The sequence below is a fragment of the Homo sapiens genome, chromosome 3 (assembly GCF_000001405.40).
Source record: "Homo sapiens chromosome 3, GRCh38.p14 Primary Assembly".
NCBI classification, from domain to species: Eukaryota; Metazoa; Chordata; class Mammalia; order Primates; family Hominidae; genus Homo; species Homo sapiens.
In genome coordinates this window covers 191,813,154-192,966,586 of record NC_000003.12, presented here as the reverse complement: position 1 = coordinate 192,966,586, position 1,153,433 = coordinate 191,813,154, and the positions used below count along the sequence as shown (strand labels likewise).

The window sequence follows — 1,153,433 nt, the reverse complement described above, 5'->3', positions numbered from 1 at the left end:
GCCATCAGAGAAATGCAAATGAAAACCACAGTGAGATACCATCTCACACCAATTAGAATGGCAATCATTAAAAAGTCAGGAAACAACAGATGCTGGAGAGGACGTGGAGAAATTGGAACGCTTTTACACTGTTGGTGGGAGTGTAAACTAGTTCAACCATTGTGGGAGACAGTGTGGCAATTCCTCAAGGATCTAGAACTAGAAATACCATTTGACTCAGTGATCCCATTACTGGGTATATATCCAAAGGATTATAAATCATGCTACTATTAAGACACATGCACACGTATGTTTATTGTGGCAGTATTCACAATAGCAAAGACTTGGAACCCACCCAAAGGTCCATCAATGATAGACTGGATTAAGAAAATGTGGCACATATACACCATGGAATACTATGCAGCCATAAAAAAGAATGAGTTCATGTCCTTTGTAGCAACATGGATGAAGCTAGAAACCATCATTCTGAGCAAACTATTGCAAGGCCAGAAAACCAAACACTGCATGTTCTCACTCATAGGTGGGAACTGAACAATGAGAACACTTGGACACAGAGCAGGCAACATCACACACCAGGGCCTGTTGTGGGGTGGGTGGATGGGGGAGGGATAGCGTTAGGAGAAATACCTAATGTAAATGATGAGTTAATGGGTGCAGCAAACCAACACGGCACATGTATACATATGTAACAAACCTACATGTTGTGCACATGTACCCTAGACCTTAAAGTATAATAATAATAAAAAAGAGTCCCTAATTAATCTTGATTTTTAAAAGAAACAACAAGACAAAACTGAAAACCCACATCATTTTAGCTGGTTTTATGATCTTGGGTGTTCTAAATATAGATTTTGGCACTAAAGAGATATTAACAAATATTTTCAAACCAAAATAAACTACATTACTAAATTTGGATTTTAAATCACAGGTTAAAAATCTCCTTTCATGATGGCTGAATAGGAACAGCTCTGGTCTACAGCTCCCAGCGTGAGTGACGCAGAAGACGGATGATTTCTGCATTTCCATCTGAGGTATTGGGTTCATCTCACTAGGGAGTGCCAGACAGTGGGCGCAGGTGAGTGGGTGCATGCACCGTGCGCGAGCTGAAGCAGGGCAAGGCATTGCCTCACTCAGGAAGCGCAAGGGGTCAGGGAGTTCCCTTTCCTAGTCAAAGAAAGGGGTGACAGACGGCACCTGGAAAGTTGGGTCACTCCCACCCGAATACTGCGCTTTTCCCACGGGCTTAAAAAACGGCACACCATGAGATTATATCCCGCACCTGGCTTGGAGGGTCCTATGCCCACGGAGTCTCGCTGATTGCTAGCACAGCAGTCTGAGATCAAACTGCAAGGCGGCAGCGAGGCTGGGGGAGGGGCACCCGCCATTGCCCAGGCTTGCTTAGGTAAACAAAGCAGCCTGGAAGCTCAAACTGGGTGGAGCCCACCACAGCTCAAAGAGGACTGCCTGCCTCTGTAGGCTCCACCTCTGGGGGCAGGGCACAGACAAACAAAAAGACAGCAGTAACCTCTGCAGACTTAAATGTCCCTGTCTGACAGCTTTGAAGAGAGCAGTGGTTCTCCCAGCACGCAGCTGGAGATCTGAGAATGGGCAGACTGCGTCCTCAAGTGGGTCCCTGACCCCTGACCCCCGAGCAGCCTAACTGGGAGGCACCCCCCAGCAGGGGCAGACTGACACCTCACAGGGCGGGGTACTCCAACAGACCTGCAGCTGAGGGTCCTGTCTGTTAGAAGGAAAACTAACAAACAGAAAGGACATCCACACCAAAAACCCATCTGTACATCACCATCATCAAAGACCAAAAGTAGATAAAACCACAAAGATGGGGAAAAAGCAGAGCAGAAAAACTGGAAACTCTAAAAAGCAGAGCGACTCTCCTCCTCCAAAGGAACGCAGTTCCTCACCAGCAACGGAACAATGCTGGACGGAGCATGACTGACGAACTGAGAGAAGAAGGCTTCAGACAATCAAATTACTCCGAGCTACGGGAGGACATTCAAACTAAAGGCAAAGAAGTTGAAAACTTTGAAAAAATTTAGAAGAATGTATAACTAGAATAACCAATACAGAGAAGTGCTTAAAGGAGCTGATGGAGCTGAAAACCAAGGCTCAAGAACTACGTGAAGAATGCAGAAGCCTCAGGAGCCAATGCGATCAACTGGAAGAAAGGGTATCAGCGATGGAAGATGAAATGAATGAAATGAAGCGAGAAGGGAAGTTTAGAGAAAAAAGAATAAAAAGAAATGAGCAAAGCCTCCAAGAAATATGGGACTATGTGAAAAGACCAAGTCTACGTCTGATTGGTGTACCTGAAAGTGACGGGGAGAATGGAACCAAGTTGGAAAACACTCTGCAGGATATTATCCAGGAGAACTCCCCCAATCTAGCAAGGCAGGCCAACATTCAGATTCAGGAAATACAGAGAACGCCACAAAGATACTCCTCGAGAAGAGCAACTCCAAGACACATAATTGTCAGATTCATCAAAGTTGAAATGAAGGAAAAAATGTTAAGGGCAGCCAGAGAGAAAGGTCGGGTTACCCTCAAAGGGAAGCCCATCAGACTAACAGCAGATCTCTCGGCAGAAACTCTACAAACCAGAAGAGAGTGGGGGCCAATATTCAACATTCTTAAAGAAAAGAATTTTCAACCCAGAATTTCATATCCAGCCAAACTGAGCTTCATAAGTGAAGGAGAAATAAAATCCTTTACAGACAAGCAAATGCTGAGAGATTTTGTCACCACCAGGCCTGCCCTAAAAGAGCTCCTGAAGGAAGTGCTAAACATGGAAAGGAACAACTGGTACCAGCCGATGCAAAATCATGCCAAAATGTAAAGACCATCGAGACTAGGAAGAAACTGCATCAACTAACGAGCAAAATAACCAGCTAACATCATCATGACAGGATCAAATTCACACATAACAATATTAACTTTAAATGTAAATGGACTAAATGCTCCAATTAAAAGACACAGACTGGCAAATTGGATAAAGAGTCAAGACCCATCAGTGTGCTGTATTCAGGAAACCCATCTCACCTGCAGAGACACACATAGGCTCAAAATAAAAGGATGGAGGAAGATCTACCAAGCAAATGGACAACAAAAAAAGGCAGGGGTTGCAATCCTAGTCTCTGATAAAACAGACTTTAAACCAACAAAGATCAAAAGAGACAAAGAAGGCCATTACATAATGGTAAAGGGATCAATTCAACAAGAGGAGCTAACTATCCTAAATATATATGCACCCAATACAGGAGCACCCAGATTCATAAAGCAAGTCCTGAGTGACCTACAAAGAGACTTAGACTCCCACACATTAATAATGGGAGACTTTAACACCCCACTGTCAACATTAGACAGATCAACGAGACAGAAAGTCAACAAGGATACCCAGGAATTGAACTCAGCTCTGCACCAAGTGGACCTAATAGACATCTACAGAACTCTCCACCCCAAATCAACAGAATATACATTTTTTTCAGCACCACACCACACCTATTCCAAAATTGACCACATACTTGGAAGTAAAGCTCTCCTCAGCAAATGTAAAAGAACAGAAATTATAACAAACTATCTCTCAGACCACAGTGCAATCAAACTAGAACTCAGGATTAAGAATCTCACTCAAAACCGCTCAACTACATGGAAACTGAACAACCTGCTCCTGAATGACTACTGGGTACACAACGAAATGAAGGCAGAAATAAAGATGTTCTTTGAAACCAACGAGAACAAAGACACAACATACCAGAATCTCTGGGACGCATTCAAAGCAGTGTGTAGAGGGAAATTTATAGCACTAAATGCCCACAAGAGAAAGCAAGAAAGATCCAAAATTGACACCCTAACATCACAATTAAAGGAACTAGAAAAGCAAGAGCAAACACATTCAAAAGCTAGCAGAAGGCAAGAAATAACTAAAATCAGAGCAGAACTGAAGGAAATAGAGACACAAAAAACCCTTCAAAAAATTAATGAATCCAGGAGCTGGTTCTTTGAAAGGATCAACAAAATTGATAGACCGCTAGCAAGACTAATAAAGAAAAAAAGAGAGAAGAATCAAATAGACGCCATAAAAAATGATAAAGGGGATATCACCACCAATCCCACAGAAATACAAACTACCATCAGAGAATACTACAAACACTTCTACACAAATAAACTAGAAAATCTAGAAGAAATGGATAAATTTCTGGACACATACACTCTCCCAAGACTAAACCAGGAAGAAGTTGTATCTCTGAATAGACCAATAACATGATCTGAAATTGTGGCAATAATCAATAGCTTACCAACCAAAAAGAGTCCAGGACCAGATGGATTCACAGCCAAATTCTACCAGAGGTACAAGGAGGAACTGGTACCATTCCTTCTGAAACTATTCCAATCAATAGAAAAAGAGGGAATCCTCCCTAACTCATTTTATGAGGCCAGCATCATCCTGATACCAAAGCCGGGCAGAGACACAACCAAAAAAGAGAATTTTAGACCAATATCCTTGATGAACATTGATGCAAAAATCCTCAATAAAATACTGGCAAACCGAATCCAGCAGCATATCAAAAAGCTTATCCACCATGATCAAGTGGGCTTCATCCCTGGGATGCAAGGCTGGTTCAATATACGCAAATCAATAAATGTAATCCAGCACATAAACAGAACCAAAGACAAAAACCACATGATTATCTCAACAGATGCAGAAAAGGCCTCTGACAAAATTCAACAACCCTTCATGCTAAAAACTCTCAATAAATTAGGTATTGATGGGACGTATTTCAAAATAATAAGAGCTATCTATGACAAACCCACAGCCAATATCATACTGAATGGGCAAAAACTGGAAGCATTCCCTTTGAAAACTGGCACAAGACAGGGATGCCCTCTCTCACCACTCCTATTCAACATAGTGTTGGAAGTCCTGGCCAGGGCAATTAGGCAGGAGAAGGAAATAAAGGGTATTCAATTAGGAAAAGAGGAAGTCAAATTGTCCCTGTTTGCAGACGACATGATTTTATATCTAGAAAACCCCATCATCTCAGCCCAAAATCTCCTTAAGCTGATAAGCAACTTCAGCAAAGTCTCAGGATACAAAATCAATGTACAAAAATAAAGACTTAAACATTAGACCTAAAACCATAAAAACCCTAGAAGAAAACCTAGGCATTACCATTCAGGACATAGGCATGGGCAAGGACTTCATGTCTAAAACACCAAAAGCAATGGCAACAAAAGACAAAATTGAAAAATGGGATCTAATTAAACTAAAGAGCTTCTGCACAGCAAAAGAAACTACCATCAGAGTGAACAGGCAGCCTACAAAATGGGAGAAAATTTTCGCAACCTACTCGTCTGACAAAGGGCTAATATCCAGAATCTACAATGAACTCAAACAAATTTACAAGAAAAAAACAAACAACCCCATCAAAAAGTGGGCGAAGGACATGAACAGACACTTCTCAAAAGAAGACATTTATGCAGCCAAAAAACACATGAAAAAAATGCTCATCATCACTGGCCATCAGAGAAATGCAAATCAAAACCACAATGAGATACAATCTCACACCAGTTAGAATGGCAATCATGAAAATGTCAGGAAACAACAGGTGCTGGAGAGGATGTGGAGAAATAGGAACACTTTTACACTGTTGGTGGGACTGTAAACTAGTTCAACCATTGTGGAAGTCAGTGTGGCGATTCCTCAGGGATCTAGAACTAGAAATACCATTTGACCCAGCCATCCCATTACTGGGTATATACCCAAAGGACTATAAATCATGCTGCTATAAAGACACATGCACACGTATGTTTATTGCGGCATTATTCACAATAGCAAAGACTTGGAACCAACCCAAATGTCCAACAATGATGGACTGGATTAAGAAAATGTGGCACATATACACCATGGAATACTATGCAGCCATAAAAAATGATGAGTTCATGTCCTTTGTAGGGACATGGATGAAATTGGAAATCATCATTCTCAGTAAACTATCGCCAAGAACAAAAAACCAAACACTGCATATTCTCACTCATACGTGGGAATTGAACAATGAGAACACATGGACACAGGAAGGGGAACATCACACTCTGGGGACTGTTGTGGGGTGAGGGGAGGGGGGAGGGATAGCACTGGGAGATATACCTAATGCTAGATGACGAGTTAGTGGGTGCAGTGCACCAGCATGGTGCATGTATACATATGTAACTAACCTGCACATTGTGCACATGTACCCTAAAACTTAAAGTATAATAATAATAAATAAATAAATAAAAGAAAAAAATCTCCTTTCATCTTAGTAAATTCTATATAAAGTATTTAAGAATAAACTTGCATCCTCATGAGATACTGAGATATGCTGAGATCCTATCTTATCATTTTGACATTAATTACTAGAAAACTATGAATAAGAAAAATCTGTAACAACAGATGGTTATATGGTTAGACTCTGTGTCCCCACTCAAATCTCACCTTGAACTGTAATAATCCCCACATGTCAAGGGTGGGGCCAGGTGGAGATAATTGATTCATGGGGGCAGTTTCCCCCATACTGTTCTCGTGATGGTGAGTAAGTCTCATGAGATCTGATGGTTTATAAATGGGAGTTCCCCTGCACAAACTCTCTTTCCTGCCACCATGTAAGACATGTTTTTCTTCTCCTTTGCCTTCTAATCACGACTGTGAAGCCTCCCCAGCCATGTGGAACTGTGCGTCCATTAAATCTCTTTCCTTTATAAATTACCCAGTCTCAGGTATGTTTTTATTAGTAGCATAGGAATAGACTAATACAGATGGAGTAGGGCCAGGTTAGGGTAGCAGAAGTCTATGTAAACACAATGAGAGACTTGATGTAACAGAGGAATTTTAGGTGTCCTGGAAGTGTGTTTAAAAGATATCAAAGTCAAAGACTGTACTTTCAGGAGCAGTTCTGCAATGATTGGGCACCTGAGCAGGGTAACTGACAAATCAGCTATTACTGTAGGTACCAGCTAGTTCTCAGCTACAACTGGACTGGTGCTTGATCAGACAAAATGATGCCCACTGATTTGAGCTCAAAAGGATGACACTTACTGAAGATTGATATTCTACCTCAAATCCTTACTTAATGTCAGCAGGGACACAATTCATTTAACCTCGTAAGCGTTGGTAATTTATTATAACATTATTCAAAGCATTTTGCAGGACATTCTTGCCTCCTCCATTTATTTTTGACCCTAGACTGACAGAATCATTTTCTCTATCTTTCTTCCCACGCTCATTCTCCCCTTTCTCTTTCTCTTCCCTCTCGTTCTGAACAGACGGTTTTGATGTCAAGAGCTGGAGAAAGATGTGTACTGGTTGTTACCCGCTACTCAAAAATCAGACCTGAACAGGTAGTCAGGACATATCTTGAGCAATATGGAACCAAATTTTTTTCCCACTAAGTTTAAGCTAATTTTTCCTATGAGTGACAAAGAGGGACATTGATAAAGAAAACCCAAAAGTTACCACCAGAATCCATCTTGAGATCGCATTTTGATGCATTCTTTCCCAAATGTTGAAATGGGTGAATTTTAGAGTTTGACTCCTAGTAACATCTGTGAGAAATATAAATGAGATGTGAAATGAAAATAGTGAAAGGTGAGAGAGAAAAAATTAGGCCTTGAACTAAACAAAAACAGATTAATCAACTTCTAAAAGACGCAGAATGAACACATTTGAGCTACTACCTTGAGCCAGGCAGTGAGATAGGCACCTAATATAGATGAGACAGAGGATACCAAAAAGAATAAAGACTAATAAGTTGTGGCCACTCCCTTCCAAGATAGAACTTGAGCTGGGACTTGAAATATATGGTTTTGACAGTTAGCAAAGTGCAGTGTGGTCAGTCACACCAAAGCAGTAATATGCATATTACACCTGATGTCATAGACTCAAAAATGTAACTTTGACTCTTGATCATTTAGAGGCTGATTACCTAGACAGGTTTATAGTTTTTAGTCATCTTTGAATGTAAGCTTTTCTTTCTCTGTGACAGATTTTCATCATTCCAGGTTTGTACATATTTTGGAAATTTTGTGTAATCTTGAGTACTTTGCTTATTACAGCTAAAACTGGTTCTCCCAGCCAAAGTAATTTCCTCCCTCCTCTGTGCTTCCACAGAACTCTGTTCACACCTTTATAGAGCATAGATTACACTGTATATTAATTATCTGTTCTTTTCTGGCTCCTTCACTAGAATAAGCACTCCTTGCAGAAAGTGATTATATTTTCTTAAGACAGGAAAACATAGTGGTCAGGCTTTGGACTCTCCACTCATTCTTCCCAAGTTCAAATCCCTGCTCCACTATTTCCTATCTTGCTGTAGAACCTTGGCAAGTTATTTGTTAACCTCTCTCTGTTTCAGTTTCTTCCTTTGAATGATAATGAACCTACTTCATGAGGATGTATTGTGAATATTAGATAAATGCGGTACTTTCTACAGTGCTTAGCACATGTGAGGGATCAATAAATGCAGGCTGTTACCCTATAGCCCACAGTTCCTAGCATATGGTAAGTATTTAATACAAGTTCATAGAAATATTAAGTTAACAAATCATTTTACAAGAGCTGCCTACGTTGGGGAATAGTTTTAGTCTACTTTTCCTGCCAAAATTTCCTTTAGATAAAGAAAGAAATCCCCTTTCAGACATTCCGTGATGCTGGAGTGAGTCACTCATTTCCCTTTGGTTTGAGGGGGAAATGACGGTAACTGTTTCTTCCTCATCTTGCCCAGGAACTGCTGGACTCAGCTGAGAACTGAAGACAGGGAGTGACAGTTGAGGTGCAGCTGAAAGGGTCCCTGCCCTTGCAGTTCTCTGCGGGCTGTGAGCACATTGTACATGCTGGTGCTTTACTAAACACTTCACATGTATTAACTCATTTAACTCATACAACAAATCCTTGAGGTTGGTGTTACGAGTTTCATTTCACAATTGAGGAGATTGCAACACAGAGAGTTGACGTAACTGGCTCCAGATCACACAGCTACTAAATGGCAGGGCTGGGATAAGAACAGAGCTGTTACCAGAGTCTGTGCTTGTGGACAGCACCCAAGACTGCCTCCCTGATTACCTTCCTGTCACTGTCTCCCTGTTGTGTGGAAATCCTGTCATGGCAGGTTTTCTTATCTTCCTCTCCAACCAAACTGTGGGACTCTTGATGGTATGGCCCATAACCCCCCTGATTCCCCAGCTCCTGTCTTGGTGCCTCGCACACAGTTAATATACATTGAGGAAATGGATGAATAATTGCACACATTGAAAGCAGAGCTCTAGGCAGAAGATATTTTGTTGGATTTATGTGAAGAGATGGAAAGCAGAGAAATCACGTCTGCATCGGTTTCCTCTAACTGGTTGAGCTCCCAGTAGAAGATGCCTCACCTCTTTTAGATCCAATGGCTCTCAGATGATGAAACTGGAGTCTTCCTCTCCATAACCTTCATCAAAACATTTCAAACAAATCACCAAATAGGAATCATTTAGCTTGCCTTTTCCCACATTAGTTTCAGACTTCCATAAGGGCGTTCACTTCAGGCTCTAAACAGCCCCTTCGCCCATTTATTCCCTCCTGGCATGGTTTAATTTCCCCAAACTTTACCTGCCGTGCTAACTGAGGCTGCATACATCTGCAGAACTCTCCCCAAAGAAACAGTCCTCCACGGATGGAGATATATCACATCTAAGTATTGAGCTTGTGAACGTCTACCAAAAGAAGCTTTCCATACACAGGCCTTCATTTACCCCAGGGATTGAGGTGCTTTTCCTGCCTTGGGTGGCTTCTCTCCACACATCTGAGGGCAGAATTGGACTCTTTACTGAGCTACACTGTTGCCTAAAGATATCATTAAGAATTGAATAAGGGACCAGGCACAGCAGCACATGCCTGTAACCCCAGCAATTTGGGAGGCCGATGCAGGTGGATCACTTGAGCCCAGGAGTTTGAGACCAGCCTGGAAAATATGGCAAAATCCTGTAACTACAAAAAATACAAAAAAATTAGCCAGGTGTGGTGGTGCACCCCTGTTGTCCAAGCTATTCCGGAGGCTGCGATGGGAGAATCACTTAAGCCCAGGAGGCGGAGGTTATAGTGAGCCAAGATTGCATCACTGCACACCAGCCTGGGTGACAGAGTGAGACCCTATCTCAAAAAAAAAAAAAAGAAAAAAGAAAAAAAATTTGTAAAAGGATTAAAGATTGAGTCCAGGATATTTTCCTGAAGAATAAAGTGCAGTTTGTAGCCAGGAATTGGAGTGCTTACAATGGGTTTTCTGTGGGCTCAAATTACATTTTCTCAACAATCTCTGTCACTTCATCTGAGAAATCATCTGAACCATCCCTGCTCAGGTTAAGGTTTTCTTTCTTTCCGAATTCCTATGACCACACAACTGTGACACAGAATTCCCTCCAAACAACATACACATACACACTTACACAAACAGATACACATACATGCACACACACATAGACATGCACACTTACACACAGACACACACACACAGACTGTAATCTGTTCCAAAAGCAGCTAGATCTTAGGGCTCACTCAAGTAATTTTCATACACTTGAACATAAAGCAAAGAAATCGCACAATTTAGTAGTGTGTGCATTCTTTGGGTCACTATATAAGCCATTTCTATCATCTGCTCATCACTCTTCACTAGAGTGAGAACCCCTTCATAAAGTTGAGTTGTTTTAATGCAACATTAAGAAAGTATGTCAGTGTTACTTAATTTATGAAAAAAAGAAAATAGCAATTCACTTCTCTGTTTAAAAAAATTGCCCTGCTCCTCTATGGCTTACTGACAGTAAAAAAATGAAAACGACCTGACCCATTCCTTTCTCCTGGTATCATCAACCTTCTTTTGTTCATCAAATATTTATTGACCCTCAATGTGCAGAGCGCAGATACTGTAATACTTCTTACCTATTATTCTGAATAGCCAACTTGGAGATAGAAGTAAAAGTGAATTCATATTAATAATGAATTAAAACTAATATTCAAGGGAGAGGTTGTACCCTAACAGGAAAATTTAGAAAAACTCATGGGATTATCTATACCAGTAGTTTTCTAAAAATTTCTTTAGCTTCAAAAACTCTTCGCATAAAATTTTAATTGGGAGCTCACTACATCAAATGAAGGTCATATTCTAATTGAGGTGGCTGAACTTGCCAGAGGAGTCAAGATCGGTCAGCATCTTCAGACCACATCATGGAGTGCAGTCGGGTCTAATCCTCTTATCCGTACCCATGAGAAGTTGTGCTCACCTGCTGAATTGCAGGTTCCCTTATTGTAATAGGCTGTCTTTAATGCCATGAATAGTCTATAGACTTTAAACCCTGGAATCCTGACTCCTTGTCCTTGGCCCCATTTGCCAACAAAATGTCTAATTAGGACAACCACTATTCTTCTCAGAATTTAGAGTTTGTGGGTCTGGGCATGGTGGCTCATGCCTATAATCCCAACACTTTGGGGGGCCAAGGCCAGCAGATCACTTGAGCTCAAGAGTTTGAGACCAGCCTAGGCAACATGGTGAAACCCCATCTCTACAAAAGATACAAGAATTAGCTGGGCATGGTGGCATGTGCCTATAGTCCCAGCTACTTGGGAGGCCCAGGCAGGAGGATCACTTGAGCCCAGGAGGCAGAGGTTGCAGTGAGCTGTGATTGCACCACTGCACTCCAGCCTGGATGACAGAGTGAGAGCCTGCCTAAAAAAAAAAAAACAAACAAAACAAACAAACAAAAATTAGAGCATGTGTCTGTGAATCAAGATATCTTCTTGAACCCAGTAGAAAATGTCTATCGTGAAGCATTTTAATGGGACTGGATGACAAAAATAAACAGTTCAATATATGCAACTGAGATAGCTGGCTAGCCATATGCAGAAAAATGAAAATGGACCCCTACCTTTCACTATACATGAAAAATAACTCAAGATGGATTAAAGACTTAAATGTAAGACCTCAAACTATAAGGATACTAGAAGGAAACCCAGGAAACACCATTTTGGACATTGATCTTGGGAAATAATTTGTGACTAAGTCCTCAAAAGCAATGGCAACAAAAGCAAAAATTGACAAATGGAAACTTATGAAACTAAGGAGCTTCTGCACAGCAAAAGAAACTATCACTGGAGTAAACAGACAACTTACAGAGTGGGAGAAAATATTTGCAAACTATGCATCTGACAAAGGTCTAATGTCCAGAATCTATAAGAATATTAAACAATTCAACAAGCAAAAACCAGTAACCCCGTTAAAAAATGGGCAAAGACATGAAAAGACACTTATCAAAAGAAGACATACAAGTGGCCCACAAAACATATGGGAAAATGTTCAATGTCACTAATCATCAGAAAAACGCAAATCAAAACCGCAATGAAATACCATCTCACACCAGTCAAAGTGGCTATTACTAAAAAATAAAAAAGCAACAGACGCTGGCAAGCCTGCAGGGAAAAGGGAATGCTTACACATTGTTGGCGGGAATGTAAATTAGTTCAACCACTATGGAAAACAGATGGGAGATTCTCAAAAAACTTAAAAGCAGAACTACCATTTGACCCAGCAATCTTTTTACTGGTTATATATCCATCAGAAATCATTCTACCCAAAAGACACATGGACTCATATGGGCATCACAGCACTCTTCACAACAGCAAAGATGTGGAATCAACCTACATGCCAATCAACAGTGGACTGGATAAATAAAATGTGGTACATATACACCATGGAATACTATGCAATCATAAAAAAAGAATGAAATCATGTTCTTTGCATCAATGTGGATGCAGCTGGCCACCAATATCCTAACAGAATTAGTGCAGGAACCAAAACCCAAATACCTCGTGTTCCTACCTAGAAGTGGGAGCTAAACATTGAATACTCATGGACACAAAGAAGGCAATAATAGACGCTGGAGACCACTATAGAAGGGAGGGAGAGGAGGGAGCAACGGTTGAATAACTATTGAGTACTATGCTCATTAACTGGGTGATGGGATCAGTCATACCCCAAACCTCAGCATCACGCAATATATCCATGTAACAAACCTGCACATGTACCCCCTGAATCTAAAATAAAGGTTTAAATTATAAAATAAAAATAAAGAAATGTAACTGGAGTGGAGTAGAGGTGCATGAATGAAGTGCCTACTCAGAAAGTATTGAGAAAACTGAAATATTAATATTACATGAAGAAATGCAAAAGTGTTGTCCTGCCTTGTACCATATCTAAACATAGACTTTAGGTGGATTAAGGACCTAAATCTTAAACTACAAAGTTGTCAGAAGAAAATGTAGGATAGTTTTGTGAAAGAGAGGAAGAAAAGAAAGGAAGATAAGACTGATTATTGACAAGGGTATGAGAAAATGGGAACAATTGGGTGCTGCTGGTTTTTGTTTTGTTTTGTTTTGTTTTGTTTGAGATGGAGTCTTGCTCTGTCGTCCAGGCTGGAGTGCAGTGGCTCGATCTCGGCTCACTGCAAGCTCCGCCTCCCGGGTTCACACCATTCTCCTGCCTCAGCCTTCCGAGTAGCTGGGATTACAGGCGCCTGCCACCACGCCCGGCTAACTTTTTGTATTTTTAGTAGAGACAAGGTTTCACCGTGTTGTTAGCCAGGATGGTCTCGATCTCCTGACCTCATGATTCGCCTGCCTCGGCCTCCCAAAGTGCTGGGATTACAGGCGTGAGCCACCGCGCCCGGCCTGCTGCTGGTTTTGAGTGTAAAACATACAGCCTTTGTAGAAAGAAATCTGGCAATATTTAGCAACATTAAGAACAGTTGGCTGGGCCAGGCATGGTGGCTCACGCCTGTAATCCCAGCACTTTGGGAGGCTGAGGCAGGCAGATCATGAGGTCAGGAGTTCAAGACCATCCTGGCTAATACAGCGAAACCCAGTCTCTACTAAAAACACACAAAATTAGCCAGGAGTGGTGGCAGGTGCCTGTAATCCCAGCTATTCAGGAGGCTGAGGCAGGAGAATCACTTGAACCAGGTACGCAGAGGTTGCAGTGAGATGAGATCACACCAATGCACTCCAGCCTGGGCGACAGAGCAAGACTCTATCTCAAAAAAAAAAAAAAAAGAAAAGAAAAGAAAGGAATGGTTGTACCTTATGACCCAACAATCCCAACAATGGATATACCCAGAACATTTCTCCCATGAGTTCACTAAGAGACAAATACAAGATAAAGCTAGGCACAGTGGCACACACCTGCAGTCCCAGCTACTCAGGAGGCTGAGGAAGGAGGATCACTTGTGCCCAGGAGTTTGAGTCCAACCTAGGCCACATAAGGAGACTCCATATTTAAACAAAAGAACTTAATTGTGGCAGCATTGTTTGTGGTATTAAATATAGAAGTTACCTAGTATTCACCAGAGAGGAATAGATGAGTAAAATGTGATAAGTTAATAGTCTGGAATTCTAAGCCATGGTCAGAGCAAATTAACATGTAGTCACATGGACAGACCTAAAAGCACAGTATTGAATGAAAATGTCTAGCACAGTACATTTAAGTAAATAAAAATCCATAGATAAAGCAGCATTTTCATACTTAAGGACATAGCAAATACAGTAGAATAAGTGTCTAAGGGGGAGAAAGGGCTGGGAATGACAATTATGAGTGGAGAAAAAATGTACAATAATAAAACATGAAAGAGTCTCAGTATGCATTAATGATGATAGTATTCTATGAACCAAAGTAATTAAATAAACTTTGCGAACGTGGGGTTAAAAAGTAGAACAGAAAAAACAGAGAGATGTTGTTGAAGAGATGATGTGATATAGAGAAAATTAACCTGTCCTGCAGGCAGGAGACCTGGGTTTTCATCTTGACTCTGCCTCTTGCCTGTTGGATAACACGTGCCTGGTACTTTCTTCTCTAGATTTCCATTTTCGTCTTTGATATGATAACAATATTAGGCTAAATTTCTAAGATCCTTTCCAGCTTTGTGCTTCAAGTATTCTGTTCTTCCATTCCCATCAATAACCTCTAGAATGCCATTCATAAGCAGCAGTAAAACCGTATCAGCCATTTCAGAACATTTTTAATTCACAGTGAAAGATAATCTAACTTATGAGAAATGTCTTTTGCTGAAGGTGTGTTTTTACACATCTGGCTGACAGAGTGGTATCCTTTGTTAAAATGTGCATCCTTTATTATCTTAAAGCAACAGTTTCCCTTTTCATGGATCTATGAATGAAAAGAAACAGCAAAAAACAGCTTAAATAATGTTCAATATGATCGGAGGTGCTATAGAACCAAAAAGCCTTTCTTGGATAATCAGAGCCTGGTTGATGATAATGATGATGATGATGATGATGATGATGACAATGATGATAAGCAAACTGAAAAAAAACATAAACCCAGGAGAAATTCAGCTTGTCTCTACACATCTAGCCCATAGAGGCCACCAGGCCTTTCTAGCCGGCCCTGGGCTGCTTTGGCTCTAACTTTAATTTACTTTAAAACACATCCTTGAGATGAGAGATGGAAAGCATTATGAAATGAGGAAGGTCATTTATACACCTGTGGACTCCATTTGCAAATTAAAATAACAAAATAGAAAAATACACACTGTCATGGAAAATCCATTCTGTATTATACTAGAAGAATTTTTTTGCCCTTTTAAGGGCTCATTAAAATGCAACAGTGCTCATTTCAACCAATTACTATTTTGGCTATGAATAGGAAAATATGTGTGAATGGCCAGCCCAGTACAAATGAAAACATTTGCATAACGTCAGCTCTTTCTTTTGTTGCATAATTAATCATTTAGAATTACATATTTGTAAATGTAATTTTTAAATGTCAGAAGAAATCATATTTTACTTATTGAACCACTCGAAATCATAATTACAGCTATCGTTTATTGAACACTCACTGAGTACCAGACATTATATGTATATTAATGGTTATGCTCATCACAATATAATAAAGTGAATATTACTATCACTGTTCTTGGATTAGGAAACTAAAGTTCAGAGAGAGTGATTAACGTGTCCAAGATGATAAGCAATTCAAAGCTAAGTATGACTGTTTATTAAAGCTTTTGTTCCTTATCACCATAACATTCAGCCTCCTCTAAAGATTTTTCTTCTGAAAATAATGACCCCATATTAACAGGTAAATTTATTGTGTATTCACTAATATGCCACTGTGCATACAACTATATACACATGGCCTCCTATAATTCACCAAACATCCCTATGAGATGTGGATACTCTTATTTATTTATTTATTTATTTATTTATTTATTTATTTATTTATTTGAAACAGAGTCTTGCTCTGTCTCCAGGCTGGAGTGCAGTGGCACGATCTCGGCTCACTGCAATCTCCACCTCCTGGGTTGAAGTGATTCCCCTGCCTCAGCCTCCTGAGTAGCAGGGACTACAGGCACGCGCCACCACACCCTGCTAATTTTTTGTATTTTAGTAGAGACAGGGTTTCACCATGTTGGCCAGGATGTTCTCGATCTCCTGACCTCATGATCCGCCCTCCTCGGCCTCCCAAAGTGCTGGGATTACAAGCGTGAGCCACTGCGCCCGGCCACGATGTAGATACTCTTATACACATTTTAGGTGATGAGAAAACTGAGGCTTAAGGAAAATAGTACCTGGTTCAATATAGCGCAGCTATAAAGTAATGGAATCTGGATTCAAGGTCTTGATAATTATTAGTTCTTTCATTAAATTTTTTTTTAAATTTTATATAATAAAATTGGCTTTCCTGATGTACAGTTCTAAGAATTTTAATACGTGTGTAGATTCATGCAAGCATCACTACAATCAGTATACAAATCAGTACCATCGCTTTACCCATTTGTAATCACACCTTCCTCCCATGCTAACCCCTGGAACTCAGTGATCTGGTCTCTGTCACATAGTCTTTTTCTTTGTGAGAATGTGACATAAATGGAATTTTGTAGTATATAACCTTTTCGAACTGACTTCTTCCACTCAGTATAATGTCTTTGAACTCCATTCTTGCTGCTGCATGGAACGATAGTCTCTTCCTTTACATTGCTGAGTAATTTTCTGTAATACAGATGTATCACATTTATTTATCCATTCATCTGTTGAAAGAAATTTGAGCTGTCTCAGGTTTTGGAGATCATGAATAGAGTCGCTATACGCATTACATGTAAGATTTTGTGTAAAGGTAAGTGTTTGTTTTGTGGGGATAAATACCTAGGAGTCAGGTTGTTGGGTCACATGGTAAGCATTTGTTTAACCTTACAACTGCCAACCTTTTCTAGAATGGTTGTATCTTGACTTCTCACCAGCAAAATATTACAGCTCCAGTGCCTCCACATCCTTATCAGCACTTGGTATTGTCAGTTACTGTTTTCTTTTTTTCTTTTCAGCCTTTCTTTTCCTTTTTTCTTTCTTCCTTTTTTTTTTTTTTTTTTTTTTTTTGAGATGGAGTTTCACTCTTGTTGCCCAAGCTGGAGTGCAATGGTATGATCTCGGCTCATCGCAACCTCCACCTCCCGGGTTCAAGTGATTATCCTGCCTCAGCCTCTCAAGTAGCTGGGATTACAGGCATGTGCCACCATGCCAGGCTAATTTTGTATTTTTAGTAGAGAGAGGGCTTCACCATATTAGTCAGGCCGGTCTTGAACTCCTGACCTCAGGTGATCCGCCCACCTCCGCCTCCTAAAGTGCTGGGATTACAGGCATGAGCCACCGTGCCTGGCCTAATTTCAGCCTTTCTAAAAAGTGTTTAATAGTATCTCATGGTGGTTTAATTTGCATTTTTTCTATTTGAACTTCTTCATGTGCTCATTAAAGAGATGCTAAACATCCCTTTCTGTGCTTATTTGCCATCTATATCCTCTTTAGCAAAGTGTCTATTCAAGATATTTGCCCATTTAAAAAAGTGTGTTTTTCTTACCATTGAGTTTTAAGAATTCTTTATATATTCGGAGTCCTTCATCAGAAATATGATTCACAACTATTTTCATCATCCAGTTCATAGCTTGTATTTTCATTATCTTAATAATGTATTTTACAAAGCAAACTTCTTAAATTGTTATGAAGTCCAGTTTATCAACTTTTCGTTTTAACGGATCATGTTCTTGGTGTCCTGTTTGAGAACTCTCTGACAGGAGGGTCTGGGTCAGAGAGAAGGAGAAAGTGATGGGAAGACACTACGGTACTGGCTTTGGTGATGGAGAAAGGAGCCACGAGCCAAGGAATGCAGGCCTCCCCAGAAGCTGGAAAAGACAGAGAAACAGTTTCTCCCCTAGAATTTCCAGAAGGATCGCAGCCCTGCTGACATCTTGATTTTAGCTTAATGAAACCCATTTAAGACTTACCTTCAGAAGTGTAAGATAATAAATTTGTAATAAGTAAATATTTTTAAGTCACTTAAAAAAATAAATAAAACAAAAAGCCTGTCTGCCTAACTTCAGGTCAAAAACATTTTGGTCCTATCAATTCTTTGAAAGGTTTTATAGGGCTGAGCCTCGTGGCTCATGCCTGTAATCCCAACACTTGGGAGGCCGAGGCAGCAGATTACTTGAGCCCAGCAATTTGAGAGCAACCTGGGCAACATGGTGAAACCCTGGCTCTACAAAACATAAAAATAAAAAATTAGCCGGGCGTGATGAAACCCACCTGTAGTCCCAGCTACTCAGGAGGTTGAGGCAGAAGGATCCCTTGAGCCCAGGAGCCCCAGGCTGTAGTGAGCCGTGTACTTGCCACTGCACTCCAGCCTGGGCGACCCTGTCTCAAAAACAAAAAGAAAAATAAAATAATAATAATAAAAAAAAAAACTACCAAAAACGGCTTTATAGTTTCATGTTTTACATTTAGCTCTATGATTCATTTTGAATTATTTTTATATAAAGTTTGAAGTTTTGGTCAAAGTTCTTGGCTTTGCATATGGATGACCAATTGTTTCATCATCCTTTGTTGAATAGACAAATCCTCTCTTCCATTAATTGTCTTTGGAAGCTTGCCAGAAATCAATTGACCATATTTCTACAGATGTCTCTGTGCTCTTGATTCTGTTCCACTGGTCAATACTGTCCTGAGATTACTGTAGCTTTATAGTAAGTCTTTAAATCTGATAGTGTGTGTGTAATTCTCCAAGTAGTTAATATTCTGAACCAAAAAACTATATGGCACAGATAGATCAGCTAGTGTCCTCTTTTCTTTTACCACCTGGAGGATGTTAATAATATGGTTTTTGATGTACAAAGGGGTGGAAAAGCAATGGGTCTGCCCTACTTTTCAGCTCAAGAGAGAAAAGTCCGGCTGTCGTTTGCAGCTTTTGCTCTTCCTGAACCACCTGGAAGCCCCCGTTAACCTAACATTCACTGTGCATTCATATATATTTATGCAACATACTTATTGAGTGTGTCTCTGTATTGGGCACTATTACAGAATTTGGGGAAGAACAGAAGAACAGGGCACACAAGGTTCTCCCTTCTTCAAAGATTATGTCAAACAGCAAACAAATAATATCTAAACAAAGAACACAAAACCAGATGGCCATTCTTCAGAGAACCAGAATTGGGTAAGGTAAAAGAATGACTCAGGTATCTTAGATTGCATGGCCAGAGAATGCTTCTCTGAAGAGGTGACATTTACACTGAGGTTTGAAAGACAAGAAGAAACCAAATGGGTGAACATGGAGAGGAAGAGTATTCTAGACTGTTAGTCTAAAAAGCTGTAGATGAAAACAAGTTTAGCATGTTTGAGAAACAAACAAAAATGACTGAGTTAGCTAGAAAGTGGTGAGCCAAGGAAAAGGTGTGAGGCAAGTTCTGAGAGGTGAGCAGGGGCAGGTTGCAGGAGGGCTCTGCCACCAGGACAAGAAGTTAGGCTTGACTCTAAGTGCTAGAGGAGGCCGTTAGAGAGTTTAAACCAAGACCAGTCACATGACCAAACACAGAACTGGGCTCCCAGATAAACAAATGAGAATAGGGCGTATCACGAGTCTTCCCAATCCCCATCCCCATAGAAAAATGTTCTCTGCTCACATTAAGCTTTTCTCCACACACACCACACACACACACACAATGATGTACATGAAATTCTAATGAAGTCAAGTTCAGGACTCCGTCTCTCATAACTTGCATATCATTTCTTCCTACTCTGGCCTCCAAGAGCGTGAGGAGAGGAAAGGGAAGAGGAGAGAGAGGAAGAAAAGTCACTTTCAGACTCTTGCTGCGTGTCAGGTGCTGCTGAGGGCCCACTACAGAGGAGGTTGAGCCCTGAGTGTGGGACAAAGCAGCCCCCAAAAGAGGAGCCCATCATCTCACCACCCCATGAGAAGTAGAAGCAGAGACCTCTGTTTGCAGAGACAGTGAGTTGTTTCATCACAGCTGCTGCTCCACGGTTCCCAATCTTCATAAACAATGAATTAAAGGAAAATTGGATTAAAATTATAGTATAAAGAAAAGTCTTGCATGGAAAGACTTTCCAGCTCTGAGGAGTTATAAGCACTGGACTGTATCTCTGAGCAGAGGGAAAAGAGAGTGTATTTATTCTATTTATTTAAACTCCACTTTGGATAAATAACGACCTCTGTGGAAACGTAAACACAGCACCTCGTCCCCATTACAGAATCGTGATTTCCAACTCTATGTCATCTCTTCTATCTTCACTGTGTATATATAATTTTTATGGGGATATTATCCCTGGATGCTTGCTTTCTAGAGTTCTGTTTTTGCTTAACATTTTACATATATTTTTCTACGTAGCAGCACAGTCTAAATATTTGCTATTTTACAGAGCTACACAGTGATACAATATAATAAGAATAGCCCACACTTACATAGTAATTACTATGCGTCAGGCACTGTTCTAACCACTTTACCAATTTTTACTTATTAAATGTTTTCTCACTAAAGCCCTCTCTCTAGCCTGGCTTCAAAATAAAGCAAAACCTGAAGCAAAGGATTCCATACACTACTTTATTTAAGGTGCAATTCCAGGGAGACAAGAGTGAAGGAAAAGTAATGTGAGGCAGGGAATGGGGAAGAATCCGTTTGAGGCTATGTGATTAATCTAGTTACCAGCAAGTGTGATAGATAGATCCATCTATCTAAGACTTCTAAGACTGTCTTCCCAGGAGACAATTCTCCAAAAGGCTACATAAGCTGCATTTTAGACAGTCGTATAGGGGGAGGGAGGAGGAAGTTTGTCCACCTGTTCCCATCTGCCCCATGAAATATTTTATCCACCCACCACTACCCTGAGACATACACACAGCACACACACACACACACACACACACACACACACACACTTCTGAGCTGGTGCATGTCACACCTCAGTTATCAACAGGGAAGCCTCAGGCTAGGCAACAAAGGCAGGCAAGAGGGCTGGAAGCTAGGTATCTATAGTTTGCCTGCACAACTTCACGAAGCCAATCTGAGCCTACATAAAACCTGGTTGTGGCAGCAATGGCTGGGACATACAAGAGATTCTATATTGCACTGGTTTGGGGGTGAAACACAAACAGAGTAAGTGCCTCCCTTAAACCACTCAGCTAGTGACTGATGGAGTCACAATTTGAGTCCAGGAAGCCAGGCTCTTCACAATTTTGTTAAACTATCCTTTTCATTGGGGGAGATGTGAATTGTTTTCCATTTTTCACCAAAATGCTCCAGAGCATAATAAAATATCACTGGACAAGAATATGGGATTCTGACCTGGCTCAGACTCTTAGAAAATCATTTCTTCATGTGTCTCAATCTGTTTATCTGTTTTTGGAAGAGTTCAGACTACGCCATCTTAGAGTTCTCAAATATTGAATAAGGCTGTTCTAAAAATCTGAGCAAATAATTTTTCTTAATGTATAAAACTTTAGGATGTAAATCCAGAAACCAGATCACTCAGTCATAGGGTAGGACCCTTTGTATAAGTCATGGTTTAAATGAGCAGATTGCCTTTGAAAACAATCATACCAATTTAATGCATTTACAATACCTTCCACAAATGTGAGTGCCTCTTTCTTTGCAGTCTGATCATCACTGGGATTAAATAAAATTTGATATAAAATATTAATATTTGATGATTTGATAGGCATCTCAGCATGGTCTTTTTTTCTATTTCCTTAGTAGCTGAGCAAGCCAAACATCTCTCTAAGTGTTTTTCATATCATTTCCTCTTGTGTAAATTTACTTTTAGCAAGTTACTTCTCCTCTCTAGGGTATCAGCTTTGTTATCCCTAAAATGAAAAGGTAGACTGAGATCTCTACAGCTGTTTTGAGGGTTAAGTGAGACAACCTAGAAGCAGGCCCAACAGCAGTACTACCTCAATTCAGTAACTAGTTAAGTAAGGGCTGTTCCATTTTTAGCATTTCTATGAATTTAAGAACCAGCCAGCATGTCCCCTGACCAGAAACTTTCAAGAAATGTCTGGGCCAGGCAGGGTGGCTCACACCTGTAATCACAGCACTTTGGGAGGCCAAGGCAGGTAGATCACCTGAGGTCAGGAGTTCAAGACCAGCCTGGTCAACATGGTAAAACCGCGTCTCTACTAAAAATACAAAAAAATTAGCTGGATGTGGTGGTGAATGCCTGTGGTCCCAGCTACTTGGGAGGGTGAGGCAGGAGAATTGCTTGAACCTGGGAGGCAGAGGTTGCAGTGAGCCGAGATTGTGTAACTGTACTCCAGCCTGGGCAACAGAGCAAGACTCTGTCTCAAAAAAAATTTTAAAAAAAGAAAGGTCTAGTCAACCAGATTTTGTCCTTCTTAGATGGTTCATATTTTAGTCATTCCTAAAAGACGGAGAGATGAACTTAAATGACCTGCATGTTTTTCCCCTGATCCTGCCAGTTTGTAATATTATTACATGATGAGAAACACATTATCAAATGCCTCTCCCAAGGTGGTGCTTATCTTGGTTGACTAACAGTTCTAGTTTTGCTCTAAGGCTGGAGCTTCTGAAACATTTGACGCATTTGTTCCAACTTATGGTGACCTACTTATTCCAAGTTTCAATCTTTTAGCAGATAAAATTAAAAATGGCCAAAGCAATGATGTCATTATTGTCAGTCTCTGGAGATTTAAGAGAAATAGGACAGCGCTCTCAAACACTAGGGTGGAGTTAGGGGGCTGGGAAACTGGGAATTTGCAAACAGATTACCATGTTTCCATTCTGGGACAGAGATTTTTTTAAAGCAGGGACTAATCCTTGGAGAGCGCCAGCCTCCTTTTTCTAAGTCTCTTTCTTTATTCCGCGGTGTTCCTCTTTATTTTTACTCTCCTGTGAAAATCTGTGTTCAGAACTGGACTAGGAGGCGGGAGAGATAAGTGCAAGCCCAGTTCTGCCACTTTGTAGCTCCGCAAATTTTCATAAGTAACTTCACGTCGTTGAGTCTGTTTCCTCATCTGTTTCCATGAGTACAGCCCCTTCCACTGATTGTTCGTAGTCTTCACTAATGAGCCTGTAAGGTTCTGGAATTAGTAGGAATACCTTATCTCTGTGCCCTGCACAAAGGTCCACCATATAATTTGTCATATAAACATGCTCTTTCCTCTTTATCATAATAAATTTTAATAAATCTCCCCTTGTTCCTGAACGTAACCACTATCATTTGATCTTTCTAAGGTTGTTCAGGTGTACTAGTTTTCCAGAGCTGCTCAAACAGATCACTACGAAGTTGGTGGCTTAAAACAACAGAAATGTATTCCCTCACAGTTCTGGAGGGTGTAAGTCCAAAACCAAGGTTTCCAAGAAGCCATGCTCTCTCTGAAAGTTCTAGGAAATAATCATTCCTTGCCTCTTTCCAGCTACTTAGGGTTTCTGGCAATCTTTTGTGTTCCTTGGTTTGTAACTGCATCACTGCACTCCCTTCCTTTATCCTAACATGGCAATTCCTCCCTTTGTGCATGTATCTTTCTGTGTCTCCAAACCTCTCTCTCCTTATAAGAGCACCAATTATTAAATTGGGTCCCAACCTAATCCAGTATGACCTCGTTTTAATTAAATTTGCAAAGACCCTATTTCCAAAAAAGGTCACATTCACAGGTTCCAGGAGGACAGGAATTTAGGGGGACACTATTCAACCCAGTACACCAGGATATCTCTATATCCCTACTCCTCGTATCACATCGCCTTGGAGCTGTCTCTTGCCTTCATCGTGAATAATCCTTCCCCTTGGATGGCTTCCCTTTACTGGAGTCAAAATTATTATCCTCATTGTTCTTGACAATAGGCTCTCCCTCCTGTAATCCATGTTTCACAGGAGACTGCTGTCAGGCTAATCTCATGAAAAAAGGACAGCTTGGATATCTTTACTCCTCTACTGAAAAACTTTTTGATGGTCCCCATTATCTGTTGGACTAAGGGCTACACTTCCTCAGAGAGAACTTCACAGACTTTTTCATGTGATCCCAACACACCTTTCCAGTCTTACTCTCAAGACTCCCCTCCACGCACACCCCACCTTGTCCTTAACTCCGTGGCCTGTCCTTTTCCCTCTCCAGCATGGTTTTTCCCTCCATCTGAAAAGCCATTATTTCTAATACAGCATGTATTATTCCCAACTCTCTAGAAAAGCCACCTCCTTTCCAAAGTCTACCAAGATCCCTACCCCGCACCCAGCCAGAATAGTCCCTCCAACTCCAAACTCCCATAATATTTTGTGCTTCACCTGATATTTTTCTTCTGGAAATTGTGATCATGCTATGTCTCTTTTGATTAGAACATGAGCTCTTAAGAGCAGGGACCGTTTCTTACTCCCTAGTTTCTGGTTCTTAGGAGATGTTTGGTACATATTTCAAAGGGAGTGAGGGACTGAGGGAGGGAGAAAAGAGGGAAGAGAGGGAGGGAGGGGAAGGAGAAAGAAATAATTCTAAAGTAAAGATTTTCAGAAGGTACTTCAAGGGATGTGCAAATATTTTGTATTTTAATAATAGTCAAGCTGATTAAAAAATTAAAATGTTATCTTTACCCCTAATTTTAAATTTTGATATTTGCAAAAATAGCTCATTTTTTTATAATAAGCATCTATTATAATTAGATTTTCCAAGTAAAGGTATATTAATAAAGTGTATTTCTATCTTATAAGTAGAAAGATAAGATTTTGTCCAGGCACAGTGGCTCACACCTGTAACCCTAGGACTTTGGAAGGCTGAGACGGCTGGATAACTTGAGGTCAGGAGTTCGAGACCATCCTGGGTAACATGGTGAAACCCTGTCTCTACAAAAAATATAAAAATTAGCTGGGCGTGGTGCCCACAACTGTAGTCCCAGCTACTCAGGAGGCTGAGGTGGGAGGATTAACTGAGCCCAGCAGGTTGAGGCTGTAGTGAGCCATGATTGTGCCACTGCACTCCAGCCTAGGTGACAGAGTAAGACCCTGTCTCAAGAAAAATAAATGAATAAATTTTTAAAAAAGGAAGAAGAAAAGAAAGATAAGATTTCTACTATGGTAAGATTTCTACCTAGAGAAATCTGGGTAAGATTTGATTGCATTTTAAAGAGTATTAAGCCACCAAAGTAGTGAGGTCACATATTGCCCCTGGCAGATGAAGTATTTGCATATCCTTTTAGACTCTCCTAATCCCAGGAGACATACGATGCTTGGGATTTTTTTTTTTTTTTTTTTTTTTTTTTTTTTTTTTTGAAATGGAGTCTTGCTCTGTCGCCCAGGCTGGAGTGCGGTGGCGCGATCTCGGCTCACTGCAAGATCCGCCTCCCGGGTTCACGCCATTCTCCTGCCTCAGCCTCCCAAGCAGCTGGGACTACAGGCGCCCGCCAGCGCACTCTGCTAATTTTTTGTATTTTTAGTAGAGACAGGGTTTCACCATGTTAGCCAAGATGGTCTCAATCTCCTGACCTTGTGATCTGCCCGCCTCGGCCTCCCAAAGTGCTGGGATTACAGGCTTGAGCCACCGCACCCGGACGATGCTTGGGATTTTTTAACCTATGGGTGAGATTAAAGGAGAGAGATGCTGTAAAGCCAAGAAGCACAGCAAAAAGGTAATGGACTTCAGAGTTACAAAGACTGTGACAACCCTGCCATTTATTAAGTGTGTGATTTGGGAGAAATCACTGAACTTCTCAAAACCAGTTTCTTTCTTGAGATTAGCTTTAATTTATAAGGTTGTTGAGAGGATTACATAATATCCTTTAAATGACTAACATATGAGACACTTACTAAATGAATCTACCTCAATTACAAGGGTTAGTTCTGGTGAGAGGTGCCGTTTCTTTGACTCCCCTTGGTGAATTAGAGCAGTAATTCTAACAGAAGCTGAGAAAGTGGATGAGTAGGGCCTTAACCTCTCAATTGCCCCGAGGGAAAGTTAGCTAATGAAAAGCCACAAGAGTGAATTATCTGCTGAATGCACTCTTTTGCGCAAGTACAAAATTACTTTCGTATAGATATCCAGTTTGTTAATTATCTTTTAGAAATCCAAGGAGAGTTCTTTCTAAAGTCTTGATAGGGACCAAGATTGAAGGAGAAGTAACTGATTTTACCCAAGAATCAAGGGAAACACATTTGGAACTAAAATAAGTGCCTGAACACATATTGCTTGATATGAGTCTGGAATAAATAAAATATTTTCCTGTCTGTGGTCCTTTTTCTCCAAGATTTGGCTTAAAAAAATTTTTTTTGAGAGATGACTAAGAAATAGAAAAATCCACTTCCTGAACTAAATTGGATTTTTTATTATTATTATTTATATTACATATTATTATTATTATTATTATTATTATTATTATTATTATTATTATTTTGAGATGGAGTCTCGCTCTGTCGCCCAGGCTGGAGTGCAGCAGCACGATCTCGGCTCACTGCAAGCTCTGCCTCCCAGGTTCACGCCATTCTCCAGCCTCAGCCTCCCAAGTAGCTGGGACTACAGGCGCCCGCCACCACGCCCAGCTAATTTTTTGTATTTTTTAGTAGAGACGGGGTTTCACTGTGTTAGCCAGGATGTTCTCAATCTCCTGATCTCGTGATCCACCCGCCTCAACCTCCCAAAGTGCTGGGATTACAGGCGTGACCACCGTGCCTGGCCCCAAATTGGATTTTTAAAAGAAAGCCAGTGACAGAATTTTTCTCCTACCAGTTGGGTTTCAAGTCATCTTTTCTTTCATGAAACTGTTCTCTCCTGGGCACTGGTGGGCACTGGTTTTAAGAGTCAAGAGTGCTGTAGGAGGACACGCCACACTTACCTGCAAGGGGCTCATTCTAGGTTTAACTCATTCCATCTAAAGGATTTTACCCACACAGCTGGCAATATCCACATGCCTATGGATGTACTTTCACTTTTCTGACCCAGAGTTTCGAGGACAGGTATTCATGGTCATATAGGGCTCATCAGGAACTCCCCTCCCCTATATGTATCTTTCTAAAACCTCATTACAGGGCCATTTCTCAGACCTAGCGAGAGGTGCAGCCAGCTGGACTTCCTGGGTCGAGTGGGGAGTTGGAGAACTTTTCTGTCTAGCTAGTGGATTGTAAATGCACCAAGCAGCATTCTGTAAAAACGCACCATTCAGCACTCTGTGTCTAGCTAAAGGATTGTAAATGCACCAACCAACACTCTGTAAAAACACACCAATAAGCGCTCTGTGTGTAGCTAAAGGATTGTAAACACACCAATCAGCACTCTGTAAAAATGCACCAATCAGCGCTCTGTGTCTAGCTAAAAGATTGCAAATGCACCAATCAGTACTCTTTAAAATGGACTAATCAGCACTCTGTAAAATAGACTAATCAGCAAGATGTGGGCGAGGCCAAATAAGGCAATAAAAGCTGGCCACCTGAGCCAGCAGCGGCAACCCACTTGGGTCCCTTTCCATGCTGTGTTAACTTTGTTCTTTCGCTCTTCACGATAAAACTTGCTGCTGCTCACTCTTTGGGTCCGCACTACCTTTATGAGCTGTAACACTCAACGTGAGGGTCTGCGGCTTCATTCCTGAAGTCAGCAAGGCCACAAACCCACTGAAAGGAAGAAACTCCGGACGCATCTGAACATCTGAAGGAACAAACACCAGACACACCAACCTTAAGAGCTATAACACTCACCACGAGGGTCCACGGCTTCATTCTTGAAGTCAGTGAGACCAAGAACCCACTGGAAGGAATAAATTCTGGACACACTAGAATCTTCGAATCTTCATTACTTAGATCTCAAAGAACTTAACTGACTGTCTTTTCCCTTCTAAATATTAGCTCCACTTCTTACTCCATCCCTTGAACAAGTATCAGGGCTCGAATTTTAAGAGTTTTACCACCAATCAGAATAAAGAAGAGACATTATTACCAAAAATAAATTTTATGGAAAGATGGAAAGTCTCTAGCATCTTACAAAGTAACTACAGCCGGTGCCCAGAGCTAATGTTTCCATTGACATTAGGGATGTCTCAAAAGTTTGAAAAGCAGCACTTTCCACAATGTAATTTATTCAGTGATACTCGGAATATTCAGTGATATTGGGAATAATTGGCTGTAACTCAGAAATGGGTATGTTTCAAATTGATTCGTATTGGATTCTGAGAGCAAGGGGAAGAGTGATTGGTTTCACTTTTTTAATTCTCTCAAAAGTATCAGTTCCTTCAGAGTTCTTCAATTTTTCATGCCACATCAAACTTTATGTTTTCTCTTTCACAGTTCTTGATCGTATAGATCTATTCAGCTTCTTTGCTCATTTTCCAATTACCCAGACCCTAAGAGTTGAAAAAACGTACAAGAATCTACACCATTTCCTATATGTCTGCAGGTGAATTTCTCCACTCTTTCCTATGAATAAGGCAAAGACGGTATTTTCTTAGAAGACTGAGGGGAGAAGCTGAGCTGGTGAAAACAAAATGTCTGTTGAAACTTGACAGGGCAGACTAAAAGTAATCTGAAAAGCTGTCACATATTATTAAATTCTGTTTCATTTACATTTGGATTAAATTTTTAGCCACGTGATCAGGAACTTGTTATGTGCTTCTCTCAGTCTCATTTCTCTCATGTGTAAACTATAGATATCTGGAGGCCGAGGCGGGTGGATCACGAGGTCAGGAAATCGAGACCATCCTGGCTAACATGGTGAAACCCCGTCTCTACTAAAAATACAAAAAATCAGCCGGGCATGGTGGCACGCGCCTGTAGTCCCAGCTACTCAGGAGGCTGAGGCAGGAGAATTGTTTGAATCCGGGAGGCGGAAGTTGCAGTGAGACGAGATTGCGCCACTGCACTCCAGCCTGCGTGACAGAGTGAGACTCCATCTCAAAAAAAAAATTAACTGGATGAGACAAACTTCTAGCTCTGGCCTTCTAAGGTTCTACAACTTAAAAGCATTCATACATGTTAACAAAGCTAAGAACAATGTAAAAATACACCAACTGAGCTCATCACCAACAGGGACCCTCAGCTGTTATTTTTGGTTGTGAGGATAACATTATTTTTAAATATTCTTCTGGATATTTGCTTTATTCGTGCTAGGTTTTAGGTTCTTTTGCAACGATGATTAATCCATAATATCCAATAAATGCAAAAGCAAGGAGAGTATTGCAAGTGCTAATCAGAAGAGGCCTGTAATAATTATGTAAACAGGGTAGGGCATATTTAAAATTTTAAAGTGGCATAATTCACTAGCCTTCAAGGAAATTTCTGAAGACAAAGGGCTATTCATGAAGCAGGTGCAAGGATCTGTCTACATCTTTGCAATCAGCAATAATCATCAAGAGAAAAAAAAAAGATTGATAAGCCAGAATACAATTAAAGTGTGTGATTCTAGCATTAGAATCAATATATTCATTCAGGAGAAGGCTATGAGTTTGGTCAAAAATTAAAAGTGAAGGCATGGAGCTTTGTTGATGAAACCTGTCATAAGCCATGGATAGTTTGTGTGGTTTAAGACTCTCAGTGAAGAGGGAGTGAGTGCAGGTACAGTAACTACTAAAGTGTTCCCCAAGACTGGGCACAGTGGCTCACGCCTGTAATCCCAGCACTTTGGGAGGCCAGGGTGGGAGGATCACTTGAGGTCAGGAGTTCAAGACCAGTCTGGCCAACATGGTGAAACCCTGTCTCTACTAAACATACAAGAATTAGCCAGGCGTAGTGGTGCATGCCTGTAATTCCAGCTACTCGGAAGCTGAGGCAGGAGAATCGCTTGAACCCAGGGGGTGGAGGTTGCAGTGAGCTGAGATGGCACCACAGCACTCCAGCCTGGGCGACAGAGTCAGACTGTCTCCAGAAAAATAAAAAATAAAAATAAAGTGTTCCCATACTACTTAGGAGAATTATCAAAGAGGGAGGTGACTTGCCTCAGTGGAATTTCCACCATATAAAATAAATTGGTTATTTTTGGAAAAGATGTTGGAGGAAAGGCATAGCTGTAAGGATGTGTGAATCCTTGGTTCTACAGCTTTGATGGTCATTGATAACAATTCTATGTGACGGAAATGAGTGTGTGGATGTTAAGATTAAATCCTTCTCTATTTGCTAAGGTAAGAATCTAGTTCCTCTCCGGGCATGGTGGCTCACGCCTGTAATCCCAGCACTTTGGGAGGCCAAGGCAGGCAGACCACCTGAGATCAGGAGTTCAAGACAAGCCTGGCCAACATGGGAAAACCACGTCTCTACTAAAAAATACAAAAATTAGCCGAGTGTAGTGGTAGGCGGCTGTAATCCCAGCTACTCAGGAGGTTGAGGCAGGGAGAATTGCTTGAACCCGGGAGGTGGAGGTTGCAGTGAGCCGAGATCGTACTACTGCACTTCAGCCTGGGCGATAAAGCAAGACTCCATCTCAAAAAAAAAAAAAAAAAAAAGACTCTAGTTCCCATAGGCTTAACACAAGAAAAGTTTACATCTGACTCATCTGGGAATGCAGTTAGGATGATACTTGGGTGATATTTCATGTAGTTATTCAGAGCACCAAGAACTCTATCTTGTGGCCCACCCCTCCTGCAGGATCCAAGGAGTCCTCCCTATTCACTTAAAGACATACAGAGGGGCTGTGGTGAAGACACAGCCACTCCACTACTTCACCCAAAGTGACTGACTCACATCATTTCCTCTCTCTTTCCATTGGCAAGAATTAGCCATGTGACTTCCACCCCAGATGCAGGGGAACAGGAGCATTAAATATGCCCTAGTTGGGCATCACTTTCTAGCCACAACCTACACTACGAAGGAGTCTTTGGTGGTCAGCTATCCATCTCTGCTACTGTGTTAAGCTGTTCTACCACTGCGTCGCGTTGCTAGAAAGGAATACCTGAGACAGGGTAATTTCTAAAGGAAAGAGGTTTAATTGGCTCATCATTTTGCAGGCTGCATAAGAAGCATGGTGCCTGGCATCTGCTCAGCTTCTGATGAGGCCTCAGGAAGCCTCAGGCACATCACAGGCCAAAGCAAGAGCAAGAGAGAGAGGGGAGGAGAGGTGCTACACTTTACAACAACCAGATCTCACGAGAACTCTCTCACTATTGTGAGGATAGCACCAAGCCACGAGGGATCCACCCCCATGGCCCAAACACCTCTCACCAGAGCTCACCTCCAACAATGGGAATTATAATTCAACGTAAGATTTGGGCAGGGACAAATATCCAAACTATATCAGCTACACCTTCTTTTTTAGAAAATGCTTTATTTTTAATTATTAGGAGTACACAATAGCTATATACATTTATGGGGTACATGTGATATTTTGATACAGGTAAAATCAGAGTAACTGGGTATCCATCACCTCAAGCATTTATCATTTCTCTGTGTTAGAAACATTCCAATTCCACTCTTTCAGTTATTTTAAAATATACAGCGCATTATAATCCCAGCTACTGTGAGGCTGAAGCAGGAAAATTGCTTGAGGTCAGGGGTTCAAAACCAGCCTGGGCAACATAGAGATACTTTGTCTCTACATAAAATAAAAAAATTAGCCAGGAGTGGTGACATGTGCCTGTACCCCTAGTTAGTCGGGAGGCTGAGGTGGCAGGATTGCTTGAACCCAGGAGTTCGAGACCAGCCTGGGCAATGTAGCTAGACCCTGGCTCAAATATATGTGTATACCCACACACACACACACACACACACACACACACACACACACGCACACACACAGAATTATTGTTAATTTAAAATTAAAGGGTCCTAACTGTAGTCACCCAATTGTGCTACTGAATACTAGGTCTTTTTATTTATTTATTCATTTTTTCTAAATGCATTTTTGTACTCATTAACCATTCTCACTTTATCATCCCCCCCCCCAATTTCTCATTTCAGTTATGAAGAGAAGGATTTATAACTAACTTCTCAGAACCTTTTCTGTTTGCTTGTAGAGAAATAGAGAAACTTCTGTGGTAGACACTCAAAAATAGGAGCCATGACTCACAGCATTGCGTGTCTATACAATGAGTGCATAAATGCAATTTTTAAAGAAATATACTGCTGTTTTTTTAAAGGAGGTTTTCTATCCTAGATTGTAAATGTGTTAATGTCAAATTTAGGTAATGCACTTATGTGTGTGTGTGTGTGTGTGTGTGTGTGTGTGTTTGTTGGCCCAGTATCTCTTCTTTTGAGAAACTACTCCATACTCCTTCTGTAAATATCTTGATTTACGTGGTTAAAGAAGGTGGAGGAAGGACTGACAAGGGTCACCTCATTACCTCAGCAGTTGCATATGACCTGGTCCTGGCCAATCAAATGGCTTCAGCTTACTGGCCACAGTGGGTTTTCAGGGATGGAAACCTAAGCTGGGCCAATCAGAACTCCTTATGGTGCCTTTTCCAAAGACTCTTTCTCTGAGCCCATAACGTCTAAACCCCATGTAAATGGAGCTGTCTGTAGGCGTCTTACTGTTGCATGGAGGTAGCCTAATAATGGAGCCAGAGAGCTGATGGGCATTATTTGAATGCCTGAACAGTCGTGGGTGAAGCCCAGTACAGGAGCTTTCTAGTTACATGAGTCTGTTCGTTTCTCCACTTACATTTTGTTTTTTTGCTAAATTTGATTTGAATTATTTCTGATAATAAAAGCTTTGAATTAAAGGGCCCTAACTATAACACCGGGTTTGGATTTTCCATCTTTTCATCATGGTTACTGTTCTGCTCTAAAACCTTTCATGAGGCCGGCTGCGGTGGCTCACACCTGCAATCCCAGCATGTTGGGCGGCCAAGGCCGGCAGATGGCTTGTGCCCAAAAGTTCAAGAACAGCTTGAGCAACATGGCAAAACCCCATCTCTACAAAAAATAAAAAAGTGGGCTGGGCGCAGTGACTCATGCCCGTAATCCCAGGACTTTGGGAGCCCTCAGCAGGTGGATCACTTGAGGCCGGGAGTTCGAGACCACTCTGGCCAAGATGGTAAAACCCTGTCTCTACTAAAAATACAAAAATTGGCCAGGCATAGTGACTTGTGCCTGTAGTCCCAGCTACAGGGAGGCTGAAGCATGAGAAGCACTTGAACCTAGGACACTGAGGTGGAGGTTGCAGTGAGCCAAGATCATGGCATTGCGCTCCAGCCTGGGCAATAAAGTGAGACTCTGTCTCAAAAAAAAAAAAAAAGGCCAGGCATCGTGGTGTGCGCCAATAGTCCCAGCTACTCATGTGGCTAAGGCAGGAGAATCACCTGAGCCCAGGGAGGTGGAGGCTGCAGTGAGCTGTGAGTGTGCCACTGCACTCCAGCCTGGGCAACGGAGTGAGACTGTTTCTTAAGATTAAATAAATAAATAATAAATAAAACCTTTAATTAGCTTATTAATTGCCTACACAGCCAAATTAAAGCTCCTTTGCTTCACTTTCAGAGCCTTCCACAATAAGGGTTCACTTTTCTTAATCCAAGAACATAAACCTTAGAATGTGCAAACACTTATTTCTTACATTGACATCTGGTTTTAGTTCATTTATGTCTTAACCTGTTTCAACTTATAAAATTCCACATATGTTAGGACAGTTCCCATGGAAATTATTACTGCTTTGAGGGTAGGGACTACGTCTTTCAAACCATGTGCCTATAGCCCTAGCCAATCAGGACAGGAGGCTGAGGTGGGAGGACTGCTTGAGCCCAGGAGTTGGAGACCAGCCTGTGCAATATAGCTAGATCCTGTATCCCTGTATCCAAACAAACAAAAAAAAGGTATATATATATATATATATATATATATATATATACACACACACACATATATATACATATATACACACACATATATATAATATATATATACACACAGAATAAATTATTTTTAATTTATTGTTAATTGTAATGGTGTTCAGCTACCATCCACTTCTCTACCCCTTGTAGCAGTTCAATCTTAGCATGGTATAGAAACCGTAAAACACTCTGGAAATACTTGTTGAATTACATTCCCACTGTGATATTTCTTTGAGAAGTAGACTTTAATTTTGAACAGGCTACTTTTTCTTTTTCCTGAGAGAGAAAAACTATCTAAGTAGACAATTTGGGGAGTAAATTTACAGCTTTTTTGCAAAAGGTGCTGAGCTGACCAAAGCCTTCTTGGAGGCCAGCATGAAGGTCACCTTTTCCTTTATTTCACTTTCAACACAGTTATAGCTCAGGTACCAATTCAGAGAGGGTTTTTCAATAATTGACCAAAGTGGTAATCTCTTCGAGATGTGAAAAAGAAACCAAGTGCTTCACAGATCAGCTACCCAGAAGTCGAATATCTGTTCTTCCTTATTCCCGGCACACTATGGTGTATGGCATTTGTTGAAAGAATAAATGATTTCCCCCTTCCCTTGGGCCTTTTTCCTCCACCTCCAGGCCTCACCAATATTAGGAAGACATAAAATTGAGATGTAACAATTCCTCATACCTTTACAGCATTTTTTTTTTTTTTGACAGAGTTTCGTTCTGTCGCCCAGGCTGGAGTGCATTGGCATGATCTTGGCTCACTGCAACCCCCACCTCCCAGGTTCAAGTGATTCTACTGCCTCAGCCTCCTGAGTAATTGGGGTTACAGGCTCCCACCACTTCGCCTGGCTAATATTTATATTTTTAGTAGACACAGGGTTTCACCATGTTGGCCAGGCTGGTCTCAAACTCCTGGCCTCAAGTGATTTGCCTGCCTCAGCCTCCCAAAGTGCTTGGATTACAGGCCAGACCACCACGCCAAGCCATCTTTACAGCATTTTTTTTTTTTTTTTTGAGACCAAGTCTTGCTCTGTTGCCCAGGCTGGAGTGCAGTTGGCATTATCTCCACTCACTGCAAGTTCCGCCTCCTGGATTCACGCCATTCTTCTGCCTCAGCCTCCTGAGTAGCTGGGACTACAGGTGCCCACCACCATGCCCGGCTAATTTTTTGTATTTTTTTTTTTTTTTTTTTGAGACGGAGTCTCGCTCTGTCGCCCAGGCCGGACTGCGGACTGCAGTGGCGCAATCTCGGCTCACTGCAAGCTCTGCTTCCCGGGTTCACGCCATTCTCCTGCCTCAGCCTCCCGAGTAGCTGGGACTACAGGCGCCCGCCACCGCGCCCGGCTAATTTTTTGTATTTTTAGTAGAGATGGGGTTTCATCATGTTGGCCAGGCTGGTCTGGAACTCCTGACCTCAGGTGATCTGCCCTCCCCGGCCTCCCAAAGTGCTGAGATTAGAGGCATGAGCCACTGTGCCCGGCCGGATGCTACTTTTTTAGGGGGAGACTCTGATCTCTATCCAAAGGGAGGTGACCTTGTCCTCAGACTGGAGTGAAACATGATACACTAAATCTTGTTATAACAGATTGACGCCTACCCTGGGAGGGGAAGTTTTTCTTAATGAAGGCCATTAGCTAGTTTGCATGATTACATTTATCCATGCTCCTTATCTATCTCTCCACACCTGCCCTTCTGAGGCACACAAAGACATCCTCCTTGACACACTCCTCCTACCCAGGTGTTATTGATGTGTTGTAGAGGGTAACCTCTGCCCTCAAGAATGTGATTCAACAGTCTGTGAATCTGTGGTTTGCCTGTCCCACAGGATTATTGTGGGGATGAACATTAAAATGAGATCATATACATTAAATCTAATGCATTATGTAAATGTAAGGTAATGTTATGTTTCTAAGCCTCTAGACATTTTCCATCTTTGGAAAATAATAGAACAATGTCACCACAAGACAAATGTTCAGCTGTTCACAGAGGAAGTTGAACTCTGACCCCCCTTGAGCGTTCCACACATTTGTTAACATCCATTTCTCGATGATGTCCATTTATTTAACACCTCTGATCAATAACCTCGTTTCTCCCCAGTCTCTCTTTTACTAGCCTCTTCGGTAGATTTAATTAAAGTAATGCACTTTATGGGGATATGAAACCAGGCACTTGATTATGTCACTTCCTGGTGCAGTTCCTCAGCTTCCCTCTTATAAAGCAGAAATTAGGAGGGGGAGAGGGGAAGAAAGGGTACAACTTGCTTCTGCTCCATTCACAGCGGCATGAAGCCGAATGAAGACTGGTCCAGAAAGTGTCTAGAATCCTATAATTCCTATAATTATCTTATTTTTAAAAAATGTTACATTAGCCTCAAAACCAGTCACATTCTTTTGAATGCCATAAAACCATTAATCTTCAGAACAAACCCATGGCTAGTTAGCTCATCAGTAGAAAACATGAATTCCTATGTAGGCAAAAGGATGACTGAGTTTAACGCAGGGATGGGAGAGGCTGGTGGTGGAATAAGTACGGCACACATCGTGTTTTCTTAACAGTAATGTGCTAACCCAACAACAATTCTTTGAAATGTGGGAGGGGCTTGGGGCATGGAAAGAAGATGCCTGAGAGGAATTAGAATAAAAGGAATTCATAAGGCACAAAACTGAAATAATAAGAGTCATAGATTAATTTTACTTTCCTGAGAACCTTCTGACTCCTATAAATATTTTCTCTGTGCACCTCTGACCACAGCAATTTAAGTATTGTGCCCCCCCACCCCAAAAAAAAACAAACAATAACAACAAAAATCAAGAAATACCTTTGACCGAGTGGTAAAAGCAGTAAGGTTTGAATTGTGTGATATATAAATCCCTGAACATATTATTTGGTGCATTGATACCTACATGTATGTTCATTAAAAATTAGGGCCTAATACATTTCTTCCATTTATTGAAGAAATAGTGGCTTTTTCAAAGACAGTTAAACTGAAAAACAGAGATAAAAGCATTCTTATTTCTCAAGGATGGCAAAACTTGTTTTGAAGAGTCAGCAGCATCTAGCTTCCAAAAGAAAATGGGATTGACTTGTATGTGTCATGCCCTGGAGGTTTTCTGTGTGATTTTGGAGGAATCTCTCGATCTCTCTGTTTCATCTGCAAATGTGCTAACAGCTTTGGAATGAGTACTTGAACAAGCATGGAGTAATCACTGGCTAAATAAAAGAGGTTTTGATGAATGCTCTATATTTCCAGCCAAACTGAACCACTCAATGTTTCTATAAACATCACACATTTTCCTGACTCCACACTTTTTCTTATGCCATTTCTCTCACTAGGAATGCCACGGTCCTGTCTTGTTCTTATTTTACCTGTTCTCCAAGGACAAGGTCAATTGTCTTTTGTGTTTTCAGCTTTTCCGCCTTCTTTACGTGGAAGTACTATTCCTTCTTCCAAACCTGCAAAGATAGCTCTTGTTCTCTATCTCTTATAGATTTGTCGAATAACATTTTTAATGTCTTTAATTAAATGACTTATGCCCTTCCTTTAGAGGGCAGGGATTGCGTGTGATTTATCTCAGAACTTGGCATGTGATAAGCACTTAGTAAATATTTATCAGGTAGATGGCGTGCCAGTTAGTTTTATGTGTCAGCTTGGCTAGGCTCTAGTACACAGTCATTTAATCAAACACTTATCTAGGTGTTCCTGTGAATGTATTTTATAGACGTTGTTAATATCTACAACCAGTTGACTTTAAGTAAAGGAGATTACCCTAGATATTGTGGATGAGACTTATCCAATCAGTTGAAATTCCTTAAAAACAAAAACTGAAGTTTGTAGAAGAAATTCTGCAACATCAACTCCTGCAAACCTGCCCTATAGTTTTCAGACTTGCCTGCCCTACAGATTTTGAACTCGTCAGTCCTCACAACTGCATAAATTAGTTTAAAAAATAAATCTTTCGGGCTCCAGTAGGATGAAAATGTTTGCTTTGTTCACCGCCATATCCTCACTGTCAAGAACAATGCCCGACACATAAAAGAGATTCAATAAATATGTTTTCAGTGAATGAAGACATAAAAAGACAACTTTATGAAAAATGCCATATTAACTAGGTTATGAAAATTTACTAGACTATTTACTAGGTTTTTGCTAAATTTGGCTATTTATAGTTTTGTAGTATATAGCTATGGACTGCAAACATATAGCTATGGACTGCAACATGCAGCCATTTATTGGCAATTGATGCACAGGCCCTCACATTCTTTGGCTTTTGTGCTGACATGTGGAAAAAAAATTCCAGTCCTGCCATTCTGTGTGTTCCCATAAGCAAGTCACTTCTGTTCTCTTCACCTTATCTTGTTCAACTGTATTATTAAGATTTTGATGTTATGATAGAATTGGAAACTCCTTTCCACTCTTCTTTAAGATCTGTGATTTTTATGCATGGCTATATCCTTAATTTTGCATATAATTTTGTCATCAGACATACTTGAATGTTATTTATTGCCTAAAGATTGTTATGTCTTTTTATTACTATCACTAATTATTATCTGAAATTTATAAAGTTGCTTTTCTCCAAAATACATAAAGAAAACTGCAGCCCAGATTCCTAGGAGCAGATTTCTTCCATATCTTGGTTGTGAAGAAATACAGACTCCTTAATGCTTTTTTGCCAAAACCACAGTTTCTTGTGTCAACTGCTTTATAAGTCTGGTTATAAAGTTCTATACCTATGTTCATCTCACACCTGGGCTTCAGAACATCATCCTTGGCTTCTAACTTTAGGGCCAGAAAATCATTTTATAACTGTTTTGCAGCCTCTTGTAAATACTTCCTGGGGTACTTTCTTCGGGTGCCTTTTGTTTCTGCTTACCCTGTGAGGAGAGGGATTTCTGGAGTCTGACAAACCTGCTGGGCCCTGGCTGGACCCTAAGAACCCAGAGACCATGTAGCCATACCCTAGGGCCAAGCTGCTGAGTGAATTTCATCAGCAGGCTTTGCTTCATCCCCCACCAACAGAGAATAAGAGGCCATTAGCCAAGATGTGTCAAGGAGGGGGTCTTAATGCACTTATAGATTCTCTTCTCTTTTGATTTTAGGCTAATTCTTTTAGAGTAAAGATCCTTAGAAAAAAATTAGAACATTCAACTATGGAATGTCAAGCTGTGCAAGGATAGACTGGGGGAAAATAAACAAACACATTGTGTTAAGAATTTGTAGGGAGCACTGCTTTATTTGTCTTCTCATGTTAGAGCTGTAGCCTCAGAATGTCACGCCTGGATGACACCTTATTTATTCATTTACACAAGAGGAAGAGGAGATTCGGAGAAAAGGAGAGGATTTTTCTCTGATCATGAAACTAATGGCCAAAGCTGAACCAGAACAGAAATCTCCTGACTTTCAGCTTTTGTCTGAATTTATTTATTTACAATGTATATCCGATATATTCCTATCTATCCCCCTTTAAAAAATTTAAGGCAGGCTGGGCGCGGTGCCTCACGCCTGTAATTCCAGCACTTTGGGAGGCCAAGGCAGATGGATCACTTGAGGTCAGGAGTTCGAGACCAACCTGGCCAACATGGTGAAACCCCGTCTCTACTAAAAATACAAAAATTAGCTGAGCATGGTGGTATGTGCCTGTAGTCCCAGCTACTCGGGAGGCTGAGGCACAAGAATTGCTTGAACCTGGGAGGCAGAGGTTGCAGTGAACAGAGTTCACAGCACTGCACTCTGGCCTGGGTGACAGAGTGAGATTGTCTCAAAAAAAAAAAAAAAATTAAGGCAAATCTCAATAAAATGCATGTACTCATATCCCCAAGATAGTTTAAATAGACAAGAATAATCACAAATTAGATAGAATAAGGGAGCTATGTTTTCTTTTAGTCTATCTTTCTTCCTTTTTTTTCTCTTATTTTTTTCTATTAGACTATAAAGAAACATTAGAGAATGTAAAGGGTGTGAGGGTATTTTTTTCTGCTGCTTAGAAAGTACTAACAGAGTAAGCAGAATTAGAAGTCATGGTCCAGAAAGTATATTTATGGCTGTGTGTGTGATAATATTGTCAGGGCTGAAGGAACATCACAATTTTCTTCATATCCTCTCTCTCTCTCTTTCTCTCTGTCTCTCTCCAGGTTATACATTTGGAATTTAAAATTAGCTTTGGACCACAACTCAACACACCAGGTCTCAGATCAGGGGAAACAACTCCTGCTATTCTTGTGCTGTACTGAGTATGGTTGGAGGTGAAAACAAAAAAGAAAGCCAAGTTTTTCAATAAACTTCTTACAGTGTAGGGTTTAGAGAGGTTTTGTTTTTGTTTTTGTTTTTGTTTTTCTGTGAAGGAATCTCCCTCTGTCCCCAGGCTGGAGTGCAGTGGTGCGATCTCAGCTCACTGCAACCTCTGCCTCCCAGGTTCACACCATTCTCCTGCCTCAGCCTCCTGAGTAGCTGGGACTACAGGCGCCCGCCACCACACCCGGCTAGTTTTTGTATTTTTAGTAGAGACAGGGTTTCACCATGTTAGCCAGGATGGTCTCGATCTCTTGACTTTGTGATCCGCCCGCCGCAGCTTCCCAAAATGCTGGGATTGCAGGCATGAGCCATAGTGCCCGGCTTTTTTTTTTTTTTTTTTTTTTTTTTTTGGACAAGATCTAGAAAACAAAACAGGCATTATAACAATTCCTTTGCCAATGGTATAGACGTGCTCAGAGAACTGGCTTCTATCATTAAACAATGAGCATGTAAATTAATATGTTAAAGGAAGACCCTTTCTTTTTACTGAGAACTTCTCCAAATATAAATTTGGGTTGCACGGTATGTATATGATGTCTGTGGCATGTTTCTGTACCACAGAACTTCTTTGTATCGGGTGGAATGAAATAACCTGCTAGAATCGGACAGTAAGAAAGCCAGAAACGGCTGGGCACCCTGCCTCACGCCTGTAATCCCAGCACTTTGGGAGGCTGAATCACAAGGTCAGGAGATCGAGACCATCCTGGCTAACATGGTGAAACCCCGTCTCTACTGAAAATACAAAAAATTAGCCGGACGTGGTGGCGGGCGCCTCTAATCCCAGCTACTTGGGAGGCTGAGGCAGGAGAATGGCCTAAACCCAGGAGCGGAGGTTGCAGTGAGCCGAGATCGCGCCACTGCCCTCCAGCCTGGGCAACAGAGGGAGACTCCGTCTCAAAAAAAAAAAAAAAAGAAAGAAAGAAAGAAAAAGAAAACAAAAGCCAGAAACAAGGAAATATGTATTTTTAAGCCTAGAAAAATAAAAGACATAATCCTTGATCTTCGTTGGGCCTTACATGAAAATAGATCTCAAACACCTTGTGTTTAGTGCAGAACATAGCTCTGTCATGGAGTGACTCCTTGTAGGAAGCTAGTTTTCAGTTTTCCTGTTAACTGAAAATGGATCATAGAGTCAGAGCTTCTCAGAGTTGAAAGACATTTCAGAGGCCATAGTCTCAGCTCTTTACTAACTTAGGAACCTAGCATAACCCTGATGGGTGGATAACACAGCCCTGAACACCTTCTGTGATGGGGAGTTTACTAATTCATAAAGCAGCCTATTCAGTGCACAGTGGCTCTCATTGTGAGAAAATGCTTCCACATCCTCAGTCAAAGTTTTATGTCTGTAGCTGCCATCAATCCCTCCTGGTTCCACCCTCTGAAGCCACATAGGAGAAAAAAAAACTAAATTAATTTATATTTAATTAACTAATTGACCACAGCAAAGCAAGCCAAACAGCTCCACTTTTCCCATGACAAAGGATTATGGTCTATCCTTGGCACTCGATCCAGTACCCAGAGTATATGTAAAGTAGGATACGGATTGGTGTGGAGAACCCAGAACAGGGCCTTTTGGCAAGTTCAAGGGCCAGAACAAAATGTAACAGTATCAACGGATTGATTGGTTATGAGGGCCCCACCGTTTCACCAGAACAGCTGATGGGGTTAAGGCAGTCGTAATATGCGAAGAGGATTTTTCGAGTTATTTTAAATTACCTGCAATTATTACTATGCCCTTTCTTACCTGATGTGTAGAGTTTAAGTCAAATGGGTTTTCCCAAAAGTGAGAAGAATTGAAAATATGAACTTAATTTTTAAAGTTATTTTGTCGTAAACTTTATTGAGCAAAGGGCCTGAGCTTAGATTTTAAGGTAGAGAGAAGAGGAACAAAAGGCTTTGTTTACAGTAAGGTAACTTGAATCAAAATTTGGAATCAGATTGTGTATGTGAAATGCTGATAAAGCGTACCCATTCTCTAAAATGTGAGAGATTATTGGTGTTTTTCTGTATACTCAATGGGTGCTAACAACAGATTCAGTGAGGTTTCATGGAAAGAACTTGGATTGTAAATCAAAAGACTCAAATTTGGGGTCTGAGCCTGCATTTACTTTTTAATCAAACATTTATTGAATATCTACTATGTTCTACACATCCAGTAAGAGGTACTGGTGATACATCTGTGATCAAGACAGACAGTGTTGCATACATTTTTGTGAGGGAAACAGGAAAGTTATCAGGCAGATACAAGGAAGTGTGAGAACGAACAGTGACGTAAGTCCAGAGGGAAGGAGAGTCTACAAAGGAATTTACCTGACCTAGACCTGGGTGTGTGGGGGTGGAGGAGATCCAGAAAAAGCTCTTTGCAAGGAAATGACATCTAAATAGAGAGCTGAAGGATGACAATTAGCCACAAACTTCACTATCTCTCTGAGCTTTAGTTTCTTATTTCCAAAATGCAAAAAATAATAATAGTCCTCACTAACCTGCTTCAGTAAGAGGCTGTGAGGAACCGATAAATGAATTTTGTGATGAGCGCTTTGTTGAACTGTAAAGTGCTCTATTATCAGGAGGAATTGTTAATAATTGCTATCAGATATTGTTATTTCCATCCCTAGAGTTCATTTCCTTCTTTTCACACGCACAGATTTTGCTTCCCTGAGTATAGCAGGAGTAGAGAATAAAACAAGAGACTGGATGAAGAGATTGATATTGCTGCACTTTTCTCCATAGCTAGATCATTCACGCCCTCAAGGTCATTAGAGTACAGGGTTGGGGGAGAGAGAGAGAGCAGAGAATAAAATGAGAGACTGAGTGGAGAGATTTACATTGCTGCACTTTTCTCCATAGCTAGATCACTCACGCCCTCAAGGTTATGAGGATACAGGGTTGAGGGAGAAGCTGGGACTAGGCCCTCTGAACCATGTGAACACATCAGAGCAGGTGGGCTTCACATGGGCCTCACTTTATTAGGACTGAATAGTCTGAATAGAGAGGGTTATTTATATTGTTCTGGGGACCTCGCTAATATTTCAATGGCCTAAGGCCGGGCGCGGTGGCTCACGTCTGTAATCCCAGCACTTTGGGAGGCTGAGGTGGGCAGATCATGAGGTCAGGAGTTCAAGGCCAGTCTGGCCAACATGGTGATTCCCTGTCTCTACTAAAAATACCAAAATTAGCCGGGTGTGGTGGTGTGTGCCTGTAATCCCAGCTACTCCAGAGGCTGAGGGAGGAGAATTGCTTGAATCAGGACCCAGAAGGTGGAGGTGGCAGTGAGCTGAGATGGTGTCACTGCACTCCAGCCTGGGCAACAAAGCGAAACTCCGTCTCAAAAAAAAAAAAAAAAAAAAAAATTAAACGGCCTAATCTCATTAGAAGTAACAGTGCCCGATTTGCCCCAAGCAGGGACGTGCGCACCTCTGTTTATGACTACCAAAGAGATTTAGCTGTAGTCTTGATTGTCTACCTATTGCCAGGAAAAATCAGTAGCCAAGTAATTCCAAATGTCAGCAGTTTCTGGTTTACTGAGATTTAACTTCAAGTGAAATGAGTGCATTTTGCCCAAGGGCCACTCTCCTGTTTTTATTTTTATTTTTTAAATTATAATTTTGATCAAATTTCGTGGCATTTTTCATGTTCCTTCTGGCAGTCTGGAAACACAATAACAAATATTTAGTAAATTTAAAGTTAGTATGAAAAATAGAAACAGAATTGTCTCTACTATCTAGTCAAGTTTCCCTTCTCTTTCTGTGCCCTCATTCTCCCATCTGGTAAATAAGGGGGGTAGATGGAATTTATCATCTAAGTTCCTTCTACTGTCAACATTCCACACGTCTGTGATGTTTGCCTCTCTTTTTCCTGCCTGCATTTCAAATCATAAAAAACCCAGGCCACTTCCATTTGTTAGACTTTTATTGAAAATCCAGCTGCCCAAGAAGGCCAGATCTTGTAGCCTAGGCTGCTATTTAAATCTCCCTCAGACCAGAGAATCTTTGTTTAAAATTATATTTTGTTAATCCATCATGTGGATGTGGAGCTTGCTATTTTTAATGCAGGCTCTGCACAGCCCAGTTATTCATGGCTGAGAGTTTGCCACAGAACTTCAGAGCTGTATTTAACAACAAACAGCTCCAGAGAAGCAAGATGAAGACTTCTTTCACATGCTAATAAAATTTGGGAGTTGGGAGTAGAAGGGCAAGTTCTACCTCTAAGTGTGACAGCAGTTTGGAAATGCAGGCTGTTACTCTGTTCTGTTTGATGCTGCAAGAGCCAGCAAAGGAAAAGCCTACCTTAGTGCTTGTTTAGATGGTAGACTCCACTGACCTTTGTCCATCTGTCAAAATTCTAGAGATATGCATTTTTATTCAAGCCTCAGACACTCTTTAACATCTTCTAATAATGATTTTCTCTCTCTCTCCACCTTCCTCTCTATCTCTCTTCCTTCTCTTAGGTCATATAACATACACAGGGAGAAAAAGGCATAAAAATTGGGGCATTTAATTAAATGCATGCAGAAATACTTACATTTATAACAACACTTAACTAAATACTGGGAAACCATAGATAGCTTACATTGAGATATTTAAATTGTAGCAAAAATCACCTAAATTCTGACTTCTTGGACTTTGAGGGATGGTATTAGTTCATTCTTTTTTATTATTATTTTTTCTGAGAAGGAGTCTCCCTCTGTTGCCCAGGCTGGAGTGCAGTGGTGCAACCTCGGCTCACCATAACTTCCACCTCCCGGGTTCAAGCGATTCTCCTGCCTCAGCCTCTCAACTAGCTGGGACTACAGGTGCATGCCACCATGCCTAGCTAATTTTTGAATTTTTAGTAGAGATGGGGTTTCACTATGTTGGCCAGGCTGGTCTTGAACTCCTGACCTTGTGATCTGCCCGCCTTGGCCTCCTAAAGTGCTGGGATTACAGGTGTGAGTCATCGTGCCCGGCTTCATTCATTCTTTTATATATTCATTTGAACATATAAACTAAGGTCATAAGATGGGTCAAGAACTAAATTAAATGCAGTGTTTACACAGGTGAAGAAACACAGTACTTGCCCTTGAGAAGCTCAGAGGTTAAAAAGTCTCCCAATAGATCAATTCAGGAAATTATGGTTTTTGATCGTTTTTCTCTATTCTTCTAATTCAACAAGGGATATTGACACAATCTTATCAGCGTTCTATTAGAGCCTAGGAAGGTGTTAGTTTACCATCCAATTACATTATCTGGATATGCGGGCTCACTGAGGGTCCATGATTCATAGAAATCTGATCTGGCTGACGGGAAGGAGAACAGACAATGAGGAACATCAGAGAGACCACTCACTCATTCAAACCCCCAGGGTCCAGCACTACGGCACAACAGGAATACTTTCTGCTAACAACCTGTTGTTTCTTTATGGATATAAATATCATAAGAAAAGGTAAAATTAAGGGAAGATTAGTGATGCCTCATTCATATGTTTGGAAATTAACAAATAAAAAGTGTTTCGATTTTGTTGTCTGAAGTATTTCTTAACTGTACATGGTTTGGAGGTAACTAGAACCATTCTGCTCTATGGAATGACTGCCTCAGCCAGCTGTCGCACAGGTGCCTGCCATTGATCACTAGTGAAGCACTGACAGATGGGAGTGGATCACTTTGTGCTGGAGTTCCAAACACTTATGTGGCTTCTAGTACTGCCCAGGTAATGTTAATATCCTCTCAGGATGAGAAGTCAGGGCAGCATAGCAGAGCTGCGAAAGCCAGAGCTTGCTTTGTTTGTTTGTTTGTTTGTTTGTTTGGAGATGGAGTCTCACTCTGTCACCCAGGGTGGAGTACAGTGGCGCGATCTCGGCTCACTGCAACTTCCGCCTCCTGGGTTCAAGCAATTCTCCTGCCTCAGCCTCCCAAGTAGCTGGGACTACAGGTGCACGCCGCCACAACTGGCTAATTTTTTGTATGTTTAGTAGAGATGGGATTTCATCGTGTTACCCAGGCTGGTCTCGAACTCCTGAGCTCAGGCAATCTGCCCGCCTCGGCCTCCAAAGTACTGGGATTAGAGGCGTGAACCACCACGCCCTGCCTAAAAACCAGAGTTTTTAAGTCACTTCCTCATCAGTCCACCAGCATTTATCTAGGCATGGATCCTCTCTCTTTCATACTGAGTGGGTGAGGAAGTGTGTTTCAAAGAGAAGGAAACGAAAAGTAAGAGAAATTAACTGGTTATGCCACAATTCTTCACTCATTACTTGATTCAATAAACATAGAGGACCCTTCGGTAGGACCATATGCTGCAGGAAATACAAAGATGAATAAGATGTAGCCCTCATCCCCAAGAATCTTTTAGTCTAAAACTTGCATTAACAATGATGAAGTGGTCAGGTGTGGTGGCTCACGCCTGTAATCCCTTTGAGAGATCTAGATGCAAGGACTGTTTAATCCCAGGAGGTTGAGGTTGCTGTGAGCCACGATTGTGCCACTGCACTCTGGCCTGGGCTACAGAGGAAGACCCTGTTTCAGAAACAAACAAACACACACACACACAACCCAAAACAAAAAGCAATGATGAAGCAAGGTCAAAATTCATTAGCATCATATGAAAGCTTCTGAGAGTAGGTTCTGAGGAAGGAAAAGTTGCCACCAGCTTGAGGGGAGGGTCTCCGGAAAGCTGTAAGAAAAAGGCAGACGCGGATTGGTTTTGGTGTAAACGGAGTAAAGAAGAGAGGAATTCCAGGGGGAGGTCAGTGGTCAGGTCTGTGTTTTCTAAAGATCACTCTGGCAACAAGTTGTTACTAGATTGAGGAACAGTGAAAGAATTAATAACAATAATAGTAGAAGCTGATAATAGCTAAGTACTTATTATGTCAGTCCTTGAACTAAGTGCTTGACCTGTTTTATCTCACGTAATCCTTAAAACAACCTGTGAGACAGGAATTATTATTCCCATTTTATAGGGGAAGGCATGGAAGAGTCCGTACTTCCTTCCATGTCTAACAAAACAATTTGTATTCTTGGCCATGAGAACTCGGGTAAGAAAGTGAAACAGACCTGATCTAAATCAGGGACTGTGGGATAGAGAAGAGAGATTTTGGAGAATTAGGGAGGAAGATAACCTATGTTTCTCACAGCCAATGGGCCTCCTAAGTGTTTGAATGATACACCCCATAAACACTAAAACCACCTCTGAGACTCTATTCTGCCTAAAGGACTATGACTTAGATTGAACCTGCCTTGTCATGTAAGCCTAACTCCATGGTAGGAGCCATGTCTTTTGGTTATCACTGTCACATTCTGTCACTCCATCTGGCAAATGGTGCGTACTCAAATTTTATCTGTTGAATGAGAAAATTTTCATCTTGTCATCCAACATTTCTTGGAACCTGGGGCAATACATTGTTTCCCCTCTCCCACACCCACACTTCAGTTTCCCTATCTTTATATTAGAGTAGGTTGAATCTCATTAACTCATTATATGTTAAGATAAATAAGCTGTTATTCAGGTCATTAATTACCTTGGGCAAAGGTAGGGATATCTAGGGGTTAGTGGGAGTGCCAATACTGGGTTAGATGTGGACCCTCTTTTTTTATACGCTCAATCCTATCATCTTGGCAATCCAAGAGGAAAAGGGTAGAAGACAGGTTTCATATTCCTTAAGGCAGTTTCCTTTACTATTTAAAGGTATTGGAGTTCTTGGGATAGAGAGGTAAACGCGCACAGAGATGTCCTCCCCCAGGACACCGCCCTTAAAATCAAACGGAGGAAGACTTTCTTCTCCTTGAATGCGCTTGGCAAACCCTGCCCAGAAAGGGGATGGGGGGACGGCCGTGGAGGTGGAGAAAGAATGCATCCACACCTCGCGCGTCTTCCCAAGTACGGATTGGCAAGTGGTATATGCGTGCAGACCTCTGTCATTTATTTATTTTCCTTTCCACTGGGTGCGCTGTCCCTTTAAATGGAGACGCTGGTGCTGGCTCCGTAACACCGGAGCCGGCAGCTTGTTGATTTCAGAGCTGGTGAATTTCACATTGTTTCCACTTCACTTTCCTCGCCCGGGGGAGGCTCCAGTTGGCTCTACGACCGCCGTTGCCGCTGCCAGAGAGGGCCAGGGCAGGGCAGGGACGCGCAGCATCGGGGCGGGCGTGGGGCCGGAGAAAAGGGTGTCGGGGCCACACACGCACCCTCGCTGCAGTCCAGCTCCTCCCGAAGCTCGCACGCCCAGAGCGCACGGAGCGGGGGACTGCCCGCCCAGACGCCCGCCCGCCAACCCGCCCACGAGCCGGGGCCAAAGCCTGGGAGCCTGCGAGGGGAGGAGGCCCAGGGGGGCGGGGTGGGGGGCGGGGGTGGGTGCCGCGCTGCCGCGGAGCTGCTACTCGGCGCGTTTTGCATGAAGATGGCGGCTCCCACCGCCAACAAGGCAGCCTCCCTGGGCTGTAACAACAAGCCTGCGTTCCCGGAGCTGGATTTCAGGTCGGGAGCTCGGGTGGAGGAATTGAACAAACTCATCCAAGAATTTACGAAGCACGACCAGCGGGAATACGACGACCAGAGAGCGCTGGAGATTCACACAGCCAAGGATTTCATCTTTTCCATGCTGGGTAAGGAGGAAAAAGGGGGAGGTGTGTGTGCGTGTGTGTGTGTGATGGGAAGCGGAGTAGAAAACCCATTGCCGCTTCTCGACCTCTTCCCTTCTGGGTTGCCTTCCCGAGCCGGTGCCTTGGGTATAAGCCATCTCTGTTCCGCCTCTCTCTTCTTTCTCCGCCGAAAGCCGAGCTGCCTGCCCTCCCCTCCTTACTATACTTTACGCCGGGTCTCCCTTTCCCCCTGTTCGCTTGCTCTTTTGTTAATTTCTCCGCCACCTGGGGCTGGCAGGCAGGTGAGGCGTTCGCGGTGAAGCGTTGCACTGTTGGGGGAAGCCCCTGGAAGCGAGTGCAGTCCAGGTGAGCCCCTGAGGTGCCTTCAGTTGAGGGATTTGGCTGCCGGAGGCAGGGACCTCCGCTTTCCCGACGCCGGCTCTTGGGTGCTCTCCCGAGCTTGGGAGCGGAGACGGCTCAGGGCTCTGGCTTGGCGCCCGAGCGACAAGTTGCTTCTGTCGTCTCGCGGCGCGGCGCTGTCATGCCGAGCCCCCGGTGGCCAAACTTGTTGGGTGTTCCCGAGTAACCCGCTGAAGTAGTCTAGGCGTCCGGAGTTCCTGCAACTTTGATTTGCAAATTGACTTCTCTTATGAAGCGATCGGAAGCATTTCCGGTGCTTCTTCAGGGCTCTCGCTGAGCTCGGAATTCTTAATTCCCAGCTCTTCCGTGACTAGGCGCGGAGCTCTGGCCGCAGAGGAGCGCCGGTTCCCTGCTCTTTGTGTATTGTCTTAGCGCTGGCCGAAAGAGGTGCCCAGAGTTTCCAACCGCGGAGACGTCGGGGGCTAGAAAATGTGTCCCCCACTCCCACCTCCAGCCCCTCACCTACGGCTCCTGAAACATGATTGAATGCTGTGTAAAGGAACATAATTGAGCCAGGCCCGGGAGACCGAGCCCACCCTCCCCAGGTGTCCTGCCGTTGGGATTATTGCTACTGAGGTGTAGTGTGAGTTTGCCAGGCGCCTGGGTTGTAACTTGCGGCTCCGCCAGCGGATCCGTGGCTGTCAAGCGGTGCGTGGCCGGCGGTCAACATTCCGAAGAACTGGTACTCCAGGGTAGCGCTGCTCTAACGCTCGTCTCTGGGTGCTCTCTACAAATAGATAAGCCAATTTTCCAGGTGTTGAAAAATTTGATTGGGAAAGGTCTTTTGGCCACAGACTAAGACAGGGCTTTTCTCTTTCTCCTGCAATCTAATTGGGTTTCAGCCGGCTGTTGCTGCTTCTATCCTGGGATACCTTCTTCCTTCTAGGTTTTCTTCTTCCTCACTGCCCAAGGACGGGGTAATACAGACTGAACGTGTCTGTGTCCGCTGGTAGTTGTTCACGCGTTGGGAAGTTAGATGAAACATGTTAAAACTCTAGGCTGGTTTTTACCTTTTGCGCCGCACTCTTCAAGTGTGTCTTACGTTGCGTATGAGGTTGAAAAACTATTGAGAGATTCAGCCGTTCAACTATGTAGATGAATAGATGAATTAAATATATATATATATATATATATAAAACCTGGTAGGAGTGAGCTTCCACAGGGAAGCCTAAAATGCTTACAAAGCCAAAAGCCAACACAGTGATTGTCAGGAAGGTGGGGCCACACACAGAAGGCTGAGCGCAGTTACTTAAGTTGTTTAGTTAATCATAGCCTTTCTCTGTGGCATAAATAATGGAAGTCTGCCATTGTGTTAATACAGCCCCCAGATCAGTTCTGATGTCACTTGCGTAGGTCATTTACTAGAAGAAGGTACTGGGTCACCACCAGTTAGGGTAGTCATGGGTCAGGAAATGGGATAATGTAGGGAGGGTAAATTTAAGTGCCTGGCTCATGAGGAACTTCTGTGCTTAACTCCAAAGCTGATACACTGAATCAGCAAAGCTTTTATCCAAATATAAAAAAGTAAATTATTCTAGGGTGCTTAATTTTTGCATGTGTTTAATGCCATGGGTGGCATTGTGTTGACAGGTAAACTAGATTTGCTTCTATTCCTTTTTACCCAGTTGACCTTGCAAGCAGTCTTTCTTGCCCCCTGGGAATTTAGCATTTCCACCTGCAGGAGAGAAGATTCAAGAGAGTGTCATTTAAGCCTTTTGCCCCTCTGGACACTAGAAGGCAGATGGCGAAATGAGCTTGCTTGCCTGTGTGTGGTGCTGCATTCATTTGCGAGTTCCTTGCTTTCCTTTAATGAGATGCTGGCTGCTCTACACAAGTGGAGGTTTGGCGACAGCAAGGGTTCCTATGTGGATTTACTTTTTCTAAAGCAGATTTTGGCTTGGCTTAAAGAACAAAATCATTTTTTTTATACACTTTGTTTCACTTGCCATAGCTTTGGTTCTTTGATGACTATGCAAATGAAGTCTCTTAATGACCCCTAGCTTGTTAAGGTGTTACTTGGGTGGTACCAGGCCCTCATTTCAGGGCGGGGGGGTGGAGGGTGGCCAGTCCTCTTGGCTTTGTTCTGTATCTGAGCTGCACCTGGGGATTGTTAGCAGCTTACAGATATTATCCCCTCACACAGAATGAAGTGGCCAACCACGAATTGGGTGCAAGCCTCTTTAGTGGAGCTGAGAAAAATACTGCCTCATGTTTCAGGCAGTTGGCAGGGGTGAGGCATGTTACTCTCTTTTTGTGTAAGATTGTTAGCCAAGTCTGAAGCCCCTCCAGCTTCACAGATCCTTTTCATTTTGTCTAGTTTGGAGGAATTTTACACTGAAGAGCAAGGAGGTGGTAGACAGCTGTCATAATCAATGACCTGTCAACACCAAGACACTCCACTGTCTTATCAAAGTAGGGTTCTGCACAGGCTGTGGGGTTGATCTGAGCTTGCTGGTGGTCACTGTGGTCTCTGGGGTCTGTCCTGATGCTCTCTGTTTGTACAGAGATTCTGATTTTTTTTTGGAGGCAGGTGTTAGCTGCAATTGTCTAGATTCACTTCTTATTCCTCTGTACCTTGGTCTTTTAGGAGAATGATTGGTGTTATTATCTAGTTAATATTTGAGAGCCCAGACTGTGCGAAAGGCTGGCAGTGCATAATAAACACCATTTATCAAAATTCAGGGAAATTGCCAGAGTTCATTAATGTTTTAATAATATTTGGTATTAGCATAATGTCTCTGCCAGCTCTTTTGTTATCTTCATTCCCTGGTGAGGTTCGATAGAGACTGGTTTGTGTCCCCATTGAACAGATGCAGAAAAGGGGGTATGCAGATGCTGGAGAAGGCAGGAAAGAAACAAGCCGTCACCTAACCTACAGACCAAGTGGTCGGTACCATGGCATGATTTTTACGGTAGTTAATCATTTACTAATCATCTTCTCAGGGCCAGGAACTTCACATAGACTTTTGAGGAGGTATTGCTTTCCCATTACATAGATGAAGATATTGAAATTTAGTGGGGTGAAGAAAGTGGATATCCAGGGTCACAAAGCTAATAGATGGTAGAGATGCTACTGAAACTCAGGTCAGCCTTACTCTAAAACATGTTCCTCTTCTCCTACTTGAGACTATTAAGAATAGATGCATAAAATCCAGAGGAAAGGCTTTGTTTTAAAAAATCACTTCTTTCAGGATTTTGTTTCGATTTTAGCTATAAGTTTTAGCGTAATATAAGTAGATTTCTGGAACAGTCTGAGTTCAAGTATTCTATAATAAGATCTCCTATTTGAATTTTTGATTGAGAAAATCATAGTAATTATAATAAAATGTTAAAATCTATAGTTTCATTCCCAGTCTGCCTCTTGTTGGCTTTGTGGTCTTAGTATTTTCTCTCTCTTTTTTTGAGACAGGATCTTGCTCCGTTGCCCAGCCTGGAGTGCAATAGTATGATCATGGCTCACCGCAGCCTCAAAGTCCTAGGCGTAAGCTATCTTCCTGTCTCAGCCTCCCTAGTGGCTAGGACTAGAGATGTGTACCACCGTGCCCAGCTAATTTTTTATTTTTTAAAATTTTTGTGTAGATGGAGTCTCACTATGTTGCCCAGGCTGGTCTCAAAATCCTGGCCTCAAGTGATCCTTCTGGCTTGGCCTCCCAAAGTGCTGGTATTACAGGCATGAGCCACCATGCCTGGCCAGTTTTTTCATTTATTAAACATGGATAACAGTAAGCATTGTTTTTCAGAACTGTTATGTCAGAATGTGAAATTACTTTGCTAACTAAAAAAGAATATATACGTGAGTTTATTATTTAAATAAATGTTTGTTTATTTATTTATTTGAGACAGGGTCTCGCTCTGTCACCTAGGCTAGAGTGCAGTGGTACAGTCTCAGCTCACTGCAACCTCTACTTCCTGGGCTCCAAGTGATCCTCCCACCCCAGCCTCCCAAGTAGCTAGGAGTGCAGGCGTGTAACACCACGCCTGGCTAGTTTTTTGTATTTTTGGTAGAGACAGGGTTTCGCCATGTTGCCCAGGCTGGTCTCACACCCCTGAGTTCAAGCAATCCTCCTGCTTTGACCTCCCAGAGTGCTGGGATAAAAATATACTTTCTTAGAAGATCCAGTGAACTTAAATTGGAATTATTTCTGCAGCTTGACATCTGAAAGAACTATGCAGTACAATTAGGGTAGCCCAGGAGGATTTTGGCTCATACCATGTGCTGACCATTGTGCTAGCTACTTTGCCTAAGTCCATTAGCTCATGTAATCTTTTTTCCACAACTTTGTAAGCATAAGTATCATGCCTATTTTGGAAGTGAAATAGGTGTTGTTACCCTTTTTAAAGATGAAATGGTGAGGCTCAAAGAAAGAAGTCAAGAACTTAGGCCAAGATCATTCAGAGTTGGAGACTGAATCCAGTTATTCCTGACTCAGAAGCTCATGTTCCTTTTACTGTAGTAGCAATCAGTTTCCATCACTTTTGGGTGAGACATACTATACTCAGTAGCCTGCCTAGTCTGTAGGAGCAAAGATAATTTCTTTTTTTCTTTTTTCTTTTTTTTTTGAGATACAGTTTTGCCCTTGTTGCCCAGGCTGGAGTGCAGTGGCATGATCTTGGCTCACTGCAACCTCTGCCTCCTGGGTTCAAGTGATTCTCCTGCCTCAGCCTCCCGAGTAGCTGGGATTACAGGCGCCCGCTACCACACCTGGCCAATTTTTGTATTTTTAGTAGAGATGGGGTTTCACCATGTTGTTGGCCAAGGCTGGTCTAGAACTCCTGACCTCAGGTGATCCACCCACCTCGGCCTCCCAAAGTGCTGGGATTACAGGCGTAAGCCACCATGCCCCGCCTGAGATAATTTCTTTTTGTCTTCCTGTCTCTGTCCCTCTTTCTCTCCCTCTGTTTTTTTCACGCATTTGACAAATACTTAATGAATGTAATAGTGTTTGCCAATCAGCGTGCAGGGTTCTGAAGATAAAATGGTGAACAAAAACTTTGAGAAATTCATAAGGGCCTTCAGGGACCCCTCCCCTGTTTCCTTTGCCCACCAACTCTAGCAGGATATTTTGCTGGCTGTTTCTCCTTTCAGGCCAATAAGTGCCATGTGGCCATTTCAAAGATGTAAATGCTTGGTGTGGTGCTCCTGGACCTACCATATTTTTAGGCACTTTCTACATCTCCAGAGTGGGTAATTTTGAAGCCCTACCTTTCCAGTGTTTGATTGCTACTTTTCTGTTAATGAATTCCCCCAGCAGGATTTACCATGGAAATTTATGGTGCGTTGGTGTTTTATGGGCCTCCATGTGCTTGGAAAGTTCCCGAGAGTTGTATTCACTATGTGCTGCATCTGTAGAGTGCACAGGATCATCTCGGAAGTTTGTTCTATCTCTGAGAACATTATGTATCCAGGGCAGGGGATCTCTCCAAACATTCATTTTTGTGCTAGTTTGGATTGGTTTCAATTCCCCCTCCATGGTTCTGGGCAGTGGCTGCCCTTCGTCCTTGAGAGAAGAGGCCTAGAACTGTCGACAGTCCTGGGTCTTCCTGTCATTCCTTGTCATGCCACTCATTGGATAATACATTGCTCACAGTTAGGCTGAGCCCCTTTTTAATTCACAGAAATATTAGATTCTAACAATTCAAAATCTCTGGTCCCATTCAGACCTATTGAATCCGAATTCCCTAGAGATCCCCCAACAAGCTGCTCAGCATGTCAACATCCTGTCCTGTGTTAGGCTTGATGTTCTGCATTCTCTGTTCTAGGCACAGTGAGCATGATCCCAGTTGACTTTTGAGACTAGAACCAAGCTGCTGAGCCTAATGAGCAGATAATGTCTGTCTGCTCCTGGAAAGTAATAGTGGAGTTCTTCCACCTGGGACAGAGACAAAAAGGCATAGTGAGTGAGACAAGGGTGTTTACTATGTCACAGGTTTTAATAGGACTTTACTGTATCATTTAATCATCACCATTACACTTTGAGGTTAAAAAAAAAAAACTGTGGTGAACCCTAGAATTAGAAAAATATAGGAATTCATCCAAGTTTACCAGCAAGTGAGTGGCATAGGTGGGACTTAACCTGGGTCAGGATGAATACAAAACCCTGGCTTTTAACAAGGACAATATTCTGCACTCAGGACCAAGAGACCCAGATTTTACCTCTGAATCTCCAGTTATTAACATTTGCTGTGTGACGTTGGGCAAGTCACTCAGACTTTAAGCCTCAGTTTCTAAATATATAAGTTGGGCTTAATCATTATATGTACTTCATGTGTTCAGGTGCATTCAATTCTGAATCTGAAAGTTTTTATATAGTAAGAGAAAAGGGAATTTCTGAGTTCTTGTACCAGCTCTGTTTTGTACTATGTGGTATGTGTTTTACCCTAAGTCTCCTAACCTATGTTGGGCCTAATTCTGCCCGTTTTCCAATGATAGAAAATGCAAAGGAAAAAGTAAAATCACTCCTAAACTTGAATCACCATTAATATTTTGATGCACATTTCTTCTAAACATCTGTGTTATACATATGCTTATACCCAGACATATGTGTACATTTACATAACAGGGATGGTATGGGATCCATGCTCTTTTATTAGGAGTAAATTTATCAATATGCTGTCCTCTACATTTTAAAGAGGAGCTATAAGTTGAAACTTGTAGAATGATGTTTTCCTAGCTTCTTTCATTCATCTCTTTTTATTCCAAAGAAGATGCATTTCTAGAACTTAGAGCACATTCTGTTATTTATGTATATATGTATGAATGACAGGTCTCACTCTGTTGCCCAGGCTGGAGTGCAATGATGCCATCACGGCTCACTGTAGCCTTGACCTCTTGGGCTCAAGCGATCCTCCTACCTCAGCATCCCAAGTACCTGGGACCACAGGAGAGCACAGCCATGCCTAGTTAATTTTTAAATTTTTTTTTTTTTTTTTTTTTTGTAGAGATGGTGGTCTTGTTGCCCAGGCTGGTCTTGAACTCTTGGGCTCAAGTGATTCTCCCACCTTGGCCTCCCAAAGTGTTGGGATTACAGGCATGAGCTACCACGCCCCACCTCTATTCTATTATTTAATAATTGGGAGTAATGAATTCTCACATTGGTGACCTCCGAGGATTTTACCTACCTTATTTGCCATCTTCTGAGGATTTTACCTACCTTTCCATGCCGCCTCCTGTCTCTGCATGTTCTACATTGTCATGTAACATACACCCCAATTTCTCACTTTCTTTCTTTGCTTAGGCTCTTAGGCTCTTTTCTCTCTCTCTCTCTCTTTCTTTTTTTTTTTTTTTTTTTTTTTTTTTGAGACAGAGTCTTGCTCTGTCACTCAGGCTGGAGAGCAGTGGCCGATCTCAATCTTGGCTCACTGCAACCTCCGCTTCCCGGGTTCCAGTGATTCTCCTGCCTCAGCCTCTGGAGTAGCTGGGATTACAGGTGCGTGCCACCATGCCTAGCTAATTTTTTGTATTTTTAGTAGAGATGGGGTTTCGCCATGTTGGCCAGGCTGGTCTTGAACTCCTGACCTCGAGTGATGCACCCACCTCGGCCTTCCAAAGTGCTGGGATTACAGGCGTGAGCCACCGTGTCTGGCCGAGGCTCTTCATCAGAGTTCCCTAACCTGGGTCCATGGAAACAGCATGGAACCTGTGAACTTGAGTGGGGAAAAAAGGACATCTTTATTTGTATTAACCTCTAACTTAAATATAGCATTTTCTTTCATTATAAATATAGATGGGAAACCATAGTGTTATTAGTGGTTCGTATGTTTTTGTTGCCAATAGAAATCCCAGGCATTTTTATTTCACATTACAGTTGTTGCAGATATCTCAAAAAATGTTTACTGCTGCTTTGAAATTATGGTGGATATTAGACTTGCTGCTAGATTTTATTATTTAAGGCACTAATAATCACATAGGGTACTCTATCACAAATTTACTTTAAAAAGGCATTTATTATTATTTTTTTATTTTTTATTTTTTTTTTTTGAGACAGAGTCTCGCTCTGTCACCCAGGCTGGAGTGCAGTGGTGCGATCTCGGCTCACTGCAAGCTCCGCCTCCCGGGTTCACACCATTCTCCTGCCTCAGCCTCCCGAGTAGCTGGGACTACAGGCGCCCGCCACCATGCTTGGCTAATTTTTTTGTATTTTTAGTAGAGACTGGGTTTCACTGTGTTGGCCAGGATGGTCTCGATCTCCCGACCTCGTGATCTGCCTGCCTTGGCCTCCCAAAGTGCTGGGATTACAGGCGTGAGCCACCGTGCCCGGCCGCATTTTGTATTTTAATACTGATTTTCTTGGAAATCCTGTGTGATGTTATCATATTCACTTAAATATGCTATTCTCTGCAGGGATCTATAGGCTTCTACAGTCTGTCGAGAGGATCCATGTCACAGAAACAATTAAATGTCCCAGGTTCTACAGATGACCTTCTGACACCTTATGTCCGCTTTATTTTTTTCTCCCAGCTCAAATGCCACTTGACTCATGAAGCCTTCCTATATGTCTTTGAGAAGAAGAAAATTTGGCCCGGCGTGGTGGCTCATGCCTGTAATCCCAGCACTTTGGGAGGCCGAGGAGGGCGGATCACGAGGTCAGGAGATCGAGACCATCCTGGCCAACACGGTGAAACCTCGTCTCTACTAAAAAAAAAATACGAAACATTAGCTGGGCGTGGTGGTGGGCGTCTGTCATCCCAGCTGCTGTAGTCTCAGCTACTTGGGAGGCTGAGGCAGGAGAATGGCGTGAACCCAGGAGGCGGAGCTTGCAGTGAGCCTAGATCGCGTCACTGTACTCCAGCCTGGGCGACAGAGGGAGACTCTGTCTCAAAAAAAAAAAAAAAAAGAAGAAAATTTACCTTTCCTGTGTTTCCTCCTAATACCTGGTCCCTTTTGTGGCCCTTAGCCTGTTCTTTCCCATGCTTTAAAGAATACCTGGCTTATTTATCTTTGCAGCACCCAGGGGGTCATGCACATAGTAGGTGCTCACTAAGTGTGATGTGACTTGAGTCACTCTTTAAAAGAGCTCTTCCCAGTGAAGCTTTTTATTGCAGTCTCTGAGAAATTAGCACTTTCTAACCTTGTCTCTTTATGATTTTTAAAAATCCATTGAGTTATACTTTATCATTTTCTGGAGTCCAGAAAATTTTGATCTTATCTCCTTATGTGGCAGAGGGATGTAGGGCAAGTTTTTCTACATTCCTTAAGACCTATCCTAGGGCAATATAAGAAATGTCCATAGTGATTGCTGTAGCTTGTTGACTGGGAACAGCAAACTGCAACTCATGACTCATAGGGATGTTCCCTTCCTTGTGGACCCCGGTGTTTCTTCACAGGCATGTGAGGGTACTTCCGGACCTCTGGCATGCCCATACTCAGGGCTTTTCAGAATGCACAGTGGGCACACGTTATCTTTCTCATTATGGCGTTTAGTGTGCTTATCAGTCATCCTCCAAGTGCCTCCACTTGGATGGTTAATCTGGAACGCAAGTCGTAGGAATTCTTTATTATTAGAAACTACTGTTATTTGCGATCAATACTAATTTATCTTTGCACAATGCTTTATAGATGACAATAAATATTCACATTTGGTATGGTATTATCCTTAGGTCAGGCCTTTGAGAAAGGTTGTATAGGAAGTATTAATCCCCATTTCTAGATGGGAGTACTGAGACTCTGGGAGGTGATGTGACTGATTCGTAGGTCACAGAATCGGTTGGAGATCAAGACTCCACCCAGCTATTGGGTGTCTTCTGCCGCAGTCAGTATATCACCTGCAAAGAGCTTGTAGACTTTTCTACTCTTAGCCATCTTTCTTGGGTTGAGGGGGTTGATTCTATAGTCGCAGACAAGGGAGGGATGCGAGGTTTCATTCCCCTTTGGACTTCTCTGCTCTTCACCTGAGCCAAGGGTATATAGGGGGTGAATCTGACTGAGAGTGGAATGAGTAAATACAAGCCCTATAGACATTCATTCCCTAGGTCTGATTTTTAGGCCTTGCCCAACTCATCCTTAGGGCTTGTGACAGTGTTTACAATAGACCTGGGTAAGTACTTGCCAGCTGAGTGATCTCTTTTAAGAACTGTTCATAATTATGCCCTTCTGTGAGGCCCTGTTTCCAGGAAACAGCTATCTGTTTTTCATCCACTTAAGTGCCTTTTCATGAATTCACTCTACAGAAGATAAAGAGATAACTAGGGATAGTGCTGCTATGAATAAAGCTGACATGGGGAACTGTTCAATTTGTTTATATTTTATATTTTTTCCTTAACGCAAGAAGACTTGTGAGTTAAGTCAGTAGTGGGAGTTGGTATAAGTCTTGTTTAGGCTTTCGTCTCTTCCAACTAGTATTTGAATATCTACAGTGTGTGTAGAATGGTGTTAAGCATTCATTCATTCATAACTTCATTCAACATATGTTGGCATGCCTGCCATGTGCTAGTGTAATTACTGGTGCAATTACTATGTAAGTGCACAGAGTAGTGAATAAGAACCAAGACCACTACCTCCATAGATCTTCTGTTCTCTGGAGGATTTAACAAAATTAAGCATGCAAGTAAACAGGGGTGTGTGCTCTAAAAGAACAAGAAGCAAAGAATATGATGATGGTGGGCAGCTGGGTAGGATAGAGTGAAGAATGATTGAGAAGCCTTCTCTGAAGCAGAGACGTTTGAAATGGAAGCAGCAGCAGCAGCAGCCATCTGAAGACTGGGTGGAAGTGTATTCCAGGTAGACAGACAGCAGGTGTAAAGGCCCTGAGGTGAGGGGTAAACTTGAAAGGAGCTTTCAAGGTGGCTGAAATTTTAGCAAGTTTAATTTGGTCTCCATAAGGAGGTATGGTCTATGTTCAGATAAGGCTTATGATGGGGTGGGGCTGCCTGCCTTGGCATTTAGTGAGCTGCTTTTTGTGGGTAAAGGTTTTCCAGGTGGGACCACACTTTTGCTAGACTCCTGTTAATAGCATGCAGGGATGGCGGGGGTGGAGTAGGAGGAATGTAGAAGAGTTGGATTACAAGTCCTCAAAAGGCCCTCTGTCGCCATGTGATTCTCAGATTTTACCCCTGATAGTCCTAGGCCAGAAACAGTGACTTCTACATTTTATGATTTATGGTTCAAACTGCAGCTTTCATGGGATGATGCTGATAAGCCTCTATTTTTATCTAGTCCTCCACAATTTACAAAATGCTTTCATATGTATAATCTGATTTGATTTATTCCTCAGCAACCCTAGGAAGTAAGTATTATTATTGTATCTGTTTTAACACAGGAAGAAACCATAATCAAGAGAAGTTAAGTAACTCATTCAAGGTCACTAAATGGTTGAGGTGGGATCAAACTCAAATCCTTTGAAACTCACCTCATTCTTCATATTACAATACTTTTCTTTTCCTTTCCTTTTCTTTTTCTTCTTTTTGAGACAGGGCGTGCTCTGTCACCCAGGCTGGGGTGCAGTGGTGCGATCTCGGCTCACTGCAGCCTCAACCTCCCGGGCTGAAGCAATTTTCCCACCTCAGACTCCTGAGTAGTGGGCACTACAGGCACACACACCTCCATGCCTGGCTAATTTTTCTTTTCTTTTCTTTTCTTTTTCTTTTTTTTTTTTTTTTTTTGAGACAGGGCGTGCTCTGTCACTCAGGCTGGAGTGCAATGTCTTGATCTCGGCTCACTTGAACCTCTGCCTCCCGGGTTCAAGCGATTCTCCTGCCTCAGCCTCCCGAGTAGCTGTGATTACAGGCGCCTGACACCACCCCTGGCTAATTATTGTATTTTTAGTATAGATGGGGTTTCACCATGTTGGTCAGGCTGGTCTCGAACTCCTGACCTCGTGATCCGCCCACCTCGGCCTCCTAAATTGCTGGGATTACAGGCGTGAGCCACCATGCCCAGCCACGCCTGGCTAATTTTTGAATATTTTGCAGAGACAGGATCTCGCCATGTTGCCCAAGCTGGCAATAATTTAAAAACAAAACAACAGCTTTTCTACCCCATCCCACCCTGTCACAAGGAATGGAAAGGGGATGATTTCTGGCCTGGAGAAAGGCACTGAGTGAGGCAGACTGTAAGTCTGCCTGTGCCTGATGGGCATTCAGCTGTAAGCACTGTTTTAGGCTGCTTCAAGATCACCCTTTTAGCAGCTGCAGCTGTTCTTCATAGCAGCTGCTTGCGCGGATTGTGTTGTGATTAATAAAGGCAACTCAACAGTTTGTTCTTTCAACTGTGCCCTTGGTGTGCACAGCCTGCTTTTCACACAGTTTTGATTTGGAACAACACAATCCTACGGGCATATGGTGCCTGCGGGCTCATTACCCCGTTGTGAGAAAGATGGTCCACCTAGGTCAGAGCTGCGGAGCCCAAGGCCTCCCAGGGACTGGACGGTAAGGAAGATGAGTGTGGTGGGTGGCTCAGTAAATGCCGACTCCTCAGTATGAGTCAGGGATGCCAGGAAGGCAGGGTACATTGGTAAATGGAGATCACCTCTCATCCCTGTTTTCTGATGGGGCCACTGCCCTTCAACACCTGCCCGTTGTTCTTCCACTGCCGTGGTTCTGGAACTTCAGTGTGTATCAGTGTCCTGCTTGTTGAAACACAGATGGCCAGGCCCCACTTCCACAGTTTCTGACTCTGTAACTCTGGAATGGAGCCTGAGAATTTGCATTTCTGATGAGTTTCCAGGTGATGCAGCTGCTGCTGGTTGAGGGACCGCACTTTAAGAACCGCAGCCAAGGGCCCGGGGCCGAGGGTCTGGGCTGATAGAACTTTAGATGTTGTGGATTTTTATGAAAAATCTCCAGATTTTAAGTATTGAGAATAAATCAAATTTTAAAGAAACACCATGGGGTTTAAAACTGTAGGTCAAACAGAACACTGCCTATCAACTTATCGCCTCTGATCTGAATACTTTCAGGAAAGTTCTTTTGCAGCCTGCTCTGAAAACTGAGACCCAGAGAAGGGTGGCAGTTCATCCACAGCATACAGCTAGTTTGGGGCAGAATCGTGACTAGAACCCGGTGTCCTGCTGTGTGTTTGTCCTTGCATACTGTCTTCTGAATACATTTTCTCTTTGAATGGGAAAACGTTTGAAAATAATAATAACCACACTAAAATATTGCGAACCGTGTTCCAGGTGTGGTTTTAATTACTTTATGTATGTTAGCTAAATCAGTCCTAACACCAACACTATGAGGAAGGTACTTGTAATAGGCTGTTTTTGCATTGCTGTAAAGACATCCCTGAGACTGGTAATTTAAACCGAGGTTTAATTGGCTCACAGTTCTGCAGGTGGTATAGGAAGCATAGTGCTGGCATCTGCTCAGCCTCTGGTGAAGCCTCAGAGAGTTTCCAGTCATGATGGAAGTAAAATGGCAGCAGGCACTTCACATGGCGAATGCAGGAGCAAGCAAAAGTGGGGGAAAAGGTGCCCCCATACTTTTAAATGACCAGATCTCTCAACAGCTCAGAGTGAGAGCTTGCTTGTCACCAGGGGGATGGCCCAAGCCATTCATGGGGGATCTGCCCCATGATCCAGACACCTCCCACCAGGCCCGCCTCTAACTCTGGGGATTACATTTCAACATGAGATACCGGTTGTTGGGAGAGCAAATATCCAAACTCTATTAGTACTATTATCCTTATTTTACTGATGAGAAATCTGAAACACAGAGAGGTTAAGTAATTTGCCCAAAGTCACAGAGCTACTAATAAAGTGAGGATTTAACCCAAGAAGTCTAGCTTTAGGCAGAAATTGGCAAATAACTATGAACTTTTTTCAAGCCTTCATTTAAAAAAGCAAAATAAAACCTCTTACCATGCAAAGTACAAATCATGGACAGATTCTTATAATTTTAATGCTGCCAGGAAACTCGAAAATTAGGTGGCTTGACTTCCTCCCTCCTCCGTTTTATAGACATGGAAACTGAGGGCCAAAAAGAAAAGGGGACTTGATCATCCTGAATGCTGCCTTTACTTTTGGGCGGAATGGAGGTTATGTAAATGTTGGGTAATTAATGCTTTAAGAAAGATACTTGTACCTGAGACAGTTGGCTTCATAGCATTTGTGCTCCAGGGAGGATTCTGCTGACTTTGAAGACAGGGGAAGTCACTCCAAGAGGGCTGTGCTTCAAGGTAGGGAAAATTTCCCCTGTTACAAAGCCACCTTGTAGTTTGAAGTTCTCTTAATTGCTATTAGAGGAAGGATGCTAAATAAATAGCCTCATAGGCAAGGTGTATTTTTGGTCTGTCGTGTTTGCTTTGGTCTTTTGATTTGTTCTTCATCTCTTTCTCTCTGGTTTCTTTCCTCTAAAAAGTGTGACCTTTTCTTATGCCTGTGCTGTTTCCACAGCTTTGAATAGCATGATGAATATTTTGATCTCTGAACAACTAATATCTGTAATCAAGGCTGGCGGGCTGGACTCTGGACTATAGGACCGGCCTGTGGCTGGGAGGAGTTGCCGCTGCATGGGCTGAAACACCTCCTCAGGATCTGAAAGAACCAGCATAACGTTCACTCCCTGTGGCTGGTCTTAGAGCTTAGGAGGATTTAGGGTGTTGTAATAGGATTCAAAGAATTAGAGAGGAGTTAAGCTAGTGGGAATCTTTCTGAGATCAGCTCATCCACCCCATCATTTTACTGATGGAGAAACTTAACCCCTAGTGAACAGTGACTTGCTCAAGGTCAAACAGTGATGGTAGTGATGAGAATGATGAAATTGAGAAACTCTTCCTCACTGTTGGCTAGGCGATGTTCCAAGTACTTAGAATTATTAATCCATTTAATCCTCACAACAGTCCTGTAAGGAGAGTACTGTTACCTGTCCGCACTTTATAGATAAGAAACCTAAAGCCAGGAAATCACCTTGCTCAAGCTAGTGATAGAGGCTGGATTCAGACATCGGCAGTCTGGCTCCTTCCCTCTTTGCACCTTCACAAAACTGACTACGCCGGGCTCTATGTGGTTGCTGGTATACAAACGTGGGGTGGTGCCACACACTGAGCAAAAGAACAGAAGTGAGGGGGTAGTGGGCAGAGTGGAAAAGATAATGGTTTTGATCTCCTGAAAGCCGGTTGCTAATTTACGGTTCTGATTCCTGGTCCAGAGCCCTTTTCACTCTATCAGTTGGCCTTCCTTGGCAGCTCCCAGGACAAACATTCTTTTGATGCTTGTGATTTTGTTTATTGAAAAGTCCTGGATGAAATCTCATCCTATCTACAGCCTCCTTTTGAAAGTAAGAAGGTGCGTCCCAGCTAATTGATTGATTTAAAGAGGTATAAAGGCCAATTGGGCCCTTGACACTAAGTAAATTAGGGCAGCCTTACGAAGATGCAGGCTTTCCCCCCACACTCCCCCAATGGGTTTAATTTCAGATTTAGAACATTTAATTAGGACATAGTTAATGTAGTCTATCATTGTGGGGATAATGGGGGAGCAGATCTATTTTTCAGGGAAAGGCAGATGCCAAATGTATTTTTAGGAAGTTGACTTTGAGGTCACAATTTATAAATTGAGTTGGGTTTTATGTGAACTAAGGGATTGGCCTCTTTAGTGCTGTGAGTGACCCTTATAGTGACTAAAAAGTGACTAATGATTTGTTAATATGAATAACCCTTCCAGCTTTCCTGCTTTCCGAGGGCATATGTTTGTACCTTGACTTGTTTTAAAGCATTGAAGCATATTCATTGGATGAGATACAATTGTTGTTGGGGTGAAATAACTGCTTGAGATCCTGGTGCTCATGATGCAGAGGAATGGAATTGAAATTCTCAGAGAAGCCCCATTCCCAACCTACTTACTCAAGGCTTTCTGGCAATAAAGTCTTTTTTTTTTTTTTTTTTTTTGAATTTTTAGTAGAGACGGGGTTTCACCTTGTTAGCCAGGATGGTCTTGATCTCCTGACCTCGTGATCTGCCCGCCTCGGCCTCCCAAAGTGCTGGGATTGAAGGCATGAGCCACCGCTCCCGGCCGCAATAAAGTCTCAACAGGAATGGAAACATTCATTTCTCTATGGAATAGTGAACTATCTGGACAATGTAGAACCTCATAGGAAACAATTTAAAAATCTCTGTTTCTTGGGGAAGAGGATTGATGGGAAATGATCCACCTAATGTCTCTGTGTCATCCAAGACCAACCAACCCTGGCTCCATCCTCTCTGCCATCTCGGGCCGTTCACCTGGGTATTATCTCTGCCTTCTCCATCTGTAGTTATTTTTCAGTACTGTTTCCTTCCTGAAGCATTCATACATCCATCCTTCATCAGTTTCTTCAACAGAGGCCTTGGAGACCTTTGTGCAACAAGTCTTTTTTTTTTTTGAGACAGAGTCTCGCTCTGTCACCCAGGCTGGAGTGCAGTGGCGCGATCTCAGCTCACCATAGCCTCTGCCTCCGGGGTTCAAGTGATTCTCCTGCCTCAGCCTCCCGAGTAGGTGGGACTACAGGCGGGCGCCGCCATACCTGGCTAATTTTTGTATTTTTAGTAGAGACAGGGTTTCACCATGTTGGCCAGGCTTGTCTCGAACTCCTGACCTCGTGCTCTGCTCGCCTCGGCCTCCTAAAGTGCTGGGATTACAGGCGTGAGCCACCGCGCCCGGCCTGTGCAACAAGTCTTCTATGGGGCCATAGGAATACAATAGGGAGCAAATCTTCATGTTACTTATACAGTCTTAGGAGATGGGCAAAGAAAAAAAAAAGAAGCTTTACAGATTATGATCAATACCCTAAACGAAAAAACCAGCCAAACCAGAACATGGTGCTGTGACTTGGCATTCTTCTCCAACTTGACCCTGTTGACCATTCTTGTCCCTTTTAAATGCTTTCCTCCCTTGGCTTTCATGACAACGTATTCTTTTTGATTTTCTCCTTTTTCTCCATCCCTGTGTAAAGGATGGATTTGTCCAACCCTTGGTGACTGCTTTTCTCTTTTCTCCCCTCAACACTTTCTGTGATTTTTTTTTTTTTTTTTTTTTTTTGAGACAGAGTCTTGCTCTGTCACCCAGGCTGGAGTGCAGTGACAGTGATCTTGGCTCACTGCAAGCTCCGCCTCCCGGGTTCACACCATTCTCCTGCTTCAGCCTCCTGAGTAGCTGGGACTACAGGCGCCCGCCACGACGCCTGGCTAATTTTTTGTATTTTTAGTAGAGACGGGGTTTCACTGTGTTAGCCAGGATGGTCTCGATCTCCTGACCTCGTGATCCGCCCGCCTCAGCCTCCCAAAGTGCTGGGATTACAGGCGTGAGCCACTGTGCCTGGCCTCTGTAATCTATCTTAAAGTGCCAGTCTCTGTCTCCCAAGCCTGTGTTCCAGCTCAGACCTCTTGACTGCCTCTTTGACAATTCTACTTGGATGACTCAAAGGTGACATAAGGTCAGTGTTTAAAGTGAATTTATCTGTGCCCCAAACCTGCTTCTTCTCAGTCAGCCACACTACCACACACGAGGTGCCCAAGACACTAACTTGGCAGCCATCCTGGGCTTCTCCCTACCCCAGAGCTGAAGAGGAAATGAGGCCTGTCAATTCTGCTACCTTTTTTGGACTATGTTTTCTTCTCTCCATTCCGTCACCATAGGCCAGGCCACTACCATCTGTCTCATGGATTGTTGTAATAATCTCACTGGGATTTTGCTTCCAGTCTTGCATCCTTTCAAGCCCTTCTCCATGCTGAGTCATCCTTTAAGTACGCCTGAACCCATTATGGGCATCCCATTCTCTTTTATTTATTTATTTATTTTTGAGAGTCTTGCTCTGTCACCCAGGCTGGAGTGCAGTGGCGTGATCTCGGTTCCCTGCAACCTCCACTTCCTGGGTTCAAGTGATTCTCCTGCCTCAGCCTCCCAAGTAGCTGGGATTACAGGCGTCCGCCACCATGCCTGGCTAATTATTGTATTTTTAGTAGAGACGGGGTTTCACCATGTTAGTCAGGCTGGTCTCGAACTCCTGACCTCAAGTGATCCGCCCACCTCAGCTTCCCAAAGTGCTGGGATTATAGGCATGAGCCACCGCGCCTGGCTGTTCAAACTCCTTAGCCTGTTCTACAAGGTTCTTGGAAACCCAGCTCCAGCCCACATCTCTAGCTTCCTCTCCTATAACCACTTCCGTTTTACCATGTATTTCTTGTATGCCTGCTATGAGATAGGCACCATGTGAGGTACTGGCCTTGCATTATATGTTAAGGTAAAGACACAAACATTCTGAACATGTTTAGAGGGCCTCAGTGCTCTTTTTCCTGTTGCCTCTTCATCCACACACTGAACTCTCAGAAGCTCTTACTCTCATTTCAACCACGTTGGCCTTTCAGTTCTTTGAAAATAGCACATCCTCCTGCCCACAGAGGCCTTTGATGGAAAGCCCCATCTCTCTCATCCCACTTAACTCTTACTGATCCGTGAGATCTCAGCTCTGTCAAATCTCCACTTCTTGGGGAGGCCTTTTGGGCCAGCCTAGAACAGGTCAAATTTTTCCCTGGCCTTCTAGCGTCACAGGTTTCTTAGTTGCACCAGTCGGTTATGAATTTGCAATTGTTTGTGCTTAATGTCTGGTATTTTACACTGCCATAGAAACTCAATGATGGCCTTTTGTGTATCTGTTTCTGTCTTTTTTTTAATTGCCTGAAAAGCAGATCAACAAATATTGCTGGTATCGTTGGCTATTTTACCTTCGTTCTTGAACTTGGGCAATTGGGTGGTTCACCATTCATGATGAGGCACTAAGATGGCTGTGTGTGTTCTGAGCTTTAAGTATATACCTTGATGTGTTTTGGGAACTTATCTTTCCTTCCTAGTCTCCCACCTCTTTGTAGCATATAATCATGAAATTATAAGACTGACATCTTTTGAAATTGTCTAGTCCAGTTATTCCCAACCTTTTCTAAATATGAGAATTTCTTTTTTCTCAATTAAGAAAAGTATGAGATAGTGATGCACACCTGTAGTCCCAGCTGCTTGGGAGGTTGAGGCAGGAGGATGCTTAAGTTTAGGAGTTTAAGACCAGCCTGGGCAATATAGTGAGATCCCATCTCCAAAAAAAAAAAAAATACGTGAGATTCATGTGTTTTTGGTTGTATTTTTGCTGTCAGTTTTTTTTTTTGAAAAATAAATAGTTATAAAATGCTACTGTGAATTTAATTATGCAAATTACTTTAAATTTTATCTTAATAGCATCTACATATACTTAAAAAGTAGTAGTATATTTGCATGAGAGATAATACTATAGCACCAATACCTCCATGCCCATGTGGTCTCTCAGTCAGGAACCAGCTATTAGTATTGGTCCTTTATTTTTAAAATTTTTTTTTTTATTGAGACAGGGTCTTGCTCTGTCACCCAGGCTGGAGTGCATGATCACAGCTCCTGGGCTCAAGTGCTTCTCCCACCTCCACCTCCCCAGTAGCTGGGACTACATGCCCTCTCAGCTAATTTTTGTATTTTTAGTAGAGATGGAGTTTCACCATGTTAGCCAGGCTGGTCTTGAACTCCTGGGCTCAAGTGATCCTCCTGCCTTGGCCTCTCAAAGTGCTGGGTTTACAGGTGTGAGCCACCATGCCCGGCCTTTGGTTTTTTATTTTACATACGTCAGATTTGGAACTGGTTGCCTGTGGGCTCATTCCACCCCTCCCCCATATGTGTTTGATCTGACCAACATGCTGTTTTTAAAATTTTGGAGCAAATATTTAAAAGCTGGGAGATTTTCTTGAAAAATGAGAAGAACTAGACGTGATTTCCTATATGGCCATAATCACCCGGACTGAATAGCAGCTGCCTCCTCTAGATGTGCCACATTTTCTTCAGTTTGTCACAGTCCTCACTAATCTCTATCTTATGGCAAGTTACTGGTAAAATGGGAACTCAAAACCTAATGACCTAACCCTTGGTTAGTGGGGCCTCCTGTCAGTCTCCACAGAGGCTTGTGAGCAGGAGCCCTGGGGTCAGGAGTCAGGAAACCTGGGTCTTTGTCTTCCACTGTTGCTCATTGGTTTGATGACCTTGAACAAGCTATGCAACCGTTCTGTTTGTTGCATAGTTTGTTGCATCAAACTAGCCTCTCTGACTAGTTTGACGACTTTGAACAAGCTATGCAACCTTTGTCACCTGTTACCACATTCTAATAAATACCTCATGGATCCCACGAGGTTGTTTGATCTACCGAGGGAAAATTGTTTGCTACAAGTTGCAGAACTTGTTTGCTATTAATTTCCCCGTTTTCTCTTTCCTTGTCTCTCTTCTCCTCCTTCCATAGAGGAATTTATGTCTTGTTTCACCTTGATGGTTCATTTTAGAAATCTGAGAAGGGAACCATAGGTTTTCCCTCACTTTCTCGCCTGCCGTTTCTTCCGCAGGTTGTGTCTGGAGGCAGCTCTGCTCCTTTCATCCCATGCTCTTTGCTCCTCCTAGGGGGTCCCACAGCCATAAGCAAGCTCCTGCAGTGACACCCAAGACACACCAACGCTGGAACTTTTTTCTCTGAATATCAGAGTTCTAGCTGGATTATTGCCTGTTGAGATACTCAGTAACTAGCCAATGATGGTAATTATTTTGGTGTTGCTAATATCCATGAACTGCTAACAAGATACTGGGCCAGTAGGGGAAGACTTAGTTTCCAGTGGCAATGTCTTTGTAGGCAAAATTTGTGGTTCTGTGTTAAGTTTTCATTGTCTGAGATGAACAATACCAGTGCTTTTGTCCTTGTGGATCTGGAAGGGAGGGTAGGCATCAGTGCCACAGAAGAAGTAAATATGAAGGAAAGTTGGGTGTGGTGGCATGCACCTGTTGTTCCAGCTTCTTTGAGGCTGAGGTGGGTGGATCACTTGTGGCCCAGAGGTCGAAGTTGCAGTGTACTATGACTGCACAACAGGGGACAACATAGAAAGACCTCATCTCTGAAACAAAAAAAGGCGAAGGACGCTGGGTTGTGTGGTGTAGTGGGAAGAAAGAACGTGGACTTTGGAGTCAGGCAGACCTACCTGTTACAGCTTGTGTGGGACAGCTTGTGTGGGACAGCTTGTGTGACCTTGGGCAAACTATCCTTTCTGAACGTTAGTTTCCTTGTCATTGTAACAGGGATAAAAGAATGTTTCATCTTTTAATTTTATAGCCATGTTTTTTTAAAAAGGTTTTGTAGAGGATGAATGCCAACTTCATAGGGTTGTTGTAAGGATTAACTTAATGCATGTGTTGTATGTTAAACGAGCAGCGGAGTACATAAAACTGCTCTTCTCTTCCACGTTTTTGTGGAAAATCCTTTTTTTCCGTCTCCTTAAGTAGAATTAGTATGTTGCCTGTAAAAAGAGAAGTAGCATAAAGTTGTCTGAATAAAGGTCTAGTGTGATTCTTTGTGCAAAGAATTTGACTCAACAGTTTCTTAGGCCAGGCATGGTGGCACACATCTGTAGTCCCAGCTACTTGAGAGGCTGAGGTGGGAGGATTGCTTGAGGCTGGGAGGCAGAGGTTGCAATGAGCCAGGATCGTGCCACTGCACTCCAGCCGGGACAACACAGTGAGAGCTGGTCTCAAAAAAACAAACAAAAAAAAACCCCAAAAACCCAACAACTTGAGTAGGTAGAATGAAGTTTCTAGTGATTTTCTAAATGTCTTATAAATAAACAAAAGCTAGATTTTCCAGGAAACTGAATGAAATTTTCTTTTTCTTTAATAGTTTTCTGGATGTTTTAAAAGGTATATAATTGGCCAAACAGTGTGCTTATTCCAGCCACTCTGTAAACCAAGCCCAAGTGGGCCTTCAGAAGCAGAAGAGAGTCTTTGCCTCTCTGCAGTGAGTCGTTGGCTTCATTGATTGAGGACCTCTTGCCTGGCTGGATTAAAGTGATTGAAACAGATTGAAATAAAGCTGAGGTTTCAAACGGATGCTTATATTAGTAATTTTTACTTAGAACAGAAGAGATATAATTGAGAGAGACCTGATTTGGAGATGATGGGGGACTATGTCTGGGTGTGGGAGTATGGAACTCCCTCTTGAAAGTCTGCATGTGAGATTTAAGATTCCACCAATCTTCTTGAGGGTGAAGGTGGTGACATGGGTTGGGCACCTGCTGGTGAAATGAAGGAGGTGAGCACTGGACCAGAAGGAATGGTATTAAGAAAACACTCCTGTTCCTTCAGGCCCCTTGAGAAGCGGGAGCCATGGAGTGATTCCCTAGCAGGCCCCCTTGGCCCCCTCCCCCCCAACCCAGGCCACCGGATTCGTGCTTCTGTGTAGGACTGGCTGGTTATGTGGAGAGGGTTAGTGAAAAAAGAGTTGGTGATGAGTTTGATGCCCAAAGAACCCTCTTAGATGAGACGAGCTCGGGAATGTGCTCTGAGATGTCAGACAAAGAGGAGATTTCTTTATCAATGTTTGTCTTTCTTATCAGTCTTATCTTTTTGTGTTGTGATGAGGTGAGAAAAAGCCTAAAGGGAGGTTTCCCTTGAGGGAGAGCTGCCTGGTGAAATTGGCACACCCTAGTTAGAATGCATGCACCTGCTACTCAGGTGAGAGATGGAAGAATGGGGTGGGAAGCAGCAAAAGGATTCTTAAAGAATGGTGGAAGGTGGAGGGACGGAGATTCATCTCTAGTTTGAGCAATAAAGTGGAAACTCCAATCGCTTTCTCAGAAAAAAAAATGACACTGTGTTATGGACATGGGCAAAATGTTTGTAAGACTGGCAGCTTTTACATGTTCTCAGGTTTGTTTCTCCAGTTACCTGTTGCCTCCCTATTAAAATGAGAGGTGAAGACCTCTCAGGTGAAAATAGTCCCTGTGCTTATCTTCAAGGGAAGCCAGGTACAGGATTGGGCAAAAAGCTGCGGAAACCACGTTCTACTCAAAAATCCATTGGAGGCCAGGTGGGGTGGCTCATACTCCTACCACTTTGGGAGGCCGAGGCGAGTGGATCACTTGAGGTTAGGAGTTTGAAACCAGCCTGTCCAACATGGTGAAGCCTCGTCTCTATTAAAAATACAAAAAAATCAGCCAGGCATGGTGGTGGGCGCCTATAATCCCAGCTACTCCTGAGGCTGAGGCAGGAGAATCGCTTGTATCTAGGAGGCAGAGGTCGTTTTGAGTCCAGATTGCGCCACTGCACTACAGCCTGGGTGACAGAGCGAGACTCTGTCTCAAAAACAAAACAACACAAAACAAAAACAACAAAAATTTGCTGGGGAGAGAAGAGCTTGAACAGGGAACAGAATGGGAAAACAAGAGTGGCTCTTTAAATTATTTCTTTTTTAGAGACAGAGTCTGTCTCTGTTCCCTAGGCTGGAGTGCAGTGGCACAATCATAGCTCAGGCAGCCTCTAACTCCTGGGCTCAAACAATCCTTTTGCCTCAGCCTCCACAGTAGCTGGGACTATAGGCACAGACCACTATACCCAGCTAATTTTTAAATATGTAGTAGAGATAGGGTCTCTCTATGTTGCCCAGACTGTTTTCAAACTCCTGGCCTCAAGCGATCCTCCCACCGTGGGCCTCCCAAAGTGCTGAGATTACAGACATGAGCCACCCCCCAGCCAGAGGTGGCTCTTTAAAGATGTGGGGGACGGGAATCATGCACTGGTTTCGAAAGGGAGAAAAGTGCTTGGACACGGGGGAATGCCTGGACTGGACCCTGAGAAATGGGCAGTGAAGCCCACCTGAGGCTAAGTGCTAAGTGCTGAGAATTGTTAAGGATGTTTCCCAGATGTTTGAGGAAATGCGATGTTTTCCCATACAGTCAAGGGGTGTTGGCAGCCTTCTTCTGTCACTTACTGTGTCATCTTCAGCTAATCACCTCCTCTTTCTGGCCCTCACTTTCCCCAACTATAAATTGAGGAAATTAGGCTTCCCTTCCTGGTCTGTGATTTTAGGACTCCGTAAGTAGAGTTGCCTCTTACTGATATCAAAACCTGTGTTAGGTAGCTATACTTTTGAAATGATGGGTTAGATGTAGAGATTTGCAGTGGTGGTCGGTTTGAGGGCAGTGATTTATATTTCAAGGAAATGTTTGGAACGCAGTTTCGGTTCTCATTCGAAGAAGTAAAGACGTCATGTCACTTGACACATGGGGAAACCCACATCGCTGGCTGTGGCTCTCAGAAGAGTGACTCATTAAACTCCAGGGGTGCTTTGACCTGCGTTGGGAGGTTGGTAACTTGGCCCCTGCTGCTTTTGGTGGTGCAAAAGCTCTGGGCAGCTGGCTGGGCTGAATGTAACTGCGTCTTGGAAGGCACCAAGGCGGCCCTGAGCAGTTTACATTGACTGTGGAAGCCAAATATTGTCGTGCAAATTAAGTAGGACACCAAAAGGAAAATTCATCTTAATCTTCTTTAAATACTTACTGCTCATTTGCCAAGGTTCTAAGTAATACAATTTCAAAGGTTCAGAGGTGTCTAATACAATTTTCCCCCTTTTGTACATAATTCTATGCCCTTTGTGTAATTCTGTTAGAAACATTAGGGTAATTATAGAGCTACGTTCTGCTTTTCAGTTGCTATAATATTAGCCTGGGTCTGCTCGTACCAGCTGTATTAATAAGCAATGACTATGGCCGGGCGCGGTGGCTCACGTCTGTAATCCCAGCACTTTGGGAGGCCGAGGCAGGCAGATCACCTGAGGTCAGGAGTTCGAGACCGGCCTGGCCAACATGGTGAAACCCCGTCTCTACTAAAAAAATACAAAAAGTAGCCAGGTGTGGTGGCAGGTGCCTGTAATCCCAGCTACTCAGGAGGCTGAGGCAGGAGAATCTCTTGAACCTGGGAGGCAGAGGTTGCAGTGAGCTGAGATCATGCCAGCCTAGGCATCAACAGCGAAACTCTATCCCAAATAAAAATAAAAAAAGCAATGACTGAAGTTTAGCAAACTCCTAAATTAAGACTTTTTCTGAGCCTTTCTCTGTAGCATGTATTTGCTACTAGAGGCAGGCAAGGTCATAACCTAGGGTGAGCTTTGGGTTATTAATTCAAAGACCCAGTGTCTAAATCCTCATCTGTAAAATGGGGACAAAATTATCTGAACTCCCAGTCACTGGATGTGGGGACCAGTGAGCCTGCTGGGTGTGAAAGCACGTTGGGAGCTGAAGATGGACCCTGCCTCACGGGCAGTGGGGGTTGTTATGTAGCACGATTCCTGAAGTGTGGGCCAAAGGAGCTGCCAGTGCCACATGAATTTGTGAGTGGTCGTCATGGGTGTGTGTCATGGAATAGAAGTGTTAATATTTAATATCTGGGCTAATAATTGTAATCATTGTTTGACACAAGAGAATGTACAAGATGATTTTACCCTATGAAGTAAATGAGTTTGTTTTTCTCCATTCTACAAACCAAGCAGTAAAAGTGCAGGTGGGTTAAATAATAGGCCTAAAGTCGAATCAACCATCGGAATGTAATTTGTTAAAACTTTGCCTTTTGTTCACAGCTTTTAGAGTTTTTCTTTTCTCATGGATCACATTTTTGGGAAGGGCTTCCCATCACCTCTATACCAGTAATAACAGCTGACATTTATTGAAGCTTGGTCTGTGCCGACACATTTTACAGATGAGAAAACTGAGCTAGAAATGTTAAGTAGTTTACCAGAGGTCATGTAGCTGGTGTGGAAGACCCATTTAAGTTTTGCTATCTTAATAACAGTAATAAAAGCATTAACATGTATTGGCTGTTTGCTAGGTGCCAGGCATCATGTTAAACAGTGTCATCTAGAACCTCATTTGGTATCACACTAAGCCTGCAAGGGAAGCCCTTGAAAATGTTATGCAGAGGGAGGACTCCTACCATCTCTCTTCTCTTGCAATGGATTTGCAAATACCTTTCTTTTGCCTTTCTTTTACCAGCTTGGAAACAGCAAATTTCCAGTGCCTCTTATGATACCAGCTTTTCCTGCTCTTGTTCTGTTACATTAATTATTTTGTTCTATTTATTAATTATTTTCCTGCTCTTGTTCTATTACATTAATTATTCTAATCCAGATGTTATGAATCGGCTGCCTGCAGTCTGAATTTGGCTTGCAGCCTTGTCCTGTTTCGGCCTTCAATGTATTACAAATGCATGGTTGAATTAGATGGCAATGTCTAAAAATTCAGGTGACCATATGTAAATCTGTATTTATGTTTTCTCATGAAAAATTGCATAATACACCTACCTGTTTGAGATAAAATGACTCACCCAATTAATGTGACCAGAAAACTTCTATAAGAACTTTGTACAAGTCAGAAGATGATGTGTGTTTTGTAGTTTAAATAAGTCTCCCCCTGCGTGGTATTCCTTTTCTTTGAGATAAGCCGCTAAGAAATAGTGAACATGACCTCTAAAAATACAACTCTAGACTGGGGTAGGAGATGTTGCTATCATTTCTTCCCCCACGCAGGATAAACTGAGTTTTTATGAGTAATATTTAAAATCACCATTCTTTCTTCCTCTCCCCATGTCTCTGCGTGGACCTAGTATTTAGGGACTCCTGAGAAGCACGTACATCTTATATCAATAACCGCCTGCCATGGAGGATGTGAGGAGGATCGTTATGACGTAATGCCATATCCTCAGAGCATGTATCATTTTTGCCGAAATTTGTTTGTTTCAAAGGTTTTTAACCAGATAGCACAATCACTTGGCTTCATGGCTTTCAAAATTGATGAGTTTGTACCTGCACAGTCGGGAATGGCAGGGTATGCCAACTGTGAACTTTATAGGTAGGATTTTTTTTTTTTTTTCTGTAATCATTGCTTACAGAACAGATTGCATCAGACTTTTTCTATACCTAGAAAATTATCATGTGGGAAGTTCAGGTTTCGCTTTTGTCCTGATGCCCCATCAGACCTTACAAGCTAAGCCTGCCCCATTCTAAAACCCAGGCTTTCTTTAAAGGACAAGTACAAGCTCTTTGTTTATTTGGTGTCTTGAGTTTCCAAGATATGCTCAAATTATGATTTCCCTAAGTATATTGCCTTGAAAATACCAGGAAAAAAACCTTCTTAGTCTTTTTATTTATGTTGGGAATTTCTCCTGGCATCTGTGATCAGTGCAAATAGATCATCTACACAATGATGAGAATTTCTGTTTGCATATTACCATTAGCTAGTTTTATATACTAAAAATGGACCTACATACCTGTTCTGTGAGGGAAGCAGGGACATGCTCCACTATTTATTGCAAGGAGATATTTTTCCAGAAACACCAGAAGGATGTCAAGAAAAGGTTGCTCTTGGTTCTTGTTTCTGTTATTCTGGGAATAAATAAAGGTAAAAAGAATTGTTTTTTCTGCCTAGCTGTAGTTTCAGAAATGGCATTAGACATGTGTTATTTCTGGAAATCTGTCCTTCACAGTGAAGTCATTTCTGGTGTCTACCGTTGGATTTTTTTTTTCCTAACTGACTAAGCAACACTTTTATTATTTTATTTTGTTAAACGAAGTGTTGACTCTGGATGTGGGTGTTCAGGACCTTAATTCTTTTCTGTTGGAGGTCATTGGACTGAGTTCAGTCCCAGCAGTGATAAGAGTTATAATGTTTTCTTGTTATGTTGCACGCTTTAGAAATAGTTCACAAAACACTTTTCACATCTTTATACTCTGCATACATGGATTTTTCTTGTTTGTTAGGTATTTTGGCTTGGGCTTGAGAGTCACCCTGGAACAAGCCTCTGGAAACTGTATTTACACATTTAAAAACAAAAAAAATCTTCCTGTGATAAACTCTAGGGCCAGCAGAGGTAGGTAGGACCTGGCCTGGGCAAGTGTCTTGTAATTTCCCTAGAGGCTGCAGCCTCAGGGAAATGCTGCTGGAGCTAGGTACAATAAGACTTTTTAAAAAGAATAACACTATCAAGTAAAAATTAAGTATTAATTGCAAAGTTAGAGCTTCAGAGCAAATCAACTTCCTGTAATAAGCAGCCCATTGAATTCTTTTCTGCCAAGAGCTCCTGCTCTCTGGGTCTGTGCATTCCAGCCATTCCAAGCTACTCACCAGTCTGTTCTCACATGCTTCAGTGTCTTAGTTCATTTTTTCCCTTTTTTATGTGTTATAAGTACTCTTTGAAGGTCCAGCCCCAAAACCATCTTAATAGAGAAACCATCTTAATAGAGAACTCCTTAACCCTTTTGTCAGAAGGGTTTCTCTGCCTGCCTGAACTAACTGTATATTTGTGTGTGTATCTGTTTGTTGAATACATCATAAATAGATTTTAATTCTTCTGCCTGGTGACATTTCCACTGGATTGCGTGCTTGCTGAAGGCAGGGACTTGGGTGGGTTCTTTCCATGCTCCTCCCAGTGGCTGGCTCCCTGTCATGCATATGTGAACCATAAGGGGCATGATTTGAGCTGGTAGAGATGATAGAGTCCCTTAGACTCTACCAGAGTCCAGATCGCACCACTGCACTCCAGCCTGGGTGACAGAGCTGGACTCTAGATAGCTTGGTCTGGAGTTCACAGGTCAAAGAGGGTAGCACCTTCTCCTTTACATCATTCTGCTGAAAGAAGCTAAGAATTAACATTTTAGGAAAAATACTTGCAAAGAGGGGAGGGATTTAGTGAGTAAAGACTCAATAAATAAAATACCTTAGTGACAGAATGTTTTAGGTGAAATAAGTCATATAAACTGCTTCGTGCTCACCTCGAAAGCACAATAAATGGGAGCTGTATGATCATATGGTAAGAGCTTAAGAATTGTCAGTGATAATCCCTGTCCTGTAGGCATTCATAGTCTACCAGATAATAGAGCATTTCTCTGAGGACGGAAGACTTTGGTTAAGTCAACCTGACAACCATAAAACATTAGAGGAAATAACTGTATTTTGTGGATAAGATTTTCTATGGGTAGAAATTCTTCTTTTGATTCTTCAGAGATGTTGATGGTTGCTTAGGAGCGCGCGTGCTTTAATGAATGTTATTTCTTTAATGGAATTTACTAGAGCTTCCAAGATATACTGCGTTTAACCTTCTTATAGTTTGTTAATGATTCCCAGCTCTTGCCTGGGCCTCTGCACTTTGGCTTCTGGATGTGTTTCTTTGGCTTAGTCATTACTTAATAGATTGAGGAGGAGAATCTTTCAGGGCATTAGATTTTCATGGCTATTTAAGGAGTTCAGATTTAAGTGTAAGGCTGGAATAAAGCTGATTGCTAGGAGGTTTTTGTATGATGCTCTCCATTTTAGAGGTTCTCACTAAGTGGATAGTGATGCCTGGTGCTGGGGTGCAAAGGAGCCGGGAGACTTTTTCCCAGAACGGAGGAGCAGTGTTGGTGCCCTTCTAGTCCCCAGATATGCAATTTAAATAAAGCCTTGCTAGATTCTCCCCTTGCAAATGCTTGCAGCCTACGCGTCCCCTGTTGCCTTGTTCCTCAGTATGGGACCCGTGAACCAGCACCAGCACCTGGGAGCTTGTTTGAAGTGCAGCATTTCAGGCCCCACCCAAGCCTTACTGAAGAGAAACTGCATCTCCACAAGGTCCCAGGGTGACTCAGATGCACATTCAAGTTTGAGAAGCAGTGTCCCTTCTAGAACTGCAAAAGGTAAAGCAGATCTTAGGGCTGCTAGCGTTCAAAAAATAGGATGCTTTTTATTTTTACGTAAGAGCAAAGCAACCTGTTAGTAAAGGGAAAAAATATTTTTTGTTGGGCTAAGCCATTATTTAAAACTTTATTTTGGAACTTCAAACATATAAAAATAGAGACTGGTATAATGAACCCCCATATACCTTTGTTTTTTCTGTAACCTCTACCCCACCGTGGATTATTTTAGATCAAACCTAGACGTATAATTTATCCCTAAATATATCTTTTTCCTTTTTTTGAATATTGTGGTAAAATACACATAGCATAAAATTACGATCTTCACAGTTTCTAAGTGTACAGTTTAGTAGTGTTAAGTACGTTCACATTTTTGTGCAATCAATTTCAAGAACTCTTTTCATCTTGTAAAACTGAAACTGTATAAATATTAAGCAACGTCTTTTTTCCTTTTGAACATACCATTTTCACTCTTCAAGAAAAGTTAACAATAGTTGGGTGTGGTGGCGTGTTCCTGCAGTCCTGGAGGCTGAGGTAAGAGGGTTGCTTGAATCCAGCAGTTTGAGGCTGCAGTGAGCTACGATGACATCACTGCACTTCACCCTGGGAAACAGAACGAGACTTTGTCTCTTAAAAAGTAAAGTTCATTGATATCGTCAAATGTCTGGTTAGTGTTCACATTTCCCAGAGTGGACAAAGAAACCGAAGAATTTGGTTCAGCGTCTTCTCGAAATGAATTGGTAGCCCTGTTTGTATAGTGAAGAATCTAGGGACAGTGGCGAAAGTGGGGATTTTTTTTTTTTCCTTTCCTTAACTTACAGCTTGACAGGATTTTAAATGAAGACTTTGTAATTTCCAGTCTTCTAATTTCAGAAAACAGAGTTTTACAGTAGAAGAACATGGACTTATGGATGAGAATGGAATCTGAATTAGTCATTGCTTCTTAGAATCAGGCAAGATATTTACTCTTTCGTTATTTTAGGTAAAAAGGTACTGTGAAAATTGAATTAAATTGGAATTAATGAACTAGAGTTATATTTCCAGCAAAGGTAAAATTCAAAAACGTAAGGGTTAGAAAAGCAAGTTGTAGAATGACTAGTACATGACACCATTTATTGAATGTTAAACAATAGTATAAATTGCTTATGAATCACACATATGGTAGAAGTATGAAATGTGCTTTAGAGTGACACACTCGTATTTCAGGATAGTAGTCATCTCTCTAAATGACAGCAGAGTGGAATGGAATAACTGTATCTGTAGCTTTCTTTTTTAAATTATTATTCAAAAGCCCGAAGGAAATGTAGCAAAGTGTCAAGATTTGCTAAAGGTGGCTGATGGATAAATGAGTACTCGTGGTATTAATTCTGTTGTGTGTTTGGAAATACTACAAGGGAAATACCTTAAGAAAACTAGTCAACGTACGTGAAAATATTTTGTAAACTCAAGTACTCAAGAATGTTAGCAAGTATGATTTTTATTTATACTCCCATCTCATCACAAAACAATGGAGACTTTGTCAAAAATTATAAAAATAGACCAGGTGCGGTGACTCACGCCTGTAATCCCAGCACTTTGGGAGGCCAAGGCGAGTGGATCACGAGGTCAGGAGTTCAAGACCAGCCTGACCGAGATGGTGAAACCCTGTCTCTACTAAAAATACAAAAATTAGCCGGGCATGGAGGTGGGCGCCTGTAATCCCAGCTACTTGGGAGGCTGAGGCAGAGAATTGCTTGAACCCGGGAGGCGGAGGTTGCAGTCAGCCGAGATCGCGCCACTGTACTGCAGCCTGGGCGACAGAGTGAGACTTCATCTCCAAAGAAAAAAAAATTATAAAAATAATTGAACTAGTGGGGTTTAAAGACGTAAGGAAAATAATTAAAAAGAGCCATTTGTGATGTGTGTGGGATTGTCCAAAATTTGAATACGCTTTCTGTTCATCACTTTAGACTCAGGTGAAGTTCCAAAGAGTTAATAATGGTGGGCCATGGTCATTTTTGTTTTTATTGGAATTTATAGTTCTCCTGCTTCCAAGGAAGATTTGAGGTGGCAGAGTCCCAGCTTGCTGTGGCCTTGTGGCCCTGAAAGTATCTTCTACTCAGAGAGCCTGCACATTGCCCTGTCATTTGTGCCTGTCCCTCTCTAGGCAGCACTACTTCAGAGCCATCTGAGACGAATGGTGGTTTTAAAGATGATTGAGAAGGAGCTTCTTGGAGCTTCTTAGAGGACTGTTGTGTGTTTAATTACCTTTTCCCGTAGGCTGTAGGAAAACTCCCCACTTCGGAGTTTTCCTGCTGTGCATGTGGAGGCAACTGATCAGTTCTCATTATAATAATCCTTGCCTAGAGGGTGTGATAAAGGTCACAAATTTGATATTTATTCATGAGTAGAGGACTGAAACCCATCACTGTAGATGTACTTTCTGGCAATGGAGAAGATTTGGGATTTTAAATCAAAGAGCATGTCGTGGGAGTGGAGAGCAGAAATATTGTTAATTAAGCCACGTTGACAGAAATGATAGAATTTATCTTGCCAAGAGTTTAAATAATGTGCAATTTATGCAGGTTGTCTATATCAAGATCTCTTAGTTGTGGATGTTTTATTGTTAGTAATTAAATTGGGCTTACAATGTAGTCACATCCGGTATCTGAAGATAGCTTGAAGTCTGTCTTTAGTCTAACCCTTGCTATTATGATTTCATTTCCCTCACAGAACCAATTTTTGTCCTCTTAGTCATATTTATTGCTCTTACCTCAATTCTCAAATATCTCTAATCTTCCAGAAACATATATAATTATCTTTTAAGGGTCTGAATTGTGCCAGATGTAGCAGAAGAATTGCTTCCTGGCTCTTGCATGACACTAAATCTTTTTGTATCAGATTTTACCTCTGTAGAATAGGAATGACACTCTGTCCTTTCCTGAGTGATTCATGGATTTGTCCACGTATTCAGATATTTATTGGGCTCCTCTTATGTGTAGGGTGCTGTGGTGGGTGTCATGAGGAAGGCAGGCGTGGAAAGGGGACAGTTGTACACATGTGTGCATGTGAATAGAGAAAAAGAGGCTCCATTCAGCCTCAGATTTTCTGTTTGACTTTGATCAGGATGGAACAAGACATGCACCTCTGGCCGGGTGCGATGGCTCACGCCTGTAATGCCAGCACTTTGGGAGGCCAAGGCGGGCAGATCACGAGGTCAGGAGATCAAGACCATCCTGGCTAACACGGTGAAACCCCGTCTCTACTAAAAAATACAAAAAATTAGCCGGGCGTGGTGGCGGGCGCCTGTAGTCCCAGCTACTCGGGAGGCTGAGGCAGGAGAATGGAGTGAACCCGGGAGGCGGAGCTTGCAGTGAGCCTAGATCGCGCCACTGCACTCCAGCCTGGGTGACAGAGCAAGACTCCGTCTCAACAACAACAACAAAAAAGACATGCACCTCCACCTACCTGAGTCTCCAACACTATTGAAGTTCACTTCAATTTCAGTTGCCATATAGTTAAAAGGGAGAGAGGATTAGTGCAGAATTAAAGAATGATTTACAATGTTTGAATGGTGGAGAAGTTAAGGAATGATAGGTTTAGAATGTAAACAATAGTAATGAAGGAAATGCAGGAAAATGCAGTTTTACATCACCACGTCAACACTGGACCCTAACTTTGAAAGGTAGGGGAATGTCCCATCTGATATACGCCCATGCCAAGGGCTTCGGACATGGCTTTTCATGTGTGTGAATCTAACTGGTTTTGACTCATGTTCACCTACTTTGCTGTGACAAGGAGCCTCAGATGCTGAGAGTCAACCATAGAAACAGATCAAGCTTGAGAGGGTTGTGAGATTTGATCTAGATTTGATGGTTGCCTTCAGGCAGCAACACCACTATTAATAGAACTTATTTTTTTATTTTAAATTGACTAAAAGACTCCCCTGTTTCTGGCAGTGAGATGTCTCTAAAGGGGAATCAAGGAAGCCAGAATGAAGGTGATTTAAGCCTCAGATCAGGGAACTATTTAATAGTTATGTATCTTTGGAGCTAGAAACTAGCTTTCAGAGGGAGGTGACTCTCCTAGTATTACAGAGGCATTCCTGGGACTGGAATGCTGATCTTTTGGTCTACTGATCCCACCGAACTCTGTTGTCACAGAGATACAACTACAACTACTGGATCATGTTTCCAGATACCTTCTAATGGATCGTTTCCTTTTCCCCATTCTTTCAGATAATTGTCAAGGATTTATATTCCTGGCAATAAACAGAAAACCTAGTTATAAACTAAGCTAAAAGCCATGTTTAAAATTCCCTACGCTTCAGCCACTGTCAATAGCTGTCTTCCACACTACCATTTTTAACCTAAAATATAAATGTTTATGTATATGTTTTACTCTCATGCTATGCTACAAACTAGATCTTCTTTTCTTATGTTTTTCTTGTCAATAGATAATTTTTAAAAAGTTTTAAACATGACTCATACAAATATAAAATGAGTACATGGCAAAGATGTATTTAACTCGTTAATGAGGGAACCAGTAGGAAGCTAAAGTGGTTCAAAGAGCATTTGAGGAGCTGTGTAGTTAATAGGCCCTGAAGAATACCGGCACAAGATTGCTAGGTTAGATATGAAACTGGTCAGGCTGGGCACGGTGGCTTACACCTGTCGTCCCAGCACTTTGGGAGGCCGAGACGGGTGGATTACCTGAGATCAGGAGTTTGAGACCAGCCTGGCCTACATGGTGAAACCCCATCTCTACTAAAAATACAAAAATTAGCCGGGCGTGGTGGCTCATGCCTGTAATCCCAGCACTTTGGGAGGCTGAGGTGGGTGGATTACCTGAGGTCAGGAGTTCGAGACCAGCCTGGCCAACATGGCAAAGCCCCATCTCTACTAAAAATGCAAATTAGCTGGGTGTGGTGGTGGGCACCTGTAGTCCCAGCTACTCGGGAGGCTGAGGCAGGAGAGTCACTTGAACCTAGGAGGTGAAGGTTGCAGTGAGCCAAGATCGTGCCATTGCACTCCATCCTGGGTGACAAAAGTGAAACTCCGTCTCAAAGAAAAAAAAAGGAAACTGGTTGATGTCCTGTAGGGCAGTAAACCAATCACATCTGGGGATCTTAGTTCTACCAGGCAGAGAAATTATATACATCTAAAATGGATAAAAATCTCAGTTAACATGTAACTTCATAAAGTCTGAACCATAACCAATGGTAAACAGTCAGTGAAACACAGGTACATCATCTCCTAGAGAATCAGATGACCCTTGGGTGCACCTATGAGACAGTACACCAGTATGGCATTGAAAGGACATGCTGCCTTCCTTTTGCCTTATTTCCAAGTGTTGCATAGTGTTTTGTCTTATCCTTAGTGTCACTGCCTTTAGCAAAGGAGCATATACGTTCATTCATTTGGCCATTTTGTTTAATAATGTGCGGGGCGCAGTGGCTCATGCCTGTAATCCCAGCACTTTGGGAGGCCAAGTCAGGCAGATCACCTGAGGTCGGGAGTTCGAGACCAGCCTAACCAACATGGAGAAACCCCATCTCTACGAAAAATACAAAATTAGCAGGAGAATCGCTTGAACCCAGGAGGTGGAGGTTGCAGTGAGCCAAGATTGTGCCATTGCACTCTAGCCTGGGCATCAAGAGTGAAACTCCGTCTAAAAAAAAAAATTACTAAATGTCAGTTTTGTGCCAAGTCTTAGGTTAGGCATTAGACATACATAACTGAATGAGACAGACGACCCTTGCCCTCAAGGAGTTCAGAGGCTATTCCGTCCTATAAAGGAAGTAGCCAGGCAAGAGTTCCCTTTAGGAAATGTTCTTTTGTGGGATAAGCAAGAGGAATCATCCTTTTTGGTTCACAGTTCCTTTGGATCCCAATGTTTATAAGACTGGGATAAAATGCAAATATCACAGAGAATGACAACCAGAGTTCAATACTTTTGGGGACAAGAACAGATAAACATTGATGCCGCTTCGTTTTGCTCATGTGGCATTTATAGCTCCCTAGTGATACAATTTCACAGGAATTTTGTGTTAGCCATCTGACCTGATGGGCCCTCTTTGGCCAGTGCCGCCAGGTTTCTCCAGAAGCCTTCCTTTCTTGGCCTCCACAGGTACCGAATAGCTTATTTCTCTTGGTTTGGCCAGTTTGTGACATAAGCTTCTGCAGCTTCTGAGACAAACACCTGCCAGCGAGGGTGCTCTTTCCCCAGAAGGGTTGTGGTAACTGGTAGACAGCTCAAACTTCGTAGCGGTCAGTACAGTTTTCTTACAGCAAAGCTATACGTTTAGGGTATTTTGTGTGTGTGTCAGTTAAATTTAGCTTCTCATTACCAAAAATAATGGGGAGGGAAGGTGGCTGACATTTGTTTTAGAACCATAAAACATCGAGCTGGAAGGAGCCACAGAGATCTTCTAGTTTCCCCTGCCCCAGAAACAGAGCTACAGAGCAACCAGTCAGTCATTAGCCTATGTCCTCCTGGTGATTCACTGTTGGGTCCAAGACTTTTGTCTAGTTTTGGGGTCCTTCCTCCATAATGGTGGTTCTCAGCTGGATTCATGGGTGGGATATAGAAGTCCTCCAGAGGGGATAAAGGATGCTTTTGTTTTAAGTTTATATCTTTGTTTCTGTTTACAAAGATAACTTGCTACCAAAAAATGCAATTAATACTGAAGGATATTAAGATGAAAGCAAAATCTTTCTGAAATCATAGCACCTAGAGATAATTACTGTGAACAATTTTTGGAACATCCAGATCATCTTCTATATAAATACATACATCTATATGTATTTATATATAGATGTGTATATAAATATATATGTTTGTGTGTACATTCTTTATAATTTTCAGTAAGTGGGAAGAGCAAAATTTTCTTGCAATTGATTTTTCTATAATCTGAAAAATGATTGTCATCTTAAGCACTAATGAAAATATTTCCTATTGGTTTATATTTTATTCATATTAGTAAATTCCCAGTAACATAACTTAAACTTTTAATCTTCTTAAACTTCACTGTAAATCTAAAGACAGGTTATGTCTTTGGAACAGGTGGATGTGCTAACTGCAGAGATGTGCCACCCTGGCTCCCTCTGGGGGAGGGCTTGCTGACAGTTACAGGTGGTGCACTCTGCAGACAGCCTCTTGCTAGCTGTCAGCTCCTTGAGAGTCCGTCCCCTCCGACAGCTGCTCGCCCTAGGCCGTGCTTTTCCTGGGGGACTCACATCTGGAGACATCTGGTGACAGGCAAGGTTGGAGTATGAAGGCTCACTGGACGCCAGACACCCCGTTGAGGCTTTGGTGGGTTGCTTTCTCTGCCTCATCCTGCTTCCTCCTCCTTCCTTTAAAAGGATAGTTCTTCTAATAAATATCTTGAACCCCAGACTTTGTCTCAGCATCTGCTTCTGAAGAATCCAACCTGAAACAGTGGATTTTATTTTATTTTATTTTTTTCTGAGATGGATTCTCACACTGTCACCCAGGCTGGAGTGCGGTGGTGCAATCTCGGCTCACTGCAACCTCCGTCTCCTGGGTTCAAGCGATTCTCCTGCCTCAGCCTCCGGAGTAGCTGGGATTACAGGTGCCCACCACCACGCCTGGCTAATTTTTTTTTGTATTTTTAGTAGAGACAGGGTTTCACTATGTTGGTCAGGGTGGTCTCAAACTCCTGATCTTGTGATCTGCCTGCATCGGTCTCCCAAAGTGCTGGGATTACAGACGTGAGCCACTGCGCCCGTCCTTATTGTTTGTTTCTGAAGTGGTTTAGTAGCCACTGGTGAGGCAAGAAATCCTGCCATTTCTCTTGCTGGAGTAGTCCTGGGAGCTGGTAGAATCCTGGGGAGCTGAGGATCTGCCAGTCCATTCCTCTTCTCAGAGTGAGCTCATCCTCTCCTTGTCTACTCCTTGTCAGAGGTTTGGCATTTGAGGAATTTGGCCTTGGGCAAGGTGCTGAAGCTGACTGCTTTGTGGTTTTAAGGGAAAGCTTAAAAGATTTTCTCGCTATGGGTATTCTCTGCAATAAAAATCCATTTTAATTGTTTATGACATTAATCAATGAAAGATTTATCTGCTTTGGGAGAAATTTCTCTAGAACAGTTGAAAGCTTCTGCCTAAAAGTTGATTAAGAGAGATTTTTCTTCTTTGGCCTCCAACGGATACCCCCTTCTCTGCCCCTCCCTGCTTCCAACCTGCCACTTAATGGTGTCTTCTGTGAAGCCCTCTGTGTACAGCCTCTCCAATCACTTTTTAATTTCCAGGGGAAATCGTAATCTCACTAATCACCTAGAAAGGAATGTGGAGATGGGAGTATGAAGGACGCAGTTCAGGCCTTGAGGCCCAGCGGGCGTTTGTTTTAGTCACCGCATTTGCTCAAATGCTTTGTGCCCGTGGTTAATGCTGGGGAGTATTGGTGGACCCTGCCTCTCTGTCTCTCAGAGTCCCCTTGGAGACCTTCACTCTTCACTTCAAGGCTGTGTGTGCTGCCCAGCTCTGGTGCTGGTGACATCAGTGGAAAGAGAGCCACAGGTGCTGTCTGGTCCCTCGGAATCTCTTCTCTTTATTATAAAGTACCGCTGGAGGCAGAGAAAGAGATTTTTGAGCTTTCCTTCTAGCCCACAAAGCTCAGTTTTATTTGGAGCTTTTAACCTTGAGCCTTAGCCAGCCCCTGATGTGTGGATTTTAGAATCAGTGTGAATTTTAGGGAGATAGGGAAGGCCTGCAGAAGTTTGACCACTGCTTCTTGAGCACCTCTTGCTGTCTTTTTCTTTTTGAGGAGGGTGGGGGCTCCTTTAGAATTATGCTGGCATGGTGATTCTTTTTTCTTCTTCTTCTTTTTTTGAGAGACAGAGTGTCCCTCCATAGCCCAGGCTGGAGTGCAGTGGCACAGTCTTGACTCACTGCAAACCCCACATCCCGGGTTCAAGCAATTCTCCTGCCTCAGCCTCCCCAGTAGCTGGGATTACAGGCATGCACCACCACGTCCAGCTAATTTTTGTATTTTTAGTAGACACCAGGTTTCACGACGTTGGCCAGGCTGATCTCGAAATCCTGACCTCAAGCGATCCGCTCGCCTTGGCCTCCCAAAGTGCTGGGATTATAGCCATGAGCCACTGCAGCCTGCTCTTCAGCACAAAACACCCATCCCATGGCTAGCATGTTGCCGAGGACCGAAAAGTAGAATTGTGATCTTCACAGTCAGGTCCGCAAGACTTAGCTTATAGAAATGCTGACACATTCAAAGTCCTCACTTGCTTAATGGATGTTTTTTAGGGCTATAAAAAAGTTAATTTTTCATGAAAGGGCAAACTAGACCAGAAGATGCTGCTGAATAAGTCTTTATTCTATTGAAAGTAATAGGCAAAAACCTAATACCATAGAAATTGCTAAGCTTTTTATTTCTTCTCCAATTTTCTCTCTAAGGGGAGAGAGGTCTATAAAGGCGTTCATCTGTGTCCACTTTTTAAATGACTTAGTCCTGCCACTGAATTTGCCTGGGGGAAGAGAACTCATAAGTAGATAATACACCATGGAGTCAAGCCTTTTGAAGTCATTTTGTCGCTCTCTCCTTTTTTTTGGGTGTTGAGGTGAGGATAAGAGGAGGGCGTGAACCCGCGAGGCGGAGCTTGCAGTGAGCCGAGATTGCGCCACTGCACTCCAGCCTGGGCGACAGAGCGAGACTCCGTCTCAAAAACAAAAAAAACCAAAAAAAAAAAAAAAAAAAAGAGGAGGAATTGTTTGAAGATGTTTCGTACGGGCCGTTCCTGCCTAGTATATGGCTTCTCCCACCGTTGCTGCCTCTCAGTGTTTCTTTTTCTTTTTTTTTTTTCTTTTTCAATAACAGGTTCATGTGAAAGGAGGGTAATGATTTATTTGGGAACCCCAAATCTTTAACTACTTGTATCTTTGGCCCTTTCAAGTTCTGACAACAGAAATGCCCATCAGAATTTAGACGTGGCAACTTCTGGAGACAGAGATGCGCAGAGCACATATATCAGTCTGCAGTACTTGCATGTGAGTTTGCTAGATCCTCAGCCCCAATCTGAGTAATTTGGTGTCACTAAGCTATTACTTATTCATAAAGACACGTTGGATAGGAGTTTGAGCTAGATTCCTTGAGCTGAGTAACTACAGATACATGTTGTACAGTATATATGTCAAATATATAATTATGATTATACAGTACACCATGGGAAAACCTCTAGATGAGGTCTTGTGGGAGGACAGTGAGATGACTGTAGAGTCACTGACACTGGTGGCCAAGGAGGCCATTGTGGATGAGTTGATATACGCGATGGGCAGAGCTCAGGGTAGAGGACTGGCATGAACAAAAATTCAGATATTGTTAAAGGATACGCATGACCTGTGTGGTGAAGGGTAACTAGTTTGAAATGGTTCTGAACACTCAAAATGATTGTCAGATTTTATTATTTGGAAGTTCAACTTCATATTTTCCTCAAATTATGACCTAGATGTGAACTTTTTTGTTTTTGGTTTGTTTTAATGAGCTCAGAATCATCTTGAATGATTTGAGAGGGTAATACAGTTTAAATACAACATAGGAGATGGTAATCTCCAGGAATTTCTTCTATCTTTTAAGTTACATAAACTAAGAAAGTATGTGTTCAGCCAAGGTTTCTGTGGAATCCTTCAGGCCCTGGCTAACACAAATCCTGTTGTAGTACGGGGTCTTGGGATTGCTTAGAAATCCATTGTTTTTCTTCCGTTCCTTTCTTCCTGTTTCTCTCCTTCTCTTTCATACATTCCACCCATAAGCCTGTATTAATTACTCACTGTGGACTCAGGCGCTGTTCTAGAATCTGGAAATAAACTCGAGGGCAGAGGGTGGCTCATCATTTCACTCAACCAGCGGACTATTAGAATTCTGGGTATTAAATAGCGGGTGCCACAGGAGCACATAGGAAGAGCATCCAACCTACTTTGGAGCCCTGAGGAGTTTTTAGAGAAAGCTGGAGCCCGAAGGACCAGTAGTAGGAGGTAGCCAGACCAAAAGGGAGGAAGGAGTGGGAAAGAAAGAGCACTGTAGCCAGAGAACATATTATGTTCAAAGGCCATGAACCCAGGGAAAACATGGCTCCTGGGGGAGCCACAGGAAGCTTAGTATAACTAGGGAAGTGGCAAGAATTGAGAGGGAACAGGGGCTAGATCATAAAGCATCAGCCTCAGGATGTAGGGCGCTATCCTAAGGGCAACATCTATTGCAGCGTTTTAAGTGGGGAAGTGAAATGCCCTTTTGGAAGACCAACCACTGTGGCTACAAGGTTGAGAAGCGGTGGAATGGACTAACAAAGAAGACCAGTTAGGAAAGTGTTGCAATAGTCCAGGAGAAAGGATTGTTGCAGTAATCCAGGAAGCCTGAACTGGAGTAAGAGCAGCAATTATGGAGAAAACTAGACAGATTCTAGAGATAATTAGAAGGCAAAGTGAGCAGAGTTGTTTTGATGTGGGTTGTAAGGACAAAGGCAGAAATAAATTCAAGATGACAGCCATGTTTCTGTCTTGGGTGCAAGAACGGGTGGTGGAGTCATTCTCAGAAAAGGACTACAGAGAGCCAAAGGAAGCAAGTTTCAGGATGAGATAGAGTTTTGGCACTGGGGCTGCTGAGTTGGCAGTGCCTGGGGGAGCATCCGAGGAATTTTACTGACTTTCTACCATTGCCATTGGATGTCTTAACACTAGAGGTAGTGAGCATAAAAGTGTCAGAACTGTGGGGATTTGTGGTTTGGCAAGGGACCTTTAATTTACACATGAGGAAAGGACTCTAGAGAGGTGGAGTAACTGGCTTAGGGGCACATAGGTACATCCTGGTTAATCTGGGACAAGTACCTACGTCTTCAGCATCTGTCTAGGAGTACTTCCACTTCTATTGTTGGTTTAGTAACCTCTAAAAAAACATGTAGAAATGAGTGTATGTAGCCATGTCGTCCCTTGCTTGGGAAGAACTGCTGATAATAAAAATGTGGGGCCATAAATCTCATTTGATTCCACCTGCCCTGTCTTAACATGATTATGGCAACTTTGTTAGGCAAATGGTTGCTTAACACTGTGGAAAGTCTTAATTACTCTTTAATAGCTATGTACAGAGGGAAAGTGTTAATATTTAATCATGTTATTGTCTCTAAAAAAATTTAGTACTCCATTTGTACATCCATTAAATATATAAATGCATATTTGCTACATTTCCATTTCATTCCAGATTTCAGGGACACAAAATATTTTCTTTTTAAATTATTATTGCTGTATAAACATAGCGAATTTAATGAAAAATTAAAATTAAAAAATCCACCTACAGTCTTTCTAAAACAACAACAACAACAAGAAAAATTCAAGCTTTATGTTCTTTTCATCCTTTTCTCTACGCATCCATGTGGCAATCCTGGTTTACATTCTCTTTTCTGTTTTCTTTCACCATATATTTTACCATGCCGTTTATTCATCCATTCATCCATTCGTGCAGCAAACAGCAGAGTATCTTCTAGATGCCAGGTAATCTGAAGGATGTTAGGGTTTACAGCAGTGTCAGTCCTCAGGAAGCTGACATTTGGAGAGTAGGGGAATGGCTGCATGCACAACACATTACATAAGTAATAAATGATGTCTAATAAAAATGGTAATGGAGGCAGCAAACATGGTGTAGCATGGTCTTTCCATGTTGTGGATGTAACATAACTGCTTTCCGTTTGTTAAACACTGTATCAGTCGGGGTCTCAGTAGAAGATAGGTGGCACACCCAAATTAGGATAAATAGAAGAGTTTTTTGTTTTTTTTTTAATAGGGACAGTTTACAAAGGTGTAGTTAGGGTGAAAGGAAACCACCTAGATGGTGCGTCTTCAGTGCAGTGACTGTAAAGCACCCCTAGACCTAACAGCCAGGGGAGGGGGAGATTTCTGAAACCCTGAGGATCATTTGGTAGAACGGATGCTTTGAGAGACTGGTTGAGGAAAGCAGCCATCCCAACTGACCTTGCAGAGGAGTTAGGAGAATAAATGCTCCAAGCTTATGTTCCTGTCTTCCTCAAATCTTTCTCTGTTTTTCTGCTGTGCTCCCCACTGGCTGGACGCTACTAGAAACCAGCAAGCAATAGAGTCTCCATGCAGTCCATAGAGGTCAGCTTTCCAGGGCAAGGAGCTGGGAGGAAGCGAATATGAAGGGGCACACAGGATATCCAGCACAGACAGTCCATATAAAGTTATTTTTAAGGGCGTTTTGACAGGAAGCACTGGATAAGCAACTATACATACAGGATAATAAAGTAAGTGGTGGGGATAGGGCTGGAATTGGGAAACTGGGAATTAGTGACATCGTTTAGGTAAATTTTGATGTTTGTGGATGCATTTGTTTTTAAACATAAGACAGTGTGAGGTTTCATTAGTGTATCAGCTTAGGTTTTGTAATGTATCCTAGTCATTGTTAGTGATAGAGCTTTGGAGAATGGACCTTGATTCTAGCTATGGTTCTGACTCATTTATTCATTTGTTCAGCCATTCATTCAACAAATGCTTTTTCTTCTTTTTTACTGAGGTACAACTTTTGCATGGTAAATGGCAAAATTTTTATGTACAGCCCAGTAAGTTTTTACACAGTATAAACTGGTGTAACTACTGCTACCCAGGTCTATGGAGAGAAATTGCTAGACCCCCTGGATGCTTCTTTATGCCTTTCCCATTCACTTCCTCTTGTACCCGTCTTTGGTCTTTGAGTAGACACTACCACTCATTTCCATTGGGAATCAACAGACATTTTTAAAAGTACTTTCAGTGTGCTAGGAAAACACTGTGCTCAATGCCAAAGTGAAGAGAATAAATGCACTAAGGCCCAGCACTTTGGTCGGCCAAGGCGGGCAGATCACCTGAGGTCAGGAGTTCGAGACTCGCCTGGTGAATGGTGAAACCCTGTCTCTACTAAAACTACAACAATTACCAGGCGTGGTGGTGTGCGCCTATAGTCCCAGCTACTCAGGAGGCTGAGGCAGGAGAATTGCTTGAACCCGAGAGGCAGAGGTTACAGTGAGCTGAGACTTCCCCACTGTACTCCAGCCTGTTGACAGAGCGAGATTCTGACTCAAAACAAAAACAAAAACAAAAAAAGAAATGCACTAAGAGAGTCTCCTGTTTCCAGGGAGTGCAGCTCCCAGACGAGGACAGCGGTCAAAGAGTGGTAGAGGAGGGATAACAAGAGAGGGGCCCAACAGAGGCTGCTTGGTTTCTCCAGTGGTGAAATGGGCTGAATGGTAGGAGTGGGATGAAGGGAAGGTTGCGGTGAACTCACTTGTTCCTTAGGCAGAGCTTTTCAGTTTGGCGTAGGGATGGGATGTAGGTAGAGAGGTGGAATGGGTGTGGAGACCTCCTGCAACTGGTTACTTGCGGTCCTGAGAAGCCTCATCCCCTTTACCCTAGTATCATAAATATTATAAATTACAATTTCACTCTCTTTGTGTGCTATGATGAAGCTGGGAAGTTTCCAGGGGACCACAGTCGAGTACTGTCATTCTAGAAATGCTCCTTGGAATATAGGAAGTGACACACTTGGGTATTGTTAACCGTCACTTAACTCTAATGTAATCATACTAATAGTAATTGTGCATACAGCAACCATTCTATTGTAGCCCTTGTCAAATTGGAGGGAGGCAGATAGAGCCAGGGGTAGGTAATGGATTCATTTTGGAGACAGTGGGGAGGGCAGCACATGAGCAGACTCCACGCCCATTGGTGTAGAGGACAAGGGTGTATAGGCAGGGGACACAGCATTTTGAGTTGCTTGCTTGGTGGGGGGGGGTGTCTTCTAAACTTGTGAATTTTATGTTTAGTGTTTTGCTGAGTATCACTAAATTTGGGATCTGTTGGGTTAAGCTACTGGGGAGCTAATGAATCACTTATGCTGAGCTTCCTAAGGGAACAGAGGTCAAGATCTAATGGCACCCCTAATGTGTGTGTGAATGAAACCTTGTCTGGGGCCCCTGTTTTTAAAGACATAGGGTGGGGACCTCACTGCTTTTGAGTTATTAATTTTCTATTGTTTTGTTATGTTTTGCTGTCCTGACTGGGAGAGGGGCTTGTCCAAAGATGAGCCCAGAGAAAACCTAGAACCTGATTCTGTTTCATAATTTTAGCCATCCCCGTAGGGAACATTACCGTCATCCATGATTCTTTTCTCTGTATTGAAATATTTAGCCATAAAGTCAGAGCTTTGCAACTTTTTTTTTTTTTTTTGAGACGGAGTCTCGCTCTGTGGCCCAGGCTGGAGTGCAGTGGCGCGATCTCGGCTCACTGCAAGCTCCGCCTCCCGGGTTCACGCCACTCTCCTGCCTCAGCCTCCCGAGTAGCTGGGACTACAGGCGCTCGCCACCACGTGCGGCTAATTTTTTGTATTTTTAGTAGAGACGGGTTTTCACCGTGTTCGCCATGATGGTCTCGATCTCCTGACCTCGTGATCTGCCCGCCTCGGCCTCCCAAAGTGCTGGGATTACAGTTGTGAGCCCCCGCGCCCGGCCAGCTTTGCAACTTTTGATCCTTAGACCCTAGGGAGCTAGTGCAGAAGGCAAACAGTGAGCTCCCTTACCTTGTGATACATTTGGTTGGTCTCTGTTTACCTTTTTTATTGTAAACGACCTCAAATCCTTTTTAGAAACAGGTGGGGTTTTGAGTAATAAACGAGTAAACTTTTCTTTATCCAAATCCAAACAGCCAGAAAGCTAGGTAAGGATTATTTCCACACCTCAGTTTTATGAGAGACAAACTTGGATTGTGATTATATAAAAGAAAATGAGTGAAATGTTTAGGATATGTCATAAGATTAGTTCAGCTCTACCTCCATCTACTGCACCGGTGGTTTTTCTGTTTCAGCACCACGTGATGTCTCTATCCAGTACCCAAGGGCATTTCTAGTTACTGCAGGGCCTTTTGAACCACCCGGGAGAGTCCAAGTAATTTCCCCTCACCCCCCTTGCTGCAAACAGTGTTGTCCCCATCATGTCACTCCCCTCTGTCATCCCCATCATGTCACTTCCCTCTATAGTTAAAAAGCATCCCTGTTAACCTGTTTTAAGGGCCGTTTGGCTTCTCCCCACCTCCACAGCCCATCTTTGGCCTCCACCCTCTTCATTCTCTTGGCTCTGAGTTTTTTTGAGGCCCTTTATCCTGACCACTCTTGGCTTCAGACCTTGGAACATGCTTTGCCTTCCTTATTCTTTGACCTTCTTCCCTGACTCTGCAAACGAGGCTAGGTTTTTGTTTTATTCCCATACCTGCACCTCTAATGTCTATTCGTTGTTATACAATATCAGCTCTTCTTTATAGAACATAATCTCCATGAGGACAGACTCTGTGTTATTCTGTGTTCTACTGTATCCCTGTATCCCTCTCAGTGTCGGGTAAACAGTAAATGCTCAAGAGAGATTTGCTGAAAAATTGAAGTATATACAAGGGCCACATTTTTGGCATAAGTAATCTATATTTAGTAGGTCCATCAACCCCTAAATAACCGTCATTTTTCATAAGGTAGTATCCTTCCTTTTCTAGTAAGCCTGGGTGCACTCAGTTTGCAAGTATGTGTAACTTTTCATCATGCCAGGTGATTGTCAACAAGGGCGGGGTGGGTGGAAAGTGGATTCTATGAGAATAGATGGACTCAGTCCGTGCCTTCGTGAATATGCCCATGTTCCGTGTGAGTTGAAGCTTCACAGGTGGAAACTTTCATGTTCATGATCCCCATTGATGGCCTTTTAATAACCTCTGAACTTGGCAGAGCAGACGTCCTTATCCCCATGTTACAATTCAGATAACATTTGTGATGACAACAACAATGTGTGGTTGAGAAGTTGCATCCAACATTTGCTCTGAGGGTGGTAATAACCAACTGTCCTCACATTGGTTGGAAGGAGAGAGGTATAGAATTAAAATAGCCACAGGAAACCATTCCCAGTTGGGTCATAATATATTTTGGCCTTAAGAGATATGATGAGAAACTATCTCCCTGTTTCTACATCGGTTTTGCATTTTTTTTTTAAACTCCTCGAACTTGTTAGCCTTTGCAATCTTCCTTCCTTCCTTCCTTCTTCTCTCCTTCCTTTTTTTTTTTTTTTTTTTTCAACGGAGTCGCCCAGGCTGGAGTGCAGTGGTGCAATCTCAGCTCACTACAGCCTCCACCTCCCAGGTTCCAGTGATTCTCCTGCCTCAGCCTGGGATTACAGGCTTGCACCACCATGTCCAGCTGAGATTACAGGCGTGCGCCACCATGCCTGGCTAATTTTTGTAGTTTTAGTAAAGGTGGGGTTTCACCATGTTTCCAGGCTGGTCTCAAACTCCTGACCTCAAGCGATCCACCCACCTCGGCCTCCCAAAGTGCTGGGATTACAGACATGAGCCAGTGTGCCCGGCCAGCCTTTGCATTTCTAAGAACAAGGGTAAGCATGACAGAAATGCCCATCAGATCCAATGTGCTCACTCGTCGTGCTCACTAGTCTTGGGCTTTAAATGTTTCTGGCTTATTTAATCCTTTTACAGATGAGAAGCTGAGGGTCAGAGGATGCCATTTGCTAGAGAGACACAGTCAGGAATCCTGACTAGGTTTCCTGACCCGTGTTAGGGATTCGTGTTACAGAAGTCCTCCCTGTGGATTAGGAAAGACAGAGGGGCAGTCCTGATTGTGTGCTTTTGAGGTTATTGTGTGTCTAAGCAGTCGTGGGCCAAGAGCATCCGTATTTGGTTGTGTAATTTATTTCATGATGATAATTATTAGCCTTATTCATTCAGCTAGGCTTTCTGATAAGTCTCAGGATCTTGCTCCACACTTAAGCATCATCCATCCAAGTACTATTGATATGCAGTTTATTTTTTTTCTTGGAATTGCTCTGCATGGCTGTAATATAATTTAAAGGCTGAAGCTCCCTTATTTCCTGCTGTTTGAGTACCTTTCCTAGCTCAGCTCAGCAGGTTATAGACTGCTGATGGCTGCTCAAGGAGCAGTGATGTTTTTCATTATTGATAATGTCAGTGGCAGGCTTGTTGCTGTGTCCTGTGCAGGCTGGAATAGGCTCATTGATGGCAGATATGCTTCCTTCCTGCAGAACTGGCCATGGCCCCAAGTGCAAGGTGAGGTCAAGTGGCTTTTTATGGGGAGGAGAAAGGGGGGTTTTCAGAACCAAGAGGCCAGTAAGAATCTGGGTAATTGGAAGCTTTTACTTTCCTTTGGGAAAGCCAGGAAACCCAACTGTGACTAGAGCCTGGGTTGAGTCAGACACATATTACATGACTCTGGATAGTTGTGCTTGGAGTTTGTTCCAGTGATTTGGGGACAGGATGGTTACATCATCAGGCCTCGGCTGGAGCCAGCTTTCAGGTTTTGGATTGTTTTATTCACTGTGTCAGTCTCCTCCACTACTCAAGCCTATCACATTATTCCACTTCTCCTTCCCTTCTTCCTTTCCTCCCTTCCTCCCTTCCTCCCTTCCCTCCTTCCCTTTTTCCCTCCTTCCCTCCTTCCCTCCTCCCCTCCTCCCCTCCTTCCTTCCTTCCTTCCTTTCTTTTTTTTTGACATGGAGTCTCACTCTGTCGCCGAGGCTGGAGTGCAGTGGCTCCATCTTGGCTCACTGCAGTCTCTGCCTCCCGGGCTCAAGCAATTCTTCTGACTCAGCCTCCTGAGTAAGTGGGATTACAGGGGCACACCACCATGCCCAGCTAATTTTTGTATTTTTAGTAAAGATGGGGTTTTACCATGTTGGCCAGGCTGGTCTCGAACTCCTGACCTCAAGTGATCCACCCTCTTCCTCTTATTTCATTACTAAATGCTGTATATTTCTTTTAACAACTAGTCTGTGGCCTACCTAATTACTTAATGTATTATTTCATGGACATAGTTCCGGTTAGTAGCATAGTCCCCAAACTTAGCATTTCATTGGCTACGTCATTTCCCACTGTGCTTTGTATGATAGTTTGCTTAGCTAGCCATTAATGTCAGTCTGTTGGGTTATCTTACTTTTCATGATTATATGTGGCAGTGAATTGTATGAAAGAGTTGCACTTACAGAATCCTAGGGATATTAGAGACCATCCTTCCTTGGGCATAGCACAGACCAACCTTTTCATTTTATGGACCACAAAATGGAGCCTCGGTATATTGAAAAATTTGCCTATATGTCTTTTCCCCCTTTAAGATGATTCCTTATTTTGCCACTGATGACTGATTATTTAGGAACGGAAAAAATCAAGGGCAAGTGAAAATCCTCTTTCCATTAAGTAGCAGGGGTGTCAGCAGCAGCAAAATTAAAAAAAAAAACTTAATACAAACTTGCTTAAGCAAAATATTAATTTATTAACTGTCAGTGAAAAGTTCATGGTTAGAGGTGACTTGATCAAAGGAGTCAAATGATGTCACTAGTCCTTGTTTCTTTCCGTTACTTGGCTCTGTCTCCCACTGCGTTTTCAAAGAGATTCTCTCCCCTCTGCTCCACTTGCTTCTTGTGTTTCAAGTTCACTGGGAAGATGGATTCTGTAGAGTCAGACAATGAGAGTCCAATATAAGCATGCACCTAGCCCTTCTATCTTTTGGATATGACTGCCATAGTGAGGATGGGCTAAGAGCTGGAGGACCACTGGCACACATGAAGATCACAGAATCAGAGTTGTTAGGGCTAAAAGGGCATTTATAGATCCCTGTATCCGTTACTGATTGCTGCATAAAACTACCCCCAAACTTAGTGGCTTAAAATAATACCTTATTATATCTGGTGATTCTTTGAGTCAGAAATTCAGACAGGGTACAAAGCGGATGGCCTACAATTGCTGTATGATTTCTGGACCTCACTGACCAAGCATTTTTCCCCTTCCCTCATTCCAATCTTCCTTCCTCCCCCATCCCCAGCCTTTTTGTGTGATTAGCTTGGCCTTTCTCATAGCATGACAGCCTTAGTCTAAGTTAGCTTCCTTATGCGGAAGATCCGGGCTCCCAGAGAGAACATTCCAAGAGATATGAAGTGGAAGCTGCCAGTTTCTTAAGGCCTGACGCTGAAAACTAGCAAACCATCACTTCCCTCTTACTCTGTCAAGCAGTCACAGAGCCCTCTTAGATTCAAGGGCACAGGACCTAGCCCCAGCCTCTTGATGGGAGAGTGTCAAAGAATATGCATGCAGCCATCTTTCACCTGCCGTGACCATCTAGTCACATAACCTTTTCTCAGATGAAAAACTTGAGGCCTGAGAGGAGCAGCAGTTAGTCCAATTTCTCTGAGCCCTCTCTTTAGAAATAAAAAACAGCAACCAGGACAGAAACCTGTACCCTAACCAGCCAGAGTACCTGTACTCACCACTTTCTGCTACCTTCTCCTTTTGCTCTGTGTCACTGAGCCATGGAGGTACATAGTGGGGTGACAGCCAGGGTATATTGTTTTTTCTTTGCAAATAAGATACTGACAGAATGGTGCTTGTCAGTTTTGAGGGAGCTGCTTTGTATCAGCCTCAGGCTCCATGACTCTGCTGGGACCCTTTCTCAGCCAGAGAGAGAGAGAGCCTGTTTTGATTGTGTTGTAGAGGGCATCTTTGCTTGTTGCATTTTTGCTTCCTGGGAGGTGTGTGGAGGTCGGGGTACAAGGGGCTGAAGATTACAGCTCCTTATTTGAGCAGCCTTTTCCTCCCTCTACCCAATACTCCTCCCATTCATCAGTGAGCCACTGATGCATGCCTGTTGGAAAGTCAGTCATTTTATAACCTAATATTGCAATAGTTTCTGGGTTTATTGTCTCCCTCCAACCTGCGGCTTCACACCATCTGGTGTGCATGCAGGCGCACAAGGGAGAAAGCTGAGAGGGAGGGAAAACAGCTTTCCCCATTCCTTCTCCCTTCTGGGAGGAAGGAAAATTTACATTCTTTTCCTCATGTAGGACTTGATGTCAGTTTCTAGGTGTGTGAAGCGGGAGGGGAGAGATGGTCAGAGCACATGGTAATGGAGGGTATTTCAGCAATTGGTCAGAAATCCAATTAAGTCTCCTCTTCTAAAGATGGGAACTTTCTTCTCTCCTAAGTTATCTTTTACCTGGTGTGAGGACAATTTTTATTTTTTTAATATTCTTACATTTCATGTATCATGCCTCAAGAACAGGCAGTCTTCATGGATAAGCCAGACAGTTATGTTAATTTAGAATTCATTTATGACCTAAGGGACCTGAGAAAGAATAAATTAATTCAGAATTAAATGTGGATGTGTACGTGCATGTCTACATACACGTGCACGTATGCATGCTGAGATGCATTCTATCTTTAACATTCTAAATCAGGTAAAAAGAAATCTCAACAGCATACATATTGGGCTGGGAGTAGGTCAAGGTGAATAAATTAATTAAATGTAACATTCTTTGATTTCCTTGCGTCAGTTCCCCTCTCAGAGAAAGAGAGATCTAACCAGAAGACGCAATCTAATTGATGTTCTTTTGTTTTTTTAATCCCAGCAAATTAAAGAGACTTTGCCAGTGATGTTTTTAGTTCTTTCAGGAAGAATGTGATTCCTGCTTACACTTGTACATTGTAATTTTAGTATATATTTAAAGTTTGCTGTTGTTTTCCTAACCTGAGCATTTTGGGGAAATTCTGAGCCTTAGAGATGAACAATTAGCTTGAAATAATGATATTTAAGAAGAAAAATCTGTTGGTACACAAGGGTCAGTGGCTCTAGTCTCAGTTTCTGATGAGTTCATTTCATCATTACCCTTGGAATCAGAAACTTCTTTTTTTTTTATTTATTTATTTTTTTAGACAGGATCTTCCTCTGCTGCCCAGGCCAGAGTACAGTGGTACAATCATGGCTCACTGCAGCCTCAACAACCTCCCCGGCCCCAGCAATCCTCCCGCCTCAGCTTCCAGAGTGGCTGGTACTACAGGCATAAGCCACCACACCCAGCTAATTTTTTATTTTTTGTAGAGACAGAGTCTTACTATGTTGCCTAGGCTGTTCTCAAACTCCTGGGCTCCAGCAATCCTCCTGCCTTCACCTCCCAAAGTGCTGAGATTACAGGCAGGGATCAGCAACTTCTTAAAGGTGGCTGATAAAGACAATCATATGTTGAACACAGAAGAATGGTGAGGATGGGGTGGGGGTTGGGGAAGATTGGGAGGGGGCCTGGTAGACCAAATCTGCTTCTCTAAGCTTCATCACAGCCACAGGCATCTTACAGCTTCAATTCTCACTTTATCCTTAACTCTTTTCTTAGGACTCCCAAATTCAGAATGCAGAGGTGTGGTTAATTTGATCATGTTTCTGAAATGTCTCTTACTTGTAAGATGAAGCAAATCAGTACTTGCTCTTCTTGCCCTTCCAGTGGAATGTTAATGCATGTACTTTGAATTTCTACATACTCCTGCTGAACCATTTCTCCAATATACAATCCCACAAGCCCTTCTACATGCTTCCTATGAAAATCAAGCAAAACTATGAAAGGTGACAGCATCCTGGGAGCAGGAGACTGAGGGCTAATCTTGGGTCATCTTCTACCTTGCAGTTCACCTACCTCTGAGCCTCCTTCCAGCCTCATTCATGCTGATCAGCTCCCTGGGTTGCTGTAAGAATAAAGCTCAGGGACACATGAGAGTGTTCTGGAAGGGTGGAAAGCTCCACATGCAGGAGGTTACATAATTATGTTCTAAGATTGTTCACAGCTGTCAAGCGCGACACACTGACATCCTCATGCTCCTCCACCGTTGAGAAGCAGCTGTTACTTTCATTTCAGCCTCTCCCTTCTCTGTAGGCCAGATTGAGGAGAAATGAATGAATTAAAAATCTGTTGGGGGTGAGGGAAAACCATCTGAGATGTCTTCTGTCTGGTTTTTCATCTGTGAGTATTTTAATATTCCCATTGAAACTGCAAGGTGGGTATATAAGCAGTGTAGGAGGAGGAATGTGGAACTGGAGTCACTCTAAAAATGAAATAGTAGAAATAACAGTGCTCTGGGTGAGAGGGCAGTCACTGAATATGACTCTTAAAAATTGGAGTTGGGATCAGGCATGGTGGCTCACACCTGTAACCCCAGCACTTTGGGAGGCTGAGGCGGGCAGATCACCTGAGCTTAGGAGTCCGAGACCAGCCTGGCCAACATGGCGAAACACCATCTCTACTAAAAGTACAAAAATTAACCAGGCGTGGTGGCGGGTGTCTGTAATCCCAGCTACTTGGGAGGCCAAGGCAGGAGAATCGCTTGAACCCAGGAGGCCGAGGTTGCAGTGAGCCAAGATTGTGCCATTGCACTTCAGCCAGGATGACAAGAGCAAAACTCTGTCAAAAAACAACAACAACAAAAAGCACGGTGGTTCACACTTGTAATTCCAGTTCTTTAGGAGGGCAAGGGAGAAGGATTGCATGAGGCCAGGAGCTCAAGAGCAGCCTGGACAGCACAGCAAGACCCCATTTCTGCAATAACAGTAATGATGATAACATTAAAAAGAGGACTGTCTGAGCACCTGCGGGGTTTCCTGGACCAGTTCACACACAAACTGGGGTACTTCAGCACAGCTCTTGAGGTTTATTTCTTGTCCTTCCCTCCTTATTCCCCACATTTATCTGTATCTGGAAGAGTTAGGCCAAGGCCTTTTGACATGCCTAGAAAGTACTTCCCTACCTTGCTCACCTGGAGCACACCTACTTTTTAAAGATCTAGCACAAATGTAAACTTTACAGAAAGCTTTCCCTGATACCCACTGCCACAGAGGATTATTCTTCACTTTTTCATACCTCTGTGTTTGTAAATGCCTCTGTCACAGCATCCACTACTGATGTAAAGACATCTGTCACATTATGTTTTTACATTTTCTTGGTGGGGAGTGTCTTAGTCCATTCAGGTTGCTGTAACAAAATATCATAGACTGGGTGGGTTATAAACCACAGAAATTAATTTCTCACAGTTCTGGCTTCTGGAAAGGTTAAGATCAAGGCTCTGGCAGGTTTGGTGTCTGGCGAAGCTCCCTTTCCTGGTTCACAGACAGCTGTTGTTTCACTGTGTCCTCACCTGATGGAAGGAGAAAGGGAGCTCTGAAGTCTCAAGTGCAGAAATCCCATTCATGAGGGCTCTGCTCTTACGACCTGGCCTCTTCCTGGAGGCTCCATCTCCCAATAATCATCACCTTGGGGATTAGGATTTCAATGTGAATTTTGGGGGGACACAAACAGACTGTAGTAGACAGTGAGCTCTTTGAGGACAGGAATCATGTCTTCTTCGTCCTTGTCTTCATAGGGCACTGCAGAAGTTTTGTCACATATTAAGTACTCAGTAAATATTTAATAAGTGTATGAATGAGTTAAAAAGAAAAAAAACTAAACTTACACCATGTGCTAACGTTCCTTTTGATTCAAGAATTAATGTTAGTGCCCCATCACAATTCCCACTTGGAAAACAACCGTTAGTCCCGTAGATATAGACAGAATGTCACCGAGTTGGGTGTTTGTGTATGCGTTAGTTTCCTAGGGCTGCTGTAACAAATCACCACAAATTGGGTGGCCCAAAACAGATGTGTTCCCTCACAGTTCTGGAGTCTGGAAGTCTGAACTCAAGGACCTGGCAGGCCAGTGCTCCCTCTGAAGGCTTTAGGGGAGAATTTTTCCTTGCCTCTTCCTAGCCTCTGGTGGCTGCTTGGCAACCCTTGGTGTTCCTTATCTTGTAGCTGCAACACTTCAGTTTCTGCCTCTATAATGATTGCTATGGTTTGGAATGTTTGTGTCCCCTCAAAATTCATACATTGAAACCTAATCCCCAGTGCTGTAGTATTAAGAGATGGAACCTTCAGCAGGTGATTAGGTCATGAGGTCTCTGCCCTTGTCAGTGGGATTAGTGCCCTTACAAAAGAGGCCTCAAGGAGCCACTTCTCCTTTCTGCCATGGGAGTGTGCAGCAACAGGGCACCATTTTTTGAGGCAGAGCGCAAGCCTCCCCCAGGCACGGAATCTGCCAGTGCCTTGACTTTGGACTTCCCAGCCTCAAGAACTATGAACAATACATTTACATTGTTTATAAATTACCAGTTTAAGATATTTTGTTATAGCAGCCCAAATGGACCGCAGCAGCCATCTCCCATCTGTGTATGTCCGCGTCCGACTTTCCCTTTTCTCTTAAGTGTATGAGTCATTGGATTCAGGGCCCACCTTAATTCAGTGTGAGCACCCTACAAAGACTCTGTTACTCACAGTTAAAGGAGCAGGAGGAGTAGGACCTGAACATACCTGTTTTGCAGGACACAATTCAACTGACAACTGTACATTGTTCTTATCATGGAATCTTGACTCCTGTCTCTCCTCTAAATGGTCGCCCAGCCTCTGTTTCAGCACCCTGAGGAAGTTACTTCTTCTAGAGGCAAATTTGTATATTTGGGCAGCAGCTTTCTGAGAATTATTATTATTGAACCCAAATTTATCTCCCTGCTGTCTCTATTATTCTACAATTCGAATGAACATGGAATACAATCCTACTTATGTTTCAGAGGAGAGAGGGAGCTTTAAGGTTTTAAGATGGTGCTCCTGGCCTCCTTTCTGAATGTTCCCAGTTCCTTCAAATCATCATCCAGTCTATAGTTTCCTTACCTCACTTCCTCCACGTTGGCAGAACTTTCAGGGTGTTGGTTGAAACAGGTGTGGTAAGAGCAGCACAGATGAAAGCAGATACATTTCCTTCCAGGGAGTCTGCTTCTGTTCATGCAGCTTCAGTCACACAATCTTGGCCGCCAAAGCACACTCTTGAAACATTTGAATTTACTGTTGGTTTCATGTAATGTTGCTAAACTGTGTTCCTTGAGCATTGTACTGTTGAGCATTTTGGCCACAAGACCAAGGCTTGGCTCTTGTGTGGTTGTATTTTACTCTGCTGTACCTGGCCTGTTGCCCCAGTTTGTTGAAACACTTTTATTGTAATGTTGTCATTGCACCTTGCATGATAATGGATTTTGGTGGGGGGAGAGTAGAGACATGGTTCATGATAGAAATGGGTCTATGTTTTTGTTTTTTTGTTGTTTTTTGGGATGGAGTTTTGCTCTTGTTGCCCAGGCTGGAGTGCAATGGCGTGATCTTGGCTCACCGCAAACCTCCACCTCCCGGGTTCAAGTGATTCTCCTGCCTTAGCCTCCCGAGTAGCTGGGATTACAGGCATGCGCCACCACGCCCGGCTAATTTCGTATTTAGTAGAGACAGGGTTTCTCCATGTTGGTCAGGCTGGTCTCGAACTCCCGACCTCAGGTGATTCACCCGCCTTGGCCTCCCAAAGTGCTGGGATTACAGGCGTGAGCCACCGCACCTGGCCCGAAATGGGTCTATGTTAAAGGTCACTGTGCTGCTGCTTTATTCCCAAACACCTTATCAGAACAGGACCCAGACGTAATTTGGGGATAGCTATGGAAAAGGCTTTAGGATTTTGTACTGTTACTCTAGGCAACTGAGGAGGATGCAGCTCTCTCATACCATTTAGCAGGGTCTCCTGTGACACTTGGGTACTAATTAGATGCCCGCAGATGCTGGCAGTCCCAGCCCCTTCCTATTTGAATGAATGCAGAGATGGTCACAACCAGAACCACAGGGGACTTGGAGATGGTAACTCGAAGGATTGAGAACCGAGCCCAGAGGTCAGATCTGCATACCTGGCTCCACTTCTTGTTTGTGACTTTGGAGAAAGTACTTTGTAAAATTGGGTTAATAATAGCATCAACTTGAAGGGTTGTTAGAATAATTCCCATTTAGTTTTAGCCAAGATGCAGTCAGCAAGGTAAGCTAAGGCCCGAAGAAGTCCAGTGATTTGCCTGAGGCCACTTGTGTGTCCACCTAAACCAGGAATGGTGTTCAGCCTTTTCGTTTCTAGTTTAATGCTCTTTCTTTTAAACTACTCTAGCACTTCAGAAATCATCAGCTTATGTTATTTATTTTCTCATTCTGCTTTTGTTTATGGAATAAAGGAAGGTAAATACACAGAATTGGTATTTAAAACCTTTCTCACTAAAATACTGATTGGGTTCCTCTGTGGTGTCTATGGATTTATTTCAGATGTGTCTGGATTAGCTGGGAGACATTGTTGCCCTCTGAGACAGGGACATAAGGAGGGGAAGTTGCCCCAGTCCTTGCGTTTTCTCAAGACTTGATAAAGTCTTCCACTTCTGCTGGCAGAGCTGGCTCCCAGGGCGGGCTGGCACCATGTGCAGACTGTCTCTGCATATTCAGCAACTGCTTGCATCCTGAAGCCACACTATCTCCATTTAATTTGCAATGTGGACTATATTTTCTCTCAATTTCTGTGGATTGGAGAAGTGCATTGTGCCAGCTTTCTTAAATTGCCACTATCAATATTCTACTGCCTTTATTTTTTATGCATGCTAATGACATTTCTCCTTTTGAAATATACTTGTTTCCCAGATCAGTCTTTGCAACATTAAAATTAATAGATAAATAAATAAATAGATAAAGAAATAAACAAAATAAAATAATGCCCACATTTTAAAAACAGCCTTCTACATCAGGGTCAGTTTCTGCCTAGCAGTTTGTGGCATGAATCTGAACTGGATGTAGAAAATCACTGCTCTGCTGTGCTGGGGAGACCCTGGTTGGCTTTTCTGGGTCGGTCAGCACGTAGCCAAGAGTGAAGAGGGAGGTAGGCTTTTGGCTCAGAAAACTACTCGGCCATGTGGGGCACAGTTTGGAGGCCTGTCCTACATTCATTGGCTTTCAGGAATCATCCTTTACACCACCCCAGGTGAATTGCTTTCTAACAAGGCCTGTAATTTTGGGGACACCAGGGTGGTCTCCTGAGAGTGAGTGGTGGCCCTCCACCCTTGTTTATACACTTTCCACATTTTGGGCTTCATTCTGCATCCTTTCTGCTTTAGTTTCATTTATGCATCTTACATTTCAGACAGAGGAACCTGTCGTTGGTGCTATTCCAGCCCCACACTTCCCCCACACTTTCTCCATGTTGGTCAGGCTCGAAAAGTCTAAATACTTTTCCATATTGTTTCCTCCACATGGGATGTTTAACTGTGGTCTCAGTTCTTGTCAATGTCTACTTTTTCTGAACACCGTCCATTTAAAGGTGATTTCAAATGGTGTCTTCTTCACAAAGCCTCCTCTGATTTCTGCTTTTATTCATTTGTTTATTCATTCTTTTCAAAAGACATTTTATTGAGTACCTAATATGTCTGAGGCTCTGGGCTTGGTACTGTGGATAAAGTGCTGAAGAAAACACACAGATCATTGCTCAGAGCCCTTAGTTTACTCAGGGGAGAGAGAAAAAGTGTGCATGTAGGATGTTAGATGGTAGGGCAGGGATGGGGTTATAACTTTAAATAGGATGTTCCAAGAGGGAGGTCTTACTGGAAAGGTGAAATCTGAGTTAGGATCTGACAGCAAAAGTGCTGTCTTCTTCCCCCGCTCCTCATCTGGCACTGTCTGAGATCTATTTTGGGCAGCAACCATGTCGGGGGTGGGGGTGGTTTGACAGGAGGGAGAGATTGAGAGACAGTGGAAGATGAGAGAGTATGCATGTATCTGTGTGTGTACTCTCTTCTAGTGCCGTCTAGCATTTTTCCTCATGGTACTTAATACATTATTTTGGAGTGAATATTTTTATCAGGCTTGTTTTGCTGCTCTTCTCATTGAGGTGAAACACGATTTGCTCTGTGTTGTGCAGTACTGCTCAGGGATGGATCAGGATCCCTCTGGGTCCGTGGGCTTTGTGTGACGCTGTTGGAGCCGGCCAGCATGGCTTTGCTGTGGAAGTTGCTCTGTGAGCCCAGCACACATGAACCCCTTCCAAAGGCTTAGTTTTCTCAACCTTAAAATCAGGAAGTTGACTAACTGATTCCTAAGAGCTTTCCTGGAGCCAAGGTTTTTCCATTTTGTATGATAAAATTCTCACCGTGTGCAGGAATCCTTTGTGGATGGTTCCAGCTCACAGATTGTTTCATGGTTTATGCTGATGGTTTGTACGCTGTAAATAGAGCCTATATTGCAATACCTGTATACCTGTAAATAGAAGTATATTGTCTTTGACACTGTCTTCTTCCTGGGAGGATATCCTCTCCAAGTAGATTGTGAGCAGTTAACTGACAGGCCTGGGGACATACCTTGTGTCCTTTATAACCTGCAATAGACTGCACATTCAGGGCTGGTTGATTCATAGCTCCATCTGTCTATCTGTCCATTTTTTAATTGAGTTCCTAGAAAGTATGATAAGCATTCAGTATTAAATACTAGAAATGCTGAGGGGGAAATGTGAATCCTGATCTGCAGAAGTTCACAACTTGTCAAAGGAATAACATTATTTGTAAAATACTTTGTCGTTTGCATGGTCCGTTCACATTTGTTTTGATGTATTGGTCTTCAGACATCTTTAGGATTCAGATATGAATTATAATATGATGTTATATTTTATGTCCTTTAAATTCCAGGAGTGTGACTTGGAAAAAATTGAGAGAATGAGAACAGTGGAAATGGTGCTGGTGACATGGGGTTGGGAGCCCCATCCATGAGACAGTGTCCTGAGGGGCAGGAGATAGCTGGTGGGAGACATAAGTCTGTTCTCTCTTTTCTCTTTTTTGGCCTCAGGTCCCATGTGTCTCTTATGATATATGCATTAAAACATGTTGGCCTTAACTTTTCAGTGAATTTACAGGTTTCCAAGGCCACTTTTTTGTTTGTTTGTTTTGTTTTGTTTTTTGAGACAGAGTTTTGCTCTTGTTGCCCAGGCTGGAGTGCAGTGGTGTGATCTTGGCTCACCGCAACCTCCATCTCCTGGGTTCAAGCGATTTTCCTGCCTCAGCCTCCCCGGTAGCTGGGATTACAGGCATGCACCACCATGCCCGGCTAATTTTTGTAATTTTAGTAGAGATAGGGTTTCTCCATGTTGGCCAGGCTGGTCTCGAACTCCCAACCTCAGGTGATTCACCCTCCTCAGCCTCTCAAAGTGCTGGGATTACAGGTGTGAGCCACTGCGCCCGACCTAAGGCCGCTTTTATCATATGTGATTTTGCCAGATCCATTGACTTATGAACTGAATTCCTCGTGCAGCATGTTTCCACCTTTGTCCCATGTCACAGATGAGATGGTCTCAGAAGGAGGAGTCTTCTTCCCTATCTGCATGGAAGGCAGAGTCAGGATTGATCATATGCCTTCCTAACCCACAACCAGGTTTTTTTTTTTCTCTTTAGCCTAATTTTTGTAATTCCACAGGGATTATGTACACGTGGAGTAGTCACGCTTATGGCAGGAACTGGGTCCAGAAGTTCGGCAAGATGCGCACGCTGAAAGGGATAGAAGAATGGTTTCTCTTTGAGTCTCCAGCAGCTCTAGGCTGTGCTCGGCTCCTTCTGGCCTGGGTTGGAGATGCCTGTTTAGAAATCTGTAGCTGTTTCTCCTCTGGCATCTAATGAATTCTGGCTGACTTTGAATGTTCCCTTGACACGACTGCAGTTCTTTAAAGCCCATCTTCCACATGGAATTGGCAGGTTCATTTAATTGTTTGGGAGCCAGATAAAAATGCTTTGTTCTTTGTTCTTACATTATGCCATTTCAGAATATCTCTTCTCCCACAAATTGCCGAGACTGTTCAATTTGAGCCTTCAATTGCTTCTCTCTGAGCAGATCTTTCAATTATTTTGCAGGGCCTGTTGTTTTTGATTAGGCAGTTAGAATATCAGCTGGGTTTCTTAATCTATTTATTCATATTTCTGCTTGCCTTTCTTTTTTCTACCTTTAAGTCTCTTTTATTGTGAAAAGCATGCAGTCATAGCAGCTGTAATGAAGTGCAAGTACTTTTTTCTTGTTTGCTGGCTGTAGTATGTGATCATTTTTTCCTTTGCTTATGTTTTAGGGTGATAATAATGTCCTCATCATTGTTATTATTTTTCTTTTTAAATCAGTTACTATGCTTAGATCTCAAACAGACAGAAGATAATTAGTAGATAAGAGAAAAACCAAAAATGCTGTGATTTGGCCAGGCACAGTGGCTCACACCTGTAATCCCAACACTTTCGGAGGCCCAAATGTGCAGATTGCTTGAGTCTACAAGTTCAAGAACAGCCTTGGCAACATGGTGAAACCCCACCTCTACAAAAAATAAAAAAATTAGCTGGGCTTGGTGGAGTGCACCTGTAGTCCAGCTACTTCGGAGGCTGAGGTAGGGGGATCGCTTGAGCCTGGGAGGCAGAGGTTGCAGTGAGCTGAGATTGCACCACTGCACTCCAGCCTGGGTGACAGAGCAAGACTGTCTTAAGAGAAAAAAAACAAAAAACAAAAACAAAACCCTGTGATTCAGATTTCAGAAAACACGCAAGGGCAATGCCAGGTGCTGAGGTAGAGCCATGAGAAAGATTAACTGGGTCTTTTCTTCCTGGTGCTTATTGCCTAATTTCCCGTTTCCTTATTTCTCCTTATAGCAATCAGGTAGGATAGGCATTGTGATTCTCATTTAACTCATGGGAAAACTGAGATTTAGAGTAGTGAAGTGATCTGCTCAAGGTTGCAAAGTTAAAAGAATTGCAGCTGGATTTTAAACCTAAGTGTGGAGTCTCCAGGTTTAGTGTTAGAGTCTGTGTGCAAGCGACTGTAAGTTACTGCCTCAAACCAGACCTCTAATAAGACCAGAGTGTCCCCTCTGAATGCAATCAGAGTCTCCTCCTGAGTGATTTTATTCTGAACATTGGAAACATGACAACATGTAGGTCTCTGATTCTGCCTTTGTCTTGCTTTATTATTATTATTTTCTTATTAAGTTTTTATTTACTTTTTGAGACAGAATCTTGCTTCGTTACCTAGGCTGGAGTGCAGTGGTACGATCTCGGCTCACTGCAACCTTTGCCTCATAGGTTCAAGTGATTCTCCTGCCTCAGCCCCCGAATAGCTGGAATTACCTCTCGGCTAATTTTTATATTTTTAATAGAGATGGGCTTTCGCCATGTTGGCCAGGCTGGTCTTGAACTCCTGACCTCAGGTGATCCTCCTGCCTTGGCCTCCCAAAGTGCTGGGATTACAGGCATGAGCCACCATGCCCAGACTGTCTTGCTTTATAACTTCTTTGAAGCTTCATTTTCTATCCTGTAAATGGAGGAGGTAGAAAAGGAGGAGAGAGAAAGTGGAGAGGAGGTTAGTCATCAAGAGAATGGGTTCTAGAGTATACAGACCTAGTACTGAATCCTGGCACTTCTGTGTTTTGACTCTGTGTTTTAGAAACTGGAACTTCAGTTTCCTTATTTGTAAAATGGAGATGATACTGCATAGAGGTATACCTCAAAGATATTGTGGGTTCAGTTCTACACCACCACTAGAAAGTGAATATTGCAATAAAGTGAATCGCACAAATTTTTTGTTTCCCATTACCCTATACTGTATTAAGTGTACAATAACATTTTGTCTAAAAATATACATATCTTAATTTAAAAATACCTTATTGGCTGGGCACAGTGGCTCACACCTGTAATCACAGCACTTTGGGAGCCCGAGGCAGGCAGATCACGAGGCCAGGAGTTAGAGACCAGCCTTGCCAACGTGGTGAAACCCCGTCTCTACTAAAAATACAAAAATTAGCCAGGCGCGGTGGTAGGTGCCTGTAATCCCAGCTGCTCGGGAGGCTGAGGCAGGAGAATTGCTTGAACCTGGGAGACAGAGCTTGCAGTGAGTCAAGACTGCACCATTGCACTCCAGCTCTGGGCAACAGAGCAAGACTCCATCTTGGAAAAAAAAAGAATTATTGCTAAAAAATGCTGATAATCATCTGAGCCTTCAATTTTACTTCACAATTACTCATTGGTACATGAGTTGCAGAATAGATATTGTATCAGCAGACTGAAAACAACATTAGTTTTATTGTACATCTCCATCAGAGTGCTTGAGTGACCAAGTGCATTGTCAGTGAGCAGAAATATTTTGAAAAGAATCTTTTTTTCTGAGCAGTGGGTCTCAACTGTGGGCTTAAAATATTCAGTAATTCACCACGCTGTAAACAGATGTGTTGTTATCTAGCCTTTGCTATTCCATTTATAGAGCACAGGCAGAGTAGATTTAGTGTAATTCTTAAAGACCTTAGGATTTTCGGAATGGTAGATGGACATTGGCTTCCATTTAAAGTCACCAGCTGCATTAGCTTCTAACAAGAGAGTCAGCCTGCCCTTTAAAGTTTTGAAGCCAGGCATTAATTTCTCTCAAACTATGGAAGTTGCATTGACATCTTCTCTGAATGCAAGACTGTTTCATCTCCATTGAAACGCTGTTTACTGTAGCTACCTTCATCGGTTATTTTAGCTGGAGCCTCTGGATAACTTGCTGCAGCTTCCACGGCAGCACTGGTGACTTCACTTTGCACTTCTATGTTATAGAGATGACTTATTTCCTTAAATCTCATGAGCCAGTTTCTGCTAGCTTCAAACTTTTCTTCTGCAGCTTCATCACCTCTCTCAGCTCTCAGAGAATTGAAGAGAGTTAGGGCCATGCTCTGGATTGGACATTGGCTTTTGGTATTCTATCTAGACCACCAAATCTTTCCCCATATTAACAACAATGCTGTTTAACTTTCCTATCATTCATGTGTTCACTGGGGTAGCACTTTTAATTTCCTTCAAGAACTTTTCCTTTGCATCCACAGCTAGGCGAACTGTTAGGCACAAGGGGCCTGCCTTTCAGCCCATCTCAGCTTTTGACATGCTCTCCTCACTAAGCTTAACCATTTCTGTCTTTCGACTTAGGGTGAAGGACATGTGTCTCTTCCATTCACTTGAACACTTAGAGGCCACTGTAGGATTATGCACTGGCCTAACTTCAAAGTTGTTATGTCCCAAGGAATAGGGAAGCCCATGGGGAGGGAGAGAGCTGGGGTAACAGCTGGTTGTGGAGCAGTCAGAACACACTATGAGTGTGATTCATGGTGCCCCAAGACAATTACAATAGTAACATCAAAGATCACAGATCACCATAACATATAATAACAATGAAAACGTTTGAAAGATTAAGAGAATTACCATAATGTGACACAGAGACGCATGTGAACCCTGCAGTTGGAAAAGTGGTGCTCACTTGCTCGATGCAGGATTGCCACAGACCTTCAATTTGTAAAAAACACAACTATCTGAGAAGCACAGTAAAGCAATGCACCATCAAACAAGGTGCGCCTGTACTTGTAAGTCTTTTGAGAATAAAAAAAAAAACAAAACACCAAAAACACCAGAAATGTATGTGGAACATTTAGCGTAGTGCAAAATAAATATTTTCAGCTATTTTTCTGTTTGGGTCATTGATTCATTTGCATATTCAGCGTGCATGCATTGAGTGACACTCAGGTGGGAACACCACTGCTGCTGTTGCAACCCCTATTTTGTTACTTAGGTACTTAGGGGCACAGTAAGGCATTATAGATAAGACATGGTTAAATCTGTGGTGAGCTGAAACTGCATAGGTGTCCAGTGATAAAAGTTACCTTCTATTAAATGCTACCTTAGTGTGAAAAACCATTTGTCACGGAAGTGCCTCCTAAAGAAAGGAGTGTTAAATTCTGACAGGGTCAACACGGGATGGAATGGCGGTTGGTTGGTGTGGAGATGTGGAGTGAGTGTCCAGAAGTGGGAGAAGACCTTCGAGGGGTGATGTGGTTGGTGGGTGTGGTTGGTCTCAAAGACCAGGTTAAGGAGTCTAGGCCTCATTCATTCATTTGTCCATTTATAATGCTGGGACTATATGGAAGATGGATCAGAAAGTCAATATACTGAATATAAACCAGGTAAAAAGCAATGAAAATGGTCTCAGAGAGAGAGAGAGAGAGAGAGAGAGACAGAGAGAGATAACTGAAAACTGGATTTAGGGCAGTGATAAGGAGAAAGAAAAGTAGCTAACAGAAATGAAAGATGATGGGATATTTTAAAAAGCACTTTTAAGAATCTGGATTTCAGATGGTCATAAAAGTAGGAACAGGAAAACCTGGAGTAATTTGGAAATGCAGTGAGAATGCTACAGACAGAGGATGATGGGCATCTTGGTTAAAGTGACTGGAAGTGGGGGTCAGTGGTGGGGAGCTCATTCTGAAAGTTCTAGGGCAAAATTGGAGGATTTGCCAGTCAACTGACCTTCACCTGCTTCTGGCAGTCATCCACCTCTCAATTATGTTAGCCATACTAACAAATGGACATTGGTTTTTATTTTGCTCTCATTATTTAACATTTCCTGTATTTATTGCTTTTGGATTCAAAAGGATGCAAGAAACTTAGTCTGTTTTTTCTTTTCACTATGAAGTAAAGAGACTGTTTTCCTTGTTTGAGGCAATTGCTTATTTCTCCTTCTGTTTTTCCCCCGTTTAAAATGTCCTGCTACAAAATGACCTCTAGAACCTGTATATGAAGCAGGTTGCAAGGTGGTTCAGCTGAGTGCTAGAATATATTTAAGAATACTTTACTGACTGTCAGTTCAAGCAAAAAACAAAGCAAACAAAAACCTGCTGCTTTGAAATAAGGGCTATTTGCTTCCTATGGCTTTCTTTCGCCTCACAACCTGTCTTTCCAGTTTATTAGCTTTTGTAGCAATTACATCGATTGAAGAGTGACCATACAAATAGGTCTGCATTTTGGAAATGGGTGCTGTGCATGCTGAGTGGTGTCTCTGAGTGTGAATCCTGGTGAAAGGATGAAGGAGGCATCTCGCCCCATATTTTCTCTCCCTGAACTGGTCTGTCTCAGTTCTGCTTTCTGATCATTTCCCCTGTTGGCAGAACCTGCCCTTGACCCTCAGCCACAGTGAGTCAGTGTACACTGGCACGACTCCAGATGCCTGGGGGATAAAACTTTGCCCAAGTTTGCCAATCATTCCTCGAAGCTGCCCAGTTGTTCTAGTCTTTGTTGATGTTTCCTAGAAAATTTTGGCTCCACATTTGTCATGGTTACTTAGTTTATTTGACAGCATGTCTTGCTTTGTGTTGGATACTTTAGAGGATACAGCAGTAAGACTTGGGCACTGTCTTGGAGTAGCTCAAAGAAGAGGAAGATAAATAATAATAACCTTTTAAAAATCGGCCAGGCATGCTGGCTTACGCCTGTGATCCCAGCACTTTGGGAGGCCGAGTCAGGGGGATCACTTGAGGTCAGGAGTTCAAGACCAGCCTGGCAAACATGGCAAAACCCTGTCTTTACTAAAAAAAAAATACAAAAATTAGCGGGATATGGCGGTGCATGCCCTTAATCCCATCTACTCTGGAGGCTGAGGCAGGAGAATCGCTTGAATCCGGGAGACGGAGGTTTCAGTGAGCCAAGATCGTGGCACTGCACTCCAGCCTGGGCAACAGAGTGAGACTCCATCTCCAAAAAAAAAAAAAAAAAAAACAGACAAAAAAAAAGTGTACAATTTAGTGGTTTTACTATATGTACAAAATTCACATTGATCACTCTCTAATTTTGGAATATTTTTATTGCCCCCAGAAGAAACCCCATACTCATTAGCAGTCACCTTCTACTCCCCACTCCCCAACAGCCCTTGGCAGACACAAATCTCCTTTCTGAATCTATGGATTTGCCTATTCTGGACATTTCATATAAATGGAATTGCATAATAGGTGGCCTTTTGTGTCTGGCTTTTTTGACTTAGCATAATGTTTTTAAGGTTATCCGTGTAACAATACTTCATTTCTTTTTATAGCTTAATTCTATTCTATGGTGTGGCTATACCTCATTTTGTTTATAGGAGCCATATCTTGAGTGTGTTCTATGTTCATTGTTCCATGAGCTTTACCTTTTAAATTCATTCGTCTTCATAATTACTTCATAGGTGCAATTACTATTGCCATATTGCCAGTAAAGAAGAAGGCATAGATAGGTAACACAGCTAACAATAAGTAGCAGAGCAAGCTTGGTTTAACTGCAGAGTCTGTGCTCTTAACCTTACTCTTCCCGCCACACACTGTGAGTCACAGGATAGAAGACATATTTAAAAATGAGTGTAAACGTGGGAGGAAGTTACAAAGGTCTTAAATGACTGTGGAGTTCAGTAGCTCAGAGTTGGGGGTGGCCTGTGGCGTGGGTGTCTGTTACAGTGTGCTGTACTTTGTCATTTGTACTGCCCTTCGGATTATGGTGCGCAGTGGATTTGAGGCATCACAGGGGATCTAGGCCGCAGGGAGACGGGACGGGGCTCCCAGTCCACTGACAGGTTTGCTCAGGGCTGATTCGGCAGCGTGCAGGGCTGAGCCTGAGGCCAAAGGTTTTCAGACGTGTATGTGTATCTGGGTGGGGCCTGGCCTGTGCAGGCAGGGACTTGATAGCAGGCACCTCTTTTCTGTGGAATGTGGAGAAGTACAAGCAAGTCTAACCATGCTGCCCGGCTCACCACACATGCGATGAATGACGGAATGAAGGAGAGATATGGTGGGTGGGTACTAGAGTTGAGAGCCTCGAACCTCAAGTTGCAGAGACCGTGCAGTGGCCTGCCTTGAGAGGTATACAGTCTGTCCACATCTCTGTTACTCTGCTGGAGCTTGCTGTCTAGATTCTACTAGGAGCTATCACCCAGGTTCTTTCCTTCAGTGTAGAGTCTGTCTCCTGGGAGATCAGAAGTCCCAGCTTAGTCTTTTCTTAGTGGAACCCCAGAAAATTGTTCTATGGGCCGGGCGCGGTGGCTCATGCCTGTAATCCTGGCACTTTGGGAGGCCGAGGCGGGTGGATCATAAGGTCAGGAGTTCAAGACCAGCCTGGCCAACATGGTGAAACCCCCTCTCTACTGAAAATGCAAAAAATTAGCCTGGTGTGGTGGCACGCGCCAGTAGTCCCAGCTACTCAGGAAGCTGAGGCAGGAGAATTGCTTGAATCCAGCAGGCAAAGGTTGCCGTGAGCCAAGATCGCACCACTGCACTCCGGCCTGGGTGACAGAGTGAGACTGTCTCGAAAAAAAAAAAAAAAGAAAATTTTTATATGACATGTTTCTGTCTCTGACAGTTTATTCACTCAGCAAACATTTATGAGGCTCTTCTGTGCCAGGAGTTGTTCTAGGTCCTTGGGACATATGAGTGAGCAATATATAATATAGAAAAGGACTTTTGCTGTCTTTATACTATTCTGCCAGGGCAAACAGAATAATAAGCAATAGACATAAATAAATATAGTTTTTTTTATTTAATAGAATAAGTGTCATGAAAAAAGGTTGAAGTAGAGCAAAGTAAAAAGGGATATAAAGTGGTTGAAATATTAAATAAAGTAAGACGGTGACAGCCGAGTGTGGTGTCTCACGCCAGTAATTCCAGCACTCTGGGAGGCCGAGGCAGGTAGATCACGAAGTCAGGAGTTCAAGACCAGCCTGACCAACATGGTGAAACCCTGTCTCTACTAAAAATACAAAAATTAGCTGGGCGTGGTGGCACATGCCTGTAATCCCAGCTACTCAGGAAGCTGAGGCAGGAGAATCGCTTGAACCCGGGAGGCGGAGGTTGCAGTGAGCCGAGATCGCGCCACTGCACGCCAGCCTGGGCAACAGAGCGAGACTCCACCCCCACCCCCCGCCCCCCCCCCAAAAAAAGAGACGTGAAAAACTTGCACTTGAAGATGGTTAACGAATTAGCCATGAGAGCTTTGGAGGAAGAGTCTCACAGTACAGAATTCGGAAGGTTCGAGTAACAGGCTGGGAGGCAAGTGTGAGCATGGGAGCACGGAGTGGTGGGAAGCCAGCTTGTCACTCCAGTGGCCAGAGGATCGTGGTTTGTCCTCATAGTGGAATGCCAGCCATTTCAGGACTGAGCAGGGGGCTGCCCCATTGAGAATCTCATAACAAAACTGAATCTGTGATATGTTAAGCACAATTAGAATAGACAGATGAGCCCAAGAAATAAAAAGTTCCTGTGGTGGGTCCAGAACTTGGGGAATTCCAGGGTTACGCTGTCAAGTTCCCAGGGGCCCTCTGAATTCATTTGTTTTCTTTTCTTCTCTTCGGTCCATCAGAACCCCAAGGGGAAGCGAGCACTTTCCATAGTGGAAGCTTAGCCATGCCTGGTTTTGCTGGATGGGTTTTTCTGCTGCTGGCTGTACATGACCAGGTCTGGGGTCTTATTTGTTCTAGGAAGATTTAGAAATTAGTACTTAATCATTTGCCTACCTTGTGTATATACTTTGAAAAGTAGAGATACATGTGTATAACACGTAGATTCTGGATGCTGGTGTATAAAACTCTGACGGGTTGGTTTACTTCATTTCACAAGGTTTTATTCACGTTAGAAATATGACCAGTAGTATACTGTTAGTCTGCGAAATAGTGGGTCTATTATACAATCCCAATTTATCTTTGTTGGGAATAGGAAATGGGTCATGCAATAGTCAGATTATCTCCCATATGAATGGGTGGCTTCTTGTGGCATGCATCTATAGTAGTACAGTTTAAAAGTACTGATGTCTTTTATTTTATCTGGCTTGATTTGGAGCCTTACCTGGGCCAGAGTTTTTTGAAGATGTCCCCAGAGTTTAAAATTTATGTTATATTTGTTGTACTCCTTTCTTCCCTCCCCATTAGAGATTTGTGGGATAGCTTTTTGGCAAAATGTCAGTGCAAATGTTTGTAGAAGTGGGTGAATGAATTAAAAAGCAGAGTAGGCATTTAACTGGCAGGCTGAAAGAAAAATGTCAGTTTCCGTGGGTTAAGCAGGATCTTTGCAGCATATTTAGCACTTGACTTCTTCCAGATTTGCCTACATGAAGTAACCTCTCTGTTTTCACACATGAAATATTTAAATAACTTTAAAATATGTGTGTAATGCCGGGTATGTGACCAGATGGAAGAACACTTCTTGGCCGAAAATGTAAACAAGCTGCCACCAATGTTAATGTTACAGCTGTAGACATAAATGTATTTTGGTTGGTTTCATTTTATTTTTGAGCATGTACAGTTCATCAAAGTTAAGCCCAAATTGAATTCTGTTTGAATGTTTTTTTGATGGTCCTTCATATTTATATTGATTTTTAACCTGTCCTTCTCATCTAGGATATTTTTACCCCATGTAAAATGGATGCAACTGTTTGTTTTTCAGATCATGTCCAAATAATCATTTTTGTCTCTAGTTCCCCAGGGAAGAGTGTTATGCAGACAGTTTTAGGATGTTTTAGCCAGTTAATAAAGTAAGTTGTCAGGTAGGCCGAGGAGTTACTGAGTTTGTAGTGTCTGGACAACTGATCTGCTGCTGTGTTGAATTGGGAATTGTTGTTTGTCCTGCAAGAACTTTGATTTTGGAGCATTATGGTGAAGGGTGTTTCATTGTTGTGACTGTAGAACAAAGGAAGTTAAAGCATCTACTGTGTGTCACCGGCCATCTCATTTAATCCTCATGTTTCATGTGAGTTGATCATATTTTACAATGAGGAAAATTCGCCTTTTGAGAGACACCATTTCCAAGACCCCTAACTGCTAGTTCGTGGCACAGCTCAAGTAAGGACCCCGTTTCAACCTGCTGAAGAGCCCATTCTCTTTCCACTGTCTCTGGTTGTTTTTAGGGAGGGAATAAGGTGATATTTGTCAAGCATGTCCCAAATGATTGGGTGTGACAGATTTAGTGTTTCTTAATCTCTAGATAATTAAATGGAGAAACTATGCCTTTACATGTTTATGAATTCATTTTCAACATTTAATCAGCAAAGTAATGTTGGGTCTCTGAGACCCAATCATCTGAATCTTGTTTGACAAATAATCGTGTGAGTGTCTGGGGGATTAATGAAGGCTTAGATTCCTTACAGCTCCCTTGACCTGGAGACCATGAAGTCTCAGGGATGACTCTTTCCAAGGTATTCCAGAGCCTCTGCTTCCCTATGGTGATGAGTCTTCCCCCAACTGGGCTCTAATTGCTGCCTGTAGATAAAGGAGTCCAGGGAACCCTCAAATCAGACCACTTGGGAGATTTTAAATTAATTGGCATTTAATCAAGATGTTTGCAGGGATGAAGGTGCCCATGCGTGCAGCTGCCATTGTTTGTGCTTACACCTCACATCTTGAAACAGGTATAAGAGAAAAGTGAAAATGAGAAGCCCCAAGAAAACCACAGACTCCAGGTTTATGGTATGAGGAGCAAGAATGATAAAGGTGGTCCTTGGCTTTGTTTATTCTAGGGAGTGTGCTTCTCAGTAGTGCACGTTTGGAATATGGCTTGGTCAAATGATGGCTGTTTCTCTGATTCTAAATGAAACAGCATGGATTTCTTGTTCAGGGAATTTTTGGTATGTTTCAGAAAGAGATTTTTCTGAGATCCCAAATCTCCAAGTTCCATAAGAGGTGATGCTATGAGTGGGTTAGGAGTTGGAACTGTGTTGTTAGTGACCCTGTGGGGTGGATTTGTTTATGTACATGTGAACACATTGAGCCAAGGGTGTGGTTTGTGGCATTGGGGCAGGGGAGCAAGGAAGAATGGTAGAGCAGGTAATTATATATAAAAACAAAATAAAACAAAATACCAAAACTTTGTTATGAAGATTCATTGAAATAATATATATGAACTGCTCCAAGCCTGGCCTATAGTAAGCACTCTCTAAATACTGTTTTTAATGTTATTACTCTTGTTTTTATTACTGTTATTTTATGTATCTCAGATGTGCATGGAAGAAAGGCTTATATGGATTAATAAGATACACTATGTAAGTTTTATAACATTTAACTAAAAGATCAGATAATGACTGTGATTAGAGTCTAAACCAGACAGAAGATTGGACATTTAATCAGAATGTTTCAGTGACTTGGCTAAAGGCATTAATTTTATTTTATTTTATTTCATATATATAGTTTTGAGACAGGGTCTCAGGCTGGAGTACAGTGGCATGATCATGGTTCACTGCATCCTTAACCTCCAGGGGCTCAAGTGATTCTCCCACCTCAGCCTCCCAAGCAGCTGGGACTACAGGTGTGTGCCACTAATGCCCAGTTAAGTTATTTTTTATTTTTTGTAGAGACAGGGTCTCACTGTATTGCCCAGGCTGATCTCGAACTCCTGGCCTCAAGCAATCCCCCTACCTCAGTCTCCCAAAGTGCAGGGACTATAGGCATGAGCCACCGCGCCTGGCCCCCAGCCACTGGCCCCTGGCCTCTGGCATTATTTTAGAGCATAAAATAATGTGGACTCCTGTGTACCACTCTTTCTGAGCCTCTGGTGGAGGGAAATGAAGTAGATCAGAGTGATATTTGACATTTCAGTCTCTGTTGCCCTTTCCTTAAGGCCCTTCTGAGCACTGTGGTGAAGGCAGAGATTATCAACCCGTTAGGGTGTGGAACATTCAGAGCTGAGGCGAGAATTATGGGCTAAGGAGCAGAGCTGGAGGATTTGCTCACCTTTGTGACTCTTCGGTCTTGTGATGGGAATTTAAAATTGGAGCATAGGAGCATAGATGAGGATGCTCAGCAAGTCAGGGAGTGGAGAGGAAACACTTCTTCATGGGAATTGTGATTCATAGCTGCAAAACGTTCTCTACCACAAAGCTCACCCTTGGCTCTACAGTGAAATGAGAACCTTTGGGGATGCGAAAGGCAGTTGCCTGACTTAGGAATGGTACATTGTCCTTCCTGTGACATGTAACTGATGAAAGCGGTCGGAGTTTACTTTTACCCTGGCTCTTAATTATAAAGGGAAAGAAAACCTTACTCAGTAATTTATGTCATTTGAGGAACATGTGCCAGTCACCCTATAATCCTTCTGTTACTTTTCTGTAGGTTTCTTCATCATTTAGTCTGCAACTTCCGAGTTTCCCAAGGAAGTGAGACAATGAATACATGTTTCTTTTACTTTTGAATCAAATGTACTTAGCAGCCAAATCTATAGTGAGTAGAGAATCACTCTTGTTTAAGTGGCTGTTAATCACCAGTTGTAAAAGTTCCAAGTGGGAACGAAAGGGGCAGAGCTTTAATCATGTTGGCCTTCCTTGGGAGGAAAAAAGAGAAAGAGGCTGCCAACCGCCTGGCCGAGAGATGGGAGGCTTGGAAACAGACTTTCTCCTACACATCAAAGGGGGGCTCTTGGCTTATTCAGGTTTCTCTTTTTCAGGCAAAATACGGTTGTATGTGAATGGTGTCCTTGTGAAGGAACAGGCTGGAATCAGGCCCTAAGAGTTAATGTGAAGAAGGGGTCAGGTTGATGGGAAAGGGTGTTGAAGCATTTCCTCTCGCCCTGGAGCCTCCAGCCCATCAGAATTGGGGAGCTCTGTTTGAGAGGTGTCCCAGGGCTCCATCTAATCTCCTTCAAGAGCTTGTGCTGGCCCCATCTGCCAGAGGGGAGAGATATCAGGAGACATGTGCTTGTACACAGAAGTGGATGGGTGGTCTTTGGATTACGTTTTAAGCTTTTGCATCTGCTCATTTACTTATAAGTTGGTGAAAGGAAGGGACAGGGGAAGCTAAAGAGCACAGCAGTGGGGAGAGGCAACTAGAGATTGGCAGAGGTTTTGGGAAGAGATACTTCTGCCTCTGAAACAACCACATGAGTGGGAGCATCCATCTCATGACAGGGTGATGAAGATAGGGACATTTAATTCACATGAGCACCAACTAACATTCAGGGCAGCCAAAGCTGTCTACACTCCTTGCCTCCAAAAAGTATGGAAGTAAAATAAAAATAAGCTTGAATGTTAATGGGACATTATGTGTCCAGGCTTCATCATCACAGAGGGAAGGACAACGTAAGTGAGAGTGCCTGGCTGCATTAGATGCCCCGTGGGCTGGCGAGGCTGCGGCACCCGGGGATTCAGGTGGATCAGGATAGGTTTCTAGCTAAGAGAGGCAGAACTAGAAAGAAAAAAGTTGAGCAGAAATCAAAACCTGGACAGAAATAGCACATTTCATAATCGGCAGATGAAGTAAGCATGGTAGGAGAGGAGGAGTGGGAGTTCCGGGGCTGGGAGGACAGGTGCTCTGGCCCAAGTCTGGTAGTGTGGGACTCATATACAAACGGAGCATACGTTTCAAGAGGCTCCTTGTCTGATCGTGCATGGAGGGTTGCCATGGCTGCTTATGAGGCTGGGCTGGGGGCTGTGTAGGTACTTCTCTCTTGCAGTCTTTTTGACAGGTTGGCAAAGAAGAGGATATTTATTTCTATTTTATAATTTGGGTAAACAGGCCTCCAGGAAGTGAAATAACCTGCAGGTTACATGGCTAAGTGGTAAAGCCAGAAAGTGAATATAGGTTTTCTGTTACAATTTTTAGGGCGGAGAGGGACTCTCTCTTCCCTGACCCAGCTGTCTTGCTATTTATATGTACATACTGTATACAGACGTCACTGTTTCCCAAGTAGAGATATGTTTATATTTCTGTGAATTTATCATGTCCAACTTTCATGAGCAAATGTCCCTACCTCTATTGCTTTTTAATCTAAAAGGACGCTTGCTGAGCATCTCTGTGGTCCCAGCACAGTATGATGTTAGCAGGACTGGCCTCTACGCTGTGATGACAGTCTCCTTGTCTGATCATAGCAAGCAGAGAAGCATAGCTTACTCAAGCTGGGTTCTTAGCACTTGTTCCTCATAAGAAAGCTGATGAGCATTCCACTCTGACATGTCAAAGACAGAAAGGAGCTTTCTTTCAGCACTTGTCTTTTGTAGTTCCACTGACAGGACTAACTTAGTGACAGAGGATCCTTTAGCAAGCTCCCAATGTGGGTGATTGAGCCTCTCCCTGTCCAGGGTTGAATCATGTTATTCCCTTAGTAAATCTGGATGCTAGCCCTCATGTAATCTTCAGGCTCTGTGACCTGAGCTAGTAGCTTTAACTTTCTCAGCCTCAATTTTCCTAACTACAAAATGAGTGTAGGCTAAAAGACCTCCCATGCATTCTAAGCTAGCTGGGCACTAACCTTGTGTATCTGGGAAGGAAAGGCCACATGTGCTCTTTTCACCCCAAGGGCATGATAACTTCTTTACCTCCAGTCTCTTAAGACTTCTGTTAGTCAAAGACACAGTCTGCCAAAGGCTAGGGTCCTTTTGTCAGTTTTCCTGCCATAATTTCCACAAGAATGGCCCTAACTGCACTTAACATGCACAGTGGATGTGACAACCTTGGAGTAATTGGACCGTGTCCACTTCCCAAAGAACCAAAAAATCCCTGGATCTGAATGTTCCTTGAATCTCCATTGATGATTTTTCTTTTGTTACATAGGATGACTTGATGAGATTGATAATACTAATATTGTTCTTCAGGCCTTTCCTCCTCAGACCTGTCAGTGTTATAAAGGATTATTTTTTGAATTTTCTCTGTATTACTTCCATGTGTTCTCTTTTATTATCATTATTATTAGTTGGCTTCATTTTATTAAAGATAGTGTAATTTGGAGTCAGTTCTTGTGGCCGAGTTGATTTAAGAGGAAACGAAGCTTACATAGTTACTATAATTTTGTGTCTATAACGTCTACAATATTTATGGCATTAATTTTGTGGTGCAATGCATTGTATACCAGAACAGCATGTTATATGCATGAATGGTGGTGCTTTGACTGAAAAATGTGTCCTGTGGTAGCTTTGTCCTCAGGCACAGAACTAAATATGCACACATATTCAATGACCAAGTGAGTGGTTAGAAACCTCTGGCTCTGACGGGCAGCCGTGGGAGGCCAGTGTTCAACGTGGTAGACCATGTTCCTGCCGTACTTCCCATTCATCTCTTCAATCCATTCCTACTTCAGCTGTGCCCCAGTTCAGCTCTTTATTTCCCCCACAGGGTCGTTACAGAAGGCTCCTGGTTGACCTCTCTGCCTCTGGTTTTACAACAGCTATTTCATCTTTTATATGCCCCCCGAGTGGCGCCCTCCTAGCTACTTCCCAGTCATCTCCTTGCTCAAGCACCCTGCTTGTGCTCCATTGCCTGTATAAAGCGTAGACACTCTGGCCTGCCATCCCTGGCTCTTGACCCACTGCCCACGGAGCTTTTCTGAAACCCTCTCACCCCTCTGCCTGGTTCACTTCTACTCATGTCTACAGCATATTACACTCTACCACTTCTTACAAACTCATCCTTCCTTCAAAACATGTTCCTTTGACAAAGAACCCCTAACCTTTAGGGATTTCTTGCTCTTCCAAACCCTAGCAACTCCTAGCGAAGCCTAATGTATTATTAGTTACCTATTGCTGTGTAACAGATTACTCCACACTGTAAAACAACAAATACATATTATCTCCCATAGTTTCCGAGGGTCAGGAATCTGGGAGTGGCTTAGCAGGTGGCTCTGGCTCAGAGTTGCTCATAAGGTTGTGTTCAAGCTATCGGCCAGAGCCGCAGCCTTTGGAACACTTGACTGGGCTGGAGTATCCACTTCCAAGCTCGCCTGTGAGGCTCTTGGCAGGAGATCTCACTTCTTCTTCACTTTGTCCTCCCCATAGCGCTACTCAACATCATGTCAGATGGCTTTTCTAAAGTGAGTGATGAGAGAAAGACAGACAGACAAAAGACTAAGATTGAAGCTGCAATGCCTTTTATAACCCAATCTTGGATGTAAAAACCATCACGCTTATTTGTTACACTGACTGCTACCTTTGATACAAGGTGAGAGGTGACTACTTAAGGGTGTGAATACCCGAAGGTGGGGTTGTTAGGGGCCACCTGGCAGGCTGGCTGCTACACCTGCCTTATATTGTTTTAGCATGCATGTGTTCTGTTTTGCCAGCTAGCCTGGCACTGTTTAAGTTTGCAGGCTGGTCTCATTGACTGTGTGGTTCCCTTACTTCATCCAAAGTGCTTTTCATGTAGATAATTATTTTGTTTTCAAAATAATGTGTTGCCCTCTCCTCCTTTTTTAAGAGATAGAGGTAACTGGTGCCTGGAAGGATTGGTTATCTAAGTCAGTCAACTACTATGTGACAGAACATGTGAATTCACTCCTAGGTCTTTAAATCTAAAACCCATGTTCTGTCCACTATACAAATGGTATGCTGATTTTGCTTTCTATAAAATATTTTCCACAACCTGCCTCTTGTCTATAAGCTTTGGTGTTAATTAAAAGGAACAACTTGGAAGCTCCCAATGATTGCAGGGAAGTATTTGTGTGTAACAATCTTCAGGCGGGAAAAGTTTCCAAGAAGTTGTCTTAACCAACTAAAACCTCATCTTCCTGGTCTTCATCTGTTCAGCAGTTGCCTATCCAAAGCCTCTGATTTATCTGACTGTTCTACTGATCAAGGGAGCTTAAGAGGCCCATATGAATACCATGTTTTAGCAGTTTTTTTCTCATTAAGTCATCTGGGGAGATTCAGCTGGTCACCTCCCACCACGAGAAACTTTCTACCATAGCGCCTCACTCATCTGTTTCTAACAAGTGATGCTCTTGCGAACAGTCTCTGAGTTTTCTAGGCTTAGAGGGATTGCGCTGGAAACTAAATTGGGAACTCTCCCAATAACGCTCTCTGGATACCACGACTTAGCTTCAGAGGGAGGTTCTAGGAAAAGCAAAAAAAAAAAAAAAAAAAAAAAAAGAAAAAAGAGAAAAAAGTCTTTGTCATACTCCCAAGCACAAAGTTACGGTGGTTGAATTCAATAAAGGAGCTTTGATTTTCTTTTTCATTTTGAACAAAATACTGGTCCTTTTGGTTGACTTTGAAAATGTGTAATATGTATGTTTCTAATTTCAGTTATTTGCCCTTTTCTGCAGAAAGGGGAACACTGCAGGTGGCTTTCTGAAACTTGAACGCCTCGAATTTTTGTGTTCCCTCTCATGATCATCTTTTATATCTGCAGGGGACATTAGACTTATAATGATCTTTAGATTTTTGGCTTATTGGCTAAAGATATCTCTTTTTGAAACATTTTTATTGAAGTATGTCTTCTACCCACCAATGGTTGGAGGAATTTTAAATATTGTTTTCCAATCTCTTTTCTTATCTCTGCATAGGGATGCTTTTTATTTTTTACCTGCAGTGGCTGTGGGGTGGTTTCATGTTACATGCTTCTCCACAGTGAGTTTCCCTAAAACGGAATTTTTTGAATCTCTTTAAAAAGTCTGAACATACTGGGAAAAGATGAGAAAGGGATTTGAAAAAGAATTGAGAATGAACTTTCTCAAATACTTTTATGCTCCTAGGTGGTTAGAAGGTTGTTTTCTGTATAGATTGACATATAGATTGACATTTTCTTTAGCGGCTATACTCTGAATCAAATTCCTTCCTCTGGAGCTCTGGGAAAGCTCCCATTCTGATGACAGTAGAATTCTGTCTTGCTAGTTTGTTTTTACATATATCTAGATCTAGACTTAGGTAAATAATATACACACACACAGACACATATATGTATATGTAGACATACCTGCAAATACAAAATATTTCCAGAAACTTCTATATTTATGTGCTATTTCTTCTTACTGTCACCTTCAATGTAAATGGACATTTAAACATTTAGGGAGCAATTAAGTCTTCAAGATGAGTTGCTTGATGAAGTAACATTTGGGCACTTGTTTAAGTACATTTTACAGGGCCCATCCAGTTCTAATTGCCAGGAACACCACAGGTAGGACAGGTTTAGCAGAAAGAAAACATAGTTTGGAGCAGGAAGAAGAGTGCCCCAGAGAGAAACAGAAGGCTGTTTTGCTCCTAGAAGGAAGGTACGTAAATCCAGAGTGGGTACATGCAAAAGGAATTAAGGTGACCTGTTTGTATTGACCTCTTCACCTTCTGATATGTATATATTTTTGCTTATAAGCATGCTAGTAATTGTAATTGTTAATATTTATAGCACTCAGCTATTTTTTCCAGCAGTCATGTACTTTATCTTCTTTAGCCCTCACAAAATCCTTGCCTCCCAATCCACCCCCTCACCATCATGAAGTCATAAGTAATTTTCATTTTGTAAAAGAAAAAGGTCGTAACTTAGTGGCTAAGTGGTGTACATAGCTAAAAGTGGGAAAGTAGGGTCTCAAACCCAGGCTTTTTTGACTTGTAACTCAGTACACTATGTGCCTCTGCTCCTAACCTAAATGGGCATTCACTAGTTTGACTTCAAAAAAGGCATATAATACAGTGGATACTTGGGTTCTCTCTTCTATCCCTGCTCCAAGATTCCATGAGGGCAGAGTCAAAATCATGTATGTATTTTTGTATCTCTAATTTCTACTTCATTCTTGGCATGACAGAAACATTGGAAAGTATGCTGGTTTAAAATATGTCCACAAGGCCAGGCGTGGTGGCTCACACCTGTAATCCCAGCACTTTGGGAGGCCGAGGTGGGCAGATCACGAGGTCAGGAAATTGAGACCATCCTGGCTGGCACGGTGAAACCCCATCTCTATTAAAAATACAAAAAAGTAGCTGGGTGTGGCGGTGGGCGCCTGTAGTCCCAGCCACTCGGGAGGCCGAGGCAGGAGAATGGTGTGAACCCGGGAGGCGGAGTTTGCAGTGAGCCGAGATCGCGCCACTGCACTCCAGCCTGGGTGACAGAGCGAGACTCCATCTCAAAAAAAAAAAAAAAAAAGTCCACAGATTATTTAATACTCACTTCAAAGAGCCCATTTTTCTCTTGAAGGTGGGTTGGGCCTAGTGACTTGCTTCTAATGCATGGACAAAAGTGGAAGTGATAGTGTGCAACTTTATAGACTAGTCATTAAAGGCACTGTGGTTTCCTCCTTGCTCTCTCTTGGATCACTTCCTGTAGGGGAAATTAGCTGCTATCATGAGCACACTTAAGATGTCTTATATAGATGCCCATGTGTTAAAGAACCAAGGCCTTCTTCCAGCAGTCAGTGAAGAACTGAGGCCTCTGGTCAATGACTTGGAAACAGATTTTCAGCCCCAATCAAGCCTTCAAATGGCTGCAGCTCCAGCCACGAGTGATGTTGCCGCAGCTTCATGAGAGAGCCTGTGCAGGAGATATGCAGCTCTGCTGCTCCTCGTTTCTCAACTTACAGAAACTAAAAGATAGGAAGTGTTTATTTTTATAAATCCCTAAGTTTGGGGGTGTTCTGTCATGTAATAATAGAAAACTAATGTAGAAATAGATGGGCGGTACCTCCAGGTTTCTGATGTTTCTGATACTGACTTGATATGAACTGTGATTTGTTGGCACTGGCTACTTCTCAGTTGTTTTCTTTCAACTATAATATGTGTGTGTGTTTCTCAAATTAGACAATCACCTGGGGATCATTTAAAAATACAGAATCTAAAGCCGGAGACTCATGATATGGAATGTCCTAGGATGGCGTTTTGGAATCTATATTTTTTGCAAAACCTTTTGAGATGATTCAGATGCAGACGGCCCAGACTCATTCAGGGATTGTCATTTGGAAACCAGTGAGCGAGAGCCCTTTCCTTGATTCAGGTCTGACAATCAAGGTTTGCTACAGGATTCCTCCATTCGGTTCTCTCCCAGGAGCTCATCTTAATGCCTCTGTGCCGAGGGGCCTCGGAATGATGAACTATTGCAGATCCGCAGCTCGTTCTCCCCTTGAGCTGCGTCTTGTGCTTGGTGGGAAGCCCAGGTGGGACAGGGGTGGAGGATGGCCTGTTCAGGCCTTGAGTGTGACCAGGAGCCGAGACGGAGACATGTTCCAGTGCTGTGGCTGAGACTGATGTGTGCTTTTACTCTTAACAATAGGCATGTTTATGTGGGAATGTCTCTCCATGTTTACAAACTTCAGAAGGCCCCTTTGGGAAAGAAAACCTCTCAGAGAAGAGTAAGTAGCAATGGAGAGCTCTCTCGGGAGGAAACGTGTGGGCTTTCTAGGGTGAAACAAGAACTGCTAATACTTACTCTGGTCAACAGATGCTGACATAGTTCTGGACTCAAACAGGGCATATTTTAAACATGTATTTTTTAGTTCTTCAATGTCATAATCCTGATGTAAAATGGGTTCTTCAAGCATTATGGCCATACCCTGGGTATGGTCTTTGATGTATGCCGTTTGGATGTCTATGCCAAGTGTTTTGGTGTTTTGTATCATCTGCATTTTTTAAGAAGAAAAAAGTACAGATGTCTGAGGTACGTGTTTCTTCCCATGAGCCCTGTTGGAGTACCTCTTCTGACACTAAGTAACTGTGTGACCTTGGGAAAATTAGCTACCAGCATTAAGATGAAAGTCTTTTCTTTAGAGCAAGGAGAAACCTAGGCAGGATGATTGATCCATGTAAACAGTTAAATCTGTTCAGTGTTGTATTAGCTTGCTAAGTCTGCCGTAGCAAAATACCACAGACAGGGTAGCTTAAACAGCAGAAATTTGTTTTCTCACAGTTCTGGAGGCTGGAAGTCTAAGTTCAAGGTGTCAGTAGGTGTGGTTTCTCCTGAGGCCCCTCTCCGTGGCTTGCAGACGGCCGCCTGCTTGCTGTGTCCTCACATGGCCGCCTTCTGTGTTTGTGCACCCTTGTGCATCCAGATATCTCTTCTTATAAGACTACCAGTCAGATTGAATTAGGACTCCCTCTAACAGCCTCATTTTAATTTAATCACTTCTTTAAAGGCTGTATTTCCAAATACAATAATATTCTGAGGTTACTGGGAGTTAGGGCTTCAACATAAGAATTTGTGAGTCCACAACTTAGCCCATAACAAGCACCCAGGCTGCTTTTGTGTGTTAGAGGTCTGGGTGACGCAATGGCTTGGGGTGGGTGCCAGACACCCTTGGGTTTCCGTAGCAAAAGTAAAATAGAGTGAACTCCCTAAAGACATTTGGTCCATTTTCTGCTTTTTCAGAAACATGCTCTGAGATTATCTCTGTTAGGGAGTCACAGAATGCTACCTTCAAGGAATGCCCTCTATTTAATATTAAAGGAAGCTGAGGTCCAGGGAGGGATACAGCTATGTCTATAATTAGATCTCTTGATTTATAACCCAGTTCCATCCACTCAGAAACAAACCAGAGCATATAACCATACTCTCTGACCTCACTATTGCCTCACTCCAACACCTCAGAGACACCCAGCTTAGAAGTGGTGGGACTTTTTTTCATCTCCAGAGAGGGAGGATATGATGGTGCTTCACTGGGAATGTGCTAAGAACATTCTGAAAATAGTGACATCCTGTAATCAAAAGCTTTTTGTCTGAGGGAAGGCCTTTTTTTTTTTTTTCCCCCAATCTTTCTTCTTCTTGATCTTCCAAAGGAGGTCAGGTTTTTCACCATGAATTCTAGGATCAAGGCTAGTAAATCTGTAAGTTGGCAGAGTTTTGTTATATTTAAGCAAAGGTAGAACAGAGACAATAGTAGAAGTGATTCATCTAAATTTTTTAGTTTAATTCCAGAGTTAAGACTGAAAATGATTCTTGATGTCTTAATAAATAGTTTTAGACCAACAGACGGTTAAAATGTTTTAAGAAATTAGATCAAATTGTCATCATTTTTTTCTGGAATCTATAAGTGATTTGGGAATCAGGGCCTAGCATTTTTCTGGATTAAGTGGAATAAAATTTGCAAATGTGCTTGTATGTTTTTAAGACTTTTTTTTTTTTTTTTTTTTTGAGACAGAGTCTCGCTGTGTCGCCCAGGCTGGAGTGCAGTGGTGCGATTTCAGCTCACTGCAAGCTCCACCTCCCAGGTTCACGCCATTCTCTTGCCTCAACCTCCCGAGTAGCTGGGACTACAGGTGCCCGCCACCACACCCAGCTAATTTTTTTGTATTTTTTTGTAGAGACGGTGTTTCACCGTGCTAGCCAGGATGGTCTTGATCTCCTGACCTCGTGAGCTGCCCGCCTCAGCCTCCCAAAGTGCTGGGATTACAGGCTTAAGCCACCGCACCCAGCTTTTTTTTTTTTTTTTTTTTAAAGACACTTTCTAAAGATCCCTGGCCAAATAAAATGTGAACAATCGGCCAGGCGTGGTGGCTCACGCCTGTCATCCCAGCACTTTGGGAGGCTGATGTGAGCTGATCACGAGGTCAAGAGATTGAGACCATCCTGGCCAACATGGTGAAACCCTGTCTCTACTAAAAATACAAAAATTAGCTGGGCATGGTGGCATGCGCCTGTAGTCCCAGCTACTCGGGAGGCTGAGGCAGGAGAATCGCTTGAACCAGGGAGGCAGAGGTTGCAGTGAGCTGAGATCGTGCCACTGCACTCCAGCCTGCGTCAGAGCAAGACTCTGTCTCAAAAAAAAAAAAAAAAAAAAGAACAATCCTCTCAAACATCTGTACCTGTGGTAGAAAGTAATTGTCTGCGCAATTCAAGGAACATTTCAGTCTATCCCAGAAAGAAATTCTGCCAGCATTGCATTTGTGTTCCCAGTTTGTCTTGCTCTCACGGTAGAACAGCTGGCACTTCTTTGTGGTGTTTGGTTTCCTTGTTTTTGTTCCTTGGCTGAGATGTGAAGGACTTGGGAGGGGCTAAGAAACCTCAGGAAGGTCGGAAAAGTAGTGGCAGAAGACACAAAAAGGAGTGGCCCCACAGGAGAAACAGCATGTGCAAAGAGGAGGCATGATAGAAAAGCAGTGGAATGGGGATGAGAAAATCTGGATTTTTGTCTTTTTTCTTTCTTCTTCTTTTTTTTTTTTTTTTTTGATATAACTGGGGAAAATTACTTCCTCAGTCCTCATGTCCTTATTTGCATCATAACTGGATTTGGGTTTTTTTGTTTGTTTTGTTTTGTTTGGTTTTTTTTTTTTGAGATGCAGTCTCGCTTTGTCGTCTGGGCTGGAGTGCAATGGCATGATCTTGGCTCACTGCAACTTCCACTTCCTGGGTTCAAGCGATTCTCCTACATCAGCCTCCTGAGTAGCTGGGACTATAGGTGTGAGCCACCATGCCCGGCCTCATAACTGGATTTGAGTCAGAGAATCTGAGGGACCTCAGTGTTGCTGAACTCGATTCATTCATTCACACAAATTGGCAGAGTACCTGCCATGTACCATGTACCTGCAGTGTGATTGGTCCTGCAATTCAAAGATGAATGAACTGAGATCGTTGACCTCAAGCTGCTTGGTTCAGTAGCAGAGACAGACATATGAGACAACCATTTGTGATGCCATATTGTGAGTGTCATGGGAATACAGGGGAGGATGGGATTAGCCTTGATGGAAAGAGAGGGAAGTCTGCAGGACTCAACAGAGGAAAAGACCTTTCCCTAGAAGGAGAAGAGGGTGAAGTTAGCCTGGGCAGCCAGGCTGGTAGGAGAAGAATCATAGAGATTGAAAAACTTCATTGCAACAACAGCGAGTAACACTATCCCACGCTCTAAAGTATTGACAACTTAGTCATGTCCTTTTGAGACACTACGTGCACCCAGAGTTCTAGGGTTGTTCTGAAGGTTGATTATGGAAACCCTTGCCCCACGTCTCCTTGCTCTGTAAGGCTGGAAAAGCATAGAATCTATTTTTGTGCTCTGACTTCGTAGCCCATCTGTCAGAAAATGCCCTTTTCACAGCAGGGTCCTAGTGACTTAATTATTGTTTGTGGAATATTTAGAAGTTTAGGTCAAGGATGAATTTCTGTTGCGAAACTGAAGGCACACAAATGAGATGTTTAAAAATGAAGTGGAAGTTTTTTGTTTTTGTTTTGTTTTTGCAGAAAAAAGATTTTTAATGGCTTGAATGTGCTGCCATAGTTGCGTCAGATTGTCAGAAAATTATGTTGTACATCTGAGAGAGAAAAGAAGAGCCTTTTGAGGAGCTGCGCTAAAATTATTTTTTGTTTAGTCTCTTAACTCTTTGGCTTGAATGAGTCATTGACTTTCCTTGCCAAGATAGGGTTAGCATTTGTTTTGTGTTTTAAAAGCAGGCCAAGGGATTGCCACGAGGGGAGACAACCTGAGCAACTGAAGGAAGAATTGCTAGAAATTGTGTTACAGTTGTTTAGTCTGAATGTGATTAGAAACAACAACAAAAATGACCTAACATTATTGACTTCAAAATTTGTTTTCTGCTTTCTTCCAAAAAAAAAAAGGTCTAAAGGAAAAAGATTTTACTATAATGTGTCCATTAAAATACAGGGCAAAGCTAACATCTCACAGGAAATGTTTTATTTGACATAGGTAGATAGCTATTGTTTGAGGGCATAAATTTTAGATAAAAGATTCCTGGCAGTCTATGCAAAAAAGGAAAATATGGTTGCCTAGCAACTTTTATTGATTGATTTAAAAGAGACAGGTCTGTCAGTAGATGTACTCTTCCCCCCGGTCCCCTTTTTCTTTTCCAGGCAGAGTTTCATTCTGTTGCCCAGGCTGGAGTGCAGTGGCTCGATCTCTCGGCTCACTGCAACCTCCGCCTCCCGGGTCCAAGTGATTCTCCTGCCCCAGCCTCCCGAGTAGCTGGGACTACAGGCACACGCCACCACGTCCAGCTAATTTTTGTATTTTTAGTAGCGATGGGGTTTCACCATGTTGGCCAGGCTGGTCTCAATCTCTTGACCTCGTGATCCGCCCGCCTCAGCCTCTCAAGGTGCTGGGATTACAGGCGTGACCCACCGCACCTGGCGAGACATACTCTTTCATATCCTTATTATGCAGATTTTTAAATATTATAAACATTGAATAGTGTAATTTGCCATCACTTAAGTAAGTTTTCCAGCTGATGATAAACTTTACTTGGTAAGACAAGTTTTTTGCATTGGCCTTCAGTAAAATCTTTCACTTAGTTGAAAGCATTTTTATATGGGGAGGAGATGTAACTAAGGCAATCTAGGTTTGTGATTTTCTATTACAGTTTGATCCAAGAAAAAATATCAGTAAGTGTGTCAATATTATCTTGTTTAGATCAGTGTTTTGAAACTTGTGTGTTCGTAAGAACTGCCTGGGGCCCTTGTTAAAATACAGATTCCAATGCCAGCTGCAGATTTACTGAATCAGAGTCTCTAGGCAAGGGGCCTGGGTGTGTATTTATCAAAGGCACCAAGTGATTTCTTATGCTCAAACAGGTTTAAGGAACACTGCTGTGGATGGTTCTCCTTGACTGTTTTTTTTCCTCTCAGCTGGGCTTTGTAGCAGTCATTTTGAGTATAAATTGTGATAGGAGCCTGAGGCAATAGCATTAAAAGTGAGTTGGCAAAGCCCAGCAGAGCCAGTTTAATTAGCTAGTTTGGATAACTGTAATGTCATTTCCCCTTCTCAAGCTGTGGTGCTTCAGGATGCTGCCCATCAAGTTCCTTCATCCTTCCAGTCTTTTCATCTGTTATTCCATTGATCCTTACACCATCTCTGTGTAGTGGACAGAACAAGTATAATAATTGTATTTCATTGATTTTTTTAAGATGCTCCCCTTTCTCACAATTGTACATCCCTAATAATAGTAGGCACCTTAGAATCGATTGTCTGAATTTGAATATTTTTCACTATTCTAGTGATTTGTAAAGCAACGGTGCATCTTATATCCAAAAGTGTTGAAGATTTGATGAACTGCCATGGCTCCTTTCACAGATGAGTCATCTGAGATACTAAGAAGGTGACGTGACTATGGAAAATTGCTACTAGTTGAGAAAACCCAGTCTCAGATCCATCTTTCTGTTCTTGTACTAGTTTGCTGCTGCTGAGTAAACAATTATTCCAAAACTTAGTGGCTTAAAACAACATTAAGCATTTATGATCTCACAGTTTCTTGGAGTCAGGCATCTAGGAGTGGTGTAGTTGAGTAGTTCTGGTTTGTGGTCTCTCATGAGGTTGCAGGGCTGAAATCATCTAAAATTTGACTGGGGCTAGAGTTTCCACCGGACTCACATGGCTGGGAAGTTGGTGCTGCAGTTGGGAGGCCTCGGCTCATCCCCATGTGGGCGTCTCCACAAGGTTCCTTTGAAGTGCTGCGACATAGTGACTGGCTTCCACCCAAGCATGTGATCCAAGGAACCAAGGCAAGAAAAGGTTGCAGTGTCTTTATGACCTAGCTTCAGAAGTCTCATACTATCACGTTTACCTATTTGATTTGCCACACAGACCAACCCTCATTCAGTGTTTGAGGGGACTACGCAAGGGTATGGGTATCAGGAGGATCACTGGGTGTGGGCTGTTTCCTTGAGACCACACAGCCTTTTTGACATAGTTTTGTCCTTATTAGCTTGACCATCTCATACCCATAGGTCGGTTCTTAAATTGAATACATGGAAACTCCCTGTGATTTCTGTTCCTTTCTAGCACATGTAGAACTTTAACATGCCTACAGATCCACTGGATCTTCTGTTAAAGCACAGATTCTGATTCATTAGGTCCCAAATGCAGGCTGAGATTCTTCATGCTAGCGAGCAGATGATGCCTTTGCTCCTGGGCCATGAACAACACGTTGAGTGGCAAAATGAACAGACAGGCAGGCTTCCAATAGCACTATCTCTAGGGTTGCACTGCAACCAAAACTCCTTTCTCCTTCTCAAGATGTACTTGCCTCCTCCTTTTCTTTTGCAGAGAGATAACTGGTTTGGGGAGAAGTAACCAGAGAAACAGAGGAGGCTGCCTCATGAAGTTGGTTTGCAGAAAGGGGTGTATGAAGCAGATAAGAGCCATGCATTATTAGGTAGGCAGATTACTGCAGCTGTGAGTGTGTTCATAGTGAAGGTCAGGTTTCAGACAGCAACAGCTGGGTGCTCAAAATGGTGAGGTAATTAGCTTGCAGGGGGTGGGGGTGCGGAATGGAACCTAAACAGTGCTTAAAATGAAACGTGTCAATGCATTATTCAGAGCTCAGATGTCCATCAGTGGATCCTCATCTTTTTTCTCCTCTCTCCCTTTGACACCCACACACACACACACACACACACACACACTCACACACACTCATCTTTGAAGCATTAACATACTAACAGTCAGGAAAACTCTATGTTCATAATATATTTTTTGAATAAAATGAAGAACGTAGCCTGGTGTGGTGGCTTACAACTGTAATCCTTGCTCTCTGGGAGGCCGAGGTGGGAGGATGGCTTGAGGCCTGGGCAACATAGCAAGACGCCGTCTCTAAGAAAATAAAAAGCACAAAAAATTATCTGGGTATTGTGGCATGCACCTGTAGTCCTACCTACTTGGGAGGCCAAAGCAGGAAGACCCCTTGAACCCAAGAGTTCAAGACTAGCCTGAGCAACATAGCAAGACCCTTGTCTCTACAATAAACAAATAAATTAGCTGGGCATGGTGGTGCATGCCTGTGGTCCCGGCTACACAGGAGGCTGAGGTGGGAGTATCACTTGAGCCTGGGAGGTTGAAGCTGCAGTGAGCTGTGATCGTGCCACTGCACTCCAGCTTGGGAAACAGAGCGAGATCCTGTCTCAATATTTATAGATACACCATACATACATACAAACATAAACATAAACAGAAGAATGCTCTAGACTGCACTCCAGCCTGGGAAACAGAGCGAGATCCTGTCTCAATATTTATAGATACACCATACATACATACAAACATAAACATAAACAGAAGAATGCTCTGGAAGAATGCACACATGAGGCATTGATTTGTCAAAGGAACAACAGTCATTATCTGAGGTTGCCCATTAAATGTCATCCGGTCCATACATGGCTGGTAGGAATGCAGAATGGTACAAGCATTTTTTAAAATAATGTGACACTTTACAAGAAAGTCAAACACACATCCACCCTTAAAAAATGGAACGGCGATCGCACTTCCAGGTATTCGTCTGAGAGAAATGGAATTTATTTCTACACAAAGGCCTGTACACAAATGTTTACAAAAGTTTTATTCATATTAGCAAAAACCCAGAAAACGGTGAATGGATAAATAAATTGTGTCACATCTGTACAAAAAGAAGCAAGCTATTGATGAATCAACAAAATGGGTGAACTTTAAAAGCATCATGCTAAGTGAAAGAAACTAGTTATAAAAGGCTACGTACTGTGTCATTTATATGTCATGCAGGAAACAGTAAAACTACAGGCATAAATCAGAACAGAGATTGCCTGGGGGCTGGGAAGGGGATTAACTGCAAAGGGGTGTGAGAAAACTTTTTGGGGTGATGGAAATATTCTGTCTTAATTGTGGTGGTTATACAACTTTATACCTTTGCCAAACTTACCGAACTGCATCTTTAAAAGGGGGTGAGTTTTGGCCGGGCACGTTGGCTTATGCCTGTAATCCCAGCACTTTGGAAGGCCGAGGCGGGTGGATCACGAGGTCAGGAGATTGAGATCATCCTGGCTAACACGGTGAAACCCCGTCTCTACAAAAAATACAAAAAAATTAGCCGGGTGTGATGGCGGGCGCCTGTAGTCCTAGCTACTCGGGAGGCTGAGGCAGGAGAATGGCATGAACCTGGGAGGCGCAGCCTGCAGTGAGCCGAGATTGCACCACTGCGCTCTAGCCTGGGCGACAGAGCGAGACTCCGTCTCAAAATATATATATATATATATATATATATATATATATATATATATATATATATATATATATATATATATATATATGGGGGGGGTGAGTTTTATTGTATATAAAGTATACCTTAATAAGTATGACTTAAAAAAATATATCAACCTGTCCAAATCTACCATTTTCCAAATGAGAAAACAGGCCCCAGATGAGGAAATGACTTGCTAGGTCTTGTGAGTCAGGGACACAGGCATCTTGGGCCCCACTCCTGCTGCACAGGTGTGCTGGATCCTTGGCCTCCTGTCCCATTCTAGAGCACACTCCAGGTAGGACTCAAGTGCTGATCTTCATTTCTCCATGCGTCACTGTATGTGGCTTTTTAAAACCCACACTTCACTGTGCTGCCCTTTGGGCTGTTGACCTATAATTTGGCTGGAGGGCTCCTAATTAGAAAATAAAACAAATTTGCATTCAGCCAGAATCCAAAGAACGTCGTATTAGTCCATTTTCACACTGCTGATAAAGACATACCCAAAACTGGGTAATTTATAAAGAAAAAAGAGGTTTAATGGACTCACAGTTCCACATGGCTGGGGAGGCCTCACAAACATGGCGGAAGGCAAAAGATATGTCTTATATGGCGGCAGACAAGAGAATGAGAGCCAAGCGAAAGGGGTTTCCCCAGATAAAGCCATCAGATCTCATGAGACTTATTCACTACCACGAGAACATTATGGGGGAAACCAATCCCATGATTCAATGATCTCCCACCTGATCCCTCTCACAACAGGTGGTAATGATGGGAGCTAAAATTCAAGATGAGATTTGGGTGGGGACACAGCCAAACCATATCAAACAAAAAGCTACCAGTGAACTTCTATGCACATATGTCATTCAACTTTTATGGTGGGGAGCGGGAAGCAAAACTTTCAGTTTATTCAGAAGAGTGCCTTAAAGGACACTAAGTGTAGACAGAACAGAATGTTCTAGAGATAAACACCAACATCTTGTTGCAGAAAGCATGTAAGATTTGGAATGAGCGAGACCTGGTTTTAGTTTCTGACTCTACTTTCCACCTTCATGCCCCTGAGTAGCCACTTAACTTCTCTGTCTGGGAAATAGTGACCATAATTCCTACATCACAGGGCTTCTGTGAGGTTTAAATAAGAAGCTGGGACGTAGAGTACCTCTCCAGCTTCAATAGACTTCTCTAAGTGTCAGCACTGGGCTATGTGTTCCACACACATCATCTTAAACCCTCACAATCATTGTTCCCGTCGTGGAGGTGAGCCAGCCCAGGGAACACAATCTGCCAGTGATTATACCAGCTGGGCAGACCAGTGGTCATGAGTCAATTTCAATAAACGACTGTGGATCTGAATCAAGTTCTATTTATAAGTTAATAGGTTGGGGAGCTTGGAAAGTGTGAAATTTTGCTTCTTAATTTGAGAGGAAGCTTTCTTTTATACTTTTTGCCCTTTAAGAAAGACAGGGTGCCGGGCGCAGTGGCTCACGCCTGTAATCCCAGCACTTTGGGAGGCCGAGGCGGGTGGATCACGAGGTCAGGAGATCGAGACCATCCTGGCTAACATGGTGAAACCCCGTCTCTACTAAAAAAATACAAAAAATTAGCCGGACGTGGTGGTGGGCACCTACTGTAGTCTCAGCTACTTGGGAGGCTGAGGCAGGAGAATGGTGTGAACCTGGGAGGTGGAGCTTGCAGTGAGCTGAGATTCCACCACTGCACTCCAGTCTGGGCGACAGAGCAAGACTCCATCTCAAAAAAAAAAAAAAGAAGGAAAGGGAAAACAATTGAAGCCAAAATTGGGATGCTGAGTGAGTGCCAAACTTCAGCTGAAAGGAAGCTGTCCTCCCCAATCTCATCTGCACTCAGCCTCCTCTGTGTCTAGAAAAAAGTGCTCCAACCACCCGGAGACCTTGTGCTATTTAGGGTCCAGCTAATACCAGAGATGCAGGGAGATTCTCTCTGAGGGCATTCTCTGTAATCTCAAACTTGTCTGCCTTCTGAGATTAAGAGGCCAGTTTAACACTAACTGACATGGGGTCAACTAGGTTTAGGGTTGACTTTTATTAAAACTTAATTTATTTTTCCCTTTTATAATCACAATGATATACAAGTAGGTTTTCCATCTTCACTTGAAAATAATTTCTCATTCTGTCACACAGCCAGGCTAAATTTACAAAACACCAACTAGTTTTAATAGCCCAAGACAACTGGCAAAATACCAACTGGCAAACATACTGAAGACAATAGAATTGATTCCCGTTCTCTGTGTTTAAATCCCTCCACCATTTGCTACACGTGCCTTGACTCAATTTTCCTTTCCTGACTATAGTCATCCAGTATTAAGTGGCCAGTTAAACTTACCTTCCTACAAGCCCTGTGTACCATTTTGTGTTATGGATGTTGTACTCAAAGGGCATAGTTTGGTCTGAAAGTAAGTATGCAAGGTTCTAGTATATGGAGAATATGATAAATGTTAAACCTCTGTATGGGGAGAAAAAAGCACATAGTGTTTTAAGTCCTAGAGATTCCTCTACTGCCTAGGGCAGAATTACTATCCTCGTGAATAGTGTAGGAGCCTGAGGACCAGAAAAACTGGAGTCAAGACTAGTGGTGAAAATGGGAAACTGTAGACAGTTTCCCAGCACCAGCCTGGAGCTGTTGCTGCTAGACCACACCACATTCCCCTTGTGTAGGTTATTTAATAAATTCATTTCACAACCCATAAAGCACAGTAGGAAACAATGCAATTACTGAACCATTGGAACACAGCTGCCAACATCTTGTTTATTCAGAATTGTCCAAACACTTCCATGTGGGGGCGGGACTGATGCAATTTGCTGGTTCAACAGTTGACATTGATAAATTGGAGTTTCATTTCCTCTACCTTCTGTTGGAGGTGCTAATGAGCATTGAAAGGCTGGAGAAACACAGAAGGGAGAGAAGGGAGAATCTTGCCTCATCTACATACTAAGTAATTGAGCCTGGAAGATGTAGACTTGACACCATTAGGTAATAGGTGGACACATTTGAAGTCACTAATAAGGGCCAAATGCAATTAGTGTTGTGAAAATTTTAATTATTTAAATTCCACTTGCAGATTGTGTGGGCTGGAAGCTTCATTTAATAGGAGAGAATGTTTGCTTTTCCTAATATTCTTTTATGTTTTCTGATTTTTTTCTTTTTATTTCATGGGCACTATGCCAACATTCCTTGGCTTCTGGAAAATGAGGGAATTGGACTAGATGATCTCTGAGGCCTCTTCCATACTCCATTGTTTGACTTGCTCTGGCATGAGAATTTGCCTGAAATGAACTGCATTCCCCTACGCACACATTTATCCAGGCCTCTGTTTTCCAAACCACTAATTTACTCATTCATTCAGCAAGCTTACCATGTGCCAATTACTGTGTTAGGAACTAGAAGTAAAGTAGCATGCAGGCTGCAGTGAGCCATGATAGCACCACCGCACCCCAGCCTGGGCGACAGTGAGTCCCTGTCTCCAAACAATAAAGTAGGTAAGTGGCCTGAATATCACCAGACCTCGATTCTCGAGAGCTGGCTTTCTAAATGGGGGACAGGAAAGTAGAATATATTGGGGCTATTCTTGGGTAGAGTACACGGCAGAACATGAGCACGTAGGAGGACCGCTAAGCTAGACATAATCAAGGACAGCTACTCGGGGTATGTAATGTTTTAGGCAGATCTTTTACATAAGAAGGTAAAGATTGAGAGGAAGAAGAGTTTGGATAGACTTTGTTTGGTGTACCTCTTAGGACTTTCTGCGCACCTTTTCTATATGTGGCATAGAAGAGGAAAAAAAATTTCATAAAAAACACGGTTTGCTTGACGTAGGAACATGAAGTGGAAATAAATTGGAGTGATTTTTGAAGAATGAATGGCAAAGAGTTAACACTCAAACAGGTGACGTTATAAAAAGGCTAATAATTTTAAATGAAAACCTTAAATGCATATATTTTATAATTGCCTGCTTAAATACAGGCTGTGGGCTGCATAGCTGAACTCAAGCGCCTCTTTATAAACAGCTATTTTAACGAAATTTTTAGAGTTGAAAATACTTTAAAGGTTTTTGATACTAATCATTTCACACAAGGCAATTGATGTCCAGAAACTTTATTTATTTATTTATTTATTTATTTATTTATTTATTTTCAGAAATCAGACCATGTAATGGCTAAGCCATCTTCCCATCTCTCTGAATCCCTTTCTTCTTCAAAGGGTCAACTCAAGATATTACCTCTTCTAGAAGCTTCCTCTCATAATCCATCATCTCCCCTTATTTTCTATAAACTCCAACTTTAAACTTTCCATCATTAAAAAAAATTTAAAATACATGAATGTTTTGCCACATTATTTGAGGTCTTATTACATCTCCCAACCTACTTGAGCAATTTATTTTTTCTTTGATCCAACAAATTGAATTTTTACTATGAGGGCCTTAGACACTGGGGTGTGACATTGTTCTTGTCCTCAGAAAAAGCTTTCGGTCCAAGTGGGAAGATGGATAACATGGTTTTAAGGGGTGAGGTCCTAAATTCTTCCTTCGGAATTTACATCCCTCAGTGATCTAACCCTATTCCTACTGTTCCGTGTTCTCTTGGTGAAGCTGGATGTATTACAAAACTAGACATTGTCTTTTGTACTCACTGAGGTCTCTCAAAAACAAGTTCCTGAAATGCAGTGATTTTCACTGTCTTTTCCTCAAAGGTTGTTAGGCCATCTAGATGTCCTCAGATAGAAGTATTTCTGCTATGTTTTGGCATGGGAAACAATTATTATTTCCACAGTTTAAATTTTTTTTTTACTCTGTTAATCTGTCAGTTTTATTAAAAAACTTTATTTGAATAAAACAGGTTAACATGAGTACTGGAGTTCTAAATTAACCTTTTACACACATGAATATATGTCTTACAGTCCAAGCTAGCCATAAGTATTCTTTTTCCTGTCAAGCTCTGAGTAGACTTATTTTGGAGAAGGGTGTTTTTTTTTAAATGGAGTTCCACTCTTGTTTCCCAGACTGGAGTACAATGGCGTGATCTTGTCTCACTGCAACCTCTGCCTCCCAGGTTCAAGCGATTCTCTTGCCTCAGCCTCCCGAGTAGCTGGGATTACAGGCATGCGCCACCACACCCGGCTAATTTTTTGTAGTTTTGGTAGAAATGGGGTTTCTCCGTGTTGGTCAGGCTGGTCTTGAACTCCCAACCTCAGGTGATCCACCTGCCTCGGCCTCCCAAAGTGCTGAGATTACAGGCATGAGCCACCGTGCCCAGCCAGAGAAATGTGTTTTGTGAAGCAGCGAGTAGACGCAGTTAGGAATTCTCTAGTTGCAAGTCATTATAGAGATTGTCAGACATTTACTCAATGTTTTTAAAGCAAATTGGATTCATTTTTGTATGACATGAATTAAAATTAAACCTAAACAATTTCTTTGCAGGTGATTTTGATTTTATTTTAAATGTGTTTGGTTAACACCACCTGTAAATAAACTAGAACATAGGATCTTTGGTGTGAAAATAATTTAGATGTGTATTTAAAAGGTAGATTTAACTTTAAATGAATATTATACTGGCTTATAAATGTATCAGATATGGCGTATTTTATTATATTTTATCATATCCGTTTAGTAGAAACTATGGAGATTGAATGTCAACTGAATGTTGCCATTAGGGTGATGGCCAGACTGTCCTGTAAGGATATAGGTTTACACGTTTTCAGGTGATCTCATCACCTCTGCGTGGTAATACTTGACTGATACCAGGGTGTCGGAGTGCTCGTTTAAGAATCAGGAGACCTTGCCCTAATTATCTTAGTTCTAACACTGACTAGCTGCGTGGCCTCTAACTACCAGCAGTACCTCTTTGACATTCAGTGTTCTCATCCATACAAGGAAGCAGTTACATTAGATGTTCTAAGGGTCTGTGCAGTTACAAAGTGAATGAATGTGATCAGTGGAATATTTCTGTTTTGCACGCAGAAAAGCAAAAGCCGTAAAGGATACAGTGACCTGACCATGGCCACGGGGAAAAATCACTGGCTCATCGGGAATAGGTCAGACTCTTTCTAAGTTTTGGCCTTCATGCTTCCTCGTGGTCCCCAGTAGCACTTCCCCGTGGTGGACCTTATTCTTTACAATGCCAGTGATTTGCATTTGCTCTTACATCTATTAGAACTTCTATGTGGATATCCAAAAGGGGTGGGAGGAATAAAGTTACTTGGTGAGTTCCTATACTATTAATGAAGTCTCTGCCTCCATGCCTGTTGAGACTGGTATCTGAGGTGAACTCCTGTCACCTTTTCTGTTGAATCTTATTTTGGGGAGAAACCAGTAATTGAAGTGAAACAGTGTAAGTGACTCTCCAATGTATCACAAGCTCTCTTCAACTCAATTTAGAAACATCTCTTATTAGGAATGAAAACTTTAAGCAGATGCCCCATTCCAACCTCCCACCCCCACCCCGCCTTTTTTCTGTTGGACTGTTATGCTTGTTTGTGGCACATTTAATTAGCTTCTCAGGGACTTGCTGTGAATAATAGCTCCCTCACATTTAGAAATGCGATAGGTATACACTTGTTTGTTTAGAATCAGATCACGTATTTCCATGTAAAGATATTTCAAATAATGCCTGGGTTCACAGGTGCCATTTTAACTCAGTTTGCAACCGGAATGCAGTACTCATCCTATTATCTTGGGTTTGGGGAGTAGGAGGCTGTATAGGAGGGGAGGGAAAGGAAGAGGAAGAGAAAAAAATTGAGCACAGTTTTGAAATTGACAAAGGGTTTCCTGGGTGCTGCCTCTTGCTGCCTCCCTGTCTCCTACTTCTGTCCTCAGGACCTTCCAGGACCCTGACGGCCCATCATGGCACTTTGTAGACCTCCAAATCACTCAGTCAACTCTGAATCCAACTCCCACTGTGGCAGGGCTGGTGTTCTTTGCTGCGTTAAGAATGTTGTTCTCCAATTCCAGACATTTAAACCAAAGAGTAAATGTTAATTAGCGCCTTAACTTCCAGAAAGCAATTTCCAGTTTCCCTTTTAATCGTGACAATGAACCTAATTGGTAGAATTAGGCAAGAAGAGAGGGAAGGGGCAGAAAATTCTGGACTGAGAACTTGCCTCTAGGTTTGGTGCTCCCTGCTTGTGCCTGGATCTCCCAGCTTCCTTCATTTCTGGATCCCATAGTGTTTGAAAGCTGCAGGTGCTCTGCGGTCTCCCAGGGCAATAGCGAAGTTGTGAGATGAGGTTGAGGAATGAGGTGGGAGCAGGTGTGGATAGTTCACACTACTGACCTGGATGAAATGTTTGTGAGTCAACCCTACCTTTGGAGTCAGAGAGCTTGGTTCAGCTATCAGATCCACTGACTATGTAACTTTGAGCATTTATTTAACCTCAAGGTCTTCATCATAAGAGGGCATTATAAAGATTAATAACAATTCACAAGAAACCTTTTGGCCCAAAGTAGGTGCCCAGTAAATGAGTGATGTTATTAAGAGCCCAGGTGGTGGTGGATAGTGACATTAGCAATATCAGGAAGGCAGCAGCATTAGTCAAATAAACGATGTGTTCATTGTTATTTGAAGGGTACGTAATGTTCTGTTTGTTTGTTTAAAATGGATTTGTGAGGGATGGGTGTGAAGGATGGCTTGAGGCCAGGAGTTCGGGACTAGCCTCAGCAACATAGCGAGACCTCATCTCTACAAAAAATATATATAAAAAAAAGCTGGGTGTGGTGGCACCGCCTGTAGTCCTGATTACTCAAAAGGCTGAGGTGAGAGGATTGCTTGAGCCCAAGAGTTTGAGGCTGGAGTGAGCCGTGATCACACCGTTGCATTTCAGCCTGGGTGACAGAGCGAGCCCCTGTGTCAGAAAATAAGATTTGGGGGGATGGAAAACAGGGTGGAGCGCGAGTTAGGTAGTCAGAAGTTGTACCTCCAGATGCTGGCTGAACGAGGCAGCGGAGCATCTGTGAGGAGGTTGGGCCTTTGCAGAGAGAGCCCGGGGCGGGACGCCGGAGGAATATTTGACACAGTCTGAGTGGCCGCTACGCAGACGCTTTCATCAGCAGTCATTCCTCGTCTGTCTATAGGCGAGAATCAATAACAGAAGAAAAAGGTGACAAATCATTCATTGCCCAGAGACTGGCTGTAAATCCAGTGCCTGTTATTTTCTTTCTAATCATTTTAACAAAACTTCTGTACGAGTCCTTTCCCTGCAACACAGAACCTCATCCCTGGACTTTGAAAGGCCTTTGGAAAGATCTGAAATTACATTTTGTATTATCCGAAGTTGTTATCTCGGGGGAGTTAAAGGTCTACTTTGCTCTTTGTGCTTAAGTTAGATCAGCGTTCATAATGTCATAGTTTTCTTTTTTACAATCTGTTTCATGATACTCATAAATTTTAGAGAAATCTGTCTGAAGGTTCTGCATACACCTCTGTGTGTTTCTGGGGGGTGTGTACTTTTATACATCTTAGCTCTGACTTGCTGTTATACAAACTCACTCTTAATATCGCATCTCCCTCCCCTTTCTCTCCCCACAGAAACACAAACACACTTATTTATGTATAGAGTCCTGAAAGTCAGAAAGGACATTAAAAACCATGTATTCCACCCAACTTACTTGGTAGCCAAGGAAACAGAAACCTAGGGAGAGGAGCTGATTCCCCTACCCCCTTGTAGGGAGCACCAGGACTAGGCCCTGGGTGTCCTGCTTCAGGTTCAGAGCTTGGGATGCAGAGCTTGTCCCCAGAGCAGGAGCTGCAGGGCCTGCTCTCCAAGCTGCCTGCACTTTCACAGATGGATGTCAGGTGCCTCCCAAGCTGGAGTACCTGGAAATGGGTAAAAATAGTTGAACAAGTGAGTACAGTTGGCGAAAAGTAAAGTCTTTTTAGACAGCTTTGGAATGATTAGAGAGGGGACTTGGGGACCACTCCAGCAGTGGTCTGCATAGAAGATCTTTTGTAAGCACTGATTTATTTTTCTGCTGAGGGGCCAGCCTCAGGCAGAATTGGGAAATAGGCAGCTTGATATGATGCAGTGATTTTCTAACCCTTTCTCCATCTCCCTTTTAAAACTATAGGACTCTTCCCTCAAATAGAAGCATAAGAGGAAGCCCAATAAGTAAAACCGATCCAAGTGGTCGAAGCGGGGGTGGGAGGCCCAGGTTCTGCTCACTTGACTGTCACATTCTTTCCTTGCACTTCATCTTCCACCTTCACCCTCCACTAATTACAGGGCTTCTCCGGAGGCCCAGCCCTTGTGCTAGGTTTGGAAACCACCCTTGCCGTGAAAAGCCAGTGTTTTGGATTCAGGCAACCCTGTGTTAGTCACCGTGGGCAAACCCCTTCACCACTGAGCCTGACTTTCTTTTCTTGTCAATTGAGGATTAAGTCTCAAAGATTTTTGCATGTAAATCTTAATATATAACTGGGCCTTAGCAGATACTCTGTAAACATTGATTCCTATCTCTCTTTTCTTCTCCCTTCACTTTTGCCCCCGGATGGCCTCTCCCTCTTCAGGAGCCCTGGGATCTAGCATTCTTCAGACATGCTCAGCTCTCCAGGAAAACTATGAGTCACTTATATTCCAGGTCAGGTCAGCCTGTCTTGCCCAAGAGCATTTCCATTGGCAGTTCAGATTCTAGCAAAAAAAAAACTCAATTCCTGCCTCTCGGATATTCAGTTAATTGAGAACTGGCTCAAACAATTGACATTCAAGGGAACTGTATTGAGGGACCTTGTCATCATTCATTTATTAAGACCAGCAGTTGGCCTTCTATCTCCAGTTAAGTTGAGCACTGGTCTAGGCACTTATATAACAATATAGTATATATATTCCTTAAAATCCTCATATTCTGCATAATTGCATTAAAAAAACCAGCATGACTTATAGGAAAAGCAGAGTTATGACCATATCCCCCAAAACCTATTTGACTTTGTAACCAGGACATTAACAAAAGCAAAAGAAACACGAAAAGATAAAGAAATACCACTCTAAAAAGGACTTTACCTTTAAAAATGGTTGAAGATGGCTTGATGGATTGTAAGGAAAAGTTGTTGAATTTTGGAGACAAGGATACAATGAAGTAAGATCATAGGCAACAATACAAAAAGAAAAGCCACATACTTTCTGAACCAAGAACCACATGTCTGTCTGAGCTGAGAACTCTGTGACTTGCTGTATTCTGTGTTTGAGTACATTTTTTTTAGCTGCTAGTTCTTGATTGTACAAAATATTAGCATTCTAGGAAAATTGCATGTGAAAGCAATCCAACTTTTAATTGTGCTGACATCATTTTCCTATCTGCCAGTCCTGTACAAGCAGTTCATGTTACAGTGACATATTCTGTAGTAGGTCAGACTGTTTCTAGATATCAGTGGCCTAAACCCCAGACACAGAACACAGGGGGATGCAGGTGAATAAGGCTCCGTTCCTGTCTTCAAAAAACTCATGGTCTCATGTGAGACATGAGAATGAGCTCAAATAGCTGTAGTACAAATGCTGTATGAAGGGGGACAGGAAATAATTTGTATGATTGTGGAGTAAGGTTAGGAGGCAAAAGCTTTTAGGTGGGTAGAATTGGCAGGATTTCAGCAGGCAAGGAGGGAGGGCACACTGAAGAGAACAAGTAGAGGCTTGGGGACTGGAAAACACTGGACATATTTGGGGGACTAGCATATTGTGGGGGATCCGTTTGGGGGCTGGGGCCAATTAAGAACATAAGGGAGCAGTTAAGACAGGGACGAAAATGGAGATTGGCCTCAGAGTGGGGGAGGCCTTGGCTATGGAGATGGGGGCACCGTGGAAGGATTTTGAGCAGGTGAGTGATGTGATTAGAGCCCATCCTTCAAGAAGCTCCTTCTGGCAGCCTATGCTGGGTGCGGTGGTGGGAACAGAGTGTAGTTCGGAGGTATTGCAGTTGTCCCTGTGAGAGATGTGAGGACCCTGGCTGGACTGTTACAGTGACACACAGTGGCATGGGGTGTGCAGGAAGGACACTACACCACAAACATTTTAAGGACAGAATCTGAAGTATTTGTCAACTGAGTGATGGTGCAGGGCTCTGGTGGTACCTGTTTAATGATGACAGATTTACTGTTTGCAGTGATGCTAGCTGTCATGATTGAGTCCTGTAAAAGATTATATTAAGCTAAAACTAACTGTAAAAATCAGTATATCTGTTTCTTTCCCTTCCTTTCTCTCACTTCTTTCCCTTCTTCCTTCCCTCCTTCCCTCCTTCCCTCTCTCCTATCTACCAGGTGCTTTGTGTTAACTTTTCATTCAGAGTGTTTTCTGTCCCTTACAAAGCTGACAGAGTTGTCAAGAGGTTTCACCCACTCAACCCACATTACTTGACACACAGTTACTTGCATTACAAAGCACTGCATGAGGAGCTCTTGGTAATAAAGGGGTGACTCAAACACAGATCCTCCCCTCCAGGGTCACGTCTGTGCTGTTGAATGTTGAACCACATGACTACATTACTAAATAAAAACTAAAATTAAAAGAAAAACAGGGAGGGAAGTGATAGAATAGATAGAAAAAGTATTGGAATATTTATTTTTAAAAGTCACATGCCCAAATAACAGGATAAAGACGAGTGTTATTCATTAACCTACAGAAGTGTGAACAGAATGTGATTTTAAAAATACAATTACATTTTCTCAGGATTGCAAAGTTCCAGAAACTCTGCTTGGAGCTTTATGTAACTGTTTCAATTAAGTGTCCCAAGAACCTTATGAGAAAGATGATATTACCCCCATTTTTTTTTTAATGGGGAAACTGAAGTTTCAGAAAGTCAAGTAACTTATCCAGATGCCACACAGCTAATAAATCATGAAGCTAAGGTCCACATTCAAGCGTGCCTGTATCCTAAATTAATAATCTTTCTATCACGGCATCCACATCATCCTTTCTGGCATCCTTCTTTTCTGTCTTCCTTGTTCACCTCAAAGCTGTGAATCTTACCAACGACGATGTGACATCCCATCGTGACAGTAGAATTGCTGCAAACAGCATGTGGGCATTTGAAATTCACCGGCAAGAAGCACTGTGTTCTCACTCACTTTGAAAGCATACCAGTAAAATCAGGTATTAATTTTAAAAATTTATGTTCAACCTCAGGCCTTACTTTTTGGGTTGCAGCCAGTCCAGCAACTAAAGAAAAATTAGGAAGGCATGACCTCTAGTGGAAAGACTGAAAACTTCATGTGATTTTACTGGAGAGTTTCTCCTCAAACCACCTCTTGTTAGACTGGAATTATGGAATTTTTCATCTGAAAGTTACTGTCATAACAAGACTTGGGTCTGTGTACAAAATGTCATTTTTGTCACTATCTTAAAAATGGGATTTTTGCATCTCACAATCGTAGCACACCTGAGTCCTTTAATAACCTTTCTCAAGTCGGAACCATCTTTTTTTTTAAAAAAAAAAATTGTCCTCTCGTCTTTTTGCCACTTCACTATAAAACCCAAACTGGACTTTTGGAAGGGACACAATATAAATACAGCTGTCTGCATTTAATCTGTCGTCGTCTCTCAATTCAACCCTGGGACAATTGATAGCTTTGGAAATTGTACACCTCTATTCAAACTGTGTGATCTTTGGTTTTGAGAACTGAGCTGTAATTGTGCCCATCACTGCAGGTTTATTGCTTGGCTGCCAAGTCAGCTCCACACTTGATACTCACTGACCCATATATGTGCTCCCAAGCCAAGTGTGGTATGGGCGCCAATTGTCCTTAAGGATTCGGCTGGTGATGCAATCACTTTATCTATGCTTGAGATTGAATAGAGGACAAAAATCCATCCCTATCTGATGGGTAGAGGAAGATACGGGCCCTGAAAAAATAGCAGAAATCTAGCACAAATACATCATTTTCTTTCAAACTAAATGAATACCTGGGTGGTTAGAGATGAATGAATTCCCCAATTGTACAGAATGAGACCTGTCACATCCCTCCTGAATCTCAATTACTATCATGTTTCCAAAAGCCCGCCAAAGTTGTCTTCCCTGATTTGAAAAGTAGCCAATCTCAGCTCTTCAAGATCTTAGAGAATTACTGAGACAGTAAATTCCTTCCTCTAACTTGACAGCTTTGCCTTTCCTGATTTCATGCAGTTAAACTTTCTGCTTTGAAATTGAGAGAGAGGCAGACTCAATTTTTAAAAGCATTTCAACATTGCTAAACACATGTCTCCTTGGAGATTATGCTTCCATCCTTGTGGGGTGAGACATGGGAACCTGCATTTTTAACAAGCCTCTCGGTTTGAGACCCACATATGAAGCAGGGAGTTCTGGATTGAGAGTCAAGTACTTTGGGTTCTATTTCTGGCACCTGTGCCAGGTTCAGTGCTGTGTCACCTTTGCTTTCTGGGCCTTAGCAACCTCATACATACCATGGCAGTTGGAATAAATAACCTTGAAAGTCAGTTCTGGCTCCAGTAAGCTCCAATTTATTCATTCTTTGTGTGGGGAACACATATATAACTTAAACTTCATTCTCTGGAGACCAAGACTTAGCGAATTTTAACTTATTCAAACAACATCCTTTAATACTATGAAATTAAAGAAACTCTTATTTCTCCCTTAGTAGCCATCATTTGGTTAATAATTTCTGGCTAGAATGTTTGAATGCCACACTGTTCATCCACTGACTTGCTCCATTTTTAGATGGTTGGGGGAAAGTAGATGAAAGAAGCCATCTCTCAAAGTATGACTTTCCCATGTCAGCATTATGAGACTCATCTTTGACTTTGTCTAAGAATTTTTTTTTTTTTTTTGGGATGGAGTCTCGCTCTGTCGCCCAGGCTGGAATGCAGTGGCACAATCTCAGCTCACTGCAAGCTCCACCTCCTGGGTTCACGCCATTCTCCTGCCTCAGCCTCCCCAGTAGCTGGGACTAAAGGCGTCCACCACCACGCCTGGGTAATTTTTTGTATTTTTTTTAGTAGAGACAGGGTTTCACCGTGTTAGCCAGGATGGTCTCGATCTCCTGACCTCGTGATCTGCCCACCTTGGCCTCCCAAAGTGCTGGGATTACAGGTGTGAGCCACCGCGCCCGCCCAAGACTTTTTTTAATTGAGCAGGCATGGATTTAAAAACACTGCAGCTTTGTCCTCTTTTAAATGATCTACCCGTGCTTTTAAACTGCAAATTTCTACTTCTGCAGAGGGCTTTGGCTGGTTATTTCAAGTCTGATTTCTTTTGATCCGAACATTTTCAAGCTCAAACAATAGAGTATGTTTTTACCCAGATACTGAAAACAGTTATCAGGTAGGCAATTCTGTCTCAGCAGATTCAGCTCTTTATTAGTCTGTTAGCCTGTCAGTATTTTTTTTTTCATGTCTGTTGTCCTTGGAAAAACTCATTTGATCCCTTAGTCCTTTCTTAAATTACAGGGATGGGTGTAGCTGTACTAATCTGAACTTCTGGATGTATCAAACATTCCAACTTTATACGATGGAAATACTTCTAAGACTTATTAACATATCATTATTTTTCAAACTAGCATGTTTTTAGGATATTACTGATTTGTTATTTGAAAACTAGATTGAGGAAATTAGTATTTGAAATAACATTTACTTATTTAAACGAAGGCAAAAACAATAGAAGCAGGAGGTCATTGTTAATAAGCCATGTGGAAAATTGATTAATAGCTATTAAGCACTTGGTTATTGACACTTAAAGACAAGTTATTTTTCATCAAAGATGTGTGTTTATTTTGCTGGCATAGGTAAGGAAAGAAGGGAATCTTATCAGTAACCCAGGCAGTCTGGCTATAACCATCATAGATTCCTCCCAATAGAGCACACCTTACATTTTGAGCCCTTTCTCCCACCTTACAACAAATTGACAACTTGATGGGAAAAAAAATGATCCCTCTATCTTTCCTTCAAAATAATTGTGTGTGGTCAGATTAGTTTTAGTCTGGTTTAGGCCGGAGAACTAGGTGGATACTTTGTATACTCATCTTGACTAGTTACTTAGGGCTAGGAGCCTCAGCCTCCACATCCCTACAATGAGAATTCTAGAGCTGTTCATCAAGTAATTATAGGGAACAAATGGGAAAATGATTGTGGCCATTCTCTGGAAACTGCAAAGCGTCATACAATATATATATTGTTTATTTAGACTTGATGGAAGATAGGTTAAAACATTTTCTTTTTATTAATCTTCTGAGCTCCTGAAGTCTTCAATGTATTTATTCACTTATAGTCAGAATGAAATAGTCCTGAAGGAAGAGTAGTGTCTCAGCCTCATAACATCAAAGACTGTTTCCTCTGACTTCTTTTTCTTTTATTCCTGGAAACTGAAGCTTTGTTCATTAAAAAAAAAAAAAAAAAATTAACTGCAGTAAGTGCAAGCGGACAACTCTGCCTTGCAAAGAGCTCCTGAATATGCATTGGGAACCCATTGTCAGCCATGTTGCTTGCCAAGACAAAGCATCTTTCAGTCTTGGCTCAACCTAGATGATCCCTTCAGCTTCTAAATTATCAGGAGGATTTTCTCAGGGAAACTAAACAGAAAAGTTACAAGTCACTGGGTGGAACCTCAAAGTAAATAGGCCTGGGACTGATGCTTTTAATGTAGTCTTATCACATTTTAGCCCGTTGATCAGCTTGTTTCCCCAAAGATTTTATTCTAAGATTGTAAGACGTCCAAGCCCAGCTAGAAACTCTTAGTAAATGAGTAGAGTGTGGATGCCATCTCCTGGCAGTTTTTGGGAATGGCTTAGTAAGGAATCCATTTATTTATAGGTTCTCCACGTATGCATCAAGGGAAAAAATACATGGTTTTAATCTTTTTAGAAATTAGGTATTAGACTTTGATCTTAGATCACACTATAGTTATATAGTAACTTTTCTCCTGCTTCCCTGATGAGGTTGTTGACTAAAAATTGGTGCTTTGGAGAATGTCCTAGAGCTAAATTATCCTCAAAGAACAAGAGGAGACGTGTCTGTGTAGTTACAGTATAGTTCATGAACAAGCCCCTAGCTTCTCCTTCATCTCTTCTGAGAATGTGATATGAGTCCCTTGCTTGCAGATATAGAGGATCTGGAGTCTTTCATCATGTCTCACAATGACAGTGTTGTCAGTCGAAGTATATCACCTGACAGTTTCATCCACCATAAAGATAGAGTTTATTTCAGAAAACTTTGTCATTAGGCTCCACCATCTATTTACTGATTCAGCTTACTCTGCTGAACTTCTCTTGTGTTAGGGTGGGAGATACACAAGTCATCAGAGGGACACTGACAGGTAAACACATAATTGATAATTAGTGTAAACACTACACTAAAAAAAGTACAGGCCGGGCATGGTGGCTCACGCCTGTAATCCCAGCAGCTTGGGAGGCCAGTTGGGAGGTCAGGAGTTTGAGACCAGCCTGACCAACATGGTGAAACCCTGTCTCTACTGAAAATACAAAAATTAGCCGGGCGTGGTGGCGCACATCTGTAGTCCCAGCTACTCGGGAGGCTGAGGCAGGAGAATTGCTTGAACCTGGGAGGCAGAGGTTGCAGTGAGCCAAGATTGTGCCACTACCCTCCAGCCTGAGCAACAGAGTGAGACTCCATCTCCAAAAAAATAAAAAAGCAAAAAAAACAAAACACGCACACACACAAAAGAAAGTACGGACAAAGGTGATTGAATGAAGAAACTAAATATATCATTTAGAAGTATTTCTGTACAATTTAGAGGAATAGAGACAGAATAATCCTCAACAGAGGCTGAAAGAGAAACTTTGTTTTGGTCTTTAAATTTGGCTTGAGGCTTTCATGTATAAGTAAGGTCTGTTTGAACAAAGCTCCACTCTGATGGTTGGTTCCTGGAGTGAGTTCTTTTTTTTAATCCACCCTCCCCAACCTTAATCCCCATTGTTCTCTTTGGAATTTAAGAAAGAAATGCCTGTATCTGAAAAATATATGGATTTTCACCTCTCCAAAGCTTTCCAGAGGTCTTAAAATGTCCCTTGGGAAGTGAGGAGAATTGAGATAACAACAAAGCAAGAAATAATCAGGAAGATGCTAGCTGTAAATGCACAGAAAAGCAAGCTTGCTGATCTGTGAAGGCTAATGAACTCTTTTTGAGAATTGTTCTCAGATCTAGTTTTATAAGACTTGTAATGGATCTATAACTGATTGTGGGAAAGAGCAAGTAATCCCTTACCAGTAGCTTAGGCTTCCAGGCTCCTCATGGCCAGTTGTCCATATGAAATGTAATGTCATCAAGAATTATTAACAGACCTGAGCCTGTCTGTCCCTGCTTTACACCCCCCACCCACTACAGTTCCAGAAACAAGAATTACTCTGCTGTGGTAGTTCACTTGGGAGGTGACACAAAGAAACAGGAGTGAGGGAATACAGCAATTGAGACAGATGAGAGAAAAGCCAATAAAGATTCTGTCTATTAATAAGCTATTGAATGGGTTCATCTGAGAGGTTGTATAGAACCCAATGTAGAATCGCCCACAGAGTCTGGGGAAGCTAGGGCATTTATCTACTGATTCTGCCCCAGTGGTTGACAGTCGCCCCAATGGTGTCAGTTCTCTTGCATTAACTCCCCTGCACTTCCTGGCAGTGGCTGGAGAGAGAATGCCCTTAGGCAGAGGGGCAGAGTCACTGGCACTTGAGGAGAGGGGCTGGGAACATCTCGGGGACTGCCTGTCACAGCTGCAAGTGAACCCAGGGATGGGCTGGGGACACAGGGCAGGATATCAACAAAGTCATACGCACATGTGCGTGCGCACACACACACACACACAAGCATACTCATATATTAGGAAAAATGTAAATTCAAGTGAGGTCTGTAATAATAGGAACTATTAATTTTGTTTAGATATGAGAATGGTGGTTATACTTAAAAAGTCTTTAGACAAATGTCTGTGTCTAATTGAGAAAGTGATGTTTATGGGTAAAATGATAGGTTGTCTGGGATTTACCTTAACATATTATGCCAAAAAAATGGGATAAATGAAATAAGAATGGCAAACATAATTGTTGAAGTTAGGTGATGGATACATGGGAATTTATTTTACTATTATATCTACTATTGTATATGTTTGAAAATTTCTAAAGTAAACAGTAAAACAAGTTAGTAAACTCGTCTAAAGTAAGACAGGGTCTTCTTTGACTAGCCAGTGATAGTTTGTAAGTCCTTTAGAGGAGGCTTCTTTATATAAATTGGGATCATTTTAAAGCTAGTTTAGCAAATTCGATAGTTTGTAAGTCCTTTAGAGGAGGCTTCTTTATATAAATTGGGATCATTTTAAAGCTAGTTTAGCAAATTCAAATGTGTAATGTAGATCACCGATTCAAGGTCTCTTTTACATGGATAGTGACACCTTTTTTTAGGGTGCTTGTTACAAGGAGCATTATCTCTTATCACAGTTTGATGGATACCAGTTTTTGTTTTTAGAGAAGACACAGAATTCTTTCTTCATGTCCCAGTGTACCCGATAAGGGTTTTGTACAGAGACAAAATGTGACTGTAATAGGTACTGCTGTGTCTGTAAAGGGAAAAGACTTTCTTCCATTAGAGTTCAATAAAAGTTTCTGGCCTTGTGGTTAGTATGTTTTTGGCAGTCATGTTCCTGGCTACCTCCACCTGTCTCCTCAACCTAGTAGTATAAACTTAGGGGATATGACCTTCAAATTAAGGCTCTGATGTTGGGTTAAAATAACAAATTAGACTACGCATCTGAATATGTGGGAATATTTTCAGAGTTTGTTCTGGGAGCCTGAAAGAATTTCAGGGATGCTGTTGTGATTAAAACACTTGTGGAATGTTCTCTGAAAGTTGTCCAAGAGCTAAGTGTGCAACACAGATGCACACGCACACGTGTGCACCCACATAGCTGTGTGTCTCAGCACTAAGTATCTTTTTATAATGTCATCTATAATCGTCTCTTTCCTATGATCCTTGACCCATTTGCTCATATACTTTATTCCCCAGAGATGACTAAAGTCAGTTTTTAATCTGCTCTAGAAATCTGTTTACTCCAAAATAGAATTTGTTCCATTTTTGGATGGAGAAATAAATTTCTACTTACTGTTTCCTATACAGTTTATGTGGCAGTTCCAAAGGCCCAAGGTATTACATTGTTTATTCTCTCCTAGGAAAGCCCATTTAATGCAGGAAAGCAGCATAGGATCAACTTGAATTTGGATCCCAGGTCAGCTATCATGGCCATAAACAATTTATTTGGCTGCTATTTTTCTTAATTTCCTTATCTGTAAAATGGGGACACTAGGCTGGGCATGGTGGCTCACGCCTGTAATCCCAGCACTTTGGGAGGCCTAGGCAAGGCGGATCACGAGGTCAAAAGATCCAGACCATCCTGGCCAATACGGTGAAACCCCATCTCTACTAAAAATACAAAAATTAGCCAGATGTGGTGATGCGTGCCTGTAGTTCCAGCTACTCGGGAGGCTGAGACAGGAGAATTGCTTGAGCCAGGGAGATGGAGGTTGCAGTGAGCCAAGATTGTGCCACTGCACTCCAGCCTGGGGACAGAGCGAGACTCCATGTCAAAAAAAAAGGGAAGGGGGACACTATTGCCCACTTGAAAGGGCCAAGAAGATTGAACGAGATGACACAGGTAAGCATTTGGCCTGTGCCGTAGTGCATGGTAGTGGCATGAATGTTTGTGCCCTTCTCAGAGAGTCCTTGTCATGAGATGTATGTACTTCAAATGTGTACTATAAACTCAGCTCTTCTTTTGCTGTTATGTGTGTCATTGCTGGTGCTAGTTATCTCTTTGTAAAACTGGTGAAGTCGGCTGGAGGATGTGACAGCAGCAGGGCTGCAGTTTACAAATGACATAGAGTAGGCCAGATGAGAAGGAAGGGCAGCATCCAGCCTTTGGGCGTAATGCTCAGATTATGGTCTTCTTACAGCCACTGTGACTGGGCCCACACTGGATGGTCATAGGTGGCTATAGAAGTCTACGTTATAGTTGTCTGTCTTAAGTAGTAGGTTCTTGGGATGGGCAGCCACCTCGGAAGACATCTATACTGAGACTCCATCCCTGCTGAAGATTCTGATTGATCCTCTCTTGGGATAGGAAAGGTACTGCCTCCACAGGCAGCATTGCTAGAAAATTCTGCCGGATGGATGACTTTACAACATTACACTGAAAACTTCTCTCTATATGTTCTGCTTAGTGAAACCATGTAGGCAAATTCCATTTCTTCTGTACTAGCACAGCTTATCAGATATTTGAAGATGGCTCTCATAGCCTTTTTGAATTTTCCATTTTTCAGGCTAAATAATTTTCACTCCTCTTCTTCCTCTTGTGCATTTTGGCTAGGACCTTATTCATTTCATTCAGTGCTATTATCTCAATTTCTAATCATATGTTGATTCGTGTGTGATTATCTGATTAGTGTGGGAGCTGTTCATGCAGCATATCACAGATTCCCAGTTCTCCCAGCATGTGGTAGAATCGTGCTTTCTTTCATGGGTGAGGGTGGGACCATGTGACTAGTTTTGACCAATGATTTGTGTATGAAAATGATGTATGTCATTTGCATGCCAGAGCATTTAACTGCCAAAAAGAGAATGCCCAGAGCCTTCTTTTCCTCCAGCAGAGTGACTGTGAAGTTCCTTCTAGACATGGCTTGCTCTACCCATCTGGGTCCTAAGTTAAGGAAAGAAAAGCGCCCCCAATCCCTCCCGCCCCACTCACCCTTGATGGTCATCTAGTGTGAATGAAAAATAAAACTTGGTTGTTTTGAGTCACTGAGATATTAGCTTTGTTACTCAGCATAACTTCACCTGTCCTGATTGATAGAATTAACATTTGGCTTTCTCACTAAATCATCAGCATTATGCAGTGGGGGTGGTGTATGTTTCTCTTCACCTTTGTCTCTTCAGTGTCTAGCACAGCACTGGCTCATAGGAGACGCTCATACTTACTGTGTGAATAAGTAAAATCTGAGTTTTGAATCCTGTCTTTATCCTTGTTGCAATTTCTTAGACTTGGCCTACTTCATTATTTTTCTTCCAAAATGTAGACTTCCCCCCTTCTCCTCCCCAATTAAACACAGCTTTCCAGTTTCGGAGTAATTAAGTAGTTGACATATACATCTCAACGTGAGAAAGGAATGGAAACCGGACCCAGCTGGGTCCTGGGCAAAGGGTCAGTGATGGGGTACAGTTGACTTCATTCAGAGCATCTCCATCACAAGCTTATGGGTTCTTGGGAAGATCAGGAGAGCATTAATGTGGTCATCCCTGATATATTTCTGTATCCTTATGTAGCTGTTTAACACCATTACTCTTGCTCTTCACTTTTTTTTTTTTTTTTTGGCCTTTCAAGAATGAGCCTTCAGAAGTGAACACTGTCCTTGTAAATTGTCAGTCTGTAACTTTTGTACCCTATTGTGACTTTGGGAAGCTGCTAGGTAGGGCTAATAAGACTCTCTATTGGGTCTTGCCAGTAAGTTCTGAATGGCAAAAACCATGAGTTCTTAAACTATCCTAAGTACTGAAAAGAAAGGTCGGGATTTATTTGATGGGAAAAAATATATTGATAATATATCGATATGTGTATGCATGTGCCAACAAACCCTGTTCACTGATTACCAACTAAGCACAAAACTACACACTAAGAAATTTGTTGTGCATTTTCTCATTTTATTCCTGTGGCCACCCAACAAACTTGTACCAGTTGTTATTCTACAATTTTGTTTAAGGAAACCAAGGCCCACAGTGGTTGATGTTGGTCATAAATGAATTGGACTCGAATCCAGGTCTAACTCATGTTCATTCTGTTTAAAATAGCTTAGTAGACTTTGACAAAGCCCACCAATTTTTAAGACCTTCAGTTTTAATTTTTAAGAAGGAAAATAATGGAAGATTAGAGAGGCATTTTTCTCTTCCCATCTTTTAGATGATTAGTAAACATATGCTGACAGGCTTTCATATTATATTGTAGGGCAAATTCCATAATCCTAGGTTACGGTTAATGAGGTATTCAGGTTGATTGAAAGAAATGGTATACATAAAAAGCGGGTGCCTTCTAATCTAAAGTCTGTACTAGCAATGCAGCAAAAGAATGTTGACCACAAGGAGGTTATAGATGTCACCTAAGATAGGATCTTTCATTTGTGACGCCTTTTCGTGAGTTACTGTGCCAGATGCTTCACGGTTGACCCTTGAACAACACAGGTTTGAGCTGCACAGGTCCACTTATAGGTGGCTATTTTTCAATCAAATACAGATTGAAAATATACTATTTGCAGGATATGAAACCCACTTATACAGAGGACCAACTTGTTGTGTAAGTGGATTCCACAAGGTCAGCTATGGGACTTGAGTATGGACACATTTCAGCATATGTAGGAGCTCCTGGGACCAAGGGACGATTGTGTATTGTTGTCTTGTTTAGGAAGAAAGATACACCATGAACACAGCCCACAATGACAGTAGATGTCGAAAGTGCTAATTTAGTTCAGGTCAAGACCCTCCACTAGGATGTACAGGTTGTTCATTCCATGGGGTACCTGGGTGAGAGGACAAGAAAGAGCTAGAATCCAGCCTGCCCTCTGCCTGCCACCCTGTGTGTCGTGCCACACGATGGCATTCACTCAGAGGAAGCAGCCTTGACTAGCAGCAGTCTTGGTACAGCCAGGGGAGAGAATACTTCATTCATTTCCCTTCATCTAACATGTTTTGTGTGCCTTGCATGTGCTAGAGGCTTTAAATAGATTATCTTGTTTAATTAAATCTTTAAAATAACTCCGTGGAATCTGTGTTTATTTGCTCTTCCAGTTTATGTGTGGTAGGAAAAGGGAAGAACATATGGGGAACATGAGCTAAATATCTACGATGCGCTTAGACACTTCATAGCAATCCTGTAAGGGTGGGTTTTTATATGCGTTTACTTACTTTTCATCAATTTGTTTGTTTTTTAATAGATAAGGAATTGGAAACTCAGAGAGGTTAAGTAATTTGTTAGCCTCACTTGAATAGTAAATGACAAGCCCAGGATCCAAGCCCAAGCCTATGTTGAGTCCAGTGTTCTTGCGTACATATCAGTGTCAAAATGGGGAAATACTAAGAAAGACTCCTTTGGAGTGACATCTTTTAAATCAGCCCTGTTACTATATATATATTCTGGTCAATAGGGCATTACCATTACCATACGTGAATTAATCAGTCTTCTAAAAAAATAAAATTATATGCAGTTGTCTCAAATTATGCAAAATAAAGCAGACTCTTTGACATATAAAACATATTATCCTAATTGTGAGTACTAATAACTCAGAATATTATTGAAAAACTGGAAAGCTCCGTTTTTGTCTTCTGTATTTCCAGGGTCTTACAGTCTATTTGGGAATACTAATGGCTCTATCAAGGCAGACCAGGCCCATTCTTCTTTATGATAAATGTGGATGGTCAGACATGTTCTGCCAGTTGTCCCAGGTCCCACTAAAGATTTGACCAATAAAAATGAAAAACTGGCACATTGCCCTGAGACCTCTGCTACTTCCCTCTTAAGCCATTGTGCATTGTCATGGGGAGATCAGGACATATGTGTTATTCTGGTCTTTGCGCAAATGTTGGAATGCAACAATGCTGGTAATCTGTCACTAAGGCCGTATGACCCCACATGAGTGATTTCTCCTCTTGGAACCAGTTTTTTCTTCAGATAGATGATTTCTGGGCATGAACGAGGAAAGGCCTAAAATCTTTTCCAACTGGGGTCATTAAGAATTTCATGGATTAGTGACTTTCTTAGAAAAAGGTGGCTATGCCCACATCTCAGACGTTCCTCAGAATGTCAGGTAAGCTTGACAAAAATACTTCCACCCTGGAAACATAAACCATAATATTTTTATAGGAAGGTTTTATATTGTTTATTGTCAACCAAGGAGACTTACCCTAGGGGATGCATCAGAATGAAAGAAGGACTTTGTCAACATCATCACACCGTGTACCCTTCCTGCCATTAAAACCCACTGCTGGAATAAGGCACTGTTTGTTACTGGTATGTGCTACATGAGTTGGAGCTAAAAAAGGAAACTCTTTTATATGAAACAATGACTATTACTGAGATATTCAGGCATATAGTCAAAGGTATATAAAAAGATAAAATTTATCTAATTTTGTAACTTTAATTATAAGACATAAAAATTTTACTTCTTTTATAAACCTTTCTCCCTTCAACATATGTAAGTGTGTGTGTGTGTGTGTGTGTGTGTGTGTGTGTGTATCTGTTTTAAAGAAGTCTATACAGGTACTATTTTGACTTACCTACTTAGTATTTCTTGAACTCTCTGAGTTTTCACAGACTTACTGGGGTGGGGTTGTAAAGACAACAAGAAATCATACTTAGTTTTTGTGCTCTAGTATTAGCAATCTGGCATTATATGTTTGCATGATGAAGGTTTGCAGTTTCAATTTAGTGGAATATGATATAGTTTTATTCACTAGAACATAAGTCAGGGACAGAGTTCCATTTTTCACTTGATATTCTAAAGATAATCAGTAAATAACTGAAAGCATGACGTGAAACACATTCCTTAAACTTAGGACCTGAGTATCTATATAAAAGGGTACTATTAAGATATTCTTAAGTAAAAACTCTGAAATATATCAAAACCAAGAAACAGTGAATTACAGGAAAAGAGGTTGAGTGGCAGTTTTACTTAAGAACAAGCATATGCCAGTGCCTCCATGAAAAGAAGAGACCCACCCAAGGGAATAGCTATCCTCTATCCTTCCTTTTTTGTTTTGCTGCTAACAAGCTCAGTGGTGTATGTGCATCTTCCTTCTGTTCCCACTCATAGCTTTGGATAATCTAACAGCTAAACAGCCAGAGTCACTAGATCTTATCCTCCAGTAATTACACAGAAAACCTCGGATCATTGCAGAGATGGCACTTGTTGGAACTGATCCCTACAGCCAAAGCGTACAGTTGAAAATTTTCCCTCCTCTGTCTTTTTCCCTTCCAGCCCTGTGTTTTGGTTGCATGGCAACCCATCTGCCATGATAGCTGATGTCAGCTCATTTTCACTTAAACTTAGCCCAGGAAAGTTTTCAAGGAAGACATTTGGGCTTGTATAACGCTGGGGAAGGCTCGAGTTCTGTTACCATATCGTTTGTAAAATTGCAGACTAATGGGCTCAGGGAGGCTAAATGGAAATGTGGATGTAGGAAGGGATTAGCTTCTGGAACAGTGTGGCCTTAGGGACTTTGTTTCTTATAGGGGCTTAGTAAATGTGTGTCTGCAATACTCTTTCTGCTACTAAAGGGCTTTCTTCACTTTAAAAGGAATAAGAAGTGTTCAAAATTACCCTATCTCCTGAATATTAGAATTTAGCCAAATACTTGATGTTGACTCCTTTGAATAAAGGGTCAACATTTTAACGAGATGCATAAGCATCATTGAGAGGAAAGAGAACCTTTTATCATTGGCAGGAATTTTCTAGTGTGTATATTGACAAGTGAAAACAGGTTAAAACTTCTTAAATCCAGCAGAGGGCAGAAGGGAGTTTTAGCTATGGCTTACCCAAGACTCTCCAAACAAGATTGTAACAATCCAAGGCAAAATTCAGTGGCACTTTTGTAGACAAATTATCTCCAGGTTGTTAATGCACAAGTTACCCTGATTATATAGACGAGTCTTAGTTGGTGGGCTCAAAGCCAGTTTGCTTCTGTCCAGGACAAAAGCATATATAGGATTTTGAGTTAGTTACGCCTAAGAGGAGACAACAGTGTGTACTCAAATAACAATATCACTTTAATAGATTCAGATCTTATTTACTAACCACAACACAGCATTTCACAGTACTTCTCACGTATATTTATGGTATTCTGAATGGTAGAATGAAAGGATGTTTGAAATAATGAAGAGTAAACGATTTCATTATCAAATATATCTCACTGAAACTGACTGTTCCAACATGTGAGTTCATAAAATAATGAAAATGATTTTCACAACCTAATCTGGAATCTGAGAAATCAATTTTATCCTTTAAAGCAATAACCAAAACGTGGGATGGTAGTATTTCTTTACATGGCAAAGATGAGGTTAATATTAAAACATAATGACATTTGAGAAATGGATCTTTGTCTTGGCATTTATAAGAACTTTCAATCCGGATTAAGTTTGGCTTTAAAAAAGAAAACACTTTAAAAAGGAAAAACATATTTTCCATGCTGAAGACGGTTTTTGTTTGGGTAGTAGGTAGTATCTTCTGTTTTGCTTGGATAGTATTTAGTGTAGTATGTTGGGTTTCTCAGGACGCAGCCTCTGAAATGGAGTTAGGATGTTTATGAAGCAGCACCCTTGGGATCTACACCTGTCGAAGTGGGGAAGGAAGCAGGTTCAAGTAGGAGAAGCTGAGCTTCCCTGCAGGCGCATCATTCGCCACAGCCAACCCCACTGGGAACTCAGAGTTTGAGTGGCCCTTCAGAGTATCCTGAGCTGGGACACTCCCACACCGATCAGTTATTGGATGTGCACCTGCAACCCCCATCCCAGCCACAGGACCTGACCTGGCTAAGACAGCCCTTTGCAGCTGAGACAATCCTTAAGGGCTAGCATTTAAGCAGCTGGAAGTCCTTTATTGAAGAGGGACCTGGATGCCGTATCACAGTGCAGATAGTGTGAGAAACAGCCAAGAAGTCAGGTTTGTTGGATGTTCTTTCTGATGAATTGTTGACACTATAATGTTGGCTAACTTACGGTTTTAAAAAGAAAATGATAACTTGCCATATTTCTGTGTGTAAAGAATTGTACTAAATAAAAGACTTTTTCATGGTTAATGTGGTTTGGAAAATAGGATTTTAAAGAGCATATTTTAATAAATGAGCGTTAAATTTTAAAGTATAATTGTCTTAGTTCATTCAGGCTGTTATGTCAAAGTACCTAAACTGAGTAGCTTATAAACAGCAGGGATTTATTTCTCACCATTCTGGATGTCAAGAAAGCCAAGATCAAGGTGCCTGCAGATTCATTGTCTGGTGAGGGACAGCTTCCTGGTTCATAGATGGCTGTCTTCTCACTGTGTCCTCACATGGCAGAAGGGGTAAAGAAGCGCTCTGAGGTTTCTTTTATAAGGGTACCAATCCCACTCATGAGGGTTCCACTCTCACGCCTGATCACCTACCACAGGCCCCAGCTCCTAATACTATCACATTGAAAGTTGGGATTTCAACATGTGAGTGGGAGTCACGAACGTTCAGAGTATAACAATAATAGTAAGAAAACACAGGCATATGGTTTATTTGATTTGGGATTGTCCTATGAAGAGCAAACTATGAATTATAATGAATAATGGAATATTATAATACTTTGTGGTAGGTCTTGATCTTTGGGGAAACACTGTTAAATAAATCACAGGATGACGCTGGTAGTTTGTCAGAGAATCAAGCGTAAGCAAGTATATAATGAAGGAGGGAAAATGTATATGTTGTTTATGGAACAGTCATTTAAGTCTAGCCTTTAAGAATTTATGTTAATTCCATCTATTAATGCTATCTACCTATTAATTTCATGCATTTTTTCCCTTATCATTTAGTCATAGCTTGAATTATGTTCCTACTGCATGCACGGAGTCTTCTATACCTGCTTAATACATGAGACATGGTTCTCAAAAGGACCCACAATCTCTTAAAAAATCACATTTGTTAATATCATCGCCAATTTAATCAGAAACGTATACAATTCGAGAAGATGTCACGCTCATGGTGCGGAGTTTTCTAAATTTAATTTTCCCTTAGAAATTTCAGCTTTATCATTGGCAATAAATATTGTCAGTAGTTTCCTTGAAGCCAGGCTCATTTTGTTCATTTCTGAAGAAAATGTCTACCAAATACCCAAATCTAAATAGCCATAGTTTTCTGTTGTTCTTTAAAGTAAAAATGGCGTTCCATGAACAAAGAGGCTAGTTCAGCTCACAACTCAGTTACGTGAGTGCTTTTCCTGAAGACAGATTTCCTATTTCAGTATGAGGAAGACGGGTTTTATGGTTATTTCCATTTCATCACACAGACTATTAGGAAGATAGTCTTTCTAATGGCTCAGAGGTTGAGATTCAATAAAATAACTTATTTTTCTTCTCCATCAAGGATTTTCTTAAGTAAAACTGGGTTTTTTAAAAAAAAATTGCTAATGCATGTCAGTGGTAAAGAACCTACTGACTGCTAGTACAGTTTGGCATCAGTGTCTTTGCTGCTAAGGCACTGGCAATATTATCCTCCCTTGTTTCTGTGCCATTAGTACAATGGCAACACAGTAAAAAAGTCAGACAAGACTGGGCGTGGTAGCTCATGCCTGTAATCCCAGCACTTGGGGGAAGCCGAGGTAGGAGAATTGCTTGAGGCCAGGAATTTTAGACCAGCCTGGGCAACATAGCAAGACCCTGTCTCTTAAAAAAAAAGTCAAACAGTGTGTTAGTATTATTATAAAGAGAGTTATGAACTCATTACCCCTGAAAGTGTCTCCAGCCCACACTGAGAACCGCTGGTACAAAGAAGAGTGTAAGCGCAAAGAGCCTGGGGAAAGAAAACCGCTTAGGCAATAGATAAAAAAGGCCGAACTTCATATGATGGCAGGAGAGATGGAGAACAGGGAAGGAAGTGAGAAACCCTGGCAGAGGTTCCATGGAAAAGATTTGGCAGTAGAAGGGCAGCAAAGAGTTGAAATGTACTGAGGTTTTCAGTCTGCATAACTGAGTGGATGGCAATTCCATTAACTGAGATGATGACTGGGGGAAGAGGGGCCCTGTTTTATTATTGAAAACGATACTGCTTTTCACACTGAGAGAGAAAAATCTATCATAATTCTTGCATTTGGAAAAGGGTGGATTCTAGCACTAGTGAGAAAGTACTGTTGGCCAGGTCTCTGCAGCAGCCTGAGATTTGATTTAGTACTGATAATGAGTTTTGGTTCTTGGAACATCAGAGCATTCTGTTTCATGCATAAGACTCTTATGTCTGTGTTTCCTGTAATAGTGTTGTTTTTTTCTTCTTTATTTCCAGGAATGGTGCAAAAGCTGGACCAAAAGCTTCCAGTGGCTAATGAATACCTGTTGCTCTCTGGAGGTGTCCGGGAAGGCGTGGTGGACCTGGACTTAGATGAGCTTAATGTCTATGCCCGGGGTACTGACTATGATATGGACTTTACCCTCTTGGTGCCAGCCCTCAAGCTGCATGACCGTAATCAGCCTGTGACACTCGACATGCGCCACTCAGCCTTGTGCCACTCTTGGCTGAGCCTTCGGCTCTTTGATGAGGGGACAATCAGTAAATGGAAAGACTGCTGCACCATTGTAGATCACATCAATGGTGCCACCAACTACTTCTTCTCACCTACCAAAGTGGCTGACTGGTTCTATGACTCTATCAGCATTGTCCTATCAGAAATACAGAAGAAACCCCAGCGAGGGATGCCAAAGGTAGAAAAGGTGGAAAAAAATGGGACCATCATCTCCATCATTCTGGGTGTAGGGAGTAGTCGCATGTTGTATGATATTGTCCCTGTGGTATCTTTCAAAGGTTGGCCTGCAGTGGCCCAGAGCTGGCTCATGGAGAACCACTTTTGGGATGGGAAGATTACTGAGGAAGAGGTCATCAGTGGGTTTTACTTGGTGCCTGCTTGCTCCTACAAGGGTAAGAAGGACAATGAATGGCGGCTGTCCTTTGCCAGGAGCGAGGTGCAGTTGAAGAAGTGCATCTCCAGCAGCCTCATGCAGGCCTATCAGGCCTGCAAAGCCATCATCATTAAACTGCTGTCCCGGCCCAAGGCTATTAGCCCCTATCACCTGCGGAGCATGATGCTCTGGGCCTGCGACAGACTTCCTGCCAACTACTTGGCTCAAGAAGACTATGCAGCCCACTTTTTGCTGGGCCTCATCGATGACCTGCAACACTGTCTGGTCAACAAGATGTGCCCCAATTATTTCATCCCTCAGTGCAACATGCTGGAACATCTGTCTGAGGAGACAGTCATGCTTCACGCCCGGAAGCTGTCCTCTGTGCGCTCAGACCCGGCAGAGCACTTGCGCACCGCCATTGAGCATGTCAAGGCAGCCAACCGGCTGACACTGGAGCTCCAGAGGCGAGGTAGCACCACCAGCATCCCCTCTCCACAGTCTGACGGAGGGGACCCCAACCAGCCTGATGACCGTTTGGCAAAAAAACTGCAGCAGCTAGTGACTGAGAACCCGGGAAAGTCAATCTCTGTCTTTATCAATCCTGACGATGTCACAAGGCCCCATTTCAGAATTGATGACAAATTTTTCTGAGTGTTAGCTGACTTTTTTTTTTCCTGATTCTTAAACTCTGATAATGTGTCGTGTGGTTTGTGATGCTATCTTTCTGTTTTTTACATATCCAGCCTAGATTGGATTTGTTAAGAACAAATTTTAAGTTTCCTGGTTCTGCAGGATGGTGCAGGCTCTGAAACAGTATATTACTATTTCATATTCTGCCTCTGATTTCGTTGTTTACTTTTTGTAGTTATTGTCATGCTCTTTAGTTTGTTGGAGTTTTTTTTCTTTTTAAGGAGATCTTAAGCCATAGATGAAAATGCCCATGAATCCTCTTGCTTTTTTCTGTTTCATACTTGGTGCAAATTTGTTCATGGGTATGGGGAAACAAATCTCTTTCTGATGCTTAACGATTCTATCCTATTATTTTTATTATTTTGTTTTTGTCTTTTTTCTTATGAGCTTTCACCACTACTGATATTTGAGAATCATATGAACCTGGGAACTACTTGGCATGTTAGCTGGATTTATTTATTTTGGCCAGTGACCAGAGTAGTTTCCCCCCTTTTCCACCAAACAATGTAAACTTTGAAAGTGATAATACTACAAATTGTGTTTTGGAGCAACTTCATTGAATGTAATTGTCCTCAAATCAGAGAACACTGGGTGGTTTGAAGGGTGTCTTTGACAGTTTTCCAAGCAGAATTAAGGTTTCCAAATGTTAATTTTAGCATATGTAATTATTTGAAGCCTTATTTAAATCCTATTAAAGAACATACCATTATAATTATTATTTGCACTAATCTTTGCCATTGTCAGAATTGCAAAGTGTGTTTCAATATAAATTAACAACCACTCTCGAAATTCTATCATTTTTTCATTTTGCCCATTTCTATCAGTGAAATGATTCTTTGCATTTGCTTAGTTCTCCTTCAGTTGTGGGGTCCTGCTTTGCCCTCTTTGATATTCCTGGTTCCTGTCTTACTGAGAGAAGTTGTTAAAGCTTTATACATGTTGACCCCATCTAAAGCTGGGGAAAATATACACTTGATGAAGTAGGTGTCTTTGTATTTATTTCTTTTGGGGTCATAGAGGTAAGCTTTTTTGTAAAATCTCTACTCTTCCTGAGAGTTTTGAGAAAAACTGGCAGGAAGAACTTATAATCCCCAAATAGAAGATACCACGTCTGTTCAAAAGCAGGTATTGCTATAGAGCAGCACCCAGGAAATATCTGTGGGTGGCAGCCTTGGTATAGAGGTGTCCTGTCTTCATGAGTGAAGTTACTTGCCTGATTAGGTGCTGGAAGGTATTGGCTCCCTGTTTTGGTGTGGACTCATGGCAAGCTGGTGTTTAAGAGGTCAGGAGGCCTGCTGATCTTTCAAAGGACACCCATGATGTCTACTCATAGAAAGGGCAAGTAACGTGTTCATTTTGGTCTTGAATGTCCAAACTCAAGGGTTGGATTTTGGCCAATTGAAATCAGACATATGCGATCTTGGGTTTTTGCATGGAAATTAATGTAATGCTTATAAATGAAAAATGAAAACATTTCAACCATCTAAGTCAAACACAAAAATAATAAAAAAAGAAACATACTGGCCTTGAAATTTTGTTGTTGTTTGTAATCTGGGAATTATTTTCTTATTAGTATTATATTAGTATATTTATATATTAGTATATTTTCTTATTAGTATTATACTAACAGCAATTTTCAATAAATACAGCCATGGGCTTGCTAGTGTCTTTCGGACCAGTTGTCCATATAGTGAACAACCAACATTCAGTCTTCCTCTTTCCCCAGTTTTACTACTAATGTCTATCCGCCACATCATCCTTGTCCTTCTCAGGAAATGATTTCATCCCTAGTGCTGAAAACGCGTCATAATTGGAAAAGCTGATCTGCACAAACCATCTCCCTGGCCACAACATTAACAAGCGACACAGAATGTAAGCCGCTCCAGTCAGGGACACGCTCAGCGTTCCAAACTGGAATGCTGGGACAGAAACATACACTCTCCCTGGATATGGAGGAGAAAGCATTTGGATTCTTTTGCTACTGACAACTATCACACGATCTTTATTTATTTGTGTATTTATTTTTAATACACTTTAAGTTCTGGGTTACATGTGCAGAACGTGCAGTTTTGTTACATAGGTATATACGTGCCCTGGGTGATGTGCTGCACTCATCAACCCGTCACTAATGCTATCCCTCCCCCAGCCCCCTACCCCCCGACAGGCCCCGATGCGTGATGCTCCCCTCCCTGTGTCCGTGTGTTCTCATTGTTCAACTCCCACTTAAGAGTGAGAACATGTGGCGTTTGGTTTTCTGATCTTGTATCACGCAATCTTGACTAGAGCTAGCTTTAGGATGAAGCTGACGTTGGATGGCGTTATGGGAGCTGGGAATTAAAACATGACCTACCACACCCGCCACATCTGAGATCTCCACTAGACTTTCTAGTTAAATGAGTCAACACTTGGGTTATTTTAGCCAGTTTGAATTTGGCTCATCAAAATATTTAAACTGGTATACCAAACTACTTCAGTATATTTAAACTATTGCCGTTGTTGTGTGCCTCTTTTCTTTCTCGGGACAGATATCAGGGTTACCGTGTATTTTATCTAAGAGCTGGTTTATGCTATCTGATTTGATTCAAAAAAAATAGCCTCTATAATAATTATGCTTCTACTAAAGCCTGTTAAAAATGTATGATACTTTGACCATTACATTACACTTTGTAGATTAAAATAGTTGTAAACCATCAAAGTAGCAAGCATATTACAACAGCTGTTTCTTTAAGCTATAAACGACCATAACTATTCTCTGAACTAGTGTCTCAAATACACTTAGCAATATTTGCAATATTTTACGTGCCATGTTTTCAGACAAAACTCCATTACAGGCATAAAAAGAAACTAGTTTCAAAGATCCTCTTGGCCCTGTTTTTGTTTTGTTTTTTGTTTTGTTTTGTTTTTGCCACTTCTAGTCCTAGTGAAGATCACTCTACAAATTCTTGGTTAAACGTCTCGAAAAAGGTCCAGAGGCCTCTGGGCTCTAGTAATTTTAAAATCCTTTAAAAAATTCCTGGAATTTCCTATTGGTACTATAACCTCGGACTTTTGGCTCAGATGCTGAGAGGGCTAGAAATGGGATGTAGTCCAATACCTTTTCTTATCTGAAATTTAAGCAAATCATTGAGTTACTAACCAGTCTGTCCTCCTGAAGTTCAGAAGATCGGTTAAAATCACTTCTGTTTCAAGCACAGAATACAATGCCTTAAGGCTGGAGTCATAATTTTAACATTATTCATGGCTGACTTTTTGATCGGGGGGTATTTACAAGCTATTACTCAACGGGCCTTCAGTTCTCTAATGAGGCTGGTTTCACCTATTTTGAGAGTAGGTTATTCTCTGTCCCCTGGCTTTCTCTTCTGAAATGGAAGATCCAAAGATGCCAGTAAAGGTTGGTTTAGAAGTGGGTGGAGCCAGGACCAGACATTTAAAAAATATTTCTGAAAGTACTATACAGAATTATTTCAGAGAAAATGAGAGGCAGGCATATGTAGCTAATCTTACTTCTGGGTGGAGAGGTGGGAAAAGTGGAAAGGACGTTAGGAGCTCCTAGTCACTTGTGTACCACAGGCACACGCACATACATGAGTGTGAGCACACACACATATTTTTATATCACCAACTGGAGGTTTCTTTGGGGTGACTTTTATAATGCACTTCCTTGGAGAATTAAGCCCCCTGGTCATAACTAATCGTTGGTGGTTTGGAATCAGATCACTGCCTCACCAAGAGGAATTTTCTGAGTTGGAGTTCAGCCTTTGCTGGTAATGCTGGGAAGGAACAGGAGGCGTGTTGAGCAGCGGTGTTGGTCTCCCAGGGTCTGGGGGCTTCCTGTGGCTTCAAAGCTCAGCAGTGGTCTTTAGAGAAGGTGCCTCAAGTTCCATCCCGGTAAGCTCTCTCCAGAACCTTTCTCTGAGTCACTGAAGGGGCTGTTGGTATGACTGTTTCAGGTAGGAATCTGGGAAAGACTTCTTTCACTCTCCCACAGTCTTGCCTAGAGGATAAGCCTTTCTGTCATTAAATGGAGCACTAGCTACTACTAATATTAAAGGAAGAATAGGGATCAATCTCTGTTGCTGTTTCTTTATTAATGTCAGGTAAATACAAATGTATTTTTTAGATTATTACAGGGATGTAATCAATGCCCCTCTTTGAGGAAAACAGTTAATTTTAAAAATGCAACTCTTGGCCAGGCACAGTGGCTCACGCCTGTAATCCCAGCACTTTGGGAGGCCAAGGCGGGTGGATCACCTGAGGTCAGGAGTTGGAGACCAGCCTGAACAACATGGCAAAACCCCGTCTCTACTAAAAAGTACAAAAATTAGCCAGGCGTGGTGGCGGGCGCCTCTAATCCCATCTACTCAGGAGGCTGAGGCAGGAGAATAGCTTGAACCCAGGAGCCGGAGGTTGCAGTGAGCCGAGATCACGCCACTGCACTCTAGCCTGGGCAACAAGAGTGAGACTCCATCTCAAAAAAAAAAAAAAAAAAAACAACTCTTATGCTATAATTTCTTCAACAGTTAAACAAAGAATGTATAATCTAAACACTTTAGAATAAATATTCACCAATGGAGAATTACATATCTAAAATTCTACCTTATGTTAATTACCTGGAAAAATATATTTTTATTTTTTAGGACTGAAGCTGTAATAATTTACAATAGTTTATGCCCATTTCCAGTGCTATTAGCAATAAGTTCAAAAGCAGCATGTTTCGTAAACCATTTCCTATATCACACTGAAATTTTATATTGATTTAATGTAACTATTTTTCTGAGTTTGAATTGACAGTTTTTCTCCGCGGTTGGGTCTCGACATTCAGCGATCATCAGAGAGACCGTATGACTGGGTTTGTGTGGTTAAGAATAAGCAAGAAATCTCAGAAAAGTCTAATATTAACCATCATGTAAATACACTGTTGTTCAAAGATGTATAAAGACATATATAGCCTTAATTTGGTATGGCAGCTAAGATGAGAATGTTTGCACTCTGGACCACTCTCCCTCTCTTTTCAAGATGAATGGACTCCTAATGTGACCTTGGTGAGGGCGCATTGATATATTTTTCTCTTGCCATTTTCTGCCTCACCAATTAATCACAGAAGATAAAAGGGGCTAACTTTGAATATAGTTGAAATTTTGTTTCTTTGATTTTATATCCTTATCCGTAAAATATGGATTGGGGTAGCTGTTCTAGCTTTCACTAAAATTGCCTCAGTTTCCAAATTAGTCTCAAGTTTAGATTTATATATCTACACATTTGGAGTATCCATTTTGACAATATTATTTTTAAAAATCTTACTAAGTTGCACCAACACCTACAGTGGAGCACAGGAAACATTTATTGAACACCTGCATGTACAGTTCTTGCTAGATGCTTTATATTCATGAGCCTATTGAAGTATCACAACAACTCTAAACACGGTAAGTCTAAACTTCAATACTCAGGAATTAGGTAACTTGTTCAAAATTACATAGATAATTAAGTGGTAGGGCAGAGTCAGTGTTTGAACCCATTTGTTTGTTTCAAAAATTAAGAACTTTCTTCTGTGTTATACTGCCTCTGGTATTAGAATCTGTTTTTATTGTTTAAGATAAATTCTATTATGTGCCTGCATAGGGGGGCCTGCATTCAGATAACAGGTAAACCTTGGACTGTGTTCTGATACCAGAACCCTGAGTATTTCCAGAGCTTTTCATCAGCAGAATAGATGGATCATTTAGAGAATGCTAAGAGAAGATAAATGACCATTTATGGAAAATTTTCTGTTTAGGGCAAGGAAATGGACCAAATGTCTCTATCATTTTAACTTCTGAGCTCAGAGGAGTAGGCAGAAGAACTGTTAGTTACTATTAGCAAAATACTACTCTTTTTAAAGATGTAGGGAGAGAGGTATTTACGAATTAGCTACAAATGAAAGGTATGACAACTTTAATGGCTCAGCTGGCCTTGATGTAAAAATGAAATACATGTAAATAGACCACTTGTATTTTTAAAACAGTATTTCTGTAATTTAGAGGGAGTTTTTGAATATTTTTTGAATATGATATCTTTTAAAAATTCTGAGCATTTGTAGACTTTGGTAGACTAAACCCCCTACAAAATCTTACTGCTTACATTTTATAAATCTATAATTTACCATTTACATTAATACTTTTTTAATAGAAATAGGAATCTCAAACGACTTTTTATAGACTATCACCAAACTGAAGACTGTGAGGTGTGGTTTGAATGATGCCCTAGGTGATTGACCCAAGAGGCAAGACAGCATTCCTTGGTTGTGATAATTGAAGCTACCCTGAGATAAACAGCAGCTTGTTTCTGATCCTTGTTCCTTCCAGCCTCAACACAGCCTATGCTTGGAGGACCAAAGCAAATAATCTGCTATCATGAGCCAAACTCTTCATTTATGGGAATTAATAAATCTAAAGAAGCGTCCCATCTCACAAGATAATAAGAATGATTAAAAGTAAAGTCAGACTCATCTGATCTTTTGTGGTGATGGGCAGGTACTTTCTATAATGATTGTGGAAATTTACCAAATGACTGTCCTCCGAAAAGGAACCTGTTGAAGGAAGAATGTTCTGTAGTGGGTAGGAAAGGCGGGTTGAGGCAACCTGTGGACCAATAGTGAGTGTGTAGACAAGGGGCTGGACAACCTGGATGCAGACGGTTCTGACATTAGCTATGACACTTTAGGCAAACCTTTCCCTTTTCTGGGTCTTGTTTGCTCTCATCGTTTGTAAATTGAAGATGAGATGTGTGGCCTGTCTTCAGAGCCTTCATGAAGAGCTGTAAAAGAACAAACACCAAGACAACAGCTACACACAAATATTAAGCAATGATAACCTATGACGGTTAAATGGGATTTGCAGATCCTGGCTGGGGCTGTAGATAAACTGAGATGGACAGAAGTGGCAGGGAGTGCTCAGATAGGTTGGAATAAATGAGAGGACGTTGCTTCTGCTTGTCTCGTTCCTTACAACAGAGTGGTATCATTATTCTGAGACCTCTCCAAGGCCAATCTCGTGGTCATAGGCACAGATCTCTCTGTACCCTCTGCACAGCTGTGATTGTAACATTTTATAAGCTGTTGCTTACAAAAGGATTTTACTGGAAAACAAACTATTTTTGGCTCTCAGGTCCTTAAATATAGCTCAAGCATTGACCTTCACTAATTCACACATCAGTGTTGTTCAGCTTTTTTATACGAGAATCCTAAAAGTAAGCCATTTGGGGGTTTGCGTGACAAGAAGGTAAGTCCAGGTTGGGTATATAACCTGCTTAAATTTGCTACCTACCATGTGTTCTCCGTGTGGTAGAAACCTTTGGGGACAGTGTCTCCTATCAGAATCCTGTGACTGACAAGATCACAGCACGACTCCAGCCAGCGGAATCATTCCTTGTTGTCATATTGACGTTGCAGTCATCTTGTGTTTTTCTATGCTAATGGTGTGGAGAAGAAACTAACAAAATGTAAAAAGAGTAAATAACAAAGTAACAGTCTATGAATGGCTTCCTTAGCAGTGAAGGTCCTGGCCTAGAAAGTTTCTGAATTTTGGCATCACCTGCCTGTTTGTTTCACATAGTTCTATGCCCAGACCCAGTCTCCTTATATTGTTGTTAGTAACAATTATATCGAATATTAAGTGGGTGAAGAGACCCCATCCAAGTTTCTACATTAATTTCTGTTTTCAAATTTCTGTTTTTAGATATCCTGAAATCTTTTGATCAACACAAAAACCTCGTGCTTCAACCTATCCTTAATTCTTTTGGACACTCCTTTTTCACTTTCCTGTTACTTGTTAGAGAATCACTATCTTCTAAGTATTCCCACTAGACAGCCAAAAATATTTTGACAAGCTTTCTGAGGTTTGTACTATAAAAATTATAGATATTAGGGGATTTTAAAATAAATTTAGAGACTGTGGTTTTTCAAGCTACACATACTCCTAATTCTAAAACACCATGATGCAATAACCCTCCCCCTACCTCCATTAAGAATAATTTATCTACATGGAAGGCCAAGTGGATGTTGAAGGGCTTTTCTAAATTTCTTCTGCCTAATTTGACCTCATAGAATAACCTGCCTCACTAGAAAGAATTATTTATAAAGAAATGTCTCTATAGCTTGTTGGTCTACACAGACTTTGCTCAAATCTTGAATCTCCTATTGTGTCTGGAATTGGTGGGTTCTTGGTCTCACTGACTTCAAGAATGAAGCCGCGGACCCTCGTGGTGAGTGTTACAGCTCTTAAGGTGGCGCGTCTGGAGTTTGTTCCTTCTGATGTTCGGATGTGTTCAGAGTTTCTTCCTTCTGGTGGGTTCGTGGTCTTGCTGGCTCAGGAGTGAAGCTGCAGACCTTCGCGGTGAGTGTTACAGCACATAAAGGCAGTGTGGACCCAAAGAGTGAGCAGCAGCAGGATTTATTGCAAAGAGCGAAAAAACAAACCTTCCACAGTGTGGAAGGGGACCCCAGCGGGTTGCCACTGCTGGCTCCGGCAGCCTGCTTTTATTCTCTTATCCGGCCCCACGCACATCCTGCTGATTGGTAGAGCCGAGTGGTCTGTTTTGACAGGGCGCTGATTGGTGCGTTTACAATCTCCGAGCTAGACACAAAGGTTCTCCTCCCCACTAGATTAGCTAGACAGAGTTTCCACACAAACGTTCTCCAAGGCCCCACCAGAGTAGCTAGATACAGAGTGTCGATTGGTGCATTCACAAACCCTGAGCTAGACACAGGGTGCTGATTGGTGTGTTTACAGACCTTGAGCTAGATACAGAGTGCCGATTGGTGTATTTACAATCCCCGAGCTAGACATAAAACTTCTCCACCTCCCCACCAGACTCAGGAGCCCAGCTGGCTTCACCCAGTGGATACCGCACCAGGCCTGCAGGTGGAGCTGCCTGCCAGTCCCGTGCGGTGGGCCCGCACTCCTCAGCCCTTGGGTGGTCGATGGGACTGGGCGCCGTGGAGCAGGGCGCGGCGCTCGTCAGGGAGGCTCGGGCGGCACAGGAGCCCAGGAGGGTTGGGGGAGGCTCGGGCATGGCGGGCTGCAGGTCCCGAGCCCTGCCCCGCGGGAAGGCAGCTAAGGCCGGGCGAGAAATTGAGCGCAGCGCCGGTGGGCCGGCACTGCTGGGGGACCCGGCACACCCTCCGCAGCCGCTGGCCCGGGTGCTAAGCCCCTCATGGCCCGGGGTCGGCAGGGCCGGCTGGCCACTCCGAGTGCGGGGCCCGCCGAGCCCACACCCACCCGGAACTCGCGCTGGCCCGCAAGCACCGCGCGCAGCCCCGGTTCCCGCCCGCGCCTCTCCCTCCACACCTGCCCGCAAGCTGAGGGAGCCGGCTCCGACCTTGGCCAGCCCAGAAGGGGGCTCCTACAGTGCGGCGGTGGGCTGAAGGGACCTTCAAATGCCGCCAAAGTGGGAGCCCAGGCAGAGGAGGCGCCGAGAGCGAGCGAGGGCTGTGAGGACTGCCAGCACGCTGTCACCTCTCACTATGGTGGGTAGGCACTTGTGGAGCTTCATTCTAGTGAAATGGGGGTGAACATGAAGGGAGAAATCAGCTCTAGAAAATAGGGGTTCTAAATACACATACACACACATCTTTATATAAAAGCATAGTGTGGTATTAGGTTAGTTTAAAAAAAATAAGAACTTCTGTTCTGCACCTGTGTTTCAGGGTATGATTAGAGCAGCTTCGATTGGTGACCTATCTACCACTACTGGCCATGTGACTTTATTCTGGTTTCTTTTTCTCTCTACTTCAGTTTCCCAAGGGCTATGTGAGTGTGTTGGATTTTGAATACCCACCTTAGGGGATACCACGATGTGCTGGTGGTTGGGCTCCAGATCCCTCATCTTTCACTCAATGGGGCAGCTCTAGGATTATTTGCCTTATGAACTAGAATTTCCTCTAGGAAGTTATTTGAAAAAAAAAAGTGTCACTGTTTTAAGTATTAAAAAGCATGAGATAAGATTATCTCTAAAGGCCTTTCTAGCTTTCTAAGGGTCAGTAATTCTAGAAAGCAAATGCTAATGTGTTGGGGAGTGAAGGATGAGTGGAAAACACTTCAATTCTTAATTGTTCACTCAACAATATTTATTGAGCACTGAGGCTCAACAAACCATGAAAAACTAAAAAAAAAAAAAAAAAAAAAAAACAAAAAACCACTTTCCAGCTTCCTGGAGTTTTTAGTCTAGTGAAATGCGGATGAACATGGGGGAGAACATCTACCCTAGATGCTCAGATATAAAAACTAGCAGTTATATAAAAATTCCATAATTTAAAAGTCGAAAACAAATATTGAAATCTATTTTCACATAGATCAGCCCACATTGGCACAGTAAATTAAGGTTTCTCAAGCTTGGTACTGTTGACATTTTGGGGCCAGATAATTCCTTGTTATGGGAGGCTCCCCTGAGTATTATAGGACCCCTTTGCAGCATCTCTTGCCTCGCTCACTACATGCCAGTAGAATCCTGCACCTCCAGTTTTGACAAACAAAAATATCTCCAGACATTGCCATATGTCCTCTGGGGAGCAAAACTGCCTCTGGTTAAGAACCACTGTAGTAAATAATTATACCTTACCTATTATTTTTTAGGGGTATGGATAAATTTTATCTTACCTGTTATTTCCTTGGGGATACAGACAATTATGTCTAGCTAAAAGTAACAATGACCATTTAATGTTGGTTGTATTACATTTTTAAGAGACGAAGTGCCGATGAGGCTTTCCATAGTTCTTCATTCATCACTTTTATGTTTGTAACTATTGAAGTTCTTGCTCAACCAGCTAATCAACCAGCATTTCCAATGATTCTGGTTACACTCTTCAAGATGTAGCTTTTTTCTTAAGGAACTGACAGTGTATCCAGGAAGATATTGATTGTGTAGGTAGAAGTATAGTGAGTAGCAAAGGGAATATACTGAAAGGGTTAAATGAATGACCAGATAATAGTTGTCATAGACATTGAGTGTAGGGTGAAATCTTGGGCTGGAATATTTAGGGAAGGCTTTGAAGGATAGTAGCTTAAAACCATGGAGACAATTGGAAAAGTGTTATAGAATGAAGGAAAAAAAGAGAGAATAAGACATGGAAAGACTACGCATGGGAAAGAGGGACAAGAAATAGAAGTAATCATATTATTTCATTCATTGAGGTCTGAAAATGGTTCTTGAACTGTAGTTTGAACTCAGGAAACATAGCTACAGCAGATTGGAGTGGAGATGGAACTTCACTTCCGATTTTAACTTTTGTCAGCCTGGGAAATATATAAAGCAGCTTGACAGTATTTGAGATTCAAATGTTAGTTGTCATTGAAATGACTTCACTACTAAATAAGTTTCATGTATGAACGCTGTTCTACCTTGTTATTTTTGGTTGAATTCATTAAGAAACATTATCAAGTCGTTAGCAACCACTAATTTTCAAAGCCAATCAAGGTTTATTAATAGCCACTAAGGGAAATTCTTTTCATTCTGATAAATTTCAATCTCAGCCAGTGTCCCAAAATGTCACACACACAAAAAAATGTTTGCCATTGTTATGTTATTGGCCTTCCGTGTGGCTGGGCAATTAAGAATATTCCACTTCTTTTCTCAACAAAAATATTCAGAACTGCCAATAGTTAAGTATACAAGAGCATATGAAGTTGACTGTTGATGTGACTGGTTCATAACACATAATCAAATACGTTGCTCAGAGTACTTGTTGATGAATAGCACAATGAATAACAATAGGATTAAGCAGCACATCTTCATACATTTTGGTAAATTTATCCAACTAAAATGTCGTTCTGCTGCACCCATATTTTTATCATTATTAGTTGTCACACAGTTTTGCAGATTCCACTTCAGATTGTACAGAATTAGTGTTTTTCTCAGTTTCTTTGAAAATGTTCTCACCCATAATTGTTCCACATACACTACTAGAGGCCAGTTCTTTAGTCACATCAAACTCCGCATTGATTCCTCAAATAAACATAACTGAGCAATATTAATAATACCTGTGAACTCATCAAGAGCCAAGGAAAAACACTTAAAATTATTTGTCTTGTTTTTAAAGTGACTATTGATTTTGCTTCTGGCTTCATTTTGTCTTCTGTTAATATCCCTCTTTCTTAGCCTTAAAATTTCATATTAAAATTTGTTTACAGGTTGACCATTCTGGGAACTATTTACTAGTTACCTAGAGTTTCATTTCAGGTTAAATAAGACTTTTTTTAAACTTGAGAAATCTTTCTTGAGTTATAGTTTTAAATATTTGTTTTACAGCAATGTTTGACTTTTTCCTTCTGGAAATCTGTTAATACTCATATCCTATTTCCTTTGCCTGTCTTTTATTTCTGTCATTGTCTTAAAATCGTTCTTTTTCCTATTCTGTGTTTTATTTTATTTTTATTTATTACCATTTACAATCATTTTCTTATTGAGATTTCTTTGTTTATTTTTATCTTGCTTCCAATTTGCTCTTTTCTTTTTTAGAAAAAGAGATGTCAAACTCATAGTACATTTGCAAGTACAATGCAAAGACTTTTATTTTTCTGAATATTTTAAGAGTATTGTATTAGTCTGTTCTCATGCTGTTATAAAAAACCACCCAAGACGGATAATTTGTAAAGGAAAGGGGTTTAATTGACTCACGGTTCTGCATGGTTGGGGAGGCCTCAGAAAACTTACAATCATGGCAGATGGGGAAGCAAACACATCCTTCTTCACATGGTGGCAGGAGAGACAAGTGCCATCAGGGGACATGCCTGATGCTTATAAAATCATCAGATCTCTTGAGACTCACTTGTTATCAGAAGAACAGCATAGGGGGAGAGCAGGAACCACCCCCCATGATCTATGATCTAATCACCTCCCATGAAACCCCTCTCCCAACATGTGGGGATCACAATTTGGATTATAATTCAAGATGAGATTTGGATGGGGACGCAGAGCCAGCCCATATCAAGTACATATCAAATACATTGTACATACAATGTCCCATCACCACCGAATACTTATTTCCCATTAACAGGAAAATTTCCTGCATAACCACGGTAGAACTGTCGAAATTAGAGAATTGACATGGGTATGTTGTTATTATCTAATCCTCAGACTCCATTCAAATTTGGTCAGTTTTTCTAATGCTGTCTTTTATAGCAAAAAGATCCAGTTCAGATTCTCACATTGCGTTTAGTTGTCACATTTTTTCAGTCTGCTGTCTAGCACCTTTTCTCAGTCTTTCCTTAACTTTAGGACCTTGACCCTTCTGAAGATTACCAGCTAGTTATTTTTTAGAATGTCTCTCAATTTAGACTTGTTGGTTTTTCCTACATGTTTAGGATTAGTTTTACATCATTGGCAGTAAAAACATTATCTAGATGCTGAGTTTTTAATGCATTCCATCCAGTGGTACATTATTTAGATTTTTTTTTCTACTCAGTTAAGAAGTTGTCTGCCTGTTTCTCCATTGTGAAGCTTATTTTTTATTTTTATTTTTGCAAAGTGTTTTGTAAGGAGGTACTTTCAAACTGTAAATATCCTGCTCTTCATCGTATTATTACTTAATCCGCTTATTTAAATTAGGATAGACTTATGCATTTTTTAATTTAAAAGTTTATAATCCATTATTATTATAGTTTATTTTGATGATCAAATTGTCCCAGATTTGTCCAGTGGGAATTTCCTAAAGATGGCTTCTATGTCCTCTTGAATTGATCCCCATCACTCTTTGAACACTTCCTTATTTTCATGCACAACAAGATGTTCTAGACTTATCTTCTTTGGTATTTTCCTTGCCTTGGCCCAGGTCTGCAATCATTCATTCCTCCAATCATTCATTTATTTTTATTTTATTTGTGGTAGAGAATGGTCTATAGAAACTAAAAACCGGTGCTAGGTATGCTAATTGCCATTAGTGTGTCACTTCTCTCAGGTCCTCTCAGTTGAGAGAACTACAGTGCGCGCGCACACACACACACACACACACACACACACACACACACCAGTATTTATTTCTATATCCATTTACAATTTGAAAATAATGAGGTCACCCCAATACCCCAACTGTAATCTACCTTTGAAGGGTTCATTTTAGTTTCCTTCATTTTCATTTTATTTTTCATGGTGTATGTTTATTTTCTGAGAAAACTGGCCTTGATATATTTATGTATTTGATCAATCTCTCTGTGTGTAACTAATCTCCTATTCTTTCTGCCACCTCTTTGCCACCCAACCCGCAGTGCGGATCCCCTCTCATCCTACTTGATCTCTAACATGGCCCCTGGGCTGCTGCCCTCCCCCTTGACACTCTCCTTACCTGGTAATTGACCTTCTCTGGGGTAAATGCCCACTCCCCCAACCCCCCAACAAACATGCATCATTCACATAAATGCCTACTACACTTGGCCTTGTCTAATAATTTTTGGACTGAATTGTTTGAGGAGAGGGACATTTTTTCTTTCTTAATTATTTTCAGAGATCTCTGAGTTCTTGTTTCATTTCTTCCTAGAAATATAATTTCTAACTTTTCACTTCTGAGATTTTCTATCTTTGATCTGTGCTATTTCTTCAAAGGTTCAATCATTTTCTTCATGTGTTATAGTTCATTTTCATCTGCTTTATGACCACATTTTTCTGTGTTACAGTCAGATATGATAGGGCTTATTTTAATATTTTTCTTGTAACTTGTGTTTAAAGGGTTCAATTGAATTCACTTTTTGTTTCTCATGTTTAAATAAGGTGAATTTTTCTGGGCTATAAAAAGGAGTTTCCTATTGGGTGGAAGAAAGGAAGTAGGGTTTCTTTCCCAGCTTCAGAGCTCAGTAACTCTTCTCTGTTATCACCATGAAAAACTTAAAACATGGCCTCTCTGTGTGGCCAAGTTAGACCCAGTAACATTTCCTGCCTCTAGCTTTGTGTGCTCCAGGCTCAACCTGTTTGGGCCTTGGTTAGTGCTCTCTGCTTTAGACTTTGTTTTGCTGAGAGTACTTCCTTCCTTGAATCTGCCTCCTCAAAGACTTTCCTCCCCTAACTATGGAGCCTTCTCTCTCTTCTTTACCATCAGTGGCCCTCTCCTCTGCTCAATGTGATTTTTGTTTCCAGTATTTTTTTTTTCCCGCAAAATGGGACTTTATCCTTCTGGAAGAGAATACGTGTTGATTATATAATTTTCAAAGGCCCCGACTTACTGCAGCACTTTTTAATCTATTCGTATTTACAATTCTCACTCTGTGAGGGTCTTTGTTTAACGAATATTTTCCAGAACAACCCATACTGGTTTTCAATTTGAATGGTGTTTTCTCTTCTTGTGGACAAGCATTCATTGATATTTTTTAGTTTCAATAGCTTTTAGGGTACAGTAGTGAACTTCCACTATTCAACAGTTATTTCATACAGGTTCTGCTGCTGTTGATGGCTTGATGACAACTGGTTTTCAGGAGAATATTGTTGAAGATGTTCATGTCTTTTCCCCCCTGTATTGATGGATGTCTTCTTTTCAGAAAGTTTTGGTAAAATTTAAAACTACATCATTCTGTGCCGACCCACAGCAAGTGCTCCTGGTTTTTCAATGAAGTGAATTCTTCCTGGGCTAGTTATTAGCAACAGGAGAGTGTGGAAGGGCCAGGAATTCTCTCTGCCTCAGAATGAAGTCCCACATGAAGCAGGGTTTGTGATTGTAAGCGTTAAGTCCTATTCATGTTGGCTAAGAAAAATTAGCAATCGCAGAGCTTTTTGGCCATCACAGATTTTCTCCATCCTTCCACTTGGTAGCAGATGTGGCATCTCAGAAGCTTGCTTTCTCTTGCTCCTTTCTTCATTTGTCCTCAATTCTTTGGCTTCTTTCTGGTGTTAAAAGCAGCTCATTGAAGATCCCAGGTGCTGCTTCCTCATCTCCAAACAAAAGGTCATTGCTTTTGCCCTTCTTAATGTGCCTAATATTTTGGAGGCAACTGAAGCCAGCTGCTGCTACTCGAGATCTGTAGTGGGTGTGGTCCCTCCCCACCCACCTTCCCCGGGTCCAATTTTCACCACCCTTGACAGCTCTTCTTCAAATATATATGACTTAGGGGCAGGGGTGTTTCCTAGTTTTGTCTTGAAGAAATAAGTTTTGTTTATTTTCACTTCAATTGTTGCTTTCAATTAATCACTAAAAGAAGTGAGCAAAGATCATTTTACTTCCCCATCTTTACTCACATCTTGTCTTTTCATGTAGAAATGTATTGAGTTTTTTTAAAATATAAAAATTACCAATTTTTTTCATTTGTGATTACTGATTTTAAAACTATTCTTAGAAATGCCTTTGATGTTATAAATATTCATATATTTTTGTTTCATTTTGTACATTTTAATAATACTTAATTCCTTAATCCTGCTGGAGTTTGTTTTTGTGTAAGGTTTAACTTAGATGTCTAATTTACCTATTTTTAGAAATGATTAGCCAGTTTTCCCCCCAACCATTTGTTTATATCTGTCCTCTCTCCACTGGTATGCAATGTTACAGAATGTACTGAATTCTAATATAGACTTTCTGTAGCATCTGTAATCATCTGTCATTCTGTTTCTGCTTCAAATCCATAGTGGTTTAATTATTGTGTCTTGAATATATGTTTTATTGTATGAAATAATAAGTTTATCTCATCTCTTTTATATTTTTCCTAAATTTATTTTAGCTATTCCAGATATTTTTGAGTTATTTTGTTAAATTGATTAATTGATATTTTTATACCATTGAGGTCCCTTTCAGAAACATGAATTCATTTCATGTCAATATATCAGTAGATGTTCTAGTTTTCTTCATGATTCCCATTACTGCAAATGTGATTTCCACTCTTATTCCATTGTATATTTTCTGAATAGTTAAACGGCTATAGAAAAAATTTAGTATAGGCTGGGAATGGTGGCTCATGCCTGTAATCCCGGCACTTTGGGAGGCTGAGTGTGGCTCTCTTGAGCCCAGAAGTCTGAGATCAGCCTGGGCATCATGGTGAAACCCCGACTCTACAAAAAAATACAAAAATTAGCTGGGCATGGTGGTGTGCGCCTGTAGTCGCAGCTACTGGGGAGCCTGAGGTGGCAGGATCACTTGAACCCAGGAGGTCGAGGCTGCAGCAATCTGTGATTGTGCTACTGCACTCCAGCCTGAGTGACACAGCGAGACCCTGTCTCAAAGAAAAAAATTAGTATCAAGGTAAGGCTGGCTTTGTGAATTTAACTGAAAAGATGGCCATCAAAAATTAATTTTAAGGATTTAAATGTTAAGAATTATCTGTGTCTTAATTATTTAAACGAATTTCTATTAAAACCAACTAGGACTGATGCCATGTTGTGGGAGGCTTGCATTTGCATTTTTAAAAAGAGTTTTTAATAGTATTTTTTAGGTCATAAGAGAGACAAAACCATCTACTTAATTCAGTTGTTTAATAAACATCATGTGTCAACACTGCGCAGTGTTGGGGACACTGAGGTAAGACATATTCTTTGCTCCTCAGCTTCTCAGGAATTTATTTTAATGGATTAAACTAGCAAATATTCCAATGTTAAATAATGATTAAACTGGCAGAATAACCTGAGTTTAAGTTCTTTCGACAAATCTTTCATTTGATATTATCACTACTTAAACTAATTCTGGTAGGATGAGTGCTATAATCTTCAGATGAATTATTGATTAGCTTTCTATTTGAGTCCCCGTCATAACTTCTAAAGCAGCATTTTTCAATCGTATCTCTATCCTAACCCAGCCTTCCCAAGGGATATTATGCAATACTATTAATGCCAGTGATTTCACTGGGTTAGTGTTAGAATAGTTTAAAGAAACTGCATGTTGGTTACCCACTACCCACCTTACACATGTGAATTATCTTTCTAGAGTTTATAATACTCAACAAATCCCTCACATATGCTTACTCTTTTGTTATGTGTAAGATGAAGTCACAAATAACAATTTTTCACTTGCTTATCATAATCTTTTCCCTAACTGTCCCATAATTAGGGCAAAGATTATATTTTCCATTTTACAATTGACTGACAAGGCTGAGGCTTAAATAAAATGACATGGATTCCAGCCTCCTCACTTTAAATGCTAGGTCTTTCCTCTGGACTAAGCTAAGGGCAGTGTCGCTTTGAATCTCTTTAAAGAGCTATGAAGAAGGTAGCTTTTAATTTACATAGCTGCTACTACAGGTAGTGCTGATCTGGGTGCTTGGTGTCTAAATTTCCTTTTCAGTTATCTTATAGCTAGATAATTCTTTTCTTCTTCTATGCCCTATAGTGGTTCCTAGCGTTTCTTTATAAAGATGAGCTTGAAAGAGCTATGTGACAGCCTTCCAACTCAGTATTTGGGAACTGACAGAAATTATAGAAGTTGCTTCTTTATGAAGACATCTCATCTTATCTTGCTAACTTTCCACCTTTGCTCAGTTTTATACCAATTTGTTATTCAGAACCAACTGTAATTTTTTTATATTGTATAAGAGAGAGAAGGTATAGACTGTGAAATGAGAATAGTAAGGAAAAATTACTGAGATATAATTTTCTCTTCTATTTTATATTTCATAATGAAAGGAGAACTATAAAATTATTTTAGACCTTTGAGATTATAGTCTTTAAGTGAGTGAGATAATACTTCCAAGAGTAAGCATATAGTTATGGGCAGATAATGAAAATACAGTTCCTATATAGTGTTTTCAGACAGTCTTTATTGTGAAATATGCCATTAAGTGAAATACATACAAATGTAAATATGCAGCTTCACGTTAACAAATTTTTGTAAATGTGAACACCCATTTAACCACCACTGAGGTCAAGAAACAGAACTTATCCAGCACCCTCAGCCCATCTATGCTTCTTCCCAATTCCAACCTTCTTTTCCCCTAATAAATATAACTGTGTCCAATTTTATGATAATCTCTTCTTTTTCTTTTCTTTATGTTTTTTCTGTAGCCCTCTGCATTTTTAGGTGATTAGTTTGACTGTGTTTTAACATTTTGTATAAATGGAATCATTTTTTCATGTTTGGTTTCTCTCACTCAATTTTATGTTTGTGAGATTCACCTATGGTGTTTCAGGAAGCAGTAGTTTGTTAACTTCCAATGCTGTCTGATATTCCACTATATAAACATGCCACTATTTATTTAACTATTTGCTGTTGATGGATATTTAACTCGTCCCCAGTATTTACTTATTAATAATACTATTGTGGATATTTTCATCCATGTCTCCTAGTACTCATACCTTCAAACCTTTTGGACATAAAACCAAAGTAGATTGTTACTTAAAAATGTTTCAAATATTTTCTCCCACTCTGTGACTTGCCTTTTCATTCTCTTTCATATTAAAATGAAATTAAGACCTCTGCTTATGTTTTGAAAAGCAGAGGTCTTAATTTTGTTTTAATATAAAGTATATCAATCTTTTCACACTGTTTATGTATCCCAGAACTTAAAGTAAAATAAAATAAATAAATAACAAATTAAAGAAATTTCTTCCTAACTTGATAGTTGAAGTCATTCTTCTATATTATCTTTTAAAAGCTTTATGATTTTTCTAATTCGAATTTATGTCTACAATCCATCTGGGGACATTAGGGTTGTTTCCAGCTTTGGGCTATTTTTGGCAGTATTTTATGGTTAGGAAGAATGCTGACATGCACATTTCGCACACTTTTTTGTTAGACATATGCAGTTGTTCCTTTTAGGTATATACCTAGAAATAGAATTTTTGACTCGGAGGATAGTAGATCATTCCAGGTATCTAAAGTGTTGTATCACTTTATACTTCCACCATGAATGTATGAGATTTCCAGTTGTCTCACATTCTTACCAACACATTGTGTTGATAGTTTTTTTTTTTTTTTTCTAATTTGTAGTCACTTTGGTGGGTACATACAGGTGTTTCATTATAGTTTTAAATTGCATTTTCTTTTTTTTTTGAAATGGAGTCTCACTCTGTCACCAGGCTGGTGTGCAGTGGTGCCATCTCAGCTCACTGCAATCTCCACCTACTGGGTTCAAGCGATTCTCCTGCCTCAGCCTCCTGAGTAGCTGGGACTACTCAGTCCTGAGACTGCTACTACATGGTGCACACCACCACGCCCAGCTCATTTTTGTATTTTTAGTAGAGATGGGATTTCAGCATGTTGGCCAGAATGGTCTCTATGTCTTGACCTCATGATCCACCTGCCTTGGCCTCCCAAAATGCTTGGATTACAGGCGTGAGCCACCACACCCGGTCTTAATTTGCATTTTCTAATAACCAATGGTGTTTAATAGATTGTCTTACACTTACTGGATATTTTTATATCTTTGTTGGTAAATTGCCTGTTCAAGTTATTGCCCATTTTTGAAATTGTGTTATTTTGTCTTTCTTTATTAATATGTAATTGTTCTCTATATATTTCGGAAACAAGTCCTTTATCTAAAATGTATTTTAAACATCTTTCTCTGCCTATTCTTTCTATCCTCTTAATGATGTATTTGATGAACAGAAGCTTTTAAAGTCCATAAGTTCTCGGCCAGACACAGTGGCTCATGCCTGTAATCTCAGCACTTTGGGAGGCCAAGGCGGCGGATCATGAGGTCAGGAGATCAAGACCATCCTGGCTAACACAGTGAAACCCCATCTCTTCTAAAAACACAAAAAGTTAGCCAGGTGTGGTGGCAGGTGCCTGTAGTCCCAGCTACTCAGGAGGCAAGCTAGTTACTTCCTAGATCAAAAGCAAGCTAGTTACTTCCTAGATACAATGGGGGTAGGAGAATGGCGTGCATTCGGGAGGTGGAGCTTGCAGTAAGCCGAGATCGTGCCACTGCACTCCAGCCTGGGCGACAGAGCGAGACTCCATCTCAAAAAAAAAAAAAAAAGGCCACAAGTTCTCTCGTCTTTTATGATAATTGTTACTTGTGTTCTGTTAAAATTTCTTTACCTGACAAATATGTCTTGAAATTATTCTCGTTTGTTTTTTCTAAAAGCTTTATTGTTTTACCTTTTACTATTTAGATTTATAATCTATCTTAAGTTAAATTTTTATTATAATCTACCTTAAATTAAATTTTTGTATGATGTGAGGTTTGGGATTAAGGTTGTTTTTCTTTTCTATATGGATGTCCAATTGACCTAGTACAATTTATTAAAAGATCATCTTATCCTCTCTGAATTGCTGAGGTACCTTTGTTAAAAACTAAATGACCACACACAAACATACACACAAACACACACACTCATGAACACTTTATTGTGTTTTATGTTTAATGTCTCTCTGCTTATGTCAATGCCACACTTTTAATTACTGTGTCTTTAAAGTCCTGAACTCTAGGGGTGTAAGTCCTTTCTCAAGACAGTCTTGGCTATTGTAGGTTTTGTGTGTGTGTTCATATAAATTTCAGAATCAGTTTTTATCAATATTCACAGATACACAAAGCATGCCAGCACTGATTGTGATGGTGTTAAATCTATAGATTAACTTGGGGAGTGGAACATTTAATAATTTGTAGAAAAGATGCAATCAAAAGATGCAATCTTCCAATTACAATTGGGAAATTTTATCTTCCAATCTATGAACATAGTCTAGTTCTTCATTTATAAGGTCGTCTTTAATTTCTTTCAGATATATTTTATAGTTTTAAGTTAGAAATGTTGCACAAATTTTATTAGACTTAAAAGATATTAGACTTTTTAATGATACTGTTCATATATATATACATATATATACATATATACATATATATACATATATACATACATATATAAATACATATATATGTGTGTATATATATATGTATATATATATATATAAAATTTTCTTTTTGAGATGGAGTCTCACTCTGTCACCCAGGCTAGAGTGCATGGTGTGATCTCAGCTCATTGCAACCTGGGTTCAAGTGATTCTCCTGCCTCAGCCTCCCAAGTAGCTGGGATTACAGGCATGAGCCAATATGCCCAGCTAATTTTTTCATGTTTTTAAAAAAATCTAATTGTGTTAGTCCATTTTGATGCTGCTGATGAAGACATACTTGAGACAGGGAAGAAAAAGATATTTAATTGGACTTACAGTTCCACATGGCTGGAGAGGTCTCAGAATCATGGTGGGAGATGAAAGGCACTTCTTACATGGTAGTGGCAAGAGAAAATAAGGATGAAGCAAAAGTGGAAACCCATGATAAACCCATCAGATCTCATGAGACTTATTCACTATCATGAGAATAGTACAGGAAAAACTGGCCCCCATGATTCAATTACCTCCCCCTGGGTCCCTCCCCCAACATGTGAGAATTCTGGGAGACATAATTCAAGTTGAGATTTGGGTAGGGACACAGCCAAACCATATCATTCTGTTCCTGGCCCCTCCAAATATCATATCCTCACATTTCAAAACCAATCACGCCTTCCCAACAGTCCCCCAAAGTCTTAACTCATTTCAGCATTAACCCAAAAGTCCACAGTCCAAAGTGTCATCTGAGACAAGGCAAGTCCCTCCTGCCTATGAGCCTATAAAACCAAAAGCAAGCTAATTACTTCCTAGATGCAATGGGGGTACAGGTATTGGGTAAACACAACCATTCCAAATGGGAGAAATTTGCCAAAACAAAGGGGTTACAGGGCCCATGGAAGTCCAAAATCCAGCAGGGCAGTCAAATGTTAAAGCTCCAAAATGATCTCCTCTGACTCCAGGTCTCACATCCAGGTTACGCTGATGCAAAAGGTGCATTCCCATGGTCTTTGGCAGCTCCACCCCTGTGGCTCCTGGCTATTTTCATGAGCTAGTGTTGAGTGTCTGCAGCTTTTCCAGGTGCATGGTGCAAGCTGTCAGTGGGTCTACCGTTCTGGGAGTTGGAGGGTAAAGGCTTTCTTCTCACACCTCCACTAGGCAGTGCCCAAGTAGGGACTCTGTGTGGGGGCTCCAACCCCACATTTCCCTTCCACATTGCCCTAGCAGAAGTTCTCCATGAGGGCCCTGCTCCTGCAGTAAACTTTTGCCTGGGCATCCAGGCATTTCCATGCATCTTCTGAAGTCTAGGTGGACGTTCCCAAACCTCAATTTTTGACTTCTGTGCACCTGCAGGCTCAATGCAACATGGAAGTTGCCAAGGCTTGGGGCTTCCACCAACTGAAGCCACAGCCCAAGCTCCACATTGACCCCTTTCAGCCATGGCTAAAGCAGCTGGGACACAGGGCACCAAGTCCCTAGATTGCACACAAGACGGGGACCCTGGGCCCAGCCCACAAAACCACTTTTTCCTACTGGGCCTCCAGGCGTGTGATGGAAGGGGCTGCCATGAAGGTCTCTGACATGGCCTGGAGACATTTTCCCCATGGTCTTGGGGATTAACATTAGGCTCTTTGCTACTTATGAAATTTCTGCAGCCATCTTGAATTTCTCCTCAAGAAATAGGTTTTTCTTTTTTGCTCTGTTTTCCTTTTAAAACTGAATGCTTTACAGCACCTAAGTCACCTTTTGAATGATTTGCTGCTTAGAAATTTCTTCCACCAGATATCCTAAATAATCTCTCTCAAGTTCAAAGTTCCACAAATCTCTAGGGCAGGGGCAAAATGCTCCCAGTCTCTTTGCTAAAAGATAACAAGAGTCACCTCTGCTCCAGTTCCCAACAAGTTCCTCATCTCCATCTGAGACCACCTCAGCCTGGACCTTATTGTTCATATCACTATCAGCATTTTTGTTAAAGCCATTCAATAAGTCTCTAGGAGGTTCCAAACGTTCCCACATTTTCCTGTCTTCTTCTGAGCCCTCCAAACTGTTCCAATGTTGGCCCGTTACCCAGTTCCAAAGTTGCTTTCACATTTTCGGGTATATTTTCAGCAACACCCCACTTCTGGTACCAATTTACTGTATTTGGTCCATTTTCACACTCCTGATAAAGACATACCCAAGACTGGAAAGAAAAAGAGGTTTAATTGGACTTACAGTTCCACATGGCTGTGGAGGCCTCAGAATCATGGTGGCAGGTGAAAGGCACTTCTTACATGACAGCAGCAAGAGAAAATGAGCAGGAAGCAAAAGCGGAAACCCATAATAAACCATCTGATCTCATGAGACTTATTCACTGTCACGAAAATAGCACAGGAAAAACCAGCCCCCAAGATTCAATTACCTTCCCCTTGGTCCTTCCAACAACATGTGGGAATTCTGGGAGATACAATTCAAGTTGAGATTTGGGTGGAGACGCAGCCAAACCGTATCACTAATTGTCCAGTTGCCATATTCTTATCATGTTTTTAGCTAAATCTTTTCCTTTGGGCTCTTTCTAATATACTGTTTATTATGAAATGATTTTGTCTTTTCCAGTATTTTCTAGGCTCATTTCATTTTTGTTTCACAATTATCCTGTTTCTTTGCATATTTCTCTTCTGTGTTTTAAAATTCCTAATTTGAAATACTTTCTCATACCTCCAAATTCTTGTTTGATTATTTTGAATTCACACTGGAGTGTTTTGTTACAGTTTCTTTGACTTTGTGATTGCTATTTTGGTAGATCCTTTTCATTGGCTAAATATTTTGATTCTTACTTCCTATTTTATTCCTACAGTAGCTTGTATTAATGTGGCCAGACAAACTCTTTTCATTTTAAAATTTCGTGGATTTTCCTCTCCAAGATATGACAATGTTTCAATGAAGGAGATGTGTGAAGTGTTCAGATGTTCAGAATAATATTATTATTATTTCTTATTTCAAGCATGATCTCTGATGTCAGTTCAGTAAAATGTAGTTTTATTAAAAATGGTATCCTTTGGGGACAAGAGGTAATATGAGTTCTGATTTTCTAATATTCTTATTGTAGTAGAACATAACATAATCTTGGATTTTACCTATGATTTCAGAATATGTTCTTCTTCTACATATGTTTTCTTCAGTGACTGCCACTTGTTCAAAATTTAGATATCAAATTTAGGAGTAAACCTTTTCCCAGGTATGGAATTTCAAATATTATAAAAACTTATGCTATGTATTTCTCTGTAGTTTTTATTGTGAATTTCTGGTGACATATAAATGTTTCTACTCTCTATTCTATTCCTTGGTTTTTGTTCCTTCTGTAACAGTTATTAAAAGATATTTATTTAAAGCACCTAGTCCCTATAATAGTAATATAGAAAATCTTTTGCATTGTACAGTAGTTCCTTTCATTAGAGACTTTGAGAGCACTTTATAGGCATTGTCTGGTGGAGAACATTTTTAGAAAGGATAAACAATTAAAATTCTTCTATATAAATTCATTGTGCTTTCCTAGGCTAACAGGAAAAGAAAAAGAAATAAATGTCTTAGGAAGACTGAAAGACTAATCTAGTGTTTTCTCATTTATGCTTCTTGATCAAGCATTTGGAGAAATTATTTGAAAATGTTGAAGACTAACCAGAAGGGAAATGTCCAGATAGTAAGGAAGCCCAAATGGATGTTAATTTATTTCAATACCTTCTACAGAGTCTGAGAGGCTTAGAGATTAAATCCATGAGCAGAGACGGTTTCAACCCTTAACCGTCTATTATATCCTTAACCTACTATTATATCCATCGCCTACAACTGTTCCCAGAGACAAACATCATTCTGTTCTCCTAGGTTCATGTATTACTGCCTGAATGCTTCTCTGGTGAGGTTTATGATATCACCAACCGCACAATGTCTGTGTTGGCCACGGTCCTCTTGGGGGCAGCAGAGCAGCAGTTGCTGTCTACTTGGCAGTTACTGAGGAGTCAGAGAAGTCCTGGAATTGAGGGAAGCTCCAGACTGAGAGGAAGACCAGAAGACAAGAGTGGAAGTGTTAGGATCAAGAAAAGATAAAAATGTATACAGCTATGTTCTGGAGGCAGATGTGAGCTGAAAGTTAAATACAAAGAGAAAGTAATATTTGCTTTCTCATCAAATGTTTCCTCAGTCCTTAATTTGGGACAGATCCTTGAGTGTTGTAATGAGGTCTCTGCCCAGTGTAATATTGAGACATATAAACAAGTGCCATGAACTAAGTGCAATGAAGATAAGCAACAGGTGCTGTGGGAATTCCAAAACAGGGACTGTAGGAGTGGGGAGGTGACAGATGGTGGAGGTGGCAATGGGGAGGACTTCATATGTGGATGACATTCATGGCAGGTCTTAGAGAATGACTTGCCAGAGAAAGAACAGGGAGACATTAGGGTATATACTGCACGCCTTGGGAATGGTGAGCTGTTCAGCTGAGCTGTAACATAACGTCCCTGTGTGGAAGTGGGGAAGACAAGGCAGTCAACTTTGCCAACTGTGCCTCTCCCCTCTAAGAAAATATCTCTTTTAATATACTCTGAGGACAAAGTCCATAAGCCCTCTTCATCAATACTCCTTATTTCCACGGCTCTTTGGGGTTCTTCCTTAAGAGAATGAAGAATATTTTGTTTTGCAGAAAATTGAGAAGTTTTATTGTTTGGTTAAAACCAGAAATCCCCAAGGGAGATATGAAATATGAGCCCTTACTCCGCTACAACATCGCAAGATAAGGACATGGGATAGGGAGAAGGGACTTTACCGGAAAGATAAAAAATGTCAACGTATCATTTAACCTTTGCTCATCGTTCTCCTTGGGTCCTCTTCGTGAGCTCTAGGCATCTCCAGACCCTCTGGACTTAAATTCTAAAGGATCCAGAATTTTTAGGCATCTTGGCACCTTGATCCTTTCCCTTCACTCAGCCTCAATGAATCAAAAAATACCCAGAAAAGCATAAACCTTACAAATCAATTAGGGGAGCGGTAGCACATATGCTATGAAAAAATTAGTGCAGTTTATCACTGATTAGCTTGTCTAATATTTGATGTGATGTGGGGCAGGGGTAGTAACATTGTTTTATTCTTGAGTTAGGACCCCAGACTTCCAGTGCCTAAGGAAAGGACCCCAGAACCTCTTCCCAATTCAACTTGAAACATTTTTAGACTAACATTAGTGTCTGGCACAGAATAGATAGTCAATAATAATTAGATGAACCCGTTAACCAATTGATTGGACTATATGAAACCAAAGGCGTTTATGAGGATTATTATCCCTGAGTTTGCTGCTCTGGCTCTTGCCTAAACAAATTTGAGACCAATGATACTTGTGAAAGAAAGTTATAGAGATGTGCTGACAAGTCACTGTATTCCCTAAAGCAAAGTTTTCCAACCAATGTGCTATTGTACAGTCTAATGCTTGTACTTTGAGAAACTGAACAATTCTGTGCTTGGAGTGGCAAGCAGGCTCTCCTTCAAATAGGGCTCCTAAGCCACTTACCTCAGGTCATAAATAGTCTCGTCTGAGACTCCTTAGAAGGCAGCATGATTAGAGAAGAATCTGAGGGTATGTTCCATGGTACCCACAAATTTTGAAGAATGAAAACTCCCATTCTCTGCTTTGGCAGCTCTGAGGTCTTGTTCAAGGAGATGTTCCTCCACCTGGATTTCTCCCTCAGCTGCCAATTGCTGAGTGCTTCTGCCAATTTTAGACAAGAGGTATGCAATGGTGAAGACATTCATATTCCAATTGATCAAAAGGCATGGCAGAATATCCAAAGTGCAGCCAGTTAGGGTTTGTAGGAGGCTGACTGTGGGGCTCTTGTGGTAGAGTTCTCAAACCCATCAGCCCTAATATCTGATACTTTTTTGTGACTGATTTACCCTTTTACTGGAGTCTGAGCTACCTCCAGTGTGACTGCTATAACAATGCAAGTACCATTTGCAGAATATGTTCAGACAATGCAAGTTAAGGTATTATCACCGTTTTGAAATACTTAATATAAAAAATGTTTTGCATTCAAACCCACTTACAAATCTTAGGAAAATGTACTATTTCATTTGTTAATGAAAGTTAGGAAAAGTTGTTAGATTCTTTAAATGTAATTTGAACTACAAATAGTCCCTGACTTACAATGTTTCAACATGATTCTTCAACTTCATGATAGCTGTATAGGGGTACTAAGTGCATTTTTGTTATTTTTGACCTATGATGCGTTTATCAGGATGTAGCCCCATTATAAGTCGAGGGGCATCTGTATTTTAAATATTTAGATGATTATAAAAATGTGGCTTTATCACCTACTTTTGGGAATGGTTTCTCATCAGTGATGACTATCAGGAATTTCGAGAGCTCATCATTAGAAAGTCTTGTCAGGAATTTTATGTGAATCATAAAATCTGAATTAAAAATTTTATGCTCATTGACAAAACTTTAACTTTCTTATCAATTTTTTTATAATTTTTTTTATTTTGCAGAAATGGGATCTCACGATGTTGCCCAGGCTAGTGTCAAACCCCTGGCCTCAAGTGATCCTCCCAGCTGTGCCTCCCAAAGTGCTGGGATTACAGGCATGAGCCACCATGCCCAGCCACAAATTTTTGAAAATATTTTATTTAGAAATTCTATCATGTCTAATATTTAATATTTTTCCTAATGTTTTATTTTACTTATAATTATATATTAAAAAGAAAAGCAAACTTTTTTCACCAGAGGATTTATGGAGTGTCCAAAATAACCTTCTATTTTCTGTCATGCAAATATTATTGCTTACTGTAAAGTACCATGATGTGCACATTCACCACTGCACCCCAGCCTAAAAAAAAGAACATGTTCTAAGTTTTTGAGACAAGTTAGGACACTTGCCTTAAAAAAAAGAACATGTTCTAAGTTTTTGAGACAAGTTAGGACACTTGCCTTGACTTTTTTTTTTTTGGCTTCCTATAGAGCTGCCTTCAGGTCTTATGATTTACTTCTTTAACATTTGGCTTATGAAAAGATTATAAATCTGCTGCATTTTTAGTGTTATAGATATTGTTTATTTAAATATCCAAATTGCATGTGATAGGAACCGTTTTGAATGTCTCACTGTCTTGGTGGACTTAGTGTGATCTGACATGAATTTCTTTTATCACCCACTGTGAACTCAGCAACCTGTTGAATTTCCTTTTTGCACTGGCTTCCAGAACAGTAGTTTAATTATCGATTGTGGTAACAATTATTGCTAAGACATATTAGAAATATTAAAGTTTGATATTAAAGTGGGATAAATTATGCAGACAAACAATCAAGAGTTATAATCCCCCATTCATTACAAAGAACTTGATGTTAAATGAAGATGAAAATCTTTATTGCCTAGATGCATCTACATATATGGAATTTTCCTCTTTTTTTTTCTTTTTGCTTTTCTTCCTAGTTTTAAGAATAATGTCTTTGCTGATATCCAGACATCACTCAGGCCTGATATAACTCTTGATGGGAATGTATACCACTCTCCTAAGCCCCATGCATATGAAAGTCAGGCAATTGAAGATCTGTACAAACCATGGTGCTAATTATGACACAGGAAAGCAACAAGGGTTGAAAATATCAGAATCTGACTTAGTATTGTTACTTACCATAGGAAAAAAAAGACCAAGCCCTGAAAAGTAAGAACATTAAAAATTTTACCTCCTGCTACAGTTAAAATGAAATAATTTTTAAGTGATTTTTATAAATGCAGTTCAAATTACACATCAAAGACATGCTAAACATGTCACACTGTCACGTTGTTTCTTCCACACAGTCCCTCACTATAGGACCATAAAAACATTTCCCAAATGATGGTGAGTGCTTTCTCTAGCTTGTCCTCAGAACCACTAACATCTCACATCTGTTTCCTTCTATATTGCATCAGATATATCTATCCTTTTCTGTGTGTTGTATTTATTAAAACACTCTTTCAGCCGGGCGCGGTGGCTCACGCCTGTGATCCCAGCACTTTGGGAGGCCAAGGCAGGTGGATCACCTGAGGTCAGAGTTCGAGACCAGCCTGGCCAACATGGTGAAACCCCCGTCTCTACTAAAAATACAAAAAATTACCTGGGTGTGGTGGCCAGCGCCTGTAATCCCAGCTACTCGGGAGGCTGAGGCAGGAGAATCGCTTGAACCCCGGGGGCAGAGGTTGCAGTGAGCCGAGATCGCGCCATTGCACTCCAGCCTGGGCAACAAGAGTGAAACTCCATCTCAAAAAAAAAAAAAAAAAAGAAAGAAAAAGAAAAAACAGTCTTTCATTTTTGAGAAGGGTTACAAATTGGTGAAGCTTATATAAATATAATTCTTAGGATTATATTTATTTTAGATAAGTGCACCACTGTTTTCTTCTGCTACTTTACTGCATTTTATCTTTTATATGCATTTACCTGGATTCCACTGTTAGGTTACATTCTCTTTGAGAACAGCACTTATATGTTGTTTAAAAAAAATCTAGCAACCAATGAGTTCCACATATTCTGATGAAAATAATAGGTGCCTATTCCCCTCAGCTCTATTTTGCCTAGTTGGAAACATGACTTTAAAAGAAGCTTGGGCAAATCAGTAGTCAGAGGTCTGGAAATCAGGAAAGTCCTGAGTTTTCAAGTCTAACTCTGGTGCTAATTTGCTCAGTTATTTTTGGTGGATTTTTTTCAGCATTGCTTTTCTTGTCTATAAAATTAAGGGATGTGGGCTAGCTAGATTTTCTCTAAAATTTCTGTCATTGTATAGTTCTGTAGAAATAAATTATTATAAACCTTAAACTATCTTTGATTTAGCCCTGATTAAAATGAAAATTGAAGTCTGAGGCTATAAGGTATTTTGTATTGTTTTGTTTTGTTTTTTAAAGCAGGAGCCTTGAGAGCCTGATAAGCTGTTGACACAAGTGCTTTTGAGAATAGCAGGTAGAGTAATTACTAGCTTATTTTTAAATTGACAAAGGAAAAGGTTAATAAATGTTTGCATATCTTCATTTACCACAAAATGTAAGTAAATCTGTACTTACTTGCATCTAATTATTAAGGAAATGGAGTTTGTATCTCAATTAGTTAACCAAAAGGGGAGATATACTTTCCTATCATGTTACAATTTTTATTTCAATAGCAGTTCCAATAGTTGTTGGCTTATATCCTTGAAATTATATTTATTATAATTACATGCATTTGAGAAAAATATTTTTTATAGAAAACTATCTAAAGTTATAAACTGTTCACCATGGGACGTTGTACATGCTTAGAAACTGTGATAATTAACCTGCTATGACCTCACCAATTTTGCTTTAATTAACTCAACCAGTATCAACACTGTAGTTTCTATTAAAATGAGAACACATATAAAATGCTCTTCTCAGTAAACAGTCATTTTACAAGTAAAAGAAATGTCTCTAAGTAAAACACAAGATCAAATATTAATTTTTTACAGCTGATACTAAGAAATCTAAGTTATCTCAATGTATTATTGAAAATTCAGCAACATAATGCTCTCTCTTTTTATGATAAAAAGTCACATAAAATATCTTTTTTATTATTATTTAAGTTTTAGGGTACATGTGCACAATGTGCAGGTTTGTTACATATGTATACATGTGCCATGTTGGTGTGCTGCACCCATCAACTCGTCATTTAGCATTAGGTATATCTCCCAATGCTATCCTTCCCCCCTCCCCCCACCCCACAACCGTCCCTGGTGTGTGATGTTCCCCTTCCTGTGTCCATGTGTTCTCATTGTTCAATTCCCACCTCTGAGTGAGAACATGTGGTGTTTGGTTTTTTGTCCTTGCGATAGTTTGCTGAGAATGATGGTTTCCAGCTTCATCCATGTCCCTACAAAGGACATGAACTCATCCTTTTTTATGGCTGCATAGTATTCCATGGTGTATATGTGCCACATTTTCTTAATCCAGTCCATCATTGTTGGACATTTGGGTTGGTTCCAAGTCTTTGCTATTGTGAATAGTGCCGCAATAAACATACGTGTGCAAGGTCACATAAAGTATCTTTAATAAATTTATTGCATTTCCAGGAAAGTAAAACCAATTTCATGTTTTGTTTATGTTAATTCAAAACAACTGATCAATACTCATGACATCAACCACCTGTCTCAACACTCAACCTCCAGGGAAAAAATATTGTTGTGACTCTTGGTGCCAGTGTTAGTCTTCTCATCTCCTCTGCACGCTATTCCAGCTGTTAGTTGGTGGCTACTCTAACCCACACAACTCAGGAAAAGGGTTAGGTATTATTGGAGAGTGTGGCTGTTTAGGTAACAGTAACAAGCACATACCCTCCTGTTGTCATGGGTTGCTAGTTTATCTCCAGTTGGGTAGAGGAAATGAGTTGAAAAAAGTAGGAGAAAGCTTAGGTAAACTGTGAAGGAGTATATGAAATATGTAGTTAAGAATTTTTCCACCATTGTCAATCATTGCAAATTAAAAATGTATTGCTCCAATGTAGTGATTACAATACACTGAATATATCTTAGAAAAGGTTAAATTGATAATAGTCTCCATAGCATACGGGCATATAAAATATGAGTAGAAATGTGTTTGGAGTCGAAATTCCAACCAGGCTGTCAATTTGACCACTTTAGCATTATCCCAAGCTCACTATAATCTTTCAATGATTCTAACACTCTGGAAAATAACTTTCCCCTTGATTGCAAATACCAGTTTTATATGCACAGAACCCAGAATTTACCGATGGAGTGAAAACTTACAGATGGTCTGCTGAGAGCTCCTTTCCTCATCAATTTACTTATCAAGAGAATTATTACATTAGTGACACATGATCCTAACCATTGACCCTAGTTGTTTGGTTCAGGAGTGGACACACTTAACTCAAGCTAGGTTAGAGTCACTTCTGTCTCAGATTTCTGATCTTCGAGCTAAGAACTGTGTTGGCATCTCTTGGTAGGCTGCAAGGTTAGCATGTAAAACATCATTGGTGTTGGCAGCTATGTCTCCCAAAGTGTAGAGAGGACTGTTATAGTAAGAGTAGAATGAAGCCATTCCTGGAGAGAAGCAGAGAAGAGAGGTTGGGGGGGGGGCGGGAATCCTGAAGACTCTCAAGTCCCTGATTCCAGCTGTTCCTGAAGCTTTCTATGGCTTTGTTATTCAAATATTTTATAAGATATTTCCGTATTCTCCCAATGTATTCCCATTTTGATTAAGCTAGCTGGAATTTTTGTATTTATATAAAACAAAATCTAACTAATATAGCTTTCTTTTATTAACAGTGTCTAATGGAGCTAGACTGAAATTCTGTGTTACCAGAAAGTGATACCACATAATATCCATGGTCTCTACAGAATGCGCTTCAGTCTGAAGTTGAGGGTTATGAAAGCTAGTCTACCAATAATTCCCTATGTATCAATAAATGTGTAATTTTGACTGTTCAGTTAACTCAGAATGGCAGATATGAACATTCAAACGTAAGAAGACATAAAGATATGAATGTGAATCTATGTGTGAAATCGTTGCATATCTCTTTAGGGGTGAAAAAATTAAGAAAAGTTTATATTTGAGGTAAAAGTTATCTTTGAAATCATCTAATTCATTCTCATGTCTTTTCCAGATGGATGAACTTAGGCAAGAATGAAGATTGGTTTATAGTAATTAATAATATTACTATGTTTTCTTGACTTGGGGATCAGTGTTCTCTGTGGAATACTTTGTGGATGGAAGAACATTAACTTGCTCTGTGAACTTTTCTCTCTAGGTCACAGTTTGTCCCTATAACCTGATTGAATCATACCAGACGGTAAATAAGATTCATTCTGGCTCTAATATTCTATGATTCAATAATTTTTGCTGCATAAAATTATTATACGATGTTTATACATCTATACTGAAATTCTTAACAAAGAGAAAGAAAAAATGAGAGGAGAAAAAGCTAGGCCAGAAGGACAAAAAACCCAGAAGTGACACAAATTCAGATGAAAATATAATCGATTTATTTGTTGGCAGTTGACAAATTGAATTATTAAAGTCTTTTTAGGAGCCATCTTGCCATTTACATCTGGCTTACAAATAAATTTTACTATTTAATTTTTTTAAAATTTTACTTTAAGTTCTGGGATACATGTGCAGAATGTGCAGGTTTGTTACATAGGTATACACTTGCCATGGTGGTTTGCTGCACCCATCAACCCATCATCTACGTTTTAATCCCTGATTGCATTAGGTCTTTGTCCTAATGCTCTCCCTCTCCTTACCCCCAACCCACCGACAGGCCCTGGTGTGTGATGTTCCCCTTCCTGTGTCCATGTGTTCTCATTGTTCAACTCCCACTTATGAGTGAGGACATGTGGTGTTTGGTTTTCTGTTCCTGTGTTAGTTTGCTGAGAATGATGGCTTCCAGCTTCATCCATGTTCCTGCAGAGGACATGAACTCATTCTTTTTTTATGGCTGCATAGTATTCCATGGTGCATATGTACCACGTTTTCTTTATCCAGTCTATCATTGATGGGCATTTGGGTTGGTTCCAAGTCTTTGCTATTGTAAATAGTGCTTCAGTAAACATACATGTGCATATGTCTTTATAGTAGAATGATTTATAATCCTTTGGGTATATACCCGGTAATTGGATTGCTGGGTCAAATGATATTTCTGGTTCTAGATCCTTGAGGAATCACCACACTATCTTCCACAATGGTTGAACTAATTTACACTCCCACAAACAGTGCAAAAGCGTTCCTATTTCTCCACAGCCTTGCCAGCATCTGTTGTTGCCTGACATTTTAATAATCGCCTTCTAAATGGCATAAGATGGTATCTCATTGTGGTTTTGATTTGCATTTCTCTAATGACCAGTGATGATGAGCCTTTTTTCATATGTTTGTTGGCTACATAAATGTCTTCTTTTGAGAAGTGTCTGTTCATATCCTTCACCCACTTTTTGATGGGGTTGTTTTTTTCTTATAAATTTGTTTAAGTTCCTTGTAGATTCTGGATATTAGACTTTTGTCAGATGAGTAGCTTGCGCTTGCAGAAATTTTCTCCCATTCTGTAGGTTGCCTTTTCACTCTGATTGTTTCTTTTGCTTTGCTGAAGTTCTTTAGTTTGATTAGATCCCATTTGTCAATTTTGACTTTTGTTTTAGTTGCTTTTGGTGTTTTAGTCATGAAGTCTTTGCCCATGCCTATATCCTAAATGATATTGCCTAGGTTTTCTTCTGGGGTTTTTATGGTTTTGGGTTTTACACTTAAGTTTTTAATCCATCTTGAGTTAGTTTTTGTATAAGGTGTTAGGAAGGGGTCCAGTTTCTGTTTTCTAAATATGGCTAGCCAGTTTTCCCAACACCATTTATTAAATGGAGAATCCTTTCCCCCTTGCATGTTTCTGTCAGGTTTGTTGAAGATCAGGTGGTTGTAGATGTGTGGTGTTATTTCTGAGGTCTCTATTCTGTTCCCTTGGTCTATATATCTGTTTTGGTACCAGTAGCATGCCGTTTTGGTTACTGTACCCTTGTAGTATAGTTTGAAGTCAGGTAGCGTGATGCCTCCAGCTTTGTTCTTTTTGCTTAGGATTGTCTTGGCTATATGGGCTCTTTTTTGGTTTCATATGAAATTTAAAGTAGGTTTTTTTCTAATTCTGCAAAGAAAGTCACTGGTAGCTTGATGGGAATAGCATTGAGTCTATACTTTGGGCAGAATGGCCGTTTTCACAATATTGATTCTTCCTGTCTGAACATGGAATTTTTTCCCATTTGTTTGTGTCCACTCTTATTTCCTTGAGCAGTGATCTGTAGTTCTCCTTGAAGAGGTCCTTCATGTCTTGTAAGTTCTATTCCTATGTATTTTATTCCCTTTGTAGCAATTGTGAATGGGAGTTCACTCATGATTTGGCTCTCTGTTTGTCTATTATTGATGTTTAGGAATGCTTGTGATTTTTGCATATTGATTTTTGTATCCTGAGACTTTGCTGAAGTTGCTTATCAGCTTAAGGAGTTTTTTGGCTGAGATGATGGGATTTTCTAAATATACAATCATGTCATCTGCAAACAGACAATTTGACTTCCTCTCTTTCTATTTGAATACCTTTATTTCTTTCTCTTGCCTGAATGCCCGGGCCAGAACTTCCAATACTATGTTGAATAGGAGTGGTGAGAGAGGGCATCCTTGTCTTGTGCCGGTGTTTAAAGGGAATGCTTCCAACTTTTGTCCATTCAGTATGACATTGACTATGGGTTTGTCACAAATAGCTCTTATTATTTTGAGATATGTTCCATCAATACCTAGTTTATTGAGAGGTTTTTTTTTTTTTTTTTTTTTTTTTTTTTTTTTTTTTTGACGGAGTCTCTTTCTGTCACCAGGCTGGAGTGCAGTGGAGCGATCTTGGCTCACTGCAACTTCTGCCTCCCCAGTTCAAGTGATTCTCCTGCCTCAGCCTCCCGAGTAGCTAGGACTACAAGCATGTGCGACCACACCCAGCTAATTTTTGTATTTTTTAGTAGAGACGGGGTTTCACCATGTTGGCCAGGATGGTCTCGATCTCCTGACCTCATGATCTGCCTGCCTGGCCTCCCAATGTGTTGGGATTACAGATGTGAGCCACCGTGCCGGCCCAAGAGTTTTTAGCATGAAGGGATGTTGAATTTTATTAAAGGCCTTTTCTGCATCTTTTGAATCTTTTGAGATAATCATGTGTTTTTTGTCATTGCTTCTGTTTATGTGATGGATTACATTTATTGATTTGGGTATGTTGAACCAGCCTTGCATCCTGGAGATGAAGATTTCTTGATCGTGGTGGATAAGCTTTTTGATATGCTGCTGGATTTGGTTTGCCAGTATTTTATTGAGGATTTTCACATTGATGATCATGAGGGATATTGGCCTGAAATTTTCTTTTTTTATTGTGTCTCTGCCAGGTTTTGGTATCAGGATGATGCTGGCCTCATAAAATGAGTTAGGGAGGAGTCTTTCTTTTTCTGTTATTTGGAGTAGTTTCAGAAGGAATGGTGTCAGCTCCTCTTTGTACCTCTGATAGAATTCGGCTGTGAATCCATCTGGTCTTGGGCTTTTTTTGCTTGGTAGGCTATTAATTACTGCCTCAATTTCAGAACTTGTTATTGATCTATTCAGGGATTCGACTTCTTCCTGGTTTAGTCTTGCAAAGGTGTATGTGTCCAGGAATTTATCCATTTCTTCTAAGTTTTCTAGTTTATTTGCGTAGAGGTGTTTATAGTATTCTCTGATGGTAGTTTGTATTTCTGTGGGATCAGTGGTGATATATCCCCTTTATCATTTTTATTGTGTCTATTTGATTCTTCTTTTTTTCTTCTTTATTAGTCTAGCTAGTGGTCCTTCTATGTAGTGAATCTTTTCAGAAAACCACCTCCTGGATTCATTGATTTTTTGAAGGGTTTTATGTGTCTCTATCTGCTTCAGTTCTGCTCTGATCTTCGTTACTTCTTGTCTTCTGCTATCTTTTGAATTTGTTTGCTCTTGCTTCTCTAGTTCTTTTAATTGTGATGTTAGGATGTTGATTTTAGATCTTTTCTACTTTCTATTGTGGACAGTTAGTGCTATAAATTTCACTCTTAACACTGCTTTAGCTGTGTCCCAGAGATTCTGGTACGTTGTCTCTTTGTTCTCATTGGTGTCAAAGAACTTCTTTGTTTCTGCCTTAATTTCCTTATTTACCCAGTAGCCATTCAGGAGCAGGCTGTTCAATTTTCATGTAGTTGTACAGTTTTGAGTGAGTTTCTTAATCCTGAGCTCTAATTTGATTGCACTGTGGCATGAGAGACTGTTATGATTTTTCTTTTGCATTTGTCGAGAAGTGTTTTACTTCCAATTAGGTGGACGATTTTAGAATACATGCTATGTGGTGCTAAGAAGAATGTATATGCTGTTGATTTGGGGTGGAGAGTTCTGTAGATGTCGATTAGGTCCGCTTGGTCCAGAGCTGAGTTCACGTCTTGAACACCCATGTTAATTTTCTGTCTCATTGAACTGTCTAATATTGACAGTGGGGTATTAAATTCTCCCACTATTATTGTGTGGGAGTCTAAGTATCTTTGTAGGTCTCTAAGAACTTGTTTCATGAATCTGGGTGCTCCTGTATTGGGTGCATATGTATTTAGGATAGTTAGTTTTTCTTGTTGCATTGATCCCTTTACCATTATGTAATGCCCTTTTTGTCTTTTTTGATCTTTGTTGGTTTAAAGTCTGTTTTATCAGAGACTAGGATTGCAACCCCTGCTTTTTTTGTTTTCCATTTTCTTGGTAAATATTCCTGCATCCCTTTATTTTGAGCCTATATATGTCCTTGCACATGAGATGGGTCTTCTGAATACAGCACACTGATGGGTCTTGACTCTTTATCCAATTTGCCAGTTTGTGTTTTTTAATTGAGGCATTTAGCCCGTTTACATTTAAGGTTAGTATTTTTGTGGGTGAATGTGATTCTGTCATCATGATGCTAGCTGGTTATTTTGCACATTAGTTGATGCAAGTTTCTTCATAGTGTCATTGGTCTTTATATTTTGGTGTGTTTTTGCAGTGGCTGGCACCAGTTTTTCCTTTCCATATTTAGTGCTTCCTTCAGGAGCTCTTGTAAGGCAGGCCTGGTGGTGAAAAAAATTCCTCAGCATTTGCTTGTCTGGAAAGGATTTTATTTTTCCTTTGCGTATGAAGCTTAGTTTGGCTGGATATGAAATTCTGGGTTGAAAATTCTTTTCTTTGAAAATGTTGAATATTGGCCCCTGCTCTCATCTGACTTGTAGGGTTTCTGCTGAGAGATCTGCTGTTAGTCTGATGGGCTTCCCTTTGTGGGTAACCTGACCTTTCTCACTGGCTGCCCTTAACATTTTTTCCTTCATTTCAACCTTGGTGAATCTGATAATTATATGTCTTGGGGTTGCTCTTCTTGAGGAGTATCTTTGTGGTGTTCTCTGTATTTCCTGAATTTGAATGTTGGCCTGTCTTGCTAGTTTGGGGAAGTTCTCCTTGGATAATATCCTGAAGTGTGTTTTCCAACTTGGTTCCATTCTCCCATCACTTTCAGGTATACCAATCTATCATAGGTTTGGTCTTTTCACATAGACCCATGTTTCTTGGAGGCTTTGTTCATTCCTTTTCGTTCCTTTTTTTTCTCTAATCTTGGCTTCATGCCTTATTTCAGTAAGTTGATCTTCAGTATCTGATATCCTTTCTTCTGCTTGATCGGTTTGGCTCTTGATACTTGTATATGCTTCCCGAAGTTCTTGTGCTGTGTTTTTAGCTCCATCAGGTCATTTATGTTCCTCTCTAAACTGGTTATTCTAGTTAGCAGTTCTTGTAACCTTTTATTAAGGTTCTTAGCTTCCTTGTATTGGGTTAGAACATGCTCCTTTAGCTCAGAGGAGTTTGTTTTTAATCCACCTTCTGAAGCCTACTTCTGTCAATTTATCAATCTCATTCTCTGTTCAATTTTGTGCCCTTGCTGGAGAGGAGATGTGGTCATTTGGAGAAGAGGCATTCTGGTTTTTGGAATTTTCAGCATTTTTGCACTGGTTTTTCCTTATCTTCGTGGATTTATCTACCTTTGATCTTTGAGGCTGTTGACCTTTGGGTGGGGTTTTTGTTGGGGGGTTGGAGGGGGCGTCCGTTATGTTGATGTTGTTGCTTTCTGTTTGTTAGTTTTTCTTCTAACAGTCAGGCCTCCTCTTCAGGTCTGCTGCAGTTTACTGGACGTCCACTCCAGACCCTGTTCGCCTGGGTATCACCAGTGGAGCCTGCAGAACAGCAAAGGTTGCTGCCTGCTCTTTCCTCTGGAGGCTTCGTCCCAGAGGGGCACTGGCCTGCAGCCAGCCGGAGTTCTCCTATATGAGGTGTCTGTTGACCCCTGTTGGGAGGTTTCTCCCAGTCAGGAGGCACAGGGGTCAGGGACCCACTTGAGGTGGCACTCTATCCCTTAGCAGAGCTGGTGAGCTGTGCTGGGAGAATTCCTCTTGTCAGAATCCGCTGCTCTCTTCAGAGCCAGCAGGCAGGAAAGATTAAATCCACTGAAGCTGTGCCCACAGCTGCCCCTTCCTCCAGGTGCTCTGTCCCAGGGAGATGGGGGTTTTGTCTGTAAGCCCCTACCTGGGGCTGTTACCTTTCCTTCAGAGATGGCCTGCCCAGTGACAAGGAATCTAGAGAAGCAGTCTGGCCACAGCCGCTTTTCCGTGCCCATACCTCCCAGCCTCCTTAGCCTCCTTAGCCTCCTTAGCACTATCAGGGGAAAACCGCCTACTAAAGCCTCGGTAATGGCGGACGCCCCTCCCCCGACCAAGCTCTATTGTCCCAGGTTGACTTCAGACTGCTGTACTGGCAGCAAGAATTTCAAACTAGTGGTTTCTTAGCTTGCTGGGCTCTGTGGGAGTGGGACCTGCTGAGCCCGATCACTTGGCTTCCTGGTTTCAGCCCCCTTTCCAGGGGAGTGAACCGTTCTGTCTTGCTGCAGTTCCATGTGCCACTGGGGTATGAAAAAATACTCCTGCAGCTAGCTTGGTGTCTGCCAAAACAGCCGCCCAGTTTTGTGATTGAAACCCAGGGCCCTGGTGGTGTAGGCACACGAGGGAATCTCTTGATCTATCTGCAGATGGCAAAAACCATTGGAAAAGCACAGTAACCTGGCCAGGTAGCACAGTCCCTCATGGCTTCCCTTGGCTGGGGGAGGGAGGTCCCCAGCTTCTTGTACTTCCTGGGTGAAGCGACACCCCACCCTGCTTCTGCTCTCCCTCCGTGGGTTGGACTCACAGCCTAACCAGTTCCAGTGAGATGAACTGGGAACCTCAGGTGGAAATGCAGAAATAACCCACCCTCTGCGTTGGTCTTGCTGGGAGCTGCAGGTGGAGCTGTTCCTATTCAGCCATCTTGGCCCCTTCTTACTATTTACTTTTTTACTTTTAGTCTAAGCACAATGTTTTTCAATTAAGAATACACCAGAATCAGATTCAGGACATAATTCCGTGAGGAACACTTACAACTTTGGCCTGGAGGTTAAAATGTGTTATATTTTAAAAGGCTTAGCTGTAATGATACTATCGAATTTATCGTATCTTAAAGCTAGTTACAGGGAGAATATTAACAATAACTTGTTTCTGGGTAATGTGGAAATTTCCATGACATGTTAAGATAGACAGATTCCAACACAGTTGTTTTATGGGAAGATATGGGCTTGAATCTAGGTGCCACTGCTTATTGTCTGTGCATTCTTGGCAAGTTAACCAAACCTTTCTAAGCTTCAACTTTTTTTGTTTTTTCTTTTTTTTGTAAAATGAAGATACTATTTACACCTAATTCAAAGAATTATTGTTTGTATTAAATGAGATAATGTGTGTAAAGGACTTACCATGGTGCTTTGCATGTAGTAAGTGTTCAGTAGCTGCTCCTTTTAGTAGGTCCTAATGAAGTACGGCACTTACACTGGAGATAACTCTGATAAAGCACTTTCAAGCAAGGCAGACTCCAGATTTCTGTTGGCATTCCCATAAATAAGTAATCTTATTAAATCACGGACATGAAACTTTAATGATGAATTGGAAAATTTCAATCCAAACATATTTTACATGATTCAAAGTGGTATTTAAGGCAGGGTGAGGTGACTACACCTGTAATCCCAGCATTTTGGGAGGCTGAGGCGGGTGGATCACTTGAGCTCAGGAGTTTGAGACCAGCCTGGGCAACATGGTGAAGCCCTGTCTCTACCAAAAATACAAAAAATTAGCCGGGTGTGGTGGCACATGCTTATGGTCCCAGCTACTTGGGAGGCTGAGGTGGGAAGATGGCTTGAGCCTGGAAAACAGAGATTGCAGTGAGCCTGAGCAATAGAACCAGAACTTGTCTCCAAAAAAAAAAAAAAAAAAAGTGGTATTTAATATTTATAGAGTTGTTTGTGGTTTACAATACTTTTACATATAAATAAAAGTGTGTGTATATATGTGCGTATATGTATAATTTTGAATTTTTTCCATCCACCAAATAACCATATTACTAACTCCATTCTTTTTAAATATTTTTTTATTTTAAATTTTTGTGGGTACAGAATTTTACTGGGTACATGAGATGTTTTGACACAGGCATGCAATACGTAATAATCACATCATGGAGAATTGAGTATCCATCCCCCAAGCATTTATCCTTTGTGTTATAAACAGCCCAATTATACTCTTTTAGTTCTTTTAAAATGTATAATAATTAAGTTACTATCGATTATAGTCACCCTGTTGTGCTATCAAATAATAGGTCCTATTCATTCTTCTAACTTTTTTGTGTGTGCTTATTAACCATCTTCCCCTCCCCCCACCACACTCCTTCTTCCCAGTTTCTGGTAACCATCCTTCTACCCTCTATGTTCATGAATCCAATTATTTTGATCTTTTAGATCCCACAAATAAGTGAGAACATGTGATGCTTGTCTTTCTGTGCCTGGCTTATTTCACTTAACAAAACAATCTCCAGCTCCATCCAAGTGGTTGCAAATTACAAGAGCTCATTCTTTTTTTGTGACAGAATAGTACTCCATTGTGTATGTGTACCATATTTTCTTTCTTTATTCATCTGTTGATGGATATTTAGGTTGCTTCAGAATCTTGGCTGTGGTAAACAGTGCTGCAGCAAACATGGGAGTGCAGGTATCTCTTCGATATACAGATTTCCTTTCTTGGGTATATACCCACTAGTGGGATTGCTGGATCATATGGTAGCTCTATTTTTAGTTTTTGCAGGAACCTCCAAACAGTTCTCCATAGTGGTTGTACTAATTTACATTCCCACAAACAGTGTACAAGGGTTCCCTTTTCTCCACATCCTCTCCAGCATTTGTTACTGCCTCTCTTTTGAATATAACCCATGTTAATTTACTCAGGTGAGATGATGTCTCATAGTTTTTATTTGCAGTTCTCTGATGACCAATGATGTCGAGTAACTTTTCATATGCCTGTTAACTCCATTCTTTAGATAAAGAAACTCTTGAGAGGTTTGATGTTTACATGGCTAATCACTGTTGGTACTGTCATTTAAAATCAGGACTTCTGACTAGTTCTGGCCCATTCTCTATTTAATTAATATGTATTGAGCATTTATTAGGAGCAAAGCACTATGATGGGCACTAAGAGAAATATATTGTAGTACGTACCTTTTTTCTTCTTTTGCTCACCTAGCACTTTCTTCTAGAACTGCCCCTTTGTAGGAGCTTCCTACAATTGTCTGAGAATTGCTGCTACCCACCAAACTCACAGGATAGGGTGACTGAGAGAGCTTCCACATCAGTCTCACCCCAGCTATCATAAGCAGCCAAAGGAACCACTTGATGCAAATATGGGAGATTCAGAAATCCTTTAATAGAATCTGCACCATGGTTCATGAAAGAGAGAGAGAGAATATGAATGTGTGTGTGTGTGTGTGTGTGTACTTCGGGTAAAGTGGACACTTGATACCTTCAAATCCAATTTGAATCTTTCCCTGAGAATTTGGCCTTAGAAAAGAAAGTTATCTGTATAAATGGACTGAAATATGTAACACTTGGGAAATTGCAGCAGTTACATTCTGCTACTGAGGAGAGGAGAAAGCCAGTCTGAGGTGAGACGGAAAAGCCAAATCAATATTCAGAAGCCCCTCAAGATATGAAATAGAAAACATCTGGAAAGTGACTTTTTCATTGTTCTTGAGCCCAGCTGCAGTCTTTCTTAGAGTTTCATGATCCACTCCAATGTTCTTATGTTTTTCGGTTGTTAAAGTAGTAGAATTATATTTTTATTCTATGTAACAAAGATTTATAATTAATAAAAAATCAAGATTAAAGACATAAGATTTCTGCTTCTATGAGCAAGAAACAACATTATATTTCCCAAATGACTAATATTAGGCTAATTGCCTAAGGAGTATTATAGAGCTTGTTGAAATGCATATTCTAGGGCTTCTTCACCTGCAGGTTCTGGTATAGGATGGCTGCAATTTAGCCTAGACATCTGTGTTTTTAATAAGCTTTTCAAATGAGTCTGATGCACAGCAAGAATTGGAAATCTCTGGCAGAAATACTTCTGTAAATATTTTGAGAACATGGCAATGTGACTTCAAGATGGTGCAGGCCATGTCAATTATGATACATCAGCTGTATTTCAGTTTGGGTACTGATTAGATGGTAAAATTAAACATTTCCTCTTGTGGAGCTGTTATCCCTTTGATGTGTTAGGAGGAGGAGAAGAGAGAAAGCAATGTAGTCAGACTTGGGGATTGGGGGCGGGGGTGGAAGAACAAGGAAGAACTGAAGATCAGAACTGGGGATGGTATGTAGGAAACTGATAATACATTGTGGGTGGGCAGAGGGAATGGACTCATCCCTCAACTTGACCCAGAAACAATTACAGTGTTAGGCATCCCTGGCCAGAAGCAAGGGGAAAAGCAAAAGCAGTACAAAAGCTCTTTTGATGGAAGAAGCCACTGTCATGCCTCTGTGTCTCTTTTCTTGACCTGGCCACTGCTGCGAAGGTAGTTTATAGATGTAGTGGATGATATTTACCTAATCTTTGCCTCCTGACCTCATGGGATATTGCCAGATGGGTATCTTGGGAAGAATTATTTCCTATCCCAAAATTGGCCCTGCTGTAATTTGCATTTACCTCAGCACCTTTCAGAAGTGCAGGCCATCAGCAATGCATGAAGCAGCTCTAACCACAATCAAGTTACAAGGACACTCATGAGAAGCTTTTCCATCTGAGAAACACAAAGAGCTCCATTGATTTTGCTAACACCCCGGAGGTAAGTGTGAGAGCAACACAAATTGTCTTGGCGGTAGAGTGAGGAGAAGGGATAGCATAAATGATTCTTGAGTTGTTTCCTAGCCTTGCCAAAAAGCATTACTGGGAAATGGAAACTGGATGTGATTAAATTCCCAGCAGCTTAGAAAGTCATTGCAGGAGGGAAACTTAGAGATTATCCAGGGCATAACTCTTTTTACAATTGAGAAACTGAGCTCCTGAGAAAGGAAGTGATGTGTCCCAATTCACACTTCTAGTTGGTGGCAGAGAGTCAAGTTTAGAATTTAGGCCTCCCAACATCGAGCTTAGTGTTCAATAAATGTAACCATGAGTAAGACTTCTGACTGTGTATAGGGCATGCAAATATAGCCAGTCCGAGAAACAGAATTCTAACAACAATTGTATTAGTCAGTTCAGGCTGCTATAACAGAATACCACAGAGTGGATGGTTTAAACAACAGAAACTTATTTCCCACAGTTCTGGAGGCTACAAAGTCCAGGAGCAAAGTGCTTGCTGGTGCCTGCTGAAGGCTTTCTTCCTGACTTGCAGATGGTAAAATGTGACTTTACATGGTGTGTGCGAGGGAGAGGGAGAGGGAGAGCGCATGCACACATGCACACAAGTACACTCTGGTATCTCTTCTTATAAGGACACTAATATCATCAGATCAGGAACCCACCTTTGTGACCTCATTACCTAAACCTAAATTACCACCTTATAGGCCTTATGTCCAAATACAGTCAAATCAGTGGTTAGGGCCTTAACATATGACTTTGGGTGGGATACACAATTCAGTCCATAGCGATGACCATCTTCAGACTAGCCTGCATCCTCTGTCCTTGGTCACATTGATGATTTAAATGGAGGCAGGTACTTGCTCTCACTGCCAGCAACAAAGACACTGCTTTTGAAAGGAAGAGGATGCAAAAATACTTATCAATAGTGACTTTTTTTTTTTTAATTTCACTTTAAGTTCTGGGATACATGTGCAGAATGTGCAGGTTTGTTACATAGGTATACATGTGCCATGGTGGTTTGCTGAACCTATCAACCCGTCATCTAGGTTTTAAGCCCTGCATGCATTAGATATTTGTCCTAATGTTCTCCCTCCCCTTGCCTCCCACCCCCAGCAGGCTCTGGTGTGTGATGTTCCCCTCCCTGTGTCCATGTGTTCTCATTGTTCAACTCCCACTTATGAGTGAGAACAAGCGAGACTTTGTTTTTTTTTTTTTGAGATGGGGTCTCACTCTGTCACCCAAGTTGGAGTGCAGTGGCATGATCTTGGCTCACTGTAACCTCCACGTCCCAGGCACAAGTGATCCTCCCACCTCAGCCTCCTGAGTAGCTGGGACCACAGGCACGCACTATGATGACTGGCTAATTTTTTGTAATTAATGACACTTTTCGTCTATTTTATTTTCTGTGGTGTTTCATTATGAAGACATAAAGGGCCATAGGAAAAATCGGCTCAATACAAGTCAACTAATATTGATGACTCTCTTAGAGGGACAAATGGAGTCACCAATGGTAGTTGATTAGATTGAGTAGTTATACAAATTGAGTAGTTGTGTGGGTGTACAATCCCTTATCTATAATTCTGAAGTCCAAAATGCTCTGAAATATGATAGTTTTTCTGTAAATGTATAGCAAATGCTCTTGGTCACAAAACTTGTCCTGTCCTTATATGAAGTTGTTTATACTCTTTACTTAGCCCACTTATTAAGAATATTCATATGTTTTCTGAAGAAACACGAAAGCTTTCAATATTGGGTTCCTGCCCCAGATCCTGCTGGGGTGTTTTTAATATAGTAAGACAGACACTGAACTATCTTTCTGAAATACAAGTAAGTATAAATTCTTGAAACACATATGGCCTCAAAAGGTTTTAGACAAGAAAGTTTGAGTTTGTACTAAAGTGAATATTCTATTTCAAGGAGTAAAATTACATATGATATGGTAGCAGGAAAAAAGCAAGGTTAAACAGAAGTGATTGTTCTGTCAAAGTCGCTAGGAAATGAGCCAATGTCGAGGCCATCAGAACAGAGCAGGTGAGAAGGCAACTGAGCCGCGTGGAATTGCCGATCCTACTTCTGCCTGGCTTCAGCGACTGCAAGTGGAGTCACGGAATTCTTCAAATAAAATGTTTAAGTCAGAATCTTTGGATTTGTATTATATAGGGTTCTGAGGAGGAGAGCCATGGTGATTTGGAAAATAATATGCAGTCGTTTTTAGGAATTTGGCAATGCTGTCTCATTGAGCAGACTGACCTCCAGGGAGAAGCTGACTTTCTGCCGTTTCCTTCTTATGCATGTTTCCTTGTTAGAAATTAGCCAAATCATTTGACCTGCATGACTACTTTTTTTTTTTTTCATTTAAGTGGGAATGGTGCAAAGTGCTTACTTTACCATATTCTAATCAAGACATAAAATATCATTTTAAAAAGACTTATAGTCCCACATAGGCCTTGTTCACAAGGTCACATGACAGTACAGCCTCTGGTTCTGGTAGAGTGACTTCAGAGCTGGGTGTTAAGAGTCATGGCTCTAGTTTCAACCTCAATATTAATTTCTAGTGCAACCTTGAGCATGTCATTTTCGCCTCTCTAGACCTGTTTCCTCACCTAGAAATCAGAAGGCTTGGAAATAATGATCTGTGAGGTCTGTTTTGTGATTAATGCTGAACCTACGAGTAACAAGATGATAATGATTATACTAGGACCTTCTAGTTTGTTTAGCAATTTATAGTTTATAGACAACTTCACATCCATTAAGTCACAACAAATTTGTTAATATATGCTAAGCAAATATAACCCTGGAAGTATTATATAGTAAATGCTGAGCAAGAATAATACTGAGATGTATTATTCTCTTCCAAAAAAGTTAAGAGAAAAGGGACACTACCTGACCAACATTACAGAGCAAACTATTGTCCAATTACAAAAGGGACAGACCATGTCTCCTGACTTCTTAACTACCCGCCCCCCTACCCCCCGTGATATTTCTACTCCGGCTCACTACCTCACTAGTTTCAGAGATGGCTTGCTTAATGGCGTTCCCCGAGAAAACACACTTGTGACCCTAGTGTGGACCTAAGTGAATAGCTTTTTTTTTTTTTACATTTAACAGTATTGTACTTGGACAGAAAATAGCCAGATCATGTTTTAGCTTCTGTTAGTCAAGACACTAGTTTTCCTTAATGGCTGAGAAGATACTGGCAGATGCAATTTTTAAAATGTATATGAAAGAAAGACAAAAGAGGGAGTCACTTCCCTCCCTGGGCCCCACTTTCCCCATCTGTAAATGAACCTGGCATTCAAGGGCCTCTGCCTTCTGCCTCTGACCTTGCCCAACACCACTCCTCTCTATACTCTAAGAACCCAGTTCCTCTATTACCCACGAGGCAATCTCACGCTGCTTTTGCTTCCGTAACTCTCTCTTCTCTTATTTATCTTCACTATTCCAATTCTCCTTTTTTTCTTAGGCCAGCACAAACTCCCTGAAGCATTCTTTGAATTCCTCTGCTGGAAGCTAGTGTTTCTTCCTCACCTGCCAGTCACCTGTTTGACTTGTGGATGATGCTTAACAATTTCTGCCTCATATTATAGTCATTTGTTACCTGTTCCATGTCCTTATCTCACGAATTCTCGATGACAGACACATCTCTGTGTCCTGTTTCTTCTCCAGGAGTGTGGACCTCATGAAGTACAAATTTAATAAATATCTGAACAAACAAAGAATGGATGATATTTGAGGTCCTTTCTAACACAGACTCTGATTTTAGAGTAACATCATACTCATCCTGAAGCAAGTTTAATAAGAATTCATTTAGAAGTAAGATATTTTTTGTGAAGTTATTATAGAGACTTGTCTAATCAAAAACTAAATGATCTTGGCTGAATTCTCCTTCTTTAAAAATAAATCCATTCAAAGGTAGATGCCATGTAGTAGAAAAAAATGCTACCTGGGTTTTGTTGTTGTTGTTGTTGTTTTTTGGTGTGGGAAAAGTGAAATTTGAGATACTGTTCTATTTCTTACTAGCTGTGTGACTTTAGACAAGTCATGCCACTTTTCTGAGTCCATTTTTTTTTTAACCAGTAGGTAACGATGTCTTCACGGGGTTGGGAAGAGTTAAGGTGATAATGGATGTGAAAGTGTGTTGCAAACTAAAAAGAACCCCACACATAAAAAGGGTTATTATTATCATTACCATTATTATTATTTAAAAAGTCATTTCCACGGGATGTAAATGCAGTCTCTACAGCTCCTCTGGGCCTCTAAGTGTACAGACTGTATTTACAAGTTTATAAAACTCCCAATATGGAGTTGAATAACAGCCAATCAATGCTAATGGCGCTGGATCCTTATTTACAGAGTGCCTTTCCTCTGAGATCAAGAGCTGTTAATAGCTAAATCCATCAAATTTTAATTAATTTCCATTCCGTAGATTGTCTGACAAATATTTACTGCATGCCTACTATGTGTCAGGCAGCATTTTAGACAGTGGGTGGGTCATTAATATTGCTAATGATCTACTTACCTTATGGAAAACTGCAGATCCACAGTTACGTGCAGACAAAGTCAGGGGCAGGGCTACAGTCCAGAGCTTAAGGTGGGTATGGCCTACATTGTGCTAAGGATAATTGTTTCATGAGCTGAAGCTGGGCAACTTTAGTAAGAGGTGACTCTTTGGTAAGAGTCACATATCTTCATCCACAGAAAACTGGGCCTTTTCCTTATTTGCCCATAATGAGAAATGATGTCAGTGGCTGAAAGACACATTGTGTGACCCAAGTTGCAGGGGTTAGGTTTCTGGGCTGCTTTGGTCAGCTCAGTTTCAGACACTTTGGAATGGAAAGTTTAAATGTAGCTATTGATTGAGAGAGATTTGAGTCTGTCCCAGAGCTGACTCCTGCAGAGCCCTGCACCTGGCTGCAAACGCATTTCACAGAGGTGCAATTTCACTTTTATCATCTAGAGAGAACAGATTCTTTTCCAATTGGAGGATTTTTAAGATGCTGGGATCAAAGCTCCACTTTCATGTGCGGTTGACTCAGAGAACTAGGAGTCAGCAGGGATATGGTGAGCCAGCCCAAGATGCTACAGGGAGCATTAGGCATGTTTCCCATTTCCAGCCATGTAGCCTCTCAGACATTTTCTACCAAAGGGTTCCGAGTAGGCCTCCACAGCTTTGGAATATCCCTAGCAGTTTTATCTAGAACAGGAAAATCACATAGATAATTTGCATCATCTTGAATGGCAGGATTGTTGACAGTCATTTGACACATTTGCTGAAGGATTATCACTTTTTCTCACTTTTGAGAAAGACCCAGAGATGACAGGGCCACCTTCCTCCAAAAGCTCACTGTGGGGTGATTAAGAATATAAATAATTAGAAGGGACCACTCATTCAACAAATAGTCCTTGATAGAGTTTTTTTTTTTCCCCAAATCACACTCTTCAAAGAGTAAAAAGGATTTGATGAAACCAGAAAGTGTTTTTTTGTTTTTTTTTCTATAATGTGGTATTTGAGATACTTTTGTAGCTGACTATGAAAAATTTTGAAGAAAAACAAAAACAAAAACAAAAAACAAAGATGGTTTGAGAATGGGTGCATTCCAGAGGTGAGCAATGTCCTAGAGGCAGGGAAATGGAAACTGACCCTGGGCACCAAGCATCGTCCTGTGAGGGCAGATTGGAGAGTACAGCAGGCAAGAACTGGATAAAGAGTTTCTGTGGGTCACTTTGGCAGCCAGCTTAACTCTGTGAAGGCAATACTGTGAAACTTTGAGAGTGCTATTTGGAGGCATTTAAATGATTGACCATGTACAACCTCACTCGCTGGTCTACAGTTATCTCACAATTCACCCAGTCTCTTATATGTAATAGATTTCTCTGAGCAACTGGAAAGCCAGCCTCTCCTCAGATAACAAGTGCCATTGTAATTCGTGATGAATAAAGGCTCAGAATGACCTACCACCGTGATTTTTCCAAACACTTGGGATTTTGTGTGTATGTCATTGATAATTGTCTTGCTTTTGGCAAAGTGGCCCTAGAAAAGTAGTAACCATACTGAATCATTCATTTTATTTTGATAAATAATATATTGGCTTGGATGAGAAAAAAAAAACTCTCCTATCTTCATTTTGATTATATTCCTTTGGATCACAGGCTCACCTTTCTCCCTGATTTAAATATAAGAAGCCATCCTGTTTTTGGAAGTAGTTACTTCTTGTTCTTCACTTGATTGTTATAATATTCTTAGTGATTTGGGAATTAGTGTATTTACGTAGTTATCTAAGTAAGTGTTCATCAAAGTATAAACTCACTTCTAGGTTTAAGTGTGAATTCTATTTAAAATTCTTTAAGATATTCATCAAATATATACGTGTGTGTGTAGGTGTGTGTGTGTGTGTGTGTGTATGTGTGTATTTATGACATTACTCTTTTAAAAATACCCAGAGCCCCCAACTGACAACAGTGAGAGAAGTGTAGAATAGTGGATAGGACCTGGCCCTGGAATGCAAGAGGAATGGATTCTCCAGGGACTCTGCCATTTACCAGCTTTGTGATGCAGGGCAAGCCACATACCTGTTCTGAGCCTTGATTTTCCTTCAAGACAAATTCTCACCCTTTCCTGCCTCCAACTAATACAGTAATTCCCCTTTATCTGTGAAGGATATGATCCAAGACCCCTAGTGGGTGCCTGACACTGCAGATAGTCCTCAATGCTATATATGCCATGTCTTTTTGATTTGAAAACAGAGATGACTACCAAGTGACTAACAAGCAGGTAGTGTATACAGCATGGATATGCTGGCCAAAGGGAAGATTCATGTTCTGGGCAGGATGGAGTGGGACAGTAGGAGATTTCAACACACTACTCAGAGCTGGGTGCAATTTAAAACTTATGAATTGTTTATTTCTGGAATTTTGCATTTAATATTTTTGGACCCTGGTTGACTGTGGGTAACTAAAACCCTGGAAACTGAAACCATGGATAAGGGAGGAACTACTGTATTTATTGAATGCGAGGTGTGGCACACTTCTCATACAATTATGGATGCTTCTCTTACAAAGCTTGAAGCCTAAAAGGGTGGGGGGCAAAGGTTCTCCAGCAATTTAAGTCATCATGCTCAAGAAATGCTCAAGGTTCTATGAGAGCCCAGGTTGAGCGCATCAAATCATACTGGAGGATATGAAAAAGCTTCCTAGAGGAGCTGACATTTGCACTAAAGTTTGAGTGAAGTAGAAAGAGAAAGGGGCACACTGTTTTTCCAAATAGGGAGAGCAGCATGGACGAACGCAGAGGCGCAACACAACTTGCTATATCTGGGGGAACCATGGGAGGATCTTGGTAGGAGGTAGGAGAGAGGATAAGAATGGGAAAGGTGGGATCTGGGGCTGCAGTGGTGAAGTCTCTTTTAGGCTCAGCTGGCAATACCATTGCTGCTAATAATAACTACCTTTTGTTGACTGAATTGAAAATACAAGTTAAGCTCATTTTTAGATTTCAAAGATTGATAAAATTAGCATTGCTGAGTGCCTAGCTTTTTACCAAATAGTCATTTCTAATATGCACTATACAATTTCTCAAATGTAAACAAGTATTAACCAGATCTGCTGACTTAACTGAGATCAATTAACAATGTCAAGAGCTAAAGGATTATGGAAATGTTGATGTCCTTTTGTGATATAAAATTTTACAACTGTTCATTTAAATATTCACCCCAGTGCTTTGATAAACTGACCCAAATCTTAGCATATTATCGAGATAATAAGGGTTTACTAGGTAGTATTTATCCTACTTTAGTTCTCTTGAGCATAGACGTTCAGTAGATTTTTTATTTCTTGGCACAATTTTATGAGCATTCAAATTAAAACTATTTTTCATGTTTAGTGTAGTAGTAACGTATGAAAAGCTAAACAGGAAAATAAAATAAAACCTTAAATCCAAAATTGCAATGAGAGAGAAGTGTTGAAATTCAATCCACCAATGATTACTGAATCCATCCACATGTTAAATTCAACCATTTTTTTTAAAGCTCTGTTTACTTGATTTGTTTAACCTTGTGAACTTAGGAATAATCATTTGCAAACTTGACAATAATACTGTCAGCCCTCCGTATCTATCGGTTCTACATCCATAGATTCAACCAACTATGGATAAAAAATATTTAAAAAAAGATTGCATTTGCAATGTTCACATGCAGTGAACATTGAATTTTTGTCTTATTATTCTCTAAACAATGCAGTAAGACAACTATTTACATTGTGTTAGGTATTATAAGTAATCTAGAGATAATAAAATAAGTGTACATAGGTTAAATGCAAATACTATACCATTTTATATCAAGGAGTTGAGCATCTGTGGATTTTGGTATCCAAAGGAGGCCCTGCAGCCAATACCCTATAGACACCAAGGTTCAACTGTATAGACAAAGGGCACAGTATATGGAGTAAGTGGTTAATAAACTGTACATATCACTTACCAGGCTTTGTGCCAAGCTCTCTCTTGACCTTACCTCCAGGGCAGAGCAGTTGGAAGAGGTGAGCCAACAGGATTTCTGTGGGAGCAGAGGCGCCAGGAGAGGTAGAGCTGGAAGGGCTGTTATCCTGAAGGTTCTTTAAGAACTCGTGGAATTGGGAGGAGCCAAGATGGCCGAATAGGAACAGCTCTGGTCTACAGCTCCCAGCGTGAGCGACGCAGAAGACGGGTGATTTCTGCATTTCCATCTGAGGTACCGGGTTCATCTCACTAGGGAGTGCCAGACAGTGGGCGCAGGCCAGTGGGTGCGTGCACCGGGCGCGAGCCGAAGCAGGGCGAGGCATTGCCTCACCTGGGAAGCGCAAGGGGTCAGGGAGTTCCCTTTCCGAGTCAAAGAAAGGGGTGACGGACGCACCTGGAAAATCGGGTCACTCCCACCCGAATATTGCGCTTTTCAGACTGGCTTAAAAAACGGCGCAGCACGAGACTATATCCCACACCTGGCTCGGAGGGTCCTACGCCCACGGAGTCTCGCTGATTGCTAGCACAGCAGTCTGAGATCAAACTGCAAGGCGGCAGCGAGGCTGGGGGAGGGGCGCCCGCCATTGCCGGGGCTTGTTTAGGTAAACAAAGCAGCCGGGAAGCTCGAACTGGGTGGAGCCCACCACAGCTCAAGGAGGCCTGCCTGCCTCTGTAGGCTCCACCTCTGGGGGCAGGGCACAGACAAACAAAAAGACAGCAGTAACCTCTGCAGACTTAAATGTCCCTGTCTGACAGCTTTGAAGAGAGCAGTGGTTCTCCCAGCACACAGCTGGAGATCTGAGAACGGGCAGACTGCCTCCTCAAGTGGGTCCCTGACCCCTGACCCCCGAGCAGCCTAACTGGGAGGCACCCCCCAGCAGGGGCACACTGACACCTCACACGGCAGGGTATTCCAACAGACCTGCAGCTGAGGGTGCTGTCTGTTAGAAGGAAAACTAACAAACAGAAAGGACATCCACACCGAAAACCCATCTGTACATCACCATCATCAAAGACCAAAAGTAGATGAAACCACAAAGATGGGGAAAAAACAGAACAGAAAAACTGGAAACTCTTAAAACGCAGAGCGCCTCTCCTCCTCCAAAGGAACGCAGTTCCTCACCAGCAACGGAACAAAGCTGGATGGAGAATGACTTTGACGAGCTGAGAGAAGAAGGCTTCAGACGATCAAATTACTCTGAGCTACAGGAGGACATTCAAACCAAAGGCAAAGAAGTTGAAAACTTTGAAAAAAATTTAGAAGAATGTATAACTAGAATAACCAATACAGAGAAGTGCTTAAAGGAGCTGATGGAGCTGAAAACCAAGGCTCGAGAACTACATGAAGAATGCAGAAGCCTCAGGAGCTGATGTGATCAACTGGAAGAAAGGGTATCAGCAATGGAAGATGAAATGAATGAAATGAAGCGAGAAGGGAAGGTTAGAGAAAAAAGAATAAAAAGAAATGAGCAAAGCCTCCAAGAAATATGGGGCTATGTGAAAAGACCAAATCTACGTCTGATTGGTGTACCTGAAAGTGATGGGGAGAATGGAACCAAGTTGGAAAACACTCTGCAGGATATTATCCAGGAGAACTTCCCCAATCTAGCAAGGCAGGCCAACGTTCAGATTCAGGAAATACAGAGAACGCCACAAAGATACTCCTCGAGAAGAGCAACTCCAAGACACATAATTGTCAGATTCACCAAAGTTGAAATGAAGGAAAAAATGTTAAGGGCAGCCAGAGAGAAAGGTCGGGTTACCCTCAAAGGGAAGCCCATTAGACTAACAGCGGATCTCTCGGCAGAAACCCTACAAGCCAGAAGAGAGTGGGGGCCAATATTCAACATTCTTAAAGAAAAGAATTTTCAACCCAGAATTTCATATCCAGCCAAACTAAGCTTCATAAGTGAAGGAGAAATAAAATACTTTACAGACAAGCAAATGCTGAGAGATTTTGTCACCACCAGGCCTGCCCTAAAAGAGCTCCTGAAGGAAGCGCTAAACATGGAAAGGAACAACCGGTACCAGCCGCTGCAAAATCATGCCAAAATGTAAAGACCATCGAGACTAGGAAGAAACTGCATCAACTAACGAGCAAAATCACCAGCTAACATCATAATGACAGGATCAAATTCACACATAACAATATTAACTTTAAATGTAAATGGACTAAATGCTTCAATTAAAAGACACAGACTGGCAAGTTGGATAAAGAGTCAAGACCCATCAGTGTGCTGTATTCAGGAAACCTATCTCACGTCCAGAGACACACATAGGCTCAAAATAAAAGGATGGAGGAAGATCTACCAAGCAAATGGAAAACAAAAAAAGGCAGGGGTTGCAATCCTAGTCTCTGATAAAACAGACTTTAAACCAACAAAGATCAAAAGAGACAAAGAAGGCCATTACATAATGGTAAAGGGATCAATTCAACAAGAGGAGCTAACTATCCTAAATATATATGCACCCAATACAGGAGCACCCAGATTCATAAAGCAAGTCCTGAGTGACCTACAAAGAGACTTAGACTCCCACACATTAATAATGGGAGACTTTAACACCCCACTGTCAACATTAGACAGATCAACGAGACAGAAAGTCAACAAGGATACCCAGGAATTGAACTCAGCTCTGTACCAAGCAGAACTAATAGACATCTACAGAACTCTCCACCCCAAATCAAAAGAATATACATTTTTTTCAGCACCACACCACACCTATTCCAAAATTGACCACATAGTTGGAAGTAAAGCTCTCCTCAGCAAATGTAAAAGAACAGAAATTATAACAAACTATCTCTCAGACCACAGTGCAATCAAACTAGAACTCAGGATTAAGAATCTCACTCAAAGCCGCCCAACTACATGGAAACTGAACAACCTGCTCCTGAATGACTACTGGGTACATAATGAAATGAAGGCAGAAATAAAGATGTTCTTTGAAACCAACGAGAACAAAGACACAACATACCAGAATCTCTGGGACGCATTCAAAGCAGTGTGTAGAGGGAAATTTATAGCACTAAATGCCCACAAGAGAAAGCAGGAAAGATCCAAAATTGATACCCTAACATCACAATTAAAAGAACTAGAAAAGCAAGAGCAAACACATTCAAAAGCTAGCAGAAGGCAAGAAATAACTAAAATCAGAGCAGAACTGAAGGAAATAGAGACACAAAAAACCATTCAAAAAATCAATGAATCCAGGAGCTGGTTTTTTGAAAGGATCAACAAAATTGATAGACCGCTAGCAAGACTAATAAAGAAAAAAAGAGAGAAGAATCAAATAGACACAATAAAAAATGATAAAGGGGATATCACCACCGATCCCACAGAAATACAAACTACCATCAGAGAATACTACAAACACCTCTATGCAAATAAACTAGAAAATCTAGAAGAAATGGATACATTCCTCGACACATACACTCTCCCAAGACTAAACCAGGAAGAAGTTGTATCTCTGAATAGACCAATAACAGGATCTGAAATTGGGGCAATAATCAATAGTTTACCAACCAAAAAGAGTCCAGGACCAGATGGATTCACAGCCGAATTCTACCAGAGGTACAAGGAGGAACTGGTACCATTCCTTCTGAAACTATTCCAATCAATAGAAAAAGAGGGAATCCTCCCTAACTCATTTTATGAGGCCAGCATCATTCTGATACCAAAGCTGGGCAGAGACACAACCAAAAAAGAGAATTTTAGACCAATATCCTTGATGAACATTGATGCAAAAATCCTCAATAAAATACTGGCAAACCGAATCCAGCAGCACATCAAAAAGCTTATCCACCATGATTAAGTGGGCTTCATCCCTGGGATGCAAGGCTGGTTCAATATACGCAAATCAATAAATGTAATCCAGCATATAAACAGAGCCAAAGACAAAAACCACATGATTATCTCAATAGATGCAGAAAAAGCCTTTGACAAAATTCAACAACCTTCATGCTAAAAACTCTCAACAAATTAGGTATTGATGGGACGTATTTCAAAATAATAAGAGCTATCTATGACAAACCCACAGCCAATATCATACTGAATGGGCAAAAACTGGAAGCATTCCCTTTGAAAACTGGCACAAGACAGGGATGCCCTCTCTCACCACTCCTATTCAACATAGTGTTGGAAGTTCTGGCCAGGGCAATCAGGCAGGAGAAGGAAATAAAGGGTATTCAATTAGGAAAAGAGGAAGTCAAATTGTCCTTGTTTGCAGACGACATGATTGTTTATCTAGAAAACCCCATCGTCTCAGCCCAAAATCTCCTTAAGCTGATAAGCAACTTCAGCAAAGTCTCAGGATACAAAATCAATGTACAAAAATCACAAGCATTCTTATACACCAACAACAGACAAACAGAGAGCCAAATCATGAGTGAACTCCCATTCACAATTGCTTCAAAGAGAATAAAATACCTAGGAATCCAACTTACAAGGGATGTGAAGGACCTCTTCAAGGAGAACTACAAACCACTGCTCAAGGAAATAAAAGAGGATACAAACAAATGGAAGAACATTCCATGCTCATGGGTAGGAAGAATCAATATCGTGAAAATGGCCATACTGCCCAAGGTAATTTACAGATTCAATACCATCCCCATCAAGCTACCAATGACTTTCTTCACAGAATTGGAAAAAACTACTTTAAAGTTCATATGGAACCAAAAAAGAGCCTGCATTGCCAAGTCAATCCTAAGCCAAAAGAACAAAGCTGGAGGCATCACACTACCTGACTTCAAACTATACTACAAGGCTACAGTAACCAAAACAACATGGTACTGGTACCAAAACAGAGATATAGATCAATGGAACAGAACAGAGCCCTCAGAAATAACGCCGCATACCTACAACTATCTGATCTTTGACAAACCTGAGAAAAACAAGCAATGGGGAAAGGATTCCCTATTTAATAAATGGTGCTGGGAAAACTGGCTAGCCATATGTAGAAAGCTGAAACTGGATCCCTTCCTTACACCTTATACAAAAATCAATTCAAGATGGATTAAAGATTTAAACGTTAGACCTAAAACCATAAAAACCCTAGAAGAAAACCTAGGCATTACCATTCAGGACATAGGCATGGGCAAGGACTTCATGTCCAAAACACCAAAAGCAATGGCAACAAAAGCCAAAATTGACAAATGGGATCTAATTAAACTAAAGAGCTTCTGCACAGCAAAAGAAACTACCGTCAGAGTGAACAGGCAACCTACAAAATGGGAGAAAATTTTCGCAACCTACTCATCTGACAAAGGGCTAATATCCAGAATCTACAATGAACTCAAACAAATTTACAAGAAAAAAACAAACAACCCCATCAAAAAGTGGGCGAAGGACATGAACAGACACTTCTCAAAAGAAGACATTTATGCAGCCAAAAAACACATGAAAAAATGCTCATCATCACTGGCCATCAGAGAAATGCAAATCAAAACCACTATGAGATATCATCTCATACCAGTTAGAATGGCAATCATTAAAAAGTCAGGAAACAACAGGTGCTGGAGAGGATGTGGAGAAATAGGAACACTTTTACACTGTTGGTGGGACTGTAAACTGGTTCAACCATTGTGGAAGTCAGTGTGGCGATTCCTCAGGGATCTAGAACTAGAAATACCATTTGACCCAGCCATCCCATTACTGGGTATATACCCAAAGGACTATAAATCATGCTGCTATAAAGACACATGCACACGTATGTTTATTGCGGCATTATTCACAATAGCAAAGACTTGGAACCAACCCAAATGTCCAACAATGATAGACTGGATTAAGAAAATGTGGCACATATACACCATGGAATACTATGCAGCCATAAAAAATGATGAGTTCATGTCCTTTGTAGGGACATGGATGAAATTGGAAATCATCATTCTCAGTAAACTATCGCAAGAACAAAAAACCAAACACCGCATATTCTCACTCATAGGTGGGAATTGAACAATGAGATCACATGGACACATGAAGGGGAATATCACACTCTGGGGACTGTGGTGGGGTGGGGGGAGCGGGGAGGGATAGCATTGGGAGATATACCTAAGGCTAGATGACGAGTTAGTGGGTGCAGCGCACCAGCATGGCACATGTATACATATGTAACTAACCTGCACAATGTGCACATGTACCCTAAAACTTAAAGTATAATAAAAAAAAAAAAGAAAGAAAAAAAAAGAAATAAAGAACTCGTGGAATTAAGGAAGAGAGATAAAAAGCACAGCTGGAAGTTGAATCTGGTATCATGCTGACTAGGGAAGTGAGATCGTTAACACAAGTCAGACACAAACCTGGTGGCTAAGTAAAGAGAGACAATCTAGGAGCAAATTGCTTAGTGAGTGGAGTCAAAGGATGGAGATCTAAATTTGCATGTGGTCCATATTTATTTTGCAGTCTCAACAGCTTGGGAAGCCAAGGCTGAACCCTTAAAGGAGCTGCACTGGGAAGGGAAGATCTGGTGGAAAACTCATGCAAGATTCAGGCTTTGCAGGCAAGGAGCTAAATCTGACATGACAGGTAAGCATGAAAACAGTCAGAACTTCAGATATGGTAAACTCTGTGTTCAACTGAAATCCCAGGAGTGTTAAGGCTTCCTCGTCAATCCACATCTAGCCAACCTTTTCTTCTCATCTTCTTCCATTGCAGGAACACTAAACTATTTACTTTTCCCCAAATCACCCTACACTGTCTTCACTGAGCCTTTTAATGCTGAAACCTCTGTCAGGAATGGCTTTCTCTACTTCGTGGAAAAGGCTTTTCAATGTTCCCTGCCCCTTCCCTGGCTGGGAAAGTAATGCACTCTCTCTCCGTCTTTGGGTTCCTGTAGCACAAGTTTATATAAACACCAGTGGTGGAAGATGGCTCACCTACCAAGTATATGTCCTTGAGGCACGTACAAAGGTCAAGAATTTAAATTCTGTAAGTGTTCGGTTGCATTTTTGACTCTATTCCTCACTTGCTGCATATTTTGGGCAAATAATAGACCTTGGAGCCTCAGTTCCTTTTCAGTATTGTTATGGGGATTTAATAATACAGTAGATATAAAGTACCAGGCATAATGATAGGCAAAATTTAGGATGTTTGGTTTGTTAAATTCAATCTTTGGAATTCATAATATAAATGAACATAAATGTAAACTAGTTGTATACCTTATAATGGATTTTAGGAGCTACCTTCAGCTTAAGAAAGAAGTTTGATTTCCTAAATTATCATGCTGCCTTTTTGATAAATTCTTTGATGCCACACAAAGACAAGCCATTCTCTTCTCTTGGCAGTTTACTGTTTTATCATCATTATAACAATAAAATGGTGACATTTTAGTCTTATTCAATATATAATCCACAAAGTTATTTCAGTCAATTTCATAAGCTTATTTCATTTTCTCAGTGTTGATTTCTTGATTCTGATTTTCAGTTTATCATTGAGATGGATGAACTATCCTGTTTCTTTCTTTTTTTCTCTCTCTCATTCCTTCCAGCTTAGTTGCATTCAGATTCCAGTGGTTCTCTATTCAGGGCCTAAGTAATACTTGCTGCATGATCTCCATGCTTTAAAACAACTAAAAAACAACAACAAAAATAATCCAAGTAGAGAAAAGGCACCATTTCTGTTGGCAATTCTCCCACCTCCATCTGTGCTGCCCAAAAGTGTCTGCTTTCTGTACTTACAAGACATTAGTCTTTTGGCACTATCATCCAGAGCAAATAGTGCTGAATGTAATAATAGCAAGTGATTTGGCATGTGCATCAATGTGAAAATAGAGTTTACAAATGCACAGTAATGTATTCTGCAAGAATACATCATCTTTTTAAATGTGTTTCTTGAACATACTTATGTTCAGTGAGAAAAACCACATCCATTATTAGAAAGGTAGAGTGTCTCTTCATATTCTGGGAAAATTTTTGATAGATGATTGCTATATTTAGCCATGGAAGCTAACATCTCACTTAAGGGGGGAGTGCCCTCTGTTCAGGGAGAAAACCAAGAATTGGAGTATTTTAAGTTCCCTGCTTAAAAGAAGAAATAATTGGGAGGAAACCAAAGGAAGTGGGTAAAAGGATCAAACAGTAACATTCAGCTACATTCAGAGCTTGAAACTGGAAAATAAAAATCAATAGAATATTTATCATTCATGCATTTCTTTTTCTAAAGCACTCCTTCTTTCCTTGACCAAGTCAGGATACTAGCTCAGCTCATGGAGGTCTGTGGAGCCAAGCAAGGAGATTATTAATGAGGATTGTGTGTGCGCTGCTTGTGGTGGTGGTGGGAAGGTGTGTGCGCTGCTTGTGGTGGTGGTGGGTGTTTCAGGAGATGGGAAAGCCAAGACCAGAGGGAGAAGAAAGTAAGACTAAAAAAGGCCAAAGTCTAAGAAGCCAGAAGTGGAGAACTTTTTTTTCTCCAACTTGGAGATTTGGGGAGAAAAGAGCAAGAATGAAGCAGGTTGATGGGAAACACCGACAGTGTTGATAATACTACCCAATGCAGAACAAGCACGGCTATTCAAAGTTCATTTTTATTTGCTCCTGGGGTATAATGAAGAGTGAATCAACTAAATTGAAAAGTTCTGGAACATTTTCAAACTTCATTCATTTAATTACTCATTGACTGCTTCATTAATGAATTCAGAATATAATTACTCTATGCCTGCTATATGCTGGGCACAATGCTATGTGATGGGAATACTCCACCTGTCTTAGCCTATTCAGGATTCTGTAACAGAATACCACAAACTTGATGACTTATAAACAACAGAAATCTATTTATCATAGTTCTGAAGATTGGGAAGTCCAAAATCAAGGCTGCTGGTAGATTTGGTGTCTAGTCAGTGCCCACTTCTGCGTTCATAGAAAGCAGTCTGTGGCTGTAATTTCACATGGCAGAAGAGGCAAGAAGCTCTCTGGGATCTCTTTTATAATGGCTTTAATTCTACTCATAAGTGTTTTTCCCTCATGACCTAATAATTGCTCAGAGTCTCCACATCCAAACACTATTATGTTGGGAATCAGGTTTCAATGTATGAATTTTGGGGGAACACAAACATTCAGTCTATAGCACTGCCTTTATAGAGAGACAGATATATAAATAAATGGCAGACATAAATAAAAAATACTGAAAATGCTATGAAGATTAAGAGAAGGCTTCTTGTGAAACACTTTAACTGGGTTTTGAAGGATAAATAAGAGTTTCCTAAGCCAGAAAAAAAAGTGAGCCCCAAGGTTATAGCCAATCTTGTAGCTCTGTGAGATTGTATTTATCCCTTCCTCTGTATCACAGCCTGAATCATCTGCCAACTTGGCTTGTTGGCATGATGAAGGCAATAAAAATGAGATAAACAAGTAAAAAGATATAAGGGAGAGGGGGCAATGAGGCGGGTAGGTGGAGATCATTTTGATGGGGTTTGTATTTCTTCATTCAGTAGTTGAGTGGTATTAGTGGGGCCTAGTAGAATACTATTGTTTTACTTCAACCTATTTTCTATTTTTTACTTAAATACTTTGCACTTCATCAACATGTGGAAGTAAAGTGTAGTAAAGGTATTAAAGTGACAATATAAGATAATGGCTAAAAGTATTGACTTTGGATTCTAGCAGTTCCAAGTTCAGATTCAAAAGTCTTCCCCTCTCTAGGGCTCAGGTGTCTCATCTATAAACTAAAGGAGTTGGGCTAGAGGAACTCTAGTGTTCCTTTCAGGTCTGACTGACTTTGATTCCAAAAGGAATACAGCATTCCATGGGATAGCCTAGAAGCACTGCTGGCCCAACACAGATGCTTCCAGTATTAGGTCTGGAAAGGGCCTTATAGACTGTTTTGTCAAAGTCCCTTCTTTCACAGAATAAGAAACCAAGGATACATCTCAATCTTTCCAGCATCCTTTTTATAACAGCTACTACTTTTTAATTATTAATAGCTTGTGATTCTTCAGAAAGAAGGGGAAAATGTTTAATGAATAAATTTAGAAGCGATTGGATAGACTAAATAAGAAGTTTGTCAGTCATGGTAAATAAACCTAAATTTAAGATCAGATGAAAAACATTTTCATCTGATACTTTAAATTGAGACAGATTTTAAGTGACTGAAAGGGGCTGGCAGCATCAGCATCATATTATCACAACCCTAGGCCTAGAGCTCAGTATGCAAGAGAACCCTCTGGGCAGAACAGCAGTCTTGGTTCCACCTCTAACTATAACTCTTTGCTTCCTTTACAGTCCCATGGTCACCTTGCTAGGGCAAATGGTTAGAGAAAAAAAAATGTAAAAAGTTGTGGAAACACTTTTTTAAAAAAGCTATCAGATAGACAAATCCATTTGTCATTTTTTTTAAGCTGCAGAGTATCAGTACTATCTACTATCAGCAATTGGTTATGACCTCCAAGTCCCTGCTGATAATACCCTTGTGTCAATACACATGTGGGGTCCATTATGCTATTGCATTCTTTTGCTGTTATTTAATTTTAGTTGGCTTAAATTACTCATTACTCTTTTCCTCCCTTTTAAAAAGCAGGGTTTTTGGAACCAATAACATAGCTAATTGTTTCATTTCTGCATTTCACTTTCCCTGGGTAGCCATAGCCGCTATGTGAATTGAGATTTGAATATAAACATAAACCATGAAGATTTTTCATCAAGTAAGAGCACTACTAATAAAATAGAGCTTTGTTATTATTCATCACACGAACAATACACTTGTATCACATCTATCAGGTGTCGTGTAGAACACATTGTGGAGGTTTCTTATTGGCAGCAACACATTTAGTATAGTTATCGTTTTCCAGCCCTTCAACAAGAACTTCTGGATGTATTTACTAAGTGAAATAAATAAACTTCTGAAACAATGCTTTGCAGTACAACACACATAGGACTAGTCCTAGTCCTCCAACCTAAGAATGTATACAAATTTGCATAGAGGGTGCCATAATGAGATAGGCATCAGCAGACTACTTCTAGTCTTGTTTATAACTTGCTATTTGACTTGAGAAAAGTTGTCCTCCTCCCCGCTCCTAATGGGTCTTTTTTCTTACTTTTGTTTAATAAGTATTTGGGCTACAAGATTTATGAAGTTCATTCCAACGGTGAAACTATAATGTAAATATTATGAGTCCACAGATTTATGGTGTATCCCAGCACCTACACTAGTGTCTTGCACACAGTAGGTTCTCAGTAAATGAACAAATGATGGACTTTAGTTAATTTCTTTATGACTGAATACTCGTATGCTATTATTACAAAAATATCGAGCATCTGTGTATTTGGAATTTTGAGGGGAGGGTGGGAGATGTATAGGATGAGAAAATGTCAAATGTCCACATTCTTTAGATGCAGCATTTTTTATGATGCCTTTTTGGACCAAACCTTGATGTACATTTGGTCTATTCTTAGCACCAGGGCTCAAGGATTGGGTTGGTCTTCATAATGATCCTGAGCAGATTCAAGAAGTTACTTTTGCGTATTGGATTGCCAGGTTATTTCTTATTCCTAGAATGAAAAGGGACAATCAACTGAAAAGTTTTATTTTCTAGTATCCTATTTTGACTGATTAAGGTTTTGACTCACAACCTAAACATTAATGAAATTGGCATACCACATTTTAAGTGGGCATTATGCCAGTGTAACAGATGGGCCTTGAAATTGTCAGTTGATAGCTTGTGTATAAATTTCTAATATCGTCAAGTGGAGAAAGTCCTTAACAAGAAATGTAAAAAACGTTTGTGAGTTGGCTTCCAGATGCCTTACCCATGCATCATTACTCTGTTACACGACTCTGCAAGTCTCTTTAGATACTTAATAGCCCCTAGAGAGATCACTGTTAGACCATGTAAATGGGTAACTCCATGGAAAAATATACCCAGATGAGCTGCATCTTCTGCCCTTTCCTGTCTTCTCAGACTGTTCCTTACCTTCATTCCTTCCCTGCAACCTGAACCATTTTTATTGAAGCTTTATCATGTGTCACTGCCTTTTTAGGAAGATCATTCTTTCACCCTCACTCAAGGAAGAGAATGAGAACCTTGCACATAGTAAGCAATCAAGACATGTTTGCTTTCTGAGGGACGCTGTCTAACTTCTACAGCATGGTCACTTTCACGTAGTTTTGCCACGTCAACCCATCTTCTTCTTGTGCTTTGAAATTTTAATCTTCCTATTCTTTCATCTTCTATGACTAATTTCTTCCAGCCTCCTAGCTTGTTTGCAAAGGCATAGCCCACCTATTAGCTTGCTTAAGAGGAATACCTGAACTCAAGTGCAGAGAAAACTGAATGTAGGCCTGATTATTTATGGTCTTTGCCCAAGAGTAAGCACGGAGCACACTTGTTAACTGACTTCCTGCCTCATGGTGATCCTGTTGCTTCTTACAGGTCACTTATGACCTAGTTTATGCCGTCAAGGATTGCTGATTGATGCTTCTCAGTTGCCAAGTGAATTGGCTTTATGGCCACCAAAAAAAAGCTTTTTCTCATTAAACTCATTCATTTATTCATTGGATATTAAATAAGACTTTCTAAGGATGACATGCTCTTCTAGAAGCTGGAAAAACAACAGTGACAAAAATGGACAAGGTCCTTGTTCTTGTAGAGCTTACATTCTGGTGACAGTTTGAACTGACACTCTCAGTGGAAACTGAGCTGACCATTTGTTTCATCTTAGAGTGAGTACTCACTTCTAGAGGTGAGTTGACCTCAATGTCATCACCAAAAAGTCTAATAGACCAACTTCTCTTTTTTTGTAAATATAAAATATGTTATAAAAGATATTAGTTATAAAAAATGAACAGTAAGAAAATAATTGGGCACAAATAAATGGTCACACATTTCTCTCAATTTACATTCAGCACTTCTGGACAAACAGCATGAGTATATGGAAAAATTGTATGCAGGCTGGTAATTGGTTTGGCATTTTAACAAGGCTTTTAAAATAGTTATAATGTAATGTATTGCTGTTAATTAATTTCAATCATTTATATTATTTCTGTACATTCTAGTAGGAACTAAAGGTATATGGTCATATAATTTATTAAGCCAGAACTGTTTTTGATGGGCAAAGGGGGCATTCTTTAAAAGTATGTTGTGACAATGAGTATAAAACGGGAACATTTTGGGAAAACCAGAATGCACATTCACCCCAAATACAAGAAACCCGGTCTCACCTAATTCTTGGCACTTTGAAATAGCAAATTGCCAGGCTACTAGTCTATTTCCCCTATTCCAGGATTATCATTAAGTGAGTTCATCATAACTAGATCAAATTATGTTTCATCAACACTTTTATGAAGCAATTCTTCCTTTAAATCCTCTTCCATTTTGGGATGGGGGGATTAGACCCTTTTCTTATTAAAAAGGAGGGAACCTTCAGGGATTCCAGCTCTAATCCTTAGCCTGGATGGATCCAAGACCCTATATATAATAGTGAGTACAATTTATTGAGTGACCAGTATTTTAGACACTTTTATAAGTATTATGGTCAGTCCTTACAACAGCTCTGCCTACAAGAAGATATTACTTACTTTTCCAGATTAAAAAAATAGGACCCAAATGGATTAATTGCCCAAGATGGTACCATAAATAATAAGAAGCAAATTGTATTTGAGCCCACGTCTGTCTGGTTCCAGAATCTATTTTTTTCACTATGCTCTACTGTCTCTCTATTCAAATGTATGATAGAAAACTTAGGTGAGATAAAGAGATATGATCTCTCCCAGATACTCTGGAGTTTTGTAGCTCTGATCCCGGAACAGTACTAAGCATTTCTCTGCCTCCGTCCACTTTCCTCTTTGACATTGGAGATTCACATCTGGCAGAGAAACCTGGAAAATGATAATAACTTCTTATGTCCAAAAGTACTTTTGCACACTCACATGGTCCCTGCCCCACACTCATACCCCAACCCTGTGAAGCTCACACTTCAAGAACTAGCTCTATATATGTCTCCTCCAGGAAACTTTCTTAAAACCCTCAGGCTGGCTGACTGCCAACTCTTCTGCACCTCCTACTCCACCTGTGACAACCTATCTTATACCTTACGATAGCTTTTAAAATCATTTATGTTTCTATCATCTTCAATAGACTTTATGCTTCTGTACGGCAGAGATCATGTTTTATTCATACTTTAACCTCTCTGTGCTCCAGGTTGCTTATCTTTAAAACAGAGATCATAATAGTACTAACCTCATAATATTTTATTTTATTTCTTAAATTGACAAATAATAATTGTACACATTCATGGGGTAAACAGTGACATTTCAATACATATAATGTAAGTGATCAGATCAGGGTAATTATTATATTCATCATCTCAAATATTGATCATTTCTTTGTGTTGGGAAACTTCAATATCCTCCTTCTGCTGATTTTAAAGTATGTAAAATATTATTATTAACTATAACCATATTACAGTCGTATAGAACACTAGAACTTATTCCTCCCACCTAGCTGTAATATTGTATCCTTTTACAAATCTCTCCCTCCTTCCCCCTACCCTTCCCAGCTCCTCCTATCCTTTGTTCTACTTTTTACTTCTATGAAATCAACTTTTTCTTTTATCTTACACGTATGAGTGAGAACATGTGGTGTTTAACTTTCTGTTTCTTAGGCTTATTTCATCAAGCATAATGTCCTTCAGTTTCATCTATGTTGCTGCAAATGACAGGATTCCATTCTTTTTTATGGCTGAATAATATTTTATTGTGTATATGTACCCCACTTTCTTTATGCATTCATTTGTTGTTGGACACCTAAGTTGATTCCATATTTTGACTATTGTAATAGTGCTGCAATAAACATATGGGTGCAGATATCTCTTTGATATACTGATTCCCTTTCTTTTGGATAAATTCCCAGTAGTGGGATTGCTGGATCATATGGTAATTCTAGTTTTTTTTTTTTTTTTTTTTTAGAAAACTCAATACTGTTCTCCATAGTGACTGTACTAGTTTACATTCCCACCAACAGTGCATAAGAATTCCCTTCTGTCTGCTTCCTCACTAGCATGTGCTTTATTTTCTTTGTCTTTTGATAATAGCCATCCTAACTGGGATGAAATGATATCTCTTTGTGGTTTTAATATGCATTTCTCTGATGATTAGTGATGTTGAACTTTTTTTCATATATTTATTGGCCGTTTGCATGTTCATATAGCTTATTTAATGAATAAAGATAATATTCATTAAACATTTAGAATCCTTATAGTACCTGGCACATAGTAAGCTCTGAGCAATGTTAGGTCAATATTATCATCATTTTGTTATCATGGTGATTGTAGTTAATGTCACATAGTAAAGTACACAAAAACATGTATGCTAAATGTTATTAATTCATGAAACATTTTTATTGTTTCCTATGTTCAGGACACTCTAGACTACACTGAAGTAAAAGGAGGCCATTTAAAAATATGAGTGGGAAAAAGGAACAAGATATATACATAAATCATTCTGGTACAGAATAAAAAATAGTGATGGAAGAGAAGTAACTCATCAGTTTTGGAATCATTAGTGAGCGGATCATCAGTGTTCTTGGTAGAGAATATTTTCAGACTAAGAGTATCAGGGAAGACTGTAAGAAGGAGATGGATCTAGAGGAAAATATAAGATTTGAATTTGTAGATACTTGTGGTAGGTAGTGGTTTGATGAGGTCAAGATATTCCAGCAATGACTATGTAAGCAAAGGTAAGAAAAATCTTGACAGAGGAGCTATCATGAGCAAGAAGGTTGTTTTCCCAGTCAAGGCTTATCAATTGCATTCCAGATGTGCTGACCCCTGCAATTTCCCCATACGTGGGAAACTAGACTGCATAATTTGTGGTAGTGGGGGTCTGTGATCCCACTTTCCCCTGGTTTAAAAACAATCTTGAGGTTTGTTTAGGATAATAGCAATTGTTGTCTAGGAGTTAAGCTTGGAGAAGAATGGAAAGATCTTGAATGTCAGAACACAAATTTTGCATTAAATTTGATTTGCTTTCTATTTAATAAAGCAGCTGGGTTCTTAAAATTATGAATAAAAATAATGATAATTTATGAACTAGAAGGTTCTCCCTGTTCTTATTCACTGTAGATAATGGGAAGGCAGTTATATGAAAAATCATTCTGGACTATAGATGGCTTGCCTCTGCCTTTGAGGTATGACACTTAGGTTCTGAGCCCAGATCTGGTTCACCATGTGACTCTTTTCAAGTGCCACTCCTCCCCTGCCTTTAGTTTCTCCGTCTGTAAAAGAATAAATATGAAGAGTACATAGAGATGCATTCTAAAGATATCTCCTATTCTAAAACCTTTGAGAAGGAAAGAACATGTAACGGGGTGCAGTATTAAGAGCAGAAATTATTTATCTCAATGAAATAGACTATTGTTCTTAAGGAGCAACACTACTCCCACCCTAAGCTTACTTCCTAAGCCTATTCAACATTGAAAAGAAATCCTGAATTTTATGATTCTTCCAAACACGTACTTTGGCATACAGTTGGAGAACCTAAAAATTAGTAGGCCCTAGGTTGTGGCCTCTGCAATCCGATACTCCTAAATGCTGAATGGATCCAGGCGTTGCTGACCCACAGCAGTTCATTAGTGGGAGTCCTCCACTAATAATGTCCATGTCTGGCTGAACCATCCGTGGTTAATATTTGTAATCATGGCCCTCAGGCATTGGAAAAATCAAAGGATGCCCTCTGAATCACCAGAAAAAGATTAAATTAGATACAACTCCAGGTTTCTTGTTGGGAGTACATTTTATTATATTTCAATGTTTTGAAAATTGGGACTAGAAGCCTACTGTGGAAGGATCTTTCATGAAGTAGAGTATGTGACTAATCTGCACATCTCCTTCCTTAACCATTTCAGATAACAGAGTTTTCTGGACTTCTGGAGAATAAGATTATTATTCTCAAGGAGAGATGATCACCTCAGGAAAATCTGGACTATTGAAAAAAAAAGGTAGTAAATACAACACAATTTTTCCTGTTAAACATTTTGCATATAAACGAAATACAGTGTGGGCTTTAGAAATATTTTGATATGAAAGTAGCACTTCAAGAGATTTGTGGTTTTGCATCTTCCTCTAGAGCTCTGTACAAGAAAAATACTCTATCCCTGCAACTTCACAAAAATGATTAGGTATTGCTTTTGGAAGTACTTATTATCAATAAGACGCCTCCCCACCTTTGGGGACTTCTTGCAGGTTGTTGGAAAAAAGCTAAAAAGAGCACCTCAAAATATCCTCAGTGGCTTTTTTGAAGAACTTTAGAAGCCTTGGAGCCTGCTCATGGAACAGTTTTGAGGTGGAGGCAGGCAGGAAAACACTGAGTTTGAGTAACAAAGAAGCGAGAGAATATTAACCTTTGACAGCTCCATAACTACTCTCACCCCACTCTCGAAAAACAAAACAAAACACATACAGGAATATAACAAGCAATGTGAAGTCAGTGGGGAGAGGAGAGGGAAGCAGACAGCTGGAAAGTTACTGCAGCAAGTAGAAAGAGAAACCCAAATTGTGAACATTAAAAACGATTCGTAAATCTCTCCTCCCTGCCTTCTGAATAAAACCATACCCTGCCTGGAGACACTAGCCTCCTCTAAGACTTCAGTAATTCGTCCTGATGCACGCAGTACTAGTCCAATCCATTTTCTAGTTTGCAGAGGAAAATCCGGTCCGGCGTTTATTTTTAGCAGCGCTTCCCTGTGACCGAATGCTACAGCTCCTCAGCTGGGATAACTGAGGACCGTATTGGGGAGGGAGGCGAAGGGGGCGGGGGAGCGGGAGGCGGTGAAAAGGGGAGGGGGGACGCCCTGCGCATGCGTGCCAGCGCCCATGCAAATCTGCTGTGCATCCAGAGAGCAAAGTGGGATGATCTGTCACTACACCTGCAGCACCACGCTCGGAGGACAGCTCCTGCCTGCAGCTTCCAGACCCAGGTAAAAAAAAAAAAAAAAAAATCTGAGCGGGCACTGTGCATGCATTTCAGTATCAGATGCGCGTCGCAACGTATCCCCTGTAGAGGCAATCTGCTGCTGCTCCTAAGTGTCCTTTGGTGGCTGATTGCAGCTTCAAGGTTTAAGAAATCCCATCTTTCAGGAAGCCTGAGGGGAAGGAAGGAAGTACGGGCGAAATCATCAGATTGGCTTCCCAGATTTGGGAATCTGAAGCGGGCCCACATCTTCCGGCCAACTTCCATTGAACTTCCCAGCACTCGAAAGGGACCGAAATGGAGAGCAAAGGTATGTGGTTGTCCCTATCGGGGGACTTCCCGCTGCATGTGCGTGTGGCCAAGGCAATCCTCGGCGAGGGGACTGCAGTGCTTGGGGAGCGAGCATCATACTAGGTCGATAGAGGAGGAGATGCTATGTCCATTGCAGCACTGGGGAAGTGTGGCAGGAAGGCGACTTCTTTTTAACTCCCACAGCTTGGAAGACAGTGTTTAATACTCCATCAGTTGCGTAGTGAACTGTGATGAGTTTTTTGGGGGGAGGTGGGGAGAGTCCCCCCAAAATGGAGGAGGAGGAGGAGGTATGTGTTAGTAAAGCAATATCTTTTCTGTATAATGGATGGACTCAAATAAATCTATTTCATTTGCTTTAGAATTGCTGACAGGCACGTTTGTACCTGATATCCAATAATGCATTGCTAAAAAAAAAATGTTTGAATTTCACCACCCCCACCTCATGAAGATGGTATTTCTGGGTGTGTATGACCACATCCTACTGCATTTTGAATATATATCAGCAGAGAAATTGGGTCTATTTGGAACAGCATGCGTTAGAACTGACCTCTAAGAAGAACAGTGTATGGGAGTACTGCTTGGCTTCCAAGCATAATGCATTTACTAGTTCTGGACATGTACATATTAATGTTCTCCTCATAAGCAAATCTGCATAATGTATGCATGCCAACTGATAAATGAACTGTAAAAATCAACTTCTGAATGGCATATTGAACACACATAAACACAACGACTATTCTAACCACAAGATTAGATATCTTTTGGATTTAACCCCATCTATGCAGGTCTGTTTCTCCTTCTCCTTAAAACGCCCACCAGGTTGTGAGAGCCTTGAGTGATATGGTGGTCAGATATCCAGGAGGCATACTGGATGTATTTAATTCTGGCGAAATCAGAAGAAATGATGTCAACTTTTATGAAACTATATTCATTACCCAGAACTCGGGAAGCTATATTTGAAACAAGATTTTATTTTTAAACCAGGAATGTCAGTCACTGTGGTAATGTACTTAGGATCAGGGAATGGTGGTGAGTTACCTATTTCTGGGCTGATTAATGAAACTGGAGTGTTGAATGATAGCAGTTCTATGTTCAATAAAGTGTTTTAAGTATTTAATTGGTAGATTTAAAGTATTTGAACCTAGGCAAGCATTTATAGTATAAAAAGAGCTGAATCAACATGGATTAAGACTAGCAGGCAATTTTCAGTTCAGGCAGATTATTCTTATGATACATTGATGGGCATCTCCACGTCTGACAATGATGTACACATATGAGAGAATCCATGTCTATAAGTATATTTGAGGCATATATTATTAACTCTATTATACTCCATTTTAAAATAAAAAGGCAGTCCTTAACATATAAAGGTTTGTAATATTCTAGCTGACTAAGTATTTCTGGGACATAAGGTTAACAACAGAAAAAGAATATCATTTTACTATGAAACAGTTTTTCTTGCTTAGATGACACCTGGTATTTGGTCACTAAATTTAGTTATTTGACAAAGGTTCTTGGTAACAGTTTTGCCTCCAATGTGTATACTAATTCCTGTTCAATCATAAAAAGAGGCTATATCTCTCGGCAGTAATCTTTTATTTTCCTTCGTTGCCCATAAAACATGCTACGTGTCACTTAGCATTCCAGGTGGTTTAATGATCATATTGCTAACAGTAGAGTTCTAGCTGTTCTTTCAGTCTTTTGAATTCAGAAAGGAGAAAGAATCTCAGAAATACATCCGAAAAGAATCAGTTCAGAAGTTCTATGTCAATCCAGACAGCAATGATATAGTGAATCACAGCACTGATCCAAAGGCAACGAAGACTTTTGCTGTAGGCCAACATTGTGGTCATTTTGCAGAGGTCCCATAATTGCCTCTGAAAAAAAAAAAAAACATGATGAAAGTCTTTATGCATGTTAGTTCCTGGACTTTCTTAATGAAGCTGTGTTAGCTGCTTGGCAATCAGATTAAAAATGGCTAATTACTTATACATTGGCCTCACTTTCTAAGTTGGTGCAAATGGCACAGCTAACGATGGTAGCTAACTTGAAATTTTTATTCCAGCCAAAAAGAGTGTATTAAGAGAAATGTGTATTTGTGCAATACTGTAATTGGTGCATCTTTCACATTTTATGCTGCCGTGTACAAACTTCTTCCCCCAACAGATTCAAATCTAATTCTAGGAAGACATTCTCAAATGTATGTATATATAATACTTTTCTAGTAGAAACTCTTTAAAGATAGAGTCATATTGCGTGACTCAGTTGAGGGTTCAAGAGTTCTCTATCCCATACCCAGATCTAATGGCCTGTTTAATCTTGAATCCCATCGCCAACACTTGACAACTTTCACATTACCTCTAGCATTTGACAGCCTTTCTTAGAGCATTTGTCCAGCATCCAGAAAGTTGAACTTCAGCTATTTACAAATAAGATCAATTTATTTTTGCTTCCTTATTTACAACTTTGCATCACTCCCTGTCATACAGGGTAAAGAAGAGAGGAAAATACATCAGTTGACCTGAGGTTCAATTCATGATCTAATTTCAGCGATTTTTGTGCACCATGTACTTAACATTGTCTCAAAGATTTGGGTTGGTACGCAGTCCGAGCAGCTCTGACGGAATTTGTGCCTTGCGTATCTTAAGGGCTTGAGATTCTTAAATGAGTTAAAATGTTTAGTATTTAGAGGAGTGGTTCACAAAGTTTGCTGCACACTAGAATCACCTGACATACTTTCTGAACATACTCATCCTGAGATGGCACCGCATACCAATGAAATTAGAATATTGGGGTGGAAGAAAAAAGCATATATGTTTCCTTTAGAGGTCCCTATGTACAGCAGTGTTTGGAAACCACTGATTTAGACTCTTGATAGTCAAAATGTGGTTTGCAGACAAATTTTTTAGAACTGCAGAATCTCCATATTTACTCCAGGTCTATTGAGTCAGAATTAGAATTTTGACAAAGTACCTAGGCAATTTGTATGCACATTAATGTTTGAGAAGCATGATTTGGAGTGAGGAAACAGGCTTTTTCCTTCCTTTCCTCCTTCCTTCCTTCCTTCTTTCCTTCCTTCCTTTCTTCCTTCCTTCCTTTCTTCCTTCCTTCTTTCCCTCTTCCCTCCCTTTCCCTTCCTCCCTTTCTCCCTCCCTTTTCCCTTCCTCCCTTTCTTCCTTCCCCCTCCCTCCCTTCCTCTCCTCCCCTCCCCTCCTTCCTCTCCTCCCCTCCCCTCCTTTCCTCTTCCCTCCTTTCTCCCCTATTCTCCCCTCCCCTTTCCTCTCCTCTCCTCTCCTCTCCTCTCTCTCTCTCTCTCACACACACACACACACTCTCACCTCCCACTGACCCCCACCTATATCACATTTTTCTTTGTCTAGGTAGATTTCCAGCCTCAAGCTGGCATACTACCTATAGAAACACCTGTAGAGCTTTTCAAATGTAAAGATGCTTAGGCCATACCCCTAATAATGTGAGTTTAATTAGTTCTGGGGTGGGATCTGGGCATAAGTAGTTTTAAATGGCTCCCAAGTGATGCTAATGGATGGCCAGAGTTAACCACTGATGTAGGGCATTACTGCTGGTGGTCCACAGACCAGCAGCATTTGCATCACCTGGGAGCTTGTTAGAAATGCAGAATCTCAGTCCCTACACCACATCTACCAAATCAAATCTGGATTTCAACAAAATCTAATGGTCATTTCTATGCACTTTAACATTTAAGAAGCACTGGTGTAGATCTCAGGGAACTGATTGCACCTGAGAATGAATGACACCACTCCAGGCACCTCAGTAGAGAAGATTTGATATTATCTGTCTAATCATTATGAAGGCTCATGGATATGTGATCATGTTCTAGGTCTTCTGGTTGTTTTTGGATACAACAAAAATGAAATGAAAAAGAAACTGCGTGATCTAACTCATAGTTAGATCAGAAAACAAACTTACTTTTAAATACCCTTGCTGCTCATCCTCCAATCACTTACTTTCAACCCCCAATTACCCTAAATATTTATTCTCTACATTCATTTTAAGCTCCTGACAAAGTCTGCTGTTAACTCATGGTAATGTGATGATATTTGACTACTTAAATCAAGGCACTTCTAAACAGAGTGAATATAGTTTTATCCTTTTCTATTGTCATACCTCTCTGTTCAACCCTTTTGAGATTCCTATGACCTAAGTACTCGTTTGTCCCTCACATACTGCGTTTCTTACAGTCAACATTGTAATTTTTGTGCTTTTTATTTAAACAAATATTTATTGAGCATCTGATATGTACCCAATGTGCTTATTTCTGAGAATGTGAAAGAAAACTAAGATGCAATCTCTGAACTTGACAATTTCACTCTTCTATCTTCACTAATATATTAACCTTCTCGTGGGCAAAATCTGAGCCTTTAACATTCCAGCAACCACCTAAGTGTCTATCTCAGGTAGAATATTTAAGTTTGCATAGTAGGGATTCGAATTATATGCGTTGGATAGCCTTAATTAGTTTTTTTAGGCCAACTTCATGGATCCAGAAGATTGTAAGTTGGGAGAAGTGTGGGAAACTTAGCTACCAGGAGGGCTCCCAGAAACATCAGTGTGATTCCAGAACATGGAAGGGAGTAATTTGACCCACTCTCTCAAGAGAGACCTGCACATGTATTTCCAAGGAAGATTCAATTCTTTGTTCTAGATTTCATACCAGCCATCAGAGTTCAGTCAGGGCCATGAACCAACACACTTAAGGTATAGAACAGTCATTTCTCTGAAGCCAGGATGATTTACTCTGCAGCAGAGAAAGGAAATGTCTATGCAATCATTAGTATATCAGAACTGGAAAGCGATTTTAAGAAGAGCCATTTTGTGGTTAAACAATAACAACAACAATAATAAAAGACTGAGCCAGTATAGTGAGATAAGTAAAACATAATTCAGTAAAATCATGATGTATAGTCACTGAGTGTAGGAAATACAGTTTCTTACTCCACCTGTCATGGTGTAAATTTGGACAAATCTTTTCCTCTTTGGGTCTCAAGATTCTTAAATATCAAAGGGGGTCCAGTTCATTTAATTTAAAATACCGAGTTGCCACATTGTTCCAGGCACATTATTAAATGTGGGGGACAGAGGTATAAATAGTTTATTGACTTGCCCTCTAAAAGCTTACAATGTAGGGATATATGAACAGGATCAAGAGCTGTTGATTTCTAGCATTTTATGTGTCTTCTCCATTCATCTTTCAGAGTTCTAGTAGGTTATCCGGGAGGCTAGAATATAAAGTCTTACAGTGATTAATGAGCTCCAAAGAGGCACTTAACATTCCACAGCAATAATTCCTGCCTTTTGTTTCCCCTTTGGTTTATTTAAACAAAATTATTGTGTGGGAGAACATTTGAACTCAAGCTATGTATCTACTATAAAAGCTATTCCACCTGACTAGCTACCTGCCTAACCTGTTTCTTGCTTTAGGTTATTATGAGGCTTGTTACCCTCAGTAATAGGTCTGGGGGAGGCCAACCTACTTGCCATTCCCTTATCCTTTTTCTTTTGTGCTTTTAAGTTTTTGAAGTACCAACCTTATTAGGTTTGGTGTTTTGTGCTACTGATTGACCAATAATGGTTTATTGCATCTCTTAATATTGGGTTTCCTGATTTGTCACATATTTACACCCATAAATAACGTTCGTGAAACACTTTGTACTTTTTCAAAAGGCTTTTAATATATACAATCTCCCTTAAAACCCTGTGATTTGGCATTTTAACTTTATTTTATAGATAACAAAACAAAGGATCATAAAGACTAAATGACTTAGGCAACTCATCTTACCTCTGTTTCTCTGCAAAATAAAAATTCTTATACCCATCCCAAGTGCTGTACCATAATATCATGATTATGAAATAAAACTCATGCTAATAAAGTATTTAGAACTCTTTAGAATTATAATCTGACTTTCATCATTTTTAGCTGTATCTCTCTTTACACTAGACTGTGAGATCCTGGATGGTAGAAATTGGTCCTCTGCCATTTTTGTAGTTTTAGCAGCAAGTATACTGCACGACACTCAATAAATCACCCTTCATTAACTCCCACAAAAACTTCACTTTACCAAAAGGGATTTCTTGTGTGCTTATTCTACAGTTTTAATAGTAACGTCTCCAACACCTGAATTTGTCTCTACATCTTATGGGTTTGGGGATGGAGATATATTGAGTCAAGTATTACACCTTGGATGGGTTTAAAACATAAACTGTGTAAATTCTGGCCACTAACAATGGTCTTAATCGGGGTACATCTCAGAACCACCAGACATCCTGTAATACCTGCAAGTCAGATATTTAAGAAACACTCAGGTGATGATGTATGTCCTCAATTATGAATCCATCGATAAGCTCCAAGATGGTTACTAGGAAACTATAACACATACATGTGTTCTTTATCAGGAGCACTATAGGACTTCTACTGCCTGGGCCTTGTCTTTTATTACCACCCTCTTTAGTGTTAAGAGAGTGTGTGTAGAAGAGAGATTTCATTTCTGTACTACAGACTTGGGATTGAAAATAGATATGCAAAATAGATGGCAAGAGTTTGAGGCTAAGATGACATGCCATTTTCCCCAGCATCATCTTCCTCATCTCCTTATTAGCATCCTTGCATGCAGAGCACGGTAGGATTTTTTAAGGATCTATGTCAATAGTTCTAATTTTAGCTTTCTCATCTCTCCAGTTACTTTTTGAAATAGTCTCTGTCTCCTTGTCTTTGGGAATGTGAGACTCCCACCCAGGGAGGCCGTGGTATTTAACTGCTGCGATGCTGCTGATGGCACCTAGGCAGAAGTCCCAAAGGACACCTGTTGCCCCTTCACAGATCTTTTCTTTTTTCTTTAGCGCATACTCTGCCTGGCTTTTTACCTGAAACAAGCCCCATTACTAATGATTGAAAAAGCACACATAATTGAAAGTGGGACTTTAAACTACGTGATAGAAGTAAAGGCATGCTGCCATTCTGTGGTTAGGTTTTTGTTTCTTTCTTGTTTGTGGATTGGCCATTAGCCTGAGAAGCAACCCAAAGGGACTAGACTGCAGAAAAAGAATCCAGAAACTTTCAGAGGCTGTTCAGAAGATAACTAAATGCACCAAAGAGTCCTTTACCAAGCAGGCAGGAAGAGGCAGCAATGCCAATCTCTCCCTACCTCATTCACTTCTACAATTATCACCCACGTGAAACAGGTTTTCCTCGAATCCTCCAGTACTGATAGCACTCTAACAGATTGAACAAACCTCAACACAGGTAATTTGGGAAATTTCTTTTCAGATACTTGGGAACTGAAAAATCTAGATATGCTTCCTGCTTCAAAATGTGTTGGGTTGTTTTTCTTGTTTTTCTTTTTTTTTTTTTTTTTTGCCCTTAGTCTCTTTCACATATTATAATAAATTGGGGTTAGATACTCTACAAACAAGACTATTATATAAGATTTATTATATGATCATTCTAATTGTTTAAATCTGGAAAATTTAAAATTAGACTATTTACACATTTTATCTAAAGGCTTTTCCTTCATTTCAAAACATGTTCAACATTTCTAGCACTATTTAAAATTGAATTTGGTTTACTTCTTTCTTCTGGGATTTAAAAGAGAAATATTTGCTATGTATCAAGATAAAGGTTTTCATGTAAATCACTCTTTATTTTCAAGCCTACAAATAACTTAACATGAGATGAAATGAGTACTTTTTTACTATGGGCTTTGATTTGCATCAGCATAAAAAACAAACGATTATGCAAATATAGCAAGACCCTCAATAACAATAACGTAAACATGAAGGAGACAACTAAAGCAATAGCACAGACCAATCAGTGCCAGTCTTTTAAAATGAGACCATTGGTTGATTGATTCAATAAGCAGTATTTCCTTAGAACCTGCTGTTTGTTAGCTGTTCTAAGGCTGAGCTTTTCTAACTGTAGTATGCACACTGGTGGAATTATGACATTGTATACTCTGGTGATACACTGAGGCATAAAATACACATGGTGCATGTTCCAATGAAATATAACTAATATTCTAATGTATTAATCTAACAGACTACTTAGATTATTCTAATCTAATCTATTAAATGCTAGAAGATCTGGGATCAGGTTCTCGTTCTTCTATTCCATGGATGAACCTCAGTGTACTAAACCTCTCTCTCTTTTTTTTTTTTAACTCGGTTTGCCCATTATTGATTTTTATTTTCTTGTTACAAAGAAATTGTTATTTTAAGCTTGTTTGTATTCTTTCTTGATCCTCTTTAGGCTTAACTTCTACAGAAAATAAACAGGGTGATCATAATTACCACATCAAATTTTAAGGACTCAGTGTGGGTTTGAGCTAGCTTTTTAATGCTGTGAATTGTGCAACTGAAGTTGTTGGATTTATAACTTTATTGAGGAATTAATTTGATTCTGAGTGAGAAAGCACTAAGAGGAAAAAAGTGCTACTTGGCTAAAGTTTGTATATGGCATGATTGTGACCACATAGGTAACAGGTTCATGTCTAAATTGATGGATGGCTGCAGTGGCCTTGTGGAAAAGACGCTGTCTTGGGGATCCGGAGACCTGGATTTGAATCCTAATTCCCGCCCCATCTTCAGTTTGAGCTCGTGGCTTTCTTTCTATGGCCTTGTTCTTCATCTGCAAAACAAGAGTGGATTAGAGGCAAGATTCTTTTCACTTCTGGGATTGAAAGAACCAGCATTTGTGAAGTGTTTATATAGGAACTACAGTGGATACATTCTGTTTAAAGATTTATGATCAGCTGCTTGTTCTCTCCTATCTCTTTTGGCGAACTTGATGGCATTTTTGCTTAGCAGATTGTACATTATGTTTTTATAACGTCTTTTCTTCACCCTCATATGTGTCCTCTTTACAATTAAGATGAGTTTATTTATACAACAGTCATATGTGAAGTTGATTTGGTGGATATGGTTTTCTTCTCTCTGCCAGCCCTAACCAGCACCTTCTTGCTAAAAAAAAAAAAAAAAAAAAAAAAGAAAGACTAACAGAATAATGACAAACAGTCCAAGGGCTGAGTGTTTTACTGACATTATTGATAGGAAGTCTGATTTTCTTTAGTTCTCAATCATTAGTAATATATTACTAAAAAACAATTGCACTCAATCCTTCATTGCCTTCAAACAATTTAAAAACCAATAACTATGTCTTCCAATGTTTGATTGGCTACTGATCATTTTAGATAGAAGAAGCATTTTCTACCACCAGATGAAAGCTATCCAAGGTCTAAGGGTTTCATGGTTAATAAACTGAATTTCTTGATTATGCGAAGAATAAAAGAAAGGGAAATATCTAACAGCCATTAACATGTTTATGAACATGGGTTATAATCAGAAGTGTTTATGACATAATGGTAATTATAAAAATAGTACATGTGGATATATGCACTAATTATAATGTAAAATTTGGTCATTGGCAAATAGTAGATTGTATTATGCAAAAAGTGACAATATTTGGATAATGACGATTGAATTATAAGTGGAGTTTTATCCTTTTTCACATATTTTATTACAGTTTTTTTCCCATAAAGCAGATTTTCTTTCTATGCTTTATGGGGAAAAAAACTGTAATAGGTGTTGGGTTCAGTTATAAACTTAAACAGATCCAGCTAAACTTAAAAAAGCTCTTTATTCTTCATGCTTTCATGCTTTATTCATGTCAAACATTGAAAGGACATTTGGAAAGATAACTGAGTCTTTTGAAATAATGCTTTTGCAGCTTTTACTATGTTTAGGCACTGTACTTTACATATATTGACTCACTTAAGCCTCATAAAAACCCAATGAGGCAGGCACTATTGTCATCCCTATTTCAGGGATGAGAAAAGTCAAGCATAGAGATGTTAAGTAATTTGCCCAGGTCACACAGCTAGTAAGTTGCAGACTGGCTTCAGAGTCTATGAGCTTAACCACTACTTAACACCCAAGGCATACTTTAGTATAGTCTTATAAGCCAATCAACCTTCCTTTGTTACTGAAAAACTAGTCCCACTGTGTATGTACAGATTTTATTAACCTTCAGAATACCCAATCTCTGCAGGCTTAGTCTCACTCAAGCCCTGGGCCAATAAGATACAGACTTGAGGAATCACTGGGCCTTCCTGCCTGTTATCAGGTGGGTTCAAGAAAGAACCCACTGCTCTTATGTGCCTTAAGTTGGCTTCCACCCCTAGGGGCTTAATTAAGCATTGGGTTGCAGCTTCTTTTTCTAACCCTCACATTGAATAACTGTTCTGTTTACCTGGGCAGCTCAGTGGTGTGGTAGAAAGATCGTAAGACTTGAAATCAAACACACAACTAACAACTTTTTAGTCTCTGTAACTTGGGTAAGATATATTTCTGTATCCTTGCTTCCTAATTTGTACAATGACGCTCTTTCTAGGTTAATGAGACAAACGAGGAAAATATATATAAAGAACCAAGCTTAAAATTAGTACTTAATAATTACAGCTGCTACTGTTGTTATTCTTGTTGTTAGCATTTGACCCTTAGGCTTACTACTTCCTCTGCTTCTGTATGGGGCTGGATTCTTTCCTTAAAATCCCTAAGATTCCTCTTCATCTTACCTAGTTTTATTTTGCTCATTTTTATCTGTTTGGAACCAGAGAATGCCATGCAGCTGTGGTATGCAGTTTAAAACAATGTAGTTAAGATATACTCGTTTTAAATTATGCAATAAAAACTGAGTGGCAGTGACATCAATTGATTCCTATACTGATTTTTTAAATCATAGTTTTACTATTTTTTTCCCATTATCTGGCTTACAATGAAGTCTAATTTCTTCAGAAGAAAGAACCTGACTATTTTAACAGGGATGTTGACGTTGTTGGCTGGGTCCAGGAAACATTGCATTGTTTATGTCAGAATCGTAAGGACAACTTTCTGACCAGTTTTCCAACTTAAGTGTGTACAAAAACACAGATCACTGGGCCCCACCCCTAGGGTTTCTGATTCAGTGAACCCAGGGTTAGCCCGGGCTTTTGAGTTTACTTTTCTACAAGTTCCCAGAAGGTGTTGATGCTGCTAGTCTAGATCTTTGAGAAAACCTGGTGTAGACAATCTAGTCTAAGATTCTCTTGCACTTGGGAATTCAATCTAGAAATAGATGTGTATTTTGCTGGTTATTCAGAAATATCAGAATAAGGGATCAGGGATAGCATTCTCATGAGGGAATTCCATAGCTTAAAAGAGTCAGTGATATCACGTATAGACAATTAGCCCAGCATTATCCACAACCACACTGGTTAATTAATTAATACAAGGATCCATGCTTGGACGTATCCATTTATCTGTGCCATGCACATTGCTTGTTACTGGGGCTAGACATGAAAAACCATGCAGTTACTGACCTCAAGAACACCTCACAAATTAGCTTTTGAAGATATGCATAAAGAGAAACCTAGGAAGAACTGACAGCTGGCAATACATGTGAAAATTTAGATTAAATTTACTTTTACCATCACATTGTCTGTGTGGATTGCTCTGGCTAGGCATTAGAGGCTAGGAACCAAGGACTAAGACAAGGTTTCAATTATCCCCTATTACACTAAATATCTAAATGTAATCTTTTGGGAATATAGAGAGGAATTTGACATCTAGGAAGGAGTTGGCATTTGAACTCACTCTTGCAGAAGGGATAAAATGAAAACATTGGAAAATCATTCTAGGCTGATGAAATATTATATGCAAAGGTAGAGAGACATTGATATACATGTAGTAGCCAGGAGAAGATTAATGGATTGCTTAGTTCATTCATCCAGTGTCCATTTATTGTGCTGGACACTGTTTTAGGTGCTGAATATAGTACTGACACTCTTTCCTCATGAACCATGTAAGGGTTGGGACAGGACACAGTAGATGATGAATCATATAAGGAAGAAAGGTTGGAAGCAAATTGTGGAAGCCTGTTACAAATTATGTAATGTAGGTGATGATTTCATTTACATTTCAAAAACATTGACTACTGTAATCATCTTTAAAAAATTAGATTCCTAGGTCTTCTAGAATACAATTCTACTTACAAAGCTTTAATTATTCACTAGCTTTTCAAGAACACATCTACTGTGCAAAGCAAGATATACGTACAAGAACACTGTCAGGGCCAGAAGAAATGCAGTGACCCAGTATTTCACTCTGATTTTTGCCAGTCTCTGCTGCTAACACACTTCTCTTGCTTAATGGAACAATGAGTTTCATTTCTGTTCACTTTTGGCTCTCAACTCTCTAAAATTCTAGCGTTGAAACTTATAGACTAGTATTCTAGGGTAAAGTTCCTTTTGAAAATAACCTTTCGAAAAGTGTCAGGCTTAAAAATTATTTCCTTGGCCGGGCGCGGTGGCTCACGCCTGTAATCCCAGCACTTTGGGAGGCCGAGGCGGGCGGATCACGAGGTCAGGAGATCGAGACCATCCCGGCTAAAACGATGAAACCCCGTCTCTACTAAAAATACAAAAAATTAGCCGGACGTAGTGGCGGGCGCCTGTAGTCCCAGCTACTCGGGAGGCTGAGGCAGGAGAATGGCGTGAACCCGGGAGGCGGAGCTTGCAGTGAGCCGAGATTGCGCCGCTGCACTCCAGCCTGGGCGACAGAGCGAGATTCCGTCTCAAAAAAAAAAAAAAAAAAAAAAATTATTTCCTTAAGATCTATAAATAAGACTCAGAATTATAACAGACTAAAAACTATGCAAGTACTAATATACGTGCATTTTGCAACTGTGCTATATGAATTTTCTCAAACTCATCTATGCTTAAATATATGAAGACTCACTTCAGAAATATGTTTGTCTCCAAACTCACCCATCACTTTCAATGGCATATTTTTGATATTATGATGACCCTTCCTTAGCGAAGACAGAGTTCTAAAAGAACAGTTTCTGAATCCAATTCTGGTCTTGATTTTTGTTTTCCTAATTCCTAGCCAAAGACATTGGGCAAGGGTCCTAATCTCCATAATCCTGGATTTCCTTATCTATATAATGGAGATAATAATAGTAGCTATTTATAGAGTTGTTTTTACTACTAAATAAGATAGTGTAAGTATTTACCACACTACCTGGCATATAATAAGCATTCAATAAAATGTAGATATTATTATTTTAAGTATCTCAGAACTGCTCTGGTACGAAATCATCGCCATGGGGTTTTGCTGAGTCTGATGGATTCGAGTTTGCTTAATTGTTTAAATGAAATTCAAGCACCACACTTGCAATGTGTGCCTTTAGTTGTAGCTCAGTGTAGTGCTGTAAAGTATGGCAGCTCCACAAAGATTTCACTTTTGAATCAAACACTTAAAACTGCTCCAGGAAGACACATCATACCAAACTGCATCATCGTGATCAATGGTTGAAGTCTAGAAAGCACCTTGTACAGGGAAGGTCTCAGCTTGATTGGTAAAAGATTTATGAACAAGATTTTGAAGATGAAGGTCAGCAGATGATTTTCATCTAATAACCATAAGGTGCAGTTAGACAGATGGCAACGACAGCCTTGTCTTGTCTCTGAGCAACCTCTTTTAATCTCAACTGACCCCAGTGAATCGTGTCTTAGTAAAGATGGGAGGATGTTGGGGAACACACTGCAATCTCCTGTGATACTCAATTCCATCAGAAATGCTTTTAGAGCAAAAGCAGTATAAAAACAATCTCTCATGCATAACATTTGAGGTGATTTCTTCTTTCTTTTTCTGTTTTTACTTGCTATTTTTGTCACAGTTATACAAAGTATATTGTGAAATATAGTACTTTCTTGTCCTCTCTCCCATTTTTTCCTCTACAATCACTTTCGACTCTTGTTGATATTTACCTTCATATGCTAAACAATATTCTCTTCTTACTACCTCTTAATTTCTCAGCGTCCCACCAAGGAAATAGCTTTCAAGTCTCTCCCTTTATCACATTCTTACCACAACATGCCTCCTTTCCATCTCACCATCTTTCCAAGGCTGTTACATTGTTATTTTTGTTAGATCAGTATTTAGTAGTTGCATGATTATGATTATGTAAATACTTTCATGACTAAGACAAATTAAACTATGATTACTTTTGTCATAAGATTTTGTTTTTTTTCTGTGGTTGATAACTGTCTTGTTTTTACGTGCCCAGCTTTCTACATACTTTGTACTATATTTAACTCCAAGTCCCTGCCAGTTATCTGAATCTCATCTGAAGACACTCAGATGCACAGATATTCTATCAATTTCATCGTGAAGTAATATCCCTCAGAACCTGATGACTGGGTGCTATGTGCACCCTTTTTCTGTGCATTGCTTTGGTCCCAGGGTCTCTTTTTCCATCACCCTAGAAAATTTTTGCAGGTCTCTGCTTGGATCTCTTGTTCTCCTGCATCCTCTGTATTAGTTCACTCTCTTATTTTGGTGGAATACATTCTCCAACAGCTTCCTAAAAAAAAAAGGATACACAGTAAAATTTCTGAGCCTTTTCATATCGGAAAATATCTTCATTTTTCCTCATATTTGAACAATCGTGTGGTTAGGTATAGAATTCTAGATTTAAAATAAGTTTTCTTCAGAACTTAAATTACACCATTACAACATCTTTTTTTCTGCCAGTTTTGTTGTTCTGGTCTGATATCATTCTAACATTCTGATTTCTTATTTTTTGTACATGCTTGATTTTTTTTTCTCTGAAAACTTTTAGTGTCTATTCTTTTTTCTCAGTGTTTTGAAAATTGATAGTAATTTGCCTTCTTATAGTTTCATTTTCACTCATTATGCTGTGTATTTACTGTGGAAACTCTTCTTTAATTCTAGAATTTTTTTCTTTAATTCTTTAATCTCTAGAAAATTGAAAATAATTTAGTTTTTGAAAATATTTTCTTAATGATCTCCTACTCTCTTTTTTTTGTTATTGTTGTTTTGTTCTGGTATTCTGGAAATCTTACTTGTTTATATTTTGGATTATTTTTCATAGGTTTCTATTTTTCATATGTTTTATTTCCTGTTCTCTACCTCTTTTGTCTTTTCTCTATTTTCTAGATTATGGGCTCAAGTTTATCTTTTAATCTTTTTCTTAGATGTTTTCTTTAATTTCTGGTATCAGATTTTTAATTTCCAAGAGGCTTATTTGTCTGTTTTCTTTAATTGTTCAGTTTTATATTATGCCGTCTTATTTCACAGATGCGATATTTTCTAATACTTTGCTGAGAATAATTATGATTTACATTTTTTTTTTTTTTTTTTTTTTGATCGTTCTTGGGTGTTTCTCGCAGAGGGGGATTTGGCAGGGTCATAGGACAATAGTGGAGGGAAGGTCAGCAGATAAACAAGTGAACAAAGGTCTCTGGTTTTCCTAGGCAGAGGACCCTGGGAACTTCCGCAGTGTTTGTGTCCCTGGGTACTTGAGATTAGGGAGTGGTGATGACTCTTAAGGAGCATGCTGCCTTCAAGCATCTGTTTAACAAAGCACATCTTGCACAGCCCTTAATCCATTTAACCCTGAGTGGACACGGTACATGTTTCAGAGAGCACCGGGTTGGGGGGTAAGGTCATAGATCAACAGCATCCCAAGGCAGAAGAATTTTTCTTAGTACAGAACAAAATGGAGTCTCCTATGTCTACTTCTTTCTACACAGACACAGCAACAATCTGATTTCTCTATCTTTTCCCCACATTTCCCCCTTTTCTATTCGACAAAACCGCCATCTTCATCATGGCCCGTTCTCAATGAGCTGTTGGGTACACCTCCCAGACGGGGTGGCGGCCGGGCAGAGGGGCTCCTCACTTCCCAGAAGGGGCGGCCGGGCAGAGGCGCCCCCCACCTCCCGGACGGGACGGCGGCTGGGCGGAGATGCCCCCCACCTCCCGGATGGGGCGGCTGGCTGGGTGGGGGCTGCCCCCCACCTCCCTCCCGGACGGGGCGGCTGGCCGGGCAGGGGCTGGCCCCCACCTCCCTCCCGGACGGGATTTACATTTTTAAAGAAGTTTTAATCTCCCTCTATAACCTCTGTTTCCAGTAAGCTTTTTGTTTGTTTTCATTTCTATCTTTCATGTTAGAGATTTCCCGAAGATATTTTTATATTTGGTTACCTGTTCATATTTAAAAGTGGGTGTAGGGGGCTAAAAAGGTGACTGGAAGCTCTGTGTTCATGGGTGGGGCTTGTTGTCAATGATCTTAGTTGTAGAGTGATGTTGGTGGGCTTTTCACTGTGGAGCTCCTGAGGTCCGTATCTTTAGGTCTTACCTCTTACGTTTCCAAGATTCCTCAAAGAAGACTCTTCCATTCTCTTGCCTGAATGGGAAAGACCTGGCTGTGAGGGTCCTGTGGGTTTTGGAAATCCGTAGAAATGTTCACTTAATCTCCTGATTTTCAGTGTGGTATTCACTCTGTCCACTATGCAGAGAGTTTCTGCTCTATCCACTACAAAGAATAAATATCTAGTCTTCTCCTGGGATTGTGGAGAGCAGTTGGCTAGATGCTTGATGTTTGGGAGAGGATTTGAGGTTATAATACCGTCCTAAAAACAACCTTTCCACCATTTTTGCATAATTTACCCTTTTCTCCTTCAGCTCACTTCTAGACAAATCTGGTGCTACCACTGTCTAAACTTTTGAAGATTGTGCAATCCAAGTTAGTTGCCTGTTGGCTTTCTCCACTGCTGACTTAGGACCTCAGCTTTCTCAGATCTGAAAAATATATCTTCACCAGCTGGTTTTCCAGTTCTAAAATTTTGTTGTTGTTGTTTTCTTCTCTCTCTTTTGTTCCATCTTTAAAGAATTATGCAAAACATATAAACACACCTGCATCCATTTATTGTACTTTTAATTATGTTTCAAGTAGGAATGAAAGTAAAAGCCAGTGTTCAATATTTTATCCTTACTTGAAAGGATAAAATACAAAATACTAAATAATATTAAATACTAAATACTTACATCCAAAAATACTAAATAACCCCATGGAAAGATACTCTCAACTCAGAAGTGCTTGATGTAGCATTTTGGGGAGTTCTCAGCAGTGCCCTGGCCAGCTCCCTCAGTTTATCCAATATACTGTAGGCTGTCAGACGTAAGGGTCATTAAGGTATTCTTCCCTTGAGAAAACACCATGCAAATAGCTTTAAAAAGTTACTGGCTTAAGAAAATTACCAAGGTCATCTCCAGACAGGTTTTTAAAGTTACCTTTGACATTCTCATTTGTCTGTTCTTCCACTTTTCAAGCATACATTGGACACATAGCCTGAGCCATGCATATTGCCATGAGTTGGCAAAACAGGATAATGAATAAGAGACTGACCTCATGAACCTTCCATGCTATCACGGAAGACAGACACCAGTGTTCAAGATGCAATATGGTAAATGCCATCATAAAGATATTAACAAGTGCTGGAGGCTCTAGGGGGTGGAAGTGATTAAGTCGGTCTTCAAAACTCATGATTGGAAATGTGTCTTAACTCTCACTATTCAAGCAATAATTTTCCAGAACAATCCCCTGGCCAATTTATAACTGGAAAACTTAATAATTTCCCAGCACCATAATAGAGTCTTAACTTGGTCAGAAGAGAATTTGAAAGTGATTTTCAGCTTCTTCATTTTATCTGGGAAAACCTGGCTCAATCCTGGTGAAGTCAAGACTGAAACTTAGGTTTCTTGAGTCTCATAGTAATATACTTTCCACTAAATTATATTGAGCCCCCACCCAAAAGCCCAATTATTTTTTGATATGACTGAAATTTTAATCAGTAGCTCTGAGTCTCAGAGATCTGGACATACTGATTTTAAAGACCTCTAAGAAGTTCTTTCAAAACAGTAACTTAAATGAAGGAGCTGTACTTTGGATACAGATACAGGACTCCAAACTCGTTCATGTAATGCCATAAAGAGAGAATGGCTTGGAGTTTTCATTGCTTCTTTTGAAAGCAGGGCTACCATTCTTAAGCTAGAAGAACAGGGCTCTTCTTATTTGTACAGGTTAGTATTGATTGAACTTCAAATCAGCCAGCAAATTCAGGGGATAGTTGTCTGGATGAAGCTTCGGTGTGTCATTTTGCAATATATTTTTGAGACATTTCTGTGTTTACATTGCCTTGAAAGTACACAACAGATGTATAAACATATAATTTAAACATTTTGGAGAGGCAGACAATGTTGTCTTCAGTGAACACTTAAGAATGTAATGTATTCTGTTAAATGTATGGTTTCATGACTTAATTAATGATTAGCAAATGGTATATTATGGGAAAGCTAAGAACTATAAAAATATATTGTTCAATTGTCAGTTCTTTATCAGTAATATAATATTAACAATAATTACATTACTCATTCAAAGCACAATACATCTTGCAAGTGATATTATAATATCTTCCCAAAGTATATTAACTTTTTATTTCCACAAATGCTTAGATTGTAATTTTCTCAATAAAGCTTTTGCTTGATCCTCTTCTGGTAAGAAGTCCTTCTTTCCCTGGTCCTTCAAATCTCTCCTGTAGTGTTGATTTCTTTCTGTGCTATACTATAGTTCCTTGGGTCCTAGCTTGTTTTCTAGGCTGTGAATTTCATGAAGGCAAGGGCTGTCTTCTTCTTTGTAATTTCAGTGGCTTGGCACATGTTAAGCATATAATAGAAGGTAAATTGAGTTAATTCTATAGGGACTATGTCATTCTGCTTTGTAATTTCAGTGACTTGGCACATGTTAAGTATACAATAGAAGGTAAATTGAGTGAGTACTATAAAGCCCTCAATATATTAACATAAAATCTTTGTTTATTTAATTTTTATAGCACTTTTCATTATATCTGAGGCATAAAGTAGCTAAAGTCTCAGGGATGATGTACATGTAACACACATGCTTCAAGATTTCCTTCTTTCACTTTTGAAACGCCTTTCATCTCTCACCCTAGGCTGTTAGAGCCCTCTAAATAACGGATCCTATTGGCTGGACAAGGCAGTTCACACCTGTAATCCCAGCACTTTGGGAGGCCGAGGTGGGTGGATCACGAGGTCAGGAGATCGAGACCAACCTGGCTAACACGGTGAAATCCCGTCTCTACTAAAAATACAAAAAATTGGCCGGGTGTGGTGGCAGGCGCCTGTAGTCCCAGCTACTTGGGAGGCTGAGGCAGAAGAATGGAGTGAACCCAGGAGGCGGAGCTTGCAGTGAGCCGAGATCGCGCCACAGCACTCCAGCCTGGGTGACAGAGCGAGACTCCGTCTCAAAAATAAATAAATAAATAAATAATAATAATAATGGATGCTATTCCATATGACTGAACTTCCTGTTGTCCATGGAAGAGAATCATCAATCCTCATCCCTGGGAAATCTGGCTCGGCATAAAAACTTTCTCCTGCACCTTGGTGGAAGAAATTCCTGTGCTGTTTCTAAAAATGAGAAAGAAAAAGAAAAGAAAACATTCTCTGTTGTTCTCATTCTTTTTTTTTTTTTTTTTTGAGAAGGAGTCTCGCTTTGTTGTCAGGCTAGTGTGCAGTGGCACAATCTTGGCTTATTGCAATCTCCACCTCCCAAGTTCAAGCGATTCTCCTGCCTCAGCCTCCAGAGTAGCTGGGATTACAGGCACCTGCCACCACACCCAGCTAATTTTTGTGTTTTTAGTAGAGACGGGGTTTCACCATGTTGGCCAGGATGGTCTCGATCTCCTGACCTCGTGATTCATTTGCCTCAGCCTCCCAAAGTGCTGGGATTACAGGCGTGAGCCACCGCACCCAGCTATTGTTCTCATTCTTGAACAATGGGGAACAGCATGATTCTTTATTATTATTTGTGTATCTGTGTTGTGACCTGTCTTCTGGTTCTCTTCCTTCTTGACAAAGACTGGATGTGCCATTCTCGGTCAGCTCCCATGAAGCCAGCTCTGAACACCTCCTTGCATTCTAAGTACAGCCTTGTCATTAGTTACACCCCTGGCATTAGTGACTGAGATTGCACTTCTCAGGACCTTTTGTGAGTCCCAAAAAAGAGACTTCTGCATCAGTTCAAAGGGTGGCATTTCTGGAGCTACAACTATTACAACCTTTGTTGTTGAAGATAACCTGGGATTTCTGCTTCTTGAGGCCTGAGGTTAGAGATGTTTCAGTTTCCTCAACTCAAAAGCGGAAACTGAAATAAATGGGTAATGAAGGCCTTTCTTGTCCTTGATGTGTGAATCCATTTTCTGGACATTCATTTCTGTGACTGTCTTGTCCTTTTCCTCAACAATTCATCTGTTACTTTTGCATGGGTTATTCATCTGGTTAGTATTAACATTCTTTTGAAATCATCTTCTATATTAATAAACACTTCACAAATCTATTGGTGAAGTCGCCTTAGAATCTTGGCTTAATGGGATTATAGTGAATAATTCTTTTTCTTTGATTCTATCTCTGTAACAAAAATTGCTGTGGATTTATGTATAGAAAACTAGATATGTTGTAAAAAGGTCAGGGTTCAAGTTTAGCTCTGTGACCTTGGACATTTCATTTTATCTTTCTAGGCCTTAGTGTGTTGTAAGCGGAGGTAAATATCTTGCATCTGGGGTTCTTGCGGCGGGGATTCAAGGAGAGAAAGTATTTGGGAAGTGCTTTGTAAACGATATTGTACTATATGACAAGCAAGTTGTTATTAATAGAGGCCTGACTACTCCCAATTGTTTCTGCTTGGTCAGTTAGTTCTAGATGAGTAAATTGGAGAGGACAGAAAGGAAGGAAGTGGCACTGGGCGGGGAGCCGGGTGATCTGGAATTCATCCGGGTGCTGTTCGGCGGTCAGTCGGTGACTTAACGTGACCTTGGCAAAGTCGCTTTGCCTCATGTGCTTCTGTTACGTCATTGGTAATATGAGGTGGGCGAAAGAAAAGATGATCCAGAGACTTTTTTCCAGTTTATAAAAGCATGTGATTATTAGAGTTTAAATTATGAGATTATTATTTATTTAAGGATATCATTGAGTTTAGATTATTAAATCATAAGTCTTACCAATAGTGGGCCCAAATAATATACATATTTTGAATATATAATTTCAATGAATTATTTTAAAGAAAATGCCAAAACTTCATCTTTTAACCACTGAAAAGGAACTAATGAAGTCTCCTATTCACTACATTTTTGTATTGTATTTGGAAGGAATGTGTGTATTTAAAGGGAGGCTAAGGATTAACAGATGAAATTCTGTATGAGAAACCAATTGTGTCTACAGCACCTAAAGCACATTCTGTTGTGATATATTCTCTAGTTACTTTAAATTTGTTTGTTTTCCTTCATTTAACCAAAAAATGAATAATTGTAAAGAATCAGGCACTATGTTAATCACTGTAGTTAAGATAATTCCTATTATAAGACATGGTTGATCTAGTGTAGAAAGCAACATGGCTTAAAAATTATACAGGGATGCCTCGTGTCATTGTACTTTGCAGATGTTGCATGCGTCGCATATTGAAGCTCTGTGGAAACCGAGAGTTGAGCAAGTCTATTGGCACCATTTTTCTAAAGCACGTGCTCACTTCAGGTCTTTGTGTCACATTTTGGTAATTCTTACAGTCTTTTAAGTTATTCTATTATTATAACTTTCATGGTGATCTGTAATATTTGATGCTATTATTGTAATTGTTTTGGGAGTGCCACAAGCCATGCCCACATAAGACAACAACTTAATCCATAAATGTTGTATGTGTTCTGACTGCTGAAGGAAGAGAAACAAATTTAAAGTTACTAGAGAATATATCACACCAAAATCTGTTTCCAGTGTTGTAGACATAATTGACTTCTCAAACAGAATTTCACCTGTTAATTCTTGTGTGTGTTCTGACTGACTGTCTGTTCCCCATCTTTCTCCCTCTTCTCAGGCCTATTTCCTGAGACACGAAGATATTAAAATTAAGCCAATTAGTCACCCTAAAATGGCCCTTAAATGTTCAAGTGAAAGGAAGAGTCACATGTCTCTCACTTAAAATCAAAAGCTAGTAATGATTAAACTTAGTGAGGAAGGCATATTGAAGGCTGAAATACGCTGAAAGCTGGGCCACTTGCCCTAAACAGTTAGCCAAGTGGTGTATGTAAAGGAAAAATTATTGAAAGAAATTGAAAGTGCTACTCCAGTGAACACAGGAAGGATAAGGAAATGAAACAGCCTTATTGCTGATGAGAAAGTTGTAGTGATCTGGATAGAAGATCAAATCAGTCACAACATTTCCTTAAGCCAAAGCCTAATACAGAGCAAGGCTCTCTCTTCAATTCTGTGAAGGCTGAGAGAGATGAGGAAGCTGCACAATAAAAGTTAGAAACTAGCAGAGGGTGGTTCATGAGGTTTAAGGAAAGAAGCCATCTTTGTAACATAGTGCACAAGGAAAAGCTGCAAGTGCTAATGTAGAAGCTGCAGCAAGTTATACAAAAATATCTAGCTGAGATAATTGACAAAGGTGGCTACACTAAACAGCAGATTTTCAATGGAGACTTCATAGTCTTCTATTGAAGAAAATACCAACTACAACTTTCATAGTGAGAAAGAAGTCAATGTCTGGCTTCAAAGCTTCAAAGGACAGGCTCACTTTTTTGTTAGGGGCTAATGCAGCTGGTGACTTTAAATGGAAGCCAATGCTCATGCACCATTCTGAAAATAGTAGGGCCCTTGAGAATTATGTTAAATATACTCTGCCTGTGTTCTATAAATGGAACAACAAATCCTTGATGAAAGGCCATTTGTTTAAAGGATGGCTTACTGAATATTTTAAGCCCACTATTGAGACTTACTGCCCAGAAAAAGAAAGATTTCTTTTAAAATATTACTGCACATTTACAATGCACCTGGTCATCCAAGACTTCTCATGGAGAAATACAAGGAGATTAATGTTGTTTTTATGCCTGCTAACACAACAGCCATTCTGCAGCCATGGATCAAACAGTTATGATCCATGAATGATCAACAGCCATCCTATAGCTATGGATCAAATAGCTATGGATCAAAGAGTAATTATGACTTTCAAGTCTTTTTATTTAAGAAATATATTTCATAAGGCTTACTTGCTGTAGATAATGATTCCTCTGATGGATCTGGGCAAAGTAAATTGAACATCTTCTGGAAAGGAGTCATCATTTGAGATGATATTAAGAATATTTATGATTCGTAAGAGTAGGCCAAAGTATCAACATTAACAGTAGTTTGGAAGGAGTTGATTTCAATCCTCATGAATAACTTTGAAGGTTTCAAGACTTTGGCTTATGTCTATAATCCCAGTGCTTTGGGAGGCAAAGACAAGAGGATTGCTTCAGTCCAGGAGTTTGAGACCAGCCTGGGCAACACAGTGAGACCTTGTCTCTACAAAAAAATTTTTAAAAATTAGCTGGGCACAGTCATGCAATCCTGTAGGAGGAACTGTCAAACACTTATAAAACCATCAGATCTCCTGAGAACTCTCTCACTATAATGAGAACAGCATGGAGGAAAAACTGTCCCTACAATCCAATCACCTCCCACTAGGTTTCTCCCTTGACATGTGAAGATTATGGGGATTAAAATTACTGATGAGATTTGGGTGGGGACACAGAACCAAACCATATCACAGGGTTTGAGAGGATTTACTCCAGTTTTGAAAGAAGTTCTACTGTGGGTAAAATGCTATCAAACAGTATCATATTCTATAAAAAACTTTTGTGAAAGGGAGAGTCAATCGATGTGACAAACTTGAGTGTTGTCTCATTTTGAGGAACTGCTAAAGCCATCCCAATCTTCAGCAACTACCATCATGATCAATCAGCAGCCATGAGCATCAAGGCCAGATTCTTCACCAGCAAAAAGATTACGAATTGCTGAAGGCTCAGATGATTGTTAGCAATTTTTTAGCAATGATGTGTTTTCAAATTAAGGTGTGTACATTATTTTTTAGACATAATGCTCTTATACACTTAATAGACTGTAGTATCATGTAAATATAACTTTTCTATGCACTAGTAGCCAAAAAATTTGTGTCACTTGCTTTATTGCAATATTCACTTTATTGTGGTTGTCCGGAACCCAACCCACTATATCTGTAAGGTATGCCTGTATAAGGAAGATAAAACACAATTCCAAAATTATAGGATAAGGGATTAACTTTGCTGAAAAGATAGAGGGAATATAAAAACAGCATATTTAAAATGCTTTATAGATTATAAGTGTTTCTTATGTACCGTTTTATTTAAATATTAAACAGACTTTGTCAGGTATAGAACGAAATACCATCTTTTGGTAATCAGTTTGGAATCTCCTGCAACTCTCAAAGCCTGAGCAATGTAGAGAAAATACTAATAACATATATTGTTATTTAAATAATTAAGGTGGATAGTTATATGTAATCAACTCTTTAAAATTTCTGAAAGTTTTGCCTAAAATGACTTAGACTAGTTTTTTTTAAATTTAAATTTTTATTTTTTAACAGAGTCTTGCCCTGTTTCCCTTGCTCAGGCTGGAGTGCAGTGGTGCAGTCTCAGCTCACTGCAATCTCCTCCTCCCGGGTTCTAGTGATCCTGCCACCTCAGCCTCCCGAGTAGCTAGGACCACAGGTGCATGCCACCATACCTGGCTAATTTTTGTATTTTTGCAAAGCTAGGGTTTCGCCATGTTGCCCAGGCTGATCTTAAACTCCTGGACTCAAGCAATCTACCTCCCTCATTCTCCCAAAATGCTGGGATTACAGGCGTGATCCACTGTGCCTGGCCTTTTTACATTTGGGCATGAATATTACCCTATTAGTCATTCTCTTTTTAAATAAGAAGGCTATAAGAAAGTTTTCAACTTACATAATGTAGGTATTTAGTTCTATGTATATTTTCAAGGTGAATTTCTCTAACACTTATAGCACATTTGTTTGTGATCACAAAGCTAGGAGAAACCTTAGTTCCATTACCTAACTTTAGAATTATCCACAATAGCCAAGATATGGAAACAACCTAAGTGTCCATAGAAAGGTAAATGGATGAAGAAACTGTGGTATATATATAATAAACTACAATTCAGCCTTTAAGAAAGGAGAGCCTGACATTTGTGACAACATGGATGAACTTGGAGATCATCCCATTAAGGGAAATAAGCCAGACACAGAAAGGAAAGTATGCATGATCTCACTTATACGTGGAATATTTTTTAAAAAGTCGAATACATAGAAATAGACAGTAGAATGGTGGTTACCAGGTTATTAGAGTTGTGGTGGGAGGTGCTAAGGGAGGGAGGGTAAAAAGTTTCAGTTATGTAGGATGAATAAGTTTGAAGATCTAATGTACAGAATGAGGGCTATTGTTAATAACATTGTATTGTATTATATACTGGGAATTTGCTAAGAGCAGATTTTAGGTGCTCTTACAAAAAAATGCTATCTGAGATGATGGAAATGGTAATTGGCTTGACTGTAGTAATCATTTCACTATATATGAAAACATCATGTTGTATACTTTAAATATATAATTTAAAAAATAATCTAACTTTACAGATAATGAATATAATATGCCTTTTTTCATAAAATAAAATTATTTTCATAAAAGATGTGTCTTGCTCAATCACAAAATCAGGACTATAATTATGGTCTCTGAGACCAGTTTTCTTGCCGCTATACCACAGTCAGAGTAAAGATCGCAGCAAGTAGAACTTCATTTGATATGGGAGGTGCCTAAAATTCTCTTGGTTGCTGTTTTTCTGTCAGCACAATATTTTTACATGAATTCTTTGAAAAATAATTAATGTGGTGTTTAAAGTTACTACTGCTTGTTGATGAAAAGAGTTTCACTGTGTAAAATATTTGATTAAATTTATTCTGAGCCAAATATGAGGACCATAACCCATGACATAGCCAGAGGAGATACCAAGAACATGTGCCCAGAGTGGTCGGGCTACGGCTTGGTTTTATACGTTTTAGGGAGACATGTCATCAGTCAATACCTGTAAGATGTATGTTGGTTCCATCTGGAAAGACAGGACAACTCAAAGGGGCAGGGCTCCCAGGTCATAGGTAGATTCAAAGATTTTCTGATTGACAATTGCTTGAAACAGTTATTATCTGAACACCTGGAATCAATAGCAAGGAGTGTCTGGGTTAAGATAAAGGGTTGTGGAAACCAAGGGGTTTTATCATGCAAATGAAACCTCCAGGTACCAGGCATCTGAGCTTTTATCAGACTTAAAAAGGTGCCAGACTCCTCTTAGTGAATTATCTCCTGGACTAGGGAAAAGATCAGAAAAGGGAAGAGGATTCTCTACATAATGTAGATTTCCTTACAAGAGACAGCTTTACAGGGCCATTTCAAAATATGTCAAAAAAATATATTTTGGAGTAACATACTTCAATTTCTTTCAGGGCCTGCTACCAGTCATGTTGGAATTTTATTGCTACAAAGAGTCTATTTTGTCAATCTTAAGATCTCTGTTTGAATGTTAATGCTGGTCAGTTGTGCCTGAATTCCAAAGGAGCAATGTATAATGAGGCATGTCCGACCCCCCTCTTCCCATCATGGCCTAAACTAGAGTTCCAGGTTTATTTGGAATGCTTTTAGCCAAGAAGGGTTCTATAAGTTGTTGGAGGCCTTAGAATTTTATTTCTGGTTTTCATATTGTACAGTACTAACATTTCAAGGAAGTTTGACTCTTTTGTGGCCTCAAATGCCTTTAATAATGTATCTGCTCAAACATGTTAAGTAGTTAAACATAAAACAAGGAGATATGGTGGTCAGAGTTATTGCTTCCATCCTTGCCTCAGTTTCAGTGACAAATCTTTAAAAATGAAATGTATCTTTTTATTATGATGTGACAGGACTTTATTTGGATTTGTTTTATTGCTAAGTAAAATTCTAATTTTACTTTATATGAACACATTAAATATAGTGAGCCTTAAATTTCAATAACTGTGGCTACAATTTAATTTTTTCTAAGAAAAGCCCAATTTTCTGGTTTTATGAATGTGATCTTTGTTTATATGTTATATTACTTGGATATTGTTAAAGCATTGTGTCCATTTTTGGACTGCAGTTTAGAAGAAGCTCATAAAAATAGACAGAGTATGTATATAAAATGAGCACTTTAATGGCAGGTTAAGAGAACTGACGTTGCTTAACCTGAAAAAGAGAGAGCTCTGGAAACGTGCTAATTACCACCCTCAGGCATCTGAAGTGATTTTGTAAGAAGTACTGTAGTTTTTCTTTCCACTTAGAAAGGAGAGATTTGGGTTCTATCTTGTGTTAGAGGTGATGGGAGCATCTCAGGGATTCAGCAAGGGTAATTGCAGTTTTCATCTGTTAATATCTCTTAAGAGAAGGATACAATGAAATGATTAGGTATGATGAAATAACTTACTCCAGCATGGGACATTGTCTCTCAGGCCTTCCTCCTAAAGATGAGGAACTAGAAGCTCAGAGAGTGCTGGAGAGAGAACTTACATCAAGATCTTGCATCAAGCCTTACATCAGGGCTTTTGCATGTCTCTGCACTACTTCTGAATACTTACTGAGTGATCTAATATTTCATTAGAGTTGACTACACAAAATTAATTGGAATGGGAGGTCAAGCTCAGGATAAATTGAGAAATGCACCTCTTTCCAAGTACTGCAGGTGATGGCTTATTTTGTTAGAGTGGTGACTTTCTGCTAGTGTGGCTGAAGAGGAACAGATGTGTTGATTTTGATTGATTTGCATTTAGAAATTATGCAATATTTGTAACGTGTCCTAGATCATTGTGCTCTTCTTTTATAAAATAGAAATAAGCGTGTAGGCGTGGATATATTGCACCCCACCATGACCGAATAGTTATTACTTGGAATTTTTCACACCTAGCAGTGGTGCTGATGTTTCAAGTATAGCTTTTTGAGAGCCATGATTACCACTGACTCATTCCTTTTCTATGACTTGAAATCGTGTAGGAAAGGGAAGAGTAGATAAGTTTAAAGAGATTTCCTTGTTGCAGAAAACACTAAGGTATAACAAAATGAAAGAGTTGCAAATGGCATGGATGATGTGTTGCCCAAACCCTCCTCTGAGAGATGTAAAACTTGAAGCCAGGAAAAAGACATGGCTGGTATTTGGAGATAGGTGAGGACTAGAAACCAGGAATAAGAAGGAAAAACAAAACTGAAAGCTGCAAATGGGTTATAAGGATTTATCGGGAAACACTGATGGCAGGTTTTTAGTGGCTAAGACAAAGTTATCACCCATATCTTTATACAGAAAGAGGGAAGACAACTCTTTCATGACATATAACTCTCTTTAAAGCATTAACATACGGAACTTTTCTGAAAGGGTCAAAGGGGACTAATACTGAAAATGGAAGTGAACAATGTGATGAGCACTCTGAAAGGGTGAGGTGTATTGACAACTAAGGTCTTCTCACTGGTATTTTGTGGTTTCTTTTTGAAAAATGGAGGTGATTCTCACCTTTTGGGGGAAGATCTGTTGCTATTTGACCATCATTGGCAAGTATCTAACTGTTTCACATCTCCAGAGAACCAAAGGTAAATTATAAAGCTGACAGGAATATAAAAATTCATCATTTCTGCTCAGTGTATGAATTTGGATTAATATTTAATGATTCATTAAATTTTTGTATTTTGTCTTCTTCCCACTGTCAGTGAGTAAGGTTTAATGGAATTGAATGAAGTCTATGTTTACTCACTTTTATGGCTTCTGTGTCCTCAGGATAATGTCTGACGCATATTAACACTCAGTAAATATTTTTATTATTGTTGTTGTGTATACAGCCATTGCTATTCTTATTTTTGGTATTATATGATATTGGTGTTTAGAAGGGACTTAGAACCTGGTGTAATTCCTGTATTTTGTGATAAAAGACTGAGGCTAGGAAAGGGCCTGTATAAACTTATACAGCTACATAAACAAAACTTGGTTATACTGACTTCATTTATCTCCTAGTCCAGAACAATACATTTTTGAGTAAACAACTTTGTTAGAGGAGGTCATATATAGTATATAGTTTTGATGAGCATGCACATTATCTGAGATTCAATACTTTAATAACCCTCTTATTAATTGATTAGTTAATTCATTAAAATATTGATTTGTTAATTCACCAATATTTCTTGAGACTTATTGTGTGCTAAGCACTGCTTTATATAGAGCAGTGAACAAAAGCCAATAGAGTTGTCTGAGTTTATGAAGTTTACCTTCTGTGATGGGAGAGAGACTATCAAATAAATAGAACATTTTATGTCAGATGTTGGCAAGTATCATGAAAAAAAAAAGATCAGGCAAGGGGACAGGGGATTTTAGGAGACATTAGCGGATTAATTTAGAATTTTACTTAGGTAGGTCATGAAAGACCTCACTGAAGAGGCAACATTTGCACAAGCACTTGAATTAGGCAAGGGAGCAGCAATGAGCAAACAATGGTCTATTTGGGAGAGCAGCATTTCAGATGGAGGGAACAGCAAATGCAAGTCCTCTAAGGAGTCGTGTGCTTGGCATATTTGCAAAGCATCAAGGAAGCCAGTGAAGTCAGTGAAAGTGAGAATGTTGGAGATGAACTTTGGTGAGGCCACAGTACATCTCCATCTTCATGGCCCATGTCTCCTGACCAGTGGCTTCTGTCACAGTCAAATCTCAGATATGCAAGGCAACACTCCTGGGACTAGTCAGTCCACCTTCTCCCTATTATAGGGTGCTTTCTGCCATAACCAGCTCCTTCAGGCAAGTAACATTTGAGCCTTCTGCCAGGTTGAAATAATAAGTGCCTCCTGAATACTAAACTGGGGATGGGAGTTGACCTTCAGTGAGTGCCCTTGTATATCAGAAATTTGGGACAGTATCAATAATTTCCCCTTAGAGAATGTGCATTTCTCTTCTGATGCAAGAGCCTCAGATTGCTGATGGGAGAGACAAGAAATGCAAAGTAGTTTGCAAGAAGTGAAATTCTTTCTATTCTGTTTCCAAAAGCAATGCAAGTCTAATGTATACCTTCGAAGAGTTGTTGTAGACTCAGACCATCTTTCATTTAAGAGAGCTGTGTGTTTTTCTACAAGGTTCCTCAGAGCCCCTCTAGTAACCTTTGGGGAATCATTGCATTGCTAAATCACCACATTAGCCTGCTGCCTTCTGGAAAATGCTGATCCCATTGCTTCTGTCAGCAGGAGAAGTCAGCCCTTGGGCTGGAACCAACCATATTGAGAACTAACTGAGAGGCGGGGGAGGGTGGGGAAGCCCTTAAAAAGAAGTTCAGATCTTCAGGGTAGTGTGGGGGGCAAACAATCCTAGGAAATGCTGTACTAAATAGAAAGCACCTGTTTTTATTATTGCTAATCATAAAATCACTTTTAAAAAAAATGCATTACAGTTTATAAAGCTTTTCCCTATCCCTTACCTCATTTAGTCTCCTCTTCAATCTAGTGTGGCCTTGTTATATAAAATGATACAAACCAGCACATCTGTATCACCCGAATCTTGTTAGAAATGCCCCACACAGACCTACTGAGCTAGAATTCACATTTAACAAGACCGCTAGCCCCTTTAAGTTTAAGAACATTGCTATAAAGCCTACAGAACAATAATTTCTTCTGATTACGGTAAGGAAATAGAGAATTAGCCTCATTGGGTGACTAAGCCAAGGTCACCCATTTAGTAAGTAGTGAAGTCAGGCTTCATACCCAAGCTTTGTGCCTCTTGTTCCAGCAGTCTCTTGGCTGCAGTCACTTCCCACTCCACAATCCCTTCATAGCATGCCTGCAATGTACTAGCTTTTGAAAGAAAAACAACCCTTTTTCTCTGAACCCACCTGCTCTTATTTTCTCCACCAGCTGTTCTGGGCTCCTCCCTCATCTGTTTGCTGATTCTAGAAGTGCAAACACACTGAAAAGCTCTGCAGCCATTGCCCACATGGTGCCCTCAATGAGTGAATCTGATAAGAATTGCTAGCATCAGTCACTTGCTCAGAGCTTCTCTGCAAAAACCTTCTGGCCTCACTTATAGGAAAGGGTAAGAATTCAGAACAAGACAACAGAGATCATGCAGCTGGAACATACTGGTGGGTACAAATGGGGTTTTCCACTATTGCTTACTGTTAGGAAATGATTAAAAAAAAAAAAAAAGCTGAGCTTAGCATCACAGAAAAACACATGTGCAGAGAGCTTCATAGCCCACCATTAAACAGAATCTTTCTCCGTCACCCAGGTTGGAGTGCAGTAGTGAGATCTCAGCTCAGTGCAACCGCTGCCTCCTGGATTCAAGTGATTCTCCTGCCTTAGCCTCCCAAGTAGCTGGGATTACTGGTGCATGCCACCATGACTGGCTAATTTTTGTATTTTTAGTAGAGATGGGGTTTCACCATGTTGGCCAGGCTGGTCTTGAACTTCTGACCTTAAGTGATCCACCCTCCATGGCCTCCTAAAGTACTAGTATCACTGGCATTAGCCACTGGCACCCAGCCCTTAAGGATATAAAACGTGCAGAAAGTGAGTGCCTCATCCTCGCCAACTAATTGACCCAATAAGTAGGCAAAACTTAGTCTGCTGGGTAAACAACCCCTCATCCATAGGAATCATACTTTGAGTGAGGGAAAATTCTAATAGAATTTTAAATATTTGATTGATAAATCCTGAACTAGAATTCCTTAAGTAAGTAAAGCTCACTGATCTCAGGTTGAATTCTCACATTTTATTAGTTAGTTTGTTAACTGAAAAAACTGACATAAGACATTTCCTGTGAACCTACTACATACATGAAGGTCATCAGAGTAGGTGATAGGAAAGTTTCTGGTATGAGTGATATCTTCCCTAAGAGCCTGCAGTTTAACAGAATTCACGTATATGTACATGCAAAATGATAATGGAACACAAAGGGACATTTCTCCCTTACCTTCCACCTCAAAGAATGAAGTCTTAATCTAGGAGGTGGCATTTGAATTATTTATGGACAGAAGGTAAGTTTGGGACATTCAGAGTCTGCAGAGTAGAGAAAGTCATGGGCAAGGTGAAAGGAACAATGTGAATAAGACACAACGAAAAATGCTAGGTTTGTATTTGGAATAGCAAATAATGTGTTGAATATGACTTGTAATCTATCAACTCAGAGATAAATATGCTTTTGTTTTCTTTTTTTCTGATTGTATATATTTAAGGTTACATGATGTTTTGATACACATAGACACAGTGAAATGATTACTACTGTCAAGCCAGTTGACACATCTGTCGTCTCACATAGTTATCTTTTTTTTTGTTAAGAACACCTAAAATCTACTCCCCTAGCAAATTTTTAGTATATGTACAAATATTATTCACAGTAGTCCTTATGCTGTACACTAGATCTCTACTTATCCTACACAACTGCAACTCTTTACCCTTTGACCTTCACCTCCCCATTTCTCCCCACCTTCCAACTTTGGTAACCAGCATTCCTCTCTCTGTTTCTATGTATTTGACTGTTTTTTAGTTTCCACATATAAGAGTGATACAGTGTATGCCTCTCTGTGCCTGGCTTATTTCACTTAGCATAATGTTCTCCAGGTTCATCCATGTTGTTGCAAATAGCAGGGTCTCCTTTTTTGAAGGCTGTATACTATTTTACTGTATACTATTTTACTGTGTACATATATATGTATATATATGTACGTATACGTATATACCCCATCTCTACGTACATATATATGTATATATGTACGTATATGTATATATATGTATGTGTATATATGTACACACACATATATGTATATACACCACAATTTCTTTTCCATTCATCTGTTGATGAACACGTAGATTGTTTCCATTATCTTGGCTATTGTGAATAATGCTGAAGTGAACATGGGAATGCAGGTATCTTGATAAAGTACTGATTTCATTTCCTTTGGGTGTATACCCAGAAGAGGGATTGCTGGGACATGTGATAGTTGTATTTTTAATTTTTTGAGGAACTTTCATACTGTTCGTCATAATAGCTACACCAATTTACATTCCCACTAACAACGTATAACTGTTCTCCTTTCTCACCACCCTTGCCAACATTTTTTATGTCTTGTCCTTTTAATAATAACCATCCTAACAGGTGTGAGGTGATATCTCATCGTAGTTTTGATTTGCATATCGTAATGACGTTGAGCACCTTTTCACATACCTGTTTTATATTTTTATGTCCTCCTTGGAGAAATGTCTATTCAGGTCTCTCACCTATTTTAAAAGTGAGTTATTTGATTTTTGTTATTGAGTTGTGAGTTCCTTATATTTTGGATATTAACTCCTTATCAGATACATGGTTCACAAATATTTTCTCCCAATCTTTAGTCTGCTTTTCCATTCTGTTTATTGTTTTCTTTGCTGGGCAGAAATTTTTTTGTTTAATGTAGTGACACTTGTTTATTTTTTCTTTTGTTGCCCATGCTTGATGTCTCAGCCAAAAAACAATAATAAAAATCACTGCAAAGGAAAATATTAGTAAGTCTTTTTCACATGTATTCTTCTAGGAGTTTTACGGCTCTGTGTTTAGATCTTTAATTCATATTGAGTTGAGTATTTTGTAGTGTAAGATAAGGTTCTGATTTTATTGTTTTGATGTGGATATATAGATTTCCCAACATCATTTATTGAAGAGACTCTCCTTTCTTCATTGTATTTTCTTCCCCTTTCAGAAATTAGTTGACTATATATGCCTGGGTTTATTTCTGGCCTCCCTATTCTATTCCATTAGTCTATGTGTCGGTTTTCATGGTAGTACTATATTGTTTTTATCTTGGTAATATAATTTGAAATCGGGAAGTGTGATGCCTCCAACTTTGTTTTTCTTTTACAGGACTGCTTTGGCTATTCAGGGACTTTTGTTGTTCCATAAAAATTTTAGAATTAATTTTCCAATTTCCATGAAAAGTGAAATTATAAGAGGGATTGTGTTGAATCTGTATATTGCTTTGAGTATAAAAATTTTAACATTATTAATATTTCAATATATGAACAAGACATATCTTTTATTTGTATCTTCTTCAATTTATTTCACCTTATGGTTTTCAGTATACAGATCTTTCACCTCTTTGGTTGAATTTATTTCTAACCATTGTATTTTTTTAATGCTATTATAAATGGGCTTATTTTCTTGATTTCTTTTTTGGACAGGTAATATTTAGTGTAAAGATATACAATTGATTTTTGTATTTTTTTAATCCTGCAACTTTACTAAAACCATTCTAAGAGTTTGTTGTGAAGTCTTTAGGGTTTTCTACATAAAGGATCATGTCACCTGCAAATAGGATAGTTTATATTTGGATACCTTTTATTTTTTTTTTTCTTTTCTGGTTATTCTTGCTGGTACTTCCAATACTGTGTTGAATAGAAGTGGTGAGAGTAGGCATCCTTGCCTTAAGCCAGACCCTAGAGAAAAGCTTCTGGTTTTCTCCCATTGATTGTCATGTAGACTATTCATAAATGGCTTATAATATGTTGAGTAAATTTTCTTTGATGCCTATTTTTTGTGAGTTTTTATCATGAAACGATGTCAAACTTTGTCAAATGCTTTTTCTGCATTTATTAAAATGATTTTTTTTTTTTTTTTTAGACAGGGTCTGCTGACTCTGTCACCCAGGCTGCTGGATTATAGTGGTGTGATCTTAGCTCACTGCAACTTCCACTCTGCAGGCTCAAGTGATCCTCCCAGCTCAGCCTCCCAGGTAGCCAGGACCACAGGAACCACACCACCACACCTGGCTAATTTTTGTATTTTTAGTAGAGACAGGGTTTCACCACATTGTCCAGGCTGGTCTTGAATGCCTGAGCTCTAGCGATCTGCCTGCCTTGGCTTCCAAAGTGCTGGGAATACAGGTGTGAGCCACCGCATCTGGCCTGATCATGTGGTTTTTAATCTTTTATATTGTTAAAGTGGTGTATCACATTGGTTAATTTACCTATGTTAAACCAACCTTGCTCCCCAGGGATAATCTCACATAGTCACAATGTATAACTTTTTAGATGAGTTGTAAAACTTGGTTTACTAGTATTTTATTGAAGATTTTTGCATCGATGTTCATCAGAGGTATTGGCCTGTTGTTTTCCTTTCCTGTGCTATATTTTTCCGGCCTTCATATCAGGATAATAGTGGCCTCATAAAATGGGTTTGTATGTATTTTCTCTACTTCTATTTTTTAAAATAGATGAATAGGATGGATATTAATTATTCCTTAAATGTCTGGTAGAATTCAACCATCAAGGCATCTGGTCCTGGGCTTTACTTTGTTGAGAGGTTTTTAATTACTACATTAATCTCTTTATGTGTTATTTGTATGTTCATGATTTCTCTTTCTTTGTGATTCAATCTTAGAAGGTTGTATGTTTCTAGGAATTTTCCATTTCTCTTAGGCTATCAAATTTGTTTACAGATAATTTTTCATGATAGTCCTTCATGTCCTTTTTATTTCTGAGGCATTTATTGTAATGTTTCCACTTTCGTTTTTTATCTCGTGTCTTTTTTTAAATTCTTAGTGATTCAAGCTAAAAGTTTGTTAATTTTATTTTTTCAAAAACTCAACTCTTAGTTTTGATTTTTAAATAGTTCTAGTTTCTATTTGATTTATTTCTGCTGTGAGCTTTATTACTTTTTTTCTTCTGCTAACTTTGGACTTAGTTTCTTTTTCTTTTTCTAGTTTTTTGAGGTAGAATGTTAAGTTGTTTATTTAAGGTCTTTCTTCTTTTTAATGTAGGCATTCACTGCTGCCAACATCCTACTTAGGAGTGCTTTTACAGTATCCATAGTTTTTAGTGTGTTGTATTTCCATTTTTGTTTGATTTAAGAGAGTTTAAAATTTCACTTTTGATTTTTTTCTTTGACTCATCGGTTGTTTAGAAGTATTTACTTTAATTTCCACATATTTATGAATTTTCTAGATTTTTCTCCTTTTATTGGTTTCTAGTTTCATACCATTGTGGTTGGAAAAGATACTTAATATGATTTCAATATTCTTGCATTTACACAGCCTTGTTTTGTGACCCCACATTTAATCTATACTCGACAATGTTCCGTGTGCCATTAAGAAGAATGTGTTTTCTGTTGCTGATGGATAGAATGTTCTGTAAATGGCTGTTAGGCTCATTTGTACTGAAGAGTAATTCAAGTCTAATAGTTTATGATTGATATTTTGTCTAGATAATCTATCCATTGTTGAAAGTGGGTATTGACACCCACTTCTATTATTGTATTCCTGTTTATTTCCCCCTTCGGATCTGTTAATATTTGCTTTATATGTTTTGGTGTTCTTATGTTGGATACCTATATATTTATCATTGTGGTAGACTCTTGATGCATTGACCCCTTCATCATTATATAATGACCTTATTTGTCCCTTATAACAGTTTTTGGCTTAACGTCTAGCTTTTCCAATATAAAAGCTACCTCTGCTCTCTTTAAGTTTCCATTTGCACTAAATATCTTCAGTCTGTGTATGTTCTTAAAGGTGAAATGAGTCTCATGTCAGCAGCATATATTTGGGTCTTGTCTTTTTTAAATAATTTATCCACTCTATGTCTTTTGATTGACAAATGTAGTCCACTTACATTTAAAGTAATTATTGATAGATAAGGATTTACTATTGATATTTCATTAATCATTTTCTGGATATTTTGTAGATCCTTCCTTCCTCTCTTGCTGTCTTACTTTGTGATTGGGTGATTTTTTTTTTTTTTTTTTTGTAGTGTTGTGGTTTGATTTCTTTCTTATCTTTTCTGCATCTACTATAAGTTTTTGCTTTGTAGTTACCATGAAGCTTATGTAAAACATTTTATAGTTATACCTGTATGTCTACTTTAAGCTGATACCCACTTTGATCACAGGCAAAGCTTTATGGTTTTACCATTTCCCCACATTTTATGTTGTTGATGTCACAGTTTATTTCTTTTTATATTGTATATCACCATTAACAAGTTAATGTAGCTGTAGTTATTTCAAATACTTTTTTTCCTTTCAATCTTTATAGTGGCACTATAAGCAACTTACACACAACCATTTCAGTATTATGGTATTCTGATTTTGACTATATATTTACATTTTCAGTGAGTTTTATGCTTTCATATGTTTTTATGTTACTAATTAGTAAGCCTTTTGTTTCATCCCAAATAAGTCTCTTTAGCATTTCTTATAAAGCAATTCCAGTGGTGATGAACTCCCTCAGCTTTTATTTGTCTGTGAATGTCTTTTTTCTCCCTCTTTTCTGAAAGACAGCTTTGCTATGTAATGTATTTTTGGCTGGCAGTTTTATTTCTTTCCACATTTTGAGTACATCATCACTCTCACTTGGCTTGCAAGGTTTCTACTAAGAAATCTATAATGGCCTTATTGGTATTCACTTGTATGTGATTTGCTTTTTTTTTCTTCCTGCTTTTAAAGTTCTTTCTTAGTTCTTAATTTTTTATTGTAATGTATCTTGGTGAACTCTTCTTTGGGTTGAATTTGGTTGAATTCCTTTGAGCTTCATGTACCTGCATGTTCATTTCTTTCCCCAGGTGGGAAGTTTTTAGCCATTATTTTTCTAAATAATGGTTTTCTGTCCCTTTCTCTCTCTGTTCTTCTGAAAATCCTATTATGCAAAAAATAGCTCTCTTGATGGTGTTTTATATATCACATAAAATTTTCATTCCTTTTTTTCTTTTTTCTACTCTTACTATATGATATAAAACAATCTGTCTTCTAGTTTGCTTATTATTTCTTCTGCATGATCTATTCTTCTTCAAGCTCTCTATTCCATTCTGTTGTTCAGTCATTGTATTATTTAGCTCCAAAATTTCTGTTTGGTTATTTTCTAATGTTTTCTATCATTTTGTTGAGCTTATAATTTTGTTCTTTTATTGTTTCCTAATTTTTTAAACTGTTTTTTGTGCTCTCTTGTTTGCTGAACTTCTTTTAAAACGATACATATTTGTACATATTCATGAGGTGCATGTGATACTTTGTTACATACATAGAATGTGTAATGATCAAGTCAGGATATTTAGGGTATACATCACTTTAAGTATTTATCATTTCTATGTGTTGGGAACATTTCAAATTCTCCCTTCCAGCTATTTTGAAATATATAATACATTGTTGTTACCTGTAGTCACCTTACTCTGGTATCAAACATTAGAATGTATTCCTTCTATCTATCTATGTGTTTGTACCTATTAACCAACCTTACTTTATCGCCAACATCCATATACCCCTTCCATCTTCTGATATCTATCATTGTACTCTCTACATCCTGGACATTGACTTGTTTAGCTCCCACATATGAGTGAGAACATATGTCTTTCTGTGATTGGCTTATTTCACTTAACATCACCTCCAACCAATTCAGTCCACGTTGCTGCAAATGACATAATTTTATTTTTTTATGGCTAGATAGTATTTCATTATATATATATCCCACATTTTATTTATCCGTTTGTCCACTGATGAATTTTTAGGTTGATTCCATGTTTTTGCTATTGTGAATACTGCTGCAATACACACGGGGGTGCATGTATCCTTTTGACATACTGATTTCCTTTTCTTTGAATAAATATCCATTGGTGAAAATGCTGGATTATATAGTAATAGTATTTTTAGTTTTTCAGAAATCTCTATACTGTTTTATTTTTTACTGAGCTTCTTTAGAGAATTATTTTGAATTCTTTGTTATAAAATTCATGAATCTCCAATTCTTCTGAGATCAGACAGGATTGGGCATATTCAGAGTGGTATGGCCATAGACAATGTCCAATTCTTTAAGGTCACTTATTAGAAGTTTATTGTGTTCCTTTGGTTTCATATTCCTCTGATTCTTCATAATTCTTGTAGCCTTACAAAGCCTTACAAATGTAGCATTTGATGCGTGCATTCTTTTTCCAAACTTTATAGACTGGTTTTGGTAAGAGAAGACCCTCACCTGTGGCAGAGGTTGGGGGGTGGTTATAGAGGGATGCATGCTGGGGCGTGCCATGGCACCAGGTGTAGTGGTGTGGGGCACCATGAATGGAAGTATACAGTAGCTCCAGGTCAAGGGGTGGATGTGGTGTCTCATTGGCTCAGAAAGCTGGGGGTCCATGACATTGGCAATTAGGTCGTTCTTGGTGGCAAGAGCTGTGTGAGGTCTGCTATGGCTGTGAGGGTCCTCAGTAGTGTCTCTGAGTTTGGTGGCAAGGGGCTGGGGCAGAAAGTGATGGGGACCATAGTCAGTGGTGTGCGTGTGCTCAGCTGTGGCGGCTGGCTGAAGGCATGTGTGTGGCAGCAAAGGTCAGTTGCTGGCTGAAGGCATGTGTGTGGCAGCCAAGGTCAGTTGCTGGCTGAAGGCATGTGTGTGGCAGCCAAGGTCAGTGGCAAGCTTGTGCATCGTGGCAAGGGCTGGCAGCAAAGGAAGGGGCTAGGACTGACTGCATGTGCACATGTTGTGGCAGAGGTTGGCAGTGTACACATGCATGATGGCAGGTGTCAGCTGCGGGTTGGGACAGGGGTCAGGCTGACTACATGTGTGTAGGCAGTAGTGGGCCTGAGCTGGAGATATGCACACCTAGGCAGCTGCAAGGGCCAGTTCTGGGTACAAGAATAGTGGTGGAGGCAGGAGCTGGGGGGTGGGGCCTGCTACTTACACATGCACAGGTACAGGGGCAGGGTTGGGTGCATGCCCTAGCCTGCTGCAGGGGACAACCTTGGGTGTGGACATGGTGGTGATGGCTGGGCCCCTGGGCCGGAGCTCCTTTAGAGACAGCAGCTGTTCTTTGTTTCCTTTAAATTAGGCCAACCCAATTCTGACTTTGACTACCTCTCCTTGGTGGTGAATTATTTGTCAGTCACTATTGGACCTTATCCCACCTACCAGGCAGAGTCAAAGTTCTGCCTGGGTCTTATGAGCCTTAACCCATTTGTGGTCATTGGCCACTGTTATGGAATATGTGCCATGTGTGGGGCGTGAGAGTCTTCACTGCCACCAAGAACTGCCCTTTGCCTGGGGTTCAGATCCCCAGGCAAGTCACATGGCCATCACTCCCCAGAATGCTACTGACTGTCTCCACCCTGCTTCCTCTTAATACCCCTGTGTATATGTTTTTAGTCCCAAGGCAAATATTTGTCTCATCTAGAGATTCTTTTTTTTTTTTTTTTGATGTGAGAGACTATTTTATTAAAAATAAATCAGAGGGCTGGGCACGGTGACTCACACCTGTAATCCCAGCACTTTGGGAGGCCAAGGCGGGCAGATCACGAGGTCAGGAGATGGAGACCATCCTGGCTAAGATGGTGAAACCCCGTCTCTACTAAAAATACAAAAAAATTATCCAGTTGTGGTGGCGGGTGCCTGTAGTCCCAGCTACTCGGGAGGCTGAGGCAGGAGAATGGCATGAACCCAGAAGCCGGAGCTTGCAGTGAGCCGAGATGGCACCACTGCACTCCAGCCTGTGTGACAGAGGGACACTCCGTCTCAAAAAAAAAAAAAAAAAAAAAAAAAAAAAAATTAGAGAAAAAAGTCATTGTCTTTTTTTTGTACTTTAAGTTCTCGATTACATGTGCAGAACGTGCAGTTTTGTTACATATAGATATTCTTAAGAAATCTCTTTCCCTCATATACCTCCATCCCTGAGCCTTACACATCTCCTTGCTGAGTATAGTCTTTTCTAAGACCTGTGATCTCCAAATAACTTCTGTTTTTCTTATTGAAAAAATACCTGAGTCAAGGAAATACTACCTTAAGTAACCCACTTCAAATAGCACAGGAAAAAGAGAAGAACAAATGTAAGTTAATATCTTAATAAACAATGGCACTACATTCAGAACAACCGGGGCATGAGGTCGGTGAGATAGAATGGTGGGTGCCCAAACTGGACACTTTTTGGGGTTGTGGTGATGGGGAGTGGTGTGGGATGTCTTCCATTGACTTCAGTGACTCTCCTCGCTAAGATCATACAAGCCTACATTTCAGTCTCGGTTCCAACTTTCTGACCCTTTTTATCATTTATAAACTTGCCTCTGTGCCTGTCTTTCTCTCTTCTTTGTTCAGAGCAAGAGTTGGCTCTCCTTTCATTTTAAGCCAGTCAAGGTTTCCCCTAGATGCTGTCACCTCCTGTGTCTTGTGGGATGCTGCATCAGCACCTACTTCTAAGACGCTGATATTTTCATCCTCTCTACTGACTTCTCAGCTAATCGACATGCTCACATCTATCCTATATGAATACGAAATCAGCACATGAAAAGCCCTTCTTTTCACCTTCCAACTCTTTCTAGCTCCTTCCTTCTCCATTCTTCACAACATCCCTGATTGCGCCACGCTTTGCCTCCAGGGCTCAGGAGTGCCTGAGAGACAGCCTGTTCAGTGTCAGTCATGGAGACAGATGGGCTCTGCCACTTACAGTATATTCTCCTGGAGAAATATACTGTAAGCTTTTCTAAGTCCCATGTTCTTAATTTAAAAAATGATAACAGTGAGGACAACCTTAAAATACTATTGTCAGGATTCAAAAACAAAGTAAGTAAATCTTTTTATCACAGTCCTTATATATAATAGATAGGAAAGATTTGGAAGTATTATTATTTTTCTCAAATATTGCACCCTTAGCCTGAAGTCCGATTCTCTCCCTCTTCCATCCTTCCGGTTTTCCTGGGAAATTTCTGCTATCTATTTATACTCTCCTCCGTGCTGGTACCTGCTGTCACCTCCTTCCCTACCTTTCCCCTTGTCTGATGTGCCCCCACTACTCTCTCACGATACCTAAGAAACTGTTTTACAGTTATTTGAATTTTTGTCTCCCTCTCAGTTCTGCTTTGCGAGCTCTTGGAGAACAGGAACTGGGGTGTAAATCTTTTATCCCTGTGCCTTTGTTATTTGGTTGTGAGCACTCAAATGCTTGTTGAGTATAATTTTATTTCACAAACTTTTATAGTGCTTACTGTGTTCTAAACACTTTAGAGATATTAACTTTGTAGGCCAGGCACAGTGGCTCACGCCTGTAATCCCAGCACTTTGGGAGGCCGAGGCGGGCGGATCACGAGGTCAAGAGATCAAAACCATCCTGACTAACACGGTGAAACCCCATCTCTACTAAAAATACAAAAAAATTAGCCGGGCGTGGTGGCGGGCCCCTGTAATCCCAGCTACTTGGGAGGCTGAGGCTGGAGAATGGCGTGAACTGGGAGGCAGAGGTTGCAGTGAGCTGAGGTCGTGTCACTGCACTCCAGCCTGGGTGACAGAACGAGACTCTGTCTCAAAAAAAAAAGATACTAACTTTGTAATCTTTACAACAACACTATGATGTGGATACTATTATCTTCATTCTACAGATGAAGAAACTGAGGCACAAGGAGGTAAATATGCCCAAGGCCACATAACACAAGTAAATAGGGGAGTTGACATTTGAACAACAAGGTCAGTCTCCCTCATCCACGTTGTGTTTATTACTATCTGCCCTGGGTTAATATTATTATAGATTCCTTGCCTGCTTGAAGGATTGTAATGAAGACTATGATATGAATGAACTTTGTAGACTGAAAAATATTGAATGGATAAAGAAAAAGTGTTATCTAAATATAAGTCATGACAACTAAAAAGAGAGCATTATAAACATAACACTTTATAGAAATTTGATGATGATCATCAAAATACGCTTTTAAACCCTGATTTTGAATCACTGAAAAGAGAGACTGCTATTCTTATATGCTTTTCAAAGGTAAGCTGAAACTGAAAAATAGTTTAACATATGTCACCTCTGGAGTGTGGTCCCACAGTCATTTTTCTGCAGGGATCAATTCTACTTGAGAACAGCTGTTTAGAGCAGATGAACTTCCTAAAATGGCCCTGGAGAGAAAAAAGCAAACGGGCAGCTGCTTGACCTTTTTCCAAATGAAAAAAAAACAAACCCTGATCAGTTGGTCTTGATTGGCATGTTCAGAGTCAAGGAGCTTTAGATCTGTTTTTATAACAAATCACTCGTGATGATTACTCACTGCTCACTAACATTGTATCACAGATCTTCTGGTGGGTCTGATGCGTATTTCCGTTTTAACCCCGTTAACACAGGCAGCTTGGACAGCATGTGCCCTCTCAGTGGTGACCTTTGGGGAAAAGCAACAGAGAGTGTTTCTGCAGATCGCCTGTGTCAGAATTACCTGGAAGGGTTGAACCATGCAGGTTAATGGGATCAAACTTAAAACTACCGATTCATAACCTTTGGGAGAGGATTCTAAGATGTTGCATCGAGAGCAGGCACTCCCAAGATGACTCTTAGGAATACAGGGACTGGGTATCATGGAAGGGAGATGCTGGTCTCTTACAGCATCATACAGGATGAGAACGACTCTGGAACTTAAGTTGACCTTTCACAAAAGAATTCCAGATATTCTTTCTTCTGCTGGTTATGATCAGTTAATTGATGCTTCCTATTGCGCAGGGAATGGAGGTTGAGTTGCAGCCGAACAGAAAGATATTCCTAAGTCTGTTTTGGCTCAGTTTACATCAGTGATTTCAATTCTGTTGCCTGTGCCTTTAGGAAGGAAAGAAAGAAATGAATTTTCTGGATGACCAACATTTGAATTGCTTGAGAGTGATAAAAATAAGCCCCGCAGAGTAGCATTTAAAGAGATGATATATTAGGCAGGGCTTTATTCAACACCTGAATAATGATGGCTGCCCCCTAGAAAAAAATTTTTTTTTAAACTTTGTAACAGCTGCTTAATAGAGCGGGGAAATGTTTCTGTTTTAAGCCCTGTTAGGAGGTGCTGGTGCAGACAAGTGTGTCCTCTTTGACATCTTGAAACAATTTTTTATGTCATTCATCACACCAACATAACCATGATTTGAAAACACTATCAGTAGCTAGTCTCTTATAATCACATAACACCGATGCTGCCACCACAGCACACCAGTAACTGTAAGCCAAGGAGCACTTGTAGAAGGTGTTTAGAGTCCATTTACTTGTCTGAGAACACATATAAATTATAATTATTGTCTAGTAGGTATATTGTACGTAATGCTGCAAGTCAAATCTGACACTAACCGCTCAGAGTTAGCACTGACTCCACAGGTTAAGGACGCAATCCCCAACAAGATTGCACTGATTTCAGACGCTGGCTGCCAGTTCGGGTTCCTTGGGCTGCTTTCACTGCTCACCAACTGAATACAAATTTGGAAGGGGATTTCCCATGACCCTCTCAGGTTAGATAATTCATTAAAACAATTCACAAAACCCAGTAAAGTATTAGGATTATAGTTCTATTATTAGGGATACGATTCAGAAGCAGCCAAACGAAGAGACACATAGAGTGAGGTTTCTAAGAGTTTCAAATATTGAGCTTTTATGCCCTCTCCCCATGACAGCATGTCACCCTTCTGGCACATTGATACATTCCCCAACAAGGAAGCTCACCAGAGCCTCAAGGTCCAGAGTTTTTATTAGGGTTTTATTACTTAGGCATGACCGATTGAGTCATTGGCCACATGAACGAAGTCAACCTACAACTTCCCTCTCCTTCTGACCCATGGCTCAAAGTTGCAACCCTCTAATTACATGTTTGGTCTTTCTGGCAGGACTAGCCCGCATCCAGAGACACCTCCTTAACTCAAACTCAGGTGTGGTTCATGGGCCCAGCATGAATCACAGACACTCTGATGATTTGGGAAATTTCAAAGGTTTCGAGTCTCCATCCCAGAAGCCCAGGACAAAGACCAAATTCTTTGTTGTATAACACTGTAATTCTCAGAGGATGATATTTCATATTAAATAAGTTATCTATTGGGACCTCATACAATGTTGAGGAGGAATGAATCTTAGAAATCATTTAGTCTAAACCTCTCACTTGACAGGTGAGGAAACTGAGATCCAGAGGTGAAGAGAATCTCCCAAGCTAGTTATTAGTAAACAGCAGAGGTGGAGCTGGAGTCAGGGTTAGATTTAGGTTTTCTTATCTCAAGACCTCAGATTTGGGACCCGGACGGAAATTTTCATGCAAAATTTACATGGGAAACAATGGGGATTGGAAAAAACATGCATGACTGTGTGTGCACCAGCTGTGTGCGTTCAGGGGCTTATAGCAGATAATATTGGGTGTCTGCTGTTTACCTTGCTTGTACCAGGGCTGCCATATGGTTAATGAGGGTTCTTTAGACCACTGCTGGGAGAATTACTGAAACATAAAACTTGAGATGTGTGTCACCATTTCTCCCGGTCTAAGGAAACTTATTATAAAAGAGAAATCAAGAGCCCAGATTCTGACTGTCTGACTCAGTCAACTCATGAGAAAATGATGGGCAAACCATTCTACCTGTCACTGTCTTAACATCTCCATTTTTATAAAAAGGGTGGGCAGAGAAGAATGGCTTCCCAATCTGACACTATGGAATGTCTATGAAACATTGTATGTGTGTTTTTTTCTTGGGGCACAAATTTTTAAAAAATGCAGTCATTCTATGGTGACCCTCAGCATGTTGCCTTTCCTCCTCTTCTGCATGTAGGTGTTGGCTGACTAGATGATTTTTATGACCTCAGCCAGCTTCTGGAGTAAATATCTGGGTGATGAGCATACATCATTGCTCCCTGTATGCCCATCTGTAAAGCAAGAATAAAGATATTTCCTTGAAAAAAGGAGGATCTGGGTGATATTTGGGAAAGGAAAAAATAGAAAACTTTAAAAAATGACTTCCAGTTAACTGACTTTTTCTCTTTCATGCTCTTTCTTTATTCATTTCTAAATCCCTCTGGTCACAGGGATTTTTAGAGATTGGTAGAGGCAAGGCAGAGGCCTCAATCTAGCCACTATCATCTACTTCTTGTCTTCACCTGCCGCCTAGAATCTCACGACTTGTATTCTTCCAGTCTAGAACTTTCTCCTGGACTTCAGAACCAAAGCACCTCGAACTCTACTGACTCCAGCTGAGCTCTTTGTCTTCTCCTCAGTCACTCCCTTCTGCTTTTCTCACCTTGCCAAATGACACCACAATCTACATAGGCACTCAGAGTGGAAACTTAGTCATTCCTAAGGCAGCCCTTTCCTCACCTAGTCTGACTTTATGTCACCCCTTTTATCGTCTCTAGTTTACATTGTTATATCCCTTTGGTTCTGCTGTCTCAGTTCACATTCCTCACCTCTTATCTTCTGCAGTGGAGGCCTAACTGGCCTCCCTTATTCTGACCCTTTATCATTTTTAAGAAGACATTAATTCTGTGCTCTATATTATATTGAGCCAGGTGGCTTATAGACAGAAACAGTATTGAATAAATAAAATGTTTACAAGTATATTCCCAAGCTGCCTATATTATTGAACAACCAAATAACCTGAAGACTTGTTCAGCTGAGCCCAGCACAGGCCCTTACTAAATGTCTTTATGTAAATACATTATTTAGTCTCATTTAGAGTAGCTTCCAACTATTCCTATTCTTTGATCCTGGAAGCTCATGAGCCTGGGCTTTATAGGTAGGGACACTTTTGTTTATTATTATGAGTCTAGCATCTAATGACCTGGCAAATAGTAAGTGCTTAAGTTCTTGTGGACTGAATGAATGCAAGAATATACTTCCTAATGGATTTGGGAGCTAGGAGGACCCTCAGAGAAAACTTAATAGAATGTATTCATTTATAAATGTAGATGCTATGGTTAAAAGAGAGGAAGCAAGTCACATTGTGAACCACAGCTTGTCTGGCTGGGCTGTTCTTATGCCTCTCACGTTTCCTATTGGGTTTCCTGCTGTGCAATCACTGGTCTTTTTCATTGCGGAAAGTTTTCTTCTGTCCGCTCCAGTCCTCACAACACAGTCTGACCTCTTTGGCTTTCACCATGTGATGACCTGAATAACCCCTGCAAAAACTCCTTTCTTCATAACCTCCCCCCACTACCACCTCCCAACCGAAGGCCACCACCACCTGCTTTCCTGCTGGAGTCCGTTGGGTTTATAGCTCTTCCAGCTCCTTGGACCTCTTTCCCCTTGTGTCCTGGGCATAGTCCCTTGTGCCCTTTGCACCATTTCCTTCGGCAGCAGTCATCTTGTTTTTCACCTGGTTATGGCATTAATCTTCTAATCATTCCCCACTTTTTCTAGCTCTTTGTTCAAAATAAGGTTTGGAACAGTGGTGTCCACTTCCAGACTTTTCTGAGGACCCAACAAAATTCCTCCCTTGACAGTATCTATTTCTGACTCCCTACGGTATCTGTTTCTGACTTTTACAAACTGCTTTCTTCACACTGAGGCAATGCGAAACATCGATAAGCTATTTTTTCCAGTAAAGGAAAAAAAAGCCCTTAGTATAGAAATCTTTCACCAACATGGGAGCCAGATAAAATGTTTGTTTTTGTTATTTCCACTTTTAAAATGTGATGTTTTACTATCAGGCATACACCTGGTGTCAGGGAGTAGAAGAGAGGATTTTATGCTGCCCCAGCTCAGGAAGAATTACTCTCTCCTTCCCTGCCACTGAAACATAAAGTCCTCGGCTCCCAAGTCTGAAGCCCCATGGCCTGGTTAGCTGGCTCCCTTGATAATGTGCAGCTGTATGGAGAAGCCACAAAAAGCAGCCATCGTGATTTAGAAGCTTTAGAATAATAAGGTGTTTGGCCTTTGGGTGTGATCCCTGGTTGGCAGTGGTGGACGGGATCTGGGGCCTCCCTGTATGAGAAGATGAATCTAGATGTCTATCTATGATTTTTTTTTTTGGTTGGCAGGCTGGGGTGGGGGACGGTGAGGAGAAAGGGTCCTGCTCTGTCACCCAGGTTGGAGTGCGGTGGCACAATCACAGCTCACTGCAGCCTCAAACTCCAGGGCTCAAACCATCCTCCCACCTCTGACCTCCCACCTCCTGAGTAGCTGGGATTACAGGCATGCACCACCACACCTGACTAATTTTTGTATTCTTTGTAGAGATGGGCTTTTGCCATCTTGTCCAGGCTGGTCTTGAACTCCTGACCTCAAGTGATCCACCTGTCTTGCCCTGCCAAAGTGCTGAGATTACAGGATTGAACCACCATGCCTGGCTAGATCTCTTTGTGATCTGAAGTTGGAGCAGAACTGCTTATCTTTCGTGTCAACTCCACATTTTCTGCCTATCTTCCTGTGCCTCACTTTGTACATTCTTGCATCCCAGACTTACCCTGCTGCTTCTATTTCCCATCTAAATATGACCTTCCGTGCCTCCTCTATTTGCTGCATACCCTTACTCCACCAAGGAGCTTCTCACTATCTACTCATTTCTTTTTCGCTTAAAATACTTCCTATTCTCCAAAGCTGGGATCCAGAGCGGAGATTCTCAAAAGTGTGGCCCCCAAATCTGCACTGTTAACCTCACCAGGGAACTACTTAAGAATGAAAATTCTTGGGCCTCACCCGCATAACCCCTGAGTCAGAAACTCTGGAGTAGGCCCAGCAAGGTCTTCAGGGGACTCTGAAGCATATTAAAGATTGAGAACCACTGCTCTGGAGTGAATTCCAGGTCTTCCACATTACCCAGTGAGCACTGTCTAAGGGCCCATTGAAATGGACCTTACGAAAGATAAGCTGGGCCTGGGCTGGCTCTCAGGAAGGCCCTGGATTCTTTACCGCCATGCACTGACCCTGTTTTTCTTTATCCCGTAAATGTTTATGGAGAACTTCTTACTAAATGCAAGGGAATATGGTGGGCTTCGGGGAAATTGCAGAAATAACTTAGCTATGAATTTTGCACATATATAAGCTGTGGGGAAAGGAGGGAGGTTTAAGGTATGTAAACAACTACCAGGCAAAAATTGTCATCGATGAGAAACTGAGAAAGTTGAGTGGAGGGAGAAATTGTTTCCTGGTTAGAGCATAAGGACATGAACGAGTTTGAGTCTTTCAACAACAGTCATTAAATGCAGGTGGAAGAGCTGAGAAGGGGATCCTCACTGACTTCAAAAAAGTTCAGAGTTGGAGAGAAAAAAGTGACAGTAATGGTGGCCCTCAGTGCAAGAAGCAGACCAGGATAGTGGTTTCTAAGCATGAGCTCTGCAGTCAGCTTGGCTTCACATTCTGTATCTGCCATTTATTAGCTGGGTGAATTTGAGTAATTTACTCAACCATGTCTTTACCTGTGTTCCTCACCTGTGAGGTGGGAATAGTAAGAGTACCTACCTCACAAGGGTTTTGTAAAGATGAGCACACAATAATAAGTGAAAAGCATTTGGAACATTTAGCCTGTCACATAGTCAAGGCTCATAGTAACTAGAGGTTAGTCATTTTGTCATTGAGTGTTGTGATAGCAACTTGTATAATTGAAAACCCAAAAGTGAGGACTATATTGTATAACTGTTCTTATGATGTTTTACTTATGATAGAGTAGCTTTAGAAAGCATTTAGACAGTAAGCCCGGCTAGGCTTACTCACTACCAATACAATTACTTTCTATTTGTAGAGAATATAGTGCCAGGACTTAATCTGGAAATGACTCCAGTGTTTCCTCTTCTGATGAATGGATTCTCAGTCAGCCTGCCCCAGACGTATGGATTAGGACTGCCAAATTCAGAACTTCTAATGCCTGGGAGTCCGCTTAGGGTACCAGCTCTGTGTGAGACGGAAGACAGGCCAGGATCTGTCTTTTGCATCATCATATGTCTCTGGGTGGGGCAGCTTGCATTGAAAAATATAATAAAAGGTTGAGGTCACATTGCGTCCATTGGTGCCAAAGCATTCTGCTCAGGCATAGAACATATGGCTATTTTGTTTTTTCAGTTTCCAATTTTAGAGTTTCTATTCTTTGGAGCCTTTTGTATCTTTCTGTTAGAAGAAGAAAAACCAATATATTGAACTAGCTAGTAAAATGATTAGAAAATATTCATATTGAAACAACTGGAAATTCTGTTCAAAGTGAAAAAAATTCTCTCCCTGTGTATGTATAAAACGCTCTGGGCCAGAACTCTGACAGCATCACGGTATGTCCTCAAGTTTGCCTGACACAACCTCAGGAGTTTTTCTTTGGCCTACTCATCTGTATAGGTGAGATCAGGAATAGGGGGAAGGCTACGGTCATCTCAACCCTGAAGTTCACCAGTTATTATCAATGTGGGGCTTACTTTTGCCTATAGAACTAGGCCCAGTTAACTCTCAGTGTGGGAGTTGGGGGAGGTAATAGTTTGGAAGGTGAGGAAGGAGGAAGGTCACTGTTTGACAGGCCGTCTTTATTGTATGTGTTGAGGTGTGGACTTTTCATGCTACGTAAAGTCAAGCAATCTTTGTGGCACATGTTTAGGCTGGGGTTAGGACAACAGTCACTACAGGGTGAGCAAATCCATATGGCAGATGAGTGACTTACTAGACACTGGAGGAACACTGCGCCTCTATCTCAAACTCACCGAATTCGTTTTCTAGGGCTGCTGTAACAAAGTACCACAAACTGAGCGGCTTCAATAACAGAAATGTATTTTCTCCCCATTCTGGAGGCTGGAAGTCTGAGGCTGAGGTATCAGCAAGGATGGATCCTTCTTAGAAATATTAGGGATAGTCTGTTCCATTCCATGCCTCTTCCTTAGCTTCAAGTTGTTTGTTGGCAATTTTTGCCATTCCTTGCCCTCACTGCTGCCTTCATCTTTCCATAGTGTTCTCCCTGTGTGTATATTTGCATGTAAATATCCATTTTCTGAGGATGCCAATCATACTGGATTAAAGCCCACCCTAATGACCTCATTTTAACTTGATTACCTGTGTAAGGGCCCTATCTCAAAATATGGTTACATTTTGAGTTACTGTAGGTGAGGAATTCAACATATGAATTTTGGGGAGACACAGTACAACCCACAAACTCACATATAATGAATCCATTCTAATTCACTTGCGTACATTATTACATGGAAAGAGTTAGAAAGCACTGTGGACCACAAAACAGGAAGCTTGAGGTCTACCTCTAATTTGCCAGCTCTACCACTAATTTGCAATGTGACTCAGACACGATTTTAAGGCCTCTTTCCATTTCATAAAGAGAGGAGTTGGTGTTGTTCTCTTAGATTTCATTCAACTCTATGCTCCTAGGACTCTGCAGCTCTTTCTCTGAAGTTCTCCTGTTCTGTCTAGGAAGTGTGATGTTGGGTGATACCATCTTACTTACTTTTTTGTCTTGTAGTGATGTGAGCTGGGCCAGGGGTTGCTCCAACAGATTCCAAGCACTCATCGCAAGAGGGGAGGAAGAACTGAGTCATGCTTTTATTTTAACTTAATGCTAAATGAAACTGAGAATACTCATATGGTCTTCTGGTTTGGTGGCTGTGTGATGGGTTCCCAGTAGAGGCTTCTTTCTCCTCTACATTCTCCATTTGGACAGGCTTTGTCAAAAGCGTGTCTCTCCAGTTTCAGTTGACCTAGGATATGTCAACCTGAGTGAGTCTGACCACCTGGTGTGGTGTATTGGGTTTAAGACCCTATTAGGGGAGTATAGGCACCAGTGGATTTTGCTAAGTATTCACAGCCAATGCAAATGGTGAGCCATGCTGTGCAGACCTCGGTTGTTTCCACTGATCTGCCTAGCTATTCTTGAGTGCCTCGTGAAGCACATCAGGGAATTGTTGACTTGAAAACATTTTAATAATGTGTTTTGATTCCTAGTTTGTTCTTTAATGTTTCCTATCTTTAAGAATCCTTTGAGCATTATTCTTCAAATATTGTAAGGTGACCTTTTGTGTATCTTGGACAAGGCACTTCAGCTCTCTGAGCAACAGATTCCTCATCTATAAGACAGGCATAAAAACCTGTATTCTGCTCCCTTCTTAGGCTACAAAAATGGAGCAGATGAAATGGTGGATAATGAACACAGGGTTTTAAGGATGAGAGCCATATGTCTCTGTTTATATTGTTTTGGGGTGATAATTAATGATATCCCCTTGTACTCTCAAAAATGTCTGAGTGTGCATAATAAATTATATAATCCTCTTATATCATAAAATAATGAATGTAAGGATTCTTGGTTTTATCATTTATGTCACTATGTAAATTATCTTAAATTTTGTTTTCTTAGCCTCACTTGAAAAAAAAAGTAGGACTTTTTTTTTTTTGCTTACTTTGAAGGACAGAATAAGAGTTTTATACCCACACTCTTTCACGTAATTGCTGTCATTGGCCACAGTGCATCCCAGGCAGGCCCTGTTGCCGCAGTGTACTGGGACCATCCAGGTCTAGCCAGTGCTCAGGCCATCTACAGGCTTTAGTCACTCAACTGATTTGCTCCTACCACTTACTCTATCCCTAAGACTGTCTCCAAAGTGATACTGGTTTCTGCATTTGCCCATTTTCTTTCTGCACCTAAAGACAAGTACTGAAGCCCAGTCTATTTATAGGATTAAAAACCATGATCACACAGGTAGATAGATGATGGTAAAAAGAATAAAAACATGGAAAGGCTGCAAAGCTTAGGAAAGGGTATGATGTTCTTGCAAAGGGTTTGGCCTAAAACCTATCCTTCTCTACACCCTTGCTGTGACAGAAACTGTAAACCCCAGTGGGCTTCTGTCTTCTGCATTTATGGCTAAACCTGGGACACACACAGTTCTCTCCTAGTTTAGAGTACATTTTCTCTTTTGGGAAAAAGCATTTCTCCATTAAAGTCTTGTTCCTCAACTAAGGCTGAGTAACAGGTTATATTCTTTCCTTGAATGAGCAGTTTTCACCTTTGAGAATTTTTAGATTGGAGAGTAATCATTTGACAGAAACTTTTATTCATCTAACTGCATGTATCTTATTAATATTATAATTAAAAACTTTTTTTTACAGTGGAAAGCAACTTAGGGATCACAAAATCTACTGCTCTCATCTCCCTTATGCAGTAGAAGAAAATGAGTACTCAGAAGTTCGAAACCGTCCTTTAATTACAGAGTATGGGCCTTATGCAGGTCTCTAGGCCTAGGGTTTCTTTCTAACATACTATTCATAGTCATTTGTTTATCATTTTGTTTTAGCCCAGTTTACTGAATATAATAAGTGTTTAGCAATGAACAATGCAATTGTGGATGGACTGTATAGTTTCTAAATATGTGTCACAAGAATTGAGTCAGTGGATAGCATGCCTTTTGCTGCTTTTGTGGATTACAGTGGCCAGACTTTGGCATCAGTACTTTTAACATTCATGGTGTTTTGATTAGATACAAAGCAGCTGACCCAAGTCTATGGTACATAATAATTTGTCACAAGGTTAATAACTACCCCATGGGTTGTTCTAGGGATTACATGAGATAGGGCACAAAAAAATCCTGAGTATGAATGTAAATTCCTTGAGTTGCAACATTGGATGTAGGAGGAATCACTCAATAAGAGAGTCTAGTCATAAAACACTTAGCAATAACTTTTGAATGAGTTAGAGTCAAGAATTAGATGATTTGAAAAGCTGTCTGAGTGTGGTGATTCCTCAAGGATCTAGAAACAGAAATACTATTTGACTCAACAATCCCATTACTGGGTATATACCCAAAGGAAATATAGATCATTCTATTATAAAGATACATGCACATGTATGCTTAATGCAGCACTATTCACAATAATAAAGTCTTGGAACAAACCCAAATGCCCATTAATGATAGACTGGATATAGGAAATGTGGTACATATACACCATGGAATACTATGCAGCCATAGAAAAGGAATGAGATCATGTCCTTTGCAGGGGCATGGATGAAGTTGGAAGCCATAATGATCAGCAGACTATCACAGGAACAGAAAGCCAAACATCACATGTTCTCACTCATAGGTGGGAGCTGAACAGCGAGAACACATGGACACAGGGAGGGGAGCAACACACACTGGAGCCTGTCAGGGGGGCAGGAGGAGGGAGAGCATCAGGACTAATGGCTAATGCATGGGGGGCTTAATACCTAGGTGATGGGTTGACAGGTACAGCAAACCACCATGGCATACGTTTACCTATGTAACCAACCTGCACGTTCTACACATGTATCCCAGAACCTAAAATAAAATACAATTTTTTAAAAAAGGAAAAGGTTTCTGGATGTAGTTTTTATGGATGTGGGCAATTTATTATAATACTTAACTGATTTGTCTCTGTATTACAGTGTTCTTTACGTTTTTCTTGCCAGCACCACAGGCCTCTTTGTGGTTGCCCCTTTCTAATGCTCCTCAAGACAACCTGCTAATATAAGCAAAGAGTAAATGAGTGAGGAGAGCACCTTCTCATGTCAGGAAGCCTATGGAGTTAGATCACCTGGATTTGCTCATTTCCTGGACAAAAACTGCCCTTTTAATCCTCAATTTCCTATTAAGGACTGGTTCAACATTATCATTTCCCAGGGAGAGTCTTCAACTTGAAGTGATCACTCAATCACTAAAAGCCTCCAACTTGAAGTGATTGCAAAACCACTACAGCTGCACCTTTCTTATGCATTTCTTTTATTGCCTTTTGGATTGGACTTTATGCCTTATTTTTTTCTCCATTTCCAAGTGTGTCTTGCCTAGAATGTAGCACACAGTAGGAGCTCATAAAATATCCACTGAAATTGAGTTGAACAGGAGAGATAAGGCAAGGAAACTCAGTGGATCAAGGCCAGCTCTTGCCAAGAGTTCCAAACTTCATCTTTGTACCTGAGCTGCATATTTCTATGGCCTTGATGAATTCCTTGGCAGCAGAATGTTCAACAACTGAAACATTTATGAAAATTTAAGCAAATGGGTCAATAAAGGGAACAAAACGAAGCCCACACAGTCTACTCTTGTGCTCTTTTGCTTTTAAAGAAGCTTGTTTGTGTTATCACTTCAACGGTTTGATAAACAACTGTGCCTTCTCACGGATCTGTCCCCTGTGTTTGAAGTGGTAAAATGTGATGATTAGTCATGGGTAAAAGCTGTATGCATCTTTCCAAGCTGCACGGCAATACGTGTGCAGGAATTTGAGGTAAGTAGAGATGGGTGCATGGATATCAACCTAGAATGACAATTTTAATGTGTGTTCATCTACTTGGAATTTTCAGGTTTGTCCATACCAGACTTTAAAAAAAAAGAACATTCAGATAACTTAGTGATTTCTTTATTTATTTATGACAACAGGAAAATCTTATTTTTAAATACTTATAAAAATCCAGAGTTGCCCTCAAAGCATTTGGTCTGGGAGGTGTGTATCAGAGGAGTTGCCTTACTTTATCACCCACTCCTACCCACCCCAGGCTCTTCTCACAACTATGAGATTCTATGAAACACATAAAGCCTCTGTATTATTTCCTTTTATTGTCATATTCCTGCAGTTTACTATAGAAGACTATTGGACTGGAAGTCAAGAGAGCTACGCTCTAGTGCTGGCTTGGCTGTTAACTTGCTTTAATGTTGAGTAAGCCGCACTCTGTCTTTGGGTCTCAGTTTCTTCATCAGTGAAATAAAGAAATTTGTCTGTATGAATTCCTTGCTATGGTGATAGTTTTATTTAAATCCAGTTAATTATGAAAAATTATTTATTCCTTTAAACTAAACTTGTAATCACATAATTTTAGCAATGACCATGGGATTCAGATTTCTTAGATGATGTCTGAATGTTCTTGTGAGTGTGTGTGTGTGTATGTGTGTGTGTGTGTGTGTGTGTGTGTTGGTCAAGAAGCACAAGATGCTTTATTGAATGCCTCCACTTCACCGCAGCCTTCAGTTTCTCCCCTAACTAGAAGACTATTTCCAAGGTATAAAGAGTTATCCCATTTATCGTTGTACGTGATCTTTACAGAAAGTGTGTAAATATCATAAAGGGCATTTCATGTCCGTCTTACAGTGGAAGAAAAAACTGAAGCCTATGGACTTGCCCCAAAACACACAGCTGGTAAATGGTTATGGGTGTTTCTGCCTATTAGTCCCATGCGTCTACCAAACGTTGGGTTAACTTTTGACTGCTAGAAAACTGGTGATTAGAGAACATGACCAATACATGGAATTTCCGCTGAAAGCCCCACAAATATTTTGTCTTTAATAATTGATATCTTTGAATCCTGTTTACCTAATCCAGAATCAATGGTAAATGGGATATAATCTCTAGTTTCCCAACTGTTCACCTGATCTCCACTTTTCTCCCCTGCAAAACATTATTTTACTGTACTACTAGAGATGTTTTTTCTAAAGCACAAAAACAATCACATCACTCTCTTTTAATGTTTTCCTGCTGTCTAACTTCAAAGCTCTGCAGGATAATCTAAATTCCTTTACTTGGTATGTAAAAACATTCATAACCTGGTCTTTGTCTTCCTCAACAGTTCCCTCTCTTTCCATGCCTTCCATTTATTCATTGAAAACCTATTTTCGTACTTACGATATTCCAGTTTCCAAGCTAGGATAGACATGAAATCTGACAAATAAGATAGATCTAGGTGATTCCCTGAGATTACCATCTACAATCCAGCTGAGCCAGATGTCATGGATTTGGTACTGCTCAGCCCAGATCGCTCTCCCATTTTATCTATCTTCACTGTACCTGGAAAACATCTACTCACCTTTGCAATTCAATTTCTGTCCCCTTCATGAAGCCTTTCCTTGAGTCTCGAGGAGATTCAAACTATCCTTCGGGTCCCCATTATACTTTGTATATATGTCTATGATAACAAAAATAATGCTTTAACCATTCTTATTGATGTACTAGACTGCAGACTCTTTGAAGGTAAGGGACTCTATAAACATTTATTCAGTGCTTTAACTGTTTGTGAGTCCAAGTACTTTGCAATCAACAAACCAAGAACACTGGTCTATTTATTGTGCTCATATTATATGTAGAAAGGCTGATCTGCCCGTAGATCTATCCCAATGGATACATGTACATCATATCCTGGCCTTTTTATTGTATGGCAATTTATATTATTCACAACATTATTATTATTATTTCAAAAATACTATTGTTGTTAAAGATTGTCCACGTGTGATGATTACTCTAAAACATTTGGTCTCAGAAGATCTATATACTTCAAAATTATTGAAGATTTTAATGTGCTTTTATTTGATTTATATTTATTAATACCTACCTTATTAAAAATTAAAACTGAGGAATGCAAAAATAGTTATTTACTAAAAATAAGTAACTAAAATTATTACATGCTACTATAAGCAATATATTTTTATTAAAATAACTATATTTTTGAAAACAAAAAATTAGTGTGAAGAATAGCATTATTTTATATTTTATAAGTCTCTTTTAATGTCTGCCTTAATAAAAGACAGCTGGATTGTCAATCTACTTCTGCATTCAATATATGGCAAATATTGTTTTGGTTGAGGTATACTAAAAAATCCAGCCTCGTATGGGATATAGTTGGAAAATGGAGGAATATTTTAATAGTTCTTTTAAATAATTGTGGATATTTTTCTTAACACTACATCAAAACTCAGCCAGTGATTGTTTCTTAAAGATTAGAGACAAAAGGGAATTCAAAGTCATATCAATTAACTCTTTATGCTCTTTCACATTAGCTACCTTGTAATTTGAATGGATGTTTTGCTGATGGAATATGCTTTAATATCATATATTGATCATTTGAAAAATATTGGTTCACTGAGTCATGCAGCTCTTTCGTATGTTGACACAGTTTATTACACAATGTCATCATCTGTCATGGAGCCTCTGGAAAACACATTATCATAAGAAAATGATAATGAAAAAGGTAAATAACAATTTAATATTATTGGAAAAATAACTGTGACCTTGTGCACTCCTTGTAGAATTTCTGGGGACATCCAGGATTCTCTGGATCACACCAATTTTTTTTTTTTTTTTTTTTTTTTTTTTTTTAAGACAGAGTCTTTCTCTGTCTCCAGGCTAGAGTGTAGTGGCACAATTTCGGCTCACTGCAACCTCTGCCTCCCTGCAATCTCCACCTCCTGGATTCAAGCGATTCTCCTGCCTCAGTTTCCCAAGTAGCTGGGACTATAGGTCCCCACCACCATGCCCAGCTAAATTTTTGTATTTTCTGTAGAGACGGAATTTTGTTATGTTGGCCAGGATGGTCTTGATCTCTTGACTTCATGATCCGCCCACCTCAGCTTCCCAAAGTGCTGGGATTACAGGCGTGAACCACTGTGCTGGGACCACACTTTAAGAGCTGTTCCATCTGTCAATCACACTCATGTCAATGTTCAATTTCTGGAAAAGTCCTAGCCATAATAACATCTCTTCTATTTTTTCATGTTTTGCATTTTCTATCATAATCTTTTAACTTCCATTTCACTAATACAATATTCTACTCTAACATATACGATTTAGCGTATCTATTGAGATTCTTATTCCAATAGCCATATTTTATTTTTAAAAATCTTATCTTGTTTGCTTGCCTATTCTTTTATGCTCTAACAATTTTTAAAATACCTATGAAACATATTAGAGCATATTTATTTGTGTTTCACGTTTTGCATTTTTCTTATTTGCTTATTCTAATTTCCTAACTGCTGATTCTTTCAATTCTTATCATGGTTATTAGTCTGTTCTTTTCTCTGAGGGTTCTAATCCTCCTTTTAAAAAGTCTTATTCAGATTTATCTATTTTCTCTATTTCGTGGATATGGATTATCCTGTTTGTTGGATCTGGTTGCTTTATGTCCCATTGCTGAGCTTTTTCATGTGCTTTAGGATTCTTATTTGAGGTGTCATTTTCTTTGGAGATTGCTCTCTAGTAGTGCAGGGAGTTCTGCAGTTTTTAAATTCTGGGACCTACACGATGCACAGCTCCAAACCAGGTCTCATGATAGCATCTCAGGATGAGTTCTGCCGTTTCTGGGTAGTCAAATTTCAGGTCCTGCATCTGTGTACCACGCAGACCCTGTGTACCAGCAGAAAACCAGCAGAAGCCGAATTTCTGCTTCTGCCCTCAGAGTGGCACATTTCTGGCCACAGACCTAGGAGAGTGGGAAGAACTCTTCTCTTTGAAGGTAGGCAGTGCAATCTCAGCTTCTGCATTTATTTGGAGAGCCTATCTCAGACTCTCCTACTAGGCAGGAGTCATATTTGTCCCCCATTGAATATTCCCATTAAGAATCCTGACCCAATGTTTATATTCCTTCCCAGTTCCCCGTAGAATAGTAGTTTTGTCTCCGCTTATAGCTGTGGGTTGCCGCTCTGGTTCCACGATGAAGAAATTTTTTCATTCTTAGAGTATGCAGTTTTCAATTTTATATAACTTATTTTGTTGCATCTTTTAGTTACTTATTCTACCGTTTTTTTTTTCGGAGTTCAGAGTGGAAGATGGAATTTTTGGTATGTGCTTAATCTGCCATTTCTACCCATTTATCCATTTTAGTAAAGTACTAACATTTATTAAACCAATTCTCCATTCTTGGACATTTAAGGTGTTTTTAGTTTCTGGTTATTACAAACATCACAACGATGAACATCTTTATAGCTAACCATTTGCATGTATACATTATTATATCCCTAGATTACATTTTCAGAAGTAAAACTAATGATAATTTTTACCTTTTCATTATGTGTGTCTGATAACATTTTTCTTCCAGCTTAAAACCCCTCCTTGGCTTTTCATTTCCTTCAGGATAAAGCACTAACAACATAACATGATGTTCAAAATGTGTCAATATCTCACTCTTTCTGACCTCTCGCCTCCTGTTATACCCGTCTTCTCTACCACACTTGCCATTCTGCCATTCTGCAGATACTCTATGCTGTTTCACTCCTCTGTGTCTTTCACTGTGCCTGCCCCTCTATCAGGGATACTTCCCCTCACTCCGTCTCTTTGCATAGTAATCTCCTACTTTTTTTTTTTTTTTTTTTTTTTTTTACGGAGTCTCGCTCTGTCGCCCAGGCTGGAGTGCAGTGGCAGCGATCTCGGCTCAGTGCAACCTCCGCCTCCTGGGTTCTAGTGATGCTCCTGCCGCAGCCTTCCGGGTAGCTGAGACTACAGGTACACGCCACCAAGCCTGGCTAAGTTTTTTTTTTGTATTTTTGGTAGAGACAGGGTTTCACCATATTGACCAGCCTGGTCTCCAATTCCTGACTTCAAGTGATCCACCCGCTTTGGCCTCCCAAACTGCTGGGATTACAGGTGTGAGCAACCACACCCAGCCTCTACTCATCCTTTAAAACTCTGCTCATGTGGGTTTTTTCCTGTGAAGCCCTCTGTGACCTTTCCAGAAGCTTTTCTCCCTTCTATGCTATTATATAGATCCTCTATTAAAGCATTCACTACAGTTGTTTTACAAGATTATCTCCACCACTAGGTTGGGAAATTCTCAAAAAATTGTTATCTGAATCCCAGCACTTAGCAGAGTGCATTATACACAGTAGGTACTCACTCAATGCCTAATCAATGAATGAATGATATTATATGACTTTGTGAATTGTATCATGTTGAATCATGATTTTTTTCCTTTTGCTTCCACATAATAAACTTGTTTTGGGTGAAGATTATATTATGATGTTCTTTATGTCTATCTATCTATCTATCTATCTATCTATCTATCTATCTATCATCTATCTATCCAACTATCCATCCATCTAAACTATTGTATTCTTTAATCTCTAATGTAGTGTCAATCATATTGTTGGCACACTAAACATTTACTCTTTGATTGACTATTAAGCAAAATTACAGTATTGGTGAGATTGAAGTGAGCTTATTATGAAGTTCTGCTGCAGGTCATTACACTGTAGGCTGTCAGGACATTTGCATTGAATATGCACTTTGGATGAGCCTCTTTCCCTTTCTTAGTTTCCTCAGACATAAACAAAGGCTTTGGACTTGAAGACCTCCATGGTAATTTCCAGTTCTAATAGTTGATCTTCTTACTCATAATTACAGTCCTATGTCCAACAGCCAGACTATGGTCCCTGTTCTATAAAAAATAGGTGAGCCCTGTGTTTCATAGTGGCACTTGTTTATAGTATATTTGTATTTTGTGGAGTGCTAAAATAGAAGTCACAGCACTTGTATTTATGTTTTAACTTACATCTGGAAAAATGATTGTATAAAGTCCTGGGAAGAAAGCTTGTAAATCCTTCTGGAAATGTTTTGACTACAAATGAGCATCCATCCATATTTCTAGTGAATTTGAAAGTGATAGCAAAAAATGATAAACTGTTTGCTGCTTTGTAGAGAAAGTTCATAGACTGAAAATAAATTCTTAAATTAAGCAAAGCTATATAAAACTGAGTTGAAAACAGATATGAAACTCAAGAAAGCATCCTTAATTGATTATGAAAAAGAAAGGTATTTAAAATTAAATGACTTTTTAATGTTTATTTTATTGTTATCAAATTGAGAGCTATTGTTATCAAATTGAGAGCTATTGTTTTGGGGTATGTTCATTTCCAAAAATCTTTCTCTCTTCTACTTCATAGGTAAGTTATATTGGTTTTGTTTTAACTGCATAAGTACTAAGGATTATTTCTTAGTGGTATTAAAATTTGATGTATGTACTCAGTCATAACAAACAAACAAAACTACTAGAAACTTTGAGAATCAATTCAATTTCACCATTACTGATTGTGTCTTCTTCATGAAAGGTCTTCTTCCATAACTAATTGAATTGAATATCCTGAATTCGGTTTTGAGTGCTGGTCCCACATGTGAGACCTTAGATAAGGCATATTCTTTTTTTAAAAATTTTACTTTAAGTTCTGGGATACATGTGCAGAACATGCAGGTTTGTTATATGTGCCATGTGGTTTGTATACATGTGCCATGGTTGTTTGCTGTACCTATCAACCCATCATCTAGGTTTTAAGCCCTGCATGCATTAGGTATTTGTCCTAATGCTCTCCCTCCCCTTGCCCCCCACCCCCAAAAGGCCCCCGTGTGTGACGTTCCCCTCCCTGTGTCCCTGTGTTCTCATTGTTTAACTCCTACTTATGAGAACATGCGGTATTTGGTTTTCTGTCCTTGTGTTAGCTTGCTGAGAATGAAGGTTTTCAACTTCATCCATGTCCCTGCAAAGGATATGAACTCATTCTTTTTTATGGCTGCATAGTATTCCATGGGGTATATGAAGGCACATCCTTTATTGATTTCAGGTTTATCACTTATGGTAATGGCATAGCAATCTGTTCTCTCGCTTCGACTTATCTGTAGTTCAATCTTCATTTCCTTACCTTTTCCTATAATTGTTCCATGAACCATGATGAAGTTGATTTTTTTCATATTTAGGTAAAAGTCTATAAAGAGCAACTGTGTCTAATTTATTTTTTTATTCTCTACCCACTCTCCTGCCCCATCCTATTACTAATGTGTAACATGCATTTAAGAAATATTTTGTAACTACCTGTATTTCAATAAAAAGCTCAATCTCTCTAATACAGAAATCTTATTTCTCATTACCCTTAGATAAACCATGGTCCTGATTTTGCTGGATTTTCAGGATTAATGCACTAAAAATCTTACTGAACGCCAGATGAGGTTTCTGGATAATTTGTTTTTCTTCTTTGCGCTTTTCTGTGTTTTCTAGTTCTTCTCTACTGGGTAGGTATTACTTAGCTGTACAAAAACTAAATGTTAGTAAAACTCTAGATAGTAGACATTACGTCAATTTGTACTGGATTCTTTATTCCATGCAGAAGGAATAACAATAAATAATCAAACTATTTGGGGCTGGCTTTTTGGTGACTTTTTGTTGTAGTTGTTGTTGTGAGACGGAGTCTCACTCTGTTGCCCAGGCTGGAGTGCAATGGCGTGATCCCAGCTCACTGCAACCTCCGCCTCCCAGGTTCAAGCAATTCTCCTCTTCAACCTCCTGAGTAGCTGAGATTACAGGTGCATGCCACCATGCCCAGCTTTTTTTTTTTTTTGTATTTTTTTTGTATTTTTAGTAGAGACAGGGTTTCATCATTTTAACCAGGGTGGTCTTGAACTCCTGACCTCAGGTGATCCACCCTCCTTGGCCTCCCAAAGTGCTGGGATTACAGGCGTGAGCCACCGTGCCCCGCCTTTGGTGACTTTTAAAAACCTCATTGTATAAATTAGGGAAGTAATGCTGGTGGTAGTTTTAGTGCTCTGATAAGACCTCTAAAATCAGAAGCGCCAAGGTCCTAGAACAACTCTGGGGAGGAGTTTCACTCATTTGGCATGTCTGTGGCTCATTTAAAACAGGAAGTGCTCACACTCAATGCTTCTCAGTTGCTACTACTTGTCTAATCCACACAGTGGTAACTTTGTTGGATTATAATGTCTCTTCATTTTATTATTAAGGTATCTTTTTATATCTCATGATAGATTCATTTGGTTGACACAAAATGAAATATTAAGGTATATTACAACGAGGACCACATTGCTTAACTTCATAATTCCAACCACTTCCTCTTCCACGTATCTTGAGAAAGGTAGGAGCATTTTTACTCTTCACATCCATACACTCACAATCAGCTTTATCACTTACTAGTGGTAGGATTGGAGAAGCTTATGTGTACTATGTCCTTCAGGGGCTTCTTATCTAACATGGGGATACTATTACCTGCCTGTCTGTCTAATGGGATTATATAATGCATGTGAAAATGCTAGACTAATTGCAAACACAGAACAAACGGATGTTGTCACCATTATTGTCAGATCTCTATGTATGTGCAAAAGTGAAATCCTTGGAGACAAGCTGGGAGATTTTTTTTTTTTCTTTAGCATCTCTTCTGCCAAAAATATATATTGATTGCAGCTGGAAGGAAACCGTTCTGAGAGAGAAAATAATGTTGAATAGAAATCAGAGCCTGTTTGATATTTGACAGCTTGGACATGTTTCTTCATGTTTAATGATAATAATAATTTGACTTTTAAGTGACTTCTCTGACATGAGAGCCCCCTAAATCAGGAAAGCTATAAACTGATGCAAAGCTACCCCCAGAGAGATGACATGGAAGGGTAAATGGGATTGACCAGTGTGTTTGGCTGAGGGTACTCATCTGCCTAAGATTTTATGGGCTTCACAGGAGGCCTGTTCTGTGGCATGTGAATGACCTGAGAACAAGTCACCCACCAGCCTTGGACCCCATTTATTGAGATTCTACTATGTGCTACCCTCTGGAGTAGGTGCTTTGACAAAGTTATTACATTTGACCTTCAGAACAATTCTGCGAAGAGAGTACTATTGTACCATTAATGTCTGTAGGAAAATTGATACTCAAATATTCCCTAGACTACAATTATCATCAGATCTTCTAATTCTAAATCTGGTACTCTTTTCATTTTATAGACAACTGCCTGACAACCACATAAAACTGTATTAGTAACTACGCATTTACAAAGCACTTCTACACAAATTACCTTACTTGATTGTTACTTTTTCTGTCTGCAAGTTTTCCAAGTCATGCTAGTGTGTTATTTCTGTCTCAGTTCTGGTGGCCTACCTAAAAAGAACATTGCATGATCATGAACCAGAATTCTGGTATTGTCTCCTTCACCAGTTAGCTTTGTTACTTAAAGCCCTAAAAGAGAAGGGAATTGCCTCTACTGTAGCTATTTGGTAGAAGAATCCAGAGGAGAACCCAGGCTTCTTGAGAACCAGGTCTCCCAACGATCTTTGGAGATAAACAGTACTAAACATACAAGTATTTGTGCATTTGTTGCGATCATTATTTAATTATTTAAAAAGTATAATTATGATCTATTCCTTCTGGTAATCAATAAGACTCTGACTCAAAATGAAATAAGGGAAAATGTTGGTAGAAAAAGACTTAGCATAAAGGCTGGGTCCTTATTGATAGTGAAAATGATACTTAGAGGAGAAGAAGCTGTTTAAAGCTTGCATTAGTTGTAGAAACCCCAGCTTGAGGCACTGAATCTGTAAAAACTGGAGACAGAGTTTGGGCTGTATTTAAAAGAGTCTATCAAGGGCTCCTCTTTGTAGAGGATCCAAGTCAGACCTCCTAGCCTATGGAAATCAGCTTGTCAGAGCAAATGAATGTATTGGAGACTGACCCTGACCTAGGTAGCTTTCAAGTCATCCCTGAGAAAGAGCATTTTAGAGGTTGAATTGATGAGATGGCTAATATGGTTATTGAAGTTATTGGAGGCTATTTATTTGGATTTTGCAATGATTCAGATTTATGAAAATGAATCTGTAATGAAAATGAATGGTGGAAATAAGCTAATACAGGAAGTGTTCAGCTACCAAAGCAAACCTGCCTTTTCAATAAGACAAGGATATTACCTCTGGAGGATGAATAACATATCATTTGAGATATTTTATTAAAAGTTAACTGTGACTCTCTTTTGAAGGCAGTCGCTATTACTCCAGGGAGAATGACCTTGAGGCTACTTCCTTCTTTCTCTTACCTTTCCTTTTCTTTTCTTTCACCATTTCTTTTGGACATACGCTGGTGAATGAAGACTGTGGAATATGGAGTGAGGAATAAGGAAGCCCACTCAGGCTGAGTCAGATGCAGTAGGAGATCAGTGAAAGGGATTTTTCATTAGGGAGTGGGATGTGTTGATGTGATAAAGCTTCTTGAAGTAGAATTTTATGGCAAGCGTGATATTGTAACTTGCCCATATTTATGCAGCTTTTAAGTAGTAAAGCTACGATTTGAACTGGGTCTGTTTGTCTTGAATGCAGAGGCCCCAGGGAATTTACCAGGTCTGGCTCTCATTGGTTTTGGATAGCAGAAGGTTGAACCTTAACATGTCAGTCATTTTATTTGCTAGATTGATTACATTTTGTCTGGAACATGGTAATCTCAGACTCTAGTCAGTCTTCAGCTTAGGAAATATTTTCTTGATTATTATTTCTATTCCACTACTTAAGATTTGTTCTTAAGGATAAAAATTACTTGTAAAGATAAATCTCCAGTATTTACTATTTTTATTATCTTCCCTTTCATATCTTTCACCTTTTCTGATTCTTGGGAGAATTTCCTCTTTACATCAATGATTTAATTTTTACTGAGACCGAGTCTCACTCTGTCACCCAGGCTGGAGTGCAGTGGTGAGATCTCAGCTCACTGCAACCTCTGCCACCCAGTTCAAGCAATTCTCCTGCCTCAGTCTCCCAAGTAGCTGGGATTATTTTTAATCCCATGCCACCATGCCCAGCTAAGTTTTGTATTTTTAGTAGAGATGGGGTTTCACCCTGTTGGTCAGGCTGGTCTCAAACTCCTGACCTCAAGTGATCCGCCCGCCTTGGCCTCCCAAAGTGCTGGAATTGCAGGCGTGAGCCACAGCGCCCAGCCTATTTAATTTTTTTATAGTGCCAGTTTTGTTCTTTTCCAATTCCAGGGTAGGATTAATTTGGCTATTTTGTTACCTTGCTTTTCTCAGCCAGGTCCCTTAATAATTTTAGACTATATTGCCATAAATTGTCTTTTTATCTCATCACTTATCATCATCCCTAACCTTAACAAGCGTACCATTTCATGTATTTACTTGAGAACCCAGAACAGACGTTCCCAGTTTTTTTCTTAATATTAAATTATTATTTTTTTTTTAAAGAACTAGGGTTTTCTTCTGCACTTTCAGAACAACTTTTCCTTATTTCAATTTTATAGCATGTGTCCAGCCTGTGCTTTTTTTTTGCCCCACCCCCACCCCCAAATGTTTACTTTTCCTTGAGCATGAATCCAACCCTGGAATTTCCAAAAGTGAGGCTTCTCTGTTTTCCCTTATTCCCCAATAATTTCCATGAGAGTGTAATAGATTTGTACAAAGCTCTTCACTAATTTTTAGGAGGTCTATTAGTATGGTTCTGCCTAAATAAGGAAGTATCTCCTGCTTCCAATGTAGAAGATACTTCTTTGGCTCTGAAGAAGATAATTTTTCATCCCTTGTAAGTTGAAAATTTTCTAGTTCTTACTTTTCCAAAAACAGAGTATACAATGGTCAGAGCTCTTCCTATCTTCACTAGTGCCCACTCAACAACTTTACATTACGTCCTACTTGGAATTTCTTTCTTTTTTTTTTTTTTTATACTTTAAGTTCTAGGGTACATGTGCACAACGTGCAGGTTTGTTACATATGTATACATGTGCCGTGTTGGTGTGCTGCACCCATTAACTCATCATTTAACATGAGGTATATCTCCTAATGCTATCCCTCCCCCCTCCCCCCACCCCACAACAGGCCCTGGTGTGTGATGTTCCCCTTCTTGTGTCCGTGTGTTCTCATTGTTCAATTCCCACCTATGAGTGAGAACATGAGGTGTTTGGTTTTTTGTCCTTGCGATAGTTTGCTGAGAATGATGGTTTCCAGCTTCATCCATGTCCCTACAAAGGACATGAACTCATCCTTTTTTATGGCTGCATAGTATTCCATGGTGTATATGTGCCACATTTTCTTAATCCAGTCTATCATTGTTGGACATTTGGGTTGGTTCCAAGTCTTTGCTATTGTGAATAGTGCCACAATAAACATACGTGTGTGTGTGTCTTTATAGCAGCATGATTTATAATCCTTTGGGTATATACCCAGTAATGGATATATACCCAAAGGATTATAAATCATGAAGGATATGAACAGATATTTCTCAAGAGGAGACATTTATGCAGCCAAAAGACACATGAAAAAATGCTCGTCATCACTGGCCATCAGAGAAATGCAAATCAAAACCACAATGAGATACCATCTCACACCAGTTAGAATGGCATCATTAAAAAGTCAGGAAACAACAGGTACTGGAGAGGATGTGGAGAAATAGGAACACTTTTACACTGTTGGTGGGACTGTAAACTAGTTCAACCATTGTGGAAGTCAGTGTGGCGATTCCTCAACGATCTAGAACTAGAAATACCATTTGACCCTACTTGGAATTTCTGTACCACTGGGAATTACAGTCTTCAACTTTTTCTATAAGGGTAATCCACTAATGCTGCTTTAGGGAAAAAGCAAATGTCATGGGAGAGAGAAAATCATCCTAGATGGCTTAGTTAACCATTTCCTTATTGTATTTTCTTATTGTAATATATGTGGGAAGGGGGATGTAAGATTTCTGATTTCTGCAGGTTGGAGAGGGAGCTACACAGTGGGAGCGACTGATGGTTTCTGCTACTTTTCTAGCCCTGTATATACACATCAGCTGGGGATGAGGCCACATGCTCATCTTATACAGATGAGTACTGATTTCTCCTGGGTGCTGAAAAACTGTTGTTAGATATTATCAGTTTAGTTTTCATTGCTATAGTTCTGTCAGGTCATATTTTTTGTTTTTGTGTATTTTAATGGGATGTAGGGAGAAGAAATGCCATAAGATGTATCAACACTTTATTTTTATGATGTCACACTAATGTATTGCTACAAACTTACCCTCAGTAGTTATAATTTTCTGGGATCATTTTAGAATAGATGATGTCCATTGTTGAGCTCATGTTTTCCTATCCGTGGAAATCTAGCATCAGCAGCTGAAACCATCAGTTTTGGGATGACTTTCAAGCCTGATTTGTCCTGTCCCATGATCCACTCAAGGCACATAGGGAAGCAGCTTGGCGTCCTGGCCGGACCACTAACCCTGGAAGGCAGGGGCCATGTATGACTTACCTTTGAATCCTGTGTACTTTGCAAAGGGCCTGGCACCTGGGTTTCTAGAATATATCAAATTATGGTTTTTTGTTTGTTTGTTTGTTTTTTAGAACAAATGGAAAGCCTATAAAATTTCCAGAGAAAAACTCAGTCACCTTTTCAGGCACTCTGTCTTCAGCTTCTAATGGGATAACTATTTTGATATGTAGCAAATGAGGTTTTTTAAAAATCTTAAGTGCAGTGGTAATTTCATACTAATTATTGCACTGGACAAATAAATTATTTTCATTGAAAACCTAAGTTATGCAAAACTATGATTTAAAAGAAAAGCAGAATTTTTATTTATTCTCAAGCTAACCTATTATTTCAAAATAAGCCAAGTGCCCTGCTTTCTAGGGTAAAGCTAATGCACCCTAAAACTTTGTTTACTGGTTAGCACGCTCCAAACTCTGCGTTGCTCTGCTCTCCATGAGGATCTTCGTGCAGAGGCTGCAGCTTGCTCAGCTTCAGAAAGTCATGGCAGAAGTAATAAAACTGCTGGTAGCAGCATTTAGGTACCCAAGGGAACGTTCTCACAAGCCAGCAGCTGATCTTGAGTTGAAAGAGGCAAGTGATGAGCTACAGAAGCAATGCAGCAGTCTGATATGCCAAGTTCTGGGTACCTGACCACTGGCAGGTTCAGTATCAGCTTTCAGCCTGCTAAGGCATGGGTCCGGTTTACCACCTATTTTGTTTGTATAAAACTATATAGAAAATCTATTTCAATGTAATTTTTTAAACAGTGGACTGATTGATTATGTAGCACATTTACCATGGTTTTTCTGTGATTTTTCAAGAATCACTGATGTGTCCTATTGTATTTTTGTCCTAGTTAAACTTCACAGCGTCTCTGTCAGTGTACTGTTTTTTATCTGCAATTGCAAAGTGCTGATAAAGGTCCTTTCTGTTTTCCAAAAGAGCAATGATAGAGTGAAAAAAAAAACCCAAATAGTCTCGTGGTACTCATTGCAGAAATATAGTTTAGCCCAGAGTAAAAAAGCCTTTAAAACTTCATATTATCTTGCCACACTTATTACTTCTGAAAATTTTATTAGTGTTTTGATCTTTTGGCAATTTAAAAATGGGAGCTGCATGTTTGAAAACTAAAATTATTGTTTGGAAATGTCTAGGAAATATGGTTTTATTGATAAATTTGGGTTTAAGTGTTAGTGGACATGCATAGCTTGGTAGATACATAAGATCCCATTATACTATAGCCAAATGTAGGATTTTAAAAATTATGATTAAAATGTCTACTACCTGTATTTTAAGACCACATGAGTCCGAATCTCATAGATTTAACAAATTCAGGTAGTTGGAACTCAGTTGTAAACCAAGAAATAAAGCCAAAAGGAATTTGGTGCAGATAAAATTGATACCCAGAAGCTTGTATAGTCTCAGCTCTTCTTCCTTCTCACCTCCCTCCCCTCTCCCCCTACACTATGGGAGGTTCTTTTAGGAGCTTGTTTTACAGTTCTAATAGTTCTCTGTTTTTTTTTTTTAATAGTTCTCTCTAGTTAAAAAGAGGCAGTTCCAACTCTGCCAGAAAGGCAGACAAAGAAAAATGATAAAAATCAGACAGAAAAACTCTAAAAGCATTGGGACTATCTAGTGAAGTGACAGGAAGCCCTGAATATTTCATTTGCTCTAATACAGAACAATGTGGATATTCATCATAACCGCCCTGACATGTTAAGGGAAGATTAAATTATGTTCAATACGTTATATCAAATAAAGTTCAGAAATGTACAGTACATTTCAGGAAGCATTCTGTGCAAGAAAGTTATTGTCTTTATGAATGTAAAGGAAAAAAAAAACCTCAACTCAGCAGAGAACATAGATATCCAGAATAGCAACCATTGTATGATTACATATTAACCTTCCCATTGTTGATATGTACTGGGGACCTCTGTTGTTTATAAGTGCTGTGACCTTGGCCGTGAGACTTTATACTAATACCTATCCCTCAGTAATGTTCTGTAGATTCACCAAGATTTATCTTTGTAAAGTTTTTCACATTGTACTTGCCAATTAGTATATATTTAATAATTGTGGCTATTATGCATTTCAAGCTTCCTGTGAACAAAAAATACATTGGAAGCCAGGTCGCGTCAAGGATTACAGACCACACATTACATTTTCATGAGCCTACACTGCTAGGTGTTTTCTTGTTGGGTACTCTGAAAAATATTACATGAACTAAAAGACTGTCAACATTGGAGAGAGTATGCCATAATCTTGAAGTAGCTGGCATTGTTACTGGATATGTATGGCTTAAGTCTTTGGTTTGGAGGTGGGAGGCTGTCCTGTGCATTGCAGGATGGTTGGTTAACAGCATCCCTGGCCTCTACCCACTGGATGCCAGTAGCACCCCTCCTCCCACCCCAGTTATAACAATCAGAGATATAGGCATTGCTCAATGTCCCTGGGGGCCAGATCACCCCGGCTGAGAACCACTGCACTAGAGAAACAAATGTGTAAATATGGAGCATGAAGTTTTAAATAGTGGTCACAAGTGAATGCTGAGTGTGTTTAAATTCTCATTCCTTTTGTGCTATGAGGCTTTGACTACATGTATCTGCTTTACTATAATTCTCTCTCTGTGTGTGTGTGTGTGTGTGTGTGTGTGTGTGTGTGTGTGTCTTTTCACCTTATAATTTAGGTGTTGTTTAGTGACAGTTAAAGGATACTAAGAAAGGATTGGGATGAAACAGTGTGTTTTATCCAGTATTTTGAGAGTAAGGCTTCCCAGGTGAGCTTCCGTCACTGATTTTTTGGATGGCTGTACATTAATTAACATACATTTATTGAGTGCATACCCTTCTAAAAAGTCCTGTGCTAGGTACTGCAAGGAAAAGAATTTTTTTTTTTTTTTTTTTTTTGCCTGAACCTCCTGGATGAGGGAATTTCTTTTCTGGCATGTAACGTTTCTTTTCTCGGCCCATGTGTCTGGAGTGCTAGTTATTCTTCCCCTCCAGTCCCAAACAGCTTCTTTTCCTATGGCTTCACTGACCTTTCGCTCTAAAATCCTCATGCTTGTGTTCACCTCTTCCCATTCCCCCATCTCTATTGCATCATTATGCGGGTTTGCAAACATCATCATCTTCTTTCTGGCATGACTCAGACTCCTGATAACGTTCATTTCTGGTTGCCTTATTTAGGGAAAATCATCTTCTTCTTCTAGGCCATATTAGCATGGGACACTCGTCCATCTATTACTCAGTAGCTCTTTAATTTCAAAATATAGTCCTAATCAAAATTTTCTAGCTCTTTATTTTACTTATATTTTGGGGGACTCATCAGTTATGATTAAATGGGTCAACTAGTAACAGAAATCTAAGTAATACTTGTAAACTAAATAGAATTAATTTTCCCTTGATGTAGAAGTCAAGAGGCTGGTATGGTGATGTTGTGATTTCATCAGCCTCTCAGTTTTTCTCAATCCTTCTATTCTGCGTTCCTATTCTGTAGCTTCCATCCTCAAGGTCAAGTCATGGTCTAAAGATGTCTGTCTGTCTATTGCAGCTCCAACCATCACATCTGAGTTTTAGAAATAGAGATGTAGAAAAAAAGAAAGGCCTGTCAATGGAATGCTTTCTGCTTCTCTGAAGTCCCTCTTAAAATTGTTTAAATTTTAACACCTATCTACAAGGGTGGCTAGGATATGTAGCTGGGCACATTGTTGCTATCAACAATACAGAGATTGTGTTAATAAGGAGGAAGTGAGAATAGATATTGGCCAGGCAGCAGATGTCTCTGCACACAGAGAATTTTGAGTGGAATTTATGTCATCGATGTTTTATACACCATATACAAAATAGGACTTTAAGAAGATGTTTCATAATCTATACAGCAAAATTTACTATATTAATATTGAGTTATTACTCCTAAAATTTGTTCCTTGTGCTCAAATACAGAATTGGAAGGATTCTTTATCATTGCTCCAAGGAATGAGGGGGAAAACTGTCACATTCCTCTGAAAAGTAAAAAATGTGGTCCATCAATCTAGTTGACTATTTTTTTTTTCACACTGATCTGTCAGAAGTGGCTGATTAGCTGTGGGTTTCTATACATAGCTAGCATTTATCAGAGAAATATCATGAGGACACTCTTTCTGTTGAATATACGAAAACCATAACCAGTTTCTACATGTAAGGGAAGGAGTGGTACACAGGTCTGTCAAACTGTGATGCAGGGTGGTGTGGGGAAAGGAACGGACTACGTTCAAGAAGCCTCTCTTCTGCTTCACGTTGAACATTTCTGACTCTGTCACTTTTCCTCAATCACTGTAAGCCTCTGCTTTTCATCTATAAAATGGGACTAATCCTTAACTCGGCTATCATTTGTTGTGTCCCTTCTTAAAGATACATTGAATGCCCATCTGTGGCAAGATACCAGAGTAGGACAGAGCTATTGTTATGCTTAAATAAAATATCTTGTAGAAAATCATATGTAAATTCAAAGTGCTATTGGGTTGCTGATATGGAGATTATTTATTTTTTTTATCATTTAGATCCAGATCAGATTTTAGCCATTCTTGGCAACAGATAAACTCTATTTCTCAAAAATTTCTAGTAGCAATCAATTATCTCAAAAAAATTCTGCTGTCCTGTGTGACACTGCAACTATGTATTACCCATTAATGCTAATTAGGAAGGACCTGGGAAGCACAGCCAGATAACCTATAGTTTATTCCCAGCCCTCCTACTTGGCCTCCAAACTTCCACAAAACACTAGCTTCCTTTGTGCCTACTTCCAAGCCTAAAATTCTTAAGTAACTTTATTATTTATTTGTTTATACAGTGGCAAAATCCTGAAATCCTTCACATACTTGTTAGGCAACATTAAATATTTGTGAAGTCTGAGTGGCACACTCACCTTAAGAAGCTTCAAATGAGGCCAGGTGCTGTGGCTCATGCCTGTAATCCCAGCATTTTGGGAGGCCAAGGCAGGTAGATCAACTGAGGTCAGGAGTTCTAGACCAGCCAGACCAACATGGTGAAACCCCGTCTCTACTGAAAAATAAACCCATACACAAAAATTAGCCATGCATGGTGGCTTGCACCTGTAATCCCAGCTACTCAGGAGGCTGAGGCAGGAGAATCACTTGAACTGGGGAGGCGGAGGTTGCAGTGAGCTGAGATAGCGCCACTGCACTCCAGCCTGGGCGATAGAGCATGATTCCGTCTCAAAAAAAAAAAAGCCTCAAATGAGGAATATATATTGAAAGAGTTTTATTTATTTATTTTGGTTTAATGAAAATTTGATCTGTTGTATTTTTAATTAGAAATTATTTGCTTCAAGGTTTTTATACAGGACATACAGGAACTAATTTGGATATTTTTAATATTATAGATCTGTACTGCGTTCTCAGAAGGCTACAAAACTCTGTAAGAGAAAAATAATTATTTGGCCTGCATTGTTTAAAAGGAGATCATATCTAGTTGAGGAAAACTGGTGGCGTTGGAGCATGGCTTTGACAGATTTTGATGGGCACAGAAAGCGAGGCTGGCTGAGCATTCCAGGAAGAAACCAAAATGTAGGGACCAGAGAAACTCCTGGGGATGATTTGGGAAAAGTGAGATTTTTTGATTATTCTAAAGAAATGGACTGAATGCCTCAAAAACAAGAGCTATGACTTATTTCTCGTCACCACTCCTAGCCTAGTTACAGTGATGACATAAAGAGAGCTTGGTGATCATTTATCAAACTGAATTACAACCAGTTTTAAGCCAAACCCAAAGACTGCAGAGAAATGGATATGCCCACCGTCTCTTCTGTAACTGTCATGCTTAAATATGACATAGGTGTTCCCTAAAGAGCATTTCACAATTTCTATTAGTGCACCATTCGAAATATGATGTTACAGAAGGCTAACAGTAAGTTCTGTGTCACAACAGAAGTTTATTCCAAGGAGAGTAGGGCCACAGATGGCATCTACTCAAATTAACAATGGGTGCTTAAGTCTCCCTTTCAGTAGCCCTAAAAAGTGATGACTCACCACCTCAGCATAAATTCCTAGTTTATTCCCAAACAGTCCATCTTGCAAGCTTCTCTTACATGAGCATACAAAGTTAGCCTGTAGATTTCAGGAGTGTGTTGGTAATTCTGGGTTAGAACTGACGTTTTTTGGTATAAGGATATTCAAATGGGCGGAAGTCCTTCAAAGCAGTGATTCTCAAATTTGAGTGAACATCACAGTCTCCTGGAGTACTTGCTAAAACACAGACTTCTGGGCCCTACCCTCAGAGTTTATGATTTGGTAAATTTGTGACACTAGCCTGAGAATTTGTATTTCTCACAAGTTACCAGATAATACCAAGGCTGTTGATTTGGGCACCACACTTTGAGAACCGTTCTTAAGGATATTCCGAAGCCAAGAGCAAGTAAACATCCTCTGTGGCAAAGCTTGGAGAATGAAAAACATAGAGAGGATATTTTACTTTGCTGCCTCAGGGCTGGTCTGGCTTTCTCTGAACAAAACGATGCCCACTCAGTCTTTCTCCTGCCATACAGGCCAAAAGAACTACCTTCCTGGGTGAGCTTTGCACTCTCATCCATCCGGGCTGTCATTCCTGCTCTTCTTTCCATGTTGGCACGCCTTCCCTTGCTATGCTCCCTATTGAAATACTCCTCCCTCTTCAAGGCCTAGCTAAATGCCAGAGGCTGTCTCTGATTCTCATGAACATGATGAATTGTTCAATGGGTTCCCATAGTTCCTTGCTTATATCTTTATGTCCCACTTGTAACATGTGCCCATGGCATACAATTCGTTTTATCCACTTTAATCTCTCCTGGAAGTGTAAGATCTAGAAGTCCAGAAGGGCAGGGATCGTGTGAGGTTTGATATTCCCTGGCATCTAGCAGAGTGTCTGGCATAGAGTAGGTGCCTGGCAAATAGTTTTTGAATAAATAAATGAGCCTTCCAATCTCTTCTCTTCTCACTTAGCCACATCCTCTGCATGAATAATATGACTGGAGGGAGGGGTTGCATTGATAACAGAATGAAGCTGAATTGAATCTAGAGACTGACAATTGAAGCTTAGCTCTACATTTATTAGTTGCTGGACCTCACGCAGTACACTGAACCTCTCTGTCCCATCCTCTGTCTAAATCAAAGGGTCCTAACTCTCAGCGGTGTTTCAAAGATTAAACAAGGCATTACACATGAGTGTTTTGGAAAACTGTAAATCCTATATAAATATGAATATGTTAGTTGCTTAATATTTCCATGTATAACAAAAGTATGTACATCTTCTACAATGACCCAAAGTGACAGTGGTTTCAATATATTTTCTATAATGAACTAGAATAAATGCTTTATTTGTCCACCCATTTTAAATGTGTTGCATATAAGAAAAGCATCTTATTTTTGTTTTTAATTTGTTTTATTTTTTATTTTTTGTCTTCAAAGGCGAGGGGAAAAATGAGATTGTTGAATTGAGAAGCAGGCCTCTTATTTGCCATATACCAGTAAATATCACTTAACCTCCCTCGTCATTTATTATAATTTGAAACAATCCATAGCTTGACAGGGTGTGAGACCTGGAAGACTCTAGGGTATATCATCTAGGCCCCTAATTTTACAGAAGAGGAGCTGCAGTTCAGAAAGAAGTCCCCTGTCCAGGTTCATATGACTGGTTTGTACCCAATTCACCCCACCTGAATATCCCACTCTGAAGGCTTCAACAAATGTCGGTTAGTCTGAGAAGGTCAATGTTCTGTTTGCTCATCAGTCCTGGGACTAAGGTTTCTATCAACCCATTGACCCAAGTAATTAGAATGTTTTGTGTGTTTTGGAAATTCACCTGAATTTACACATTTAACTTCCTAGTAGGTGTCTGTGCCTACGAATACAAAGGACATAGATGTACAGATTTCATCTGGAAACTATTTTTTGGTGTCCAGATAATCAATATCTTCTTAGCAACTTGAGACATTAGGACAGAAATATATTTAACTTAAAATCTTGATCACTGTTTAGAATTAAATGTTGGTCAATGAAACCCATTATTTACTTTTTATATTCATGTTATTCATATTTTTCAAGTAAAAAATTCAAGCTATCTTGTCGGATGATAGGACAGAATATGTAAAGTCATAATTTTCCTATTGGACATACATTAATATGTGGCATTATTTTATTATATATTTTAAAAAATATTACTCTTGAAGAGATGCTGTTTCATTCCTTAGGTCAAGAATACTTCAGATTTATTCAGAAACTTTTATGGAACATCTTTGTGTGCCAGGAACTGTGCTAATTGCTAATAATATGAATTTGAAAGGTACACAGGTCTTGTTTGGAAGAAACTTATAGACAGACTAAAAATGTATTTAAGGACAAAGTATGACAGTGAGGTATAATAAATTCAACAATGAGATAAATAATAGGTATAGGGTTGGCACAAGTACAAGGGAGTGGGTTGTTGTTTGGGTGGCTCAGGGAAGCTCATACAGATGGGAACTGTCTTTCAGAATGAGTAGGAGTTTATCAAAAGTGGAAACTAGGAAAAGGATGGCAGTTCCAGTAGTGGAAATAGCAGGTGCAAAGGCATGGAGATGTGAAACAGTATGGCATATTCAAGTGGTTGTAAGTCGGTAGACACCTCTGAAATGCAGAATTTGTGTAGGTTGGTAGTAGAAACTGAGGTTGAAAAAGGAGGTAAGGACAAGTTCCTGGAAGGCCTTTGAAGGCCCATTAAAATGTTTAAAGTATTCTGCAGGCAAAAAGGAGTTTGGAGTATGTGTAATTTTAGAGACATGTGACATGATCAGATGTACTCTTAAAGAGGGTCTTTGGGGCTTCGCCCATGACTCTCTTTGGTTCTTCTTCCTTACAGTCTGCAACAGTGAAAGACTGTTTCCTACATGAAGTCTGTGAGAGAGAGAACAGGTTTGCATGTTGCCAAGTTATCAAAGAAAATACATTTCCTTCAAAACCAACTTATCCCCTGAAGCTGCTAGTAAGAAAAATATGAGCAAAATATACCACAGAATAAACTTAAGCTGCATTTTAAAAAGACTATTATCTTGTATGAAAATAATTCATAAGTTAAAATGTTAAAAGGCCAGGGACCACACCTGTAATACCAGCACTTTGGGAGGAAGGGGTGGGCAGATCACTTGAGGTCAGGGGTTTGAGACCAGTCTGGCTAACATGGCAAAACCCCATCTCCACAAAAAATAAAAAAAAAATTAGCCAGGCATGTGACGGTGCACGCCTATAATTCCGCACTCCTACTTAGGAAGGTGAGGTGGGAGGATCGCTGGAACCGGGAGGCAGAGGTTGCAATGAGCCAAGATGGCACTGTATTCCATCCTGGAAGACAGGGTGAGACTCTATTAAAAAATAATAAATAAATAAAAATAAATAGTTAAAATGATATTTCAGTGTAATTTTAGTAACACAGAAAACTCGATATATTTATTACAACTCAAAGTTATAATAATAAGAATAAAACTACATTGTCAAGGCACCCTATGAATTAAGAATTAAAACGGTCATTAGTTAAGCAGCAGAACGCTTAAGGAGAAGTCAATGAATAATGAGATTTACTGCACTTTGGGAGGGCCTAGCTCTTTCCGCCCATTGAATAGACATTACCATTGGGGTCACTCTACTTACTATAAGTGCTTACTATCGTATGCAGTGGCTGAGGTTTTGGCTGTGGCGATCAATCCTCTACTGTTGGATAAGGGATAGGTGAAATCACTTCACAGGTCACAGTAATGAATTTTTCACTGTCTGGGACACTATCAGTTAAATCATATCATGGCTACTTATAGGCGTATTGATTTGAGAGCTAAGACAACTGCAATTGGATAGGGTGACTCAAAAGCCTTCAACTTTTGACACCCTGCTTGTGCTGATTTTTAACATGATAGAGTGACCCCTTAAGATTGCAACTTCCCTTCCTCCATACTCAATAACATTTACTCTACCCTCCAAAGAGAAGGATGACTTGAAATCATTCCAAGAATGAGTTCCTTGATTTATTTGAGAATCCATATTGGAGATTAATCAGCTCCAAGTTTGGTGAACTCCCTAACTGGCTTCTGGCCCCATACTTCAATTTCAGTTTATATTTAGTTGTTACTCAATGGAAAGCCTTACCTCACAGAAAATTTATTCTGCTTTCTGCAAGCATTGTTTAAAAAGTCTTTTTTCCTTCTATTTTTCTGTTGCTCCCTTCTAATGCCATTTCTCATCCTTCATATTTTGCGTAAATTTTGGAGCACAAAGCATAATCATGAATAAAATAATCTCTATTGAAGCAATGATTATTTGCTTAAGAGATGTTTATCTAGTTGGAGAAGAATGAAAACCAACAAAAGCCAGAAAATTCATGGGTTTTTAAAACAATTTGCTTTTGTTAAAAGGGGAAATATCTACTGATGTGAGAATTTGAAATTCTAAGAGACTAAAAAAAAAAAAAATCTAAATAGTCTTTGTTCCTGTAAGTCCATGGATAGTTGAGAATTGACCATATCGTGGGGGAGACAATCATTTTGTGTATATAGATGTATCTCAGTGCCTTACTTTTCTTTGTGAAATGAACAAAAAACAATGACAAAAATCAACAAAACCAACAAAATCAATTATTTTTTCTAGGATACATTATTATCTGGACCACTAGTCAGTTGTTATAGACCATTTCTGTTATATCTTATGCCATTATTTACTTTCTATCTGACATTTGTGTATATTTTTATCCTACAATAATAAAAATAACAATAATAATAGTAAAAATAATGATAGAATATTGTGTCATGTCAGAATGTATTGGACTTGATGTCAGAAGATTTGAATTGATATAAAACTGAATATGCCACCTCCTAGAAGTGTGAGTCTACATAAAGTGGCCTTACTTTTCCAAGCCTCATTTTGACCCTTTGTGAAATGGGGCTATTCTTTCTGCACTGCTCATTTCATAGAGCAGATATGAGGATCACATTTGATAATAGATGTAAGTGGGGACCTATCAAATACTAAAGTGTTTTTATTCATAAATATTTTTAATCTGCTATTCTTGAGCAGCTTTCCTATTTAGTTTGCTTGGTTATTTATTCATTTATTCACATCTTATTTTCTAAGGAGTTCGTTAATTTGATGGAATCTCCATCATATATTCGTGTGTGTATATATATAGTGTGTGTATATATATATGTGTATATATACATGTATGTATATATGTGTATATATATATGTATATATACACATATATACATATATATGTATATATGTATCTTCATTTCTCTAAACATCCATAATAAATGTGTTAAGCTATGTTCCCCAGGTTGATATGAATTCCAGGTAATTATTCATTCTTTGATTATTGACTATCAAGGGAAAGTTGAAAAATTGATAAGTCCACTTTTTTTAATACTTCCTGAATACTTGCCATTATAAGGATTCAGCATCCTGATAAGTCACTAGGTTTCTTAAACTAGAAATATAATAAAATTTTAAATCTTACCTTGGCAGTCTTCAGAATGTTGGATGAATTTAACCCCTCTCTATCTTCTTAATGAAATGAACTTGTAGGTTAGTGCTGGCAGAATAAATGGAGTGCAAAACACCCCTTCTAGTTCATTGATGAATATTTTATGTGAGATAGAACCCAAAACCTCATTAAAACCCCAATGTGTTATAACTCTGCCTCATTTTTGATCAATCTTATCATTCAGCACGAAGGAGGAGACTTCCTAACTGTACTTTTATAAGGTAGCAAGTGGCAACGTTTCATAAGACACATGGATCTTGTCATCTTCATGTATTTGTGATGGATTACTGAAAGCGTTTTCAGTTTCTTTCCAAGTAAAAAATTAATCTTATGAAACTGAATTTCCAAAGTCATTGTTAAATACAGACATAACTCATTTAGCCACAACTCGTTGAAGACAATATCGGTTTTCAAAATTAATTCTGGTAAAATCCTACCTAAGCAAGCTCTCTAGATCTATCTCTATGTTAGTGTGTCATATATTGACACTAACAGGATGCAAGGAGGTCTCCCATGACATTTAAAAAAAACTTTATTGATGTATAATTTACATACCGTAAAGTTTACCCATTTAAAACATACAACGTACTGGTTTTCAGTATATTCGTAGAGTTGTGCATCTACCACCATTATCAAATTCCAGAACACTTTCAGCACTGCAAAAGAGAACCTGTACCCATTCAGCAGTCATTCCCCATTTTCCCCTCTCCCTAGCACCTGGCAGCCATTAATCTACTTTGTCTCTAACGATTTGCCTACTATGAACATTTCATATTATTGGAATCATACAATATGTGGCCTTTTGAATCTAGCTGCTTTAACTGAACGTGGTGCTTTCAAGGGTCATTCTTGCAGTACATATCAGTATTTCATTCTTTTGCATACCTAAACAGTATTCTCTTATATGGCTATTTCACATTTTGTTTATTCATTCCATGAGTTCTTTAGTTTCATCAAAGTGTTTTGTGGATTCCTCTTCCTACTCCCCAGAAGAGAACATTTCTGGTGGACAAATTAGCCATATATAATGACTCATATATTTATATTAATTGGGAGAAAGGGGCTCATTAGTAGATACCATACTGTGCTGGAAATGGTCAAAATCTAGGTTTCTTTTGTAGGCTTTACTTCCCCTGCCTCTTTTATTAAACGTTGACTTCCTGCATTCCACACTCTGATGATTGATTGATTGATTGATTGATATTGTGTCTCAAGTTATACATTTTCTCTGCATAAGTAGATCTCTTTGAACTAACCCCTTTCTACCTCTCATCCTGGGTACATGTGAGATGTCCCAACCACACTGACCTTTTCAGTATCTTGAATACAAAACTGTTTCTCGTTTTGGGGTCTTCACATATGCTGTTCCCACTTGGGGTGATTTTTCTTAGCTAACCCTTTATCAGGCTTTCGTTTCAGTTTAAATGCCCATATTTCAGAGAGGCTCTGACCATCTCCTACTCCCCAACTCAGTCTAGATTACATGGCCCCTGCTATTCCTTTTTAATAGCACTCTACGCCTTTCCTTTCTGGAACTTAACGTAAATTTGTTATCGTGGATTTGCTTGTATGCTCTAAAGTGTAACCTTCACTAGAATGTTGGTTCCAAGAAAGCTAGACTTTTTTTTTTTTTTTTTTTTTTTTTTTTACCTGTTTTGTCAACTGCTGTATCCTCAGCATCTAAAACAGTTTCTGGCACAGAATAGGCATTCAGTAAATATTTGTAGAACAAACATTTGACTTTAATTACCACCTGTACTCTGATGACTGCCTACTTGGAATCTCTCCCCTAGACATATCTGATGCTCCATTCTGGTATGGGCTGTCATCTTGACATCTCTATGTGAATGTTCCACATGTACACCGAAGTCAGCAGTTCTGAAACTGGACTCATTATCTTTCTTCACCAACTTTGCTTCTACCTGCCCTCTTTAGTGGAATAAAAATTCTTCTTACTACCTAAGCCAGAAATCTGAGCATCATCTTAAATTCTTTTCTTTCTTCAGCTATTAATATGGAACTGGTCATAAGGTCCAGTTGATTAAGTGTCCTAAACATTTATTTAATATGTTTTTATTTCCACCATCACTATCTTAATTACTTCTTTTCTCTCTGTTGTGCTGTTATGATATCCTCCTAACTTGCCTCACCCCACCCAAGTCTTATTTAATTCATACCTCACACCGCTGTGAGCTTTCTAAATCTAATAGTTGACCATGTCAACTGCTTTGTTACGAAGCCTTTGGGGATTATTTCTTACAGGTGAGATCCCAACTTCATTACTTGGCCTGCAAGCCCCAAGCTTCTTTGGCTTCAGCAGGAGCCATGTTCCAGTCATGCCAAACTGCTTTTATTCCCCGAAATATGCTACTTTTTAAAAACTGTGTGCCTTTTCCCATAAGGTTTCCTTCACCCACAAAGCCCTCTTTCTCCCATCTACTTAACAAACTTATAGTCATTTTTTTAAGATTCTGCCCAAATGTCATATATTTCTCAAAGATTTGGCTAACTACCCTAGAAGAGTTAGGTTTCCTTCCACCATGCTCAACGACACCTGTACTTATCTGAATAATAGCTTGAACCCTGTGAATTTAATCATCATGATAGCGATCTGTAACACTAGACATGAGCCCTTGAAGGGCAAAGGCTCTTCTCTGCTGACGTAGGCTTCAGATGATGGCAGACTTGTGTTTAAATCCTGATTCTTACTTGCAGTCCCACAGCTTGGGTGAGACCTTTAACTCTAACTGAGAAGATGTGTGTAAAGAGCCTATTATAGTACCTGACGTACAATAAGTATTTACTTAATGATAATTCTTATTCATATTATTTTTAATAATAGAAGTAACAACAGTGTCCTAGGTGTGAGACAGCAACTGACATTTGGTAACATTTGTTGAATCAATGATTCAACAAAAATTAACTTTGTTGTTGGTGAATCATGATGAAACCATCATGCAATAAAATAGGAGTGAACATAAACTTATGAGGTGATCCAGAAAACAGGTGCACAAATATACGACAACAGGGGTTTTAGCCTAGAGTGGCTGGAGAGAGGGCTGGGTGACTTGGACTTTGCTTCCCCTCAACTTGCTGAAGGCCAGATCTGAAAATCTGAAAGAATTCATACAAGAATCCAGGACTCCAAAGGTATGTTCAGACTAAGTTATTGAATGAAGTTATGGTTTGTTCTAAAAATGTATGGACATGATAACAATAGCAAAGCAGCAAAACATGTATTTACATTTTAGCAGTGGACATCACCAACTAAAAAAAATTGTTAGGGAAGCAATATGATCAAACGGGGATGTATGGGCACAAAGAGCCAGAAGACCCGAGTCTTAATGCTGCGTAAGTCGCTTTATCTTTTTTAGACCTTCATATTTTATGTGTAAGGCTGGAAGTTCAGCCTAGAAGGTCCTTTAGGTTTTTTAGCTTTGTAAGTTCTGAAGTCACTTGGTTTACTCTTCAAGTGGGGTGTCAGTGATTTCAGAACAAGAAAACTTCCGATAAATCAAGACCCATTTATTTTGTGAGAACTCACTGAGGTGATTTACCACAGTATATGAGTTCAACTGTTTTTTCATTTGTATTGTTTCACCAAAATTCAGATGCCAAGAAGTTTCCCTTATTTGATAGTCTTTTCTGTGGTTTAAAAAATGTATATACTATTTATAATTTATATACTGATATAAAACAGTAAAAACCAGAATGATGAATGTATAAAAATAAGTGCCACTGGAAATGGACACTAATAAAGTTCATTAAGAATTCAAGGAAGCAGAGCCTTGAAGAGTGGACAGGATCAGAATATGAAAATTAAAAGGAAAGGACATTCATATTATTTAAAAGAACAAGGAAAAATAGTGTAATACAACATGGCTGGTTTGGGAGTAGAATGAGGGACAGAAAGTATAATTTGCATGAAGGAGAGAGCTCATGGTGGTAAGATTAAAATGGTAGATTGGGGCCAGATTGCAGATACATTCACTGTGTATGTAATCTTTACTTTCAAGATTCACATTGGACAAAATCCCCTTTGGTGGTAGTTTCCTCACTGATTAAGACAGTTGGACTAGATGATCTGTAATAGTTCATCCAATCATAATTTTTTAAAAATTTTGTAATTCTCCATGTCAGGATCAATTAGTGATATTCTAACTAGCTAGCTAGAGATAGATAAATGGATATATATTCTAAATTTATCTATCTATCCATCCATCCATTCTAAATGATCCACCACTGTTTTCAGAAGCTTAGAATAGTAAAGAATTTCTCTGATATTTTAACTCCAAGTCTGAATTATTTTTAAAAAATCATGTCTGCCAGCTATGTGCAGAAAACTCTCTTGTGCAATATCATTCCATGAAGAAACACTTAATGATTGTGAATATACAGCCAGGTAATTTGCTGCTGGTAAGAAAACGTAATTGATAGGTGATCTTACTGTAAGTCAGAGCATTTAGTAGTAAAAAGGAATCAAAGGAAAGAAATAAAGAGTAGGACTCCAGATGGATTGGGCAGGACTCCCCATGAAGCTCCTCATCAGGTTCCTGCCAGAGCTGGCACGGCGTCAAAGAGCAGTGATGTGCTTCATCATTTTCTTTGGGCTACAAGTAAATGGCCCATCAAAACGGATTTCATGGCAAGGGCTATGCTGACCTCCGATTAACATTTAATTGGAAATTCTCTTTTCCTTGAGAACCATTGGAGCTATGTGAAATCTTTCCTGAGAGAGAGGCAATTCTTACTGGTGGGAGTTGCTTTCACTTGATCATCTTAGTTTGGCAACTTTTGAAAACCTTATTTGTTGAATAAGTAATATATGTGCATGGTATAAATTTTAAACAAAAGAATAGTAAGTCTTTCCTAACTTCTTCTTTGGCCAGAGACAAAAGTTATTCCTGATTATGTTTCCAGAGATAACCATGCACAGGAAAGGACTGTCATTGTTTTTATAATATTATCCTTTATTATGTTTTGGCTTCTCTAATCTCAGCTGTGATTATCTTGTATCTTTCAAGTGGAGTGCTGTTCTCTTAGGAGCACTTGGGTTCTGGGGTCAGGGCAGGAATCTCTTGCTGACTGAACAGTGCTCTTAGGAAAGTGTTTCGAATTCTCGGAGCCTGGTTTCCCTCTCTGTAATGCAGCAATAGTAATTATTTCCATGGGCTCCTCATGTGAGAGATTAATGGAATAATGGATGTGAAAGTGTTTGAGACAGACAGTAAAGACTGACGTAAATATGGTTTGAAAAGGAGGTGTCGACTATTGAGAAATTAGGAAAAATTCTCAGACATTTGGTATCCTTGATGAAACAGTTTGATAAGCCCATGGATGTATAACCAAAACACAGAAGGATATAAATCAAGTTCTGGGTATGTCTAATTTATAAACAAAAGATACGCTGTTTGCAGACACACATCAACATATTAAACATCTCTTCACAGACGTCATTTAGAGAAGGGGTGAGCAAATGTTTTCTGTGAAGAATCAGATAGAAATATTTCAGGCTTTTGAATGCTGTGGTCTCTGTTGCCACTACTCACTGTCATTGTAGCATGAAGGCTGCTGTAGACAGTCAGCAAACAAATGGTCATAGCTGTGTTTCAATAACACTTTTTATTTAGGAGCATGGAAATTTGAATTTTATATAATTTTCATTAATCAAAAACGTTTTCTTTTCAACCATATAAAAATGTGAAAGGCCGGCCAGGCACTGTGGCTCACGCCTGTAATCCCAGCATTTTGGGAGGCCAAGGAGGGTGGATCACCTGAGGTCGGGAGTTCAAGACCAGCCTGACCAACGTGGAGAAACCCCGTCTCTACTAAAAATACAAAAAATTAGTTGGGCATGGTGGTGCATGCCTGTAATCCCAGCTACTCAGGAGGCTGAGGCAGGAGAATCGCTGGAACCCGGGAGACAGAGGTTGTGATGAGCCGAGATTGCACCATTGCACTCCAGCCTGTGCAACAAGAGTGAAACTCTGTCTCAAAAAAAAAAAAAAAAAGGCCGGGCGCGGTGGCTCACGCCTGTAATCCCAGCACTTTGGGAGGCCGAGGCGGGCGGATCACGAGGTCAGGAGATCGAGACCATCCCGGCTAAAACGGTGAAACCCCGTCTCTACTAAAAATACAAAAAATTAGGCGGGCGTAGTGGCAGGTGCCTGTAGTCCCAGCTACTTGGGAGGCTGAGGCAGGAGAATGGCGTGAACCCGGGAGGCGGAGCTTGCAGTGAGCCGAGATCCCGCCACTGCACTCCAGCCTGGGCGACAGAGTGAGACTCCGTCTCAAAAAAAAAAAAAAAAAAAAAAGTGAAAGGCCAGGCACTATGGCTCACAACTGTAGTCCCAGTATTTTGGGAGGCTGAGGCAGGTGGATCATTGAGACCATCCTGGGCAACACAGCCTCTGTCTCTACAAAAAAATAAAACAAACTAGCTGGGCATGGTGGCATGTACCTGTGGTCCCAGCTATTTGGGAGGCTGAGGTATGAGGATCTCTGAAGGCCAGGAGATTGAGGGGGCAGTGAGCCATGATCGGGACACTGCACTCCAACCTGGGCAACAGAGTAAGACCCTGTCTCACACAAACAAACAAACAAACAAACAAACAAACAAAAAAAAGGGGTTTTAACTCTCAGCCTATACAAAAATGGGCTACAGTCCAAAATTGGCCCATGGGTCACAATTTGCCAAACACTAATTTAGAGCAAATTGTATATAGAAAAATGAACTTTTACCAACCAAAATTTTTATTTATTTACTCAAGTTTTTAACACATTTTATGTAAGATTGGGCTGACTGTGTGGACACTGGCAGGCCATGTTATCCTCTGAACCTCACTTTTCCTCCTATAAAATAACGGAGGTACCATTCTATGACCTCTTAGCAGCTTTCTTTTGCTAATATTTTGTGATTTAATGGCTCTGAATAACCTACCTCTGTTGGAGTTCATCTTTACTTATATGTGATATATAAAATTAGCCTGTGAAAAACATTCTCCCGGCAAGCTTTTGGCTTCTATTTTATTTTATTTCACTCTTTTATTTTTATTTCTTTAAATTTAAAATATAATTTATTGTCCATATTTGATATATACAACATGATGTTATGGATACATATAGATAGTAACATGGTTCCTAGAGCAAATCAGATTTACATATCCATCATTGCACATCGTTGCCCATGGTTTTTTGTTTGTTAATGTCAAGAGCAGCTAAAATCTGCCCATTCAGCAAATACAGCACACATTTATTAGCTGTAGTCCTCATGTTGTACCACATCCTCCAGATCTGCTACCTCACAACCTATGACCTACATCCCCCATTTCCTTCCCCCATTCCCATCCCGTGCCCCTGGTAACCTCTGTTTTATTCTCATCTCTGTATATTTCACTTTTTTTTTTTAATTCTACATATAAGTGAGATTAGGCAATATTTTTCTTTCTGTGTTTGGCCTATTTCACTTACTGGCCTCCAGGTTTATCCATTTTGTGGCAAATGGCAGGATCTTTTTCTTTTCTAAGGCTGAATAACACTTCATTGTATATACAGTCCTACCTTAGTGTCTATAGGGGTTTGGTTTCAGGACCTCCCAAGAATACCAAATCCACAGATGTTCAATTCTCTGACATAAGATCTACATTACTTGTAATATCTAATACAATGTAAATTTTATAAAAGTTGTTTTTCTGCATTATATAGGGAATAATGATGAGAAAAAAGCCTGTACATGTTCAGTACAGATGCAGTTTTTGTCTCAAATGTTTCCCATCTGTGGTTAGTTGAATCCACAGATGTGGAACTCATGGAGGGCAGACTGTGTATACCACCGTTTCCTTATCTATTTGTTGATGATGGACACTTACATTGTTTCCATATCTTGGCTATTGTGAATAACGTTACAATGAATGTGGAGTTCAGATATGTTTACAAGGTGGTGAGTTCATTTTTGGGGGCGTATGCCCAGAGGAGGGATTGCTGGGTCTTGTGGTAATTCTATTTTGAATTTATTTGGAAATCTCCATACTGCTTTCGATAATGGTTACGTTAATCCACATTTCCACCAATAGTGTAAAAGGCTTCTCTTTTCTTCACATCCTTGTCAACGTTTGCTATCTCTTAACTCTTTGGTAATAGCCATCCTCATAGGTGTGAGGTGATATCTCATTGTGGTTTTGAGTTACATTTCCCGGATTATTAATGACGCTGAGCACCTTTTTATATACCTATTGGTCATTTTTCTGTCTTCTTTGGAGAAATGTCTATTCAAGTCCTCTGCCCGTTTTAAAATCAGGTTATTTGTTTTTCTACTATTGAATGGTATGAGTTCTTTATAAATCTTGGATACTGATCCCTTATCAGATGTATGGTTTGCAAATATTTTTTTCCCAATTCATAGGTTTCCATTTTATTTTGCTGATTGTTTCCTTTGTAGTGCAAAAGCATTAAATGCAGGGAAAGCCAGAAGTGAATTTCTACATCTTTTAGGGTTCAGTTTGCCTTGGTTCGGAAGTTTCTATTAAATTAGGTGTTTTGGATGTGCATTAATTCTTCAATGCCTCCTGGGAATCATTTGGGACACTGCCATGTTATTACTGCACAGCCTAGTGAATCTGATCCGTGGGATTTTTCCCATCCAATACTCCCACAAATGTGGGCTGTAACTCATGCTAAATGAGCACATCTATAAAACAGAGAACTAATACCTACCTTGTGGGCATGTGGTGAAACTTAATTAGTTAATGCTTCTAAAGAACTTTCAAATCCGTGGATAAAATGTATTATTCAATTGCTAAGAGCTATCATTGTTTATTATTTCCTCTAGTATTTGCCAGTGAGTGCTTTACTGTTAGGATATAATGGCAGTAATTTTGAAACAAGCTGGCATTTGACTTTGTTTGCAGAGTGCATGAAGCTACAGGTAACATTTTAATGAAATCTTTCCCTCTTCCCCGCAGAGTCATTAGGTACACAGATACTGCCTCCTTCTCTTAAAGCTTTACACAATTGAGTAGTATTTAAGTAACATCATCATTGCTATAAAAAGAATCAAAAGAAAGAATCTTTTTCCAACTAAGACCAAGTGATTTAGTAACTTAATCCTTGTTTATAATTTTTTTGTCACTAAGGCTATGTCTAATGGAAGGAAGAACAATAAGTTGTATTCAATAATTCACTAATAGTTGTAATTGACCTTTTATGTTGGTCAGCATTATAGTTTAGATAAGAGTCACTTGAGACAGGCCCTAAGTTACTCTGCTATTATTTATATATGTACATATATACACACACATATATAGACACACACAAACACACACACACATAGCTTTGGCAAGGCTTACCATTTTTAGATGTCATGCCATTTAAGGCTCACTTGCAATAATGTGAAAGCCAGCCAGCATGTTATAATATGAATAGAAAGAACACTGGCCTGGAGGCAAGCCACCTCTTTAGAGACTCAGCTTTTCCCCTTCTTAGCAAGTTTCTTTTCTTTCTGCATTTCAGGTTTCTTGCTAAATTGGACGATTATACTTGATTTTCAAATTGTGCTTTTTGGAATTTAAGGCTTAGAACAGATGCTTCAAAATTTCTACCAACAGTTAAGTACTTTCCAACAAATATTAAAGACTTATATGCCCAAGAACCCTCATTTATTATTTTTTCTTATATATATTGTTTCCTTTTACACTTTTATCTGAAGATTTTTATTACTTAGGAAAAGAATTCTATTCTGTGACTCAAAAGATCCCTTCCAGTTCTGGCGTCCTATAATCTTTACTCTCAAAAGAAGCTAAACACCACAAACTTTGACAAGACTTCCTAAAAATACAGCTCTTAGCACAGAGCCTATGGTCCATTTAACAGAGAAGGAAAATGAAGCTGAATGCAGAGAGGTCTACCTTCTGAAAGGCACATTTGGTAAGTGGCAGAGGTGAAATTTGAACCCAGGCAAATGTACTTTAGTGCCTGAATGCAATGTCAATGCCATATTGCCTATAGATGTTTGGGGCACCATGCTAATAACTGTCAGGGGCCACAAATATGATACAAATTTTGTCCTCCTAGAGCTTATGGTCATAATTTAAGCTGAAAGGAAATATGAGTGAAAGCACTGAAAGAAATGCCAGGCGGCCTGCACGTCGGTGGCCAGAGGAGAGGTGCAGAACATGGCTATTCTGGGCGTCCTGAGAAGAGGGCCATAGAAGCTTGGCATCACTGAAGTGTCATTATAAAACCAGCCAAAAGCATTGTCAGCATTCCGCAAGATTTCCATTGCCTTATCCAAAGAAATAGGAGCGAGGGAGAGACGCTATAAAAGGAAGAATAAAGGAAACATCTATTTATCAGCTGTGTTCTCAGTCATCCCTCACTTGGCTGAGCTGACAGCCTATGATAATCAGGCTAAGGTGGATTGTCAGGTAATTCTGTGCAGGCCCATAGCTCTTTGGCTTCCTATCACCTCCCTTCTCCCACCTCCCTAATCAGTAGTTAACACTCTCTTCATTGCCATTGCCCTTCTCCTCTCATGGCCTTTCTTAGTACCCTGGCCACACTGACTGTATCCTTGTTTCCATTTCTGCTTTTAATTTAGTATGATACACATATAGCATTTTGGAATTGTCCTCTCTGATAACATCGCTGTTGCTCTCCTGAGTGCCTGAGTCATCAGGGAGAAGTCCCCTGAAGTCACCTCTGCTGACCAGTATGGCTAGGTTACCTCATGGCACAGAAGGATTCAGCAGGCAGAGTAGCCAATAGCTATGACTCTTCCTCAAACTCTGCACCAATTCTGATACATACACATGTACCCACACCCATTTTCAGGGGACTAGACACTGTCATATCCTTGACTCATGAAGGAGAAAAGAAGTAAAGATGTAGCATGACACCTTGGAAGAGATTTATGAAACTATTTGTTAAGAATTGACTTGTGCAGATTTCAACATGATGAAATGGTGGTAGTTTATAGTGGTTGTTGAAATTTGTTCAGAGAACTTTCTGCAGCGATGGAAATGTCCTCTGTCTGGGCTGTCTAATATAGTGGCCACATGTGGCATTTGAACCCTCAAAATGTGGAACTTGAAATAAAACCAAGGAAATAAATTTCAACTTTTATTTAATTTCAAACATTTGACTAGTGGCTACCACATAGAACAGGGTAGCTATGGATCAAAGTATCCAAATATTCAGAACTGACAATCTAGGGTGATCTAGTGTCTTCCTAGTTATATAACATATAAGGTGAGTTTCTATACATTACATGATTGTATTTGAGCAGAAAGGTCTCAGTACATCAAGGATTTCTATTCTATAAATATTTATTGGAAGAACACATATGCCATTTATCCTCCAGCTCCCTGTCTCAGTCTCAGAATCTTCCTCAGTGCAGTGTTTCGGGTAGCTAGTGTCAATTGGTTGTATTTGTGAAGAGAGAGACACCTGATTTCTATCTTTGAGGTGCTTGAGACAACATATATTGTGTACTTTGATACAGACATCATCAATTAAGACTTGATGACCAAACGATCTTTAAGGTCTGATCATGAGATTATATGATTCCATCAATTAAAAGAGAATCAGTTCTACATCTTATCCAGACTTCTCCATAGAACTTCAGAAGAGAAACCACCTCTATAGCACTAACATATACTAAAAGGATGGACCTCTACTTCCAATAAACTCCCTCCCCACACGTAAAAAAAGAACAGAAAGAAAAAAATGTACAGCAAGATTTTAAACCATCTATTGGTTGAAGTGATATCAAATAACTGATTGTTTTCTCTGGTTTCTGGATTAATGTATACACGGTGTCAGGCCAAGTCATAAGCATTATAAAAACTTACTACGGTCAAGCACTTTTAGGTGCTGGTATAGTACAGGGTTTAATGACAAGTTATTAAGTATTGTAAAGTGACGTAGCAAAATCAACAAAGCTTTACCAGGTTGTACTTAAGTTAAACAGTAATTCTCTGTGATATATGCAATACCATATATATGTATCAATTCTAGCATCAAAATGTACATGTGTATATGTAGGGATTTCAGTGATTTTTAAAACACAATCAGGTTGGCCTAAAGCAAGAAGAGTTATGAGTAAAGAGGTACTTGAAAAAAATTAAAACATTCTAAACACTAACACGGGGGACAAGTGATTCTAAATCATGTTATAGCTCTATCTTTTAAAACTGTAAGAATGTCTTACAATTATTATGTGATTATAGTAATAGATCATAGTATTTTAAAAATTATTCTCCGTCAGGCGTGGTGGCTCATGCCTGTAACCCCAGCACTTTGGGAGGCCGAGGTGGGTGGATCACTTGAGGTCAGGAGTTCGAGACCAGCTTGGCCAACATGGCAAAAACCCGTCTCCAGTAAAAATACAAAAATCAGCCGTGTGTGGTGGCACGCGCCTGTAATCCCAGCTACTCAGGAGGCTGAGGCGGGAGAATCGCTTGAACCTGGGAGGCAGAGGTTGCAGTGAGTGGAGATCATGCCACTGCACTCCAGCCTGGGAAACAGAGTGAGACTCTGTTGCAAAAAAGAAAAAAAATTATTCTCATCCCTATTGTGAACTTATACCTAAAATCAGTTATTCTTTTTAAACACTCACAGTTATTTTCTTCTTAAATATATAAATTAATTAATTTAGCTAATTAATTTTAAGTAATTTAAGTTTCTATAAAGTCATTTAAATATATAAAGTAATTTATTCATTTATTAGTGATTTATTGTACACCTTCTTGGAACAAAGTATACTGCAGTATACACTCTTGAGAGATAGTAAGGTATGGGGCTTCCTCTCTCAGATGTCGGTTTCTTCTTTTGGAATTAGGTGGATGTGAATGTGTGTGCATATATGTATATATAGTCATCCCTCAGTATCCATGAGGACATCCTGTGGATACCAAAATCCATGGATGCGCAAGTCCTTTATGTAAAATGGTGTAGTATTTGCATATAACCTATGCACATCCTCCCTGTATAATTTAAATCATGTCTAAGTTACTTTTAATTTCTAATACAATGTAAATGCTATGTAGATAATTGTTATACTGTATTATTTTTAAATTTAATTTTATTCTTATTGTATTACATTTTAATTTTATTTTTTGGATATTTTCGATCTGCATTTGGTTGAATCCATGGATGTAGAACCCATGAATATGAGGGCTGACTGGACGTACGTGTATGTGCGCATGTGTATATGAATCTACGTGTGTAGGCATCATGTGTATACAGGAAGAAAAAGATGAAAGAGAGAAAAAAGGAAAAAAGAAAGAAAAAGGAAGGAAGAATAAAGTATGATGAAAATTACATTTTGTTTCGTATCCTTTGAAGCAAAGAGGTAGTGCTATGGTAATTGAGGAGACAGATTTATATCTGCACTGGGCCTTTAGGAATGAATTTAGACCTAAATGGATTTTGAGCATGCAGATATGACCTGAGCAGACAGGGATTTCAGGAGAAGCAACAACGATATACAGTTATAAAAAGGTGGAGGAGATGCAGGCACCTGTCTAATTCACCTTGGTTTAACATAAAGGCGCATGAAGGGTTGTTGAGATGTGAGAGAGGTTACTGAAAATGATGGCCAGGTGTCCAGTTCGGGTATCATGAGCAACAAAAACCCTAAACTTTCAGCTGTTGGCTGAAGGGAGTTGAGCCTCCATATAGGACTGTCACAGATAGTTAATCCTGTGCTGATTATTGTAAATTAAAAGAAGTTGAATGAAGCGGGGGCTTTTGCAGGGTGATACGGAATGACTCCAGTGCTACAGCAGCACATCCTAACTTCTCTGACTTGGGCAGCATAATGTTATAGAAAAATGGAGTGAATTGGATAAGGGTTGAATATACTTTTGTTGTGGTCTTGGCTCCACATCCTATTACTTGTGTGATTTGGGGGAATCTTTTAACTCTTCCGTAGTGATGAATCGTGTTTTCCCAAATTAATGTCCGCCAAGAACCTAAGGATGCGATCTTATTTGGAAATAGGATCCTGAATTAAGATGAAGCCATATTAGCTTAAAGGGGGTCCCAAATCCAATGATTGATAAGACGAGGAGAGGCCGGGCGCGAGGGCTCACACCTGTAATCCCAACACTTTGGGAGGCAGAGGCAGGCGGATCACTTGAGGTCAGGAATTCAAAACCAGCCTGACCAACATGATGAAACCTTGTCTCTACTAAAAATACAAAAACTAGCTGGGCATGGTCATGTGCACCTGTAATCCCAGCTACTCGGGAGGCTGAGGCAAGAGAACTGCTTGAACCTGGGAGGTGGAAGTTGCAGTGAGCCGAGATCATGCCTCTGCACTCCAGCCTGGGCAACAGGGCGAGACTCTGCCTCAACAAACAAACACAACACAACAAAACAAAACAAAGCAAAAAGGAGAGGGCACACAGAGAAAAATGCCAAAGTGGGGATGAAAGCAGAGGCTGAATTGATGCATCGATGAGCCAAGAACACCAAGTATTGCCTGCAACCACCGGAAGCTAGGAGAGAGGCATGGAATAGATTCCCCCCCAGAGCTTCTAGAAGGAACCACCCCTGCAGCACGTTGATTTCAGAGTTCTGGCTTCTATAACCATGAGAAAATGCATTTCTGTTGTTTTAAGGTGCCCCTTTGTGCTACTTTGTTATGATGACCCTAGGAAACAAATACACCTTCAAACCTTTATTTACTTCATTGTAAAATGGGGATGATGATTTTTACCTCTGAGAGTTTCGATAAGAATTAATGAACCAGAATCAAATTAAGAATACATTTATCACATTTAAAGTGCTCTACAAATATCTGCGAATTTAAAACTCCATTTTCTAGTGTTGGGAAATATATCTAACCATTACTGAGCATTAACTGTGCATCAACCAAAGCATTAAGCACATTATGCCTGCTCTCTCACAGTAGAATTAGCAATATTTAGTTGTCATTTTACCTGCTTGGCATTTGAAGCTTGATGTCAACAAAATTTTGTAAGTCTTTACTTACTGGGGGAAAAAGTGAGTGCAGTGGTTAAAATGAGATGATTAATGCATTTTTACTTTCTGGCAGTGGTTTTTTTTAGTCAAAATCATTTCTTTTTCTCTACAGATAAGCAAAATTGCTATGCTATGGTTTAATAAGTAAAATATGTATATCAAGTTAAAATAAAAATTTCAGTGGGTGTTGAATTCCATGCTCTGGTTTTCAATTACTACTCACCCTCTCTTAGGAAAGTCACACTTCTCATTTGCCTTGGATTAGATGGGGGGAAGGAGCTCCATGTACCACATCGTAAGTGTAATATGGAATTCCAGGAGAAAATGCATGTGTAAAGCTATTTAGCTCAGTTCATTTTTAGATGATTTGGCAACTGTTGGCTAATTTGTTTGCGTTGCTCTCCTGAGAGAACTATGAGTTGGGTTCTTTTGTAACATGGAAGCTGAAATGGAGCAGTTCAGTGATTTACTAATATGTAAAAGGAGTAGATATTGCTGCTGGAGCTGGACTCCCAGGAGTTTAGGGCTCTACTCATTGATGAGCTTCCCCCACTAGCATGTGAAGACCCCAGGCAGCACCCACAAACTATTCCTGACCATGCTTTAAATGGCCAAATAATTTTTCTAGGTTTATAGTATATCACATATTGCAAAACCCATTTGCTCTGTCTTTAGCCTTCCAGTTTCCATTCCACTGCCTTATATGCAGAAATACAATGATAACTATAATGGGGTATGCCACCTGCCTTCAATGTGTCATGTCTAGTAATGGAGAGAGGAAGTTAAATCACAGTGTGTGAAGTGGCATGCCATTTTTTAGAGCTCCACTTTAAATAGACAAGGCCACTTACTTTCAGCAAGAATGTGGAGGAATTATGTAGACCAAAACATCCAGGTGCTAAACTTGCCCACTGGTGTGGTACAAGGAGTTAGGAAAATTATCCAGGTGTGGCTGCAAATGAGGGCTCAATGTGGTGAACAAATGATGTTAGCAAGATTTTCAGTTATAGTTAAACAGTTGCTGTGGGAAGCCAGGAGTGCTATACTGGATGAAGTGACATTACGTTCCAGTAGTTGGGCTAGATGTCGTGATGGATGCTAGAGGAGTGTGAGGACACAGTTAGTCTCAAATATCCAGACACTGGCATCAGAGTCGTAGGACCTAGTGTCTAGCCTGAAGTTTAGGAATAGGACTCTTCTCTATGAAAGGGGAAGTGAAAAGCAAATTCGGGCCAGCAAATAGATGGAGGACACTGAACTCTGAAGCAGGTTAGCAAAAAAAGATCCTTCTCATAAGAACAAAGGCAAAAAAAGTGGCAATGGCTCAGGAACTGGAGAAAGAGATAAGGAATAAGCTGCTGGCAAGGACTTGATACGTTTGAACTCCAGAATATGGAACCGGAGACAGTTTAGTAAATTGTGTTATGAGGCAAAATTTGGGGGGAAAGCCAGAATTGGAAGTGCCTGCAGATGTGAAACATAGCTTTAGCCTCAGCTGTTGGGGGGAAGAAGAGTGAAGAAGTTTGGAACCAGACTAGGCCATAATATAGTTTTTCTAAGAAAAAAAAAAGTGGGCCGGGCGCGGTGGCTCATGCCTGTAATCCCAGCACTTTGGGAGGTCGAGGCGGGCAGATCTCGAGGTCAGGAGATTGAGGCCATCCTGGCTAACATGGTGAAACCCCGTCTCTACTAAAAATACAAAAAAAAAAAATTAGCCGGGCGTGGTGGCGGGCGCCTGTAGTCCCAGCTACTCGGGAGGCTGAGGCAGGAGAATGGGGTGAACCTGGGAGACAGAGCTTGCAGTGAGCCGAGATCGCGCCACTGCACTCCAGCCTGGGCGACAGAGCAAGACTCCATCTAAAAAAAAAAAAAAAAATTGAATTTTTTTATAGCAACAATGTGTCACACAGCGTTAAGAGCACAGGAAGCGTGGAAGAGTTCTAGTTCAGCCTTTGTTAGGTATCAGGGGCATGACCCTGGGTAATTTTTTTTTTTTAGCCCTGATTTCCGTATCTATAAAATGAAAGCATTTCTCTATATTAATAATTCCCAAATAGCAGGCCATGGGCTGTGTGTTAGGCTGTTCTCGCATTGCTATAAAGAAATACCTGAGACTTGGTAATTTATAAAGAAAAGAGATTTAATTGGCTCATGGTTTTGCAGGCTGTACAGGAAGCACGATGTTGGCATCTGCTTGGCTTCTGGGGAGGCCCCAGGAAACTTACAATGATGGCAGAAGCCAAAGAGGGACCAGGCGCATCACATGGCCAGAGCAGGAGCAAGAGAGGCGGGCAGGGAGGTACCCCACACTTTTAAATAAGCAGATTTCTTGAGCACTCACTCACTATCACGAGGACAGCACCAAGGGGATGGTGTGAAACCATTCATAAGAAATCCACCCCATGATCCAATCACCTCCCACTGGGCCCCACTTCTGATACCGGGGATTCCAGTTCAACATGCGATTTGGGCCGGAGCTCATCCAGACTATCTCAGGCTGGCACTAAGTTGCTAATAAGGATTACCTAGGGAGCGTGTTAAAAATACGTGTTCTTGTGTTATATCCTCGCAGATTGTGCTTGAAATAGTCGCGGACAGATCCCAGAAATCTGTGCTTTGAACAGGCACTCCACGTGGTTCTGAGGTAGGAATGGAGATGAGACTACCTTAGAGACCGTGAAGTCTCTGCAACATTCTGTTTGTAGTATTTTCTCTTATCATCATTTGCCTTTGTACTTTTTTGTATTCATGAATTGGGATGATGCTCAAAGATCCAATAAAGAAGTTTATTGGCACACTCTTTCCAGCAGTCACTTGAAGTCTGGGAGCCAAATAATGCAGGGAAGTTAGTTTTTATTGCTTACTCAGCCCCAGCAGCACAAACAATCAAAAGTCCAATCTAGAATCTGTTTTCATCTGACTTCTGAGCCCATTTTTGCAGATGCAGAAGTTTGCATTCTTGAGATCGCTGGTTTCCTTTTTCTATTTTATGAGGCTTTTCTGAAGCCTAACTAGTAATATCTCCCCAACATTTTAAACTCTTTAGAGAAAAAGTTTTCATAAATAAATATAGGATCAGTCATGGTGGTGATTAGGTGATTTCTGCAGTAATGCAGGACAAGGGAAAAACTTTCTGGAGTTTGTCTCAGATGAAGTAAATCAACTTGCTGTGTTCAGTGGGTTACTTTTGGAGAACATGATATGCTCTAGGGCCCACATGTTACCTTGTTCTCCAAAAATAGCATTTCCTACTCATTAAGCAAATTAATTCTTTGTCTTTCAGAAGATAAATAATTTACAGATTCTTCCTAGATTCTAAACCTCATAGTCAGTCATGATAGTCTGTTTTATCTTATATTCATATAAAGTTAAAATTAAACATTATTAGAAACTTTGTAGTTTACAGAAACCATGTTCCAGAGAGAGGAAATGGTTTGCTCAAGATCACACAGTAAATTGGTGGCAAAAACAGTCTCAGCCTCTGGTTCTTAGCTCTGCATTCAGTGGCCAATAAAAATAATAAGAATATTCTCCATACCTATATTAGTCAGGGTTCTCCAGAGAAACGGAACCGATAGGATTGTGTATGTGTGTGTGTGTATATATATTAATATCTATGTAGAAAGTAATGGTAAAAACCACAATTACTTTTGCGTCAACTTTTATAGTAAAAAGTATATATTTATGTATATATGTGTATATATGTATTTATGTATATATTTATGTGTATATATACATAAATGTATATATACTTTTTTAATGTATATATTTGCTATATATACATTAAATCTATAATGAAATCACAGGCTCACAGTGTCCTCCATCTATTTGCTGCCCCGAATTTACTTTGTATATTTATGTATATATATGAAACTTTGGTTGGAATGAAAAATAGTATATATATATATACACACACACACTAATATATATATACATATATGTCTGTGTGTGTGTGTGTGTGTGTGTGTGTGTGTGTGTGTGTGTGTGTATTCCTTTGGTTGGAATGAAAAATTGTATAGCCTCTCTGGAAAAAACAATTTGGCAGTTTTTATTTATGTTATGCTCTTGAGTTTTATTCCAGAAAAACAAAAGTGTATTCCCACAAGAACCTGTATATGATTGTTCATAGCAGCTTTATCTAAAATAGCTCTGAAGTAGAAACAGCCTAAATATCCTAAAACAGGAGAATGGTTTAACAAACTGTGTTACATTCATACCATGAAATACTACTCAACAATAAAAAGAAACAAACTATTGATATCTAACAACATGGATGAATCTCCAGGGAATTATACTGAGTGAAAAAAGCCAGTCACCAAAGGTTATTTACTGTATAATCACGTTCATGTAATGTTTTTTAAATGACAAAATTTTAGAAGTGGAAAACAGATTAGTGGTTTCCAGAGGTTAGAGATCAGTTGGTAGGGTGGGAAAAGGAAAGGAGAGTATGTTTATAAAAGGGCAACATAAAAGATACCTGTGACAAAACTCATTTTGATTGTGGTGGCCTCCACATGAACCTCTACATATGATAAAATTGTATATAACTAAACACACACACACACACACACACACACATGCACACACACAGAGTACAAGTCAAACTGAGGTCTGTGAATTATATAAATGTTAATATCTTGGTAGTAAGACTGTAATAGTTTTGCAAAATATTACCATTGGGGGAAACTACGTAAAGTATACACGGGTTCTCTCTACATTATTTCTTACAGTTGCATGTGAATCTGCAATTATCTTGTAAAAATTTCAAATAAATGATATCCCTACTAATAAGCAAGTTAGAAAACTGTTAGTATTTTTCTTGTGCCTCAAAAGGATATTTGTATGCTTCTGTTGTTGTCAAGGACAGAGGAAAATAGATACTTCTATACTGTACTGATGGGAGTAGAAATTGCTGTACTTTTAACAATAATTTGATATATTTAATCCTTTGGCATGATAATTTCACACCTGTGAAATTGTCCTAGGAAAATAATCAGAAAAATGAATAAAATTTACATATAAGTGTTTAATTATAGTATTCGGTATAGTGTATTATGATAGCAATAAAACTAAAAATAACCTACATAATAAAATATAGTATTTTATATGTTTTATTAAAATTATATTTTCCAACTATATTTGTTAATTGGAGAAATGCCCCTGAGACAATGTTAAGTACAAAATATAAGATAAAATTTTATTTATTATATTACAAACTATATATCAAAATAGATATCTGACTCCTATGCTACTAGCTATGTGATATTGGGTGAATTGCTAAACCTCTCTATGGACTTGTTATCTGTGCAAAGGAATACAATAGGAATCGTTCATTTTCTTTTTTAATTAAATGATTATAGCTCTTCCAAGCATATCCTAGCATGTAGATTTTTAAGCTGATAATAAATAGCAGTTGTATTTGGTTAGTAGTAATACGTCTCATATTTACACTCTTCTGTATTTTAAAAATCTTTAACAGTGAGCATGAGCATGTGATACTTTTTGTTTAAAAATAATTAGTATAGGCCAGGCATAGTGCTCATGCCTGTAACCCCAGCACTTAGGGAGGCTGAGGTGAGAGGATTGCTTGAGGCCAGGAGTTCGACATCAGCCTGGGCAATGCAGTGAGACACCACCTCTACCAAAATTTGTTTAAAAATTAACTGGACATGGTGGAGCACACCTAGCTACTGAGGAGGCTGAGGTGGGAGGACCGTTTGAGCCCAGGAGTTGGAGGCTGCAGGGAGCTATGATAGCACCACTGCACTTCAGCCTGGGTGACAGAGCAAGGCCCATTCTCTAAATAAACAAACAACAAACAAACAAATTGGCATGTATATGTAGCGTTTAACTTATTCCTTCTTACTCTAATGATGACTAATTCCTGTCGATATTTAATTTATATCCAAAATGCCTACAGTTAGTCCATTTCTGAGAGAAAAAGACATGCAAATGTCTACCCAGCTGAAATTTTCCTTATAGATTCTCTTGGATAGTGACAGAGTCTTTGAATGGAGTATTTAATTTTTAATTTTAACTATGCCCAAATATAGGGTGTATACTTAAGGAATATGATTTGATCCTGAAGAGCAGAAAAAAAAGCGTTGAAAAATATTTACTGTTAATTTTGGTAGTAGATAATTAATTGACTGCCTGGAAAATTAATCACTGATGAGACCATGAAATAAATAACATATGCTAATTATTTCAAAAGATTGAGATGATACATTGGTGATTGGCATTGAAACCTCCAACCACTTACTGGGTCAGGTTATGAAGCATTTAATCATTTACTTATTCTTGGTGAGCATTTAATTTGTGTTAAAAATGGCAGTCATTATAGCAGCCGTGAGAAAATTTTGTAGACTTTATGCATTGCAGCACTGTCAGAGCAAAGAGCAATCTGAGGAAATAAGAAGCTACAGAATGTGGGTCAACAGGGACTGTCTCATCTTTCTAATATCATCTATTTATCTAATTTTACCCAACAAGCTAGCTATCAATTTACTTTTAACCCTTTAATCCTAACCTTGGGATCTTGGGAAAAATTGCAGTTCATGGTATTAGGTTTTTAAAGTTTAGAAACATGACATCTAATAACTGTTTTGCCCATTATTTGTTTCCATTTGTATTTGTTCATGCCCTTTTCCTTTTGAATGTATTTTGTGTTTTTCTTTTCAATATTTTATTACCTAAATACCCTTTGGGATAATCTAGACACCTAGTAACAAAGTACTTGAAAAAATATGACTTTTTAAAAAAAGTTTATTTTCTGAAAATAGAGATTTTTCCTTTATGTATTTGCTCAGTTTTTAAGAAAAAACCTAGAATCTGTATTGCTTTCTGAAAAGCATTAGTGTTTGACACTAATGTTTCTTGTTTAATTTTTAAAAGGCAGTAACAGCCTGAACTTATTAGGTTCTCATTTTTAAATTTTTAATATAGAAAAATAATTTCAAAACAGAAAACATTCAAGTGGCTATTAAACATATGGAAATATGCTCAATCTCAGTCTTAATAAGAAAAAAGCAAACTAAAAATTAAACATCAATATACCATTTTTAAATCCACAAATTTTCAAAGATGAGAAAATTTTATAACACACTCTATTGACTCAGTTGCAAGGGGAACAGGTACTCATAATACAAGTATGAGAATTGGTATAATATTTATCAAGGACAATTTGGCAACATCTGTCAAAATTACAGATATACATATTTTGATCCAGCAATTCTACTTCCAGAAATTTACCTCAGATATCCTGGGACATGTGAAAGATGATTATGTAAAGTAATACATCATAGAATCATCTATAAAAGCAAAAGATTAGACACAACCTAAGTACTAACTAAATGATGGCACATCTATAAAATGAAATCCTATATATTTGAAACATAACAAAGCTTTTAATGTGCTATATGGACTATTTCCCAAGCTTGTTAAGTAGACAGAGCAAAGGTACAGGACTATGACAGTAGTCTGTACCCTATTTGCTTCTTATTAATGTTTTCATAAAGTATCTCTGGAAGAATGCAGTAAAACATGACAAAATGGCTGCTCTATGGAAGGGTACTGATGGATCACAAATAGGGGATAGAGACTTTTAAAATGTATGGTCTCTTACACTTTCGGTTTTTAAACTATGTGATTATGCTACCTAATCACAAAAATAAATTAATTTTACAATCATTGTATACACACATAATATATAGTAAATGGAAATGTTTAAAAGCAACTTTCTCCTTGCTACGAAGCTAATTTTTTCCTAATATAGTCCTTTAACAAGGAAGATGCTATATAATTATTTTATAATACTGATGAAAAATGATTTTTTAAAGTTTAAAGAGAAGAATAAAGCTTTGCAGCATTGAAGTCAGTTTATTACCTCTACTTGTATTATTCACATGAGAAAAAATATAAATGAACACCTAAATAAGTGAATCACTTTCCCCCTTCTCCTTCCTCCTCTTCTCTCTGCTCCTCCTCTTCATCTTCTTCTTGTCTAGTTTATCTGTAGCATTCGCTGGTATTGGAAGGATTTTCAAAATACATTCACAAAATATAGGTATGTGCATGACAATTGTAAATTAATATTTAGATATTCATCTAAATTATGTTTTTCCTATGTTGATATAAATAGAAACAGGCCTAACTGCCTTTCTGCACATACCAGCCTTATTTTAATAGGGATTTTATTAGTTTTTCATTCAGTTTCATGTGGGATTTTTTTTTTTATCTAAGAGATTGTTCCGCATTTGCTACTGGGTTGTATGCCCTATGTATATTTCTATGGAAAGTATTAGCAAATTTCACTAATTTTTGCTATTACCAACTCTAAAGAAAATATGGAAAAAAGGAACTTAAACCACGGAGCCTCATAATGTCATGTCATCTCAATCTAGTTCAAGATATGGTGTGTTTTCACATTTAATTAACCTTCTGTCACATCCTGTGATAACCTAGTCTTAAAATTGATTATACAGTCGAGCATGTTTTTGGAGGCTCCATAAACTAATTACTTTTTGAAACATGCAGTTTTGGCAACTAGTCATGATTACTTCTGAGGCTCCTGTAAGGGGCTGTCAAAGAAGGGCTCAGCTCTGATGCACCATGAAAAAATCCAACAGGGAATAATAGCCGAGAGAGAGGTGAAGTTGGTGAAGTTATTGGACTTCCTTGGTCTCTGGCTGATTTTCTTACAGCCTCTCCTCCTTCTGCTGAATCTGCACTGCAGTGACTCGTTTATGTTCTTTACACCTAAGGAGGACAGCATTCTACTGTAGGCAAACGTATGAAAGAAACTAATGGAAGTCTGGTTTCCTTCATTCATAGAGCCTTGCTCTTTCTGCAAAACAAAACCAATACATCTGGATAAAAAACAGAATACAAACAAAGTAAACACCAGGGACTATGTACAAAACAAAAGAGCAATCGCAATTTTTAGGGCATTATATTTACAGGATTATGAAGAAATTCAGTTGACCTTGAGGCATCACCCCCCAAATCTGTATTAGTAGCAGTTTACACTGGCATTCAGATACCAAGCATCAAAACGTGTAATTTTAGCAAACATTGTAATCCCCTGATCAGAAATCCCATCCAGAGCTGTTCACAAAAAGCATATTTGGCTTGCTTAAATTTTTACTTTCTGTTGTCTCATCAGAAAAAAGATGATACCCCCCTCTGTGCTCTTGTAGTCCATTTGGTACTGACTTCACTTTTGCCTTGTTATTAGTTGCTTTCATGTCAACATGAACATGAACATGAACAAACAGAGGACAAAGACCATGTTATTTCTATCTTTATCTACCATAACCTCTAGCAGGGGACCTGGCTTATAGCTGTTACATGGTTGATGTTTATTTGATTTAATTGAATAATGAGTGACACTTTGATTATCCCAACGTAAACAGAGGGGAAAGGAAGGGAGATATGCCAGGTTTGATATAGAAATTGGTTTTATTTCTAATATATTAAGTGCTTGCTGCAAATGTCATAATCCAGAAAGATTGTTCTGTGGTCCCTGGATCTAGGAGAGAAGACGCCACTGACTTGCTCTCCTTGGTTGTCCAGGAAGGCCACCCTAAGAAAACAACAAAACCTTGATTTCTTTAGCCACGTGTGTGTGTCTGTGTCTGTGTGTAAGTGTGTGTGCATTTGGGTCCTCACCTGATGAAGAAAAGTGAGAAATCTGTTTATTTGTGGGTACAAGGTGTTTCACAGTTTATGAAATGCATCTGTGCTTTTCCATGATCATATTTAATGTTCAAAACGGTATGAGAATACTTTGTCTAGTTTACAATTATGTAAACTAAGCTTCAGAACAGTTAAGTGATTTGCCTAAGTTCTCCTAGTTAGTAAAGATTGGAACCAAGACTGGGGTAAACTTGAATTATGTGGGGACCTGCCTTGAACTCCACAGTGACTCCCACTGACTGGTGGTCCCTGACCCCTCCTTTTCCTAGTCACTGTTTCCATGAGAGAATGTTGTATGTCTTGGGTGTCTTAGGGTACTGTGAGGATTGGAAATATCTGATCCAAGGATTGGACTCCTAGTTTAGTGGTTTCTGCTCAGGGCATTCTACCAATGACTTACCTACTGTCTCATCGGTTCGATGATAACTCTAGAATGGCTCCATGTGAGGTTGAAAGGAGCACTCCTGGATGACTCTGTTCCCGCATGTCTCTTTCTTTCCCTTTGGACTGCTCCATAGCCTTCCTGTCTCTCAGTTGCTACATTTTGCTTGATACCCTTGGGCTGAGGGAGGGCATGCTGTGGAAATGATTACATCTACATACCAGTTGGCACAGAGAAGCCATGCTGTGCGTATTTATTTGTGCCCATGCCATTTGACAACAGCAAAATTTAGTACTTGGCTTGCATTTGTAAAGAAATTGGAAAAGAGGCCTTTTCCTCAGTGGGCTACTCACCAACAACTGGAAAGATCTGAGTTCTCAATCCTGGATGGCTGCAACTTTCTTCATATACATCTGGCATTATTTGACTTCTCGTCACAGGGTAAATATTTGGGATAGAAGATATGTACCAATTTCCCTTATTGCCCCCAAAGAACTTGCGTTGTATCATTTCCACTAGTGGCATTGGAGCACAGTACCAAGCGTCTTGCCAAGCTTTCCAGATTTCTTGAGGCCCCTTCTGGTTCTGAGAGCAACAGTTCTTAGGGCTGGAGGCAGGAGGATGTGTGCAAGTGTATGTTCCTTTTTTTTTTTTTTTTTTTTGTATTTGTATCTTGCCTAAGATATTGCTGAAAACTTAATTTAACCCTGCTACTTCCCTAAACAAAAGACACAATTTTCTCATCAATAAGAATATCTACTTTTTGACAGGCACTATGCTCCACGAGTCGTCTATATTATCTCTACTCTAAAATAGCCCTGCAGAGTGGGTGCTATTATTCCCAATATGCTATGAGGAAAGTGAGGGACTCCATATTTTCTCTAAGATCACAGTGGCAGAACTTCAATTCCAAATGGCTCTTGTCGGGCTTCAAAGCCCATGCTTTTTCTGGTATGCATTACTGCATAGCTGAACTACACAGAAACTTAGTTTTACAAAAGGTGACAATTAATTTCACACAGTAACTTTTACCCAACCTGCTACCTATGGGAAAAAATTCTGGACAGAAAATAAATTATACAAGAAAAAAGAATTTCATTGAGGAAGTACATTTCTCTATAAAATTTTTGAGGAAGGAAATTTATTTATGAAAATTAACCAGCTAAATGCAGGCAGGAAAGGTGAGGGAAAAGCGCACATATCATTTTGGGGGTGGGTGAAAACAAAAACAATGGTTTTTAATGGATTTAAAGTCAACAATGGATTGCTTGAAGAGAATGTAAGGTTGAGGGGAGGAGATGTTTGAAATTTTCAAGTCATATAGAATTATATTCCCTTAATTTACCTGACTAAAAATATATAAGTAGTATGTTAGAGTCAGATGATGCTGGGAGTTAATTCTCCAACTTTACAGATGGAGGCTTATGACCTGGAGCTCATACTGGTATATACGTAGACCTAGAACCTAAGCTTACTGAGCTCGAGCCCAGGTCTCCTTTGTGAGCTGCCATGATAGGCTTTGGTAGGGAAGTAGATATCCCAGCTCTTTCAACTTGCCTCAAAAATGAATCCAGAGCTCACTGCATTGATGTTGGGGGGCTCACAGCTGGGTACATGACAGTTCAGACATTTTGATCTTAAGAATATATCTGGACAATTCTGAAACCAAATAGACCTCATAAAGAAAATAAGAGTGAGTCTAGTGAATGATATACTCAGGGAGGACACAGCACATTAGGTTTCAGAACGTAAAAGCTAAATAATATGGACTCTTGATCAGCAGCTTGCCAGGCAAGAAGCTTGGGCAGCAGGTTGGTGGCATGCTGGCTAGCTTAGACAGGGTGGCATTTTTCCTACCGTATAGTTTTTATGCAGAGCACACTCCAAGCAAATAATTCTCAGCAGGGAAGGATGCAGATTTTCTCTAGTATGTTACAGCCACTGGGGTAGATGAAATATGGGCCCTGGAAGCCTTTTTGGCAAACTCTCCGATTACTGTAAGGAGTGCTTATAAAAGGAAGAAGAATGTGGGCTCTTTTTTAGTCTATTGAAACCTTGAAATATTTTTCAGGTTTGAGTGTGTGTGTGTGTGTGCGTGCGCGCGCGCGCGCGTGTGTGTGTAATTGATCTTGTTAAACTGAATCACGAATTTTTTTTGTGAATTCAGGGCCAGAATGTATTTTCACGTCCCCCTCGATGAGGAGGATGAGAGTGAGGTCGGCAAAAATGGAGTGTTGACAGGAAGTGGATGCCAATGGGAGTGAACCTGTGTTGTGGGGGATTTGAATAAGAGTTCCAGTAAGCTCTTCTCGCCCACTGAGCACAAATGACCACAGGGTATCCCGGTCTGAAACAATCAATAGGTTTCTCAATAAGTATTTTTGTCCTCTCAACCCATCTCAGCTACCTGTCCCCAAGGGTTAAGGAGAAGCTGTCAACTTGTTGGTTTGGGAACTGATTAAACTCCATTGCTAAAATCCATTCTTCTGCTCCAGCTGAAAATTCGCCCAGCAGGAGATGGTTTCCTGATTGAAGATATGACAAAAGAAAACATAGGTCTAACAAGTATTCCTAATTATTTTTTCAAGATGTTAAGAATTTATGGCCAAATACGTTTGGAATAGAGCAATGTATCTCCAATTTCGCACATTATAGGAAAATCAAACAAGCAAAATCAAAGAACTTCCCATAGAGAGTGTCAGAATTGGGTTTACTACTTGGATTCTAAAATCTCATACCTGAGCAAGATGCAGAGGTAACAGTCCTCAAATTAGTGCCAGCCCAAACTTGCCAATAAAAGTTCTGAGGTCAGTAAAGGCCATGGCTATGATACCAAATGTTTCAAAGATGTCAGCAGGAGGTGCTCGGGGGAAGCTTGGCTAGAGCGACTGATGGGAACGCCAGTCAAGGCCCAGATGTACTTCTTCAGCCTTGTCCTGCACCTTCCTGCTATACGCACTAGTCTAATCACCTTTCCCAGTTCCTGCCCACACTTTTCACTTCCCTTTGCTTTTCATATATGCTTTTGTTTTCTGTGCCTGGAAATGCTTGCTCCTTCTTTGAGGCCCAGCTCAAACATCACCTGTTCTGTAACATCTCTTTCAGATTCCCACCCATCAGGGGAGGAAGGAGGAATAAATTTCTCTTTCATCTCATCTCATTTGCCTGATAGAGGTTACAGGCAGCCAATTAAAAAATCTAATAACATGCTAACCACTTAAAACAGGACTACTAAAAAATATGTATATGTAAATTAGCAAATGTTTACCAATTAAATTAGCCTTTAATTAGCTAATTTAATTAGCAAACATTTACCAATCCCTTGTATATATTACATATATATTATATATTGACATATATATATTTTTTATAGGCTTATTTTAAGTGGTTAACATGTTATATGATTTTTTAATTGGCTGGCTGGAACCTCTATCCGACTGTAAGCCAGGTCTTGTCTGTGCATTCCCAGTCCCTAGCAAGTGTTTCTCACTTAGTAGGGATTGGTGAACGTTTGCTAATTTAAGGCGGATTCTTGGAACTGTTCTCACCCAAAGAGCAAATCCTCTTACTGTTTTTTTTTTAGTATTATAAGATAGTCGAACTTTGATCTATGAAGGCAGAAGCCACATTTGTAATTGAACAGCGTTATTACCTTTCTTTTTCATCTGTGAATCTGTTCTGGAAGACTTAGCAGCTTCAAATGAGACTGAAATTAAAATTTTGAAGCAGTCCATTTCTGAGCCAGAGTTTTAGAGAGAATATTTTTAGCTTTAATTCTGAGGAGAAATCGGTCAAATTTATTATTGATATGCTGCCATTTTAATACATTAACTAACTCTTCTCATCTTGTCTATCATACTGTAAGTCTCCTCCCTTCCTTCCTTCCTTCTTTTCACCTAGAAGTGATAATTTTTAAAAATCAATCTATTTATTATCTTGCCTTACATCAAATGGCACTAATCTGCCAGAACTTGATGGACTTGAGTCTGAGGTCATGGGATACACATTGAGCTTAGAGACCTGTACCAGTTTGGAATGCAATTCTATCAGCAGTAGCATTCTCTGGTTAACTTAGCGGACTTCAGAATTTTTTTTTTTTTTTTTTAGTTCCCCATGATATCTCTTTATAAAAGAATGTACTCTTTTTCACCTTAGTGATTCCATTATAAAATCAGAAAAACGTACAATAAGAAAGGACCTTGGCTGTCACTTCAACAAGCCCTCTACCATTCCTGTAAGGGTTGCTTATGTTCATCTTGAATACTTCCATTCCAAGCGATTTATTATCTTCCAAGTTAACGCATTCCTTTGTTAGTCAACCTCAATTCTTCTTTGCCATCCTGGGTATACAGATGGAGTCATATTTATATCAATAACCCAAATTTATTTTCCTTTCCTATATATATGTTCTTAAAATACCTAGGATAGCTGGAGTACTCCCAGCGTTTCTGGGTATGTCTGGATTGTGTGTGGAGGGTATTTCCAGAGTATTCATAAACTACCATGTGGGTTTCGGACCCTGTTCAGCATCTACCCAGTTTTTCCTCTCCTACTTAGCATTTTCCTTGTCAATTTCTTCTCATCTCAATAATCTCTACTAAAACTCTTCTACCTGGTGGTTGTTGGACTAGCACTATCAAAATTACGTGATAGCTCATTTGAAAGGTGGAATCTTGGGTCCCACCTCAGACCCACTGAATTGGATCAGCATTTTAATAAGAGCCTCAGGTTGGTTGTATTCTTATGTAAGTTTGAGAGGGATTGGTCTGTCTAAATAGTGCCTTATGATGCCTGTGGCTTTGCCCATTCTTATAACACCAATTTCAAGACTGAAAGAGGTGCTTCTGGCTGATTTCCAAACCAGAATGGTCAAGTTGGAGAAGGTTCTGCACAGAAAGTGGGAGAATGACTTCTCCAATTTTATGACCCCCTTTATCACTTTGTAGTGTCCTAGGCAGCCATGTCCTGAACCCCACTCTCTCCGTGGAGCTTTTCATAAAACTTGATCCTCCAACCTCCCACCTCCCCCACTTTCCTTCTGAGGGATCCTGGAAATGCTATCTACACCATTATGTTTTTTCCAATGACTTTTTCAAACTTCTCTTTAGGTTCTTAATATATCCCTAGCCTATTCTCCTTAAGTCTGAAATTTAAAAGCTTACCTAGAAATCAGTTGGTGCCAAGACCCTTGTGGACCCACATACATCACACACATGCAAATAAGCCTGAATTCCTTCTGGATTTAACTGGACCAGCCCGTATTCATTTCTATTGTACTGACATACCTTCCAAAAACTTCTTCATTTTCTAATTTTTGTCTTCCGAAGCCATGAAAAAATATACTTTTAACCTCTCTTCCATGTATCTGTTCTTTAGGTATTTGAAGGTCATTTTTATGCCTGTGTCCCCCAAACTTTCTCATTTCTGCACTGCACATTCTGACATCTCTCACATTTTTCTCATGTTTGATTTTTCAGTTATTTGTCCAGAATATAGCTTAACTCTCTAAAGAGTGGATGATACAAGTTGATCACAAAATAAATTGATGATCACAAGCAGGAGATAGCAGAAGGCAGAGAATAACAACACAGGACATTCTCATATACATGAGGGTGTACATAATGCCGTAGAAGATTTCCACATGCAACCAAGCTGGAAAAGAACTCTCTTACTTTACTACCTCTCATGCATCAAACAGATGAGCTACTCATCTTCTCTTCTCAAAATATCACTGCCCATATTACTTTTTTTCACCAGTTTATTTATATTCTAGATTTTAGTTTCTCAGCACTTATGCTGAGAACTCTTCAAACAACAAAATTCTGAGAGTCTATGCCTCAAAGGCTCTGTGTGTCCAGGGCTACTCAAATTATTGGATGTTAAAAACAATAGGCTTAGGAATCATAATAAATCTGATGTAAGAAATGTTGTGATGGCTGAGGCTTTTATAAGTTGATGAGGTATATACCTAAATAAACAATAAACTAACTTAGATTCATAGGCTTCACTGATGGTATTCCATTTCTCAGATTGTAGATCGTAAGACTTTAGAGACATACTACGTTTATTTGTTTTAGTTAAACAAATAAAAATAAGTTAAATAAACCATAAGTGATTTTGAAACTTCTCTGAGGCTGTGACAATGTGGCACACTTTCTTTTCTTTGCCAATGATTCCAATAAATACAACTTAAGATAATTTTTTCAGTAAAATTTGCTCTATTGGAATTTATTACATGTAAGTATCTATAAAATATATTAGTTGTTGGTATATTACATTTGAGGTTATATGTGTTAGATTTTAAGAAAAAAATTTTGTAAGCATAAAACTAATAATTATTGTAGAATTTTTAATGCTATAATTGATTATATTTACAAAGAAATTAAAATCATCCATAATCCCATTACTTGTAGATAAATGTGATATTTTGATGTACTTTTTTCATTTTTAATCAATGAAATATATAAACATATACATGAGTATGGTTATTGACTCTATGCAATGTCATATTCTGCTTTTATCACCTGGCATAAATTTCCATCTTGTTAAATATTCTTTGTCTTTAATTCTTGCATAACAAAGCAGCACAAGAATATGCCATGCTTTGTTTATTTTACCATTATCTTCTTGCCAAACATTTAGATTTCTTTTAACATTTTATTGCTTTCACTGGAATGCATATTCTTGTATATATATTTTGAGCACTTCTGTGATTATTTCCTTATAATGGATTCTGTGAATTGGAATCAGTGAGTTAAAAATTATGGACATGTCATACATATGTTTTAAATGTGTAGGTGGTTTAGTTTGTCCATTAATTAAAATGCCACTTGGGTGGAGTGGATAGTGTGTATGGGGTCTGGCGGGGCTGGTAAGGGGTGAGGAAATGGAGAATTGGAGTTACATATTCTCAAGGAAAGAAAAGGAAAATCATTTGTTAGTAGATGATTCAAGATCTTAGCTATTAAGTAATTCTAAACACTCTAAAATGTGATTTTATAATGAGAAATCTTAATTCTATAATTATAGAGAAGGGAGAATTTCGAATCTTTTCATCTTCTAATAGAATAAAAAAACACACACATTTAAAGTGTGTAATTAGTTGTTTATCTTGGCATAACACTGAGATTGTATAATCTCTTTAAAATTTTTTTAAAAGGTTTATATTATTTTCTTCCTGTCATAAAAGGAAAGACACACAAAATCAATACTGTAAACTCCGTGAAGGCAAAAGATGGCGGCTGTCCCAGGGGCTCTGCATCTCAGTCCCCCATAGATCTCTTGACACATGAAGAGTACACAGTAGATATCTGGACAGTGTAGAGAATCTCTTCCTTGTGACTTCTGGAGTATTAAATAGATCTGGTCAAGATGATTTTATTTTCATCAAAATTCTTAGAGAGTGATATAATGGAGAAAAAAACCCCTGTAAACAAATAAAACAAAAACAGTATGTAAAGGCCATTCTGAAGGTTGAAGTACTTAGAAGGCTGGAAGTGCTCCTCTGTCTAGAGATTGCGGTAGATGGGATTTTTTTCTTAACCAGGAAAGTCCAGGAACTCACAGAAAACCTTTCTCTCTCTCACTTTTCAAAGGCCAGTTACCTGAAACTCTGTCTCTCTGTTCTTCCTTTGCCTTATTACAGCATAAAGAATACTAAATAACACCTTCAGAAATGTTTCCTTTTAAAATGTAGTCTCCTACGACTGAGAAAAAAACGGATTAGAGTTTTAAAAAATCTAAATTCTACCATTTGTAGCAATACAAAGAAAACACACTATTCTCTGTTCATGTATCTAAGGTAATAAGCAAATTTAAAGAATAATACAGAAAAAGCTAGATAAATTAACTTGAATGAAATAGTTTCTTTTTTTCTTGAAATGGCTCAAGTCCTTTTCAAACTACCACTGAAGTTTTTTAGAAGTTAAAAAATCCATGGCAGGATATAGGTTTCTTCCTTCTTGTCCCAATTAAAAGCATTCTGAATACTAAAACTCTAATTTTATTCTCTTCACTTTCGTCTAGATGTAGAAATACAAGGGCAGATGAGCAAAGGATCTTTGTAGCAGATTGTTTGAAAAAAGGAGGATTTAAAAGAAAAAAATTAGCTTTAACTATAGAAAATGTTGACCCTTAGGAAAAAATTTGTAAATGCAATTAAAGGAAAAAAAAAGGAAATAAAAATTTAGAAATAAAATGATCTGTGGTAGGGATATACAGAGTGCTACATTGAACACACGTTTTCACCCCTCATACTCCTGGAGCAAGTATATGTTCAGGAGAGATGAATAACAATGTCTTCAGTGGGAAGCAATGGGGAAGGACAAGAAATGCTAGGATGCCAGGGGAGAGCATGCTCTTATGACTTTGATTCAATAAGAAACCCATCCATCATTCCAAGGTTGATCATTCTTACCACTGATAAATGAATTAATTTACATTCCTTTGTGTAATGGCCTTATTGCAATTGTAAATTTATAAGTGATGTTTTAGGATCTTATGCATAATTACTGAAAAAAAAAGTTTGCATTTTTGAGCCTGTACACAGGGTTGGAATTTTACTAATCAAAGATTTCATTTTGGATGTTTCCAATAATATGAGTGTAAGTAGGAATGTGTCTTGGTAGTTTGCTTGGTGTACCTAGGATCATTCACCTTTGACTTCTCTTAACTGGGAAAATTGATCATACCTATTTTTTTCTTTGAACATGCCAAGACTCTTGGTAAATATTTGTAAATTTTTATAAAATATCTGGAAAATTGTGTTGAAGGTCTACAGGTCAAATAGCATTTGTTCCACAGAAGAGTCCTTTATTGGACGATTTATTTATTACATGTTCTCCGAACCTAGATATAATAATCTATTCAGATAAAGGTAAATGAAGTAAGTCCTATATTGTTTTGCTTTCAGTCTTTAGTGTCATATTTTTATAGCAAACACTTTCTCATCGTACTGTTCCAGAAAATAAAACAGAGCAAGATATCTGTGGTATACCTGTGAGGGGGTTGTCTGTTACAATTTCCTCTATCATAAAAGCAATTCCTATAAAAATGCTCATAAATAAAATGAGAAAGGGTTTGGAGGCAATCAATAAGGGAGAAATTATACAATAAAGTTACTAATCTCTTTTCAGAGATAATTTTCATCAAATGAATTGTACAAAAAGTCTTCAAGGAATAATTGACTTCAACAAGCTTTCCACTGGTCAGCAAGACTTTTTGCTTTGAAGTAAAACAAAATAAAACAAAACAAAAAACAGATCAGAAAAAAAATGGTAAATAAGAAGTAGTGCCTACAGATCTTCCCACCAAGAAAAATGAGCAGGGAAAGGTCACCAGCGTGTGTTTTCAGGATTATTTGTCTATCCCACAGTTTGTGGTTCCAAAGTATTTTTATCAGCATTAATTTGTTTTTGCCTTAAAATTGTGGAAACATTCAACTCAGAAGAGTTATGCCAATTTAAATCTCAAAGAAAAATTTGGGCAAGGAGCATGTTTCTTGGAACAGGGGGTATAAAGGAAAACTGATTTCTATTTATTTGGTTTCCATTAAAACACCACAAGTTATTGGCTTAAATGTCCCTATTTTTTATGTTTTGAAATTAATACATGTTCAGCTTAGAAGAGTTGGTATGAAATAAGCAGAATATGAAAATATATAGCCCTAATAATGTTATTTCATAGCTATAATTTGTAGGTCATTTTTATATCAGAAGTAGCTTTGTATCCTCCACCCTCACATTTTTTTCTTACTTTATGGTGACCATTTTCCCGTGACATTTCCCATTCTGCAAAGTATTTCACCATCTAGGTTTATCATAATGTATTTAATCAGCCTCCCTTTTAGTAGCCATTTGTCTATTTATTCTTAATTAAGATGAATATCATCAATTGAATATGAAGTCAACCATGTAAGCCAAACACAGTTATGAAATTCAGATGTGTGTTATAGATCCCAGTTCGGCATAATAAAGCAAAACTTCGTTTCTCTGTCTTCCAAGTGATTCATTTACTTTCAAAAGGCTAACAAAGGAAATGATATACAAACCTAGTCAATTAAGAAGTGCAAAAATGTGGAGAAAATATAAAAAAAATCCAGGTAGATAGGAGCACCCAAAGTCCAGGGTCATAGAAGGAAAGCAGAGGATACTTCATCCAGTCACTATAAACCTTTAAAAATAGAGCCATTTCTCTACTACTGTGACTGGTTTGTTTTCGTGGCCAAGAACTGGCCTTGGTTGCAATTCTACATGGCTAAGATAAATGGGTATATAGAGAGTCATGTGGTGGCATGAAGCCCAAGTAGTATTATAATCCCAGAGCCTCTGCAGGCCTGTTTAACAGGGTTGAACTCATCAATGACTCTCCGTAGAATGTCTGCCTCATCTCCCTCAACTCACTTGAGTGCAGAGAGATTCCCTAAAACACTGAATCTCCATGAAATGGAGAATGAATAATTTCCCAAATTTATTTGAACGTGGGGCTATTTACTCACCTAAAATAGCTATTAACCTTTCACAGATGACTACTGTCCTTTGGAACATAGTTTGAGGAACATAGCTCTGACTAGACAGCATTACTCTTTCTCGTACTCCTCTAGCACTTATATCTGTTGCTCCTTCAGTATACATCCTTTTAATATGACAGCAGGAGTAAAACCTGGAGTGAATATGACAGTTACGTGGGAAGTACTTAAGAATTCCTCTGTTCTTCTTTCTGAAACCAGGTCCCAGGCAGTGGTTTGGTTTTGAGTTTCTTGGGCAATTCTATTATGAAGCTGTGTTCAGAACCATTGCCTGACGGTGCACTTTTTCTTTATGTATTTTACAGAATACATTCAATACAGCTTCAGATATCCTTAAGGCTAATGCAAGGACCTTGTAGATAATAGATTCTCAATAGATATTTGTTGAATGAATGAACACACCCGTAAAACATGCTAATGCAAACAGTATCAAAGTAAGATCTAAAATCAAAATTAAAAAGACAATCCCTGATAACAGCCTCCTTTTCTGACCACTGTGTATGTAGGCTTTAAAAGCTAGAAATAATTCCAATAAGTAGCCATACATGCTTTTCAAGGATACTCTGATCTTCCCAGAGGCTTAAAGAGTTTTAAATTCTACAAGCAAAGCAGAAAGCAGAGCTTCTAGGTATGTAGCTTCCACGTATGGCATTGCAATGGAGCTGGCCCTCCATCTTTTCTTCTTTTCTTTCTTCTATAGCTGATTATTAAGTGATTAATATGTAATGAACACTATTGTAGGCTTTGAGATTATGCTAGTGGACAAAACAGACAGAAGTTCTTGCCCTTACAGAAGTTAAAATGTAATTGGGGAAAATAAAGATCATGATAAGGGCTAAAGAGGAAAGTAAAACAGAAACGGTTATAGGGAGTATAAATGAGGCTGCAATTTTTATATAAGGAGGCTAGCTTAGGCCCTGCTGAGAAGGTGTCATTTGAGCAAACAATGGAATGAGGTGAAGGAATATTTGGGTGACAACGTTCTCCAGGCTGAGGGCACAGCAAGAGCAGAGGTTTTGAGACATGACCACACACCTGGTATATTCGAGAAATAGCCAGGGTATTAGGAGTAAGAGATAGTCAAAGAAGAAATGGGGAAGCCAGATCTTGCAGGGCCTTGCAGGTTCTAATATGGACATTGGCTTTAATTCTTACAGAGATGGAAAGTCATTGAGGCTTTTGAATAAAGGAGTGACCTGATCTGACATTTTAACAGGATCACTCTGGTTTCCATGTTGAATAAACTGAACAAGGTAATGGATGTAGCAAAGAGACCAGGCAGAAAGCAATTGCAATAATCCGGATGAGATAATTGTGGTTTGGAATAAGGTGTTAACAACGGGAGATAAACAGTGGCCAGATTTTATGTGAATCTTCCCTTTGATCTGTGGACCAATATAACAAGACTGGAGAGAACACACAATTTCCTCCCTGGATATACATCATCACTGTTCATATTTTCTTGGAGCTCAGTGTACACTTCTAATGGCTTCCTTTTTATAATTGCAGACAATGTACAATAAAAGGGAAATTTGATTCACATTCAGTAAGCTCTCAGCTTCTTTTGCTTGGATTCTGACTGACCAATGAGTGAAAGAATCTGAAGAGGAGATTTCTGTACCCAGCAGCGGGTGGAAATAGATGAATGTGAGCATTCTTTCTAATTCTGAGATTCTGTGATTCTGTGATCCTTAGTAACTCTGGAAATTGAATGTTCAAAGACTGAAAAGTTATATATGATAGTGGCACCAATTGTCACAATAAATTGGAAGCAAATACTAATGATCATGGATGTATTTAAAATATTTCACACCTGTCCTAGCACAGACCAGTCAGAACAGATGCCAACTGTAAACAGCAGGCACAGCCATGCATCAGGCTGAATATTAGTTGTGCTTATGCTCAGGTACAAATCAAATTATATTTTAGCTGACATGGTCTGACAAAGTTCTACGTCTGTTTGAACCAAGTCAAGTGAGCAAGTGCAGTGAACACAGATGTTTTGCCTAGGTTTGTGCCTGATATTTTGAGAAAAATATTAAAAGGGGTATAAAATACAGTTATGACCTTCTGAGTGTTTTTAATCTGTTTCAGAAGACAACACTTTGCACTCAAAACAAATTAAGAATGTTGCAACATATGAGGCCATAACAACTATTTTACGGGTTCTTGGCTCCCAGCAGCTTGCCCCTAACACGGTAACTGTGTCTTTCCTGAGATTTCAGAGTAGTGTAATAATGAAAGAAGAACAAGCTTACTTGCAAGATATTAGGAATTGTTGACTTCATGATGCTTGCTGGCATCTTAAGAACAGACATGCAATGTCTCAAGCCAGCGTTCAACACACTAACTTAGGCAACAGCCGTATAAGGCAATATATCTTTTCCATATTCATGATCCCTCCCTCCTACCCTGGTTTGGGTGCTTCCCAGCACTATAAGAACCAACAATCATAAGCCAAAGTATATCTGGAGAGTGGGAGAAGCAGTCCTGCAAATGCAGCCTTTTCACACGCTTCACCCCCCGTTTATGATTGGCTTCAGGAAAATCTGTGTTGTATGGCATCTGATCAAGTATGGTCAAGGTCTGCCTATGCATCATCTATTCAGCATGTAACACAGTTAGCTGGGTAGAGGGTGTGACTACCGTCCAGAATCAACACACCAGGCTTATATAACAAATATGGAGAGTTTGCAGAATTTTAGTTTATTTGACCTGTTGAACCCCCGTCATTAAGAAGAATCTAGAGGAAGAAGAGAATGATCACAGCTTTATCCAGAAGGAACACAGAATTTCCAAAGTTAGCTAACTACAGATTCTGTCCCTTAAGCTGGATGCCCATTATAGCTCAGCCAAATGCCTTTTTTAGTATCCTCCTCTTTAAGCCTGCCTCACTAAGCTGGTTAAGTGCCAGAATATGTGGAACTGACCATGCACTTCTTCTGCATTAAATATTTCGGAGCTGGTAAATTTAGAACAACCTAAAGAGTCATGTTATGTCTCTCTCTACTGCTTATCAAATTGGCATAAGGGTTAGAGACTTAAAACTGGGGGCTGGATTTTCCCAGAGGGCTGAATTATTTAACCGTCAGCAATTTTGAGGTTCACAGTAAAGTAGCAATAATGAAATCATCTGCTTCTAGATGTAAAAGCATCTTCTCGGAAGGCCAGAAGGAGTTTGCAGCTTTTTCTATCTGTTGGGTGTTCTGGGCTCTGCCTAATACACACTGTTTATCTGACCTGAAATATGAGACGATTCTGCCATAGGAGAATAAATTCCATATAAATTTAAAAGGGAGGGTCTGCATGTGCTGATGGCTCCTTATAAGGGGATAGTTTGTCAAATTTGGTACATATTCCTCTCCTTTTTTAATTTTTAATTTTTGTAGGTATATTGTAGGTGTATATATACAGAGCACATGAGATATTTTGATACAGGCATGCAATGCATAATAATCATATCAAGGTAAATGGAATATCCATCACCTCAAACATTTATCACTTCTTTGTGTCACAAACATTCCAATTATACTCTTTTAGTTATTTTTACATGTTCAATAAATTATTGTTGACTGTAGTCACTCTGCTGTGCTGTCAAAAGCTAGATCCTATTCATTCTATCTAATTATATTTTTTGTACCCATTAACTGTCATCACTTCCCACTGCCCCCACCACCCTTCCCAACTCTGGTAACCATCATTCTACCTTCTATCTCTATGAGGTTCGATTGTTTTAATTTTTAGCTCCCACAAATAAGCGAGAGCATGCGAAGTTTGTCTTTCTGTGCCTGGCTTATTTCACTTAACAATGGCCTCAATGATCCAGTTTTCTCATCTGTAAAATGGGCACAATAATGGCAAGGACATGTTCCTAACTGGGTTTTTGTGATGCGGAATTCAGTCAGAAGAGGGACTGGCTCAAAGTAAGTGCTCAGGGAATGTTAACTATTCTTCTTCTTCTTTTTTTTTTTTTTTTTTTTTAATTTTCAGTGTTCTCTGGGTATGTTAACTATTTTTATTTGCTCATGGTGAAACGAAGAGAGCTGACAAGAAAATTTCCACCAACGAACTTTTTATGTCCTTTTTAAAAATTGTCAAAGTTCTATTGAAATACATGGGGAGCTTAAATAAAATTAATGAATCATACATCAGAGTAACAAGAGTAATAATCATTGTATTTTTAAAACAGTCAATTAGAAATGAAGAAAACCTTTTACTCCAACAAAGGAACTGACATATTTTTGAAAGCGTGCTATATGTCAGGCATTTGTAATGGCATTGACATCATATTTAGTCTTCCCTTCACCCTGGCACTACTATCAGCATGTAATAAAGAAACTAAAGCTCTAGTTAACAGAAGCTCTAGTGGAAAGCAGGATGAAAACTCAAGTCTGACACCCCTGAAACTCCTCCTCTTCCACTAACTCCAAATACCACCACATTCTTCGTTCTTCCTTATGCCAGGCCTCAATTTTCTTTCTGTGGTGTTGAAGCACCTTCTCTCTGTGCTCCTCTCTTCTTTGCTCAGCAGAACGGCTTTCTGATACTGCTCCTGAACACATGGGGTTTCCTGGATAAGGTGGATTTCATGGGAACTGCTGCAGGATGTGGCAGCTTCATGTGGGTTTTTGTCCAACTTTAGTCAAATAGCAAGCCTCTTATGTCCAGTAGTCAATGGCTAATGACTCTGGTTGTAGCTGTTAAATAAACAACAGTGAAAACATTTCAAAAGTTACAGAGAATCAGTCAGAGCATAAATGGTAAAATTGTGACTGAATGGATAGTGTACCTGCGTGTGTGTGTACCTGCGTGTGTGTTGGGGGAGGGGGTTGTCCTTGAAGCTGTCTCTGCATTCTTATGAAGTTCCAGTAATAAACATTTGTATTCACCTGGCTTATTCAACATGCTGCTGCAATTACTTTAAGATATTTCACGCTGTTTGGAAGAGGGGGATTTATACCTGGGAGTCAGGGGGAAGACTGAAGTTTACTGGAGGTGTGGAGCAGGGAATTCCCAGTTGGAAGCTGTTTGATAGCCCAGACTTGAGAATAGAACAGATCCAGGTTCAAATCCTTGCACTGCTTTTAAATAACTGTATGACCTTGGACAGCTTACTTAACCCCTTAAGCCTTGTTTCTTCCTGTGTAACAGGAAAATAACCATATCAATGTTACAAGATTCTCTGTGATGATCAATGAAGTAATGAGAATCAAGTACATGGCACATAAATTAGATAGTGCCTAGTGAACAGTGATTATTAATGTGCACTAATTTATTATTATTATTTTAAATTTCAACTTTTATTTTAGATGCAGGGGGTGCATGTGCAGGTTTGTTACCTGGGTATATTGTGTGATACTGAGGTTTGGTGTACAGTTGATCCCATCACCCAAGTACTGAACATAATACACAATGGTTAGTTTTTCAACCCCTGCACCCTCTTTCTCCCTCCTCTTTCTGGTAGTCCTCAGTGTCAGTTACGGCCGTCTATATGTCCATGAGCACCCAATGTTTAGCTCCCATTTGTAAGCGAGAACATGCAGTATTTGGTTTTCTGTTCATGCATTAATTTGCTTAGGATAATGATCTCCAGCTGCATCCATGTTGCTGCAAAGGACATGATTTTGTTCTTTTTTTGGCTGCATAGTATTCCATGGCATATATGTGGCACATTTTCTTTATCCAGTCCACCATTGATGGACATCTAGGTTGATTTCATGTGTTTGCTATTGTGAATAGTGCTGTGATGAACATATATGAGTGCATGGGTCTTTTTGGTAGAATAATTTATTTCCTTTTGAATATATACCCAGTAATGGGGATTGCTGGGTTGAATGGTAGTTCTCTTTTAAGTTCTTTGAGAAATCTCCAAACTTCTTTCCATTGTGGCTATACTAATTTACATTCCCACCAACAGTTTATAAGCATTCCCTTTTCTCTACAGCTCACCAACATCTATTGTGTTTTGACTTTTTAATAATAGCCATTCTGACTGCTGTGAGATGGTATGTCATTGTGGTCTTGATTTTCATTTCTCTGATAATTAGTGATGTTGAACATTTTTTTCATGTTTGTTAGCTGCTTGTATGTCTTTTAAGAAGTGTGTGTGTTCATGTCTTTTGCATCTGTATTTTTCTGTTTTTGTTGGGCCTTTTTAAAATGAGATTATTTGTTTTTGGCTTGTTCAATTGTTTAGCTTTCTCATAGATTCCAGATATTAGACCTTTGGTGGATGCATAAGTTGTGAATATTTTCTCCCTTTCTGTAGGTTGTCTGTTTACTCTGTTGTTAGTTGTTTTGCTGTGCAGAAGCTCTTAAGTTTCATTAGGTTCCGCTTGTCAATTCCACTTGCTTTTGAGGACTTAGTAATAGATTCTTTCCCAAGGCCAAGCCAATGTACAAAACAGTGTTTCCTGGGTTTTCTTCTAGGATTTTTTTTTTTTTTTTTGAGACGGAGTCTCCCTCTTTCCCCAGGCTGGAGTGCAGTGGTGCGACCTTGGCTCACTGCAACCTCCACCTCCCAGGTTCAAGAGATTCTCCTGCCTGCCTCAGCCTCCCGAGTAGCTGGGACTAGAAGTGTGTGCCACTATGCCAAGCTAATTTTTGTATTTTTAGTAGAGACAGGGTTTCACCATGTTGGCCAGGATGGTCTCGATCTCCTGACCTGATGATCCGCCTATCTCGACCTCCCAAAGTGCTGGAATTAAAGGTGTGAGCCACTGCCCCTGACCCTCTTCTAGGATTCTTATAGTGTGAGGTATTACACTGAAATCTTTAATTCAGCTTGAGTTTTTGTATATCATGAAAGACAGGGGCCCAGTTTTACTGTGGCTAGCCAGCTATCCTAGCACCATGTATTAAATAGGGAATCCTTTCCCTATTACTTGTTTTTGTTGACTCTGCTGAAGATCAGATGATTGTAGGTGTGCAGCTTTATTTCTGGGTTCTTTACTCTGTTCCATTGGTCTATATCTGCTTTGTACCCATACTATGCTGTTTTAGTTACTATAGCCTTATAGCATAGTTTGAAGTTGGGTAATGTGATTCCTCTGGCTTTGTTCTTTTTGCTTAGGATTGTTTTTGCTATTCAGGCTCTTTTGTGGTTGCATATGAATTTTAGAATAGTTTTTTCTAGTTCTGTAAAAAATGACATTTGTAGCTTGATAGGAATAGCATTGAATCTGTAGATTGCTCTGGGCAGAATGACCATTTTAACAATATTGATTCTTCCAGTCCGTGAGCATGGAATGCTTTTTCATTTGTTTGTGTCCTCTATGATTTATTTCAGCAGTAGTTCGTAGTTCTCCTTGTAGAAATCTTTCAGTTCCTTGATTGGATGCATTCCTGTTGTGGGAAGTCAGGGACCCTGAACGGAGGGACCGGCTGGAGCTGAAGAAGAGGAACATAAATTATGAAGATTTCATGGACATTTATCAGTTCCCAAATAATACTTTTATAATTTCTTATGCCTATCTTTACTTTAATCTCTTAATCCTGTTATCTTCATAAGCTGAGGATGTACGTCACCTCAGGACCACTGTGATAATTGTGTTAACTGTACAAATTGATTGTAAAACATGTGTGTTCAAACAGTATGAAATCAGTGCACCTTGAAAAAGAACAGAATAACAGCGATTTTTAGGGAACAAGGGAAGACAATCATAAGGTCTGACAGCCTGCACGTGCATGCAAAAAGAGCCATATTTTTCTTCTTGCAGAGAGACTATAAATGAACGTGCAAGTAGGGAAGTATCACTAAATTCTTTTCCTCACAAAGACTATTGATATTAATACTCTGGGAAAGGAATTCATTCCTGGGGGGAGGTCTATAAACGGCCGCTCTGGGAATGTCTGTCCTGTGTGGTTGAGATAAGGACTGAGATACGCCCTGGTCTTCTGCAGTACCCTCAGGCTTACTAGGATTGGGGAACTCCATCCTGGTAAATTTTTGGTCAGACCAGTTCTCTGCTCTCGAACCCTGTTTTCTGTTAAGATGTTTATCAAGACAATACGTGCACCACTGAGCATAGACCCTTATCAGGAGTTCTGCCTTTTGCCCTTTGTCCTGTTTCCTCAGAAGCATGTGATCTTTGTTCTGCTTTTTGCCCTTTGAGGCATGTGATCTTTGTGACCTACTCCCTGTTCAGACACCCCCTCCCCTTTTGAAATCTTTAATAAAAACCTGCTGGTTTTGAGGCTCAGGTGGGCATCACAGTCCTACTGATATGTGATGTCACCCCCAGCACCCCCAGCTGTAAAATTCCTCTCTTTGTACTCTTTCTCTTTATTTCTCAGCCGGCCAACACTTATGGAAAATAGAATCTATGTTGAAATATTGGGGGCAGGTTCCCCCAATACATCCCTAGATATTTTACTTTATTTTTTTGTTGATATTGTAAATGGAATTGTGTACTTGATTTGGCTCTCAGCTTGAACATTATTGGTGTACAGAAATGCTACTGATTTTTGTGCATTGATTTTGTATCCTAAAACTTTACTGAAGTGATTAATCAGTTCCAGGAACCTTTTGGCAGAGTCTTTAATGTTTTCTAGGCATAGAATGATACTGTCAGCAAAGAGATATAATTTAACTTCTTATTTTCCTATTTGGATGCCTTTGATTTCTTTCTCTTGTCCGACTGCTCTGGCTAGGACTTCCAGCACTATATTGAATAGGAGTGGTGAGAGTGGACATCATGTCTTGTTCCAGTTTTCAAGGGGAATGCTTCCAACTTTTACCTATTCAGTATGATGTTGCCTATAGATTTGTCATAGAAGGTCTTATTATTTTGAGATATGTTCCTTTGATGCCTAGTTTCCTGTGGGTTTTTATCATGAGGGGATGTTAAATTTTATTGAAAGCTTTTCCTGTGTTTATTGAGATGGTCATATGGTTTTTGTTAATTCTATTTATAGAGAGAATCACATTTATTGATTTTCATATGTTGAACCAACGTTGCCTCCTAGGAAAGAAGCTTACTTGATCATAGTAAATTGACTTTTTGTGTGCTGCTGGATTTGGTTTGCTAGTATTTTGATGAGGATTTTTGCATTTATCTTAATCAGGGATATTGACCTGTATTTTTCTGTGTTTTTTTTTTTTTTGGGCCTTTGTGCACTAATTTAATTAGAAGTGCCAGATACTCATAAACAGCAACGTTTTCCTGGGTCCCACAGTGGTATCATAGATCTTTTCCTTAACAAGTATCTATTGAAACTTTGCTGTTTAGAAACAGTTGCATACACACTGTGGCAGCAACTTGTACATGCCTGAGAGTGGACACTTCTTATCAGCGTTAATTCAACTACACTTCACAGCTCTGAGAGGATGTGTAATCATCAACATAGAATTTGATGGATAAGGTGGTAGAAGGATTTGCTTAGTTGGATCCTTCTCATTTTTTAGGTTTTGCACAAATACCACCTCCTGGGAAGGAGCTTCCCTGACCATGATGTCTCAAATACCCCTCACCTTACCCATGACCCAGCCAGCTGTAATCTGTCCTCTTTAGTATTATTTATTTGCCTACTAATTTTTTACTTCTTAAATAATAGACTTTATGTTTTGAGCCATTTTAAGTTCTCAGGAAAATTGAGCAGAAAGTTCCTATATATCCTCTCCCTCTCACCACATACACAATCTCCCCACTATCAACATCTTAAGCCAGAATAAGACATTTGTTAGAATTGAATTGGTGAACCTACATTGACACATCATTATCATCCAAAGTCCATAGTTTACATTAGGGTTCTCTCTAGGTGTTGTACATTCTATCAGTTTAAACAAATGTTTAATGACATGTATCCACCTTTATAGTAACTAACATGCAGCATACAGTCAGCCCTCCATATTCATGGGTGCTACATCTGTGGATTCAACCAACTGTGAAACAAAAATACTTAAAAAAAATGGACAGTTGTGTCTATACTGAATATGTACAGACTTCTTTTGTTTTCCTTATTCCCTGAAAAATATTGTATAACAACTATTTACATAGTATTTGCATTGTAGTAGGTATTATAAAGAATCTAGAGATGATCTAAAGTACATGGGAGAATGTTTACTGGTGATATGCAAATACTACACCATTGTATGTGGATTTTGGTATCCACAGGGGTTCTGGAACCAGTCCCCCAGGAATACTGCTGGATGACTGTAGTTTCACTGTGTTTAAAGTCCTCTGTGCTTTGCCGATTGATCTCCCCATCTTCACTAACCCCTAGCAACCAGTGACTTTTTTTTTCTTTTCTAAGCTGACCTATAATAATTGTACATATCTGTGGGGGTACATTGTGATTTTGCAATACATGTAATGTATATGATCAGAGAAGGGTAATTAAGATATCCATTATCTCAAACATTTATCATTTTCTTGTGTTGGGAACATTCAATATCCTCCTTGTAGCTATTTGAAACTACATATTATTATTAACTATAATCACACTACAGTGGTATGGAACACTAGAACTTACTCTTCCTATCTAGCTGTAATTTTTATGTTTTAACAGATCTCTCCCTATTTCCCCTGTACCCTACTCTTCCCAGCCTATAGTATTCTCTGTTCTACTTTTAACTTCTATGAGATCAACTTTTTCAGCTTCTACATATGATTGAGAACTTTAACTTTCTATTCCTGGCTTATTTCATTTAATGTAATGCCCTCCACTTCCATCCATGTTGCTGTGAATGACAGATTTTATTCTTTTTTATGGCTGAATGGTATTTCGTTGTGTATTTATATCATATGTTCTTTATCCATTCATCAGTTGTTGGACACCTAGATTGACTCCATATTTTGGCTATTGTGAATAGTACTGCCATAAACATGGGGTGCAGATGTCTCTTTGATATTGCTAATTTCCCTTCCTTGGGATAGATGCTCAGTAGTAGGATTACTGGGTCGTACAGTAGTTCTATTTGTAGTTTTTTGAGGAACCTCCATACTGTTTTCCATAGCGGTGTTATGAGTTTACATTTTCATCAACAGCATATAAGAGTAACCTTTTTTCTGCATCCCTGCCAGCATTTGTTATTTTCTGTATTTTTGATTACAGCCATTATAATTGGGGTGAGGTGATACTTCATTGTGGTTTTGATTTGCATTTCCCTGTTGATTAGTGATGTTGAGCATTTTTTTCATGTATTTCTTGGCCATTTGCATATCTTCTTTTGAAAAATGTCTTTTCAGTTCATTTGCCCATTTTTAAATTGAATTGTTTGTTTTTTGCTGTTGAGATGTTTGAGTTTCTTGTATATTCTGGACATTAATCTTCTGTTGTATGAATAGTTTGCAAATATTTTATTTCATTTTATAGGTTGCCTTTTCACTTTGTTGGTTATTTAATACTACCCAAAGCAATCTACAGATTCAGTGAAATCTCTATCAAAATACCGATGATATTCTTCACAGGATTTTTTTTAATCATAAAATTTGTATGGAACCACAAAAGACCCCAAATAGCCAAAACGATTCTGAGCAAAACAAACAAAGCTGAAGGCATCACACTACCAGACTTCAAAATATATTACAAAGCTGTAGTAACTAAAATAGCATGATGTTGTTATAAAAACAGACACATAGACCAATGGAACAGATGACAGGGTCCAGAAATTAATCCACATATCTACAGCCAACATTTAATTTTTGACAAAGGCGCCAGGAACAGTCATTGTGGGAAGGACAATTTCTTCAATAATTAGTGCTGGGAAAACAGGATAACTATATGCAGAAGAATGGAACTAGGTCCCTGCTTCTCTTCCTACACAAAAATCAACTCAAAATGAATCAAAGACTGAAATATAAGACCTGAAACTGTAAAACTACTAGAAGAAAACATAGAGAAAACAATTCAGGACACTGGCACAGGAAAGGATTTTATGAATAAGACCTCAAAATCCAGGTAACAAAAGTAAATATAAACAAATGGGATTGTATCAGACTAGCCACTAACTTTACTATCTCCACACTTTTTTTCTCTATAATGTCATATAGTTGGATACTTTATTTTTAAAACATATATATCACTATTTGTATTATTTACATGTTTTATTATTTATTTTTTTCTCCCTCTAGAATGACAGCTGCATGAAAGCACAGTCATTCTCTTACTTTTTAAATGTCGTATCCTCAGTGCTAGACTATGATTGTCTCAGAAAAGTCCTCAATAAATATTTATTAGTTAATAAATGAGTAAATCTTCCCTCCATTATAATTACTCTCATCCTTCTGCTAACATTAGAAACTGGTCGTTGGAAATACTTACATAGTGGCAATAACAATATTGGTTGTCATTTTTATTATCTTATAGATGCCAGGCACTGTGGTATACATTCTAAGTGCATTATTTTATTCAATTCTCAGAACTACCTTCTGAGGTAGGTAACATTTAACAGGTAATATAGGTAGTATATAAGTAGTCGAGATATTTTTTAGGTACAAAAATGAGATTCAGAGAAGTTAACTTACTGAAGATCACATATTTAGTAAATTGCAAAGTTAAGGCCTAAATTCAGGACTGTAGGATTCCAAAGGTAACAGTCTTTATTATTATTATTATTATTATTATTATTATACTTCAAGTTCTGGGGTACGTGTGCAGAATGTACAAGTTTGTTACATAGGTATACACGTGCCATGGTGGTTTGCTGCACCCATCAACCTGTGATCTACATTAGGTATTTCTTCTAATGCTATCCATCTCCTAGTCCCCCACCCCCTACAGGCTCCGGTGTGTGATATTCCCCTCCCTGTGTCCATGTGTTCTCATTGTTCAACTCCCACTTAGAGTGAGAATATGTGGTGTTTGGTTTTCTGTTCTTGTGTTAGCTTGCTGAGAATGATGGTTTTCAACTTCATCCATGTCCCTGCAAAGGATATAAACTCATCCTTTTTTATGGCTGCATAGTATTCCATGGTGTATATGTGCCACGTTTTCTTTGTCCAGTCTATCATTGATGGGCATTTGGGTTGGTTCCAAGTCTTCTTAAACTGTATGTTGGAATTTAGAGTGAGAGGAAAGTGTATAGCTAATCCACTCCACTCTTTGGATTTGAAATACGGTTGCTTAATCTAAGTGCCTTGATATTTAACTCTAGTCCATTTAATAATTACACATCTACTATTTGCTGTGCCATGTGCTCTAGGGTTATCACCTGACTTTTCTTAGAAATGCAGACTTTTAGCTGTACTCCAGGCCTACTGATGCAGAACCTGCATTTAAACAAAATCTCCAGCAGCTTTGTATACATGAGATATGTGTGTTTGAGAAACACTGCCCTCTAAGGAATATCAAGACCCAAAACTCCCATGTCCTTGACTAGTGAGCAAACAAGGATCTTAGCTTTTAGAATACCTTGCACTTTAGGAGGGGTCATAGTTACTCATGCTTATCACACTTGCTAGCACTAATACACACCCAGAATTATTATAAATTATACAAGCAATGAACTATCAGCCAGCTAGTAAGGCAGATAGTGTTGCTGAGGGTGAACAAGCCAGCCTCTAGCCCCTCGACAGTATAAAATATTCTTTTCCAATAATGCATAGACAATGCAATTTCTTTTTCTCTTGCTGTGATTCACTGGTGGCGTGGGCATTTGGTGTCATGTTAGCTTTTCTAACTGTAGTTGTGTAGAGTTCTGTTATACCAGTTAGACTGTAGTACATCTGCAATTATGCAGTAATGTGCATTGCCAGGAAGGGCTGATATTTTACTACAAATCACAGAAGAGCTACTGCATGTCCACCAGGGAAGTTGTGGGTGGTCAATCTTAGCACATCTTGAGGCTGCTGTGTTCTTACAATAGGGAACAAAGTGTTGACTGTTTTCTAACATCTCTGGTCCAAACAAACCCAACCTTCGTTACCCACTTTACAGTTTATGAGCATTTATTTACACAAGGGAAAATGAATTTTGATACTCCAGGTATGCCATCTATCCCAGCCTGTCTGCATCAAAATGCCAGATTGTCATCTCCAGTTTAGGCCCCCTCTTTTTCTGCTGTAAGTTGTATTTCAGTCTGAGGATGAATTCAGCACTTTAATCAGTGCATTTGTTTTCTGCTTTGTCATCCACGTAACTGGCAAGTCTGGCCAGGGCACTGTTTGCAGATGAAATCTGCCTGTGTCTGGAATGCAGAGTGGCCAGTTTCTCCGACTTTTCTTCTCTTTCTCAGTCAACACAGCCACTCTTTCCATTTGTTCCCAGTTCTATGCAGACTATAATTATGTATATTTCCTTTCATGCCACTTACACTTGTACATTTCTGCACTAGGGTGAATGCAATTATTCCATTTTCTCCTTTTTTCCCCTTTGTGGCTCAAACTGTTGCCTTGTTCTTTCTCATTGATTCCTGCACTGCAAAACAGTCAAATGGAAATACAATATGTTGCACCTGACATTCATTTAAATCACCTGCCATGATGGTAATACATGCTGGTGATTTCTTAGTGTACTAGTCAATGGAAAACTGTATTAGTATTGCAATAATATGCCTATATTTGCTTTTTCTGGAATATACTGTGGTTTGGTGCGTGAACGATTCAATAGAATTTTGAGGATGTAGTGGGAATGAGTAATAACACTTCACTCAATATGTTCTTTAATGTTCAAATCCTAACAGTCCTAGCACATCCTTTTGCCCTTCCAATAAGTTAGGGTAGGAATTAACTCTTATTGTGCACTCTCACTACTCAAGGCCCTGGACTAGGTACTCTGTATGTACATTCTTAGTTTCACATATATTTTTGCGTAATCCTTATTAGAGATTAAAATTTTAACATATACATATACTTTATTTTACAGGCAAGGGACTTAACATTCATAGAATTAAGGTGAATTTTTTCAAGGTATCATAGCTGGTCAATGACAGAATGAAGATTTGTTTGACTCCAGCATTTATCCACTTTCTACACACTATCTTCCTCTTTGCAAAGTTTTAAATTCCAGAAAGTTTAGCAGCCTCCTTGCTATCTGATGCTGATTAATTGGGTGGAATAGAGTCTATTTTTTAAATCTCACTCAAAGTATTCACTGCAAAGCTGCCGTGTGTAAATAATTGTGTGTGTGTAAAATAGATGCTTTCTGTAATTTGTGAGTAATGTATTATGGGTCCAATTGCATTTTAAGAATCTTTTAGCTTATCCTAAATCCTCATGGCATTTTTAATCTAGTTTTCATTGTGTGTCAGTAAATAATCCTGGTGAGCAAGACTAAAGATCAAGTGCTAGCCCTGGCTTTGCCATATATTTGCTTTGTATCCTAGGGAAAGACATGTCAAGCCTCTAAAACTTAGCTTATTTATCTGTAAAGTAGAGTAATACACATACCCTATTCACCTCACAGGATTGTTGTATATGTTGAATGAGATAATGAATATGAAAAGCTTAGGAAACCACAGTCATACATAGAAATGTATCATTGTAAGTCAATAGGTGTTTGCCAGGTCCATAGCATTAGCCTACGTTAGACACTGCACTGAGGAGGCTACTAGGATTTCTTTGCCTTCAAAGAAGTTAAAATGTAGACAAACAAAAAAAGTAGTCATTGAACAGTCTTGACGTTTCAATAAATTTACAAAAATTACTCATTGTTTTCAATATCATCAGCAGTTAATTCTCAAGTAGAGTAGGCATCATGAGAAATGCTATTATCTAATATGTTGTAATTCACATTTTAAGAGTATATTATATTATATTATATTATATTATATTATATTATATTATATTATATTTTTGAGTCAGGGTCTGGCTGTGTCACCAGGCTGGAGTACAGTGGTACAATATCGGCTAACTGCAACCCCCGCCTCCCTGGCTCAAGCCATCCTCCCACCTCAGCCTCCCAAGTAGCTGGGACTACAGGCGTGCACCACCATACCTAGCTAATTTTTATATTTTTGGTAGAAACAGGGTTTCACCATGTTGGTCAGGCTGGTCTTGAACTTTAGCTCAAGTAATCCACCCACCTCAGCCTCCCAAAGTACTGGGATTATAGGTGTGAGCCACTGTGCTTGGCTTTCAAAGTTTTTTAAAAATAAGTCTTACTTTACTATGTCTTGCATTCAACTTGTCAAATTGTTACAGTGAAAAATGCCTTCTAATCTACCAAGACCAAGTTCAAAGCCTACCACTTACTACAACAATGATTTTCCAAGTGTGGTCCCTGCACTAGCAACATCAGCATCATCTGAGAAATTGTTAGAAATGCGAATTCTTGAGTCTCACCCCAGGCCTACTGAGTCAGATACTCTGGGGTGTAGCCCAGCAATCTGTGTTTTAATAAGCCCTCCTGGAGATTTTCATACATGTTCAAGAGTAAGAACCACTGCTCTACTAAAACCTCAAGGTATAAGTCAGACGTTAAGAACTCAAAGGCTCACCGAGGCCAAGAAGGACACATGAATGAGGGAAAGGACTGGAAATAAGATTATCAGGAGTGGGAGGAGGAAACTGTGTTGAATTGGAGAGCTGCCCTTGCTTAATGGGAGCAGCTAGTGATTATTCTAGACATTGGTTCCCATTTAGGAATGTGAAGCAGGTCCAAATATAATTTTCCAAAAGCTGAAAGAAAGCATGACTGTCTTACAAATATACAGTGAACGTGTCAAAGATTAATTTAACTCATAATAAGAATTTAGTAAGATGACAGCTGGTTCAAAGGAGAAAATGAGAGGCTGGAATATTTATACAGTCAACAGAAATAAGAATACTGAGAGAAAATAAAGTTAGTTAAAAAATTGGTTAATACCCTACAAGGAAACAAAACTGTTACCTATGGAGTTATTTATTCTATTGTACAAAAATAATTTACAATCACTCAATCTTCTACAAGTTGGCATCTAACTTTATAGACTTTTAACTCTAATCAGTAGTACACAGTAAATGTAACAATATTGCATCACTAGAGTCTAGGGCCTAGACAATTGTATGAGTCTTAGGCAGGTATCTTAGTCCATTTTCTATTGCTGTAACAGAATATCACAGATTCGGCAATTTATAAACAAATTTATTTCTTACAGTTCTGGAGACTGGGAAGTCTAAGACTGAGGGGTTGCGTCTGGTGAGAACCTTCTTACGGCATCATAACATGGCAGAAAATATCACATGGTGAAAGGACGAGAGCATGTCAGCTCAGGACTCTCTTGCTCTTCTTATAAAACCACCAATCCCATCATGGGGGCCCAACTCTGTTTAGGATCAGACCTTATCTGATCCTAATTATCTCACAAAGGCCTCATCTCCAAAAGCCATCAACGTATGAATTTGGGGATTACGTTTCCAACACATGAAACTTGGGGGACATATCCAAACCATAGCAGCAGATTTTTTAGACAATATTCTATTATGACTGAATGAGCATGCTGTAGTCCCTTTGTCTCATTTTTGTCTTATTTCCAAGGCCTGGGTGATTTTTTCTTAACAAGCAAGTGTGGCAGACCTTCTACTTTTAAAGGAAAATGGAGATCAAGATTTATATGTGAAATTTTTTCTTTAACAAATATAGGCTAAATAAAGTGTGCTTGAGGACTGGCAACTGTGGATTGCCACCTTGCAAACCAGGTAAAACCATTATTGAGTGAATGTGTGGACTCTAAAACTAGCCCATTCATCATGTGATGACACTCATTCTATTCATTTTATCCATTGTGTCCAGTTATGCACCCCGTGTTTCACTATCAAAGCCTGTTATCCAACTTTTGAAAATAGGCAGTCTCCTGTTCAAATGTCCTTACCAGACATTTCAAGCCCCAGCTCCACTACGTTCTTTGGAAAATTTTAGCAGATTTGCTCTTTTTGCATAACTTTACTCTAACCGACAAGCTGCTTACCCTCTTAATATTTAAGCAATTCAAGGCAAGACTAAGAATGAAAGTGTCTAGACAAAGTAAGACCAAAACCATTTAAATCCTTATTACAATATTCTCAGGCAGAGTAATGCAATTTGAGGATTTTTATAAAAAGAGGAATTTTTTTTCCTGGTTTTTCCTTTGTTCCAGAGCCTTCTACCGTTTGAGCCAGTATCTTTCAAGCCTCAGAGGGAGGGCAGAAGCAACCCAGAACAAAGAAATCAATGCCTAGCTTTGAATTGAAAAATGAACTTTTAAAAGTGCACCGCAGAAAAAATAATTTTGAAACCCAATGCAGGCTTCTTGTGAGATTGTTTTTCGGTTCGTTTGTTTGTTTAGTTCCAAAGATTGACTTTGCTAATAAAGATTCAAAGTTTGGTGAACTCCCAATTTAGAGTTTGTTCATTCATTCATTCACTCATCCTACAAACATTTATTGAGTATCTGTAAAGTGCCAGGCACTGGGTATTCAGTAGCAAACAAAATAATGTGTTCTCATGGAGTTTATGTTCCAATGGGTGGAAATGAGCATATATCAGCAAATAAACAAATAGTATGTCAGGTGATAATAAGTGCTGTGGGGAAGAAGAGGCAGAGAGAAGGAGAAGAGGGTCACAGAGGGCATAGGGTTGCTATTCTACGTATGATCATGAGGGAAGAGGGTCACGCAGGTGCATGGCAGTTGACCAGACCTGAAGGCAGTCAGGAAAAAGATATCTGGAGTCTAAGCAATGGGGACAGCTTGTGCAGAGGCCTGAGGCAAAAGAGCAGAGTGTTAGAGAGGAGGCAGGAAGGGCAGATAATATAGGGCTTCCTGGGTCAATATCAGAGCTTTGGATTTTATTAAGAATGAAGGGGAAACCAATGAAGGATTTTGCGGAACAGAAGAATGATGCTATGTTACTTGCATTTTAAAGGGATCACATGGCTGCTGTTCTGAATATAGGTTCTAGAGAATCAAAAGAGGAAGCAGATGGACCAGTGAGGAGGCAATCACAGTAGTACAGGTGGAGGATGATGGTGGCTCAGACCATTATTGTAATGGCAGGCAGGTGAGGAATTATCAGCTTCTGTATGTATTTATCATAGTCAGTCAGAAACGTGTGACATCAAAGCAGACAATTTTGTGCCTAATGGGCAGGAAATAGCACTAGAGGAGCTATGAGTCGAGCTGAGGTGTACTGAGTCTCCATGAAATGCTCAACCCCTCTTCCCTTTGCTTGATACCAAGCTCTGGAGATAAAGAGAAGATGGAGACCCTTGGAGAAATTTGAGGGAATTCTGGAAAGTGGTTTTGTTTTTGTTTTGTTTTTTTCTGCAAGGACAACTATGCCCTGTGAAGTATCCTGCATCCTGCATGATATTATGATGGTAGAGGAGCAACAACTGGGCGAGGAGCTTGGGAAGATGGACAAGAGTGTTGCTTCTCAAATTCCTATGCATCCCGCATGGTGAACAACTAAAAGTTTCCCATAACCCTAAGAAAGAAACAACGATAGGAGGGGAAAAAACCAGCAGAAAAGAAGGATCTGTGACTAGGATCAGGAGGACACAGTTTGCAAATACCACTTTACCAGGACCCGTGAAAGGGCCAGAGATGCTGGTGGCAGTAGACAAATAAGATTGGATTCCAATACCTAGAACCAGGTAGTCTGAAATGTGCTACAGTGTACACCAGCAAAGACAGGGGCAAATAACGAAGACATAATCTCTTCTCCCAAAAAGGAGGGTTTATCCCAACAGAGCTTTGTAAAATGTGTGCAATCTTCATCAACAAGACAATACTGATAAAACAACTTCAGACAAAATGTCTGTTTACTCTATCAGGCCCGAGTTGAATGGGGAGCAATTATAATTCTAGAATTTTGAACTAGGTAAAAGTATCCAGGTATACAGGGCTACTTGTCCTAATAGAGATTTTTTTTTCCCCCTGCCTAACCTATTTGTATTGCCTACACAGCCTGTAGCAAAACAGAGTAGCAAGAGTAGTCACTTATAAGTAGTTTTTCTTATAATTTTTTTTTCTGGTTAAACCACTGAGATTATGTACTGTGGCAAAAAAAGAAAAAAAATGCTTAGCTTCCAATTTTATTTGTGGTAGGAATAATCTAGTCCCAGCTTTCCCTCTACCCATACCCTTCCACCCATCCTTCCCCAAAGTCTTCAGATTCTCCATCTATAACGTGAAGGGCTTGTGCAGAAAATAATTACAGTTCCTTTAATTCTAAACATGGTGGACTTTCTATTGCCACGTAAGCATTTCCAACTATACCATCCCCTTTCCTGTCACTCACCTCAGTGTCTGGCACAATGCCTTGCTTATGTTGGGTACTAAATATCTTTTTGCCTTATGAGTAAATGATGCATGAGAAAGAAGACTTCAGCCTGAGCCCACTGTAGGGCCTTGTTGAGGTAAAGGGCTTGATGGGCCTTGGCCTGAACTCCATTGGAACCAGATTATAAATAAGCCACAACCAGCTTATTTCCTGTCTCTTTTTCCTCAGTGCCACCACTTAGCTACTTTCTGGTTTAGTCCTTTAGGAAAAACAATAAGCACCTTTCTCATTTCTTCTCTTTTCCTTCACTGGCAGCTGTTTTAAGGCATTAAAACTGGGAGCCGAGCATGTCCAGAAGTGAAAGATTCTCTCATGATGACAAATTGAGTCTCTATTTTTAAAAAATGTATGTAAGAGTGCTCCAACTGGTCATCAAAAGGGCTAATTAGAAACTTCCAATCCCCAGGAGCACTCAAGTAGAAGACGGATAGAAGACACTTCTTAGAGCAACACTGCTGCTTTGGTCCGACTGTGCCTATGAAGGAACTGGGTTTTGCCTGGTCTCCATAGATACCGCCTTCTTCACTGACTTTATCTTAGACTCACACTACTTGTTTCCAATACGAGATAGCAAAGCATATGAATAGAAAATGAAGAGAGGTGACCTGATTGGACTGAGGAAGGCAAGGCCCCTTGAGGAGACAGACAGTTTGGTGTTTTGTTAGAAAGTGATATGCATGGGAGGAAGAGGGAGAGAGAGAACTATTCAGAGAACTGTGTGAGCAAGGGGGAGCAGAACAAGGTTTATGTCAAGAACAGCAAGCTATCAGGTCATCACTGTGGCTGGAGCTGTTTTTTTGTTTGTTTTATTGGGACAGAAACTTAAGTTGATGGTGCCACTTTTGAGAGGTTTAAAATCTAAGGCCAAGAAGTCTGTATTTCACAAAATCCATAATTCAAGAAAATGTGGCAAGGTCCATGTGATTATCTGCTAGATGTGTGGTACAGAGAGGAGTGGAACATGAGTAATTGTGATCCAAACCTCCATCTTTGGCCTTGAAGCAAAAGGAAGTCATTCGTTTTAAAGATGGATGTAGAAATAATTTCTGTTGATAATTTTTGGGCAGCACTTGACTTCTATGGGGTTTTTGATTCAGAATAAATACTTACCTACATAATTTCATTTATTTGTTCTGCTGAAAAATATTGTTTTCCTGCTAAAAAGAAAAACCTTCAAGTGTTCATAAACCTTTCTGATTATCTGCAGTTCTACTGATATGTTCACAAAAAAATAGGGATAAATGAATTCGAAATGTAGGAATTTAATTTCCTGAGAACTATGTATGTTTTCTGAATGAATTAACTATCTATAAAGTATGACAATGTGCAATGCAGTTTAGGCTTTACAAATTTTTTTCATGGTTTGAAATTTTTCTCTTTATCTGTGTTCTGATTTTATATATTTCCCTGGTTCCATACATATACTGGTTCTAGAATGAATCACTATGGTGTCTAGTTTTACACTCATTAATGCATGAATTTGATATCTGAAGCCTGAGTTTTAGGTTAAATATGGTGGTAGGGTGGAAAGAGCAAAGGACTTTGAGAGAGAAGAACCAAGGTTGGGATCCCCATTCTACCACTTCAGAGTCCAGTGGCCCTTGAGCAATTAAAAAAAATCTCCCAAGATCATTTTTTTCTCATCTGTGTAGTAGTAAAAACAATACCAACCTCCATCTTGGTAGAGAAGGAAGATAAGAGTTTCTCTCACAGGTGCTGAACAATCACTATTCTTCCCTCTTCTTTTTCCATAAAATATATTACTTGCTTGCATAGTCTTTCTCCTAAAAATTGTCATTTTCTCTGAAAAGTCCTCCTACCGTGTGACCTTAAGAAAGTGATTTGTGTCCTCCGAGCATCAGTCACTCTTTATGTAAAGTGAGGGACTAAAGGAGATTGCCAGGGGACCTTACTTCGATTAGTGTCATTCAGTGAGTTTGGGGGATTTCATCTACTTCTTGACTCCACTCTTCCTTGACTGTCCATTTCCTCCCTCCATCCCATGAATCCTATAGGGTTTCAGTGTGACTTACATAATGGGTGTTCTATATCAGACATCCTGGACTTGCTGATGAGATTTAAGCCTAGAAATAAGTTGATAGAATTTGATGAGACCTACTCATGGAGCAGGCAGTGTTTTTCCTCTTGTTAGCTAACTTTCTTTTCCATTCCAAAACATTGTGATTTGCAAGTCTTTAAGAATTTTATATCTTCTGACAATTTAGCACAACCTGCTCGTATAAAATGGTGTTATACAATCCAGTAGCAGTTGTTTTCTTTTTTTAAAAAATTTTAGGACTTTTTTTTTTTTTTGAGATGGAGTCTCACTCTGTCACCAGGCTGGAGGGCAGTGGTGCAATCTCGGCTTCCTGCAAACTTCGCCTCCTGGGTTCAAGTGATTCTCCTGCCTCAGCCTCCCGAGTAGCTGGGACTGCAGGTGCGCACCACCACACCCAGCTATTTTTTGTGTTTTTAGTAGAGATGGGGTTTCACTATGTTGGCCAGGATGGTCTCCATCTCTTGACCTTGTGATCCACCTGCCTCGGACTGCCAAAGTGCTGGGATTACAGGCGTGAGCCACCACGCCTTAAAAATAAGCTTAAAATAAGCTAATAAAGTGTGAAATTCTTGACCATGCTGATACAGTTTCTAGCGACCTCTGTCACACACATCCCTATTAGTCTCAGCACTTGAGTATTCTGTTATGGAGCTCAAGAAGTGGTCACAAATACATACAACAGGTAATAAGGTAAGATGATAATATGTTTCATTCTTTTACTCTCTAGAACAAACATTATAATTACTAATTTACCTCTCACCTAAAGAAAAATCCCAGGAATTCCAGCGTGCTTTAATGTAGTGGAAAGTGAACTCAAATAAGAAGACCTGGGTATAAATACTGTCTCCCAGTTTCTAGCTGTATAGCCTTGGTGAGTTAATTTGAGTTAATTTTCTGAGCTTTAACATCTTCATGTATAAAGTAGGAATAATAACCCTGGTATCCCAGGATGTTGCATGGATTAAAAGAGTTGATATATGTAAAATAACACTGTAAAGTCTAAAACACAAAAATTAGCATTATTATAAAATAACTTCTTTCTTGTTCCTAACATCGTTACTATTATTGTTTTAATTTTATTTAATTTTTTTATCCAGATGCTGAATTCTTTAATATGCCACTGTTTTATAAAAGAATTTCTTTCTTGTTCCTAACATCATTACTGTTTTAATTTTATTTAATTTTTTATCCAGATGCTGAATTTTTTTTTTCTTTTTTTCTTTTTTTTTTTTTTTTTTGAGACGGATTGTTGCTCTGTCGCCCAGGCTGGAGTGCAGTGGCGCGATCTCGGCTCACTGCAAGCTCCGCCTCCCGGGTTCACGCCATTCTCCTGCCTCAGCCTCCCGAGTAGCTGGGACTACAGGAGCCCGCCACCACACCCGGCTAATTTTTTGTATTTTTTTTTCAGTAGAGACGGGGTTTCACCGTGTTAGCCAGGATGGTCTCGGTCTCCTGACCTGGTTATTCACCCACCTCGGCCTCCTAAAGTGCTGCGATTACAGGCGTGAGCTGCTGCGCCCGGCCTGGATTCTTAAATATGCCCCTGTTGTTAAAAACTTCTATAAAATACAAGGAAATCATAGATGATCAAAGAAAGTCTATAGAGTGATGAAATAACTAAATTAGGTAACCAAAAGTGAAGGCAAAAATAAAAGTATTATTTGTCTTTTTCACCCATGTTTTAAGAAGGTGGTGCCCAAAGTTTTAGAATTAGAAATTCTTTTTCCTCACATTTTCAGATTTGAGAGAGATTACGTATATATGATGAGAAAGAGGGTCTCCCTGTGTCACCCAGCTGGAATACAGCGATGCAGTCATAGCTCCCTGTAACCTTGAAGTCCTGAACTCAAGCGATTCTCCTGCCTCAGCCTTTCAAGTAGCTAGGGCTACAGCTGTGTGCCACCACATCTGGCAAATTTTTAAAAAATTAAAAATACAGTGATAGGGTCTCACTATGGTGCCCAGGCTGGTCTCAAATTTCTGGGCTCCACTGATCCTCCTGCCTCAGCCTCCCAAAGTGCTGGGATTACAAACATGAACCACCATGCCCAACCTGGGAGAGTATCTTGAGTTGATTTTCGGCATGAATTTATTTCTTTGTTATTATATGTAAACATAAGGCTGACATTTAGCTGTCATGCTTGTTAAAATATTACAATATATCCATATTCTGCTGTTCAAAGACCCTCCTACTACCACCACAACCTCTGCCAGGAGTGCCCGCTCCACAGCCCAGCAATAAAGTGGGTCCACTCCTAGAATAAGTGGGGGCCTCTAGAAACTTGCTTGATCACAAGGCATTCATTCTGATTGATGACCCTGCAGAACTAACTGGTAACCGTTTTGAGTACCACTCTTACCAAGTTCTACATTGAGGATTAAGTGGCTCCATTACTACCAGAAGGTAATGTCTTTTCATTAACAGAAATGCTAGATGGAGCAGTTATGAGCAGCACTTTCCCTTCAAATGCCTTGCTGGCATTAACCTTAGAGATTTAATTCAATTCATAAATTGCTTTAAACTATAGCTTTTATATATATATATTCTGAGTAGACCCCCCGGGGTCAGTGATTCCAAAAAAGTGTAAGAATTATCATGTTAGACTCTTTCTAAAATAATACATTATTAGGTTTATAATGTAGAGACACAGGGGGAAATGTGTACAAATGGAAACCACACTAACAAGAAGTACAGTTGTCAGCAGTTTAATAGAAAGAATTTTAACAAGACTTGAATGATTTTTTTAAAGAGTAAAAATGAGTGTGGTCTAGTCTGCAGCAGGACATATGCACATTTCCAACATAAACAAATGGATCTCTATGGCGTTACCTAGACTTACATTTATATTTACTAAAGCCTCTCTACAAAAATGAGAGGATGAAATTTAGTCTTTGATACCCACTTCTGGAGGAAAATAGAGCCTTCCTTGCTGGCTTCTTCCTTGCTATCCAGTTCAGGCAAAGTTATATTGCAACATAGACTGTGTCAGAGGCAATTAAGCTCTTTCTGGAGACACTAATACCAATTTTCCAAGCACTATTTTGGAATGATTTAATTATATTAAGATCAATAACAATAGCTGATTGTATAACTACATTTACTATTTGTCAGGTACTATACTGAGTTCTTTATTTACATTCTTTCATTAAATCATTGGTAACAACCAATGAGATGGATATTATTATGGCCCATATATAGATATGGAAATTGAGGTTTAGAGAAATTAACTTGCGTAAATTTCCAGAGTTCATTAGGTAGCTCATAAGCAGGAATCCAGAGCCTTCATAAGCTCATGAGCAGAAATCCAGTGTAGGGTAATATACTGTCTGCTTCAGTATTTCATTTGTTCCAGGTCTTCAGTTTTAGGAGATGTGATTTACCTGCTTGTTACCCATGCTTGTCTCATCTGGGTTATATCCCCACCCCCCTGAAAAATCACAAGTGCACAAGAAGCAAAGACTCATACCTTTTTATTCAGTTTGTGTATGGTGGCTTTCACATGTACACTTGGTTAATTTTTATGTTTAGTAATCATTATAACAATGATTTTTTTCTTTTATGGACTATTCCCCACTTTCCAGTGTCAAGTTATTTTCTTTTGAAAAATTTTTTCAATACAATATTTTCTCTTCATATATTATTACTGCTACTACTGTATGCTTTCTTCACTAGTTCTTAGATATGTTGCTAGATTTCAACTAAATGTATGTAAACACATTCGACTAAGTATAAGTAATCATGGGGTTTCATCGGTGAAGCTAAACTCTTAGACATAATATTACATTGCTATAAATACAGTTATCCCCTTCCCCACCTCCATTCAAGACAATTGACTATTGGCCCCAGTCTTCCACCTATTGTTGTTGTTTTGCTGGTTGTGGGTGTTGAGGGGCTCGGGGAGTTCATGGATGGCAAGATAAGGCTGAGCAGGAAATGTCACGCAACCCCTCCTCAGTAAGTGGGGAGAAAAAAATTGGGTCCTGGAGTCCCCAGAGTTCTACAGGCCCAACCTCCTTGGGTCAAGCTGGTGAGATACCTACCAGCTTGTTAGGTGTCTAGAAGTTTCAGCCAATCACTGAGCCTAGAATCTCTTATGGACATTAGAGTGGGAGCAGGAAACTTGCCACCAGGTTGTGCCAAACCACAACTAAGTGTTGGATATGATCTCTACTGAGATCCCTGAAACTGCTCCCACCCCTCACTCCTGCTTACAGCTGGAAAGAGGCACAAAGATAATTTATTATATATGGTAGAACATATAAAGATTTATAGTTGAAGAGACCTGGGTTATATCCTGTTGCTTCCAAGGTTTTTGTGGAGTCTAAAATAAGACAGTGGTGAGTGCAAGCAGGCAGGAAGCACAGTGTCCAGCATTTACCAGGCACTCCATAGTATTGTTTGGACCCGACCTAGAAAGAATTGACTTGGCATGCAGTTTGTTCCTTAAATATTGAATTCACCTATGCTATTGCCACATTACTTTATTGAAAGCAGGGTAACTTTTTCTCACTTGATGTTGAATGCAGCAGAATAAACCTGTTTCCAGAATGAGAATTTTTTTATCTGAAAATAACTGAACCACATCTTGTCTTTAACCAATTCACTGGCTTCAGCAAGGCACCTAGCTAGGGCCTGGCATACACTATTGAAAAGCAGATGTCATATCCCAGAGATGTCTAGAGATGGGGATGGCATTCTTTATGGAGGGGCAGAGTTTTGTTGGCAGCTTTACAGTAATTCATCAATAGAGGAAAAGCAACATTGCATAAAAGCCCAAGAGAAGCTTGAGACCTGAGGAAATGTCTTAGCCAAGCAGAGAGAGCAGAGAAAGGAAAAAATCTTAGAAGCTGATCACAGGATAGCCTGAGGATCAGACAATACAGGGCAGCCTGGCACAATCCGGAAAGGTAGGAGACAGGAGTATCAGATTTTGTCTACAAACTCTGGTGATAAGGCCAGGGATGAAGGATAAATAAATATAGAAAATGTGGCTGACATTCTGGTATGCAACTAAAAGAGCCAAACCTCTATGTGAAATCGTCTGAAAGTATCTAGGGCAACAGTAGGCAGCACATTGAGAACCTCAAACTCTGAACCCATCGCAGTCTGCTTCAGGGATGCCTCTGACTTGAGATAAGGCCTCAGTGTATCTCTGGACCTCTCTGGGCCTCTGTTTTCCACAGGGATCGCTAATATACTAGATAAAAATTCTTATAATTATGTTATCATGATTAAAAATAAGACTGCAAATAATATTCTTAATTGGTGCAAATTTACAAGGCCGAAGAAGATCGGCATACAACAAAGAAAACGGCTATGGCTTTTCCATACTTGCAAGTATAGAGTTGTGCCCTCAGGAAATGCCCAGAGATTTCAAAGGTTAACAAAGGTATCAAAGAAACAGTAATTACTAAGGTTAATCTGCCAGTAATTATTCATCTCTTTTGCTCCTTCTGAAACAGAGCATAGGCAATATCAGAGGAAATGAAGGTGTGGGATGAAGCCAGTTCCACGTCTCTTAAATGGCTCCTTATTGAATTTAGAAATACCGGAATCATTAAACTCCATGATTCCATGGTAGATCAGCTTGATGTTCCTATGTATTTCTAAAGAAGATTATGAGCTCAGATTTTTTTTAAGTCAGCAGAACCCTATTCTTCACAACAGCTCAGCAGGCTTTGTAAAGCTAGTCAGACTGAATTTTTTTCCAGGATTTAAATTAACAGAGAAAAAGATAAAACGATCATTTCAGAAGCAGCCCTTTAAGGCCTATAAAACAAGCTAAATTGAAAGTCAGAGTTAGGAGATAGAGCCTTTGTGAAATATGTCTGTAGAGATAGAAATCTAGTTACTGATGCCTCTCCTAGACACCTGTCTGAGTGTGGAAGCACCAAGGAAACAGGTCAGATGTCAAGACTGTGACGTTGCTCTTCAATTGTAGGTAGGATGAAGTCAGGGGGTCTGAAAGTCACATTTTTTTTTCTGATCCATTTTAGAAAGATTCACATTTAGTATTCTGAAACTCAAAACTGCTTCAGTCTTTTTCTGCTATTATATGTGACTTAATATCCAAGTCTTGAGTTTTTGAAACTGTTCTTGTCAATTCAGAAGGGCTGAAAAGTACCACTAAAGCAAATCAAAGATAGGTTCACTCTCACTGCCAAAAGTATTTTTTTAGGACCGGTAACAGTATTTTCTCTAGAAAAGGAAGAACATCATATTGTGAAGATGCTTGAAAAGTATAAACTATTTTGTGCAATAATATCATTAAACGATTCGCATCGCTCATCTGATATCCTATGTACCTTCAATGTTTTCCACCCTACACTAGGCCCCATGGAGAATATAAGAGAGCACGAAGCCAGTGATATTCACCGTTGACCTGCAGAGAAAATAAAGGTGTGTGTTATTTGAGGCAGTGTATAATTAGATAGCAAACTGGATATCATTTAGCAATGCATAAAATAAAGATTTGGAAACTGGAGAAATGAATGAGAACTAAGGATCTCTTCATGGAGGAGATGTGATGTGACCTAGCTCTTGAAGAAAGGGGATGGTCTGGAAAGATTGAGGAACAGATAAAATCTCATTTAGGCCAGGCTATATGTGATGAGGGGGAAGGGAAGGAGGAACAAAATGAGCAAATTATAGAGCCAGGAATGAAAAGTGCACAGTGTGCATGTTTGTGTTGAGGCTAGGGATGTGAGGAAGGGAAACAGAGTGGGGTAGGCCTGGGGAGTACCTGCCGAGAGCTCAGGTGTGGTAGGGTCAAATGAAGCTGAGAAGCTAGGCACAGGCATTTGAACTGCCTCATTCATCTTCACCTTGATCCTGGTTCATACCCAGACCTTTATATCTATGTTCATAATGACAGTAAGATAAGGATTTTTTTTTTTCTTTTTTTTACTAGCTGTGGAAGCATTTCCTGCTCCATTTTCTAATCACCAACCACCAGGACTGAAATTCTACTTAGTTTCAAAGCTATTCAAGTCAGTTTAGCTCCTGACCCTTAGGACTGCTCTCACTTCTTACATGGCATTTGAAGTTTTCTTTTCATTTCTCTTTGTGCTGGACCAGATCTCACAGTGCTTAGTAGCTGGAAGGCTTCATCCTTGTCAAACGTCAGCCCATCCTCTTCATAACTTGCTAAACTATGTATTAAGGTAGGAAATAGTAATCCAGTAATAACAATGAGTGAACGTGATAAAGATACAAACTCTAACTTTCAGTTAGAGTTCCCCTCCTTTATAGGCTAACAACTCCCATTTATATTTATAGTATGTGCTTTGGAAGAAGATATGAAATAAAACATAAATTTTTTATGTTAACAGTCTATGGCAGATTAGCTACAATCCTAAAAATAACTTTATAGAGATTCTAAATACACAGCCACAATTATTTTTGAAAGTTTAAAACTATTTTTAAAGCTGCCATAATTTAGTAATTCTGAAATAAAATGCAAAGTGTAATGCAACGGTGAACCAGGTTAACATCTGTACAGCTATATATAGCTGCTTAATATATCAAGAGTTTGGAAAGACTCTACTTTAGTGGGCCTAGAATAATTTTATTTTCCCACAAATCCTGAACAAGTACAAGTGTTGCAGAAATATTGTCAAAGAGTAAAACATTGAGTCTATCAGGACATTTGAGTACCCTGAAGAGAGTAAGGCATTCATTGTTTTAAGCATTTTTATATGTATTTATAATCTTTTAGGTAATTAAAGATAATGATATTTTAGAGATAACTGTGCTCAGCACATTGAGTAATTAAGAATTCACCATGCCATGTAGATTTGGATGCAGGAAAAATTTGAATTACAGTGTATTTAGATAAAAAAGCCATCATGCCATTTGGGTTCTAAAGAATGGAAAAATTTGAAGTCCTCTAAAATATTTTCATTTACATTTTAGAAATCTTCAAAGTCCACAAAGAGTGATGGGAGTTGAATATTTCAATGGAAGGAAAGAGAACACTTGACCTCAATTATAGAGAGCATGACAAAGTCAAGAAATTTTAGAATCTCTAATTGTCCAGAGTTAATATTTTTGACATTTTTGCATGTATTCTTCCTGTATATATATATATATATATATATACACACACACACATATATATACATATATATATACACACACATATATATACATATATATATACACACACATATATATATATTTTAGAGAGGTGAGGTCTCATCATGTTGCTTAGGCTACAGTCTCAAACTCCTGGGCTCAAGACATCCTCCTGCCTCAGCCTCCCAAAGTTCTGGGATTACAGGCATAAGCCACTATGCCCGGCTGTATTAAGATGTGTTGAAATATATTTTAACATGCTTTGAGTCTTATAATTCTCTACATACTTTATTTATTTAGTAATAAATTGTGTTTATTGGCCCACATCATTGAAAGTCTTCTATATAATGTTTAATGATAACAATTATCTATGAAACAATGATTTCATAATTAACCATTCCCTTCTCACTGAGTATATTATGTCCAATTTTTCTCTATTATAAAAATAGAACATTTTAATAGACATTTTATGCATATCTGATTATTTCCTTCATCTCAAATTGCTGTTCAAAATGCATGGACATTTTAAGACTTTTCATATGTATTTCAAATAAATCTACTTCAAATTAAATCCTCACAACATGTATTAGTGTCATTAAAATTCTTTATTGAGGCCGGAAGTGGTGGCTCATGCCTGTAATCCAAGCACTTTGGGAGGCCGAGGCAGGCAGATTGCCTGAGATCAGGAGTTTGAAACCAGCCTGGCCAACATGGTGAAACCCTGTCTCTACTAAAATTATCTGGGCACAGTGGTGCATGCCTGTAATCCCAGCTACTCAGGAGGCTAAGGCAGGAGAATCGCTTGAACCTGGGAGGCGGAGGTTACAGAGAGCTGAGATCGGGCCACTGCACTCCAGCCTGGGTAACAGAATGAGACTCCGTCTCAAAAACAAAACAAAACAAAACAACAACAACAAAAAAATCTCTTTATTGAGAAGGATTTTTTGAAAAGCCCCACATGTGGGACATAGACCAATTTTCCTCTCAGACATAAACTATGTGGAGCTATACCTTAGGATCCCGGTATCTACATATTATGACACATTTCCTTAGCAAGCTGCTCCACAGTTCAGCGGTCACTAGATGTTTCCTAAAAAAATTATTGAGTTGGATTTCAGGGAGAGCTTGAAGCAGTTTTCATCTCTAATCATTTTTTATAAGGGATTTCATAACATTTGCAAAAAAAAAAAATAGAAATGTTGACTCCATGATAAATTCCAGTAGCTTCTTCTAATACCGCACATTGGCTGTCACCTTTATGGCCAGTGAGATAGCACACAGGAACTTGAATCACTGCATAAGATCTTGCATAAAGTGCCTCAGAAAAATAAGTAAGTATATAAGCAAATAAAGAGTAAGCTACAACGTTGTATGTCTTGGATTTCTAAAAAAAGAAAAAGGAAAGAGCAAGCACTGAATTAAAAGTCAAGAGGACCCTAGTCTGCCTCCCTCCCAGATTGTAAGTTATTTGAGGTCAGGGAGCATGGCATCTGTCATCACCATTTCTCTCTACTGCCTATGAGAATGCCCAGGAAACGGCCCTCAGTAAAAGCACGTTACCTCAATGAATGAGTGAATAGATAAAAGAAATAATGAATGAAGGAATACTGAGCTTGAGGCTCTTAGAAGAATAACATGTGGGGCCAGGTGCAGTGGCTCACACCTGTAATCTGAGCATTTGGGGAGGCCGAGATGATCGGACCACCTGAGGTCAGGAGTTCAACACCAGCCTGGGCAACATGGAGAAAACTGTCTCTATTGAAAAATACAAAAACTAGCTGGGTGTGGTGGCACACACCTGTAGTCCCAGCTACTCGGGAGGCTGAGGCAGGAAAATCACTTGAATCCCAGAGGCATTGAACCCCGGAGGCAGTGGTTGCAGTGAGCCAAGATCATGCCACTGCACTCGAACCTGGGTGACAGAGAGAGACTTCGTCTCAATAATAATGATAATAATAACATGTGGTTTACAGCAACATGGAAACAGTGCTTGTGTGTCCTGAGCTTACCTACCCTCCAGGGGATATTTTCATGGAGATACAGGAAGTGCCTACCCCAACAAATACCTCCACTCCTTGTTCAGGAATATATATGCGCAATTCAGTTTTTACTCTCTTAAATGTATCTTGAGAATGAGTTGTCTGCACAATTTCATCTTTTCTTTGTGTGTGTGTATGTATGTGTGTGTGTGTTTTAAGAATTGCTTTTCATAGTGCTGTAATCAAGTCTTGTACCTTGAGAACAGATAGAGATCTTAATTTTCTTTATTGGAAACAGGCTTATTACCAGGGTGCAAGGTAACCTTTTCCCAAATAGGAAAATGTTTCCTCAAAATGAAGACACATCATAGATGGAAATAACATTGAAACCCTGTATTTTAAAGACCATTGTCTATTTCAGAAAAACCTTAATGATGAACATTAGGTACTTGAAAAAGAACTAGTGAAAATCATTAAAAGAAAAGAGAAAAAGAAATTATAAACTTAAAGGAGTGTTGGAATGAAGATTTGGTGATAGACATTTTACAAACCAAGGCAGCGTGGGAGGTCTTCAATTGGTATTTTTAAATGTGAGCAGATGGGCTGAGCATTCTTATAGAAAGTGGATGTGTGTGTCTATGTGGTGAAAATGTAGTTCATGAAGGCTGTTCCTTTGCAGGTGGGAATAATATGAGCTACTCGCTTTGCAATAACAGGAGAACTAAAATCAAATCCGCAAATCATTTTACATATGGTGACCCAGTTCTTATTTTCTCATTAACTGTCCAGGGAGTTGTTTTTTTCTTTTCATTTGATAATTTGAGTGAAAAAGGTAATATTATCAAAAGAAATTTGAATGTCCAGCAAGTAAAGATCAGACACATCATAGCAGAAGAATATCTATTACTTGGCTCTAAAAGTACTGGGTGTCTCTGAGGTTAGGTGGGACAAAAATTAAAGACACACTTCCTACTTACAAATCTAATCTGAGAGGCAAAACTGCCATGAAATTAAGGAATAAGAGCAGTTAATAAATAAGTTTTGAATATATGCATTGTTGTTATTGTTGTTGTTTTATCTTAAAAGACAGTAAAGGGTTAAGAATGCAGACTCTGGAGCCACAAGACTTGGGTTTAAATCCTGGCTTTACTAAATATTTCCTAGCTGCGTGACCTTGGGCAAATCACTCAATCTTCCTTTACTCCAGTAAAAAGAAAGGAACAAGGAGAATAATAGTACCTATCGACAGGGAAGTTTAGGAAGACTAAATTAGTTAATATATGTAAAGTGCTTAGAGCAGTGTCTGGCACATTGTGATTGCTACATAAACAAAGTGTTTTTATTTACTATTACTTACTTGGTATTAATTTGATATTACACAGGTAACTAGAGTTTGAAATTATCTTTCAGACAAATGTACCAAAAATATTTTTTGTTGCCATAGAGAACACGATTATCTTTCATGAAGTGAATGTACAATGTTGCTATTTTAGATACCCTGCCCCCCGCCAACCATAACCCCTTTCACTAGACCTTGCTATCTCCCTGCACCTTTCTTTGGAGCCAAATATTTACCCATAGTTACTGCTTGTCATAAAAAGAGCATTTTCTTTTGTTTTGTTTGAATTGAAGCATCCTTTTAGGGCTTTATCTAACACTTCACATTAGTATTTTAAGACTTCTTGGATAAATACATGTTTATTCAACCTATAAACTACAACTCAATTCAGGCACCTGCTATTTGCCAATACTATGCATATCATTGTGAGATTAGAAAGATGAGTAAAACAGTTATTATTCAGGAGAGTAAAGTACAGTGGTATTCAGATATTCAAATATATAATGACAAATTATTTTATGAACCTCAATCATATCACTTTAGTCTTAAGGGATCTCTATTTAAGATTCCTAAATTTTAGTGAATTCCTCTATGCCATATGGCAGAGTTTCCTCTTCCTTTGTTCTCTGTCCCAGCTTTTTTCTAAGTCTGTTCTGGTTTCATCTCTCCAACACTGCCAAAATGCACATAGCATTCCAGGTAAAGTTGGCAGGATCATGTTTCCACTTTGTTACATATACCCTTTGTGAGTGTTTTGCTGCTGGAACCGAGTACATACAAAGGGCCAAATATTTAGAAGATAAGCACAATGACTCTCAGAACCATTTGTTCATTTAAAAAAAGATTCTATTTCTTGCACTAAGGACAATATGCTCACAGTTCAAAAGTAGAAAAGTATAGAAAAGAATAAACAAACACAAAATCGTTTATTGTCTCACCACCAGAAAGAGCATGGCTACCATTAGTATTATTTATTTATTTATTTTTTATTACACTTTAAGTTCTGGGATACATGTGCAGAATGTGCAGGTTTGTTACATAGGTATACACGTGCCATTGTGGTTTGCTGCACCCATTAACCCATCATCTACATTAGGTATTTCTCCTAATGCTATCCCTCCCCTAGTCCCCCACCCGCCGACAGGCCCTGGTGTGTGATGTTCCCTCCCTGTGTCCCGGTGTTCTCATTGTTCAATTCCCACTTATGAGTGAGACATACAGTGTTTGGTACTCTGTTCTTGTGTTAGTTTGCCAAGAATGATGGTTACCAGCTTCATCCCCTGTCCCTGCAAAGAACATGAACTCGTCCTTTTTTATGGCTGCATAGTATTCCATGGTGTCTATGTGTCACATTTTCTTTGTCCAGTCTATCACTGATGGGCATTTGGGTTGGTTCCAAGTCTTTGCTATTGTGAATAGTGCCGCAATAAACATGATGATTTATTTTTCTGCCCTCCCCTGCCACCTAGCAGATTTGGGACTAAACTGTTGTTCTTTCTCTGCCTTTCAAACTTAATATTAAAATATGAGCATTTTTTTTCCATACCATCAAGTATTCTTAAATAATGTATCTGATGGATTTAATTATCATTTATTTAATCATTCTCTTAGTATAAGGAGAGGCCATAGCATGCAGGTAAGACATTGACCTGATTTCCCCTCAGTACCTTTCTAAGACATTACTCTTTACTTTAAGTCACACAATACTTCCTTTTCTTACCTCCTTTTCCAATCAAACTTTCTTCTTAAACATTTCAGTGTTATGGAAAATGTGCAAGATTTAGAGTCAGTTGTTCTAAAACTAGCTTGCGTGGTATTTGGCAAGTTACTTTATCTGACTTACCTTCAGCTCTCTCATCTGTGTGATTGGGTAACATTCCCTGCCTTTGTTACAACATGGTTGCTGTGCGGATGAAATCATATGGTGAATATGAAATTGTTTTACATATTATAAAGTGAGAGATGGTTCTTTCCCTGTGCTGTACTTTTCTAACCCAAAGGCAACATTCATTATTTTTCTTCGTTTGTAAGCAGAAAAAAAAGGGCTGCATAAATGTGCTGGAAAAGACATCATTCAATTGCCTGACCTCCCAAAGGATTTGTTAATGTTTAACCCCAACTCACCCTTTCCCCTCAGTGACCTGATTTATCTGATGATTTAAAACAAAGGTTATTTGGATGGTGAAATTACAATTCTAAAATTTTCATTGCAAGTAAAAAATCTATTGGTGAAAGAAAACCTTAGTTATTTTTTTCAAGTACCTTTTTCATATTTATCATAGAATATAACCTTATAGTAGTAACAATATCAACATAATAATTACAATGTATTAACTATTCATAAAGTGGCAGCTAGGTGCTACATATATCAGTTTAAAGCTTCTCAACACCCTACAGATTATTTGTTGGGGTGAAAAGTTTATCAATAGGCCAGAGTCATTTAGAGAAGAGATCCAGAATAGATCTTTAAAAAAAAATCAGTCTGAATTAGAAAGAAACTAGGCTTAAGAGGGACCAAAACCTAAATGCAAAAAAAAAGCATTAGCAAACCCTACTGGCTAAGTGGTACCAAAAGAAGGAAAAGGAAAAACAAAGAAAGGACTTCAATATGGAAGCCCTAGTGGGAGGCAGAGAACAGGAGACTTTCCTCCTCCTCCTCCTCTTCCTCCTCTTTCTTCTCCTCCTCCTCCTCTTCCTCCTCCATGTTGCTGTGTTAGCCCTTCTTCCACTGCACTGTGGCTATTAGCGAAGTTAATGTCCTTTATTCCAAACTGAAGTACATTAGGACAGGGCCAATGCCAATGCTTTGATCACCATTTTTACTTGATTTTTTATAGCTCTATTGAGGTTTAATTGACAGATTACAACAAACTGTGCACAATTAAAATGTACAATTTGACAAATTTTGACATGAAACTATTACCATGATAAAATTAATGAATATAACAATTGCATCCCCAGAGTTTCATTGTACGTGTTTGAACTCTTTCTCTCTTTGCCTCCTCTCCATCCTTAGGCAATCACTACTTGTTTTCCATCATAATTGATTAGTTTGTCTCTTCTAGGCTTACTTCACTCCATGTAATTATTTGAGATTTTAAAGCATGTTATATATAATAATAGTTCACCTCTTGTTATTGCTTAGTTGTATTCCATTGTATGGATATACCATAGTCTGTTTATCCATTTATCTGTTCATGGATGTGTACATTATCCATTATTGCATAAAAGATTATCCCAAAACTCAGTGGCTTAAAATAACTATTCATTATCTCACAGTTTCTGTGGGCCAGACATTTGGGAGCGGCTTAGCTGGGTGGCTCTGGTTCAGGGTCTCTCATGAGATTGCTGTTAAGCAGGTGACCACTTCTGCATGTGCAGTTACCTGAAAGTTTGACTGGGCTGGAGGAGTCACTTCCAAAGATGCATTTTTATCTACTGTCTCAATTATTGTACCTAGTACACAGTAGTATTCAACAAATATGTGTTGCTAGAGTAGGTTAAGCTTTGATTATGGAGGTTCTTAAATTTTAGGCTAAGCATTTGAACATTTGCCCTCATCCCCCCTAAGCAATGGAGAATCATTGCAGGGGTTTGAATGGGGAATGCTATGATAACCTATGTTTTGGAAGTCTGGTTTCATTGACAGGAGGTGGCCCATTTTTGAGTAGGACGACATGAACTATCCAATTGTGCAGTGCTACTTAGAGATTCAGAGGTTTATTTTCTTGATTTGATCTTTAAGCAAAAGTTTATATGGTAAAGGGTCAGAAGCATAGCCCCTCCTGCAGAGCAGACATAGTGGATTTTCATGAAGCTCCAACTACACTTTTTAAAAATTCTTGCATCTTAAAGACATGCTAAGAATTGAGGCTTCATTATATAGCAGGCTTTACAGATCTGCTAATAATTGCTGTATGGTACAGATAGGACATTTTTCTCCTCTGAGGCTTTGTTTCTCCATATCCAAAATAAACAATATTGACTAGCTAACTTCTGCACTCCTTTTAAGTTTTAGGATATGTACTATGAGAAGTAGATTATTAATTGCAGAAAAGTCAGTAAAATACAAGAGTCCTGTATGTGATCCCTTCCCAAAGCAGCATCTAGCTTTATAGCTCAACGATAATGTTTAATCTGGACAGGAAAGACACTATACTTCACTCCCATGATCCTCTGTTAGGGAATGGCTGGGCAGAGGCCCTTGCTTCAAGGGCACCTTAGGGTAAAAGAGGCTGGGAAAGGAGAAAACTGGGTTAAACCTATTATTGAACTTTTGTTCCTAACTTAAATGAAGACTAAATGACACTTGCTGAACATGTAAGAGGAAGGGCATGGATAAGATGGCAATTAAATGTTGCTGACACACCAGCAGTGTTGACATTTTAAAACTCAGACCGCTTTTGAAATGTCTTCTTGCTCTGTTTGTTTCTTATACCCAAATTTGGTTGGGTTTTATTTTTTCTAATAAGTATCGTAAAATAGGTATTATGTTAGTCAGGGGTCTCTGGAGAATTGGAACCAATAGGAGATTTTTATTTATTTATTTATTTATTATAAGAAATTGGCTCATGTGATTATTGAGGCTGGTCCACTGTCTGCAGAGCCAGTGTCCCAGTTTAAGTCCGAAGGCTAGTAGGCTGCTGTAGAACCAGGAAGAGTTGATGCTCCAGTTCAAAGGCCTTCAGGTAGGAATTTCTGTCTTAATCAGGGGAGAGTTAACTTTTTGTTCTACTCAGGCCTTCAACTGATTGGATGAGGCCCACCCACCATTACAGAGGTCAATTTGCTTTACTCACTCTACTGATTTAAATGTTAATCTCATCCAAAAACAACGTTGCAGGAATACTTAGAATAATATTTGAACATATATCTGGACACTCTTTGGCTGGTCAAGTTGACACATAAAATTGACCATCACAGGTATATTGACTATCCTTTTTTTTTTTTAAGCTCCACAAGGCACCAACCATCCCCTTTCCAAGATTATTTTTAAGGCCAGTTCAGAAGTAGGTTCCATAAGCACTGAGAACCCCTATCCTACAGGAAGAGAACAACTTTCCAAAATAACCTTTCCTAGTTCTGACCACTGAATATAGAATGAGACTCTTTAGTATAAAGTTTTGCTCATTACTTCTGTCCTTTGCTTTCCCAAGTATAAAAGAAAATACCTTTTCCGAATGCCATTTCTTCATTCCTAGAGTCATGTCATCACCCTTCTTCCCTCATTTTCTCTCTCCCTTTTTCTAACATTTACTAAATATTTATTTTATATAAAGTAATTCTAACGGTTGGAAAAACTATGAGGATGACCATGAAATGGCTCCTATTTCTCATTGTAGGCTTTTAAAATGTTCTATACATTGCCATTGTGATGACAGTGAGTCCCCTGCATTTTAAATTGTACATAAAAACAGAATTCTTGGTGTAAATTGTGAATGGGTCACTGTGTGCTTTATAGCTCTGATTAAAATAGTTTAGTATGTAATTTCTAAAAATAGTCTAAGGGGTAAACTTTTAGCATTGTTACTGTGTATTTGGCCCCAGTGAGTGGTATTTGTCTGTGCATAAAACTGTGCATATTTAAGTCCTTGGGTTCAAATTAAAGGGCTAAAATACTATACATGCCACCTTTGCATTCCTTTGAGTTTTGTTTGTTTTGTTCTGTTTGTGTCACTACAAAACTTATGTTGCCCTTATATAGCACATTTTTCCTTATTGTGTCCTTTTGATTAATTTTAATGACCATTTGTTCTCTTTTAAATCACCTGCCTGCTCATCAGTATCATTAAAGGACAAAAGGTAAATGGAGCTTGACGCTGTGCATGATCATGTGAATTTTCCCCTTGCTACAAGAGTTCTTCAAATGGGCCCAAGGAAGATCAACTGGGCGCTCAAGGAATAAATCATTAAATGCTAAATAATCATTTGGAGGAGGCTGTCAGTTTTATGTTCCTGGAGGATGGAAGAAGTGAAAGAGCTCATTTTCTTCAATTAAGTCTCTTTCGAGAAGAAATAAAAAACAAAGAGGAAGGAAAACAGAAGTTGTGTTTATTAAAAGCTTCCATCCAGGATCTGGATTACTATGAGAAGGTTCGTGATGGGTCCTAGTTTCCTAAGCCTCAATATTCTGATTTATTCATTGTTCACTAAATTGTCCATTGTATACTAGGCACTGTGGATAAGTCAGAGATGTATGAGGATTGCTAACACTCGTATATTACAACTAAAATTAAAAAAAAAAAAAAAACAGCAATAGTGCTAAGGACCACTATATGGACCCTCAGAAAGTTCCCAGGAGGGGCAAAGACTCCTAAGCTCTGGGAAGACCTCTAGGAGGCATGGGCATTGTGAGATCGAGATAGATTGAACACCCAGATTGCTGCTGGGGCTGCTGCTGAGGAAGTTGGTGATGTGGCTTTGAGTGGGGAAGAAGCAGCTGCTCGGAAGTTGCTCGCGTTGCTGCTTTGGCGTTTGAGGAGCAAGTGCAGGATCTTGCAAAAGCTAAATTGCTGCCCTGCCCTGGGGGAGCAACCTTGACACAGGACAGATTCAAAAGCACAGTCTGACAGATTTATTTTAAGAAGGCCCGAGAACCCTATCAAGATGTTATCTTCTAATAAGTTGGATACTGAAAGCTTTTGCTTTCTCGGATGGAAAGTCTGGACCCGGGCAGTGGGTCCCGTCCGCCCCGTGGCACCTTCTGCCTGTTGATGCCGCGCTGCTCGCGCGCTCCGTCGCTCTGGCAGCGATCCCGGTACTGCATGAGTCAGTTTTGCGCTGAACCTCGGCATAATGGAGGAAGGTGCTATTTTAGGATAACAGGCATATGATCAGGGTTTTTTTGTTTTGGTTTGGTTTTTTTGTTTGTTTGTTTTTTAGGGGGCAGATTTCACAGACCGCGATGTTTGCAGAAAGAGCGATCCTCCAGAATTCCTCCCTTTCTGCTACAGCACAGAAAACGATTTCACGAAGTCATTGTTGCCTTTCCAGGAGAAAAGGTTTCACATTTGACATTGACAGTCCATTAACTGTGTTAACAGCAGTAATTGCTTTAGAGCAGTTTAATGGAAGATGTTTATGTGTGGCTAATAAGGTTTGTTTTTTCCCCCCAACACCAATGTAGAAATGAAAGCAGAGAGGAATTGGAAAGGTGTGGAGAAGCTCTGAAGAATCAGAAGGTTAATGGAATCACGGAACCCTAAATGAATAGAACTCCCCGTCTGTTTCCCCTCCCTTTTCCATTACTACGTCATTTACTTTCCTAGCCTTGCTAGGACGGATGCCAGAAAGTGAGCTTCCAGCTTAGAATAGTTATTAAAAAGGGATGTGCTAAGGTTATAATCTTATTTTTTATTTAGTTTTATTTTTTCTTATACATATTATTACTGTTACAGTGAACTTTTTTTGGTAATAAGCCAAAATCAATAAAAATATTTTATGAAAAGATAAAACAATGTATGGATGTGTGTGTGTGTGTTGATTTCCAGGATTGTGAAGTTTGGGGATCTGCATACTACTAGATGTGCTGTAGACAATATGGTGCTATGAATACAGCAGATGTTATTCTTATGTCCACATGATGTACACTCTGGTATGTTTTCTGTTTCATAAATCCAGCTAACCAAATTTGGGGAAACTTCCAGACTCAGTCCTTAATTAGGCTGAGAGATCAAAGGTGACTATGATGAAATCCCCACCTCCAGACACATCATAAACCTTTATCTTTTATAGTGTTTGTGCCAGCCTGTCTCTTTTTTTCTCTTTGGCAATATCATTAATCACATATTTGGACTACCAGATTTGCATGTTTTTCCCCAAGTATTTATCTGTAACTAAAATCTTTTTTTGATAAGTTTAACATACATATGCCTAAATGTCTGCTGGAGCTCTCTACTTGGATTTCCATAGGCAACTCAAATTCAGTATGTTCAAATCCAAACCACCTATGGCCCTCCCCCCCATGGAAAACAAAAGCAAACAAACACAGCTAGCCTGATGCTTGTATTACATCCCTGTCTTGGTATATGGCACCTCTGTCTTCCTCCTTGCTCAAGCCTGGACCTTGCTAATCATATTCTGTCCTCTTTTCTTTTTTCTTCATCCTAACTATTCACTCATTTATTAAAACCTATAGATTCTGGTTCTTACTTGCCTTTGGAACTTCTGCCTCCTTGCAGTCATCACTGGCACTTTTACGGCACTGGCTCAGTGTAGGGCCTTATCTTTTCTCTTCCAAAAATTGTCATAGCAGCGCTAGTATCCTCACATCCTTAGTCCTGTTCTTCCCCAATCATTGTTTTATACACATATTTCTAAAGCATAAATATGAGTCGTGTTTTCCCTATTGCAACCTTCCAGTAATTCCCTGTTATCATTAGGATAAAGTCCAAACTTATTTGTATGGCACATGCGTTTCTCAATAAAGAAAGTGTAAGATCTGGAATCAGACAGATCTGAGTTCAAATCCTCATTCTGCAACTTACCAGTTGTGTGACTATGACTAACTTCTCTATATCTCAATTTCCTCTTCCGTAAAATGAGAATAATTTGGTGGCTACCTGCGATAAATCTTACTTCAGTTCCCCAATACCTGCTTCTCCTCTAATTTTGGACATTATCTTTCCCTGGCCTTTGAAGTTAGGTGTGTACAAATGACTTGCTTGGCAAAAGAAATGTAAGCACAATAGCTATATGTCACTTCTGTGTATAAATATTTAATTACTGGTACTGAATTCTCCAGACGTTCCTTTGCTGAATGTGAAAACATAGGAATACGAGGGTTCCTTAGAAATTAAGGAGATAGAATGCTGAGGCTACACACAGAAGACAACTGTCCTGAGGAATGACTCAAATCCACAGCAGACTATGTGTGGATGAGAAATAAACATTCATTAGATGAAGCAACTGATATTTGAGGGTTGTTTGTTACCTCAGCACAGCTTAACCTACACTGACATTCTACCACAAAGGCTGTTATGAGAAATTATATAATATACAAAGGCATATGCTATGATGCTTGGCCCCAAAGCAAGTGTTCACATAAGATTATCTTTGCAGACAATATTTTTTTTCTACCTTTCATCGCTGTACTTTATCCAAGGCACTTAACCAGTTGGTTTCACATTTTAGCATCTTTAGACATGGTGATTATTCCGCATGTACTGTTTTCTCCTGTTTTGCTCAGCTAATAACATTTATTCAACTTTGGAGAACCAACGTAAGTGTGCCCTTCATAAGTTGGTCTTTTATGAAGGACACCCTTAAGTTGGTTCTCGAAGGTTGAATAAATGTTATCTCATACCTGAGTCTACCCATAGCCTAGAGTGGTCACGTGGGCTCTATGCTCATGTATGCAAAGGATCTCTCCTTACTGCTTGAACACTACCTCACAGTGATAACGTTATGTATCTGTCTCTCCTACTGGGTTATGGATTTCCTGGCAGAAGGACTCTGTCTTGCCCATCTCTATAGTCTCAGGATTTATTAAATATCCACAATAGGCAGATATTTAATAAAACGTAAAAATTAACAAAAACACTCTCAAAACTAATGAGGGAGATAAGATAGCTGATTCCACTATAATATGACAAGTAATTGGCAGAAAATATGAATGCTTTCATTTCTCTGAAGCCTTACTGTTCATTTCCTCTTAGACCAAGAACGCTTTTGACTGTGACCATTGGCTGGTCTAACTCTCTTATTTTACAGGTGAGGAGACAACCCAAGGAGAGGATACAGCAAAATGGTGTCAGATTTTGGAGCAGAGATCAGATATTATTGCTCTATGGCAACTAAACACACGGAAGGGTAGGAGTCCATAATGTGTACATGCATGAGCTCCCCACTGGCAGGAGGAAGTACAGTCACAAGAGCACTACAGTGGGTTGAATGGTGGCCTTAAAAGATTTCCCCGTGTCTTAAACCCTGGTAACTGTATATGTGATCTTATTTGGAAAAGGGATCTTTGCAGATGTAGTTCTGCAGATGAAATCAATCCAAATTATCTAGGTGGACCCTAAATCCAATGACAAGTGTCCTTATAAGAAACACATGCAAAGGGCGGGGCATGGTGCTCACACCTGTAATCTCAGCACTTTGGGAGGCCCAGGCAGGCAGATCACCTGAGGTCAGGAGTTCAAGACCAGCCTGGCCAACATGGTGAAACCCCATCTCTATTAAATATACAAAAATTAGCCAGGCATGATGGCTGGTGCCTGTAATCCCAGCTACTCGGGAGGCTGAGGCAGGAGAATCACTTGCACCTAGGAGGGGGAAGTTGTAGTGAGCCAAGATCGCGCCACTGCACTCCAGCCTGGACGACAAGAGCAAAACTCTGAAAAAAAGAAAGAAAGAAAGAAAAGAGAGAGAGAGAGAGAAAGAAAGAAAGAGAAAGAAAGAAAGAAAGAAAGAAAGAAAGAAAGAAAGAAAGAAAGAAAGAAAGAAAGAAAGAAAGAGACACATGGAGAAGACCATGTAAAAATGGAGGCAGAGATTGGAGTTATGCACCACAAGCCAAGGAAGGCCTGGCATTAACAGAAGCTAAAAAGTCAAGAGAGGATTCTCACCTAGAGCTTTTGGAAGGAGCACAGCCCTGTGGACACCTTGATTTTGGACTTCAGACCTCCAGAAGAGTTGTTTTAAGCCCCCAAGTCTGTAGTGGGTTTTTAAAGCCGCCCTAGAAAATGAATGCAAGCACCATTTGGAGGATACATGCTTTTCCCCCCAGGCATATTTCTCTCCAGTTAAGCTTTCTATAATAATCTCTAAGAAAATTTTTAGCCTTTGTTACTTAAAAAAATAAAGCCCTTTCCCTTTCCTTATCTTTTCCCTTTTTTTTTCTCCAACTTCGGTGAGGAATAACTTACAGCCCCAACCCCTTAAAAAATTCCCAGTTCTATTAAAAAAGCCTTAGATTTTTTTCCCCACTAAAGTTGAAGGTAGAGTATTCCCATTCATATTATATTTCCCCAGATCATATCCTAAAAGAAACAACGACAAAGTTTTGATCTTTGTCTCACCTTTGAGCCTCTGAGGTGCTTCTAGTACCTGGAGTAAAACTTCCATCTTTATCCTCCACACAAAGCATGATCCTTTTCCTGTTGACTTCTCAGAGTGGTGGTAAGAAGTAGACGAGAGAAAGTATCTGTGGGAGTTTTGTAAAGTGTGAGGTGCTGTGTGGAGATAATGTTACTAGCATTACAGCTGCTGACTAATATGTATGAACTCAATAGAGAATAGACGGAATCTGAGAATTCAGTGCATAGCACCCTCTAGGCCGCCGGCTCTTGCTGCTTGTACCCTATACTTTGCTGCCATCGTGTGGCCTTTCTGGTAGTTGTTAGTGTTGTTGGTTCTTATATTTAATAGTTTTAGCCATAAATTTTATAATTATAAATTTTCAGGGTAAAAAGTAATTTTTATTTTAGAAAAATACTGGTCATACAACTGTGAAATTGTTCAGTGTCTATGTTCTTGTTTGAGGGAAACTAGGAGATGGTTTGGAAATACCATTTGAAATATTATGACGGACAAATCTAGAGATTAAAAGACTGGGATGGGCCAAAGAGACAACAGACAGTGTTGTAGACTTTAGAGAAACAAAAGCATGTGCCCTATCCAGGGGCATCCATAAAATACAGTTATTTGAATTCTAACATTTCCTGCAAATTTTCCCAGGCTCTCCACAGGTAGTCTCCAAGTCTTTTTAGCTTCTTTTCTCCAATATCTCTTTCATTTATTCTATACTCTCCAGCCTTATGGCTATTGTGTATTTGAGGCCTTTGTTTCTTTCTGTCTGGATCATTTTAATACCTGGTCTTCCTATCTCCATGATCTCTTATTTTTCTTTTATCTTGCACATGCTGCTAGAATGATTTTCATGAAGCACTATAGAAAGAGTACAGAGCAGTGATTGAGAGTAAAGTCTGAGGCCAGATTCCTTGAGTCTGAAACTGAGATCCCTCAATTTGGCTCTAACTAGTAGAGCGATTTGGTAACCGGAGGCAAGTTACTTAAATGCTCTTTATTTCAGTTTCCTTACCTATGAAATATGATACTACTAATGCCTGCTTCATATGCAGTCATGCCTCTCTCTTGCTTTTTTGAGACGGAACTTCGTTCTTTTTGCCCAGGCTGGAGTGCAATGGCGCAATCTCGGCTCACCGCAACCTCTGCTTCCCGGATTCAGGTGATTCTCCTGCCTCAGCCTCCCGAGTAGCTGGGTTTACAGGCATGTGCTACCATGCTCGGCTAATTTTGTATTTTCAGTAGAGACAGTGTTTCTCCATGTTGATCAGGCTGGTCTGGAACTCCTGACCTCAGGTGATCTGCCTGCCTCAGCCTCCCAAAGTGCTGGGATTACAGGCGTGAGCCACCATGCCCGGCCCAGTCATGCGTCTCTTAATGACAGGGATATGTTCTGAGAAATTCATTGTTAGGTAGTTCTGTCTTTGTGTGAAAATTGTGGGGCATACTAACACAAACCTAGATCATATAGCCTACTATACAACTAGGCTGTAGTGTATAGCCCACTATACAATAGGCTGTATGCTGTTGCCTGCTATTCAACTAAGCTGTAGGGTATAGCCTATGGCTCCTAGGCTACAAAAACCTATACAGCATGTTACTGGGCTGAATACTACAGACAACTGTATTTGTGTATCTAAACATATGTAAACAAAGAAAAGATACAGTAAAAATATGGTATTATAATCTTATAGGACCACTGTACTATTATGCAGTCCATTGTTGACTGAAACATTGTTACGCCATGTGTAACTTTATTTCTGACACAGATAAAATGAGCGAATTCACATCAGTGCCTATAATTTAGTGTTCAACTAATATTTGCTATTATTAGCACTCTGATAGAATGCAAATTATTTTGAATGCAAGAATTTGATTTGTCTTAGCATCTTCAACTTCACCTATCACTTTTAAGTTGTAGTAATTTGATAAGATTTTTAAACATATAGGTGAAGGATCACTAAGCTTTAAGCCAGTTTATTTCTTGGAACTCTCATTATATTACCAAAATATGCTTAAAGTCATCTCATGATTTGTCTATGCATTAATCAGAGAATTTTCAAACTTGCTAAATTTTTAGTTAATAAACAGTGATTAATATTTATTGAGCATTCACCAAGTGAAAAAGCTCTGTTCAAAATGTTTTATGTAGATAACCTCATTTAATACACACAGTAGTTTTGAGATCAGTAGTAATGTCAGCATTCCTATTTTATGTAGAGGAAACAAAGGTGTGGGAAAGTCCCACAGCCAGTAAATGGAGAGTAGATTAGAACCAATGCAATTTGTCTCAAGAGCTTACATTCTTAAGGGAATTCTGTGCTATAAATACATTCTCCTCTAATCTTTCATTTCAGTCCTGAGATGCTGTTTCTGAATACCAAAACACAGAAACATTTAAAAAATTCCAAACCCAGTGGAATGCAGAATGTCAAGCTCATTGCTGCACTGAAGCTACATCAACTTGCTATAGCCCATTTTGGGAACAGTGCTCCATGTGATCATGAACTGTGATCACTGGTTTCTGTTGCACTTGGATTTCTTTAAGTGTGCAGATGGTGTGGAGACCCCAAAGACCAAGTATTTTAAAGCTTGTACAGTAGGAAAGACAATGATTCAATTCCAAAAGCAATTCATTAGACATATCACATATCACCTGCTGCCTTAAATGCTGGCTTGTGTTGGAAAGTCTTCCTGAGAATACTGTCCCCGAAGCATAAAGTGGACATGAAAAAATGTAATCCCTGAGGTAAGTGGAGCATCTGGAACTTCTAGATGTTCCAATAAGACTACACATGGTCGGCAGGGCGCAGTGGCTCACTCCTGTAATCCCAGCACTTTGGGAAGCTGAGGCAGGCAGATCACCCGAGGTCAGGAGTTCAAGACCAGCCTGCTCAACATGGAGAAACCCCGTCTCTACTAAAAATACACAAATTAGCCGGGCATGGTGGCGGGCGCCTGTAATCCCAGCTACTCAGAAGGCTGAGGCAGGAGAATCACTTGAACCCAAGAGGCGGAGATTGCAGTGAGCTGAGATCGCGCCACTGCACTCCAGCCTGGGCTACAGAGGGAGACTGTGTCTCAAAAACAAACAAACAAACAAAAACAAAAAACAAACAAAAAAAAACAAAAAACTACACATAGTCTAATTTTAAGCCTTGGTGCCTCCTAATATATGGACAGGTTGAACACTGAAAAATGTAGGCATACCAAATGGTAATCATCCATTGATAATAGCACATACCTATGTCTTGCAATACACTTTTCTTAGGCTTGATTTGAATTAATGAATTTAATCCTCATAAGAAGTCTATGATATAGGTATTCTTGTCATCTCTATTTTCTCAGATTGGAGAACTGACAGAGAGGTTAGGATTTCAAATCAGGCAATCTGGATCCAAAGTTCAAGCTTTAACTACTAAGGAATACTACTTATCATTGTGTTTATCTATTGATAATAGCAGAGTTAAATATCATTTTATTAATTATGTAGAATTTCTCTCTTTGTTTCAGGACACTAATGATACATCTTTGCTGACAAAGCACTATGTAATTGTGTTCATACTTTTAAACTTGTCAGCTGCTAATGAAAATGCCATTCTCAAATATTATCCTTCCTCATTGGATTTAGCTTGATTTTTTTCCTCTTTAGGGAGTACAATTGAAACTACTCTGGCTCTCCTCAGTCTCCAGTATTAAATCATTGGCAGCAGCTGGTAACAAACTAGGAGGAGGATGGGATTGTGTGTGCAAGTCTTCATTGTTTGAGCAAGTGGTGAATGTGTGAGTTGTGAGCTTGGGGGCATAAAGAGCCTGGTGAACCATCTGCACCCAGAACCATTAAATCTTGGGATATGAGAGATATTAAAGATTGGATTGTCTAGCCATTCATCAAATGCTTAAAATTTGTGTCTATTTACCTGTTTTCAGTTTATACAACTTTTTAATAATATTCCATTAATCTTGGATAGATCTAACTTTGTTATTTTGAACTGAAATTGCTTTACTTTTAACTTCAACGGTAGGTCCCAGTTCTAAAGCTCTCAAAATCACATAAAAAAGTCTAATCTTCTTTCATGGCATATAAAAGCCACTTATACGTCCAGTATGAGTCTTCTCAAGATCCTTGGAGTCTTTCTGTGATAGCACTTTGAGTGTCCTTATTACCCTGGTCATACTCATGTGGCAAACAATGTGTCTAAGAGTATGTAAGCCAAACAGTGTTGGTTTCAGTATGGGAAATCCGTGTGAATGCTTGATAGAGAACGTTCAGGATGAACAATGACAGTGTGAATAAGAGAGATAATTGTTTGCAAGAGAAGCTTAGTGGATGAAACATAGCTTCTCTCATAGCACAGTGAAACATTGCGCCACTGCACTCCAGCCTGGGCAAAAGAGTGAGACTCTGGCTCAAAAAAAAAAAAAAAGTCTCAGAGGTAGGGTTAGTATCACCCAGAATTTATCTTCTGTACCCAAATTTCCATACTAGTTGCCATAATGAAGAGTATACCTATTTACTGATTACAAATATGTTTTATTGAAGATAATATAAATTCACAGCAATTATTTGTCCCATGGCGACAAGATGGCCTATATAATTTTTTTATTTATTAATAAGAGCTGTATCTAGTACAATTCTACTTCATTGTGGGTTTTTTATTTCAATCAAATTTTGAACTTTACTGAAGAAATCCCTTCATGTTTTTCTTATTATTTACTTCATGCATTTATGAAGTAAAAATACATGCATTCTTTGTGTTTCTATTGTCTAATTAAAAATTTAAATGCAATAAAATGCAGAAAGTTTAAATGTGTAATTTATTGAGTTTTGTTAAATTAACCTGTATAACCAACACATTCATCAAGACATACAACATTTCACTTGGGAAAATTTCTTCACATCCCTTCCAGTCAGTCTCTTCCCCACCCACCCACAACCAATTATCTAATTTTTCTCATCATAGACTTGTTTGGCCTAATCTTGAATTGCATATAAATGAATTTTTTCAGTCTATACTATTTTGAAACTTCTTCCTAAACAAAATTTCTGAGATCCATCATGTTGTTGTGTATCACTAGTTAATTATTTAAAATTGCTGAGTATAAGGTCTATTGTCTAAGTATTCCATGGTGTATTTATTTGTTTTTATTTTGGTAGACATTTGAATTATTTTCAGTTTTTTACTAACTTGAATAAAGCTTCTGGAAATATTCATGTACAAGTCATTTTCTTTTTTTTTTCTTTCTTTTTTTCTTTATTATTATTATTATTATTTTGCCATGTTTTAACTTCTCTTGTGTAAAAACCCAGGAGCAGAAGTACGGGGTCATAGTGTAAGCTCTTGTTTAACTTTATAATGAACTGGGAAACAAATTTGCAAACAATCTGATACTATTTTAAGTGACATTTCTAGAAGTATTATTTTCTAATCGTTTGTAACATAGTACACTCCCAATGTATGAGAGTTGCAGTTGGTCTGTATCCTCACAAATAAATAGTATTTTCCAGGCACGGTGGCTCACGCCTGTAATCCCAGCACTTTGGGAGGCCGAGGCGGGCGGATCACAAGGTCAGGAGATCGAGACTATCCTGGCTAACACGGTGAAACCCCATCTCTACTAAAAATATAAAAAATTAGCTGGGCGTGGTGGCGGGTGCCTGTAGTCCCAGCTACTCAGAAGGCTGAGGCAGGAGAATCGCTTGAACCCAGGAGGTGGAGGTTACAGTGGGCTGAGATTGCACCACTGCACTCCAGCCTGGGTGAAAGAGCGAGACTCTGTCTCAAAAAAAAAAAGAAAAGTGAAGTTTCTCACCATCATTTTAATTTTCATTTCGCTGAAGACTAATGATGTTGATAACTTTTCATGTACTTATTGGTCATTTGTATGTCCTCTGTTCTGACGTGCCTGTTCAAATATTTTGCTTATTTTAAAATTTGTGTTGTCTTTTTATTATTGATTTGCAGAATGTGTGTTTGTGTATATAGCTGTGCGTGTGTTTGTGTGTGTGTATATATGGCATATATATATGTTGGTTACTCCCCGCTTCCCCTTTCCCTTATAGATTTTCCTGTTCTGGGCATATCAGATAAATGGAGTCATGTAATATGTGACCTCTTGTGACAGTCTTCTTTCACTTAGCATAATGTTTTCAAGGTTTGCCCATGTAGCATGAGTCAATACTTTATTCCTTTTTGTGGCTAAATATTTTGTTGTATGCATGTACTATATTTTGTTTATTCTTTTTAATACTCTGCTAGGTTTTGTTTGCTAGAATTTTATTACTCTTTCACATCTATGTGTATGAGAATATTAATTTGCCTTTTTTTCAGTAATAGGTTTGTTAGATTTGTGACAGGTTTTATTTCTTCCTCTAATTTAGGAAAGAGTTTGTTAAAATTAGCATTCTTCTTTCTTTAATATTTAATATATAGTTCAGCAGTTAAACCAACCAGGCCTCCAGCTTTCTCTGTGAGAAGGTTTTTAATTTACAAATTAAATTTATTTACCAGGCAGAATTATATTTATTTTCTTCATTTTTCCTTTCAATTTTTAATTCACGCTTTTCAAGAAATTAATCCTTTTACCTAATTTGAATATACTAACACAAGGGCATGTATAATATTTGCCCATAGAATCTACAATGACATGCCATCTTTTATTCCTAGTATTGGTAATTACTGTTTTTTCTTTTTTCATCAACAGTACCTATGTTAGGGTTTAACCATCTTATTACCTTTTTTTACAAAAACACTTTGGCTTTTAAATTTTCCAATATTGTTTGTTTTATATTTTGATTTTTGCTCTTTATTATTTTTTTATTTATTTGAGTGTAATTTTCTCTACTTTTTCTATCTTCTTAAAGTAATCCTTAGATTATTGATTTTAATTTTTTTCAAATATAAGAATTTGAATCTCATATATTTCTAAGACTTAGTTAAACTGGATCATACAAATATAGAGTGATTTGTTTTCGTGAACATACATTTTCAGAAATTATCTAATGTGCCTTGTTGTTTCTTCTTTACCTTGGGTGATTTACAAATGTGCTGTTTCGTTTCAAAATATTGAAGATTTTCTTCATCTTAGTGAATTTTAATTCAATGCCATTGTGGTCAGAGAACATACACTGTAAAATTTCAATATTTTTAAATTTATTGCTACTTATTTTATGGTATATCATGAATGAATCTTGAACATTTTTAGCATTTGAAAGGGATGTGTGTTCTGCAATTGTTGCAGTAGTGTCCTATAAATATCAATTAGGTTAAAATGGTTGAGATAGTGCTGAAATCTTCTACTTACCTACTGATTTTTTTAATTCATTAACGAACTTTAGTTTTTAGAGGAGTTTTAGGTTCCCAGTAAAATTGAGTGGAAAGTACAGAGAGTGTCTCTATATGTCCCTGTCCCCAGACAGACACAACCTCCATTACTATCAACATCTCCCACCTCAGTGGCACTTTTGTTGCAATCTATTGACACATCTTTTTTTTCTTCTTTTTTTAGTTTTATTATTATTATACTTTAAGTTTTAGAGTACATGTGCACAATGTGCAGGTTTGTTACATATGTATACATATGACACATCATTATTAATCAGTGTTCTACATTATGGTTCTTGCTTAGTGTTGTACATTCTATGAGGTTTGAAAAATGTATAATAACATATATACACCATCATAGCATCGCACAGAATTGTTTCATTACCCTAAAAATCCTCTGTGTTCTACCTGTTTACCCCTCCCTATCCCTACCTCTTGATAACCACTCATCTTTTTACTATTCCCATAGTAACATTGAGCATGTTTTCATACACCTATTGACCATTTATATGTCTTCTTTGGAGAAATGTCTACTCAAGTCCTTTGCCAATTCTTAAAACATTTTAAAAAGTGGGTTATCTGTTGGTTTTGCTATTGAGTTGAAGGGGGTCTTTATATATTTTGGAATTAACTCTTCCTCAGATATATGATTTGCCAATATTTTTTCTCATTCTTTAGGTTGGCTTTTACCTGCAGATTGTTTTCTTTGCTGGGCAGAAGCTTTTTAGTTTGATGTAGTCCCATTTGTCTATTTTTGCTTTTGTTGTCTGTATTTTCAGCGTCAAATTAATGAAATCCTTGTGAAAAGCGATATGAAGATGTTCCCTAATGATTTATTATAAGAGTTCTATAGTTTCAGATCTTGCATTTAAGTCTTTAATCGACTTTGAGTTTATTTTTGTTTATGGTGTAATATAATGGTTCAATTTCATTATTTTGATGTGGATATTCCATTTTCCCAACACTATTTGTTAAAGAGACTATTGTTTCTCCATTTTGTAGTCTTGGCACTTATGTCAAAAATCATTTAACCAATATATACATATGGGTTTGTTTCTGAACTCTTTATTCTATTCCATTGATCTATATATCTGTCTTGATGGCAGTACCAGATTGCATTGATTATGTTGCTTTGTAATATGTTGAAGTCAGGAAGTATGAAGCTTCCAGCTTTATTCTTCTCTCTCAAATCATTTTGGCTATACAGTGTTTTGTTGTTGTTGTTGTTGTTTATTTTTTGGTTTCATATGAATTTTAGGATTTTTTTTCCATTTCCACAAAAAATGCCAGTGGGATTTTGATAGCAATTACATTAAATCTTTCGGTCACTTTGGGTGGTCTCGACATTTTAGCAATATTAATTTTTCCAATCTGTGAACATGGGATGTCCTTCCATTAATTTGTGTCTTCTTTAATTTCTTTCAACAAAGTTTTGTAGTTTTTAGTGTACAAATTTTTTACCTCTTCAGTTAAATTTATTCCTAAGTATTTTATTATTTTTGATGCTATTGTAAATGGAATTATTTTCTTAATTTCTTTTTCAAATTATTTGGTATTAGTGTATAGAAACACAAATTATTTTTGTTTGTTGATTTTGTATCTTGCAGCTTTGCTGAATTTATTATCTCTGTTTTTCTGTTTGTTTATTCTGATATGCACTTTAGAATTTTCTCTATATGCAATCATGTTATTTGAGAACAGAGATAATTTTACTTGATCCTTTCTGATTTTGTTGGATTTTATTTATTTTTTCTTACCTAATTACTCTAGCTAAGACTTCAAGTACTATTTCAGTTAAATAGAAGTGGTGAGACTGTGCATTTTTGCCTTCTTACAGATCTCAGAGGAAACATGTTCAATTTTTTACCATTGAATATTATGTTATCTGTTGGTTTTTTATATATAGTCTTCATTATGTTGAGGTAATTTCCTTCTATTCCTAGTTTTTTGAGTGTTTGTTAAATGAAAAAGTGTTGAATTTTGTCAAATACATTTTCTGCATCTATTGAGTTGATGATGTGGTTATTACCCTTCATTTTGTTATTATGGTATATCACCTTGATTGATTTTTGTAAGTTGAACTATCATCACATCTCAGGAATATATGTTACCACCTGGTAATAAATACATGATTCTTTCAGTGTGCTGTTGAATTTGGTTTGCTAGCATTTTGTTGAGAATTTTTACGTATGTATTCATTGGGAATATAGGCCTATAATTTTCTTTCTTTTGGTGTCTTTGTTTGTCTTTGCTATCAAGGTAATGGTGTCCTCATAAAATTAGTTTTGAAGTGTTCCCCTCTCTTCAATTTTCTACAAGAGTTTGAGAAAAAATGATATTAATTCTTCTTTAAGTGTTTTGTAAATAGAATTCATAAATGAAGCCATCTAGTCATGGGCTCATCCTTTTTGGAAGACTTTTTGGTGCTGATTCAATCTCCTTACCTGTAATTGGTATTATTTTATGTCTGTGGCATGAGTTGTAATGTCACCTCTTTCATGTCTTTTTTTTTAGACTTATCTGTTTTTTTCATACTCTGGCTAAAGGTTTGTTGATTATCTTTTCAAAAAAAAATTCTTAATTTTGTTGATTTCTTTCTATTGTTTTTCTACTTGTATTTTATTTATTTCTACTTTAATCTTGATTATTTCCTTTCTTTTGGTGACTTTGGGCTTAATTTGTTCTTCTTTTTCTAGTTATTTCAGGTATACCATTAAGGTTTTTATTTGAGGTTTTTTTTCTTATTGCAGGCATTTACTGACATAAAACTCCCTCTTACGGCTGCTTTTGATGCATCCCATACATTTTGGTATGTTGTGTTTTCATTTTTATTTGTCTAGCAATATTTTTAAGTTTCCCTTTTGGCTTTTTCTTTGACTCATTCGTTGTTTATCATTCAAGGGTGTGTTGTTTAGTTTCCACATATTTGTGAATTTTTAAGTTTTCTTTCTGCTTTTAATTTCTAGTTTCAATCCATTGTGATTGGAAAAGATACTTCGTATAATTTTAATCTTCCAGGAGCTCAAACAACCCTATAGGAAATAATATCCTTAAATTTGTTAAAACTCCTTTTGCGACCCAACACGTGATCTATCCTGGAGAATGTTTTGTGTGCACTTGAGAAGAATGTTTATCTTCTGCTGTAGAATGTTTCTTACATGTCTGTTAGGTCCATTTGATAAATAGAATTGCTCAGCTCCTATTTCCTTATTGGTTTCTTCTCTGTATGTTTGGTCCATTATTGAAAGTGGAGTATTGAAATCTCCTATTATCATTGTACTACTGTCCATTTCTCCCTTCAGTTCTATCAGTGTTTGCTTCCTATATTTGGTTGCCCATATTTTGGGTGCATATATATTTATAATTGTTGTCTCTTCCTGGTAAATTGACATTTTAATCATTATATAATGTCCTTCTTTGTCTCTTATAACAGTTTTTTACTTGAAGTCTATTTTGCCTTAAATAAATATGGTTACCATGATTCTCTTTGCTTATCATTTGCATGGAAAATCTTTTCCATCTCTTCACTTTCAGTCTGTGTGTGTCCTTAAATCTAAAGCAAGATTTGTTTATATCTTATAGTTGGATCTTTAAAACAAAAACAAACATTCAGCCACTCAATGTCTTTTGATTGAAGAGTTTAATCTATCTATATTTGAAGTAATTTCTGATAGGGAAGGACTTATGATTGCCATTTTATTAGTTGTTTTCTGTCTATCCTGTTGCCTTTTGGTCCTCCTTTCTTCTCTTGTTGTCTTCCCTTGTGTTTTGTTGATTTTTTTTTTAATAGCAACATGCTTTGATTTATTGCTCACTTTCTTTGGTGCATCTTTTATAGATACCTTTTATTGTGTTTACCAAAGGGCTTACATTAGACATTTTATAGTTGTAACAATCTCTTTTTAGCTAATAATTTCAATTGTACACAAAAACTGCCCTTTACGTCTCCTCCCCATGGTATCAGTGCCATCAGTTGTAATGTCTCCCCGTGCACACACTATGCTATAGATGTCACAAATTACATCTTTTTTTTTTTTCCCCGAGATGGAGTTTTCCTCTTGTCATCCAGGCTGGAGTGCAATGGCATGATCTCGGCTCGCTGCAATCTCCACCTCCCGGGTTCAAGCAATTCCCCCACCTCAGCCTCCCGATTAGCTGGGATTACAGGCACCTGCCACTACACCTGGCCTTTTTTTTTTTTTTTTTTTTGGTACTTTTTAGTAAAGACAGGGTCTCGCTATGTTGGCCAGGCTGGTCTCCAACTCCTGACCTCAGGTGATCCACCCACCTCAGCCTCCCAAATTGTTGGGGTTACAGGTGTGAGCCACTGTGCCTGGACAATTACATCTTTTTATATTGTGTATTATCATGTTTTTATTGTCATTTTTTGTACTTTTATCTTTCAATTTCTACACCAGAATTAAAAGTGATTTATGCACTACTTTTATAGTACCATACTATTCTCTGATTTTCTATTTACCTTTGCCATCTAGCTTTAAACTGATAGTCTTATTGAGCCTCCCTTGTATGTGAAAGTCACTTTCTCTTTTGCTGCTTTCAAAACTCTCTCATTGTCTGACTTTTGACAATTTGATTACAATGTGGCTTGTTATAGATTTCTTATATACTAGTTTTATACGAGTTGAAGTCTTTTGGTATTCTTGAATATGGATATTCATTTCTTTCCACAGATTTGGGAAGTTTGGGCCCATTACTTCTTCAAATAATCTTTCCTTCCCTTTCTCTTTCTCCTCATCTTCTGAGACCCTCATATTGCATATAATGAACACCTTGATCATGTGCCATAAGTTTCTTAGTCTTTCTTTACTCTTTTTCATTCTTTTATTCTTTTCTCCTACTGGATAATTTCAATGACCTGTCTTTGAGTTTACCAATTCTTTGTTCAGCTAGATCAAATATGCAGTTGAACCCCTCTAGTAAATTTTTCAATTTAGTTATTGTATTCTTTCATTCCAAACTTTCTGGGTGTTTAAAAATATTTTATTTTTGTTGATATTCTCATTTTATTCATGAATTCTTTTTTTTTTCCTTAGCTCATTGAGCATCTTTATAGTAGCAATTTAAAATCTATTTCATGTAATCTCCATACCTTTGTTTCTTTGGGTTCAGTTTCTGGAGATTTATTTTGTTCCTTTTATTGAACCATGTTTCTCTGTTTATTATGTGCCTTATAACTTTGTGTTGGGATCTCTTCATTTGAAAAAATAGCCATATATATCAGTTTTTATGAACTGGCTTTGTATAGGAAAAGATCTTTACCAATCAGCCCAGCTAGATATTCTAGAGAGCTTCTCAAACTTTTCCTATGGATGCCTCTTCTCTGGACTTGTGCATATAAATTCATTAGAGAGATTTGCCAGTTTCTTTTTTTAAGAATTCATCATCTCTTTCTCCCTCTAATGTGTCTGTTTGTGTTCTTTGGAGCTGCCACAAGGTGCCTAGCTCTCTTTTGCTCTCAGTGGCTTCTAGTAAATGTTGGGACACATCAGTGCACTAAGTCCGAAGACACAGAAACAATTCCCCCCAGAGAGCTCCCTGAAAAGCCAGACCACTAGAGGCATACTCTACTCTTCTCTTCTGGCATGACCCCACAAAGGAGAGACCACCAAATGGCATAGGCCTCTGTCTGTTGTATGTTATCAGTAGCAGCAGCAATCTGCCCAGCTCTATTTTGTCCTCTGTGCCTTGCAAGTACATAGAGTATTCGAGGTCCCTCCCATCCATCCTCCAAGACAGGCAAGACAGAATCTAGTCCTTCGGGCAGTCCCTTGAAAGTTCAGAATTTTGGACACACACTTTAACTCTTTCCCTCCACAGGGATAAGCCAGGAGTTGAGGCTTCTTTTTCTCCCTACTCATTCTGCACTGAGCCAGAGGGGAAGGGTATAGAATTTTGGTGAGCGAGTGTTTGTTAGTCTAAACCATTACTTTTGTTTTCAGTGGTCCCCAACCTGGCCCTTTTGTTTTTCTGTGCTTAGAGTCAGGCAGGAGATAAACCAGTTCCTTGGGCAGCACCGCAAAAGTCTGAGTTTTGGATGTGTTTTAGTCTTTTCGTTTCCTCCCCAGAGAGAAGCCAGGAAATGGGAGTTTTCTCCGGATTGTACAACTCTGAGCCGGGGGTTGGGGGGACTATGGTGTATGAGTGACACGAATTTTCTTACTGGTTTCAATGCATTTGGCTTCATATTTGCCTGAGGTTCAGGAACCTCATAACTGGTTTATGGGTTTCTAACAAGGGACATTTGTCACTGAATTGCTGTTAAATGGTGTCCTATGAGGGGAAAGAGGTTCTGGGCTTCTTATTTTGCCATCTTGCTCTTCTATTGGCTTTTTAAGCTGTGCTGCTTTATTTATTTTTAGCAGTTGTATGGGGATTAAAATATGTATTCTTAATTTATTATTACTTACTTAGAGTTACCATTGTAGTATTTCATATAAAATGTAAGAACTGTATTATAATTATATTTATACCCTTTTCCATCTTTGTGGTATTGCTGTTATATATTTTTCTTCTACATATGTTATAAACCCTACAATATAATTTCTTTTTTTTACTTTGACTAGTAAGCTGCATTTTAATGACATTTGTAAAAGAAAAAATAGTTTCTTTATATAGATTCATATATTCAGCACTTCTAATTTTCTTCTTTCCTTCTTGCATATCTGTGCTTCAATCTGGTATCCTACTTCAGTTTGAAGAACCATTAATAACAAATTATTATAGCGTATTTTTACTGGTGACAAATTTTCTCAGTACGCATTTATTAAAAATGTTTATTTTATCCTCATTTTTGAAGTATTTCCACTGACCGTGGAATACTGGCTTGACTTTAAAAAACTTTCAGTACTTTACAGCTGTTGTTTCAAGATCTTCTGGCATGTATTTTTTTCTTTTTTTTTGGTTTATGTTTTGTTTTGTTTTTGTTTTTGAGACAGAGTCTCACCCTGTCACCCAGGCTGGGGTGCAGTGGCATGATCTCGGCTCACTGCAACTTTTGCTACCCAGGTTCAAGCGATTTTCATGCCTCAGCCTCCGGAGTAGCTGGTGTTACAGGTGCACACTACTATATCTGCTTAATTTTTGTATTTTTAGTAGCGATGGGATTTCACCATGTTGGCCAGGCTGGTCTGGAACCCCCAGCCTCAGGTGACCTGCCAGCCTCGGCCTCCCAAAATGCTGGGATTATAGGCATGAGCCACCATGCCTGGCTGGCCTGTATTTACTTTTCTGATGAAGAGTCCATCATCTTTCATCTTTTTTCCCTTCATATGAGGGTTTTTTTTGATACATTTTAAGATTTTCTTTTTACCATTATCTTTCAGCACTTTGATTATAATATACTCAGTCAAGGTTTTCTATTTACATGGTTTAGGGTTTACTAAATGTCTTGAATCTGGAGGGTAATTTTTAAAACAAATTTTGAATTTTGAATTTTGTTTTTTGCTTCTTTTTCTCTCCCTACCTTTTCTTCTCTCCTACTTTTTCTCCTCCTCCGTCTCCTTTTCTTCTTCCTCTGGATTTTCACAAATAGTTGAATTTTCTGAGGTACCAGGGCTCTGCTTGTTCTTCTCAATCATTTTCTTTTCATTGTCTTCAGATTGGTTAATTTATATTCACATGTTTTCAAATTCATTGACCCTTTATTGTAGTGTCTAATCTGCTGTTCAGCCCATCTAGTGAATTTATTCAGGGAAAGTATTTTTTATTATAGAATTCTCATTAGTCCTATGTTATAGTTTTCTTTTCTCTCCTGAGATTTCCCAACTCAGCATTGTGAATATATTATTTCTACATTTTTCTTTAAGTTTATATCTATATCTCTACATATATATCTCTATATAAATAATAACATATCCACCTATATATCTATATTTATCCACTTTTAAGGTCTTTATCTCCTTATTCCAACATCTCTATCATGTTGGGATTTGTTTATATCAACTTTTTACTTTTGACTATGGGTCACATTTTTCCTACATCTTTGCATGTCTAGTAATATTTGACTGTATGCTTGACATTATGAATGGTATGTTGTGGGATGGTATGTATTGAGTATTTTTTTTTTCTTTGAGGAGTGTTTAGTTTTATTCTGGCAAGTGGTTAACTACTGGTGGCTTGTTTTGATTTTGTTAGAATGGATTTATACTTTATTTCAATTTTATCCTTAGTTCTATGGCATGGCCATTATTTTAGGTCACGGTCTTTCCTCCTAGGCATGGTCATTCCAGCATCTCGACCGAATGCTTTTGTTGCTCAGTGAAGCTTTCTCACTCTGGCTGCGTTAGGACTTTAACATCTATGAGCACTGTTTAATGTCTCCATTCAGATGAGCACTGAAGGATTTGTCACTGCTATAGTTGTTCTCTTAAGAGTGTCACAGAATACTCTCCTGAACAAAAGTAGCCCATCTTTTGGCCAAGGGCCTGAGGGCAACCTCTGTGAAGATTTCTTGCTTCCCCTAGTCTGCGAAGCTTTCTCTCCTCAGTACTTGGCCACACAAATTCTAGCTACCTTACCAGCCCGAAACTCTGATCTGTGCCTTCTCCTCTCAGTAAAATTGTCATTCTCTATTTGGCCTCTGTCTCCCATGCTGCCCCTGGAAAGTGACCCCGGGTAGAAAGCTGGAGTTAATACGGGGTTAACTTACATTTTCCCTTTCTCTAAAATATGACAGTCCTGCACCATTTGTTATCAAGTGCTTGAAAATAATGTGTTAATAGTTTTTGACCCAGTTTTATAATTGTTTATGGCAGAAGGATAAGTCCAATACTAGTTGGACTTTGTCATGGCTAGAAGCAGAAGTGTTGTTTTTATTTAATATTGCATACACAATCTATTCCTAGGGTTCCTGACCTAAGTGACTCTCTAAACCTGACAGTTACATGCGTTCCAGGGAGAGGAAGCTAAAATAAATGGGGATAATTTTGCTTTTTGTAAAGAGAGAGAAAAAGGTATTCGTATCTTTAAATATTTGAGTATTTTAAAGTATTTTTAAAATTTCATTTTAAGTCTTCTACAAAACCTTCATTGAATTATATTCTTTTTCTTAAATTAGCTCTGAACTCTTTGGTTATGTATCAGAAATTTTCCCCTGTGTACCTCCAATCTACCTTTTTCTGCTTACCTCCTACTTTATCTCACCTGATGCTCTAGTTGTGTTATACTATTTGTTCTTTTAAAACTATACCCTACCTATGTAATTTTCTCTTTGTCTGAAACGGCCCTCTTCCTTTTTTTAAGGCTTAGCAAACTTGACATACTACATTCTTTGTTACTTATTTCTGCATTACTCATGGTTCTTCAGAGAACCATGGTTCATGGAACTCATGGTTCTTCAATAGGTGTTGTATATCATAATATTATATCTGTGTAATATATAATGTAACATATGCAATATATAATATGTTATATATGTAATATATGTAATTACATTATATATTATGTATACACACATATAATCTATTATATATGTATGCACATATATAGGAAGGAAAGGAATATATTATATATGTTTGCACATACATATATACGTGTGTGTACAAATATTATCTATGCACATACATATATATACATACATATATATCTGTACATATACACATATGTGTATGGTCTCTGATACACCTCACATCCTGTGGCTCACTCAAGTGGACACATAAAATTAACCATCCCAATTTCCTTTTTTCTATATGTGTAATTATATATACATATATATATACACACTCACACATATACACATATATAAGTGTGAGTGTATAGATATATGTGTGTATATATAATATACATATATAGAGAGAGACAGAGAGAGACAGAGGGAGGAGATTTATTATAAGAGATTGGCTCACATGTTTTTGGAGGCTGATAAGTTCCAAGGTCTGCAGTCTGCAAACTAGAGACCTAAGAAAGCTGTTGTGTAGCTTCTGTCCAAGTCTGAAGGCCTGAATACCAGGAATGCTAATGGTGTAAGTTCCAGTCAGAAAGCTGGCAGGCTCAAGACCCAAGAAACGCTGATATTTCAGTTTGAGTCTGAAGGCTGAAAAAGACCAATGTCCCAGCTCATAGCAGTTAGACAGAAGGAGTTCCCTCTTGCTCAGCCTTTTTGTCTATTCAGGTCTTCAATTGATGGATAAGGCCCACCCACACTATGAAAAGCAATCTGTTTTACTCTATCTACTGATTCAAATGTGAGTCTCATCTAGAAACACCCTATAGTCATACCCAGAATAATGTTTGGCCAAATTTCTGGGCATTCTGTGGCTCACTCAAGTAGACACATAAAATTAACATTCCAAATTTCCTTTTTTCTATTTTCAAATGTGATTTTATCCTCCTTTTCATTTGTTCCTATATCTGACACTTTATACACTTTACCATGAATAATCATTATTCTGTCATGAATAATAAATGTCTATTTTTCATTTTGAGCCCCTTTTCTACTTAGCACAATTCCAGGAGCTTGGACATTATTGCTTCTTCTTCTTTACTTCCACACACAATCAATTACTAAGTTACATTAATTATTAGAATCTGTTCTTTTATTTTTATCATGACTGCATTTGCCATCGTTTAGGGTTTTACAATTTGTTGTCAGGTCATATTGGTTTTCTCTGTCTCCATACTAGTACCAGAGTAATCCTCCTGAATCACATATATAGCCTACTAGGAGTTAAAATCTTTCAACAGCTTTGATAGCATTTTTAAAAATCCAGATTTCTTAGCCTGAGCAACAGTTAGTGTAATTAGCTTGCCTGGTATGGTTTAGGAAGCATAAACTATTACATCCACTTTAATGCCTATTAAGAAATGTGGCAGTGGTTTATAATAGAGAAGTGATGTAGAGATCTATGAAAGACTTTTTTTGATGGAAGAAACACAAGTGAAGTATTTTTTCAGGTTATAAGAGACAGGGTTATATTGCAATGAATTATTCCCACAGGAACAACTGTAGATTAGTTATGGAATCAGCTTTCCTTTCCATTTTTTAGGTTAATATTGCCAGGTTTTTTTTAATGCTGTGTGTTGTTATTGGTGAGATGAATAAAAATATCAGTAAATGTGTTAGAAGGGATATAACACTACAACTGGGTAAATACATGATTGTCTTTGAGTCTATCTGCTCTGAAACACAATGGTGGCATTATTAGAGAATAGCTATCACTGGAATTAATAATAATGTTCAGAATCTGGCTAATACATACCTTGATTAATTAGTTAACCCCATCTTAGACACGGTAGATGAGCCATTGTAGTGTCACTGAAAATACAGGTGATAGCCACACAGTTGATAAGAATCAATCTAGCAAAATCCTCTGGAAAAGGGATTTAGAAGTGAAAAGGCTTGAAGTCTGCTCCAAGTTGAGTAATTATGTTGTGAGTTTTTCTGAGTGATTCATTTCCCTATGCCTCAGTTTTTTCCATTTGTACAATGAAGGCATTGAACTGTGTAATGTCTGAAATTTATATCAATTCTAATATTGAATTTGAAATTTAAGAAATATTTCTGATTCGTGTTTTATATTTTTAAACATGTGTATCAATGCTTCGGGAATTAAGGACTTTAAGTTGCTTAATGTTATCTATTGTCACCAATTCAACTGGTAACAGCTCTAAAGTCTCTCTATGTACTAGACAGCAAACACCCTTCTTCTCTCCCTCAGCATACCCTGACACTTAAAAAACAGGAAATGTGTATTTTTGGATGTTATTCAAATTTACTTAGAAGTATTTACTCACTTAGAAGCAATTTACTCATTTTGAAGTATGCTAAGAAAGGCATTTTCAAATCCTGTAGTAGTTGGAAAGTTTTTTAAATCTTGGTTTCATTTTTTGACTTCATTTCTGGTTCTAGTCATCTACATTCTGAATGTACAGAGGCCTCCAGTAAATTTTCTAGCTAATACTTGGGAAGCATTTGTAAGGGAACAGAGTATTATCTCCCAGCACATGTTGAAGAAAATGATAACAGAAGCTATAGAAAAAACAGTGACAGAAGCTATAGAGAAGAAAATGATAATTTTTATCGCAGTGACTGAAAGGCAACCCTGGCCAGTGCTGTGATGAGGAATAATACTAGTTTCATTGGTTAAGTTCTAGCATTATATACCTAGAGCAGGTATTTTTAAGAACAGGTTGGAGAACGCTTCCTGTTGGTTTTGGATTCAGTTGTGAATTCAGCAAACTGTTTAGAATCCAGTATCATTTCTATGTGGCCAATTTTACTGCAACATAAGCTATAATTTGTATACATATTGAGATTTGTCCACAACAATATACCATTGTAAAGATAATAACCTGTTATAAATTATAATAATCATTTATTAGAGACAACCTTCCTGAAATAACTTGGTATCATTGAGGTGATGAAAGAGAGACATTGGGGGAGTTTATTGCAGAAGCAGAGACTCTATAAAGAAAATGGTGAACTTGAGGGAGTTGAGAACTATGTATAGTTTGATTGTGGATTATTCTATTGTGATCAAACTGAAAAAGACTAATTCATAGAGACTACTTATAAAAAACATTTAATTAATGAGTCAGATGCTGATGGATACATTTACACTGGGAGAGAGACGTCACCTGCTCTACTACCAATGGAAATTGCCACTCTGTTTTCTATAAAGGATTCCATACATGGCTTATAAAAAGCCAAAGAGTCATCACAAGGTTTCTTTTGATATGTGAAATTAGTACAGATAGAGTTGGGTAGGTCTAAGGAACATTTGTGGAGGCTCAGCTAGAATCTGGTTTGTCTTGCCCCACTATTGTTTTTTTGAGACCGGGTCTCACTCTGTTGCCCAGGCTGGAGTGCAGTGGTGCAATCTCAGCTCACTGCAGCCTCAACCTCCTGGGCTCAAGCGATCCTCCCACTGCAGCCTCCGAAGTAGCTAGGACTACAGGTGTGTGCCACCATGCCAGGCTAATTTTTGTATTTTTTAGTAGAGATGGGGTTTTGCTGTGTTGCACAGGCTGGTCTCAAACTATTGGGCTCAAGGGCTCTGCCCACCTCAGCCTCCCAAAGTGTGGAGAATTATAGGCATAAGCCACCCCACCCAGCCCACCCTACTATTTTGTAAATAGTCATTGGTTATTAGGGTACTGAGTTAGGGTTCACTCATTTGTCAATAAAAGTCTATTGAGTAGAGACTATGTGTCAGAAATAGTTCTGGTCTCTAGAAATACATTGGTGAATCAGATAAAGTTCCTGCCCTCATAAAGCTTACATTCTATCAGGAAGGAATAAGCATTGAACCAGGGAACTACAATTAAACCCTTATTCTCCAGTTGTGGTTTTGGTGTATTCTTTATCTGTCGAAATATCCTTTTTTTTTTTTTTTTGAAAAGTAGCAATTTCTCATGACAAACATGTTACAGATTCTAAAATTTGCTGCGCATTTTAAATTTCTCCTTAATTTATGAATTATATATATATAATTGATTTTTCCATAGATGATCTTAAAAAGCTGGGATCACTGTGGTTTGCACCTAAAGTATTAGTGATGATAGGTTTAATTTGTTTAGTGCCTATTGTAAGCCCTGTAGTGCGGTAGTCACTATATGTATAATATCTCATAGACTTCTTACAATACTCTATAATGAGGCATTCTTATCTATATTTAGAGGAAACAACTGAGACTCAGAGAGGTCATGTAAATTGTCTAAGATGACACAGCTAATAAATGACAGAACCAGGATTTGAATCAAAGTTGTCCAGACTCAAAAGTTATGTTCTTTTCCACCACACCACTCTGTCCCTCATTTACTAGGTCTTTCCTAAGGCAATAATTACAGCTAGCTAATTACATTTCATTCTGAAATGAAGTTATGACTTCTTCCTTAGTTTATTTGGGTGGAATCCATTCAGAGCATAGAGATCCTTATGCCTTTAATCAGTCAGATTGGACTACTTTTCTTTTCAAAATCTCTGAGATCTAATTTGTCTTAGAGAGTGTAGCCAAGTGGTTCAACGTCCTTTGCCCACAGCTCAAATGTCCTCTGAAAGTAAAAAGAAGCTCACTATGAGTAGAGACAGGTAATTCCAACTGTGGATGGATTTGAGAAAGAGAATATTTTTTAATATTGAGTTGAGAATTGTCTCCTTAAAGTACCAGCATCTACCACGCTGAAGAATTACAATATTTTATCCATAAAAGAACCCTCTGGATATTATGTGGACAATTTTGTTTTCTTCTGGAAGCTACTTTTTCTAGCACCTACAGTTTCATTCTCTTCACCATGTGTCACTCGCCTCGGGATAGGGGCCAGCTGAGACAAGCTATAGCTATGGGACGTAATTCACAGCTTTGCTAGAAGGTAAACATTTCACAAAAGCTATGCACATACTTGTGAAGGGTTTTCTGTGGGAGAGAAAGATCAGTGGTTGTGGAGGAAAGCTTTTTCAGAGGTCGTTGAAACATGACTATTCACAGCTGAAGACTGTTATTTGTGATGCTCACTGTCCTTTGTGATAACATTTATCATGTGGATGCACATGGTAAATGCCTCCTGGAATTCAGTGCCAGGGAAAATATGTTGGTAATGATAAATTGGTACAATTGTCTTGATAATTAAGGCTTATACACAAGTAGTTTTGGGGGCCAGAGTGCAAGTGTTCGGTTGGTACCTACATAAAGGAATATCCTGTAGTATTTGATTCCCCAGGCAGTTGTAGTTGGCACAGAAATCCCCTATAATGCTATGCTAGAGAGTGCTGCTTCTCATAGGTGTTTCTGATCATTGTGGGGCTCGCTTCCCTTGGACATGGCTCAGTTGATCTTGCGTGAGTCTTTGTACCAGCTTACTGATTATTCAAGTTCTCCTTAAGCTATCTCACCTGACTTCTCCTCCATCTCCTCTTCCAGGAAGAGGAAAAGTCAAAGTCCAGACAAAGTAGTTGCGGCGATTGCCCTGAAATAGGTGTCTGCTCTTAGACAGACCTGTTGACTTACAGACTGAATGGAAATACAAAGGTCTGCTATACTCACGACTGTACCCTGATTCTGTGCCCAAGCTTATACAACTTGTGTGGGCTAGACCTGGAATGAGAGTCTAAAAAGTCTAGCTCTAGAATCAGCTCTCTTAAAACCTACAGTATAGTGCTTCACTAATAATACTTTAAAATAATAAAATGAATGTGAAATCCAGACCCTACTTCTATAAAAAAAAATTGTAAAATTTAAAGTGTTGTAGAGAGAAATCTATATGTTTTGTTATGTGTTAAATAGCTCTTTTGGATAACTTTAATACTGAGATAAAATAAATTTACAGTAAAATTCTCAGAAGGATGAGATAATTTACATGAGTTCACTGTCCAGATATCGAAACTTACTCCTTCTAAAAATTAAAATATCAGAGAGGAAGGCAGCGCAAGATGGCCAAATAGAAGCCTTCACTGATTGTCCTCCCAGCAAGAATAACAAATTGAACAACTATCCACACAAAAAAGCACCTTCATAAGAACCAAAAATCAGATGAGCAATCACAGTACCCAGTTTTAACTTCATATTGCTTAAAGAGGCACTGAAGAGGGTGGAAAAGAGAGCCTTGAATTGCCAACAGTACCCATCCCCCTCCCCCCAGCAGCAGTTCTGTGGCGTGGAGAAAAAAAAATCTGTGTGCTTGGAAGAGGGAGAGCACAGTGATTGTGGGACTTTGCATTGGAACTCAGTGCTGTCCTGTCACAGCAGACAGCAACACCAGGCAGAACTCAGCCAAAGCTAATGGAGGGAGCAATGAGACCAGCCCTAGCAAAGGGGAATTGCTCAGAACCAGTGAACTTGGGGGGCATGTGACCTAGTGAGACATCAGCTTGAACAGCAAAGAGAGTGCTTGCACTATCCGTTCCCCAGCCCCAGGCAGTGTAGCTTGCAGCTCTGGGAGATACTTCTTCCCTCCACCTTAGGAGAGGATAGGGAAGAGTAAAGAGGACTTTACTTGCCACTTGGATACCAGTTTAGCCACAGAAAGACAGGGCACTAGGCAGAGTCCTGAGGGCCCCATCCCAGACCTTAATTCCAGGATGACATTTCTAGACACACCCTGGGCCAAAAGGGAATCCACTGCCTTGAAGGGGAGAACCCAGTCCTGGCAGGATTCATCATCTGCTGACAAAAGAGCCCTTGGGCCTTGAACTTTCAGCAGTGGTAGCTGGGCAGTACTCGCTGTGGGCCTTGGGTGAGACTCAAAGACATGCTGGCTTCAGGTGAGACCCAGTACATTCCCAGCTGTGATGGCTATAGGGAGAGACTCCGTCTGCTTGAGAAAAGGGGAGGGAAGAGTAAAGGGAGCTTCGTTCCTTAGCTTAGGTACCAGCTCGGCCACAATGGGGTAGAGCACCAAGCAGACTCTTGGAGTCCTCATTTTGGGCCTTGGTTCTTGAATGGCATTTCTGGACCTAGCCCTGAACCAGAGGGGATCCCATTGTCCTGAAGAGAGTGTCCCAGGCTTGGCAGCATTCACCAACATGCTGACTGAAGTGCCCTTGGGCTTTGAGTGAACATCAGTGGTAGCCAGGCAGTACTCGCCATGGGTCTGGGGCAAGGGTGGCCACAGGCAGAAACTCTGTGCTTACAGAAAAGGGAGGGAAGAGTGTGAAGGACTTAGTCTTGTGGCTTGGGTGCCAGCTCAGCCACAGTAGAATAGAGCAACAGGTAGATTCCTAAGGTTTCTGACTTAAGGGACTGGCTTCTGAAAAACATCGCTAGACGTGACTGGTGCTGGAGGAAACTCACCATTCTGAATGGAAGGACAAAAGCCAGAGTGGCTTTGTCACCTGATGATTGTAGAGCCCTAGGGATTTGGGTGAGCATAGGTGATAGTCAGGCAGTGGTAACCACAGCCCTTGGGTGAGACCCCAGTACCATACTAGTTTCAGGTCTGACCCAGCACAGTCCTAATAGTGGTGACAACAGGAGTATTTGTGTCACCTCTCTTCTAGCCTAGTTAGCTCAGCACAGAGCTGAGCTGTTTGGGAGAACGTAAGGAAAGAGAACATGAGTCTTTTCCTGGTAATCCAGACAATTCTTCCAGATCTGATCCAAGACCACCAAGAAGTATCTCTATAAGTCTGCAAGAACCATATTGTTACTGGGCTTGGGGTGCTCCCTAATACAGATGGGGCTGCAGTGACCAGAAACTTAGAGCACAACACCCAAGTGCCTTTGAATGCTTGGAAAGCCTTCCAAAGAAGGACAGGTGGAAAAAAAAAAGACTGTGAAGACTACAATAAATACCCAACTCTTCAATGCCCAGACACTGACAAACATCCACAAGCATCAAGATTATCCAGGAAAATATGACCTCACCAAATGAACTAAATAAGGGAGCAGCAATTAATCCTAGAGAGACAGAGATATGTGATCTTTCATTCAGAGAATTCAAAATAGCTGTTTTGAGGACTCGCAATGAAATTCAAGATAACACAGAGAAGGATTTCAGAATGCCATCAGATAAATTTAACAAAGGAATTCAAATAATTAAAAAAGAATTATGCAGAAATTCTGGAGCTGAAAACTGCAATTGAAATACTGAAGAATGCATCAGAGTCTCTTATCAGCAGAATAAATCAGGTGGAAGAGATAATTAGTGGGCTTGAAGGCAGGCTATTTGGAAATAGCCAGGGGAGACAGAAAAAAAGAAGAAGAAAAAAGAATGGGCCAGGCATGGTGGCTCACACCTGTAATCCCAGCACTTTGGGAGGCCAAGGTAGGCGGATCATTCAAGATCAGGAGTTCAAGACCAGCCTGGCCAACATGGTGAAACCCCGTCTCCACTAAAAATACAAAAAAAAAAAAAAAATGCCAGGCATGGTGATGTGCACCTATAGTCCCAGCTGCTTGGGAGGCTGAGGCCCCCAACGTCAAAGATAAAGAAAGGATCCTAAAAGTGGCAAGAGAAAAGAAATGAATAACGTACAATGGAGCTTCAATATATCTGGTAGCAGTCTTCTCAGTGGAAACCTAACAGATCAGGAGAAAGTGGCATGACATATTTAACGTGCTGAAGGAGAAAAACTTGTATCCTAAAATAGTAGATCCAGTGAAATTCTCCTTCAAGCATGAAGGAGAAATAAAGATTTTTCCCAGACAAATAAAACTAAGGGGTTTTATTAACATCAGACATGTCCTCCAAGAAATGTAAGGGAGTTCTTCAGTCTGAAAGAAAAGTTTGTAAGTGAGCAAAAAAAATCATCTGAAGGTGCAAAACTCACTGGTAATAGTAAGTATACAGAAAAACACACTATATTTTGACACCATAATTTTGATGTGTAAACTACTCACATCTTAAGTAGAAAGACTAAAGATGAACCAATCAAAAATAAACTACAACAACTTTTCAAGATACAGATAGTGTAATAAGATATAAATAGAAATAGCAAAAAGTTAAAAAGTGGGGGACACAATTAAAATATAAACTTTTAATTAGTTTTCTCTTTGTTTATGCAATAGGTGTTAATTTGTCATTAATTTAAAATAATGGGTTATAAGATATTATTTGCATGTTTTATGGTAACTTCAATCAGAAAATATACAACAAACACAATAAAAATCAAGAACTTGAAACGTTAAAACATATCGTCAGAGAAAATCACCCTTGCTAAAAGGAAGACAGACAAAAGGAAAGAAGGAAGAGAAGACCACAAACAACCAGAAAACAAGTAACAAAATGGCAGGGGTAAGTCCTTGCTTATCAATAACAACTTGAATGTAAATGGACTAAACTCTTCAATCAAAGCACATAGAGTAGCTAAATGGATTTAAAAAAAACAAGACCCAATGATAAGTTGCACTTTTCCATAAAGACACACATAAACTGAAAATAAAGGGATGGAAAAATATATTGCATGCATGTAGAAACCAAAAAGAGCAGCAATAGCTATACTTACATCAGACAAAGTAGATTTCAAGACAAAAACTATACAAAGAATCAAAGAAGGTCATTACATAATGATAAAGAAATCAATTCAGCAAAATGATGTAACAACTATAAATATATATGTACCCAATACTGGAGCACCCAGATATATAAAGGAAATATTATTAGAGCTAAAGAGAAAGATAGACTCCAACATAATCACAGGTGGAGACTTCAACACCCCACTTTCATCATCGACACATCATCCTCACGGAAAATTAGCAAGGAAACATCTGGCTTAATCTGCACAATACACCAAATGAACCTAATGTATATTTACAGAACATTTTATCCAATAACTGCAGAATACATATTCTCCTCAGTACATGGATCATTCTCAAGGATATACCTTATGTCAGGTCACAAAACAAGTCTTAAAACATTAAAAAAATTGGAAGTTATATCACGTATCTTCTGTGACCACAGTGGAATAAAACTAGAAATCATTAACAAGAGGAACTTTGAAAACTATACAACCATGAGGAAATTAGACAGTATGTTCCTTAATGACCAATGGGCCAAAGAAGAAATGAAAAAGGAAATTGAAAAAAATCTTGAAACAAATGATAATGGAGACACGACACACTGAAACCAATAGGATATGGCTAAAGCGGTACTAAGAGAAAAGCTTATAGCTATAATTACCTACGTCAAAAATTAGAGAAACTTCAAATAAACTACCTAATTATGCTTCTTAAAGAAATAGAAAAGCAAGAATAAAACAAACCCGAAATTAGTAGAGAAAAAATAATAAAGTTTAGAGTAGAAATAAGTGAATGTGAAATTAAGAAACAATACAAAAATCAGTGAAAGAAAATATTGGTTTTTAGAAAAGATAAATAAAATTGAGAAAACTTTGGCCAGACTAAGAAAGAAAAGAGAGAAGGACCCCAAAAAAATCAGAGGTGAAAATGAAGACTTCACAACTGATACTGCAGAAATCCAAAGGATCATTAGAGGCTACTGTAAACAACTCTATGCCAACAAATTGGAAATTCTAGAAGAAATGCATACATTCCTAGATGCATATAACCCACCAAGATTGAAACATGAAAAAAAATCCAAAACTGGAACAGACAAATGACAAATAAGCAGATCAAAGCAGTAGTAAGTCACCCAGCAACGAAAAGCCTGGAACCTGATGGCTTCAATGGTGAATTTTACCAAACATTTAAAGAAGAACTAATATCAACCCTACTAAAACTATTCAGAAAAATAGGGCAAAAGGGAATACTTCCAAACTTATCATATGAGGCCAGTATTACCCTGATACCAAAACCAGACAAAGACACCTCAAAAAGAAAAGAAAACTATAGGCCAATATCCCTGTTGAACATTGATGCAAAAACCATCAACAAAATACTAGCAAACTGAATTGGATTCAATAACTCATTAAAAAGATCATTCATCATGACCAAGTTGGATTTATTCCAGAAATACAAGGATGGTTCAGCATACACAAATCAATCAATGTGATGCATTATATCAACAGAACAAAATACAAAAAACACATGATCATTTCAATTGATGCTGAAAAATTATTTGATAAAATTCAACATCATTTCATGACAAAAACCCTAAAAAAAATCTGGGTATAGAAGAAACATACATCAACACAATAAAACCCATATATGACAGACCCACAGCTAGTATCATAGTGAATGGGGAAAAATGGAGAGCATTGTTTCTAAAATCTGGAACATGACATGGATGCTCACTTTCACCATTGTTATTCAACATAATAGTGGAAGTCCTAGCTAGGGCAATCAGACAAGAGAAAGAAATAAAAAGCATCCACGCTGGAAAGGATGAAGTCAAATTATCCTCGTTTGCAGATGATATTTTTGTTATTTGGAAAAACCTAAAGGCTGCACCCAAAATTATTCAAATTGATCAACAAATTCAATAAAGTTGCAGGATACAAAATTAACATACATAAATCAGTAACATTTCTATATGCCAACAGCAAATAACCTGAAAAAGAAATCAAGAAAGCAATCCCGTTTGCAATAACTACAAATAAAATAAAATATCTAGGAATTAATTTAACAAAATAAGTGAAAGATTTCTACAATGAAAACTATAAAACATTGATGCAAGAAATTAAAGAGCACAACAAAGAAATGAAAAGATATTCCATGTTCATGGATTGGAAGAATCAATATTGTTAAAATATTCATACTGACCAAAGCAATGTACAGACTCCATGCAAGTCCTTCAAAATACCAATGACATTCTATTCTTCACAGAAATAGAAAAAAAATTTTGAAAATTTATATAGAACTGCAAAAGACCCAGGAAAAAGCTAGAATTATCCAGCTAAAGCTATCATGTGCAAAAAGAACAAAACTAGAGGAATCTCATTACTTGACTTCAAATTGTACTACAGAGCTATAGTACCAAAATAGCATGGTACTGGCATAAAACCAGACAAATAGACCAATGGAACAGAATGAAGAACTCAGAAGTAAATCCATATGTCTACAGTTAACTTATTGCATAAACAAAGATGCCAAGGACATACATTGGGGAAAAGACAATATCTTCAATAAGTGGAGCTAAGAAAACTGGATATCTGTACGCAGCGGAATGGAACTAGACCCCCTATCTCTAGCTAACCATATACAAAAACAAAAACAAAACAAAAGAAAAAAAACGGATTAAAGGCCTGGTGCGGTGGCTCATGCCTGTAATCCCAGCGCTTTGGGAGGCCGAGGCGGGCGGATCACCTGAGGTCAGGAGTTTGAGACCAGTCTGGCCAAAATGGTGAAACCCCATCTTTACTAAAAATACAAAAAATTAGCCGGGCACAGTGGCACACATCTGTAATCTCAGGTGCTCAGGAGGCTGAGGCAGGAGAATCACTTGAACCTGGGAGTAGGAGGTTGCAGTGAGCCGAGATCGCACCATTGCACTCCAGCCTGGGGAGCAAGAGTGAAACTCCATCTCAAAAAAAAAAAAAGGTTAAAGGCTTAAATCTAAGACCTTACACTATGAAACTAATAAAAGAAAACTTTGGGAAAACACTCCACAACACTATTCTTGGCAAAAATTTCTTGAGTAATACCCCACAAACACAGGCAACCAGACCAAAAGTGGACAAATGGGATCACATCAAGTTAAAAACCTTCTGCAAAGTGAAGGATACAATCAACAAAGTGAAGAGACAACCCACAGAATGGGGGAAAATATTTGCAAACTATCCATCTGACAAGGAATCAATAACCAGAATATATGAGAAGCTCAAACAACTCAATAGGGAAAAAATCCATTAATCTGAATAAAAAATACATGAATATCTGAATAGACATTTCTCAAAAGAAGACATGCGAAGTGGTATATAACAATATGCTCAGCATCACTGATTATCAGAGAAATGCTAACAAAAACTAACAATATGTCACCTCACCCCAGTTAAAATGATTTTTATCCAAAAGACAGGAAATCACAAACACTGGCCAGCATGTGGAGAAAAGGGAATCCTTGTACACTCTTGGTGGGAATGTAAATTAGTACAACCACTATGGAAAATCGTTTGGAGGTTCTTCAAAAAACTAAAAATAGGGCTACCATATGATCCCACAATCCCATTACTAGGTATATACCCAAAAGAAAAGAAATCAGTGTATCAAAGAGATTTCTACACCCTCATGTTATAGTAACACTATTCCCAATAGCCAAGATTTTGAGGCAACTGAAATGTCCACCAACAGACAAATGGATGAAGAGAATGTAGTACATATACACAATGGTGTACTATTCACCCATAAAAAAAGAATGAGATCCTGTCATTTATAACAGCATGAATAGGACTGGAGGTCATTCTGTTAAGTAAAATAAGCCAGGCACAGAAAGATAAACTTCACATGTTCTCACTGATTTGTGAGAGCTAAAAATTAAAACAATTGAACTCAGGGGGATAGACAGTAGAATGATGGTTACCAGAGGCTAGGAAGTGTAGTGGCGGGGAATGAGGATAGTTAATGAGTACAAAAATGTAGTTGGAAAGAATGAATAAGATCTAGTATTCGATAGCAGAATGGGGAGACTAAAGTTAACAATAATTTACTATATATTTAAAATTAACTAAAACTATAATTGGATTACTTGTAACAAAAAGAAAGGATAAATGCCTGAGGTGATGAATACCCCATTTACCCTGATGTGATTATTATGCATTATATGCCTGTATCAAAATATCTTATGTACCCCATAAATACACCCAGTATGTACCCACAAAAACTAAAAGTTAAAAAAATCAAAATATCAAAAGCAAAAATCTTATTTTATATATATATTTTTAAATGTCTTAGAAAATTCTCAACATATTTTACAATTTTTGTTAATGTCTCAGGATCATTATTATTAATTTTAATAGTTGTATTGCCCTGTAAAATACACTTTCGGAGACTTGTTGACAACTTGATAGGCTTTCTGGTGTTATTTGTCTTCACACATGATGGCACCATGTATTGTGACTTTGGAGGGCATGATATTTGTTGGTTTGTTGTTTGCTTACTTTTTTGCTATAAAATAGTTATTTCTCACCATATGTTTTAAAATCTGTCTATTTCAACTTTTGCTTCTTGATAAGAGGTTAGCAGTCCTTTTCTGCTAAGAGCCAGATAGTAAATATTTTAGGCTTTATGGACCATATAGCCTTTGTCACAATCACTCGACTCAGGTTGTAGCCTGAAACAGTCATAGACAACACAGAAACAAATGGCTTTGGCTGTGTTCCAATGGAACTTTATTTTCAAAAACAGGCAGTTTGCTGGATTTGGTGTGTGGGTTGTAGTTCTAGACCGTTGAGCGTGGTGAAATAGCCGTGTAGAGTAATATGTAAAAAAGTAAATAGAATTTTTAAAAATGTAAGTACATATTGTATTAGGACATAATGTTACCCTACAAGCTATGTAAAATTTAGTGCTACAATTTTATGACAGCATTTGTGGGTGGTTAGATGTCTTTCTTTTGTCCCTTCTTTGCATCTTCTTTCAGGTTTGTATCTATGTGGCAGATATTTGGGGTTATTGAATGAATGAGCTCTAGAACACTTGCTTCATATGAAAACGTGCATATGTATGTTTATGTATCTCAGATACAGCTAAATTCATTGTACCAATTAAGACCTAGCTAAGATTGGTTTGAGCTCCATTCTATGAATTTTAGAGTTCAGTAGTGCCCACCCCAACCACCAGCAAGTTGTATGCAAATTTTCAGTGTGAGTTTATATTTTCAAGGTCTCCTCTGGCTCTGAATTCTGCTTCTGTCAAATTATTTCATTTTAGAGATTGTACAGCTATCCTTGTTCTCTGAAAAAGTCTCTTGGCCATTTCTATACCTCAGACTGCAGCCTCCTACCATGGTTTTTGGTTTTCCTTAGTCCCTTCCAGATGGCTCACAGGAGCTCCAAATTCTTCTCACATTGTTCTGCAGATTAATTCCATTTCCTCCAGTCTTACTCCCAAATTTCTCTCTGACTCCTCTGTGCATGTTTTGATCTACCAAGATGCTTTGCTGAAGAAAGAAGACCTATTCTCCCTTAATTGAACTGTCTTCCTAAGAAGGGAGTTTTAATTTTAAGTAGAATTTTTTCCCTATGGATATATGGATGAAAGACTAGGTGGATGGATGGCTAAAAAGATGTTATACAGTACTGTATATTAGGATAGCTACTTCATATGGAGGCTAGTACCAAATATGAAAAACCTATTTTTAGCTTATTATAGTTGATTTTGTGATCTAGATATTATTCAGCATTGTTCTTCAAATCCCCTGCCATAGCCAAAACACACCTTATATACTATTTCAGGAAGAATTTTTTTCATTTCTTATTTGTTTCATTTTATAACATATCCTAATAATGATTTTATTACAAAAGGAGTCAGGAATACCACTTCATATGATAGTCTACTAAATCTTAAAAATAGAATATAAGATCATAAATTGTGTAAGGTAAAAGTTAGACTTAAAATCAAAGTATCCACTGAAACTTACAATAGTAAGGTGGTATTTCTATTTGGAGGAATGTCTCCAAATCTCCAATATTAGAAAAATAGTTATCTTATTATTATTAAATAGTTCTAAAATCGGTAATTTTAAAATGATTTTATTCAAAATTAGTATTATTCAGTCATATATGAATTATCAGCCACTCTTAATTGTCTACAAAGAGCACTGCAAAGAACATCAAATAAACAGATACATTTTTAATAGACTAAAGAGCATGGTGGTTCATGCCTGTAATCCCAGCACTTTGGGAGGCCAAGGCAGGGAGATCTCTTGAGGTCAGGAGTTCGGTACCAGTCCGGCCAACATCACAAAACCCCATCTTTTCTAAAAATACAAAAATTAGGTGTGGTGGCATGCACCTATAGTCCCATCTACTTGGGAGGCTGAGACACGAGAATCTCTTGAACCCAGGAGGCGGAGGTTGCAGTGAGGCAAGATCATACCACTGTACTCCATCCTGGGCAACAGAGTGAGACTCCATCTAAAAAATAAAAATAAAAATAAAGAGCTTACATCTGGTTTTGTTTCTGGAAGTGATAGAAATATGATTAAATGATTAGAAAAAATCAGAAGTTTAAAATATAAGTTAATTTTTTAAAAACTCACATTTCCTGAGCACTACAGTAACCTAAAACCAGCTTCTTTGAAGTTTACTCAGTGTGTTGAACTGTAATGGAAAGCTAGCAGCTATACTGCTTATACTTTTTTCTTAGAATCACTAGAAAATATTTGACCATAAAAAATAGATTCTGAGTAAAATTACTTTTTTTAAACAACCAAACCTGATCCTTTTGTAGTTCGTAAGCATGATGATTGGGTGTTCACGTGTATGTGTGAGATGTGCCACCCTTGAACCTTGTCAAGACATCGGCACATTACCCATCTGATATGAAAAAAAAAAAAACCCTGTCATCTTATAAAAATTCACATTTATAAAGAGGAATAGAGATAGGACACTGAATGCTTTGGGTTTGTTTTGTCGACATTTATGTTTTCAAGCAGGCTTGCTTCATCCAATTTTTATATTCTTTTGAGGAAAAATACACTGCCAGGAATCACAGTATGCAATGCAAATTAGACACAGAACTATTCCCTATGGACTTTCTAGCCTATGGAGAGAGATATGCATGCAGACAACAGAGAAAAATGGGGTCGCTTCTGATGTTTGGACTGGCCCACGATAAACTTTAATAAACTAGAAGAGACATAGAGGACAGTTTTGGCTAAGGAAAGAAAATGAACAGAGGCTCAAAAGTTCAAAAGTCTATGTCCAAGTAAAGCAAGTGCAGGCTTACATTTTACTGTCTTTAATTTCTAAATTCAAGAAGCTCTGAAGACCACTGTGTGTGTTGTTGTTTTTCCTTAAGCTACAGACTGACCTGAATTGACAGGAGGCTATTTATAGTCTTTATTTGTCCTACTTATGAGAATATTTATAGATTTTACTGCAGAAATATCAATGTATTTCATTATAGGTGCAGGCCCCAACATACATGGATTTTGCTAATATTTTATACATTAACTGTATTACTTTAAAAAAATACCACCTTGTTCCCCAAAAACCTGAATTACAAAACTCACTCGGCCCCAGCTGTTTCTGGTAAAGGATTGTAGACTTGAAGTAATTATGGGGGAAGTGATATTATAGAAACTATGTCCAGAAAGCTAGGTGAAGATTGTGCCAGTTCTTGAACATACCAAGTTACAGATTTTGGTAATTTGACTATAGATTGTAAGGAACCATTATACACTTTTGAAGAAGAAGTGAAGTATTCAACCAGTTTTTATCAAAATTGGTTGAATCCCTGAGCACACGCTATTTTAAATTTTTTCTCCATGCAATTACAAAAACTCTGAGTAAGATGGTGTCAGATGAAATGCCTTTTGAAAATAGATATTTACATCCATCATTTGTTTTCTTGTGATGGTGTGTAGGAGAAATAAGGTTAGAGAAAACAATTCTAGATCATGTCTGCAGCTTGCTAAGTGTCATGCCACATAAATATGGTCAGAGTTTGATGTCCCCAAATGACTATGCATTAAAAATACAAGAATTGTCTCATAGAAGAAAAAAATAAACAAGCAAAAAACCATAAGAAATAGTGATTTATTTCATATTTGTTCATGTTTCTTGCTAAAAATACCTGAAGGCAAATTCCAGAAAATTTGTTTCTGATTTGGTTAAGAAAATTGAGAAATTAAAAATGTTATTGTCATTGTTGTGTGTACAGTGTATGTGTGTCACTCATAGTGAGTCTTTAAACTCTGCCTTTAAGAACAAGCATCAAAAGTTTGGTACAAAATCAATGTTCACAAATCAGTAGCACTGCTATACACCAACAACGACAAAGTTGAGAATCAAATCAAGAACTCAATTGCTTTTAAAACAGCTACAAAAAATAAAAAAAATACTTAGTAATATACTTAAGTAGGTGAAAGATCTCTACAAGGAGAACTACAAAACAATGCTGAAAGAAATCATAGATGACACAAAGAAATGGAAAGACAACCCATGCTCATAAATGGGAAGAATCAATATAGTGAAAATGACTATACTGCTCAAAGCAATCTACAGATTCAGTTCAATCCCCATCGAAAGGTCATCAGCATTCTTCACAGAGCTAGAAAAAAAAATCCTAAAATTCATATGGAACCAAAAAAGAGCCCACACAGCCAAAGCAATACTAAGCAAAAACAACAAATCTGGAGGCATCACCTTGCCCAACTTCAAATTATACTACAAGACTATAGTTACCAAAACAGCATGGTACTAGTATAAAAAATAGGCATGTAGACCAATGGAACAGAATAGAAAACCCAGAAATAAAGCCAAACACTTATAGCTAATTGATCTTCAACAAAGCATACAAATACATAAATTGGGGAAAGGACACCCTATTAAATAAATGTTGCTGGGAAAACTAGCAAGCTACATGTAGAAGAATGAAACTGGATTTTAGTATATGCTAATCCAGAATGTAGGTCTAATGCTGAGTGTCTAGGAAGACCATGGACTAAAAACAACTAACAAACAAGAAAGCACTATCCAAATAAGCTGCCATCAGATTAACACCTCCTAAGCAAAAGCTACTTATATTCCTCAACTCAAGGTGTCAGTGACAGCATCAAGCGTGTGGTAGAAAATTAAAGGAGGGGGTTGATTTCCCAAATTTTATCTTCACATAACTTCCTTTCAAAATATAACAACCCAAAATGTTGTTAATAACTTTAAGTTTTAAATTTCACCTTTAAGAAAAGTATTTTCATTTGCTTTAAAATAATTATACGTTTTAAAAATAGGGACGACCAGTGGGTGTTTCATAATAGGTTCTGACCGGAGAAAAAGAAAAAAAAATACCCAAACCTCTTTTTTCGGAATGTACTAGTCCTTTTGAAGAAGATCTTCTGTAAATGGGGAGTCCACTAAGTGCTAATCTCTATGTTAAGCATTTCCTTTTCTTTCTTTCTTTTTTCTTTTTGCCACAACAAACCTCAAGGCAGACTATTAGCTTTGTTTTGCAAATGGGGAAAATGAAATTAAAGTTAAGAAATGTGTCCATTAACACACAGCTGGGACTTGAACTCAGCAATGTGTAGCTCTCAAGTGTTTCTTGTGATGTCATCTAAGACTTTGACAACCAAACTGATCATAATCTCTACAATGTGGAGTGGACAACTGAAATGAAAACAGGAAAGAAAAAAAATCACCACTCTAATAACGTGTGTAGCTGTAAACTATCTTGCTGTCCAATATTTTTCTTATAGTTTTAAAACATTAAACTGCAGGGCTGGGTGTGGTGTCTCATGCCTGTAATCCCAGCACTTTGAGAGGCCGAGGTGGGTGCATCACCTGAGGTCAGTTCGAGACCAGCCTGGCCAACATGGTGAAAAGCTATCTCTACTAAAAATACAAAAATTAGCTGGGCATGGTGGCATATGCCTGTAATCCCAGCTACGTGGGAGGCTGAGGCAGGAGAATTGCTCAAACCCGGTAGGTGAAGGTTGCAGTGAGCTGAGATTGCTCCATTGCATGCCAGCCTGGGTGACAGAACAAGACTCTATCTAAAAAAAAAAATTAAAATGCAATTCAGATACCATAAAATTTACCCTTTTAATGTGTACAGTTCAGTGGTTCTTAGTATATGTATAAGTCTATGCACCCATCACCACTCTAATTCCTGAACACTTTCATCACCTCAGAAAAAAACTCCATGCCCATTAGTATTCACTTCTTATAGAATTTTGATGAAGCAAAATCCTTCAAAAGCTTTCTACTAAAAGTCCAATTTTCTTAGATTTCTCCTTCAAACAAAGACAATTCTTAAATATTTTATAGATACAGAAGAGAAATTATTAAAATAATCTCAAATAACAAATGAGCAATATTGCTGTTGTTGAATAAATCTTCAAGGATGAAAGGATGAAAAGGATTATTACTGGTAGAGTTTCCCAAAAGTCATAAATGTCAATAAGCTTCTCCACCATATCATTACCACAATTTTTAAGGACCTACGATCTGGCAGGCACCATATTAAGATATTCTATCTCAATTTATTCTGACAACAATTCTAAGGAAGTATGAATACTCACTCTATTGTACACATGAAAACCACTGAAAGAAGGAGCAGTCGTCTCATCCAGTAAATGTAAGGGTTGAGAGGTAATCCTAGGTCCAGTTTGATTTCAAAGCTCAACCTCTAAACACTAAGCTCCACCAAGTGAGAGAAAGTGGATCAAAAGAGAATGTAGATGTCAAATTAAAAAAAAAAACAGGATGGAGAGAGAAGGATGAACAGAAGTGGGTTAAGGGTACAAACATACAATCCAATAAGAGGAATAAATGTAATGGTTGGTAGCAGAATAGGATGACCATGCTTGACAAAACTGTATTATCCTCAGGTGATGGACATTTTAGATACCTTCCCTTAATTGCTACCCATTAGATATGTGTAACAACATTTCTCATGCACCTCACTGATATGGTTTGGCTGTGACCCCACCCAAATCTCATCTTGAATTCCCATATGTTGTGGGAGGGACCCCATGGGAAGTAGTTGAATCATGAGGGTGGGTCTTTCCTGTGCTGTTCTTGAGATAGTGAATAAATCTCACAAGATCTGATGATATAAGGGGGAGTTTCCCTGCACAAGCTCTCTTCCCTTGTCTGCCACCATGTGAGATGTGCCTTTCACCTTCTGCCTTGATTGTGATGCCCCCCGAGCCAGGTGGAACCATAAGTCCATTAAACCTCTTTCTTTTGTAAATTGCCCAGTCTCCAGTATGTCTTTATCAGCAGCATAAAAATGGACTAATACAGTAAATTGATACCAGTAGAGTGGGGTGCTGCTGAAAAGATACCCTAAAATGTGGAAGCAACTTTGGAACTGGGTAACAGGCAGAGATTGGAACAGTTTGGAGGGCTCAGAAGAAGACAGGAAAATGTGGGACAGTTTGGAACTCCCTAGAGACTTGTCAAATGGCTTTGACCAAAATGCTGATAATGATATGGACAATGAAATCCAGGCTGAGGTGGTCTCAGATGGAGATGAGGAAATTGTGAGAAACTGGAGCAAAGGTCTCTTGTTATGTGTTAGCAAAGAGACTGGTGGCATTTTGCCTCTGCCCTAGAGATTTGTGGAACTTTGAACTTTAGAGAGATGATTTAGGGTATCTAGCAGAAGAAATTTCTAAGCAGCAAAGCATTCAAGATGTGACTTGGGTGCCATCAAAGGCATTCAGTTTTATAAGTGAAAGAGAGCGTAAAAGTTGGGAAAATTTGCAGCCTGACAATGCGATAGAAAAGAAAATCCCATTTTCTGAGGAGAAATTCCAGCTGACTGCATACATTTGCATAAGTAATGAGTAGCTGAATACTGTTCCCCAAGACAATGAAAAAATGTCTCCAGGGAATGTCAGAGGTCTTCATGGCACCCCTTCCCATCTCAGGCCTAGAGGACTAGGAGGAAAACGTGGTTTTGTGAGTGGGGCCCAGGGTCCCCATGCTATGTGCAGCCTAGGAACTTGGTGCCCTGTGTCCCAGCTGCTCCAGCTGTGTCTGAAAGGGGCCAATGTACAGCTCTGGCCATGACTTCAGAGGGTGCAAGACTCAAGCCTTGGTAGTTCCAATGTGGAGTTCAGCCTGCCAGTGCACAGAAGTCAAGATTTGGGGTTTGGGAACCTCCACCTAGATTTCAGAGGATGTAAGGAAACGCCTAGATGTTCAGGCAGACTTTTGCTGCAGGGGCAGGGCTCTCATAGAGAACCTCTGCTAGGGCAGTGTGGAAGGGAAATGTGGGGTTGGAGCCCCCACACAGGGTCCCTACTGGGGCACTGTCTAGTAGAGCTGAGAGGGCCACCATCCTCCAGACCCTAGAATGGTAGATCCACTGACAGGTTGTACCGTGTACCTAGAAAAGCTGCAGACACACAACACCAGCCCATGAAAGCAACTGAGAGAGAGGCTCTACCCTGCAAAGCCACAGTTGCCGAGCTGCCCAAGAGCATGGGGACCCACCTCTTGCATCAGTGTGACCTGGACCTGAGACATGGAGTCAAAGGAGATCATTTTGGAGCTTTGAGATTTGACTACCCCACTGGATTTCGGACTTACATGGGGCCTGCACCCCTTTGTTTTGGCCAATTTCTTCCAATGCTTGAACCCTCATTGTATCTTGGAAGTAACAAACTTGGTTTTATTTTACAGGCTCATAGGCAAAAGGGACTTGTCTCAGATGAGACTTTGGACTGTGGACTTTTGAGTTAATGCTGAAATGAGTTATGACTTTGGAGGACTATTGGGAAGGCTTGATTGGCTTTGATATGTGAGGATATGAGATTTGGGAGGGGCCAGGTGTGGAATGATATGGTTTGGCTGTGTCCCCACCCAAATCTCATCTTGAATTCCCACATGTTGTGGGAGGGACCCAGTGGGAGGTAGTTGAATAATGGGGGTGGGTCTTTCTCCTGCGCTATTCTCCTGATAGTGAATAAGTCTCACCAGATCTGATGATTATATAAGGGGGAGTTTCCCTGCATAAGCTGTCTTCTCTTGTCTGCCGCCATGTGAGACATGCCTTTCACCTTCCACCATGATTGTAAGGCCTCCCCAGCCACGTGGAACTATAAGTCATTAAACCTCTTTCTTTTTTAAATTGCTCAGTCTCTGGTATATCTTTATCAGCAGCATGAAAATGGACTAATACACCCATAAATATGTACAAATAAAAAAATAAAAATGAAAATAACAGTTCAGTCTAAATGGATTATTTACATAAGCCCAGGATGCTGAAGATGGTTATCTAGTGCTGGCTCCTAGAAGCATTATTGCAGTGATTTTCATATCTACATATTGAATGCTTACAATGTGCACTTGCATAAGACCATAGAAAACAGATCTTTCTGATCCTTCCATTTTTCATTATTTGTTAATTAACCTATAAAACTAGAAATGGAAACAATGGCAAAATCTGGAAGTATACAACCTTTCAGACTAATACTATGAACCTCTTCTCCCAGGTCTTTGTCTGTTGGTCTTCCAGGATCTTTATCCTAAACTAGTCATCATCTTAGTTTATTTTCTGTTGTTATAACAGAATATCACAGACTGTAATTTATAAAGAAAAATACATTTAATTTTTGCAGTCCTGGAGGCAGGGAAGGCTGCTAGCATCTGGTGAGGGCCTTTTTGCTGTGTCATATCATAGCAGAAGGCAAGTGTGTGCTAGCTCAGGTCTCTCTTCCTCTTCTTATAAAGCCACCAGTCCCATTGTGAGGGCCCCACTCTGATGATGTTATCTAATCCTAATTACCTCCCAAAGGCCCCACCTCCAAATTTTATCAATATATGTTTGGGGATTGAGTTTCTAACACATGAAATTTTGAGGACACATTCAAGTCAGCATCAATTTAAGGGTTCCAAAGGCTCCTTTTCTCCTGGCTTGCATTTCTTTTGGATTTTTTCAAGACTTCCTTTATTTTTATCATACTTGAAACCATGTGGTAGGTGTGTCATTGATTTTTAGGAAAGACAGAAGGCATGACGCATACTGCTTTTGTTGTAACTGAAATGTAAGGTTATAATAAATTTGATTAAGGCTTTATCTTCAGTCGAACCATATGGTTAACTCTAAAGAAACAGAATCATATAACTATTCTGCAACTCGGGTAAAGTTTTCAATTCAATTCAGCAGATATTTATTGACCATTTCCTATGTTTTGAGTAGCATCTGTATATTGCGAAAGGCAGAAATAGTAATATTTCATGATGAATGACTTTTAAGACTTACCATGAAAGGGAACAAAAGTGACTGTGTTTGTGTCTGTGTGCATGTGTGTGTGTGTGTATGCGTGTGTGTGTTTATAAGCTTGAGGTGAGGAACTGTATATAAAGCATGTGCCCAACTAATTGTGACACAAACTATGATGTGATAAGTGCCTCAGCATTTCCTGATTCCTCTGGCTAAATCAACACTTCTACCACCTCTTTAGACACCATAAAATCATGTACTTCTCCACTTTTGCAGCCGTTACAGTTGTAATAATATATTAGTTTGCATGACTATTTGGCTAAATTTTCAAGAAGTACTTTGGCTTTTTGGAAATCAGAGACTATTGTGTGAAAGTTCTGTGCTAAGAAATATGCGCAGGTAAGCTCCAAAGAAGGGCACCTAATCCAGCCAGGGAAGGTTTATTGACAGAGGTGATAATGAATCCAATTTTTGAAGGGTTGGTGTGAACTCACTGGAAGAAGAAAGAAAGCAGGATAGTCTAAGCAAGTGAACTATCATGTGCAAAAACATGTAGACATGAACATGGAAGTGTGACTCAGGCCAGGCGCGGTGGCTCATGGCTGTAATCCCAGCACTTTGGGAGGCCAAAGCAGGCATATCACGAAGTCAGGAAATCAAGACCATCCTGGCCAACATGGTGAAACCCATCTCTACTAAAAACGCAAAAATTCGCTGGGCGTGGTGGCGCACACCTGTAGTCCCAGCTACTCAGGAGGCTGAGGCAGGAGCATCACTTGAACCTGGAAGGCGGAGGTTGCAGTGAGCCAAGACGGTGCCACTGCACTCCAGCCTGGCGACAGAGTGAGACTCCGACTCAAAAAAAATAGAAAAGAAAAAAACGGTGAGACTCAAGGACATGGATGGAGTTAAGTTCATGTACGGAGATAAAAGAAGACAAGCAAATCATCGTAGGTTTTATGTACCAAACTTACACTGTCGACTTAATCTTCAATACAATGAAAAGTTTCTGAAGAGCCACATTCTTTAGGGACTTAAGTTTTGGGGTGATTATTTTGGCAGTATGGAGGCTAAATTGAAGGCAGTTGGAATATTTTTGTAAATATGTTGTAGTAATTAGGCAAGATGTGATCAGGGCCTGAAGGAAGGCAAGAATAAAGTGATGGATGTTAGAGATGTTAAACAAATAGTATCTGTAATACTCTCTGATTGGAGATAAGTTAGCAAGAACAGTCTAGGATGGCTCACAAGGCTTTGAATTTGGAAACTGGATAGTTAGATGTAGTTGCTCATTAAAATATGGAGCTCAAGAAGTTTACAGAGAAAGATACGTGTCCAGTTGTAGTTATTATTATTATTTTTTTGAAATACCTGTGGATCCTTTAGCAGAGGTTTCCAGGGAAACTTGGAAATGGATGATTAAATCTATGTAGGTATCTTGTCAGCAGACACAGATCCAGGAGTTATCAATAGCGTAGGAATTTTAATGTGTAAGAAGATGCCTAGTAACAGTAAAAATGGAGAAGAGATTGAAGCTTGGTAAATAGTAACACTTAGAGGATGGCAGAAAGAGAACTATGATGTTAATAGAGAAGTAGAAGGAAAACCGAGAGAAAAATGATGTTTCTGAAGATGAGGAAGAGTTTCTTGAAATAGAGTGATCAATAATTTCAACACATATAATTACTGCATCTTTGTAGCATTAGGACAAAATGTGTCCATTTTATCTGGAATAGCCTTGATTATGGTGATTTTATAAAAAGAACTTTGGTGAGATTGTGCAAGCAGGAGGCAGCACTCGGGTTTAAGAAAGAAAAGAAATGCTGAAGTGAAGGTAGTACATATAGCCTCTTCTTTAAGATGTTTGTATGTTTGTGGAAGGGAAAAAAGAGAGGATAGAAAAATAATGCACAAAGGAGATTTCAAAATTCCACATGTGCCTTTTGCCTGGTATGTGAGAGTGGCAACTTTGGCCTTAACCTGTGTTCTGCACAGGCAGAAAGATATATACATACGTACACTTGTGAATATATTTGTGAGCATAACAATCACCTTAAAGGGGCTGAAATATTCATTCTCCAAATTACTTCATGTCCAACAAGCCTTTGATATGGATCCTAATGAACATCTCCAGTTAACCCTTTTTCTCCTCCTTTCCCACAACCATTTGTATTAGGACAGTTAAAAGCTTGCCATCAGGAAAGTTAGCCAAAGTCATAAGCTTAGACTCTTTCCTATGCCCTTTTCTGAAAGTTAACACTAATAGAAAGCTCAGAGTTTACTGTAAAGGCAATGCTTATTTTTATTGGTCAGATCTTTAAATGAATGGCTGCCTTCTGCTTCTAAAAAGCAGACAATTTACAGAGAAAATTCAATTTCCAGGGAAAGGAAAAATGCCCTGAAATAATTTCTATGCCTATTATCAAGTAAGTTTGATTCTGATGCTATCAAAACCAGGGGCAGCATCATAGTGTCTTTTGGAGAATGTTGCACTAGGAAGGGGGCAGGGGTTCTGAGCCACTTAGTTGCAGCCCTGCTGCTGGGGGCCAGGTGACTTTAGAAGTCACTGTCCCTTTTTTGTATTTTTTTTTTCTGTTAAAGGATGGAGTTAGAAAATAAATGTCTACCATGAGTTGACTTATGTTAAAATTTTATTCCCTAAAACCCCAAATGAAGTCATTCCACATATACATATCCTTTTTCTATCTGCATTTTGGAAGAACCTCTTCTTTACAAATATCATGATACTGCTATGTGGTTTTACATGGTTTGCATCCCTCCTCGGCAATCAGAATCACTCTTCTCATCTGTGCTATCATTACCACAGGCTTCACATTTCTCTATCCATCTCAACATTGTTTGTATAGCTATCTATTATTTCCATCCCTATGAGATAGTGAGTCCACTGAGGGCAGGGTTATATTTAAACAAAATATGCACTCGCTAAATGTGCAGTGAATAGAAATGAATATTGTTTAATTCATTTAACAGGTGGACTTAATAGTATCTTATAAAATTTGATGAAAGTTTTATTTGGAGAGCTTGGATAATACGAAAGCTAAAAGAGGTTGGGTGAATCTTTATTATCAGACTTGGGTAGGGCTCTTTATTACTGTTTTGGTGTCTTTAATACTCAAGATTGTTGAAATTCCAGAAGGGCATGTGGGAATCAAACATGGTTTATAACAATCACATGGAAGTAACTATTTTTCCCAATGTCACCTAAATGTAAGACTTCCCATTTAAAAATGAATATATAGTTTAAAAGTAAAATAAGAGTAGCACCTCAGATTTATGGCACTTTGGAAATTTCTTATCATTTCCTCATGCATCCCTTCATCCTAGAGGATAATGATCATCAATACTTGAACTCCTTTTGGTACCAACATTCTACTGTTAGGCTCTGAGAAGTTATGATGTTCACTTAGGTCTTCTGATTCTCAAGGCATCAAGACTATATCCTGTTGCAACTTAGAAATAACATTTCTAGTCCCTGTGTGTCTCCTTCACATTCTGGATTTTTGTATTTTAATTAAGCTTAGTAATAAATATGTTTTAAAAATCAAAGCCAAATTTATATAACTGATTTTTGTTGTAATATGTTATTTATTTTGAAGAATATGCATATGGTACATTTTTAAAGTATAAAATGGAATGCAGTCAAAAGTAGGTCTCCCTCTCTGTTGTGTTCTGCTACCTAATCTTTCTCCCTCAGACGACAACTGATGCCAATTTCTTGTGTACCTTTTCAGAAAGAGTCCATGAGTTTATAAACGTGAACGTATGCACATTCTTATTTTCTAGATTACACAAATTGTGGCAAACTATATTTATTCTTTTATATGGTTGTTAAATTCAGTAATAAATTTCACAGATCTATTCATATTAAAAAAATTGTAGCACATTACTTTGTGGGAATATACCAAAATGTAAGTTAGTTCCTTATTGATAGATTAGTATCACTACTATCAAATAGTGTTATCAACAATGTTGTACCGACTACTTTGTGCAGTTGTCACTGTTGTATGCTTATGCAACTATATCTAAAATAACTAAATAAGAATTTGCCAAAGGGGGAATTGGCTTTTTAAAGTTTGAAGGTTAGAGACAAATAGCTATCCATAAAGGCATTAATGCTTACTTTTACCAAGAATGTATGAGGGTTCCCATTTCCTTTATATTCTCTCTAGTACACCAAGTTATCAAACATTTTTATCCTTGAAATCTTATACGGTATTAATATTTGATTTTGGATTATATATATTATTTCATGTGTGAATCTGATGACTTTTCAAATGTTTAAAAGTAAGTTATATCTTCTATCTAATTCATATCCTCACTCTAAATTCTTTCTGAGCTATTGTTTTTAAATGTAATACAGAATTACAAATATTTTTCCCAATTGGAAAATCACAAAAAAGTCCCCCCCGTTTTTTTTTGTTTTTTTTTTTTTTGAGACGGAGTCTCGCTCTGTCGCCCAGGCTGGAGTGCAGTGGCGCGATCTCGGCTCATTGCAAGCTCCGCCTCCCGGGTTCACGCCATTCTCCTGCCTCAGCCTCCCGAGTAGCTGGGACTACAGGCGCCCGCCACCGCGCTCGGCTAATATTTACTATTTTTAGTAGAGATGGGGTTTCACTGTGTTAGCCAGGATGGTCTCAATCTCCTGACCTCGTGATCCGCCCGCCTCGGCCTCCCAAAGTAAAAGTCCCCATTGTTTTCATTTCATCAATATTTAAATAAATTATTTCTTACATATTCTAGGTACCAAGATATACAAACATAAAAGATATGAACATGAACACCAAAATTTGGAGGCGAAAAGGCTCATAGTCTCTTGGGGGGAAAATATACATGTGCAAGCTGAATAAAATAAATCCTATAATAGAGGAATTGCAGTGTGCTGTGGGAACTACGAGGAAGCTGTGACTGCTTTGGGGGAGGCGGGGAGATAGGAGGGAAAGTTTACCAGAGAGATCGCTGTGGCTTCTATGGTAGGTCTCAAGAAATGTGTATAATTTATAGGGTCAGAGACGTGTTCAGGTGATAGGAGAAAAGGGTGGAAACACCCATTTTGTATTGTGCCCCTCCTTTGGTAATGAGTTTTGACTAATGAGCAATTGCTTTTTTTCCTTGACATTCATAAGTATTTATTATCCTGAACTGATTGACCTCATATTTTGCAAAATAAACAGCTCATATTTTACTATGATGATTTAAAAACATTTTCCTTCCATTTGAATTAGATAACTCATCTTTAAAGTTTTCTTATGGCTAACGAGCTCGTGTTTATTCAAGACAACTTGTTACAGTGCTATTAGAAGAGATGGAAAACGTCCAACTGCAGCCCCAAATCCTGGAGGTATCTATTTGAAGATAAGAAAAAAGTTCTCAAACAAATGACAAAATGTTCAAACTCAATCATAATTAGAGATATGCAAATTAAAACATTACAATCACACTGACATAAATGAAAAAGTAGGACAATACATTATGTTGGTAAGGCTGTGGGCAAATAGGCAATCATATATTGCTGGCAGGAATCTAAATTCATACAAGCCTTCTGGAGTAAAATTCAGCAATACTTAGCATAAATATCTATACACATACTTTTCGACCCAGCATTTCTTTTTCTAGGAGGCTACCCTGGAGGCACACAGAGTGTATTTCTCACAGGAGTATTGGTTAGCAGTGTTTTCTACAATATGAAAATGCTACACACAAGGTTACTTATTGCAGCATTGTTTATAATAGTACAATACTGGAAACAATCAAAAGACCACTACATAGAAGAGTGTGTGTGCATTTGTACAAAAGAAACACAGGCAAGATAAACTAAAGAAACCAGTTACCTATAGGCAGTGCATGGGAAATAAGTGGAAAAAAAGAGGGAACAGGAACTGGCCAGGAGGGATAATGAGGGAATAACGATTATCAAGCTATACTTTTTGGTAAAGCTTTGACTCTAAGTACCATAGTAACGTTTCACGCACCCAAATAAAAAAAATAATTTAAGTAAACTAAATCTAGTTAAATAATTAAAATCAATGTGTATGGAATATAAGTTTACAAATGAATAACCAAACCACACTGAAGAGGATGGGCAAGTAAAGAAGCAACCTAAGTCACTTTCAAAAGAAAATAGTATTTTGATTGGATACTGTAAAGTTCAAGACAAAAATAAGTGTACATAAATACTGTACTCTTGTAATAAGTGTTTCTCACAGGAGTATCAGTTAGCAATTCTCTAACTACCTTAAGTGTATAGTAGGATTTAATAAATAAGTGAATATATTATAAATAACGGAAGTCAGGCCTTTCACTGTCAGAAAGAAGTTACAAATAAGGAAAAGGCAAAAAATAAAATGAACCTGGTGGTATTGACTTAGGATTGAAGTATTAACGATATCTATCTCTATCTCTAGCTCTACATGATATATCAGAATCTATCTAAAAAGATATACCGATAGAAATGTAGAAATAAATATGATGTACGTGTATGTGTATATAGATTTCCTAGCTCTCTCTGCTGAGAGGACCTGAGAGCAATAACACCCCAGTAAGAATGAGGACACTTAGCGCTCAGATGTTGGTTGCTATTGTTCTCCAAAGAAAGAACCCAGACTCATTTGGCAATCATTTGAATCCAGGGCTAGGGTAGAGGGGACAAAATAAACTTGGAACATTATGTGATGCCAAACAATTAAGGAACTGCTAAAAAACAATTGGGGTATGTCAAAAGGACACAATAGCAAATCAGAAGGATCTCCCAATGGCTAAAGCCAGAACAATTTTAGCCACAAAATAAATAATGATAGTATTGGATTATAATCCTTAGAATAAATATCCTTGAGGCCATACTGATATAAATAAATAACTGAATACATAAATAAATGTAGGAGAAGGAACAGCTCTTACAGAATTCCTATTACTTTAGACAGAATAAAGGAAATACAAAAGTCACTGCCGGGCAAACTGCACATTAATAATTGTTGCAAGCAAGATCTGTCAATGGATGCTAAAATCAGTGGATAAAAGTTTGAGGAAAAATAGGACATTAGCACAGCATCAAAGTTTTTTCCTCAATATATTTATCAATTATAAATGAAAAAAATGTAACTTTACAATATGGAAATCTAGTAGACATAACTTTAACCAGGCAATCAAGGTTAATACCACTAACTGACATCATGTACCCTCCCCCCTGCCATAATGATATACTAAGAAGGATACAACATCACTTCTATGGCATTCTTGCCAAATGAATAACCTTAGACTAATCATTAGAAGACATTGGACAAATCCAAATTGAAAGACATTCCGCAAAATATTTGACCAATACCTATTAGAAATGCCAAGGTACTGAAAGACAGGGAGACTGAGGGACCATCACAGATTGAAGGAGATTCAAGTGACATGACAATCAAATGCAATATGGGTCGTAGTTGGATCTGGTACAGAAAAAGGACATGAGGGTGGGGAAGAGCTGGTGAGAGCTGCATAGCTGGTGAGAGCTGAATAAAGTTTGTAGTTTAGTTAATCACAAGGTACTAGTGTAAATGCTCTGGGTTTGATATTTGTACACTGGTCATGAAAGTCATTAACATTAGGGAAATTGGGTAAATGGTATGTATGAACTCTCAGTCTTATTTTATAACATTTGCATAAGTGGAAACTTATGATAAAAAAGTTTGGAAAATAATAGAAGGAGATAACGAAGATGAAGAAGATGAAGAGAAGGAGAAGGAGGAAGAAGAGGAACAGGAGTCAGGGAGGGGAAGGAAAAAGAAATAAAAAAGAACAAAAGGAAGAAGAGAAATTTTAAAATAACATGTTTGCTTTTTTAAAAACAGTATCAAGATTGTATTTGAAGGTATTGCTAAGATGAGAGCTACAGGCATGGTTTTGTGCCCTTTCAGAGTCAATGGGCTATATGCATAACATGGAACAAAAATGCCATGTTAGATATCGTACTGATTTTCATCTTTTAGTTTATATGTTGGTTTCTTTGTGAAAATAAATTTAATATCAATTCAACAGACATTTTGCCATTGATATATTCAATAAAAGTTTTGCAACCTGGCATGATTCTTTATATGTTATTACCAATTCAACATTCTCTTCCAAACAGATAAATATACTGATTAATTGCACAGCTGATGCCAAGAGTGAACAGATGCCTATGTTTAGTCTTAATAGAAAAATATCTTAGATAAGTCACAATTTAAATATCTCAAAACTCCCTTACACAATTATTAATTTCTACAAACTCTTAGTAATTATTTTTAAAAAGAAAAAATTTAGGTACTAGGAATTCAAACACATTCATCCATCATTATATACCAGAATTCCTAATCCTTCTCAAAAAGTGCTAACTTATTTTATTTTGAAGCCACACTGGTGAGTCACTTGCTATAATTTGTCCAAGATGTCTAAGTCAATTAGAAAACAGAAAGAATGGCTAACTTTAAAAAATCCCAACTACAGACAGATAACATAATTTAAAATTTGGGTATTAAAACAATAATATATCTGAATATAAAATTAAAAATATTATTGCCAGTAAAATTTTGAGTTTGGCTTATGGGATAATACACAGAAAGGAGAAAAGATGAATGTTCTTGTTCAAACTAAAATACATCACTTTCTTACCCTTCATGTGCTCCTGGCTATTTTTTTTGTTTTGTTTTGTCTTTTTTGGGATGTTATGATACATGTAAAAATGAATTCTGATATATTGCTCAAGATACTTCAGAAAGACTGTACTCTGTGTGCCTAATTGTGGAAGTGGGTGACAATCACATGAGGAGTTGCTTTAAAAAGCATGAACATTGAAATCCTGATAAGTGTAAGAGCCTTTTTTAAAAAATAAAAAACTGTCTAAGTAATACAATTCTACTGATCAAGTCCCTTTCATACTTACTTACAAAGTAGAAACTTATGTTGATATATACTTACAAAGTACGAGCTTACTATTATCAAATGTCCATACTATACAGTAAGAAAATATTTTGCATTAAAATGTTACGTGCCCTCTGAACTCACCTGAAAGCTCAATACCAACAAAACAATCTATAAATGTAATACTTCAGTTTGTTTTTATAAGTACTGTGATGATCCATTTCCTCTCTGGTCATAAGAATCACTGTGATAGCCATTTAAACAATACAGTACACTATTTGAATATTAATTGTACTGAGTTGTCTTTCCTGCTTTGCATCCTAAAAGTTTACAATCCTGTTGTGGAGTAAGAAGACTCACACATAAATGCTTCCTATAATCAAATAACAGAGCCACTGTATTAGACGTCAATAGTCTAACACCCAGAACCCAGGGAAGTTGGTAATAACACCTTATGTTGCAAAGATAATTAAAATCTTCAAAGCACTTTCACATGTTTTACCTAATTGAACTCTTGCCACAACCTTGCCAGGAGGCAGAGAGGGTTGTGATAAATATAAAAACTGATGCTCAGGAGGTCATATGTGTTTTAAAATCACACACGGACCTGTTCACTCTGCTCAAGTGCCGTCGAGGGAACCACAGCATTGTCCTGTTCATTTGCTATTTTTCCAGGAGTAGCACTTCCCTCAAAGTAAGGAAATAGCTCTAGGTATTGGGTTCCAGAATAGGAGAGCCCTACCGGAAAACCGTGTTCCGCTGCAGCACAAAGGACTATTTTTAGATGTTTTCCTTTTGCTAATTGTCTCTCCCTCTGTGGGGAATTTCTATGGGTAGAATCCCAGATGAGCCAATTTTCTCACTAATTCTCAAAGAGACAGGAAAGATGAAGACCATGGCTCAGGTTGCCCTGGGGCTGCATAACTTCTTCGGTGATGTCACTGCAGTGGTTTTAGGAAGATCTTCAAGGACCTTGGAGCTTAAAGAGCTTGTGATACCACTGAACAACAGGACTAAGAGGCGACTAGAAAGAAAGGCCTGGGCATATCTTCTTGAATCTTGGAATCACCCCAAATGACCTTTCCTGGAGCTTCAGCTTTGAAAGGAGCTAAGAGGGTGTGAACCCAGGTGGTGGCTGTAAACTCAAGCGGCCCTCCAGATGTTCTGGTTTTTCTTCCATCACCTCTGAGAGAAAAAAGGAAGAGACTTCTTCCAGGCAACTTCAAACATCATTTCAAGTGTTAGGGAGCCAGTGGAACCGCGAATGTTTAGCCTATATAAGAGAAAGAGAACAGGTGTGATGCAAACCATTTTTACTCCCTTGCAGGGAAGAGCTAACCAGTTAGTGCTAGGCAGCCTTGAGACAATGGATGGAACAAAGGTGAGGTCAGTTGTTGGCTCAACCTCAGGGAAAACCTAACAGTTTTCGTGCAATGAATTACCTAGGGAGCTGCTGAGTTCACTGTCACCTGGATTATTCAAGCAGAAATTCACTGGTATGAACACTGGCATTCATCGGAAAGTGAAAATGATTCACAACCCTACAGGTGGGGTCTAAATAATAATAATTGCAAACACTATTTTAGCACTTACTTTAAAACAAGTGTTTTCTTAACTCTCAGGGGGTGTGTGAGACAGATGCTATCTTTAACTTTCTTTTAAAGATGAGAAAATTGAGGGACAGAGCGGTTAAGTAATTTGTTCAAGGTCACACACCTAGTAGGAATTTGAACTTAACGCTGCTTGTCTCTAGTGTCTGTGCTCTTAATCACTTGTATTGCTAAGTGTCCCCTAAAGTCCCCTCTTGCCCTGAGATTCCACATAGGGTTACGTCCTGTCACTTCGACAGCATTCTTCCCATGCTTACTCATTGCACTTCCAAAAGGGCATTGTTGGCATCAGGAAAAGAAAAAAAAAAAGAGTCAAGGGGGCTGCTGGGAAAAAAAAATCGAGATCTTTAAACTCATGGAGAAGCTGTTTGGTCATCGGGGCGGGCTGGCAGAGGCAAAGCCTGCCAGAATACTGGCGCCAAAGCGAAGCGCTCTTTTGTCTTCAGATTTCTCGCCTCACCTGCCTCCTCTCCCTCTGTCCCTTCTAGCTCCACTTCCCACTGCACCTATGCTAAGCTTTTCTAGGAGCCTGAAAGGCACGGGGACAAACAAGCACGCCGCTGCCAATCCTCTATCTCACACCCTCTTCCCCACCCAGATTGACGGGGAGACGCCCAGGGTGGTAAGTGACTTACCCAAGGACACAGAGCCCCGACCAGAAAATCCAGGTGTCCAGACTCCCACATCGGCACTCTGTCCACGCCTACGCACACCTGACTTCTCATAGCCGGCACCCAGGAGCTTTCTTTATTCCACGTCCCCGCCTCCCTACCCCACCCCCTAGTTCCCTAGAGTCGCTTCTGACGCTCTGCAGCCTCCGGGGTCCAGCCCTCCCTGCGGGTGCTTCCCTTCCGCCGGATTCCCACACCGGAGTCGCCCTTGGCCGCGCGCAGCCCGCGGGACCGCTGCCTTCCGGGCTGGAAGCCGCGCAGCCCTCTCAGCGCCTCAAGCCCGGGACGGCTGGGACACCGAGGTAGTCGGGCTCCCAGGGCACAGGGTCCGGCACCGAGGGCAGGAGCAGGGGAGGTGCCAAGGACCCCGGTCCAGAAGGCACCTGTAAGGAAGCACCGACCCGCAGTGACGTCCTCCGCGTCGTCCTCAGACCAGCCACCGCCTCCGGAAGGTCTCAAGGGGCCGTGCTCGAGCCCACCGAGGGGTGGCAGCGCCTCGGGCTCTCGGAGGGCTGCCCCCGGCGGACCGGCACTTCCGCGTCCCGGCCCGCCCCCTGCCGGCGCCCGGGCTCCCTCCGGCTCCATGTGCAAACTCCCCTCCACCTGGGCGCGCGCGATGGACTCGGGACCCGGCTTCCGAAGACAGGCCGCCTGTTGGTTGGACTACTAGCGCAGGTGGGCGGGGAGTTGACCAACCCCACACACGCGCTTCTCCATGAAGATTCTTGAGCTTTCTCTGAAGAAAGGAGTGCATATGCTGCAGTGTCTCTGTGGAAGGAGCCTGAGGTCCAGCGACAGCCCAAGTGGTGAGAAAATGTTCTTTCCCCAGCCCCCAAACACTGCAGAATGCCCCCTTCCCTTCTTCCGGGGCCCTCTCCGCCGCCCTCCTCTGCTTCATTCAGCGCTGCCTGTGGCGGAGGGAAGGCGTTTCCCGACTGGGGCGAGGTCAGGGCCCCTCCGCTGGTTCTGTCTGTGGGTATTTTTTCTTTTAAATCCCTGAAGTCATCGACGCTTTGTAGGGAGAGCGCGTTGGCTTTCGCCGGGCGCGCCTGGGCTGAAACCTGCGGGTCTCTCTCCAAGCGGCGCTGGCCGTGACCTGCGTTCGCACCTTCTCGCGGCCCTCTCTGCGATTTGCGAGGGCGGCGCGCGACTTGGAGTTGTTCAGTGTCTCCGAAAAGTTGCTCGTGCGTTCCACAGGAGAGGGGACTTTTAAACAGATGGCTGGCAAGGCAGGTATATTTTCTTTTTCTTGCTTTGTCTGAAAAGTAGACATCTGGCGGTGGTTAGGGGTACGTTTCCCCTGGAGATTTAGCGATTTCTGTCCTTGGTGCTGAAGTAGGAGGGTCCCAGTTAGCCTTGGGCTTCAACCGGGTGCCCTGGGAAAGACTACACGGAGGAAAAGAAAGAAAATCAGAACCTTTGAATGAACTGAGATATTGAGAAAGGCCATTAAAAATTGAATGAAAAAAACCCCACCAAACTAATATCAAATAAGTGTGATTCTTTTATGCTGAAGTCTTGCAAAATGGTGTGCTGTTTCACCACGTTTCCTCCATTGTCTATCTCTAATTGTTTATAAAGTTCTTTAAAAGGTTTGTATAAGTTATCTTTAAAGTGGTGTGTCTATTAATCTTGCAAGGGCTAATTCAGTTTCTGTGTCTTGATTTTCCTTTTACAAACTGGGAGTGGGGTGTGGGAAGAGAACAATGACACCCTAATACATCTAGACAAGTGTCTTTTTGCCAAGAAATATACGTTTTTGGTCCATGAATTCCAAATAATTTTACTTTTCAAAAATTTAACAACATTATACAAGATTTCGTGTTTAAAACTCCATATGTTATTTTGGAGAGTCTGATTCATTTGGTTATGGCACCTATTTTCACTCTGTTCTTGAGCTATGAAAATTATATTTGGAAAGATTATAATATATGTAGGTTTCATTCATTCTTATAGATCTTTGACTTTGTGGTTACTCATCAGTCTAAATGAAATATAAAACTACTTAAAAAGACCTAATTAGAATTAAATAGAAAACTACTAAAAAGAACTGATTTATGAAATTGCAGAACACACTTTCAAAATGGAATCAGCAACGAGATCTCATTTTTACTTCCATGCAGTTCGGAAGATTATTTGTACATTATTTTTTGCCATTATATTTGTAAGTACTAAAACGCATCATACCACTATATTCTAAACGAAGTGGCTTTATGTTAAAGTTTCGTGTTTTGATATACATATTTCAAGAAGCCAGTAGAGATATGTGTTATTATTTCATTTTTTCCTGGTCCACAGTAAATATAATGTGAATAGATCATAACTTGGGTATATGTCTCTTAGAGGTGAAAATTTTAAAACTGTGTAGGGTATGTAATGAAGACAGGGCAGTCTCTCATGTCAAATTAGGAAAGATATTCAGTTTACCTGCAGAGTCAGTTTCCTAAATAGCGATAGATCCAAATAGAAGGGTTAACTTATGTGATTGGACAGCATAGTTTGTTGCAAGTATGGGACTGATTTAGTTGTAACACATTCTCAATAAGTCACTACCCATCTTTGAAACTCATTATTTTTATCTGACAACAGTGGAAATGATAGACATAGCCTGTTATATATATATATATATATATATATTTATTTGAGTATACTCTAGGTTTAACAGTGAGTCTGTGAAAACTTGTGTTTTATTTATATATGCATTTTTACTTAGTGGGGTAGAGGAATTCTTGTAAAATGGTATTTAGTTCCAAGTAGTGAAGTTTCCTTCCCACCCTTTCCACAGACAGAGGTAATATACGGTTTTGTATCAGAAGACTGTTTCTGGGAACTAAACTACCTTTACGAAAATTGTGACTCTTTTAAACTTATGATCTAGTGTAACTAACATGGCCTTGCTGTTTCCTAATTAGTGCATAAATGTAAATTACTATAATAATGGTACCTACCTAATAGATTGTTGTAAGCATTAAATGGATTAATAGCAGCTAAAGATTTAGTTGAGCTCTCATAGTATGCCAGGCACTGTTATAAGAACTTTAAGCCTACTATACACCATGTGCTTAGTATATTTTAGGTCCTTTTATCATTGTGTTCTATTTTAAAGCGATATTTTTTTCATGTGGTCTGTGCCATTAGTATGACCTCACAGCAATTTTTCATGTAATATTGCCATGCCCAGTGTGCATATGCAAATTGAGGTAATGATATCAAACATTTTTTTTCACAGAGCAAATGTATAAAAACAGCTCAGATGAACCACTCTAATTTTTAAAACTAACTTAAGGAGAAATTAAGTAATATTTTAAACAATGTAAGCATGTATAACAAAGTTTTATGCCAGCTGCTTCTTCTCCATTATTTTACAGTTGAGGGAGGTGAGGTCCACAGAAAGGAAATAACATAATTTGTTACAGTAGGTTAAGAGATTCTCCTAACAGATTGCTGAATAGTTGGAATTATAAGCATTTTGATATTTTATTTAAGTTTTATTAAATGAATAGTACTAAGAAAATATAAACTAATCATTTATTTTGAGCTTTTTAGTATCATTAAAATATATTATTGCTCCGGTCTTTCCTCTACATTATCAGATATGAATGTCTTGTCTAGTTTATCCATCATATTAGTTTCTGAGTCCTTTGTACTGCAGTAGGATGGGTATAAGCTATCAAATGGAGGACAATCTCAGACAAGGTTGAGTGGATTGTTTAAGGCTAAATTCTGGGTCTCTTATGATTCTTTTTTTTCCATTTCTCAAAATGAATTTTTTTAAGCATGTAAAACCCATCCATTAAATGAAAGATTTCAAGTTTAAGATGCTAAACAATATTGCTAAGGTTAAATGGCACTTGTATTAATCTGATAATATATTAAGTTTTTAGTTTAAAGGGGAAGTAAAGCAAGTTCATTTTTCTCTAGAGATAGAAACTTTACAAAGAAAAAGACTCACAGAAGAGTAGTGATTAAAACAATAGCTAATGCCTATTCCCATTCCTCTCAAAATGTAGTCAGGGGAAATGTGGAAGCAATCCATCAGAGTGGTGTTAAAATTGCAGGTTCCTCATCACTTCAGCAGGAAAGACCATTAAAATGTTGTAGAAGAGGAATTCCTGTCCTAATGATCAGGCTCCTGAGAAAGCTGGGTTAAGTCTCAATCTGAAACAGAAGGGCAGCATTTTTGGCAGTAGGTCCCTACAGTAGTAGTAATAGTAGCAGGTGTGTGTGTGTGTGTGTGTGTGTGTGTGTGTACACACAATTGCTTCCTTGCTTGCCTGTGTTATCACTTGGGCTGCCCCAGAAAATCAACCTCCTTCTGTGTATAGTTATGACTCTTCTGCGTTATTTACTCAGGGGCTTCTCAGGCTGGTAGCCTGAAGGATTATCAGATGCCTAGAGACTGAGCTAAACAATCACATCAAGTGGCCTTGATGTGGAATTGAAACACTGTAGGCAAAAAAAACCTCAACGATCCTATAAAAAACACATACCTCAAACTCCATCTTTCCTAATCCCTGAAAACCTATGGCCTTTTTACTATCTCTATAGTTTAGCATTTTCTAGAATGCCATATGGTTGGAATAATATAGTGTGTAGCCTTTTTATATTGACTTCTTTCACTTAGTAATATGAATTTAAGTTTCCTCCAGGTCTTTTCATGGTGTAATAGCTCATTTCTTTTTAGCACTGCATAATATTCCATTGCGTGGATGTACCACAATTTATTTATCCATTCACCCACTAAAGAACATCTTGGCTGCTTCGAGACTTGGAAATTATGAAGAATAATGTTGCTATAAACATCCTTGTGCATGTTTTTCTGTGAACATAAGTTTTCAGCCTGTTTGGGTAAATATCAAGGAGCACAGCTATTGGATTGTATAGCAACAGTGTTTAGTTTGGTAAGACAGTGTCAAACTGTCTTTCAAAGTTGCTGTAGCATATGGCTGTCCCACCAGCAATGAATGCAGGTTCCTGGTGCTCCACATTTTTGTCAGTGTTGTCAATGTTTTGGATTTTGGGCATTCTAATAGGTGTGGAGTAATTTCTCATTATTGATGCAATTTACAATTCCCTGATGACATATGATATTGAATATCTTTTCATATCCTTGCTTGCCACCTGTGTATTTTCTTTGTTGAGGTGTCTCTTAATGTCTTTTGACCAGTTTTAAATCAGGTTGTTCATTTCTCATTGTTGAGTTGTCATTAGCACTTTTCACCCAATATTTTGGGTCCTTCTGCTGGGCATATTGTTGGATGGCATTATCCCATTCACTGGAAGTTAGGTGTGGCCGTATGACTTGCTCAGACAAATGAAATGTGAGCAGAAGTGACACACTGGAAGCTTTCATAGCCTGAGCACAACTCACCTCAGGTTCTTTGCTGCAGCTGACATTCAAGGCAGTGGTTACTCCCTTAGCCTGTGTACCTGAGTATCTGTGATGAAGAGCCCCGCCGTATGACCTATGATAGACATTTAATGCAAATAAAAAGTTAAAACTTCTTTTTGTGAGTAACTTCAATTTTTAAGTTAGTGTATTATCTAACTTGCCTTTGTTGATATAATAAGGCGGTGCAGCTTAAATAATAAGATTTAATGGAAAGTTACTGAGCTATGTTGAAGCCTGTTTTCAGTTAAAATGCTCTAATTTCTCTGTGATATCATGTGTAGTATATAATAAATAGATGTATTGATTTCTGTTTGTAGTCTTTTGATAATTAGCTTAGCATACCAAATTATGAGGTTTTGTTATTACCATTCTAGTTAGTGTGTGTCCTGAGGCTAGTTGGTGCATTATTCCTTAAATGATATCGATCTCTTTTCCAAAGATGTAATTAATCCCCACTGATGTTTTCCAAGAACTTTGAGATTATTCTTTCAAAGTTGTAATTTAATTGCAAGACTCTGAAAAACTCAGTCATTCCTTTCTACTTACTCTAAAATGTGGAAATTACCTTTTGAGGCTCCCGATCACATCTAGGAGAGGAAGAGTTATCTCCATTGCCTGGAAAGCACTGACAATGTGGTAGCTTTCATCACTGCTGCAGTTTTGCCAGGCAATGGAAACTGCAAATAAATGCTCCTTTTCTTCTCTCAACTTATAAACAAAGAGTTGTGTGCATTGGGAAGAATATCAGGGAAGTAGTTTATGGTGAAAGGATAGGCTCAATGCTCCCATCTGGCTCATGGGCCAGCAATCCATTTGCCCGACTCTGTGTTAAGCACAGCAGAAGAGAGAAGGGAACCCAGACTTTTTCTGAAGCCTAGGATACTTGCACCATGCCAATTAACCTTCCAAATTGCCACCCCTCCCTTCTTTCTTTCCCTCTCCATCTGAGATTAGAAAGTTAGAGAAATATGTCTCTTGCTTCAGAGATTGCCATTTTCCAATTTAGCAAAAAAAAAAACCCTTCAGGATTGATTGTATCTAGGTTCTGTTTCAGGCAATAGAGACTCAGCAGGGAACTCTATACCTATAAGCAAAAGGTGTCATACAAGGCCAAAGTGCCAAAATGAAGTAATTAGGAGTCTCAGTTTGTTTCAGTTCAACAACCCTTACTTGATTTAATGTTTAATGGTAGAAGTCACCTCAAGGAAGGAATAATTAATTCAATCTAAGATTCATGATAATCTCTCTGAGCTTGAAAAGCATTTAGGAGTTCACAAGGAAGTGCTGGGGTATGACAGATGAGAGCTTTAATGGAAATGAGTAGTATCTCTGTATATTTTACTGGAAAAAAATGTGTTTGAATACAACTAAGATAAAGATATAAAAAGAAGCAATTTTTAACAAAAGGCAATTACTCTACAACTCAGTTCAAGTCTACTTAGCTTTGCCCATATTCAGATATCCTGCAAAGTTATCTATGTGATACCTTTTCTCTGCTCTTGCTTCAACATAAATCCATTTATTTACAGCCAGATATATTAGAAATCAGCTTCTTAGAAAGGTGCAAGTTCTATTCTGTGGTACCAGAGTTATAAAGAGACATCCAGCGAGTACTTATAGATCTGTTATCTCAGTTTCTATGGAGTATCTTAAAACAATGGAATTATTGTTCTTTGTCTAATTTAGTGTATGCAATTGTTATCCTTATGCCATGTAATTTTCACTGGACAATATTATGAATGTCATGTTTGAATATTTCTTCTGATGCCATTAAATGTGGGGCATTTGCATTTCATAGGGTGACAATCAGAAAGATACTGTGACTTTTTTTGAGACAATCTCTCTTTCTGAAATGATCTTTCTTGTTTATACATAAGCTTCTAGTACCGACCTACCCCCTCCACTCATTACTGTTTATAGAAACGATAGCATTGCAGTTGGTGTCACTGATTGCCCACGTTGTTACTTCAATGAAGCCAGCTGGGATGCGATTGCATGGTCTTTAAATAAAACTTAGTGACACAAGATGAATCTCTTTTTTTGAGGGGAGAGGGGTTGTTGCTAGCTGGATCATTTTTCTAAGGCACTAATTATTTGCTTAACTTGGAGGAACTTGAGAACCAGTGAATCGCCATGTTGGTTCAGCATCTGACCTTGGCTCTAAGGAACTTGTGGGTGGATAGCAGAGTTACAGTCATTATGAAGCCATTCTCAAAATGATGATGATGATGATCCTTTTACCCCAACTAATTCCACCATTATGCAAATAAGTCTTTGACTAGAGATAGTAGATGTGCCTGTAGTTCCAGTTCCTAAAAGGCTGAGGCCAGAAGATTAATTGAGATCAGGAATTCTGGGCAGTAATAGCCCTTTCAGCCTGGTGACAGTCTTCTGTTCACAAGCAGCCTGGGGATTACCTAAAAGTGGTGAAAAGGAGAGTGAAAAGTTGGTGTTGCATTGTCTAAAACTGCCATGGTACGGAATATGGAGAACATCAATCATTACCTTTGACCTTTGGGCTTGCAAATCTTATCGTGAGATAAAGTAAGATAGCATTCCTCCTTACAGTTATAGAAGACAAATTAGGAAACCGAGACTTCCCCAGGTGAAGATTTAGGTCTATGTACATTATTTTATCCTGAAAAAATTTATAAATTTTAAATATATTTATATCTATTTAAAATGTCTGTGTGCTTGTATGTGTGTGTGTGTGTGTGTGTGTGTGTGTGTGTGTGTGTGTGTGTGTATTTGGTCAAATGCATTAAAAATTGCTAATGGCAGTATAAACTACAACTAAATGCTAAGCCCCTTAATTGACTGACTGGACCCCCCTCTCAACCAAGAGGCTCACCCCAGAAGAGCCTTAAAAGCTGTAAAAACTGAGTTCATGGCCGGGCACAGTGGCTCACGCCTGTAATCCCAGCACTCTGGGAGGCCGAGGCGGGCAGATCACGAGGTCAGGAGATCAAGACCATGCTGGCTAACACGGTGAAACCCCGTCTCTACTAAAAATACAAAAAAATTAGCCGGGCGTGGTGGCAGGCGCCTGTAGTCCCAGCTACTTGGGAGGCTGAGGCAGGAGAATGGCGTGAACCCAGGAGGCGGAGCTTTCAGTGAGCCGAGATCACACCACTACACTCCAGCCTGGGTGACAATGCAAGACTCCATCTCAAAAAAAAAAAAAAAAACTGAGTTAATGGCCATGACTAGATGGGAGGTCAGATTCGCCGTTATATCCTCTCTGTTTTGCAGTTTAGACACAACTGACCAGCATTGTTAAAATGGAGATCATACGGCTGTTAGAACAGACTCTTTGTGGCCAAAAATTAGCAAATTATAAATAGAATCTAAAGCCATCCCAGGCAAGGGTTAAGTTATGCACCCCTACACTTAAAGAATAAACTATGTTAGCCGGGCTCGGTGGCTCACGCCTGTAATCCAAGGACTTTGGGAGACTGAGGTGGGCAGGTTACTTGAGGCTGAGAGTTCAGGACCAGCCTGGCCAACGTGGTGAAACCCCATCTCTACTAAAAATACAAAAAATTAGCTGGTTGCAGTGTTGCGCAGCTATAATCCCAGCTACTCTGGAGGCTGAGGCAGGAGAATCGCTTGAACCTGGGAGGCGAAGGTTGCGGTGAGCCGAGATCATGCCACTGCACTCCAGCCTGGGCTGCAAAGGGAGACTTCGTCTCAAAACAAAAAAACAAAACGAACAAAACAAAAAACAAAAAAAGAATAAACTATGTTCTAACTGCCACAGGATATTTGTTTTTCTGTAGCAGCTAAACAGGCACTGGCTTTGAGATAAGCAATGTTGAAACAATTACAGCTCCACCAAATGCTAACTGACCCCCAACTTCTCTTCCACAAGTGATAACTGTAGCTTTGATTGGACAAGAGATTGATATCAGTAACTTTCTCCTGATAAGAGACCATTGACCATGCACTGGCTCTGGCTGGCTTACAGAAGCTATGCACTTGAGTGCCTTCCTATCCCTGCTTCACCTTTTGACCCACTGGGCCCAACTGTAATACACTTAATATTAAGCCTCCACCCCAAAGTGAACATAGGTCATATGTTACATGCATATTTGTTCAGTATGCATGCATCAGAACTACTTTCATGAATATTCGTAACTCCTCCTATATTAGCCACCCTGTTTAGCATAAAGCTCCCACCCCAACCCTCCTCCTTCGAAGTTCGTGTGTCTGGTCTTCGCCAGAGCTACACTTCCCAGCCTGTGGGAATGGCCACTTAGCAGGCTGTTACCCTCGATAAGAAATAAAATCTCCTTCCCAGATTTATAATTCTGTGATTTTTCAATTAACCGCAGTTACCTTTAGGGAATTTGACAGCTGAAAAGGAAGACTAGCTTTTTACTTTACATGTGTTTATATTATTTAAATTTTTATTAAAAATGTGTTTCTTTTATAATTAAAAACTAGTGATTATATATATATTCAGATTATGCAGTTTTCTGATGATAGCACAAGACTTTGAAAATGTAAAATCTCTGTAGAGTAAGAAAATCTCTTATAAATCTATAACCCCAATATAATCTCTTCTATTCTATGCGTGTGAATTTTTTAAACAAAAGTTATCACACAAACATTAATATGTTTTGTTTCCTTTCTATGGGACTAAACAATTATTCTAAATATGGAAAGAGGTACATATATTGAAATATTTGGAACATATATTTTTTCCAAAAGGATTTACAAGCAGCTATTAGTAATGATTACTTGAAGAGAGAAACTTCTGAAGCAGCGGGAATGAGGCTTTCCCGTTTTAGCTTTGTGCATTTCTGTGCTGTTTCTAATGATGTGTACATATTGACTTTATTTAAATATAAGTAAGGGTGTAGCTAGGTGGAGAATAGTGAATCATTTTTGTTTCTTTTTTTTTAAGCTTGTCTGTATTTAAAAATACTAATGGATATGCCATTTTACAAAAGATTCTCCCAAACATGATTTTAAATTACGTTATGGAATGACATTACAGGTCTGTACCATACGTACCAGTCTACTCAATGCCATTTGATATTTAGATTTTTGTGTGTGCTGTGGGCTTGGGGGAGGACATCAGTAATAACTTTTCTTTCATTTTCTTCCTTTGAACTCCCTCCTTCATTCTGAGTTCCAGACAACTGAGAAAATACAGAAACTTGTCAAACAGATGGCTATCCACCTTCTTAGTTGATTGCTGGAATACTAGATTGGAGAAGATCAAAATGGAACTTAGCACCTTTCTCCCAAAACTAAATCTTGACACGTCGAACTCACCAGAGGGAAGGTCTGGGTCTACAGAGAGGACTCATCTGCTGAGAATCCCCGCCTCATCTTTGTTGAACCCCAATAGTAGTGTGAGAGAGATTTGGGTTCCACATCTACCTGTAGAGGCAGGTCGAGGTCCTGACCCATTAGTGCCTACTCAGCAGCTCAGGATGTGTCCAGCCTGTGGCCAGCCTGATCCACAGAGAAAGAAACAACAGGCTACACTTCACGTGTTCAATTTCCCCCCGATCTCACCAAACACACAAAAGTTTTCTCTTCCCTGGAAAAGAGTGAGAAGAATGGATGGAAGGGTAAAGACTCTTATTTCCAATACTCTGGGAAAGGCAGAAGTGCCTCTTTTGTGGGCCAGGAAGTAACTGTGGAAAGTGAGAGAGCAAATGTTAACTCTTACAGTGTGTAACTTTCAAAGGCATAGATATTCTTTTATTTATTATTTTCACTTTTCTTTTAGGTTCAGGGGTACATGTACAGGTTTGTTACACAGGTAAATTGTGTGTTGTAGGGATTTGGGGTACAGGTTATTTCATCACGCAGGTACTAAGCATAGTACCCAATAGAAAGTTTTCTGGTCTTCACCCTCCCCACACCCTCCACTCTCAAGTAGGCCCTGGCGTCCGTGGTTCCTCTCTTAGTGTTTATATGTCCTCTTTCTTTGTCTCCCACTTATAAGTGAGAACATGCAGTATCTGGTTTTCTGTTCCTGTGTTAGTTCGCTTAGGATAACGGCCTCTAGATCTATCCATGTTGCTGCAAAGAACGTAATCTCATTCTTTTTTATGACTGCATAGTATTCCATGGTGAATGTACCACATTTTCTTTATCCAGTCTACCACTGATGGACATTTAGGTTGATTCCATGTCTTTGCAAAGTGAACGGTGCTGCAATGAACATATACATGCATATGTCTTTATGGTAGAATGATTTATATTCCTTTGGGTATCATGAGGTCAGGAGATCAAGACCATCCTGGCTAACACAGTGAAACCCCGTCTCTACTAAAAATACAAAAAATTTAGCCGGGCGTGGTGGCGGGCGCCTGTAGTCCCAGCTACTCCGGAGGCTGAGGCAGGAGAATGGCATGAACCTGGGAGGCAGAGCTTGCAGTGAGCCGAGATTGCGCCATTGCACTCCAGCCTGGGTGACAGAGTGAGAGACTCCATCTCAAAAAAAAAAAAAAAAAACACACACACACACACCAAAAAAAAAAAACCAAAACAAAAACTAACAATCACCATAATATCCATAGAATTCAGAAAAAAATTCAATTTGGTTTTTCACGGATAAAAAATGTAAAATGGTATTGGGCAGTAATTTGGCTGTAACATATAACTTGGGTGATAGTCTTTTAAGTGATTTTGGATCACTGATTTTTTGGAATTCGGCATAGTAACACTACTACTGAATAGTCTATGGTGATCCATTTTCAACCCTCTCTTATGTTGGTAGATTATTCAGAGGATCAGGACAGGAGGCAAGCCAAAGTCATATTAAAATTTAACATTATAAATTATATAACAAAAATTTTTGACCTCATTAACCTGTGACTAAAAAGTAAATTCACTTTTATTTCTCAAGTCCTGACAGCTGGGCTCATTGAGTAGACTGCCGATTTTTCATTTTCTTGCTGTTTTTCTGTCACCAAGTAATTTCTAAGAAACACTGTAAGTATTTATACATTCCACAAATTTATCCTGGTGTTTATTTGACATATCCACCAACTTTCCTCGAAAACTCAGAACCGCTGAGGCGCAAGAACTTTGCCACTCTCCTCTTTCAGTCTTAAGAAAAAACAGACTGTGGGTCTTTGGAATAATTTGCTGAATTCCTACAGAAAACAAAAGTGTATTACAGTGCAGAAAATGGAAATGTTAAGCTAGATATTAGCTATCACTGCTTCTACAGCCCTTAGGCCATGTGCTTCCCTAGAAGAGCCTCTTCGTCTTCTCTCTTTAACTTCTAGCCTAGATATGCATAATGGATATTCTTTGTTTCCTCTAGCAATTAGGCGCTACTCCCAATTCCATAGAGAAAATTCCTGCTCCCATTCCAACGTTAGTTGCTTTTCTTACTGCCACATGACTGAAGGTAGAGCATCTCTGTCTTTTAGGAGAAACGCTTGTACCACAGGGCATGGTCTGGCCACTCCTGGTACAGAAAAGTAATCACAGTAGTTATCTACACAGTCTGGCCACTCCTGGTCCAGAAAAAGTAATCACAGTAGTTATCTGTACATTTCTATGTGTTTGGGTTATTTCATTTTAAACACTGGATGAGAAACACTAAGAGTCTGGCCCAAGTAGCATTACACCTTTCCATTATCTGTTATACAACGTAGATTGCAAAGAGATTAGTCTGACATGCTCTTCTTGGGATGATCTGTTCTCACAGACTTTTAGGAAAAATAAGACGTTCTTCTAAGAATGATAAACAAGGATTTTCAAACAGGGCAGCCAAATGCAGAGGAAAAATTTTTAAGTCTGCTTAAACTTGGTTCTGCTTAAAATATACCCAATGTAAATTACTAAACAAAATACTTAACACCTCGTTGGAAGCATCTGTTACAATGGTGGTGGTGGGAGGGGTATTTCCAAGAACAAAGAATGGGAAATGGACTTAGATTTGTATGATTAGAAAGACTCACAAGGCAGTCCCTCTCAAAACAAAGTAATTTCTAGGACAAGGGAAAATTCTCATCTCTACCCTAGGGAGCAACAATTACAAACACTTCCCAGACTGGTATCTATCTAGCTATAGGAATTTTAAAGGCCAGCCTCATTGGTCACCCTACTGCTTGAAGAGTTGAATGTTTTAGGTTTGGGAAAGAATGACATTATGAAATATTGCTTCATTTATATGTTTTCTTCAACTAGCATTACTAAGACCCATGTCATGTGCCAAGCAATGAGCCTGCATGAACCCTATTTTAAAAGAACTCACAGTTTGATAAGGGAGATAACATGTGAGCAAAACTGATCCTAATTAAGATATTAATGATGTCTAAAGTGTGCCATTCTTAATCAGCATTGTCATTGTTCTAGCAGAGACTGCTATGTTTAGAGTAGAAATAAATTCTCCCAAATATTTTTGTTTGTAGGTTATCTTCTCTGGCAATTACGGTTGGCTGCTGTCATTGTGTGCGTGTGCTCAGTTCCTATTCTAGTTGAGTGGTATGGTTGTTGTGTTGTTTTCACCACTCTCAGCTGGAAATATTCTATTTGTAGTTACTATTACGCTAACTAGCCCTAGATGAGTCATCATGATGATTTTGTTTTCCAAAATGCAATACTTATGGATTCCATGACTTCAACTGGAAGTAGAGTTCATGGCATTGGAATTGGGAAGGCACAGGAAGGAATAGAAGAAAAAATATATGTAGTTTGTTTTTAAGGTTAAGAAACAGAAATGTGCAGAGAATATGGTAACAAACACCAATACACCTAAAACTTAGAATGAACAAATTTGCTGACTTTATGTCATATTTATTTCAAGTTTTTTTAAATGAAGAAGTTAAATATTAGTGATACAATTAAAATTATTAGAACCCTTCCCAGCTCTATTCTCCAATTCTTTTTTTCTCAGGTGTAACAACTATAATGATTTTGGTGTGTGTCCCTCCAGTCCATGTGTTTACATTCTTAACATATATGTAATGGTTTTGAGTGTTTTAAACATTTATATAAATTATATCTAACTTTACTTATCTCTCTGCATCTTATTTTTCACTCAAATTTGTGTTTTTGAAATGTATGCCTGTTAAAAGAAATTTATCAAATTTAGAAAGAGGTAGCCTGATGTGAAATAGTCTACTACAGCGGCTGAGAGTATGGACTATGGAGCCACGTTGCCTGGGTTTTACGTGGCTCTGAGAGGTACCACTTATGCGATCTTGAACAACCTTCAGAGTTGTTCTTTAACCCCTCAGTGCCTCAATTTCTCCATTCATAAAATGGCAATAACAATAGCACCTACTTTATGGGGATTATAGTGAGGAGTAAAATGAGTTAATATATGCAAAGCTCTTAGGATAGTGCCTGGCACTTATTAAGCACAATGTAGTTATTTATTATCTGTATTTCACTTGGGAATGCATATTCAGTCATAGTAGGAGGAGCAGTCTTGCTTGGCTAATATTCTCTGATTTCTTACATTCATGTTAACTAGAAAAAAACATTCTGTGTTCAGAGTTGGATTAGTCTCAGAAGCAATTGGGCAGTAAATGAAGCAGAAAGAGTAGTAACCTGAACAGGATAGATTAGGCTGTTGCACAGCGGACTGGCATAGAGCGAAATTTGTAGCATCTGCTGAGAAATTGCCTGACTATTCTGTGTGTGTGTGGCGGGTGGGGGGATGTTGGATTTATTATATCAGCAATACCACAGGGACAAACTGAGAATGGTCTGAAATCCTATTCTATTTTCTAGACCTTCAATTGTAAATAGGTGCACTCTTGTCATCTCACCTTTTAAATGGAAAGGGCATGGTTCTTGGTTGAGCTGGAACTAGAGTGAGCACTTGAGACTCAAGTAAATCCTTCCAGGTGTGTAAGAGGAAAAATAACTGAAAGACAGTATGTGGAGCTGGGATTGTCCAGTGACTTCAGATCTGTGTCAGCTCTACTTTCCAAGCCACCTGGGCATCCTTAGCAGGTTTCTTATGTCCAAAAATAGCCAGCTGTCTCAGAAAGGTGTAAGTGCATTTCTAAGGCAGACATTGACAGAGGCAGGACTTTGTTTTGATTGATCTTCTCACCTCATGAATCCTTTAGGCATGACCAAGTTTCACTAATTCTAATGCACCTTGCTGTTATTATTGCAACAAAGATTTTAGGAAGAATAAAATAATACCTGGGTTGTAACTTTCTAATGAAGGTTACAGAGCTTAAGTGCAGAGAGCGTAAGTGACTTTAAATGCAGAATCTTAATATTTGGATCCTAGCAGGCCGGGCACGGTGGCTCACACCTGTAATCCCAGCACTTTGGGAGGCTGAGGCGGGCGGATCACAAGGTCAGGAGATTGAGACCATCCTGGCTAACACTTTAACTAACATTTTTAGTAGAAACTCCATCTCTACTAAAAATACAAACAATTAGCCGTGTGAGGTGGTGGGTGCCTGTAGTCCCAGCTACTTGGGAGGCTGAGGCAGGAGAATGGCATGAACCTGAAAGGTGGAGCTTGCAGTGAGCCAAGATTGCGCCACTGCACTCCAGCCTGGGCGACCGAGCAAGACTCTGTCTCAAAAAAAAAAAAAAAAAAAAAAAAAAAAAAAAATATATATATATATATATATATATGGATGCTAGCAACAATTGGAGGCATTGAATGCACCCTTTTAGTTGGCAGATTAATAAATTGAGGGCCAGTAAGCTTGAGATGTTTTTTCAAAGCCCCAAGTCTGTATAAAGTGGCTGGATCTTTGAATCCAGAACTTTTACCTCTTAGTACACTTGGGATTTGTAGACTTGTGACCTGGGTTGAAATCTAGTTATTTTGGTCACTCAATGCATGACCTTCGGCAAGTTTCTTAACCTCTTTGACTCTCAAAATTCTCATCTGTAAAGTGATTATGATCATCCTTGCTTCCATCAAAGCATTGTGAAGTTTAAATGAAATAGTGTACGTCCAAAGCGTAAAATATAAAAAGCATGACACAGATATAACTTATTTAGTATCACTGTTGTTATATTTGATGCATTCATAACACAAAGACTATATCAGGGATAAAAATAAAGCTTCATTTTATATCACCTTGGAGAGAGATTTAAAGGCAGAAGCAAATTATACCAACATGAATCTTACAGCTTCTTTGGCGTAAGAGGTATATCTTCCAATAGCTATTTTGTTGCACACAAATTTTTCTGACCTATTCTGTTATGATGCTGTTTACAGAAGATGCTATCCTTATCAGTTAAATAGAAACTTTTCAGTCTGTGTTGTGGACTGGGATAACATGATAGAGATTAATGCATTTTATTGATTTAAACTTGTTTTAAGGGTTTCACCAGTTACCAGTAACTAGACTCTTACAAAGTGTGTGGTAATGGACTCCAACATCCAGACTGACTTCTATTATTAAAGGCTTGTGTCACTCTAGTTCTCAGTCAATGGTGAGCAAATATATACTCAATCAGGGTTTAATTCCTAGGACCTACATGCATTTTTATCTGTAATCAAAGAGTAACTAGTAACTAGACTCTTACAAAGTGTGTGGTAATGGACTCCAATATCCAGACTGACTTCTATTATTAAAGGCCAGTCAATGGTGAGCAAATATATACCCAATCAGGGTTTAATTCCTAGGACCTACATGCATTTTTATCTGTAATTCAGAGAGAACAGTTGAACTACTTTTAGGTGTGGCAACCACATTAATGAACATCAGCTGTTAGTAAAAATAACAGCACAGGCAGAAGGAAATAGTAAAAGCTCACTTAAGCACTAGTGATTAGACACATTTAGACATAATTTTGTTTCTAGTAGGTGCCGGACTTTGGGCATACAAAGATAAGTCAACGCCTGCCCCAAGGAGTTCATAGTGTAGCCAGGGAGCAAATATATAATCAAAAGTACATCTTCAAAAATAGGTGCTAAAGATAAGAATAATTATCCACAGGAGCAAACAGAGATGAAAGCAAGTTATCATTCAAGTTGCAGTTTTAAAAATAAATAGGCATACACTTGGCATAGAAGGTGATGAGAAAGAACACTTTAAGTAAAAGGGAAAATGTGCACCGAGTCATGGGGCCAAGAAAGAACATGTGCTTCAGGCTGATGAATTTGCTCTTTCATTTATTCCTTCATTCATTTATTGATGGCCTACTGTTTGCCAGGTGCTATTTTAATTACTAGAGATTCAGTGGTGAGCCAAATAATGTTGATTTTGAAAGCTTATTTTCTAGTGCAGAAGTAAAACAATAAATAAACAACTTGCATGTGTATAATAGAATGTCAGGTGGTGATAGGTGCTATAAAGAGAATAAACCCATTGAGGGGATAGAGAGTGAAAGGAAGAACTCTTTGGATAGAGCAGTTTTCTCCTAGGGAATTGCTTTTTAGTAAAGACCAAGGAAGTGAGGAAGCAAGCCTGCAAATACCTGGGGAAGGTGTATCCCAGCTGGAAGGAACAGCAGGTGGAAAAGTCCTGAAGCAGGAAAAAACTTGGCATATTTAAAGAGGGGCAAGAAGAGCAGTGCGGCAAGAGCAAAGGGAAGAAGAATTGTAAGAAAGGAGATTATTTGGTGTCTTACACTGTGACATATATTTGGGAATGAGGATTATGGGAAGTCATGGAAGGATTTTGGACAACGGTGGCATGAGCCATTTACATTTATAAACGGATCCCTCTGTCTGCACTATGAAAACAGACTCTAACAGGGAGACCATTTAGTAGGCTATTCAGCATTTCTGGTGGGAGGTTTGGAATAGGGTGATAATGTGTTGAGTAGTGACACATAGTCTGACTTGGAATATATTTTGAAGGTAGAACTGTCAAGATTTGCTATTGATTGACAGCGGGATTTGAGAGAAAGAGAGTCCTCAAAAAGGACTCAAGTAATCAGTCCTGAGCAACGAGGTGAAGAGTGACACCTTTTACTGATTTGGGAAATAGAGTAAATCTGTGTTGTGGGGTGGAGGCGGCAGAGGGCGGAGGAATAAAGTGTTCTGTTTGAATGTGTTAAATTTCACATGGAGTAGAGAAGAGACATTGAATAGAAAGATAAAATTCTGGAATTTAGGAGAGACTCGGGCTGAGACATGAGTGTGTGATTCATCAGCATATAGATGATGGTATTTAGGACCACAGAACTGTATTTAGTCATGTAAGGAGTTAGTGTCAATATGGAAGAAAAGAGATATAAGGACTAAGCCTGCAATGTTCTATATTTAGCCATCAGGAGCTAAATCCTACCAAAAACCCAGAAGGAGTAGCTTGAGAAGTAGAGGAAATTCAGGAGAGTGTGATAACACAGGAATTAAGTGAACAAAGTGGCAGAAAGGAATGACCAGCTTGATGAGAGTTATCCACAATACGCAGACTGGGAATGGATCTTTTGACTGGGAAATGTGGAGGTCATTGGTAACCCTGGTGAGCAGTTTCGACGGAGAAGTGGGTGACAAAGTCTGATTTGAAAGGGCTCAGGAAACTAGAAAGTGAGGTAGTGGGGACAGTGAGTATGGAAAAATCTTTCTCTAAGAGTTTTGCAGTGAAGTTGTGTGGAGAAGTAAGGGAATGTGAGATGATGAGAACATTGTTTTTATGAAAAATATTATTAGCATATTTATATGCTGATGAGATAGATTGACTAGAAGAAGGAAAGCTGATGTTGCAGGAAAAAGACGGCGGATATTGCAAGTGTAAAAGCGTCTTCCTATGGCTGGCAAATGTCAGGCTTGGACCAGTATATCAGAGTCACATCAGACTCTTGTCAAACAGATTGCCTTGTCCTGCACCAGACCTCCTCTATCAGAAAGGTTCTGTATTTATATTTTAGAAAAGCTCCCCCCGAGATTATATTGTACAATTAGATCTGGGAACATTTGTTTTAAGCAATGTAAGATATTGCAGTGGTGGCAAGAATCCATTAGCTTGGGGTGGAAAGTTAGACGTTTTATAAATGTTTCATCTTGCTTCGGCTTTTCTTGGTTTTGAATTTCTCCTATTAAGAATGATCATAGCATTTGTGACTAGAGGCTGCTAATGGTTTTTGGAGTCCATGTGGTTTCTTTGGGGAGTATTTACATAAGAGTCTAGCTCTATTTATGATTAGAAAAACTTTAATCATGGATTTTAACAAATGGTTTCCTGTTTTTAAAAGTGAAGATTAGGCTGGGCACAGTATCTCATGCCTGTAATCCCAGCAATTTGGGAGGCCGGGATGGGTGGATTGCTGGAGCCCAGGAGTTCGAGATGAGCCTGGCCAACATGGGAAACCCTGTATATAAATATATATATAAATTAGTTGGGGGTGGTGGCACATGCTTATGGTCCCAACTACTCGAGGCTGAGTTGAGAGGATCACTTGAGCTTGAGAGGTCAAGGCTTCAGTGAGCCATAATTACGCCACTGCACTTAAGCCTGGGCAACAGAGCAAGACCCTGTTTCAAAAAGGTGAGGGCTATTGGATTTGGAATACAAAGGCCTAGGTTACAATTTTGTCTCTGTAATTTAAAAACTATGTGAATTTTGACAAGCTTTGTGTGTTATTTGAAAATGAGTGTGCTAATTCTTTCCTTGAGTTTACAGCATCCTGGAGTTCTGTAAAGATCAAGTAGGTCTAAAACACTTTATGATTGATAAAGACTTACACACACATATATAATATAGGTTTATATATATCATTGTTGTGAATTGTGGAAAACAGCTTTCATAAAAACAATTATATACTGCATGATGTAAGTATCTTGGGAAAAAACATTCATATTCTACTACTTGTGATGCAAAGTAAGACTGATTAAAATGTTTATGTACGGACACTTTATATATTCACATACATATATATAAGCATACATAGATATAAATGTGTATGTTGTTGTATAGCTTTGTTCAGTATAGCTTTGTTATTAGGTTTCTTCAGAGATTAGGATGATTTCTGGATTATGGCTAATGAGACTGTAGAAAATGTGTTAGTGGCCAGGTGCAGTGGCTCACGCCTGTAATCCCAGCACTTTGGGAGGCTGAGGTGGGTGGATCACGAGGTCAGGAGTTCAAGACCAGCCTGGCCAAGATGGGGAAATCTTGTCTCTACTAAAAATACAAAAATTGGCCGGGCGAGGTGGCGGGCACCTGTAATCTCAGTTACTCAGGAGGCCGAGGCAGGAGAATTGCTTGAACTTGGGAGGCAGAGTTTGCAGTGAGCTGAGATCGTGCCACTGCACTCTAGCCTGGGTGACAGAGGAAGACTCCATCTCAAAAAGAAAAATGTATTTTATATATATATATATATATGCATAGGCCCTCCAATTCTTCCCACAGCACTTTCAAGTATGTAGATAAGCCCTTGAGTTTTACTAGTGTTTCTCTGTACTACAACTGTGTTTCAATCTGTGTCCCACATATTAAATAAATCACAAATGAGAGAAGGAATAGAATGCATGATACAGTAGGTTGTACCATTGTATTCCATGCAGATCACAAAGCATTTGCAGGTGGGAAGGAGGAGATTATATCTGGTCTTGGGAATCATGATTTTCAAGGAATATTATCACACTAGAATGCATCTAGGGGATAATGACCAGGATATTAGTAGGATTTGGAATCATGACTCAGAAGGAACAGGTAAAGACTAAAAATATTTAACCTAAAGAAGAGAGATTGAAGTAGGATATGATGGTCTGATGATTTTGAGGAAGTAGAAGTAGGTTTGACAGATTTAGTTTGAAAAGCAGCTCTGTGCCAACAGGAAGTACTATTGTAGAGAACACAATGGATGTTTTGGCTGCTTATCAACTTTGCAGTGACTGTTATTGTACAAACAGATGCTAGATGACTGTAGGGATATTGCAGAGGGAGTTAAACATCTGATATGAAGCAGAAATAAATGACCTATGAAGTGTCTTCTAGCTCCCATATTCTGTGTCAAATCTAAGATGTTACGAGAGGAAGAGCTAGTGAATTTTCTGAGCTCTAATGGAGACTGGAGGGGAAGCTACAGAGGAAGACAGAGATGCAAGACATACTTGGTTATGCTAAATAGTAGAAAGTATTTCAGAAAGTATCTAGAAACATGAAACTTGCCATTTGATTTCTGAAGTGTTTAGATAAATCTCTAGGTACGTGCTGTTCTGTCATTCTCTTCTGATCCAAGGAGTCAGAACTGTGTCCTTGGTATATAGCTAGTTCTCTTCTAAATAACAGAAAAAAATCATCCTGTGATAGGGTTTGGATCTGTGTCCCCATCCAAATCTCAGGTTAAAATGTAATTCCCAGTGCTGGAGGTGGGGCCTGGTGGGAGGTGATTGGATCACGGGGGTGGTTTTTCCTGATTGAACACCATCCCCCTTGGTGCTGTTCTTGCAACAGTGACTTCTCCTGAGATCTGGTTATTTAAAAGTGTGTGGCACCTCCCCCTTTTCTCTCTCTTCCTCCTGGTCTGGCCGTGTGAATTACTTGCTCCCCCTTTACCTTCTGCCGTGATTGTAAGTTTCCTGAGGCCTCCCCAGAAACCGAGCAAATGCCAGCATCGTGCTTCCTGTACAGTCTGTAGAACTGTGAGCCAATTAAACCACTTTTCTTTATAAATTACCCAGGCTCAGGTATTTCTTTATAGAAGTGCAAGTCCTGACGAATACATTCTTTGAGGCCTTCTTATGTCTTCCTTTGAGTGGTAAAATTTGCTATAAAATAATAAAACCCTTAGCACATAGACTTGGATAAGTGCATAAATTGGGTGGAAGAAGCAAGAATTTAATTTATGGGCCACTTAGTTAAGAAGAAGTCCATTTGACATACTTAACAGCTAACTGTGCTCCTAATGCAGAGTTAATGTTTTATATGTAGACTCACAGATTGATGTTGCAGAGAGAATCTTTAGAGATAATTTAGTCCTTTCACAGATGAGCAAGCTGAGGTTCAAGGAAGAAATCTGCTAAAGGCACACAGTCTCAGCACCTAGACTGAGACCCTGGACTCCTGCTGTCATTGGCCAAGGCATACTCTGACTCTTTATATTTCCATTTGTCTCCTAAATTTGTAATTCCCATGATTACACATTGAGATGACTATTTCTAAGTTTTCCTAAAAATAAGGGTGGATTACTTGAGCCCAGGAGTTCAAGATGAGCCTGGCCAACATGGTGAAACCCTGTCTCTAAAAAAAAAAAAAAAAAAAAAAATTACAAAAATTAACCAGGCATGATAGCACATGCCTGTGGTCCCAGCTACTTGGGAGGCATCATCACTTCTTATCTCTACCATCCTGTGTATAAATTGGAAAAATTTTGGAACTGACCCAGAGGAAAGCACCATTAAGGAGGCTTTTCTCACACCTAGTGACATGTGAGGAGCAAATATCAACTAACACAGTAGCCCAAAACTAGAAATTCTTGCACCTCTTGAAGAATTGTGTTATATCGGTGTGATCCTTTCTCTTTTAATCAACGTATCTAAAAATTAATTAAGCTTTGTCCTAGTAATGGTGTCTGTAAAATCACAAGTTTAGCATGCTGTTTTTTCTACTATAAAAATAATTACTTTAATATAACCATACTTTTTTTTAACAGTTTCATCTGTGTGTCAACTAAGATAATTTTGTATACCGTGCTTTGGGAATTGCTGAGGAAATGAGACTGTTTCAAAAAACTCTGCAATGTGTAATAATAATTTCTTCTTCTCCACCCTCCCCATCTGACTACTAATATCTCAGTAATTTAAGAGAAAAAAACATCAATCCCTACCTTTGCGTGTGTGTGTGTATGTCATTTTTATATATTTTTTTCTTTCTCCATAAGGGTGGAGGAAATAGGAAAGAACTGGAAACTAATTTGTTAGAAACATGAATGAATCAGGTTACAATTATATATTAACTAATGATATGAATCTTTTGGCTAGAAAAAGTGATTAAGAAAATGTGCAAAATAATTATTTCATTCCTTCTTAAGTATTGATCAGGTGTTTACAAATTTATTCTCATTAGATATGTAAGATACAAACAAAGTGTCCTTTATAAAGTTTTTCTTCCTGCGATGCCACCAAAAAGTCCATACAAACCTAGATAAACATTCCAAATTCAGTTTAGGAGATTTAAGTCTGTAGTATGAATACTCTTACATGATGAATGACACTCCTGTTTTGATCCCAATGGTGATGGGAGCAATCTGTCTTGTACACCTACCATTGTGTTTGAGCTCAACTTAATGCATGTTGCTTGAGAGACACAATACCTTGATCCTATCTGAGCGAGAATTTTTCATTTTAGTAAATTCATGGTTTTCTAGTGCTTTCTAGCCAGTGTGCATAATTACCTGTCCTCCAGCTCTAAGAAGCCTTGTTATTTTACTCTAGTGTATTGTACAATAATTATAATTTTCTAGGTGTGACATGACATGAAAAAGGCTAGGAAATACTACTGGAAGACGATGGAGAACAATGCTTGTAGTTTATATACAGTTTCAGAGTTTATGTAACATCATATACATTAAGTCTCTTGAGATACATAGCAATTTTGTGAGGCAGACATGATTATCTCCATAATTTAGATGAAGATATTGCAGATCTAAGAGGTAAAGTTGCCTGTATTAGTTTCCACAGCTAAAGGTGGTGTCAAGTGAAGGCTTGTAAATAAGTTCATCACATTTTTCATCCAATGAGTCTTCTACACTACAGCTGCCTTAAGAATTGCAAAACTTCATGATATTAGGTTATGAAAACTCAAAAATGCAAAAGCACACAAAACAGCTGATTTTTGGTACCTATGTTTTATAGAAAGCTATTTTGAAGTAAAACTCCCTTCAAAGATGATTACTGATCTATCTGGTGCATTGCAGTATGACATAGCACAGATGAGATCCTTGCCATCAGAGAGGTCATGGTCTTATGGGGAGAAGAGGTGTTTACATATACAAACATTGTAATACAAAGCATCTTGGGATATCTGTTACATGGTAAGTGTAGACAAAATTCTATGGAGGAATAAGAGAGAAAAAGGTTAAATAGAAGTGAAGAAGGAACCAAAGGAAGGGTTGTAGAAGAAATGTGTTTATGTTAATGATAATTCTTTGGCCTGAGTAAACTTTTTTGCTTTGGAAAACAATTTCTTTAAATATCACATACAGAGGAATGCACGAATCATAGATATACAGTGTGGTGTAATTTCACAGAGTGAACACAACCATGTGACTATGACGTAGATTAGAAAACAGAACATTCCCAGCATCCTGGTAGCTCTACTTGTTCCTTCTTCCAGTCACTGCCCTCCCCAAGGGCAGCAATTATCTTGCGATGACACCATCGATTAGGTGCCTGTTTGAAAACTTGAATCAATGAAATAATACAGTACATCTTCTTTTAATCCTAGGTGCTTTGCTTTGTGTTATGTTTGTGAGATCTATCCTTATTGTTGCATGTGGCTATAGTTGCAATTTGTTCATTTTCAGTGCTATAAACATACCACACATTATCCTTTTTACCACTCATGTCCATTTGAGTTGTTTTCAGTTTGGGGTTTTTATGAATAGTGTTTTCTATGATCAATCTCTGTCTTTTTGGTAAATATATATATATGTATATGTGTACGTATGTGTATATATGTATATAAATGTGTATATTTGTGAATGTATACATATGTGTGTATACACATACATACACATGTATACATACACACTTATATGTTTATATATGTTTGTATACAATATCCATACACACATATGTGTAATATAAACATATATATGCATTTCTTATTGAAACATTACTAGGGGTAGACTTACTGAGTCATGAAATACACCTGTACTAACATAACTTTTGATGAAGAAAAATAAAGATGGCAAAATACTTCAGTGATGGAGGTAGAACCATTTACAAAATCCTGCAGCGAACCACAGAGAGAATTCAGAGAATCGTGAGCAATTTGAGTGGCTATTTGAGAGCTAAAGTGGAAAGCAGATTTAAAGAGAAACACAAGAAACAAGGTGAGACTTTTCTTTAGAAGTCCTGAGCTACTAAAAAAACCACTGTATCACTTAGAAAAGTATTCCACTGTAAGTTACAGACTTCAGTGTCTTCATCAAATGAGGATGGATTTTTCTCAAATACTAAGTCTGAAAGTAGGCATTTTGCTGGATTTCACAAAGAACTTAGTATTTTTTTAACTTTTATTTTAAATTCAGGGGTACATGTGTAGGTTTGTTAAATAGATAAACATGTGTCATGGGGGTTTGTTGTACAGATTATTTCATCGCCCAGGTATTAAGCCTGTTACCCATTAGTTATTTTTCCTGATCCTCTCCCTCTTCCCAGCCTCCACCCTCTGATAGGTCCCAGTGTGTGTCATTCCCGTCTCTGTGTCTAGGAGCTCTTTCTGTGGTATCTTTAGTGTGTTGCCATTTATACTCTGACTTGCTTTTTTAGTCTCAAGATAGTTGTTGCAGTTCCAGATATGAAGCCTAAATTCAAAGCAGCAAAAGGGTGGCAGAGTGATGCCTGCCACCCTAGTCTCTCTTTCTCCTCAGGGGAGTAAAAGTTTCCCAAACATCCCTGCAAAGGCTTCTTCCCAAGTCTAATTACCGAAAGTAGGTGACTTCTGGCTAGAAGTGAGGCATAGTATTATTAAGTTTGGCTTGCGTTGATTATGATTAGTTACCTGGGACTAAGCACATTGTTGTTCTGAAGAAAACTGAGACTCTCTTGGCAAAGAAGAAAAAGAAATGGATTTAGATAGGCCATTAAATGGGTCTTCTATAGCAATGACGGCATTGGAGTGAAGAATGAATTAGGGGCATGGGTTTTTTGTAATGTGCAATTTTATATTCACATAGAGAATTAAAAAAAATGGAAATTTGTATAGGGAAAATTAAGTATTCCATTTGATGATGGGAAACTCACTAAGTCTTTTTATGTGTAGTATTTTTGCTCTTTTTATTGTTATTTTTATTATTGTGATAATAATGATATCACGAGATTAAAAAATGATTAGATAATATGTCTAAAAGTTACTTTGGCCCAGCAAGTCATCAGTTACATAAAGTGACTTTTTACCAGCTTTTCCAGAATAAAGTGAAACCAGAGCGCAGGCAAGCATTGTGAGATGCTGCAATTACAGGCAGTGGTGTAAAGAGATTTCTATGATGCATAAATTAAAGCATCCTATCATAAGGCTAACAGATCCAAAATAGCCCCAATTTGGTCTTTCATGTGACTTTATTTCTATCTCTAACCTGCAGTTGTTGATTTCTGACAAATTAATTTGTCATGAAATCAGTTGAGTTAGTGCACAGAAAGATAGCACATTGATTCAGATGTTGTTTCAAAGCCGAAGTATGTATTGCCCTACAGAGAGAAAGATGGTCATATGAAGTTCTTGAGGTTCTTTTTGTTTTAAACAAGTCTTAGGAATCAGGTTAGTCTATAAATTCCGTTTCCTGACAGTTGACTCCCTGCAAGCAGCAAGACGAGGTTCTCATCCAATTAAGGCTCACACAACATAACTTTTGTCTTTGATGGTCGTTTGTTAATATTTAGTTTGGTGATAAGGTGGTAGAATTAATTTGGCAAGAGTTGACATTTTCTGTATTGAATGGAAGGAAAGAGAAAGAAAAGAATCACAACTATGTCATTTCCAATGTGGTATTGATAAAGGTGGAGCTAATGGACTGAGAGATTTTCATTTTATGCTGAGTCTGATGAATGTCTTTTCCGTCCAAGAAGTTTTGCTCAGGAAGAGGAAGAAGAGGAAAGAAATGTGACTGTGATTGGAAGATACAATTTAGACCTGGGTTAAGCAATATTTAGGTAACTCTATTTTCGTATGTGGTTATTAGTGATGAACGTTATATTTCCATATTAGGAAATATTCCCCAGATATTTCATAATTTCATAATTATTGTATCTATTGGTATGTTTCAAGATTATGTATTGAACCAATAGTTACTTTTATCAAGAGGTAATTAATGAAGAATTTTATTATTCTGAGGGATATTATAGATTCATAATATAAATAGCTTAGGAAAACAGCATATGAGCCAGAAGCCATAGCTTATAGTTAAGTAACTGGTGTTGTTTGGAGAAGAAAGTGATATAGACGATGCTTCTGTTATTTTAGAGATCTTGTCAGCAAGCATGAGCATGGTTTTCCATTTAGCCATCTCATATGTCCAGAGCACAATATTGTGCTGCATGTCTCATAGCCTGGCATTCATTCCTACTCAACAAAATATGTACTGAGAAGCTTCCCAGGTCCCACTACTCTAGGTACTGGAGTTACAGTAATGAACAAGTTAAAATTCCCGACCTAATACCCTTACATTCTTTTAGAAACATTTAGTTTTCATGATTTGACTAAATTGCATACTTTCCAGGCAGATGAGAGTAAAGGGATAAAACTAGAAACAGGCTTCAGTTAATCTCAACCCAAGAGGTTACACATAAAATACAATTAGGATTGTACATTCTTTACGTTTACATTATAAACATATTATAAACAAAGCACGTTAGGCAGCATCGATTTTGCCAACTAAAACACTTAATTTTGTATACAATACCCTGCCCCTCAAAGGGTCCAGCAATGACATGAACAGTAGATGTAAATAGTGCAGAGGCCCTGTGTGAATGTCTTCAGAAACAAGCATGATCGAACAGGCGAGCTTGAGACCTGGGATAATGGCTCACAGAACTGAAGCTAAGCACTAGGCTTGGATGAGCAATGAGATAGGACAAGTTGATGTTTCATGCCTAGGTGTGGTCTTGGAGAAACAACGGACAAAGTCATCTGGGACTAATAAGTGAATTAAGATCAGGTTTAGAAAAAAAAGATCAAGTTGGCATAGTCTTTACCAAGGTTTCGAAGCGGCACTAGGAACAGCTCCCAAGGGCTGTGATTGTTATTAGTTACTATGGTTGCTATGAGGAAGTAGAAAATAATAAATGCATCTAGCTGTAGCCAACAAGTAAGAAAAGTGAATGAGGTAGGCTAGTTCTTAGGCAGTAGGGGATTTGGAAGAAATGTGACAAATATGAAATCACAGCACTTTCCAAATGGGGAAATTAACCAGCTACTACTCAGCTCCAGCCAGTTGGTTCTAGGCAGGACTGCAGGCTCAATGTTACTGGATCTTCCAGAAAATAATAATAATAATAATAGTAAAACAAATCCAAAGATGCAGGAGGAAATCCAGATATTTTAAGTGAAATCTCATGATTTTAATAATTTTGGCAACTCAAATTAAAACATATAAAACACACTTGTAAACACAGTCTTGGCTCTAGTTCCTTTTAAGACAGTTTTGGCTCTGAATAAAAGAGGTCGTATCCTTGTCCATCTATGAGTGTTCAGTGTTTATTCATGACACATCTAGCCATCTTACCCACTGTAGCCTGATGTTCTCAAAATATAAATTATATCATGTTTGTCTACTGCTTGTACTCCTCAATGTCTTCCCATTCCACTCAGAATGAAAGAAGAACACTTTAACATGGCCTTCAAGGCCCTGAACAGGGTGTCTTGCTTACCTCTGTGACCTTGTCTCATGCTCTTCTTCCTCCTGCTCACAATTTTCGAGCCACAGTATTCTTCTTTTACTTCCTAGGCTATGCCAAACTTTTCCGACACTAGAGGCTTTTAATTTTTTGTTCCCTCTTCTGCAACATTTCCCCTTGCCATCCGTGTTCACTCTTTGTTTTTACATGGCTCATTCTTTCATCAAGGCCTCATCTGAAGCAATATGCTCTCCAAGAGGCTCCCACGGATGATTATTTAATACCAACTGGTCCTCCCAGTTACTCTGTTTGCCACAGGACCATTCATACACTGAATGCAATTTGAATTAAAAAAAAAACTATTTGCTTTCATGTTAATTATCTGTCTCACTCATTTGAGTGTAAACTACTTGAGGATAAGAAACGTCTGTCTTGCTCATTGATATATAACTCCAGTGTCTAACACACAGGAGGCATTCAATAAATATGAATGGATGGATCACTGCATAAAAGGACTTGAAAGGCTTATGTCCTGGATGTGTTGGTTTGGTGCTGTATTCTTTGGACCTAGATCTTCTGGAGCAGTGTTCCTCGAACTTAGGTAAAGGACTCACTTTTTATAATGAAAAACCGTATTAATGGCCATCCACTGTCAACTTAGGTTATTTTTACTACGTATTATATATGCACGTATATGGCATAAAATTCTCTTGTTTATAGTGCGTACAAAATGATGAAACTAGATAATTTACAAATTAAATTATAAACAAGTCTATACAGAGACAATTCAATCTAAATTAGCAATATTAATTTAATGTTTAATGACATAAAATTATCTCAGTTCAGATGCAGTTATATATTTAATGTTTCTATGCTTTTATTTCAATAATACTTATACAGAGAATCTGTTCACATAAGTATGTTGAATAAAATTATATTACTAATTTCTTGGTTTTTTTACTTAAGGGTAATTAGACTTCATACTTAACTAAATGTTTGCCTGCTAGAAATCCTAAAATGCTAAATGTAATGATATCACTAAAAAAAATTTTGGAAGACAGTTAATAAGACAGCATTACTGAAAACTACATTAAAATGTTTTATCAACTAATTGCTGGAATTGGGAACAGATAAATTTCTTGTTGAATATTTGCTATTTAGTCTTACTATGAATGAATTATTCTAACAATGGTATTCCTAGAGCTGGGATTTCTGAAAGACGTATGCCTGCTAAGTAAAATGTCTTCTTACTGTCGAAGCATTAATATTTAACTTTTCAAAAGTCTGGTGATTACTCCATTTTCTCAATTTGAACTACCTCAAACAATTATTTCTTCAATTCACAGTGATTTAATCTTAACTTTATTGGAGTGAAACATATAATACAAACCAGAAACATTCGTTTCAAAATTTTGTGGCAATAATTAGTCTCCATAAAGTCAATAAAGTCATTGCTCAGATGCCTTAGAATATGTCTACTTCTAAATAATAGATAAACATACTTATGCACACATGCACACCTGTTTATAGATATAATACATACAGATAGATGGATGTTTATGTGTATACATATAAAATTTAAAATTTTAAAATTTATGTGTACACATATAAAATTTAAAATTTTAAAATTTATGTGTACACATATAAAATTTAAAATTTTAAAATTTATGTGTACACATATAAAATTTAAAATCCAGGCATTGATTATGGAGGGTGGGGCTGTAGACCAATCTTGAAACATGTAGACTTAAATTAAAAATACAAATAAAGAGATGAAACTCCTAGAAAATGCATTGTTGTCTTTGAACTGAGCTCTGGTCTAGAAAATAGCCAACAAGTTGCACAGTTCCGGGAGCACCATTCACATGGCTTTCTGGAATTGTGTTTCAAGAAATTACATTTCATATAAATACAATGGAAATAGTGCCCTTTGGGCCTGTGCAATGTGGGCCTGTCGATTCAGCCTGGGAGAGTGCATAAGGTCCGCCCACCTTTATGGCAACTGTCCTCTCTTTTCACCCAGAGAAACCTGCTCTTCTCCTATACTACCTCTCACAGCCGATCATTCACTTTGGCAACAGTTTAAATGATAATTCCCTCTTACAGAAATATTCACATCCTAAAAGTTAACTGCTGTATATTATGAATATGTCAATAATAGAATAATAAGGTAGAACAACAGGCTGTATTTTGCTTTTTGTGGGGATATGCGAGCTGTAATCAGCATATTTTATCATGCACTGACTGAAGGGTCTGTGTGGAATTTCAGAGTCTATGTTTATATCAGGTTCTAGAGCAAGCTCTAGATTAATACAAATTGATGTTCTTTTTTTTTTTTTTTTTTTTTTTAGGAAAATGGAAGGATCTCTATTGGATTAAAAGAGCATCCAGTTGTTGAGTGTTCTTTTGCATAGAGATCAGAATCTTTGCACCTAAGTGGTGATAATAGAGAGTACTCTCTCAGAAAAACACTGGCTTTAACAGTATCACCTGTCCCCAAAGTGCCCTTCTCTTTGATTCAAGACCAAAATAGAGTTTGCTATTTCATCTACTTAACTGGGCCTCTGTGGCTAGTCTTCATTGCTATCAGGGATAAAATCAGTTCCCCAATCTTTCAGGCTCAAATTCTTGGATTTACCTTTAATATCCTACAATTTTTTTTATATTGATCAGTCACATATAATTAACATTTGTTCTTTATAATGTATATTATGCCACAAGTGACTTCTCAAGAGCATAATGTCTCCTTCATATGTACAGCAATACGCCTGTTAAACCTTACAGCAATTTTTATTTTCTATTGATGTGTGGCACAGCCCATGTGATTGTTAGATGGGTTACTTCTCTACCTTTACCACAAATAAAATACATTTTTTTTCTTCTAGGGTACTGCTTATATATTTTTTCTAGCTGGAACGCCTTTCCACTTCCTTTTAATGCATCCAAATAGTAACCTTCCTTCAAACTCCACCTCAGCTACACTTCTACTTGGCAATTCATGCTGGAATGATCATTCTCTGCTTTGAATTCTTCTCTCATTTACACAAATAGCTTGTAACACGAATTCCCCTATACCATATTTTCTCCTTCTATTATTTTCGTTTATTTATTGAACTGATATTTACTATAATATTTGTGAATTATCTCATTTTAGCATCTTGAGGAAATAAAACCGTATCAGGCATAATTCTGTTCATAAAGCCTTTACACTTCAGTAAGAGACATTAGACATTTTTTTTACGTGTGGCTGTTGTATAATACGTTTTCATTTTGTTTGGTTTCGCTTTTAAGAGCAAGCAAGTTACAAATCAAGGGCTGTGGAAGTTTAGAGAATGAAGGATGACAGCTAGTGGTGGTATATGAATCCCCAGGAAAGAGGGGGCATTTGAACTGGGCTTTAGGTATAGTAGTCCATTAAAAAAATTGTAAATAGTAATAATGTATTAAAAGACATAGGTAGATGTTAGGTAGGCAGAGAAGGAGTATTCTTCAAGGAGGAATAACAAGAGCCAAGATATGTAAGTGGCTAACATAAGGGGTGCTGAGAATGAGGTGTCTAGGAATGCTGGACGGCAGGGTTACTGGCATGCAGAACTTGTAAAGATGAGTAGTAGGAGGTGAAGCTGGAAACATATATTGAAGCCAGGTTGTAAGTTGTAGAAGACTATAAATTCTATTCTAAAATATTTGGACTTTATTCTTCAGACAATGGAAAGTTGGCAGCCTCGAACAAGGAAATGAATCAGTGTTTTACCATGCACATTTTATCTTTCCAACTAGGTTAAATACTATTCATTTTGTGGAAATCATATGTGAATAATAAATATTTTATTAAGCTTTTTTATATTATCTAATATCATCCTTTTAATAGCTTTTGAAAATTTTATTATTATTTTGTTTTACTGCTGAAGGGAGTGCCTCAGAAAGTTTAAGTAAACAGCACAAGATCACACAGCTAAAAGGCAGAGAGGAATTTAACCATGTCTCAAGATTCATACTCCATGCTGTTCTTTTTTTGTTTTTTGTTTTTTGAGACGGAATCCCGTTTTGTTGCCCAGGCTGGCGTGCACTGATGCGATCTTGGCTCATTGCAACATCCACCTCCCAGTTTCAAGTCATTCTCATGCCTCAGCCTCCTGAGTAGCTGGGATTACAGGCATGTACCACCACGTCCAGCTAATTTTTGTATTTATATTACAGACAGGTTGTCTCCATGTTGGTCAGGCTGGTCTCGAACCCCTGACCTCAAGCGATCTTCCTGCCTTGGCCTCCCAAAGTGCTAGGATTACAGGCATGAGCCACCACGTCCGGCTCATACTGTTTTTCTTTACCACGGTACCTGTTCTCTTCTCTGTTGACTTTTTAGTTTTCCAGTAAAAGCTTAGGTTATCATTTAATAAAATAATCTTAAATAATATATGAATATGTTTATATTTTTTCTCATACACATTTTGCTTAGTTCTTTTCAAATTCTAAAACACTAAGGTTGCAATCTCTTCTATGATTGAGGTTCAAAACTCAAACTTGGAAACTCATAGTGATCCCAATAATGAGGTGCAATGTTCTTACCATTCTCAGCAGTGATAAGGTTGGCTTGTGATAATGACATAGTAGCAAACATTGGGCCCAGGAGTCCCCATTAGTTACTATTCCTAAAAATCATCTTATCTTCTTCATGTGACTCTTCTTTACTTCTTCATATTTAGACAAATAAAAATATGCTTGAATACCCAGCAGTCTTTAAGGTTCAGTTTATTATTCTCTGACTATAGGCTCTGTGAACAATTGAGCAATACATGTTGCATAGTGGTTAGGATACTTTTGGGCAGAATTTCAGAAAATATGACTCAGCCTGGCTTAAACACCAGGGGATAACGTGATTCATTTTATTGGAAAATCCAGACGTAGACCGAACTTCAGGGTGGGCTGGTCGAGTGGTACAACTCTTTCATCAAGAACTAGATTTTTCTTCACTTTTCGCTCTGCCATTTACAGTGTTACTGGCTTCATTCTTAGATTGGTTTCTCTTGTGGCCATGGATAGGAGGCTGCCTGAAGCAAACTTACACTACTCAGCAGGATAGTGTGGATGCCACTGAACAACATTCATGAAATCTCTGTGGCCAGAGAATTATTATTAATTGATTGGTATAGACCTAGTTTATCTTAAACAAACAAGATGCATAGGATTACCTTTATAGATGTGGATTAATTAGGACCTTCCCCTAGTTGGAGATACTGGTAAATCCTATCAAAAGAAATGACTGCTACCCAATGGAATCTGAAAAGAAAGACTAGGGTCCAGTATACATCAGGACAAATGATTTTTTTTTTCCTCAGAGAGGATAAGTGCATTTTTTTAAACCATCCAAGCTATTTATGCTCTTTTTCATTTTCAAAGAGTTTTCTTTAAAAATTTTATATCAACGTACCCTTACATGAAATGTATTTTGAAGAATGCTGATAAAAGTCATTCCTCAGCAAGCCCTAGAGATCTTAGAAATGAAATTTCTCTTATATGCAGTATTCTGAACAAGACATACAGCAAATAAAAAAATGTCATCTTTCAGCATTATAGTTACTTGATTTTGAGGGGAGGTTAAATTCAGCATGTTTTTTTAGAAAAATAAATTAAGCATACAGGGCATTAACCACTGCTACTCCTTTCCCTGCCTTCATGTTATGTCTGACCAATTATAATGGAGCCTTCTTTGATTTAATTTTAAACGGATCATGGAGTAATTAATCTGTGTTAGCTCAGCATGCAGACAAAGAAAACACTTTGATCAATCAATAGTAATGGGTGAATGTCACAAGATAATGCAGTTAAGCTGGTTTGGATTCCATTCTAGGTTTCACAATGTAATGAGTTATTTTATTCTTAATGTAGAATATATCATGTATGGAATAAGACTGTAAATGACTTTTGCTGTGTTCCATATTGCTGGTGATTGGGACTTTGGACAGAAACTTTTTATGTTGCTTCAGTGTAGGGAGAGTTGAAAGAGGTCTCAGTGTTTCCCCATAGTGAGATACATGCTTTCTGCATTTAGCAATGAGTCTACTCAATGGACAACTTTATTTGCAAAATACCTTCGCTCTTTTATTGTTTCTATACATGGAAGCATCATTTGTCTCAGATTCCTCTTGGAAAGAGGACTATCTTCTCTAGTAATAAGCATATCCTCTTTGCACTGGCCAGCACAGCAATTATATGCCATTTCTACAATGAGTGACTTCCTAGAATTAGCCATGGGCTCTCGTACTGATATTCAAAATCTTGTATTTAGAGGAGAAGTGAAGGAAGTTAATGTTGATACTTAAAGGTGATTGTGCCAAGTGAAATGCTAGAATCTCATAGTCCAGGTTTTGTGGGAGAAAAATAGGTTTTGTTGGCAAGGGTGAGAAGAATGGTAAGGTTCCTTTGCGAAGTCTTACGATTAAGTTTTTTCCTCTTTATTCTGTCTCTATAATAATCAATGCTTAGCACTGAAATTGTTTCAGTTGTCGTTAGATTCTGTAATTCCCTTTCTTTGTCTCCATCCCCACAGAAAATAATTCTACTTGTTGGTGCCAGCCAAATATTCCCAGAGCACTGATGTCCTCTTTGCTATTATCTTTTCATCATCTGCATGGCATTTCCCCCCTCCTCCAGCCCCCAAATCCTTCTTTCTTCTCTTTCTCAATCCCAATTTTGTCTTTCAAACCCAGGCTGGCCCATATCTGTGCCACAAACCCTTCCCCAGTTCTCGAGTCTGTAAAAATTCCTGATTGTATATGCTCTATAGTGTTTATAGGGTCTTCATTACCTGTAATCTTATTCTTTAGCCTAACTCATGTTACCGTAATAATTTTTAAAATATTCTTACTTCTTAATATTCTAGGGGATGGGAAATGCAACTTAAATTGTGCAAACTCCAGAAACTGGGCACAGTGGAGGCATTCAGTTAAAATGGACCAAATGAACTGGGTAGCATTGTCATGAGAGTGTAAAACAGGATTTTGTTTAACCAGACTAGGTTAGTAGACTCATGCTGCTATTTTTCTCCCCCACCTTACTCACACCTACCATTCAAGAGTAAGGAATCTCTCTTTATTTTGGTTTGCTAAGGAAGATAGGAGAGTCTGCAGACTTTTTTTTTCCATTTATCATTTTGTTTGGTGAAAGAGAAAATAGATAATGCTTAAGGTCTCCCAGGTGTTTTTAGTTGGACATCTGAAATAAAGAAGTTGACTAAATCTGCATTATTAAGACTCCATGTGACTTTCACTGGGTGATATGTTTCAATGACACCTGACTCAGATGGAGCCTGGGACTTTGGACAGGTGGGCATCTGCTCAGGGACCCATCCTACTGCTCTGTCTTTTGAGATAGCTGCTACTGCTGCCTTCTGAAAGGATGATGGTGTTAGACTCTAAACATAGATGGCACTGATATAGTCTCCTGTGGCCTTGGAAGTGGAATAATTCCTTTTAGACACTGGTGAGGAGAAGGAGGGAGGCCCAGGCATATTGCCTCTTCAAAAGGGAATATATTTCCTGTATCCAGAAAAAGAAGAACTAAAAGAAGGGAAGAATTTGGCTTTGGATAAGAACACTCATCTGCATGATGTTTCACAGTGTTTTTCAAACAGCATGCCTCTTTTAGGCTTCCATATTTTGATCAATATGTACAACCGGAGATTTATTTTGCCTTAGTGATGTCTGTTCTGCAGAAAAGTGGACTGAGCAGGTTCTAACCAGAGAAAACTTTTAGTAAGAATTAAAATATATAACATAACATCAGGACAACACCAACAGTATGTTTCATGCTTACTGGAATATGAGAAACTGTTTCTTTTGAGTTTATGCAAGTCAACAGTTACACTGAAACAGTAATCCAATTCTGAAGACCAATTAAATACTATGATAGTTTTTAAAAGAATTTTCTAAACTTCATTTTTCTTTCAGCCGGTGTTCACCTTTAACTACTTCAAGTATGCTTTTCCACAGTCTAGTATTTGAAAATTTTATCTTAGTCACAAGAAAACTGAAAATGATTAATAGATGATCAAAATATTTACATGAAGAATGAATACAGTAGACTCTTTGAAAAGTTATACTTAGGGAATGATCAAGAATCTTAGATATTATAAAACAAAAATTATACATTTGTATAATTCTTTACCTTTACATAATATTTTAACATGTTATTTCATTCAAACCCTAAATGACTATTATGGGGTAGGAAGATAGTACAGTATATACTATCTACTAATTATGGAGTAGGAGGATATATAGTATATAGTTTGGAGTTGGGCCAGGGGCTGGATTCTAATCCTACTTTATCATTTATTAGCTGTAAGACTATAAGTAAATTACTTAACCCACATTAATAAGACTCACTTTTCTTATCAGTAAAATGGAGATAACTGTTGTACCTGCTTCTTGGGTTGTGGTGATAAGTACCAACCTGGTGGTTGGAAAACGGTAATTGCTCAGTATATATGTTCTATGAGAGGTTAGGTAGGGCAAGATATTTGCTTAAAAAGGTCAAAAGACTTGCCCAGGGTTACAGAGCTAAAATGCAATGAGATTTTAGGCCTAATGCCTACCAAGGATATTTTGAATTTAACGATTCTTAGCAAAGTGAAATTCTGGCTTACATTTTTCATAAGCCAGTGTGCTTATCAGTCACACAAAGAGGTAACCTATGGATGCCCATGTGGGAAAGCAATTATCTCCAGAATTGAAACAAGTTGTATTTTTAAGTGATGTAAAGTACAACCACTTAGCTCCTGATTAGGAAACACCAACGTTCTTGTTGATGACAGTTTTCTATTGTGTCATGAACCTGAAAGAATAATTGATCAAACAGCATATTAAACTATCATTATAAATATGTGGTTTCGAGTGAAGTCATTTTTAAATCAACCATATGCAATTTTCTGCTACTAATAATTTATAGCTAATTTTTCATGCCAGATCAAATTACCAATCAAAAGTGTGTATTTTGGGGCCAGACTTGACTCTTCCCCTCTCTCCACTCCCATTCTCCATTTCAATAGCTGCTATACTTACAGAAACTGGAACTACAATATAAATGAGTCTAGTGTTTAAAAATAAATATAGTTATACAATCATTGGGAATAAAGTATCTTTATACTGGTAATAATATCGTACCATTGTTTCTACTTATTCTTCATTTATCTTAATACAGGTAACTAAAAATTGTCTATAAACTATACTGCAATAGAATTTTTCTTGTTATTGGGAAGACTTTGAGCCAGATATCGTTGGTTTGGGCCTCCAGATCCCCTCCACTCTCCCACCTCTGCTTTCTTCCTGGGGGTCTCCCCTATGTGAACTCTTTGAGGGGCATGAGTGTACTCTGCTGCTTGTTGGGTTTGTCCAGTGGGAAGCGCTGGCAGGAGATAGAGTGAAGAGAGAAAGCAAAGTCAGTCTTTATTCCTCTAGTTTCTTCCCTGTGAAGTGACCTCTGGCTGGCCATGGCAGAATGTCACCGCTGCCTTCTGGGTAGTTTACACTGTACAGCTTTCTCCCCTGGATTTGGGTAGCCCCTCTCTCTTCTTTTTCCGTTAAGCTAGTACAGCTCTGCTGCTACTAGCCCTGGGTTCCTACCTGCTCCCTGTAGTTTCTCTACACCTCATTCTTCCTTCTGTAATCACTTCTTTTGTAAGTAAATATTCCTCAAATTATCCAAACTTAAGAATGCCATATCCTTTTGGGATCTAGTCTGATATCAACTTAATCATCCGAAAGCATTTATCAGATACTTGCTTGTATATGGCTCCAATCTTGTTACTCCTCCTCTTAGGAGCCATTCAATGGCTCTCTATTGCCTTCAGAGTAAAGATCATCCAAACTCATTTACAATTTGGCTATAATCAGTCTTTCTTTACTCCCACTAGTGTCCTCCAGACAACCTTTCTTCTAGCAAAACTAGACTGCTAGGTACTTCTCTGATCCTCAGTGTCTGACTTCAGGGAAGCCATTTTGCTTCTTTGTTCTCAGATCCCAAAGTTTGAGCTTCTTTCCTGCAATTTTGCATTATGTTGTATTTGTGGAGGTAATTCCATGAAAAGTCACAGTGGGGATTAATACCAACAAAATAAACAGGGGGCATATTACAGATGGCTGTGAGGCTGTTGGACTTAATGCCATTGATCAATTCATTCATTAATTATTTATCAAGTACTTCCCATATGTTGTGGTAAAATGATGAGTAATTCATCAGGGTTAATGTAGAGTGGTGGTGGGAGTCAGGCTTTAGACTCAAACAATTGGGATTCACATTTAGATTCTGCCACTTTTTTGTTAGAGACCTCTGGGCTTCATTTTTTTTTCATCTGTAAACAAAAATAACAATATTTTCCTCATAGGTAAGAACTAAATGGTAGTCACTGGGCAGAATCATTTAGGTAAATGGATGCAGAAAAAAGTTTCAAGATTGTAGCTATGATTATTTTTATGTTGTCCTGCCCTTTAAAATATAGAGCTCACATGTGATCTCTGAAGCCAATGTTTAGGCCATGTATGGAAAGTCTTTCGGGTGTCATCTCACCTGGAGCTGCAGGTGATCTCTTGGGGATCACGTTATTCTATTTTATGCTGTTTGATGATGGTTTGGGAAGTTCATAGATTGTTACATTCTTTGCTGAGTGGGCTAGGCTATTTTTCAGAAATATTTTATATATCTGCCTATCATTATCTATCTATCTATCTATCATCTATCTATATCATCTATCATCTATATCTACCATCTATCTATTATCTATCTATCATCTATCTGATCTATAATGATTTTAGGCTTCAAGTGGTGGACTTCTGGAAGGAAATTTTCTGACTATTAGGTCGGAATCGTATTTCAGACACATAGAAGTTGTGTTCGGTCCCTGTGAATTTCCCTATCACGAGAACAGCTTTTGCACTGACGTGTAATCCTTTCATTTCTTTGTCATTTAAAAATTATGATATGAGAAGATTTGGTCTAGAAAACATGGGCCTCTCCTGAAATACTGGAATCCATAATCACTTAAAGCACTCTGGCTTTTTCTGTTTGGCTTAGCTTTACAACTTTCCCATCAGTGGGTAGAAACATCTTTGAATTTGTGCTTTCCTTGTATTTTCTGTATTTATTTCAGTATTTCTGGAAAAATAATTCTTGGACCAAGCTGGTATTTCCAGTCATCTAAGGCTTGCAACCTTGTGCATCATGCTCTCTCATGCCCTTCACTGGCACCTACATTAGTTGTATGTTTTGTGTGCATGTCACTTTTCTGTGTCCCAGTCATTCCGTTTATAGATTAAGGGGGAAAGGTCTTCCTTGGATATGGGCGGAAGCTCTGGAAAGGCTCAGGAACAACCTATCCTTAATCCTTACTAATTTAGAGCTAGAATGGACCACTGATTAGGGTTACCTGGCGTGCTTTCAAGAGCATCATCATTCTTTACAACCCAACTTGCTGAATTGGATCAATGTAATATTTGTTCTGTTTTGATTTATAAACTAATGGTTGAAAGCTACTTTAATTCAAATTATATTCAATAGTACTTGAGATACAGAAACTCAATTTTAATTTACTTAAGCAAAGAAGGAATTGTTAGAAGGATACCAGGATTGCTCACAGAAAGAAGAGCTACATTAATGAGGTAGATATGGGATTTCAAGAACTAGGCAAAAGACTCAAGAGCCCACAGAACATTCTGTTAATTCTCCTACTCTCTTTGTGGGCTTTGTTTTGTTTTTCTTTTTCCTTTCTTTCTTTTTTTTTTTTTTTGAGATGAAGTTTCACTCTTGTTTCCCAGTCTAGAGTACAATGGCACGATCTCAGCTTACTGCAACCTCTACCTCCCGGGTTCAAGCAATTCTCCTGCTTCAGCCTCCCAAATACCTGGGACTACAGGGACACATCACCACACCTGGCTAATTTTGTGTTTTTAGTAGAGACAGGGTTTCACCATGTTGGCCAGGCTGGTCTCGAACTCCTGACCTCAGGTGATCCACCCACCTTGGCCTCCCAAAGTGTTGAGATTACAGGCCTGAGCCACCGTACCTGGCCTTCCTTTTTCTTTATACCTTTTGGGCATGGCTGCAGTTTACTACATCTGTGAACCCAACAAAAAAGGTAGCAGTTTTCTCCAACCACTTCAGTATATGGAAATTCAAGGAAGGACTCTATCATCCTAGATTATGTTCCTATCCAAGCACCAATCACTGTGACAGAGAAAATGAGGTGCTATAATTGGCCAAATCTGGGTTATGTGCTTAAACTTGTGGTCTGGGAAGCCAGTGTCCTATGATTAAAAGCCTTAGAAGAATTACTTGCCCCTAAAATGAGATGAGTGTTGTTCCTGGAAGTAGAGGAAGAAATTCTGAACTGACAAAAACAACAGATGTCCAATACACAAAGGAGAACTAATTTTTAAAGTTTTAATTTCTACATCGTTAAACACAACCTGTTTTACTTTATTGCAATTATATTAATTCAAAATATTTATTTAGAACCTTTTAATGTGCCAAACTATAAAAAGGCAATATGATATCATTCTTATCCTTAAATTAAAATAAAATCAGTCTTCAATAATTTGCCCTATGCATAAGGTTTTCTTCTGTGTTCTGTGTGAAGACCAACTATAAAGCTGAGTGGCTTACAATAAATATTTAATTCATGCTCACACACCATGAGCGCTTCAGGGCATGAGTCTAGGTGAGTGTAGTTCTGCTCTATGTTTCTTTGCATTGTGGAACCTTTACTGAAAGAGCAACAACCCCTGTCTGGAGACATGATATTCTCATGGTGGAGGGCAAGAACAGAAAAGCTTCAGCCATCCACACAGTTACACTAAAGGCTTCTGTTTAATCATGGCAAATGTCTGCTCACCGTTCTTTTGGTCACACGGCCAGTGCATATCACATGGTGGCCAAGCGCAGAATCAATGAGGTGGGAATGTGGTTCTTTCCCAGAGAATGTATGACAAGTCATTTGACAATAAATAGAGATGTATAATCCTGTTTTAGAGAGGAAACATGATTCAGGACAGTAACCCAAAATACTACACTTACAAAGTAATATTGAATTTTCACTAATTCATTTCTTAAGTGTTTCAGAAATGACATATTGGTATATAAGTAATAATTACCATGAGTTTTCTTTCACGTAGATAGAAATTAGATAGAGTGTAACCAGCTAAATAATATTTCTGTATTTCATTTCCTGGATTCACCAGCCATGTATACAGCCTTTAATGACCACTATGCCTTTAGTTACCCCATAATAACCATCAACTCATGATAAGGGATGGCAAGTAATGTCATCTGGTCTAGAAAACTTGTTGGAAGTAGGCATGGGAATAAATTAGTGAAAGCACAAGGAAATCAGTGTGTCAGCCATTCTGAAGGTTAGGTCAAACTTCTGCAGCTTGAGGGGTGAGGTGTGGTTGATAATTTTAAGTTACAATTGGCTCCAAAACATACCTTGTATCTTGTATTTCCTGTTTCAATCAAACATTTTTCCATAAATTGAACACAACCTAAGAGTTAGAATTACAAAGATGAGTAAACTCATAGGCTCTGAACTGAAAGAAATCACAGTGAGTAAAAACATGTCAATTGTAGAAGTTTTTTCAAGTACAGAAACGGCATTAAAGAGAAAATGGCTAAATCTTTCTGGAGCCTGCCATGAAGGAGAGAGACATAGGGAGAGACTTCTCAGAACAGGTGATACTTGAACAGAATTTTGAATAATGGGATAGGAATTATTTAGGTAGAAATTACATTTGTACTTCTCAATACCAAGTAAAGAGAATAGCAAGTACAAACTCGAAATCATGGAGACACAGGCTTTGTGTTTTTGTCTTTAACACCCCTGGTAGGAACGAAGGGCAAGTAGTGGGAGGAGGTGAGGAGACAGGGCTGAGGAGCCCAGCAGGGAGAGCAAGAGAATTAGAGAAAATGAGACATCCCTCTTCCTGGAGCAGAGTGTGAATGACTCTCTCCCTTCCTACTCTTCATTCCTCTGTGGAATAGCTGGATGCTGTTCATGAGTTTTAGCTTATTAGCCTTTTGGGAATTTCCAGGGTGTTGTGAGTCTTTGGAGGCCCTGGAATGTGGGCTTTGGGGGAACCTTTGGACTCTAGCAGAAGACAGAAATCAGAGGGAGAAAAAGCCAGGTGACAGTATGGAGTGTCATCCAGGTACCATGTGGAAGTGACAGTGTTAGGAAAGGAAATGTTAAGTTTCATTCCAAGTATCTGAACCTACACTGGTGTAGCTGGACTGGATGACCGGAGAGGCCTGACCCAATACGGACAATAAGGGAGTGTGGTGTCTACAGATTTAAAAATATTAGGCTGGGTGCGGTGGCTTATGCCTGTAATCCCAGTACTTTGGGAGGCCGCGGCGGGCAGATCCCGAGGTCAGGAGATCAAGACCATCCTGGCCAACATGGTGAAACCCCGTCTCTACTAAAAATGCATAAAATTAGCCGGGCGTGGTGGCAGGCGCCTGTAGTCCCAGCTACTCAGGAGGCTGAGGCAGGAGAATTGCTTGAACCCGAGAGGCAGAGGTTGCAGTGAGCCGAGATCACACCGCTGCACTCCAGTCTGGTGACAGAGCGAGACTCCATCTCAAAACACAAACAACAACAAAAACAAAATTAATAAAGTGAAATACAATCTATAGGCTTTTTTTGTTTTAATCAGCATGTGCAGGTACTTGATAACATACTCTTCCCCTTAAAAATCTTCTGTTGCAGTTGCTTACAGTTGAGTTTTTAGAATAAATATGTAAGCTTGAAATTCTCACATTTTAAAATCATGTATCCTTGAACACACTGTATTCTATCTATATGAAAGCTAATTTAGAGACTTCCCAGTTCCACAGTCGGTCCTCAATACATGCAAACTCAGCTACACATGTTCATTTTGAGCATAAATTAGCCATGGCTCAGAATATCCCAGCTCACTTTGAGAGCAGCTTATATCTATCAATTCCTGGATTTAAATAGTAGATTTGAAATCAACAATAATAACACAGTTTGTGAAGATGAAGAAGTAATTTGAGTTACTTCAATTCTGTGACCACTTGAAGAGCTTTTGTGCCTAGCATTTAAATCAGTGAAATAAAATATGAACCATGGTATACAATTTTTCCCTTTTCTAAAAAGTATATGAATGTAATTGTTTTATTTCTTCTCATTACATTATTTTTATTTTACTGCTGGTTTCATTATATATAGAATTGAATAAACACTTTTTCACTGTTTGCAAATTTCTCTATTAGTATTATGATTACAAATAATTTTGTTGCATATAGGAGAGAAATGTTAAAAAGTAATTTTTTTCTGGTGTCATATGTAGTAATTATACCACTGCTTGGCTCCTAAAGCTAAGAATAGAAATAGGGACTCAGAGAAAGCTCTGTTCCCGGGCTGAAAACTGCATCTGAATAAAACATTCCCAAGAAGTACATGTCTGCAACCTGAGCGAGTATGATGTTTATGGAGCATCTAATCCTTGCCAGGCACCGTTCCTAGTACTGGTAACATCACAATGAACAGGCCTTGAAGAGCCATACATTCTAGTGGGGAGAGAGTGAAAGTCATCATGTAAAGTAAAATACTTTAAATGAAACAACCAATGAAATAAAACTGCACTGGGGATAATAAAGGGTGGAGGAGAGGTAATTTCAATAGGTGGTCAGGCAAGATGTCTGGGGAAGTGCCATTTGATGAGAAGCCGGAGGTGTGAAACTGTGGAGGAGGAAGAGTGAAGACAGAAGGGTCAGCCGCAGCACAAGCCCAAGGAGGTCATGCTTCATTTGTCCAGAAGATGGAGAAAGGGCTACAGTGACTGGCGTAAAATGAACATGGAGAATGAAGAGATTAGTTTTCCCTTGTGGGAGAAAAAGCCCAAGGAATAACTGACGTACCCTGATAATGATGAATGTTCACGACAGTTATCAAACTCCGTTACTAGGCCGGGTGTGGGGGCTCATGCCTGTGATACCAGCACTTCAGGAGGCCGAGGCAGGAGGATCACTTGAGGTCAGGAGTTCGAGACCAGCCTGGCCAACGTGATGAAACCCCATCTCTACTAAAAATACAAAAATTAGCTAGGTGTGGTGGCGGTCAACTTTAATCCCAGATATTCGGGGGGCCGAGGCAGGAGAATCACTTGAACCTGGGAGGCAGAGGTTGCGGTGAGCCAAGATTGTGCCATTGCACTACAGCCTAGGCAGACAGAGTGAGAACCTGTCTCAACAACTACAACAACAACAACAACAACAACAAAGTTCCATTACTAAAACAAGATATTTAATAGAGCCAATGTTGGATTTTCAAAGCATTGTAATGCATTTAGATTGTTCTCGCATGTCGTTTTGAATTAAAATATCTTCAGTGCTGAATTTTTTAAAAAAACCTCTTACCCTTTAGCTTCTGGAGGCCTTGAATGACAATAAATTTAATATGAGTAAAAAAATTGTTTTTAAGTTAAAGACTGATCTTATTATTGGCCTTTGATGATTTCATTGACTTCTTACACATTGCCTACTTTGATTTTTACCTCCAGAGAGGACATTGGAATTAGTTACACTCTCCAGCGCATCACACATCATTATCTTGGTTCAGTGAAAATGCATTTCTCTTATTTTGTCATACTCTTTCCCTTTATATCCAGTTCCATTCCCCTTCCCATCATGATATGCAGAATCTGATATGTGCCAAATATACACACATAGCTTTGTAAAACAGATAATTTTTATGTAGGCGTGTGTTTTAAATTTACATAAGTGGTATTATTATTGATCTCCTGACTCTTCATTCAACACTGTTTTTGAAGTCTATCCAGGTTCAGTTTATTGCACAGTGCCCACTTTTTATATCCATTACCTTTTATGTTTCCATCCCCCAGTGATGGACACCTAGGTTGCCTTCAGTTTCCACAACTACAAACATTGTGGGGACGGTTATTACACACATTCCTTTATAGACCTTGGGTAAATAGCACAGAACAGATTCTCTGGGTCATAAAACATAGAGCTACTTAATTTCACTTAGCCTAATTTAGATCTTACACAATTCTACTTAGTTTGGTAAACATACACACTTTTGTGTTGGCTGAGTAGGTTATTGTGGAGGACAAGCTCTGCTATTGATTGTCCTCTGGGAGCCAGGTTTCTCATCTTTTGAGAAAAAGTTACAGGTAAAGAAGGAAGGCTATCATGAGCCCTCTGGTATTTGATTGGATTTACAGGTATTAGTAGGAATTCATAGTATTTAATAGATAGACATACAGAGAGAAATACAGGTGTGTACATGCAGGTGTTAGCAAATGTACATTTATTTCCTAGATCTATTGGCTGAGAGGGTGTAGAAACAGAGGCACTCTGTTTATAATGAACACACTTAGCAACCAGATCTAAGTTTCATTTCTAAATTGCATTCTTTCATAAAAAGAGCCAGGACACCTTAGAGAAGTGCTAGATTGCAGCGCTGGGGAAGGGAAAATGTCAGATGAGCCTGGAGCATCTTGTGATACTAAAAAATGAGGACGTGCTTAAACAGGTATGAGGACTTGTCAAAAGAACACAGGAGCCTACCTAAAGGCTCTCGATATCCAAATCTGGAACAATTTGAGCATGAACATAATGGTAGTATTAGATTTTAATCCACGGGATAAAAGAAATAGCCGTGAATCTATACTGGTATAAATAAATAATCAAATAAATGAATGAATGGGGGAGAAGGGATCAGTCTTCTTTTCAGAAGAATTTCTATTAATAAATGTAGAAGGAAAAAGGGAAATAGAAAAATCACTGTTCCGCAAACCCCACGTTAATAATGAATGCAGATAATGTGCCTGATGGAGGCTAAAATCAGGGGGAAGTTTTTGAGAAGAACAGATATTTGTAGAGGCTCGGAGTCTCCTCCTCAAGATATATATTAACTACAAGTGAAAAGACAGTAACTTTCTGGAGAAGAAACCTGGAAGATGTCACCTTAACCAAGTGATCAAAGTTAATCATCACTAGTAGTAGACATATTAACATCAGCTCCTTGATATGATGTCTAAGAAGGACACAGCATGATTTTTGTGGCATCCTTTCAAAAAAATGCGTAGCCTCCATCTAATCATGTGAAAACAGCAGACAACCCTAAATTGTGAGACAGTCTACAAAATAACCCATCAGTATACTGCAGAAGTGTCAAGATTATGAAAGACAAGATTGAGAAAGTGTTGTATGTGATACACTGGAAGAGATGAAGGAGAAATGACAACAAATGCAATTTGGATCCTGGATAGGATTCTGAAATAACAAATGGACATCAGTGGGAAATCTGGTAAACTATGAATAAGGCCTATAGTTTAGTTACTATGGTACCAGTGTTAATTTGCTGGTTTGGATAATTGTACTGTGATTGTGTGAACTGTTAACATTAAGGGGAGCTAGATTAAGGATATACAGGAATGCTACTCATCTTTCAATTTTTCCAAAAAGATTGTCATTGAAACCATCAGACAGGAAACCCACTCTTTAGTCATAGAACTCCATGTCTCTTATGTATTCATGCAAAAGGGGGCTGTTTGAATTTCCGTGTCAGGACTTCCCCACTGTCGGGAGTGTACCATGGAAATTGGTGTCCTTGGTGAACCCTGGTCCAAGGTCCACGCCCTTTCATCCTCTGCCGAGGAGGGGAACTTTAGTAAATGCAAATAGCAAAGACATTTGAGATGTATATGGCCTGTTGTGCTCGGTGCCTGCCGCTGAAGACTTCTTTTAGAGCCTCTTCTAGATGTCAAAGCAAATGTGTTCTCTGAGACAGCTTTGCTACATGTTAAGTGTAGGACATTGACCTGGGAGTCAGAAGACCTGTCTTTAAGTTTGAGCTCTGCCATTTCCTAGCAGGGAGGCATTGGGCATTCAGTGGTTCTTCATGTGCCTAGTATTTTTATCTTTAAAACGGGCCTGAATCTTCTATTGCTAGGAATTCACAATCATGTAGTCCTCTTTTAAAAGACAAACAGAGACCTTCCTCTCTGTAAGTGTAGCTGTGTTTCTTGACATAGCATGTCAGAGGCAGCCAACCTGTGAATATTTCTTTCTTAATTATGGTAATTCCATATAACCTTCCACGTTTTCCTCTTCAGCACAGTGCTCTAGGCGTCCCGCTCACCTGTTCGGCGCACAGTCTGGCTAAAGTAGAACTCTGCTGCCATCATCTGGCCAATTCTAGGTACTGTAAGGCTGGGAAACTAACAAAAGAGTAAACAGATTCAGGAATTTACAGAATCATAGACCTCTAAGGAGGTGGGAGATCCCTCAGAATTCACCTAAGCCGATCCCTTTGTTAATAAGGAAACTGATGCCCATAGAGGGAGAGTGAACTGCCTTGTGCTACTTACTGATCAGTGGGAGAATTAGGAGCAGAACCCAGGCCCATGCAGTTGAAATTAATTTTCCGACATATATGATGATAGGAAAAAGATTCGAATACTACAAAATTTGAATAACTGAAAAAATTCTAAAACCTTTTGCACAGGGCCTCTCTAGATTCGTCTTCTTTTAAATTTACTCTATGCAGATGTTACAAACAATTAAGAAAAAACCTAAAAATTATAAATAAGAAGAGCCATTATCTATTGTTTGTATCATCTTCCAACAAAATGGATATTTTAACCCTAAAAAAAGGCAGAACATAGCTAAAAATATGTGGCGATATTATATTACTTTTTTTTCTCATTTCGCTGAGGGCTAATGCAACTTCTTTGCTGGTATAAATGTCTGTCTACAAACCACATTTGAGGGAACTAGTTATAATGAGGAGAAGCCAGGGGCTCTGGATTTTAATAACTGGGTCTGATTTCAACTCTTCCATACCCTGTGAGTGTGAAGTAATTTAACCTTGATCAGACCCCTGACCTTCTTTCTCTTGTCCCCCATTTCCTCATCTATGCTAGTGAATAGCTTCCTCACAGGAAATTTGCCAACATTAACTAAGAAAATTAAGGTAAAATTGGTGGTAACCTGCAAGCACAATAAGTATGCTTATTACTTTTTTATAATTATGGAGTAAATTGAGATGAGACAAAGAAATTTGTTAATGATATGGAGAGCTCTCAGGAACCCCTTTCGTCTTCTGCTGAGGAGGGACCCTTTGGTAAATGCAAACAGCAAATACATTTGAGAGGTATATACCTGTTGTGCTCGGTGCCAGCCACTGCATATGTGTGAATTTATTACATGTTTAATTTTGTCTCTGAGTGCGTGTGTGTGTGTTTAAGTGCTTTCCTGAGGATCTCGAAGACCACGCATACATTCTGTGATTTGCTGGAAATACTCACAGGATTTAGTAGATATCGTCATGTGAATGACATAACAGCATTACAGTCAACAAGAGACTTGCCTGTATGATGGTAATCCTATAATGTTATAATACCTTATTTTTACCGTATGTTTTCTGTGTTTAGATATGTTTAGATACACTAATACTTACTGCTGTTACAATCAGCTGTGGTGTTAAGTGCAGTAGCATGCCGTACAGGTTGGTAGCCTAGAAGCAGTAGGCTATGCCACATAGCCTAGGTATGTAGGAGGCTGCACCATCTAGGTTTGTGTACGTATGCTCCGTGGTGATCGCACAATGCTCACAGTAGCGATCGCCTGATGATGCATCTTCCAGTCATTAAGCAATGCATAAGCATAGTTGCACTATCCACTGAAGTTTATTGCAGGGAAAGGAAATATAACAGGATCAATAGGGGAAAAGATACTCAGAGACTGTAGAGATTCATGCGGAGGCTTCTGATGTTTTCTGTCTCCTCTGAGGGAGCACTGAGGGTGCTCTTTTCTTCAGCAGCAAAAAAACGCAGTAACATGTATACAATGTTTCTTCCCAGGAAGCTCATTAGAGACAGAGCATGCAAGGAAATTACCTGACTTGGGAGTGGGGGTCGGGGAGGGCGACAGTCACGTAGGCACCCTCTGCCTAGCAGCTATCAAAATTTAAGAAAAGTAGCTATTCAGCATAAATCGCATTGTTTGTATAGACAGTCTGTGCACAGCAAACCATCTTTATCAGAGAGAGAATGGAGGGAACTCTCCATCGACCAAGTTTCCAGACGCCAGCCCAGGGCCAACCTTTCAAGACAGACACTCTAGAGACAGCAGCCTCAGTTCCACTTTCTTAACTTTTTTCTGCACAGTCAAGATAATTTCTACAGATTCTGAGTGTAGGGCAAGTCTTGGGTTTATTTTTATCAATATGGTTTTAAAAATTCATGTATTCACCTTATATCCATATGTTAATTCTCAACTTTTACCTGATTGTATATTTTTAGACGGTGTTTCGGAATTTGGGATTTTTGGAAGAAATTTAAATATTTCACTGTTGCCAGGCTATTTCTTTGAAAAGTTAAGTCTTCAGTGGACTCAAACATAGAGAAGTTTTATATTGCCTTATTAACCAGCTAATTTGCATTTAACTTAAGAAAAAGTTCTGCAAGGTAAAAATTCTTCTATAAGTTTTTAACAAATAATTGGGATTTAATCTGCCCCAATTTAGATGCCAGTGAGGAATTTACATTATTATACACCCACAGAAATATCATTATATAATGTTAAATTGAAGTTGTACTGTGTTATATTAATTAAAACATACATGATCTGTAATAAGAAAGCACGGGATATTTGGGGGCCTTTTCTCATTAAAATCAGATCACAATGAGATAGGAACTTCTCCTCCACTTGATGCTTTAGCTTTGCTCATTCAGCTCTAGGGCATTTTTCTTCTTAACAGCCAGACCTCTCAGAGGTGTGTCTGCACCTACTGTCTCTATTGCCACACCTGTTTTTAACACATTCAGGCAGGCTTGCACTACCCTTCCCCAGTCCACAGGAAAAAGCTGTAATCCAGTTGTGTAAAGCAGAGCCCCTTCTCCCAAAGGAAACTTCTGCCATTCGGTCCAGCAATCCTGCTACTAGGTATCTACTCAGAGGAAAAGAAGTCATTATGTGAAAAAGAGACTTGCACATGCATGTCATTACAATTAGCAATTGCAAAAATATGGAACCAGCCCAAATGCCCATCAATCAATGAGTGCATAAAGAAAATGTCATACACACACACACACACACACACACACACACACACACACACACACACCATGGAATACTACTCAGCCCTAAAAAGGAATGAAATAATGGCATTCACAGCAACTTGGATGGAGATGGAGACCGCTATTCTAAGTGAGGTAACTCCGGAATAGAAAACCAAACATCCTATGTTCTCACTTAGAAGTGGGAACTAAGCTATGCGGATGTAAAGGCATAAGAATGAGACAGCGGACTTTGGAGGCTCAAGGGGAAGGGTGGGAGGGGGGTGAGGGATACAAGACTACCCACTGGGTACAGTATACACCGCTTGGGTGATGGGTGCACCAAATTCTCACAAAATCACCACTAAAGAACTTATCCATGTAACCAAACACCACATGTTCCCCCCAGACCTACTGAAACTAAAAACAGCAACAGCAGCAACAACAAAACTCATCCCTGGGCCCCACCCTGAGCAGTGTAATTGGAATCTCTAAGGGTGGACCCAGGCATTGTGTGTTTTAAAAACTTCTCACGTGCCTCTAATTTGTAGTCAAGAGTAGAACCACTGATCTAAGAGTAGGAGTAGAAAAAAGAGGGTAGTATGGCAAGGTTGGAGAGCTTCACCAGTGAGCCGGGTTTGGGTTGGGAACACTGGCAGGAGTCATAGTATGGACGATAATAAAGCATGTTGTTTTGCAGGTAGCTTTGTTCTTAATTTAAAAAAACAAAAACAGAAACTAACCTAAAAAAAGAACAAAACAGATGAATACCAGCTACTCTGATTTAAGTGAGTTAAGGGACTAAATCCTACCCACAAGCTCTTACTCTTCCATCATCCTTTCACATGATTCCCTGTCATGCCTAGAGCTTCTGGAAGCAGAGTTCCGAAAGCACCCATCTAGGTGCCAGCCACTGTGCTGGGCTGGGAAGGTGTCGGGTGGTTTTTGGGAATCAAAACGCACGACTGTTAAGTGCAACTGGCAGCTCATAGGATATGTGATGTTAACTTTTGGGAATGGCCAGGTAAGCTTGAAGAGTTCATCCCCAAAAGATAAAACCATAACCAGTTGATGGAAACAAGGTATGTCTTTTATTATATAATATTTTGATAATTCCTTTGAACAACGACAACAACAACTTTTTTTTTGAGACAGAGTCTCACTCTGTCACCCAGGCTGGAGTGCATTGGTGCAACCTCAGCTCACTGCAACCTCTGCCTCCCAGGTTCAAGAGATTCTCCTGCCTCAGCCTCCCAAGCAGCTGGGACTACAGGTATGTGCCACCACACCTGGCTAATTTTTTGTATTTTTAGTAGAAATGGGGTTTTGCCACGTTGTCCAGGCTGGTCTCGAACTTCTGGCCTCAAGTGATCCACCTGCCTCAGCCCCACAAAGTGCTGGGATTATAGGCATGAGCCACCGCACCCTGCCAACAACAAAATCTTCTATCACCCTAAAGTAACAACTTTGAACAGCTTGGTCTGTTCCTTTCTAATGCCTTTGATATTATTTTCCCTCCTCTATACCTGGGGATTTATTATAACTACAGTTTTCCAGCTTGCTCTTTTCACTTGACACAATAGCATGAGCATGGTTTCATATCCCCACAAACTCTTCGTACATCATATTTTTAATATCCCTGAAAGCTTTTCGTAAGCCATTACAGTTGTGTAGCTTCTACAGAGTGCTTCTCTTATATGGCTGCATATTTAAATTTCTTACATTATAAATCAGTTATTTGTATAATTAATATATATCATTATCATATGAAACTTTATACATAAAGTCCTTTTTAAAATGTATTAAGTCTACTGTAGGCTTTTAAATCAAAAGTTAGGGGCATTTGTACCTAATGTCCTCTCAGTGAACTGTCATATTAAAGAACCTTGGTAATGCCTTCTTAACTATCTGAGAGTTCTTAACTTGCCAATAACTCTGTGTCAGTCTATTTTCTGTTGTTTATAACAGAATACCTAAAACCAGGTAATTTATAAAGAAAATAAATTTATTTCTTACACTTATGGAGATTGAGAAGTCCAAAATTGAGGGGGCATATTTGCTGAGGACCTTCTTGCTGGTAGGGACTCTCTACAGAGTCTTGAGGTGGCAAAGGGTATCACATGGCCAGGGGGCTGAGCATCCTGCCATACTAACTCAGATCTCTCTTCCTCTTCATGTAGAGCCACCAGTTCCTTCCCATGATAACCCATTAAATGCATGAATGGATTAATCCATTCATGAGTCAGAGCCCTCAAGACCCACTCACCATTTAAAGACCTCACCTCTCAATACTGCCACATTGAAGATTAAGTTTCAACATGAGTTTTGGAGGGTATACTCAAACCATAATAATCTCCGTCCAGAAGAATTTATACTCCCACTGTTTTATTGACATTAGAAATTCTTAATAGTTTCAGTGTTTGTTAATTTTATTATTTTAATATACATTTCTTTATTACTAGTGAGTTTTAAAAACATGTTTTAAATTTCAAAATGAAACAAGCCATATATTTTATTTGATTCATTTTCTTATCATCCAATAATCATTAAGTAATAATGTGTGTTTTTTTTTTTCTTGTGACAGAGTTTCGCTCTTGTTGCCCAGGCTGGAGTGCCGTGGTGCGATCTCAGCTCACTGCAACCTCCACCTCCCGGGTTCAAGCGATTCTCCTGCCTCAGCCTCCCGAGTAGCTGGAATTACAGGCACGCACCACCATGCCTGGCTAATTTTTTGTATTTTTAGTAGAGACGGGGTTTCAACATGTTGGCCAGACTGGTCTCAAACTCCTGACCTCAGATGATCCCCCTGCCTTGGCCTCACAAAGTGCTGGGATTACAGGTATGAGCCACCGTGCCTGGCCAAGTAATAATGATTTTTAAAAAACATCTTCCCCACACTTCTGCTTACACACATACTTCTGTTTAGGGTCAGATAACTGAAAAGTGAATTCAGTTATAATCTCAGTTATATAGCTTGTAGGAATGAGAACATAAAATTTCTTTAAATTAAGAAATAAAAACCACATCAGATAAAAATACTGATTAGGATTTGATAGATACTAGTTTATAATTTACCTTATAAATATGATGGAATTCCAGTCACTATTAATCCTTCACAGGAATTTTGTACTCTTCTCTTACTTTAGGGTATTTAACCTAATTTGGGTATGTTCTATAGTGCTCACCATTTTTGATATCACAGTGCCAATATTTTCAATTGTCATTATAAATTAGGCAAATGTGTTCCATGAAGATTCTGTTTAACTTTCTTTTTGATGATCTCAAGCCTGAATGTTTTGAGCTGGAGGTGTGCATGTGGATCATTTTTTTGGCATGTCTTTAAGCATGTTCCTCCCAGTGTAATTCAAGGTATATTTGTTATTCAAAAATAAATGTTTTACAATGTTCATTTACAAAAATCCCATTGTTAAATGATTGCATTTTCTGAATAAGCTTCAGCCTGTGAAAAAATGTGTCCTGTATGTTATATAGGTTATCACATTGAGTAAACATTACTTGAAACAGATCATGGATTATAGATTTTAAAACTGGCCCCCATATCACTTAGCACAAACTGTGAGCCATACCACATGCTTAATGAATATATGTACTCTGGATAAAAAAGAAAGGTGCAAACACTTAGCAGTACCGTATGGCAGGAAATACATAGGAATTAAAAATGCTTAACTTTTTGCTCCAGTTCAGTTAAAGTGATTGTGAGAAATTCATTTTAACTCTCTAAGCCCCATGATTCTTGCCCTAACCAGCTTAGAGTGCTCTTGAAAGTAGCAAATTAAATAATATATAAGAAAAAAGTTTCCAACTGTAAGGCACTATCTAAATGCAAGTAAATGCAAAGTGGATATATATATATATATATATATAAATATATGTGTGTGTGTGTGTATATGTATATATTTGTTGTTGCTGTTGTTGTTTGTTTTTGTTTTGTAAAGGGGTGAGTGTGGAGCTACAGAGGGGAGATTCGGAAAGCGTCTGTAGCCTGTGCTTGCTGGTTGCAGAGCACGTGTACTCTGCTTGCGGGTTTAAAGGCACTTATGTGACATTTGTTTCAGAGTTGATTCTCAGAGACCTGATACATGAGCCTTATATTCCACTGTTTTTCAGTGGACATCCTGAACTTCGCTGCCATTCCTCTAGCTCCGCTCTGAGGCTGTGGGCAAAGCTCAGACAGAGAACTCAGGCAGGTTTCTGAATTTAGAAAAAACTCCCTCTTCCTACCCGAACTTAAGCATGAGTAGGAATAAAATTTGTGTGATCCAAGTGGTTAGTTCAGCTGAGTCTTTTGGAAAAGGAAGAAGTTCAGGCAAGGAAGAAAAGGTTGGAGCATGCTTTACATTTTCTTTGCCTATTATGACTGAGATCTTGTGCTTGTCTTTCTCATTAGGTCCCTAACAGTCAACAGAGTGTTCCCTAACTCCCCCCTCCCACAAGGTAGAGTTGGTTACCTTTCTTCTCACCCACCAACTCTTCTTTGTAAGTATTTGCATTATCCCCATATCGTAAATGTACTTATGTCTGTTCATCCTGCATGACTCGAAGACTAGATTGATCTAGATCATCTTTGTAGCTTAAAAGTCTAACATGTCTCTCAGTACATGAAAGGTACTCAATGAGGGTTTTTTGAAGGATGTTGAATCACCTTCTGTCTCCTTCTCTCCCTCTCACACACACACGCACACACACAAACACACACACACACACACACTAAACATACATGCAGGAAAGATTTCTTTTCAGATTATTAAGAATTTTTCTTAAAAGGTTGTACAAGTATAAGCAATGCCATATTTTAACCAGTCAGATTAAAGCACATACATCTTCAAAACTATTTTATTTTTCCTTCTGGAAACCATGCAACCATTCTAAATTTGATTCTATTATTAATCCACTTTAATATTTGAATCAATGTATGCAATGTGCCCAAAGACAAGGCTCATGCAGAATGATGCCTTGTTTTTGAAGACAAAAAAGATTAAAATGTCTGGTTCCCATGGGAATGTAGCCATAGACATGGAAGCAATCAAATAAGATTCACAGTTTTGTAATGTTGTTACTGCACAGCATTTTCCAAATCCTTTCATTTTGAATGTAGCATCATAACAAATGCGAGTTAAACAATTTAAGTTGACCAACTTATGTCTCCTAAATACCAGGCAATTCTTTTGAAATGAAAGAGAATCAGATGTAGGAAATGCCAAATTTTGTTGCCGTTTTATTTAGCATTCACAACAAGAATTGAAGCTCAATTTTTAGATCTGATGAGAAGTTTGCTAACTTAACTAAGTTGGTGAAATCGAGCAACTCCAGTATTTGATAATTTAATTCTGAATTGCTATGGAATTCTAGGAATTATGTTACAAAAATAGACAAGATGAAGTCTCTGCATGTATTAGCCTGTTTTCACATTGCTGATAAAGACATACTCTAGACTGGGAAGAAAAAGAGGTTTAATTGGACTCACAGTTACACATAGCTGGGGAGGCCTCAGAATCATGGTGGGAGGTGAAAGGCACTTCTTACATGGTGGTGGCAAGAGAAAATGAGGAAGAGGCAAAAGCAGAAACCCCTGATAAACCCATTAGATCTCGTTAGACTTATTCACTACTGCAAGAACAGCATAGGAGAAACTGCCCCATGATTCAAATTATCTCCCACTGGATCCCTCCCACAACACGTGGGAATTGTGGGGATACAATTCAAGATGAGATTTGGGTGGGGACACAGCGAAACCATATCATTCCACCCCTGGCCCCTCCAAATCTCATGTCCTCAAATTTTAAAACCAATTGTGCCTTCCCAACAGTCCCTCAAAGTCTTAACTCATTTCAGCATTAACCCAAAAGTCCACAGTCCAAAGTCTTATCTGAGACAAGGCAAATCCCTTCTGCCTATGAGCCTGTAAAATCAAAAGCAAGCTAGTTCCTTCCTAGATACAGTGGGGGTACAGTTATTGGGTAAATACAGCCATTCCAAATGGGAAAAATTGGCTAAAACAAAGGGGTTACAGGCTCCATTCAAGTCCAAAAACCTGTGAGGCAGGCAAATTTTAAAGTTCCAAATTGATTTCCTTTGACTCCAGGTCTCACATCCAGGTCACACTGATGCAAGAGGTGGGTTTCCATGGTCTTGGGCAGCTCTGCCCCTGTGACTTTGCAGGGTACAGTCCCCTTCCTGGCTGCTTTCATGGGCTGGCATTGAGTGTCTGCAGCTTTTCCAGGCACACAGTGCAAGCTGTCGGTAGATCTGCCATTCTGGGGTCTGGAGTAGGGTGGCCCTCTTCTCACAGCTCTACTAGGCAGTGCCCCAGTAGGGACTCTGTGTGGGGACTCCGACCCCACATTTCCCTTCTGCACTTCCCAAGCAGAGGTTCTTCATGAGGGCCCCACCTCTGCAGCAAACTTTCGCCTGGGCATCCAGGCGTTTCCATACATCTTCTGAAATCTAGACAGAGATTCCCAAACCTCAGTTCTTGACTTCTGTGCACCTGCAGGCTCAACACCACATGGAAGCTGCCAAGGCTTGGGGATTCCACCCTCTGAAGCCACAGCCCAAGCTTTATGTTGGCCACTTTTAGCCACAGTTGGAGTGGCTGCGACAGAGGGCACCAAGTCTCTAGCTGCACACAGCACAGGGACCCTGGGCCCAGCCCACAAAACCACTTTTTTCTCCTTGGCCTCCAGGCCTGTGATGAGAGGGGCTGCAGTGAAGATCTGTGACGTGGCCTGGAGACATTTTCCCCATGGTCTTGGGGATTAACATTAGGCTCCTTGCTACTTATTCAAATTTCTGCAGCCAGCTTGAATTTCTCCTCAAAAATGGGTATTTATTTTCTATTGCATCGTCAGCTGCAAATTTTCTGACTTTTATGCTGTTTCCCTTTTAAAACGAAATGCTTTTAACAGTGCCCAAGTCACCTTTTGAACGCTTTTGCTGTTTAAAAATTTCTTCCGCCAGATACCTAAATCATCTCTCTCAAGTTCAAAGTTCCACAAATTTCTAGGATGGGGGCAAAATGCCACCAGTCTCTTTGCTAAAATGTAGCAAGAGTCACCTTTGTTCCAGTTCCCAACAAGTTCCTCATCTCCATCTGAGACCATCTCAGCCTGGACCTTATTGTTCATATCACTATCAGCATTGTAGTCAAAACCATTCAACAAGTCTCTAGGAGGTTCCAAACTTTTCCACATTTTCCTGTCTTCTTCTGAACCCTACAAAGTGTTCCAGCCTCTGCCTGTTACCCAGTTCCAAAGTCACTTCCACATTTTGGGTATCTTTTCAGCAACACCCCACTCTACTGGTACCAATTTACTGTATTAGCACATTTTCACACTGCTGATAAAGACATAGCTGAGACTGGGAAGTAAAAGAGGTTTAGTTGGACTTACAGTTCTACATGGCTGGGGAGGCCTCAGAATCATGGTGGGAGGTGAAAGGTACTTCTTACATGCCAGTGGCAAGAGAAAATGGGGAAGATGCAAAAGCGGAAACCCCTGATAAAACCAACAGATCTCATGAGACTTATTCCCTACCACGGGAACAGTATGGGGGAAACTGCCCCCATGATTCAAATTATTTCCCACTGGGTCCCTCCCACAACACATGGGAATTATGGGAGTATAATTCAAGATGAGATTTGGGTAGGGACACAGCCAAACCATATCACTGCATGTGTGGATTTATGTTATAATCTAGAAGAGAGTGCCTAGCTTTTGAGTGTATAGGAATCATACATTCTCATAGTACTACCTCTATTCACTGCAGTATGGTTGAACTGAGTCTCCAAGATATTTACTAAACATCTATATAGCTAAACCCTGCAGGGTGTAATTCTTACCTTGCAGTCCTTATCTGCAAAGAGTTCATACATAAAATGTTCTAGGTGGTGGTATTTAAGTCATTTCATTTTTTTAACTTTTAAATTATTTTTAAAAATTTTTGTGGATACGTATTAGGAGTATACATTTATGGGGTAAATGAGATTTTAAAATAACTTAAAGAATCAAATTAGATCATTTCACTTATTTTAAAAATGTATTCATCAATTTTTTTCTACAATAAGCCTGTATCACATTTATAATAAAAAAGATTAATCTTTGGAAAGTATTTTTAATGAGGTATTCAAAACTATCTAATTGCAATGAAACTCCATTCTCTAGCCTGCTTGACAGCAGGCTTTGGGCTAAGATATCTCTAAGTCTCAGATGACCTCTGCCTCTTAATTCCAAGTTTGGTCAGTGGCATAACAAATTTGGTTTTCCAGTTTCTTTTATACATAATCCTGAAAGTAGAAAGAAATTTTTGATAACTGTGTAGGTCTAAAACATAACAATACATTTCGAATTTTAGAGCATAATTACATTTCAAATATTTTCTCTTGTATTCTTCATAAATTGTGAAAATGTAATAGACATTACCATGTTTTTATCATCTCTCATATTTTGTCATATACCCAGAATAGTGATACCTAATGTATCAATCATCTTTTCAGAGTTTAGGTAATGTGAGTCAGGTTGAGTTGATAACATATTATGGACCCAAAAGACCAGTTACTGGCTTTAGGGGACCACCTCTGCAAGGCCCCACTTATTAACCACTTTGCTTCTGTCTTGAGCATCCCATGAACTGTGTGAAGTATGTTTTCATCTTTATGATTTTTAATGCATGTATGTGGAATTGTGTTTGAGGGACCAATGGAACTGTTGACATTTGGTATCATGGAGGCGTGTGGTTATTCTGAACATATTCTCAGTTACATCTACTAATATTCTGCAGAAAATCTTAGAATTATTTATGATAGAAACTTAAAGCCATCTAAATATGCAGAAGCATGGTAAAGACTAAGTGCATTAGAGCAAATCATTGGAATATTATTCAGTTATTGATAATGTTATAAAAAGTTTATAACAACACGTATGTTTATATTTAGCATATAATGTTAAATAAAAAAGTTATAAAATGTTATCATTGCATCTAATCCCATAAACACAATAAACTGTGTAGAGATTAAAGAGATCCTGTGTGCAGAAGGGGCCAGCCCTGACCATCTCTCTGTCTAAATATATGATGTTATCATTTCTATTCTGCTGTAGGTACACCATGTTGATGCAGAGTTTCCTTGCAACTATTTCTCTTCCCAGAATTCCACATAAGATTTGGGTCCAAAGGCTTCTGTACTCTCAGTTTCTTCCTGATCAAGAGTTTCAATCTTCTTGTCATCACCCCATCTGAGTTGAGAACTAGAGTGACAGAGTCATCAGAAACCTAAGAGGCTCAGAGAGCTTTTGATCCTCTTCTTGTCCCCTCTCCGAAACAGTATTTCTCCTCCAAAGAGTTTCTATGTCTGCATTTTATGTGGTGGAAACTTTCTGTACATCATATTATTCTTCTTTCCAACTCTATAGGCTTTTAATTTTAGGAAGTAATTGCCCACTCTTTTCCAAGCAATAAGTCTTATGGCTTAGCTTTGATGTTAGAAGTTCAGTAAAAGTAAATTTCTCACCAGTAAGAGAAAATACATTGAGAATTGGGGGAGTTTTTTAAAAAAGTATTCTCCCCATTTGAAATTAATAATTAAAATAATTATTAGAGAAAGTGGAAATATTGTAAAAACTGAGATGTCCAAGCCCACAGACATCCAGAATAGATGTTGAGCCTTGTAATGTCCGTCTTATTGTTGAGCTCACAATTGATTGTCTGGTTATGTACCAGACATCTTCTGAATGTGTCACCTGGCCTGTTCTCTAGTGTGACACCTTTTTCTCCTCAGATCTGTAGTAATTAACAATCAGTATCATTTTAAATTTTTGGTGAAATTATCGCTAATGGTTTTGTGTCCTTTGTCATTTTCTAAAACTTTCTTTGCCGTGTGAAAAGGGCTGGAACTATGTAGTCTGAGAAGTATGCCTTTGACACCTTGCTGTGTTTCTCTCCTTGCACCATGTTTATCAGACTACAAGGTTTAAGCCCTTTTTAGGTTTATGAAGTAAGCCTTTTATTCCTGAATTTTTTTTTCTCCTTGTACTTTTCAATTATTTTTCCTTATTTTAGAAGTATCTCTCTTTTTGAGTGCATAACATTTCTAGACTGTATTTGTACCAGACACTCCCCATGTTCATTTTATTCTGCTGACGAAACAGGAAAATCTTTGTGTTTTTGATAAGGACTGTGGAAATAGAACATGCAGGCCTTTCTTGTTAAGAGAGATGTAGGCTGGCGCAGTGGCTCATGCCTGAAATCCCAGCACTTTGGGAGGCCGAGGTGGGTGGATCACGAGGTCAGGAGATTGAGACCATTCTGGCTAACACGGTGAGACCCCATCTCTACTAAAATACAAAAAAATTAACCAGGCATGGTGGCACGCACCTATAGTCCCAGCTACTCAGGAGGCTGAGGCAGGAGAATCGCTTGAACCTGGGAGGTGGAGGCTGCAGTGAGCCAAGATTGCGTCACTGCACTGCAGCCTGGGCGACAGAGCTAGACTCCATCTCAAAAAACAAAACAAAAAAAAAAGGAGAGAAATGTAGATATACATCTTTAACTTTTTGCCAAATTTTGATTAGAAAGGAAATAATAGACCAAAAGTATTGCATGGAGAGAAAGAAATATCTTTGGTCCTAAATATGTATTATTTACATAGATATTATACTTATTAAAAATACTTCAAGTTTATAGAGAAATAAAGTTTAAACCCAGATTAGTTAAATTTGATTTAAACAAATGGATTTTGCTAACTAACTGATCAAGGCAAAGATCAATATGAGCGTGAAATTGGGAGACTAATCCCATGGGTCTTCATGCTAGGAGAGCTGAGCCCAAGCCAAGCAAGAGACATCCCCTCATCCCCCAATAAAACAAGCAAAAGTGATCACAGATCAGTACTAAATCCTGACAAAAAAAATGCAAATATTCTCTGAAGGAAAGCAAACATAGTTAATCATTTTCTAATAATACCTTAAAGAATTAAAGTGTTTTTACTTCCATTTTGGAATTCAGTTCCCTAGGAGACAAATAGATCCTCAGAATGTAAAGATATTAGATAGAATCAGATATGACCTTGAAGTTAAATGTGACCAAACTCTCCAAATTTTTTTTTTAAAAAGGGGGGGGCATTCTTAATGACCCTTCAAGAACCAAGAACTTCATATATTAGAATGGTCAGTTTCAGAATAATACAGAGCTATGTATAAAATATTTTAAAAGTAAAATTTATAAGTTTAGATATAGAAGGAACAAAAGATTTTCAAATGTGATCAAATTAGTTTCCCAAAAGAATCAAATACAACTTTTAAAAGTGAAAGATATAATTGAAATTAAAAACCCAATAGATGGTTTGGAAGTATATCAGACACAGCTAAAAGAAAGAATAAATGAAAAGGGAGACATATATGAAGTGATTACCCAGGTCATAATAATGCAGAGAAGGAAGGTAGAAAATATGAAAGAAAAGTTAACTGATATGGAGGACACAATAAATATCTAAGCTAGATCCAACTGGAGTCCCAGAACGAAAGGACAAAGGCAGTTGAGAAAACAAGTAACTGAAAATTGTCTGGAATTATGGAAAGATACGCATCATAGATACACAAAGAAACAGGCACATTAGGTAGGTTAATAAAAAATATGCATGTATATACAATAAAATATTTGAATGTCAAAGAAAGTATAGTGAAGTTTTAGAACACCAAAGAAAAAGAGATCTTAGGAGCAGCTAGAGAGAAAAGACTGATCATCTGCAAGGGAACAATAATTAGGTAAAGAGAAGACTTCTAAAAAATGGAAGCTGAAAGACCGGAGCAATACTGTCCACATTTTGACACAATCACGGACAAGGATGCTGAGTGGAGCCACATAGGCTGTGCACTGAACAACTCCAGAGGGGTGTGATTCACATAGGATTTAGTTTGTGTAGTGTTCCCTGGAGTTGGCCAATGCAGCATAAAATAGAATTTTGAACTCAACAAAATTATCTTTCAAATATGACCTGTAATTTTTCAGGAAGTAGAAGAGGAAGCAATTTCAGCCTCATATCATGAGACCAATAGAACCCTGTTACTAAAACTTGACAAAAATACTTAAGAAAATTAGTAGAGACTATAGCACGTAACACAGAGCCACAAAAAATCCATAATAAAACACTGACAAATCAAATCCATTAATGTATCAAAAGGAGAATAAATTATGGCTAAGTGGAGTTTGTCCTTAGAAAAGAAGTTTGGTTTATCATTAAAAACTCACCAATCTATGCAATTCAGCATATTAACAGAATAAAGGTTAAAATTCACATGGTCAACTCAACAAATACAGAATAAAAACATTTAACAAAATTAAACACCCATTCACAAAAAAATCTCCTAGCAACTGAGAAATATAAGGATCTTTCTCAATTTGATAGAAAATATGTACCAAAAAAACCTATAGCTTACCTCAAAGTGAATGGTTAAATATCGATGCTTTTCTGCTATAATTGGGAATACGGCAAAGATATCCATTTTCATTACTTCTATTCAATATTGCACTGGCGATCCTTACCAAAGCAAACAGGCAAGGAAAAGAAAAAAAAATCTATTAATGCTGAAAATGTGAATACTCCATAATTATCTATTCTACTTTAAGGCAAACATTCTAGCTAAAACTCTTTACGCATCACCAGGAGACACATGTAAGAATGTTTATAGCAGCAATGTTTAGCCTAGCACCAGTCTTTACCCAGGTTCCGTCAGTAGCGGAATGCATAAATAAATTTTAGCAAATTCACACAATGGGCTATTATACAGCCATGAAATAAATTAACTACAGCTATGCATTACTACATAGGTGAATCTTAGAAACAAATTGTTAAGAAGAAAACTGTTAAGTGCAAAATCCTAAATATATGTGATATTTACCAGGTCTTGACATATTCATTGTGTCTGGGACTTTTAGTAGTTTTTTAACTTTAGTGATCTCCTAAACCCTCAACATGACTTATCTTTAGTCCATTAAATACCTAAGGGTCTACTAATCATCACAAACTTATCTTTTAATATGGCAACCTCCTGCTCAATAGTCATAATGACATCAAATAAGTTCCTGGTACAGTAGGCTGGTTTCAGTTCTCATGGTTTGGCCATAGCAAGCCTTTTACAATTTTCCTGTTGTCAAGAACAATGTATTTTATGCTGTCAGACTGGTAATTCTCACAGTTCTCCCATTCTTTCAGCTGTCTTTAAATCTTGTCTCTTGATACTTACAATGGCATAGAACAAAGAGAGTGTTGGAAAGTCAGGAGACTTGGATTCTACTCCTGATCATTCTTTATACCTACTGAGTTAACCTGAGAAATTGTTATGAAGTGATAAATATCTATCATTGGGCACTGTCAATGCAGAAACCATTGTGTTTACACTTTGGGTAAAAATCATATCAATAAAGTAATTCTTGTCCCAGAGTAACTTACAGCTCCAAGAGACCAAGGAAGATACATATGTAGTCACCATACAAAGTAGAGCACAGATCATGATAAGAGAAGCACAGATCATTCTATGAGGCTTCCAGTGTTGGAGAAATCACTTTTCATTTTGTTAGTGGAGACTAGCCAAAGCTTCATGACTGAGGTGATATTGGAAATGAGTGTCACACAAAGGTGCTGAGGTGTGTTGAACATATACAGGAAGCTGTAACCAATGGAAATGCTTTGGAAAAGGGTTCTGGCAACTGAAATAAGTATAGGATTGACACATAGTTTGGTATTTTCCACTCTATTTTAAATTTGACAATTAGATACGGAGGCTAAATGATCTCTTCACTATCAGAAATTGATCAAAGATGGTGGCCAGATTGGTACTGTGGATTCTTAATCCATGAAACTGTTACATTTTTATTCAGATTCTAATATTAGGTGCCAACTTCTCTTTCTATACTAAGTGAATGACTCTTGATGATTATAAAGAGTAAAGCATCTTTTTGTTCAGTTTTGTTTATTTGGATGAATCATAACATGAATGCCTGATAACACTGTGGTCATTGTAATTGTATAGTTTATTTCATCAAAAGTTAGGATGTTAATCTACTCAGTATCCTGTGTTGAGTTTTATTTGGTATCCTATGTTCGGTTCTATCTATGTTTAGTATTACTGGTGGCTTCCCAAATTTGCTACATGATTAAAATTGGATATATTGTCAGTCTCCACTTTTTGCTCCTTAAAAGGATCTGCAGACCTATTTCTGTGTAATGGGTAGTCCTGGTTTGGTACATAGTATGATATGATGCTTTTGTCTTTGAGTCTCTAAGAAAATGAGTTGGAAGGAGATTGCTATAAAATGACACTGAGGTTATTTTATTATATTAGGTGTTTCTTCCCTTCTTCTCCAGTAGTTTTTATTCCTGGAAAGGGTATCTTGGTGCAGTGGGAAAAATGGGATTTTTAGATTTAGAAGGTCTTGGTTTTGGTCTTGGCTTTGTCTCTGCTACTCTTGGATTTCATCATCTTGAAAGATGGTGTATCAATTGTGGTCAACTCAGGAGACAGAAACCTCACAGTAATTTGAAAAGTGAGAGTTTAATATAAGAATTATTCATTGTAATGTGGATTGAAGTAACAGAAAATTGGCTAGTAAGAAGTACAAAGAATTCTATAGGATGCAGCAATAGTATATATAAATATCAGCTGCTGTCATAAGGCTGAGATACAGTGTCAAGGAGGAGCCCTCTAACCCCACCTCAGGCTGAGATCCAGACTCCCTTGGAGAGGGCATGCCCATGGCTGATTATGAATTATTGAAAAGTCATCAAAGTGCCTCACTTCTGAGACTTGCTGGAAACCTGCCTTCTGGGGTACAGAAAAGCAATCCATAGGGAGGTGTTGCCCTCAAGCCTTGCTGCAGAGTTGCCAGAGTCAGTGCTGGGTGCAACCGTTTTCTGCTGGGCACTGTTGGTCACCAGATGCTACAAGAACCAAGGGATAGAGAAGCCTTCGTCTGTAGGAATGGGGCGTTGGAGAAACTGCATTCTAGAGGGGTCCAATGCTTAAGAATGCATAAGCCCTGCAGGAAGTGAGCCCTGGCAGGTGCACAGGAGCTTACCCGACAGCAGGGTGCTGTGGAACCTGGGATGCATGGTGTCCACATTGGGAGATCCATGGCAAGATGATCACTGAGCTGAAACTGGGGACGCAAGCTTACCAAGGGGCTTCACATTCTGGGTCTGTGAGCACCACAATTTGTGAGTATTCCCCTCACAAATTAGCTGCTGACGGCCATCCAAAACAAATAACAAGAAAATCAATATAGAAGTAAACTGGAAGCAGGGAGAGAAACCACTTCCTCCAGCACCCTCTAGTGACAAAGCTTAATATTGTGTTTGCTGCAAAGAACAGAGACTTAAAGGGTTCAAGGCCATTGTTGCCAAGTAGGTAATGAAGGATGGATTTGAACTGAGACACAATAAATTGATAACTTGCATAGAGGAAGGGACAGATCCCCGCAGGTATCGGAAGGACTGAATGAGATTTGATTTTAAAAGCCTTTGTGTACACTAAAACAGAATACAAAAATATACTGTTGCTATAGTTATGATTCACTGTAATTAAACATGATACTGACATAAATGTACAGTGCCAGAGTTGGATCAGACTGATTCTGCTGCAGCAAGTCTGCTGTTCTTGTTTTTAGGGAATTTATTTTAAGATTATATTTGGGAAATATTGCACCTGAATTTAAACTTATTTGGGTCTTCTAAGCTAAACTGTATGGCATATTGGTGGCCATTCATCAGTATAAAAAATAATATTTATTGAAATCTAATGATATGCCAGAATACATTTACTCATGCTGATATTTATATTACTGGCCCTGTTTTTAAAATGAGGAGCTGAGGTAAAGTAGTTTTCTAAGACCATACAGAAGGAAATAATCCAGGAATCAGTTCCAGGTTTTTCAGATTCTACAACCTGTGCCTCTAACTTAGAATTGAAGCATAGTATCACTCAAGCCTAGTATACTGTCAAAGTGCCGTCACTTGGGCAAAATGCATATTTGCTTTGGACCTTTCATGTCTCTGTCCTGCTTACAGTTCTGGTATATTGTTACCCCTCCCTCCCAATTTTCAGGGGGATGTTTTTCTTTTATATTTAGTTGCTTTTCAATAACTCACACATTTGACACTAGGAGTAAATAATAGATAAGCAGAAATTGATTTAGAGTTGGTTGTCTAGCTCTAACATCAGAAAATGAATTTTTTGCAGAGTGCAGAACAACTAAGGCATGTTCAAAAGAAAACAGTTTTCCACATCCTTGGTAGATTTCTGCAGCTCATTTCATTAAGAGGTGTTTTATGCTAACAGTATGACTAGACTGAAGCATGGCTAATAACAGGAACTGAATTTAATAGCTGCAAGGTAGAAATAACCCAAGTGTCCTTCCGTGGCTTGGATGGAGTGTAGTACATATAAATGTGTGCTTATATGTGTATGTGTATACACACATATATATATGAAAATACTTTGAAGAAATGAAAATGAATAAACTACTTATACAAAAGCTTGGATGAATTTCAAAGACATAACATTGGGCGAAAGAAGTCAGGCAAAAAGGGCTGTGAAGTTCAGAAACTGGCGAAACGAATTTATGGTGCTAAAAGTCAGAATGATAATTACCTTTGGGGGTATTGCCTGAGAAGGGACATATAGGAGACTTTGGGATGCTGCTGTGTCAAATACTTGATCTGCGTGGTAGCTATGTAAGAGTAGACATTTGTCAGTTTCATAGAGAAAAGATTTGTGTGCTTGATCTATGTAATATTTTCAATAAAACATTTATGGGTAAAACTTAAGTTTTTAAAAATGGGAAAATGATAAGTATACTGTGTAATGGTAAAATGATTTAATGTTAAGTAGTCATTACGTAAGTTTACTAAAAAATTTTACGTGATGAGAAAAGAGTGCTTAGGTTACAGCGTTGAGAGGAAACAGATTAGAGTCCAAGTCTGAATGCACTGTATTATTGCCACTATGTAAACCAAATGTCTAGAAAATTTGTAGAAAAAAATGCATCAAATGTTAGCAGTACTACAGAAATGGGTGATTTTTCTTTTTACTTCACTAAGTTTTTTCAGATTTCCTGCAATAAACGTATAAACACTTTTAATAATCAGCTGTACTAATTATTGAAAAAAAATGAGTATTTGGAGAGCGTCTTCATCTTTAAAGACCCCAATGTTTCCCATTACCTAATGCTCAAGTACTCTAGAAAATGGCACCAATCTGAGTCTGTATCCTGGATTCTCCCTCCTTCTACAAATATTCCCTGTGCCTTGAGCAAATTGGGTTTTCTCTTTTGTTGTTGTTAATTCATTAAACAGTTTTCAAGCATCGGTTATCAGCCAAGCACTCTAGGAACACAGCAACAAATGAGTGGCTGTGATTTCCTTTCCCTTGATTACTATTTCCTCTACTGGGGAAGACAATAAATAAGCGATTGTCTTAAAGACTGATTAGGTTGAAGATGGGAAAAAATTAAGAGTATTAGGAAAGTTTATCTACAAGGGAGATCACATCCAATCTAAAGGTGCAGTATTATTGCTGCTAAAGTTTTGTTTAAGCAAAGACTAAAAAGATGAATAGAAATCTGCCAAATGTAAAAGGACAGGACACGTGATGGTGGACGGGAGTGAGAACGAAGGATTAGGGATCTCAGGAAGACTGAGGAATTGTTGGGAAGTGGTGGAAGAAAATACTGTAGGACAGGAGGGAGGTGAGTCAGAGTTGGATGTTTCAGATGAAGATTTCAGAGGTGGTGTATGTCCATGTTTGCCTTGGATGCGAGTTGTGAGGCAGGATGGAGGAAAATATTATTCAAGGTGAGGATGCCGGTGGTCTGACGGCTGGTGCTGGATGCGTTACACATGTAGATGCTGACCTCACTGGAAAGACAATGGAGAGGAGTAGAAAGGAAAGACCATCTCTGTTTGCTGACTACTGTCAGACTATGCATCTTTAAAGACCCACGGGAAGCAGAACTTCTACGAGGCCATCTGTGAATTGCCCAATTTGATACATGTTGTCATTCTTTTAATTCCATAGCATCTAATGGTTCATTGCATAACTTGGTGCTCAACGAGCATTTGCTTAATTTAATGCTTCCGTGATACATCACTGTTAGAAACGGATGTGTTGAGCTAAATGAACTGTGTGTTTAACCTGCATCTATTGTTATGTTCCAACAGTTCAGGCAAACTGAATTGCCGATTCTGAAAGCAGTTTTGTTGAGAGAATACCAATCTATGTTTTTCACTTGGTATACAGCCATATAGTTTAGAAAGAATTTCCCTGTATTTGTGCTAAAAGGGTAAAACTATAGCTTTTTAAGTAGTCACTTAATGTTTATATTTCTGTTCAGTGTCTGGGTATAGTCTCACTTTTCTGTAGATAAACTTGCAACTTCAAATGACAGGCATGAATTCGAGACAGATGTCTCCCATGTCTGGAATCAAGACAAATTATATCACTTGGCTGTCACAAAGAATGCCTCTTTTGACGTTATGGAGCAATTTGTTTAATGACACAATTGCTAGGCTGTGGAACAGATGACTGTCTCCTTTGTTGCTTAGAATTCCTGGGGCACTGCAGAGAGCCAAGCAGTTGCAAAATGATTGGTGTGTCTGGATAACTCTGCAGTCACGGTGCCTGAGTGGCAGAGGAGAGGAACAACTCTGTTCTACTGGTGGCAGCTGTTCTGCCACTTTAGGGAAGGTGGGAGGTTTGTTTTCTGGTGGCCGTGCTGCCAATCTTTTTGCTTGGCTAATTATTTGAATCCATAGGATTCCAAGAGCAAACTCATAAGAGTTTGGGATGAACTCTTTAAACCTTGCCACGTGCAAAACGCTGCTGCATGTATTCTGAAAGCCCATGGAAAGAGAAGCGTGAGAGACCCCCACCTTTCAGAATTTCTAGGTGAAGATATGGATCTCTGATGAGCTAAAATAGGAAGGTGGAGTAAAACGACCCCTGGATAAGGATGTTCTTGGGGTGAAGGACTCAGGAAAAGGCATCTGTTTGAATTTTCTAGAATAAATTGGGAAAGCTTTCTAGATGAGATGCTCTAGGAAGCTGGGCTATAAAAAACTAGTAATAGTGTAATTTGCAAGAACAATGGCAATTCTATTCCTAAATTGCTTAATTCCTGGATTCAATGAAGAAAGCAGTGGGGTCTCTAACTGGAGCGCACAGTGTGCAAGAGAATCAACTAGATGCTAACCTCAAATGCCCCTTCCTGGGATTCAGCCCCAGAAATTCTAATTCAGTTGATGTTGGGTAGGGCCTAAGAAGCTGCACTTACAACAAAAAAGTATAGGTTATTTCAATGCAAATGTCTATAAATCACACTCCTCTGTGAATTGCTGGTGTTAAATATGAAAAGGTAACTTGTTTTTGCAAAATGGATGGTAGTTTCAAAGATAGAAGAGATTCTTCAGGAAAGATTTAATGGAAGAGTAGTAATTAGTGCTCTGCTTTAAAGCATGGTGGAATTTACTGCCCAGATACTATGTAAATTTTAACTTGAATGCAATCTGCATAATTAGTGCTCTTTTTTCTTTCTTTAAATTTCTGTTACAAATCTTTTATTTAAAGAAGCGAAGCTACTGTTGTCCTTCACCTTAAATTTTACCTGAGGACGGATTCACCGTACAGATATTTCTCCTGCTACTCAGAGAATCCCTAAGATAGAGAATTCATGAATTCAGGCTTCGCTTCACTGACTGGAAGGTGTTCAAGCCATTTAAAAATACAATTCTCTTAAACGTGTTTTGAGAGCTAAGCCGAAACACAGTCTAATTCGCAGAGGGAAGCAATTTCCCTCATGTCCACGAGGTGGCGCTCGCCCACCACTCCTGGCCTCCTGTGCGTAGCAAGCAGGGCTGTGATGGTGTCTAGAAGCTGAGAGAATCTGGGGAGATCCTGTCAGCATTATGGCATAGGCTTGTTTGAATTATTCTTAGAACATAGAATGACAATATACTCTGCTTTTTTCCCCACTGGTTCCAGTCTTGTCTAATGCTGAAGGTCACATTATCTTGTTCCAGAAGCAATGTTAGGATCAATTGGCTAACTAGAAGAAACAAAGACAGTTTCACAGAAAGGCAAGATAAAAAAAAAGACAAAAGGAACAAACAAAGAGGGCTGAGTCAAAAGCATGGAATCCTTCTAATAAACCTACTGAATGGGAAATGTTGGAAGGTGTGAAGAGAGAAGGAAATTGTGGCGGATGATGAATTCAGGTTTGAAAAAAAGTGAGCTCAAATCTTTCTTCTCCTTTTTTCAAGGTCAGCTGTCAAGGTCAGACCGGAGAGAACTGGAGGGGATATGGGTGATGTCACACACTGTGGCAGGCTGGGCGTTGGTTTTAGGGCTTGGCTACGGAACTCAAGGCGGCCAGACTGATGGTCATTTTCCTATTTCTTCCTCACAATCAACTCGTTAAAGTCCATGCAAATGTCTGTGGTTTGGTGAAGAATTATTACTTTATTATGGCACTATAGGGACTTCCGGAACTCTGAGAATCCATGGTCCTGAGTTGAGAGGAGGTCTGTAAGTCCTGGATAAGCCCAGTGCCTGACATTGGGCCAGCATTGCACCTTGCAGCGCCAGTGCTTCTCAGCCACTCTGTTTGAGCTCTCTTGTTGCTACCTGCCCCACCTGCTATTCTCCTGGTTCCCATAAGCTACAGAACCTTGTGTGTGCATCATGGAGCAGAACTTGACCATGATGGGGAATTTCCATCCTGGCTTATTTTGTGTGAAGCAAATAAATAATTGTGAAAAGGGTAAAGCAAAGTCCAAATGAAAATGCAGATTTTGCTGAGCTGGAAATCATCTTTAAATTTTTTTGCTTGTTTTCATAACTTATAAGGTATATTGAGAGACATTTTGAACTCAGGTCTTAACCGAAATGTTATTTTAAATATTGAGCCAAAACAAAATTATTAGCTGTAAGTTTTGAAGCAGAATGCTGATTATGTTGCAACTGCTTTTCAAAATCTTCAATGGCCTGAAAGATACAGTTAAATACTAACCTAGGTATTCAAAGCTCTCCAACAACCTTTCCAGCCCTACTTATTACTACTGTCCTGCAATACTTAAGTTATTTATATTTTTATAAAATATCTATCTTCTATATTATTATCCACATTTAAAATCTGTATGTAAGAGCAGAAAAGAATATTCCATTCTATCACAACTCAGTTGTGGATATAGGAGCTACAGTGACACAATTGTACAAAGCAGTGAAAACCTCACTTAAGGTTATCTCTGAATACTATGATGTTTACGTATTTTCCAAAGAGGATGGATATGCTTGAAAATGTCTGAATTTCTCTGTGTTGTATCAACTGAAATCCAGTCTTCCCAAATAAAACTCCTTCTTTCAGCTTAATCAAAGATCTTGTTAATAAAGATGGAAGACACGGCCGGGCACGGTGACTCACGCCTGTAATCTCAGCACTTTAGGAGGTTGAGGCAAAGTGGATCATGAGGTCAGGAGTTCAAGACCAGCCTGGCCAAGATGGTGAAACCCCGTCTCTACTAAAAATACAAAAAATTAGCCGGGCATGGTGGCAGGCACCTGTAATCCCAGCTACTAGGGAGGCTGAGGCAGGAGAATCGCTTGAACTCGGAGGGCGGAGGTTGCAGTGAGCCGAGACTGCGCCACTGCACTCCATCCTGGGTGACAGAATGAGACTCTGTCTCAAAAAAAAAAAAAAAAAGATAGAATACATGTGGCTCCCATTTCTCTATCTGAAAACAATAACAGGTTCTTTAGCTAGGGCTCATCTCAGTTACCAGGCAGCATTATTTTGGTACCATCTGAATAAAAGAATTCATGTAAATACTGAGATTTTGGGTTTACTGAAGGTTAATTCAGAATTGATTACATACACCAGTGTGATGATATTCACATTTCTTTATCATCTTCTCTCCAAAGAAAAACATGTGTGTAATCTTGACTTCTTTTCTCTGTCCCAGATAGACAGTACATCTGTAACTTGTTTGGGCATCTTCAGATTCTTTTCCCTCTGGCACCTAAAACTTATAGAATCCAACTAGACTCACCAACATCTTAGTCTGTCTTGAGTCTATTATCTTTTCTTTTATAATATTGCTGATTTCACTTAATTGTCTCATGCATTTATTCAATTAATAATCAGTAGATGTCCATACTGTGCCAAGCCCAGTGCTATACTGGAAGCAGCTTTCATCCACAAACCATTGTTTTTCACTATATAGTCAGTGCGCAATGCAGTGTAGTAAACACTGGATATATATCAGCCCAATGAATGCACAGACATACAGAGGTGAACAAGAGACATGTGTTCCCTGCCCACTGAGCTTGAATACAAGGGTCATGTCACAGACTTCTTTGAATCATTCACCTCTGGCAGTTTATTTTGCACTACAGGTCCTCTGTCCTCTGTCTCTAGTTGGTCGTCCTGTGGGCAAAAGAAAGTCTCACTCAACAATGCTCTAATTTTGATCTATATAGTTACTGTAAATCAAAATTAGGCTTCTAAAATGTATGTACAATTGTTGGCATTAAAGTGAGTCAGCAGCAATAGCAGTTTTATTATTGTCGTTCTAAGGGAAACTTAAGCTATAATGAGTTCATCTAACCTAGAGAGTAAAATTCTGGTACAAGTATGGACCTTGGGATTACAAACAGGAAAATTCTGTAATGGATGAAATTGTTCACTGGGAAACCAGGCCAGTCTTTGAGAGGTAATTGGTACCTTTCCGTATCTGCTCACAAGATTCTGGCCTTAGAATTGCTAAGGACTCACTTGTTAAACAATTGTGTTTCCTAAAGTGGAATTTCTCTTGCTATCTCTTGGACAAGAAGAAAATAATCCAGACAATCTTAGGGGTGAAACTAAGTGCTGACGTTTCTCATTTGAAGGAGTCTTTTCATACTGGAAATGAACAGTGCTTTCAGTTTATTGCTTCTTTCTTCATCCTCAAATAATTGAGTAAAGAGGTTCTTTCTGTGGCTCCCTGGGTCTAGGCTGTGACAATAGGATGTCAGAAAAAAACGTGCAACATCACTGGGAGAGGCGTTACAGGGAAGGAAACTGAGGCACAGAAGGAGAAGAGGCTGACCCCAGATCAGAGAGTCAGTGGCTGAACTGGGGCTAGAACCCTGGTTTCATGACTACCTAACTAATACTTTTTCTACTGGCTAAATCCTCCCTCAGATTCCCCCAGTCAAAGATTCATTTGCTCATGCCTTTATTTATCCAACATTTACTCAGAAAAAGATAAGGAAAGCTGTCCTAATTTCTGTGATGAATGCTGTTGCTTTAAAGTATACTATCTCATTTCACTGAATCTTCAATATTTATAATGGAGGCAGTTGAAGCCCAAGAAAGTGAAATAATTTGCCCAGTTTTACGTAGCTAGTTAAGTGGCAATACTGGCATTAGGACTCAACTCCACAAAATAAGTCTCTTTTTATTATGCCATAAACCATTGCCGGTGCCCAAAACAGTGTTAGGGATTGGGAAATGAACAGTATTTAATTTATCAGATTGAAGTCCTTTATCCTAGAGCATTTTCTACAATGTAAGATGGGGTTCCTGCTGTCATTGAGCTTGCACTCAACTTGGAGAGAAATTCTATATCCTTTAAAATGTAAGTAAAACTGCAAGTTAAGTGTCATCACCAGATTGGTATATATGATGGGACAGAGAAAAGTTACCAGCCTCATGGGATGCTTACAGGGACTGAAGAGTTAGATTGTGTGGCTGACACATAGGGCATCAATTGTTTTACTTTCAATTTGTTGAGTGATTAATATGTCTTAGAAGAGTAAAGAGAGTTAGGTTTTCAAATGTGGCAGATGTGTGAAAACCTCTTACCATCTGCAAAACAAGATTTTAAGAGATGTCGCCTGATATCCTTGTAGCTAGGAAAAAGCGGAGGGTTAGTGAAGGAAAATCGTGAAGCTCAACACATCAAAATTCAAATGTATGATTTTATTGCTCACAGTGTGTCTGTTGGCAGTATCGCTACATTCCGTGGATGGTATCACACTATACATTTATTCCAGAAACGTTGACACATTGTTGCTCTCCCCCAAATCCCATCTGACTAATCACTGATTGCCCCACTGCCACCGCTGTTGTCTTGTGTCTTTCACCTGAGCTGCTGGAAAATACTCCCGTCCACCCTTCTGTGCTAAATGCTCCCTTTGCTTGAAAATTTCCCAGACCACAGTCAGAGTGACGTTTTCAAAATGCAGTGTTTTTCATTTATCTCACTAATTCTGCAAAACCATTCAATAGATTTCCTGTTGCTCTTATAACAAATAAAAATTGTTTTTAATGGTCTACAAAGACCATTTTTTTCCAGTCTTTGAAAAATAACTTCCTCTTATCCTTTACACTCTTTCACATGGCAGTCTTCCTACATGCTGTTCCCAATACCTGAAAAAGTATTCACCTGGGTACCTCCACTCAGCCCCTGGACCTCAATTCAACATTTACTTCTTCCATAAAGCTCCCCTGACTTTCCTCTCCTTATATTATGCTTTTTTTTTTTTTTTTCCATATGGAGTCTTGCTCTGTCACCTAGGCTGGAATGCAGTGGCGCGATCTCAGCTCACTGCAGCCTCTGCCTCCCGGGTTCAAGCAGTTCTCTGCCTCAGCCTCCCAAGTAGCTGGGATTACAGGCGCCCACCACCACACCCGGCTAAATTTTTTGTATTTTTAGTAGAGACGGGGTTTCACCATCTTTGCCAGGCTGGTCTTGAACTCCTGACCTTGTGATTCACCCACCTTGGCCTCCCAAAGTGCTGGGATTACAGGCGTGAGCCACCACGCCTGGCCATGTTATGCTTTTATACAACATGTACCTCTCTGGCTCACAGATGCAATTTCCCATTTAACTTACATGATTTATTCCCACCTGTCTCTCCCACCACTAGATTGTAAGCTCAGTTGAGGCAAGAACCAGGTCTGCTTTTGCTCACCATTGTATCCCCAAGCCAGTGAAATGCTCAGCACATAGAAGGAAACTGCTAAGTATTTGTTGAATGATTGATCCAAGAAAAATGGGACGATTCTGATTCTAGGAAGGGAAGATTAAGGTGTGGCTTTAAAAGGACCTTTATAGGAGTTGCATTACATGGAGAAAAGTTTGATGTTCTTTTCAGCTCCCCTGAGGATGGGTAAAAGAGCTCTGCATTGTGTTGGACATAAAGAAATATTGGGATGAATTACCAGTAGATGCTCTAAAATCTATATAAAGAATACTGATAGTGTCAGAATGTAGGTTGACAGGAGAGAATAAAGGCTAGGTCAGTGAATTTCTGAAGGGGCCATTGTAGTAAACAAAGTTACTATTTTAATAAAAGCTTTAGGCAATTTTAAATTCCTGCTTGAGTCTTTGACTTAAATCTGAATCTGATTGCCTTTTGTAATATTCCATAAGAATGTGAAAAAGGCAGTCGATCTCATGTTGGTGATACAATGTCTTGGGTAATTTTCAGAGACCCGCTGCAAACTGCAAACCAGTATATGCAACTAGGTCCATAGAGTTAGCGTTGCAGTTCAGGACAAGGTGGGGGCTTACCCACACTTCATGACTCCCACATAGAAACTCTTGTTTTACATTCAGCCCTGTAGAGGTGCTTCTCTCAAGCCAACCTGTTCTGTTTCAGTTCTTTTGAAACCGGGGGGCTTTGTAAAGCCAGAGAGCCTGAGAGACTAAGAGGCTTTGACATGTTGAAGCGCATGCAAACTGACTTTCTTGGTCACACCAAAAGACTCCACTCCTACTGGTCAAGCACAAACGTTGTTATTGGAATACTCACAAATCATCAATCTTTGACATGAATGTTTCCTTCCTTAGTGGAGTCTGCCTGATTACAGCAGCAAACCTGGTCTCCTGTCTGGGTACCCTTCCCTGGCTTTTACCCTTCAGAGGCTGAAGCAGAAAGAGGCTTATTAATTAGTGATTTCACTGCACTGGCACCAGGAAATACGAAGAGCAGGAATCCTTAGTTCTGCCTCTGGACTGGATAAGAGGAGCCAAATCTATTTTCCTGCATCCCTGAAGATGGCTTCTTCTAGATTGGCTATAAGTTTCCAGAAGGCTTAACATCAGACTTTTGTATCCATTTATACCTTCTCCAATTAATTTAAAAGATGATAAGTGCAAGCCTTAAGTCTCACACATGCAAACACTGCATACTCTTTGTTCTTAATGATTTTAACATCTGGATGAGAGGTAAGAGTAGAGGGTCATGAGCTATCGTTGTAAAGTTAGAGGAAGGAAGAAGAACCAAAGGTGGGAATAATACTCAGTTAGAATCAGAGATGCTTTTATAGCACATGTGAGATTTTTTAAAGGACAATAGGATCTCATCAACGGGTGAAAATGAGTAAAATCATATCCTTCAGTTTCAGGTGTCTATGTGGTTGGTAACTTGTAAAATATGTACAAAAGGCAATTGAAAATGAGAGACTCAAGCTCAGTATATTTGCAGATGTTCGAGGAAAAAAGTTGGATTCATCACTATAGAAAGGACTTTTTTAGTCAGTTGAGGGGATATGACTGCCAAAGAAGAACAGAATTCAGAGAACACGTTTATTCAGGGACAAAAGAAGGAAGGAGAGGCAGGAAATGAAGCTATACAAGGGAGTGGGCAAAGAGTAGGAGGCAGGCCCTGATGCCCAAGGAAGCTGGAGACTTTAAGTGAGAGGGATTCTCCAATAAAGCTTCCAGATTACAAAGAGACTGAAGGAATAGATTTGGAACTGGGGGTTACTAGCAAGTAATTTGCTCACTGTTTTTTTTTTTGTTTGTTTGTTTTGTTGTTGTTGTTTTTTGAGATGGAGTCTTGCTTTGTCGCCCAGGCTGGAGTGCAGTGGTGTGATCTTGGCTCACTGCAACCTCCGCCTCCTGGGTTCAAGCAGTTCTCTGCCTCAGCTTCCTGAGTAGGTGGGATTACAGGCACCCACCACCACACCCGGCTAATGGTTTGTATTTTTAGTAGAGATGGGGTTTCACCATCTTGGTCAGGCTGGTTTTGAACTCCTGACCTTGTGATCCACCCACCTTGACCTCCCAAAGTGCTGGGATTACAGGCGTGAGCCACGGCGCCTGGCCAGTTTGCTCACTCTTACACATTCCACTGACTTCCTTAAACCTTCTGGCTAAAAGGCGATGCTACCTCTCAACTAGTTCTCTACACAAATAGCATTTTTTGTTAGCTCCTTGTATTTGATGAACTTCTTTAACAAAGATGATAGTATTTCTATTTTCCTAATGATTTTGAGAGTGGTATTGTTAGTATTTTTTTGTAGTCTGCAATCCTATCACAGGCACTTCCTCTAGTCGCTAGCCTTTTATTTCCTCCATTTTCCCAGAGTTCTCCCTGCTCCCCTGTGCTTACTTAACTATGCCCCTTCTACCCGGCTTCTCTTGCTGCAAGACCTTTTAAGGAATTATACACTATTCATTCATAAGATGCAATTCAGACTATATCACTCTCGTCCTTAAACACCTCCATAGCCTCTAATTTTTAGAAAGAAAAGCCTGAGTTTCTTGGCACAGCATAGAGTGAGCACTCAAGAAATTTTTTACGTAGATAATTTCATACATTAATCTTTGTGTCCTTTCATATCTTCCCACCTTTGTGTTCTCCAGCACTGGAACACAGTCTGTGTTGGGAGACAGCAGTTTGCGTATAGTCAGCTACCCAAAAAAGGGGGATGCGTTCTAGTTTTTTCTGGGAATGCCACCTTAAGCATAACTTCACCTAGAATTTCAATCTACAGGGCAAGAAATTGTTGATCAGACAGGCTACTCAGAAACATGTATAATCTTAAAAGTATCTTGAACATGCAGTTATTTTGGGAAACTGACATTGTGCAATCTAACCCAGTGGCTGTCCAGCCTGGATACACCTTAGAAACACCTGGAGAGCTTTGTAAAACTACCGAAGTCAAAGCCTTGCTCCAGACAAATTAGCTTATTCATGATTGCTCGTTTACAACGGAGGTTTTCCAATTGTGGGCCCCACATCAGCAGCATCGGCAGCACCCAGGAGCTCACTAGTACTAAAATCTCTTGACTCCTTTTGAATTGGAAATCTGGAAGTAAGGCCCAGCGATCCGTGTTTTACTAAGCCCTCCACTTGATTCTGCTGTGTATGACTATTTGAGAACCCCTAATTTACAGCAGTAAGCTCTGATTCTCAGTACCACTGTATCCCAGAGGCAAAGCTAGGCGCAAAGGAAGGTGAATGTTCCTCTCTGGTATGGTACTGCTCTACAACAAAGTATCTAATTTTTGGCCCAGGAGGCTTCTCATCTTTATTAATTTAAGTGGGATCACCATCTACAATGGGAGTGAGCTTCTTGTAGACATGGACTATGACAGTATTGTCCTGAGGTCACGTTCTTCTGTTTCCTTCAGAGCTCCAACCCCTAGCACGAGGCCTGGCGTGAAGTGAGTGTTCAATAAAGACGAGGAGAAAACTTTGAGAATTGCTTGGGCTAACTGAGAGAAGTAGACGTATTCGCTGTGGTGTGTTGGTTTCCTCAAATTGTGTTGTTTCAAAAAATATTCTTCAAAATAAATATTCTTTTTAAAAATGCCAGGGAATTGTAAAAGCTGGTTAAGCAAATGTTATTTATCATTTATGCTTCTGAAAATGTGATAACAAGGCTTAGCATGGTAACACATTGAAAATTACTCTGCACTGGGAAAACGACAGAAGCAGATTGTATCCTCAGAGCCCAAACAGAAGAACAGGAGAAGAAATGCTTATTTTGATTTAGGCTTGATATACTTTATCAGAAAAGCAAAGCTGTTTCATCCTTCAGAGTAACTTGCCTTTTAGAAAACAGAATTTCTGAGAGAGAAAGACCTAAGGAAGTTACTAGGTACAGAGGAGAAAAGTAAGGCCCAGGAGGCTCATGTATAGCCTGCTGGCCGAACAATGCTGTTCTGGGACCAGAAATTGGGTTTCCAGTACATTATCTGTGATACCACATGGTCAAAATGGATCGCCAACTTCCCGAAACTTGCAAGTTCAGGACATCACCAAGCCTGGGGATTATCACAGTGAGCAGTCCTGGGAGTAAGAAGCCAGATGGCCAGGCTCTTTTAGAGGCTTTTGCTAAGCTCTCCTGTCTCTTTTAAGTAGTTTTCAATTTCAGAATTAAAATTTTCACTGTATTTCCTTTAGCAGTAATTACAAATTCATTCTTCATTTAGCAGTCAAAGAAATGAAGTTTTTTTAAAAAAAACTAGTGTTGCACTAAATGAAAAAGATCTGAGATAAACCCAGAATATTCCCCCAACTTCACAGCCTGGAATGTTCTTCTAAAGCTTTCTGATTTGTGGTTTAAAGTAGAAAATAGAGACTTTATGCTTTATAGATCATAGAACATTGGAACAGCTGTAAAATCACTTACCCTGTTGAGGAAAATGAGACCAAGACGGGGATAGGAGCTGGAGTTGTCCAAAGTGTCAAAGATGGAATAATTGTGAAAATGGGACCTAAGGCCAGTTCTCCTGACTTTTTCTTCAGTGCTCTTTAAACCCTTCAATGGCTAAGACAGCACCACTGAGAAACATGCGCATAGACCTGAAAAGCGGTTGGATAAATGTACTGCTAACCGCAATTAAATGGATAGAGAAGCCATCATGAGTTAGATTATCTTTCTTGTTTTTTTTTTAATATCCTGATCATAGGGGTTTTAAACTAATAAACAGCATTCTGGGGGAAATGCTTTGAGATTGGCTTTGCAACCACGACAGAGTCAAACTGTATTTCGAGTAGCACAACTGCTCCTTATGGTACTTTAAAATCAACTCTATGACCCAATTTTATTCCTAAAGACTCTAACTGTAATCAAGGAGAACAAACAAGAACTCAAAAAAGTCAACTCCATATGAAGATTGATCACAGAACACTTCTTTCCTTTCCTCTCTGCCAGGTACATACACATGCACACACACACATACATGTATACCTGCACATGTACACATATGCCTGCACACACACATGCACAATCTCAAGCTTACTCCTATGGCAGTCTGTGTAGCACACTGGTAAAAAGTGTGAAGGCAGCATTCAGGCTTCCTGAGTTCAACTTTACCTGTACACTTTACTGGCTATGAGACTGGGAAGTTATGTAACCTTTCCATGCCTTGTTTTTCTTATTCCACAAAGAGCTTGATCTGTCTCAGTTTTTCAAGGAAAAGCTGATGTCCTTCACTTCCGCTGAACAGAGGCTAATCAAACCACAGCTTCATCAGTTCCTCACTTTCCTCACTTGCACAGCCCCTTCCAAGTTCTGGGAGGGGCTCCCGGAGGGTGTTCACATGTGTTTTGTTTTCTGGGTTTTTTTATTTGCAAAAGTGAGAATTTTTTTTCCACAATTGGTTAAGGTTGCTATCTTTTTCCACTCGGCCATTTGCTTTATCAGTTTTTCTCTGTTTAAGGGTGGTGGATTCGTCATTGCCAGTTTTGGCTCTGGCTAAGGAGAAGTTGAACTGGGGATACATTTAGCTTGGTTTTGGTAGGATTATCATTTATGTTTACAGTCACTTACTAGTAAATCATTGCCAGCCCTCCTGATGTCGAAATGGCCAGAAATACTGAAACTGCCCACTGTGCTGACTCAGTGTGGGGCATGGCACAAAAGTGCATGGCAAGAGATTGAATTGTGTTGTGAACATACCCCATGGGGAGGTGAAGTGTACAGGAATTAATCGTGGGAAATTCTCCCACGTTTCTTAGCTCATATGTGAAATATTTGAGAAATCAAGGAAACTGAGTTTGTTTTAAAATCAAATTTGATACTAGTCTAAATATTTACATGACGTTAGCAATAATGAGTGGTAAAGCTGAATTTAACAATTCTTAACTTTCACAATTAAAAATAAGTTAGTCACATTGGAGGTGAGACTGATCATCTGTTTTACAGAAAATATTGTTAACATTTATGTTACAGGATGAAAACATTTACAGACAAAAATTATAAAGAAAAGGTATTAAAGCTGTGTCTGAATTTTGTGATGTTAATTTTTCAAATGCGCAATTTGGTCTAAATTCTTTTTCTTATATTTAGTAAATATTTGCTTGGTAAGTAATTTGATATTTGTAAATTTGTATTATTTTCTTTAAGGAGAGTTTCCCAAGTTATATAAGCTTCAGGCCACACAAAACTTGTTTGTCCTTCTGCAGTTGACTATTTGTAGGAGGTGAAAGAAGACACTTTGGGCCTGTTTTCATCTAAAATGAGGATCAGGAGAAGATTACTCCCAAATATCTTTAAGGATCATTCTATATCTAAAGTACTGTGATTCTGTTTTCTCAGCACAATGACTGGGGTGCCAGGGTCCCTGGGGGTGCCCTCAAAGACAATGAATCTAAAAATGATGAATCAATGCCCTTTCTAGGAATTCCCTGGATAGAACATATGTGTGCGTTGGAGCGAGGGGGTGGGAGGAGATTGATGACAGCTGGATTCTCACGTTTGACGATCTGAAGGGTACCATTCCCTAGAAATTGTGTGGGAAATCAGATGATATGGTACCCTCAGGGAGTTCACCAATGCTACAGACCACCCCGACTCACTTCATTTAGGGAAGGTGTAATAGTTCTCTCATGCTGCATAACAAATTATTACTCAAAACAACACATGCTCATATCTCAGTTTCGGTGGGTCAGTAAACCGGACACAGCTTCACTGGGTCCTCTACTCAGGTTCTCACAAAACTGCCAAGTGTTTGCCGTGCTGTTGGTTCTCACATGGAGCTCAGATCCTCTTGCAAGTTCTTTCGGGCTGCTGGCAGAATTCAATTCCTTGTGTTTGCAAGACTGACATCCTTTCTTTTCTTTTCTTTCTTTCTTTCTTTCTTTTTTTTTTTTTTTTTTTTTTGCCAGATGTCAGCAATGCTCTCTCAGTTCCTACAGGACCTTGCCCCATGGCCCTTCCCACAGGCGGTTCACAACATGACAATTTCTCCTTTAAGGCCATTAGGACTCTCTCTCTGATCTGCTAAGGAGGGGTCTTACACAACACAATCCAGAGAGTGATATCTCATCATATTCATGGTCTCCTACTTATGTCGAAGGGGAGTGGATTATATAGGGTATGCATTTTAGGGGACGAGAATCTTGTTGTGTTTTTGGAATGTCTCTTATTCTTTAAGGTCTGGCCTTACCGTCATTCCTTCCATCATATGAATCAATACTCCCACAACACTTTGAACAAGATTGTATTTGGTTTATTCTGACCTGTAGTACACTTATTTATTAGGTTGTGTTACCTCCATTAGACTCTCAGCTACTTAAAGGCAAAAGTCATCATTCATTTTTGCATCTTTGTTAGTACTTAGGACAGCTCCTGGGACATAACTGGTGTCAGTAAACATTGAAAGATGGTGGTTGAAATAAGTCCCTTGAAGAATGGGAATTAAGAGGGAGATGCCACAGGTAAGCAGACCTGATCTATGTGGTGCTGCCGAGGTGAACGGTGATGGAATGCCTGGATAAAGGGCTGCCAGTGGGAACAGAAAAAAGACAACAAAGAGACATTGTGGAAACAGCATAGTGTACATGTGTATTGATATGTGTGTGCTGTGCTTGGGGTACATGAAGGAGAGGCTGTAGTCAGAGAGGATGCCCTGTGCTTCCTATTAAATGACCTGGTGAAGGTTAATGCTGTTATCCCAGCTGTTATCTGATAAGCAATGGGACAAGTTAGGCTGATTTGACATGTTGAGTTTAGTATTTCAACAACATTTCTAGATAATAGAAAGCTTACATAAGTCTAAGTCTAGATACAAGTCTATTATACACTTTATGATAATACAAGTCATCATTGGAGAAACGCTTGGTACTTGAGTTGGGCAACTTGACCTTCCAACCCTAGGATTCTGTGATTCTATCAGAATTGTTTTCTGTTGAGCAGGTTTTGTATTTTGAACTGATTTTCCACTTCTCCCTGTCATTTTTCATTACAGGAAGTAGAATAACAGTATAAAAAGAGTCTCTTGGTTTTCTTTAGTTTTCTAGTCACATTGGCAATAGAAATACAAGAATAAAGTGCTATATGCTTTTTAAATTCTCCTTCACACGTTTTCTTTTTAATACAGCTTTACCATCAGGGACTCCAGCTATTTTGTTTCTCCCCTTTAGCTAAGATCTAATCAGCTCCTTTCTATTTTGATTTCCAAGAAAATCAACCTGATACAAACTTTAAATGGAAAGGTTTCACCTACAACTGCTTACAGGTACCGCTGAAGTTTCTCTTTTCAGAACCCAGCTCCTGTGTAAGTAGGGCGAGCTTATCTCTGGGATTCATTGTGGGTGGTAAAGGCCGTTTTTGCCTTTGTTAGAGTGATCCAAGTAATTTCTCCATTCAGATCTCATTTATGTTGGAGTTCTCAAGATAACTCATATCATCTGTTCCTTCATTCCTTTGGCTTACAGGATATCTTCAAAATAATATCTGGTGCTTGGAGAAAGTGGGTGGACTCCATTGTGACTTGAGGTTAACATGAAAACCTCAGGTATCTCTTGAAATAGAGAAGTGTTCAGTGGAATTTAAAAACTGTTGATATTGAGCATAGACCCAATTGTTTGAAAAACTCAAAGGTTGAGAAATTCCAATAACAATTATGCTCCCAATACACTGGTTATAGTACAGAAGCAGGTTGTTGTATTCCGTATCAACAGGAGTCATGTCTTTCCTTACCTGTGGTCACTAAGACCCACCCAAGACTACCCTCTTCATGGTGGCGAAATGCCTTCCCTCATTCCCCCTTTCACCCTAGGGCCAAACTCATTACTTCAGGCATAATAGGACCCCAATAAATGAATTGAATGTCTTCTAGCCAACTTGATTATTACTTTGAGAAATATTTGTACATTGTGTGGTAACTATTTAGAGAGTGGTAATCAAAACCTAAATGGCAGGGGTGAGGTTGAAATAATTGCAGGCATTTTGTTTCAAAGAAGATCCAGTTCTTTATTTTTCATTGAGATAAAACAGATAAACTTTACCATCTTTACTATTTTTAAGTGTACAGTTTAGTAATATTAAGTACACCGCTGTGCAATGGATCTCCAAAACTTTTTCATCTTGCAGAACCGAAACTATACCCACCGAACAGCTATTCCCCATTTTCCCCTTATCCAGCTCCTGGAAACCACCACCCTACTTTATTCTTCTGTGGATATGATACTTTAAATACCTCATACAAGAAGAATAATACAGTGTTTGCCTTTTTGTGGCTGGTTGATTTCATGTGGCATAATGCCCTCAAGTTCATCCATAGTGACAGAATTCCCTTTTTTTTTTAAGGCTGAATAATATTCCATTGTTGGTACATACCACATTTGGTTTATTGATTTTTCCATCAATGGACATTGAGTTGCTTCCACTTTTTAGCTATTGTGAATATGCTGCTATGAACATATGCAAGCAAAGAGAAGGCCAAATTCTTAAGGTAATTATAATACTTCCAAAATGAGATTATCTTAAAATTGCTAATGCTATTTAACTAAAATAGAATAGTGGCAACAGAGACAAGCATTTTATTACCATTGAAAATCTACTCTGTGTGGCTTTGAAGAAAGCATCTGGTATATCTATACAGAAGTGTATTTGTTTGTTGCAAAAAAATATCTTAAGGGCCTTTTACCTTATTGTTTTTCCTTGAGAGTATTTTCTAGCAAAATACACCAGCTGCATTTTTTTTCCAGAATGGCGTTAAGAGATATCTTCTCAAATCTATAAATATTGTTACCTACCTTACCTCATTTGCCAAGATAAACAAGCACCAATGTATAGTACAACCCCCACAAAAAGTAACATACATTGTGGTTTAAACACAAGTGCATTAATATCTAACCAGCTTTCTTTTTTCTTATTTTTCATGGCAGCCATCACGAAGTACACTTGGCCTTTTGGGTAAAGTGTAGGCACATAGTTCTAGAGAAGGAGTAATGCATGTAGAAAGCAGAGAGATTTTGTAGTATTTTAAGGATATGACTATCAATACTTTATGCAAAGGAGAAAGAGGAGGAGCACATAAAGGAAGACAAGGAGAAATAAGAGAAAAATGTTGGAGGGGGAAGTTAGGAAAAGAAAGAAAGGACTGCATTTTTCTCAGTCCACTTCTTTTTCCAAAATACTGCAGTATAGAGGACAAGCTCCTCCTTCCATTCCATCAAAATATGGCCTGTTCTTTGAGTGATCCTTCACAAGCCAGTCTTTAAGTGGTGCCAGTGTGCTTTACAGTTTAAAATTATTAATCTGCGAGGGCTGTTATAAACAAGAGTCAGATGTCTTAAGCTTCGTGAAGAGGTAAGTTGATGCTGTCCTCTTCCCTCATCTCTTCCAGTGAACTTAAATATTTCAACTCAATATTAATTTGTGAAGTACTCTTTTTTTCAGGCATTGTGCTAGGTGTTTGGGGTGAGTAGGGTAAACATAGTTTTTGCCCAAAATAAATTCATGATCTAATTGAGAAAGCCAACATATATCAGTGTATAAATAAAAGTATTTAAAAGTGATCCATGGGTCTTTAAGAAGGATGAATAAACTGACTGGAGGAATGAGAGAAGGTTTCAAGGAAAAGACGGCAATGGAGGTGGGTCAAACACAGCAGAAGTAATTCCAGACAGAAGGATTGCCATATGCAGACTCACAGAGCTTTCAAAGCCTATGAAATACTTAAAGGAACAACCTCATATCCTTCATCTAAAGCTAAGGTGCTGGAATAATTGATTCATAAAATCCCTCCTTCTTTCTGTTAGTTTGTAAAATATACAGGTTTTTTTTCTCTCATATTTTACTGTTTCAAAGTCTGACATTGTCCCCAGTCTGGGGAAGTACGGGATTATGCCCAGATTTGGACTTCCTTCTACCATCTTCCGAAGCATTGCCCAATTATGAGAACCCAAGAGAAGAGTCACTGTCAAGTTTTAGATCATTTATATATTAATAACATTCCAAGCAGTGTTTTTTCTTTTTTCTTTTTTAAGACCCAGATACTCTAATTTATTTTTCAGATGGAACCTTCTCATAATTATCTGTTTGACAAGTCAGGAGTATAAAAATCAACATCATTATTAGAGTGGCTGCTTTCAGACATAGTAATTTATTTCCCTTATTTTCATACATGTGAACTGTTTCCCCCTTCCCTTCTTCCTCTCCTGATTCTTCCCTCTAACACACCTTTAATTAAACTGACTGTTTCTAAAAGGAGGAATTTAGACTCCCTGCCTTCTAGGAAATCATGGTCGAGTAGAGGAGATAGACACAATTGAGACACAAATCAATGTAATGCAAGGTAGGAAGCTGCCTTTCCTTTGGCAAAACCAGAAAGTGCTTTTGACATTCAGACTTGGGTGGCGGAGGGGGATCCTGTTAGGAGACCACAAGAAAGTTGCAATTGAGAAAGATCTTGAAGGGCTTGAATAAGAAAAGCATTTTCTACCTGACCCAACTTGCTACACAATATTAACATCCTTTGGCTTTGGTTGGCAAAGCACAGTTGAAGTTCTAAGACATTCTCAGTGGCAGGTTATGTGAGTGCCTTGAGTCTGCACTCTGATCTAAGCAAACACAAAATCAAGAGGGATATTGTTTCAGATGCCAGCAGGCATGAGAAGAGGCTGTGTCCCCCATACCTACTTCTCTGCTGGTGGCTGCAGTAAGTGGCTGTCTCTGTGTTTCTTGGAAGTCACACAGATGAGTGCTGCTCCCTGCTGCCAAGTCTTAGTGACATTGATGCTCTCTCAGAATGGTACCAGGGAATGCACTTCAAGAGCCTCTCAGTATCTGCTCTTGAAAAAATTGTCTCTTTACACATCTTTCCAGAAACACATACTACTGGGCACTAAATGAAATGATGTGAGAACCACTCTACTGCTATTTGTATTTATTTACTAAATGAAATAAATGCCTACCATATTGATTAGAATTAACGTCAGATTGTCCTATCCAGATAATGCAAATCACATGTCAAAGTGTTCATGCTAATTTAAAAATTCATCTGTGTTTTATGTTCATTGAGAACCTAGAGTATGTTTGGCACTACTACGTACATCATGAGAAAGTGTTAAACAACTTACACTCTTCTACTTCTACTCTTTTTTTTTTTTTTTCAGAGACGGAGTCCTGCTCTGTCGCCCAGGCTGAAGTGCAATGGCAGTCTCAGCTCACTGCAACCTCTGCCTCCTGGGTTCAAGCGATTCTCTTGCCTCAGCCTCCTGAGTAGCTGGGATTATGGGCGCTTGCCACCACATCCGGCTAATTTTTGTATTTTTAGTAGAGACGGGGTTTCACCATGTTGGTCAGGCTGGTCTCGAACTCCTGACCTCGTGATCTACCCGCCTCTGCCTCCCAAAGTGCTGGGATTACAGGTGTGAGCCACCATGCCCAGCCTACACTCTTCTACTCTTATAGTGCTCTACAAACGTTATTGAAAAGTCCCAGGAAAAAAAGCTAGCATTTATTCAGCACATACTGCGTGCCATAAACCATGCCAAGTAATTACTATAATGTATTTTTGTATACCTCAAAATAATCGTATCAGTAAGTATTTTTATTTCCGTTTCAAAGATGACTACCAAACTAAGAGACAGTAAATTAGTAATTAACCTACGTTTCTACCGTTATTTACTTAAATAATTAAAATTTAAAATCAAGATTTTGGTTACAAGTCAAATACTCTTCTACTCTTGAGACATTTGGTTCTTTTAAATCCTGATACTACTTATGTAAGTGTCTCTCTTTCAAACATAGCTAAGGATAAAAGTAAATGTGCTCACAGTCTCTCTAGCTCTTAATATAGTTACTGGGATGTCACCATCTTTCTTTTGTATTACACTTTTTATCTCCTACAACTCTCAAGTAATTTAGGAAGTTGATGAAGAATATTATTATACATACTGGATTGCCATCATCTAAAATGGGGTCATCTCTGGGGTAAAATATAACATCTGTTTGAAGAGCTACACAGATTTCCAAATTTGAAGCCTAATATATTTTCAAAAGTAGCATTAAACATAATGCAATGTTCCCTTGTAGCTTCCTGCCTCATTTTTCACTTTATACCTGTATTTGTTCAATTTTAGGTGAGTAAAGAAAAGGATGTGATATTTTTCCCTCTGACAATACTATGAGGCTCATCACTCCCTAGCCCTCTGCTGTGCTAAGTGTGGAAACTAACAGAGGCCATTCCAGAGACCACATTGGAATCACAGACTATCAGAGCTAAAGCAGACCATGGAGGGCACCATTTCCCCCCTCCTTTTATAGATTAGGGAACTGGAGCCTAGCAAGGGGAGGAAAAGCCCAGGATCTTAGACCAAGTTAATGGTAATAACAACACCAAATCCAGGTCTTACACTACTAGTCCATGCTGTGTGTTATGTATAGCCGTGGGAGAGTTTGTGGATATTTATATGTGTTTTTCTACTTATGAAAACAGATAACTTTTCAATAACATTTGTAAAGAGCTATAAACTTGGTGAGAGTAAGTGTAACACCTATGAACTTGATCTCTTGGAGCTTTGTCTCAAGTGCTATTTATATCCATTTAAGAAAGTTGTAGTAAGACAGTTCCATCCCCATGTAATTTTAATGTATTGAAATTTAGTTTAATACTATTTAATTTTAATGTAATGAATGAATCTGATTACTACTCTGTTGTACCACATTTAAACCAATTATTTTCATTAAAAGCTACAATAGTACATGACTTTATAGATTAAATTCTATCACAGTTCTCTTAAAAAACTTTCAATAGCTCTCTGTTGCCTTTAGGATGAGGCACAAATTCCACAGCAATGCATTCTATTCGCTAGTGATTTATTATGATTTCTATCATATATCTCCATATATCTTATTTTCTTGACCCAATAAGCTGGTAACACTCTCCAAACACTGTTCATTCATTTATTGTTTTGTTTGATTGATTTAATTTTATTAATCATGAGTTTGACATATGAGAAATGATAGTAGACACATAGGATCGCTGCCCTGGAGGACTTCCACAGCCTGACATAACCTTGATGTTTGACACCTTTGTGCTTTTCCTTTCCTGTCTGTTTAGAAGGCCTTTCTCAGACTTATTCCTGGGAGACTGCATCCCACTTTTCCTTAAGTGGGCAGTTCTCATGTCACTCCATGGTGAAACCTTGTAAGGACCCTTGTAATTGAGAAGAGTGTCCTTCTCTCCTGAACATCCCAGCACAGAGCCCACCTTTCATTTGTGTTTGCTTCATTCTGCTATTACATAAAATATCAGGTCCATCCACTAGACAGTACGTTCTAAGGAGAGAAATTATGTTTTATTTCTTTATGTCTCCCATGTGATAAGCAGTTTGGCATGTGGTAAGTGCCCAATGACTGAGGGATGGATGTAAAAGGAAAAGCACATAAATGCTTTGGTAGAAAAAGTTGGCAGGAGACCGCTTTTCTTCCTCTCCTTCACCAGTTCTTACCTTAGCATTTTAAAATTTTATACACACATATATGCAGTATACATATAAAACAACAAATATGTGTATGCATGACAACTCACCTTGTATGCATCTTGTATGTAGGATGTATCATATTTTATAAACATATGTATATTGTATATGCATAAAATTATAAAATGCTGAGGCAAGAAGACTGGTGAAGGGATAAAAAACATGGCCTATTGCAAAGTTTTATTATAGGTAAACAAAGAAATTGGTAAGATGTAAAGATACGTGTGTGTGTTTGTGTGTGTGTCTCTCTGTGTGTACGGTGAATCATTGCTAAGAATAAACGTTGTTTATAGACTCTCCTCCTGTGGCATGTGATTCAAATTATATATATTCAGGACAAGGGCAAATTCATATCTTCATGAAATTTTCCCTAGACTATAGTTGTTTTAAAAGATAACTTGCAGGTTAATGAATACTCTAGCACTGAGTTGCAAGTTTTGTGTTTAATTGAATCCTTGAAGCCAAGATGCACAAGGGGTGAACTAATTAAAGAAATTAGTTATGTGACTATCAGATGCTGCAACATCTAACACATATATTAAAGGCAATGCCTGTCTTGAAATTACCTGGTGGAGAAGATCCTGAGGCAAAGTTTGCATCCTGCCTTTCAGCTCCTATGTATTTTTGGCATGGTGCACCAGATGTTTTGCAAACAGCACTACCTGGTGAAGAAAATTCTCATTAGCATTACAAATAATTCTGTATTTTGATGATACTTCTATGGTTACAAAAAGAATTATGACTCTCTTTTCCTATGCAATAAACCAGTGTGAGAAATTCCTACTGTTCTAAGGAATCCTGTTTTATTTGAAAATAGATGTCAGATGAACAGGATCTGGGGAAGTGGCCAGTGAAGAAATGCTTAGCTTATATGCTAACTGGGGACGTTTTGGGGAAAGCATTAATAGTCTTTTTTTTTTTGAAGACTTTATAATTCATTTGATCTGACGTGAAACAAATTTAAAGAGGGCGGGGTGAAGAAAAGGTCCGAAGAAGAAAATAAATTTCAAATTTCGGAGATCAGAGCTAGAATGCTAGTGTGACCTTGGACCACTTCCTCAGCAGCCTGAGCTTCTCTTTATGCATCTATAAATTAGGCATATAGTGAGTGTTGATAATAACTAGTAACTGTCTTACTGAGTGGTTGTGAGGCTTGAATGGGAAGCTTCTATAAACTGTGTCATTTTGTACCTACTAGCTTTTGTTAGAACTTTTTTAAAAAGCCTAAAATATAGTCTTTAATAGAAAAATTAAACCTTATACCAGAGAAACCACTGATCGTAGAATCAGGAGGCCTAGGCTGTGTTTCTGCTTAAGCTACCAAGAACTGTGTGACCTAAAGCATGTTGCACCTTTCTTGGTCTTCAATTTCATAATCTTTAAAATGAGGGCATAAGCCTGAATAATTCTTAAAGTTCTTTCCATTCCAAGTATTGTATGTGGTGATTCCATATCTAAATCTTTGCACGTAAATCTTTGTCATGAGAGTCTGTTGTATTCATTTTGGAAATGATCTTAAGAAACAAAAAGTTTAAGCTGTTTGCCCAGGCTCTCTCAATAAGCTAACAGCAGTTATACATTAGAATGAAAAACCCGAGAATTTAGCGACTTAATGCTGTGTTAAGTCGCTCTTCTAGATACATACTTATAAAATGGCTCCCTAAGATGGAACACTCCAAAAAGAAAATCAGAGGTTGGTATTTTATGCCAATATAATTTCTAAAACACTCACACATTTTAGTGGCTCTAGGAGAATTGCTTAGCAAAGCTATACATACTTTAATTACACAAATTATGCAACAGGGGGCTCTCTAACAAAAAAGAAAATTAGTGAGCCACACATTTAGGCCTGATTCTGCTTCAGAAGCAGGATTAAGTCTTACCCACAATTTTCAAGGAAGTAGAAGTGAGATGCTATGCTATTACAGGGCTCAGTTAGGATTATAAACTCACGGAGCTGTCATATCAAGGCTTACTTAGAAGATTTTCCGGTATTTGGAAGGGGAAAGCATGGGCTTGCTCCCAACTCTTATAGCTGAGAGCATTCTTCACATCAGGTTTTCCCACCCTGCCCAGCCACATGTTTTCTTTGCATATAGAACAAAAAAGAAGAGCTATCATAGCCATCACTAGCACCAGAACTAGCACCCTTCCTCTCCTACTACACTGGGACCACATAACTGAAATGTGATTCATCAATTACTAAGAGGCTGAACCCAAACTTGCTGAGTTCAAATCATGGTCATTCCCTTTGACAGCTGTATAACCTTAGCCAAGTTACTTTTTTTTGTTCCTCTGTTTACGTGTTGACAATAATACCCATTTAATAGGGTGGTTGTGATAATAAGTTGATACATATAAAGTGCTTAGACCAGTTCCTGGTAAATGATAAGCACTTGAAAAATGTTAGCTTTAAATAATATTGCCTTTATCCAGAGTTATAGAGAAGGGCTTTGTGGCACAAGATTAATGAGTCAGGTTTAGTTCTTCTGGGGACTGAGGGAATCTAGCCAATGGCCTGGGGAAAGAAGGATAACCAATGCTCTTTTCACTTTAGTTAACTACTCTGAAGTTACTTTGGAAGATGACAGAAAATGCTTCCTACTTTGTTTTGTTTAAGTAATATGATGTCGGTGAGCACTATATTTAGAGTCATAGAATTTTAGAGTAGAAAGAGACCTTAGCAATCATCTGGTTAATCTCATTTTAAGAATAAGGAAATAGAGACCAAAAAAGAGGAATAATTTGTTCAAAGTTCCGTACTGAGTAAGTAACATCAGAATAAAAATTCAGCTCAGGCTAGAAACAAATCCATTAGAATGTATTTCCTCTGTTGACTCTCCTCACTATAGAATTATCTCTGTCTTTTATCCAAATTATTACAAAACTGTTCACCAACAGTTATCTAAGATTTCTTATCTATATAGAAATTGTACACAGGAAAAAAAAATACCAAAAGCCAAAAAAAAATAAACTAAAGCAAAAACCTTTGAAGTCCAACTATGACAGGGACAGCTTTATGTTGTTTTGGGCCATCTCCCCAGTTAATAGACATCTTCATATTTCTTTCCTTCACCACCACCACCACTTATTCAGAGATAGAGGAATTCAGTTTGAACTAAAATTGGGAGAACTTAGCAGCTTCAAGAGAGTTTCGTTGAGATGAGTCATTTACTCTTTTTTTTTTTATTATACTTTAAGTTCTGGGGTACATGTGCAGAATGTGCAGGTTTGTTACATAGGTATACACATGCCATGGTGGTTTGCTGCACCCATCAACCCGTCACCTACATTAGGTATTTCTCCTGATGCTATCCTTCCCCTGGCCCTCCATCCCCTGACAGGTCCTGATGTGTGATGTTCCCCTCTCTATGTCCATGTTTTCTTATTGTTCAACTCCCACTCATAAGTGAGAACATGTGGTGTTTGGTTTTCTGTTCTTGTGATAGTTTGCTGAGAATGATGCTTTCCAGCTTCATCCATGTCCCTCCAAAGGACATGAACTCATCCTTTTTTATGGCTGCATAGTGTTCCATGCTGACAATCTTTGCTACAGCTACTAAAGCCATTTTTTTTTTTTCAAGTAAGCAGTCACATTGAAAATATTTGGGTACTCTAGACTATATACTTTTTTTTCTTATTGTTTAGACTCTCTAAAACTGAGTGTCACACATGGTTCCAGAACCCTTCCAAAAGTAATCTTCATTAAAGGACTTAAATCATAAAGATCATCAGTTATTCTTTTAACAATTTCTCATTTTATGGATGAGTAAATTGATGTACAGAGGTTAAGTGACCTTTCTATGGTCACACAACTTTCTCACCTACTGGTGGAACACATGCTTACTTTCTAATTTTAAAGATAATACTGTGCATGGAGTCAGTTAAACATTGTCAAGCAGGAAATGGGATGGTTGCCTTTTAAAGCTCCTAACTTCATGCATGTAGTGGCCACTGTCGATTCTCGTCGAATATCTCTCCACCCCCTTCATTGTGTTTTGTAGCATTTTATTGATAAAACATTTTGTAAGACTTTTTTTTTCCAATTTGTAGTCAGTTTTCTCCAATTGGTTTTGAGTTTTTCCAAATTGTGATTCTTGTTTTTCTTCCTGACAAATGAAATCAAAGATACTATATGATGAGCTGTGAGTGTGTACTGAGATTTACGTATTTCTTTCTTTTTGCCAATAATTAAGTGTAGCAGCCCATTTGATGTTGCTAAAAACAAATACCTGAGGTTGGGCATTTATAAAGAAAAGAGGTTTATTTGGCTTGTGATTCTGTAGATTGTATAAGAAGCATGGCACCAGCATCTGTCTCTGGTGAGAGCTTCAAGAAGCTTTCACTCACAGCAGAAGGCGAAGGGGGAACAGCTAGTGCCACATGGCTAGAGAGGGAGCAAGAGAGAGAGGGGGTACACCCCAGACTGTTTTTAACAATTAACTCTCACATGAACTAACAGAGTGAGAACTCACTCATTACCGTGGAGAGGGCACCAAGCCATTTATGAGGAATCTGCTCCCATGACCCAAACACCTCCCACCAGGTCCCACCTCCAACATTGGTGATCATATTTCAACATAAGAGTTGGAGGGGATTAACATCTGAACTACATCATTGAGTCTCCAGATTTCTCTGTGATTACTTTTAGTGGAATTGGTAGATCTCGTGGGAAATAACCATGACTGCAACTTAAAGTAAGTATTTCCTTTTCACACTCTCTAATATGAGCCTAACACTTAACCTGCAGAAGGCCTGATGTGAGGGAACCATAGCAGAGCTCCTAATAGCACGATTTCCACCCCCGACCATTTTCCTTTGGTTCTGTGCTCACCTTTAAGCTCATCGGCTTTTGGTTATTTTGAGGTGCCTTACCCCAAACTGGGATCTTTCCTACACAAGAATCCAAAAGAGTCAATGACCATCTTCCATAGAATCCACTGTAGTTTTGACGAACAACCTAGTAGCTTTTTACCCTGGCCTTTCCAGGGGAGCTTTCCTCACATACAACTTAATAGGTTAATATGTTTTCTTTTTCTTATTCTCAAATACCACAACTCAGAGGAACATTATCATTTAGGTTTTCAACCATGTGTTAAAAATCTACTTATTTAATCAATTATGCCAGCCTTTACAATACACATTTGATGCCATATAGAAGTGTTTAGCTCTGTGCTTTCTTTCCGGGTTAGTAAAGATGTGCTTTCCGTGACTATCTCCTTGAATCTTCCATCCTTCTGTCATTTCTCCCACATCCCCAGCAATCAGTTTCATTGTTGATTCATGATTCCTTATTTTCCCTTTTTTATGTCCTTTAAAATGAACAAAAGTTTTCCCAAGTATTGCCTTGGATGCAGCCTATAATGATTTTGATTCACTCTCCACCCCCAGCAATGCTGACCTTAATCATTTTATAGAATACCTGTCTGATTTCTTGAAACCCACTTCCCATGGTATTGCTCCTGATCTTGAGTGGAAAGTCTCTGATGGTGGGAAAACCACTTCCTCATTTTGCGATGTAATCTATTCCATGGGTGGAAGAGAGGCATCCAAGTTTGCCTCTACACACACAGGATATCTTGTTCTTAGTGTGAATCTCTTGCACACACACAATACTCAAGTTCTTCAAACACTTGAACATAGGCCTCACTTTCCTCAGTTTCTCTTTCCCCAGCTCTATTTGTTAACTAGTATTTCAAATGGGGTCATGATCAACAAGGAACAAACAGCAGGGATGCCCCTGACTTAGACTGTGGGTGGCCCTAAATGATGTTATCTTACCTGTTTTTAACACTTCAAGAATATGAATTGTCCTCATAAGTTCATTTTGTGGATTCATCATCCTAAAAAAAGTCATGAAGAGAGCTTTGGATTTGGAGTGAGCTAAACTAGATTTGAATTCTGGACCTGACCCCATATTTCAGACAATTAATCAACTTTCTATGACTTTTAGCTTTCCCACTGTAACATGTGAATAACAGTGTTGGCCTTGCCAGGGTTATTGTGAGGATTAGGTAAAATAACCTGTGTAGGGCCCAGGACTGTGCATGGTATGTAGAAGGTGTCTAATAAATCTTAATGTCCATATTAGTCTGTTCTTGCCTTGCTATAAAGAACTGCCTGAGACTGGATAATTTGTAGAGAAAAGAGGTTTAATTGGCTCACGGTTCTGCAGACTGTACAGGAAGCGTAGCTTGGGAGACCTCTGGAAACTTAAGATCATGGTGTAAGGCAAAGAGGAAGGAGTCACATCTTACATGGCTGGAGCAAGAGCAAGAGAGTGAGGGGGGATGTGCCATATACTTTTAAACAGTCAGATCTCATGAGAACTCACTGTCACAAGAACAGCAAGAGGGAAGTCTGCCCCCATGATCCAATCACCTCCAACCTGGCGCCTCCTCAAACACTGGGATTACAATTCAACATGAGATTTGGGCACGGACACAGATTCAAACCAGATCAATGTCCCTTCTATTCCCTACCCTATCCTTCGTGTCCCTCAAACACTTTTAACCTATAATTGGAACGCAGAGTTTTTTGATATTTTTCTGTGGTTCAAAGGATTTGCCTGAAATTATATAAGGACTTGGTAAGGAAAACCCAACAACTTCTTGACTGACATCATACTGTTAATTCTCCATAGTCTGTGTTGAACGAGTGTCTTGTAGTGAGGACTAACTCACCCCAGAGATACAGCTTGGAGACTCTAATTAATTATGTTTGTTATTTCTATGGTGCTGCGTAGTATGTAGCTCCTGGCCTAAGCATTGACATATTAACTTTTTTATTAATTACCGGCAGCAAAAGAGAGACTGAATAGGAACATTAACATAAGACTTTATTGAAAGCCAGTGTGTAACAAAGAAAATTACAATGTGGAGAGTAATTTGCATCTAACATCTACATAACTTGATATAGTTCACTCTTTGGAGTCCACAACTCCAGACTAATATCTTAAAATAATCCCTATGAGATTGTTTTCCTGTGCAGTTCCTGGCTTAATTCTGCTTGGTAGAGGATTTCTTCCTTTGTCTGTCAGCACAACCATAAACATGGGCAAATTATTCAAAATCCAGGCACAAAAGAACAAGGCACATCCTCTTTTTTGAGTTTAAATGCACCTTCCAAGGCTCAGATCTCTTAGCTGTTGCCTGAAACTATGATGTTTCCCTCACTTAGGGCATAACCTTTCCCTTCCCTAGAGTGGTGTGGGTTTACCTTAGGGTTTTATCAGGGTTGCAGCAGGGTTTTATCAAGGGTTCAGTATCTGCTAGATGTACAAAGGAGATAAGGGAAACTCTCCTAGATTAAAACCATTTGTTTTTTACCATATTTATCAAACATTTATTTCTTGTTTTAATAGCCACTACTTAACTGATGCTATCAGAGATCAAAGGTGATTCCACTATTAATAAAAGCATGCCTAGGGTTTTGCTTAAGGTGACATTGAGATTATTCTTATTCATCCTGAACATTTATTATTTTTAAGTCAAAGTTAAAAATCAACACATGCTTACAGTGTCTATCTTATATTCCAAACACTATACTACGTTCTTACAGGAGGAACAAAAATTCTAAGTCAGATTCTTACCCTTAAATTCTGTGTCTACTCTTATACACAGATCATTTTTAGCATTTTTTTTTTTTTTTGGTAATGAATTCTACTTCTCTTGGCATGAAGTCAACATTCTTTCCCTGCCTTTTGTCCTTACAAAATAATAAACGCTTTTGGTTACTTATCTTTTAAAGGCCAGTTACGGCTATTTCCTGGTCATGGCCTTTTAAAGAAATGAGAGAAAGAACTGTCAAAATGCAATGAGGATCATGCTGTTTTTCCATTGCCATGCCATTAGCATACTCAACCAACCAGGAGACAATTTCCAGCCTACTTTTAAATAAATCTCCTCTCTTAAACTGTTGCTAGCTTACTACAATGTGTATACATTACCTAGAGTAGGCTGATGACCTCATGAGATCCCTTGCAGTTAACACTGCAAGTTTAAATATGATTATCCTGTCCAAAACATTGGAAAAATATTGTTTCTTCCTGCTGCAAATACTGTTTAAAGAAATATTCTTATACATTATCTTATACCTGCTTTTCTGGATAGCTGAGCACCAAAATGCATACCTATCTATATCTATCTGTCTGTCTGTTTTGGCTGTAGACTTCGCAGACACACAGACATCTACATCAATGCCTCCTTGATGTCATGTTGCAGGTTGGATTAGTGGCTAATACTAGGCACAGGGGAATATTGTTTTATGTAAAAATTACTTTTAAGTGAGTGACGGATTTTTATTACATGCTTTCATGTACTATCCTAGAATTCTTCAATGTTTTTAATCTGCTAACAAGCTCTCCACATCTTGTTAAATTTTTATTGGGAGCAATTTCGCTTAGCCTAACAATGCTAATTTAGGGATATTTAAATGAAATATGCTGTATTTCCTCCATACAAACATCTGTCCACTCATCTGCTGATCTGTTCATTCATTTATTCATTCACACTTTTTCTCATTTCACAAATCAGTGCCATAATTTCAACCTATTATTTTCACCAATTTAGGTCCTATAATGTAGTTGTTTCACAGGCAAATAAACTTCAACTCAGGCAGACGAAGTAGCTTTATGTAAGGACAACTTATCTACTCTAAATTGCATACTCTTTGTACTTAACATTTTACTCTTAGAGAATTCTACAAAATTAGGACAAGAAATGTCCTATTGGTCACCTTGTCCAAACTTCCATTTGATCCTCTGACAGATTTTTTCTAATCAGTTAGTATATTTCAGTTATCTCCAGTAAAATCTTACTCAACATCAGATACCTGTGAATGCAGGATCAGTGAGATCTCTCATTAATTGTCTCTTACTTTCACAGTGTCTGGTGCTGTGTGCATGCAGAGGACAAAAATATGAATTTATTGTGGTTTTAATAGTATATTTTGAGTGTCAGTCATGTGCTGGGTGCTGTAAGAGACTGCTATTTCAACAAGATCCATTCCCTGAAAATTTGGAATCTAAATTTAGAAATGAGAGCAACTAGGAATGGCCCATGGAGAAAGAATCTCAGTGAACATGGGTGACAGTATGAATGTGAAGATTATTAAACCATTTTAAGGTCATTTTAGTCATATTCTGAGATTTTAAAGTTGCCTACTCATTTTACCTGATGTCTGTGGCTCTCTGTTTGCCTTATTATATTCCTTTTCTTCTGTGAACATGAGTGTGTGTGTGTGTGTGTGTGTGTGTGTGTGTGTGTGTGTGTGTGAGAGAGAGAGAGAAGAGAAGTATCAGAACTGAAAATATAGGCCTAGATATGGGGATGGGGGTGATCAGAGCAGAAACCTAGGTACCATGTACCCTCTGAGGATATCAGATTTAATATTTAGGCAGAGAATTTTAGGGAGTGTTGATAAAACAAAACAATCAACTTTGGAAATGTGGAGGCTACCCTTGAGTTACCTGAGCTTATTTCCTGATACAAAGAGTTGATACCCCATTCTTCACTTTGGGATGACCCATGCATCTATTTGGCTCAAAAATCTGGGTGGATGGATTGATGAATTAATTCATTTATTTGAGTATTTTTTGAGTATCTGGCTATGTGCAAAGATTATTTTAAGCACTAGAGATAAGAAAGTAAACAAAATAGACAATGGCCCTGTCCTTATGGGTATTACATTCAAATAGGGATCTTCTAGCCGAGTTTCTCTTTGAAAAGGAAAAGGTGCCACTGGGTTAGTGACAGTGGGACTTAGAGTAGGGCTAAAATGATGGGCGGTCTGTTGTGACAGGTCTTTCAGCATCCTTAACCCAGCTATGAAGGAAAATAACCAAGTATCAACCATCTCCTAGGTGGTATAAGCCAAACCAATGTACATTTTTAAGGAATGAAAATGGAGGAAATTTATATTTTTCCCCTTATAAGCTTCTTTACTTTCTGTTTTAACTTAGTTTCCCTTTGATTTTCTTATTGAGCTCGACTTGAATTACTAAACTAAGAAGGAGAGTGTTTCAAGACCACCCTCCTAGAACCAAAGAAAACATAGTACCCTATCTTGGCCAACAATAGTAAAACCAGGAGTAGCTTCCTCATCTAGAAAAAGGAAAGAGCTTCACGGGGAGAGAATTGGGGATACTTGTTTCCTCTCCCTTCCAACACAAAATGATCTCTTCAAGGTCATTCACAAGATGTGAAACCATGTTAGAAGCTAGTGAATGGAAGTACATTTGGCATTCTCATTTTTCCCCTCCAGGTTACTTTAGTTAGGGCAGTAGTCACATTGAGGTTAAAAGGCCTGGATTAAACTCATAGATCTTCACTCATTGATTGTATGACCTTGGGCGATCACATTACTTATTGGAGTCTCAGCTTGTGAAACTGAATTATTATTTTCCCTTTAGCTTCCATCATAAGATTGTTGAAGAGTCTCAGTGAGATAATACATGAGAAGATGATTTGTAATTAGTAAAGAGTTACATAAATGTATGTGATCTGCACATTCTTATTTTATTGACTTTATTACATGATTGTAATTATTCATGGTGTTTTGTTTTTGTTGACATGCGTATAGCACAGAGGTAAAAGGGAAACTCTGGAAATAAATTATATGGGTGTGAATCTGAACTCTGGCAATTCTTAGCTGGGTGACCTTGGTTAAACAACTTAACCTCTCTGTCCTGGTTTCTTCATTTATAAAATGGCGATATGACAGAACTTACCTCATAGAGTTGTTGTAAGGATTCAATGTGTCAATAATTGTAATGCACTTATAAGTGTGTAGGGCACTTCTCATTGGCTCACATTAATTACATCTATGTTTCTTATCAAAATACCTATTCTCCAGAACATTGAAAATTTCCCTTTTTGGGCAATGATACCACCCTTCATCTATGTCATAAAGAGGAATTAAATCTGTTCTCTTTTCTGTTTTGGAAGATGATCAAAACCAGATGGACATATAACATGTAGTAATTCAGTTGTCGAATTGTTGAATAAAGCACCATGAATAAATTTGCTATATAAAGGAATTTACAAATTATTAGAAAGTAGTTCTTTATATTGCTTTTGTCAGCCTACTGTAACTGACAATATGTCAGAAAAAAGCAAGTGGAAATACAGCTACTTTATATAATAAAATTCATGGAGAAAAGGTCTTCTTCCATTTGCTGTGGCAGAGCCCAGTGAGCTCATATTCACCCGACTTTGAGTCAGGGGCCTGATCTCAGAGCAAGATGATGTATGAGCAGAGCTAGACTTCTTTGTGTTCTCAAGACAAGGACACTGACAATATTCCACTAATGAAATTCTGTTTGCCATGACAATGTCAAGGTTAATCATTCATTTCAAGTAAATTTTCAGCCTTTGTTAAATACATTCCAAGAGTGAATGATGATGTGTATGAATCATAAGGTGTGTTTTCCTGTTTTAGGAAATCTGTATTTTATGGCAGGGACTTAATTTAAATGGAGATTTTAATAACAGCATGGTCATTCTCATACTTTACGTTATTATCACATCTTCTTTGAGTCTTTCAAGAGCCTAGTTAGGTACTGCTAGTATTATTATGTATCTATTTTGCAGATGTAGTTTAGAGAGGTTGAATAACGTGTCCAACAGCATACAGCTAGTGGGCGATTAAAACAAGAGCCAAGAAAGTTCATAATGTCATGAACTGGAAGCTTGTTGAGGGCAGAGAGAATGTGGAAGTGTCTGGAATTTCACGGTAACTGACAGAGCCCTGGATGTAATCTGTGGACAATGCAATGTTTAAAATGAATGTGTAAACTAGCCCTAATAGTAGATTTGGAAGTTGAAAGACTTGGCCTATGAATAAGCAAAAGACCAAAAAGCCTCTGTTTTTCCTTTTAAAATGTGGAGATAATTAAGACTGCCCATGTTTTTATTTGTTTGACTAGAGCCCAAAAACATAGACTATATATATATAACTAAATATAACTACATAATTATCATTTTGATGTGCATTTGACAATTTTCTTCAAAGTAATTAAAACTTCTTCCACTCATAATGTCTTCAGAATAGGAATAAGAAATTCTTAAGTTGTTCAAAGAAAGCATAAAAATCAAAGTATTGGTATCCCTGGGACATAACCCTTTAAATACCTGGTTGTTAGTTTAACCTAAATCATCAGTAGGTTGGCTTAATTTCATTCCTGATCCCAAAATGCAAAGATATTGGAAATGTACGAGTAACTGTGGAGAAAGACTTATGAGATTTAGTGGCCCAGGTAGGAAACCTACGAATTTCTATATATAAAATAAATTGATTTAAGCATTGCTTCTGAGCTCAATATCCATATATTTAGGTCTTAGCTAACTTCTTAAATTTCTTTATACTCACCTCTTCTCACTGGGGAAATGGAGTAAATTATGCTGATGATGACTTAAAAAGCCAAAAAGCTCTCTGACAATAGCTGCAGGAGTGCGAGGGAAAAAGTAGTCTTTGTTGTCCGATTGAATCCAAAACACTACATTCTTTTAATAGAGATCTAAACACAGAAAGAATGTTGCTCCCAGAAAGCTGACATTGTTTTTGTTCTGTTCTTTAAATGCCTAACTTGATGTTGTCAGGTTAAGACAGAGAGGAGAACTTCAAACAGCAACAGCTACCTGCCTTTTCATCTTTCCTCATAACTTCCTTCTCTCCTGTGCCTCTGTATTCGTTACCTTCTGCACCAGCACACCCTCATATCTCATAAACCTACAGAAAAAAATCAGCAACACAAAGACTAAAGAATACACATCCTCTTTCCAGGCCTTTTATAGGGGGCGCAGGGTGGCGGTGCACAGGACTGCAGTTCTGGAGAAATGTACTATATTTTACTTTTGTCTTCTAGTATTATTTATGTTGCAAACATACATTAAACTCTGACACTTTGACACCTGGAGAAATTGTGAAGAATTCAGATTCCCAGGCTCTACCCATACAGACTTCCACTTCGTGTTTTGAGAGACCATCAGGAATCAGCATGTTAACAAGCATTTCAGGTGAATCTCATGCATTTTCTTTGGAAAAAAAAAACCGGCCATATTTTATTCATTCATTTGGCATTTTCCAGTTTTCAGAATGCTTACACATGCATATTCACTTCTGCGAGGTAGATGAGAATGATTATCCCCATTTTGAGAATATAAAAGAGACTCCAAATTTAGCAATAATTTCCTCAAGTCCTCATTATACACCCCCTCTTGCCTATTTCTCTGGCTACTCCCCTTAGCTGACCTTTGTCTGTGTGGGTGTTTAATAGCAAGGACAGGGAGCCCCCAAAGCCCACTGTACTATCTGTGTCTGCCTTGCTCAAGAATGAGACAAGTCTTCTAGTAGCCAAGGAAGGAAAATAATTTTATCTGTGGAATGTGAATATTTTCCTAATTGATAGAATTACCAGTTGATGTTAAGTAATGCCCCTCACCCCATCCAGATGCACATATGGAAATGCATTCAGCCTTGCTTTTGGACCTGAGGTGTGTGTGTGCGTGTGTCTTTTTCACGTGTCTTGTTCTGTATTGCTAGAATTCCAAGGATATATCCACTGTCTTCATTCAGCCACATTGAACTGCTGCAGGGGATGTGTGCTTCCCAAATGACAGCTGGGATTCTCCCTTTCCTCAGGATGTCTTGCCTATTTAATCCTCCTCCCAGCTGTTTGTCCCATGAGCCTCTATCTGCCAGCCTCTGCTTTGCCCAGCTGGCAGCCTGGAAGGTCCAGGCCCCCGGGCATGGTAGGGTGTTAGACTCCTGCTTGATCTGAACAACGTCACAGATCTCAATCCTTCTTATTGCCCAAGTGAATCTTGGCTAGGCCCATAGGTTTGTGCTCATATCTAGAAAGCTCCTGGGTTCCCTCTGGGTCCCACATCCATTTTCAGTAGCTTCAGGGCCTGCATTTTCCTTGCCTTCTATTAGGATGTTGCCAACATACACCTGTCTGTGCTTGGAAATCATACATTTAATCCTTTCGCACTATCCTAGATGCTTCGTGAAGTGTCTGAAGGAGAGAGATTAGGGATATATGAAGAGAAATTGTAAGTAGAAACCAATAGCCGCTCCCAGACTTTAGCATAAATGGAGGGTGATTAATGCTTCATGCTGCATTTTAACTTGGAGAACTCCTCTGCCCAGTGTCTCCAACATCAGATGTCGTCACATTCACGTCTGGAGACCTGATTGCATTCCACAGCTTGTTGTTGACTGTCCTTGTCCACATCACTCCCTCGCCGCACCTGGAGTCATCCTCTGTGCAGGCTGCTTATTTGGGCTCTCTTTTTAGGGACTGAGCCTGCTTTGCAGCTTTCCAGACAGAACCAAGAAATCTGGGTTCCAAGAAGAAGGGAAACACTTTTTCCTGTTCCAAAATGAGCCATAGGTGGGGCCCACGATAAGGTCCAAGAGGTCATTTTTACTTTCTCCAGTGTTCACTTTCTTCCTAACTAAACAGAGAATTCTACGTGCTCAAGCTTATTGGAGAGAGTGTGGACTGCATTTTCTCAGCTCCCCCATCCCACCTCTTCTTTGCGCACCTAGGGTCCTTTAACTCCCACTGTGGTTGTGTTTCTCTTGTGGGAGGGACCGGACGGAGCAGACCCAAGCTGCAGTTCCCTCGCTCTGCCTCTGAGAATTTCTCATCCAAACCTCAATCACGTAGGATTGCGTAGAGAGGAGAAAAGGGGAGAGACAGAAGACACAGAGAGGAGGGAGAGGGGTGGCGGGAGGGAGGGAGGAAAGAAGGGAGTCTGGAAGCGGAGGGCTCCAGGAAAGGGAACCTGACTAGAGCGCGCTGTGCTTCCCAGCGCTCCAGGGGCCCGGCCCCCAGCTCGGCCCCACCTGGGCGCTCTTTCGCTCTTCCGTGGGTCGGCGGGCCGTGCGGGAGGAACTCTGGCTGCCGCGGGCTCTGCGTCCCACCTGCCATCTCGGTGGCTCTCGCCCGGGCCCCGAGTTTCCTGCGGAGCTAGCACTCCAGCTGAGCCAGCCGGAGGGGCGGCGGCGGCTCCGCGCGCCCAGAGCCTCAGCCCATGAATGGGACTCCACCCTGAGCGCCCCCTCCCGGGCCTGGGGAGGCGGCGGCGCGGCGGCGGGGGGCGCCCCGCAAGCCCGCGGCTCTGAGCGGCCACCCGCGCAGCAAGTTGGGCGAGTTGGCAGCCGCCTGCACCTGCCTCCTGGCCCCGGCCCCTGATTCCGCCTCCGGCCCCAAGCGCCCGGGTTGCGCCCTCGGCTGCCTCGCGAGGTAGCCCCAGGAGGCCTAGGGGCCCCGCCTGCGCCCCTGGCGCCAGACCATGGTGGGCAGCTCCGGCCAGGAGCCTCAGCCGCCGCGAGCCAACATCGCCTGCAGCCAGCCCCCGCCCCACCCGAGCGGACGCGCGGGTATTCGCAGCGCGCGGGTCACTTCCTTCCTCGGCCGGGATGGGCGGCGCGGGACTGAGTGATCGGCCTTGCGTCCGGCGGGTAATCCCCATCTGATCTGCTGCCTGTGAGCTGCTGACTGCCGGGGCGCGCGAGCCTAGGGGGCACGGGCAGCAGCGCGGCGATGACCTGATCCCGAGCCCGCCAGGGCGCCCCTTCCTTCCCTCCCTTCCCTCGCTCCCTCTGAGCCTGTGCGGAGACCAGCTCGGTGCGGCGGCCCCGGGTGGACCATGGCGGGGAGCTCCAGTTAAAGGCGTGTGGGCGCCGAGCTGGAGAGGACACCTTCGGCATCGCTGCCTTTTGAGGGGGCTTATTTAAACTACTGAGTCATTCCAGATTTAGGATTCCCTAAATAATCACCAACTGTGCCCGTCTCGTGCCGGAAAGCAAGCGGAAAGAGAAAGAGCGCCCACTCTTGGGACCCCGCAGATCGCCTCTCGCTGGTTTCTCCCCGAGGGGTGCTTGGCCCTCGAGGATCTCCCTCCCTCCCTCGCGCCCTCCCCCCTCCCTCGCCTCCCGCTCTCTTTGCAGTGCTGCTGGCCGGGAGTTGCTCTCACCGCAGCTGGAAACAGCTGCCCCCGCCCCGCGCCCCTACCCAGACTCCGGGTAACCGCTCCCACTTCGCGCCTCTCGGAATTCCAGAACTCGGGTGGCCGGCCCCTGGAAAGCCGCAGCCGGCGCGATGCATTCTGTAGACCTCACCCTGCTGGGACGGACCTCCTAATCTTCAGAACCGCGGGCCGCAGGGAGTTAAATTGCTGCCTTCCTCTCCTTCTCTCGTGCGGTTGGTGGCTTGTTTTCTAAAGGAACGTTTTATTCACTTTTTAGTATTTTCTACCGGGGGCGCGCTACCCGCCTGGGTCCAGACTCTGCTTTGTAAACGGGTTTTCTATGTATGTATGTGTAGGTATACTTTGGACACCTTACAACGCTTGCGCCTCTCCAACAGAGGCACGTCTTGTTATTTTGGGCATCGTTCTTCCCCTTCCACTTGGTACCCCGAACGCAGTGTGACTAAACTCCCCACTGCCCCTTGGACGCCGATCGCCTTGGGGTGCAAGTTTGGGGTGCAAACGTCTACTTCGCAAGAGGGCCTGGGACCGCCCCGCCCCGCCCCCCGGCCGCCAGAGGTTGGGGAAGTTTACATCTGGATTTTCACACATTTTGTCGCCACTGCCCAGACTTTGACTAACCTTGTGAGCGCCGGGTTTTCGATACTGCAGCCTCCTCAAATTTTAGCACTGCCTCCCCGCGACTGCCCTTTCCCTGGCCGCCCAGGTCCTGCCCTCGCCCCGGCGGAGCGCAAGCCGGAGGGCGCAGTAGAGGCTGGGGCCTGAGGCCCTCGCTGAGCAGCTATGGCTGCGGCGATAGCCAGCTCCTTGATCCGGCAGAAGCGGCAGGCGAGGGAGTCCAACAGCGACCGAGTGTCGGCCTCCAAGCGCCGCTCCAGCCCCAGCAAAGACGGGCGCTCCCTGTGCGAGAGGCACGTCCTCGGGGTGTTCAGCAAAGTGCGCTTCTGCAGCGGCCGCAAGAGGCCGGTGAGGCGGAGACCAGGTCAGTAGAAGCCCGGAGAGTGGGCTCCCCAGAGGGGACGCCCTCTTTCTCCCTCCTCAAAGCACCTCGGGACCCCCGTGGAAGGGAACCAGGATTCCTCTTTTACATTCTGACCCCTCTTCTCTCATTTCCAGACTTCTTTCAACCACTCTGTCAGTTAATAGCTTCTTGCCCCATATTCAGCAAAAACACTCTACTTTGATCAGTCCGGGGTTTGACCAGGAGAAGAATTACATGTATAGATGCACTTATTCCAAAAGAGCCTGTAGAGTCCTTGAGGGGAGTGACCACTTCATTCATTAATTCATTCATTCATCTCTTCTCTCTCTCTCCCGCTCTCCCATCCATCCATCCATGCATCTATCCGTCCATGCATCCATCCGTCTGTAGAGTACAGTACTTACGCTGCCCACTGAGGACCTAAAGATTAATACAGCCCTTCCCTTATCCCTCATAATCCATGATAGACACCTAGTAGACACCAGATGAACTTAAATTTATTATTTTTCCAACTCTTCCTCCAGCAACACTTGGCATTGCATCTTTCAGACGCCCTTGTCAATTTCTCACCTCTTCATTTTTCCCTCATGCTCTTTCACTTCCTTTACACAGTCTTCATTTTCCTATTATTTTCTTCCAACCCCTCTCATTGTTTCCAAGGACTCTGCTCATTAACGTTTCTGTCCTATTACCATACTTAGCACACTCACACTTTTGAGACATTGAGGGAACAAGACAGTATACACAGTTTGGCCTCAAGGAGTGTAAAGAAAACTTCAGCTTGATCAGAGATTTTCATGGCGTGGGCTTTCTGAAGCTAATTCTCTTCTGCAGCCCCGACCGCAGATGATTGCTTTTGGATGTGTCTCTACTTGCAAAGGGAAATTGGATACCCAAAGTTTTGACATGATGATTTCCAGGTCAAGCCAGGCCAGTGTACCCAGCTTGAGAGAATGGAAGCAGAATTGCGGAGAGATCTGTGCTTCCATCAGACTGTTGGTTTTCTGGGTTGTGGCTGCAGAGCCATTTGCATTCTGCAGATACTCTACCCCTATTGTGGACAACTGGAAGGAAATACTGTCTGGAAAGGGAGCCTGCCCTGTAATCTGTTGGCTAGTTTGTCTCTTTGCAACTCTGACTGTGGCGTGCTGTTGGTTTCCAGCAATGAAGTACATGGTTGGGTCCATTGGATGAAGGGCGACACTTGGGAAGTCTGGACAAGTCGGGCTCAGAATTAGCTCAGAAATTTGGGGTTAAGCCTTGTGAAGAAGCGACCCTGTTTCATTTTCCGTTGGGTTTTCATGACATTGTCCACTCCATACTAGGCTCATTTTCTTATTTTGTGATGATGATAAAGTGGTAAATTTCAGGAGTATACAAAAATAATTATGATCCCAAGACAGGAGCTATTAGTCTCTATTATTTTATGTCCAATTAGTATAGCATGTTCATTTTATAAAGTGAAGATTTATGCAATAGTTTGAATTACCTCTACAAAGTAACTCACCTAGTGGAAAATAAAATAACCTGTTCTGTTGTGGAGGGATAATTTGGAGGCCTTCTTTTCTTAGGGCTTATGTGGTCTACAGAGGACTTCAAGGTTCTGAACTCAATGTGACTTTTATATCTCAATCTCTGAAGTACGTGCTTGCACTCTAGTTGGGAAAATTATATGACGTTTTTGAGTTGATCCTAGTCAGCCTCTTCTAAAAAACAAGATAATAAGAATGATAGGTGGATATATGTGAACGGGTAACATAAACTGATCCTGATCTCTGGAGTTGACTTGGAGATGATCAATGGGTTACTTTTGCATGGCTTCATTTTGCATGGGAAGGAAGGACTGTATTTGCTGCTTCCTGTGGGCTCTTCCTTAGCATCTCATTAGAAAACAGAGATTTGAGGCAGTTTCTGAGTTTATTGTTTTCTTCAGTGTTCGTTTAATTTGCCTCCCTTTTTGTTCTACACAGTGTTCATCTTATCAGAGAGGATCCTGACTGGTGACTTCCTTTAGCTAAAGTGTCAAAATAACAATCTGGCAGAGAGATGGCAGGACCTATTAAGACATTCCCAGTGCAAGGGCAACCTGCGTGTATTTGTATACCATTTCAGTTTGTTCTGAAGCTTAGCTTAGAAGAATGGGCATGTGGTGTGTGTAAAAACATTTTGGGAAGATGATAGTGTGCTATTATCTTCACTAACAAAGCCAAATAATTAATCTGTTGATTTGCTGTCAGCAGCCATGATTCACATAGCATGGAATAAGTCTATTTATAGAGAGATAGCACCTTCCACATATCAGTTCCAGAGAAGAATCTTTAGTTGGATTGGGAGGAAGTTGCTAAACACCAAAAAGAAAAACTATTCGAATCTGTTTTATAATCACTTTGATGTTGTATTCACTTAATATTTGACTGATTCTTGAAACCACTAGCCTTCCTAAGCCATATCATTGTGAACTAACAAAGTAACTCACAAATGGTAAAGTGGTGAAGTGGAATAATTTGTCCTGATAAAGAATTTCCACTCTGAATTTCTGTCACTGAGACACATGTTCCATTGACCAGACTTTCTAGGGGAGTGAGGCTTAGGAAGTGAATCTAAGGCAAGTGTTTGATGGGAAAGGCCACGGTTGTATTTCTGATTTCAGGGCTGACACATTGAGTATCTCTCCTTCTCTTTTTTCTTAGCTAACCAAGTTCTGATATGTGTAGTATTGAAGCTGTATAAATACAGTGGGGATCCTGAAATTATCATGGCAAAGGGCTCAGATTTAAAATGACAGTAACACAGAATGAAAACATGGGAAATGACTAGGTATGGCCTCACATCACACAGTTTCAGGGCCAGGGTGCACATTGGATCCTTTTTGTGCAGCAAAATCTCTGTCTTTGTAGATGAGAAATCCTGGAGCCATTGCAAGTTTGTAATTTATCTAAGGTTACACAACTAGGTTTTGTCAAAATTGAGACTAGAACTAGATTCAGTTGACTTTTTTTCCTACCTTCCTTGCAACACAGCAGAAAGTAACATCAACTAGTGTAAATAACTGGATGTCTTCTGTCAAAGTTTTAACCATTGGTATTATTATTATCATTGTGATCGTTATTTTATAATTAGAACAGAGATAGGGTAGAGTAGAAGAGGTAACTTGTAGAAGAAGGCATAGGCTAAGGAGGCCATTGGACTTCAGCAATGACCACCGTATAGCATTATTGAAGACCTATAGGCAGCTAGGGTTAATGGGCCCCTTAGACACTGTGTGGACTGTAGATCTTTGAAAATGAAATATTGGAGACCCTGAACTGGAAAGTTGGATGAGGTCATTGAACCATGAAAAAGCCTTTAGAACATTTCTGTTTGTGCACTTTCTAATGAGAAAAGAGTGTACTTATAGTCATTATTTGAGTCATTATTTATGTGTGAAAAGGCTGTATTAGTCAGGCACACTAGAATATTTGCCTAAATGTTGATGCCACTTAATTTGTTGTATCTAGACTATTAGTACATCCGTATGAATTACACGCTTATTCATGTCCAACCTTTAGCTTTATTTTGAGTAGAAACAATAGTACAAATGATTGACTACAAAATGATGTATGTTTTGACTCGGAAGTTATTACAGACAAAGGGTAACACTCATAATCAAGGAGGGAAAGGTGTTTGTAGAATCTCTGAATGTCTGAGTGGCCACGAACCTTGGAGGTCATCAATATTACTCTTTCATTTTTCAAATGAGACCCTCTCTGGAAAGAGCAAAGCAATTGATTAAGCCTAAATCTAGGTATTTTAAGTGATGTGGGTGTTTTTATTATATTTCTATATAACTTAGTTTCTTACCTCAAACCAGAACATGAAAAGAATAATCAATCAGGAAAAATCTATCTTAAAACCTAAAGATCTTCAGAATTTTTTTACAATTTAAAGATTTGATTTCATACGCCGATCCCTTTAAAAAGTAATGGAGTAGAATTACACTACATGGTAAAATAAATCAAAGTAGTAATTGTAATTTACCCGATTTTGTTGATTTTCATTTACCTTATCTTTCTGAGTCCCTGTTTCTGCTGTTATAAAAATTATGGTTATTCAAAATATTTCAGTATTCTTTTACATTGTTTCGGTAGATGCACAGTGTTTAACAGTATACTCATTCAACATTTTTATTATAAAACGTATCCTTTTGCATAGAGGAAGAAAATATCGTAGGAAATAGAAACTTCAAGAAGAAAGTTGACAGTAAAGGTGAAATAATGTTTAATCATGTGATTTATGGAATATGAGTTAGATTTTTATAAATTGAAATAGTTTTGGCCAATATATGGGTCAAGAATAGATTTATATGACAGGTGATATTTTACATTTATAGGAAGTACTTTGATTACATTTTCTCTTTTGAAAGTATGACTCATATCTGAACTACAAAGTCAGCCTAATTAAATGATATTTGGCTTGATTTTTGTTAAAAAAAAAAAAACAGTAAGACCCCTAACTTTTCAGAAACCCACCTTAGGGTTTAAACTGATATTTTGAACATGTTTTTAAAATTCGGTTCTCTCTACAGCAGTGCATTCTCAACAACAAATTATGTTTCCATTGTAGGAACATTTTAAAATAGCAGTTATTGTGATCTCTTGATTTCTTTCATCCCACAGAGATCTCATCAAGACGTAACTCGAGATTAAGTCTTTAAAGTTTTAATGAATTTGTTTTTCTTGAACAGAAGTAGAAAAACAATTTATAGGAAGTGAGGCAGTCTCTGCATTTGAGGAAGCAATAGGAATATTTTGGAAGATCTTTAGAAATGTAAGCTTTGTCTCATAAAATTGTATTTTAAAAAGTCCTGGGCTTACTCATATGGAAACTCATTGCTTTTATTCTTGGTGAGAGAATAAATTTGCTCTGGAAATTTTGTAGATTTGCTTTGGAAATATGTTAATAGTGATCAATTTTTTCTTGTCTCTTCTTTGAATGCATGATCATCATGTATATTTGCTTTTGATGTATAGAATTATTATAGATTGTATGATGATTCCACAAAACAGCCTTGTTAGACATAGAGGACACGCTTGATATGCTATATTTTCAATTTTATCTTCTGGCTTACTCATGGAATTACAGAACTTTTCCTATTTTCTAAAGAAAGGTGCACCACATCTAAAGGGCTGTGATTCCAAGACTACCTCCTAAGCATCTGTGAGTGGGAGAAGGCTTAGATGCAAAATGCCTATAAATTAATCATCTATAATAATAAATTTTAATAATAATAACTTGACTTCAGGATTTATAGAATTTCTTTATAATTTTTGCTTCTTTTACTTTTTATAGCAGTCTGCTGAGATAGCCCCATCTTAGAAAAAAGAAAACTAAGCCTCAAGTGGCAATGAGACTTGTTCAGATTCATGGAATCAGAAGATGAGTAAGTGTCACATGGCTCCCAGTTCCACACTGCAGATAATCTGCTTTTATCTCCCACCACACTGAGGGTTAGGAAGCTGGGAAACTATTGTTGGAGGGAATCTGATGAAAAGTTCAAGAAATGTGGAACGTGATTACATGGTTTGTTTTGCTGTGTGTGTGGTCTAGAGTCCCCAGAGTGGAGGAGAGAAGTGGAAAGCTGATGGAGATCTTCAGGGCAGGACTGAAGAAGCAGTCCCATGGCTATGTTGTTATGTGCTGGGCTTAGGCTCCTGGCTCGGATGTTCCTGCCTGAATGCCGGGAGCCTTGATGATATGAAGGGGTGCCACATGGGATACCTAAGGACCCACTGGGAGACTTGGGCCCAGAGGGCCAGACTCTCTTAACCATAAACATAAATGATTGCTTCAGATGTTTTGGATAGTAAAGAGGTTAACACCAAGTTAAAGAGAGCTCTGTAAGATTTAATCTTTTTGTTTGTTTGTTTAACTTAAGTGATAGCATAGCAGAATGATTAAGTACCTGGACTTCGGAGTGGGATGTGAATTCAAATTATGGTCTTATTATTTGTAAGAACATTAGGCAAGTTTCTTAATATCTTTGCACCTCAGTTTGCTGATTTGTAAAATGAAGATATTACCTCTAGCTTTTGGTCAAGAAATGCTTCTTTGAGGAAAAATCATTTAAGCTGAGCTCCAAAAGATGAAACAGGCAGACAGGAATGGAAGAACCTTCAAGGCAGAAGAGAACAACTTGCATGAAGATTGATGTGAGAGGGAGCTCGGTGCTTCTGAAGAAATTGAAGTATAGCTGAAGCAATAAGAACAAGGGGAGAGGGGTACAGATGATGTTGGAAAGTTTGGCAAGAACCGCAGGGCCTTGAGAAGCCTAAGATGAATTTTGTATTTTAATCTAGGGTCCAAAGAAAGATCAGCAGTATGGGGTGATATCATGCGACTTGTATTTTTAATTGGGCACTTTGCCTTTGGAGAAGAGAATGGATAGCAATGGAAGCAGAGTAGAAGCAAGGGAACAGTAAGGAGGCTAGGGCATCAGTCTGGACCAGCAGTTCTCAAAGTACCATACAGTACAGAGGCCCTAGAAGCTTCCTGAAAATCTTTTAGTGGATCCAGAAGGTCAAAACGATTTTCATAAAAAATATTTCCTAATACCACTAGTTATTTGCCATTTTCACTCATTCTGTCACAAGTGTCCAGTGGAATTTTCCAGAGACTGTGTGATATATCCACAATCATCTGTAAAAGGTACTAAAAATTTCCTCCCTTTTCAACCACGTTTCTTTGTGAGGCCAGGTTATCCTCATGTACTTCATCCACAATAAGATATCAAAAGAGATTGAATGCAGAAGCAGACTTGAGAACAAGCTGACTTCTATTAAGCTAGACATTAAAAAGATTTACAAACCAGTCTTTTCATTAATTCCTTTTTGTTTGTTTTGGAAAATAAAGATAAGTTTTATTAAATCATGCTATTTATGTTAACACAGTGGGGCTTATTATTGTTTTAATAAACAAATAATTATTTGAAAAATTTCATTGTAACTTCTAAATACAGTAAATATTGAGAGATATAAACTACATAAGCACAAAGCTCTTCGGGGTACTCAATACTTTCTAGGAGTGTAAAGGATCCTGAAAACAAAAAGTTTGAGAACCACTGGTCTAGGCTATAGATGATGTTGAAATGAAGTTGATGGCCATGGATATAAAAAGAGTGGGTAAAGGTAGAATGAGCAGAACTTCATAAGAGGTAGACTATGAGTGGAGAGTCGAAGGTGCCTGGATAATCCCTGGCTGAACTATTCCATAGTGAATTGCATGTTTGTGGAGATGGAGGAATGCTGGTGAAGGAGCAGGGTTGATAGAGGTCAAATAATGTAATTACCCAACTACAAAACACTATAGAATGTGAAGGTGGGGACGGGGTGCGGTGGTTCACACCCATAATCCCAGCATTTTGGAAGGCTGAGGCAGGTGGATCACAACGTCAGGAGTTCGAGACCAGCCTGGCCAACATGGTGAAACCCCATCTCTATTAAAAATACAAAAATTAGCTCAGTGTGGTGGTGGGTGCCTGTAATCCCAGCTACTTAGGAGGCTGAGGCAGGAGAATCATTTGAACCCGGGAGGCGGAAGTTGCAATGAGCCAAGGTCGTGTCATTGCACTCCAGCCCGGGCCACATGGCGAGACTCAGTCTCAAAAAAAAAAAAAAAAAGAAAAGAATGTGAAGGTGGAAGATTGGGTTTTATTTATTGTTTAATGGTTTTACAATACCCATATATATAAGGCTGTTTACTTTATTCTTGAACTCTCAAGAAACACTCATTGGCCTTCGAATCGTCAAGTGATTTTACAAACACAAATTTTATAAAGTTCTATTTTTCTGCCTATTGTTAGTTATTTGATTCGTTTGTAGTATTTATAGGCCTCCCAGACTCCATGCTTGTAACCACACTTATGTTAATGCCTCATAATTGAAACTTGGACTGATGGTTTTGCATTTGAAGATTCACCAACCATGGATGGAAATATTCAAGAAGAAAACCATAGTACAACCATGCTATGCAAATACTATGCCATTTTATGTAAAGGACTTGAGGATCCTCCGGTTGGGTATCCTGAGGGTGGCGGTCTTGTAACCACCACTCCTCACCCTGAACATAGGGAGGGATGACTGTACTCTATAGAGTCTTTTCTTCGTTACTTTTCAGGAGTCAGTAGAGAGGGCCCTAAGGCCTAAGACCAAACTTGGTTCCCTAGAAGTAAAGAATGACATGGGTCAAATAGGATCTGTATGCTGAATCACAAAATGTTAGCACTTAGAGCTTATATAAGCCACTGGTTCTCAGCCCTAGCTGCAAAATGAAATCACCTGAGAGTTTTTAAACGTACTAATGCCAAACACCTAGAAAGTCTATGCTAATATGCATCATATATTGAGAGTCCCCAACCTGTTCCAATTCCTTTATTTCATAAATTGTGGCCCTTAAACAAAATTAATGATTTTGTTAATGTCTTTAGGAACACATCCATTATGCCTAGAAATTTTATACACTAATATAATTTATAATGATGATCTCTTCTGTCTCAGCCCATTCTGGTTGTTATGATAAAATACCATGCACAGGTGGCTTAAACAACAGAAATGTATTTTTCACAGTTCGAGAGGCTGGCATTCCCAAGATCAAGGTGCCGGAAGATTCGGTGTCTGTGAGGGCCTGCTTCCTAAGTCATAGATGGCAGTCTTTGCTGCTTTTTCAAATGGCAGAAGGGGCAAGGGAGCTCCCTGGGGTCTCTTTTGTAAGACCACTAATCCCATTCATGAGGAGAGAGGCTTCATGACCTAATCACTTCTCAAAGTCTTCCACTTCCTAACATCATCTTGGAGGTTAGGATTTCAACATTGGGCAGGGGGAGGGACACATAAACGTTCTGTCCAAGGCACCACTTTTTTTTTTTTTGCTTATATTTGAATCTTTCCTGTGTTTAATGATATCCCAAAACTGAGCTGCATCATCATATGGAATGCTTGCATGCCTCGTCTTCTTGATGAAAACTTCAGTTCCTAAGCACAGGACCTGGTCAGCACTAGATTTCTCAGAACTTAGTATACTGCCTGTGTCACTGCAGTTCTTCAGTTGCTGTTAAATCAATGAGGAAATGACATCCTGACTCACTGAGCAAGCCTCAGAGGAAGAAGGATTCTGAAGGTAGCATCTCTCCTTCCCACCTAAGGATGCTGAGGTCCTGCAAAGCCTGGGGCTTCTCAGTTTCACAGGACTGGTTAGATTCTGGATTTAGACTCAGGTTTGTTTTTCCTAATCTACTTTTCTTTCTACTCTGCCAGTCCTGGAAATGGACCTCAGTTTCTGTCTTTGAAAAACAAGGGAGCTATATATAAGAATATATAAGAGCTGGCTCACACCTGTAATTCCAGCACTTTGGGAAGCTGAGGCGGGCAGATCACTTGAGGTTAGGAGTTCGAGACCAGTCTGGTCAACATGGTGAAACCCTGTCTTTACTAAAATACAAAATTAGTCGGGCGTGGTGGTGCATGCCTGTAATCCCAGCTACTTGGGAGGCTGGGGCAGGAAAATCACCTACCTGGGAGGTGTAGGTTGCAGTGTGCCAAGATCACACCACTGCACTCCAGTCTGGGTGACAAAGCAAGACTCTGTCTCAGAAAAAAAAAAAAAAAGAAAAAAGAAAATATAAGGGCCTCTTTAGCCTGAAAAGCTATTAACTGTAGCTCCCCTCACCCCAGGAAAAACATTTGTGACTGGGAACATGAAACACAGATCTTTTCCCTGCTTCTTACTTGAAGGACAAAACTATTTTCTTAGTGTGCTGTTTTGGATGTTCCTAACTGCATCCCATGGTTTAATTACTTGCAAGGCACTAATAAAGAAATCTGTCTAAAATGTCAGTCTTTCTCTTGACACCAATTTAGGCTTATTTTGTCTCTTCAAGGATTAGAAATTAAATCAGTGTGCTGTGTGCAGTGTTTTAGATTTTTTTTTAAAGGGGGTTTGAAGGGAAGAGTGAAATTCATGAAAGAAGAACTATAAACCCGGATAAGTTGTATAAGTTATTATAAAGATAAAATAGACTAAAAAGTTCATAAAGAGTTTTTTTTTAAATTGCACTGGTGATTTAAATGTTGTATATTAATTTGGGAACTCAAAAGATGACCCAGATCACCTTCACAGTGTCCTAGAATCAGATAATGCATTAAAAATCATTAAGAAACAGGGGCAGAATTTAAATAAGTGCCCAAAGTAGGGATCTATATTCAAATTTTCTGGTTAGAATAGGTGTCAGGTTCTGTTTTCAGCCAAATAGCTCTAGCTGTCTACACAATATACCTTCTACATACAATATTACATTTGAGAAAGGAAAGTCACCCAGAGTCACCCACAGAGGCCGCAACAGAAAAGGTTCATTCATATCTGAGTAATTAATAGAAAATGATGGAACATATAGAGGATCTCAAATTCTATGGAAACCCAAGTTTCTCACTGAGGAGCGAGTCATGTATGTGTTGCTGTCATGCTTTGTTGCTTCAAAGGATATTGCAGTGGGTTTTTGCAACTCGACTCTAGCTAGGAGAAGAAGAGATGGCATATGAGGTGATAGTTCAGAAGCTCAGAATTCTAGGAAAGGAAGTCACAATGATAGAAACCCAGACATCCTCTGTAGTCTTCTTATAGGATATTTCTCTGAGAAACTGGAGATCTATTTTCTTTTCGGGAAAGTAGAGAGGATTCCTCATTGCCTCCTTGCCTCACCTGTCTTTCCCTGACAATCCCTGGGCCATTATCCTCTGCAGCTTTGCTCAGGAAAGGAGTTGGCAGCATTGTGGCCAGGCCGCCTCCACATTCTGCAGCTCTGGTTTCCCAGGCATTCTATCTACTCCTCCCTCTCCACCTACAGGTCATGAGAAAAGCAGGACCAAGAAGGAAACTTGCTTTGAAATTATGCTTTTCCTGGTATTGCCACAAAACTCCCTTCTTTGAAATGTTCCCGAGTGCATTTTCTGGGTTACCACATGGCTTTATGATTTAGAGTTCCATTCATTATAATTTTGCTAATGGAACTACCATCTTGGTTGGGAGCCTGCCCCTTCAGGGTAAGTTTTGATCTGGTGAAGATGGAGGTTCCTTGGTCCTGACTCTTGTTATTTTCACTGAAACTGCTGGCCTGCCTGTTGTCTTTTTCATGCTCAGCAATTACATTCAGTCTGAAGCTGGTTTTCTTTGTGATTATGCAGACACCTGTTAGGGCTGAAGAGCAGCAAGCTTTATGCAGCTGGGTTCATTATTTGAATTCAAAGTCTGGTTGAACTGGCACCTTGATTAAGACTTTCGTCCCAGGCCATTATATATCTTGCACTTGGGGTTGACTAACTGTGACATTAGCCTTGAGATGTCCACCTGGTAAGGTATATATGAAAAGTGTTGGTGGGTTTGAATTGGAAAACAGAGCTCATTACAATACACCTGCCCACCTCATGGAAGAAAGAAATAAGACTCATAGTGGGTGTTAGGTCATACAACTATGAAAGGCAGAGCAAGGACTGAAATTTGCGATAAGCCTATGCCTTACTGCTACACCACAGCTGCCTCCTTTTAGGGCCCATTGCCCAATGCTGGTAGCAAGAGCTATCTGCCTGTTCTGTGTCTGGAGCAATATAAATGTTGGGTAGATGCGTTTAAATATCTACAGTCAAGTTATATTGCTAGACACCCATTGAGTATTTGTATATCATGTGCTTGGGAATGGAATATAGAAATACTGAGAAAATCCTTGCCTTCTTTTGTGTAAGGCAGTATATAATTAAGATTTATTAACTCTTGCTGGATTTGTGTTACTGTGTTCCAAGTTATAGTTTTGCTGTATTATTTTGGACTGTTTCTCCTTTAATGTCTATATTTCAAGAAAAACAGTAATTTCTTAATTTAAAAAACTTAGCCACAATCTGTCTTTTAAAAATACACGTGTGGGCTCAATACGTGGTTAAGAGCAGACAGTTTATTATTGTATCATCAATATGAATAGGCTCCACAATCAAGGTTCTTTCTCCACCCTTCCCCACATACTACTCTAGCCGACCCAAACCTTCTTGACATTCATAGAACATTTACTGCATCTATCCATTTCAGTTCTTTTAGTTTATAGATGTTTTTATTTCTCCACGAGGGATGCCATTAACCTCCACACCTATCCTTCACTTACCCAGAGACAACCCTTCATTTATCCACTCTGCTGCAGTCCTGCCCATTATTCAAAGCCCAGCTCAACTCCCATCTCTTCTGCCAGATCTTCTCAGATCCTTCCAGGTAGAATGAATCACTGCCTGCCCCAGGCTTTATACCCTGCACTGTTGTCTGCGGTTAGTCTGTCTTGTCTTATAATTACTCTATAAGTACCTGTTTGTCTCTGCCGCTGGAGAGTGAGTTCCTGGAGGGCAAGCGCCCTGTCATTTCAATGCTTTCTACATACTAGGTGATCAGAAATAATTCATCAAAACGAAATTAATTCCATTGGTGACTAATGTGCTTATGGCATCAGTATAGTCAGGCTCTGAGGGAATTTCTGCATATATATGAAAATGTTGGGAAAGAAAATAAATCAGTATTTTTGGCTAATACAAATATCTCTTCATTTGATATTAAATTCCAAAAATATTGTTACTCCAGTTTAATTTGATATGTAGTTGTTTGATAAATACTTAGAACTTCATGTCTTTACTTATTCCCCAACCCAACTCCTAATGGCCATCCCTTCTTATACTTAGTATTTACTTTGCCTAACACCTTCAAACTTTACCTCTTTCTTATCAGAGCACCCACTGATGCAGGGGGCAGTTTCTATGGGAATGCTGAAAGAAGGAGCATCTTTATATTCATTTATGTCTTTGCCCCAGAAACCTAGAGGGAGTGGGTGGTGCAGCCAATATGGAAAAGGGCCCATTTCTATTTTGACTGGTTTAGGTTTCTTAACGTTAGGTTAATGAGGAATAACCTTTGCCATTGATTTCAGATTTAGTCATGTCTGGTCCTTATATTTACAGCTGAGACCAACAAGTCATCTTAGTGTTAAATACCCTTGAGGGAACATATTCACTCTGGGTTCACTTTCTCTGGTGAAGCGCTAAGTGATGGGGAAATACAGTATCGATTGGGTTTAATGGAAAAGGTTCTTTCTGTCAACTCTTGATTACCTCATTTGTTTTTCTTCTTTTCTCTTACTTTTAAAGTTATTGATAGCAGCATTAAATAAGTCTTCTGTGTATGCTACAGTTCTCTGTATTTATTCTTTTGCTTGGTTTGAAACCCAACCTTTTTAAAAGGAAGATATAAATAAAAGAGGTTTTTGATTCAGTCTAAGGTAAAATGATGTGATAGAAAAAATACTGGACTAGGAGTCAGAGTCCTGGTGACCTTGGGGAAGTCATTTTTCTTCTCTTCAGCTTAGTTTCCTTATTTTCAGCATGAAAGGGTTACTATCAATGATTTCCGAAATTCCTTTCAGCTTTATTATTCTTGATGTATATTTATGGTGCTAATACTCATGGAGGACAGGTGTATGTATTCCAAGATATCTGTATGTCAGATATAAGAAAATGGCTTAATGATATGTTTGATATGAAGTTCTAGAAGGTTTGACATGTATATTAAATGGAATATCACAAATTTAACAAATATATTTTTATTAGCTTCTCTGTTGTATATTCTTTATTTGTTCTTAGATTCATTCAACTGGACACAAATTGACTGTATTTCTAAATTTTCCTTGTTTCTAGCATTTTGACAGGCCTTCAAGGTAGACCATTACATAAGTTTGGACCTCAGCCCCGGAAGAACTTAATAATATAGTGGAACTAGTATTTGTTTTAATAGAAAATACGTTTATTTACTAGTGTAGTCTCGAAGATAATAAAACAATTTTTAAAAAACAGACAGGAAAGGAACCACATGATTTTGAGTGAAAGCTGGAGACTTATTTCTGGGTAGGTTAATGTGTAATGTCATACTGCAGGACAGTTTTAAGCAATAGAAATGTAGTAAAGTATAGGATGCCATAGGAACTGATTGGAATGGATGTGGAGAGGCAAGTCATGCCTTAATTATCAAGTTTTTAGATTTCCCAGACTTGGGATATACCTTTTAGATATGTTTTCCACCAGGACTTCATCAATTATGAAATTTTTTTTTAAAACAATGTTTACTAAATATCAGCCTTGACATTCTCTTAGAATCATCACGTTTAATATTATGGACAGTTTGTGAAATTAATTTATGCTCATTAGTGATAATAGTAGAAGACTTGGTAAGGAAGGATATGATTAAAATATATCCTAAAATGATATCTTAAGAGTTTCTGTGAATTTTATTCATGTATATTATCCACATTATCTATTTCCATAGGTGTGATTGGTATTTGACCTTTTTCTTTTTTTTCCCATTTTCTTTATCTGTGCAGTATGATTACAGTATACACAGGAAAATTCAGTTTTATCTTTTGTGCCATTGGTCATGTTACTTCACCAAAAATAAGCTTGGCCTACTCCCTGAATTTGAAGTATAATACAAAATCAGTTTTAACCATGAGAAGGGCTTTTTCTTTTTGAGGAAAATGTCATAACAGTCAGTTAGAGGCCACCTCATGGTGTGTGTCAAACATGAGGAAACTTTTACAAAAACAATTTGGAGGGCTCCTATAGGATTATTTCTCCCTATTTACAAGTGAGTTGAGAGTCAATGTAGGATTCTACTGAATCACTGGCTAGTTTACTGTTTGATTAGAACAGGGTGCTAATAAAGTCATTTCTTGAGGTTAGTCCCTTACGTAGAACACGGTAAAGAACAAAGCCTAGCATATTGCTTGACACGTAGATGTCACATAAAATATATTTGTTGGATGAGTCACCTTACCAATGACATAGGCCTAACAAAACAAGGTGAATGCAAATTATTACTCCTGGTGGAGAGGGAGAGTGAAAGACCTCAGCAATGTTCTATGAATACTCATAAATAGAGCCATCTTCACATACACTATGAACCTTCGGGAAATTTGAGTTTGTTGGGTGAAAGTTTTTGATTCTGCTCTATCCTGCATATAGGTAGAATTAAAAAGCAAACCTATACCCCATTAACATTGTAATCACAGAGTCTTCATATTGTAGAAAACTTTAAAGGTCATTTACCTTCATATTTGAACCCACTGACTCCAACACCACTGTACATTCATTTACATCTTCAATTATTTGACAGACATCCATTGTCTACTTATAATCTGTCTAGAACTGAAGTATGGGTCAATAGAGAAAAAAACAAAGGCCTTTATCTTAAAAAGGTCGTGGGTTAGAGGAGATACAGAACACCAAAAATTACATGTGTAGTTCATCTTCCTTTCTTCCTTTCTTCCCTCCCTCCCTCCCTCCCTTCCTCTCTCTCTCTCTCTCTCTCTCTCTCTCTCTCTCTCTCTCTCGGAGTTTCACTTTTGTTGCCCAGGCTGGAGTGCAATGGCGCAATCTTGGTTCACTGCAACCTCCACCTCCTGAGTTCAAACGATTCTCCTGCCTCAGCCTCCCCAGTAGCTGGGATTACAGGCATGCGCCACCATGCCCAGCTTTATTTATTTATTTATTTATTTATTTATTTATTTTTTATTTTTAGTAGAGACGGGGTTTCTCCATGTTGGTCAGGCTGGTCTCGAACTCCCGACCTCAGGGATCAGCCCACCTTGGCCTCCCAAAGTGCTGGGATTACAGGCGTGAGCCACTGCTCACAGCCTTAGTTCAGCTTTCTACTTGAATCTTATGATCTTCAGTGGATGACATATGTTGTCAACTCTGATTATAAAATGATGTTTCCCCAATATTAATTCAAAGTCTGTCTTTTGGAAGCTTCTTAATTCAAGTCTTCTGAGAAACAAAAATAGAAACATAGGAAAAAATCTGTAATCCCTTCTCTCTATAATAGTTCCTCAGATCAGCACTTCTCAAACTTGTGAAATGCAGATTCTGATTCAGCAAGTCGGGAGTGGCTTTGGAATTCTCTCCCAGGTGATACCATTGCTGCTGGCCTGGTGACCACACATTGAGTAGCAAGGCTTTAGTAAACATAAATCTTTGCTTATGCAATACAGCCTCTCTCCCACTCCTCAATCTGTGTCTTACCGTCTCCAATCTAAGTCTCACTTAGTTTCTTAGTTCTTCCTGATACAAGGTGGCTTTAAGCTCATCTATAGAAGTAATATTGAAAAACTGACATGTCAGAGAAACATGGTCAGGTATTGAATTTTTCTAATCCTCACTTTTCTTATCTGAAAATCAGGACACCAAACTTACCTATCCTAAATATGGAAAGAATTTATTTGAGATGAAGGATTTACAGCACCTATTATGAAACTGTATTTCATATAGGAGATTTGTTCACCTCCAGTTTATCAATATCATTGTAGAGGGTGTTGCTTGGAATCAAATATAATAATCCAGATTTGGTCTGATAAACCCAGAGTAAAATACCTTCAGTCCAGATTAGAATTTCTGTGAGGCCTTTACGAGATCACTTTATCCCTCTGCACAGTAATATTTGGTTAATAATCCTTGCAACTGCTGTTTATAATGTGCTTTGAGAAAAGAACTTCATAATTTCACAGTAGGGATTTTATTATTTTTTAACGTTAACCAAACTCTTAGGATTTTCATAAGAGATTTTTGCTTGCATTCTAAATTAAATCACCAGTTGGTCTAGACGTCATCTGAACTGATTCAGGCACTTTTGCAGGTAGATTTCACAGCATGTAAACTATATGCTCAAAGGCATTCCTGTGTTTAATTTTAAGAGTTCTGAGCATATTGTTGTCCACAATTTCACTGTTACAGTCTGAAAACTATCATAATGAAGAGATATACATTTTGCTAATCCCCAAGCGGTGCATCTTTTTGTCCTCCTTCGGCTCATGCTTTTCTCTTTGCTCGGCTATGGTTTCTCCTTGGATAAACTCATTTTTATTGACTTCACTTGTCTCCTCTATATTTTTGAGCCACAGATTAACATCTGAGCTCCTCATCCAAATTTTCAACTACGTGCTAGATACCTCCTGGTAGTTGTTCCACTGGGAACGCAAATGCAATTTGCCTTAATTTGAATGTATTATCTTCCTCCAGAACCCAATCTGCTTTGTGTCTTGAGTTTCCCCTTTAGTCAACAGCACTACTAATGATACCTAGTAGACACTTAGCAAATATTGGTAGTTTTCTGATACTGACCATCTTGTTTGCCACGTTGGGGACCCCACTTATCTTTGACTCATCTCTTCATATCAGTCACACGCCTCGTTGACTGTATCTCTGTAACGTTTTACTCTATTGTTTATTCATCAGGTACTAACTGAGGACTTTCTGGGAACTATAAGGGACAGTAAGATGAATTAGCATGGTCATGGTCATCACATAGCTATCAGCTTCTGTTTCATATAACCTTTTCTTCATCCCTTCTGCCATAATTAAGGGGCTTGTTGTTCCAACCTGAAATGTTGTAGAATCTCCTACCTGGTGTTTCAACCTCCCTTTTCTTGAATCCCTGATTATTCTTCACACATAATTTTTCAAAACATATTTAATGTCACATTACTTTCCTATAGAAACCTTTGCAAAGGTTCCCAGTTCCTTACAAGAGCACCTTTAAATGGCTTTAAAATGACTGTACTTTGGTGAGATCTTATCTCTTTCAATCTCTCCATCCTCTCTCTTAGCTGTATCCACAGCCCCCACACTCTGAGTATGGCATTTGAGCCAGGCCGGAGAAGATGAGAAGAATTTCAATAGGCAGTAAGTGTAGGCGGTAAACACATCAACAAATAAATGAATAGAGATGGGAAACTGTATGGCTGCATGTCTCAGCAGTTACTGAAACTCAGAAATATATGACACAAAAGGGCTTTCCCACATCCCTCCATTTTGATATTTTTCACATAGTGTGCTAGAATCTAAGCAGCCATTTTGTATGTTCTAAGGAAGGAAAACCCATGGACATTTGAATGTTTTTCATAAACTAAGTGAACTAAGTCAGCGACTATGAGTCAGCCTACAGGACAGCTTTTTCTTTATATACCTGGGTTACCATAGTGCCATTCTTGGTTTAGATTAAACATTTTAAAATTGAAAAGAGAAACTTAGAGCATGATAGTTAAGTAAAGGAAGTTCTTTTTGTTGTCCAGATATTATGGATGATGGTCTTAGTCAGACATATAATATTTATTTCACCATTTGTTCCTCGAATTGACTTTTTGTGCCATCATCTAGTCTAACTGTAGTTTATATTGGACACTTCTGATTAATCAACTCTTGTAGAAATTATACATTTTGAAAAGTGGGTCTAATACTTAATAACTCATAAGAGAATGCCTTTTTATTAGCGTTTTGTATCAAATAAAGATTTTAAAATAATTTTAAGTAGAATCAAAATAAAGTTGAGTTGATCTAAATTTTTGTTTGCTTTTTGCTTCTTTTTATTTTGCTAGATCAAACATTAAAGATTAGGAATGTTTAGTTTCTGTTTTAAAATCTGGAATAGACAAATGGAAATGCTCATGCTGAAAGGATAGCGTTAAAATGCACGTATGCTGTTCCCAACTTTCCCCTTGAGGAAGTGTTTGATCTAGATTGTCCCAGACCTCAGGGGAAGATTGCGGAATATGTATTGTCGTTGTTTGAGATGGAGTCTCACTCTGTAGCCAGGCTGGAGTGTGGTGGTGCCATCTTCTCTGCTCACTGCAACCTCCAACTCCTAGGTTCGTGTGATTCTCCTGCCTCAGACTCCTGAGTAGCTGGGACTATAGGCATGTGCCACCATGCCTGGCTAATTTTTGTATTTTTAGTAGAGATGGGGTTTCGCCATGTTGCCCAGGCTGGTCTGGAACTCCTGACATCTGGTGATCCGCCTGCCTCGGCCTCCCAAAGTGCTGGGATTACAGGCGTGAGCCACCGCGCCCGGCCATGTATTAATTTAAGTCTTTTCACATTGGTTAGCCATTAATTATGTTTCGTTGTAAGAGTATCCTTTTATTTTTTCTTGGTTACCTTAGTTTCCTTTTTATTTTTTGGCTTCTTTTTTTCAGTAATTTGGTATCACAGGCATCAGTATCAGGAAATAAGTGACAAAATTTTGGCACCACTTTATATTTCATAAGACATAGTGAAAGTTTTTGCTTATTTTGTTATTCTTCTTTTCCATATGTTTCATTTTTTTTTAAAATTGAATATGTTTTAAAATATATTTTTCAAACTTGAATACTTATTTATAGAATTCCACAGTCTGGCATCATATAGCAAGTTGCTTTCAAAAATGTGAAATGTTTTTAAAATATAATTTATGATGACTTTAATTTTAAGAAAATGACATTAATTTTTAAATTTTAATTTTACCTTCTATATTCTATCTTCAACTTTTATTCCATGTATTACTGTATTGAATTTATGTGATTATAAGTTATATATCTTTCTTAATAGTCTGAATTCTTTTAGGGCATGATACATATATGATTTCTAATTGTGATCTCTACAACATCTGAGAAAATATCTAGCAAATAATTATATTTCTGTAGACAAAAAATAAATAAAAAGCACCTAACATATGTCAACCTCTATAACTTCAGAAATTTTAAATAAAATGCAATATAAATTATGATACCTTCAATATAATGACTCATTTACTGTAGCTGATATTACATTGTATTATAACGATTTGGATTGTCTTTGTCTTTGCTTATTTTTATAGACACTTATGTTTTATGTATTATTGTTATTTTTTTAGATAGGGTCTTGCTTTGTTGCCCAGGCTGGTGTGCAACAACAGTCCGATCGCAGCTCACTTCAGCCTTGACCTCCAGGGCTCAAGTGATCCTCCTGCCTCAACCTCCCAAGTATCTGGGACTACAGGCACATGCCACCATGCCTGGCTATTTGGTTTAATTTTCTGTACAGATGGGGGTGTCTTTATGTTGCCTATACTGGTCTTGAACTCTTGGTCTCTAGCAATCCTCCTACCTTGACCTCCCAGAGTGTTGGGATTCAGGTGTGAGACACCCCTCCGGCCTTATGTATGTTCAATTATATAAAATAACTAAGAGTGGCTATAATCAAACTTCAAAGTCATGACATTTCTATCTTGTTACTTTTTATTTTTTGGAGACAGTGTCTCACTGTGTCACCCAGGCTGGAGTGCAGTGGCATGATCACACCTCACCGCAGCGTCAACCTCCTTGGCTCAGGTGATGCTCCCACATCAGTCTTCTGAGTAGCTGGGACCACAGGCACACACCACCACAACCAGATAATTTATATATATATATATATTGTGTGTGTGTGTATTTTTTTTTTGTATTTTTTTTGTAGAGATGGGGTTTTGCCATATTGCCCAGGCTGATCTTCAACTCCTGGGCTCAAGCATCTTCTGGCCTCAGCCTCCTAAAGTGCTGGGATTACAGGCCTTAGCCACCGCATCCAAACTGTTTTGTTATTGTTTTACTGAAAATAACTATACTACTTTATTGAAAGAATGAAATTAGTAATAAAAAGAAATCATTTTTAGACATTTACTAAAAATTATTGAAGCATACCTGGCTTTTTGAGTTATTTTATTAATACGCTATTTTCTTTCTCCCAACTTAAAAAATAGAAGACAGGTTTGGATGTCTATTCTATAACTAGATGGCTAGATATACTTTTGGTTTATCTAAACCTTAAAATTTTGAGCTTCCGAATAGCCCCTTGTCACATCTATTCTGTGAAATCATAAAAGGGCCAACAAGGAGGTGTCATTTGAATTCTTCCTGTGAGATATAATAGAATATTAACCAGCTCCTCAGTAGGGTGTTCCCAGATGCAGGCATGCCAGGGAACATTGTGATTCACTGATAGTAACGGGATCTGATTACGATCCCAGGATTTGCAGTGCAGTGAGACAGGAATACCATGGTTATTTCTCTATATTCTTTCTCAAATACAGTGCACAGCCATGCTAGCAATTGCCCCTTTTTTTGTTCATATTACTGTTATTTATATTGTACAATGTATAGAGATATTCATATTCTAGGTAAGGAAGCAACAGACAGGTGAATGTCAACCTTATCGAAGGTTTGACACTTTTAACAATAAAGTATATAAAGGCACTAGCCCTGTACCTGAAACATTGTAAGTGTTCAATGAATTTTAGTTTCTTTTTTGCCTCCCCAGCTTTTGACTCTAATTCCAGTGTTCTTTATATTACCAGAGGTTACCTCTCCCAATTGCCTTTTTATTAGGTAGGTCAGAAATAGTTTGATTTCTTCACCTACTCAATTCATCATTTTCAATTTGTGTTCTTCAGACACGTCTCTGTTTCTATTCATGCATTGCCTTGTATGTAGAAGGAAAAATAGAAAAATAAATATTATATAAATTACTCTAATTATTTTATCAGAGCCTTCCTTTAACTTTCATACTCATATTTATTCTTCTGGATTCCAGCTGGGAGACAGAACTTTAAATTATAATACTTTTTTTTAAAGTGAGAAAAGTAATTTTTGATGGAATTTGAATGCTGTTTTGGATGGTGAGGTTTATAAGTATTGCATTCCTGAGTCATAAATCAGCCAGAACTTATGACAGATGAAATTTGTGTAGGGGAAATCAAATAATGAAATGAGACTTAATAATTTCTGCAAGCCATATTTAAGATTTGTTCCCAAGATAAGCTGCAGCTAGCATACAGTGTGTGTATGTGTGCATACACATGTATAATTACACACCAACATAGATATAAATGTATGAGTGAATGAGCTATCAAGAAGAGAGTTCAAGACCATGAAAAACTAGCATAGCAGTATGTATTGAAGTCAGCGTGGAACTGTGGAATTAGCTCTGGAGAGAGAAAGAGAAGACTGTGTTCATGTTGGAGACAATGTCACTAATTAGATGTGTGTCATTTATTCCTCGTTTATTCACCCCATATTGAAAACTTACCATATTCTAGCAATTGGGCTAAGTAACAGTTGCTTAACCTTTCTGAGCCCCAGTTACCTTCATGTTAAAATAGTTTAATGAGAATACTAATGATTGCTTTAATTCTTAGGTAGGGGCCTTTGTCCTGGACTCTACTCAGGCCTTCCTCCAGGCATGTCCACGTCTGTGGTGGCAAGGAGTCCACGGGAATAAGGGGGCATGTTTACCTGGAGCCTGGGCTTCCCTATTCTGTACCACACTCTGGCATCCCAGAAGTTCCTACCCAGACATTACTGAGGTTGCTTCCAGGAGCTGTGTGCTCGTCTTCCTTGGCTGTACTTCCAAGGGCAAATTGCATGGCAGAGAGTATTCGCCCCTGGCCTGAAGGTTCACCAAGGCTGTTAGACGGAGGTGGATGTTGCTTGGACATATAAACTATGGTTTATATGTGAATCCCTATGGGTCCCTGGCAGTGTCAGTTGGCTGGAGCCCAGAGTGGGAAGAGAAGAGGTCTGAACTATGAGCTGGGGGGGGTGAATTCTCTCAGTCCTGCTTTGTTTTGTGAAAGATCAGATCTGAGGAGCCCAGGAGATCTGTTTGAATTAGGAAAACATAATTTTCAAGTAGCAGAACTAAATATCCAATATTTGACAGTTACCTTGATTTATAAATTTAAATATTAAACATATGATATGGGAGTCTCCATTTGTTCTCTTGCTTTAAGCCCTACAAATATTAGGGCTGAGTTTGAATACTACCTACCTTAAAAGTGTGTGCTGTGGAACAAACAACATATATATGTTAAAATTTCATTTAAATTAGAAAAAATCTACATAAATTTAGGATATGTTGTAACATATTATTATTTTTATATATAAATAAATACTAACAGAACTCCACATTAAGAGATACTTGGTACTTCACGTAGAGCCTCAGCACAAAGTGCTCAGGACATGGTAGGCACTGCCACAGACACACTGAAATTCATTCAAATATGACAAGCAATTTCATAACCGAGTCTATGTACCTGCTTCCTGAAAAGCCAGGTCATCTCCCTTTTCCCTCAAATCTATCTATATATCTGTATATCTACTTATTTACCTATCTGTTGCTACTGTATATACATGAGGACTTTGTAGAAACAGATGTCACCCAAATGAGAGTGACAGAGTTAAGAATTGAGGCAAGTTCTCCTGACCCTCATAACAGTCACTTTTCACCCTCTCTCTACCTAAGGAATACAGAGGTAACTGACCATCCAGTGTATCTGTGCAGATGGTGCCTGTACAATTCTTGGGATGTGTCACTCATGCAAACATCAGTGAATGTCACCCCCGGAGCCTGAAAGTGGGAAACCTGTGGTGGCTCAGGAAAAAAGTCATCCTCAGCAGATATTCAGTGTAGTCTTAGAGAGATTGTATATGTGCGTGTGTATGTGTATAAGTATTTTTTTCTCTTTAAGAATTTTCATATATGTATTAAAAATCTTGAGTGAGAATTACCTGTTATAAAGAGAAGTCATCACATTTGGGAGCTCCTCAACACTTTTGCATCTGAATAAGCAAATTAACATCTGTTCTATCCTTCTTTCCTTCTGTTAGAATGAAGATGTTATTTCTTCCAGCTAAGACCAATCTCCTGTGTTCTAAATCTCATCCTCTCTCACCTTCGTAGGGAAGATACATCACCTTTCATCCCCTCTTCTCTAGCTTCTTGCTGTTTTCAATTTAATATGCTTAAGTCTTTATAAAATATCAATAGTCCCCAATCCTTTTTCAGGACTGAAAGAGTGCCTACATTTCTTCTTTTTGATTTTTAACCTTTTAACAAATTCTGTATATTCACTGTTGGCTTTTCTTTACCTCTCACTTCTACCTCATCTTTTTCTAATCTGGCATTTACACTCAACACTAACACTAACAATCCTGTTCTTGCCACCATTACTAATGATGTCTAATTTACCAAATCTAATGGATACTTTTCAGCCCTCATTTATGTGACTTCTTGATAGCACTCAACATTGCTGGTTAATTCCTGTTTTTGAAACAGTCTTTACTCCCATTTTTCTGGTTTCTCCTTAGTCTCTTTAAGCAGTTTATACTCTTCTGTTCCATCTTTAGAGATCCAAGGCTGAGTCCTGGATCTTAAACACTCACATTGTACTTTCATGGCTTTATTTATCAAAACATCAACACTGCCACATTTATATCTTCAGGCAAGACCTCTCTCCTGAGTTCTAAACCTGTAAATCCGACTTCCACTTGGTGCCTCCAACTGAAAATATCCTAAACCTAATTTGTAGGTTTCTTTCTAAATCTGTTCCTCTTCTAATATTTCCCTCCTCAAATAATGTGGTTATCATGTTTAAACAAGCATGTACCCACTTTGCCAATGGTGTAGAACCTCAAATATATAGCCATAAAACCTAAACACCTTTGCACAAATTTAGCCTTTGATTTCATCTACCTTTGTCCAAGAATAATGTCCTTTCTTTCTTTTCCAATTATTAGTGTGGTCTTCTCTATTACTTATAGCAATAGGTTTTTTTTTTTTAATCAGATTTTTTTTTTTTTAAATCAGAATCCTTGGAACCATGTCATTTTAAGGGAGTTCTGACCTCAAAGGTTTATCTGGGTTCAAAGACTTATGAGAATAACTTGTTTTATTTAAGACCACCTTGACTGCCTTTTCCCCCTCTGATTTACTGTCACACCAGCACATGAATATTATAAAGGGTACACACAACAGCAAGGATACAATGGACTTTATTATAGCATGTGCAGCCTCCCCATTGGCTCCATAATATCTCACAGAGGCATGCTGAGCTCAGTAGTCAATAAAGCTCACAAGGAGAGAAGTATGTTCATTAGCTCAGAAAAGTATAAACTCTGGGTTTTGTCTTCCATGCCATGCTGGGGTGTATATGTTAGTTTGGGGGAAATAGATCAGTGAAGGATCTACTTTGCTGTCTTCTAAGGAAATTCTGTCTGTGCCATGATTACATACTTCCACTTTCTATTTTTACTGTGCTCCCACACATTTCCCTTTCTGCCCACATGCAATTAATAACTAAGTCAAGACAATTTTACATCTTCACAAACTAGTCACTGGCATCTCTTGACTGGCCGTGTTGTTACTTTCTCACTTGTCTCCCTGCTCATCCTCCTATCTGTTCTCTCGTTATCAGTCTCTACTGAGCTTTTAAAATACAGATTAGATATCATTCTTATGCTTAAAACTTTTCAATGACTTGCCATTACTCCTCATAAAAGTGAAAAGTTTTAAATATAGGCATTCATTTTACAGGGTAATTTACATTCAAATTTAATAATTATATATTTTGGGGTAATACAACTTATTAAAGGGAAATGATGAATATACCTTATATAATTATGAATTATGACTGTCACACAATTTTAATTTATTTAGAACCAATCTCTTTTGTTTGATTACTTGCTCTATATTATAGCAAAGGAAGGAAAAAACATGTTATTGCTTGGGTAAACCAGCTGTTTTGTGTGACTGACTTTGTTTTTTATACCAACGTATTTTTTTTTTATTGCTATAGGTAATAGAGAAGACCACACTAAGAATTGGTAAGCGAAGAAAGGCCATTATTCTAGGACAAAGGTAGATAAAATCAAAGGCTACATTTGTGCAATGGTGTTTAGGTTTTATGGCTATATATTTGAAGTTCTACACCATTGGCAAAATGGGTACAGGGTGATCAGCCTGAGTGTAGATGGACTATAGCATAGCATTTGATTGATGTACAAGCTCAATAAAAAGTGTTATGCTAGGCCGGGCGCGGTGGCTCACACCTGTAATCCCAGTACTTTGAGAGTCTGAGGTGAGTGGATCACGTGGTCGAGATCGAGACCATCCTGGCTAACACGGGGAAACCACTTCTCTACGAAAAATACAAAAAATTAGCTGGGCGTGTTGGCACATGCCTGTAGTCCCAGCTACTCAGGAGGCTGAGGCAGGAGAATGGCTTGAACCCGGAAGGTGGAGGTTGCAGTGGGCTGAGATCGCAGCACTGCACTCCAGCTTGGGTGACAGAGCGAGACTCCATCTCAAAAAAGAAAAAAAAAAAAAGTGTTATGCTAGTCTACATAACACTCCCTATATGTCCTATGTGTCTGACTTTTTCCATTCAGAATTTCCCAAATGACCCTTGCTTTCACACTGCTTCTTCCGCCTTGCTCTGTAACATTCTGAATGATCTGAACTCCTCTTTGGGCCACTGTCCAGACTCTTGGTCTCTGAACTCCACACTTTCAGTTGTTTAAATTCACCAAAAAAATTCACCAAAAAGTCGTTTCTGACTTTGAACCTTTTCTTTTACTTCTGTCCTTGTGTGGAGTGTTATTATTTTTTACTCCTCATTTTTTCTGACACGTACTCACTTCCTCTAGCTAATTCCTTCTTTTTCTTTACACTCATCTTCAATGTTCTATCCTGAGGGAGCCATTTTTGACGCCCTAGGGTTTGGTGAGGTTTATCCTCCATAGCAGCCAGGACTCCTTCAGAACACTTCTCATATTTGTAATTATAATAACTGATTGTGGCATTATTTATTTAGTTTCTTTCTGACAAGAGGGTCAATTTCACGAGGACACTAGCCATACCGCCTTGTTCATAGTTGTGTTCCTTGGCGTGGTATCAAGACCAGGGTATTGGTGGAAGGAAAGATCAAGGTTAGGATGGAAGGAATGAAGGCAGGCAGGCAGTAGGTTTAGGATATAATTTTTGCTTGCACCTTATTTGGTGCGTATTTTTCAGAATGTACGTGGTCTTTGATTACCTGTACCTTGTTGTTATCAGTATTAACAAAGTCTTCAAGATCATTGTTGCTTTGTATAATAGATGGTCGGGTGCTGTTTGGAGAAATGTGTCTGTCAAGATGTCCAACCACCTAGGTCTGTGCTGTATAATATGGTAGCCACTAGCAACATGTGGCTTTTGAGCACTTGAAAGTGGCTAGTTGAACTGAGATATACTGTGATTGCAAAATACACAGTGTGTTTTGAAGACTTAGCATGAAGAAAATGAATGTATGATATTGCAATAATTTCTATATTCACTACTAATTTGGGATACATTATGTTAAATAGAACAAGTCATTAAATATATACTATATATAAATAGAATACTGTATATAAATATATACTCTATATAAATAGAATATACACTTTCACCTGTATATTGTGCTTGTTTAAAAATGAGTACTAGAAATGTTTTAAAATACTTACGTGGGGTTTGCATTATATTACTGTTGGATAGTACTGGCCTAGGCATGAAACTCAGCATTCTTTCCCTTGCTATTAGATCCAAGGGAGAGAAAGCCATTCTGGTGAAATGAGGTGACTATTGTCAACAATGTGCTATGAAATCTAACAAGTTGTACTCTACTTTTTATTGGACAATCAGGGGCAGGTTTTTCTGATTTTGCCTTACTATCTTGCTATCAGAAATTAGAATTTCTGTACATAAACACTATTTCTGAAATAACATAATTGTTACCATTTGATAGTGTTTTATGGTGTAGAGCATTTATTTATAGTTAGATTATTTTTTCTCTCTCATGAACTTATACTCTATTAGCCACCATCTATACTTTCTTTGCTAGATTCTAGAATGTGGTTTGTTATGTTTTCATTCAGGCAAATGAAAGTTGGTAAGGTTTCAAGCTTTGAAATAAGCCTGGAAATTTTTCCAATGAGATAGAAAATGTTGAAATCAACCATAAATTATCTCACAACCAATATTAAGTCTAGAACTCTGAATTTTAAGAAGACACCAGTCCATTAAGCAAACAGATGAAATATGCTTTGCCTAAAGGTTTATCTGCAGTGCAGTAAATTGTAATTCTTAATGAGACAAGGAAGGGAAACTTGGACACCTGGAACTGAAACTAGACATCATCTATTTAATTATTAGTGGATATTAATTATTACTGCCTAAAGTTGGATCTGATTTAGTGTTCTTAGAGATTTCTGGCATAGCCTTTAATTTAAATATTGTTATTAATTTCCTGTTATTTATTTCCCCAAGCAGTGAGCTATAAAAAGTGTGTTATGTAACGCTGTGGTGTTTGAATGTGTTCAAATCTGGGTACTTTATGGTATCCAATAACTAAAACATAATAAAATCGTAAGTCAATGTCTTATCACTACCACCATTATTGTTTTAAAGCCATAGAACAAAAGAGGTAAAAAAGATCTTGATGATCCAACTCCTTTAGAAAGCTGAGTAATGGAGTGAATGGCAAAGCTGGGACTGGGACTTAAGTCTCCTGAATCCTGGAGCAGTGTTCTTTCTGTGGACTTCTCCTGAGAGTATATTGCTTCCAAAGTGTGGTGACTTATTATTGTTAAATTGAGTAAATAAGGCAGCATCTTTAGGTATGTTAAACTTAATAAAAATCCACAATTATCTATTTGTGTGCGAATGCATTGCGTGTGTGCACGCGTATATGTGAAATTTCGATGTCATTCTGGGAAATAGCCACTTTGTAAATATTATTGCTTTGTTAAAGATTCCCCAAAGGATTGAGAGCTCTTTTAGTGTCCCTCATGTCTTTATATATTTTTTTCCTTTTATTGTTGAAGATAACAGAGTACAAAAGGACATTTAAAAAAGATAGGCTTTTTTTTTTTTTTTTTTTTAGAGCAGTTTCAGGTTCACGCAAAATTGAGTGGAAGGTGTAGGGATTTCTTATGTATCCCTTGCCCTATACACAGTGACAATTTGTTAGGTTATCTCCAGAATACATGATTTTATTTGTATTTATTAATGTTTTTATTAAATAGTCATATACACATGTATTTATCACACAGTCATTTGGGAAATGTAGGTATGAATTATGGAAGCTGAATAACTGCTTTTGCAATTCACAATAGCAAAGTCATACAATCGACCTAAATACCCATCGATGGTGGATTGGATAAAGAAAATGTGGTACATATACACCATGGAATACTATGCAGCCAGAAAAAATTTAAATCGTGTCTTTAGCAGGAACATTGATAGAGCTGGAAGCCATTATCCTTAGACTAATGCAGGAACAGAAAACCAAATACCACATGTTCTCACTTATAAGTGAGAGCTAAATGATGAGAAATCATGGACACAAAGAAAGGAACAACAGATGCTAGGGCCTTCTTGAGGGTGGAGGTTCGGAGGAGGGAGAGGAGCAGAAAAAATAACTATTGGGTACTAGGCTTAGTACCTGGGTGACGAAATAATCTGTACAACAGCCCCCCAATCCATGAGTTTACCTGTATAAAAAACCTGCATATGTATCCCTGAACCTAAAATAAAAGTTAAAATATAGATATAGCCCACAACCCCACACCTGCACCCCCGGACCCTAAAAAAAAGTGCTTTTGATTCTTGGAGTTTGGAGAAAAAGGATTAAAATGGAACAAGAAACAACAAATAAATGTGATTTTCTTAAATCAGAATGTAAACTTATACCAAAGAATATTCTTGAAGAGCTGTTTGCTAAAATGACGAAAATGAATCCCTGTTCCGTTACTTTTGGAAATCTTAAATTTAAGTTTACTAAAATTATGTTTATGAATAATCTAAGGTTTACCTATTTAAATTTCCAGTTACAAAAGTAGTTGTGTCTATATCTTTGCATTTTTGGGAAAGCTATTTTAATAGTTAGAGGAGACCAGGCACAGTGGCTCACACCTGTAATCCCAGCACTTTGGGAGGCTGAGGTGGGTGGATGGCATGAGCCCAGGAGTTCAAGACCAGCCTGGGCAACATGGCAAAAACCCTGTCTCTACAAAAATACAAAAATTAGCTAGGCATGATAGCACACGCCTGTAGTCCCAGCTACTCAGGAGGCTAAGGCGGGAGAATCTCCTGAGCTCAGGAGTTCGAAGCTGCAGTGAGCTGTGATCTCACCACTACACTCCAGCCTGGCCGACAGAGTGAGACACTGAGAAAAAAAAACAAAGAGAGAAAGAAGGAAAGAAAGAAGAAAGAAAGAAAGAAAGAAAGAAAGAAAGAAAGAAAGAAAGAAAGAAAGAAAGAAAGAAAGAAAGAAAAGAAAGAGTCAGAAGAAAGGGATCTCGTCTAATTTTGATCAATGCGTAATACCAGAAAAGACATTTTTTCCTGCACTAGGGTTCTATTTTTCTCTTGTAAGGAGTGGTAATAAGAACAGCTTTCCTCACTGGTGGTTTTCAATTCTCTAGGGAAAACATCTGTTCAGATATATTATTCTCCTTAAAGCAATAGAATGAACTATTTAAAAATTATTTTTCCTTTAAGATTTAAAATTTGGGAACATAAACTAATAAGCTGCCTATTGTATCCCAAGCTCCTTGCATAGTGTCTGGCCCTGGGAGACTCTCACCTACTAAATACCTGACACTTGGAAGGGATCAGGCAGATGTGTTCGTGACTCAGTCATTCAGAGTGTTTTTATGTCCTAATTGCACAGTTCTAACCACAATGATAATTTTGAATATTATAGTTTTAATGTTACCCCCATAATGTTCTACTTGTTAGAGGCATAATAAACATTGACGCTAAAATAAGACTTTGACTATTGTAATCTGAGCTGTTACGAAATGACTCTGCCTCCCACTTAAAATAGGTGAATCTGCTGGAGAAAATATAACAACAAAAATTAAAATGCATAGTTGCGCTCAAAACCAAAAAGGGGAAATCTCTATGTGCCAGAAAAGAAGAGGGAATTTATATTTATCGAGATGAGCAGGAACTGAGTTTCTGTACTTCAGGTGGCGATTACTAGAATGGCATAGGCATCAACAGGTGAGCATCAGGCTTAACCTTTATGTGGGCACAGGAGACTGGGTGTCAGACCCGTGTGAGGCAGGCAGGGGCCTGTACAGAGACAGTGCTCCTTCTGAGAGATGGTGATCTAGAAAAATTTTCTATCTGCCAAGGAAAACTAAAAGGAACTTGATGTGTCCACCTAGGGCAATGGGTGGAAAGTGTTGTCTATGAGGAATTAGAAACCCAAACGGGGACCACTTCCTGGGTGAGGTTCAATATCAAACTCTCCTTGTTAAGTTGGAATTCCAGTCTGAGAAGTTAACGTAAGAACTTCTCTCTAGCTGGGGAAATCCGTGAAATACTACAAGAGGCCAATACAAAAGCTTTCCATGTGTTTCACAGTCCAGGGAAACACAAAACAACTTTCTCTGAGGAAAATCTCAGTCTGATAATTGAAACCATACAAGGATATAAACCATCAAAAAGAAGAGTAAAGCTCAACAAGTTGAATAATTCATACCCCCAAGTTGTAGATATTAAGATGAATCTAAAATAAATTTTAAAAATAATGTTTTAAAAGTTTATTAATTAAATGAAGCAGAAATCACAAGACAGGAAAAGGGCAGTATAGGAAAAAAGGTGAATTTTGAAGAAAATGATTATATAGCGGTCAGGCGCGGTGGCTCACGCCTGTAATCCCAGCACTTTGGGAGGCCAAGGCAGGCAGATCACCTGAGGCCGGGAGTTTGAGACCAGCCTGACCAACATGGAGCAACCCCGTCTCTACTAAAAATACAAAATTAGCCGGGCGTGGTGACACATGCCTGTAATCCCAGCTACTCGGGAGGCTGAGGCAGGAGAATTGTTTGAACCTGGGAGGCAGAGGTTGCGGTCAGCCAAGATCACGCCATTGCACTCTAGCCTGGGCAACAAGAGTGAAACTCAGTCTCAAAAAAATAAAAATAAAAATAAATAAATAAATAAATAAAATTAAATTAATAATTATATAGCAATGACAATAGTAAGAAAGAAAGTTTATGTGTGTGTTCAAAAATAAGCTCTAAATAATAGAAGAGAAAATGATTAAATTGGAGATGAAAGCAGACAAATCAATTCTTCTGAGAGATTAATAGATGGAAAACATTGAGTGAGATTTTAAGAGATAGGAAATATATATAAAGAAGCTCCAACATGCATTTCAATGGAGTCCTGGGAAAGAAGAAAAGATACAATGTCAGATCATCTATAATCAAAGAGATTAAGATAGAGAATTTGCAGAACCCCAAAATTCATATGGGCTTTTCCCATCATGTGGATTCTTAAAACAATCCACACCTGGGAATATTATAGTAATGTTATAAAATCACATTATGATGAAGATACAATATTTTAAAAGAAGTCAGAGAGAAAAGACAGATTAACTACAAATGAAAGATAGATTGCAGACCTGTCAGCAATAATAGTTGCTAGAAGATGATGAAATTTTTTTCCAGAATGCTGAGGGAAAGTAAGCATCTTTTTGATGTTATGTGTCCAGTTAATTACAATAAGAAAGAGAGAGAAATAAATAAACAAATGTAATGCCAAACACTGAGACATTTTTACACTTTAATAGATTGGTTCCTTATTGGTTCACAAAGAGGGGGTTGAGTCTGGGGGGAAAGAGGGGTTATAATGATGAGCAAAAAAGATGGTAAACATGTTTGTAAATCTATCATAATAAACGAAAAAAATCTTATGACGAGCATTTCTTGGGTTTAAAAAGAAACCAGAACTAAAATACTAGCCAGTAATAGGAATATGTGGATTTGAGTTTTTAGCCGTTTGCATTATTTGATAAAAGCTTAGTAATTAACAGTTAGACTTGGATTTTGTTAAACTACACCTTTATGTTAGATATGTAAGGATTACTACTAAAATAATAGAGACAGAACTGTAATTTCCAATTCAAGATAAAGGGAAAAATTGGAGAGAGTATAAGGGAGACTAAATCAATCTAATTGAAGGAACATAAGGATAAAATAATGAAGCAAAGAAATGCATAATAAATAAAAACCACAAACGAAGATGATAGAAATAAAAACAGCTAAATCAGAAAATTAAAGTTAAAGCAAAATGATTATAGCCATCTATTATGGGAATTTCAAATCAGATGAAGATTCAAAATCCAAATATTTGGTGTTAATACAATGTTGAATGAGATAATCAAATTGCTTGATAATATACATGGCATATTTTTATGTTAAAATGCACAACACACAAAGGGCAGTAGGTACTTTTTGTGGATATTTACAGAGGGAGTACAGGCACAAAAATATGAATAGGAAGGCTACCTCCCAAATTCAGAAATATGTCTGCATCTCGTTAGCAAAGTAATGGAATGGAATTAAAGAGATGACTGTAATGGTTTGATTCTATAAAACGATTTGAAGCAATTATGGAAAATGCTAGTATTTGTTAAATATGGGTGATGAGTACCTGGTTGAGAGGCAGTGAGAATGATAATCTGTTCTATGGGTTCTGGAGCCAGGCTGCCTGCGCTCAAATCTTTACAGCCCTTCTGCTTATGAAATTTGGGTGAGCCATTGGGCAGTCACTTCACTTGCACCTTAGTATTAACATCTATAAAATGAGAAAAAAAATACTAACTTCATAGAGCTAATGCAAAGATGGAATGAGTAAGTACTAGACATAGAAATCATTTGAGTCCCTGGCTCATGGTAAGCACTGTTAAAAAGGTTATTATTAGTTTTCTGTTTTCTGCATGTTTGAAATATTTCATGCTAAAAAGATAATTCAAATTAATAAAACTGTTAATGGATAGGTAAAACTATAATAAATCTTCAAATCATAATCAAGATAATCTTCATCAAAGCAAATTAAAATTACGAATAAAAATTCCTACGTGGTACATATAGATGTTTTCAGAGCCTCAATATCAGAGTTAAAGAAGAAAATCTTATGACCATTGTATCTAATTTGTTTTCCCATTTATGACTACACAGGTGATCCATGGAAAGAATGGATTATGTGTGGATACATACTTGGGAAGAGTTTCAATTTTTTCATCTTATGTGGTCACTAGAAAGAAAACACAGAGATTCTAAAATTAAACCAGTTTTTATAAAACAAAGTGCAAGATTTTGAAGCATCAGATAAAAAACCCAATGTTTTTGTATTTTTGATTCTGTAACACCTAAACAAAATGCAACATACATTTTAATGTTAATTGTTCTCCCAAACGTGTGCCCTTTAAAAATTATTTGTTGACAAATCATGCCTTTTCTTAATACAATGTGTCACATGTAAATGGGAAACTGTTTTCAATTTTTAAAATAGGTTATAGGTGTTAAAGTCAAGCTGACCGTCTCCATAAGTTTGAGAGATTCCTTAGCTAGGGGTAGATCAATCCTTGCTGTATTGAATCCTGAAATATGCTTCTTGGAGTCGGCCATGAGAGAAGTAGGCTTTTGATCATGTCTACAGTCAGATCAGCCACCCTTGAAAGTATTGTCCTGGCACTTTGTCTGAAAACACTGGTTCATTTCTTTATTCATGAGATCTTAGCCTCTATGTCACAGTCCATCATTATCAGTCACAGTGGCAGTTCCCTGTATCTGTGTTTCACTTGTCCCTAAGAGCCTCCCAAAATGAATCTAAGTTATAGCACCCAACCCATGTTTACATATTTACAGTGTATGTGTTATCCACATTTGATAAATATTTTCAGTGCTCTTTTGTGTGATGTAATATCAAGTAATAAATTAATTGTATTAATATAGTTTGTCTAGATTATAATTTAACTGAAATTTTAATAATCTTCATTGATTTACAGTGGTAAAAGATATATCTATTAAAAATGTTTTCTCCATTTTTAATTCTAACTTATTAAAAATAGCTTGTAAGTATCTATCTTGACCTGAGAGTCCCTCAGGTTTCTGGGACCTAGACTTGGAGCCACGGAACTCTTCCAATACAGTCGTTTTATAGATGAAACCTGAAGCCCAGAGAGAAGAAACTAGGTCACTGAAAAAAAAAAAAAATGTTTGCTTCCTGTATGTTAATGGGCACTATGCTAAGAACTAGATATTCTGTAATAAATAAAAGTTACATGGCCTCACCCTCAGGGATGCTACAGTCTAGAGTGGGAAATAGATAATAAACAACAAAGAGAAATAGCTATCTAGTTACAAATTCGACTACGTGCAATGAAGGGAGGTGAAAAAAAAAACAGTGTGCTGCCAGATAATATCTGTACAAACGTGGCGGCAGATTTAGGTTGGAGGCCTAGACAAGACCTCTATGAAATTGTATTTATGCAGTGACTTGAATTTATTTCAGGAAGAAAATCAATCCAGGCAGAGGGAAATGCAGGTACAAAAATCCCTAGGTCTGAATAGAAAGAGGGCACATGTGCCTAGAGCTTAGTGAGCCAGGGAGAGAGTCAATTAAGATGATGATGAAACTGTGGGCAGGAGCCAGATGGTGCAAAGCTCTCCCGGCCATGCTAAGGGTCTGACGTTTTCTTGTAAATGAAATGGGAAGCTGTTAAAGAGTTTAAGCAGAAGAGTGACATGATCCAATTTATATTGTAAAATATTACCTTGACTGTAGTGTGGTTTGGAAGAGAAAGAGTGTTAGTGAGGAGGCTGTTAGTGGAATCTAGCCCAGAGCACTCGATGGCCTGAACAAAGGTGGAGGCAGTGCGGATGGAGAGAAGCAAACAATTGGAATTAGACCCCAAATGTCCGGATCCCACTGCCCTGCATATGCCCCTGCACCACGGTGCCTGAATTTACCAGGATCAAGGCTGATGGATGTGTTCTTGGAGCTCTCAACTGCTCTTTTGCCGAAAGTATTATTACACCACTAGAACTCACTCTGGTTGACTCTGCAAAGGCAAAGCATTGTGTGTGTGTGTGTGTGTGTGTGTGTGTGATGGTATGAAAAGATGATAGACAAAAGTCACATTTAACAACCATAATAATATACCTGAAGGTAATTTACATTTGGGCTGCATGAGGGAATTCCTCAGGCTTGCCAACCTGGATAAACAGATCTCTGATATCCAAGGCAGTTTCAGGACAAGTCCAACATTTGTGCAGCTCCCCTGATGTCAGGGAACTGTCATGCCTGTGCTCGCCCAAATAATGTGTCCTGTTCATTTATTTCTGGTGCCAAAAGATGTGTCTGTGAGAAAAGAGACTCACTGAGAAGATTTTTCTATGCCAAATGAGGATGCTTTTATTACAGAACACTTTCTGTGTGCATAGAAGTGTCTACAGCCCCGCCACTTTTTTTTGTGACAGGAGGCCAAAAGCTATGTCTGCAACTCCAGTTTAGTGTTTGCTTTTTATTCCTGGCCCCTGGCTTTATAGATTTCCACAGGGTTTGTGGGCTGATCACAGTTAAAGAAGTAGAGAGATGTATTAGCATGTTAGAGTTCTTCAAAAGACAACTGATGATTAACAATGAGGTGTAAAGCAAAAACCTTCCACCCTGGCTCTGGCATGGATTAACTCTGTAATTTAGCACTAGTGATTTCACCTCTGTAAGCCTCAGTTCCCTAATATAGATGTAAAAAAAAAAGCCCAATGATAGTACCTGCCTTAAATTATTTCAGTGAAAATTCAGAGATAATCCACATAAAGTGCCTGGCATTTGTTAACTGCTTGGCATTTCCTTTCTGTGAATGAACCTCAGGAGAATTTGCCCATTGCTACTGTTTAACTAACCGTGGATTTTCCTATCTACATTAATTCTGTCTGAAAGTTAAATCTACCATATAAGCGTGGCTTCCTAGTCATAGAGCACACTATAATGTGTCTTCCTAATTTCTTAGAACAAGCTTTAGTTCAGTGGGTCTTAGTTATCTAAACAATTTCACAAGAAGCAAAGTATGGCTATGCATGAAGAAATGAAATGGCTTTCTGGATACCATGCAGCTCGTTTGGGATAAGATCAGGAAACCTCTGGGAGGCACAGAACTGGAAGATCCTGGTATATTAAAGAGCTCTGACTCCAGGGATTGGAAGATGTGCTGCCACGCGACTTTCCCCTCTCCCTGGTGTTTTGTTTCTTCATATGTAACATGAGCTTTGAATTAGATTATCCTGAATGGCTTGTCTGGCTCTGAAATCTTAAGATTTTAGGATTATCTTCATGTTTGAAGTGTCTTGTGGTCGGCATTCTCCAGCAATCATTTTTGAGCTGCCTGGAAAGCCATGTTCATTCCAGGTCTACTTCTCTGGGTGATCATTTGAGAAAGACCAGGGAGTTGTAACCCAGTGAGGTTGACCAGTGTCAAACTCCCCTCCATGAACAGAGATTCTTAAAAGGCAAGAAGGTATTTGGCTTCATGGGAATGCCTGCGTTAAGCTTTCTTCACCCACACTTTCATTAATATTCTACATTTAAATAGTGCTCCCTTAGGAAGATGACGATTGATTCGGATTCGGATTTGGGATTTGGATTTACAACTGAAATGAGACTTTCATTCTTAAGGTGGCTGAAACGTTAGCACACCAAGCACAGTCAGTCCTCTGGCTGACAGCTTTTTCCATCCCCATTGCCACTGCCTATCTAAGGTCCTTCTTATATGGAATAGCTCCCTAACTGGCTCCCATAACCACAGTATCCTTTGACTTTGTAAAATACTACCCTCATAATTTTAGCCCCAGACTTAAAATCCTTCCAAATTTTCCCATTGCTTAATGCATTGGCCTCTGAAGCATGTGGGGCATGACAGCCATTGGCTATGAAAAAAAACTATTACAACTTTTTTTTAGATACAGGTTCTCACTCTGTCTCCCAGGCTGGAGTATAGTGATGCAATCATAGCTCACTGCAGCCTTGAACTTCTGGGATCAAGCAATCCTCCCACCTCAGCCTCCCCAGCAGCTAGGACTGCGGGTGTGCACCACCATGCCTGGCAATTACAACTTTTGTTTGTGTTTTTCATTGATCTCATTTTAAAATTCCTATTTTGTGTTATATTATACACAAAATTTACAGAGTGGCACATACACGTGGCATAAATTATACATGTACATATATGAAGGCTGTAGATTTAAAATATTTTACTGATAGAGATGTATAATTAGAAAAGTTTGGACATCATTGACTTAAAGAATAAAGTAAAACTTGTTATTAGCTTTGCTTAAAGATCCTCAAGTGTCCTGGACCCTGCTTCTTTTCTGCTGTCGCCTCCAGCCCCTGCATGCACCCCCATATTTCCTTCACCCTGACCACACCCAGCTACATACCTGGTCCCTGCACATGCTAAGCACATGCATCTGTCTGTGCCCTTGCTCCTGCTGGTGCTGCTCAAAGCAAAATCCTCCTGCCTATTCTAGGCTAACTATAAAGTGGTACTTCATCTTTAAAGCTTTTTTCAACTGTTTCTTGTCCCAGAACCTGCCATCCCAGGTAAAATTAGCATCCCCATTCTGTGATTCCGTGGCATTTTATTTGTTCATTTATGACAGCACTTTAAATGTTCACGGAAATAATGATTAGTTGTGTATGTGTCTCCTTGATCAGGCCGTGGGTGCCTTCAAGGCAGGAATTGCATCTTACTCATCTTTGTACCCAGCACCTAGTGCATGTTGGAAGTCAATAAATGGTGCTGGAACTATTTTAAATTTTCATGAGCATATTACAAAGAAGAATCTAGGAGGAAGGGGGCTAATGCTATGAGGAATAAAACTGGCTCAGTACAAAAACCTTGTCCCTATTGGCATTTCACATCTTAGCTCAGTTTTCCTGCCCTCCGTCTCATGTCTTCTACAGCTCAGACTGCTTTGGTGAAGAGGAAACTCCAAAAATGAAGGTTATTTTCTTTCCATGTAGCTTTGAGACAATATGAAGATTGAGGATTGCCTGTCTCAAGGTCATTCGATTCCTGTTGAAATGTGAGGCAACTCAGGGCTTTGGAGACTGTGCAGTTTATGGAGGAGGCTGCTGTGCTTGTCAGACTGTGTTCAGTGTGCAGGACAAAATTGGAAGAAACGCATTAGAGGCCAGAGGCATTATATTCAAAGGCTATAAGCAGCTCTTTGTACAAATGAGAAGCTCCTTTGAAAGTCACAGGTGACAAAGGAAAATGCCAGGTATATCTTATTACTTTCATTCCTTCAGCATACAAACACTCCTCATCTACCTTGTGCCTGGCACTGTGTTAGGTGCTGGGATAGAGTTGATGAATAAGGTCTCTGCCCTGAGAGGTTCATAGTTCAGCAGCAGAGACAGGGGTGTAAACAAGCACCTCTAAAATAGTGCACAGCTCTCCTAACCTATGCACAATGGAGCTTTGAAGAGGAAGTGATTAATTTTGCCTCAGGGTGTCAGGGAAGACCCTGTGGAAGAAAGCTGTGCTTAGAAGGCTCTGGAGGACCCCTGGGCAGAGGAGGAAGGCAGGGGTTGTGCTTTTCAGGCAGAGGTGTCTACAGAAGCAAGAGAAAGCAAGTAGAGAAAGGGCTGGCAGACTTTCTCATTAAAGGGTCTGTTAGTAAAGATTTCAGTCTTTGCAGGATATAGGGTATCTGTTGCAACTACTTACCTTTGTTGTTGTAGCATGAAAGCAGAGGCAATGCATGAGTGAATGGGCATGGTCATGCTCTAATACTGTTCAGATTAAATGAGCAAGAAAATGAAAAAAAAAACTTTATTAACAAAATTGGCAGCCACAGGGCTATAGTTTGTGGACTCTTGGCATAGAGGAAGGATCTTCAGAGAGCCTCTAATCTGTTGGTTATTAATCTTTACCATTATTAGGATTGCTTTATACTTGCTGCTCCCTGCTCCTGGAATGTATTTCTGTTAGATATCCTTAATGGTTTCCTTCCTCTCTTTCTTTAGGCTTCTGTGATGTTATCTTCTATTCGTTCTGTCCACAATAGCACATCCATCCCTTGCATGCTCTATCCTTTTATATTGCTTTAATTTTTATCATAGCACTTATACTAACATTTTATTATATACTTTATTGTTTACATGTTTATTTTCCATCTTCCTACTAGAATGCACGCTTTATGTTTTATCCTCAGTTATATTCATTGGTGAGCTGGAGCTGATGGTGCTCACCTCTTTCCAGCTTCACATCTATGTTCAGTGATGTCAAGTAGTAGTTTTAAAGCAGTCATAGTTGAAGTAGTTGCACTGTGGAAATCATCCCATGAAAGTCTGGTTTTGGATTTTCTTTTCTGCTCTGTTTTTTTTTGGAAGGGGAGGGAGGTGGGGGAGAGTTGATTTACTAGCATGCACCGATTATCCCTTTTGCCCAGAAGAATAACTGTCACAAAGGCTGTTGCTCAATAAATATTCATTTTTAAAAAATAAAACGTGCCATTAGTATCTATTGATAACTGAAATAGAATGCACTTAGTTACAGAATCCTCTTGGAATATCAGCACTTTTGGGGTTGATTCACGGCCCTCAGCAAGGTAGCTGCTGATGGTGTCTCTCGTCTTCATTTGACCAATGGGGAGATCGAAGATGAGGGACAGGACATGACTCACTTTACTCCACAGAGCAGATTCTGCCAGGCTAGAGTGACACGTCTTCAGCCTTATCCTTTCAGTTCTGGAAGGTGTTCCTCCAGGTCTGTTCACTGCAGTCTGTTGAGTGAATGAGGGGCCTCAGGCCTGCTTCTCCTTTACTAAATAGCATATATTTTTACTGAATCCCCATAGATCAGTAGAGTTGCAATTTTTCAGTGTGTTCAAAAGTCCAGGTAAGTTCTGTCCCTTTTCAAATGCTTACTGTAGCTCATTTCTGATTTGCCTGGGACTTTGGTTTATGGTATGTAAATATGCCCTAGTCTATACCCTTTAGTTATGATTGGTCAGAAATGTATTTGCTTATGAACATTTTCTAACCCTAATAGTCTAATTTTGAAGTCTGCATCAATGTAATGCCCCCGAAGCCCTTGACAAGAATCACATTTAACAGCTTCTTCAATCTCATTTCCCTTAAGTGGACAACATTAAATGTTAATACAGAAGGCACATTTGTAAACCCAAAGAGGCTGATTAAAAGAACCCGTCAAACTACTCCACAATCTATGTTTAACATTTATAAAGAAGGTTGCATTTTCTGGATGCCTGGTAAACAGTCTTTTTAATTCCCTGTCTTAAGCACCGACTAAGGAAACAGAAAAGTGAAATTGTATTTAGTGGACCATCTGGCTTATCTCAAAGCTTTCCAGGACATCAGGGTTAGAAAAGACCTTTCATTCTCACTCAGAGTGTCTCCGCCTTTGGAGACGTCCACGTCCTTCACAGCTGCTCTGACCTGTAGTTTTTCTGCTTCTTTCTGGTTATGTCCAGTGATAGAAAACTCACTCTTTCCTTAGGCGACCTGTTCTGTCTTTGAATACAATAAACAGAAAGTTCTTTTTAATCTGCATATTCCTGTAACTTTCACCCATTGGCCCTAGGTCTATCTCTGTGGAGCCACTCAGAACAAATTGGCTGCTTCTTATTTCTTTGGATTTTCAAGAACGTGGAGACAGCTCTCCAAATCCTCCCTCTTCTAGGCTCTCACATCCCTCCAAATGCTTCCTTTTCTAGGCTGCACGGCCACTGTTAATTCAGCCATTCTTCATATGACAGTCATTTATACCCTCTTTATTTGGCTCCTTTCCTCTGGACAGGTTCCTGTTTTGCCAGTACTCTTTTAAAGTGACTGAACAGTACTAGGGAGTGGCTGTGACTTTGGGTCAAAGTGGTGCAGCTTCCTTGAATCTCAACAAAAAATGAAAAATGAGAAAAGAGTACCTCATACAGTTAGTTGTTATGCATAATAAATAAAACAACAGTAAAAGTATCAGAAGTGTGCCTGCCACGAAGGAGATGGGTTCAATATACAGCCATTGTTATCAAAAGTACTATTAATTCTCTAGATATGGCCCCCATTACATAATTTTCATTATTGTTATAATAGTTTTCATTTTAGATTGGAGTTTATATGCAGAACCTTTCTCTAAAGTTTGGGTATATGTGAATACGCTGGCCCTAGAAGATTTTAGTATCAAAGGTTATATAGATACATATTTCTTGCACAATTTTCTGTAACTGCTTTTCTATCAACACGTACTTTAATAACTGATTCACAGCTAGATACTCTCCCCTCCTTATTCTCTCCTCTCTTCTCCCTTCTTGCTCCCCAACCCTCAGTTTTGGTAAGGTAAGGATTTTGCTCTTTGGAAAGGAAAGGATGATGTCCATTCAGTATATAGGAGCTGAGTTCTTGTCTGAACTCATCAGTGTGTTAGCTGTGTGACCTTGGATAAGACACTGTCTCTCCGAGCCAGAGTTTTGTTTTTTGTTGTTGTTTTTTTTTTTTTTTTTTTACCTTTGAAGCTAATGAAGTAAAGTGTCGATCCTTTCCACGTCTAAAATTCATCCTATTTCCTGTAATTGAATATTCATCCTGAGATTTCTGACCAGGACCCCTTGGCTCTGTCTCTGTTCTGGGTTTCCATCGTGTACCTAGGAAATACTTCATAGCACTAGATGGACTGTCAAGCCGGCAGGAACGTCTAGATAGCTCCAGCATGTGTCAGCTTTTCTGAGTGGCTCTGAATTCAAACGTTCTGCTGAAATTGCCATGTCATCCTGATGGGAAGCAGTATTGAACCCGAGGTCCCATCCTTTACCTTCCTTGTCACTCAGCCTCTTTGAGGAAAACATTTATTACTTGCTTTTTTAGCTGTACTTAGTATTTTTAATATAATTATTATCTTAGAATTTTTTTTAATTTATAGAGATGTGAAGATAGTACAGAGTTCTCATATACCCTATATCCAATTTCCCATAGTAACAGCTTACATTAATGTACAATATTTGTCACAATGAAGAATCTATATCATTACAGTATGTTTAACTAAAATCCATACTTTATTCAGATTTCCTTCATTTTTACATAATGTTCTTTTTCAGCTCTAGGATCTCATTCAGAATACCCCATTACATTTAGTTGTTATGTCTTTTTAGACTCCTTTTATCTATGACTTTTTCCTAGACATTCGTTTTCTTCAATGACATTGATAGTTTTTTTTTTTTTTAATTTTTTACTTTTAACTTGTATGGGTACATGGTGGGTGTATATATTTGTAGGGTACAAGTGATATTTCGAAACGGGCCTATGATGCATAGTAATCACATCAAGGCAAATAGGTTATCTCTCACCTCAAGCATTTATCCCTTCTTTGTGTGATGAACAATCCATTTTGAGGAGTACTGGTCAAGTATTTTGTAGAACATTATTTAACGGGCATTTGTCTAATTTTTTTTTCTCATGAATAGACTGGGGTTGTGGGTTTTTTGGAGGAAGATCACAGAGGTAAAGTGCTATTCTCATCACATAATCTCAAGAGAACATACTATCAGCATGTTTTATAATTGATGATATTAGCCTTGATTGCCTGACTGAGGTAGTGCTTTGTTTGTTAGGTTTCTCCACCATAATATTACTCTCTCCTTCCCTTTGCATACTGTATGTTTTGGAAGGAAGTCCAAAGCCCATTATGCACAGCCAATGGAAGTTTATTTCTTATTCAGTTCACGGTCCAAGGTAGGTATTTCAATGGCAGTCATCTTTCCTTTACCTGTTATTCAGGGACCCAACATTCTTCCATTCTGTTGTTTCTATAGCCCCTAGGGCTATGTTATCTTAATCTGGCCGGTGTTAAGGAAAAGAGAGTGTGGAGGAGAATGTTTGCTTTTAAAAACCTTGGCCTGAAAATGGCACACATCACTTCCACTTACATTCCATATGACACTCATTCATCTGCCAAACCTAACTGCAAGGGAGGCTAGGACATATGGTCTAGCTGGGTGCCCAGAAAAAAGAGGAAATGGATTTCAGTGAAATGCTTGCAGTATTTGCCACACCACTTTAGAGCACAAAAGGGAGCAAACCAACCCTTCCTCCCCTACCATCTAATAATATAGTCATCATTTCATTAAGAAAAAGAAAAACAGTAATGGAAGAGCATAATTTTAAAATCAAGGAGTCATATAAACTGGAAAATATTAGCTTCATAGAAAACCTATTCCATTGACCCTATTTGTCTTAGTGTCACTGTTGTGCTAGAACATTTGTTGAGAACAGGTACTTACTTGTATGTCTGCATTTGAGAACCCTTTTCTCTATTCTGTCTATACCAGGCTGCATCATTCCCAGAGTTGTGATGTTTTGTGTGGAATGCCCTTTCTCTGGTTTCCTTGCCTATGGCAATCCTACTCATTCTTTAAGTGACAGATGAAGTGCCTTATCCCAACCTTCAGGCAGAACTGGTCCCTTGCTCCTTGGTGACATCACATCACTGTGATTCACTTCCTTATTTATCAGCTCTCCCACACTGGTATTATACACAAATATGTTTCATGCATTAGACTGGGTGCTCCCTGAGGACAGCAAAGGTTTTCGTTTTCTTCATATCTTGGGTCCCCAAGCATAGTCTGATAAATAAACGTGTGTTAGTTGAATGTACCCAGGATGCTGGATATGCTGAAAAGTGGTCTCATTTTATACCTCCTTTCTTTAAAATAGAGCAAAACATGTTCTGGTTTTCCTCATCGTAAAGGAGATTCTCACTTACGATAGCTGAGTCTTCATGGAGAAGGTGATGTTGAGCTGAACCTGGAAAGGTTGGTAGGACTTGATCGATGGTAATAGACATACAAGATGCCACTCAGGCTACACAGCTTTCTGTGCCCCATCTATATTATATATGTTCAGGGTATTTTTTTCAATAGATGATCAAGTCTCCTTTGAAACTTCTGTAATGCAGGATGTTCATTTTCACATATCACAACATGATTAAAACGCAGACTCTGGGCCTGTTCTGGCACTGCTCTCAGAGATGGGTGCTCAGAGTCTGATGCTCATTATCCTGAGCAGGAGTTACCAACCCGAATTCCCAGGGCTCCAACAGGGGATGGCTCCACCAGGGCAAAAGAAGTGTTTAATTACAGGTACAGAAAGAGGAGCACAAAGAAAACAAACAATCATTCACAGGCTTTAACGACTAAACTGGCATGCATCTCATTACCAATAAAAACATGACTTCTTTTTTTTTTTTTAATTATACTTTAAGTTTTAGGGTACATGTGCACAACTTGCAGGTTTGTTACATATGTATACATGTGCCATGTTGGTGTGCTGCACCCATTAACTCGTCATTTACATTAGATATATCTCCTAATGCTATCCCTCCCCCCTCCCCCTACCCCACAACAGGCCCCGGTGTGTGATGTTCGCCTTCCTGTGTCCAAGTGTTCTCATTGTTCAATTCCCACTTATGAGTGAGAACATGTGGTGACTTCTTAAAGTGACTTTATCAAGCTTATTAGAAATACAGTGTGAATTGTAAGACAGTTGCCCTCTTCCTCCCCTCTATTGTTTTATATCCTGTACTTTTAGCCCACTGTTTACTTTAGTGGCTTTACAAGCTCAGTTAATATTTACTAAAGCAGAAGCTGGAGACATACTCTTTTCTCAGAATGCTTCTTTTACCTCCCTTATACCGTGTCCTTGATTTTCATAGTTGAAACATTAGACTTTAATTAGGATGTATATTTTATGGGTTTTCTAGTTTGTACTCTGTCACTATTCATTTGAAATTTGCAAGGATTATAGAGTAGGACTTTTTAAAAATCTTACTATATAGATACAAAAACTTGAAACTCAGATGTTAGATGAGTTGATCGGGGCCACACAGCATTTGAGGTTCAAATCTATAGGTGAGTCTACCACATCAGAAGCTGCCTGTCAGCCAGGTAGCCAAAGGCAGAGGCACACAGAGAGTTGTTTACAGCAAGGACAGAAAACCAAACACTGCGTGTTCTCACTCATAGGTGGGAATTGAACAATGAGAACATTTGGACACAGGGCGGAGAACATCACACACCTGGGACTGTCGTGGGGTGGAGGGGTGGGGGAGGGATAGCATTAGGAGAAATACCTAATGTAAATGACGAGTTAATGGGTGCAGCCAACCAGCATGGCACATGTATACATATGTAACAAACTTGCACGTTGTGCTCATGTACCCTAGAACTAAAAGTATAATTTTAAAAAAAAGAGAGAGTTGTTTGCAGTGACGTTAGCTAGCCAAGTGTGTCCCTGACTTGTCCATAGTTGTGGGATTAGATGAGCCTATGGAGGAAATGCATTGAAGACAAATCCATTCTTCTATTTCTGACACCATTCAAGGCAGAGGATTCTAATGTGCTCAAAGTGAATAGAGACTCATATGAAGGAACAAACAACCATTCAGCTTAACTTCCAGATTTTTATTGATGAGGACATTGAGGTTCACAAATTTAAAAAACGGAATTTATTTAACTCATAAAGATAATACATATCTATTAATTAGAATACCTAATTTCCAGTTCAGTTCTTTGCTCATTAGTCTGCTTCCTCATTCCCAATTTTCTTGACATCTCTTTTGCTTTGTAGGACTGCTTTGAAAAAGATGTGTTGATAGAGGCATTGCCCCATATTCCCAAATAATGTGAATGTGATCAAGTCACATGTGCAAAAGTCCCAACTGCAGACACTTGTTATAGGGTGTAGGCCAATTCTCAAAGAATTAATCACATTAAATGCTTAACTAGAATTCTTTTAGACCTAAATATCAATAATGCATTCAGTGTAACACACAGTGCCTGCCATATTGCTTGGCAGAAAAAAGACATTCTTGGTAAACATTAGTTGAATAAATGGATGAAGGATGAAGTTGACTAGCTTAAATTCAGCGATTGTCCTTCTGAGGATACCATGTTGTTACTTCAGCAATCATATGATTTCCATCTTTGCCTCCATTTTTATCACCAGAAGCAGCATTTTTCTTTTTCTCCTCATTTTAATGAAATAATTAGAGCTATAAGGGCACTAGAATACTTCATTTTTGCTCAACAATAGAGACAAAAATGGTGATGCGGTGGAAACTAGATTGTTGCTGGCAGCCAGCACTGCGATGAGAAAGCTTTAAATATTTATATTAGCTGATGCACAAAAATTCAAATGTGTTATACAAAGGTTAGTTTGAAAGTATTTGTGTTTAGAGGGTTTTTAAAAGTTGAGCAATTCTGGTTTGAAATACTTAGATAAATATGTATGACTTGATTTTTTTTTTTTTTTTTTTTTTTGTACTGGAGAAATGAACTTTGGAACACTGAGGCTCCTCTCTGATGAAGTATTTAGTGAAGGTGAAATTTGCGTTTCCACATATTTGCCAGTGACATCTCATGGCCGTGGAAGTTTTTGCTGTTGCCTGTGGTTCTTCTCCAAACTATTCTTTCTGGCTGAACTTGATCACAAATTCAAAACCCAGGAACTTCTGATGGAGAGCTGACATCCTGCAGAGATAGAAGTCTTATGGACCTGGTTATGGCTACTAGAAACTTAGAAATTACAGAGGCATTTTGGCCTAAACAATAATTCTGGAATGGGACTATAAAGTTGGTGAAATCTTGCAGTCAGACACCAGATGCACAAAGGAGGAAAATAACTCACTTTTTAGCATGTCTCTGTATTTTCCCAATCATAATTAGCTTTTATTTATTTGCATTTAGTTTACTGCTAAAAGTGTTAAAGCTCTACCTCTAAATGGAAAAAAAAAAGCATAGATATGTTACTGAAACACCCAACTCCCAAATACATAATTCAATATTTAAGCTATTGGCATTTACGTATTTACTTACAGGATGTTTTTAACAATCTGTAAGTGTGCATTTGTGTAAGCCAAATAAAAATTTGAATAATTATTTTGTTTTGCAGAACCCCAGCTCAAAGGGATTGTGACAAGGTTATTCAGCCAGCAGGGATACTTCCTGCAGATGCACCCAGATGGTACCATTGATGGGACCAAGGACGAAAACAGCGACTACAGTAAGAAACATTAGCTTCTTACAATCTGATTACAAATCAAATGTAGGGCCCAGTGTATCTTATACTTAAAGCATTGCTAAGCTGCCTTACCAAACTATGCCTTTCAAACTATTTAACTATTAGTAAGCTAGTGTCTTTTCCTTTATCCTTCTTGCTATGATTTCCTACAGCAAAGACAGTATAGGAGAGAGGTTATGCACTTAAGAGAAGGTAAGAGGCTTGTCCATTTGGTCAATGGGCAAGAATATACTCCCATCACAGTGTTTTTAGGCAGCATGATGATACACACTCCTAGGAACAATACAAGCACATCTTCCAACACAAGATGGTATTTAAATCCCGGAACCAAGTGATGAACAAGTTATAGTTCAATAATGAACAAGTTCTATATTTCTTAGAACACAATTTCTGACAGACAAAAATTACCTCTTAAGGTAAACACTGAGTACATGCATATATGTGTATGTATATATATATATATGTTATTTTATGTTAAAGGCAAAATTGCTGATTTTAAAAGGAAAATATATTTAAATATTATAATTACATATGGTACATATAATAAATATATATAATAGTAAGAAGATAATGAAGACTGATAGACCTGAAATGGAATTTAAAAATTTTGGGGGGGGAAATAAAAATGCTGGGCATTCAAAGATTAATAATAATTTCTCTGGATATAGTTTTTAAGTGCTCTAACTTTAGAGTTGACAAGTTAAAAAATTAAATGCAATCATCACGGTATGACAAAATGAATTTGCAGTCTAGAAAAATGTCAAATACAAGCTCCAGAGGCAAGATTGATAGCTGTCATATCTTTCAAATTCTGCATAATCATATACAGATACCTGAGGGCAAATTCATGTCATTCTAAAATTATGTATGGTGCCATATTGTTTCCTAATGTTTGTCTGTCTTCACTGCTAGATCTTTAGTGTTGAGCACACAATAAATGCTCACTGATATCTGTCCCAACAAGTTGTGATTCTGATGGATGTAATTTTGTGATCAGGCTGATAATCTACCAAACTGCATAAAGTAATTTAGGAAGCTAGATATTTTGTAGTGAAACGTCTTTTAAATTATTAAGAACTATTTGAGGAAAAATTTAAAATCCCTAATGAATGAAAATGCCCTTGTCCACCCTTTCTAAGTTATTCTTTGTTCAGTTAATATTACACATTTAAAATATAATTTACAATAAATAAAAGATCTTATTATAAAGAATTTCATTTCAGTTTTCTTGCTCTCAGATTTTTTGCTAAGTTGTTGATTGGCTGATTTTGGTTTGCATTGTTGGCTTGTGTTTTTGTGAAAGCATTCTTTAAATGATTAAAGCTTTCAACTCAGTGTAGAAGAATCAGGATACTTTTCTCTCCATGTACTTTCATTTATTGCGTCTGTAACTGAATGTCGATTTAGTGAGGCTACAAATATAGATGCAAGAACCAGGGAACCACTTATTTGTGTCACTTATCTGCACTAACTCCAAGATATTACTAGTTCTCAGGTTTAATTTCTATAAAATCTAATGGCTGGAGATGGTGATGATATATCAACATCCCTGTCAGCATCGTCCATCTAACTTTAAAAAAAATTGAAAAATTATAAATTGATGAAGATAGAATCAATCCCCAAGTAAGACGATTAGCCATATTCAATCTACAAAATGCTACCTTTACCCAGCCAACTATCTTGCAAATGCATGACATTTATCATGGGGCAGAGACAGAAGGGTAGAAGTGCAAGTGTGGGGTCAAGCTAGGACAAATCCTTCCTTCACTCTTTCTAGGAAAATAATTGACAACGCTTGCTCTGCTGACGCTGGGTGAACTGCTAGTGTAAATCTACACCCACGTGTACATTTGTACCTTCCTCCATGCATATATATATCTTAGCATAATGTCATTCTGCATACCACACACAAACCCACATACACACACACACACACCATAGGGCACACATTGTGTCAAATAAGTACTTTTAAAAATTCTCTGAACTCCCAAATTTAAACTAATATTTTATTAAGATAAACTATCTTAATATTTTATTAAGATAAATTTAATAAATTGTGTTTAAAATCATTTAGGTGTACAAAATATATAGATTAATACAAGTTTATCTGGATACCTACCACTAGCTTTAAAATTAATTAAAAATATCAATATAGTTTAACCTTCTTGTTGTGTTTTCCCTCATGGAATCTTACTTTTCATCATTACCAGATATAATAACTCCCTGGAATTTTGTATGTCTCATATATATCTAATTTAAGAAAAAATTTTAATTCATAATATTGTTTTGCATATTTTAAAATATTTTATAAGTTAGAACATTATCATAAATATATTTTATGTACTTTAATCCCCAATATTATGGTTGTGAGGTTTGTATATGGTAATATATTTATTTGCTTTATTTCTTTCATTTTTGTAAAATATCCCACTGTATGAATGTATACAAACATATTTATTCATTTTCCTTTTTGTGTATAATCATTGTTTCTATGTTAAGGCCATTACAAATAGTGCTGCTAAGATCTGTCTTATAGGTGTTGAAGATGCCTTCCTTAACAGTCCTTTAAAAATTACACTTCTCACCTTGGAACTCTATTTTCATATCCCACTTTCTGAAATATGTATTGTTGCTGTTTATTTATTTTTGATCTTCTTTCCCAGAAGAATGTATGTTCCATGAGTGAAAAGATTTTGATTGATGCCTCATGCATCATTAGAACCTAGAATGAATGGTCTGTAATACATAGTAAGCACTCAATACAAAGTGAATGATGAATGACTAGGTGCATGAACGTCTCCGTCAATATGTAGAAAAGTTGTTTGTTTTTTTTTTTGAGACGGAATCTCGCTCTGTTGCCCAGGCTGGAGTTCAGTGGCTGTAGGTCATTGGCTAAAATACTGTTACCCACATTTTTTTTTTTCTTTTTGAGATGGAGTCTCACTCTGTCACTAGGCTGGAGTATAGTGGTGTGATCTCGGCTCAGTACAAACTCTGACTCCCTGGTTCAAGTGATTCTCCTGCCTCAGCCTCCCAAGTTGCTGGGGTTACAGGCACATGCCACCACACCCAGCTAATTTTTGTATTTTTAGTAGAGATGGGGTTTCACCATGTTGGCCAGGATGGTCTCGATCTCCTGACCTGGTGATCCACCCGCCTCGGCCTCCCAAAGTGCTGGGATTACAGGCGTGAGTCACCGTGCCTGGCCCCACATATTTTTTAACTTAAAAAATCATTTAAGACTTCAGAAAAATTACAAAGTAATAAAAGTGAATTCCTTTATACTTTTTACCCAGCTTCTACTAATGGTACCATGTTACGTAACAACATACTGATCAACATCAGAAAATTGACACTAGTGAATATTATTTACAGAGTGCTATAGCTTTTATTAAAATGTTACCAGTTTTTCAACTAATGTGCTTTCTTCTGACACTTTCCCCACATATTTTAATGAAGAATATCAAATAAAAACAAATAATTTTACATATACTTTGTCAGAGTGGGGATTAGAAGTCAAAATATCGAAGAAGGATTTAAATTCTACTCATTTGTTTCATAGAAAAATTATAAACCTCTAAGTTGTTAAAATGTCTTTTCTTTCTCTACTTTGTGTGTGTAGGAGTAGAAGCAGTTGATTGTTTGAAAAAAGAATCTTGTTACTATGAGCATCTGTCAGAAATGTGTTGTTTGGTTCACTAGACATCATTAGGTCTAACCAACCTTACCATGGTATATTTCACAGAATTGATAAAGACACCTGTTCTTTTGTTCATGAAGAAAAGACTAATTATATGTAATTGAGTACAAAACACAAATGGATTTGTCGGCAGGAACAGATAAGAATCTCTGCAAATGTAATGATAAAAAGCACAAAACTGTGTTGGAACACTGGAACAAAAAAGACAATGGCAGTTTGGAGGGTATTAATAGGAATATTTTACATAAAATTAAAAAGCTAATTATTTTGTTTCCTGAGTTACCATAGGACAAGATACATTTGAAGAGGTCAAAAACGCTAGGGAGAAAACAACAAAGATATTATAACCAAAGGTATTGTTCTCTTTACCTCTGAACAATAAAATATTAAGAGCATTTGATATGGAATGGGCTGCCTGACAAGTTAGTACGGTGGAAAGACTGGAGATACTGAAGCAGATGCTGTCCTGGCACTTGAGGCAAAGGGAGAGGTTTACAAGAAAACCCCCTTGGTGTGGGAGGAGGAAGCAGAGTGGTGGTGGGAGGGGCATGGTTTCAGAACTCAGTGACTTTTAAGGTCTCATTTAGTCCTGATATTCTTTTAAAAATTATTTTGAATAGGTAAGATAAGTATGTGGCACCAAATTATAAAGGCACAAAAGGGCGTATAGTTGAGAAATAGCAAAACAGTCCCTGACAGCCAGCAGGTGGCTTGACACTCCCAAGAAGACTTGGTCTCCTTCTGTTGAATATAGACAATTTCACATTTGCAATTAGACAAAGCCACTGAGACATGATGGGTCAAGATAAAAGCAAGACCCTGTAATCATGTCTGAACACGACGAAAACAAAAATGTTTCCTAAATTACAAAATGAACAAATATGTCTCTGTCCTAGATTATGTGGGTGGCTGCTGCTTCTTTACCAAACACAGCTTTAACCTTGCTCTGTTCTTCTTGCCTTCTAGAAAAGAATTACTAAGATAGTAGCCATAGAATTACACCCACATCCTTAGAGCATCCAATCTGGGGCAGATTCACATATCTTTGAGCCCTCCTTAAAACCACTTGACACACACCCAAATCCTGTAAATCTTTTCTTACATCCTCTTACCAAGAAACCCCAGTTCTGCTCTGGTGTGTATTTTTCCTCCTTGCCGAGTGTTATTAAAACAAACTTTGTTCAACCTTGGGTGTGTTTATGATATTCATTGGAAGTCATTGACACAGTCAAAAGCAATTTTCATTCACACCCTCCATTGCCACCTGGGCACATTCTTGATATTTTCCTGATATAGTCTATGCACTTATCAACATGTACAATATCTATCCATCCATCCATCTGTCTTTATCTATCTACTATATTGATCTATCAGCACCTTCTTTTAACTTAAAATGTATATCTGCAAGATTTTTTCATATAATACATATTTAAATGGATAATTTAAATACTTAATTTCCTATTAGGTATTTTGCTAATACAAACAATCCTATAAAGAATATCCTCCTATATAAGTCATTTTTCATATATGCAAATGTATTTATAGGATAGTTACCTAGAAGTAGAATTGCTGGGTCAAGGGTATGTGCTTTCTTCATTCTGAAAGATGTCACCTAATTGCTCTCCATTATGCAAATTTACTCTAAAATTGTGTTTCCTTATCATCTAGTCAACAAAATGTGTTATCAAACTTTTGGTTTTAGTTGGTTGCAGTGGCTGACGCCTGTAATCCCAGCACTTTGGGAGGCAGAGGTGGGTGGATCACCTGACACTGGGAGCTCTAGACCAGCTATGGCCAGCATGGTGAAAACCCGTCTCTACTAAAAATACAAGAAAAATTAGCCAGGCACGGTGGTGCATGCCTGTAATTCCAGCTACTCGGAAGCCTGAGGCACGTGAATTGCTTGAACCAGGGAGGTGGAGGTTGCAGTGAGCAGAGATTGTGCCACTGTATTCCAGCCTGGGTGACACAGCGAGACTCTGTCTCGAAAACTAAAAACAAACAAACAAGCAAACAAAAAACTTGGTTCTTTGTTACCTTAAAATGTAAATTTTAATTTTTTTTAAATTATGAGTTAGGTTGAACACTTGTTTAAGGGTGATCTTTACTTCCTTTTCTATGAACTGTCTGTCTATATCTGATTCTATGAAATGTCTTTTCTTATTTTTAGGAAATCTGTATTTAAAAAATCAGTTCTTTGTTGTGATTTACCTTTTTTTTCTAATTCTGTTGCCTCCGATATTTTTTTTTGCCATGCTTTATTCTTTTTTGTTTATTTTAAATGTGCTTTTCTGCCGTCAGCTTTTCTTTCCAATTTAAAAAGCCTTTATTTATCCAAAATTATTTAAAAAGTCTCCTATGTTTTGTTTTTTGTAACGTATTCTTTCTTTTCTTATATTTGATATTTAGTTAATCTGGAATTTATTTCTTAAGATTCTCTCAGTCTAGACTTCTAATACTTTATGTTCTTATCAGTTATGAATACAAATACACTTTCATTAGATTTTATGAACGTACTAAATTCACTGTGAGTTTAGCAACAACAAACATTTCAAAATGTTCTGTGTCTGATTTTCAGAAAACCAATTGGAAATGTAAAAGTTTAGTCACTCGTTATGTTTTCTATACAATACCAAACATATGATGTTTTGATACCACCAGTCACAAGTATATAGACACAGCCAAAGTCAGCAGAAGCTTTTATTGCTAAACTATGAACAGAAGTATGATCCAAATGGTTAGCTGAGGAAAATTATGAAGGAAATCTATTTCTTATCACAAGGGCATGCAGGTACTACAAAAAATTAAACAGATGTTCTAAATTTGTTAGAAATTTGTTTTCATTGACTGTGTTTTAATTTTAAAGATAGTGCCTCCAAATAATATTTGTGGAAAATTTTAGCAAACACTAGTTATTTTCTTGAATGGCTTACCCCCTTACATAAAATCATAAGGGGATAACTCCTCCAGATTCTTCAGCCTTGGCTCCTCACTTTCTTCTTGATCTTATATATATTTTTGATCATAAGACTTCTGCTCCCAGCCGGGCACAGTGGCTCATGCCTGTAATCCCAGCACTCTGGGAGGCCGAGGCTGGCGGATCACAAGGTCAGGTGATCGAGACCATCCTGGCTAACACAGTGAAACCCCGTCTCTACTAAAAATATAAAAAATTAGGCGGGTGTGGTGGCGGGCGCCTGTAGTCCTGGCTACTCGGGAGGCTGAGGCAGGAGAATGGCTTGAATCCAGGAGGCAGAGGTTGCAGTGAGCTGGGATCGTGCCACTGCACTCCAGCCTGGGTGACAGAGCGAGACTCCATCTCAAAAAAAAAAAAAAAAAAAAAGACTTCTGCTCCCATGTATCTTTCTGGTCAGTAAAGCAAAACGAGTCATTTGAAATGATATTCTTTCTTATTTACTCTGTGACTTTTTATGGGCATATTTCTAGGCAGAATACATAGTATTTAAAAATCTTATTGGAGCTCCTTAACCAAGTGTATTCCTAGAAAGAGCTGAGGACTGAGGTTGTCTTTGATCTGTTTTTGGCTCTGTGTGATGACTAGTGCTTTGGCCGTGGGCAAGTCACATAAACATTCTCTGATTTATACAAATTCAGATAGTACAACATTAGAGGAGCCAAGAATCACTAAGATTTTGATAGTCTTTTATTTACTTCTGATATAGAAGTAAAGGTATGCTCAGAAAAACTGATTGACAGCCTCCATTTCCCTAAATACCCTTTGTTCTGAAAGATATGTTACCAGCAGGCAGGAAATCATCAGTTTGCAAATCCCTGTGTGATAGTCTCAAAGTGTGTTTAAAGATCTAGAGAGTTAAATACATAAATGCTAAAACCAGAATTTGGGTCCAAGTAATCTGACTTGAGATTCTTTGCCCTTGAATTAGTTATTTAACCCCTCTCTGTTAAATTTCCTCATTTGTTAAATGACAATAATAATAATATTTAGATCATAGGGCTGTTGTGTAGTTTAAATGGTTTGATTCCTTAAAAGTACCTAGAACACAGTAATTCTTAATAAATGTCATCTGCTGTCATTATTTTCATCAACAGGGATGAGAGACCCCTTGTTTTCAAGGAGCTCATACACAGTGACCATTTTAACAGAAATAGAATTCTTAGCAGTGGCAGCTATTATTATATGGAAGAATTTGAAGGTGTTTACACTGGTGGGTATTGAAGAATAAGTCAGTGATTCATAAAATGTCTAGTCCCTAGACCAGCAGCATCTATGTATCTGAGAACTTGTTAGAAATACACATTTTCCAGCATCACTTCAGACATGCTGAATCAGAGACTGTGAGGCTGGGGCCCAGCAATCTGTGTTTTGACAAGCCATCCAGATTATTCTGATGCACTGCAGCAAGTACAACTGGCATCTTTCCTCTGCCCCCAGGATTTGAAGTGCTCACATTTGCTAATGAAAGCAATCTCTGTTCTGGGACTGTGAAGCCTATTTCTATGGGGATCTGACTCCTAATATAATAGGGAAAGCAGAGGTCTGTAGACACTGAAATTCAAACTTTCTATCATCTTAAACAATGTGTGAAATCTGTTACATTTTGATTAATTACTTGAAGAGAGTCAAGGCTCAATTCTGGACAGATATATGATCAAATATAAGTTTGGAGGATTACAAAAAAAAAAGAAAAAAATATGAAAAATATGTAGTGATATAGGTAAGCCTGTATCACAGATTTGTATGTCTTGGAGCTTTTACATATGCAAATTTATTTTGCTTGCGATGTCTTTGCCAATCTTATCCAGGAGGCAAGCCACTCTCACCCTTCAAAACCCTCCTCAACTCTTGTTTCTTTTGTCCATGTGAGGTCTTCTTTAGCCATCTTGTCTCAACTGTCACCCCCATACAGAACCCCACGCTCACTCACTTCACTCTGCTGTATTTGAGGGTTATGCATTTGTTTACAGCTGCGCAAGTCACATTATATACTGCAATTCCTTATCTGCTTTTGTGTTTTCCCTATTAGAGTATGACTTCCTTATTTGCCCTTCTGCTTAGCCAAGCAATGGAGATTTTCCAAAATCCAAAGAGCTACAAATGTGTTTCATTTAGCTGGCATGCTTGGGAAGGGGGAATGATTGTATGTAAGCAACAGATGCATCTACTTTTTTCCCCACATTTTCTTCCTACCTGCCTAGGGCCTGAAGACTTTTCAGTTTGAGATACCTGTGGCTTTCACTCAATGTTTGTTAAATCAAAATAACAGAACAGAACTTTAAACGAACAGTACAAACCCCTTAAATATCACCGATTGTAAGACAAAGTAGCTTGGGCTGTGAGTCAGACAGCCTGGTTTCCAGTCCAGGTTCTTTCTCTAAATAGCTGAGTGAACTTATTTAAGTCCCACAAACTTTCTGTTCCTTGGTTTACTTCCCCCACCCCTCATTTCTCCTCTGAGGAATGAATCCTTTGTTTTCTACTCTGTAAAATGAAGCGTTTAGAAAAGATAATATCCAGTATCTCTGATAGATCTGAAATTTTGCAAGCCTACAAGATGACAATGATTTTTGTTTTCACCTTTGAAAAATGGGAAACTTTTTATTTTAAACACATTACAAAAGAAGGCAAAATTGTAAGAGCAAATAGTACAATAGCTTTTGCATTGAATTGGAACACAGTAGTGAATTCACTGCTACTTTCAGTGTATACATATACAGATTTCCAGCAATTCTCAATACCCCTATTGCCACTCCCTAGTCCAAGCTACTATCCTCTTTGTATGGACTCTTGCAATAACTCTCTAACTGGTCTCTTTACTTAAAGCTTCCCCGCATCAGCCTATTTTCCACACAGCAGCCAGAGTGACCCAGTTAAAAGATAAAACGAAATAAACTCACTTCTTTGCTCAATCCCTTTCATCACATATCATTCGGGGTAAAAGCCAATGACCTTTTTCCTATGACCAATAACGTTTTATATAATCTCACCCGTTGTCTCCTTCATCCCTCCTCACATATTATCTCTCCTCTTTCTTTCCACTGGCCATCTTGCTGTTCCTCAAACACACCAACCATGTTCTTGCCTGAAGGCATTGGGACCAGCTATCCCCCTCTTTCTGGAATGTCCTTCCAAATATCTAAATAGCTCAATCCCTCATAATCTTCATACTCCACTCAAAAGGGAAGCCTTTTCTCAAAAAGATCTTTTCTAGTTAATCTATATACATCTCAGTCCCTATCCTCAATATTTCAGTCTCCTTTGCCTACTTGAATTTTGTTTTCATCTTTAGAACCCTTACCACTATCTAATATACCTACTTGTTTTATTATGTCTTCTTACTACTAAAATATTACTTATATATACCATACTTTTTTTATTCTATCCTATACTTGCTTATGTTATTTCTTTCACTAATTATGCCATCCTCTAAAAGCCTTTTGTCTTTGAAGCCTGTTTCTGATTTAACTGTACATTCTACTTTTTCTCTGAACAAACTGTACATCTCTTATGATTTTATGCTGTTTCATCTGTATGTATTTATTGTGTATATGACTGGCTGACTTCTTTTTGGTTATGAACTACTTAAGGGCATTGACAATACCTGCTTTATCTCTGTGTTGGCCTGTAATAAATTCTTAATAATGAGTAACGCCTTGATAATGGATATGGATAAGTTCATTGATAGTAGCAATAGTATAATCATTATACCATTGAAACCAAAAGATTTAATTAGAATATAAGCTTCATGGGGGCAATGAGCTTTATCTGCATTTTGTACTGCTATGTCTCCAGCACCTAAAAGAATACCTGGCACATATTAGGTATTCAGTATTTGTTGAATAAATGAATGAAAGTGAATTCACAGAACAACCCCATCAAAAATGAATATGACTTTGCGTGACAATGCCCAGCTTGAAAAATTAATGCTAATGGGACCATGCTTGCATTTTGTCTTGAGAATGACAGATGATTTAAGAGAATTCAAGGGATGAGTAAGGAAATTATTTCCATTTTGAAAATAGGAAGAAAATTGAGTATGCTTAGTCTGGAAAAGTGAATTCTATAGCAATAATAGTAAAAGAAGACACTTTCGCAGTGTTACATATATTCTCAAAGTGTTACATGAATATATATATTCATGTTGACAATTATAGAGACATCATTTTCTTAAAATAAGCAAATGGTATATTTGCCCATAAGAGAGAGAGTCATTGCTTTTATTATTCATCTAAGGGCAGCAGTATAAATTTAAACATATGTTGCAGGAAAAAGAAAATACACACTCAGGTGTTTTAAGAATAAGAAACTAAAAAGAGAGGGTTTCTTGAAGTAGTGGAAAAGGGTATTAAAATTTTGATGAGTGAGAATTAGAGATCACTTTAAAATTCCTGAAATTCATTACCTTACTTTGAGGCTCTGAAGTGAGAGTTGATTTGCTCTAAGTACAGTAAGTAGAATTCATTTCTACTATATCCATATCCTGTGCTCCGTCTTCAACATAAGTTACTGATTGCAAGGTTGTATAGATTTGTCCATATTCTTAATGAATTGCAGTGTAGTTTCTTATATGTCTCTGGTTTGATTAAGCACTGTTTTTAGCCACCAGCTAAATAAGGTATAAATTATAAATGTATACTCATATGGATTAGCATTTTCTAGGGCATACTACCATGAAGCATAAAGAAGAACTACATATTTGGAATGAAGGATTTGGAAAATAAAATGGTCACCTACGTGTCAAGCATTATTTCTTAATCTATGACTTGGGGACATATCAGATAATAGTAACTGTTTACTGAACACCTTCTAAATGTTCAGTACAGCTATGAAAATTTTCAAAATTGTACTCAGTTAAGTCTTGTGATAACCCTATAAAAGGTACTGTAATCATTTCTATTTTGAAGATGAGTAAATTGAGGCACAGGAAGGTTAAATAATTAGTCCATGGCCTTAAAGATATTAAATAATAGACCCAGGATTTGAATTCAGCAAGTTTAGTTCCAATGTTAATACCTTCACCCAGTTTACACTGTATCTCGAATTTATCTTTCCTGGTTAATATTTCCCAGTGTATAATAAACAATCTCTTAAATCATACCTCTGCATTCTTCTGACAACACTTTCAAAAGGCATTAAGAAGGCAACGTGGTTTAGTTCTAAAATATTATGGAGGTTTACTTTAGACAGGCTAAACAGTGAACTTGCAAGGATTTTTCTTCAATGTGTTTGACGTATTTAAAATATATATTAAAACATTTTTTAGAGATAATAAACCATTATACAATAATTTTAAAGATTTTAAATAACCTGGTTGCCTATTTCATATATCTGATTTGAGAAGTTTGAGGTGTGTAGGATGTGTGTGTCTTTATGTGGATATATATTTTCATGTATTATTCAGCAGCCTAGATAGAGTGGTACTGAACAGGCATCCAGCCAAGATCTAGCGAGGTTGCACTTAGTACATCTGCTTCCCTTGACATTGAGACCGAATCTGGAACACATACCTATGTGAGACTATGTATGCACAGCATTATTAAGCCCACTCCACAGTATTACAGTTGAATTTTTACAAATATCCTAAAGAGAACTCCTTGCTCCTTCCTACTTAGGTACGAGCAGAAAACATCACTTTTATTGTTTCTATAGTATATACCAGGGATCATTTCCCATACTTGAGGAAGCAGGATAGTGTTATAAATAGTCCATTTGATTTTAGGGACAGACAATCATGGATATTAATATGAGTATCTCCACTTGCCAGCTGGATAAACTTGGGCAATTAGTTTAACACTTTGAAACCAGAGTTCCTCATCCGCAAAATGGGAATAATATGTAGGAGATTTAAGTTAATAATATCAAAATGTACTCTTATGGAAGGAAGTGCCTTGGAAAGTCTCAACAGGGGAAATCAATGCTGACTGAAGAGTGATCAAGAGCCATTTCAGAAAAAATGAAGGACTTGAGCAGAGCTTTGACAAATTGGGTAAGAAGCCATTTTTGAACCACATCTGTAGTTTCAGCACTCTTTTAGGCCTTAGACCAACCTTCTTTTCTTTGGAAGAATTGATCGAAGTCTAATTTAGATAAGATTAACATCTAGTGCACTTGGAGTTTCCCTCTGAAGGGGTTGGAATATACAGTTACATATGGTCTCTTCCCAGTCTTTGACACTGATGATCTGGGCAGAAAAGCCCTACTGAGACGTAAAGGAAGACAGCAGCCGCTCCTCATAGATCCAGGTTCTCAACAATGGCTCCAAAATCTTTGTTTTTGAATCAGGAAGTCTGCAGGAGGACCACACTTTGAGAACCAAGCACACAGCACTTCTCAAAACTTTAACTGCATTGTAATTGTGTTAAAATGCAAATTTTGATTCAATAATTCTTGGATACAGCCTGAGATTCTGCCTTTCCAACAAGCTCCAGATGATGGTGATGCTGTTCACACTTTGAGCAGCAAGGTTTGGTTCATTGACTGGTAAGATTTGGGAAGAATCAGTATCGCATGTGAGCTTGCTAGAACTATCCCAGACTATTGAATATTAAATTGTTTTCAACAATGAAGCATACTGGAATAATCTGGGGAGTTAAAAAGTACTTGTCTTCAATTCCAGGCAATTTTATTTAATTATTATGAGTGTAGTCTGGACATCAGAATTTTCAAACTTTTCAGAAGGTTTTAATATGCAGCAAAGTCTGTGAACCATTAAGCTAAATTACCTCTGGAGAGTTGGTTTTTTTCTTCAATTTTTAAAGTTTGCATTCCAAATTTGTATTATTATAACTTTGAGTCAAAGTTATACAATAAGATATTGATTTTAAAGTACGGTGCAAATCATCGCTGTTTTTATGGAATGTTTCATGCTATTTTATTATAAAAGGAGGCCCTCAAGTGGGAAATGACAAATCAATGGCTGAAGTACCCCTTCCTGTGTTCACTGCAGACATCACTAAATTCTCACAACATTCATTGTTGCCTGGCTTCAAATGTCTCCTTAAGACATTGTTTCAGGCAGCTACCACAAAATGATTGAGTTTTCACATATGCCTGCCATATGCATGCTTTATTTTCATTAATACCAACATATTGAAGGCCAACTGCGTTCTAGTTACTGGATTACAAAAATGAATCTGATACAATTCCTGCCTTCTAGCTTTTCCCAGAGCATAAAAGGTTTTACATTTTAATGTAAAACAAAAGGTGTCACTGGTACTACCAAGTGATTAGAAGAATCACCAGATTTCAGAGATCTAACAGATCCTCAAAAGCCATAGTGATCAACAAGTTTGGTTTTAACCCAATTCTTGAAGAATGGGAACAAAATAAATAAATTAAGATTAGGACAGTTGTATTTCAGGTAAGGAGGCACAAAATCAGGAAGTGGAGAAAGCTCCCACCATGTAAGGGAAAAATTAACCCACTAGCTTGCATGAAGCAAAGAGATTATTTGGAAGTATCATGGGGCCATATTTTAGAGTGTCTTAACTGACACTTAAGGGAGTGTAAGCTTTATGTTGTAGGAAATGGGGAACCAATGAAAGTTATTGAGCAATGAGTAAAATGCAATACTTTAGAAAAATTTTCTAACTGGAGTTTATAGTAGACATGGATTGAATGAGAGATTTTGAAGTAGAGAATAGTAAGGACAAAATAATCATTTTATTTTTCAAGTCCTTTTTTATCCCTAATTTCTAAAAAAAAAAAATCTTTCCACATTATGTTTATTTCTATAGATCCACTTAATATTTTTGGAATTAGGCAGTCATATTTTCTTATTTAGGTATTAATGATAACAACGTGCAAAGCTTTGAGCATATCTAAATCAACTCAAATAAGTGTGCTTGTGTTGCCTGTGTGTAATTTTATCTAAGAAAAACTAAAGATTTTTTACCTTTTGAGCAGGATGGTTCTACTTGGCTAAAACATTCCTTGTAAGGTTTTCACATTTTCTTATTATAGTCTGTTTTTCCTACTTTCTTCACAACTACTTGAATTGTTATCATTAGAATTTTATGTTATATCTTTTTTTTTTTTTTTTTTGAGACGGAGTCTCGCTCTGTCGCCCAGGCTGGAGTGCAGTGGCGCGATCTCGGCTCACTGCAAGCTCCGCCTCCCGGGTTCACGCCATTCCCCTGCCTCAGCCTCCCGAGTAGCTGGGACTACAGGCGCCCGCTACCACGCCCGGCTAATTTTTTGTATTTTTAGTAGAGACGGGGTTTCACCGTGTTAGCCAGGATGGTCTCGATCTCCTGACCTCGTGATCCGCCCGCCTCGGCCTCCCAAAGTGCTGGGATTACAGGCGTGAGCCACCGCGCCCGGCCTATGTTATATCTTAAGAGCAACAATATTTTACAGCTTTGTAGCCACCAGAATCTAGGTTCACAGCTTAGCTTTTTCACTAGCTGACTTTATAACCTTGGGAAAACAGTATCTTTGAGTATCAGTTTCCTGGTCTGTAAAGATGGATACATATTACACATGTGGTTACTTTTATCTATTTTAGACTTTAACTACTATGATGGCAGGTACCATCTCTGTCCTTTCTACCACTGTATTGCAAGTGCCTGGCACAATGTCTGGAATATATGTGATGAATTAATGAATAAACCTAGTAGGCCATAGTATTGATTTTGGCAACATAGTTTTTGATGAAAGGTTTATAGAGGATGCAAATCTAAAAGCTTCAAAACATGCAAAGATTTCTTGGAAGATGTTTCTGCCCATTGATCTTATGGACCGTCACCTGTGCTGTTCACTGAATTCTTCAGACCAGACGGGCTCCAAGACAAGTCTGTGTAAGACAAATGGCTCCAGAGAATGAGTAATGACAGGCATTTGCTTTCATTATCAATAGTGATATGCCTCATTTTTCATCTTAATGAAAAAATAATCACGTTTAATTGACTTGTTAATTATGCAAATTTTTGAACATTTTTGAACTATCATAGGAAAGGTTATATGATATTATCAGGATTAAAAGTCAATGACAGGACTTTTACCAGAGCTAAGGCAAATATTTCTACTACCTTATCAAATAAAGAGATCACAATGCTGCTCATTTTTGTTATGCTGAAAACCCACAGTGTATGCTGTCAGCCAATGCTTAGAAGAAAAATTTTAGTCTCTGAAGTCCCAAACCACTAGTCAGCTCTGTAAGTCGATAAATTCAGTGAGAAAATAAATCAGTCAGTTGGACTATTTGGCCAATTGCTTATAAAATAGGACATCATACTTAAAGCAGTGAACCAATATAACTTAAAGTATGTTGATGTTTACATTCTTAACAGTGTTTTATTTTAACCACATAGTTGTTTTGCTTATGGGAACTTCAATAATAGAAGATGGAATACATGCTTTTTTTTTTCTCCCATAACATTTTAAAAAATTTAAGTTGAACTATGGAATAATGACCACCCAGCCATGTTCCTCCTACTATGAAAACTCCAGATGTGGAGATATGAAAACAACAATGAGAACAAAAACACTGACAACACTGATAGTGATGCTTTGTATCCTTTATGGTTTAAAAAGTGGCTTGTTTTTATTATCTCATTGATCTTCATAACAATCCAGTGAAGCATTCAGAGCCAAGAAATACTCAAAGTGGTTAACTCATTTATGCCTAGTGTTCCATTATTGGAACACTACGCATGTGGGAGTTATTTATATCCTACTGCTCAAAGTCATCGCCAAGGTCTGATTGCAGAAATTCAAAAAATTGCAACCTCATTAAATTACTTGGAGTCACCAAGACCACTTATTTCCTTGACTTAAAAGCTAAAAGAATACGGCAAGTTACATCTTTCCTTTAATGTCTGTAAGAAATGCTGTTTTAGAGGGTTAAATTCAGTAACAACAATTGTTTAGGCTTTATTTTGAAATGCAATCTGGATGCAAAACAACAACAAAAACATGTTATATTCTATGAATCCCTAGTTTTCAGGGAAACTCAGACAAACATATAAATATTAATAAGCACTGTGATAAGTGCTATGTATGGAATGCTGTGGAATTAGGGTAAGGGAATGAATAATTAATTTGCCTGGGTGAACATTCCATTGTACCATAATTTATATAACCACTTTTGTATTGGAAGATTTAAGAGCTCACTCCTTTGCTGTATATTCAATAATAGCATTTTCCTGTTGAGAATGGGGAGGGTGAATAATTGACTTAAGTAAATTATAAATAACAGAAGTAAATATTAATTTCATAACTGAGGAAAAACCAATTGAGTGGCCTGCAAATATTATGAATATTATAATTATAGATATTATTGTGAGAGACTATAGGATTTATTGTAGGAGAAAATAACCTGGTACTAACTTAACTTTTTATTTAAGATTTTGTAGGATATGATCTTATTCACACTCTAATAAAATATCTTGATTGAGAACATTTTGAGATGTGGGAAATGATATTGAATTTTCAAGGAAATCTAACATTGAAAATGCACAGATTATAAACCCAAATATCTCCATTCTCTCTCAGTATGTTCCACATGGGTTTTTAATGGGTCACAGGATGAATCTTTTTTATTGGCCATTTGACAAAATAGATCTAGAATTTCTAAATACAACTGTACTCTTTTATACCTTTCTTCGTTACAAGCAATGAGTCTGTCCTTAGAAGTTACTTGGAAAGATACTGGATTTACATGTTCCAAAGACAATTTGTAATGAGCTTTTTTTTCTCCTTCCTTCCCTCCCTTCTTCCTCCCTCTCTCCCTCTCTCCCTCTCTTCCTCTTCTTCTCTTTCTTTGAAACTTTCTTGGTTGTCACATTGTTTTCCTATGTGTTTTGGATTGACTGTTACCTTTTTCTTACTGGAATAATATGGTGTGTACAGGTAGAAATTAAGCTGAGTAAAACATAGCACTTTTAGAAAGTACATTTTTTGGTGCAGTATCATTGGACAGGATGTTTATTTTTTATTTTATTTTGTTGAGACAGAGGCATGCCCTGCCCCGTTACCCAGGCAGGAGTGGAGTGGTGCAATCATGGCTTAACTGCAGCCTTGAATTCCTGGGTGCAGGCTATCCTCCGACCTCAGCCTCCCAAGTAGCTGGGACCACAGGCACACACACATACCTGACTAAATTATTTTTGTTTTTATTTTTACAGAGATGGAGTCTCCCTGTGTTTCCCAGGCTAGTCGCAAACTCCTGGGCTCAAGTGATTCTCCTGCCTTAGCCTCCCAAAGTGCTGAGATTACAGGCATGAGCCACCACGCCTTGCTGACAAGATGTTTAATATCTCAATTGTAACAGATTCCCCAAACTCTTTCCTTCCTCTTAATTCCCTCCAACCTTGCATCACTCTACACACACACATACTCCTACCCTTACCAGGCCTATGCATCCCATGATTCTGCCATTTCAGACTTTGTACCATGTAGGTTTTTTGGCTTTCCTTTAGTCTATGTGTAATACATATTATCTTCCATTTTTTTCTTACATGCTTAATTATAAAAATATGACTGAGAAAAGTTATGAATAAACATGTGTAAGGAGAAACTACTCCTAATTCATTTATTTATTCAGCAGATATTGAATAACAGCTTCTAAAACCAAGATATCATGCTAGGCATTGGGGATCATAATAAAAGTTTCTGGTACCTTCAACTTGCCCTTAAAGTAGTGGAAACCTCGGAAAGATTCACAGATAAAAGTCTTTTCACTAGAGACCACAACTGTTATGTTCGTCACTCTTTTTTTAGCCTAGGCATGGTATTTGGCATACAGTAAGTCCTAACAAATATTTATGGTAAGAATAAATGACTTCTAAGTCAGGTTTTTACAAGTGCTGTATGTTAACTCCAAATGTTAGGATGGTGCTTTACATTTTCTCAATTTTTTTCACTTTGTACCCCTCAAAGAAGTTAGGACTTTTATATACTGTTCAATGAAGCTATTTTAAGTAGTCAAATACTGAGTTTATAATAAAATGACATTTCGCATATCAAAATGCCTACCTAGCAGGATGCCTGAAAAAATAGACAGTCAATGAATATTATCTATTTAGTTTTTCTTTTCTCATTTGTTACTTTCTCTCATCTTCTCCTTCCACTTAAATTTCAATATGAGAATGATTTAGGTTTTGTAGGTCCTAAAGCTTATCTTATGTGGGGTTCTCCCTCGAAAAAATAAATATAATGAAATGAAAATTAGATGCAAAATTGAGTATTTAGACTGAGAAAATATACCACAACAGTTTAAATTTTGAAAAGCTGAGAACTATCAAAGATGATACAACTCAGGAAAATAATACAACATTTTAATTAATTGCCTGATAGCAGCAAGTCTATAAATTTCCTTCCCATTATTATGGATATATAATTTTTGAATGTCTTTCCATATGACAACAATTTTATTATACATTTCTTGTAGAGAGAAATATAATTCAGTCTTTCCTGTAGCATGATTAATCAAAGTGATCCTTTAATATTTTATAACTTGGAAGTGTTTATTTTAGGTTAACAGCTCATAATTATCTGATGATTAGTGATGTTGAGTATATTTTCATATACCTGTTGGCCATTTGTTTGTTGTTCTTGAGAAATGTCTGTTCAAGCCCTGTGTCCATTTTTTAATTGGCTTATTTGTTTTGTTTTTCCTTTTGAGTCATAGGAGTTTCTTATGTATTCTGGATATTGAACCCCCACCAGATATACAATTTGCAAATATTTTCTCCCATTCCATAAGTTGCCTTTTCATTCTGTTGATTGTTTCCTTTGCTCTGCAGAAGCTTTTTAGTTTAATGTAATCCCACTTGTCTAGTTTTTGCTTTCATTTGCCTGTGCTTTTCGTTATCCAAGAAATAAATCATTGCTAAGGCCAATGTTGACTTTTTCCCCTATGTTTTTTTCCTATGGGTTTTACAGTTTTAGGTCTCACATTTAATTATTTAATCCATTTTGAATGAATTTTATGTATGGTATAACATAAGGGCCCAATTTCATTCTTTCATGTGTGAATACCCAGTTTTTTCAGCATCATTTGTTGAAGAGACTATACTTTCTCTTCATTACCTTTTCCATTACCTTTTTTCTGTGAAGTTTTATGAATGAGCTTGGTTTATGGAAGCCAAGAGTACCAGCTCCATTATTTCATTTTTCAAAATACAAGAGTCAACTTTACAAAAAGATGTAGAACAAGATACTCCTTTTGGAAAGGACAAGTTTAAGAAGATCTTTGAATGTCAGATTAAATACTTGGACTCTATTTGGCATATAATTGTAGTATTATTTAGTCTGCAAATGTTTACTGGGATTGCTAATATACACAGAATATATACTACCCTGCATATTCTCCCTCTTGTTTTCTCTGTCTCTATCTGTCTCCTCCCTTCCTTGTATTATACAAGTGTAGTTTTGATGTGAGTTTTGTTTTGGAGAGCTTACAATCTGGTTGTGGTTGGCAGAGGAAACAGATTTTTTAGAAGAATAAAACTATAAATTGTGATAAATATAGTCTGGATCCAGGAATAGGGCAGCTAAGAAGTGAAAGAAAGCACTTGGCATTTGGTGTGTCATTTCACGCATGTCAGGGATTTCAGTGTGAAGATGTAGGGAGAGTGACATTCCAAGCAGAGGGAGCTAAGTTAGCAAAAAGATGGAGTTTAGAAGGTAGGAGGAGGAAGATCAAATTACTAGAAGCACTCAGTATTGGAGTGAAAGTGCCATGTAGCACAAATGTATGTTGTAGATTAACTTTGAGTATCAGGCTGAGATGCTTTAAGTTTCTAATTTCATTTTTATCTTAAAAAGAACTTTCATTCTAACAAGAAAACCTACATTCCTGGAAATAACGTGTTTTTGTCATAACCCATATAATAACATTTATTTAATAAAGCTGTGTACATGTACCTGGGCTAGACATTACAGCAACTACCCTCAAGAGTCTTGCATTGTAGGGATGGAGACAGAGATATAAACAAAGAACTCTAAAACCATGTTCTAAATATCATTACCGAAATATACACAAGAAATAAGCCATCTGGAAAAGGGAAGTATTATTTCTGAAGGGTTTTGGGCAAGATTCATGGGGGAGTTCAACAAGGTAGGCCTTAAATGATGAAAAGAGTTGGCCAAATTTAGAAGTGGGAAGATAAGCTTTCCAAAAAGAGATAGAGGACAAAAGAGGACAAACTCCAGCCTAGTTAAAGATCGAGGGGGAACTTAGGAAATGGCAAAAAGCTCTGTGAAGCCGGTTACAGCAGATGGAAAGGGTGACAGGTGATAAGCTGGAAATGTGGGTTGGAGCCAGGTTGTAAAGGACATTGGAGACAGGGAGGAATCACTGCAGGTTGTAAGCAGGAAAATGGCTTAAGAGGATGCAAGGGACTTAAAGAGTGGGTGGAGTCAAGCAGCCCAGTTACTATGAGTTAGGACAGTGGCTTTGAGGAGTAGTGAAAGGAGTAGCAAAGGGCTCCTGTGAGCTGGAGCCACAGTATGCTACTCTGAAGATAATTAATAGATAACAGTAAGTCATTTGCCACCTTTTGGGACTTTTAGGAGGCAGATGAGGACCTTTCCAGAGAAACTATGTTTAGCTTTTACCAATAAAGTCTCGTTTCAAATCGTTTACTGATTTTTAAAAATGGGCTTAGTAAGTCTCACAAAGCAAACCAGCTAAAGGCCATTATCATGTTGTGGTTCATATAAAACTTTCAAACAGGTTTCTTGTTTTTGTCCCTGCCTAGCATTATCAGTTTTCTCTCATTCCATGTAGGAAAAACTTTATAGTTGCTTTTCCTTCTATGGTCAGCTACATAAACCAGTGTTCTTAGCATTTATCCTGGGAAGTCTTTTCTCCTTCTCACAGTAATTATCAGTGAACTTAATCGTTTTCCAGTATCTGCTTTTATTTAAAATGAAGTACCTTGCATCTAGTTCATATCTTGCATATTAATTCTGCTTTCATTAGCATCTCTATCAGTTAGGATTAGAGTTGGCTCTGCATCGCACAGACTAAGAGAACAAGGACTTATTTTCTCACGTAAAAGCCAGACCTGGGTAATTGAATGTTGGACTTGTGCCACTGCTCCACAAAGCTCTCAGGGACCCAGCTCCTTCCAGCTCACCTGCCAACACCCGCTGGGGAGTAGTCCTTGTTTTTTTGGTTTGAGATGATCCAGCTACCATATCCCCATTCAAACAGCAATAGGCAAAGGTTGAGAAGGGGCACAAAGGACACCTTTATGCTGTCTTTAAGGAAGGATTCCTCAAGCTTATAATGATGTGATGACTTACATCTCATTGGCCAGTAGTGGGTCCATAGGACCTACATCTGGTTGCAGGATATGTTAGAAGGTGTAGCTGAATAATCTATTTATTTGCAAGAAGGCAAAAATGGATATTAGAGGAAATTAAAAGAACAAAAAGGGGAGGCCGAGACAGGTGGATCACAAGGTCAGGAGTTCGAGACCAGCCTGGCCAACACAGTGAAACCCCGTCTCTACTAAAAATACAAAAATTAGCTGGGTTGTGGTGGCAGGCGCCTATAATAGCAGCTACTCTGGAGGCTGAGGCAGGAGAATTGCTTGCACTCCAGCTGGATGACAGAGCTAGACTCTGTCAAAAAAGAAAAATAAAGAACAAAAAGATGAAATATGATGTTTTGAACAGGTAACCACATTAGGGAGCCTGAAAGCCTTTGTTTAGATGCATTTTCCCCTGGGTTAACTCTAAATCTTTTTGTACTTCTATAAATTAAGGTAATCATTCTGTCCTAAATTCTTCATAGCATTTATGGTTGAGGATCAAATACAATTAATGAATGTATCAGCACTTTGAAAATTAATCTTGCACAAATATAAGGTATTAGATTTTAAAGCTTTAAAGCAATCTGCTGAATATAAACTAAAAAATATTACTGAGGTAATATGTCAGTTTTTACAATAGTCTTATGGTAACTTTATCTGACAAACAGAAGAATTAGGTATTCATGACAAATAGCTCTTAGAGAGGATACATCTCTGTGAATCACTTTCAGAAACATGACAATGCATTTGGTTCTATCAACTCTGTGCAATAAGCATTATCATGTCCATTTTACAGATAGGAAAACTAAGGCAGAGAAGTTAAATGAATAGCTCAAAGCCAAGTGACTGAGTGGAGGGTTTAGAAACTATGTGTCTGCAAATCTCATAATCTGTGTTGTTGCTCTAGTTTTCATATGTCACACGTCTTGTTGCCTATTTGGTAAAGTCCAGATATCTAAGATTAGAGTGACAGACTCGGTTATTTATCCTTATTTTATTTACATGCTGTTCTTTCTCATTTCCCCCCAATATAAATCAAATCCACCAATCTGCCAGTCCCTTTCTGCATACACACATTACTCTGCAAAACCACCTAACTTCCACCTCACTAAAATGTTTTCTGTTCTTGGCTTTCTCAACTTCCGCTTCTTTAGGTGTCAACTCAGGTTCCATTTTCTGTGTAAGGCATTCCATGAATACTTCAGGCCACACAGAGCTTCCATTTTCCTGAACTTCTGTAACATAGGGAATATATATATAGAATGCATATATTACATTTAATTATAGAAGTAAATTATACACTGTATCATATTATTCCATATGTCTTAGCTTTTTCTCCCCAACTAGACTTTGTCTAGTTCTTGTATTTCTTAAGTTGTTTCAGTAACACAAGGACACTGGTAAGAATATAGCAAGAAATAAAACCAGTTCAAATCTAAATTGAGCCAACAATTAATCTATAAGAAACTACTTACAGTTTCTTATCTAGTCTCAGTTTTCGTAAAAAATGTGGAAATGGATTCAAAGAGGCAAAAGGACTGATCCGATGTCGACAGCTAAGAATGGAATCCTGTTCTACTAAACTTGTGGTCTAAGACTTGATCCTCTACAACTGTCAATTGAACATTTGACTGAAAGCCAAATACTGTGAGTGTGTGTGTCTGCATGTGTGTGTGTTTAGCTTACTATTGTAGGTTGAGAGAAGCCGAGAAAAATAGAGGCATCCCTAAATAATGGTAGCCCTTGGGTTAATTTATGTGTATCTTGTATTAAAAACTAAGAAGACGAGAACTGATAGGAATTTTATCAACAGAAAAAGTGGATAAGAACTTCTAATTAAGCCAGGATACTGAAATGAACTGCAGAGATATTCTCTTATGCATACAGCCGTGAGATACTTAATTCATCTCCATGTTGCCATCTATAGAGCCTAACTATATGATTGCTTTTCTTCCATATGCAATGTGAATTGTTTCAGGGTGGGGGCAGTGTTTTCTGTTTATGCTCATTTCGTGATCTCAAAAGTAACTGAAATAATCCCAAGGACAGAAAAATATTGTTGGAAGAAAAATAGAAGGTTCTCTTAGGTATCTTTTTTTCTGATCTACGAATTCCTTCTCTAAGTGGACATATAGACTATTGAGTATTTTGAGTGATGAGCAACTCGAATATGTAAAGACTGCAAGCATGTTTCCATTTCATCTTAGGATGTTGAATTACTTTTGTCAAATTAATTCTTAATGGTTTTGAGTATATGTGTGTGTGTGTGCATATATATATGTGTATATATATTTGTATATATATAGTATGTATATATGTGTGTATATGTGTGTGTGTGTGTGTGTGTGTGTGTGTATTTCCCACCTGGATATAAAATATATCCATTACAGCTTAAGCTATCTATCAATCATCTGTCCATCTGTTTATCTCTGTTTATTTACATGTAAAAAATTGAGATATCAAGAAAAAAGTTTTGTCTGAATGTTATCACCAATAAGTCAGTAATTTTTGCATTCTTCTTCTGTGTTCAATATAATGTTTGGAACAACAAGGAAAATACTAAAAACAAGAAGCTTTGGCCTGTTTTAAAGATAGTATTTTGTTATTTCTTGTGACTACAGATAGGTTTTCTCCTGTTGAGAATTTTTCGGTCCATATTATTTGTTTGTTAGAAAAAATTATCTTATATTACACTGTTTGAGGATCATTTTAAGGATCAGGGATCCTGAAATCTCAGATCCAGCTGGGCCTTTAGAGACCTTCTAATCCAACCCCTTTAGTACAGAGTTTATGTAATTTACCTGAAGTTACATAGGTAATTAATGCTGGTGCAGGGTCAAGAAGTCAATTTCTCTCGTTTTTAGACCTCTCTTTATTTCTCTCTCCATTTTTCTACCAAGTTCAATTAATAGGTTTTAATTCTCAAAAGAATGATTATAAGAAGGATTATTTATTCAAAAGGTCACTGATCCTTTCCGCCCTTCTTTTTCTCCCCCCAGCTCTCTTCAATCTAATTCCCGTGGGCCTGCGTGTAGTGGCCATCCAAGGAGTGAAGGCTAGCCTCTATGTGGCCATGAATGGTGAAGGCTATCTCTACAGTTCAGTAAGTACATTGTAGTGTGTATTTGTGTGTATGTGTGTGAACTACCACTGAGAGGTAATGGAGTAACCATCATGTTAGGCAAGAAAATTGGAAGTTGAAGTCATTTTATATTTTGTGATCCTGTTTTTCGGGATTATTTTGAGGTTTTGTAATTTAGAGTGTTAAGGACCATGTCTTGTTGAATGAGTATATTGCAGTTACTCTCCATGCGATATAAATTCTTTGTGTCTAGCTTCCATTTCTGCAGGATACTCTCCTTTTGGAATTTTACCTTTCTGTTTAATTCAAAGAGCAAGACATTTTTCTTTTCTCTTGTTATCTCTCCTTTAAGCATGGAGGATGGCTCAGGGAGGAAAATTCTTCAATTTGTCTGGAAATAGTCTCTGTCCTACCATGGAGAAAAAAACGTTCATAATTTGTGAAAGATTGTGGCTTTGTTTGTATTTAGTAGGTCTATGTTTTATCTAATATGTCAGATTCTCAGAATAACTTTAATTTAAAGGCAATATGAATTTATGGAATGAGCTCTGGATTACGAGCAAGGATATTTGAGTTTTATTTGCATTTCATTTACTATCTTGATATCCCTTTGGGCAAATTATCTACCTTCATTGGCTTAATTTTGGACTTTTCAAATGAGCATGTTGGACACAATGTTGTATCATGTCTTTCAAATCCCAAACTGGCAAAATTAGGTAGCCATCAGTGGCTACATTATCAGCACTGACATATTTTAAAGTAGCAAACACAATTATGATGCTTGTCTCACTCTCAGGATAATAATTTATGCGTTGAGAGAATGTGGCTGCACTGAATGGGGTGTGTGTGTATATGTGTGTATTTCCGCTTTCTTGTAAGAGAGTTGGCTATTTGTAGTTCATGAAAAAAATTCCTTGAAAATCATGATTACAGATTTCCACCCTTACTTTTTATGATCTCAGTAAATAGCACAAGGTTATTTTGGAAGTTTCCATATGTCTGCTGGATTCTAAATTAGTTATTGACTAATTTTCATTAGGCTCTTCCAATGTTCAATTAAACAAAACTCTGGTACCTTGGAGCTCAGAAATTGATACTCTCAAATATGGTGTTTTTACATGCTGCACAGAAGAAGCAGCCTCAAGTCTCCTCTGAACTCCGTCTGCCTCCTGTGTCTTAATCCTGTCTCTCCCAAAGCACAGGATGAAGTTGTTCTCTGGAGTTCCCTTATCTGCCTAAGCTCGGACCTGCCAAAGAAGAAAACAATTACCTTTGGTCTCTTCCCTGAGTTTTCATTAACTGAACTCGTATCACAGGAAGAAAGACAGAAGTCCATCAATACACCTAGACAGCATTTTGTCACAAACCATGGTTTACTCTGCAGACCCAAAAGACTTTGTCCCAGCTCATTGTATGTTCTTTAAGTTCATTGAACTCCCCCCCAAAATCATTTGCTGTCGCTGTAAAATCATCCACACATCCCCATCTCCCTTTCCTCTAAAAAGAAGGGTATATAACCATGTGTACCACATTTCGCATGGTGGGGTAATCACCCTGTAATTCTCCCCAGTGCACATTAATAAATTTGTATTTCTTTTCTCCTCTTAATCAGCCTTTTGTCCATCGATTTTCACTTAAGCTACAGAGAGTGAAGGGAAAATTTTCCTTTAGCTCCAACAGGTACATCATACTTGCTTATTAGTAATACATCTGTCATTTGTATTACAATTATTTTTTTTACTCCTGAAAATATTCAGATCAAAATATACACTATATTTTGTATTTACACTATAAATATGCTATATGTGTACATATACCTTTTTTCAAAGTTTCTGCTTAAAATAACAATTAAATACATTTTCAGTCAAAATAATGGGCTCTCTTAGTGTGTCACAGCTCTAACAATTCTTAATGTCCAGTTATTGTGAGTCTATTTTAAATGTAAGAATTAAAATTAAAAAAGGCAAGAGGATGTTATTTTGAATATTTCTAGTTAGTCTTACTTTAAAGATTTAATCAGTCATTAAATAAGCAGCTAAATGTAGACTATATTATGTATATTTAAAAAGTCATAATTCAGGTTATAATTCCACAGAAGCTATAGAGTTCAGTTTATTAGACTAGAATTGATCCCCAAAGGTCCATGAAGAAGAAAAACACAGAAAGTTTGACAACAGTATTGTAAGCAGGAGACAATTGTATAAGGGAAGGAGGGAGTTTGGAGGGATTGCTGGGTTGTGGTTTCATCCTCTGAAGCTTTTCAGAGATGCATTCCTTCTGTCCTTCTTGCTTAGTTCTGAGGTTACGAGGGGGTGGGAATCTTGAGCCAAAAGAGGGAGTTTCTTTTGTAATGGAGTTTACCTTTGTAAACCTATTGGGGTATCTGTATTTTCAGTTCTTCTCTCGACTTAAGTCAAACTTGCCTCACATCTAGAATCACAATGCTTTCGCCTCGTGAGTTAAAAGTCATCTGTTAACTTTGACTTTCCTGAGGTGTTTCTGGTATGCATTAAGGCTAGAATTTCTTTGAAAAGCAATTTTCTATGTCGTAGGCAACACTGTAGTTGGGCAACCAATAAGGGTCATAACTGCAGTTTATGGAGAGAGAGGAGAGTGCTGAAGCAAACTAAGAGGACCTACATAAGCTAATTTAGAACCCAAAAGATTCACAAGCAGTATCATTTATCTAGTGTCATTTACCTGGCTTCTATTTATTTTTAAGCTAGGAATTAATAGGAAGTAATTCCCTTGTTACTTTTGATTTCTATTTCTTCACCAGGAAGCAGGAGGAGAGAGTGTCAAAGACGGAGTGAGTGTTAGGTAGCACAGAGCTATAGTTTTAAGAGTTGTTCTGAAATTTTGTGTTTTAATAGATGAGTTTAATCCATATATATATTTGATGAGATTATTGATGTATCTGGATATGTTTTTACCATAATAGTTTGTATTTTTTTAAATTTCCTTTTGTTTCTCTTTTCTTTTTTAAAAAATTCTGTTGCTTTATTCACATTTTTTTATTTTATTAAATTCTTCTGCAAGTTTGTAACCTCAGGCTGTATTTTTATTCCTGTAGTGGTTAGTCTTATTTTTTTTAATCATACATAAATCACGACATACTTTGCTAAATATTTTTTAGTGTTTCTGTCTTCCTTTCCAACAGCTTATGGAGGTTACAGTGTTTTCTTGCTAGTAAATATCACAACCTTTCTTGCTGCCAGTTTGATTAGTTGCACTTTAAAATAAAATCATATGCACAATTAGTTATGTTATAGCTAATCGTTAAATTAATGAATGTTTTGAATAATTTTATGCATAGAACTTTTGTTTGTGTGTGTATATCAAATTTGGTCTCTGATTTCACTTTTCTTCTAAACTAAACCTTTAATTGTTTTGTGTGTGAAGGTGTGCGGATGGTGAACTTGCTTTTGGTTTCCATGAAAATGTCTTCCTTTCACTTTCATTCTTGAATTGCAGTTAAGGTAGTTATACAATTCTGAGTAGACCAATATTTTTCTCAGCATTTGGAAAATAATATTACATTGGTTTCTGGTATCTGTTGTTAATTATGAGAAGTTTCTCATCAGTTTAATATTCTTTCCCTTGTAGGTAATCTCTACAGACCCTTTATTCCATCCTGGAAAACTAAAATTCTGTATACCCATTGAACAATAGCTCTCTTTCCTCTCCTCCCCCAGCCCCTAGCAACCACTATTTTTTACTTATAGTTACAAAGAGGTTGACTACTTTAGATATCTCATATAGGCGGGAAAATGCAGTATTTGTGCATTTTGTAACTGGCTTATTTCACTTAGCGTAATGTTCTCAACATTCATCTGTGTTGTAGAATATGACAGGATTTCCTTCTTTTTAATGTTTAAAAATATTCCATTGTATGTTATACGCATTCTGCATTCTGTTTATCTATTCATCTACTGATGGACATTTAGGTTACTTTGGCCTCTTGGATATGAGATTACTGCTGCAATGAACATGAGCGTACAAATGTCAAGATCTTGTTGGATTATATGGTAATTCTGTTTTTGTTTTTGTTTTTTTTTTTTTTTTTTTTTGAGAAAACTCCATACTGTTTTCCCTATCAGCAGCATCATTTTACCTTCCCACCAACAGTGCACGAAAGTTCCAATTTCTTCACATCCTTGCTAACACTTGATACTTTTTGTTTCTTTTGATAGTGGCCATCCTAACAGGTGTGAGATGATAACCCATTTTGTTTTGATTTGCATTTCTCTAATAACTAGTAGTAATGGGCATCTTTTAACATACCTGCTAGTCATTTGTAAATCTTCTTTGGTGACATGTCTATTCAATTCCTTTGCCTACTTTTTAATTGAGTTGTTTTGTGTTGTTGTTGTTACTGAGTTGTAGGAGTTCTTTATAGATTCTGGCTATTAAAGCCCTTATCAGATATATGATTTGCAAATATTTTCTCCCATTCTGTAGGCTACCTTCTCACTCTGTTAGTTGTTTCTGTTGATACATAGAATTTTTAAAGTTGCATGTAGTCCTATTTGTCTATTTTTGCTTTTGCTGCTTATTGTTTTGGTGTCATATCCAAGATATAGTTGCCAAATCCAGTGTCATGAAGGTTTTTTCCTATGTTTATTCTAGGAGGTTTTTTGTTTGTTTGTTTGTTTGTTGTTGTTTTGTTTTTTGTTTCTTGAGATGGAGTCTTGCTTTGTTGCCAGGCTGGAGTGCAGTGGTGTGATCTCAGCTCACTGCAATCTCCACCTCCTGGGTTCAAGCGATTCTCCTGCCTCAGCCTCCTCTTATGCAGAGATTTGTAATCCATTTTGAATTAATGTTACATGTGGTGTAAGGTAAGGGTCCAGTTTCATTCTTTTGCATGTGGATATACAGTTTTTCCAACACCACTTGTTGAGAGGCTAACCTTTCTCCATTGTGTAATCTTGTTGAAGATGATTTGACCACATATTAAAGGGTTTATTTCTGGGCCTCTCTATTGTGTTCCATTGGTGTTTGTGTCTCTTTGTGCCAGTACCATACTGTTCGATTACCATAGTTTTCCACTACATTTTGAAGTCAGAAGGTGTGCGACCTACAGCTTTATTTATTTATTTTTTCTTAAGATGGTTTTGGCTATTTGAGGTTCCTTGAGATTTTATATAAATTTTGGAATGGAGTTTTCTATTAGTGCAAAAAACGACATTGAGATTTTGATAGGAATTGTATTGAATATGTAGATTGTCTCCGGTAGTATGGACATTTGAAGAATATTAGGTTTTCTGATTCATAAACATGGGATTTCTTTTGACAATGTTTAGTAGTTTTCAGTATACAAGTTTTTCAACTCCTTGATTAAATTTAATCTCACAGTGCCTTTTAGAAAGGAAGACCAAAATAATTTTAATGGTATTAAATAACATTTAAAAAATAGAGTAAATAAAAAGTTCTTAATGCATCTCTTTCTCAAACAAAAGAAGGTTAAGCATGTTGGAAACTTATGTTTCTGAAACACCTTTTTCGATAGTTCAGGAAATACCATTCTGTGTTACAATCTGTTGAAACAGATTTTTCTACAAATTTTACCTTATACATAGACAGTGCCTTTTAAAAATTTTGCTGTTTAACCAGTTTTGATTTAAAATGTAATATCCTTTAATGTTTTATTCTTTTTGAGTTTTAAAAGTTTTTGACAAAACTTGTAAGACCACCTAAATTTTCTCAAATGATCACAGTGCTTAAAGGCATTTCGGTTGGGAGTGGTGAAGGAGAGGTATATTTTCATTTTATACAGGAAAGACAAAACCCAAGTAAGCCCTCGACCATCCTCTGTAAATTGACTCACATCTTTTTATATTTGAGTTGTTTGAACTGAACCTTGTATAAATAAAGCAAATGTAGATAAACATCATTTGGTATGATATTATAAAGCTAGATTTTCAAATTGTGGTTAGAACACTAGTGATATAATATTTTAGGTAACTTGATAGAATGATACATGTGATAAAATATGTAAAGAGTAAAAATAAGACTTACTAAAGTGCTATCACTGATACTGTTATATTTGCCTTTTTCTCTTCTGTACCTATGTAATTCATAATTTTCCTTAAAGCTCAGCTCAAATCTTACCTGATATGTCACCTGTCTCCATTGTCCATCCTCTATGAGAATTAGATGCTACTTCTGCTGTAATATCTGAGCACTTGACTTTTATTTTGCTGGTGGGCAGGAATTACATCGTATTCATCTTTGCTATCTGGGCCATCTGGGCCACATATTTGGCCCAACCACAGCATTAAACACATTCCCTGGTAAAGGAAGATTCTCAGTAAAGACTTGTTGAATTTTGAAGAATTGCCTATTTCAAGTATAGACGGAACAAATTTCATACAATTGTTGCACAATTAACTATGATTACATTGATCAAAGTTTAATTGGTAGTCTTACAAACCACTGCACAAATGCTGGTTTGTCCTCAAAGCAATCTCAGTAAACCTAAAATTTGTTCAATACATACTGATTGAAAGTCTACCACATCTCAGGCACCAGACTGCATACTGAGCATATAAAGATGAATGAAATAGATACAATTCTTATCTTGTTATAGTTTGCTCTTATAATCATAATTAGTTAGCTGTCATAAGGAGTTTAGGCCAACTACTAAGTTAGAGGGCATAGTCCTCAAGACCACCCTCACTTCTGGCACCAACTGCAAGTTTATGGCCTCACAGAATCATCTTTAGATTGATAACTTTCCAGAAGGACTCACAGACCTCACTGAAAACCATGGTTATACTCACGGTTACAGTTTATCTTTGAGAGAGGGACAGATTAAAATCTGCCATGGGAAGAAATACCTAAAGCAGGATTCAGTAGAAGTACCAAATACTGAGCTTCTATTGTCGTCTTCCTGTTGAGTCAGGACATGTTACTCTTCAGGTACCAACATGTGATAATACACATGAAGTGTCGCCAAGCAGGAAGCTCACCTGAGCCTCTATGTCAAGAGATGTCATTGGCGTCTGTTACGTAGGCAGGATTCATTCATTGCGCATGTGCTTGATCCCAGCCTCTGACTCCACAGATATTGTGTGACCCAAAGCCCCTACCCTAAATCATAGTGTTATTCTCTATTTAGCCGAAGGCTCTCAGGAAAACACAAATTACCTTCCAGAAACCAAGGGCAATGGCTGCACCTCTTTTTGGACAAGTTCTTTATGTGTCCAATGTCCAAGTGAAGTGAATGCCATAGTCCATAAATACGTACCTGTGACTCTGCTTCCAGTCCCACGCCCTCACTCATCTGACTACCGTCTATTTTCTTACCCCAGCTCAGAAGAAGAAAATAATGAAAGAAAAGAAATTTATGGGTGTAATATCTGGCATATCAGCACTTGGGAAATAAAAATATAACTTACTGCTTTGTATAACTTAGGAGCCTTGACATTCGCATCTAGGAGAATAGCACTTAAAAATAATGCAGTTTGAACCTGGACAAGAGGTGAGAATCTGTCTCTACAAAAAATTTAAAAATTAGCTGGGGATGGTAGCATGCACCTCTGTTCCCAGCTACATAGGAGGCTGAGGTGAGAGGATTGCTTCAGCTTAGGACATCGAGGCTGCAGTAAGCCACGTTTGTGCCACTGAACTCCAGCCTGGGCAATAGAGCAAAACCCTTCCTCAAAAAAAGCAATTTGTATAATTTGAAACATGTCTAGAACGCATAACTAGGCAAACATTGGACCTTTTTTAATGAATAGTTTGATGTGCTTAGCACACTTATCGCTGGCATTTTAGTGGTTAATATTGGTTATAATGTTTTTAAAAGGTTTATTTTTTTCAAACTATAGCGATGATTTGTTTACTTTTTATAAACTTAGACTATTTATTGTCCAAATCTGAATTAGGTAGTTTATGAACTAAATGAGAATTTTTTTTAACTAAAGGATAAACTAAAGTCAAATTGTGCGAACACAGTTTTTTGTTTAAACAGGGCCTTAACCTGTACCAATTATATTTGAAGCTGAAATAGTGATAAAGACGCTTATTTTAGTCAGTCTATATTCTAATAAATAAGTAATATTATAAGTTCTTATCAGAGTAGCTGTAACCATGAGAATCATGGTAACAATATTAATGGCTGTGCTAGTGCAAATAATACAGTGTACTTTTAGTTTTTGTTGTTTCTGAAGGACTTTTAGATTTGTATTTAATTTCACCGCAACTCTGTGAGGAGGGATGGAAATGAACCAGTAGATATTGATGAAGAGCTGAGGCTTAGTGAGGTGCTTGACTTAAATAAGCCCACTCTGGTGACTAATAGAACTAGAGTTGAAATCTAGGTCTTCACGTCCACAACCATGAGCTTTTCATAATACCATACTGCTCTTGGCCTTATGTGCAATAAAACCTTTCCATTGGAATGCTTCTCATATTTTCCCATGTGCTTTCACATAAACTGTCACATTTGAGCCTTGCAATAACTCTATTATTGCTGAGTGACAAAAGTATGCCTGGGAAACAGAGAAGTCATGTGACTAAAATGAGGTCACTCAGCATTGTGAGGCAGGTTAAGAAAAAGCAACTTCTAGTTCAATATTCATTTCTTTAATCAATATTGCTTCTCCTATTTGCTGTTGCAATTAAGGATGTGCCATACTACAGTGTTCCAACATAATATAAAAAGCATAATTCTTTGAAAACCGGGGCAGCCTATCACCTTGTTTGTGATGGCTTTATTACAGTGATAACACCAACAACAAAAATGAAAGAGAGACTGCTTGATTGATGCATGTCCTCTGCACCATTGGGAATTTCTCCCTTAAAGTATTGCCTTGGTGCAAGCAGACAATGTTAAGATTGTGAGATGACGATACTGATTTTATATTGAAAAGCTGTGTCAGGAGTTATTGAGAAACATGAGTTGGGGGTGGTGATCTCTAAGGAAGAAAAATGAAAGGGCCGCTATTGGTAACTATAAGGAGAGGACTATTTTATGTCCACAAGGTAGATGATGGGAGAAAGTGGTTGTTATTCCCTCCTCTAATTTCTTTTACTTCCTCACTATCATAGATATCCAAATTTCTCCCATCATTTAGGACCCAGTAAACATTTTCCCAATTTCTGCAGCCCCAAATAACTTCCACATTTTATACTTTGATGGGACATTTATCTCTGTATTTCCTTTCTTTTGTTAGAATTTGTTCTTAATGCTTTTTATATCTTATCAGATGCAAATTCCTTGAGGTTAGGGATCATATCTAATATAGATTAATATCTCTCATGGCACTGAAAACTGTAATTCCAATGTTCAGACATCTGCTGAAGTCTAGTTGAATCGGTTGATAGAGGCATCATACAGTTTAATTTTGGCAATAATTCACTGGCTGTCTGGACTCAATGGGCTTTATAATAATTTTCCTGAGTATGACCCTACACACTTTCCAGTTCAGTGACTAGTTCACTTTTGAGTAGTCTGTTTCTATTCTACTGAAGCATGTAAAGTTTACTCGAGGAATCTTAGTGTTCATGCTTCCCTATTGAGGCTGATATGGTGCTGTAGTTTTAAGAGCTGATATTGCCATGTTTTTCTTTCTGTACTAAATACTGTTTATAAAAGGTAAGGGAGAGGTAAAGATTAGCCATGATATCTTCCTGGGAAGCCACCTGGTTTTTACAGTTAATCTCTCAGTGAAAGAATTCTGTTCCATCCTAAAAAGATACGCAGGCTTTATAAAACAAGCATATCTGGAGTAGAGGTACAAAGCAGTTGCCCACTCTGGAATTTGAGTTTCCTTATCAACGTACTTTCTCATGGAAAGTTCTGAAATCTGAGGCATATTCACAACTCTTTCTTGGGACAGCAAGTGAGTGACGTCTCAGAAAAGTGAAAGACGAGAGAGAGAGAGAAACAAGAACCTTAACTATTAATGTCAAATGAATCATAGAATTTGAACTTAATGATGCCTAAATAGAGAAAAGTCAAAGGCCAAATCTTAGGGGCTTGTTCAACAGGTAGATTGTTAAATATTCAGTTTAGATCATTTACATAATTTTTTCTTCTCATATGCTCGTGATTTCCTTGACCTTTGTCACATTCCTTTAAAAAAATTGGGGGGTATAGCACTTGGAAAAGGATTATCTATTTTGCCTATTTCTTTTTTCACCCCATATATATTTATTAAATGAACTGGAAATTTTTTCAGTTAAAAAAAGAAAGAAAATATGGAATTCTGTCAACCCAAGAACCTGGCAATTATCGCTTGCAAACATGTGACATGGGTTATTTTTTGTTGGGATTAGGTTGTCTTTTTTCAGAAACAACAGATTATTAGTTATACTTTCAGTAAGGATTAACAGTAAGCATCCATTTTTAACTTACAATGTATTCATAGTAAATAGTGTTGGTTTTTTTTCTAAGAGTTTATAACTTATGGAAAATGTTAATACTTTAGCTCCAGGGCTAACCTTAATTGGAAAATTAGCATATATGTTTCTAGAAACATTTTTCATTAGAAAATAAAAGCAAGGCTCAGCTTTTGAGAGCAGCACTAATGAGGACCTTTGGTTAAATTATTTGAATATGATGCCAGATTTTATATTTTTCTTTTCCATCTTGTCATTAGCCACATTAGGCCAACAAGTAGTCATATTTCCAAAGTTTCTAGATTGTATTTCTTTAGTCATCAGTGAATCAGGGAATATTAAGTAGTAATTTAAAATGTAAGCTTTAGAAATAAAACTGTGTTTGAATCATAGCCCTGTAACTTACTTCCTTTGTGAAAAAATTGGAAAGTTTTTTAACTTTCTAGATTGTTTTCTTATGTGTAAAACAGGGGTAATAATGAGGATATGGAGCTGTATAGAATTGTGTAAGGATTAAATGGAAAGATGCACGTAAAGCCCTAGGGCAGTGTATATTATGTACTCAACACTCAGTGTTAGCCATAAGCAGTAACAGTAGCAGCAGTAGATATATTTTAAAAAGATGCTTGGTGTACCCTCAAACAGCTCCTGAGCATCAATCCATAAAGTTTCTGTAGGATTAATCTCACTGCTAGTTTTAGTGCTGGTTCCTGCTTTGCCTAATCAAATATCTTTAGTCACTCTGGTCTTGGGGGATTGCTTGAAGAGTATTTCTCATCTAATTAGGGCAAATTAGCTTCAGGCTCAAGACTTTATCTGTTGAAAGAGAGTTGCATTTTATTATTATTATTTTTTAATTTTAAGTTTTGTGGGCACGTGGTAGGCATATATATTTATGGGGTACATATGATATTTTATTTAATTAATTAATTAATTAATTTTTTTGAGACAGTCTCGCTCTGTCGCCCAGGCTGGCATGCGGTGGCTTGATCTCGGCTCACTGCAACCTCTGCCTCCTGGGTTCAGGCAATTCTGCAGCCTCAGCCTCCCAAGTAGCAGGGACTACAGGTGCACACCACCACACCCAGCCAATTTTTTTGTATTTTAGTAGAGATGGTATTTCACTGTGTTGCGCAGGCTGGTCTCAATCTCCTGAGCTCAGGCGATCTGCCTGCCTCAGCCTCCCAAAGCGCTAAGATTACGGGCATGAGCCACCATGCCCTGCCACATGAGATATTTTAGTACAGGCATATAATGATAAATAATCACATCAGAGTAAATGAAGTATCCATTACCTCAAACACTTACCCTTTCTTTGTGTTACAAACAATTCAATTATACTCTTTTAGGTAATTTAAAATGTACATTAGCTTATTGTTCACTGTGTTGGGCTATCAAACGTTTGATCTGAAACATTCTATCTAACTATATGTTTGTACCCATCAACCAACCCTACTCCCCATGTCCCCCTTTCCTGGCCTCTGGTAAGCATCATTCTACTCTCTAACTCCATGTGTGCAATTGCTTTAATTTTTAACTCCTGCAAATAAGAACATATGATGCTTGTCTTTCTGTGCCTGTTTTATTTCACTTAACGTAACATCTTCCAGTTCTATCAATGTTGTTGCAGATGACAGGATCTCATTCTTTTCTGTGGCTGGATAATATTCCATTGGGCATATATACCATATCTTCTTTATCTATTCATCGGTTGATGGATAGGTTGTTTCCAAATCCTGGTATTGTGAATAGTGATGTGGTAAACATAGGAGTGCAAATATCTCTTTGATATACCTATTTCCTTTCTTTTGGATATACCTAGCAGTGGGATTGCTGGATCATATGGTCATTCTATTTTTAGTTTCTTGAGGAACCTCCATACTGTTTTCCATAGGTGTACTAATTCACACTCCTATCAACAGTGTTGAAGTTTTCCCTTTCTTCACATCTTTGCCAGGCTTTGAAGTTGCCTGTCTTTTGGATAACAGCCATTTTAACTAGAGTGACATGATATCCCATCATAGCTTTGATTTGCATTTCTCTGATGATCAATGATGATGAGCACCTTTTTATATACCTGTCTGCCATTTGTAAGTCTTCTTCTGAGAAATGCCTACTCAGATCTTTTGCCAGATTTCAGTAGTTTCATACTTTGAGGTCTTAGATTTAAGTCTTTAATCTATTTTGATTTGATTTTTGTCCATGACAAGAGATAGAGGTCTAGTTTCATTTTTCTGCATGTGGATATCCAGTTTTCCAAGCACCATTTATCAAAGAGACTCCTTTCCCCAATGTATGTTCTTGGAAACTTTGTCGAAAATGAGTTCTCTGTAGAGGTACGAATTTATTTCTGGGTTCTCTATTCTGTTCATACATTGGTCTGCATGTCTGTTTTTATGCCACTACCATGTTGTTTTGGTTACTATATCTCTACAGTATAATTTGAAGTCAGGTAATGCGATTCTCTCAGTTTTTAATTTTTTTGCCCAGGATAGCTTTGGCCATTCTGGGGTGTGTGTGTGTGTGTGTGTCTGCGTGTGGTTTAATATAAATTATAAATTTTAGGATTATTTTTTTCTATTTCTGTAAAGAATGTTGTTAGTATTATGATAAAGATTGCATTGAATCTGTAGATTGCTTTGGGTAGTATGGACATTTTAACAATATTGATTCTTCCAATCCATGAACATGGAATATTTCCCATTTTTTTGTGCCCCCTTCAATTTATTGAATCAATATTTTATAGTTTTTATTGTAGAGTTCTTTCACTTCTTTGGTTAAGGTAATTCCTAGGTATTACATTTCATTTGTTGCTATTGTAAATTGATTTTTTTAAATTTCTTTTTCTGATTGTTCACTGTTGGCATATAGAATGCCACCGATTTTTGTATGTTGATTTTGTACCCTGAAACTTAACTGAATTTGTTTATCAGCTCGAAGAGTTGTGTGTTTTTTTTTGTCCTTAGGTTTTTCAAATATACTATCATATCATCTGCAAACAAAGATAATTTTACTTCTTCCATTCCAATTTGGATGCTTTTTATTTCTTTCTCTTGTCTGATTGTTCTAGCTAGGACTTCCAGGATTATGTTGAATAACAGCAGTGAAAAGTGGGCATCCTTGTCTTGTTCCCTAATCTTAGAGAAAGACTTTCTGCTTTTCCTTGTTCAGTATGATACCAGCTGTGGGTCTGCGATGTATGGCTTTTATTTTGTCAAGATATGATCCTTCTATACCCATCATTTTTAGGGTTTTGATCATGAAAGGATGTTGAATTTTATCAAGAGATTTTTCAGCATCAATTACAAAGATTATATGATTTCTGTTCTTCATTCTGCTGATATGACATATCACATTGGTTGATTTATGAATGTTGAACCATTCTTGCATACCTGGGATAAATCCCTCTTGCTTATGATGAATGGTTTTTTTAATGTGTTGTGGAATTTGGTTTGCTGTATTTTGTTGTGTGTTTTTGCATCAGTATTCAACAGAGACACTAGCCTATAGTTTTTTTGTGTGGTTTTTTTTTTTTTTTTGAATGTCTTTATCAGGTTTTGGTATCAGGGGTAGTACTGGCCTCACAGAGTGAGTATTATTCCCTCCTCTTCTATTTTTTGAAATTGTTACAGTAGGTATTAGTTCTTCATTAAATGTTTAATAAAATTATTCAGCAGTGAATCCACTAAGTCCTGGAACTAAGTTTCTTTTTTGGGAGACTTTTTGTTACAGCTTCAATCTCATTACTTGTTACTGGTCTGTTCGGGTTTTGGACTCTTTCAGGGTTCAATCATGGTATGCTGTATGTGTCTGAGAAGTTATCTTTGTCTTCCAGGTATTGTATTGGTGTGTAGTTGCTTATAGTAGCCACTGGTGATCCTTTGAATTTCTGTGGTAGCAGTTGTAATGTCTCCTTTTTTTGTCTCTGATTTTACTTATGTGGGTCTTCTCTCTTTTGTTGTTCATTGGTCTGGCTTAAAAGTGTGTTGATTTTGTTTATCTTTTCAAAAAACCAACATTTTATTTCATTGATTTCTGTATTTTTTTAAATTTCAAATTCCTTTACTACTGCTCTGGTCTTTATTATTTATTTTCTTCTCCTAATTTTGGGTTTGATTTGCTCTTGTTTTTTTAGTTCTTTACAATGCATCGTTAGGTTTATTAGAAATGTTTTACTTTTTTATGTAGGCACTTATACCTATCAGCTTTCCTCTTAATATTGCTTTCACTGTATCCTATAGATTTGGGTATATTGTGCTTTCATTTTCTTTTGTTTCAAGAAATTTTTACATTTATTTCTTAATTTCTTTATTGAGTAAGAAATATTCAGGAGCATATTATTTAATTAGTTTTCATATGTTTGTAGAGTTTTCAAAATTCCCCTTTTTATTGATTCCTAGTTTTTATTCCACTGTGGTCAGAGAAGATACTTGATACTATCTCAGTTTTTTTGAATTTTCCAAGACTTGTTTTGTGACCTAGCATATGGTCTATCCTTGAGAATAATCCATGTGCTGAGAAGAATGTATATTCTGCAGCCATTTAATGGAATGCTCTGTATTTATTAAGCCTATTTGATCTATAGTGCAGATTAAGTTTATTTCTTTGTTGATTTTCTGTCTGGATGATCTGTCCAATGCAGAAAGTGGGGCATTGAAGTCTCCGGTTATTATTTTATTGGGGTCTCTCTCTGTAGCTCTGATAATATTTGCTCAGTGTTGGGTGCATTTATATTTACAATTTTTATATCCTCTTGCTGAATTGACTCCTTTATCATTATATGATTTTTTTGTCTCTTTATGGTTTTTGTCTTGAAATCTATTTTGTCTGATCTATGTAGAGCTACTCCTCTTTTCTGGTTTCCATTTGCATGGAATATCTTTTTCCATCTTTGTATCTGTCTATGTGTGTCTTTCTAGGTAAAGTGTATTTCTTATAGGCAAGACATTATTGGCTCTAGTTTTGAAATCTATGCAGGCACTCTACGTCTTTTGATTGGATAGTTATTTCATTTACATTCTGTGTTATTATTGATAAAGAAGGAATTTTGTTCTGGCCACTTTGTTATTTGTTTAATGGTTGTTTTGTAGTCTTCTCTTCCTTTTTTCCTTCTTTCTTATCTTTCTTTTAGTGGAGGTGATTTTCTCTGCTAGCATATTTTAATTTCTTGCTATTTTTTTGTGTGTATCTGTTGTATGATTTTTGTCTTGAGGTTACCGTGAGACTTGCAAATAATATAACCCACCATTTTAAACTGATGACAACACAGGCTGCATAAACAAACTAACAAAGAAGCAAAGAGACAACTAATAAAAACTCTACATGTTAGATTCATCCCCTTGCCTTTAAACTTTTTCTGTTTCTATTAATATCTTATTATACTATCCATGTCTTGAAAGGTTTTTGTAGTTATTTTATTTATTTATTTATTTATTTATTTGAGACAGTCTTACTCTGTCACCCAGGCTAGAGTGCAGTGGTGCGATCTCAGCTCACTGCAACCTCCGCCTCCCAGGTTCAAGTTCTTCTCGTGCCTCAGTCTCCTGAGTAGCTGGGATTACAGGCATGCACCACCACACCCGCCTAATTTTTGTATTTTTAGTAGAGGCGAAGTTTCACCATGTTGGCCAGGATGGTCTTGAACTCCTGACCTCAAGTGATCCTCCTGCCTTGGCCTCCCAAAGTGCTGGGATTACAGACGTGAGCCACTGCGCCCAGCCCAGTAGTTATTATTTTTGATAGGTTCATGTTTTAGTCTTCCTTTTCAGGATATGAATAGTTTATACACCACAATTACAGTATTATAATATTCTGTGTTTTCTGTGTGTTTACTATTACCAGTGAATTTTTTGCCCTCAGATGGTTTCTTATTGCTCATTCACATTATTTTCTTTCAGATTGAAGAACTCCCTTTAGCATTTTTGGAGGAGAGTTCTGGTGTTGATATAATCCCTCAGCTTTTGTTTATCTGAGAAGGTCTTCATTTTTCCTTCCTTTATGTAGGAAATTTTCCCTGGATAATTCTATTCTAGGATACAAGTTTTGTTTTGTTTTGTTTTGTTTTGTTTTTCCCCCTTCAGGACTTTAAATATGTCATGCCATTCACTCCTCTTGGCCTGTAAAGTTTCCACTGAGAAGTCTGCTGCCAGATGTGTGGGAGCTCCATTGTATGTTTTTTGTATTTCTTTTTTCCTCTTCCTGCTTTTACGATCCTTTCTTTAGCTTGACCTTTAAAATTTTAATTATTAAATGTCTTCATATAATCTTTTTTGGGGTTAAATCTGCTTGATGTTTATAACCTTCTTATGCTTGAATATTGACATCTTTCTCTAGGTTTGTGAAGTTCTCTGTTATTATTCTTTTGAATAAACTTTCTACTCTGATCTCTCTCTCTACTTCCTCCTTAAGGCCAACAACTCTTAGATTTGTACTTTTGATGTTATTTTCTAGATCTTGTAGGCATGCTTCATTTTTTAAAATTCTTTTTTCTATTGTCTTCTCTGATCGTGAATTTTCAAATAGGCTGTCTTCAAGTTCACCAAGTCTTTATTCTGCTTGATTAATTCTGCTGTTAAGAGATGTTAATGCATTCTTCACTATGTCAGTTGCGTTTTCCAACTCTAGAACTTATCCTTGATTCTTCTAAATTATTTCAGTCTCTTCATTTATCTGATAGGATTCTCAATTATTTCTCTGTGTTATCTTGAATTTTGTTGACCTTCCTCAAAACAATTATTTTGAATTCTGTCTATCTCTCTGGGATTGGTCCCTGGGGTCTTATTTAGTTCATTTGTTGAGGCCATGTTTTCCTGGATGGTCTTGATGCTTGCGGCTGTTCATCAGTGTCTGGGCATTGAAGTTAAGTATTTCTTGTAGTCTTTGCAGTCTGAGCTTGTTTTACCTGTCCTCCTTCGGAGGACTTTGCAAGCATTCAAAAGGACTTGGGTGTTGTGATCTAAGTTTTTGGCTATTGCAGCCATACCTGCATTAGGGGGCACCCCAAGCCTAGTAATGTTGTGGGTCTTGTAGACTCACAAGAGGTACCATCTTGGTGTTTTGGGTAAGATTGGGAGAATTTTGTGGATCACCACGCAGACACCCTTGTTCCTTTCTCTTACTTTTCCCCAAGCAAATGCAGTCTCTCTCTCTCTCTCTGTGCTAAGCTGCCTGGAGCTGGAGGTAGATGACACAAGCACCCCTGTGGCCACCACCACTGGGACTGCACTAGGTCATACCTAAAGCCAGCACAGCACTGTGTCTCCTTTATGGTCTGTGGTGAGCACTGTCTGGTTACTACCTATGTTCACTCAAGGCCCAAGGGCTCTGTAATCAGCAGGTGGTGAAACCAGCCAGGCTTGCTCCCTTCAAGGCAGCGAGTTCCCTTTTCCCCCATGTAGGTTCAGATATACCATCTGGGAGCCAGGGCCTGGAGTTGAGAACCTTATGAATCTTGCTGGTGTTCTATTCTACTGTGGTTGAGCTAGCACCCAAGCTGCAAAACAAGTCTTTCCTACTCTTCCTTTTTCCCTTTCCTTAAGCAGGAGAGTCTCTTCCTGTGGCCACTACCATCCCTGGCCCACAGCACACATTGCCTGGCTACTGCCAATGTTCATTCAATGTCCAAGGGCTCCTCAGTCAGCTTGTGGTGAACGTTGCCAGGGCTGGGTCTCGCTCTTTAGGACAGTGGGCTCACTTCTGCCCCAGGACTGGTCCAGAAATACCATCCAGGAGCCAAGGCCTGGAGCTGGCTACCCTGGGAACCTGCTTGATGCTGTACTCCACTGTGGTCAAGGTGGTGCCTAAGCTGCAAGAGAAGCCCCCCTTACTCTTTCCTCTCCTTTTCTCAAGCAGAAGGAGTCTCTTCCTATAGCCACTACATGTGGGAATATGCTGGGACACCCTTGAAGCCAGCACAGCTTTAAGTCTCACCCAAGGCCTGTGGCCTCCACTGCTAATTATTCACAATCCAAGGGCTCTTTAGTTAGCTGGTGATGGATCCTGCCAGAACTGGGTCCTTCCCTTCAAGGCATTGGGTTCCTTTCTGGCCCAGGGTGTGTCTAAAAATTTCATCTGGGAGCTAGGGCCTGGAATGCAGGCCTCATGACTGGTGCTCTATTCTATAGTGGTTGAGCTGGTATCCCAATTGTAAGGGAAAGTTTTCTTTACTCTCCCCTGTTCTTTCCTTAAGCAGAAGGAAGATGTCTCTCCCGTAGCTGCTAGCTGCACTGCCTGGGGTTGGGGGAGGGGTGATGCAAGCATCCCCTTAGCCACCTGGGCTGGTGTCTCACTAGGTCACATGCACCACAAGTCCACTCAGAGCCCAGCCCAGCAGCAGGACTTGTCCAGGAATTGCAGGCTTTGTTGTCTAGGCTGCCTTTCAAGTTCATTTAGGACCTCAGTGGCAAGGCTTGGCAGAACTCAAGTTCTGACCACTAGGACAGACAATTCACCTCTGGCTAGGGCTGGTCTAGGTGCCCCCTATCTGGGCACCGGCAAGTTCTTCACTTTGCTGTTTTCCACTGTAACAGGGAAGCACTGAGTCCTAATGCAGAGCCCCACAACCACTGTACTCTCCTTACCCCAAACACACAGGTTCTGTCTCCATGCCATGCAGCCACTAATGGGGGATGGGAAAGTGGTGATATAGGTGATTCATAACTGTCTTTCCTACCCTCTTCAGTGCCTCTTTCAGTGATATGAAGTTAAAACTAGATACTGTGATAATTCATCTGATGTTTGGTTATTATGAAGGATTTTTTTTTGTGTAGGTAGTTATTCATTCTTGCGTTTTAGCAGAGGGAGGACAGCTGCTGGAGTGTTATCTATTTGCCATCTTGCTCCACCTCAATGATCTATTATTATTTTTTAAACTGGATTTGGAGCAGAAAAGATAAAGGGACTCTAACCATCTTAATACCACAGAGGGAGATCCCTTCTGCTAATGATTCCAACATTCAGAGGACAGGAGGTCTGGTTCAAAACATGGGGAGCAACAAGTTCTCATTCTTATCCTTAAAGCCAGCCCTACCTCCAAAACTCTCAGTTACCTGAGCCAATAATTGCCCTTTTTACATAAATCGGTTTGGGTTACATTTTTATGAACTGCTAAACTGATAAAGCAGTGAACCAATTTTTGAGAGTAGTAACATGTTCTGAAAAAGCTGAAGCTCCATTTAGTCCATGTCCTCCTTGTTGTTCCTGCCAAAGCATCACACAATGGCCTTCTGAAGAGTTATGGCCTTGCTGTAGCTTATGGCCTTGCTGTAGGAAATCAGTTCACCCTGATTTCCAAAAGATCTCCTGTCTTTATTAGTTCTGCTTTCTCTTGCTGTTCTATACCCCAGTCTGCAAAATGTAAAAACATTAGTAGTTTTCATATTTGAATGTTTATTGGGTTTTTAACAAGAAAATCCTAAAAAAGTATTGGCTACTTATTTTTTCCCCCTAGGATGACCTGGTTTTTCAACTTCTGGGCATTTTCCTTCTCGGAACTATCTCCTTATATAACTCACTTGGAGGGAAGTATACAACATAAAATAAAGCTACAGTCCAGGACTTTCATAACCTTCAGGGAGAGGAAAAGAGAAAGAATTTATGTGTCCTAAATGCAAAGGGGAAATCAGTGGATTTTTCAGTAGAAATTTGAAAGGAATAGAGATCTGGCAAAGCAGAGAAGCAGAAACAAGTCATTCTTATGAACAAGTCTGTAGAGAAGTTGGCTCTTTGAACATATAGCACTGAGAAAAAAGACATAAAACAACAACAACAACAACGACGAAACAAATTTTAAACACCTGTGATGGGGTCAAATAAGAACAATGATAGACAGAGATAGATCACGGAGTGCAGCATGCTCCACAAGCCCACAGTCTGCTGTATTTATGGTATACCTACTGGTTATTTCTGCACCAAACAAAAAACCTAGTAGTTATGTTAGGGGAATATATAGAATTTAAGTGACATACCTTTCAGCCAGCTACAACTGAAATGAAAGAACTTTATTTTGAGGCCACTGTGAACATCATTCTCCCATGGGGTAACTCTATGTCCTGGTTCATCCAGAAGAGTTCTAGTTTATGCCTAGTATCTTAGTATAATTATTGGTGGCACCTATTTAACCTTCTAAAGAATCCTGGATTCAGATTTTGGCAATAATTATGCAGTCACCTTACACATGCCTTCCACATAATTCTACATGTAACTCAGTGGGTAATTTGAGGTGTCAATATGTGCACAAAACCTCACTAAGAAGAAAGTTTCCTCTTCTGATTTTATTTCCTAAGACCAATTATTAATAACAAATTTCTTATGTTTACTTTCCTGTATCAATGAGGAATTGAGTCTAGCTGTGAGGAAAGTGATGCCCATAACAATGGTTTAAAGGGATCAGAGGTTTGGATTTCCTCATACACCCAGAAGTCTAAAGATAGACATTTATCGGTATTGGTTCATTGATTGACTCAACGGGCCCATTATGTCCAAGGCCTCTTTACATTTGCTTGGACTTCTCTTCCTGGCATGGATGGCTCTTAAATCCCCAGATAACATGGGAGCTTTCTAGGCAGTAGAAAGAGGCACAGAGGAAGAGATGGTGCCTTTATCAGGAAAGCTAACATCTTCCCAGAAGTTCCAGTAGATTTTACTTATGAATCCTTGGATAAAACTACATCACGTGGTGAACCTTAAGTTAAAAACAGAAACAAAAACAGGGTAATGCCTCTTTTAGCTTTTATTTTGTTTTTTTTTTAATTTTAATTTTTAATTTTAAGCAATATACTTTACCATGTGTATCAAACCAGAGTTGCCTTAGTTTGGGCTGCTTTGACAAATTATCACAGACTGGTTGGCTTAAATAATGGACATTCATTTCTCACAGTTCTGGAGGCTGGTGAGCCCAAGATTAGGGGGGCAGCATGGCCAAGTTTCTTGTAAGGGCCCTCTTCCTGTTTGCACTTGGCCATCTTCTTGCTGTGCACTCACGTGGTGGTGGGCAGAGAAAGAGGAGGCATGCTCTTCCCTGTCTCTTCTTACAAGGACACTGATCCTATTTATGAGGACTTTACTCTTATGACCTGATTACTTCTCTAAGTCTCCACCTCCAGATTGCATCACATTGAGCATTAGGCTTCAATATATGAATCTGAGGGTAATAGAGACTTACAGTCCATAGCACCTGGCAGCAGCCACACCTCTCTAGACCAAAAACTTAACTGTGCATAATATAAGACTTTAGGGCAAGAAAGAGAGAGAGAAAAAGGGAGTAGACTGAAGCATAGATATGCATACATAGTCTCTTCATTAGATTGCATATTATCTTTCTAATCACCATAACTATTAGTTGACAGGTTTATGAACCTCTACTGGGAAGCCAAATATTGAACTGTAGAGACTACAAGGAAGAGAGATTACCTCTAATTTTATTCAGGTCTAAATAAATTAGAACTCATCTGGGATTTGGAAACAGAAGCTTATTGCTTGATGAGTGTTCATTGCAGATTGCTAGATATTACCTCTAAAATTTCTGTAGCAAGGGCAAGGATGAATAAGCATTACTACTTCAACCTTTATTCTTCGATTTCAATAGATGGGAAAAGGTTTTCTCTTCAGGGAAGTGTGAAAGGTTGTGTGGGAACTGAAAGCTCTACCATGAAAAAGGACATAGCAATGACATTGTGCCTGTGGTTTCAATATAGCTATTCCTGAAAATCCAGGGATCAGCAGGTTGTCTATGATCCCATTTACACTATCATTTACCACCTATTTATTTAAAATTATTAATGTGTCACACATTGTCTTAGGCATTGGAAGTAAAATGAAAAACCTTCCATCTCCCATATTGGGAGAACACAATAACATGTAAAAAAAATAAATGTAAACATTTACTGTTTAGGATTAGTGCTATGAAAGAATGAAATGTATTTCTGTAATAGAGAATAATAGAGGAAACTAATTTCGACAGAATTTCTCTGGAAATTTCTTTAAGGATGTAATACTTAAGCTAAAACATAAAGGATGAAAAGGAGAGAAAATTATGCATCAAAACAGGGAAAAAGTGCCAATTCTAGAATTCATTCATTTTAATTTGTTCACCTATTCAATTTTGAATATTTTTACTTATCATGTACCAAGTTATATTATAGATGCTTTAATCATGGTAGAAGACAAAGGCAAACACTATACGTTAATACTATAATAAAATATTTAAATTGTTAGGTGCCATAAGAGAGAGAAGCAGGGTTATAGAAACATTAAATATTTTGTGTCTTGGCATAATTTTTTTTTTTTTTTGAGACCGAGTCTCACTCTGTTGCCCAGGCTGGAGTGCAGTTGTGCGATCTCGGCTCACGGCAAGCTCCACGGCATAACATTTTAAGTTTTCATTAGCTCTCATGAATTTCCTTGTTTTGTATTTGTATTATCTTTGCGTTTTGACTAATTGTACATATAATCCAAGAATAAGATGTTTAATTTCTAAAAATTTATGTACTACTTATTGAAATGCTTTCTTTTTTATTTATATGCTTATGGGTTTTCCACAAACTTTCTTAGTTATTTCAATGAAAAGATCTTGTTGCCATTGTCTGAAGACCTTAAGAAATCTGAATGGTAGCAGAAAAAAAAAAAAAATTAAAGGCTAAGTTTTCACATGACATATGAAAAAGTAACCCAAAATGGATCACAGACCTAAATGAAAAAGTAACCCAAAATGGATTAGAGCCCTAAAACCTATGGCTTTTAGAGCTAAGACCATAAAACTCATGGAAGAAAGCATAGGAGTAAACTTTTATGACCTTGGATTAAGCAGTGGTTTCATGGATATAACATCTAAAGCACAACCAACAAAAGAAGAATCGATATGTTGAATTTCATCATAATTAAAAACTTTTGTGCTTCAAAGGACACAATCAAGTGAAAAATCAATCCACAGAATGGGAGAAAATTTTGAAAACCACATATCTGATAAGAAATTTGTATCTAGAATATATAAAGAACTCTTATAACTCAGTAATAAAAAGACATATAACCTAATTGAAAGGGTGCAAATGATCTGAAAACAGATAGATAGATAGATAGATAGATAGATAGATAGATAGATAGATAGATAGACAGACAGTCAATAGCAATGTGAAATGTACTCAACACCATTAGCCATCAAGGAAATGCAAATTAAAATCACAAGAAGATACCACCTCCCACCCGCTGCAAAGGCTATATTAAAAAAGACTGATAATAACACACGTAGGTGAGAAATGGGAACTCTTATACACTGCTAGTGAGAATGTAAAATGGTGCAGGCATTTTGTAAGACAGTCTGGCAGTTTCTCAAAAGATTAAACACAGAGTTATTATATGACCCAACAGTTCCACGGCTAGATGTGTACCCAAGAAAATTTGCAATATATGTCTACACAAAGACTCTTGTATATGCATACCCATAGTAGCATTATTCATAACAGCCTAAAAGTAGAAACAATTCAAATGTCCATCAACTGATGAATGGATAAATAAAGTTTGGTATATTCATACAATGGAATATTATTTGGCAACAAAAAGCAGTAAAGTACTGATGCATGCTACGATAAGATTGAACCATGAAAATATTATGTGATATGGAAGAAGCTAGTCACAAAAGATATACTTTATCATTTCATTTATGTAAAATATCCAGAAAAAGCAACTCTATTGAGACATAAAGCAGTTGTATAGCACTGAATGGGGATGGGAGGAATGGAAGGGGTTCACAGCTAAAGGGTGTGGGGTTGCTTTGTGAGGTGAAGAAAAATATTCTAAAATTAATTGGGGTGATGGTTTTACAACTCTGTGAATATATTAAATACCATTTAGTTGTACACTTTGAATGAGTGAACTGTATTGTATGGGAATTATGTCTTAATAGTTCTGTTATTTAGAAAGATAATTTGTCCAAACAAAAGCTAAAATGTCAATTTAATCATTATTTAATTGAGATTAAACAGGAAATAAAATCATTGTTCTTTATGTATTCAATACACATTAATTGAATTACATTTTTTAAAGTAATACAGAGGTGTGAATTTCTTCACGATTGGAGAGGTGAGACAACATTTTAACACTCTGGTGATGGACCAAAAAAGTGGAAGAAGTAGTGGAAACAGAGTGGAATCCATGTTTTCGTTGTGAAGCTGTGTCTTACAACTGTAAACACAATGATTTTGACCACAGAAGACTACTATGCAAGAAGAGTTTTCCTGATTAAGAGTTTTCCTAGGACTGGTATTTAACTGTACTTACTGAGCTTGGGCTTCCAAATGATTATTGTCAGCACTTAAAAAAATTATACATATCTCTTAATGAGGTGGTACATTTGAGTAGGTATTAAATTGCAAAACAGATTTTTACTTTCTGTCCTTAGATCAATTTAAACATGTATTGTGAGATATTTTATAATATTTTGTACCTTAAAATGACACCTTTGAGCTATTTAATGAAAACCAGATATAGAAATGTATGTATCAATTCTGCAATGTACATTTTTGGTGCCTTGCATCAGAGAGAATATTACTTCCTCATAAGTATTTGCAAATTGCAATTTATGGTGCAGTTTTAAGTATAAATATTTTAAAAGGGCTCTAACTGAAGTTTGAAGCCCATAGAAATCTTTATAGAAAGACACATGAAGACATACTTTCTATAATTAAATATTTATCTTTAGTTCATACATTTTATGATAAATCACTTAATGATCATCTCTACGATATCAAAATAGCACACAGTTGAGGGGCAACATGTGTCTTCCACTCTCAGTTTAGTTTGTTTCACCTTCTTCATCGTTAGACATAATAAGCACATCTAAAGTCATAGAAGTCTATTTTGTGAAGTGTGACTGTTAATCCAGGTTGTAGCTCTTGGCATTGCGACAAATACTTTACCAGCACTTTTTTGTGTTTATTACAGTATTCTTATGTCTGTTACTCAAGGTCAGTGGCTGGGTTAATCAATATTACTTTCACTCATTGAATCAGATGAGATTTCATGCTCGATAATTTACCATTTTAAATATTCTATATCTACTTCACCTTGTGTAGTTTAATTCAGCCCATCTCTTAAAAAGAAGAAAAAAGAGTAAAAGAAGAAGTACTCTAAAATAAATACTGAGAAGTACAGAGTTTTAAGAAGGATGAAAGATTTTCAACATAGTTTAGCCTAGAATAACATTTTCTGATGGGTTCCCTCTAGAAGCCAGCATAATTCTCTGGCTTCATCTCCATTTTCATTTACTTTTATGACATGTTTTCCTTTCCTTTTCAGTCATTTCATATATCTCAACTTTCCATGCACTCAGTCAGTGCTCATGTCTCTCTGTCATCGTTATTTATCAATGTCCTGTTTCTTCTTTAAGACCCAGTATACCTCCACCATGAAATCCTCACTGTGTTTCCTGTTGAAACTGAAGAAGTAGTCTGCCTTTCTTTATTCTTCCATAGCTTTCTGCTTGTACCTCTCTCCCACCTTAGGTTGAGTTTGTACTTTTGTCTCCAGAAATGAATTATCAGCATCTTGAAGGCAAAGGCTGTGTCCGACTTATCTTCCAGTTCCCATCTTCCAGTTTCCTGCAAACTCTCTCACCCCCATCACCCACCCAACAGTACCTCCACAGAGATGATGGAGTTTTTTGTTGCCACAGTTTCTTCAAATGTGTGGAAAAGCTTTGTGTCCTCACTGTAGCCACTTAGGAAACCATAGCAGATGGGATATTTGTGAATTTAATCTTAATGAGACTGACACAAGCTATGGTTTCTGCTTTGGTTTTCCCTGAATGGTCTAAATCATAGCAGCAGTCTTTCTTTCCACTAATGGCTGTGTTGTGCTCTTCATTTTATTCTCTTCCTTTGCACTCTGCATGTTATTTTTTATAGTCAATTTAGCATGTTTATGGTTACATCTTTGCTTTAAAATTATGTGATACCCAGAAATGGAGTTGCTCCTGCATGATACATTGAGGGTGATTCTTTAATTTACAAAAAGCAAGTAATATTTCTGTAGATGAAATACAATATTTACATTGTATTTTATATTTTACATTGTATATTTACAAAACATGTTTGTACTTATTGTCTCATAGGAAAAGTAAGTGGGTACAGACCTTGAACTAATTTTTCAATGCCTACTCTAAGACAATTTCTTTTATATAATTCTAGAATATTTAACATTCACCTAATTTAATTCCTTAAAATAACTTATCTGTAATCTTTCCCCTACCCAATGCTCCGTCAAGTAAAATGGATTGCTGTAGGTCAGTGGTTTAAAGGACCTTATTTGGTTTGGACTTTTATTTTTTTAAATTTATTTGTTTATTAATTTCTTTTTTTTTTTTGAGATGGAGTTTCGTTCTTGTTGGCCAGGCTGGAGTGCAATGGTGCAATCTCGGCTCACTGCAACCTCTGCCTCCCAGGTTCAAGCGATTCTCCTGCCTCAGCCTCCTGAGTAGCTGCGATTAGAGGCACACGCCACCATGCCCGGCTAATTTTTTTGTATTTTTAGTAGAGATGGGGTTTCTCCATGTTGGTCAGGCTGGTCTCAAATTCCCAACCTCAAGTGATCTGCCCGCCTCGGCCTCCCAAAATGCTGGGATTACAGGCGTGAGCCACTGTGCCTGGCCTCTTTGATATTTTAAATTTTAAATATATTTGATATTTTGTTTGTTTTGCCATTAGATCTGCCAATGTCATTTGCCCTCCAAACGGTTTAACAACCTATTACTTTTGAGTGCTCTAGTAATACTGAGGTTAAATGTGATTGAGACAGTTGCATATTGGGTTCTGGTTATTTCCACATTTACTTGTTTGTTCTTTTACTGTCTGGTTTTTCACGTGAATATCGTTGGAGAGTGGTTTTCATTCTTAAAAGCTTTTAATGGTCTGCTAATTTATCATCTCAACAGTGATTTTTTTCATTAGTATTATAATTTAAAATATAAGTATGGAGCATAGAGCTGTAGATAATTATAGTAAAAATTCATTTCTTAAGATTTCTAACGTGCGTTTCTTGGTCTTTATTCTCAAATCTATATTTACAAACAGACTATATTTTTGGTGTCTTATTCTTCACAAAATGAAGTCCCTACTATCTAAGATGTATGGTGTGAAAATGTAAAATGGAGTTGTACAGCCTAAGTCTCAGATGAAAAATGCAGAGGGAAGTAATTGGCCACATTCCAAACTCTTCTGAGAGACTGATCCAGTAGTCCAAAATGGGAAATGAAATTTCAGAAAAAGCATTCCCCAAAGAGGCATGATTCATCTTGCGTGGCAGTAAATATAACTCTTTGAGCACTGTTATTTATTTGACCACTTCACTGGGGTCCAAGCTTGCCTATCTTTGCAAATCAGCTTCTCAGCAAACTCTTAAAGCCCAACCTCAGTGCTTCCCCTAACAGTAAACTGTTATTATTGTTGTTTGGTTTGTTTTAAAAAAATTCTGCCTGTAGAATTGAGAGATCTTCCAAATATGCCAGTTCTGTCTCTGCTATCTAGCATTGTGCCCACTCTAGCTTTATTTATTTATTTTTTAACTTTCAGTTGATAAAAGTGATCATAGAGGTCGGCTAGACTACATCAGTGGCTTCTTTTCTAATATTCACCACAATTAGCATCCTGTCGTTGCTGCTATCTCTGATATTAGAACTTCATTACCTAAAGCGTACCCTGGAGGTGACGATAAGGAACATTTTCTATTTATTGTGCCTTTTTTATCTGGCATCATAGATAACATGTTAATTACTTAACACATGGTTAATGTTCTAAAGCTGTTGGTTGTTGTAATGATTAAAAGAATTTTTCTGTCTCTGTCTCCATTGTATTTCTTACCTCAATCATTATCCATATCCATGTCTATCTATATATTTGTCTTCCATCACATGAAATGATGCCTAAGATATGGTAAGTGCTGTAAAAGTGTTTGCGAAAATTATTATTTTTCACATAACACATTTTCAACTATTTGTTGATCACATTTAAATACTACATGATGTGTGATCATAGTGTCCATGAGAATATTAAACAAATCTAATTCTTTCACAGGTACTTTTCTCATTTTAAGTAAATAAATATTTTTAAATAAATAAAGGAACAAGTAAATAATATTATTAAATTTTGGAAGTGGAAGGAAACATAAATTATTGGGTTCAACCCCATTTTATGAGATTAGAAAATTGATTTGGACAGGCTGGACCTTTTAAATCCATTCATTATCCAGAGGTCCCTCTTATTTATACTGCCTCTCCTGAAATGTGGTGTTATTTAATCTGTGCAAGTGATATTTTATTAGCTTCTGCCCTGGATAAGCCCTTGATGACAAACCATTGTCGACTCTCTGGGGCCACCAGAAAACCATTCATGGTCAACATATATCAATCAGCAATACAGGGTTGAGAACTAGAATTCATTCATTTGCCCCTTAGAAATATATGTCAAGAAACTCTCTTTAGGTTGTCCAGGCTGATTTTGAACTCCTGGACTCAAGCAATCCTCCTGCCTCAGCCTCCCAAAACTCTGGGATTACAAGTGTGAGCCACCATGCCCCGCTTCTTTGACCAATTTTTTGGTAGTGATTATGATGCCACCCAGAAAAATGATGCCCCTTTTTGCCTTCTCAGAGTATTCCATCATTGGAGAATCATAACCTGCAACTCACCTGAACTGGGGGTTAAGGCACGTTTTTATGTATACCTGGTTGCAGTAGTGGGAATTAGTGGCTTAGAGCGTCCATAATGGATGGATTTGTGTAAGAATTTCCAACTTGTTGTGTCCCCTAACATATAATTGAAATCATATAAACAAAAATGTGCATTCAGAAAAGGTAATCCAACTGTGTGTTTTTGTGTACATTTTTAAAATTTAAAATTTTCATATTTGTAATGACACTGGATCCACATAAAAACCTTAGAGACAGGTGGATCACGAGGTCAGGAGATCGAGGCCATCCTGGCTAACACAGTGAAACCCCGTCTCTATTGAAAATACAAAAAATTAGCCGGGTGTGTTGGCAGGCGCCTGTAGTCCCAGCTACTTGGGAGGCTGAGGCAGGAGAATGGCGTGAACCTGGGAGGTGGAGCTTGCAGTGAGCTGAGATCATGCCACTGCACTCCAGCCTGGGCGACAGAGTGAGACTCCATCTCAAAAAAAAAAAAAAAAAAAAAAAACCAGAGAGATGGATTGAGCAGTGTCATTATTGCTATCTTAGAAAAATAGAAAGTTTCTCAAAGGAAATAGGGGTCACTAATATCAGTGTCCGACACAAAAACTAAGACTCTTAACTCTAGATCTTTTCACACAGTTTTTCATAGGATTTATATATATTTATATATATATATATATTTTTTTTTTTTTTCCTAAGCCACCTTTCTCTCCCTTATTAGAAAAGTAAATGTTCTATCATGTGCAGGAGTTTAGAATTTCTATTTAAGACTTTTATTTCTTCATTTGTGTTTCACTGGAAGCCAGAATATTGGCTGAGGTGTGTGTCTGGAAGAGAGACGGCGATGGTTTGAGGACGTGAGAGCTGGGGACTCGAGCAAACTGACGTGTAGAATCTGGCTGGGAGGCAGAGAAGGAGTGGGAGGTATATAGAGAAAGGGCAGCTCGACGTGTATTTCTGGGAAGAAAAGTAAAACACAAACAAAGGTATTATATCTCTGTTTAAAAATTTGTTTTTTTTTACATTTAGCTTTTTGAGTTTGTATGAAAATGAAGCCTGTTAAAATTCCATTTTTTTGACACCCTGTAGTAGCATCAGTCATCCTAAGGACTAAGAGGTGACATACAAGAGTGGCAATGAGAAACAGTGTTATACTGTATCTGAAAAATGGTCTAAGAGTTGTATTTAAAGTAGTCAAACATCTTTGATATCTCTCCTCATGCATTTATAACAATTTAGTTTTCTTTCTTCTGTTTCCATCTTTCCTTTCTCCTTATTTCCCTCCTTCCTCTCCCTTCTCTGTTAATCTCTCTTGTTTCTGCTCCATTCCTCCAATCCTCCTCCTCTTTCTCCATCCCTTTCTTTTTTGTTTTTATGAGTATTTCTTTAATAGCTATTTGTTAAGCATGTACTACTGTGTACAAAGTGAGCTAGATGCTTTGGGTGTGTGTGCTACAAACAATGAAACAAAAATTCTGCTCTCAAAGGAGCTTATACAGCAAGAAAGCTAAACAGTACAAAAATTAAGACATTCAAAGTGGGATCTACTAAAGTTCTGAGTATGGAATAAGCATTATGAAGCAGAGAGGATATTTTAAAATTGTAGCTTAAAACTGTAGTTCTTGTCAGTAAGTCTTACTGATTTGGGTCCAGCAGAATACTGGCCATTGTGACCTGTTCTTAACTGTATAACAGATTCACGTGTTATAACATGTAAAGTATGGTATATGCGATAATTATATTATACCTTTTTAATATTAAATATTACCGCAAGCAAGTGGAGTTGAGTGAGAATTGAGAAACTGACTACTGTAGGTCCTTTAAAAAAATTTCCTGGTCTTTCCTTTCTATGCAGGAGAGAATTTTGATAATAAGATAAAAAGTAGATACTCTGTTTAGACAGACCTGTGAGGAACTATAAGCTTGGTAGCACTTGCTTAATCAAATAAACCATGGACTATCCCAAGTTTTTAGTTATATGTAGAGCAGGAGAATAGTAATTTCATGGAATGGAGAGGTCATCAGGAGGAGACAGCAAAAGTAAAGCGCTCGGTGCCCAACAGGGGAAGTAGATGTCTTGGAAATAATCTCTAGCATGCATGAATGTGTTAAAAAGCTGTGGAGGGTTAAGAGAGTTTTGTGCAAGATCCCTTGGATACATGTGTTTTTGGGTTCTATAGAATATTGCTTTGGGGGTCATTTAGTAGGAATAAAAACTGTCTCCAATTTAGCAACACCTCAAGTTCTCGCAGCATTAAATGATGGAATGATAATAATTGTTAGTTAACATTTTTGAGTGCTTACTACAGTCTTCACAGCCAGTCCCTGAATCACGTCCTAGCATTATCTTCCTTGGGCAGGTGAGGAAATAAAGATGAAATGGCTTACTGGAGATTACCCAGATGGGAGCTGAAGCTATTAGCTATATTAAATGCTGTTTCTCTAATAGTAGGAAAATGTCAGTTAGTATTTATTTACATGAAGCTTGACAGTTTCAAAGGGCTTTGAGATCTGCTATATTTTGTGATTAGCACAACACTGCTGTGAGATATGTTAGGCCAGGCAATGTATGTATCTTATTTTAAGAGATGGAAAAATTAAAACTCAGGGAAACTATCATGCCTCAGAACACATGGGCAGTAAGTGATAAAACTAACAGTCACCTTTAGGTGTCTTTAAAACCTAAGCGTAATCCACCACACTCTGATACCTGTTCATAATTTAAACACACAGACATCTAATTTTAGGCAAAATTCCAATCATGCTGTTGAAATTCTAATAGTCCCTGGTGCATGGGAATGTAAATTTCAGTCTCTTAGTAATTATCTTGTGCACTATACAGTCTTCACTGGAGTTGCCAGATAAATGAGATGTCATTGCACTTAACAGCAAGGATCACTGCTGCTGGCTTTTGATTGGCTCCATCTGTTGCTAGGAGGAGTTGCTATCTCTCAGCAGCTGCCAACCAAGCAGGCATTTCTGACTGGAGCTGAGTCTAGGTTGACATTAGCTAGAAAAGGGACGTATCCTAACCTGGCAAGGACATCCTTCAAGTCGATGTTTTTGTCTACTAACGTGACAAAATCTCTGATGTTGATGCATTTCATTGCTTTTTGTGAAGCCCATTTTTTTTCCATACTTAAATTTGTGTAATGGCTGACAGACCATATTCATGCACCTTACAAAAGAAAAAGTACATTGCAATTAACATATGAAATGCAGAATTTGGTTCCAGCTCTATTGGAAAATTGATATATTGTTTGATTTAAAAAATAAGGACTGTTTTTTCTAAATAAGGACTCTGGGCACACATCATTTTCCTAGCAATTACAAAAGAGATTTAAAAATGTTCCCTTTAGGATTTTGATAAAAGAATGAGAATTGTCTGATTTGGATGACTTCCCATGTTTAAAATCCTGTTTATCTGCAATGTGACTGAAATAGATGCTGGGGAAGGAAAAGCATTATGTTCATTCTTTCCCTTCTTGCCTTTACTTATCATAGTCTGTCTGCCTGGAATGTTCTTCACCTTGTTTAGCTAACTCCTGTTCACTCCTTAAGATCAGGCACCAATGCAAGACTTGTGACAAAACTTTCCACATGTACCTCTCCCATTAACACTTACTTCCTTCTTAGTGGTCTCAGAGTTCTTCCTTTGTATGTCCAGGTTGATACAGCAGTAAACTCTTTATGCTCACTGTTTTCTGCATGGCCATTTCCATTCTGAGCCCGTTGAATGACTAATATGCAAGGACCACATTTTATGCAATTTGGAATTCCTGGGACCTAGTCCCGTGCCTGGTCTTAGTAAACACCCCTCCTTAAATCCCCAACATCAACATCTAGACATTTAGTGAATTAGTAAGTGCACATTATGATATATTAGTCTTCATCTCTGAACAGCTCAATTCAGGTTCCAGTTTCTCAAAAGTGAGACTTAAAAGGGGGAGAAATCCCACCCCAACAACAAAATCTTAATTATATGTCTGACTCCTTAAATATATTAACTGCCTCCAATCCTACACAAACTCAGATGTATTTGAGCATTTTCTAATAACAGTCTGAAAAATGGAGCAGAGTCTGTTTAACCTGGCAGGAACTTCACAAAGTCAGTTGCCTACAAGCTCTATGACAGATGTGAAAGGAAGGCTCCCAGAGGAGACATGACCTGCCTAAGGCCACCCAGAGGGCTGGTGGCTCTACTTCAACACCTAGCAGGCGTTCTGTTAGATTTTTTTCTCCCTGTCACTTGATTGTTCTGCAAAGCAAGTGTTGTGCTCACTTTTATATTCTCCATAACACCGTCTCAGTTGTACATTTTGGATTCTTGGTAAATATTAAAATGAAATAGGGTTTCTCTTATTCTCTTCATCATATTCTTTTCATGGCAAAAGGTGTAAGAGAGAAAAGATGGCTCTGATTTGGAGAGTAAATAAAAGAAGAGGTGGTTGCTCGGGCTCCAGTCAAAGGATTAGATGGCGAAAGTTTGCCTCCTCCTCCTTGTTTCTTTCCCTGCTCCCTTCCTTACCTGACTTCTACTCCCATACTCTCTTTTCTTCTTCTCAAGGTGGAGAATCTACCCAATTTCTGCAGTGTGTTGAAGAGTGTCATAATTCAAAATACTAAGCAGCAGTACCCTCTTTTTCTACATGCTCCTCCCTTCATCTGGAACACCCTCCCTCCACTCTGCCTGGCCAATTTGTGCTCATCTTACAGGTCAAAACTTCAATTCCACTGACCACGAGACTATGCATGCCTTTGTTGCCACAGTACTCTTTTCCTCCGTAGAGCTTATCATAATTTTTTGGGTTCTTACTCACTTAACTAATGCCTGTCTCTCCAAGTCAACTGTAAGCTTCACAAGGTCAAAGACCATTTGTGGTGTTTCTATACCATTGGATATCTATCACCTAGCATGTGGTACCTGACACATAATAAGTGTTCAATACATTTTTACTTACTGGATGAATTGAGTAACTAAACAATAATTAGTAGCTCTTGGCTATTTCTCCCAAGTGACTATTTAGTGGGACCCTGTTTCTTTAAGACACTACTTGCAAGATAAAGAGAGTATTCGGTTTTCTCCCTGATGCTTGTCTTGGAATGATTTCTCCATGCCCGGTGATTCGTTTATCTTCACCTAGTCTTAACCCATCCCCTTCCAGATATTGCAAACTCCTTTCTATTGCCCTTTTTTTTTCACAGTAATATTTTAAGTCCATGTTTCTTTGGACTTTCAATACCTCATTGTGTTTTCCTTATGGAAAGTGACCTCTCTACTCTTCTTTGTCCCATGCATTTGCTATGCTTGCACATTAACTGATTTCTGGACAATCTTTCGGGAATTTTCTTTTCCTTTGAGGCAGAATCTTACTCTGTCCTCCAGGCTGGAGTGCAGTGGGGTGATCTCGACTCCCGGATTCAAGCAATTCTCATGCCTCAGCCTCCCAAGTAGCTGGGGTAACAGGTATGTGCCACCACACCCAACTAATTTTTGTATTTCTTAGGAGAGATGGGGTTTCACCATGTTGTCCAGGGTGGTCTCAAACTCCTAGTTGCAAGTGCTCAGCCCCCCTTGGCCTCCCAAGTGCTGGGATTACAGATGTGAGCCACTGCGCCAGGTGAGCCTTCAGGGATTCTTAACCGTTTTGTGCCATGGATCAACTTGGCAGTCTTGTGAAGTCTAGGGATTCCCTTTTTAGAATAATACTTTTTAATTTATATATAAAAAAATACATAACATTATAAAGAAAATGAATTATTATGAAATATAATTATCTACAACTCTTCACTCTTACTTCTCATGACCGCCCCCAAGAAAGACCTGACTTGACCAAAATTGGCACCTACCATGCTTCCCCCAGGACCTGGCCCCAGGCATTTGGAAGGTAATAGATTGGTAGTCCAGGATTGTAATATTGGGCTGTCTCTGTTTAAGCTAAAAATTAAGGTAAACTATTAGGTCCCATCTGGACAGCCCCATTGTTAAGTTTTATATAACCTTTCATAATCGGCCTCAATGACAGATATGTCCAGCAAATATCCAAATTGGTTTTAAAGTCAGTTGCACCATCATTTACTGATATTTAAAGTAGATCATTATAATTTAGTAAGTACCACTGGTGGCTAGCTCTGGGAGGAGGGCTGCCATGTGACAGAGTAGGTAAGATTTTCCAACCCAGGACACCTGGTAGGTGCTATTAGCAGCGATACCAGTGTCTTCCTGAGCATGCCCTAGGGGTGGCAGAAGGGATTGCCTGTGCTCCCCTATGTTTTGCCAGAGTTTCTATTGGCTTTTGTGGGAGATGAACACAATCCATAGAGAAAATAGGCCCCAGTGGGACAGGTGGAGCATCACATGAGCACAGGGGAAGAAAAATAAAATGCATAAATACCTGAGGCAGCTTTGTAATTTCAGTACTGAAATGAAGTCCTTCTAATGAGGAAATATCTAATAGAATCAATGTATCTGTGGAAAGACTATCTTAGACTGGGATCGGGAAGACTTGAGTTCAATGACTGGCTCAGTGTTTTGTGCCTTACTCATTGCACAGAGAGCACTGTCTACGACTTCATGTGGCATTCCAGTCGTTCTCCTCATAGTCTGGAGTCACTCGTCCTCCCTTCAAATTGTAAACTCATCAGGTAATATTTAATTAACAAGAATTTATAGAACATTTTTAATGTATCAGCACTGTTAAGACATTCTTTTGGGAACAACACTATATCCTCCATAATGCCTAGAACAAAGTTAAATGTGTATTTGAGGAGTTTCTGTAGACTTATTGTATGTTTGCATATAAGTAATTATGGTGTAGTATGCCATAGAAGTCTTTCAGCCTTTTATTCAAAAGAGACTTACATTTTCTCATTTTTTAAATACAATATACATTAGGAGAGGAAACAATCTGAGGAATATTTCAGATATATGAAAGAATAAGTCATGTCCTCAAACACTATAGAAGCACATATTTACATACAACCAATTTGTATGGTAATCACAGGCCAATCTCATCCAGAATTTCTCAGCAACACAAATCAAATTTGAATTTACAGAGTGTAGTCAAAAGTGATATAATTTCAGCTACAAATTTCTCCAAATTGGTGGTGGCAGGAAAGCTATTTCTACTTCTTGGCCTTCCCTCAGTCTGCAACAATCTTCTCCAATTTCTTCTGCCTATCAAAATCATGCAAAACCCAAGTAAAACTACATCTTTTGTGAAGCATTGTTTTGAATCCTCACTGATATTGATTGGATATTTGTCCCCTTCAAATCAGGTGTTGAAATTTGATCTGCACTGTTGGAGGCGGGGCCTGGTGGGAGGTGTTCAGGTCGTGGAAGCACATCCTTTATGAATTGCCTGGTGCCATTCTTGAGGAATTGAATGAGTTCTCACTCTTAGTTCCAATGAGATCTGTGTGTTAAAAAGAACCTGACATGTTCTGTTTGTTCTCTTGCTCCCTCTCTCACCATGTGATATGCAGACTCCACCTCCCACATCTCCTTCCACCATGACCAGAAGTTTCCTGAGTCCTCACCAGAAGCAGAGGCTGGTGCCATGCTTCTTGTAAAGTCTGTAGAACCATCAGTAAAATAAACCTCTTTTTTTTTTCTTTGAGACAGAGACTTGCTTGTCACCCAGGCTGGAGTGCAGTGGCACGATAGCTCACTGCAACCTCCACCTCCTGGGTTCAAGTGATTCTGCCTCAGCCTCCTGAGTAACTGGGATTACAGACATGCACCACACCTGGCTAATTTTTGTATTTTTAGTAGAGATGGAGTTTCACCATTTTGGCCCGGCTGGTCTTGAACTCCTGACCTCAAGTGATCTGTCTACCTCGGCCTCCCGAAATGCTGGGATATTACAGGCATGTGCCACTGTGACTGGCCAAAATAAACCTATTTTTAAAATAAATTACCCAGCCCCAGATTTTCCTTTATAGCAACACAAAATGGACTAAGACACTCACCAAATAGAAATATTTCTTTCTTCTTTTGTTCTCCGACCTTCCTGTTCTTCTATTGTTGTCTTTAATCATCTTCATTTTTCACTTACCTATATATCTCTAGTTAATTGTAAACTCTATGAGATCAAGGGACAGATAACATTTTTCTCATCTTCTTGCTAAATCATTCAGTGATTTGCAGATAGCAGAGCTCAACAAATGATGATTGATTGACTGGTTAAATGAATGAACAAATAAAGATATGAGTTAATGAAGCTGAGAGAACATTAGCTTTTTATGTTGGGATGACTAGTGATTGCTGTGTGCCATGCACTGTGTTCAGTCTCGGGTATACAATAGTGAACTTGTGCTTGCCACCACAGCGCTAATGGTCTAATATTGTAATAGCGGTTACAAATGCCTTCTCAGTGTTATATTCAGAAATATAGACATTCTACCATTTTTGAGAATGTATGGAAAAACCTGTGGCTCTTAAAAACTGCACACACGTTGGAGTACAGAAGTGAGCTTTCGAGAAATATAGAGAGCATAAAGAAACCTATGGGTTCAACTTATCAGTGCCTAAAAATATTAAAGATGTTAACCATATCAAAACAGCACTGCTAACTTTGGGGATGTTAGAGATTCTATTTCAAATAGAGATTCTATTTCAAAATGAGATTCCTTTTTGAACTTATCCAAACCATTTCTTGCTTGAAATCCTCAGTTTTATAATCAATTGCTCATTCCCCTGACAAATGAGTATTCTGGGGATTAATTATTTTAAAGCACTTTGCAAATGAAGGGCCTATATAAATTCTAAGTGGTATTGTTATGTTGTGGGTGATGTGCCAGGGAAATATTGACAAAAGCCCTTATTTGCTAAAGCCTGCATTGACGTATTAAACTCCTGCTATAGAACAGTGCCTCTGGGAGTCTTATATATTCTTTTCTTTAGATATGTGAATTGGCAATTAAAAATAATTATATTGCATACTCTGTCATGCCAATCAAGAAATCTGCATTTAACAACACAGGATGTGGTCTTTGAGTTCCAATTACCAAACAGTATACTTTTCTCTTCCCTTTTCAAACAAAGTATTGCGACTGAACCAGTCTAGCAATCCAGAAGACGTTTTTAATTTTTAAAATTTTTGCTTCATAGCATATTTCCAGAAAAGTGAATGAATCGGTCTTGTTTGTGGGCTATGACGCAAATCGTGGGAAATTCTAACCAAATAGGTTTTTCTCTTATTATTATTTTTTTGAGCAGACATACCTATATATTGACCCTAGTACTTTTATTGTTCTTCACAACATGTGCTGGTAGAAGGGATAGTAAAGGGTGAGCAATAACCATGTTGTGCCAAAAACAAGTCTAGATAATGAAACTTGAACAAAGCAATTTAGAAGAATTTCGGTTCTCATTTGTGGGCACTTTGCTGACTACCTGGATTTTATTCCTTTTGTAAACTTGCATGTAAGCCTATCTTCCCTGGGTTTGGGCTAAAATGTGTTCAGGAATAATGTTATCAGTGCAAATGATAGAACAGAGTTAGGCTGTATAAACTAAGTACTCCACATGTTTTTTTCTGAAATCTAAAGTTTGGACCTTAAAAGTATTTTATTTTTAAATTTGATATTATCAAATTTGCAGGACATTTCTTAAGGGATTGTAAAAGTTTCATACAGAATTATAGATTACTTATGTGCATTAAACTCATAAAGAGCAATATTTCATTTCTTATGAAGACCTAATAATGTTCTTTACAAAGAAATAAAGAATCTGTACAACTAAAGATGGTAAATATTAATATCATGTTTTAGGATGTTGTATTTTCTTATTAAATCAGGACAATTTTTGAAGATTTTGTTTAAAAATAAAATGAGGCTGGGCACAGTGTCTCACACATGTAATCCCACCCCTTTTAGAGGCCAAGGCGGGGCTATCACTTGAGCTCAGGAGTTTGAGACCAGCCTGGGTAACATGGCAAAACCTTGACTCTACAAAAAATATGGAAATAAGCTGGGCATGATGGTGTGCACCTGTGGTCCCAGCTACTGGGAAGGCTGAGGTGGGGGGACCACTTGAGCCTGGGAGGTCAAGGCTGCAGTGAGCCATGATTGTGCCACTGCACTCCAGCCTGGGTGACAGAGTGAGACCCTGTCTCAAAAAAAAAAAAATAAAATAAAATGAAAACATTGTAGGCCAGGCATGGTGGCTTACGCCTGTAATCCCAGCACTTTGGGAGGCCGAGTCAGGTAGATTGGTTGAGGTCAGGAATTTAAGACCAGCCTGGGCAACATGGTGAAACCCTGTCTCCACAAAAAAAAAAAAAAAAAAAAAAAAGAAAGAAAAACAAAGTTAGTCAGCATGGTGGTGTGTGCCTGTGGTTCCAGCTACTTGGGAGGCTGAGGTGGGAGGATCGCTTGAGCCTGGTAGATGGAGGTTGCAGTGAGCTGTGATAGTGCTACTGCACTCAGCCTGGGCAACAGAGCAAGACCTTGTCTCAAAAAAAATAAAATAAAATTTAAAAATAAATTAATTAAATTAAATATTTCTATTGCAGTTTTTAAATCAGAGTTGTATTGGAATAGCTATGAAAAATGGGAGTGTTTGTGATAAAAATAGTCTATACCAATTTGATTTTGACAGATATTTCAGGGAAGAGATTTGATTTTATTTGAGATTCAGTATTCTTTAAAGAGAAAATCTAGATTTACCTTTAAGACAGTCTATCAAAACAATCACTCTAGGTTGATATACTTTAATATTGCTTCCTGTTGAAACATTTCATTAGGATTCCTGCTGTGATTATATTTAGCTCTTATTCCTTGGATAGAAAATTAAGAGAGAAATGTAGACATTAATTTGATATATCCACACTTGGATATTCTGTCTTCGAATTCTTCTTAAATATAACACATTATTTTGAGGTTTTATATATGTCGAACAGTTATCCAGGAGAGAAGGCATCTGAAGTCCATACTGCCATGGGCAATGACTCTAGTTAGGTGAGGCATAAGGAGATTCCTGGTATATAATTGGTGCCAGTGGTTATATTCAAAGGTCATGATGACCTAGTGGTATAAATATTTCCAAAATTAACATGCTGTTTTGTAGTGGATAGATAAGTGAACTGGGAGTGCGGAAATCCAATTACTAGTTCCAATCCTGCCACTGACCCACACCAAAAAGTACAATGTATTGCCAGAAGGCTCTAGGCAGTTCTCTTAGATAGGTCGGCTTTTGTAAGCCAGAGAGAGTAGGAGGTGGGGAGGTGACTGAATGCTAGCAAGAGAATGAGGCAAGATTCATACCGTTTCTTCTCCATCACTCTGAGTCTTAAAGCCTCATCATTTTTTGTCACTAGAAACAATATGTTTACATCTGCATAGAACTGTCTTTGATTGGTAGGATAATTAACCTGCTAGAGTCCACTGGTATTATTTTAAGTTAGGGTCTTATGGGCAAAATTCTGAGAGTTTGTGTTTCAAGAAACCAAACCTCTTGATGACTTCTTAGTTTTATATACTCAAGGGAGCCCTCTTAGTGTTAAACAATATGTCTTTATAGAGAGATATTATATTTTTCTAAAAGTAGTTACCTAATCTAATTAAAGTTTATTTACCCCTATCAATTTAGAAGATTGCTGTTGCTTATCTTTTATTTTATGTTATAGTTGCAAAACTTTTCCCTATAAGCCAAAATATGTTGGAAGATCAGGAAGAAAGCAAAAAAGCATGTTAAACATTAAAAAGACAAATTGTGATGCCTTTCTATACAATCTCATGCACTTTATTTGTAAGAGTAGAAATTATTCTGCTTTTATATGATCTGATATCTGTGCTTCTTCCAACCTAGGTTGTTTTGTTTCTTTGCCTAAGGAGACAGGAAGCTACACTTAAAAAGGAGAAAAAGAAAAGAGTGACAGCGATGACAGGGAACAGTGCTATGACTGAATGTTTGTGCCCCCCTACATTCATATGTTGAAATCCTAACTCCTAAGGTGGTAGTTTTAGGAAATGGGGCCTTTGGGAGATTAAGTCATAAGGGCTCTCAAAAATGTCATAAATGTCCTTATAAAAGAGACCCTGGAGATCTAGTTAGCCCCTTCCTCCAAGTAAGGACTCTGAGAATTAGTCTGTTTCACACTGCTGATAAAGACATACCCGAGTCTGGGAAGAAAAAAGGTTTAATGAACTCACAGTTCCACATGGCTGGGGAGGCCTCATGATCATGGTGGAAGGCAAGGAGGAACAAGTCCCATCTTACAGGGATGGCAGCAGGCAAAGAGAGAATGAGAGAAAAGTGAAAGCGGAAACCCCTTATAAAACCATCAGATCTCATGAGATTTATTCACTACCATGAGAACAGTATGGGGGAAACCACCCCCATGATTCAATTATCTCCCACCAGGTGCCTCCCACAACTTGAGTGAATAATGGGAGTACAATTCAAGATGAGATTTGGGTAGGGACACAGACAGACAGCCTCATCTATCGACCAGAAGAGCAAGCACTTACCAGACACTAAATCTGCCATCACCTGGATATTGGACTTCCCATCCTCTGGAACTGTAAGAAATAAAGTTATATTGTTTATAAGCCATTGGCTACAACTACCCAAACAGATGAAGATAAGCAAGAACTAGGAGAAACAACCCTGAATCAAAAGAAAAGGCAGGCAAATGTTGAATATATATTAGAAAATGTTCCACACAAAAAGAAGGAACGTTTGAAAGGTACAGAATCTCTAAATCTTTAATTAATTATAAATGGCAGTCAGTGCTACATTCCTGAGAAGCCCAGTATACTGAGGCTTTATTCACCTGCATTATTCTCTTAAGAACCTCACAAAATTTGGCACTTCTTTTTGATACAAAGGCTCTCAAACTGATAGCAAATCGAAACACTAGAATAATCCCTAAATCAAATTAGCCTTGAGGACATGAGGATGTGACGATGGAAAGGTATGTTAAGTTTTATTTTAGAAAACCCTTGAGAATGAGGTTCAAATTTAGCACTGGAAAGATGATTGGAAATCTCCAGATACATACACTTCATTTTCTCTTCTGTTAACGAATTGTAACAGGTAAATTTTCATATGATTTTCTTTTATTTCCCAAGAGAAAGTGTTTTTCTTCCTCTAAATTCCACCATTTTTTTTTCAGTAAACATCACTAAGGCACAGAATTAGATTAACCAGAGAAAACTTTGATTGAATTAAATGAAATCTCTCTCTTTCCTTCTTTAATATCTCTTTCTCAGATGTCTATGAAAGAAATTTAAATGAAATTCTGAGAGATCATATGATCAAAATTACCTCTCAAGAAGTCAGTTGTTGGCTTATGCCTATAATCCCAGCACGTTGGTAGGATGAAGTGGGAGGACTGCTTGAGGCCAGGAGTTCGAGATCAGCCTGAGCAACTTAGCATGACCCCCATCTTAAAAAAATAAAAAAAGCCTAGCTGGACATAGTGGTACATGCCTGTAGTCCTGTAGCTACTCAGGAGGCTGAAGTGGGAGGATCGTTTGAGCTCAGGAGGTCGAGGCTGTAGTGAGCCATGATCATACCACTGCACTTCAGCCTGGGTGACCAAGCGAGACTTTGTCTCAAAAAATTGAAAATAAATAAGAAGTCCCTTGTTCAACTGGTATGTTTGTATTGAAGTGTGTTGTTTGTTGTTTCAGATAGGTATGTTTTAGATAGAAAGTGAGCCAGTCAGAGAGAGAGACTGACTTTACAAGCCAGAAAATTGTATAGACCGTTAAAATATTTTTAACGGTGCCATGTTTATTTCAATATCTTAGACTTAAAGCAATTGTATGCATATTTGAATAAATGAATGATTTTTCCTTTAATATCCTCTCATTATTTTATTATTTTATAAGTAAGACAATGTAGAAATAGAATTGACTCAGATGTTTCCATTTTCCTTTAAGATGAGAAATTAGCACTGATTAAAGGCATTTTAAAGCAATCAAGGTCACTGTCCTAAAGTAAATTATCACGAATTCTCTTTATAAAACTTAGAAAAGGATGCTGACTCATTGCAACATATTATTTTATGTTTGTACTGTATAATATTCTGCAAACACTAAAAAAAAAAAAATTGTTTGGTATTCCTGACACAATGACCAATAAAATGCCACAAACACAAAGCATTTGAAAAGAAACCACGTGATTTGTCAATAGCTACTTGGTCCATATGTGAACAAAGTAACTTGCCCTTAGAAAGTCGCTTATAACACGCTGAACAAACTTCTGATTCTGAGCAATATTAGTGAGTAGTTTTAAATTTACTATGAGTGTAATCAAAATTTGGTGTGAATGTTAGCCATTTTCATATTTTGGTTGAGTGTCAACACATGTTTTGAGCTTTGATTGTGGAATTATTATGATTTGCCTTCCTATTTCTACTTAAATGGCATTTCAAATTGGGTTAGCTGCATGATCCCAATGCCAATTTGATACACGTATTGTTGAATATAGCACACTTTGCTTTTATGAGGACTTTGGGAAAATAGTTCTTTTTTCCTTTTAGTTAAGATTCACAATCTTTTGCTCCACAAGTTGTGTCAAAGGTTACATAACTTTAGTATTTCCCTTAAAACATAGAAAGAATGTATTTCTATGACTCATTTGTTTCCATATATTTATTTCCCCTACTTATTTCCATAGGTTTCTCACATTTATTCTATTAATATATACCTTTTGCTCTGTATTAGTAAGCCAGTACTTCCCAGAGTATTCATTTGAGGAATATTTTTGGGTGATATTCTGGAACAAACCTCTGGCCATGGTAATTTTTTTTTTTCTTTTTTTTAAGACAGGGTTTTGTTCTTTTGCCCTGGCAGGAATGCATTGGTGCAACCTTGGCTCACTGCAACCTCGACCTCCCAGGCCCAAGCAATTCTTCCACCTCAGCTTCCTGAGTAGCTAGAACCACAGGTGTGTGCCACCACACCCAGCTAATTTTGTTTATTTTTTTATGGAGATGAGATCTCACTGTGTTGCCCAGGTTGGTCTTAAACTCCTGGTTTCAAGTGATCCTTCTCCCTTGCCCTCCCAAAGTGCTGGGATTACAGGTATAAGCCACCATGCCTGGCCTGTAGTGATAATTTTTTAAAAAGTAACATCCATAAGATTCTCAAACTGTTATGTCCATAGAATAATTAATAAATGAAAAGTGTTTTATAAAAATATATACACATATATCAGATGTTCTTCGTATACAAGAAGCTCTCCTACTCAATAGTAGTAAATCACCAGAAGATAATAAGAAAAGCAATTTATTTATGCACAAATACATGTACAGTCCATGAACTGGAGACATGGTAATTTAATGTTATTTAATAAACAAGGGATAGTGACATTGTATATGTAGATAGATAGATAAATACACACACATATATGCATAGAGGTGAAAAATACACACTTGTATGTATAGATGTTTTTCGATGTATGTGTGTATATACATGTATGTTATATACATATTTTTTGTATGTGTCCTTTTTTTTGAAGTAAATAACTTTATAGCTTACCAGACCAGAATTGATTCTAAGATTCCTATATTGTTATTAACAAGGATACAACCTGCATGTAACTATTGGGATATTTTTGTGTTTTAACAAAGAGTCACTTTAATACAATATAATTTAAGAACCTGTCTTTTCTGTGTAGCAAGTGAATTTCCCAGCTAGTTACATGAAGAAATAAGTATCATGATGTGTTGGAAACTTGAGAGGTCAAGTCCCATCCCTGCTACTCACGAGCAGCACAACTTGGGCAAATGAATACTCTGTTAGTGTCAGGTAGCATGCTAGGTGTTTCGCATGTATGACTAATAAATGGCACACCACAGGGCTGGGCTTAGCTGTCTTCAGTAGGCTTGCCCTTAACCATTGTAACTTGGAATTGTACTCTATAGACAGATTGTAACTCCTACAACTTCCCCTTCTTTCACTACTTTATGAAAAGCTCCTACGCCTTTATCTGAAGCTGTGACTTATGTATTACTTTATCATAGGGATACGATCAGTAGGCAGTGTAGTGCAGCCAAATCTTTTTAAAAATTGTTATTTTTAATTGAGAAATCATAATTGCACACACTTATGAGGTACAGACTGATGTTTTGATATATATGTACAAAGTGGAATAAGTCAAACTAATTAACATATTTATCATCTCACATAATTTTCTGTGGTAAGAAATTGGAAGTTTACTATCGTAGTAATTTTGCATTACACAATATATTATTATTGATTATAATCACCCTGCTGTGCAATTGATCTCAAAACTTATTCTCATCTAACTAAAACTTTGTACCCTTTGACCAACAACTTTGTCTTTCCATCCCCAGCCAAGAGGAGATATTAGTTGGGTCTAACTCCAAGCTCCCATGCAAAGCAATCATCTTGCAAATGTCACTTGATCTCTTTGAGCTTCAGTTTTCTCATCCATAAGAGAAAGATGATAAAACCTTTTCTGAAGGGTTACTGGAAGGTTGAATGAGGCACTGTCAGCTGTGTTATAAAATAAATTATTATAACTGGGTTTCATATCTCCTTGTAATCCCTATTTTGTAAATTCTACTTATTCCCCTGATAAAGAGAGAACTGGCATTTATTGGACATCTAATATGTACCAAGTGCTTTATTTACACTAATTAATATTAACTACAAACTTAGAAATTTGATGTTGTTCCTCTAATTTTGTAGTGAATAAACAAAAGTTAAAAGTGGTTAACTCTCCCACATAATGAAAATAAGAGATGCAGTCGATAATCCCACTCTGGATTGTTTGCTCTTCTCTTCTGTAGGCTGGAGCCAGGTCTGTGCAGTACCCAGCAAGATTCCAGTCTCTTCCTCACACATATCGACTTAGAATGGTCATTGTATTTTCGCATTTGAATCCTCTACTTATTTTTTTCTTCATATCTTCCAGTGAGTGTTCCTTCTCGTTTTATTCTTACCTTCCTTTTGGCACAAAAGCTGAGACGCTATCCTGTTGCTCCAAATCACCAGTCACGTTACCTATTTTGTTGTCATTACAGCACTTGCCACTGTCTGAAATTATTGATGTATTTAGCTAGGCACTGATGGACTCATTCAAAGGAATGTAAGTTCCATGAGACCAGGGACCTTGTCTACCTTGTTGGGTCCTGCATCCCAGCACTTAGAATGGAGCCTGGCATTGTGAATACATAATCAATAACTGTTGAATAAATGAATGAAAGATGCTCAGCTATTTCCCCAAATCTATTTCCTATCGTCAGAGGCTGATCAAATCATTTAAAATATAACCTTCAGGTTCCTGCATGATTATCAGTGTTTTCCTTGAATGTCATCTAATTTCCTGGAAAGATTTCTTGGTGATAATAGACTTGAGTATCAGTGAGTGGTTTCCTCTTGTAGCAGGATGTCAAGGGCACTCGGACATGAGGCCTTTTTTGGTATCATGAATGGTAGTTCTGTGATAAAAGTTAAGCATAAAAGGCATGGTGCACATGAGAGCTTAGGTAATGTTGAAGACATTTAAAATGGAAATATAGTGTTTATATCTTGAGTGCACAGTTTGCAGCCAATCTTTAAAGTGTCATTTCAAATAGAAAAATGGATTTATAACCAGGTCCCATGTTCCTTGGTAACCAGCACAAACTAGTTTTGGGATAGACTAAAATTTTGTCTACTTTGATACTGAAAAGCCATTAAATAAGAATTAGTTTGAGCTCCATTGCTTAAGTACATTTATCATTGCCAAAATCCTAATTATGAACACTTTATAGTTGATGATTCAAGAAAATAGGATGGCCATGGATGAACTTTCAGGCTGTTAAGTGGAAACGTGGAATCATCAATTAAGATACAAGTATCATTTGTATTTTAAATATAAATTTCATCTGGATATCAGCTATAACAAAAGAGCATACCATAATTTAGTAAAAATTAAAAAAATTAATCACAGGTATAAATCTAATTTTGAAGGAAGATTCATGAATCCTTCGGGAGAATAGATACTATGTTTTGTCTTTCTCTTAAACGATACCTAGATGGTTTATGTAATTGTGCTTCAGCTTTGATAGTATTTCTTGATGTCTGTGTTAAGTGTATTCTGCATTAATTGCTATAAATCACTCTTGTTCCTGCTGTGAATTTATTTTTCTGTTAGGTAATTGTTTGTATTTTGTGAATGACGCATCTTTGTCACACAGAGTAGCATTGCAATTCACAAACTAAGTTTTTCCCTGCCCACACATCGCTTGAAAACTTGTCACTTCTACCCAAAGTTATGCCTATAGTGAACACCCCAAATCCTGAAGCACTTTTGGAAGATTTTTTTTATTCTAAAGCCTTTCCTTCAACTTATTTCTAGGAGTGATTAGTGATTAGTGCCTTATTAAACAATAACAGACAATAACTACATTTTCTTGGCAACTGAGTTTATCAAGGGAAGTTACTACACCAGGAAGCCCTTTTTGGCTTAGGCTGGGTTAAAGAAGTATCTTTTGTCTGCGCTTCTGCTCTAATGTGTTTGTGTTTGTCATCGCATTTGCCACTTTTTCTTTTTTTTGAAAATAAGATAATGTATCCCTTTCCACCAGTAGACAGTGAGCATCTCAAAAGCAAATGATCCAGATGCCGTGTCAACCTTTGTAAACTCAAATTCTGGCATAGTTCTTGGCACACAATAAGTATTAAATAAATAGTTGTTGAACTTGGAATCTAGATGAATACCCTTTTCATTTACATTCTCAGAGTCACTGAAGGTTTTGCAATCATTTGCCCCTCCACTGAAGGACCCCAGTCTACTTTGGGGTTAGTGGTTTTACTATTTTGGCTGGCTTTTTAAATGTAATCTCTTCTCATCTGTGCTAGCTTTCGGAGCTTTTCTCATGGTTGCTGCTTCTAGTCTGCTTTGATGCAACAGACCAGATAGCTAAACACATTAAAACAATAAGCTAAATTTCACGGACTGTTAACCTCTGAACAACTGCTGAATAAAGGTATATGCATAGAGTTGTGTTAAGTATCATTAAGATACAAAGAAAGTACAAGACACGGTTCCTCCCTGATTTACTTGGAGAGACAATAGGCAAAAAGGGAATACAACTGGAGAATGAGATAATATATCCAGCAGTGAATTGTTAAGTGCAGATGAGGGTTAAGGAAGTAACACTAAGGGAATTAGTAAATAAAGGATGGTTCATAAATTATTATGGTAGTCGATGTGATTAGATCTAAACATTGAACGTTAATCAAAAAGAAACAGGGAGATTGACAAAATTTATTTGGAGAAAAAAGGTTAGTATAGTCAAATGCTATATTTTTCTTATTTTAGGCCTGGTAGTCTTTAATTTATTCTGAGTCATTCAGACAATTCCATTTATGTTTGATCATTAATTTTCTATTTTGGCTTTTTTATAAGTTTGTAAATTGCCTTATTATCTTAGAATTGCATAGGATGTAAACCCTGAAGAAAACATTTTGAAAGGCTGACATATTTTACAGCAACACTTCTGTACATTGTAAGTGTGCATGCCATGGCTTAGCAGCAGATATATAGTGTCTTAAAGTTTCCCATAAGTGGTCAAAACCCTCTGCTATCATGGAACTGTTGTGTTATTTGATCACTTGTTGATAAAAATGAAGATAATTAAACAAAAATCAATCTCAAGAGTATACTCAGAACAACAATAAACCATTGTCTTAAAAGTTTTGTGAATATTAATTAACACAATAGATAAAAGGATTTCTTTTTCATTCAGTTATTTCTTCATTAAGAATCAGTTCATTCCATTCTCTCTTTTGTGCCTTTTTGGGAGACGATTTAACATTTCCTTGTTGAAAACCTCTGTATCTACCATTTGTAAGCATATGTGAAACAACCAAAACTGGTCATGATCCCAGAAATCAATCAATTCAGTCAGATTGCAGATCATTCTAAGCAACTGAAAAAGAGGGTACAGATTTCTGGCTGCTTTAAATTCTCCATAACTCAGTAACACCACAGTACTCAGCACTAGTAACAGTGAATGCAAACAGTGAGTGGGAACGCTTCCAAACAGAGTCTACCATGGATGCATATTTGAGTTGGAGGGTTTTCTGATTTGGTAAGGACCTTTGGGAGGCTTCATAGCTCCATCAGAAAATTAACCTCTCTCTGATGGGCGCCAACAGCACATGTAATGGAAAACTTAACCAGAAATCCGATGATATACAATTCAGAGCTCTAGGATTGATCCTTTTACTCCTTAGCTTTTTAAAGTTCATATTGTAGCAAAAGTATGTCTGTTACTTCAAGGTTCAGTTATCACCTCCTTATTGGAATTTTCACTTGCATCACATGAATGAATGACTGGCCTTCTCTAAGCCTGCCATTCTTTGCTTATATGACTAAGTTTGATAAATTTTTGTTTAATTGATTGTGTATCCATCTCTCCTAAACTGCAGTCTCGTCAGGGACAGGCACCAGGTTGTGCTAATTTTTGTATCTCCAGCACATTGTAAATATGCAAACATTTGCTGTCATAGTTAAGGAGCACACTATTCGTTCACTCAATTATCTTTGGTTATTTCCACCAAAAACAAGATAACCTTGAAATAGTCTAGAATACTCTCACAATAGGATGTTATTTCTTTTACTTCATGCAAGAAGTTTTAATTACTAAAGGCAGCCATGAAAATAATTTTAGTTTGACCTAAAAGGTGGTTCACAGCATAAACACCAAAAATGAAAGTATAATTAGTTTTTTGGACATTTCAGTTTTATTACAGAGGGTAGAAAGTGAAACGAGAGCTTCAGAATTTAAAAGAATTTCAAGTTATAATAAGAAAATGACAGTAACTGAACTACACTCACATGAGAGATTCTTAGAAAAATGCTTATTTACATAGGCCATTTTTGAAAAAAAAATACAGGAGCAAACTATATGAATGATATTTAATTTACTCATGTTGCATTCCCTGTAATAAGCTGATATTCTTCATAAGTCATTGATCTAGAAAATCAGTTCTTGATGTGAAGATATTTGCTTGAGATTGTAGTGAAAAGAGCATAAGGTTTAGACTCAGGAGGCTTGAATTTTAGTACTGGCTTGGCCAATTAGAAATAATGTGGTTATGGCCAAGTTACTTTATTTCTTTGAGGCTTATATAGCTCATCTGTAAAATGGAGATAATAATTCCACTGTCACAGGTATTGCTTATCAACTACTAAGGGTCATGGGGATTAAACTGGCAGAACATGATTTATATTACATTTCATTTCATAGGGCAGCAGTATACTCAAGACTTGAACACTGCATTTGTCAGGTCATGGTAAATCCCAAATAGTACTTAGTATACTACAATAGCTTGTTATACGTCTCTGTAATGTGTATCCGAATAAAGGCTATGTCTGTACTTGTACCTTGGTGGAACCTAACTAAAGTAGCTCCTGGGCAGTCCAATCAGCTTGTTGTAAATCCCAGTAACATTCATAACTTCAGAGTCACCAGCAATCTGATAAGAGCCTAGTGCTTGCTGCATAACACCAGGGCCAATGAGTTAAAATCCAGCTTCCCCAGTAGTTTTCTAGGTGACTCCAGGAACTTATTTCAACACTTCCAGCCTGTTGATTCTATGACTTTATGAAAGCCAGTGCATTACATTAGAGCTTGTCTAGATTTCATTGCTTTCTGAGTTAATTGGGAACTTGAGATTTGGAGTTTTGTTCTTTTTATTCTCTAGCTCTATTGATTTGCCTTGAGAATCATGACAAACATTACTCTCTCCCTGTGGAATGCTAGATAAAAGGCTGTTCTGCAGTGTGACCTGCTTCTCAAAAATCAAATAGATCAATACATTTTGTTCTTCCTATTTTTTTGAAAATCTCCTCTCCCTTCTGTCCCCATATCCTGCATTTAGCTAGAGTCTCATATCATTGGGAAGCCAAATTGCAAAGGTAATACTATGTTTTTTACATTTGTGTTGGAAACTTCTGGTGTAAAGATTATTTGAAGGACAGAGTAGAATATAGCAGCAATTGGGGCATATTTTAGCAGATATCTCAAAGAATTATATTAACCAGATTTACATTTAAGAATATTAATTGAACATCCACAATGGGCAGGGTGCCCTGTGATCATCAGCATGTCACCAAAGGTAAAATGCGAATATTCCATGATCCTCCTCATCAAGAACTTTCCAGTGTAGAAAGAACGTTGAGGTTTGGAGTAATGATTTTCTAGGTTCTAACTAGTAGAAAATAGGGACAAGAGTGCAAATGGGGAGCAAAGTACAGTTTTATTATTAGTGGCAAGTGTCTAGTAGCTGGAAAAGCTGCAATGCAGAATTCAGTGTTGCTCTAAGACAGAGTGTGGGATTATTTCTGAGTATCTGAATTAGACCTCAGAGCCTACCTGTGGAGAAAGCTGTGTCTGTAAGTGATCCCAAATGTTCTTATGCATTCAGCTTTGTGGAATTTCTCTGGTAGAGCAGGAAAGAAGGAGAATTTCAGGCTTTTATGTGTGCACTGAGATTGAGAGAACCTGGGCTCTGTTTTAGAAGTGCTGACCACGTGGAAATAGGAGAGGAATTCTTTGTCACTATTCAGGCAGTGATATAAAATAGTGCTTCCCCGACTGACCACTCTCCCACCACCTTTTAAACCTAAATAGCCCTATTCATTTTTTACATGGCCCAGTGCATCAAGTTTTGACTAATGAGATTACCTACATCTCATATGGAATAAAGATGTAGGAGGAGTGACTGAAAATCGGCTTCTCTGTTGTGGCAAATAAAGGGGTGACAATTTACCCTTCTAAGGTAAAATGATATTCTCTCCCAACCAGGAGTGATAACATGTGTACACAAATAACTATTCTAACTAAAATCTCCTAAAAACTGAAATCCTATAGCTATTTAATTATATGTGTGTGGAAATTATTTTCAATCCTTTTATGAATAGAGCTGAATATAAATGATCAAATAAATGCCTGTGCTCAACCTTATCCTTTAACGAAGAGTTTAGTTGCCTCTCTGATGTCAAAAAATTATTAAAGATAATAATGTTTTTGTTTGGAAAGAAAACAAGGTGAATCACAATGTCCTACCCAGAGTGAATCACAACTGACAAAGAACTTTTCATACTGTTATTACTATTATAAATAACATAAATAGTAATAGTTCTTCTAGACTGTGGTTCCATATGTTCTAGCCCCAGACTATGGTGGTTACATTCATCTAATATTTTAGATAACATTCAAAAATATGTGTTATGCCATTCATGTCACGAAAATTTTTCTCATACCTGTTGTACCTTTACATTATTTTTCAAAGGCCAGTCCAAGAGCCACTTCATCTGGGAAGTCCCTCCCGGTTTTCCCTCACATACAGCATTTCTTGATTCTAGGAAACACTGTAATACTGCCTGCAAAACATGGTCATCCCTTTTTCAACAGTACAAGGCATCCATTTTATCTGTTTATGTGTATATCTCTCACGTCCACTTACCTCATGGGCAGAAATTAAGCTCTACATGTCTCTTCGCTCTTCCTGAGTAATCACATCTGGTGCCTTATTTATAGTATATACTCTCTGCACTCTCTGTGCAATTTCTGTAGACCTGAAACTATTCAAAAGAATGAACTTCTTAATGTGGGAAACAAGAGTAAAATATTAATTCGAGGTCATATTGTTATATGTGTTACAGCTCTCTCTGTCTCTCTAATATATACATATATATATCTAATATACATATATCAGATAAATATTAGATATACAGAATCTGTAGGCATAAAGGCCTATGGAGCTTTTATATTTGACCCAATTAATTGACCTAGAACTCCTTGGAAGCCACAGTGAAAACAAAGATATAGTCATTTACATACTTACTTTTTGATTTTGGTACATAGTACACTTAGCCACTCCTTAAAGAAAATTTTCAAACATCTCATAGTGGGAGTATGGAGGGACGGCACACAGTGGAAGAGAATCCAAAACAAAATAGCTCTTTTAGCATAAATTATTTTTTGACTAGAGTAATAAGGGGGCATGTTGTGTATTTAAGAATCTAGTAATTTTGCATTCTCTTCTTTGTCATCCAGTTTCATTCATTCATTCAGCCAAGTTCATTCACTCATTCATTCATTTACTCAAAAAATATGTGTTGTGTTGAGTACCTACTATGTACCAGATGTTCACCTAGATATTGGCAAGAAATCTGAGAACAAATGGAGCTTGCATTCTAAGGAATTAATCAGACAATTGTTCAGAAATATTTAGAAGATTGAAAATATAACCTACCAATAAAATACACATTTTACTAACTTATGATTAAAAACACCACCTATCACTTACGAATGTTCTTCAAGTGGATGAAGTGACTACCTACAGCAAATGAATGAGTAGTGTGTTCTCTGTATGTCATGGCAGTCAGATGAGTGTAGGTTAATTCTCGTTTCTAATTTACACTGTTATTGGAGATTTATGGAAACAGTTTTGCAGGAAATCTCCAAGTAGACATTTTCATACTAGCATCTGCAGTATAATCAGGAAACGATTACAGGAAGTATGAGGATTTGAAACACTGAAGCCTTTGCACTCTAGGATTGCATAAGGGCTATAGGGAACAGCTTTGGGAGGGCTGAGGCACATATTTGTTATGTTTTAGGTAAGCCCTGGATGCACTGTACTCAGAGGATTACCCCTAATCCTTTCACCTCAGTCCTTTGAGATCGCTGAAAACTGTTTGCCCATGTGTTGCTAAGTGCCCAAGCTGAGGTCACAGTGCGACCTTCGGCAGCATGGAGACATCTGTGAAGTCATTACAGAGATTATGTGTTTAATATAGGGTCTCTCAGAGGTGTATGTCAATGTCAACTTAATGCCAGGCCACAGTATCTCCACACATGAATAGTGTCCTCCAAATTCATGTGTACTTCGAATCTCAGAATGTGACCTTATTTGGAAATAGGCTTTCTACATATATAATTAATTAAGGACCTTGAGATGATGTCATACTTGATTCAGAGTGGGCCCTCCATCCAATGACTAGTGTCCTTATAAAAGAAGGAGAGATGCAGAGATACACAGGTAGAAGGCCGTGTGAAGACAGAGGCAGAGGGTGAAGTGATGTGGCTACAAACCAAAAACACCAAAGATTTTCATTAACCCCCCAAAGCTAGGAAAAGGCAAACTAGGATTCTTCCCTAGAGGATTCAGAGGGAAGATGGCCTTGCTGACGTTTTGGTTTTAGAATTCTGGCCTTCAGAACTGTGAGATAATAAGTTTTTGTTGTCTAAGCCACCCAGTTTGTGGTGATTGTAGTGGCAGCCCCAGGAAACTAATATACCCCACACACTGAATGTGAGAGACTGCAGAAAGTGTAAGGAAAACTGCACCACAAATTTCTGAGGCCCCATCATTCAGTGTAGTGAGTAAGTGGAGAACAGCATTTCTCTTGTCAAATCCTTTTTGTAATGAAACAGAATTTTCAAGAATAAATAAGGCTTCAAAAAAGGCCTAAATTTTACATTTTTAAGACAGACCTTCTGTGGAAATATATCTAAGATATCACATCAAAGCCTCAAACATTTGAACTAAAAATTACAATATTTTAGCTTATATTATTGCTATTTATCCTGTTGTTTCTGGTTTTATTCTGCACCTCTCAACGGTCTGTTGTCACATCCTAGCTCTTCAACTAACTGATTAACTTTGGCAAGTTACTCTTTCTGCCTCAGTTTCCTCATTTGTCAAATGAGGATGATAGTTCCTAGATATGGGTTCGTTGTGAGAAAAAAATAATATCATAAATGTAAAGCATTCAGAGCAGTATTTTGCACATAAGAAGTGCCTAAATCATGTCAGATACTATAAAAATTTCTGCTCAGCGACTTGAGATTTGCTTTGAAGAGGCACTAGTAATACAACTATTGATTTTACAGTAGCAAAAGACTTATGTGACAAGAAATGAAGTTATGAAAAATATTTTATAATTACAGATAATTATAATATATATGGAGAGAAAGTAAAATATTGAGTTATTTTCTAATTTTGTAACTAGTAAGTAAAGAGACCAAATACCATGTTTCATATTTTAAACTCTGAATTCTTGTTACATTTCTTATTTAATGCTAAGCTATGACAAGGAAATAAATGTGTTATCTGCTCCATTAACTAACATTTGTTTGGAAAAAAACCTCATTACATTTGCAAAGTAGGATTTACAAAACAAGCTGCCAAAACAGCTGTGCAGTTCTAAAAATAATAATAATGAATCTATGTATAACCCCATCACACTCTCTTTAAAAAAACACATTTAGGCTTCTTTGATCTTTGAAACTGTCTTTTATTTTCATCCAGTTGACATGTTATAAAACATATTTTTGATTGCATGTTATGTTCAGATAGCATTTTTTCAAAACTATCTCTTATGTAAATGTAAATTTTAAAAATATTTCATCAGCCCTGCAGTCAAATGCAAGGCTAAATTGTTTGCATAATTTAATATGCATTAGCTACCCACCACACACATATTCTTTTAGAGCTGGAAATCAAATTCAAATCTGGAAGGGACCCTGGAGACTCTCTAGTCCATTTCCTTAATTTAATCGACATGGAAACTCAAGCCCAGAAAATGTAAGTTATTTACCCCATGCCACACAGCAAGATAGTGACAGACCTGTTGTGCTGCCCTCCTTCCTTTTTAACTTTTGTTTTATTGTTTATGATACAGCTGAGTCCTCACAAATTGATCTAGGGGAAATCTCATTCAGGATTTCTGGTGTAGACGCTGGCTTTGCTGCTCACTCACTATATCATGTGCCTCCTGGATAGGACTGTAGGCTCTGAAGCTCAACTGACAGGTGTAATTGCTGACCATATCACTTGCTGGCTGTGAACTTTAGTATCTCTATGCCTCTGTTTCTTCATCTATAAAATGGGGAATATAATAGTGACTACTTCATAGGGTTGTTATTAGAATTAAATGAAATAAATATGTGAAATGCTTAGAAAAATGTCTGGCAGTTCATTCAATTCAAGCAAGCTATTGATTGTCTTAAATGCTCTCTCTTAGAGTCATTTTCTTTACCTATGAAATGAGAGACATATTTATCTCACAGAGTGGCTGTCTAGGTTAAATAAAGTTCTCTATGGGAATGTACATTTTATATATATATATATATATATATACTCATACATTAACCAAGCATGACTTATAAGGTAAAATCAGTATACAAACTGATCATTTTCTTTAACTGTCCTTTAAAAATTTATGCATAAGAAAAATTTTCCCATGTCCATGGATGAAACTCATCATTTTTCTTCAAGTTGTAAAACACTTATTCACTTAATAAGTAAATTTCCCAGCTCAATATAATATAAACACTTCCTTCGTTATTCAAAGGTTATTCATTCCACACTCTCATCCACAATCAGGCCCTAACTGTGACATTCTTGCAGGAAGGCCACCAAAAATTTTAGTCACCCCCACTGCCCAAACCAACCACCATGACTGATATCTTCAGGACTAGTTAGACTATGGAGAGGGAGGAGCAGGAAGGGAACCAGAGAATTGTTACTTGATTGGTACTTCAGTAAGAATCTGGGGGTAGCGCTTACCTACTGTAGTTAAGGGTTTTTTAGAGACTTCCCTTTGTGGGCTCTCCAACTGAAACTCTGTCCGGTCAGTGATGACTTCTCACCTTCAAACCACTTTTCCATCAGCTCTTGGTTTTCCACTTTCTACCATATGTAGGCTTTTCCTATTAAAGCCTCGTTTCCTCTTACCCTGTTCTCTTGCATTGGAGTTTTAAAAGACTCTAGGCTGGTTCTTTTTTGCCATGTGGCCCACATCTATTCTAGAAGTATTATACACTCATTCTCCTCTGTCTTGACCAGCTTTGGGAATGCCGTTCAGTCAAAATATAGGATGAGCTCCTTGCCCTTGCTTTCTACGTTCCTAGGTGGGACTATATTTTGACGTTGGTGTACTGTGCTTCTCAGTACAATGGGAAGAAGATCAAAAACTCTCCATGGCCCTATTGAAGCCCTTTCTCTAGGTTTTAGATGAAGAAATTACCAAGCCCTACTCTTAAACTTTCTATGTCTTCCTTGTAGAATTTAGAGCAGTGTAATCAATTTCTGTGTTACCTATTTTCAGATTTCTATATTTTCTGGAATAAAATTTTAGAGTTCATATCTATTCCCTGATGCCTTAGTCAAAGTTTGTCATTTAAAAAAATCCTGTTACATACATAATGTCTATTCATCAATATATGTTAACATAGTGATGATTTTCAGTCTTTAACGTAGGTAAGCTGACTGATTGGTAACAGCGTAAAACCTTTAAAGGAGAAATGTGGCTGGGCGCGGTGTCTCACACCTGTAATCCCAGCACTTTGGGAGGCTGAGGCAGGTGGATCACGAGGTCAGGAGTTCAGGACTAGCCTGGCCAACATGGCGAAACCCCGTCTCTACTAAAAATACAAAAATTAGCTGGGCATGGTGGCAGGCGCCTGTATTCCCAGCTACTTGGGAGGCTGAGGCAGAAGAATCGCTTGAACCCGGGAGGTGAAGGTTGCAGTGGGCTGAGATCGCACCACTGCACTCCAGCCAGGGCGACAGAGCGAGACTCTGTCTCAAAAAAAGAAAACAGGGAAATGTATGTGTACGGGATAGGAGCTGCAGGGACTGTGACAGCCAGATCCTCATACAGATGCTGGGCGGTGGACTTCCGTGCTCTGAATACACGCAAGGAGGAAAGAATGTTCACTGTAAAGACCCATGCAAGCAGTAGTGAGCACTGCAACACAGTTGTAGGTTCTGCAAGCAATACTCATAGTTACCCAGTTAAAAATAGTAAGAGATTTGCCTCTTGTGGACCAAAAACTTCATGTGAATACCCTATAGAGATTGATCAAACAGCTGCCCCCACTGCAGACCAAGCATCATTCTTTGGTTTCCCTTGAAAACCGTCTTTACTGTGTCTCTTGGTTTTGCAATCACAGCAGTTATGCATATGGACAGAAATCTTTACAGAATGCTTTCTCATTCAGCCCAATAAAAGTAATAAGTGTTTTATGACTGCTCCTCAAATTTGGCTCCTCTTACCAACTTCTGGCTTCTCTCTTCTGGCCTAGGCATATCTCTAAAATCTGAATAAACTTGAGATAATATCTTCACTTAGAAACAATCTATTCTTTGATAGGGACAGCAGTGAATCATTTTATCAATGAATGGAGAGTATACGGGCTAAGAGAAAAATTTTCCTCTGCTGCCTTAAGGTTCACTGAAAATTATTGACAAGAGGCAGATTGAGAGGAAAAAGGCATATAAATTTGTTTGATCACAGTTTTACATGACATGAAGCCTTTCAGAATGAAGGCCCAAAGAAGCAGGGGAATAATTTGTCCCTTTTTATTCTTAGGTTTAACAAAGTATGGACAGTATCCTGTAGAAATATGATTGGACAAAACGAATATGATTTAATGCTAATAGACTGAGTAGGGAAACTCAGTAAGACCTGTCTGTCTAGATTTTTCTTGGCCTTTCTGAGTACGTATTCCTTTCTTCTGAGTGTGGTGAGGACCCTCTCTGGAAAGGGAATCTTATTACCTACAGTTAAACAAGGTAGGTCAGATAATTTTTTCATAGCCAATTTTTGTACAGAAAGGTAGAGGGGGCAAGTTAGAGTAATATGTTAAGGTTTTTGGCTGGCTTCAGGGAAATGGGGTTCTGGTTTCTATCACCCACCTTGGGAAAGAAGGGGTCTAGTTTCTATGGCTAACCTCAGGAAAAATTGGAACTGAGAGGCAGGAGGACAGGAAAAGGACAGAAAAAGATTGGATTCTGAGGCCTTCAGTTGGGGGTATTGTTTTCTAACTTGCAACAACAACATTAAAATGAGAATCATTTTCTCATAAGGCACCTTGGTTATCTGTGAGTTTATAAGAAATCATAAATTTTAAAATAAGCTGTAACCAAAAAAGTAGTGAATCTACACTCTAAAACCTTGTCAGAACACATTCAGAACATTGTGATTTGCGCTGGATGATGACTTGAACAAACTTGTCCATTTTACTCAGCACTAAATTTCTAGACTTCATCTAGGTTGTTGTGTAGGCCTGGGATTTATCCATTTTACCCATGCATTTCCTCTTGAAGTTGTGCTCTTGTGAGGGAAAAGAAACTTTAGTGCTTAAACACGTGGACTATATTTTCTGCAGTGACTGTACGACTGGTGAATCAGCTCTCCTGCCAGTGAGCATTTGTTTCCACGTTTGCTTTTTGAACACTGCATATATGAGCCTCTTTAACTCCAAGGTTTGATGATTCTTAATGAATCGCTGACTGTTAACATTGATAATCTAGAAAAGTAAGTAACGTTATTCCATCCCTTATCAGTAGGTGTTGGTTTTATATGGAGTGTTGTGATACATACAAGATGCTGTTGGTAATATAATTTATGTTAGTTTCAGATTACAGGGAAAGGGGTTCCAATCCATCTCAGTGAGGTGACAGTGAGGCAATATCCTTAGCTGGGAGGTTGGAATGTGGAGTTATCTGAACAATGTGGTCAAGCCAATCTCGTAATTTATAATCTTTCATAATTTCCTGGAGAACAATGAGTAAAGTCCAAATTCCGTGGCTTGACATTCATATTTCTTCACATTTTGTCCCCAAAGTACATTTCTAGTTGTTTATCTTACTTATACTTTACTTAACTAAAAAGGATATCTTACCATTCCTTGGGCAAACTCTCTTCATTATTTTTCTATTGTGTTTTCCTGTATTGTTTCTACCAATCTTTTTAGTTCCCACTTAGAAAACACCACCTTCACAAAACCTTTTCTAGTCCCAACAGGTAGATATAATTCTAAAGACAAAATTACAACAGATTTTAGTTTGAAGATCCTAATTGTTTTTTATTTACCATTCTAGAGTCAAGCAATTTTGCATTCTATAAAATAGAATGAATATTTCAATGAGCTGAACAGAGTTTGGTTTTACAAACAGAAAAGGGTAGAGGAAAACATATATAGAAAACAAAAAGCAAATTGGTCTTTTCAAAGTTACTTTACTTGCAAAGGTTAATGCAGGAGGAACTTCCTTATCGTAGTACCTAAAACTGGACTGTTTGGGGATGTGAGTCTCTCCTGATTGCTTAAAAGGTCAAATAAACAACTTAGTTTTGGCTTGGTGATGAGGAATTTCAGCATGAGTGACTCCATCTTGGTTTGGTCTGTTGGGCTTGGTGCAGGAGCTCAGTCTAAACGAATGGCTTCCTATAAATTTTATTTATCTATAAATAAAGTCTGATTACTTATAGATAGCTCTCATGCCAGGTACTGAACAAAAGAAATAATAGATACTAATCATCTTTAATCTAAAACATTAATATGCAGCTTCATTATCTATATTATTTGAAAGATCTGTTTTCACTTTGTTAGGATGTATTTTTTTTCCCTTTGAAAACAGTTGAAGGACCTGTCCTAGGTTCTTAAAGCATAATTTAAAGAAACACCTAAACCATGGACTTTGTACTGATGGCATCGTTGGATAAAGAAAATGTGAAGCCTTCCACAGTGATTGATATGAAGGAAACCAGTTTACTTGCAAAAGCTGTATGTTATTAGCAACTTTGTTTCTTTAGTGCCACACTGTGTCCTTGTTATGTCCTTATCTGAACATCAGTCATGCTAATTTGGACAAATGCTTACGTATCCTTAAAGTATTCACATATTATTGGCTTCAACTTCAGAAAAGCCAGGGGATTAGATAGTAGCTGTAAGTAGAAACCATTTCTTCTATATTCTATCTCTCTCTCTTTCCCCTCTTCTCTCTCCTCTCTCTTCCTCTCTTTCTTGCCAAATTCTTAAACTCTGACGACCCTGGTTTACACCAAATAGTTTTTCTGATTAGCCATCAGTGTGACCACGTTCCTATTTTTATTACTATGTATCTTCTCTCAAGTGTGTTAATAGGTATAGTTCTTGTGAGGTATATAAACAGTAGGCAAATATGGAATTTTTGAAGTACTTTCTCTGTTATTTATTTTTGGTATGGCTTACTCTACACATTTTATATACATAAATACTTGTCACTGATTTTCTCACTGTAATATTTTGGTAAGTGTGCATATTAAATATGTTATTTTACAAAGATGCTTGTATTGGTGGAATTTTTACTCTGCTCTACCTTGATAGGTAATAATGTAATAGGAAGATTTATTCTGGAATTTCAGTATATCTCTGGATATAGCAAATAATCTTTATTAACTCTATTTCTTTTTATTTTTTCTTTAGCAGTACCTTTAAAAATAGAGTATAGAGTGTTTATACGATGTTTATACAAAAGATAATTAGGATGTGTTAACCTTGAGGCATCTATTTTAGGTTTTATGTTTGTAAAAATCATCTTCAGCCTGTATAATTATCTGGCTGATGGTGATCAGTCATTACGATGCTGATGACAGGCATTTTTCACTGTTTTCAGTTCTACTTTTTTTTTTTTTTAATTCACTCACTTAACATCCTGAAGACTCAAATCCTTGAATCAGTCCACTGAGCAGGAAGGACACGGGCAGCAAGCAGACAAACCAGTTCCTCAGCTTGCTGTCTCAAGGTTGCAAACACAAATTGAATCCTCCTATCTATTATTTTTGCAAGCATTTTTTAAAGAAGAAGTTTTATGGGAGTGGAAGTAAATTTTCCGAAGCCTTGACACGCCCAGTGTCAGATATACATCCATTCATTTAATATTTACTGAGGGTGTACCATGCACAAAGCCCCAGGGAAGAATATTTACCACCTTGAGAATGGTTTGCAGTCCAGCTACAGACATGGATGTGCAAACAACCAATAATGCCAAGAGATGCTGCGTGACTCCTCGAGCTTACATCTGAATGCATCCTGAGCTACTGGTGAGGAAGAACTCTAAATATTGCCTAGCATGCAGGACTCTCTTAGAGGCCCTATGTTTGTCTGTGCCCATAACCCAGCTTCAGCCCCAGGGAAACTTGGTCTTTTTGTCTTTATTTTTTAACAAGTTTGTATTTTGTGAAGTTTTCTTCTTTCTCCTTGGATCAGAGTATATTGTATATATTTTCCCTTTTCCACTATAGTGGAAGCTAAAACAGTAGGAATGGCAGTGTCTCTCAATCTCATTCATATGTATAAATACAGAGTGCTTAGTGCAGATGTTTGAATGGATTTCCCCATTAACACATTTATGTAACAGCATAAGTGGTTCAGTAGCTTTTGTTGGAAGAAGAGATTGATTTTCTTATGAAAGGAGTAAATCCCCTCATAGGGAACACTTTACCCAAAAGTGATAAAACTAACTTGCCCTTAGTTATGTGGGAAGTGTGGCTCTATCCACTTCACCTGTTCTCTTCCTTCCTTGAAACCAATCTTGCAAAACTGATTCTAAAAATTTATTCACCATTTTCTTCTCATCTATCGAAGTTTGAAAAAGAGATGGAGGTTGAGATAGATGACATTTTTTCTTCTGAAACTGGAAGGATTTGTCTATAAAACAGGTTGTGTAAGTGATGGCTTCTCAAATTTAGCAAATCACAAGTCAAGGAGCATCAGACTGGGAAAGGATCTTTCCTTACATCCATGAATATTTTTACAATGGCTATGATCAGTTGGGCTATTTTTGGGCTCTCTTGGTGATGGAGAGCTCCCTCTCTTTCAATGTGCACATTCTCTGACACACAGGGAAAAATCAAGCAAGTTGGAGCCTTGTGACAAATGAGCCGCAGTTATCCTGCCTCATCCCTTTGCAGTTTCTTCTTTGTTTTACTCAAATAGGGAAGTATCATTTAAAAGAGTACCAAGCATATCATATAGTCATAGAGCCCCCTTCTCCATTGTTGAGGATTTATATTCATTTAGTGGAGTGGTTTGTAATTTGCTGGTAATTAGGTTCAACTGTGCCCCGTAATCATGCAGCCATATTTCACTGGTTACGTTTTATTTTATTTAAAAATGTTTTAAAGTAGTTTTTTATCTTCATGAAATGGATTACATTTTTACATAGCAATTTCACAAAATCAGATAATATGAAAATATAACCTCCCCGTCCCCTTTCCTTGTCTGCAATGGAACTAAGTTAGGCTTGAAACGAAATGAGCCTTACTTGAAGCATAGCTACCACAAAAAAGCAATAACAGTTACTGAAAATTCCTAGAATAAACTGTGTCTTTATGAAATGCTTTTTTAAAAAAATTTGGATTTGTCTCTGGGTGATTGTTTAATTTTCAGATGACTCCAAGGAACTCGGGCCATTAATTTTTTAATGCAGCTCTCTGAATTTTCCAGGACTCACCATTATTTTTATTAGTCATTCCTAATATCACTTGGAGGAAAGTCAATATTTTTCCCTCTCCTGTCTTCCCAGAAAACCCTAGAACTGGATAAGAGAAATGAGTAGGACCAGATCAGATTCTAGGCAAGAATCACAATTAGGAGATCAGCTTTGAAGAGCCGTTTTAAGACGTCTCAGTAAACCAAGGAGTCAGTCTGTAGCCTGGGAAATTCTGAATCCTTTGGGATACTTCTTTTTACAGTGCTGCAAAACTAGTGTCCTCAGCTTCTCTACCTCTTCCTTGGGACATATTGTATGTCTTTCAGACTCCTGCATTAAGTTGCCTTTGTGTTTGTTTATAAAACATTCAGATGTGATACATGAGAGTGGACTGATCTAATCTGGGGATGAGGGTTGGGAAAGACTTCCCCCCAAACAGAAATATTTGAATTGATATCTAAAGGAAAAATTAGGAGTAAATTAAGTAAAGGTTGGAAGATACCATTAGTAGAAAGAAGGAAGGCAGAGGTGATAGGGAAAGCTAGAGATAGGCAGGTAGGTGGGAAATGGTAAGTTAGGCTTTGTAGGTTGGATTTCAAAGATGGGTGGGATACGCTGATGGGAGTTTAAATCAGGAATTCTGAGCCAAATCAGACTTTGCCTTGCTATTGTAATGTTTCAGCCTTGCTACTGTAACTTCCAGCAAATGGGCTGAGAATCAGATTCACAATAGTTCTGGTTGACAGTACAGCATTCAACAATGCAGATACTTATGTCGACTCAGAAAAAGTTTAATGGGCGAATAACACAGAATACAGGAGAAAAGAATTTGAAGAGTGCTTGAACCTCTGAATTCATACAAAGCCAGCAGATGTACTGGATGTTACTAAATACATGACATGAAGGAGGCTCTGTAGTTTCAAACATGAGGCTTATTCTTCCTTGGTAACCAAAAATGATGCATGGATGTCTTATACAATGTCCATGATATTTCATGCCACAGTTAATGATTTTTAGATGACACTTGGAGAGAAATCTTTGGCAATGTCTAATTGATTGATTTTGGTCCAGTTTTTTAAGAACCATCCTTACTGCAGGGAATGAGGCTGCCTGCCAATATACTATCTGAGAAACTCAGAAGGGCAAGAAAAACCTACATATCAAATCAATTTAAATGGAATTTGAGGTGTTTTTGGTGGAATTCTAACATCCACCAACACCCATTATATCTCCCTATTTTCTTCCCATTGAATTAGTGGATTCTTTTATCTTCCTTCCTTCCTTCCTTCTTTCCTTCCTTCCTTCCTTCCTTCCTTCCTTCCCACTTTTCTTCCCTCCATCCATTCATCTGTCTTACCTTTTTTCCTTCTTTTTAAAAATTTCAGCATAGCATTTTTCTTCTACAATCTGGAGGAATATATGGGTTATGTAAGTGTGGAAACATATTTGTCATTTTAGTTTACCTTTGCTGAAATAGTGAAGGATACATAACGTATAAGATACAATAATTCTCTTAATTTTTTGTGACTTGGCTCATCCAGAATTAGTTTGTCAGCTCCTGCAATGTACTTAACATCTTATTTCTCCCCAGTACCCTTCATGAGATCTGCTGTGGTTCATAGTAACTTAGATTGAATTATTTTTCTTTTCTTTTTCTCTTCTTAGTTCACTTTGCCCAGTAATAGTAGGGGAGAAATGAGGGGTTTTATGAAATGTTGATATAGTGGAATAGCATGAGTGGAGAATTTCAAGAAAGTTCAGTTCTTTGCTCATGAATTGATTTAACAGTTACCAACTAAGGTGCAGGAAATTAAGTGCTGTATTACATGTAGCCTGAGGCTCCTTGGAGAAAAGAAAAATGCTTTTGCTTTTCATTGAGCTGTGGGAAGTTGTTTCAAGACCATCAGGAAAAGCTTTATTTCTGTGAAAAATAGCTCTATGGTCATCAGAGCAAAAAGGCCTTGAATTTTATATGTGAAAGATTTCTACTGAAAAACCGCTAGGTCCTGACTCCATTGACCTCAGAATGCAGGAGGATGTGGAACACAAAATTGAAATTGTGGCCCATGAAAGTTACTCTTTTTCAGTAATACTACAGTATTACAAATATTCCATGTTCTTTAATGAAACACCTTGCCACTAACCTGAATGGATGTCAGTTTTGTTTCTCTTTATAACACAGGGCTCACTAACAATGTTCAGCTTTTCAGCCATTTATTAAACTCAGAAATTTGTCTTAATAAAATCACTTCAAAGGAGAAAAAAAAGAGCTGTATGTCTGAAGATATTCTTTGTAGTATTAGCTATAATAGTAAAAGATGGAAACAATTTAAATACCCAATGGTATAGAAATTATTAAATGAGTTTACATGCCAAGAGGTAAAGAAATATTGTGTGGCCATTAAGAGTTATTGGGTAGACTCTGCAACTGCAGAAAATTGGCTCCAACCTAGTGTTATATAGAGGAACTAAATAACTAGTCATAATAAATATAGCATTTATTAGGTCCTTTTAATGTGCCAAACACTTTTGAAGGACTTTACATTTATTAAGCCTAACAGTAATATTATTAGGTAGTACTATTATGGTCCCTAATTTACACATGAAGGAACTGAGCAAGATTGCAGGGCTGATAACCCCTGGGTTTGGGATTCAAATGTAGAGAGTCTGTCTGCAGAGTTCACATTTAACCAGTACTGTGTATACGATCAACAAATGGCTGTATCTACATTGATTACATCTGGTAACACTGAGTGCAGGTTAAAAAGCTAGGAGAATATAGAGAAATAAAATTAGTTAAGACTGCTGAAATTTGGAAGAGAGGCATTTTTTTAAATTTTCTTTTATGTTCTAGTGGGTGGCTTTCACTATTTAAAAATGTCTTAGTAGGGCCAAGTATGTTAGCTCATGCCTGTAATCTCAGCACTTTGAGAGGACAGGACAAGGCTGGTGGATCACTTGAGGTCAGGAATTTGAGACCAGCCTGGCCAACATGGTGAAACACTTTCTCTACTAAAAATACAAAAATTAGCCAGGCGTGGTGGCACACGCCTGTAATCCCAGCTACTAGGGAGGCTGAGGCAGGAGAATCACTTGAACCCAGGAGGCGGAGGCTGCTGTGAGCCAGGTTCATGCTGCTGCACTCCAGCCTGGGTGACAGAGTGAGAGACTCCATCTCAAAAAAATAAAAAACAAAAAATAAATAAATAAAAATAAAAATGTTTTAGTAATGTGTAACATTTGCATACAAAGTTCAAACTTTATTAAAGTAGGCTATTGTATTAGATTATTCTTGCATTGCTATAAAGAAATACTTGAGACTGGGTAATTTATGAAGACAATAGTTTTGATCGGCTCACAGTTCTGCAGGTTTTACAGGAAGCATGGTGCTGGCATCTCCTTGGTTTCTAGGGAAGCCTCAGGAAGCTTACAATCATGACAAGGCAAAGGAGGAGCAGGTATGTCACATGGCAAAATCAGGAGCAATGCAGGGGAGAAGCCACACACTTTTACACAGCCAGATCTCATGCAAACTCAGAGAGAGAGTTCACTTATCATCAAGGGGATGACCCAAGCCATTCATGAGGCATCTGCTCCCATGATTCAAACATCTCCCACCAGGCCCCACCTCCAACATTGGAGATTACATTTCAAAATGAGATTTGGGCAGGGACAGATATCCAAACGATATCATCCATCACATAGTATGAAAGAAAAGAGCTCTCTATCCCACATGACCTCTTATTCCATTTGAAAACCCACATCTAGAGTTCTGGTGTTAAATCTAGTTTTAGATAAAGGCCACCACAGCTCCCCAGATGGAGTAGATGCTTGAAGGATGAGCTCTTCGTGGAAAATTGGAAGCAGCAGAATTTGCTAGTATGTAGGGCAGAGAAGTGCAGTCTGGGTAATCAGTTTGTAATCCTCTAGCCTATGATGCAAAAGTGACAAGGAAAATAGCTACATCTGGCATAGGAAATATTTACGTTAAACATTAGGAAGAACTTCTGAGATTTCATAGTACTGTGCTGGGTTGTGTATTCATGTTTTAAAATAAAAGCTTTATCTTTAAATCTGAGATATCCATCCCTTGGGAGAACAAGAATACTCAAATAGAAACAGAAAGGATTCTTACAAAGTGGGAGGTCAAGCAACTTATAGAATAGAGAATATGTGATGTGGAAGGAGAACTATGATTTGTGTTAAACTTATTAAAGGTGCGTTGTTAGAAATTTGTGATTTTTGATGCAAAATTATCTATAGTGGGTTTTTATGATTTTGAATAGCACAGAAATCATATTTTATAATTTAAAATGTCCTATAAAATTTTTAACATTGGGAGTCCATGAATAAGTTTAGGGAAATTATACAGCAAATTGATGTATGTGCATATGAATATTTTCAGGAAGGGAAATCCATGGTTTTAATCAAATGTTTATAAATGTCCACAATGCCACATTTACTACTATAACATCTCCACTGATATGTTACGGGAAAAGAGAGGACTGAATGGTAATTTAGGTAGATAGATGACAGATAGATTGATGATAGATATAAAAACAGATATATAAATATAATCTCTTGCATAGACTTGGAGAATCTTCTTGGCCCCTACTAATGTTGTTAATATTCTCATTAAAAAGAGAAGATATAGTCTTTTATTAAACTCTCATTGGAAATGGAAATAACTAACATGTATTTAAATACCTTTAATCTGTGGCCATTGAAAAGCGTAATGCATGGGAATTTTAGACGGGGGCTGCAGCTATACCTTGCACATTGTATTTTGGCATAAAGATGAATCAGAGCATTGAGATGATAGACTGGGGTTCTTCCTGGAGATGCTGTGCTGCCAGCCAATCAAGCATAGTTATCTAAGTTGCATTAATCAACTATGTAACCTGTGATTTCCTCTCAGACGAAATCACCTTTCCAAGGACTAAGACTCAATTAAACCTCCATTGCTTACCTTGGTGACATCTGTTGTTCGCATTGTCAGGAAATCTGTTGTCATTATTTAGAAAGCAATCTTTTAGATTTCATGTAATCGAAGGTGCCAAAAATTTAAATTAGCATGAAACATCTGATTCCTCAAGGCATCAGTTCCTTGAAGCAGATAACCAATGAGAAGAGATTTATTTCTCTCCTATAATTCAGGTTTTTATTGCTTTTACTTTAATAAGAGCTTTTTGAGATATAAGTCACTTCATAGATTTTTTCCCTGAGTTTCTTTTCCTTTTGTTAGCTTTTTAAAAGTGTATTTGTTCATGTGTGAGGTAGTGTATGTGTGTGTGTGTGTGTGTGTGTGTGGTGTTTAAAGATAGAGCAAATTGACTTTTGAAAAGAACGTGGTTAATAAAGCCATTCGGGTTAGTAATACAGGATGGAGTAAGACTGATTGAGCAGCAGAAAAAAATGGAAAGTATTAAAAGTTCCTAATTAACATATTCATTTTATGAGCTACCATTTTCTCACTAAATGCCTCTTTTGACTCTGGCAGTTGCTATTGCTATGACATATTTTAATTTATACCCTAAAGCCAAGTGGAATATATATCTTCATAGGTAAAATATAGCAAGATATAAATTAGACAGTCTAATATTTGATACTGGTTGGAGAAAGCCTTTCCCTGACATTCCTTTGACTGAACCTCCTAGATAACATGTTGCCTATTATTTGGGAGGGCAGTAAACCTACTTAAATACCCCCAGTTGGTTGTTCATTTTCATCTTCATTCAGCTTTTCATTTGTTCAGCAAACATTGAATGTCCCCTGTGTATAAGGCCCTATCTGTGCTTAACATTATGCAAGTCATGAAATTCATAAGAAATAATATCTGCATTTAAGAAGGGTCTTAGACATAACCAAAGTACAAGGTAGATTGAGGATCATAATATGACAGACTGGTAAACAGAATGCTGTGGAAACATAGAGGGAGCAACTAATTTAACCTGAGCAGTCAGAGAAGATTGTATGAAAATACAGTATTTTGTTTTGCCTTCGAAGGACCAGTACGATTTTAGCAGATAGAGGAGGAGAAAAGGTGCTAAGTGCTTCCAACTTAAGGGAAACATTAATTTATTAAGTGCTTTTTATGTGCAAAACAGTCTGCTAAATGAATTCTTTCCTATGAGCCAGTTCTTTATCCCCACAATGCATAGAAGGAAACGGAAGCTTGCAGAGATTCAGTTTATTTTCTGGCCAAAAGAAAGAGCAAGTAACAGAGTCACTGCCATATTTGCTAAGCTGAAAGACATTTCTTTTTTTCATTATTGTGTCAGAGAGAGGTTGGCAAACCTTTGCTTAAAGAGCCAGATAGTAAATATTGTAGGCTTTTTACACTGCACAATCTCTGTCACAATTACTCACCTCTGCCATGGTATACACCAGACTCTCTGGTGTATAGCTTAAAAGCAGCCATATACCATAAGTAAATGAATGAGCATGGCTGTGTTAAAAAAAAAACTCATTTATAGATATTGAAAGTTAAATTTTACACAGTTTTCAGGTTTCATCAAATATTCTTCTTTTTAATTTCTGAACTATCTAAAAATGTTAAAACTGTTCTTTGCTCATGGCTCTACAGAATCAGGAGGTGGGCTGGATTTGTCCTGTAGGACATACTTTGCTGACCCTTGAAGCTTTATCAATACTTATCATGAGAAATAATTAAGGGAGAAAGAGCCACCTACCCTTTATATGAGGCCATCGCATCACACAACTCCTGGGTCTTCATTTGATTTTTAGTCCATCTGAATAGCACTGCCTGCAATTGTGGTCTCTGCAGTTTGAGTGACCAGTGAACTCCCAACACGGAGGAATATAACATCGGATGTTACTACCTCTTACACAGATGCATCTGCTGAAAAATAATAGGTTAAAAAAATCATCTGAGATAAGACTTGACTCTATTATTGAACAAAGAAATGTTTCCAGGCCAACTCTTAAAGTGAGCAAAGTTATGTCATACTTAAGTTACCTTGTTTGTCAATCTTTACACAGCAAGGGCTTTTTATGTTTTCTCCTTTATCTTCAATGGTTCCCTTTTTGATTAAAAAATATGAAAAAGTCCCTGAAGTTTGACTTACTTATAAAGTGAAAATGATGCAAGCCTGATTATGTCCTTAGAAAGCATTGATGATATCCTGTATACTTCAATATACCTAGTGAATTCTAACACACCTGAATGGCCTTGATGTAGACCAGAACATTTAGAGAGACAGAGGCAAAGCACTTGGCATCAGACGGTGGATCCCAGAGACGTTTTAAGGTTCACTAGACATTTGCTGTAAGTTTCTAGGGCTAGACTTCTGGAATTCCACTCTTGTTGGTTGAGAAGTAGAGTCTTGATAACCAGGAGTATATTAGAGATTTTCATGGAGGTCTGTCTGACTGCAAAGACTCTAAGAGTCAAATCATCATAAGATTCTACTCAATAAAGTATAAAGTATGACCTTGGCAACGTTTCTATCCTCTCTGTACATCAGTTTCCTCTTCTGGAAAGTGGGGGTAATAATAGCTACTTCCTTAGGTTGAATAGAGGACTAAATAAGAAAATAAATCATTTAAATTATTTTAATTACGCTCTTTGAATTTTTGTTTACCCTTTTCTCCAGAATTAAAAATAGAATTCATATTTTCTACATTCCTGATTTATCTGTTATGAATGCAAGCTTTTTTTGCTTAGACGCTTTTGGATTCCACATTAAATGTGAAAAAAAATCATCTCTTATTTTTGTTCATCAATATCGTCAAAAAAATATGATATACCCAGGCAATTGTATTATTTAGCTTTTAGGAAAAGTCTTCCTTTTTGAAAGTCATTTTATTGATGGTGTGAATTAACACAAAATGTTAGGTCAATTTAGTTATCGTGTGCTTGGAGAATATTTATTCATTCTGGAGATTTCTGGATGTGCTATATAGTTATGGTGATATATGAAAACAAATCGGAATACTCTGCCAAATTTTTAACAAGAATCTAAGTCATAATGAGATATTAGTTTACTTGATGGGAGGATTGATTCATTTGATTTTTCCTAGGGGAAAACAGTGTTTCAGGCTTTAAAGATGAAATATGACACATTAGATCCTCTTTAGGCTCAGTAAGGAAAGTTTGCTTTAATTTTGCAGAACTTTAAAGTTCAGTTTTATTCTGCATACTGATATTAACTGTTTAAGATGATTTTGAGTCAAAGAAGAATAAGAATAAGATATTTTGTTGGACTGCATTTATGAGCCTTAGAGGGCATATTTAGACTAATGTGTCTTTCCATTTGATCCTAAAATCTGTAGGGTATTAAGTAATGTCTTACTGGAGTTTTCATATATGGTATTAGAAGTTTATTTCCTCTGATTTAATTTCAAAACTCAATTTCATTTATTTCAGAAAATTCCAGCATAGCCAGCATGATATTTCATTGTTTTGTTTAAATCAATGTTTCTCAACTTGGCTGCACCTGAGAACTTCATGGAGCATTAAAAAAGAAACTTCATCCCTGGACTCATATGCGTATTTAATTGGTTTGGAGTGTGGCTCAGGAATAGTTTTTTTTTTTTCCCTCTTTTTTTTTATTTTTTTAAAACAACACCAGATGATTTTAACGAGTAGTTTTGATTGAAAACCAGTGGTATAAATTAGCACTTCTCAAATTGTAATGCATGTATAAACCACCTGGGAATTTTGTTAAAATATAGATTCTGATTCTTCTGTAGTTCTGGGATGGGACATTGATGGGATTAATGCTGCTGAGTCAAAGACCATATTTTCAGTAAGAAAGGTCTAAGCTAAGGCCCAATGTAGTTAGAAAACATTTTATCAATCAATGCCTTGATACTAAATAATTGTTTATGAAATAATTAATGTTTACTTGATTACTCGAAATGATGTCATACTCAACATTTTACAATGGACCATTTTTACTGCCATATTGCTTGATTCAATCCTATATTTTCTGACCACCTACTATATACTTACTATTTTGCTAGTCTTGCAGGGAATGTACAGAGTAGAAAAATAGAAATCCTATGCTTAAATAGCTCAGAGAATCAGAGTGTTTATGCTAATGACCATAATTAAAAGGAAAAGGCTTGTAAGTAAAATTTTTGATTTTATACTTAATTTTGAGGTATTATGCCTTTTTGTTAGAGAGATTTCTTACGTTTTAGAAATTATTGAAATCTGACATCTTTTCTTTCTCTCTCCCTTTCTGCAGGATGCGTGTGTGTGTGTGTATGGGGGAGTAGTTCTTAGGGGTTTTTATCTACTTTTTTGATGGGTTTATCCAAAGCAACTAGAGGAGCACTTGATTGGAAAAAAAAAATTACAGTCACGTGTCACTTAATGATTGGGATACATGTGAGAAATGCATCCTCAGGCAATTTTGTCACTGAACAAACATCATGGAGTATACGTAGGTAAACCTAGATGTGAGAGCCTACTACACACCTGGGCTGAATGGTATAGACTCTGGTTCCTATGCTACAAACCCATATGGTGTGGTACTGAATACTGTAGGCAGTTGTAACGTAGTGATATTTGTGTATCTAAACCTAGAAAGGTACGGTAAAAATATAGTATTCTAATCTTATGGGGCCATCTTCTTATATGTAGTACATTGTTGACCAAAACATCGTTATGTGGCACACAACTATATATACCATAATTCCATAATATTTAACTGTCTGCAGTCAGATCTAAAAACCATTTTGAAAACTACTCATATAGAATACATTTTAGAGCTTAACATGCAATGGAGACAACATTTTTTGTCTTCAGAAAAGTGTTTTTGAATCTCTTACAAGAAATTTAACAAAATGATCCACAGCTGTTGCCAAAGGAATTAAAAGCAAAGTTTATGCCTCCCCACGGCCAGCATACTTGTACGAAACAAATGTCAAAAGCTGCACGTGGGGAACTTGGAATGGTTTAATTTATGTGTACGGAGTCAGCACAAAATTCATAGCAGTCTGTCACCAAGGTTTGTTAGCTAATTGCTGTGTTTTAAATAAATGTGAATTTTAACAACACTGTTTAAGAGCCTGCTGTCTCCCTTTCTCTTGGCACACCTAGGGGTTCAAGCTATTATCTGAACACATTTTCTAATTCTTCGAGTACTAAGGGGGCACCTCTGTTGTCTTTGACAGTCAGTCCCCCTCCTTAATAAAATCAGCTGGACACATTCTCAGGAAAACAACCCATAAGAGAGAATTTTCATGGGCTACTACTACTATTTTTTTCTTCACACACTTCTTTCCCCATAAAGCACGAACAATTCAGATTGTGCCACAGGCTGCTGGAGATAACACGTATTGAGTTTTCCTCGTCTGACTCTACATAAAATTACTTTAGGTAGGGAGAATTCATTTTACTAACTAAAAAACTCATCTATTTGTAACCACTGTGTTCGATGTAAGCTCATGATGTAAGCAAAAAAGATTTCCTTTTCTCTCTCTCTGTCCTCCTTACACTTTGTTACAGTGTGGCATATCTTCATGTGTTCCTGGACATAACCTCTGGCGGAGCCATGACATCTCCACAGCTCTACAGACACTTTAGATCACAAACATAGTGCCAATTCAGTAATTAGAATGGAGTCCAAGGTGTTAATCCAAACTTAAAAGCTTGTGTAATCAACAGTTAAATCCTCTCCCAGGTGAGGTTTGCTTTAGTGCAGAAGCCTGTGGTTGGAAACGGAAGTATAGCATTAGCTCCTCTTAGAGTCTCTTACTACCTAGATGCTGTGTTAGCTCTACCAGGACCAAAGTGATGTGTAGAGCAGAGGAGGTGTAAAAATAGTACAGTTCTTGTTTATCTGGGTGGCTTCATAAACCCTCGGCCATGGCCAACGTTTGAAGTTGAGGTTTTCAGGTAGACCAGGCCAATATAAAAGCCATCTTTTTTTCCTTTCATGAGTGTTTTCATGGAATCTTTAAAGATTCCTTGCTGGATTCTCTCACCTGCAGTTCCCTTAGCTGATATTTCTATTGCAGATAATTCCTTTGTGGCTCCTTCCTCAGCCCCTGCGTACCCTGTGGTGTGTGGCCGGTCTCTTTGTGGTGAGGTTCCTTTACCCCTGTACCCCAGTTTAGCTTATCCGAAGTGACTCCCTACCCCCATCTGTCTTGGCCTACATCTGATCCAGATAAAACCCTATACATCCTTGGTTCTCACAACTTCTGGGGGTTGTGCCCTATCTCAATACAGCGGTACTCTCCTATCTGTTTCTGCTATCAAAGCAGCTGGTCAGGCTTTCAGTCTCTGTATATATTTCTCTGGCATGGGTTAGAGCCTAGTAAAGTTTAACTTTTTAAGAAATGAGTCAGGCCCCTGTCCTCTGTGTCTTTCCATTGCAGAGAGATAACACCTCTCAGCCCTCCCTCCATAGAAGCAGGAAAGGGGACTTACAACACAGCAATAACTTTCTCTGGAGAAATCTGATAACAGGCTTTCTCCAAAATTCTATTTCTGACCCTTGGACCTCTATTTATACCTTATGCTAACTGAGAGGTCCAAGAGTAATGGAATATGTTCTCCCACATCACATGTGTAAATTCTGCATATGGAGATTTGTGTAATACGCGGGTTGTATTATGGTATCCGCTGGGTTGATTCTACAGTGAAATCTGAGGCAGGAAGAATCCCAGTCCAAGGATTTGTTACATATTTTAACAAGTTGGGGATGAACAGAATCCAATTTAGTGTGATTTCTTAGCCACTGAATAAACACTATTAGTTGGCACAGTAAAAATTTGGTGGGAGATCAAAGATGTATAAAATATAACATTTGTCTTCATTGGCAAACAACCTAATTGGGAAAGCCAGATACACTGTAAATAGCTAAATATAGATGAATACGGCTGTGATATACACTTGCCTAAACTACCCTGGTATGGTATCTTGTAGTTTGTCAAGTCAGAAGGTTTTGTACTTGGCAAAGGGAAAACTAGTTTGCTAGGCATAGGAACATTTTGGCATGATGATTTTGGTTTGGAGATTGGTGAGGTTATTGATATTATCGTAGAGATGCTTCAAGTGACAGAAGATCCGGTTGGGGAAGAAAAAATATGTAACAGCAAATTATAAACTTAGGCTAAGCCCACAGATTTTACTGAGTAATTTCTGTCAGCAAAAGCATCCACAGTGAAGACATTCAACCATTAGAGACATATATGAGAATGCCACATATAATCCCACCTACGAGATCAGCTATTAAGAATTCTGGCATTAATCCTAGGTGTGAATCATTGGTCGTGAAACCTCACACCTCGTTTATTTTCATTGCTACATCCTATGCTTCAGCAAACTTTTCCTTCAACCATTACCTAAAGTTAAACTATTTCCACTATTTTGTGGTAAGAACATATTTATTGTCTTTTTGTATCTTATAAAAAAAGAGGGAATTTCTGATTGTTTCTTCTTTGAGGAAATATTTTTAAACTCCCCTCAATCTACAGATTTCTTTAGTGAAGAAAGTATAAAACCACCCTATTTCTACTTACAAACATTTCCTAAAACATTTTTTTCCTCTCATGGGAAAATTATTGCCATGAATATTTATACATGGCATGTCAGAGACTTAGTGCGTTTTGCCCATACACTTAGACTTTCCTTGTTCCAATCTAATGCTTCTGGAGTTTTTAAATAACATAATTGTGCTCAGCTCAATTCATTTTTTGTTCTATTTTATGGATATATTGTCAGCTACATTTTTACGTATAGAAAGTTGTTTTACAGCCATTGAACCATAGCCTTAACATCTATTGTTATGGTTCTTATTCATCACCCCCAAAATAATTTTTAAAATTCCAATACAACTCTTATCTTATGATGCAGTATTTTCATTATGAAGCTTTCCCTTATTCAGTTTCTTAGCAAAACCTTTTCTGATACCAGACCGATATTTTCCACTTATGATTCTGTTTTCCAGTCATATTAATCAAGCTCAACCCATGACCTTGAAAAAGGATGAAATAGAGGAATTGCCCTTGGGTATAATGAATTGACACAGGAAAAGCTACTCATGATGGATCTTAAATGCAACCAAGCAATTTGCTTAGATTCTCAAGAGAATGATTTTATATTCTCTATTAGGATGTGTTTAACTGAGTAACTGCAGTTACGTAAGTAATAGTGATGCTGTGCAGATAAGGGGGATAAATATACGTGCAAATGCAAACACACACATCACACATACATTTAATAAAATCTGATTCGTTAGTGACGCATATTTCTGCAGTTGCTAAGCATTGATGACAGCATATCATATTCAAAGATTTATAGAAACACGATTTTCACAAGTCGTTCACTGCTTTCTTTCTCTTTATGTGGAACATGAATTTCTTTCATATATCATTACTTGAGGAACTTCTAGTCATCAATCTGCCCATTTGTGTTAATCTGCTTTTGAGTCACCCAAAAGTTTTTATACTTTCTTTAATAGTATAAAAATAAAATGCTTCAAAAACCTTTAAATCTTCATATGGATTACAACAGAGCAAAAGATTAAGGTATCCAATATTAACCTTCTCCAATTTTAAAGAAAATGAATCAACTACATACTGCTTATGCTTTAAATACGTTTTTATTATAAACAAACTATACTGTTTTTAACTGCTATTGTTTATTTTATTTATGTATTTATTTATTTTTTGAGAAAGGGTCTCACTCTGTCACCCAGCTGGAATGCAGTAGTGTGATTTCAGCTCACTGCAACCTCTGCCTCGCGGGTTCAAGTGATTCCCCTGCCTCAGCCTCCTTAGTAGCTGGGACTACACACGTGCACTACCACGCCTGGCTAATGTTTGTATTTCTAGTAGAGATGGGGTTTTGCCATATTGGCCATGCTGGTCTGAAACTTCTGGCCTGAAGTGATCCATCCACCTTGGCCTCCCAAATTGCTGGGATTACAGGCATGAGTCATTGCACCCAGCCCTATCTTTTAAATTATATTTATTGTCGTGTCTTATATTTTTCCTCATGCAAAATTTTCCTGGTTCCTCTCTCCCCTGCAAACAAACAAACAAACAAACAAAAACAACCTTTACTTTGTAACATTTCTGTTCGTTTTGCTTTTTTTTTTTTTTTTAAATTTTACCACTACCTTACCAATATGCAAGCTTCACTGGTTCTGAATCACACAGGGTACCGTAAGGATTGGAATTTAAGAGTTTGATTCTCAAACATTTGCTGCATGTCAAGCCCTCTCAGAAGTCAAGCCCTCTCAGAAGTCAAGCCGAAGTTCAAAAATAGAATAATATCGTTTAGAATTTGCTCACCCTAATCTTGTATAAAGTGTAAATTTGTATTCCTTGTTATGAAATCAGGAGAAAGCCAATTTTCCTGTGACCATGGAAAGACTCTTCAAAGGGAGACTTCTGGCAAAGTAGTATGTTTATGCTTAAGAGTAAAAACACAAACAAAAAACCCTCCCTAGTCAAATAACTAGAACATTTGGTTAACTCAACCAATCAGCAAAATCAGCACCAAAATATTTTTCATGAAATAGATGAACTACACTTAGCCACCACTGCACCATAAGTGGAAGTTAAAATGGCTCTGAAGAGAAGATATGGAGAAATCTATTCTTTAAGAAGTCAAAATCCCAAGATAATGATGGGTAAGGGTTTCCGAGAAATTACTCAAAAGTCAGGGATGTGCACGATTACAAGCAATATGTGTGCAACTGATATAGGGATTAGAGCTTCATCTGCCACTCTCTGATGTTGATATAGAGATCATCTGGGTGATGGACAGGCTATATTTTGATTGTTATTGAATAGGAAATTGGGTCTAAATAACACGGTGGCAAAACTAGGACATAAATTCAAAATTCTGGTTCTATAGCTAAATGCTAATGCTGAGACTCTGACAGGGCTTTTGATACTGATAAAATTACCCCCAAAAGATATGGGAAGGTACTTATTTAATCTGATAAAATGTGGGAAAATTAGAAAAGGCATGTAGCAATAATGGTACTGGTTTAATATTTTGAAGAATAACCAAGTCACGTTATATTATTTGCACAGATTGCTCTTACAGTTTTACAAAAACCAAACACTAGTAGGATCTTACATTTAGTCTGTGAGAGCATAATTACAATTTATGAGCTTATGGGAAAAAGTTACTGAAGGGTGAGGTTTTCTGAGGAGCACAATTCTTGAAATCCAGACTTGGAAACTAGCGATGGTGAAAACAAATATTAATTTCCATATAGTCACTAACCAGATCCAAGCTAATTAAAGGAAAGTCCAAAAGCTCAAGAAAATTCAGTTTAAATTGCCTGAGTTGAGGGAATGCTCATTATTCATCTATTCTGCTATCTGTGTGTTTAATCCATAAATAATTACATCAAATAAAACCATACTTGAAATTATTCTCCAATAAGACTTTTAAAACCTACTTTACTATTTTTATGCTGTTGCCTAAGGAATCTATTTCATTTCAGTCTAATTAAAATGGCTCAAAGAGCATTTTTAAGGGAGCAAGAGAAACTTGATGTTAAAAAGTTTTTTTGCCATTAAATGCTTTAAATATATGGCATATGCCATACCAAATAACATGCAAATTAGTATAGAGCACATCATTTCTAAAGAAAGTAAACCCGCATATTTTACTTAAAATATATAAATATATAAAATATGTACAATTTATATTTATAAGTAAACATAAAATATGTAAATATCTATACAGTAACAAGTATGTTGCTTATAGGTTTACGTGTGTGTGTGTGTGTGCGGTATGAGTAATGGGGAAGTAGATTTGCATAGAGGGTACAAATCAATAAGACAATGAATTATTGCAAAAGTATCAAAAGATTAAAAGGAACAATGTATACTTGGTCAGATTATTGAAAGTTTCTATTATTTAACAATTATAAAATTATGCATATTTATAAGTCAGAAGCTGGAAATCAAAGTAAATGACTAATTTGCATGGGAAGTAAGACTCTGCCTCATTGTAGCTAGTTGTAAGAATTATGACAGAAGATGAGGACAGGACAAGGACCAACCAGCTGGGTTCACTCTTCTTTGGCGTGAAGCTGAATATTTATGACAATGAATTCATCTTCTGGAATAGCATAACAAGTTAAACCATAACAGAAGTGACTTGCAGTTTCCCTCCCCACCAGAAATGATGTCAAAAAGCACTATAAATTTCATTAATGGGATGTTTTAACTCTTTGTTGTGGAATGCCAACCAGAGGCCTGCCAGGTGGGTACATTCATGAAATGCCATATAACTTCGGGAAAGACATTAATGGCTACTGGAGATGTTCCATAGACTTAATAATAGGCACATCTCTAGGAAAATGTATGTGCATGGCTACGTTTAGTAAATGTAACATATTTCTTTCATGTTAAAAACTGCTTGGGGGTCCGACATGAGAAACTATGTTTAAGCTTTGGCAAATACCATTTTAAATATTGTTTTAATAAAGTTAGGTTTACATTGATGACTAATCAGAGATTGCAAATAATAAAGAAATAATAGTAGAGGATTAGGTTGTGCTTACATGTGATATGTAAAACAGATATCTAATTATTTTATTATACCAAACGTGAATTGGAATAGATTGGAAAACTTTATGCTATGATATGCATTTTAACATGATCCCTACTGTGCATTGATAATTTAAACTTTCTAGGTACCATAACACTTTCTTCCCCAACTCAGCTTACTCAGGATGCACTTAATAAGTAAAACTCTGAAATGTTTTCTCTCCCCAGTTAGATTGTAATTTTAATTAGTATACCTCTCCCCCAGCCCTATTCATTGGCTTTTGTTAGAACGATTGTAATGGGAAAAGTTGACAATGTTTATAATATTAATAATTTAAACTTTTCTCTAACATTAATAATAAATTACCTTTTATTGAGGTTTTATAATGTGCTCAGCTATTTGATACAATGCTGTGAGCAGTATTTCTATTAATCCTTCCTGTAGCCTTTTATGAGAGAGCTGTGCTGTTAATTCACATTTTACAGATAAGGAAACTGAGGCATCAGCAATTAAAGTATTTTTCTCAAGATCTCACAGCTGGTAAACAGGGGAATCACAATTCATACCCTGATCAGTGTGCCTCCTAAGTTAATACTCTTCCTACTAGTTCACATCCATACCTCTCATCTCTCTAGACCTATGGCATGATATGCATTTGCAGAGTGAACATTTTGAAACTTAGCAAAAATTATATAATGTTACCTAATGTTCCAAATAATTTGAAGGAGTTTTATATGTGTTCATTATAAAATAAATATTAAGGAAGGATCTATTTGTTATATAAACACACTTTTAACTTGTTATAACTTCTTTTGATTGAATTGTTAAACTTTTTATAGTGCAAAGTGACAGAGAATTTTAACTCATCATTGTTATGTAAGCACTTAATGTCTTCCCATTGGATCTTTTAATGTTTATACATTAGCCTGAGAATCTTGGCTTTTGCCTAGTTGTAGAATCAAATATTTTTAGTTTAAAGGTAAATTACAGATTATTAGTAGTCCAGTATCACATTCAATGCAGTTATCCTTTGTACATTTTCCTACATAGCCTCTGAATTTATCTTCAATGATAAATTTATCAAATATCCTATGTTGTGTGTCAATATTGCAGAGAATGGCTGTAACATAATAGGAAATTGAATACATATTTTATTTATAATGCATCACAATATTAAGATGGCTATCAACATGAATAGAAACAGAAAATGTAGTATATATGCACAATGAAATACACTTCAGCCTTAATAAAGTGGGAAATCCTGTCATTTTTGACACCATAAATGAACCTAGAGGACATTATGTTAAATGAAATAAGCCAGGCACAGAAAGACAAATACCACATGATCTCATCTATATGCGGAGTCTAAATATTTGAATTCATAGACGCAGAGAGTAGAATGGTAGTTACCTGGGTCTTGGGGAGAGGAGGGGTTGGGGAGATATTGGTCAAAGGATACAAAATTTCAGTTTGATAGGAGGAATAAGTTCAAGAGAACTATGGTACAAGGTGGTGACTATAGCTAATAACAATGTATTCTTGAAAATCACTGAGAGAGTGGATTTAAGTGTTCTCATCTCAAAAAAATAAGTATGTGAGATACATATGTTAATTAGCTCCATTTAGCCATTCAACAATGTATATATATTTCAAAACATCATCTTGTACATGATAAATATATACATTTTTTATTCGTCAAGTTAAAGTTAATTAATTTTTAAAATACTGTGGTGGTTTTACAAATAGCTGTTTTAAACCAGTTATAAATGAATGACAAATCTTATGTTAACAATAATACATGATTCATTTCTTTTCTAAAGTGAATAATTTTCATAGCCTAAATCATTCTGTGGGGAAAATTTCCTGCATCTTTTTATGCCGAGAGTCTCAGGAAAACATCCGACTTTCTCTGGATTGATATGAGAGGGCAAGACTCCAAACATAATTTGAATAACACCATTTCCCCTTCCAAACCACAAACTTTAGCCACATCCAGCCTTTTCTTTTTTCAATTTTTTAAAATAATTCTGTAATTCTGGACACATTTAACAGAAAAGCAAGAGAACATCCTAATTTTTATTCAATCTTCATTTCTTACTGTTAACTAAAGCTAAATTAATTTCTTTTCTCTTTCCATTTTTTTCATTCTTTCTTACTTTTGTTCTTCCCTTTTCCCTTCCTCCCTCTCTCCTTGTTGCCATATTTTTTATTAAGTACTTATGTAATATGCGTTACTCTTGCCAGGAGTCATGATTTCTCAATGTCATCTTATTTCCTCCTTCCCTTTCCCTTTTCTTTAATAGGATTAGTTCCATGTCTAGGAGCAAAAATCCAACATCAATAAAATGGTCTCTCTGCTCTAAGAAATATTATCTTCTGGAGATTGAAAGGAGGTGACTGAGCACTTTTGTAAAGTATGCAATTGAGAGGGTGAGTTCAGATCCTAGGAGCCTGCAAAATCAAACCATATCTCCTCATCCAGAGTCAGAACATATTTTTCCTTCAGTGAAAAGTAGAGAGATCCAACGATTTTTGATACATTTTATATGCCATTGGTCAGAAATAACCTCTGGATCCATTGATCAATTCATAAATCCATTTTCAAGGATATGCATTTCAACAGTTTTATTCAACAACTGATGTGATTTAGTTTCTTATTGTTTCTTTCCTTGGCATTAAGACCAAATCAGTTCCCCCAGGGTATAATGAGAGCAATGTTTCAAAAGGCAATAATGTGAAAAGCACACTTGATATAATGCTTTTTATTATAATTAATCTTTTTAGGGGCTCTTTATTTTAATTTTACTGAGATATATATCTTATGTGAATTAAGTACTATTTTTCAGAGTATTTTTCCTGACTATCCAGTAAGTTTTTTTCTTTTCTACCATAGCTGACATTAATCAAAATTAAGGTGATCCTTGTGTTACTTGAAGACAAGTGATTATTTGTCAAAGAGTTGGCGGCAGAAAGTACTTTGACAGAGACATTGATTCTAGTTAGAAGCAACCAACATAGGTACATACATTTTTATTTCCTCGGTCACTGTAGAGTTGGAGAAGACTTTTCTTTTCTTGTCTTTTCTTGTCTTCTCTTGTCTTCTCTTCTCTTTTCTTTTTTTTTTTTTTTTTTTTTTTTTTTTTTTGAGACAGATTCTCACTCCATTACCCAGGCTGGAGTGCAGGGGCATGATCTGGGCTCACTGCAACCTCCACTTCCTGGGTTCAAGGGATCCTCCAGCCTCAACCTCCCCAGTAGCTGGGATTCCAGGCACGCTACCACCACTCCTGGCTAATTTTTGTATTTTTTAGTAGAGACAGGGTTTTGCCAAGTTGGCCAAACTGGTCTGGAACTCCTGAGCTCAAGTGATCTGCCCATCTTGGCCTCCCAAAGTGCTGTGATTACAGGCGTGAGCCACCATGCCCGGCTTATATTCTTTCTTAAGAGCCTGAATATTTCGCATCCTAGAGAATACAAAATTTAGTCAGACAGGTCTCTGACTTCACGTTACTCTCAATCTATATTAAAAAGACTTACACACAAAAAAAAATTAAGCATGCAATTACCTGTCATCTTGTTTGTTGGTGTTCTTATATAAATACCTAGCATAGACTAAATCCTAAATAACGATACGTGTTTCTTGTGAGGAATGATTTATGGACAAAGTGCTCAAATCTAATGTGTAAAGCTCCTGTGTAACCACTATCCAGATATTTGGAACCCTTCTACCACTCCCCGAAGTATTCCTAATGCCCCTTCACAGACAAAGCTCTCCATCAAGAATTAACTACCATTTTGTTTTCTACACCTATTTTTTTTTCTGTTTTTGAACTTTATATAAATAGGATCATACTATATGGGCCATTTGTATCTGGCTTTTTTTTCTCATGCAACTAAAAATATCTAATCTTTTTCATGCTGTTTTGTACATCTTCGTTCATTCATTATTATTGCAATGTAGTATTCCTTTGTATTGTATATAATACAATTTCTTTACCCATTCTCCTGATGATAGACATTTGGGTTATTTTCAGTTTGGAGCTATTATGAATAAAGTTTCTAAACATATTCTAGTCATTTTCTTTTGGTGGACATGTACAGTCATTTGTCTTGGGACTTTGTATAAGAATAGAATTGCACAGTCATAGGCTACCTATGTTTAGCTTTAGTAGATAGTGTCAAACATTTCTTGAAAGTTGGTGAATCAACTGATACACCTGTTATAGCCAAATTTAGGAATGTAATAGTACAATAGAGTTATAGACAATACACAGCATGACTAAAGCAAAAGAGCACAACTTACTCTCTATCAGAATCAAAGTGGGTTCTCATCAATGACAACATTTTCATGGCGCACTCCCTGCTCTTAGTTAGGAAAAGATAAGCAGCTCTTTCTAGGAGAAACATGTTATATGAGTTTGAAGGCCCTGAAATATTTGATCAACAGACAAAAGTGAGTTGTGGTGAGACAGAAGAGTTTCCATAGAGTGACAAAGGGTACAGATTTGTGTCCCAGTAGCTCCATTATTGACTCACGATCAGCTTAAGACTGTAAGTTTTTCTTATCCAAAACCCACAATCATAGGCAATGGTATATTTTGTCCTAGAATAAATATAATAGGATGTCTCACTTTTGCTCTTTCTGGATACCAGTAATTAAGTATGCTTCACCTGATTTCAGCATTTAGAACTCTATTCTCTTTCTGGAAGGGCCAGATGTTCTTTGGCTTGTATGAATTTAATCTTCTATGTTTGATTTTAAATAAATGAACATCCGAGTTGGATCCTTCCTTTCTAGTCTACCAGAAATTAAAAAAAAACCTTCAAAATAGATTTATTTGCCCCATAATGTATTGAATTCTTTACAGCACAAAGAAAGCTTCCATTTTATACTATGTTTTGATTCTCCAGAAAAAGAAGATACCTATAGGTATCCTCTATTTTTTGTTTGATAAATTCTTTAAAATCAATTATCTAAATATATCATTATTGGCATTTGAATTATTGTTAGCAGCAATTAGGTAGATAGGGAGAGTATGATCAGAATTTTATGGCTGAAACAAACTTGAAATATTTAAATCTTAATATATTTTTCTAATATTTGAATATTTATCAAAAACACTTATGCTTGTATTGTGGCATAATTTTTTCTCAAGGTGTAAATATTAAGTGGTTAATTAAATGTAGAACATTCTTTGGTGACCAAATATGAACAGGTGCCCTGTTTTCTTGTGCTGACCATAACTTATGCACAACTCATCAAAATAATGACTCTAATTTTTCCTTAGTGTACACTTAACTAGCTAATGATTAATGCTATCCCCTAATCAAAACTGTTTTTCTTTGGCTAAATGTGGCATTTCCAGGGCCAGAGAACCAAATTCAAAAGTTACCAGAATAAACAGAAATAGAAAGGCAAATTTAGGCATACCCTAAAACGTTAGGTTATTATGTCAGATTTAATATAAATGTTATTTGAATTCTCAATGTTTTAGATTATCCACATGAGTGCACACTTCGAGTACTAAGCAGAATGGAGTTGACTGTATAAATGAATCGATAATAAGGTTGTTTTAAAAATGTATTTTAAAATATCAGAGCAATGGCTTCCATATCTAAAGCACTCTTGTCTTCTAGTTAGACACCAGCCTTTCTCAATCGTTGCTTTTTGTTGTAGTGTAGTCCTGGTGACAATGCCATTCAACGTTTTTTTGATGCAAACTGCTTGAAAGGAGCCCCAAATTGCCTTTGGTCAGTGTCACATAAAAACTGATAGAATGTGAGTTGTAATGATTGCCTCATTGTTCAGACAACATTGAGAGGGTCACCTCACATGCCTCTCCCTTTTGTAGTCTGACAGTAGGCAAAGTGCCACCAGAGGAAGAGAGGGGTTTGTTCTTTCCATTCTGAAGTTACTATGTGAACAGTCTCAACTCATCAAAAGAATCAGGGCAAATAATGCCTTTACAAGCACCATGGAAAACAATCAATGTTCCCTAGCAACGAAAGCTGGAGTTTTCACAAAGTCATTCTTAAGACCCTGATTCTACGTGTTGAGAAAAAAAAAACTCCTCTCTTCCTAAGGCCACCATATTGCATATTGAAAGGTAGCATTCAAGACCCTACTGACTGTTCATGAAGTGGTGGAAAAATTATTTTACTGTATTACTATATTTTAAATATTCTGTGGGGGCTGAGTCAGGAATTATATCACAAATTTGATTCAGAGCAATTGTTTGACCAAACTTAATCTTTTACACACGTTTATCGAGTAGCTGCTGCATGCAGTATTGTATATGTAAGTATAATCAGACAAGTTTTTAAAATGAAATACTAGATTCATACTTGAGTTCTCTATAATAGTGTTTTATTATTCAGCTGTCATTTAATGAACATCTGCTTTGTGAAAGACATTCTGCTAGGGACCTTGGATGGGAGTTATATCACATACCTTTCCTCAAAAAACTTGTGATTAATATTATAATAGTACAGTGGGCTGCATTTACATAGCCCTTATAATAAAAACTCGCTACCATCTTCATTATGTAATTATTGAAGCAGTTTCATTTTAGTCATGGTTGACTAGTTTTGCATTTGTTAATCAAGTCTCAATTTGAGCGCCAAAACAGTTGTTAAAACTATTCAAAACTCTTCACTAACCCAATCAATAATCACTGATTGTAATGGTAGACAGAGAGTGATGATAGTAAATATGGCTCATCAAGCAGGTAGGGTTTTCTGATAGATCAAATTAATTGTGTTAAGCTAAAATAAAATGCTTTCTAAAGAATTAACTCTTAGGATTTTATATATTTGTGTATTTATTTTGAGACAGGGTCTCTCTCTGTTGCCCAGGCTGGAATGCAGTAGTGTAATCACCGCTCACTGCTGCCTGGATCCCCCCGGGGCAGAAGTCATCCTCCCGCCTCAGTCTCATGAGTAGCTGGGACCACAGGCGTGTACCATCACACCTGGCTAATTTTTTGTTTTTATTTTTTGTAGAGACGGGGTCTCACTATGTTGCATAGGCTATTCCCAAGGTTTTATAAGTATTATTAGTCCAGAAGACTGCTACAAATAATTAAAGGGAAACTTTGGGATCATCCAAGAATCTTAACTGTCTGAATACCCAGGATAGCTTAAAGCCACATGCCAGAGAATGTGATAAGTATATTCAGTGTTAGTAATTGTGCAACATGAATAGTGATACTTCTTAAATTCAGATAACTTGAAGATGTCAGGATAGGTGAAAGCAGCTGCATGGAGAATATGAAAAGTGCCATATTGGGCCACATCTATACATCTGAAAATAGCTTCAAATAACATATTGTCAAGGTTGTTCTCCATGGTCATGTTTCAGTTCAATGTACACTTTAACTATGTCCAAGTTCCTTAATGGCTGTTTTATTAATTTGCCATTTGTAATTTTTATCTCAGCTCCTTTGAACATGTGTATTATAACTAATGGTTTGATGAAATTTGTCCTAGAGGAAGTAGATGTTCATAGTTTGGTTCCGTTGATTCTAGATAGTATATTGGAACAAGATAAAATTTGCTGAACCATTTATTCCCCCTTTAGAACTCTCATGGCTGATCATAGAGAATAAAATAAGAAAGTCTTGAAGGGTCAGATAGCTCAATTTCTTAAGCAGTATGTGGGCCCCAATTTAAAAAGTCCTAATTTTTTAGACATTACAATATGTGTTAATCCACCATCTGGCTTAACCATATGTCAGGAACACTACTTTCAGAAGCTAAATACTTTTCATTTTCAATATCCCTTATTATTGGTAAAGTCTTATTTAGAGCAAAATTCTACCTCACTCTTTTGGCCTTCATCTCTCCTGGAAGCCACACAGAAGCTGTTGACTGTTTTTTCTATAAATCTTTCCCAGACTTAACGTCTTCAATTTTGCATACATTCCTTATTAAAAGTGGTAGAATCAATAACTATATAATGAAATGATTTATTAAATTATTGACCTTGAACTGTCATCTCCTGCCAGTGATCGCTAGGTGTGGATTCAGAAAACTGTCAGCAAAATATGTGCCATCATATAGACCCACATAGCTGAAATTCTCTCCTTATGCTCTTTTGACAGAATGCAAGTTGGCTGACCTTTAAATCATATTGTATTCATGATTGTGAGGTGAGCAGAGTCCATTGAGCCATATCTGATTGCATGCATGGGTGACTGCAAAATACAGTGACCTTTAAGCTAGTAGAAACTGAATGAATGTTTTTTTAGCCAGGTAGAAGGGCAAAATTACTCACCAATTTGATACTCTACAGTGACGAAACAACTCTTCAGTGCTGAAGTCTCTGGGGATGGCAGATGAGTGCATCTGCTTGTTGACTATTTGGGATTAGGCTGCAAGCATGCCTACAGATTTGGGTTTGTGCTACACAAATGTTTCCCATCAGCAAGTCTTAGCACCATTGCACATCACCAGTCTCCTTTCCTCAACATTCTGTTTTGTTTCCTGAGAGTTGCTTTAGGATATTCCTTCCTTCCTTCCTTCCTTCCTTCCTTCCTTCCTTCCTTCCTTCCTTCCTTCCTTCCTTCCTTCCTTCTTTCCTTCCCTCCCTCCCTTCCTTCTTTCTTTCTTTCTCTCCCTTCCTTCCCTGCCTTTTCTCCCTCCCTCTCTTTCCTTTTCTTTTTCTTTCTTTCCTTCTTTCTTTCTTTCTTTTTCTCTTTCTTTCTTCTTTCTTCCTCTCTCTTTCTCTCTCTTTCTTTCTCTCTCTCTCTCTTTCCTCTCTCTCTCTCCTTTTTTTTTTTTTTTGACGGAGTTTCACTCTTGTCACCCAGGCTGGAGTACAGTGGCACAATCTTGGCTCACTGCAATCTCTGCTTCCCGGGTTCAAGCGATTCTCCTGCCTCAGCCTTCTGAGTAGCTGGGATTACAGGCGTCCACCACTGCACCTGGCTAATTTTTTGTGTTTTCAGTAGAGATGGGGTTTCGCCATGTTGTCCAGGCTGGTCTAGAACTCCTGACCTCAGGTGATCCACCCACCTCGGTCTCCCAAAGTTCTGGGATTACAGGAGTGAGCCACCACACCCGGCAGCTTTAGGCTTTCTTATCACTTTTATATTTATGTCAATTAGAACCAGGTCCTACCTGGAAAAGCCTGCATACTATCTGAAAAAATAAGTACTTATGCTATCTTGAGTCAAGGAAAGTGTATATCTATCTACAACATCTTAAGACTTCCAGAATTCCATGGGCAGCACCACTAAATTCAGTATAATGTTTGGCCCATTTATATTTACTCCACTTATGTTAAAGATTAATTTCTTTCCCTTTTATTGTTCCAAGTGGTTCTTGATGTCACCTGTTGTCACAGTGATCCTTTTGCTTTCTTTTTTTATAAACTCATACTAAATATGTAATCAAGTATGTAATTATAATTCTAAAATATAAATTTTAAAATTCATTTAGTTTATGAGCCTTGCCTTGAATTGGAACATGCTTTTGGAGGAAGCATTTTAAAACTAAAGCTATTATTTCCGGTAAATGTTTTGAAGTTATGTTTATGTTCTGATGTTATTAAAAACAGAATTTTGTAATGTGATGAGATATCAACGAACTAGGAATTCCATTTTAATTTTAATGTTTTTTAAGTTTTTAAGTGTTTTTTAAAGTTTAATGTGAACTTAAAACTTAATTGTCCTACTAATCACTTTTTTACTATTACATTTATTCAGTCTTTTAGCATTAGGGTCCGAAAAAGCAAGGACTCTGTTGTCTGTCACTTATAATTCTAGACAGTCTAGTAGAAGTAAAACTTCCTCTGTTTTGTAAAGCCCTCTCTGAGTCTCCCCAGGCATTGTTACTGCCTCCTTCTCCTAGCCTCTTGCCATTCTTATGATTTGTGGCTACTATTCTAACATGGACCAAATTGTATTAAATTCTATTATATTCTTGTCTCCCTGAATAATGATTACCATGCAAATTATTTAAGGGCAAGGAACATGTCTTTCTCTGTTTCCAGTACCTTCCATGCTACCTGGCATGTAATTGATGGCCATTAAATATTCATTGACTAAAGAGTAAATTGTGCTTATGCAAATGCATAATTACTTCCTGATTAAATATTTCTGATGCTCACATGTAGGAGGAAGTGTTATGATTATGCCAATAGCTAATTGATGCCCAATAAATGTTTGCTGAGTAAACAGTAAGTCCTTGGCCGGGCATGGGGGCTCACACCTGTAATCCCAGCATTTTGGGAGGCCAAGGCAGGAGGATAACTTGAGGCCAGGAGTTTGAGACCAGCCTGGGTAAAATAGCGAGACCCCATTTTTCTGAAAAATAAATAAATAAATAAATAAAACAAAATAAAATTGCCGGGCATGGTGTCATGTGCTCATGGTCTTAGCTACCTGGGAGGCTGAGATGAGAGGATTGCTTGAGCCCAGGAGTTCAAGGCTGCAGTGAGATTTGATCATGCCACTGCACTCCAGCCTGGATGACAAAACGAGTTCCTGCTTCTCAGAGAAAGTCCCAAGCAAACAAACTAACAAAAAAACACAGTAAGTTGGGCTTATGCAAATGCACGATTATTTCTTGCTTAATTGTTTCTGAGGCTCACACTTAAAAGAAAAGAGTATCATAGTTGCAATGAGTCTTGGAATAGAATATTCAAAAGGGGCAGTTAATTGCATGCTTGGGAGATAGAATCCCCAGTCTGTATAGAGAAGATAACCACTTGGTCCAGAGGAAACTCAGACTCGAAGGGCTCTGGGTCAGTAAGGTAAAGCTGCATTAATAGCTTCATCTGTTGTGTTCATCTGTCAACATGAATTTTAAATTAACAAAATATGACTCATGTGGGATAGTATTCTGGATTTCAAAATCAGCATTTGTTGATCATACTGTGCATATCTTCTTTCAGGTTTATCATAATAATCTTTTGTCAACTATTTTGAAACAATTTATTTCCCTTTGAACAGATAATACATTCACTTAACTCACAACCATAAGATACAAGATAAATTGAACAATCTCATTCTGCCTATCTATAGCCACTTTTCTATAGGCTATCAATATTACAATTTTCTTATTTGTCAGCTGGAGTTATTATTATTATTACTTTTTGCTTATACCCATATAAGTAGATATGTCTATTTACCTCTCTTTGTTAGAAAAGATAGCCACTGTCCACACTATCACTCCATTTTGCTCTTTCCACTTAATATTTCTTGGAGATTATTCCGAATCAGTACACAGGGAGTTTCTGTATTTTTTAAAAGCTATGTGGTATTATACCATAGACTGTGACATACGTGATTTCATCAGTCCCATATTTCTGAAAGTTTGCCTCAATATTTTGCTATTATAAATAATATAGTTATACATCAGTATTCTGCACATTTTATAGTATATCTGCAGAGTAAATTTCTAAAAGTAGAGCAGAAAGCAGAATATTTGTAAGTTTGCTAGATAATGCCAAATCGATCTCCCTAGATATAGTATTTACACTCAATAAAGAAATATATGACACGACAGTGCCAATTTTTCTGCACTTTCACTAGCACAGTGAGTTATGTAATTTTAAAAAATATGATGGATAAAAAATTCTATTCATCATAGTTTTAATTTTTACTTTATTTATGATATGTGGTTTTAGCATATTGTAGGAGAATAGCCAATAGCTGATTTTATTTTAATTTTGTTTTACTTGTCACCTATCCTTGCTTTTGTTCTTATTTGGATCTTGGTCTTTCACTTATCTTTCTGAAGGAACCCTTTTATATTCGGAAAGTTAGCCCTTGCAAATGCTTCCCACTTTTTACCTTTTGATTGGTTTATGGCATTTTAAGTAATACAAAAATTTTTGCATTTTCATAAGTACCGTGTGTTTGACAGACTCAACAACATAATGATGTTAACATTTTATTAATCTTTTTTTTATAGTTTCTGAGATTTTAAAATCTCCTACTGAGGAATACCTTCCTATTCCGTTGTCATTTAAAGTCATTAAAATGCCTGAAGTAAATTTATTGTTTAAAATTTTATGCTTAAGTTGGATATACTGTAAAGGGAATTTACTTGAGTTTTTTTTTTTTTTCCATAAAGCTGCCCTAATGTTTTACCACAATATTTTAAATAAACTATCTTTTTCCCCTTAGTGTTAAATGCTACCTTGAATATACATATATGCTTTACTTATTTGGACTTCTGTACTACCCAGGCTGTTCCAATTTTATGACTGTTTATTCATGTGCCAATAACACACTGATTTAATTATTGTAGCTTTACTTTATTTTTTAATAACAGCAAGTCTACCTCTTCTTTTAATCTCCACATCCCACACCAAATTGCTCTTCGTTTTCATGATCATCCTAGTTATTCTTTCTGATTTTGTTTTCTATATTAATGTTAGCATTAGGTTTTTCAGTTCTCTCAGATTTTCTTTTGGTATTTTATTTATAGATATATTTAAGGTTAACATCTTTATGAAGTTGAATCTGCCTGTTTAAGTACCTGGTATTGTTTTGATTACCTCAGAAGTATTTTGATAGTCTCTAAATATAGATCCTGAAAATTAACTATCAGTATTATTCCTGAATATTATGTGTTTTTCCACCATGATCTTCTATATAATAGAGGTTATTTGTATACATAAAGGAAAATGATTTCTGTCTTTTAATTTTATACTGAGCTAACTGACTAAATTTTCTTACTATTTTTCATAGTTGCTCAGTAAAATATACTTTTCTTTCCAGGTAAACAATAATATCAGCAAAATTAAATTGCACCTGTAAACAATAATACTAATTTTTGTCTTCTTAATCTTTTTCTAAGGTTATTTTCTTTTACTAAATTATATGGCCAAGTGTATCTGGAAGGGTCAAATAGCATTGTAGTAAGGACTGGTTTTAACTTTTTTTTGAGATGATTGGATTTTGGCAAGTTTCCTCCTTTGGTAATTCATATATTACATTTTCTATTTTTGTTAATTTTACTTTAATATAATATTATGCTTTATATTCAGGTTTCATATTAATTTGTAGAGTTTATTAAAATAGCCTTTGATTTTTAAAATTTTCCCTGACTGATCATTACTTGCTTATTATTTCTTATATTGGGTGTTTGTGCTTCTTCCTTTCCTTTTTGACTGGGCTACTTCAGTGGTTCTCAACTGGAACAATTTGGTTCTCAATTGGAACAATTTTGATACCCCCAAGGGGAAAATTGGCAATGTTCATAAACACTTTTGGTTGCTAGAACTAGGAAGGGGAGGGCTACTGGCATCTGGCTAGGGATGCTGCTCATCCCATAATGAACAGGACAGCTCCCACAACAAAAATTATCTTCCTTAAGTACCGAAGTGGAAATATCCTGGCAGCTAAAACTTATTTATATTATTATATTTTTTCAAAGAACCTACTTTTGTATTTATTTACTAGTCCTACTCTTTTGTTTCTAATTCATCAATTTATTTTAATCATTGCAATATTCTTCCTTCTACTTTCCTTAGGTTTCATGATTTTTAACTAATTTCTGAATATGAATGCTTAATGTGTTTTTCTTTTTACTTGTTCCCTTACATAAATATTTAATGCAGTGATTTGTTTTTCTGAACACTGCCTCAGCTGTACCCCATAAATACTGATGCAACGTATTTTTATTATTTGTCTCTAAAAGTCTTGTAATTTTGGTCTTGATCTCTTTTTTGATTGAAGATATACTCAAGAACAGTTGGTTTTGTTATTTGAAGTAACTTGAAAGCCTTTTTCTTTATTATGTGAATTTAGCCGTATGAATTTCATTCCTTAAAGAAATTTTTGCCTGCAGTCATGAGCCAGGCAATGTTCCAGGTGCTCGGGACACAGCAATGGACAGAACAAGCAGACATCCTTTCCCTCATGGAACTATCAATAGGGGAGATGTATTTAATTTTAATTCTAGCATAGAATTTCATGTTATCCTTTCCCATCTTTAAAGCTTTTTGTATTTCCTTTTTACCTACTTTGGAGAGAGAGAGAGTGCTGCTTCTGCTCATTAGAAAGTTGGTATTCTTGATCTAATATAATTTTTATACCCTAAATCCCCTGTTTCTTCAAACTGTTTTTGATTCTCCACTATAATCAGTGATGGAATTAGTATGTTTGTTTTTCTTTATACTGCTTTTTCCTCTTATCCCCTTGATTTCGGTTAATTACATAATCTTTGTAGTGTTTTCCTTTGAGATATTAAATACATTTATATTCACATTACTTATTTTGAAGTATTGAAAATATCCTTTAACTCCTGGTATTATAAGTGAGAAAATTACCATACTTATCACTCTCCCACCCAGTCATTTAACATTTACATTCTCTTCTGTCACCTTAATCCTTGCATATGTTTAAATCATTGTTCAACAAATGTATAGATTCAAATTTCAGTACTAATCTTTTTATATAGTCTTTCCAAAAATATCTTTCTGTTCAGTGAAATTCTTCTTCAGCAAGAACTCATGGGAATAGTATTCCCTGAATTCTTACATGTTAAAAATTGGGTTTTGTTTGTATTTGTACTTGAACACTGTGGCTAGATATTAAAGACTTGGATTATATTTTTCTTTCCTTGAATATTTTGTGGGCATTGATTCACTGTATTCTAGAATTAAATGTTGCTGTGTAGATATCTAAGGTCAGCTTTATTTTTTCCCTCCTCGTAATTGGCTTGTTCTTATTTCCTGAAAGCTCAAAGAAGTCCTTTCCTTACCCTTTAGGTTAGTTGCTTTAATAAGATACAACTTAAGAAAAAATAGAGGCTTTGCTTTGTTATGGTGAAAAGCATGATAGTATCATAAAATAAAAAATTACAAATAACATACAAAGTAGAGATAAAGACCTCTGAGAAATTGGGGGGAGATATGTCTTCTGACAAAATATCAGACCAAGATATTTATAGGATTTAAGCTGAGTCTTAAATAATTAGAGCATGAGGACTGGAAAAGGAACAGAATACAGCTGGGTGATAATGGGACATTGGGTGAGATAATCACTGTGCACTAGGTCATCTATTTTACCAGATTCTGAGCAGTTTGAAGTCAACAACTACTTCTGATGTCTTTTTATTTCTTGCAACTAGCAAAATCTTTTGCATATAACAGCTAAGTTTACATTTATTGTTGCATGTTATCATTCTTATTGTAGCAGATAAACATATTTATATTGGTTTTCAGAGCAAAAAAATAATAATTTTATCAGAAAATCATCTTAAATTCAGTGAAAAGTTGATATTCCAAAAAAAATAACAGGGGAAATCAGATAAGTCATTGTATTATTATTATAACATTGATTTATCTTTTCTTGAATGGCAATTATTGTCACTGCTGGGCTGGAAAAATCCAGAAAGCTCTCCAGTATATGGTAATTAGATATGGGATCTATCAGTCATCGTGTGGTGTTGAATAACAAACATATGGAAAAATGAAGCATGAATGCATCTGTTTTGTACTATTTCCTCTGAGCCTTCAGCATACTAATGGATTACCATAAGGGTGGGGATTCAACATGCACAACATCTATGAAAAATGTATAAGACAACTTTCCTGGTTGAGTTTTTCTCTACCAAGAAGGTCATATCTTGGACTTTCATTCAAAGACTATTATTTCTGGGATCTTCCCCCCTGCACCCATAGTGTCTAATACAACTTTTTCTCACCTTTCATCTTACCCTGTTTCACTAAGACCTCAGATATTTACTGGGGCTTTCCAACCTTAAACTTAGTTGTGACTTGGGTTACCCCATTAGCAGGATTAGTAGTCTATCACAACAGTCCCCAACCTTCTTGGCACCAGAAACCAGTTTCTTGGAACGCAATTTTTCCACAGACTAGTTGGGGGTTGGAGATGGTTTCCAGATGAAACTGTTTCATCTCAGATTTACAGGCATTGGTTAGATTCTCACCAACAGCGCTCAGCCTAGATCCCTCATATGCACAGTTCACAATAGGGTTCATGCTCCTATGAGAATCTAATGCCACTGCTGATCTGACAGGAAGAGGCAGAGCTCAGGCAGTAGTGCTCACTCACCCGCTGCTCACCTCTTGCTGTGTGACCAGTTCCTAACAGGCCACAGACCAGTACCAGTCTGTGGCCCAGGAGTTGGGGGCCCCTGGTCCATCACACACTTGAAGAGCTATTGTTAGAATAAGCTTCACATAATTAACGGCTTTGTCCCAATTTGGTATTAAAAGAGCAATTTCCCATCTTACTCTGTTCACCACAATTCAGTGTAAGAGATCAGGGATTTGTTCCTACTTCTTTAATGGAAAAACAAATCTATCAAAATCAGTAGTTCTGGAAACATCAATGCAAACAAAATGGACAAGTTTCCATGGATTTTTCTATTGTTCATTTTGAATAACATTAAAGTGCATGGATGCTACCATTTGTATGCAAACCAAATAGAGAATAGAAAAGAGCTAGCTTTTTATGTATCCTGCAGATATTTTTTGGGCTCAATTTATATTTTGGGCCATGTACACTTCTACATGTTACACATAGACCTCATGTCTTTTCGTAAGTATGAAGACTAGGAAAAGTTATACACTAAGCAAGCCCATTCTGTGGGATTGGAATGTTAACCTGTATTACACTAAAATCTCTGCTTTTATTAGGATGCTGGTCTACTTTCCAAGATGAGTACTGTTTGTGGAAAATGCACTTCCCATCACATTTGGGAGAATTAGATTAGTATAGACTTGACTCAGCATGAGCTTCAGCCATCCCAGGTTCACCATTGATAGGCCTAGCACTGTCCAAAGATTGCCATTGATAATGTGCTCCAGGAGGATTACATGTGGAATGACCAAAGGAATTCACTGAGTTAGAGTAAACTTTGGACCTGTGAGGAACCTTTGAAGCAGCCATAAGATGATGGAAAGAGCAATATACATGTAACACAAAAGCCTGGGATTACCTGCTCTGCTCTTTTCCAGAGACAACTCACTGAATTCCTTGAGCTTCCATTTACAAGTCTGTCCAGTGGCACATCAAATAAAATAATTGAAGTCTTTCTGCTTAAGAAAACTTTAAAAATTACAGTTCAGTCATTTTATAGTACAGGTTAACAAAACTGAAACTTGGAGTAAGAAAACGACCTGGTGGACCCCTACCATTATGCATCCACCCATTGTCTCCCCCTGCTGGCACACTCCAACCATGACCTCCCCTGCCAGCACGTACCTGCTTGCATCCTCCCCCTGTCAGTGCATACCTGCCCATAGTCTTTCCCTGCCAGTGCACACCCACCCTCAGCCTCCCCCTACTGATGCGTACTCGCCTGCAGCCTCCTCCATTGGTGCACATGTGTGTGGAGACTCCCACTGCCCCACTGGAGCAATTTTGCCAGCAGCCCCTGCCAGAGTGTTGTTGCAAGTGAACTGGGAACACCTCAGCACCTCCAGCACAGCAGGTGCTTAATCTCAAGGGGCCAGAGAGCAAAGCCACAGGACTAATCCCCCATCCCCCAGGATTACAGCATGCAGCCCAAGAGTGCTGAGGTGAGCTTTGGCTCCAGAAAAGCATTCAGAATTGAAACCAATCCATGAAACCCAATTTATACCATAGTCAAAACCTCAAGAGCATCAAATAATAGAAAAGCAAAAAGCCCCATCCAAAAGACAGCAGCTTCAAATACCAAAGGAGCATCAGTCCACACAGATAAGAACTAGTGCAAGAACTCTAATGATTCTTAAAGCCAGAGTGTCTTCTTGAGTCTAAATGACTACAACTTGCTCCCCAGCAATGGTTCTTAACCAGAATGAAATTGCTGAAATTACAGATACAGAATTCAGGAGCTGAATGACAAGGAACCACATATAGTTACAGGAGAAGGTTGAAACCCAATCCCAAGAACACGGTGAAACAGTCCAAGAGTTGAAAGAGTACACATCCATTTTAAGAAAGAAACAAACTGAATGTCTGGAGATGAAAAATTGACTCCAGAAATTTTATAATGCAATTGGAGGCATTAATAACTGAATAGATCAAACTGAGGGAAAAAAGTCTCAGAACTCGAAGACTGTTTTTTGGAATCAATGCAGGCAGACAAAAATAAAAAAGAATTTGAAAAATGAACAAAAGCTCTGAGAAATATGAGATTATGTAAGGAGACCAAACCTGTAACTCGTTGTCATTCCTGAAAGAGATGGAAAGAGAACAAGCAACTTGGAAAACATATTTGAGAATATTGGTCATGAAAATTTCCCCAACCTTGCTGGAGTGATCAACATGCAAATTCAGGAAATTCAGAGAACCCCTGCAAAATACTATACAAGATGACCATCCCCAAGACACGTAGTCATCAGATTCTTCGAAACCAATGTGGAAGAAAAAAATCTTAAAGACAGCTAGAAATAAGGGGCAGGTTATGTACAAAGGGAACTCCGCCAGGCTATAGTGCACTTTTCAGCAGAACCCTTATGAGCCAGAAGAGATCAGGGTCCTATATTCAGCATCTTTAAAGAAAAGAAATTTCAGCCAATAATTTCATATTCAGACAAACCAAACTTCTTAAATGGAGGAGAAATAAAATCTTTTTCAGACAAGCAAACACTAAGGGAATTTGTTACCACCAGACTTGCCTTATAAGAGATTCTTAAAAGAGTGCTAAATATAAACACAGGAGATGATTACCTGCCACCACAAAAACACACATATGTACATAGCCCACTGACACTATAAAGTAACTATACAATTAAGTCTACATAATAACCAGCTAACAACATGAGGACAGGATCAAATCCTCACATATCAATATTAGCCTTGAATGTAAAGGTACTAAATGCCCCTACTTAAAAGACACAGAGTGTCATGTTGTATAAAAAAGCAAGACCCAACTGTAGATCCATCTCACATGCAATGACATCCATATGCTCAAAGTAAAGGGATGGAGAAAGATCAAGCAAAGGGAGAGCAAGAAAGAGCAGGTGTGGCTATTATTATTTCAGATAAAACAGACTTTAAGCCAACAGTGATCAAAAGGGACAAATAAGGGAATTTCATAATGATAAAGGGTTCAATTCAACATGAAAACTATACTAAATATGTATGCACCCAACACTGGAACACTAAGATTCATAAAAGTTCCTGCAGACCTATAAAGAGACTTAGATAATCAAACAATAATAGTGGCAGACTTCAACACCCGAGTGACAGTATTAGACAGATCATGAAGGCAGAAAGCTAACAAAGATATATCAAATGTAAACTCCACACTTATCAAATGGAATTCGGAGACATCTAGAGAATACTGTATCTAACAACAACAGAATGTACATTATTCTCATCAGCACATGGCGCTTACACTTAGACTGGCCACATGCTTGGCCATATAGCAATTCTCTATAAATTCAAAAAAAAATGACATCATACAAGCTACACTCTCAGAACACAGCAAAATAAGAATAGAAATCAATACCAAGAAAATCTCTCAAAACCATACAATTACATGGAAATTAAACAACCTGCCCCTGAATGACTTTTGTGTGAAGAATGCAATTAAGGCAGACATCAAAAATTTCTTTGAAACTGATGAAAATAGAGATACAACAAACAGAATCTCTGGGACATAGCTAAAGAAGTGCTAAGAGGAAAGTTTATAGCATGAAATGCCTACATCAAGCAGTTAGAAAGATCTGAAATTAACAACCTAACATTACAACTAGAGGAGTTAGAAACACAAGAGTAACCCAACCCCAAAGCTAGCAGAAGAAAAGAAATATCCAAAATCAGAGATGAACTGAATGAAATTAAGACATGAAAATTCATATAAAAGATGAACAAGCCCAAAAGCTGGTTCTTTGAATGGATAAGTAAGATTGATAGACCACTTGGTAGATTAATAAAAATGAAAGAATATCCAAATAAACACAATCAGAAATGACAAAGGTGACATTACTACTGACCCCACAGAGGTACAAAAATTCCCCGGAGACTATTATGAACACCTCTCTGCACACCAACTAAAACACCTAGAAGAGGCCAAGTGCAGTGGCTCACGCCTGTAATCCCAGCACTTTGGGAGGCTGAGGCAAGCAGATCACAAGGTCAAGAGATCGAGACCATCCTGGCCAACATGGTGAAACCCCATCTCTGCTAAAAACACAAAAATTAGCTGGGTGTGGTGGCATGCACCTGTCATTCCTGAAAGAAATGGAAAGAGCTACTCAGGAGGCTAAGGCAGGAGAATCATTTGAACCTGGGAGGTGGAGGTTGCAGTGAGCCAAGATTGCGCCACTGCATTGTAGCCTGGCGACCCAGGGAGACTCCGTCTCAAAAAAACAACCAGAAATCTAGAAGAAATTGATAAATTCCTGAAAACATACAACCTCCGAAGATTGAATCAGGAATAAATTGAAATCCTGAACAGGCCAATAACGAGTTCTGAAATTGAATCAGTAATAAACAACATACAAACTAAAAAATACCCTGAACCAGATGGACTCACAGCCAAATTTTACCAGATGTATAAAGAAGATCTGGTACCAATTTTACTGACATTATACCATAAAATAAAGGAGGAGGGACTCCTGCCTAACTCATTCTATGAGGCCAGCATCATTCTGATACCAAAACCTGGCAGAGACACGAGGGAAAAAGAAAACTTCAGGCTAATATCCTTGATGAACATAGATATAAAAATCTTCAACAAAATATCAGCAAACCAAATCCAGCAGCACATGAAACAGCTAATCCACCACAATAAAGCAGGCTTTAGTCCTGGGATGTAAGATTGGCTCATCATATGAATATCAATAAATGCGATTCATCACATAAACAGAGCTAAAGGCAAAAATTACATGATCATCTCAATAGACACAGAAAAGGCTTCTAATAAAATTCAACATCACATCCCTTTGTTTTAAAAACTCTCAACAAACTAACCATTGAAAGACCATACCTCAAAATAATAAGAATCATCTTGACAAACCCATGGCCAGCATCATACTGGAGGGACAAAAGCTGGAAGCATTCCGCCTGACAACTGGAAGAAGACAAAGATGCCCACTCTCACCACTCCTATTCAACATTGTACTGGAATTCCTACCCAGAACAATCAGGCATGAGAAATAAATAAAAGGTATCCAAATAGGAAGAGAGGGAGTCAAATTATCTCCCTTTGCAGATGATATGATTCTATACCTAGAAAACCTCATAGTCTCCATCCAAAAGCTCATAGAACTGACAAACAACTTCAGTAAAGTTTCAGGATGCAAAATAAATGTACAACAATTAGTAGCTCAACAATAGCTGGCAGCCAAATCAAGAATTTGATCCCATTCACAATAGCCACAAAAGGAATCAAGTACCTAGGAAGACAGCTAACCAGGGAGGGGAAAGTACTCTATGAGAATTGCAGAAACTGCTGAAAGAAATCAGAGATGACACAAACAAAAAGAAAAACATTCAATGCCCATGGACAGGAAGAATCAATACTGCTAAAATGATCATACTTCCCAAAGTAATTTACAGATTCAATACCATTCTTATCAATCAATGTCATTTTTCACAGCATTAGAAAAAAAATTCTAAAATTCATATGAACCTAAAAAAGAGCTGGAATAGCCAAAGCAATCCTAAACAAGATGAACACAGCCAGAGGCATCACACTATCAAACTTCAAACTATATTACAGGGTGACAGTAATAGATACAGTAGTAGGCTACAGTAAAATACAGCATGGTAGTGGTACAAAAATAGACACATAGACCAATATTAGATAACCCGGAAATAAAGCCATACACCTACAACCATGTGATCTTTGACAAAGCTGCCCATTAACAATCAATGGGAAAAGGACTCCCTATTCAGTAAATGGTGCTGGGATCACTCGCTAGCCATATGCCGAAGACTGAAACTGGGCCACTTCCTTCTACCATATACAAAAATCAACTCAAAATTAAAGACTTAAATTTAAGACCTCAAATTATAAATATCCTAGAAAAAAAATCTAGGAAATACCACTCTGGACATGACCTTGGCAAAGGTTTCATCACAAAGTCTGCAAAAGTAATTGCAACAAAAACAAAAATGGATTAAGCGAGACCTAATTAAACTAAAGATCTTCTGCATAGCAAAAGAAGCCATCAACAGCATAAACACAACCTACAGAATGGGAGAAAATTGCAAACTATGCATCCAACAAAGGTCTAATGTCCAGAATCTGTAAGAAACTTAAACAAATCAACAAGAAAAACCAAACAACCCCATTAAAAAATAGGCAAAGGACACAAATGGACACGTTTCCAAAGAAGACATTCACATGGCCAACAAGCATATGAAAAATGTTCAACATCACTAACATTAGAGAAATGTAAATAAAAACCACAATGAGATACCATTTCACACCAGTCAGAATTACTATTATCAAAAAGTCAAAAAATAACAGATGCTGGTGGGGTTGTGGAAAAAAGGGAATGCTTATACACTCCTGGTGGAAATGTAAAGTAGTTCACCCATTGTGGGAAGCAGCCCAGAGATTTCTCAAAGAACTTAAACCAGAGCTATCATTGAACCCAGCAATCCCTTTAGTGAATGTACACCCAAAGGAATATAAATTATCCTACCAAAAAGATACACATAGTAATATGTTCACTGTAGCATTATTCACAATAGCAAAGACATGGAATCAACCTAGATGCCCATCAACAGTGGACCGGATAAAGAAAACATGGCACATGTACGTCGTGGAATACTATGCAGCCATAAAAAAATAACAAAATCATGTCCTTTGCAGCAACATGGATGAAGCTGCAGGCCATTATCCTAAGCAGGTTAATAGAGGAACAGAAAACCAAATATCACACGTTCTCATTTATCAGTGAGAGCTAAACATTGAGTACATATGGATACAAAGAATGGAACAGTAGGCACTGGGACCTATTTGAAGGTGGAGGGTAGGAGGAGGGCGAGAGTCAAAAAAACTACCTATCAAGTACTATGCCACTATCTGGGTAACAAAATCATGTGTACACCAAACCCCAGTGATGTGCAATGTACTAAAGTAACAAAACTGCACATGTACCCCCTGGACCTAAAAGAAAGTGGAAAAGAAAAATAAATAAATAAATAAATAAATAAATAAATACACGTGCATGGGAGCCCACCATTGATTAATCTTCACTTGCTAGGGTTGACTATGGAATTATACAAATTATGAGAACTCTTTCCTGATATTGTGCATATACATCAATGAATCTGATCTTTTATTAAGAGTTTTCTGTACTCTATTAGAAAAAATAACTTTGGCATACCTAATTAAGCATTTATGACGTGGCTCCTAGAGAGCAAGAAGTATCATAATCATTCCTTCTTTATTTACTATTTTAAAAAGAAAGGAAAGAAAATGACCTGTTGATACAGATTGGTAGAAAACAACAATGAAGATATTTTTAATAGACAAGCTCATTTCCCATTGAAATGTCTTTCACTGTAGTGGGAAAGAGCTACCACATATAGCCTGGGTTTTAATGATATGACATTGTCAATGGGAAGTTACAAGAAAAAAAAAGGTGTATTTGATTTATTACTGAATTCTGGAAGGATTATGGAGCACTTGTCAGAATTTATTTCAAATGAATATTCGTTAAGAATTAATTATCTCTACGTCGTTGAGCAATGAAATGAACGTAGAAGTCCATCAGAGGAATTACCTTTGCATCTCCTAAGTAGCAGGCAGCACTGACTTTGATCTCTGTTTCCTACTGGTCAGTAATTCACATGGTATGAGCTGATTAATCTAGTCGATGGTTTTCTATTAGGTTGGTGCAAAAGTATTGTTTTTTTTTCCTATTGAACGTAGTAACTAAAACTGCAATTACTTTTTTTTTTGGAGACAGAGTCTTGCTGTGTTGCTCAGGCTGGAGTGCAGTGGCACCTTCACGGCTCACTGCAACCTCTGCTTCCTGGGTTCAAGCGATTCTCCTGCCTCAGCCTCCTAAGTAGCTGGGATTACAGGCACCCACCAACACCCCTGGCTAATTTTTGTATTTTTAGTAGAGATGGGGTTTCACCATGTTGTCCAGGCTGGTCTTGAACTCCTAACCTCAAGCAGTCCACCTGCCTCTGCCTCCCACAGTGCTGGGATTACAGGCATGAGCCACTGCACCTGGCCAAAAACTGCAATTACTTTTGCACCAACCTAATAGTTTTATATCCACCTGCTCTTATTTTAACAGCCCTAATTTAAATGCATGAAAATACAAATGTAAAGTGTTTATTTGGAGTTCTACAGAGCACCTCTAATTCAACCTCTTTTCTCGTTGTTGATGTTCTGTGATTCCTGATTTTTAAATTTTAGCTTAGTAAAAAAAAAGGGGGGCCTGTGACCTATCTAAATAGGCATTTTCAGATTTTCCATGCATTTTAAGGTTTGTTCAGCATGACTGAAACCTGCATCAATAATATATCAACAATATTTAAAATACAGAGAAGAATTCGGAACTCTGTCAGAGATATTTCCAAGGCCAGAGAGGATGGTATAGGTTTTCCCTTAACAGATAAAATTAATCAAGGACATTTTTACAGGTGAACTTTAAGTTTTTCACATTTAATCAAATTTAGCAATGTCTAGAGACTATAAATCTAAACTAATTCAAGTGCTTAAAAATTAGAAAGGTAAATGATTTTCTTAAGTAGGTCATCATTAGCTTAAAGTGTTTAATTTTATTAAAGCTTTCATTTCTTGTTTTGAAAATTCCAGGACTATGTCTACCATCTATATTTTTCAACTTGATTTCCACAACCTGGGAGATCACAATTGCTGATGCACTATATGAATTTGATTGATCATTCCTTACATTTCAAGGTGTCCTCTAATCCTATTAAAATTATACATGGAGACTGTTACCCTATGACAGTAAAAAATAAAGAGATTAAAAAAAAGAATGATTACTTCCACCTGAAACTCTAGGTTAGTCTGACATTAGATTTCATCAAAATGAAGTGTGGGTGCTCAAGAATATTAGCAACCTTTTGGTTTTTTTCTATTCTGTGAATTGTTATTTCCAGGTGAGTTGGAATTAATGTTTCTGAGAATTTCCTACTCTTAGTTGTGCATCCAAAGCATTTTTTCTCTAATTATTGTCAGATTATGATACTGTCATCACTGTTTCTCAAGGCAGTTTACATATTTATCAGGCACTGAACTAAGTATTTGAAGGCAATCCTTGCCGTCCAGAAATGTGCAGTCTAAAATTTGCTTCAGTGATGCAAAAAACAAATACATCAAGAGTATATGTGTATGCCAAAACAGTTATGTAGAGGAATGCTTAATTAGAATATGAAACAGTAACACCATATATGTATCTGTCTAAATAAGTGCCCATGGATTTGCTGAAGTTTCACATCACATAATTGGGATATCAAAACATTTTTAATATTGAATGATAAAAGTGGATCTTGAAAGTAGTGAAATTACTGCTTTCCATCCAACTTACATGTGAATAAGTCTATTGGCAATATGGGTAAAATGTATATTCTGATTCAGTAAGTGTGGAATGGGGTCTGAGATTCTTTGGATCAGTTCACTTCCTAGGAATGTTGATGCCATTGCGCTGTGACCACAGCTTAAGTAGAAAGATGTTAGGTAATAAGCTCCGTCATATGCATTACACTTTAAAGTTTACAACATCTTTCTCACATAATGTATCATCCATTTTTACAACAATTATGTAAAGCATGAAAAGTAAGTTGTTTATTTTACAGATGAGAAAACTAAAGTGAATGTGACAATTTCAAGCTTTTCAGGTGTATGAACCTCTAATTAGTAAACATAGTGCAAGAGCTTTGTTTTTCGGATTCCATGAGTAGATCGCTTTCATTTACATAATGTTCCAAAGCTGTATAGGAATAGCATGTAGTTCAGCTAGTTTATTTTCCATGACCATTCAAATTACTTACAATAGCCATTTATAAATTGCTCATAGAAATATACATTTACCTCATTTTAAACTACATAACATGGATCTTCTTAGTCTCCAGGATCTGTAATTAATTTTCAAAATGTTGTATTGTATCACTTAATAGTGATAGTTGACCTCTAACCTGGTAGCAGTACTCTAAAAAACAATTTTAGAGTTTCTGAAAAATAAAAATCTGCAATGATCAACACACACTTGATTAGCCAATAGTAGGTTATGAGGTTTTAGAGAAACACAGGGGCCAGAATACCTGCATCTAAATTTTAGCTCTTCCACTTTCCCTATGAGAGAAGTCAGTTAAAGGAACAAATGTGAAGGATTCCCACCTATCACTGGAGGAAGATAATCATTTTTCTTTGCTTTTCTCAAATGCTTGTTTTGTACCATTATATAAATAAACATTTTACCAGTATGGCTTGGTAAAATGGAAAGACATTCTTGGGTTCGCATCTTAATTCTTTCATCTATTCCTTCTGTGTGCATAGCCCTCCAAGAACTCAGGTTTTTTTTTTTAAAATTTTATTCACTTAGATCCATAAAATTTATAGTGCATCAGCCATGTCCCAGAAGTTAGACAACTTAGGTTTAGTATAGAATGTCCTTACTCTCAATGAGCTCCAATCATGAGGTGAGGAATCTCACAATATAATAAGCTCTACCATAGCCTGAAATTATCTGATCAACTGTAACATGAGGATTATGCTACATATGTAACTCGGAAAATTATTGTGAGGATTGAATAAGTTAATTTTAAAAAAACGTAATTGAACTCTGTGACTGCAAATGTATTGGCTCTCGTAGTGTCTAGTTTCCCTCTGTTTTTCCTCAGACGCAGTATTAAAAGTTGTACGGAATAATTTCTTAAATCCTGTAACTAAAGCAAGAATGTAAATCAGTGGAGCAAGTGATATTCTTTTATATTCATCTTAATGGTTCTATGCCCTAAGGAAACATGACTTGTGGATTCCTTGAGAATATGACATTCAATTCTGAGTATTGTTTCTTTCCTAAAATAGTGATGATGATTCTGTATTTATCTCTAACACTGTAAAAATGCATCATTTCTCATTCTGAGGGAAAAATCACCCGAGGGCATGGTGATTGTGATAAATTTTCCATTATTTTTAATATCTTGTCTGTGTATACTGTCCAAAGGTGACGCGCCTTGACAAGTTGACATGGAAGCTTTGCTACATAGATAAAACACTGTTGTGGTAAGAGCAAAGTTAGTTACATTTAGCCTATTTACATTTTTATATATCGCTAATATCTGTAATGCAATTGTCATGATTAAATGTGATATGCTTGCTCAACAGAATAAGAGGTCAGGACACAGGGAAGCTGGATTTTTACCACTGTGATGGGTAATGCATGCCTCATGTCATCTATAATCACTTATTTTTTAATTGACAAATAATTTTTTATATGTATGGAGTACAATGTAATGTTTTGATGTGTATGCATTTGTGGAATAATTAAATTAAGCTGATTTGTATATTAACTACCCATATACTTTTTTTTTTGGCGAGAACATTTAAAATCCACTGTTCTAACAATTTTGAATTAAACAACACATTGTTAACTATCGTCACCATGGTGGGCAATAGATCACTAAAACTTATTCCTCCTGTCTGATCAAAACTTTGTTGGCTTTGACCAACATCTCCTCTTTCCTCATCCCCCCATGACTTATCTTTATTTCTTCTAAACAAACAAACTTTTAAAGTAATAGGTCCTCTTGTAGAAAATACAGAAAAGTAGAAAGAGGAAACAAAACATTTTTTTGTTTTGAAAAACATTCCCCTTGCTTCAACTATTTGCAGTTCTCTTTCAATGCTTGTCAATTCTATTTTTTGCTGAAGTTGCTTCTGTTTTGAGCACAAATGGAAAATCATGACTATGTATCATAGAGTTCAATAAGAAGTAATTGACCTGCGTTTGTCAATGATGGTTCGTTGGGAGTGAGTTTCCCTTCCTAGACTATGTTTTGACTTTCAGTCAATTTTTCCTTCAATTTCATATACTTACTAGTTACCTCTTGCTCACTTACTATGGTGTGATAGAAATTTTTTTTCTTTTTTCTTTTTTTTTTTTTTTTTTACTTTAAGTTCTGAGCACTAAATGGAATTTAAGCTTTACCAGGTAGAAGTAAATGTTTTTTCCCTGGTTAAACATTGCTTTCCATATTCCATTAGTCAGATAAAGGGAAATATGAGGAAGCATTTAGGGTACATTTCGGATATTGACTGCTTAATGGTCTACTTCTGGAAAAAGATTGAACTGGCATCCTCATAAAAGCAAAGGAAAGGATATCTCATAAACCAAGGTGAGAGGCACAGGGTACGGAGTTAAGGCTTAAATGTCTGTGCATAAGTACAAGAACTGTGCTTCCTGGGTTTTATTTTTCTTTCTGAGATTGCTGCTAAAGTAGTGATTTTGCTGATAGCAGTATGAGGAAACAGAGTAGTAAGACTTTATAAGATATGATCATTCCTTTATTGTATATGTATGTGTTTAAGTCTGTTTGAGCCGCTGTAACAAAATAGCATAAACTTGGTGGCTTGTAAACAACAGAAATTTATTTGTCACAGTTCTGGAAGCTGGGAGCTCAAGATTAAGGTGCCAGCAGATTCAATGTCTGATGGGGGCCCACTTCCTGGTTCTTGGACGGCCCTTTTGTGCTGCATCCTCCCACGGAAGGAGGGCAAACAAGCTCCTTTGAGAAACCTCTTTTTATCATTATATTCATTTTTTTTAATTGACACACAATATTGAATATATTTACCAAGTGCAACATGATGTTTTGAAGTATATATATATGTATAGTGGAGTGAGTAAATCTAGCTAAGTGACATATATGATTCCTCACATAGCTATCATTTTTGTGGTGATAACATTTAACATTCAGTCTCTTGGCATTTTTCTAGTATACGATATGTTGTAGTTAAGTATATTCACCATGTTGTACATTAGATCTCTCCAACCTCTTTTCTAAGGACACTAATCCCACTCAGGAGTGTTCTGCCCTCATGACCTAATCACCTTGCAAAGGTTCCACTTCCTGTTACCATCACCTTAGGGGTTAGGATTTAAGCATAAGAATTTGAGGGGGACACAAAACTTCAGACCATAGCAGTATGTGTGTATGTATATATGTGGGTTTTGTGTGTGCATTATACATAGATGTGTGCTTACTTATTAATGGCTGCAGTAATGGCATTTTATGTTGTCTTTGCAACACACACAATTCTGCCTTATTCTTATTTTAAGGATCTCAGCATGTTCATGTTTCAAATGGAGATTGCTACATACAAAATTTAAAGGATACTGTGTTTTGAAAAAAATAGTTTGCTTTTTTACTGGGCATTCAGGCATAGAGTACCGATACTATGTGACATATTATGGTAATCATGCATGAAACAAAGATATTCAAAAAATGCCCTAAGCCATGGGGAAAAAAGCATACCAGGACTTCAAAAGAGCAATGGTTCACTTAGTCTTGGGTATAGGACGCATGAAGAGAGGCTATAGAAGAATGGGTCTCATATACCAAGTCAGGAAATTTAGGGTTTTGTTTTTTTGCAGGTGGTGAGGAGCTATTGGAGACTTCAGTGTGTTTTAACATATTCAGAAGGTTGTGCATTCATCACCAGTATCTAATTTCAGAAGGTTTTCATCACCCCCAAAATAAATCCCATACCCACTACCAGTCACTTCCTATTCCATCCTTCCCCCAGCCCCTGGCAGCCATCAGTTTACTATCTGTCTGTATGGATTTGTCTATTTTGCACATTTCACGTAAGTAGAATCATACAATATGTAGCCTTTTATGGCTGGCTTCTTTTACTTAGCATGTTTTCAAGGTTCATCCATGTTATAACATGTGTCCACGTGTCCTTTTTATGACCGAAAATATTCCATTGTAGGAAGAGATCACATTTTATTCATTAATTAGTTGATGGACATTTCAGTTGTTTTTACTTTTTCACTGTTATGAATTATGCTGCTATGAATATTAACATTTGTTTATACATTTTGTGTAGATACATGTTTTTAATTATCTTATATATATATAAAGTAGGAGTAGAAGTGTTGGTAATGTGGTAACCTGTTTAACTTTAGGAATTACCAAACTGTTTTCCAATGTGGCTGCACATTTATATATTCCCATCAACAACATATGATGATTTCAGTGTTTTTACATCCTCATTGGAGGCTTATAAGGAGTTTTAAGATTATAATTATGCATTAAGAATGTATGTGTGGTAGCAAGAGTAGGATTGATTAGCATGAGGGAGAGAATGGAGATGGAAAAATCAAAGACGAGATGATTATAAAAGTCAGGCAAGGGATGGTGGGGCAGAGAATGACGATGGAATAGAGGAGAAATATGCAAAATATTGAGTGCAGAGCGATGATGGCTAGTGAGCAGGAGGATGAGCATACTGAGGTTTTGAGATTGAAGGGTCATTAAGAGAAGCAACAATAATTTCAAGGTTTAAGTTAAATTCAGCTTGGGATACAGACTTGCTGGCAGAATATCCAGGGGGAGATGTTAAGTGGCTAATGATACTTTTTTTAATGTGAAATTTCAGCCTTGAAGTTGTGGCAAGTCTTCATTTTCTCTGACTTGTGTTTGTGTAAATGTGGCCTGTAGTAAGGATGGGCAAGGCAGGTGCTGGTAAGAAATGCTAAGTCCTGGGGCCTCTCTCACATGTATTACGTCAGAATTCCGGGTATGGTATCAGGAATTTCTATTTTAACAAGTAGTTCAGCTGATTCATTTACATACTGGACTTTTAAAACTACTGCTGTAACCTACTAGCGTAAGAAGAGGTCACTGCAAGAATCTCAGTGGCAATGGCAACTCGAACTACTCTGAGGATTATGTACAGTTGAGAACATTCAGTTTCGAGTTTTATTGACATCATGCCAGACACTTCACACTTTTTCTTTCCTTTTATTCTAACTAATTTTCTGAGGTAGGACTATGATAATCCTCATTATAAAAATGAAAACATTGAGCCTTGGAGAGTTTTTCTTTTAAGAGTGACTCAATGGCAGACCTAAGAAGAAATTTAAGAATAAGTTGAGGAAGAAAAGCCCAAATTAAAAAAAAAGTAGCTATGAACTGATATTTACTTGTTAACCATTTCTTTTCCTAGTCCCAGAACAGATTTTTCTATAATAAAATGGCAGATCTAAGAGATGCAGAATTGAGATTTGAACACTAAAATGTCTTTTCACTTTATCAAGCCATATTGGTATAATTTTTATTTACTATATAAAACAAGGATTGGCTAGAGAAAAGGAAAAAGAAATGTTATCTTCTTCCAGTTTTGTGTAGGAAATCCTTCACGTTTGTTTTCGAAGGACTGGAGTAGAAAGTATTTAAATAAATGGAATTGTATGTCATTATCATCATCATCATCACCACTATCATCATAATACAGAAAGCGTTCTCCAGCACCGTTTTGCTGAGCTGTGAGTGCTCTGCACCTTGCAAATATAGAAATGCTGTATCAGTTTGTCTAGTAGTAATAATGGATTTTGTAATTGGATTTCAGAAAACACTGCAACAACTCTCCAGGTATCTTACAAAATCCCTACCCTGAGGCAATCTCTCAGTGGTAGTATTAGATTTGGGCAGTAGCCAAGGTGACCTTGATTTTGCTGCTAACAAAGCTGCTGAGGCTTGCAGAATTATCACAACTCACTCTATACACTTTGTCTTTCTTCTTTTTATGGGCTATGGGGAAGTGCCTTCTTGGTGTAATTTATTACATTAGGCAGGAGAGTTTGCGGAAACAAGTATTTTTGTCAATTTAGTCATAGTGAATGATATAATAATATCATTATATTGTTTAGTAGTGAATATTTTAAAGAATATGTTACCATTTATATTTTTTCAATTAGATTATACATTTATAGCTCCCCAAGGGCACTGACTATCCTAGTACAGTTTTATATTTCTCAATACATTCTGCATATACCTGTAATAGACAGTTACGGCAAACATAATTTATCATCCGAGCCTGGATAATTTTCAAGTGAAATGAGATACCGTGAATAATTTTGCCAGAACCATAGGCATAAACTGGAAATATACCAGACAAACTGGATGTATGGTCACCATCATTAATGAATGCTAAAAAGGCATAACATTATTTCCATATTATCTGAGGAGCCACGGAGTAAGATCTCATGATCTGGATTATAGCTGATAATAGAAATAATTGCCCTTTATTCATTATTATATCTTTAGCTTTTATTTTATTTCAGGAACAACTCAGTGGCAGACATAAAAAGAAATTGAAGAATAATGTGAGGAAGAAAAACTCAAATGTGACAGTAGCTATGCACTGATATTTACTTGTTAACCATTTCTTTTTGCCATTCCCAAAATAGACTTTTCTAAAATGGTATTCTGCTTCAGTTAGAGGGCTTTGTGTTGTTTTTAAGTGTAGTCACTGTAAGTTTCCTAGGTAACCTGTAATATTCAGTGTTCAGGCGCCTCTAGTAAGTAAAATGTGTTGAAGGTACATAGCTAAAAGAAAAGAGTTTTAATTTAGGCATTTGCAAGATCCCTTTCATGTGATTTTATTTGCTTTGAAAATATTAATAATTTTAAATTCACTTTACTAAGTTATATCTAACCTTGGGTAAAGTATGGGCAGAGGTGCAGTGCGGAATACGTGCAACTGAAGAGGAAGGACATGAAACGTGGGGGAGTTTCTCAACTGCATCCTGATGGAGACACTGAGTCTTAATTCAACACTCATTTCTCAGAATTCTAATGAACAGTTGTTTTTGCAGAATAAGTAATGAAAGTGTGCTGAGTTTCATCCTGCATTTACAAAGAGCCAGGATGAGCACTCGGTTTGGTGAAACTCATGGCCATATTTTTTGATGGAATAGATTTACCATTCCCCAGCCTGTTGTATCGGGTTAACTTGATAGATATCAGTCAGTATATTCTTAAGATTAATTTGGAATTTTTCCCTTTTTCACACACAATAAAAGTATCATGTATTGATACAGCCTGTTTCCCAGACACTCTTATTATCTTTGAGTGTGGAGGAGAGACATATTTTCACAATTCAATTGGTATCTGCCAACTGAGCTTCCTAAAGAACACCACACTAGAGCAAGGTGAAATCTGATGTGCAAGAAAAATACTAATTATTATTCTTTCCTTTTGAGTTTCCAGATGCTAACATTTTAACAATGAAAAAATTAATCTGGAATCCAATAATCATGTTCGGGAGTTTACAGAATTTTTCAGAATAGAAGTAAAGGTGTCTGATATGGAAACTGATTTTCCTCTGGACATTCTAAGGACATGTTACAGCCGAAGAACCTTATTTGAGTCTCTTCAATAGAGTCTCTTCAATAGAGTCGGCTGTTAAGAATGCTGTATTTCAGCGTTCTTTGTTGAACCTAAGAGAATAAGAAACCTGGCTTTCATCCATCTCTTTTCACCTACTCAGCACTAAGTACTCATTCCCATGTTCATGGCCTTATCAGGATGACCCCACCAAGTTTTACAGTCTCGTCTCCCACTTCTTGCCCCATTTACTTGTATTCTCTCTAGATTTGATTTATGGATAGTATCTGAATACATGTCACACCTGTCATGTTCTCTGTTCCTGTGGCTTCCTCTTCATACCACACCTTTCCTGGTAAAAATGTAATTTGAATTATAAGGCAAATCTCTATCAAATGTTTCTCTATTTCTTTTGCTAATCTATTTTTTGTTTGTTTTTGTTTATATTTTGCTTCTTCGAATCCTCACACCATATAACCTTGGTGGTATTTATATCATGATCATTTTATACTTGTTATATTCTACCTTTACACTGCCAGTCATAACTAGAGACAGGATTGTATCTTAAATATTTTCGTGATATTTTCTTCTATATTTTATACTTCAGTAAATCTTTGTTGACCTGAATTACATTTTACTTTTAGATGTCCAAGACTTGAACTATATTTCTTTCTTTATATTACCCATGCATATTGTTCTCTTGATTTGCCCCAGCTTTAAGCCTTCCTAAGTCACTTCGTCCAAAATGTAGATATTTAAAGGACTATTTATGATGTTCTAAAGGTCCAAGCAGTTGGTTATTCATGATGGCTATCTCTTCCTCCCTCCAGCACCACTGGTGTTTATTAACGTACCTTAGTATAAAGATACTGATCACATCCCTGCGCTGTCATGGTGCTTACAGGTATAATAGTGTCTCTCATTTGAGTAAGGCCTTATTAAATTCTAATTAGTACTACGTATGCATAGCATTTTAACCTAGTTACCATTTTTCCATTGGCTGATCTGTCAGATTAATGGCTTGCATATAAGAGCCTAAGAGAATGTGCAGAATTTGTGGCTTTAAGGTGAGAAGGCTCCGGAACATGAAGAACACTTAAAATAAAAAGAAATACCAATCATGTATGAATGTGTGTGTGGGTTAGCCTTGTGAGGCTTTGTCAAACAGAAAAGGTCACCCAACTCTAGCAAAGAGGAAATTGGAGAATTGTGTGTTTTGAGTAAAATCCAAGCAGCACCAAAGGTAGGCAAGCTGCCATGTTTGGCTGAGACCCAGTCTTATCTTGTTACCAGTACTCTTCCCTTTAAACCATCCTCTCATGGAGTCACACAAATACATTAACTCACCTCTTTGTCATTCAGATGGTTGGTGCAAGATGCTTTTAAGATACAATATTTGGAGGATTTATTTGTGTCTCATTTCATCTAATAAAGAGAGTAATAATAGAGGAATTGCCTTGAAGATGGAAAGGAGAGGATTCACAGATTATCATCTTCAGTAGACTATTGGAATATTTAACATCATGTTTCCATTTGTTCAAAAATCCTTCAAAGAAACTTTTAAAAAACATATTTATACCCCCAAATTTCTAAGGCTTCTTTTCAATGAACCAATATTTACCAGTCATATAGAGCTTAGCACAGTTCTTATCTTATAGAAGTCAGTTATTATTTTTTTGGTTAACCAACTAGATGGATGATAGTTCGTAACTGACAACTAATATGTTGTCTGTGTGTGCATGTTATCTCAGTATGTCGAGTGATGTATGAGAGGCGGAATAAAAACCTAAGGTAGTACAGAGTGGATCAAAACTACTTAAGATTTGATGGATCAAGGAAGGCTTCAGAAGGAAATGGTGTTTGGGACAATTATAGTGTGAGGAGAATTTGGAGGAGATGGTAACAGAAGACAAAGTTTGGTCAATCCAAGTGGAATGAAAGCATAAGTTGAAACATAAAGTTAAAAGTCAATATGGAGTAGGAAAGTTTAGGCAATAGTAAATTATTTAGAGTTTAAAGTTAATAGGGAAGTAGAATGGTGAAGGAGAAGTGTAGAAATGCAAGGAGGAGCCAGGTCATGGAGGGTCTTTGATGCTAGGTGGAGTAGACTGAATATATTCAATGGCAAGTCACTGAAGAATTCTAAACTGAATGAGTTTATGACTTGGCTTGCATTCAGGAAGACAAAACTGTCAACAGTATATATGAGGAACTGGAGTGAGTAGGTACTAGAGGCAGGGAAGCCAGAAACAGATTCAATTGTCAAGATAAGAAGTAATGAGGGCCTGGACTGGAACAATGGCAGTAGGACTATAAGGAAAAAAAAATGATTGTAATATTAAGAGGGTTGAATTAGCACTGGAAAAGAAAACAATGCCTGAAGCTTGGTTGGTGTCTTTTTGTCATAATCAGAAAGAGGAATTTCAAAAGAAAAATTAGGTCTGGGAAAATGAGAATGAACTCAGTTAGAGGATCTTCAAATACAAACACAGCTATAGGTAAGTCAGTTAACTGAGTGAAAACAATAACTATAAGCAATAACTAATAGAGATGTGCAGGGTCTACATAGTGCAGTGGTTCTCAAATGTGAGTGTGAGTCAGAATCACATGCACATTTATGGAACACTTGTTCAAACACAGATTCCTGAGTCTCACCCCAGAATTTCTGATCGTGTAGGTCTTGATATGGCCTGATAATTTGCATTTCTCACATATTCCCAGGTGATGTTGGTGCTGTTAGTCAACCACTTTGGGAATTTATGCTACTGTAGCCCAGCTCACTGTAGCATGAGGCACATGAGAATCATCTGAGGAGCTTAAAGGAAGCATACCAATACCTGGGTTCAAACCACATCTATTATATTAAAATATTTCTGGGGGTTTTTCGTGTTTAAGTATCTCAGGTGATCCCACTAGGCAGCCAGGCCAAAAACCACTAGTCAGTTCTTCTGATATTTAAAAATTAAAATGACCTGGCGCAGTGGCTCACATCTGTAATCCCAGCACTTTGGGAGGCCAAGGTGGGTGGATCACTTGAGGTCAGGAGTTCGAGACCAGCCTGGCCAACATGGCGAAAACCCATCTCTACTAAAAATAAAAAAATCAGTCGGGTATGGTGGCAAGTGCCTGTAGTCCTAGCTACTTGGGAGGCTGATGGGGGAGAATTGCTTGAATCTAGGAGTTGGAGGTTGCAGTGAGCCAAGATTGCACCACTGCACTCCAGCCTGGGTGACAGAGCAAGACTCCATCTCAATTTAAAAATAATTAAAAAAAATAAAAATAGATATTTATAAGTAAATGTTTCTAATTTTTATAACATTGCATTTACCAAATAAACAAAGATGTGGACTTCCAAGTTTGCCAACCCAGCTACACAACTAGGGCAACATCTAGCTAGGGGTCACAATAGGCAGCCGAAAGGCAGGGTCAGGACCTGGAAGATACATTTGTGTTGTGGTCATAGAGCTAGGTATGTATTTGTAACTTTTTAAATGTGGAGCAAATCTAGCAATCAAATGGAAATTATGAAGTTTGATATTGTCCAAATAAAATGGTTATTTTAAAATGCTCTTCCTCTTTTCCGCCTTGGCTCATTTTTAGTCAAAGTACTTTGTTGTGTATGCAATTGTGAATCATATTGGATTAGTCCATTCTTGCACTGCTGTAAAGAAGTACCTGAGACTGGGTAATTTATAAAGAAAAAGAGCTTTAATTGCCTCACAGTTTTGCAGGCTGTATAGGCTTCTCCTTCTGGGGAGGCCTCAGGAAACTCACAATTATGGTTGACATAGGAAGGGGAAGCAGGTGATAGCCAGAGCAGGAGGAAGAGAGAGACGGGGAGGTGCCACACAATTTTAAACAACCAGATCACATGAGAACTCACTCACTATCATGAGAACAGCACCAAAGGGATAGTATTTAACCATTCATGAGAAACGCACCCGCATGATCCATCACCTCCCAACAAACCCTTCCTCCAACATTGGGGATAACAATTAGACATGAGATTTAGGTGGGGACACAGATCTAAGCCATATCACATATAATCCAGATCAACTGGCCCCAAAAGATGCCAGTATCTCCTTACTTATTTCCCACATGCCACAAATGCCCTGCCACAAGATGAACTCAAATTTAAAGTTCTCCATTTATCTTTATAAATTTCACTTTTTAGATCCATTAATAGAACGTGATTTCCTGACGTAGAAAAGTGACAAGAAGGGCCAGGCGTGGTGGCTGACGCTTGTAATCCCAGCATTTTGGGAGGCCGACGTGGGCCACCTGAGGTTGGGAGTTCGAGGCCAGCCTGACCAACATGGAGAAACCACATCTCTACTAAAAATACAAAACTTAGCTGGGCATGGTGGCACACGTCTGTAATCCCAGCTACTCGGGAGGATGAGGCAGGAGAATTGCTTGAACCCAGGAGGCAGAGGTTGCGGTGAGCCGAGATCATGCCATTGCACTCCAGTCTTGGCAACAAGAGCGAAATTCCATCTAAAAAAAAAAGAAAAGAAAAGAAAAGAAAAAAAGAAAAGTGACAAGAATTAATTAGTATGTCATATATCATGAATTACTGATGGCAGTGATGAGCCCTTGATCCTTTTAAATTAGGATTTTAAAAGAACTAAATGCATGTGTACCGTTACAAAACTATTTAAAGCAAAGCAATTCAGAGAAACATCTTCAAATTTGATTTTATATATTTTTCCTAATAAAATACTAAAGCTTAATTCTAAGTTATTCATAAAACCATTATTGACATGATGGCAAAGAGACTTGGCAGCCATTGAGACCTGCCTGCAGGTGTTTTACAGCTCCATGTGTTTTTATTTTGTTGTCTACGTTCCTCTTTGCTCTCTAATAAAGAGCATTTACCCACAGTAATAGAGTCAAACTCTTGTGCCCACTTCTTCCCCTGGATTAGACCTCTTTGCTTCAGCTTGAATTTGGTTACCGGCTGGTACAAAGTGAAAAGAGTGGAGATTCAAACTGAACCTGAGAAGAATATGGAAAAAGTACTTATTCAGTTTAAAAATAGTAACAACAACAAAAACAACAGCAGACGCTCATATAGCGCTTAAGGTGTTGGGCAGTTTTATGTGCACTGCATGGATTAACTCGTTTTATCCTCAAAACAAGCTTATGAAAGAGGTACCTTCATTATCCCTCTTTTAGGGATGAGGAAACTAAGGCCTTGTGTGGTTAATTGACTTGCACAGTGCCAGAAAGCTAGTTATCGGCTGGGTGGGGATGTGAAGCCAGGTTTATCTGGCTGAAAGCAAATGTTCTTAACCACTGTGCTCTTGCATACTGTATGTATAGCAAGTGCCACTCAGTAAACATGCTTTCCTTGCTGCACAGATTATAAATAAAACAAACACATTAGAAACATCAAGTTTCCTGATTCGATTAATTCATCTTCTCACATCCTTAATATTCAATTATTAAGATGCTTACCAGTACAAAGAAAAAATTGTTGTGAAATAAAGTGATAAGAGTTGGAAACCAGAGTTTAAGCCCGTGTTTGCTCCACACTCTCTGTAGATTAAACAGATATTGCATTTCTCTGGGCCTCAGTTTTCTCACCTGAAAATGGTAGTTTTAAAGATTATTTTCAGCTCCACAATTTTGTGAATTAAACTTGATTTCTGAGATAAAATGAAAAAGGAATGAGAGAACTATTTAGAGATTGTTTTCTACCCTGCTATTGCCTACCAAATCCTACCAAATGTCAATAATTTTCTTTTTATAAATCTTTTATAGAAGTTTCTGATTATGTAGCATTTTAAAGGTATTGTTTATTACACGTTATAAAAAATTTTATATAAAGGGAAACCAAGTTTTTTAGCACATACAAATTTTATGATATGTATTTCATTTGATGGAACGATGTGCAAATTCATTTACTTTCCATGCAAGAGTGATCTTGTTTTGATTTCAGACTAAGAGCTGGAAAAATAATTTCCATTTTGTTGTTAAAGACAATGGATAGTAAAACAAGATCTGGGTGGCAGGGAATAACCTCCATTACCAGGGGGTAGATAACAAATGGCTGGATGTGTGACAATGTCCAATTCATAAAATTCTGGTTAACAATAATTTAATAATACTTCTTTGTGCGAGGAGAAAAAATAAAAGAAATAGTCACTTGGAGAAATGTAAATGGGAGGAGATGGTGTTTTTCTGTCATTGAATATAACAATACACTACATTGTCTTTGTAACAATGGTCTGGAAATTGGTTTCAGAGGAAAGTAAATTTTCCTAAATTTACTGTGTTATCTGAGCTCCTTGTGAACTATATTCCTAGGGTCTAGCAAGGTGCCTTGTACATAATAGAAACTCACGTGCTTGTACAATGAATTAATCATGACTATATTCAACATTTTAATACAGATAAGATAGTGGGATGCATAGAGAGGAGGGCAGCAAAGTGAAGAAGGAGGAGTCTTAAAATTAATTCCTGTGAGGAAAGAATAATAAAAAGCTGGACGTTAGATGAGACTTTTAGGGAAACTAGAAAGTTGTTTTTATGTCATTGAAGAATTATATCAAAGAAATGGCTTTGTTTTATATGTCTACCACCAGTAAAAGATTGGCAGAATTTCTTCTACAGGGGAAAAAGGTTTTGGAGGAAATAAGAGAGAGCAGTCTAATCTGTACAGAGATGGCTCTGAGCTATTTGGAGAGACAATGAGAACTTCCTAACAGAAGACCTGCTAGGAGATAATAGGTACAGAGTCGGCAGGAGTGTTGTGGAGAAGCTGTCAGCCTTAAAGTAGTATTGAATTTATGGCTTTTTGGCCTTTAAGACCCATATAACCATTAGCCAAGCACTTACATTTGGGCCCAATGCTACAGATAATGTGTAGTAAGTAAAAATCTTAACTGAAGAAGCACCATTGCTCCAATGAATAATTGCCATGTGAGGTCCATCAATTATAGTGCTAAGGTTTAGCAACCAGCAGTAGTGGTGTGAGGGTAAGAAAGACTTCTTTAAATTGCTGGGTGATGAGTACCAAGTATTTCTCCTCTCTCCCTTCTTCATTGGCTCAGAAAAACAGACTCTGAGACAGAGATTAGTGCAGAGTCTAATGGGCAGGTGGGGGTTATTTGAGAATGAAAATGATATCAACACCTTCGAGGGAAAGCCAGGAAAGGGAAGACAAGGAAACAGGATTCAGCAGAGGGAATTGTGAGTAAGGATGAAGCTTTGATGGGAGAACACAGCCATTCACTCCTGTAGAGAGTTCGGGAAGAGCCGATGACAACGTAAGCATCCTCTGATTTAGGCTGAAGAGGATTGGCCCCTATACCTCCATGTCGATTAGTCATTGTAAGGCAGCTCTCTTAAGCAGATCTGGGGGGAGCTGAAAGCATGAAGAATTTCTTCCAGCAGTTCTCCCAGCAGCTGTGGAATAAATTCATTCCTAAGGAGGCAACTGGGTTACATGTGAGAGTACCTAAAACAATTGTTTTCATGTAACTACATTTAAGTTGACAAATATTATTCTTTACATAATGCAAGTTCCTAAAATCATTCTTCTCCAAACATTCTTATGTGATCAAAGATGTGTGTGCTATTTAGCTTCATCCTAATGTTGATATTTAAGACAGCTGTTGGCCTTGGACTAACAATGCTTATGAGTTGGCATTTTTAACAACTTTTAACATGTCAATTACCAATTTGCCTTCTCCATGCTTATTTCTGCTCGTGGGTAAGTTGCTTCATCATAACAACTGAAACTATGTGGAACACAGGAAAATGTGACTGATCTGGAAGCCAGTTTGTAGTTAGAGCTCCTTTTTTCTACTGTAACACACATATAGACCTATTTGGAGCATCTGATGATGGTGACCTATGTGTCACTTGTCTCTTCTCATTCCACATCTTCTGTTAGCAAAAATATTTGACAGTACCATTACCTCCCCCAGGAGAACATTTGCAAATAAAAAAGTAAAACACACCAAGATTCATGGAAGAAATGTTACTGTGCTTACTCAGAGATTCACTGTTATTATTTCTAGCTTTGGTTCTGGGTTCTCTCATTTATTAAACATGAAATATTGAGAAAATATCTTGCCTTTTCTGGCTCTGAATTTCCTAAGCAGTAAAATGAGTATAACACTGATCTCACGTGGTTATTGTGAAGAATAAACAAAAATGAATTAGTAAATGTAAAACGTGACACACAATCATATAGTTTCTTGGTAAATGTTACAGTTCCCGTCTCTGTCGAAGGAAAAGCATCTTCTAGATTGAGAAATGACCTAATTCAGTTTGGCATTCTAGTAACGAGCGTTATAATATTTGTAAATTACATGGACACACAGGGAGAAAAGTAACAGTTTTTTAAAAAAAAGCCCCTCCCTTTTCTTGACTTGGGTCTTTCATGCCCTGGTACTCCAGGAAGTTCCCCAACCCTGGAATCAGAGCTCACTCACAGTCAAATGCCCACAGCTTCCACAACGGTCAGTGAAACTGAAAGCTGCATTGGAATAAATGGGCCACGAAGATCCAATCTATTGAGAGTCACCACAGCTACATGAAATAAGGAACAATTTGGCTGAATCACAGGCCTGTGAGTAGTGTGAGCTGTGTTCAATCTATCTGTTGAGCCACGGAGAGAGACAGTTCTTATGGTTCTTCAACTCTCTGGAGGATAAACTCCTATAGTGATAGAAACTGTAACTTCCTGAAATGAGGCAGTTAAAATGAAGTAAAATGAGAGCTAGACTGGATCTAAGACTTAGTCTTGCCCCTTCTAAGCTGGGCGATCTCAGATAAGTCACTTGACTTATTTGAAAACTGTATCATCATCACTATAGTGGAAAAATAATACTTACTCTGGAAATGGCTGTGCGAATGAAATGAGATGCATATTTATAAATGAGAAAATAAAATGATATGAGCATTTATCAATTTAAAGAGCTTAATTCATGTCTGGAAATAGTGTTATTGGATTTAGAGTTTCAAACAAGTAGAAGGTGTTCCCTCTTAAAAGGGTAATTCCTATTCTGATTCATCCAGAGCTCCCTACTGACTACAAAAGCAGCTTCCAAAAAAAAGGGAAAAAAAAAAGAATTGGAGACGCTTTCAGATAACCAAGACTTAGAAATAGGCAGATGCTCTCCTTCGCCTTCAGCTGCTCTGGCGCTCGCTTGCTGGGACAATTGTGCTTACAAGGGGGAAGGAAGAGTGACAGCACACAGCGTTTTCTTGCCCAGAAGCGTAAGCACGTTCTGTGAGGAACCTTCTTGTGCAGAACTGTAGACATTGATAAAGATTGGCACATCATAACCTGACAAGTTTTGCTGCAGGAAGAACATGGGACAAAGACCATTGGTACCATTGCACTTCTGGGACTGGCACGAGACAGATAGCTCTGACAAGAGCAGCTGCCACTCCAGACAGGGTGTTTGATTTTTGTGTGTTTCTCTTTATTGTATTACACATCACTGATGCTAACGAGATTGTCTCCACCAAAGCTCAAGGACCAGCTTTTGAAATTATCAACAGAAATTACCAAGTTATCTTTTTATTTCTTTTTTTAACCCCCCCCCCATTTTTGTGAATTTTAATGTTGAGAAGAAAATATGAGAGATTCTCAGTCTCCAGGATGCCACAAAATGAGGCACATTATTTATGACTGTTAAATGACAAATCCTGAAACTGCTTTGAGTCCAGGCAGGATAAAAGGTTTATATTAAATGTGACCTTTGAGTTTAATGGTATCTAGCAGAAACCTTCATTTTGACTGTGCAAATTGTGCTATAAGTTATTAGCCCAGTTTACTGCATTTTCACACAGTGGAGTATAGGGGGCAGACAGACAGCAGCAAATATATATGTATTTCTTTTCACCTACCATCTTCTAAATAACAAGTTATTTAAACTTAACCATTCTTCTCCCCACACCGTTTTACATAACACATTTAATACATTTTTTTTTCCTGAAACTAACTGCCTGAACTAAATCAGAGTTGACGTTTTATGGGAAATCTCTTCCCTACACTGTCCTCAGTTTTCATAGCTGCAAAATGACAGTGTTCGTATTCATTATCAATATATTTGTTTCTAGCTTTAAATCTTCACTATATAACCTTCCTGTTTTTATTGTCTATGAAAGAATAACTGTTAATCATGGCAACAACTCAGCGGTTTGCAGCCAGATAAGTGATTGGAAGAGCAATCAACTTCTCAGAGATTTCAGTATTTAAAGGTAGGCCCTGCTGTGCACGTCTGTATAAGTGACAGTGTTGCAACACAGAGAGGATGCATTTGAAAAAGAAGTTAGGCAAAACAGAAGTTAAATTGCAAATACATGTTGTTCAAGTTGCACAATGGGCTATTTGGGAGAACGCTATAGGCTGTTTAACATTCCTGTGTTTAATGTGGGAGAGACTTCACTTTGTAGCAAGAGTCTAAACTTTCGTGTTTTCCTATTTCTTCTAAAATATGCAATTATGTAGGATTTATTATGTTATTTGAAAGGGAAAGCTATTTTGTATTATGTCTTTTTTAAAGCATTTAAAAATGACCATGCAGCAGATCTAATACCTTCTTTAAAATGTATTGTTAAAATAACAATATTTTACAATATTTTTATGTTTACAAAAAATAAAGGCCAGTCACGGTGGCTCACACCTGTAATCCCAGCACTTTGGGAGGTTGAGGCAGGTGGGTCACCTGAGGTCAGGGGTTCATGACCAGCCTGGCCAACATGATGAAACCCCGTCTCTACTAAAAATACAAAAATTTAGCTAGGCGTGGTGGGGGGCACCTGTAATCCCAGCTACACGGTAGGCTGAGGCAGGAGAACTGCTTGAACCTGGGAGGCGGAGCTTGCAGTGAGCCGAGATTGCGCCGCTGCACTCCAGCCTCGGCCACAAGAGCGAGGGTCCGTCTCAAAAAAATAAACAAATAAATCACAATATTGTGGTATCACACACTAAACCGCCATTGATTTTTTCATGTCCAGGATTGATCTTCTCTTCTACTATGCTCCATCCAAAGTGTTCTCCTTTGTCGTTAATGGCAACTCTACCCTTTTAGTTGCTTAAAAACCACCACAACTCTCAAAAGCATCCTGGATTCTTCTCTTCTTTTATATCCCACATATAATATTTGAACATTGTCATGGCTCTGTTTTTTCAATTATATGCATAATCTGACCATTTCTCACCTTGTCCAGAGTGCCCCTCAAATCCAAGCTTTCAGTCCTTCTCCTCTGGAATACTGTAATATCCTCCTTAGTGGTGGGAATCCACCATTGCACCCTTGGAGCCTAATCCAAACAACAGGAAGAGTATCCTTTCGAGATATGAGACATTATGTCATACCTCTGCTTTAAACCTTGCAATCTCTCCTGTTTTCACAATGGCTTACAGGATCTAACCCATCAATACATCTCTGACTTCTCTCCTGTTGTTCTTCTCGTTGCCTCCAGCCACCCTGGCCTCATCACTGTCTTTGGTCTCATCTACCTTGATGAATTTATGAACTTCTTAAAATTGCCACATTCTTTCTCACAACACCTTACCCCCATTTATATTCTAATAGCACTCATTTCCTCCAATATAATATTTATTACATGACTGTCTCTCTCTTCTACTCTCGTTAGAATATAAGCTCCGCGATGGTAAAGACTTTTATCTCTATTCCTTGCTATATCCGATATGTAGAAATTTAATTTAATTCTATGACAAATACCGAGGTCAAACAGAAGTGCTGCAATTGTCATTTATGTTCAAGTTCATAAAATCCTAGGTTACTGTGTAACTTTCTATTCTTCCATCTCTTTTCTGTGTACTCTATGTTGACTTTCCTAGAATTTTATTAAACTAGTTATACCCTTCTTAGAGCTCCAGCCAAAGCCCCATATATTACCAGGTCTGTCCACCTTTGTGGGGACATGAACTACTCTTGGCTCTGTGTGAGCTCCAAGAATTATCTGGCTTTTTTCTTGTGTATTTTTTTTCTCCCATAGCCTTGGGTAGTTTCCTCTCACACATATGCAGGTCAGTATTCGTCTAAATTACTGACTTCTTTTAATCTGATACACTGACACCCAACTTCTAGCCACCTTGCCTCCCCTGGCTCCCTGAAATCCAGTTTCTGTTTCCTCAGCTCAGTGAATCTCCTTGGCTGTTTGTGTTCTTTCTTTCTGTGCCGCTGTCTAGACATTTCCTTCTGGGGCAATGCTCACTATGTTTTTTTCTCTCAAGGATCACAGTTGTACACTGCATGTTTCCCAACATCTGAAAATCATTGTTTCATATATGGTATAATTTTTGGTTGTTTAAAGTGGGAAGTTAAATCTAGTCACTGTTACTGCACCATGGCAAAAACAGAAGCCCAGTGAAAAACTATGAAAGCTATTTTTTTTATCTTTAATCAAAGGAGCACGTAAGTGAGTCAGGTAGTGAATGGTATACAACATGTGACTAATGTTCACGTGTAGAACCTGCAAGTTATCAATAGGAAAGCAATACATTTTAAGTCAAGAACGTTTGGTTTCTGGCTGTACCAACTGCTGTTGTTTGACCTGAGGCAGATAGCTCAACCTTAATTTCATCATCTGTTTGTATGGGAAATGGAAGTCCTTCTGCTTTATTACAGAGTTACTTCAAAGATTAAATGTGGTCACAGATATAAAAATTCCTATCTCTAAAATCCTGTATCCTATCTCTAAAATCCTGTACTGATGTGAGGGGATATTCTTATTTGCATCATCATTATTTGTGAAGCTAGAAAATTCAGAATGACAAAACACTTCACCTTAATTCATCTTGTGCATGTTTATCCTGATAATTTATGTAGACAAGAATACATTCTCTTTTGATATAACCTGTGTCAGCTAAGATTAATTTTCACTTTAAACAAACTAAAAGTGGTTTAAACAAGGCAGAAGCTTGTTCTATTATAAAAAGGGATCTGAATGTCTACAGTCCATAGCTAGCACAGGATTCCCAGAGGACACTAGGAACCCAGCTTTCTATTTTTCTGTTTTCCCATCCTCATTGATAATTTTCATCACCTCTTGATTCAAGATGGCTGCTGGAATTCTAGCCATTACATCCACATTTCATGATGATGATGAAAATGATGATGATGGTGGTGGTGGTAGTGGCAATAGCTGGAAGAAGTAGGGGAGAAAATGTTTTCCTCTAAGCCAAATCAACTCATTTAAATCAGCTTTTCTGAAAGTCCCATAATATATATTCATTTATATCATATTAGCCTTAATTTAGTCAGATGACTACATATAGCTACAAGGAAGAATGGTAAATATTGTCTAACTTTTTAAGTAATGTAGCCAAGTATAAAAACGTGTGTTGTTATCAAACACATTAGAAAAGAATGAATACTGAAAGACAGTTGTCAGTTTCTGCCACATGCTTTTATCAACAAGGAATTCTCTGAACTAGTTCAACTGAAGGTACTACAAGGAACACTAATACTACACTTTATGCCGAGTGAGACACTTATAGACAGTAGCTAAGTTAGATACCTCTCACGTGGCAACTGAGAAGCATTTGGCTCAAATTGAAATTTGTCTATTTTGAAAAAGTAAATTCACTACAAAGGAGTTGCTCCCAGTAAAGATAGGTCAAAGAATGCTCTGAAAGCATTCCTCAAAGAGGGTTCCCAACAGTGTTTTTTGTTTTAAAATTGAAATTATTCTACATTTATTTGCATTCTGGAAGTGACTCCGTTGATATTAATAATGTATTCTCGTGAAATATCTATTCACAAGAAAATTCAATATAATGAGATTAAAATAGTTTTTCTTTTATAATTTGGTGTATATATATAAAATATCCAAATTACAACATGTTCTTTAATTTATGTAGCAAAGGACATAGTTCATCTGATGAGAAACTGTGGACAGAGAGAAGCACTTAACATAAAACTATGTATGAGATTCAGGCTTAAAGACAATAGAGGTTCTTATTCAGTGGCTAAACAGCTGTATTTCTAGCTATTTCTATTAATCTGACTACTCATATTGTCACACTCCCTACAGTGTTTTGAGTTATGGTGGCTGAAATTTGTGAAATGCATTCTATGGAATATCGTAACAGACATTCTTCTTATTCTAGTTTCTATAAATCACATCGAAGTGCTTTTATAAATCAAATTTCCTTTTTCATTGAAAAATGATAACTTCAAACATTTTATTTTCATCCATGAAGATTTTTAATAAGAACACTTGAAAGTACATCTTTAGGATTTTCTTGACTTTCTCCGCCTCTATCAAGTAGCTAATGAGCTGTAAAGGGATGCCTAAATGCACTAAGAAACTTGCTATTTAGAGGAACTCTGGGATCCTAAAATGAATCCTTTTATGAAGCAGAGAATGTTTCTGCAGTGGAAATAATTACCCTGTAATTTATCTGGCCCTAAGTAGGATTTTCCTCTGCTTAGCTTTGTGAGTGTGGTTTACACTGAGTGTCCTGCAGGCACCTCCACTTCAGCGTGTCTGAAATGGTGGCAGGGAGCCCAGGTAGGAGGCTGTTGCTGTAAGTCTTGACACCAGTTTCTCTCAACTCTAATTCATCAGCCACTCTGATGCCAAGGAAATATTTCCTGAAAAACAAATCCACTCATTTCACTGCCCTGCTAAAAACCTCTGCTGGATCCCCGTTGCAGATCTTCATCCTCTGCTGGATAAATGCCAAGCCCTTTAGCAAAGTATCGATGACCCTTCACATTTTGGCCCTGACTGCTTTTCCAGCAACACTTCCTGGTATTCCCCCTACATGCCATATGCTCTAGCCACACTTCACTTCTCCCCACTCTCCAAATACACTGAACATTTCATACTTCTCTGCATTTGCCTTTGGCTATGCCGGGATCGCTCCGTGTCCAACAACTTTTGTACCTGAAGAATCCCTCCTTCTGCAAAAGCTTCAGCTCAAATATCACTGTTCCAGCATTCCAAGGAAAGTTAGTCATCTGCCTCTTTATTGTCATAGCAATCTGCTCACATCTGAGAGAACTCATTACATTTTATTGTAATTATATGTCTCCACAACTGGCCTTTAAGTTTAGGAGGCATGACATCATAATCTTTTTATGTTGAAGGTTGATAACATTTGGATGTTTACTAAATCCCAGAAACTATATGCTCTACAAATAATATATCATTAAGGACTTTCAATACAATTATGAAGTATTATTTTCGTTTCACTGATGAATGGATGGATATTCAAATGCTAAGGGGCTTTCTCAGGACTAGACTGCCAATAAAGCCTATAGCTTTGATTTGATCCCATTTTCTGATGCCAAAGCCTAGTTATTTTTTTCCCAATATAATATCTTTCCTCCTCAAGACTTAGCACCACGACTGATGTCTAATACATGAAAAAATGTGTGAAATTATGTTCTGCCTAACTCTAAAGTTTACATTCACCCCCAGAGAATAAGATTTCCCACTATTGAGGTCAGTGTGAAGGAAGCTTCAGGGGCAGCTTCCAGGGGGCCCTCCAGGAGGGTTGAGAGTCAGGGCAGTGCTTTAGAGTTGGATACAGACACCCTTTTAATAAAATGTTAAACTGTTAACTTCGTTTTGCTCACCATTTGTTTCAATGACAGCAAGGCAACTTTTGAAGAAATAAAACTTATAGGTAGGGTCCCCATCATCCACCCTATCTTGTCGAAAATATATTTTTTCTTTTTTGAAAAAGTGCCCGAAAATATGAGTGGGTTTTGTTTCAAAATGTGTGATATGGTTTAGAAATATTCATTTACTAATGTAGATTGAGTGCTGTTAAACTGGACTAAAAACCAAAAACACAGAAGTGCATTAATATTTCTTTTGTAATTGAGCAGTCTCAACTTGGTGGATATAAATATGAACCTATTACGCTTTGTTTTGTTCTTCCTGTCATTACTTTTAACTGTACTTTGTCAAATCCAGCTTTCCTGCTTAACAACGTACTGAGTAGATTCTATTATTCTCCAACCACTTGGTCTAATTTAGCAAAAAACTTTAATCTCATATCTGATTTCAGGCTATTGATCTTCCCTTTTGGAGACTAGAGCTATGATCTATGATCCTTTGTTGGGTAGAGTGAAAGAGAAGAGGGTTCTCTGAGATTTCCCCTTCCGTTGCTGCTTCTGGGCCTAGAGCCTTCAGTTTTTCAGGGAAAGGGAAAAGGATGGAAAGGCAGAGATCTCCTTATAAAGGCACATGAAGATAGTGGAGTGATGTCTATGGCATTGCTCTGGATTGGCCTGGTTCTGTCTGCTGCTAAAGCTTCAGGTGATGTAATTGTCTCCATATTAGCAATATGCATGGTTTTCTTGGAGTCATCTTCAACTTCCTGTGACCTTCTCTTGGTGAGGACCCTCTCAGAGAAGGAGCTGTGTCTCTGATTACCCCATCAATGGTGCACAATAGTAACACCTCCTCTGTGTAGAGCACCACATTCTTTGAACTGGACCTTCAATATGCATAGCCATGCGGAATCCAGAGGTCTTCTTCTGTGTCCCTGCAGGGATGTAAAGACTGGAGTGGAATAGCTGGCATTCTCATCTTCTTCCACGCTTATCACACCACTTCAAGGCCTCCTCTATGATCCCATAATCAATTATAGCAGGGAGCCTGATTTCCAAATCTCTTCATCAGAAGTGGGCACCATTTTCTATGTTCTCAAAGGCCGAAAACATGAGGTGGCACAAGTCACATTTTTACAAGAACTTCTTAAGCACTCCCTACTCTGCCTACACCAACAGGACTACTGTTTATCAAGCACCCAGTCTAAGGATAAGATGCTAGTCTCTTCTTGCTGGGCACTTAAGTTTTATGCATAATATTCTTGGAGCTTCCTTCACTTAGCTTCAGGCAGGAGGGATATTCTCCCTTCCCCTAACTAATCCACAAGGAGGGAAGGGAATTGATTGTCCTCAGGAACGCTGCGTCTCTCAAAGACCTAGGTCCAAGAAAACCCTCTCTCATCTCTCATCCTTTTCTTATATTAACATGGGGGTAGGATATGGTATGGTAGTTGGCGGTATTTCTTTAATCTCTTAGAAAGTGCTATAAAGGGTAGATGTCTCTAATTCTAGGAAGCTTATTTAGAATGTGGGGTGGATAAGGTTGAATATTTTAATCTTGGATTTAGCTACAATTCTGGGACCACACAAAAATCTACTTAAAGACCTATTACACTAAGAGATTTTCTAAATTAGATTAATCTTTTTTTTTCTAATGGCTGTCATAATTTGTCCTCCCAAAAGATAACAGAGGATACTTCTTCCACAACACATGCTTAGACAGCATTTATATTAGGAGGAATGAGCAGTCCAAACTTAGGAGAGTAGAAAATCAATAGTGACCAAGTCTAAGGAAGAGAAATGCAGAGATAATGAAGCAGAGCTGTGCATACTTCTTCCAAGGAGTGCAAATTTTTTCTTTCTTTCTTTCTTTCTTACTTTCTTTTTTTTTCTCTTTTTGAGATGGAGTCTCACTCTATCGCCCAGGCTGGAGTACAGTCTTGGTGCGATCTTGGCTCACCACAACATCTGCCTCCCAGGTTCAGGAAATTCTCCTGCCTCAACCTCCTAAGTAGCTGAGGCTACAGGTGCATGCTACCACGCCCAGCTCATTTTTGTATTTTTGGTAGAGATGGGGTTTTGCCACGTTGGCCAGGCTGGTCTCAAACTCCTGACCTCAAGTGATTCACCCACCTTGATCTCCCAAAGTGCTGGGATTACAAACCTGAGCCACCACTCCTGGCTCCAAGTGCAAATCTGAAAGTGAACTCCTGATATTATGGGACCTGCATAAAAGGCAACAACCTGACTTCACAGGTTATTAAAATGCAGCATATTTATCTGCCTGGATTGTGGCACTTTACAATTCTTGCTTCAGTAAAGTGTGACTAAAATATTTAGTGGCACTCTCTAATATAGTAGACACTAAACAAATATGGCTATTTAAAATTTAGTTCCTCAGTCATAATAACCACATTTTGACTGCTCAGTAGTCACATGTGGTATGTGTCTACTGTATTAGACAGTGCAGAGGTATACCATTTCCATCATTAGAGAAAGTTCTGCTGTACAGCTTTGCATGTTGAGACTCTTATTTGCTCTGTGATAAAGAAAATGGAATTTTCTTTCATCTTTTTGCTCAGATCTGCCGTGTGTGGGGCTAAAAGACATGGATTAGATGGATTCCTTTTCAAGTTTTTTTTCCAACTCAGTTTTTGGGTGACCTTCATCTAATACCTAGACAAATTGAAAAGTGAAATTTGCCATCTATCATTGGTTGGATCAAATCACACAATCATAATTAATAAATCGGACAGATTTGCTTTTTTTTTAACGACAAATTCTTTTTGGCCAATGAACCACTGGCCTTTATTTCTAAAAAGTGCAGTTATTCAGGGAGGCCCCTGACATGTCTAAAATTGAAATCATAGTAAAGAAAGTAAATTGCTGGGCATGGTGATGCATGCCTATAATTCTAGCACTTTGGAAGTATAAAGCAGGAGGATTTTTTAAGGCCAAAAGTTCAAGACCAGCCTGGGCAACATAGTGAGAACCCTGTCTCTACAAAAAAATTTTAAAAATTAGGTGGGCGTGACAGCTAATAATCTGAACTACTTGGAAGTCTGTAATCTATAATCTATAATCTGAACTACTTGGAAGTCTCAGATGGGAGGATCACTTGAGCCCAGGAAGTCAAGGCTGCAGTGAGCCATGATTGTGCCGTTGCACTCCAGCCTGGGGTGTCAGAGTAAGACCCTATCTTCAAAAAAAAAAAAAAAAAAGTAAAGAAAAAAGAGTGTAAGCTTGTAAGCTGACTCATTTATTAGAGACACCTAAGCTACTTCAAATGCAACATGTATCCAAATCCTTAGACATATAGACATGTGATATTTACAGAAGAGTTTAGCATGGCCTTCCAAATCTTAACTTTGTTTATACTTTTCAATAAGGATATGTGCAAATGAATGAAAATAAAGTTTTACCTCCCAAGTCAATTTCACATAATTCTAATTCCTTTTAACTAGAGAATATCTTGTTTAGAAGGATCATTAAGCTAGGTCAAGGTAAAAAACAGGTTATAAGACAAATGCATATGAAATCTACAACTTATAAGGAAAGAAAATACCAAATTAGTTCTATCAGTCCTCTAAACTACAGAAGAACATTATTTTTACCTAGTGTGCATGTACACACACACACACACACACACACACAAATATTTAATGCTTTTAAGTACATTTTTAAAAAAAATCTAAACAATACTTTGACTAGTCTTTTCCTCCTAATATTATATATAGACTGAAGTTTTTGAAAATAAAAGTAGCTGAGCCAATGAAATGCTTTAGCATTGTATTTTTACCATCAAGCACTGTTTAGCAGGCTGTATTTCCCACTTTTCTTCATTGATATCAGGAGCAAGCACTAGAAATATAGAAAATAAATATAAAATAATCACAAGTTCTTAACCTTATTTTTTTCAGTCTTTATCAGCTTCACGTAGAGAGCTGCTCACTGTGTTATAGCACTTTTTAAGTTGCAAAGCCTTGTCATATACATTATAATTTGTATTCCTCTAAGCAAGTAAAGTGGTAATTACTGGTATCCTCAACTTTCTGGTGATAGAACCCGTAGTTCAGAGATGCTAATGCTGCAAATTCACATAGGGAGAATAATAGAGCTCCCATCACTGCATTCCAACAATATGGCCTTTCCTCTACTATTCGGATATGAGACAAAATTAAATATTTTCTTGATTTTCCCTTACAATTAAAGAAACCGTTGTCAAAAACAAAAATAAAAGCTTCCAGCTTAGCATTTGCTTCAGTGTTGTATGAAAACAGAAAGTGCTTATTTCAATTAAAAAACAGTGTTTTTGCCTACATTAATTAGAACAGGCACATAATAAATCTGTGCCTAAGACCAAACACAAATGGAGACAAAAATCTTGGGCAGTTATCTGTGGCTTTAAATATTTGGATTTTGCTATCATGTAGACAAAGTACTCATGACCTTCCAAAGCCTGACATCAAAACTCTGTTTAGATCTTTCCTCTAATGCTTTCATTAGAGCTACCGGGCCAATCTCTGTTCTTGGGAACTGTGCCACTTCCTCAATCTGTCTGTTTCTTTTGCTGTTTCCTTCATCTTGCATTCCTTCTGCATTGGAACTTTCTGTTGGATACCTTACTTTTTTTTTCAGGGTCCCATCTCAAATACCACTCCACTTAAGACATTTTTGCATAGAAATAATCTTTGGTGTATTTACTTTTGTCATCTGAATGAGATAAATGGAAAAATTTGGCAGCATAAATTGTTCAAAGTCAATTTGGTAATTCACATTGAAGAAACATCCATATGTAAGAGATTATTAGAAATAAAGCCTTTTAAAGAATGTATTGTTAATAACTATTAGTAGATTTGTTCTTGGTAAATAGAAGAACATTGTTCCCCAGAGGTTTATGTGTATATTCCATATCTGAAAATCAATGTGCACAAACACGGGGCTGTTATTAGCAAAGTCATTAATTACAGTCCTGCTTGCTCTTCTATTATGAAGAATATTCATTCGTTTGCTTTCTCTGACTGACAGGCAGTAATGACTTCAATAAGCTAATGAGACATCTAGTTAAATAAATATGATTTTAAGTTAGTAAAAGTGTAAACATGATTTTAATGAGTTCCTAGGCTAATAGAGTTTCCACAGTTATGGGCTGATGGTGGTGGTATACAGAGAGGGATGAATATAAGACTGGGTTCCTATTCAAGCTCTGCGGGTTACAAGATGTGTGGCCTGATTGGAGCTATATCAGTTCTCTAAACTGTAGTCTCTGGGCTTACTGCATGGAGATGTGGTGAGGATAATGTCAAATAACTCACATTGACATTGTATTTTGTAAAATGGCAAGTGTTAATTAAATGCATAAAAATGAATTTTAAAGACCTGTAGAGTAGGTGTCCACTCACACCTTCTTGATAAAGCTTTGCCCTTGCCTGCCCCTTTCTGAATATTTCCATTTCAGTTGTTGTGTTCCATTTCCATTCCCCCACACATATAATGAAATCTGTTGTCCATCCAATATGTGTCAAAATTTGACTTTAGAAAACAGGACAATGCTAAAGAGATCAATCAAGAAAGCAGAGGAAATTACACATTTAGAACATAAAGTACAGCTTAGCACCTTGACTCCTTCCATATTCATACATCATCTCATTCCCTAAGGATCCAGTGTTAACCAGCTAACTTAGTAAAGAGATATATACCAGTGGCCCCCTACAGATGACCCTTCACAATTAACAGAGGGATTATCTGGAGACATCTGAAGCTGTACCCCTTTATGAAAACTTTCTGTGCTTTTATTAGCTTTTTCACCTGGCTGTCAAAGCAGGATACTTTTACCATCTCTTAAAGTACTGAGGTAGCCTACTCACTCATTTTTTTTTTTTCACACAAAAGCCTGGTTCTTCTGGTTCTAATGGGAGCCTATTACTAATCTTCTGACAAATAATATAAAATACAGAACCACTTTGTGACATCCATAAACTTAAGGAGCATAGGCCTTGCTAGAGAAACTAAATCTATGGTGCTGTAAAGAGTCGAGATAGCATCTTGTCCCCATTCCCTCTCCCATTTTAATGACCATGAGAGGACAAGTATGTCTTGTCCAGGATCACATGGCAAGGTACTGACGGAGTTTGGTCTGTCTTACCAAGCACTCACTGACACTGCAGTCTACACTTGTGAGGCTTTGATAATCGCTGGCATGTGAAGATGCTCCAGTAATTAGTGTACACATATGGGGGAAACAATGTGGGAGGATATTTGGCTTCCTACGTGAAAGTTTCTTTCTTAATGTATTACATGTTATCTCTTGGATCTAGTGTTTTTCTGGTTTAAACTGGAGAAGGAGAAACAGTACACAGCAAGTGTTTTTATTCCTGTTTGATTGGCATTCTCATTTTATTATGATTTTAATATCTTCATGTTCCCAAACATGAATAATTTCTATTGCCTTTTTTTTTTAAGATGGACTCTTGCTCTGTCACCCATGCTGGAGTGCAGTGGCACAATCTCGGCTCACTGCAACTTCTGCCTCCTGGGTTCAAGCAATTCTCCTGACTCAGCCTCCGGAGTAGCTGGGACTACAGGAGCACGCAGCCACACCCGGCTAATTATTTTTTTTTTTTTTTGTATTTTATTAGAGATGGGATTTCACCATGTTGCCCAGGCTGGTCACAAACTCCTGAGCTCAGACAATCCACCCACCTCGGCCTCCCAAAGCGCTGGGATTACAGGAGTGAGCCACTGCACCCGGCCTTTCTATTGCTGTTTTGATTTACCTCTTTAGCATTGCTCTGTTTCCTGGAGCCAGGGAGCAGTACGTTTCATCTCTAAGAAATCGACTTGAAAATCCCTGAGCAAGTACATGTATATGATTGGCCTTTGATATATGAATCATTCTGGTCATAAACCTAGAAAATACCCTTTAGTCCATCTGAACTGTGATGGTTTTATTCTTGAGCTTTCCTGGCGTAAGAGTGGCGTATGATACAATCACTTTCATCTTCACTGTTTTCAGAGTGGGAGGAGGAGGGAGGAGTTAGATCTCATAAACAGCTAGACTACCTTTTTATTTTTTGCCTTTTCAGATTGGCAAGGAATATCATTTATTGCATCTTTTAATACCCACTTACAAGATTTAGCTTTTCTCAGATGGCCAAATAATTATCCTTTATTCCTAAACTTCATGCACTGGCTCTCAAACCAAATGCAGGTTAGGTGAGGTTTCTACATTTATTGGCCTGCTTGTGAAAGAAGGCCACATATACATTTGGCCTCCATTTGTTAGCTGGCTTCACTAAGCTACTTGGTATTTGCAGACAATGCTGTTTCTTTGTCCTAATCATCTCCTTCCCTCTCAAGAAAGTAAGAAATCTCAAATACGGAGGACATCTGATCTGAACTGTTATGATGTATGTCTTACATGAAATGCTATCCTTGAGTGAAACGTTAGGGAGGTTGAATAGAAAAAGACTGAACAGGAGCACAACTCAGTACACTTACTACTTAGTTTTCCTTTTCAATTTTGTTAGCATTCTGTTTTAGGCTCATAGGCTCTTAGACATAGAACAGATCTGAGATTATCTCATCCCTTTTCTCCCCTTGCCCCATTTTATGAATAAGTGAGGCCAAGAGAGACGAAGTAACATGTCAGCATTTGCAACTTTAGTTAGCATTGTTACTGACTTCAGCTCTTTCCCATTTGTTCACACATCTTGCACATATCTTCCTTGAAACGGTGCTGAGAAGAGCTAAATTAGCTTACTACTAAAGATTATTCTGATTAGTCTTTGTTTCTCCTGATTAACCTAAACAACACATGTGTAAAATTTTCCAGAATGAAAAGATTATATAAGTTTGGGATAGTCTGTTAATGAACTATTGCCCAGTGATGAAGAAACTACCTTAAAAGCCACTAAGAGCTGTGTCTCTGGTAGTGTCCAGAGAAGCTGAGTAAACAACATGAAATTTCCTTTTGATGGTGGACACTAGCATGTTGACCTTATTTACCTCTTCACTGTAATAATTAGGACTTTTCAAAACATTCCTTAGTTATTTACATATTTCTAACCAGTTGGGTCATGATATTGGTAATTACAAATTTCAGGAATTTGGAGAACATCAGATTTGTAAGCTTTTTTATATTCCCCAAATCTTAATTTTCATGAAATCTTTCTAATATCCTCAGCAGTCTATTTTAGACTCATAGGCACTTATACCTAGAGAACAGATATAGAAATTATCTTGCTGCCTTCCTTCTCTCACCCTTTTTTCATGGCTGAATAAGTGAGGTCATGAAAGGTAAAGCAGCATTTCAACATTTACAAATTTAGTGAGCATTATTACTGATTTTAGCTTTTTTTTTCATTTGCTCAGTGGTTTTTATGCTCAATCTAATGTACAGATTCTTTTTTACTCAGGTTAAAGGTTAGAAAATAGATATTAACTAAAGCAATGAAAAAAATCTTGTCAGTTTTAAAGGCCATTAATTCCCTAATCGCCATCAGTGAACATTTGCTTCTAATTTTCAAGTGCCTGAAAACATTTTGGTCATAAAAAAGTTGAACATTCTCTCCTAATCCTATTTATGTGATTCATTTGCTTTTCATATCTTTTTATCAGAATACAAAATACTCAGCTCTCTGCCTTTAGAATGGATGCACCGTTCTGGATCCTTTGGGGTCTTTCTTTTATTCAAAATTTGTACAAAACTATAAAGTTAAGAAGTTTGTTGACAGCAAATTTGCTGATATTGTGAGAGAAGAAGTTAAAAAAAAAAAGTTGGCTTTGTAGTTTGGCACTCGGGACCCCCGGAGGACTTTTTTTTTTTTTTTTTTTTTTTTTGAGGAGGAATTTCGCTTTTGTTCCCCAGGCTGGAGTGCAATGGCATGATCTCAGCTCACTGCAACCTCCGTCCCCTGGGTTCAAGTGATTCTCCTGCCTCAGCCTCCCAAGTAGCTGGGATTACAGGCATGTACCACCACGCCCGGCTAACTTTGTATTTTTTTAAAAGAGACGGGGTTTCTTCATGTTGGTCAGGCTGGTCTCAAACTCCCGACCTCAGGTGATCTTCCCGCCTCGGCCTCCCAAAATGCTGGGATTATAGGCGTGAGCCACCACATCCGGCCCCCAGGAGGGCTTTGTAAAGGCCATCACTATTCTCCCTTCATCTGTTACCTCATTGGTGAGTTCAGGCACTGTAGAGGCCCCTTGGATAGGATGGAAATGTGAAAGCAACACATTTCCCTTCACTGTTTCAAATGCAGAGGGACTTATAAGGTCCTTATGATCTTTATGGTACTTAATCTAGATCATTTTATAAAAGCTAGACAAAAAAGGAGATATAACAACACAACACTGCAGTTCAAATGTCGTTACCTTCAAAATTAAATTTCATATAACGCAGACTTCGTTTTATCCCCAATATAAAAACCTCACACTGAATATTAAACATCTTTAAAAATGAGTACAGAAGGACACACGATACGTGTTTGAAACTGATTGCCTGATCTTGAAGTTCACAGTAACTGTCTATAGAGTTTCATGTAGGCACCGAGAAGAATACAGAGTGTAAAACAAACATCACTAAAAATACATTTTTATACTAGGATTTTCCAGAAAGACTTATAGAAAATTGCACATGTACTGCCGAATCAGAGATTGTGGTGGGCCAAATCTAAGCAATCAATAGGAACAGTAATCCATTATAATTTTTAGATAATTAATTCTAAGGGAAATCTTTGAGGGGGCTCTTACCTTTCCTTAGATTTCTGGTAACTGCACATCTTATCTAACAAAAACAGAAACCCCAAGCATCTCATAACCGATCTCTTTCCTGAGTCTGTTAAGTAGATACTGGTTTTCTGTTCACTGTCTTATTAAGTTATTTTCTGTAACTACTGCTTAGTTGATTTCTTGCTGAAAAAAAAAAATACTTGTCTTTGCAAATATGGTCTCTGAAAACTGAATCTATAATTTTACCCTGTGTCTTCATTTGTATGCTCAAGACTGTCAAATTGTCACACACAAAAACTAAATAGATTTAAATGGTGGAAAGAATGCTACAAAATGCTGTCACGTCTACCTTGATGGTTCACATTTAGAGTGTTATTTTTGACGGAAAGTTAGAAATTTACACCCTAGAATATTTTAGTTATTAATTTTATCTACATTTCACATTCTTTACAGCCAAACATGTTGCTAAACAGCTTTATGGCATAGATGGGATTTTTTTTTTGTCTCCCAGGCAATTAAAAAGCTCTACTGTCCCATCAGATATGCTTATCTAATAAGCTCTAAGTATTGGCTAAAAAATGAAAAGTGGCATCTCACCTCTCTATTGTTTATAATGATCTTTTACATTTCAGAGCATTACATTTTGTTGTGTTCTAACACTCCCATTTAAAAACTTTGCCCAAGGAATTAAAAAATGTGCTATTTACCCAGATTAGTTTTTAAATCTCAATTTTTAAGGTAATATTTGGAACAGTCTTTTGTGTCTTTTAAAGTTGATGGACTCTTTTTTCATCCGTCCATTGAGGAACACTTGGGTTGATTCCATTATCTTGTTTATTGTGAATAGTGCTGCAATAAACATGGGAGTGCCAATCTCTTTGAAATCATGGATGAAACTGGAGGATATTATATTATGTGACATAAGCTAGACACAGAAAAACAAATACCACATTATCGCACTCATGTAGAATCTATAAACTCTAAACTCATAGAAGTAGAGAATAGAATAGTGGTTACCAAAGGCTGGGGTGGTTGGGGGAAGGGGGAATGGAGAAATGTTCCTCAAAGTGTATGTAATACAGTTAGATGGGAGGAGTTAAGTTCAAGAGATCTCTTCTATAGCATGGTGACTGTAGTTAAAGAAGACATATTGTACTCTTGAAAAATGCAAAGTGGATGTTAAGTGGTCTTACCACAAAAGTGATAACTAGATGAGGTAATACATTTGTTACTTAGGTATATTTAACCATTTCACAATGTGTGTGTGTGTGCGTGTGTGTGTGTATACACACATACATACATACATACATATATACACATACATACATATATATACACACACACATTGTGAAATGTGTATATGTATATACATATAGTTATACATTGCTTACAATGGGGATACATTGTGAGAAATTTGTCATTATTGCAAGTTCATTGTGTGACTATCGTAGAGTATACTTACAGAAAACTAGACGGTATAGCTTACTATACACCTACACTATGTGGCACAGCCTATTGCCGCTAGGCTACAAACCTGTCCATTTATGGAATAATGTAGGCAATTGTAAATAACGGTAAGTGTTTTTGTATCTAAACATAGAAAAGGTACAGTAAAAACTTCAGTGTTACAAGCTTATGGGACCACCATTTGCACATGTGCTCTGTTTTTGACCTAAATGTTTTGAGGTGCATGACTGTATTTCAAAACATCATGTTGTACACGATAAATACGTATAACTGTATCTGTCATTATAAACGTGTAACAAAAATCATGGACTCTGACTTTTCTCTTTGATCATTTAAATGGTAACGACTTTAGTTGAAATAAAATCCTCATGAAAAATAACACAAAAGGCCAATGATACATTACATATAAAAAAAATTTGTTTTGTTCCCACTTCAAAATGAGAGTTCACGATGCCTTTGTTGAAAGAGGTAAGCAATTGGTGGGCCCTCCGGGCTACGTATAGGACTGCCAATCTGCATCCTAGTTCTGGCTCCAAGACAACCACAATGGGAGACAGAATACTTGGTGGAGATGCTTTTCTCCATTAAACTGTAAACCACTTGAGGACAAAGTCAGTCAGCATGCTTCTTTTACCACAACCCTTTGCACGATATCTGACCCAAAGCAGGTATCTTGTAAATCCTTGCTATATAAATTAGTTAAATTAAGCCTTAACATTTAATATTGGTTGCACTGTATTTTAATTTTTTATTGGTGAGAAATCTGAAAAATATGTTATAAAAATGATCAAATTCCTTACTAAAAAAGCGTACATTTAAAAAGTCTTATTATAGTTAGGTAGAGTGAATAGACTCCACAATGTTTCAAAGATAGTATTGGTTTTTAAACTGTTAATAAAGTTACATTTCTATGAGTATCCTATCAGGAAAAACTTGACACACTCTGAATCCATCCATATGATAGTCATGGACAGAAAGAAAAATTCCACCAGGTATATACTATTTTATTTTTAGGTTGTCAAACATCTAAATATATATGAAAATAAGTCCATGTGGAAATACCCAGATGTTTAGTGCTGTGAATGAAAATTTCATCCAGAGTAATATGAATGTATAGCTCTATGGTATTATCAGTGTCAATTAGACTCTAAGCCACAGTTTCATTTTGTAAGTGGAGAAATGAGAATCTCCAGAGTTTCATAGCTCTCACTCAGCCTGATTCAATGATTTTAGTTACCACCTGATCCTCTGAGGTATGCATTATCCTTGCACTGGGTGAGAAAATACTAATCACTGGGTCAGTGTGCCAAAGAGGCTCAGCATACTTTGAGGCACAAGCTTTAACAATTTGGGCAGACCACAAGATAAGCATAATGAGCTAAATCTCTTGTCATACATTTTACAAATTTCTGACCTATGTGAATGGATTTCTGCTTTATATAAATCAGCTGCTTGAAGGAATAGAAAGCTATGCATTTTATAAAATATGTGCCTACATTTAAAACCGCTCAGATTTATTTTTGAACATTATGTTAGGACCAGAAATACAGGGCTGTATGAGTTGGAGAAGTGACGTTGTTTTAGCTAGAAAAATATTGCTTTTATTTTTTCTACATACTACACATCCCTGCTGGCCCAGTATGTATATTTGGTAGAAAGAAAAGTTGAGAAAGCTATTTATTCACAGTCAAACTCAAGTACACGAAGATGAGCCGACTGTAATTGCTTTGTAGGACAGGCCAGAAGTATTCCTGAGAATCACGCTGATGGTACATATACAAATTATAATGCATTTGGAATAAAAATATCCTTAAAAAAAAAAGAAGACAGTGGCTGCTTTCTAGTATTTAAAAGTGTTTCAGTAAGGACTGGGGAATCATTCCAAGATAGGTATAGAGTCATGTTATTGACCAGTGATGTTGAAAATGGAAGATGACATAGGGTGAGACTATAGAGTGTATTCTGGAAATGATACTTGATTTTTAACCAAAGTAACTCTAATCATTAATCTTCAAGAGAAGAGGTATGTTTGGTAAGAGAATGTCAAATAAATTTGATGATTATAATGTTAGGGCTGCTGATAAAGGAAGCTGATTATGAGAACCTACTTAAAAGGAAAAGAAACTTGGATCACTGCTGAGGAGTGAGTCCTTTATTACCTGTAGAAGAAAATGAGCACCCTTCTGAGTATTCTGTGCAGTCCAGTGTTGGAGTCCAAGACAGTGATGGGGTGATCGTGGCAGTATCATATCCAAGGCATAAGAGTTGAAGTTGTTCTCTTGTCACCTCAGATCAGATTATATCTAAAGTATGTATTCCTTTATTGGAGTCATATTTTAATAGGAACATTGACAATCCAGAACAGATCTAGAGCAAGGCAAGCGAGACCAGGAAGTAAGTCAAACCATATCATGGGCAGAGTTAAAATATTTAGAATATTTAAGAATACACATGGCATTTATGAAACTTTTTTTGGTCTCTGAAAGAAGTGAGCTTGAGAACCCAGACCACTGATACCCAACTTCTGTTCTACCTGGATCGAATCTTGTCCTGCTCTATGTTCTTCCTACCTCCCAAAAAGACAATTACAGCAACAATATTTCACTCAGTATAGGTGCTAAAAGTATTCTTGACACTGCTGCTTACATGATTATATATTGTCATTAATTTCATTTTTATTGACAGTTCATGATGCAAAATGCTTCCTACTTAAAATAACAAACATCTCAATGCTGTATTTACACAATGATATGCTATGTATGCGCTGATGTATTATATGAATAAAAAATAACTGCAGGTATTCATAAATACCTGTTGAAGGCAGACTTAATGCAACAATATAGAATTAAAGACACTTCTTTTATTTTTCATTGTCTCACTCAGGACCTATTTCTTTGTAAAAATCAAATGTTCTCCCTTTTAAGTTTGAAAATACTGTGATTCTATAATTCCACAGGGAAAGAATGCATAATAAAAGTGTGGAGAGAAGAAAAAAGTTATTACTAGTTATATTAAAAACCTGTTTCAAGTGCGAAGATCTGTCTTGTTTCCTGCCCCACTGTGTGTGTATATATATAATTTATATATAACATGTAATTATATATTTATATTATATATTTATTATATGTAATATAATTATATATTTATCATATATAATTATATGTACATATATGATTTGAACAAAAAATCTTACAAATTTTCTTCTATGAAAAGTATATGTGTAAATGTGTATATATAATTTGAATAAAATAAAATACTTATAAATTTTTGTAAGCCTAAGAGACAATGAGAGAAAGATAATTTCCCTTTCTACCAAAAAGTCCATAATCAACAGCTAAATAGTTCCATTTTGATCAACTTGTAAGAAAAGTATGAAGCTAGTAATAATTTTATTATTTCTCCATTAAGTGAAAGTTAGGAGAGCAAGACTTCCAGCTCTAATTATGACAGATCTTCATTTAGCATGTTAAAGTTTTTGGATCCAATGAGATTGAAGAATGATTTCTCTAGAGTTTGTCCTGAAGGTTTATGCCAGAGCACCAGATTTTACCACTGTTGTATGCTTAGTGTGTTGAAAGGCACACGATGTTATCCCATGCCTATGTGACAAACACATAAAATGAACTTAAAAATTATTCAGTGTAATTCTCTTATTTTCTGGGGAACCTTTCCCCTACTCTGTGTATCTTTCTTTATCCCTGCTATTTGTTTAGGGCTTTGTTATTAGTTTTTTAAAGGCTTTTTTTTTTTTTTGAGACGGAGTCTCGCTCTGTCTCCCAGGCTGGAGTACAGTGGCGTGATCTCTGCTCACTGCAAGCTCCACCTCCCGGGTTCGTGCCATTCTCCTGCCTCAGCCTCCTGAGTAGCTGGGACTACAGGCGCCTGCCACCATGCCCGGCTAATTTTTTGTTATTTTTAGTAGAGACGGGGTTTCACCATGTTGGCCAGGATGGTCTCCATCTCTTGACCTCATGATCCTCCCACCTCAGCCTCCCAAAGTGCTGGGATTATAGGCGTGAGCCACTGTGCCTGGCCTTAAAGACTATTTTTAGAGCAGTTTTAGGCTCACAGAAAAATGGAGAAAAAGTTACAAAGATATCCCATATACTCCCTGAAACACACATGCATAGCCTCCACATTATCAGCATCTTCTGCATTAGTGGCACATTAGTTACAATGTATGACCCTGCACTGACATATCATTATCAACCAAAGTCAATAGTTTACAATAGGGTTCACTCTTGGTTTTTTACATTCTGCGAGTGTGGACAAATCTATAATGACATGTATCAGCCATTATAGTATCACACAGAGTAGCTTCACTGCCCTAAAAATTTTCTATTTTTCATGGATTCACCTGACTTTTCCCCTGGGATCCCTGGCCACCACTGATCTTTCTATTGTCCTCATAGTTTTGTAGAACTTCATTATTTTACTTATGAAAATACTTCTCCATATTATGTCAGGGTAGTCACCAATACTAAAAGTACTGATGGGAAAGATGTACCTTCAAGAAAAATTACAGAGGTGTCCTTACAATATCTTGTCTAATTATACAAGATCTATTATTGTTTTCTTTTAGGCTCACTCTTAGGATAGCCTAAAGAAATCGACAGAAATAATGAATATTCTTTTGAAGAAGTCATCATTCTTCAGATAAGGGTCATAAATAATAATCCGTTGCACATACGTGATACTTTATAATTTGAAAGACCATTTCACGAGCATTATCACATCATTTGTATTCTGATTCTTTTCATGGGGAGATGTTGACCTATTGAGATTTATAAAGAATAATTCAAAAAGAGTATTGGGGCCGGGCGCGGTGGCTCACGCCTGTAATCCCAGCACTTTGGGAGGCCGAGGTGGGCGGATCACGAGGTCAGGAGATGGAGACCATCCCGGCTAAAACGGTGAAACCCCGTCTCTACTAAAAATACAAAAAATTAGCCGGGCGCGGTGGCGGGCACCTGTAGTCCCAGCTACTCGGGAGGCTGAGGCAGGAGAATGGCGTGAACCCGGGAGGCGGAGTTTGCAGTGAGCCGAGATCCCGCCACTGCACTCCAGCCTGGGCGACAGAGCGAGACTCAGTCTCAAAAAAAAAAAAAAAAAAAAAAAAAGAGTATTGGGCTTACAGATTGTCAGATTTTAATTATCAATGTATAGTTGGTTTATATAAAAAGAATATTGTAGCTCTGTTAAATAATTCATTAAATTTTCTTCTAAAATGTGGATGCTTTAAAATATTTTCAATGAATTAATCATTTGCCCTTTAAAATAGTTTTTGAAACATAAGGAATTTTTGAAACATAAAACTTCATACTAGTTGCAATTTATAAAAGGTGTTTTTGTTTGTATGCTTGTTATGGGAAGATGTATTGTTATATAATAACTATAAAGCTTTGACCACTGTGTTTGATCCTAGAGAAGTTATATAAAAATGCAAAGTCTATGCAACATAATTTCAAAATAATTTTTTATATTTCTTATAACTTTAAAAAAACTTTTCCTTAGCTCTCATAAACTATGTGCCATACCTTAAGTGCTTCCATGCTTTTTTCAATTTGTCCTGATCCATTAAAAAGTGGACAATTCCACCTTGACCTTCTATGTTTCACATAGTCTCCCCCACCATCCCCCCTTGCTCCTGAGTGTCAAACACAAAAGTCCTTAAAACATCCTGCTCAAAGGAAAGAGGAAAGGGAGGGACTGGGTAGCCAAACCAGAATCCTCTTTGGTCGGTATATTAGTTTGCTAAGGCTGCCATAACAGAGTACCAGAGACGGAATGGTTTCAACAACAGAAATAAATTTTCTCGTGGTTATGGTGATCTTGGAAGTTCAAGGTCAAAGTGGCAGGGTTGGTTCCCCCTCAGACCTCTCTCTGTGGCTTCCAGATAGCTACTCTCTTGTTGCCTCTTCATGTGGCTGTTTTCTGTGCACACCATGCCTGGTGTTTCTGTGCATATCCAAATTTCCTCTTCTGATAAAGACACTAGTCAGCTTGGAAAGAGCCCACTCTAACAGCTCATTTCACTTCATCTAAAGGTCCTATTTCCAAGTACAGTCACATTCTGAAGTACCGGGAGGATAGGGCTTCAACAAAAAAATTTTGGGGTGAGAGAAGGCACAGTTTAGTTTGTAACAGACGGCAAAGAGAGGAGAGAGGTGCGTCAACTTTACATTTTTTAATCTAACATAAATGCATTCAGTCGCCAGCTAATTTCTGTTTGGAGAGGTCAAATTTCTCTGTTATTTTGGAACTGAGAAGCATGCCTATGTCACAGGAGAGGGTATGACTCCCTTAAAGATTATCTAATTAATATTGTCTTTCTCCATTGGATTCCTCCAAGTATGGGAAGTAAAGGAAGAAAGGAGAATAAATAAATCAAAGGAAATCAAAAAAGCCCCTTTTAGATGGCTTAAACAGGACTGGAGATACCATGAAACCGAGGCTGAGGAAGCCTACAAGCTGCGGCTGGCATGAAATGTCAAGTAGTTCTTTGACATTGATGTGCCGGAGTCCCAGGCAAGTTTCCCCTAAATCTGTGTTAGCACACTCATGTGTAGGGAGGGGAGCCTGGGTCACGTAACTCCAGCTAATTCTTAGACAGAGGAATGAAGATGAAGTGTTACCTGAACTTCAGACTTTTTCATAAGAAATTAGAGATTACATTTCTATGTGAAATGTTGTGAACTTGAAAAACCTCTTGGGATTGGATCAGGCATATTTGTGGATCATATCTAGGTGGTTACCCACGTTCTTTTCAAAGCACATTGCACCACATGGCTTTGTCTTCTAACAGACTTGTGAAATAAGTATGATGATTCAAGTTTTAAATGAGTCCAACGCTCATAGAAATGAAGGAACTTTCTGCTTTTCATTCAACTAATAAATGGCACAGGCAAAATTGAAACTCAGTGTCTTGCATCAAAGCCCAGAGTTTTCATTTGTCTTACTGTATTTCTCAGACAATGTATTGTCATCCAGGTATCACATGACACACTTAGTTGTTTCTAAAAACTTATTATCGAAGCTTATTTCTCAACTGTCCACTGCAGTTTTTGAAAGAAAAAATGAAATAGATATAAGAATCATGGGACCCATAACCCTCCCTTTCTTGGTCCCACCAACTGTAGCCTCTTGGAACCAAGTCACCACCCCGCCACCTAGTGGCGGCATTCTCTAATTGGAGGTTAAGTACCACCTCAGGAAAGCAACCTGAAAATGGAAACACAAAAACACGTGCGTAGTTTCAATCTGTAATCCCCATTAACCTGTAAAGAGGACAGAATAACATAATTTGAAATGTGCTGAGTTTTGTGGAGCAAAGAGTATGGAGGTCCTATGCTTAGAATTCCTGCCATTGGACAGTCTTTTAGTTCAAGCTGTCTCACTAGTACCTCTTTGAATTCTAGATTTCATTCTTAGAATCACATGATTATGAAATTATTAGAATATTATAAATTGATGTTGGATTAATAAAATAATACATTGATGAATAAATACATGAGGCCACTACTCTCCTTAGGAAACTTTCCTGGCTCTCTGTTTCACTGGAATGTCTCTGAAACTCCTGGGACTAGAATAGGAATGTCTCCACTTTCTAAACCTCACTTGTCTTTCCGTTCTCATTTCCTAATACATAGATCTGCTACTGTTTATTTCCGTGATATGGTAACCACAGTTGACCCCCCATGTCGAGGAAAACTTACTATTCTTTCTTCCTTTTCCCTTCCCTTCCTTTTTCTTTCCTTTCTTCACCTTCCTTCACTTTCTTTTCTTAGTTTTCTCTTTTTTCTTTTTTCTTTCCATCTGTTCTATTTATTTCTCTCTCTCCTTTCGTTTATCTCTCTTCATTTGCTTCCAAGTTCCTACACATTCTTCAAGGGTCAATCCAAAGCAGCCTCTTCAGGAAGCTCTCCTTGGTCCTGATTCTTATTCAAGAAGGAAGCATTATCACTTAATCTTATACCTCACAGTATGGCAAATTCTTTGACTGCAAAAACTGTTTATTAATCTCTTTATCATTAACCAGTTAGAACATGGACAGGATTTAAGTGTTAGCTAAAAGACTACATGAATTACATAATTATTTTAGTGTCTATCGTGTAATTAAATAGCAAATGCTGTTTGGTCAACTTCACATTAACCTTCTCTTTCTACCTGGACTGGCTCATTTATAGCTGTTTTACATTAAAAATATATGTGGAAGTTGAGAATGCAGGCAAAAATATGCTTATGGTTTTACTGACCTGTTTATGATAAATTATAAGATATACTATATAAATTTTGCCTTTGCTCAAAAAAAGACTATATATGTCAGAAACTAAAACTCGTCGACTCTAGCATAATATCTCCTTCACATATTGTTCTGCTCTCCCACACAGTAGTTTTAAATACAGCTTTTCAAAATTGAATGCTAGAAATTTGCATGCTGATTCTATTAGGGAAAATGGTCAGATTCTATTCATGTTGAATACAAGCTAAACTGATGAGATGCTGTGACCCCTCTGCTACTTGGCTTCAAGTTAAGAGAACAGAAACAGTAGTGAGGTTGGCTTCCTTTTATAAAATGATGAAATTCCAATTAGAAGAATTCCAAGCTTCCTTTCAGCTTCATCTGTACTAATACAGATTTCTACTAAGGAGAAGAGAATTAAAAATGCCAAGCTGCAAAATATCTGAAAAGAGCAGACTATGTTTGAGTGTGTTGGTACATTTCAGGGGGAACCAAAATCAAATACTAACTGCTTATCAACAATTGAACCTCAAACTTCAAAACTGAAGTTTAGGCAGATAAAAGAATTTAAGGTCAAGAGGAGACATGACTCATACTAAACAATAGATTTTTCAGTTGTTCTTGAAACTGCCAACGCAGTTCTTTATTTTATTTTTTTGCAAGAGCATGAAAATCAAAACAGGAAATGAATCAAAATTATTCTCCTTTCAAATAAAGTAGCAGTATACACACACACACGCACACACAAATGTAAGAGAAAATGAACTGATGGTTTTTGTAGTTGATGATCTGAAGAAGAAATTGTTTATTCATTCGATATTCCTGAAAAATAACTTTAATAGAATGAGTCTATAGAAAGGAAGTAGATAGCCTTCTTTCTAGTAGGCTTACTATGTGCACAACCACATATATAAGAATAAATCATGTACATGTCACTAAGTATTTATCAAACAGCATTTGTCTAAGGCTTTATGCAAGATGGTGGCACCACGTAGTCATGAACTGAACAGGAACCCTGACATTTTAGAATGTATCAAAACAATGGATTTACTCTTAAGTGATTCACATGTAATTCTCAAAGTATTAACATCAGAAAAGAAGTATTCGCATTTTCCTTATACTCTCCAGGTCCCAGAATACCATCTGTTTGCTTTGGTTCATACATGTTAATGACATTTATCAAGTTAACATATATTTGAATTTCTACACAATTGGTTCTCAGTTCAAGAAAAAAAAATAGTATCTCTTACACTCAACATAAAATCACTATCTTTTGTAAACTAACATAGAATGTGAAGAGGAGGTTGAATCATACCTGTGTTTATTCTCTCATATTATAGGCTTCTTGAGATTGTATGCTTCAGTTTATATTTTTTTAATGTTTTTTCTCTCTCTTTCACCAATGAGTGAATATTTTCTGAAAAATTAAATGGTTATTTTTTAGGCTACTGATCCATTAATTATTCGCTGTAACTTTTTTTTTTTTTTTAGACGGAGCCTCGCTCTGTCGCCCAGGCTGAAGTGCAGTGGTGCGATCTTGGCTCATTGCCACCTCCGCCTCCTGGGTTCAAGCATTTCTCTGCCTCAGCCTCCCGAGTAGCTGGGATTACAGGCACCCACCACCATGCCTGGCTAATTTTTGTATTTTTAGTAGAGATGGGGTTTCACCATGTTGTCCAGGCTGGTCTTGAACTCCTGACTCCGTGATCCACCAGCCTAGGCCTCCCACAGTACTGGCATTACAGGCGTGAGCCACCACGCCTGGCCTATTAGCTATAACTTTTACCTTTCAATTAAAAAAAAAATTCATGAAAAAAAAAGAAAATGTAAACAGTTGAGTTAAGTTCTGAATTTTGTTAGCTATGTTGATTTGTAGAAAGTCTACTGCTGGAAGCTATCTGTAATAGGCTTCATAAGCCGTTACAAGGGCTATTTCATCAAACTACTCCCGACATGGAACAGGCTAGACTCCTCCATTCATTAGCTCATTTACAAACAGTTATGGAGGAGCTACTGGGTGTCAGATGCCAGCTACTGTGCAAGTATCTTATTTCAGTGAGAAATAAGACAGAGGCCGGGGTCTCAAGTGAGTTCTATATAGTATGTCATCATTGCAAATACACATGATATGTAATACAAAGTGATCATTATGTTAAGACAGCCACAGATAAATAGCTATGACGGGAGTCAGAAGAGAAAGAGATAATTTTAGATGACAGGATCAGAGGCAATTTTGTGAAGGGAGTTGAATTTGAACTAGATCTTTAAGACCAGGAGAGATTTGGATTTGCAGATATAGGTGGGAGGAATTGCCACATGTGAAAGCACAGCAGTAGTAACAACAAATGAAATAACTATAAATTGTAATGAAATCTGTGAGAAGTGATAAGATATATATCAAGTACCCTAATGAGATGGAGGCACATATATGAGGTGATTTAGCAATCTGGTGGTAAAGATAGAGAATGTAAATTATCCACATATATCTGAATTCTTTTTATGGATTTGTAATCCAACACTGTAAATGGGAAAATTGGTAGATAAAACACGTTTGGAGAACGATTTCATTTCTTTACCATTTTTGTAGGGTCTGCAAAGATGCTTTGAGGAAGGCACTTGCCAACTTTCAGTTTGCTAGAGAAAATTACTTTAGGATCAAATCATAAGTTCTGAATCACAAATGAACTCAAAATGTGCATTGATAGCATCATTAGGTAGCAGTACGGCTATTGATTTTCAGAGTTGGATTGGCCTTCCCCTGACCTTTCACCCATTGTTCCCTTTGCCCACACATGGCAATTCTACTTTGAAAAATACAGTATTTTCTCCATTCACCATCTCTAATTCAGACCATCGGTCAAGCTTACTCTGGTTTTATCCTGTTCATATAAAAAGAATCACCCTTTTTTGCCCTTTGCCAGCTCTTACATTACTAGTGTCTGCTTTATGGAATCAAGAGCAAATAACTTCCTACCTGCAGCCAAAATGTCTAAAAGCAGAGAATTCACTCTAATCGGTAAGCAAAGTGAAAACAACTATTATATTAACCGAAGCACATTGGTCAGTCATTTGATTAATGGAAAATATGCTGAATTAAAAGTAAAAGCCTATTTTATTTTATTTTTGGGGGACAGGGTCTCTGTTGCTCAGGCTGGCATACAGTGGCAAAATCTTGGCTTACTGTAACCCGTGCCTCCCAGGCCCAAGCTATCCTCCCACCTCAGTCTCCTGAGTAGCTGCAACTACAGGCACCTGTCACCATGCCTGGGTAATTTTTGTATGTTTTTGTAGAGGCACAGTTTTGTCATGTTACCCAGGCTGGTCTCAGACTCCTGGGGTTAAGTGATCTGCCCACCTCGACCTCGCAAAGTGCTGGCATTACAGGTGTGAGCCACCATGCCTGGATTATAAAAGTCTATTTTAGCTAATCATTCTTAATCTACGAAAGCGCATAAATCATAAGCAAAGCACCCACTGTGGCAAAGAGAGGGCAGACCCCTGGACTGGAGAGCAGGTTCTAATCCTTATTCTGCTGTTATTTAGCGCCATGGTCTTGATCGGGTTAATTCCTTCCCCTGCTCAGCCTTGCTTTCTTCATCTGTAAAGTGAAGAGTCAAACTACATATTTGCAATTTTAGATTTCAAGGATTCTATGATGAGGACAGAGCTTATGAACTTTCTTTTTAGTACCTTTTATGAAATTAAACAAGTGTACTTGTGATCTCTTTGTCCAAATGGTAGTATATCCAAAACATGATACAGGTAAATGATATTCCTGGGACTTTAGAAATAAAGCATAAAGTGAACCAGGCCTCTCTGTCTTCATTCTTCTTTGGTGGTGCAGGTGTTTACTTTGCATTCTCATTCTGAGGACACACCATCACAGCAAGAAGCATTGCAGCAAAGATTTTTTTCAAAAACACAGCCCCGGCTTTTCAGTGCCATCAGAACTGTTTATCTAGCAGATTACTCTTTAGGCTGTTAAAATGAACGTGGCTGGAGTGACAGTCCATGCAGGCTTGATTGAGTCTGAGCAGAAAACACCTGTGAGATGTGCGTTTCTAGCTCTGCTAAGGATATGATGTCAGATCTCAGCCTACTCACTGCTGGGTATCTTCATGTTGTTGGGGCTTCTTTGCTTTTCTAAAAAAAAAAAATCTTACATGCTCTCCAGATCCATAAAAAGGATTTGAGGTGTCTGCTGTACTCACATCAATATCTCAGCAATACTGCACCACATGCTGCGTCCCAGTCCACGTTTCTCCTTCATTGACCATTATAGTCTCTCCTCACTGAGAAATGTTTCAGTCACTGAGCATTGTAATCACCTGCAGGAAGTCTATGTTTAGATGAATGTATAATTTAAACCCAATGAGCAAACAAGTAACACAAACAAATTCTGGAGTTGTTTCTTCCCCATGGCCGTAGGCATAATTTTATGTCATGCCTACAGGAACATAAGACCCCCAATAAAAGCCCTTTACTGCATATTCGCAGGTGAAATGTCATCATCTTCTGGAGAGCCTACATCCTTCATTCCAGCTTTGATTAGAAAATTAGGTAGTGTTGGAGGAGGAATTTCAGGGCCCCCTGGATGTTGGGATTGATCTGAGTCATGAAAATACTGAAAAATGAAGCGAGTAGAGTTCAAAGAATGATGAGTTTGTTTGCTTTAATATATATCCCTTGTACTGAGGTCCAGTGTAGTTCTGGTGGTCTAAGCAGGACATAGACGATGGGGTAAGTAAACATATTTATTCTCATTCCCTCCTATACTCAACGAGTCCATTTAGAGATTGCCTATTTCATGGGTTCTTCATTGATTTTCTTCCTTCAGTAATTTTTCAGAGGAAGGGGCCATTCTTTTATATGGGATTAGGAAAACTTATGGTATATCCTTATAGTCATCTTTGTTTTGTGAGCCTGGGTAAGTAAATTTGCACTTCAGAATATATGTTTTATAAGATTTGAAATAAAACCCTATTAGTAATTGGAGGTCTGTAGTCTATATTTAACTAGTACATTAATTGTACTTGACCCAGAATTTTTCCCCTAAATTCATTACTTGAAGTAATAATACATGTAGAAAAAAAAAAAGTCTATTTCTTATATCTCTGCTCCCTAGCCAACCAAATCCCTTCCCAGGAGCCAACACTATTACCAGCTTGTGTAAGCTTCAAGATATTTTCCAATCATACATAATACACACAAATACCGAGTTGTTTATATGTGCCAGTATCCAGCCTATAATTAATTATATCCAGTAATATTTTCCCTCAAATATGGTTCCTTTCAGTTCTTAAATTTTTATTGGGTTTTAAAAATCATTTATATTTTTTCTGCTGTTTATTGTTTATTCATTATGTTCTTTTTTTTCATTGAGATATGTTTTCTCTAGAACATATTTATAGTGGCTGTTTTAAAGTTCTTATCTGTTGGCTGAGCATGGTGGCCCATGTCTGTAATCCCAGCACTGTGGGTTGATCCCAGGAGTTCGAAACCAGCCTGGGGAACACAGCAAAACCCTGTCTCTACTAAAAATACAAAAATTGGCAGGGTGTGGTGGTGCATGCCTGTAGTCCCAGCTACTTGGGAGGCTGAGGCAGGAGAATTGCTTGAGCTGGGGCAGTGGAGGTTGCAGCGAACAGTGATCCCGCTACTGCACTCCAGTCTGGGCAACAGGAGTGAAACCCTGTGTCAAAAAAAAAAAAAAAAAACAAATTACTTCTCTTAATTTTAACATCTAGGCGACCTTGTGATCTTTTCTACTATCTGCGTAACTGACCATGAGTTACATCGTGCTGCTTGCATCCATGTTTTGTGATATTGTATGTTAGACATTTATAAAAAACATTGTAGAGTGTATTACATTATCTGCTGATACAGGTGTGTGTTTTGTTCTGGCATTTGGATTAATAACTAATAAATCCTCTTGATCTTGTCATGCTGTGTGTGTGTGTGTGTGTGTCTGTGTGTGTGTGTCTGTGTGTGTGCGTGTAGGTCTTGTCTTGACTGTTTTGGTTCTGTCTTTAATCTGGGGGATGAGGACGTGCTCACTTAGGGTGTGGTCATTAACTTGAACCTGTGGCCTTTCTGAGGTCTTCATTGAATGCCCTCTTTGCTTAGTGAGGCCCCTGCTTTCTGACTTGCCCGGAAGTTTATCATATCCTAGCCCTACACAGCCACAGCCATCTCCATTCAGCTCTCAATCCTGGAGCAGCCATTCTATGCTGGGCCTTGAAGAGTCTCATCCTGAGCATGTGCTTTTCTCTCTGTAAACCCAGGATCCACAGGAGATCTCCGTACAGTCTCCTGCCCCTCATTCCATCCAGCCCTTTTTCACTGGCACCTTGCTCCACAAATTCAAGTCACCTTAGCAATCTCGAACTACAGTTTCTGCCTCTTCAGCTTCACAAAACCACAGTGCTGTCCCTTGAAGAAAGCAAGAAAACCAACACAGAGCCAAGCAAATACACAGTGCTTACCTCCTGTGTATCTGCCTTCTCTCAAAGATCAAACACCCACAGTTCCAGTTGACAAGTGCCTGGAAACTTCTACCTCATATACTTTGTCCAGTTTTATAATTGCTTACATCGGAAAGTTAAGTTTGATATCAGTTAGTTTGACTTCATGGGAGTTGATACAGAAGTTTTAAAAGTTAGGAAATTTCATGTAAAAAATATATTTTTTAGCCTTAGTTGATAATTTCTCGTACCTTTTAGTGTATGAAATGTGACTTTCCAAAAAGCAGAAGAATGTTGAAATTGAAATATGTGCATTTGACAACATCCCTACTTTCATCCTTATCCCAAGAAAGGAAGACAGAGGCTGAGGCACTAGAAGCACATATCTTGCCATGATTTTCCTGTTCAGTCATAGTGGGACACATGATTACGTATTGTGCACAGGTTCACTTGGTAAGAACCAAAGGCATTTTCAATGGAGAATTGTGCTGCCCCTCCAATATCTGCTCTAGATATGTCGTCTCTAAAACATTGAAGCTCCTGGAAGTTATTTTGATGATAATAGTGAATTGTAATATAATATACCCCTCACCCACTGGCTTTCTCCCACCTCACTTCTATACTTACAGTCTTCTGGCTAGAGGCTGAGTCCAGTGGTATTGTGGTATAATGCCTCATTAGGAGGTGACAAGAACCTGAAATTACCACATCACTTATCTCCAATTGATGGCACCAAATTCCTCTACCAGAGAAAGAAAAGTGATCTGATATCTCTGTGTTCTCTATATATAGATGACCAAGTTGAGCCTTAAGCAAGATAATCTTAATTAACCTCTCACAGGTAAGAGATCCTCATGACACGTTATGTGGATCCACAACTACAGTGACTTTTCTCTGCCCGCTGCTCAGGCTACTGCATTCTCATTTGTGATATCAGTTTTCCCCTGAAATTGTAACCAGGAGTAAGGAGAGTGAGTAATAAGTCAGGTACTACATGCTTGACACACCTTCATTGTCTAGTCTAATAATCACAACCTGGCCGGATGCAATGGCTCATGGTTGTATTCCCAGCACCCCGGGAGGCCAAAGCAGGCAGATCCCTTGAGGTCAGGAGTTCGAGACCAACCTGGACAATATAATGAAACCCTGTCTCTACTAAAAATATAAAAATTAGCCCGGTGTGGTGGCACACACCTGTAATCCAAGCAACTTGGGAGGCTGAGGCATGAGAATCACTTGAACCCGGGAGGCGGAGGTTGCAGTGAGCAAAGATTGTGCCGCTGTACTCCAGCCTGAGTGACAGAGCAAGACTGTCTCAAAAAAAAAAAAAAAATCAACCTTACAGTGATGATATAATTAACCTTAACTTACAGATGTGAAACTGAGTTTCAGAGAAATTAAGTAACTTGCTCAAGGTCAAAAATCAAGGGTTTGAGTATTGAGTAGTTGTGTCCATCTACCTCCAACATTACATTTCCAGTACGTCACAGGTTGCATTATTTTATGATGGTATAAATTTACCTTGTTTCCTTGTCAGATGTTGCAAAGAATGTGTTAACAAAGAACCTTTATTTTTAGAGGAATCAGCTCAGTAGTTTTCCAGTAAAAATTATTTCAAAAGTGTGTAGACAAAGGTTTCCGTATCTGCAGAGTTGTTTTTTTTAAGTTATAAAATTAGACTTGTTCTAGTCAAAGCAATCCCAATTTTTTTTTCAAAAAAATTCACTTGAGATAATGTAATTTGGCATTTTCTTTGCCTCTTGTCAGGATGGAAAACAATATTTCTCTTGCTTGATTTAATATCATTATGCGTGACAACAGAGTTAGCAAAGTAGCAGCTATTATAGCAAGGATTTTCAAGTTCTCTCCATCTAAAGGCCATTAATGAAGTTAGCAAATCAGAAGCTTCACAGCCAAATATCCAGTGAGAATAACCGAAAGGACTCTGTCTCTGGAGTTGTTGGATATAAATTGTGTTGGAAGATTCCCCAGTTGTTTTTGATTCCTTTCTTTCTTACACAAAACTGAATCCACAAGGTGGCACAGCAAACAGAGAAGGTGGTTATATACATTAAAAAGAGTTTAGACCTGGCGCAGTGGCTTATGCCTGTAATCCCAGCACTTTGGGAGGCCAAGGTGGACGGATTGTCTGAGGTCAGGAGTTAGAGACCCGTCTGGCCAACAGGGTGAAACCCTGTCTCTACTAAAAATACAAAAAAATTAAGGCATGGTGGCAGGCGCCTGTAATCTCAGCTACTCAGGAGGCTGAGGCAGGGGAATTGCTTGAACCAGGGAGGTGGAGGTTGCAGTGAGCCGAGATCGTGCCACTGCACTCCAGCCTGGGTGACAGAGCGAGACTCCCTCTGGAAAAAAAAAAGAGTTTAGATTTGGGGTTTTAAGTGGGAAAGATAGAACCAAAATCAGAGGCCCTTTTTTATCTGGCATATGCTTGAAAATTCAATAATTTCTACATACCATATGGAGAGTCATTAGTCATAATTACTAACACAATAGCAAAGTCTATTTCTCTGATTAATTTTTCTTTGTTTGCTTATTAAATAATAATATATTACCACCATTTCTTTGGTAGGAAAGCTCTATTTTTGAAGAAACAACATTTTATATAGGCTCTTTAATTTTAATACATTATGTATTTAATATGAATAATATAGCTATAAAGTAAGACAAAAGTGACATTTGAGATTGTGTAATTTGGCATTTCTTTTTTACATTTAGAGAAACTGAGAGCCTAAGAAAGAAAGAGGCCTTTCCCATTTGATCACAACTTAGAGATATACAGGAAGAAAAAATTCAGATTTTATGATGTATTTTCACCAAATTATTTTGTTGGAGTCGATTTGTTGTTTAATTCCCAGAACTGTTGAGAATACGAAGAGAATATAGCAATCATGGTAGCTACTTTCAAGAAGCTTAAACAAATTCATATGTGTTATAATGCCAGAAAGGGTCAAGTTATGAAGGAAAACAAAAGCAAGGTAAAGGGTTAGAAAGTGGCCGTAGTGCTAAATTATGTAAGGTAGTCAAGGGAGCTTTCTCTGAGGTAGTTACATTTAAGCAGTAACCTGAATGAAATAAGAGATCAAACCATGTTAATATGTTACTGAAGACATTTTCAAGAACAAGGAATATTGATTGTGAAGGATTTGAAATGGGACATGCTTATTGTGTTTCAGTAACAGCAAGGAGACCAGTGGCTGAGTACAACGAGCATTCACTCATTGACTGTACATTCACCCATGGGTTATCTCAGCCAGAGCAGTAAGGAGGAAACAGGGATCTGCAAAGAGCAGAGTGAAGATGAATTATGGTTATGGTATCGTGTAATTATATTAACTATACAGTGCTACCAAGTGCTGTATTCCTACTTGAGTTGGAAAGCATGCATTTGGCAAGTAAAGCTCATGGGAGCAAAAGCGGTTCTGAGTGAATCACATAACATTCTTTACCTTTCAAGAACTTTATTCTGAGCAGATGTCATACTAAAATGTAGAAGCCTTTAAAGTTACAATATCAAAGTTGTCTGTGAAAAGAAATAATCTCAAATAATTTTATAGGCCTTTGTAGTTATCAAAGAGCTTTCATATCTGTTAAATAATTTGATCATTACAATGCTCCTAGTCTGTATAGTAAACGTATCTTCAGTGTACAGTGGAGGAAGTTGAGGCTCAGAGAGGTTAACTGGCGTGCCAAAGGTCAGGGAGAAAATTGTCAGTGAATGACAAATCAGAAATTTAGATAATTCAAATGATTTTCCAGAAAATACTTACTGTTTATTTCTCCATGTGTCCTGGACAATTCTGTTTTTCTATTCTGTTCATTTGATGTCTTGACATAATTATTCTGTAGGACCTTGTAAGTGGTTACTTTTAACTTACACAGTTTTACAAACATTATTAGTAAATCAAACATGTAAGCATGGGCGTTGTATAATATAACGGTGTGGAATAGAAAATAAGAAGGGGAATGTGTTAGTTGGAGACAGAATGGAAAATATTTTTTCTTGAATAACTTATGTGATCCACAATGTTATATTTACATCTTGAACAAAATTTGCTTGCAACCTATAAATGAATGGTTGTTATTTGTTATTAAACTTACCATACATCATCTGTTAGCTAATTATGTAGGAAAAACTTGATATTGAAAGAAGGACAAAGATTTTTGGGAAGTAATTTTTGTCATTTTACTTAATCTTCAAACATTTTTAATGTGAGAATTATTGCTCCCAGTTTAATGTAATAGAAAAAGAGATTTTTAACAAAATTAAATAGCATGTCCAAGTTCATACAGGTAAAGGGACTGAATCAGTACTGTCAATCAGTTCTATCTCACCACATAACCTTTGCTGTTTCCTTGACTTAAATTATTGCTACATTTATTTAAACAAGAATAAACTGGGCGCTGAATTGCTTGGCTTCATAAAAAGCATTGAAGAGGATTATGTCCCTGTGAACTAAAGCTCACATTGTCTGCTATAGGAGCAAGAAAAACCATCGTGATTCAAGACAGAACACATTAAATACTAAAAGAAATATCAAATGCTATGAGAAGCAAAAGGAAGGAAAGTTTGCTGTAACCTGAAGAGTCTTGAAAGAGCATCTGTTATGGTCCTATTTGATAGAGAAACAGAGAGAACAGCTTGAGCAAAGCACAGCTTGAGGGTTAGGAAGTGGGGGCATTGCAAGAAATTAGCATGTGATGAAAACAGTGTTGACAGTGGGAGTCAAACCTGAAAAGATACAGCATTTTATCCAAGTATTCATTAAAATCTCTAAATTTCTGTCTATTTATCCTTGATGGTGTTTATATCTTAAGGGGAATTCCATTCAGATGAGGGGGCGGTGGGAAAGGCCAAAGCTGACACAGTTAGAGGCTGACTAGAGAGGAAAGGACTTTTCCTGGGCAGTGGTAGACCCTAAGAAGCCAGAAACTGTGTGACAGTTGTCTATGTGCAGGGAGAAGAAACAGGAAGAAATTCAGTGTTGGAGAGGAATCAAGGTAGAGTATGAAACTATGAAGCTGGGGTCAGGGAGCATTCTAGGGAGAGGAGGTTGGAATCCCATGGGATGGGGAGAGACTAGAAGGGGTCCTGAGTGATCATGTTGGGCTTACGTAGGATTCCAGCATTCATTCATCATCTGGATTAAAATGAGTTGGAGATTTTAACTTTTGAGGCAAGGCTAGGGTGGACAGGTATTTGGAATGTGAAAAAGAATTGGTCAAATATTGGCTTATACCATGATAGAACAAAAACTCAGTTCTGCAAATGCTGATAAAAGAGGGAGCATTCAAAAATAATTTCGGAACACTATCAAAATATTCATTTTCTGCTGAAGTCAAAGTGAGTGGAAGTTGAAGAATGGGCAGGTTTTAAAGTAATAATTGTGAAAAATAGACCTATCATTTCACATATCTACACACATGACATAGAATAGAACACGGGGGTGTTTCTATTTCAGCAGATTTCTATAAGTTTTCTCTGATGCCTACATTGAACTGAGGGCTCAAGACTATAGGAAAAAGAAACACTCATGAGATACAACATGACTACTGGTTAGTCTTACGAAAGAAACAAAATCATCCTTATTATACTGATTATTTACTCTGCTTTCTATTATATGCACTGGATCAAGGTGGCCTGGGATTTTATCACCTTTGACCCCAAGCCTGCCTGTTTCCGTTATACATTAGATTTTTTGTCAGTCTGAACACACATTTTATAACCACAGAACCCCTTCTGAATATATGTGATTGTCTAAGTCTTTACCAAAAGCTTTAGATTATTTTTAAAATGTCTATATATTTGTAACCTGCCTTAACTACTCTTATGGCACAAGGTCCTAGATGTTGGAGCAGATATAAACATGTGACAAAAACCAGAATTGAGTGCCTTATTATAGGATTCATTGCATTTTTCCTGCTATGTGAAAAGTGAATAATGAGTTGGAGGTTGTTAAATTCTAAACATTTAAAACATGTGTCCATATGCATGATTTTCCTTAAAATAACTCAATTTACAGTTGAAAATGTGAAATTTAGAGAATTGTAATCACTTACCTAAAATCCACAGCTAATATGTGTGGAGCCAGAAGGAAAACCCTGATTTTTTTTTTTTTTTTACTCCACGTGTAGGGCTCTGATTTCTCATTACAAAAAAAAAAGAGGCATAATAGCAAATACAATGTAAATTCTTTGATGCCCAACTCCATATTGAAACTGAAACTGCACATATATTGTAAAGGTTCTACTTAGAATGACTATCCAAGCTGGTTCAGTGCCATTAAGATTTCCCGTCCAGTTTATAGGGTAGCCTGCCTGTGTCCACACAAGTGCCTGCAGCAAACTCCTGCCATGTTTCCAGCCGGAAATGTCTTGCCCTGGTCAGGTATTAATAGCTGCCTCATTTTCAGATTCTGACTCTGCATAGCCCTGTTGGAATTATACTGAATGGAAAACTCCACTTGGCTTTTCATTGCTGATTAGGACCTGGATGCTGTGCAAGAAATCCCCCATTTGTCAATTTAGTAGTTCAAAGCCCGGTTCCTACCTAATGCGGTTCCTGGCTCAGGACCCCAGGACTCCAGCTTCTGTGCAATATCTCTGATTTTTGCTGTTCCGGGAGGGAATTTTAAATGAGTATGAAACAGAAACCTAAGAATCGTTATTTATTAAATGAGAGTGTTGTTTTTCTCATGTATAAATGACAATGTAGTAATTATACATCACTGATATGGTTTCTATAATATGAGTAAGGCTTGCCCAAATCAAGCTTGGCATCAAAAGCAGGATTGCGTATGCAGTAGGAAAGCAATGTGTGGCATTGGAAGAAGTACTGAACCAGCAGCGAGGAGCCCGTTGTTCAACACAGGGTCTGGATCTGCCGCTAGCTTCCTATGACACTGGGGACAATTATTTCGCTGTCATGAGCTTTAGTTACCTTGTTAGATAAAGGTGCCAAATTGTACTATCATCACTAAGCAGCTTTATATCTATCTTCAAATTTACATGTTTCTGTGATGTACATTCATAAGGAAGAAGGTTTTATCACCATCTACATATATGACGATATGTACTTACACAAAACAGGAATTATTTTTTTCCTAACTTCTTTATAAAGTCTGAAATCTTATACATTGAATGTATTGCTTGAACTTTCCAGAGTTCCTTAGCATAGCATCTAGGGTTAATACTGTTTGCTAGTATTGGACTAGATCGAGAAAAAAAAATAATAAAAAGCTTTGGGATTATTTTAATTAGTTTGTTTTTAAAAGAAAATGAATTAAAATTCAGACCTAAATCTAAGCATTTTAAAAATACTTTATTAGTCCTAGGAAAAAAACAGAACTTAATATTATCATCTATATTGAATCTGAGTTACTTTTATCCATATACTTGGCAATGACTAAACTCTGTCCTGGCAATATTGAGACAAGGCCTTCGAAGAGCCAGTTTTCCTTCACATGGGTTATCATATAGCCCTGTGCTGCCAGGCAAGGAATGTGCAATAGTTTCATTCCTTCCCTCACTTTCTTTAATCACCTGGTTTATCTGATTTTTTTTCATTGAGATATCAATTGAATGCCACGTAATTTACATTTTAAAAATGTATGCATGCTTTAGTGGTTTTTGGTACATTCAGAAAGTTTTGCAAACATCACCGGTATCTAATCCCAGAACATTTCATCCCTCCAACAAAACAGTCACTCCACCCTTATCCCTCTCACCTCCTTCCCCAACCCTTGATAATCACTACAGTACTTACTATCTCCGGATTTGCTTATTCTGGACATTTCATATAAATGGAATCATACATGTGGCCTTTTATATCTGGCTCCTTGCACTTAACATAATGTGTATGAGGTTCATCCTTGTTGCCACATAAATCAGTATTTCATTCTTTTTTATAATTGAATGGTATTACAGTTGCATTCTGTAGAACTATCACACTGTATTTATCCATTCATCACTTGATAGATGTTTGGGTTGTTTCCACATTATGAATGATGTCACTATGAACATTTGTGCACAAGTTTTTGTGTGGACATATGTTTTCATTAATCTTAGAACTATACCTAAAAGTGGAATTTTTGGATTGTGTGGCAACTGTATGTTTAACCTTTTGAGGCACTGCCAACCTATTTTCCACAGCTTCTGCATAATTTTACATTTCCACCAGCAATGTATGTGAGTTGCAGTTTTTCCACATCCTCATAAACACTTTGTCATGTCCATTTTTAAACTATAGCCTTTATAGTGGATGTGAAGTAGTATCTCATGGTCATTTGTTTCTTTGATTCTTAAGCTAGTAGTTCATTTACTTAAAACTCAAAGTACTCTAAGAAATCATATTTCAGTATTAATATAAACATAATATTAATTTATTGCTATTCATATTATCTTACTATCTACAACCACCTTTCTACTCCAATTTTCTTTGGGGGGTGTTTTCTTGGACTTTTTTTTGAAGGGGGGGTTGAGATCCATTTCACTGTGTCACCCAAGCTGGAGTGTGGGGTGTAATCTCTGCTCACTGCAACATCCACCTCCCTGGTTCAAGTCATCCTCCCACCTCAGCCTCCCGAGTAGCTGGAAATACAGGCATCTGCCACCACACCCAGCTAATTTTTGCATTTTTAGTAGAGACGGGGTTTCACCATGTTGGCCAGGCTGGTCTTGAACTCCTGACCTCAAATGATCTGCTTACCTCAACCTCCCGAAGTGCTGGCATTACAGAGGTAAGCTACCACACCCCAGCCTACTCCAGTTTTCTTAGTCTCATTTTTCTTCGTCTATAATGTTGGAACTATTCAAAAACAAGCTGGGTGCAGTGGTACACACCTGTAGTTCCAGCTACTTGGGAGGCTGATGTGGGAGGATCTTCTGGGCCCGGGAGTTTGAGGCCAGCCTATGCAACATAGCAAGACCCCACCTCTTACAAAAAGAAAAAGAAAAAAAAGGAGAGAGGGAGAGAAAGAGAGAGAGAGAGCACTCTCTACAAATAAGGAGATTGGCATGGGAGTATCACCTACAAGGACATGGCTTCAACCAACCTATATTCATTAATATTCCTATATTCATTAATAACTTAATTCCAGGTTTGCTTGCATTAAATCATGGGAGTCTCACACTGAAATTCTTCCAGTTCATGGAGAGGAAGATGGTGACTGTGGTGAATATGTCTGACATGTAGGACTCCTGTTTAATTGCAGCTGAAGAAGATGCAATAGCATTTGTTTTTCTTCTGCTGATCTCAGAAGGGGAGAAATTTCTTCCTTCCACACAATACATTTTGTTCATGTGACATGTTAGGATATGATTTTATTGTATTGATTTTTAAATCTCATTATAAGTCACTAAACAAGACTCAGGCAGAAAAGGTGAGCCTGAGAGACTGTGATTGTGAAGCAATGAATGTGAGCTCTGGCATTGACTCAGTAGTTTCTTAAATGTGTATTTGAATTAATCACGTGACCTTTTGGTTTTCTCACTTACCAAATGCTGGAGTTGAAGTACAGGATCTTACAGTTTCTTCTGAGACTAGAACTCTCATTCTGTGTTTCACTGAGGTCAATAGTAATAGGAATTAATACTATTAGTAATTTTCTTCAATATAATAGTAATTTTTTTCTATTATTCCTGGGCTTTTTACCTGAGATTTTGATTACTAAGGAAAAAAATGTTTTAAGGAAATTAGAGAGGAAGTTACTGACTTTAGGAAAAGTGGTGATTTTCCTGACCAAGCTGTGGCTGTGTAATACATTTGTATATACAGAATAGTCTCTTCAAAAGCACCTTGTGTGCCTGTGTTTGCTGTGGTTATATTTGATTTTGATTTCCAGGATAAATTTTAGTTCCTTATTTACATGTTAAGGGTGAGTAAATGAGGAATGGCCAATCACTTTAGTTTACAAAACATATTGCTAGGATCGGAGCGCAGACTTGGCCACAGTCCTGAATGATTTTAACGTAGCTTCAAGCCTGAGCAAGTTATTATCTCTGGGCTGAAGGTTGGCTAGAAAGGCAATCATGTTTTTTGATTTTGTATGATGAATCTTTGTAACCAAAGGCTAATAGAAACTATGTGTCATTGCCTTTCATTTGTTCTTAACAGAGGACATGGATTTCAAGCTTATTGGATTTAAGCATTTGCTGATTCACCTTTAAATCATTTCTCTTTTTTGTGTCTTTTTTTTTTTTTCCTACAGGATGTTTTCACTCCAGAATGCAAATTCAAGGAATCTGTGTTTGAAAACTACTATGTGATCTATTCTTCCACACTGTACCGCCAGCAAGAATCAGGCCGAGCTTGGTTTCTGGGACTCAATAAAGAAGGTCAAATTATGAAGGGGAACAGAGTGAAGAAAACCAAGCCCTCATCACATTTTGTACCGAAACCTATTGAAGGTATGAAACCAACTGACTGTCTTTGTTGGACCCTTATCTGTGTGTTGACATCAATTCTGCTTCTTGCCCTTTTGGTCCAGAGAGTTTGCCTGGAATGCAACAGATCAGAAGAAAGATTCAAAAGAAATATTCAGAGAACACAATAGTATCTCTTCCTTTTTTTTTTTTTTTTTCTTTTGAGGCAGAGTCTTGCTCTGTCGCCCACACTAGAATGCAATGGCTCAGTCTCGGCTCACTGCAACCTCCTCCCGGATTCGAGCAATTCTCCTGCCTCAGCCTCCGTAGTAGCTGGGAATCTTTTCCTATTAAAAAAAAAAAAAAGGAAAATTCTATTACAAATACTTGGCACTTAAAAAAAATGCCTGAATATAGAAGCCGGAAAAATTTTGAAAGTAGAAAAGAAGTGGTAGTTACTATCTAGTATGCAGTTTCCTCCTTTTCTAAACCTAATAATTTCCTTTCTCAAGATACACCCTTGAAAAACAAATGATACTTTTATATTTACCGTATTGCACTGTATCCTTCTCAGGTGAGCCTATAACCTTTTCTCTCGTAATCATTTAATTCTCTGTTCATTTATTTCAAACTGACCATTAGAATAAACTTTTTTGTTTTTTTTTTTCTGAGGAAACCGATTTTTGGCAGCTAGGCTATGTTCCCTCAGAAATTCCTTAGCTAGGATGAGAGCATATCATTTGGGTAACCACATTTCCTGAATTCAGCCAAGCTTTCTACTACAGGCTGAGTAAGCTTGTTTCTCCTCTGAAAGTCACATTATAATCACTTTAAACATTGGCTCAGCATCCTCGTCTGAGGAAATGAGAAAATTGAGGCAGTGCATTGCAACTCTGTGGCTTAGTCAAGCTTGCTGTCCCCTGAATATCTCATATGGCATGGTCAGTCAATCAGTGTACACAATGCCTGGTGCATAGTACATAGCACGGTGACTGCAAACATTTAAGTCAATACTATCTTCCAATGTTCCAAGCACTGGATGAAATGTGATATTCAAAGCCCCTAGCCCCTCTCAGGACCCTCTTCACATGCTGTGTATTCAGCACATGAAATGAACTTTTCTTTCCTGCAGTATATTTTCACTTTATTTATTTATTTATTTGAGATGGAGTCTTGCTCTGTCACCCAGGCTGGAGTGCGGTGGTGCAATCTCGGCTCACTGCAGCCTCTGCCCCCTGGGTTCCAGCGATTCTCCTTCTTCAGCCTCCTGGGTAGCTGGGATTACAGGCACACACCACCACACCCGGCTAATTTTTGTATTTTTAGTAGAGACAGGATTTCGCCATGTTGGCCAGGCTGGTCTCAAACTCCTGACCTCAGGTTATCTGCCCACCTCGGCCTCCCAAAGTGCTGGGATTACAAGCGTGAGCCACCATGCCTGGCCTATTTTCATTCTTATTGGGCTCATTTTGTTCATCACCCCTGCTCCTTTAGTTTTTATCCATTTATCTCATCTGCCTGGAAAATGTCTATTAGTCTTTGGAAAAAAATAATTCAAGAGTCAATACTTCCATGATGGCCTTCTTGACTTTCTTCAAGTAGAACTAAACATTCGGTCAGCTTGTCATTGCATACATTTCTCTCCCATAGAAATTATGACATTAAATTTGCCCAATGCCACTCTGTCTCCTCTTATTCATGGTTAGCTCACTCTTTGAATGAACAGAACATGTTTTATTTTTCTTCATATCTCCCTTTGTCTTCTATAATAGTTGGCATATCATAGAGAGATATTTGATAATCAGTTGTCTGAAAAGTGAACATGTGAATGAATTAATGAATAGAAAACTATAAAGACAAAGAAGAATATATGCGCCAGAGAACTTTATGATATTCTTAGAGGTGTGACATATGTTTACTCAGAGCAAAAGTAAAATGTTAAGTGATGCAATATATAGGATTTATATTGGGACTCAGAGAAAAAGGCTATTATTTTCCCAAAAAGTAAGATATCATTGAGAAGCTAATATTTAAACTTACCTTCAGGGCTAGGCCAGGTTCCTGCAATTTGAGATGAGAGGTAGGGATTAGGCAGACAAAAACATTCCAGGTGCAGTGTGAATAAAGGCAGGAAAGTGCCTGCTTCTTAGGGTTAAGCAAAGGGTACCTGAGAAGTAAGTAATATTTTCACAGGGAAATATATGGATTCTCAAAAATGAAATGTTTGATGAATTATGCTCTTAATTATTGCATCATTTTTATTTGTTCATTTACATTGATTTTCTTCTTGTTATAAAAGTAGTACAAGGTCATTAACAATTTTGGAAAATTTAGGAAAGTATGAAGAAAAGAAATCCACGTGTTGTGTTTATTCCCTTTACGGATAATGCCCTTTATATTCAACTTCACCCTCATGACCCCACTTAAAAATACACCTAGGCCAGGCTTGGTGGCTCACGCCTGTAATCCCAGGACTTTGGGAGACCGAGGTGGGCGGATCACGAGGTCAGGAGTTTGAGATCAGCCTGACCAACATGGTGAAACCCCGTCTCTACTAAAAATACAAAAATTAACCGGGCGTGGTGGCACGTGCCGGTAATCCCAGCTACTCAGGAGACTGAGGCAGGAGAATCAAGGAGGTGGAGATTGCAGTGAGCTGAGATCACGCCACTGCACTCCAGCCTGGGTGATAAAGCAAGATTCTTTCTCAAAAAAAAAAAAAAAAAAAAATTTTATATATATATATATATATATATATATATATATATATACCTATAACCTACCCTCCTAATTTTAGCTGCTATCTGTACTTTGGTTAATCAAGTTTCCTCTTGGGTCTGGATGAGCATGTACGTGTACAACTGGACATTCCTATATGGATTAGAATTAAGGTTGTCTTCACACAACACAAACTCATATTAACAGCAGCTTAATCATATAAAGTTTTTTATTCTCTCACAAAACAAATCTAGAGACCAGCTATCCTAGCTGGTACTGTGCTTTTCCAATTGGTAGGGCCTTGGCTGCATCCAGCTTTTACTACCTCTCTCCCAGTGTTTTGCTACGGCTTATTTACAACTGTGCACTGCACCCGGAACACAACCACACATGCTGGCCCTGGATCTGCCCTTCTGCCCATGATCCAACCAGCATCTTATTCCAGCCAGAGGGCAGAGGAGAGGTGAAGAAGACAGAAGGAAAAGCCAGGGCCAGTTTTCTTTCCAAGTTGTCCATGGTAACTGCCATATGCTACTTATCGCACTGGCCACAACCTAGTCAGGTAGTCACACTTAGGTGTAAAGAAGCTAAGAATGTAGTCTTTTTTTTTTTTTTTTTTTTGATAGCCATATACCAAATAAATGTTCTGTGACTAGGGGTTATGGCACAATGGGTATTGAGACACTAAAAACTCTGCTTCAGGCTTCCATCCTCTTAATTTTAGAATATCTCTGATTTCCTAATTTTCTGATTGACATCTTTTGGTAGATTATCGTGTTTTTACTTTATGTTATTGACTGATCCTTTAGAATGATTTTCTTTTTGTTCTGGGAAAAAAAATGCATTCTAAATCAGATTCACTAATACTTTGATTCACTTCCAAGGATTTTTGTCTCTCTAGGTGTGAAGCATATAGAATATGATGATAATTACTTCCAAAAATGAAAAAAAAAACTTAATTGGTTTTAGGCCAAACACCTTCTCATTCCCTATAAATGTCTTTATCTTTTGTCTTAGGGAACTAACTTTATTGAACAATCTTAGCTAACAGTTTTATAAATGCTTACTCTGTGCAGGTGCTATTCTAAGCACGTCTCAATTACTGTCTCTTACTTTCCATTCCATTTGTACGAAGTAGGTTCCAGTATTATCCGCATTTACAAATGTGAAAAATGAAACACAGAGATATTGAGTAATTTGTCCTAAATCATGCAGCTAGCAATTGGCAAAGCCAGAAATGAAACCAAAGCATTCTGACTTGAACAATCAAGTTCTTAAACCCCATTTAAAACTGGTAAGACAGGCTACAGTCTGAGGTCTGAGAAAGATGTAGATGTAACTTCAATATAGTGGGACCTAGTAAATGATCTTGAATAAATGTCTCCTAATTGCTTCTCTTTTTAAAAATCTGCAATATATCCCTACCCCTTAGAAATAAAAGTTCTTGCAGATTAATGGAGATCATCACACTCTTGTAACTGACATGAAACACATGAAATTGGTTGGTTCTCTTCTGCCTCCTATGTGCTTTGATGTCCTTATAATACAGAAAATGTGAACAATTACCTTATGATTCTCCATGCAGTTATACATTATATCCTTAAATGATTTTAACAGGTTACCATTACTATCAAAGATATGTACACTTGAGGTTGTGTCAGGCATTAATCCACTGGACATTGAAACCTTTCTCCTCGCTGCTGGGATACTCAAATTATTTTTGCTGCCACCATTACTGCTATTACTAGTCTTACTACTTCTGTATGCAGTTTATCAATTTACTATTTGCTAGCCAGGTTGCGTATGTTATCTCTGTTAAGCCTCACAATAGTTCTGTATTTTTATCCTCATTTTATAGATGAGGAAACGTAATTTAAAGTAACTAAGTAACCAGTCCAAGACCACAGGGCTAGATAAATACAGAACTGGGGTTGCAGTCCAGGAACCCTGATGTCACGTAACCTCTGTACTATGTTGCCCTTCAATCTGAAGTAAGCCTGTGAATATGCAAATACTCAGAAAAGTCAGTGATAGCAAAGCAGAAACCTTATACTATGATGCAATTTGAATAGTAAACTAGTTTTAAATCATGCAAAATTGAGACAGGAATACATGATATGATGAGAAACACATTGGTAAACAATCAGATAAAACAGTTAATGGAATGCCATGTTCAAGCTAGGCAAGAAAGAATTAACAATGCATCACTTCTTTTCTGGTGAATTCTAACAAGGTTTATTTCCACTCAGCAAAAAAAAAAAAAAAAATTGGACCAGATGATTTCTAAAGTTCTTTGGCAATGACATTGTGTGGCAGTCGTTATAAGCCCTTCACTGTAAAACCATGTTCCTTCATAGAACCTAGCCTAGAATTTACATGTAAAACTGGTCTAAACATATTTTCTTTATTGAATTATTGAAAAAATAAATTACAGCTTTATGAGCTATTTCCATTATTTGTGATTTTTTTTTTTAATGAAGGGATAGGATGAAAGGCATCCTAGCCATAACTTACATTTAAATAGATTTTAGGACAGACGCAGTGGCTCATACCTGTATTCCCAGCAATTTGGGAAGTCGAGGCAGGTGAATCACTTGAGGCCAGGAGTTCAAGACCAGCCTGGCCGACATGATGAAACGTCATCACTACTAAAAAATATGAAAATTAGCCAGGTGTGGTGGTACACACCTGTAATCCCCGCTACTTGGGAGGCTGAGGCAGGAGAATCACTTTCAACCCAGGGAGTCGGAGTTTGCCAGGAGCTGAGATTGCACCACTACACTCCAGCCTGGTCAACAGAGAAAGATTCTGTCCCAAAAATAAGTGAATAAATAAATAAATAAAGTTTTCGATAATATTTTTCCATAGGGCAGGTATAAAGCACATAACTAGATGACACTTTTAGAAAACGATTAGAAAATGATAGCATAAGAGATTAGCTAACTTGCTGCTAATGGGTTAACCAAAAAAATTATTGACTATTTTGTTTGTAATGTTTAAAGGCATCTTTGTAACCCTGTAAGTCCAATGGTAATACTGTTAACATCCTAACAGAGTCCAGCACTGCACGGTAAATGAGCCCTTCCTTTGTGAAGGGAATTGTCCTCTTAGGGAGGAAAAGCCAAAGTAGGGTTTTTTTTGGCTTTGGGTTTTGCTTTTGTTCTTTTGTTTTTTCCTGCTTATTTGTTTTTCACATATGTCTGCCTTTATCCCAGTCCTGCTGGTGTTGTCTTTTGAATGTCACGATTCCCAAAATTAAGCTCTGCCAGTTTGAGGATGGTTAAGTCCTACACTGATAACATGATAATAATTACCCACCAGCCCATTTCCCTTCACTCTTTCACGTCTCATCCTGTGTTTAGAGAACAGGAGCGTTGATGAGGGGTTTCAGGGTCACCTATTCTGATAGATGGCCTTGATGTTTAAGCACATTACTATGTACATTGCATATAAACCTCTACTTACATGGGTCCCCTCCCCTGGAATTTTGGACAATAGCACAGGCTTCCTGATTCTCAATTCTGCCCTTTCAGAGTATTGTTCAAAGCACAGATAAGTAACTTCCCCAGATGTAAAGTGTTTTAGTGGTGACCTCCCCCTTTAGCATCAGATATAGCAGTCAAATACTCTTTGACAAAGAACAAAATATAGTCTCCTCCTTTTCTCCTCCCTCCTCCTTCAAGAAGCACATTGCTCAGCTACTGCAGGTGGCTGAGTATTTAGGATCTGGTTCTTCCCTTCTGAAAAAAAAAGTCTGTGTACTTTGCAAAGATTTAAGCTTCAAGAGCTGAGACCTGGAGAAATAAATATATTTCCAAATAAGATAACTAAGAATCATTTGAGAGCCATCCATACAGAAGTATTAAACTTGGAATAAAGGAATATTGATTTATTTCTCCCAATTTATTTGGTAGTGGGGAGACAGTACTAACACACACACACACACACACACACACTCACACACACTTGGCCATATACATGGTTTCCATTTTCTTTGTTAGAATTGGTGCTTTAAGCTCATAGAATCTGATTTAAGACTCAGCAGAATGTAAACTGTCATTTCCCAAACATCAGTACCAGAACCATCTGTAGTGTTCCTAGAAGCTAACAGATTCTCAGAGCAAATCTCCAAAGTGATCTGATGTTTGAAACCTATGTATGACCTAGGACTCTATAGGTTTAAAACGCTGTCCAGGGGATTTCTGATGGCATTGAGTTTGAGATGCAGTGTTCTGAATTTGGTGTTTCTAAGCTCCTTTTGGTCAAATCTGGCCATGGATGATTTAAATTTATTCATATTATTGTGATCAATATATTGGACTGAATCTAATGTAATATAAATTGTCCCTCTGACATGAAATTAAGTATACTATATATGTTACATTTTTACATTCCCTACTACTATCAAGACAGGTATGTTTTAGTCCAGGGTTAAATTCCTATATGAAGTCAGTAGAGGTAATGCCAATTATTTTATTAAATTGACACCTCTTAGAGCAACCTAATAGAAATCAAGTAACCAAGAATACAGAAGTGTCTAATTCTTTGGGTCAAAATTTGGCAATGATTTGCTAAGCAATTTTTGTTTGAATGAAAGCAAGTGTATTGGAGAAGTCAAGAAACAGAAGAATGGCTACTCCATAGGCAGAGCAGCCTTGCTAAGTAATTTTGAGAAAATAATTTATCTCCTTCTACCTCAGTCATCTCTGAAGATAAAGTCTATTATAAATTCCACCTGCTTCAAAGGAATAATATGAAAATTAGACATTGTAAAAAAAAGTTGGATTTTTCAAGAGAATTCTGTCAGATCAAACATGAAATGCCTTTTTCATTTTGTCTTAGAAAATGGACATTGTCTTACTGTGTTTTGTATTGGAAAAATGCTGTGAGATGTGGCATTGCATGAGAAATTAAAGGCAATGAAAATGGAATCTGGAAGGAAAATAACAATCCCTTCAAAACTACATAATAAGACACCAAAGAACAGAGCAAATCAGGAGTCCTGATGTTTTAAAACTCCAACTGGTGGACACTAATGCCAAATTTGATATTTTTATTTCAATAAACTGGAAATAGAAATAAATGCCTTGGTTCTCTTTTGGACCCAACCATACTGAAAGACAAAAGCAGAAAGATGGAGCAAAAAAGAACCTCTCTGCCAGTAATTGTTTTAATTACAGAAAGGATAATAGCTGCAACTCTTTCTTTTGTGTTTTGGGTTTCTGCCAGCCTGTGATACTTTCCTCCTGCAAACCATTGTAACTTATTCAAACCAGTTTTTTCTGGTTTCTGAATGTAGTCTTTAATACAACCCTCTTACCTCTTCCCCACACATTCTTCCTCTTTCTCTCTCTTTGTCCCTCATTGCAAATATTGCTTTTTCTTTCTTTCTAAACGAACATACAGACGCTTTTGTTCACAACGTTATAGTTGTTATCTCATTATAGTAAATATGTATAGCACAGTGAATGCATTTCTAAGGCAATACATTTCTTCCAAACTAGCACTTAGAATTCTCCCAGAGTTCCAAAAGGATCCCATGTAACATTAATTCAGGTGTGAAATTGCTTTAGGTAAATTTCCCACACCCTTCTATGATCTGCTATTAAGACAATTAAGTATCTTCAATGGTGCATTAACTAACACAGCAGTCTAACCTTTCAGCTTCTTGGAAATTACAGAGGACCAAGGAAAATTCAATTAAATTTGTAGTAATAAAATGATTAATCATATTTCATTTGTCTTTGATGGTAACTAGTAGTCGATGGAGGTTCTTTATAGAGTTTAATGTTTTAGTTTTATTAAAAACAGAAGTTAAATTGTTTTTATTTGGAAAACAGAATTTGTCAGAACAACTCCAGTGTTCCCACACACAGGTTGTTCAACTCTCCACTACAGAGTGACATTGACACTTAAAAATTACTGCTAGCACTCTCAAATTTCAAAGGATCTGTCAAGAATACAGCAACAATATAAAGTGATAATTAGTAGCAGCTATACTACCTTATATTCCATTTGAATGGCATATTGTCCTTTCAACATGCTTTCTGAACCAAAGTATCATTTAATAGCCACTAAATCCTTGGAAGTATGAAGGTTAAGATTTACTATCCCTATTTTAAACACGAGAAAGATGTCATTTCTAGAGGTTAACTCACTTAGGTGTATACAGCTAGAAAGAAGCAAAACTAGAATTGTTACCTGGTAACTTCAGATGTCATGCTTTTCCTACTACAAATGTGATGTGATGTGTGTGTGTGTGTGTGTGTGTGTGTGTGTAAATAGGCGTTGTCATTCCTTAAAGTTATTCAATTTAGTTACTTAATCAGTTGTGTGTGTGTGTGTATTTGTGTGTAACTTCTTATGAATTAGAATCTGCAGAGGCAAGACATAGATACAAATGTGTATTCTTAGAACATCCGGGTATTTCTCATGGAAGAATTAAGGACAGCAACTCTACAAGTTGAGTGTGCATCAGAATTACCTAGAGAGCCCACTAAAGCATAGATTGCTAGGCCCCATCTCCTGAATTTTTAATTCTGTACGTTTGAGCTGGCCAAATAATTTGCATTTCTTAACGTTCCTGCTGTTGGTGGTGGTGGTTAGGGGTCATGCCTTGACAATCACTAAGTTTAGGGAACTGTCTGATGCAATGATCCTTAGAATCTCTTTCCTTTCTAGACTCTATAATGCACCATATATACAAGGAAAGGTAAGGGTGGTCGTCAGCTTTCTTGGTTTATTTTCTGTTTCATTGATTTTTCTTATTTCTGTGAAGATGAGGCTTATTATTTGATTATTCAAATATCACTTAACTAAAGGAGCTTGATAAATATTGTCTACCGTATAGTATTCCTTGCTCCATTTGTGTCAAAGTCATCTATTTTACCTTTATATTGGTCAGTTTCAGGGAACTCAGCCCAAGTTTAGGACCTTAGATAAAGTAAAGATTCACTGACTTTAAAGGTGAAAGAAAAATCAGCTTTACTCCAACCAAAGACTTCTTCAGTTAGTCACTGTAGCATAGTAGATAGGAATATTCATTTGGAACATAACTATGAAACATCTACTAAGCGTCTTTCACTGTACTAATGGGGACACAGTTAGTACTCAAGGAAAGACAATTTTGACTTGATAGCATTTATGTCTAGAAATGGGTAAAAAATACGCAATTAAAAATAAGCAAGCATTTTAAAACATCACTAGAGATTAGTTCCAAGAAAAAAATATGGGACTATTTTAAAAAGGATGATGAAGGTAAATTTTTTAGAGAAGATGACGTAAATGATGTTTGAACAGTAATCTGAATGAAATTTAGTAGTAAACCATGCAAAGATGTGGCACAAGGTTTTTGCAGGCAAAGCTGAGAGATTCCAAAGGCTTTTATAGACTCCGAGGATGCCTAATAATGAGCAAGAAAGCCAATGTGACTAGAATGGATTGATTAAAGGAATGGAAGGTAGGAGATGAACTTAGAGAGAAAGGAAAGACTATAAATTGAGGGCTTGTAACCACCTTCAGGACTTTAGATTTTATGGTTAATGTGATGGGGATTCATTATAGATTTTGAGCAGAATTGCAGTGAAATCATCCAGGATCTTAAGCAAGATAGTATTAGATTGGACTCTAGGGTTTTATAACTAGAGGTAGAGAGAATGACTTTGAATTTATTTTGAAGGTAGACCTGATAGAGCATGCTAATGGATTGGATGTAGGTTGTTAGATAAAGACAGAAATCAGGGATGACTTTTAGGTGTTAGGCATGATGAACTGGGCGAATAATGGGTCTGTGTGCTGAAATGTGTACACACACACACACACACACACACACACACACACACTACTTAAATATGACATTTTAAAATCACTTGTAATCCCCTAGTACTGGTTATTACAACTCAGACACTACTGACATTTTGGGACTTTGGGTTCTATAATTCCTTGTTGTGGGGCACTTCCCTGTGCATTGGAGGATATGTAGCAACATCTATAGCCTCTATGTTCAGGATACCAATAGCAAATCATCCTCTCTAGTGGTGACAAACAAACATGTCTCAGACATTACGAAAGATTCACTGAAGGCAAATTCACCACCGCTTGACAACCACTGCCCTAGGTTCTATGACTACTTTTCAAATGGGGAGACTATCTTGTTTGGAAAAATTATTCTATTGTGTGGAACTTTCTCACATTATAGAATATTAGTAATACCACCTTGACCTCCATCACTATAGTTGTGACAAGAAATGGGGAGAATACTTCCCTAGTTTCTTCACACTGCTAAGAAAATGAATGTAATTGCTGACTTACTCCTGGGGAACACTAACATTTATTGGAAAAGGAGGCTCCTGCAAAGGAGAATAAAATAGAGTAGCCAGTGATTTGCAGAAAGACTAGGCTATTTTGATTGATGTTCAAGAAGCCAAGTGAAAACATCTTGTCAAAAAGGAGGAAATAATTAACTGTATCCAACACTGCTGGAGTGTCTAGCAAGCTGCTAAATGAGAATTGATCTTTGCTTTTGTAACTCGTGGTCAGTAGTGACTTGACATGAGTGATTTTGGTGAAACAGTGAGAAATAAGTCTGAATGGAAAGAATTAAATGATAACTGGAGGCAAAGAAAAGAAGAAGGTAATATTGAATATTAAAGTTCTTTTGAGAACTGCTGCTATAAAAAGGAAGTAGAGAAATGAGGAGGGAGCTGGTGAGAAACATGACAGTTACATGGTAGGGTTCTTTGTTTTTAAAGCTATTTCATACATTCATATACTGATGGGAACAATCTGGGATAAGCAGACATTGGGATCACAGGAGAGAGGGACACCAAAGAACACTGAGTAGAAGGGCTGGGACTGAGTGCACCATGGCGCTCTAGATTTAGGTAAGAACTGCACAGTGCAAGCATTGTAACAAGCAGGAGTCAGAACACGTGGGGGCAGATGTCCATAGGTTGGTAATTTTTGCCATGAAAACATTTCTCATCTAATTCTCCTTTCTAAGTGAAATGCAAAGTCAGACAGTTTATTGTCTTGGAAAATAAAGAGGAAGAATAAGAAGGAGAGAGGGAGAAGGAAGGAAGGAGGGAAGGAAGGAGAAAGAGAGAGAGAGAGGGAGGGAGGGAAGGAAGGGAGGGAGGGAGGGAGGGAAAAAACAGAGAGAAAGAAAGAAGGAAGAAGAAAAAAAGAGAAAGACGAGAAGAAAGAAAGAAAGAGAAAGAAAGGGAGGGAGGGAGAGAGGGAGGGCGGGAGGAAGGGAGGGAAGGAAAGAAGAAAGAAAAAGGAAAGAGAGAGGAAGGAAGGGAGAGAGAGACAAAGAGCAAGAAAGCAAGAAAAAAGAAGAAAGAAAGAAAGAAAAAAGAAAAAGAAAGAGAAAGAAAGAAAAAGAAAGAGAGAGAAAGAAAAGAAAGAAAGAAAGAAAGAAAGAAAGAAAGAAAGAAAGAAAGAAAGAAAGAGAAAGAAAGAAAGAAAGAGAAAAGGGAAAAGCAGGCAGGTCTATTTCCTGAGTCTGTGGAGGGGCTAAGGTGGTATTGGAAGCTTGAGGTACAAGGGGAAGGTGTGAAATAAGTAACTTGCGAAGCATGAGAGAGCTGATTGACCAGAAAGATGTAGTAGAATTCCAGAAAGTGCTGTGTACAACCATGAGGTTTGGGGTCAAGGTTTTGACTTACGACCAGTCAAAACAGTTTTATGTTTTTCAGCATATTTACACATACTCAACTGTTAGGCTATCAGCTTAGAGCAGGGGCACCAGGGTTAGTCTCAAATGGATTTTAAAGCTGACTGCCCTGTATTGCTATATTACTTTGGACAGGTTACCCTCTTTGTTCTTCAGTTTACTCAGCTGCAAAACAGGCCACTAAAAGTATCTATTTTTATGGTCATTTAAAAAACTGTTTGTATGTATAATGTGCAGGCATATAGTAAGTGCTCAGTTAACGTTAGATATTATTATGAGGATGACTAATGCTTAATAGGAGAGTACTCATAGGATGGTACTTGGCACCCGGTTTATTATAGCTGTGTGCTTTATAAATAACAGCAATGCCCAAGATTTTACTTTTTTCATACTTTTAAGAAAGTCTTTGTTTCATTGTAATTTTTTCAGAAGAAATTTATAACTAAAATAGAAGTTATTGTTGAATGTTAGAAGTTGTAAATAGGGGAATCTGAGCCATCACGATGGCAAGGAAAGCCTGCATATTCTGGTAACTGCATTTGCAACACAGGCACCCATGAAAAGAATGTAATAGAAAAATATTAAATAGAAAGCTTGCCCTGGAAAAAATCCATACCTAATCCTACAAAGAGAAAATGGATTGTTTTTGACAATACTTCAAAGCTCAGTGATATATATTTCACATTTCTCTTTTCTAAAAGTGTAAATTTTTCACTTTAAAATGAAGCAAGAATTAAATAAATAGAACAAATACCATATATCATCACAGAGTCAATATATTATGGTCCTGTTCTGACCAAGTGTTGCATTGTATTTGTGTTACCAGAACTGCAGGGCTTTCTATGGCTACATGGTCAGTGCATGCTCAGACAGCTGTTAAAATCAAAACCTTCACTGTGCTGGGTCACCTGGTAACTACTGTCTATCTCACAAGTGCATTCTGCTGACATTCAAGGGTTAAACTGGTTTCTAGTAAATACTGTGCTTTAAAGTAGTACATACTGTGAGCTGTGTTATTAGAAACCTGCTTGTCCTTGTGTCTGAAAATAAGGAGGAACACTCTCGCACCAAATCTCTACCTTATTTTCACTCAGAAAGCTGGGTTAAATCTCTCCGTTTCAATCTACGATAGCTCTAGAAAAGTCAAAAGCATGAATAGAAAGAAACATTAAGAAGAAGGAAGAAAATTGAAATGTAAGTCAGAATAGAGGAAAAATAAGAAGAAAAGAAGTGAAATAAGAGTGTGCTTTGATTTGAAGAAAGAGTACAGAAGAACCAAAAAGAAATGCTTCCTCTTCAAAACATGATCGTATTTTACCATTTGTCCAAAACTATTATGATGATACATGCATTAGAGGAGCAATGATATTTTATCTCAGAAATATCCTGGGGTGAGGGAAGCAAATATTTCTTTTCCTACTCTATGTACTTGACAAATGAATAGAAAGAGGGCAAGCGGCTTGATCAAGGACAACCCAGAAAAGCCAGATGAAAGGGAAATAACATTGTTTATTTATCTTGCAGGCCAGATGAAAGGGAAATAACATTGTTTATTTATCTTGCAGGCCTTGCATCTTTAGGACACTGAACATCCTTGAAATTTGGGTACTGAAACTGTGTTGGAAAAATAGTATCAAGTGCAATCAGAGAGAAACAAAGTTTAAATCAGTTTTATACTAAGTACTATCTATAACATCATACCTGCTGAAAATAAAATCTATATCACAAGTGTTGCCCCAAGGTCCTGAGTGAGACATAGTTAACTAGTAACATCCCATATTGTCTAAATTAGAGGATTTGCTTCCAATTTCATATGAGAAGTGCCACTGAATCTGAGTTTTTGTGGAACAGGATTGGGGAACTGGGAAGACAAGAAAGATAGGGAGTTTCTGTTTCTTTGTTTTGTTTTCATGTTATTTCCAGTCTAGAAATTACTGCTTATCATAAGAACTAAAATATCAAATTTTGTTCTCATAGCTGAAGTGGCCTCCAGTGCATAACACAGAGGAAACAGGAAAATAATTTTTGAAGAAAAAAAAGAGATTTAAAAAAAATTCTAGCACCTCCTAAAGCATGGCAAATCTATTCCTGGTGAAATAATATTGCGCATTATAACAGAAAGAGATGGAAAAAGTCCCTCTTGAAATACATTGCACTTCGAGCTACTACAAATCAAGGGACTAGGAATCTTTCTGGTTAATAATAAGGATCTGATTATTAGGAAGAGAGAAACTTAATCTGGCATAGGATAAGAATAATTTGAGAACCACAGTTTAAGAGTTGTAGAATTCATGTAGCTATTGAAGGTCAGAGCCTAGACAGTTCTCTGGACATACTTGCTAAAGGTTTCCCCTAAATGCTTAATAGTATGTGATTAGAAATTAATAGCAGAACTCCAAATTCTAGTGCTGATATTTATATAAGATCATGAATAAATTTTACTATAAAGTACATGTGATTCCCATTTTCTATGTGGTATTAGTAATTCTCCATACTTGTTCATAGCCAAAAGGCCAGAAGCAATGACATTAGTAATTCTTAATTTATTTTTTGTTTGTTTAGGCTTCTTAAGCTCCCCCCCAAAACAAAAGAACATGTTTTAGATCGCCCAAATGAACCTCACCTTTCAATTGCATTCAGAATTATGGTACTTGGAATGGGTATATTAGATAAACAGTGGGCCCTATACACACAGTGGGACTTCAGCTAGATTTATTCCTACGAAATTGTGATTGTGTTTGCAAAGCACCAGAACAACTCATAAAAGTTTCAAATGCTGAAAGACGGCCGAATAGGAACAGCTCCGGTCTACAGCTCCCAGCGTGAGCAATGCAGAAGACCGGTGATTTCTGCATTTCCATCTGAGGTACCGGGTTCATCTCACTAGGGAGTGCCAGACAGTGGGCGCAGGTCAGTGGGTGCGCGCACCGTGCGCGAGCCGAAGCAGGGCGAGGCATTGCCTCACCTGGGAAGCGCAAGGGGGCAGGGAGTTCCCTTTCCGAGTCAAAGAAAGGGGTGACAGACGCACCTGGAAAATCGGGTCACTCCCACCCGAATATTGCGCTTTTCAGACCGGCTTAAAAAACGGCGCACCACGAGACTATATCCCACACCTGGCTCGGAGGGTCCTACGCCCACGGAATCTCGCTGATTGCTAGCACAGCAGTCTGAGATCAAACTGCAAGGCGGCAGCGAGGCTGGGGGAGGGGCGCCCGCCATTGCCCAGGCTTGTTTAGGTAAACAAAGCAGCCGGGAAGCTCGAACTGGGTGGAGCCCACCACAGCTCAAGGAGGCCTGCCTGCCTCTGTAGGCTCCACCTCTGGGGGCAGGGCACAGACAAACAAAAAGACAGCAGTAACCTCTGCAGACTTAAAGGTCCCTGTCTGACAGCTTTGAAGAGAGCAGTGGTTCTCCCAGCACGCAGCTGGAGATCTGAGAACGGGCAGACTACCTCCTCAAGTGGGTCCCTGACCCCTGACCCCCGAGCAGCCTAACTGGGAGGCACCGCCCAGCAGGGGCACACTGACACCTCTCACAGCAGGGTACTCCAACAGACCTGCAGCTGAGGGTCCTGTCTGTTAGAAGGAAAACTAACAAACAGAAAGGACATCCACACCGAAAACCCATCTGTATATCACCATCATCAAAGACCAAAAGTAGATAAAACCACAAAAATGGGGAAAAAACAGAACAGAAAAACTGGAAACTCTAAAATGCAGAGCGTCTCTCCTCCTCCAAAGGAACGCAGTTCCTCACCAGCAACGGAACAAAGCTGGATGGAGAATGACTTTGACGAGCTGAGAGAAGAAGGCTTCAGACGATCAAATTACTCTGAGCTACGGGAGGACATTCAAACCAAAGGCAAAGAAGTTGAAAACTTTGAAAAAAATTTAGAAGAATGTATAACTAGAATAACCAATACAGAGAAGTGCTTAAAGGAGCTGATGGAGCTGAAAACCAAGGCTCGAGAACTACATGAAGAATGCAGAAGCCTCAGGAGCCGATGCGATCAACTGGAAGAAGGGTATCAGCAATGGAAGATGAAATGAATGAAATGAAGCGAGAAGGGAAGTTTAGAGAAAAAAGAATAAAAAGAAATGAGCAAAGCCTCCAAGAAATATGGGACTATGTGAAAAGACCAAATCTACGTCTGATTGGTGTACCTGAAAGTGATGGGGAGAATGGAACCAAGTTGGAAGACACTCTGCAGGATATTATCCAGGAGAACTTCCCCAATCTAGCAAGGCAGGCCAACGTTCAGATTCAGGAAATACAGAGAACGCCACAAAGATACTCCTCGAGAAGAGCAACTCCAAGACACATAATTGTCAGATTCACCAAAGTTGAAATGAAGGAAAAAATGTTAAGGGCAGCCAGAGAGAAAGGTCGGGTTACCCTCAAAGGGAAGCCCATCAGACTAACAGCGGATCTCTCGGCAGAAACCCTACAAGCCAGAAGAGAGTGGGGGCCAATATTCAACATTCTTAAAGAAAAGAATTTTCAACCCAGAATTTCATATCCAGCCAAACTAAGCTTCATAAGTGAAGGAGAAATAAAATACTTTACAGACAAGCAAATGCTGAGAGATTTTGTCACCACCAGGCCTGCCCTAAAAGAGCTCCTGAAGGAAGCGCTAAACATGGAAAGGAACAACCGGTACCAGCCACTGCAAAATCATGCCAAAATGTAAAGACCATCGAGACTAGGAAGAAACTGCATCAACTAACGAGCAAAATCACCAGCTAACATCATAATGACAGGATCAAATTCACACATAACAATATTAACTTTCAATGTAAATGGACTAAATGCTCCAATTAAAAGACACAGACTGGCAAATTGGATAAAGAGTCAAGACCCATCAGTGTGCTGTATTCAGGAAACCCATCTCACATGCAGAGACACACATAGGCTCAAAATAAAAGGATGGAGGAAGATCTACCAAGCAAATGGAAAACAAAAAAAGGCAGGGGTTGCAATCCTAGTCTCTGATAAAACAGACTTTAAACCAACAAAGATCAAAAGAGACAAAGAAGGCCATTACATAATGGTAAAGGGATCAATTCAACAAGAAGAGCTAACTGTCCTAAATATATATGCACCCAATACAGGAGCACCCAGATTCATAAAGCAAGTCCTGAGTGACCTACAAAGAGACTTAGACTCACACACATTAATAATGGGAGACTTTAACACCCCACTGTCAACATTAGACAGATCAACGAGACAGAAAGTCAACAAGGATACCCAGGAATTGAACTCAGCTCTGCACCAAGCGGACCTAATAGACATCTACAGAACTCTCCACCCCAATTCAACAGAATATACATTTTTTTCAGCACCACACCACACCCATTCCAAAATTGACCACATAGTTGGAAGTAAAGCTCTCCTCAGCAAATGTAAAAGAACAGAAATTATAACAAACTATCTCTCAGACCACAGTGCAATCAAACTAGAACTCAGGATTAAGAATCTCACTCAAAGCCGCTCAACTACATGGAAACTGAACAACCTGCTCCTGAATGACTACTGGGTACATAACGAAATGAAGGCAGAAATAAAGATGTTCTTTGAAACCAACAAGAACAAAGACATAACATACCAGAATCTCTGGGACGCATTCAAAGCAGTGTGTAGAGGGAAATTTATAGCACTAAATGCCCACAAGAGAAAGCAGGAAAGATCCAAAATTGACACCCTAACATCACAATTAAAAGAACTAGAAAAGCAAGAGCAAACACATTCAAAAGCTAGCAGAAGGCAAGAAATAACTAAAATCAGAGCAGAACTGAAGGAAATAGAGACACAAAAAACCCTTCAAAAAATCAATGAATCCAGGAGCTGGTTTTTTGAAAGGATCAACAAAATTGATAGACCGCTAGCAAGACTAATAAAGAAAAAAAGAAGAATCAAATAGACACAATAAAAAATGATAAAGGGGATATCACCACCGATCCCACAGAAATACAAACTACCATCAGAGAATACTACAAACACCTCTACGCAAATAAACTAGAAAATCTAGAAGAAATGGATAAATTCCTCGACACATACACTCTCCCAAGACTAAACCAGGAAGAAGTTGAATCTCTGAATAGACCAATAACAGGAGCTGAAATTGTGGCAATAATCAATAGTTTACCAACCAAAAAGAGTCCAGGACCAGATGGATTCACAGCCGAATTCTACCAGAGGTACGAGGAGGAACTGGTACCATTCCTTCTGAAACTATTCCAATCAATAGAAAAAGAGGGAATCCTCCCTAACTCATTTTATGAGGCCAGCATCATTCTGATACCAAAGCCGGGCAGAGACACAACCAAAAAAGAGAATTTTAGACCAATATCCTTGATGAACATTGATGCAAAAATCCTCAATAAAATACTGGCAAACCGAATCCAGCAGCACATCAAAAAGCTTATCCACCATGATCAAGTGGGCTTCATCCCTGGGATGCAAGGCTGGTTCAATATACGCAAATCAATAAATGTAATCCAGCATATAAACAGAGCCAAAGACAAAAACCACATGATTATCTCAATAGATGCAGAAAAAGCCTTTGACAAAATTCAACAACCCTTCATGCTAAAAACTCTCAATAAATTAGGTATTGATGGGACGTATTTCAAAATAATAAGAGCTATCTATGACAAACCCACAGCCAATATCATACTGAATGGGCAAAAACTGGAAGCATTCCCTTTGAAAACTGGCACAAGACAGGGGTGCCCTCTCTCACCACTCCTATTCAACATAGTGTTGGAAGTTCTGGCCAGGGCAATTAGGCAGGGGAAGGAAATAAAGGGTATTCAATTAGGAAAAGAGGAAGTCAAATTGTCCCTGTTTGCAGACGACATGATTGTATGTCTAGAAAACCCCATTGTCTCAGCCCAAAATCTCCTTAAGCTGATAAGCAACTTCAGCAAAGTCCCAGGATACAAAATCAATGTACAAAAATCACAAGCATTCTTATACACCAACAACAGACAAACAGAGAGCCAAATCATGAGTGAACTCCCATTCACAATTGCTTCAAAGAGAATAAAATACCTAGGAATCCAACTTACAAGGGGTGTGAAGGACCTCTTCAAGGAGAACTACAAACCACTGCTCAAGGAAATAAAAGAGGATACAAACAAATGGAAGAACATTCCATGCTCATGGCTAGGAAGAATCAATGTCGTGAAAATGGCCATACTGCCCAAGGTAATTTACAGATTCAATGCCATCCCCATCAAGCTACCAATGACTTTCTTCACAGAATTGGAAAAAACTACTTTAAAGTTCATATGGAACCAAAAAAGAGCCCGCATTGCCAAGTCAATCCTAAGCCAAAAGAGCAAAGCTGGAGGCATCACACTACCTGACTTCAAACTATACTACAAGGCTACAGTAACCAAAACAGCATGGTACTGGTACCAAAACAGAGATATAGATCAATGGAACAGAATAGAGCCCTCAGAAATAATGCCGCATACCTACAACTATCTGATCTTTGACAAACCTGAGAAAACCAAGCAATGGGGAAAGGATTCCCCATTTAATAAATGGTGCTGGGAAAACTGGATAGCCATATGTAGGAAGCTGAAACTGGATCCCTTCCTTACACCTTATACAAAAATCAATTCAAGATGGATTAAAGATTTAAACGTTAGACCTAAAACCATAAAAACCCTAGAAGAAAACCTAGGCATTACCATTCAGGACATAGGCATGGGCAAGGACTTCATGTCCAAAACACCAAAAGCAATGGCAACAAAAGCCAAAATTGACAAATGGGATCTAATTAAACTAAAGAGCTTCTGCACAGCAAAAGAAACTACCATCAGAGTGAACAGGCAACCTACAAAATGGGAGAAAATTTTCGCAACCTAGTCATCTGACAAAGGGCTAATATCCAGAATCTACAATGAACTCAAACAAATTTACAAGAAAAAAACAAACAACCCCATCAAAAAGTGGGCGAAGGACATGAACAGACACTTCTCAAAAGAAGACATTTATGCAGCCAAAAAACACATGAAAAAATGCTCATCATCACTGGCCATCAGAGAAATGCAAATCAAAACCACTATGAGATACCATCTCACACCAGTTAGAATGGCAATCATTAAAAAGTCAGGAGACAACAGGTGCTGGAGAGGACGTGGAGAAATAGGAACACTTTTACACTGTTGGTGGGACTGTAAACTAGTTCAACCATTGTGGAAGTCAGTGTGGCGATTCCTCAGGGATCTAGAACTGGAAATACCATTTGACCCAGCCATCCCATTACTGGGTATATACCCAAATGACTATAAATCATGCTGCTATAAAGACACATGCAGACATATGTTTATTGCGGCATTATTCACAATAGCAAAGACTTGGAACCAACCCAAATGTCCAACAATGATAGACTGGATTAAGAAAATGTGGCACATATACACCATGGAATACTATGCAGCCATAAAAAATGATGAGTTCATGTCCTTTGTAGGGACATGGATGAAATTGGAAATCATCATTCTCAGTAAACTATCGCAAGAACAAAAAACCAAACACCGCATATTCTCACTCATAGGTGGGAATTGAACAATGAGATCACATGGACACAGGAAGGGGAATATCACACTCTGGGGACTGTTGTGGGGTGGGGGGAGGGGGGAGGGATAGCATTGGGAGATATACCTAATGCTAGATGACGAGTTAGTGGGTGCAGTGCACCAGCATGGCACATGTATACATATGTATCTAACCTGCACAATGTGCACATGTACCCTAAAACTTAAAGTATAATAATAAAAAAAAGGTTCAAATGCTGCCAGTCATTCCTTACAGAGTTCACTCAGTGAGATTCAGTTTGAATGATTTTTCTTGACTATACTGACTAGTTGTATCCATATCACGTAAACCTAGACATTTTTCTACATAAAGGAATTAATAGATTTTTCTTTATACACTCATGTCGGATGGACGTTAACTCTTCATTTGCTATCATATCACTTAATTAACTAAGTATATTAACTCTTCACTTGCTATCATATTGAGCCTGATATATATGATGTTCACGGTTTAAATTTTCTGGCCTGGAATTCAGCAAGCTCTGACACAAATTAGCCTTATCCTTCTTATTCGTCATCACCTCCCTATTTTACCCAGTCCTGTAGTGTTTATTTTTGCACTTATGTCTCATCTGAATTAGGACTAGCTACATTGTACGTGCTCAGTGGCCACATATGGCTAAATGGATGCTATACTAGGCAGCACAGTCCTAGAATATTTTCATCAGATTTCTCTATCCTTTTCCTCGCCCTGTACCTCCTCAGTTATATCTCAACTCCCTCTTCCTTAATACAGTTCTAAAACTAATGTTTTTTATTATTGGGGAATTGCTGGCTCTTCCTATGCAAATGGAACACCTCTGGCTTTAATAGTCACTTCTTATACCTTATACTCAGGACAATTCAGGACAAGTTGTTTGTTTGTTTGCTTTTTAATTGTGGTAAAATATGATAATACAAAATTTACCATTTTAATCATTTTTAAGTATATGTTTCATTGCCGTTAAGTACATTGACATTGTTGTGCAAACATCACCATCATCCAACTCCAGAACTTTTTCATCTCCCCCAACTGAAACTCTGTACTCATTAAATAAGAAATCCCCATTCTTCCCCAGCCCCTGGCAAGTACAGTTCTATTTTTTGCCTCTGTGAACTTGACTACTCTGGGTATCTCACATAAGTGGAATCAATATTTGGCTCCTTGTAACTGGCTTATTTCACCTAGCAGAATTTCTTCAAGGTTCATTCATGTTGTAGTATGTGTCAGAATTTTGTTTTTTAGGCTGAATAATATTTCATTATATGTATAGGCCACATTATATTTACCCATTCATTTGTCAATGGACATTTTGGTGCTTCCATCTTTTGGCTACAGTGAATAATCCTTCTATGGACATGGATGTACAGATAGATGCTGGGGTCCCTGCTTTCATTTATTTTGAGTGTACACCTACAGTTGGAATTGCTGGATCATATGGTACATCCGTATTTAATTTTTTGAGGAATCACCATTTCATTTTCCACGGTGGCTGAGCCATTTTACATTTAAGTAGAAATGAATAGGGTTTCAATTTCTCCACATACTCACCAACTCTTGTTACTTTCTTTTTTGATTTTGTTTATAACAGCCATATGTTTTCTTTTATTACCATTTCTGAATGACTTTAGGAATATTTAGTGAAGTTAAGGCCAACTTAAATCTTGATTAACATACAGACATAAGAATTCAAACACTGATATGTCAGTCATTTTACATTGTTTGTTGGATAAATTATGGTATTTCTGATTTTATTCAAAACTCTTAACTAGGACCTTGAAACCCTAAATATTCATCCTGGCCCTGCCACTACTCACTCTCTGACTTTATGGAAGTGGCTTAATTTCTTTTATATTTAAAAAAAATGGGGGTGATAATTTCTCACCTACTATATTCACTGGGTTATAATTGTAAAATTTAGTTAATCAATTTAAAATTGCTTTGAATACTCTGAAATGATATTGAGGCTGCTATATACATCATGGTGATTTTCGTTTACGTTTTGCACATATAATGCACTTTAGAGAACACTTACGCCTTGTTTCCTTCCTTAATTTTGTTTCATTATTTACCATGTACATTCAGAATAGCAGTCATTAAGCGTTAATGCAACTATGGATGGTAGTAAGGCAGTTATATTACTGAAGGGAGGTACTTTATTCTTTCTTTGCTTTCTAATTGGATTATGGTCTTTAAATTATATTGTAATTCAGAAATTTGATTGAGACTTATTCCCCTTGATTTGTCAGCTTCTTAGATATATTACTGAATCCTAGGTCCTGTAAATAACAATGAAAATTAATGCTCAAGAAATTACATTTAATCTATTGCTTTGACCAAGGTTTTGCTCTCCGTATTTGTATTTGCATGCAGTTTCTAGAATAACTTTAGTTTGCTTTCTCTGAACATCTTTTTATTTTGGTTAACAGAAGTATAGAAATTCAAATACCTATTTGATTTATTGAGGAGGGGGGCAGTTTTCATCAGTGAACTGGAAAACCTACCTTTTACTTGTCGTTTTCTAACTGGGACATGAACTAGGTTTTCAAAACCGTTAATTTTATTACTCCATTTAGTGCAAAGATTGGGAAATTAGAAAATGAGTTGTATGAGAAAAAGAGCAAATTTTACATCTTGCTGTGGCACTGGTGACTTTTGGTCTTTTTGAAACACTGTATATTTTCAGATGTCAATTTGCAATACCGCTCAATATAAGGATGGCCAGCAGGGTTAAATTACTGGAAAAGTTATCTGCAGCAGTAATTATAACAGTAACATTGTGTGTTGACACAAATGAAGTATTTTATGTGCAAGTGAGAAATAGAAAACAAAACAAAAAAAAAGATAAAAGTCCAAGTGAATGTTTTGGGTAGAATCTGTGGCATAAAAAAACTAAAAAGGAAATTGCAACTCTAAGAAACTCAGCTTAAAAAGTGATAAAAATATACACTTTAGGCCAGGCGCGATGGCTCATGCCTGTAATCCCAGCACTTTGGGAGGTCGAGGCGGGTGGATCACGAGGTTAGGAGATCGAGACCATCCTGGCTAACACGGTGAAACCCCATCTCTGCTAAAAATACAAAAATTAGCCAGGCGTGGTGGCTGGTGCCTATAGTCCCAGCTACTTGGGAGGCTGAGACAGGAGAATGGCATGAACCCGGGAGGCGGAGTTTGCAGTGAGCCTAGATAGCACCAAAGCACTCCAGCCTGGGCTATAGAGCGAGACTCCGTCTCAAAAAAAAAAAAAAAATATACACTTTAATGAAAATTAGAAAATTTATTCCTCAAGTATCCCTGGATGAAGCTTAAGGATTTGCAGGTCAAAATATATTATTTTTGAAAAAGGAGATTTTTGTAAATTCATTGAGATTCTGATTTAGCAATCTGTGGGGTGACCTGCAGATGTGTAAGTTTTCACAGCTGATTAGGTGACAGAGTTGGGAAGAACTATTTTATGGTATCATATGAATAGTGTTCCAGCTAAATCACCTCGTTGCTTCTTGCGTTCCCCTGTGCATTGAGCAGTTTTATGTAAATGGTTGTATTTTGCACAAATAAAAAACTATGCTTTAATTTTGGAGTTTTTAATTTTTTTTATAATAGAAAGAGAGGTAAGCACCATTAGACTTAGGGAACTTCAAGATTCTGGCAAGATATTCCCTAAGGATCTTCTATTTGTTGAAACAAAAAAAGAAGAAGAAAGACAAACTTGAATGACTTACTTGTGTCATTTGAAAATTATATGATCTACTCTCTGAGCTGGTTTCCTCTGTATACTCTGTTACTTCAGCCAAGGGCATTTAGTCCTTTGGGGATGTTGGAAGAGCCATCCGTGCAGTAATTGAAATATTTTTAAATCTCATTAAAATATATGTGGCTAATTTACATAACAGCCTTAACACACATATTTTATTCATATATTTTCTGCTACTCAGAGTGTAGTCTGGGTTTTATCAGCATCAACATCACCTGAGATCTATTTAAAATGGAGACTCTCAAGCTCACTACAATCCTTCTGATTCATAATCTGCATTTTAACAATATTCCTAGGTGATTCCCATGTACGGTAACATTTAAGAAGTTCTGTAATAGAATATGTTGGAAGAAATCTGTCTCCTCATCACTGAACCAGTCTCAGGAGACTCTCACTTGTATTCTAAATTCTGTTTTAGTCTAGTTTTGGATTTAGAATACTTTCAGCCAAAACAATTTATTTCTATATTCTCTGAAGATCTGTTATTCAAAATGCTCACAAAGAAATCAGCTCCTTAATTTTCATAAACATTTTTTGGTACTTGCTCTATGCAAGGCATTTAATCTTCATAAATATGCAATTTTTCATTTATGAAAATGTGTCCAAATTAACAAGGCTAGGAGATGGCTGAGTCAGGGTGTGGATCCGGGTAGCATGGTTCGCAAATCGGTAACCACTCAAAGTTCAAGGGAGGAAGCTATTTGATGTTGGAAGTAACATTCAAATTATCAAATCTTTGTAATGATGGTTTAATAGGTGGAGATACCTGTTTGTTCCTAAGCCGAGGATAAAAGTAACTCCTGATATTTACCTGAGACATATCATATACTCTTATCTAGTCACATTTGTCTATTTCACAAGAGTGTAATGAAGCTGAATTAACGTGTTTTGTAAGAATAACTTGAATAATTTGAAAACATCGTTCTTTCTAAACAATTATCTAGGAATAGCCATGATGGCTCACAGATGACTGAACTTTACAGCCAGACAATACAATAGAGGAGAAAAGAACGGTTTATATAGATATGAACTGAAGTCTCATGCTTGCATAATCACGTTCCCTATTGATGAAAAACTACAAAGTCACGGACTGTGTTTCTTACTTTAGCTAAATGTAGGGCAGTCGGGGAAATTGCTTCATCTTTTTTCCTCTTCTCTGTCCTCCCTTATTTTTTTACATAGGATGCCCTGGAAATGGCAATAAATATTTCAGTTTGATACATTATATTTCCTATGGTAGGGTAAAGATTAGCAACATGTAAATGAATATTTTTTTACCTACCCGAATTAGACTGCAGACTAAGGACCAAAAAGCGAAATATTTCCCATGTCTCCTCTGACTCTGGATGAAAATCCTCTTTTCTAGGTTAGGAAACTGTAAAGATTCAAGCCTTATCTATGAGAGAACAGAAACAACTTACTTAAATGTCTGCAGTTCAAGAAAAGTTTAAAAGGTTGTGACTGAAAGAACTGAAAGAAAATTAAGTGTATTCACTGATTATCAAGTTAAAACTGTTTTTTTATAATGAGAAGAAGAGCTTGTGATGAGAGTGAAGAATATTGTAAAATCAAATTTGAAAAGCTTATTGAAGGAAATTTATGTCCACTGTCATAAGTAATTTTTGTTATTTTGCCTTTCAGTGTGTATGTACAGAGAACCATCGCTACATGAAATTGGAGAAAAACAAGGGCGTTCAAGGAAAAGTTCTGGAACACCAACCATGAATGGAGGCAAAGTTGTGAATCAAGATTCAACATAGCTGAGAACTCTCCCCTTCTTCCCTCTCTCATCCCTTCCCCTTCCCTTCCTTCCCATTTACCCATTTCCTTCCAGTAAATCCACCCAAGGAGAGGAAAATAAAATGACAACGCAAGACCTAGTGGCTAAGATTCTGCACTCAAAATCTTCCTTTGTGTAGGACAAGAAAATTGAACCAAAGCTTGCTTGTTGCAATGTGGTAGAAAATTCACGTGCACAAAGATTAGCACACTTAAAAGCAAAGGAAAAAATAAATCAGAACTCCATAAATATTAAATTAAACTGTATTGTTATTAGTAGAAGGCTAATTGTAATGAAGACATTAATAAAGATGAAATAAACTTATTACTTTAAAGGAAAGGATTTGGAGAATTGAACTCACAAACTGATGTTATATACTCAATAGCTTAAACTCATGATAATGCTGCGATGTGTGGTTTTGCTTGATTTTGTATTTTATTTGGGCATCTGGAATTGACACACCATTACATTCTGTTTGCAGGATTTTTTTTGTAACCATGAAATTGAACATTTCCAAATTATAAACTATGTTAATACCTATAAAATATATAGCCAGGAACCATTTATCATCAAGAAAAGTGTAAGAAATTATTTTTGAGATGTAATTTAAGATTGTTTTATGTAAAAGGAAAATCTTGTATGGCATCGAATAGCCTTAATGAGTTTAATTCTTTCACAAAAATGATTTCAAATTATCCTAGAGTATAACATTTTTATCAAAGATATTATTTCCGGAGTTCTTCTTTCTTTCTTTTTTTTTTTTTTTTAGTAATTTAGCAAAAACATTACTGTTCTAATGCTGAAGTGACTTTTGCCAGTGCCATGTCCAGGTGGTGAGGTATAAGTTACTTGCTCTTAGCATTTGGTCTGATTTTTTTGCTTTGTGGACACCTTTGAGAGTATCCACAAAGCAATGTCTCAGGTGTGGACACCTGAGAGCATGTTTTAGAAAGCTTTGTACCCTGTCTTGTGGCAGGAAAGAAAGAACAGGGGTTTTACATAAGGAAATAAGTCCTAGGAAATTAGTCAACGCAAATTGCATTTGCGTTTGTACCTTACCACAGTCTTATATTGTTTTTTAAACTCTGCCATGAAATTTGGAGACATGACTGTGAAATTCCTAACTTACTATCTTACAAAGCCAGTAGCTAATTTGTTGCTCTATGTATGATCCTGTTACAAGTCCAGTTTGCAATTCATTTGTTTCCTAGAACACAGAAGGGTACCAGTAATACACTAAATTTTCAAGGTGTGTAGAGAAATAATATGGAATTAGCAGCTATGACTCCAACAGACAGGATTGTGTGAGCAGCTGAAAGGAGCAAAAAAGAACTCAGTGTAAGAGAAGGCACATACATAGTTAAGAATACTAAAGTATTTTTAAAAATCAAGGAAGAAATAAATGTTACACAATTTGCATTGGAATAAATAGATCTATTTAGTCCTACAAATCAGGAGTGGTGTAGAGACATCCAAATTTAAAGAAAAAAAAACACAAAACAGAATGTTAAAAAATGTATGCAGATTTATGGATATTATCAATGAGAAGACATAGCATGTAACTTCTCCTATATCTCTACTGTCCAGCATGTATTGTTCCAAATATGACTCCCTAAAATATATACACTTTGCAGAAGCTCTAGGCCCTCACCTCAAACCTTGCCATTGGTTGCCGTATTTCAAGGTCAATATAGTTTCCCTCACTTTACACAATCATTATTCTTCAATAGTGGACCATATCCTTCACCAGGTATCCTATTTCTGTTATCTAGAGGTTAGCAGAAAATGAAATGAAGGAATTTCCCTAAGCAGTTGGGAAGAACAAATTGTATGCATGTAGGCAAAGATTTTGAAGATACATTTGCAAGAGATATTTGTTTAACCAAAATATTTGGAAAGTAACAAATAAAGACATTTAAATTTTCTAAAAATGGACTTGCTCTTCTAGGAAAAGAATACCCCTGGGGCAAAAATATAACTCTAGCTGTATTTCTTCTTGTCACTCTTGATTCAACTTGATTATAAATACACCTGTCACTACCAGAACCAAAAAAAAAAAGAAAAAAATCCCAAGCACAAAGCTTATTTTATTTGAAAAAAATAAAAAAGAAACTTCAACACTATGGGACACTGGCTCTTTTAGCATGAAATGACTTGAGCTTTTGTAGTGATGATACACATACACACTCATCAGTAAAACGATGGTTTCATAAATAACACAATTGATGCAAATCATAAAAATCAATTACAATTATGATTTCATGACAAAATATATTTAATTAAGTTTGTTATGAAAAAAATAGAGATATGAATCACTAACAAAATTCCTCCATTTTCAGTGGCTATTCATCATTTATCATCTAGACTCACATTTGTCTCCTTCCTGATAGCAGTTAAGAAAAAATTCTAACCACACAATTTGTATATTGTTTTTCTCCGTATTATGTTAAGCAAATGTTCACTGCAGTAAAATGTTTTGGAAATTAGCTTTGTCTTATTTCCAGTTTAGTTCAGAGAATTAATTGGAAACCTGATTTCTTTTACACATAAACCTGACAAAAAATGTAGCTTAGAGCAAAGGGTGAATGTTTGCTTAACTCCTGCTTACTTCTCAAGTACATGAAAACTTTAATAGAATATGCCAGTATTCACTGAGTTTTTAAAAATATTACCATGTGTAAACATATAATATCCAACTTCATCCAAAAATATGGTTGAGTTTAAGTACTTTGTTTTTCAGGCTTATTTCAAGTATAATAATTCTTTGATTTTCATTGTTCTGATTTCTGGGTCTTCAATTCATTCGTCACTTTTCCTTTTTAAGTAAAATAAGCTTTTTTTTTTTTTTTTTTTTTTTTTTGGAGTTGCATTGGGATTTTTCCCAGGAAAAAATATGGCTTTTAGTAATGCTTTGCAATTGGCTACGCAGATATAAATTAAGATATGTTTATTCTGAGTTCTTATTGGAATAAGTTTCAAAATCAACGAGCTTAAGAATGAAAACAAAACTTTTGAGAGTCTCACAAAATAGCTTTCTGGTCAATACACCTTACTTGATTTTTAAGCTCGCAGAATAAAGTATAGAAACAAATGGAGCTGAAGTTCCATTTGCTAATTCAGAGACTTTTGTGCTTCCGCAAATTGGAGGGCAGCAAGCCATCCTATTCTCATAGTAATCGTTTTGGCTTTGAAATTTACATACAATTTAATAGCACATTTTTAGCCATTATGGATTGGCGCAATAAAGAGATATCAATGTAATGCAATGTGATGCTTTATGGGCCTCATTCTAATTCAGAAAGCTTGTTTAAAAGAACTAAGACTCTTCTGTTTAATAAAATAGCAACAATCTAATATCTAGATTGGTAGTCCTGCGGTGCCACTAGTGGGAGATGAGAGTATTAAGACAAGAGTAAGGACAAGGAAAGACTTAAAGGTTGCATATTGAAAAGTTTGGAATTCCTAATTTGGGAGCACTGATTTCTTGGTGAAGAAGTAAGTATGACTACGTTGCCAGTAATTTTTTAAAAACATAGACCCAGAAATAGCAAATCGATTTCACCCTCATACCTTAGTCTACAAGGCCTTGCTCTTGAGAAGGTTTTCCATGATATTGCTTAATTTCATCTGCACAAGATGAGACACAAACATAAAAATTCCCTGCTCATTTTAATACCATAAAAGGCTGAGGTTATTTCTCTGTCATAAAATTGTAAATAGCATTTTTTAAGTCAAAATTACATTTAAAACAGTGGATTGTTCTACAAATATATATGTGTATATATACATATGCTTCTGAAATAAGGATATATTATATGAGTTTTTATTTGATTTGTGGTCTTTAGTCATAGGTAATCAAAAATAAAGAGATTTGAATGCAAAACTTTATACATTAATGTACATTTCTAATGATGGTACAAATTGCCACTTTATAATAAAAAAGAAACAGGTGGGAATAATAATCAAAGCACGTGTTCCTTCAGTACTTTGGTGATTTTTAATCCCCCTTGTGATGCACAGGAAATTATTTTTTAGTTACAAAAAGTTATCTTAGAAATCTATACTTCCCAATACAGATTTCATGTTAAGTCATATCAAATTGAGAATTTGTGGTGAAAGAATAGGAAAAGGATGCTAGATGCTGATCTTTCTTTTTCAGGATTTTTCCTGGAGCCCAAGTTAAAAATTCAATACTTAAATCTAAGTTAAGTGAAAATTAATAATGTTCAGAATGATGTATTGAGCTTTAGTAACAGACGGAAGCAAAAAAAAATAAGAATATTTAACATTATGATAATAGCCTTAAAATAATGTAATAAAAATTGCATCATTAAATGTTCTATTAGTTGGAAAGAATGAGCTGATGTTTCTTTGTCTTTGCTCCAAGTACAATTTAAAGACAGTGACATTCATTTTACTTAAAATTGTTCAAAAAGTCCAAAACATACTCCCATGGCTAGAATTGGTATTAGCTCCAATACAAGGTTAAATGTTACAATCTTAAGAAATTATTGACACTGAAATGTTTAGTAAACATGTTGTATGAGAAACTAAACAAATTAATGTTTCATTTTTCCATTAAAGCACAGATTATTCAAATCATTGTTTTCTGAGCTCAGATTTGTAAAACGTTTATACATCATTACCCTCCTGGAATTAAAAACAATTAAAATCCTGAGATGCTCATGCACGTAGACGAAATACTGGCACTTTTTTTTAAACATTAAACTTCTTTGAGAAGTCTACCTTTTTTTTTTTAGTGTGTTTATCCTATATTGCTGAAAAAGCGCTGTGTCTTTTTAAGAAAAAGATCAAAAATTGATTTACAGATGGGAAAGATGTCTAATTTTGTAGAAGAGTTGAAAGAAAAGTAAATGTTTCTTTGTAATTACGTAGCTACTTGTCTCAACCTGACATCTTGCTTTCAAGGATTAAGAACTAAAGTACGTTCATTTATTCTTTTATTCATAACATACCAACTAGAGGCTCAGTTGAGTTTAGGCATCATACACTGAATTGCAATCTCAAAACAACAACAACAAAGGCAGACACATAAATAAATAATGCAATACCTAAAAGTATGTGCTATGATAAATGCAAAAAAGATTTTATATACCACTGAGGAGGCAACAAAGGCATCATCAGGGATTAGAGGCAAGACAGCGATTGAAAAAGAACAGATATTTGCTGAGTGATAAAGGGGGACGACAAAGGCCTCTCAAGTAGAGGAAATCATTTGAATGAAAGATGGATACTTGGAAAACAGGGCTTGGTTGGGAAGAATGTTCAGAAAAGGAGGTGGAAGAAAAACTGAGTTGAGATCAATAAAAACGAAAAGTTACTCAAAGGTTTTCTTTTTTTTTTTTTTTTTTTTTTTTTTTTTTTTTTTTTTGAGACGGAGTCTCGCTCTGTCGCCCAGGCCGGACTGCGGACTGCAGTGGCGCAATCTCGGCTCACTGCAAGCTCCGCTTCCCGGGTTCACGCCATTCTCCTGCCTCAGCCTCCCGAGTAGCTGGGACTACAGGCGCCCGCCACCGCGCCCGGCTAATTTTTTGTATTTTTAGTAGAGACGGGGTTTCACCTTGTTAGCCAGGATGGTCTCGATCTCCTGACCTCATGATCCACCCGCCTCGGCCTCCCAAAGTGCTGGGATTACAGGCGTGAGCCACCGCGCCCGGCCTCAAAGGTTTTCAATACAGCCTTTGTATTTGTTTGAACATCTGTATCTGCTAGGATGCTTCTGGTTGCTCAGACAGAATCCCCAAACCAAACTGGCGCTTCATCTCGAATATCTAGGTACACAGCATCACCATCGAGGCTTACTTTGTAGTTCTCTCAGCTCTGTCCACCTCCATGTATAACTTCTCCCTTAGAGGCAGAATTTCCTTTAGTAGTTTCAGAACCTGCATGCTTATATCATCTATTCTCTATTAGAATCCCCCAGACGACATCTTACATTTCGTTGGCCTGATTTAGATCATCTGTCCACACTTCAGTGACTGACCATGGCCAGAGACTTGAGATATGTTGACTAGTGTAAGTCAACCAAGACCTGGAGGTTGGATTGTCCCCCAAGATACAAGTCTGCATGGTTGAGGAGTAAATATTTGAATGCAATTCAGATCCCTTTTATCAAGAGGAAATGTAAATGAAGAGCAAAAAGTAGCAAATCTCCATTACTAATGAATAGATGTATTTTCTATCACAAGTCATTGGCTATTCTAAAAATCCGCAGAGAAATGCAAATATTGATTAATTAAAGCTACTGCCATAAACCATAAGAACAAACAAAAACATTGACAATTCAATTCCCTAAGCATTATTAAGTGACTGCTATGAAGAAGGCACTGTGCAGGTCACTGATGAAGAGATAAACAGCTGCAATTTTAAAGAAAAGTGGTACATTTGACAATAACTCGATATATCTGATATGTTCAATGCTTTTAGATGACTCTCATGGAGGGGGTTAGAAAATGCAGCTTGCTTATTCTAGATCAGAGGTTCATATCATACCTACTTTTATTCATACCCATGCAAGCACTGCTAGGATTAGGCCATTAGAAAATGCTGCACTTCAAAATCACCTGCAACAACCGTGCATGTCTTTCTTTCTTTTTTTTTTCTTTTTCTTTTCTTTTTTTTTTTTTTTGAGACGGAGCCTCGCTCTGTCGCCCAGGCTGGAGTGCAGTGGCGCGATCTCGGCTCACTGCAAGCTCCGCCTCCCGGGTTCACGCCATTCTCCTGCCTCAGCCTCCCGAGTAGCTGGGACTACAGGCGCCCGCCACCTCGCCCGGCTAATTTTTTGTATTTTTAGTAGAGACAGGGTTTCACCCTGTTAGCCAGGATCGTCTCAATCTCCTGACTTCGTGATCCGCTCACCTCGGCCTCCCAAAGTGTTGGGATTGCAGGCACCCCACCTCGCCCGAACGCGTGCCTTTCTTGAATCTCCTCTACAGAACATAGCACGTGTTTTGAACACTTTGAATGACACTAAGTGTATTAACAATCCAAACTACCCTATTCCATTTGTGAGAAGTATTGGTTTTATATTTATATTGGCATCAAAACCTTGGGTTACCATCTTTCAAAAAAAGTCTTGATTTTCCACTGACTTTCAGGTTTGTTTTTTTGAGAGGATTGAATACATTTTATTTAAAAGTAAAGTGCATCTTCTGAGCACATACTTTCACAATTGTTTTTCTTATGAGTATAAAATAATATTGCTGTTGTCACATTATTTTTCTAATTCATTTTGACAACCTTATCTGAAAGACAATGTATCTTAATTTCTGTGCTATGTCTCTTATATATTATACCTACTTGTGTATTAACCTTGCCTACCCACTGCAATTTGCTGTCTTGAAAAATATGTTCCTGACCCAGAGAGGCACACAAAGACATACACAAGAAGAACATTGCAGGAGGAGTATTTAATATATGAATTGCATGTCAGTCATGCTATGACTTGTCTCTGATGTCATTTTCCTTGCCTGTTTCATCTTTTTGTTTCTTATATGCATTTTCGGTTGTACCACTGCTTCATTGACTGACTTAACTCTGAATTTGTTGATGATATTTTTCCCTAGTGTTTTGAGTAATTATTTTCTATGCTGACGGCTTCACCTCATAAGCATACCCTCATAATAGATCTGATTGGTACTTTACCTTTACAACCAAGAAAATAGTGGCTAAATTAAATTGGAAGGTTGTGGGTTTGTTTGCTTTTTGTGTGTGTGTGTAATGATAAGCCTGAATACAGGCATTCCACATGTTATTTGGACCATTCAAAGACATCATGACCGAAGTCTCTGCAATTCAATGTACTTTTTCTTCAAAGTACCATTTATTCACAGTCCAAAATGGCTGCTCCAGTTGTAGGCATCATGCTCACATCTAGGACACAGAAAAAAGGAAGACAGGGAGGTGGAAATATGTGGTACCTCTAACATGGAAACATCTTTTCCAGAAACCCCCAGCATAGGTCTCACTGGCCAGAACTGGAGGTTCGTGGGTAAGGAAGAAAAAGGAATTGAAATTGGGTAAGGAATTAGACACTTCTATCACAAAATGTGAACTGCCCTCGAGGTTTGTACTGGGCATATTCACAACCTCTTCCATTGTCTAGTACGTCCTCCTGCTGAAGGTACTAACACCAACAGGCTATAAGGTCTAGGTTAACGATGTTTTTGTGGTCCAGGATACTTGTTTCTCTGGCAAGTTGAGCCACTGTCATTTCTGATCTCCTGTACGACAAGGAAAATAACTAACTAACCTACATGCTGTCTGGGTGTTCCCTATAAGAAATCAAAGAGAGGCACACTGGATGTATGAGGAGATGAGTTCTTTCTTTGAACAGTGTGGATTAGAGTAGCAATATTCTCTAAATCGTATACCAAGAAATCTTGGTCAGATCACCCTAGAATGATAGAGCATAGATGCTATTACTTCACCATATCTAGTTCACTAGGAGAATGATCATCACAACACCGCAATTTGGGGGTCTCACTGAATTAGAAACTTGCCCACACTACTAGCAGATGACCTGTGCTGGGACATCTCAGCCCAAAGGTGAACTAATCATGGAATTATGGACAAGAGTGATATGAATCTGCTTTACTAACTCACTCTCCATCTTAAATGCCAGAGCTATTTCTAACCTGGCTCGAAACAAGTGACTGTGACCTGTTAGAATATAGCCAGCATAATTGTCCATGGACTTGGAGATGGCCACCCACTTCCCTGATACAGAGCATATAGTTATCTGGAACTTGGTTCTAAAAGCAGGAATTGGAGGGATTAGCTCTCCCTACTTCCTCACTGTTTCCCCCATCCAAAACCCAGCACATCATTGCCTCTATAGTTAGGGCCTAGGTTCTGGTCAAGCGTACGTATCCTTCTTCCAGATGGAGGAGTCTAAGAGGCATCTCATCAAGAATGCATAAGATGGTTTCATTTTCATGATTTTGTTTCTTCAAGGAAATAAAAGTAATTGATTATTTCAGTATCTATGTAGTTATCATATGTTGTTACTATTTAGATTTCATTACTCTTCTTGCTTAGGATATATTCATTGGTTTGTAACCTCAACTGCATATTAGAATTACCTGACAACTTCTAAAAAATATACTGAGGCTTAGGCCCCACCCCTAGAAATCCTGATGAAATCAGTTTGGAGTAAAGGCAGGTGATTCTTTCTTGCAGATTTGAGAATCACTCCACTGAATGAACCCTTAATAAACCGTAGTTAACATTTATTAAGTGCCTAGTCAAGGCTGGTTGAAGTCAACTTTCCAGAGAAATTTTAAGTTGTAAATGTGCATGAGAGTTATGAGTAGAAGACTCTCTTATGACAAGGTTTAGACAATTTTAATAGCAGGGGATATTAGATGCTAAGTTTCTGCAATGTCCCTGCCATATTTCAGCATCATGCCTAATCTCCTAGAGGTGTTGTAGTGATATATTTAAAGATTTCTTGATACGGAGCTGGGCCTTGTATTAAGATGTTGCCCAAATATTCAGAGTTGATTCAAGGACAACTTCTTCTGTCTGAATCCAGAGAGATACTTGTTTAAGCAATCGCGTTATGTGAGTGCTTACTTTATGAACAAAATATTTGGATCTGAATTAGGTTAATAAATGTGGCCACCGTCTTGAAATGGTAGCCCCCCAAATTATTAACAGCATATATTTAAAATCTGGACCTTTACAAAAATAAAGTTATATTTTTTGCTTCTGCTGTAATGGTTCACAATGCTACTTTATTTAGTAGTGAGAATATGTTAAGACAGACTTCTCTGTCACTTGGAAAGGAGTTCACTTTCCCCTGACAATATAGTCCTGGCTAAGAATGTCTCTTAGCTCATGAGTAGTCAGATTTATTCTCTTGCATCTGAGCACCCATTCTCAGGACAAAATTAAATTACAATAGCTTTTTTCACACTTTTACTCAGAGCACACTGTCTCCTGCAACCAAAACTGTCACACTTGTGTTTTATTTCTTTTTCTTCGCCCAGCACTACACTCTAAAAACAAAGAGGTAACATATGACTCTTCCTCAATTACATGTACACTGACTGAACCCATTATAAGGAAGAAAACAGAAATCTGTGTCTCCTCCAGAAAGCTAGAAAGCTAGGTAATTCAATAGTGCGTGTTTCTGTATTTTACTATTTAAGTCCATGTACCCTATATTTCTCTAGTCCTTGCCCTTATTCTTTCCAGCAGACACACAACTTGTCTCATAAAATTCCTCGACTTGCTCCAACAATAAGGGAGGGGAAGTCAGAAATTCACCATAGGTTACTCTGAGTTTCACTGCTTAGAACCTGCTGAATGCAAGCAGCATATATCAAAAGAAGATACCTGGTTACCAGGTCACTTTCTCTGCCTTTGTCAGAATGTATGCAACTCTCCTCATGAAAAACCTAGAGAAATTTGCCTCACACTTCCTTTTTTTCCCAAGAAGCATGCTGGAAATTGGGTCAGATCTAGTATTGTGGTCAATTTTATGCGTCAACATGACTGTGCCACAGGGTTCCCAAATAGAAACATTCTTTCTGTGTGTGTCTGTGAGGATGTTTCCAGATGAGATTAACGTCTGAGTTAGCAGTGTCGGTAAAGTAGACTGTCTTCTTCAACGTGGGTGTCCATCATCCAATCTGTTGAAAGCTTGAATAGGACAGAAAAGTGGAGGAAGGAGGAATTTACCCCTTTTGGCTTCCTGCCTATCTCCTTGAGCTGGGACACAGGTATTCTCTTCCCCTAACTGGGATTTGCACCATCAGCTCTCTGGTCATTGAACTTGGGTTAGAATTACACCACCGGTTTTCCTGGATCTCTAGACGGCAGATGGCAGATCATGACACTTTTCAGCCCCCCACAATTGTATGAGCCAATTCCTCATAATAAATCTCCCCTCTCCTCCGTGTGTGTGTGTGTGTGTGTGTGCGTGTGTGCATGTGTGTATCCTATTAGTTCTATTTCTTTGAAGAATCCTGACTAATATACCCAGTATGACCCCTATGGGGTTGATGCCACTTTAGCCATTATTGACTACCTCCCTATATGATGATGGGCTTTTTCAATGGCTTTCCTAGTAACATACTCCTCTGGCACAGGGTCAGGACCCTCCTGACATTTAACTCTGAATTCAGTCCTGAAACAATGCAATCTAGCTGTTCCCACTTCCTTATTCTTTATCCCAGCAATACCCTAGAGGGCTGGGACAAGGTCTTTTGTGAAGTAGTAGGAAGCAATATCTAAGAATTTAGAAAAACTGTCCTCTAAATCTGGTTGCTGTAGGATCTTGAACAATTTATTTCTCCTCTAAATCTCTGTTTCCTCATTGTAAGACAAAGACAGTTTTCAAAGCAGGGATTAATTTGATTGTCTAATATTCCTTATCCACCCTAAAAATCTGTGTCTTTTAATAGATGTGATTTGACCATTTGCATTTGATGTAATTCTTGATATGTTTGGATTTAGGTTTACTGTTTTATTATTTGTTTTCTGTTAGTTATTTCTGTTTTTTCATTTCTCTGTTTCCTGACTTCTTTTTTGTTATTTCACGAAGGATTACAATATATGTATTTAACTTTTTACAGTCTACTTAGAATTAATATTTTACCACTTTTGGCTGAATGTAGAAAGCTTACTACCATTTGGATCACTTTAGCTTCCTATTTATGTCATGATTATATACATACATTGAAATCTCATTTGACAATGTTGTAATTTCTGCTTTCAACTCCCACACACTATTTAGGGAAAAAATCTATTATACTTACCCAAACATTTGCCATTTTCATTGTTGCTTCTTTGTATTTATTTATTTATTTTTTTAAACACAAAGTCTCGCTCTGCTCTGTTGCACTGCAGTGGCACATTCTCGGCTCACTGCAACCTCTGCCTACCAGGTTCAAGTGATTCTTGTGCCTCAGCCTTCTGAGTAGTTTGGATTACAGGTGCATGCCACCACGCTTGGCTAATTTTTGTATTTTTAGTAGAGGCGGGGTTTCACCATTTGGCCAGGCTGGTCTTGAACTCCTGACCTCAAGTGATCTGCCTGCCTCAGCCTCCCAAAGTGCTGGGATTACAGGTGTGAGCCATTGTGTCCAGCCTCCTTCATTGTTAATGTTCCATGTTTCCTTCTTATATTAATTCCCTTCATCCTAAAATCCTAAAGAGCTTTTTTTTTTTTTCACAATGCCTTTAGATCAGGTCTGCAAGGCAATAAATGCCCTTAGTTTTTCTTCTTCTCAAAGTGTTTTTATTTCACCTTCATTCCCGAGGGATACGTTCATTGGGTATAGAATTCTGAGTTGAAAGTTATTTTCTTTCAACACTTCCTTCTGAGCTATGTCACTGTTCTTCTATTGATAACGAATCTTTTTTTTCTGGGTGGCTTCTGGGCTTTTTTCTTTGTCTTTAATTTTTAGCAGTTTGATTACAGTGCTTCTGGGTGTGGATTTGTTTGCTTTTATCCTGTTTGGCATTCACTGAGCTTTTTGAATCTTTATGTCCAGTTCTCTTGCCAATTTGGGGACATTTTTATCGATTACTTCTTTAACTTTTTTCTGCACTGCACTTTTTCTTCTATCCTTCTGGGACTCAAATAACAAAAACACTAGTTTTTTTGTTATTTCCCCACAGATGTCTAATGTTCTGTTAAACTTTTCATTTTTTAAGAAAACTTTCTATGGTTCTGATTAAATCATTTTTATTGATTTTTCTTCAAGTTCATTGATTCTTTCCTCTGTCATCTCTATTCTGCTACTGAGCCTGTCAAAGGAGGGTTTTAAATTTTGTTTTGTTTGTTTCTTGTTTTGAGGGGGAAGTTATTACTGTTGTTGTTATTTTTATAATTCTAAAATCTTCATTTGGTACTTCTTGACAGCTTCCATTTATTTTGTGTACTTTCTATTTTTCCTTTGGTTTCAAGAATCAGATAATTCCAACATCTTTGTTACTTCATATTTATATCTGTTGATTGTCTTTCCCCATGAAAGTTGAGATTTTCCTGATAGTTTACATACCAAAATTTTTTTCATTGTATCCTGGACATTTTGAATATTATGTTATGTTATGAGACTCTGGGACTTCTTTAAATCCTATGGAGAATGTTGACATTTTCGTTTAGTAAGAGTCAGCCTGGTTAGGTTCACTCTTAAGTTCGAATCTGCCTCTCCTGTGTGCTGTGGTTGCAATGCTAGCATAGTCTTCAAAGCATTCGCAGTACTATTTGGATCAGTCCAGTTCATGTGCCACCTAGTGGCCAGTCTCAGACATTGGGCAGTGGTGTATCTTCAGTTCTATCTTTTGTACACTAAATAACATCAGATCCACATGTGCAAGCTTGGGAACGAGTCCAAAATTTATAAACAATTATTTGGAATTGATTTCCTGAGTTTTCCTTTTTCTCCATAACTTTCATACTTTCTGGTTCCTTGGGGTCCTTCTATATCAAGGAAGCCAGGGTTTTAGTTATCCCACTCTGAGGTGCACTTCTGGTGTGCCCACATCCAGGTCCAAACAATGAAAGGACAATCCAGATGGACGACAGTGGTGGTCAGCCTCACTCTCTTGGAACCAAGGATCCTCTGCTGAAGATATGAGACAGGAGTCCCCTTTTATCCATGGTTTGGCTCTTGGCAGTTTCAGTTACCTGTGGCCAATCAAAGCCTGAAAATAGGTGTATACGTGACAACAGGATATACTGAGAAAGACAGAAAGAGACTACATTCACATAGCTTTTATTACAGCATATTGTTATAATTGTTCTGCTTTATTATCGTTATTGTTGTTAATCTCTTACTATGCCTAATTCATAAATTAAACTTTATTGTGGGGTTGTGTAAGAAAAAATACATGGGGTTTGGTACTATTGGTAGTTTCAGGCATGCGTTGGTGGTCTTAGAACATATTCCCCACAGATAAGGGGGGACTACTCTAATAGAAACTTTCCCCACCTAGAATTTTGGCTCCACAGGATTGCATAGGAACTAGGCCATGGGAGAACAGAAAAAAGAAAGAAAAATAAAACAGGACATTTCCACACTCTTTCGGAATATTTTAAGTTCCCTTTCTTGCTTCTTGAGCCAGAACTAGGGAGAACTTCTTAGAAGAAGCCAGAGTTAGGCTTCTCCCAAGCTCTCTCTGCCAACTCCTTTGTGATCACTGCTGTGTTGGTTGTGAGCATTAGAGGAAAAAAATGATAAATTCATCAGTATTTGAATTCTGGGCTTCTTCCCCAGTTTGCCTTCTATTTATCAGAGTCCTCAAAGAGCTGCTCTGTTGCATCTGTCTAGTCTTTATTCAGTGCAGAAGACTGAGTCACCAGTGTTTATTCCATCTTATCCAGACAGGACCCCTGATATTCTTTAAAACCCCCCAAATTTAATGACATTTATTTATATTTCAATTATTTTATCTAGTCAGTTTTCCTGAATGAAAATCTCCCCTTTTCCCCCTCAGAGTTCACTTAACAAATTAAAATATAAAACCTAGGATAAATGAACCTAATATATCAAATATTCCAATACGCTACCAATGCTGTGTGATGTGGGGGAAAAGTGAAATATCCCCATCTAATCCAGTTGACACCTGGATATATAAAATGTGATACAGTATAACTTTCAAATTATAGTTTTTGAAATAATATTTTAAAAAGTAAAGAAGATGTGAAAAACTAATTTAACCTTTCTGTTTAATCCACTGATTCATATTTAGAAATTTGGCCAAAAAATGGCCCTCATCATAGAGCCATCCTACAACTTTCGTTACAGCTTAGTGCTTCAAAGGAAATACAAAAGCTGGCTAACCATAGAAAATGCCTACACCAAAAACTGCTGACCCTTTTTTCCCCCAGCAACACCTACAGCATGACAGAGTAAATGGGGCACTGAGGGGAAAGTCCACAGTGACAGCTATTCATGGTCCATTTCCTCTGTAAATACATAAATGCACTTTACGCACGATTATGTCAGAGACACATTGACTACGAAGTCTGCAAAATTTATTAACAGAAGACTCAAAGAGATTGGGAAAAAAATATTACTTCTCTAATACCTACATAATAATCACCAGGTATAAAATGCCAACAAGAACATGTATACACTGTCTTATTTTGACAGATCCTCCAAAGAAAATATTTTATTATAATTGAGGTTCAGTTCCAAATTTTGGTTTTGTGAGACAGTTTTTAAATGTAGCTAAGGTTTTCTGGACTATATGTAGTCTTTTTTTCTTTTTTAAGAATAAATACAACTGATTTCGTTCCTCTCAGAAAGAATCATGTTACATTTGTACCTAGATGTAATTTGATTCTTCAACTTTTCACACTATTTTATTTCTTTGAGCACAGTCCCCTCTCTTGGACTGTAAGCATTTAAAGGCCTGAAATGAAGTCTGTTTAACTAGATTGGCACAAAACTGAATTTAATAAATTTTCATCAAATTGTTTCAAATATGAAAAAGATCAATCATAAAATTTCAGTAAAAGGTGATGGGATTTTTAAGCTAGTCACATCAAAGAAAAATATCCTGGCAAAACATATTTTAAAGAATACTCATGAAAAATTCATTTTCTGCAAAACGATTCTTGCAAATTAACTATACAGTATGTGACATTTACTGTACTACTGCTCGATTTTTTTCTTCCTTTATTCAAAGTGACTTTACTGGTAGAAAAATGTAAGCCAGTATTCTAAGTGGTGCGTGGGTGTGTGGGAGTCTTCTCTGAGCACATATCTTGTTAATATATAACGGAATATGTGCATATATTTTAACACCCACATAATTTTCTAAACTGCTCTGCTGAAGTCTATACAGCTTATTATCAAGTTAAATGGCTTTCTGCCTGGGACTCTAGTTGAAATCATCTCAAGGCTAAATGTCTCCTTCTGTTGGGTTCAGATTTAATAGGAAGAAAATTTTGGTTATCAAAACCTTCACTCTAGATAAATCTTCACCATTCTATGGTTTTTCAGGAAGCAAAGAATATAGAACAGTGTTGCCCAACAAATATGTATTGGGAGCCATGTATATGATTTAAACTTTTCTAGTAAGCACACTGAAAAGGTAAAAGAAATAGGCAAAATTAATTTTTATAATACAAGATATTTAAGCCAATATATCCAAAAATCATAATTTCAATCTGTAACCAATATACAATTGTTAATAAGAAATTTTGCACTTTCTTTTTTTTTTTTTTTTGGGGTGTGTGTGTCTCGCTCTGTCACCCAGGCTGGAGTGCAATGGCACGATCTCAGCTCACTGCGACCTGCACCTCCAGGATTCTAGTGATTCTCCTACCTCAGCCTCTCGAGTAGCTGGGATTACAGGCCCTCACAACCACACCAAGCTAATTTGTTTTGTATTTTTAGTAGAGACGGGGTTTCACCATGTTGGCCAGGCTGGTCTTGAACTCCTGACCTCAGGTGATCCACCAGCCTAGGCCTCCCAAAGTGCTAGGATTACAGGTGTGAGTCACCGCACCTGGCCTGCAGTCTTTTTTATACTATGGTTTCACAACCTGGTGTTTAGTTTTTTATTTACAGCACTTCTCAATTCAGACTAGCCACATTGAAAGAGCACAGTAGCCACATGTGGCTTATTGGAAGCACAGATTTAGAAAAAAACCCAAAATGAAAACACTGGAAGACACCAGTGAAGTACTCATCCAGCTGCTTATATAATATTTGAATATTACCTTAATTTCCATAAATACTTTTCTGTAATCCAAAATGCTTTCCAAGTCTCAGTACGCTACTTGGTTTGACACCACCTTCCTGCTTCTCTGAGCCTCCTGCAAACGCCACTCTCTTTGTTCTAGCCTTACGGCACACCTTTCCATTATTGAATCTCTACTTGGATGTTTCTACTCAGGTCTGCGGCATTCATTGTTTTCCTCTATACAGAATACAATTTATTTTTGCCATTCTCAATTTAAAAATTGTCACAGCTCCCTGGTTTTTTGATTAACCAACTCCTTTCAGGTTTGAAATTAAATTTATCTTTCTCAGGGAAGATGTCTCTGAGTCTCCAAGAGTTTTCTAAGAGCAGAGGCAGTCCATCATATGAACTACTGTCTTCACAATGCTTACATGGTGGTTCTCCTTCTGATAAAGAAACACACACATCGGGTGGTAGAGTCATAAACTAAGTACATAGTATGTGTTCAATTAATATTGTTTGAATGAATGGCTGAGTAAGTGAATGAAAGAAAAATCAGAAAGAAGAAATGAGTTGCTGAAAGTCTCATAGCCAATAAAGGATAGGTCCCGGGCAGTCGTCCAGCTGCGCTCACACAGTTCAAATATTTAAAGAGACTACAGTTAAGAAGAGACTTATCATTACAGGGTGAAGAGCAGAATTACAAATCACCATGCATACATTCAAGAATTTGGGGCCATGGCAAGGTTACCATTTCTAAAGACAACATAAAATACACACTGCTGATGGTTGTGCGTGCTGGCATAGCTGTTCTTGAAAACAATATGTTTGTCAGTAACTGGACGATACGTATGATCCAGTCAGGCCACATTTGGATATACATCTCACATTCTAATAAAAAATGCTTAAAGAAAAAGGCTTGAAGATGTTCATTGCAACGTTGCTTATGTTGGCAAAGAATTGTAGACAGTGTAGGTATCCTTCACTGTGGCAGAGGGAGGGGTGGATGGGTAAAACATGGTGGATACACTCAAGTGAATACTATACCACAGTTAGAAACAATAGACTTGATGTGTAGACAGCAACAATAGTGCATCTCAAAAACATGGCACTAGTAAAAAAGTAAGAAAGAAAACAAGATATTTATGTAAGGCACCATTCATATAATTTAATAATACACATATTCATACAAAGGAAATAAACACATTTTAAATATGTATATATAAATATAAGGATACACAATAAACATCAAAATATCAAAATGATTATGTATAAAGGAAGGATATAACGGTAGTGGGGAATCGGGACAAAATAAAATCAAACAAATGTCTCATACAGGTAACATTAATTGAGAAGTATAATTAACCCTCAGAGATTGAAATCCAAAAATTAAAAGCAAAAGTAAAAAGGAAAAACAACAAAATATTATATACGTTTAAAATATTTACCTTGTCTAACTCATTTATACTCATTAGTTGTACTTCCTTAAAATATTTCTTTAAAATATCTCTTCTATCCTTTCATTCTTCTTTACCTTTTCTCCCCTCCTTCTCCTCTCCTCCCTTCCCTTCTCTTGCTTTCTCTATCCTTCTCTTTTGACCCCCTTCCTTACCCTCTCCAACACTGTCTCTCTCTCCTTTCTCTTTTTATCTTGAACTAATTTACAGTGGTCATTTTAGAGCTAAACAGCTGTTTTAGAAGTTCAAGAGGGCTCTGTATTATATTGCTAATCATCTAGTTTATGAAACAGCTTGTTAAGTGGACACAGCAGCCATGTTGCCTACATAAATAACTTGGCCAAATTATCTCCTAACAGAAACAGTGCTTATGCCTCCCTTAGCTATGCGCCCTTCTTAACTCAACTCTCAGTGCTGCATTATCAATGTATTTTTTTCAAGTGTTTACTTAATCTTATTTTGTTAGATGCTCTGGACAAAATCATTTTTTGAATATACTTAGATAGTCCCCCTCCTAGGTGATGCACACAGGAAGATTGATAAAATAATATAATTACCAAATTCTGGAAGATGCTATATTAATGAAGAGGCACATGGCAAGGAATTTCATCATAAACTAAGTTTTATAGAGTTGGTTACATAATACTCTGCTACAATTAGTTTGATGTTAGCCTTCTTGACCATGTATATATTTTTTCACATACTAAGCCCAATTCACTGCCGGAGATCAAAGAACAAGGAGCTAAAAACAAATCACCAACACCAATTCGATTCTTTAGAAGAGTGCCATTTACATAGCATGCTCTCAAGATGGAGGGAGGATACACGAGACGTTTTTCTACTGCTAAGAAAATTACGTGGTAGAAGCTAAGCACACAATCTAAAAAAAAAATAAAATATAAACAAAGATAAAGAAGGAAGCTAGCTGTGGCACAAATATTTTGATTTATGAGTCCAAAATAGGCACATATCCTACATTACTCAGAGGATTAGGGAGTGTTTCATGGGAGACTAGCATTTCAATCAGAAAAACAGTATTGGAAAGAAGACACCTGGGACAACATCCATAGCAGCCAGAGGCCAAGATGTATGTGGCATGTATGAAAAATACCAGAGACTTTATTATGACTGAGAGAATGTGTGAGAAGGACAGTACTGAAGCTGCAGTGATAGGCTAGAGACAAATCTTGCAAAGATATTAATGACAATTTAAAACATGGATCCATGTTAGATTTAAAATACATAATGATAGGTTTACAAAAGTAACTGGGATATAGGAGTGTCATTTCATTTATAACTGATTGACACATCTCACCAAAGCATTGGTTAAAAAAGGGACACTGGAAATTGTAAGTGCATAAACCACGTTTTTAAAAAGTAATGATGTTGACACCACAGTAAACCACTTTAAATCATTATATTATTTATACAGTATTTTTAATTTGATGAAAGACTTCTCTAGGTGGGATTCTATAGCTGAGGATTATTGCTACACCCTTGATTCCCTTTTGATGGGAAAAAGGAATTATCAACACCCTTCTTTTCTGTCAGCCCAGTTGTCTGAAGCTCCCTATTCTGTACCCCGTTTATGTTCATTGTTCTTGAGAGATTTCTTGTTCATTTCTTGTTCACTTTCTCATTGAACTGTCCATTTAATGTTTTTACATTCAGTGCCCTTGAGATTGGTTTAAATAACATTTTCATTTATCTAAATTAAGATTTGAGAGAACTAAAATGCCTTAGTATGTGGCATTAATTCAGGTAAACTGACATTGCCACTTACGCTTTGGATAAATTTCATCTTGTAATTCTGGCTATTTTAGGGAACATTTGTTTCTAGTATCCATGGTGAAAATTCAGAAATCTGCTTCCTGGTGAAGTCTGGTCTTTGGTTATGGCTAAATTGAAAGATCAGTACAGATTAGTCCAATTTGACTGAGAAAGCATATTATATTAGTATACAGTTCATATAATTGTTTTTCTGTAACCACAATGTCTCACTTATTATTGATGCTTATTATATTGATAAAAATGTGAAATATTGACATCGATCTTCCTCTCTGATTACTAAATCTTGTCAATTATAATCAATGCTTAACTAAAATCTCTTCTGGCCTGAGAAATTAAATTCCATCAAAATATTTTAGAATCAGAATCTCCCTAAAACATACATTCTATTAATTTCATGACTTTGATACACTGAAGCTTCAATGAAACTTGAACGCAAGCAAGTAATCTTCGTGATTTTTTTTTCTCTGAGTCAACTTGGCTAAGTGGGAAGTTCATTCTCTCAGATTCTTTTTCTGGATGCTTCTAACTCAGGGTTGACGAAAATAAGTATTTGCCTGAGGCGTAGGAGGAAGAAGTGAAGCGAGAGTTCCTCCTTCTTGAAGGTCGTAACAGTCAAAACATTGAAAGATGAACCTAGAGGTACTGGTGGGTTCGGCATGTCCTCACCGCTCATTTATGTCTAGTTCTTTCTGACTTCTGGCGCTACTAACCAACTGCAACGCTGGGCTGACCATGAGACGCAGAGCTGACAGCTTTCCATAGAGTTTCCTGACAGCTCCACATTGTGGTCACACACCAACAGATAGACATGCCTGGCTTCCCAGATTCCCCTTGCCAGGGCTTCAGACTGGCAGCTTAGCAACCTGGCTCGAATCTTCCAGCTCCTCCATTCTAAACCTTAATCTTCGTCTCTTCTCACAGTTGAGTAACAGCCAACTCTGATAGTAAAGTCCTCATTCCATAATACTCGTAGTGGTTCTTCTTTCCTGACTGAGCTTTGACTGCCACAGTCCTTGCAGGTAATGTCATGGTAGCTATTGGTAAAGAAAAGGAAGTAGTTTTTCTTCTGAGCAATTGCCGTTTAACTAATGGAGTCTCCCTTTGACTCATGATCCTCTTTATTGTTTTGGCTCCAGAAGAAACTTTTTTTCTGTTCTGTGAAATCTTACTTCCTCTATGTTCTCTGTGAAGCAGAAATAATTACACAGTCATATGAAATGTTCTGGAAGTTTTCTTCAGTAACTAGCATTAAAATGTTTAAAAGTAGACACTAATAATATATATCAAATGATCAGAATTAGTCTTTAGTCATTAAAACAATTTTCCAGCTCATATCCAAATATGTTTATTAAAAGGATTTGTATTCACATGTGTGTATAGTTGAAATAAATATCTGAAGAAAATAAATGTGAAACGAATATTAAAATAATTTTAAGCACTATTTTTTTCCTTCTAGTAAATTGTGTCAATGTTTAGGCAAAGAAAATAACTGATGGGGGAAGATTTTTATGAATAGAGAGAGTATTCAATTCATGTATAAGACTGGTCTTTATCTTGATGTAAAATTTGACCTAGAACATTGTTATGATTTGTGAAGAGAATAGGTTAAAAAGTAAAAATCCACTAAAAAAGAAGGAAGGCAAGAAGACAGTTGATACTGAACTCTGCACTTTCATTTGTATCATTTCAATGGAATATGGGAACAGTAACAGTAACCACAGTATCTGTCACTTGGATGTAATCAACCTGAAGTGAAGAAATGTAAGGAAATGATAACATTCTGTTCAAATGGCCATCATGATTATGACGATCTCCCTTTCATTTTTTCTCTCTTTTTCTATCTCATACTCATAGGCGTTTCTTGCTGATATGAGCTAATTAGATAAAATAGTCCATAGAACTCTGCCAATGAGACATGCTGTGTTCCCAGGCAACGGATGTTTATTTTAAATATGGTCTTGCAGAAGCTATGGTTTGTCATTGTTGTGTAAGTCAGAAGTGACATTTAACAATGGAGACCTTAAGGGAGTTGGATCTTTCAGCAGCCTGATCAATTCAATTCAGCAAACAGTAACTGAACACCTACATTGTACTTTCATGCTTATTCACTTGTTGGGAAGTATAAGCCAGGCCCTTAGTTTAGAACAGAAAATCAGAGATACATCCAGCCTGTACAAGCCTTCCTCTCAGTTTCCACTACTGCAGGGATGACAATACCAAATATTATTTTAACACATAATAGAATATATATTAAATGCTATAATAAAGATTTAAACTAAATGTTAGAAGAGGAGGTTATAACTGAGTGGAGGAAACCAGCACCTCAGTCAGAATAAATGGCCTGAGCAGAGGTAGAAGGTTATGAAGATATACTCAAGGCCACCTGAAATGTTGTTAGGTGTTGCTGGCTAGTGAATAGCCCAAGACCATCTATTATGATGCTGTTTTCCAAAGTTCAGTGATTTAATAATGACATTCACATTTTTCTGTATCCAAAGATTTGCCAAATATAACATTATTTATTTTTTATTTAATTAATTTTACATTGATTTTACTTTTTAGCTAAAATTCTTCTAAGCATCTAAGTTTGATATACTAGTATTATTTTTCCTAATGAATATTAAATATATTTAAAATTACTGATATTAAGAATTCTACTCATCTAAAATAATATTGTGCATTAATAATGGTCTGTTACTATACATTGAGAAATTTATCAAGGACTTTGAATCCATAGTATAGACTGTACTTTGTGCTTACGTACAAAAATGTTAAAAATTGTTGCAATGCTCAGAACTGTGCATGGTGATTTAATACTAGAAGCACTAATATTAAAAGGTGGAGAGACAAAATTAGGTAAGGCAAAGACTGATCTCCATTCCAGCTTCATTCTTTAAGAGCCATCTCAAACGTTACCTTAAATGAAACCTGCCCTACCTTGACCAGGAGCTAGTAAATTACTTGTCTATGCTGCATTCTAAGTATATTTATCTATACTGCATTGAATCTAGTACTTTACATGTATATCCTCCTCCTCTGTGGATTTGTCGAGATGTGTCTTCTTCATAAGTAAATTCCCAGAGCCCCAGAGTATATGGAAAATATAAAGGGCTAGCGTTTTTGTAAATGATAGAAATAGGATAATAAGGAGATGAGATAAAATCTGCTTAATAACCTAAAAATTAGCTAATTAGAGTCTACAATAAGAGGATATGAATTCCAGAGATTCTTAAGAGATAGAATTATAATATCTGGGTGAATAGAGATATCCCAGATCAAAAATGTTTCTGAAATTTCAATCTGTTTGAAGAACATAACAGAAGGAACAATATGTCAAGTAAAAATCCAGCGACTAGGAAATGGTGGTTTCTGAGCCAATTACTCTGTTTCACTTCACTCCTCCAAGATAAAACTGTAAAACATGTTTATACATTTGTGAGATCAATTATACACAAGGCTTAATACACCAGGTTGCTGATTGAATGTGTGAATGGTTGACTACTGAAATGTAGCTGTGTTGTAGTGGAAGAACAAATAAACATTTTCCAATTTTGGCTCTGTCACTTGTCACCGTTTATCCATAAACTGGCCATTCCATCTCAGCAAATTGGAGTTCCTCCATTAAGCCAATGGCTGTGATCATAATTTCCCTGCCTTTTTTCATGTTGCAATGGTTGTGAATGTGGTTTTAGAATTGCTTCTGCTCTCGTATCCACAACAATTGTGTTCTGTATAGAACAATCAAAGTGTGATCTTTAAAAAACATAAACAAATGATGTTATTTTCCTTCTGAAGAGTTTCAATAATTTCCTATCTTACATAGTTTAAAATCTGTACAGCTTACTAGGAGCATAGGCAGAGTCCTTGCACATCATGTGTTCCTTATTTGTTCAGAACTGTATTACTACCACAAGTACAGTGCCTGGCCCATAGTACATGCCAATAAGTCTTGTTGTTTGTTTGTTTGTTTCAGACAGAGTCTTGTTCTGTTACCCAGGCTGAAGTGCAGTGGTATGATCTCAGCTCACTGCAACCTTGAACTCCTGAACAGCAATCCTCTTTCCTCAGCCTCACAAGTAACTAGGACTACAGGTGTGCATCATCACACCCAGCTGATTTTTAAATCGTTTGTAGAGACAGGGTCTTGCTACGTTGTCCAGCCTAGTCTGGCCTCCAGCAATTCTCCTGCCTTTGACTCCCAAAGTGCTGGGACTATAAGCATACACCACCACACCCAGTCAAGGTAATAAGTATTTAATAAATGTATGAATGCGTGATAGAATGAGTAAGTAAATGAATGAGTTGACTGTGACTTCCTGGCTAAGTAGTTGGCAGATTCAAAGCTGGAAGATGGGTTTCCTGATCCCAGGACCCTTTATTTCCACTGTCCCCAAATTGTTGTAATTCACAAAATTCTCTTCTTTTACCTCTGTGGGACCTAGGCCTTAATTTTTGAGGTGTTTGCCTACAGTTAGAGGTGAGATCTCTGGCTAAGAATCATGCTACAACACAAAACTTACCATTCACTTTAGCCGGCAAGCACAGCTTTTTGATCTCATATGTTTACCATCTGATCTTTGTAGTACACACAGACTCTTCACATATGTATTTTCATTTTGTAATATGGCAATATGCATTTATCTGCTTCTTATTCATACATTTGACAAGATAGATACTTCCATTTTAAATTTATTTTGGCAAAGTGTAATATTATTCCAGCATTTTATAAATGATAAAGAACAAGGTTAAAGAAGGATTGGATTCATCATGTAAAGGTTAAATAATTCTAATTTTAAGGAATGAATATCAATTGCTCTTTTAAGATGTGTTTGAAGAATTCTTGTCATTGAGGGAAGCATTTTTCAAGTCTGTTGAAATCCGTTCAAGTGTAAGGAGAGGGCTGAAGAATGCATGGTAAACAGATGACTTTTGCATATTAAGGTATTTTGAATTGTACTCTTCTTGCCATAGGAATAATGGGTATCTTTAAAATCGGGTATTCTTGCAAAATTGTAGCATAGCTTTGTGGTAGCTTTAAACACTCAGAAAAAGGATTCTTGAAAAACGAATGAAATTCTGGCAAAAACAAACAAACAACAAAAAAACAAAACCACCTAAATACTAAGTAGTTTAGATTATTTGAATGAAATATTTTCCCATGCTGTCAAATTTACATCCAATTTTCTATGTTTTATTCAAAGAGAGTTCTGTCATACAAAGATTAGAGGTTCACCAAAAACGGCTACTACATCTTATTGTTTTCTAAACCTGACTTCTTCATATATAGGTAAACAATTTTAGATAAATTTAACTTTCCATGTATTTGTTTCACCATTTGTAAACTGAAAGAATTGGACTTAGATGATCTTTAGATTCTGAACTTCAGAGACTTTGTGTATAATAGCTAAAGTAGAGATAAATTCAATATTTGCAGGATGGTTTGATTTGTAATATCTAGATAGATACACATAAATAGATTGAAACAGATAAAATACTTGGTACACCTGGAAACACTATATATATGAAAATTAATAGATGATAAAATGAATATGCAGATTGGTAAAAACAATAAATATGTACTTGAACACTTAAAGAGAAAAACTCTAAATAAAGTCATAGAGGGGATGGTAGAGATGGCCACAGAAAATGACCACGGAGAGTATTATGAAGATTGCAAGATTAGACATTGATGATGTAAATTACTCCCTTTCTAGATAAAATAATCCATAGATGTTTATGAATCATATTTGTATGATTATTGCTGTTACTATTATTTTGACACATTATTTATTATTATTGTTGTCATTATTATTACCATTAAGATAGCAGGCGTAAAACTGTACGCAGAATGGCTGCAGTGTGGAGAAGATGAGGATCTCCAGGAAGAAAAAAAGAGGTTGCTCTCACTAGAACATGCCTTTTAATTGCCAAGGAATTAATAATGCACCTTTTTTAAGCTTCAGTTGCGCTCAACTCAAAAATCTACTCTACAGGATAATTGGCCTTTCCTTGCCTATCTCTTTGCTTCTTGCAAGGAGTAATAAAATTAAACATACTCTCAATGAGTAGGAAGTTTCTAAGATGCTTAGCCTTGATATGTAATTTTCAAATATGTGCTTTTTTAGAGATTTTTCTATTTTTAGCTTAATCTCTTTCTGCTGCTGCTTCCATTGAGTCTTTTCATCAGACAACTCCCTTCTTCCCTTTCGGAATATAAGTTCCTTTAAGGTTAGAGGTAATATTCTGTTCACTTCATCCTCTTATTTCCAAACATGATTCCTGGCATACAAAGGGTGCTTAGTGAATTTTCTGAATGAGCCACAGTATGCAAATTATAATGAAATTCATACCCCTAATGTTGTACACACCTAAATTTGATTTACAGCATAATTTACTGTGGTAGTCTGTGTACAGACAGGTTTTGCTGTTCATTAAAATAAGATCACAACCTCCTTCCTATACTCTCAATATAATAATTTTAAAACTGTACTAAATGTTAGAGTACTTAAGATTATTGATGTATTCAGAGACAGAGTAGTACATGATTCAGTACCAACAGGGCATCATCACAAATTTAGAATTGTGCTCACATTTATGGAAAGATGGTTTGCATTCAACTGAGAATAAGTATTAATTTATTTGATAAATATTTATGGAGCACCTGCTATTAGTAATTTTTCTAAGCATGTGGGATACAAAACTTTCTCTATGAAGTTTATCATTCAGGGAAGAGAAACAAACAGTAAATAATTAAAATGACAAATAGGTCAACTGTGAAGTATGCTATAAAGTGCTACGTGGGAAATACAGAGATGGGGCAGTAGGATGTGGTATGTGAGTTGAGGAATATTTTGTAGGCAGTTTGTAGTTTTAAATAAGGGGAGTTAGTGTAGGTATCATTGGTAGGACGATATATGAGCTAAGACTTGAAGGAGAGGTGAGATCTAGCTAAGAGGACATCTAGAGGAAGAGTCTTCCTTGCAGAAAAAAAACAGTATGTCTGGAAAAAAATATAGAACTGCAAGAAGCCAATTATGGCTGATGATGGGTCAGATGGAAAGGGAAGAATGTTAGTAGAAAAATACATCAGATTGGAAGCACAGTATCCAATGAATATTGAAGGAATTTGTAAAAGTTTAGTTCTATTATAAGTAAAGTGGCTCAGCACTACAGGATTTTAAACAGAGGAGTGACAAAGCGGACATATTTTCAAAGGATCATTCTGGTTGATATGTTAAAGAGAGGGCAGAGCTAGGAACATGGACACCTACTAAAATCTGTTTTACATTAAAGTGGGAAATGATGATGACTTTAGCCAGCATGGTAGTAATTGAGATGGAAAGTAGTTGGATTCTGGATGAATTTGAACGTAAATTCAACAGACTTTGCTGATGTATTAGAAATAGCTGTATAATAGAGCGAGAGAGAGAAGTCAGGGATAAATATTTTCCACCTGAAAATTATCAAGCATTGTCTGTGGGTCATAGTAGCTATTGATAAAATGTAGCTTGAATAACATAAGTAATACATAACTGTGATTTAATGTATGTTTTATTTGGAAAGGCATAGATGCTGATATTCCAAACTCAAGAGAAGCAGACTTAATTAGCCATAATATGAAGTAAAGAGCTGAGCCAAAAGTAGGTCCTAGATAAATACAGGCACACCTTATTTTATTGTGCTTCACTCTTCTGCACCTCACAGATACTGCATTTTTACAAATTGAAGGTTTGTAGCAATCTTGCTTTGGGCAAGCCTATGGGCACTATTTTTCCACCAACGTATGGTCACTTCATGTCTCTGGGTCAGGTTTCAATAATTCTCCCAAATTTTCAAACTTTCTCATTATTATTTTATCTGTTATGGTTATCGGTGACCAATGATCTTTGATGTTACTGTTGTAATTGTTTTGGGGAGCCACAAATCACACCCATACACTACTGTAAACAAAGTAGCCAAAAATAAGTGGCTACCTCCTTTTTTTTCTATTCTTTTATACATACGTATTTGCCCTTTCTCCCTTGTCACTTGACACTCTTCTTTTCCGTGACTAACTATATACTTGCTTAAGATTTCCAGGAACTAATATTGAAACCATTCAGCTATGAAGGCGAGATTTCAGGATACTTTTTTTCCAGAGAAGGGATCAGCAAGCAGTTAATCCACAACCCAGTCATGGTGAAGCTGACACCAGCCAGGCTTCTAGATGGTCCTTTACTCATGATAGCCATTGGAATAAGACGTGTAGACCTGTGCCTTGCACCACTCCTGCATTTTAGTTTCCATGGTTCCTTTCTCCTTGAAATCCCTTTGGTCAGCCTGAAAATTTTGAGATGTTTTTGTGACACCATCTCCTCAGGTTGTGTCCACCATCTCCTCAGGCTGTCAGCTTTTGAATAAACCTGTATTTTCTTCCACCAACTCTTGTACATGTCTCTCACTTTAAATCGAAAGCCACACATAACTAAGCTTAGTGAGGAAGGCATGTCAAAAGCTGAGAGAGGCCAAAAGCTAGGCATTTTCTGCCAAACAGTTAGCTAAGTTGTGAATGTAAAGAAAAAGTTTTTGAAGGAAATTAAAAGTGCTAGTCCAGTGAACACACAAATAATAAGAAAGCGAAACTATGGTTGGTATGGAGAAGGTTATAGTAGCTTTGATAAATGATGAAAACAGTTATAACATGTACTTAAGCTAAAGTCTAATCCAGAGCAAGGCAGGCCTTAACTCTCTTCAATTCCATGAAGGCTGAGAGGGTTGAGGAAGCTGCAGAAGAAAAGTTGGAAGCTAGCAGAGGTTAGTTCATGGGGTTTAAGGAAAAAAGTCATCCCCATAACATAAGAGAATGAAGTGGAGCCACAAGTACTGATATGGAAGCTGCATCAAATTATCCAGAAGATTTAGCTAAGACAATTGATAAAGATGGCTACAATAAACAACAAATTTTCAATGTAGATCAAACATCCTTATATTGGGAAAAGATTCCATCTAGGACTTTCATAACTAGAGAAAAGTCAATGCCTGGCTTCAAAGCTTCAGAGGAGAGGCTGATTCTCATTAGGAAATAATGCAGCTGGTGACTTTAAGTGGAAGCCCATGCTCATTTACCATTCCCAAAATCCTAGGGCCCTAAGGAATTATGCTAGGTCTATTCTTCCTATGCTCTAGAAAAGGAACAACAAAGCCTAGATGACAGCACATTTATTTGCAGCATAGTTTACTAAATACTTTAAGCCTAATGTTGAGACCTACTGCTCAGAAAAAAAAAGGCTTTCAAAATATTACCATTCATTGAGAATGCACCTCATTGCCAAGAGTTCTGATTGAAATGTACAAGAAGAGTAATGTTTTCATGCCTGCTACCACAACATCCATTCTATAGCCCATGGCTCAAGGAGTAAAGTCTTATTATTCAAGAAACAGATTTTGTAAGGCTATAGCTTCCATAGATAGTGATTCCCCAATAGATCGGTGCAAAGTAGATTGAAAACCTTCTAGAAAGGTTTCATAATTCCAGATGACATTAAGAACATTCTTGATCCATGGGAAGAGGCCAAAATATCAACATTACTAGGAGTTTGGAAGAAGCTGATTCCAGTCTTCATGGATGACTTTCAGGGTTTCAAGGCTTCAGTGGAGGAAGTAACTGTAAATGTGATAGAAATAGAAAGACAACTGGAATTAGAAGTGAAGCCTACAGATGTGACTGAATTCTTGCAATCTCATGATAAAACTTGAATGGATGAGATATTGTTTCTTGTGGATGAACGAAGGTCATTTCTTGAAATGGAATACACTCCTGGTGAAGATGCTGTGAACATTGTTGAAATGACAACAAAGGATCTCAAATATTACATAAACTTAGTAGATAAAGCAGCAGTAGGGTTTATGAAGATTGACTTCAATTTTGAAAGATGTCTTACTATCAAACAGAATCACCAGTGACAGATAAATCTTTCATGAAAGGAAGAGTCAATTGATGTGACAAACTTCATTATGGTGTTTTTTTTTAAGTTGCCAAACACACTCTGACCTGTAGCAACCACCACCCTGATTAGTCAGCAGCTATCAGCATGGGGGCAAGAACTTCCACCAGCAAAAAGGCTAGGACTCACTAGAGGCTCAGATGATTGTTGGCATTTTTAGCAATAAAGTATCCTTAAATTAAAATCTGTAGTTTATTTTTAGAAACAATACTATTGCACACTTAACAGACTACAGTATAGAGTAAACATATATTTTATACACACCAAGAAATTAAAAAAACTTGTGTGACTTGCTTTATTACAGTATTCACTTTATTTCTTTATTTCTTTATTTCTTTATTTCTATGGTCTGGAAGAAAATCTGCAATGTCTTTGAGCTATTTCTGTCATTAAGCCCTCTGGAGGAGATGGAAAAAACTTAGTGTTGGCCAAGCATGGTGGCTCACGCCTGTAATCCCAGCACTTCAGGAGGCTGAGGCGAATGGATCCCTTGAGGCCAGTAGTTGAAGACCAGCCTGGCCAACATGGTGAAGCTGTATCTCTACTAAAATGCAAGAAAAAGAGCCAGGCACTGTGATGCATGCCTGTAATCCCAGCTAGTTGGGAGACTGAGGCACAAGAATCTCTTGAACCTGGAAGGCAGAGGTTGCAGTGAGCCAAGATCACGCCACTGCACTCCAGCCTGGGCGAGACTATGTCTCAAAAAAAAAAAGAAGAAGAAGAGAGAAGAAAAGAAAACAGAAAAAAAATCAGTGTTTCTCCTTTCCTACTTTCACATAGCCATTCAACACATCCCTTTCTGACATCAGATGCGTGGGGGTTTTTAGCTACACACCAAGCAGTTCTGCAGTGGACATCATCTACCTGGTGTTTTCAATTCAACATCGACACTATCTACCTGGAGGTAGAGTCAGATTCCACAGGTTGAGGGCTCAGTTTCACAAGACTGCCCATCACTCCAGACCCAGTCATAACTGCAGGTTTTTACCTAGACTTCTGACCAACTGGGTGTAAATGGAAAGTGCCCATGACCCCTTGCATGGGTTCCTTTAATTTCCTAGAGTGGCTCACAGAACTCAGGGAAACACTTTACTTACATTTACCCATTTATTATAAAGAATATTACAAAGGATAGGGATGAACAGCCAGAGGAAAGAGATGTATAGCGTGAGGTATGGGAGAAAGTGCAAAGCTTCCATGTTCTTTTTGGGTGTGCCACCCTTTAAGAACCCCTATGTGTTCAGCAATCCAAAAGCTCCTGAACCCAATCCTTTCGGTTTTTATGGAACCTTTATTTAATAGGCATGATTTATCATATGGTTGGCCATTGGTAATTAATTCAACCTTTAGCCCCTCTCCCCTCCCTAAAGGTTAGAGGGTTAGGGTTGAAACTCCCAACCCTCTAATCCTCCCTTGGTCTTTTAGGTGACTGGCCCTCATCCTGAAGCTGTCTAGGGGCCCCCAGCCACCAGTCATGTCATGAGTATCCAAAAGACACTCATCACTCTGAAGATTTCAAGGGCTTTAGGAGTTGTATGTCAGGAAATGGGGACTAAGACCAAGTTTATATTTCACAGTATCACTGTCCTACTGACATATGAATACACATCTAATGTTCTGGGCTTATATTTATATACTGTGTGTATGTATGTACATGCACAAAAAACTAAACTGTGATTAACAAAGAATGGAGATGAGTATATATATATATATATATATATATATATACTCATCATTGATTCATTATTCATTATTTCACTATTTTTATATATAATATATAATATAATATCATATATATATATATATATGCACACACACACTCATCTCCATTCTCTGTTAATCACAGTTTAGTTTTTCCTAGGAAACCTTTCATGCTTTCATGTAGGTGTTAGAGGGCTCTTCTATGTAGTCATATAACCATGTGTACAGGCTCTACTATAACATTTACTGCAATATATTTGCCTACTAATTTGTATTCTGCCTGATCAGAGTATAAGATCCATGCGGGCAGGAACTGTATTTTGTTTACTGCTATATTGCAAGTATATTCCAGCATCACACCTTGAACATAGCGGGTTCCCAGAATATTTGTGTCAAGTTTTAAAAATAAAAAAAAGTGAAATAATGAATAAATGAATCAATGATTTGTTTCCATGAATTATTGCCATGGCAGCCCCCAAAGTCAGATATATCTCAATCCATAATTGAGAGCAAATGAAGACATTTTTAAAAACTGCTAATTGGGTTCACTGTGAACTCATGTTGTAATGTTATAGCTACTTCCCATTTTTTTTCTCCAGTTGACTCTATAGTCAATGGAAAAGTTTTCCACCTTCTTAAGGGTCTTGTTGCTACCACTACATTTTTGTAAACATGATTGTCTCTTCTATACGAGGAAAATGTCAAAGGAAATAGAACTTGTTTCAGTTATCTTCTCTTCTCATTATGTTTGCCTCAGTTTTTATATCCACTAAGCCTTTGTTTTTCTATCTGGAGGAAAGAAACACACCTCTACTCTAAGAGTTATTTCTTCCTTCCATTATTATTATTATTAATTTTGAGACACGGTCTCACTCTGCTGCCCAGGCTGTAGTACAGTGACATGATCGCAGCTCACTGCTGCCTCCATCCCTGGGCTCAAGTGATCCTTCTGCCTCAGCCTCCTGAGTAGCTGGGACCACAGGCTACTTTTTGCTCCTTTAAAGTATCCTATACATCATTACTAAGTAAACCTCATTAAACGTAACATACCTCTAGCAAAGAGTTTTAATTGCTCCTTATTGCTTAGTAAAGTGCAAACCTTTTAATCATTGTTCAAAATAACTAATCTTTCCAATTTTATCTCTGACTGCTCTAGATAGTTTCTTTTCCTTTCATTAGCTTCGAGTTTTCGCTAGTCTTCTTAGATTTACAAGCAGTGCCACATATGCCTACCTTTTCATCTCCATTTATTGAAAACAGCCTAGAAATTCTAACATAAATGTATTTTTTTCTCATGAATTTGGCTGCAAGTAGTCCTCTCATGTCTGAATTTTGGTGGTACTTTATCTTTTATGGCACTTTCAACTTTTTAACTTGTTTGATAGTTTTCTATTCATGGTTCATTTTCTACTTGAGAGGTTGTCTAAGAGCAAGAATCATAGTTTAATTAGATTTATAACCAACCCCAAGGGTTATCATGGTAGCTACCATGACTACTGCTCAAAATCGTTTACTGGGTAAATAAATGTGTGAGTAAATTAATGAATAATTATAGAGTCATGTCTTTCAAAAATTAAGGATTTTTTTTCTTTCTGGAAAATTGCCTCCCTACAGCAGTAATAGCCCAAGTTTTTAGTTATTGCCTTACGTTTTTTTCTCCCAACTTAATATGCAAATCATTGACTTAAAACAAGTGTTTCATTTACTGATGAAAATGCTTAAGACAACAAAAACGGGGCATATTAAGAATCAGTAGAAGCTGCTACATTTGTATCTTTTTTAACACCATCTGTCTCCCAAGTTGCTAGATGAATCCAAATCCCATCCAAATTTTGCTGGTCTGCAACAGTAAAATGGTTCAATGGCAATTTTAGACAGATCGAACATATTTCAGTTAGACAATTTAGTTGCAAGAGCATTGTCTTGGTGGATAACCCTCCAAGGATTATAATGAATACAGCTTAATTGGTTTATTAAGTGAAATTTACAAAAGCCAGGAGCCTGAGTTTGAAAAACTTCTTAGTGATGTATGGATTTTGCATGTAATAGATGTGATGAACTCCTGTTGTTGTGGAAGAATTGCTGATTGGTTGTACATGTTGAATGACTATTCTGGCTGGTTGAGAAGTAGCATCTATAAACACAAGTATATTTTTTAAATAGTTATGACATAATATACACCTAGAACTAAGGCTATATACTAAGCCTCGGTGTGGTGCCTTATCAAGAAATCCTGGCCTGAGAAACAGAATTTTAAGATTCTAGGCCTGAATACCTAAATTAAAGAATATAATTAAATTTCCTTAGTCATTCAGCAAGGCCATAGTCATAAATATCATTATCATTACAGAGTCCTGAAAATTAAGCCTTTCCATTTGCACATATTGGTAGATAGACAAAATAAGATCTGGTGTTCACTCCTTGTATAATTATACCTATATTTATATAATTTAATATTTAAGAATATCTGAAGTTAGAGGTAAAATACATGTTCTTAATGTTTGCTTGTTAAATCCACATACCTAACTTATGAGATGGCACAGAGGTACCATAAAAAGCAAAAATCATTTTAGTTGGAAAAAAATTTTATATTTTAGATTTCTAAATCCCTCATCAAACAAACGTGGGAAAGAGAGGGTTAGGAAATGCATGACAATCCTCATAAAGACAGTTCTCCAAAGTCAGACATCTAGATAGTTGGTCAATATGGAATCAAAACCCATGTTTTCTGCTTCCCAGATGGCTACTTAGGTGACTTTTACAAGTAACTAGCAAACTCTTGTTTCCAAAGACTGACACAGTGAGGAAAATCAATAGAACCTCTAAAGGTGAAAAAGTGATTGGGAAGCTAAAGAAAAACCCAAAGAAATGCAGTCTAAAACTTCCTGACTCTAACTATTTATACACAATTCAACAAGAAACTAACCATGATTTCCAGAAAAATCTCTTTCATTCCACTAAATAATTATAGTCATCACAAGGTACAAATATTTTTCTAACTTAGAACTTTATTCTTTAGTGTTATCAGGGAACTATAGTGTACCTTATGTTACCATGGGGATAAAAGTAAATTAAATTCAAATCAGTATGCATTTTAATATTCTACGTTTAAAGCATTATTCTGAGCAGTTTGGGGAATAAACATAAAAAAAGAATATATTTGCTAATGTCATAGTTTATAAATTCCTTGTTATGAATTGAATTATATCATCCCTAAAGATATGTTTAAATCCTAATACATAGCACCTGTGAATGTGCCTTATTTGGAAATAAGGTCTTTGCACATACAATCAAGTTAAGGTGAGGTCATTAGTGTGGGCCCTAATACAGTAAGACTGGAGTCTCTATAAGAAGAGGAAGTGGCATGTGATAACACAGATAGGGAGAACACCATGTAATTACTGGCAGAGATTGGAGTGATGTAGCTGCAACCCAAGGAATGCCAAGGATCTATGGGCACCCCCAGAAGCTAGGAAGAAGCAAGGAAAGATTTTATCCAGAATCTTAGAGGGAGCATGGCCCTGCTGACACCAGCCCCCAGACTTCTAGTTCTCAGAACTATGAGAGAATAAATTTTTGTTGTTTTAAGCTATCCTGTTTATGGTACTTTGTTATGGCAGCCCCAGGAAATTGACACTATTGTTCATAATTATCAAAATTTAAATCGCTCAGGGCCTCTCCTACTTTGAGCCTAGATATTCAAAAATTATAATAGAGAAGATTGCACATGCAGAGATAAAAGGCTCACAGGAAGGTAGCTTGGAGTCTGGTTAGATTTGGCATGGTTCCTGGTGGGAACTGTGGAAAGGGAGCAGAAATACTGACATAGATAAGTACAGCACTCTTGAAAAAGGATCATTGATGCTGAAAACAAATGAACTACATACTTCAAATTATTTCATTCATTTCCATAGTCCTAGGAAGAGAGAGAGGATGTGTCCATGTTTTATTATCTCTAAGTCTAAGGAAGAAGATAAAAACCAAACAATGTGGGCCACTTACAGCAATAAGAATCTTATTGTTCCCATCTCATTAGATCTTAAGAACGTTGGAGAGTAGGCAATATAAATAGGGGAATAAAATCAATAATTACATTGGGGATATACAGCTCTACACCTTTAATATCACATGAATCTTTAGATTTCTAAAGGATTGTGAGTAATTCCTGACAGCAGCAAGTGTTAAGTCATAAATCTCTGTGTATCTGAAGCTTACCTCTTACTGTTTCTTGTTAGTAAGTCAATTGAAGGTAATTGGAGATTAATCATTGATCTTATCAAGGAGAAAATCTGTTTGTGTCATAACAGATTCAGAGGTTTGTGTATTACCAATTTTAAATAAGATCCTCTTACTTTCACAATTTTTTTCTGGAAAATATTTGAACGTTATTAACTTCATACTTTTGAAAATAATAGTAGAAACTCACGCTTATTGTGTGTTTTCTATGTGCCAGGAACTACTAAGTGCTTTATATGAATTAAGTTTTTAAAAAATATCCTCTGAGGCTTTGGCAGATGATAAAGCAAATAAAAGGTAGTAAAGTAACTTGCCAAGAGTCACACGCCTTAGAAATGGCTGAAATAAGTTTCCTTAGCAATGTTGCTCCATAGCTCCTGTCCTAAACCACCATCCTCTTCCGCCTCTCAGAGCTATATGTTGTGTATGATATTAAAATCACATGTAGTACTTATTACTTTTCCTTATATCTATTTTATCAAGTCAAATACCCATCTTCACATATATAGAATTTCATCTTCAACAACCACAGGGTAAATGAGATCAGTCTTCATCCGTTTCCTCTCACCTTCCATTCTTTCTCACCATAAATTGTTGGTGACATCCACTGGACTGCCTTATGAGTCGTCCTCCATACGTGATTTATAAAATCCATATGAGTGTGGCTTTTACCCTCGTAACATGACATTATCCTTAACTGCAATGTGAACTCTTTCATATCAGGCAGGAACAAGTCAGGATTACTGTGCTTGCAGAGTGCTAGCTTTTTTTTTCGTGTGTGTGTGTGTGTGTGTGTGTATCCTCTTAAATTGTATTTTGTAAGCAAAAGAAGAAAAACAAGTGATCAATCATCAATGAGTGAAAAGTAGTAAGATTACCTCATAGAGAATATTTCTGATTCGGAAGGAATATCTTTCTTCCACTTTATGCCTTGTGAATTCCATCAAAGGTAAGAAAGACCGTATATTATCTGCCCTGACAATGTCACGTAGATATTATAGTGATCAAACTCTAAATTGATTTATCAATAAATATGACAAGGTATTACCAATGGGTTGCTATTATCTTCTGCTGTTTACTTAGTGCTTGTGCATATTTTATTGTATTTTCCAACTTCAGTCTGTCTTCTAAGCCAAATGTTAAAACAGTTTTCACATGGTAACATTTCACCTTACATTATTTACTTCCCTATTATGATTCCTATGTGAATATGTTAATAAACTTGACATTTTCTAGGTAATAGATTTATTATTGTCCCAAAGAAATGATCATTTGAAAGTATCTGTATCTATCTGTACGTCGTTTTCCTCTTTTTCATCCTTTGAAATGAAATATACATTCCCTTGAACTGCAGGAGGTGGTAGCATGAGGGGAATAAATTGTTTCAGCAAAAGAAAAGGTCGGTTAGCACAGCTGGCATGCCTGAGTGTCAGTAATCATCCAGGACATCATTGAGCTAAGGCTTCTCCCACTGATCTTTCAAATAATACCTTTAAGCTGAGGACTAACAATATCAGCATCTGTCAGTTCATTTACTAATTAAAATAAGTGTGGTTAAAAATACGTTAAAATTTTTAATGTTATGTTCATGAAGGAGAGAAATTTATAAATAAAAATAATCACACCATTTTTTTTTCCAATTCTCCTAACTCAGCCTAGAAGTTGATTCCTTTTTTTCCCCCTTGGTGCTATGCTTCAAAATCCTAGGAAGGAAATAAATGGAGGATTATTTCCTATGGAATCACTGATTTAAGTGACATTTGGTGCTCTTATAAGAGGTGTCTGAGAACATAAGATTTGCCCATAGTTCTCGTGAATGATCATCCAGATTTCTCTTATCTAGCTATAAGTACATATTGTAGTCCTCTGGAGAAATTAAATCACTTTTTCTCCCTACTGTGCAGGAATGTATTGTGGAGCTTCTATCTTATTTAGCTCCTAGAAACCCCTATGTTAGGGAAGTACCTGAAGATCCTCAATTTCACTGCCTCTGAAGACTTTGAAGTGGAGCAATAAGAAGTTATTGCTAAAGGTGAACAGCAGGGGCACTTGCTTTGGTCAGGGAGAATTCTTTTTTATAGGATTGCAAATTTAAATTCTGCATTCTCCTTGTTTGTATCTTGGCAATGATGCCCAGAAGTTCAGTTTTGCTCTCGTTATTGGAGGGATCGAAGAACAACACTAAATACTTTTTTGTAATCACCATGATGAAGTTCCAAATCTACTAGTATTTTGACATATCATGAAAGCCCTGTGGCTGTGAGGATTCCAGTATATGGAAAGGAATCTATTGGAGGACATGAAGGATTTCAATAAAGTAGGCAACGAATTTTGTATAAAGTCTAAAAGGGCTTTTATTCTTTAATAACCAAGTGCCTGCTAATACTAGACTTACCCAACACTTCAACAACTCATATTTAGATGAAAAATTCATGGATCTTTAAAAGTCTAACACTGTCAGCTTAGCACTTATTGGCCATTTACTTTGTGTGAGGCTCCATGCTAAGCGATATGGGGGAAATAAAGAGATAAATAAGACAAGAGATATGCTCTCAAGAAGTCACTATCTGTTTGAATTGTCAATCTCTCTGCCAAAAGTTCCCTACCTCCTCAGAACTTCTGGAAAGACCATGCTGTGACTTCACAGGTAACATTAAAGTAAAGTAAATATAATTTGCCTTATTATTTTAGATTTTCACAATGATCCTTGAAGTAACTGGAGTTATCAGTTATTATAACTAGATACCCTAAATCATGCCATAAACAATCTTTTATATATAAAAGATTCCTTGAAACTGATTCCTTGAAACTGATTTTGCACGTTTACAAAACAATGACCAATGCTTTGGATATTGACCCTATGGCACCAAGAATTCTTACAGTAGGTTCTAATGGACAAAAACCATGCAAAGTAATTCAAATTCTTAAGAAAACATATTCTGATTTGAAAAACAGACAACCTAGCTCTGGCATATGCAGTTAGTCTCAAGTAATCAGAATACTTCATTAGACTGAATATTAAAATCTTGGAGTATGCTTGAAAGCAGCTCAAGGTTTCTGTGTACCTAATTATGTATGTGTGTGTTTGCATTTGTTTATAAAGAGTTCATTGTTAGTACTTTTCTCAGCATGGATACTGTTCAAATTAACGAAATGAAGATTTTGGTTTTACTTTCCATTATTCCAGTGTCTAAAAATTTAAGCCAGAAAGAAGAGATGTGACAGTGAATTTACTTACAGATGCTGATCTGTAAAGTAAATGTAGCCTACTTTTTTTTCTGTTTCTGTCTTCTAGTCCTCTTCACAATCTGTCAGATAATCTCATAATTATTCAAACAGTTCTGATACTGCATATAGAGCACAATAAAAACTAGCACACCATGCTTCAACAGTTCTATGGTCATTTATTATCAAGATTGGAAATTCTTAAGAAAATCATGTTTTAACTAATTCTACTTTGAGGATTCAGTAGACAGGGAGGATGAGATAGAAAAAGGACAATCACACTTTTTAAAACTCTTTGTGTTTTTCATTATTCAAGTAACAGTAAGGAAGATAATGCATAAGGAAGGAATATACTATCTAAACACTTTTAAATAAAACATACACAATTACATCTTAGCTCTACTTATAGTAAAATTTGAGGGCAATGATTTTTTCTGCCTAAAATCTCCATGTGGCTACAAAAATGTGTGCATGCTGTAATAATAGAACATATTTACTAATATTACTATAACAAAATAATTATGATCTCATTAATAATCTTGGATGTTAAACTCAGCTTTAGTATTATTATAGCAAGAACAAAATGCCATCTATTTTTTATTTTAGCCATGATGTTAGATCAACAAATGAGTTTGCTCTCAGGATATTTCCAAATCTATTTTGCTTTCCCTCAGGAAGTCTTGATAAATCAGTAAGTGTTGTTAAATATCTGCATATTTTTTCAGAACATAACTTTGTTGAGGTGTTTCTTAGAGCACCGCTGTCAGTGAGATGCAGTTGGAAGAGCTTTAGACTTGGACATAAATACCTGGGGTTCAAGTTTTAGACCTCTTAATAACTACAACTTTAGTAATGTCTTAATTTCTCTGAGTATTAGACTCACTTTCCTGAACACAGTGGTATTATTTCTTTCTTACAGTGCTTCAATAATACCCTAGATCAAAATCAGTTTGTAAACTGAAATGCACTGCTTGCTTGTGCATTATCATGGCAAATAAATAGTTTGCATGTGTATGGTGGTAAAAGAATTGGACTGGACACCTACCAAAATGGCAAGAAAAACTATTTAAGACTATTGCAATAGGGGTCAAGATTACTGCAGTGGGGAAGAGATTGAATTCAACTCTGTTGAAACAAAAGGTGAGAGGATTTTTAAATGCTGGGTGAACTAATGGAAAAGTACTGGAGGGTATTACGGGAGAGGTTAGTCAGTGTGATTAGGCCATCTGTGTTCACTAATTGTTGCTTATTAAAGTTACACTCCCACATTCCCCACAGAGATTGGGAAATAGAGGCCCCATCTTTTGTTTGTTTGTTTGTTTTAGACGGAGTCTCACTCTGTGCCTCAGGCTGGAGTGCAGTGGTGCGATCTTGGCTCACTGCAATGTCTGCCTCCCGGGTTCAAGTGATTCTCCTGCCTCAGCCCCTGAGTAGCTGGGATTTCAGGCGCCCACCACCACACCGTCTAATTTTTGGATTTTTGGTAGAGATGGGGTTTTACTATGTTGGCCAAGCTGTTCTCAAACTCCTGACCTCAGGTGATCCACTCGCCTTGGCCTCTGAAAGTGCTGGGATTACAAGGGTGAATCACTGTGCCCGGCCTGCCTATCTTTCTTGATGATTATATTTCAAAGTCAAGAGGATGGGAGAAGATTTGCATCTTAAGAAGCAGAGGCAGAGAAATAATTGACAATGGCAAGTGTTCTAAAATGAATGCTCTAAGAATAAGATAAGGAACTTTGGTGGCCTATAGTCAGAAAGAAGCCTGTCTAAAGTTCAGTCAATCTAAGGATGCCTTGGTCAATGTGTGTCAAGATGCTGAAATTCCATAGGGAAAAAACAAACAATCAGCAGTCACATCTCTACTTTATATTCCCTTTCTGTTCACTGCTGGCTGACATTCAGCCATCCGTGCTACTATACGCTGCAATTCATTGCTACTATACGTTGAAATTCACTGCTACTATTTGATGAAATTTCCTACTATATGCTGAATATATAGTAGCAATGTTTGGAATTTATTTTTGGTATTGGAGTTGTAAATGCATAATTAATTATAGGCAAGTGCTTAAACGATAACAATGACAAGGACTTTTGCAGTGAGTTTTTTTTTTCCTGAGATTTATTGATGTACGTATCCAGATGAACTTACGTCATAAAAAACATATGCAGACTTTGCCCCTTAATTTAGGTAAATAAAGTAATGGTAGAACATAGTGTTGATAAATTCCTTCAGACATTGCTGCCAGAGACTATTGCTGCATAGACTATTATCCATGCAGAGTCACATACCTCTGGACAGCTTAATTTTTCCTGGGTCCTTGCTCCAACCTTCTGTGGGGGAGGTATTTGACCTTCTCAATCCTTTTTTCAATGGTCTTGCATTTTTATTGCAGTGGTGGAACTCAGAGTTGCTAAACAGCCCTTGTTTAATATGGTAGGGGTGTTCTTTGACCATCTTAAAATGTTGAATCTTCACCGTATTTTCTGATATAGCCAGTGACCTGGGTGCTCATTGATTTAGTGAATAATGAGGTTCAGAATTTAAATTCCCACAATTCATTATAGTGAGACAATGAAAAATAGCAATTACATTGTTTAATACCTTATGGTTATAAAGTACTACCACACACATGGATTTATTTGCTTCTTACAACCATCTTGTAAATTTAGTAAATCTTGACTTCATTGTACAGGAAATAAAATAGGTTTAGGGAGATTATGTAACACGTAAAAATTTGCACAGAGAGTAAGAGTTAGATCTGGGTCCGGAAGTCTATTCTGCAGGGTGAGAGAAACAGCATGGGGATACTGGCCAGAATACAAATTTTAGAAACACATCAGATCTTTTGCTCAAACACTTTACTGACTAAATTGTTTTATTTAAATTAAGTCAAAAGCTGGCAATTCTTTCTTCATTTATAAAAAAAAATAAAAAACACATAAAAATCTCATAAGTGTCTTACATATAGAAGGGATTTGTCTCCATTAATTGTCATTCCACTTTCTATCATAGTCTCCTCTTTCCCTCTCTGGCTGTGAACACATTATTCTTTCTGTCACATCATGCATTTTTGCTAAAAAGTAAAATAAGAAATCTGAATATGTTATTCTATAATTTTAAAATCAACTTCAGGTATAATTTCCATACAATAAAATTTACCCATTTTACCTGTATGATATGATGACTTTTGATGTATATACACAATAGTATAAATACTACCACAATCAAGATTCAGTGATAACTCATGCCTCTTTTTTCGGCATTCTTTATCCCCAATTTCAGCATTTGGCAACGTTAAGGTTTTGTCTTTTCCAGAATGTCACATAAATGGAATCATACAGTATGTAGCCCTTTGATTCTGGTTTCTCTCACTTAACATAATGATTATGTTAATCATCTGTGTTGATGCAGGCATCAATTGTTGGTTCCTTTTTATTGCTAAGTTTGGATGTACCATAATTTTTCTGTTCATTTACTTGTTGATGTACATTTCATTTGTTTTCAGGTTTTGGCTATCTTGAGTAAAGCTGCTTTAAACAATTGAATATAAGTCTTTCTGAGGGCATGTGATTTCATTTTTCTTGATTAAATACCCATGAGTGGAATTTCTGAGTTAAATAGTACTATATAGTTAATTTTATAAAAAACTTCCCAACCGTTGTTCAAAGTGGCTGTAGGATTTTGCATTCCTTAGAGTACTGTTTTAGGGTTCCAGTTCTCTACATCTTTAGTAACATTTGGTATTGTCCGTCACTTTACCCATTCTACTGGATGTGTAGTGCTATCACACTGAAGTTTTGCTTTGCATTTTCATAACGCTTAACAACAATAGGCATCATTTTATGTGCCTCCTAGCCTTTGTTCAACTTCTTTTGACAGTAGAAGTTGAAGAGAACTCTATTTTGTTAAACTGATCTGTAAGTTTATCTTTCCTCAGATAGAACACTGGCTTGACAACTATAGCTTTAGATTAAGTCTCATAATAAAGTAGTACAAGTCTCTCAGTGTTTCACCATTTTTTTGGCTACCTGGGAGCATTCATATTTTTAAATAAATATGGGAATCAGCTTATCAGCTTGTACAAAAAGCCTACTGAGATTTTGATTGGGATTGCATTGAATATGCAGATAAATATGGGAAGAATTACTGGCTTAACAATATCGAGTGTTCGGATCCATTAACATATTGTATTCTCCATTTATTTAGGTCTTTAATTTATCTGAGCAAAGTATATAGTTTTAGCGTACATGTCTTACACATATTTTATTAAATTAAATTACACATATTTTATTAAATTAATCTTACACATATTTTATTAAATTAATCTTATTAATCTTGAGTATTTTGTGTTTTGATGCTATTGTAAATGATATTGGTTTCTTAATTATAATCTATTGGGATTACGCTGATATACACTTAAATTTTGTTTATTGACCTTGTATACTATGAGTTTATTAAAATCACTCTCTGGTTCTAGCAGATTTTTGGATATACCTTATGCTATACAACAACAAAAACCATAACATTTTTGGATACAAAAGATTTTACTTCCAATATGTTTTTCTCCTACTCCTTTTTCTCAATTTATTGCAGTAGCTATTACTGGAATAGAAGTGGTGGAAGACATTCTTCCCTTCATCCTGATATTAAGATGAAGTCATTTAGTTTCTGTTTTGTTTGTTTGTTTGTTTTTTACCACTAACAACATGATACTAGCTGTAATTGTTTGTTTGTTTTGGTAGAAGCCTTTTATCAAAGAGATAGGTTGAGCTGGTTCCCTTCTACACCATTGGTGATAATTTTTTTTTAAATATCAAGAAAGGGTGTTGCATTTTGTCAGTGTTCTTTCTACATTTATTGATAGGATATCCTTTCAATATATTGCTGCGTGTTGAGTATAATTTACCTATTCTCTAATTTATTGAAAAGAAGTGTTGAAATTTCCAAATTTAATTTAAACTTATCAATTTTTTCTTTAAAGTCAATTGTGTTTTATTAGAGACAAGGTCTCACTCTGCTACCCAGGCTGGAGTGCCGTGGCATGATCATAGCTCACTGTAACCTCAAACTTTTTGACTCAGAGGACTCTTCTGCCTCAACATCTTGAGTGCTAGGACTACAGGTGTGTACCACCACACACAGATACTTTTTATATTGTTTTCTGAGGATAGGATCTTACTATGTTACCCAGATTAGTCTCAAACTTCTGGTCTCAAGCAATCCTGCCACACCCTCCCAAAGTGCTGGCATTATAGGTATAAGCCACAACACCCAGCCTAAATTCAGTGTTTGAAATGTATTTTGAGGCTCTTAGATGTATACATATTTAGGTTTTTAATGTCTTCTTGATGAATTGACTTCTTTGTTATTATCAAATGGCTTCTTCATAATTTCTTATACTTTATATTGTCTGATACTAACATGGCAACTTCAGTTTTCTTTGGTTTAATGTTCGAACACTGTATCTGTACCTTCCTATTATTTTATCCATATATTTGTTGCTAAAAATATTTTTAAGACAGCATATAGTTTGGTCTTGCTTTCTTATTTATTCCAGGAATTTTCAACTATTACTCGGAATTTTAATGCAATTATTGCTTAATGTGATTTTTAAACTTTTAAGAAGATAAAATTTGAGAAAACTGTCTTTTGTGCTTAACCACATGTGCACCATCTCCAAATGCTCTTCATTAATTTGTGCAGATCAACATTTGCATCTGTTATCATTTTTCCTCTGCTGAGAACTTCCTTTAATATTTCTTCTAGGCCTGGTGTAGTGTCTCATGCCTGTAAATCCCAGCAGTTTGGGAGGCTGAGGTGGGAGGATTGGTTGAGGCCAGGGGTTTGAGACCAAACTGGACAATATATCAAGACCCTGTCTCTACAAAACATGAAAATTTTAGCTGGATATGGTGTCTTATGCCTATAGTCCTAGTTACCAAGGAGACAAAAGTAGGAGGATAGCTTGAGTTCAGGAGTTCGAGTTTACAGTGAGCTATGATCATGCCATTACACTCCAGCATGAGCAACAGAGCAAGACCCTGTGTCAAAAAAACACACACATATATGTGTGTGTGTATGTGTATACACACACATTTATATGTATATATGTAAAACTCTACTAGAGCTATATATATATATACTACTATATATATGTATTTATATATATATATAAATTTCTGCTAGAATGAGATTGCCAGCAGTGAATGATCTCAGCTTTTGTTTATCTAAATCTGTCTTTATTCCAACTTCATTTTTTGAAAGATATTTTTGCTCTGTGTAGAATTCTAAGTTGACAGCATTTTTTCCTACAGTACTTTCTCAGTATTTCTCTGTCTCTGGCTTGCATAGTTAATTTTTACTTTTTAATTTTTAACTTTTTATTTTTTTCACTTTTAGTTTAGATTCAGGGGTACATGTGTAAGTTTGTTATGTAGTCATATTGCATGTCTTGGGAATTTGCTATACAGATTATTTTGTCACCCAGGTAATAAGCATAGTTACCTGATAGGTAGTTTTTCAATCCTTAAATTCCTCCCACCTTCCACCTCAAGCAGATCCTAGTGTCTGTTGTTCCCTTCTTTGCGTCCATGTGTACTCAACGTTTAGCTTCCACTTATAAGTGAGAATATGTGGTATTTGGTTTTCTGTTCCTGTGTTAGTTCAATTAAGATAATGACCTCCAGATCCTTTCATGTTGCTGCAAAGGACATGTTCTCATTCTTTCTTATGGCTGTGTAACGTCCCATAGTGTATATGTACCACATTTTCTTCATCCAGTCTACCATTGATGGGCATCTAGGTTGATTCCATGTCTTTGCTATTGTAAATAGTGCTGTGATGAACATACGAGAACAATTTTTGGTAGAACTTATTCCTCTGAGTATATACTTAATAATGGGATTGCTGGGTTGAATGGTATTTCTGTTTTTAAGTTCTTTAAGAAATTGCCAGATGGCTTTCCACAGTGGCTGAACTATTAGGTTCCTAGCAGCAGTGTATAAGCATTCCCTTTTCTCCACAACCTCGCCAGCATCTGGCATTTTTTCTTTTTAATAATAGCCATGCTGACTGGTGTGAAATGGTATCTTATTGTAGATATGACTTGTATTTCTCTAGTGATTAGTGATGTTGAACATTTCTTCATATGCTTGTTGGCCATGTGTATGTCTTCTTTTGAAGAGCATCTCTTCCTGTCTTTTGCTTACATTTTAAATGAGTTGTTTGATTTTACTTGTAAATTTGTTTAAGTTCCTTATAGATTCTGAATATTAGACCTTTGTCCGATGTACAGTTGGCAAATATTTTTGCCCATTCTGTAGGTTGTCTGTTTACTCTCTTAATAGTTTCTTTTGCCCATTAGTTTAATTTGGTCCTATTTGTCAATTTTCATTTATGTTGCAATTGCTTTTAGTGTCTTTCTCATGAAATCTTTGCCAGGGCCCATCATGTCCAGAATAGTATTTCCTAGGTTATCTTCCAGGATATTTATAGTTTTAGGTTTTACATTTAATTATTTAATCTATCTTGAGTTGATTTTTTATGTGATATAAGGATGGGTACCATTTTCAATCTTCTCAAATCCCTAGGCAGTTATCCCAGCACTATTTATTGAATAGGGAGTCCTTTCCCCATTGTTTGTTTTCATCAACTTTGTCAAATATCAGTTGGTTGTAGGTGTGCAGTTTTATTTCGGGGCTATCGTGTTATAGTTGTCTATGCATCTGTGAAGACTGTTATTGGTATTTTTATAGGGATTGCATTGAATCTGTAGATTGTTTTGGGTAGTATGGACATTTTAACAATATTGATTCTTTCAATCATAAACATATTTTCCCATTTCTTGGTGTCCTCTTGAATTTCCTTCATGAGTGTTTTATAGTTTTCATTATAAAAATCTTCCACTTCTTTGGTTAATTTCTAGGTATCAAATTCTATATTTGGATATTATAAATGGGATTACTTTTTAAATTTCTGTTGCACATTGTTCACTGTTGGCATATAGAAATGCTAGTGATTTTTGTATATTGATTTTTTATCCTGCAAATTTGCTGAGCTTTTTTTTTTTTTTTTTTTTTACCAGTTCTATTAGTTTTCTTGTGAAATCTAGGTTTTTCTAAATATGAGATCATATCATCAGCAAATAAGAATAATTTGACTTCTTTTCCAGTATGGATGCCTTTTATACCTTTCTCTTGTCTGATGCTCTAGCTTGCACTGCCAGTGCTACATTGAATAGCAATAGTGGCAGTGGGCATCCTTGTTGTGTTCCAGTTCTTAGAGGAAAGGCTTTCGGGTTTTTTTTTCCCCCCCACTCAGTGTGATACTAGCTATGGGTCTGAAGTATATGGCTGTTGTTATGTTGAGATATGTTCCTTTTATACCCACATTTTCAAGGATTTTTATCATGAAGGGATGCTGAATTTTATCAAATGCTTTCTCAGCATCATTCAAAATGATTGTATGGGTTTTATCCTTTATTCTGTTTACATGATGTGTCATGTTGATTGATTTATGTATGTTGAACCATCCCTGCATCACAGGGATAAATCCCACTTGGTCATGGTGAATAATCTTTCTAATATATTGTTGAATTTGGTTGACTTGTATTTTGTTGAGAATTTTTGCATCAATATTTATGAGATATTGGTCAGTTTTTTTTGTTTTGTTTGTTTGTTTTTTTGGATGTGCCTTTGTCTTGTTTTGGTATCAGTGTAATACTGGCCTCATAAAATGAGTTTGGAAGTATTTCTTCTATTTTCAGAATAGTTTAAGTAGGATTAGTTATTACTAGTTCTTCTTTAAATATTTGGTAGAATTCAGCAGTGAAGCAATCAGGTCACGGGCTTTTCCTTACCAGGAGAATTTTTATTTACATTTTCTATCTCATTAATTGTTATTGGCCTGTTCAGGTTTTGGATTTCTTTCTGGCTCAATCTTGGTAAGTTGTATGTATCTAGGAATTTGTCCATGTCTTCTAGATTTTCCAATTTAGTGGCATATACTTGCTAATGGTAGCCAATAATGATCCTTTGAATTTCTGCAGTATCAGTTGTAATGTCTTCCCTTTCATTTATGATTTTATTTATTTAGATCTTCTATTTTTTTTAGTCTGGCTAGAGTTTTGGCAATTTTGTTTAACTTTTCAAAAAACAACTTGTTTCATTGATCTTTTGTATTTTTTTATTTCAATTTCATTTATTTCTGCTCTGATCTTTATTATTTCTTTTCTTCTATGGATTTTGGGTTTGGTTTGCTGTTGCTTTTCTGATTCTTTCAGATGTATTGTTAAATTTTTTAATTTGAAGGTTTTTCTCTTTTTTGATATAGACACTTACAGCTATAAATTTCCCTCTGAGTACTGCTTTTGCTGTATCCCATAGGTTTGATGTACTGTATTTCCATTATCATTTGTTTCAGGAAGTTTTTCAGTTTTCTGCTTAATTTCTTTATTGACCCACTGATCATTCAGTTGCATGTTTAATTTTCATGTATTTGTGTAATTTGTGTAATTAATACCAAGAGGAATTTCCAAAATTCCTTTTGTTATTAATTTCTAGTTTTGTTCAATTGTGGTCCGAGAAGATGCTTGATATTATTAACATTTCAATTTTTTGAGTGTTTTAAGACTTGTTTTAACCTAACATATGGTCTATCTTTGAAAATGATCCATGCGCTAAGGAAAAGAATGTGTATTCTGCAGTTCTTGAATGAAATATTCTGTACATAATCTATTAGATACATTAGTTCTACATTGCAGAATAAGTCTGATGCCTCTTTCTTGATTTTCTGTGTGAAAAATCTGTACAATGCTGAAAGTAAAATGTTGAAGTCTTCAGCTAGTATTGTACTGGGGCTATCTGCATCTTTAGCTCTAAGAATATTTCCTTTATATATCTGAGTGCTCCAGTGTTGGGTGCATGGATATTTAAAATTGTTCAATGCTTTTGCTGAATCGACCTCTTTATCATTATATAGTGACCTTCTTTGTCTCTTCTTACAGTTTTTGTTTTGAAATCTAATTTTTCTGATGTAAGCATAGCTACTCCTGCTCTTTTTTTGTTTCTATCTGCATGGAATATGTTTTTCCATCACTTTTTCAGTCTTTGTGCTTCTTAGTAAGTGAAGTCTTTCAATGGGTCTTGCTTTTTTATCCATTTACCCAGTCTGTCTTTTCATTGAAGAGTTTAATCCTTTACACTTAAGGTTATTATTGATAAAAAAGGACTTACTCCTGGCATTTTCCTATTTGTCTTCCAGTTGTTTTGTAGTATTATCTTCCTTCTTTCATTTATTCCTGTCTTCCTCTAGTGAAGACAATTTTCTCTGGTGATATTATTTAGTTTCTGGCTTTTTATTTTCTGTGTATCCAATGTATGTTTTTAGGTCTGAGGTTACCATGAGGTTGCAAACACTATCTTATAACCCATCATTTTACCCTGAAAACAACACTATTTGCATAGACAAATAAACAAGCAGAAATAAAAGTAATAAAAACTCTCCTTAACTTTATCCTCCTACTTTTTAACTTTTTGTTGTTTCCATTTCTATTTTACTGTCTATGTCTTGAAAAGTTGTTGCAGTTATTTTTTTTAATTAGTTCATCATATAGTCTTTCTGTTTAGGACAAAAGTAATTCATACACCACAGTTACAGTGTGATGATAATATTCTGTGTTTTTCTATATACTTACTATTACCAGTAAGTTTTGTACCTTCAGGTGATTATTTATCACTCATTAATGCCCTTTTCTTTTTGGAGAAGTACTCCCTTTAGCATTTCTTGTAGGATGGGTCTGGTATTGATGAAATCCCTCAGCTTTTGTTTGTCAGGGAAAGTATTTCTCCTTCATGTTTGAAGGATATTTTCAGCCAGATATACTATTCTAAGCTGAAGGTTATTTTCCTTCAGCACTTTAAATATGTCATGCCACTCTTTCCTGGCCAGCAAGGTTTCCACTGAAAAGTCTGCTGCCAGATGTATTGAAGCTGCATTTTATGTTATTCATTTCTTTTCTCTTGCTGCTTATAGGATTCTTTCTTTATCCTTGACCTTTGGGAGTTTAATTATTAAATGCTTTGAGAGAGCATCATTTGGATTAAATCTGCTTGGTGTTCTGTAACCTTTTGGCGCTTGGATATTAATAGCTTTCTCTAGGTTTGGAAAGTTTTCTGTTATTATCTCTTTAAATAAAATTACTACCCCTATCTCTTTCTCTAGTTTTTCTTTCAGGCTGATAACTCTTAGATTTGCCTCTTAGAGTTATTTTCTATGTCCTGTAGGCATGCTTCATCTTTTTCCTTCCTTTTTTTAATCCTCTGACTGTGTATTTTCAAATAGCCTGTCTTCAAACTCACTAATTCTTTCTTCTGCTTGATCCATTTTGGTATTAAAGGACACTGATATGTTCTTTATTATGCAAATTGCATTTTTCAGCTCAAGAATTTCTGCTTGATTCTTTTTAAATATTTCAATCTGTTTGTTAAATTTATCTGATAGAATTTTGAATTCCTTCCGTGTGTTATCTGGAATTCTCTTGAGTTTCCTCAACACAGCTATTTTGAGAGCTTGTTTGGAGGTTCTAGCAGGGGAATGCAGCTACTGATATACCCTTGTCCAAAGACAGGTCCTCCTCTATTGGAGATTGTCGTCTTCTTTGACCAACCACCCAGCTTTGGGAAGGATGTACATGGAGCAGTGAGGGAGTAAGGGGACACCTGCCTAGCCAGCCAGATCAGGTGAATCAATTCTGGACATCAATGGGGTGACAGATGTCACAGCCAGATCACTCTCATATTCAACACAGCTCTTTTGAATTCTCTGTCTGAAAGGTCACATATCTCTGTTTCTCCGGATTGGTCCCCAGTGCCTTATTTAGTTCATTTGGTGAGGTCATATTTTCCTGAATGGTGTTGATGCTAGTAGATGTTCTTTGCTGTCTGGGCATTAAAGAGTTAGATATTAGTTGTAGTCTTCATTATCTGGGCTTCTTTGTAGCTGTCCTTCTAGGGAAGGCTTTTCATTTATTTGAAAGGACTTGGATGTTGTGACCTAAGCTGTTTCTGTTTTAGGGGACAATCCAAGCAAGCAATGCTGTGGTTTTTGCAAACTCATAGAGAAACTGCCTTGATGCTCTTGGACAATACCCTGCAGAATAATCTGGGTTACCAGACAAAGACTCTTGTTCTCTTTCCCTATATTTTCCCAAACATACAGAGTGCCTGTCTTTGTTCTGAGCCACCTAAAGCTGGAGATAGAGTGACACAAAAAGCCTTGTGGCCACCACTATTATTTTACTGAGTCAAACTTGAAGCCATCATAGCACTGGGTCTTGCACAAGGCCTACTGTAACCACTCCCCTGGCTATTGCCTATGTTCCTCAAGGCCCTGCAATCAGTATGTGGCAAAGTCAGCCAAGTTTGCGTCCTTCCTCTTAGGATGGTGAGGCCCCCTAGGCCCTGGCTGGCTCCAGGAGAGTGGTCTGGGAGTCAGAGACTAGAGTCACATTTCTTAGATAATTGCTTCTAGCAATTTATCCTCTCTTCCTCTCTCTTTCTCAAGGCAAAGGAGGCTCACCCCGTAGCCACAGCCACCCCTGACCAAGAGGAATACTGACAGACTACCACTAATGTTCCCTTAAGGCCCAAGGTCTCCTAACATTTTTTCTTTCATTTCGACCATGGAGAATCTGATGACTATGTGTGTTGAGGATTATCATCTTGTATAGTATCTTACAGGGGTTCTCTGCATTTCCTGAATTTGAATGTTGGCTTTCTAGCAAGGTTGGGAGAATTTTAATGGATGATGTCCTCAAATATATTTTCCAAGTTGCTTTCTTTCTCTCCATCTGTTTCAGGAATGTCAGTGAGTCATCAAATTGGTTTCTTTACATAATTCCATATTTCTCAGAGATTCCATTCATTCTTCTTCATTCCTTTTTCTTTACTTTCGTCTGGCTGAGTTATTCTGCAGAACCAGTCTTTGAGCTCTGAAATTCTCTCCTCAGCTTGGTTGATTCTCCTGCTAATGAGGGAAGAGAGAGACCCTCTCATATTGTTTTATATTGTTTTATACTCAGTACCTGTTTTAAGAAAACAACAAGGAAGTAAAACCAAAGCCAGGCAGCCCGGCGCCAGGCCCAAAACCAGGCCTGGGCCTGCCTGGCCTAAACCCAGTAGTTAAAAATCAACTGATAACTTAGAAACTGATGTTATTCATAGATTCCAGACATTGTATAGAAGAACATTGTGAAACTCCCTGCCCTGTTCTGTTTCTCTCTCACTACCAGTGCATGAAACCCCTGTCAGGTATCCCCTAGATTACTCAATCAATCATGACCCTTTCATGTAAAATCTTTAGTGTTGTGAGCCCTTAAAAGGGACAGAAATTGTGCACTCGGGGAGCTTGGATTTTAAGGCAGTAGCTTGCCGACGCTCCCAGCTGAATAAAGCCCTTCCTTCTACAACTCGGTGTCTGAGAGGTTTTGTCTGCGGCTCGTCCTGCTACACTAATACTAGCAATTGTGTTATGAAATTCATGGTGAGTTTTTCAGCTCTATCAAATCAGTTTGAGTCTTTCTTAAAAGGGCCATTTTTTCTTTCAGCTCTGGTGTCATTTTATTGTATTCCTTAGATTGAGTTTTGACTTTCTCTTGAGTCTTGGTGTTCTTCTTTCCTATCCATATTCTAAATTCTATGTCTGTCATTTCAGCCATTTCAGCATGGGTTAGGAGCCATTGCTGGGGAACTAGTGAGGTTGTTTGAATGTAAGAAGACTTGCTGGCTTTTTGAATTGCCAGAGTTCTTTCACTGATTCTTTCTTTTCTGTGTGGGCTGATGTTCCTTCAGTCTTTTAAGTTGCTGTCTTGTGGATGCTTTTGTCCCCTTTTGTCTTCTTTGATGCCCTTGGGGGTTTGATTGTGATATAAGGTGGGTTCAGCTGACTGGCTTCATTTTTAGAAGATTATGGGGGGACAAGGCTCAGCTCACTACTCCTGGGCTATGAGCTCTAACTCTGGTGTTCTGGTACTAAGTCCCTTGTTTTGTTTTCTGCCCCCTGGAGGTTAGGAACCTGCTGTGCTGGAGGTGCTGAGGTGTTCCTGGTTCACTAGCCACAACACTCTGAAGGGGAGTGCTGGCCAAAGCACTTTGTTGGAGTGGTGGCTGTGGAATCTGTGCTCACTCTTGTGTGCCAGCAGCTGCAGCAGCACAGTGGGGTGCATGCACATCTACTGGGGTGAGGCAATGGTGGTAGTGGGGCAGCAGCATTACTGTGCATGCTCACATTGGCAGCAGTGGTGGCCCATAGTTTTTTTAAAATAAGATTTCTGCTGTAATTCTTATCTTTGTTCCTCTGTACTTGATGCAATTTTTTCTGGCTGTTTTAAATATTTTCTCTTCAGCACTGTTTTTTAGCAATGTGATTAAAATATTATTTGGTTTGACTTTCTTTATGCTTATTTTCTTATGGGAGGGAGTTTGCTCTTCTTGGGTTTGTGAGTTTATAGTTATTACCAATTTTGAAAAAAGTTGGTCACTATATCTTTACATATTTTTGTTTTCTCTCATTTGAATCTCCTGAAACTCCAATTTACATATATCTTAGACTATTTGATTTCACCCATAAGTCATTGAGTTTTTATTTTTTCACCCTTTTTTCTTTTTTTCTCTTTTCTCTCAAAATATTTATTTTGCATTTTGAAAATTTATTTTGCAGTATCTAATCTACAGTCAATCTTGTCTAATATTTCCTTTTTCAGATACTGTATTTCTCATTTATGTAAATTTTTTTAGTTTTTAAATATATATCTTACATTTTTCTCATCATCTTCATGTTTTCCTTTACCTCCTTGAGCATATGGAATATATTTATTACAGCACTTTAATGTACATTTCTGCTAATAATCTCATCTCTGTCATTTTGGGGTCTATTTCTATTGATTGAGTTTTTTTCCTACAAATGGGTCACATTTTTTCACTTTTTCATATGCTTACAGTTTTTGGATTGTTGATACACATTATTAACTTGATAGTTTTGCTCTCTAAATTTTGTTATATTCCTTTGAAAAGTGTTAGACCTTTCTGGTGATTAGTTAAGGTACTTAGGTATGAGTTTGATCATTTTTAGGTTTTATTCTAAGTGTTTTAGGTTGGGCCTAGAGTAACCTTTAATCTAATACCTATTTATCTTTATACATAAGTTATTACATGTTTGGGTCTTTACTGAATGCTCCTTGTGTTTCACAGGTATCTGCACTCTGGCTAGAGGGAGCTTGAATTGTTTCCTATTCTGTGGGAGCTCTGGGAATTGTTCATTTTACATCTCTTCAATCACTATTCTTGCTTCAAAAATTATTTGTATCCAATATCATTGTGTTTTACTCTATGTAGGCATGAATTGAATATTCAGTCAAAGACTCAGGTGATTCTTTATGTGAATTTCTCTAAGACTTTTTTCCCTTCTTTTTAGCTCCTTTCTCACAGGCATTCTGTCCCAAATATTTAATCTCTTTGTACACCCTGAACTCTGATGATAGTTTTTTCTGCATTCCAGGATTACCTACAGGCATGAAACTTAGTTAATTGCAGAGCTCACCTCATTTGTTTGTTTCTCTTTTTTAAAGGGGTCACAGCCCAGTGCTTTCCAATTTTAGAAAATGGTTGTTCCTTATAGTTTGTTCATTCTCAAAAGGCATAATTTTCTGTTAAGTCATTCACTTTCTCTCATGATAAATATCATTCCAGAAACTGTAGAATAATGCTTTTGAAAAAAAAAAAAAATACCCTACCATCAATAATAGGGTTGTGATGGTTTCAGAAATCCTACTATAGTTCTAATGTGACCTTTTCCTAAGGTTTGTTCTGCTGGATGAGAAAAAGAAATTATTCAAACTGGCTCACTGTCTCCATAAACTAAGAAGACTAATTTAAGGAATTTGCATAAATTATAGTAATGTTTACTCTGGTTTTAGGGGCACCATGTTTTTGTGAAGTCATATAAATTTGTCTTTAAATCTTACTTTCTAACCCTATGACCTTAGAAAAAAAATTCTCTTTTCTGAAGCTCAATTTTCTATTCATAAATTATTAATATTATTTACTTCAAAGAGTGATTGTGAGGATTAAATTGTCTTATGTCGTGTTCAATAAATGTTAATTTTTCTTCATTACTCCCCAATAGCCTTTTAAAAATTCTGATATAGTACTGAGAGTTTTACAGATAAGTTCTCTTTTTACAGATATTAAGTTTCATAGGAAGTAACTTATCTAAAGTCATACAAATTAAGTGTTCAAGTCAGAACTAGAATTCAGAATGAGCATCTCACCTATTGCTCTCTTCTCCATATCAGGCTTGTTCTCATCGTAGATTATTAAAGACAATGTTTTAAAGTAGTTTGACTTAGAACATATCTCATAGTGAGTAAGGAGATACAGTGGTTTAAGACATCGAACAAACTAGTGGAGGTCAGTAATTTGAAAAATCTAATTATAAGAGAAAAAATGGAACTGAGATCGGTAACTAGGTTAGGAGATATATGTATGTGGACGAGTGTGTGTGATTGTGTGTGAATGCTTTCTTTATCTTCAAAAGAATAATATTTTTTTGGTAAAATTTATGTCAGAAGAAATAGGTGAGTGAAGGAGAAGAATAATTTCCTGAGAAAGAAAACACTGAGTGTTAAGAATGTAAAAGGAGGAGTTTGTGGTAGAGTAGCAGGCATATATAGAAGTACAAGCTTATTTATCTGAAGCTGGTGGACTGCTCACATAGTCTAAGAAACCATAAAATATAACCCCATTTCTTAACACAATCTAATACATTAGTTGACCAGGCCAGCAAAATGTTTATTAACACTTCTATGTTATTTGAATTTTTTTTCCAATTCATTAAAAATTGAGACAAGTGGGCCAAAGGCTGACTGCTGTGACTCATCCCACAGAAATTTACAAACTTATTAACCAAAACTAACCACATCAAGTTGCATGCATATTAAAACCGAATCAATAAAGTGACCCAATTCTTTAATTTGTTGACAATGTTTTCTCTTCTGATATGCAAATACAAGATCAAATGGCCTAGTGTCTCTTAAGGATTCTGTAATCCTAGGCAGGAGTTTAAGAAATGCAAGACTTTTCTTCTGCTAGTAAAATATCCATTTTTTGAATTAACCTCAAATTTAATATGTTAAATAGATTATATCTTTGAACATATTAGCATTAATATATTAAAATTAAGCTTATTAACTTTTGGTTTAAGCTTTGACCTGTAAAAAGAATGAAAATCATCACTCACATTCTTACAAGAAAAAGCTGAAAAAACCCTGAAAACAAATGTCTTTTCTAGAACTCATTACAAAACTAAGGTTGCAGGGCAAATTTCCACTAAAAAATCTGGAGTGATGAGACAATCCAGAAAGTAACAGCCAAGATCTATTTACATGGAATAGAACGTGCTAATGCCATAAAATGCTAAGAACATTTAATTTTGACAGGTTACTGGAGATGGAGTATAGACTAATATGAGAATGAGAACCTCCTAGGGACAGTCTTAGTGGAGAGTATATTCAAGGGCTTTATACCCAGGTACTTCAGAAGATTTTTAAGCTGAATTTATCTGGAAATGGGAAAAAATGAATAATCATTGTGATATAGGTCCAGAGCATTTTTACTTAACAAAGACCTACCCTCCAGGAATGAAGATTTTACCAGACTCTACCCAACTGAAGTAAGAATACTCTCACCCTTCCATTCCCTTCTAGCCTTCTTGTTTATCTAAGGGCAAAAATCTATACCACTAGGTTGACACTTATGATGGTCACAGCCTCAAAAGTCCCCAAAATTTTAGGATTAAAAGTCCACTAAGATTTAATCCTAAGGTTATAGAATGTTTTTCCTCCCTCAAACCTTACCACCACCAAAGAGAATTCCAGTATGTCAATGGTAAGTTACGACTGAATTTGAAGATGCTGGCTCTGAGGAGTACATAGTGAAGTCTGAGTCAAGAGTGAGACAAAAGTAAGGACAATAAAGTCATTTAAAACCTCTGACAATTGCAGCTTCAGCAAACATTAAACACAGCCCAACTTCTAGCCAGATTAACGGAAATTCTAACACTAAAGCCTGTTTGTCTATTACCCAACACCACATATTCAGCTTTTGACACCATATTGTAAGTCATTCCAAAAGACAAAACAAAGTCTGAAGAGACAATGCAATTATTAAAATGAGACTCAGATATGAGACAGATGTTGGAATTATGAGACATGGAATATAATATAGTTATGATCAATATGTTCAGTGCTGCAATGGAAAAAGGAGAAAACGTAAAAGAATAGATACACACATTTAAGTGGAGGATTGGTAATCCTAAGAAAGAATCAAAAGGAAATGCCACAAATCAAAAACACTGTCACAGACATAAAAAAAAATGCCTTTAATGTACTAATTGCAGCACTTGACATTGCTAAGGAAAGAATTAATGTGTTAAACAATACATCAGTAGAAACTTCCCAAACTGAAATGTAAAGAGAAAAAAGGAAAAACAAAACAAAACAAAACAAAACAGAACAGAACCTCCAAGAACTATGGATGTAACAATTAAAAATATATATATGGTAATTGGAGTAACCAAGGAAAGAAAGAATGTCACAGAAAAATATTTGAAATAATAATGGCCCAAAACTTTCTACAGTTAACAACAGCCACCAAACCACTGGATTAAATTGGATTAGAGAACACTCAACAGAATAAATATGACAAATCTACATTCATTTATATCATATTCATACTAAAGAAAAATGAGAAAATCTCAAAAGGAGCTGGGGATAAGGAATGGCAAAACAACTTACTTACAGAGAAACATGAAAAATAATTAGAGTGCACTTCTCATTAACAAAAAAAATAAATTAACAAACCAAGAAAAGACAGGTGACTCACAACGTGTATAGCTAAGTTGTAGGAAGTCAGCCTAAAAAGCCTTCAATTGCATAATTACAACTATATGACATTCTGAAAAAACAAAACAAAACAATGGAGATCATGAAAAGTGAATGATTGCATAGGGTTTAGAATTGAACAAGTGAAGTTCAGGGTAATTTGAGAGGTGGTGAAGCTATTCTGTATAATACTGTAATGGTTGATACATGACACCGTGCATTTGTCCAAACTCATAGAAACTTATAGAGCCAACAATGAATCTTAATATACACAAATATTTAAAAAATTATTTAGTACATTGGAAGACCCCAGAATGGAATCAAGAATGTAACAAAAACATTTACCTGTACTGCAAATGTGTGAACCAACCTCACTGGAAGGTATGGGGAGAAAAAGATGCTGACCTAAGGAAATTTGGAAGTGAGTAGAGTCTGGAAGCTTTAAGCTCTGGACTCTTTTTTTTTTTTTTTTTTTTGAGATAGAGTCTCACTCTGTCGCCCAGGCTGGAGTGCAGTGGCGCGATCTCAGCTCACTGCAGGCTCCGCCTCCCGGGTTCACGCCATTCTCCTGCCTCAGCCTCCCAAGTAGCTGGGACTACAGGCGCCCGCCACCATGCCCGGCTAGTTTTTTGTATTTTTAGTAGAGATGGGGTTTCACCGTGTTAGCCAGGATGGTCTCAATCTCCTAACATTGTGATCCACCCGCCTCGGCCTCCCAAAGTGCTGGGATTACAGGTGAGAGCCACCGCGCCCGGCCAAGCTCTGGACTCTAATTGATAAAACTGTTTCCCATGGGAGTATGAGTTAACAATTCTGAAATGGCTGCACATATATACTCAAAATGGACAATTAAGCAAATGTATGGAGAACGGTAAGCATCAGATTTTTCACTTTTGAAGTGGAAGGGTACAGATAAGCAGTAGGAGGAGGTTAAATGATCCAGTGGTAACAATCAGTCAGAAACATCAGTATAATCTCATTTTTAGTGTAATGTAGACATATGTGTTTAAATACAGAAATATTTGTAGATATGTGCGTGGAGTTAGAATATACACCGTAACCAGTATTAGCTGAAAGTAGCAGTGAGTATCCCAGTAGCAATGAGCACACTAGTGCCCTGAATCTGGTTTCTAAACCCATTATCCAATAACAGGAGCCAAGGCTCCTTCAATAAATGATTGATTCTAGGATTGGGCAGGAAATATACAAGATGGACCTGGAGCATCTTGTGGTGTCAGAAAGGAGGACAGTATTCAAAAGCAAAACAAAAAACAATACGATGATAGTGGTATGCCAAAGAGACACAGGAACCAACTGAAATTGCTTCCAATGACCAAAGTTAGAAAACTTTGAGCAACAAAATAAAGCAATATTAGTTTATAACCCAAAGTGTAAAATTAATATCAATGATTCTATACTGATATGAATAAATGATTGAGTAAAAATAAATGAACGTGGGAGAATAGACAAATCTTCCATTCAGAACCTCAAATAATTTATGTAGAAAGCCATACTTAGAGGGCTGGAGCCAAACTCCCCACACCTCAAGGGTAGCCTACACATAGTGACTTCCTTCTAAAGAGCTCAATATGGAAAGGGGAGGGGAGGAAAGAGTAACATTGGAACTAGACGAATTGATGAAATAGGAACCTGACAAATGCTGCCGCATCCAGGTAATCAAGTTTACCATCCACAGTGATAAATCATGTGCATAGTATGTACTCTGGATGTGAAACAATACAAGTGGTGCTTTACCTAACGGATCATCCTCTCAAAAGCCCATAACCTCAGTCTATTCATGAGAAACTTCCCCAGTTGAGGAATATTCTACAAAACTCTTGATAACGGCACAACTTAAAACTGTCAAGGTAATCAAAAACAAGGAAAGACTGAGAAACTTTCGCAGCCAAACAAAGCCTCAGGAGACTTGACAACTAATTGTAATACTGTATCACAGATGGGATCCTGAAACAGAAAAGGAACTTTAAAGTAAAAACCAAGGAAATCTAAATAAAATATCAATTATAGTTAATAATAAGGTATGTATATCAGTTTAATAATTCTAGTTAATATACAACACTACTGTAAAAAGTTAATAATAGGAGAAATTGGGAATGCATATGTGAGAACTCTCTGTATTATTTTGGAAATTTTTCTGTAAGTCTAAAACTGTTCTAAAACAAAAGATTCATTTAAAAATAAGCTTATCAACTTTTGCAAAATGTCATTCATCCAAGAATCTAATTTAAAATTGAGAAGTCATTCTCCTCTTTTTTATATTCCTCAGTGACACATGTATCACCAAGTTCTAATTTCACTCCAATTTCTTTCTAATTTATTTTTTTGTCTCAATGTATCATGTTTGCTCCAGTTCTCATCATTTCATCATGTCCTCTGAGACTAGGGGTCCCAGCCCCCTTGACATATGTCAGTACCTGTTAGCAACCAGGCCACACACCCAGAGGTGAGTAGCTGGTGAGCCAGCAGAAGCTTCAGTTGTTTTTACAGCCACTCCCCCGCTTGCATTACCAGCTGAGCTCCACCTCCTGTCAGATCAGCGTTGGCATTAGATTCTCATAAGAGCTCAAACCCTATTGTGAACTGAGCATGTGAGGGATCTAGGTTGTGCACTCCTTATGAGAACCCAGTGCCTGATGATGTGCAGGCTGCAGCTCTAAGAGGCTGCAGTTCAAAAAGTGGCATGTGCTCCTCTTTTGGCTAGCACCATAACTAGACAAACTGATGAAACAGCAGAGCATATTGAGGCACAATTGTTAGAGAGGATGAATGAGTCACAGTGGTACACAATCCAGGTTGACAAGTCTACCGATGTTGACAACAAGGCAACAATGCTTGCTTTTGTGCAATGTATTTTTCAGGAAGATGTTCATAAAGATGTGTAATATGCACTTGCATTGCCATCCAACACCATAGCTGCAGAACTATTCAAGTCTTTGAATGATTACATATCAGGAAAACTAAATTGGTCATTTTGTGTCAGTATATGCATGAATGGAGTGGCTGCCACGACTGGGTGGCTTTCTGTTTTCACTACTGGGGTCAAAGAAGTCACTTCTGAATGTGAGTCTACATGCTGTGTCATCTATAGAGAAATGCTGGCTAGCTGAAAAATGTCACTTGAACTTACCAATGATTTGCAAGGTGTGATTAAAATTATCAACTGCATTAAAGTGCATGCCCTTAACACATGTCTGTTCCTGCAGCTCTCGGAGGAGGTGGACACAGAGCACATATGTCTTCTCTTATACACATAAATGAGAAGACTTTCTAAAGGCAGATGATTGGCCAGAGTTTCTGAGTTATGAGAGCTACTTCAGAGGTTTCTTTGAGAAAAAGTCACCATTGGCAGCACATTTTAGTGACACAGAATGGATCACAAAACTTGCTTATTTGTGTGATATTTTCAACCTGCTCAACGAACTCAATCTGTCACTTCAGGGGAGAACGACAACTGTGTTCAAGCCAGCAAATAAAGTGGCTGCATTCAATGGCAAATTGAAATTATGAAGGTGATGGGCGAACATTTGAATTTTTGACACGTTCAAACATTAGCAGATAGTTTGAAAGAGACAGGGCTTTCTTTCTCCCAGCTGGTGCATAATCACCTATCTCAGCTTTCAAAAGAGTTTGAGCATTACTTCCAACCACAAAAGACCCCCGAACTGGGAAGGAATGGGACCATTACCCATTTATGAGTAAGCCAGGTGAATCAACTTCGTCTGTTCTGCCAGAGGATCAACTGCTCGCGATCACAAATAATGGTGGCCTTAAAAGTATGTTTGAGACAAAGTTAAATCTCCATATGTTCTGGATTAAAGTCAAGGGGTAATATCCAGAGATTGTCACAAAAGCACTGAAAAGCCTACCTCCATTTCCAACATCCTTTCTTTGTGAATCAGGGATTTTTGCAGTGACAGCAACCAAACCGAGATTACAGAATAGACTGGACATAAGCAAAACACTTAGGGTGTGGCTGTCTCCCATGACCCCCAGATGGGACCATCTAGTTGCAGGAAAACAAGCTCAGCGCTCCCACTGATTTTCTACATTATGGTGAGTTGTAGAATTATTTAATTATATATTACAGTGTAATAATCATAGAACTAAAGTGCACAATAAATGTAATGCACTTGAATCATGCCAAAACCAGCCCCGCCAACACTGTCTGTGGAAAAATTGTCTTCCATGAAACCAGTCCCGGGTGCCAAAAAGGTTGGGGACTGCTGTCTCACACTATCTGAAGTTTCCTACCTAGCTGCATCCCTACCTGTTGCATATTAATAATTGTATTAATTAATGTGTTAATTGCTTAGAAAAGAGTGGAACTTGAAAGACATTACAAACTTTTTTTTTAAGGCCATTGATTTAATAGGTTTGATGGTCCTGGGGTTATTTGGGGGGGAAAATAAAGTGATGATTAAGAAGACAATATTAATTAAGCTGTTTGCTTCCTGCTTTGGTTCTATTGCTACACTTAAGCCGCTTATCTTCCTTATGTATTCCTAGATATATTATTTCCCAAAGTTCTTTGCCAAGATACAAATTATGTGATTGTCTTCCAGTGTCTCATGAGAACTTGTTTTGAAGTTAGGGCATTTAGGTGATTGGCTTTACCTATTCATAGTTTGGGATTCAATGTGCTCCCAAATATGTAATGTAGAACATTCATATTACATATTTGATAATCTATTGACCTTCCAAGAATTATTATGTAAGTTACTAATTATCATTGTTTCCTGGAGCTAGAATGAATTCTTGATGAAGTAGCAAGTAACAGAATGATTAATTTCAATATGTATCTTTTAATGAATGCTCAAAGGTAATGTAGACTGTTTATGATTACTTTTTGTGGACTTTCACGTAAGAGAAATAAATATCCATTGATTGCACATTAACAAAGCCAGCCTTTTTGAATTACATGTGATTATATTTAAATTTGGTCTAAAATCCTTTTTCAGTTTTGTGTTAGACCTTCATAGTTACAGTACGTCCCTGTGACAAAATATGATTCACCCATAAATATATATGTTAATTAATATTTTGGGGGAACACACTTAATGCATAAAATGAAGTCAAGCTACATTAGCTATATTAGTTGCTCAAATCCGTAAAACCACATCTGTCCTCCAGGTAAAATGTTCATTGATTTTTTGATGTTTAAAAGATTTTGTTTTAGGATCTGAAGCTTTGTGTTTTCAGTTGTTCAGAAGGTTTGACAAGGAAGCCTGAGGGAATAGTGAGAAAATATTTGATTTTGAGGCTCAGATTTTTCATCTGAAAGGGAGTTAAAATGGTATCTACCAGGAACTGCTCTAGCAGACATCAAACTACAAGGTTGAAAAAGCAGCCTTTGATTTGTCTTATCTTCCTGGAAGGCATGCTTATCAGAAAAGATTAGGAGTGCTGAGTTAATGCTACCAGCAGGACTGCCACCCCTGAAGCTTTCATTAACCATCTAGGACAACCTATTCTTTTAGCATTGTGAAACAATTGGTAATGTGCTTTATGTTTCTCAATCTAACAGCATTCGTGAACATTCCCTTTGGAGACAAAAGTAAAATCTGGAGCCATAAAAAGCAAACAAGTTCTGATGAAAAACAAATGAAGAACTAAGATGTCTGTAAATAAGATAATGAAGATAATGAAAGGGAGAGGCTGGAGTAAGAGAACCGTGCACCTAAGAGGAGGGAATAGATGATTTTGGCAAGCAAAGAGGAAAAGTAAGGAATGAAAAACAAGTGCAAACAAAAGGAAGGGTAGAGGTAAATTAAGAAAGTGTTTAGAAAACAAATAGTGTGAGACTGAAAATAAAAAAGGACAAACAATATGAGTGGCCATAAAAGGTGGAAAGGAAAGGGCTAATTATTTAAAAGCTGTTAGCGCTCTCAAAAGGCAGTGAAACTAAAGGTGGTAGTAATCCTCAGAGCCCCAAAACCAAGAAAAGCTAGCTGTGATTCCCCTTACTTGCTTCCAGCTTCTAGCATTTAGACCTGGAAGCCTTTCTGCTACCCAAAGTGCCACGTGTTGGGTTGAAGCAGGCTGCCTCAGGACAACCAGTCACTCGGAGCACTTGCCTCCATATCCAGGCTAACCAGTGTGTTGGTATAAGTGGTTTTCAAGTAGCTGCCATGGGGGGAAAATTCACAGGAGGAAAGGGGAAGGGGAAGAGGTCAAATCACCACTGAGCAATAGTCAATCAAAGATGAAAACTGGAGAGTGATAATGTTGCTGGGTAGTCATAGCATTCTTTTTCTTTCTTTCTTTGTTTTTGTTTCATAAGAAGTTCAGATGGTATGCACATTATGTAATTTTGCAGCAATCAAACAAACCTTTTCTTCCCCTTCTCCTTACCTTCTCCAGTGTGGCACCGTTATTTTCTAAATGCAAGGGTCCGATGAACAGGCCAGAAGAAGTTCACTAACCTCCCTCTACGCTTTCAGTCTGCTTCCACCTGTTAAACATAGGAAAATAGTCAACAGAAGCATTCTGCACCAGGGGAACATGGGCCAGAGGTCAGAGCAGCCTTTTCTTTTCTCTCACTTGAACGCTTTTGAAGAAAAAGTACTGCTATTGAGTCATGATTCAGCAGGGGCTGTCATTAATGGCAGACCAAACAGCCAGGTGCCACAGTTTGCCACTGGCTTCCAGCCTCCTCATCCAGCTGCCAGGAAGTGGAAAGGGTAGTAGAGAGGGATGGCTCACTGGAGTAGAGCCAAGAGGAGTAAGAGGCTGACAGGCACCTTTCTGCTGTGAAGAGCCAGGCTACAGCTGGGCCCATCAAACAGCTCCATGGAGTACCTACATTGTAATAAGAAAAAGCAGGAAAGAATTGACCAGGCAAGGTTTTTTTGGAACCTGAAACACATTTTTCAAGGTGGCACAAACAGTGGAGCCTCTGAAAGAATAACATGGCACGTCAAGCATTCTGATCACTTAACTTTATTATTGGCTTTTGAAAAGGAAACCAACTACTAAGCATGCAAGCTGAAAATTAAAATAATAGAGATGATGAAATAACATTTGTTAATCATGCTGAGCACACTACAAAGTGAGGCAAACAATGCATTCTCAAGCTCTACAATTTAGCCATTAAAAAAATAGTAAGGAGGTTTTTTCTGTTCTTTAACTTTAAATGTTAAAAACACAGTCTTATGTCTCACCACAGCCCTTTGAGGCTGACAGGGTAGAGATTATTGGCCCTTTTATGCAGAAAAAGGACCTAGGATCAAGAATGATTGTAAAACTGTAATTGTTCTCCGACCATGAGTTCATTATTTGCTCTTTCTCCCTTGCCATCAGAGCCTGTGGTTCATCTTCTACATAAAATTGGATATGGAAGGGAAGAATCATTTTTCAGCTGCAGCATTTTCTAAAGTGCTATCACTAGACCTGAACTAAAGCTGAGTTTTTGATGGGGACAGGTCACTATTTTTTCTGTCTTTCATGCTGATGTAATGTGTCAATTTAGCCCAAGTCCTTCTATTTTCCAGTGTAATCACTGAATTTCTATATGATCTTGGGCTTTAGGTTCCATTTCCAGGAAATAAGAGATTTAGGAAATTTTTCTTCCTTATGTCTTGCCTCCCCATCCCCCCATAGTCCTGACCCTCTAGGTTCTGCCGAAGCACTTTAGCAGTCTCATGGGTGAGAGCAGGAGCTGGGGAAGGAGCACGAGCAGTGCTGGTTTTGGACCACATATCACTACAGCTACTGCAGCCCTATTTTTATCTGGTTGATAGGAAGTGCCTTTCAGTAAAATTTAGCTTAAAGAAAGGGCACTCTCCTTTGAAACATAAAAGGTTTTGAAACCACTAACCCGATGATTTCCAAATTCCTGCCAGCTTTGATATCACATGATTGCACGTCTCCAATCAACATTTTTAGGTTTAGGTTGGAGTGTGCTAACTCTTTCAAAATACAAGGATCTTGCTGGATACTCTGATAAAAGGCCATAAATTTGAGATCAAAGCATTCTAACTTTTATAACAAGGAGAGGTCACAGCATGTGGCAGCTGAAGGGCATTCGATTTGATTCCCTATTTTTCTTTCATTGGCCAAGTCAGTGGCTGATGAAGTAGAGAATGAGGAATTGCTTTCCTCATTCTTTGCATCTGCTGCAGTGAACCTGTGCTCTCTTCCCTCTAAGACTTAGTTTCTCATCTATAAAGTGGGTTAATAATACCTATGTAAAATATCATTGCAAATAGCAAATGGAATAAAACATTTAATGTGCTTAGCATAATCCCTTGGCAAATTTTGATGCTCAAAGATTGTTAGCTCTCTCCTCATTCATTCCTCTGACCTAATCCATCCTAAGGTCTTTAACAACATGTTAATTAGCCTAGTCCATCTTTTTTTTCCATTTTTGAGATAATACACCATTTTTATCAGCAAGGAATATTCACTCTTAAAGATGTAGTCAGGTATTAAAAACTCATTCAGTTATAGAGAACAGGCAAGTAATGTGAATTGAAAAAAAAAAAAAAAGTCCCTAATGCAAAGTGACAGGGATTGGTTTAGACTGTGGCTAACTGCTTCTTTTACCTGGCTGAGCTTTGCCATTGGACCTAGTCAGTTAAGAGAGGCTGGATATCTGCATTCTCCTCAGAAATTAGCCACTTAAAAATGTTGGTTCATTTTCTTCAAACCAAAACACCTTCATGTAGTGACTTTGGCAAGCCTAAGGAGTGTTTATGGTACTAATTTGGAGTGTGGGGAGTTGGATGAGAAGATTCTGAATTTATTTTATATGTTTCAAATTCACACTTCTATACAATTGTCCTTGAGGTCCTTGGGTGACTGGGTCAATAGAAGAGCCAAGAACTGACCCTGAACTTTTCTTTGTATCCACTTTTGTTCTCCATTTTCTAAATGACAGCTAATTTAAATTGAGATTATTTCAAGGTCTGAATTCAGGGGTCAAGTAGATAGAAATAGAAAAGAAGACATGGTATGGACTTTTAATGGGTAGTTTTCAATAACTTATGCAGTCCAAAAGTGAACGAGTTGTCCAAACACATCCACTTCCAGGGAGTCCTACAGGAGCTGCTAGTTGTACATATTAAAGTTTCAGGTCTAGAGAGTTCAGAACTGAAACAGGTTAGGATTGTCAGGCCTCTGAGCCCAAGTTAAGCCATCATATCATCCCCTGTGACCCGCATGTACACATCCAGATGGCCGGTTCCTGCCTTAACTGATGACATTCCACCACAAAAGAAGTGAAAATGGCCTGTTCCTGCCTTAACTGATGACATTGCCTTGTGAAATTCCTTCTCCTGGCTCATCCTGGCTCAAAAGCTCCCCCACTGAGTACCTTGTGACCCCCACTCCTGCCCGCCAGAGAACAACCCCCTTTGACTGTAATTTTCCTTTACCTACCCAAATCTTATAAAACGGCCCCACCCCTATCTCCCTTGGCTGACTCTCTTTTTGGACTCAGCCCGCCTGCACCTAGGTGAAATAAACAGCTTTATTGCTCACGCAAAGCCTGTTTGGTGGTCTCTTCACATGGACGCGCATGAAATTTGGTGCCATGACTCAGATCGGGGGACCTCCCTTGGGACATCAATCCCCTGTCTTCCTGCTCTTTGCTCCATCAGAAAGATCCACCTATGACCTCAGGTCCTCAGACCAACCAGCCCAAGGAACATCTCACCAATTTTAAATCCAGTAAGTGACCTCTTCTTACTCTCTTCTCCAACCTCTCTCACTGTCCCTCAACCACTTTCTCCTTTCCACTCTTCAATCTCTCCCTTCTTTCAATTTCAATTCCTTTCATTTTCTGGTAGAGATAAAGGAGACACGTTTTATCCGTGGACCCAAAACTCCGGCGCCAGTCACGGACTGGGAAGGCAGCCTTCCCTTGGTGTTTAATCATGCAGGGACGCCTCTCTGATTATTCACCCATGTTTCAGAGGTGTCAGACCACGCAGGGACGCCTGCCTTGGTCCTTTGCCCTTAGCGGCAAGTCCCGCTTTTCTGGGGTAGGGGCAGGTACCCCAACCCCTTCTCTCCGTGTCTCTACCCCTTCTCCGCCTTTCTGGGGGACAAGAAACCCCCAACCCCTTCTCCTTCACCCTTAGCGGCAAGTCCCGCTTTTCTAGAGGAGAGGCAAGTACCCCAACCTCGTATCTCTGTGCCCCAATCCCTTATTTCCATGCACCGACCTCTTATATCTGTGCCCCAATCCCTTATTTCCGTGCCCCAACCTCTTACATCTCTGTGCCCCGATCCCTTATTTCCGTGCCCCAACCTCTTATATCTCTGCGCCCTGATCCCTTATTTCCACACCCTGACCTCGTATCTCTGTGCCCTGACCCCTTTCCCACTTTTCTGGAGGGTAAGAACCCCCGAACCGCTTCCCTCTGTGTCTCTACTCTCCCTTTTCTTTAAACTTGCCTCCTTCACTATGGGCAACCTTCCACCCTCCATTCCTCCTTCTTCGCCCTTAGCCTGTGTTCTTAAGAACTTAAAACCTCTTCAACTCTCACCTGACCTAAAATCTAAGCATCTTATTTTCTTCTGCAATGCCACTTGACCCCAAACAAACTCGACTGCAGTTCCAAATAGCCAGAAAACGGCACTTTCAATTTTTCCATCCTGCAAGATCTAAATAATTCTTGTAAAATGGGCAAATGGTCTGAGATGCCTGACGTCCAGGCATTCTTTTACACATTGGTCCCTCCCTAGTCTCTGTGCCCAGTGCAACTCGTCCCAAATCTTCCTTCTTTCCCTCCCACCTGTCCCCTCAGTCCCAACCCCAAGCATTGCTGAGTCTTTCTAATCTTCCTTTTCTACAGACCCATCTGACCTCTCCCCTCCTCCCCAGACTGCTCCTCACCAGGCCGAGCTAGGTCCCAATTCTTCCTCAGCCTCTGCTCCCCCACCGTATAATCTTTTTATCACCTCCCCTCCTCACACCCGGTCCAGTTTACAGTTTCATTCCTTGAGTAGCCCTCCCCCACCTGCCCAGCAATTTCCTCTTAAAAAGGTGGCTGAAGCTAAAGGCATAGTCAAGGTTAATTCTTCTTTTTCTTTATCCCAAATCACAAGCGTTTAGGCTGTTTTTAATCAAATATAAAAACCCAGCCCAGTTCATGACTCCTTTGGCAGCAACCCTGAGCCACTTTACAGCCCTAGACCCTAAAAGGTCAAAAGGTGTCTTATTCTCAATATACATTTTATTACCCAATCTGCTCCCGACATTAAATAAAACTCCAAAAATTAAATTCCGGCCCTCAAACCCCACAACAGGATTTAATTAACCTCGCCTTCAAGGTGTACAATAATAGAAAAAAGTTGCAATTCCTTGCCTCCACCGTGAGACAAACCCCAGCCACATCTCCAGCACACAAGAACTTCCAAACGCCTGAACCGCAGCAGCCAGGCATTCCTCCAGAACCTCCTTCCCCAGGAGCTTGCTACAAGTGCCAGAAATCTGGCCACTGGGCCAAGGAATGCCCACAGCCCAGGATTCCTCCTAAGTCGTATCCCATCTGTGTGGGACCCCACTGAAAATCAGACTGTTCAACTCACCTGGCAGCCACTCCCAGAGCCCCTGGAACTCTAGCCCAAGGCTCTCTGACTGACTCCTTCCCAGATCTTCTTGGCTTAGCAGCTGAAGACTGACACTGCCCGATTGCCTCAGAAGACTACGGGACCATCACAGATGCTCTAAGTAACTCTCAGAGTGGAGGGTAAGTCTTTCTCCTTCTTAATCAATACGGAGGCTACCCAGTCCACATTACCTTCTTTTCAAGGGCCTGTTTCCCTCACCCCAATAACTGTTGTGGGTATTGACGGCCAAGCTTCAAAATCCCTGAAAACTCCCCCACTCTGGTGCCAACTTGGACAACACTCTTTTAAGCACTCTTTTTTAATTATCCCCACCTGCCCAGTTCCCTTATTAAGCCAAGATATTTTAAGCAAATTATCTGCTTCCCTGACTATTCCTGGACTACAGCCCCATCTCATTGCCGCCCTTCTCCCCAACCCAAAGCCTCCTTCACATCTTCCTCTCATATCCCCCCACCTTAACCCACAAGTATGGGACATCTCTACTCCTTCCCTGGCAACCGATCACATGCCCATTACCATCCCATTAAAACCTAATCACCCTTACCCCGCTCAACCCCAATATTCCATCCCACAGCATACCTTGAAAGGATTAAAGCCTGTTATCACTCACCTGCTAGAGCATGGCCTTTTAAAGCCTATAAACTCTCCTTATCATTCCCCCATTTTACCTGTCCTAAAACCAGACAAGCCTTACAAGTTAGTTCAGGATCTATGCCTTATCAACCAAATTGTTTTGCCTATCCACCCCATGGTGCCAAAGCCATATACTCACCTATCCTCAATACCTCCCTCCACAACCCATTATTCTGTTCTGGATCTCAAACATGCTTTCTTTACTATTCCTTTGCACCTGTCATCCCAGCATCTCTTCGCTTGCACTTGGACTGACCCTGACACCCATCAGGCTCAGCAAATTACCTGGGCTGTACTGCCGCAAAGCTTCACAGACAGCCCCCATTACTTCACTCAAGCCCAAATTTCTTCCTTATCTGTTACCTATCTCAGCATAATTCTCATAAAAACACACGTGCTCTCTCTGCTGATCGTGTCCGATTAATCTCCCAAACTTCAATCCCTTACAAAACAACAACTCCTTTCCTTCCTAGAAATGGTTAGTGCAGTCAGAATTCTTACACAAGAGCCAGGACCGCACTCTGTAGCCTTTCTGTCCAAACAACTTGACCTTACTGTTTTAGCCTAGCCATCATGTCTCCGTGCAGCGGCTGCTGCCGCCCTAATATTTTAGAGGCCCTCAAAATCACAAACTATGCTCAACTCACTCTCTACATTTCTCATAACTTCCAAAATCTATTTTCTTCCTCATGCCTGATGCATATACTTTCTGCTCCCCGGCTCCTTCAGCTGTACTCACTCTTTGTTAAGTACCACAATTACCATTGTTCCTGGCCCGGACTTCAATCCAGCCTCCCACATTATTCTGGATACCACACCTGACCCTCATGACTGTATCTCTCTGATCCATCTGACATTCACCCCATTTCCCCATATTTCCTTCTTTCCTGTCCACACCCTGATCACACTTGGTTTATTGATAGCAGTTCCACCAGGCCTAATCGCCACACACCAGCAAAGGCAGGCTATGCTATAGTACAAGCCACTAGCCCGCCTCTTAGAACCTCTCATTTCCTTTCCATTGTGGAAATCTATCCTCAAGGAAATAACTTCTCAGTGTTCCATCTGCTATTCTACTACTCCTCAGGGATTATTCAGGCCGCCTCCCTTCCCTACACATCAAAGCCGAGGATTTGCCCCCACCCAGGACTGGCAAATTAGCTTTACTCAACATTCCCCAAGTCAGATAACTAAAATACCTCTTGGGCTAGGAAGACACTTTTACTGGATAGGTAGAGTCCTTTCCTACAGGGTCTGAGAAGGCCACCACAGTCATTTCTTCCCTTCCGTCAGACATAATTCCTCAGTTTAGCCTTCCCACCTCTATACAGTCTGATAACAGACCAGCCTTTATTAGTCAAATCAGCCAAGTAGTTTTTCAGGCTGTTAGTATTCAGTGAAACGTTTATATCCCTTACGGTCCTCCGTCTTCAGGAAAAGTAGAACGGACTAAAGGTCTTTTAAAAACACACCTCACCAAGCTCAGCCACCAACTTAAAAAGGACTGGACAATACTTTTACCACTTTCCCTTCTCAGAAGTCAGACCTGTCCTCAGAATGCTACAAGGTACAGCCCATTTGAGCTCCTGTATAGACGCTCCTTTTTATTAGGCCCCAGTCTCATTCCAGACACCAGATCAACTTAGACTGTGCCCCAAAAAAACTTGTCATCCCTACTATCTTCTGTCTAGTCATACTCCTATTCACCGTTCTCAACTACTCATACATGCCCTGCTCTTGTTTACACTGCCGGTTTACCCTGTTTTTCCAAGCCATCACAGCTGATATCTCCTGGTGCTATCCCCAAACTACCACTCTTAACTCTTGAAGTAAATAAATAATCTTTGCTGACAGGACTATGCTGAATCTCCTTAGGTACTCTAATTAGATGTCCTAGGTCCTCCCAATTCTTAGACCTTTAATACCTGTTTTTCTCCTTCTCTTATTCTGTTTAGATTTTCAATTCATACAAAACCGTATCCAGGCCATCACCAATAATTCTAAATGACAAATGTTTCTTCTAACAGTCTCACAATATCACCCCTTACCACAAAATCTTCCTTCAGCTTAACCTCTCCCACTCTAGGTTCCCACGCCGCCCCTAATCCCGCTCGAAGCAGCCCTGAGAAACATCGCCCATTATCTCTCCATACCACCCACCAAAAATGTTCGCTGTCCCAACACTTTACCACTATTTCGTTTTATTTTTCTTATTAATATAAGAAGACAGGAATGTCAGGCCTCTGAGCCCAAGTTAAGCCATCATATCATCCCCTGTGACCTGCACGTACAATCCAGATGGCCGGTTCCTGCCTTAACTGATGACATTCCACCACAAAAGAAGTGAAAATGGCCTGTTCCTGCCTTAACTAATGACATTGCCTTGTGAAATCCCTTCTCCTGGCTCATCCTGGCTCAAAAGCTCCCCCACTGAGTACCTTGTGACCCCCACTCCTGCCCACTAGAGAACAACCCCCTTTGACTGTAATTTTCCTTTACCTACCCAAATCTAATAAAATGGCCCCACCCCCTATCTCCCTTCGCTGACTCTCTTTTCGGACTCAGCCCACCAGCACCCAGGTGAAATAAACAGCCTTGTTGCTCACACAAAGCCTGTTTGGTGGGCTCTTCACACGGACGCACATGAAAAGGATAATTTCAGATATTCAATCCATGCGCTGTGCAGCGATATACCTCTGCCGTCCAGATGGTCTGTGAAGAAATTGCTCCAGGGCAAAGGCCCTCAAAACTTAAAGTGCATTAGAATCACTTAGAAGACATGTTTTTCTTTGTGGCCTTTAAATTTGTTTCTCTTGATTACAAAATTAGCAATTGTAATCTTTTTTTGAAAGAAGTAAAAAATACAAAAGGAACAGAGAAATATGTCTTCTATATGCAATTACTCGTAGTTATTATTTTGTCACATTCTCTTTTGACTGTTTTTTTTTAATATCAACTATTTAACTGACTGATTAAACAAACACGTAAGCAAGTTTTTTGGGTTTATATAAGCATATATTTTGTATTCATAAAATTTCTGGCAAATATAAGCAAAGTTCAATTTATTCCATTAATTAATTCTTGACTATTTTACTATAATTCTCACTTTCTCTTCATTTTTTTACCCCGTGAGAGCAGTGTTCTTAAACACTGATATTAGAACCTTTAGAGTAGCTTTTGAAAAATATTGATGCCCAAATACCTAACAATAGAATCTAAAAAAAGATGGGCACTTAAAAATTATTTTTATTTTGAAATATTAAGAATTTTACACTTATAGAAAAGTCACAAAAATAGTACAGAGAGTTCCCATGACCCGTAACCCATGTCAGATAATGTTAATATTTTATTAATTACAGTATAATGATCAATCAAAACTAAGAAGTTAACACTGGTTCAATACTATTAATTAAGTTACAGACTTCATTTGAACTTGATTTCAACACCAGCTTTTCCACTGTGTCTCTTTGTGTTCCAAAATTGAATCCAAGATTCCATATAGTATTTAGTAGTTACGTCTTACTTAACCTCAGCCGTCTTCAATCTGTGATACTTCCTCAGTCTTTCCTTGTCTTTCATGACCTTAGCACTTCCGAAGAGTTCAGGTAAGATATTTTGGAGAATGTCCCCAATTTGGGATTATCTGATGTTTTCTCAAGAGTAAGTTGATTGGAGAAAAATACCATAGATGTTTAGTGTGCCCTTCTTAGTGCATCAATATATTTTATTACTGGTTATATTGACATTGACAACTTTCTTAAGATAGTGGAAGCCAGATTTCTGCACTGTAAATTGCTATTTCTTCTTTTGATAAATAATAAATATTTAGGGGGTGATATATCAAATATACAAATATTGATTTACTTAAACTTTAACCTACTACTTTTAGTATTCCAAGGAACTTGCCTGCAACAATTGTAACTGTGATGTTTAAATAGTGATTTAAAAATTTTTTTTTCATTCTATGTTAATGGGAATTCTATAAGGAAGAGATGCAATCCTTTTTCCCCTTTTGTATTTATTTAATCATTTGTTTGTATCAATGTGGAATCATGGATATATATTTTACTTTTTGGGTTATAATCCAATATTGTATTTACTTACTCTGTTTCTCAAATTATTCCTCATTTGACCTTTGTGAACTCTTCCAGGTTAGCTCCTGCATAGATTCTACATGCCTCGATTCTTTATTTATTTAGTTCATTAATTTATTTTTTCTGGCACCACAAGATGCCTGAAGCTCAACTTATATTTTCACTGCTCTCTAGCCCTGATATCAAGCTCTTCTCCAAGAAGCTTGTTTTTTAATTGGAAAATGATACTAAGAAACTGAAATATGTGTGTTAGGTGTTATAACTCTTAATAGGATATCACTGCTTCTAGGACTCCTCAAATATCAGAGGTAGTAAATAAATATACATGTATACACACATGTATATTTATGTCTATACATATCAACATACATATATAGTTTAAAAACCAAAAAGGAAAACATGAGTGTATTAGTCTGTTCTTTCACTGGTAATAAAGACATACCCAAGACTGAGTAATTATAAAGGAAAGAGGTTTAATTTACTACAGTTCAGCATGGCTGGGGAGAACTCAGGAAACTTACAATCATGGTGAAAGAGGAAGCCAATACATTTTTCTTCACATAGTGGTAGCAAGGAGAAGCACAGAGTGAAGTCCGGGAAAGCCTCTTGTAAACCCATCAGATCTTGTGAGAACTCAGTCACTATTATGAGAACAGTGTGGAGGTAACTGCCCCTATGACTGAATTTTTTCCCACTGGGTCCCTCCCACAACACATGGGGATTATAAGCACTACAATTCAAGATGAGATTTGGGTGAGGACATAGCCAAATCATATCAGTGAGTTTATACAGGTACCTCCAATTCAAATCCAACCACACAGGGCTCCTCCTAGCAGTCTCCCTTTTTTCTTCCCCTCTTATTTCCTCTTTATTTTAAATTCTTTCTTTAATGGTGAGAAAACTGGCTCTCATCATATATCATATATTTACTTAGCAGTTCACCCTTTCCGTAAATAAAAAGCAGTTTCAGAATTGCTAATTCATAACCCTTTGAGAAACTAACTTACTCAACTAGAGTACAATGATTATATACAGTTCATTTTGTCTTTAGCCTTCCAGTATCCGGTTTAAACACTGTTGTCCAAAATTACTTAGATTAGATCCTTTCTTCCTTACCTCTTCAATGTGGTTGTGTCTTTTATTTATAGTGCAGTGAGAATGGTCACAATAGGCATTCTGTTTTCAGTTCCTTGATTTCCTCCCAATACTTGTTTATTTTTCAAAATTTAAATTTGCATGTTGTAGAAGTAAGTCTGTGATGCAGAGTTCCACAGTCTTTGAAAAATACATGCAATTGTGTATCCACCATCACAGTATCAAACAGAAAGTTTGAACATCTCAATTACTCCCTTTGCTTCTCTTATACACTATACTCATCGTTGCTAACCCCTGATAATGCCAATCTTTTTACCATTCCTATAATGTTGACTTCCCCAGAATCCCATATAAATGGAAAAATGCAATATATAGACTTCTGGGTTTGGCTCTTTCATTTAGCAAAATGTAAGATTCAGACATGTTATCGTATAAATCTATAGATTGTTCCATCTTTACTGCCAAATACTATTCCATTGTATGGATATACTGCAGTTTGTCTAGTTACTTGTTGAAAGGCATTTGAATTCTTTTCAGATTTTGGAGTTATGAACAAAGTTGCTATAGACATTTATGCATAGGTTTTTGAGTATTTGGGTTTTCATTTCTCTTGAATAAATACTGAGCAGTGGGATCGCTGGGTTATGCAGTATGTGTATTTTTAACTGTGACTTTCCCAAAGTGACTGCATTATTTTGTACTCCCACCAACAATGTGTGAGAGTGGTATTTCTACATTCTTGCCAGCACATGACACTGTCATTTTTAAGAAATTAAATTTTTGATGGTAAAATAGGTCTGGGTAGGGACATTTTGTTGTGATTTTGATTTATGTTTTTCTAATGACTGGTGAGTTTGAACATCTTCTCATATGTTTATTTTTATCTGTATATCTTCCTTATTTTGTTGAGAACTTTTGCTCATTTTTTTCCTTTTTTAGATGTTCTTAGAATTCTTATATATTTTAGATAAAAATCTTTTATCAGATATGCACTTTGTAAATATATTCTTTTAGTCTGTGGCTATCTTTTACTTATCTTAGTAGTATTTTTTCAGTGCAAAAGTTTAAAATTTTGGCAGGATATCATTTGTTATTTTTTTCTTTTATGCATTATGCTTTGGTGTTATATCTTAAAAAAAAAAAGCAAACCAAATCACGCAGTTTTTCTCCTGTTTTAATCTAAAGTTTGATAGTTTTATATTACACCTTTATATCTATGATGGATGCATTTAAAAATAATTTTTGTAGGAGTTATGAAATTTGTATCAAAGTTTTTTCTGCGTATGGACATCTGCTTTTAGTTCTAACAGTTTTTATTTCATGTAGTTTAAACATTCTTGCTAAATACATACACATTTAGGATTATTATGTACTCTTGGAAAGTTGACCTTCTTTTAAAAGGTAATGCCCCTTTTTGACCTTGATAATAATCTCTACTCTGAAGTATAATTTGTCTCATTCATGTGGTTACCTCAGCTTTATTTTGATAAGCATAAGCATGGAATATCTTTCTTCATCCCTTTACTTTCAACTTATCTATTTTTTATATTGTGATCTTTTTGTGTGTAGTAAATAGTTTGATATTGCTTTTTTATTTACTCTGATAACCATTATTTTTTAACTGGAGTGTGTATATGATTCCTATTTAATATTTTATAGGATTGAATTAATATCAAATATTTTCTATTTGTTTTATCTATTCTTTCTATTTTTTGTTTCTACATCTTATCTTGTATCACTTGAGTGTATTTTTATCTCATTTTATATCATCTGCTGACTTATTATTTATATCTCCTTTTAATAAAGTTTTGTTAGTGATTGTCCTAAGGGTTATACATTCTCTTCCTTTTTTTTTTTTTTTTTTTTGAGACGGAGTCTTGCTTTGTCGCCCAGGCTAGAGTGCAGTGGCACAATCTCGGCTCACTGCAACCTCTGCCTCATGGGTTCAAGCGATTCTCCTGCCTCAGCCTCCTGAGTAGCTGGGATTACAGGTACGCGCCATCACGCCAGGCTAATTTTTGTATTTTTAGTAGAGATGGGCTTTTGCCATGTTGGTCAGGCTGGTCTCAAACTCCTGACCTTGTGATCCGCCCGCATCGGTCTCCCAAAGTGCTGAGATTACAGGTGTGAGCCACCGTGCCCGGCCCTCTCTTTCAATATGTATATTTAAATACATATTACATATATATTTAAAATTAATTACAGCCTTTCTTCAAATAACATCGTAATGTTCCACGTTTTGTTAAGTAAACATTCTCATTGCTTCTCTCCTATCGTTTGTACTATTGTTTTTATGTCTTTTACGTATGCTATAAATACGAAATAAATTGCTACAATTTTTGTTGTCAAGTCAGTTATATTTTAAAGTAATTTAAAAGGAGAAAAAATTATATTACTTTAATTTATTTTATATTTAGTTCTCTTATCTCTTTGAGACACCAACTTTTTGTCTGGTGTCATATTCTTTCTATCTGAATAAATTTCTCTTTCATATCTTGTAGCTTATGTTTACTGGCAGGAAATTCCCAGAGTTTTTGTTTTTCCAAGGAAAGTATTTCTTCTTCATTCTTGTAAAATAATTTTGTCTAGTATAGAATTCTGGCTTAATAAGTTATTTTTTCTTTAACATTTTAAAGATGTCAATCTATTATTTTCTAGTTTGTATGATTTCTGAAAAAGAAGTCTACTTTTATTCTAATCTTTGTTCCTCATGTGTGATGTATGTTTTTCTTAGTCTACCTTCAAAATTTATGTATTTTGTTTTTTGGTTATTCAAACCTAACATGCCAGGATTGTGTGTGTGTGTGTGTGTGTGTGTGTGTGTGTGTGTGTGTGTGTGTCTGGTGTTCCTATTCCATTTGCTATCCCTCACAATGGATCTGTCTCTAGCAAGTTACTCGTTACTTCATGTATGCAAACCCGGAGGGGAGTGGAGGGCATTTTCTGTACTGAGTGCAACTCCTTCTTAGGCACACTGGGAGAATAGATGTGTGGCCTTCTCAGTGTTTCTGCCCCTCACCCTGCATAGTTCTGCATATAGCATGCATTTACTCCTCATTACAAACACATATGTTAATTATAACGCTTGTGAATAATGTCTTCTTAGCAGAAATCTCCATTTTATTTAGTATTGATCAGACACAAGACTCTGCCATTATAATTGTAAAAGTGGCAGACACATAGTAGGTGTTCAGCAAACAATGGTAATTTTCTTCTTGCCTCTGCTTAAAATGTTGGTATCTTAGGGAATGTTGTCAGGAGGGAATGAGTACGTGGGCAAAGAACAGATTTTCTTTTGTGCTAGTATTATTTTGAACCTAGACAGACTGTCCTTTTGCTTTGTTAATCTGGCAATTACTTCTTTGCAGAATCAGCAATTAACAAGGTCACTCTGACCTTCCTTGAGGCAAACTATTAAGTTAGAATGCCTACTGTGCTCTAGCTATTTGGCTGATGTGGTTTCTGGGGTTTGTGGGAATCCTGCCACATTTGTAAGATTATTCATGTTCTCTTTGCATTCAGGTACAAATAAACACAGAAGTAGCATATTTCACATGTATATTCTATAAACATTTGCTTCAAACAATAAGACACTTTTTTTCTGAATTGATGGCTTTTACAAAAGGCAGTGGATTTCAAAAAAGCTAATTTTTAAAAATTAACATTTCTAATAATGAAATCTCCAATGTCCACTTTTATTTTCTATGGCGTCCTGTTAAAATATAGAACATTTAGAAAATGATTTTAGTGACCCATATATTTTAAGATTTTTTTCTCTGTTGTTTGTTTATTGATCAGGTTGTCTTCCCTAGACTGATTAACACTGAAGATTAATAGACAGGAATATAATTACCCAATTAGAAACAGAGCCTTCCCGTGTGGCCAGCTAATTCTCATTTAACTGTTTCAGAATAGTTTATTCCAGTTATTAGATCGAGCAGTGGATATGTTCAGTGGAGACCTAGACAGACTTGATGGACATGAAAAACAAAAAAAAAGGAGAGATGGAAGGAAGATGAATCATACACATTCTTATATGAATTTTTAAGGATACATTGCATAAGGAAGTGTTCTTTTGAAAATTTATGGCTATTTTAAAATATTGAGGCACAACCTGGGGCAATATGAGCCCTGTGATTAAAGTAATCGAATGATGTCTATGCCTCCATTGCCAATAAAGTGCTCCTTTACCCTTTGGTGTGGCTGCTTCAAGGTCTTTCTTGAGCAAGACTTACTTCTTTATGTCAGATTTGTATTTGACTTCTCTGTTTTTTCACTTTGTTTTCAGGAGATTGCGTTTCTTATATTTCACCAAGGTAAGCTTTTTTTTAAAAAATGTGCTTTGATTACCCACCCTCCCAAATTCTTAAGTACATCCATCTAGTAACTATCACTTCTCTATAACCATTCCCTTCATCTCTATTGGTTGCTGCCTTGTAGCCTAGTAATATTCACATAATTTCCCTGTTCCTCTCAGAGTACCCCACGCATCCTTCCTTGTTACATTCCACCTATCAATATCTTCTTCTTGAGGGACTTTTTCCTTAGTTCAGCTAAGAGCCAGGTCCTTATCACACGCCACAAAAAATTAGCCTTGCAGACCATTTGAAAGGCGAGAATAATGGGATTTACTGGGAAAAAAGGATAAAAGGGAAACAGCGACTCTCCACAAAGCCAGAACCCCTGGTGGTGCGCTTCTCGCCTCGCAGTTTTAAAATCCCGGGTTCTACACAGGAAGAGGAAGGGCCAGGCTCCTCTCTGCTGGAAACGGTACGAACTTCCGTGGCTCCACCCCAGGGCGCACTCCTCCCAGTGCACCGGCGGGTTGCAGTTCTGCCAGGAAGCCCTTCCCACCCGGCTGTCTCATTGTCATTTGCGTATTTTTTCTATTTATGTCAAACTCAGCCTAACAGACTGCGTCTACTTCCTCACTACCTAGCCACTTTTTTCGCCTCAACATTTTTAAGCATTTACTCAGTTCAAAGAGCCACTAGTTCTACCAGATTTGTTATGACAAAAAATGATTCACAGACCCTTTTTCCTTATTTCCTCTTTTCCAGAGACAATCACTTTCAATTACTCTTTATGTACGTACGTTAGTATCTCTAAATAACATGGCTTGTTTTTTTTTTTTTTTTTGAGTCTGAGTTTTGCTCTGTAACCCAGACTGGAGTGCAGTGGTGCCATCTTGGCTCCCTGCAACCTCCATCTCCCAGGTTCAGGCGATTCTCCTGCCTCAGCCTTCTCGGTAGCTGGAATTACAGGCGCCCACCACCATGCCCGGCTAATTTCTGTATTTTAGCAGAGACGGGGATTTCACCATGTTGGCCAGGCTGATCTTGAACTCCTGACCTCAAGTGATCCACCAGCCTTGGCCTCCCAAAGTGTTGGGATTACAGGCGTGAGCCACTGCGCGTGGCCCACTATTTTCTTATTTCCCACTATATATATATATATATATGTATGTGTGTGTGTGTGTGTGTGTGTATGTATGTATATACATATGTGTGTATATGTATGTATATACATATATGTGTGTATATGTATGTGTGTGTGTGTGTGTGTGTGTGTGTGTGTGTGTATATATTTTTTTTTTTTTTTCAGATTTGGCACTATTGACTACCCACTATGACAGATGAGAATTTAGGTTCTTCCCACTCCACATCTCCAAAGATGTGTGCAAACTTCCATCTTATTCTTCCAAAAGATATTTATTATTATTTTGGTTAGAACAATATTCAGTCTTGGAAATTTTTCTTGAGTGAGCCCACTGCTTTTTCCCTCTGCTTTCTTCATCTTTTTGGATTACCTTTTTAAAGATGTTTTCAACTTTATCCTCTGAAAGTTATATTGAGTTTTACTCTTTTCCCTCAAGCTTTAAATTTTATAAGATATCTTTTTGTTTCATGAGTAGTTCTTTTCCATAATACCGAAAGTTGTTTAATGAATGGAATATAATATCTTATTTCTTTGAAAATATTAGTAATACTTTTAAAAAATATCTTTTCATTTGCATAGTCTCAACTTTCTGCAAGTTGTTTTCTTCTGTCTATGGCTTTGGACTCCCTCTTCCATGTTAGTGGCTTTCCATACTTACCTAGTGATCCTGGCTGTCTCTTCATATTTGAGAGTGTTGTGGGCTAAAAGGCTAACTAGAAACTCTGAGTAAGTGGATGAGTCTCACTGACGCATCATTTCACCGTGACAAGATTGGGCTAAGTCATCTGTTAGAGAAGACGTGAAGTCCAAATATTTAGGCTTTTATTTTATTGGAAGTCAGACTTCATAAGAACCTTCTGATCTGTAGTCTGGAGGGTCAAGGCCTAGCTGCTGATATTTTGTGAGTGGGAAAAGAAGGCTGAGAGATCAGCATTTTATATGCATCAATTTCTTTGGTCTCTCTGTTCGCATAAATGATACCAGCCCTAGACCATCCCTATAGTCCAATAGTCCAGAGACCCTCTGCTGTCAACTTGGTTAAGCTGAGAAATATGTTTTCTAGACTCTCTTTTCCTGTATTCTTCTATGTTAGAGTGGCCAAAAAATAAAAAAAAAACTTTAATAAGATTCAGAAGAAAGAAGTGAAGCATCACTCAATACACTGTGAAGCTCTTTTCATGGTCAAATAGGTCAGACACACAATAAGGGTTTGTCAGGTTCCCACTTGTCCTCCCTCTCCTGAACTTCACATTCAGTGTTTCTTGCAAAGTGTTTGCCATGCTGACAACAGGGGCCTCAGGCCCACAGTTAGATGCTTTGCTGAAGATCTATAGGCATAAGAGCTACCTAGAAGCAATAGTACCCCCTAGACCTTTCCGTGAGCTTCCTCTCTGCAGCCCCAATTCACTGTTGGACATGTGTGGCTTCTTGGATTGAATGGGTGGTTATTTCTCTGATTCTCCAGTGTCTTCTACAACTATGTAAATTCTAGTTGCCATGACACACACCTAATTACATAACACTCATAGTCACCCTGCTTCTCTGTCTGAACCTTGATAGATTCTCAGCTTTAATCTCTTCAGAGGATAAACCTGCCATCATCTGCTCAGACGTGTGCTAAAACAGAAGAGGTCTTTGCAAGAAATTTTAGAAAGAGTTGGTTTCCTAGGTGGAACTCATGTGATTAGAAAGGAGATCACTTCTCTAAACACACACACACACACACACACACACACACACACACACACACACACCCCACTCCACTTCACCAAATACTCCCAGAGTTATCTAGTGCTATTGGTTCCTCAAGTCGGTTCCTAGCTTTTCCCATTGCAGTCTTAGGGTATGGCTTTCTCTCTGCTGCTACATCAGTTATCTTTATTCCATCTATGTTCTAGCATTCAAAATTTTTAGTTTATTGATTTCCCTGCTCCTAATCCCCCCATATTTGTAGATTTATGCCTTAAATATTACTTGATATTTCAGTGGGATTTCAGTTTTATTGGGATTTCACCAGGAAGTAAACTCAGAAAAATTTAGTTAATTTACCATATTTCCTGAATCACCCCATTTTCTTTCAAAATTTATGGCCTGGCTACTGGCTGTCAACCCTACTGCTGTTCCTTTTTTATGAATAACCTAATTGTCACATCAAAGGGCCTGCTTTTTGAGTCCTTGTTGTCCTTATTTTTCCTTCAGTATTTGACAATACTGACCTTCCTTCTCCTGTATTTCCTCTTCTCCCTCCTTCTTTCCCTCTCTGTCTCTCCCTCCCTCTCTCCTTTTTTCCTTGTATACTGTCTCTACTATCACTAACATTTCTGGAGTATTCATTTTATGCCAGCTTTTCTGTTAGGCATCACCTTTCCTCTTCAGAGGATGCCAGAAACTTAAACCAAAAGACTGGGTAGCAGAAAAACCTGTAAATTATATTGTGCCTTCATTGATAGCATGTGAATAATTCCTCCCACTCAGTGAGGAAATTACAGGTTGTAAATTACCTCATGCTACCAGGATTTAAAACAGACAGCAAATCAGTCTGCATGACTGCTTCCTTCTAAGGCGGCCTGGCTGTCCATTATTTTAGGGTTTACACTCCTCTGCAGGACATCTGGTTAATAGAATGTGGGCTTTGGCTCTGCTAGACTAAGCACTGAACAGGGACTCCAGTGAGGACATGGGGAAAGGTCCTTTTCCAATACACTGGAGACGAGTGTTCAGTCTGAGGGAGGAGCTGGCCTTCTGCTTTTGTCAGAAATCCTGAAGTGGAAGTCAAATAGAGCAACCGAGAGAGTAACCACCACCTGTTGTCACTGTGGAACTCTTAAGGAGAAAGAACATGGTTTTCTGCAAACAAAAATCCTGGTCCCTTTTTATAGGGCAAATGCAGAGTATTTCCTTCAGATTCATTTTAATTAAAAAAAAAAAAAAAGCTTAGCTAGAGAAGCAAAGAGTATTTCTCAAAAGGGCTTAGAGAAAATGAAAAAGAATTAATTATTGGTGCTTTAAAAGAGAAGAAAGACTGAGAAAATTCAAACAGCAGCAGCAGCCACCATTTTAACTACAAATATCAATGCAGCAGGCTACTCAAAGTTCTCTATGTGGTAGGACAATGAGACTAATTAGTAAGAGGCTAATCTCCTGTTTCATCTTCACTAATTGTTATTTCACTTTTGATCCTCCTTGCTCTGATTTGGGTAATATCCACATAAAGAACCTGAATTTTCCAGAAATAAATAAAAAAATAGATGAAATAATAACCTCTAATAGTTTGGGAAAACAATACTGCTAAGAGAAGATAGGACAATTCTCCATTTCTTTTATAGATGTTTCAGAACTAGAGTTGAATATAGTCATTCCTCATTATTCCTGGATTCCATATTTGCAAAATTGTCTACTTGCTAATATTTATTTGTAACCCCCAAGTCAATATTTGTGCCACTTTCCCAGTCATTTATGGACATGTACAGAACACCAAAATGTCGAGTCACCCCAGGTACAGGTAACTAGCTGAGAGTGAACAAGAGGATACTCTACCTTCTTGTTTCAGCTCTCATACTGTAAACAAGTGTACTTTCTGTGGTCTATTCAGTACCACGTATTTCTCATTTTTGTTCTTTTTCTTCATGTTTTCACTGGCTCCTGAGTGTAGCGCTGAAGTATTGTCTAGTGTTCCTAAGGGCGAGAAGGATGTGATGTACCCTACGAAGAACAAACGTGTTAGATAAGCTTAATTCAAGCATGAGTTATACTGCTGTTAACCATGAGTTCAACATTATTGAATCAGCAATATATACTAAATAAGGTGTCTTCGAACAGAAACAAATATAAAACAAGGTTATGTGTTTATTAACAAAAATGCTGTGACCAGAGGCTCACAAAAACTTAACTCCATATTTTCCCTAGGAGCAATGGTTTAATATTTACTAATTCAGTGTTTGCTGCAACTTTGTAGAACAGAACTACTGGGAATAATGAGAACTGACTACATGTGTATAAATAGAGGGAGGTCAAAAACTAATTTGAAGCCCATAATATCTGTACTACATCAAGCACATTTACCTGTTTTGTATGAGTTTACATTTCGTTCTAAAATTTCTGAGTTCCCTCTTGGGTTCTTTCAACATTCATAACCCCCACCCTCTTCCTCAGCCTTCAAATAAACAAAGGTACTTTTACCTGAAAGCTATAAAATAATGCGAGATCCTAATGGGAAAATATTACTGCACTGTCACCTGAAAGCTTATGCATTTTTAGGACTACATGAAAGAGTAAACAGAAAGGTTTACTCTTATCTGTATTTTTCTGCTTTCCAAATTTGAGATTATTGCTCACTATTGAACTATGAAACACATGATTTAATCTTTCAAGAAGCTACAGTATTATGAAAGACATTTTAAAAATTCTGTATGTCAAGAGAAAAAAAAAATCAGAAAATACCCCTTAAAATAGATGATAATTTAGTTTCAGGATAAATAGGAATTAAGCAAATAAAAAAGAAAAAGAAAAGGAGGGGAATTCTAAGAAAAAGGGAAGGTACATTTGAGCTGAAGGTAGTTGGCATGACTCTGATACAGGTGCAAGAGAGGGCATGACAGAGGGCATGGTGGAGATGCAAGCAGAGCTCACTGTATTTAGGGACTTAATGATTAAACAAGAAGCTTGGCCTTCCTATAGTAAGCACATAAAGTGGGGCCATTACACCTTCTTATTTACTTCTTTGCTCATTTATTTACTTATTTTAGAATGATCTCTCTAGCCACATTGTGAAAGATGGATGAAGCAAATTGAATTTAAAAAACAGTGATGTCAGGAAGAACCCTCAGGAGGCTATTTTAATATTTTTATTGCAAAATGATGAACATCTTTGCCAAAGCAGTAATAATGTAAAGGAAGAGGTGCATACAAATTACAAGGGCATGTAGGCCTTAGGATTTAAAATGCGAATCACTAATCAAATATGGGAGATAACTAGAATCTAGAATGGCTCACCAATTTTTATTTATTTACTTTAGTTCTCTCCCTTCAGATTTCTAAGTTCCACGAACAAACATTTTTTAAGAAAATATTACATGAAAGTACTGAATAGAAACTGGGACTAAGACAACGACTTAGACATTATCCCTGACTTTCAGAAGACAGCAGAGAGAGAAAAGCTAAGCCAGTAAGTGATGTGTACTAAGTTATCACACAAGTGAACTGAGGGTCTTCGTCTGTCATGGGTATAATTTAGATGATTGCCGTGGTATGTTGTAAATGTAACATACTAGAATTCCGCAACTCCTTGCAACCCGACGAAGACACGCAGTTATTGCCAGATCCCAATTTGGTGGTTACTATGGCCTTGAAAATGTATTAAGCTATAAAATAATGTGAGATCCTAATGGGAAGATATTACTGCACTGTCACCTGAAAGCTTAATCATTTTTAGGACTACAGAATGTGTGAAAGAGCTTCTTGTTTTCAGATTGAGGTAGATAGAGCTCAGTTCCTAGGTTATGAGTTATCCTACATCAGCTCAGTGACTGATGGGAAGCTCAAAGTTGTTTTAGGTCAAGTTCCATGGAAACAGAATCTAAACTGAGATTTATGTACAGGAAGCTCATGGGAGGGTGTATTCAGGAACAACAACTCCAAGGGATTGGGACAAGCAGGACTGATCGGTCAAAGGGATAATTTAAATAGCAATGTAATTAAAGTGGAGGTCTCCTCCCACTCTCAGTGTGCGGGGGTAATCTCTGGAGCGAGGGTGGCTCTTTAGACTCAAACTTTGTCAAGGAGTCTGGCCTTTGTCTTATGGCATCCCAGAGTTATTCAAAGCCCCTAAACAGGGCTTGTAAATTTAATTGAGGCAGCACCCTTGGGGGGGAAGGTCTGGAAGGGGACACACCTGGGAGCCACCAGAAATCAACTTTCTCAACAGCTGTAGTATTGTATGCCTGGATTCTGAAGAAAAGATCTGGATGGGACGACAAAGAATCTACTGCAAAAGGCAAAGCCAGTTCAGCCTAATAACAAAATATCCAGTAGCACTCTCATTTCAATTTATCTTTCCTTGATACCTGGACATAAATTCACCCTATGTCCACTGCACCTTTGTAATTATTTCTTTCTTCTAGGTGTGAAGGTATGTCTGTTCACTTATTAATTTGTCCTCAATCAAATGTTTCTTCTTTTCTATGCTCCTTTGCCTCTTTTCCAGCAATCTTTTGTTTCTCTCCATTTTTTGCCCAAAGCCAACTTCTCCCCTTATTAGCAGGAATGCATCTTTAATCCATCTTTCTTTTAAAAGACTGACAATGACTTTACCTAAAAGCTAATGTTTCATTCAATTATTAAAATATAGAGGTACTCCCCTGGGCAGCCTTGAAGTTATACACAGCCTCCCCTGAAGTTCAGTAACTCCATAGCAGTAGGAACTACATCTTGCTCAATTTTTGTCTATTATAGCTCTATTGTCTAGTAGAGTAATGGGCACAAAATTAATTGGAATAAAGATCAATTAACTGTTTCCCTCTCATCTTTTGATAATGGAAATCAAGCGTTTTAGGTGAGTATGTGAACACCCTTCTGCCGATATTTTTACTGTTGTTGTATAATTGCATCATGTGTGCCCATGAGACTAAATCTGTATCAGTACTAGGTAAGTGTAAGTAACTATGTGTACAACTTATGGGCATTGTAGACTCCTTACTTCTCTCTGCTAGCTGGATAATGGTAATGACTTACAGTATAATCAAAAACCTCTCAACCAGTCTTGGATTGCTCACTTCTAAACTATTATAGTAGAGACAAAAATGCTTTTCTTATTTAAAAAAAAAAACTATTTTTTTTTCAGGGGGTGGATGGATATTTATCTTGGATCTCAAATTGTTAACCATTTCCTGAAAATAAAATATGATTCCTGGAAGTAGGTTGCTATTATGAAAACAGTGATTATGTGTAACATGGGTAAAGTTGCATATGGAAACTTCACAAATATTGTGAGTCGGGAAACTGGAGAACATAATTATGCTGTGGCAAAATGTTTGGTAAAACTGTTGTTGACCTAGTGTGGAAGGCAGATCGTGTCCTCCTGAGATTCTAGCTCTGAGGAAGTTAGTTGACAAAATTCAGAATGATTCTGCATGCTGGCTGCTCCTCGTATGTTTAGTAAGTGGCTACAGAAAGGAAACTGACACAAAAACTGGCTGGGTTTGACATGGTTATGGATTTCAGAAGAGTGCCGGTAAGGGAGGATTGTTTGTGTCTAGGAAGTTAAAGTGATGGAATATCTAGACATTTTGAACCTTTCAAAGTTAAAAAGTCTAATGCTGTCTGTGTTTCAAACAGCAAGAGATAAGATGATTGCTTAAAGTTACCCAGATGTAAAGTCAGATCAAGAACATCCATTCTCTTTCTATTGTTTTAATTGGCTTCATGAGGAGAAATATTGCTGTTTTAATGATTTTGAACTGTTGAGATGTTTAGATGTGCCCCCTTTTACTTGTACTGACTGGAAGCAAAGAGTAAGAAAGAAGATATCCTACCACGTAGGCAATAGATTGCCTGGTTTTGAAGAGCCAAATTCAGATATGATAAAGAAGATTGCACATCACAAAATCCTGGATTGGGGGCTGGATGCAGTAACTGCATGGATGCTTACATGGCCAGAGTGGTGAACTGAGGGTTATTCTAACTGCTCCTAGTTTATAGTTTTCCATGCTTTCTTTTAGAAACAGATACTTTGATATTTAGCTAAACTCATTATCATCCAACAACATAAGTGTCTCCTTGTCGCTTCTATAGCTAGTTGTCACCATGTGACCAATTTTAACCAATGGTATAGGAGAAGAATTTATGCATTAAATTATTAGGTCATTTCATAAAAGATACTTTTGCTGGCCTTTCTCTCCTTTGTTGGCTATGAAATGGCAACAAATGTAACTACTGTGAAGTCTTATGTTTTACCTGGCAGAACTTCCCTGCCAGCCCTGGACCACTGAACCATGACATGGATGTCTCCGGATGTTGGGTTAAGAATAGACTCTAAGTTGGCAAGGATGGAAATGAGGTAATTGGGAGGCTATTCCAGGAATTTGAGTAAGAGTTTGAGACAATGGGTTGGGCAAGAGTGGTAACAGTAGACATAACGAGATTCTGAATACATTTTGACTTTAGGGTTAACAGGATTTCCTGACATATTGGAAACAGAGTTTCAGAATCATAATGTTAAGGGTGTTTTCTAAGATTTTAGTATGAGGAACTGGAATGAAATATATAAGATGTGGAATACTGCAGGTAGACATCTTTTGGAATGAAAGATCAGGAGTTCATGTTTGTCCATGGAAAGTTGGAAATGTTATTCACTATCTAAGTTGAGACTTTGAAAGGACAGTTGACAATGTGCATCTGAAGTAGAGAGAGTAGTTTGGACTGGGCATATACATTTAAGAATTTTCAGCAGTTATTTAAAAATTATTTCCCCAGCTTTATTATAAAATGTTTCAATTGAAAAACATTTCCAATATAAAAAGCTTATTAGAAACATTAGGATAGTTCATCCCTAAGTGCTTCAAACAGGGTATTCCACCACATTAATTATAATATCAGTGTCATGTCTAAGAAAAGTATTTTCTCAATAGTATTTAATACCATAAATAATATTTATGATATTATCCAATAAAACTTTAGTAAGACCATCTTGTCTTCTCCAATTATCTCAAATTTATTAACATAAAATAATAACGTATTTTATTACCTTTTCTTTCTTCAAATCACAATATAGTCAAGGTTCAAATATTGCACTCGGTTATTACATATCTTATAATCAGAAAGAATTCCTTCACATCTTTTTGTCATGAAATAGACTCTTCTAAATGACAAGATTAGTATTTTTGTTGAGTATTTCACATTTCAGATATGTCTAATTGTTTCTGCATCATGTAATAATATTTTTGTAGTACCTTTATTTTTAGTAAACTCAAAATTAGGTCTAATGCCTTAAATATGTTTGGCTTAAACACATTTGTCAAGACTACTAGTTGTGCTAAATTTGGTCACACCTCTAAGGGGATTATGTGAACCTATATTTCCATTGTAAAGATACACATACACACTTACACACACACACACACACTCCAGAGGTTTATAAATGTGTATGCATTGTGTGGAAAGAGGGATGATTTTTTGCATTGTGCATTTTGGATTCTTTCTCCAGAAACTTTTTGTTCCTAATAGTTGTAGCAATTGATGATCCTTGCCTCAATCAATTACTTTACAACTGCAAATTGTGATTTTTTTCAAATTGTAACATTACGTATAATATATATGATATGGTTTGGATCTGTGTCCCCCCAGATCTCATGTTGTATTGTAATCCCCAGTGTTGGAGGTGGGGCTTGCTGGTAGGTGATTTGATCATGGGGGTGGATTTCTCATGAATGGTTTAGTGCCATTCCTGCTTGGTGCTGTTCTCGTGATAGTGAGTGAGTTTTCATGCGATGGGGTTGTTTAAAAGTGTGCAGCACCTGCCTCTTCACTCTCTCTTGCTCCTTCTCTGGCCATGTGAAGTGCTGCTCCCCTTTTGTCTTCCACCATAATTGGAAGCTTCCTGAGGCCTCCCCAGAAGTAAATGCTGCTATGCTTCTTGTACAACCTGCAGAACCATGAGCCAATGAAGCCTCTTTTCTTTATAAGTTACTCAGTCTCAGGTATTTCTTTTTCTTTTCTTTTTTTTTTTTTTGAGATGGAGTCTCACTCTGTCGCCCAGGCTGGAGTGCAGTAGCGCGATCTCGGCTCACTGCAAGCTCTGCCTCCTGGGTTCACACTGTTCTCCTGCCTCAGCCTCCTGAGTAGCTGGGACTACAGGAGCCCGCCACCACGCCCGGCTAATTTTTTGTACCTTTTTTCAGTAGAGATGGAGCTTCACCATGTTAGCCAGGATGGTCTCAATCTCCTGACCTTGTGATCTGCCCGCCTCAGTCTCCCGAAGTGTGTCTCAGGTATTTCTTTAGAGCAGTGCAGGAATAGACTAATACAATATATTTGCTGGCATTCTTCTATAAAGAGATTTTCTTCATCAAACAAGAAACTCATTTCTGTATATAAAGAGCAGGTAGATAATTTTACTTTAATTATCAAATTTTCAGAGTAAATCCTTGGTGAAATAGTCTACTTTAATGATGGTAAATTTTTTTTTTCCTTCTCATCTTTTAAGTATCTCTATTCATTCTTGGATTTTTGTTTACTCAATATTTTACAATCAATTAGAGTCTGTAATTTTTTTTTTTTTTTTTTTTTTGAGACGGAGTTACCCTCTGTCACCCAGGCTGGAGTGCAGTGGCACGATCTTGGCTCACTGCAACCTCTGCCTCCTGGAATCAAGCAATTCTCCTGCCTCATCCTCCTAATTAGCTGGGATTACAGATGTGTGCCACCACGTCTGGCCAATTTTTGTATTTTTAGTAGAGACAGGGTTTCACCATGTGGGCCAGGCTGGTCTCAAACTCCTGACCTCAGATGATCTGCTTGTTTCAGCCTCCCAAAGTGCTGGGATTACAGATCTGAGCCACTGTGCCTGGCTGAGTCCATAAGTTTTTGATTTTCAACTCTCAAAATGTTCACAAAAGAAACCCATTCAAGCTGGCTTCTGTGTCCCCTTGATACATTGCAATTAGTCTTGGATATTCCTTTTCTTTCTGGCAAAATAAGATGTCCCAGTATCACCTGAATGTTGCCAGAGCAGACATAAGGTCTTCGATAATTTTTGGTTCCTTTGCACAGAGAATGGTGTTTAGAAACCAAGGTCTGTCTATAGATGTGCTTGTTGCTATTGATGCCTTTGTTTCCAGATTCCTCTGGTGGATAAAACAAAATATATTTTAAAACATAATGAGTTCCAAATAGATATTTCCAATTTCAATTATTCGGTATTACAAAACTTTTCATAACTGATAGAAGCCTGTTACTGAGTTTTCATAAAGCTATTCAAAACCTACATTGCCCTTAGAAAATAGAGATTTCCACTAAGTGACACATATCCCTTAACTCTTCCATGCCTAATTCCTCATGGCTCTCTTATATGGGGGAGGTTAGTGAAAGGAAGAGGGAGAGAGTCTAAAACATATCATAATATATTGAGACGTTGCTAGCTCAATGATTTTTTTTTCAGAAAGAGTTTCTGCAAGAAAAATGGGATAGAAGCAGGTCGAAAAATAAGGCCAATAATTATATTTTTTGGCCGCTGTAATTTTGGAAATTAACATAATAAACCTTATATAAATACACATGGTATAGATGAATATTCTTCTGAAAGCTTTCAAGTGTCTGTATCTACTAATCATAATCTGGCTTCCTTCTTTTGCATTTCCAACAAAATTTTCTTTCAGCCAATAGAATGTCACTATATATCTTCAAATTTCTGTATCTAGTAGACTCTTTTAAGTCCTTATCTTACTTGATGGCTTTGTGATATGCAACCCAAAGTTATGCTGCTATGCTTTTTGGTTGTCTGTGACACGGCCTTTTTTCTCTGGACTTCTTTCTACTCTTTAGGCCGCTTTTTTTTCTTACCTTCCTGTATGTTCCCCTGTCTTTCTGCCATTCCTTTAAAACCATGATAACCAACATTCATCCACTGGCCTTTTATCCTCAGTATATGAGGTCTCATTTTACCAATGCACTTTTATTTCTTACTTACTATTCACTGGACCTGGTGTAAAAGTTTTAATTTATTGCTTGCTTTCCTAATGAAAACAAATTAAAAAACAGAAGCAAAACTCTCTGGCAATTCAAAAATCTTCTTTTGGTCTGTGGACAGTTTGCTTTGTAGTGGATACGGGTGGCTATAACAGAGGCAAGTGAAAATATTTAACACCTTTAATGTAAATGAAAGGCTTTTTTGTGTTCAATAGAACAAAAACTTATAATAATTTCAATTAAGAGTTAGACACTTTAAATGTGGTGAAGTCATCTTTGCTGGACTTATTTTGTGGACAAAGACATTGGGATTCATATCTGATTTTCCAAATAAAATTAGAACTTGAAGCTGATTTTTAAGTTATCCTTTTGGAACAATTGTCCTTTAAATGCATTTGGAATAAATGCAGATAGGAGACAGAGACAGAAGTGACACTTGGAATGAATTCCCATACATTACATGAATAATGATAATTGTGGCTCTATATTTTCATGATGAGATAAATTTAATCGACAAATGGGCTGCCATGGAAATGACTTTCAAATGCACCTCTCATTTGTTCAAGGTTAAAACTATGATTTGATTGCAACTGCAATTTATTATTTCTTCTCTGATACTATTTTATTTATTCTTTATGATCCACACTAAAAATTACATAGTTTTACATTATTGTAAAATATGGAAGGCTTTTTGGTACTTCACCTAATTATGTAAAACAAAAACAATTTACTCAGCAGCAAGAATAACTTAGGCTGATTTTAATGAGCTTTAGGTAATTATGAAATATAACTTAAGATATATTCCAACTGATTGAGGTTCAAAAGCTCCGAATATAAAGGGACTTGCTTAAATTTATATCTCCTAATATTTCTAGTATTCAGTGAATAGATTTATTTCATTGATTTGTGTTAGTATTCAATTTATTCTCTTGCCATATATGCAACAGAGAACATTATTAGATCAATGCAAAGTATTTGCCAAGATGAACAAAACCATTCTTTATTCTCTCAGATTTATTATTCTAATCCAGTGGAGGTTTGTTTAGCCCAGAAAAGAGAAAAATAATGCCATATCCAAAGAAGCAAAATAAGAGATTAAAAAGTCAATATTTATACCAAAATTTCAAAGATGATTAGAATTTAAAATTGAAAAAGACTGGAATGTCACAGAGAAAAAAGTTACTTTAGTGGTTTTAATATATGTGAAAATACCCACATATACACTCTGATCTAGAACATACTTATGTATTATACATGAGCTCATTTGTTTAACAGCATTTGCTAAATGTCCTAAATATCTATACTATCTCATTTTGAGGTTGACTCTGAGTTTATAGAATTTCTAAATCTGTAAAGATGTCTAAAATATGTAGCTATTGTGGAAATGTTTACTTCAGTACTATATAAAAGAAAACTGATGCTAGTCACATATGTAATTTTTATTTTATTTATGTTTAATTTTTGTAGGTATATACTTATGGGGCATATGAGATCTTTTGATAAAGTCATATGCATAATAATCACATCAGTGTAAATGTGATATCCATCACTTTTATTCTTTCTTTGTGTTACAAACAATCGAATTATACTCTAAGTTATTTTTAACTGTTTAATAAATTATTGTTGATTGTAGTCATTCTGTTGTACTATGAAATACCAGATCTTAATCATTCTAATTGTATTTTTGTATTGATTAAGCATCCCCATTCCCCACCCCACTCACTACCCTTCTCAGACTCTGTTAACCGTCCTTTTACTCTCTGTCTCCATAAGTTCAATTATATCCAAGTTTAGCTCCCACAACTAAGTGAGAACAAGTGAAATTTGTCTCTCTGTGCCTGAATTATTTCACTTAACATAACGACCTCAAGTTCCAACCACCTTGTGGCAAATAACAGGATTTCCTTTTTTTTATAGCTGAATAGTACTTCATGGTGTATTTGTATCACATTTTCTTTATCAGTTCATCTATTGATTGACACTCAGCTTGATTTCAAATATTGGTTGTTGTGAATAGTGCTGCAATAAACATGGGAGTTCAGATTTCTCGTTGATATACTGATTTGCTTTCTTTTGGGTAAATACATAGCAATGGGATTGCTGGATCATACGGTAATTATATTTTTAGATTTTGAGAAACCTCCAAACTCTTATCCATAGTGGCTGTATTAATTTACATTCCTGCCAACAGTGTAGGAAGGTTCCCTTTTCTGCACATCCTCACCAGCATTTGTGATTGGCTGTCTTTGGATAAAAACCATTTGAACTGGGTGAGATGATATCTCATTGTAGTTTTGATTTGTATTTCTCTGATGATCAATGATGCCGAGCACATTTTCATATATCTGTTTGCCATTTGTATGTCTTCTTTTGAGAATGGTCTATTCATATCTTTTGCCCATTGTTATTGAATTATTAGATTTTTTTTCTACTAGAGTTGTGTGAGTTCCTTATATATTTTGGTTATTAATACGCTGTCAGATGGGTAGTTTGCAAATATCTTCTCAAATTCTGTGGATTCTCTCTTCTCTTTGCTGATTGTATCCTGTGCTGTGCAGAAGATTTTTAAATTGATGTGATCCCATTTGTCCACTCTTGCTTTGGTTACCTGTGCTTGTGGGGTATTACTCAAGAAATCTTTACCCAGTCCAATGTCCTGGAGAATTTCTCCAACGTATTCTTGCAGTATTTTCATAGTTTGAGGCTCAGATTTAAGTCTTTAATCTATCTTGATTTAATTTTTGTATTTGGCAAGAGAGAGGGTCTCGTTTCATTCTTCTAATTAGGGATATCCAGTTTCCCCAGCACTATTTACTGAAGAGACCATCTTTTCCCCAGTGTATGTTCTTGGCACCCATGTTGAGAGTGAGTTGACTTGCAGATGTGTAGATTCATTTATGGATTCTCTATTCTGTTCCCTTGTTCTCTCTGTTCTGTTTGTATGCCAGTATCACACTGTTTGGGCTACTAAAGCTTTGTAGTATAATTTGAAGTCAGGTAATGTGATTCCTGCAAGTTTGCTCTTTGCCCATGATAGCTTTGGCTTTTCTGGGTCTTTTATGGTCCCATATAATTTTAAGAATTGTTTTTTCTATTTCTGTGAAGACCGTTATTGGTATTTTCATGAGGATTGAAATAAATCTGTAGATTGCTTTGGGCAATATGGACATTTTAACAATATTGATTCTTCCAATCCACGAACAGGGAATATCATTTCATTTTTTTCTGTCCTCTTCAATTTCTTACATTGAAACATCAATGTTTTACAATTTTCATTGTAGAGATCTTTCACTTTTTTTGTTAAATTAATTCCTAGGTGTTTCATTTTATTGTAGTTATTGTACACAGGATCACTTTCTTGATTTCTTTTTCAGATTATTTGCCGTTGGCATATAGAAATGCTACCGACTTGTGTATGTTGATTTTGTATTCTGCAACTTTACTGAATATGTTTATCAGTTCTAATAGTTTTTTTTTTTTGGTGAAGTCCTTAGGATTTTCCATATCTAAGATCATACCTCTGCAAACAAGGATAATTTGACTTTTTCTTTTCCAGTTTGGATGCCCTTTATTTTTTTCTTTTGTCTGATTGCTCTAGTTAGTCCTTCTAGTACTATGTTGAATAGCTGTGGTGAAAGTGGATATCCTTGTCCTGTTCCAGATCTTAGAGGAAAGGCTTTCTGTTTTTCCCCCTTCAGTATGATACTAGCTGTGAGTCTGTCATATGTGTGTTTTATTTTGTTGAAGTGTGTCCCTTCTATACTCAATTTTTTTAAAGCTTTGTATCACTAAGGAATGTTGAATTGTATCAAATTTTTTTTAGCATCAGTTGAAATGATTGTGTGGTTTTTCATTCTGTTGACATGATGTATCACATCAATTGATTTGCATATGTTGAACCATTCTTTCATCCCTGGGATAAATCCCACTTGGTCATGATGAATTATCTTTTTAATGTGTTGTTGAATTCAGCTTGCTAGTATTTTGTTGAGGATTTTGCATCAGTTTTTATTATGGATTTTGACCCACAATTTTCTTTTTCTTTTGTGTCTGTCTTGTTTCAGTATCTGTGTAATTCTGGCTTAAAAGAATGAGTTTAGAAGTATTCCTTCCTCCTCTATTTTTCAGAATAGTTTCAGTAGGATTGGTATTAATTCTTTAAAAAATGTTTAGTAAAATTCAGCAGTGAAGCCATTGGGTCCCAGCCTTTTTTTTGTTTTGTTTTGTTTTTATGGGAGGCTTTTTATTATGGTTCGGTTCACTGCAACCTCCATCTCCCAGGCTCAAGACATCCTTCCACCTCAGCCTCTAGAGTAGCTAGGACTACAGGCACATGGCTGATTTTTGTATTTTTGTAGAGATGAGGTTTCACTATGTTGCCTAGGCTAGTCTTGAACTCCTGAGCTCAAGTGATCCACTGGCCTTGGCCTCCCAAAGTGCTGGGATTACAGACATGAGCCACCATGCCCAGCTTTTAAGTTTTCTTCTTAATTTCTTCATTGACCCACTGGTCATTCAGGAGCATTTTGTTTAATTTCCATGTATTTTTATAGTTTCCACCATTCCTCTTGTTATTGATTTCTAGTTTCATTCCATTGTGGTCAGGGAAGTTACTTGATACAATATCAAAATTTTTTTTAATTTTTAAAGACTATTTTGTGGCCCAAAATATGGTCTATCCTTGAGAATAATTATCGTGCTGAGAAGAGGAATGTATATTCTGCAGCCATGGAATGAAATGTTTTGTAAATATCTATTAGGGTCAGTTGGTTTATAGTGCAGATAAAGTCTGATGTCTCTTTGTTGATTTTCTGTCTAGATGATCTGTCCAATGCTGAAAGTGGGGTGTTAAAGTCTTTAGCTATTATTGTATTGGGGTCTATCTCTCTCTTTAGCTTTAATAATAGTTGCTTTATATATCTGGGTGCTCCAGTGTTGGGTTCATATATATTTACAACTATCATATTCTCTTGCTGAATTGACCACTTTATCATTATATACTATGACTTTCTTTGTCTCTTTTATAGTTTTTGCTTCGAAATCTCATTTCTCTGATGTAAGAATAACAACTGCTACTCTTTTTTGTTTCCATTGACATGGAATATCTTTATATATCCATTTATTTTCAGTCTCTGTGTGTCTTTATAGGTGGGTTGTGTTTTTTTTTGTTGGCGATAGATCATTGGGTCTTTTTTTTAAATCCACTCAGCTACTCTAGGTCTTTTGATTAGAAAGTTTAGTCCCTTTACATTCAGTTTTATTATTGATAAGTAAGGACTTATGCCTGCCATTTTGTTATTTGTTTTCTGGTTGTTTTTCAGTTTTCTCTTCTTTCTTTCATTTTTCCTGTCTTCCTTTTAGTGAAGGTAATTTTCTCTGGTGGTATGTTTTAATTTCTTTCTTTTAATTTTTTCTGCGTCTGTTCTATGTTTTTTGATTTGAGGCTACCATGAGGCTTACAAATAATATCTTATTACCCATTGTTTTAACCTGATGACAATTTAACACTGATTGCGTAAATAAACAACTAACAGACAGGCAAATGGAAAACTAATAAAAACTGTACACTTTAACAACTTTTCTCTACTTTTTAACTTTTGTTATTTCTATTTTCTTTTGTACGATCTGAGTCTTGAAAAGTTGTTGTACTTATTAATTTTGATTGGCTCATTTGTTAATCTTTCCACTCAAGATATAAGTAGTCTATACATCACAATCATGGTGTTATAATATTCTGTTATTCTGTGTACCTGCTTTTACCAGTGAGTTTTGTACCTTTGGAAGATTTCTGAAGCCATTTCTTGTAAGACAGGTCTGATGTTGGTAAAATACCTCACCTTTTTTTTTTTTTTTTTTTTTTTTTACTGCTTTTAGGATTCTTTATTTATCCTTGACTTTTGAGAGTTTGGTTATTCAATGTCTTGTAGTCTTATTTGGGTTAAATCTCCCTGGTGTTCTATAACCCTCTTCTACTTGAATGTTAACATAGTTCTCTAGGCTGGTGAAATTCTCTGTTATTAACTGAACAAACTTTCTAACCCAATCACTCTCTCTACTTCCTCTTCAAGGCCAATAATTCTCAGATTTGCCCTTTTGAGGCTATTTTCCAGATGTTGTAGGCATGCTTTAGTTTTTTTCTTTCTTTCTTCTTTTGTCTCTTCTGTGTATTTTCAAACAGCCTGTCTTTAAGCTCAGTAATTCCTTCTTCTGCTTGATCAATTCTGCTGCTAGGAGACTCTGATGCATTGTTCAGTAGGTCAACTGCATTTTTCAGCTCCAGAATTTCTGCCTGATTCTTTAAAATTAATTGAATCTCTGTTAAATTTGTTTAATAGGATTCTGAGTTCTTTCTCTGTGTTATCTTGATTTTTTTGATTCTTCAAAACTGCTATTTTGAATTCTCCATCTGAAAGGTTTATAGGTCTCTGTCTCTCCTGGATAGATCACTGGTACCTTACTTACTTTGTTTGGTGAGGTCATATTTTCCTGGACATTCTTGATGCTTATAGATGTTCACTGGTGTCTGGGCATTGAAGAGTTTTGTATTTACTTTAGTCATCACAGTCTGGGCTTGTTTGTAGTGTCATTTTTGGGAAGGCTTTCCAGGTATTCAAAGGGACTTCAGTGTTGTGATCCAAGTTTTCAGTCACAGCAGCTGCATCTGCATTAGCGAACACTGCAAGCCCAATAATGATGTGGCTGTTGAAGACTTGTAGAGGTATCACCTTGTTGAACTTGGGTAAAATCTGGAATAATTCTCTGGATTACCAGGCAGAGACTTTTGTACTCTTTCCTTACTTTCTCCAAAACAGACTCCTTGTCTCTATACTGAGCTACCTGGTGCTGGGTGAAGGGGGACACAAACACCCCTGTTGCCACCACCACTAGGTCAGACCTGAAGGCCACACAGCACTGGGTCTTGCTCATGGCCCCTGGTAACCACTGCCTGGCTACCACCTATGTTTGTTCAAGACCCTAGGATTCTACAATCAGCAGATGATGAATCTAGCCAGGCTTCAGTCCTTTTCTTCGTGGCTTCGAGGTCCCCCTGTTCTTGGTCAAGTCTGGAAATGGTGTCTTAGAACCAGAGCCTGGAATTGGAACCCTTAAGAATCTACCTGGTTCTCTATTACAATATGGCTGAGCTGGTACCAAAACCACAAATCATAGTTCTTCCCACTCTTGTCTCCTTTTTCCACAGGCAGAGGAATCTTTCCCCATGGCCACCATCATGTCATGCCCACAACGAGTACTGCCTGGCTACAACTAATGTTCATTCAGTGACCAAGAGCTGTTTAGTTAACCTGTGGTGACTGCTGCTAGGCTTCAGACACTGCCTTTAGGATAGTGGACTCCCCACTGGCCCAGGGCAGGTCCAGAAATGTTGTTCTAGAGCCAAGGCCTGAAATTGGGGACCCCAAAAGCCTGCTTAGTGCTCTACCTTACTGTGGCCAAGCTGGTATATAAGCTGATTTTTCATTCTTATGAAAGTGCTTTTTGTGAGGATAGCTGATCAATTTGGCATTTCTGCAAGGAGGACAATTGATGGAGGCTTCTAGTTGGCCATCCTGCTGCACCTCCCACATATGTCATTTTAAATATCCTAATAACCACATTAAAAAAAGCAAAAAGAATTAGTGAAACCCATTTCAACAATATATTTCATTAAACTCAATCTATCCAAAATATTACTATTTCAACATATAACTGCTATAAATTCATTACTGAGATATTTTACATTTTTTCATACTACATTTTCTAAATCCACTCTGTGTTTCACTCTTTAAACCCGTCTCAGTTAGAACTAGTCACACTTCAAGTGCTCAACAGCCACGTGTCACTACTGGCTACTGTATTAGACAGCACACATCTGTATTATTGAATTGGGTATTAGACAGCACACGTCTGTATTGTTGAATTGTGTAACTGTGGACTTGCATGTGTTTATCAAAATTAGCTATTAGAAAATCTTTGTGGCCGAGTGTGGTGGCTCACGCCTATAATCCCAGCACTTTGGGAGGCTGAGGCGAGTGGATCACAAGGTCAGGAGCTCGAGATTAGCCTGGCAAACATGGTGAAACCCCGTCTATACTAAAAATACAAAAATTAGCCAGGTGTGGTGGCAGGTGCCTATAATCCCAGCTACTCAGGAGGCTGAGGCAGGAGAATTGCCTGAACCCAGGAGGCGGAGGTTGCGTGAGCCGAGATCGCGCCACTGCACTCTACCCTGGGTGACAGAGCAAGGCACCATCCCCCACCATAAAAACAAAAACAAAAACAAAAACAAAAAAAACTTTGTTATTAACTTACCCTTATCCCTTCATTCAGCTTACGCTAGGTATCTGTATTCGTTTCCAATTTTTTCTTTTTCTTTTTTTTTTAACAGATCACCTCAAATTTAGTAACTTCCAACAACACAACTTTATTATCTTACAGTTTTAAAGATCAGAAATTTGAAATTGGTCAGCAGGGCTGTATTTCTCCTGAGAGCTGTAGGAGAGAATGAGTTCCTTGCCTTTTTCAGCTTCTAGAGGCTGCCTTTTTTTTTTTTCTTTTTTCAGTTTGTGGCAGCATCACTCCAATCTCTTCTCCCATGGTCATGTCTCTTTCTCTGACTCTGGCTCAAATGTCCCACTCTCGTAAAGACCTTGGTGATTATGTTGGGCCTACCTGGATAATCCCAAGACAACCTCCTCATCACAAGATCCTTAATTTAATTGTGTCTGCAAAGTCCATTTTGCCATGTAAGGAAATAAATTCATAGATTTTGTTGGTGAAGAAATGGGCATATTTAGGGAAGACAGCCTACCTACCACAGTACTCAATCTGTTCAAGGCTAGATCAAGTCTAGAAAATTGTCCAGGAACTATTTATAGAATTTTTAGTTCTAGCTCAAGGACCTAGGGTTCGGATTCAAAAAATGACAACGGTATTCATGTAGTCCTTTGCCACGAATGTGTCTAAAATAATAATAAAAAGATCTCTCATTTTGTGAAATGCAGTAACCCATAAAAACGCCTTTAGTGATTAGTCATGGACAAATGTGTCAGTTCCCAAATTGTGTTCACTTTGTGCAGCTCTGCTTATTTTTAGCTGTTTGTACACCTGGTTTCATAATTTGTCTATCTTCAGCCACTCCAATTCTAGTCTCTCTTGCTGTCTCACTTCCCTTTTCATGAGACCTCATTTGATTCTTCAAATGTGCCCTATTTTCTCCAACCCAGGACCTTTGCATATGCCTTCTTTTTTTGCCCGAAGGACTCTTTACCTACCTCTTTAACTAATAATGGTTTTAAGAAATTTTTAAAGGCATAGAACCAATTAATTTCTCACCTTGTCTTTCTCTTTCTTTCATTAAGTAATCATTAGATTGAATTGATCACTCCAGTGTGTATGTTGGGCAAGCATAAGACAGAGGCCTCTGGTTACAGAATCTTAAGAGTTGTTTTCCTTACTCCAAGCCCAGTCAGAGACAGGCAACTGTTCCTAGACTACTCTTCTACAAAACGATCAGCCATGTATGAGTTCAGACGTTATGTAGGGATCTCAATTCCAATTCTTCATTTTATATGAATATAAAGGCCTCCTCTGCTTTCGATATGTGGGCATCAGAGAAGAAGTCCCAGAGATATAAAGCCCATAGTCTCTGTTGGCAGGGTCTGCTTCTGTTTACATTGTTTTGTGTTGTGTGTTGTCCTTGAACTTCATTTCTTTTCTGTTCTGTTCTCTTTTTTCTTTCCTTGTCTTCCTTCCTTCCTACTTTCTTCCTTCCTTCCTTCCTTCCTTCCTTCCTTCCTTCCTTCCTTCCTTCCTTCTTTCTTTCTTTCTTTCTTTTCTTTCTCTTTTTCTTTCTTTCTTTTTCTTTTTTTTTTTTTGACGGAGTTTTGCTCTTGTTGCCCAGGCTGGAGTGCAATGGCACGATCTCACTTCACTGCTACCTCTGTCTCCCAGGTTCAAGCGATTCTCCTGCCTCAGCCTCCCGAGTAGCTGGCATTACAGTTGCCCTTCACCATGCCCGGCTAATTTTTTTGTATATTCAGTAGAGACGGGGTTTCACCATGTTGGCCAGGCTGGTCTCAAACTCTTAACCTCAGGTTTCCACCCACCTAGGCCTCCCAAAGTGCTGGGATTGCAGGCATGAGCCACCGAGCCCAGCCTGTCCTTGCATTTCTTATCAGCTGGGATTTCTCTTTTTTGCAAACTCAGCTACTCAGCTATAGATGTAAAAGGATGTTCGCTATATCTTATAGTACATTTCTAGATTGTTTGCTGAGCATTTCTCTGTTTTTCTTCTACATTCCAAGAACAAGAAGTCTCCAGCACTCATTTATTTTCATTTATGTTCTGTAACTTAATTCTAAAAACCACATTGTCATCTCTACATCCTAGAGAAATAAAATGAAAGTCATATATACTCTAGAGAAAAAAATAAACTGGCTTATGGACAAACAGCAACAACAACAACGACAAATAAGAAAAATAACAAAATAATGTCCATGGGAAGGCTTTATACTTCCTCTTTCTAGGTGTATTTGAGAGAGATTATACGTGATTGACATTACCATGCGTTTTGTGTTTCAGCCATAGCGCCATTCAGAGAGCAGCTGCCACTCACAAGCTGGTAGCCTCCCAGACTACAAAGTGAGGAGGATAAAAGAAATACTATTTTAACTGAGGCAGGATGCAGAGGGAATTCATGCCAATGTATAAGATTTAGTGCATACAGAGGAACCCAGGGACAGACAGGATACTGGCATGCCTGAAACTCCTGTATCCTTATCTAAAAAAATAGTGGACAGTGTGTTGTATGCATAGCACATTAAGGTTACCTAGGAATTTTCATTGTTTATTTGCAGTAGACAGTAGACATATTTCCTAACAAATACGTTCTGTAGTGCTGAGCTCCATACATACTTTGCAGCAATTTTACATATCTTTTATTGTGGGTATTCCATATTCAATGGAGTGCTCAGAAAGAGAAATTTAATACTTAGAAATCATTTCTAAAATGCACAGAGTATGACACATCAGTTAAATTCAATTTTAGAAGAACAACAGGAAATAAATATGTAATTTAACTGCATATTTGCATATTTATTTACATTTAAAACATTAGGTTACATCTTCTGGCTTTCATTTTACTCCACCCCACCTCACTACTCTCTCCCTCTCCTTTCCTCTTTCTCTGTCTCTCAGCCATGTATCCTCCAATACCAAAATCTCACAGGAGGTAAGGTGATCAAGTTGACCAGTGAGAAAATTCCAGAGAAGGTGTGCTGTAATTCAAATAGATATTAGGGGGCTGCTTAATCATCTTTTTCACTGCCTAACTTAGCCTTAATAAGTGATTTAGGTGTCAAAGGAAATTTACAGTTGTAACATAATACATTTTTATCCATTTTTATGTTGGTAATAAACATCAAATAAAAATAAATTTTAAAAATATTTTCTTAATTTCTCAATCTTTACTCCTCTAGAACTCTTTATTCATCTTGAAATTTCTGCTGCATGTATTGCTTGGCCAATATTTTATAAAGATTAGCATTTAAAACAGCATGTATGACATAATCTCAACTGCCTCAGCAGCACACTGGCACTGTGACATCTTAGTGTTGACGAAGCGTCTTTCTCCTAACAGGGCACAGCTTTACCTGCCGTGAGGGTTCTGGGCTTGGTGGTTTTCCTTTGACTCAGCAATATTCAAGGACTAGTTACCTACCACTGAAAAAGAAACACCCAGTCCACTCTCTCCAGTGCTCTTCTGTCTTGAAAAGGGCCTTTCGCCCGTGATCCCTGGTAACTAGTTGTTTACACAATAGTGGGCCTATTTAGTGAACACATCTATCATCAAAGATGAAAAAACCAGCATTAAAATGACTAGTAGAGTTGAAGACTAGTGGCTGAGATGAGCAGAGCTAGCAGAAGAGAGGTCCTAGTGTAAAAAGAAATTTAATTTTAAAGTGTGTCTTTAAATACATATGACAGCTTGACCCAATTATTGTACAAACCAAGAAAACAAATAATTGTATACATGTTTGTGAGGCAAAGTGACGGGAAATGTATTTCTTTTTCTTTTTGGTATGAAATATTTGTAAAAAATAATTGAAACATCACTGACTATTTTCAGATCAGTCTTGCTTTATTTCCATGTTTGAACTGGAAACCAAGACATCCGAGCTTGCTTTTCAGCTCTGTAATTAAATAGCTGTATGACCTTGGGCCTGTCATTCTGTCTTTTGAGCTCTTAGATTCCTAATCTATAAAACAAAGGATTGGATAAAATGGTTTCAAAAACCCCTCCAGGTCTAAAATCATTTTATGTTGTGGAATAGTAAGTTGTTCAATTGTCTAGGGCCCTAGCAAAATAAAATCTTATTTTTAAAGTATTTTCTTTTTCAAACTAATTAAAAAGAGGCAGTTTATTTAATGGCCTAAATCAGTGCTTTAAAAGCATTCATGTTCAGTTGAATCATCTGAGATTTGATGATGATGCAGATTGTGATTCAGCGAGTCTGGGGTGGGGCCTGAGAGCCTACATTTCTTTCAAGTTCCCAGGAGATGCTGACGCTGCAGGTGTAAGTAACACATTTTGATTAGCAAGGACCTAACTAACTGTGGGGATTCCCGCAGAGATATGGCCACACAGGTAGTTTCTGTGGAACATGCAGACATGATTATGATCACCCAATCAATGTTTTATTTTAAAGATAAAATTTAAATGTTTTTCTCCAGCTAACATCAAACAAAACTAAACCTTCAGAATATTTTTAATTAACTTTTTCAATACTTTATTTGCATTTAAAATTAAATAAATTTAGTTGTGCTACTTTTATACAATTTAGTGATTTTTTTTTTAATTGACTGTTTTGGTCTCCTGTCAGTAAAAATACGATGCTTTGTCTCAACTTGCATCTTCTCTCACCCCACAAAAGGACCTCAGGATGCTAAGTTCACTCTTTAGAAAGTCATCATAATGATGCAGCTGGGAATAATCACTGTATTAAAAAAAAACCTGTACATACAGGTGCTATGGGATTTATTTTCAAGTTCCATTAACATTTCTCCTTCCACTCAGTCTAATTTATGTCAGGTACTGAACCTATGAATCTCATATTAATTTTGACAGCTGGTCTCTGCCTCAAAGCCAAAGAGCTGGAAGATGTTTTATTCACTCCATTCCCTTGCCCCCCTACCTCCACCCTGCCCACACACTAGCTTCACTCTGCTATAATCAAAGTCAAAATGTAAAGACAACATGTTGTTAAGTCAGTTAATTAACATATTGCTTCTGGGATGAGTTTTTTTGTTTTCCATTTGGTAATTATGCTCTATTCTTGAAGATAAAAATCTCTTCTGCACACTAACAACTAACATGACAGAACCTTTCTTGTAATTACCGCAGTGATTCTAACTATGTTAAGTACTTCCTAGACTCAGGCTCTTGTCAGTAGGGATCTGGGTCCCTACAAATACTAAGTCTCGTTTAGTCCACCAAATAGATTCTCTTTCTAATGAAGAGCTGAGAGTTTATGCCAATTTAAGTTCTAGAATATTGTATTATCATTGTTGTTGTTGTTATTCTGATGGTGGAATAGATCCCAGAGGCTCTAATGGAGCTGGAGAGGGGAGCTGGGCTCTTGTACTAGAGAGAAGTTGTGAAACAAAAGAATCAGCTAAGAAACTTTTCTGAAATGCAGTTCTCAATTGTTATTTATTCTGTGTCAAGATATTCATGGCCTGCATTACGATGCATTAGGTCTGAGTAAGTTCTCCAAAACTCAGAATTTAACAAATATCATATGTGATTCTAATGCAGGTGTGCATGGATCATATTTTGATAATAATTTCACTTGTACCTTCAGTCTTGAAACATTGAATATGAAAACCAACATCTGAAAATATGGGTGTTTAGAGTAATAGAGATTCTTAGTTATGCAGACTACTGCAACTTATAGTCAAACTTCAAATATAAATAAATTTAATACAAGTCTGTGTTTATCATGTAGCTGGACGCATGCCTATCATTCCTTTAAAAGATGAGAATGACGCCAGCATTTTGTGTTGAGTTGAATTATTGAATGCAAAGCATAGAAAGACCCGTAAGTAAATGTTTTTGAAATTGAAGCTGTCACCTGTATTCAAAATAGATTTTTGACTCAATTTATTCTAGATACTTAAAGATCATCCTTCAGATATTGCCTACACACTCACACACACAGAGAGAAAGAGAAAGAGAGAGAGAGAGACTCTATATACCCAGTATAAGAATGTACCACAGGTATATTAAAATGACCTATTTTTTTCATCTACATTAGAATTAAAATTACTCAGAGGGAAAACATTGAGTACCTTACACAGACCAGAAAATTTGTTGGTGACTTTATGATAATTTATGAACTAGGAAAGGTAGACCGGGTACTTTTACTAGTGTCACAAATTGCAGAATATAAATTGAAAAAAACAAACAACCAAAAAGCATTTTTTGTTTTGGTAAAAAGCTTGAAACAGCTAAACTAGTTTCACCTCTTCATTGTAGACATTAGGGAAATAAGGTGTATTGATAAGTGACTTGCTAGCTGATGGAGAGCCAGAACCAGAGTTAAGCCTCTGAATTCCAGTCCATGGTTTCCTACTTCAGTGTACAATTGGTGTCTCTTGTTGTTGAACAGTAAATACATCATAGAACTATATTTGTTTCAGTGCGCATTTCTTAAATGTAACTAAAAGTTTCTAAATGTTCCTAAAAGTGCTTGGAAAGAAATGGTATAAAATGTATGGGTATTATAAACACCAAGTTCATAATGATTATTCTGATTGGGAAGGACAGTGAAATAGGCATGTGAAATGACAAGGTTGTGCGTGGCCTTCAACTCTGTTAGGAATATTTTATTTATTTATTTATTTTATTATACTTTAAGTTTTAGGGTACACGTGCACAACGTGCAGGTTAGTTACATATGTATACATGTGCCATATTGGTGTGCTGCACCCAGTAACTCGTCATTTAACATTAGGTATAGGGACATGGATCAAGCTGGAAACCATCATTCTCAGCAAACTATTGCAAGGAATATTTTATTTCTTAACAGGGGTTCCTGTGCATTTTCTAAAAAATACTGTAAGTAGTTTCTAAATAGATTTTTAAAAAGACATAGTGTTCTCTGAATCTAAAATTGGTGTGGATTTTGATCTGTACAGTTAATGGGTCAAGACTTATTGTGATTACTTTTAGACATAGTTGCTCTCCCTCCTTCCTCAATATGCATTTGCATATTGTGTAAAAGATGTCATGTACTTCCAATTATAAAAACACACACAGACTGGGCACTGTGGCTCACATCTGTAATCCCAACACTTTGGTAAGCTGAGGCAGGAAGATCACTTGAGGCCAGGAGTTGATACCACGTGGGCAACATAGCAAGACTCTGATTCTACAAAAAATAAAAGTAAATAAAATAAAATAAAATAGATAAAAATACATACCATAATATTACCCTGTAAACTTCTCTCCTATGCCATATTTCTACCAGGGATTTATAATAATTGGAATACTATTTTCACCAACCACATGTAAATTTACTCTACCATTCCAAACAGGGTTATTTACCCCAAAATATTATAGGGTAAACCATCTCTCTTCTTAAAGAGATGACAGCAGGAAATAATATGACAATTTAAATAACAATGATGAGATTATATACTAATGTATTAAATGAAGGTGCTATTAAATTTTTAAGCAAAAGAGTAGAAAATATAACAATATTGTAGTTGTTATTTTAAATCCAAGGGATAATAAAATATAAATTATTCTTTTTATTATTTTTAAATAAAATTTTATTCAACACACAAAAAATTATGAAATCAAGTACAACTGATTATTGTCCCAGTTTTGAGGAAGAAAAGAATTACATCACAGCAAAGGAAGTTCTCTATCTTCTTGGGCATTAGGGGTAGTGCCACCAATTGAAATTGGTGCCAAAATTATTTTCTGGCTATTGTAAGAATTTTAAATAAGGCCTTTTCATTGAAAATCATTCCTTCCTTCAATTATCCTATATATAAAATAAATTATGTAAAAAATCTATTTATAGATTCTGAAGTCTCAAAAGAAATTCAGAAGATATTGCATATAACCTTCATTCTGCTTCTCTTTCAGCCACCATTTCTTCTTGAATCTCTCTGGGGATGAGGATGCCTACGATGTTCTGATGCAGTGTATTCTATTATTGGGTAATGATAACTTAAAATGTTCTTCTTATATTGAGTTGAAATACTCCTCTTGTAATTTGCTCCTAGAGGTGTAATTCTGAATCGTGATAACATTAAAAAAAATCCTACCACCTTTCTTTTAAAGACTTTCCTTTTGTAGGATAAACAAAATAGTATGAGCTCCTTCCAATATTCTAATTCAATTAAATATTGGCTGAAATCATCCGCCGTTCTCTTGAAGGTGCTCCATCTGTGTTTCTAAAGTAACATGTCTAACTTGAGAGTTAAACTTATGCCCGGTCACATGAATTTTAACAAGGTTTTGTATTTCAAGCAATAAAATGGTAAATAGATAAGTCAACCTAGGATGCAAGACTCTAATCCCTCCTGCTGCTCCGTGCATCTCTGCTTGGCCTGTGCATGGAGAAGACTGTCCAGGTCTTCTTGCTTTTTGCTACTCTAACCAGATGATATGTGAGTTTTCAGTCCCATATGTAACCCCAGACCAGATCTGGTGAGTAAATGCCTGGCCTCATAGTGCTTAGGTTCATATGAGCAAATATTACCACCAACAAAAACAATAGAAATACCTGCAAATTGTTGCCAACTATGATTTAATTAAAACTTCTATTTGGGTATTTTACAGAATGTAAAACACATCACAAAATATTTTTGTAAACTTTCTATTTTGATATAATTGTAGATTTATATGTAGTTGTAATAAATAATATAGGGAGCACCTGTATACCCTTTAACTAGTTTCCACCGATGGTGATATCTTATATTACTATAGTACAATATCATAACCGGAGAATTCTCATAGAATCCATTCATCTTATTCAGATATCACTAGTTTAATTATGTGCTTGCATGTATTACCACAGTCAAAAAACAGAATACTTCCATCAGGAGGATCCCTTATGCTACTCTTTTATAGCTGCAGCCAATTCAATTCTTCCTACCACTCCTGAGCCTGGCAACTACTAACCTATTCTCCATTTCTGTAATGTCATTTCAATAATACTATATGACTAGAACCCTACAGTGTGTGTAATCTCTTGAGACTTTTTTCCCATTCATCATAAAGACCCATCCAGGTTGTTCTATGTGCCAATAGTTCTTTGTTTTTTTGTTTCCCTTTTTATTGCTGAGTAATATTCTATAGTGTGGATGTATCACACTTTGTTTAACCGTTCATCCATTGGAGGACATCTGGGTTTAGTGTTGGGCTGTAATGCACTTTTTTGTACAGGTTTTTGTGTGAATATCAATTTTCATTTCTTCAGGTTAAATGACTAAGAATGCAATCGCCAGGCCATATGACAAGTGCTTGTTTAGTTTTTAAGAACCTGCCAAACTATTTTCCAGAGTGGCTATACTGTTTGACATTCCCATCAGCAATACACATCTGATGCGGCATGTAAAGCTGTCTTCGATTCCAAGAACTCATTCCAAGAGCGTTTGACTATTAGCTTTGGTTATTATTGGCTTGTTATTCCAACCATCTCACTATTGGAATTAAAGTACCCTTCTAGGATTTTTTTTTTGCTCGTTACATCCGTGGAATGGATAGTGTGTTGTGCTGTCTAGACCCACTTCAGGGGTCAGGCTGAAACTATTGTCTACTAACAGCTCACAAATACAATAACTCTTTCTACGATTTGCTCTGGACTGAAGAGAGCTGCCTCACTGAAGATAATACCCCACCCCTTGTTGCAACCTGTTAAAAACTGCTTGCTGTGGGAGTACAATGACTTGGCCCTCCAGACTTACTCTGGGCTGGCTCAGCTCCAGAGCATTCCATGGGATCATCTGAGTTCTCTGTTACAACTTCATCACAGTTCAATTCCTCCCTATGCTCAGTTCAGCTTTCCTCACTTCTGGGAGTTGATCTTTAGCACACACCCTCAAAAGTTCTGCTGCATGTAAATTCATCTCCTTTTCTAAGGAACCCAACCAATGACAGTTGATATTAGGGTACCAGGGGTAGTACAAAGACAGATACTAAAGTGGAATTTGAGAGTTGCATCACCTACAAGTTGGTAGGAGGAGGAATGATAACCCTGGCAAGATATAGCAGTACAGTTGTCCAATGTTTCAGTGATAGAGGACTGCGGAAGTATATTATTGGATGAAAAAGCTCTTCCGGTACAATATATCAGGTAATTGAGAGGTACAGGGAAGTAGTCAATAAAAGGATTATGGGATTGGTTGGCTGTTGCTGGGAGCTATTGATGCATTGGAGAAAGATAATGGAAGGCTAAATGTGATTAATCATTAAGAAGTTAAAAATCATAGGGTGCCCATGCCACTTTATAAACTTATTTAATCAGAATAGATGAGCAAGATTTGGCAAAAAGTTTAGAGGTCTGGAAAAATACATGGACAACAGATGATAAGACATAAAACCTATAAAGATTCAGATATCTGCCACATGAGAGGAACTACTGAGTGTTCAGAGGTTCAGAGCAGCAGTTGGCAAACTGTTTCTGCAAGTGGTCAGACCCAATAGTTAAGATTTAAGGCTTTGCAGGCCAGACACTATCACAACTACTCAGCTTTGCCGTTGAAGCACAAATATAGCCATACACAATTTGCAAATGAATGGGCTGTATGAAAATACAACTTTACTCACAATAAACAGGCAGTGGGCTAAATTTGGCCTGTGACAAGTAGTTTGTTGACCCTTGGTTTTGAGGGCAAAGTAAGGGACAAATTAATCCGTTTGAAAAGTTCCACCACTAGGAAGGAAGCACAACCTCTTATAGGCCTCTTTTGGGTGAAGTTAGCATATTCCATACTTGGGAATACTGCTGTGGTCTATTTACCTTGTGAAATGGAAGGCTGTCATTTTTGAGTGAGGTTTACAGTAGGAAAAGGCTCTGTAGAAGTTCAGACTATAGTGTAAGCTCTCCCAGCAGCACAAGACGTATCTATGGTGAAAAAAACATGTCAAATGATCTTTAGAACATGCTCCAATAAGAAAATCAAAGCTAACCCAGCTAGTTAGTGGTGGAGTTGAGGTTTATGTATAGATTTGCCTGGACTGTGAGAACAGACACTTAATATTTCCTATATTCCTTAAAACAACAAGCATAGGCTTGCACAGCGTAGGAATCAAGTAAATATATATTCGACTGTGCCAATAGTTTTGTGGTTTAGGCAACTAGGGAGTATTTGTTAAGAATTGAATCCTCTTTGTGCCTGACACACATTGGCAAAAAAGAACTTTTTGTTAAACACATTTAAAGAAAGACTCAGGTGATTTTTTTTTTAATTTGGAAATACACAGCTTCAGGATTAAAAGGATTCTAGTTTATGGGAAGAAGCTTCATTGGGAGTCACAGTTAACTTTAGGTTCAGAAATTATTAGTAAGAGTTTTCTTTTTACAGAGTCCACAGATGCATGGAGGTCTAACAACATATTCCTTGCCACAAGCAAAGAACTGATTCTTTGTTTTTCTCCTTCCTTATTAACAGAAGGATTATGCTGTGTTTTTAGTCTGGTTTATAAAAAGAAAGCCATAAGGCTTTGCTCCCAAGTAAGATCACATTTGTAAGAAGATCCTTATTAATATTTGGAGAGTGTTAAATATTCCTTAATGAGAAGCAAGACTGGGCAGACTTATTAAGATAGCTGCTGCTTCCAAGCCCAGAGTACAGATCGAGAGGCAGAGCAAACTCTTGTTTCTGTTCCTTCTGGGATACCAGGAGTGTTCTAGCTGCCACTGGGGTAGAATTTGTATCAGAGTGGTCACAGAGCCTGCTGAATGAAGCTGAAGGAGGAAAAGATGTGTATTGATAATGCAAATATAACAGGAATAGCTCTTTTTAAGGCAGATATGTCTGCGGGCAGCAGATGACAGTCAAATTTTATTACATTCAGAGTTTATATAACACATGGGTTGTAACCTTTGGCCTTGGGTTCCTGGGTGGAAAAAGATGAGACAGTTAATATCTGTTGAGAGCATATTGTGTGCCAGGCACTGTGACCATAAACGTAATTATCATGCTTTATTTGCTGGTTGAGAAAACATAATTATCGTGCTTTATTTACTGGTTAAGAAAAAAAAAATTAAAGGCAATACTTTCCTCCTTTTAATACCAGCTAGTTAATTTAGTTTATTCATTCCCTTCTCTTCACTACTAGCAGGAGGTCAGTTATAGGTCACAAGTGTATGACAGTATTTTCCAGGTTTCTCTTAATAGATCAGATTTTATCTCATGTTCCCTGTGATTGTAATAAAATTTGACAATGTACTGAATATTTTATATTTGGACTAAAAATTGCATTGCCTGGATTTTCTCTTGCTGTTGGAAATGTCAAAAAATTCAGAAACTTGCTCATGTACTTTTGGATGGAATGCATTGTAGGAAGACACTGAAAAGTTTGCTGGAGTGTCTGATTAGTCCTTATTTCCAGTGGTCCATATAGTTCTAATTCAATGTGGGCCAATGTGGTCTTTAATTATGGGCCACACAGTTTCTGTACAAAGTAGCACTCAGTTTTTTCATTAAAATTTTTTTTAAATTTTAATTGTAGTGAAATATTAAGTATTTTAAATATAACAGTAAAGCTTTGAAGGCATTAATTTAATGAACAGGAGAGTACTTGGAACTATACACATCTACTGAGTCATGGCAAGGCCCATGGTAAAACAAATGGAGAGGTCAATCTAAAACTAGAGAGCAGCCGAGCTGAGGGTTCAGTGTGCATAACCTGTGCCACTAGTCTGGGTAACAGTGGGGTAGCATGGCGCCTGAAAACAGGCCAAGGCTCAGGGTCACTTCTCCAGAGGTATGTAAAGTAGAAAGAGTACCTTTTTTTTTTTTTTTTTTGAGACAGAGTCTCACTCTGTCGCCCAGGCTGGAGTGCAGTGGCGTGATCTCCGCTCACTGCAAACTCCGCCTCCTGGATTCCTGCCATTCTCCTGCCTCAGCCTCCCGAGTAGCTGGAACTACAGGTGCACGCCACCATGCCTGGCTAATTTTTTGTGTTTTTAGTAGAGACGGGGTTTCACCGTGTTAGCCAGGATGGTCTCGATCTCCTGACCTCGTGATCCGCCTGTCTTGGCCTCCCAAAGTGCTAGGATTACAGGCGTGAGCCACCGCGCCCGGCCAGAAGAGTACCTTTTTTAACAATAAGTAAAGGTGAATATATTAAAGATTCAGATTAAATAAATATACACTCAAGTCATACCTTGTTGTAGTATTATGCCTGGTGTTGGTCTGGACACACACACACACATATGCACACACACATGCACTCTCTCTCTCTCAATATATCCTCATATCAGCAAAGTGAAATGGACAGAGGTGATCCAACTTCATACCTCCTTGGAGATTGCTGAGGCTTCTTTCTGTATAAATATCAATTAGATAAAGTTGATTAATAGTGTTGTTCATTTCAATTATATCCTTGCAGATTGGCCTGATGATGGATTAATCAATTACTGGTAGAGATGTGTTGAAGTCTCCACCTATAACAGTGGATTTGTCTATTTCTCCTTGCAGTTCAATTAGTTTTTGTCTCACATATTATGATGCCCTGTTGTTGATACATACATATTAAGGGTTGTTATGTCTTCTTCAAGATTTGACACATTTATCTCTATGCAATGCCCCGCTTTATCCCTGAGAATATTTCTTTCTCTGAGGTCATCTTTGTCTGAAATAAATATATCTATTCCAGCTTTCTTTTTATTAGTGTTAGCATGGTATATGTTATGTATTTACTTTTGAGCTATCTGTGTTTTTATATGTAAGGTGGGTTTCTTGTAGACAATATATAGTTGGGCCTGCTTCTTAATACACTCTGATGATCTCGTTCTTTTAATTGGTATATTTAGACAATATACATATAAAGTCATTATTGGTTTAGTTGGATTGATAGTTGCCATGTTTATTACAATGGTTTTCTATTTTCTGCATTTTTTGTGTGTGTGACTAAAATCTTCCCCTCTTTTGCCTGTTGTGACTTTGAGCATTTTACAAAGTTCTATTTTCTCTCCTGTTTTAGCATATCAATTATAATGCCTTAACAGAGCTTTTAATGGTTGCTATTGGCTTTGAAATATACATTTTCAGCTAATCCACTTTCAAATAACACTACATTCCTTCATGGGTAGCACAGGGACCTTCTAACAAAGTCCATGTGCTACCCAATTCTTCCCTTCTATGTTCCCTTATAACATGGCTGTCATTTATTTCACTTATCCAAATGCCATAAACATCCAATATACTGTTAATTTTCATACTCTGAATATGTATTTATTAGACCAATTAAAAATCAGAAAAATAAAATCTAAATTAACACAATTAGATTTAAAAATTACATTTTGAGCATTTCCTCTTGTAGAAAAATTGTTATGTTTAAATGCTGTGTCAGTATTGGGAAACCTTCTCCCTGAAGAACTTCCTTTAACATTTCTTGCAAGGCAGGTCTATGGGCAACAATTTTCTACAATTTTTGTTTTTCTTAGTCTTTATCTCCCTTACTTTTGAAGGACAATTTCATCATATGTATAATTCTTGATTTTTTTTCTATCAACACTTTAAATGTTTCATTGCAGTGTCTTCTTTTTTACATGGTTTCCAACAAGAAGTCTACTGTAATTTGTACCTTTTTTCCTCTATAAATAAGGCTTTTTATTTCACTCTGCTTCTTTCAAGAATTTTCTCTTTGTTTTTGTTTTTCTCAATTATGATATCGTATGCCTAAGTGTATATCTATATATATATATATATTTTGTATTTATCCTGCTTGTTGCTCATTGAGCTTCCTGAATCTGTGGTTTGGTGTTTATCATTAATTTTGGAAATCCTCAGTCATTATTGTTTCACATATTTATTCCACACCATTCTCTGTCTTACCCTTCTGGTATTCCAATTATGTATGTCTTATGCCTTTTGAAATTGTCCCACAATTCTTGGATATTCTCTTTTGTTTTCTTTTTTTCTTTCTTTATTTTTCTCTTTGCATTTCAACTTGGAAATTTTTTATTGACATATCTTCAGTCTCACTGACCCTTTTCTTGGTTGTTTCTGGTCTACTGATGAGCTCATCAAAGACATTCTTCATTTATGTTAATCCTTAAATTTATATTTTTTGGTTTTTTTTTTGACATTTCCACCTCTCTGCTTACATTACCCATCTCCTCTTGGGTGTTGTTTACTTTTTCTATTAGAACCCTTCACTTATTAATTATAATTATTTTAAATTACCTAGCTGATAAATCCAATATCCATACCATATTTGAAGATGGTTCTGATACTTGGTTTATCTCTGCAGATAATGTGCTTTTTTTCTTCTTATAGAATGGTTTATACTTTTTGTTAAAAGTTAGGCATGATGTATGATGTAGTAGAAGATGTAAATAGTTCTACAGTGTGAGATTATATGTTTACCTGGCTAGGAGCTGGCCCGTGTTTAATGTTTGCTGTAGCAGTACGTGCCAAAAGTTTCCATTTTCCCTACTGTTCTTGTTTTGTCTGTCCTTTTTGGGGGTTTGTGGGGGTTCCCTAAAAGCTCTTTCCTAAATGGAGTCTGTGTCTTGAAGCTCTTTCAGTCATAATCCACTATTATTATATTGGAAACCTGTTGATGTATTGTTAAATAATAAGGGAGTGAAAACATTCTATAATCTTTTGATTAAATCTCAGCCTTTTGGAGAGTCTTTGTCTCCGAACTATAATCTTCACAAGTGTTTCTTGGCTTTTTTTTCCCCTCCTTTAGATGAGACAGAAAGGCAAAGGGGGCTGGAGGTGACCCTACCTTAGGTCATTTAGCACCCCAGTAAAGTCTTTTCTACTGGAGAGCTAGTCTTCACTATGAAGAACACTTTATAAATACTTCAAAATGGTTAGTTTCCCTCTTGCCTGTCCAGACCTGTCAGTGGATTTTTCTTGGCTCATTTTGAGAATCTTGTAGGGTTCCTAGAGGTAAAACCCATGTAAATATGGGGGCTTCACTAATATTATGGCCACCAAGAGTTTCTCTCTCTCAAATTAGTCTGCATTCAGCCTCCAGGAATTCATAAAAGTTATCATTTAACCACTACTAGAAGTTCATGGGCCATTGGCTTTTGCTCCAGAAAAATAAATCTTGGCTGTATCTCTCTTGATGTGCCTGTGTCTTCAGATTTTGTGGTGATGCCCTTTGACCTCAATTCTCTAATATGTCCAAGAAATGTCATTGATTTTTAGTTTGTCTAGCTATTTCTTGTTATAAGGGTGGGAGAAAGGATTTCCAAACATTTTGTATGTCAGAGCTGAAACTAGAAGTCCAGAGTTATTTCTCTTGTTTAGAAATTAAACTCTAACCTTGTATCCCAGCTGCAGCCGTAGCTATGATACATGGTGGTATGTGTGTGAGGCACTGTGTTAGGAAACCTAATTCCAAAGCACAATATTATGAACTATCAGCGTGATCTGTGAATAAGTTACAAAACCTCTCTCTGAGCTTCAGTTTTTCTATCTCTGAATCTACTAATATTTGCCTAGATTGGTTGTTGCTTTAGATAAATCTTAGTAAAAGACCTTGTCTTTGGTTAAAAAAATAGAAACTCTGGAAAAGTATAAAATAATATTATCAAATATTTATTAACTCAGTGTTAAATTTGAAGTTCTGTGATAATTTTAATTTCTAAAAATTTAAATAAGCCATTCTTAGTAATTTATGTATCAAAGAATACTGGGCTCTGGAGTCCTAGATATCTAATAAGAAGATTATGGTATAAACCATGTTTTAAAATTGATGCTTGCAAGAGACATTCCCTTGCCATCTTCTGATTCTTACACATTTTGAATATAGGATAAAATATAGATAAGATTTAATATATAAAGGATAAATACATATAGGATAAAATGTATTCAGGTGTTCAGGATATTTTCATCCTGAACAGAGGATAAAATATTGCTCAGGATTTACAAAAAGGCAATTTCTCCTTTTGTAACATTTTACATTTATAATTAATACAACATATATAGTAAGATAATTTTCTCTAGGTATTACATGCCATGTCAAAGTTAATTATTGTAATTTTAACTATGGACTACTTTTAATCACTTAATGTTAATTATTCATTTTTAGTCTTTTTGCCAACTGTTTTTCTGTCTATCAAAAAGAAGATAACTCAGAATTTCTTTAATGGTGTTCTGTTCTCACCTTTTAGAAAGATTCTTATCATGGCATCAGCTGTGATTCTAAATGCACTAAGGAAATGTGAATGATTTTCAAAATTCTTAGAAAAAAGGTTTATAACACATCAAATGAAAAACAGTACATTTTTTGTCTTCATAAATACAAGCTCCACAACTTGTATACAATTTATCCAATGTTATTTAGGACAAATGACTTGCCTTCCTCTAATGATATAAAAGAAAATAAAACCAAATTCCTAATTTGAAGAGGAGTGCACCTAATATAGAGAAATATGTATGATGTAATCATATATTGTGATATGTTCTGTTCTCGCTCTCTCTCTCTCTCTCTCTCTCTCTCTCTCTATATATATATATATGAATGCTGTTTGAAAATAATTTACACAAAGAGGATTAAAGTGAGGTAAGGGAAGCTTCACAAGGGAGAAAATATGTCTTAAAGAACAATGTTCGTTGCAAAGATTGAGAAAATAAAGATGGTAACTTCAGGTACCATCAATACAACTGGTATTAGCTGGTGTGGAAGAAAAGTAGGGTAGTGGTAGGTAAAGCTGTAAAAATAGGCAGAGACCAAAAAATAAACAGCTTTATGTGCTGTATGGATAAATTCCATCATAGTATATCATCAAATGTTTAAAACAGGAGTTTAGGAAAAAGTGGTGAATATGGTTCAATACAGTTTTTAGAATTACTTTTCTTTAAGGGATTTATTTTTTTCTTCTAACCCAGTGGACTGTTGCCTTGTTTTATTTTTAAGGGTTTATTTATTTTTTTAAAAAAGAGGTAGAAGTTAATAATAAACAATGTCTATATTTTGAGATGTTTTAAAATAGGAAGGAAATACAAAAGAGGTTATGGAGTGTCTTTCCCTGAGAAATCCGAGACTAAGAGAATCTTCTCTGTTAGAGAATTTAAGGAAAGCTGACTAGAGATAGGTTAATGAATGTTGCTAGTGAATGACCTTACTGGGTCCTCCAACTAAATGTTTCAGTAATTCTGTGATTTTTAGAGTTGCAAACAAGCTTTGCCAGTTCATGATAAAATTTGTAAAGCAGCTTATGGTTTGCAAGGATTAGTGGGGCTCTGTGTGTCCACGGATTAGCCTTTATGTTTAATGTGCTTGCCCTCACAGACAGAAATCACATTGCTCCTTCAGCTTCAATAGGCTATGCACTGTCAATTATTTTTCCAGTCCTGGCAATACTGAACTCTTTATTGTAGTCAAGGTCATACACATTGTTGCTAGCTGGCAAATGCAGAAAAAGGTGATTTTGTTTACCTTCCAAGAGATGATTAGGAGGAAGTTCATAAAGGCACAGAATCTCTGAATGGGAAATTTTCTTGGGGTTACTTAATTAGATCTTTAGTTGGATTCAGAATCTGTTCAGGGTCTCATCTGATCATATCTTTGAAAAGATGAGATAGCATCGAAATTTCTCATGGGGAATGCCTGAGGACAATCTTTGTGCTTGCTCAAATGTACTGAAGTGTTATTTCAGGTCACCCTTTGGAACAAGGGTTTAGATGCTCCCCAAAAAGGAAAACAGAAAACAAAAGGGGGAAGAAATTCTAAAAGGAAAAAGCTACGGAGCAGAAAAACAAAAAATAAATAAAGATAATGCATGTTCAATTACTAACCCTCCAGGGCACTAATATCAAAGAGTGTCCTACACCTAACAGAGGTATGCATATTCATGGACTTAAAATGCATTCCAAAATCACCCAAATTTTTCCATAGATACCCTTGTGGAGGTTCCATATAGGCAGAGCTTTGATACCTAGTTCAGGTCTCCAACCACCTTTAAAAATCTGACAGAGAGGGAAAGGAGCCTTGTTACTCACACATTTAAAAGATTAGTATGTCTGTAAAGCAAAAATTTTAATCCACATTTATTAGGTAGCCCCAAATTTATTTTTCACATCTTACTGCTAACATGTATCTGTTTCATATACATAAAACTGTAGGTGTCAGATGAGTCAAAATAGCCATTCTTGGGAGGCTGTAGTGTGAAATGTTGTTGATTCCCAGGGAAGCACTGTCTGGTAATTAACCGTAATTGTTGGTATAGCAATCTCTCCCTATCCATGTTAAAATGGCTCATGAACTTCCCACAAGAATCTGTAATGATTTGTTTAACTTGTTGTCATTGATATCCTATTGCTCCAGCTCTTCCCCTGTTCATTTTATTCTTCAATCTGAAGAGGCTGTGGGGGCCTAAGACCCAAGTACCATTCAGCTGAATGCAAACTGTATAAATTCTAATTGTATAATATTGTGATATTTATTTTTATTTCCAACTGATAAATGGTTACAGATCATATTCCTAAGTTTTTATAGCTCTAAAATTTAAATACACTGTAAAGATTCTTAAAGACTTACAATACTCTGTATCCTTCAGCCTTTGTCATCCAGATTGGATCTTGTATGTAGCCCCTTTATATACATATCCTCCTAGAGATGTTGAATTTTGGATTTTAGGAAGATCTTGCTTTTCTTATTGATTTGAGTGAATGTTTGATAATCTAAATAGAATGTTTCTTAGTATTTTCAGTAATACATATTTTAAAACATTTATCTAGTTTACTTTTCTTTCTTGTTTTGAGGATTAAGACAAATGTTCTCTGTTATATTTCCACCTTGTTTTTTCTTATATTCCATTTGGATGGTTGAAATGCATGGCTTGACCCATATTCTGCTACAAAATGACCAGAATATTATCAGCAGAATTTTCATAAAAAAGAAAAATTTATGTAGTGAACCAATTGCAAAGCAAAATTTGAGTGCAGAATAGTGGTATACTTGAGCCTTTCTGTGCTATATAAAGGACTCTCCTAGCACTGATAATAAGAGAAGTTGTAAAGTCATTCACTACCTCTCACTATTAATAAATGCCCAGCAAGACAACAAGAATGAAAGTTGGCTGACTTGATTAAAAGGGACATTGATCTTTGGAGAGAGAGCTCAGACATGGAGATGGAATTCAGGGGTGTTGGTCTCTAGATTGTTTATTTTTTTCCCTGCTGTTTTGTCTTGGAAAGTCTGTGATGACTGGAAAAATTTCCAAATTTAAATCTGTAGAATTTGAATTCTGGGGATTCTGAAAAAAAATTAAGAAAAATTAGAATTAGGGAACTATGGAACTTCACTTTGTATAGCTTTTGAGTGCTTATAATTATTAAAAGCAAACAACTCCACTCTACCTTTCATGTGAAAAATGTGTGCCAGTAGTTTGAGAAAGTTTTATATAATTTGCCTGATAAGCTTACTTCTTTCCCTTAAATAACTTTTTCTATGACACTCTTTGGATATGAATTAGTTTGACCTCCACGGAACTCACTTCAGTTTGCAGAATTGTGTTTGGGGGATCTGTATGGAAGGATTTGTCAAGGTAACTGCAGAGGGAGGAGGAGGCTCTATTGCCAGAAGCTGATTCATTAATTTTCAGACAGATTCATGGTTTGTGAATCAACAGACGAGAATTCTCTTGGCTAGAAATGAGAGAGATTGCAATAGGTTCAGTGACAGACATCTGTTATGTCTGCCAGGGAGCTGTACAGTTCAGTCAGTCTTCAGTGATTTCATCCTTCTTATATTTCTAGAGTTGAATACAGATGTTATTTAAATTGAGTTGAACCAGAAGAGGTTTTTTTTAAACAATAATTGTGACCTTATCATTTTCTATCAGTAGTGCCATCTTACTAGTGTGGTACTGATATTCTAATAGTTAATGTATGTTGTATCTATATGACTACTTTCCTAGCTAAGTCAGTTAAATGTTAGTTATAAATGATAGCTATATCAGATGGATTGTTTGACTGTAAGAAAGAGAAACCTACCGGACCTAACTTAGACTAAAAGAATAATGTATTGGTAATATGGTAGGCAGCTTTTAAAGAATCAAACAAAAGAAAATGAGTCACCAATACTCAAAAAAAAAAAAAAGAAAAGAAAAGAAAAACAAAGTAGTTCTTTAAAACCGCTGATTGATCCAGCTTTGTCAGGTGGTCTTCTCCCCAGACTAGGAGGGGGTGCATTTGTTGATGTCACCACCAAGATCACACTCAATATTGCACAGGTAGTTTCCTAAATGAATATTGAGGTCCTTTTATCAAAAGAAAGAGGAATGGGTGCTGACAGTGTAAAACAACAGATACCCACTTACTAAACCTGTAACTGCAATTCTCAATGAATGTCTATGAAGAGAGTTTAGCATTAATCTCAAGCTTCACATTCATTCCTTCATTCATTCAAGAAATATGTGGACGCCTCGTTTTGCCAGGTCTTATCCGTGAAAAGACAGATATAGTCCCAACTCTCATCAGATATCTCTTATAGATATATCCTCTCTTTCTATTACCTCTCTGGCTTTATTGAGGTACAACTGAAAAATTAAAATTGTACATATTTAAGGTGTCCAACTGATATTTTTAGATACATATATATTCTGATATAAAGACCAAATCAAGCTAAGTAACATATCTATCACCTCACACAGTTACCATTTTCTTTCTTTCTTTTTCTAAAAAATCTTTTTGTGATAAGAATACTTAAGATCAACCTTCTTAGGAAATTCCAAGTACACAATACAGTATTGTTAACTGTAGGCACATTACTGTACATTAGATCTCCAGAAACTATTCATCCTGCATAACTAACAATTTGTATCTTTTGATCAATGTACCTCCATTTTCCCCTCCCCCTAGACTCTAGGGGTCTAGACCTCTATAATAATAGACCTCTGTAAGTCTATTTTAGAGTGGCTTATTTCACTTTTTGTAATGTCTTCTAGGTTTATACATGTTGTCACAAATGGCACAATTTCCTTTAATTTTAAAGTTGAATAGTATTCCATTGTTTATGTATGTGTGTGTATATAATCACATTTTCTTTATCCATTCATCTGTTAATGAACAATTAGGAATATATTGCTATTGTGAATAATGCTGAAATGAACACAGGAGTGCAGATATCTCTTTGAGATAATGATTTAATTTCCTTTGGGTTTATATTCAGAAGTGAGATTGCTGGATTATAAAGTAGTTATTATTTTTTTTTAAGAGACAGCATGTTGGTCTGTCATCCAGGCTGGAGTGCAGTAGTATGATCATAGCTCACTGTAAACTCAAATTCCTGGGCTCAAGCAATCTTCCTGCCTCAGCCTCTCAAAATGTTGAGATTACAGGCATGAGCCACCATGCCTACTAGTAGTTTTTTTAATTTTTATTTTTTTAGAAACCTCTTTATTGTTTTTCATAATGGCTATATCAATTTACATTTCCATCATCAGTGTACAAGGATTTCCTTTTCTCAACATTCTCACCTACACTCATCATTTTGATAATAGCTATTCTAACAGATGTGAAGTGATAGCTCATTGTGGTTTTAATTTGTATTTCCTTGATGATTAGTGATGTTGAATACTTTTTCATACATTTATTGGCCATTTATATGTCTTCTTTAAGAAGTGTCTGTTCAGGCCCTTTATCCATTTTTTAATCAGGTTGTTTTTTGTTGTTTTATTTTGTTTTTGCTATTGAGGTGCATACGTTCCTTATATATTTTGGATATTAACACCTTTTCTATGTTTGTCAATATTTTCTTTCATTCTGTAGGTTGCTTTTTTCACTGTACTGACTGTTTCCTTTGTCTGTGAAGAATCCTCTTAGTTAGAAGCAATCCTTTTTGTCTGTTTTTGCTTTCGTTGCCTGTGCTTTTTTTTGTCATATCCAAAAAAAATCATTGCCCAACCCAATGTCAAGAAACTTTTTCCCTATGTTTATCTAGTTTCCCCTAGGTTTATTTAACTTTTTCCCTAGTTTTGTGGATTCAGGTCTAGTGTCTAAGTCTCTAGCCTATTTTTAGTTGATTTTTTAATACAGTGTGGGATAATGGCCTAATTTATAAGATAGCAAATTCAACAGCACATTAAAAGCATTACATAAAAAAAAGCATTACATAAAATGACTGAGATTTATCTCTTATATGCAAAGATGCCTCAACATATGCAAATCAATCAACCACATTAACAGGATGAAAGAAAACAAAACACATGATTATCTCAATAGATGCAGAAAAACATTTCTCAAAACTCATTTTATTCAAAACATTCATTTATATGGAACTCTTAACAAAATAGGCATAAAAGGAACTTTTCCTCAACACAATAAAGTCCATATACTAAAATCCCACAGCTAACATCATAATATATAGGGGAAAATGTAAATATTTTCCTCTATGTCCTGGTAGAAGGCAAAGATACTCCCTTTTGCCACTTCCATCCAATATAGTACTGGATGTCCCACACAGAGCAATAAGACAAATAAATGAAATAAAAGGTATCCAAGTAAAGGAAAAGGAATGAAAGGAAGAAAGAAGTAAAACTATCGGCTTGCAAATGACATGCTCATATACTTAGAAAACCTTATAGACTCAACAACAACAAAAACAACAACAACAACAACAAACAGAACTAAAGAATGAATTCACTAAAGTTGCAGGACACAAAATCAAAATATCAAAATCAGTCATGTTTCTATATAAAAACAATAAAGTATCTAGGAGGAAATTACGACAATAATCCTACTCACAATAGCAGCAAAATGATAAAATATTTAGGAATAAACAGGGAAAGAGATGAAATTTATGTACTGAAAATGATAAAACATTGATTGTGTCTTCTATAATGGAATAGCTAGACAAAAATGGAAAGACATTCTGTGTTTATGGATTGGAAAGATTGATATTATTAAAATATTCATACTACCCTAATTGATTTACAGAATCAATGAAATTTCTATCAAAATCCCAATGGCATTCTTTATAGAAATATATATTAAAAAAACAATCTCATAGAACCACAAATTCTAAGTAACCAAAACAATCTTGAACAGAAAGAACAAAGCTTGAGGCCTCACATTTATTAATTTTAAGATATAGTAAAGAGCTATTGTAATCAAAACAGTATGGCACTGGCATTAAAAAAGATGTGTAGACCAATGGAACAGAAAAGAGAACCAAGAAATAAATCCACACATCTACAATCAACTTATCTTCCACAAAGTTGCCAAGAGCACAGAATGGACAAAAAGATGGTTTTTTCAGTATGGCATTGGGAAAACCAGATATTGGTGTGCAGAGATAGAGTGTCTCTTTACCAAATACTGTCACTGACTACCATCAAATAAAACATTATTAGGTGGAATCAACATAAAATGTTTCTGATGTCACCTTTATTTTCAATTAATTTTAATTAGTAGATAGTGGGTAGCCACAAAAGTAATGATATAAATACAACTGTCTTGAGGGAATATTAATCTGATGGTGGTCTGAAGAATAAACTCTTAGGGAGAGTGACAGAGGAGGCTAAAATGCCAAGTAATTAACAGGAGATTATCAACTGCTTTCATTCTGATAGAGTCCAGAGAAAATATCACAATAATAAGTTTAAAATATTAATACTTAGAGCTTAAGTGATTTATATGCATAAATTTATCCATTCCCATAATTATTTATATTTCCCATATTTATTCAACTGTACAAGGGAGGTAATAGATAAGGTAATTGAGGTAGAAAAAGATTTGCCTTAAATTTCTTATTTAGTGAATGGAGGAGGTAAGATCAATATAGATTAACCTACCAGCACTTTGATTCTTTAACATTCTGTAGCTATTTAACTATTGGTAGGTAGAGAGAAGTGAAAGGATATATTATGAAGAAAGCAGAGAGTAGGCAATAAATCTCATATTTTTGACTAGGACTAGCTATGGGGGATGACAGTTAGGTTTCCTTGTCTCAATTAAAGCTGGATATCAGCAGGGAATAATTCTTTCCTGAACCTTTGTGACACAAACAACTATTAATATAGCTTTTATCAATAAATTTAAAAAAATAAATTTATGAACATTAACCTAATTTTTAATAATAAAAAATCTATGATGGAAAATCAGATTAAGCAGCTCAGATCTTCTGTCACATCTACTGATTAATTCTCAGGAGGAAGTGTGCATATGAGTTTGAATTTTATTTCTTAATATTTGTTTTTGTGGGGAACTTTATGCAAACAATGGGATTCTCTGTACTGGTCCTTTTTGCATTTAAATGTCTCAATTTAAAAATTTCGTTTGATTTTGAATTAATAATAATTTTCCTTATTTGGAATCTTATTACAAATTTATTTATCACATTTCCTATTTCCATTTTCCATTTCCCAGCAAGCCACACTTATTTTTCAACAGGGTAGGCAATAATCTATTAAACCACATTTCCACCTCTGTAAATATCAAACACCTGTGGTTCCCTAAGTAAAGTTGACCTTTTTTGAAATTATTATTGACTGTGGCATCTAAGGAAGAAATATATAGGAAGAATAAATGAAACATTTATAAAACAGAATTTTTATACATTCATAAATAAATATTATAAATATAATTACTCTTTAGTTCATAATGCTGCAATGAAAATGACAATATCGTGTGTTCATCTGTTTTTCCAGTTTCTCCTCTGCAACAGGGAGAGAGTAAGAAATTGTGGATTTCATAGTAAGACAACAACAACAAAAACTCCACAACCACCAATCTTTTCCCACAGTGTTAATATTGATTGGCTACTTGCATAATCATTTTTTCTACCAACATAAAAAAATAACAAATTAATTTTTCCTATTCTATTGCAAAATATAAGAAAAAAAGTTGTGAGGGTTTTTTTTGTTTTGTTTTTGTTTTTTTTGGTATTTGCCAATCAATACAGAGAGGCAATATGCAAAGGAAAAAACCATTATCTTTGAGTGAAGATGGAAGAGACTTTATGTTGCAGGACAGAGATAATAGACTGAAAGGAAGGAAGGCTCAGTATTGAAGAAAGTGGGGCTATGGGATGGGAGAATGAAATGATCTTTGCTTATTTGATTTATAATATTAGGTTCAATGGCTGCACCTTTATGGTGCTACAAGTCTTTGCTTAGAATATATTTGTAAACAACGATGCCTTTGTTTCATTGAAGTCTCACACTGAAATCTTACTTGCTCTGGTTTGAATATGTCCCCTAAATTTAACGTGTTAGAAACTATTCCTTAATTCATGTGTTGATTGGAGATGAGGCTTTGGGAGGCAATTTGGATTAGATTAGATCATCAGGGTGGGGCCCCCATGATGGGACTTGTAGCTTTATAAGAAGAGGAAGAGGGACGTAAGCTGGCATGTCCTTGCCCTCTTGCCAAGTGATGCCCTCTGTCATGTTATGCCAGTACAAAAGCCCTTTCCAGAACCTGCTGCCATGCCCTGGGACTTCTCAGTCTTTGGAACTATGATACAAATAAATTTCTTTTCTTTATACACTACTCAGACTCAGTTACTCTGTCATAGCAATAGAAAGCAGATGAAAACACCACAAAACTCTTCTGACCTTGAGAAACCAAATATTATGAGAATTAAGCATGTTTTTATACACTAATGGAATCTGAAGCCAAGAATCTGAAACCACATTCATAGAAACTCAACAATTCTAAGTACCCTCCTACTGACTAAATGAAGGGAAAGGCATGGAACTACATTTGCAGGCTGTGTAGACTGTGTAAGCACACAAGTCAAAAGTGTGGAGGATAAATAATCTTTGTCAAAGCCGGGGAAAAGACCTAGGTCCTCCAACTCATCTGTTCCCCTACAATTGATATTTCTTTTTATTTCCCATTTTCAGGCTACTTTCCCAGATAAAAAGACATAATTAAGTTTGACAAGAAAGCATTCTTTTTGTATAAAGAGAAATGTTTTAATACTCTCACACGTTTCTACTTTATTCCTTGATAATTCATGATGTTGACACACAAAAGTGTGACTAGAGAAGGATAACCAGTATGATAAAGAATTAGCCAATCATCATCATGTATAGAAAACATATAAAAGGACAGGGAGTGAGTGGTTTAAAGAAGGGAGTATATTAAAAGCTATCTATGATCACTAGGCTGTCCTTAGAAAGATGAAAAATGCTTATGTTGGGCAATATCAGAAGATAAAACTATTCTAGGGACATGCAGTTTACAGCATGATTTATTTCACTTCAATATAAAGGATTATATATATATAAAATTGTGCCATTATTGGGCCTCATATTCATTTATTATTCATTAAGTAACATTTATTTACTGCTGGGTATGAAAATTAATAAAACATGGGCTCTACTGTGGTGAAATTATGCTCTATCCAGAGGAAAGGCACAGTATCATACATATAGTAGAGGGTGGTTAGGACTGTAATAGAAATAAGTACCAAATGATCCTTTGACACTTCACAGGCAGCAAATGTCTTGATATCATGAACTTTGACTCATAATCTGTCCCACTACCTAGCTTTGTAAAAGAGAATGCTCAATATTTGAATGAAGTAATTAGATCCATCCATCAAAGAATAGACTACTTTGTGTACATTGTACATGTGTACTCCCTCCTAGGGAATATTCAAGAAGCAAGACATAGCCTAGTTTGAGATGCAGTGGAAGTCATTTCAATATTGGTGAGAAGTTTGAAACAGAAGAATAACCAGTAAAAACTCTCACAGCCTTAAGTTTTTGTGGGTCTGTCACTAACATAGAAAAATAAAAATTCATTCTTCACTTTCTTACCATCCCAGCCTTAATAAATGTATTTCTTTATGAAGAGCTCAGGAGATAATCTATTAATAGATTTTCATACTGTTAAAATTATGGGAACAATCTAAATGTTAAGTAGGTATTATAAAAATAATTGGATATTGATGAAGTCTAATTATCATATTTTATTATTAAATTGGAAACATTTTCTCCAAATAATGTAACGCCTATAAGAAAATAAGGATTGAAAACTAAAGCAGCCAAGTATTCCCCTCACATTGACTATGTTTATGAAAACTGCTTTGTAAGATATGGTCTTCTTAAAATTCAAAATTCCAAACAGGGAAAGGTTAGAATAAGGAGGCTATTTAAGTGATGTATGCTGACAATGATCAATTAAGATATTAACAATATAGACCTTCTGGAACCTGCCTCATTGGGAAGTATACTTGTAAGACACAGCTCTTACTCTAAAGTAAATGCTTTGTTTGTGTTTAACAGTGTCAGCTTGTAGGTTTAGGTGTTGCACCCAAATTCTTCAGCAAGGGAGGGAGGGAGAGAGAGAGACAGAGACAGACACAGACAGAGAGACAGAGAGATGGGGCTTGGGGAGGGTGTGCTTGAAATTGCATCTGCTCCTTGTAGAAAAGTTCCATTTATTTATACTGAATATGAAGTATTATGATGAATATTTACCAAAAGGAAGTATTTTATCAAAATTTAGAGGCTTGAGGATTGATAAAACCTTGAGTTTTGGCCAAAGTATGGCTGGGGATGGTGATTCATGCCTATAATCCCAGCACCTTGGGAGGTGAAGTCGGGTGGATCGCTTGAGTCCAGGAGTTCACAACAGCCTGAGCAACATGGAGAAACCCTGTCTCTGAAAAAGAAAAAAAAAATTTACAAAAACTACTCTGGCCTGGTGGTGCATGCCTGTAGTCCCAACTACTCAAGAGACTGAGGTGGGAAGATAGCTTGACCTCAGGAGGTGGAGGTGGGAGGGTTGATTGAGCTCAGGAGGCAGAAGTTACAGAGGGCTGAGTTTACACCACTGCACTCCAGCCAGGGCAACAGAGGCAGACTCTACTTTAATAATAGTAATAATAATAAATATGATGAAAAAATACTTTATTTTGTATAAGTTTTCCAGTTTATATAATATTTACCAACAACAGTAATCTCTCATTAATTTTCCCAACAATCTTGTGAGGTCTTGAAAAATTTATCTTTACAGATGAGAAAATAAGGATCAGAGAATTGATCTGCCTAAAGATACCTTATTAGAAAGTGTGACACTCAGAACTAAAGTCTAGGCCTCCTGGTTCCAAATTTTTTGTTCTTTAGTACCCTATATAGATGAGAAGTTCACCTGGAAAATTACATGCAAAGTAGGCAAATCATGATTAGAGTAATGACTCTGAAAACATGTGTTTGGCACGACCTCATCCAGAGGACCACGTGAGATACTTTGAATACATCTTGTGTATTATAGACCAACATTTCCCTTTCTGAGGACTGTGGAAGCTAGTGGGAGAAAGTGAAAAAAATATAATGACCTATGAGGAAAATCATAAGAGACACAATTTCACTAATCCTCAGATTCCTTCTTTATTTAACAACTTTTTCCTTTTTTGTGTAGTTTTTATTTTATATATTTTTACATAGTTAAGATCATGTCATGGTTATATATTATATCTTTATTTGTTCACATAAGTCATAATCAATTTTCAACGTCACTTAAATTCTTTGTAGGTAATATTTTTATTATATGTATAATATTTCACTTAAACATATATACAATATTACTTCAATGCTTTCCTAATGTTAGACATTTAGGTTGTTTTCAATTTGAGACTCTTTTAGATAACATTGTGATGAAATTATTGCTACTCTTTTAAAAGTAGAATACTATTACCTATATTGTATTGTTTTGTTATATAAATCATTAACATTTATACAACATATATATTTTTATTTATATATGATTTATATCAATAGCAATAATTAGAATGGGCAGAAATTATGAATCTAATCTAGAGGTGCTCTAAGTGGTAAACTATAGATAGATAAAGGTAGGGAGAAAGAAAGATGTAGTAAGAAAGAGAAAGAAAGAAAGAGAGAAAGGGAGAAAGAAAGGGAGAAAGGAAGAGAAAAAGAGAAAGAAAGGAAAGAAAGAAAGAAAGAGAGATAAGACAGAAAAAGAAAGAAAGAGATAAGACAGAAAGAAAAAGAAAGAAAAAAGAAAGAAAGAAAGGAAGGAACGAAAGAAAGAAAAAGAAAGAGAAGGAAGAAAGAAAGGAAAAGAAAATAGTTTAAGCAAGGAAGCATAATGAAGGCATTCTGGGACAATGTATTTAGAAACCAGGGGATATATTTCCTTAGAGGATAAGAAGAATTATATGTAAAGCAAGAGCAAAAATTGTTAGGGATGGGTTAAATGGGTTGGTACATATTTATTATTTGGAGATGTTAGCATGAGGCAATAGAAGTCCTCTGTAGAATTTGATTACTATGGGAGTCCTAGAAAACTTGATGTATTAGTCAGGGTCCAAACAGGAGACAGAAAACACAGTAGTAATTTGACAAAGGAGATTTCATATAAATAATTTTAAGTAGGTATAAAGTTGCCAACAAATAAAGAATAATTCTAAGGTGTAGGAGAGGTGGAAACTGTAGAAGCTGCTGCCATCCTTATAGCTGAGAAAACAAAAGGAGCAAGGGAGGAAGGGTGCTGTAGATCTTTAAGTCACACTGCTCAGGAGGGAGTTCCGCTTCTGTGCTGCTGTTGTCTCTGAGCTCAGAGGTCTGGCCTCATGGGTTCTGGGACTCATACCTCTGAGGAAGGGATGCTGCTGCTACAGGAACAACTGCTAACTATTATGAGGACAAAGCTTTCTTGAGGTCCTGATCATGAGAACCACAAGGTCACAAAGAGCCCTCAGGAAAACACAAAAGCAAGTCCTGTCTTCTTCCAAGTATGCAGCCTCTTTGTAGCAATTTTTGTTGACCAGCTCTAATGGAAAGGCTGCCAAAGCACAAGTTTGCAGTCCCAGCCTCAGCATTTCAAAATAGAGTATAGAAGGGTGGGTTTGAAGTTGAGAAATATCATAACAACAGGCACTATTCATATGTTCTTACATGAATTAAATAAGAGGAAAATTGAAGATAATACATTTATTTATGACGAGCCACTCAGCCAAAACTCCTTCTTTACTTCTTGGGTTTTGGAAATGGAAAAGCTTAAAACTAAAAAATTCCAAGAATCATTTTTTGATGCTTTTTTAAAAAAGGGAGCTACATTAAAAATCACATATGGGTCAGAGTTCCTACTTTGCCACTAGATTATCTACTATGACCCTAAGTAAACTATTTCCTTCTCTTAGGCTCAGTGTACTCTCTAATCCAATGAATCTATGTCATTGCATCTAATAAAGCTTTCGTGAGAATCAAAATGAGGTATGACACAAGTGCTTTGTAAATCACCAAATCATTGGTTTTCTTTCCAAATCCAGATAGTTTCTAACATGACAGGATGAACTTCTGTAATATCTCTTATATTTATTTTATATTTATTCTTATTATAAGCACCTTAGTTTACTTACATATTACATGAACCTTTCTGAGCAGAATTTAATCTCTGACTTTATTTTCTCTCCTATGTGTATTTCAAACATTGATGGATTTTTGGATTAATCTTACATATTATTGATTGAAATGCATCACTATCTTATCTACCTATTGCTCAGTAACTTCAGTCTACACTGCCCAACTTGTGGGCACACACGATTTCACAATTATTTTACATCTTATTACATCTTCATCTCTACCTACATTTGCTAGTGTCTTTCTCCACAACATATTTTTGTATCATTGAAAATAGGCATATTCTCCTTTGACCTTCTACAACAGAAAAGTTTATTCTGTGTGAGCACACGGTACATGCATGTTTGTATGGAAATCTCTTTATTTTATAGCATATTTTGTCATTTGTTGACAACATTCTCCTTAAGAGGTGGTAAGCCTTCAGGGATTAGAGGCCATTTTTGTATCAGTGCCTCTTGCAGTATTTTGTAGGTCAGCAACAGACAATAGACTTGTTGCATAATGTATTAGAGGAAGACTTGGCAGAACTTTGTGTTCAGTGTGGTACAAGGGATGAAGGAGACAAAGAAACCAAAGATGACTCATAGTTGTGAGCCTAGGAGTGTTAAGGACTTCATGTAATATATACATTTGGAAAAGATGGATCAGAGGAAGGTCATGGACATTTGTAAACATGCTCAGATTTAGTTTTAGGAGAACGCTTAATTGAATTCTATTCAATTATTAAACTTTTTTTAGAGATTAGGCAAAAGAACAATAAGCAATGTTATGGTTATAGATTTATACCTTAGAGGTTGAAATTTAAAACAAACAAGTAAGTGAATTTCTTAAAGCCTAAGAGAGTGCCTTTCACAAAATAAATTTTATTAAACAGATACCATGTGCAATGAAACATTGGTGAATACAATGGACAAAGTTCTTAACTTCTGAAGCTTGCAGATTTACTGCTGTAAATGAGTAGAGGCAAGATAAAAAAATAAAACCCATAAGTTTGGGTTCTTTCATATTCAGTCATTCAACAAATATTTTTTGAGTGTCATTCATAAACTAGTTTTTGGGCTATATTCTTGGGGATATAGCAATAAATGTATCAGAGAGTTTACGGTCTTATAAAAACAAGTAATATAAACTTGATGAGTGTTATGAGGTGCAATAGAGTAGCATGCTTTGAGAACACTTGTCATGGGTACTCAACCTAGAGTAGGCTGTCAGGAAAGACCTCTTGGGAGAATGAGGCATAGGGATGCAGCTGGTGGGAGAAGTGTATTTTGGCAGAGAACATAATGATTGAAGAACCGAAGGTGAAAAATAGTATATCAAGTTCAGGAGTGTAAATAGCACTGAATGAAAATATGGTAGGGATGCAGTGTAGTGTGTGTGAAAGGACTAGAGATACAGGTGTGCCCACATAATGGGGAACTCTGTAAATTATGTTACTAACTCAGAATTATATTTTAAGCACGTTGTTAAGCCACTTGTAGCTATGAATAATTGATAGAATAAATTGAAATCAAAGAAGCTATCACCAAAATATGGCTCTAATTTCCCCAATGACTACGTTTAACTGAATGATGTCTACTTTCCTTTCTCTCTTCTTTGAAAACATTCTAGTAAGATCTGTCACCCTCCATTTTAAAACTGCTTTATTGAGTTATAACTCAATTCAAAACTATATACAAATTTAAATTGTGGAATTTAATACATTTTGACATATGTACATGCCCATGAATCCATCATCACAACCAAGACAATGCACATATGCATCACTCCTTAAAGTTTCCTCATCCTCTGTGTCATCCTCCTTTTCTCACCCCCTTACCCTACCCTAATCTCACCAGCCCTGATCTGCTTTCTGTGACTGTAAATTGGTATTCATATTCCATAATTGTGTGTAAGTGGAATAAAACACGATGTGCTCTTTCTGTTTGTCTTCGTTCACTTAGTATAATTATTTTGAGATCCATCCATGCAGTTGCATGTATCAATAGTTCATCCCTTTTTTATAGACCAGCAGTATTTCATTAAGTGTACAACACTTTATTTATCCATTCACCTGCTCATGAAGATTTGCTTTTCCTCACACACTTGGGTTACCAGTACTCAGCTGAAGACTTGAGGGACCTCTCTACAGCTAGCTATCTAGAACTCTCTGTTTGCTCAGCTCTGTCTTCTCCAGTATTCTGTCTAGAGAAAGCTGAACAACTTGACATCCCTGGACCCTCAGGTCTCTTAAATTAGGGACACCACTGGGCTTTTTTAGATTCCTTTCCCTGCCTCTCCATAGGGATCTAGAACTCTCTCTTTGCTTAGCTCTTTCTCCTCCAGTACTCCCTCTAGAAAAAGTTACACACGATGACATCGCTGTACCCTACAGTCTGTCTTAATTTAGCATGATGGCTGGGCTTTTTTCAGGTTCTTCTTCCTGCACAATGACCTGTATACTCTCTATAGATTGTAAGCTGGGGGCTATCACACAAATTACTTTATTTTTTCCCTCCTCAATCAGGAATCACTGTCTTGGGCTGCCTGATATCCAACATCTAAAATCTGTTGTTTCATATATTTTACCTGGTTTTGTTCATAGTTTCCATTGTAAGTGTAAATCCAGTCCCTGTTTCATCATCATGGCTAAAAGTGGAAGTTTCTTTTTGGTAATATTCAGTTATAGAAGTCTTATTTTTATAACTATGACTTATTTTAATGTATTAAAGATATAGTCGAGTCCAACCACAAAATGCCAGCCTCTTGTTCATTTCCATGCCTCACTCCTCTTTTAAATGGATGCCTCGCTCATGGCTCAGGGATCTGCAGTGGGAAAGAAGTCATAGTCTGTTTTCTCACTCTTCTTCTGGCTCTTTCAATTATCATAATCTCTCAAGCTGTGGACTCTTCTGAGGCTGGGGCAGGGGAGTGGAAGCCAGAAGAAAGGCGGGTGGGCTTTAGGTAATTTTTACTATTTTATTTGTACTCTTTGGTTTGATGCCCTTGATATTTGCAAAAACTCTCTCATGAGTTGCATTTTTGGGTTCTTTGGAGGCCTCACAGAAACTGCCAAATGACAGTTTCCACACAACTAGGAAATATACCTTCTGACAGAACGTTTGCAGATGCTTCCTCCTCCAGCTGCTATGTGGATATGTAACCACATTCACCCTTGATATCTCTTTATTTCACCAGGCATCCTACTGAGATGAATTCTCTTTAAAAGAGCTACTTTCCATGGCATCCATTTGGCCAATAGAAAATTCATCATGCTTACCACACCAAGTAGCAGGAAGGCAGGCTTGTCACGCTGTACCCTCCTTCCTTGCCCTAGTCTCCAGTACTGCTCCAGCTGGCCTCTAACCTCCAGAATCCTCCCATTAATATGCAGGTATGAGTTTCTAAATAACGCACACATACACCCTACCTCTCCCTAAGGGGCCGTATCTCAAGCTATCCCCAAATGTCTTCATATTTCTTTTTTTTTTTTTTTTTTTTGTGACGGTGTCTCACTCTGTCACCCAGGCTGCAGTGCAGTGGCTCGATCTTGGCTCACTGCAAGCTCCGCCTCCCGGGTTCACGCCATTCTCCTGCCTCAGCCTCCTGAGTAGCTGGGACTACAGGCGCCCGCCACCACGCCCGGCCAATTTTTTGTATTTTTGGTAAAGACGGGGTTTCCCCGTGTTAGCCAGGATGGTCTTGATTTCCTGACCTCGTGATCCTCCCGCCTCAGCCTCCCAAAGTGCTGGGATTACAGGCGTGAGCCACCGCGCCTGGCCCATATTTCTTTAGTCTGGTAATCTACATGTATATCTTAGTAATTTAGTAAACATTCAGGAGCAAAGTAAAATGGCAGTCCCTAATTTTTGCAAGCAACTCAATCTCCCAGATGTTTTATTGTCCTTAGCATTTTCCTCACTTGGCTTGAGAGGTTGATGATACCCCTCTCTTATCTTTCCCTTAAGGAAGGGTAGGATTAATATTAAAGAATATGTTAATATTAAAACATGTTAGTCTCCTATTAAAATAGATATTTGAGTTTCTAATGGTTGTTTCATTCTCTTTGCTGTGTTTTAACAAGTCCCGCATGAGTGTATCTAGAAACTTTCTTTAGAATGTGATTATAGTGATTCATTCCCATCCAAAATTCAAGACATAAGGAATTTTGTCATTTAACATCTTGTTGAGACTGGATCAAATATTCCTTTTGGAATGATCACTATAGCTGCAGTGCAGGAAACAGAAGAAAGGGAGGACAAATAGGACATTATTTATTTATTAATACTTTGTTCTTAGCTTTGTTGAGGTATGATTAACACATATAAATTGTATGTATTTTAGGTGTACGACGTGATATTTTTGCTAAATGTATACATTGTGGAACGACTACCACAATTGTGCCAACATATCCAACAACTGGCCTATTCATCTTTTGTGTGGTGGGTTGGGGGACAGAGGGGTGAGAATACTTGAGATCTACTTTCTTAGCAAATTTTGAATATAGGACACATTGCTATATTAACTATAGTCATCATGCTGTACATTAGATCTACAGACTATTTGTCTTATAACTGAAATTTGGTATTCTTTGGCCAATATCTCCTCTTTTCTCTCATATTTAAAAGACTATGGTTCATAATAATTCCAGGTATCAAGCTGAAGTTACTCCTGAAAGATACAGAGAACAGCTTTTTTTTATTATTATTAAAACTTCAGAGGCACTGCAACTGGGATCTAAAATCCCGGGGAGCCAGCAGTAAGGGTGTTGAGGCTGCTACTGATAGAGACAATGATTGGAGGTGGAGGTCTCCTTTAATTGTGTCTAAGACAAGGAGATTTATTCTATTTGTCTTGGTTCTCTTGTGGGTCAGAGTCCAGGTTCTCTAATTTCACATTTATGGGACCAAACCATTAACTCTTGCAGAAAGTATGAAAACCATCTCAAAAGGTATTTCTGGCCTACCAAGGAGGGTATGTTAGATCTAGAAAATTCCTCCTATATTATTGAAACCAAATTTAAGAGAAGCCTTAAATTCTCTTCTTAGCACACATTTTTTACACCTCGGGGGAATAGATCATTTAGATCCATCTTGAGCAGTTCTTGGGGCACCGTTTGGCATGTTTGTCTCTTATTAGGCTCCATTTTTCTAAATCTTAGTTAAAAAGAGGGATAAATTTAGATAAATCAAATTTCTGTTCAAATGCCATCTCCTCAGAAATATTTTTTCTATCAAAAGAGCAGCTATCATTTTCTATCCCTTTATCCTACATTATTTTCCTTTATAGCTCATCTTATTACCTGACATTATTCTGTATATTTTTATATTTATTTATTGTTTGGCTATCTCATTTAAATGTTAGTTTTATGAGGATAGAGACTTAGTGTGCTTTATAAGGCTAGAGACTTAGTTGCTTCTGTATCTCCAGTGCTTAGAACAATGCCTGACATATAATAAATGTTCAGTAAATACTTGTTGAATTACTATGTTGAGTAGAAGACTGGACCTTTGTTGAAGTTCTCTCTCAGCACAACATCATTTCCATTATTTCTTTGTAAGAATTTGATGCTGAGGATTTCCCTTCACAGTGTTATCTAACCCTTTTATACAGGAAACAGTCCCAGTACTTGGCATGACATTGCAGCTAGACATAGGATCCAAACATCTAAGGTGGCATTGTGGAAAGAGACAGTTTATCACATGGACCCACGCCCAGGAAAACAAATAAAGAGTCCAGTTATCTGAGTTGGTGTTCTCAAAACAGGAAGTGGCTCTTTTACTAGAGTTGGAACATATAAACCAGTCAAGATGGCTTGATTATGAGTCCCTTTAACACTGAGCCAAACTTTAATGTTGCTTTGGACTAAAGACTGGATTGTTAACTACATTTGCACAAAACTAATCCTGAAGTGGAAGGTGAAGTAGCTCCACCTGAGGGAGAAGGGAAGATGAACTGTGAAGAAGCAATAGACACTTCGGGCTTTCATGTAACTGTGGCAACAGGAATCCCAGTCAGTTCGCCATGATGTTGAAATTGATGGTTACCAAAATGGTCAAAAAGGACTTGCTTCACTAAAGTGACCAGAAAATTTCATTCAAAATTATCAATTGTGTAACACTTTTAAAACATAATAGAATGGCCATTTATATGACTACGAAAGTATTTATCTTTAAAAGTTCCAGGGAACATTTCTTTCTGGTGTTTAGGGTCCATCCAAAAATCAACGAGTACTTAGCAGCAATACAGTTGGAATTAAAATCCCATTAAGTCTCACTTTGTGAGTTTCTCTAATTAAAGTCTCACTCTACTTCTCAGTAAATATTTATTAGAGGAATCATTAGGTGAAGTCCCAAATTATTAATGTTTGAATATAAATATCAAATATGCTACAACAAGTATCCAAATGTTTCACGCAGTGTCATTAATATAACTGAATTAGTCTGGAAAATGTCATCAGAAATGTCTTCAATGTCAGGGAGGGTAGCAGGAGGGGCTGCTACTCTCACTGATGATCAGGAACTTGTTTTTCCTTGTCCTCCTACATTTACTCTAATTCGAGCAAAATGGCATTCATTTTTGAAGAGTTATAAACAGGATTATCTCAAAGATACCTTTCAGTCTCAAATCCCTTGTACCTTTAATTGTGCTTTTAAGAGTTATCTGTTTTCCTCCTAGGTCACTATCAGAGTCCTGTGTGTGAACTGAGGTGAGGATTCCGGTCAGGCAGACACTTCAGTCCATCAGAGCAACTCTACTTTTATCTCTTTTTTAATACTGGGATTTGCAGTATATTTTCATTTGAAGACTGTTTTGTGTATAAAAGCAAAGCATTCTGGGGGCAAAGAAGATACAGTGGAACTGAGTACAGGCCAAAGAATCTCTAGATAAAAGACTTTTTTTGTTGTTATTCAAAGGTCATTTAAATATGGTTAGATTTATCACCTCTATTATTGATTAATATTTACATATATTTGTCATATCACTCAATTACCAATGCATAAGCACCACTTTTCTGAGGAAAGGAATATTGATGCATCTCAGCCTGCTACTTAAGTGAGATAATTAATATATCTCTGGAATTATCTATGCATGGTAGACCTTGATGTTTGTCTGCAAAGGATAACCAAGTTCATTCCCAGGAATAAATTACATATGTTTAAAAGACATATTAAAGAGACCAATTAGGTGGAAAAAGCTTCTTCTTCATATTAACACAATACATTTAATTATAGCAATGAGAATGCAAAGAAAATGGTACTTGAAGAGGGAAATTTAAAGGGTGAGGGAAATTCAGAATCCAGAATAATCACAACGTGAGCCCAAAGAAGGTAAATATTTTTGAGGAAGTTATAGTTTAACAATAATTTGATGTGACACTTTTCTTTTTTTTCTTGAGATGGAGTCTTGCTCTGTTGCCCAGGCTGGAGTGCAGTGGCGTGATCTCAGCTCACTGCAAACTCTGCCTCCTGGGTTCAAGCAATTCCCCTGCCTCAGCCTCCCGAGTAGCTGGGATTACAGACATGTGCTACCACACTCGGCTAATTTTTGTATTCTTAGTAGAGATGGGTTTCACCATGTTGGCCACGCTGGTCTCGAACTCTTGACCTCCTGATCCACCCACCTTGGCCTCCCAAAGTGCTGGGATTACAGGCGTGAGCCACTGTGACCGGACCAAAACTTTTCAAATATAGTATTCAACTTGGCATTATTATTAATCTTAGGTTCTATACCTTGGGAACAATATGAATTGCAATATGAGATACATATTTGGGTAATGATAGAGCAATGATTATTATGGCAGGGAACCTCTGATTTAAGAGAAACATTGAGCAGTCTGAGTTAAAAGACAAAGAAGTGGGGTCCTGAGCCAAGCTTTACCAAACATTACTGACCATAGACAATTCACATTCCCTGTCTAGGTTCCAGTTTTTCTATAATTTGAAGATGTCGAATTAGTGATCTTTAAAGTTATTTCAGTTATAGCATTATACAAATGAAAATAAAATAAAAAGCTTAGATTCAAAGCACATGTGGTATCCCAATGAATTGATTTCTGATAAAACCCACTTGAGTTAAAAAAAAAAATGTGATTTTATAGCAGCCTGTGTGCAGGGGGCAAACAATTTTTAAACCAGAAGATAAATAGAAGGAGTGATTGTAAGAGATTATTAAGAAAACTGAAAAGAATATATTTGGCATTCATGAGGAAAGTGAACACTGCCTCTCAAATTATTTTTGCTTGAGAGGAGAGTGGCCTTTGGCTTCTCACCTGTGTTTTGGTTGGCTTTAAAAACTTGGATTTAAGTCCCACCAAAGTTGAATATAAAATGTATAGAAAATTCCACTGCTCAAAAAAAAAAAAAAGAACACTCCTTCCACAAATTGCCATTATGTATGATAGTTTGCCATTTGAGACAATCATTGAATATTCTTAGTTGCAAACAACAAAATTCACTCCAATAGTTTTAGTAGGAAGTGATTTATTTGAAGTCTATTGGCAGCACCAGAAAACCTGTATAGACCAAGGGGACCAGGCTTAAATCCTAAATATCTAGGAAAAATATGCCTTTGGGAACAGCTGTCCAGGAGCGATGCCAAGGGAATGCTGTAGCAAAATAGCATTTTCATCAGTTGATGTTTGCAGCTGATTATGCTCAGAACTTTATGGTTAGGTATTGCCCCCCTTGTGGATTTTAGTATTTTTCAATGATTCTGGCAGATTAGACACAGTCCATATTGTCCTCACCATAGCGAGGTGAAATCCATGTTGTTGAGCTTATAGTTAACTTACCTTCCTGACTATATTCAGGAGCCCTTTGAGCAAATACTAAAGTACTTGAAGAAAGAGACTACGACTACAATACAATTTTCACATTTTTGTAACTCTACTACAGAGGAGTCCTTTTTGGTGAGTATTCACATAAGATATAAATATTCTCACCTTTGGCTCATATCTCTTTATCAGTCTTCTTTGTCAATAATTATCCAATTTCATTCCTTCCATGTGACTGCCCATTGGGTGAAAACTTTAGCCATTGCCAATTAACTGGTAGATGTCTACATCTGACCCTATCACTGGATGTACTGTAGTTTGTTTAAACATTAATGCATTGAAGGACATTTGTGTTGCTTCCATTTTTTGGCTATTCCAAATAAAGCTCCTGTGAAACTTCTAATATACGTTTTTATAGAATGTCATGTTTTTGTTTCTCTGGAATAACTGTTCCCAAATAGAGTTGTTATATGATAGTTGGCTGTTTATTTTGTTTGTATTTTTCTTTTTCTGTCTTTTTTTAAGAAAACACCAAATTGTTTTCTGAGTGACCTGATTTATCTACACCCTTACCAAAATTTGGTGTTTTCACTATTTTTGGTTTTAGTCATTCTGATAGGTGTGCAGTGATCTCAACGTGATTTTACTCTACCTTTCCCTAATGACTAATAATGTCAAACATCCTTTCATGTGCTTATTTGACATCTGTTTATACTATTTGATGCAATGTCTGTTCATGTCTTTTGCCCAATTTATTACAAGATGTTGAATTATATGAATGCTTTATATATTCTAGCTACTAGTTTTTTCATTGGATACGTGATTTCCAAATATTTTTTCCAGTCTATAGAAAATGCCTTTACTTTCCTCACATGGTCTTCTATAGAATAATAGTTAAAAAAATTGATGAGGGCTGGGTGTAGTGGCTCACGCCTGTAATCCCAGCACTTTGGGATGCCGAGGTGGGCGGATCACGAGGTCAGGAGATTGAGACTATCCTGGCTAACACGGTGAAACCCCGTCTCTACTATTTTAATAAAATATTTGTAGGATTTTAACAAAAAATTAGCCGGGCGTGGTGGCGGATGCCTGTAGTCCCAGCTACTAGAGAGGCTGAGGCAGGAGAATGGCGTGAACCCGGGAGGCGGAGCTTGCAGTGAGCCAAGATCGAGCCACTGCACTGCAGCCTGGGCGACAGAGTGAGACTCTGTCTAAAAAAAAAAAAAAAAAAAATTGATGAGCTCTAACTTATCAGTTTTTTCTTTTATGGGTTGTGCTTTTGATGCCAAGTTCAAGTACTCCTTGCTTTTAGCCCGTCATCCTAAAATTAGTCTCTTATTCCTTGATTTGTGATGACTTGGTTGAATTATTTTTGTCAAATTTCCAGAGGAATTTACACTTTATATCCATCTGATAAGGGGAGAAAGGACATGAGAGGAGTAGAAAAGCATGGGCAATGTATTGTGTCACAAAGAGCACAGTTTTTGGTGTCAGATAGACTCAAGAGTGAATTGATTGGTTTGGCAACATATTGGCTATGTGACATTGGTTGATTTGCTTCTGTGTATAACACTTTTTGATTATCAAAAGAGGAATAAAATATCCGTATCACAAGTTGGCATTATAGATTAAAGAACAGTGCATTTGGCATTTGATATGTACTCAATAAAGAGAAAAAACAAGCTGTCAAGATTAATATAATTTATCATACAACAAAGCATGTGTCAGCATTTATTGGTGTAGGGGAATTTAGTTATAACACCTTATATTCTTATATTGCCATTCAAGGTACTGAAGAAGACAGGAACTTGAGATATTATTTTGAAGTAAGAGAGCATTTCTTTGGGTAGCAATAAGGAACAGAAATCACCAAAGAAGATATAAACAAAAAAATGAGCACGGTGGGAGATGTGTTAGATATAACCAGTACTCCTTAATGTCTTGCATTCTTCTCCATCCTGGTCAAACAGAAGACTACACCTTCTAGCCCTTTGTTTTGGTGGTGACATGTGACGATATCTGGCTAATGCGCAGTGAAGAGAAATGGCATGTGTCACTTAGAACTGAGGGAGCAGACCACTCTACATCATCCTCTAGCTCTCTTTTCCCACTCTGTGGCATCCTAGAAACTATGTGGCATGTTGGAGCCTCAAGTTAGAAGTAGGTTTTATTTCTACTATAGTCACCAATGGAAGGGAGCTGCCTATGGGAGAGTCTTCAGAGGACCTTGAATCAGTAAGAAGTAAGCTTTTCTGTGTGAAGTCAGTGGCATTTCAGTTTATTTGCACAGCTTGAGCTAGCCAATTCTTACTAATACAGAATTTTTTTTTTGAGACAGAGTGATCTGGGCTTACTGCAACCTCAGCCTCCCAGGTTCAAGTGATTCTCGTGCCTCAGCCTCTCAAGTAGCTGGGATTAAAGGCACGTGGCAACATGCCTGGCTATCCTGATCTCAAATTCCTGACCTCAATTGATACACCCACCTTGGCCTCCCAAAGTGCTGGGATTACAGGCATGAAAGACCATCACTGGCCCAGAATATTTTCCAGTAATGGTCACAGCTTAGTCTGGCAGTGCTTCTTACTAAAACTCCATAGCAAGGTACATCTTAATATGTTTACATTCAAGTGCTCGACTTTTTGGAAGTGAACTTGTGGAACTTAAATGTGGGTTAAAAATAATTTATAGCAAATTAAAATAGTATTATATATTAACTATAATATATATCACAATATATGGATTACATTATTTTTATTTAAATTATCAATAAAATAAGTTGCAAACAATAGTGACCAATTAATTTTAATATAATGTTCCATGCTGATATTTTTAATCTTCACAAATATGAGACTGTATCTTATCTCATTTAATATTAATGAAGTTATTATCTTTTTGTTTTGCATTTGGTGCTAGTAAGAACTGAGAATTCTAATTTGAAATATTTACTATTGAGAACTACAAAATATATTTCACTTTGTTAAAATATTTGTAGGATTTTCTTCTTAATATTAATCTGGAATTAACAAGGGGACCTATTTACTTTGGAGATCATTATCTGTATAAACATAATTTCTTCTGTAATATGAAAATCAAAGTCTATCATCATTCTACTTGAAGAAATTTTTTTGTCTCATCTCATTTATTTATTTATATTTATTTAGAGGCAGGGTCTTGCTCTGTCACCCAGGCTGGGGTGCAGTGATGTGATCTCAGCTCACTGCAGCCTCTGCCTACCAGGTTCAAGCAATTCTCCCACCTCAGCCTCCCAAGTAGCTGCGGTTACAGGTGTGAGCCACCACGCCGGGCTAATTTTTTTATTTTTTTGTGTGTTTTTAGTAGAGACACGGCTTTGCCATGTTGCCAGGGTGGCTAATCTTATTTTCCTACACCCAAGAATGATCAATTTTTTTTTTCTTACAATGATACCAATTGCTATGTAATTGAAGAAAAACTAATTTGGTACTATAATTTATATAATAAAATGTTAAGATTTTTTCTATTACTCTACCTACAAAATAACTGATTTTTATCTGAAAAGCTAGTAGTTTGTCTTTAAAATTTTAAATGCATCAAAAGACTTTCTTATCTGTCTTAAACCTGCAAAGTGAATTATAAATACTTGCTTAACACTTATTAACATTTATTAATAACATTTCAATCTTTAAGTATTTGCAAAAAATATTTTCTACCTTCTTTTCAGCTATACTATTATTTACTAGATATTAGCACATGTAAGTTCTAGATACAACATTTTGTTCTTTTAGAGAGCTATCTCAGTTTGGTGTGCAAAAATAAATGTTCATATTAGCCATTCATAATTTAGCAGTTATTTAGAGCTATATGTTTTAAAGGTATTAATTATTTATAACTTACATTACTTCTATAGTGTGGTCAAATTAAGTAGCTAAGGTTTGGGTAACTTCTTTATTAAAAAAGAAAAAGAAAAGAAAAAGTGTGATCTTTGTGCTTGCTTGAGATATTAGGACTCTTACCTGCAGACTTCTTTTTATTACATAAAAAAAGATCTGAATACTGTCAGCCTAGAGTGGATTCGAATGAGCTGTATGTGAACAGCTGCCCTAAGCAGTTAGATTCCCTGAGCCTTTTGCAAAAAGACAAGCATCTCATGCCCTGGAAAGGGAGCCTGGAGCTTAACAATACAAAAGTTGGAACTGGTTGAGAGTACTACAACATCTGAGGATCTGAAACTGACTTATTTTGTTTACCACTTCATTACACTTAGCATTACATTCATACTGCATGAGACTATTCCCCATTTTTAACACAAAACTGTACTTTTACTAACTTCAGGCACCCTGGCTTATACCATCAACCTTACGCTCTATTACTTTTCCCTCCCTCCTCTAAATGTTCAAGCTCTACGTCTTCATTTGGGCTTTAAATAGTAAATAGGTATACTATATATTGAAACACCACCTTACAATACTTTACAATACTGAAGAGTGATTTAGATAACACTTGCTCTCTTGCTTTCATATGCTAATGTTACCATTTTGGGGGGATATTTTGGGATTGGTTTTCTTGATTGATGAAATGGCCCACGGATGCAGTCAGTGAGTTGGAGTTCATGAAGGTATTCAGGGTTGAATATCTACAAAGTCTGCTTTTTCTGCCTTTGAGAACTACGATTTCATTATTGAGTTTGTCACATGGTGAATAAGCAAAGAGAAAACAATTTTCATGAAGTTTCAGCTTGATTGCCAAAGAGTGGTTTTCAAAATGGCAATTTGCTGCTTCCATGTTGTAGGATAACATTTTGTTTACCCTTAATTGTTAAAATCAATTGTGGTTGCAATTCCAGAGGGGCCTACCTTTATAGTGTAAGGTTTGAATGACTTGTCAAAAGTGCTAAGCTCTAGATTTAGAGTTTCAAAAAATACCTTTTGATTTTCCCAAAGTGATACTATGAACCTTTGAAATGGCTTGACTTTGCCCAGGCATCAGGTTTCCCTGCAGAGCATACAGGCTTTGTGTTCAGTATTTTGATCCCCAAAGGAATGCCTTTTGGAAATGCCAAGCTAGCACAAATCCTAAAGCTTCTAAGTGCCTGCTGTTCTACTACTACTGTTGTGTGTCTTGTTGACGTTTCCTTTATGTACTTCAAAGACATTGAAACAAATCAGAAAACTGTATCAAGGGGTGAGGGAAAATAGCAGGAGAGATTACATTTCATTGTTCCTTTTATTCTTCAGCTCTGGTTCCTAGACTTTCAGACAAGTTGAGTGAGATGAAAGATGGTGCCTGCTGTTTTACTGAAAGAGTCTTGGTTCCTGCTGCTCAGGTACAAGCTCTAGGATGAATATATCACAGCTATATCTTGAGAATGTCTTAGTTCTCTTCTGAAAGAGAGATATGCAGCTGTGCATTTCTAGGGCATGCAACTGGGATAGGAGAAAAAAATAAACATGACTTTAGGCTTACTGTGGCCACAGAAAGACTTCATAAGGAAACCAAAAATTTTAAGACTTTATTGGATTATTTTCACTCTTGTTGCTGTATATATTTGGGAGCTTATCAAGCTGTCTTTCCCTGTGTTGTTGGGAGAAGAATGTTGGACCAGAAATCCATAGAACTGGGGGTTGGAATTATGGCTTCAACATTCTCTAGCTCTGTGAATTTGGCCAAATTACTTAGTTTCTCTACTTATATCTTTTCCTTTATAATAGGACAGATTTGATAATCTCAATATTTTATACTTTACAGGACTATTGTGAGGCTGAAGCACTGAAGCAATGTAAGAAATTATTGGAATTGCCTCATAGAATTTGGGCCCAGCAGATCTTTGGTACTTTTTCCAACATTTATGTAAACACATTATCTCACCATGTGTTTGCTTAGTAACATTGCAGATTTCAATAGGCATACTCACTAAATTGTGAGTCTTGTACTGGGAGAGTAGATTGGTCTGAGATTTTCCCTGGTGTCATAGGCTTTTACCAACAGAGTGTTCAAATTTCAGGTATTCTACCTTGTTTACATTTTGGATTGGGTACCATGTGCTAAAGGAATGTGCAGTGGCCTGAGAGACTCCTGCTGTTTTCAAGAAGATTCTGCCTCGGGAATTAACTGCAGAATAATAACACAATGGATTAATGTGGTACTTTTACTTTTCTCCTTTTTATTGTTTCCTTCCTGCCACAAACAGCTGTGCACTTACAATCTATCTATATGAACAAAAGAACTATTCATTCTAGTGCTCACATTTGCTTGTAGGAGTTCGAATTTTGTTATCATGAGTTTAAGTCTTTAGAAAATTGGATATGCAATATCCACTTAATTTTTCAACTTATCTATTCATTGAAGGAAAGGCAATATATTTCAGTAGAAACAACAAGAAAATATGAATATGAATTTGGTGCACTGATTTCTTATTTGGCCATTTTTCTTTTTGCTGAAGAAAGAGAGTCTGTAAAGAGATGAAAAGATCTGTTTGGAATAGACTATGACTTATGGAATGGAAATACCTTTTATTTCGGCATTGAGGGTGAGTGGAGAAAGGGTCTAATTTGTTTGCATCGCACCTCTATGAAATAAAGCATGGCATTGTATTTATGCCACTGTCTTATTCCATTCAGTGTTGCTATAAAGGAATATCTGAGGATAAAAAGACACTCATTTGGCTCATTCTGCAGACTGAACAAGAAACATGGCACCAGCATTTGCTTCTGGTGAGGGCTTCAGGCTGCTTCCACTCATGGTGGAAGGTGAAGGGGAGCTGTTTTGTAGAGATCACATGGTGAAAGAGAAAACAAGAGAGCAGTAGAGGTGCTGGGCACTTTCTAACAACCAGCTCTAGCAGGAACTAATAGAGTGAGAACCCACTCACCACCCCCACACCCGCTCCAGGGAAGACATTGATCTATTCATGAGGAATCCGTGCCCAGGACCCAAACACTTATTAGACCCCACCTCCAACATTGGAATCAAATTTCAACACGGGATTTGGAGGAAACAAACATCCAAAATATAACACCTACTAATACCTTCTGTTCTTATAGTCAAGATTCTCACTCTGAATAGATAATAAAGAAAGAAGAGAAAACCCATACCACCTACCTAAGCAGTTTAACCCAATTTTTTGTTTAAAAATATACAAATAAGTAAACATAAATCAATTAGCAGAAATTTAATCAAAGCTAGCAACACAAAAGACAATGAAAAAGGGGAAAAAAGAAAAGAAAAAGACAACTGGCTCTGGATAAATCAGTAAAATTCATGGAAGAAAATATAACTTTAAATGCATTTTGTTTAAATGCTTACAGCAATTCAAAGATTTTTCTTTCATTAAACAAACAAATATGCTCCTTTTAGAAAAGAGAAACCTTCAAAAAGGAAGAGTTAATGTCAATTTAAAATATTGGCCAAATTTTTAGAAGTTAACAGTAGAACTGGAGAAAAGATCAAGTAAATCTTGTAGAATATTATTTAAACAAAGATGTAAAGTTTGACAGAAAAGATGAAAGATATAGAGAGACGACATCCATCTAAGTGAAAATAAAGCAGGGAAGCTTTGAAGAAACCTCAGAAGAAATACATACAGTGCTAAACAGGGTTAAAGGAGAAAGATAGAATGTAGTAAAAAAATTTTTTAAAATTATTTCCATAGGTTATTTGGAAACAGGTGGTGTTTGTTTACAGGAGTAAGTTCTTAAGTGGTGATTCGTGAGATTTTGGTGAAGCCATCACCTGAGAAGTATACACTGCACCCAGTCTGTAGTCTTTTATCCCTCACCCCCTTCCTGCCCTTTGTCCAAGTCCCCGAAGTCCATTGTGTCATTCTTATGCTTTTGCATCATCATAGCTTAGTTCCCACTTTTGGATGAGAATATACAATATTGCTGTGGGTTTCTCATAGATGGCTTTTATTACATTGAGGTATGTACCTTGTATGCTGATTTTGCTGAGAGTTTTAACCATAAAGGGATGCTGGATTTTTTCAAATGCTTTTTCTGCATCTACTGGGATGATCATGTGATTTTTGTTTTTAATTCTGTTTATGAGGTGTATCACATTTATTGACTTGCATATGTTAAACCATCTCAGCATCGCTAATATGAAACCCACTTGATCATGGTGGATTATCTTTTTGATATGTTGTTGCATTCAGTTAGCTAAATTTTTTTAGGGATTTTTGCATCTATGCTCATCAGGGATATTGGTCTGTAGTTTTCTTTTTTGGTTATGGCCTTTCCTGGCTTTGGTATTAGGGTGATGCTGGCTTTATAGAATGATTTAGGGAGGATTCCCTCTTTCCCTATCTTGTGGAATAGTGTCAATAGGATGGGTACCAATTCTTCTTTGAATGTCTGGTAGAATTCTGCTGTGAATCCATCTGGTCCTGGACGTTTCTTTATTGGTAATTATTGTGGGAAGTCAGGGACCCCGAACAGAGGGACCGGCTGAAGCCATGGTAGAAGAACATAAATTGTGAAGATTTCATGGACATTTATTAGTTCCCAAATTAATACTTTTATAATTTCTTACGCCTGTCTTTACTGCAGTCTCTGAACATAAATTGTGAAGATTTCATGGATATTTATCACTTCCTTAATCAATACTCTTGTGATTTCCTATGCCTGTCTTTACTTTAATCTCTTAATCCCATCATCTTCGTAAGCTGAGGATGTATGTCACCTCAGGACCCTGTGTTGATTGCATTAACTGCACAAATTGTTCATAAAGCATGTGTGTTTAAACAATATAATCTGGGCACCTCAATAAAAGAACAGGATAACAGTGATGTTCAGGGGACAAGGGAGATAACCATTAGGTCTGACTGCCTGAGAGCCAGGTGGAACAGAGCCATATTTCTCTTCTTACAAAAGTGAATAGGAGAAATATTGCTGAATTCTTTTTCTCAGCAAGGAACAGCCCTGAGAAAGAGAATGCATTCCCAGGGGTAGGTCTCTAAAATGGCTGCTCTGGGAGTGTCTGTCTTATACGTTTGTAGATAAGGGATGAAATAAGCCCCGGTCTCCCGCAGCACTCCCAGGCCTATTGGGATGAGGAAATTCCTGCCTAGTAAATTTTAGTCAGACCAGTTGTCTGCTCTCAAACCCTGCCTCCTGATAAGATGTTATCAATGACAATGCGTGCCCCTTGGGATATGAAACTTCATTAGCAATTTTAATTTCACCCTGGTCTTGTGATCTCTCTCTGCCTTCATTTGCCTTGTGATATTTTATTGCCTTGTGAAGCATGTGATCTCTGTGACCCACACCCTGTTTGTACACTCCCTCCCCTTTGAAAATCACTAATAAAAACTTGCTGGTTTTGCGGCTTGAGGGGCATCACAGAACCTGCTGACACGTGATGTCTCCCCCAGACACCCAGCTTCAAAATTTCTCTCTTTTGTACTCTTTCCCTTTATTTCTCAGACCAGTTGACACTTAGGGAAAATAGAAAAGAACCTACATTGAAATATAGGGGGTGGTTCCCCTGAGAGGTAATTTTTTTTTAATTGCAATTTTAATCTCACTGCTTATTATTGATCTGTTCAGGGTATCTAATTCTTTCTGAGTTAAGATAGGAGACTTGTATCTTTCCAGGAATTTATCCATCTCCTCTAGGTTTTCTAGTTTATGCATGTAAAAATATTCATAGTAGCCTTCAATGATCTTTTGTATTTCTGTGGTGTCAGTTGTAATATCTCCCGTTTCATTTATAATTGAGCTTATTTGAATTTTCTCTCTTCTTTTCTTGGTGAATCATGCTAATGGTTCATCAATTTTATTTATCTTTTCAAAGAACCAGCTTTTTATTTCATTTATCTTTTGTATTTTCTTTTTGTTGCAATTTCATTTAGTTCTGCTCTGATATTGGTTATTTCCTTTCTTCTGCTGCATTTGAGTTTGGTTTCTTCTTGTTTCTCTAGTTCCTCGAGATATGACCCTAGATTTTCTGTTTGTGCTCTGTCAGAGTTTTTGATTTAGGCATTCTTAGTACCACCTTTGCTATATCCCAGAGGTTTTGATAGGCTGTGTCACTATTGTCATTCAGTTCAAAGAATTTTCAAATTTCCATCTTAATTGCATTTTTGACCCAATGAGCATTCAAGAGCATGTTATTTAATTTACATGTATTTGGATGGTTTTGAAGGTTCCTTTTGGAGTTGATTTCAGTTTTATTCCATTGTGGTCTGAGAGAGTGCTTGATATAATTTCAATTTTCTTAAATTTATTAAGTCTTGTTTTGTGGCCTACTAGATAGTCTATCTTGGAGAAAGTTCCATTTGATGAATAGAATGTATATTCTGCAGTTGTTGGGTAGAATGTTCTATAAACGGGTATACTGTTCTGTAAATATCTGTTAAGTCCATTTGTTCCAGGGTATAGTTTAAATCCATTGTTTCTTTGTTGACTTTCTGTCTTGATGAACTCTCTAGTGCTGTCAGTGGAGTATTGAAGTCCCCCACTATTATCGTGTTGCTGTCTGTCTCATTTCTTAAGTCCATTAGTAATCGTTTTATAAATTTGGGAGCTCCATGTTACTTGCATATATATTTAGGATTGTGAAATTTCCCTGTTGGACACAGCCTTTTATCATTATATAATGTCCCTCTTTATCTTTTTTAACTGCTGTTGCTTTAAAGTTTGTTTTGTCAGATATAAGAATAGCTACTCCTGCTTGCTTTTGGTGTCCATTTGCATGGGATATATTTTTCCACCCCTTTACCTTAAGTTTATGTGAGTCGTTATGTGTTAGGTAAGTCTCTTGAAGGCAGCAGATTGTTGGTTGGTGAATTCTTGTCCATTCTGCAATTAGGTATCTTTTTTTTTTTTTTTTTTTTGACGGAGTCTCGCACTGTCTCCCAGGCTGGAGTGCAGTGGCGAGGTCTCAGCTCACTGCAAGCTCTGCCTCCTGGGTTCACGCCATTCTCCTGCCTTAGCCTCCCAAGTAGCTGGGACTACAGGTACCCGCCACCACGCCTGGCTAATTTTTTGTATTTTTAGTAGAGATGGGGTTTCACTGTGATAGCCGGGATGGTCTTGACCTCCTGACTTCATGATCCACCCATCTCAGCCTCCCAAAGTGCTGGGATTACAGGCATGAGCCGCTGCGCTTGGCCTATGCATGTTTTAAGTGGAATATTTAGGCCACTTACAGTCAATGTTAATATTGAGATGTGAGGTACCATTCCATTCATCATGATATTTGTTGCCTGTATACCTTGTTTTTTTAATTGTATTTTTGTATTATAGGTCCTATGAAATTTATAATTTAAAGAGGTTCTGTTTTGATATGTTTCCAGGATTTCTTTCAATATTTAGAGCTCCTTTTCGCAGTTTTTATAGTGCTGGCTTGGTAGTAGAGAATTCTCTCAGCATTTGTTTGTCTGAAAAAGACTGTATCTTTCCTTCATTTATGAAGCTTAGTTTTGCTTGATACAAAATTATTGGCTGATAATTATTTTGTTTGAGGAGGCTGAAAATAGGGCCCCAATCACTTCTAGCTTGTAGGGTAACTGCCGAGAAATATTCTGTTAACCTGATAGGTTTTCCTTCATAGGTTACCTGGTGTTTCTGTCTCACAGTTCTTAAGATCCTTTCCTTTATCAGATAACCTGATGACAGCGTGCCTAGGCGATGATCTCTTTGTGATGAATTTCCCAGGTGTTCTTTGAGCTTCTTGTATTTGGATGTCTAGGTCTCTAGCAAGACCAGGGAAGTTTTCTTCAATTATTCCCACAAATATGTTTTCCAAACTTTCAGATTTCTCTTATTCCTCAGGAATGCCGACTATTCTTAAGTTTGATTGTTTAACATAGTCCTAGACTTCTTGGTGGTTGGTTCATATTTTCTTCTTCTTTTTTCTTTGTCTTTGTTGGATTTGGTTAATTTGAAAACCTTGCCTCCAAGCTCTGAAGTTCTTTCTTCTGCTCATTTGATTCTATTGCTGGGACTTTCCAGAGTATTTTGCATTTCTGTGAGTGCATTCATTGTCTCCTGAAGTTTTGATTGTTTTTTTGTTTATGCTATCTATTTTACTGAAAATTTCTCCCCGCATTTCTTGTATCATTTTTTGGATTTCCTTAAATTGGGCTTTGCCTTTCTCTGGTGCCTCCCTTATAAGCTTAATAACGAGCCTTCTGAATTCTCTTTCAGGTAAATCAGGAATTTCTTCTTGGTTAGGATCCATTGCTGGTGAGCTAGTGTGATTTATTGGGGGTTTTAAAGAACCTTGTTTTGTCATATTACCAGAGTCGGTTTTTTGGTTGGTTCTCTTTTGGGTAGGCTCTGTCAGAGGGAAAGTCTAGGGTTCAAGGCTGTTTTTCAGGTTATTTTGTCCCAGGGGTGTTACCTTGATGTAGTACTCTCCACCTTTTCCTAGGGATGGGGCTTCCTGAGAACAGAACTGTAGTGATTGTTTTTTTTCTTCTGAATCTAGCCAGCCAGCAAGTCTACCAGGCTCCAGACTGGTACTGGGGGTTGTCTGCACAGAGTCCTGTGATGTGAACTGTCTGTGGGTCTCTCAGCTGTGGATACCAGCACCTGCTCCCGTGGAGGTGGCACAGGAATGAAATGAACTCTGTGAGTGTCCTTAGCTTGGGTTGTTTAATCCACCATTTTTGTGCTGTTTGGCCTTCTGCTAGGAGGTAGCGCTTTCAAGAGGGCATTGGCAGTGATAGTGTGGGGAGGAACAGGGTAACAGGTGGTGGGTGGGGCCTTAAAACCCCCAAGAGTATATGCCCTTTGTCTTCTGCTACTAGGGTGGGTAGGGAAGGACCATTAAGTGGGGGCAGGGCAAGGCCTGACTGAGCTCAGATTCTCCTTGGGAGTGTCTTGCTAAAGCTGCTGTGAGGATGGGTATGTGGTTCCCAGGTCAACGGAGTTACGTTCCTAGGAGGATTATGGCTGCCTCTACTGTGTCATGCAGGTTGTCAGGAAAGTGGGCAGAAGCTGGCAGTTACAGGCCTCACCCAACTCCCACACAACCTAAAGGGCCATTCTCACTCCCACTGTGCCCCCCAACAACAGCACCAAGTTTGTTTCCAGGCAGTGGGCAAGCAGGGCTGAGAACTTCCCCCAGGTTACCTGCCTCCCAGCTGTGAAGGCAAATAGGGCTTTTGTGCTTATCCCATCTGTGGAGTCTGCACACTGGATTCACAGCCTCCCCCCAGGTTCTAACCAGGAGACTTCTCGATCAGTTCAAATTGTTACAAAGTTCAGCTGGAGGTTTCCTTCTCCATGTGGCCTTTACCCAGTGGCTCTGGCAGCCCTCCCCAAGGACCCCTGTGAGGCAGAAATGGCTTGCTAGGGGATCCAGCAAGCCCACAGGGCTTTTTCCGCTGCTTCCTCTACCCTTGTATTTTGCTCAGTTCTCTAAAGTGACTCAGCCCCAGGTGAGGTTAATTCTTCTCCCGTAACCTACATCTTCAGGTTCCCCAGTGAGGGTGTGTGTTCAAGACTGGATGATCCCCCTTTCCCACTTCCACAGTTTGGGCACTCACAGTATTTGGGGTTTCTCCTGGGTCCTGCAGGAGCAAACCATTTCCTTCAGAGGGTCTGTGGGTTCTCTTTGCTTCCCTGATTCATTCCTGCAGTCATTCTGGAGCAAAAGTTCATGATACGAAACTCCAGACACTGCACTGTCAGACTGTCTGAGTGGGAGCTGCAATATAGTCCTGCCTCCCCTCCACCATGATCCTACCATGATTGGAACCTACCCTGGTTTAATTCTAATAAAACGTCATGTTAGTATAAACTTAGTAAAAACTTCCTTCTTCTCTACTTCCTCCTTCCTCTTGTTAAAGAAAAACACACACAGACTCTTTCTTTCTCTGTCTCTGTCTCTGGAAGCTTTTTCGAATGTAGTGAAATCTAATAAACTTTTGTGAAAAGAGAAGGTCTGAAGACTTCTACAGAGAAAACAAAGAAACAATACTCAAATTGTGTATCTATAAATTAGCAAACACCAGATGACATCATACTTTTCATCAGCTAGTGAGCTCTTAGAAGACAGTGGCCTCAAATGTTCTGATAAAAAATAAATATAACCTAGAAATCTCTACACAATTGGGCTTTTACAGTCCTTAGGTTTCACATCTGCAGATTCAACCAAATGAGGCTTGAAAATATACTTTGGAGGCTGAGGTGGGAGGATCATTTGAACCCGGGATGAAGAGGTTTTAGTGATCACACTACTGCACTACTCTAGCCTGTACACTGGGGAACAGTGTGAGGAAAAAAGAAAGGAAGAAAAGAAAGAAAGGAAGGAAAGAAGGAAAGAAAAGGGAGGAAAGAAGGAAAGAAAACGGAAGGAAGGAAGGGAGAGAGAAAGCGAAAGGAAGAGAAAGAAAGGAAAGAAAGAATATTAGAACAGAGTGAAGAGAGAACCTATGGAACGGGAGAAAATATTTTCAAATCACATATCTGATAAAAAGTTAATATCTAAATAGAAGGAACTCAGCTCAATAGTAAGAAAAGTAAAAACTCAAAAACTGGGCAAAGTATCTGAATAGACTTTTGTACTCAAAAAAAGATATACGAATGGCTCACAGATATACGAAAAAATGTTCAACATTACTAATAATTAGGGAGACAAAAATTAAAACTATTATGAAATTGTACCCCATACCTGTTAGTGTGGTTATTATCAAGAAGAAAAGTAACAAATTCTGGTGAGGCTGTGGAGGAAAGGTAACCTTCATACACTGTTGTGGGGAATGCAAACTAGTACAGCCACTATGGACAATTGTATGGAGGTCCACCAAAAAATTAAAAATAGAACTACAATAGGATCTAGCAATCCCACTTCTGGAAATATATCCAAAATAAATGAATCAGTATGGTGAAGAGGTATCTGCACCCCATGTTCATTGCAGCATTATTCACAGTAACAAAGACATGGAATCAATCTAAGTGTTCAATTACTAATGAATGGATAAATACACTGTGACAAACACACACACAATGGAGTACTAATGAGCCTCAACAAATAAGGAAAGTATTCTGGCATCATAGATAAACCTGGAGGACATTACACTAAGCAAAACACGTCAGGCTCAGAAAGACAAAGGCTGCATGATCTCACTTACATGTGGTATCTGAAAGAGTTAAACTCATAGAAGCAAAATGTAGAATGGTGGTTCCTACAAGCTGAAGGTGGGGGTGGAGGGAGTAGGGTGATGTTACTCAAAGGGTACAGAGTTTGAGTAAGGATGAATAAGTTCTAGGGATGTATTTATAGCACAGTGAGTTAATAATAATATATTGTATGCTTAAAAGTTGCTAAGCAAGTAGACCCTAAATATTCTTGCCACTCATTCACATACACCAAAAAATAACTATGTGTGGTGATGGATATGTTAATTATCCTGATTGTGGTAATCATTTCACAATGTATACATCTATCAATACATCATATTGTACACTGTGTATATAAGCTATTTTTATATGTTTACTATACCTCAATAAAGCTGGGGGGAATAAAGAAAAAAAAAGATACTTGATGGTTATCTGAAGAGAAAATAAATTGAGGCATTGGAGACAGACAGGAATTAAGACTTCCTAGATATTCCTTGAATATAGTTTTGGTTTTGGAGACAGATACTTATGTGAAAAATCAAAATGTAAAGTAAAATTATTTAAAACTTGAAAATAGAAAATATTTGAGAAAACAATAAAAATAGCAATACAACAATAAAAATAGTAAAAATTTAAAACAGCATTATAACAACTATTTAGATAGTGTTTACATTGCCTTAAGTATTATAAGCATTCTGGAGATGATTTAAAATATAAAGGAGAATGTGCATAGGTTATATGAAAATACTATATTATTTTATATGAGGAGTGTGAACATCCACAGATTTTGGCATCCTTGGCAGTTCTGGAACCAATACCCTACAGACACTGAAGGACAACTATACATAAATTACCATTCAAGTGTACTTGACAAATAGAGATTTATTAAAGGATTCATAAAGTTTATATAAAATAATATGAGGGTATAGTTAGGCAAAATGAAAATGAAATCCAAGAATGAGGAAAAAAAGTGGGAAATGATCTTCAATGCTTATTTTATCTGCTAAGTCGATGCACACACGTATACACAAGCACAAATGAAAGCTTAGCATCTGGCATTGAATACGCTTAGGATGGCACTTCTACCCTGCCTTAGTAATCAAGGAAAAGACTCAGATTTTCTTAGAATAGACTAAAAAAAAAGAAAATGATTCAGCATAGATACTTTGTAATTTTTCGCTACAAACCATGTATTTTTTGGTAAACTTAACTTCTTAACTTGTACACCTACTTTTGATGCCAATCAGGGTTGCACATGGCAACAGCCAATCCTTGCTATGTGAAAACCGGCTGATAACAAATTTCACCACTATTCTTCAACTGCTTGTTAAAAACTGAAGAAAGAATCATATAAAATTAGTCAGCTAGTAGGGTTGTGAAAAAGAGTCATATAGTATTGGGTGGAAAATGAATAAATTGGCTAAGAGTTATTCTGAGTGACAACTTTTCAATGCTGATGTTGATGACGTTGTTAATTTAGTAAAAAAAAAATGCTTGAAATTAATATCGTGAAGAATACATGCCACCTTACTTTCAGAGCACCGAACAAGTGTTCTGTTTTTTGACAGGTATGTAAAAATGGAGGGGGGAGAAGGCATGAAGCATATTACGAATCTAAAGCCATTATACCAGAGATACAAATCTGAAAACATGTGTGTTCATCTTATTTTAATGATTTTTCTTTAGATAGGAACAAAGCAAGTTCTCTAGCTTAAATGGTGGATTTGGGGCTTCTTGCATTAGTTTGGCCAAACCCATGTGAGAAAAATATAGCCTATAGTGTCTGGATGGGAGGTAATTTTTATCCAGCACTCAGCACCTAGGCAATGAACCACGACATGAATGCAAATCCTCGTTGAACGATTGCATATATAGCACTGCCTGTGTTTTCCAAGTACTCTTCTAGTCCTATTCATACAAAAAATGATCAAAATAGGTAACATATTTTGCCCTGGTAACATAATGGAGCTTAAATCCTAGGGGTAGAATATAGAAAAAGTAAAGTATATGAATATGTTAGGTGATAAATGTTGTAGAAAAAAATAAAGTAAAACAAAATGCTGGAGACTTGTGTTCAATTTTTAAGAGAGTAATCAGGCAATGTTCTCTGAAAAACTGTCATTTAAGCAAAGATCTTTATAAAGTGAAGCAATGAGTCATGGGATAGCTGCACGGAAATAACTGGGCTGGTATGTGCCAGGAATACTAGGAAGTCCAGTGTGGCTCCAGCACATTGAGTGAGGAGATGAGTATTCTGAGATAAGCTCACAGAGTTGAGGGCAGGTAGTAGGCCATATCGGACTTTAGAGTTCTATGCTTCACTGTGGTAGCCACTAGTCACTTTTGGCTAGCTGTTGAGTTCTTGAGTGCTTGTCTAAATTGAGGTACGTATTAGATGAAAAATATACACTGACTTTCGAAGACTACCTACTATAGAGAAAAGAATAATTATCTCATTAATACATTTTTATGTGGATTATATAGCAAAATGATAATATATTTATTGGGTAAAATATAGTATATTTAAATATTAATTGATCTGCTCCTTTTTATTTTTTAAGTGGTTACTAGAAAAAATTGTGGCTACTGGCTGGGCACGGTGGCTCACACCTGTAATCCCAGCACTTTGGGAGGTCGAGGCAGGTGGATCACCTGGGGTCAAGAGTTTGAGACCAGACTGGACAACGTGGTGAAACCCATTTCTACTAAAAATACAAAAATTAGCTGGGTGTGGTGGCTCGCGCCTGTCATCCCAGCTACTCGGGAGGTATAAGGCTGAGGGACACCAATGGTATTACATTTAGGACATCCATTTATTCATTTCTCTCTCTGTCTCTCTTGGTTTTTGTTTGTTTTTGTTAATCCATATTTAAGGTAGCCAAAGGGAAAGAGAATATTGTCTTTAATATTTCAAAAAAGAACTTCTTTCAAAAAATGTATTTCTATATTACAGCTACTTGGGAGGCTGGGGCAGGAGAATCGTTTGAATCCAGAGGTGGAGGTTGCAGTGAGCCGAGATGACGCAAACCAAGACTCTGTCTCAAAAAAAAAAAAAATAAAATAAACAAAAATAAACACATAAATACATAAAATAAAAAACTGTGGCTACCTTTATATTTCTATTGGAGAGCATTGTTGTAGACCGTTATAAAGATTTTAACTTTTACTCATAGGGAATTAAGGAGCCTCTGGAAGGTTATGAGTTGAGGAGTAGCATGATTTGACTTCTCATTTAATAGGATCACTCTGACTGCTGTGCAGAGAATAGACTATAGAGGGTTGAAGGGCAAGGTAACTACATAGGAGACAACTTCAATAATCGAGGCAAGAGGTGATGGCACTTGGACCACAGTGAAAGCAGTGAGGACTCAGATAATTTTTAAATGTGCGTTTAGGCACAGTTGGTGATAAACTGGGTGTAGAATTTGGAAGCAGCCGAAGATAAGGACAAGATTTCTGACCTAAGGAAATGATAAGTCTGGGTTTGCCTTAGTTAATTCATTTGAGATCAACTTCAGGAAGAACAGGTTTTAGGGGGAAGATCACAAGTTCAGTCTAGGACTTACTAAAATTTGATATACCTTGGTTTTTCTGATAATATTAATTATTTATATTCTATTTAATCATATACATATTATTGCTTAACTAGATTATTTGTTACATATATTGTAGCAATTAATACACTTTTGCACTAATCTTATATATTTAGAAGTATTCTGTTTAATTTAATTTCACAGAAGGTAATTACTGGGTCAAAACATAAGAATATATTTAAGGTTCTTGAATATAATGACAAAACATTTTTCAAAAATAGCACATAATTGAACACTCTTACCTAAAGTGCATAAATATGTATGTCATTCTTCCATACCATTACCAGCCCTGTATAATATACTTTTAATACAACTGCTTATTTTATAGAGATTTTGACAACTATATTTTGTTCAAATTTTTATTACTTTTAAAAATAACTTTGAGGATTAACCTTCATATGTTTGTGTAATAACTTCTTTTGTACATTATTTTACTATTTAATTTTATTTATGAAATATTTCTGGGTTTACATATTTTAATCTTCACTTCCATTTCTTCTGAGATTATTGATATATTAGATTGTTATTACAGGATAATAATAATGAGTTTAATAAATATCAATACAATATATTTAGTTTTCTGTATACTAAAGTGGTAATAACCTATTCTTCTATTTCGCTGACTCTATAAGCGTAGAGGTAGCCTAGGTGAATCATTATAGTCCATTGTATTAGCACTGAAACATGCTGATTACTGAGGGCTGTTGTTTTTCTTCCTAGCTTTTGGAAAACTAAAGATTTATAATAGGTGCTACCTTTATTTCAGAGTGTCTACTTTACCTCTTCTCAAACTGGAAATACAGAATCCTGAATGGTTCTTAAGGTATAAGGCTGAGGAACACCAATGCTATTACATTTAGGACATCCATTTATTCATTTCTCTCTCTGTCTTTCTTGGTTTTTGTTTGTTGTTTCTTTGTTTTTGCTAACCCCTATTTATGGTTCCCTACTTTAGACACAGAGGCCAAGCCCTTATGTTTTCTTTAGAAGACACACATTTCAAGGCTGTAATATAGAAAAACATTTTTTGAAAGAAGTTCTTTTTTTGAAATATTAAAGACAATATTCTCTTTCCCTTTGGCTACCAAATATAGTCTATGTCCTATGCCAATTTTGTAAATATAAAAATATGGCTTCTCTGATCTATAAATAGAAAGAACGGTGCCCAGACTTGGCATTTGTCAATACACAACACTTGTAGAACATTTTTAGAGACCATCAATATTACTTGGTTGCTGCAAATGTTCCTATTTCACAGGTAAACTTGAAGGGCCATAGATATACCCATCTCATTTGGGACCACAAAGGCAGTATGCCTTTGAAGTCAGATGGCCTGGTCAGTCCATGCTCTGCCTAGGTGAGTGAAATTGGACATTATATTGAACTTCTTTAACACCACTTCCGTAATTTTTAAAATGGGAAACCATAATGGTACCCTGTTTATATGGAGGTTGTGAGGGTTAGAAGAGATACTTCATATCGAACATGTAGCACAGGGTCTAGTGTATCTTCAGCAATCTATAAATATCAGCTAGGGTGGCTATTAATTCAATAAAGGCTATGTGGACTGAGATTAGCGTTCTGTAAGCTAAGCAGATGCACCTAGTATATCTTGGAACGATGTAGAATATAAAGTGCTGTATTAATCTACCTTCCAAATATGAACTTTTCTAATTAGTTTTTTTATTCTTTTGCAAGTAATCATGCCTGAATATATTATCACACCACTGGACAGGATATGATGCCTATCTCCCTCTTCTCCTGGGTGAACTACATGAAGGGAATGATAATCTGAATGAAAATTCCTGAAGAGAGTTGTTGATTCAGACAGGGAACTGACTCATCAAAAGACCGTTCTACTGTAGTTTGTGACAGCTGTATCTTTTTATTTATCAGTGCATCCCTGCATCTGGGAATCAGGTGCAGAGAATGAGGATGGATCAAAATATTTTCTCTCCTCTGAGAAATCATCTGCTCTTATGGTTCATGTGATACGTTGTTTAACAAAGGTTCGTCCCAACACATCTAAGCCAGGCAAACTCAGCCTTTTGGTACTTTCTCATTGTTTAAGTTTTCTGTTTAATATTTTTTTTTCTCAGTAGTGTTTAGAGAATGAGTGTGTGTGTGTGCGTGTGTGTGTGTGTGTGTGAAAATGCTCCCAGTTTTATTTTGTCACAAAACACCAAGAAAATTATAAAAGGATTTGATAATTTACATGTTAAGTAAAAAGGGCATATATAGTAAATTAAATGATTTTAGTTATCTAATAGTAGAATGACTATCCATTATCCAAATAAAGATATTTGAGAGTGAAAAGGGGTGCTGAAATAATAATTTATAATTTTAAAATTTTATAGTTATTACCTAGAGCCAGTAAAATTCATGGTTCAAGACCAGTCTTACAGTCACCCAAATCTGCCCGCAATTTTGAGAGGCCTACTGCAGTGAGCTTGCCAACTGCAATGTCTGAGGGAGCAGCCCTCCAGGACTCTTCATCTCAGACACGAGCTGCAAGTGTAGGAGTTCTCAGGCTACCCTGACTTCACACCAGCTGCCTACAAACTTGAGGGTCCTTACGGTCATTCACAGCTTTAATAATTAGGTATACACTAATTGGTTCTGGCCATGTGCATTTGATATCAATGTGTTTTCTGCTGTTGTTGAGTGGTGTCCTATAACATTAATTAGATCTTGTTAGTTATGGTGATCAGTTATTCTATATTTTGGATTTTTGTTTAATTCCTCACCATTACTGAGAGATTATTGACATCTCCAATTATGATTGTAGACTTGTGTATTTACTCTTTCAGCACTATCAGTTTCTGCTTCTTTTATTTTGAAGGTTTTTTTTTGTTAGGAACATATACCTTTATGCAGTTGTTATGCCTCTTTGGTGAATTAACTCTCACATCAACATGTAATAGTCCACTCTATCCTTGTTAGTTTTCATTGCTCTGATGTTCACTTTGGCTGATATTAATATAGCCATCCAGCTTTTTTTTTTTGGTTTCATGTTTGCATGGTATCTATTTTTCTCCTTTTATTTTTAACATTATTCAATATATTTGAAGTCAGTTTATTAGAGATAGCTTATAGTAGGAATATGCTTCAATATCATTTCTGATAATTTATTTCTTTCAGTTGGAATGCTTAGACCAATTATATTTAATGTAAATATAGGTGTGCCTGGAATTTGGTCTACCAACTTATTACTTATTTTGGTCTGTTCTTTCTCATTCCTGTTACCCCTTTCCTGCACTCTCATGTGTTACTTGGATATATTGTCATACTGTATTTTAATTTGCCTACTGTGATTTTGACTGTGTCTCTGTGTAAACATTTTTATTGATTTATCCTGGGATTACAAAATCTGTAGGTATGTATCATTGACTAAATTTTGCAAGTTTTTAGCCATTATTTATTAAAAAATATTTTCAGCACCATGCTGTTTCTTTTTAACTTCTGGTATTTCAATGATACAAATATCAGACTTTTTGTTGATATTTCACAAGTCCCTGGGACTTTGCTAATGTTTTCATTGAGATATAATTTATAGATAATAAAATTCACCTATGTAATTACCTTCATCAGTGCTGTTTATTTCTTCATGTGGAATCAAGTTATTATCAAGTGTATTTTCATTTCAGCCAGAAAAACTTCCTTTAACATTTCTTTTCAGGGAAGTATGCTAGAGAAAAACTTTCTGAGCCTTTGGCTATCTGGGTATGTCTTGATTTCTCCTCCATATTTAGAGGAAAGTTTTTCTTCATATAGAATTCTTTGTTTGCACTCTCTGTCCCTCTCTTCCCCAGGACGTTAAATGTTATCCCACTGTCTTCTATCGTACATTATTTCTGATTAGAAATCAGCTGTTAATCTTATTGAGGGTCCCTTAACGCATGATATCCACCTTTTTTGTGCTGCATTAAAGATTCCTTGTCTTTTTCTTCTGATTTTTTAAATTATGAGTTATCTTGTATCTTTGAATTTATCCTAATTAAGTTTTGTTGAGCTTCTTAGACGTGCAGCTTAATATTTTTCATCAGATTTTGAAAGTTTTTGGCTATTTTTCCTAAAATATTCTTTCTATCCCATTTCTCTGTTTCCTCTCTTTCAGGGGATATTATCATGTGCATTTTAGTATGGTTGATGTTATGCCTCCCATCTCTGAGGCTCTGTTATTTTTCTTTAGTCTTTTTTTTTCTTTTAGTCAGGCTGTAATAATTTCAATTGATGTATTTTAAAGTTTTTTTTTTTTACTTCTTTTTTACTTCTTTATTTTACCTGCTCAAATCTACAGTTGAGCCCCTCTAGTGTATTTTTCTTTTCTTTCTTTCTTTCTTTTTTTTTTTTTTTGAGATGGAGCCTTGCTCTGTCACCTAGGCTGGAGTGCAATGGCACAATTTTGGCTCATTGCAACTTCTGCCTCCTAGGTTCAAGTGATTCTCCTGCTTCAGCCTCCTGAGCAGCTGGGATTATGGGTACCTGCCATCATGCCTAACTAATTCTTGTATTTTTAGTAGAGACGGGGTTTCATCATGTTGGCCAGGCTGGTCTTGAACTCCTCACCTCAAGTGATCCACCCACTTCAGCCTCCCAAAGTGCTGGGATTACAAGTGTGAGCCCTGAGCCACCATGCCTGACATGAATTTTTTATGTCAGATGTTGTACTTTTCACCTTTAGAATTTCTATTTAGATCTTTTGATTGACTTCTGTCTTTATTGATACTCTCAATTTGGTGAGACATTTTTCTCATAATTTCCTTTAATTTTCCAACATAATCCTCTTCAGCTCTTTGAGTATATTTCAAATAGCTAGTAGTATTTCTCTTGTAAATCCAACATCTGGACCTTTTCAGGGAAAATTTCTATTGACTGGTTTCTTCCTTCACTCTATGCATTTTCTGTACTTTTTTGCATGCATCATAAATGTTTACTGAACACTGAACATTTTAAATAAAACAATGGCAATTCTGGAAATGAGTTCTCTCTCCCCTCATCCCCTCACAGTTTGTGGTTGCTGTTTGCTGCTGGTGTTTGTTTAGTAAATTGTCTGAAATAAATCTGTATTTTTTTGTTAAATGTGGCCACTGAAGTTTCTGCTCACTTAGTTGAAGATTGAATCACTTATGATTAGACAAAGATTTACTTAAACCCTCAAACCATTAAGACCTAGTATTTTCTGAACATCTCTATGTGCATATTGGAGTATACTTTCAATACTCAGTCAGGGAGTTTACAAATCCAGCTTCACCTTTACTTCCTGCTTGCATAATACCTCATGATTAGCCAGTGATGACAGCCTAGGGCCTTTTGGGGTCTCTCTTGAGCATGTGCACAGACCTATGCATACTTTGAGTACATCCTTTGAGATTCCTAAGAACATATCAGAGCTTTTCAACACCCTTACCCCCACCCCAACATGGTTACCTCATTACTTTTTCCTTTTAAGCTTTTTGTTTAACCTGTTGTTTTCTCTAAATATTGTCACTGTCTCATGAAGCTACGATGCTAAACAATTGCTTCTGATTTTATTCAATGAATAGACTTGGAGAAAAAGCTACTGCCACTGGGAGGATTCTGAGTCAGTTCACATAAAAGCCACCTTGCAAGTGGGGTCTTTCAGGAGACTACCAGACAGGACACAGAATGATCCTTCTCTAGGAATAAGGCTTTGAAGGACCTCCAATTATATTCTCTTCCATCCAGTGGCATCTAGGCTGTTGGTTTTCAGTGTGATTATGTCACAAATCTCCTTGATATTACCAACATTCAGCCATTTTTCTTGACAAAATGCTTCCCAGATTACTGAAAGCTTTTAATTAATTTTTAGAATTCTGAAAAAGTTGATTTTGACAAGTTTTGCTAGTATCTTCATACTTTTATGGATGAGACAGTTTTGGAGATTCTCACTCCATTATTTTCACTGATGTTCTGCATCCATCTTTTTTTTAACTTTTATTTTAAGTTCACAGGTACATGTGGAAGTTTGTTACATAGGTAAACTTGTGTCATGGGACTTTGTTGTACAGATTATTTCATCATCCAGGTATTAAGTCTAATATCCATTAGTCATTTTTCCTGATCCTTTCCCTCCTCCCACCTTCCACTCTCCAATAGGCCCCAGTGTGTGTTGTTCCCTCCTATGTGTCCATGTGTTCTCATCATTTAGCTCCCACTTATATGTGAGAACCTGTGGTATTTGGTTTTCTGTTCCTGTGTTAACTTGCTAAGAATAATGAACTGCAGCTCCATCCATGTCCTTGCAAAGGACACAATCTTGTTCTTTTTCATGGCTGCATAGTATGCCATGGTGTATATGTACTACATTTTCTTTATCCAGGCTGTCATTTCTTTTAAATTCATTTTTTATTTCAATAGGTTTTTGAGGAACAGGTGGTGTTTGGTTACATGGATAAGTTCTTTAGTGGCGATTTCTGAGATTTTGGGGAACCCATCACTCAAGCAGTGTACACTGTACCTAATATGCAGTCTTTTATCCCTCACTTCCCTCCCATCCTTTCCTGAGTCCCCAAAGTCCATTGTTTCCTTCTTATGCCTCTGCAGCCTCATAGCTTAGTTCCCAATTATGAGCGAGAATGTGCGATGTTTGGTTTTTTATTCCTGAGTTACTTCACTTAGAATAATAGTCTCCAATTCCATCCAGGTTGCTGTAAGTCCCATTATTTCATTCCCTCTTGTTTATGACTGAGTAGTATTACATGGTGTTTCTGTGTGTATATTATTTTGTATATTTTGTAGAGATGAAGTTTCACCATATTGCCCAGGCTGGTCTTGAACTCCTGGGCTCAAGAGACCTGTCCACTTTAGCCTCCCAAGGTGCAGGAATTATAGGGGTGAGCCACTGTGCCAGTCCTCCAATGCACCCTTACACATTCTCAGCAATGCACAAGGGTTCCAACTTCTCTACATCCTCACCAACACTTACTATTTTCAATTTAAAACCATCTTAATGAGTGTTAAGTGTTATTTCATTAGAGTATTTATTTGCATTTACATGAATAGTGATATTGGCCATCTTTCATATGCTTATTAGCCATTTGTATATCTTCTTTGGAAAAATGTCTATGTAAGTCCTTTGTTCATTTTAAAATTAGGTTGCTTGCTTTTTCTATTGTTGAGTTGTAGGTGTTCTTTAACTATTCTGGATAGGAATGCCTTGTCAGATATATGACTGCAAATATCTCCTCTCATTTTGTGGACTGACCTTTCAGTATGTTCACAGTGTCCTTTCATAATGGTCTTTTTAAAATATTTTTTTCATCAATCTATTGTTCATTAATACTTTCCCTTTTACCTTTTGTTTCCAGAGTATTTGTAATTGCTTGTTCAAAAAAAATTTTTAACAGCTATTTTTAACATCTTTTTCAGAAAATCCAAAATCTGTGCCATCTTATTGTTGGTGTCTATTGATTGTATTTTACAATTCCAGCTGGGATTTTTGTAGCTCTGTGTATGCTGAGCACTTTCTTATTGTATCCTGGAAACTTTGAATATTGAAATGTGTGAAGCTTGGTACTGTTTAAATCTATGGAGAATGTTAATATTTTTGTTTTAGCAGCCACTTGATCTAGTTAATGCCAAACTACATGTTCTGATGTGCTTTCTTTCGCCTGTGGTTCCAATGTCAGTTCAGTTCTCTAGGGCTTTGCAATGATGTTCAAATATGACTATATGTGCACCTCCCAGAAGACTGTCTTGGTAGATTCGTTCAGCTCTGAAAGCTTTCATATGTCAATTAGGAACAGATCCCAGACATGTATAAGTCAGGAGCAAACCCAGGAGTGCATAAACAACTTCATGTGGTTGCTTTCCAAAAAACTCTCTCCCTGCAGTATCCTCCATATTTTTCTGTTCCTGGATGTATAGAAAAAAATTAATGCAGCAGGCCTGAAACAGATCCTTTAGAAAGACCTGTTTTCAAGAATGGCCCTTGGTTGGTTTTTGTGAAATTGGATTTCAAGAGGCTTCCCACCATGCCAAGATAATAGTTGTTCACTGTGCTTAAATTGTTTGTAAAAACAATATGGTTTATTTTGAAAGCAGGCTTTTCTTCTGAGTGTCTGGAAGTTTTTCATTTTTGTTTCATGCCACACAGAGTGCCTGTGTGACCAGCCCCCAACCAAAACCTAGGACACTGAGTCTCTAGTGAGCTCTTCAGGTAGACAATATTTCACACATTGCCATAACTTGCTGCTGGGCTTAAGTAAGTGCCTTCTGTGAAACCCTATTGAGAGAGGACTCCTGAAAACTTATATCTGGATTCCTTCCCACTTGGTCCCATGCATTTTTGCTTTTGCTGGTTTCGCTTTGAATCCCTTCTCTGTAACAAACCACAGCCATGAATACAATTAGTATGCAGAATCCTATGAGTCCTCCTAGTGAATTATTGAATTTGAGAATGGCCTTAGAAACTAACCAATTGTGTGATTTCATCACATTGTTGACCCAATGGTGGGAGTGTGTGTGTGCACATGCACATGCACGCACGCGCGCACACACACACACACACACACACACACACGGAGAGAGAGAGAGAGAGAGAGAGAGAGAAGCAATAGGGTTAGGTCTTGTTTTCTTGGTAGCGCATTTCTACTGTATGCAGACAAAGGTTCACCTGTCTCAGTGTTTTGAAAGCCCGACAAGCTTCCATTACTGGCCCAGTTTCTAGACTGTTTCTGAGTTGTCATTAGTCAATGATTTCCTCTCGACCGTGAACAGATTTCTTTGCTTCTTCCTGTGTTTCATAAGTTTTGTTTTTTATATTGAACAGTCTGTGTAAGAGAACAACAGAGCTAGTAGTAAAAAATAATCACTTTCCAAAAATGTGGCGCCCTCATTCTATAATTGGGCGAGGGTGTAGTTTGAGAGAATCTAATCTGTAGTAGGTATAGCCTGAGACTTATTATAGCTCTTTATACTCAGTTTGCCACTGGTTTCAAATATTTCTGGAGTTACAGTAGGACTTTCCCTTTAGCAGCCTTAGAATGTGAGCACTGGTGAAATTCTGGAGGTTCCTCCTTTTGCTTTATACTCAAGGCGCCAGCTTTCTGAAATGTGAGGATATCATTGTGTTAAAGGCCGTATGCCACCTTTTCTGGTATCTAGGCCCTTCTCTTTGCTCTCCATTCCTGCCTCCAGTTCTCTGGAACTTTGCAGATGGCTTTATACTCTGCTGTCCTTCCAATAACCTTCAGAAGGCCACTTCAGTGCACTAAGAGAAGGCGCAGCAAAACTCAGGCAGGTTTTTATCAGTTCTGCCCAAGTTAGGCTTTCACAGAGTAGCTACAGTGTACTTAGTGAAGACCCAGAGAACCTCAGAGAGATGTCTTTTAGCTCACCTCCCCTGCCCTCCATCTTCAGCAAGCTGCTTGCACATGCTAAAGAACCTGCACCCTTCAGAGTGATCTCTCTTAGTTCTCCTTAGTTCTTCCCTCAGACCTTACTACACTCATGTACTCAGTGAAGGCCTATGAGAAAGAGTGGCAGATATGTGCAGACTAGGAATGTGACTGGGGCTCCCTGGATTTCAAATCCATCATACGAGACTATACATGCCCATTAAAAATCTGCTAACATTTGACTGCTTTTTTTCATACCCCTGTCTAAGGTATATTTTCTCTACTCTTCCCTTTATTCTGCCAGAGATGAAAGCAGCCATGGATTTCTTTACTCCTAAATATAGCTTTTTTATATTTTGAAATCCACTTCCTTTAGGTTTCCTTACATACAGATGCTCCTTGGCTTATCATTGGATTATGTCTTGATAAACCCATCATAAAGTAAGAAAAAAATTATAAGTCAAACCACCATAGTAAGTCCAGATACAGTCTGATTTATGATGGAGTTATGGCCAGATAAACCCAACATAAGGTTGCAAAAATTATAAATTGAACCATCATAAATTGGGGATGGCCGGTATTCTGTTCTCTGATGGGTTAAAAAATACCATAATTCTGTAGTTTATCTGGCTGGCTCTTATTGTTACATTTGGGGAAACTTTCTCCTGTACTTTAGGGGAAGCATAGCAAGTAAAAAAAGAACTGCTTTTATGAGAAGTGACAACTCATACCCCAACAAAAGCAACGTTTTACTTTATAACCATAAAGTTAGCTCTCAGTTTTGTCTGTAATTGGACTTCATACAAATGGAATCATATATAATATAAGGTTTTCTGTTCAACTTCATTTTCTCATTATCAGCCTGTGAGATTATTTGCTCTATGGAGGGGTACTGCGTTCTTTTCAATGTTGCATAACATTTCAATGCATGACGTCTACTTTGGTTTTATTAGATGGATGTTCGTGATGGCAGTGGCTGCTCCAGAAGGCCTGCAGCTGCCACCATGCCAGCTGCAGCAGGGGCAGGCAGCCTGAGCTGCACACTCCATGAAGCTGGTGGAAGCCCAGGACAAGTGGGAGCCCCGCCCCTTCCAAGCTGGGGTGGGAGATCCCCGGGTGCTGCTGCAGCTGCCCAAACCATGGCTGCAGACTTGGGCTTCCAACTCCATGCAGCAGACAGTAGCCCCACCCTCCTGCGTGGAGTGGCAGCTGCCCAAATTGTAGCTGCAGATCTGAGCCTCCCTGTGCTCTTGAGGGGCCAGCAGCAGGCAGGAGCCTTGCCTTCCTGGGTACAGCAGCAGGCGCCTAAACTGTGGCAGCAGACCCAGGCCTCCCACTTCAGACCTGGGCCTCCTGCTTCTCGAGTGGATCCCCTCTTTCCTTAGCAGCTGCAGCTGTGAAAACCATAGCTGCAGACTCAGGCATCCTTGAACTCTTGGCGGTCCAGGAAGGCCCCCCTGCCCTAGCAGGCTCAGAAGTGCTTGCTCCTGATGCCTGGCTTCTCCCTGCTGTGAGTGCCCTCTCCAATGGAGCAAAGTCAGGGCCCAGCCCAGGCACCATAAATGTAGCAGGAGGCAGACAGGTTCCTGGGTGAAAGGGGTTGGGTTTCTGGTGAGGCCTCAGCTTCAGTCCAGGGAGGACCTAAAGGCTGGGGGCCATCTGCCAGTCCCACCACTGGAGTGGGAACTTGTGGTTCCTTTTCCAAGCTCACCTATGGCCAGCCATGAACTAATCGGTGTGCACTTTCTCCCCTCTGAGGCCCACAGAAGCCCTGGGCTCAGCCAGAGTTCAGCAGAGAATGGGTGACCAGCAGCAGAGAGGAGCTTCCCACTCCAGGGATGACCTGCCTGCAGAGAGGAGCCACCCACCACATGGCTTCCTGCTCTCTGCTGAGGGCTGAACACTCATCGTGACACTGTGGCTGCAGGAAGGAGATACCTACAGTGGGTCTCTGAGCTGGTCTACTGCTCAATAAAGCTCTTCTTGGTTTTGCTCATCCTCCACTTGTCTGCGTGCCTCATTGTTCCTGGTCACAGGACAAGAACTTGGACCGCCGAATGGCAAGTCTAGAAGACCTGTAATACAAACTGGTCTGAAACATGACCCTTGCTCACCACATGGTGGGTGAAGAGAGGGAGAGAAGAGGTTTAGCCCTTCAAGCCAGGGCTGTGGCTCTCTCTTTAAGGCCCTGTGGTTCCTGGCAACTCTGAGCTTAGGGACACCACTGCATTTCCTGCTGCCAGCTGAGGAAGCTGCTTGCAGTGCACCTGGTCCAGCCACAGCCTTGCAGAGCTGCCCACCCGACTGTAGCAGCTAGCATGCCTGACCATGTGCAGTGACTGGATCCCATGCTTACTCGCTCACACACCCCTTACCCCTCCACGCCTGGCTCATCCTTGGCAGGCGTGGGATCCAGGCCCACTGCATGAGCCAAGTGCAGCCTGGCAGGCTGAATGGATGGAATGAGCTGGGCAGGCCCAAGCAAAAGTCAAGCAAAGGTGCCACTGGCCACAGAGGTTTCTGACCAGAAAAGCAACACTTCAAAGATCCTGTAACATTTGGAGTGTTTCCACTTTGGGGCAATAATAAATAAAACTTCCAGTAATCTCCATTTTATTTTTTTTGTCTTTGGTGAATGTGTAGACTCCATGCTCATGGAAATGCATCTCCAAGTAGAAATGGTGGGTCGTAAGAGTGGCATAATATCAGCTTTAATAGATATTACCAATAATTTTCTAATATGTTTTTATCAATATATCCTCTTGCCAGCAATGTTTGAGAGTTCCAATTGCTCTACACACTAACCAACACTTAGTATTGTTAGTTTATTTAAGAAAAAAGTTTTAGTCATTCTGATAAATACATGTTGGTATCTCATTATGATTTAAATTTGCATTTCCCTAGTGAATAGTACTTTTTCATATACCTACTTGTTACTAAAATATCTTATTTTCTGAAATACTTACTTAGGACCTTCACCTATTTTTGAAAATTTGATATTTTAATACTTAATGTTTTGAAGAAGCTCTTTATATGGAATTAGAATAAGTACTTTTCAGATATTCATATTACAATGTCTTTTCCAGTCTGTGACTTGCCTTTTCATTCTTTTATTGATGGCTTTTAATGAAATAAAATTTTTTTTTACTTTTAATAATGTTTGCATATCTGTGTGAATGTGTGGAATATATATGTGTGTGTGCATATATAATTTCTTCTTCTATATTGTTAATCTTCATACTCTTTAGAGGAACTAACCTAATGCTTTCGGATTAAATACTTTTAAAGTTTTATACATCTAGATACCTCAATTTAACATTTAATTTTTATTTTCATTTGAATAGTTTTAAGGTTACATTTTGGGAAATTGAAAAAGTAACTTCCCCAAGAACTGAGGAAGTGACTTCCCCAAAATCACACACTAGTTGGTATTGGAGCAGATTTCACAACAATGTCCTTTGATTCCACTGATATTTATGTGTGCTCCCAATTAGCAACAACCTCTAAATAATAAAAGAAACACATCCAGTGAATTTTTTCTAGACCTTTCTACAATTTGATTCTTCAAAATTCAGACTATTCATTTTTGTATAATTCTAGTTATTTTTTCATAAGTCACCTAATAGTTCCAAAAGCTTCCACAAGTCTGAGGCTTTTTATCCTGACCTGACAGAGCTATGGAAGAAACTCCTCAAAAAAACTGCTTTTATAAAAATTGACAATTTATGCATCCCAAAAAGCACCATTTTTTCCTTTGCTCTGAAGCCTGATTTTTTAATCTACTAAAAAAAAAATAAAAAAATAGGAAGAAAAAGAGAGAAAAAAAGATGAAAGCAGGACAAGACATCACAAAAGAACACTGTACCAAAGAAGAAAACAGCATCTCCTGATTGCAGTATTAACAAGCACTTGATTATAGAAAAAAGTGGCTTTGAAACACAATATTTCAAATAACTTGACAGAAGCTATTTTGAGCGATGCTATAAAATCTTTCATATTTCCTATTAAAATTTATAAGTGATATATAAATAATAACAGTGAGTATACATATTTCTCAAAATGAAATATCAAATGGAACTATTTTTGTTGGCTAGAATCTCATGGGGCTTCCTGGGTACAGTTGATACATATACTTCAAATGTCATTTTACACTCTCTAGGCTAATAGCTGCTGGAGACTGACGTGCTCTAACAAATTTATACTAAATGAATGCATGTAAATGCCTTGGAAATAATCAATATGGTCAGATCTCTGAAATTCCATTTACTTTGTAGTTCCATTGAGGTCACACCTTCTATATCAATCATAAGAATTTTAATGGGAATAGATATAAACTGCATATAGAGTTACCGTTTTCAGTCACCCATCTTCAAATATTGGCATAATCTTTTTCATCACCTCTCTAGAGTCTGATATCTAATCAACTGCCAAATCTTGTTGATTTGGCACTAGTCGTGGGAGAAGGGGAGATTTAGCACTTGTTCTTCATTTCTTCAACTATTACTTTAAAGGAAGCACCATTATTTCTTCCTTGAGCAATTGCAAGAGCTCTATTCAGATTCCTATTTCTCTTACATTTCTTTAATCAAGTCAACAATTGTATGCTGCCTGGTTAACTTTTCAACAATACTAACACGATCATGTTTTGGTTTTGTTTGTAATCTTCCAATGGTTTCCATTTTATTTCGACAATATATTCCAAGTACTTTTAGCCTGACATTCAAGTTTCCAGATGACTTCTCACTAGGTCATCTTTTTCAAACATCTTTTTTCCATTACTCCTTTCATAAACTTTATATTCAAAACTTCAAAGTCTCTAAGATTTTCATACTATGTACCACTGTTTATTGAAGTATTTTATAGCAATGCTTTTAACCTTCTTGCCTTGAAGAAAACCTTGACAAACATATGTAATGGCTAGACCTCTTTTTACAAGTGATTTTAGTCTTTTAAAAAAGGACTTACTATCGTGTCCAGGCTGGAGTCCAGCAGATATTCAGAGGTGGGATCATAGCACAGGACAGCTTTGAACTCCTGGGCTCAAGATCTTTCTGCCTGAGCTTCCCAAGGGACTATAGACTTGTGCCACCACATTCAGTGAACTTTAGCCATTTGTTATAAAAACACACAAAAAACCTACTATCAATCACGAAGGAAGGTTATTTCAGCTCTGGCAAGTATTATTAATATAAAATGAAAAGACTGTGTGCTGACGTCTTAATTTCTGTTTGGTGGAAGAAATCAACTATCTTTAAGATAGGGTGGTATTTTCTGGTCAAGGAGGTCATAATTCAATTAAATATATTAGATAAAAATGAAGAAACCCACATTAATTAAAGTGAAAAATAGGCAAAGTGAGCTCACTTCTATATTATCATCTGCTGTTTCACTTACTAAGAACTTTTTATCATCATTTCTCTCTAACAAAAATGGACAATATTAATGCACATATATCCTTTAAGTTATTCTGGTTTTAACGAGATTCAAACTTTCTTCTCCTGAAGGGTTTTGAGAGGTGACTCACTGTTGAGAACTAGATTTAATGAGATCCCATTTAATCAAAAGTTTTGGGAATATGGTATTTCATATAATTGAATTCTTCAGACAACTCAAATTTACCCTCTATAATTTGTTTTAATACTGTTTGAAAATGGATAAAACCATTGTTTTCTATAGCACAGGATATTGGTCCATGTTTTGTTGATATTGAGGATTATCATTATGAATAACCATTATGTTATCATAGAACAATATAGTCTACCTATGGTGGCTTTAATATCTTCTTCTCTAATGTTGTGGGGTTAGTTGGCATTTCTTTCATAATAATTTTGCTTCACAATAAGAATACTTATTTGGTTCTCTTTTTTTTTTTTTCCTTTTTCCTGTTTTTATCTTTTGGGAGGTATAAAACAGCCAAGTTGAAATCAGTAACTATATACTATGTAAAAGGGGCAAAATACCTTTATATGGTAGTTCACAATTTATAAAACACTTCAACATATTGTTTTGTGTAATAATCAGTGCAAAAATGAGTGCTAGATATCATTATCTTCACTTTATAAATAAACACAAACTCAGATGAAGCAGACCAGATTTTGTAAGTCCGTATAGCCAGTAAGTTTTAACTGTAGGCCTTGAACCCTAAGCTTTTGACTCCATGTACAATATACTTTGCATCACAGCACACTTGTCAGTAATTTTCTGATCTTCGTCAGCCTCCTTTTTTTTTCCCTTGGGTTCAAAACTGTCTGAATAGAGGTAAAGTCTCCTAATGTAAGGTTACTGACTAGATGTTGGCTACTGTGCTTTTTTATCTAGGAATACAAAAGCTAAATACAATTCAGCTCTACTCATTGTAAAATATAGTCCTGGATACCTTGACTATCAGATATTGTTAATTCCTAGAAGACGTCAAATACGGCTGCTTATATGGACTTAGAGAGAGTCTACCAGATGTTTGTGGGGACACTTAAGTGATTCTTTTTAATAAATAATTATTAGGAAAAAATACAGTAAGAACTTCCACTTGCAGAGGTTCCTAGCTGAGTCCAAACTAAATTGACACAACATAGGGGTGTGGGTTTAGGGGACTAAAATCTGAGAAAGAAGCAGGCTTCCAGATCTTTCTAATCACGTGACCTTGTGGCAGAGCACAAAAAGAGAAAGACGAAGACAATGGGAAGATCGGTATAGACTCTCCCTCTTCATTTAGAATGGATTTAATGTCCTACAAAGAAAAAGATTAGTCCTGAAGCTGAAGACTCTACCTTCACAAAATACTTTACAAGTCTCTGGTGGGTATAAGGAGTATTATTTCCTAGCCCACATGATAAAAGTGACTCCTCATTTGAATAAGGGTATCCTTTCTATTTTTACATGGGACCCCAAAAAATTGTGGCACTGAGAATCTAGGTGTGTTTTCCTAGAAATCTTGCTCTCATGGTGACCTCCTGGAGGGCAGAGATTGAAATAAAAATGGGATAAGTAAAGCAAGAGAATAAAAATAGAAAGAGAATTTAAAACTATCATTATCTTGTGATGATTATACCTGACTTTCATTTGTGAGGCAAAGGAATGAGTTTTCTTTAAGATACTGAAGACCACATGTGAGAACACTATGTGTGGAAAGTGGAGGAAGACAGAGTCAGAATGGGAAGAAGGGGATGTATAGGAGAAAAAGACTGGGATTTTGTTCTGTTGATGAATATGAAACATCTTTAAGGTCCATAGGCTGGGGGCCCAGGCAGTATTGTTCAACAGTGCAAATACAGATAGAAGCAAGGACAATAGGTCAGCTGGATATCATGGAATTTTTCTACTATACTAAAATGGAGAGAGTTTTTTAAACTGCCAAAGGTTTTTTAAAAAATGAACCAAGTTTCTTAGATTCCCTATTTAAGGAAGATTCCAGAAAATGAGAGCACACTACTCAATTACTAAACTTCTGTTTTCTTCTCTGCTAGATTAATCCTTAGGCCAGATCAAATAGAGGAAATCATCTGAAAAATAAATTTTGTCTGTAATAAGTAAGATTAATATAGCCAGCTATTTTAATAAATTTAGGCTCCTAGATGTATAAATTTATTGGCTAGTTTATTAGGAAAGCATAGAGAATCAGGTGGATGCCTGAAAACTAGGTTTATCTAAGATGATTTATGTTTAAATGCACTAAAGAAGAGCTGTCTCCTAGAAGCCACAGCGTATTCGAGCAGAAAAGAACCCTAAATATCAAGTATGACTTACTTTTCAAAATAAGGAAATTAAATCAAAGGGAGGGAAATTAATTTGGCACAAGTGAGTCCTAAAAAAAGTATCAAGCTCTTGACTTTTGCTCAGTGATTTTTTTTCTTCTTTTTGTCATATTTGGGTTCTTTGGAGATAATCTCAAGCATTGCTATGAGAAGGTAAAATAACACCAACTGCTAAAACCATATTGAGGCTAGAGTAAGGCAACTCATCATTATAAAGAGAATTTAATTTGGTAGATTTTCATCTCATTGATGCTCAGATTTTGAGTTAACAAATATATCAATCACTGAGTAAATAGTAAGGATGACTCATTATTACATTAAATAAAAGGACTGCAGATAGAAAAATCACGTTTACTTTTGAACATTCTAGTACAAAGTAAGAAAAAGAATACTAAGACTGTAGATATTTTTAACAAAACAGAGAGGAAAACACAAGAACAGCTATTAACTGGTTAAAAAGCATTTGACACTAGAAGCAAAAAGGATGCGGTTAGCGTGAGATTTTTCTTTTCCCAAAAAGTGATAGATTTCCTTAGTGCTTTAATAATAACATGGCAGTATCTGTATTTCCCCAGGAATGTTTTATTCAAAAGAAGTTGCTCCATATAAATGACTGTTAATAGGCTATAGCTCATAAAGCAATAAGTTATCTAGGTACATCAACAAAGGGAGTATAAAATTACATAGTAAAACCTTCTGGTTGAACCAGATATCAGAGAACATGGTTTACGGCTTTGAAAATGGAAAATGAATTTATAGTTTGAAGTGTCAAAAAACATAAGCCTGTACCTGAATATTCTGTGCCCAATTAACTGATAGTATGTCTCTATTTTTAGTGAAAGTCTAGAATAAAGCTTAATATATAGTATAAAAGGCTGCCTTACATGTCCAAAAACGTCAAATTATTATAGAGGCATGATTTCTGCTTTGAAAATTTTATTAAAAATTTTCAGCAGCTTAATTTTTATTGACCAGATGTACATTGTAGATCCCTTATGTGCCATACATGGTTGTAGGGACCACTGGAGATCCAAACATGGTGACCTCCCCTGAAAGTTTTATTATTTATGAAGCAAACACTTACTGTGACATAAGACTGAGAGTGATCTGTTGAAATAGATGCACAAATGGAATCTACTTCGACAAATGTGAGATAGTAATGCAAAAGGACAAAAAAAGATTCATCTTAGTTTGGGTGTTTTGGAAAGGCTTTAAAGAGAAACAGGGTTTGGGGAGCTGACCCCTGAGGCAGAAGGTGAGCAGAGTATTCCAGGCAGGAATTGTGTCCAGCAACAGGAAAGTTCCCAATAAGCTTGGAGACAGAGAAGTAATTGGCTGAAGCTGCAAAACAGGAAGAAATGGAGAGATATAGAATGAAGGAAGGCTTCTGTATGTTGTTTCATTTCCTGTCACTGTAAACTAATTCATCGTGTGGCTTTTGTGGGAGATCACACACAAGAAGGCTCCAGGAACAGCTCATGGAAGGGTCCTGAACCTTCGATGAGAGATGGAAGCAGTGAGCTTCCTGCTGTATATTTCTTGCAGCAAATTAGAAGCAGAGACTTCTCTAAATCACCAGTGACCTTCTTCATATTCCTCTATTTCCTCAGGTAGCATTTATCTAAACTCAAAACTCAATCTATCCTAGTTCCTGGTTATGTTAAATTTATCTCCACTTCTTACATTACCTGAAAGTTCATTTTTTATGTCTTTTTTATTTTTATTTTTTTTTTGAGTCAGAGTTTTGCTCTTGTTGCCTAGGCTGGAGTGCAATGGCACGATCTCGGCTCACCACAACCTCTGCCTCCCAGGTTCAAGTGATTCTCCTGCCTCAGCCTCCCAAGTAGATGGGATTACAGGCATGCGCTACCATGCCTGGCTAATTTTATATTCTTAGTAGAGAAGGGGTTTCTCCATGTTGGTCAGGCTGGTTTCGAACTCCCGGCCTCAGGTGATCCACCCGCCTCGGCTTCCCAAAGTGCTGGAATTACAGGCATGAGCCACTGCGCCTGGCCATTCTTTTATGTCTTATGCTCATGCTGCTCACAAGCTACCCCTCACTGAAATATTCTTCATCCCTTGTTGGTTTAGGCAGCTACTACTCATCCTTCAAGATTCATCTCCAATAACACTCATTCTGAAGGATTTTCTCACAGCACCTAGGTAGAATAAGTCTTTTAGTTCATCCAAAACTCTTAGAACATTCCATATCACATACCTCAATAACACATGTATTTGTGTCAACTTCATAAGAAATTAAATATGGAGGTATAGCTGAATGGGATCATTAAGATCTGTTGCTTCATAGAACATGTTATCATCATCAAACTGATTGGAATAAATTATGAAATATGTCTACCTCTTCAACAGAAGATGAGTCCAAGGAGAACAAGACATTCCATATCTCTTTGTTGCTAGGACCTAGACTAGTTTAGCCTGGCTACCTATTGGCTTAAAAGATGACTGAAAAAAAAATCCAATCATTTATTCTCATTTGGTTCTATATTACATCTTAGAAATATTTTTTCCATACAAACAGTGCATTACACTGCCAATTAGTATTTTAAAACTTCTGAGTATATTATATCTAAGAGCATTTTGCATAAGAAATTGCACAGAGAATGCTTTTTTTAAGTCGTTGCATCTCTCTACAAACAAAAGTACAAGTGTGAAAGCATTACATTTTAATTGATCATCTCAGTGGAGGATGATGTCCATTTTCTTTGCAATATTAATCACTTCCTATCACAAAGAATGCACCTCTATATACCTATATGTACAGCAGGGTGATGTTCTACTTATAAGCTTGGGAAATTAAACAGAGAAGACATCTTTTGATGGTAAAGAGTAGCAAAGCTGTGATGATTTAGTATATGACTGTTTATGGTAATAAGTAAGTTATTTAAGTTGTTATGATATGCTTAAAATACTTTCCTGAAACAGGTTGCTTTTTTTTTGTCTTTTTTTTTTTTTAGAAAGAGCTGAAAAACAAAACAATATGTTTAAGTTTCATGTGTTGTATTGACACTTTTTATGGTCTGATAGGTGGAAAATCCTATTACTGCCCAATAATATTTGTATAGGAAAAGGGTTGGATCACAAGATTTAAGAATGAAAGATGTGAGGAATCAAGTCCCATAACCTACTGTAATTCTAAAGCTTTTGGCACACAATTAAAAGGACACCAGGCTGGGCACAGTGGCTCACGCCTGTAATCCAAGCACTTTGGAAGGCTGAGTTGGGTGGATCACCTGAGGTCAGGAGTTCGAGAACAGCCTGCCCAACATGGTGAAACCCTGTCTCTACTAAGAAATAACAACAACAACAACAAAAATTAGCCAGGCATGGTGTGGGGCACCTGTAATCCCAGCTACTCGGGAGGCTGAGGCAGGAGAATCACTTGAACCCAGAAGGTGGAGGTTGCAGTGAGCTGAGATTGCGCCACTGCACTCCAGCCTGGGAGACAGGGAGACTCTGTCTCAAAAAACAAACAAACAAACAAACAAAAGGACACCAGGATATAGTTCTATCAATATGACTGATTAATAATAGCATGTGGTTGAAGCTTTACATAATAGATGAATATATGATTGGACATAATTTATTCACTGCCACCTTTTCCAGCTACTTTTTTTTCCCCCAGCCAGAGTGTGTTTCTGATGCCAATCGTGTCTTCCTTCTGTGCCTACTTTGTGGAAGACAATTATGGAAGAAAGAACATCCTCTTCACATACTTTTTTACTGTCTTTTTATGATTATTCCATTTAAAAAATATTCCTGGAATCTGTATTTTAAGATGAGGTATATGAAAATAGAATGAGCATGCTCCTAGAGAGCATATTTTATATTACCTACTGTGTAATAGAGAATTTGGCCAGGCTTTGTTCCCACTTCCTAGGAGGTAAATTCTAAATCCTAGGAATTTTTCACAGTGTCTTTGTGATTCACAGTGGGACCACATCTGATACTTTATGCTAATGAGGTGACTCACAGCGGGGGCCCCCTAGATAGCTTATGCTAAGGAAATGACTCAGGATGGGGGGCCGGCCACAACAGAAAGACCAACCAGGTGATGCCGTGTTTGAGGCTTTGAGCCATGTGATATCAGTCTGACCTCTGTGGAGATTGGGTTCAACTGTGTGACCTATGACTGAATAAGTCATACTTATTAATGAAACCCCAATAAAAACTTTCTGCATCAAAGCTGAGGTGGGTGTCCCTGGTTGGCACTCCTCTATGTACTGTCACACATTGATGTACTGGAAAAGTAATGCATCCTTGGTGACAATGGAAGCTTTGCAAGTGAGAGCTTCCCACACCTTGCCTTATGCATCTGTCTCTTTGGCCAATTCTGATTTGTATCATTTTTGATATAATAAAATGGAAATCATAAAAATAGTGCTTTCCTGAATTCTGTGGATCTTTCTAGCATGTTGTCAAACCTAGAGAACAATGGAAGCCCCTGAAATTGTAGCCGGCTGGTCTAAAGTGAGGGTGACCTGAAGACTCCTAAACTTGTGTCTGGTGTCTGAAGTGAGGGCGTCAGTATGGCAGATTGTGCCCAAAGCCTGTGAAGTTTGGCTTAACTTTGAGTATTTGTTGTCAGAACTCATTATACCTACATTATTTTTCCGTACAGGTGAATTTGAGCGCAGGTAAAGCTTAGTGATTAGGGAAAAAACCTGAGAGGGGAAATGAGGTCTAATCTCCCTCATCCCAGCGTTCCTTATGTCATACCATGCTAGATATTAACACAAAATCTTATCTTTATATCCACAATAAAATTGTGATAGGGAATAAATCAAAGCAAGGAAAGGAATGGGCTAACAATGTGAGCAAAATCCCAAAGCTCTTAACTACTATTTATGGAAGGCTTAGTAGATGCTGGGTGCTTTGCTAAGCACTTGAAAGCCACAATCTGATTTAATCTTCACAACAAAGATCTCCATTCTACAGATGAAGAAGCTGAGGCTCATGGAATCTAAGAAACTTACATAAGCCAACAAAGATAAGAAGTACAGAGTTAGCATATTGGGGAGGCAAAATAAAATCTTACAATAACAGATTCTGGAGGCAGTCAACCTTGATTCCTAAACAGGCTTCATTTGAACGGTGCCATGTTCTATGACTAATCTTTCAATCCTTTCTGCAAAGAAATACTATATTTTAAATTAAAACGATTTTTTAAAAGAGCTAGTACGTGAACGCAATGCAATCTCTCCCTTCGATCACCTTTTTTCACTTTATTTTTCATACTTGTAGTTAAGAAGTAAAGTTTAAATTGTTAATGAAGAAACAAATTTTGTATAGTATTTTAAAGAGGCTTATTCTGAGCCAGTATGACTGACTATACAGCTCACAGAAACAGTCTCAAAGAGTCCTGAGAAGGTATATCCTAGGCAGTTAGATGACAGCTGGGTTTCATACATTGCAGGGAGGCAGGAGTTACAGGCAAAGACATAAATCAATACATGGAAGGTGTACATTAGTTCCTCCCAAGAACATGGGATGTCTTAAATCAGGGGCTTACAAACCATAAGTGGATTCAGAGGCTCTTTAATCTGCAAATAGTTAAGGGACAAAATTTTGTCTAAAAACTTGGAGTTAGCAGGAAGGAATGTTTACATTAAGATAAAGATGTGGTGTCAGTCAGCTATAATGTGACCTGTTTAGCAAGATGAATGCCCTGCAGATGTGACTTACCACTTGCCTTGCATGGCCTTAGGTTTTGTTTATAATTTGGTATCTTACTGCCACAAAGAGTCTGTTCTGTCAGCCTCAGGATCCCTGTTCTAACATTAATGCTGGTCTGTGGTTGTGCCTAAACTCCAAAAAGGAGGTGGTATAATGAAGAGTGTCTGACTTTCCTTCCCATCATGGCTGGGAACTCAATTTTTAAGGTTTCTCTGGGGTCCCCTTGGCCAAAATGGGGCTCACTCAGCGAGGGGCTTAAGATTTTATTTTTTCATCTACAAAACGATTTGCATGAGATTTTTGCTTGCTTTTTCGAAAAGTTTTAACAGGAACTATTAGATAACAACCCATTCAAAGTAAGAATGCGGACTGAACATTATGTGGCCTTGAGAAAATTTCTTGTCCAGTTGAAGAGTCAGCTTTTTCTTCCGTTAAAAGGAGACAAGAATGCTCATTGTGTCACGTGGTTGCTGTGAGCTATAACTCCCTAGCTCAGTGCCCAGCACATAGCAAGCACTTGACAATAATTTCTGCCAGAGCTTGCATTGTCAGTAATTTTATTGATTAATGTCACTCAAGTGATTCAACTATTGCTGCTTAGTAAAATATGTACTTCTCTTTTGTATACTTGTTTGGTAGATGAAGGAATATTGAGGAAGGAATCAAATGATAGAGTACTTAGCCTGATGGTAAACTAGCTGACTTAAAGCTTGCTATTTTACTTTTAAAATGACAATTCTCTGAGTCAGTGTGAATGTCAACTCAGATAAGAAGATCTATTTCACTGGAATCCTTCAAGTTAAATGCAGTATAGAACATATTGACAACATCAAATTGATTTAAATAAATGATAAGGAATTCACCTATCTAAAGCTGTGCCCAGTGGCTCATGCCTGTAATCCCAGGAGAGAGGCCGAGGTGGGAGGATCACCTGAGGTTGAGGGTTCGAGACCAGCCTGACCAACATGGAGAAACCCTGTCTCTGCTGAAAATATAAAATTAGCCAGGCATGGTGGCACATGCCTGTAGTCCCAGCTACTCGGGAAGCTGAGGCAGGAGAATCACTTGGACCCGGGAGGTGGAGGTTGCGGTGAACGGAGATCGAACCATTGCACTCCAGGCTGGGCAACAAGAGCAAAACTGTCTAAAAAAAAAAAAAAAAATTCATCTGTCTATATTGGAGATGTAGAAATTATCCTATAAATCTCATCAGCCTATGTAACATATTTGTGAGATGTGGCTGAAAAGAAAAATGATTTTCAATTGGAGCAGAATGCAAATTGATAACTTAAGACAGTAATCACATATGAAGAAAATATTACTAAAATATTGAAAGGAGTACATGGCAATGGAAATTACAAAGAACGAAGGAGCCAGGATTCTCCCTCACTCAGGGCCAGATCCTCCCTGCACTGCTGTTTTACTCAATTCCTTCTGGCATCTACATTGTCATGATTAAGTAGGATAAATGTTTCACAATGAGCTTTGGAGCGTGCAATAGAAAAACAAGGCTGAATTACCAAGAATAGCAAAGAGCTTCTCTAAATTATTTCGTGTCTCAAGGACACAAGGCTGTGTGCAGAGGTGAAAAGCAGTTAAAAGAAAAACTGACTACTCACACAGCAACCACAAGTTGTTAAGTTTAACTTTTCTCAGTTGATTAGAAAGAACTGAAAAAAAGAACTGTTCATTGCTTTTAAATAGTCTGATGCTTTTCTTCCTTTAACAATATATATGAGTCCTAGGTCCTCATTTATTCATTAAAATCTACAAAGCTATTAACAGCACGATGTGAGGCATAAACATTTCTGTTAATTAGAAGGCATCCCATTAATTAGAAAATTTACTAGACAGCCAGGTGGTTCTGTGAATTAGCTTATGGTCAATTCTGGGAAAATAATACTGTTTTCTAAAATATGAATATATTTGAGGGCAAATTTTTAAAAATAAAAAAAGATCTGGATAATAGGATTGATTAATCACTGGAAGATTGTGTGTGTGTGTGTGTGTGTGTGTGTGTGTGTGTGTGTGTGTGTGTGTGCCTGTGCATGGAGAGAGTCAAGGTTGCCAGCCCTAGAAACATATTAACCTTTAGTGTGTTAAAACTTGTATCATAATAGTATATACCTATAAAGAGTAATACAGATACTCCTGTTATAAGGTGCCTGCACTAAGCACCCTCTTGTAACTTTACACTAAAACAGCTATGAAGACAAAACAAACAAACAAAAATTGAAAACTGAAAGTAATGAAAAACTAGTACTACAATTATGAGGCAGATGCAAATGACTAAAATTTTCAAAGTTTAGCTTACAATGTATCTTGCTTTTCTTTTTAAAATACATTATTGCCGAAAATATAAGTTGATCCATCTTTATTTATCTAGGCAGAGGCTCTGTAGCCAGAATTCAACATGGCAGTTAGTAAGGAAATAAATGAAGATCACTCAAATGAGAACAAACAAAGGCTATTCAGAGCTTGCTACAGCAAGGAAGTTAGCTACTAACCTGTGTGCTTTACAGAGACTCAAGAGCAGACAGAGGAATGAGGAAGCTTTATAGAGGAAGAAAAAGAAGGTTTTATGTACGCCCTGAGTAGAGGCTGTTGACATGGGAATGTTGAAGGCAGGCTAACTAGAAGCAGAGCATCCTGTGAGATTGGTTTAGGATGTATATTTGGCTTTCTCTGGTTGATCCTACGTTGGAAGCAGGAGCAAAAATAGAGAAGGCTGTTAGTTATCAAGCCTCGGCTATTTGGGATCTATTGCTACAGGGGTTAGTGTTTGGCTTCCTGGACTGGTACCGTCTTCCTGAACTGGTCACTGTAAATCGTAGGTAGGCTTCCTGGGCTGCTTTTGTAGGTAGTAGGCTGGCCTACTGGGTTGGTTGCTGCAGTTTGTGGTTAGAATTCTATGTTTATATATGGACTGCCTATGGTGTATTTGTATATTCAGTCTCTCATAAGAATTGGGATCTGGCAGTGACATGTGGCAATTGAGAGGGATAATCCTCACAAGAAAAGTACCATAGAAGTCAACAAAAGTGGGCAGCCACAAGTGTCTATGTTTGCTAGCAATTGTGCTTTTTATGTATTACATCAATTTAAATTAATGAGGAACCCGCCAGAAGGAGACAGAGGAAGATGCTACCTGCAATAGTTAATTGGATAAAAGCCAGTTCAGTGTTACATGCAGAGCTGTGCACCTATGTCCATCTTCTCCTCAGCTACAGATCTCAGGAGGGTTACACCACCCCCCAGGTGGACCCAGGGAAATTCCAAGGGTTATCCAATGACAAGACTTTGTCTTTTTATGAAGATGAGTAAGAAAAAATAAACTCAATTAAATTTAATTAATTTTTTATTAAAATGGAAGAAAAACATTAAAAAAATCAACATATACCTTAAGGGAAAATTCTACAGAATAAGAGAGCAAACACAGCATCCAGAAGATTCAAAGGAATTGCACAACTTCAGAAAATGTTTTACTGCTGGATCTAAAAGAAAACCACAGTAAACTGTATCAAGATCTTCATTAAAATTAAAGAAGATGCGTCTTCTATGAAAATGGATATGAAAGTCATAAGGGGAAATTTTCCTTTGATGAAAATGGAGATGGAAGAGATAAACAAATATGTAAAGAAAACTGAAAACTAAATAGCAGAATATGAATCTTCATTGCAAGTATCAAATCAATGATATAGCTCACAAACTTGAAACCCCCTCAGGATGAGAGGAAAAAGGCGTATTTCTATAAAAGATGAAAGACACCATTGATACGGCCAGCGGGTAAGCCAAAAACTTACAGACAATTGATATTTCTGAGGAAGAGATAGAAACAAGGAAAGAAAAAAGCTATCAAATAATAATAATGATCATATGAAATAATTACAACTAACATTTATTAAAGGCCTATTATGCCTCAAGCCATATGCCTGTATTTTATTTGGATTGTTAAATTTAATACACACAACAGTACCATGAGTAGTTATATAATAATTCTAGTTAATCAACGAGAAAACTGAGCTTAAAAGGGTATAATAATATTCTCCTAGGTTACTAAATAAAGATTTGCTTATATAATTTTATTTTTTTAAAAATCAGTCAATATATGGATACCTATATATACTTTGTCAAAAATTTTTGTACTGTTAATAAAAAAAATGCGAGTATTCTAGCTTTTCTTTCTTTCACTGTCATCTCTTCCCTTCCTCCTTCTCCATCCCTCCCTCCTTCCCTCAGCAAGTAATTCTAACTTGATGTGTTCCACCACCACAACCAAAAACTCATTAGGAAGGACCTCTATGTCTCTCTAACCAACAGCTATTTTTAGTTATGGTTTACATGACCTGTTGGCTGATTTGTCATTGTTGATCAATGCTTCTTAAAATTCTCCCTTTCTTTGGACCCTGTGTTGCCATGCATTTTTGCTTTCCATGTGCTATCCTATCTTTTTGAATTAAATAAAGGTTGCCTGTAAGAAACCGTGGCACAAAGTAAGCTCTCAATACTTACATGTTTTGTTTTCATATTATAAATTCTGAGACCTTGCACTTTCAACAACTGATGTGCAAAATTCTACTTTTGCAATGCCACTGTTCATGCCACTGAATAACTTAAGAAGTCTCCAGTTTCATGTGATCTTTAGTTCAAAAGAAAATATTTGTTGAAGTATCTCAAGTCTACTTGAGCCCAAAATAAACTGAACTGGAAAATTCAATCTACCATTGTTCCGTTTTACATTTTAAAATTCTGTGAAAATGACAAAGAGTCATACTTTGGAAAGTCAAACATACATAATAATCCCATCTTTAAAAGTTATCTTAATGAGAATGGGAGGAAATGGGGAATCACTGTGAACTGTGAATGTACATCACTGCTTGAATGTTCCTGCCTTTCCTGTAAATTATTTTGGTTATGAGGAAAGAAAAGAGGCACAAAAAGAGAAGGTAAGAAGACTGTCCTCTCCCCAAGTGAGCCTCATTTTTCCCCATCTGGAAAATGGAGTGGTTCTACATATCACAAGAGGCACTGAGTATAAAAATACAGAGCAAAATTGTGTTTCCACATAAAATTATTTTATGTATTAATCCATTTATCCAAAAAATGAAAATTTTTTGGATAAAATGTAAAGTACTATGTGGCAAGTACTTTAAAAAACAGACACATGTCATAAGTACAATACCGCAAAGAACCAATGTTCTGATGGAGAAGATAGGCCAGAAACTAAATGACCCCAGAACAATTTAATAATTGCTATAAAAGAGACATGAACAAAGTGTTGCTAGGTGTCTCATCATCTCTTCCTTTAACTTTTCCAAGTCCTCTGTCAATATTTTAGGTCTTATCCTTATGGAGTCTTTTCTCTTTTTTTAACTACTTCTTAACTGAATTATCATAGTCCTCTCTCAGGTTCTAGATTGCCTCATATCCAGTATATTCTCCACCTGACTGATGATTGATTGTATTGAAATATAGATATGAACATGTACTTCTTGCCTACAAATTATTTGACAGCTTCTCAATGTCAGCAAATAAATTCCGTGCTCCTTAGTTGAGCACAATCTTTCCTAATCTACCTCCTGTCTAGCTCACTAGTCTCATCCCTTCACTCCTCTAGAAATACGCTTAGTTCCAGTTTTATTGAAGTAGTTATTTTTAAAAACTAGCAGATTATTTCCCTCACCTGGGCCTTCATTCATGCTATTTTCTTGTACAGGGTTAACAACTCATTTCACGTGATTTTAGCTTAAATATTAGCTTTTCAGAAAGGCCTTCTTGACAACTCTTCCTAAAGTAGCCCTGAGTTAATCCTCTTATATATTGGCTCCCCTGTATCATGTCATCCTGTCACTGCCTTTTTCTTTGTTTTCTTGTGTAATGTGAGTCTCTCCCATTGGAATATTGCACCCTGAAGCAGGGAAATTGTCTGTTTTGGTCACTGTTTTATCCTTTGAGTTTAATACAGTTTCTGTAACATAATGGCTGTTCCATGAATATGTGTTGAATAAATAAAGTAAGCTCGCCCATATACCAAACAGATTCACGAGCTCTTTCTGCTTCTGCATGACTCATCTGCATGGAAGACAGAAAAAATTGGGGCATTTGATCTTGATCCTAAATCCAATTTTCTAGGAAAATAATCATGCCCTACAAGGATATGTTGGTAGTTTAAACTGGAACGAGAAATTCCCCCAAATCCCAAAACACATTCCCCCATTTTATGATGATTGATTTATATACAGGCTCACGTTTATGTTTCTCTAAGCAAGGCTCTTAATTTTTGACTCCCTATCCACCTCAGGTTAATCTTCAAAATCCCATTCCTGCCTTTTATTTTGTTCTATACGAAACTGTTCTACATATCTGTGGATTAATGTTGTGGCTTCATAGCGACAAACATATCATAAAAATGTTAAAATACGTGGCTTGCTTAATACTTCTCAGTAATTTCCTTTGTTCCTATTTATTTGACATGTGATTCATATATTTATGTAATCATTTAATAGATGTCTACTTGAAAAGTGCTCTATGCAAAGCACTGGGGGAAGCGCTAGCAGAAAATGTAGACTCTTCTCTGAAAATGCTCAGCATAATGTTGGGAATGTAAAATTATTAAATCCAAATATAATTGACAATAGCAGCATGACCTGTGAAGAACGCAAATGAGATTGGAGGAGGAAGACTTGAATCATTTTCCTGGATTGAAGAGTAAATTACTGCGTGACATTTGGCAAGTAACTTCACCTTTCTCAGCCGTAGTTTCTTATTTGTAATCCGGGATTTGAATTATACAGCACAAAATTAAATTTCCAATGTATACAGGTCTCTGTAAATTTAGGAAATTAAAATTTAAGCAATGAAATGTTTATCAATCTGTCAAATATTAAAGGAATAAAAATTATAACTTGGCAAATTTCTTTGGAAATGGACATTCTTATAAACTGCAAGCAGATATGTAAATTGGTACAACCTACTTACAAGGCATAAAAATTTGAGCTGAGCATCTAATTCTTAGTTGCAAAAATTTTCATTACAGCCACATTTTAAAAATAGCTAACTGCATAAATATCTAAAATTAAGAAAGTAGATTAGTGTTTCATGGTCCATTTTAACCATTAATTCTATTTCTGGAAGCTATTTAAAGTCCCTACAATGTATCAGACTCAGTTTTAAGTGATGTATATGTATAACTCAATTTAATAGGCACTATTAGTACAGCCACATTGCAGATGAGGTAATAGTTAAACAATTAGCTAGTGCCCGGCTAAAAATAATAGGGTCGGGATTGAATTGAGACAACTTAACTCCACAGCCCAAGCTCTTAGGCACTGTACCAAGTTCCATTATACCATGCCATGAATGGTATGAATCCAAGGTAAAATATACTTGAAATAATTCAGAAATAATAGATGAGAACTGATGAGTATGTGACGGTGGTATATTCTTACCATGATGTACCACTTATAATGGTAGTAAAAATGGAAAGGGAAAAATAGCCTGATATATGTGTGGCAAGCATTGTGGAGAATCAAATTGAATGTTGAGGGAAATAAAATAAGTTAATGGGGTTAATCAATAAGGAGATCAATAATTAAAATAATAATGCAACTACTACTTATTAGGAACTTACTATATTTCAAATGCCATGCTGGTCATTTAATACACCATCTTACAAATTAATAAGATTTGATTAGTAGAGATAATTATGTTGGATTTCATTTTAAACTCCTGGGGTTTGAGGTGCCCAAGGGGCACCCTATTGAGATATTTATAGGGAGTGAAGATGGAAGTGAATGATGCAGAATAAATCAGAGAAGATGCTAGGAGGAGGTTCTTCTCAAGAGACATAGGAGTCTTAGAAAGCATAGGGCTAAATTGGTATCTACGTATCATATAGTGTGTGTGTCTCTTCACTGTTATCAGCATTAATTCTATAAGATGCAGAACTCACACTCATCCAAAAGAAATCAGTTCTTTTGTGTGTGTGTGTAACTGATCTAATTTTTCTTATTAGCCCTTACCTACTATGTGGTAACAAAACAAATACACAAATAGGTAAACTAACTTTAAACACTCTCTATTATCTGAACTGTCTCGGTGTACATTACTTTTCAAAATTAAGATAAAAGTAGAAGAAACAGTATAAACCCTAATTACCAATCACATAATTTAATAATCAGTAGCATTTGGCAAGTTAGTTTTTCCTTTTTTCTTACTCTATTTTTAGAAAGTTAATCACAAACGTCATTCCATTTTACCTCCTAAATACTTTATATGTATCTCTAAAAATCAGATTTTTTCTTTATATATTTTCTATGATTATTGTACCTTAAAAAGTAACAATATTTTAATACCACTTAATATACAGTCTTTTTTATTTATTTATTTATTTTTTTTGAGACGGAGTCTCGCTCTGTCGCCCAGACTGGAGTGCAGTAGCACAATCTCGGCTCACTATGCAGTCTATTTTTTAAATCCTCTAATTGTCCCCAATGTGTGTTTGTATGACTTTGTTCAAAGCAGGATCAAATCAAAGACATCAACTGAATTTTGTTAAGCCTGTAAGGTTTTTTGAAATTTAGAAGTGTCCTACGTTTTTCTTTTGATATACCATTGATTGACCTGCTGAAGACACCAGGCGGATTATCCTGTAGAATAACCCAACGTTTGGGTTAAACTCTTTCAGAGAGAATACGTTGGATGATGCTGGGTGCTTCCTACCGCATTATGTTAGAAGGCACATGACTTCCAGTTTTCCCACTGTTCGTGATGCTAAGGTGGATTACTATGTTACAGAGTTTGTGCAGCCTCTCCGGGCGGTGCTCCTCCGCTTCGCGCCGCTACGTGGGCCTGCCGCGCTGCTGCTCTGGACCTTGCCCCTGCCCCTGCTCAGCTCCATCGCCTTCACCATCGTGGCGATGCCCAGGATGGCGGCAGCAGGCCCCCCGCAGGATGGCTGCCAGAGCCTCGTGGAGTACGTAGGAGGAAGAGCAGCCGCTGCCATGCTCTTCTGTGGCTGTATCATGCTGGTGACCTGTTTCATCCTCACCTTCTTTGCCCTCTGTGCACCCCTGACGCTAGTCCTCCTAAGAGTGAGTTGGAGGCCTCCCTACCCTGGCTGCTGTGTTGCAGGTCATCTCCCTGGTAATCAACCCTGTGAAGTATACCCATACCTTCAATCTTCATGCCAACCCCGCCGTCACATCACATGTGTCACTGGACCCGTGGCTTCCCGTGGGTGGCCACAATTATCCTGATTGGCTGTCCTTTCTCCTTCTGCTGCGGCCCGAAGGGCGAAGACAACCTCCTGGGAGGCGCCAAGCCCAGGTACTTCCACATCCGCCTGGCTGGGGAGGAGACCCGGAGAAGACGCTGCCGAGAAGGACTCCAGAGGAGGAGGCTGTTTCCCTAGGCGACTTCCAACCTGTTTTTTGGCAGTGTTCACATTATTAAATTAGTAGAAAACGCTACAATAATTTGGGAGAAAATATTGTGTTATAATTTCATATTCACCTTTTATATATGTTTTTTGGAGTTGACATGTTTGCTTTCACTAACCTTATATCTATCCATAACAGTTATATTACATTTATAAGAGAATATAAACATGAAACTTATCACTTTATACAGTAAAAATGAAAAAGCCTCCAAGACTTAATAATCTGATCAAGTTTTTGTTATTTCCAGATAGAATGGACTGTATCTATTAAGGGCTAAGGAGAAGAGAGAGATATTAGTAAAAAAATTGTCATTGATCAAATATTCTATAAAGAAATGCAAAACAAAAATTTTTTGTGAGCCTTCAATTGTTTAAAGATGCAAAATAGTTTCCTAAATACATATAATTTGTGAGAATTTCTCATTAATATCTTGAATAATTAATTGGTTTTGCTAAGCTTCATGTTGACTTTACATGCCATTTAGGAAATGATTGTCTCATGGCCAAAACATGTTGCAGTGGTAAGGCCTTCTTAAGCAGTAAAATGTTTAGATGAAGTTTTCTCGTTTAAAATTCTTAAAGGGTGAGGGTGTGGGAAAATGCTATATTAATAAATAAATAAATCTGCACTGTTTCGTGTCTATATGTTCAGAACCAAAGTAGACTGGGTTGAAAGATGTACTGGGTCTAATTCATCATGACTCATAGTCCTGATTAGGTTGTGTAGTGAAGCATTAGAAGGGCCATTCCTATCACAGGAGTGCTATTAAAACAGCCTAAGAGGAAGAAACAGCTTGTGTTTTTTTTTTTTTTTCCCTCAGGCCTAACTGGGTTGTAGTCACATAGACACAGCTTCTGGTAGATTGCAACTGCAAGCAGACACCTACATATAGTTAAAAATCTGGTCTTTTTTGGTAAAGAGATGTAAAATGTCTGATGTAAACCATGCAACAGGGATGTGAGTTTCTCTGAAAGGCATATGTATGATATATCGGATTGATTATTACTATTTTTTACCATTTGTACTTACATAATGAAAACGAACTCATTTTATAAATCAAAGTATTATTTTGTAAGTTGTAGAATAAGCAATTGAAATTTTAATTATGACTTTTTCCCCATAAATGAGGTATTCTAAAAAAAGAGTTTGTATAGTTACATTTCCCCTTGCAACCAGATATTTTATGGGTTCATGTTTTGCATTCATGCAGTTATCCCGCTCTCTCTCATCATTTCACTTAATAGTTTCAATGTCCACTGTTGATCTTTGCTTGAATAAGTTATTTTATTAGGGTTGCAAGACTCAATCTCTTTTGGATAAATATTCAGTCTTTCAAACATTTCACACCTCACAAAAATATGCACGTTTTTTTCCCCCAAATTGATAGTTAGGTGCATGAGAGAGTTTACCATGTGCTTGAAGAAAAAAAAAATAGAGGTCCTCAAATCCATATAGAAACTTCTAGATTCTCTTAACTATGGGTATTCTTCAACTTCTGATCCATTCTCTTTTGTCTCAGACAGGACCTGGTGCTGCTACCTATCTGATTTTGTATCTCTGGGTTCTTGTTGGTGCTACATGACTTCTGCTTATCATCTACCACCTTCCCCCTATTGTCCATGGCTTAAGCTGTCCATGACAACACATTGCCATGAAGTTTCCTCATTCTGTGCTAAGATGTGTACTCCATGGAAGGACAAATGTTATTAAAACTGCTGAAACATGTACACCAGACCCCCGTGAAATCACAGGATTCTTGAGTCTCTTGTACATAAAGCAAGTATGGTTTGGGAAATAAGATGAAGAACTAACTGTTTTGGCTTGCCTAAGCTTGAGAGGTTTCCAAGGAAGCAAGAAGTTCAGTGCTAAAACTGGGATACTTCTGTGAAAACCAGTTGCTCATCCTATTGGAAGAGCCAAAAAGAAGTCTTCTCTTTGCCTAATAGTACCACACTGCAGGGTATACTTGGCTGGGGCTGCTCCAGGCTGGCCTGGGGCTGACACACACAGTGGTCTTTCAAAGTCCTCTCTGCCTTCATATCCCTCTCAGCATCTCCAACGTGTCTCTCTTCTGGCACTTTGATCTGGAGATGGCGGGTGGGCAGAATTACTCTACCCTCTGCTTTGTTGGCTCAATGGAATCCTTTATTCTCCCACAATCTCTTAGAAGATGTATGTGTTTCTGTTTTGCTTTTCTCTTTTTGGATATGCAAGGTTGTTCTTCATCCATTGGTGAGACAGCCTAGATGTTTGCTTTTTCCAGGCCATATTCTTTTGACTCAAGCCTTAGTGCTAACTAGTAGACTAGTAACATCCTTACATGTTTCACTAGTTATAGAGAGTTCTCAAGGCTTTGGTTAGAATTTAATCAAAATTCTTTAATAAAAATGTCTCTCTGCCTCAAGTATAAGATCTCATCAGCTGCATTTATATCAATCCAATTGATTCTTCTTGTCAATAGCTATTGAAGAGATCTGTCCAAATGCTGCAAGTACAGGAGATGTTTTCTCAAATGTAAATATGCTTACCAAGCCAGGAAGCTCAGCAACACTCCTCTTATGAGTGCTTTACAGAGGGGTGCCATAGTCTTCCAAGGAAATGAATTTTTCTTCCCCAAGCTTGAGGGAGGAAACACAGTAAAGACTAGGGTACAAGAGAAAAAGATGGCCTTCTTTATAAGGGAACCTGATTGAGAAATATTTCAAGATTATTTTATCTCAAATATCTATTTTACTTCATAGGAAATAATACCTGTCATGTTTTAGGATATAAAGTTAAATTTATGGTGGCTTTATAAATCATGATATATTAAAGGAAAAAAGGCTCCTGAAAAAAGACACACTAGAAAATTCTGTTCTTGCTACTTTCATGATGTGAGTTGGCTTGATGATGAATTAAATGGAATTTGAAAGCATCTGGAGAATATTCTAATATTGGTACTTCTAAAATCTTTGTGAATATTTTTATTTCTCAGTCAGTCTCAGTCAGCATTTTGCCTGATATCCATTTATATGGTAGACGTTAGTTATGTGGCTAATAAAATTCTTTAATATTTGTAAGCCATATGGCATGTTCCTCTTTTAAATTATCTCGAGTGCTATGACTATCAGGGTATAGGTATCACAGGAAATCTACATAGAACGTGGAATGATTTATTCTACAGAGCTTGTAGAAATGGGGTATAAAGTCATTTTTTTCTGAGTGTCTGTTCAACATGGTTTTCTCTTATAACAGACTGTCTATTGTATCTCGACTGGATTAAAAACTCCCAGAAGACAATGTGCCTTCTGGAAGAGAGAGCACATGGAATGATATATAGGTCTTTTCATTTTTTTTCTATGAGGAATATCATAGACAAAGAGGTAGTGCTGGGAGTAGAGTTGCAAAATTTAAGGAGCTGCCCCAAAACTCAGCAACCAAGATAAATATTTTAATGCAACATTTTTAAAATTAAAAAGTTATGCAAATACATTAAATAGCAACTATTAATATTAAAATAAAGATGGGATAAATACTTTGCAGATTTCTTTCTGCTTTAGGCTCTAATATAGTTCTGTATGGCACCACAAGAAAGTTCTTCAAGGAAGGAGCTGTAAGAGGTCAGCTGTCAACGTCTTTAGTGTCTCCCTTAACTGCAGATTCCTCCCCTCCCTGAGGTCCACCCTTGCCAGGATGTCCACATGCATAATTGAAGGAGGCAGAGGTAGAAAGGCCCAGCTATTTTGGCCTGATCAGAGAAAATTCTGAGGCACTGCTCTCTTTAGAATTCCTTGCCAGATTGGCCAGGCTTTATCTCATGTACACCTCAGTTCAACTTCTTCAGCCCAATTTTGTTTCCCCTGCCTTCCTTCACACGTGTTGATCTTTAAAACATCTTGCATCCGAAATTCTGACTTAGTATCTGCGTTCAGAGGACCCAACCTGTGACTGGGTTACAGCTGCCAAACTCAGCTCCAACTAGGTAATATGGTTTAGATTAAAAATGTAAGTTTGCATATTCTCTGGTTTCTTTTCTTAAAAATTTAAAGGTGCTGTTACACGTCAAGCTGTTTAGGAGAATAGGAATTGACTATAGACAATATTCTAGCAATTAACTGCACACACACAGTTATTAGCAGACTGAATTATAAATAATAGTCAATCATAGCTACACAGTGGTTTTACTATTGAAAATCAGTCCAATCTCAAAGTACAATTAAAGCCCTGTGCCTAGATTTGTTAGAGTGCCAATTTCTCATGGTTATAGTTTGCATTCCCCTTTTTGGTTTATATTTCTTTTTTGTTCCTATTTATCCCATGATCTCATATCCGACTAGTAACATCCTTACATGATTCACTAGTTATAGAGAGTTCTCAAGGCTTTGGTTAGAATTTAATCAACTTTTTTTAATAAAAATGTCTTTCTGCTTCAAGTATAAGATCTCATCAGCTGCATTTATGTCAATCCAATTGATTCTTCTTGTCATTAGCTATTGAACAGATCTGTCCAAATGCTACAAGTACAGGAGATGTTTTCTCAAATGTAAATATGCTTACCAAGCCAGGAAGCTCAGCAACACTCCTCTTATGAGTGCTTTACAAAGGGGTGCCATAGTTTTCCAAGGAAATGAATTTTTCTTCCACAAGCGTGAGGGAGGAAACAATATATTTTGGGTTGGGTGTTACCAGAAAGATTGCCTCCCTTGAGGTAAAGTCCTTTTTATCTATGATATTCCCTCCTCTTTCCCTGTCTTCTTCCTTTCTTCCTTCTTTCATCAACTGCAGAGCCCCACCTTAGCCGAGGGTCCCACTCTTCCTTGGCTGCTCACATTTAGGAAATGCTGCATTCTACCTTTTGCCTTCCAGCCTCAATGAGGTTTTAATTTTAGTTGTTCTGTGTTCACTACATACAAGTTATATCTGTATCCGGGTAGACAATAATTTTTTCTTCACCAGAATGCCTCCCTCCATCCCCAGCCCCCCCAAAAAAAAAAGAAATCAGTGGCCTGGAACTCAGAACCAAAGGGTTGTCGTATTTGCCCTACTGCAAATATTGTACTTGACACCGACTAATCACCTGACTTGTCTGAATTCCAACCCTTCTCTCTGGTTTACAGAGACATTTGCTGAATTGTTGTTGAAGCTTTCAGTTTCAAAGCAGAATGACATTCTGGGCCCATTCTAGGGATAGCGTTGAAAAATTGAATGTGTAATCTTAGAGATTTGGTAGGATTATCGATATATGTGAGGGCTATGGAGTGAGTTATAGATATGAATTCTAAGGTTACTATATAATAGCTGGAAGGCTTTCAACATACCACACAACCTCTCAGATTCTTAGTCCATTTATATGTGAACAGAGATAAAGGGGATAATAATAATTAATTTCCATGGACATTTGGAAGAATTGAGACTCATCAAAAAAGAGTAATTCATGGCTTATAATAGTAAGTTTATAATTAAATTGTTTGTTATCATTATCATTGGAAAATTTACAGTATTTTTGTCAGACTCACTTTCTTTTTTAAGTTAACATTTTTGCTTCATTGTATTTAGTTTCTGAGTTTATAATAGGTATTAATTTGCATGGTTTTGTAATATATAAGGTGCTTTGAGCTCTCTGAGGAAAAGCCTTATGTAATTAGAAAACATTATTCACTGCACTGATGTGTGAATGCTCAAGGCTCTAGACACATCCATCTTAAAGGAAATATTAACTTCAAAATCTACATAAACCCTATAAATACATACTTAGAAAACACTGACAATTTGTAATTTTTCACTTTTCTGTTAAAAGGAAAAGCAAAGACAAAAAGTTATCATAGTGCAAAATTTATGACATGATTATGAAATGGTAGAATTCAAATCTTTAGTATCAATTTTCTATAATTTAAATGTAAGAAATTATAATTAGGACTCCTGCCAATGTTTGACAATTACAATCAAAATTCTGTCTATATGTGTTTGAGCTATGCACATTTCCTTAGTGTTATATTAGCTTTCTACATTTGCATATAAGTTAACAGCACATTTATGAATTTTAAAAATCATCCTCATTATTCTGCTGGAATAAAACAGACATTATTAACCCTTTGTATTATGAGAAAATAGAGGCACAGAGAGTTTAAGTCATTTGCCTATGATCCCATTAGAGACTAAATTTACACTATTGTCACTCTGGTGATGGTCATCTATAAAACATAAAAAGAATAATGATTGCTCCAATTTTATCGGAATGTAGATTTGAGGTGTAGGTTAGAACAAGTTCAAAGCGTACTTGAAATTAATGCTAAGAAATTTGGGTATTTTTATGAATAGAATTGAAGAGAAATATTTGAAGGCTGTGAAACAAACGACTCCCCAAATCAGAACTGTGGTATGAAAAGATTAATTTGGAGGGACCATAAAGTTCAAGAGGAATAGAGGCAGAGACTGGATGATTGGACTAGTTCAGAAAATAACACAATGATGAACAAAACCTTCAAGGAAGCAATCTAAATACAGAGAAGACTAAATTGTTAAAAAACTTGGGAAAATAGGGATTATAGAGATTAAAGAGGGTACAATGATTAAATCCCTCTTCTTTACCTGAGTTCTGAACCAATCAGTTGTTAAATAGGACATGGGAATCCAATAGATATAGGTAAATAAATCAGCTTAATAGCTGGGGTTTTTGGATGAGCCGGACTGTAGCCAATCGTCTTGCTGCACTGTAGTTAAACAATTTGGCTGGATAATTGTAGGCCTCCCTGACATGGATGCCTTTGTAACTAGCCATGGAGAAGTGGAGAATGCTTAGAATGTATGTTTTTGTGGGCAATATGCTTCTGAAAAAGCAGGAAAGTTGGAGTTTAACTGAGCATGGCTAGTTCCTCTCTCCAAATTTGCTAATCAGAAAGGTACCTCTCCTCTTGCCAGGAATAGAGAAAAAATGGTAAGGAAAGAGACCAAAAGATTATTCCAGGGAAGTTCTTCCACAGGAAAACATGAAGACTTGGAAATAAGTGAAAAATCATTAAAAAGTCATCCTTGAATGACTTATATTTAACTTAAGTCTATAGGAAATAATTAGTGACAAATTCAGCCTAAAGCAGGGTTTTCCAGCCTAAGCACTAATAAAATATTTGGTCAGATAATTTTTTTTTAATTTTTTCAGAGATGAGGTCACACTCTGTGACCCAGGCTGGAGCATAGTGGTGTGATCATAGCTCACTGCAGCTTCACACTTTCGGTTTAGCCTCTCAGGCAGCTGAGGTTACAGATACAAGCCACCCCAGTAGGCGGACAATTCTTTTATATGGGGAACACTCTTTGTGTACTGTAGGATGTTGAGCAATACGCTTGGCCTCTACCTACTAAATGCCAAGCCAATATCACACCTCCAGTTTTGATACCCCAAAAGTTTCCATACATTGCCAAATTTTCTTCAAGGAGCAAAATCTCCCCAGTCTCCCATTTGAGACTCATTGACTTAAATGGGGAAAGATTTGAACCATGGCTTTGTGATGAGGTAGGTATTCCTGTATCTCTGTGACTATTCTTTTTAGGCCCTTGGAAATCTAAGCTTTAACCTTTCCAAATATATTGTGCATGAGTCTCTGCAGGTATGTTATCTTAACTTTTGTTTAAATTTGAAAATACTATGTCTATCATTATGGGGAAATAGAATTTTCCTTGACCCTGAAATTTTAGAGATACATTGACAGCTGGAAATGGCTGAAAAATGCTACTGGAATTCTTTATGTATAATACTTATCCTAGTTTGGAAAGAAATATTTTACTTTTAAAATATTTTTAAAACCCTCTTTGTCAGGGGTAGAAGACTCTACAACTTTTATACAAGGAAATAGGTAGCACTGTGATTAGTAACACCCCAGTCATTATTGCTTTTTAGCATTCAGTTATGTGCTCTCTGAAGATATTGTAGCATTGGGCTTTATTTATTTATATTCATCTGGAATATAAATGAAGGGGGGATGCCACTCACTATGGCAGTTTTGAAATAAAAAATAAAAAGTCAAAAAATAATTTTTTCCCTCTACAGTTGTGGTTAGCACAAATAGCCCTAGGATTTAATAACAAGACTTAGGTTCAAGGCTTAGTTTGGCTCCTGACTAGATTCTTTACCTTGAAAAAGGCATTTCACCTTTCTAGGACTAAGGGGATGTGTGGGACTCAGAACAACTTTGCACAGTGCTGTGTAGTTGCTTGGATGGATTGGATAGTTTTTTTCCGATTCACAGTTGTCCTGAAAGCATACCTTTGTCCCCTAGGAGGGCTCTCCAATTGGTAGTTCTTAAAGTTTGCTGTCTTTTTCACCGCAAAACTCAATTTCCTAGCTAGGCCCTGTATTGCAGACCTGTGGTCCCAGCTCTTCAGGAGGCTGAGGTGGAGGATCCCTAATAGCCGGAAGTTCCAGGCGGCAGTGCACTGTGATCACACCTGTGAATAGTCGCTGCACTGTAGCCTGGGCAACAGAGCGGGACAACATTTCTAAATGAAAAATTTTAAAAAGTCAAATTCCTATTCAATTAAGTAAGCCACTGTAGCGCAAAAACAACTTCTAGCCTCAACCTACTGCTTTATTTTCTCCTCTTCTGTTAGGCTCTAGTCTTGCAATTGTTTCCCGGATTTTCAGTGCTTTGTGGCTTCTTTGTTATTTTCTCTCGTATTTAATGATAGGTGAGTTGCCACTGTCAGAAATGGGAAATCTGACACATTCAATGTAAATAATTGGTATACGGAGGAATATAACAATTGAAAAGCACTACAATGTAAGTATGAAGAACAAATCCATGAAACTTTTGGGTAATTTATTTCCATTTTTACCAAGGTATTTATATTTTGTCATATTGAATACATCACTTTATATTACATTTTTGTCTTTATACGGTTTTATAAAGAGTTTAATACACACAAATGAATATTTATATTCCTGTTTTCATTTAACATAAGTGAAAGGTGTAAATAATAGTAAGATGAAGAACTTGTACCCACTGTGTAATTTAAACTGAATATTGTAAATTTTTTTAACCCCAAGAGTGAACTATTATTCTGAATTTTGTATTCATTAATCCTTTGCTTTCTTGCATCATTCTTAGGTTGTTACATATTTATCACATTTTTGGTAATCGTAAAAATTTCTATGTACACACACTGATTATTGAATAATATTTCGTGAATTGTATATAATTATTTATTGAACTCTTCAATATTAGACATTTGGTTTGTTTTCACTTTTAAAAATAAATCATACTGGCTGGGCGCGGTGGCTAACGCCTGTAATCCCAGCACTTTGGGAGGCCGAGGTGGGTGGATCACGAGGTCAGGAGATGGAGACCATCCTGGCTAACATGGAGAAACCCCATCTCTACTAAAAATACAAAAAATTATCTGAGCGTGGTGACGTGTGCCTGTAGTCCCAGCTACTCGGGAGGCTGAGGCAGGAGAATCGCTTAAACCTGGGAGGCAGAGGTTGCAGTGAGCTGAGATCGTGCCACTGTGCTCCTGCCTGGGTGACAGAGCAAGATCCCGTCTCAAAAATAAATAAATAAATAAATAAATAAATAAAAATAAATAAATGAATTATGCTGTTATCTCTAGGCATGAGATTTCCTTTATATTTCTGTATACTTGGGATATAAGATCAAGAAATTAAATTAAGGTATTAAAGAATTTTGTTTTAAATCTTTGATTTTGCACTTAAATCCTTTTCAGAAAAGTATGTACTTGTTATCAGGGTAGTACTGTGATTAAGGAGGTAGAATCTTTAATCAGACCACATGAGTTAAAGCCCCAATTTCCCTTCAGCTAACTGCCTGCCTGGGCAAGTTTTTAATTGCTCTGTGTTTCTTTATTTATGTTTGTAAAGTGATGTAAATAAAATACCTACTTCATAAGGATGTTTGAATATTTAATGAAGTAAAAGAATTTACGTAAATATGCTGTATGCAAAAGATTTAATAAGTGATCAATATCAGTATCAATACGAGTGTGCTGTACTAACAACATACTATCGTGAAGAATAATTTGCATATTTTATGAAATGTTTACTAGTATCTGAAGTAAAAATTATATTTTTAGTTTATGTTTCCTTTAATTACTATTTATTTTTACATACGCATTAACTATATATTTTATAAATCAGAAAGCCATAACTGTTTCATTGACATAAAGGAATACTTGTATTCTTATGAATTTTTATTAACTCTAATGACCAACATATTTAGCTGTTTTTATACAATGCTTTTTGTAAATGTTTCTCCTATTTTACAATTTTTCATTTTGTTTTTGTTTGAAGATACAGATTTTAAAATTTGCAACGCAATAAAATGTTTGGATTCTAACTTTGGTGACTTCTCCCATTGGAATTATGTTTAGCATGTGTTTCTTTATCTTAGAAAATATTAGTCTAAAAATTTCCTTTCAGTTAAGCCATTTTACTTTGGAAATTAAATACATCAGGAATTTATTTTGGTCTAAGTTATGATATTATTTATGCCCCCTCATTAATTCCAAGAGCTATTCAGCAGAAATCCTAGAGTATTGAAGAAAAAGAAGTTGTTATTGGAAAATGATTATAGTGTCTCTCTTGCCAGTAGCTCTTATTAATTTGTCTTATTGTTGCTTGTTGCAAACTGAAGAGCTGAGCTGCCAGTGTTTCTCTGTTAAGTATAATATTTGCTACTGGATTTCAGAATAACAGACGCTTTTTATCACGTGAAAAATACCCTTCTATTTTGGATTTCTCAGCATTTTAATGAGGAATAGTTATTAAACTTTATTAAATTTCTTTCTCATATTGTTAGAAATGTCAATTTCTTTCTCCAATATCTTTTTAAAGGGCTATGCACAACTGAGGAAAATATGCAAAACAAACAGTCCAGGTAATTGCACATTCTGTACTTTTTAGACTTCTGTATCATAGTTGTACATATTTGGGGGAACATGTGATATTTTAATACATGTATAAAATGTGTAATGATTAAATCAGGGTAATTGGGATTTTTGGCACCTCAAACATTTATCTTTTCTTCGTATTGGGAACATTACAATTATTCCCTTCCAGCTATTTTAAAATATACAACACATTAATGATAACTATAATTTCTCTACTATTGCACATTCTGTATTATTAGCTAAGGTTTTGAATCTAATATCTTAGATGTTAGACTTGGATCATGTTCTTTCTCATACGAAGCTAAATTCTCCCTATTAATTTTTTCTATACAACAATGTAAAGAAGTGATAATAATAATGATGTTGAGAGTTAATATAATGATGACAATGACAATGACTATAGTTAATACTTACTGAAAGTTTACTATCTATTACTTCATGCACTAAACTTCTCATGCTTTATTTTATTTAATATTCTTATTAAATGAGAAACAGAGAAGTTAAGAAATATAATAAACACGGATCGTCTAAATGGAGATGGGGTGAGAGAACAGACATTTGGAATGTGGAGTCAAGTCACTCACCTTTATTTCTTGGGAAGACTTGCTTCTGTATATTTTCCCATCAATGACCTCATTTAAAAGGTTTTGTTGGCCAGGCGCGGTGGCTCATGCCTGTAATCCCAGCACTTTGGTAGCCACAGTGGGTGGATAGCCTGAGGTCAGGAGTTTGAGACCAGCCTGGCCAACATGGTGAAACCTCGTCTCTACTAAAAATACAAAAATTAGCTGGGTGTGGTGGTGGGTGCCTGTAATCCCAGCTACTTGGGAGGCTGAGGCAGGAGCATCGCTCAAACCTGGGAGGCAGAGGTTGCAGTGAGCCAAGGCCACACCATTGCACTCCAGCCTGGGTGACAAGAGCGAGACTCAGTTTAAAAAAAAAAAAAAATTTTGTTTTTTCCTGATTTCTGTGTCTCAAGAAAGACCCAAGATATCACCTTTAGAATACTTTTATATTCAACATTATATGAATAGTTGAAATCCTTATTGGGATTTTGAAAGAGAAAGATAATGGTAAGTAAGGGGAAATAAGGGAAAATGAGATGCCCTGGTTATTTTTAGTGTTCTAGAAAGTTCCTGTTCAAATAGATAATTGCAGTTTATTTCTCAGGTTAGTGAAGCTTCTGCATCCCAGAATTCTAGCAACAACAGGGTTTAATACTTCTTTGATACTGTTTGTACTATTTTCCATCAGAAGATAGAGCATATGGTTACTAGTTTTTTACAGTGTTTCTAAACTTTTCCTCATAATTGATGTAATCGGGGTAAAGTCTCTCTGGATTTGGGTATATTTCTTAATCCATATTTAGTTTATATTCCTGTTGCTATATTTTCTTTCTTTTGTTTCTGTGATATGCATTTTAATAGGATGGGAGACAGAAATCTACAAAATTCCCTGGTCACATAACCTAGAAATCTAGTTTACTATTTAACTATAAAGTGCTGTTGGATTTATTGAGTTTCACATGTAGGATTGTTTGCACAGATTTGATCATTTTGTTACTGTATTAATCAGTGAAAGCAAATATCTATCTGGTACTATGTCCAAAAATAACAGATAATTGAAGATTAACACATATAAAATAATTTTAGTGCTGCTGGTATTAGATGAGTCCACAAGACATCTTAATGAATTATAATTTTACTTGTACATAGAAATAAGCGGCTCACTAGTTGCTTTCTGGTCATGAAAATGTTAACATATCTCAAATAGTTGACCATTGGTGACTTGAAAATAACACTTAGTTGAAATATTTACAGATATGAAGAAACAGGCATAGCCGATTTTGTAAGATGTGAAAAGATATAAACTAAAGTCAGATTTAAAAAATGTAGAACAGTAGTAGCAATTTAAAAACTGCATGAAAACAGGAAGTTCACTTACTTTCCCACCTGAAACAATCTAAAGAAAAAGGAGATATATAAAACAACTATTTTTTTGTTGTTGTTGAGACAGAATTTTGCTCTTATTGCCCAGGCTGGAGTGCAATGGTGCAATTTCGGCTCACTTCAACCTCCGCCTTCCAGGTTCCAGCCATTCTCCTGTGTCAGCCTCCCGAGTAGCTAGAATTACAGGCACCCACCATCACACCCAGCTAATTTTTGTATTTTTAGTAGGGGCGGGGTTTCACCATGTTGGCCAGGCTGGTCTCGAACTCCCAACCTCAGGTGATCCACCCGCCTTGGCCCCCCAGAATTTGGGATTACAGGAGTGAGTCACCACATCCGGCCTAAAACAACTATTTTTAAGACACTGAATATCAGGTGATTACGGAAAGTAATTCTTGAAATAGCCTATTATTTATCTCCATTGACTGCATTCTGAAAGTTTCCAGGCTGTAGAACAGGAAGGGGGAACCATGGCAGAGCCTACAGAATACCTGAGTTGAGGTGACAGAGTCTGGGGAGATCAAGGGGGCACTAGAGGGTTCAGGGTATAGAAACAGGGGCGATGTGTTTAGAGACAGAGCTCTGAGATCTGTAGAGTTCCCTTCAATAATTCAATAGAGTAATGATATCCACATGTGGGTGAGAAAACTAGCTAAGAGTGAGAAAGAACCGACTGAAAGAATTAGAGGCAACAGTGCCCTAGATAAAACAGGCCCAGAACTAGTGTCTGTTTTCACAAGCCACGCTGCAAAAAATAAATAAATCAATCATTGATGGGATATTGGGTAGAGTACTCAGATATGTCCTGCGGCAGTAGTGGGAATAATTAGCCTTAGGGTAAGTATTTCTCAGAATCCAACTGAAAACCACAAAAAGCAAGATTCTAAAGAATTAAACCATTTTCAATTATCTTGACAGCACCTCGGAACAAAGCTGAAGAAGTTTTATAAGAATACAAAAGTTTTCAACACTCAACTAGGTAAAATTCAGAGTCTGACATCCATTAAAAATTATTGGAATACCAAAAGAAGGAAAACACAATTCATAATGAGGGAAAAGCAAGCAATCAATAAAAATGAATACAGACCTGGCATAGATATTAGAACTACCAGTAAAGAAAATTAACAGATCCTTTACCAAATAATGGCTGCAGATGGCAAATAAGTGCATGAAAAGATACTCAACATCATTAGTCACTGGGGAAATATGAATGAAAGCCATAATGAGATATCACTATACATCTACTAGAATGGCTAAAATTAAAATTACTGACTATACCAAATGCTAGTGAGGATGTGATAGAGCTGGTATTCTCATACACTGCTGATGGGCATACAAAATTGCACAAGAACTTTCAACAACAGTTTGGCAATTTCTTTAAAAATTTAAATATAAACCTAACATATGATTCAGGCATTTCACTCCTTATTGGTAAACAATAATATCGATTACAGCTTTCTACTAGTAAAGCTTCTGTAAACATTTGTACATAAGTCTTCATATGGACATATGCTTTACTTCTCTTGGGTGAAACTTTTAACTCTAAAAGAGTAGAAAGTTTTTCTGTCTTATCCACTACCCCAACTTAGTGCTTAGCACAGTGTGTGGCCACGGTAGAAGTTAAAACACTCGTTGACTAAAATAATATGATATCTTAGAGACTTTATCTTGTCAACAGGTCAGTGGATGGACAAATTATGGCTATATCAATACCATGGAATATTGCTTCACAGTAAAAGAGAAGTGTTATTGATTTTCGCAGCAAGATAGATACATCTCAGGATAATTATTTTAAGTAGAAGAAGTCAGACCATAAAGAGTACATACAGTTTGATTCCATGTATATAAAATTCTAGCCAATTAAAAGCAAGCCTTGCATTAATAATGACAGAAGCAGATCAGTGATTACCTGGGGAGTCAGAGGGTCAAGAGGGGTGGGAGGGAGAAGTAACAGAGGCATGTCAGGAAAGCTTTGGGGGTAATAAATATGTTCACTATCTTGATTGTGGTGAGTTCACAGGTATATATGTACATTAACACTCGTCAAATTGTACATTTTAAATATGTGCCACTTATTATGTGTCAATTACATCTTAATACACATGGTTATCACACCCTCCTCCCCCAAATAAAGTAGTAACTGTCAGCTCTTAGGATCTTATTCTAGTAACAAAAATGTATTGGAGATACGCAACTCTCTGTTCCATATTTTCCTCTCATTTGCTGTTTTATCTTCTTTGGACTGTTCTTTAGCTCTTGGTCCTTCTTAGAATTCTCTATCTCCCTGCTCTCTCTATGTGACCTCCTTATGTGAATTCCTTATACTTTAATGTCTTCAAAACACCAAATATATTTCTATAATTTACATACATTTCCATAGCTCCTGATCTAAATACAACTATATCTTGGAAATGTTTCTTACCTTATTTTTTCTCCTGTTACTTGAGACAGAAAGAAATTCTGTTCGTAATGGAGAATGTTCTTTGTGTATTCCACAGTTGCTTTCCACCTGCACCTAAAACACAGAGCATCTTTCTCTATCTTCACTGTGAGAGTTTGGTGCAGAAACCATGATAGAGTCGGTGGACACCTAAGATCCCAGGAGTTTGGTTTCCACTTAGCCTCCATCAGTTCATCAACATTACTATCTAAGTGCTACTACCAGTAACTGGTTCTGGCAGTTTATGCTTCAAGCAAGCTTATCTTGACTATGGTTCTCTGTATTTGCCTGTCTCAAAATTTTGGAGTGGTGATTTTTCTGTGAGCTCAATTCTGAAATCCAAAATAAGGTGTTGACTTTCAGTTTGTTCAGCGTTTTTTCTTGTGAAGATGAAAGTGACTACTTCAAAGTTTTTCCATGTCAGAGCTAAAACTATATGTCATTTTGTTGTATCCATATAAGAAGGTGTTACTCAGTGATTAAAAAAAAAAAAAGAGTAAACTCTCAAGGCACGAGAAGACATGGAGGAACCTAAAATGCATGTTGCTTTGTGAAAGAAGCCGGCCGAAATGGGTACATACTGTGTGATTCCAACTACATGGCATCTTTAAAAGCCAAAACTGTAGATAATAAAAAGAGCAGCGGTTGACAAAATTCAGGGGAAAGACAGGAGAAATGAAGAGGTGAGGCACAAGAGATTCTTAGGGTGATGAAACTATTCTTTCTGATACTGTAATGGTGAAAACATGACAGCATACACTTGTCAAAATCCACACAACTCTACAACACAAAGAGCATTAATGTAAACTATGAACTTTAGTTGATAATGTATTGTTCACTAGTTATAACAAATGCACCACATTGATGCAAAATGTTAACAAGAAGAGAAACTGTGTGTTTGTCAGGAGGTGGCTATGGGAACTCACTATCCTAATTGCTCAATTTTTTTTCTGAAAAAATCTAAAGCTATTCCAAAAATAGTCTATTAATTTAAAATATACCAATCAGGAAAAATGATTGAGGAATTTTCTTGCACTAGGATCACTGCAAAAATCATTTTATTTCTATGGAAGAAAAATAAACAGTTATAACATAAATTTGAAATTAAAACATACCAGTTGAAATGACATAATAATACAAAGTACCTAGAAAACTTTCTAGTAAAGGACATATAAGATTTTATGCAGGAAATTATAAAACTTTATTGAAATATATATACTAACACATAAATAGAAAGGCCTTGTTCATATATTGAAATATTCAATTTCACAAGGAAATGATTTCCTCCAGAATGATTTATATATTCAGTATAATTTAATAAAGGTTTTAAAAATGATAGAGAATATAAATAATCAAAATAACCATGTGTCTTAGTTCATTTGTGTTGCTATAAAGGAATACCTGAGGCTGGTAATTTATGATTCACGATTCTGCAGGCTGTGCAGGAAGCACAGCACCAGCATCTGCTTCTGGTAAGGGGCTCAAGAAGCTTCCACTCATGGCAGAAGGAGAAGGGGAGCCAGCATATGCAGATCACATGGCAAGAGAGGGAGCAAGAGTTAGAGAGAAGTTGCCAGACTCTGTAACAACCAGCTCTTGAGGAAACTCTTGCAGGAACTAATAGATCGATGATGGCACCAAACCATTCATGGTGGATCCACTCCCATGACCCAAACACCTCCCACCAGGCCCCACCTCCAACACCAGAGATCAGATTTCAGCATAAGGCTTGGTGGAGCCAAACAAACCAAATCCAAACCATAGTACCACGAATAACACATTTCCTAACAAATTTTCAGTACTTGTTATAAAACTATAGTAGTTAAGACCTATATTAACCTAGTTTTAGATACTTGGACCAATGGATCAGAATAGCACAGAGACAGGCCTACATAAACATGGGCACTTGATATCATAGAGGTGATTTTACAGATCATTGGAGTAAAATTGAATTTGAGAATTGGTATGATAATATTTGTTATCCATATGGAAAGACAAAATTGAACTCTAAATAATAATGTGACTGTTTAGTGAAAAATCAATGTTATTTACATTAAATTTCTAAATGTAAAAGCTAAAACTGTAAATATTTTAAAAATTCATGTAGAATATCCTATATTGGTATAGAAAGCAAACAAAAAGACATAAATCATAAAAGAAAATATTGATAACAAATATATTACAGTTACAAAATTTTAATCCAAAAAATAAAGATACTGGACATTGGCTGGGTGCAGTGGTGCATGCTTGTAATGCCAGCGCTTTGGAAGGCCAAGGTGGGTAGGTGACTTGAGCCCAGGAGTTCAAGACCAGCCTGGGCAATACGGCAAAACCACATCTCTAAAAACTGCAAAACTTAGCTGGGCAAGGTGGCATGCAGCTGTGGTTCCAGCTCCTCCTGGGGCTGAAGGTGAGAGGATCACTTGAGCCCAGGAGGTCCAGGCTTCAGTGAGCTAAGCCCAGATTGTGCCACTGCATTACAGCCTGAGTGACAGAGCAAGAACCTGTCTCCAAAAAAAAAAAAAAAGAAAAGAATAAAAAAAGATACTGGATACTGAGACACAAACTGGGAGAATGTATTTTCAACATATAAACTCAGGAAATAATTATCATTTAGATTACATGAAGTAAATATAATCAATGAACAAGAATAAAAAATAAAACAAACAATGGGCAAAAGAGTTAAGAGAAATTTCAGAGAATAGGAGAAACTAACAGATAATGGAGTAGCCCATGGACTCAACATGCTAGTTATAATCACTAATAGAAAAAATTAATTGGAAACCATTCAAAGATACATCTTCACAACTAGCAGATTGTCAAGAACTACAGTCGGACAATATCATGATTTGGTGAGGTTTGATGAAGTGGAAACTCCCATGTACTCAGGGATACATAAACAGTAGTAGATGCCTCAACTAGTTTGCAAAATATTTTGGCATTGCCTAGTAATCTTGAAATGCACCTACTCTGTCCAACAATAATTACTGTTCTGAGTATAACCATAGAAATTCCTGGCATACGCATGCGGGGAGATATGTATAAGACAGTAGCATTCTTTATAACAGAAAAGAAAAAAGCAGAAGTTACTCAATTCTCTGACATGGTAGGATGAAAAAAGGAATTACAGCATATTCTTTAAATGAAAACATATATTGCAATGAAAATAAATGCAATACAGCTATAGTCATTGAGTGAATTTCTAAAATATAACACTAAGGTAAATAAGCAAGTTACAGAAAAATATATGCTATATAATTCTACTTATAAAAGTCCAGAAAGAGTAAAAAATAAGCTTTCATTTAGGTATATGCACTTAAGAGACATAAGTAAAAGCAGAGGATGATTAACACAATGTTCAGCATAGTGGCTGCCTGTAGAGGGGCGTGAGTAGTGTACAATTTACAGAGGAGAGAATAGGGGATTTCTGCTATTGGTATAACATTCTATTTGTTGGCCTAGGTAATGGGGTACAGAGTTATTTGCTTTATCCTTTTTTCCAAATACACATGTATGTATTTACATACTCACATGTGGGATATATTTAAATCTGAAGAAAAAGAAAAATTAATTAAAACTGTAAATACTAACCATATATTTTTCTCTTGAAAACTTAGGAGTAACTTTTAGAAAACTATGCTTTTTTATACCATTTAAAAAGTTATTACTTTTCACCTAAAACATACATCCATTTATGTTGGTGTATTCCTTAATTCTCCAAGTCCCCTTTGTAATTTGTAGATAAGATATCTAGAAGATTTCATCAGCATTCACATTTTATAACACTATCTATATGCTGATAACTCAAAAATCTATCTCTACAGCTCAGGTTGATATATGGTGTTCCGAATTATTATTTATAGAGTCTTAGCGAGTATCTTAACCTTAAATTTTAAGGGTTTGAAAAGTATGATTGTACTAAGAAAAATATTTTAGATTTCCTAGAGAAGAAAATTTTGTCAAAGAGTAGAAAAAAGTAGGCAGTTGAAGAATCTGAGGCCCCAGAATCACAGGGTGATTTTAGATTGAGATAGTGAGGCAGCTAGAGGAATGAAAGGCTGGGCTTAGAGTGAAATGTTGGAGCTTACATGCTTTGAGATAGACAATTCCTGGACAGTAATATACTTCAATCCATTTTTATCATGACTACTTGAAGAGTATGAATAATTTGAAGATTTTGGAGAAGAAACAGGTAAGACATTTATTGATCCAAGTCACCAGAGAGTATAAAATAAAGGGGCAATGCTGTACCAGACACCTACATAAAACAAACCAAAACACTGTGGTGACTAATGCAAGAAAGTTTGGTAAAGAAAGTTATAGCAAAGTTGCACAAATCTCAATAAAAGCCAGACTTTTACGTGTGGAAGAATGTGGTAGGAAGAATTCTAAGATGATCCCCATGATCTCCGATTCCCTACATTATGCCTATAATAATGGCAAAAGGGATTTTACTGATGCAAGTAAGTCTCCTAATCAGGTGACTCTGAGTTAATCAAAAGGAACATTACGTAGGTGGGTGTGACCTTTTTTATATGAGCTAGCTAGATTTAGAAGTCAGAAGCTGGGAAGTCAGAAAAATCCAAAGCATTCAGATAATTATAATTATTTTAGTCCTTTTTATAATCTTACGATGATTTAACATTTTATTAGTAGTTTTAGCAAATGCAGAAGAAAAGCAAATTATGTAATGGGGCAAATATTGGAAAAGAAAATATAAAAATATCTCACTGTTCTGCTGACAGCGTGTACCTAGAAAACTAGTTAGAACGGCTAAAATTAATAAGTAAACATTGTATGTTGGCTGGAAAAAATGCAAATATGTAAGTACTAACTTTCTCTACTTTAGAAAAGTAACTGACAAGAAAACATAAGAAAGTATGTTAATAATAGCAACAAAAGCTATCTGCAACAAATATAACAGTAAAAGTATCAGAATATTGAACTAAATACAAGATCTTGTAATCAGCCATTTTCAAAAGACAGATAACCTACAATAGGGATTGATAAATACTCTGTAAAAAGATATATCATATTTTAGACTTAGCAGGTTTTATATGGTTTCTGTCACGTATACTTCTTTGTTATTTGGTACAACCCCTTAAAAATGTGAAAGATATTCTTAGCTCATGAGCTGTACATAAACAACACAGGCAAGATTTGGACCACAGGTAATTTGCGAAAACTTGACCTACACTAGAATGACATTGAGAATGGCATGAGACTTTTCTTCAATATTAATGAAAGCAAGACACCAGGGGAACAGTATCTAAAAACAGCTGACAGTATGAAAGTATCAATATGTAATTTTGCTTCAAGAGAAACTATTATTCAAGAAAAATGACCAAATAAAAGCTATTTTTATATACATCCAACTAGGAAAGTAATCCTAGAGGAACAGTATAAGTTGTAAGAAGTGATGTACTACAATAAAATGGTTACCAAAAAAGCAAAAATCATGTAAACCCAAACACTATTTATGTACCATAGTCATTATTGTGCTAAATACAAAATTAAAATTAAAGATAAAACTAAGTTTGCCAAATTTAGTATTAAAAGTATAGGGTAGGCTGCTCTGTCTAGGGAGTAGATATTCTTTTGTTTCTTTAGTACTCTAGTAAACTTGCTTTCACTTAAAAAGTAAATAAATAAAAATAAAAATATAGGGTACTCTTTTAGATTTCAATCTTTGGAAAACAACATAAATTTTTAGTATAAATATGTGCCAAATACTGCCCTGGTCTACATTATATTATAAAATTATACGTTGCTTATCTGAACTTCAAATTTAACTGTTAGGCCTGTATTTTTCTAGCAACTCTGGACAAAACTAAAATACCTGGAAATATTTTGAGCCCATAAATCTAAATAATTTTACTGTGTGAGTATGCAGGTTCAGGTATAGTTAATATTTAAATTATAATAATGCTAAAATTTTATAGTCAATTACTAAAACAATAGAAATGCCATTCTTTGGAAAGGCTAACCAAATAGACAAGTCTGTTGAGATGATTCAAGAAATAAGCAGAATGAAAGTGGAATAAAGGGAAAATTATTAAAAAAAGATACTCAACTCTCCAAATTTGGGATGGAAAGCAAGAAAGAAGAAAAGAACATAAAAATAGAACAAAAATGTAAGTAAAAATAAAAGGTGATTAAAAAGTACAAATATATTAATTATCAGGCAATATGTAAGTGAAATCAACTGACTATCAAAAGTCAGAAATTTGAGACTGAATGTTAAAAACTAGCTATGTGGACTTTAAAAAAAATTAACGTAAAATGCACTGAAAATGTTGAAAGTCAGAGAATGAAAAAAGATGTGTTAGAAGAATAGTACACAATGAAGATGGTGTAGCTGTATCAATAGCAGACAATATAGACTTAAGAATAAAATTAGAGATAGACAATGTCACTTTATACTTATAAAAATCTAATTGGCAGAACATAAATGATAATTTTAAATAATTACTCATTAAAATAGCTTGAAATATTGATGGATTTACAAGAAAATTAAACAAATTCACCACACATCATAAAAATTCAAAACACTTGGCAGGGCGCAGTGGCTCACACCTGTAATCCCAGCACTTTGGGAGGCCGAGGTGGGTTGATCATCTGAGGCTGGGAGTTCAAGACCAGCCTGACCAACATGGAGAAACCCCATCTCTACTAAAAATACAAAATTAGCTGGGCGTGGTGGCTCATGCCTGTAATCCCAGCTACTCAGGAGGCTGAGGCAGGAGAATTGCTTGAACCTGGGAGGCGGAGGTTGTAGTGAGCTGGGATCGCTCCATTGCACTCCAGCCTGGGCAACAAGAGCGAAACTCCGTCTCAAAAAAAAAAAAAAAAAAAAAAAAAAAAAAAAAAATTCAAAACAGTTTTCTGAATTACTGAAGGACCAAGGAGATTTTTTGGTACCATATGTTTATTCCATATTTAGGTTTTCTACTCTGTTGATTTCTTTTTTTTTTAATCAGCTTTATTTTAGATATAGGGAGTACAAATGCAGGTTTGCTACATGAGTATATTGCATCCAGGTAGTGAGCACAGTACCCAATAGTTAGTTTTTCAATCCACCTCCTTCTCCCTCCCTCCCGTCTCAAGTAGCCTATGGTCTCTTTTGTTCCCATGTTTATATGTCCATGCGTGCTCAATGTTTAGCTCCTACTTATAAGTGAGAGCATGCAGTATTTGGTTTTCTGTTCCTGTCTTAGTTCACTTAGGATAATGGCCTCCAGCTCCATCCATGTTGCTGCAAAGGTCCTGATTTCATTATTTGTTATAGCTGTGTAGTATACCATGGTGTACATGCACCACATTTTTTTTTTAATCCAGGCAAACGTTGGGCACCTAGGTTGATTCTATGTCTTTGCTATTGTGAATCGTGTGGTGATGAGCACACAAGCGCATGTGTCTTTTTGGTATAATGATCTATTTTCCTTTGGGTACATACCCAGTAATGGTGTCACTGGGTTGAATGGTAGCTCTGTTTTCAGCTCTTTCAGAAAGCTCCAAACTGCATTCCACAGTGGCTAATTTACATTCCCACCAGCAGTGTGGAAGTGTTCCCTTTTCTCCACAGTCTCACCAGAATGTCACACGTGTCCGTGTGAAGAGACCACCAACAGGATTTGTGTGAGCAACAAGGCTGTTCATTTCACCTGGGTGCAGGCGGGCCGAGTCCGAAAAGAGAGTCAGTGAAGGGAGACAAGGGTGGGGCCGTTTTATAAGATTTGGGTAGGTAATGGAAAATTACAGTCAAAGGGGGTTGTTCTCTGGCAGGCAGGGGCAGGGGTCACAAGGTGCTCAGTGGGGTAGCTTCTGAGCCAGGAGAAGAAATTTCACAAGGTAATGTCATCGGTTGAGGCAGGAACAGGCCATTTTCACTTCTTTTGTGATTCTTCAGTTGCCTCAGGCCATCTGGATGTATGCTGCAGGTCACAGTGGATATGATGGCTTAGTTTGGGCTCAGAGGCCTGACATTAAACTTCTTTAACAAACAATTGCTGGCTTTGCGTTTCTCTTTCCTCCAAAATTGCCAAGGCCTTGACTTACTTACTGCTAAAAAAGGAAGACTGTACATTTTTTAATGAAGAGTGTTGTTTTTACCTAAATCAATCTGGCCTGGTGTATGACAACATAAAAAAACTCAAGGACAGAGCCCAAAAACTCACCAACCAAGCAAGTCATTATGCTGAACCCTCTTGGGCACTCTCTAATTGGATGTCCTGGGTCCTCCCAATTCTTAGTCCTTTAATACCTGTTTTTTTCCTTCTCTTATTCAGACCTTGTAACTTCTGCTTAGTTTCTCAATTCATACAAAACCATATCCAGGCCATTCTATACAACAAATGTTCCTTCTAACAACCCCACACTATCACCCCTCACCCCAAAATCTTTCTTCAGCTTAATCTCTCCCACTCTAGGTTCCCACGCCGCCCCTAATCCCGCTTGAAGCAGCCCTGAGAAGCATCACCCATTATCTCTCCATACCACCTGCCAAAAATGTTCGCTGCCCCAACACTTCAACACTATTTTATGTTATTTTTCTTATTCATATAAGAAGATAGGAATGTCAGGCCTCTGAGCCCAAGCTAAGTCATCATATCCACTGTGACATGCATGTATACATCCAGATGGCCTGAAGTAACTGAAGAATCACAAAAGAAGTGAAAATGGCCTGCTCCTGCCTTAACTGATGACATAACCTTGTGAAATTCTTTCTCCTGTCTCAGAAGCTCCCCCACTGAGCACCTTGTGACCCCTGCCCCCGCCTGCCAGAGAACAACCCCCTTTGACTGTAATTTTCCATTACCTACCCAAATCCTGCAAAATGGCCCCACCCCTATCTCTCTTCCCTGACTCTCTTTTCGGACTCAGCCCACCTGCACCCAGGTGAAATAAACAGCCCTGTTGCTCACATAAAGCCTGCCGGTGGTCTCTTCACAGGGACGTGCGTGACACAGAATAACCGTTGTTTTTGGATTTTTAATAACAGCCATTCTGACTGATGTGAGATGATCTCTCCTTGTGGCTTTGATTTGCATTTCTCTAATAATTAGTGATGATGAACAATTTTAATATTTTTTTTGGCTGCTCATATGTCTTTTGAGAAATGTTTGTTCATTGTCTTTGCCCGTTATAATGGTGTTGTTTTTGCTTATTGATTTAAGTTCCCTTATAGATTCTGGATATTAAACCTTTCTCAGACATATAGTTTGTAAATATTTTCTCCCATTATATAGGTTGTCTGTTTAACCTGTTTTTCACGCGCATCCGTGTGAAGAGACCACCAAACAGGCTTTGTGTGAGCAATAAAGCTTTTCAATTACCTGGGTGCAGGTGGGCTGAGTCTGAAAAGAGAGTCAGTGAAGGGAGAGAGGGGTGGGGCTGTTTTATAGGATTTGGGTAGGTAATGGAAAATTACAGTCAAAGGGGGTTGTTCTCTGGCTGGCAGGGGTGGGGGTCACAAGGTGCTCAGTGGGGGAGCTTTTGAGCCAGGATGAGCCAGGAGAAGGAATTTCACAAGGTAATGGCTTCAGTTAAAGCAGAAACCGGCCATTTTCACTTCTTTTGTGATTCTTCACTTGCTTCGGGCCATCTCGACATATACATGCAGGTCACAGGGGATATGATAGCTTAGCTTGGGCTCAGAGGCCTGACACTGTTGATAGTTTATTTTGCTCTGCAGACGTTCTTTAACTTCATTAGGCAATACTTGTCAATTTTTGTTTTTGCTGCAATTGCTTTTGGCTACTAAGCCAAAAATTATTTGCCAAGGCTGATATCGGGAGGGTATGTCCTAGGTTTCCTTATAGGACATTTACAGTTCGAAGTCTTACATTTACATCTTTAATCCATCATCAGTTAATTTTTGTATATGGTGAAATGTAAGGGTCCAGTTTTATTCTTCTACATATGACTAGCCAATTATCCCAGCATGATTTACTAAATGGGGAGTCCTTTCCTCATTGCTTTTGTTGGCCTTGTCGAAGATCAGAGGATTGTAAGTAGAAGGCTTCATTTCTGAGTTTTCTATTCTATTTCATTGGTTCATGTGTCTGTTTTTGTACCATTACCATGCTATTTTGGTTACCATAACTTAAAATATAGTTTGAAGTCGGGTAATGCTTTGTTCTTCTTGCTTAGAATTGCTTTGACTATTCAGGTTCTTTTTTGGTTTCATATGAATTTTAGAATAGTGTTTTTTTTTTAATTCTGTGAAGAATAACATTGGTAGTTTTATAGGAATAGCATTCAATCTGCAGATTGCTTTGGGCAATTGGCCATTTTAATGATGCTGACTGTTTTAGTCCATGAGCATAGACTGTTTTTCATTATTTGCATCATCTCTGATTTCTTTCAGTAGTGTTTCTTTCAGTAATGTTTTCTCCTTGTGGAGCTCTTTAACCTCCTAGGTTAGCTGTATTCCTAGGTATTTCATTTTCTTTGTGGCTATTGTAAATGGGATTGTGTTCTTGATTTCACTCTAGGCTTAGATGTTATTGAATTATAGGAATGCTACTAATTTTTGTTCATTGCTTTTGTATCCTGAAACTTTACTAAAATCATTTATTTGTTATGGTAGTCTTTTGGCAGAGTCTTTAGGCTTTCCTGGTTATAGAGTTATATTGTCAGTGAAGAAACATATCGTTTGATTTTTTATTTTCCTATTTGGATACCTTTTGTGTCTTTCTGTTGCCTGATTGCTCTGGCTAGAATTTCCAGTACTATGTTGCATAAGAGTGGTGAGAGTGGGCATCCTTATCTTGTTTCAGTTCCCAAGGGGAATGGTTCTAGCTTTTGCCCATTCAGTATGATGTTGGCTATAGGTTTGTCATAGATGCCCCTTATTATTTTGAGGAAAAAAACCAAAAAGTAAACTTCAGGCCAATATCCCTGATGAACATAAATGCAAAAATCCTCAATCTGGCAAACCAAATCCAGCAGCACATCAAAAAGTTAACACACCATGATCAAGTAGGCTTTATTTTGAGGATGCAAGGCTGGCTCAGTATGAACAAATCAATAAATGTGATTCAACATATAAACAGAATTAAAGGCAAAAATCACATCATCATCTCAACAGATGGAGAAAAAGCCTTGATAAAAATCCAACATCCCTTCATGATAAAAATCTAAAAATCCTCAACAGACTAGGGATCAAAGAGACATATCCCAAGCAGATTTTTATAAAATTGCACTTCTATTGAAGATTTGAACAAGGTATTATATATGAAGTTTAGACAGTATGTGTTATTCTCAAGCACATGCAGAAAACCGTTACAAGTTTATCCTATATTATGGTGTAAATTGGTGTCAACAAATTGCTTAAAAACAGCTTTCCTGTGGGATAGCTCTTAGCAAGTTTTTTCAATGTAAAAGGCCTAAATAGGCTTTGCACAGCATACATTCTATAATATAACTACTTGCTTTTGCCGTTGTAACACAAAAAAATTAATAGAAAATATTTAAATAAATGAGCTTAGATGTGTTCCAATCAAAGTTTATTAGAAAAATACCTGGCAGGCAGTATTTGGCTCAGAAACCACAATTTGCTGACTCTTGATATAGAATGCTATCTCTGAACACAACATAATTGTTAGAATAAATAAACAAAACTTTTTAAAATTACAATGCATTTAGAAATTTATAAAAGATACTGCTAAGTAACACATTGGTCAAAAACTTAATGAAAACTTTAAATTACTTATAACAATAATAATAAAATACACAATAAAAACACTCCATAGGAAAGCTTATAGACTGCAGAGAAAGAGACTGTGTGAAGGAAATGTCTAGTTGTAAATGTTTATATAAAAGAAATAAACTGAAAATTATTTATTATATCTCAACTAATAGAAAAAAATGAAGAGGCCGGGCACGGTGGCTCATGCCTGTAATCCCAGCACTTTGGGAGGTTGAGGCAGGCGGATCACGAGGTCAGGAGATCGAGACCATCTTGGCTAACATGGTGAAACCCTGTCCTTACTAAAAATACAAAAAATTAGCTGGGTGTGGTGGTGGGCGCCTGTAGTCCCAGCTACTCAGGAGGCTGAGGCAGGAGCATGGCATGAACCTGGGAAGCGGAGCTTTCAGTGAGCCAAGATTGGGCCACTGCACTCCAGCCTGGGCGACAGAGCAAGACTCTGTCTCAAAAAAAAAAAAAAAAGAAAAAAATGAAGAGTAGGAAAAATCAACAGAAAAAACATAGTGAAAGAAAAAGTGTACATCCAGGTTTTCATCTGGTATCATTTTCCTTCTGCCTAAAGAACTTCTTTTAACACTTCTTACAGTGTGACTATACTGATCATAAATTCACTCAGCTTCTATATGTCTGAAATAGTTTTATTCCTCCTTTTATAAAAGATATTTTTATCTGGTAAAAAATTCTAGGTTAAGAGTTTCTTTCACTGAAGTGAAGTACAAAGTAGTACTTCAAAGTACTACTTTGAAGTTGTTGCTCCACTATCTTCTATTTTTCATTGTGTCTGTTAAGAAATATACTGTCTTGTATGTTTGTCCTCATATTTTTGTTCCTCTGTATCAGATGTCAACAAACTATATTCTGTGGTTTTTAAATAAAGTTTTATTGGAACACAGCCACACCCATTCATGTACATATTATCTATGGTTGCTCTCATACTACAATGGCAGGGTTGAGTAAATGTGACAGACTGTATGACCCCTCCCAAGGGCCATAAATATATATATATATATATAATCAAAATAATATATTTTATAAAATTATAAAATATAAGTTAATATTTATATTTTATTTTTATATTATATGCTTCTGTATATGTATGTATATATATTTTGAGACAGGGTCTCACTCTGTCAAGTAAGCTGGCATGATCTTGGTTCATTGCAACCTCTACCTCCCAGACTCAAGTGATCCTCCCACTTCAGCCTCCCCAGTAGCTGGAACTACAGGTGTGCACCACCATACCCAGCTAATTTTTGTATTTTTTGTAGAGACAGGGATTTGCCATGTCACCCAGGTTGGTCTCAAACTCCTAGACTCAAGTGATCCGCCCACCTCGGCCACAAGGCCTAATATATTATCTGACATTTTACAGAAAACAATTTTTGACTTCTTGGTAAGCCATTTGCTTTTCTCTCCTGCTTTTAAAATGTTTTTTCCTTAACAGCAGTTTGAAACAGTTTTATTTTCACAGGTCTTGGTGTCATTTTCCTCATGTTTATTTAGAAGCTTGGGATTATTAAACTTACTGAATCTGTGATTTTACAGATTTTACCAGATTTTAAAAACTTTTGGCCATTAGTTTTTAAATATTTTTTTCTTTAAATATTTTCTGACCCACTGCCCTTTGGAGACTTGAATTACACTTATACTTTACTGCTTGAAGTTTTTCCAACTGTTCACTAATCACCTGTTCAGTTTTTAAGTCATTTGGCATTCTGTGTTTCATTTCGATAGTATGTCTTCAAATTATGTTTTCAAATTCTCTCATCTAGAGATCTAGACATTTAAATACAAGAAGCTCAAAGAACTCCTGGGAAAGTCATTGCAAAAATATCATCACCTAGGCACATATTCATCAGGTTATCTACAGTCAAGACAAAGAAAACAATCTTAAGATCTGTGAGACAAAAGCATCAAGTAACCTATAAAAGAAAACCAGTCATATTCACAGCTGATTTCTCCACAGAAACATTAAAGTTACATCTTCAAGGGGGGAAAAAACAAATTAAAAGACAAAAAATCCAGTTGAATCAAAAATAAAGAACAAAATGAACAAATATTCTACTCAAATGAGAAGGAACCAGAAAAGTAATTCTGGTAATATGATAAATGAGGGTTCCGTAACATCCTCAAAACATCACACTAGCTCCCAAGCAATGGATCCAAGCCAAGAATAAATCTCTGAATTGCCAGATAAAGAATTCAGAAGGCTGATTATTAAGCTACTTAAGGAGCTATGAGAGAAAGGTGTTTATTTCTTTAGTGACTTTTCTAAATCAGTTTTGTAAAGACTGTATCTTTTGTTTGGTCTCTCCGTGGCCACTGACATCTTTGTTCTTTGAGCCTAGTGGTCAGCTAGTGATTTGGCGGAGATTTCTTTAAATGTCTGCACACACCTTTTGCAGACTGGCTCTGTATTGGGGCACCCTTTCAATGCTTATTCAGGCCACTTGAACTCTTCTTTAGCCTTTGCCTCCTGCTTGCACAGAACTGAAAGGTCAGCCCAAAATGAAAGCTTAGGGTGTTCTCAGATCTCTCTGAGCGTGTGTCCAGCCCATGGCATTCACGTTGCCTTCTAGATTTCCTGGTATAGGTGCAGTTTCTCAAAGCCTTTGTTCTCTTATGAATCTCCTTTCCCAGAGTTTTGCTTGCAGATATTTGGTTTGCTTGTTGCTTGCCTCAGGTGGCTACAACTAGTACGGGATATTTTTCTTTAAATATTTTCACTACTGCCACCTGGGAGCCCACCCCATCCATGAGAAAGCACTGAGGTGGGCAAAACAGAGGCAAGCTCCCAAGCCAATCCCTTAATTAGCCACCTAGCAGGTCAATGCTTACAACCACCATTTTCAGAGAACATACACCTGGTGAAGGACGTTACCCATAATAGATACAGGACTCTCCAAACTCAATCCTTATTAAGCAATGCAATCAAAAATGGGCAGGAGGACAAATAAGCACATGAAATATGCTTGACATTAGCCTTTAGGGAGATGCAAACTAAAACCACAACAAATTACCCCTATATAGTTGTTAGAATGTTTAAAATTAAACTGAACTTACAAAATATTGAAAAGGATAGAACGGAGCTGACATTCTCATGCTCTGCTTCAAGACTGTAAATGATACATTTTGGAAAACAGTTTGAAAGTTTTTTAAAAAGTTAAACATATGCCTATCATTTGATACTGCTCTTCCACTTCTAAATATTTACCTAAAAGAAATGAAAGCTTATAGACATACAAAGATGCATGCATAGCAGTTTTGTTTGTAAACACCCCTAAACTGAAACAAAACAAATGTCTGTAAAAGTTTACTGGGTTAACAAATTGTACTATATCCAACCAAACAAAGAAACAAATCAAAGGAATGGACTATTGATACATAGTACAATAGGGATGATTGTGCTGGTGTAAAGGTCACTGACAAAGAAAGATTATACATTATTCTATTTATATAAAATTTTAGAAAATTAAAATGATCTCTAATGTCAGACAGCAGGTTGGTAGTTGCTTGGGAAAGGGTTACTACTTGGTGCTACAGAAAAAAAAAACTGTTACTAAGGGGCCTAAGGAATCTTTTGAGGTGATGGATGTATTCATTATCTTGACTGTGGTGATGGTCTTATTTACTTATACATATGTCAAAAATTATCAAATTTTATGCTTTAAAAATGTGCAGTTTATTATGTGTCAATTATACCTTAAAATCTGTTTTCTTAAAAAACATCAAATTTTTTGGAATAAATTTTAAAATATCAGTGAAATTAAAAAAACTAAGAAATTAACTTATCAAATTGACATAAGAAAAAAATTGAATGACCGTTTGATAAAATTAGCACATTTTATTCTTTAAAAATGTGTAGTTTATGACATTTATACCTTTACAATCTTTTTTAAAAAACACAAAAATATTTTTGTAATAAATTTTAATATATCAGTAAAATAGAAAAAAGAACTATAATTTAATTTATGGAACTGACATAAAAGTAGAATGAAAAAATGGTTTAAAATCCTTATGCAACATCACATACAATGTTCACATAGTTTCACTGAATGTTCACAGAACTGATCATTTTGATCCTACATAAATTCTTCTAGGGACTACTCAAAAGAAAGTACTCAAGCCATGAAGCTCTTACATCAGTTTTCTTTGTATCTATTTTCTGAGCTATTTTTTCAGAAAGGGTCTTTTTTGTTTTGTGTCTTTTATTTTAATTTTTCCACATGGAAGCTTAATTATTCCAATCTAATATTATGATTTTTTTACTTAATTTTATTGTATCTTTAGATTCAATATGAATTAATGCCATGTTTTTTCATTTAAGATTACTTCTCATCTTTTAATGGGAGCTGCTTATCCTGGCCATCTCTTCTCTCACAATCCTATCAATGTCTTTGTCTTTGTTTCATGTTTCAGTATTCAATATTCCCACCTTTTAGGTAAATAGGAGTCTTCTCTTCTTGTAAGGCCCATGTAGTAGTCAGGCTTCTCCAGAGGGACAGAAGTAAAAGGATAGATATATGAAAAGGAGTTTATTAGGGAGAACTGGCTCACATGATCACAAGGCGAGGTCCCACTACAGGCCGTCTGTGAGCTGGGGAAGAAAGAAGCCAGTAGTGGTGCCGGGCACGGTGGCTCACGCCTGTAATCCCAGCACTTTGGGAGGCCGAGGCGGGCGGATCACGAGGTCAGGAGTTCAAGACCAGCCTGACCAACATGGTGAGTCTCTACTAAAAATACAAAAATTAACCGGGCATAGTGGCGCACGCCTGTAATTCCAGCTACTCAGGAGGCTGAGGCAGGAGAACTGCTTGAACCCGGGAGGCGGAGGTTGCAGTGAGCCGAAATTACACCACTGCACTCCAGCCTGGGCGATAGAGGGAGACTCCATCTCAAAAAAAAAAAAAAAAAAAAAAAAAGAAGCCAGTAGTGGCTCAGTCCGAGGCCAAAAGCCTCAAAAGCAGAGAAGCTGACAGTGCAGTCTTCAGTCTGTGGCCAAAGGCCCGAAGCCCCTAGCAAACCACTGCTGTAAGTCCAATTGTCCAAAGGCCGAAGAACCTAGAGTCTGATGTCCTAGGGTAGGAGGAGTGGAAGGAAGCATCATCACAGGAGAAAGATGAAAGCCGGAAGACTCAGCAGGCAAAGCTCATCCCACTTTCTTCCCCTACTTTGTCCTAGCCAATCTGGGAGCTGTTGGAGGATGCCCACCTACACTGAGGGTGAGTCTTCCTCTCCCTGTTCACTAAAACAAATATTAATCTCCTCTGCCAACACCCTCACAGAGACACCCAGAAACAATACTTTACCATCTATGTAGGCATCCTTCAATCCAATCAAGTTGACACCTAATATTAACCATCACAGCCCATATGTCAGTTTTTTCAAAATGTGATTATGTATTTCTCTTGAGTTGATTGTCATTAGTAACAGCAAAGCCAATCGAATCCATTGTTTTCCCTCTACACTGTCACAATTCTGCTATTTTGCAAAAATTGCTTGTCAGAGCAGTTTAGCTTATAGTGCCTTGCCTCCACCAATCATCAATGTAGAATGTGGCCCTTGGGATTTTCACACCCGTGTATGCTTTCCAGACCCTGCTGTTTCAATTAAAACATCATGAGTTGGGCAACAAAACTATAGTACGTACTTCTGAATGTGCTCCATGCAATCCACATAATATGCCTGTTCTTTATCTCTTCCTTTAAATTGGTCCCACATTTACTGTATTTGAAAATTTTCCATTACAGTTTGTAGTCAGAAGGAGTAAATATTTTCTAATGTCATTGAAAATGGCACTTTTACTCTGCATATTGTACTTTTTGTCTATTTGGTTGTTTCAGTAAGAAAGAGTGAAACAAAATTTTAAGATGCTTTTTTGTTCCAGGTATATGAGAGCATAGTTTGATAATCTTAAAATTGGAAAAATCTTAAACAATATATGAAACTCAGAAAATATAAGGCTAAATTTTGATAGATTTTTCTTTGTGGAGAAAGGAAAAACAAAAGTCATATAAAGTAAATGATACAATAATAAAATTTGAAAGACCAAAGAGAGCTAGGGTGAAAATATATATATAATATTAGAGCAGATAAATCCTTAATAAAATTATACCAAAGTCAATGAGGACAAAACGAAGAGACAATTTTACAGGAAAGTTTGCGTTGGATATTTTAAAATGTGTTAGAAAGTGAAGAGAAAACGTTGAACTCACAATTAAATGAAAAAGTAAAATTAAGCCCAAATGTATGAAAATAGGCACAGATAGTAGAAAGCATGTAAATAACATTTTGGAGAGCATTTTGGCATTATCTGTTACATCCAGCTACTTTAATCCAATAAACTTTGACCACCTAAAATCTCGAAATTCCTGTTACAATAATACTGACATGAGTGCAAAGATGGATATGTTGGTGCATACCTACATATAAATTGATATTGAAGCATTTGGTAATAGTGAAAAATTTTAAATACCCTAAAACATTGACAGATAAGAAATCATTAGATTATTAAATATGTGCAATATAAAATTATTTGGAAAGAATGAGTTAGTTTTTAAGAAATGTGCTAATATAGATGATCTCTATGAAACTTTAATTGACAAAAGTGAGTTGATAAAATACTATTACAACATATTCACAATCACTTTTAACAAACAAACCAAGAGAGAACAAATCTCATATGCATTATGTATTATACAAACACCCATACACACATACACACCCACAAACACACATATACACACAAACATACACTTAGTAACGTTCTGGTATTAAACATATTACATGATGGCCACATGCGGTAAGATTACACCTGTAATCTCAGCACTTTGGGAGGCCAAGGCGGGCAGATCATTTGAGGTCGGGAGTTCGAGACCAGCCTGACAAACAAGGTAAAACCCCATCTCTACTAAAAAATACAAAAATTAGCTGGGTGTGGTGGTGGGCACCTGTAATCCCAGCTACTTGGGAGGCTGAGGCGGGAGAATCTCTTGAACCCGGGAGGCAGAGGTTGCAGTGAGCTGTGATTGCACCACTGCACTCCAGCCTGGGCAACAGAGCAAGCTTCCATCTCAAAACAACAACAACAACAACAAAACCATATTTCAACGATAATAGTGGTTACCGCTGAGTAGTCTGTGCATGTAAGATGTTAATTCAATTTTCATTTTATATATTTTGTGTTTGAATTTTGATTTTTTATTTGTAATTTAAAATAACTTAGAAAGTGTGCGAAAAGGAATGTATGCCCCAAGCAAACAGATGCACATGAAGTGCTGGTCCTTACCTTCCATGGCCTAGCTGTTCTATTCTATGAGCCCTTGACACCCATCTAAGTTCTAGAACTCTATTCTAGATGTAAAGAATTGATTGCAGTCCTCTAAAACATCCTTATTATTTCCACATTAGCTTGTTCAAGTTTTTCCTTGAGCTTGAATATTAAGTCTCCACCCTACCTTCTATCCATGTCATGAACTGAGCTTTACTGTCTTGTAAACTTCTAATTATATTATATGGCTTGTATGTAACTCAGTGTAAAACTTTCACTATTCCAGATCAGAATTTAAAAATTCGGATTCCAAATCATGTTGTACCTATGTCTGTTATGGCAGCTGTCATTTTACTTTCTAGCTGTGCCTTTGTCTTTGCCTTCACTGACAAGATGTATACAATCTAAATAGATTCAAAAAAGGAACAATGAAAAAAAAGCTTATGTGTAGTTACCAAATAGTAAATACTAGAAATTCTTAAACTGAGTATTTCTTTTTCTTTTCTTTTTTTTTAGATGGAGTCTTGCTCTGTCGCCCAGCCAGGCTGAAGTGCAGTGGTGCAATCTTGGCTCACTTCAAACTCCGCCTCCCAGGTTCAAGTGATTCTCCTGCCTCAGTCTCCTGAGTGGCTGGGACCACAGGTGCACACCACCACGCCCGGCTAATTTTTTTGTGTTTTTAGTAGAGACAGGGTTTCATGGTGTTAGCCAGTATGGTCTCGAGCTCTTGACCTCATGATTCGTCTGCCTTGGCCTCCCAAAGTGCTGGGATTACAGGCATGAGCCACCATGTCTGGCCAAACATTTCAATACATTTGGACCTTTTGAGATTACTGTTGTTCCAAACTCTCACCAAAAGGCTCAAAGAGGGAGGCCTAAAACAAATGGATAGTAAGTAGTGGAATCAGAATTTGAGACCATGACTAGTTGATTACAGAGCCTATGAATTCTTATTACCTTGGCAACTTGCCCTTTCTACTCCCATGGCCTGGCACTATAGCTGACTCTGGAAGTTCTCAACTCACCTTTAACAGACAAATACATAAACGAACACTATGCTTCATGGTATTGTGTTTTATACAAAAACAATGAAGGTAGATTTCTGTCCTCCAGAGTTTTATAGTTTACAACACAAATAACCATAACACAAAACACTCCACATAGTGTGAGAGAAGTAAGAATAAAGTTGATGTCACGTAAGGTAAAATGTAACATATGTTGTAAGGAATGAAGAAGCATCTACAAAGATGTCATGGAAGTACTGGAATAATCATTTGCAAATTAGGTAGGATTTCACTATATAAAAATGGAGAAGTTGAGGAGATAAGGGAGATCAGGAGCAAGCATTTCTAGTTAAGAAAAATCACTAACAACTGTTAAGTAAAGGAAATGTTTATAAAATTGTAAATAGTCCAGTCTACAACAAAGCTATGACATTGAAGTCAAGTCAGAGAGATGGAACCTTGCTCTGTTGCCAAATGGAAGAGTTTGAAGCCATTTGTACCTGGAAAAACATGACCAAAAGCTGTGTTTTAGCCTAGTGTGGGGGTGTTATGTGGGGTTAAGGGGAGGAGAATATGGAGACAGACAATCTGTAGGTAGTAATCCCAATCATTGACATGAAAACTATTGAAGCTTAAATGAGAGAACAGGTAGGAACAATGGAAAAGACCCAGATTAATTAGGGAAAGATTATGAACAATTTTACTTCATGATCTTTGTTTCTGCTGTTTCATTAAATCTTGATGTGGTGTTCAGGACTAGTTATTAAGCAATGGTTTCTGACTAAGAATGAAAGAATCTGAGTATTAGGCTGAAAGGATGAATATTGTACATCTAATCATACCAAAATGTGAAACAGTTTTCTGAAATATTCTACATCTCAACAGTAAAGGTTTCTAATACCTAATAAAGAATCCTAAAAAAGCAAACAAATCAAGATGTTGCTTGTATTGATAAATGAGACATTAAGTCATTTTTAATAAACTATAAAGACAACTGAAGTTATTAATTTCTATATTATACGGTATTTACATCAAATGTGCCCCTTTCAGATAGACAGTCAGGCTTGTGATACATTTTACAGGAAATCATGGCTGATTAAAAACTCAGTAGAAACAGATGGGCTGGAAGTTTTCCAAGGGCCTTACAAAAATATTTGTTATGAAAATGTGAAGAGAATTTGCCTAGAACACTGATTTAAAATTCACAGCATTGTTGGTGCTTTAAAACGGCAGATTTCAGAATTGAAATGTCTTTGTATTTTCTCCTATTTCCCTCATATTTGCCAGATTTAAAATTAAAAGGCATTCTAATTGGAAATTAGCCTTCAGTACTAAAAGTATTGATTTTAGTACATACATTTTTGTTACTAAGAGCATGGTAAGATAATAGGGGAGCAAGTGAGATTATTCTTTAAGTCTAAAAGATCAAATGACATATGTATTTTACCTTATTTTTAGGTATGGAATGCATTTGAACAGGCATATTCCTACAGGGCATCGCCAACATGGGAAATAAGTAGTAATATGTCTTGAAATCTTACTGAGAAATTTGACTATTTTGTGAACATGGTCCTATATACACCACTTAGTTTTGGTGATGTGATGGGAATTTAGTGAAACCTTCGTATGGGTTATTTTGTATGAACTGGCCATGAAGGTGGCTCTTTTCTTACATTTTAACATGGAAGAGAGAAGAAGCATATGGCAGCCCAGAAATGCTGGACATCAGGGACTTTTTGCTTCTGTGAATACTGTGAGTGTATCTGGAATAAATTACAGTGACTCTAATAAAATGAAATGTTGAATCACTTTGGTTATTAAAGACCTATTGGATGCACTGTCACTGAGTTAAAATATGCTCTTGTAGTCAATGATCTCTATGTGGTCACCTCCATTAAATGTTAAAAAAAAACAAAAAACCAAAACCCAAAACAAAAACAGGAGCCTAAAAAATTAATGAATGAAAAGAAGAAACGAAAGGAATGAGAGTTATAAAGAGGTAAAATTAAGCTGCGGAGGAAGCCCGGAAATAATAGAGGCAAATCCTGGGCTTCCTGCCTATCTTGTCCTGTGAACACCTCAATTATAACTGAAAGTTCTTTCTTCTACACCCTCCTGACATTTTAAAATAATATCCCTTGCAATAGTTATTCTTGTTCTTAGTTTATATAATGGTACATTTTTATTCATGAAGGAACATTCCATGAAGCCAGAGACTAACTAGTGAGAGACAATTGCTAAATATTCAGGCATTTACCAGTTAGTTGAAAAACTTTGAGTAGCTAAAACTGGCTTTGCTGGGCTTATTTATATCATAGAAATTGGAAAATAGCACAGATCAGGACTTTGTTTTTGAAGAGTCTGTTTACCTGCACACTATTGCATCATTCCTCTTTATATCACTTTTACTCCTTAGCTCAAATTTGCCTCTCATTCTGTTTTTTCCTGCCTTTAATACACCTATACTGGACTCTGTAGAGAGGCTATAACTCTTTCATATACCTTAATTACTTAGGGCATGAAAGCATAACTGACAAGTGAAAGAATAAATCAAAATACCAAAAGCATTTAGAATCGTGCTTGCCATATAATCTGTACATTTTAAATATTTGTCAAATTAATCAATCAATAGTCCCAATGCATTTTCAGCAGGAAAAAATGCATATTTGTTGTATTAGTCCATTCTCACACTGCTATAAAGAAATAACTGAGACTGGGTAATTTATAAGAAAAGAAGTTTAATTGGCTCATGGTTCTGCAGGCTGTACAGGAAGCATGATGCTGGCATCTGCTTGGCTTCTGGGGAGGCCTCAGGAAACTTACAATGACAGCACAAAATGAAGGGGGAGCCAGCACTTCACATGGCTGGGAGCAGGAGAAAGAGAGAGAAAGGGGGAGATGCTACACACTTAAAAAACAAACAAACAAACAAACAAACAGATTTTGTGATAACTCACTCACTATCACATGAACAGCACCAAGGCAATGATGCTAAACCATTAATGAGAAACTGCCCCCATGATCAAATTACCACCCACTAGGCTCCACCTCCAACACTGGGGATTAAAATTCCACATGAGATTTGGTGGAGACACAGATTCAAACCATGCCAATTGTGAGTGGATAAAAGTTCAAAATAGATTCTAGCTCAATGGTTCTAGAACTTTGCTGGGAATAAGAACTACCCGAGAAATAAAACAAAATGCAGATTCCCAAGGTCCTAGCCTCAAGGAATCTTGACTTATTTGGTCTGTGGTCATTCCTGGAAATATGCATAAGGCAAAAATTCCCCAGGTGTTTCTCCTCCAAGAAGCCTAATCTACATTTTAAACATTGATTTTCTAGTTTATTAGGTTCTTTCAATATTTAAAATCCTGTTCAAAATACTCATAGGTTGATAAATAATTAAACAGATACTTAAATGGGGTGTATTATATGCACAATATTGTTCAAGCATTGTATAATTTTTAATTCATATAATTCTCATAACAACCTTAGAAATAGAGACTATTATTCTAATTTTTCCAATAAGGAAACTGAAGAATGATAATTTAAGAAAGTTGCCCACATCACAATCATACAGGTAAGGTAATTCTGTAGATTCACATATAAGACCCCATTGAAATAACTGTAAACTAATTATTCATTTTAGCAAGTGATGATTTTTGAACCATTCTACACCCATTATCTTTTTTGACCTTCACAATACCCTTTGAAATAGATTTGGCAAACATTATTATCCCTATTTGAAAGAGAAGGAAACTGAAGCTGAGAAGATTCAGAGTTGGCTCAAGGTCACATAGCTAAGGACGGATCTGTCATCCAAACTTAAACAGATTGCCATTTACATGTATTTTGTTTTTCAATCCAAGTCCAATGTCCTTTTCGTTATACTCACAATATTCTCGTGAAGTTTGTTTTTGGCAGTTACCTACTGGTAAGCTTCTCACCGTCTCTTTGTGCTTTGCAATACAGATAAAGCCCACGTATTGTTACTTTCACAGAGAGGACACAATAGACACTGGCTTCTCAGGCAGCCTCCCGTTGTTGCAAAGTAAAAAGAGGCCAGTTTTAACGTTGTCATCCCCCAAGTCCAGGATTTCCCTGAAAAATCTGCCCAGTGCGAGTCGTTTACAAGTCTTCTTCCTCTCTCTGATGCCAATGCCTAACCTGAACCCTACAGCAGACACTCATGTGTTCTTTCACTTTCTAATGGTTTACTCATGGGAGATGCCTGAGCTCTACAAAATACTGACTATTTTTATTTAATGTTTCGATTGATACTAAAATAAGCACTTCCCTACTTTTGGTGAAGAACGTCTTGAAAAGTGAAAGAATGGATTATATTCTCCATCAAGGCTACCCTTAAAAAAGAAAGAGTAAACCTATTATGATTGCCATCTTACCTTCTAGTGAGTTGAAGTCCACAGATACTACTTCTCTAAAAACTGAGAATTGGAATTTGAAGGACAGAAGAGAAATCACATTCATCAACTTATTAGAGTAATAAAGAAATTTCTCATTTTGGCTTGTTATTTAACCACTCTTCACCAGGCACCACCTTCCACTCAAAACCAGAAGACATGCATTGTCTTTCCAAACTGCATTTTTCCAGTTCTGTGAATTTTTTGCGTTACTTGTTGTACTTACACAGCACTCTCTGTTCTATCTTTCTGGGACTTTTTTAACATTTGAAACCACCGTTATGGCATCCCTAGAAGCATGCCATCATCAGTAAACTCTTGAGACATTTGCAGAAACTTTTTTTGCAGTCATGATCACTTTCTAACCTGTGTAAGTCATTGTATCCATGTCCTTTTTATTATATCCTCAAGGTCAGGATTTGTCTAAGTCTCCCTCCCAGTGGTGTGTATAAGGCCACACACATTTGATTTATTGAATCTAGGTGGAGAATAAAGTTAGACATTTAACTGACCCAGGTTCTTTAATTATTGGACTAATCTGCGATCATTAAAAAGTAAGGAAACAACAGGTGCTGGAGAGGATGTGGAGAAATAGGAACACTTTTGCACTGTTGGTGGGACTGTGAACTAGTTCAACCATTATGGAAGACAGTGTGGCGATTCCTCAAGGATCTAGAACTAGAAATACCATTTGACCCAGCCATCCCATTACTGGGTGTATACCCAAAGGATTATAAATCATGCTGCTATAAAGGCACATGCACACGTATGTTTATTGCAGCACTATTCACAATAGCAAAGACTTGGAACCAACCCAAATGTCCATCAATGGTAGACTGGATTAAGAAAATGTGGCACATATACCCCATGGAATACTATGCAGCCATAAAAAATGATGAGTTCATGTCCTTTGTAGGGACATGGATGAAGATGGAAACCATCATTCTCAGTAAACTATCGCAAGAACAAAAACCAAACACCGCATGTTCTCACTCATAGGCGGGAATTGAACAATGAGAACACTTGGACACAGGAAGGGGAACATCACATACTGGGGCCTGTTGTGGGGTTGGGGGAAGGGGGAGTGAAAGCATTAGGAGATATACCCAATGTAAATGATGAGTTAATGGGTGCAGCACACCAACATGGCACATGTATGCGTATGTAACAAACCTGCACATTGTGCACATGTACCCTAGAACTTAAAGTATAATAATAAAAAAAATAGAAAGCAAAAAAAAAAAAAAAGAAAGAGGAAGGAAACATTAATATACCTGCAAGTTCTAAACTTTCATTCAGAATAGTACCTCACGTACTCTCATCATTAATCCATTCTCTGAGGATCTGATAATTATTATGGTTACAAGAATTTAAGACATGTTTTATTATTATTACTTTTCTTTGATTCTGAAAATAAAACATTTAACAAAAAAGTGACAGAGCACATAAGTTAATTTATATCTAATCAAATTTTAAGTAAGTTAAATTGACCTTTTTTACTTCTCAAAACTAGATAATCTTTTAGAGACTAAATTTACCAGCAACTTTTAGTTGCTAAGAAGCCAAGATGTTGCATTCTCTTACACTGCATTAAGGGCCATTAGTACTCAAGATGGATTAAAAAGCTCTAAAGCAAAGTAAAAATATATATATATTTGAGTGTTTCTTGAGAATTGAGAACAGTGCAATCATTGGGTAACTGGATTACTCTATCTTTCTCTCACATTTAGAAATAGGTTGCCACTGGGGATAAAGGACTTGCAGTGGAGTTTGGTATTGATTTTTACTGAACCCTATGGAGCATTGCTCTAAATATTCTATTAGGATAAGTTCTTCAAAGGTCAGACTTTTCTCCCAGCTTCCCAAAGTTCATATCATTCAACCTGGTAATTTTCACAAATGTTCTCTACCATGAAACTCTTCTGTAGTAGGCCGTGTACCCAGTGGCAATTTTTATCACATTGTATTTGGCTAGAAAACAAAAATTATAAACTGATAAAAAATATTTAGGGCATACTATGACATGCATATTAAGTATATCATTCAGATGATCTATATATTTCAGGGTTTAGAGAATACTTGCAAAAATAAACTACTTACCAATTTTTATTCATTATTCCTGAAACACCCCATGGTATTTCAATTCCCTGCTAATAGAGGCAGATTAGTCATTATTTTAGGGGACACAAATAACTGGCATTAAAATTTTAAGTCCCTAAACTCCAGTCTGCTTACCTATGCTGCCTTTCATCTACATTTTCACATTCCAGAAATTTTTATGACCTTTGAAACAACAGATTTGACCCAGATAGGATTCTTCTGGTTTTAAGTAGAAAATAGTCTGATTTTATGTTTTCGTGTGTACTTGTGTGTGTGTATGTGTGTGTGTTTTGGGTTTCACTGCAGGGTTGAGTGGGATACATAGAAGAGAGACACATAGATATAAGCATGGGCTACACTCACAAAGTGGAAATTAAGAAAGATTCAGATGAATCCTTTCAAAGTATTAGAGAAGAATTCAGAACCGATGTTAAAAGTGTATCATTTTCTCTGATTAAAGTAAATGTCAAGTTACTTCTGCATTCTTACTAATCAAAGCAAACTTCCTAAAAGCTAATTGAGACATATTTGGGGCTTTTGAAATTGACTCTGGTGTTTTCTCTTTCTCAAGGAATGAAAATATATCTTTAGGAAATGAAGACTGCCAAATTTCAATAAACCAAAATACATATATGCTAGGCACCAGGTAGTCTACTGATGAGAACAGAGATTTAAGAGAAAACCTTTCACCTTGAGGTCCTTTGTGACTATGTGGAAAATTAATACATGTATAACTAGAATATCAAAAAATGTAAAAATGTAAAACTGTCATTCTACTAAAAGAACTGCAATGTCCTCTTCAATTCTTAAAAGCCCAAGTTCCCACACGTTTTCCAAGTAGAGGTTCACAATAAAATTCACAGTTAAATATGGAATTACAGACTTTTCAGGTGGGAAAGTGCTCTAAGTATAAGAATTATTTGGGAGGCTGAGGTGGGTGGATAGCTTCAGGTCAGGAGTTCGAGATCAGCCTGGCCAACATGGTAAAACCCCATCTATACCAAAAAAAAAAAAAAAAAAAAAAATTAGTTGGGCATGGTGGCGCATGTCTGTAGTCCCAACTGCTAGGGAGGCTGAAGCAGAAGAATTGCTTGAACCTGGGAGGTGGAGGTTGCAGTGAGCCAAGATTGCACCACTGCACTGCAGCCTGGGCAACAGAGCAAGACTCCATCTCAAAAATAATAATAATAAAAATAAAAAATAAATTATTAGGGACAAATGTAAGTGAAGATGCAAAGCTAGAGGTAGAGAGAACACTGAATAAACTTTTACTATACAGTGTACACTTAATTCTTTGGGTGGTTATCTCAACATGCAAAGCCCTTAGCCTTTATGTACACTTGTTATATAAAGTTGGGACTCCAAAGGCTATAATAGCAGTCAACTGTCGCCTTCCCTCTGCCAAGTCATAACAAAATTGCAAGAAAAATTGCCCTGACACTCAATGAAGCAAGATAAAAGAACAAAACAAATATACCTATCCCCGGGATCTGGCACATACGAGTCAGCCAACAGGCTGAATTGCAACTCAAATCAATGTTACCTGCATGGTCCAGAAAAAAAAAGTCTGCTTCAGGTGGAGGAAGAACCACTAGTGGCTCTAGCCACTTGAAGAAGTAAACCTAAATGATCTCTGTAATTTACTAGGCTTATAGGTAGTCTCATAAATATATTGAAGAAAAATAAGAAGCTCAAAATAAACACACAGGAAAAACATACAGCTAGATAAAATAAGCAGAAACAGATCCAAATACGTTTCACATAGTTATGCACAGATGATGATATAAATGTGTTTACTGAGTTTAAATATATAAAAGCAATAATAAATTTATATAAAAATTTTTTTTTTTGAGACGGAGTTTCACTCTTGTTGCCCAGACTGGAGTGCAGTGGCACGATCCCGGATCACTGTAACCTCTGCCTCCCAGGTTCAAGCGATTCTCCTGCCTCAGCCTCCTGAGTAGCTGGGATTACAGGTGTGTACCACCATGCCTGGCTAATTTTTGTATTTTTTTATTAGAGACAGGGTTTCACCATGTCTACCAGTCTGGTCTCACACTCCTGACCTCAGATAATCCACCTCCCTTGGCCTCCCAAAGTGCTGGGATTACAGGCGTGAGCCACCATGCCTGGTCCCAGAAAATTCTTTAAAATTTATCAAACCACTAGAATTTCCAGAAATGAAAACTTTAAGAAATCTCAAATAAAAACTCCATAGAGGATACAAAATAGGAGATTAGACATGGCTGAAGAAGGGATTAGTTAATTGAGTTAATATAGAGAGCAATAAAATGAAGGAAGTAGGAGAATAAGATTGAGATGTTCTAAAATATTTTTATTCGCATTTCAGAAGGAAATAAGATAAAGAATGGAACAGAGAAAAAGGATTATGGCTGGGTTTTCAGGAACTGATAAAAGAATAGAATTCACAGGTTCAAGAATTCTAACCAATTCCACGTATAACATAAATCGATATCCACACCTAGACATATGATAATTAAATTTCAGAATACCAGATACCAAAAGAAGTTCTTAAAGCAGTCATAGCAGAAGAATTTTCTTTAAAGGAACCTCCATTCAATTTAGGCCTTATTTCACAACAGTAACAGTTGGAAGCCAGAATACAGCAAAATAAAATCTCCAAGAGTTTGAAAGAAAATAATTGCTAAATTAGAATTAGATGTCTTAAGAATTACTCCTTCAAAATTAAAGGTGGAATAAAGACATTTTCAGAAAAGCAAAAACTGAAGAATTTTATCACTATATAAAATTATAACAGATGCACTTTAGGTGTAAAGAAAGTAGTTCCATAAAACAAATCTGAGAGGTAAGAAAAAATAAAGTTTAAGTACATTCTAAATATGTAGGCTAAACAAAAGGTGCATTAACTGCACGAAACAATGTTGTTTTGCATGTTAAAAAATTGCAGCATTAAAACTCACAGTAGTAGTTCAGGAGTGAAGGTAAATGGAATGAAAGTGCCCCAAGTTGTCATGTTACTCGAGGAAATCAATTATATATGTCATAATTTCTAAAGTATCACTGAATCATTAGCAAGTGAATTAAACCATGATAGAAAAAAATGGAACAATAATGATGAAATGATACACCTGGAAAACAAAAGAAAGATGAAAAAGCAAGAAAGGAAATGAAAAGCACTATACACAAGAAACAGAATAACATATAGATACAAACCCAAATATATTAGACATTACATTAACTGGAAGTGAAACATATTTTATTTAAAATTAAGAAAATTTTTAATTGGACTGAAAATAAATTCAAACTTAATTCTGGTTATAAGAAGATTATGTATAATATAAGTTGCTGAAGGACTGAAAGTAAAATATGGGGAATATCTTACCATGTAAATAATAACTAAGAGAAAGCTCATAGACTATGTTAATATTGAATGAAATATACTTTAACAAAACAGTATTTATTTAAATACAAGGAAAATCACTTCATAATTAGAAACACTCCATTCACCAGAAAGATACAAGTTTAAATTGTTAAGCTCTTAAGAATATAGCTTAAGAAATAAATAAGCCAAAAATTGATGAAATTACATAAAGAAATAGACAAATCATGTTGGAGAGTTTTAACCACACCTTTCTCAGTAATTAATAAAACAATTAAACAAAAATTCCAGTAAAGCTACTGAAATTATTAACAGTGGGATCAACAGAACATACTTAATGAATATATATTAGACACTGCACACAACTAGAATATAGAAACTACTAAGAACAGGTGTGCAGATAACAAATCACACCACTCCAAAGGAAGCCACATTCCTCCAATATGTATGAATGATGCTCCCTGCCATTGGACAATAAACAACAAGCATGACATTACATGGTAGCACTACACTTTTAAAGCACAAACTGAACATTTCTACAATTAGACTGTATCTTTGACCATTTCTTTGCTAAGAAACTAGTTCCAAAGAATAGTCAAGTCTAAGCTGGGCTAAATGATTGCTGTCTTAAATTACTCAGAATGATCATTGTATCTAATCTGTAAGGCATTATCATTGCTTGAGAGAAGATGTGATTTTGTTTATATGCAAATAGTAAATGAAGAATGTTGGTATCTGCAGTACAGATTCTACATATGTTTTATTTTTTTTATTTTTTTGAGATGGAATCTCCCTCTCTCACCCAGACTGGAGTGCGGTGATGAGGTCTTGGCTCACTGCAGCCTCCCCCTCCTGGGTTCCAGCAATTTTCCTGTCTAAGCCTCCCGGATAGCTGGGATTACAGACACGCACCACTACACCCAGTTAAATTTTGTATTTTTAGTAGAGACAGGGTTTCACCATGTTGGCCAAGCTGGTCTTGAGCTCCTGACCTCAGGTGTCTCAAACTCCTGCCTCAGGCTCCCAAAGTGCTGGGATTACAGGTGTGAGCCACTGGGCCTGGCCTGTAGTACAGATTCTTAATTTAAACATATCTGCATGAGTGTAATAATGATCAGATTTTAAATTTGCCATTTCTATCCCTGGGAATTCAGGTAAGCATAGGGCAATACACAAGAAATCATGCATGCTGTAGAACTTGCAAAGCCAAACTTAGACATTTATCTTGATTATATATAAGCTGAACATCACATAAACTTTTTGTGGCAGAGTATAACATGTGCAAAGTAATATTTTAGGGGATCTATGATGAATTAGCTAGAGAAGAAACTGGAAAGAAAGCAAATCAGTAAGGAGGCACGTGGATAACTAGTTTGTGCTTTCCAGAAGTAATAGGATGTATTCTGGCTTTATGAAGAAAAACTATCTCCATGCACCCTTAAGAAACAGCTTTAATGTTATTACTATCATGTATAGAAAAGAGAAAACTCACAGTATTGTCAATAAAGAGAAGCATTTGGTTTAGAAGATAGAAACCACCAAAATATTTTCAATCAGCTGAGAATGCGTGGATTCATTTTGAATAAAGGACAATCAGCACACCTTTTAGTGAACCAGTTTACTTTGCTCTGAGGAGAGAACAGATTCAATAAAAGATCTAACTTTCTAGAACACTGCAAATATGGATAGCTTCAAAGGTGAATAATTCTGTCTTTTAGACCACAGACAAATTTATATAATTAATTTACACTCATGTTTGTTCATACGGGACTACCTTCAGAAAGCAAAAAGTAAGTAAAGTAAAAATTTGTGCTCTCAAGATGATTTGGGAAACAAGGGGTGTTATTGGACCAATGATTTCCTATGACAGGTCCAAAAAAGATAAAGGAAATGGAAGCTAGCCTTCAAGGTACAAACATCAAATGAATGCCTATGTATTTGTTCAACTCAGAGCTATTATTCTAATTTTTCCTATAATAACCCTAATGTTTTGTTGGAGCCAACAGAAGAGTGATCATTGGAAATATAATGAATGGAAGGAAAAATGCTTTTTTAAAAAGGCTGTATGCTTTATTGGAAAATTTTTTAGGACAACTCTTTTTATAATATTCTCATTAAGTTAAATTATGTCTGCTGCTTTTATAAAAAGGGTTTTATACACTTATAAGTAATAGCCTCAAAATAAAACTTTTAAGTAGTTTATGATAAATGAAAATTCATTAATAGTTTATAAGAAATACTTATATATTGTCCGTGTTTCTATATTTTAAAAAATCATTAGTTGGGAATGATATTTTAACTCTAGTCATTGCAATATCCGTGTTCCATGTTTTGGGGACTCACTATAAACATCTAAAGGAGAAACCGTGTGCTTAAAATTAAAAGCACCAAGTTCTAGTCCTGACTAGAAAAGAGAACTTCAACAAACCACTTTTAACATTTTTTTCCCACTCAAAAAGGGAACTTTCAGTATGAAATCATGGTGTATAGTGCTATACCATTTTGTAAGTTTGTATTACCTTTTTACTAAGTGTACATATTGCAGTGTGGCTAGAGTTCCATTCACTGAGGACTATGTCATATTTGTCCCTGGAAATATGTTCTTCATTAATTGAAAAGATGTATCATTACCTGATTAAATTGGTCATCTTTTAAAAGAAAACTTAAATTTACTAGTAAAAAAAATGACAAATTGGTTTACTAGTCAGTTCCATTATTCAAGGCTCAAATGATTGTCTGAAATTGAGCCTGATAAAATTTACTTTTCATTTTCCCACAGTGGAAAACTGGCTAAGACATTTTGCCAGGTGTCTCCTCAGCCAGCCACATTTCCACAAGCAGTACCTATGTGTGATCTTTCTTCTCCATTCAGTTTCCCAATAATGAACACTCGTATCAGCTCTCTGCAGACGGATATTTTGCATTTTTTATCTGAAATTTTTGTTGTTACTTATTTTCTGCTTTAGAGAAAATCCTTTTCTTTTTAGGGAAAGTTAGATAAATGTTTAATGTGTCATATAGTAGGTCATTTTGTTATATCCCATTTCACATTGTGTCAATGTATATAGATAGAGTACCAACTATGTGTAAGACAGGGTGCTTTCCCCATGATGATGAATAAGATACAGTTCTTGTCTTTAAAGAGCTCACAGCCTAGTGAAAGAGCACTAAAAGCTCAATGGCAGTACTATCCATAAGAAATAATGATATACTCTGGGAACATCAAGAAGGAATGACTAATCCTGCCTGAGGGATATAGGGAAGGTATCACACAGGTGTGACATTTGGGCTTAATCTTGAAGGGTGGGTAGGAGTTTGACAAGTGAAGAAGAAAGAGGAAGGAGAGTATTCGGACAGGGGGAACATCGTGTTCAGAGGTAACAGTTTGTGAAAAGACATTATATACTGAGAGAACAGGGCAGGAAGAGTGTATCTTTTATTAGACATAGAGTGAGATAATGCTGATAACATCAGTGTGCAGGATACATTGAAGAGGAGAGACTGTAGGCCAAGAGAACAAATTGGAGGAGTTAAGATACAGGTGAGATACAATATGGACTTGGAAAAGGACAGTGTCACTAAATTAATAAGAAGAGCAGAAAGTTGTAAAAAAAAAATTCCTAAAGTGTAATTGATGAGATTTTAGCATAGTTTTTAAAAGATGTGAATTTGACATAGAAAGTGAATGCCTTAAGGCAGGGATTCTATTTTGTTTATGCTTTAAGCTGGCTCCGAGGTTTGCAGTGGGGCTTGTATGGGAGAAGAAAATGCTCGTCTCAATGACATTCTCCAAAAGTGACACTTTTCAAGTTTCTGAAGATATTGTGTTGATTCATGATGATGAAGCCTGATGGTAACATGATAGAGGAAGCAAGCTGAAAGTGAGAATCTTTTGCTTTGTATGTGATTAGAACATGAGTGTTTAGACCGTGACATAAATGGAACGTGAAAGAATGGTGGTGCCACTTTATGCCTTCTTCATCTCCAACCCATTAACAAGATCAAGTTCCCAGCCTGATCCAACTCCTGACTTCCTTTTCCTGATGTCAGAGCTTCAAAATCATTCTGATTGATTCATGCTTAATCAATGCCTATTAAATATATGGGTTTAAAAATGAATGAATGATGCCAAAATTCAACTGACCACATAATAAACACTGTGTGGACATTTAAAAAAAAAGTTGTGAAATTACCCAGTGATCAATCTCAACATATAAAGACAAAAGAAGTTCTGCCATCTGTGTACAACACAGTGTGGATCATTACAATAAAATGTGGAATGACTTTATTAACTAAATGGGAAAACAAAGAAGACTCTATAAATTAGCATTCCCAGAAAAGAGAAGTGTATGTGTACTGTGTGCGGTATAGCTGGCAAGGGGACAAACGTTATAGAATTGGGCTAAAAATGTAGGCAAGGGCCAGAACAGGCATCACCCTATAGATCACTTTAAAGTTTGCTTTTTATTCTGAATGCAGTAGAAAGACTGCATTTATTTTACCCATATTTTAAGAATATGGGTAAGATAACAAGATTCATGATGTAAAGTTAGATCTGTCTGCAGTGAGGAAAACTTACTAGGTGAGGACTACAGCGAATGGCAGAAAAATCAGCCAGAGATTTTTTTTTTTCAGGGATAAGAGACTTAGGTTAGAATGGTGGCCTTGGAAATCGAGAATAGAGGATGGATTTAACAGAACCTTATAAGGTAAAAATAGAAGTTTATAATGAATTGGAAGTGGGGTGTGATGGTTAAGCAAAAGGGGACATCAGGGTTTCCAGCTTGTATGACAGGATGGACTTGACCATTAGTCAAGTCATGACTGACTTGCATAGTGGGGCCTTCCATTGTGGTAGGAGAGGATAGAATATGACCAGTAGGTGGTAGAGAGGGGACAATATTATAATTTTTGTTTTGAAGATATCCAATTGGAGATAAACTTATGAAGGGGTCTAGGATGGAGACATCAATTTGAAAATCATCTGCAATATGTAGTAGCCAAAGAAAGTTTCCCAGTGAAAATATTTGGTATGAGAAAAAGAAAAGAATATATGAATCAGTCTTGAGGAATTCCAAATATTTAATGGACAGGTTGAACACATGAAACAGAAAGGATATAACCAAAAAGGCGAGGCTAACTCAGGAGTGTGCAGGGCTGTGGAAGCCTAGAGAAAAGAGAGTTCTTAGAATGAGGGAGTGATTAATTACACAAAGCACCACCAAGGATTATATTACACATGGACTGAGCAGTGTCCACTTTGTTCAGTGACATGATGATCCTTGGTGAGCCTAGGAAAATCTGTTTCAAGAGAGTGATGGAAGCGAGGCTGGAATGTTATGACCAGTGAGAAGGAGGAGGTGAAGATATAAACAGTAAAGTATAAAATGAGGTTGTTCAAAAATATTGAAGAGAGAGAGTAGTAGGAATAAGGAGAGAGAGAGAGAGAGAGAGAGAGAGAAGATACAGACTTAAAGGAAGATCCTTTCATTGTTGTTGTGGAGACCTTATTTTTCTTTTAATAAGAGAGACTTTAGCATATTTCCACACTTGATCATCATTCATTTGAAAGGGTAAAGAATTTTAGGATGAGTTCCTCAGGAAGAACAAGAAAATGACATGCTGAATCAAAGGAACGCAAAGAGATAATAGAAAACATGGCATCGCACAAGAAATATTTCCATTGGTATACCCACAACTTGATGACAAAAATGAATATAGTTTTGAAGAAAAATAAATCGCAATAAAATGCATGGATTACAGTCATTTACTACCGGCTAAAAGATAGGTTGCAGGATATGCTCAGTTCTAGTCATTTCAAAAGTTCTGTAAAGTTATAAGTAACTTCATTCTATCCTTCACTCAAGTGAAGCAGATTGGAGTGCAAGTACAATACAATTATTTCAGGGATAATTTGAATCTTTTAAAAATTATTTTTTAAATATGTATTTAATCATTAGTAATAAGGTATTTGCAATGCATTTAAAAACCAATGAAGACAAGTGTCAGGCCTCTGAGCCCAAGCTAAGCCATCATATCCCCTGTGACCGGCACATACACATCCAGATGGCCAGTTTCTGCCTTAACTGATGACATTCCACCACAAAAGAAGTGAAAATGGCCTGTTCCTGCCTTAATTGATGACATTGTCTTGTGAAATTCCTTCTCCTGGCCCATCCTGGCTCAAAAGCTCTCCTACTGAGCACTTTGTGACCCCCACTCTGCCCGCCAGAGAACAACCCCCCTTTGTCTGTAATTTTCTTTTATCTACCCAAATCCTATAAAATGACCCCACCCTTATCTCCCTTCGCTGACTCTCTTTTCAGACTCAGCCTCCCTGCACCCAGGTGATCAAAAGCTTTATTGCTCACACAAAGCCTGTTTGGTGGTCTCTTCACACAGACACGCATGAAATTTGGTGCCGTGACTCAGATTGGGGGACCTCCCTTGGGAGATCAATCCCCTGTCCTCCTGCTCTTTGCTCTGTGAAAAAGATCCACCTATGACCTCAGGTCCTCAGACTGACCAGCCCAAGAAACATCTCACCAATTTCAAATACAGTAAGCGGCCTCTTTTTACTCTCTTCTCCAACCTCCCTCAGTATCCCTCAACCTCTTTCTCCTTTCAATCTTGGCACCACACTTCAATCTCTCCCTTCTTTTAATTTCAATTCCTTTCATTTTCTGGTAGAGACAAAGGAGACACGTTTTATCTGTGGACCCAAAACTCCGGCGCCAGTCACAGACTGGGAAGGCAGCCTTCCCTTGGTGTTTAATCATTGCAGGGACGCCTCTCTGGTTATTCACCCAGGTTTCAGAGGTGTCAGACCACGCAGGGATGCCTGCCTTGGTCTTTCACCCTTAGCGGCAAGTCCCGCTTTTCTGGGGGAGAGGCAAGTACCCCAACCCCCTCTCTCCGTGTCTCTACCCCTTCTCCACCTTTCTGGGGGGCAAGAAACCCCCAACCCCTTCTCCTTCACCCTTAGCAGCAAGTCCCGCTTTTCTAGGGGAGGGGCAAGTACCCCAGACTCGTATCTCTGTGCCCTGATCCCTTATTTCCACACCCCAACCTCTTATATCTCTGTACCCTGATCCCTTATTTCCACGCCCCAACCTCTTATATCTCTGTGACCCAACCCCTTATTTCTGTGCCCTGACCCCTTCTCTGCTTTTCTGGAGGGCAAGAACACCCTACCCCTTCTCCATGTCTCTACTTTCTTTTCTCTGGGCTTGCCTCCTTCACTATAGGCAAGCTTCCACCTTCCATTCCTCCTTCTTCTCCCTTAGCCTGTGTTCTTAAGAACTTAAAACCTCTTCACATCTCACCTGACCTAAAATCTAAGCATCTTATTTTCTTCTGCAATGCCGCTTGACCCCAATACAAACTCGACTGTAGTTCCAAATAGCCAGAAAATGGCACTTTCAATTTTTCCATCCTACAAGATCTAAATAATTCTTGTCGTAAAATGGGCAAATGATCTGAGATGCCTGACATCCAGGCATTCTTTTACACATCAGTCCCTCTCTAGCCTCTGTTCCCAATGCAACTCATCCCAAATCTTCCTTCTTTCCCTCCCATCTGTCCCCTCAGTCCCAACCCCAAGAGTCGCTGAGTCTTTCTAATCTTCCTTTTCTACAGACCCATCTGACCTCTCCCCTCCTTGCCAGGCTGAGCCAGGTCCCAATTCTTCCTCAGCCTCTGCTCCCCTACCCTATAATCCTTTTATCACCTCCCCTCCTCACAGCTGGTCCAGCTTACAGTTTCATTCCTCGACTAGCCCTCCCCCACCTGCCCAGCAATTTCCTCTTAAAAAGGTGGCTGGAGCCAAAGGCATAGTCAAGGTTAATGCTCCTTCTTCTTTATCTGACCTCTCCCAATATCAGTGAGCATTTAGGCTCTTTTTCATCAAATATGAAAAACCCAGCCCAGTTCATGGCTCCTTTGGCAGCAACCCTGAGATGCTTTACAGCCCTAGACCCTAAAAGGTCAAAAGGCCGTCTTATTCTCAATATGCATTTTATCACCCCATCCACTCCTGGCATTAGGAAAAAACTTCAAAAATTAGAATCTGGCCCTCAAACCCCACAACAGGAGTTAATCAACCTCACCTTCAAGGTGTGCAATAATAGAGAGGAAGCAGCCAGACGGCAACACATTTCTGAGTTACAATTACTTGCTCTGCTGTGAGGCAAAACCCAGCCACACCTCCAGCATACAAGACCTTCCAAACGCCTAAACCGCAGTGGCCAGGTGTTCCTCCAGAACCGCTTCCCCCAGGAGCTTGCTACAAGTGCCAGAAATCTGGCCACCAGGCCAAGCAATGCCCACAGCCCAGGATTCCTCCTAAGCTGTGTCCCATCTGTGCAGGACCCCACTGGAAATCGGATGGAAATCGGACTGTTCAACTCACCTGGCAGCCACTCCCAGAGCCCCTGGTACTCTGGCCCAAGGCTCTCTGACTGACTCCTTCCCAGATCGTCCCGGCTTAGCGGCTGAAGATTGATACTACCCAATCGCCTCAGAAGCCCCCTAGACCATCACGGACGCCAAGCTTCAGGTAACTCTCACAGTGGAGAGTAAGTCCATCCCCTGTTTAATCGATATGGGGGCTACCCACTCCACGTTGCCTTCTTTTCAAAGGCCTGTTTCCCTCGCCCCGATAACTGTTGTAGGTATTGACAGCCAAGCTTCAAAACCCCTTAAAACTCCCCAAATCTAAGCCAACTTAGACAATACTCTTTTAGGCACTCCTTTTTAGTTATCCCCACCTGCCCAGTTCCCTTATTAGGCCGAGACACTTTAACTAAATTATCTGCTTCCCTGACTATTCCTGGGCTACAGCCACACCTCATTGCCACCTTTTCCCCCAGTTCAAAGCCTCCTTCACATCCTCCCCTTGTATCTCCCCACCTTAACCCACAAGTATAAGACACCTCTACTCCCTCCTTAGGGACTGATCATGCACCCCTTACCATCCCATTAAAACCTAATCACTCTTACCTCGCTCAGTGCCAATATCCCATCCCACAGCATGCTTTAAAAGGATTAAAGCCTGTTATCACTTGCCTGTTATCACTCGCCTGTTACAGCATGGCCTTTTAAAGCCTATAAACTCTCCTTACCATTCCCCCATTTTACCTGTCCTAAAACCAGACAAGGCTTACAGGTTAGTTCAGAATCTGCGCCTTATCAACCAAATTGTTTTGCCTAGCCACCCCATAGTGCCAAACCCATATACTTTCCTATCCTCAGTACCTCCCTCTACAACCCATTATTCTGTTCTGGATCTCAAACATGCTTTCTTTACTATTCCTTTGCACCCTTCATCCCAGCCTCTCTTTGTTTTCACTTAGACTAACCCTGACACCCATTAGGCTCAGCAAATTACCTGGGCTGTACTGCCGCAAGGCTTCACAGATAGCCCTCGTTACTTCAGTCAAGCCCAAATTTCATCCTCATCTGTTACCTATCTCGGCATAATTCTCATAAAAACACATGTGCTCTCCCTGCTGATCGTGTCCGATTAATCTCCCAAACCTCAATCCCTTACAAAACAACAACTCCTTTCCTTCCTAGGCATGGTTAGTGCGGTCAGAATTCTTACACAAGAGCCAGGACCGCACCCTGTAGCCTTTCTGTGCAAACAACTTGACCTTACTGTTTTAGCCTAGCCTCATGTCTGCGTGCAGCGGCTGCCGCTGCTTTAATACTTTTAGAGGCCCTCAAAATCACAAAGTATGCTCAACTCACTCTCTACATTTCTCATAACTTCCAAAATCTATTTTCTTCCTCATACCTGACACATATGCTTTCTGCTCCCCGGCTCCTTCAGCTGTACTCACTCTTTGTTAAGTCCCACAATTACCATTGTTCCTGGCCTGGACTTCAATCCAGCCTCACACATTATTCTGGATACCACACCTGACCCTCATGACTGTATCTCTCTGATCCACCTGACATTCGCCCCATTTCCCCATATTTCCTTCTTTCCTGTTCCTCACCCTGATCACACTTGATTTATTGATGGTGGTTCCACCAGGCCTAATCACCACACACCAGCAAAGGCAGGCTATGCTATAGTACAAGCCACTAGCCCGCCTCTTAGAACCTCTCATTTCCTTTCCATCATGGAAACCTATCCTCAAGGAAATAACTTCTTAGTGTTCCATCTGCTATTCTACTACTCCTCAGGGATTAATCAGGCCCCCTCCCTTCCCTACACATCAAGCTCCAAGATTTGCCCCCACCCAGGACTGGCAAATTGGCTTTACTCAACATGCCCTGAGTCAGATGACTAAAATACCTCTTAGTCTAGGTAGACACTTTCACTGGATAGGTAGAGGCCTTTCCTACAGGGTCTGAGAAGGCCACCACAGTCATTTCTTCCCTTCCATCAGGCGTAATTCCTCAGTTTAGCCTTCCTACCTCTATACAGTCTGATAACAGACCAGCCTTTATTAGTCAAATCAGCCAAGCAGTTTTTCAGGCTCTTAGTATTCAGTGAAACCTTAATATCCCTTATGGTCCTCTGTCTTCAGGAAAAGTAGAATGGACTAAAGGTCTTTTAAAAACACACCTCACCAAGCTCAGCCACCAACTTGAAAAGGACTGGACAATACTTTTACCACTTTCCCTTCTCAGAAGTCAGACCTGTCCTCAGAATGCTACAGGGTACAGCCCATTTAAGCTCCTGTATAGACGCTCCTTTTTATTAGGCCCCAGTCTCATTCCAGACACCAGACCAACTTAGACTGTGCCCCAAAAAAACTTGTCATCCCTACTATCTTCTGTCTAGTCATACTCCTATTCACCGTTCTCAACTACTCATACATGCCCTGCTCTTGTTTACACTGCCTGTTTACACTGTTTCTCTAAGCCATCACAGCTGATATCTCCTGGTGCTATCCCCAAATTGCCACTCTAAACTCTTGAAGTAAATAAATAATCTTTGCTGGCAGGACTATGCTGAATCTCCTTAGGCACTCTAATTAGATGTCCTAGGTCCTCCCAATTCTTAGACCTTTAATACCTGTTTTTCTCCTTCTCTTATTCTGTTTAGTTTTTCAATTCATACAAAACCGTATCCAGGCCATCACCAATAATTCTAAATGACAAATGTTTCTTCTAACAACCCCACAATATCACCCCTTACCACAAAATCTTCCTTCAGCTTAATCTCTCCCACTCTAGGTTCCCACGCCGCCCCTAATCCCGCTCGAAGCAGCCCTGAGAAACATCGCCCATTATCTCTCCACACCACCCCCAAAATTTTCGCTGTCCCAACACTGTACCACTATTTCATTTTATTTTTCTTATTAATATAAGAAGACAGGAATGTCAGGCCTCTGAGCCCAAGCTAAGCCATCATATCCCTTGTGACCGGCACGTACACATCCAGATGGCTGGTTCCTGCCTTAACTGATGACATTCCGCCGCAAAAGAAGTGAAAATTGCCTGTTCTTGCCTTAACTGATGACATTGTCTTGTGAAATTCCTTCTCCTGGCTCATCCTGGCTCAAAAGCTCCCCCACTGAGCACCTTGTGACCCCCACTCTGCCCGCCAGAGAACAGCCCCCCTTTGACTGTAATTTTCCTTTACCTACCCAAATCCTATAAAAATGGCCCCACCCTTATCTCTTTTCAGACTCAGCCCGCCTGCACGCAGGTGATTAAAAGCTTTATTGCTCACACAAAGCATGTTTAGTGGTCTCTTCACACGGACGCACATGAAAACAAGAATAATATGAAAACATTGAATGTAAGAATTGCCTCTTTGGATGGCAGTAACTTTCATACACAAGAGTGTTTTATCCCAATAGTCTGGAAGAAAGAAAAACTTGTCACGGAGTGGAAAGATATGAAAACTGGAGCAAAAATATACCCTACTCTTAAAAATCATATTTATGCATATAAAAATGTTTCATTTAGCCTTATAAATTAGCTTAGTTTCTCCATTGTTCCTGGTAGAATAGTCCCATTTAGAGGATTTTCTGTATTTTTTTTGGCTTGAACAGATATTAATAGCTTAATCTTTTGGTATTACGGAATTATATATGCTCATCTGTGAGAGATTCAGAAGACTTCTCAGAAGTACAAATGAGGAATAGAATTCCATTCAGGGAAACATGGTTTGACCTTGTCTACAAACTTGCTGTCTCAATTAGAATGCACATTTTTCTTGAGCAGAAAGGAACCTCTGTGATCACCAGGTCTTCCAGCCTGGCTCAATAACTTTTTGACAGAGGCTAAGTGTAATCAAAAGAAACTGAGGACAGAGGTTATCATTCTCTTTTCCTATCAAATACCAAAACATCTCTTTTAGCTTAGTTTGTGCAGAGAAGCTAGATTTTATGAAAAGAACTCTAACACTGTGTAATTATTGGCCAACAAAAAGTCAGGATTAGGTATCAGATTACAGACCTAGGGCTTCCACATTTCAAAGAGCTATGGAGACTAACAGTGTTTTCAGTAACAAATTATCCTGGAAGAGCTACAGGGAGTGAGGTAAACTGACATAACCCATTAGAGTTGCAAACATTCCCGTAAGACAAAGGGGGACTATTGTGCCACTACCTTGAGGAATTTAAGCATAATAGTTAGATGCTAAATTTTAGATTCAAGTATCTTTTAAGCCTATTCTACAAAAGCAAATATGAAATTAATACAAATTCTGTATTCACAGTGGCAGCATAATGGAAGCAAATCTCTTGTTCAGACCAGCAACCTGCAGATGGAATGCCCCACTTAGTTACATGACTTTTTCTGAGGGTCTCCAATCCCATAGGAAATATACCAAGGATGATGGATGAAAGAGTGAAATAGAATTGTCAGTCTGTAGCTGAAGCATTGATCAAATGGCTGAGTAGCTAACATTTCACTCAGGAAGACCTTGAAAGAGAGATTACATAGCATTGAGTTTCTCCATACAATGATTATAATCTACAAATTAAATTTTTAAACTTTTTGTCCAGTTGAGATGACTCTGGCTTTTTTTTCGCCACAGAATACAACTACTGTGATTGTTTTCCAGTGGTTTGTACATACCACTTTGAACTTTCTTGCCAGATACTCCTTGAGAAAATTGTCAGAACTTCACTTCATGGTTAAAGAACGACTTGAGAATATCTAGAGGTTGAAAATATCTACATTGCTTAGGAAGGACTTTTTAGGCAGATATATCTCTGGTTATTAATCCCTTGTAAGAGAGTTAGTGTGCAAATATTTTCTCCCACTCTGTGTGTTGTCTCTTCACTTTGTTGATTATTTCCTTTGCTGTGAAGAAGCTTCTTAACTTGATGTGATCCCATTTGTCCCTTTTCGCTTTAGTTGCTTGTGCTTATGGGGTATTGCTCAAGAAATTTTCGCCCAGCTCAATACCCTGGAAATTTTCTCCAAATTTTTCTTGTAGTAGTTTCATAGTGTGAGGTCTTAGATTTACATCTTTAATCCATTTTGATATGATTTTTGTATATAGTGAAAGATAGGGGTCTAGTTTCATTCTTTTGCATATGAATATCCAGTTTATCACCATTTATTGAAGACATTGTATTTTCCCCAGTGTATGTTAAATGACTCTATTTCAAAGAAAATAAAATTAATCTTTATGACCCATGTAACTCTTCCTCTGATAGTGGAGGAAAAGAGAAGAAGGATGGGAGGAAACAAGAGTACTATTTCTCAGTGAGCAGCTTTGGAAAACTGCAAGCATTTTGTGTTTTCTTTATTTACTTATGGTACCAATGTTTGCATTAATCCTGACCCTCTATATTAATTATTGCAAGAAATTTCAACTACAGAATTAGCAAAAGACGGGGAAGATTAGATGAAAAGAGCTGGCATTAGGAGGGTATCATCAATTAACCAAAATATTAACATGAATTTCAATTCATTATGGTGAATTGTGTGCACATATTATTCCTCTTGCCTTAAAATAATAGAAAAATAATTTTCAAAAGATAAACAAAAAATTTTAATATATATTTTATTAGACAAAATGAAAGTGGAAGAATGTTGATGGATGAGTAGCAGAGAACGCTGAAAGACAGACGATACCCAGAGAGAACTGAAGGCTGAGAGAGAATCCATCTGGTTCATTGAACATTAGTGAGGCTCTGCATTCAGAGACGGCCAAGGAATCAGATAATTGTGGTAAGAAGTGGTAATAAAATTACGTGGTTTAATAGAAGGTCTTAAAACAGCAAGCTATTTTCCTTCTCTCTTTCTCATACCCACTTAGAACAACTTTGAGCTGGCTTGGGAAAACTTGGGAATGAGTTCAAGGCAACTGGGGAGGTGTGAATCAGAAGAGTCTTATGAAATTTGATGGTTAAAACATTCACTCGTGAGAAGCAGAAGAATTATGAATTTGGATGCAAAGAAATTATAGATAATTTTAGCAGTCTTCTTGACTTTTTAGTGAAGAACATTTACATTACCATAAAATGTAAATGATATGATATGTTTGTGAATGTTTTGAGTGGAACTGTGGTCTCAAAGTCTTGAGAATGTAAATATTAGTCACTTAAAAAATGTAAAAGTAATGTATAAAAAACGGCATTGGAAGTGGAACTTGGGTTGCTTACCAAATGGAGAGCCATTTAGTAGCCTATGAATGAGGAGACAAATAGGGAGTTTATGGATTATGACATGAAAAACATAGGGTTGAAGTGAAAAGAAATTAGAATAGTGACATAATTACTGGATTTAAATAAATAGAGTGGTAGTATTCCTAAGCCAAATTCTTACCTCTTAGCACAATATAAAGAGACAAGGCCTAAAGTGTCAAGTCAGTAAGTAGTAGAATGAGACTGTGTATTATTTAGGCTTATTGATTGCCTCAGAGGAGCAGAACTGGCAGAAATATACAGTCGGTCACTGGATTATAGCTGTTATGAATCCTTTTTAATACCTGACTTTAAAAATTATTCAGTTACTTTGATTAGAATTTGTAAAAATTAAATATTGGAGTAATGCCACCTTATTTTGTTAAAAATTGTAGGAAAACAATATTACAAAATGAATCCATAATTAGTATGAAAAATTAGTTGAGTGTATTTTTTTAATAGCTTCATTACTTTTGGCAATATTTCTTGCTTTAAAATCTGTGTTGAAACAGAAAATGCTTTATACAACAATTCCAGATTTCCAAAATTTGAACCTAAAGTTGATCATATAACAAATAAATGATATGCTAGATTACATTCTGTTCCTTTGCCTACAGAATAAATTTCAAGTTTCCTAACATCTGATTCAATGAACACCTTCTACCAACTTGCTACTCGGGTATTTTTCACTAAACTTAGTAGTTTATGCAGGCTTTTGAATAAGGCTATGTTCATTTCAGTCATGCCTCTGCTGTACACAAGTTGTATGATCTTGGATAAGTACTATCATGTCTCAGTGTGAGCTAAATTACACAAAGTGAGTTTTTGGTTACCTCTTTTATGAAATTGGAATCATTATTTTTATCAGGAAATACCTACCAAATGCTTAGCATAGTATCTAGCATCTAGAAAGTATGGAATAAATCTTAGTATTATCAATATTTCTGGAGTTTTCTATCTACAAAACTTTCTTCATGTAGCCCACATTGCCATCTCATTGTTTTACTCACTAGAATTTGATTATAAAACCTTCCTTTTGTAGCATTTTGCTAGCATCATCATTTACTTAACACTTCACTTTTACTTATTTTAAATGTTTCTCATTTAGAGGTGTAGGTTATACTTTTTTAAGAGTAGAAACTATATTATATTTAATTTTTATCCTAACTCATTAGTATGGTGCCTGACATATGGGAATTAAAATAAATTTTCTTAAAAATAAAATGATAGAAAAACTCTAGAAATTATGTGGAATTCTTAACACAAACTTCAGAATATTGGCTTTTAAATAGGAATATGGAGGTATTTATAATTTCCAGATGTTTTCCAATTAGCTAATTCCTTTACTCTTTACAAATTTGGTAAAACTGTTATCATTATTCTCATTTAAAAAAGATTGAATGTCAACAAGGGACCATGAAGTTTCCACATATTTAGTGATCTAGAATTTGAATCATGAGTAGGTGATAATTTAAATAATTATGGCTTTTGCACTGTGCCATGTCCCATTTTGGAAATTGTTAGAAAGTGGTTTAACTAGGACCGAAACACAGATATCAAAATTCCCAGCAGTATTTTATAACTAAACATTTCTGGCTTTTTTCGCTGGAAAATGAGAGAAACATTGTTTCATTTGTTCTTGATAATAAAATCCAAAAGAATTGTTTTTGAAATTCAAGAAAGACATTGAGCATAGACTGACAAAATGTTTATAAAGTATTAAACATATAGGATCAGGTCTATAATATAAGGCATAACATCTAGAAAACAAAATGGATTTAAGATGTTTAGGCACTTTTGTTAGTCACAATATCAATTTTACTGTTGTTTAAGACCCAAAAGTTATTTTGTGAGAGTCACATATGTTATATAATTTAACGAGAGAGGTAAATCTTGTATCATTTAAGGACCTCACTAACAATAGAGGCATATATTTTAGATAGTTTAATGATAAGACACCCAGAAGAAAATTAATCTCTGCCACTGTTTCTCTGTCTGCCCTTGCCTGAATCACTCCAAGTCTGTATGTTTCACTTTCCTCATCTGCAGCTTGCACTCAATGTTCCTTTCCAGTCTAATATGCTACAGCACTATGAACATCCCTTTAAAATAAAATAAACAGCTAAGTGGAAAATATTAGAGGAGGGTGATTACTAAAGACTTTGAGACAGAGTAGTATCCTTATCTAAAAAAGTATGTTTTCTGTAATTTCAGGATGACTTGCTGCTGCTTTTCATAATTATCGTAAAGCTTGCTAAATTGACAAAAACGGATAATATGTTGTGATACTCTATCCACGAAAATAAAAATGTTTCTTTAAGCTGAAAAAAAGACTTCACACTTCAACAGTGATTTCTATTTGAAATGACTTTATGGAAAATGGCTTACACTCCTTCACTCTAAATTACAGTACATTTTCCCATTGCATTTTTTTAAAAAACATACCTTTAAATTTGGAACTCCCTTTGGGTGACTGAGCTACAAAGCATCTGTAAGATTCAGAGGCTGCCAGAAGGAATGCTGTTACTGACAGGGGAAGATTAATAGCAATATTAGCAGTCCAGATTTGACCCTCTGATAATCTGAGACCTCTATGAAATAGTTGTCTCAGAATTACTGTTTCTATGGTGTATTTATGGAGAGGAACTAGGACAATGAGTGGAAGTTTCCAACTCTAGCAAATAATTCTGGAATTTAAATTTATTTAATATCGAGGGAGAGCAGTATATATGAAACCATGTGTGTTTTTATTTGAATAACATTTCTAAAAGCAGTAGACTGATTATGTTATTAAAGGAACTCCTAAAGAGTGTAGTATTTTATCAGAATTTTATTTTGAGGTTCTATAAAAATAGTCTTATCACAGCAGCCTCTAGTAACATGAACAGTGAGAAAAAGCTAAGGAACATCTCTGTTAAAAACAAATAGATTTTTAGGCCTTCAATGAACCATATGTCACTGCTGAATATACAGCTTTCAAAATGTTCATGGCCAAGGTATAAATAAATACAGCTTATTCATTACAGCAACATGGATTTCTATTTGTAGTAAAACATGTAGTGTGGATCCTCTAGCTCCAGATTTGATCTTCAGTTACAGGCATTCGTTATTGACTGAAAAGCCTTCTACAAATACCAAACAAGATCCCGTAAAATTTCAGTCAGTACATTTTTGGGAAGCAAAGGAAGGTGCTATAGCCCGCTGCTACTTTTGGAACTGTCTTGCTTTTCAGAGCATTGTCACTGTAGGACTGAAACATATGTGAAAATTCTAATGATCGTACATAACTCTCTTCCCTGTTTATTTATTACTTCTGTTTCTCAGACTGCCTCAGGATAGTACACAGCTGAGGGAAAAGGAACACAGAACTGTTAACAGCTTGACTTCAAGGTAACAGACGAAACACTTGCTTTCACGATTTCCTTTGACATTTGATAGGATTTGGAAGTTTGGGAAGGTGTGAGGAAAAGAGGAAAGTTTAGTCTAGCAAGTGCATTCAGATCACATGTGGATAAGACAAAAGAATGGCGACTCTTCCATAGGCATTTTCACAATAAGATTAAGACTAATGGAACTATTTATTACCTTTAATTATAGGCATAAGCATCTGGTAATTAGAACACATTCATAAATTAAAATACCTTTATATAAATTAGAAGTTTTGGGTGTTTTTTCACTCAAAAGTGTTTTGGGGAATAAATGAAAGAAGTTATACAAATAAATTAAGTACTAAATAATTTATATGGTGAGAAGAGTTTGGGAAAGCCAATAGTGGCAAGATTGCATGAAGCCCTGATTTTATTAAAGCTGGACGTGAAAATTGAGTGACATTCAGCCTTTGCCATTCCAGGCCTTACATTATCCATTTTGACTAGTAAATGCTTGGAAAAGAGAGCCAAAAGTTCCCTTCCACCATAACATTCTAGGATTGTATGAAAGCATAAATTTAAAAATTTGTTTATACTGACTTCTCTATTACAGACATTGCTTTTCTGGCTTCTTTATCTGTAAGGACTATTTATTTATATTAGTATATACATATATATACATACACTGTTATCTGAAGTACACGTAGAAGTAGTCACAATGTACGCATATATACAAGATTTTATGTTGACCTGGAATCTGGGAATATGTTGACATCTCACATGGCTTCTTAGCAGTTTCTTAGCTATAATGGTTATATTCTAAATATATTCTAAATCTAATTAAAGAATAAAGAAAATTTAAAAATTTCTCTATAAATTTTAGCCAATTATCTGCAGTGCTTGTAAAAACAATTATATTAACATAACTCACTTTGTTATTAAGTTCTATTTCCAAAATTAATCTTTGAACATAAATATTAAAATGTCAGATCCAACCATTTTATTTAAGAGGTCCTCTAAGTAGTCTAAGTAGTATCTTTTTATATATGAACTTCAGAATAATCTAAAGAAATAATACATTTCTGAATCTTGTCCCCCAAGCTCCCATACATTAAAACATACTTGGAGCATGTGCTATGAGTGAATAGCACTCATTTCTAAATAGTGCTTTGTCCCCTTCAAAGCAGTTAACTAACCCCTAATCATCAAGACAGTTCATGGAGACGGTGCGAGGTAAAACTTATTACTCTCTGTATGGACTAGAGTTTACTCCCATCTTGCATAAATGCGAACCCTTGGGAAAGAGAACGACAAGCTACAAAAAAATGGCAATTTCAGAGATTGACTCAGAGGAGAATTGGTTCTAAAAGTTAAGGTTAGCAAAGCAAAGGGAAGAACTAGACAGATAAACAAGCGTTTTCAAGCAACATGAAGAAATTCTTCTCCCTACATGTGCCCTAATTTCATTCTCTTTGTTTTGCCTTCCCTGTAGGGCTTACAGTCAAGAACTTGGGGTGACTGGAGATTCATTTGCTTCCAAATGTCTGTCTATATAAACCTTTGGATTCTCAACTGTGTTTTCATTTTGGAGTGCATATAGTCATTCCGTAGAGATCACCCTTTAACAAAATTCAGAGTATAGTACTGATATTATAATATTTTTGATTGTTGAGAAAAAGTTTTAAAAAAAGATTTATCAGCTTGATGATTAGAGTAGATGATCAGCAAAATGTATTGACCATTTTTCCTATATCTGGTAGATTATAAAATTATTCTTCACCCATGCTGCATTCTGGTGTGGCCTGGGGATTCCTCCAAGTATACTGCTTGGTAAATAACAGGAATTTAATAGACAATATTGAATGAAATATTACAAGAAATGAGTTGGTCTTCTCAGTTTATTAGCAAATGCCTATACTGTATCCATTTTTCTGAACCATTTGGTTTCACCTAAAATTTACTTTCACAGATTAACATTATGTCCGGTCTTCTTCAACAATGTGTTTTGTTTAAGTATTAATAGGTTGAAATAGATTCATTTATTCGATATGCATTTATGCATATATTCTGTATATAAAAGACTCTTTGAAAGTGAGCAAAATGTATTGCATGTCCCTGAGTTTACAGATGATTTTAGGGAAACTGACATTAATGTAATTACCAAAATAATGATCATTAAAACATATAACCAAATAGGAGAGGAGAAACAAACAGATTTTTACCTGTGGATCAGAGGTATTTTCAAAGAGCCTGTGATCATCTTTCCACAGGATGACAATAGTGGGGAATGGGTATTTCTTCCATTAAAAAAGCATGTGAAAGGACATAAGGCCATGAAATAATAACTGTATTAGAGAACTGCAAGTATTTTTATGTGGTTCGAGCATAAAATGATGATTTAAAAGATTTGAGCATAAATTGGGAAACTTCTAGTGAAAGTTGAAATGAGCTAAGATATTTAGAGAAAATTTTCTAAGAGGTCTTTTCCTTTCTATACATTCAAATTTTTTAACTTGATTCAAATTATATGATAAAACCCTATATATTTACATATTTGGAACACATGAGTTTCTTCTCTTCAGCTCATATTTCTTGTAGAAGTATTCCCACTGAGATAGTTTGAACACATTCTTCATTATCAAAAACTTTAGTATAAATTAGATTTTGCTTTTGTTGTGAATTTGTAGTTGAGCATTTTTACTCTCAAAAAATCAATTATATAACACGCCAAATGAAAAATGTACATTAGCATTTAGTTCCAGTAAATTTTTAATCTTTCTTGAGGCAATGGTAAGCTACCTCTTTTGTGATAAAAATCAGTCTAACTTTCCATGTTCTTATTTTTGCACAGTATACCAGGATATTCAGTTGCTGCGTTGTAGCTTAGGACATTGATTGGTTTCTGTTAGCATCGATTCTTGTTTTCTTTTTCTCATTTAATATTTTGTTACTTATGTCCCTTGATAAAACTCTTCGTTATTTATGCCAACATATATGATTTGAAAAATCAACATCTTAGCCAATAGTGATATGTTTCTGTTATTATTATAACCATCTTTTGCCAATTTAAAGTGTTTATTTTTCATCATTTTCAAATTAAAATGGTGTATAAAATATTACTATATTATAGCCGGGAGTGGTGGCTCACGCCTGTAATCCCAACGCTTTGGGAGGCTGAGGAGGGCAGATAACGAGGTCAGGAGTTCAAGACCAGCTTGACCAACATGGTGAAATCCCATCTCTACTTAAAATGCAAAAATTAGGCCGGGTGCAGTGGCTCACCCCAGCACTTTGGGAGGCCAAGGCGGGGCGGGCGGATCACGAAGTCAGGAGATGGAGACCATCCTGGCTAACATGGTGAAACCCTGTCTCTACTAAAAATACAAAAAATTAGCCGGGCGTGGTGGCGGGCGCCTGCAGTCCCAGCTACTCGGGAGGCTGAGGCAGGAGAATGGTATGAACCCGGGAGTCGGACCTTGCAGTGAGCCAAGATTGCGCCACTGCAGTCCAGCCTGGGCGAGAGTGAGACTCCGTCTCAAAAAAACAAACAAACAAACAAACAAACAAAAAAATTAGCTGGGCGTGGTGGCACGTGCCTGTAATCCTAGCTACTTAGGAGGCTGTGGCAGGAGAATCGCTTAAAACCAGGAGGCAGAGGTTGCAGTGAGCTGAGATCATGCCATTGGATTCCAGCCTGGGTAACAGAGTGAGACTCCATCTCGAAAAAAAAAAAATTACTATATTATTTGAGTATTACTATATTGATTACTATATTACTGAATATTTGTAGAATTTGGTAATTAGAATGTATAGTATAGTGTAGTGATATAAAATGTAGAATAGAGTATTACTATATTAATATATTATTATTTGTAGAATATAGTAAATATAGATATTTGAATGTGTTTAATATCAGTACCCATTTGAGTAATGTTTTGTTTCAAGAAGGTTTAGCTAGTATATTCTGAATCTCTTATTTTCTGCTCTTTTTAATCATTTTGGACGTTCAATTTTTAATTATGCTAATATAAATTTATTATACAAATCAATAGCAATAACTAGCCTTCCCTTTAACAATTGTAGGAGAGTTCATGTTCTGTCTGTGAGCTAATGGTTTCATTCATGAACATTTTCTTTAGTTTGTCCCTATTCCCCCTTGAAGGCTTTCAGAGGCAGGAGGACATTTGAATAGAGTCACAATTCAGTTTGGAGAGCACATATTAACTATAAATTAAGAATACAAATTACTTAAATATCAAAAAGAATAAATAAAATACAAGTTCTGCTTCAGAACAACACAAAGCCTAGTACCATGGATAAAATATACCAATAACAACAATAACACTCACTGTAAGGATATTAGTACAACGTAGTGTTAACCATTTGGCCTCTAGAGGTGCAGGTTTGCCAAACCTACCAATTACAAGTTGGTGTTACTGGGCAAGTTCCTTAGTGTCCTCATTGTAAATAGACAAGATACTAGTACATTCCTTTTAGGGTCAATGCAAGTATTAAATGAGAAAATTGATTGACATTGCTTAGAACTTTACAGTTATTATTATGAGAGACATAACATGGGAGATTGAAAGTACTATGAGGAGAGGAGCAAAGCAATATATAGTAATTACTACTGAGTGATTTAAAAGGCAGCAACTGGACTGGGCCATAGGATTTTTATTTTTGACAGGTGCAGTCATTCTAGGATTTATGTTCAAATGCTGGAGGCAGAAAAACTGGCAGTTAAGACTGACTTGGAATATGAAGTTAATGTGAGGAAACACTGAGAAATGGGGCTGAAAATATAGATAAAGGTCAGAGTGTGGAAGACCTTATCTGTCAATCTGTCTCAAAGATTGCTTAATTGTGGCTATCTCTTAAGTATCAGATTGTTTTCTCTACAGATTTTTAAGCAGGTTGTTATGTGATTCCCAGTTACATAACCTTCACAATATTAAGTAGACTTTAATTCCTACTAAATATTATAAGTCTTATAAACACTCAGAAATTATCACATTACCCCACAGGCATGTATAAACACACACACACACACACACACACACACATACACACACACACACACAGAGAGAGAGAGAGATTTCAAGGTAAACCTGTAGTAGCATGGTTTAACAAATATTGCTAATGTAAATAATATTATGAAGATGATAAGCTGTATGACCACATTTTGTGAAGAAGTAAGATGACAGTTAAGAACTCAGAATAATGATTGAGCCAGTAGGCCAGGAGTAACTTTCGCCTTATTCTGTAAAAATAATCTTATTGTTGATTTGCCCTCTTCTCTCTACACAAACTACAAACAGCAGTAGAGATGAATAATAATATAACGTAGACAATATTCCTCAGCACTATTAAAGTCCACAAAGTGAGAAAGACAGCAGAGTAAAAGCTGTCTTCTAACAATTGATTCTGTCAGTGAGTCTCTGCAGGGGATAAGAACATCCTGATTTGTATGTACCTGCTTTGAATATTAATCTTCCACCGTTTTGAGACTAAAAAACTAGCTTCAATAAGCCTTTATGGAGCATCAATTCTAAGCCAATTGCCATTCTAGGCTCTGATGGAGAGGGCAAGGGGCACACCGTTGAGAAAGTCATACATTTCATACAAGGCAAACCATGTGTAAGTGCTAATACGGTCAGTTCCAGACTTAAAATGGTTTGATTGACAATATTTGACTTTATGCTGGTGCAAAAGCAATAGCATTCAGTGGAAAGTGTCCAATACTCACAGGATGCTGAGCAGTGGCAGCAAGTTGCAGCTCCCAGTTATCCACATGATCACAAGGGTAAACAACCAATACCCTACAGTGTACTGTGTTGCCAGATGACTTTGCCCAACTGTAGGCTTAATGTAAGTGTTCTGAGGACATTTAAGGAAAGCTAGGCTAAGCTATGATATTTGGTGGGTTAGATGTAGTAAATGCATTTTTGACTTGTGATATTTTCAAGTTAATGATGAACTTATCAGAATGTAATCCCAACCGAAGTCAGGGGGCATCTATAATAGGTTTCACTGGATTCAGGATGGAGGTTAATTCCTCAGTGTCAAGGCAAAAAAAAAAAAAAAAACTTGGAGTCACAGAGGCAGTGAAATGTAAGTTGGAATTCGAAGAATGATTAGGAATTGTATAGTTTAAAATGTTTTCTGCATTGAGAATACTTTGAGAAATTATTTAATTGGAAAGATCATTCAGGCCAAAAAAGGTAAGAAAAGACCTAAAACTGGAGAAGGCCAAGTACCATATTCAGGAAACAGAGCTAATGCAGTCTTTTTGATTACAGGTCAATTTTATGTATTGATCCACACACTAAGCCCCACAACAATATGTGAAATAAAAATAATTTATCTCCATCACTCAAATTAAAAAAAAGAAAATGACAAGGCTGCATGACATAGTAGATAACTTAGGGCCAAAGGTATTCATCTTTAATGTGCATACTATTATCAGTACTATGAGCAGCCTTAACAGAATAAAGGGGGACGTGTGGGGAAAAGTGGGAATGTGGAAGAGGGTTTCCTTCATGAATGTGAGAGCCATATGCTGGGGTATAATTACAGAAAGGACTGGCCATGGATACGATGGGGATTCTAGAAGCTGACTGCCTCGGGTACATTCCTGACATACCTTTTGCTCTTGTGTAATCTTTGGTAAGTGGTTTAACCTCCCTAGACCTCATTTTATCAACTATAAATTTGAAGTGATGATATTAATAACTATCTCCAAGAGCTATTTTGAGAATTAAATAAGAAGCATAAAATGCTCAGCACAATGCCTGTAACTTTCTCAGAGATTAATACCTATTAATCATCATTAGATTTAAAACTCTGGTATCATCATTATTATTACAACCTATTTATTGTACAATGAATAATAGAACTCTACTAAGTTTAGTGTTGCCTTAGAAAACTCAAATGTGGGGCGACTTTAGTTAGGTGAGGAATCCCAGGAGCATCCCAAACCCCAATGGTCTGATGCTTAAGACATTTAGGCATCAAGTTAGCTCTATTCTATTTGTAGCTCCAGGAATCCAGAGAGCTTTCTCATTAATAACACCTGATGATTCCTATACCCAATTACACCATATATTTAATTCTTCCTTGTAGTGAAGTTACTTCAAAAGTGTGGTTGTAGTTAATTATGTAAATATAGTTTGCCTCACTCCCATCCTCACGTAACTGAAAGCTCCCTAGTGGCGTGGACTAGGCTAAATGTGTCTTTGTATACACCTTCATGACTAGGGCATAGTAGAACTTTAACAGTCATTTTTTTTTTTTTTTTTTTTTTTTAACAGTCATTTTTATAATGAGTGCCCTCCTGGGTGAATGGAGAAATTATAGAATTTTAGAAAATCTCCCAAGAGTATCATCATTTTTCACTGATTTTTTTTCCTATTCTCCATAAATAATTATAGAGTTCACTATAGAACCGGAATCTAAGTTCTCTGAGGTCTTGCTGGTCCAGTTTTTAATTCTTAAGAATGGAGCACTCTTAAGGAGCTTTTCATTTTAGCCTATCAAAATAATCAAGCTGTGTTCTTAGTTCAAAGATGATAGGTATGAGTTAGGTGACCTTTCAAGTGATGGGAATTTAAGCATGTCCTTTTTGTCTCAACGAAACTACAGATAGATTCTCCAGCCTCAATGACCCTATTATCTAACACAGGAAAAGTGTCAGAATAGGTCATTTTTTGACAGAGGAATAGAAATGGGAAGAGAGCATTGTGAGTGAAGGAAGGAGATTTGAGAACACAGATTTATTATTTTTGCTCTCTGTAACTGGATAGAATGAACTTTGAAAAGGAATGTAAAATTGCCACCCTTTACAAAGTATTTTCACAGATACTTCACTTAAGCATCTGACAGGATTATAAAACAGGTTATCTTTATTATTTTCCTATTACAGCATAGATTCTAAAGCATTATGCTATTCCATTTTGTCTGAAAATAGGTGGTCAGAAAAATGACCAACAAATTAATGGTAAGATCAGCAAACTCTCAGTAATACTGCGTGTGTTGCAGATCTTTGAAATAGCAGAATGCCATTTTGTTTTACTTTTGAATGTCCTTTGTAAGTGATTTACCTTTTAATTGGTGGTATTTTGATTATAAGAGTACATTAGAAGATTGTTACTTTCTGATAGTAATGTATTTTATTTTTTGAAGAGGACTGGGAATTCTTTCTGATTTATTACATTCTGGAAGTCTGATAGGTCTTATAGCAAACAACTATAATTTCACAAAGATAATGAGCTACTCTAGTTTATCTTCTGAACCATTTGTAAAATGTGTCTTTATGGTAAAGTGTTCATCCTAAAACCTGCTCAAATGTAAAAATAATGCCTTAAAATAATGTTTTGTTTTCAATGGAAACTTTAAGTGAATTCATCATGATTAATTCAGAAAGAAAGTAGAAAAATATCAATATCTAGCTTTTGAATGATCAATTTAATGATTCTAACCTTTTTGGGAAATTAATATTTGAATTGATTTGGGGGAGGAATTCTGTTTTAATCTCGATTTTAACATTGCTTTAACATTATCGAAGATAGATATGCACCAAAACTGACAGTAACCAGATCAATTAGGATTTTGTGTGCAGTAAATAATAAAACTCCTGGTTCAAAGTTGCTTAAACTGTAAGGGAATTTATAATTTCACTGTGGTCTACCTAGGTTGCAAAAACAGACACTACTGTTCCACAGTCTTTATCCATGCCCCTTGCAATTTGACTTGGTAGTTGCTCCCATAAGAAAGTGAAATATATTTCCTGACCTCTTGAGTCAAACCTGCTTTGGCCAAAATAACGTAGCATAAATGAAATTGTGCCAGTTTGAAGCACAGGCCTCAAGAGGTCTTGAAAACTTCTGCTTGCTTTTTGGGAATTTTGCCTCTGCCATGTGAACAAGCTTGGATAAGACCCTGGGAGGACGAGAGGTGGTGTTGACAAGAGCCAAATCACTGCATTTGTTCTAGGCAAGGTTTCGAGAATGAGAGAGAGTTTAGTGAAGACCAGCAACACCTGACTCACTACTGACTACAGGTAATTGCTGACTGAAACTAGAACCACCAAACTGAGCCTAGCAAAAATGGCTCACAATGTAACTTCATGCTGAATAAATAGTTTCAATTTTAAATCACTGAGTTTGGGGGAGGTTTGTTATGCAGCTTTAGCTAACGGACAAGTTCATACACCTGGAAATCAAGAAGCCGAGTAAGCTTCAGAGTGGATTGATACAGTTGATACAGTTTGAAAAGATCATCAAGGAGTCAGATTCTTTATATCTTTTTTTCCTCATCCATTTTCTGTGTTAGTTTTCTTACTAAGTATCAGCTGTTTCTGGTATGTCATCAACAAGGACATAGTTACGAGAAAGTTTCTTATGTCCTCTCTTCTTTGCAAAGACAAAAGCTCTTCAATTGTGTCAGAGTAATATATCCATGCAGAAATTTCCTATCACCATTCCTAAGGAAACTTACATGTTTTTAAAATCCTGTGACCCAGGAAATATCAGTAGAGAAATTGGGGAAATGGAAGAAAAGAAAAAAATTACAATTTTCATGCAAGGATTAAAACTAATGCCAACATTGAGATGTTACTGGTGAGAAGAAATCTGCTGAAGGTAAATCAAAAGCAAGAGAAGAAAATGCTGACATGTGGCATCAAAGTTAAGGCAAACGTTTTGGGGATCTGAGACAGTAGTATCAAGGCCAGAAGTGGTCACCATCAACCTAATCTGTCTTGCCTGTAGCTGTTGCTGTGTTATAAATGTATATTTCTAGTGTTGTGTGCAGCTAGCAATGAGCCATTCTTAAAAACAAAATAAATATTAATAAGTGCACATGTAAACTTTATTCACATTCTATGAATGTTATTCCAAAAAAAAAGTTTTACCAAAATAATCTTGTCAGAGGATTAAGTGAAGTATCTGGGAATTTATTTGGCATCCATAGAAGTTTATCTTACTAATCCTAAAATGTTTTTAGTGGATTCTTCAAGGTATTCACATGCAAATAGATGCAATTTTATCTATGGAGTTTTGCTTTTGTCACCCAGGCTGGAGTGCAGTGGTGTAATCTCAGCTCACTGCAACATCATCAGCCTCCCAGGTTCAAACGTTTCTCCTGCCTCAGCCTCCCTAGTAGCTGGGATTACACGCGTGCACCACCATGTCCGAGTGATTTTCCTTTTCTTTTTGTTTTTTTTTTCTTTTTTTTTTAGTAGAGACAGGGTTTCACCATGTTGGCCAGGCTGGTCTCGAACTCCTGACCTCAGATGATCCTCCCACCTTGGCCTCCCAAAGTGCTGGGATAACAAACGTGAGCAACTATGTCCGGCCTGTGTATTCCTTTTTGACAGTAGTAGTTTATGTGTTATTGCATAAGTCAGAACTTCTCAAGTATTATGCAGACCAAAATAATAAAAAAACAGTAATGGTTAAACTAGGAATTGAAAAAAAATTCTCATTAAAATGTAATTGTCTCTAATATTTCACTACTATTTATGATATTTTCACTTAAAGAAACTTAAAACACTGGTTCCTTAAAAATAGCTATAACTAGTATCTTCCATAATGTTTTCATTGCCCCACATATAAAATAAGATCTTTTGTAGAATGTTAATTAAAAGTTACAATACCATGGAATTATTTTTCCTTTTAAAAAAACATTATATCAAAAAAGAACAAAATTATATTCTATTCTTTGCAGCAACATGGATGCAGCTGCAGGCCATTATCTTAAGCAAACTAACACAAGCAAAAATCCAAATACCACATGTCCTCACTTATAAGTGGAAGCTAAACACTGGGTACACATTGACATAAAGATAGAAGCAATAGACACTGGGGACCACATGATTGGGGAGGTGGGAGAGTGTCAAGGGTTGAAAATTTACCTGTTGAATACTATGCTCATTTCCTGGGTGAGGGGTTCAATTGTACTCCAAACCTCAGCATCATGCAATATACCTTTGTAACAAACCTGCACATGTCCTTGTACCCTTAAATCTAAAAGAAAATTTGAAAAAAAATTATATCAACAATATTTTAAAAACATTTTATAGGCCAGGAAAGGTGGCTCACGCCTGTAATCCCAGCTACTTGGGAGGCCGAGGCAGGCGGATCATGAGGTCAGAAGATAGAGACCATCCTGGCTAATATGGTGAAACCCTGTCTCTACTAAAAAATACAAAAAAAAAATTAGCTGGGTATGGTGTCACGTGCCTGTAGTCCCAGCTAGTTGGGAGGCTGAGGCAGGAGAATCACTTGAACCTGGGAGGCGGAGGCTGCAGTGAGCTGAGATCACTCCACGACAGAGTGAGACTCCATCTCAAGCAAAACAAAACAACACCCAAAAAACAAACAAACAAAATAAATGTTTCAAAAATTTAAAAAAAGTAATGTTTCAAAAATAGAGAAAAGGGTAATGGAGCAGTATACATACCTAACATTTAGACTGAAGAATTATGATTATTTTGCCTTTTTGATTTGTCTATTGTGTGTATGTATTTTAATCAAATCCAAGCCAAATGGCATTTTACCCCTAAATGCTCTAGTTGAATCTCTGAAAAAAAGACAAGTAGCATTTTACACATAATCACAACACTAACTCTTATATATTATGATTAACACTAATTCTTTCCGATCAAATTTCCTAGTTGTCATACAATGACTTCTTATAGTTGGCTTTTAAAACAGGATCCAAATGCAATCCAAACATTGGAGATATCTATATATCTCTATCTATCTATCTATCTATCTATCTATCTATCTATCTATCTATCTATATATCTTAGATGTCTCTTTTCTCAGTAATCAAAAAACTTTTAACTGTAGTGAGGTAAATTACAAGCATTACTAACTGCTTAGTTTAAATAAGGCCAACTAGTTAGAATCCCTGTAGAATGATGCTTGAAATAATATTATTTTTTCTGCCAAGATATGCCAACCAGCCAACTAATTAACAAACCAACCAATTAGGCAGCCAACTAACAAACCAACAGAATCTGCTGGGGATATAAAAATCAAAGTGGTAATGCAAAGTTTTGAAATGAGTAGGATGTAATGGAAATTCTGCCTAACTTTGCACACTAATGATTTAGTTGCAAAGATGAAAAATAAAGATGTTGTATTCAGAATTCATTTTGAAAATTCTGATTTTAAAATAATACCATAATTTTATTCACAGAAAAGCTATTTTATATAAAAATATGCCAGTATATCTTGTTTCCATATTAAATAGGGATGCTTAAGTAAAAAATAAACTAAAAAGGCCAGGTACAATTGCTCACACCTGTAAGTTCAGTGTTTTGGGAGGCCAAGACAAGAGGATAGCCTGAGCCCAGTTTGAGATTGTAGTGAGCTATATGGCACCACTGCACTCCAGCCTGGGTGACAGAGTGAAACCCTGTCTCTAAAAACAAAAACTAAAAAATCTCAGCATTTTGGTGCAATCTGATATGGGTCAAACATTTCAAGAAAAATAAATTCCTGACCAATGCAACTCAGGAATGTATACATTAAAATTCTCAATAAAATATTTAAAAATTAGTCCACCACATGTAATTTATCCTAGGAAGAAAAATTGATATAACAGGTAATGAAACAATGTAATCAATCAATACAGTACAGAAATCAATCAAAAAGAAAAATTATATGATAATTTCAATGGGTGAAGACACAAGTAGGGAAGGGAAGCTGAGTCTTTGTATCTCAGAAAATAACAGGATTTACCCTTTTTTGTTTTTTTTTGAGATGGAGTCTCGCTCTGTCGCCCAGGCTGGAGTGCAGTGGTGCGATCTCTGCTCACTGCAAGCTCCGCCTCCTGGGTTCACGCCATTCTCCTGCCTCAGCCTCCCAAGTAGCTGGGACTACAGGCAGCTACCACCACGCCCGCCTAATTTTTTTGTATTTTTAGTAGAGACAGGGTTTCACCGTGTTAGCCAGGATGGTCTCAATCTCCTGACCTCGTGATCCGCCCGCCTCGGCCTCCCAAAGTGCTGGCATTACAGGTGTGAGCCATGCACCCGGCGGATTTACCCTATTTTTTTTTTTTAATCATTTCTGATAGTCTAAGAGCTCTAAAGCCACAAAGCTGGAAAAACGATTCTTACCCACCCTTCTGTCATGAAAGTTCAAGAAATTTATTTCATTTAAATACAAGCAGCAAATAACAATTAGCATGTTCAGGGAATACAGACAGAAGCTAAACTGCAGAAGTTGTTAGCATATTAATGTTTTTCCCTGATATAGTCATCTGTTGATTGCCTTGGGCATACACCATAAAATTCTAGAGCTATTATTATAATGAAGAATTAAATGATTGTGGAGGTCAATGCTAACATTTCCTCTTACTGTGCTTAGTAGATAACATTTTTTTTTTCATCTTAAAAGATCCTACTATGCCTTTTCAGGTACACTGATGTACCCGAATTAGAAAGTGGAATCGAGGCCGGGTGCGGTGGCTCATGCCCGTAATCTGGGCACTTTGTGAGGCCGAGGCGGGCAGTCACCTGAGGTCAGGAGTTCGAGACCAGCCTGACCAATATGATGAAACCCCGTCTCTACTAAAACTACAAAAATTAGCCAGGTGTGGTGGCATGTGCCTGTAATCTCAGCTACTGGGGAGGCTGAGACAGGAGAATCTCTTGAATCCCAGAGGTGGAGGTTGCAGTGAGCCAAGATTGCACCATTACACTCCCACCTGGGCAACAGGAGCAGAACTCCATCTCAAAAAAAAAAAAAAAAAAAAAAGGCCGGGCACGGTGGCTCACGCCTGTTATCCCAGCACTTTGGGAGGCCAAGGCAGGCAGATCACCTGAGGTCAGGAGTTTGAGACCAGCCTGCCCAACACGGCAAAACCCTGTCTCTACTAAAAACACAAAAAATTAGCTGGGCGTGATGGCAGATGCCTGTTATCCTAGCTACTCAGGAGGCTGAGGCAGGAGAATGGCTTGAACCTGGGAGGCGGAGGTTGCAGTGAGCCGAGATCACGTCACTGCACAGTCTCGTGGGTGACACAGTCTCGCTCTGTTTCAAAAAAAAAAAAAAAAGTGGAATCCATATTAATAGTTTTGAAATTAGATTTTATTTTTCACTCCAAGAAACATGGAAATCCAACTTTATAGCATACTTTAACAGTAACAATGGGGTTTGATATCCCTTGAAATACCTTTCTTAGAGGCTGGGCATTGTATTTTTATTCTACTGGAAGGTCTGAATTTACAACATGAAGACCATTTCAAGGCTGGGCGCAGTGGCTCATGCCTGTAATCCCAGCACTTTGGGAGACCCAGGCGGGTGGATCACCTGAGGTCAGGAGTTCAAAACCAGCCTGCCCAACGTGGCGAAATCCTGTCTCTACTAAAAATTCAAAAATTAGCCTGGCGTGGTGTTGCGCACCTGTAGTCTCAGCTACTCAGGAGGCCAAGACAGGAGAATTGCTTGAACCTGAGAGGCGGAGCCTGCAGTGAGCTGAGATTGGGCCACTGCATTCCAGCCTGGGTGACAGAGCAAGACTGTTTCAGAAAAACAAACAAACAAACAAACAAAAAAACCATTTCACAGTCAACAAAAGTTAGCACTGAGCGGTATTAAAAATTATCGTTTTGGCTGTCCATCAAATTTTTCTAACTGGACTCATTGACTAGGCTTTTCTCTATAATAAACATGCAATCCCAGTGGCATATAACACTCAGATCTCTAGACTGGCTGAAGTTGGGCTGACCAAGTTTAACTTCACACTGTCAGGTAGCATGGGTCTGCTTATTACTTTCAGTAGGTTAGCTCAGCAGCTCTGTTTCATGCATCTTGTTTAACTAGCCAGCTAACTGAATATGTTCTTCTCACAGCAATGGCAGAGGCAGAAGAACCTAATGAAAATCAACAAATCATGTAGTCAAAGCAACCTTCAAACGGGCAGAAAAATACTTTGTTCACAATGGGGCCAACCTCCAGGTGTAGATGAGGAAGGCACAGAAAATGCAGCCAATAATTTAATCTGATAAAAATTAAAGTCATTTTCCCAATAGCACACTGATCACAGATACTAAAGTATTAGTCTTTCTCTCTGGTATGTTTAAAATACTTGGTTCCAGGAATGCCTTATGGATAGGAACCACTTAAAAAGCACAAGCTCAAATGGCATATTACATAGAATATTGTTCCCCTATTTAAATTTGCTGACCTTGCATGTCTAGATTCAACTTCTAATCCTGTCACTAGTTACCTCTATGATTTAGGACAATGATTCTCAAATGTTAACATGCATCAGAGTCACCTGATCGGCTTGTTAAAACAAGATTACTGGGCCCCAGTTCCAACAGCGGATTCAAGAGGTTTGGTGGAGCTTATGCTGCTAGATCAGCTGCCACCTTTTGAGAAATATTTATTTAATGCATCCCAAAAATGAATCACTAATAATCATCTGATAATTGGTTTCTGTTTTAGGAGTCCCCAGGATTTCTTTCTCTTTACTTCTTTCAATTTTGAAGATAAATGGTTTTCCTGACCCTGTCCTACTTGCTCCATCTTTTATTCATAGACACCAATAAATCTGAGGGGATTTTTTACTTCAGCTGACTTGGGTTTTTTACAAGTGGTGGTTCTCAAGCTTTTATGAATATCAGATGAGCTTGTTTGCCTCATCACCTAATTGAGCACTAAGAGAGGAATCTGCCTTCCTATTAATTAAAAGCTTCCAGTATTTAAATGCATCAATATAAATGTGATTCATTTCAGCAAACAGGTATTCAGTCCCTACTCTAACACCCTCAGGTAAATGAGAAAACAGTAGAATTAAGAAAAGGTCTCTACTAATCTTTGTATTTTTTTAGTGAATTCCCTACAGCAGCAGACATCTATTACCAGAGACTATCGAAGATATAATAAAAGTAAAAACCATTCATTTCCTCAGATGCATTTAGGAGATGGCAAAGGCCAGAGCTGGTAAACATGATAATTTTTTAAAAGAAGTGTGAAAATGCAAATTGAAGAGCATGGAAATGGCAGTGATAGGAATCCGTTCACATCTTGCTACTGCTGCTCAGATAACAAAACAAAAAACAAAAAGCAAGTTTATTTAGGAGCTGAATACTCTTCTAAATTAACAGGGCTTTTTAAAAAGAGTATTTTCCATCTTGATGTTTTGATCCTCTTTGCATAACGTAACTAAATCTAATATTCAGGGACTGTAAGAATAGCAAATGTAATCCATTGTACAAATGAACTTATCAGGATATTGGAAACATGTTTTCAATATTGCAAACTCAGTAACAAAGATAGGACTAAAATAATTGATTTGTGATTCCTTCTGTCATTCCAGGACTCATATGCTGAGCAAAATTTTCCATTTCTCTCCTTCAGTGAAAAACGAAGATTTTTTAAAATACTAAAGCAGGACGTCATTAACCAATAGTGCAAATGAAAACATAGGGAACATTTAAAAAAGTCCAGTTCTTTTTTCTTCTTGCTGCAAGCATTATTAGCATAGCTATCCATGAAAGTAGTCTGATTTTGCCTATTTATTTTAGTTTTGCCTCTATATTCTTATTAATTACTGCTGCACACATTTTCAAGGTAGTTATAACTGAGTGTTAAAAATAACAATCTACATTTGTAAGGCAAATCCACCCAAGGAAAAAGAAAAAAACAATGATTATTTCTCTCCTTTGATGAACATCCTCCCTTTTCCCAGCTGCTCCCTTCCTTCAGCCTCTGGTAGCCATCATTTCATTTTTTATTTCCATGAGTTCAACTTTTTTAGATTCCACATATAAATGATATTATGAGGTGTTTGTCTTTCTGTGCCTGGCTTATTCCACTTAACATAATGTTCTCCAGGTTCATCCATGTTGTTGCAAATGACAAGATTTCTGCTTTTTAAAGGCTGAATAGTATTCCTTGTATATATGTCTTAGTCTGTTCTTGCTGCTATAACAAAATACTATTGGACTGGGAATTATAAATATTAGAAATTTATTTATTGGACTGGGTAATCTATAATAATTAGAAATTTATTTATCGCAATTTTGGAAGTCAGGACGTCCAACATCAAGGCTCCGGTAAGCTCAGTGTTTGGTGAGGGCTGTTCGTTCCATCAATGCTGTCTTCTCATGGTGGCATCTTCACATGACAGAAGAGGGGAAGGGCAGATAGAGAGGGAGCTCTTTGAGCTCTCTTTTATAATGTAACTGAATTAATCTCACTCATGAGAGCAGAATCCTTATCACTTAATCACTTCCCAAATGCTCCACCTCTTAAGACCACCAGATTGGCAATTGTTTCAATATGTGAATTTGCGGGGACACATTCGGACTATGGCTATATATATATATATATATATATATATATATATATATGGTATTTTATATATATAATTTATAGTCTGTGTGTGTGTATATATATATGTTATATATATGTTATGTATATATACACCATATTTTCATTATCCACTCATTTGTTAATATACACAATTATTATTTGCCACTTGAAAATAAAGTGTAAAAAACCACAATGACTCTTTCAGATAATACAGAGACAGGGAACTTACTAATGCTCCAATTTCAGAATCAAGAAGAAAAAATGTACAATTTGTTTTACAGTTGAAAGAAAACATTTAAGACCTAAAAGATTAGTGACTGAAAAGTCATTAAAGCTATTTTAACTCAGTGATATTAATTTATAAATGAGAATAATCAAAGCTTACAAAGGAAAAAAATGATCACATAGTCGATTTGTTCTTTATTTGAAACTTACCTCACAGGCTGCTGCATGAACTAAATGTAACAGAAAACCCCTTAATATTTTCTATATCTCCAGGCCAGTAAGGGATGTAAATATGAAATGAGAACAGCGTTAACCCTGGAACCTTCTCTCTAGTAGGCAAATTAAAACATAAAAATGATGTTTGTGTGCCCTTTCACAGTGAATACAACAAATGACCATAGTACAGAATATAGTCAAGAAAACATTTTCGAAAAGTTACAAACAATATGTTATTTGGCTGTGATGTAAATGATATTCATTTGCTGGGTATGGAGTTGAGGGGATCTTAGAAATACTGGGGAAAGGGCTTTGGAGATTCCCTATATGTGTATCAGATTTGGGGAAAACATTTTAAAGGAAAGTGTCAGCAAAACTACAGATGCAAAACTTTGGGGCATGTACACAAAAAGAAGATACTTTCATACGGATTTTATATAAAGGAGTAGTGAGAGACAGTCTTTAAAATTAAACAGGATCTTGACAAGCAGACCAAAGAGTTTGGAGTTTATAAAGTCTCTCTCTTGCATCTCTCCATCTCACTGATTGTAATGCCATTCTTAAATTGGGCATAATAAATTTCACTTAAGCATTCAATCAACTCATTTGTTCTTTCTTTAGATTTTCATGGTAATGTTCAAAATTATTTAAAATCTAGCCATTTGATAAGAATTCTGTGAAGAGCTCTAAGTCAGGTTATGAGAACACAGAGATGTATACAATATGGCTCCTTTCTTTGAAGAAACTGCAGTTAAGTGGGACGGAGAGCTGTGTAAGCAAATAGTTCAAATACAAATTAATAAAAGCTGAAATGTAGCTTTGCATAAGGCAGCTGGGAAACCATTTTTCCTGAAAGACTTCCCAGAGAAAGTTACATCTAATCTAATGCTTAAAGAAGAAGGAGTTTTCCAGTTGGATAAAGAGGAGGAAGAATATTCCAACACAGCATTTATAAAGGGCAAGAGGCAAAGGCTGAGTGAAATTAGGACAGGCAATTGTAACGATCACAACTATTTAAATACTATTAGGGAAGACGTGCTAGGAATACTGCTCTTATCCATAGGATTCTTTTTCCTCTAAAGGTCTCTGAAGGAAAGAAATGCGCAAGGAAACAAAGAATGCTACACACACACTTTCTGATTAACGGGGCCTTTGACTCCACACTCCAGGACTCTGTTTTTGTTCTGTATCACACATCCTGAGTAGTTCCTTTATCTGACCTAGAGGACAAACCTCTTTTCTTCCCAATAAATTCAAACCACAGTGTTAGAATTTACCAACTCCTTGAGATAAAATATCATTTCTGCTTTCACTAGAGGAATGGAAGAGAGAGCTATAGAAAGCCTAAAGTTAGGCCTTCTGCCCACAGCTCAGCATTGAGCGGGCTGATACAGTTCCCTCTGGGCTTTGCAGACAGGTGAGTGAGCCTCAGCCTGGATGGACACAGGGTGGGGAGAGAAACCCATTAGAGAGAGGGGAGGCCTGTTTACTAGGAGCCCAGGTCTCCTGGTGTAGCTACATACCATATAGGAACTAAAAAACATTAGAGTTGATAATTGTTGGAATTGACCTGTTCTATACTTATTCTGAAATGATCATATTTGTATTTGAGAAAGAAAACTCAGGTGCTAATGTGGAAGTTGAATAGTTATAAAAGTATAGCTAAGTCACAGGGACCTCTGTAAGAAACATTTCAAGCTTTTTATAATGCCAGAGTCTGGTTTGTGTCTCTGGGTATTGTTAGCCCTATATAACCCCATGAGCATATTGAAAAATCCAGCACAAATTGCTATGAGACCATCATGCCACAGCTAATTTAGTGCATTACAAATATTAAATTTCTGCAAAACACATCAACATTTACTGTAAATATATCTTTGTAGAGAGCCTTAAAAATTCAATTGGTCATGATCTGATTTGTTTTTATTACTTAGCTGAATGTTCTCAATTTGAGTACGTTTGAAAATTAGAATAAACATTTACTTCTTATTTGGCTTTAGTAAAAAATTAAGTCCATTATTTGTTTGCCAAAGATCCATTATTAAATAATAAACATTTAATATGAGATCAATAGAGTCCACTCCTATGCCAATTTTAGTCAGTTAATTGAGACTTCCTGCCAAGCTGAAGAATTGTGGATTTATTTCCTTTTCAAGGGAAGCATTTGACAGGAGTCCTAAATTATAAGATTTGTTTATCAACTCTGCTTCAGCACTGTGAATTCCCAGGTTAGATTTATTGTTTGCATGGAAATTTTATTTAGATATTTTCATTATTTCTTAGATTGTACAGAATGGTTTTAGCTCTAATTTGAAGTATTTGGGATGTTTGTCAAATACCTTAACATCTATCTACTCTTAACGATTTCTTTTTTTAACTGAGATATAATATTGACCTTTTAGTAGTGCACAATTCAGTTATGTCTAGTACTCCAAAAGTTGTGTAATAACCATTATCTAATTTCGGAGCATTTTCATCATCCTGAAAAGAAACCTGTTCCCATTAGCAGTCATTATTCGTTTGTCCCTCTCCCCAGCCCCGAAGGTGGCTGTACTAGTTTACAATCCTACCAGCAATGTATAAGGTTCCAATTTTTCCACATTCTCACCAACACCTGTTATTGTCTGTCTTTTTTATTATAACTATCCTAGTAAGTGTGAAGTAGCATCTCATCATGGTTTTTCCCTAATGGGGACTAATGTTGAGCATCTTTTCATGTGCTTATTAGTCATTTTTGTCTTACCGTCTTTGGCAAAATGTCTACTCAAATCTTTGACCAGTTTTTAATCGGATTATTTGTCTTTTAGTATTGAGTTCTTTATATATTCCATGTACTAGGTCCTTATTAAATACATAGTTTTAAAACGTTTATCCTCCGATTTCTATTTTATGGCCAGATTTGTTGTCAAATTTATTTATAAATTTAATGGTACCTTTCAGCTTCTAATATTTCTTGGCAGAATTAATGACTCTCAGGCTTTAAAATACCCATGACAATATTACCATTCTAAAATAGTAGCTGCCATCATAGTTATTATGTGTGTATGTGTAAATATTGTTAAATTGTTAAGCAACGTGATCTAGGGGTAATCAATGAACAGAATTTGCATTGTACCGTTGAGGAATTTGCATCTTGATTACACTTACCCATTAACATTTTGTCAGTCAGAATTTTGTCTTTATATAAAGTCAATTACAAGATAAGTACAGGAGAGAGTCAAGTGCTAATCATCATTTTTTAAATTGAAAAATAAACAAATTTTAAAAGTTATCCAACCTAAATGTAAAGACTTTTAGCAAGTATTCAAATGCCCACATCAAATATTAAATAGTTAATTTTTCTAGAAATGTTCCAGTTTATTAATTGACTGTATTACAAAGGAACATTTATGCCTGCCTCCTAAAATAAAACTTTTGGTGACTACCTTGTTCTTTGAATGGTCTAAAAGGTGATGGTCCATAAATATGGATTGTCAAATCTTGTGGGTAAGAAAACACAAACCACAGTGATTCATTGGAATCGCTTTTGATTATGTTTATACCCTTGGAAAATAAGTTAAAAATAACAAATCTTACATATATTATGTGTCTATTTATTTTAGAGACAGGGTCTCACTCTGTCGCTCAGGCTGGAGTACAGTGGCTGCATCATAGCTTACTACAGCCTTGAGCTCCTGGGCTCAAGCAATCCCCCAGCCTTAGCTTGCTGAGTAGCTAAGATTATAGGTGCAAACCACCATTCGCAGCTAATTTTTATTTTATTTTATATTTTTAGAGACAGGGTCTCGCTGTTTCCCAGAGTGGTATGAAAATGCTGGCCTCAAGTGATCCTCCTGCTGTGGCCTGCCAAAACACTGAGTTTACAAGCATGAGCCACCATACTTGGCCATGTTATTTAATTCAAAGTTCAATACATTGATTGAAGAATAACCTACGCAGAGAATCTTGAGTTGATCATCTTAGTGTATAGTTGTAAATTTGGGCTTCATATAACTAGGTGGTTGGTTCTACTGACAAATTTCCATCTTCCTCTGGTACTTGACTATATACCTACCTATACATATTACTTCTCTTAGACGATAGTACAACTAGTGCTCAAATAAGAATAAGAATAACTCAAATAATGGAGAATGGACATGGTAGAGGAAAGTTGTATGAATAGTTTGGTTATGTGAAATTTGTTTTGGAATGTTTCTGTAATGATAATCAGTGTTATATAATTCAATTCCTTGTTTCATAATGTTGGACACTACTTCAGTAGGAAAATGCTTTTAGTGTTAAATCAACAAAGTAGTACTCTTTAATACAGAGAAACAGCAAAAGAATTTCTATCAAAATATTCCATTTAATGTGTAATATAATATTTAATTACTTATTAATGTTTGATCTGCTGATTATACATTATACATTATCTGTTGTTTTAGACAGCGTCTCACTCTGTCACCCAGGCTGGAGTGCAGTGGCACGATCTCTGCTCACTGCAACCTCCACCTCCTGGGTTTAAGCAATTCTCCTGCTTCGGCCTCCCAGCTAATTTTTTTTTTATTTTTAGTAGAGACGGGGTTTCACCATGTTGGCCAGGCTGGTCTCAAACTCCTGACCTCAGGTGATCCACCCGCCTTGGGTTCCCAGAGTACTGGGATTACAGGCATGAGCCACCCCACCTGGCCGGAAATCTTTAAAATATGTGACAGGTGTCATATTAACGGTGAATTTTTGAAAGCTTTTCTTCTAAAATAATAATGTCTGTGATAAACACCACTTTTTAACACTTGGCTGGATGTTCTAATGACTACAACCAGAAAAGGAAATAAAAGGCATAAACATTAAAAAAGAGGAAAATATTGTCATTATTTACACATGACGTATTTTGTATGTATAAACTCTAAACAGTCTACAAACTAAGTATTTAAATTAATGAATAAATTCAGTAAGGTTCCTGGACAGAAAGTCAAGTGAAGTTAATTGCATTTAAATACAGTGGCAAATATTTTTAAAAATTAAGAAATTGATACTATTTATAAAAGGATAAATATAAGATTTTTACCAGAAAACTACAAAATAGTGGAGACAAAAATTAAAGGATTCCTAAAGAAATATAGTGAAATATCATGTTCAAAGATTGGAAGACATAATTTATAAAAATATCAAATCCCCACAAATTGATCTATGTATGAAAAATGAAATATCAATCAGAAACATAGAATCTTAGAAATTAATTTTTAGTTGGGGGAGGGTGATTAAAAGCTGGTTTTAAAATTTATAAGGAATCATAAATGACAAAGATTTGTAAGGCAATTTTTAAGAAAAACAGATTTGGAGAATTAGCACTAATGGATATCAATACTAATTATAAAATTATAGTAATAGAATAGAGTCCAGAATCTTATATATGAATATTAATGTATATTTATATATTATATTATTATATATTATAAATTAATTATATTGTATATATGAATACATATATATTTTATATTTTAATAATATATAGATTTATATTAAAATATATTAATTATATTGATATAAGATATTAATTATATATTGTATATAATATTGTATAGTATATATTATATATGTATTATAGTGTAATTAATATATTTTACATATATATGGTCACCTGATTTATGATGAAGGTGACACTACAACACAGTGGGGGCAGGGAGATTCTTCTCAGCAAACAGTATTGACAAATTAGATACCCCATCCCATACACAAATATTAAGTTGTGATAGAGCTAACTATAAAACATAGACAATTTAAATATAAAATATAAACAACAACACTTTTAGAAAGAAGCAAAAAAAAAAACTTTGAATTTTTTGATGATTTGAGATAGGCTTTCGTCAATAGGACATACAAAACTTGGTAGCCAAAAAATTAGATGAATAGGACAAATTAAGATTAAGAGCATACATTCATTCAAATACAGCTTTAAGAGAATGAGAAAGAAAGACACAAGGTGTGGAAAACATTTGCAATATACGTATATGTGACAAAAGTCTTATATCTAGACTATATAAAACAAAACAATGATAAAATGCATAGAAGCTAATAGAAAAATGAGGAAAGACCTGAGAAGGCACATTATAATAGAAGACAAACAAAAAGTTGCTCAACATTTAGTCATAAGAGAAATACAAGTTAAAACTAAAATGCTATGCCAATCACAGCTGCCAAAATGGATTAATACGAAGAAAAAAGTACTGAGATTTAGTTAAGTTAGGAACAATGGGAAATCCTATCCACTACTGAGTAGAAGTATAAATGTAAGCACTTTGGAAAACTGACAGCATATAATCCAAGAATTCCATGTCTAGGCCTGTATCCAATGTAAATGCATGTTTATGTTAACTTTTAAAATGTTCATGAATAGTTATTGAAGTGCTCCTTATTGAACTAGCCATCTACATTGTTGTATAGATGGAATACTATACAGTGATGAAAATGACAAATCTTAATTACATATAACACACATGGTTCTCACAAATAAAATGTGAAGCAGAAGAAGCCAAATTTAAAATAGTACGTACTTAAGACTTCCCTTTACACAAAATTGAAAACAGGCATAACTTATCCTTGTTGGAAGTCAGGATAGTTGTTAATTGTGTGTGGTGAAGTCACTGGAAGGGGGAATGAAAGAGGCTTCTCTGGTGCTTGTAATACTGTGTGTCTTAATATGGGTGTTCATTATGATTATGTACCTGTTTTCAGCTTATAAAAAATTAATTGCAGTTTATACTCACAACTTTTCTGCTTTTCTCAATTGTACTTCAACAGAAGTGTAGAATAGAAAATTATCTAGCTGCATGAAGAATTTGTAGCAGAAAAGCTATATATTTATCTGCATAATTTTTACTTTTTGAATTATTTCTTTAGGATAAATGACTGATAAAGAATTTCTAGATAGAAAATGTAAAATATGTAGCAGCTTTCACTGTAATATTACCAGAATATTCTCCATAAATAAAGCCGGATTTCTATCAAATTTACATACACAAAAGGCAATCGTATCTTTGTAGCCTTAACTGTATTTGATCTTAACACTTTTTTTGTTATTCAAAGGAGCCTATTATTTTTAAAATTTCATTTAATTATACTTCAAATATTGACTTACTTTTTGTTTTTTCTTTTGGAGGAATTATCTATACATATCCTTTCACCATAAGTAGGCCAAGAATTTAGCTCCATGTTTAAATGTCAGTCTGCAAAGATATTCCTGCCCTCAACTTCAAACAGAAGGAGTAATGTAACACAGTTTTCAGATAATCGTAAACTAAGAAAGCAATCTAATAGATTCTGTGCTGTGTAATTATTAGTCTCTATCTGCTGAGTCAGAGCTCATTAGAGAAACGTTAGGGGGCTTCATGTCTCTCACTGATTGTATGTGTAACATCTATGAACTGTAATGGGTTTAACGTGGATACAGTCAGGAGAGGTTCAATAGGCAAATTTTAAAATAATCATTTTTGAACTGGAGTGATACACTGCAGGTTTCTCAGTAATGTGGAACTCTTGGGGACCTGATTCATTTAGCCTTTGACTTCATTTAGCACAGTATACCCACAGCAAATCTTTATGGCGTTTTAAGTGTGTTCGCTATCTTGTATTATTGCTTACACAACCAGAGTTATGTTTGCCAGCTCTATTTTTTTTTTTTTAGGCGATAGTATTTTTCAGTTTTTGTCATTGGACTTTGTTCTTAGGCACTTACTTGAATAGGGGAAAAATTGTTTTTACAATTGAAATACATCTCAGGTTTGCCATAAATAATTTTTAAGCAGATGGTTTAAAAAAATTAAATGGAAGTTTCACATTCAAAAAGCATAACTTTCTTTTCTTCATCAGGTCTTTCGCTGGCCGTCTAACTGCTGGGTCTAGATCTTTCGCTGGCCGTCTAATTGCTGGGTCTAGATCTTTCGCTGGCCGTCTAATTGCTGGGTCTAGATCTTTCGCTGGCCGTCTAATTGCTGGGTCTAGATCTTTCGCTGGCCGTCTAATTGCTGGGTCTAGATCTTTCGCTGGCCGTCTAATTGCTGGGTCTAGATCTTTCGCTGGCCGTCTAATTGCTGGGTCTAGATCTTTCGCTGGCCGTCTAATTGCTGGGTCTAGATCTTTCGCTGGCCGTCTAATTGCTGGGTCTAGATCTTTCGCTGGCCGTCTAATTGCTGGGTCTAGATCTTTCGCTGGCCGTCTAATTGCTGGGTCTAGATCTTTCGCTGGCCGTCTAATTGCTGGGTCTAGATCTTTCACTGGCCGTCTAATTGCTGGGTCTCTGGAGTTGATTGAGGAGCGGACTATAAAACTGGGGCCTCTCATGCTGTCAGAAGTATTAATGGCAAATTGTCTTTCTAGTTTTCAGTGTGAGAGTTGATAATTGACCAAGAAAATCGTGATTGCTACGTCCCTCCTCTTGATATTCAGTTTTAAGAAACACAAGCCAATTTTTCAGAGAAATTAAACTAATAGTGTTTTATATTTCAGTTTTGGGAATGAGTTCATAAAAACACTTTGTAAATGTGTAAATATTAAAAGTTCATCCACACTGGGCAGTCATTACAGACTTATAGATTAGTGGTCCTTAAAATTTTTAGTGTGATCAAGATCACCTGTAGGATTTATTACAACAAAGATTTTTGGCCCCACCCCTAAAGTTTTTATTCATTTGGTTTGCATTAGTAACAAGGTCCCAGGGGATGCTGATGCCTCTGGTCAGGAGATTTCACTTCGGCAACCACTGATGTAGATAAAAGCTATAGTTCAATGGCTAGGTGGAGAGGCAACTAGAAACTGTTTCCCTGTAGTTCAGATAACTTCATAGACTCACTTCCATTCTAGAAACTCTACCGGAATGTATCTTTTTGAGGGTCGTGTTATTTTAAGAATAATATTATTTCTATTTTATTTACTGATATGGTTTTACTGTGTCCCCACCCAAATCTCACCTGGAATTGTAATAATCACCAGGTGTCAAGGGTGGGGCCGGGTAGAGCTAATTGAATCATGGGGGCAATTTCCACCATACTGTTCTCATGGTAGTGAATAAATCTCATGAGATCCGTTGGTTTTATAAATGTGAGTTCCCCTGCACACTCTCTCTTGCCCGCTGCCATGGAAGACATGACTTTGCTTCTCCTTTGCCTTCTGCAATGATTGTGAGGCCTCCCCAGCCATGTGGAAATGTGAGTCTATTAAACCTCCTTCCTTTATAAATTACCCAATCTTGGGTATGTCTTTATTAGCAGCATGAGAATGGACTAATCCATTCACAAAATGAGTCATTTACTATGTATTGTATTTTATTGGTAACAAATTTTGCCACATCACAAGTGTGCTTGAGCACGGCAGTTGAGACTGGCTCTCCAGGGGAACAGCTTCTGGTTGCCTCTCCACCCAGCTTTTGCTGCTGTCTTCCTCTGATGCCCCAATCTCAGTTATTCTTCTGACCCCTGCCCTTGTCCTCACATATTCTCCCTGGTGAATGTTCTGAAGTTCTACAGTGTCTATCTGCATGCTCCAGAACCTTCTCTGCAGTCTCTCCAGTGATCACTGCCAAACAGTAGGCCAGTCATTTTTGATACATTCATGTTTCAATTATTAAACACCCAACCCCATCCCCATAACCCCTCCCTACCCTGTTTTTTCTTTTCACACAGCTTCTGTGTCTTTTGATTACCTGGAAATCTTCAAGTAACAGAATTTCAGTGAAAGTGCTAGAGATCACTTCACCACAGTATCTTTATGAGTCTTTTAATGCCATTTTCATGAAAACACTTGGGCAGGGCCTTCTGAAGATGACACAGAAAGCAGGCCAGTCTTTCTTGTGTAGCCCAGTGAAAACACTCTTTTACTCAGCACAGCTTGACCTACATTTTCTGATGCGCCCTGGCCATGGCGTGGTCTTAGGCTTCTCTAGGAAACCAGAGAGGTGTTCATCACCCTGTTGAAGGATCTCACCTCACCTTAAAGAGCAGAGCAAAGGGAAAGCTCCATCCTGCCCCTCACAGGCAGGATGACTTAAAAAAATGTCAAGTCAAGCTTGAATCACATTTTCCAACGCTGGTATTCAGTTTAAGCTCTAATAATGATTCTCAATTAATAACGTAAGTTAATGCAAAAAGGTGATTGTATGCCCAGCTACTTGTTGTTTTAAGTAAGAAAGGTTAAAGCATGCCAGGGCAATGTTATTCTGTCTTCTCTGACAATTTGTCTGAATTTTTATGTACTAAGTTAATTTCAAACTGCACTGAACACATTTTGGCTCTCAGAGGGTTGTCTCTAGTTTTAATCTACTTTAATGCAGTATGCATTGTTTCCTTTAAATTCATGCAGCTTTGTTTACATTTAATAGAGTTTATCTTTAACTCAATTCAGGAAAGCATCCTATGATATCCTGCTGTTTTTGCATCCTGGAATAGCCTTGTCTCTCCCGCCGCAACCCCACTCCTTCTCCATCCGTGGAAAGTCTCATCTTCTGAGGCACAGCTCAGATTCCTGCTCCAATTATTCTTTCCATCCTCATGTCCCTTGGTCTGGTCCCCTACTGGGTGATTTTACATCACTTGGCCTTGTTTGAGTCATTTTTTATTCTCTATCAGTACTTAGTAAGGTGCTTCCCATATAGAGCTGATTAATAATTTATCTTAATAAAAACCACTGATTCATTAAGTAGTTACTAAGTATTAATTATGTCTCTGGTCCTATGCTTTCTCAGTTTATGACTATCCAAAAACTGTGACAGTTTACACCTTATATTTGAAGATAAAGGTGGAGATATCTTTGTAGACTGAAAGAGAAAGAAAACATGGTTGCTCTCTCAGGGAAACTCGTAGTCTATGGAAAGACACAGGTATGCAAACCACAAAGTACAAAACAGGGTAACAGTTTTCTAATAGAGGTAACTCCAGAGTGCTCTGACAGCATTAAAAAAGATCCAAATCTTTAATTCTAGGTAATTGGGGAGGAATTTGCATAGGGGGTGACATATGAGCTGAGTCTTAAAATACAAAAATCACTGGATAGCAGAGGAAAGAAAACATCACCCAGAGTGAATGGCATATACAAATGACAAAGCTGTGAATAGACATGGTAGGTTGGGGAAAGCATAAGTCGTTTATTTCCTGGAGGGTTTCATGCAACAAAGAAAGTTTCAGGAAGTGAATTTGTGCTTCCAGCATTAGCCAAATACGTTTGCCTCCTATTTATGTCTTTCTAAATGTGTAGTCCTCTATAATGGAAGGCAAGGGAGTTAATGAATGTAAAACCACACCTCTACCACTCAAGAAGGTGCTCATGAATTCCATCTCTAAAAACAGAAAAATCAATTAGGCTAGTTGAGATTCAAGGCAGTAGACCTATCTTTCAGAAATATGGCATCATTTCTCCACTTTATTCATACAATTGGCATTTATTGAGAATCAACCATTTACATGACGCTGGATTGATTACTAGGTACAAACACAATTCAATCAACGTAATAGAGGAAAAGACAGACACAAGTAACAATATTATACAATACGTATTATACAACATTGTACAATATTGTACAATAGAATATTTTAAGCATATTCTTATACAGAGAATATGCTTAGTGTGGGAGTGTAGAGTTGAGAATTATGACTCACAGCAAGAGGAATATGGGAGTGCTTCAAAAGGAAGGTAGCAACTTTGGCGAATTTTCCACTAAGGGTAGCATTTGAAATGGGGGAAAGGAATGTTAGCCAGAGAAACTGGAACAAAAACAGTCAGTGAGTTGTAAATGAGTATAATAAGTTTAGCAATCCAGATAGCCCATTTTGATTTGGGAGCTTCTTGCCTAGCCTCTCAGGGCTAATGCACTAGTAAAAAAAAAAAAAAAAAAAAAATAGGAACTTTTTTTCACTAATTAATTTTACAGGGTCTGGAGACTGATGAAATGAAGAGCACCTAAAAGTTCAAATTCAATAATGTCATTCAACCAAAACAGATTAAATAAGCAGCTTCTTTAAAAAGAAAGAAAAAGAAACAGTTGCTGCGAACTTTTTCAGAGCCGCACATAAATTGTTCTCCTCTGTTGGTGCCTTTGAGACATAAATTATTTAAAATAAATTATGGAGATTTATTTTAATAAGACTAAATGAGAACATCATTGCAACAAAGCAGGAGCTTCTTCCATAACTGTCTGCATCAGCATCATTAGAGTTCTGGAGAAGCCATCCTTGGGTAAGCCTTGTTTAAGGCGTTATTTAGTTATGGTTAAGCTTCCTTAGACTTGGAAGCACTGAGGCAATGTCCTGCCAGGTCGGATCAACAGAACACACTGAGTAAGCTGACCTTTGCTGTTCTTTGGAGTGAAGAATATTTATGAAGCTAAATTTTCTCTTAGAGTTCAAAGCCTAGAGCAGAATTGTTACTCAGATTCTGTCACTCAATAGAAAGAATGAGGGCCTGGAATTTGGAGTCAGAAGCTCTGAAATTGAGTTGAAGTCCTACCACTTACAAGCTGACTTTCATCAAGGCACTCAATCTCTCTGAGATTCCATTTCTCCCTTTGAATACAAAAATAACTAATATATGCATTGTCTATGCATTTGCTGTGAGAATGACAAGGTGTAAAAAATCAGTGTTTTATATATTTATAATTTCCCAAATTCGTATTATTACTTTTAGAGTTGGAATCTCAGTAAAGAAGTGTTGCTATAACTAGGGTGAAATAAACTGAGGATTTTCTCATTTTTCCTTTCCTATTACCTGTTAGAATTATCTGCCCAGAGACCCCATTAGACTTTGCTTGTTTATATTCACGTTTTCTTTTTCCTCTCACACTTTCTTCTAAAGAAAAGCAATTTAAAGTGACAGTTTCTCACTCTTAGGCCTTTTGCCATTTCCTCAAAATGCAAAGCTTCTCACATTAGCCCATCTGGTATTTGGAGTAAAATATACACCCCCGTGATGTGCTAATTGTCTGAAGAATGTGGCCTCACAATTGTAATTAGTTCTTTTTACAGTTTCTTCCCCTCATGGATAGTATTTTTGTGAATAAATGATAATGTGGGATTGTCTGTGTCAGAGCAACAGCCCGTTGTTTTCTAGAACATGCATCTCAGAAGCCAAGAGAAGATTAGCCTTCTGTCAAGGGCTGCCACTGTCCTTGTCACTCTATTGCTACACTCTCTGTGGAAGTGATCTCAAATTGTACCCTTAGATAAGATTAGGGAGATCAGCTTCTGAGGTAGAAAGCAATTAACGTACCAAAACATTCTTTCATTGTACCCCCAAAAGACACAAGCTGAATATAAATACATCATTGAAATATTAATGCAGACATAATCAGAACTGTGAATTTAGCATGTCTGAATGTAACTTTTTTTTTTTTTTTGAGACGGAGTCTTGCTCTGTCTCCCAGGCTGGAGTGCAGTGGTGCAATCTCAGCTCACTGCAAGCTCCACCTCCCGGGTTCCCGCCATTCTCTTGCCTCAGCCTCCCGAGTAGCTGGGACTACAGGCGCCCGCCACCACGCCCGGCTAATTTTTTTTTGTATTTTTTAGTAGAGACGGGGTTTCACCATGTTAGCCAGGATGGTCTCGATCTCCTGACTTCGTGATCCACCCGCCTCGGCCTCCCAAAGTCTGAATGTAACTTTTTAAAATCTGGTAATCACATATAGTATTTATATGCTATATATCTTTATGTAACACTCAGTTTTCTTGATGAAAAGGAGTTGATTCTGGCAACAAGCATGCTAAGACTTTGGCAATATTTGGAATGAGAAAGAAGATCTGGGAGTTATTTTTCCAAGGATATTGAGAAACTCATCTCTAACGGCAGCTCGAGGCCAAGGTGCACCAATAAAGGTACTTAAACACAAAACTGCAATGTGTTAAACAGTCTGTTACGGATAAATTTCTAGAGAAATAAGAAATTGTGAGCTAAGGTGGAGGTGGTAGAAATGGAGAGAAATATATCAAAGAGAAATTGGGAAAATAAAATTGACAAATGTGAGAAATGTTTGGATATGGGGGTTGAGGGAGGAAAGATTAAATAGTAAAGGATAATTTCCAGGTTTCATGTTTGAAGTAGTAGGTGGTACTAATAATTCATATGGAGATTATGGTGGAAAATTAATTTTAAAATAGGACAAAAGGTCTATTGATAATTTGAACATTCAACAGGGATATGCCTTTGGAGTTCAGGTAGAAATATCCAGTAGGTAATCGAGTTGTTTGAACTCCCTATATATTTTGGACACTGTGGGAATATAAATTAGTACAGCCATTATGGAAAACAGTATGGATGTGTCTCAAAAAATTAAAAGTAGAACTACCATATGATCCAGCAACTGGGTGCAGTTGCTATGTTATAGTTTTGTGTGTGTGTGTGTGTGTGTGTACATACATACATTTATTTACTTATTTTATAAAGAAATCAGTATGTTGAAGAGATATCTGCCCTCTCATATTTATTGCAGCACTCTTCACAATAGGCAAGATATATAATCACCCTAAGTGTCCATAATGGATGAATGGATAGAGAAAATGTGGTATATTTACACAATGGAATACCATTAGGCCAGAGAAAAAGAAGAAAATCCTGTCCTTTGCAACAACATGGATGAACCTGGAGGGCATGTTAAATGAAACAAGCCAGGCACAGGAAGACAAATGCCATATGATCTCACTCACATGGGAAATCTAAAAATAGTTGATCTCATAGAAATAGAGAGTAGTAGAATGGTGGTTATCAGAGTCTGGGGTGGTACAGGAGGAGGGGGATGTGGAGAAGTTGATCAAAGGATACAAAATTGCAGTTAGCTAGAAGGAATAAGTTCAAGAATACTGTGCAGCCATAAAAAAGAACACAATTATGTCCTTTGCAGCAACATGGATGAAGCAAGAGGCCATTATCCTAAGCAAATTAACAGAGGAACAGAAAACCAAATACCACATGTTTTCTCTTACAAGTGGGAACTAGAAATTGAGTACACATGGACACAAAGAAGGGAACAATAGATACCAAGGACTACTTGAGAGTGGACTGTGGGAGGAGGGTGAGGATTGAAAAACTGCCTATCAAGTGCTATGCTCATTACCTGGGTGATGAAACAATCTGTACACAAAATGGCAGCAACATGCAATTTACCCAGGTAACAAACCTGCACATGTACCCACTGAACCTAAAATAAATATTGGAAAAAAAGATAACCATATGAGATAATGCATATATTAATTAGCTAGATTTAACCATTTCACAATGTATATGTACTTAAAAACATCATGTTTTTACATGATAAATACAATTTTATCTGTCAATTTAAAATAAGTAAATTAAAAAAAATTAAAAATTAAATAAAGAAATACCCAGTAGGCAATCCAGATAGGCAGTTAAGGTATAATTGTATGGAGCTTGGAGAACTATTCAGTCTGAATTTACAGATTTGGGATTCATTTATTTATAGATTCTAATTAAAACTATGAAGTGGGGAGAAGTGAGAAGAGCACAGAAAATGGAAAATACCTCTGAAGGATACCAAGGGTGGGCAGAGTAAGAAAAATTATTGACGGAGTTTTAGAGGGAACGGTTAAGAAAGAAACTGGGTGTTAATGATCTCAATGGAAGAAATAAGTTTTAGGAAGGAAAGATTGGTCAATACTACTGCCAATTTAGACAAATGTTATAGAGTATTCATTGAAATTAGTACTTGGGATGCCTTTGTTGATGCAATGGAAACTATTTGTTTCAATGGAGTGGTTCTGGCACAACTACCAGTGGGCTATGGAATGATTGGGAGAAAAGATTTTTAGAAATGCAATCTGCAAGCACGGATGGCAAGAGAAAGAGAAAAATGTGCTCATTATATGCAGAGAAGGATGTAGGTTCAAAGAGCTTATCGGTTTTCTGGGTGAAGAAGAAAAAAACTTGAGGAGTGATATAGTCAAAGAAAATAATGGAGAAAGAATTGGGAGGTAAAGAGGAGGGAGGAAATAATAAGTGGAACAAGAATTGTACAATGTCAAGAAAGGTTGACATTCAGGTGTTTAAAATTCACATTTATTATGTTTTTTACCTTTTGTTTTAGGTTTAGGGGAACACTTGCAGGTTTTTTTATATAAGTAAATTATGTGCCATGTGGATTTGGTGTGTGAATTATTTCATCATCCAGGTAATAAGTACCTGACTGGTAGGTTTTCAATCCTCTGTCTCCTTCCATCCTCCACACTCAAGGAGTCCCTAGTGTCTGTTTTTCCCCACTTTGTGTCCATGTATTTTCATCATTTAGCTCCCACTTATATGTGAGAACATGAGGTATTTGGTTTCTATTCCTGCATTAGTTTGCTAAGGATAATGGCCTCCAGCTGCATCCGTGTCCTTGATGAAAAGGATATGACTTTTTTGTATGGCTGCGTAGTATTTCATGGTGTGTGTGTACCACATTTTCTTTATCCAGTCTACACATTTAGGTTGATCCCATGTCTTTGTTATTGTGAATATTGCTAATTTTTTATTCTTTTTTTTTTTTTAATTATAGAGACATGGTCTCACTATGTTGCACAGGCTGGTCTCAAATTTCCAGGATTATAGGTGTGAGCCACTGCTCCTGGCTTAAATTCACCTTTAAAATAAAGAGAGGCACCTCCTTCTTCTTAGAGAAGGGAGTGAAGAAGGTAAAGTTTCATTCTACCTAAGTTCAGACAGTTGGATGGGAAATCAAGGCAGTCTCAATGTGTCTGTTCGTGTCTATAGAAGCTTTTATATGCTTGCCTTTTATATACACAAAATTGGCTTTGGGAGGGAAATATGTACAAACTATGGTTTATCAAATTAAAAAAGAATTGTCTTAGTCGTCATATTTTTTAATGTTATCTGTGAACTACATCTAAAGCATTTTCCTGTCCCAGAATCTAAGACTCACGGCCTGAATTAAGCAATTCACAAAATTATAAATTATCTTCTTTTCTTCTAAATCTTTATGGAATTGTTTTCCTTAACACATAAAATACTGGGAATTGAAAATCCAATAGTTTCTGGGTTAGAAGACCTCTCTAGCACATTAAAATGCTATCAGCAGATAACTTTCTAGAGATAAATCTTAACATTTTCAAAAGGAGTAGAGATGCATTTGTTTTCATATCAAGAAGAATGTCCCTTCAGAGAGGACTATTGATTTCAAAAAGAATAATGGCCGACTAAAAATAACAGTAGGGGTGAGAAATGATACTGCTGTAATTTCTTAGTAAACATAAGAAATCAGATTACTCAATTAAGGCCAAATACATCTGATTCTTGCATGCCTTCAGAAGAAACACCTTCTGCCATACATTCAGGACAAAGATTGCACCTTGATCATTTCTAAAGCTCCAGGACCTGGCACAACATCTAGCATAAGAGTAGAGACAGAAAGTGTGGAAAAACATGTAGAAGTAAATACATAATTTGCATTGAAGATAAAATAGAGAAAATAAGTAATAATGAAAGAAAGAAAGAAAACATAGAAGAGTTGAATAAACCGTGGTATATGTCCCCCAAAGAGCCAGAACTCTTGCCTAATCAGATATAAAGGGTCCAGATATGACGGTTTCTGACGGTCAGACCACATCTGGAAGTTATATACAGTTCTGGGTGCCAAAGAGGACCTCACAGAATAGTAAATAGTCTAGAAACCATGTCATGGGAGTTGAAACAATTATAGTTGTGTAATCAGAAGAAGAGAAGAGCAAATACTTATAGAATAATTGTATGGAAGATGGAACTAATTGTTGTGATTTCAAAGGAATGAACAGAATAGGGGTTTTGGTTTCTTTTTTGGAAACTGTAACTACCAAGGGTTGGGTCAATTACCCTATTCAGTTTGTAGCACCTTTCCATCACTGATTTTTACCATGATTCATCCATTTAATTATTCCCTCTATCCTCATAATTGATCTACTCTTACTCTACCCCATAGGCAACCATGTTTCATATGAATTTTTTTCTTTTTATTCTTGAAAAGCATATGTTAAGTGTTATAATATTGTATATTATAGTTCTTAATTTTTTTCAAGCTTAATGATTCTAATATCCATTTGTTATATTATGTATGTACCTAATCCTTTGCTCTTAACTGCTGCATAATACTCCATGGTGGATATCTACCACGCTTTACCTATCTGGTCCCTAAATGATGGGCAACAGGATTGCCTCAAACATCCACCCTTCCTGCTTCCTCATACCACCACTACAAACAAGCCATGAAAAACATTTTTGTATGTGTCCCTTTTTGTACCTATGTGAGAATTTATTTAGATGTGTATTGGCCAGGGTACTTTAGAGAGAGAACCAACAGGGTGTATCTGTAGATATGGAGAAAGATAGACAGATATGATAGGTAGGTAGATAGATAGATAGATAGATAGATAGACGGACAGACAGACAGACAGATAGATAGATAGATAGATGAGAAAGGGCTTATTAGGGAAATTGCCTCACACAGTTATGGAGGCTGAGAAGTCTCACAATAGGCTTTGCAAGCTAGAGAACCAGGAAAGTAACCTGGCCTAGTCTAAGGCTGAAAGCCTCAGAATCAGTGAAGCTGATTATATAATTCTCAGGCTGAGGCATAAGGCATGAGAACTCAGGAAGTTGCTGGTGCAAGTCCTTGAGTCCAACGGCTGGAGAACCAGAAGTTCTGATGCTCAAGGAAAGGAGAAAAAGAGTGTTCCAGCTCCAAGAAAGAGAGGATGAAAGCAAATTCACTTTTCTTCTGCCTCTTTATTCTAGCCAGGCTTTCAGCCAATTAAATGGCTCCTGATCTACCTTGGGTGAGGACAGATCTTCCTTACTCAGTCTACTAATTCAAATGCCAGTCTCTTCCAGAAACACCATCACAGACATAAACAGAAATGATACTTTACCAGCTATGTGGATATTCCTTAGGTTGACATTTTAAATTAACTCTCACAGGATATGTACGCAAAAAAAGAATTGCTTTGTCAAAAGTTATTCCCATGCCTAATTTGCCTAAGTGGTACAGGATTACTCACCAGAATACCTGCCCTGTTCTCTAATCTTGCCAGCAGTGGATGAAGGGTCCTCTCCTTCTAGCAATACTGATATTATCCAGCATTCTAATTTTTATCAGTCTAATAGTGGTAAAATGGCATCTTATTATAGCTTTAATTTGTATTTATGTGGTCACTATTGATTTTGGGTATCTCTTCTCATGCTTGCTGGTTTTTGTTTTTCTGTAAACAGTCAATTTATATCCTTTTAAATTTATCTGTTATAGTCACATTACTTGTAACTATAATATATGGGAATTTCTAGTCAAATTTGAACATCAAAAATAGTTTTTGCCATACTAATTGGGCCTAAGGTGTCCTTAGTTGAACCACAAATCTTTATTTATTTAATTTTTTTTTAAGTTTTATTTTAAGTTCAAGGCTACATGTGCAGATTTGGTATATAGGTAAACTTCTATTGTGAGTGTTTTTTTTTTTTTTTTAAACATTGAGTCTCACTGCTTCTTCTATATTGGATATAGTTTTGATAGGCTTGTAGTTAAAGTGCCTTTACAAGCTACAAAACTTGGAAAAGTTTGCTCAGAAGATACAGATCCACTATCTGATCTTAGGCAGCATGAAGTTATGAAAACATCATTGGATTGCAAGTAAGGTATCTTGATGTTCTTTTCTTTGAATCTGCCAATTATGTTTTTGTGTATCCTTGCATGATTCTCATTTCTTAAATTCAGTATTATCTACGTAATTTACAGTCCCAGTAAGACTCCATGTTCAAAAACTTTCTGTTGGCAATAGCACAGAGGGTTGAATCAAGCACAGACTTTTCTAGGGCTCTGTGCAACTGCACACGTCACATGCTCATGAAGCTGACCCTGCCACATATTGGCATGTTGCTCTTTTATTTTCCTTTAATAGATGCAGGGTCTCCCTCTGCAGACTAGGCTGGAATGTAGTGGAGTTATCATAGCTCACTGCAGCCTTGAACTCCTGGGTTCAAGGAATCCTCCCACCTCAGCCTGCTGACTAGCTAGGACTATGAGCACATGCTACAACACCTGGCTAATTTAATTTTTTTTTTTTTTTTGAAACGGAGTCGTGCTCTGTCGCCCAGGCTGGAGTGCAGTGATGGCATGATCTCAGCTCACTGCAACCACCGCCTCTGGGGTTCAAGTGATTCTCCTGCCTCGGACTCCCCCGTAGCTGGGACTACAGGCGCATGCCGCCACGCCCGGCGTTTTCTATTTTAGTAGAGACAGGATTTCAAACCGCGTTGCCCAGGCTTGTCACTAACTCCCGAGCTCAGGCAATCCACCCACCTTGGCCTCTCAAAGCTCTGGGATTACAGGCTGTCATGAGTAGTTTTTGTTTGTTTGTTTGTTTGTTTTTGTACAGATTATTTCATCACACAGATGTTAAGCCTAGCGCCCATTGGTTATTTTTTCTGATCCTCTTCCTCCTCCAAACCTCTACCCTGTGGTAGGCCTCAGTGCGTGTTGCTCCCCTCTATGTGTCCATGTGTTCTCATCATTTAGCTCCCACTTACAAGTGAGAACACGCGGTATTTGGTTTTCTGTTCCTGCGTTAGTTTGCTAAGAATAATGGCCTCGAGCTCCATCCATGTTTCTACAAAGCACATGACCTCATTTTTTTAATGGCTGCATAGTATTCTATGGTATGTATGTACCATGTTTTGTTTATCCAGTCTACCATTCATGGACATTTAGGTTGATATCATAAGCTTATTTTTTATACAATTAATTTCATTGTAGTTTTTCTCTATGGGTTACTACTTAATAAAATTTTAAGAAGTCTTTCTCAGTCATTATATCCCAAAGGTAAACTGCTAAGTTTCCTTGATATATATATACACATATATTTTTAAAAAATTTATAGTAGATAAATTATTACTACTATTATATAGTAGTAAATTATTATATATATAATTTGCTTTAACATAGAGAAAAGTTTTCCAGGCATTAGAAATAATATAATAAAATTAAAAAAAAAGAAGAAAAAAAGCGATTTACCTTGGAGGACGCTAAATGTCTCCACTTCTGAGATATTTGAGGTTGCTGTGAAGGGTCATTGACAAATAAGTTTGACTAGATTATATGGTTAGGTCTTAAAGAGAGGTTGTGAAATCTCAGATGTAATCTGGAGTAGAAACATCAAATTGCCTACTACACATTATGGTATGAAATTATCTAAATTATTAAAAATTATTAAATGTATAAATTCTATTGTTTAAAACTATGTTATGGGAAAAAGAGTGTTAGAAAGTTATCACAACTTACGGTAGAAGAGATTAGGAATGGGGAAGATTTAGCCATATAATAATATTTTATTTAAAAGAGAACTTTGAATCAAAAAAAGCAAAATGTTAAAAATTGTTAAATCTGAGAGAGGAACCCATATATGTGTCTCTTACACATTATGTTTTACACTTTTCTATAGTTTAAAACATTCCAGAGTTAAAAAAATTACAAAGAAAGCAAATTGAAAAACATCTGAAATTTATTGAAACAATATGTTTCAGAAGTTGATGGTTACTGAAACGCAACTGCTCATGTTTAATAGACTAAATTCAGTTGCTCGACTCTTTGAGATGAATCTCTATGTCCAGACATCATAAAAGATTCATCAGAGTCCAGACTGATGATATAGAAGATTATATATTCAGGCAGTGTAAAAATATTCTTTTGGGGAATTTATGAAATGTAGGTTTATTAACTATAAAGTCAAAAAAAACCTCAATTAATAGAAACAGTTCTTCAAAAATCTGCAGAAGGGCCTATAAAACATCACAAGGGGCATCCTGCATTTCACATGAGGACGCAATTAAACATGTAATTGGATGCTGTAAAACCATATAAGCTATCCAAAAAAATCAAATGTTTCTAGTTCTAGAAACCTACAGGCTAAAAATGATAGACAGATAGTTTTGCCTCCTATCATTCCACAAATCCCTGGTCACCTCATTTCCTCTCAAAAACCCAAGTACATCCAGAATAAAATCCTCAAAATTATTTATTCTTCAAAATTATCATCATCTCAACTCTATCCTCAAGATTAACTATGCCTTGACTTGTCTGACATGATTTTCAACAAATTTTTCTCCTCCCAAACCATTCTACTATATATTTTGAACCCATGATTTCTAATCAGCAACAGATCTGAATTTATTTAAACATTCACCTAGTATCACTATGTTCCATGCAGTTCTTTGGAGAAGGGATTGTTTCTTTTCTTAAATATCACATGTCTCAGGCTCTAAAAGAGAGTGAGTGTTCTCTTCCTTTCTCTCTCCTACTTCTAAACTGTTTACAAACTCTTTTCTCCAGATTTTCAGTCCATGCCATCAGGTTTTACCACCTGTTACTCTTCATGGTCATTTTCACTTTCTGACTCTCAAGTTACTTCCCCTCATTGACTGAAGACTTTAGTTCCTGAGTTATTATCTTCTTTTCTTCCATACATATCATTTCCAAATTTCAGTATTTTGTCACTCCAGTCTTAAACTTCCTCATTACCAATTACAGTGTTTTATACCTACTTCTGCCATCTTGTCCTTTGGTAACACCTATCACCTTGGAATCACTTATAATTTCACTACCTAAAAAAAAAATGCTCAACTTCCTACCCTCTATCCTATCACCCACACCTCCTAGGCTTCATGCTCACCTGTTGTCTAGCATTTTTACAACTTTTTTAAAGTTCCTTTGAGACCTCAATCAATTGACCCTATCATATCTTCACTCTCCTTAATCCCTCCCTTCCTTCTTTAGACTATGTAATACAGAATCACACACACTGCTTTGCCAAGACTTCTGACTTTCTCATCTTTCCCTTCCTTTGTTGTAGTAGTCTTGAATTGTAGTTAAATTTAACCATCCATCACTGCCTGGAGAATTGGACACTGATGAATGAAAACACAAAACCAAATTGACTTGTCTCACTATAAATTCTTGATGACAAATATGAGTCTTCAATGCTGCCTGGCAATTCTGCTACACTTCCCTAAACTTTTTTCCTACTCCTTCAAATAATTATTTTATTCCCTCTATTCTTTCTTCAAAATTCCAATATGACCCAACCTCCCCCTAACTAAGACTCAGCTGTTGACTTTGTCACATACTGTATTAAGGAAGTAGAAGCCATTGGCAAGGGAAGTCTCTCATTTTACCACAACCAATATATTCTGCTTTCCCTCTGTTACTAAGATGGAATGTCTCTGCCCTTTTCAAGGGAGGCCTTCATCCTCACATGCACTAGATCCACTGCCACCACCTAAGTATAAGCCATAATTACCTCTTGCCTACATTGCTGCGACAAGTTCCTAATAACTTTTCTCTCTGCTTTTCCATGTTTTCCTTCCTCTTGCCCCACTACAATACATTCACTACCTAGAAGCCAGTGTTCTTTTATAAAGATGTATCATATTTTATCACACCTGCTCAAAAGCTTAAAATCATCCAATAGCTCTCCAATTAGTATAAGATTTAAAATTTTCATGTTGTTTTAAAAAAATACATAGTTCTTGGTTACTATTTCTGCCTCATCTTCTGTTGTCTTCATTCCCCTTTTCTCCAGCCATGGACTCCAGGCTGATTCCTGTTTTAGAGCCCTTATATTTGTTATTACTTCTGCCTAGAATGCTCATCTCATCCATATTCATAAGGACGGCTCCTCTCTGTCCTTCAGATGTTGGCTTTAAAAATCATCTTTTCAGAAATGACTACCTTCATTATACAGTAATCCAACTTTAATTTCTATCACTAAACTGATTCACATGTCTTAATGGAAATACCACTATCTGATATCTAGAGGAAGAAGACAAGGGAAGTTAATCCACAGCAGACTGCTACCTGCTACAGGGTTGCTGAATTCATAGTTCTCACAAAATATGAGCAAGAAATAAATCTCTCATTTTTATAACAGCAAGTTATTGGGTGGTTTGTTTTCACAGCAAAGCTGACCATTAACAGCTTGTATTAGTATAACTATCTTGAAAACCACACGAACTAGTTACCCTCTGAAACTCAGCAAGGACTCAGCTACAGTGGAGAGAATAATTGTGTGAGCTTTAAAGAAAAGGCAGCTTGCTGGATGGACAAGTGGGATGTCCTATTCTAAGCAAAGTGATATATGCAATGGCCTGGGGAACAGAAGGTATGTGAAATGTTGACAACATTCTAAGTTGTTTAGTGAACTGAAATGTGAAGTGATTGAGGGAAAACTGTGAAACACGAGGAAACAATAAGCTGGGCCAGACTGTGGAGGGCCTGAAACTTAACCTGAGTCCTATCTATAGTCCAACGATGTAAGCTTTAAATTAGGGCTGCTTTGAGCAGAACTGGGTATTAGAAAGTTTACTCGGGAGGGAATTTGAAGTACCCAGGGAACAGTGAAAAGATAACAAGGAAATTTACATAAATAATATTGGTAAGCTATTTTGAAGGTTTGGAATAAGATAATCAGACATTTGATTATTTCTAGAGGAGGAATCTGTGAGACTAGATAACATTTTTTTCACTTTTCTTCTTTTTGTTTTAGTCTTAGTGACTCAAAGGCTCTTATATTTTCCTATGTCTTAGGCAATTAATACATTAATTACTTACATCTAAACAGGAGAAAAAATAATATGCTATCAAGGTGGCAAAAAGGAAAGGCCAAATGTCACTACTTTTCCTTTACACATGATCTGATTACCTGCCCATGCCCCTCTATCTTTTATTTAAACATCACTTTTCTGAGTGTGGCATTGTTTCAAATGGTAAAAGGTATCACAGAAAATCAAAAGTAATTACAACACAATCTCTGTTTCTCTGTCTTCTGCCTATTTACTTTGTGCCACCTTGAATTATTTTTGAACAAGCTGTCATCAACCAGGCTGTCAGTCACAATCTCATTCATTCACCCCTTAATGCTGTTACTTTATAGTTCCCATAACATGAGCTTTTCATTCACTTTCTCAAATCTATATCTCGAACTTACACTTCTCTTTTGACCTTTGGTTCTAAACACACACACACACACACACCCCTATCCTTAGACACTTCCTAATGCAGTTGGCTCACAGAATGTATGGTGATTATTTTTAAACTGACTTTCTTGAAACTGAGATAGAGAAGAAAGTATGGGAAGTAATCTGACACACAAAAACGAGACAAAACGTTACTATTAGATCACTCAAGTAAACTGAACAGTAAACCTTGGCAACTCTTTATGGTAGTTATTGTTTCTCATAATTTAAACACATATCAACATACAATTTGAGCCTCAAAAGAATTCTATAGTTTACGTTCGTGGAGAGTGTTTGAATAAAAAAAGAATTCTATAGCTTAGTCTGGGTACATAGATCATGCTGATTTTATAAAAACCATACATGGTCCAGGAGTGGTGGCTCAAACCTGTAATCCCAGCACTTCAGGAGGCTTAGGAAGGAGGATTGCTTGAGGCCAGGAGTTCAAGACTAGCCTGGGCAACATAACAAAACCCCAGTCTCTAAAAAAAAAAAAAATTAAATTAGCCAGGTGTTGTAGCATGTGCTCATAGTCCTAGCTAGTCAGCAGGCTGAGGTGGGAGGATTCCTTGAACCCAGGAGTTCAAGGCTGCAGTGAGCTATGATAACTCTACTACATTCCAGCCTAGTCTACAGAGGGAGACCCTGTATCTATTAAAGGAAAATAAAAGAGCAACATGCCAATATGTGGCAGGGTCAGCTTCATGTGCATGTGACGTGTGCAGTTGCACAGAGCCCTAGAAAAGTCTGTGCTTGATTCAACCCTCTGTGCTATTGCCAACAGAAAGTTTTTGAACATGGAGTCTTACTGGGACTGTAAATTACGTAGATAATACTGAATTTAAGAAATGAGAATCATGCAAGGATACACAAAAACATAATTGGCAGATTCAAAGAAAAGAACATCAAGATACCTTACTTGCAATCCAATGATGTTTTCATAACTTGGTGCTGCCTAAGATCAGATAGTGGATCTGTATCTTCTGAGCTACCTTTTCCAAGTTTTGTAGCTTGCAAAGGCACTTAAACTACAAGCCTATCAACACTATATCCAATATAGAAGAAGCAGTGAGACTCAACATTTATTTTTCTCTGTATTGAAAATAATATCAGATCTCAGGCCAAGTGTTTTTGACTGAGAATGAATAGCTAGCAGGAAAACGAATCCTAAGACACACTCATTCATAGGGAAGATGGTTGTGTGTTATTAAAACAGATGGAATTCCTGAGCCTGACAGCTTCAGTTTGAAGCAACAAGGCCATTAGGAATAAACAGAATGCATATGAACATGTAGAACAATAAGTGTCTTATTTGTATAAATGAAAATTATAAAGGCCATTAATCGCCCACACACTGATACTGTGCCCCTCTAACTCTACCAGGGATTAACTGAAAACTTGTATATTGGGAAGATATGAAAGAAAAGATAGTTTGCCTTTAACTTTTCAAATATCCATTTCAGCAAATAACATGCCTAAATCTTCCAGAGATGCATCATTTTACTACAGTGAAAGAAATTCTCTTCAGGCAATATGTATGAAAATATTTTGAGAAGATCTGTGCACTTTTCAACAATACGGGGACATATAAGGTGCAGGCAATGAACATTTTGGCTTTTAGAATGCAGGTATGAATTAACCAAAATAGGGCAAAATGAAAGACACAAAGTGTTTTCCAGTTTTCCACTTAGGGCCTTATCAAAAACTCTTCTCTTTTTTTTTTTTGATACAGGCATACCTCATTTTTTGTGCTTCACTTTATTACATTTTGCAGATTTATCTTTTTTAAGGAATTGAAGGTTTGTGGCCACCCTGTGTTCAGCGAGTGTTGGCGCCGTCTTTCAACTAGCATGTGCTCACTTTGTGTCTAGTTGTCACGTTTTGATATTTCTCACAATATTTCAATTTTTAATTATTATTATAATTTCTGATATAGTGATCTGTGATCAGGGATATTTGATGGCACTATTGCAATTTAAGGAAGAGGGACGCCCACCACCAACTTACCCACAGAGATGATAAACTCAAAAGATAAATGTTTTTTGTGTTCTGACTGCTCCACTGACTGACCATTCCCTCATTTCTTTCCTTTTCCCTGGGTCTCCCTATACCCTGAGACTAAACAATATTGAAGTTAGGCCAGTGAACACCCCTACAATGGTCCCAAGTGTTCAAGTGAAAAGAAGAGTGGCCCTTCTGTCACTTTAAATCAAAAGCTAGGATGACAAAGCTTAGTGAGAAAGGCACATCAAAAGCCAAGATAGGCCAAACTCTATGACACTTGTGCCAAACAGCTTGTGAGTGCAAAGGAAAAGTTCTTGAAAGAAATTAAAGGTGCTACTCTAGTGAACACACAAATGATATGGAAATGAAACAGCCTTGTTGCTGATACAGAGAAAGTCTGAGTGATTTAGATAGAATACCAAACCAGCCAAAAACATGCCCCTAAGCCAAAGCCTAATCCAGAGCAACTACTCTCTTCAATTCTATGAAAGCTCAGAGAGGGAAGGAAGCTGCAGAGGAAAATTTAAAACTAATAGAGATTGTTTCAGGAGACTTAAAAGTAGAAGTGGTCTCCATAGCATAAAAGTACAAGGTGAACCAGCAAGTGAGTTGCTGATGCAGAAAGTTATGTGGAAGATCTAGCTAAGATAATTGATGGAGATAGCTACACTAAATAAGAGATTTTCAGTCTGGAAAAAACAGCCTTCTATTGGAAGAAAATGCCATGTAGGACTTTCATAGCTAGAGAGTAGAAGTCAGTATCTGGCTTCAAAGCTTCAAAGGATAGACTGCCTTTCTTGTTAGGGATTAATGCAGCTGGTGACTTTAAGGTGAAGCCAATGCTCATTTACTAGTCTGAAAATCCTAGGGCCCCTAAGAATTATGTTAAATCTACTGTGCTCGTGCTCTGCAAATGGAACAACAAAGACTGGATGATAGCATATGTATTTACAGTACGGTTTATTGAATATCTAAAGCCCACTCCTGAGACTTATTGCTTAGAAAAATAGATTCCTTTCAAAATATTACTGCTCATTGACAATGCCCTTGGTCACCCAAGAGCTCTGTAATAAAGATATATAAGGAGATTAATGTGGTTATGATGTCTGCTAACACAATGTACATTCTGCAGCCTATGGACCAAAGATTAATTTCAACCTTCAAGTTTTAATATTTCAGAAATATGTTTTATAAGTCTAAAGCTGCCATTGACAGTAATTTTCTGATTGATCTGTGCAAAGCAAATTGAAAACATTCTGCAAAGAATTCACCATTCTAGAGGCCATTAAGAACGTTATTCATGGGAAGAGGTCAAAATATCGACACTAACCGGAGTTTGGAAGAAGTTGATTCCAACCCTTATGGAGGACTTGGAAAGATTCAAAACTTCAGTGGAGGAAGTCACTGCAGATGTTTTGGAAATGGCAAGAGAACTAGAATTTGAAGTGGAGCCCGAATATGCAACTGAATTGCTGCAATCTCATGATCAAACGTGTACAAATGACGAGTGGCTTCTTATGAATAAGGAGAAGTGGTTTTTCAGATGGAATCTAGTTCTGGTGAAGATGCTATGAACATTGTTGAAATGACAACAAAATATTTGGAACATTACACAAACTTGGTAAAGCAGCATAAGGTTTGAGAGGACTAACTCCATTTTGAAAGAATTCTTACTGTGAGTAAAATGCTATTAAACAACATCACATGCTACAGAGAAATCTTCTGTGAAAGAGTCAATTGATGCAACAAACTTTTTTGTTATCATCTTTTAAGAATTGCCACAGCCACCTCAACCTTCAGCAATCACCACTTTGTATAGTCAGCAGCCATCAACATCAAGCCCATACCATTCACCAGCAAATAATTATAATTTTCTGAAGCACAGATCATCCCTAGCATTTTTTTAGCAATAAATTATTTTTGATTAAGGTATGTATATAGTTTCCTTTTCTTTTTTTTTTTTTTTTTTTGAGACAGAGTCTTGCTCTGTCGCCCAAGCTGTAGTGCAGTGGTGCGATCTCGGCTCACTGCAAGCTCTGCCTCCCAGGTTCATGCCATTCTCCCGTCTCAGCCTCCCGAGTAGCTGGGACTACAGGTACCCGCCACCACGCCTGGCTAATTTTGTTTTTGTATTTTTAGTAGAGACAGGGTTTCACCGTGTCAGCCAGGAAGGCCTCGATCTCCTGACCTCATGATCTGCCCGCTTTGGCCTCCTAAAGTGCTGGGATTACAGGCGTGAGCCTATTGCACACTTAATAGACTACAGAATAGTGTAAACATACCTTTTATACGAGAAAACAAATAAAAAATATGATTTGCTTTATTGAAGTATTTGCTTTGTTGCAGTGGTCTGGAACTAAACACACAGTATCTTCAAGGTAGGCCTGTATGGGTGACATCAGTGAGTTTTTAAATCCTTTTATGTTGTAAAAATACCTTGAGGGAAAGAAACTACTTTAATTGTTTTGCACTTAAAAGTACTTTTAAAAGTGGACCTTAATGATTCAGTTCACATATAAGTACTATTAAAGGTAGGACCTGGCCAGGCACGGTGGCTCACGCCTGTAATCCAAGTGCTTTGGGAGGCCGAGGCGGGCAGATCACGAGGTCAGGAGTTAGAGGCCAGCCTGACCAATGTGGTGAAACCCCCTCTCTACTAAAAATACAAAAATTAGCCGGGTGTGGTGCGCACATGTCATCCCAGCTACTCAGGAGGCTGAGGCAGGAGAATCACTTGAACCCAGGAGATCACACCTCTGCACTCCAGCCTGGGCGACACAGGGAGACTCCATCTCAAAAAAAAAAAAAAAAAAAAAAAAGTAGGACCTGTCTCTTTTGTTCGTAAAGTATCCTGTTCATGTAGACCAGTTCTTTCACATGGTTTTCATTCAGTAAATATCTACTGATTAAGTGAATAGGATTAGGTTGAAAATACAAGGGTCTAGAGAAGTTGCATTTGTTCCTCAATATGACAAAAATTTGTGATCAACAGAAAAAACATTCAGAATTATTGCAAGATATTTTGACTACAGAAAGCAAAATTCTGATTAATTATAAATGCAAACATAGCAGGAAGAATTTTCAATTGTACCAGATTTGCTTGTCTGATTATATAAAGGGAAAGTCAGTGAAGCTAACTGTTTTAAACCAGAAGTATACAGCTGGTGCCTCATGGGTTGTATCAAATGAGCAGATGTATTTATGTGTTATTTTTAAAAAATTGAGCCAATTTCTTAAAAACAGTAAGGGGATATCACACACAAATAAAGCTTTCTATAAAAATATAAAGATCTTATACTACCAGATCTGCATTTCTAGACAGACACAATTTGCTGAAGATAGTAAGCTGCTGATCCCAATAAGAGATCATAGATGCAACAGTTTTCCATAGTCCCCACTAATCTTTTCTTCTTATCTGATATTTTATCTGGCCTGTAATTAATTTCATTTCCCGATCTGACCCCTATATGAAATTCAGTTTTTGATTGTGCTTCAAATAACGTGAAGATTAATTGACATGCATGTTAACCGACTTTTATCTGAAGATCAACTATAGTGCGTGAATAAATTCTGATTCTATCTGCTAAAACCTTGTGTAGGCAAAGACAAAATTATATCCCTTTTTAAGGAGGCAGGCTACAAGTGTATTCAGATGGAATATTATTTTCTGTCCTTCCAAAGGCATTGACAAGCACTCACCACTTATTTTATTTTATTTTATTTTTTATTATACTTTAAGTTCTGGGGTACATGTGCAGAACGTGCAGGTTTGTTACATAGGTATACACGTGCCATGGTGGTTTGCTGCACCCATCAACCTGTCATCTACATTAGGTATTTCTCCTAATGCTATCCCTCCCCTAGCCCCCCACCCCCTGACAGGCCCCCATGTGTAATGTTCCCCTCTCTGTGTCCATGTGTTCTCATTGTTCAACTCCCACTTATGAGTGAGAGCATGTGGTGTTTGGTTTTCTGTTCTTGTGTTAGTTTGCTCAGAATGATGGTTTCCAGCTTCATCCACGTCCCTGCAAAGGACATGAATTCATCCTTTTTATGGCTGCATAGTATTCCATGGTGTATATGTGCCACATTTTCTTTATCCAGTCTATCATTGATGGGCATTTGGGTTGGTTCCAAGTCTTTGCTATTGTGAACAGTGCCACAATAAACATACGTGTGCATGTGTCTTTATAGCAGAATGATTTATAAACCTTTGGGTATATACCCAGTAATGGGATTGCTGGGTCAGATGGTATTTCTAGTTCTAGGTCCTTGAGGAATTGCCACACTGTCTTCCACAATGGTTGAACTAATTTACACTCCCACCAACAGTGTAAAACTGTTCCTATTTCTCCACATCCTCTCCAGCATCTGTTGTTTCCTGACTTTTTAATGATCGCCATTCTAAGTGGGGTGAGATGGTATCTCATTGTGGTTTTGATTTCCATTTCTCTAATGACCAGTGATGATGAGATTTTTTTCATATGTTTGTTGGCTGCATAAATGTCTTCTTTTGAGAAGTGTCTGTTCATATCCTTTGCCCACTTTTTGATGGGGTTGTTTGTTTTTATCTTGTAAATCTGATGAAGTTCTTTGTAGATTCTGGATATTAGCCCTTTGTCAGACGGATAGATTAAAAAATTTTCTCCCATTCTTTAGGTTGCCTGTTCACTCTGATGGTAGTTTCTTTTGCTGTGCAGAAACTGTTTAATCAGATCCCATTTGTCTATTTTGGCTTTTGTCACCATTGCTTTTGGTGTTGTAGTCATCAAGTCTTTGCCCATGCCTGTCCTGAATGATATTGCCTAGGCTTTCTTCTAGGGTTTTTATGGTTTTAGGTCTAACATTTAAGTCTTTAATCCGTCTTGAGTTAATTTTTTTAAGGTGTAAGGAAGGGATCCAGTTTCGGCTTTCTGCATATGGCTAGCCAGTTTTCCCAACACCATTTATTAAATAGGGAATCCTTTCCCCATTGTTTTTGTCAGGTTTGTCAAAGATGAGATGGTTGTAGATGTGTGGTGTGATTTCTGCGGCCTCTGTTCTGTTCCATTGGTCTACATATCTGTTTTGGTACCAGTACTATGCTGTTTTGGTTACTGTAGCCTTGTAGTATAGTTTGAAGTCAGGTAGTGTGATGTCTCCAGCTCTGTTCTTTTTACTTAGGATTGTTTTGGCTATGTGGGCTATTTTTTGGTTCCATATAAAATTTAAAGTCGTTTTTTCCAATTCTGTGAAGAAAGTCAATGGTAGCTTGATCGGGATAGCATTGAATCTATAAATTACTTTGGGCAGTATGGCCATTTTGACGATATTGATTCTTCCTATACATGAGCATGGAATGTTTTTCCATTTGTTTGTGTCCTCTCTTATTTCCTTGAGCAGTGGTTTGTAGTTCTCCTTGAAGAGGTCCTTCACATCCCTTGTAAGTTGGATTCCTAGGTATTTTATTCTTTTTGTAGCAATTGTGGATGGGAGTTCACTCATGATTTGGCTGTTTGTCTGCAATTGGTGTATAGGAATGCTTGTGACTTTTGCACATTGTTTTTGTATCCTGAGACTTTGCTGAAGTTGCTTATCAGCTTAAGGAGATTTGGGGCTGAGACGATGGGGTTTTCTAAATATGCAATCACGTCATCTGCAAACAGAGACAGTTTGACTTCCTCGTTTACTACTTGAATACCCTTTATTTTTTTCTCTTGCCTGATTGCCCTGGCCAGAACTTCCAACACTATGTTGAATAGGAGAGGTAAGAGAGGGCATCCTTGTCTTGTGCTGGTTTTCAAAGGGAATGCTTCCAGTTTTTGCCCATTCAGTATGATATTGGCAGCGGGTTTGTCATAAATAGCTGTTATTATTTTGAGATACGTTCCATCGATGCCTAGTTTATTGAGAGTTTTTAGCATGAATGGCTGTTGAATTTTGTCGAAGGTCTTTTCTGCATCTATTGAGATAATCATGTGGTTTTTGTCATTGATTCTGTTTTTGTGATGGATTATGTTTATTGATTTGTGTATGTTGAACCAGCCTTACATCCCAGGGGTAAAGCCAACTTGACTGTGGTGGGTAAGCTTCTGGATGTGCTGCTGGATTCGGTTTGCCAGTTTTTTATTGAGGATTTTTGCATCAATGTTCATCAGATGTATTGGCCTGAAATTTTCTTTTTTTATTGTGTCTCTGGCAGGTTTTGGTATCAGGACGATGCTGGCCTCATAAAATGAGTTAGGGAGGATTCCCTCTTTTTCTATTGTTTGGAATCATTTCAGAAGGAATGGTACCAGCTCCTGTTTGTACCTCTGGTAGAATTCAGCTGTGAATCCATCTGGTTCTGGACTTTTTTTGGTTGGTAGACTATTAATTGCTGCCTCAATATCAGGACTTTTTTTGGTTGGTAGACTATTAATTGCTGCCTCAATATCAGAACTTTTTATTGGTCTATTCAGGGATTTGACTTCTTTCTGGTTTACTCTTGGGAGGGTGTATGTGTCCAGGAATTTATCCATTTCTTCTAGATTTTCTAGTTTGTTTGCTTAGAGGTAGGTGTTTATAGTACTCTTATGGTAGTTTGTATTTCTGTGGGATCAGTGGTGATATCCCCTTTATCATTCTTTATTGCTTCTGTTTGATTCTTCTCTCTTTTCTTCTTTATTTGTCTTGCTAGTGGTCTATCTATTTTGTTGATCTTTTCAAAAAAAAAAAAACAGCTCCTGGATTCATTGATTTTTTGCAGGGTTTTTCATGTCTCTATCTCCTTCGGTTCTGCTCTGATCTTAGTTATTTTTTGTCTTCTGCTAGCGTTTGAATTTGTTTGCTCTTGTTCTCTAGTTCTTTTAATTGTGATGTTATGGTGTCAATTTTAGATCTTTCCTGCTTTCTCTTGTGTACATTTAGTGCTATAAATTTCCCTCTACACGCTGCTTTAAATGTGTCCCAGATATTCTGGTATGTTGTGTGTTTTTTCTCATTGGTTTCAAAGAACATCTTTATTTTGGCCTTCATTTTGTTATTTACCAGTAGTCATTCTGGAGCAAGTTGTTCAGTTTCCATGTAGTTTTGCGATTTTGAGGGAGTTTCTTAATCCTGAGTTCTAATTTGATTGCACTGTGGTCTGAGAGACTGTTTGTTATGATTTCCATTCTTTTGCATTTGCTAAGGAGAGTTTTACTTCCAATTATGTGGTCAATTTTAAAATAAGTGTGATGTGGTGCTGAGAAGAATGTATATTCTGTTGATTTGGAGTGTAGAGTTCTGTAGATGTCTATTAGGTCTGCTTGTTCCAGAGCTGAGTTCAAGTCCTGGATATCCTTGTTAATTTTCTGTCTCATCGATCTGTCTAATATTGACAGTGGGGTGTTTAAGTCTCCCACAATTATTGTGTGGGAGTCTAAGTCTCTTTGTAGGTCTCTAAGGACTTGCTTTATGAATCTGGGTGCTCCTGTATTGGGTGCATATATATTTATGATAGTTAGCTCTTCTTGTTGCTTTGATGCCTTTACCATTATGTAGTGGCCTTCTTTTTCTCTTTTGATCTTTGTTGGTTTAAAGTCTGTTTTATCAGAGACTAGGATTGCAATCCCTGCTTTTTTTTGCTTTCCATTTGCTTGGTAAATATCCCTCCATCCCTTTATTTTGAGCCTATGTTTGTCTTTGCATGTGAGATGGGTCTCCTGAATACACTACACCAATAGGTCTTGACTCTTTATCCAATTTGCCAGTCTGTGTCTTTTAATTGGGGCATTTTGCCTGTGTACATTTAAGGTTAATATTGTTATGTGTGAATTTGATCCTGCCATTATGATGCTATCTGGTTATTTTTCCCCTTAGTTGATGCAGTTTCTTCATAGCGTCAATGGTCTTTACAATTTGGTATGCTTTTGCAGTGGCTGGTACTGGTTGTTCCTTTCCATGTTTAGTGCTTCCTTCAAGAGCTCTTGTAGGGCAGGCCTGTTGGTGATGAAATCTCTCAGCATTTCCTTTTCTGTAAAGGATTTTGTTTCTTCTTTGCTTATAAAGCTTAGTTTGGCTGGATATGAGATCCTGGGTTGAAAATTCCTTTCTTTAAGAATGTTGAATATTGGCCCCCACTATCTTCTGGCTCATAGGGTTTCTGCTGAGAGATCCGCTGTTAGTATGATGGGCTTCCCGTTGTGGGTAACCTAATCTTTCTCTCTGGCTGCCCTTAATATTTTTTCCTTAATTTCAACCTTGGTGAATCTGACGGTTATGTGTCTTGGGGTTGCTCTTCTCAAGGAGTATCTTTGTGGCGTTCTGTGTATTTCCTGAATATGAATGCTGCCCTGCCTTGCTAGGTTGGGGAAGTTCTCCTGGATAATATCCTGAAGGGTGTTTTCCAACTTGGTTCCATTCTCCCCATCACTTTCAGGTACACCAATCGAATATAGATTTGGTCTTTTCACATAGTCCCATACTTCTTGGAGGCTTTGTTCACTTCTTTTCACTCTTTTTACTCTAATCTTGTTTTCTCACTTTATTTCATTGAGTTGATCTTCAATCTCTGATATCCTTTCTTCTGTCTGATCTATTCGGCTGCTGATACTTGTGTATGCTTCACGAAGTTCTTGTGCTGTGTTTTTCAGCTTCATCAGGTCATTTATGTTCTTCTCTAAACTGGTTATTCTAGTTAGCAATTCGTCTAATGTTTTTTCAAGGTTCTTAGCTCCCTTGCATTGGGTTAGAACATGCTCCTTTAGCTCGGAGGAGTTTGTTATTACCCACCTTCTGAAGTCTACTTCTATCAATTCCTCAAACTCATTCTCCACCCAGTTTTGCTCCCTTACTGGTGAGGAGTTGTGATCCTTTGGAGGAGAAGAGGCATTGTGGTTTTTGGAATTTTCAGCCCTTTTGCGCTTGTTTCTCCCCATCTTTGTGGATGTATCTACGTTTGGTCTTTGAAGTCTGTGACCTTCGGATGTGTTCTCTGAGTGGACGTCCTTTGTGTTGATGTTGATTCTATTCCTTTCTGTTTGTTAATTTTCCTTCTAACAGTCAGGCCCTTTTGCTGCAGGTCTGCTGGAGTTTGCTAGAGGTCCTCTGCAGAGCCTGTTTTCCTGGGTGTCACTGGCAGAGGCTGCAGACCAGTAAAGATTACTGCCTCTTCCTTCCTCTAGTAGCTTTGTCCCAAAGGGGCACCTGCTAGATGCCAGCCAGAGCTCTCCTGTATGAGATGTCTGTCGGCTCCTACTGGGAGGTGTCCCCTAGTCAGGATACACGAGGGTCAGGGACCAACTTGAGGAGGCAGTCTGTCCCTTATCAGAGCTGGAATGCCGTGCTCGTAGGTCCACTGCTCTCTTCAGAGCTGCCAGGTAGGGATGTTTAAGTCTGCTGAAGCTGCACCCACAACTGCCCCTTCCCCCAGGTGCTCTGTCCCAGGGAGGTGGGGGTTTTATCTATAAGTCCCTGAGTGGGGCTGTTGCCTTTTTTTCAGGGATGCTCTGCTCAGAAAGGAGACAGTCTGGCCACAGAAGCCTTGCTGAGCTGGGGTGGACTCCGACCAGTTCAAACTTCCAGGGGCTTTGTTTACACTGTGAGGGTGAAACCACCTACTCAAGCCTCAGCAATGGTGGATGCCCCTACCCCCACCAAGCTTGAGCATCACAGGTTGAGCTGAGACTGCTGCTGTGCTGGCAGCGAGAATTTCAAGCCAGTGGATCTTAGCTTGCTGGGCTCCATGGGGGTAGGACCCGCCTAGCCAGACTAGGCTGAAGCTCCCTGGCTTCAGCCCCCTTTGCAGAGGAGTGAACGGTTCTGTCTCACAGGCATTCCAGGTGCCACTGGGGTATAAAAAAATATTCCTGCAGCTAGCTCAGTGTCTGCCCAAATGGCCGCCTAGTTTTGTGCTGAAAACTCAGGGCCCTGGTGGTGTAGGAATCTCCTGGTTTGCAGGTTGTGAAGACCATGGGGAAAGCACAGTATCTAGGCTGGAGTGCACGGTACAGTCCCTAATGGCTTCCCTTGGCTGGGAGAGGGAGTTCCCCAACCTCTTGTACTTCCCAGGTGAGGCAATGCCCCACCCTGCTTAGGCTTGCCCTCCTTGGGCTGCACCCACTGTCCAACCAGTCCCATTGAGATGAACCAGTTACCTCAGTTGGAAATGCAGAAATCACCCGCCTTCTGCGTCAGTCTCTCTGGGAGCTGCAGACTGGACCTGTTCCTATTAGGCCATCTTGCCAGCCTATCCGCACTGACCACTTATTTAAAGGAATCTCTACTAGAGAGAATTTTTATAGAAAAATTTCAATGAAAGCACTCAACATCCAATAATAACTCTTATTTAAACAGCACAGCATGATACAAAACAGTAGTGAATATAAACTTAAGAGTTCAATAATTTGATTTCAGCAGCTTTTTACTTCCAAATTTGACCTTGAGACCAAGAGAGCTATATAAACAGACTTACAACTAGAAGGCAGCTAACCCATAACTGGAAATAAATTTGATCAGAACTGAAATAAATCAAATAAAAAAACTATAACGTTACTAGTGCATAAAAGCAGCTGACAAGTAAGTGGTCCCTGAATTGGAATACATATTAATGAAAAAGTATCAAAATATTACATGTACATTGTACAAGAACAGAGTACATGAAATCTACATCAACAGTGTGGCAGTTGTGATGAAAAAAAGTGCTAGGAAAGGAGTCTTGCTGATAGCCCGAAACCATCTTATAAAAATGTCCTCAGGTCCATCTGCAGTGACAACCTACTTGAGGAGGGGACCTGCTTTGAGGTGCCACCAGAGTCACCTAATTCAGTGGTGTGTTAATTAGGCACCTCCTGTCTAACTACTATGTAAAGCTTAATTTGGGCTATTGTGAGTAATGTTGCCATGACTCACACATGTATACACATCACACACGTATACACATCTTAAATGAACATAAGCACCAGTTTCCCTTCAGTATACACCCAGGAATGAAATTGACGTGTCCTAAAGAATATAAATATTTTTAATTTTATTAAATACTGGAAACAGCTTTCTTGAGTAGTTTTACACATTGACACACAATTCTATTTGTGCTTACACTTCATATATTTTCTGTCTTTTTCATCAGAGCCATTTTCATGGTGTCTTACTGTAGTTTTAATTTTCATTTTTCTGATGACTATGAAGGTTGATCTATGTAGATATCCTTTTTTTGTGAAGTATATGTTCAAAACTCTTTCCCCATTTTGTTTCTTTTTTTTTTCCTGTCTTTGTTTTGCCTATTTTTATGGGCTGTTATCCTTTTATCCTTTCTTTACTGATTGGTCAGAATTCTTCGTACATTTGATGTATGAGTTCTTTGTCGGATATGCATATTAAAATTATATTCTCTGAGTCTCTGTGTTGGCCTTTATTATTTTAAATTTATGAAATTTAATTTACCAATCTTTTCCTATATATTTAGTTCTTTACAGATCTTATTTAGAAAAATTTTGGCCATCCTAAAATTATGCAGATACTTTTTTTTTTTTTTTTTGAGACAGAGTCTTGCTCCATCGCCAGGCTGGAGTGCAGTGGCATGATCTTGGCTTACTGCAACCTCCGCCTCCTGGGTTCAAGGGATTCCCCTGCCTCAGCCTCCCAAGTAGCTGTGAGTACAGGCACATGCCACCACACCTGGCTAATTTTTTTGTATTTTACTAGAGAGGGGGTTTCACCATTTTGGCCAGCATGGTCTTGATCTCCTGACCTCGTGATCTACCTGCCTCAGCCTCCCAAAGTGCTGGGATTACAGGCGTGCGCCACTGCGCCCGGCCTTGTTTTCTTTTTATACCTACTTTATAGCCAGGATATAGTTCCTTTTGACAGATGGCCTATGCATGCTTGCTAACAATTGTATTCTGCAGTTGTTGGAATTTTTCTATGTATGTCCGGTAGGTCAAATCAGTTAATTGTATTGGTCAGGTATTCTCACTAAATATTGTCTGCATGATCTGAAAGTTATACAGAGTTGTGTTAAACTATTCAACTATTCCAGGAAATATGTGAAAATTCGTAAGATTGTTAATTTGTCCATCCTTCATTTTAGTTCTGTCAAAATTTGCTTTATATATTTTAAAGCTGTTACTTGACACATACAAATTAGGATTAAGAGATCTTCCTTTTGAATTGACCAACTGACTCTTTAATTTTATAAAATATCTCTTTTTATTTCTTCTAATATCTATTTCCTTACATTTTTCTGATTTTAAAATAACACCAACTTTTTTGTGGTTATGTCTCTATTTCTTACAACTTTTATCTGTTCTTATATCTGAAATATATCTCTTAGAAACCGCATATACTGTAGTTATATAGAGTTTGACTTATAGATTTTGACATTATTTTTATTGAAGTGAACAAATCATTTTCAATTAATGTAATAACTGTTATAATTGGGTTAAAATTTGTCATCTATTTGTCCTTTGTTCTTTCATTCTTTCTTTTTCATCTTTTCTTTGTATAGCTCATCTTTATTATTCCGTTTCTGTCCTGCATTACCTTTTAAATTACACTGTCTTTTACTATTGTTTTAGTGGTAACCTTAGAAATTAAAATATGCATTTCTATTAATACTGTCTACTTTAAATTTGTACATTGTCACTTCCTAATCATAATAAGATTACTACATTTTTACTCTTTGTATTGACTTTATGCATTTTGTGTTTCTGTTTTCAAATATTTTACCCATATGTATGCTCAAAATCTCACATATCATAATTTTTAATATCATTACTCTATTGTTTTAAACAGGTAATATTTATTTCCATATGCCCATATGTTTAACATTTCTGTTACCAGTCAATCTTTTACTCAGTTCCAGGGTTCAGTCTAGAATATTTCTCTTTGAGCTGTTTGTTTGTTTGTTTTTTGAGATGGAGTTTCGCTCTTGTTGCCCAGGCTGGAGTGCAATGGCGTGATCTCGGCTCACTGCAACCTCTGCCTCCCAAGTTCAAGCAATTCTGCCTCAGCCTCCCAGGTAGCTGGGATTATAGGCATGCACCACCATGCCCGGCTAATTTTTGTATTTTTAGTAGAGAAGGGGTTTCTCCATGTTCGTCAGGGTGGTCTTGAACTCCTGACCTCAGGTGATCCACCTGCCTCGGCCTCCCAAAGTGTTGGGATTACAGGCGCAAGCCACCACGCATGTCCCTAGTCCCTAGCTGCTGCTGCTTCTTTTTTTTTTTTTTTTTTTTTTTTTTGAGACAGAGTCTGGCTCTGTCGCCGAGGCTGGAGTGCAGTGGCGCGATCTCGGCTCACTGCAAGCTCCGCCTCCCGGGTTCACGCCATTCTCCTGCCTCAGCCTCCCAAGTAGCTGGGACTACAGGCGCCCGGCTAATTTATGGCCAGACCAAATTGTTCTGTGTTGCTGTTAATTTCTAATTTCAGGTTCTTGATATTAGAACGTGCCATGCATAACAGGTTCAGTTAGTCCACATAAACCTCCACTAAGTAGTTGTTGAAAACGAAACTAGATTTAACAGATATTACCTGTCTGGATAATCTGTGCTGTGCGGTTGGTGCCACAAGATATTTTGGAGGTAAAAAGGCTATTATTATTATTATTATTATTATTATTATTATTATTATTTTATTTTTTTCCAAGATGGAGTCTCACTCTGTCTCCCAGGCTGGAGTGCAGGGGCACGATCTTGGCTCACTGCAAGCTCCGCCTCCCGGGTTCACGCCATTCTCCTGCCTCAGCCTCTCGAGTAGCTGGGACTACAGGCACCCGCCACCGCGCCCGGCTAATTTTTTGGATTTGTAGTAGAGACGGGTTTTCACCATTTTAGCCAGGATGGTCTCGATCTCCTGACCTCGGCCTCGTGCTCCACCCGCCTTGGCCTCCCAAAGTGCTGGGATTACAAACATGAGCCACTGCGCCTAGCCCCTAGCTTCCTTTAATATTTAATTTTTTATTGTGTTTTTGTATTCCCCTCAAAATTTGTATCTGTCAGTTTAAATTTAGAGCACTTGAAAAAAAAATTTTCCCTATGTATTTTTTAATTTTTAATTTTTATGTGTATATAGTATGTATATAGAATTATGGAGTACAGGAGATATTTCGATACAGGTATATAATGTGTAATGATCACATCAGGGTAAATGGGGTAGCCATCACCTCAAGCATTTATCATTTCTTTGTGGTATGAACATTCCAATTATACTTTTTTCGTTATTTTTAAATGTACAATAAGTTATTGTTGACTAAACTCACCCTGTTGTGCTGTCAAATACTAAATCTTTTCCATTCTACCTAACCATGTCATTGTACCTATTAACCATTCCTGCTTCCCACCCTCTCCACTACCCTTCCCAGCTTCTGGTAACCATCATTCTACTCTCTTTCTCCATGAGTTCAATTGTTTTAATTTTTTGCTCCCACAAGCAAGTGAGAATATGTGCAGTTAGTCTCTCTGTACCTGGCTTATTTCACTTAACATAATGTCCTCTAGTTCCGTCCATGTTGTTGCAAATGACAGGATCTCATTTGTTTTTATGGCTGAATAGTACTCCATTGTATATAGGTACCAGATTTGCTTTATTCATTCATCTGTTGATGGACACTTAAGTTGGCTCTGAATCTTGCCTGTTGTGAATAGTACTACAGTAAACATGGGAGTGAAGATATCTCTTTGATATAGTGATTTATTTTCTTTTGTGATTATACCTAGCAGTGGAATTGCTGGATCTCATGGAAGTTCCATGTGCAGTTTTTTGAAGAACTTTCATACTGTTCTCCACAGTGGCTGTGCTAATTTCCTTTCCCACAACAATGTACAAGGGTTCCCCTTTCTCTACATCTTCTCCAGCATTTTTTACTGCCCATCTTTTGGATAAAAGTCATTTTAACTGGAGTGAGATGATATCTCATTGTAGTTTTGATTTTCTTTTCTCTGATGATCAATGATGTTGAGCACCTTGGCATATGCTGGTCGGCCATTTGTGCGTCTTCTTTTGAGAAATGTCTATTCAGATCATTTGGCCATTTTTAATTGAATTGTTAGATTTTTTTTCCATATAGAGTTGTTTGAGCTCCTTATATATTCTAGTTATAAATACCTTGTCAGACAAGTAGCTTGCAAATACTTTCTTCCATTCTGTGGGTTGCCTCGTCACTTTGTTGACTGTTTCCTTTGCTGTGCAGAAGCTTTTTAACTTGATGTGACCTCATTTGTCCATTTTTGCTTTAGTCTCCTGTGCTTGTGGAGTATTACTCAAGAATCCTTTGCACAGATCAATGTCCTGGAGAGTTTCCCCAGTGTTTTCTTGTAGTAGTTTTATAGTTATAGGTCTCAGTTTTAAGAATAATATTTCTTTTAGAGAAGATCGTTTGGTGATAAATTGCATGTGGGTGTCTATTTGTGTACAATACATTTTTATTTTACTTTGAATTTTGAATAGTATTTTGTTAGATATAGAATCCTAGGTGGCATTTTTTTCATTTGGTACTTTTAATAGTCATTTTTTTCTTGATGTGTTAATACTGTATTTTACTTACAATATTCTGATGTACTTAAGTGTGGCTTTATTTTTATTATTTTACATTTATTGTTTTATTTTAGATTCAGGTGATATTTGTTACGCAGGTATATTGCATAATACTGAGGTTTGGACTTCTAGTGAACCCATTACCGAAATAGTAAACATAGTACCCAATAGGTAGTATTTCAACCCTTCCCTACTTAGATGTGGTTTTATTGCATTCATTCTGCTTGGGGTTTCTCATGTTCTTGAATGTGTAGGTTAATACATTTCATCAGATTTGTTAAATACTCTACAATGATTTCTTCAAATATTCTTATGTTCTATATCTCTGCTGTTCTCTCTCTTCCTTCTGAGATCCCAATTACACAGATGTGAATATTGTGAAGTGTCATGCATATGTCTTGCACTCTTTTATTCACTTTTCCTTGGAGCTGTGATTTACCTGTCTTCAAGTTTCTAATTCTATCATCTGTTGTTTCCAGGCAGCTGTGAATTCTTTCATTCAGTGTATAGTTCACATATCTGGCAGTTTTTACAGTTAATTCTGGACATAGTGAACATCTAAGTTATGCGGTCTATCTCTAAAATATGTGAAATTTTGTTCTAGAAAACTGTCAGATCATCAGCGTTTACTTTAATCTTGTCAGAGCTTGATTTTAGGTTTGTTAGACTACGTTTCTTTTAGTCTTTCCTTTACTTTTATGTCTTATCCTTTATTTTTAGGGCAACATCCTTAGAACATAGCTTATTTTAGCTATCTCAATTAAGATAGCTATTCCAGGTATCTTAATTGAGATCCTGGGTCTCTCCACTCTGGCTAAGTATGGCCTTTCAGATATTTGATTAGCTTTTTGGTCTCTCCACAGATGTTATGTCAAAGCCTTCTCAGAATTTTGCGTAGCTCACGTGCAGTTTAGTAGTCATCCAAAGATCCAGGGAGAAATCTCAGCAACTATTTTAGAGGTTTTTCCATGTAATCCTCCTCTAAGCTATCTTGCCTCCTAAATCACACTTACCTGGGTAGCCCCACACTGTGATTTATACTTTCTCAACTCATTTAGACCAGTACACTTAGACTCTGTATTTCTGTATTACATTTTTAAAATGCCACCAGGGAGAAAGCCAGGGTAAAATTGGGGATCCCTTTGCTTACCTCCCTTCTCTTAATAATTCCAGTTATACATTTGTTTCTATCCAATGCCTGCAAATCATCATTGCTGCAGGTTAAGCGTGATACCATTTATTCTCTTGTGAAAGTCATCGGGATATTTTATTTATCTTTGACCTCAGTAATCTTCCTGTTATATCTAAATTGCTATAAAATTACTGAGTTATCAACTTCAAATTTTGTATTTTCCTCTTCTAGAACATGCATTGGTTCCTTTTTATGAATTCCAACTCAGTTAATATTTTCTACCACTTCATCTATTTTATTGATCTTTCATCCATCTTTCATAGCACATCAGTCATAATTATTTTAAAATCTTCCTTTTCCTCCTCCTTCTTCTTCTATAGTCTTGAAATATTGTGTAGAATGAGTATTATTTCTTCATTAAATATTTTCCAGTGAAACTATCTTAACTTCGTGTTTTCTTGTATGGAATATTTAAAACTATATGTTCAGTTCCTCTAATAAGAATGGAATAATTCATATTTATTCTTGTGTGAATATTGATAGCTCGTGAATTCCAAGGAATTGATCGATTTTCATATAAGCTTTACAATTTATGAAAATAGGTTGTTTATATTATTTCCATATTTTTCTTTTAATATCTGTGAAAACAGTAGTGATATTTTCTTATTCATTCCTGATATATTTGTGCCTGTTTTTTTTTTTCTCTCAGTCAAACTAGTTAAAGTTTTATCAGTTTTCTTAATCTTTTCAAAGAACTAGCCTTTTGGTTTCATTGATATTACCTATTGTTTTCTCTTTTTTAATTTTATTGATTTTTACTGTAATATTTACAATTTTCTTCCATCTGCTTATGTCAAGTTTAATTTACTTTTATGTTTCTAGTTACTTAAGGTTGAATCTTAGATTACTAATTTTTTTATATTTCTTATTTTCTAATAGAAACATTGAATGTCATAAATATCCGTTTCACTTTAGCTGCCCCACTTTGGCTGCGTTCAACAAATTTTTATGTTTTACATTGCAATTTTAATTTAGTACAAATATGTTTAATTTCTTTAGAATATTTTCTTTGATGAATGGGGTATTTAAAAATGTATTGCTTAATTTCCAAATATTTAGAGATTTCTCAGGTATTTTTCTATATCAATTTGTACTTTAATTCTATTATCATCTAAAAACCTACTTTACATGATTTCTAACCTTTTAAATTTGTTAAGATATATTTATGCAGTCTATCATTGTGAATGTCCTATGCACAGTTGAAAAGAATGCATCTTCTGCTATTGCTGGTGGAGTGTTCAGTATATGTCAAACAGATTTTGTTGGTTGATTATGTTCTTCAGATCATCTAGAACCGTATTGAATTTCTGCCTACTTGTTTTATCAATTATTCAGAGAAGTGTGTCGAAATACTCAACCATAATTGTGGTTTGCCTATTTCCCTTTTCAGATCGATCACTCACTCTTGCATGCACACTGAAGCTTTGTTTTTAGGTAAATATTCATTTGTATTGTTATATTCTCTTAAACAATTGGCCCCTTTATCATTATGTAATGTCTGTACCTTTCCCTGATAATGTTTCTTATTTCACTGTCTACTTTGTCTAAAATTAATATAGCTATTCCAGGTTTCTTTTCATTCGTTTCTGTAGGATATCTTTCTCCATCCTTTTCCTTTCAAACAACCTAAACCACTTATATTTAAAGCATGTTTTTGTAGAGAGTGTCTAGTTAGGTTTGCTTTCCTTGATTTTTTTTTAAACTTTTATTTTAGGTTAGGGACATGTGTGCAGGTTTGTAACATAGGTAAACTCTTGTCACGGGAGTTTGTTATACAGATTATTTCGTCAACCAGATACTAAGCCTAGTACCCATTAGTTATTTTTTCTGATCTTCTCCCTCCTCCCATCTTCCACCCTCCACCCTCAAGAAGGGATGCTGCGTATTGTTCCATACACACTGGAAAAAAATGCATTCTGTTTTATTTGTGAGGTAATGGGATTGCTGGGGCAAATGGCAGTTCTGTTTTTACCTCTATGAGGAATCCCTACACTGGTTTCCACAAAGGTGAAACTAATTTACACTCCCACCAACAGTATATAAGTGTTCCTTTTCTGCTGCAACTTCACCAGCATCTGTTATTTTTTGACTTTTTAATAATAGCCATTCTGACTGCTGTGAGATGGTATCTTATTGTGGTTTTGATTTGCATTTATCTAATGATCAGAAATATTAGTTTTTTTTCTTATACTTGTTGGATCCATGTATGTCTTCTTTTGAAAAGTGTTCATGTCCTTTGTCCACTTTTTAATGTTTTTTTCTTGTGAATTTGTTTCCTTATAGATGCTGGATATTAGACCTTTGTCAGATGCATAATTTGCAAATATTTTCTCCCATTCTGTAGGGTATCTGTTTACTCTGTTGATAGTTTCACTTGCTGTACAGAAGCTCTTTAGTTTAATTAGATCCAATTTGTCGATTTTTGTTTTTGTTGCAATCGCTTTTGGAATATTTGTCATGAAATCTTTGCAAGTTCCTATGTTCAGTATGGTATTGCCCAAGTTGTCTTCCAGAGTTTTTACAGCTTTAGGTTTTACATTTAAGTTTTTAATCCATCTTGAGTTGATTTTTGTATATGGTGTAATGAAGGGATCCAGTTTCAATCTTCTGCATATGGCTAGCCAGTTATCCCACCACCATTTATTGAGTAGGAAGTCCTTTCCCCATTGCCTGTTTTTCTCGACTTTGTCAAAGGTCAGATGGTTGTAGGTGTGTGACCTTGTTGCTGGGCTCTCTATTCTGTTCCATTGGTCTATGTGTATGGTTTTGTACCTTGCTGTTTAAGTGACTGTAGCCCTGTAGTATAGTTGGAAATCAAGTAATGTGATGCCTCCAGCTGTGTTTTTTTTTCTTACAATTTCCTTGGCTATTCAAGGTCATTTTTGGTTCCCTATGACTTTTGAAATAGTTTTTTCTAGTTTTGTAAAGAATGTCATTGGTATAGCATTGAATATATAAATATCCTTGGACAGTATGGCCATTTAATGACATTGATTCTTCCTATCCATAAGCATGAAATGTTTTCCCATTTCTTTGTGTCATCTATGATTTCTTTGAGCAGTGTTTTGTAATTCTTATTGTAGACATCTTTCACCTCCCTGGTTAGCTGTATTCCAAAGAATTTTTTTCTTTTTTGGCAATTATGAATGGGATTGTGTTCCTGATTTGGCTCTCAGGTTGGCTGTTGTTGGTGCATAGGAACATTGGTGACTTTTTGTACATTCATTTTGTATCCTGAAATTTTACTGAAGTTATTAGCTGAAGGAGCTTTGGGGCTGAGACTATAGTGTTGTCAGGATATGGAATCATGTCTTCCACAAACAGGTATAGTTTGACCTCCTGTCTTCCTATTTGGATGCCCTTTATTTCTTTCTCTGGCTTGATTGTTCGGGCCAGGACTCCCAATACTATGTTGAATAGGAGTGGTCATAGAGGGCATCCTTGTCTTGTGCCAGTTTTCAAGGGGAATGCTTCCAGCTTTTGCCCATTTATTATGATGCTGGCTGTGTGTTTGCCATAGACGACTCACTGTTTTGAGGTATGTTCCTTCAATATCTGTTGTATTGAGAGTTTTTAACATGAAGAGGTGTTGAATTTTATAGAAAGCTTTTCATGCATCTATTGAGATCATCATGTGGTTTTGGTCTTTAGTTCTGTTTTTGTGATTAATCCCATTTATTGATTTGCATTTGTTGAAACAACCTTGCATCCTAGGTATAAACCCTATTGATCATGGTGGATTAGCTCTTTGACATGCCACTGGATTTGGTTTGCCAGTATCTTGTTAAGGAATTTTGCACTGATGTTCATCAAGGATATTGGCCTGAAGTTTTCTCTTTTTTATTGTGTCTCTGCCAGCTTTTATTATCAGGATGATGCTGGCTTCATAGAATGAGTTAGGGATGGGTACCTCCTTATTAATTTTTTGGAGTAGTTTCATTAAGAATGGAACTAGCTTTTCTTTGTACATCTTGTAGAATTTACCTGTAAATTCATATGATACTGGGCTTCTTTTGGTTGGTAGGCTGTTTATTACCGATTCAATTTCAGAGCCCATTATTGGTCTGTTCAGAAATTAAATTTTTTCCTGCTTCAGACTTGGGAGGGTATATGTGTGCAAGAATTTATCCATATCTTCTAGGTTTTCTAATTTTGTGTATAGAGGTGTTCATAGTAGTTTCTGATGGTTATTTGTATTTCTGTGGGGTCAGTGGTAATATCTCTTTTGTCATTTCTCATTGTGTTTTTTTGGATCTCCTCTCTTTTCTTCTTTATTAGTCTAGCTAGTGGCCTATATATTTTATTAATTTTTTCGATAAACCAACTTCTGAATTCATTGATCTTTTGAATGATTTTTAATGTCTCAATTTCCCCCAGTTCAACTCTGGTTATTTTTTGTCTTCTGCTATCTTTGAGGTTATCTTCTTGGTTCTATAGTTATTTTAGTTGTGATGTTAGGTAGTTAATTTCAGATCATTCTAACTTTTTGATGTGGGTGTTAGTGCTATAAATTGTCCTGCTAACATTGACTTATCTGTGTCCCTGAGATTCTGGTATGTTGTATCTTTGTTCTCATCAGTTTCAAAGAACTTCTTGATTTCTGCCTTGATGTCTTTATTTACTCAAAAGTCAGTAAACCTACAGGAGTAAACAACCTGTTTAATTTTGCTGTAATTGCATGGATTTGAGTGATTTTTTCAGTCTTGACTTCTATTTTTATTGCAATGTGGTCCAAGAGTGTGGTTTGTATGACTTTGCGTTTGCTAAAGATTATTTTATGTCCAATTATGTGGTCTATTTTAGAGTATATGACATGTGGCTATGAGAAGAATGTATGTTCTGTTGTTTTGGGGTGGTGAGTGTATGTATTTCTGTCTATCAGGTCAGTTTGATCCAGTGCTGAGTTCAGGTCCTGTATATCTGTTAATTTTCTGCCTTGATGATCTGTCTAATACTGTCAGTGTGTTGTTGAAGTCTCCCACTATTATTGTGTGGGAGTCTAAGTCTCATTGAAGGTCTCTAAGAACTTGTTTTATGAATTTGGATGCTCCTGTGTTGAGAGCATACATATTTAGAATAGTTAGGTCTTCAGGTTTAACTGAACCCGTTACCATATGTAATGCCCTTCTTTGTCTTTTTGTATCTTTGTGGGTTTAAAGTCTGTTTTGTCTGAAATTAGGATCGCAATCCCTGCTTTCTACCATTTGCTTCGCAGGTTTTTCTCCATCCCTTTATTTTGAGCCTATGGGTATCATTGCATGTGAAATGGGTCTCTTAAAGGTGGCGTACCATTGAGTCTTCTTTATCCAGCGTGTGTGGGCCTTTCTTCTTTATCCAGCTTGCCACCCTGTGCCTTTTAACTGGGGCATTTAGCTCATCTACATTTGGTTAGTGTTGATATGTGTGGATTTGATCCTGTTATCTTGTTGTTAGTTGGTTACTATGCAGACTTGCTTGCGTGGTTTCTTTATAGCGTCACTGGTCTGTATACTTAAGTATGTTTTTTTAATGGCTGGTAACAGTCTTTCCTTTCCAAGTTTAGTGCTTCTTTCAGGAGCTCTTATGAGACAGGTCTGGTGGAAATGAATTCCTTCAGCATTTGCTTGTGTAAAATGAATCTAATTTCTCCTCCATTTATAAAGCTTAGTTTGGCCAGATATGAAATTTTGGGTTGATAAGAACATTAGGCAAAGATTGTTCCATCAAACCTTTATATGCCTCACACTAAGGAGCCTGGATTATATCTCACAGGAAATGATGATCCATTGAATGCTTTAAGAAAAACCATAATCCAATTTCTATTTTCCAAAGATCCTTTTCTTTAAAAATATTTAATACATGCCCCCACATCTCTTCTGGCTTGTAGGGTTTCCGTTGAGAGGTTCACTGTTAGTCTGATGGGCTTCACTTTGTAGGTGACCAGTCCTTTCTCTCTAGCTGCCTTTAACATTTTTTCTTTCAGCCCACCTATACCTTTAATCAACAAAAAGTTTAGCAGTTTTAGTTTATAACAAGAGTTTTATAGTTTATAGCAAGGATTTTCCTGCTCTAACAATTTTTAAAATTATGCAGATTATTTACAACTAAATGAAATAAGTCCATTTGTATCTGAAAAATAGAAACTTTAAAGCATCTAATTTTTGAAGGTACTAACAGCTTATTGGAGGTAATTCTGTGATTGGAACTCAAATTAAAATGGGATTTTGTATTGATTTTTTCTGCTCCTGTTTGGCTCATGTCTGAAGACAAAAGTAATTTACAAAGGTTAGTGAATTCTTAGATGTGACTCCAACTGTCTCAGTTTCCATTTACCACTAATTGGCATCGAGGTAGGTCACATATTACTTAAACCAGTAAAGTGAATGCCACTTTGTCCTTAAGTTATTTTTCTAGTAATAACAAGAAGAAACAAAACCAACTCAGATTAGAATAACCCTCAGAGCCTCTAACAAATTCTTTTTCTCCTACATTTTCTGTCATTTTATCTCCTATTAAAAGAAAAACTACTAATACTGTGAATTTTAAATTAATATGCTTATATTTTTCAATGTATGGAGAGGATTTATGTAATTCTATTAAATTCCAATAAGAAATAAAGATTGAATCAATGTCTGTAATACATTAAATCTTAATTATGCTTATTTCAATGTGGAAGCTAATTCTCTTAAGAGACCACTCTGTTCTTCTGTATTCAATAAGCAGTGTAGCAGACTCAAATAACACTTATAAACCAGAATATGCAATTCACCATTTAATTATATAAACAGCAGTGAAATTCCACTTATTCAGGAATTATGTGGTCATAATCTGACATCATCAGGATGACTGCAATCTAAGGAGTTACTGAAGGGAATACCTGCCAGAGGTTCATTTGGAGAATCTAAAAACAGGGTTAGTCACAATGACATGAAGTGGTACATTGGTTCACCAAAGAGGAGAATGAGTGAATCATAATTGTATTAACAGATATCTGCTCATATACTTCATCAATCTTTCAATAAATGTTTATAACTACCTTTTATGAATCACACTGTAAGGGCATGAGAATTAAAAAGCGAATAATGTATCAGCCTTTGCCTCATAAAGTAGAGGAAATAAACACAGACACAAATGGGTTAAACAAATAGACCATGGTAAGTGCAAAATAATTATCTGGATACACAAAGGAATACGTGAGATATTGTGTCTGAAGGGTAAAGGATAGTTGAACAAAACAGGTTGTGTAGGCCTTTTGCATATTGGGGGAAAATTAGATGTGTTAAAAAAAAAACAAATACAAGGGGCAGGAACTTAAAACATCATGACATGAGGCATTTGCAAGCAATCCAATCTTACAAGGTAATAGTGTTTGAGGATTCACTGTGACAGAGGAGATAAGAACATTCGGCAAAGATTGTTCCATCAAAACCTTTATATGCCTCACACTAAGGAGCCTGGATTATATCTCACAGGAAATGATGATCCATTGAAGGCTTTAAGAAAAACCATAATCCAATTTCTATTTTCCAAAGATCCTCTGATATCTTGGTGTTCCTTCAAAGCAGAGCCTGAGACAAAGATTTGTGATGAGTTGTTTATTTTCAAGATGGTCCCAGATAGAGTAGAATTCCTGGGATAATGAGGCAGGAAATAAGGAAAAAAGAGTATGAAGATTGAATATTGGGGTCACTATTGTAGGCAATGCTAGCTTGTTTCTATCTAGAACTTTTGAGAAATGTAGAAATGTTTCCCAGAATTATCTGTCTGAATAATAGGAGGTGGGAATGTTATTCGTTGGCTCCTTTTCACAATGGGTCAAGGGTTGCACCTGGGGATTTTAAGTCCCCCATTTCTGAACTATATTTGCACTCCCAAAGTAAGCTCCCAGAGACAGCCCTGGGTCAGAAAATAAAGAAGTTTCATGTACCTTTTGTGGAGCACTGTCAGAACGAACTATTTTCTGAAGGATGTGAATATGGACATGGAAATCATAGAATACATATCTTCTTGGAGTACAGATTATTTAATAGCAAGTATAGTACCTCAGGATAGAAATATGAGGAAAAAATGAATAGGTATGAGAAAGGAGAGCAGCTTTCCTGACTGTTTGTAATATATTAGGAGACAAGGTTGATTCTATTATTAGAAACTTTGGTAAATCTTGGTTCTGGCTGGGTAGTTGGCTTGGATACTGTGCATTGCAAATCCCAACAAATGTTTTTACTGTGCTCAAGTAAAATCTTAAATATTTTTTAATGGGAGGATTCTTAGTACAGTGGCTGTCGTGGCTAGTTGATCACCACAAGATTGCATTAGAAATGTTTTCGTTTAATTTGCATTATAGCCTATGACATAACTCTGTGTGTGCTAAAATATTAGCAGCTTTGGAAGTTCCGTATGTTTGGTGCCTTTGTTACTTGTCATTAGTGTTTTCCAAAGCAACAATGATTTCTGGTGGTTTAATGTTTACATCAGCATTTCTCATCCCTCCATGCAAGGTTTTTATATGACACTTTGATTTATTTCTTATAGCTTATTTCCTTTATTTCACAAACGTCAGTATAGACAATCTTTCTTTTTTTTTTTTTTTTTTTTTTTTTTGAGACAAAGTCTGAGCTCTGTCCCCCAGGCTGGAGTGCAGTGGCACGATCTCGGCTCACTGCAAGCTCCGCCTCCCGGGTTCATGCCATTCTCCTGCCTCAGCCTCCCGAGTAGCTGGGACTACAGGCGCCCGCCACCACGCCTGGCTAATTTTTTTTGTATTTTTAGTAGAGACAGGGTTTCACGTGTTAGCCAGGATTGTCTCAATCTCCTGACCTCGTGATCCTCCCGCCTCAGCCTCCCAAAGTGCTGGGATTACAGGCGTGAGCCACCGCGCCCGGCCAGTATAGACAATCTTTCAAAACCTGCTAGGAAAACCTTCAAACACATAAGAACATATTTGTCTTTTTATGGTGGGTATTTATTTATTTGAGATGAGGTATTGATAAGAATCTTCATTGTGAAGATATTTAAGATAAAACATAGCCAAGGCAATTGGGAAGTCTCAAAAACAAATGTCTCCACAAACACAGTGAACTAGGCCTTTAATATTGTAAATATTGGATATCAGTAATGCTTGATTCCCCTGCCCTGAAAGTAAGTTATCAGAATATTAAAGCTTGTTAAAACAACTAATAGATATTTTAATACTCAGTGTGTTATTGCAGTTCATTCTGACTTCTTATTTCCTTATGATTGTTTTTAAATTTAGAGTTAGTCTTCCGTGTATCTTATCCACAGCATAATTTTATAAAAATAAGATGGAATATTTTGCTGTGTCATAATTAGACCAATTATCTTTAAAGCCCCTTCTTTAGGCAGTGGATCCTGTTTTACTCTCACTGTATCCTGCCGAGGATCAAAAATACTTTTCAGTAATGCCTTTATTATTCTTTGCTGTTAATAACACACCCTGAATTCTTTGTGGCACCTATTGTATTTTCTTCAACAAATATAATTTCTTCTCCTGGTTTGTTACAAAGATGGTAACTCCAGGGCATGAGTTATTGACAATGGTCCTGGCTTGCTGGGTTTAGTTCTTCTCAGTTAATCTCTCCCCCAAGAAATGACTGGTCTTGAGAGAATCCTTCAAACATATCTCGTATAGGGACATGGAGAGAAAATGGAGGTAGTTAGAAATAAGAGAATATTAATTCTCTGTAAATATTAGAAAGATTATCAAATGGAAGAATTTTGTTTACCACTCTCACTGTTGGAAATGAAAAGAAAAAATATTTGGGTTTGGTGTAAAAATAACAAAGATATTCCCAAATTTTGTGACTAAAAATATCACCATGAGTGAATACTGAGGATGTGAAATCATCCCTCAAAATTTATATTTGAGGTGTTAGATGGGCAAAAAAGCATGTTAATAAATATCACAGTTAACAAATATAGGCATATGTTTGGGACAAACATGAATTACACCTTACAGGTAGAATCAATTTAAATTTGAATAAACTACTTGCATTAATGAAACTTCTAAAACATTTCAAATAAAATAATTCAAATTATAAAAACTTACAGTGACAAATAAATAAACACTTTTACCCACCACCCATTTTGTCATATTTGCTTCAGATTATAGATAGATGATAGATAGATAGACGGATATGAATAACATTACGGTTACAGCTGCAGCCTTACCCACAGATAAGTCCATTCAGATATTTGCCTATTTTTAAATCAGATTATTAGATTTTTTTTTCCTATTGAGTTACTTGTATATATATTCTGGTTATTAATCTTTTGTCGTAAGAATAGTTTGCAAATATTTTTATCCCATTCCGTGGACTGTCACATTTTCTTTATCCATTCATCTGTTGATGTGTTTCTCTCTAATTTCAGTTCCTTATGTTCTATCCAAGAAGAAAACACAATCTGAATTTACTTCAGAATGCCCAGGATTTCCAAGGATATTTTTATATTGTCACACAATATGTATGTGGTGTATCTGAAAAATATATAGCTTCATTCACAGTGTTAAAAGATGTATAAATAGATATAAATATATCAATTTTCAGCTTGCTTTTCATCTTCAACATTCATGTTATTGATGTCTATACTGATTCATGTAGCTATAGCCTATTTATTGTAATACCTGTATAACAAAACTACCATTTTTAGAGGTGTAAAAATTTATGTAATATGCTTTTTAATTTTATTTTTTCATTTATTTTATTGTGGCAAGATGCACATAACATAAAATTACCATATTCACCATTTTTAAGTGTACAGTTCACTGGTATTAAGTACATTAATACTGTTGTGCAAATATCACCACCATCCATCTTCAGGACATTTTTCATCATGGAAAACTGAAACTCTATATTCATTAAACAATGACTTCCGATTCTTCCCTCCTCTCAGTCCTTGGCAACCACCATTCTATTTTCTGTCTCTGTAGTTTTATTTTTTAAAGAAAACAAAAAAAAAAAAAAAAAAAAAAAAAAAAACAAAAAACAAAACCCCAAAAAACAAATTGTATTGTCTCACAGTTCTAGAAGCTGGATGCCCAAAATCAAGATGTAATCAGAGTTATTATTTCCCTGAAACCTGTAGGGGAGGAATCTGCTTTTCCCCTTTCTAGCTTCTGGTGGCTTACCCACAGTCATGGGCATTCCTTGGCTTGCAGCTGAAGCACTTTGACCTCTTTTCCATTGTCACATGGCAGATTCCCTGTGTCTGTATCTCTGTGTCTCTTCTCCTTTTATATGGGGCCCACCTTAACTTCACTAGTACCTCATCTCAACTATACCTACAGTGGCCCTAGTTCCAACCAAGATCACACATTTTAAGTATTGGAGGTTTGCTTCCATGAATTTGAGTGCTCTAGATACCACATATAAGTGGAATCATGCAGTATTTGTCTTTTGCTGACCGACTCATTTCAATTAGCATAATGTCCTCAAGATCCATCCATGCTACAGCATATGTCAGAATTTTCTTTCTAAAGCTGAATAATAGTTCACTGTATATATATATATATATATGTATACACACACAGTAAAATGTGGTATATATTTCACTATATAAATATATACAGTAAAATGTGGTTCATATATATATATGTATACCACATTTTGCTAACCCATTGGTGGTGGGTGGACACTTGAGTTGATTTCATGTTTTAGCTATTGTGAATAATGCTGCTATGAATTTTGGTGTCGAAATCTGTCTTTGAGATTCTGCTTTCAATTCATTTGAGTATATACCCAGCAGAGGAACTGCTGAATCATATGGTAATTTTCTTTTAATTTTTTGAGGAACCATACTATACTATTTTTCACAGCGGCTGTACCATTTTACATTGGTACCAATAGTGCATAAGACTTAAAATTTCTCTGCATCCCTGCCAGCACTTGTGATATTTTTATTTTTATAGGTACATAGTAGATGTATATATTAATGGGGTACATGGGATAGTTTGATACAGGCATAAAATGTGTAACAATCACATTAGGGTCAATGGAGTATCCATCACCTCAAGCATTTATTCTTTCATTATGGTACAAACAATTCAAATATACTCTCTTAGATACTTCAATTGTACAATAAATTATTGCTGACTGTAGTTAACCTGTTATGCTAACAAATACTGGATCTCATTCATTCCAACTACATTTTTGTACCCATTAACCATCCCATTTTCCTTCCCATCTCCACTATCCTTTCCACCTCTGGTAACCATCATTTTACTCTGTATTTCCATGAGTTCCATTGGTTTAATTTTTAGCTCTCACAAATAAGTGAGAAAATGCAACATTTGTCTTTCTGTGTCTGGCTTATTTAACTTAATAATTTCCAGTTTCATCCATGTTGTTACAAATGACAGAATCTAATTCATTTTTATGGCTGAATAGTACTCCATTGTGTATAGGTAGCACATTTTCTTTATCCATTCATCTGTTGATGGACACTTAGGCTGCTTCTGAATCTTGACTATTGTGAACAGTGTGGTAATAAATATGGAAGTGCATATATCTCTTCAATATACAGATTTTCTTACTTTGGAGTATATACCTACAAGTGGGATTGCTAGATCATATGGTAGTCCTGTTAGTTTTTTGAGGATCCTTTAAACTGTTCTCCATAGTGTCTGTGCTACTTTACATTCCCACTAACAGTGTACAAGGGTTCCCTTTTCTCCACATCCCAGCCAGCATTCATTATTGCCTGATTTTGGATAAAAGCCATTTGAACTGGGGTGAGATAATATCTCATTGTAGGTTTCATTTGCATTTATATGATGATCAATGATGCTGAGCATGTTTTCATATGCCTGTTTGCCATATGTGAGTGTACTTTTGATAAATGGTCATTCAGATATTTGCCCATTTTTAAATCAGATTATTAGTTTTTTTTTTCCTATTCAGTTGTTTGAGTTCCTTGTATACATATTCTGGTTATTAATCTTTTGTCATAAGAATAGTTTGCAAATATTTTTTCCCATTCCATGGGCTGTCACTTTACTTTGTGGGTTTCCTTTGCTGTGCAGGAACTTTTTAACTTGACGTGACCCCATTTGTCCATTTTTGTTTTGTTGTCTGTACTTATGGGTATTACTGAAGAAGTTTTAACCCAGATCAATGTACTACAGAGTTTCTGTGATGTTTTCTTTTAGTAATTTCATAGTTTGAGGTCTTAGATTTAAGTCTTTACTCCATTTTGATATGATTTTTGTAAATGGCAAGAGATAGGGGTCTAGTTTCAGTCTTTTACATATCGATAGCCAGTTTTGCTAGCACCATTTACTGAACAGACTATTCTTTCCCCAGTGTATATTCTTGGCACTACTGTCAAAAATGAGGTGAATGTAGATGTATGAATTTGTTTATGAGTTCTCCATTCTGTTCCATTGTTCTATGTGTCTGGTTTTATGCCAGTATCATGCTGTTTTGGAGTACAATAGCATGGTAGTTTAATTTGAAGTCAGATATTGTGATTTTTCAAGATTTTTTCTTTTTCTTCAGGATAGCTTTGGCTATCCTGGATCATTTGTGTTTCCATATAAATTTTAAAAACATTTTTTTCTATTTCTGTGAAAAATGTCATTGGTATTTTGATAGCAATTGCATTCAATCTGTAGATTGGTTTTGGTAGTATGGGCATATTAACTATATTGATTCTTCCAATCCATGAACATGGAATATCTCTTTATTTTATGTCTTTTTCCAATTTCTTTCATCTGTGTTCTAGTTTTCATTGTAGAGATTTTTCATTTCTTTGGTTAACTTAATTCCTAGGTATTGCATTCAGCTGTAGCTATTATAAATGAAATTACTTTCTTGATCTCTTTTTCAGATTATTCACTGTTAGCATATAGAACTGCTTTTGATTGTGTAGGCTGATTTTGTATCATGCCACTTTACTAAATCTGTTGATCAGTTTTAATAGCTACTTTGTTGACTCTTTAGGTTTATCCAAATATAAGATCACATCATCTGCTAACAAGGATAACTTGACTTCTTCTTTTCCAATTTGGATTCCCTTTATTTCTTTCTGTCATCTGAATGCTCTAGCTAGGACTCCCAGGAATATGCTGAATAACAGTGGTGAAAGTGGGCATCTTTGAGTTGTTCCAGATCTTAGAGGAAAGGCTTTCAGTATTTCCCTGCTCAGTATCATACTAGCTGTGGGTCTGTTATATGTGGTCTTCATTATGTTGAGATATGCTCCTTCTATTCCCAGTTTTCTGAGGATTTTTGTCATGAAGATGTTGAATTGTATCAAATGCTTGTTCAGCATAAACTGGAGCAATCATATTGTTTTTATCCTTTATTCTTTTGATATGATTTAACACATTTGTTGATTTGTATATTTTGAACCATCCTTGCATGCCTGGGATAAATTCCACTTGGTCATGATGAATCATCTTTTTAATGTGTTGTTAAATTCAGTTTGCTAGTATTTTCTTGAAGATTTTGTCATCAATATTCATCAGAGATATCGGCCTGTAGTTTTCTTTTTGTAATGTGTCTTTGTCTGCTTTGGGGATCAGGGTAATATTGGCCTCACAGAATGATTTT

General features: G+C 37.9%; 2 protein-coding genes, 8 long non-coding RNA genes, 1 other non-coding gene and 3 pseudogenes across 18 annotated transcripts, besides 32 other annotated features; 9 read left to right on the top strand and 5 right to left on the bottom strand.

Annotated features, from left to right (window-relative positions):
* Positions 48,426-48,785: a silencer, noted in NCBI's record as "silent region_15007". NCBI's record gives its function as "represses an Ori minimal core promoter by ATAC-STARR-seq in GM12878 lymphoblastoid cells {active_cell/tissue: GM12878}" and the evidence as "EXISTENCE:reporter gene assay evidence [ECO:0000049][PMID:35858748]".
* On the top strand, positions 48,731-169,772 carry MB21D2 (Mab-21 domain containing 2). The gene is made up of 2 exons (NM_178496.4): positions 48,731-48,957; positions 166,937-169,772. The coding sequence occupies exons 1-2, from the start codon at positions 48,747-48,749 to the stop codon at positions 168,199-168,201; spliced, it is 1,476 nt and encodes a 491-aa protein (NP_848591.2). The 5' UTR covers positions 48,731-48,746; the 3' UTR covers positions 168,202-169,772.
* Positions 49,436-49,765: an enhancer, noted in NCBI's record as "active region_21000". NCBI's record gives its function as "activates an Ori minimal core promoter by ATAC-STARR-seq in GM12878 lymphoblastoid cells {active_cell/tissue: GM12878}" and the evidence as "EXISTENCE:reporter gene assay evidence [ECO:0000049][PMID:35858748]".
* Positions 51,393-51,893: an enhancer, noted in NCBI's record as "H3K4me1 hESC enhancer chr3:192632483-192632983 (GRCh37/hg19 assembly coordinates)". NCBI's record gives its function as "activates a minimal SCP1, AML or CMV promoter by ChIP-STARR-seq in naive H9 embryonic stem cells {active_cell/tissue: H9 hESC(naive)}" and the evidence as "EXISTENCE:reporter gene assay evidence [ECO:0000049][PMID:30033119]".
* Positions 73,182-73,491: an enhancer, noted in NCBI's record as "active region_20999". NCBI's record gives its function as "activates an Ori minimal core promoter by ATAC-STARR-seq in GM12878 lymphoblastoid cells {active_cell/tissue: GM12878}" and the evidence as "EXISTENCE:reporter gene assay evidence [ECO:0000049][PMID:35858748]".
* Positions 98,906-98,985: an enhancer, noted in NCBI's record as "active region_20998". NCBI's record gives its function as "activates an Ori minimal core promoter by ATAC-STARR-seq in GM12878 lymphoblastoid cells {active_cell/tissue: GM12878}" and the evidence as "EXISTENCE:reporter gene assay evidence [ECO:0000049][PMID:35858748]".
* Positions 115,425-115,474: an enhancer, noted in NCBI's record as "active region_20997". NCBI's record gives its function as "activates an Ori minimal core promoter by ATAC-STARR-seq in GM12878 lymphoblastoid cells {active_cell/tissue: GM12878}" and the evidence as "EXISTENCE:reporter gene assay evidence [ECO:0000049][PMID:35858748]".
* Positions 115,505-115,554: an enhancer, noted in NCBI's record as "active region_20996". NCBI's record gives its function as "activates an Ori minimal core promoter by ATAC-STARR-seq in GM12878 lymphoblastoid cells {active_cell/tissue: GM12878}" and the evidence as "EXISTENCE:reporter gene assay evidence [ECO:0000049][PMID:35858748]".
* Positions 126,007-126,056: an enhancer, noted in NCBI's record as "active region_20995". NCBI's record gives its function as "activates an Ori minimal core promoter by ATAC-STARR-seq in GM12878 lymphoblastoid cells {active_cell/tissue: GM12878}" and the evidence as "EXISTENCE:reporter gene assay evidence [ECO:0000049][PMID:35858748]".
* Positions 128,476-128,545: an enhancer, noted in NCBI's record as "active region_20994". NCBI's record gives its function as "activates an Ori minimal core promoter by ATAC-STARR-seq in GM12878 lymphoblastoid cells {active_cell/tissue: GM12878}" and the evidence as "EXISTENCE:reporter gene assay evidence [ECO:0000049][PMID:35858748]".
* Positions 129,306-129,355: an enhancer, noted in NCBI's record as "active region_20993". NCBI's record gives its function as "activates an Ori minimal core promoter by ATAC-STARR-seq in GM12878 lymphoblastoid cells {active_cell/tissue: GM12878}" and the evidence as "EXISTENCE:reporter gene assay evidence [ECO:0000049][PMID:35858748]".
* Positions 135,250-135,449: an enhancer, noted in NCBI's record as "active region_20992". NCBI's record gives its function as "activates an Ori minimal core promoter by ATAC-STARR-seq in GM12878 lymphoblastoid cells {active_cell/tissue: GM12878}" and the evidence as "EXISTENCE:reporter gene assay evidence [ECO:0000049][PMID:35858748]".
* Positions 141,379-141,555: a silencer, noted in NCBI's record as "fragment chr3:192542821-192542997 (GRCh37/hg19 assembly coordinates)". NCBI's record gives its function as "represses an EF-1alpha promoter that drives an FKBP-Casp9 reporter gene in an ReSE screen in K562 erythroleukemia cells {active_cell/tissue: K562}" and the evidence as "EXISTENCE:reporter gene assay evidence [ECO:0000049][PMID:32094911]".
* Positions 174,964-176,163: an enhancer, noted in NCBI's record as "BRD4-independent group 4 enhancer chr3:192508213-192509412 (GRCh37/hg19 assembly coordinates)". NCBI's record gives its function as "activates an origin of replication core promoter dependent on BRD2, P300/CBP, MED14 and CDK7 cofactors, and independent of BRD4, by STARR-seq in HCT116 cells {active_cell/tissue: HCT116}" and the evidence as "EXISTENCE:reporter gene assay evidence [ECO:0000049][PMID:35650434]".
* Positions 215,699-238,864, top strand: LOC107986056 (uncharacterized). Its single transcript, XR_001740579.2, has 3 exons — positions 215,699-221,440; positions 227,604-227,726; positions 238,033-238,864. It is a non-coding gene; the product is annotated as an uncharacterized LOC107986056 (long non-coding RNA).
* Positions 218,974-219,524: an enhancer, noted in NCBI's record as "OCT4-NANOG hESC enhancer chr3:192464852-192465402 (GRCh37/hg19 assembly coordinates)". NCBI's record gives its function as "activates a minimal SCP1, AML or CMV promoter by ChIP-STARR-seq in naive and primed H9 embryonic stem cells {active_cell/tissue: H9 hESC(naive and primed)}" and the evidence as "EXISTENCE:reporter gene assay evidence [ECO:0000049][PMID:30033119]".
* Positions 221,607-222,197: an enhancer, noted in NCBI's record as "NANOG-H3K27ac-H3K4me1 hESC enhancer chr3:192462179-192462769 (GRCh37/hg19 assembly coordinates)". NCBI's record gives its function as "activates a minimal SCP1, AML or CMV promoter by ChIP-STARR-seq in naive H9 embryonic stem cells {active_cell/tissue: H9 hESC(naive)}" and the evidence as "EXISTENCE:reporter gene assay evidence [ECO:0000049][PMID:30033119]".
* On the top strand, positions 236,871-237,032 carry RNU1-20P (RNA, U1 small nuclear 20, pseudogene; annotated as a pseudogene).
* Positions 239,046-827,197, top strand: FGF12 (fibroblast growth factor 12). Of its 7 annotated transcripts, NM_004113.6 has the most exons (6): positions 239,046-239,103; positions 239,264-239,406; positions 606,049-606,159; positions 631,123-631,226; positions 795,931-796,129; positions 822,460-827,197. In NM_004113.6, the coding sequence occupies exons 2-6, from the start codon at positions 239,394-239,396 to the stop codon at positions 822,576-822,578; spliced, it is 546 nt and encodes a 181-aa protein (NP_004104.3). In that variant the 5' UTR covers positions 239,046-239,103; positions 239,264-239,393; the 3' UTR covers positions 822,579-827,197. The 7 variants fall into 7 exon arrangements, with proteins under 7 accessions (NP_004104.3, NP_001364222.1, NP_001364221.1 ...); NM_001377293.1 differs by lacking the exon at positions 239,264-239,406; NM_001377292.1 differs by lacking the exon at positions 606,049-606,159.
* Positions 265,165-265,829: an enhancer, noted in NCBI's record as "NANOG hESC enhancer chr3:192418547-192419211 (GRCh37/hg19 assembly coordinates)". NCBI's record gives its function as "activates a minimal SCP1, AML or CMV promoter by ChIP-STARR-seq in naive and primed H9 embryonic stem cells {active_cell/tissue: H9 hESC(naive and primed)}" and the evidence as "EXISTENCE:reporter gene assay evidence [ECO:0000049][PMID:30033119]".
* On the bottom strand, positions 394,954-399,586 carry LOC124906319 (uncharacterized). 2 transcript variants are annotated; one of them, XR_007096220.1, is made up of 3 exons: positions 399,416-399,586; positions 398,963-399,072; positions 394,954-395,180 (listed from the first exon to the last, which is right to left on the bottom strand). It is a non-coding gene; the product is annotated as an uncharacterized LOC124906319 (long non-coding RNA). The 2 variants fall into 2 exon arrangements; XR_007096219.1 differs by having other exon boundaries at positions 394,954-395,174.
* Positions 399,556-399,605: an enhancer, noted in NCBI's record as "active region_20991". NCBI's record gives its function as "activates an Ori minimal core promoter by ATAC-STARR-seq in GM12878 lymphoblastoid cells {active_cell/tissue: GM12878}" and the evidence as "EXISTENCE:reporter gene assay evidence [ECO:0000049][PMID:35858748]".
* Positions 432,475-432,578, top strand: LOC124906347 (small nucleolar RNA U13). The gene has a single exon (XR_007096313.1). It is a non-coding gene; the product is annotated as a small nucleolar RNA U13 (small nucleolar RNA).
* On the bottom strand, positions 445,189-449,756 carry FGF12-AS3 (FGF12 antisense RNA 3). The gene is made up of 2 exons (NR_185499.1): positions 449,576-449,756; positions 445,189-445,298 (listed from the first exon to the last, which is right to left on the bottom strand). It is a non-coding gene; the product is annotated as an FGF12 antisense RNA 3 (long non-coding RNA).
* Positions 450,003-451,202: an enhancer, noted in NCBI's record as "CDK7 strongly-dependent group 2 enhancer chr3:192233174-192234373 (GRCh37/hg19 assembly coordinates)". NCBI's record gives its function as "activates an origin of replication core promoter dependent on BRD2, BRD4, P300/CBP, MED14 and CDK7 cofactors, with strong dependence on CDK7, by STARR-seq in HCT116 cells {active_cell/tissue: HCT116}" and the evidence as "EXISTENCE:reporter gene assay evidence [ECO:0000049][PMID:35650434]".
* Positions 450,014-451,565, bottom strand: FGF12-AS2 (FGF12 antisense RNA 2). Its single transcript, NR_046598.1, has 2 exons — positions 451,079-451,565; positions 450,014-450,106 (listed from the first exon to the last, which is right to left on the bottom strand). It is a non-coding gene; the product is annotated as an FGF12 antisense RNA 2 (long non-coding RNA).
* Positions 452,293-452,587: a silencer, noted in NCBI's record as "tiled region #196; HepG2 Repressive non-DNase unmatched - State 10:DNaseD, and K562 Repressive non-DNase unmatched - State 10:DNaseD". NCBI's record gives its function as "represses a minimal TATA promoter and a strong SV40 promoter by Sharpr-MPRA in HepG2 and K562 cells {active_cell/tissue: HepG2 | K562}" and the evidence as "EXISTENCE:reporter gene assay evidence [ECO:0000049][PMID:27701403]".
* Positions 498,993-499,287: a silencer, noted in NCBI's record as "tiled region #7499; K562 Repressive DNase unmatched - State 12:CtcfO". NCBI's record gives its function as "represses a minimal TATA promoter and a strong SV40 promoter by Sharpr-MPRA in K562 cells {active_cell/tissue: K562}" and the evidence as "EXISTENCE:reporter gene assay evidence [ECO:0000049][PMID:27701403]".
* Positions 548,972-549,689: an enhancer, noted in NCBI's record as "OCT4-NANOG hESC enhancer chr3:192134687-192135404 (GRCh37/hg19 assembly coordinates)". NCBI's record gives its function as "activates a minimal SCP1, AML or CMV promoter by ChIP-STARR-seq in naive H9 embryonic stem cells {active_cell/tissue: H9 hESC(naive)}" and the evidence as "EXISTENCE:reporter gene assay evidence [ECO:0000049][PMID:30033119]".
* Positions 661,438-661,607: an enhancer, noted in NCBI's record as "experimental_67460 CRE fragment used in MPRA reporter constructs". NCBI's record gives its function as "activates a minimal promoter by MPRAs in K562 erythroleukemia cells, with activity observed for both the introgressed and non-introgressed 3:192022854 variant alleles {active_cell/tissue: K562}" and the evidence as "EXISTENCE:reporter gene assay evidence [ECO:0000049][PMID:34662402]".
* Positions 683,490-727,957, bottom strand: FGF12-AS1 (FGF12 antisense RNA 1). The gene is made up of 5 exons (NR_046596.1): positions 727,903-727,957; positions 701,171-701,340; positions 699,448-699,584; positions 683,673-683,790; positions 683,490-683,589 (listed from the first exon to the last, which is right to left on the bottom strand). It is a non-coding gene; the product is annotated as an FGF12 antisense RNA 1 (long non-coding RNA).
* LOC124906320 (uncharacterized) lies at positions 735,051-759,803 on the top strand. The gene is made up of 2 exons (XR_007096221.1): positions 735,051-738,120; positions 738,223-759,803. It is a non-coding gene; the product is annotated as an uncharacterized LOC124906320 (long non-coding RNA).
* Positions 778,097-778,156: a silencer, noted in NCBI's record as "silent region_15006". NCBI's record gives its function as "represses an Ori minimal core promoter by ATAC-STARR-seq in GM12878 lymphoblastoid cells {active_cell/tissue: GM12878}" and the evidence as "EXISTENCE:reporter gene assay evidence [ECO:0000049][PMID:35858748]".
* Positions 780,048-780,558: an enhancer, noted in NCBI's record as "NANOG hESC enhancer chr3:191903818-191904328 (GRCh37/hg19 assembly coordinates)". NCBI's record gives its function as "activates a minimal SCP1, AML or CMV promoter by ChIP-STARR-seq in primed H9 embryonic stem cells {active_cell/tissue: H9 hESC(primed)}" and the evidence as "EXISTENCE:reporter gene assay evidence [ECO:0000049][PMID:30033119]".
* Positions 787,673-787,967: a silencer, noted in NCBI's record as "tiled region #9727; K562 Repressive non-DNase unmatched - State 24:Quies". NCBI's record gives its function as "represses a minimal TATA promoter and a strong SV40 promoter by Sharpr-MPRA in K562 cells {active_cell/tissue: K562}" and the evidence as "EXISTENCE:reporter gene assay evidence [ECO:0000049][PMID:27701403]".
* LOC124906318 (uncharacterized) lies at positions 841,798-851,282 on the top strand. Its single transcript, XR_007096218.1, has 3 exons — positions 841,798-843,536; positions 846,491-847,804; positions 848,340-851,282. It is a non-coding gene; the product is annotated as an uncharacterized LOC124906318 (long non-coding RNA).
* On the bottom strand, positions 873,209-873,463 carry RN7SKP222 (RN7SK pseudogene 222; annotated as a pseudogene).
* On the top strand, positions 929,151-961,523 carry LOC105374277 (uncharacterized). Its single transcript, XR_924827.2, has 4 exons — positions 929,151-929,237; positions 931,295-931,368; positions 957,870-958,065; positions 961,350-961,523. It is a non-coding gene; the product is annotated as an uncharacterized LOC105374277 (long non-coding RNA).
* Positions 968,304-968,855: an enhancer, noted in NCBI's record as "NANOG hESC enhancer chr3:191715521-191716072 (GRCh37/hg19 assembly coordinates)". NCBI's record gives its function as "activates a minimal SCP1, AML or CMV promoter by ChIP-STARR-seq in naive H9 embryonic stem cells {active_cell/tissue: H9 hESC(naive)}" and the evidence as "EXISTENCE:reporter gene assay evidence [ECO:0000049][PMID:30033119]".
* Positions 1,002,486-1,003,685: an enhancer, noted in NCBI's record as "P300/CBP strongly-dependent group 1 enhancer chr3:191680691-191681890 (GRCh37/hg19 assembly coordinates)". NCBI's record gives its function as "activates an origin of replication core promoter dependent on BRD2, BRD4, P300/CBP, MED14 and CDK7 cofactors, with strong dependence on P300/CBP, by STARR-seq in HCT116 cells {active_cell/tissue: HCT116}" and the evidence as "EXISTENCE:reporter gene assay evidence [ECO:0000049][PMID:35650434]".
* Positions 1,002,733-1,003,441: an enhancer, noted in NCBI's record as "OCT4-NANOG-H3K27ac hESC enhancer chr3:191680935-191681643 (GRCh37/hg19 assembly coordinates)". NCBI's record gives its function as "activates a minimal SCP1, AML or CMV promoter by ChIP-STARR-seq in primed H9 embryonic stem cells {active_cell/tissue: H9 hESC(primed)}" and the evidence as "EXISTENCE:reporter gene assay evidence [ECO:0000049][PMID:30033119]".
* On the top strand, positions 1,014,640-1,015,472 carry LOC100129725 (PERP, TP53 apoptosis effector pseudogene; annotated as a pseudogene).
* Positions 1,021,518-1,021,607: a silencer, noted in NCBI's record as "silent region_15005". NCBI's record gives its function as "represses an Ori minimal core promoter by ATAC-STARR-seq in GM12878 lymphoblastoid cells {active_cell/tissue: GM12878}" and the evidence as "EXISTENCE:reporter gene assay evidence [ECO:0000049][PMID:35858748]".
* Positions 1,037,326-1,037,878: an enhancer, noted in NCBI's record as "H3K27ac hESC enhancer chr3:191646498-191647050 (GRCh37/hg19 assembly coordinates)". NCBI's record gives its function as "activates a minimal SCP1, AML or CMV promoter by ChIP-STARR-seq in primed H9 embryonic stem cells {active_cell/tissue: H9 hESC(primed)}" and the evidence as "EXISTENCE:reporter gene assay evidence [ECO:0000049][PMID:30033119]".
* Positions 1,038,816-1,039,315: an enhancer, noted in NCBI's record as "OCT4-NANOG-H3K27ac hESC enhancer chr3:191645061-191645560 (GRCh37/hg19 assembly coordinates)". NCBI's record gives its function as "activates a minimal SCP1, AML or CMV promoter by ChIP-STARR-seq in primed H9 embryonic stem cells {active_cell/tissue: H9 hESC(primed)}" and the evidence as "EXISTENCE:reporter gene assay evidence [ECO:0000049][PMID:30033119]".
* Positions 1,067,255-1,067,755: an enhancer, noted in NCBI's record as "H3K27ac hESC enhancer chr3:191616621-191617121 (GRCh37/hg19 assembly coordinates)". NCBI's record gives its function as "activates a minimal SCP1, AML or CMV promoter by ChIP-STARR-seq in naive H9 embryonic stem cells {active_cell/tissue: H9 hESC(naive)}" and the evidence as "EXISTENCE:reporter gene assay evidence [ECO:0000049][PMID:30033119]".

What these genes read in the sequence shown, in the direction of transcription:
- MB21D2 (NM_178496.4), top strand. Translation starts at nt 48,747, where the DNA reads ATGAAGATGGCGGCTCCCACCGCCAACAAGGCAGCCTCCCTGGGCTGT. An exon ending in TTTCATCTTTTCCATGCTGG is followed by an intron (nt 48,958 to 166,936) that starts GTAAGGAGGAAA and finishes CTTTATTTCCAG; the next exon opens with GAATGGTGCAAAAGCTGGAC.
- FGF12 (NM_021032.5), top strand. Translation starts at nt 558,364, where the DNA reads ATGGCTGCGGCGATAGCCAGCTCCTTGATCCGGCAGAAGCGGCAGGCG. An exon ending in GCCGGTGAGGCGGAGACCAG is followed by an intron (nt 558,563 to 606,048) that starts GTCAGTAGAAGC and finishes TTTGTTTTGCAG; the next exon opens with AACCCCAGCTCAAAGGGATT. An exon ending in AAGGCTATCTCTACAGTTCA is followed by an intron (nt 631,227 to 795,930) that starts GTAAGTACATTG and finishes TTTTTCCTACAG; the next exon opens with GATGTTTTCACTCCAGAATG.